Source organism: Ambystoma mexicanum, chromosome 14 (assembly GCF_040938575.1).
Source record: "Ambystoma mexicanum isolate Mex_15411 chromosome 14, UKY_AmexF1_1, whole genome shotgun sequence".
Taxonomy (NCBI): Eukaryota; Metazoa; Chordata; class Amphibia; order Caudata; family Ambystomatidae; genus Ambystoma; species Ambystoma mexicanum.
In genome coordinates, this window is record NC_090940.1 from 412786907 (window position 1) to 413940339 (window position 1153433).

The 1153433-nt window shown below is 47.5% G+C and overlaps 3 protein-coding genes and 1 long non-coding RNA gene across 9 annotated transcripts; 3 read left to right on the forward strand and 1 right to left on the reverse strand.

Annotated features, from left to right (window-relative positions):
• Window positions 1–25845: 25845 nt before the first annotated feature.
• RMDN3 (regulator of microtubule dynamics 3) lies at window positions 25846–574677 on the reverse strand. 6 transcript variants are annotated; one of them, XM_069637572.1, is made up of 6 exons: window positions 574546–574677; window positions 306184–306412; window positions 273779–273974; window positions 213304–213447; window positions 73423–73674; window positions 25846–26228 (listed from the first exon to the last, which is right to left on the reverse strand). In XM_069637572.1, the coding sequence occupies exons 2-6, from the start codon at window positions 306392–306394 to the stop codon at window positions 26159–26161; spliced, it is 873 nt and encodes a 290-aa protein (XP_069493673.1). In that variant the 5' UTR covers window positions 306395–306412; window positions 574546–574677; the 3' UTR covers window positions 25846–26158. The 6 variants fall into 6 exon arrangements, with proteins under 6 accessions (XP_069493673.1, XP_069493674.1, XP_069493672.1 ...); XM_069637573.1 differs by lacking the exon at window positions 574546–574677 and adding an exon at window positions 386934–386952; XM_069637571.1 differs by lacking the exon at window positions 574546–574677 and adding an exon at window positions 386751–386927.
• Window positions 386993–511747, forward strand: GCHFR (GTP cyclohydrolase I feedback regulator). Its single transcript, XM_069637575.1, has 3 exons — window positions 386993–387172; window positions 459457–459551; window positions 507180–511747. The coding sequence occupies exons 1-3, from the start codon at window positions 387137–387139 to the stop codon at window positions 507304–507306; spliced, it is 258 nt and encodes an 85-aa protein (XP_069493676.1). The 5' UTR covers window positions 386993–387136; the 3' UTR covers window positions 507307–511747.
• Window positions 574678–575223: 546 nt separating the features above from the next.
• On the forward strand, window positions 575224–705787 carry LOC138526839 (GTP cyclohydrolase 1 feedback regulatory protein-like). Its single transcript, XM_069637576.1, has 3 exons — window positions 575224–575394; window positions 669351–669445; window positions 701223–705787. Exons 1-3 carry the CDS (start codon window positions 575359–575361, stop codon window positions 701347–701349), a joined length of 258 nt encoding a protein of 85 aa, XP_069493677.1. The 5' UTR covers window positions 575224–575358; the 3' UTR covers window positions 701350–705787.
• Window positions 705788–877955: 172168 nt separating this feature from the next.
• LOC138526840 (uncharacterized) lies at window positions 877956–1084694 on the forward strand. Its single transcript, XR_011283748.1, has 2 exons — window positions 877956–878089; window positions 1084068–1084694. It is a non-coding gene; the product is annotated as an uncharacterized lncRNA (long non-coding RNA).
• The last annotated feature ends 68739 nt before the right edge of the window (window positions 1084695–1153433 follow it).

Genomic DNA, 1153433 nt, shown 5'->3' on the forward strand with positions numbered 1-1153433 from the left:
CCCGTCGTCTCACTCGGTCTCTGATTCAGGCCCAGAGCCATTGAAGAGTGGTCCATGGCCAAGATTTATCCTGCACAGATAACGCAATGTTCTTGGGATCTGCCATTTTGGACCTCGAATATTGGTCCTGGCTCTCTGCCATTTTACAGCTGAGCATGTGGCCTGTCTTGTTAGGACCAGTAGGGCTACTGTCTGCCAATGTGCACCCTGAAGCAAACATCTCAGATGACTCTCGGGCTCAAGCCCGGTGATAGAAGCTCCTGGAGTCTGACCAGTGTCCGGAAGGCACTGCAGTCCCCTCAATACCCCTCTCTCTGTCAGGCGATTGCCTGGTACCAGACCCTGAAGAGTCCTCAACCTAGAGGTCTGTAGCTTTTCCAATAGGCCCTGAAGAACCCTCAGCCCGCCAGTAAAAGCCTCGGAGAGCTCGCAACATGTGGGTCGGTAGTAGCCTTTCTGGCCTCAGGAGTAACCCCGGTAATTTTAGCAGGGTCCAACAGTACCCTCCTATCCAAAACGCTATCCATGCCTGGGCAGGGTACCTGAAAACAAATTTAAGTTACCTGAGCGATGTGGGAAGATAGGACCTTTCAAGCGGCCATGAAGTCCTTGATCCGGTGTGGAGGAGAGTCTCTGAAGAGGTCCTGCTACCAACTCAAACCGAGTTGCAATGCCCAAGATCTGAACGCTGCGCAGGCCGAACAAAAATAGCATTGGTGGAAAGGACCCAAACCCCTCATGTGGAAGCTGTGGGTGTCCGAAGAAAGTTGATTCCTGCCGCAACAGGAATGAAAACCAAGTATCACTGGCATATGTGGGTATTACCATGAGATAGGCTAGCATGTAGCAAAAGAAAAATTATTATGTAAAGTAGTGATAAAATAAAACGTCACAGCAGGTGCAAGGTCCAGTCCAGTAGAGCAGTAAAAAGTACTGGCTAGCGAGGCATATGGGTGGAGTCAGTGTGGGGGGGGAACATCCTGCGTGCATTCATTTCAAGGGAAAGTTTTATTGCGGAGCACAAAAGGCTCTGGCGCTTTCCCCGTGGGATAAGGTATCCCATCAGTATGAAGGAAAGAGGACAAGCTGCATGAGTAAAATGAATACCAACAATGCTGGACACAGCTAAGTTTTCTTAAAGGGGAAGTAGTCTCAAGGGTACTCACAAGAGGACTTCCGCATTTGTTTTGCTTTTTTTGTAGCTCCAGTGTGTAAAAGCAGGAAAAAAGAATGCAGTGTTAAGTTCTTTCCTTTTTATTCTATTGAGGTTCAATATGGGATACATTACTCACCGTAATCGTATTTCTGATGCTTGTATCTGCTTAAATTCACATGCTGTGCATAGGCCGACATCTAGTGGAAGCTATGGAGTATTACAGTTGTTGTTTTCAAAAAAGGGACGTCGACAGGGTGTGCCAGTAATACTATCCCTAGTGTGATGTCCACTGTACCCATGGTCCTTCACGCGTTGAGGTCCTTCAGATTGTTATTTTTCTGACATGAGGTAGCATGAAGTGTAGCGCAAGTGCAGTTGTATCCAAGCAGATACGTATCAGACAAGCTCAATCATCCATGCACCTTCCCTCCGAGGGAGGGAGGGTGGGCGTATGTGCATCTAAGCAGATACAAGCACCAGAAATACGATTACAGTGGGTAATGTCCCCTTCTGAGGCTTGCAGAATCTGCTTCGATCACATGCTGTGCATAGATTAGCGAGCAGTGTTAGAAGATGGTGGTGGGATGTGAGAAGGTTCATGGACGAACAGATGTCTTAGAACCGCTTGTCCCACCAGTCTATCTGTCTTGGAATGAGTGACAATGCAGTAATGGGGAGTGAAAGTATGTACTGAGCTCCATGTAGCTGCTTTGCAAATGCTGTCTAGATGGACATTTGCAATTAAAGTCAGAGTGGCTCCTTGTGGAGTGAGCTCTGGGCGTAAAAGGAAGTGTCTTGTTTGATAGGGAATAGCACAATTGTATACATCTGACTATCCACCTGGAGATGGCATTCTTTGAAATGCGGTCTCCTTCTCTGCCTGGTGCTATGGAGACAGTTGATCTGTTTTTCTTAGCGTTCTGGACTCGTCTACATAGTAAAGGACAGCTCTCCTCACATCTAGTGTGCGGAACTTTACCTCAGCTGAGCTGGTGTGTTCCTGAAAGAAAGCCGGTAGCTCAATAGACTGGTTTATGTGAAATTTAGAGATGAACTTCGGGGAGAACCTAGGGTGAGTATGTAAAACCAACTTGTCCTTGTGTATAACAAAGAAAGGATCCTGCACTGACAATGCTTGAATTTCACCAACGCTTCTTATGGAAGTGATAGACACTAAGAAGGCAGTCTTGTAAGTTAGGTGTTTAAGACTAGACTTATGCATCGGCTCGAAAGGAGGTCCCAGGAGCTTAGCGAGTACAACACTGAGATCCCATCCTGGCGGCGGATTAGAAATTGGAGGGTGAAGTCTTTTTACCCCCTCCATGAATGATTTGATGACCGGCACCTTCCACCAGGAGACTATTGTGGGAGGTGGTGTAGGTCCGACAAGGCTTCCAAGTTGACCTTTAAAGAGTTCAATACTAACCCTGATTCTAGCAAGTGGAGTGTAAAGGTTAGGATGGAGTACATTATATGGGGTTAATTTGTTTGGACTGGCACCAAATTACAGTATCAGGTAATATCCCCACCAAAAATATCGCCGTACATATAGTCGTCGGGAAGAGCCATAGGCGATATTTTTGGTGGGGATAACTTATGGGGTAAATGGGCGGGGGGGTTGTGGGGGTGTCCCCCGCTCCCTTTAAAAATATATGGGAGTTGCGGGGGTGTCCCCCGCAGGTTCCATGGGGTAATATCGCCGCAAAAATATGGCAACATTTTTGTATGCCGATATTTTTCCAGGGATATTATAACATGGAACCCAAATTACAAATCTCCTCCACCTGACGAAATAACAGTGCCTAGTGTTAGGCTTTCTTGCTTCCTTCAAGATATCCATACACCTCTGTGGTAGATTAAGATGTCCAGAGACTATGACTTAAGGAGCCATGCTGCCAAGTTCATAGAGTGAGGTTGAGGGTGCACCGTTAGCCCTCAGTGATGAGTGAGCAGATTGGTCGGGCATGGGAGCTTGATGGGAATCACACATCGCCAGTTTGCGCAGATATGGATACCAGGGCTGTGCTGCCCACATAGGAGCAACTAGGATGAGCGTCACCTGTTCCTTGTGTATCTTGTTCACCTGGACGCGAAGTCTGGGCATTGACTGTTTTCGCTTGTAGCGAACAAGTCTATTGTGGGGGAAACCCCATTGAGAGACTACAACCCCTGCATGTAGTTGCCACTCATGCTCGTCTGGTAGGGGATCTCTGCTCAATGAGTCTGCCAGAGAGTGGACTTCCCCTGGAACGTGCTGTGACGATAGGAATATCTTCTGTTTGAGTGCCCATTTCCAAATTTGTTGTGCAAGTCTGGACAGATTTGGAGAACATGTGCCCCCCTGTTTGTTGATGTAGAACATTGCTGTAGTGCTGTCTGTCAGGACTTGCACAGATTGGTTTGCTAGGTGAAACTGGAATGCCTGAAGGGCTTTGAATACTGCTAGTAGTTCCAGCAGATTGATATGGTTCTGAGCAGCTGCCCAAGACCACAGACCCTGAGCTGTGTGGTGAAGGTAGTGAGCCTCCCACCCAGCGAGTGATGCATCTGTCGTGACAATCGCTTGTACTTCCGGATCGTGGAAGGGTTTCCCCTTAAGCAGATTTTCTCTTGTCCACCAGTGAAGATTCTGTACTAGTGTTGGTAAAATGACCACTAGATCGTCCCACTAACCACTTGCCTGAGACCACTGTTTCGCCAACCACTCCTACATGGGACGCAGGCGCACGTGTGGTACCAGCTAAATGCAAGATGCCATCATGCCTAGATAACGCCAAGCTTTGCACACCCTTATCTGGCAGCCGGCCTGATAATGAGGTATTTGCAGTAACATGCTTTGCACTCTTTCCTCTGATGGAAAGACCAACCCCTCCTCTGTGTTTAAGAACGCTCCTAGGAACTGTTTGTTTGTGCTTGGCACTAGGCTTGATTTTTTCTCGTTGATGGAGAAGCCCAATTGAAGGAGAAGGTTGATAGTTCTTTGAATGTTTTGCCTGCAAATAAGGGGAGTAAGGGTACACTGGGTTTTCCTCCCTGCGTAAGTGTGCTGCCACCACCGCCAGTACCTCCGTGAATACCCTTGGAGCAGATGCTATTCCGAAGGGCAACACTTTGAATTGGTAGTGCTGGTTCGCCATCTTGAAACGCAAGAATATTTTTCTGTGCGCTGGGAACATTGAAATATGAAAATAGGCATCTTTCATGTACAGTGTTGCCATGTAATCCACCTTTTTTAGTAGAGGGATTACCTCTTGTAGCGTAGTCATGCCGAACTTTTGTGGCTTGACATACTTGTTTGCAGGGTGCAAATCTAATATTGGGCGCATTGTTAAATCTTTCTTTGGCACAAGGAAGTAAGTTGAATTAAATAACCCCGTTTACCTGGTTGGCCGGGACGATTTCAGTGGCGCCCTTTAGGAGAAGCGTGGCAATTTCCTCAAGGAGGATTCACTGATGATCTTTGGAGTGGGGGGGGGGGGTGGTTCTGGGATCCCTCGAGCTCTATACAATATCCGCTACGGTGGACAGCACCCATCTGTCTGTCTGAGGCGATTCCCTCACATGCTTGGGTGAAGTTGGAAATGCGCTCTTCTACTGGAGAAGCATTGGAGGGCAATTGAAGCGGGATGTCACTGTTTGAGGTGGGGTACCACCTCTGTAGGAGGGACCCCTTCCCCGACCGCGTGATCTGCGCGGTGCTCTCTGGTAATTTTGAGAGGCTTGGCCTTGATTGTTCCTCGACCTTGGTTATAGCTGGAATCCCTCTGGGAAAAGTATCAGCGTGAGTGACAAAAATGTCTGTTTTCTCTTTGTCCAGGAGTTTTATTGGTCAATTGTCCCAATAACTTCAGTGCGTCATATTCTTCCTTTGCTGTCTTCAAGGCGTCCTCCACGGCCTTGCCAAACAACATTAGGCTCGACGGGCATGTTAATGAGAGTAGCCTGCGTCTCTGGTTTAAACCCGGATTGGCGTAACCACACGACGCTTGATAATGGTACCCTCAGCTATGATTCTGCCGGCGTTGTCTGCAGTGTCAAGACTGCTCTTAAGCAAGCAGCTGGAAACTACCCTTCCTTCTGAAGCCACCAGTGCTAATTGAGACTTGAGCGGTTACGGGCTGAGGAGAGTAATGCAGAGACGAGTAATGCTGAGACCTTGTCCCATTTGTGGCAGTTGAAACTGGCTAATAGAGTAGAGTTATTAGCTATTCTGGTGCAACCTTTCTGCTCATAGTGTATAGCCTCTTTCTTTCCTTGTCTGGAGGAGCCTCAGAGGAGGCTAGGGGAGTACCTGCCCTCTTCCTCGTCGCAGTAATGACAAGCAAGTCAGGTTTTAGTTGAACCCTGGTGTACAGCGGGTCAGACCTGAAAAGTTTTCTATGCAGGGGTTTGCCGCCCGTGTCTGATTTGGTGTTTCTAGTGAGGGCTGTACCTTTTTGCTGGACCGATTTTAGTAGGGGAATAAATTGTACATGACGGTATCTGGGTCACTCTCATCGTCCTCATTATCTACATAATAAGGGTCTGTGGCCTCCCGACTATACAGAAACTCATGATCAGTGTCCGGGTAATATAGTTCCATGATACTGGGATCTTGCACTGGCTCACTAGGGTGAGACCTTTTAGCAGGGGATAGAACAGGGATTAGAGACTCAGAGGCCGCTGTTGTGGGAGGGGTCGAGTGAAAAACCTGCAAAGTTGTTAGTCTTTTTCATACAAATTTGCCATGAAAGACATTCTACTCATGACCCCATCTATATCCTCAGATGACCATTGGGCAGAACTAGGATAAACCCTTTGTTGAGGTGGGAGACCCAAATCTTCTGGAGTGGGTGGAAGTATAGTACAAGGCGTAGCCTTTTTCTTTAGGGCTGAAGATAGGGAATCCTGTACCTGAGGTTCTTTACTCTTGTGAGGGGCCTTATGTGATTTATTTCCATGAGGGGTCTTGAAGAACTCTTCCTAGACCCCTTTGGGACGTGCGTTTATATTAGATGGGCTAGTCCCGCCTGTATGGGATTTTGTTTTTTTACTGATTTCGACGTTTAATCTCGGCTACTGCCTTTCCAAAGTCTCGTCATCTGATTTGCAATCTTTGGGAATATCTTTATTCGTGACATCTGATCTATCTCTCGACAGTCAGGATTTGTCATGAGGAGATCTCGATCTTGAGTGCCCAGAGGACAAAGAATCAACTGACTTTTCCCTCGATGTCGTGTGTTGCCGTTTGCTCGACACTTGTGTCGAGTCTCGGCGGTGGGTTGTGTTTTTGGTGTGGGAGGTATTGTCAGCGCTTCCACAGCCGGGTGTTGTCACCCCGTCACCTTCAGATACCGCGGCATTGCTGCCGTCGCTGAAGGCCCCCTCCACTTCCATGGCCTTGTGCTGCCAGGCTTAGTGGGCCGAGTGTTTAGTTGATCGGTCCTTCAAAGTCTTGGGCTTGAAGAATCTTCACGCTCGACAAGAATCCTTGACATGGTCTTGCGGGAGACACAGGTTACAGACTAGGTGTTCATCGACCCACAGAAGAACAAGTTACCAACTGTAACGTTCTTTCGATTGGATGTTCCTCCCACGTATTCCTCATCTTAGATATATCCTTACCTTTAGGTTTCGCCTCGGAAATTTTTTCTCTGCAGCAGAGGGACTCCACTCGAGGCCGTGGTGTCGATGTCCCTCGGCGGCACCCGTCGAGCACCGACGACATACACTGTATAAGAGCCTCGAGCGCGCTTGTTAGCTTCAGTTCTGTTTTTTCATATAATATAGTCCATGGATCTTAATTTGTTAATGGTGTGCCTTTTTTGACCCCAGCCTTAAAAGAGAGTGTAATTCATGTAAACTGTATTGTGGGGTTGGTTGGGAGCGTCGATGAGGAATACGTGGGAGGAGCATCCAATCGAAAGAACGTTACAGTTGGTAACTTGTTCTTCGAATGGATTGTGTCCTCCCACATATTCCTCATTTTAGATAGGCTCCCAAAGCAGTTTTGTATTGGAGGTGGGCGTACAGTATCTTTTTTTAATAGTGGACAGAATGGAGTACCAATTTGGCAAATAGACCTCCTTGAGAAGAGGTCGAGTCCAAAGCATAACGTTTTATAAAAGTGTGCATGGATGACCTTGTGGCTGCTGCACAAATATCTTTTATAGGGACACCCCTTTTTAAAGCTGTTGGAAGTTGCCATGCCCCTGGTTGAATGAGCTCTCAGACCATCAGGTGGTTCTTTTCCAGCCAATCTGTAACCTTCTGTTATGGCTAAAATTATCCATCTGGATAAAGTTTGTTTGGTTACCAGAAGACCCAGTTTGCATCCAGTGTACCCCACAAAAAGTTGGTCACACTGACAAATCTTTGTCAATCTTGAGATGTAAAAACTAAGAGCTCTTCTGGGATCTAGTCTATGCAACCGCTCCTCTTCCTTGCTTGCATGAGGAGGAGGGTACAAAGTAGGTAAAGTTATTTTCTGTGACAGATGAAAATTCGAGATAATTTTAGGTAGAAAAGAAGGTTTGATCCTTTATAAAAGATGGTGTGAGGAGGGTTGCTCGAAAGCGCCTGCAACTCACTTATCTTGCGGGCTGATGTCAATGCTACAAGGAGTATTGTTTTCAAAGTTAGGAACCTTAGCGGACAAGAATGTAAAGGCTCACACGGAATGCATGTAAGAAATTTTAGAACCAAGTTCAGATCCCACACTGGAACCTGGAAAGGTATTGGTGGAAACACATTATTCAAACCTTTTAAGAATTGAATTATTAAGGGTATCTTGAAGTAAGATTCTTCTTCTGAAGAGCGCTTAAAGATGGATAGCGCTGCTAAGTATCCTTTTATCTTTACAACCTGGAGCCCCAGATTAGCTAAATGTAATAGAAGAGATAATCTTGTGGGGATATTACATTGAAATGGGTCCACATTCTTTTCTCTGCACCAGTTACTGAACTTGTTCCAACAGCACCGATACAGAGATTTGGTTGCTGGCCTTCTGGCCGAAAGCAAAATCTCCATCATGTCACCCGGAAGATCCCAATCCTTGTATCTCAGCCTTTCAGAAGCCATGCGTGAAGGTTGAGTGTGTTGACCTCTGGATGGAGAACATGACCTTCCTGTCGCGAGAGAAGATCCTCTCTTTTTGGAAGACGTATTGGAGGGCAGATGGACATGTCCAGAAGGTCCGGGTACCACGTTCTCCTGGCCCAATCCGGAGGCAATTAGGATCATGGTTTTCCTGAACTTTCTCAACCTCCTTATTACTTGAGGGATCACAGGAACTGGAGGGAATGCGTACAGAAGTGAAAACTCCCAATCCACCACGAACGCATCCCCTAGTGCTCCTCTCGGGGGAAATTCCCTTGAGCAGTATAGTTCGCACTTCCGGTTGGCCCTGGTCGCGAACAAATCTACTTGAATGACTTCCTGGGCTATCTCCCACTCGTGAGAGACCGTGCTCTGCCTACTCAAAGCGCCCGCTGTTGTGTTTTGCTCTCCGGCTAGATGAATTGCCGATAGAGAGATCCCTTCATGTATTGCCCAGAACCAGAGTTGCATCGCCTCTCTGCACAGCGGCAGTGACCCAACTCCTCCACTTTTGTTGAGGTAATACATGGCCACTGTATTGTCCGTCATTATTAGAACATTCTTTCCCCGTACAGAGGGCAGGAAGGCCTTCAGCGCTAGTCTGATTGCCCTCAACTCCAAAAGATTGATCTGTAGTTTGGACTCCGATGGAGACCAACGTCCGCTGATTGTCAGATCGTTGATATGGGCTCCCCACCCCGTAAGTGAGGCGTCAGTCACTACTGTTATCTCCGGCTATGGCTGCCAAAAAGATTCTCCTCTGAGGATATGAGGTCTGGAAGCCCACCATTGTAGATCCTGTGCTACTTGGGCTGGGACTTGCAGCAGATCTGACATTTCCCCTGAGAATTTGGACCATTGAGTTCTGAGAGCCCATTGAAGAGATCTCATTCTCAATCTGGCTTCTGGCACCAGAAAAATGCAGGATGCCATCAGACCGAGCAACCTGAGAAAATCGAAGGCCGGAAGATACTGGGCATTCTGGAATTTTGTTACCATCTGCAGAATGTGGCGAGCTCTCTCTTCGGGAGGCGAGGCTTTGCCCGAGCAGGTATCCAGGACTGCTCCTATAAACTGGAGTTTCTGTGAAGGTATCATGTTTGACTTTTTTTAAATTCAGAGAAAAACCTAGTTTGTGAAGGAAGTGACAAGTCTTGGACAGATGATCCAGGGCTTGTTCTGGAGAACGTGCTCTGATCATCCAATAATCCAGAAAGGGGTAGACATGAATCCCCCCTCTCCTGAGACTCGCTGTCACCACCGCCATCAACTTGGTGAAAACTCTTGGGGCGGAGGTCAACCCGAATGGCAGAACTCGAAACTGATAGTGAGAATTGCCAATCGTAAACCTCAGGTACTTTCTGTGCTCGAGATGGATTGGCACATGAAAGCAAGCATCCTGAAGGTCCAATGATAACAACCAATCCTGGAGTTGGAGAGCCTGAAAGATCTGAGAAAGTGTGACCACCTTGAATTTGTCCTTCTTTAGGAACGTGTTCAAGTTTATCAAGTCCAAGATGGGTCTCAGTCCTCCGTCTTTCTTTGGAATAAGGAAGTATGGGGAATACCAACCGTTGTTCCTCTCTGCTACAGGTACATGTTCTACTGCACCTTTCTGTAGCAGGGTTAAACCTTCCTGCAACAGGAGCGGATCTGGATGTTTGGCAGAGTTGTATTTCGGGGGTTGATTCTAAGGTTTCTTTAGAAAAGGAAGGCAGTAACCCTCGCATACTGTTTCCAGTGCCCAAGCATCTGAAGTAATGCCCCGCCATTCTTCTAGATGCTGTGAGATCCTGCATCCCAACGGGGTCTTGTGGGTCAAAACCTCAGAGTGGTTTTTGCGGCAGCTAAAGCAGCGGGCTGATGGTACAGATGCCGTTGCTGGGGCTGATCTAGCACCTTTTCCTCGCCCCGAGGAGATTGTCTTTGACCTCTCCGATTGGCCTGCCCTGTTCCTCTTCCAATTGAGGAATAATAGCGCAAAGGAATATCCCTCCAGGAAGATGAGCCTGTGTAGGAGCGTTGCTGAGGTCGTCTTATAGTGGCACTGAGAGATTTTGCCACCGCTTTGGAGGTCTGCAGCTTCTCCAAACTTTCATCTGCCTGCTACCGAACAACCTCGAGCCATCAAAGGGCATATTAAGAAGCCTGGATTGCACATCAGGAGCAAACCCAGACTTTTTTAGCCACGCAAATCTACATAGCACTGTGCTAGTCACCCTTATAATAGCTAGAAAGCCATCACGTTCTTCACCTTCCAGGATGTGTTCAGCTGCCACTGAAATGCAGTCCCACAGGGAATGTGTGAACCTTGCCAAGGTACAAGTTACATAAGTATACTTCAAAGCCATACTGCCAGATGTAAAGATTTTCCTAGAACATGCATCCACCTTTTTATCGTCCATATCTGGAGGGATTGTAGGGTATGCCGCATTCTTTGTGGAAGTGGCTGCCTGTACTACCAAACTTTCTGGAGTTGGGTGTTTGCTGAGGTATTCCTGGTCAGATGAGCAAGGTCTATATTTTGCCACAAACTTTCTATTTACTGCCCCTATGGCTTCAGGAAGTTCCCATGCAGAACTAACCCTTCTCTTTAAGGCAATATGAAAGGGTAGAATGGGGGTCCTGTTGAGATGTTCCAGATAATATATCCGTCATGTCATCATCTTGACAGACTGGTGAACTCCTACCCCACCCCATAAATTCTGTAACTCTGCTCATGGGTTTTCTATAACCCATTGTTACGCTCACCTGGCTCCCACAGAGGCGTTGATCTGAACTGGACAGCTGCGGTCTCCACCAATGTGACACATAGGGCCAAGATGACGGACTGGACTGGCCCACCTAGCTTAGTTTGCTTGGCCTTTAGGAATATTCTTCTGCAAATGGAGAAAGGGAATTAACCACCCGTAGAGTTGAGCGTAAATGAATTGGAGAGTTCCAGAACAATATTAACTCCGAAAAGTATGTAGTTCATAAGAGTTCACATGCCTGACTTTCACTCTTGACCGATTCCTTGCAGTTTGCAGCTTGACCCCAGCGAAGAGTTCCTCGTGGTAGCTGATGAAGTTCAGGTAAGGATTTGGCTTAGACTTTCAAATGTTTACATTTCCACTTGCGACATTCCAATTTCAGTTATAATTTTTTGAGTGCCATTCCAGGTTGTCTTTGAAAGAAAAGACCTTCACATTCTCATTTAGATAATCTCCATTTTATTAATGCATTTGTATACTGTTCATTTTCATCACTTTCTACACGTGTTTCACGCCTGTTTAGGTCACAGGTGATCATCAGGAGAGTTTTCTCATTCAAGTTCTGTTGATTGAAGTTCAGTTAGAAAAGGAATTTAATGTTTCACTCCATATCATTAATTCATTGATAAAGTTTCTTTTCTGTCTCCTAGTTATTTTTAGCGATACGGGCAGTTTTCCCTGGCTCCTTGTTTCGGCTTATCCTACACAGTTCAATAAAATAAGGCCAGTTGCTTGCTCCCTTATTCAGATGTGGAGAGAAAATATGAAGTTCGGGGAACAATGCCTCCGGCGGTAAAATTAGGTAAGTCTATTGCGGTGAGAAAAGTTCCCCTTGTTTGTCCCTTTGTCTCACCTTGTTGTCCTTTTGTTCCCCTTAGGGGCCGGGGTATGGCGAGGATGCAATGGAGACTGCGTCGACGCGTGAAGAGGAATAGTACCCCCGGCGGTAATCAGGCAAGTCTATGGGGGTAGTTACTATTGCCTCTGTTTATTCCCTTGGCTCACCTTTGCTGTTCTTGTGTTCTCCTTAGGGGCCAGAGTGAGGCGGGAACGTGCAGAAGGATGCGGTGGATCGTGAGGATGCTGCTAAGGCCGGTGAGTTCAGCGCGGCACTGCAGCAGGCCAGGAGGCGTGCGTAAAATGCTTCTTTCTTCCAGCTTGAAGGCGCGTTGGAGCTGGAATTCAGGTAAGGATCGAAGGTTTTGCTCTTATTCTAACCTTTTCTCCTTCTGTTCCTCCCCTTTTCTAGGAGCTGCAGACTCGAGGCGGGCGTGGCAGAAGACTGGATGCAGGCTTGCAGACACGGTGAGTGTTACGCTGCTGGATGCAGAATAATGCGAAGCGTGTGCTGCTCTTCGGGCGTGGTTTAAATAGCTTCCAAAGTAGTCCCAGGTAAGTATTCCTCCCCAGCCCCACCCGAGTAAAAAATAGTCCCTAGGTAAAATAGTCCCTTCCAAACCTCATTTGGCTAGGAGCTCTGCAGCATGGTCTGCATCAGGTAAGCTTGCAGCATGGTCTGCATCAGGTAAGTTCCACTCTATGAGCCTGGCGCCATAGGTACCTAGACCACACCCAAACAGCCCATAGCAGGGATTTTTGGGCTTGCTCAAAATAACGTGATGCCTGCTTCTGGGGTTGCTGGACCTGGTCTGGTTCCCCGGGGGTAGGCATCATGACACCCATATCAACCTGTTCTGATGGGTCTGGTTTAAATAACTTCCAAAGTAGTCCCAGGTAAGTATTCCTCCCCAGCCCCACCCGAGTAAAAAAATAGTCCCTAGGTAAAATAGTCCCTTCCAAACCTCATTTGGCTTGGAGCTCTGCAGCATGGTCTGCATCAGGTAAGCTTGCAGCATGGTCTGCATCAGGTAAGTTCCACTCTATGAGCCTGGCGGAGCCTGGCGCCATAGGTACCTGGACCGCACCCAAACAGCCCCTAGCAGGGGTTTTTGGGCTTGCTCAAAATAACGTGATGCCTGCTTCCGGGGTTGCTGGACCTGGTGTGGTTCCCCGGGGGTAGGCATCATGACACCCATATCAACCTGTTCTGATGGGTCTGGTTTGTCAAACTCGTACTCTGGAGAAGTATCCAGGCCACTTGCTGTTTGCAAACATTCTTGCAGATCTTGAATTCTTGATTGAGGGTTAATTAACTCCTCTGGGACAGATCTAGTGCCCAATTTAACACCAGCAGAGGTGACTTCCTCCTCTTCCGATGAATCTCCCTCATAGAAGGATAACATGGTCCTAATAAAATCATGTCGACTCAGGTTGAAAAACCTTTTCAGGCATTAAAGGTTTATCCTTTATTAAAGGCTTGAGCGTCAACAAAAGTGTCAATGGCGCCAAAGTTCTAATCACCTTCTTCGACACCGTCGAAGGAACTTTCAACAACCTTGATGTGGGCGCCGTGGAGACCGTCGAAGGAGCCTTCGAGGTTTTAGAGCGTGAACTCGACATAGCTTCCTTCGAGGGAGTTGTCGACTCGAGGACCTTCGATGTCTACTTCAATGGCGTGTGATCTCTCGACGCCATTTTGTTTCCCTCTACCTTCGATTTATGCACCGAAGGATCTGTCTTACAAGGTGATTGAGAAGAGTCTCTCGATGACGCTCTCGACGTCTTTTTATCAGCTTTTCTTGTTTTGGACCTTCCTCCGTCACTTTTCTTGTGAACAAGAGCATGGTCTTCATTAGCTTTTTTTGAGGGGGTCTGGGCCGCGTTCTCAAAAATGTTTAGCATGGAAACTCGAAAAGCTTCCCATTTATTCGGAGAGTCATGCTTTGATGGACATGCTATGACCTCTTCCGAAGATGTAGAAGAGGATGGGGGAGATCGATGTCGTCTCTTCTTAGCCTTTTTTGAAGACTAAGAAGACTTTCTCGATCTACTCATCGAATGATGTTTTTTATGGTATTTTTTTCAAAGACTCGTCCGGGTCTCTCTTTTTTAAATTGGACTTGGATAAACCCTCCCCATCGCCAGTTTACCTCTACGCTCTTTTATTGCTTTGTGGGTCATCGACTGGCACGAACCACAGTCTTCCGTACGGTGGTCGGGACCAAGGCACCAAAGACATTTTATGTGGATCCGTCAGGGACATCCTATTTCCACATTTTAGGCATTTTTTAAAACCTGTCTTCGGTGTGGAAGGGTTCGAAGACGACGAAAAATGGAACTGAAGCCAACGGGTGCGCTCGAGGGTCTTATACAGTGGATGACGTCGGTGCTCGACGGGTGGTGCCAAGGGACATCGACGCCATGGCCTCGAGTGAAGCACCCTCTGCTGGAGAGAGAAAAACATTCCGAGGTGAACCCTAAAAGGTAAGGATATATCTAAGATGAGGAATATGTGGGAGGACACAATCCATTCGAAATTTCTTGTTGCACTTAGGGCAAACTTTTAAGGGGGTCCTGTCCATAACGGAATGACACGGCAGCTAGGCGAATCTAGTGTACGAAAAGGAACAAGTTACTTACCTGTAACTGTTGTTCTCCAGCATGGGTCTGGCATGGATTCACATGCTCATGAATATTCCCCGTCGTCAGGCTGGGAATCCACGGTAAAGAAAAATCAGTATCAGTTTCGTTTCTCTGTCTTTCCTAGAAGTAACCAATCACTGATCTCTGCGTCATACTGACCACAGCCAATGACTGCCCTCTACCTAAGCCCCGCCTCTGGCAGCCATCTTCAGATTTGGTAGCACGTGAAGTGGCAGTATGACCAAGTGAAGAGCCGCAGAGGGGTAGGCGGGAGGGTTCGCATGTGAATCCATGCAAGACCAATGCTGGAGAACAACAGTTACAGGTAAGTAACTTGTTCCTTCTCCAGCATGGGGTCTGGCATGGATTCACATGCTCATGAATATAAGAATAAATAGCAGTACACACATGCACAACCACGGGGGGGGGTGGCAAAAGGCTCAACATTAAGCAATACAAAAAACTCAACATTAAGCATCTCTTACCTCCTCACCAGGCTCACCTTAAGGGAGCAGGTTGCGCAGTACTGCTTGGCCGACCCTGGACTCCTCCCTGGAATCCCGATCGACGCAGTAGAATCTCGTGAAGGTGTGCGTCGACCTCCACGTAGCAGCCCTGTAGATGTCCAGCAGGGGCACACCAGATAAGAACGCCGTAGTAACAGCGATCGCTCTGGTCGAATGGGCTCTCGGACGGCCTGGCAGCGGTCGGTTAGCCAACCGGTGGCAGTGCATGATGCAGCCGGAGAGCCATCTGGAAATAGAAGACTTCGAGAGAGCCTTCCCTTGATTCACAGGTCCAAAGTTCACGAATAGCTGTGATGTCCTCCGAAAACTCTTCGTGCGGTCCACGTAGAACTTCAGCGCTCTAGCCACATCCAGTGAGTGCAAAGTCCTCTCGGCCAGCGACGAAAGAGACGGGAAGAAAACAGGTAACACCAGGGGCTCGTTAAGATGGAAGTCTGACGGAACTTTGGGCATAAAGGAGGGGGTGCGTCCTAAGCACCACCCTCCAGGCATGGAAAGTCAAGAACGGTGCTTTGCAGGATAGGGCCTGGATCTCTCCCACTCGTCGTGCAGAGGTAATAGCCACCACGAATGCAGTCTTCCATGACACAAACTTCATCAGTGCAGAGTGCATCGGCTCGAATGGGGGCCCCATGAGCCTGGTCAGCACCACGTTAGGTTCCCACGCCGGAGCCTTCACCGGCGGGAACGACCGGAACAGTCCTTTCATAAACTCTTACCAGTCGATGGGACCACAGGGACGTCCGTCCTGTGGTTCTGGTATATCTGGAAATCGCCGCCAGATGAATCTTAATGGAGGCATCGGCTAGCCCAGCCTTTGCCAGCGATAGCAGGTACGGCAGCACTTGAGGGGCCGTAATCCGTAGGGGGTTGATCTTCTGTGCTCGGCACCAGATAGAAAACCTCTTCCACTTATGACCGTAGCATTTGAGAGTCGAGGACGCCCTGGCCTTTGCAAGAACCTCTCTGCAATCGGCCGGTATAACGTAGCCTCCAAACTCTAGCGCTGCAGGAGCCAAGCCCGCAGGTTCAGCGACGCCGGGTCGTGGTGGAAGATGGCGTCTCCTTCTCTGGAGAGAAGGTCCGCGTCCGCCGACAGCTTGATGGGAGGGGACGTTGACAAGTCCAGAAGGTCCGGGAACCAGATCTGCCTTGGCCACGCCGGTGCAACGAGGATCATCCTGCACCGGGACCTCTTGAGCTGGTTGATGAGTCGAAGCAGCAACGGCAACAGAGGGAACGCATACAGGTATAGGCCGTCCCAGGGGGAACAAGAACGCATCGCCCATGCTTATCGGCTGGTGAAACCTGCTGGCGAACCTCTTGCACTTCGAGTTCGTCGCTGTTGCGAACAGGTCGATTTGGGGTTTGCCCCATCGTCGGAAGAGTTGATCTACCTGATCCTGGTGCAGTTCCCACTCGTGACACGCGCGCAGCTCCCTGCTGAGCGAGTCGGCGATGGTGTTTCTTTCTCCTGCCAGGTGGAAGGGAACCAGGAACATCCCCTGGGCGACCGCCCAGTGCCACAGATCCTGTGCCTCCATGGATAGGGCTGGGGATCTGGTGCCTCCCTGCTTCCGTATGTAAAACATTGTTGTGGTGTTGTCCGTGAAGATCCGCACCACCTTGCCCTTGAGCGACGGGAGGAACGATTCGAGAGCCCAGAACACGGCTCGGAGTTCCAGGACGTTGATGTGCAGGAGCCTCTCCTCCGGGAGCCAGAGGCCTCTTGGTGGAGATCTCCGGTGTGGGCGCCCCAACCTTCCAGGGAGGCGTCCGTCGTCACCGTCTCCTGGTACGCCGGCATCTGAAAGTCCTTGCCCGCCGTGAGGTGCGCTCGAACGCCCCACCACTGAATCGCCCGCCGGAACACCTCGTTGAGGGGGACCCTGTCTTCGAAGGTGCCCGTCGCCTGCATCCAACGGGCGTCGAGAAATTCTTGAAGAGGGCGCATCCGTAGTCTGCAGAGGCGCACCAGGTAGATGCAAGAGGACATCATCCCCAGGAGGGACTTGATGGACCTCACCCTGGCCACGTCCGTGGCTAGCAGGCGCTGCACTTTGCCTAGAATGGTCTTCATCCGTCCTTCCGACGGTGCCACCAGGCGCCTCACTGTATCGAGCTTCGCTCTCAGAAACAGGGCCACCTGCGACGGCACCAGGTGGGACTTTGGGTAGTTTATGGCGAATCCCAGGTCTGAGTAGCTGGACGGTCCTCGCAGTGTGTTCGACGGTGAGTTCCCTCGTCCTTGAGCGGATGAGCCAGTCGTCCAGGTAGGGGTAGACGTGAATCCCCTAAAGGCGCAGCCGCGCCGCGCCGCCACAGGTGCTAGGCACTTGGTAAAGACCCTGGGGGCCGACTTCAATCCGAACGGCAGTGCTCTGAATTGGTAGTGGCGTCCCTGGACGACGAACCTGAGGAACTTTCGGTGACTTTTGAGGATGGGAACGTGGAAGTATACATCCGGCAGGTCCAACGACGATAGAAAGTCGCCTGCCGCCGTCTGTCCCAGTACGTGCTGGAGGGTGACCATCCTGAACTTTGGTGACCTGATGTATTTGATCAAACGACGAAGGTCCAGGATGGGGCGCCAGCCGCCCGTCTTCTTCCTGACGAGGAAGTACCTTGAGTACACCCCAGAGCCCTGGAGCCTCTTCGGGACAAGCTCGATGGCGCCTTTCCTGAGCATCGCCGTACTTCCAACAGCAGTTGCGGGACGTGACTTTCCTTCCTGGCCACAGGTGGAACGTGAGGGCACTTCTTCAGGAATTCAATAGAGTGTCCTCTTGCCAGGGTATCCAGCACCCAACGGTCGGTGGAGATGGACTTCCACACGCCAACGAACTTCGTCAGCCGGCCTCCCACCGGGGTGCTTCGGTGGGGGCCCGAGACCACGGCTGGTTCAGTCTTGCTTGGAGGTGGTGGCCTTGCCGCCCTGGCCACCTTGCCGACGGCGGCGAGGCGCTCCCTGCTTGCCGCGACCCCTGTAGGCCTCCTGAGACGAGGAGCGTGCCGCCTGGCGGTAGGACGAGCCACCGCTGGATCCCTTGTAGGCACCCTCTCTGCCTCTGGAGCTCCGAAAGGGCCGTCGTTGCTGAAGGGCTCCTAGGGCGCGGGCCGTCTCGTATCCGTCTTCATGGCTTGGAGGGATTTGTCCACTGCCTTCCCGAACAAGTTTCTGCCGTCGAACGGCATGTCCAACACCCTGGTCTGGACGTCCTGACGGAAGTTGGTCGCCCGGAGCCAACCCCGTCGTCGTAGACAAACACCGTTGCCCAGCTGGCGGAACCCGGTATCGGCAATATCGGTTGCCACCGTTATGGCGTGGTCCGACGCCACCTCGCCTTCTTGAAGTATTTCCAGGGCCTCGGACCTCTTGTCGTCCGGTAAGAAGTCCAATATGGGGGCCAGCTTAAACCAGAGCTCCCTGTCGTAACGGGCCACGATCGCCAGGGCGTTGGCCGCTTTGATCGTCGTCGCCGCCGACGAAATGACCCAGCCGCCCCATGGCGTCCAACTTCTTTCCGTCCGGCGGGGAATTCGACGTCGAGGCTCCTGACCCCGCCGCTTTCTTCTTCGCCGCCACCGAGACGACCGAGTCTGGCGTTGGCTGGGCCCTGAGGCACAGGGGAGCGGTTTCAGGGACCCGGTACTTCTTCTCGTACTGGTCCCGTTTGGCTGGTGCCGTGGAGGGGTTCTTGAGAACCGACAGGCCCTCCTTCCAGATGTCATCGATTAGAGGCACCGCGATGACAGTCTTCCTCTTGGCCTCCCGGCGCTGATAGAGGAAACCTTCCTTTTTCTGCTCCTCCGGGCAGAGCTGGAACAATTCGGACGCCCTGGCGATCATGGCGTGGAATGAGCCAATCTCGTCGGGTGCCGAGGCCCGTGCGACGGGAGACGGGAGACCCGTTCCGTCGTCGTCGCCCTCAGAACCCGTCGTCGAGCCCATCGCACCGTCATCTCCCGACTAGTGGGAGGATGAGGAGGGAACTGTAGGCCTTACGGGGGGCGAGTGGAGGAGAGGGTTGGGTCCTCCGTCGTTTGTTCTGAGGACTTCCTGACGGGCCAGGTTGCGGGTCCTCCGGCCTGGGCCGTGGTAATCTCGTCCTTACCTCAGAGCATAAGGACTGTATTGCAGACAAAATGGCCGCCGAGCTATCCTGAGGCCTAGGTTCCGGCTGCGCCGGAAGGGAAGGCTGCTCTTCCTCGCCATCGTCTTCCTCGCTTATCTCCCGAGGATCTTCCTTACGGGATCGAACCTTCTCGAATTGGACTTCGAGATTCCTCACGGCCTCGGTCAGTTCCTCCTCCGATGCTGACTCCGAGCTCGAGGAGGCTACCGTGCCCCCCCTCGCTTCTTCCATCATGGTGGCCATGACGATGGGCTGAAAAGAGGATTCCCTCTTTGGCGGCAGGGAAACTCTAGTCCCGGAGGCAGTCTCCGCTGGCCAGAGTCGCCGCGATCGCCTCGATAGAGGCCTTTGCCTGCTGGATAGGGGCCTTCACCACCTTAGGTGCGTCCCGGGCCTTCTCCTTAGGGGGAGGGGCGACGCCTCGCTCCCCCTCTTCCGAGATCGGACGGGGCTTCTCCCGAAGCTTACCCGGGGTCTCGGGACTTCCTCTTCCCCGAACCGGAGCGCTGGCTCATGGTTGACGGTGCCGGGGAAGGCGCGCCCTGCCTGGCGACCGAAGAGCCCGACCTTTCGGCGCTCCCGGAGCCAGCGGACTCGCGGCGCTTGGCCTGGTGTTGGGCCTCCATCGCCGGGGCGCCCGCACAGGACTTAGAAGCCCGCTCGGACCCTTTCTTCTTCTTCTCACCCGTTGAGGCCTGCTCCAACCAGCTGGCGAGACGGGATCGATGGTCCCTCATGGTCCGCTCCGACAAGTTCTTGCAGAACTGGCAGTCCTTCTCTACATGAGTCTTGTCCCCATGAAGACAGTAGAGGCATCGCGAATGTTCGTCTTCCTTAAACACATTCTGCAGCCCGCATCCAGGGCAGCTGTGAAACAGCTTGGGTCCGGGTGACAAACTCGCGTCCTGGGCCACCTCGAAGTAGGCCGCGAATCTTCTGGAATCCTTCAAGAAGTTGATTCGACTAAATCTTCTCTTGAGGGGCGTAGGAAAATCCTGTAACGGGAGTAGAAACGGTGGAGCTTGAGGCTCGATTAACCGAAAAAATGTGAAAATTCACCTGAAAAAGTGTGAAACACGCAGTAAAAGCTCGAGAGCTAAGCACGAGGACTCCCAACACTTGAACGTGCAGTAAAAATATGAAGATGGCTGCCCGAGGCGGGGCTTAGGTAGAGGGCAGTCATTGGCTGTGGTCAGTATGACGCAGAGATCAGTGATTGGTTACTACTACGAAAGACAGATCAGAAACGAAACCGATACTGATTTTTCTTTACCGAGGATTCCCACCCTGACGACGGGGAATATTCATGAGCATGTGAAACCATGCCAGACCCCATGCTGGAGAAAGGGTATATACATTCTAAAATGACCTCCCCCCTCTTTCCCTACTGCGTGGGCCGAAGCCCATAGCAGCCTTCCAAGGACGAACAGATCTGTCGACAGTCTTGATAGTCCTTTCTTGTTCTTCACGGGCGTCAGGTGTCTCGATAGTCAGTGATTATAAACAATAGTAAGAAGAACTATTGTTCATTTAATAATAAATGGCGATAAGCTGAAAGAGGAACTCTGCTATAAGCATCAGAAAAAAACAATCCGAGGGACCTCGATGCGTGAAGGACCATGGGTACAGCGGACGTCATACTAGGGATAGTATTACTGGCACGCCCTGTCAACGTCCCTTTTTCGAGTTTCAAACAACAACTGTAATACTCAGCAGCTTCCACTAGATGTCGGCCTATGCACAGCATGTGATCTAAGCAGATTCCACAAGCCTCCGAAATATATAGAGAGATATATATGGTCAAAATGGGCATCCCTTATTCGGTCTTTTAGGATTCAGTCTTTTTGACCTCAATCTAGATATACATACATACACACACGTTTATGTTTATTATTTGTAAAGCGCACCTAACCCGTGGGTAGCAGGGCGCAAAAGCTACAAGAGGATTGTATATCTTAGGTTGCAGAGCACGCAGTAGATGAATCCAACTAGGTTACAGTGTTGGAAGCATCAAAACATTAAAACCAATGCATCAAAATATAATTACAGGTAAATATAAGTAGTTTACAGGTTGTAAATATATCTCAGCATAGAAGATGAGAGGATATACAATTTATACACAATTTACAGTAAGCGTGGCAGTGGAAATGCATTAGATGTCATGTTCTTTGATCCAACGGATGGTATTGGTACTGAATTGCGGGTAGGGAAGGTCTTCCCTGAGGGATGGTGTTAGGGAGTTCCAAAATTGTGCTGCTTTGACAGGAAAGTTATTCCCTCCAGACATAGTATGTTTAAATCTTGGTACTAGGAGGTTTGAGTTGGCCTTTCTAGAGGGACGGCAGGAAGTCAGTCTGGTGAATCTCATTATCAGGTATTGAGGGGCAGCTTGGTGTAGGCATTGTCTCGGCAGGATAGCCCAGGGGCAACGTGCTTGCCTTGGAAGCAAGACGACACGTACCCCCACAGGTTCGATCCCTGGGTCCGCGCTTAGAAACCTCTGGGTATTAAGCGCGTTATAAATAACCTATCATATCATATCATTTATGTGTCAGAGAGACAGATTTAAGGAAAATGTTGTCTTTAGTAGAGAGCCAGTTCACCGATCTTCTAGTCTCTGAGATATGGGCTTTCTTCGGGAGGCTTAGGGCTGCTCTTAAGGCGTTGTTTTGTAAACTTTGAATTTTATTTGTGATGTAGTTGTTACTGCCTACATAGAGAGCATTGCAATAATCCAACTTGGATAGGATCAATGCTCTAGCTAAAGTGATGCAGTTATTCGGTGAGAGGAACGGTTTGGCTGCTCTAATTAGTTTACATGTATAAGATGTGGCCATGGCATTAACTTGTTTTTTGAAGGTGAGCCTTGAGTCTAAATAGAAGCCAAGAGTTTTAACCTCCTTGGCTACAGTGATGATATTATTCTCGATAACAAAAGAAGAGTACTTTTTGCCTGGTTTATTGAGGTTGGGTGCGGTGCCTAGGATAAGGAGTTCTGTTTTGTCATCATTCAGGCATAGACCATGAGAGGCCATCCATGCCTGGATGATGAGGTACACTCTATTTACAAAGGCCAAATCTTTGTCATAATCCCCCGTCAACGGATGAGGATCTGGGTATCATCAGCAAAGTTAGTGTAGGTGATACCCAGGCCATCTAGATCGTCGAAAAGGGGCTTTGTAAAAATGTTGTACAGGGTAGGGGAGACACAAGAGCCTTGTGTCTCCCACAGGTAATGGGCATAGGGTCAGCAGCTGCTGATGGGGGAAAAAACTTGCATAGTGCGGTTGTTGAGGAAGGAAGGACTGAATCCATTCCGTTGCCTCTTGGGAGAAGTGAGCTGCCGACAGTAGGTGTGTGCAAAGGATCTCATGATTGACCAGATCAAATGCAGCTGAGAGATCGAGAACTAACAGTAGTGCTTTCTTGCCCTCATCTCTCAGCTCATCTATCTGTGCCTTAAGATCTATAAGCGCAGTCTCAGTCCCGTGCTGGGGTCTGAAGCCTGACTGTCGGACTCCAAGAAGGTGGTTAAGTTCAAGGTAATGTTGGATTTGTTGGTACGCTATTTTATCAAGGATGAGTAAGAATGGCACTGTAGTGATGGGACAGTAGTTGGTGGGAACATAAGGATCTAGATTAGGTTTAAGGATTGGGAGGACCCACGATTGTTAGGTATAGTGCCTGCTGTAAAGGATGCGTTTATTAATTTAGTAATAAATGGTGAAAGTTCACGAGCTGCATCTTTCATCAGTTGTGCCGGGCATAGGTCCCCATGGCAATTCGAAGTTTTGAGTGTGAGAATTTATTTTTTCAACCTCTTTAATGGATACTTTACTGAAGTTGAAGAGGGGAGTAGGCACAGGAAGAGGCATCGGGGTGGATTGTGCCAAAGAGGAACTGGTGTTGCTCGATTTAGAGATGGAGAGAAGGGATTCTTTTTATTTACTAATCTTTGTTTGCAGAGAAGTAATTTTATTGGCTAAAGCATTTTGTATATCTGTGCACCAGTTTTTGTCCTTGATACAGGAATCGGGCAGCTGGACAGGGGTTTCTACTTCTTTCAGAATTGCGAAGAGCTCTTTAGTGTTGGATTTTGCTTGAGAGATTCGAAGGAAGCTAAATTGCTTAAGTTTTTCTTGTTATTTTCTGATGGATCTGATCTCCAGATTTTTTCATAATGTCGATTCTCCCATCTGATCGCCTTAAGGTGGGGAGAGAACCAGGTATTCACATGTTTGCGCTTTCTTAATTTGAGAGGTGCTATGGCATCAAGGGAGGATAGCATTACTTTATTATGCAAATCTACCATGGTTGAGGGATCTCTGTGGTCGGGAATGGCGTTAAGAGTAGGTAAAATCAGAGGGATAAGGTTTTCAGGAGTGATGTTTCTCTTATTTCTAGTTGGGACAGCAGGAGCTATGCTGTCGAGTTGCAAAGGTAGTGCGGGCTCTAGGGAGAACGTGATCAGGTGATGATCAGACCAAGGCTGTGGCATTGTAGATGTGACTAAGTGGGCAGTTATGCACAGCTAGCCAGTCAAGGGTTCTACCTTTGGTATGGGTGGGAGCTGTGATATTCTGGGTGAAGCCTAGTTCCTCTAAGGTGTTGATTATTGTGGCATTAGCATCTAAGGGGTCGCTAAGACCAAGGTTGAAGTCTCCTAATATGATACTTTGGGAGGAGTTCTTGAGATTATACGATAAAATGTTAGTTAGGTCCTCTTCAAAAGATCCTAGAGGGCCTGGAGGTCAGTATATGAGGTGAATGGATATAGATTGCGTATTAGATAGAGTTAACTTGGCCGTTAGGGATTCACATGAGCTTATGTTGTGGGGTGATGAGAGTTTCAGTGTTAGGTTAGTTTTAGCTATAATGGCAAGGCCTCCACCTCGTGAGGTGGTACGATCGAGTCTTAGAAGGGTGTAATCGTCTGGTACGGCTAGCATAATTGTTGGGCCAGCTGCTGGGTGGAGTCAGGATTCGGTAACAGCTAGGAAGTCTAAATTTTCATTGTGTAGTAAGTCGGCTATGTCTGTAGCATGGGCAACCATAGAGCGGGCATTTATAAGTGCAGCCTTTGTCCCAGACTGCACTGGTTTCAGGAGTAATGGTTGTGTTGTAGGATCGCATTTCGGGGGAAGGATAGGTTCTCAGAAGAGTCTGCTGTTAAGTTGGAGTGGGTGCTGGTGATGGCTTGAGTTACGCAGGCTGATCATAGCATTACTATGCGCTGATTCAGTTAAGGGGTCATAAAGCCTAGGGAGTCTGGCACGTAATTTAAGGTTCCTCTGTGATACAGTACAGGGTGTAGTAATCATGGCAGCCTGTTTGGGGACATTCTGTGCTGGCACAGGTGGGGGTGAGTTTAACAACATAGTGTGGTCCTGTAGGCTAGGGATGTATAGCAGAGTTCTTAGTAGGACAGTGTAAAGTATTGGGAAATACATTGTGTTCAGAAAGCTAGTTAGGGATTATGCAATGTGGGGCTACTGTCTATTTGCATACGTAATAACATGGGTCTGACACAATAGCATAAAAAACAGGTCTGATAATAGCATGCATAGAAACCAAATGCTATTCAGTGGAAGGCTGGGCAGGTATTACACATGTTAAAAATGCAGTCTAGGGCTAATGGCATACACGGCAGTGCATAATTAGCAATTCTGACACATTGACTCCTGGTGCACTGCAGCAGGAGCTGAACAAGTACCACACCAGGAAGATTATATGAAAGACACGCTAGCATGCAGGTGAGGTAAGATGATCGGGTATAATCCAAGGTGTATGACAGAAGCCTGATGCAATTCAAGTAATCAGTGCACATATATGGACGGCAGTTTTGTCTAGGCTGGACTACTATGGCACATAGAGGATGGTCATGCACAGATGGAATTTTCAAATTTGTAGCTAAGAGCTCTGGCATACGCACAAGTCGTAGTGTAGACATGTATACATACATACACACGTTTTCCAGGTAAATGATTGATGTGTTTAAAATGTCCTTTACTTCAGGGAAAAGTTTCTCTTTAAATATGTTCCAAGATCATGCTCGCGCATTGTGATAGTCTTGTTTATCCAAACAAATAAAGATTTCCATGATCCAGAAACCCTTTAACAAATACAAGCAGTTTAGAAAAACAGGAACATATCTTTTTTGGGTAGTTTCTACATATTTTTCAGTTCGGTTCACAGACCTTCCTGATCGTTTTTCCTTTGTTTTGCCTATACACTAATCTTTGCATGTACTGATCTGTGGTTTGTAGACCAAAGCCACCCAAAAGGTGATATGCAAGGTCATACAAAATCAATAACCATAGAAAAGATGATAAAGCCAGTTAGGAGCCAGCAGAAAAGCTTCAGAAGTACCAGATATGATGTATCAAGTAACAGCACCTCACCAGTCCGAAAGGTTGGATATTTTGTACACTACTGTAGGTCTTTAAATATATCACACAGACTTCCCACTACCATACCTATTCCCTTTTCTTGGCACACTACAAAGGCAATGCTTTCCTTCACTAGTGGCATTGCTTATGTGTAGGGCTAGTATTTCTTAATGATAAAACAAAAAAGGCTAAATTGTTAAATGTAGATCAGTACATTTATTCAAGGAAATGAGTGGACGAATAAGCACAATGTGATATTTCAAATATTATGGTAGAAGACAAGCAAGCTACTATTACAGCAAATATGAAGCAGGAAATCAAATGTATTATAAAAGACGTTTAATAAACATTAGTTTGCTTTATAATACTGTTATCACTGCAAGTTAAAGAGGGCTCACAGTGGGTTGTCAAGCACAAACAAGCAAGCAACCACAGTAAACCTTTTCACATTTATTTCACTACTAAACATATTAGCAGTAGATGCATGTTATAAACATAATACATTTACACTGTAAATACTGTAGTGATCCATTGTTATTGAAGAGTATTTCAGTTTTTAACAATTTGAATGATGATTCCCACTCTATTCTTGCTCAGCCTTTCACTCATTTGGCTTCTCACGACAGCTGGGTTTCTTCTAGTGCTTAAGTCCTACTGAATCATGTTCATGCCGTCCATTAATGAGGTCATCCATTCTGGAATGAGTTCTGAAAGTTACAGGAAAGAACATTACACATATTTATTAGCCAAATATGGAAACTAGTTCTTGGGCTAGCAAGCCTAACATGAATGTTGGAGAGCTGAGAAAACCGTGTCTTAAAGGGTCCACTCACTTTGGACTAAGCCTTCCTTTACAGGGAACAATTTGGAAATTAAAGGCATGGTCTAGTAAAAAATTTTATTTAAAAAATAGTTAGGCAACATAAAAAAAAATAAAATACTAGCATCCTCTTTTTTAAAACTTCCTCTGTAAAATTTTGAGCTATTCAAGCTCAAAATTCGCAAAAAGCAAGCACATGGGCGCATCCATTTTGTGAAATGGATGCCCTTCTGTGCTGGCTTTTGCTTTTGCGGCACTAATGAAGGAAAAGCCAACCAGCTGTAGTAAACAAAAGCTACCGCTGGGTGGCTTTCCCTTCATTAGTGCTGTACGCGGAGGACGGGGACCTGCGACCAGAGCAGGAAAGCTGCAGCTGAATCTCGGTAAGTGCTATTTATTTAAAAAAAAAAAAATAAGCACTAGCTGCGTTTTTTTTCCTAAGTTTTCCGGGCTGGAGGAGCCCGGAAAACCTAGAAATAAAACCGCAGCTTTAAAAACGTATTTATGTTTGCGGTCGCTTTTGAAGCGACCGCAAACATAAATACAACGTTATTGTGTTGGAAAACACTGCGGTTTTTCTTTCCAAGTTTCTCCGGCTCCTCCGGCTCGGAGGAGCCTGAGAAACTCGGAAAGAAAAACCGCAGTGTTTTCCAACACAACCACATTGTGTTTCTGCCTGATATGGCTATCACTTTGGGTCCCCGGTGCTCCCAGCGGAGCAGCGGAGACCCAAAGTGAAAGCTACAGCAGGCAGAAACACAACGCGGTTGTGTTTACATGCCGCGTAGTGTTTGTGCCTACAGCTGATTTCCCATTTGGGGCTCTCACAGAGCCCCAAATGGGAAATGCTAAATGCTGCGTTGTTTCTGCCTGAAAAATTTTACATAGGAAGTTTCAAAAAAGAATGCTAGTATTTTTTTTTATGTTGCCTATTTTTTTAAATAAAATGTTTTACTAGACCATGCCTTTAAGTGGTTCCATGTTAGTAGAACAACTATGTCCATTAGAACACTTGTAAACTGCAGGCTGAGCATGTTTTGTGGACTCCGCATTCAATAGCAGACAATATATTGTTGTAAGTAAGTGAATTAATTCTGCATAAGTAAATCAGTTTCTGTAGGAATATTGCTTCTGGGTTAGGGTGGATCACAGTTCTGGACATTCTGTTTTGTGCTATGCATTGGGAATGTAGTGTGTGTAGTGTAGATCCTACAACATAAGGAATATGTTACTTACCTATAACTCCTGTTCTCCAGCATTGGTATCTTTCATAGATTCACATGCTGGATGAATATTCCCAGTCATCAGGCTGGGACCTCTCGGTAACAGTAGTTTATTTTTAAAACAGTGCTCTACTATAGTCATTTTTGGGTCATACTGCCCACAGCCAGTAAAAAGGGCTTGATTGTTTTGTTATTTATTATGCGTCTCTACACAAGTCAAGGCATACATTATTTTTCAAAAATGGATTAGCAGCGTTTGCCAATGAATCTTTTTTGATTAGCAAACAGCCCCATTTGAGTAGCAATTTTGTACTAATATTTTTAATGTCACCTGAAGTTATTTGTACCCAAGACATGAAATGAGCAAAAATACATCAGTTTTGCGCACCTCTGAAATAAGACAGAGGAGTCGGGCCTTGCAAATTCTTCAGCCTGACCTGCAGGTCGGGTACCTTAGTTTACCTATTCAACTTAAGAGAAATGCACTCTACCCAAAGCAACGGAGGACAACAAATTCAAAATTTGCTTTCTGTAAAACCGTGCATGCGAGTACAAACCCACTATTTTCGGAACACTGCTGCCACCCAGAGGCCGCCATGCACAGTGAAACCTTTCACATTGTATTTGACATTTACTGCAAAGAAAGTAAATGTTAAATAAAAGTTTCAAACATCTCTTGCAAATGCTACTTGCCCTTCATGAAATCCACTTGACTATGCAAGTGGGCAAAAAAACTTTGCGAGCCTTAGAAGAGTGTCTGTAAAATGTAGAAGGTTAGCTGCATGAATTGACACAAATACATAAGATAAAAAGGCTCTGAAAACAGTTTGGCCAGCTGTTTCCTGCAGGTTGCAATATATAATACAATCATAATCATAAAGCAAACCGAGCTCAGGAGGCCAACTACAGTGTTTGGTATTGCAGTAGATCTGTAGATGTACAGAATGGATGGAACTATTGATCACTACTTTGCATAAGCATCAAGTTCGCATAGTGTACTCGTTATATAAGAGGCAAGAAAGACGTAGCAGAGTGGATTGCATAGCAGGCAGAGAACTGAGCAAACTAGGTGGAATAATGTATTTTGTGGTCATGTCACTTTCATGGCACCTGGTATAAAGCAACAGGGCGATTAGATAGAATGTCAAGGCGTATGGGCTCACTCATGGGAGCAACAGTTGCAAGATGTAATCAACCTGCAGTTTACAGAACTAGGTTTGCCATCATAAGCATGTGATCATGTACATTTTCAAAAGTTTTCACTTGTCAATATGATGCATCTTATCCAACAAAATGAATTGTAGTTGACACTATGAAATTTAGAACACCAACCTAAACTATACTGGAGATAATGCAGTGGTTTACAGAATCAATACTGTAATTGGTCATTATGTAACAACTTACATTTTAGGAATGGAATTGCAAGATTGGCTTTTTTTTAAATATAATGTTGACAGATAGTGGTCTTTGCCAGACACGATATTGAAAGCTGAGTAAAAGTAAAAACCCGATTATTTCTGGTTTGCAATTATTTGAAAAAGAAAGATTCTTGCCTAGCACTCCTACACATGCCTTTGGAACTTAAAAGTGGAGGAAATGATTACTGCTGCACTTTCTCTCCATTAGCACTTGTGAACAGAGAAAAAGAGACTGAAGGGAGCACCCAGGGCGAGAGACGAATGCAGGGCGAGCTGTGATTTAATAGAAGAGGGCAACTTAAATAGCTAACTTTGCTACACAAGTGCCCATTTGATTAGCAAACCTACAGAATTGCATAGCAAATTGCTATGCAACACTGCTCATTTTATGCTTTGCAAGTGTTTCAAGGCGCAATATGGCAAGGGATGGGGAACAAAGGGAGGCCAAGACAACGATCTTACCAGGGCTTGTGCCATTGAGATTGTGCAAGTGCGCAACAAGAAGTGCAGGGGGGGTACAGGGAGAAGTACATACACAGCAGCAGGGCCCTGAGTTTAGTGCAAGGAGGGCTGGGACTATGGGGGGCAATCCCAGCCCGGTAGTGCAAGGTTAGCCAGGCAGCAAATGAAGGGGGACTGGTCAGGGGGGCGGGCCTGGTGTCCTGTAAAACTCAGAAGGGACAGAGCAGCCAGTCAACCAATGGAGCAGGAGCAAGGGATGGTTAGCAGGGGAGTGGGAACGAGAAAGAAGAGACGCAGGGAGGCCATTCCAGAGGGAGGCACCTGCAGAGGAGAGAGACCTACCCCCATTCTCTGCTTGGAGAAGCGACTCACCAGCAGAGAGTTATGGAAGTAGACTAGCAAAGGGCTCTAGGATGAAGGTACAGGAAGAGAGTTGAAGTTAGTGAGGGCCAAAGCCCCAGAAAGCCTTATGGGTGATGCAAAGGGTCTTAAACTTGATCCTTGCAGCCATCAGGAGTCAGTGGAGGGATTTTAGGGCAGGAGAGATGCAGTCCCTGGGCTTGAGGCCAAGGATAAGTCTTGCGTGCCTGTTCAGGATTAGTTGAAGAGGACAAAGTGTAGAGTTAGGCAGATTGAGAAAGAGGCTGTTGCAGTAGTCCAGCATAGAGCGAACCAGGGCTCTGGAAACGGTGAGCATCTGGGGGAAGGTGAGAAAAGGGAGAATACCTCTGAGGAGGAACAGCTGGAAATGGGCCTTCTTGGCAAGGTATGTGGTGTGTGGAGAGAAGGGGGAGTGGAGTCGAAGATGACCTCAAGATTTTTTTGCCTCACAAGAGGGTGAGGACAGAGGGCCCAAGGATGGCGGCCAGAGAGAGGAAGAGCGGGAGCAGGGGTCCCAATGAGAAGGATCTCAGTCTTACTAGGGTTAAAGCAAGAGATAGTTAGAGGTGCACCATGTCTGGAGAGCAGATAGACAGTCAGGGATGAGCGAGAAGGAGGAAGCGGCTGAGGGTAGCCTGATAGAGAGCTCTGTGTTACTGATTAACACTGAAAGTTAGAGGAAAAGGTAGAGATGAAGAGGGTCAAAGGGGCCAGATAGACATTGAAGAGCCAGGGGGAGAGGATAGAAACCTGGGGAACACCACATGTGGAGAGATAGGTGGTGGAGAGAACAACAAGTTACTTACCCCGGCTAACGTTTTTTCCCTGGATGTTCCTTCCACGTATTCTTCATCTTTGATATTCGATATCCAGCTTCAGCTGCTTCGGAGAAAAAGCTTTCGGCAGAGGGCGCTGTGCGTCAATGGCATCAACTATGTCCCTCGAGGGCCACTGTCTCGAGGATGATGTCATCAAAGGCATATATAGCCTGATGGCTTCAGTTCTGTTTTTTCTTACAGTAGAAATACCTGCATAATCACAGGAATTAATGTACTCAGCCTTTAAGGAGCAAAAGCTATAATCGCATTGGGAAATTCTACTGTGGGGTAGGTTGGGATGGCGTTGAATACGTGGGAGGAACATCCAGTCAAAAGAAAGTTACCAGTGGTAAGTAACTTGTTCTTCAAATGGATTGTGTCCTCCCACAAATTCCTCATCGTTGATAGACACCCAAAGCAGTATTAGATTTGGTGGAGGGAGTAAGAATTTCTGTTTCTTAGAGGTTTTCATGAACAGAATGCAGGACTGCTTCTCCAAAGCTTCCAGCCTGACCGAAGGAAGACTCTAGGCATAATGTTTTGTGAACATGTGAATCATAGACCACATTGCTGCCTCATAAATACTTTTTAGCAGTACACCCCTTTGCAGGGCTGTAGGAGGTAGCCATGCCCCTGGTGGAATAGGCACTCAACCTTTCAGGAGGATTCTTGCCTGCCAGTCTTCAACACTCCGAAACGGCCAGAATGATCCACCTGGATAAGGTCTGTTTTGCAACAGCCTGACCCGGTTTGTGGCCTGTATAGCCAATGAAAAGCTGATCAATGCGATGTTTTGACAGCCTAGATATATATAAGCTCAAAGCTCTACGAGGGTCCAACCTGTGTAATCTATCCTCCTCCTTGCCAGGAGGAGCCAGGGGATAAAAAGAAGGTAAAACAATGTTCTGTTCTACGTGAAAATCAGAAATGATTTTGGGTAAAAATGAGGGTTAACCCTCAGAACAACCCTATCCTTATGGAAGATAGTAAAAGGTGGCTTGGATAAAAGTGCCTGCAACTCGCTCACTCTACGGGCTGAAGTTAGGGCTACCAAGAGAATGGTTTTAAAGGTTAACCTTAAGGGACACAAGTGTAAAAAGGTGCACACAAGACATTTTAATACCAGATTTAGGTCCCAAGTTGGGACCTGGAAAGGAGATGAGGGGACTCGATTGGTGAGCCCCTTTATAAATTATGTCACCAGTGGAATTTTGAAATATGCACATTCATCCGACGAGCGATTAAAGATGGACAGCGCCGCCAAATAGCCTTTAACAGTACCAATCTGGAGCCCCAGATTGGCTAAAGGTAGTAGAAAGGATAAAGCATCCTGTGTTTTGTACAGAAATGAATCTACATTCTGGTCTTTCCACCAGTTGCAGAAATGGTTCCAATGGCAACAGTACAAAGACTTTGTTGCTGGCCTTCTGGCCGAAAGCAAAATCTCCATTAAGTCATCCAGGAGGTTCCAATCCTTGTATCTCAGTCTCTCAGAAACCAAGCGTGAAGGCTGAGTGTCTTGAGCTCTGGATGGAGAACCTGACCCGCCTCTCACAAGAAAAGGTCCTCTCTTTGTGGAAGACGCATTGGAAGACAGATGGGCATTTCCAGAAGGTCCAGGTACCAAGTCCTCCTGGCCTAATCCGGAGCAATTCGGATCATGTGTTTCCCAAACTTTTTTATTTTAACTTTACCTCCTTTTATTTGTTTTTGGTACACAGTACCTTTACAAATTTCACACTACAAAAATCACAACATATGACATCGAATGAGAATCATAACAATTGAAAAAGCAACAAGGAAAAAAGAAAAAGGAAAAACTTCAAATAAAATAAGAGCAAAAAACATTTTAAAATAAAGAAGTAAATTTGTAGCCAACCTATCTGTGTGAATAAAAAGGCGACTGTAAATAAAACATGTCTCCCAGAACAGAGCACTATAAACCACAATAAAATGTGTTTGGAGATTACCCAAAAATTAAAATGAGAAAAAAAAGCGACACCTGAACTGAGAAAGAACACATGTGTGGAAAGATCTACCACTGGCGTACACTACTCAATTCTAAATATGTTAATGAAAAACATTTATATAGTTGCTCTTTACAGAAGGACATCAAATTCACATATTACTCAATGGATTACAAACATTCTTGCTATACATTAGTTTGGAAACATCAATATTCTGGCTATGTCCAACGAGTAAAATACATAGCCACTGTCTTGTAGGGTTCACAGGTCAAAATGATTCAAGCATAACCTCGTAATCATATTACATAATGAGAGCATACTCATTACTAACCTTCAGATTAGCACATGCAGGTTAAATTCTGTGAGCACCTACCAAAAACACAATTTGCTTTAGAATTTCATTCTTTATCATTAAGTAGGTCTTCAATATAAACTACCATTCGGACTGTGGCAAAAATAATGGTAGACTGTGTCCCCACATGCAACTAATCCACGTGAGATTACGAGAATCTGTTGATCTATCCTTGATGTAGAGACCTAAGAAAAGCATTCTCTGCTGTTCAAGATATGGACAAAACAAAAATAAAGAAAAAAAAAACATGATGTTTCAGGTGTGTCCTTGCTAGCACAGAAGCGACAAACACCTCCAGGTTGGACAACAAGGTTCGTATTCCAGTTTTTAGTTCGATGACCCGTATGTAGCAAGTCTAGTCTAAACCTCATGTAGACATTTCTAACTTTATTACAAGGAAAACCTATAATATAGGGTCTGCGTGGGGCATGTGCATGTCTAAACTTTGCATATTCTTCAAAAGAGGACTAGTCAGCTATTGCATCTGATGTAGCTGCCCATGCATTTGAAAATTTGAAAAAAATCTCTTTTTAACTAAGGCCGGTCCCATGAGAAGATCGTGGGTCTCCATATTCAAGGATTCCAAGATATTCTTCATACATTTGTGAACCTGTAAAATTGAAACAGGACAAGATTTGACAAGCATTTTGTGAAAGTCTTCGTACAGGGAGTTGACAGGCGGAAATTACATCTTGGTAAAGTTGTTTAACAATCTCCAGGCAAATTTGGCAGCCAAGGAGTACAAGCCCAGTTTGTGTATAAGAATGGAATTCGGGAGACATGGGCAGGCCGAGGACCGATTTCCAAATTTTCCCCTGTATTTTATTCAGAATTATACCTATTTCCAGTAGGCAGATGTCTCAGCCATATATGGCTTCCACCTTCAATAGATAAACTCAATAAACGGCTGTAGCGAAAATTTACAGCAAAGATGGAAAATTAATTTTATCTAGGCAATAAAGTGCAAGACTTTAGTGTTAAAAAATGCTTGCCACTTAGCTAGGGCGTTGGAGTTAGAAAGTAGCCCCGGTAGATCATCCCAGTAGAAACAGGAATGAGGTTTGATTTAACGTGCCATTTAAAGCTACAAATTATTTTTTTGGTTGGTTGATAAAATCATCCTTTCAAATATATATAACAAAACATCATACTTCCAACATTAAGTCAGATTAATACATCTTGTCAACTACAATTATACATATGCAAAAAAATGTAAATTCATATAGCAAGTAATAATCCTTTACATATACTTTCAATTTCAACTTTGTTGTTCATCTTTGGTACTTTTGGGAAAGTATGCATCAAGAAATTGTACTATCGCCACACGAATCACCAATTTTGAACTACTAAAAATGTATCATCATACTTCACTCATTTCCATAGTACAATATTTATCAATTAAATGTTTCTTTAAAAAGATTTTCCGTTCTCTATTCAACATGGGACACACTTCTGCAATGTTCCAAAGTCGCAATTTGAGTTTTGTCTTGACAGAAACAACAATATTTTAGTTCTTTCGGGATAATCCTTCTAGCCAATACCTCTCTCGTCGGCCATAAGTTCAGTCTAAAACTTAAGTACTGATCACAAATTTACGACGACGGACATTTGACCAAGTAATCAGGCATTACATAAAATAGCTTGTGCCCAAACAAATTCACATTAAAATCTTTATAGCACAAGCAACTATTTCGATTTTCAATCCAGTTATGTTGATACATTTTTGTTTTAGACAGTGTTGGATTTTGTAGCAAAAGTTCCAAAGTGATTGATGCATCAGCCAAGGCATTCAGAGTATATTTGCACCACAAGTTAGTGAACTCATGCGCACGAGCAAGCAGATGCTGTGCTAAAATGCCCAGTATATTACCTGTAGACAAACCTAAAATAGATTTTTTAAGTAATGCACACATTTTCCACTTAATTTGCGATTGCAGTGATAATAGACCTAATTCATATCGAATAAGTGGTAGTGGAGTGGACTTTGGTAAATGAAGCAGTTGCTTCCAAAAATCGAGCTTCAAGTTGATCCCACCACTTACGTTCCTTAGGCATAAATGCTTCAATGCCGTACGTCATGCTACGAATCACTTTTTGTTGATAAAATTGCATAATGTGTTGTAAAGAGAATTTGCCATATTTACCTCCAAGTATTTTTGCTTGCGAGATGAGTTTGTAATTTGCGAGTCATCTCAAGTTCAAGCACTTCATTGGACATAAAGTCAAATGTTGTGATGCCTAAATACTTATATTGATGGACTTTTAAAAGATCTACATTTTGTAGCTTCCACATATAAGATTTTATTTTTGTACTGGCATTCGCTTTACACACCATGATTTGCGTTTTTGCGCGTTAATCATCAGATCATTGTTGGTCACATATAATGCTAAATCATTCAGCAATTTCTGCAGACCTGTCAGCATTTGTGACATGAGTATAAGATCATCTGCATAAAGCAGATAGCAGATTTCTTGGGTACCTAATTTAGGAGGATCACATTGGACCTTTCGCAGAGAAATACCTCAATCAAACAGGAACATATTAAAGGTTGAAGATGCCAAGCTACATCCCTGCTTGAGTCCACGATGTGTGTTAAAGAAAGTGGATAGATTTCCTGCTATAGCCAATCTGACCTGCATTTTTGTATTCATGTGTAATAGCATAATCAATGCGAGTATCGAAGCAGGGCAATTGTACCACAATCATTTGTGATACAATAGAGTGCGATCAATGGAATCGAATGCAGTTCGAAAGTCAATAAATACTAAATATAGCAATTGATTTTGAGTCGCATATTTAGATCTGATCATGTTTAGTGTGATAAAATTAGGAATGGTTCCAAGGCCAGCCACGAATCCTGATAGGAATGGATCTCTAAGATGTTCTTTAAAAGTCCACTCAAATTCTTTTAGCATCATTCTGGATTTTTTTCTCTCCAGGAGTGTCCAGTAATGCTATAAGTCTAACACTACTTGCCAGCCTCTGGTCCCCTTTTTTGTAGATCGGAACAAGAATATAATGCTTACACGTTACAGGCAAAGATTGTGATTTATTTATTAAAGAGAATAGATTGTATTAAATATTTGCCCACAATTCTGGGTGATTTTTTAAGGTCCGATTGGAGAGGCCGTCTGGGCCGCACGCTCCTGACTGGCTGGCCTTATTTATAAAACATTGAATGTCATCCAAATCAAAGTTTAAGAAAAAACATTTGGGAGCATTAATGGATTCCAGGCTCGATGAGATTTGAGGAAGGGCATATAAATGATTAATCCACATTTGCTCTGTGACATTGTTAGCTTGGACAGTGGCCTAAGAACCATGATGCACTTGATTCAATAATGCCCAGCTTCTCGCAATGTTTTCGATTTGTAGGGCACACAGCATAGCCGCTCACTCATTTTGATATATTTTGGCACGCTTGGCCTTTAACCGCTTTTTGTATTTGGTTCTAGTGTTGGCCAATAAGGATGCAATGTCGGCTACAGGTTGTTTTAAGGCTTCAAGCTTCTGCCATTGAAATAGTGCTTTTCTTGCTTTTACCTCCTGATCAAAGACAAGCAATTTGGGCTGGGATGGTATAAAGTGAAAAGTCTTGGCGGAGGCACTTTGAAAGTGTTGCAACATGTCGGAATATACGATATCATGGGGTAGATCTCCTGTTTGCATTTTCTAGATCTGAGTAATCCGATATTTGTTGAAATTGGTTAAGGATTTCTCCAACCATCATAGCCCATTTCCACCAGCATTAAGAGTTCATTCCGCTTGTTGATACCTATAACTAACAGCTGCATTTGATTTAATAATCGGCCATTGTGCAATCAATTGATCATGATCACTAGTGGTGGATTCAATTATGCAAAAGTTTGAAATGCAATGAAATAACTACATTAATAGATATAATCAATGGTTGAGACACATAAGCCTAGTCTCTATGTTGGACGGGGGGTGGGAGTGGGGGGGGGAGAAATATCCGATTGAAATGCTCCATTGAGATTATGTAAGTCATAATGTGACACAAAGCAATGCCATTTTGCCAATCTAGTGTTTTTGTTTGTCAACTTCCCAGAAATGCAGTCAAGATTAAAGTCTCCAGTAATAAGTACCTGTGAGACTGTTGGAATCCATTATAGTCAAATTTATAAGGTCATCCAAATCTTTCAGGAAGCAACCATCGGATATTCCCACCGGATTCCAGTATAAATTTAACAATGCATCGGTGATGTCAGATTTTCACTTTTACTAACTGTATGTATCTATTTGGGGCCGCCCACTCCTCTGCAGTAATATTCTGATCCATTTTGATTGCTATAAGGCGGCCTGATTTGGGTCTCCCACACTATTCTTTAGACGCTGGATTCAAAAAGATATCAGAATTATCCCACAGAGGAACAGACGTTAACCAAGTCTCCTGGAGCATAAGGATATTATATTTAGTTAAAGAATTATGTTTGTTAAATAAATGTTTGAAACCTCTTGCATCCCAGCTAATAAGCGATGCATTCAAGACATCTATGGGTTGCACTAGTTAATTTGATTTTGATGTAAATCTACACGCACATTCCATTTGATTACATACTAATGACTTTTGTTGGGCTAAAGGGGTATAGACATTGTTTAGGCTACTTTGAACTTGAGGAGTGATCCCAAAGGCATTCATTATTGCAGGGACAGTCGTAAGTTCAAAGCTCAATGCAGCCAATGCAGCCCAATGCTACACATTTTTTCTGGGTGGTGCAGGCTCATGCAGGACCACTCAGAGGTCACGATTGACCCAGAAGACCAATTTCCTACATACCGCAGCATCCCAGTGAACAGAGAGTGCATATCTATCGGTCTGTACCAAGGACATTGGAGGTGCCATGGAAAAACTCTTGAAATATAAGTAATGCAAGTACAGAGAGGCATTCAGGATACAATGGTCACCTAAATGAGGATTTAGGGTAGTGGCAGGTTCAAAAATGACCTGACCAAAAACTTGAGGCGGCGATGTAGTCAATGTGGGAACAAGCGTTGCCTCTCTGCCAAGTTAGCTTTATACAATGTGGGGCAAAAATTGCACCCAAATTTTACCACGTGAAATTGATTTCATGGTTTAAGCAGACCAGACTTTACTGGATTGTGGAAGAAAATCCTTGGCAAGGTGTGAGTTGAAGTCCCCACCTATTATAATTTCATGATTCGAGTTGTGTAGAATAGAATTAACAAGTGCTGTATTTAGAGTGGAGAGGATTCTATCTAACGGACAAGCCTGTGGATTCCAATAGCGAGAAATGAGCAAAAGCTTTGTGCATACAAGTCCCTCTAGTTTCACCTCAATGATCAGAAAGGAATCACCAGCCTGAAGACATTTGGGATTGAATCAAGGTTATTACGAATCAGAAAGCCCCCAGAAGGACTACCCAAGTCACCACGCTTGGCGGGACAGCAGAAGGAAGAGAAACCATCTAACTGGAAATCTGCCATGCTCATGGTTTCTTGAAGAATGATTGCGGGTAGTTCCGGCTGAGCTAGAGAATTAAACCAAGAACCGTTTTTTTTATCCGCAACAATTCCACGAGCAGATAGAAAGAGATCTCAATTATGAGGTATTAGCTGCCTCACTACCATTTGATGCTGCTGTGATAAGGGGTTCAAGCCACGTTAAGCCTTTAAGCGCAGCGGCAAACGAGGCTAATTGTACAAGAATGTCTTTATTTGTAGCAGATGCGATCGGCATCAGCAGGACAGAAAGGCCATGCTCTTGTAGCACTGTGGGAACAAATTCAAGAAAGACCCATGCCTCAACCATTGAAGAAAAGACCCGAAGATGCAATATCAGCTCTATGGTCCCAAATTAGTTTTGTTATTTGCGTTTGTAACCTGCATAACATACGATTGTTATTGTGATTGGACAATTTGACCCAGTCGACATCGTTGGTGACCAGGTTGCGTAGTGGTGGAATTTGGTAAAAGGCATTCATTAAAGAGGTTTGATTGATCCAAGCAGTCCCATTAATTAAGGGGTTGCTCGACCAACCGAGAATGAACTTCATGTCTCCAGAAACATCAAAGAATGTGGGGGACGTTGTTTCCACACCACAATCTTGTGCAACCGAATCAATGTTTAAAGAGTTTACATTGTTCAACATGATTTCTTCGGCGGAGTTCAAGCTAGAATCCCCCCCGGCTTTAGTTCTCACCACCTTTTCAGGAGACTTCGTGTCAATGGGTTCATTAACTTTTCCTGTAAGTTTCACGTCATTAGCCATTTCTACATTGGTCCAGGAGTTCAAGGAGGTGGCAGATGTCAGGAGTGTTTGACAGCAGAGCGAGAGTTGCGAGTAGCCATGTGAACAGGTGGAAAGACTTTTGGGGTGGGGATTGGGAGGGGCAGGGACAGGGGAAAGGCATACCCAGTGGAAGTAGCAGAGGAGCCAGAGAGGTGGAAGGAGAAGGTGGCAGAGGAGCTAGCGATGGGAAGGCCTGGATTGGAGACAAGGGTGTCCCCTTCTTGAGCTTTTTCCTACCAGTCTTAGTGAGAAGAGTAGGTTAGAAGATAGTAAAGCAGTCAGAGAATATGTGGAAATTGAGAAAACCATAGTGGGTGTGACCGAGAAGAGAAAGGGCTGGCGAGAGGAGAAGGAAACACTGCACAGAGATAAGCCCCACAGGGTGCACAAGGAGGGGAATTGTGAAAAATGGGTGTGGGGGTAAACAGAGGGAGCAACGGGCAACACCAAAGTGCAGGCAGCGACAAGTAAGCAAAGACAGCAGCAGGCAGTGAGTGGAGAAAGCGGTGGGAGCGGTGGGAGCCAACCAGGCTCAGCTCAACCTAAAGAGGAAAAAAAGCCTGGAGGTCAACAGTAGTGATCACAGCATAAGAGGGGACCTAGAGAACAGGAGAAAGGACTAGTGGACACAGCAAACCGTGTGCAAGCACGCCCAGGAACATTCTCCTAGAGGGTAGATGCAGAGAATTCAGGATAAATGCAAAGAACGGTGATAGAGGACAATACATTCACGTAAACGGGGAAAATAAATGCAGAGCAAGCAGGGGAAAGCAGAGGAACAGCGATGGAGACCAAAACAATCACCTAGATGGGAAAAAATGCAGAAGATGCAAATGAAATGCAGAGAAACAAAACACAGAAAAAACAAAGTACGGCTACCCGGGAGAAGGACAGCCTAATGGATACATAGATACAGTGCAGGGTGAGATTCGCATTGAAATGGAACCAAGTGCGAGGTAGGGCAGTTTAGTAGGAAGCAGTATTGGCTGCGTCCCCCGCCCGCCCCGTTTTACCTTGCAACCGCTGCACTGAATGCTCACACTCTGTGTTCCGACCCCTTAGTCGCCAAACGCCATGGTCGCACAACACTGCGGTCTTGTCCTGCGAGGGCTCCCTCAGCTCTACCCCTGGTGGCCATCTTCAGATTGGGGATAGCACACAAAGTGGGAATATGAGCCAAGAAGAGCCAAGCAAGATAGGCGAGAGTGTTGCATGTGAATCTATGTAAGAGAACAATGCAGGAGAAAAGGAGTTACAGGTAAATAACATATTCCTTCTCCAGCATTCGATATTTCATAGATACACGTGCTGTATGAATAGATTAAAAAGCAGTACTACATAACCAAGACAGGTGGAGGCAAGCTTCTTGTAAAAACACTTTTCTCAGGAGACACTCCCCTTACGCAAGCAGGTTACACAGAACCGCCTGGCCGACCCTGGTCTCTGCCATGCAATCCCTGTCGACACCGAAAAAAACCTTTTAAAGGCAAGCACAAACCACCAGGTTGCAAATGTCCAGCAGGGAGAAACCAGAGAGGAAAGCAGTCGTGGAGGCAGCAGCCCTTGTAGAGTGAGCTCTGGGCTTGCCCGGGAGAAGCCTGCTGGCCAGCGGACGATGCATTAATATGCAGGAGGAAAGACATCTGGCAACAGAGGACTTGGAAAGTGCAATCCCCCTTTCCAGAGGGATCAAATGTCACAAATAGTGGAGAGGTCTTCTGGAATGATAGTGCGGGAGACTTAATATTTCAAAGCTTGCGCCACATCCAGAGAATGCAGAGCGCGTTCTGCAGGTGAAGGCGTATCTAAGAAAACGAGTAACGCCACTGGCTCATTCATGTAGAACATTGAACGAACCTTAGGCACAAATGAAGGGTTAACTGGGCAGCACCACCTTGGACTTGTGGAAAATCAAATAGGGGGTTTGCAAGAAAAATCAGGAACTTGAGAGAGATTTTATGCAGAGGCTCAAAGGGAGGTCTCATTCAATTTCCAGGCAAGGGCCAGCCACCGGAAAGGAACAGTCCCCTGAGGAACTCCTTGATCAAGCGGTGGGACCAAAGAGAAGGCATGCAAGAGGAGCGAGTATAGCGTGAGATAGCCACAAGGTGCACTTTGATGGAGGAATGCACCAGGCCCGATTTAGCCGAGGATAGCATATATGGTAGTACGTCCTTCGGTTGTATGTTGAAAGGGCCACGGCCTCACGCTGTACACTAGCAGGAAAAACATTTCCATTTACTCTTGTGGAAGGAGCACAGGCTCTAGCTAGAATGTCCTTACAGTCTTGTGGCAGTGGAATATCACTGAATTCTAGGAGCCAGGCTCAGGTTGTGGTTCAAAACTGCGCCACAGCTCCTGGAAAGAAGACTGCGCAGAGGAGGCGGCTTCATTGGTGGGGCTGAAAGAGGTTGGAGTAGCGGAACTGTCTCGGCCAGGCCGGGGCCACTAAGATCAGTTTGCACTAATGTCTGAAGACACAACACCCAAGTCACCAGGGCGATTGGAGAAAAAGAATACAAGAATTTCCACTCCCAGTGGAATGTGAATGCATCTCCTAGGGTCTCACAGCTCCCGTTGGCGTGGGTGGCAAATAGGTTTATTTTCAGGGTGCCCCATTGACAGAAGATTTGTCAGAGTTGAAACTTCTGGAACTTCCATTTGTGTCAGGAGCCAAGTCCCCTGCTGAGGGTACCCACCTGAAGGTGTCCGCTATGTCCACTGACCGGGAAATCGTATGGCCGAAGCCGCTTCACGAAGAAGGGCAAACACTGCCGCCTCCTTGTTGTCTGGAAGGAATTCAAGAATCTAACCCCACCTTGAACCAAAGTTCTCAGTCCAACCTGGACAGAATGGCCATTTTATTAGCTGCCTTAATGGTAGTAGCAGCTGTCGAAATGACGCACAGATGTCCCTAGGTGGCTCCATCGGAAGAAACATATGCCTTGGAGGTAGGACGGCCAGAAGGGAAGGGAGTAACTCCACTGGCACAGGAACTGCCCTGCAGGGGGCATGGTCAACGGAGGGATTGATTGCACAACCTCCATGTCATCGCAGAAAACCACCACCGGGTCCTCGAGGTCCAAGTTGAGGGTGGGCTGTAGAATGCATTCAAGGGGGGGGAGGGGTCGCCAACGAACTTGCCATAGACGGAGTAACCCGCAGGGTCAGTGGAAAAGGACTTGGAGGCTTGGGTAAGGCAGCCAGAGCCGATTGTTGCAGGGTGCCAGTTAACGGAAATGAGGTAGCAACGGTCGGTGAGGCCTGCGAAAGCAGGTACAGAGGCTTATTAGCCGTTGACACGGTTGCAGGCTTCGCCTTGTGGCTCACTGACTAGGTGTGGTCGATTTATTCAAGCTCGTTGACAGATTTTCCCTCCATCATTAACGAGGAATTAGCTTGATAGGTCGACAGAGCCGTACATAAAGACTTGGCTCCCTGGCTGGTATCTGCCCTGGCCCATCGATGGAGTCATTGACGAGGAAGCCGACTTAACTTGCTTAGTCTCGGCGTGGAGTGCTTCTTCGAAGACGATGCAACGGTGGGTGCCCCACCCAGTTGAGGCTGCCGCCAGAGCCAAGGTCGAAGCCTCCATGGAAGAGGATGACTGGGCCTCCCAAGACTTTCTTCCACAAAAGTATCCCCATGCTATCTCGACCTCTTGGAAGAGGGAGCCTGTTGGACAGGTTTGTTCTCGAGTGAGGTGTAGTAAAGGTGCTGATAGAGCACTGTTTGGGACAGGGGGGGGGCGTACCCACCGGCTGCAGGAATAAGGGAAACAGGAAGGGGCACTCCATAAATGGGACAGGGTATAATTGACAGCTGTAATAAAAAGGTGCGTATGGCACACATGCAGCTTAAGTAGCGAGTGGACAACATTGAGCAAAGGGTGTGTGAGTCAGAGGCGCAGGATAAATATTGTGGCATAACACGTGGGGTATCACCGAGCCATCTGTGTCAGGTAAAACCCACAGATAAGTAGATCACATGAGAGTGACAGACAGGCACTGCTTGGTAGGCCACGTATAGAAAGTTGTGGACGATGCAAGGCAGAGGGGTCTGGAAGAATGATATCAAGATGGCCGTTGCCAGGAGACAGCAGTCCCTGGGAACAGAACCAACTGATACATACAAGGTCGGCGAGCCAGGCTTACGGTGCTGAGACCAGGGGAATTTAAAATTCACAAGAAAATGTTCAGGGAGGAACACACTTGCAGCGCGATCAGTGGTTTGAATTTGCCCTTTGGCAGGTGGGCCTCGGAGAAAGGATGTGGAATGAAGGGGCAATTCGGAAAGAGCCAATCAGAAGGTGAGTTTTGATGTCCCTGAAAGGCAACAAGTATATTGTGTCCTCGATGATGTCCACGAGGCCCCTCATTGGTTGGATGCCTTGTGAATGTCTCCCTTCCCATCAGCTCAGGATGTCTTGTGTTTTTTGTGTGTGTACTGGCAATGGCAGACAAATACATTTCTGGAGGTCAGCAAAATTACTTATCACTTATTAAAATGAATACATGGGGTGGAGTAGGAAGGAATGTGGCGCCACAGGGGAGGTTGTGCATGGGGCAAGGAAGGGCTGTTTGCTCCAATCAGCTTCAACTAACCTATGTCTAGCTATAGGGGACTGGCGTGGTCCCACCAATCAGCTTAGTAGGATGTTCAATAACTTGAAACACGAATTACAACTGGTTCTCAATATACAAATAATGTACTGACTGTATAATTTTTTTTTTAAACTTTATTTTTGGTCTTTTCAATTGGTCAATAAAAAGAACAATAAAACAAGACAATGGTAACAAAGAAACCAGGAAGTAACATGTGCTTCGTTTCCCCGGCCCCCTTCAGTCTCTCGATTCTCCTGATTGTGACTAAGCGTTTATTTAATAGTCAAAGACGTTGCTTTCGTTGTTATAACCGGGCCTGGTGCCTGGGTTATGTATTATAGGATTCTTGAGAGGATTCCGGTGAGGAAATCCTGTCTTTGGAGGACATCAAATAGGTGATGTATGGACCCCAGATGTCGGGGGGTCGTTCATGTAGGGGTAAAAGTTTGAGAAAGTTCGACTCCGTGTCCCGACAATAGGTTATGTCTTTCAGCCATCGATGTACAGTCAGTGCGGGGCCCCTGCACCATGTCATTGCTAGCTTTCTGCACGCCAATAGCAGCAGCAATCCTCCGAGTATCCGTGTGTGAGGGGTGAAATGTTTGGTAAGACCAAGGAGTGTGGTTTTGGGATTGTGTTCTATGGACGTACCAATGATTGCGGCCGTTTTCTCAAGTATTGAATCCCAAAAGCGATTGACTGCTGGACCATACCATGCTAGATGGACAAAGTCTGCCGATTGGGCGCCGCAGCGACCGCGGGACGGGGGAAATGAGGGGTGGTATTGGTGGGTTCTGGCGGGGGTGTGATACACTTGATGGATGAATTTTAGGTGCATTAGTTTATGCCTTGTGTTCAGGGAGACCTTTTGGGTTTGTGCTAGGATGTAGTCCCATTCCTCATCAAGGAACGCCGTCTGGAGGGCCTTCTCCCATCTCAACTTGGGTGCCAACGGGTTTGGGGAGGTTTCTGTTAGCGTGATTTTTATATTACCAACACTAACTTGCCATCCCCTTGCGACTAGATAACTCAGTGTAGCAGTTGCCAGGTAGCAGGCTGTTGTGGAAACGATGGCAACATAGCACTGAGGGCTTGTCTAAGGCGGAAATAGATAAAGGTGTTGAGGGCCATGATAGCACCGCAGGTTTTGGCTTGTTGGGGAGTGAGGAAGGTCTCTTTAATGAATAGGTCACCCAGGGTTTTCAGGTTTAGTTTGTCCACCCAGTTTAAGTACGTCCTCTCTGTGGATAGGGGGATTCCAGGTATGAATTTTATCGGCAAGAGCGGGGAGTACCTAGTCTGAATATCATATTTATGCGCAATTCTTTTCCATATTGCTATGGTAGAAAGGACTGTGTTTAATGTGTTGTGTGGGGTGTGTGATTGGCCGAAGATCATTGCTCCGAGTAGGGAGGGAGTTGCCAGGGCTCGCTCCAGCTGGACATGGGGCCGAATGAAGTGTGTGGCATACCAATGTCCCAGGAATTGGACTTGGGCTGCCCAGTAGTAGCGTTCGAAGTCGGGGAGTGCCATACCACCCTTCTTCACTGCCTGGATTAGTGATTTGTATGCTATTCTGGCTGGTTTACCGGCCCATAGGAGTTCCAGGATCAGGCTGCATAGGCGTTGGAGATGTACTTGAGTTACTAGTAGGGGGAGATTAACGAAAAGATAGAGAAGTTTGGGGAGTATCACCATCTTCACCAATGACACTCGTCCCCATAGGGTGAGTGGTAGGGATTTCCATCTGTCAATCTTTCCCTGAAGTGTTTGGAGTATTCTCCCGTAGTTATCTTGGAAAACGGTTTGGTAGTCTCTCGCCATTTGGATGCCCAGGTACCGGACGTTGGCATGTTCCCATTTGAATCCATAGTCGTCTGGGAATTCTTGGGTTTCGGGAGTAAGCTGGAAAACAATCGACTTGCTATGGTTGATTTTTAGGCCAGAATAGTTGCCGAATTTAATTATGTCGCGGATGACTCGGTTCAGGTTTGTGGCCGGGTCATGAATATAGAGGGCGATGTTGTCGGCGTACAGGGAAATTATTAATTTGTGGGGCCCAAAGGTGAGGCCTCTGTATGTGCTTGGCTCGAAGGTCGGAGGCGAGTGGCTCCATTACCCGTGCAAAGAGCACCGCGGATAGGCGACACCCTTGCCTGGTCCCTCGCTGAATGTCTATTGCTGTTGATCTGACTTTCCCTAGGGTTATGTGAAATTTAGGCTGGTTGTATAAGAGGGACGTTAACTGGATGAATCTTTTGCCGAGCCCCATTCTTTGTAGGATCTCGAAGAGAAAGGACCACTTGACAGAGCAGAAAGCCTTCTCGGCGTCAAGGAGGATCGCTGCTGCTTGCTGTGAGGAGTTTAGTGCTTCCATGACCCCAAACATGCGTCTGATGCCAAACGTTGTGTTTCGGCCTGGTACAAAACCGGCCTAGTCTGCTAGTACCATTGCTGGCATCAGGGGGATCAGCCTGGAGGACAGGATCTTCGCTAGTATTTTGTTATCTAGGTTAATCAATGAGATCGGTCTGTAGGATCCGCATTCTTCGGGAGGTTTATTGGCTTTGTGAAGTAGAATTACATTTGCTTCGCGTAGAGTGGGGGGCAATGAACCTGTTTCTGTGGCCTCTTCGTAAACACGCAGCAGCAGTGGTGAAAGAATTGAAACAAATGATTTATAAAATTCTCCCGTTAGCCCGTCGGGGCCTGGTGCTTTGGTGCGTCTTTGTTGGCCAGCAGAACTTCCTCTTGCGTGATTGGTAGGTTTAAGGGTTCTCTCAGTGTGGTGTCTACCCAGTACAATTCAATGTCTGCTAGGTATTGCTTTAGTTCCTCTTGAGTGGCGGTGTAGCTGGTTTTGTATAGGTTTTGATAAAAGTCGCTGAAAGTTTCGGCGATTTCCTTGTCTGTGCGTACCATAGTGCCATGAAGGTTTCAAATCTGTTCGATCTGTGTTGGTTTGCGGTCTGCTGCTATCAATCTTGCGAGGAGGGCACCTGATTTTTGTCCTTCTCCGTACTGGCGAATGTGGTGGTTGTGTGATCGAAATTTTATTTCACGTTCAGCAGTTGCTCTGAAGTTGTCGAGCTCTTTTTTCAAAGCTGCCAACACATGTGGTTCTGGTGTCGTGGTCTGTAAGTGTTCGAGTTCTTTTAATCGGGCCTCACTCAAAGCCAGTTCGCGTTTTATTAATTTGAGGATGCCCCGTTCTTTGGTCAAACATATTCCTCTTATGTAGCATTTTAGAGATTCCCGTAGTGTCCGGGCTGATGTCACCGACTCTTGGTTGAGTTCGAGGAAGGAGATGATTTCCGCATGGAGTTCGTCAGCGAATACTTGGTCTTGTAGGGAGCCGGGTTTGAACCTCCAATGCCTTCTCCCTTCTGACAGGTCTGGTGGATTGCAATCTACTGTGACAGCTGAATGGTTGGATATCGTTCTGGCATGTATTTGGCTGTCTGTCCATTGGACTCGGCTGTGTGCGGAAACCAATATGTAGTCGAGATGGGAGCTTGTCTTGTGGACCCAGGAGTGGAAGAAATAATCGCAGGTTTCGCATGTTGGCATCTCCATATGTCCACCAGATTGTAAGCCTTACAGATCTCGATCACTTGGAGGGCAGCTTTAGGAATGGTTGTGGATAATGGGTGCGACCTGTCCCAGCGAGGATCTGATGTAGTGTTCATGTCGCCGGCCCAAATGATTGTTGCAGATCTAGCCTCTCCCTAGTGTGTCATTACCCAATCGAAGTTGTTGCAGCCGTCTGTGTTTGGTCCGTAGGAGTCGATGATAAATTCTGTGTTTTCCAGGATCGCATGAACTAGGAGTGATCTTCCTTCATCGTCGTTTTTGGTAGAGATTACTTTGCATTTTAATGATTTATGTATGAGGATTGCCACTCCTCTGGCATATGAAGAGTAGGATGCAAAATACCTGTGGCAGCCCCCAGTCTCGGGCCCCGCAGTTTTCTGAGCCTGGGAGAAGGTGGGTTTCTTGAATCAATGCGACGTCTACTTCATGTCTTTGGAGGTATTGTGACATCTTTCTGGATTTTGCCGGGTTATTGCCCCCTTTAATATTCCAGGTAGCTAACTTGAATGTGGTTGCTGGTAGCCTATTTGGTGGTTTTTGGAAATAGGAAGGCGGTTGATCGCAGCAGGCCAGGTTGCTGCAATACCATTCTCAGGTGTCTTGTACGGAGGTCAATTTCGTCAGGTAGGCCAGGTGATTTAGGGTATGTACGGGGAGCGTGGGCCCCGGGTAAGTACACTTCCATAACTTTGAACAGAAACCCTCCCAATCATGGGCAAGCCCCAACTTGCTCATCAGATTTCCCCAACCCATTTCCCAAAACTTAATTGAACTGCGCTTGGGGCGCTAGGGAACTTCCAAGGTTGGGCGTACCTTAACATTCGTTGTGATTGGAAAAAAGTCCAGGGGCTTTTTGAACGGCGGGAGGCCGCCTGGGTGTGGACGAGAGTGGGTATCATGGCGGGTCCCGTACGTCATGGTCTCTTCTTGGGGGTCTTGAATTGTTACTGGTCTGTTTGCACCCCAGATTGTCGAGGAATGTGTTTGCCCCTTCGGGTGAGTCAAAGAAATTGCACTTTGCCATTGTGTTGAATACGTAATTTGGCTGGGTATAGCATGGAGTAGAATAGTTTGTTGTCTTGCAGCCTACGTTTCACTGCGGTAAATGTTCTACGTTGCGCTTGGACTGCTGGGGAGAAGTCAGGGAAGAATTGAATGTCGTCACCGTCGTATTGTAGCTTCCCTTTCTCACTGGCAAGGCGGAGGATCGTGTCCTGGTCTTTGAAATTGAGTAATTTGGCTATTATTGGGCAAGGTGCAGTCCCTGGGATGGGCTTGCTGGTCGGGACCCTGTGGGCTCTTTCCACTACAAATATGTTGGAAAGCGTGGGGCTGCCAAATGTTTCTTTGCAGAGGGTCTCCACAAAGTCTTCCATTTTCCTCGTGTTTTGGTGCTCTTTTACCCCAAGAATCCTAATATTATTCCGGCGGGAGCTTCCTTCGAGGTCTTCGTTTTTAGCTAGGACGGCTTTCATTTGGGATTCTAGTGTAGTTACTTTGGTGGTTATGGAGGCCACGCTGTCCTCGACATCGGAAATTCGTTGTTCTGCGGTATCTAGCCTGTCTCCATGCTTATCGAGGCGATGTTGCAATTGATCGACTTCAGCAGAGAGGGAGTCCAGTTTATTGTCGATGTTTCCAATGCTGGCCTTTAAATCAAGAAGGATCTCCCTGATGTCTGTGGCCTGTGCGGGGTCTTTGTCTTGAGGCATGGCTTCCACTGGGCACTCCGGGCACTCCTGTCAATCGTGCGATTTTGGGGTTTTGACTATGGTTCCTGTTTCATAAGTCGACTTTCTTTGTGACTTGTCGGCTTTCCCCATCCTGGTGTTGTTTCCACACCTGAGTGGAGCCTTGACCTTGGGTTTACTTCTGTGCAGTATCTGGTGGGTTCCCTGGGTATTTTAGGGGAGCGAGCTGACTCCGTGGTGGCTGGCCGTAGCGGGAAAAGGGGGGGCTCCCCGCCGGTCTCTGAGCGATAATCTTCTGTTTACGGTGGGGGGCCAACAGTTGGTCTCCACCTGGTAGTGGTTGCCTTGTGCGAGAGTTGGGCCCAGTCCCTCTTTGCTCCCCTGTCACAGTGTATGCATATATTCATAGCCTCTCTCTGTGTGGGGTTTGGTCGCTGGGTACGGGTGGCTCCCTGGCCGGGCCACGACACAGGGCTTGGCTCGGAGCACCCAGTGTTCGCTGGGCCCCTCAGAAATATGGGGAGGGGGAAAGAGACCGCTCACCTGAGCTTTCCTTCGGTGCGGTCTTGTTGTGCTTTCCGGTCCCAATCCGCCGGATTTGTAGCTGGGTTCCAGCAAAACTCTGGGCCCACCCGGCCAGCGTGCCGCACCGGAGCGCCACTCACCCGCCTGGCACGTTGGGAGGGCGCGGGCCGCCTAGGCAGGCCGGCGGTCGCCTGAACGTCTCTTCGTGGGGGGTCCTGTGCGGGGGGGGGGCGAGGGCCTGCAATGTCACCAGACTCTGCGGCACAGGGGTTTGGGAGCTAGTGCAGTGGAGCGGGCAGCGACCTCGATCCGCTCCTCGCCGCTGTGGTCCTCCAGATGTTGCCGCGGGAAGCCGTGCCTGCGTGTCCCGCCCCCGGTAGGCCCCGGAGCCCTCTCAGCGGCTGTGGGGGATCTCGCCACCCCTGGCGGCCTCCAATCGGGTATATTTCTCCCAGGGATGACACCCCGGACACTGGGGGGGGGGGTGGATGGCCCCTGGATCCGTTGTTTTAAATGGAATTTATGTGGTGCGCTCACGGAGCTCACAGCAGAGCCGCCATCTCGGTCGTGCTCTAGCGCCCTCTCTACTGACTGTATAAATGATTTGACCGCAATGGGCGGGTTTGTCAGCTCTCATCAACCAGTTCTGTTTCACTGTGCTATTTGCTTGCCCATCTGTAATGAGCAGCGTCACTTCTTGCCTGGTGTATGCTCCTTTGGGATTAGGTATCTTGCCGATTACGTGCTTGTGAAGGACACCGAACACCTTTCTGGAGACAACAGCAAGATCCTCAGTTCTGTAGGCCAACTGGGGGTATTCCGGCCGCCCTCCTGGGGGGCGTGGGTCCAGAGACCGCAAACCAGTTCTACACACACCACCAAGGAGGCCCTGCAGATGCAGAGTTCGCAGAGATCTGCCTGGTCCCAAGCTCTGCCCGCACTCAGGAGGAGGAGCGAGCCAATGAGGAAGGCTCAGTGCCAAGAGGGCTCGAGGATCTCTAGGATACGTGAGTGTACCCGTGCATAAACGCGCTGCGTCGTGGTTGCATGCCTACAGGGAGAGGGGGAATTTTCTTTTTATAGTATTTAGGATGCATCCTCAAGGTGGGAGGACAATCAGACACCAATACAACTCTTCCATAGAGCAAAGCATCTGGCCAAACGGTGGCTGCAGACCTTGTCCAAAGCGAATACGCCGGAATAAATAATTTTGGGACAGTGCTAACGCCTTACCACTGCCTATACAGCGCTGGGTTAACCAACATCACCAGCCCAGCCTAATGGAAGCCATGAGCATTGCTTCTGCTTATCAGAAAGCAGGTATGGGGAGAAAGGCATTAATGACTGACAAGGAGCAGTGCTCAAGCAGCACAAGTAACTCCAGACCCATGCAGGGTTGCAGTTGGACCACAGGATCATACACCCGTAGACTGAAAAGGGAACTGTGGAAATCAAATTCCAGCGAGGCCACGGTGGTGCCTCTGTAGATGTTCCTGGTGCTGATTCCACAGTCTCCCAAGTGCTATGAATGTGGAGAGTGGGGCCACATTGTCAGAATTGTGAGAAGGTGAAACCAGAACAAATGGACTGCGAAGAAGGGCATTAAAACAGACAATGGGACAGATCAACACAGGGCCCTGCCTCCACCGTACGGAGCATACCCAGGATTCTGACCTGCAGCTGGGTATACAAACGAGGAGGGGGGAGGGAAAAATGAAGGCAGGGAAATGCAAAGGGGGGAGGGGGTAGACACATGAAAGGGCAGAGTAGTAGTATCTGGAGGACATAGAAAAAAAGCACATGACAGCAGGTGGACGTGTTGTTCAATGAAACAGAATTATCAAGAAGGTGTGGAGAAAGGGGAGACACAGGGGATGGACAAAGATGGACATCAGGCAGGATAACATTTAAAATGGATGATGAGGAATCTGACAGAAGGGAGGAGGAGACAGAAATAATGGATGCGGGCAGCATTGTAGCAGACGAAGAGGAGGAGATGAGTGAAGGGGAGGATGAACAGTGGACACCGGACAAGGAGAGCAGAAGGGGATGAAACAGAGGAGGGGAGGAGACCGGGGGTCGGAGGGTCAAGTAGGAACTGTCAACTATCCTCTGCAAACCGGAGGGAGAAAGTAAAGATAGGACTGGCACAAGTGACAAGGGGAGGACGGGAGACGGGGCCCTGGGCAACGCAGATGCCATTGCTACAGAAGGGGAAAGGAGATACACACTATGTACCTATGGCAGATAATAGACAGAGATAACCTCATTTTTAGTTTGCCCTCCCTTATAGCAGGGGCTAGCAAGTGATATATGCACTCGAAAAAGAAACAGGAGTGTTGCTAACAATAAGGGATTTGCAGCAATCATAGGCGAGTGAGGGGATAAGATATGGGAACAAGCAGGAAACAAAGGAGTGAAATTAAGTACCAACGCACACAATGTTAACCCGTTCAACAACTGCCAAGCCAACGTGGAAAGTGTTAAGGAGCATGTAGCCAGACAGCTCAAATTTAGGGTCTATCATGGCCGGAAGATGAAGCCGGACAAGTATCCGGAAGAATATATGCAGAAGGTCCAAGAGCTCTGGAAGTTGGAAACGTGGAAACCCTGGGGCAAGTACATACCTCTATTTTACCATACATTGGTCAAAGGACTCCCATCAGATGTCTAGACGTCCCTAGATAAAATAGTAGGAATAGAGGCACAGGGATGGCCAGAGATACAGCCTACAATTGTACACTATTATAAGAAGAGGCCGGAGAGTGAGAGACTGATAACAGAAAACACCACAAAGTCAGAACAAGCTGGTACAGAAAAATCTTGCGAAACACACAATGGAAGGGGCCATGCTCATACCAGACACTGCCGCAGTGGCTCCCGCTCAACAGGGCGGGTTCCCTGTAGGGAATGTGCCCCTGCACGGGGATATCTGCCATTGCAGTACACTCCACAATGGGGGATCCAACCACAGAGGATTTATCTACTAGTGGGGGTAAGGGTGTGTGTACCCACCCGGGGGATATTTTCCACAAGGGAGACGGTGAAGTATAGGGTACTGGTTCCTTGGACCATGTTTCATATGCGGGTACCAGGGGCATTTCATGTGCATCTGTCCCATTGGGTAGCAAGCCCAGGCATATCAAATAGCGTAACAGCAGGATTTATCCATACAGCCAGTACAGCAGCAGCAGACAGTCCCCATGAACACAAATGCAACAGGAACCATCACAGACCCCACAGGTGCAGCCACAAACACCAGCAGGGCAGGCTGGTAACCAGGGAGCACCCCACGCCGTGCAATCAGCATGAGTGCCGGCACAAGGAGACGCAATGATGCTGGGACAGAATGTGGTAGCCCACTACACCGGGGGCCACTGTTTTGGGAGGGGAATCCCTTCCCATTCACAGATTATACCACCCCAATAGAAAGGGGTGTGTGTGTCCAGTCCTAGCAGTAACTGAAGAACCCGAAGAGGAACCCGAAGAGGAACTATCTTCACTAGCAGTGAAGATAGTACAGAGTTGTCTTTCCCGATAGATGCGGTGGCCATTAAGTCATGCATAAAGGAGGGTGAATTCCCACTGTCAAATAAAGTATTGGACATGCAAGGCTTCCTGGGGCAATTGTCACGGTTCCAGTAACACGATTTACCATTAAAGATAGGGACACAACATGTTGCGGCACCCCTATTGTACAAAAGACACCACTATACACATAATGGGGATGGACTTATTGAGTGAACTGAATGCAACAATATCTTTCATGTAAAAGGGCATGGTGTGCACAAAACCGGGCGTGTATTATGCCAGAGTGGCAGCACTCCTTCAGGCAGTGTAAGCCCACAGCACACTGCGAGGACAACCCACGTACCCAGAGTTATTCCTCCACGGGGTCCAGGTACTGCCAGCCTGGCTGCCAGGGATACAATGAAAGACATTTCTATTAGCATCAGATTATCTGTTTCGGCCTCAGTGCCTCAAGGAAGATGCCTGAGGAACCATAATGTTGTTACAGCTTGGTGAAATGGTAATTCACAAAGACATGTTGATACTATGTGGGACAGATGACGACCTAAATGGCATAGAGTGCTGTGCATTGACCAAAAACTGACGATAACAGGTGTGACTGTTTAGCAGATTTTCTCAGATGGGGGAGAAATGGTGTATCAGCTACAGATATCCTGCCCTATAGGAGTTGTAGAGAAGCTAGTACCGCAGCTAACAACTAGTGAAAAAGGAGAGCAGGCACGCACAGCAGGATCTAAAGAAGTTCCCTGAGAAACTGTGGACAATCGTACCCCATGATGTAGGGGTACTGAAAGGAGCAGGGGCTGTAAGAATAAAATTGAAAGAGGGAGAATTGTACCAAAAGTAAAACAGTACACACTGTCCCACGAAGCAGACAAAGCAATATACGCAACCCTTCTTGCATTATGCAGCAGGGCAAAATACAGACAACATCTCCATGTAACACAACCGTATACCGTATGAAGAAATCAAAGGGGGGCTACATGGAGATTCATACAGGATTTATGCCCCCAGAACAATGTTGTAGAGGCAGAGTTCCAACTCGTGCCAAATCCTGCCACAATATTATGCAACATCTTGGCAAAACCAAAATACTTTACGGTCATCAACCATAAAAACGCCTTCTTCGCCACTGCATTAAACCCAGACTCCAGGTACCTGACAGAGTTCATGTATCGGGGGGTCAAATTTGAACATACCAGGCTACCACAAGGGTACTGAGAGTACCCAAGTATTTTAATAGAGCGATCCAGATGGACTTGAGCAACTTGCAAATGCCAAGCACAGTGAAACAATACTTAGAAGACCTACTGCTGTGTAGTGAGACTGAAAGAGTGCAGAGCAGTCTCAGTGCACCTCTTAACGTTGCTGGCAGACAAGGGGTATAAAGTGGACAATGATAAATTTACAATACTGCGTGTCCTAGAGACAGGTATCGATAGAGGGGTGCAAGATAACAAGAAAGAGTAGAGGAGATACACAAGACCTCACGTCCCGCACGGTGAAAGAGATGCAGCATTTTCTGGGATTATGCAACTACTGCAGGGCATGAGTGTTTGATTACTCCACATTCACTAAACCTCCCTCTCCAGGCACTCAAGCAGGCGCAGAAGGAGAAAAGGGCCATAAAATGAACTTAAGAAATTAACAAGAATGTTGCCAAACTAAAGAGACACTGGCCCATGCACCAGTGTTCGCTAACTCCAATTACAAAGACACATTCTCTCGGTTTGCCCATTCAGACGGCTCCCTGATGACTGTGGCACTCACACAGAAGCGAAAGGATAACAAGCCTCCGGCCTACTACAGTGGTCTCCTAGTCCCAGTGATGCATGGACACCCCCCCTCTAAGTTCCCCTATGAGAAAGTGCATGCAGCTGCAGCGTTTGTAACAGAAAAGGCAGTGACAACAACAATGGGTTGTCCTGCGGTTTTGTACGTGAAGCACTCCCTTTTTACCGTTATGGAGAAACCCAAATGTACACTCACCGCGCAGCGGGCTTCAGGGTAAAAGATTATACTGACAAACCCAGCGGTTGAGGTAATAAGATATTGTGTGGGTAGCCCAGCAACATACATAGCAGATCCAGTAGAGGAAGGGGATTTATATGCATGACTGCGCAGCATATATGGACCGAATGGAAGGGAACAACCAGGTAGAGGAAGAAGAGATAGAGGCAGGGGATATAGTCTTCATAGATGGTCCTCGAGCATTGAACCAAATACAGGAAGGAGACACACTGGTGCCGCAGTACTGTACCACAGATATGGGAGATTTCAGATTACCTCCCAAATGAGGCTACCATCGCACTATTCAGCACAGGCAGCGGAATTGGCGGCCATGATAAGTGTGCTACGCATGACAGAGGGACATGCAAGGAACATATTTTCAGACTCTGCTCATGTCACGTCCACCATACATTCAGGATTGGCCCGCTGGGAGAGAAGGGGGGGTTCAAGAGGAGTGAGGGGTCCCCGGTACAACATGCTGAGTTGAGTGAACTAATTGAAGTGTTAAAAATGCCGGTAGAGGTGGCAATAATAAAAAGTGCTGCCCACACAGTACTTGATCTCTCAAGGGAACGACATGGCAGACAGAGCAGCAAAGGAAGCAGCCGACCTACCTGATGGGACCACTAGATTATACCCAGGTGGGGCAAGGGTGGGTGCCAATGATGCTCACAGGGGGGGGAAAAGGAATAAATGTTCAGAGAATGCCGAACCCCTTAGCTCAATACCTATTGTACAGATAATAGACTTGCAGAGGGAAGCAACTCAGGAAGAAAAACACTTGTAAATACAAAGGGGGTGATCTCTCTCCCCGACTGATTTGGTGTGGAGACAAAAAAGTACAAGGAAACCATTGATGCCTAGAAAAATGTTGGATATAGCATTGGAGCAATTGCATTTTCCTGCCCACGTGTCCAAAGAGCACGTAGCAGCAGATATAAATGCAGGGTGGTTCGTTCCCAAACTGGATGACCTTGTTGCAGAATTTACTAGTAATTGCGTTGTTTGTCAACAGTTTGACAGGTCATGCATTAAAAACAATACGCAGAACGCTACTGCGACTGGAAGAGCCCTTCTGGTACTTCCATATTGTCTATGTCGATATACAAGAGATGTACCTCTTGGGTACATGCTTGTTGTAGTATGTCCTTTTTCACGTTGGCTCGAGGCGGAACCCAGTGCACATGACGCAAAGTCAGCTGCAAAATGTTTGGTGCGGGTGGTCTTCTCAAGTTGGGAGGATGTGATGAACTAAGGTCTGACAAAAGGCAACATTTTGCAAACGACCTATTGAAGGAGATTACAAACCTCCTTGGGATAAAGTACAAGCCGTTGCACAGTGTACCGGTAGCAGGCAAACAGAGAGGTGGAGCGATTAAACAGCTTACTTAAAGTATGCTTTGCAAAGGTAACAACAACTGTGTGCAAAAACTGGCTTTATTGCCCCTCCCCTTAGCGCTTTTCGCACTTCGCAACTCACCTGTTGAGGATCATCACTTGATTCTGCATGAAATTGTTACAGGCCGGAGGAAGCATGCACCTTTCCTTCCTGAACGTACAATTTTGAATGCTAACACAACAGTACAGGCTTTGGGGGAAGAAATGCACGTATATCTGACAGAACTCACTGAAGAAATAAAATGTGTGTCCCGCCAGGTTCAAAGACCAACAAGCCAGCCGGCCAACGATACAACATCCACAAGTGCACAGGACTAAAAACTTCCACAAGCTACATCCCTCTATCCTTCGTGCGGAAGTGGCAAGAACCCAGGTATACAGGGCCTCATGAGGTGATATTTGCGACATCCACAGCAATAAAGATCAAAGAAAGAAGAGCTTGGATTCACATTTTGGACCTTTGCAGAGACAACAGCGCTGCTGCCTCTGGAGAGGAAGTCAAGTTGATGGGAAGTATACACCAACTGTCAACAACACTTTTCTGCTATCAGACTTTACAGGCGGCCCAAAGACTATGAAAAAATAGGACATACAGACATTGCCGGAATGGGAGAAAATGTCACACAGATGTGCCACTAATAGGGATAAGATTGTTCTGCGTTTTTCTGCTCCGTCTCTTTTCGTTTCCATCTCATAAAGAGTATGGCGGCGTGCCTATTAAGAATGAGAAAAGTATGCACAATAAAAGAAGTATATTTAGCGTAGAAAAGTATTATGAAACAATTGGTGGGGCGGGGGCAGGACGCAGCATCCGGGAATGTTTGGTATGATGAGATGAAGCATGTGGAACGAGAGCGGGCTAACAGCAGTTGCTATGTGTGCTTGCTGATCCCACATGTTAAAGGGACACCAAAACTATTCTTACCCCAAAAGGTAACAGAAGAACAGGGGGGGATGTCTAATGCACCTGTCTTTATCCAAGACTTGTGGGCTGTTCTAAGGCAAACGGTAGAGGTCCGTTGGATAGATAAGGGGGAAGAAGTATATACTGAATTATTTACAGCTAGAGAGCATGTCCACTAAAGAAGCCACGAAGCACATAATACTAGAATTTTTCACAGAGGGCACGAAGGGGAGAGCAGTTGTTCACGACCCATAGTAGGGTGTACTGCAAAAATCACACAGGGCATGACATCCCAGGGTGCCACACCAGAACCCTGATGAGAATAAGGGGTTCTGTGTTTCACAATGGAAAATGGGAATGAGGAATGTTAGTAGTTCGCAGAGGGGTTAGTGGGATTTGAAGAGGGGGTGGTAAGAACACAAAAAGACAGCATGGAATGTGCATACACATGCTTTGACTAGGATGGATTAGAGACATTAACCAGTTCATATAAACCCCATTACACAATTTACTTTGCATTTCAGAGTAATGGGGTGAACACTGGTTGTGAAAAGACTATGAGCATCGTCGCACTGTAGAAGGGGACGGAGGTGGTGATGGTTAAGTGGTGGGTCTGCAGATCAAAAGCATCTGTCCAGTTGCATCCAGATTGTGGAGGGGTGTGTGTGTCTGTCTGCCCGTCACGCTCCACAACCCTGTTTTGGTTGAGCCTCAAGGAGATTTGTACCTTTCAACGATCTCTCTGCAATTCGGCAAGGAACGTGGTGAGGGGGCAAGGGGCACAGGGAAGATAGCAGAGAACGATGAGTAGAAGGAAGAGAAGCAGTAATTATATATTGGAAGAATCCTCACAAAGCTTGCATGCCATTCCACATCATTTCAGGCTATTCAGCAAAGCACCTGTCTTTTTTGCCTCGTTGCTACTTCCCGGGGTGCAAGCAGCCAAGAATGCCAAGTGGTTGCAGATGACCAGGTACGAGGTGCTACAGCTGACAAAAGCAACCGATAAAAGATTGAATGCAGTAAGGGAGGAACTGCGCACACTAAGCCTAGTAGCACTTCAAAACCGCTTTGTTTTGGACATGACAGTCATGGAGGGCGGAGTCTGTCAGAAAATAGGCAGCAGTTGCTGCATAGCAATACCCGGTAATGCCACCACCAATGGGACACTCGGAGGCTGTCGAGGAGATACACACCTTACACGAAAAAATGACCAAAAAGACCCATGATACTGAAGACAGTTGGCTGAACTCATTCTTTGAGTGCCCGAGTGGTTGGCCGTAATATTCAAGATAACTGTACCCATGCTCGTTTCTCATCCCCTTCTGTGCAGGATAGTTTATTCTAAAAAAAAAAAAAAACCTTGTTGCAGCAGGAAAAAAGTTAGATATATAATGTCTGCTATTGACGTGGGGAAGGAGGGTGGCAAGAAAGATGGCCAGCACCTGGGAATGAATGATGGTGAGGATGAAGTGCAGGTGGTTTTTTCAGTGCCGCCGCCGAATGTGGAAGATTATGATGCCTTTTGGGGGCCATGTGCCTTAGATGGGCAGGACTGCATGGTAATAGCTTCCACCTTGGATGGGTATGAAAAGGGAGAGGACATGGGCAGGGTAACAAGGCTTTGGATGCCCAAAACAGTGAGCAAAAAAATAGTGGACAAAAGAAGGTCGATTGATTGAAGGGGGGAATGTAGTAAAGGTGCTGATACAGCGCTGTCCAGGGAGGCATACTACCACTTGAGGAAATCAGGGGAACAGGAGGGGGCAACCATACATGGGACAGGGTATCATTGACGTAGGGCACACATGCAGAACGAGAAGCCAAGGGAATGGCATTAGGGCAGGGGTGTCCAAGGGGAGACAGGTGGGGCCCCGAGTGTGTTCGGTATAGGCATGGTATAAATATGGTGCATAACAAGTGGGGTATCACCACATCGTCAGTGTCAAGTAAAACCACAAGTAAGCATATAACATCGGAGTGGCGCAGACAGGCCCTGCTTTGTAGTCCATGTAGAGAAATTCACGAGGACACTAAGGCAAAGATTCAAGCTGGCCGTTCCCAGGAGACAGCAGTCCCTGGGAACGGAACCAGCTGATACTTACAAGGTCAGCAAGCCAGGCTTACGGGTGCTCGCTGAGACCAGGGGGGAATTATAATTCACAAGAATATGTTCGGGAAGGCACACACCCACAGCACAATCGAGGGTTTCAACTCGCCCTTTGGCAGGTGGGTCTGGGAAGAAGGATGTGGAATGAAGGGGGCGATCCAGGAACAGTCAATCAGAAGAACAAGTTACTTCTTGTCTGGTAACGTTCTTTCGACGGGATGTTCCTCCGACGTATTCCTTATCTTTGATAATACGTTTCCAGCTTGCTGGCCTCGGAAATGTTTTCTGTAGAGGGCGCTGCGCGTCGACGTCCGCCGAGTCGATGTCCCTCGACGGCCACTGTATCGGCGCCGACGTCATCATGCCCATAAATAGCCACGCGCTGCGTCCGTTGCTCAGTTCCGTTTTGTAGCATAAGAAAAGTCATGCCCGAATTGGTTATTGACCTTGAAGGAGCGTAAGCTGCAACCACAAGGGAAGTATCACTGCGGGGATGGTTGGGATGGGCGATAAGGAATACGTCGGAGGAACATCCCGTCGAAAGAACGTTACCAGACAAGAAGTAACTTGTTCTTCGAAGGGATTGTGTCCTCCGACGTATTCCTCATCTTTGATAGACTCCCATAGCAGTGGCATGTAACTGGAGGTGGGAGTGAGAATGTTGTTATGTATCCCTTTAGGGATGGACCGAATGTAATACCGCCTTGCCAAATTTGGTTTCTTGAGCAGTGGAGGAATCCAGATTGTAACATTTTGTAAAATTTTGTGAATGTATGTGCGGACGACCATGTGGCAGCCGCACATATGTCCTGGACCGGTACCCCTCTTTGGGGAGCCGAGGAGGCTGCGATACCCCTGGTTGAATGAGCCCTGAGATTTTGGGGTGGCTCTTTCCCTGCCAGTCTAACATTCCAGGATGGCCAAAATAATCCACCTGGAGATGGTTTGTTTTGTTATGGGTAGTCCCAACTTGTGACCCGAGAGCTCGCCTTGGGGTCCAGCCTATGTAGCCTTTCCTCCTCTTTCCCCGGATGGGGAGGAGGGTAGAACGAAGGTAAGGTAATTTTCCGAGTAATATGAAATTCAGAAACCACCTTTGGGAGGAAATTAGGCTTCACCTGTAGGACAACTTTGTCCTTGTGGAAGAATGTATGTGGGGGTTTACAGGAGAGAGCTTGTAGCTCGCTCACCCTCCTAGCAGATGTTAGTGCTACCAATAGGACAGTTTTAAGCGTGAGAAATCTCAGTGGTTCGAATGGAGTGCCCATTAGGAAGTTTAAGACTAAATTTAAGTCCCATAAGGGAACCTGGAATGGTTTTGGAGGGTAAACATTAGTTAGTCCCTTGAGAAATTGTACCACTAGAGGAAGTTTGAAATACAATGGTTCCTCCGCAGTGCTCTTGAAGATAGAAAGCGCTGCGAGATAGCCTTTTACAGTGCCCACTTGAAGGCCTGAGTTTGCCAAGTAGAGTAGAAACGATAACACTGTTGGTGTACCACATGAAAAAGGGTTGATATTCTCTTCCCTACACCAGCTGCAAAATTTGTTCCAACGGCAGCGGTATAAAGACTTTGTTGCCAGTCTTCTGGCCGAAAGCAACACCTCCATGACGTCATCAGGGAGATCCCAATCCTTGTACCTCACCCTTTCAGAAGCCAAGCGTGAAGGTTGAGGGTTCTGGTGTCTGGATGGAGAACCTGACCTCCCTTCTGCGAGAGAAGATTCTCTTTGAGTGGAAGGCGGATTGGAGGCCAGATGGACATATCTAGAAGATCCGGGTACCACGTTCTCCTGGCCCAATCCGGGGCAATTAGGATCATGGTCTTCCAGAATCTTCTCAACCTCCTGATCATTTGAGGAATAACAGGGACTGGTTGGAACGCGTAAAGGAGTGGAAACTCCCAGTCCACTACGAACGCATCTCCTAGAGCTCCTCTCGGGGGAAATTCCCTTGAACAGAACAGATCGCACTTCCTGTTGGTGCTTGTGGCGAACAGATCCACCTGAGGGGTTCCCCAAAGGGCGAAGATCTCTTCATGGACTTCTTGAGCTAGCTCCCACTCGTGGGAGACTGCTCTGCCTGCTCAGAGCGTCTGCTGTCAAGTTCTTCTCTCCGGCTAGGTGGACTGCCGATAGAGAGATTCCTTCTTGTATTGCCCAAAACCATAGCTGCATCGCCTCTCTGCACAGTGGCAGTGATCCTACGCCTCCTCTTTTGTTGAGGTAGTGCACGGCCATCGTGTTGTCCGTCATTATCAGGACATTTCTCCCCTATACTGATGGAAGGAAAGCTTTCAGCGCTAGTCTGATCGCTCTCAGCTCTAGGTTGATGTGTAGTCTAGACTCCGATGGAGACCAACGACCGCTGATGGTCAAGTCATTGGCATGGGCTCCCCACCCCGTGAGTGAGGCGTCTGTGACTACTGTTATCTCCGGCCATGGTTGCCAAAACAGTTCTCCTTTCAAGATGTTCTCTGGATAGGCCCACCATTGAAGGTCGTGGGCTACCTTGTCTGGAATCAGGAGGAGATCTGTCATTCTCCCTGAGAATTGCGACCGCTGACTTCTCAGTGCCCACTGAAGAGATCTCATTCTCAGGCGAGCCTCTGGCACAAGGAAGATGCAGGATGCCATGAGGCCTAGCAACCTCAAAAAGTCAAAGGCTGGGAGACATTGGGTATTTTGAAAATTGGCGACCATCTGTAGAATATCTTGAGCCCTCACCTCTGGTGGCAAGGCTTTTCCCAGGGCAGTGTCCAGGACCGCTCCAATGAACTGGAGTCTCTGTGATGGTGTCATCTGTGACTTCTTTAAATTGAGGGAGAAGCCCAGTCTGTGAAGGAAGTGGCAGACATAATCTAGCTGGACCTGGTCCTGTTCCGAAAGTACAGCCCTGATCAGCCAATCATCCAGGTAGGGGTAGACGTGGATCCCTTCCCTCCTTAGACTCGCCGCCACTACCGACATCAGCTTGGTGAAGACCCTCGGGCGGAGGTCGGCCCAAATGGCAGAACTCGAAATTGATAACGAGAGTCGCCAATTGCAAACCTCAGGTATTTCCTGTGTTAGAGATGGATTGGCACATGGAAATAAGCATCCTGAAGGTCCAGAGATACCAGCCAGTACTGGAGCTGGAGGGCCTGAAAGATCTGAGAGAGAGTTACCATCTTAAACTTGTCCTTCCTGAGGAACCTTTTCAATTCTCGTAAGTCCAGGATGGGTCTCAGTCCTCCGTCCTTCTTTGGTATGAGAAAGTAGGGGGAGTACCAGCCCTTGTTCCTGTCCGCTACAGGTACCGGCTCTATGGCACCTTTCTCTAGCAGGTCTATAATTTCCTGCAAGAGGAGCGGATCTGGAACTTTTAGAGAGCTGTTCCCCAGTGGATGACTGAGGAATGTGTAGAAAGGGTAGGCAGTAACCTTGGGCAACTGTCTCCAATGCCCAAGCATCTGACGTTATAGCCTGCCATTACGTCAGATGGTGAGTTAACCTGCCCCCTACCGATGTATTGTGTGGTAAGGCCTCAGAGTGGTTTGGGGGCGGCTGATGCAGATGCCGAGGGTAAAGAGGCACCTGCTGCTGCTGCGGTCTTAGTACTTTTGTCCAGTCCACCTCGGGTGGATCTTCTTTGGCCTCTTTGAGCCGGCTGTCCTCTACCTTTCCCGAATGCGGAATAATAGCGAAAGGACTTAACTATCCCAGAGGTTCCTGAGGGGCGAAAAGGAGTTTGGCGGATAGCAGCTCCTAAAGATTTTGCTGCTGCTTTAGATGTCTGCAACTTTTCCAGACTGTCATCAGCCTTTTTACCGAATAAAGAAGAGCCGTCAAAGGGCATATTCAAAAGTCTGGCCTGTACATCTGGAGCAAAGCCCGACTTTCGCAACCACGCATGCCTGCGGATTGTTGTACTTGCCGCCATGGCCCTGCTGATACTGTCAGCGGAATCGATGCCAGTTTGAAGTGATTCGCACATGGCATCTTTGCCATCTTTAATAATGTTAAGGAAGGCTTCCTTTTCCTCTCCTTCGGGTATGCAGTCAGCCGCTGATGAAGCACACTCCCATAGTGTGTGACTGAACCTGGCGAGCGTACAGGTGGCGTTGATGGACTTCAACGCCATACCACAGGCAGAGAAGACTTTCTTCGCCATAGAGTCGTACCTCTTGTCATCTCTATCCTGTGGGACAGTAGGGTAAGCGGTCCTACTGCTAGATGAAGTTGCCGCTTGAACCACCAGGCTCTCTGGGGTCGGGTGTTTTTATAAGTATTCAGGGTCAGCAGCCGCTACCCTATACTTGGCTGACAATCTTTTATTGACTGCAGGGATAACTTCAGGAGTTTCCCAATTAGATGCAACTTTCCTTTGTAAGGCTGCATGGAAGGGGACCACCGGGTCCTCCTGTGGGCCTTTGTCTAATATATCTGTTAGGTCATCCTGTTGAAAAACAGGTGAAGGGGCAGACCAACCCATAAATTCAATAATTCTTGCCATCAGGGTTCTATAGGGTGTTTCGGCATGTTCCCCTGGGTCTGGCTTAACAAATTCCACTTCTGGGGAAGTGTCCAGCCCACTTGCCTCATGTAGTGACTCCTGTAGGTCCTTCAGCCTTCTTTCCTCAGAGGTGAAATCCTCTGAAATAGGCAGTGTAGTCCTCTGTAACCCGAATGTTTCCTGGTCAGAATCTTCCCACTCTTCATAAATTGAAGATAGTCCAGGGTACTCTGACCTCTGAAATGGTGTAAAACCCATCTCTAAGGCAGAAGGAGCCAAACTCGTCGTTATTGGACGAGAAAACGTCAATGTCGTCGATGTAACAGGCTTTAAAGGCACCGAGAACGGCGTCGAAAAAACTGGAAGGGGTCTCGAAGAACTCAAGAGGATCGGGATCCTACTTGAGGGCATCGACGACGGTCCCGGCGTCGTGCCGGAGGCCCTTGGAATCACCGTTGGCTGTGGAGTGGCATTGGTCCTCTCTTTCATTGGCGTCGACATCGGCGTCGAGTCGATCGACCGATGCGTCGAGGAACCCTTCGACAACGGTGTCGAAGATGGTGCCTTCTTACCGATGGCTCATGGCGCTCTCGGGTGGAATGTTTCGCCGGGTGCAGCGACTTGCAGCGTTTTGATTTTTTGGGTTTTTCACCCGGGGCATCACCCTCAGCTGTCTTCGAGGGGGTCGAGGCCGCGTTCTCGAAGACGCTTAACATTTTCTTTCTGAATTCCTCCCACTCAGCTTGAGAACTGTGTTTAGTGGGACAGGAGACCCGTTCTGGGGACACAGAAGACGAGGAAGAGGACCTTCGACGTCTTTTTTGAGTGTCTTGATCTCGACGAATGGTGGGAGCTACTTTGAGATCTAGAATGGGAATGTTTGACGGCGAGGAGACAAATGCCTCGACTCAGCCGACGAAACATTTGAGGAGGTTTTGACTGACTTACCTCTCTCGAGCTTCCCCTTGCGCTCCTTCAAGGCTTTGGCCGTCATGGACATGCAGTCCTCACACTCCGAACAATGGTGCTCGGATCCCAAGCACCACAAGCAGATCCTGTGTGGATCCGTTATCGCCATTTTTTTACCGCAGTCTCGACATTTCTTGAAGCCGGATCGCGGCGTCGTCGGTTCCGATGAAGAAGCCATCGAGAACGATAAGGTATATTCGAGTAGATATAGTTAGTTATCCTGACAGAACTGAGCAACGACGTTCCGAGGCCCCATGAAGCACGGAAAAACGGAACTGAGCAACGGACGCAGCGTGTGGCTATTTATGGGCATGACGACGTCGGCGCCGATACAGTGGCTGTCGAGGGACATCGACTCAGCGGACGTCGACGCGCAGCACCCTCTACAGAAAAAGCTGGAAACTTATTATCAAAGATAAGGAATACGTCGGAGGACACAATCCCTTCGAAGGTGAGTTTTGGTGTCCCTGAAAGATAACTATATTGTGCTCTCGATGTCCACGAGGCCCCTCTTTGGTTGGATGCTGTGTGCATGTCTCCCTTTCCATCAGCTCAGGGTTGTTTCCTATGTGTGCTGGCCAATGGCAGACAAAGTTCTGGAGTTCAGTGCAATTACAGATCACTCATTAAAATGAATACATGGGGTGTAGCGGGAAGGAAAGTGGCGACGCAGGTGAGGTTGTGAACAAGGGGAAAGGAAGGGCCGTTTGCTCCAATCAGCTTGAAGTAACTTATGTCTAGCTATAGGGACTGACGTGGTCCCACCAATCAGCTTAATAGGATGTTCAATAACTTGAAACACTAATGGCAACTGTTTCTCATTATGCAAATCATGTACTAACGGTATAAAAGATTTGACCGCAGTGGGCAGTTTTGTCAGCGCTCATCAACCAGTTCTGTTCCACTGTGCGGGTTGCTTTCCCAGCTGTAATAAACAGTGTTACTTCTTGCCTGGTGTACGCTCCTTTTGGATTACTTCTGGTATCTATCTTGCCGATTACGAGGTTGTGGAGGATCCCAGACACAGACGCAGAGGATCCAAGCCACTAACCTGTGGTGGCGGTTCCAGAGCGTTTTGTTAAAAAAAACAGCTGACAGATGGAATAGTCTTGGATGTTGTGTGCTGGGTAAAGGCAGTACAGGCAATCATTGTGGAGGAACGTAGACATTTGTAAGGTTGCATCTGGCACAGGCCGTGAAGAGGCTCTTCCTCTTAGTGTACCTCAAGGCTGGATGAAGGCCTGACAGTAGAAGTCGAGAATCTGCTCCAACAGTGCACTGGCCATCGGAACAGGAGCAACCCCAGACGTCGCCAGAGTCAAGGATTCAACAAACGTTATGAAAATGAACAAAATCTTAGCACTAGCAGTGGAAAACATTGACTATTCTGAGAGTCATTTCTGAGGACTCCAAACACATAACGTGCAGTAAAAAACCCAAACATGACCTACAGGGGTGGACCCAAGGGAGCCCTTTCTATTGGCTGTGGGAAATATGACCCAAAATAAATATACTAGAGCACTAAACTGATTGTAGTTTCAGTTTTAAAAATAAACTTCTCTTTGTTACCAAGGATACCCAGCCTGACAACTAGGAATATGGTATGGTACACCACTTGTTAAGCGCAAACAAACATTCCCCTCACAAAGAGGTATCAAGGTGCCCTAGACCATGAAAGTCTAGGACAGGAAAAAAAAAACACCCCTCGTCGAGGCTCTTCAAGAGGTCATGCTTTATATTCATACAGCAAGTGACTATGAAGGATCAAAAGCTGTCGAAACATTTAAGGAGCTCTATGAGGGTAGGGGGTACGGTTGGAGAGTGGGGTGAAAATGTTCCAAAATTGCAGACAAACTATTATAGGTAATGGTTACAGCATACACAGACACAAATGGATGACTCGCACATCCTGTTACACAAAGGGCGATGGCCGAGGATGGACATACTGGTGTTAAATTAATGAGCTGGAACATCCGGGGCCTGGGACACCCAGTGAAGGCACGGAAGGTGGCAGCATATGCAAGGTGAGCGGATTCTCTATCTGCAGCAAACGCACTTTCAGGAGCACCAATCGCGCAAGTTCGCACCCGGCTGGGGTGAACATCATTATTATACCTCTTATTCCGCCATAGGGGTCATGACCTTAATACATAAAACACTACCTTTCACACACTATACATCTGAAATCGATAAACATGGTTGATATCTCCTGGTGCATGGGAGACTGGGCTCTGCAGAAGAACAAGTTACTCTCTTACCTGGTAACGTTCTTTCAATGGGATGGTCCGACGACGTATTCCATATCTATAACAGTAATCACCACAGCACAGGCCCAATCCCCTCGAAGTGTTATTATTAAATGTCTATGGCTCCAATATAGATGACACCTACTTTTATGATCAGCTATTTCAGAAATGTGCTTCATATCCCACAGCACAGATACTTAGCAGGGAGGGGGGGAGGGGGTGGGAGATTTCAATACAATCCTCGGCACTGATCTAGATTGCACCTCGTCCACTTCCAGGCCCTTGTCGGGTGCGGCCCACATGCTGCACATACACATGACTGATCTGGCCTTGAGGGATGCTTGGCGTACAATGCATGGGGCACGTAAGTCCTTTACGTTCTACTCCTCCGTGCAGGATATGCACTCCCGTATAGACCTGTGGTTACTGTCTGATGTTATGGCATGGGTGACCAGGGCCCAGATCCTTCCCAGGACTCCATCGGACCACTCCACTGTGACACTCACTATAAATATGCCTGAGGTGTGCCTAAAAGGACGCAATGGCGCTTCAAACCAGCCTTTCTACAAGATCCGGTGTTCAAATTAAATATGGCACAACTCATCTCGGATTTGACAAACGACGGCTCATTTGCCGCGCAAAGTACCCTATGGCAAGCATTTAAAGTCTATATACGAGGCAGCGCGATGTCTACTGAATTTGGAGTGCTACGGGATATTAGGCAGGAACTCGAGAGGAGACTATAGCCCACCTGCAGGCAGAGTACCTGGCCACCCCATCCCCCCAGATCACTGAACTCCGAACACAGAATGTTTCCACAATGCTGCGGACCGGGAGCTCTGTTACTTTGACAGACCTATGGCTGCTCGCAGGTACGGCAAACGGGAAAGGCCAGCTAAGCTCCTGGCATGACTGGTGCGCACCAAAGGGGCAATGTAACCATCTCATCTATTGCCAGACGAGACGGCGTGGTGGTCAATAGGGCAGATGAGGTCAGCGGTGTGTTCTATGAATTCTACAGCAGCCTATACTCGCCCCAGAGTGAAGCTGAGTACTTGGCCACAATACCTACGACATTACGGTCAGAGGAAACGCGCAATATTCTAGACATTCCGATAATGCTTGGTGAAATAAAAGCTGCAATTAAGGACCCTCACGGTGGGAAAGCACCGGGATCCGACGGACTCAGAGCTGAATTCTACAAGGAGTTCGGGGAAGCGCTGGCACCTCGCCTCCTGTAGTTAGGGACTGAAGTCCTGAACACTGGCATTCTCCCTGAAACTATGTGCAAAGCTGTCATAAACCTGCTTTTTAAGCCCGGGAAGCCCCCAGCGGACTGCGGATCTTATCGACCGTTGTCCCTCATCAATACCGATACGAAACTCTTCGCCAAAGTTCTAGCTTCCCGACTCAACCCAGTGATACCATACAAGGTCCACGAGGGCCAAGCGGGGTTTGTTCTAGGTAGATTGATAGATTGATGGCTTCCAACATACGCCAGTTCTTTGGTGTATTGGCTGGGGTCCGGGGTAATTCTAAGGGACTCCCTATATCCCTGGACATGAGGAAGGCCTTCGACAGTGTACTGACCGTTCCTGTTCAGGGTGCTCCACAATTATGGGTTTGGTCCTAACTTTATTAAGTGGGTATGGCTCTTAGATACACATCCACACGCGAGCCTAATGGTGAATGGCACTTTGAGGTGTTGAGGCTTGCAGGGGGAACTAGACACGGATGCCCACTCTCCCCAATATTATTCGCTCTCGTACCAGTACCATTAGCTGATGAGGAGTCGACATGCCAGGGTGGGAATCCCCATAGCCAGGCGTGTGGAACTTATTACTCTATACGCCGACAACATCCTGTTTGCAGAGACCCTGAGAAATACCTTCACAGAGTGCTGGAGGCTGTCCAAGAGTTTGGTTGACATTCTGGCTTGAGATTGAATGCATCTAAATCCGAGATGTTCCCATTGAGGAACGGCACGTCCCGCCCAAGGGACATATGTGGACTACGTTGGTCTCTACAACAGATTAAATACCTGGGGGTGGAAATGGCACGCTCTGATAGCTTAGTCCGCGCCATCAATTACGAAGCATTGCTTGCAGCGTTATGCGATAAATTGAGCCGATGGGATCATCTCCCTATCTCACTCATGGGCCAGGTGGCGCTGATCAAGATGGCAATGCTACCTAAGGTGTTCTATATCTTCAGTACAATACCGCTATGGCCAGGCAGACCTTTCTTCAAAAAGATATCTGCAGCCTGCTACACCTTCGTGTGGAGGAGTAGTGTGCGGGCCAGCTGGCTTTGTCTTATACAGACATCTGTGAGAGGGGGGCTCGCCGCTCCAGACGAGGTGTACTACCTTTCAGCCCAAGCGCAATATGCCATGCATTGGACCTCTGAGGGCCTGTGTACCCATTCTTCTGAGCTGGAGACACGGGGGAGTCCCAAAGTCACATTACTACAAGAGATCCTGGCCGGACGTGGGGGAATAGCGACCACCTGAATCCCAGACTGGCTACGCAACAGGCCTGGACGAAACTGACACAGCACCCTTGTGGTGTGGTGATGTACAGCCCCCACATGCCAATCTGGGATGCGCCCTACCGGGCTCCTTCAATTGACATTGCACTCTCAACATATTGGCGGGAGGGTATTATTCGACTTGGGGATTTGTACCATAATGTCACATTCAGGTCATGGGAAGAGATTAAACAGCAGGTTGCAGACTCCTCACTCCGGAAGCTCCAATATCTTAGACTTAGGTCGGCTGTGACAGCCACGTGGGAAGGATTGCTTCAGGAGCCAGAGTCAGACCCCTGTCTCAACTATATAGCCTCCACGGGAACACTCAAGAAATCTGCGTCTGGGCTCTATAAAATAGCGATGGAAACAAGGAAGGTTCTGCTGCCTGACATTAAGGGGGAGTGAGAAGGAGACCTGGAGGTCGAACTTTCGGACTCTCACTGATCTAGTCTATGCACATTCACCAAATAGGCGTCACTCAATTCCAGATTCAGGTTGATTCAATTTAAAATACTGAATAGGTTATATCGCACCCTAGCACGTTTACAGAGAATGTACCCAACGCATACTGGAAGGTACCCTAGATGTCGAAGCACGGGGGCGTACCTGGTACATATGTTGTGGGCATTTGGGATGCTCTCTGAATATTGGAATGGGATTTGTAGGGCACTAGAAGAAATGGTGGGACAACCTGTGGACTGGAACCAATCTGTGTGTATATTGGGATGTGTACTCAAGATGAATGCAGTCGACGCAAGCTTATAAACATTGGACTACTACTGGCCAAGCTCACCATCTTGATGAGCTGGAAAACAGAGGCACCCCCCACAATAGAGGAATGGATGCAGGATATGGTGTAGACAAACGACCAAGAGGAAGTGTACCGTGGCCTGCTCATCAGCTCTAATAAACCAAGAGATTTATGGGGGGGTGGGAGGGGTCCATCGATACCCGAGTGCCAGAGCTGACACTGGCAGCAGTGATGACGAAATGTTGTGAGTACTTCGTGTACGAGATCTGTAACTTTCATGTATTATACTACTTACGTTGCTGTGGAACTATTAAGTAATGTGTAACATGGTCTACTGTGCAACTTAAATAAAAGTTAAAAAATATATATCACATTGTGGCAGTGTGATTCATATTATATTCACATATGCATCATAGTTACAAATCCTTGTTTGTTTTTGGTTTATCCAGGCATCTTGCTAGGAGTTGGTGACAATTTACACTGAGAGCACACAGAGTTGCATCTCCTATCTTTAAAGTACACGTTTCAGGCCTTCCTAGACCTTCTTCAGGTTTAGATATCATGCTTTTTAATGTTTGTTCTAAAAATAAAAAAGATTTTTTAAATTTTTTTTATATTAATACTCATGCTTAAATGATAATTTTCTGGTAAATGTTACCAGTCATAATTTTCAAACCAAAGGCTCCAAGGCACTAACCTGTGAATTAGTATAGGGCCTGGTGTTGTGGCTTTTATTAATAGTCAGAAGAATTCCATAGCTGTTGGTAAAATGACATTACATTACTGTGATGTCGATGTTAAAGATGTGGGTCTCCAGAGGGACAAAGTGCTGGTTAGACCTTTGTAAGTAGGGGACATGCCGGCTATCCAGCACAATGACACTATGTGACACTCCCAGATACAAAAAACATTGTCAAGGATATGGTTAGTTAGCAGAGCAGTACAAAGTTTCACTATGCCCAGTTAGCAGTGCTGTCATTGGGCCGGATCATCCCGGACCTGGGATCCGGCAAAGAAAGGTCCCGGATCTCAGATCGGCTCCCCAAGCCTGGGGAATCCATGTGCATCCCAGTGCGCACATTACATTAATGTTCGAATGCTGCTGTGCGTTCTTGTAGAGGCTGGGATTTGAACCGTGGTTGCTAGGTTTAGAGGCGAGACACTTCTCCACAAGACCACTTAAGGGTCTGAGTAGGAGTGCTCTGAAATCCCATGTCCATGTTGCACTGCACAGGAAATATTGATTGACATTTTTTGGGCGGGTTTAAAATGTGTGCACATTTTGTACTTTGCTGACATAAGAAATTTTCCAGGTGTTCAAGATTTATCTTTTTAGGGGCTGAGAGGCAAATGTGTATGGGGTGACTAAAATAACCCCCCGTGCTGAACCCCCCCCCCCTTTTGCCTCCATGCTACTTGGGATCCCACAGTAAAAAAAACAATTGCCACCACTGCCAATTAGCATAGTTCAAACAGATTCCATAAAGCTCAATTGGACATCAATGCAATGTTTGTCCAGTAAGGCAAGATATTAATATGATAATTTAAAGCAACAGTGCCAGACTCCATCATGCCCAGTTAGCACAAAAAGGCCTGTGATGAGGTCCCCTGTCTGACTCTGGGGGAGAATGGTGATGGAGCCTATAGGGGCCGGTTGCCGAACCTAAGCAGTGCTGGTTTCAAGGGTGGTGCATGAGGAAGGATCCCCTGGCTCTCTCCATATCATCTCGTCACATGGAGTAGACATTGGTGTCAAAAAAAATTACAGGTGCACACTGTCACCCCAATGAGCCTTAAACCCTAGCTCAGACATGGTCCCATATTGATATAAGCCCTTTTGTCTCTGGTAAATTGGGAAGTAACATTAGTAAACACGTAAAGTCAGTGTATAGATTGCCCCCAATCTGTGTTTATGTTCTAGACACATAGCCTCCAGACCTGTGCACAGCAGTCTAAAAGAAGCCTTTTCTAACTATGTGTACAGTTGTCACACAATCTCACGTTTTTGTGATGTTCAAACTTCTCCAACTTGATTCTATTAATTCTGCAGCTCATCTTGCAGTTTATGTGATCTTTACACAACTTGTAAAAATATTTTTTTCCACCCGATTTTGATTGGCCTTCAATTGAGGAAGTATGACATCTCTGATGGGGTGGTGGGTAGGTGGGTTCACTCCCACCTCTCCAAACCCATGGGAAGCCAATCTCCTGCCCTCCCCACCCTCTCCCAAGCCCCCTTTCCTTCCTTGCTGCCTCCTTTCCTCGCCCCAAGCTTTCCCGCAACCCCCACCACAGACACACAAACACAAACATGCTCCCATTTACCCACTTCCCCACCACAAACATGCCTCCTACCTCCCCGACAGACACACAAACATATATAGATCCACACACACCACTTAGCTCGGGACCCACAACTTCCACTCTCCCCAAACCCCCCCCACCTGCACACACTTGTGCATGTGACCAGGGGCTTGACAATTCAATTTACAAAGACCGCTCAGAGGCGTCTTTCTAAATCTTTCTTTTATATTTACGTGTTTTGAACTGGATTTGTATTCCAAACCATCTTGCAGCTTCCAGCTTCAGCCCTCAGGTAAGAACCATAAGACAGAGGGCAAGATATGCAGAATAGAAAACAAAAGAGTTGCCAAATATTATGGGGGTGATGTTACACATAAAAAGGTCACATCTAATTTACCTCTGAAAAAAATACAGAATATTAACCCCAACCCACCCAAAATTCCCAATAAATGGGGATATGAAGGAGCCTGCTACGGTACTTCGACAATGTGTACAATTAAAGAAAATGCTACTGAATGCATTACTTGTTGAGCAGTAGTAGTTGGTATTCGTCAGTCTTGCTCTGTTCAGCATCCTCATCATGCTTTTGTTCAGCCCTTTGTTGTAAGAGTTCATCATCCTCCAGCGAGTCAAATGTCAGGGTTGTTTCTTCTTCGTTGACAAGGTCCATGGAATCCCTCCTTACTGTTTTCACGGTTTCACAGCTTGCCTCATCCTCTTCACTTTCTCTGCCACTTTCGCGGTCATAATCTGATTCAGGATTTGCGGTCGTGTACCTTAAAGGAAAAACTGTTTATAATTGGAGTAAATGATCACCACAAAGTAGAAATAACAAGATGCAGACATAAGTCCCTTCAAAGAACTTAAAGCATGCAGCTAGAAATGGGAGAAAGTCAAGGACATTGCATTAGAATGGAAAGAAATTACTTACCTGCAAAACTTGTTTTGGATGCTTTGCATCTTTTAGTGACTGGATTGCAGTATGAACAAGTTTACTAATAGTGTGTATTCGGCATCAGAGGCAGTCCAATAAGTGTGACAAAGGCACTGCGGCTAATGTAAGGGTATCTAAGAAGGAAGCTGACACAAAAGGTGGCATGATAGTAGTTGAGACTTAGTTGTAGAACCAAAAACCCATTTATCAGTATCTCTATGAGGGGTTTCCCTGCCTCAAAACGAATACTAAAGGGTTTGTCAGAATGTCTGGCAAAGTAAACTCGAACATCCTGTGTCACAACCTACTTCTATCCCTCACACTATAACTAAAGGATGAACTAACAGAAAGTTCCTTCTTCAGGAGAATAGCTCCCGTCTCTCCTGTGGCCTGGATAGTGTCCAAAAGAATGTTCTCTGAAAATGAAAAATGCTAGGAGGAATGTGCCTCGTGTCCCCTGTTTTACGGGTTTCACACTCTGGTTTGTTGTTAGTAAAGTCCTAAATCTATGGTTGTCGGTGGTTTTCTCTTTCTCACTGTGACGAGGAAGATTTCCTGCTTATGCTCTTGGGTGCCAGACCCTTCTTTGGTTATACCAAGTAGCGGGCTTCCCTCTATTGAGGTGAGAGAAGCTTTGTGAACCAGCCGCCCTTTCACCCTTGCGTCCGCTCTGGGTCTCCCGTACTTCCTGTTGCCTTGTGGGTGATAGTGGTACGTCACTGGGACTTCCTTGGGCCATAGGTCTTCTCTCCGGCTCTGCTGGCTCAGTGCTGTGGCTCCATCGCCTGCACAGTACTTCTTTCGTCTGTTCCGTGGCCTTGGCCTGTTGTCCGGGTTCGCTCCTGCAGAACCAGTGGAGGACTCTCACAGCACTTCACCAGCGTCCTTTTCGCTGCGGTAATTCGGAAGCGCCTGGATCTATCGCGCTGGTTCGCCTCAACACCTGCTGCCAGACCAGGAAGGGCTTGACATGGCTGTGCTTGACACAGCTGGATTTGACACAGTTGGTAGTCCTTTGATCCTTTTATTACACTATCGAGTTCCTCCCATGCAGGTTGTAAATGTCCTTTGTGTTAACAACTGACTACTTATACCTTCGAGGCCACGGTTTACCAGTACTAGCACAGTCAATTATCTTCAAGTCTCCTGTGTTGTTCTTCATCCTTGTACTTTGGGCTTATCTCTGGTTAGGCAACAGTACATGGGTTGACTTTCAATAAAGTGGTTCTGAACAATGTGAAGGGCTAGGAAATGTTGGGGAGTGACAACATCCAATGGGCTGTACCCCAGGTGAGTGTTCTTGTCCCCAGAGGGTGAGTCTCTCCCCATGAGGTCCTCCCGCATTAAACAACCCATAGGGGGACTATTGGATAGCGGTTGCACCTCCCTAGCCTCATGAAAAAAGGCTCCACCTTAGGGAGAAGCGTCGACACATTGTGAATCCTCACACTTACCAGCCAAGGCAAACTGGGGAATTTAGAAGGGCAGAGGAAGCCACTCGCTTTGTGATGCAGCTCAGGGAGGCTGTATACAGGGTATCTCCCAGAGCGCTATCAATGGCAGCAAAGGAGACCTGGAGCTTAGGTGTCCCCCACAGATAGGAGGTAAAGAATCCTAGCCACAAAGCTCAGAGCGGTCTTTCTAAATCTGTCACACCCCTGTCGCACACAAGTGCACACAGGGGCTGACAGGCACAGCCAAAATGAGTACGGAAGTTGGAGGTGATGTGTTTGTCTGTTTGCGTGTCTGTGTGTATGTTGTGGGGTATTGTTTGGAGCGGCGAGGGGGCTGGGGAGAAGATGTGTGCTTTTTTGTGTGTGTTGGTCTATATTGATAGGTGGGGGTAGAGAAGGGGCTGTTCTGTGGGAGAGGCTGCATGATTAAAGGGGGTATGTGGGGTGAAACCCCCCCGATTTCAGAGGTGAGGGTGAAAAGAGTTATTTGGCAAATATTAAAGACTGCACCAAATCGGCCTCACTTTTTTTGAGGGTGGCCTTAAATAATTCAACAATATAACATAGAACCACTTGGACACTCAAGGTCAGTTTCAAGTCTTCATCAGGTATCCCACACACCTTTGTATATCGAATACAACTAAATCTTAATATTCTAACAGCAATTATCAGTAGCAACTTCATCAGTGTGCACAAGCATATTTTGACAGTGAAAAGCAGGCCTGTAAATAATTTTGCTGATGCTGCAGATGAATAAATACATTAATTCCCAAACTACATTTCTCCATTCTGCCTGCAGAGAGTCTCAAAGTAGATCCTTCATTCACCACCATTGAGGCCTAGACATTCTCGAATCAACTTACTAATATTGAGGCCTAGACATTCTCGAATCAACTTACTCTTTACAGGTGTATTCAATTCACACAATTAGATTTCTCAACATTCTTAATGCATACATTTGAATTTTTCCTTGACAAGAGTAATGGGTTCTGTGGCAAATCCTGTGGATCGCCCCACTAAAACCCTGCCTAAACTCTCCTCCGAGGTGGCCAGGAGAGGGCAGACGCTTCCTGATCCCATTCCTGGGGGTGGTCTACTGCGGGAGGATCACCTGGGTGGAGACAAGTCCCAGGGCGGTGGGGTGATATGACAGGCTTAGACACAGTATTTTTCCTTGGAAAGGGGTACTATTACTGATGGGTTAAAGGATGAATCAGCATATTGTCAATTTGAAATATCCCAACCTTATGCTAAAAAGGGAGAGAAACTCCCAGAGTATAACCTAACAAAACAAGGTACCACGTTTCAATAGCAAATCTTTCATCTCCCTAAAAATATGCATCCTCGCAGAGACCAAAGAAATACCACGAGGAATGATGGAAATGTGGCCTTTCCTACTCCATCCATCTCTAAAAGGGTTAAGCCCCGAATACCTCTTCTAAAAATATTAAGGCAAGTGAGATTGCTGTTAAAATTCTCTGTAAGGGACTACATGTCCCAGAATCCTCAGGGACTGTGACAATGAAGAGGGCTAAAGAGGCATGCAGAGGTAGAGACCAGTTGACAAACCGAATAGCCTACGGCAAGGTCTGGCACTTAAAACTGAGGGTCTGCACCTAAAGCCAACTAGCCCAACTGAAGGGTATAACAGGCTGCTGCAGGAGGATGCCAGAAAGAGGCTGGAGCTGGAAGGTCAGCAGTACCAGGAGAAGAAGAACAGGAGGCTAGCAGTTCACCAGGAAGCGCGACCATGGAAGGGACGCCGCAGCAAAGGAAGAGTGCTTTCACCTGTAGGTTCCGAGTTGGACCTGTGCTCACAAACCCCGTCTGGCTGTGGCTGCATTGGAGGAGACTGGAAGAAGCTGGCAGTCTCTACAGGTGCGCCCAATTGTTGTGACTGCAGAGATGGAGTCCTGTGTTTTAGCCGAGGCCTGTGTACAGGAGAGGAAGACTCCACTAACGAGGCCAGATCTGAGACACCGGTGCTGAGGAGGGGTGTGAATACGGAGAGTGCCTGTGGTAGTAGTTGCAGAGGAAACAAAGTCAGGAAGCGGAAGCAGCCCGCAGCCGCTGGAGCCGGTAAAGGAAGGGCCGTACTCCAAAACAGCAGAAACTCCTTGCCGGTAACCGTAACCAGCTGGAATTCACTTGCATAAAAGGTAAAGAGTAAACTCATTCGTAGTTGCAGGAAGTCTTGTTGAACAAAGGGAAATGCATCATGCCCTTATCCTGCAAACGCTTAAGTGCTTTTGTGTGAAGAAAGTCTTTCTTTTCCCATTGTTACACTGAAATCATCACCTTAAGAAGTCACACGTCTCCTATTAACAGGGAGGACAGTAGCAGTCATTTAATAAGCTGTAGCAGACTTTCCAAACAGTTACAAAAATATCTTCAGAGAGGCCGCGTATGAAGTATTGCGTTTCCCGATCACTGTCAAAGTTGAATGCTGTCTATATTAAAGGGAACAGAAGTAGCAAGTTGGAGTTTACCATCAAGAAGCAATCGCGTATGCTTAAATCTGATTGTGAAGTAACACTACATTTAAATTGTCGCAGAAGTTGATTAACTTTTAAGTAGAAAAAGCTTTGCCCAAGTCAGTAGACGGAACTTTCCAAACAGGAAACCAGCCCAAAGAGAACAGAAGTTCGCTGTCCTGAAGTTGTTGAAGCTGATACTACCCCAAAGTCATCTGATGCAAGAGCGACAAAGTTGTATAAACGTGGGAGAGTGGCATTGCAGCTTTGGGGAAACCCTGGAGATACAGAGCTACACAGAAAGCTGGGGAAAGGAAATGGGTGATTGTAACCAGAAATAAATACTCATCTGCAAAGCTGAAACTGTGGCAGTTAGAAGTTAAAGTAGATTTTGTGGTAGCTACAAGACCTGGAGGAAAGGCAGAGAGACTGCCCTGTCTTTCATTGTGGTATAGTCGAAAATACGACTTTTCACACATACATTACATAAAACATAAAATAACATGAAATTAAACATAATACAAGATTCATTTTTTCCTTATAAAACCTAAAATTTGAAGTACTTTCAATAATAATGGTCAGGCATACCTCGGGATCTGCCATCAGTCTTTCCCAGAAAAGGTCAGTGGACAATCAATCTGATCTGTTGACAAACCAACCTAGAAAGTGACCTCTCAACTCTACAGTACCCCTGCAATCAATTATGCGCTTTAGGGAGGGACTGTGTTACCAACTCTGCACACAGAGGACAAAAATTGGCCCCACTCGAGAATTGCTCACAAATTGACTATTTCACCTATACAAATAAAATTCAAATGAAACCTTAACAATCCCAGCCTCAATTTCAAGTTTGGAAAACATTTCAAATAGTTTGACAGGAAACCTCTCGGTTTACCGTATATTGACAAGGATCTTGAGATTGCCAATCTACGCATGTTTGTTATTGTTTCAATCCAATCCATTTGTGCCAGAGCCATCTTCACACCCACAGGGTTAACTACCAAGTCCTTCATCGGTTGATCACTCTGATGCTAGATCTTGGTTACATATTCTGTTTTTGGAGGGAGGAAAGGTCTTCATACAAAGAATCTACCTGGGGTACCACTATACATCTGTACAGCGAGATCTTCCAATCCATATATATCTGTAAGAATTGTAAGCCTAATTCATACCTCAGACCTACCATTGGTTGGTTCTGCGGAAGACTCAGAACCGTCCTCCAGAGCCTCCCTTCTATTCTAGCCCAGTTCAATTCCTGGGAATGAGATTTTATATCCAATCCAGAGTAATGATGGAATAACCTTAGATTTGTAAAATCTAAGCAGTGGAGATACGGAGAACTTACAGCAAAAGTGTTGCTCAGCTTTTTCGTTTGGCATACCAAGTGGATCAGTTTGCCCTCTAGATTTAATTTATTGTGCATTTGTAAGGCGCTTATACATCAAGAAATTGTGTTTTAAAGCGCCCATAGGGCAAAATGGGAGGGAAAATGGGAACAAAGGTAAATGGAAACTACTGAACAGGAAGGGGCGGTCCAACTAGGCCTTGTGAGCATTTCAAACTGAGATAATGTTTGAAAAGAACTCCGCTTGAAGCCCAAATAAATCACCTCTTTCACCAGTGCAAAAGGTTCTTTCAAAAGAATCCACTTAAAGTTTGGATAAGACTTCAGGGGCCTTTTGAAACTGATGTTTGATTTAGCAGGATTTACTAGGAGATTGTTTATCGAGGCATAGTTACCAAAGCATTCAAAAGGCGCTGTAGGCCTATTGGAGTATAGTCCAGAAGGACTAGGTCATCTGCGTAGGACATTCAATTTATGGATTCAGAACCAATCTTTGGACTAGCCAGTGACTGGTGGTCTAAGGCTCCTGATAAATTGGCTGGGTAGAGGTTAAAGAGGCAGGGGGCTATTATGCACCCCTGCCTCACCCCTCTTGCAGTCTGAACATAGACAGACAAGTCACCCTGCGCATTTAGTCTGTCGAAGGTTGGAGTCCTCGTGCATACCGACTAATATTGCCAGCAAGAAATTTGGCAGGCCCCAGGAGTCCAACTTCGACCCGAACCGTTCCCTGGTAATCGTGTCGAAGGCCTTGGAGAGATCTATCCACGGCCCATATAATATGGGGCCACCCTTCATCCAAGACTTATTTGGCACTATGGACATAACTAGACCATTGAGTGAGGTAAAAAGACCCCTCCTGAAGCCTATATGCCACTTTGACAGGATTTCTTTTATTGCCCAGGCTTCCAAATACATCAATATGGCCCCAGCAAAAATCTTACTGTCATCGTCCAGAAGGGCGATCGGATGATAATTGGCAGGATCTGCCCGATCACCATTCTTATAGATGGGGATTAATTTTACATTGGATTTAAGTATTAAGTTAGTCAATCCATTTGGGCCAGTAGCCCTGGAAAATGAGGATCTTTTCATTAGATCTGATATAATATCTGCCTTTTCTTATAAGAGTGGAAAGAAGAGGGTCTTGCCAACCTGTAGAGGTTGAAGAGTAAGTTGCCTAAAACATTTCCACATTATCAAGTCGCAACAGCAGAAAGTAGAACTGTGGTTGTCTAGAATTTCGTCCGAACAGTTACATGTTGATGAAGTTGAAGTAGAAGCAGTCTGAGACAGAGAAGCCTAGTCTTGCAGTAATATTGGCAGAAGGAAGTTGCCACAGAGATCAACTCCCGTAAGAGAAGCATCCTGACAAATTGCATTCAAGACGCTCCAGAAAAGCAAAGTTATCATCAAAGTGGAAGTGGTACTTTCGTTTGAACATTATGCAGGATTACCATTGGTGCTGTTATCTTCAAAAGAACTTTGTTGGATGACAAGCTCCCTTCTCAAAGAAGAAACTTTCTTTGACTTTGTTTCTTTGGAACATTTCAAGAACTGATTTAAGAATTGTGTCTTCCTTAGGAGAAATGGACTTTGGACATTTCTGGGGGAGCAGAATCTGACCAGAGCAAGTAGAAGCCATCCAAGACCTTGACTATTTGGTAATCTGTTGTTTATGCTTTACTTTGAATGTTTGGGTTGTTTAGTGAGGGTTAGTTTTGTGTATGCCAGGAGGTTTCCCTTTAGATCTTAGAATAGGCAGAGAATCCCCTGGTAGAATAGGTTTAGTTAGGGGTTATTCATTGTTTTTTGTTCATAATAAAATGTCAAACCTTGAGCAAACTAAACTCAGTTGGCCTCACATTACTGACCCATCACAGTTCCCCATTTCAAATCAACTATTTTCCCTATATCTTTCCACAAGACCATAACATATGCTGCATGTTTGCATGCATGTTCCCGCTGTAACAATCAATTTTTCTATAATCGTTTTGAAAATGGAACTTCTGGAGATGAACTTCGGTGGCATTAGACTCATTTTTAGGTTACAAAAGAACCTTTGTGCATTTGAAAAAATGCTCTTAAATTCTTAGAGATCCCAAGACCCACGTCTGAGTCCCATTTCTGCTTAACCTGAAACTGTGTCTTACGTTGCAGAGCCATTTGACTATATATGTATGACCACTTCAGATAGGCCACTACGGTTGATTCCATCATCTGTCCAGAGGTACTTTGGGTTGCCAGTCGCTCAATTTTCTTTCCTTCGATCCAAACATCAGGATTCCAGAACACCAAACTTCATAATCTGCCATATTGGATTTTATTTCAGCTATTTAGAAGATGTTCATCCCAGTGCTACCATCAAATCTTTCTTCTGCGATTCTCAGCAAAGGACATCTTTAAGGAGTAGCCTCTTGCCTTTACTTCTGGGGTTTCAAGAATTGCTGCAACATCATGCCTAAAGGTTTCCTCAAAGTGCTGCTGTGTTGGTGCGAGAGTCCTGAATTTTCTGTCTCTTTGCCTTGTGTACAAAGTCTGAGTTTGATCATGGCTACCAACTCGAGTTCAGAGTCTAGAATTGCAGGATTCTTACAGGTGAAGCTAGAGATTAAAGAATGGAAGGTGAAGGAAATCCAATACAAAACAGTACCAGGAAGTAACAGTTAGGGGTTGTGCTACCATAAAGACAGTGCCTAATCCAATAGAGGAGAACAATCCCTAGTTGGGGACCTATGTGGCCCATAGAATGCTTTAATGGCACTTTCAAGAAGACATTAGTGAACACCTCAAAAACATAGGGAAAGAACATGAAACCATATCAGAGACCTAAAAAAATATGTACAGATAAGCAGAAATAAAATTCTCTGAACTGTTGGCACCCACAGTAATCAAAATGTGTGCAGAAACAAATGGCCACCTGAGCTATGATCCTTGAACAAATACATGTGAGTATTTAGGTACGCCCAACCAAATATCTGAAAAATGCTGGCTGCGGGAGTAGCCAAGATAGCAATGCTATAGTAATTTCCTGTGCTCTGTATGCACCAGCTGTGGAATTCTACATCCCACCAACATTATTTCCTCAGAGAGCTGCCTGTGATTTGGTAAATGCTGCAGGAGGTGGTCAGCTCCTCTGGCTGAGAAAATGGGCCAGAGAAAGTGAAATAGCACACAATATTCTCAAGAAGAAAGAGTGTCATGTTGCCTGAACAATGCCTAAAAATAAGTGAGCACTGTGGAGGGACAGGGCAGGACGCTGGACGGCTGAGGGATTACCCGCATCTCTGCTGACCTCCCCTCTGCAAAGCCTGTCCCTCCGAGGACGCAAGGCAGCTGCAGTGAATTGTGAGTGCACATTCGACCCATCCAGAAAAAGGAGATGTCACTGTCTGATATTTTGGGTGTGGGCAGGATAATGCATTCAGTGATCCTACAATAAGACTGGGAACAAGGTGGCCATCTTTTTTTTTGTGCAGGTTTATTTAACCCTAGGCAGAACTCATAATAACAAAGTTGATATTTTTTAGGACTGTGTTCATAACAATCTTTTGGATAGGCGTTATTAGGTACCAGAGACTTCAACAATACTTTTTGTAAAGTATTTTCACCCTCATCCATCCACCCCCCCTATTTTTGTACTGGATAGGCTTTCAATGTTTGGCAATATAAATGGTAAAGAGGGAGAAATGGCAACCAGAAAGACAAAACAAAATAATACACGCAGAGTTAGTCTTCTATTCACCAGGTAGAAGAAAGCCTAGCCAAGAGGGATACCATGCTTCTCCACCGCCAAGGGACGCTGTGATGAAGGCGCTAGGAAGATTTTCCGTTTGTGCAACCGTTCCTCTATATTTTATGGACCCCCACACTTTTTGCTTTTGTTTTTACACTTTGTCCTGACGAAGTGATGTGAAGCCTTCAGCTTTAGTCCCCTGGACTTTTGCTTATTTGTTATGCAGAAACAGACAAGTCCTTCAGACCATCAGTACTGGGAAACTATGTTTACCCTGTTCTTTTTACACGTTATCTGTTTTGAGTAACCTTTTCATCTTGCACAATGAAGTGAAATGGGGATACTATCAACCTAGACTCACATTCAAATGATCTTTGGTTACTTTTAAAATGTGCCAAGCTGGTGGCAGCAGTTACATTTTTCAGATTCTGGCTCAACTTTTAGTTAGCCTTCTCGTATTTGGCCAACATCCCAACATAGCCGTGCCACAAGGTTTTTCACTTGTTCCTTGTTCATTGGTCTTCTTCCACATTGCCAGGTCAAGAAAAATTCCTTTTATGGTCATGCATTTGCTTGTAAAAGCAGTGTTTTTTGCAGACTAGTATTGGGAAGGAACTAGGGTACTCCCGCACCCCCAAGCATTAGAATTAGGAAATACCTCTTTCAGGCACTATAGGCACTCGGAAAGCTCTCTCATTCAAATATAATCATACACACAAACATGGGCAGGCACTAAAGAAGGCAGTTATTGTTTAAAATATAAAGCACAATTAAATATTAGCTGGATAGATTTGTATGGTCAAATCCTATGCATTTTTAATGCAAGCTCTCTCCTGGAAAGAATGCAGCCTGTGCTAAAAATAGACTACAGGCTTCTGCGGTGTTCGTGCAGCACAAAGTGACTCCCCAGCTGTTTACGGTCCGTCAAGGGTCTATGAATAGGGGATTTACATGCTTGGTGCACAAAATGCAGAAATATAAAAAATAAGGTTTAAAGGAGATTATAGAACCTGATAAAAACATTAGTAGAATGAGTTTAAAATTGATAGAATGAATGAAAAGTGTGCATACATTTTTTTTTTCTTTTTTCCTGGGGCTAGGCCTCAAGGTTTGTAGAAGTCTGCAGAACTGCAGTGTGTTTCTATGTAAGGTAGCAAAATGTAGAGCAACATGGTCTGAGAGAACGCTTACAATGAAGAAAGGAAGGCTTTGGAGCATCCCTTGTATGGAAGAAGGACGGTTTGGGATGAGCCATGGCCCCTATCCAGTGACACAACTGCAGCAAGCCAGGAGTATATAAACCCGTGCCTGGCATTACATTGGCAGGAGAAAGGAACGGATGAGGGACAGAACAAGACCATTCAGGCAGCAGAGTTCTTCGCTACCGTCCTCATTTTTATATGATTTAACTGGTTATCCTTGCAAGAGAGACTCTTGGCCTTACTTCCCTGGAGGGGTGTATTTATTCCGATGTAAGCGTAATTAGGGACACCCTTATAATTATGGCCACCCTTACAGTGGTGACATTCCTGACGTGATCTGAGTTTCCCCGCCCTCATACTTTGCAAAGGCCAGGCCAATCACCAGGAAGGAGTCACGCCCATCTACAGAGACCAGTCCCCAAAATAAAAAAATATCTGTTTCCTGAATGGTTTTAGTAGGAGCCATTTTGAAAGAAATCATCTCTGCTCACTGAAGCAGGGCGTGGCTCAGGAGAGAAAGAGAGGCCAGTAATGGGACTTCGTAACTGAGAAAAACACATGCGAGTATGCTCTTGTAAGTGATAACAACAAGGGGACATGCATGTATGACAGTATGTTGGATGAAGTACAAGGTCAATAGATTGAATAGGACTTTTTGGTGTTGTGTTATGGTATAGACTGAATAGGATTTCAGGCAATGTGTTAAGGAGTAGATTGGATAGGAGGTGGGTTATGTATTGAAATTGTTACGTATTTCTGTTTTTCTACTTTATAATCGAAAAAAGGATCCTCAGCATAAAAAGACTGCTGAGAGGAAAGGGATCCTCAGCGTATAAAGACTGAGAAGGGATCCTCAGCCATAAATCGGTTGAGAAGATGGTGCCACGCATTATTATGTTTTATGACGATAAAAGCAATGGGATCCTCAGCATATTAAAAAAACTGTGATGGTGGTATTACAAGGATATAAAAGGTTAACAAAAGTAGTGGCTCAGTATAAGTTATGGATCTGGATTTTAGTCAATTATTTTTGTATATTTTCTCTTGCTGTCTTTTGTGGTAACAAAGGAAGGAATGTGGATGAGTCACGGTGTGGGTGTGTGAAATCAAAGAGGAAAAGAATAAAGGGGGGTAGGAGAAAAAGTAGATTGATCTGTATTTGTGTAACAAGCAGCAGCGTGTGCAGCATAAGTAAGGTCTAAGTGAAGCATTAGGGACAACCCATCCACAAGCGCTGACATGCCCGTAATATCAGTGTACTCGGGAGGTTCACCAGCAGATATAAAGATCGAGTTAAGAGTATTGCGGGAAAGGTTAGTCAGCTTACAAGAACCTGAAGTAGTATCGCCAGAAATAAGGGTACCAGTGCAGAAAATAGGGGATTGAAGTCAGGAGATTTTTTTGGTTAGATTCAACCCTGGTGCAATAAGAAATGTTTGTGATGAAAAAGATGATGGGAAGAGGGCATAGACGGTCCTGGGACAAGAAGTCGAACCAGCCAGGAAAATTAAGGGGAAGATCAAGGTGGTAGAAATAATGAAGCGGCAGGGCAAGAAAGAGATCAAGGAGATGAGGCAGCGAGAAACCCGTCCCCGCGACAGGAGGCAGTGAGGAGGGATAGACCAAGAAATAGACCAGTTTTAATGGTGGTAGTACAACATCGGAAGAATACTAAAAAAGGGGTAGAAAACAAAATAGACATGCAGATGCCTCTTATAATAAAGGAGTAGGGATAATGCATTATGTGCCATGGCCACAAATGGACAAAAATAATTTCATTAAAGCTCTGCCCCAGCTTAGAGCCGGAGCCAGTAAATCGATCTATAAATTTGAAAAACAAACCGCAGGGGTACCTTTAGCAATTAAGGAGACCTTAAGAGTTTACTGGTCGCCATAGTTGGGGCCCAGGCTGGGGACATATGGGCAAGGGCTAAGTACCCTGGAATAAGTCTTGCAGATAATGTACATTATGGAGCAGCCTTTAATGAAGTAAGGGTGAGGGTATGGGATGCCCTACGAAAGATGTACCCAGATACCCCTGACTTACATTCTTTAAAACGGTGCACAATGGGTGATGATGAGGACCCAGTTAGGTTTATTGTTAAGTTACATGAAATGTGGAGAGTTGAGACAGGAGGGCAATGGTACCACTCAGTACCATTTCCATTTTTTTATCGTAAAGCAGGGATTACGAAAAGAGGTCCAGAAGGCACTAGATAAAATTGTGGGAGTTGAAGCCAAAGGGTGGGTGGAGATACAAAGTATAATAGTCCACCATTGCAAGAGAATCAAGGAGCGGGACAAGAAGACAGCCCAAAAGCAGCAAATTGACGAGGCAAAACTAGTGGAAAAGAAACTAAATAAGGTTGTCATCCAAGCACCAGTGATGGCACCGGCTCAGGGAGAAAACAGGAAACACTCAACAAATTGTGAATGCCAAATTGCGGCACCATAGGCGAAGGAGGACAGGAACAACGGGGTGGGGGGTCAGTACCTCAACTCATAATGGCAGTATGAAGAAGTACCATGGGGAAGAGGATGATTTCAAGGAGCAAGAGCAGGAGGCTTTGAGGGGGAATAGGGACCCGTGATGGAGGATTGGTAGCATCACAGTGCTGGTATTTCGGGAGAGGGTGCATTTCGCAAGGGAATGCAGGAACAGGCCTGGGATGGGATTTAATTATGGGCCATCGCCACCAGGACAGGGATTCCAAGGGCCTCAAGGAATGGGACAACAGCAATTTGGACGAGGGGGTCAAAATCAGTTCCCTTATAGGGCTGACAGGCAAGGGCAACATGGGCAACAGCCAAAACAGGTATAGAGAACACAGTTTGACAGGATGGCGGGGGGGGGGGAACAGGCTGTGAAGACACCGGTGGGGGGTATCTGTACTTCTGCTCTCTATATGGTAGAGGAGAGGCACAGAGGACCCCTGCCAAGATTCTCTATAAGGTAGCAATGGACGAGCAATCAAGGCTTAGCTTCTCAGGAGGTGATGCAGGCTGGTTCTTAAGTACAGTGTAGTCCCCAAACCCCCACAAAGGAATGTCCACACACTGTATTACTGAAAAAACAGTCTTTATATAATTAATATTCAAAGGTATGTAGACAATCACAATAACGCACTTTGTAATCGGAAATCAACACTGGTAAATATATACAATTCTAAAGTGGTACCACCAATATTATCAGATCTCATTAAAGTGCATCAACTGTACTGTTAGAATGTCACACAGATTAATAACAAGGAAACCAGCAATAGAGATAGGAGGGAAAGCAAGATGGTTGAAACAATAGGTAGAATACTGGCCTCTACCGCTAAGCACAGTACTGTGTGGAGATCCCCCCCCACCAGGGCAACCTGTACATAAAGATATATAGCACAAGCCCAGTCCATATATTGCTCAATAGTCTTGTTCTCTCCTATAATATTTTTACCCCCCCAATGCACCTGGTGGAGTAGAGTTCTTCGAAGAAGCTTCAACGGATCTTCTTGAGTGACTCCCTTTCAAGCAGGAGCAACGGATCGTCGAGAGGTGTCAAAGAGGGTGAACTTGGCATCGACGGCGTCGATGAGAAGTTCGAGGTGCCGAGACCACGGCGTCGATCCAGGCGGTGCTCGTCGGCAACGTCCTGCGAGGATGAGGTGTGCGGGGCACCTTGGCAATTGATTGTTCAGGACCGCAAAGAGTTTCAGAAGAACTGTGGCACAGCAAGGGCGTCGAGTCGTCAAAGTCTTTGAAGATCCCAATGGCAGGGCCTGGGTATCCCAAAATGGAGGATACTCACAGCACCTGTCAAATTCAGCATGGAGCTGCCACCAGCCCATACCCTGCTCTACGGGCACCCACGAGTGCCCAAAAACATACACTAGGGGCAGAGGGTTGTACCCCCCACCCAGTGGTGCCGTAAGGGTATCCCATGGGTCTGTACACCAAACCAAAAGAGAGCTGCACCGCCAGGAGTCCCACATTAACTCCTGTGCGGAAAACACGACAGAACACAAGATAGGCAGTAAAGGACAAGGATACAGTGGCCCTGTCCCTCCGATGCATTTCCAGCATCACACAGGCACCCCGGGTTCCAAAGAGTTACAATGTTAGGGTGCAGCCCTTTTTCATTCCCCGGGACAAATACATGTTCTGATTAGGACAGCCCGCAGAGAGCACTTGCATGTTCAATCCGATTGACAACCGCACACCCTGAAGAGGAGCCCTTGTTGGAGGCGGAAATAAGAAACAAGCAATTTATATTTATGGTAGATTCAGGTGCAACTAAATCATGCATTATGGAGTGGAACTTTCCATTATCAAGTAAAACTCTTAACACAGAGGGATTCTCTGGGGCCATTTCTACGGTTCCGTACACTAAGGAGTTGGATATAAAAGTGGGAGGGAAGGTAGTACGAGCCCCCTTGTCATATTCAGAGTGTTCCCCTGTTAACTTGTTGGGTAGGGATCTGCTCAGTAAACTAAATGTAATTATATCATTCACAGATCAAGGGGGAGTGTGTTCCACTCCAGAGATGTGTGTAGCTTGAGCAATGGTAATAATCAATGCAATGGCAAGGGAGCCAGTAGTCTGTGGTCCCTGACATATTTGTCTATGGTATCAAAGGACTAGCAAAAGCAGTTCCTCAAAATGCAACAAAATGTTGGCGAGTGCCCACAGATTTCATCTTCCGACCTATGGTGCCATCTGAGATGGTGGCAGGGACAAAATTGTCATTAGATTTCCAAGGACTATTAGTAGCAGACAAGATTGTAGTCCTGATTGGAACAGACCAGGATGGGTGCGAGTGGCACACAGTACTATGTGTAGACCTGACAGTACAATTGAAGGAAAGGACTGATGAGTAGTTATTTGAGGATAGTGAGCAAAATGGGAGGATTATTTTGGAAATCTGCATCCCCTGTGATATCATGGTACAGTCCTCCCTGATGGCAGTGCTGACCCAGTCTTTATTTGTTGAGTAGGACATGCAATATGTGCAAGCACGATTATGGACTGTTAATCCACATTATGTTGGGTTACTGAGAGATGTGACTCCAGTTCAGATTACATTGAAGTCAGGAGCAGTACTCCAGAGGGTGCAACATTACCCGTTGTCAAGGGAAGCAGAGGAAGGGATAAAAGGCACTATTCAGGCTCTATTAGGGCAAGGGATCATTGTGCCATCCACGTCCCTGTGTAATACAGCCATATACCCAGTCAAGAAAGCAAAAGGGGGTAGTTGGAGGATGATCCAGGATCTATGTCCTCTTAATGACGTGGTGCAGGAGGAGTTTCCGGTAGTCCCAAATCCGGCGACAATCCTATGCAGTATTCCCAAGACTGAGTGGTGGTGGATCTGAAGAATGTGTTCTTCTCAAACCCACTTTACCCTGATTCATGGTATTACACTGCGTTTACGCATGGTCAACAGCGCTTTGAGCACACGACATTGTCTCAAGGGTACTGTGAAAGTCCAAGTATTTTCAATGTAGTACTGCATGTCGACTTGGGAAATATTCAGGTGCCTAGCACAATCATCCAGTATGTGGATGATCTGCTGGTATGTTGTGAAAATGAACAACAGTGCAGGAGGGATTCTGTTGCATTATTGCATTTACTGACTCACACAGGGTACAAGCCGATAAAAAGAAGCTACAATACTGCCAACAGGAGGTACTATACTTGGGGCAACTTATTTCTGCAAACAGGAAAAAATATTACCAGATACAGCAGCTGCAGTATGCGCCACCCCTAGGCCCAGTACTGTCAAGGAAATGCAGCAGTTTTTGGGCTGATGTAATTATTGTAGGGCATGGATCCTAGATTACACATCCTACACAAGGCTGCCGTTACCAAGTCTCAGAGAAGGACAGAAGACAAACGAAATGGTAAATTGGAATGGACTGAATTGCACGGCCTCTGTTTTAGCAGCTCCGGATTATACACAGGAGTTTTATTCATTTTCCCACTCTTATGGACGGCTCATGACAGCAGTATTGACCGAAAAGAGCATAATGGGCCACAAGCTATTGGCTTATTATAGTGGGACACTCGACTCAGTCATGCAGGGACAGTTTGCGTGCGAACAAGCACTCCGCGATAGAAAAAACGTTCCACGATTGTCATGGGGTGCTCCGTTACCTTGTTTGTGGAACATTCACTATTTGCCATTTTGGAAAGTTCTAAAATCGACCTTGACAACTCGGAGATCCTCTGCATATGAGATTATAATATCCAAACCTCATTCATATAGTAAAGTGTAGGACGGTGAATACCGCCACCTTTTTGACAAAGACATCCACTGATGATAACCTAAAAACACATCACTGTGCTACATACGAGGGGGAAGGGGAGGGTAAATCTAGAGCTACAGACAGTGCATTTACAGAAGGAGATACTATATGTTGATGGGTCATCAACAATGACGGGGCGGAGGTACACAGGGCGGCAGTGGAGCGCGGTAATGGGGGGCATGAAGTCCTGATCATGAAAAGATTACCTATGCACTATTCAGCTCAGGCACCAGAACTTGTCCTTCTCATTGAGGCATTGAGAGCATCTCAAGGGCAGTGTGTCACCATCTACTCAAACTCCTCATATGTCACGACAACAGGTCTGTCTCGGTGGAAGAGGATAGGGTTTCAGAGGGCAGATGGCTCTCCAGTGCAGCATATAAGGCTGTTGGAAGAACCGATTGAAGACTTATCATGGTCCTCCGCTGTGGCCAAATGCGCTGCCCATACTAATGCCACTGATGAAATCTCTAAGGGCAGCGCGGCTGCAGACCAGGCGGCCAAGTTGGCAGCCTATCTCCCAGATACAAAGTTAGCAGAGTGTATAGTGACCACCCCTGTAGAAAGCGAGATCACAGTTCCATACACAGCATTGCCTACATCACAGATTATAGCGTTGCAAGGGAAAGTGTCCAAGGAGGAAAAGGAGCTATGGTTGCGTAGGGGATGCAAACAGTCCCCTACTGATTTATTATGGAGGCATGAGTGTGTTCTGAGAAGGTGGTGATGCCCCAAGAATTACTCTGTGGCATTTGAGAAACTCCATTTCCCATGCCACAGCTCCAAACATATTGTGGCAGATATTCAGGAGGACTGGTTTGTACCAAACCTCCAGGAGAGCATTTTGGGAAAAGCAATACACTGTCTGACATGCCAAAGTTTCAGCACAGGGATGACATACCAGACATTAAGAGGTACATTACCTCGCCATATGGGGCTGTTCCGTGAACTGCATTTAGATTATGCACATATGGGGGAAAGGTGCAATGGATATAGGTACCTTATTGTGGTGGTTTGCCCCTTTTCAAGGTGGGTGGAGGCAGGGCCATGTGCACACCCAGATGCAAAGTGTGCAGCACGGTTCCTGGTCAGAGAGGTGTTTCCACGATGGGGCGTGTGCGAAGTATTTAGAACAGATAATGGCACACATTTCCTTAATGCGCTATTTCAGCATGTGCACCGCTATTGAGCATAAAACATAGAATGTGCTCAATTTACCATCCTCAGGCTAATGGCGTTTTGGAGAGGATCAATGGGCTTTTGAAGAGTAAACTGACAAAATGGTGTTCCACGTTGAAGAAAAACTGGGTGCACTGTTTGCCCTTGGTCCTCTTCAGTTTACACACACAGCCTAGTAAGGACCACCATTTAACACCAAATTAAATAGTCACAGGAAGGCGCATGAAGACCCCATATCCCCTGTGGGGAAAGCGTTGATGTACATCAAGCAGCGACAGTACTAGGAGAGGAATTTAGGGAATATTTAACAGCACGAACACATGCTATCAAATATGTCTCTCGACAGATTGCGGCACCGAGGAGTGAAGGAGAGGACACACCAGAAGGGATAGCAACTGCAAACATATTTGCGACAACCGTACCATTATTACCTGGGGAGCTGATCTACGTAAAAATGTTTGTGCGTCGATGGAACAATCCCAGTTTTCAAGGTCCTTATGAGGTGGTGTTCTGTACACCTCTCGCCATCCGCGTGAAAGAGTTAAGATATTGGGTGGCACATCCCTCAGATGTCCGAAGAGCATCCGAGACAACAGAGCAAGGGCATAATCAAAGATGAACAAGCTTAAATAAAGGACCCATGCCAGGGTGGTGTGCAGTGGCACACGCCTGATATTTGTCTTTTTCCATTGTTCTTTTGTGTTTAACTTTTTTCAATATTTCAATTTTTCAAATTTTGAAGGTCCAGAACCCAGTCGGCCCTGGTGGGGAAAGGGTCTCTCCCTTTTCCCCTCTCATTTCCTCTCTTTTTTCCCATCTCCCTTTCCCGATAACCTTTTTTTCGCCTCCAGGGATAAGCAAGGATGCCTAACCGACGTGTTATGTAGGGATAAGGTTAAAAAGAAAGTAATTTGTTTTAGGAATTATGCGTTATGTTTTCTTAGTATTCTATTGTTTTGTATGACATTGGTGTATGAATGTATGTCTGATATATGGGGTGGCCGCTGGAATATACTAGTATGAATATGTCTATGATGAATCAAACAATGTCCCACTTTTTGCTGGCCACCCCTACAGGATTTCTTAGATGAATAAAACAGGAAGTACGAATGACGTATGCTTTATATAAGGGGTTGGGCTTGGATGCCATTTCTGACATCGAGTACTCAGAATCATACAACAGCTGGTACTCTGATCTGTGTACTGCAGAACGAAATGTGCTGAAGGAAAGCTGTTACGTGTGTGCACTTATGCATGCATCAGGGGCTCCTAAGGTTTTAGTTTCACATCCAGTCCCAATTACAGAGGCACAATGCCTGGTACATCTTGCACTATGTAGGCTAAAGGACACATTCCAGGCACACAGCATGCCGTTGAGTAGCATTGATCTAGACCAAGCATTATGCAATGACAATATGAAATAAAGCCAGTCTGTACAAGTATTATTTTTCCTTGGGAGGTTACTCACATGTCAACAACAAATGGCAGGGCACCACAGTGACGTGCCCGGCAGATGGACTGATCGAACGCAGCAAAGAAACAATAGCCCAAGTACTATGTGTGCGCAAATATGGTCCCAATACATCACAAGGCAGCCATGGATTGCAACAATGGAGAAGCCAGTGCGAAACAGTTCCGATTGGCGCAAACACAGTGCAACCACACTCTTGTGATCCCGGATACGAAAGGTACGGCAGCGGTGATGGATTACTACTGGGTTTGTGGCCGGCAAGCCTGCTTGCACCTGCCACCATCCTGGAGGGGTAAGTGTTCACTGGTCACCCTGCACTCAGTGCTACTAGTAATCTCGGAACACCTGAAGGGAAAAGAAATGCTTGTTGAGGTGCCATCAGCCACTCCAGCACCTAAAGAAGCATAAAGAAACTTGCATATCACACAAGAATTTTGTATGCTGCCAGAAAAAGAACAATTTCAACAGCTGAGAAGAAAGAAGAGATTGAACTATGTCTCGACAGAATCATTGGCACTGCTCAGAGGAATACCTGACGAGTATTGACTTTTTAGCTCAGCAGAGACTTTCTTTTCATCTTTTTTGGCTCCTGCGTTACAAGCAGCTGCTAACACCAAGCGGGTGCAGATAGTCCGACGGGAGCTAGTGCAGCTGGCTAATGACACAGAGAATGGGTTCAACGCCATCAAAATATAGCTCCGTGCATGGAGACTCATGACAATGCAGAACCACTACATGCTGGATATGCTAACAGCCATAGAAAGAGTGTGTAAAAAGTTGGGAAGCAGCTGCTGCACTTTTGTACCCCTGAAGAATGCCGAGAATGGGTCACTATCCCAAGTCATCGAGGCGGTGCACAATCTAGGTGTTCAAATGAAGAAAGAAGGTGGAGTTCAGAACATGGGTTGGCTATCGCTTGCCTTTGATTGGGTCCCATCATGGCTGGGGGCAGCAGTAAAAATACGGGTGCTGGTAATCATATTCTTCTTGGTCCTCTTCTGCATGTGCCAACTGGGTCTCCACTGTTGTGTCAATATAGCTCCTAATAGTGCAAGGATGATGGTATCAATTAAGGGATCTAAAACACCTCGCCATACAATAACACACAAACTGATATTTCAGGGGTTGTAGATTTGTTGGGTGGGGATGAGTTTGTTATCGTAGAAGTAACGAAAGGGGGGAATGTTGGGAAGGAATTAGGGACCTACCGAACCCCCAAGCACTTTAGAAATAGGAAATACCTCTTTCAGGCACTATAGGCACTGGGAAAGCTCTCTCATGCAAATATAATCATATACACAGACATGGGCAGGCACTAAAGGCGGCAGTTATTTTTTTAAAATATAAAGCACAATTAAATATTAGCTGGATAGATTTGTATGGTCAAATCCTACGCATTTCTAATGCAAGCTCTCTCCCGGAAAGAATGCAGCCTGTGCTAAAAATAGACTACAGGCTTCTGCGGTGTTCGTGCAGCATAAAGTGACTCACCAGCTGTTTACGGTCCTTCAAGGGTCTATGAATAGGGGATTTACATGCTTGGTTCACAAAATGCAGAAATATAAAAATAAGGTTTAAAGGAGATTATAGCACCAGATAAAAACATGAGTAGAATGAGTTTAATATGGATAGAATGAAGGAAAAGTGTGCATACATTTTTTTTTCTTTTTTCTTTTTTCCTGGGGCTAGGCCTCAAGGTTTGTAAAAGTCTGCAGAGCTGCAGTGTGTTTCTATGTAAGGTAGCAAAATGTAGAGCAGCATGGTCTGACAGAAAATGCGGACAATGAAGAAAGGAAGGATTTGGAGCATCCCTTGTATGGAAGAAGGACAGTTTGGGATGGAGCCATGGCCCATATCCAGTGACACAACTGCAGCAAGCCAGAAGTATATAAACCCCTGCCTGGCATCACTGTGGCAGGAAGGAGTATATAAACCCCTGCCTGGCATCACTGTGGCAGGAAGGAGTATATAAATCCCTGCCTGGCATCACTGTGGCAGGAGAAAGGAACATATGAGGGCCTTACTTCCCTAGAGGGGTGCATTTATTCTTGTGTGAGCGTAATTAGGGCCACCCTTACACTAGTGCTGAAAACTAGGAAGTGGGTTGGGACTGGCTGGTTCCAATCCACAAACTGGTTTCAGAATGTCTGGAGTGTATGCATGAGTTTCACCCACAGTGGAGAAGAGTCCTGCAGCCATTCCCCTGTTCACCAGAACTAGGGTGGCCTCCAAAATGGTCCACCAAGCCAGAGTTTAGAAATCCATCTCGACAGGAGGCATTAGGACGGGGTCTCATTTAGAGAATCTATATAAACAATGAACTGAAAAAGGTGTCGGAACTCAAAACCAAGAACCTCTACCCTGGAACACAGAAATACTGAAATTGAGCAACAGTCTATTCAAATGTTCCCGGTAGAGAAACACATGTGGAAAGAACTGGAAACAACGGTCAAGAGAAACAGGGGAATAGAGAATAGGCTTAAATATCTTTAAGAATGTGTTGGGAACAAAAACAATAGGGCCATTTGCCTCTTCTCTGATGATGAAGGGGATGATCCAATCACCTTTGATTCCAGTTGGCTCCCTGAGGTGCTCGATCTATCGGCTGAAGATTATCCGATACATGTTGACAAATGTTACAGAATTAAAGGGAACACTTGAGCACCAGCAACCTAAGATTATAATTTTTCAGACTTGGCCCCCGCGAAAGAAGAAAAAGAAGAAGTTGTAAGCACTAAAGAAATCTTTCTCATTCGAGGGGTAAAGGCAGGGTTGCTTCGGCCAGTCAAGTTCAGTGTCACTTGGTAGGAGAAGGAATGCATATTCTAGTATGCAAGAGAGTTGAAGAGCCATTGAAATTAATCCTGTATAAAGGATTATAGATAGGAGAAAGCCTGAACCCTTAAATTTTCGCAGTTTGTTTTAGTTGCTTTTAAGGTGTAAGCTCCCAACACCCTATTATGCTGATGGGGAGCTGCCAAGAAGGTAGAGCACTGTCTAATTCGTTATCCTGATGGTGGGGCCAGGCTCAAGGAGGATGCTTTGTATTAAATATACGTACCAGAGTAGCTAGTGGCTGAGTTCACTCACCCATTGGATATTCTGTGAGCTATATGGCCGGGTGTAAAGGCATATACTTTGAGTGGCTCAGGAGTTTGTAAACACCTACACTGACATAACATCTGAAGGATATCAGAACGTTTGTAGATATTAGTTTGGCTACTCTTGGGTGGGCAGAGATGACTATGATGTATAATAATGCTGTTTGTCTTCAGAAAATGGGATGCCTTCCTATGTGTTACCTTGTTGAGTTTACAAGGTAGATTCTCTCTTTAATGGGATGCTGCGTCTTTTGTTGCATGGGCACAGGGAAGCCTCCCTCGCTTGGGATCCATATTAGTAGTTAGTTACCTGTATAATGGGGGAAGCCTATCAAAAACTCCCTAGGATATAATGTAGTGTTGTGGATTCTGTTTAATGTGAGCATTGTTGGGACATGTTCAGAGTTGTACTCTTATCTATCTTCATGATTAAAATATTAAAAACATTTTGCAAATTGGTCATACAAAGGCTTTCAGCTATGGGGTGTGGAATGGTCTTACTCCAAAAAATGTATCTTGCTCCCCCTCACCTGACCAGACTATGTAGCAGGCTTTACCCCCTACAATTTCTAGCATCTGGTGGTTCAAATGAAGGAGGTACGGCTATTTTGATAGCAAGGGGAGTCCCCTTTGTGGAAGTGGCAGCCAACAGATCTGGGGGGCAGGTATATAGCGGTTCAATATCCGTGCAACTCTTCACTTTGCCTTTGGGACAAATTCCGTGCTGACCTGCTTACAGAACTAACCCCCATTTGTCGAGGGCCAAGTACTTATTGCATAGGACTTAAATGTGGTTCCAGACCCAAACATCGACAAAACGCATACCCCTTCCCCAGTAGTTCTAAAAAAATGCCACTGTCTTTCTTACCCTCTTTAGGACACTGGGGTGGTGGAGAAACAGAGACTACTACACCCAGGGCAACAGGATTATAAACATTTTCCACATGTTCACCGTACCGTCAAGAATTGATCCCTTACTGAACTCTCCTCATGTAGTGCCAAGCACGGACAAGGTACTTCTAGATACGTGGGTTCTCTCAGACCATGCACTGGTTATAGTGCACATGAGAATCCATGCTGTATCTCCTTCTGAGAGGTACCTATGGAAATTGTGGTTCTATATCATTTCATCGACACTAGTTATTTCAATTGTTTTTTAACAAATATTTTGTAATAAAAAAAAAAATCAAAATTGATTTTTCATTTTTAGGAGGGGGTCCCCCCAAACACCCCCCCCCCCCATCGGCGATTGTTTTTCACTAATCCCGACCACCACCCCACCCCTTACATAACTTTCCCACGCCACCTACATTTTTCAATTAGTTTTTTCATAAAAATAAATCAATAAACCATTGAAAAAAGACAAGGAAGAGGACGTTGTACCCGTAATTGTATGACTCCATCCTTCGTGACTTTACCCTCTGTGATAATATTGCAAACGCAATCTTTTTTTTGCGAAAATTCCATACTCAATCTTAGATACAATAATATGGGTCGCCATGAAGGCAGTTCTCAGGGGTGAGCCGATCGCCCAGTCCTTTGCATATATAAAAACACAGGAAAAGCCTTAAAGCGAAATTAGAGGGAATAGTTAGTAAATGTGAATTCGCCCACAATAAACAATGCTTCCCCAAAACTCAACAACATCTTAGGTTAGCTCGGAATAAACTGGAAGCGCACTAGGTCGAGCAAACTGCTCAATTAGCCGCCAAAACTAAACAATCATATTATGTCAGAAGCAATAAAGCAAAGGAAATACTGACTGGCATTAAAAACAGAAATGTAGTTGTGGGGCTGAAAGACCAGATGGGGAAGGTACACTATGCAGAGGTTTCCAAGGTGCAGATTATGGAAAAATACAGAGACTATGGCGACCACAGACCTCTCGCTTTCGGAACAGCAGTATAGTGAAGCTAGGCTCCCTCTGCTTTCGCAAGCAGATAAACTATGGCTAGATCTACCTATTACTATTGAAAAAGACAAGGTGATTATACCCCTTAAAACGAGCTCCACGCCCAGACGGATATACCCCTGCTATTTTAGAAGACGTTTAGGGTCCAACTATTTAAACACTTCACTAAACTGTATAATTAGTTTCTCCAAACGGAACATGTGTCCAACTGTAATGCCGCCTAGAGACCTCTCTCACTACGCAATATAGATGCCAACATCTACTCAAACATTCTGGCAAATACATCAGCAGAGGTGATGCCATCATAAGTGGATCCCGACCAAACGTGTTTCATTAAGGGTAGAACAACCTTTGACAACATATGCCGGGTTCTGGACCTTCTCGGGAAATCTAAACGTAGGAAACTTAAAATGGCCTTTCTCTCTCTAGATGCCACCAAAGTATTTGATATGGTGGAGTGAACATTTATGCGCACCACAATCCAAGCTTTCAATTATGGCAAAACATTTCAGCATATTATACTAGTCAACTTTAATACTCCCATTACAACAGTATGGGTGATTCGTAAGCGCATCAACCCCACAGCAATTTGGTGTGGCACAAGGCAGGGATGTCCCATGTCCCCATTAGTCTTTACGTTGGCAACAGAACCCTTTGCTAAGCGGCTTAGGGTCAACCACGACATTGTAAAGGTCAACGCAGGAAGGGGCAAAATAAAATCTCCCTGTATGCTGATGAAGTCATACTGACACTAACAAACCAGTATGCTTCAATCACAGAGACCATGTCGGAATTTGGCCTGTTCCAAAGAACAGCAGGGTTTGCATTCAACCATGAGAAAGAAGCGACCTTGGGGATAGCATTGACAGAATCTGACATCCAACATCTACGCCTACTGTGTCCATTGATCTAGTTGACCTGGGGTTCTGATGTGGTGAAGTGTCTCGGGTGCTGTGAAAAACCAAAGGATTGTTCCCACTGTATTCCCCAGGGTCCTACTACATTTAGGCCCAAAGAAATACCGTCTCTCTCAAGTCCTGATTCTGGAGGCAGAATAAAAAGGAACAACTAACTTAGTGGAGAATTCGGGGGAACATGTTCAAAGAGGGGATGCAATATTCAGCCCTTTTGTAATTCCCATCAGCCCCCACCTTTTCTACCATCAGGGAATTATTTCAATCTCCCCCTCCGCAATCCTGAGAAACACTGGGACGAAGAGGCAGGTGGGAGTCTTAAGGATTACCCATGGGAATCCATGGGCAATGGATTCCTACAGGCAATCTCCAAGTGGTCCCGATAATGAGGTTAGGCAGAGTGAGGCAGGGAGGGACAACTACTCACACCTGACGCCAATCAACTCTTTTAAAGAGTATAAAAGGGCAGACACCCAGGCAAACTCTGAGCAAGCTGAAACTGTAGAGCGGAACCAGAGGCAGGAGAGACCAGAAGGAACTGTCAAAAGAGTCCAGAGAAGAACAGAGGGGCGAAGCACTGACCCTGTGCCCGTGAGAGGCTGCATTTTAACAGGGGAGCCGAATCTCCCCAGGACCAGAGAAGACAGACTGCAGCCTGTGGGCTGTGTCCCCTGGTGGGCTTGTTTCCCCTGGGTTCGAGAAGGAAAGGCCAGGTGTCAGAGGGGCAGGTGGGAAGACCCTGACCTCGACCCAGAGAGCTTCTACGCAAGCGCCACGCCAACCAAATGAGTCTCATGGAAAGAGGAAATCCCTGTAAGCTTGCATGTGGCTGGAGTGAGAACCTAAATATTGAATTTGAGGAAGAAGGCAAGAAATAGAAAAAAGGCCCATGAAAGGCATTACATTGAAGAGAGCACTGGAACAAACATTGTTAAGAAGCGTATGATAAAAGGACGCAAGTGAAGTTGAACAGCTGATGAGTGATCGAACTTTCCAACCAAGAACAATACTCTTGGACAGAGTGGTCCAGCACCGCGTGGGTGCTCAGTCGAAAGTCTTTGAAAGGTATCCAGCTGGCAATTGACTAAGTGAGAAAGAGAGCATATCAAGAAGAGAGCAAGCAATTGTGAATCGAAGTGGTCCTGCGACAGGTTGAGCAAAATCCCACACAGTCGAAAGTATTCGATTTCTGGAGTAAAGAAAGCTTGGAAAAGTAGAGCAAGTTGGTCTGAGCCCAGCAGAAGGCAGTGAATCGAAAATCAGCCAAGAAGTTGTATATGTGAAATCCTGAGAAGAAAATAACTTTAATGTATGTCGTGTTGCATCAGGCCCTTTCAAATAAGAGACTTTGGCACAGAAGGCCCTGATGTTGAGGTTTTGAACTGCATCCTTGTGCTAGAGAAGCCAATAAGTGTGCCAAGCTCCAGTGTGGCGCCTTGTATCGTGCTGAAAACATGGGGAAGGGAAGCCAATGGCTTGAACATCCCAACATATAATTTCTTGAACACTTTTCTTTTGCATTACATCGTTTCCCACACTATTTGTATTTAGAAGTAAGGATTGGCAATAAGTTTATTAGTCAAGGCCCTTTTATTTGGGCAGACTAGACTAGGGCTGCGTTATTATTTGATGGTCGTAGCTTGCTCCCATCTTTAGATTTAGGATTAAATAGTCGTTTTTCAAACCCAATTGAAGAAGTTCAATAAACACCCTTGAACTGTGATCACTTGTGTCCGTCTTACTGCATCTACCTGGAAAATGTCCCCATACTCAATAAGACGCTGGAGGGAGACCTTAAAAAAAATGGGGAACACTGAGGATTTCACTTATGGGCCGAATCATGGCAGTGAAAATGAATTTGCTGGCTAGGTTATCTATTGCTGCTCAGCACTTCCAGTCAAGATCCCGCTACTGGCCTAACGACGATTACAGAACTCGAGATTCATATGGAGGAGTAAAAAGATCCAGAGAGCTAGGGTGGTTATGTTGGGAGATGCTCCCTTGGGAGGAATGGGGGAGTACCAGATCTGAACAAATCTGGTATTTCAGCCCAAATCTCGAGCATAACTGAAATGGAATAGCGCTGCACCCCCCTCAAAATGGGTAAATATAAAACAAACTACGACGTTGCTCCTACATACAGGACATCCACAACCTGAACACATTAGGCCCCACTGTTATCAGCTACCACAATCACATTTCATTACTGGGGACGGGGATTGAGATTCAAAGGAATCTCTGCAGGCCTAGTCCCTCTGACCCCCATATTTAACAATCTGGACTTTATCTGGTGCTCAGATCAAGAGACTTCAATAGCTGGGTGCAAGGGGGAGGGAGGGCTCCAACATATTTCACAACTCTTCAGTGATACATCGCCTCTACCCTTCCTCGATTGCACAGATACATTTTGGATCTCAGAAAGGTAAAGGTTCAGATACTCTCAGATTAGGCACTGTATTGTGCATTCTCAGGTTAAGCAGGCAACACTGTGGACTCCCAGTGCCCTACTCCCAGTGCCCTAGAGCTTTCAACTGGGGACAGACCCACGACGGGATGTATTTCCAGACTATACAAGATTCTGAGAACGAAAATGCAGGTGATTAGACCAAGATTCAGGACTTGGGAAACTTGCATGAACCGGCCAATCGAGGACCACACTTGACTAGAAATACAGGCCCAAAATTATTCCTCCTCCAGATGTGCCACTAATTGAGTGTGCATTTTTAAACTGACTTATAGATGGCATTACCCCCAGCTACATTGCACAGAATCAAAACGACGATTAACTCCTGGTGCTGGCGTAAATGTGGTCTTCAAGGCTCCCAATTTCACATGTGGTGGGACTGTGCAATTATTAGAACTTATTGAGAAAACATCAGGGTAGCCATCACAGATATAACAGGGATACAACTCTCCAATAGTCATTTTACTGGGGGCTCAGTTCAAGGAGACATATCCGTAATCAGAGGAGGCCACCAAATTGCTTACCATCTATTGGTGGCAGCAAGGATCACAATTGCTAGCCTTTGGAAAGCGGAAGGGGGCCCATTGATTGCATAATGGTAGACTAAAGTGGGGGACAAACTGGTGGCAGAAAAAGTGACAGCTTCCATAGACAACCAACTTCATAGGTTCTCGGAGGTCTGGTCACCCATCATTGAGTTTGATTTAATTTATCCAGCACTGACACAAACCAGTGTCCATAAAAATGTGTCTTACGGTTCTGAGCGACACAGGGAGTGGGAGGAAGTGCGAGAAGTGGCAGTGGAGGAGAGGGGAGGGGTGAGACAATGGGAGGGACCGGATGGATTTTAGCTACATTTATTAATTTCTACTGTCTAATGTGGTGATTATTATTGCTGGAACAGAACTTGTTTGAATAAAATTGGTGTTAAAAAAAAAAAAAGAAATGCTGTACAAATTGGGATGAAGACATGCTCCCCAGATTGTATCCCATATGACCACTAAGCCTTACATGTCAGTTATCACACCTGTGATTTGACCACCAGTCCATTGCTTTTGATGGTAGGCTGGGGAATTCTGGGGTACAGACGGAGCCACTTGCTCCATGATAGAGCGATAGAGCTCCTTGAGGTGGCAAAAACCAGGGGTGGAGGTCACATCTAGAATGGGAAAAGGTTCCATGATGGACAGAGGTATTATCTACTTTGTGAAAGGTGAAACTGAGGTTTTGTCCATAAACCCAAAACCATGTAAAACCCCCACAATAGTTTCCCCAGAATGACGGTTTCCCATTTGCGCCATTACCAAGTGGATTTGCACACTGCGAGCCACAACTGTTGAGTCATTCACGGAGCATGGAGTCAGTGCCTCCTGGGTGCACAACATCCGGCCTGGAGTCCACATTGGTACTCAGCAGAAATCCTTTGGCAGCCAATAAAAACCCATGCAGAAAACACTTATTCTCTGGGCAGAATTGCCAGTGAAGTACAAAGACAATCACAGTGAGGATGAGGCTGCTGGGCCCTCTGCCTTGGAGCAGATTGGTTGACCAAACACTCTACGCGACAGAGCATCACAAGAGATTTAACTTAGCCTTCAGCAAACATACTGGCAATCCCAGCGCTCTGCACAATACCCTCAAAAGAACTAGTTACTTATCCCTGGTAACGTTATTTTGATTGGATGTTCCTCCCACATATTATTCTTCTTTGATAATGGTCTTCCAGCTTCAGCCACTTCGGAACATTTTTTTCTTGACAGAGGCCGCTGTGCGGTAGCATCGATGACTCGTTTCCCTCAAAGGCCTCCATCCGATGGTCGACATCATCCGCAGTATACGTAGCACACGCAGCGCCAGTAGGCTTCAGTTCTCGTTTTTCCATGTTAGAGGAATTACTAGTGCCCCCTTAGACTTTAGAAGACTCAGAGCGCAGAGTGTAAAACACGTAAATTCTGTAGCAGGATAGATTGGAAGGGGCGATGAAGAATAAGGAGCGATGAGGAATACGTGGGAGGAACATCCAATCAAAAGAACTTGTTCTTCTAATGGATTGTGTCCTCCCACCTATTCCTCATATTCGATAGCCTCTCAAAGCAGGAATGGTCTTGGAGGTGGTAAAATAATTTAGATGCCTTTAGCAGTTATCATGGGCCGAGTGCAAGACAGCCTTTCCGAAAGCTCCCTCTTGATTAGAAGAAGTGTCCAGGGAGTAATGTTTCACAAAGGTGTATATGGTAGACCATGTCGCTGCCGAACAAATGTCTTTAATAGGTACTCCTCTTTGGAGAGCGGAAGAAGTAGCCATGCCCCTGGTTGAGTGAGCTCTTAGACCATCTGAGGGATCTTTGCCAGCCAGTCTATAGCATTCTTGGATAGCCAGCACCTGGATAAAGTCTGTTTTGTTATTGCTAACCTAAATTTATGACCAGTATATCCGCTGAATAATTTGACGTCCTTGCAAATTTTTGAAATTCGTGAGATAAAAACTGAAAGCCGTCCTAGGGCCCAGTCTATGTAGTAAATTCTCCTCCTCCTTTCCAGGATGAGGAGGGGGATAGAAAGTTGATAAAACTATCTTTTCAGACAAATGTCAGAGACTATTTTTGGCAGAAACAAGGTCTTACTTAACTGCCATAGCCCCCCCTCCCCCCTGTGCCAAGGCCTTTTTTGGCGATTTCAGTATTTTGCCATTCAATGCCTTCTAACATGTTCTCCTTCATTAACCCCTTAAGTGCCAAGGACGAGATACCTCGTCCTTGGCACTTAAGAGGTTAAGAATAACCTTATCCTTATGGAAGACTGTATAAGGAGGTTTACAAGACAGTGGTTGCAATTCGCTCACCATGCGGGCAGATGTGATTGAGATTGGCAAAACAGTTTTTAGTGGTACAATTCAGGTGACACAGAGTCTTTCAGCAAGTCTTTCCACGCTTTCAATTCCTGGAGGAGGCGGCTTCCAGGTTATAATCCTTCCGTCTGGCGGAGTGCAGCGGTGTGCTGCAGTGTGCGTTTAAGAGTTGGGGAGATGGTGAAAGAGGTCACCCGGACTTGGACAACATCCTCTGCAATTGGGACATGCAGACTCCACGGTACATCGGTGCTGTGGCCCTCCATTCCCGCAAGTGACTCCCCCTTTGTATACATTATCTCCTCGAACGCTGAACCGTCACAAGGGGCTGGAGTTTGCTTTACATATTTTCGGAACACCAAGCCACAATCTGCAGTACTAAGCGTGATCTTTGGCGCCTCCACCCCCAAAACAACAGTCATCAAGGACTACTCTGGGTCCTTCGCCCGTAACAAGCATGAAGCCTCCAAAGAGAGAGGCTCCCCTTACTTCATACCAGCTCTGCAAAGCGCGCTTTGCAGTCTAAATCGACATTGAAGCGCACTGACTTGCGAAGGCAAATGTCCTTCCGTCCCCCAGGCGTGGTGACTGTGGGATGATTGCCTTTGAGTGGCGCCCGGTATGGAGCAGTAGTGAAACATTTCCTCCGCCAACTTGTCAGAAGTGATGGACATCTTACTCAGTGAGTTTAGCTTCATCAAGATGAGCAAAAGTTTTCTTTAGATGCTTCAAACTTTGGCCCTGTACTAACGGAGTGCTCTCGCCTTTTGCAAATAACTTGTGTGGTCTCCCGTGCAGCGTCTCTCTATTTCCTGCTCCTGACTTTTCCTAGTGTGGCGACTGCAGGCCTTGTGTGCCTTTGAGCCGTCCCAGAGCGCAGAATAAAGAGTGTTGGCACAGAGAAGAAACAAAATAAAAGTGAAGCCCAAAAAGAAAACTAATTCCATTTACATCGCAATCACGCCCTTTACGTAGCAGCTTGGTACAGGCTGATCTAAGGGCTCCTGAACTGTATCATTCTCTGGAGAAAAGTAGGGACCAAACCCCAATAAAGTCCAATAAACTAGAGTCCTCAAGCAAACCATTAATGGGAAAAAGTTGGCGAACATATTGGCAAACTCAGAGTGCAGGAACACTCTTCGCAAATATCAGAGGGTAACCTACCAGCAGACAATACCATAATAGAAGCAGGGTCCAAATCATTCAACCACTTGGAATCTACTTTTACAGAGGCTACCCTGAAAGCCAAAATCGACTACTTCTCAAGGAGTCTAAGTCTGGGAGATATAAGTAGCACAGGACCCAAAAAAGAATCGTTGGCAAATTTGGTGATGGACACAAACACATCCACAACCTTAGAGGACAGCAGAAGGAGAAGAATGGACGTTTGTGTACCTCCCTCCATTCTATTCAATTCATGCATCACAACAGAGCACACAGAAAACCGAATGGATTCTACACATACAGTGAAGACAAATGAGAATGCAGCTATGGACAAAAGGAAGCCTAGAAACATGTCCAAGCCAAACTCAAGACTCAAAAAGTGGATCATTCAGAGGCAGAAAAAGTCCACAGCAATATACTAAAGGCCCAGAGTTTCATTCTAAATTCATTGGTTAATGTGTTTGAGTTGGTGAAAGAAAGCCCAGATCCATTCCAGTGCCTTAACAGACATGACCATAGAAATGACAAAATGTAATTCAGCTGTGGTTAACATCGAGACAACCCTAAATCAGAAAATAGAAGAAGCCCTCAAAGAAAGATCTAAAAACATAGGCAATCAAAGAAAACAGAAGCATCGAGACAATGTATGAAACCATAAAAACATTGTACCAGTTATATATATATATATATATATATATATATATATATATATATATAGTGACCTAGACGACTACTTGATGAGTTCAAACGGCTTGCCCAAATAGGAGATTATCTTGGCCATGTGATGTACAAACAGATCACTTATAATTCACCAACAGCTCACAACTTGGTGCCCTCCACAAACATCCTCCACAGTGGAGCAAGAGCAGAAAGTATTCCAAAAGAAAGACATAAGAAGGGAACCCATGATGATCTTATAATTCACGTGCAGGTACTTCCTATAACAGCCGCCCTATAATCTACCGCTCTAGGTAATATGGACGATGCAAAACATCCCAGGAAAAAGTAAAATACAAGAGCAAAGAATAGGCGCTTCCTCAGTAAAATAGTTACCCCGAGGGACTGGCAGGCGGGACCCTCTCCATCTTTGAATACCTCTGTCTCAAGGGCATCCTCAACGACCCCGCGTGGGGCCCTAACCTGCGGAGACAACTCCCTTCGAGAAACTCCTTGACTTAGCAACCTCTAGAAAGGGAGCCGTCTCCCGCATGTACACTGTCCTAAACACCCATGACCTCCAGGCTAGGCGAGGTTTCCGCGGTTTTTGGAGTGATCTGGCGGGGGAGGAGATATCAGAGGACACCTGGGCTCGCATTTTCAAGATATCGTTTCATGGCAATCTTTTCACCTCAGATATGGAACACAACTTTAAAATCCTGTGGGGGTGGCACAGGGACCCAGTAAAACTCTCGAAAATGTTCACAGGGGTATCACCTGAATGCCCGAGGGGCTGCGGCCAGTTAGAGACTAGAAGTCATATGTGGTGGCTATGTCCGAAGGTACAAACCTATTGGGAAGCGGTGAGGGATTGGATAGCGGAGGTAACGGAGGACCCTCTACCCCTCAACCCACTGACCATGCTGCTTGGCCTCCCCCCGGAGGAAGCAGAAATACACCGGTACCCGAGGATGTGGGAAACCATGTTGAGAGCAGGCAGAGTGGCCCTGGCCCAGAGGTGGAAGAGCCCGGAAACACCTTCCAAAGACGACTGGACCAAAAAACTTAAGAACATGTTCTTGATGGACAAACTGACTGCATTGGTGAACAATGACTCATGCTCATTCCTCGCCGAATGGTATGGGGTCCAGCAGACATGGGGATGGGATGTCCACTAATCCCGAAATCGTGCCCCCGGTTGGCTGGGGCGCGACTGCCGCTGTGAAGGACAATACCCTAGTGGGGGGTCCCCACGACCTGGAGCGACGTCGGCTTCTAGCCAGGAACTGAATGGGTCACATGTTGTGGCGCTCCAAAGACCTAGAAAAAAATGTGAAAGTTTGGTCTCTTTTCTGCTGTTATGTTTGGTTCGGACATGGTGAGGGGGAGGATTGTGAAGGGGGGGGGAGAGGGGCATCAGTTAGGCCCCGTTTTCAGTCCTTATGTTTTACAAAATGCTAATAAAAACCAAAGTTTAAAAAAATAAAAAAATAGTTACCCCAAAAACAAGCCTCAAATAGTGGCACACAGAAATCTGTCTCAAGTAAAGCCCAGACGCAAATGGGCACCACAGGACACAAACTGTGGAAGACAATTAACCAAGCTGTGCAAGCAGACTCATGAAATCCAGCTAAGAACTGATAACCAGTTAAAAACTAACCATCAAGGGCAGAGCGATAACACAGGCAAAAATGATAAAGTGGAAGAACTTCCCAAGCTGACGCTGGCACCCATCTTTCTGAAAAAAGAGAAAGTTGCACAGCGTGTAAGCCCTCATGACATTAACAAAACTCCAACTAACCAAGAGAACGAAACAGTCAAGTCAATGGGCAGAAGACGGCTGAATACTGGACTGGCAGTAAAGGGAAAGGATCTGGTCCCTTGGAGCCAGTGAATGAACTTCAGTAAGAAAACAGAGTGTGCCGGCAACCACACTACCACAACAAGCAAGAACAATCCCTTTGCTATCCTGAGGATCTGGATGTCAAGCCACCCGAATGGAAGGGTCTGTCAAGCCCTAATTAGGAGCACCCTTATAGCCATCTTTAAAAAAAAAAATACAGAAATTGTGCTTTTTTCCCTTGCAAGATCTAGAATATGTACCATTTCCGTACATGAAAAATGCACACATTGTTGAATTTGTGATAAATTCATGGGTTGGGCGCAAGAGCACTGATGGAAGCTAGCCGTGACCAAAGTAAAATCAGAATAACGGTGACGGAGTCGCTCCCTAAATTAAAGGGCAGTGAAGAATGTGAGGCAGAATGCAGAGAGGCAAAGGACTTAGAAGCCAAATACTTTACAAGCAGTGGGGCCAGTGAGGATGGAAAGGACACGAAAGGAGAGGGACACTCCACTTCACAATCAAAGATGTGTCCCCTTATGCCAGAAATCATCACCCAGGTCCTAGTGAAAGTGGGTCTAGTGAATGCCTCTCTAGCTAAATACAAGATAAATGTGGTATGCTGGAATACACATGGTTTCAATTAGTTCAAAGATGCTTACAAATGGAATCACATTTTTGGTAATTTTGACTTGGTCTTGTTCCAGGAAACGTGGCTGCTGAGTCACTTAGGAGTAGACTATCTCTCAACTATCAGTCAACTGGCACTGAATGAGAAAGGCGGCCGTCCATCTGGTGGCCTTTTAATTGCTGTTCGGAACTCAACCATACCAAAAACAGCACTCTCCCAATTAAGATGGCGATTATCTGTGTTTATTGGAACCCGGCACCGACAACATTTCGACAATGCCTCATGTTTGTCATTCTGACTGTTGAAAACATGCACAAAGGCTATCTATACATTGTTGATGGCTGGCGATCTGAACTCCCAGTGTATAAAGATTGACTAAAGAGTGACTTAACCAATCTCAGAAGGAAAGCAAACCAAATTAACAACAAAAGACATGGCTTTATGAATGGTCTTGCTTTATGAATGACTGGGCACTCGGAATGGCAAATGGGAACAGAGGGTGACATCCCCCTGAAAATCACCAGGGCACAGGGAGCCAAGAGGTCCATAATTGATTACATGTTTCCATCTAATGTTTTTTTCCAAATGTACCAGCTTTCATATTCAACATCAGACTATTGACCACAATATTCTAGTAGCTAAATTTGCCTTCACACAAAACACAAAAACACTCATGTACACATCAGAAATAGCAGTCAATCAAGGTAGAAATCAGATTAGAAAGTTCAGGGAACATGGCCTCGTCCTGAATCAAAAACTTAAATATCACTTGAAAACCACGTTTCATTCAGAAATATCGGAATTTGTGTTCTGCAAAATCCTTTACAGATTTTTTTGCATGATTTAGACTCACCAAGAGCAGGAAAAATGAGAGTTCATTGTAAGCATAACTACTTATGATGGCAAAACTGCACAAAAGAAAAGTACTTATAAGAAAATCCATTTGCTGTCTTAAATGGGAAAATTACAGCCCGATGGACTATGCAGTCAAGTTAAAATCCTTGAAAAGCAAGTATAGAAATTGTTCGAGAAGCCAAAGGCATTTGCACCTCCAATATGATGGTGAACTTATGCTGAAGTCTTTACAATGAAAAGACTCAAGAAACCTCTGGACCATAGTACACAACCTATATACTCCTCAAGGTATGTAACAGGGTAACACTGTCCCAAAGCCAACATGGTGTAACTTTTTTGGTAACTTGTACAAAAAAAATCCACCGATGAGATATTTAAAATTCATACAGAGTGTTTCCTGTGTTCTGAGTTCTGGCGAGTCTGTTTGCCATTACCATTGAAGGAAGAGGAGGAGTTTACCATAAGAACCACCATCACTCCAAGCGGAGCGTAGCGGAGTGTACAGAGTGTTTCCTGTGTTCTGAGTTCTGACGAGTCCGTTTGCCATTACCATTGAAGGAAGAGGAGGAGTTTAACATAGGAACCACCATCACTCCAAGCGGAGAGTTTCCGGTGTTCCCTGGTGATCGTGGAAGGCTGCGAACCGTGATACGAAAACCCCGGCAAAAAGAACAGCGAGTGTCTTTCTACTTTCAACGGTCTACTGACCCTCCTCATAGGTGGAACATCGGGTAAGAGCGCGCGCGAGCTAATCGTAAAAGTGAGCGAGAATGCGGACTGGAGCCACGGCGAATACCCGTGCTCAAGCTCAGGCGAAGCGCGATATAGAAACTGCAAATTATTTCAAACATTTCAAGTCTGCAGGCGGTATTAGGAAGGAACGTGCATGGGGAAGTGAGACGCGCTGCTTCGTCCGCTCTGCTAGACTCACCGTTCCCCCGCCCAGCGAGGATGACTCACGCGGGAGTACGATCCGGCGGTGGGGTGAAAGCGACTGCAGCAGTCACAAATGGAATGCGGAATGCTGACCGCGATTTGAGTGGCGACAGCGGCAACAGCGATAGTACAGAGATGAGTGAGAACAAGAGTGCGAGCGAGGTGGCGGATTGTGAGGACAACAGATTGAGCACGGCTATGAGTGAGAGGAGGGGAGAGAATGGGGAGAAAGGGTCGGCTCCCAGTGAACAACTAACAAGAAGGTGCGTACAGTCATTACAAATGGACGAAGAAAAAACAGGAGGAGCCCTTGCGGGCTGTGGTAGCTGCTGGTGCAGAAAAGGACAAATGTTCTGTATTGATACACCACTTACAGGAGGAGAGTCCCTGTCCCATCTCATGCAACCCCTCCCATCTCGATCAGAGGCAAAGTTCGTCCTCTGTTACATCTAAAGAGAGTGAGGTGCTTAAGCCTTGCTCAGCCATCATTAAGATCCCGTCATCCCTCAAAAATCAAAGCAATACTAGCCCAAGCCCAAAGCATATAAACCATCAGGCACTAGAAGAGTTGAATCATCAAGGAAATCCTATTGAAGATCTAACATTGCCGGAGATGACTCAGTCAACTAATGAGACAGTGTGGGAAGGAGCTTTGCAATAAGGTCTCGTCACCTTCTCAGAGTGTATTAAGTACGGAAAAGACAACAAAAGCTGGATCCTCTTTAAAACTCTTGGCGTGGCAAAGAGTGGCAGCAATGCATAAACCTGAAAACAAAACGCCTGAACGAATGATCACAAACTCACCATCACCAAATTTGAAGCAGTCTGAGGATTCAAGCCATCTAGTAATGTTGGAGAACACAGTCTCTGTTAGGTCATCGAAAGTTCTAAGTGAGGACTGGATGTGCCCTGAGGTTTGGAATGAAAGGAGCGTTGTACAAAATGTACAAAATGTGTCCAAACTATCAACTCGAAGAGACTCCCTGGAGATTGCTGACCAACTATTGAAAAATCTTGCAGAGATGAACCGTAAAATAACACAACCACGAAAATCCTCCCAAACTTATGAGAAAGAGAACTCGGCCACAAGCAGAGCGAAGAATGATTAATGATACAAATATCGGTGAAGTACTGAGACTTGAGGCCGATACCCCACCCTTTGAAAGAAGAAATGACGAAATCATAGTCTCACAAAAGAGGAATAGAAGAAATATAAGCTCAGACATTGAAACAGAAGGCCCAAATAAGCGCTTCAAAGGAAGGCCCGCTGCGAAAGCCTCCACTCCGCCCAAAAGAGTGAATAAAGTTAAAAACAGTCCTCTATCCTCGGAGTCAGAGAGTGATGAGAAGACAGCGCAGAGACAAAATGAGAGTCAGTTGATAATGGTTAACGATCGAAAAAACTCCAAAATTAGCACTGCCTTGTTGGAATCAGTTGTTGCAAAACTAAGCCCGATCCTGATGTCATCAACAAGAATATCGGTGGCCCCCCTGATGAAATTATACGAAAATCTAAATGAAAATTGTCGCGATCAAACTACGCTAATTGCACTACTCAACTCAAAAATGATAAAGCTAGAGGCTGAGTTAACAGACATGACAGCTCAGGTTGTGACGTCCAGAAGAGGTAACGAAATCTCTTTAACAGCCCTGAAAGAGTCGCTAAAAAATTCGGCTGAAGATGAAAGACTTTTAGCAGATGTCACGAGACAAGCACGGACGCTGCTACAAAATTAACGTGAACACAAGAATACCATAGCTCCTATAAATCAGCCTTCCAGCATTCGTCTAAGAGCAGAGATAACCAATGATCTGGTTCTTGTTGACAACAGCATGAGTTTATCAGGTGTTAGACAGCAACAAGAGAAATTATCAAAAAACAACAAGGCTATTCCGATTCAAAATTGTACTTCTGGAAAAGAAATTACAATTAGCACTGTAGAAAGCAAAAGCTCTGAGAAAAGTTTCATTGAAAATGGTATCCCTACAGATCCGGTTACGCACTTAGTTGGCACTTGTATGACGAATCCAACAAACACAGACCTACAAGATATAGTCCGGACGGATATGGAGAAATAAAAAGGGGATAATCCGCTGACAATTGATCTGACCCAAGCTGAAAAAGGCAATGAGGACATTTCAGTGAGTGTGGAGACCGATCCCAAAGCATCATCAACAAAAAAGAATGAAGCGGAGTGGTTTGACATTTTTGAAAATGGGAAAAGTAAGAAATTTAACCAAAAAAAAAGACAGTTGATCAGAAGATGAGTAAAGGTACAAAAAAGTCGAAAAACCAACAAACCCAAAAGAATCAAAAGCCACGAAGCTCAACGAATTGCTTTAGAAACATTAAAGCTTTGAACATCACAGTGAACAACTCAGAGCAAAAATCATCAAAGAGCAAACATAAAAGTGACAATGCCGTGGTCGAATCAGAAATTGAGACTTCTGAGCCTCTAACCGAAGCTAATGTTTCCATTTCAGGATCAAACATAAACCCAAGGAGTCAGAATATTCTTCCGATGACAGAAGAGGATGAGGCCGAGGAACTATTGAACCTGTCAACGTATAGCTCACATGATGAAGACGAAATGAAGAGTGAAAATATGGAGGAGGTGGATCAAAAAAGCGAGGAGAGAGTTGACAATGCCGAGACCTCAAAGGACTCAACTGGTTCACGGATACCACTAAAGGACCTTGAGAAAAAGAGCAGGTCTCAACCAAAAAGTAAGAGAGTCTTTTTGTGGCCAAGGACTCCAAAAAAAATCAACGATCTAAAAGATAAGGAAAGTGCAAAGCCTCAAGAAACACAAAGATACTATACATTGGAGGAGAAACGGATGATAGCATGCAGAAAGCGAACACCGTGAAGAAAATTAGACCAGTTCCGCAGAAGAAAATAAATGACTCAACGCAGGAACAGAGCGCAAAGTCTGAAACGCTAAAAGCCTCTCAGCGCTCCAAAAAAAATTCATAGAGGGCATGGAGTGATAATCAATCGAAGTCGATCCAACAGCAACGTTCTGCCACAAACAATTCCCCCTCGTCAGCGGGACACCAGGCGTTCAGACTATTGATAGAAAAAATAGAAATCAAAAAAAGTGACACGCCATTAAATAGGTATACCATCTTGCAGCTATTCCAAAAAATCCCCGGTCTAAGATCAATAAAAAGTGCTCGAATCGACAGAGTTGAGATAATAACAGATGCAAAGCAGAAATTTGTACTACTACACATTATAGTCAGAAAGGATGCGGAATTGGTCACGAGGTACGAGAGACAGCTGTGGGATGCCGGGTACCTTGTCTATGAGGTGGACAATGCGCTGGTGGGCGAAGTAACCGAAAAACCTATAGGTTCCAACCCACCTGCAGAAAAAGGAACCCTCCATCCGGGGATCACCCATGTGATAACTAACGAAAGAGCAGAGGCATGATGATGTGAATGAGAAGGAGGGTGACGAGACCAATCACTGCTCGTCGAGTGTGACAAGACTAAAAGAAATCAAAATAACAGTGGAAAACTGTGAGATGATAGAGTCAATGGATCCTAAGGTTGAGAAGAAGAATACCCTTAAGGATGGGGGTGATAAATGGGCTTGCGAAAACTCTAAATAGTTCAAGGATGAGTTAATGCCATAAGCAGGCGACAAAAGGTGATGATAGCCTCCTGGAACACAAGAGGCTTTTCCCATCTTTTGAACTCAACACCCGAAATTTTGGCAAAGGCTGATGTGATATCTCTCCAAGAAACGTGGCTCGCGAATACACCATGCGTAGAAGGTTTCAAAGAGGCAATAAATCCAGCGATTAGACAAAAAAAAGGCCGCCCAATGTCGGGCCAACTAGTTGGCATTAAAAGGTCATCCGTTATGATAATCACATCAGCATTAAACATCTCGCCGTTTCTACAGATAATTAGTGTAAGTTCAGTAAACCATAGAGAAAAAGGAGCAAGTTATCTATCTCTTAAATATTTACTGGAAAAACACCAAAAACGCACCAAAAATTTGAAGACGACCTTTTAGAAGCAATAGATAATATTCTAAGCGATAACCCGGGAGTCCCGCTGATAGTGTGCAGAGATTTCAACATGAAACTGCTAGAAATTGACTTAGTAAAGACTCCTAGGACATTCAAGGAAAGATACAAATGCGAATGCTGGCTTGACGAAATGGCGCATAGGAATTTGATAATGCAAAACAGAACAACTCGAGGAGATATCCCAGCAATGCCAACATGGGAGCGAGGAGGACAAAAATCAATATTAGATTACATCTTTGTCTCGAATAGTCTAGTCCAAGACAGTGTTACACTGAATGTGTTTAAGTCATATAAAAGTGACCATAACATTGTGTCTATGGAATGGAAAATGGACATCCCAGTACTGCGGAAGCAATGGAGACAACCAGTCTCAGTGGTTCCGGGACAAAACAGACTGCGTATAAAGAATACCGACATAGTGGCAGTGACAAAATCTTTGCACCAACATCAGGAGTTGGGGAGGTGTAATCCGATTGAATACCAATAATTCCTACAGATCTTAAAAACTAAAAAGATGACCGCCCCGAATAGAGCCAGATACCAAAGGCACCAATATGATCCCGAGGTTGCAACAAGAAAGAGAAAGTTAAGGAAGACCCTGAGAAGAATTAGCGCTGCAAATCTGGTTGATGCAAGGAGCCTGATAAAAAAAGCAAAGAATCGACACACTAATTGGCATAAACAGCATAGAGCCTTAATGGAGCAACGGGACACCAAAAAAATGCTGAAGGCCCTAAATAAAAGTAACTCCAAGGGCTTTTGGGCCATAATAAATGAAGCAATGAACCCCGAAAAAGCGATAATATCAAATATGGTAACCGAAAAGGAGTGGGAGAGACATTATGCAAAGTTATTTGAAAAAAAGTTAAACTCAAGTAACACAAATTGCGAGTGGAGCTAGCCGTGGGAAATTGCAATAGATAAATAAGACATCCATACAACCATTATGAAAAGCAGCGCCTCACGTGCTGCAGGGCCTGATGGTTTATCAAACGCGGATCTGAAAGAGAACATCGAAGAGTGGGTGGATTTTTGCAACACCTTGTTTCAATTAATAATAAAAGAAGGTTGGGTTCCATCCACATGGAAATCCGGAATAATCGTCCCCATCTTCAAGAAAGGAATCCGCATTGACCCTGTAAATTCTTGGCCAATAGCCCTACTCGACGTAGTAGGTAAAGTGTTTGCATCGCAATTACTAGCACAACTCACCACATGGATTCGGAAACAGAAGATCTACGACGACCGTCAGACTGGGTTCGTTAAAGGTATAGGCTGTGGTGCGAATCTGTTAATCCTGAACCTGCTAAAAATCGAGGTAATTAGAACTGGCCCAAAAACATATCTTGCATTCATTGATATGGCAAATGTGTTCGATGGGGTGGACAGAGAAACCCTATGGAACAATCTTATGAAAAGGGGATGTAGCAAGAGCCTGATCCAAGCCATTAAAGAGCTATACTCAGACACTTACATCCAAGTCCGTTTGGACAGTGAAGGAAATCTAACGAACCCCATAGCAACAAAGCGAGGAGTAAAACAAGGGTGCCCATTAGGAGCAACCCTTTTCAACTTCTACATATCAGAAGTTGGTTCCGCCCTATCAAATGTAGTGTCTTTACCACCGAGGATCGATGGAATCGAGATAAATCATATCATGTACGCAGATGACATGGTGATTTTAGATCGTACACCAATTGGCCTTCAACGAAAATTGTCAGGTTAAGAACTTTCCTAGAAGACCTGGGACTGGAGATCAACGCGGCCAAATCTGAAATCCTGATACTTGAAAACAAAAAAGGAAGAAAATCCAACAATTTCAGACAAGGCTGGTCGATCGGAGAGAAAAAGCTGAATAAAGTACCTCATACCAGGTACCTAGGAACAATCATCAGCTCCAGTATTAATGATGAGCCGGTGACCAAAAAGCTCTTAAACAGCTGTAAACAACTGATTTCACAAGCCATCATAATTCAAAAAAGGTATGGGAAATTCTCTATTGATCCAGTAAGGAAATTTTACCAGAGTAAAGTATCTCCGATCTTAACCTACGTTGCAGAGAACATGTTCAGGTGCGACCATAAATTATGGTCGCGATGTGAAGGATTATTCTGGAAGAAAGTTCTTCAGATTCCACAAAGTACGCCCACGGCCAATGTACTATACGAAGTAGGGATCACAACACTTAATGTGAGAAACACATGGAATAAGTTGGCATTGTTTAGGAAATTATACAAAGATGCAAACCTCCCTCCTCTCAAAATCTTGGTTGGAGTGAAGACGCAAAGAAAATCAGCGTTAAACGAATGGAAATTACAATGTAAAGGGATCCTAAACCAAATAGGAATGGATGAGAGATTGCTATGGTACAATCCAAATTTAGTAAAAAGGAAATTGTTGGATCACGATTGGATTGGATTGGAAAAGATCAGTACATAAATCCATGCAAAATGCACCACCTGAAGCGAAAAAACGCAACACACTCCCAAAATATCTAACGTTATCACCCTGTACCCGTTTGAGAAGGCTGTTCCTAAAGTTCTGTTTAAACATCTTTGAAACTAAAGATGTTTTAAGACACCGACGGATGATCCCTGAAAGTAATGTAAAGTGCAGACTCTGTGCAAATGCAGATGAAGACTTAAAACATCTCGTATTGTCTTGTACGGAACTGAGTGTACAACGCGAGAACTGTTTGGGGAAGGTGAAGAGTTCATTCCAGTCGTATAACTCCGAAGAATGGTGGAAACATCTTCACATTGGCGAAAGCAAAGCGCTGATGATTGGCACGATGAGACTCTTGGAGCATATTCAATTCCAATTAGAGAAAAGCCCTTATATTTGAATAGTGATGCTTGAGATTAAGAGGGAAAGAGGCTTTGAAGACCAAATGCATTAGTTTTTTTTTATTAGTATTTTCTTTTTTTCTTTTCTTTTTACATTTTCAAAAAAGTTTGTATAAACTAAATGAAATAAAAAAAATTCATTCAGTTGTTCTGTGGCAAGTTGATATCACAAAAGAGGGGATAATAGAGTTAATCAAGAAGGTGTCCTCTTCTCGGGCAGCTCGTCCAAATGGGCGGTCCAACCAAGTCATGAAACTCCACATAGGTCTATGGGCCCCATTCCTAGAAAAACTGTTTAAGGAAATTATTAGATGCAAAAAAATGCCAGAATCCTGGAAATGCGCAGTCGCCATTCCCATCTACGAAAATGGCAATTGGGCAGATCCGAACAACTATCGCCCAATCACCCTGATGGACGGTGACAGTCTAATCTTATCAAGCCTCATAATCAAGAACTTGGAAGCCTGGGTTGAAAGCATGGGAATTCTGTCCGATGATCAATTGGGCTTTCAAAAGGGTATAGGTACATCCCTAAATAGGCTTCTTATGATGATGGCTTGTGAAAAATCCTGGACAAAGGGAGGGCCGACCCTTTATGGAGCCTGGGTGGACCTATCACAGGCGTTCGACACCATAAATTGAAAACACCTGTGGCACAAACAAAGCCTGGGGAAATCCCATGTCTCTTCTAGCGGTTATAGTGTCACTTAATGACACCTCCAAGCTCCAGGTCATATTGAATCTGGAAGGGCACTTAACCAATGATATACCCACAGAAAGAGGGGTATGCCAGGGGTGTATAATAGTGTCCCTCATTTTCAATTCATACTTGGAGGATTTGGGAAAGGCTCTGGGTGAGTGTGCTAAATAGCCAAGAATTGGAGGAGAAAGACGTAATTGGATTGCTTATGCAGACGACCTAGTGCTGCTAGATTATGCACAGATTGGTCTTCAAAGAATGCTAAATGCCCTAGAGATCTATGCCAATATCAATCCTGCAAAATCACAAATTAAATTTAAAAGGCCCTGCAAACACTCCCTGCATTTCACACTGAAACTGAATAAACAAACAATATCAATTGTCAACGGGACCACATACCTAGGTTTTAAAATGAGAGTGTTTCCCACACTGGCTACATTTGAGCTTGTCTTGGATGCAAAGGCAGACCAGCTCACATGTCAAATGAAGAAAATTCTGTCCTCTGTCGTTTCTCTCTTCTCCCGCTGGTAAAGTTTTACAAAACAAGGTAATTCCTTCCCTCTTGTATGGCGTGGAAATCAACCTCATGACCAAGAATGTAAACTGGGCGCAGCTGGAAGGCTGTATCAGGAAAAAAGCCCTTGGTCTACCTTTGAGCCTTCCAGTCTACTGTCTCAGATAGGAGCTCGGTCTGGCCTCCATGCAGACCCAAGTAGACTGAAAGACCCCAACTTTGTTTAGGACTCTGCGGCTTGCCCAGCCAGGTGCTTTTACTGAAAATATCAATAGAGTACTAAACAACAACTAATCGTTTTCTAAATGATTTAGTGGGCGATGCTAAGGAAAGGTTCAAACGCATTAATTGCACAGAGGATGACCTAATGCTTCAAACACAAAAAAAATATGTATATATATAATTAAAATAAAACATTTAAAAAAAGAAAAAACAGAATATCCATGCTGGAATGCAATTGGATAACTGTAATAACACCAGTGCAAAACTCCAGTTACAAAACCATTGTCTGACTTAGACTCCCAACCCCGCAGATAAACTTAATTTCCTGAGGTTCCGCTTGAATCTTCTGCCTACCCGAGAAATAAAGTTGATTCAGAAACAGACACCTCCTGATAACATCTCTTGTGTCTTCTGCGAAAAGCCTGTTCTACAGACTCAAAAACATATCATGGTGGAGTGCACTGGCACGGAATAGTTAAGAGTTACATTATTGAAATGTTTCATTCATAGGGAAGAAAGCCTGCACACTAATGACTTCTGGGAGAGACTAATTGTGGGGCACAAAACTCTAACCAATGGAATTTTGGATCTATTGAATTTCTAGCATTACACGTATGTCTTATTTTAGTAGACTATTATTATACTTGGATTTTAGCATATTTGCTCTTCATTATATGCTGTTCTGAATGCAGTTTGTTTATGAACAGTTGATTTGTCTCGGCTCTAACAAAGAAAAAGAAAGAAATGTGTCAGTCTTAATGGACATGAGAAAGAAAATGGGGCAGGAGCCCTCTTTTTTGTTTACGGGGGGGCCTAACTAAGACGGAAAGTATAAATTGAACAAGGAAAGCAGAGTACAGGCTACCCCCCCCCCTTCAACGAACAGGTGGTGCTAGAAAACCCACAGAGGCAAAGAGCTATTTTGGCTAGCCATAAAAGATCATACTTGCAAAGTAGTGAAATACAGATAAAACAAAATGTATTAAAAAATGAATAACATAGTAACAAACACAAAAGGGCAAATGTACACTTGTCATTACAATATCTAGCTATGTGGACTCAATACACGGTAAGTAACAAATGCAGTGTTAAATGTACTGTAACATATTCGCAGCACATTTCTACTGTCGACACATTTTGTGTTTCTGGTTCGGATACGGATTTTCAACAAAAAGTCTTGGGGTGACAATGATTTTATGGTGCTGCGAACTTTCCTCAGAACAACATAGATGTGTTGTGGTCAAGGGACGTGTAGAAATGGTCTATCGATTATTGGAGGTGTCTTCGGAAAGAATTCATTAGCGTCAGCTGTCGCATGCACAGTTGGATAATCTCCAGAACACTGGAAAAGCTGATCTCAGGTTTTTTGGGAAAAAAACGAGATTCAGTATTTCAACTTCATGTAGTCTTCAGTATTGAGTTGCAGACTTGCATACTTGCATAGAGGCAGTGCTTCTATGTGCGGTCCTTGCGGGGTCGTAGAACTGTAGGTTGTTCGGCAGTGTCCCGGTCTTCGCGCATGCGTTGAAGGGAGGGGTAGCCTGTACTCTGCTTTCCTTGTTCAATTAATGGACATGAGTGCATGGGTCCAAAAGGAATGCATGTTAAGAATTTTAATACAAGAGTTAAATCCCAAATAGGGACCTGAAAGGGAGTAGGAGGAAACACATTAGCAAGTCCTTTAAGAGACAGAATGATTAAAGGGATTTTAAAGTATGAGGTTCCCTCTGATGAGTGCTTGAAAATTGAAAGGGCTGCCAGATAACCTGTCATTGTTGTGATCTGGAGCCCCAGATTTCCAAAGTGAAGTAGAAAAGATAACACTGTGGGTGTATCACACTGAAATGAATCCACATTCTTATCCCTACACCAGCTGCTGAACTTGTTGCTGGCCTTCTGGACGAAAGCAACATTTCCATAACTTTTTCAGGGAGGTCCCAATCCTTGAACATCAGCTTCTTAGAAACCATGCGTGAAGGCTGAGTGTTTTGACCTCTGGATGGAGAACCTGACCCTCCTCTCCCGAGAGTAGGTCCTCTCATTGTGGAAGACGTATCGGAGGGCAGATGGACATGTCCAGAAGGTCCGGGTACTACATCCTGCTGGCCCAATCCGGGGCAATTAGGATCATGGTTTTCCCAAACTTTCTCAACCTCCCGATCACGTGAGGAATGTCTCCTGAGCTCCTCTTAGGGGAAGCAGAATAGCTTGTACTTCTGTCTGACACTGGTTGTGAACAGATCCACTTGAGGAGTTCCCCAAAGGGTGAAGATCTCTTGAAGGACTTCCTGAGCTAGGTGCCACTTGTGAGAGACTGTGCTCTGCCTGCTTAGAGCATTCGCCACTGTGTTCTTCTCTCCGGCTAGGTGAACTGCAGATAGGGAGATTCCTTCCGGAATTGCCCAGTACCAGAGATGCATTGCCTCTCTGCACAGTGGTAGTGACCCTACACCACCTCTCCTGTTGCAGCAGTACATGGCCACTGTGTTGTCTATCATTATCAGGACATTCTTTCCCTGTACAGAGGGTAGAAAGGCCTTCAGCGCTAGTCTGATTGCCCTCAGCTCCAAAGGATTGATATGTAGTTTGGACTCGGATGGAGACCAACGACCGCTGATTGTCAGATCGTTGGTATGGGCTCCCCACCCTGTGAGTGAGGCGGCCGTCACTACAGATATCTCTGACGATGGTTGCCAAAAGGTTTCTCCCTTCAGAATGTTGTCCTCGCAGACTCACCACAGAAGGTGTTGTGCAACTCTGCTCAGAACCTGAAGGTCTGACATGCTGCCTGAGAATTGGGACCATTGAGTCTTGAGAGCCAATTGGAGGGAGCTCATTTTCAGGCGAACCTCTGGCACCAGGTAAATGCAAGATGCCATGAGGCAGAGCAACCTAAAATAAATAAATAAATAAAAATCGAAGGCCGGAAGACTCTGGGCACTCTGGTGACCATCTGTAGAATGTGTTGAACCCTCACTTCGGGTGGTGAGGCTTTTCCCCTGAGGGGGTATCCATGACTGCTCCGATAAATTGGAGTCTTTGAGATGGTATCATATTTGACTTCTTGTATTTGAGGGGGAAGCCCAGTTTGTGGTGAAAGTGGCAAGTTGTGCTGAGATGTTCCAGGGCCTGTTCGGGAGAACGAGCCCTGATCAGCCAATCGTCCAGGTAGCGGTAGACGTGAATCTCCCCTCTCTTGAGACTCGCTGCCACCACCGCCATCAACTTGGTGAACACCCATGGGGCGGAGGTCAGCCCAAATGGCAGAACTCCAACCTGAAAATGAAAAAACCGCCAACTGCGAACCTCAGGTACTCTGTTTGTGTGATGGATAGGCACATGAAAGTAAGCATCCTGAAGGTCCAATGGTACCATCCAGTCTTGGAGTTAGAGGCCCTGAAGGATCTGAGAAAGGGTAACCATTTTCAACTTGTTGTTCCTGAACTTGTTCAAGTTTTAGTACAAGATGGGTCTCAATCCTCCGTCCTTTTTGGGGAGCCGTCAAAAGGCATATTGAGCACTCTAGATTGCACGTCCGGTGCAAACCCAGACTTCCTCAGCCACGCAAATCTGCGTAGCACTGTGCTAGTCGCCATGGCTCTGCTTATACTATCTGCAGTATCCAGACCTAACTGAGGCGCTCACATATTGCCTCCTTACATCCTTGATGATAGCCAGGAAGACGTCTATCTTCCCCTTCAGGGATGTGGTCAGCCGCCATTGCAGCACAATCCCACAGTATGAACAAAAACTTAGATAAGGCACCAGTGAAATGTGCCAATTTCCAGGCCATGCTACCAGCAGTAAATACTTTCTGCGCCCAAGCGTCCACCCATTTATCATCACAGTCTGTAGGGATGGTGGGATAAGCAGATTGTTTTGTGGACATAGCTGCTTGGATTACCAAACCTTCTGGAGTCGGGTGCTTGGTCAAGTAATCTGGGTCACTACTTGACCGTCTATATTTTTTGGGAACGTTGTTATTAACCGCAGAAATAGAATCTGGGGTTTCCCAATTTGTAGTAACCCTATTTCGAAGGGATTGTGTCCTCGGACGTATTCCTTATCTTTGATAATTCGTCTCCAGCTTGCTGGCCTCGGAAATTTTTTCTCTGTAGAGGGCGCTGCGCGTCAATGTCCGCAGAGTCGATGTCCCGCGACAGCCACCGTATCGGCACCGACGTCATCATGCCCATAAATAGCCACGCGCGGTGTCCCTTGCTCAGTTCCGTTTTTTCCGCGCTTTGTGGGGCCTCGGAATATCATTGCTCAGTTCAGTCAGCTAAAACCCCTTATATTTATTCTAAAAAAAACAACTCATTCTCGATGGCTTCTTCATCGGAACCGACGACGCCGCAGTCCGGCTTAAAAAAATGTCGAGACTGCGGTAAGAAAATGTCAATAACAGATCCACACAGGATCTGCTTGTGGTGCTTTGGAGTCGAGCACCATTGGTCGGAGTGCGAGGACTGCATGTCCATGACGGCGAAAGCCTTGAAGGAGCACAAGGGGAAGCTCGAGAGAGGTAAGTCAGTCAAAACCTCCTCGAAAGTTTCTTCGGCCGAGTCGAGGCATTTGTCTCCTCGCCGTCGAAAGCATTCCCATTCTAGATCTCGAAGTAGCTCCCACCATTCGTCGAGATCGAGACACTCAAAGACGAGACGTCGAAGATCCCCTTCCTCGTCATCTTCTGTTTCCCCAGAAAGGGTCTCCTGCCCCACAAAACACAGCTCTCAGGCTGAGTGGGAGGAATTCGGGAAGAAAATGCTAAGCGTCTTCGAGAAAGCGGCCTCGACCCCCTCGAAGACAGCTGAGGGTGATACCCCGGGTGAAAAACCCAAAAAATCGAAACGCTGCGAGTCCGCCCGAGAGCGCCACGGCCCATCGGGTAAGAAGGCACCATCTTCGACGGAGTCGAAGATCCCTTCGACGCATGGATCAGCACCATCGACGTTGTTGTCGAAGGGTTCTTCGACACATCGGTCGATCGAATCAGCGCCATCGTCGACGCCGACATAGACGCTGATGAAAGAGAAAACCACGGCTACTTCACAGCCAACGGTGATACCAAGAGCCTCCGGCACGACGCCAAGACCGGCGTCGACATCCTCGAGTAGGATCCCGATCCTCTCGAGTTCTTTGAGGCCTCTTCCAGTTTTCTCGACGCCTTCGAAGCCTGTCACATCGGCGTCAACGACATCGACGTTTTCTCGCCCAATAATGACGAGTTTGGCTCCTTCTACCTTAGAAATGGGTTTTACACGATTTCCGAGGTCAGAGTACCCCGGATTATCTTCAATCTATGAAGAAGGGGATGATTCTGACCAGGAAACCTTCCGGTTGCAGAGGACCACGCTATCTGTTGCAGAGGATTTTACCTCTGAGGAAAGAAGGTTGAAAGACCTACAGGAATCATTACATGAGGCAAGTGGGCTGGACACTTCCCCAGAAGTGGAATTTGTCAAGCCAGACCCAGGGGAACATGCAGAAACACCCTATAGAACCCTGATGGCAAGGATTATTGAATTTATGGGTTGGTCTGCGCCTTCACCTATTTTTCAACAGGATGACCTGACAGACATACTAGACAAAGGTCCACAGGAGGATCCTGTGGTCCCCTTCCATGCAGCCTTGCAAAGGAAGATTTCATCTAATTGGGAAACTCCTGAGGTTATCTCTGCAGTCAATAAAAGATTGTCAGCCAAGTACAGGGTAGCTGCGGCTGACCCTGAATACTTATCAAAACACCCGACTCCAGAGAGCCTGGTGGTTCAAGCAGCAACTTCGTCAAGCAGCGGATCCGCTTACCCTACTGTCCCACAGGATAGAGATGACAAAAGGTACGATTCTATGGCAAAAAAAGTCTTTTCCGCTTGTAGTATGACGTTGAAGTCCATCAATGCCACCTGTACGCTCGCCAGGTTCAGTCACACGCTGTGGGAGTGTGCTTCATCAGCGGCTGAATGCATACCGGAAGGAGAGGAAAGGGAAGCCTTCCTTAACATAATTAAAGATGGCAAAGATGCCATGTGCTAGTCACTTCAAACTGGCATCGATTTCGCTGACAGTATCAGCAGCGCCATGGCGGCAAGTACAACAATCCACAGGCATACGTGGTTGCGAAAGTCTGGCTTTGCTCCAGATGTACAGGCCAGACTTTTGAATATGCCCTTTGACGGCTCTTCTTTATTCGGTAAAAAGGCTGATGACAGTCTGGAAAAGTTGCAGACATCTAAAGCAGCAGCAAAATCTTTAGGAGCTGCAATCCGCCAAACTCCTTTTCGCCCCTCAGGAACCTCTGGGAGACGAAAGTCCTTTCGCTATTATTCCGCATTCGGGAAAGGCAGAGTACAGCCGGCTCAAAGAGGCCAAAGGAGATCCAGCCAAGGTGGACGGGTCAAAAGTACTAAAGCCGCAGCAGCAGCAGGTGCCTCTTTACCCTCGGCATCTGCATCAGCCGCTCCCAAACCACTCTGAGGTCTTTCCACACAAAACACCTGTAGGGGGCAGGTTAACTCACCATCTGACGGAATGGCAGGCTATTACGTCAGATGCTTGGGCATTGGAGACAGTTGCCTAGGGTTACTGCCTACCCTTTCTACACATCCCTCAGAGTCATCCACCGGGGAACAGCTCTCTAAAAGTTCCAGATCCGCTCCTCTTGCAGGAAATTATAGACCTGCTAGAGAAAGGTACCATAGAACCGGTACCTGTAGCGGACAGGAACAAGGGCTGGTCCTCCCCCTACTTTCTCATACCAAAGAAGGACGGAGGACTGAGAACCATCCTGGACTTACGAGAATTGAACAAGTTCCTCAGGAAGGACAAGTTCAAGATGGCAACTCTCTCTCAGATCCTTCAGGCCTGACAGTTCCAGGACTGTCTGGTATCTCTGGACCTTCAGGATGCTAATTTCCATGTGCCAATCCCTCTTAAACACAGGAAATACCCGAGGTTCGCAATTGGCGACTCTTATCAATTTCGAGTTCTGCCATTTGGGCTGACCTCCGCCCGAGGGTCTTCACCAAGCTAATGTCAGTAGTGGCTGCGAGTCTAAGGAGGGAAGGGATCCACGTCTACCCCTACCTGGACGATTGGCTGATCAGGGCTGTATCTTCGGAACAAACTCCGATCCAGCTAGATTATGTCTGCCACTTCCTTCACAAACTGGGCTTCTCCCTCAATTTAAAGAAGTCACAGATGATACCATCACAGAGACTCCAGTTCATTGGAGCAGTCCTGGACACTGCCCTGGGAAAAGCATCGACACCAGAGGTGAGTGCTCAAGATATTCTGCAGATGGTCAACAAGTTCCAAAATACCCAACGTCTCCCAGCCTTCGACTTTTTGAGGTTGCTAGGCCTCATGGCATCCTGCATCTTCCTTGTGCCAGAGTGTCACCTGAGAATGAGATCTCTTCAGTGGGCGCTGAGAACTCAGTGGTCGCAATTCTCAGGGAGAATGACAGATCTCCTCCGGATTCCAGACAAGGTAGCCCACGACCTTCAATGGTGGGCCTATCCAGAGAACATCTTGAAAGGAGAACTGTTTTGGCAACCATGGCCGGAGATAACAGTAGTCACAGACGCCTCACTCACGTGGTGGGGAGCCCATGCCAACGACTTGACCATCAGCGGTCGTTGGTCTCCATCGGAGTCCAGACTACACATCAACCTATTAGAGCTGAGAGCGATCAGACTAGCGCTGAAGGCTTTCCTGCCATCAGTACAGGGGAGAAATGTCCCGATAATGACGGACAACACAGTGGCCATGCACTACCTCAACAAAAGAGGAGGCGTAGGGTCACTGCCACTGTGCAGAGAGGCAATGCAGCTCTGGTTTTGGGCAATTCAGGAAGGAATCTCTCTATCAGCAGTCCACCTAGCCGGAGAGAAGAACTTGACAGCGGACGCTCCGAGCAGGCAGAGCACAGTCTCCCACGAGTGGGAGCTAGCTCAGGAAGTCCTTCAAGAGATCTTCACCCTTTGGGGAACCCCTCAGGTGGATCTGTTCGCCACCAGCACCAACAGGAAGTGAGATCTGTTCTGTTCAAGGGAATTTCCCCCGAGAGGAGCTCCAGTGGACGCGTTCGTAGTGGACTGGGAGTTCCCACTCCTTTACACGTTTCCACCAGTCCCTGTTATTCCTCAAATGATCAGGAGGTTGAGAAGATTCCTGAAAACCATGATCCTAATTGCCCCGGACTGGGCCAGGAGAACGTGGTACCCGGACCTTCTAGATATGTCCATCTGTCCTCCAATAGGTCTTCCACTCAAAGAGAATCTTCTCTCACAGAAGGGAGGTCAGGTTCTCCATCCAGACATCAGAACCCTCAACCTTCACGCTTGGCTTCTGAAAGGGTGAGGTACAAGGATTGGGTCCTCCCTGATGACGTCATGGAGGTGTTGCTTTCGGCCAGAAGGCCAGCAAGAAAGTCTTTATACCGCTGCCGTTGGAACAAATTTTGCAGCTGGTGTAGAGAAGGGAATATCGACCCTTTTTCATGTGGTACACCAACAGTGTTATTGTTTCTACTCTACTTGGCAAACTCAGGCCTTCAAGTTGGCACTGTAAAAGGCTATCTTGCAGTGCTTTCAATCTTCAAGCGCACTATGGAGGAACCATCGTATTTCAAACTACCCCTAGTAATATAATTTCCCAAGGGATTAACTAATGTTTATCCTCCAAGACCATTCCAAGTTCCCTTATGGGACTTAAATTTAGTCTTAAATTTCCTAATGGGTACTCCATTCGGACCACTCCACTCTTGTTCGCTGAGATTTCTCACTCTTAAAACTGTCCTATTGGTAGCACTAACATCTGCTAGGAGGGTGAGCGAATTACAAGCTCTCTCTTGTAAACCCCCCCCCCCATACAATTTTCCATAAGGACAAAGTTGTCCTACAGGTGAAGCCTAATTTCCTCCCAAAGGTGGTTTCTGAATTTCATCACTCAGAAAATTACCTTACCTTCGTTCTACCCTCCTCCCCATCCGGGAAAAGAGGAAGTAAGGCTACATAGGCTGGACCCAAGGCGAGCTCTGAGCTTTTACATCAGCAGACTGGCTAGGATTAGGCAAGCAGACCAACTGTTTGTAGGATACTCAGGTCACAAGTTGGGACTACCCATAACAAAACAGACCATTTCCAGGTGGATTATTTTGGCCATTCTGGAATGTTACAAACTGGCAGGGAAAGAGCTACCCTAAAATCTTTGGGCTCATTCAACCAGGGGTATCGCAGCCTCTTCGGCCCTCCAAAGAGGGGTACCGGTCCGAGACATATGTGCGGCTGCCACATGGTCGTCCGCACATACATTCACAAAATTTTACAACCTGGATTCCTCCACTAGTCAAGAGACCAGATTTGGCAAAGCCGTATTACATTCGGTTCATTCCTAAAAGGGATACATGACATTATTACTCCCACCTCCAGTTACATGCCACTGCTATGGGAGTCTATCAAAGATAAGGAATACGTCGGAGGACACAATCCCTTCGAAGAACAAGTTACTTCTTACCTTGTAACGTTCTTTCAATGGGATGTTCCTCCAACGTATTCCTTAATCGCCCCTCCCATCCATCCCCGCAGTAATACTTCCCTTGTGGTTGCAGCTTACGCTCCTTTAAGGTCAATAACAAATTCAGGCATGACTTATCTTATGCTACAAAACGGAACTGAGCAACGGACGCCGTGCGTGGCTATTTATGGGCATGATGATGTCAGCGCCGATAAGGTGGCTGTCGAGGGACATCGACTCGGCAGACGTCGACACGCAGCGCCCTCTACAGAGAAAACGTTTCCGAGGCCAGCAAGCTGGAGACGAATTATCAAAGACAAGGAATACGTCAGAGGAACATCCCATCGAAAGAACGTTACAAGGTAAGAAGTAACTTGTTCTTTGCAAAGCAATATGGAAGGGCAAAGTGGGATCCCTCTGTGGACCTTGGTCTAATATGTCCGTCAAGTCATCCTGTTGAAAAGGAGAGCAGGTCTGCTCCATCCAAAATATTCTACTACTTTGCTCATCAGTTGTCTATAGGAGCTGTCAGCATATTCCGCAGGATCTGGCTTTCCAAATTTCAGTTCAGGAGATGTATCTACTCCACTGGCTATTAGTAGTTTGTCAGAGATATTTTAACAGTATAGATTCCTTTGAACTAAAGTCATTTGGTAAATTTGGAGTGCCATATTGAAGACCAAACGGTGTTGGATCATCAGATGGTTCATGTTCTTCATAAATTCTAGAAAGAGATTTAAAGAAATCTTTTTGTGGTAGAGGTTTGTAACATTTCTCTTGTGTTGCCTTCAATAGCTCTGAAAAAAAGTCTTCAAAATAGGCATTGAAGGCTTCAATGTGGGTGTCGAAGGTTCCGAAGTCAAGGACGTCTATGGAACTGATTGTTTTCTTCGAAGATGTCTTCAACAAAACCATCAAAGGGCTGGACTCTCGACTCGTTGAGGTCCGCGACACCCTTTCACTCTTTCAAGGCTTCGAAGGCTCTCGATGTCATCAGGCTTGCGTCTCGGACTCTAGGGTGCACAGGGTTTAGCCTTCGACTTTCCCTTGTCGTCTTTATGCAGAGCGACCAGGACATGGTCTTTCTTCCGATCTTTCGAGGGAACAGGGGCTTCTCTTGAAGATTTTCATCATCTTTTTTGCTGGGGAGTCGGATTTAGTTAGACATGCTATTCTCTCGGGTGAGGAGTCACTCGAGGAAGAAGGAGACTTATGACGTCTTTTCTTCGACTTCCTGCAAGACGAAGAATGATGCGAACGACTCATCCGATGTACGTTTTTTCATGGCAGAAGGGAATTTTGGGATTCTACCCACTGCCAATTTACCTTTGCACTCTCTCAGAGCCATGTCAGTCATCGCCTAACAGGATCTGCACTCATTTGTACGATGCTTTGTGCCGAGGAACCACAGGCAAATGCGGTGAAGGTCAGTAATGGACATCTTCAACCCGCAATCCGGACATTTTTAAAACCAGTCTTGGACATGATGTTTTTATTAACAAACCAAAGTGTGCCGTAATTTCTATCGAATCAAAAGCTGCGTTGAAAAAAATAGAACTGAAGCAGCTGAAGCTCGAAGACAATTTTCAAAGATGAGGAATACGTCGGAGGACACAATCCATTCGAAATGTTTCTTACCTGCAACAGGGTCACAATGTAATCCTCATGTCAAATCGGCATATCAAATGTTACGGCAAGTCCCAACACGAACGTGGAAATTGACGGTTTACTTTTATCACCTCCCCTGGGGAAAAGAAAGTCAATGGATGGCCTGGGTAACCAGGTGAGGAAGAGAGCCAACAGAGAGGAAACAGGGAGCATATAAAGTGGTACAGGAGAGTTGTTTGGGTGAGGTCATGGGAGGAGAATGAGGACCAATAGACCGAGCAGAGGAAGGACGGTGCAGAGGAGCATGGGGGAGGCTCACTGAAGAAGTGTGTAAGGTGGGGTATTGGTTGCTGAAAGTGGTACTTGGATGTGAGTGTGCATGAAAGAAGTAAGAGCAAGACTAGTACAGTAGGGAGTGAATGAAAGTGACTAGGAGAGTGAAATGAAAGTGACTGTGGGAGGTGTGGGTGGAGTGTAGAGTAATAGTTGGAGAGGGAGAGTAGTTGTGGTGTGGAGACGAGTAGTAATGTGGAGTGGAGAGAGTAGGAGTAGTAGGCTGGATAGGGGTGAGTAGGAGTGGTGTGGAGAGGAGAGAGTAAGAGTACTGGTGTGGAGAGCAGAGACTAGTAGTGGTGTGGAGAGGGTAGAAAATGGTAGAGAGTGGTGGGGAGTAGAAAGAACATCAGAGGGAGTGGGAGGAAGAAGGGAAGGCGTGTAGATGGAAAGGAACAATAAAACATCAGGGCAATGATTACAAGAGCTTGCAAGGGAAGGACCAAGTGGGGCCTCAGCATCTGGTAGCAAGCTTTCACTAGCTCTACAGGACTAGTAATTTACTTCAACTACTCGCCCTACAAAATGCATGAAAGGCGGTAAAGAGTTGGGGGGTGAGGGTGGCCCCGATACTGCGCCATCGCAGCCGTAATATATTGATTAGCACAGGGCGCCCACCCGCTCCCCGTGTAACTCCAGTAAGGAGCTCTGAGAATGCTACACATGGGGTGCGTAAAATAGTGATAGCGCCCCCCTGAGCGCAGACTTCTACCCCTTTGTAAACGCCAGAGCACAGCACATTACCGGCTGCAGAAGCCTGTGTTTGAGGGGTTTATAGTGATTGCATCGAATGCCAAAGCATCAAATGCCTCATCTAAAAAAAAAGCAATGAAACAAAAGCATTGAATGTATATTTGTTTCCATTTTTTTTTAATGGAGGGGGCGACCCCTAACCACTTTTTTACCCCTTAAAATCCATTACAATTAAAATAAAACCTTTACCTTTGAAAAAAATGCATTCAATGCTTTTTCGATGCATTTTCTTTTATGCTTTTGGCATTCAATGCTTTGTATTTGATGCAATGACTGGTTACTGTTTGAGGGCCATGGCTCCCTGGAGCCATACACAAAGAGGAGGTCACAAAAGAAGGTGGACACAGCCCCCGAGAAAGTGTACAGAGCCTTCCAGAAAATAGTGCGCAAAAGGCATAAGGCTGCACCAGGCACAGCTGAACTCAATAGTGTAGCCACAGATTGACAGTACGCTCAGAGACCCCAGCTTCCCATAAAACGCATATGAGAGGCGAGGGGACACAGCCACACACAGCAAAATACCGGCAGATGTGTGTGCTGCCATAATCACATCGGCAATACAAGGGGTTTGGGGCTGCCAGCCAATCGGGCACAGTAAAGTGCTAGAAAAAGTAAAGTAGTGTATGTCAGAGCAGCAGTGCTGAATACCCGATTAGGACCTGGGCCCCCTCCTCTTCCGGTTTCAACACGTGCAGTGAACAAGACATACTGGGAAAGCGCTGAACCAGAGTGCGTACTACTCCGCAGCAATTAAGTTCTGCCCCACGCAGAATAGGGGAAGCGGGTGCTAGGACCACGAAGGAAGTAGAGAAGTTGGTGAGAAGGCGAGAAGGGCCAAGCACCGGATTCCAGAGACAAGAGGTGGCATCTTACACTGGCTAGTGCCTCCTGCAGAAGGTATTGCATTGGGTGCAGTGAGCTCAATAACTGGGGGGTGAGGGGCCCAACCTGAGCAGCAATAAGGGGGTCCTGGAGTAAGAAGAGAGTCCGATGACGGGGATCACTCAAGCAGAGAGTCCCCACTGAAGCACCTGCAAACAGTAGTTCTCACACGTCCAGCTGCGTACAATGACAACCAAAGGAAATAAAGCAAAAAACAAGCAGACCACAATGGAAACCTTCACCAAGAGCCAGGAGCACCGGCTAGAGGGGGACAGCAGAGACGAGGCGAAAGACCAAGCACCTCTCTTGTCAGAGAAGACAGACCCCAGGGAACCAAAAGATCCTGGAGGCCATTGCAGCGTCGCTAGCTACACTGGAGGGCAAGATAGATGCGGTGGCCATCGACATGGGGCTACTAAGGCAAGATATGCGAGCCAAAGCAGAACGAACTGGGAAGATGGAAGAGCAGGTCAAGGAAAACAGAGATCCGGGTGCAGACTATGAAGGACAGACATCCTCCTACAGAAAGCCAAGCTACTTGAGGACAGAGCTGAAGAAGCAGAGGGCCTGGCACGTTGAAATAATATAGGAATTGTTGGGCTGCCGGAGGGAACAGAAGGGTCAGACCCCACTACATACGTTGAGGACCTGCTAATACAGGAAATAGGTGCAGGGGAACTCACACAAGGGTTCACAATAGAAAGAGCACACCACTCCCTCATTAGAAAGCCACCACCAGGCGCTCTGCTGTTGCCCATAATAGCCAAGGCCCTGAACAACCAAGATCGGGAGAAGATTCTTGATTTTTCCAGGGATGGCGGGAAAATACAGAGAGCCTCCGCGAATATATCGGTATACCCAGACTACACATTCCAGGTCCAAAAAAGAAGGGCCCAATTGATCACAACGAAAGCAAGGCTCATGAGGGGAGCTTCAAATTTATTCCCGGTGAAGTTTAAAGTGATCCACAAGGGCCAAGTACTTTTCTTTGAGACACTATTGGAAGCACAGGACGGGATGGACAGAGAGCAGGTCCCAGAGACTATAGAGCAAAGTCAACATACCCGACAAGTGTGGTGAGAACTGGAGCAGAGGGCCGGACAACATTGCTGACGCAAAAAGAGATGTGCAGGAGGATGGTGACGATTGGACTACATCTAAGGGGTCGCTAAAAAGAAATATGGAAGCAAACAAGATGTACAGTTATAGCAGGAGCAGAGAGGTGGGCCACAGAAGCCCGGTAGGGGTAACGCTAAGCGCAGACCCTCTACTCCCATCAAAGTTAGTTTAGGGCTACTGAATAGTGCCCGCCCATAGGGTGCCAGGAGACTTGTCTATCGACCAGGTCGAATGGGGCAAGTCCTAGCGTGACCGGCACAGCTGGACAGGTTAAGTTTGTGTGGTTTGGGGGTTGTTGTGGGGGGGGCGGCGAGGGGGGAGGGAGGCCTGGCATACTTAGGGGTACATTGCATACAATGTCTCCCAAGGACTACATTAGACTCATGGTCCCCATGATATGCTGGGTTTCAAGGCATAATGGCTGAAATAGTTAAAATTATGACATGGAATGTCAGAGGACTATTAGTCTTACTAAAGGCTAAATACCCACTTGGATATTACCTTACTCACATTGTCAGAGGCAGACCATGAATATTCATATACACAAAGGAGAAGGTACCAAAAATTTAAATTCCACAAGTTAACTCATACCGATAAGATGATGTATGTCGTCCTGTACCTTGAAGTCTTGAAAAAATAGACCAGGTACGCAAATCATATACACAATTCTAGCAATTTTAATTGGTTTCCAATAGATAAACTCATAAAAATGTTCTAAATGAACATGACCCAAAATAAAACCCACATGGTGGATATAAAATTAATCTATTCACTAACGTCACAAACACATTAAACAATTGGATACACAAAAATGACTGACACCCAGCACACTCTACAGGTGTTATAGTTCAAAACATATAAATCCCTACATGTTTCAGTTTTTCTGGCTACAACTGTCCGAAATTTCTTCAGGGGAAACATGATTATCTTTGTCACCACCATGCAATCCAGGGTCACACGTGAGGTTCCAAATTCAGTGAAGGTATTACCTAAAATGAACGATAAACATACACCACCATAAGCTATCCAATATAGTAAGTAATGCTCCAAAAATAGCTGTACCATCCTATCCATATGGCCACAAATGTAATATAGAGGATTAGGTCCAGAGGTCGACATGAACTCTGCCTACATATTTTCAAAAAAACTACATTCCTCCAAGTATGATATTAGTAGTGCTAGTCTCCCAGGCAACCATAAATAGCTCCAAACTTCCTATATCAAGTCTGATTTTCCATTATATCAACTGCTCATTAGTAACCAAAGGTCCAAAGAACTGCAACAAACAAAAGACAACAAAAAAGGGTTGTCTATCAATGGGGTATCACATCCACAGAAGGAATATATCCCGTCACCAATACTACAACATCTGCTATTAAGGTGCAACATCCAAAGAGGGAAATGCCTCCTGTCACCATTATTACGTTACCACTCCTACTCGTGGCATACCTTTTGGCCACCGTAAGATGCCAGAAACGCAAGATGAAATGAAATCTGCGAAGGTGCGATTTCACACTGCTGCAAGACTCCCCACACAGAGGATCACTGAAAATCAAGCAAAGACCACATTTAACCGTGTTATAACACACTGGTTATAGCTTTTAACTCCCAAACCATAAAATGCCACCGAGACCCAACCCATCGTTGCTGAATACCTCGGTGTAGGGCCGTAGCACAGCTGCACCGTGAGATACTAGTTGTTGAGAGGCAGCCTTGACGAACGCCATCTTCTGATTCACACGATCTCCTCACATCCACAAACACATGTTAATCAAACGTGAAAAGCGGACTAGTGCGCTAGACATAAAGAACGGGCTAATGTCATCCAAAACACTGACCCGAACATCGTAGCGCATTATGTTAAGGAAGTTGTGAAAACAGCCTGATATTGCCAGGGTTGAATTCTGACAATTACCTGCGAATTTCGCAAAAGAGCATCCACAAACTCGAAAAGTTCTACCAGTCATCCCAGAGTGCAGCATAAAAATAGAAAAAAGGACAACCACCACACCGGAGCTCCGCCATCTTGGAGAGGGTGAAACTTATGTCAAGAAGGCAGAAGGAGCTGGTGACGAGAAAGATCAGATATAAATGGACATTCCCTTTTGGTCTCCTCTTCTCCTGGGAGGGGAGGCAGAGATGGGTGACTTCTTGTGAGGAAGGACTCTTGGCATTGGGCACCCAGGAAGTGGACAGAGAAGAAGGGCACCAACGGACAGGGGAAGAGAGTCGAAGGAAGCCATGGGCATGGAAAAGGGTGCAGCAGACGAGAAAACAGCCATGGGAAGGAAAGCGTTGAGTGCAACATACAATCGCGCCCCAGGTAAGAACCTTTGACATATGGCGGGGCAAATGCAAAACAGGTCTGGAGAGGCCGGGGGACAAAGCGAACCAATGGACAAATATGAGTCATGGCCTGGCGGAATCCGGTAAAACAGAAGGTAATGCAGGGTTTAGGAGTCCCTGTGGAGTTATTCCTGAGTAAGCAGAGGGTCAGGAGCGATGGGCCGAGCGCCCTAGCACCCTTAGGTCCCTGGGCCCTCCACGGGACAGTTAGTTTGTTGGGGGAGTTGCTAGTTTGGGGGAGGTTGGGTAGGGGGGGGAACAGAGGGGGTTGGAGACCGGAAGAAGATCGGCAGCAAGATGTAGGGGGATACGCATCATTCATTGGGCGTCTCGGCCATGGGGAAGCTGTAAATTCTTATGTATAATGTAATGGGTGTAATCTCCCCGGTAAAAAGGAAGAAAGTTGGGAACCTACTAAGAAGGTAAGGGGGGGTGGCGTCATAATGTTACAAGAAATTAATATCAGAGTCCAGGATAAAGCAAAGCTTCGCCTAAGGGGTTATAAATGAATAGTCCAATCCAACGCTCCAGACAAAAAGGCAGGAGTTTTGATAGCTGTTAAAGAGGGTAAGAATATACAGCTGCAAAATTCGATGATGACAAGATGGGATGCTTGGTATTTGCAAATGGCTCAATAGATGGGTTACGTCTCACATTAGCTACGATATATGCACTGAATATGGGGCAAGACAGTTTCTTGAGGGAGACTTTGGGGAAACTGGAGGAATTTGCCAATGGGGAGATCATACTGGGCCGTGGGGGGGGGGGGGTATTTGAACCTGGCATGGCACCCAGCAACAGTTAGGAGCACAGGAGGACACCCATGTATATAACACAATGTCGAGGATCACTATTTCTGGGGGTCTCAGTGGAGTTGACAGGGAAGAACAAGGGGTAGAAATAGGTCAGATCTCGCTATTAGATCACACCCCCTTGGGGTTAGAAGTAAAGACTCCTGGGAGAAATAGTGGGCTCTGTAGATGGATGCTCCTGAGGAAGATGATCCAAGTTCCTGTCCTAAGAGACGCACTCAGGGAGAAGATGGAAGACTATTTTGCCCATGACGACACAGGGGAGATCAAGCTGGGAACAGTATGGGAGGCTTTCAAAGCCATTATGCAGGGACATATGATCGCCCTGAAGGCGTCAAAGGATAAGCAGAGGTTTCTTTGGGAAAAGGAGTTGGAAAAGAACTTGTCAGATATACAAAGGGAACTATTGCAGAAACCCACCCAGTCTTTAAAGAAGGTGTTGAGACATGTGCAGGACCAGCTAGATGTACTCCGTACAAAAAAAAGCTGAGAAGAGCCTCCTACACCTCAGACACTGGTATTACACGAAGGCCAACAAGGCCCACAAATTCCTAGCAAGACAGCTGCGAGCCAAACAGCAAGACCTAGCAATAAAAAACATCAGTAATGCACAGGGAGAGACACTAACAAGCACTAGTGACATGGGGGAGGTCTTCAGGGACTACTACCAAAAGCTGAACACATTGAGTAACCCAGATTGCTCTGCCCAAGAAGCCTACTTAAAAGCAATAACAATACCAGAAATAACGAAGGACGAGAGGGCGTCATTGGAGGGGGAGATCAGAGAAGAGGAAGTGCAGAAGCCTATAGCAGGACTCCCGATAAACAAGGCACCGGGCCGAGATGGGTTTAAGGCCGCGTTTTACAAACAATATGCGGACGTGTTAACCACATTTTTGACAAAGCTATTTAACACATTTAAGGAAGGGGGGGGGAAGGTGACAGTCTATGAACGAGGCCACGGTCCTGGTATTCCACAAGGCAGGAAAAGATCCGTCCCAGCCTGGGTCATACCACCTAATCAACTTGGATTCAAAGCTTTATACGAAAATGTTAGCAACCAGATTGTCTCCGCTCCTTCCTAAATTGATAAATATGGATCAATCAGGCTTTATCCCCGGTCGGCAAACCCACAATAACTTGAGGCGTATTTTACATTTAGTAGCGAAGATAGGAGTCAAACAAACCACGGCAATATTGTTGTCAGTAGACACCGAAAAGGCATTGATTGGGTGGAATGGTCGATGTTGTTCAAAACACTAAAATACATGGGGGTTGAGGGAACAATTTATGAAAGTGATTAGGGCCAACTATAACACTCCCCCCCCCACTAGAATAGCCATAAATGGGGCACTTACAGGTAGGGTAGAGCTAACTAGGGGCACGAAACAAGGGTGCCCGCTGTCATCCCTCCTATATGCAGTTTTTTTCAAACCTCTATTCATCAGAATTAGGGGGGCGACTTCCATCGCAGGGATAGAAATGGCGGGAATGCAGCACAAAGTAATCGTGTATGCGGATGACATGCTAGAAGCCTTATTGGACCCGACTCACTCCCTCCCAGAAGTAATCCAAGAATTAGAAAAATTTGGGACAATCTCAGGGTTGAAAATCAACAGAACTAAATCGAAAGTTTTAATCCTAGCGTGGGAGAGAGGGGAGATTAAGCGGAGGGCAGAAGCCTTACATCTGAAGATATCGGATAAAGGGATAAAATATTTGGGAGTAACCCTAACCGACAGGGTGGTGCTCCTACACCAGGTAAACTTTCCAGAACTGATGGGGAATATTAAGAGGGACTTGGAGCGGTGGAACCCCATGGTGGGGATGCATTACTTCGGTTAAGATGTCCGTTCTGCCCAAGTTGGCATACTACATCCAGGCGATCGCGATAAGAGTCCCCAAATCGTTTTTTTGGGCGCTAAATAAAGTAATTTCGTCATTTATATGGAAAAAGGAACGACCAAGGGTAGCTAGATCAGTCCTAACAGCCCCAATAAAAGGGGGGGGTCATGTCCGTCCCACATTTCTACAGGTATTATCAAGCGGCACAACTGTGGGTATTAAAGGAATGGATGGGGGAGAAACGGCAAAAAGTCTGGGCAGTGCAAGACAGGGCGGTAGCTAGATCCCCACTGGTGGAAACACTCTGGAAGGAGAGGCAGTATAAGCACCAGAATCTGCGCATCAGTGAGGTGAGGAGGGACCATTGGAAGTTTGGGACAATCAAACGCGGAGGGGCACCTTGACGACAGCGCTGGCCCAGTTCAAACCTATGCTCGGAAACCCAGAATTCCCGCCAGGAAGGGAAAAAGGGGCGTTCAGTAAATGGGTAGAGGCTAGGTGCACAAAAATAGGAAAAATGATACAGGGTGGAGAAGTCAGAACTTTCGAGGGATGCAAAATAGACCTGGGGCTCATGGACTCAGATAGGTATAAATATGAACAGCCAAGACACTGGTTGGGGAAACCCTCTATAAAACAGGCGGCCTCAAGGGAACTCACATCTTTAGAGAACTATACTGTGACCAACTCGGGGACCAGGAAGTTGGTGTCGGCACTATATAAGTTTATTAATGAGCAGAAGGCGGAAGTAAGGTGGAGCTACATGCTGAAGTGGGATGTAACTCTGGGGGAAACAATTAGTAAGTCACAATGGGAGGAGCTGTGGGGAAACATCCCCAAAAGTACCTGCTCAGTCCAAATGAGGTAAATGTGGGTAAAAGTCATGACCCAGTGGCATTATACTCCATACAGGTTAAATAAGATGTTTCCGAGCACGCCCAAACTCTGCTGGAGAGAGTTTTGGGGGGAAAGTTATTGGAGGCACGTGTGATGGGACTGTAAAGCAATCCAGGGATTTTGGGTCGAGGTGAAATCTCAGATGCAGGGGATGTTCCCAACCGTGGCCGTTCTAGGCGAGAAGGTCTGGCTCTGTGGGATTAAGGACCCAGTGGCTAGGAAATACACCAAATCACAATAGAGGAGCTTCAGGGGCCTGGTGATAGTGGCATGGGCTACTATAGCTCATAATTGGAAACAACGGGACCCACCAATGATGTACAGCTGGCTACAGAAGGTGTGGACATTGGTGACAATGGAGAAATTAACTCATACCTTGCAGGGATCAAAAGGAGAATTCATGAAAGAATGGGGGGCGGTGTTGGAATATCTCCAATCAGACTACATGGAACAGTGGTGTCCACACAAAATAAGAATCCTGGACTTGTTTGCGGCGTGAGAGATATCTGTACAGGAGTAGAGAATGCATCTTCCGAAGGGAAGGTTGGCGGGTGGGGGAGTTGGGGGATTGAGTTAATGTTATATGATTGTAACTGAAATAATAAAAAAAAAAATAAAACAAAAAATCGATAAGGATGGAACCATTCAAGTACAGACTCACGAAAACCAAGTTGGTGCAGAGATGAAAGAAGAATCAAGTGGTCAACCATGTCAAAAACATTCAACAGTTTAGAATAGCGAGAGGACAGATTTAGAAACAGCAAGGAGGGCAGTTTTCCATTGAATGACATGAACGAAAGCCAGATTAGAAAGGTGAAAGAAGTGACCTATCACAAAACCAGAAACTTGGAAGCAGACTACTACACACTCACAAGTTAGTGAGAAAAGGGAGAAGTGAAATAGGGTGAAAGTTAGAAGAGAGGGATGGATCCAGTGTGGGCTTTTTTAGAATATGGAGGACTGAGGCATGTTTAAAAGAAACAGGAAAATTAGAAGTACCTAAGGTCAACCAATGAGAAACTGGCCTGCTCTCCATAACTGACCAATCCTTGTGAGGCCGGCCTCAAACCAAGTCTGGAACCTCTCTGGGTTTCGGATGTGGTCCCTTACCCCCGGGTACTACAGAAGACTCAGAGGGGAGGGCCAAGTTGTGACCCTTTTCATCTCCAGTCCCCTCCGCCAATAATACCAGATGACCCCTAGTATGGGGTGTTCCCTAATCCTGCTCAGAAGTGTCTCTCTCGGCACCCAGATCCATTCTCCTACAGTCGCCGGTCTGAGATGGGAGTTCTCCAACTCCACCCACTGACAGTCCCTCCATTCCCGTAAATGCGGGACCAGACACTCAGCTGCGTCGCCTTGTAGTAGCAGAAGATGTCCGGGAATCCCACCCTCCCTTTTCCTTTGGAAGCACCAGGACCTCGTAGGCAACTCTCGCTTTCTTACCCTGCCACAGGAATGACAAGAGACGGCCCTTAATTTCTCAGAACCTAACCGGGGGAATTTGGATCGGAAGAATTTGAAATAAGTAGAGGATTCTTGGGAGGAAGTAGCTTTGTTATGGTGTTTAACCAGCCCATCCAGGAAACAGTCAATTTCCCCCCCATTTCTCAAGGACCTCGAACAGTTTTGATGGGAAGTTTGCTTCATATAAATCCTGTATTTTCCTTGTAACATCAACACCTAAATATTGCAACCGATCCCCCAATGCATCTAGGTCCCGCCTGAGGCTCGGTTCCGTCTGGGCCAACGGGAAGAGGATGGATTTCACCATGTTGATTAGGAAGCTGGAAAGTGCCCTGTATTCCTCAACTATCTCGACCACTGGAGGGACCGAGGACCCCGGATTTCTAAGGCGCAGCAAAATGTCATCTGCATATTAACCCAGTTTATGCTACCCCTCCCCCCCATCACACAAATCCCTTCTACTCGAGGATCATCCTGTAGTTTCTAGGCCAAGGGTTCCAGTGAGAGGGCAAACAGTAATGGAGAGAGGGGGCAGCCTTGTCCCGTACCCCGACCCAGTCCAAACCATCATGAGAAATTCCAATTGGCAGCAACACACGCCTTCGGGTCAGAGTACAAAGACATGAAACCCCTTAAGAAGCCCAATCCCAATCCAAACTGGACAAGGGTTGCCTTAAAGAAATCTCAGTTCACGCTGTCCAATGCCTTTTCTACAAGCACAGATAACAGAGTGGGGTTACCCCATCCACCGCGGGCTTCCGCAAGGATTTGTGCGTTGTGTCGGCCCCGTGTCTTCCCTTATGAAACCCACTTGGTTGGAGTGGACCAATCACGGCATATGTACATCAAGTCTCATCGCTAGGACTCTGGTGAATACTTTCGAATCCCCATTAAGGAGCGAGATCGGGCGATATGATCCAAACACCCTGGCGTCCCTACCTTCTTCATGTATCACCGTTATGAAAGCCCTCACAAATGTCTCTGGGGCCCTTCCAATTTTCAGGCTATGGTTGAATACTTTGACCAAGTCTGGAACAAGGATACCTGCAAACCTTTTGTAGAAGCCAGCGGTATACCCATCTTCCCCGGCGCCTTTCCAAGTTGCAACCCACGGATTGCTGTTGCAATCTCCTCTCCTGTAATTGGGGCATCCAATTCCCTTGCCTCTTCTGGGGTCAATTTCGGTAGGGACACCTCCCCCAGGTAGACTCCCACAGCATCCCCCTCCAAGTGGTCTTTGTTAAGACCGATTTCTGAACTCTGACCTGGTAGGCAGAGGTTCAGAAGGCCAGCCTAGTTTCTTGGAACAGGGTAACCTTATGGACAAGCCAGACCAATCAAGGTAGCTTGGTGGCGTTCAAGACTAGGTCTCAGGAGGGGTGATGAGCACATAGAGTAAAGGACACTTACAAATCTCTCCCAGTCAGGTGAATATATATTAAAAATACAAATACATTTATTTCAAACCCTTTGAGGTTCAACACAAATCAAATCACAGAAATACTATTAAGCCAACACAATCCAATCTAAATACATATATACAAGACCAATGGGGTCTAAAGGGTTAATGCACACAACGGGTCTGTACCTAAAAGGGGAAGGAAACAGGCAGTGCAAATAGTCTTTAGTCCCTTCTGCATCCAACACAATCCTAACTGAGAGGCAGTCCAATCCCTAAGAAGAGTGGAGCCTAATGCTCAAACGTACTTGCAATGCTGCCGCACACGGTAATGCAAATGGGCAAAACGGGGTCTCTTCAAGGGTCTGTAGCAGCTCAGGAATGTGGGTGAGGCGAAGATAAGGTTCCCACTATTCGAGGAGTGCCTCCACTTGAGTGCAGAGTCGATTCCAAGAGTTGGGAATAGTTCGCCAGTTCACACTAGCAGTGGAAAGGAGAGGGGCCCTCTGGGGCCACTCGTGCATAAAAATTGATGGAGGTGCTAGGGGCCACCGGTTAGGATTGCAATTACTCACCAACCCCCGGCACACTACAGACCAAACTATGGCTGTCGAGGCCACTTCGTTTGCAGGTTCAAGTACGGCAATTTGGCGGCTCTGTGGCTTTCAACAACGAAGATATAGTGATGACTCCCAAACGGGACACTGGCGATTTCTCTGCTTCTGGTGGATCGATCAGGCCAGTTTCACTGCAGCAGGCTTCCGGGGCAAGAGGGGCACAAAAGCAGCACACCTGCAAAGTTTGTCACCACGGCTGGGCAACACAGTAACCGCGTATACTCTGGGTTGGGCGCACTCACTTTACTCCAGACCTGGGAACGCCAGGTGTACGAAATTCGGTGTGAGTGCCGTGAACACGGAGCTAGCGGCGTACCAAGTTTCAAGGGCCTCCTTGAAACGAAGGCGGTATCAGGGCAAAACTCCTGCTCAAGCTGGTCAGCGCACTGGTTGGCCCAGGGACACTTCTGAAGAGGCTTACTTGCAGGGTTTGAAGAAGGTGCCGACAATAGTTGGTCCCACTATTCCAGTGGGTCGAAGCACCTTCGCAGACCTTCTAGGACGACCAGATGCAGAGGGGTCCCACAGGATGACAGCGTGCTCAGGGTGCCAAACCTTCCAGCGGGTCACCAGCAGTTCCTCCACTCGGCTTCTTAGTTTCAGGATACTTGGATCCTATCCTTCGTTCAGGGAGGACTCCAGAGATCGACATGGTATGGGTGTTTGGGGCCTTCTCTTATCCAAAATCTCCTTCGCGCCAAAACGAAGAGGACCCAATGGGAGATCTGCTCACATACAGGCATACCATACGTGGACCAATCACGGACCACAGTGGTCCCAGGCATTCACAGCACCTCAAACTCTCTAGCACCCAGGATGTGTATTGGAACCAGACTTTCCAGCCCACATCCTGGAGGCACACACACAAGAGATGCAGAGGCCTGCGAAAACTTGGCGTTTCGCGGGAGAATGCATGCCCAAATAAGGACTGACCCGGGTCAGCTCGACCTGGGGAAGGTAAAGGGGCAAGATGGCCAAAGGACAGGACAAAGAACCTTGTGGTTTTGGAGCCAGGCCACCAATTTGTGCCAAATGCAGCTAGTGCGGTTTACTTGGCAGGAAAGGGTAAAAAATATATAAAATGATAAGCTGCCACCAGCCCTGTCCGTGACACATATGCACATCTCCTGAAAAATCCTTCGAGCGTATCTAGGGCCTTTGGAAGTGACTAATCGAACCAAGCGCACTGCACTGCAAGGTACATTGTACACTGGTTATATGTTGCAGAAAAGTTGCAACATTGAAAGGACTAAGGGAAACAAAGTCTCCCAGTACTGACTGTCTTTAAGGGCATGTCAGTTTCCCCATAATAAAGTGAGCAGAAAGCCCAGAGGAGAGCAGCAGAAGGCTGGGCTCCTCTGGTAAAGTCAGACTATGGTGTTTAAACGTCAGCAAAAAGTTGGGGGTGGAGGGGGGTCACAACTGGAGGGAAAATTGCACATAAATGGAAATCTTTCCCAACAGTCTTCCCCCTGTATAAGCCCTCATAAAAATCAGGAAAAGTCTCAACCACTCCTCCTGCGGACACCTCCAGCGTGCCCCCTGCACTCTCAACCTCCCCTATCCATCTGCCTGCACACTGACCATGTAGCCTTGCCGCTAGGAGAGCATCTGCTACGTCCCCTTTTTCATAGTATGTCTGCTTCAGAAACTGAAGCTTCACCTGCTCACCTCCAGCAATCGCAGTTCCTCTATTTTCCCACTCACCTCCTCCATCAGTTCCCCCGTTCCTTCCTCTGCTGCCTGTACCAGTCTTTTCAGGCCCTAATCGCCTCTCAATACCCGTTCTCCAGTAAGGTCCTCTCTCGCATCCTGCATGCCCCCTCTCTAATCAGCATGCCCCTCCAAGTTGCCTTCCCTGCATACCATACCCTCCCCTGATCCACCTCGCCTGTTATTCAGCAGGAAATAGTCCCTTTTCGCCCCCTCAAAACCCCTGAACCTTCCACATAGATTCATTAAATCTTCATTTGGCGTTGTTGGGGCCCAAGTCCCTCCAAGAGAGATCTAGGGATACCATGTCATGGTCGGACCAGGCAATTGGTTGGATCTGAGCCCAACGCCCCCACCTGGATGTCTCTTGAGATACAAAGGTAATTTATACAGGTGTAGTCCCAGGAGACGGGGAGTAAAAAGTAAATCGCCTTTCTTGTGGGTGGAAGAACACATCCCGCAGGCCATGTGTATCCAAACAATCCTGTAAGCCTCCCACTGCCCATGAAGGGGGCACCGCCCCAGTCTTTCCCATTGATCTTGTATCCCACTGCAGGTCCGCCCACATGTTGGTCTCCACATACCACCAAGCGTCCCACTCCATCATTCAGGGCGTTCGCAAACATGGGTTTAAGGAAGTGCAACTGCCCTTTGTTGGGGGCATACAGTACCATAAAGGTAAATCAGACTCCCCTCAATGAGCCCGCCAGCAATATCGCTCTCCCCATCAGACCACACCCTCTCTTCCATTTTTAGCCGTTTATGTTATCAGAATGCCCCCCATCCTAGCGTTCCACGAGCCCCAGAATGTCTGACCGATCAATCTGCATGGAATCTTCCTTTCCTCACCCCTGGTGAATCTCGTTTCCTGGAGGAATAGCACATCCATCCCCATTCTACTAAACTCCCTATCCACTAAGGACCTTTTAGTTGGTGAATTCAGCCCTTAAACATTCAGTGTGCAAATTCAGAGACAATCATCCCCTTCTCCCCTAGTCAGGTCCGCCATTCCCTTAACACAAGTCTCAACCTCTGGACAGATTGCACCCAGATAATCAGCATTTACATCCTGGCCAAAAAAAAAAAAAAAAAATTGCTAACTCGTTGCTCCCCTCTCCCAACCATCTCCTCCTCCTCCTCCCCCCGGACCCCCTGTGGCACCCAGTCTGCTTCAGTTAACATCACTGGACGAACACCAGACCACCAATAGGACCCGGTCCTCCCAGCCACCTCACTATGCTCAACGTCAAGAGCCCCCACTGTCTTTATTCCCCTGAACACCCTTGGTCCCTATTCCCAACTGACACCTGTCTCCTTCCGAAAAGACCACTCCGTGTAATCCTCCAACCCCCTCCCGAGCACCTCCGCTCATCAGAATCTTCCATCCCCTGAAACTAACCCCGACCCCTCTTACATTATCAACAGACCAGAAACTATGTGAATCTGAGATACGCACATGCCCAAGGAGGTGTTGAAATGTCAAGTTCCGGAAGCCCCAGCTGGAGGGGTGTTGAACTTTCTAAATTTCCTTGAGCCAGGAACCCTGCTCCTGTTGCAGCCTTTTATGCGCCATGGTCTACCTTGGAGGCCTTTTGGTCTTACGTTGGGCCAACCTCCTCGCCCATTAGTTCTCCTGTGACCCGGCGTAGCTCCTCCTCTGTGACCAGTTTGCATCCATATCCGTCCACTTCGAATGAGATGGAGAAGGGAAAACTCCCCCTGTAACCCACTCCCTTCACGTTCAGCCACTTTGTAAGGGGCATGCATTGTCGTCGCTTCTCCAATGTAAGTGATTAAAGGTCCTGGAAAATCGTGATTTTTGCATTTCCCAGCGCCACCGCAGATGCCCCCCTCGCTCTCTCCAGGAACGTCTGCTTGTGAGGGTAGTTGTGAAAGCGGGCCAGGACGGTTTGTGGGCCTCTACCTGCCCCTCCCGCTCTGTGCAATATCGATTTTCAGCTCGTCGATGATATCATCCCCGAATAGTGCTTTCGCTACCGCATGCAAGCTCCTTCTCAGGTCTCTTTCTGTTTTGCCCTCTTTCTTCGGTTGTTCTTCCTTTCAGGATTCTCAAACTCGTCCATTTTGAGGGCGACTACCCCTTCCCTCCTTTCCAGTTCTGCCATTCTCATGTCCATCTGTAGTGTTAGGGAGAGTTCTCTGTAAAGGCTAATTTCCCAAACCTAGTGAGTCCCCCAGCAGCTTTGCTGGATTCTTGGGGTTTATTTTTTTCTCCTGCTAAGAGTGAGACTCTTTCCTCCCACTCTTAGACATGATTTGAGGTGTTCCTTTGACTTTGTATGTGTTTTTGGGCTATGGGGTCCTTTACCCCATAGGGCTTCATGTGTTTTGGTACATGGGTTACACAGCACCCTCCGTGCAGTAACCCAGGGGTGTCGTAGCAACCCCCAACCATAGACTCCATAGACTCCATACCCTGGGACTGACTACCATCTCCCAGGGCATGTAAAGTCACCATTGGCTTTACTAGTCTCAAATTGTGAACAGAACCAGTACAAACCATCATATTGTGGACGTACTGGTTGGGGCAATTAGATTGCCCGGGGTCTGTTGTTCGAGGGGGCACTGTCCAGTTCCCCCGACCGAGTTTTGGCTGGTGGCAGTGGATACTATTTTTTATATTCGACCGCGAATATATCCCTATGGGATTTTCCCATTGTTCGATGCTACCACTTTTTAAATAGCCTCGAACATACCGCCGGTTTATTAAATTAATATAAATTCACTGGTTGGTATTTTTCGCCGAAACTTGGTTCCAAAATGGCGTTTGTGTTCGCTTCAGTGACTCCAACCCAAGTCGAGCCCTTTGTTCCACTTTTTGGCGGGCTTCTCCACAGAAGCCTCCAAAAGTGGTGCCACTCTGTCTGGGTACCACAGGTGGTGTGGGAGGGGGTTTAGGCACCCTGGACTGAGTTGCCTCGGCAACTCAAGTCGCACTCTTGTGTGATTGGCCCAAGTGGTGAGCCGCCCGTCTCACCACTTAGCATGTTTGAGTGACAGCTAGGCTGAATGAATGGGGGTTTTCTGCATAAAAGCAGGGCTTTGGGGACTGGAACTTCAGACGTCGCCACAGGACCTAAAGACTCTGAGGCGGGAGAAGCCGAGCCGACCTGCAATGACGACACCACCGGTGGAGCCCTGCTGAACTGTCTCACCACTTTTCCCGACGACAGAGGAGATCTCCATCTCGGAGAGTCTTCTTCCTTTGACTGGTGGGGATAACCAGTTTGCCCGTCTTTTCGCCTTCCTGGACCATCTCGTGGCCGCCTTGCCTGTGCCAAGCACCCCAGCAACCGGAATACCACGGTTTACCACTACCGCAAAGAAAAGGGTGGTACCTTGTAACCGGGAAACTCTGCGGCTGGTTTCTTCCCTGGCAGCGCAATGACCTCCTCTTCCTCTGGACGAAACACCGACTTGCACCCGCTGCCAGGAACAACTGCCCCCGCTGGAGCGTTCCCCTTTTCAGGTACTGTGTCCCGCCTGGCTTCCCTTGCTACGTTCGGGTGACAGTAAATCCTTGACTTTCTAACCTGGGTTAGCTTGGGACCTGTTAACTAACTTTTCCTGACTTGATCTCAATCTTTTGTGAACTATTTACCAAGACTCTTTGGGCATAACCCCACTGTGTGATCCTGGACACATTTCGCTTGGTCTCTCTAAGAGTGGGCCTGGCATTTGAACTTCCTTGCTCTCCAGTAGACTTTGCCTAACCTGCCTCACTGTGGTTCTTTGAAAAGTATTGAGATTTGTGTGCTTGCATAACTCTGCCTTTTTCCCCCCCTTTTTAAATAACTTATTAGAGTGCCATCTTATGTTAAGCGCTCACCTCTGTTTGAAAATAAGTGGTGTTTCTCGCCAAGACTTGTCTAATAAGTAATTAGGGTTGTATATATAATAGTCACTGTGTGTTGAATTTAATTACCCCTTTTTGTGCTAGTGTAATTTAGAAGTGTCTTTAAATAAATAATTATATACTTTTACACCAAAGCTCTGGTCAGGGTTTGCTTGTACTACTGCGTCTCTGTACCTATTGTGTATACTCTATATACTGCCTAACTCATCTTGAGAGAAGTCTGACTGCTCAGCCACAGCTGCCAGGTAAATCTGGGTGGTACAGACTGCTATCAATTGGGTTTACTGCCAACCACCTGTAGTACTAAATCTTTTGCAGTGGTCCCCAAGGGAACTGCACATGTTTCTGCCTAACATGTAGCTCCAGGGAATTCTGGTGGTTTTCGACCACCTGGAGCCTCTCGTCCACCTAGTCTATCCGCACAAGGATTTTTTTCCCACTTTCCCTCCGATATCGGCCCTCATTCCCCTAATCTCTTCCAGCAAAGAGGCACTGTCCTTCGTGCACACAGGGTCGCTCCTCCCTCTGCCATCATGCTAGGCAAAGTAGCCCCTCCCAATTCCGTGTTCCTTGTGTATTCGAAGTGGCCCAACTTCGATTTCCAGTCCATGGAAAAATCCAGTCCCTCTGTCCAGGGCCGGCACGGTTAGGGGTCGGGAGGGACCACAGAGCGTGCTTTTACTAGGAATCCCCACCAGTCTCCATTCTTCCGCAGGGGTGCCTCCTTACAGGGGGGCAGAGAGGGCAGGGGTCGCTGGCTGCCTGCCTTCCCCAAACACTCTGATGCACCCTCCAGACCAAACGTCCTTTCCGGGGCCCCTTCTGTAGGTGTTTGCTCAGTGCAAGTGTCCGAACTGTCAGCACACTTCTTCCTAAGCTTCTCCACAGGCCAGCTCCTCCTCACATGGAGCTCCTCTCACCAGGTCCACTGCTCCTCTATGGCAGTTCCCCCCCAATCCTCCAGTAGGTCGTCACCTGGTGTTTGCCTAGCACACACCTGGCCGCAGCCTGGGGGCCCACACCTTTCCAGGCAGGGGCAGAGCCCTGTTCCCGACACCAACACAGACTCTGAGGGGGCAGTCGGCTCCATTCTGGTGCAGCCGGTACCGCACCCACACTGCATTCTCACCTCACAGGGGGCTGGTCCTTACTGCCCCTGCTGGTCCTCCGTGTCTACAAGCAAGCCTCATCTCCCAGCTGCCCGGAGGGGTCGGCTCCATTCTGGTGCAGCCGGTACCGCACCTACACTGCAGTCTCACCTTACACGGGGCCGGTCCTTACTGCCCCTGCTGGGCCTCCATGTCTCCAAGCAAGCTTCATCTCAGCTGCCACACTGTACCTCTCTAGGTACACCGCCGTTGCAGTTCCCTCTCCTCTGGGGCTAGTTGGGTGTGCGCTGGCAGCTCCTCCAAGCCCTGGTTCTCCACTGCGCTGCTAAATTCGGTCCTCTCCGTGGCCTGGGCCTCCACATACAGGTCTCGCGCTGCTCCTGCAGCCCAGATGCTCTCTCGGGCTGGGCCGCAGAGTCGGGGCAAGTTACTTTGTCAGCCACAACTCTGTCAGAAAGTGCTCAAACTCCTTCAAACTTTGGGGGAAACGCACATTGATACTTCAAACCCAAGTGGTTCCACCGGTGTCTGCCTGGTGGGATCTAGGCGGGGGCTCTTCGCACCTAACGGCCCAGCAATGCGGGAGCTACGAGCTCAGCCTGCTGACATGAGCACTGCCTGTGGTGGCCATCTGCATTATACACTAACTTTTAAAAACAAAGTGAAAATGGCAATTCGTTTACCGTAATAGCAATTCTGATGATTGTATCTGCTTAGATTCACATGCTGTGCATATGGTCCAACATCCAGTGGTAACCGCGGAGTATTGCATCTTGTCTTTAAGGGACCGAAAGGGGACATCGGCATAGGCGTGTCCGTAACACTATCCCTATCGTGACGTGTGTAGTACCCAAAATCCCTCACGCGCCGAAGTCCCTCCCATTGTATTTTTTCTGCCATAAGGGAGCCCAAGGCTATAGTGAGCGAGTACATAAAGAGAGAAAGTAGTAAGACATCTATGTTCCTTCCACCCCGAGCGGGGAGGTAGGGAGGGCGCATGTGAATCGAAGCAGATACAATCATCAGAAATGCTATTACGGTAAGTAATGCATGTCTTCTGATGCTTGATAATCTGCTTACAATCACATGCGGTGCATAGACTAGCGAGCAGAACCCGGAGTTGGAGGTGGGTTGTGAGAAGGTACAGTAGAGAAATGATGTGTTAGTACTGCTTGTTCCACCTGAGAATCAGACCTAGAATGAGTGTCTAGGCAGTAGTATTTTGTAAAGGTGTGTACAGAACTCCAGGTTGCCGCTTTGCAAATGGACTCTAGGGGAACATTTGCAATGAATGCTATGGATGCCCCAGTGCCTCGAGTAGAGTGTGCTCTAGGCTTGAAGGGCAGTTCTCTCTTCGCAAGAGTGTAACAGTGTGATGCATTTGACAATCCACCTTGAGATTGCTGATTTAGAGACAGGATCCCCTTCTCTACCAGCTGCCACTGAAACAGATAATTGTTTAGTTTTCCTCAGTGGTTTAGTTCTTTCCATGTAAAACATGACTGCCCTGCGCATGTCTAGTGTGTGAAGGCTTCTTTCTGCAATGTTAGTAGGTTTCTGGAAGAACGTGGGTAGTTCGATTGATTGGTTCACATGGAACTTTGAAATAAATTTCGGCGGCGCAAACCTCGGATGTGTGCGCAGAACTAACTTATCTTTGTGGACTGTAACAAAGGGGTCTAAAATTGAAAGCCTGTAGTTCGCTAACCCTTCTGATAGAAGTAATGGCCACTAGGAAGGCTGTCTTATAAGTCAGATCTTTCAGACTTGCTTAATGCATAGGCTCAAAGGGAGCTCCCATGAGCCAGGTCAGAACCACATTCAGATCCCCACCCAGGGGCTGGATGAGAGATGGGAGGATAAATCCTCTTAACCCCTTCCATAAAGGGTTTAATTACTGGTATCTTTCATCACAATACTTTTTGCTGTGATGTGGTGTAGGCTGACAGAGCAGCCAGATGAACCTTTAGGGAATTGAAGACTAACCCAGAGTCCAACAGGTGGGTTAGATACAACACAATGTGTGAGGGTGAGCAATCGATGGGATGGACGCCCTTGGAATTGCACCAGATGACAAACTGTTTCCATTTGCTGGCATAGCAATAACGTGTATTAGGCTTTCTCGCTTCCCTGAGTATGTCAATGCATCTCTGAGGGAGTTGCAGGCGTCCAGACTCTATGATCTCAGGAGCCAGGCTGCTAAGTTCAGAGTTTGTGGGCATGGGTGGAGGGTCTCCCCTCCGTCCTGAGACAACATGTTGTACGGGCAGGGCAGTTTGACTGGTGGGGAGAGGGACATCTGAACCAGGGTTGGCGGGCCCACACCAGTATCATGGCAACTGGTTCCTGGTGCATCTTGTGCACCATCTTGTTGAGAAGGGGAGTCGGGGGCGGGGGGGGAGCGTAGACAAATTTCCCCGACCAAGTTATCCAGAGACCATTCCCCTTGGATCGGTTCTGGGGGTACCTTGAGCCGTAGTCTTGGCATTGAGCATTATGAGCATTCTCCCGAGTAGCGAACAGGTCGATCTCTGGAAAACCCCATTCTGCGAAGGCGTTGGACACAATATCTTCGTGCAGCCGCCATTCGTATTCTTCTGGCAGCGGAAAATCTCTGCTGAGTACGTCTGCCAGAAGATCGAGTTCTCCTAGAACGTGTTGGGACAACAAAAACATCTTGTGTTTGAGAGCCCATATCCAAATGTTTTGGGACAGCTTGGATAGCCCTGGAGAGTGAGTGCCCCCTGTTTGTTCAGGTAATACATTGCTGTAGTGCTGTTGGTTAGGATCAGCACTGTCTTCCCTTGCAGTTGCCCCTCAAAGGCTTTCAATGCTTTGAACACCGCTACTAGCTCCAGTAAGTTTATATGATTGGACTCTACTTGTGGGGACCACACTGTGTGCGGTCTGCTGAAGCAGGTGAGCCCCCCATCCCGTGAGAGATGCGCCTGTCGTAAGAGTGGCTTCCACTGCAGGGGTGGTGAAGGTCTTCCCCTTCAAGAGGTTTTCTCTTGACCACCACTGCAGAGAGAACGAGGGCTGGCGAGACAACCAACAGATCTTCCCATTGTCCGCTGGCCTGACACCACTGGCTGTTGAGCCACTCTTGCATGGGACACATGCGCAGCCGCGCGTGGGGAACCAAGCATATGCATGACGCCATCATCCCTAGCAAACGCATGGCTTTGCGTACCGTCACCTCCCAACTGGCTACATATTGAGGAATCTGAGAGAGCATGTTCTGAACCCTCTCGCCGGAGGGGAAGACAAGACCGTCTTCCGTCCGAATAAGCGCTCCCAGAAATTGTTTTACTTGACTGGGGACTAAGCTGGATTTCTTTTCATTGATTGAAAAACCCAGGCTGAAGAGGAGATCTACTGTTTTTTGGGTGTTCGAAAAACAAGCGTCGAACGAGTCCCCCATAATGAGCCAGTCGTCGAGGTAAGGGTAAACTGGGACTGATAGTCTGCGCAGGTGTGCTGCTGCCACTGCCAGGACTTTGGTTAACACCCTTGGCACCGAGGCGATGCTGAAGGGGAGTACTTTGAACTGATAGTGTTTGTCCTGGATCATGAACCTTGGGTATTTTCTGTGCGCTGGCAACATTGTAATATATAAGTATGCATCTTTCATATCCAATGTTGCCATGAAGTCCCCCCGTTTCAGCAATGGGATCACCTCCTGCAGTGTAACCATGCAAAACTTCTGGGGTTTTATAAACTTGTTCGCTGGGCGCAGATCCAGAACAGGACGCATGGTGAGATCCTTTTTGGGTACAAGGAAGTACGCTAAATAAATACCCTTGTTTACCTGAAGAATAGGGACAGCTTCTATGGCGTCCTTTCCCAGCCGTGCTTCCACCTCTTGGATCAGTATCTCCAGATGGTCCGGTGAAAATCGCAGTGATCGCGGCGGTCTGAACTGTGGAGGTCAAGCGAATTCCACACAATAACCGTGGGCGAACGTCTTTAAGACCCACTGGTCGGAAGTTATCCTCTCCCATGCCTTGAGGAAAGATGTTAATCGCCCCCCGACCGGGGAGACATGGGAGGGGACCTGGACTTGGTGGTCATTTCTGTCCAGAGGCTGTGGCTCCTCTGGGATTGGGGTCTCTGCCTCTACCTTTGCTGCGTTTCTGACCCCTTGGGGGGCAGTAAGTAGGGCTTCCGGATGCTAGATTTGTGTTGAAGTTACCCGTGCCCTAGTTGTTCTGACCGGCACGGGCTTGTCCTCAAAAGGACCGCCGAGAATTATTACCCCTCTGGGAGGAGGGTTTCTGTGTAATTTGGTGCAAAGACCTCAGTCTCGTGCTCCTCCTTGGCCGTCTCCAACGCATCATCCACTGCTTTCCCGAAGAGGTTAGTCTCCTCAATGGGTTTATTAATGAGGGAGGCCTGAATCTCAGGTCTGAAGCCCGAAGGTACGCAGCCATGCGTGGCTTTTCAGAAGAGTACCTTGTGCAAGAGACCTGCATGGGGTTTCTGCAGTGTCCAGGGTGTTCTTCACCACATTCTGGTTAACCAGTTTTCCCTCCGAAACAATGGCGAGAAGCTTTGTTTTGGCGGGTTCAGGAACCTCCTGGAGGCCTTCTTGGAGTAAGTTCCATTGGGCATCAGCATTGCTAGCTAATAACGTAGTATTATTAGCAACCCGAATGGTGTATGCTGCTGCTGATGTGACGTTTGCCCAGGGCATACAACCTTTTAGACTCCTTGTCTGGTGGTGATTCTCTCGTGGCAAGGGGTACCCGTGCCCTCTTTCAAGTGGTAGTCACTACCAGTGAGTCTGGGATGGCGTGCCCTTTGATATATAGAGGGTCGGTAGGAGAAGGCCGAAATAATTTTTCGACTCTCTGGTTCACCGCCCGTGTCTGGGCAGGTGTAACCAAAGATGCAGCTATACGTCTCTTGACAGAGTTAAGGAGGGGGATGGATTGACTCGCCGTAGCTCCGGTACTGCCTCTTGAATGGCAATTTTGAAGCATTCTGCTGCTTTTTTTAACATGGAGTTGAAAGCCATTTGGTCATCCACAGGGGAGGCCTGGCGAGCCGGGGTGGACGGAGGAGAATCTAGGCACAAAATATCAGCGTCCTGATCTTCTTGTGTCCAGGGGTTTCACCTTCCTGCTGGATTTCTTCCCAGTTGTCCGTTGTGTCCTGTTGATCTTCCTTATAGTTTGAGAAAGGAAGCTTCTTCATTATAGATATATCTAAGTATCTATATGGATCACGTCTTCTTGTTGGAAAACCTGAGACTGATCTACTTGAACTTGGGGGTTAGGGTCTACCCGTGCTCTTTTCGGGGGCGGGTGATCAGAAGAGGCGGTAATCCACTCCAGCCAATCCATACAACCTTCAAACTTTTCTATAGTCCATTTTGAGGACCCAAATGGGCCGGCGCGAGGAGAAGTGACATTCTCTGCACCTTGGCGTCGACGGGAACCTCTAAGGGTGTCGGAGAGAGTATGACTATCTACACAAGTCCCATCGGAATCGGGAATCCAATCTGCCGAAAACTTTTCCACAGATTGACTCATAACCTTCGGCGGAACCGGGATAAGACCCAACGCCGCTGCGATTCTTCCGATGCTACTTTGGATAGTCGCTGAATCTTCGTGAGACAAAGGCTCCGATGATTTGCCGGCAGCAGAAATACTGTCCGTGCCACCAGGAGGTTTGGTTTAGCGGACAGGTTTCCGGGTAGAGGCCTAGTTGTAGTTTTTGGGCCTACTGAGGCCTTGGAACTCGTCAAAGCATCGGGCTCCCGACTTTCGATGTGTGTAGAATTAGGAGTAGCGCCCTTGGTTTTTCTTGGTTGCCCAGTCGCCATGCACTGCTGCGAATGCGGGGAAGGCCTTGGATCAGAGCGATCCGAGGGAACCAGCGAAGACTTTGGCGGCCCCGTTGGCGCTTTCGCCTTTTTCGACGAAGCCGTCGAAATTGGCGTAGGGGTTGTGTGCTTAGTGCAATGCGATTTTACGCCCGTTGCCGGGTGTGGTCCCTGTAGCAAGACCAGAGTTGAGCCTGGAAGGGTCGGGGACGGGCGTGGTGGATCTAGAAGTGTCCGCCTCAAGGTCTATAACATCTGCGTTGGGCGTTTGGTCATCCGAAGTACCCCCGTCACTTTCGGCTGGTGTGGCGGTGGGGGAGGAGAGGGCTCCACGCATGACATGCCGTACGCGGCCCACCGCTTTACACGCGCTCTTTAAAGGTCTTGGGCCGAAGGAGTTTGCACGCCGAAAACAGCTTCTCGTCGTGCTCTAGGGGGAGACAGGCGTTACACGTCCTGTGCTCGTCCTTCCAAGGATATCTGATCCTACACTTAGAGCAGAATCTAAAAGGAGTCCTTTCCATAGGAAAAGGGAAGGATGACCAGACCGCGAGGGGAAAGGAGGAAAGACATACTAAAACAATATGGCCACCCCGACCCCACTCTCCCTACTTTATAGGTCGGCCAGAGGGCCCGACCACGTGGACAATCCGGCTGCCGGATCTTAGGTGCCGAAATCCACAGCCGTAGACGATTCCTCCGTAGTCTTCGTCGAAGTTGTTATTGGCGAAGTGACTTTATTGGGAATAAATCAACATTTCGGTAAAGATAAACAATGTCTCTATTAAGAGCTCCGCTATAGGGCGACAAGTTAACTGGGTGGAAAAAAACAATCTCAGGGACCTCGGCGCGTGCAGGATTTTGGGTACTACACACATCACAATAGGGATAGTGTTACAGGCACGCCTATGCTGACGTCCCCTTTCGGTCCCCGAAAGGCAACATGCAATACTCTGCGGTTACCACTGGATGTCGGACCATATGCACAGCATGTGATTCCAAGCATCAGAAGTTTTTATACAAGCCCTGCAATCTCGCCATGCAGCCCCAGATATGTTTCTGCTTTCCCTAATAGTGTTACAGTCAGAGAATTTCTCCTCTTAAGTTTAATGTCTCAGGAGTATTGACAATTATAGGAACGAGATATGGCATTCCCCATAAGGAGCACCCATGTACACTATTTGGGGAGGAAACGATTGAATCTGCTGAACACATTATGAGCTATTGCAATAGCCTTAAAGGGGAAGTTTGCTCAAAACCTTTATTGTTCCAATTGTTCGGGCATGTATTTTTAAGCATACTGTAATGTATCTTAAAAGAAATTCCTATGCATCTTACCTTAGTTTTTCTCACTTCTACACACGTGAAAATAACGGGTTGCGTGCAGCCATCTTGTGCTAATCTTATCCTAAGTTCAAGTGCGCTCACAGCAAGAATACAGATTGCCCGCCTCTGAAGCGGACATCACTAGATGCACACGGCCCTTTTCAGAACGATAATGCACGTCTTGTGTCAACGTTCTCTGTGCGCAAGCTATTGACGTGTCTCCATGGAAATGCCAGGACGCCTCTTTCATCAACAAGTATAAACAGACCCTTTCTTATCAGACAACATTGGAGTTGCTTTTTCAATGGTTCCACTGTATTTTGTTTAAATCGCCCGTGACTCATTTCTGTTCTGTTCGGCTACCTTCCTAGTACGAAGCCAATCGTTACTTGCTTTTTATTTAAATATGTGTCATATAATGGCAACAATACAGCCCTACCAGTACGAGTCTGAGTATTCTGAGGAGGAACTAAAGGAAAGAGAAAGATGCAGAAACGATGGGGAAATCGGACAATAGCTGGGAAGATGAAGCACCAGAGCATGAGCATAGTCGCATGGAAGACGTTTACACCTGCAATCGTTGCAAGGTCATGTCAACCGGGGTGGAAAATTGCTGATGCCAAGAAAACTCTGGATACTCTGCCTACATAGCCCAAGAGGACACACCACTGCTATGCATTACCAAGCTGCATGACTTCAGGACAGCCTGCCTCACAAGGTCCGTGTTGAGGATTATGATGGGGCTTATGCACGAACTTCGTGCAACAGTTCGTCCTCGCAATCCAAGTAACAAGTAAGTATACTCTAGATGTTATGTCATTTTGACCAATGAGACTACTACCATTTCAGGTTTTTCACTGACAAATTAATTTAGTCTATAAATTGAATACATTTCACTCGCTTTTTGGAATCAAGAGTGTTCATCGCTTACGTGTCTTTCACTTTCAACTAAAACGCTACATTTCTCTGAGGCCCAAACCGTTTTGGTTCAATGGGTGTTCACTTTTGAAATGTGTCGAAACTTTAAAGCCCAGGTTAATTTTTCCATAAAGTTACTTTTTTAAGGGCAACTATGCCATCAAATTTAGGATGCATTTTCAAGTAAGGTGGTACACTTATCAGGTTCATTCAATTAAAATGTGTGTTTCTGTTTCACAGGTGGTACAGGCTGGTGGCCTACCGTTCATTTACATTGTGGCTTTATGGGAGGCTTGGATTCCAAGTTTTACGAGTAATGCCTGCCTGTGTCATAGCAGATAGTACAGCAGATTCACACCCTGTGCCGCAACCTCAAGTATACAATTTGTAGTTTGTTTGTGCCATCAACATCACCAAATTACATAAAATACAAATGAGCATATACGAATAGTGGTTTGAATTTTTCAGTGAGCCAAGAAAACGCTCAATCATCTAGGAAGGTCATGAAAGAATGATTGGTGGCCTTTTGCGCTCACCTCGTCCCTATCCATAATCCCCCCCTCCGGTACTGGGTGGGTGGGAACGGCCAAGGTGCCAAATGCCATGTACAACGCAAAGGGATCCTCCAGACTCCCCTCTTCAAAACCCTGCCCCAGCAATCTAACATATGTTGTGTCCCTTCAGCGGCGTTCGTGGCCTTTTGCGCTTGCCTCATGCCCATCCATCCCCCCCTTATGGCAGGTCACACCTATGGCCGTGCACTCCAAAGGGGGCTGGGTGGTTGGGAACACTAGTTGCCAAACACCATGTGACCTCAAAGGATTATTTTGCACAGGAACCATTGTTCACATGGCCTCCACAAACCCAGTGTCTCCAGACTCCCCCTGTTCAAGTGCACCACCCCCCGCCTCCCCATTATCGATGGCAGTTCGCACCCAAGACCATGTGCTCGAAAGTCAGCTGGGTGGGTTTGGACGCACAAGGTGCAACAAGCTGTTTAATAGCTAGCCTCTGCGTAGCATTGAAATATACATTAGGCATCATACGAAATTATGCAGACTCTTTGTTTTTGTTTTGGCAATAAAAGTCTGCGGCTTTAATTAAACATAATAAACCAAACAAGATTACTGTGTTTGTCACAAATCAAAATGTGTGCATCGTTATAATAGTTCTGTACTTTTTGGGCACTTGGACTGTGAAACAGGAACTGGGCTTCCTTAGCTCACCGACTGCCCCCATTGTGGGTTCTCAGGTCCGTGTGCGGGGGACCTACATCTTGTCTGGTGAGCTCTCTTGCGCTTGCTGGGCACTTCCTTCCAGGCCCATGATATCCGTTGTCCACATGGTCAGGCCAGACCCAGTGCCTCCTACCACCTCTCTTCAAGACCCCATCCCTGCAGTCGTCATATGTTTATGTCCGTTTAACAGTGTTCCGGGCCTTTTGCGCTCAGCTCGTCCTCATCCATTCTCCTCCATAGTATCTATGGCAGTTGGCAACTATGAACAGGGTCGTACTGGGCCATAAGACTGTCTCGGGGACCGATGAAATGTGACACAGTTCGAAGTCTCTATTCAATCGTTTTCGTGCACCGTTTCAATATTACCCAAATGTGAGTATTGCGAGGAAAAGGTGATGCAAATTGTGCATTTAAAATATATATTCAGCAACAGTGTTCACTACTACTAGCCGCTTATTGAAGTAACTCAGAGTGGCACACATGGCCCAAAAAAGTAGGCCACTTTCATTAACAAAACAAAAAGATCTACACAAGCATTTTGCATTCTTGTTTCAACCCTGGCCCTATAGACTGTACAAGCAGGCCTATGCGATCGGAAGGGGGCTGAGTGGGTGGATATGGCAGATGTGAAACATTGGCATTGAGGGCGAGGGGGTGACAACAAACACGTCATACATTCACATACGCACCCACTTTTCTAAGCCTTTATAAACACCTTGACATTTACCAGGAGAACATCTCCGAGATCTACAAGGTATATCCTCGGCTACTTGCTACCCTGCTTGTTGAATTGGCTCATCTGGTTTTCAGGTAAGGGTATGTCACCGATTTCCTTCTCTATGTTCATCGATTGCTGCTCTGAAAGTTTCTATCGATTTGCACATAATGTACCAAGTATTGTAATGTTCATTTATCTCAAAGACTTCACCATTATCGAATGATGTATTTTAATCTAGGTAAATAGCACATTGCATCACTGTGCTTTGTAATAGAAATGTTTTGTGGTCCATGTTTGCAAGCATATTTTCTTTTGATGCATGAAAGTTAGTTTAACGGACAAGTAACGCATTACAATTTGCAGTAGATCAATCAATTCTGTAAGAAGGTTATTGCTGTGTTCATTCGACTAGGTTACACTGTTTTTTTTCCTTTATTTAAAACAAACTTTGCACACAAAGCTGTGTTATAATTCCTTTATTTACATTCATACAGTATTGTTATAATTATTCATATTTTTTAAACAGATCTTACAGACTTTTGAAGTATGCCTTCATGTATCGTTATCGGTTGCCGTTCTGTGAGCCATGCCAAACCTCAGAGCACAGTCCTGCGTACATTCCCGAAGGATATTGATGTAAGGATATTGATGTAATAAGAAGATGGATTACAAATTGTGGTATACCAGTGGACGAGATAGAAAGTAGAGCTCAGGCTGGCTTGGACGACGTGAGGGCCAGCCTGCACTTTATCGACGATATGTACGAACAAAGTACACAAAAAGGCGTTGACCCAGAATTCTTCGTAAATTGCTTCTTAATGCAATTCTGACTCAATTTCGGCACACGCTGGCTCAGGTCAGACTGCACTGTGAATTTGTTATGTTTGTTGGTATGTAGGGCAATGATCTGCATCAGTAAGTATTCTCTATGATCTCTTGATTTATTTAAAGTAGTGTTTTAAAAAAGGTTAATAAATGAACGGGTTAGAGCTTTTGGTGCTTATTTACATCAAAGTTGTATTACTCAAGTTTCCATTGTTACCAGATTCAACAGAATTTTAAAATGTTTCACTTTAGTATACTAAATCTATCCCCACTTTTGGTTGCCTCTAATAAATCAGTGAATTGTGACACTTAGTAAAAAAAGACCATAGTGCCTGTAAAAGTCGCATAAGGTTTTCGAAATGTGTTGGTTGACATATCCTTCTTTACGTAGAGCACACTGATGGAAGCACAGACCCTCGCCAGTGACGTAACCACGAACATGTCGAATATCCCAATGCCGAGCCCTACCGACTTGCACAAAGTTATATTTTAGAGCTTGGATGTTGCCACATTTCTAATACTAATGTACCTTTTCCATTTTACTATTTTCTGAAAATGTACTGAAAATGAAGGAGCAAGATTCTGCATCAATTACTTTTCCGGAGTCCACATCAACCTCACTTGCCTATCAAGTAATTATATTGTACCAGTCCTTTTTATGCAAATGACTACGTGCATGTGTTATGCTTGGAATTTCAACATATTGAAAATGATCATGTATAGTATTGGTTATTTACACCAAGTGGCATGTATGGGTGTCTCTCTGTATGCACCATTGTCTGCATCTCATTATTTCAGTTTCATTTAGCATTTTCATCTGTATTAAAACAAGTACTGTGTTCTACGGGGATGCTGGAACTTTGACTACAATCACTTCCTCCTTTGCAACAGGTCCAGAATATGAGGTATGCATTCTTACAGTTCCCTTGCTAGAATGTAAGTAAATCCTACAAGGATATACTTTGAGACTGAAATGCATGTAACCTTGCAGTTTCCAAGTTTTCTGATTTTGGTTCTAACGTTACAATTCCTCCCTAATGCAGACTAGATTACAAAGCAAACATTGCAAGCTAACTACTTTTGAAGGCAACATTACAATCACTATGTTTTGCAGGCTGATCTCAGATCAAGTCCATGTGTCATCTCGGAAGGTTATTAGGTGAAATCTGAAATGTATATTATGACCAAATCACGTACACCGTTTTAGAGGGTATGTTGTACGAATGTTCCATTTGTGTTGCAACAACAAACCATATAGTATATGGTTTGTAATCCTTTTAAACTACTTTGTGTGGAAGTGCTCTGTGCCAAGAAAGATTAGAATTTTCAGTACGATTGACTTTTTTTAATGCTTATTCTATTCAAGGAATGTACTCAAGATGAGGAATTAGAAGAGGCACATGGACCAGAGGTATACATAACCTAATATGAAATACAATTGGGCATCACTTTGCATTAGGAATACATTTTTATAATGTTGTAATGTTTTCAAGTTCATCAAGTTGATTGTTTGTAGATATGTATGTATGTTTGTTTGCGTGCAAATTAAATTTGCTCGATTTAAACCATATAGAAACGCTGTTTTTTTCAGCTTGATTTTTCTGTCGGCAAAGAGGCGGCCACGGTTTCGAAACTAAATAAGAGAACGGCAAAGAACGTACCAGTTTGTTTTGGAGAGGTTTTTAAGCAGATGTTTTATTCATATTAGGCTTTTAGTTGGAATAGTCTGTCTGCTGTATCTGTGTTATACATGAAGCATGTTTTTCTACACATCTGTTATAGGCCCAGAAGGAAGGAGTATAAAGACTCAGACAATAACTAAAACCAATGTTTTCGCTTGCCAAACGGATTTCACAATGGGGCAACTACTATTGGAGGCGCAGAGTGGTCCAGTCAATATTCAGACTCGTGATGCATATGTCCAGTGGCCGGAAAATTAATGGAATCACACCTGCGAACCGTACAAAGTGACCATGCACCATTGCTGCTTTGTGCAAACTCCACTAGATGAAAGTGAAGACAATGAAGATGCATTGCAATTGCTCGCAGACCCTTAGACACAATCTACACCCTCTAAATATGTTCCACCCAAGAAACATTCAATGTTACCAGTTTCTCCAATTCATGTTAATGTTAAAGAATATTTGTAGCGTGCACTATCACCACCAGAGTGATCCCCTGGCGAATCTGAAACAAAGGGGGATTGGGGGGGGGGGGTGGGATTCGGTGTGTAGGACAAGTTTGGAGAAGAGCAAGGGAGTTGTGAAGTACTCTTGGCAGCTTCAGTACGGTTAACACCATTGGCGGAGCATATTGATGTGGTATTTGGTTCTGAGTCCGTTGTGTGCTGTTGTGTGGGGGTCTGTGTGGTGTGTTGTTGCAGTGTGGTGAAATGCGTGCAGGTTGCTGCGGCTTTGAGAGGTGTGTGAAGAGTGGTGAGGTTTTTAGTAGTTTTTTTGGGGGTTGCTTAGTAGCCTTGTTTTTAGGAGAAATGCACACTCCTATTGTGTCTCCTTCATGATCTAGAGAAGGTTGTCTTCCTTTCAGTGATAAAGTTTCAGCCTGATAAGGCAGTCTCATCTCTGTGTCATTATGTTAGGTCCTTCATGTGGAAATATGAATAACTTCGGAGGACCTGCAAACACGCATCCGCGAGGTGGATGCATTCTAAGATGGCCACCGGCCACCTTGTTAGCGTTGCCTAGCAAAGTCTCCCTTTAACTACCAGAAGGCAGCCTGAAGCTGGCCCTCGCAAGGAAGGCCCGCGATAGAAAGGCCCCTTCCTGTTTGCCCATGTTAGCCATGGCATGCTGACTTACTGGAATCTACAGTGAGTTGATCACCTAACGATCCCAGACTTGGGACGTTAACAATTTAACACCCTCCGTGGTTATGCCTCCCGAAACTACAAATCAGCTGAGCGGCATTTCTGTAAGAGCATACTTCGTTACATTGTTACTGTAACTAGCATAGATCACTGTTCCACCTCTTCAGCAAATGTTGGATTATCCATACGGCTGTCTATAATATTATATCAGTCATGTTATCTGGTTGTAATCTGCATGGACTACCACACACCCTGTGATTTTTGCCTTTGGGACAAGCCCACTACACCTCATTGTCTGTGCCTCACGGTACCAGACTTTTTAAATTACTATGTCCTACGCTTTATTGACCTAACCTACTGCAGCCTCTGAATGTGCATATGCGACTAGCCTACCAATCACTGTTATTTGCCCTATGGGACTAGCCTCCTGCAGCCTCTGAATGTGCAATTTGGGACTAGCCCACTAATCATTGTGTTTTACCATATTGAACGTGCCTGTTGGGACTAGCCTACCAATGATTGCGTCTTATGCCGTATGGGACTAGCATATTACTATACACCTGCCCCACCACCCGCTCACTATGCGGATGTTAATGCACCTCATTGCCCACTGCATCCTTATTTTACTGGTGAATCCACCCGCTCTGAGCTACATATTTGCATCGCACTACAGCTCCTGCCTCTGTCCTACCACTACTGAGGCTATTAAGTGTACTATACTACCTCACCCATGTCACATGGTGCACAATATGCCTGGACATCCCTGGCCACCTTCACCCCTCACGCCTAAACCTTCCGTCAACATTCCACACACTTCCTCCGATATACCATCCAATCCGTACCTCAATGCTCCAGCCCTCTGGCTACAGCAATTTGCCTCTAAACCTACACCCAACCAACCTTGCACTCTCCTCATCAGAAACTCTAGACTCAGGTCCAGATTTCAACATATACCCCGCCAAAAGCACAACTCTCCCCAAACGACAAAAGCTTCCTCACCATCTACTCCTACTATACCACCAGACTTAATACTTCAAAAGTAATGAAGATTAAGGGCGCACTCATTAACGCCAGGTCCCTCCCAGCTCATGCACTGGATATTGCTGATCTTATGCTGCATCTGGCCCACTTCTTTCCCTTGCTATACCCAATGGCTATTCCATTATCAGATGCAAACGTAACTCAGGCCAGTCTAAAGGCGGCGGCGTCACCTTTATACACAAAGACAGTGATAATATCAGAATTAGCTGCAACATACAAATCCCTTCAGCTGAGTTACTATCCGTCAAACTTGCCATATCGCCTAACCAAACTGCTACGCTGCACCTCGTCTACAGACCTCCTGGCCCCTCAATACTTTAATTCATGATCTTACACCCCTTCTATTGGAGAATACCAAGACAAACTCGAAAATCATTCTGCTAGGTGACCTCAACCTTGGACTCCTTGACCCCCAACAACCATCATGCATTGGAAACTGCCAGCACCCTCTCTAAGTTAGGCTTCACACACCACGTATGTGAACCCACTCATCAAAGGCTGTACTCTTGATTGGGTAGCCGACCTTATGTGCAATATTAGTATAGAACTGAACACTCCATGTGCGTGGTCTGCCCACCACATTATTACCTTTAACATCCCAGCCAATAACTCTCATACCCAACAGGACATGGAGCCTGCCATAAGTACAAGAAACAAAAAGGACATCACACATAATGAACTCCTCACTATCATCATGCCTACGCTTCGCAAAATCGCGCTATCACGCACTGACCCCACGACTCTTGTGGATGCCTATAAACACACTATGCTTAAAGCTATTAACACTATAGCTCCCACCAAACTCAGGAAACCCAAACAGCGAGCACACCTCAATTCATGGTTCACCTCCCAACAGAGCGCTACGCAAAGAAAAACGAACCACTGAAACCCGTTGGAAAAGCCTCCCATCCAACAAAGACTACCTCATTATCGCTACCATTAACTACAAGGAAGCTATATTCCAAGCTAAAAAAAAAAAAAAATAAAACCGACCTACAACACATGCATACTACAAGCTGAATATAACACTAAGGAGCTCATCAAAATACTGAAGGAGCTAGAATCACCCTCCTCCACCCCCGACACCTGCAGCAAAGACAGAGCCTGGTGTTCCAACATTCAAAAAGCATTCTGACAAGATAGCCCTTCTCCAGTCAAAAATGTATAATAAAAGAAAACTGCCTTCAAATAGATACGCAACCTAATCCTGCAACCATCCCTCCAGTTCATACTCTTGCACCATTTAACTTTTCTCCACTCACCATCATGGAAGTTGAAAGTATCATCAGAAAACTTAAACCTTCTAATTGTCAGGGTGATGCCTGTCCTCCTCCCATCATCAAGGAAGCTGCTCACGAACTAGCCCCTTTCATTACAGCCCTCATTAATTCCTCTTTCAATACTGGTACCGTCCCTGACAACCTCAAGGACGCCTGGGTCATTCCCCTCCTAAAGAAAACGACACTGGATACAACCATACCTACTAACTATAGACCCATCACCATCGTCCCCTTCCTACTCAAAATCTTAGATTGCACGGTTTATCTGCAGATACAGGACTACCTGGAATCGAACAATCTCCTTGGCCTTAGACAATCCGGCTTCCACCCCAGGCACGGAACTGAGACTGTGCTTATCGATCTCAAGACACAAATTGAGGTCATTAAAGACAATGGTAAATTAGCCCGGTTACTACTTCTTGATTTATCAGCGGCATTTGATCTGGTCAATCACCATATCCTCTGCCGGCACCTCAAAACTGATGCTAACTTCTCGGACAAAGCCACCACATGGATCAAATCATTCTTGTACAATAGGTCCATGAGGGTCTTTTCCACTTCCTCCTCGGCCGAACTCTCACCAGTCCTATGCGGGGTCCCCCAAGGATCTTGTGTCTCTCCCACACTCTATAATGTATTCACCAAACCCCTTTTTGACATACTGGACTATCTGGGTGTCACATACACCAATTATGCTGATGACACCCAGATACTCATTCCTATCACGGGTGACCACACTATAGACACTAAAGCTCTGAATGAGGTCTATCAAATCATACAAGCTTAGATGGCCCAACATGAGCTCTGCCTCAATGATAAGAAGACAGAGCTCCTCATCCTCGGCTCACAAAACTGGCTTAAACTGGATCCGGAGTTTAAAGCCTTTAACATTGATGGTAACACCATCCAAGTATCCAACAATACCAAAACCCTAGGAATCTACCTTGACTCCACACACTCGCTCAATAGACAAACTAACGCTGTCATCTCAGCTTCGCCCTTTCCTCACCACTTCCAACCGCACCATACTTGCCATGACATTGGTTATGTCCAAACTGGATTACTGTAATGCACTATATCTAGGGACTAGCCAACGCAACCTAAATAAACTCCAGGTTACTCAAAACAACGCCATCAGGGCTGCCCTTAACTTCCCTAGATCTTCACGCATCTCAGACACTAGGCGTAGCCTTCATTGGCCATCGGTAACACCAAAAGAAGATCACTGAAAACGCTTGCTCTCACATATAAATGTGTAAACTATCAGGCCCCCACTTATCTGGCTAACCGCTTTGTCAAACATTCTTCTACACGTCCACAAAGATCTGCCCAAACTTATAGTCTCATTGTACCCAGATACAAACTTCAAAAAGCTGGCAGGGTGAGTTTCCCTGTCCTCGCAGCTTAATTATGGAACTCCCTGCCCATCCATATCAGGAACAAACCATCTTTCCACGCTTTTAAGCACAAAGCCAAGATATGGCTGGCAACCCAAGATGTCTAAGCCGGCACACTCTACATTAACTCTGCTTGTACATTACTGATCATACTGTGGCCATCATGGTCTGTACTCATTTTTTATGCGTTTGCCTCCTCTATGTACAGTTTTCTATATTTTGCTTACTGCTTACACGTCGCTCATGTTTCCTGTAAATATGTATTTTTTCTACACTGATGTCCTATGTAACTGTAACAGAAGATATGCCCCCAGATGTCCTTGGGCCAGGCGCGCAAATACAAATACCACAGCCTGAACTAACAGAGGCTGAAGCTTCAACGCAATTGACTGAGGAATTTGCTCAAGATCTCGACTTCAGTTTGCCTAGTTTGGAGGAATGGTCCACCAACGTCTAGTCACAAAACACAGTACTGCAGGATGATTGGCTATTAAAGGAGCAAAAATACACTGTATACGACAGCTGCTTGCTAGAGATTGTACAAATGCTGAAATGTGTCCATACATTAAGAGGGAACATATGCTGGGAGCCATTGGTGAATGTGTCTCGTGTATTACAAGGCACCAACCTGAAAATCAGGGCCAGCAGTGTCCACCTCCATAATACATTTTCATGTTCTGCTCAACCCATGCCCGGCAAAGTGCCTGCCGGAAATCTACTTTTTTAAATGTATTGTTTTATTTAAAATGATACAGTTTAAAAATAAACTTTTCATTTGTGTTCATAAGAATATACATCACATTTGGGTTAACACTTACCGTCTGTTTTCTTATACAAAAAAGGTGCAGCAATATTAAGGGGTACAATTATTCAATTAGTGGGATAAAGCAGGCAAAAAATAAATAAAATGGTTTCCCCCTCAGGTTATGTTCATGAGGTTTAGTTCTTTTGAAGAAGCAAAGATCTCCGTAAGGAATTGGACAACTGTATAAATCAGTTTCCTGTCTTGTCCCTTTAGTAGTTTAGTGTCATGATCTCTGCTTCCAAAAGGTCAGGGTTTTCCCAACTCCCTTGGAAGCAGATCCATAACCCAGGTTCCGAGTGCCAACCAGTCCCAATTGGGACCTTTTGGACCCAGTCCTGGCGCCAGTGGCACCAGCCTCATAAATATGCCCAGTCCCAGCGCTGGAAGCGCCGGGCTCATAATGCTTGGGTGGACTTACCTGCAGCAGACCATGCTGCTTACTTGCCTGCCAGTTGAGCCTCTGATCCTCTTCTGTTTGGAACTACTTTTCCTGTTGGGTGGGGCAGGAGCCACTCCCTAGATTCAGAACACTGGAACCCTTCTGGAAAGCAGGAACTCTTTTCTTACCTAGGCGTGGCTGTGGAAGGAGACACCTAAGCACTACAGGAGGCTATTTAAACCACACCCGATGGATGAATCTTGCTTTGCGTTATTCTGCATCCTCTGCAGCAGAACGCTCATCGTGTCTTCTGCATCTGATCCTGGGCCTAAGGAAAAAGGCTTACCATCCTGAATCCAGTCTTCAGCAACACCTATAAAGACAAGAAAGAACAGGTTAGCATTACGGTCTTCAGTGACAGCTCTTCACTTAACTGGTCCATCGGCTGTCACCAACGACTCGCGCTGCATTCCGGCATCTGAAAGACAAAGGCTTACCTACTCTTTGTGCGCTCCGGAGGTCTTCACACTGCATTCCGGCATCTGAAAGACAAAAGCTTACCAACTCTTCGCACGCTCCGGAGGCCTTCGGCGCTGCATCCCGCATCTGAAAGACAACACAAGGTGCGTTTAAAGACATTGGGGAACTTTAATACTCACGTGCCATTACTCCTTTTCACATCTAACCCAGTGGGTATTCCGGCACCCTGCAGCCGCTCCGAACTTGTACCTGCAAAATAAAAAGACAGTTAGAGCGCATCGTGAAGCAGGCAACAAGCGCTTACTTACGTGCTTCCAGGCGCTTCTATTCATCACACGGGCTCCATCTTCAACTCACTTCAGCCCGTCATCCGCCATCGCCGGAACCCTGCAAAACAAGAAACATCATTACTAAAGACTTTAAAGACATTCGAATTACTCGAAACTTACCGTTTGTGCAGTAAACGACGGACAGCAGTCCTCTGAAGTCAAGAGGCCTGCTCCCCTTATCCAGTGAAGAAACTGGTTACAGCACCCTGCCCCGAGGCAGATGGAGAGCACGGCGTTCACTTACCTAAGGTGAGAGCGTTAACCTTTGGGGTTCTACAGGAGAAGAGAAAGGGAAGAAGAGAGAGACATTCAATAACCCAGTTCCTTAATCCCATATTTTCTATCTGCAGACATCTTACCCTTCGAGTCAGACATACAGTGCACAGAGGTCCAGCCCAAAGAGCCAGCCGTGTGTTACACATCACCTTTGAAGATACGGTATACGCCCAGTCAAGACCAGCGCCTCTACAGGAATCAGGTGAGCGTTACATTTAGTCCATCTGGAGTCGCCTTCTGGTTGGGCCGATATCTTGAATAATTTGCTGAAGATTACTCTCTTCACGGTAAGTGCTGGGCATCTCATGATTATGTGTTTCAATGTTTCTGGTGTGTCTTTACCGAGGCAGAATTGGCAAAATTGATCTGATTTCGGTATTTGTCTGGTATTGGCAAGACTGTCTGGTCGGGTAAGCGTTTAGACGAATTTTCATGAATGCTATGCGAATGTTCGGGCCAGGAAATATACTTTGTTCAGCAGCTTTACTGTTCAGCGGATCGACTTTCAGTAAGATTTCCAGTTTGCCAATTTGTGGGACTTGAGTTCCTTGCTAAAAGCCAGTACTACAAATATCAAAAGGGAATTCTTATTCCCCGCTATTAGTCATGTCTAGAAAATCGAACACATTTGCCAGTATATTCTCTGGCAAACGTTCAGGCTAGCTGGCGACGGACAGTGTGACAGTCCAGGATTTTAACCACTTTCAAGACATGGAAAGTAAAAAAAAAAAAACTGAGTTTGGTGATTGTGCAGGTGTCTGAATGTACATAGTCTGTGGCCATGGAGAAACATGGTTTCATTAAATACAGACATCTGGAATCCAGGGGAATGCAAATAGACCCGATAGCCACCGACAGGCACGTTTCAATAGCCAATGCCATGCGAGAGCAGTTTCCACACATTCGGCATCAATCTGACGTATGGCACATTGCCAAATCAGTCAAACAAATTACAGCTGCTGGTAAACAAAACAAAAAAAAAAAAAAAGGTTCGAAAAATATTTTAGTAGTGTCAGTCTATCAGCAACCATCTTTGGTGGAGCTCCAAAACTTGTGATGGATCTTTTGAAACGTGGACCTTTATCGAAGGCGCAGGAACGCAAGAAGTGGTTGGTGCCATGTTTCCCCTCCACACAAAGCACTTGAGAAGATTGTGCACAGTTAAAATGCTTTCAAGAGACCTGAAGGGACTCACAGAATTCTGTCATGCTGGAGATTTGGAGGTGTTGCATAATTAGTGTGTAAAGTACAGGCCCAAATTTCGGCATAGACGGTATGGAAGCCAGAACAAAACTTGCTGTACTTGCGCACAACGAGAACATTGGGAGAGAACAAGCAAAAACTGCAGGAACATTCCGGATGCTTTGTTACCTCATGGCCTTTACAAAACGAGGCACACAATGGGTGGCCAAGCCAATATACAAGGAAATGGAATTTGAATTTGTGAATGGATCATGATTTTGTTCCTATGACACATACAATGCCAAAAAACATTGCAAATGAACCTTGTCCATCCAAAAACCGTAACTTGTTAAAAGGTTGACTTCCAGATTTAAATGATTTGTAGCGGTCTTCAAAATCTGCTCCCAATAATATTTTAGATATGTTTGTCAATGGTTGGATATTGTACAGTAACAATCTAATGCTATTAAACTTTCAATTTCAATGCTAGATAATGTATTACAAAGTATTTATTTATGCCGATATAAAAATCGGGTTTATGATGCATTAATGTATATCTTAACTTTCTTTCATTTATATTACTTATCCTCTGTCGAGAAGACACACATTTGTGGTTGCTGTTGGTACTATTTTTCAGAAGACAATTGCCCTATCACATCAGTGCTGCACTGCCCATTTGGGTGGGAGAAAGACGGATATGCAAATGGTTATTTAACATCTGTGAAAGGTATACCGAGGCTTGGTGTCTGTCAAACCCTCTGCTAGACCCAAACACCATGAACACATGCAATCCATGGCACTTGCGCTGATGGCCTAGGTTAGATAAGATTTACATAGTAATTATAAATCTTCCTGACCTGTCTCAACCCCAGAACTTCCAGAACATTTAGCTTTACTGGCGGATTATTTTTTCTTGTACCTCCGAGTGGGAACCTTTTTACACACCAACAGAATATTTTAGTCTTTTTATGGGTGTGATTTTCTGGGCTCCCCATAGTGTCCATATTGTCTTTTCAAATGTATCCTCTTTGACAACATTTGTGCAGTAAGTGCCTGTTGCTAGGTTGCCCTAGGTGCTCCACTTTTAACTTTCTCCTTTTACATTGTATTAAGCGAGACCAGCACCCCCCAACCTTAGGTGGAGTGATGGGCTGATACAGAGTATCCCCTTTCTCATTTTAAATAAATGTAACATTTATATTACACAGACAAACTTACCATTAATGTCAGATGGGAGTAATTTGTTGAACACTTCAACTGATGGGAAAAGCCCACCTAGACTTCACTAGAGGATTCAAACTGTCCTCCCATCACAGGAAATCATGCTCTCACCGTTCTGCAAAGTATATAAAAGGTTAGTTTACTCACCTTAGACATGTGCTGCTTTTCTGGAAAGTATATGGAAGGTTATATTGCTCACCTGTGAATTGGTTGTGCCTCTTCCACAAAAGTAATATTGTTGGTATCACTTTATTATTCCTGTAAGGATAATTGTTCAAGTGTCCCCCAAATGGGTTTTGCTTCCCTTGACTTGCTGTAAGCCTGTCCAGAAAAAGTCTGCCTTAGGTTTTACCTACATGGAATAACTTCGGGTCATTCCTACAGTGTAACACTGGGATTTGCTTTGCTTGGTCCGTTTTAGACGGACACAAAAACGCACCTATACACAAATGTTTCAAGGCGCAACAAGGCAATGGAGTGAGACAGAGGTAGAACAGAGAAAAACAATCTTACTAGGCCAAGTGACATTGAGATCGCGCAAGTGCAGGGGAAAGGGGAGAAGTGCCAGGGGAGGGGCAGGAAGGACAGGTGCTGTACACAGGATCATATTTAAATAACACAGGTAGTGTGGCCAGCAGCTGGCAGTACAAGGGTTAAGTGCAGACACCAGGTGTCCAATAAGTGCAGGTAATGGGACTGTAGGGTTGCAGATACGCCCCAAGTGTAAGGGTTGCCAGGAGGCAGTGAAGGTGCGCAACTGGGCAGGCATGGAACCTGGGCCCGAATTCAGAGGGGAGCTAGGCGACCAGTGCAGTATCAGACAGGAGAACAGCAGGGGAGAGGAAGAGAGAAGGAAGAAGCAAAGAGGAAGGTCTTGAGGTGCTTCTGGAACCAGAAATGGTTCTGTTCAAGTTTCAGAGAGGCAGGGAGGCTGTTCCAGAGGGAGGCCCCAGCCGAAGAAAGATCTACAACTAACTCATAGCTTGGAGAAGCGAGTGACCCTGAGGGAAATGGAGGTGGAGGAGCTAAGAGCTTGAGTAGGAAGATATTTCTTAAGAGAAAGTTGGAGGTAGAGAGGACCCTGGCCCCAGGAGGCCTTGTGGACAATGCAGAGGGTCTTGAACTTGATCCTTGCAGCCACTGGGAGCGAAGAGATTTCAAGGCTGGAGGGATACGATCCCTGGGCTCAAGGCCAGGGACAAGTCTCACAGTCCTGTTCTGGATGAGTTGCAGAGGACAGAGTAGAAGCAGGCAGATTTAGAAAGAGGCTGTTGCAGTTGTCCAGCCTAGAGAGAACTAGAGCTCTAGAGACAGTGAGCTTCTGGGGGAAGGTGAGGGTAGGAAGAATACCTCAGAGGAGGTGCAGTTGGTAGTTTGACTTCTTAGAGACATCAGAGATGTGAGGATAAAAGTCGAAGATGACCCAGAGGTTCTTAGTCTCACAGGTGGGAGCAGGAAGAGGGCCAATGGAGGCTGGCCAGAGTGATGGGAAAGGAAGGTGCAGGTGTGCCGTTGAGGAGGATCTGCGTACTACTGGCATTAAGGCAGAGATCGTTGGCAGCGCACCACTCCCGGATTGCAGACAGACAGTGGGAGATGAGAGAGGGAGAAGAGGTGGCTGAGGGGAGGCTGAAAACGAGTTGCGTGTCATCCGCATAGCACTGAAAGTTGGAGCAGAGTGGCAATGCGGTGTGCAAGAGGTGCCAGGTATTGGTTGAACAGCCAGGCACAAAGGTTAGACCCCTGGGGAACACCACAGGTAGAGAGTCAAATGGAGGAAAGGAAGGACCCAAGATGGACCTGGGAGGGTCGGTCAGACAGGAAAGAGGACAGCCAAGGCCTGATCGGCGATACCCAGGTTATCACGGAGATGGTTGAGCAGGATGGAATGGTTGACCGTATCAAAGGCAGAAGAGAGATAGAGTAAGACGAGGACAGAGGGGAAATTTGAATCAAGGTTAGAGAGCAGGTCTTCACAGATGTTCAAGAGAGCAGTTTCTGTGCTTCTGGCTACTCTGAAGCCAAACGGATGGTCATGGAGACAACCAACAGATTCAGTGTGAACATTAAGCTGGGAGATGGGAAGCTTTTCCAGGAGTTTGGCCAGGAAAGGGGTGATGAATATCAGGCGGCAGTTAGCGTAGCAGGAAGGGTCAGCTGAGGGTTTCTTGAGAAGAGGGTGCACAAGAGAGTGCTTCAAGGGCAGGGGAAGGCTCCAGTGGTGAAGGAGTGATTGCAGAAGTTGGCCAAGGCAGGAGCAAGGGTGTCAATGTAGTCCTTGAAGGTTTTGGAAGAGGTGGGAAGAAACTGTTTTGTCAGTCAGTCAACAAGTTTATTCGGATTAAAAATAAATCCATCAAACATAGCAAAAACAACACACAAAAGCAAATACAATCAATAGACCATATCAAGGAGTGGTGCATCAAAGAGTCACTTAAGGGGAAAAAAGGGTGAAACAGAAGACCCCATCACCCTCTATATAACTCCCCTAGCCTGGGGCTGACCCCCAAGGAGCCGTCCGATCGCGGCCCAGGGGAGTGAGGTTAGCCCCAGACAGGGGGCAGGTCCTCCGGATTGGCCTTGTGGGGTATTCAGAGCCTAAATGCAGAAGTGGGCTGATTATTTCCGCTCCTAGGTGTCCCTCCCACCCCCCCATTGTCCTAAAACCCTGTGCGCCAGTCTCAAGTCCCAGAAGGCCAGTTCCACTATGTCCCCCAAACTCTTGCCCAAACTGGCCAGTCTGCGACAACTCGCCAAAGTTTCCCTGGCCACAAAAGATAATTCTCTCACAGACCTTAGCCAGTGTAAGCTTAGGTTTACAAGAGCTTCCCTGGACTCCTGCATGTTCCTTTGCATTTTTGGTACCCCATGAAGATAAAAAGTATCTCGTCCAGTCCGACATTGAGCGGGTGGCCTGGAATGGACCGCCTCTGTACCCTGAACCAGCGGGACTCAATCTCTCCCCCCCCCCCCCCCCCCAAGTTTAGGGCTGTTTGAACCTACTTGACTAGGCACATGGTCCACCACCCCATTGTGCTTGCCGAGCTTAATGCCCCCTGCACTGGGATTTTTTCCAAGGGCCGGTTGTACATTCCCAGACATCAGGCTAGGGCAGGAAGATATTGGGGCTATAATGTCGGGACTCAGAAGGGCTTGGTTCTTAGGATGTACCAGAGGTATGTCAATTTGACCCTTACAAGCAGCTGGAATATGAAGGGACTCCTCCCTCCCTCTGCTCCCTCGCCTGAATGGCTATAAGGGCTGCAAGCAAATTTCTAATAGCAACCAGCTCAGCCAGGACTTGGTTACACTTACACCCCCCCCCCCCCCCCGAGTGACAGATGAACCTCGAATGGGGGGTTAATAACCAACCCTACATCCGAGAAGGTTTCGCATTTTTGGTGCTTAGACACCCTGGGTGGAAATAGGTGAAGAGATGGGCTGGCCAATGGGCTCGCTGCAGACACAGGCTCACTCCCGGTGCTTCCGTTACACAAGGAGAGATTGCGCACAAGGATATCAATAGATGGGCTGCCCTCGGCAATCGTGCAGACCAAGGCCGAGCAAGATAGACCCTTTCCCGGGCAAGCACCATTTTTAGAGTCAGATGGCAGGGTGAAAACCGCAACGTTTCTTTCAGGGGTAGAGCTCACTGAGGGGGAGCTGTTGACTAGTTCTCTCATTCCTGCAATGCCCCCCTTATGGAGCACCGGCATCTCCCTCCGTCCCAGGCCAGAGATTTCTATGGACGGGGAACACCTTAGGGGGACTGAAACTCATGGTAGGGACAGGGAGACAAAGTTCTTCTGCAAAGGGTGGGCGGGACCTTCCTCCGTTGGAGCCTGTGATGGCCTGGGCCTCCTGAGACTTTGCAATGCGGCCCTCTCTATTGCACAGATCATAGAAACTGCCCCGGTTGGTGGGTATTGATCCTTCCCTGATCCCTTGTTCGGCGTCCATGCTGCTCCCCCGTTGCAGCTGTGCCCTACAGCCCCCATCTAGCCCTTCTATCCTCACTTGGGGGAGCACATGTAGAGGGCTCACCCCCAGGTACTAAATCAGTGTTTTGGGCGTCCAAGATGAGGGCTTCAGCAGGCGCACCCGTTTGATCCTGTGGACATATCTTCTTTACAGTCAGTACCTTTCGCTTGGGTTTAAGCCCACTCTCTTGGGGGGCAGGCTCGAAACACACCTTGGAACAAAGTGAAGGCAGGAGGAAAGGTGAAAGTGCTGGTGACATGGGGGGGGGGTTCCTTGGTGGACCGTGGGCTTTCAGAGTTCTCAGGTTCTTCAGTAATGACATTGCAGTCTCGACAGACTCAACAGGGCCGAGAGCGGCAACCCACACCAGCGCTAGGCTTCTCTTAGCCAGGACAAACAGTCCCTTAAACAATCCCTCGCCTGCACTTCTCTTCACTTGTTTCTTTTTCCTCTCTCGGCGGGTCCAGGACAAGCCTCCCACTATGGCACCGAACACCTGCGGCACCAAACACTGAGCCCTTACCCCGCTGCGGGCTTCACCGCTGCGGGGCTCCGGTGCGGTTTATAAGTCCAGGGGGCATGGCCAAAAGCAGGAAGTTGCAGGATGGGTCCTTGCGGCACCAAACACCGCGCCCTTGCCTGTTTTGACAAGACTTTCATAGATTGGACTTGTCTAGAAATCTCGTCAGGGGAGAAAAGAGGAAAGGAAGAGAAAGAGGGAGGAGAGGTGTCTGCAGGAAGGCCAGAGGTAGAGGAGAAGATGAGAGGGAAGTATGTCCTGGGTTTTAGAGATAAAATGAGAAGCCAGAGCCGTGCATAGGTGTAACGCTCACCTGATATCCACAGGGACGCCACGCCACTCAGTCTGGTTGGACCACTTCCGACCTCAAACCCTCTCCCTTGGACTCTTGTTCGGCGGAGGACCGGGTCTGAAAACACAGGAATTTGGGTTTATTTTATTGTCTCTTCCTGCCTGGAGCCCACCTCCCTTGTGGACCCAACTCCCCCCCCCTAGTGCTCTCCTCACTTTGCTTTATTGTATGGTGCGCTCTCCGTCCTGCTTCTCTTTGCAGCGGTCTGTTGTTGGATAGGCGCATCGCAACCTAGTTGCCTAACTGGTGCGGGCCCCCTCTGAGTCCAGACCTGCTGCGACTTTAAGACTGCTCGTTTGGCAGTTTTGTCCTTTACTTACAATTTCCCTTACTAATGTCTCTCCTTCTTCCTTAGGTGCAAGAACAGTTCTAGTGGTGCCGTGCTGCTTGGGGCTACGCACGAGATGGTGAGTGAAAGCGCAATGCGCGGTGCTATGTGCCTTTACTATGCTGAGCTGTTTGTTCCCTCTTCCTTGCAGGCCACTGCGATGTCCTCGAAAGGATGCTGCTGGGAAGATGGAGCGCGGTGAGTAAAGCGTAGCCTACGCCGCCTTCTTGATCTTGTGTGCTAATCAGTGTTCCTTCTCTCTTACAGGTCGTAAGCGTGCAATATTTTGGCTATTTCCAGTATTGGAGAATAAACGCTTACTAATGCTGTTTTTCGTTCTCTTTCTTCCCAGGTTGCGGCTTGAAGATCGTGGAACGTCGCCGAGATGGAAGATTCTCTGGACCCAGGAGCCGAGGACAGGAGCAGGATTCACTCACAGGTAAGTGTAGACTAACAGTGTTCTTGTTTTTACAGGTAAGCAGCTCCGGAATGCTGGTGAAGATCCAAGCTGAACGTGGTGGGCGTCACGCTGCAAAGTGCAGAGTAACGCGAAGCGTGCTTCTCAGGCTGGGCGTGGCTTATATAGCCCCCAGGTATCCCAGTTACCCCAAGGTCTGACCACACCTAAAAGACTAGACTGCACAGCTTGGTTCTAGGACTGAGCTATGCAGGGGCATCCATGTTGTGTCAAAGGCTATTGCCAAGCCCAGTTCTCAAGTTTTATTGCTTCACACATGGGCCTGGCTCCAAAGGCGCCAGGACTGGCTCCAAGAGAGCCTTGAGCGAGATGGTGAGGCCTTTAAGGCCATGATGGAAGTTCATGGCGCAGCCCAAAAGGCTTGCCTATTTGGGTCAGGGGCAGGGGTCATGACAATAGGGCCTGGGAGGGGACAGGAGAGGTAAAGACTGCAGCAGGATTGGCCAGCTTCTTGTAGATTTTAAAGAATTCAGCCGAGTTGTTGGTAATCTAAAAGTAACTATTGGTTTGGACCCCCCAAGAACTCCTGTTAGGTGTTCCGAATAAGGTTATATGCTTTGATCTGTGTACCTTCAAGCATTGTGTTGTGTTTTTATAAATGTGGTCATTTATAATGTGATAGTACTTATTTCCCCCAAAATGTATCCAGGCATACTCTTATTTAAATAGACCATTTATTTTTACAATACATAGTGTTTGTGTTTCTTTGGACCGTTTGAATTACAATTTAATTTGTACTGATTCTACAGCCCACTCTCCCTCCTAAGACAAGCCTAGCTGCTCTGTCTACACTAACCTGAACTCAGGTGGTACAGCATTATACTAAGATTGGAGTACTGGAATGCCTCAGTTGAATGTTTTTACTAACCCCTTATTTGGGCTTCAGAAAAACTGTCATAAAAGTCTCCCTGTAGCAGACGCAATAAGTCGTTCCAATAAGGTATATGTTTCATACATAAACGAGGTGGAGGTGCATCCTGTCAACAATACGTGTGATGAAAGGTTAATTGAAAGGGGTAAAAAAAAAAAAAAAAAGCATGACCTTGCAGATATAAAATGTATCCCATGGCTGCAGTTGGCTACATGGGTCAAGCCCTTGCATCACTTGACTGTTTCGGACCGGCACAACCGATACCTTTATGGCATATGTGTGTGTAAAAGGTATTTGATGTTGGCTGGGTTAGCCTGCGCTACCCAGCTATTCTCACCTGATCTGCCGCCAGGGGCACATCCTACTCGAATAATGGGAACCAATTCTTTATCGCCTCAGGCCCCTTCTTGACTTGCTACAGCCTTCCCAAGAAGAACCGCTTTTTGCTTCACCAGCGCGATCTTGCGCTTTCACGCACTACTGCAATGTTGAGCACAAGGCTACTCATTTCTCAGGGCTGGACTAGAAAGATAGGGAATGACTCGGAGAAATAGTCTAATGCTCCTAGCTCGTTAAGCAACCCTTCCCTTTGCAGGTTGTGGCTGTGTTTTCCTAATTTTTCGCATTATGAAGCATATTGTAAACATGCAATATAGTAGAATATCGTGTGTGGTAACTGTTTTCGCATTAAACTAAAGTTCACTTGTATCTATTGGTCCTGTCGACAATAAATGTATGGATATCTTTCATATACACTTGCCTAAGAGTAATTTGTGGTTCATTGCTGCGTGTGCTCATTGTGGGCTTCCGATCACTATCACCACTCCTGAGACTTAGTCTTGACCACATGCCAAGCTACCTAGATTTGTCTTGCTTGTCCAGAAAGTTCCCCCCACTTCACTAAACCGAGGGTGGCCTCCTAAACTTCGGCACATCAGGTAAGAGTTTAGAAAAGCATCTTAACACCCTCCTCCAGCTCTTGTACACCCATATGGTCCTCCTTGCTTACCCTATGCACTAGCACAACCGATTGGCCCATGAATGTAACTTTTTTAGTCTGGGCACGCAATGTCACCCGTCTCCCATGAAGGTAGAGAGGGCTGCCTCAGGTGCGCAAGGGAGTATGAACGGACATGCATGAATTATAGTAAGCACTGTGCAATTAAGGGTGTCCCCTGTTACCCTCACAACATAATGACTACATCCCTCTAGGGAAAGAAGCCAAGAGATGGCTTGGAAAGATAACAAGGTTTAATTGTAGCAGAATACAAAGAATACAAAAGACTATCAGCAAAGGTCTCTGCTGCTCGAGAGCGTTCGGATTCCAGAATGAATGTTGTTGACTTGAGAGGCATATAGGGTCTGAACACGCACGGTTGATTGGTAATACAGTATAGATGATCCTGCTCCATAGGGGATGCCAGGCTACAATTGGTTTGTTTCTCAGCCATCTGTCGATTCCCACGTGGGTCAGCTGGGCTCATCGCTCCATGAAGTGAAGGTCAGGTCTCTCATAAGCAACATTGTGAAAAGTACGATAATATCCTAAGCCTACTACTAAATCCCAACATAATGCAGGAGGAAAGCTCTTGGGCTGGTGCTTGAGGGAAGGGAGGAATAAATACAGTCACACCGACCCACACATTCTGCGCTTTTGTGCCATGAAACATTGTTGGACGAGGGAGAGGTGGGGTTTCTATTGAATTTTGTTCCAGAGAGGATATGTCCACAGAGGTAGCAGCAACACATACCTTTCTGGATTGTTCCTAGGTTCCTGTCGCGAAACATTTAACATAGCTGTTTATAAGTGTCCTTGGTTTTCCACGCAGCAGCGCCTTGTCCATTTTTTTTGGCATTCTTTCACAAAATCAAAACCTACCTGTCTCTGGCGTCAGTCACTGAAAACAGCCTGCTATTGTTATTTGGCCTTCAGCGAAAGTCAGCAACTGCTCGAAGGACACAAGGTGTCAAATACCCTCAAAGAATTAAAACATTTACTATATTGAAAGTGGACATACAAAAATGTTTTCATTTCTGCAATCTGTTGTGTGGAGCGGTTACTCAGCGTGACACAGTGAGAATGGAAGTTCCTGACATTAGGCAAGTTAAACTATACATAACATTTTTGCGATTAAAAGCGGCATGTGTGCTGTTGTCATAATGACTAATTCAGCGATATGCGATTTGACCAAAATAATGGACAGTACATTATGTTGAATTATATTTATACCGCGGACTATAAAAAACCGAGTGCGTAACTTGTGGTTTATCTGTCTAGTAATGATTGTTATTTGTGTATAGTTTGAAGAGGAGCGAATAGAGGTTTGATTTTGTTTTGGCACTATTGTTTGCTAGCCTTGTGATGGGTTGTTAGCTGGAGCATATTGTGAATTATTAATCGACCGCCCACAACCACATCCTGTATGCAGGCTAGTGATGTCTAAACTGCTTTGTCCCGTGCAATATGCTGGTGTGCTCTCACCGTTGCATCCTTGTGCACCATAAAGTAGGGGGTTAGAGGGAGGGGCGGGAGCTGAACATTTTTTCCGTGGGCACTTGATTTGCTTTCCGATCACTAATCTTCCCAGTTGCGTTATAATGCCATCTGTCTGTGGTCCAAAATGACATGCATCACTTACCGTAATAGCATTTCTGATTATTGTATCTGCTTAGATTCACATGCTGTGCATATAGTCCGACATCCAGTTGTAACTGCGAAGTATTGCATCTAGTCTTTCGGGGACCGAAAGGGGACGTCGGCATAGGCGTGTCTAACACTATCATGACGTGTAGTGTACCCAAAATCCCTCACGCGCCGAGGTCCCTTCGATTGTATTTTTTCTGCCATGAAGGAGCCCAAGGCTATAGTGAGTGAGTACATATAGAAACTAGTAAGAGTCTATGTTCCTTCCATCCCGAGCGGGGAGGTAGGGAAGGCGCATGTGAATCTAAGCAGATACAATCATCAGAAATGCTATTACGGTAAGTAATGCATGTCTTCTGATGCTTGTTAATCTGCTTAGAATCACATGCTGTGCATAGATTAGCAAGCAGTACCCGGAGTTGGAGGTGGGTTGTGAGAAGGAACAGTAGAGAAAAGATGTCTTAGTACCGCTTGTCCCACCCGAGACTCAGACCTAGAGTGCGTGTCTAGGCAATAGTGTTTTGTAAAGGTGTGTACAGAACTCCAGGTTGCCGCTTTGCAAATGGACTCTAGGGGAACACATTTGCAATGAATGCTATGGAAGCCCCAGTGCCCAGAGTAGAATGTGCTCTAGGCTTGAAGGGCAGTTCTCTCTTAGCAAGAGTGTAACATAGTGTGATGCATTTGACAATCCACCTTGAGATAGCTGATTTGGAGACAGGATCCCCTTCCCTACCAGCTGCCACTGAAATGAAAAATTGGTTCGTTTTCCTCAGTGGTTTAGTTCTTTCCAGGAAGAACATGACTGCCCGGCGCACATCTAGTGTGTGTAGGCTTCTTTCGGCCATGCTAGTGGGATTCTGGAAAAAGTTAGGTAGTTCAATCGACGGGCTTACATGGAACTTCCATATGAATTTAGGCGCAAATCTGGGGTGAGTGCGCAGAACTACCTTATCCCTGTGGACTGTAACAAAGGGCTCTAGAACAGAAAGTGCCTGTAGTTTGCTAACCCTTCTGATAGAAGTGATAGCCACTAGGAAGGCCGTTTTATAAGTCAGGTCTTTTAGACTTGCTTTATGCATAGGTTCAAAAGGAGCTCCCATGAGCCTGGTCAAAACCACATTTAGGTCCCACCCAGGAGGTGGGTGAGAAATGGGAGGATAAATCCTCTTAACCCCTTCCATAAAGGCCTCAATCACCGGTATCTTCCACCACAACACTTTTTGTTGTGATGTGGTTTAGGCTGACAGTGCAGCCAGATGAACCTTTAGGGAATTGAAGACTCCAACAGATGTGTTGGGTACAGCACTATGTGTGTAGGTGAGCAATCAATCGGATTGACACCCTTGGAATTACACCAAATGACAAAATGTTTCCATTTTCTGGCATAGCAATAACGTGCATTCAGTTTCCTAGATTCCCAGAGTATGTCCATGCACCTCTGAGGGAGCTGTAGGTGTCCAAACTCTATGACCTCAGGAGCCAAGCTGCCAAGTTCAGAGCTTGTGGGCATGGGTGTAGGGTTTTCCCCCCCTTGTCCTGAGACAGCATGTTGTACGGGCAGGGTAGTTTCACTGGTGGGGAGAGGGACATTTCCATCAGGTGAGCGAACCAGGGTTGGCGGGCCCACATGGGGGCCACCAATAATATGGTAACTGGTTCCTGGTGCATCTTGTGCACTATCTTGTTAAGGGGAGTCGGGGGGAGGGGTGGGGGGAGCGTACACAAATTTCCCTGACCATGTTATCCAGAGACCGTTCCCCTTGAAGCGGTTCTGGGGGTACCTGGAGGCGTAGTCTTGGCATTGGGCGTTCTCCTGAGTTGCGAACATGTCGATCTCTGGGAAGCCCCAATCTGCAAAGATGTTGGACACAATGTCTTTGTGCAGACGTCATTCGTATTCTTCGGGAAGAGGAAAATCTCTGCTGAGCACGTCTGCCAGAAGATGGAGTTCCCCTGGAACATGTTGGGACAACAAACATCTCATGTCTGAGAGTCCATATCCAAATGTTTTGGGACAGCTTGGATAGCCCTGGAGAGTGAGTGCCCCCGTTTGTTCAGGTAATAATTGGCTTTAGTGCTGTCCGTTAGAATCAGCACGGTTTTCCCTTGCAGCTGCATCTGAAAGGCATTTAGGGCTTTGAACACCGCTAATGGCTCCAGTAAATTTGTTATGGTTGGATGCTACTTGAGGGGACCACACTCCATGTGCTGTCTGCTGAAGCAGGTGAGCTCCCCACCCGTGAGAGATGCGTCTGTCATGAGAGTGGCTTCCACTGCAGGGGTGGTGAAGGTTTTCCCCTTCAAGAGGTTTTCTCTTGACCACCACTGCAGACAGAGAAGGAGTGCTGGCGAGACAACTACCAGATCTTTCCATTGTACGCTGGCCTGACACCACTGGCTTTGAGCCACTCTTGCATGGGACGCATGCGCAGCCGCGCCTGGGGAATCAAGTATATACACAACGCCATCATTCCTAGCAAGCGCTTGGCCTTGTGCACCGTTACCTCCCGACTGGCTACATATTGAGGAATCTGAAAAAGCCTGTTTTGAACCTTCTCGGAGGGGAAGACGAGACCATCTTCTGTCCGCATTAGAGCTCCCAGAAATTGTTTTGTTTGACTGGGGACTAGACTGGATTTCTTCTCGTTGATTGAGAAACCCAGACTGAAGAGAAGATCTACTGTTTTTTGGGTGTTCGAAAAACATGTGTTGTACGAGTCCCCTGTGATGAGCTAGTCGTCGAGGAAAGGGTAAACTGGGGCGGATAGTCTGCGCAGGTGTGCTGGAGCCACTGCCAGGACCTTGGTAAACACCCTTGTGCCGATGAGATGCCGAAGTGGAATACCTTGAATTGGTAATGCCTGTCCTCTATCATGAACCTTAGGTATTTCCTGTGCGCTGGCAACATTGAAATATGAAAGTATGTATCTTTAATGTCCAATGTTGCCATGTAGTCCCCCCTTTTCAGCAGTGGGATCACCTCCTGTAGTGTTACCATGCAGAACATCTGGGATTTTATGAACTTGTTTGCTGGGCGCAGGTCTAGAACAGGGCGCATGGTGAGGTCCTTTTGGGTACAAGGAAGTAAACTGAATAAATACCCTTGTTAACCTGAAGAATAGGGACGGCTTTTATGGCGTCCTTTCCCAGCAGCGCTTCCACCTCTTGATTCAGGATCTCCAGATGTTCCGGTGAAAGGCGCCATGAGCGCGGCGGTCTGAATTGTGGAGGTCAGCAGAATTCCATGTAGTACCCGTGGGCGACTGTCTTTATGACCCACTCGTCTGAAATTATCCCCTCCCATGACGTGAGGAAAGATTAATCGCCCCCCGACCGGGGTGACATGGGAGGGGACCTGGATCTGGTGGTCATTTCTGACCAGAGGCTGCGGCTCCTCTAGGATTGGGGCCTCTACCTCTGCCGAGTCGCTGACCCCTTGAAGGGTAGTATGTGGGGCTTCCTGAAGTTTGTCCTGGGTTGAAATTCCCTGTATCATAGTTGTTTTGACCTGCACGGGACTGCCCTCGAAAGGACCGCCAACAGTTATTACCTCTCTCGGGGGGGGGGGGGGAGGTTTTTGTGTGATCTGCTGCAGGGACTTAAGAGTCTCATGCTCTTTCTTGGCTGTTTCCAAGGCCTCATCAACCGCTTTCCCGAAGAGGTTAGCTTCCTCAATAGGCTTCTTGACGAGAGAGGCCTGTGTTTCGGGTTTAAACCCTGCAGTACGCAGCCAAGCGTGTCTTCTGAGTAGGATCCCTTGGGCCAGAGACCTGCTTGCTGTTTCAGCCATGTCCAGGGTGTTTTTAATCACATTCTGGTTCACTTGTCTTCCCTCGACTACAATAGAGAGAAGCTTGGATTGGACGGGTTCTGGAACCTCTTGGAGGCCTTCCTGGAGCAGGTTCCACTGAGCGTCAGCATAACTTGCCAATAGTGTGGTATTATTTGCTATTTGCGTAGTGTATGCGGCAGTCGAGGGGACTCGTTTGCCTAGAGCATACACCCTCTTGGATTCCTTGTCCGGAGGTGCCTCTACAGTGGCAAGGGGTAACCCTGCCATTTTTCAGGTGGTAGTGACTACCAGAGAGTCGGCAATGGTGTGCCCTCTAATGTATAGAGGGTCGGAAGGAGACAGCCGAAACAATTTTTCCACTCTTGGGTTCACTGCCTGTGTTTGAGCTGGTGATACCAAGGAGGAAGCCAACCTTCTCTTGATGGAATTAAGGAGGGGAATCGCTTTGCTAGATGGAGGCTTCTCCTTAAGGATATCCTCTACAAAATCCTGCTCAGGCACAGCCTCTTAAGTAGAGATCTGAAAGTGTTCAGCTGCCTTTTTCAACAGAGTTGAAAGCCATCTAGTCATCTACAGGTGAGGCCTGGCGAGCCGGGGCAGACGGAGGGGAATCCTGACACAAAACATCAGTGTCCTGATCTTGATGTGGCAGTGTCCATGGGTCCGTTCCCTCCTGCTGGGTTTCTTCCCAATTGCCTGTGGCGCCCTGCTGTTTCTCTTCATAATTCTGTAGAAATGAAGCTTCTTTCTCTTCATTGTAAATGTCGCTATAGGTGTCCATGTGGACAATGTCTTGCTGCTGGACGGGGACAGAAGGCTGCTGGACGGGGACAGAAGGCTGCTGATCTTGAAAATGAGAAGAAAATTGAGGGTTAGGCTCTACACGAGACCTTTTCGGGGATGGATGATCAGAAAAACTGATAATTCTCTCCAGCCGTTCTAAACACCCTTCGAATTTCTCTCTAGTCCATTTGGAGGACCCAGGCGGGCCTACGGGTGGAAAAACTTTGTCTTCCGCCCTACGGCACCGAAAAGTCTCTCTTAGGGTGTCGGAAAGAGGCTCTATGCTATCTTCATAAGTATCGTGAGAATCGGGGCCCCAAACTGCATCCGAAGATTTTTCCGCGGCTTGCCCCATAATTTTAGGCAGAACCGGGATAAGTCCCACTGCCGCCATAATCCTCTCGATGCTGTCTTCGATAATCGCTGAATCGGCGTGAGATAATTGCTCCGATGGTCTATCGGTAGGTGTATTACCTTCCGCGGCGTAAGAGGGCCTAGCAGTTGGTTTTTCGACTAGATGCCTAGTTGTAGCTTTCGGGCCTACCACGGCCTTCGGGACCGTCGCAGCGCCAGATTTCCACGCTTCGACGTGTGAAGTTTTTAGAGTAGCGCCCTTACTTGTTTTTGATTGTCCAGTCGCAAGACGCTGCTGCAGATGCGGGGAAGGCTTTGGATCTGCGCGATCCGAGGAAACCGTCGAAATTTTTGACTGCCCTGTTGGCGCCGTCACCTTTTTCAACGAGGACGTCGAAACCAGTGTAGGGGATTGTATGCTTAGTGATATGCGTTTGTACGCCCCTTGTCGCCGGGTGTTGTCCCTGAAGCGAGACCAGAGTCAGGCCTTAAAGGGTCAGGGACAGGCGTGGCAGACCTAGAAGTGTCCGCCTCAAGGTCTATCACATTTGCAACGGATGCCCCCGCGGGTGTGGCGGTGGGGGTTCCACCCACGACATAACGTACGCGGCCCACTGCTTTACACAGTGCTCCTTAAGGGTCTTAGGCCAAAGGAGTTTGCAGGCCGCACACCGCTTTTCGTCGTGATTTAAGGGGAGACAGGCGTAGCATGTCCTGTGTTCGTCCTTCCAAGGATATCTGACCCTAAACTTAAGGCAGAATCTAAAAGAAGTCCTTTCCATAGCCAAAGGGGAAGATGACCAGACCAAAAGGGAAAGGATAAGGGAGAAAATACATATCAAAAATGTGGCCACCCTGACCCCACTCCCTACTGTAAAGGTCGGCCAGAGGGGCCAACCACATGGAAAGTCCAGCCGCCGGATCTTAGGTGCCGAAATCTACCGCCGTAGACGAATCCGAATCCCCTGCACTCTTCGTCGAAGATGGTCTTGCGACCGAAGTGACTTAAAAGGGAATAACCGACAAGTCGGTAGAAGATAAACAATGTGTCCTCTGCAAGAGCTCCGCTATAGGGCGACCAGTTATCTGGGCGGATAAAAACAATCAGAGGGACCTCTGCGCCTTAGGGATTTTGGGTACACTACACGTCACAATAGGGATAGTGTTACAGACACGCCTATGCCGACGTCCCTTTCGGTCCCCTAAAGACAAGATGCAATACTCTGCGGTTACCACTGGATGTCGGACTATATGCACAGCATGTGATTATAAGCAGATTAACAAGCATCAGAAACAAGGTTACTATCTTTATCCTTGTTTTCTGCATCTGGTTCTCCATCCCATTGGGAGCTATACCTACTTCACAGCGCTAACCTTTCATGCACGCCGTGGTCTCAAATACTCCCCCATGTTGACATGTGTGTGTTCATTATGTGTGGTTTGTGTTTATGATTAGGTTTCATCCGGTTCTGAATTATACGGTAACTTGTTATATTCGATTGCTGAACGGCTACTAAAATATCTTTTTATTCTGTTATCTACACAGATATATTTTACCGTTCTGCTTATGCCATAGTTTCCAGCTACCATCGGATGTATTTGTGTATTATTCAATCAACATTGGCATATAAGCATAAACTGTACTTATTGTATAACCGTTATGTGGGACGAATGGCAGAGACCAAGCTGCCCTTTGGTGGTACCAGTAATAAGGAGCAACCTGTCGTTTCCGATGTGAAAACGTGCTGACATGAAAGCGTTGCGCTTGAAAGTGCAAGGAATCCATATCTTCTCACGAAAGGAACACCATGTGCGTCATTAGAAAGTTTTGAGGGTGTAACATAAAGAACACACAAGAATTGGAGTACTGGGATTAATCGATCATTGGTTGCAATCAGCGTATCATGAGGAAGTTCTACAGAACATTCGAAGCATCCTTCATTTCGAGGACTTAATATTCTCTTGGAGCGTTCGATAAATAAAAGCACTTGCAGACTATGGATGTTTTCTTAAAAAATTATGTTCTCCTATGCTATTTGGGACAAGAAAGAAAGGTTACGTGCTGTGAGAGGATGTGTGTGTTTATCTTCCACGTTCTGCGTTAAGTGATGTTATGGCCTGGGTGATGACTGAGCACGTTTGGCTATGCTTGTCACGAAAGTCATGAAAATAGGTGGAGTATATAGTTTGGACTAGTGATGTCAGCTTCAGGGGCGGGCGATCTGTATTCTTGCCGCGGGCGCACATGTCAACGGATAAGATTAGCGCAAGTGGCCACACCGAACCCGTTGTTTTCGCATGTGTAAAAGTGAGGAAAACAAAGCTAAAATGCATAGAAAAGATTTTAAGATCGATTACAGTATGCTTAAAAATACATGCCCGGATTCCGAGATGGCCGCCAGCACTGAGTAGACGTGCTGACGGCTGCTCCCGGGCTCCAAGGCCTATCTGTTGGGGACCCCCACCCCTCCCCCAGGTGCAGCAGTCCAGAGTCGGGCAGAGGTGCCTCCAGGCACATAGCAGAGATACGGGGGTGTCTCTCACAGCAAAGACGTGCTGTTTGCTGAACCCCGCGTCGCAGGAGGCGCAGCCACCAAGCCGCAGCAAATCTACTGAAGGAGCACGGGGGGCGCACCGGACCGCGCGGGAGTGTGCCCGGGTTGCGCCACCCCTAGAGTGAAGGGAGCGGGACACCCCGGCTCTGAGGTTTATGCCACTGCGACACCGATGCAACATCTGCGGGCCGGCAGGAGGAGGAGCGCTGTGGAGCAGACGCGGCTGCGCTCCATAGAGGCATCAGTGCCCCGGCGTCGGGCCAACCCGCCCTGGTGGGCTGAGTCGGTGGTACGGCTGGGCGGCCCCGGAGAGAGGCGGCCAGGAACTTGAAGGCGGGCCCCGGAGGGGGTGTGTGTTCGTGAGGGGGCCGGGAGCGGTGCACCCCGGGCAGCTGCAGTGGCAGAGCAATGCCACCGGGGAGTGGAGGTAGGAGGCGCCGGCTCCCTGAGGGCCGGAGAGAGCATCGGGTGAGGCGGGGGGAGGAGGGGGCCTGGTAGGAGAGCAGCGGGGCACCCCGGGTCCACCCCCTCCTGCCCTTTTACACTGTTCAAGAGCGGGCCCAGGCAGAGTGGAGACCCGGGGCCAGGACATTGGGCAGTGCCTGGGGCGAGCTGGCCCTGGCGAGAACCCCACTTGGGTGGGCAATGGCACCTGCATTAAGTGCCCCTCCTGGAGCAGGCTAAGTGTGCGGAGCGGTGGGCAGGGCCCCCCCTCAGCCTGATTGCGAGAAGAGTGCCCCAGGGCCCTGGAACTGGGGGCTAACGAGGCAGACTTGGAGGGCAGCAACGCGGAAAGGAGGTGGCTCCAGGAGTGCGAGGAGCAGCATCCACCATTGCCACCAACATACGGGAGGAGGGCAGCAGTGGCAGTCACCCTCATCTCTGGAGGCAGCTGGGACGAGACGTGGGTCTGCCCAGGAATAACCCGAAAAAGGCACACCCGCACCAGCCAAGGGGAGGACCCGCTTTAACGGCACAAAGCCACGTATTGGCACCCACAGGGTCACCCCTCCCGGGTGATAGGAGAGAGAGAGAAGGTGGGCTGTTGGAGGCCCACTCATTTGCTGGTGGACAGGCACGCAGGAACCAGGCTGCCCTTGATGGAGGTCTGTGGCACGCGCACAATTTGGCAAGTCTCTGTAACTGAGTTAGATGTCCTCCAGGGCTAAGGGGAGAACGGCGAAGTCCGGCCAGCGTTCCAGCGACCCCCAAGGCACCCTCCCAACGCTATGGCCAGCAATGGAGGCCAGGGAGTTGAACAGAGGGGGTATTGGTCAGGCGAAAGAGCGGCCGGAGCGGGAGCGAGCAGCGGACTCAGCACAAATGACGAGGCAGGACCTTAGAGGGGAAATGCTCGCTTTGAGGGAGACTCTAGGTAAAACCTTCCAGGACCAATTCCATCTGATGAGAGCCGATTTGAATGTGGCGCTCGGGGAGCTGAAACAAGAAATGGCCCAGCTGGGGGAGAGAACGGACTTATTGGAAAGAGGGCAGAGAACGGACTTATTGGAAAGAGGGCCCCAGGAAACTGAAAAGGATGCATCGCCTAACAGCGAAGCGATTGAGCGACTGGACATAGCAACAAGAAACCTGGAGGCTCAAGTGGAGGATCTGGAAAACAGATCCAGAAGGGTCAACATAAGGATAAAATGTCTTCCGGAATCACTGTCAGACCGGGACCTGAAGGGGGAGGCCCGGAATCGATAGAATTGGACAGAGTACACAGAGTGGGCCGTCCTCCCCGGGGCGCCAATGCCAGGCCTCGCAACGTCTTGGCCGCATTTGCCAGATATGGGCAGAAGGAAGTGGTGCTGCGGGCGTCCAGGCAGCGAGAACCAGTTCATTATTTTTTTTTTTTTTTTTTTATTTATTTCATTTAGTTTATACAAAACTTTTTGAAAAGAGATTTCCCATGGCCCACCCACAGTGTGGGGAGAGGTTCCGTGGAGTCCCCAGCTGGTCTTGGGGGATAATTAGCCTCACAACTTCTTCTAAACACCATCATCTCGAGGCCCACTGTTTATCGCCTTTCTTATCCAACTTTTAGTAGTGTTTCTAGTTTTTGTAGAAAGTTTGTTAACCCAAAGATTTCTTTTTCTCTTGGATTGTGGAGTTTGCGCCATAAGTCCTCTCCACATAATGTGTCATACTGTATTACCAGTTTTCCTAAGTGAACAGATCTAAGATCTTTTAGACTTTCACAATACAGTGTGAGGTGTTTGAGAGTCTCATTTTGTTTATCGCAAAAGCGACATTTAAGCATTGCTGTTGCTTTTCGTGCTCTTGTCGCTTGACTCACTCTTGTGTTGAATAAGTTTAAACGGAATTTCATGTAGGTCATTCTGTGTCGAGCGTTGGGTGTCTTTATCAAGTATTGCAGCAACTGTTTACGGTCTTTGGCTTCATTGGGTGCATCATCAAAAAGTTTATGACGATTTCGCGCGTCTACTGTTAGACACCAGTCCTGTTCCCATAGTTTTTTCTTAACATGGGTTGGGTTGTTTTGCAGTGTGAGTTGGTCCGTACCAAGTTGCGTTAGCTGATTTTTACAGCCAGCTGCCCATCTGCACAGCACGGTTTCGGAATTGCCTTTGAGCGCTTCCTGTAAGATCTTAAACTGCGGAGTACAGTCTTCTATGATTATTTTCCGATAGATGGATAGCATGTTCCATAACACTCGTGCCTGCAGCGAGGTAAGGTTTAATTCATATCTGACGCACGCGCTCGAGATTCCTTTCTGTATTTGCAGGACTCGTCTCCAGTATTGGTTTTCCAGCTGTGGCCACAGGGTTGCGGGGGCTCCTAGGGCGCTTTCCGCGCCATAAATAAGCGTTGGAGTGGCTTTTTGGTTATAGTGAGCTAACACTGGGAGTAGGGAAAATTTTCCGAACTTTTTGTTTATGATGACCCCTTGGCATGCTAGTTGTTTGCATTTTTGTATGATGTTCTCCGTCCAGGGGGCATCATTTATGTTGCTGTTAAACCAGACTCCTAAGTATTTGGCCTTTTTCACACATCTCAGGTTGTCGTTACACAGCCTCCATTTTGGTGTAGTTTTGGGGTTCTGTTTGTTGTTTCTTGTAAGATCTTGGAGGATTATTATTTCCGACTTTGCAGGGTTGATTTTCAATTTGTTTTCTTTTACGTAGCCTTCTAGTGCAGCAAGCTTCCTAGATAGCCCAATTGGGGTTTGGTCCAGTATAGCAATATCATCTGCATATAACAACCAGCTTACAGGCATACCATTAATTTTTGGGGGAAATGATGTGACAGCTTCCAAGCTTTCTCCAATGTCAGACAGGAATAGGCCAAACAGTGTGGCTGCCAACGGGCAGCCTTGTTTCACACCTTGATTTGTTTTTATGGGCTGACTCAGTGTTCCACGAGAGTCCAGCCTTACTTTGAATTCTGTATTGGAGTGCAGTTCTTTTATAGGTTGTAGTAGGTTTTCCGGGCAGAGCCATTTTTTCAACTTTGTCCATAACAGCTCTCGATCAATCGTGTCGAACGCGCTAGAAAGATCAATGAATGCAACATATATCTTCTTGTTTTGGCGAATAGCTTCCATCTTCAGGAAGTTCAGGATGGTCAAGTTCAGCCCGCAACCGACTCCTTTTACGAATCCTGTATGACGGGGGTCGTATCTTTTGGAGTCTTTAATCCATTTAAGTAGTTGGATTTGAAGCTGTGTTGCGAAAATTTTCCCAATAACGTCAAGCAGGGCTATCGGCCTATAGTTCTTGGGGTCTTTTCGGTCGCCCTTTTTGAAGATCGGTACCACTATGGCACTCCTCCAGGACGCAGGTATAGTTCGCGACTGTAATATTGATCTGAACAGGGAGTGACAAAATTCTGCCCATAAGTCTGGATGTTGTTTCAAGTGTAGATTGGTTAGGCTGTCTGGGCCAGGTGCTCCTGAGGTACTCAGTCGGACAATGTTGTTGTATATGTCATCTTTCTTTATTACAACTGACCATTCCTGCTCTTGACATGGGGCTGTTATGGTCTTTGTTGAGTTGTTATTGAAGGCCCCTGCATAGTGGCTTATCCATGTATCTTCTGAGATCATGGATTTTGTGATTCCACCCTGAGGGACTGTGATATTATTCAAGTAGCTCCAGAAGTCGCTTGTGTTCCTGTTTGCAAGTGCTTTCATCATGTGTTCGGCATCTCTTTGCACCATTATGTGTTTATGACTGATTAGCCAATTCTTGTAAGTCTGTTTCAGTTGTTTTGCCTTGTCTAGGTTGCTGCTGACTGTTATTTTTACGCAGTCTTAGGGCTTTTCGGAGATTTTTTTTCTTTAGATTAAGCTCTGCATCCCATGCATGTACCTGTTTGAAGTCAGCTTTAGCATTGCCGGGGCACTTTTCTCTATAGGTCTCTAGTAGAGTTTTGTATTCAATTTGTTATTTCTCTGTTTTTTCTCCCAGTGTTTTACACAATGATCTCACTTTGTTCGCATTGAGTCTCAGACGATTACGACCCGGTCCAACTTCAAGAGGATATTCTGACAAGGCGGTTTCACGTCCGCTTTTGTATGAGTTCAAATATAGCTTTAGTATGCAGTGATCACTGGGCTCCATTTCGGTGATGGTTAGATGGGATACTTCACGTCTCAGTATCATCAGCAAACATAGTCAATTATCGAGCTAGAGTGGATTCTTCGCCAAGTTGGTTGAGCTGGAATGTCTCCTTTTGTTTGCCCGTTCAGCATGTGTAGGTTCCACGCCTTCATTTCCAACAGCCAGCGCGTAGCGGCTAGTTGGACATTTGTTTCTTTCTTGTCATGCGCAGTATCGATTTTGTCAATCATACAGTTTATGTTAAGATCTCCACATATAATGATGTGTGTATCTTTATCATTTCTTTTGCTGTTACAAATGAGTTCTGAGACTGTTTCTAGAAATTAGTCAAGGTCTACAGCTAAGTGTTGCCAATATATGTTTATCAACATAAGTATATTTGCTTTCTTCGTTGGTCTCACAGGCAATTGTATTTTGCATACCTGTAGGTACGCAGACACATTGGTTGCGGACAGTATGCGAACTCCACTTTCAATTTTAGCAAAAATTGCCATTCCCGACATGGGGCGTCCTTTGGTTCCTTTGATGGCTGGGTTGAAGGCGATCTCAAAGCCATCTGCAATGGGAGGTTCCGTTAGCCAAGTCTCCTGGAGACACAGTAAGTCTATGTCTTTCAGGGCATTTGGGATTTCTTCGAACAAATGCGTATGCCCACGTGTATTCCATGACGCAATACATAGTTTGCCATACGCATCTGACTTTTGGCGTTAACTGTGTTTGGGATTATTTATGGTTTTGGCGACCCAAGACCAGTCAAGATCTTCATATCCTGAAGTGGGTTTCCTCCCGCTTGTAGAGTTGAAAGGCCCCATTGTTGTTGCAATTGATCCGTCCAGTGTCTTTAGGGTAGAGTCATCAGGTAGTCCCCTTAGGATGTCATGTTTGATCTCTATACATGAGTCTTCTGCTAGTGATGCGGAATTACTGCTTGATGTAGTTTTGCCTCTTGATGGCAGTTGTTTATCCAGCAGATGTTCCGCCTCTTTGTGAGTCTGAATCTCATTTATGTCGAACCCCATCAGGTTCATTGTGGCACCGGTATTCAGAAATAAGTCGCAAATGATTTTGGACGCTATGTGTAGAATCACACAGTCGTTATTTTTTTCATCTTCAAATTCCACAATTTGAATGTCGTCGGACGTGATGGTTGGCAGTTGCGGAATATGATTTAATAATCTCATCACATTTTTCCTGTTTAGGAGGAGACCATCTTGTTCTCTCACAATTCTTTCCAATCCCAGCATGTATGTCCCCATTTTCTTATTGCTTCGCAATTGGTTACCATGATCTGTCCCACCAGCGACATTGGGTCTTGCAATGGACCGTATGTTTTCAGTCGCGAGTGAGCGCTTATCATGGAGGCTCTTTTTGGGTGGTGATGGGTCTTTCAACATTCGTTGGACTAAGAGATTGTTGTTTTTACGGATTTCAGTGCCGGGTTTACTCCGGGTAGATAGGGAGATTTCAGAGATATCAGTATCCATTACGGCCATTTTAGCCTCAAGGGCTATGCGGTTAGGCTCGTGTTTTAGGAGATCCATATTGCGAGAGGTGCGAGGCCTGTCAAGCGATTCACGTTTCTTTAGGGCTATAATTGAGGCTCTTCTTGCTTCTAACGTGATGCACTCTGGGACACTGTTTTCTGGACAAGTTGGCCTGCTTTCAGCTTGACTCAGCATGTCCATTGTAACGCATCTATGTTGGTTTGTTGATTTCTTCACAATTATGTGGCAGGATTTTGGGGCTGATTTGCTTATAAGGTGATCAGGCTGTTGGTGTTTCGAGGATAGCGATTTCTCTTTATTCGGTATTGCACTGAGGTCTATGTTTATAGCAACACTTGGTGGTGCGTAGTCTTTATTTCGAGCCCCCTCGGATACAACGTTCTCGGCTTCTGGATTATCCTCGCTGTCTTCGTACGTTGAGAGGTCAAGGAGATCCTCTAAGGAGCTCTAAATTTCAATGGACGGGGATCCGGCTGGGTCCTTTGAGGTTCCCAACTCTTCAATTTGTTGAGCTTTGGTTACTTCCTGGCTGTTTGTTGACGGGGTCTTCACGTTGCCAGAGATGGACTTTGTTGGGACGCCGTTGTTTTGTTTGTCAGGTATTGTTGTGCAAAAGCCTTTTATGTTCCTTAGAAAGGAGCGCACACTTGATCTTGTTTGGGTTTTTCTTTTCTTCGTGTTTTTCGATTTTTTACTCATTGTGGGCTCCCTCGCTTTAGTGACTGCGTTGGAGTCTAATGATTTTGAAAAGATGGAAAACATTTCTTTGGCGATGACAGCCACATTGTTCATTTGTTCACTTCCAGAGCCGTTCTCATCCTTCTCATTTGGTGGATTCACTAAATTTTGATTCTGGGCGGCCATACTAAGATCCTCTTGGGGGGCAGGTGTGTCAGGATTTTCGCTAGAGAATATGGAGGGCTCAGGTGTGAGTTGGTTGGCAGGGCCATAATGCTCAACATGCAGTTGAGATGGATTCGTTTCCGTGTCACCTTCTGGGTTTCGAGAAGCACAGTCTAATGAGGCGTTTCTCTCATTCAGCGGCTCTTCACCGCTTTTCCTTGTAGCTTTGTCTTTCAGGGAGGTGACATCGTTAGGTCGATTTAGTTTTTGTTTACATTTCATGTGTACATTTTCTTCGCCACTCTCTTCACTCCTTGACTCTTTCATATTACTCGGTCCGATATTCTCTGAGTTTAGAGATGTGTAGCAAGTGTCTGGATTGGGTGCGTTAACGACCTGTGTCACCTCCTCAGTCGCTACACAGGGGTCTTTATTCTCTTTTGGAGCTAGCCACTTAAAGGAAGTGTGTGACTTCTGAAGTTTTAGTAGTCCAATGGCTTCACGAGCTACTTCTGCGAATAGTCGTTTGTCGGACGCACTGTTCTTAGTGTGCTCCGTTATTAACCTTACATTTGCTTCAGTTCTTAGGTGTTCATCTAACTTCGCTTGTTTCATTAAGTTTAGTTCTTGTTCCACATTTATCATTTTCGAGTTTAGCATAGCCAGGAGCGTGGATTGGTCCTTGATGTTCTTGTTCAGTTGTTCATATAGTTTCATATATGGCAGCATCGATGTAGTGTGTGCGGCCATTATCAGAGTATTTAACTCTCTTGTGATTTCTCTCGAAAGACACTCCGCCAAATACTGTGTAGAAGCACTAGCTTTTTCTCGAGTGCTTACTTTTAGTATATCCGCTTTGAGTTTCCTTCTGTGTATTTTGCATTTCTTTGAGCGTGAAACAGGGGGGGAAACCAGCTAGGACTAAAGAAGAGGTACCATCATGTGTGGCTATGATTTGGAGAGCTGAGTCGCTTACATCCGCGTGTCTTTTTTGCGAGACTGGCAGCTGATCGCTGTCATAGTCGTTCATAGAGTCGGTTCTTTTCCTTTTCGTCAGTGTATTCGCCCACAGGTTGCTCTTTTGATTTTTTTCCTCGTGTGGTGGTGGGGAGGGAGACAACGTTCACCTTCACGGGATTAGGGGCACAGCTCGCCTGTTCGTTTGGTTTTGAGGGTTCATTAATTTCAGACAATGGAGGTTTAGCTGTGTTCTCCGAGCTCAGTTGGCTTCCCAATCTGGTGTTAATTTCAATAAGGTCTTTAAGAACTTTGTCTGCCACGGCGATCGAACGCCGCCGGTTAGAGCATGTCCCAGGGCTAGAGACTTGATCCAAAAAGTTGGTCGAGCTGGACCAGTCTGTTCTATTTACGGTGCTAGATTCTACTTGCAAGGACCTTAATGGGTTCGCTCCGTCGAGCCCGGTTCCACATTGTAGATTCAACAGAGCTTTGATTTCAATGTGGTCGTGCGCGATTGTATCATTTTCGTTGGTGTCCGCGGGGCTCGCCGTGGAACTGAGCCGGGCGGGGGACCATACTTGCGCTCCCGCGGAGTAGATCACACGCCCCTCCACTGTGTTGTGGCCCCCCGCTGGACTGCTCTTCTTATTTGCCACTGCTAGACCAGCCAGGACTTGTAAGGGTTTAACACATGGGGGCTCGCCTACGCCCTCGCACTCTCGACTGTGAGTTGTGTATGTTTGTAGCACGTTATTGTGCAATCGTCTGCCAACTTCAACATCAATCTCGCCTTCTAAAAAGCCATCTGGCACTATGTGCCTATAGTGATCACCCGCCGGGATCGGACCATAGGCTGCGTGCCTTAGCGTGAGTGAGGGTGCATTCATTACAGTTTTTGGGGAGTTTATTGGGCAACAGTCAGGGAGGGATTCAGTACTTATTGGGGATAAGGGAGGAGTGGAGGCGCTTACCCTTTTGCGATGTTTGCCGTTGCTTGCCATAGGGGGCGCCCGTAGCTCAGTGGTCCCTCCTCCACCGGCTGCCAGGATGCGCCTCTGTTGTCTCGTGAGCGGGTGTGCTACGTCACCTCCTCCTTGAAGGATCGAAACTTCTCCCATAATCAGGCCAGAAGGGCCGGGCACCAGCGTGGTCATAAAGGTTTCCAGTTTCCAACTCCACTGAGGGGGTGCCCGTGCGCCCCGTGCACCCCTGGCAACACTGCCAAAACTCTGCTTCACTCCGCGTCGCTCCGCGACCGAAGCAGAGGCTTTGAGGCAAAAAAGGAACTTCCCTGCAAAACGAGGTAGATAGGGTCCAAAAGCAGCGTTTCCAACACTGCCAACACTCTGCTTCACTCCGCCAGTTCATTATAAGGGGGCAAGAGAGCTCCCTGTTCCAGGACTTGGCAAATAGCACGCTGGTGAAGAGGAGGAATATGGGCCCAGTCCTAAGGGAGCTATCGGTGAGAGGAATAAAGTACAAATGGACATTCCCCTTTGGTTTATTGTTCGAATGGGAGGGGGCCTAGAAACGAGTGACCACGGCTCAGGAAGCGGCTAGTATACTGCACTTGGAATTGGAGGGGGAAGGGGAGCACCCTGGAGGCGGTCCCTCGGCCGCAGCAGGGCATAGAGGGAGGCCCAGACCATGTGCATGGTCAACGGTGGGGCAAAGGAATAGAAGAGACTCTTGGAGGGGTCCCCTGAAGAAGGGGAATGAGCAGGGGGGGGGAATTAAAGGACCTGGGTAAAGGATCTGGTTGAGTCTGCGGGCATGAGCCTTGGAATTTGATTAGTGGGGGATGGTGGGAAATGGGCATATAATGGAGCCAAAGAGGGTGGATTAGAAAACATGTTGGATCAAGAAAGGACCGTTAAGTCTGGGGGAGGGGTGGGTGGGGTGCATTCCAAGTTGGGGGGGGGAGGGGAGGTACCAGAGTGTCAACAACTAGAGCCTACTGGGGGTAGAGCACTGCAAGAGAGTGGCTGGAGGAGGGGGGACAGTGGGAGGGTGGAGGGTGGTTTCCACCTGGGGAAAAGTCCTCGAGATGGGTGCAGAGGGGCAAAAAACAGGGCTGCGTTAGTTTCTTCCCGCTGAGTTCCGATGGATGACTCAATGTTAGGGGGCTCAATACCCCCTCTTAAACGGGCTAAGTTGGAAAGATTCGTCAAATTGCACACTCCGGACATACTTGACCTCCAAGAGACCCATCTCCTGAGTAAGGACCAGGGGCGTTTGCGGTTGAGGGGCTTCTCTCAGATACTTTTCGCCTCCGGACCCACGAAGCAGGGGGGTAGAGGGGGTTGCGTTGGCCTTCGGGTGGGATTCGACTTTAGAATGCAAGACGTCATCAGGGATAAGAACGGGGGGTATGTCTTGGTTAAAGGGGAATATGCGGATATGCCCTTCACTATAGCTTCGGTGTATGCTCCGAATATGGGTCAGGATTGCTTTCCGCGCGAAACTTTGGGAGTCCTGGAGAATTTTGCAAGGGGACAAATTATTCTAATGGAGGGGGATCTAAATCTGGCCTGGGACAGACGCCTGGACAGGACGGTACACGAAGGGGCGGGGGGGCAGTGCGGCAGCCTCGCCCCAACTCCGTGATCAGGTGCAGGAGTAAGGGCTGCGGGATGTATGGAGGGCCCTGCGAGGTGGGGAGGAGGGTCACACGTTTGTTTCCGGGGTTTATGGGTCACAATCCAGAATTGATTATATTTGGGTTTCAGCAAGTCTGGTCGGGAGGGTGGAGATGGTAGAGGCGGGCCCCCTGGGTATAGCAGACCATAAAATAGTGCAGATTAAGTTGGGCCTGGGGAGGCGTACCCGGGGCGTGTGGAAGTGGCGAGTCCCCAAAGTACTCCTGAGAGATCCAGTGGTTCGGGAAGAGATTGGGGGGAAAATAAGGACTCTCTTTGAGCTGAACAATAGTACCGACAAAAGCCTGAGCACAAGGTGGGATGCCTTCAAGGTAATGCTAAGGGGAGAGTTTATCGCCCTGAAGGCGGACAGGAATAGGCAATTGAGGCACCTGCAGGCACAGTTGGAGAGGGAGGTGGAGTTGGCAAGGCTCAGGTTGGGGGAGGCGCCATCTAGGAAAGCATTCAGGGCATACAGGCTAGCCAAAGGCCAATTGGGGTTGCTAAGGGCTAAAAAAGCGTAAAGAGCCATGCTTATTTTCAGGCAAAAGTATTATGCGAAGGCTAATAAGACTGACTCGTTGCTGGCACGCCTCCTTAGTGGAGCCCAGGAGCAGGAGGAGATTTCGGCCTAGAGGGATGGGGGGGGGGGGGGGACAGACTCGCTCAAACACAGGACATAGTGGTCCGATTAGTTGGTTTTTATAGTAATCTATACTCCTCACAGGTTCCCCCGCCCCAACCACAGAGGGACTTCTTGGCGCCCTGCCCCTACCTAGCCTGCCCCGCACGGCAGAGGAAGAGATGGGTCGCGATATAGCAGAGGACGAGGTGAGACTCAAATAGCATCGCTGCCGCGCAATAAGGCCCCAGCGCCGGATGGCTTCCCCGCGTCTTTTTACAAGACTTTCTCCCAAATTCTCACTCCTCACCTCACACAACTGTTTAACTCTTTCAAGGTAACCGGCAGAATCACTCCGTCCATGGAAGAAGCTAAAATAACCCTTATTCATAAGCCCCGGGAAAGAGCCCGAAGAATGCACGGCTCATAGGCCTATTGAACTTAATACGGACGCGAAACTGTACACTAAAATATTGGCGAAGCGACCCCAGGGACATCTCCCGGCGCTGATCCACCCAGATCAGACAGGGTTCGTAATGGGGAGGCAGACCTCTGACAATATCAGGCTTGTAGCCCACTTGGTGGAAAAAACCCAAAAGATGGCCACTCCGGTGGTGCTCATGGCTTTAGTCGCAGAAAAGGCGTTTGATCGGGTGGAGTGGTCGTTCTTGTTCCAAGTTATGGAGAGGATGGGATTGGGGAAGACTATATTAAGATGGTCCGGGCTAAGTACCAAAGCCCATCCACTCGTATGTCGGCTAACGGGGCAACATCAAGCCCATTTAGCCTAGGGAGGGGACGCAAACAGGGGTACCCGCACTCCCCCTTGCTCTACGCAATCTACCTTGAGCCCCTACTGCAGGCGATTCCGGAAGCGGAGCTTATACAGGGCATACCGTTGGAGGAGTTCAGCATAAAGTGGCGGTGTTCGCGGATGACATGCTCCTCTCCCTCACAAGTCCGAAGGAATCTATTGAGGCGAGCATGGACCTCTTGACCAGGTTTGCGGAAGTATCGGGTTTGCGGGTCAACTGGCAGAAGTCTGAGCTCATGAACCTGTCTTTACAACCTAGGGAGGCCGAAGAGCTTAAGGAGGGATCCCATTTCAAGTGGTGCCATGGGGGATTAAGGTACCTGGGGGTGAAAATTACCCCGGCGCTGGAGGGGTGGTATGCAGCGAATTACGCCCCATGCTGAAGGCAGTCAAAAAGGGATCTACGGAAGTGGAACTCCCTCAAAATATTGTGGTTGGGGGGGGGGGGGAGCCCTAAAAATGGTGATTCTTCCCCGGCTGCTCTATCTTTTTCAGTCTGTTCCACTTCGAGTCCCCTCAAGCTTTTTTTGAGAACTGGACAGGGCAGCAAAGGAATTTATATGGGAGGGTAAGAGGCCGCAGCTGGCCTGACACCGAATGACCACGTCGAGGAGGGATGGGGGTCTGGGGCTCCCTGATTTTCGGCGGTACTATGAGCCTGCACAACCAAGGGTGGTCAGGGAGTGGTTCTCGGGTGCGTATAGGAAACAGTGGGTTCAAATGGACAGGGCAGTCACCCGGCACAATCTGGGCTAGGTCCTCTGGTTGTTTGAAGTTTGCTCTGTATGTTATATAAAATAATAAAAAGAAAAATACATGCCCGAACGATCGGGACCATAACATTTTTGAGCAAACTTCCCCTTTAACATTCTGCGAAATCAGTATATGAAAGCTTATAACAAAAAAATGGGAGGAGGATGTCAAAATAATGGAATCGATTGCTGGAGGGAAACTATATTAATTTGATTTTTTACATGATGACATTTTTTCGCCATATGTTTTGGAATCTTAACCAAACTATCTGATGGGATATATTAATGTTTTATTTTCTGGAATATTTTATACCTTTTCTGTGAAATGTTTTTTTGTATAAAATATGTTTTATGCTGCACTGTATTTATATGCAAAGCTACTCCAAGCTATAAGCATTAAAAAAAAATTGTATAAGTGACCATGCACACATTTTGGAAAACCTGCAATTTCCAGATATTTTTTGTGATATTATGCATGGGGTACAGCAAATACAAAACGATGTGTCCATTATTTCCTGATAATTTGTTTACTAAATTAAATACAGCAAAATAATTTCATATTATGAATGTTCTAAATTTCAGCGTACTTAATGTTTTGTAAAACAAGGGAACAACATGTAGTGAAGAAAATAATATGGAAAGATTATTATACAATTGATAAGTAACAAGAAACTATATTTCCCAATGTAATAAGGCGATCAGATGACAAGAGCATGCATCATCCCTTCTGGTTTTTGGCTTCACCTTCTGTTTGGAACTTCACTTCCAGTGGCCATCTTGGATCAGTATCACCACTTCCTGTGGCCATCTTCGAACAGACCAATCTCCACCCGGAGGCCACAAGATGCTCCTCTGGGAACACCAACCAGGAAGAAACCTCCTCCTCCCAGTAACACTAGGGACAATATCAGAGAGACCAACCACTGATGGACTAGGCGATCAAGTGACCATAGCATACGTTATCCCTTCTGAACTCCTGAGGGCCGTCCAGTCAGAGACGTCCCAGTTAAGGGCAGATTTGGGAAGGGTAAAGACCAGCCGCTTTGTCTAAGAGCCTTTGTTTGCTTTGCTGTGCCCTGCTACTTGTCTGCAAGTACCCTTTTTATTGCTTCTGCTCAGCTTCACCCTAGCCATGCACTTCTCATGTCATCTCTTCCTTTCCATCGTACTGCTCTTTATTCTCAACTCTCTTCCCATCCCCATCATCTCCTCTCCTTGATGCCACCTCTTCTCACTCTACTACTCTTTCTATTCACAAAACTGATTCCAACGCTAATTCCATTACACTTCCTCTTCTCGCATCTACCTCCAGCTCGCCTCTACTTCTCAAACCCAACTTTTCTATGCTACTAATTCTCACTCTATTGTTCTTTAGAATGCAGTCTATATGCAAAGAAAATAATAAATAAATAAAACAACTCCATTATCTACAACTTCCTTTTTCATTCTACTTCTCATTACCTCATTACCCTTGCCGAAACCTGGATCTCTACTTCTGACTCTGCAATCCTTCAGGACCCTGCCTTCACCTTCACTCACCCGCCCTACTGGTAGGGGTAGGACTGTTTTTCATCCTTCAAACTTCCCATCTTTCCTACTCCCCCATCTCCCACTGATTCACCCGCATTCGAATACACTATCTTCACAATCATTGACTCCATTGCATACATATGCTCTCTCTACCGGCCGCCTGATCTGGTAGATCAATTCTTCGACCACATCTCCCAACTAATTCACTCTCTGCCTCCCGATCATCACCTCATTGTCACTGGTTACTTCAACCCTCCCCTCTCTCTCTGCTGCTCTATCCACAGACTCTCTTCTAATTAACCACTCACTCTCTTCTGTCCACCTATTCAAATAGAAACTCCCTTGATCTTATTCTCATCTCAACTCTCTGCCTCTAATATTCTCCACCGCGCCTTCTCCCACCGATCACCATCTTCTTTGCTTCAATCTCCACTCCTGCTTCTCTCCATCTGCTACAAGTGCAGGTTTCCCTCCTCAAAACTCCCCGACTACACACCTCTGACCTACACCACTCACTCTCCTCCTACACTGAACTCACCTTTCCATCCACTGAAGAACCTTCTCAAACTTTAACACTGCTCTTTATGTTTCCTTTTCATCTCACTACCCTCTTGCTTGAGTCACTCCTAAATCCTACTCTCCACACCCTGGTTTACAGCGCTCATCCTCACCCTAAAAACAACAATGCAGAACATGTTTTGCATTTGGCAAAGGTCAGGTTCCTCCTCTAATCTCCAACTATCTCACTACTCTTCAAAACTATTGCTCTACTCTCGACTCTACCAAACAGGACTTCTGTCTTTCTCATTTCATCTCAATCCTCCAAACTAGGCGCCTCCAAAGATTTCGCAACTCCATTCTCTCTCCTAAACCCACCTCAATCTCCTCTGTTTCTGCAAATTATCTTGCTCTCTACTTTGCTTCTAAAAGGTCTACCATTCACAATACATTGCTGATTACCTTCTATCCCATCCTCCTGCTCACTTTTCTCTGCCACTCCTACCATCCTCTCGGGCTACTAGGTCTTCCTTTACCCCACCAACTTTGATGAGATTCTTGTCCTACTCCTCAATGCCAACCCTTCCTGTGCCCCCACTGACCCACTTTCCCCACACATTGTGAAGCACAAAGCTCACAGGGTTGCTCCACATCTTACTTCCCTCTTCAACTTCTCTCTTGACAATGCAACTTTTCACTCATCCAATAAAACCGCTACTGACATTCCTCTTCTTAAGAAACCTGGTCTAGATCCGAACTGTTGTGCTAATGTATGCTCTGTCTCTCTTCTAACACACTATTCTAAAATCCTAGGGCGAGTAGTATTCAATCAACTAACGGAGTTCCTTTATACTCACAACCTCTGGTACCCACTTGAATCTGGTTTTGACCTCTGTATTCTACAGAGAAATCTCTCTTCAATGTCAGCAACTTCATCTCTTCTGCTCAGCATGCAAATCTTTCATCTATTCTTATTCTTCTCAACTGCTCTACTGCCATCAATATTGTCGATCATTCTGACCTCCTCTCTACATCAACTAACCCTGGCATCAGAAAGAAGGACCTCACTTGGTTCGCTTCATCCCTTGCCCCCAGACACTTTAAGGTGTCCAAGAACAGCCTTAGCCACCCACTCAACCCCATACTGTTGGAGTTCCCGCAAGGGTCTGTACTTGGTCCACTTCTCTTCACTTTCTATACTTCAGCTCTTCGCGCCCTGATCTCTTTTTATGGCTTCTATCAACACTTATCTGATGACACTCAGATGATCTTCTCTTTTCACTCCTCATCTGACAAGCTGTTGTCAGAAATGTCAAATTGTGTCTCTGCCATCAAATATTGGATGGGGTCTCACTTGCTCATGCTCAACTCCACTAAGACTAACATTCTCTACTTCCTAGCCAAACAGGCTCTCTCTACTTCTCCCCCTCTTCTCACCCGACAACCTTCCTTACTCTGCTTCCGCTCGTAACCTTGGTGCCATCTTATACCCATCACACAACGTGTCACTCTTCATCTCCATATCTGTCACTGCAGCCACACTCAACCTCCTCAATATAAGAAAAATCTGTCATCTTCTTCCTTCCAATACTGCTAAACAGCTAATCTCCTCCATAGTCCTTTCTAGATTCTGCACACTTTTCAACCTTTCTCACTTTACCTGTACCGCCTCTGCCGGTCGCCAGATTGGCTGGCTATCTATAAAACAAAGGGTTAAGTATAAACTTATCTTCAGAACTATCCATGGGCTCGCCCACCATACTCATTTGCTAATCTCACTCCCTACTCTCCACGTCGTTCGTTAAGACCATCTTCAGCTCACCTTCTTGCTACCAGTGGAGTCCCCTGTGCTCCCCCTCATTTCCGCTCTCTCTCACTCTCTCCCCTACTGTGGAATGCCCTTACTACAACAACTCTGCCACTATTCAAATCCAAGAATCTCCATGAGAAGGTAACAGAGTGGACCAGCGGCAATAAGGTACAGGCATGAACTCACAGGAGGTACTGTCCTTCAGTATAATCAATATTCCACATGGTTCAACTGTACAAATCAACAGACACTTGTGATGAATCCAGGAAGTTCAGCCTTTCTCGAAAAGGGGGAGACACCCCCTTTGGGATTAGGGAGGTGAACCCACCAAGCTGAACCCTCCCTAGGGGACAGGGCAAGCGATATCCCGCTGGGGGGTGACCCCCACTGTCATGATCTCTGCTTCCAAAAGATCAGGACTTGCCCGACTCCCTTGGAAGCAGACCCATAACCCCGGTTCCGAGTGCCAGCCAGTCCCAATTGGGACCTTTTGGACCCGGTCCTGGCGCCAGTGGCACCAGGCTCATAAAGATGCCCAGTCCCAGCGCTGGAAGCGCCGGGCTCATAATGCTTGGGTGGACTTACCTGCAGCAGACCATGCTGCTTACTTACCTGCCAGTTGAACCCCTGATCCTCTTCTGTTTGGGACTACTTTTCCTGTTGGGTGGGGCAGGAGCCACTCCCTAGGTTCGGAAAGCAGGAACTCTTTTCTTAGGCGTGGCTGTGGAAGGAGACATCTAAGCACTACAGGAGGCTATTTAAACCACACCCGATGGATGAATCTTGCTTTGCGTTATTCTGCATTCTTTGCAGCAGAACGCTCATTGTGTCTTCTGCTTCTGATCCTGGGCCTAAGGGAACAAAGGCTTACCATCCTGGAATCCAGTCTTCAGCAGCACCTATAAAGACAAAGAAAGAACAGGTTAGCACTACGGTCTTCAGTGGCAGCGCATCTCTTACCTGGTCCAACGGCTGTCACCAACGCCTCGCGCTGCATTCCGGCATCTGAAAGACAAAAGCTTACCAGCTCTTCGCACGCTCCGGAGGCCTTCGGCGCTGCATCCCGCATCTGAAAGACAAAAGAAGGTGCGTTTAAAGACATTGGGCAACTTTATTACTCACGTGCCATTACCCCTTCCCACGCCGAATCCAGCGGGTATTCCAGCACCCTTCAGCTTCTCTAAAGCTCCGAACTTGTACCTGCAAGATAAAAGGGACAGTTAGTGCGCATCGTGACGCAGGCTACAAGCGCTTACTTACGTGCTTCCAGGCGCTTCTATTCCTCACGCGGGTTCGATCCTCAACTCTCATCAGCCCGCCATCCGCCATCGCCGGAACCCTGCAAAACAAGAGATCATTACAAAAGACTTTTAAGACATTTGAAGTGCCCAGAACTTACCGTTCGTGCAGTTAACGACGGACAGCAGTCCTCTGAGGTCAAGAGGCCTGCACCCTTATCCAGTGAAGAAACTGGTTACGGCACCCTGCCCCGAGGCAGATGGAGAGCTCGGCGTTCACTTACCTAAGGTGAGGGTGTTAACCTTTGGGGTTCTACAGGAGAAGAGAAAGGGAAGAGGAGAGAGGCACCCAATAACCCCAGTTCATTAATCCCATATTTTCTATCTGCAGACATCTTACTCTTCGAGTCAGACATACAGTGCGCAGAGGTCCAGCCCAAAGAGCCAACCGTGTGTTACACATCACCTTTGAAGATACGGCATTCACCCAGTCAAGACCGGCGCCTCTGCGGGAATCAGGTGAGCGTTACACCCACCCCTTAGAGGAAAAGCACTCCCTAAACCTGGATATGCCTGATCCTCCCTGGTCTCCAGATCACCATAGGTGTTTTGGTTACATGGAGATTGACAAATGTAATGAGTTACTAATGCATATGCTCAAGGTTGGTGTGGTTTCTGACCAGATCCAGACATAGTGAGATTGAGCAGGAGAATGGGACATAAAACCTCACTCGCTATATGGCAGGATGAGAGCCTATCCGGAATGGTGAAATGGCCAGGAGAGGCCTGCAGAGCCACATGGAAGAACCATCTTCCTGAGAGGTGTGGATTGCAGAGACGAGAAAGCACCTGACATCGTGCTTAGATCTGCAGTGGAGCCTATGAAACCCCCGACAGACGAGCCGGAGCAGAGAAGGGAGTAGCCAGATGCCTACATTTCAGCGAAAGGAGCTAGACCCAGCAAACCACAAGACCCTGCTACGAGTCGGCGGGAAGGGAGCATCCACTCCAACAGAGAAACAGGAGAGAGCGCGAGAAGCGCAAGAGAGAGAGAGAGCGAGAAGCGCGAGAGAGAGAGAGAGCGAGAAGCGCGAGAGAGCGAGAAGCACGCGAGAGAGAGAGCGAGAAGCGCGCGAGAGAGAGAGAGCGAGAAGCGCGCGAGAGAGAGAGCGAGAAGCGCGCGAGAGAGAGCGAGAAGCGCGCGAGAGAGAGCGAGAAGCGCAAGACAGAGAGCGAGAAGCGCAAGAGAGAGCGAGAAGCGCAAGAGAGAGCGAGAAGCGCAAGAGAGAGCGAGAAGCGCAAGAGAGAGCGAGAAGCGCAAGAGAGAGCGAGAAGCGCAAGAGAGCGAGAAGCGCAAGAGAGCGAGAAGCGCAAGAGAGAGCGAGAAGCGCAAGAGAGAGCGAGAAGCGCATGAGAGAGCGAGCGAGAAGCGCAAGAGAAAGCGAGAAGCGCGAGAGCGAGAAGCGCGAGAGCGAGAAGCGCGAGAGAGAGAGAGCAACCACGCCACCTCCCCGACTGACCAGACAAGAGGAGCACCACATGAGCGCGGTCGTTCAGGGAAGTCAGAAGGTGGGCAGCAAATATAAAACAGGCCCCAAGGTGGGGTGAGAAGCTAGCAATCCCAAGGTTTGGTGAGTACTCCAATAACACCCTAGGCAGCATGAGAACTGAACGACGCAAAGCTCGGGAGAAAAGAAACCTGCCCCAAGGCAGGGTAAAAGTAACTCAGCCATGAGGAGGGCCAAAGAGAGGAAACACCCAACGTGAGGTGTGAAACCCAAGACCCCCACTCTTTGGGTGTTACTGACTGGGTCAGTGCACCATGGTTGTCATCAAACCGGACTAACCTTGCACTTGGCCTGCACAAGCTGCACTACCACTGTTTCTGATCACCGTATTTATTTATTTTACTTATTATTTATCTTTTATTTTTTTTAATTATTTTAAACAAACAAAACCAACAAACAATACAGCTTTTCAGGACGTACATAATCAATGTCAAACCGTCACATTATACAGTGATCTTCTCCGTCCTCCCCCCACCCACCCCATAAACTTGAGCCGGCTCATCCGTGTCATCTACAGGAGCGTTTTCGGGAATCGCAGTGCTTGTAGACTCGTCCGAGTCTTCTGTTTCATAGCTAACCTGGTGGGGGTTTACCATAGAGGTCACTAATTGTCGCCAAGCTATCAGGGGGCCCACTTCCTCCTCACTCCCCCTGGTAACGGCTTCAAACCATACTGCTGATTCTGCTTCCGCCCATCTCAGGAGGTCCGCCCACCATGTCTCCACCATGGGACTGTGGGCCACCTTCCAACCCATTGCAATCCTACGCTTGGCCATGATGTAAGCCAGGTCCTTCATCTTGCTTATGTGCTTTAGATTGCGTGGCCTGGGAAAAATCCCGAGCATGCATGCCCAAGCCGACCCCACATCCAGCACCACTCCCCCACCGGCCATCTTAGTCTTTATTTCATCCCAGAATCTGTGCACCTCTGCCTGCACAGGCCCAGAACATGTGTAGCAACCCCGCTTCCACCTCCCCGCACCTAGAGCATTTCTGTGTGGCTGAGCCTCCAAACCTGGCTATTTTCCTGGGGGTCAGATAAGCCCTATGGGTGACATACAACTGGATCTGTTGGAGTCTCGCATTTCGGGACACCTTTTCAATGGTACCTTTGAGCTCTCTCCCATTGCTCCTCTGTCATGAGTCCTCCTACCTCCTCCTCCCAGTCCTGCCTCAGTTGAAACAGCTCCTTCCCAGCCTTTGCTCTCAGGAACTCGTATACCCTGGATATTTCGTGCCCGCCCTCTGAGACATCATACATTGTTTCCAGGGTGGCATCAGGTTCTTCCGCCAGCACCGTCTCAGGCCACCTCTCCCTCACCCGTTTCGTGAGTCTGGTGTAAGTTATATATTGGCCTCTATGCACCCCTGTCTCCTCCTGCAACCTCTGGAATTCCAATGCCTCCCCTTCCTGCCATATATCCCCCAGGGTGGCCAAGCCCATCGGTTCCCAGTATCTACGGACTACCTCAAGCAATTGAGAGTCGTTTCCACACAGCGCCACCACCGGAACCTGCTGGGAGAGCGGATCCGTATCACCCACCGTTCTCCACGTCCTGTGCCAGACCTCCCAACCCAGCTCCAATAGTCTCCCTCTTCCCACCATTTTACTCTTTTGTAGCCACACCGTCTCTCTCGGAAAGTATGGAGCCAAGTCGCCCTGCAAAAGTCTAGCTTCTGCCGAGGCCTCTGATGACAACCACCTGGCCACAAACAACAGCTGCCCCGCCAGATAATAAAGCTCAAAGTTTGGCAAGTTTATGCCCCCCCCTGTCACAGGAATTCTGTAGTTTCCACAGGGCTACTCTGTTCCTGGAGTTGCCCCATATGAAGCTCCTGCACATACCATGAAGTCTCTTGAAAAAGCTTCTGGGAATCAAATGCGGGACATTCACAAAAAAGTGCAAGAGTCTGGGCAAAACCACCATTTTGAGCAGAGCTGCTCTCCCCATCATATGTGTAATCTAGACCAGAACACCATACTATTCTTAACTCCCTCGATCACTTTCTCTGTGTTATGTTCGTGCTCTTGTCTCTATCCTATGATAAATGTTTACTCCCAGATACCTAAATGTCTCAGGCTGCCAGGGTATTTGCAGGATAGGCAGCCTCTCCAACGGGACACTCTTATACCTTCCCAAGGGGAACAAACTAGGCTTCCCGGGGTTTACCGATATGCCCGAAAGTGTGGCTTAACGATCCATCACCTCCAATACATATTGCAGGTTTTCCTCCGGGCAGCGCAAATAGAGTAGCATGTCATCTGCATAGAGCGATATCAGGGCCATGCCACTTATCGTACGAATCCCCACCTCCCCGCATTGTCGTCGCAGGCATATTGCCAGCGGCTCTAATGCCAGTATATATAACATGGGTGACCAGAGGCATCCCCGTCTGGTCCCCCTGCCGAGTTGCCATTTGTCTGAAATAGTGGCTCCCGTGTTAACCCTCGCTACCGGGGTGCTATATGACATCTGAACCCAACTGATGTATCCAGGTCCCATTCCGTATCCTTTCAGGGTTGCTTTCAACCATGGCCACCGCACCGAATCAAAGGCTTTAACCGCGTCTAGCGACACGATAGCCAACTCGCCCGGGTCTTCCCCGGTGTAATCAATGATATGGTGCAGCCTCCTATGGTTGTCTGTGATATTCCTACCAGGGACATAGCCCGTCTGATCTTGGTGTATCAATTTACCAATCACCCTCTTTAACCTATTGGCTAGCACTGCCGTGAGTCTTTTACTGTCCTGATTGAGCATGGACAAGGGTCTATAGGACCCGCACACCATGGCTGGCTTGCCTGGTTTCAGAAGTGGGATGATCACTGCGTCTGGTCCTATCTAGCGTCCGAGGACTAGGACCCCGCGGGGCGTCACCGATCTAACAGTGACCTAACTAGGTGTACTACTAGTGGGTTCAAGAGATGCCTCCTAGGTGCTCCCACTTATCTATTTAGGGTTGTTGCGCCCAGCAGATCCCATCAGCCTATATTGCAGCGCACTCCCCACAAGCTTAATTTAACTCTATATTCAAGTCCCAATGTCTTAGCCATGTCCCCATGGAGGACATAGCTGTGTGCTACTTATTTTCTGCAGCGCCCATCTGGATATCCGGTTCCTAAGGGCGGCCCTGCATATCCAGCCATTCCATCACATCCTTTGGCGTCTCAAAGAACAGGGATTTGTTCTTGTAGAACACTTTCAACTTGGCTGGGTAAAGCAACATAACGATGGCCTGCTTCTTTTAATCTTCTTTTCACCGACCCAAAGTTCATTCTGCTACGCCGTACATGCAGCGTATAGTCCGGATATGCCGTGATTTTTGCCTACCCCCATTCGATCGTTCCTCCCTTCTGGAAAAATTCGAGTATCTTCTCCCGATCTCAATAATTCAGAATTTTTGCGATCAGCGGTCGCGGGGTTCCTGGGGGTGGTCTCCTTGTCAAGGCCCTGTGCGGCCTTTCAACCGCGAACCCCTGGGTCAGCGCCCCGCCAGTTATCTCCTGCAGGAGCATGGTTTCCACATATTCTGTTGGGTTGGGCCCCTCCATTCCTTCCGGCAAGCCAACAATTCATATGTTATTTCATCTGGCACGCCCTTCCGCCTCCACTGCTCTGTCCTTCAGGTTGCCCATCCGCTGCACAAGGGCATGTAGCTCCAATCCCTGTGCGGCGCACGCTGCAGTATTCGGGGACCATCTCCTTCTCCAAGTTCCCGGTGCGCTCCGCAATCGTCCGCACATCCTGTCTCAGCAGATTCACTTCCTCTTGGACCGCTCCAATCAGGAGGTCCAGGCCCACTTTCAGTTCATTCATTGCCAGGCCCAGTTTAGTCTCCCAGGCCACTTTCAGGTCTGCAATTGCTGCCAGCACCTCCTGGATCGTGCCCGGTGCCTCCACCTCTGTCGTGGGGGGTCTCCTTGCTTTTGCCTCCCTCCGCACCTGGGGGCGTCTTGGTGTAGGCCTCCATCGTGGGCTGTTTGGTCCTGGGTCTAACAACTTTAGTAGACATCCTGCCGTGTTGTCCGGGCGCAAGCCAGCTGCACCTCCCTGCGCACAAAGGTCTGCGTGGCACCAGGCCACTCTTGGCAGTATAGGGCCGTAGCGACTATGCCCATGTGTGTCTTGGTCACTCGCCTCACCCTTAGAGTGGGCTGTGTCCTCCCACGTACTTGCGCACTCTCGGTGTCGTGACACCGGTCTCTGCCTCAATTCTTCAGTGGCCAGTGTTCACATGCGCACACTGACCCATTGCACTCCTCTTTCAGCGCTTTGTCGATCCCGAGGACATCTAGCCCTCAGTGCAGACCAAAATGCTTTGCCCCTGTTCTCGGTTGCAGGGGGGCCGCCTTATGTTATGTCTGGGAACCTGCGAATGTCCCGAAGTAGCCTCTTTTACTGGCCTGTTTCAATAGTAGTGGTGAAGTCCCACCAGCTTCAGGCCTGGGTCACTCTCCTCGGCGTGTTCTGTCTCTATTGGGCCCCTCCGTATCGTGTTCTACCTCAACCTCCAGTGCGTCTAGGAGGTGGCCTCCTGTGGTGTGCCTTGTCCCCTGTGTACCAGCACACCTCGCAACTCCAGCGGCCTCTCTTGTACAGGCCGCCCAGCGTGCAGTCTTTTAATGCGTGGAATATTTGCTTTGATCAGCCGGCTGTCCCTTGTGGATCTCTCCTATCTCTTCGCGTGTCCAGAGTCCGATCTGCGACGTCCTGGAGTACTGCCGCTGCCTCTCACTCCTTCGCGTTAGCTCCAGGGTCCTCCGTTACACTGTTGCCTGCCCGTTAGCAAGCACTGTGCACCGGGCGCAGCATTGGCTCGTTCTTCTTCCGGGTGTGCCGCTATAACGTATCCTCCATGGGCACCTCCCAAGTTCGGTCTGACTTCACTGCGGGCCCAGCGTCAGCCACGAGTTCGCTCGGCGGGTCTCGTCAGTTACCATCTACACGTATTCGAGCTCCGGGCGCACGCCTCTTCGGACGTCTTGCTGCCTCGATCTTGTCCCTCGGCTCGCAAAGCATAAGCACGGGCCAGGCAGTCCGCCTTCTTTCTTCCGCTTCTCCACACCACGGCCCCTTCGGGTCTGTTGCTAAAGCAGGATCCTGAAATCCATTGCAGGTAGCGTCTGATCCTTCCGTCAGTTATCGCTGCGGCGCGCCCATGACCCTCGATGATCCCTTTGTTCCTGCGGCCATTTTGTTTCCATTTTTCGAGTCGGGGCCCGCAGTTATACAAATGGATATAACTGTGTCCGTGCATCCCACATGCACCAAAAGTTCAGCGTGTGCAGCCCCCACCTTCATAGTCACGGATGTTAATTCACAGTGCTGGCAGGCATCCGTGCGCGCACTTTTTCCCCAGGATCAATACAGGATCGAAGGAGCTCCTCCGGAGCACGTCTCTTTACATGGCTGTCCTGGCCACGCCCATGGCGTCATTATTTATCTTGTCCTCGCTTATGCTCTGCACTTTCCAATTTCTCCCCCCTCCCAGCACTTTCCCCCTTTTCCCTTCCCCATGCACTTGTGCATTCTCAATGTCACTGGGCCTAGTAAGATCGTTGTGTTTGTTCTCTCCACTGTTCCCCTCCCTTTGCCTGGTCATGCTCTGAAGCACCTGTGTATGAGCGCAATATAAATAAAATATCATATCATATCCAAAAAAGTCAGCTAACCCAAGTTGATAGGCGAGCTAGGAAATGGCCTTCAATGAGAGCTTAAAGCCATTACTGCCGGGTCACACCACAGCAGCAGCTATTAACGTGATAAGCAAACCAGAATAAATGTCTGACTGCTTTTCAAAATGGGACTTTGAATTGTAAACATGAATGTACTTTATATAAATATTACAAAATAATAAAAAGTGCTAAAAAAAAAAAAAAAGATTGGGGTAATTTTTTTTTTTTAAAAGGTAGGCTTCGACAGGACGTCAAGATGATGTGTCATGCTGTTTAGACCAAGGGTCTCACTAGAACAATAGCATCCGATTGGCAGGAGAGAGCCATGCAATGTATAACGGCTAAAAAACAAAATAAAACAGGAGGTACATGGCTGATTGGTGGTATAAGTGGGCCTGTGTACGTAGCCTTGCATCTCTTATCCATATGCTAAGAAATGCAGACAAACCATTAACAAAAATAAACACTTGAATTCCTGGGCTAAACATCCAAACCTGTTCATAGTTTGGAAATATGGGAAACAATTATTCAAAAAATACAGAATTGTGTAAGCAAACAGTCCGGCATTTCCCAATGTTCTTTCGATCAAACTTGACTTACCCTCCTTCACTTTCTCCATCTGTACACACTGTTCCTGAGGTTGCTGTGAAGTAGACAGAGCTTGATCCTGTGGAATCGCTTCTCTCTCTATGAAACAAGTATCTTCGCCGGCGGGTGGCCTTTTGGCTTTCTGTAATGTGGGACCTGAAAACAAGCAAGATGTACAAGTCTTAGTTTTTCTTAAGACATGTGATTTTCCCCCTGTGCATTACCAACTAGATGGCTCCACCTAAACATTTATATTGGATCTTTTATTAAGGTGAAGTGCACTTGCTGCTCGAAAAATCCCTTTATTGTGCTAATGTAACAGGGGAAAATTAGAGAATGGTCAGATAGGGGAGCCTACTGTCTATATTCAGCGAGGAACAGGTGCGTCTTTAGCGCTCTTCTAATTTTCATATGATGTTTTTTTTATTATTGTGCATTTGGTTAAGCATTAAAAACCTTCAGCACATAATTTACATACAATTTCAAAAAGAAAATGAAAAACACTGCATACCCAAATACAAATACAGAAATTAATTCAGCAGAGTTGAATTAGTTAAAAACTGTCTGAAACATATATGCAGTAGCAGACTAAGTAAAAATACTATAAAATCATACAGATCATAAATTCCATGCAAAATCACAAAAAGGCTCCTTCCAAATATAGAAAGGCGAAGCAGTCATTAAAATTCAGTTGGCACAATAAATACTATTCCAAAATGGATTAGATTCAATATATGCGATGTAAGATGAAAAGTGCGAATATCCCTTAAAGTATGCGCTCATTAGCTTTGGGCAACACGTAACAGTGAGAGGTTTCCATGGCGGTGTTACATAACCGGAATGTTCTATCCTTATACAAGGTCGCCGCCCAGCTGCCAACGTGTTCCCTAGTGGGTAGTATATTCAATCTTAAATAAGCAATACATCTTTTCAATTGCAAGCTACATGATTTCACCAGATATCTGCAAGGTGCACTAGGGCAAAAGCCTTGTGCAGAATACATTTAATTTATTTAAGTGTAGAGTGCACAGACTTGTGTCAACATCCCAAACACTGGTTCTGTTTTTTAATAAGCTGTCCTCACACTAACTGCTTTGGGGGGGGGACATGGACTCAGTCTCTGACTTTGAATTCTAGATCTCGAATTCTGAATTTGAACTAGATTCGAAAAAGAATTGATCTGACAGAGCCTTTCGGGGAACTTTGAGATGCATGGGGCTCTGGACAAAGATTGTCTTCGTTTTTACAGGGAATCCGGATCAGTTAAGGGGGGGACCTCTCCATCTCTCCTTTCCTCTTTCCCCTCTTCAATTTTGTAAAAATTGTTTTATACAATTAAACAAATAAATAAAAAAAATAAAAAAATAAGCTGATAACATTAGTGGAGTCAGCCAAGTCTCCTATGTTTGCTAAATGCTTCAAAAGAGTGTCTTGCGATCAGACAAATGGCTATTTGTACGAGAATGCTTATGTTTAGCAATTAATCCCAAAAGACAAAATCGGTATTTGACAGTACAATACGCCGAGATAGCACAAATTTACAGTGCTGGAGAAGCCAAATTGACCTCAGAGATGGTAGTCCAAACTCCAGCCTCAAGGCTTCTAGTAGCACTTAGGAGGACACACCAATTATAGATCTCAAAAACTTTCCCTCCAAGACCGCTATCCGCTTCATTCTAGACTCAGGTACAAGAGTGATACCAAGTATTATACTAGTTCTATAAATAGATATTAAGCCTTCAGTATGATTGCCCACTGTTATTACTGACAAATATTTTCAAAACAAGCCATTTTTAAGAAACCTGGGCATAAGAAAATCGCCATAATATTGACATACAGGGCATGAGGTGATCGGCACCCCAAGATAAGTATAGCTCTCGGACTTCTAGTGGTGTGCTGTCAATTTTACAAACAAAGGGGGGTTTTACACTCCGATTTAGATCCGATCCCAACTATTTTGATTTTACTGTGCATTTAGCAGCCAAAATTTGGAACACCTTACCGCCAATACTTGATCTGAATCGTCCTCCATAAATTCAGAAACAACATAAAAACTTGGCTCATTCAGAATGCAGACTATCAAGTGGGACCTAGCCTCAGCTCTGCCTGGGAAACTGCTCCTCGCTGTAATCAACACCCCATTCTCTGCAATGCTGTAATGTTAACTACAATCTGCACCAAGACTATTCAATGCTTATTTGAAAATATTGTTATATGTAATTGTAAATATTGCTTAAATGTAATCATCTTTGCTATGTAATTGTAAAATATGTGCCCAGATGGCTCAGGGTTTGACACGCTAAATAAATGAACACAATTCAATACAATACTGATGTTACTGCTTAGATTATTTTGCTTTGCATATAGTACCAAGGCATCAATCGAGCGCTAAAGGCTAATCAGGGTGTGGTCCAATAGTACAGTGTAATCTGCATAACAAACAAGGGACTGGTTCACCCCCAATCATGCGGGCAAAGTGATGTGCAGAACCGATCGTTAGGGCCATATCTGAGATGTACAGATTAAATAGGAGGGGGGGGGGACAAGGACATAACCCTGCTTCACACCACAATTAGTAGGGATAGCTTGAGTTAATTGGCTATCTTGGTTAACACGTACCATAACAGAGGTGTAGGTGTATAGGGCCATGATGAAATCTAACAATTGGAAATCTATGCTCCAAAAATGTAGTTTTCCCCACAAGCAAGTTCAAGGGCACTGAATCGAATGCCTTGGCAAAGTCGACAAAGCACAGGAACACATTTTTATTTTCGTCATTTGCGACCGCAGCGCCCCCCCCACCCATCCCCATACCAACCTCACCTAAACACATACCACGAAAAGTTTGAACTTTTGATAGTTCAAATTTTTCACGGTGTGTTTTTTAGGTCTTTTTGTGGGGTCAGTAATTTTTATTCGGACATTTCGCCCGAAACCAAAAGAACAGGGTGCAAACCCAATAAGTAGTGTCTCTGTGTCGGGCACAAGAAATACTGGACAAGAACAGGACCAAGACTCACTCGCCTTCGGTGTGTGCTGCACACCCTAAAATCGTTAGTGTTCATCATCATTCTCTTAATACATTTTCGGAATCACAAGTATCGACAAAGATTTTGTGCATTATGTTTTCCAAACGAAGGCTTAGAATGTATTAATTAGATGTATATGCAGATGCACACATCACTGATGCATTTCGGACATAACGGTCCTTCCTCAGGGCATATACATGGCATCTTGATTTTACAAATCAACCAATAGGTATAGTTTCACATCAAGTTGTGTTATAATTATCATACCCCCCATTTTCAAACCAATCAAAGTTTACCATCATCAATACATATTTATACATGGCACATCCAAATCAGCCAGCATTATACAAGTCACCATCATTCATGTTAACTTTGTCCATCATGCAAATATAATGTGGGAGTTAATTGTGTCAATGATATTGGGCCACAAGACGTACACAACAATAAACATACAGAGGACAACATAAGAAAACAGAAATGAAACAACAGGTCAGTCAAAAAAACTTCTTACGGTTGTGGTAATCCAAACCCAGCTCATGATCATGTATGGTGCTTTAGGTCAATCGAGGTGAAAATAGGGTCGGTGCGCGTTCTTATTTAGGCCATAGATTAATCCCAAATGTCATGCCTTCGAGTGCTGTTGTTACTGCCCATAAAGTCGGGATGCCCTCTATCCATGCGTTCCCCAAGTTAATGGGAATTTCTGATGTGAACATATAGTAGTCAAGGTTTTGTTTAACTGTTTGCAGTCCTTTTCGGCTTTTACTTCCTCTTTGGGCAATTTCTAAGTGCAAATAATAAACTGCGTGGATGCTGCACCCTTAAGTGAGTATTGCGGCTGCTGCAATATATATTCAAATTTTCTTTTTGGAAAACACTTAGGTGGAATGCGCTTCAGGCAAAATAATATATCCGTCACACCAGCAAGTTCAATTTTTAAGTAATATTTATTTTTTGCATTAGTAGCATGCAATATCCTTTTTTCCAAAAATGGATTCACAAAATGATAGTTTTTTTGCCTCTCAACACGCGTTTCCCCACGTCTTATGCTCGTGGTTCATCAGGAGAGATGCTAAATAAAGAAAGAATATGAAGGAAAGTAGGAAAAGAATGAATGAGTTATGTTTACATTCATTTTAATAATTAAGTAGTGGTGGTGGTGTGTTGGGTGAGCAACTCTGATTACATTAGCCTATTAGATGTACTCACCTAAGTTCCTTATTGAGTAAACATATCTCTGATTAATAATTCCTCTTTCGTTTTGTCTCTCATTTTTATGAGTTCTTTCATTGTTTACAGAAATTTACTAATAAGAGAGGGTAACATCAGTTTAACCTGACTCTTTGTATCATTTTTCAAACTTAATTCAAATGCCCTCTTTAGAGCAGTCACATTTATTGTAAAGGTAGAGCTACTGTGAAGCTCTCCCCCAAAGTTCTAGAATACTAAAGTTTAAAATGCTGTTCACACCCAAAATTATCTAAAAGAAATTAGATTAAATTGAATTACCTTTTATTTTTACTCGGTACGATTGCCTTCAGTCCACCATAGTCTGCGCTACCTTTCTGTGCTATTTTCTATCCTTTATAAAGGTCGCGACCGCCTAACGTATGACATCACCGCGTCATGTTACGCATTGACGTCACACATCACGCCTTTACGTTCGGCGGCCATTTTGATTCTCTATTTCTGCCATGAAACCATAGTGATTCCTTTTTATAACATTTGCCTAGTTCGAATGTATCCTTCCTATGGATCCTTTCAGACGGGTCCATTATTTTCAAATCAAAGTAAAAAACAAAGGAAAGCCAAGAAAGAAAAGAATTAATAGAGCAAATTTGAGAAGAGACTTATTTCAAATTATAACCATAAGGTAAAAGACTGCAATTCAACAAATTTTCATAAAACATGATAAAAAGAAGATATATCAAGACAGGATAGTGCTTATAACTTTTTGGATACAATTTAGACAGCCTTGCATTCTATTTTCATAGTTCAGCTTTCTATAGCCAATAGGCAATCTCATGTTCCGAATTCAGGCCAGAGTGACACGTGTCCAGAATACAAATCCATTTGGCTTCTCTTCTTCTTAGCTGGAGCTCTCTATTTCCACCTCCTTCCAATCTGAGGATTGAGTAGTTATTGATTGAGAAAGCATTAGAAGAAATAAAAGTTTTAAAAGAAACAATTGAAAAACTAAATCTTCCTGAAATAACATTAAAAAATGATCAGTTACTGGATGATTATCTGAATAAATTTACAGAAGAACTGAAATCTAAAAAACAAAAAGCATTCTTAAGGGATGAAATTGACTATAAGATAATATATTCAAAACTAGTAAAAATACCAACACACAATCAATAACTACTGAATCCTCAGATACAGAAACGAACAGTGAAATAAAAAGAGAAACAGAAGAAGTACCAAGTGCATAAAATAAAACACAAGAATTCAATTTTTTTGAGGAATTTCGCAGACACAAGTCCATTACAAAAACAAATTTTCAACAAGGGATGTTGAATATAAGAGGATGAGATCATCAACCAATTTACCAAAAACAAGAGAGGAAAAAGAGGAACGCAAAAACAAAGAAGGTGGACTAAAGGAATGCTAACCAGATCACAAGACAAAAGGACCAAGTGAATTTAGTAATGAATTTAACTGGACAAGAAGTGGATAAAACTACTAACATAGTATTAAATAAAGGACTACATTACAGCCCATGAAACAAAGCGGACTACTTTCATACACAAGTGGATCTGTTCAAATTTTGCAGAAAATTTAAACTGAAAAAATATTTTGCTGAAGTAATGAACAAAAAAGAAAAAAAAGGCAGAACAAGAAATTTCTTCACTTACGGTTGATATTGTAGAAGGAACATTGAACATCATGAATCTTACTGAGGAAAATTATACTACAGAAATGTTTCTAGAAGAACAAAATATTAATCCTTTTCAAACAAAAGAATCTAATTTGAAGTTGAAATCAAAATGTATTCCTAAAATGACAGAAAACAACGTGATAGATGTTTTTCAAAAAATGGTCAGTGAAGACCTGAGACAAAATTATCTAAAAAATAAACCAACGAAGTTTAAACATAATCTATCAATTAAAGAATCAAAAGCTATTGATACCCTTGCCAAAAACAAACAATGGGTTATCAAATCGGCCGATAAAGGAGGAAATATTGTGCTCATGCAAAGAAAAGATTATATAATTGAAGGAAACAGACATTTGAGTGACAGGAATTGCTACTCCATACTCCGAAAAAATCCAATGAAAGAACTTCAGACCCAATGGCATCCGATGATTAAAAACTGGGAAGAAATGGGCTTACTTTCAGAAGATGAATAGAACTATCTAGACAACACCCACCCAATAATGCCCATAATATACTTCTTACTGAAAATTCATAAAACATTCGACCAATTTCCAGCATGCAGACCGATAATAAATGGCATAGGCTCACTAACTGAGAGAGCCTCACAATATATCGATCTTCATTTGGTTGGTGGGTGCACAACACCGGCACTCTTTTGCACCGGAACTAATCATGGGGGCGGGGGAGGGGTCATCGCACTTGCAATTGCTTTGTTATTCCACTTCACTTTGCTTCATTATAAATCATTGGGTTTGTTTGTCATTGTGATCTCTCGTGCTTGCAGGTGCAGGCCTTGGCTGGCTGCCCCTGTGAGGGGCCTGCAATAGCAATGAACAACAAGTTACAAACAGCCAATGAAAACTGCCATTCTGTTGTTAGTATGCAGTATTTGATACATTCTGTATAGTAACACAGAATGTGCAGTTTTCTTTGGCTGTTCTTCTGGGCCAGTGAAATTACATGTTGATGTTACAGGAGGCAGTGCGGCGCCACCTTCCTTTCACAAGTTACTGTGAAGTGAAGGTGTCTAGGCGTGGCATGTGAGAGAATGCCTGCCCTGCTGCACTGCGTGGTGCAGCCTAGTTGCTTCCTAGGGCCCCCCCTCTGACTGCTTTTTCATTTGTGCCAGTGTGCGCCCCCCCACCCTGAGGCCCCAACAGGAGAGAAGACCAAGTCCCAGTCGGCAAAGCAGGTAAGTCTGGACCGTAAAGCAGCAGCAGCCTGCCCTGAGCCTGTCACAGTGATCAGGCAAGGAAGGCCCAGTCCTGGGCGGGTCAGGACCCCACCAAGGGCCCGTCCGCATCCGGGCTTCAGTCTGTGTGACCTGTATACTGCTGACTGCAGTGCCAGGCCCAGGCCAATTTCTGTGACCACCAGGCAGGGCTGCCGCGGCACAGACTAAGTCAGATGAATCGCCCGCGGCGCGGGCCCGTGGATTGTGCCCACATTAGTACGTTTTTTACTTTTTTCTTTTAAAACCTGATCTTCCGTGGGGCCGGTGGCCGGGACCCCGCCCCACGGAAGGTAGGTTTTAAAAGAAAAAAGTATTTTTGAGTGGCGGCTGGGGCCCATCACTTCGAAAGTGATGGACACCAGCCGCCCAAATATACATTTTTTCATTTAAAATCTTACCTTCCGTGGGGCCTCTGCTGCTGCTGCGCACCTATTTTTGTCATCAGCATGGCCACGGTGGCGGGCGGGGCACGGGCGGCTGCGTGGTCCTCGTCCCTGGTTGAGTCCTGCTGGGTCTGTGACCCCTTTGTATTAGAGTCCTACTGGGGTGGCCGTGGCCAGGTGGCCCTCGTGTCTCGGGGAAGTTGCAAGTATTGAACATGGGATGGGTCACCCCAGGACACGGCGTTCAAAGCCCTCCAGGACACTACGTGCACAGCCCCCAGGTCACCATGAGCGCAGCCCCGGGACACTGAGCACAGCCCTCCCACCCCCTCTGGACTCTTATGAGCACAGCCACAGACCCCTGAAACAATGTGAGCACAGCCCACCAGAACACTACATGCACAGGCAGCCAAGGGGATCACTAATGCACAGCCCCCAGGACACCGCATGCACAGCCCCCCAGATCAACACATGCACAGCCCCCCCCCACCGGACACAGCGTGCACAGCCCCTCAGGACATTGGGTGCTCTCAGCCTCCAGGACAACGCGTGCACAGCCCCTCACGACAGCGTGTGCACAGACAGCCCTCGAGGACACTGTGCACAGCACAGTCCCTCAGGCCTGCACAGCACGTGCAGCTTTGTTTGTGTCAGTTAGCAATCCAGCCCCATGCTGGGGTTCCCAGGGATCTAATCTCTCTCCCTGGCTGTTCAACCAGTATCTGGCACTCCTTGCCCACCGCATCGCCGCCCTCTGCCCCAACTTTCAGTGCTATGCGGACGATACCCAGCTCATTTTCAGGCTACCCTCGGCCTCCTCCTCTCCCTCCCTCATCTCTGACTGTCTGTCTGCTATCCAGGAATGGTGTGCTGCCAATGACCTCTGCCTTAATGCTAGTAAGACTGAGATCCTACTCATCGGCACACCCACTCCCTCCTTCCCTGCAGCTCTCTGGCCAGCCTCTCTTGGCCCTCTTCCTGCTCCTACATGCAAGGCAAAAAACCTCGGGGTCATCTTCGACTCCACACTCTCCTTCTCTCCTCATATATCTGACGTCTCTAAGAAGTCACATTACCAGCTGCACCTCATCAGAGGTATTCTTCCCTTCCTCTCCTTCCCCCAGAAGCTCACTGTCTCCAGAGCCTGGTTCTCTCGAAGCTGGACTACTGTAACAGCCTCTATCTTAATCTGCCTGCCTCCACTCTCCGCCCTCTGCAACTCATCCAGAACAGAACTGCGAGACTTGTCCTTGGCCTTAAGCCCAGGGACCGTATCTCTCCAGGACACAAATCTCTACACTGGCTCCCAGTGGCTGCGAGGATTAAGTTCAAAACCCTCTGCATGGTCCACAAGGCCTTCTGGGGCCTGGGGCCTAAATACCTTCAACTCTCTCTTCCTAAATATCTTCCTTCCCGAGCCCTACGCTCATCCGTCTCCAACTCCCTCAGGGTCAGCCGCTTCTCGAAGCAACGAGCTGGGGGTAGATCTCTCTCCGCGGCAGGGGCCTCCCTCTGGAACAGCCTTCCTGCCTCCCTGAAACTTGAGGAGAACCATCTCCGGTTCCGGAAGCACCTCAAAACCTTCCTCTTCACTTCTGCTTTCTCTGTCCCTCTCCCCTGCTAAATTCTTCACCTAAAACTGCACTGATTTTGCAACTGGGCCACTCTCACCGACCTCGGTCCTGGGCCCAGTCACTCTTCACTTGCACTGCCTCCCTGGCAACCCCTGCACTGCGGGACTGTCTCTGTATCCCTACAGCCCGCCCCCCCAGCACTTGTCTGCACTTACCTTGCACTTGCCACCAGCTGGCCTATTTATTTATTATTTTATTTCTATTCTACTTATTTGTACTGCACTCCCCCCCTCCCCCTTCCACTTGCACTTTTTCCCTTCCCCCTACCCCTGCACTTGCGCGGTCTGAATGACACCTGGCCTAGTAGGATCGTTGTCTGTCTTCCCCTTGTTCCCCCGTCCCTGCCTCGTCGCGCCTTGAAACACTTGTGTATAGGCGCGTTACAAATGCCATATCATATCATGCCCTACATCACCTGAGTGGAGCCGCAATATCCTGCAGGGGGGCAGCGGGTGGGGGTCCCAAAATCCTTTGCCCAATTGATGTCCGTTTAGCCCCCCTTCACAACGTGGTACACCACAAGGCCATGTGCAGGTTTTCACACTTGCATATTTCCTTTTCCATAATTTCTATCCTTCGGGCCCCCGTCCGCCCGTTTGACACCATTTTGATTGCAGGCAGGAGCAGCCATGGTCTTGTCACCTATGCCTCTCTCCACTGCACTAACATACTGCACTGCTTCCTTCACCCCAAAACGCACACCCGGCAGAGTACCGGAAAGGATTTGGGTGATGCAGGGGCTGGTTGTTTCGTTTTCATTGAAAAGATAGCACCGGCTCGGACTGGCCTATAGGGCAATGCACGAACCAGAAACACATAATGCTACTGTGGACCAGCTTTTCTGGTCCATGTGGGCCACTTTTTTGTCCCATGTGGGCCAGTTTGACAAGTTACTTCACCATTCGGCTAGTAGTTTGGGCCAGTATCACTGAAAAAATACTCTTTAAAATGCACAATTTGCCTCACATTTTATCAAAAGGCCTCCCCCGTGGGTACTACTCAGTCTGTCACAAAAGGAATGAATTGTTGTTTGCAACTTTGGCCACTTTTCCATTGGTGCCCGACTCGAGACAATGGTATGCCCCAACACCACCATGCTCATGCTTGAAGGAAGTGTGAGTGGGTGGGGGAGGGGGGCATTTATGAGATGTGATGACCGATAAGGGCTTGAGAGGTTAAATTGATTACACAAAACACCTGGATGAGGTGACTGAAAAACAGGCTGAGTGGAGGTTGCTCTTCCTGGAGGCAACCGATTAACAATACTTGGTGTACTTTAACAGACTCTCAGATGTGGCAGAAGGGGTAGAGACAAATACAGTGCAACAGTGACTGAAACAGAATGCTTTTTTAATTTATTTGCATTATTAAAGCGCTCACACAGCCCAGGGGCATCGAGGCGCAGTTACAGGAGGAGCATGTCTTAGTTACGTATTTATAACGCACTTAATACCCAGAGGTTTCTAAGTGAGGAGTCGGGGATCGAACCTGTGTTGCTTCGTGTCTTCTTGCTTCCAAGTGGAGCACATTGCCGCTGAGCTATCTTGAGTCTCACGACAATGATTGCAACGCAGCAGTGAAAATGGAGCTTTACTTGATGGGAGTACACAATGGATGCCTACCTCTTACCCTGGAAAAGATGGCAAGAACAAGATCTGAAAAAAGAAAGCTCTTGTATGCGCCAGTGAGGACTTGGTCTTCTTTGGCGCACACACAGCCAGAGAGCTAGAACAATCAGTATAGACCAAACCTAAGTGAGTTTATGACACAACTTATTTCATTGTGCGTCTTAAAGCGATGCAAATTAAGTGGGTAAATAAATATTTTGCCTTTTGCAGCTTATAGTTTTCCATCCAGGATGTGGAAAATAAAAAAGGTACACTGATATTATTTTGGCCCAACATGCTGCTATAAGGATTTACATGTTGTCATGAAGCTTTTATGCAATTTGTGTATTTTGCAAGTAAACTATAGGACATTATTGTAGGTCTTGTTGACAACCAAAACTGAAATATTTCTTCCATGTAAAGCATGGAAGAAGGTGGCTGTTCTGTTCCCAAATTGGTTAAAATCCCTGCTTCGGGAGGCCACCAGGGGGCGCACAGGCAATGGCTGCCTGAGTGCGTAGCTCCCGCCGAGGCACGGGTATTCCACGGGATTGAGCCCCCCCCCGATACCCCCCTGCGAGCACAACTGGGGCGACCGACTTGGCGCCCCCCCTGGCCCCCCATCGAGAGAAAGAACGGAGCGCGAGCTCCCCAGGGAGCCGGAGCGCGGAGCCCGTGGAGCCGGGAAGGGAGACGCAGCAGGAAAGGAGCGGCCTCGGGACCGCGAGCAAGGCGGTCTCGCCCCGGGCGCACACGGCACCCCAGCCCGACGGACCTTCGCTCCCCCCATCAGTACCCCCCCCCGGGTGCGGAAGACGACCCGGCCGTGGACCGAGCCCCCGGGACTTCGGGGACGTGGCAGTGGGGCGGCCCGCTCCGCCCCCCCCCCCAGCGGCCCAAATCAGAGCGAAGAGCGCTGGGGCGGCCCGCGCGGTGAAGAGACGGCATCAGGGGGAGCGGAGCGGGGCTCCCGGGAAACGGCATCACCCCCCCCCCCCCGAAAGTGAAGAGAAGGAGCGGGGCGGCACCCCCCCCCCCCCCCGACAGCGAAGACCAGGTCGGCGGAGGAGGCGGCACCCGGGGGCCTGGAGCGGTGCCCCCGGGGACTCGGAGCCCTCCCCCATCCGGGAGTGAAGGATAGGAGAGGGGCAGCTCCCCCCCTCCCCACCAGCGCCGGAGCCCAGCACAGCACAGCAGAGCAAGGGGGGCCCCGGCGGGCCGGGACTCACCCCCCCACAGGTGAGCGCCCCGAGCGGGGCAGAACCCCCAAAAGCAAAAGGACCAAAGGCGGGGTCCGGGGACCAGGGCCCCCCCCCGGAGACAACAAGGCCCGAAGCGGGGGCGACCAGGGTGAGAGGCCCCCGCCAGCAGTTGGTGGGGCGTGTGCCCGCCCGGGGGTGCCCCCCCCAGGACTCACGGAGCGAGCCACAACGTTCCCCCCCCTTTTATTTGGATTGGAAGGTTGGGCCCCCATGACCCACCCCACCCCAGGAGACCGGAGGAGGCCCCAGAAGACCACGAGGCACTCGAAAAGGGTGTGAGGCCCCCGCCTGAGAACAGGTGGGGCGTGTGCCCGCCCCCCCGGACCTTGCCACCCCATTTGGGTCACAACCCAAGCAAGGAAGGACGGATCAGTAGGGGACCCCCCGCCCCCCGTCGGGGCTGCGGGGACCTAGACGACAGGACACAGGGAAGACCCACATGAGCTGGAGGGAAGCCTTGCAGAGATACCGCTTCCGGGGAGTTGAAAGAGGTGACAAAGGTTCAACCCGCGAAGGAACCATGGCCCAATCGGGGGAAGCTTCCCCCTCCTCGGCGGCAATGGAAAGGGGATTTGCCTCGATCCTACAGGAAATAAGGGACATGCGCTCCGACATTGCCCAAAAATTTGAAAAAATGGACCAGAGGGTGGACAAAATTGAGGACAGGCTCCTACAGGTCGAGTCCAACCAATCCTCCATAGCAGTCCAAGACATACAATATAGCATGAGGTTGGAAGCCCTGGAGAGGAGGGACGAGGAGAGGGCCCGGCAGATGGACGATTTCGAAAACAGGGAGAGGAGGAACAACCTCAGAATCTTTGGGGTGCCCGAAATAGAGGGGGAAACGGAGAGGGACGTCACCCGAGCAGTACGAGACATTATTACTCTCCTGTTCACGGAGGAAATGACAACTGAGCCAACTTTTGACAGGGTGCACAGGGCGGGGGGAAGGGCCGGGGCCCCCCGGTCGATCCTGGTCCGGTTTCACTACTACTCAGAGAAGACGAAGGTGTTGGAGGAGGCAAGAAAGGCCAGGGAAATCACTTATAACAACGCACAAGTCTCGATATACCAAGACCTCTCCGCCTACACGCTGGCCAGGCGTAGGATGTGCCGCCCTCTCACACAGGTGCTTAAGGAAAAGGGAGTGCGCTACAGATGGGGCTACCCCTTCTCCCTGACCTTCGAATACATGGGCCAAAGATCAACCCTGATCACGGAAGAGGACATAAGGGGAGCCATACAAGAATACGCAGTGGACACGAACCCCCGGAGGGACCCATCGGGGCCAGAGCACGGGCGACCCGGAGGCCCTGGCCCGCCTGGCGAGAGGAGAAAACGCACCGGCGCGAGGAAATTCAGGAAAATGAACACCCCCTCCCCTTCAAAGGACGGAGAACGTAACGACTCTGGGGACTGAGCACGGGGGCGCCTCGGTGTGCCCTGGTCGGAGGGACGCAGACTCAGAGGATTCACTACTATCAACGTCCCTACGACCTGCAAGTAGGTGGGGTCTGCAGAGGGGTCATAGCCGCGGGATATCTTAGGGGGCTCAAGGAGATGAGCTTCTAATGCAGATTGCCTGGCCGAGGTGGGCAGGCTGGTGGTTCGGCCAAAAGCCAGCGATGGCAGAACTACTTGGCTGGACGCCGGGGCGGGGGGTGGGGGGGACCACGGGAGTTGGGGAAGTTCAGTTACGGTTTGGGGAAGGGGGGCAGTTGGGGTTTCGTTTTAAGCCCACCCGGGGGGAGGGCGCGGGAGGAAAAGGGGAACACAGAGTCGAAATAACGGAGCACACGGGGAAGAGCGTAGGGGAGGAGTTGACCGAGAGAGTGAAAAAAAGTGACTATGGCTGACGGGCTGCCCGCCCTGGGAGTGGGCTCACTTAATGTCCGTGGGTTAAACACCCCCACCAAGAGGTCCTTGCTCTGCAGGGAATTTAGAAGGGCACACCTGGATTTTCTCTTCGTTCAAGAGACTCACTGGCCACAGGGGAAGGAGCCCAAAATGCGGGGAGGGGGAATTGGCGAGGTCCACTCTGCATCCCACAAGTGCAAAAAAAGAGGGGTCGCCATCCTGGTAGCGAAACACGTGGGCTTCGAGAAAGAAGCCACGCTGAAAGACCCGGGGGGCCGATACCTGCTGGTGCGGGGGTCCCTGCAGGGGGCCCCACTGACCCTAGCGGCCATCTATGCCCCAAACGAAGGCCAAGCCCAGTTCTGGGAGGAGGTGGGGGACAAACTCAAATATTTCATCCACGGCACGGTGGTGGTGGGGGGGGACTTCAACATGGTTCTAGACCCCACCCTGGACAGGAAACGAGCAGGCCCGCATTCCTCTAGGGCTGCGGACGAGACCATGGCGCGCACCTTCCAAAAAGTCAACCTAGAATTGGGCCTGTTGGACACGATCCCCCTCCCTAGAACAGACTCCCCCTCCTTTACATATTACTCAGCCATCCACACGTCGTTCTCCAGGATAGACTACATCCTGGTAGACGAGACCCTACGTCCATTTGTCTCGGGCCACAGGGTAGACCCCGTCCCCTGGTCTGATCACGACTTGGTCCGAGCTACAATAGCAAGGGGAGGTTTACACGAACGCAGAGGGAGATGGAAGTGCAACGACTCCCTGTTAAAGGACGAAGTCCTATCCCAGGAGGTCCTCGAGGCCATCACGGAATTTTTTGAGCTTAATGACAACGGGGAGGTGGGTCCACATACCCTCTGGGACGCCTTTAAGGCAGCCATACGGGGAACCCTGATTAAAATAGGAGCCCAGAGAAAAAGGCAAAGGGAGGGCCAGGAAAGGTACCTCAGGGAGAAAATCGCCCAACTTCAACCTGGGGGTCTCCCCACAGTTCCCCTAGACAACGAGCAGGTGACCGCATTGGAAGACTACAGACTCCAATTGAAGGATCTCCTCCTCCACAAGACGGAGAGGAGTCTCCAACTGGTTAAACAAAAGTACTATGAAAAAGGGGACAGGGCGGACAGGATCCTGGCTTGGAAACTGAGGGAGGTGCAGAAAAGCCGATTAGTGAAAGAGGTTAAGGACGAGGGGGGAAAGATAGGCCACGACATACCCCACATTGGCGAAGCCTTCCGCCGATATTATGAGAAATTATATTCGTCCGAGTACAATGGGGAGGAGGCAGAGATGGTGGGGTTCCTGAATTCAATCCAGATCCCGGCCCTGTCCAGGGAGATAGCGGAGGGGTTGGAGGGCCCGGTGACCGAGGACGAGGTAGAGCGTGCGATTGGAGGAATGAAGGTGGGCACTTCCCCGGGCGAGGACGGGTACTCTGTCTACTTTTACAAAAGGTTCCGCTCGGCCCTCTCCCCCCATTTGGTAAAAGTGTTCAACGCGGTGCTGGAGGGGGGGTCTCTTCCGGACTCCATGATGGAGGCAATTATTGTGGTGCTCCCCAAGGACGGCAGGGACCCTAGGGAATGCTCCTCCTACCGACCCATCTCCCTGTTGAATGTTGACGTGAAGATTCTGGCCAAGGTGCTTGGGGGACGGTTGGAGGGGGTCTTGCCGAAATTGGTCCATGGCGACCAGGTAGGATTTATTAGGGGGAGACAGGGCTCAGACAACATCCGGAAGACCATAGACCTGATCCACTATGCCCAGAGGTCAGACCTGGATGCGAGCGTCCTGTCTCTAGACTCGGAGAAGGCGTTCGACAGGGTGGAGTGGAGATTCATGGAACTTACCCTCCAAAAAATGGGCTTTGGCCCACACATCAGGGATTGGGTGGCGGCTTTATATAGGGCCCCGAGGGCCAGGGTCCAAGTCAATGGTGGGTTGTCGGAGCCCTTCCCCCTGTCGCGGGGGACAAGACAGGGATGCCCGCTCTCCCCCCTAATCTATATCCTCTCCATGGAACCTCTAGCCATAGCAGTCAGAGCCCACACAGAGATTAAGGGGATTAAGAGGGGGGAGGTGGAATTTAAGCTCTCCCTGTTTGCGGACGACATCCTGGCTTACTTAGTAGACCCGAAATCCTCGCTCCCCCCGCTCCTCTCCTTGATGGCCACCTACGGGCGTTTCTCTGGTCTCAAGATCAACGCGTCCAAATCTGTCCTGCTCCCTATGAGAACCCGGGACCCGGGCTTGGACGCCCTCGCACGCCTGGAGGGAATATCGGTGGGAAAGACATCTATTCGATACCTGGGAGTCCTCCTTACTCGGGACTTAACCAACCTAGCCCCTGCTAACTATGATCCCGTTGTGGCAGGAATCACGGCTGATTTGAGGAGGTGGAGGTCTATGATTCTGTCTTGGTACGGCCGCATGACGGCTGTGAAAATGAACATTCTCCCGCGACTTCTTTATCTTTTCACCGCCCTCCCATCGGTAGTCCCTGACCGGTCCTTCAGAGCCCTCCAGAATGCGGTGCGGGAATTCATATGGCAGGGTAAGACCCCGAGAACTGCTAATAGGGTCCTGACCTTACCGAGGGAGGAGGGAGGGTTTGGGTTACCAGACTTTCAACTCTATTTCCGGGCAGCCCAACTACGCGTCCTCCTAGAACATATGAGAGAGGGGATGGGCACTTACTGGTCATACCTGGAGGACATGGACGCCCACCCACTGAAGATTCGAGACCTCCTTTGGGCCCCTAGCAAGTTTATTCCAAACAGACTCAAATCCCACCCAACCCTGGGAGTCCTCTGGACGATCTGGAGGGAGGGTCCCCAGACGGCACACCTAACATCATGGCCATCACCGATGTCCTCTCTTTGGGGTCACCCCCTCAATCTGGGAAGTAGGGGGTTCCGCAACGCCCAGTTGTGGTCAGACATGGGAATGGAATGGGCGGGGCAGATGTTCAGAGAAGGAGAATTCCGGCCATATGAGGAACTGAGGGACGCCCTCGGCCAGGGGTCCCTCTCCATATTTGAATACATTCGCCTGAAAGGAATTCTATGTGACCAGGCCTGGGGCCAGAACCTGAAAAGACAACTGACCCCCTTTGAGAAGCTCCTGGACTCGGCATCCTCCAGGAAGGGTGCGGTGTCAGGGATGTACAAGCTACTGAACACGGTTAACCTAGGGGAGAGGAGGGGGTTCCGCTCGTTCTGGAACGACTTAGCGGGGGATGAGATCTCGGAGGACGCCTGGGCGAGAATATTTAAAATAGCCTTCCATGGGAACTTATTTACGGCAGACATGGAACACAACTTCAAGATTTTACAGGGGTGGCACAGAGAACCAATGAAGTTGGCTAAAATGTACACGGGAGTGTCCCCCACGTGCCCAAGGGGATGTGGCCAGGTCGGTACGAGAGGGCACATGTGGTGGCACTGCCCGAAAGCCCAGGCATACTGGGAGAAGGTGAGGGGCTGGATCGCCGAAGTTTCTGATGAGCTTCTCCCCCAGAACCCCCTGACAATGCTGCTGGGCCTCCCTCCGGAGGACTCGGACATTCCCCGATACCCTAGGATGTGGGAGACAATGCTAAGGGCGGGAAGGGTAGCACTGGCCCAGAAATGGAAGAGCCCGGAGACCCCATCGAAGGAGAACTGGCTAAAAAAGGTAAAAAACATGTACCTGATGGATAAACTGACGGCAATGAACAACAATAATTTGGGCTCTTTCCACGCAAACTGGTACGAGGCACAGCAGACATGGGGTTGGGATGTGCACTGATCTTCAAGAGGGACAAGGAGCGGACAGGGCCCTCGGCCCGGGGGAGGATGGTAGTTCTTCAGCCAATTCTAATAGTTAATGCTCTCGCTCTTCCTGGGGCTCCAGACTCTCGGAGCTCACATAGTGGTTCCCCAGCAGAACGGCTCTATGAGGACTAAGTTTTTTGGTTTGTTCCTTTTTCGGGGGGGTGGGGATGTTTGGGGTGGGGGAGGGGGGGGGGTTTGGGCCTGTTACTTGCACAATCTGTAAAAATGTTCTGCGCCCTTTCGTTATATTATGAAAATGCCAATAAAACAAAGTTGAAAAAAAAAAAAAAATCCCTGCTTCGCTGTTCAGTATAAGTGTGTGATTCCGGGCAAATAATGTAATCTCACCACCCTCAGTTCAACCGCAAAGGGTGTCGCTCTATCCCCTTCTTCCCATCTGCATTTTTTAACGCAAGTGCAAGTCAAACATATGTCTGCGGGAGCTGTGATGGAGGTCAGTAAAATATGGTGCCGTTGTAACGTCCTGTCATGTTAAGTCCAGCTTGCCATAGAAACTTTGCACTGTTAGTAAAATGTCTCACTTGCAATACCTACAGATTTGGCCCACTGTGTCCTAGGCTTTCTTTTTTCTACCCTCAAGTTTGAGTTTATACAAATGAAAGTGGAAAAGTAACGGCGTCACTTCCGATTAGTGGATGCTGCTTGCTACAGAGTGGGGAGTGTAAGGGTGTGCAGCTCAGAGCAGAATAACCTGATGCTGTATTACCAAGTAACAACTAAGGGAGCACCTGTAAGGTACCTCCTGCTAATAAAGCAACTGCGGCCTGTACATCCACAATAGGAGTCAGTGTATTATTTCTGGGGGAGTGTTAGGGGAGGTAATGGGTAATGGGAAAAGGGAAATGTGTGGAGGGCCGCAGGTTTAACCAAATTGAATTTATAAACCTGGAAAATCAAATGCAGGGCCCGTGGAAGGTCGGTGTGCAGTGCTGCGGCTAAGCAGGGGGATGCGTCGAGTGCAAGGAGGAATGTAGCAGACACCATCATAGCCACTACACGCAGCCGGACACACTCGGGCCCATGTACCCCATCCCCCTCCATCAACAGGATGGGGGGGGGGGGGACCAGGGGTGGGGGGACATCCTCAGACTGGATGGCACAAGGAGACAGGAGAAGGGAGGGAGCAAGGAGGTGCAAAAAGGGTGTTGGGGGAGTGGCCTAGACCATCCCCTATCTCAGGCTTAAAGGCTCAGGGAGGTGAGGGAAACCGCCTCATTCGCCGACAAGAAGTGTTTTCCAACTTTAAAGCATACTTTCTCAACCCATGTGTGCCCTTCCCCATCCATCCCACTACTAGCCTGTGCCAACAGTTGCTGCAGCACCAAACATGTAACAGAAGCAGCAGTGTGATGGGCCGATCTAGGTCTACCACTGACCTGTCGTGGGCCGCGTGCCCGCACTGCGAGCAGCACCCCGCGCGGCATTATGGGGCCAATATTTTTTTTAGCACTGGCACTTATTTTTTTTACAAATTAAGCACTGAGGAAGTGTCGCAACATAGTGAGCCCGCTAACATGCCATCAGGTGAATATGCCTATATAAAATCAACTGAGAGTCGCGAGCAAAATATGCATAGAGTGACTTAGGCCCCACATAAAAAAATCTATAATTGCTGAAGAAGAATGTGGCACAAACCCTCCCCAGATAGCTGAGAAGCATGGAGACGGCAACAGAAATGTCCGAGAACTTTACCAATGAAGTTGCTGGAGTGACGAGTACAAACATCGTGATGCAAATGGCATGCGTTTCCAACAACGTGATAAACGAGTCACCCTTTAAGGGTGCCCAAAATGCAACTAAGTCAAGAAAGGCAAGTTCTGTCTTTTTAGACTCGTATGATGTTTAACGGTTCAAAATACCTTGCTACAATACGTGGGCGGACACAATCCAGTCGAAAAGTCCACTTTACAGCCTGAATTTGCAAGGCCAGAGAAACAAAAAAAACATCATCCAAAGATGCTGCCAAATGATTCTTTTGCCCATTAAAGACACCAGTGGCAAAATCTAATCCACTTACGTTTGTGCTGCAACCTGGAAGAATCCTCATGTTCTCTTCACAGGGGCCCAGACCTTAGGAACCACACTGCCAAGGTCAAAGGTTGTGGGGAAGGGTGGAAGTTCCTCCCCTCCTTCAGAGACAGCATGTCCAGACAAACCAGTAGGGAGATAGAGGTCCCCTTGGCCAGGGTCACCAGATCAGAGCACCAAAATCTGGCTGGCCACCACAGAGCAATGATCAGAGAGCAGAATGTTGCTTCCTCAAACTTGCGGAGAGCCAGGTGAGGTAAAGGAACAGGGGGAAAAGCATATGCACTGGGGTAATACACACCCTATCCCCTCTGGAAGCATACATGGGACCCTGTTGAGACTGGTGGCAAAGAGGTCCACCTGGGGAGACTCAATGCGTTTGTCAACCACCATGCAAGACAACAGGTTCTTGACCACCTGTAGGTGTAGTTGCCACTCATGGCTGGGCCTCTATCAGACAGCTCTGCTGATCCACTTCCACATTAGCTGCTTCTGGCAGGTGAAGGGCTTGAAGCCACATCCCATGACAGACTGCCCATTCCCATATCTGCATGGCCAAAAGTACCAGAGATGGGCATTTGGTCTCCCAGTTTGTTGATTTAAAATAGAGAGATGGAATTGTCATTTCTGAATGAGTCGTGCCCTGTATATTGGGGAGAAAGGCTCTCAAAACTAAAAGATGGCTTTCAGCTCCAGATAGTTGATTTGCTGAACTCTGTCTCCCCCCCCCCACCAGTGAAATATTTGAAGATTATTCATCGTCACCCCCTGCACCCTAGCCCAAAAGGGAAGAATCTGCAGTGATAATCTCCTGTGGATAAAAGTCTCAGAAGGGAACCCTATGCAACAGATTCTAAAGGATGAGACCACCATACCAAATCCTGAACTCATTCTTTTTTCTTTTTTTTTTTTTAAATCCATTTTCTATTGGTTTACAAGGACGGGCATTTATCACTCCATCACATTGTGTAACAAAGCGGAGCGGTGCTAAGCAGACAAAGCAAAAACAAGAAAACAAAACCAAACAAAAGAAGACCAGGTTGCAATGCAGTACATGTGGCCGATTCCAGGTCATGGTAGGAAGAAGCGGGAAGCACTGACGGAAAGAGTTAGAGTCTGCTGCAGTAACACGTGTCTCCCTAAGTCAGGGACCAATGATTGACTCACAGTTATGTGGTTCCGGTCCATTTACCCCACACCTCAAAGAACTTCCCCGGGCAGCCCCTGGCAGTGTACATGCGCTTCTCCAGGGATGCACATCTGTCCATTTCATTAGTCCATCTACTTAGTGCTGGACCATCTGGTGCCCACACATGGCAGCAATGAGTCTTTTAACTTGACCCATAGCAACAGTAAGGAACGTTTTCTCACATTGTGTATAGTCCCCTTTCCCCCAGCAGTGCTACCTTGGCTTTCAGTTGAACAGGAGTGTCTAGGACCCCATTGATTTCATTGATACACTTACTCCAGAATTCTTGTATGACCTCACATTCCCACAACATATGGAAGAAGGTGCCCACCACCATGAAGCATCTCAAACATTCAGTATCCTCCACCACCCCCCATTTCACCATTGAGGCCCGGAAGTGGTAGGCCTGGTGCAGCATTTTATTATATTGTATAAGCCTGAGTTTGGCGTCTATGCCGATTTTGCACTGAAACATCAGTTCCTCTACCCATTCTTTAGATTCCAAAGGGCCCACAACCCTTTCACACCTCTCCCGCAAGCAGGCTACGTCCTGGGCCCTGAATGCAGTGATTACTTGGTACAGTGTTGATGTGGGTTTCACCAGAACCATAGTTTGAAGGCTTTACCACCTCGGGGTGAGAGCATTTATAATGTCTGCGAGCTTTGGGAATTGGGCACGGAGGGCGTGTGTCAGTTGTATGGATCTGTATATATCTCGGGGGAGGGTGGGGGGGCAAAACCCCTCCCTTATCGCCTCAAACTTTTTCAGATGTCCATCCTGTATGACATCCGTTAAGGTCCGTATCCCCTGATCCTCCCAACTGTGAAAACGGCCCATTGTCAGGACTCTGGGATGCACCAGTTATCCCATAGAGGTTGGCCCAGTGTCGGTCGCCCACCCCACCCAATGTGTTGGAGCGCCTCCACCCACACTGTATTTGGCGTCATCCCTGGCAAATCGGCAGCTACAGTGCCCGATCCGTACAGGACCTGGAGGGGCGTTCTCTCGCCTATGCATCGGATTTCATTCCCAATATGTGGCAGTACCGGATCTCCATGAAGCCAGTCGTTCAAGACCCCCAGCTGTGATTCCCAGTATTAAGCCCTGAGACAAGGTATGATATTACAAGCAATAGGGGTGCCCTTGTGTGCAAGCGTGTGGTTGGGCAAAATATAGTTTTAAACAAACAAGAAAAAACCCACGCTTATGACAATCATAACTCTTGTCATTTTATAGAGAAAGTGTTCTCCAAGAGTCACAAGGAAACCAAAGAAATCCTTCAAGTGCAAAAATAATTTAATACAAAACAGATTTTTTTGGTTAGATTTTAAACTAAAACATACATTTTGAAAAAAGAAAAACATTCAAATTGTACACAAAACCAAATAACCATTATCATAAAACATCAAATTAAGACAGTTCTAACCAGGTTGGCGAGGTATTATGCAGTAGACCAAATGCTACTGCAGGGAGACTATCAGGATGTATTAAAAATTACCCTGGAATGTTTTTTTTGGGCATGGATAATCAAGCATGACTTTTTGTTATCTGCCTAGACAAGGTATGCTCACGCCTCCCCGTCGCAGACTTACCGCTGTAGCGTAGTCAGGGCAATGCAGAGCGGTTTCCCGCCCCATAGGAGTTTCCGAAGGGTAGAATCTTTCGGTAAAAACGTTGTGCGGGTGGCGTGGGTTGGAGCGTTCTGCAGGACATACAGGAATCTCAGGAGAGAGAGCATTTTGAAGAGGGCAGACCTCCCCATCAAGCTTATCGGGAGGGATTGTCAGTGGGGGACGTCTGCTTCGAATCTACTCACCACTGGTTGGAGGTTAAGCCTGAGAAATTTGTCAGGATTGGGGCTCGCCTAGGTAGACAAAACTCTGGATGGAGACGGAGTAAGAACAGTGTTGCAGGATAGCGTCAGCCCCTCCTTGGAGGGGGAAAAAGATAGTCTTCTGTTTGTTAACTTTAAGCCCACAAAACTCCTGATAGTCGGTGAAGATTCTCGTCACTTCAGGGCATGAGACTTTAGGGTTGCTCAAGTAGATGAGCAGGTCGTCGGCATAGAGCGAGACCCGGTCTCCCAACCCCCTTCCCCTCTGAAGGCCACACAAACCCACACCACCCGTGGGACGTCCTGAGCCTAATTGCAAGAGGCTCAATGGCCAGTATATATAATGGCCAGCGAGAAAGGTCTGGAGGAAATACTGTTCACCCGCACCACCACTTCAGGGGCATTATATAGTATTTTTACCCACCATGCGGTCCATGAAATCCCATAGGGCTGTCCACCCCACTGAGTCGAAGGCTTTTTCAAAGCCACCTAGAGTAGCTCAAGTGGATCCTTGATCACAGCAGCTTGACTGATTGCAAAGTAAACCCTGCGCAGATTCATCCTGGTGGATTTAGCCGGCATAAACCTGCATTAGTCCAGGTGCACTAAAGATTGAATGACCACCAGCATTCTGTTGGCCAGGACCCGGGCTACAATCTTGGCCTCCCTGTTGATGAGCGAAATAGGTCTGTATGAGGCACATAGGTCTGGGGGCTTCCAGAGTTTGAGAATTACTACTATAGTGGCCTGCCTAAAGTCATATGGGAGTATCCCTTCCGCCAGAGAGCGCAGCAACATGCAGTGCGTGCGTCCCACCACCGAGTCCCCCATTCAGCTCCAGGTTTCCACCGGGAAGCCATTCGGTCCAGGGGATTTCCCGGATTTGAGCTGGGACAGGGCCACCGCCACCTCCTCCATGACCTCAGCCTCCAACTTTCCCGTCTGGGCCCTGAGAGCCTGGGGAGCTCAATGGAGTCCAAGTAACGTAGGTCGCCCCTCCGGGTGTGACCTCTCTGGAGGCGTACAGACACTCGTAGAAGACGGCTAAGGCATCCGCTATATATGTATACTCTTGAAGCAAGTCCCCCTCAATCCCTTGAACGGCCCGGACATGTCCCCGGTTCCTGTCCCTCCAGGCTAGGGTCTTGCCGGCTTTGTCCCCAGAAGCATAGATCAGACTGCGCATGGTCTAGCGCCAGGTTCTTAAATGTTTCCTGGAACGTAATCATCACCTCTTTAGATTCTGGTGTCCCCAGAGGCGAGAAACTCCTCCCCAGCCCTCGCTGCAGTCACTTGTTGCCGACGGTGTACCATGAACAGAGAAAGGGCCTCCCCCCGGAGCACTGCCTTGTACCCCTTCCACAGTGTTCTGGGACTGGCCACTGAACCCTCATTCAGGGAAAAGTATTCTGTTGTTTTCTGCACAAGGTCCTCATTCACCTCGGGGTTCCCAGGTAGTATGCATTAAGCCTCCAGGTGGGCCGGGGTTTGGTTTGTGTCTGTTTTATAGTCAGTAGTAGGTGGGAAATGGTCCAAAATGTCCCAGGCTAGGTAAGTGGTGGATTTCAGCATCTGTGACATGTCTTGTGGAACGAAGAAATAATCTATACGGCACAGGGATTTGTGGGCATTAGAGAAGAAGGAATATCTGAAATCGGTGGGGTGCAGAGTGCGCCATGCATCCACTCACCCAAGTGCTGATGTGAAGGATTGGAGCTTGGTTTGGGCGTCAGGGTTCCCGTTACCTACGTGAGTTCTATCCTTAAGCACATCTATCACTTCATTGAAAACTCCCCCGAGTACCCAGTTATCGGCCTGTTTCCCCATCATTGCCTCCTGGAGGTCGTTAACAAGTTTGAGGGCGAGTAAAGGGGGGGCGTACGCTGGCACAATCCCCCCAGAAGACTCTCCTAATATCGCTGGTTACCACCACAAAGTGCCCCCTGTGGTCCGTATGGAGCCCTCTCAGCTGGAATGGGACCTGTTTATGTATAAGGATCATGTTGCCCCGAGACCCACTGGAGAACCCTGCATGAAAGGTAGTTGCATAACTGGATCTCCTAAAGACCTTACATTCCATGCCCATAAGGTGTGTCTCGGTCAGGAGAGCTATGTCGGGTGAGTGCCTGTTCAGGTGTTGGAGTACTAGCCGCCTTTTCACCCCTGAGCCTTTCCATGTGAGTAGGGTTAACTGACTGTCTTCGGCCATTGGTATATGTGGGGTAGCTGAACTTGCCGTGGGAGGATGATTTCCCCCAATAGTTCCAGTCTGCAGCTCCAGTGTCCAGGTTTCTCCCATTTCAACCCAATTCCATTCTGTTTACTGCGACCCAACATAAACTCGCATTAGACAAACCCATCCCCCTTCCTGAATGGCGAGAATTTTCACCTCAAAGAACTTTGTGAAGAACATCTTCCCCTCCCCCCCCCCATCCTGTACTCCCCTCCCACCTCCCCCAACTAGAAGCACCTGTAACCTAAACCAAGCGCCAACTGGGCACATACCTCGAACACAAACCCTTATGGGGTGTTTACCCCCGACTGCAATAGCAGAGTTCTCCTCTTTAGGCAGCGGCCGCCTATGCCAAGCCCCATTAGTAAGTCTGTCACTGCGCATGGGTAGTAATATGGGTATATTCGCCCATTCTCCGTGCTCTTCTCCCAAGGGTGCTGTGTTCTTGGTCTGAGGGAATTGTAGGTGGTGGAGTTCGATCCGTCCTTGGCTTCTGACCCTGCTGGTCCATTCGGTGATCATTGCGGCCCGGTTCCATTAAGGATTTGAGTCTCCAGACATTCCCATGCCTCTTTGGGTGTATAAAACAGGTCTGTGGCCCCTTCATGGTAGACTTTCAGCAGCGCCGGAAAGAACAGCGCATATTTGATTGACAACGACTGCAGTTACAGCGCGGGCCATCTGGAGAATGGCGTCCCTATCCTGGAAATGTAGGAGCCGTGCAATGATTGTCAGTGGTGGGAACACCAGGGACAGGAGGCGTCCTGTAGGGACACTGTGCGCACGCTCTATTGAAAAGGACTTCTTGCGGGCAAAGAGGTGAACAAGCCAGTCCTCGAAAAAAGTTATACACTGGGGCCCCTCTTCTTTTTCCAGGGATCCCAAGAATCTGTAGGTTGTACCGCTGAGTCCGTCCCTCGCTATCCTCCACACAGTATTAGAGTTGGTCAACCTTTTTAGAGATTGCAGCCAGTTGCTTCTCCAATTGTCGAACTGTGTCCTCCGTGTTCAAGGTTCTTTGCTCCGACTCCCCCACCCTTGATGCCAGGCTGTGGAGGTAGGACCCTTCTGCGGATAGGCCACCCATCTTCACTTCTAGGGATGTCCTCTAGTCCCCAATTGCCTTCATGACGTCTGTGATGGAGATGGCTGGGATCTTGGGTTTCTTCACTCGATCGTTCGCCGCCTAGGATTTGTGTTGTGTGTCTAGGAGGAACTCCGGCCGTGAAGAGGTCCATTTTACTTTGTAGGGCTTGCCTTTTGGCCTTGTCTTTGACCATTGTGCTTATCTGCGCGATCTGGCAGGGAGGGGTTCCTTTTTGCCGGTGCCTCCATCAGCCTCCAGGTAGATTCCAATATGCCGGTGGCAGTACTATGCGTGACACTGGTGGCTCCGGTCCTCAGGAACCACCAGAATGGCTGAGGGTGAGACCTAAGGAATTAGTACTGCCGCTGTGTCGTTTTCTGGAGCATAGTTGGATGTGTCAGGCCAGTGTCTCATGTGAAACCAGCAACATAGCGTTCCGTTGTGGAGGTCACACCTGTCGCACTTGCAGGGGCCGGCTACTCCGGGGTCAGTGCTGTTAGTCTCCCCCTGTTGGTGTCCCCCTCACAGGGGTGCGGGGCCTCCGACGGCACGTGCCAAAATCCAATCCCTTGGCCAGATATCCGCTGCTCGAGTTTTGCTCCCGTGCAAGCGTCCCCATGCGTCCCCAGAGATCGACCTCCTTACAGGGTCTCCCTCTACTGTGCAGGTACTGCCCACAGTCTGCTGCTTGGCCTGCAGGGGCAGTGATGCACCAATCAGGGCCTTGGCGGGGTCTCACCTCTGCCATTGTTCTGTCAGGCCGTGGCCGATTTCTATTACCTTGATGCACCAGGGTGTGAAGCAGGCCCGGTCAACAGCCACTGTGCGAGCAGCCTGCGGCACCGCAATGTCAAGAGGGCTGTGTAATTGTCCCTTCGGGGTTGGTGTACGCAGCCGCCCGAGGCGGAGTGCAGTAGCGCCCCGCTTGTCCTGGGCCAGCTGTAGCAGTAAGTGTTGGTGGGTTCCCTACCCACAGGATGTCGCGCCGCCACTACGGCACATAGGGCAGTAGGCGGTTCGCTCTGGGCGCTCTCTCCAGCAGGCCACTCGCCAATGGGCAACCACCTGGTCCAGCTCCATGCCATATGCGGCTTCTGTCCTCTATCTGCTTTTTGGTTTTTGGGGTGGGGGGCAGTGCTGGGTTTGTCGGAGCCCTAGCGGGGGCGGGGTGAGTGGTGGTGTGGGGCAGAAGAACAAGTTACTTTCTTACCTGGTAACATTCTTTCAATGGGATGTTCCTCTGACTTATTCCACATCTACGACAGGTAATCACCACAGCTGTGCTGCTTCGGAAAAAAATTTGGCGTCCGAGTCGTACGTCGATGACGCCGATACGCTGTCCGAGGGCCTCCGTCGAGCCGACGTCACCGGATGTTATAAAGTAGGACAAACGTAGCCTCAGTTGTAGTTTTTTCCCAGAACGTGTGGCACCAATCTTCTGCCAGTATGACTACAGAAAGCCCTGCGGAAACGTAAGCTGCAATCGCATAAGAAATTCTGTAGAGGGGCAGGCTAGGAGGGTGCGATGTAGAATTGGAGGAACATCCCATCGAAAGAACGTTACCAGGTAAGAAATGAACTTGTTCTTCGAAGGGATTGTGTCCTCCGACGTATTCCACATCTATGACAGACTCCCAAAGCAGTATCCACGTAGGGAGGCGGGAAAAGAATTTAGAATTTTAGAATGCCCAATTAAATTGCAGAATAGAGGACCGCCTTGCCAAAGGCCAAATCTTGCCCACAGATAGAATCCAGGGAGTAGTGTTTTACATAGGTATGGACAGAGGCCCATGTGGCTGCTTCACAAATGTTACGAATGGGAACACTCCTCTGCAGAGCAGTAGAGGCAGCCACACCCCTAGTAGAATGGTCCCGTAAACCCACCGGAGGGTCTTTAACCACCAAACGGTAACATTCAGATTGTCAAGATAATCCATCTGGACAAGGTCTGCTTAGTAACAGCTTGACCCAAATGCCTTCCAACGTATCCTACAAAGAGCTGATCGTCCACTCTGACCCAGGACATGCGTGAGATGTAGAAACTTAAAGCTCTCCTAGGATCCAACCTATGGAGCCTCTCCTCTTCCTTACCAGGATGCGGAGGAGGATAGAACGCCAGAAGAATTGCCTTCTGGCTCAAATGAAATTCCGACAACCTTCGGAAGAAAAGAAGGACAACCCTGTCCTTACGGAACACTGTGAAAGGTGGCTTGGCGGATAGTACCTGCAACTCACTCTGCGAGCGGAAGTAACCGCAACCAAAAATACAGTTTTAAAGGTCAACAGTCTCAAAGGACAAGAATGTAAGGGCTCAAACAGAGCTCCCATTAGGAATTAAAGAACTAAGTTCAAATCCCAACCAAGCACCTGGAAAGGTGACAGTGGGAACACATTAGTTAGCCCTTTCAGAAACTGAGAAATCAAAGGAATCTTAAAATAAGAACACTCCTCAGACAAAACGCTTAAATATGGATAGCGCCGCCAGGTAACCCTTAAATGGTACCCACTTGAAGGCCCTTGTGGGCTAACGAAAGCAAAAAAAGACAGAACCACAGGAATGGCACATGAAAAAGGATCCACATTCTTTACCCTGCACCAGTCGCAGAACTTTCTCTAACAGCAACAGTACAGGGACTTTGTTGCGGTTGCAGGCCTTCTGGCCGGAAGCAACACCTCCATCACGTCTTCAGGGAGGTCCCAATCCTTGTACCTCAACCTTTCAGAAACCAAGCATGAAGGTTGAGAGACATGACCTCTGGATGGAGAACCCGACACCCCCTCCCGTGAAAGCAGATCGTCTCGGTAGGGAAGACGGCGTGGAGGGCAGATGGACCGGGTACCACGCTCTCGTGGCCCATGCCAGAGCAATGAGGATCATTCAGGAACTGAACCTCCATAACCTCTGCAACACTTGCGGAATGACGGGGACTGGAGGAAACTCGTACAGCAGTGGGAAGGACCACTCCACTACGAACGCTTCCCCCAAGGCTCCTCTTGGAGGAAATTCCCACAAGCAGGATCTTTCGCACTTCCGGTTGACACTGGTGGCGAAGAGATCCACTTGTGGGGTCCCCCAAAGGGCAAAAGACCTCCAAGAGAACCTCCTGAGCCAGCTCTCACTCGTGAGGGACCGTGCTCTGCCTGCTCAGAACGTCCGCCGCCTCGTTTTCGTCTCCGGCCAGATTAACTGCTGAGATCGAAATTTCCTGCTGGGTGGCCCAGACCAGAGCTGCATCGCCTCTCTGCACAGTGGGAGAGACCCTGCCCCCCCCCCTTTGGGTTGAGGTAGTGCATGGCCACTGCATTGTCCGTCAGAATCAGGACATTCTTCCCCCGCACAGACGGAAGAAAAGCCTTCAGAGCTAGCCTGATGGCCCTCAGCTCCAACAGATTGATATGGAGTCTGGACTCCGACGGAGACCAACAACCGCTGACTGTCAACTCGTTGGCATGAGCTCCCCTTCCCGTGAGGGATGCATCCATCACGATCGTTACCTCCAGCCAGGGTAGCCAAAATGGAGCCCCCTTCATCACGGCCCACCACAGAAGATCCTGGGCGACAGAGGGCGGCACCTGAACGGGATCCGGCATCCTGCCGGATGACTGCGACCACTGCATCTTGAGAGCCCATTGCAGAGATCTCATCCACAACCTGGCCTCTGGAACCAGTACAATGCAGGATGCCATGAGGCCGAGCAACCTCAAGAACTCGAACGCCGGGAGACTCTGGGCACGTTGAAACTTGTCAACCATCTGCAGAATGTGATGAGCCCTCACCTGGGGAGGCGAACACTGCCCCAGGGATGTGTCGAGCACTGCTCCGCTGTACTGGAGCCGTTGGATAGGTGTCAAGTGGGACTTCTTGAAGTTGAGGGAGAAGCCCAGCTTGTGAAGGGAGTGGCAGGTGACTGACAGATGATCCAGGAATTGCTTGGTAGAGAGCGCCCTGATCAACCAATCGTCCAGGTAGAGGTAGTCGTGAATCCCCCCCCCATTTCCTGAGATACGATGCCACCACCACCATGAGCTTGGTGAGGACCCTCAGGGCAGAGGTCAATCCGAACGGCAGGACCCGAAACTGAAAATGCGAGTCGCCAACCGCGAACCTCGGGGTACTTCCTGTGCTTGGAATGAATCGGCACCTGAAAGTAAGGATCCTTGAGGTCGAGAGACACCAACCAGTCCTGAAGTTGAAGGGCCTAGAGGACTTGAGAGGGAGAGTAACCATCTTGAACTTGTCCTTCTGAGGAGCTTGTTCAAACCAAGCAAGTCCATGATGGGTCTCAATCCCCCATTTTTTTTGGGATCAAAAAATATGGGGAATACCATCCCTTCTTCCTCTCCGCTACAGGCACCAGTTCTAGGACGCCTTTCTCCAGCAGGGATTTAATTTCCTGCGCAAGGAGCGGATCCAGACTCTTCAAAGAGAGCTTCCCTGGTCAACTGTCGTGAGGCCTCCGCCAGAAAGGAAGACAGTCGTGGGCTATGATCTCCACAACCCACACATCTGAAGGAATGGCACGCCATTCTACAAGATGCTGCGCCAGCCTTCCCCCAACCGGCAAACCATGGGACATGGCCTCATGACTGAGCTGAAGCGGCTGCGGCAGTACCTGAGGGCAAAGAGACAACTGCCCAAGCGGCTTTGGCACCTCGAGTAACCCGTTTTCCACCTCTGGTACTCCTATGTTGGCCCCTTTGACTGGCAGCTCCCCTCGATCTACCAAAGGTAGAGTAGTATCGAAAGGAACCTCCCCTCCATTGCGGTCCCCTAGGACGAAAAGGCTGAGGTTGGCGAACTGCAGCACCCAACGACTTCACTGCAGATTTGGAAGTCTGCAACCTCTCAAGGCTTTCGTCAGCCTTGCTGCCAAAAAGATGGTCACCATCAAAGGGCATGTTGAGAAGCCGGGACTGTACATCAGGAGCAAACCCTGACTTACGCAACCATGCAAACCTGCGCATCACGGTGCTCGCCGGCATGGACCGGCTGACACAGTCTGCCACGTCCAGACCCGACTGAACAGATTCACACATGGTATCCTTGCCATCCTGAACGAGGGCAAGAAAACCATCCCGTTCCTCCCCTTTGGGAATATGTTCAGCCACCAAGATACACACCTCCACAACGTGTGAGTGAATCTTGCCAAGGCACAAACACGAGTTCGCTGCCTTTAAAGCCATAGCCCCCAGATGAAAATACTTTCTTCGCCCAATCGTCGAAGAGCTTGTCGTCCCTATCAGGAGGGATGGTAGGGTACGCCGCCTGCTTCGCTGCGGTCATAGCCGCCTACACCACCAAACTCTCCGGAGTGGGGTGCAAAGACAAGTAGCCGGGGTCGCCACTGGCTGGACAGCATTTTATCGGCAACGACTTACACACTGCTGGGAGACTCTCCGGAGCAGCCCAAGCCGCCGCCACCCTTCTTTGTAAGGCCACATGAAATGGTAGCACCGTGTCAGTGGGTGGACCTTGGTCCAAAATATCCGTCAGGTCATCCTGCAGAAAATCCACAGGTGGAGCAGACCACCCCAAGTACTCCGTCACCCTCGACATGAGACGCCTGTACGAAGACTCGGCGTGTGTACCAGGCTCAGGCCTGCCAAATTCAACCTCCAGGGAGGTGTCCAGACCACTGGCGTTATGCAAGGATTGACGCAGGTCTTCCATCTGGCTACGACCAGACAACAGTTTGTCAGGAATCTCAGGGTGGACAAACCCTTCCACATCTGACCCTTCATCTACCTCTGAGATATAATCCAAAGGCTGGAATAAATCCCTGGATGAGGGCACAGAAAAAAGGTTCAAACACAGGCCTCACCGGTTTACTCAGGGCCTTCCTCAGAGCTTCCACCGTCCTCTGGGGTACCTCCGTTAAAGCCTCCACAAAAGGCGCCGACGGAATCGGCGTCGAGCGAGGCGCCAACGTCTTCGACAATGGCTTTGAGGCCAGAGCCCCGAGCGTGTCCTTAGACTGCCTCGGTGCCGATGACTTCCTCGGAGCCCGAGCCTCGAGAGAGTCCCTCGATTGACATGGCACCGATGGCGTTGATGTCTTCTTAGAAGACCTCACAGGCTCCAACGGTCTCAAGGGCATCGAGGACCGGGACCTGGAGCACGCATGGCTAGAGCGATCCAACTTGTCCGATTGGGACCTCTATGGCTCCCGATGATCGCGCCGACCGCCCGAGCCTGAAGGCGTGCGAGCGGTGGCCCTAGCGCGTTCCTTGCAAGCTTCTCTCGAAGGCGCGGATGGAACAGAGCCCTGCGATTCAAAAATCGCCATCATCTCCTTGCGAAATGCGTCCCATTCCACCTGAGATGAATGCTTGTTGGGACAAACTACCCGCCGTCTGACAGAATCCTCGGATGAGGAAGGCGACCGGTGACGGTGCTTCTGAGAGTGCCTAGAAGAGGCAGAGAAATGGTGGGAACCACTACGGACCGAGAACCCCTGGATTTATGCCGACGCAGAGAGTGCCCCTCGAATAGTCGGTTGAAAGCCCAGCGGATTTCGACTTTCAGGGTTTGGAAACCCTACCTACAGTCAGCTTCTTCTTATGCTCCCGGAAGGCCTTCGGCATCAAAGACTGGCATTCATCGCAGTGATCGATGGCGTGGTCCTCGCCGAGGCACCAGAGGCAGACGTTGTGCGGGTCCGTAAGCAACATCTTGGAACTGCAGTCCCGACACTTCTTGAAGCCCGACCGCGGGGTAGAAGAAGACAAAGACATGATACTTCACAAACAACCAAGTTCAAAGAACCGATTCAATCAGGAGAAGAACAGCGGCGCTCCGAGATTCCGAAGCGAACACGTTTGCGGAAAAAAAACGGAACTGAGGCTACGGGCGTCGTGCGTCCTACTTATAACATCCGGTGACATCGGCTCGACGGAGGCCCTCGAGGGACAGCGTATCGACATAGGACTCTGAACATGTTTCCGAAGCAGACCAGCTGTGGTGATTACCTGTCATAGATGTGGAATACGTTGAAGGACACAATCCCTTCAAAATCCCGTTTTACCTTGTGCCTGTGTGTCCAGTGGTTGGGGTTGTTGGAGGAGATCTCACGTCTGCCGGCACAGCGTCCCTCTGCCTTAGCCCACAGGTGTCCAAAGAGCGTATGATTGCACAGTTCAGCTTTTCGGCCGTCTCAGCATTTCATTTTGCATCTGGCGGTGCGTTCAACTGGGGTCTCAGCAGGACGAAGCACCTCCTCCAGTCCACCACACAAGCATGTCTAGGGACAGTTCACTTTGTGTGCCCCCCCCTTCCACGGTTGGGTGCTTCTACAAGCAGCAGCGGAGCGGGGCGCGGGCCCCAGGATGCTCGTTTCCCCGCAGGCAGGGACCGCAAGGGTTCGGCTGCTCTCTTTGTGAGAGATGGTGGGTTCCAATCGAGGACGCTGGCAGCAGGCGGAACGTTTGTTGCTCGCATCGCAGTCTCCACCTTTCTATCATAGCGGGCACACCAGGCTTGGCGGAGCTCCTCAGCCAGCTTCTTCTGGTCAGCCCGGGTCTCCCGCCGAGTTTGATGGTGCCACCAAAAGGGTTCCCAGCTCTGATTCTCTCTGGGAACAGGGCTGTTCGTAACTAGGCAGTTCTGTTGCTGCTAGACCAATCTTTCAGGACTTTTGAGTTACAGGGGGATCAGGATTTTAATCCAGGATGTCGGAGGTCGCTCACGTCCGCATGAGCGCATGCGCAGTTCCCCTGAACTCATTCTTGAGGGATCGGTAGAAGACACGACGCTTGGCCCCGCGCCTGAGACCATGAACTTTGGAGCATTAGCCAAGCTCGCCACATCTTCAATCTGGCTAGAGGAACCGCCTGAACACATGATACCATCAGAACCACCAGTCCCTGGAACCACAAAGCACTAATGCTGTTTCTGGAAAGGAAGGTGTTCTGGATATCAGTCACTCTTTCCGATGTCAGAAAAACCTTGGCTTGTTGGGTGTCCCACAGGAAGCCAATGAAGATCAGGCACTGGGATGCCATAAAGCGAGACTTATTCCAGTTCACCAGGTTGAAAAGCAAGTCCAGTAGAAGAGTTGCACCTCTACAGTCTCTGGGGAGCAAGCCATTACCAGCCAGTCATCCCAAGTACTGATAAACATGGGATGCCTTGAAAGCAGAGGAAGGAGGCAACAGATGCCATCATTTTCGTAAAGACTCTAGGTGCACTGTTTAAGTTGAAGGAGAGGACCCAGAACTGGTAGTGGGACTGACCCACCAAAACCCTGAGAAATGCTAGATGAGGGAGCCAGATAGGGATGTCTAAGTACTCCTCCTTCAGATCCACTGCACAGATCCATCTCCCTGCTGTAGAGAACACCGTATCTGAGCCGGCATGAACATCTTCAATTTCTGAAGCGGAAGAGAATGATTGAAATCCTCCAAGTCCAGAATGGTGCGCAAACCTGCCTGGTTCGGCTATGGCAAAACAGGCGAGAGTAAAAACCCTGGTGACTTCTCAACTTGGCATCTCCTCGATAGCTTTCATTTGTAAGATTTTTAGGATTTCTAGCCTTAGAGCGGAAGACCCCACCTTATAGGAGGGTGTGAGGGAGGTAAAGGACCTCCAGGCCTCCAAGTAAAGAAGGATTCAGCCCCTTACCGGAGTCCCATCACTTTGACGACTTGTCAGCAGGTAGAGATGAAGGGAGGGCAAAAAAAACCCCTACCAATGGTTGTCTGTTTCTTCCGTTCAGTGCTGGGCAACCTATTCTGCTGCCTCGCTTTGAGCTCTAGGAAGCCTCGGAAACCAGAGAACAATCTGGAGCGAGATTCCACTCTAGAGGCAGTGTTAGGGAGAATTCTCATTTCATGGCTAATTTCCCTTACCCAGTGAGTCCCTCAGCAGCTTTGCTGGATCTCTGGAGTGGTTTCTTTCCACTTGGTAAGAGTGTGAGCTTTTCCCCCACTCTTACTGGTATTTTGCGATGTGTTGTGACCTGTTTTTGTGATGGTGGGCTCTGGTGTACACCACTTTAGTAGCCCTCTCTTTGTGTGCGTCACACAGCACCTTCTGTGCAGTAGCACAGGGTTGTCATTCAGGCTCCCCCCCCCCCCCCCGACTCCATTTCTGAGGTGACTACCGTCCCCCAGAAAAGGGGGACGTTACCATTAACTTTACTTAGTCACATTTAACCACAGATCCAGTACACACCATCTTACAGGAGTGGTAGGAGGGTTACTCTTTATCTGTACCTCCTAGAGCATTGTTTTGCTCTTTTAACATTTAGACATGGCTGGTAGCAGTGGCATCTACCCTGAATTTCTACCGCAGTTATCTTATATAACCGTGGTAATATTGTAGGCTATTGTGTTCGCCTCAGACTTAAACCCGCTTGACCGAATCCTTTTTCGTTTGGCTCCGGTGCGGTTTATTCGCCATTTCTTTTTGTTAAAGTCCTTCTTGTGTTTTACTTTGCGTGGCAAAGCAGGTTTGCCTCCTTTGTTCATTGTCTTTTGGCAGACTTCTACCTAGAAGCCCTCCTCAAGGCGCCTGGGTGTCTAGGTGGGCTGAATGTGAGGGAGGGGTGTAGTCACCCCCTGCACAGGGTATCCTAGAAAACCCAAGTCGCACTTTGACCTGATTGGACAAGGTGTAGTCCGGGCTGGACAACTTCCCTGCTGGGTTATTGACAGCCAGGCTGTGTGAATGGGGGTTTTGCGCATAAAAAGGCAGGACTCTTGGGCTGGAAGTCAGAGTCGCCACTGGAACTACAAGGAACCGACGAGAAGTGGAGGAGAGGTCGACTGCTCCAACTACCCTGTAACGGTGAAGCCCTGCTGCAGTCCTGAGCCATCTACCCTTCAACGACTAAGGCGATCCAGTCCGTAGTCTTCTTCCCTTGAGCTTGGTGGGGATAACCAGCTCATCTTCAGCCAGAGGTCGCCTTCGTGGTCGAAATCGCTGCGCACTGCTGTAGTGGTCCGGATAGCCACCTGAAGAACTTCTCCTGTTTTTAAGGAGCGCACCTTTTATTCATTGTCGCTGAGGTGTTTTTCGATTCTGTCTGCCTAACCAACATATTGCCTGTGATTTTTGCCCCCAACTCTCTCTGGGTATTTCGGGTGCTAAGTGTATTTTTAACCCGGTAGCATTTCTTGCCGCGGATACGAGTTTATCTAGTAGACCGAACTGTCAAAAAGTGATTGCAATTGTATTCATGGTAACGTGTTCTGTTTCATAACACCGGTCCATTCAAACACAGGGTACTTACCTCGAATAATACTGTACAAAGTGAATTGGTTAGTTGTAGTATATTTTATGTGTGGTTTTTGAATTAATAGGTGTCTTGTTAATAACAAATGGTTTAAAAATAAATGTACTTCTAATTTTTTACCTGAAACCTTGAGTCAGTGTTTGCTTGAGTCACAGTAATTGTGGTCCCTTTGTGTAATCCCTGCAAATGCTCATATACTCATGAGATAAGCCTGGCTGCTCCGCTACTGCTACCACTATAACCTAGTAGTACAAGCTTGTACTAAAGGTAAAACTTGTATTGCCACCTGTAGTCTTAATTGTGTGTAGTGGTCCCTAAGGGCACTGCACGGAATTCTGCCTAACAGGCAGCAGATGACTTGGCTGTTGCCGGCTTGGTTAAAAACAGACAAGGATTTGTAAGTGTGCTTGCCTTCTTCTTGGCAAGCTTCTCATCTGTGGAGCTATGGAAAAGATGACCAAATGGGAGGGCCAATACCTTATCCAGGACCCGTGTTGTAAACTTACTGGCATGCATCCACCCCGATAGCAACTCCTCTTGAAGTGTCAACATGATGGGCAGCTGCCTCCAGAAGGTCTCAAGCAATCATTTGGGCTTCAGCCTGGCCCCCTCAAACCTTTCCAAATGTTCTGGGGTATGAACCTTTTTTCCAAATTCCACCAGATCCTTCCATAGCTTCTGGTTCACTGCGGCTAAAACCAATGTCTCATTTCGCCTGTATCAACTGCAGTGTTGAATTTTTGAAGTCCTTTTTTCCCCCCAGGGCTTCAGAGAGCCCAATCTCCCTTGTTTAAAATCTGTGCGGAGGAAGACGCAGAAGGCATCCTGAAAACATAGTGGACCCCGCCACTACAGAGTAAGACGGTTCAGGGCAAGAGGACTGGATAGGAGAAGCCTGTACCTCACATCGATTTTCCGGTTTGTGTGGGTCACCATGTGAGGCTTCATCCACACTTTTCTTTCCTCTACCAGAACATCTCTCTGCTGACCCACACCCGTTCTTTCCAATGTTTTTGATAGATTGAGGCCCAGCCAAACCCCCAGTCTCAGGTGGAGAAGGCTCTGGGATAGGCATATCAAGGAAAGCCATTAAAATCTGTGACAGAGTCATGGAAGGCTCTGGCTGATGGGGGTATTTTGTCCTCTTACTCTGGTGGGTTATAGTGGTCCTTGGGGTAATCCACTAGTGAAGGAACAGAATCCTGTGTCTGTGGCATCAAAGGCAACCCAGACGTTTGAGGGGGAGGTGGTGGCATTTCCAGCGTCTTGGGTAGGAGTGGCACCGGCTCACCCAGCCTGGATGGTTCCTGATGTTTAGGATTAAGCTCCCAAAATAGGTGCCTAAAACAGCCCTTCATAGGATCAAAATGCATTAATACCTGAAACCTTTTGAGGAAAGCATCCTCCGATCTATGATGTGGAAGAGACAATGGTCTCTTAGGGGGCGCAGGCCTCGCCCCATAAATCGGTCGAGATTGGCTGCAAAGTTGGTCTTGACATCCATATAATGAAGTGAAGACGTCATAGGCAGGGACAGAGTAGGAGGCAGCAACATACGAGTAGATACAAAGAAATAGACGATTGTGGATCTCGCACCTCGGCGCTTGAATTGCACCTGGATGGGCCTCTGGGGTTTGTCCATTAATTGGATGCAACCCACATTTTATAAGTCAGTTATGAAATATTAGACCCTTGTTACATACCCTTGGGTCCAACAATTCAACTTCTAGAATACCCAGGGCTAGGTCTTCTGCAGATCAACCAATTCTGTGGGTAGGCCATTGTCTAGTTTTATGATTGGGTAGCCTCAACATATCAATCAAAAAATGTTGAGTAGACTCAGTCAAAATAATGGCATTAATTACTGATTTAATGGTGGGGAGATGTTTTAGTTGGCTCGACCTTTATGGACTATTGTAGGTCCAAAACAAAAGCATAAATTGGTCATTTTTATAAAAATAACGAAGTTACTTACCCCTGGTAACGTTCTTTCAACTGGATGTTCCTCCCACGTATTCCTCATCTTGGATATTTCAAATATCCCAGCTTTGCTGCTCACAAATTTTTTTCTCCAGCAGGTGGAACTGTGTGGCTATGCCTGTTGAGTAGATGGCCCTCGGAGGCCTCCGTCTCAACGTCGACATCACTGCAGGTATATGTAGCACGCGCAGCGCCCGTTGGCCTCAATTCCGTTTTTACAAATGGAGCATTAGCTTGTGTTTGAAGGTTACTCCCCTGGAGAGAGCGTAGGCTGCAACCGCAAGGGAAATTCTACTGCTGGGTAGGTTGGGAGGGGCGATAAGGAATACATGGGAGGAACATCCAGTCGAAAGAACGTTACCATGGGCAAGTAACTTGTTCTTTGAATGGATTGTGTCCTCCCATGTATTCCTCATCTTTGAGACATTCCCAAAGCAGTTTACATAATTTGGAGGTGGCACTAGAAATGTGTGGCATCAATATTTTATGGTGGTTTATGCACTGAATGCAATACTGCTTTACCAAAAGCAGGATATTGGCCCGAGGAGGAGACTAAACTGTAATGTTGAGTAAAGGTGTGCACATCACCATGTGGCGGCTGCACATATCTCTTATCGGAACTCCCCTCTGCAAGGCAGACGAAGTTGCAATGCCCCTAGTCGAATGGGCTTTTCGATGTTCTGGAGGGTCTTTACCTGCCAGTTTGTAACATTCCGATATTGTTAGTATAATCCATCTGGACATAGTTTGCTTGGTAATGGCCAGTCACAATTTGTGACCTGAATAGCCCACAAATAACTGGTCATCCTGCTGCAATTTTGCCAATCTGGGGATGTAAAAGCTCCGTGCACGTTAAGGGTCAAGCCTGTGAAGTCTTTCTTCTTCCTTCCACAGATGTGGAGGAGGATAAAAAGATGGTAACGTTATCTTCTAAGTAATATGAAACTTGGAAACTATTTTGGGGAGAAAAGTAGGCTTCACTTTTAGTACCACTCTGTCTTTATGAAAGACAGTACGAGGAGGCTTGCAGGATAAAGCCTGTAGCTCACTCACCCTTCGGGCTGATGTAATTGGCACTAAAGAGACCATTTTCAGAGTTAGAAGTCTGAACAAACAATAAAGTAGAGGCTTGAAAGGAGCTCCCATGAAGTAGTTTAACACCAAGTTGAGATCCCACAGTGGGACTTGAAACGGGATTGGAGGGAAAACAGTCGGTCCCTTTAAAAATTGTACTATTAAAAGGAATCTTAAAATAGAAGACTTCCTCTGAAGTGCGCTTAAAAATAGAAAGCGCTGTCAGATATCCCTTGATGGTACCAATCTGCAGCCCCAGATTTGCCAGATGTAATAGAAAGGACAACACAATTGGTGTATACATGAGAAAGGGTCAACATTCTTATCTCTACACCAGCTAAAGAACTTATTCTAGCGGCATAGAGATTTGGTTGCTGGCTTTCTGGCCGTAAGCAAAATCTCCATTATGTCGTCCGGGAGGTCCCAATCCTTGCATCTCAGTCTCTCAGAAACCATGCGTGAAGGCTGAGAGTCCTGATATCCGAATGGAGAACCCGACCCTCCTCTCACGAGAGAAGGTCCTCTCTTTGTGCAAGACGTATCGGAGGGCATGTCTAGAAGGTCTGAATACCATGTCCTCCTGGCTCAGTTCGGGGCAATTAGGATCATGGATTTCCTGAACTTTCTCAACCTCCCGATTACATGAGGATTGACGGGGACTGGAGGAAACGCGAATAGGAGTGGAAACTCCCAGTCCACCACGAACGTGTCTCCTAGAGCTCCTCTTGGGGGAAATTAAATTGAGCAGTACAGTTCGCACTTCCGGTTGGCACTGGTCGTTAACAGATCCACTTGAGGGGTTCCCCAAAAGGGTGAAGATCTCTTGAAGGACTTCTTGAGCTAGCTCCCACTCGTGGGAAGCTGTACTCTGCCTGCTCAGAGCATCTGCCGTCGTGTTCTTCTCTCCGGCTAGGTGAACTGCCAATAGAGATATTCCTTCTTAGATTGCCGAAACCAGAGCTGCATTGCCTCTCTGCACAGTGGTAGTGACCATACACCTCCTTTTGTTGATAATTATCAGGACATTCTTTCCCCATACAGATGGCAGGAAGGCCTTCAGCGCTAGTCCGATTGCCCTCAGCTCTAAAAGGTTAATATGTAGTTTGGACTTCGATGGAGACCAACGACCTCTGATGGTCAAATCTTTGGTATGTGATCCCCCACCGTGTGAGTGAGGCGTCCGTCACTACTTTTATTTCCGGCCATGGTTGCTAAAACCGTTCTCCTTTCAAGATGTTCTCCCGACAGGCCCACCACTGAAGATCCAGTGAGTGTTTGGGATTTGTAGGAGATCCGACATTCGTCCTGAGAATTGTGACCACTGGGTCCTGAGAGCCCACTGGAGAGATCCAATTCTCAGGCAAGCCTCTGGCACCAGAAAAATGCAGGATGCCATGAGGCTGAGCAACCTCAGAAAATCAAGGGCCGGTAGATGTTGGGCATTCTGGAATTTTGTCACCATCTGCAGAATGTCTTGAGCCCTCACCTCTGGAGGGGACGCTTTTCCCCAGGAATGCATCCAGGACTGCTCCAATGAATTGGAGTCTTTGTGATGGTATCATGTGGGACTTCTTGAAGTTGAGGGAGAAGCCCAGTCTGTGAAGAGTGTGACCGGTGTAGCTGGAATGTTCCAGGGCTTGTTCTGGGGAACAGACCCTGATCAGCCAATCGTCTAGGTAGGGGTAGACGTGAATCCCCCCCCCTCTCCTGAGACTTGCTGCCACAACCGCCATTAGCTGGTGAAAACCCTTGGGTGGAGGTCAGCCCAAATGGCAGAACCCGAAACTGATAATGGGAGCTGGAAACAGCGAACCTCAGGTACAGTCTGTGCTTGTGATGGATCAGCAGATGAAAGTAAGCATCCTGGAGGTCCAATGATATCATTGAATCCTGAAGCTTGAGGGCCAGAAGGACCTGACAAGGGTCACCATCTTGAACGTGTCCTTCTTGAGGAACGTGTTCAAGTCTCTAAGTCCAAGATGGGTCTCAATCCTCGGTTCTTCTTGAGAAGGAGAAAATATGGGCAGTACCAACCCTTGTTCCTCTCCACTACAGGTACTGGTTCTATATGGAATCGACATGTGGTGTTGATGAGATCAACAGGCGTTGATGGCTTCTCGACATGTATTGGCACTGATAGCATCGATGACGCACTTTTCGGTTCTGTCATAGCCAAATCAGTCGGCGTTGATGACGTCAGTATTTTAGTCTTTGAGCATACTTTCGACTCGAGGGATGGAATCGGTCTCAAGGAGACTTGGCCGCCGGGCCAGAGGATGCACAGCTTTTGAGGTCTTTTGACCGGAGCATCACCTTTAGGTATTTTCGAAGGGGGCAAGGCTGCGTTCTCGAAAACCTTTAACATTCGGAGTCTAAACTTCTCCCACTAGGCCGGTGAACTAGATTTGGTGGGGCAAACGACCTGTTATGGTGAACTAGAAGACGTGGAAGATGGCGACCTATAGCGCTGTTTCTTTCCCTGTCTCGAAGTCGACAAATGGTGTGAACCACTTGGTGAACGGGAACGTTTAGACCTTTTTCGACGAGGATAAACTGTCCTCAATTCGTCTGAGGTTTTCTGTTTAGCGTAGAAGGTGATTTTTGGGGTTTACCTGCCGCAAGCTTCCCTCTACGCTCTCACAAGGCTTTGGCCGTCATAGACAAGCAGTCCTCGGACTCCGAACCCGGATTATTCAATCCCAGGCAGATCCTGTGAGGGTATGTCAGGAACATCTTTGCACTGCAGTCACAGCACTTCTTGAAGCCGGATCGAGGAGTGGACGACGCAGAATACGAAGCCATTTCGTGTTGAAACTCTAGATGGTGATGAGATTTCGAAGAAGATTCAGAATATATTCCTGTCGGGAACGAGGCGTACCGCATCCAAAGCTTTAAGTGCGGAAAAACTGAACCGAGGCCAACAGACGCTGTACGTGCTACATATAACTGCAGTGACGATGTCGAGACAGAGGACTCTGAGGGACATCGGCTCGACAGCCATCGACGCACAGCGCCCCCTGCTGAAATAAAATTCTGAGCAGCAAAGCTGGGATATTGGAAATATCAAAGATAAGGAATACGTGGATGGACACAATCCATTCGAAAGTATAAATACTTGCATACAAGTTGTGTTTTGGGCGCACAATCTCACTATACAACTTGAATTTTTTTTAAAAGACACCAGTCCACCATAACGTCTCCCCACTTACTTTGTCGTTGGCTTTAATTTGACATGTAGAATGTGCATCAAGTATCAAATCGTCCCTAGCCCAGGTTTCGTGCAACAATGTTATGTCATACTTACCACGTAGGATCTCATTATTAGCAAATGTCCCTACAGCACCTGCTATAGTTCAAGAAAGAATAGAGACGTTGAGAAATGTAAGGAGTTAACAGGGCAAAAAATAGTGTGATTTAATAAGACTTGCTTGTTCAAAGAGCTTTCAGATAATGAAATTGGTAGGGGCTCCAAAATCATGAAAACTAGGTCCCAATGGATGGACAATTTGTAGTCAACAAATTCCCTCTAGTCAAGACAGAGCATTAAATCGGTTTTGTGTCAGGATCCGCCACACTCCCATTGGAGATTTGGGCCCAATTGTGACTTCCTGGTCTCAGTGCTCTCCATTCCTTGGCAAACGGCAAGGAACCCTTCTCGAACCAGGGGAACTGTTTTGAAACCCTGTTTGTTCTGCACATTGGGATATATTGCAGGAAACTCCATACCACTTACTCTATTAAGAGGAGTGAACGTTTGGTTTGAAAGGATAAAAATAAGAAGAGAGCAGTATCGGCTTCTTTGTCCTGTTCATTTGCGCACAAAACCCTAAAAATTTGGCTGTAGCACATAGCTGCCACTTTAGTGGAGGCAAAGGTGACCACTATACAGTCTCCGCTATTTGTGGATGTCCTGGGGGTTAATACTTGGACCAATCAATTTCATATTAATCCAATGTGCAGCGTTGTTCCTCAGGGATGTGGTTAATTCCCAGGCCTCTCTGGTTCCACCCCCACAATTACCCCACCCAAAGACAGGAGAGCTGGGGGTACTTTTTCCGGATGCGCTGTTGCATGTCGGACGACATGGCTGCTCTGCAGCCTGCGGCATGTTTCCGACGCTCGATGACCTAAAGCAAGGGAACTATACCCTGAAATCTGCACCTTCATTGCCAGACGTGGCGGTGAAACGGGCCGCCAAGCACATTTATCTCTGTGCAGTGGCAGACTGCAGCTGGAGAGGAGGAGTCGGCCGGCGCATCGGGTCTTGCCATTGCGGCATGGCCTGGGAAGCTCTCACTGACCCAGAGTGCTGCGTCCCTTCCCGGCGCTTCCCCCACCCAGCCATTGTCTGTGCCAGTGAGACTGGCACCTGGCACAGACCAAATTCTACTGATGTGGCGAGTGGCTGGACGTCATAGGTGGCTGGGGGCGTGCAGCAGAGTGCACCAGTAAGGACCTGTAGATTGACGGCTAGCAGTGCCCGCTCTAGGCCCGTGGACCCCCGGCTAGAGGGCTTGCGATGGGGCGCTTGCTTGGCATCTCACAGTTGTTGAGACCCATGTGCTGCGTCCTCCCAGCTTAGAACTGCACATCATGCGCAGCTTGCCCAGCCCACAAGGCCGACGCATCAACAGGGAGGGGATGACAATGGGCCTAGACTGACTACACCCCTGTCCAGTGGTAGCTTTGGTGTGGCCTCACTATCACAGTTGTGGTATTGTGGGCGCTGGGGTTGGATGGTGGTGCTCAGGGTCAGACTTCATAAGGATTGGCCACCATCACCAGGCGGCCGCAGTTTGGAAGCTAGCTGGCACGGCTCTTGTGCGCCCCCCAGGTGTGATAACTATACGGCCGTAGGAGGTGTTGATGTGACATCTCCAACTGCTGGAGGCACCTCCTAAGTGATATCCAATGTGCAGCCTTCAACCTGCTTCCTATCAGGCGCTGTGTGTGCCCTACCTCAGCTAGATGGATGTTTAGAGGGAGCATGCAGGGGGTAAGGCTGCACTGATCTGTCAGGCACACAGTGCAAAATTCCGAACAGAGCTGGGAAAAGCAAGGTAGCATGGACACCTATGCTAAAACCGTGTCGAGAAGGCAAAATAAGGCCACAACCAATATGGAACCTGGACCGTCCGCAGTCTCAGATGAACAGACGGAGGTCCAGAAGATGATGGCATATATGCGGGAGGGCTTCTAAGCAGTAAACAGGAAACTGGATGACATTACCGGCTGTATCAACTCCATCAAATCCAGACTATTGAAAACTGATAAAAGAATCTCAAAGGCAGAAACGAGAGTGAGATTGGTGGAGTACGAAGTGTTGCTGCTGAAAGTGTAGGTGTCTACGCTCTCCAAGTAAGAACATTCCGCTACCAAGAAATGCAACCAGTTGGAGTGCAGGTCACTCTGCAATAACATCAGGATCATTAGCCTCCCTGAGGAGGCCATCAGGGGAGATATGAAGTATTTGTTGGGGAAACCCTCCTCTCTCTGCTAGATAATCCTAAGAATTTGCCTCCGTTCGCAGTGGAGCAGGCGTACAGCTCACTAGCGCCAAGACCCAACCTGGGAGCACCACCATGCCCAATAAAAACATGCATTCTCAATTAAAAGAACAGAGAAACCATTCTGCGGGCTGCTAGGGAAAAGGAAGACCTTGTGCTAGGATCCAGCAGAATACAGATCTATCCAGATTTTTCTGTGGCTGTGCAGCAGAAGCGGAGAACATTTCTGTGGGCAAAGAAGATGCTATGCATGAGGGGAATAAGATATGCAATGTGGTATGCAGCAAAGCTCAGACTTGAACTGCACAACAGATTTTACTTCTTTATGCTACCCGAAGAAGTTTTTGACGCGAACACCGCTGGCGGAGATGTCCAATCAGTCTCCCACATGACTTGTGCACTAACCTGCAGATGAAGATGACAAAGATGTTGCATTTCCCTACCCTATTTTGGTATCAGATGTGATGGCTTGACACTATTTCAGGAGAAAACCTAAATTGAACTCCCTATTTGATTAGGGCCCATAAGATTGTTACAGTAGGTCACTTCCAATAATCAGTTGACAAGGACTAGCCAATGTCCTCAGCAGCAGCTGCCCTCATGCAGAGTTGCAAGTTTAATTGGGTAATGTGGGTGTACCCTGCCACAGTTTGAGGGGTGGTGAGGTGGGGGGCTGCGGTGGTTTGGTAATAAAGTGATGTTTGGCTATTATTACATGCATTTGCACGAAGTAGAGTGCTCTGTATGTGTTAAATCAAGAGGCAATCCTTGGGTGGGGCTGCTATTGTCTAAACCGTGCTTCAGGCACCTAGCGTTTGGCTGAGATAACCTGTATTGGCTCGAATGACAGGGGGTAAGTTAATTCCCCATGCCGAGGGGCATGGGGTGAGTATCCTGCTCCTTCAAGTGCTGCATGCAATGGCGACACAGTGAGAGGTTTGCAAAGAGCTGGGGGAGCAATAGGTACTACCGCTAACCATTGGATACAGCCCCAGGAGGGATTTCTGGGGCAACCAGAGATAACTTTGTGAAGACCCAAGAGTGCAGGGCACTCAACTTATTTTCTTTTACCTTTTGCTAAGTGGTAGGGCCAATTCAGTGGATGGGTTTGGACGGATGACTATTTTGATTTTGACTATAGATGAGCACTTTAGTTTATTAGGTTAGGAAGGGACCTCCCTTTAAGCAGTAGGGTCAGGGAGGCTTTTCCTTTTAATTTAAATAAAACCATGTTCAAAGCACGTCCTCTGGTCAGAGTCCTCCTTCTGGCTTGCGCCATAGGGCAGTGCTATTTTATACATAGCTTAAACCAACCCAAGACAGACATTTCTCCAGGCTGTGGACAAATGCATACATGGCTTCACCTTCAATAGTGATCAAGTGATCATCAATGCAGTATAGTCGTGACACCTTTCTGGTTGGAGTGTATATGGCATGCATTACTCACCGTATTAGCATTTCAGATTATATATCTGCTTAGGATCAAATGCTGTGCATATGTGTTAGGCATAATCCTGTGCAGTTCCCTTGGGGAACACTGTAAAAAGATTAAGACTACAGGAGCAGCAGTAAACCCAATTGAATTGGTAGCAGTCTGCACCACCCAGATTTACCTGGTAGCTGTGGCTGAGCAGTCAGACTTCTCTCAAGAAGAGTAGGGCAGTATGCAGAGTACACACAATAGGGTCAAAACACAGTAGAGCAAACAAACACTGACCAGAGCTTTGTATAAAAAGTATATGGTTATTTATTTAAAACACACTTTAGGTAATACTCTAGCACTCTCAATGAAAAATACTCTAAAACACAGTCAGATAAGTATATACACCTCCCTTGATAACTATCGGACAAGTCAGGGTTAAAGCACAACTATTTGTTAAGACAGAGGTGAGCGCTTAACCTAGATGGCGCTCCAATAGTTTAGGTTAAAAAGGGAGAGAAAAGGCAGAGCATAAAATAAAACAATTCCCAACACTTGAGTTCAGAGCAAGGGGAAAAAGGCAAGTTATACTGTAGAGCCAAAGTTCACAGGCCAGGCCCACTTTAAATGAAGCAAAGAGAAATGTGCCCAGGATCACACGGTTTAAAGTGCACTGAAAGTCTTTGCAGAGTGTTCAAAAGAGGTTGGGTTGATTCAAAAGATATAGTTAGAAGGCCTGGAGCCAACCCAGTTTAGAAGCCAAGGATTTAAGTGTCACCTTTAGCAATCTGTAGAAAGGGAGGCCAGGCAGGACACAGTACCTTAAAGAGAAAGGAAGCTCCAGCGGGGGGAGTTGTTCCTGGCAGTCGTTGTAGTTCGTTGTTCTGACCAGAGGAAGAGAGGATCTCCTCAAGGAGGAAACTTGGAGTCGTTGCACTGCACAGGGATGAAACCAGCCGCAGAGTTCCCGATTAAAAGGTGCAGTCCTTTTATTCGCGGTCAAAAGTGGTGAGCTTAGCTATCCGGCCGCCGAGGTGCTTGGCACAGGCGATTCGACCAAGGGCCGTCTTTGGAAGGCGAAAAGGGTGAACTGGTTGGTCCCACCAGCTCAGAGGAAGAAGACTCGTCGTCGGGAAAGTGGTGAGGTAGCTGCAGCAGGGCTTCACCGGTGGCGTCGTCGTTGCAGATGGCTCAGCTTCGTCCCTCTTCGGATTCTTAGGTCCTGTGGCGATTTCTGAAGTTCCAGTCCCAACGGCCATGCTTTTATGCAGATAAACCCCCATTCATCAGCCTGTCAATTACACATGCTAAGTGGTGAGCTGGGCCAATCAGAGTAGAGTGCGACTTGGGTTGCTAAGGCAACGCAGTCCAGGGTGCCAATTCCCCTCTCCACCTTTCCTGTGGAACCCAGACAGAGTGGCACCACTTGGAGGGCTTCTGTGGAGAAGCCTGCCAAAATAGTGGAACAAAGGGCTCGACCTTGGTCAGAGTTAGAAACGGACACAAACGCCATTTTAGAATCGAGTTCTGACAAAAAGACCCAACTGGTGATTTAATATTAAATAAACCGGCGGTATCTTCAACATTGCACCAAAAAGTGGTGTGTTTAAAATTAATGGGAAAATCCCATAGAGAACATACAGTTGGAATATTTCGCGTGGTAACCACTGCCACCAGCCAGAAACTCGATGAGGGGGGACGGGACAGTGCCCCCTCGAAAACAGAACCTGGGGCAATCAAATTACCCCTTACCAGTACTTCCACAATATGATGGTTTGTACTGGTTCTGTTCACAATTTTGGGCTAGTAAAGCCAATGGTGATTTTACATGCACTCGGAGACAGTAGTCAGTCCCAGGGTGTGGAGTCTATGTTTGGGCGTCACTGTGACACCCATGTGGTACTGCACCGAGGGTGCTGTGTACCACAAATACAGAAAAACAGATGATACCCTTTGGAGTAAAAAGAAACCCCAAGCACATAAGTCAAAGACATATCTCAATTCAAAAGAGTCTCACTCTTAGCAGGAGAAAAAAACAAACCCCAAAAATCCAGCAAAGCTGCTGGGGGACTCACTAGGTTTGGGAAATTAGCCTTATAAGAGAATTCTCCCCAACAATATGGTCCGACATCCAGTGGTAACCGCAGAGTATTGCATCTTGTCTTTCGAGGCTCGAAAGGGGACGTCGTCCTACGCGTGTCTGTAACACTATCCCTACTGTGACGTGTAGTGTACCAAAAATCGTTCACGCGCCGAGGTCCCTCCGATTGTATTTTTTCTGCCATGAGAGAACCCAAAGCTTATTGTGAGCGAGTACATAAAAGAGAGAGAAAGTAGTAAGACGTCTATGTTCCTTCCACCCGAGCGGGGACGAAGGGTGGGCACATGTGAATCTAAGCAGATACAATCATCTGTAACGCTCACTTGGTATCCACGGGGACGTCACTCGGCCTGTTCTGACCTCTTACGGCCTCGAACCCTTCCCTGGAGTCTATTAGACTGGAGACTGGGCCTGAAGCACAGGATTGGTAGAGTTTAACTCCCTATTGTCTCTGTGTGCTTGAACCCCCCCCCCCTTCTTCCCCGGGGTCCAACCCTTCCCTTTGATCCACAGCTCACCTTGTTTTCTTGGATAGTGTGCTCTCCGTCCTGCTTTCAGCACAGGGGCGCGTTGATTGATGCGGGCTCGTTGCTGCCTAGTTACTTCACTGGCAAGAGTCTGACAGGTAACTATACTGAGTCTTTTGAACAGTTCTCCAACTTCGTTCCTTTGCTTCCTTAGATGATGGCCGGCGTCCGGGTATGGCGACGTGCTGCTGAGATGAGTAGCGCTGAAGAGGAGTGAGAGCGCGATGCGCAATGCGACCCTTTCGTATTTGTATTGAACTGAGTTATTTTTCTGTGTCTTTTAGGTACCGTGACGTTTTCAGCGTGGATGCCGGTTATGAGGAAGAAATGCGGTGAGTAAGCGCGGTATGCAGCGCCTCTAGATGTTTCCACGCTAACCTGGAGTGTCTTTTCCCTCTTGCAGATGGATGAGAAGTTCCGGAGAGAGACTTCACCCAGAGCGGCTGGGATTCAGGTAAGCGTTTGAAGCTCTTACAGTCTTTAAAAATAAGCGAAGATTTGCTGAATGCTTACTAATGCCTTTTTTCTGTTCTGTTCCCTTTTCCTTAGGAAGCGGCGTGCCGGGATGGGAATGACACTGCCGAAGATGCCCGCAGAACAGAAGGAGCGATGAATGATGGGCAGAAGCGCCGCAAGGTAAGGCTGTTCCTAACGGTGTTCTTGTTCTTGCAGGAGCTGAGTGCAGAAGAAAGATGCAGGCCTACTGGAGACCGATCCGAACACAGTGAGTGTCACGCTGCAGGTGCAGAAAACACAAAGCATGTTTCTCAGCCTGGGCGTGGCTTAAATAGTCTCTGGGTATCCCAGGTGTCTCTGGGCTGAACCACACCCAAAAGACTAGACTGCACATGCAGTTCTGGGAACCGAAATATGTGGGGGCATCCATCTTGTCCCCATCAATGACTACAAGTCCAATCCCCAATGTTATCCTATGGGAGTGAGTGAGTCTGGTGCCACAAGCGCCAAGTCTGACTCCAAGTGGGTCTTTGGAGGGATGGAGAGGCCCTTGAGTGCAATGTAGGTGATCGTGGCCTGGCTCCAGCCTGACATCTTGGAGGGCTGGGGACATGAGGGGCGGAATCATGACATCAGAAATGCCATTACGGTGAGTAATGCATGTCTTCTGATGTTTCTTATTCTGCTTAGAATCACATGCTGTGCATAGACTAGCGTGCAGTACCTGGAGTTGGAGGTGGGTTGTGAGAGTGAGCAGGAACTGTAGTGAAAAGATGTCTTAGTACTGCTCGTCCCACCTGAGAATCAGACCTAGAATGAGTGTCTAGGCAATAGTGTTTTGTAAAGGTGTGTACAGAACTCCAGGTTGCTGCTTTGCAAATGGACTCTAGGGGAACATTTGCAATGAATGCTATGGAATCCAGTGCCTCAAGTAGAATGTGCTCTAGGCTTGAAGGGCAGTTCTCTCTTAGCAAGAGAGAAACAAAGTGCGATTCATTTGACTATCCACCTTGAGATAGCGGACTTGGAGACAGGATCCCCTTCTCTGCCAGCTGCCACCGAAACTAGGTAAAACATGATTGCCCTATGCACATCTAACGTGTGTAGGCTTCTTTCAGCCATGTTAGGAAGGTCCTGGAAGAAAGTGGGCAGTTCTATTGACTGGTTCACGTGAAACTTGGAAATAAATGTAGGTGCAAATAGAGGGGGAAGTGTGCAGAACCACCTTATCTCTGAACAGTAACAAAAGGGTCTAGTACTGAAAGGGCCTGTAGTTCACTAACCCTTCTAATAGAGGTGATAGCCACTAGGAAGGCTGTCTTGTAGGTAAGGTCTTTTAGACTTGTCTTGTGCATGGGCTCAAAGGGGGACCCCATGAGTCTAGTTAGAACTACATTTAAGTCCCATCCCGGAGCTGGGTTAGAAAGGGGGGGGATGAATCCTTTAAACCCCTTCCATGAAAGCCTTGATAACTGGTATCTTCCACCACACCACCTTTTCCTGTGACATAGTGTAGGCTGAGAGAGCAGCTAAGTGAACCTTTAGGGAATAAAAAACCAGGCCTGAGTCCAGTAAGTGGGTCCGGTACAATACAATGCGAGTAGGAGAACAGTCAATGGGATGCCAGGCCGCCAAGTTCAGAGTTTGCGGGCATGGGTGCAGTGTTTCTCCCCTGTCCTAAGATAACTTGTTGTACGGACAAGGCAGTTGCATAGGAGGGGAAGAGGGACATCTCCATCAGATGAGAACCAGGGTTGGCTGGCCCAAAAGGGGGGGGGGGGGATCACCAATATCATGGTGACTGGTTCCTGGTGCATCTTCTGCACAATCTTGAGTAAGGGAGTCGGGGGGGGGGGGGTAGGGAGGGGCAGCGTAAACAAATTTCACAGACCATGCTATCCAGAGCCCGTTCCCCTTGGAGCGGTTCAGTGGGTACCTGGAGGCGTAATCTTGGCATTGAGCATTCTCCAGAGTTGCGAACAAGTCCATCTCTGGGACACCTCATTCTGCTAAAATGTTGGAGACGATGTCTTCGTGTAGTCGCCATTCGTACTCTACGGGCAGTGGGAAATCTCTGCTGAGCATGTCTGCCAGAAGATTGAGTTCCCCTGGAACGTGTTGGGACAACAGGAACATCCTGTGTTTGAGAACCCATATCCAAATGTTTTGGGACAGCTTAGATAGCCATGGAGTGTGCGCGCCCCCTTGTTTGTTCAGGTAGTACATGGCTGTGGTGCTTTCTGTCAAGATCAGGACTGTCTTCCCCTGTAACTGTGTTTGAAAGGCTTTCAGTTGAATACCGCTAATAGCGCCAATAGATTTATATGGTTGGACGCTACTTGAGGGGACCACACGCTGTGCGCCGTCTGCTGAAGCAGGTGAGCCCCCTACCCCGTGAGAGATGCGTCAGGTCACGAGAGTGGCTTCTACTGCGGGGATGGTGAAGGTTTACCCCTTCAGGAGGTTTTCCCTCGACCACCACTGCAGATAGAGAACGAGGGCTGGCCAGACAACTACCAGATCTTCCCATTGTCCGCTGGCCTGACACCACTGGCTGTTGAGCCACTCTTGCATGGGACGCATGCGCAGACGCGCGTGAAGAACTAAGTAATTGCAGGATGCCATTATTCCTAATGGTCACATGGCCTTGCGTACTGTCACTCCCAGACTGGCGACATACTGAGGGATCTGAAACCGCATGTTTTGAACCCTCTCGTTGGGTGGGAAGACGAGGCCGTCTTGTCTAAATTAGAGCCCCTAGAAACTGTTTGACTTGACTGGGGTCTAAGCTGGATTTCTTCTCGATGGAGAATCCCAGACTGAATAAGAGGTCTATTGTCTTCTGAGTATTCAATAGGCATGTTTGGTAGGACTCCCCTGTTATGAACCAGTCATCAAAGTAAGGGTAAACTTGGACGGATAGTCTGCGCAGGTGTGCTGCCACTACTGCCAGTACCTTTGTAAACACCCTTGGTGCAGAGGCAATGCCGAACGGGAGTACTTTGAACTGATAGTGCTTGTCCTCTATCATGAACCTTAGGAATTTCTGTGCGCTGGCAACATTGAAATGAAACATGTATGCATCTTTCATGTCCAGTGTTGCCATGTAATCCCCCGGTTTCAACAGCAAGATTACTTCCTGTGAAGTGACCATACGAAACTTTGAGGTTTGACAAACTTGTTCACTGGGCGCAGATCTAGCACAGGGCGCATGGTGAGATCCTTTTTGGGTACAAGGAAGTACACTGAATAAATACCCTTGTTTACTTGTAGAATAGGGATGACTTCTATGGCATCCTTTCCTAGAAGGGTCTGCACCTCTTGCAGTAAGATTTGCAGGTGGTCCAGCATCAGGCGTCTTAATCGTGGCAGTCTGAATTGGGGGGGTAGGGCGACTTCTATATATTCTAGCCAAACTAATGTTACTAATTAGTGTATTTTCTCCCCTTCTTCCCCTCATCACACCGATGTGAATTCCCATCACCTAACGGTCTCAAGACTTTTCAACATTCAATAGAGTTAATCGAGCTCGCAACAGCGATAATATAGGTATGTGCAACCTAATATATCTTTTCGCAAATCTTTGGCTAAAATGAATAGTTAGTAGCAATTACATCGCATTGCCTTATCAGTAATAGAAAGATCATTCACTTACAGTGGAGCCCATTGTTTTGAATACTCAGAACGGCATAATCTACATTAACTATTGTTAAGTGGCATACAGCCTCCCAATGCTCTCGGCACATTGCCCCATGCATTTTATTCATATGTCCCTCATTAATAATCATATCCACCATGTTTCTTCTTAGCGTTACATAGGACCTCCAAGGACTTCTAAGGTACAATACTAATTTTGCAATGCACTTCCGTGCGCTCAGTATAAGTGTACATGCTTAACCAGGTTAGATTATATGCTAATATGGTAATTTTTCCCGTCCTTTTGCTTTGTCGCCCATGGCATCCACTTCAAAGTAGAAATCCGTCAATGTTGTACTGATAACCAATATCCTTTTCTATATGGATTTTGATGCAATGGTCATCTAATTAGCTTTATGGGCAACTACCTTATATTTGGACTGTCTGACTAATGTTTTGTGCAAATCCCCGACTGTGCATCCATTGTGTTCTGGTCATATTGCACTAACCACCACTTATGGTGCTTCTTTGTATTGTTAATGTATATTTAATTTGCAGCCTCAGAGGAAGAGCCTTACAGCTCAAAACACATGTCAGGCTGCCTTGTACTTAATTAAATTCTGCATAACTTGCAATGACTTTGTTGTTTAAGTGTGCAGTGTGAAAGCAAACAATCCCTTTTATGCATAGCAAATTCTATACAGTACCCGTGGGCGACAGTCTTGAGTACCCACTGTGTTATCCCCTCCCATGCAGAAGGGTAAGATGTGAAATGCCCCCCCCGACCGGGGTTGCATGGGAGGGGATCTGGATCCGCAGGTCATTTCTGACCAGAGGCCGGAGCGCCTCTGGTGTTGGAACCTCGTCCTCTACCTTTCCCACGCCGCTGTCCTCTCGGTGGATGAGTGACAGAGGTATTAGACCCTTGTCCCGAATTCCAGTTGGTTCCTACATTATACTGGTTCTGGGAAAAACGAGATTGCCCATGAAAGGACTGGCGGGAGCCATTCCCTCTCTGAGGAGACGGTTTCTGGGTAATCTGTTGAAGGGACGCGAGTGTCTCATGCTCTTTCTTGGCTGTTTCAAGAGCATCGTCCACTACCTTGCCAAACAGGTTGGTCTCCTAAACGTGGTTGTTAATCAGTGTTGCTTGGGTCTCTGGCTTGAAACCGGAGTTCCTCAGCCATGCACGTCTCTTGACCAAGGTACTTTGTGCCAGGGTTCTCCCCACTGTCTCAGCAGCATCCAGAGTGTTTTTGAGCAGATTCTGGTTCACCTGCTTGCCTTCGGAAACTATGGCGAGCAACTTGGTCCTTGTAGGTTCTGGCACTTCTTGAAGGCCTTCTTGCAGAAGGTTCCACTGGATGTCTGCATAGCTGGCCAATAGCGTGGTGCTATTGGCAATACGGGTGGTAAACGCAGCAGCAGTTACCCTTTTCCCCAGTGCATAAAGTCTCTTGGACTCGGGTGGTGCCTCTCCTGTAGGCAGGGGTACACCTGCCTGTTTTCTAGTAGTGGTAACCACTAACGTATCTGGAGTGGCATGACCATTGATGTAGGCAGGGTCGGTCGAAGGCGGCCTAAATAGCTTCTTCACCCTAGGGTTCACCGCCCTGGTCTGGCGTCAACAAAGAAGGTGCCAATCTCCGCTTGATTGAGTTCAACAAAGGAATGGCCTGGCTGGCCGGCGGTTTTTCTTTGAGTATATCCTCCACGAAATCAGAATATCTGGTAAGGCCCCTTGAGTGGCGACCTGAAAATGGTTGTCCACTGGGGAGGCTTGCCGAGTTGGAGTGGAGGGGGGGAATCTATGCACAGGACATCGGGGTCCTGGGTGGGAGTAGGGGACATTCAGGGTTGAGCATCAACCTGACTGCTTTCCTCCCATTTGTCCATAAAACCTGTCTGATCATCCACATTGTAGTTTTCCAGTAAGGTGCCATCTTCATCCTGATCCTAAGTGTCCATATCATCATCTGCGAGGACAATAGTAAACTCCTCATGTGGCTCTTCCAATGTCCTTTGAAACTTGGATACAGGAGTAGAAGGAAAGTGTTTGAGGCCTCTTGGGAACAAGGGTCTCAGAATAAGACATTTTTCTAATCGGTCCATACATCCCTCAAATTTCTCCCTGGTCCAGGAGGATGAACCAGAGAGGTCCAGGGGAGGAAAGGGTTCATTCTTCTTCCCTGTGACGTCGGGATTTTTCTCCTAATGTGCCTGACAAAGGCACAGGACTCTCCAAGTAGTCCTGACGGGGTTCGGGGCACTGTGGCATGTCCCTCGACACATCTGTCAGCCGTTCTTTTTGCTTCCCGCCTCCTTCGACCGCTCCTTCAGTCTGACTGCCGAAGTAATCCTTGCGATGCTCTCTGTAATGGTCAGAGAATCCTGGCGGTCTACTGGTTGAACCGGAGGCTGAGCCGATGATTTCGACGCCACCAGGACAACCAGAGGCTGAGCAGTGGATTTCACCGACACCCCGGGTCCTAAGCGGCATCTGAGTGTCCTCCTGGAGCGCCTCGAAGTCCGCGTGTCTTTTAGTGTTAGCGCCCTTTACTTTGGATTGTCCAGTCGCAGACCGCAACTGGTTGCGGGGAAGTGTATAGATCATGCCGATCAGAGGATCCCGTCGAAGATTCTGACGGTTCCGTTGGCGCTTTGGTACGCTTAGACAGTGCCGCCAATGCAGAACCTTGTGTTGTGCGTTTGGAGTTATGATCGTGTGCGCCCCTGTCACCGGGTGTTTCCCCATAGCGTGACTTGCGTCAGGCCAGGTGGGGTCGGGCGTCGCAGACAGAGCAGTCCGTCGTTAGGCCAGGTGGGGTCGGGCGTCGCAGACAGAGCAGTCCATCGTTAGGCCAGGTGGGGTCGGGCGTCGCAGACTGAGAGCAGTCCATCGTTAGGTCAATGGCTAGTTCCTCCATCACTTTTCGGCAGTTGCAACAGAGGGGGAACATTCGGCCTGCGACATGCCATTGGCCACTCACCGCTTCAAGTGGCACTACTAAAGCGTCTTAGGGCGCAAGAGTCTACAGGCCGCGCAACTCGCTTTGGTGTGGTCGAGGGGCAGACAATTGTTGCACCGAGCGTGCTAGTCTTTCCAAGGATACGTGGGACAAAATCTATATGGGGTCTTTTCCATCGCAAAAGAAAATTACAGCGATGACAAAACCCAGGGAGCAGAGAGGGTGAAAGAGGAAAGGCATACTTGTAAGGGGTTCCATGTGTTAATATCCCCGCAAAATATTGTGATACAAAAATATCGCCATATTTTTGCCCCGATATTGACGCATGGACCCTGCGGGGGGATACCCCTGCAACATTTTAAAATGTGCAGGGGACATCCCCGCAACCTTGCTCCCACAAAATATCCTCCCCAAAAATATCACCTATGGCAAGAGAAACTGCCATATGTACAGCAATATTTTGGTGGGGATATTTTGTAGGGATACCATGTAAAGGATATGTCCACCCCAACCCTACTCTCCCTATTGTGTATGCCGGCCAGAAGGCCCAGCCACGTGGACGGCAGCGCCGCCGGGATCAACAGGCGTCAAAAGTCTGCAGCAGTCTTCGGCATTGTTTCACAGGATTGAACAGTCGAAGTAACTTAACAGGAATAACGACAAAGTCGATAATAATGACAATAACGATATGTCTATGTAAGAGCTTCGCACTAGGGTGACCAGTAATCTGGGTTGAAAAAATTATCGGAGGGACCTCGGCATGTAAGGGATTTTGGGTACACTGGACGTCACAGTAGGGATAGTGTTACAGACACACCTATGCCGATGTCCCCTTTCGATCCTTGAAAGATAAGAGGCAATACTCTGCGGTTACCACTGGATGTCAGACCATATGCACAGCATGTGATTCTAAGCAGATTAACAAGCATCAGAAATATATATTTTGAAAACCGCATACCAAAGTACGTTTGGTGGACTGCACTCCAAGGAGCAGACGACTCGTGAGAATCACTAATCGGCTTCAAAGAAGAAGAAATAACGTTGTCCGCCACAGAATTCTTTTATTGATAATGCGGTGGTGAGAAAATGCCATCAAAACGTGATTTGCGGTAACACACCTCTTGGTCACGTTTATAAGTGACAACATAGACACATGACGAATAAATAATGTCTCAACACAATGGTTCAGAACAGGTGATTATCACCCATATGGTACTTGCAAAGCCAAATGGCGAAGCCATCAGGCATCTTGTGATGTCAAAATAATTCATAGACTGAGTATGTCTCGTAATCATCACATTCTACAAATGGCATCATAATGTAATACACTGCAAAGCATCAGAGCTATAGTGTGCGTCCGAGTTAATATGTATGCTGTCTCCTAATAGAAACAAAGTAGCATAGAACCCGTTGCACTAATATTAAATCTCTACCATGCAATTTCTGTGCTGTTTGTTCACAAGTCGAACAGTAAACCATGAAAATACAGTCTGCAAATGTTACAGCAATCTGGAGTACATTTTAAGTTGCGGTGGATAAACATAACCAAGAGACTAATGACTATGAAAATTCAAAGTCTCTGCCACTATACATGTATTAGCAAAGTCCATTTGAGCAAAGTCACACGTTCCACAACGCCACCTAGTAGTCATCTCCAGTTCCAAGCCACAACAGCAAGACATTGCGGGTATCAAATTAGCTCAAATGCAAACCTTTTTATCCAGGAAAATGTCCCCACAAGCTTGTAATCTTGCCACCAGCTATTCCCCTTGCAGCTGTAATAAACTCAACCTACAATGCTCCATCCAGGGGCCTGAACATCAAGCGCATTGCAGATTTTGGTAAAAGCAACCATTTACATAAATTGAATTACTTGCTGTGATCAGATTAGAACATTAAATCAACTTAGGTTACCGGTTTTGCAAATACCATGGGTGGTTGGCTCTTTCCGTTATCTTGGAATAGATGTTTGCCACACGGTAGAAGAGGAACATAAGCTTAATACTGAAATAGCCATTGAGAAAATCCGTAAATGTATGAAGTTTTGGGAAAAGTTGCCACTAGCAATGATGGGACGAGGGGCAATGCTTAAGATGGTGGTTCTGCCTAGACTTTTACATTATTTTATTAATATTCCATACATGATACCTAAGAAATTTTTTATAAGTCTGAACAGCTTGTGTAGAGCCTTCCTGTGGCATGGAACCCGGAACAGAGTGGCGCTATGGAAGTTACAGAACCCCTACGAAAACGGGGGCATCAAGCTGCCTAATTGAGGTCTATTATGTAGCAGGTCAATTACAATATGTGGCCAAATGACTTTCCGATGAGACGACCCCCGAACACAGGTTGCTTGGACAGGACTGTGCCCCGTTTTATTTAAGGGAAATCATTTGGTTGCCTGAGTTGGAAATGAAGGAGCGCCCTGGGATGATGACTCTTGGGTGGAAAATGTGGCGTTGAGCATGCCGGATGATGGAAGACCCATCCCTGTGCACCCCACAGGTGCCGCTGGTTGCCTTGGCAGGAGGAGATGGGCAGTTGAGAGGGATCATTAGAACCTATTGGGAATCAGTTGGGCTGGTAACATTAGGAGATATTTGGCAGGAGGGGACCATCAAGGAATTTGGCAGACTCTGGGAGGAGGTTGGATTGCATATGGGCAAATACGTTAAGTATCATAGATTGGTGCAGAAAATTCGGAAAACATGGCCTGAAACAGTGTTGATAGATGAACCAGACGCAGTGATGGGGACAGTATATGACATATCGGAAGGGGGGCATGAGATTTCTAGATTGTATGAGATGGTGAGGACTAAGGTTGGGAAGGAATTAACGCATCCGAGATTGAACTGGGAATCAGAGGTGGGAGCCCATATGGAAGATGAGGTATGGGAACTGGCCCTGGGCTACCACAAAAAAGTGTCAAGGAATGCCAGGTTAAAACAAATACAGCTGTATATAACGCATAGAGTATATATGACCCCTCTGAAGATATCTAAGTTCGCAAATGTTGGGCGACAGGCGTGCCCTAAGTGCTACAAAGAAAACGCTGACATGACATGTTTTGGTCAAGCCCAGTAATTGAAGATTTTTTGGGGAAAAGTAGCACAAAAATTGGCAGAGAAGGGGGGTCACACTGGTGACGGACACTGCATGGGCCTGCTTGCTGGGAGGGTTCCCCAGATCACGGAAACTTAAACATGTTGAGAAATTGAAAGATCTGGCATATGTGCTTGCAAAACGGAGGATAGCCATGGGATGGAAAAAGTGTCATATGCCGCGCATGGAGGTGTGGTGGAGGGAGATGCAGAAAAAGGCGGAAGCTGAAACGGTTGTATGGCAAGAGGCGAGTAGTATGAGTGGGGATGAGGAAATGAGTACCCTGATGGCATGGAAATCATTGATAGCCGAACTGTTCGGAACAATATTGGCTCCAGTAGATTCCGACGAGAGCGATACCCTGCCCCATGTAGCAGGTACTGGATGTGAGGGATAGTTAGGCTCGTAAAGGGGGGTGGGATTGAGGGAGCAGTGGTTAGTTATTAAAAGATGTTTGTAGTAAGGATTATAACTTACACTGCGTGTTTGGTTTGTATTGTTGGAATTTAAAAAAATAATCTTTTAAAAAAAAAGAACATTAAATCAACTTTTAAAAAATGGAAAAGATTTGACTTTCAAGTGACAGACAGCTTGTACGCACCGTTTTGGACAATGATAGCAGCTCAATAAAAAAAAAAAAAAAAAAAAATCAACGCCATAAACAAACTACTTTTTCTCATTAAATGAGTTTGACTTGCGAGTGTTATTTACGGTTCCATGCCTTTACACCTGTTTCAATACGGGGGGCCGAAGGGGTAGCTCGGGTGCAATACGCTTGTCTTGGAAGCAAGACGACGCAAAGCAACACAGGTTGAACTCCGGCCCCGCCCTTAGAGACTGGTCTCTGGTATGGAGCGTGTTATACAAGATTAATGTAATCTCGGGACGTCTTTGAATTTGTAATGGTACATTAAATGCAGCATAAAAACGCGCACTAAATATTTTAAAAAAAAGGGAACGTGGTGTTGGAAAACAAAGTTGGTTACAATATAAATATAAATAAAAAATGGTTACATTTGCACGGTTAGAAAAAAAACAAGAACAGCTTGCCTACCGATACTAGGAAATTGTTTTCATTCCTTGTAAATGATTTAAAGTATCATTCCTGCTTGAAGCAGGTTCTCTGGAATTTGGACTAATCTAGCTTAAAATATTTTTCATAACCATAAGCTCAAAATTGGTGCATTTGTGAAACAGACAGGGGCAAGTTATAAGCATTTCTATGTTGTCTGCATAAGCATTATTCTGTGTTTGCATGGTCAAATGTAGGATTTGACTAAAAAGAAAAAAAACAGACCGGGCATAGAAAATGGAGCATTTGAAATTACAAATTAAAGTAAAAAGGGGCTGCCGTAGCAAAATTCCATACGTACTTGAGTTGTCCAACAATCTCGACAGCTAACCCCTGCAGGCAGCAACGCAGCTCAGCAACCTCTTGTCTCAGTTCAGCAATGCTCCTAAGAACAAAGTCCAGCCGATCCAGAACCTCCACGTCGTCTCCAGGCCCAGGCACTGATGAAATCAAAACTGCGTCACCGGCTTCCATTTGCACATGCCTCTCATGTGAAACTAACAAGGACATGAAACAAAAAGTAGCCAGTGAATGGATGTTAAATATGCGACTTCGCATATTACTAAAGAGCTAAGCGGCAAAAGGTGCTTTAGGCCCACTGTATGAAAGCTTTTCAACACTGGTATGTATATATTGCAGCAGGCACTTGATCTAGAAAACATTTTAAAATACTGGAGTAGTAAGAGCAAAGGCTGAGTCCAAAAAAAGAAATCAATATCATATTTCCTTTGTTTGCCACACAATAGAAAACATACAAATAATTGAAAACAGATGGCCGCACAAAGCTGTGTTGAAGCCCAGGCTGTAACACGCACATGGCGGCGTGACGTTGCACGCCGCAGTGTGCTGCATAAATAAACGGGGCGCTCCCGGCCGCAGAGCGACCGGCAAGCCCAAACTGCAAAGACGTGTGTGTGTGTGTGCGCGTCTGTGCAGTGCGGGGGCTTACGGGACCGCATGGAGGCCCCGACCGACCCCCAACAGTGGCGACGGGTGGATGCGGATGCCCGGGCCCGGTGGTGACGGATCGCACACGCGGCTGGCGGCCATTTTGTCAGCAGGGCCGTGGAACTTCTCCAAGCTCCGTTTTGGATGGGGAAGGTGATCCAGGTCTAATAATTGGACACACGGCTTGCAGGCAGTCTAATCTGCATATACATGCCCAATTTTAGATTTTTACTCCACATTTGGGCCTCCTATGTCGAGTGAGAGCAAGGAGAAGGGCTAAAATGGCAGGGCCTGCCTAGCCCAGATCTTTTTCTTCTTCAGTCAATTTTTTGGAACTTTTACACCTCCTGGTGTTGCTGCAGTGGAGGGGCACTGTGCTTCTTCATCCTCTTCATCATCAGGCTGCTGTGGCTTCTTCTTCGTCCTCTTCATCATCCGGGCCGGAGTACTGCAGTGGTGAATCCTCAAGTTGGCGGTCGTCTTCTTTCTACTTCTTCAAAGCTGAAGGCAAGATTCCACCATCCCCTCCCCAGGTTGGAATGTTGCTGTGCTTGTGGAGGGGGTATCCAGGTGTGTGGTGGTGGTGGTGGTGGGTGACTGAGGTGTGCTCAGGCCCATGAGTGGCGCTGGTGGGCAGGACGGGGGGCGCCCTGCAGCTGCACCACTTCCCCAGGACGGCGGCCAAGCGGCAGGTCAACAGCAGGCTCCTCAGGCTCCGGTGCTTCCAGTCCTACAGCCAGTGGCCGCTCCACAGCTACCCCCTCAACCCCAAGCAGGCGGTCAAGCTCCTGTGCCTCAGGGGCCCCCGGTGGTGCAGCCAGTTGCCCAGCTAGGACCTCCCATCATGGCCCAAGCGCGAGCCTATGCAGCCCTGCAGCCCATCCCAGAATTTGATGCATTGGGCCCGCCGTCCAGCATGGGGCCTAGGTGGAGGAGGTGGGTTGGTCGCCTCGACATGTACTTCCGGTCTGCTGAGGTGACGGATGACGACAGCAGGGTGGCTACGATGCTGTACTCTGCTGGGCAGTCGGTCCAGGACATTTTTGAGTCGCTTCCTGCGGGGGATGGCAGTTATGATGCAGCCAAGGCGGCACTCCTGGCCCACTTCCTGCCCCTTGCCAACGTGGACTATGAGAGGTTTGTCATGCTGTCGGCCAAGCAAAAGGACGATGAAACATTGGCCACTTTTTATGGACACCTACGTCGCCTCTCCCAGGGCTGTGCATGGGGAGACGCGGAGGACATGATGCGCACAATGCTAATTCAGGCGTGCGCCTCAGGCAAACTCAGGAGGCAGGTCCTGAGAGAGCCGGGTATCACTCTGCCCCGCATCCTGGAACTGGGCCGCTGCCATGAGGTGGCGGAAGCTCGAGCAACCAAGATGGAGGTGGGGTCCCGCTCAGTAAAGTCTGAGAAGGTGTGTGCTATATGGCGTGGTGGTAGAGGAGTGAGAAGACCTGGGGTGGGACCCCGGGACAGAGCAGGGAGAACAGGGAAATCGTGCCAGAAGTGTGGATACGACCTCCCTCACCCGACGGAGTGTCCGGCAGCTGGAAAGACATGTGGCAGGTGTGGCCTGCCTGACCATTTTTCAAGAGTATGCAGGGCTGCCCTGCCCGTGTTGGTGCCGAGAGGACAGGCTCGAATGTGGGTCCCGCGCTAGAACCACTCACCTAATTTGGCCCAGGTGGACCAGGGCGGGGAAGATGCCCAGGAGGACGAGGCCGAGGAGGATGAAGAGAACATTTTCTTTGTCTCCAGTGTGGAGGTCCTAAAAGGAAAAAAACAGAAGGCAGCCGAGGTGTGTGGTTGAGATCAATCATTCGCCGGCCCCGGTGCTGGTGGATACGGGAGCCTCCGTCAATGCGATGGCCAGGGGGCACTATGATGCCCTTGATTCCCCCCCGAAGCTGCTCACACCGAGGGCCCGCATATTTGCGTTTAGAGGACTGGAACCAATACCACTGGACGGTGCCTTCGTAGCGAAGGTGGAGCATGAGGGCTCACAGATAAAAGCCCAATTCTACGTGACGCCCGTGAGCAACAACACTCTACTAAGCTGTGCTGCTGCTGAGGCCCTCGGAATTGTCAGCTTTGCGTACTCTGTGTATCTCGAAGACATCAATGACTTGCTCGATACGTATGCCAATGGAATTGGAAGGATGACTGGTGACCCGGTGAGGTTGCACATGGACGATTCTGTGCAGCCTGTTGCCCTGAAACACAGGAGGGTACCGTTCCATCTCAGGGAGCAGGTGGATAAGGAGCTGGACAACCTGGTGAATTTGGACATTATTGAAAAGGTGGAGGGCCCCTCTTCCTGGGTGTCCTATTGTTGTGGCTAAGAAGCCCAGGCAACCTGACTCTGTCCGCATCTGTGTAGATATGAGGCTCCCCAACAAGGCCATTAAGAGGGAGCGACATCTCACCCCCACCATCGATGACATTATTGCGGAAGTGCAAGGGGCTCGGTTCTTTTCCAAATTAGATCTCCGAGCAGCATACCATCAGGTCGTTCTCCATCCGGAGTCTCGGTATATCACCACTCACCGGGGGCTCTACCGATACTAGAGACTCAGCTTCGGAGTGTCATCGGCTGCAGAGGTTTTTCAGAACATTATTCGGGGTGCCCTCGCAGATCTGGAGGATGTCTTAAACATCAGCGATGATGTTCTGGTGTTCGCGAAGACCGAGGTGGACCATTAGAGAAAGTTGGGAAAGACTTTTGAGAGACTGCAATCGCTAGTTCTCACCCTCCACAGGGACAAGTGTGAGTTTCAGCGCCCTTCCATCGAATTCTTCAGATTTGTTTTTAAAGAAGGGGGTGTCACCAGACCCGAAGAAAGTCCAGGACATTAAGAAGGCACAACCTCCAGAGTCGGCATCTGACATAAGGAGTTTCCTTGGCATGGTGACATACTGTGGGTGTTTCATCCAGAACCTTGCCTCAAGGTCGGAACCGCTCAGGGCTCTGACGAAGGAGTCAGTCCGGCACTGGGGCCCGCTCGAGCAGGCGGCTTTTGAAGACATCAAAAGCTCCCTCACAGCTGAGGACACCATGGCGTTCTTCGATCCGGCGCTAACATCAGAGATCGTTGTGGATGCCAGTCCGTTTGGTGTTAACACAGGTGGACCGGGACGGGAGCATCCGGCCAGTGGCCTAAGCCAGCAAAGCGCTCTCTGAAACTGAACAAAGATACTCGCAGATTGAGCGTGAGGCACTGGCGGTCCTCTGGGACTGCAGACATTTTCGGCTCTACGTCTTGGGGCGTCCAGTGACGGACCACAAGCCCCTGCTGCCCATTCTGGCAGGGTCATCCTCCAAGCCACCGGCCAGAATCGAGAGGTGGATGCTCGCCCTTCTAGAATACGGAGTGACGCTGGTGTATTGGCCAGGGGCCAACAACGCAGCAGACTATCTCTCCCGACATCCGGGAGTGCTTGGGGGAGAGGAGTATGACACCTGTGAGGAGGAGGCCGACGATCACGTCCGAATGGTGGTGGAGGCGGCCACGCCGAACGCCATGCCTCTTTCAGAGCTGGAGGCGGCAGCTGCCGAGGATGAGTGCTTCAAGATCCTCCAGCACTCAATGCGGCCGGGCTCCTGGAAGTCTGTCCTAGAATCCTTGGCGGGGCGGACCCAGGAGGCCAAGACCGGACTCGAGCAGCTGTGGAAGGTCAAGGAAGAACTCTCCTCAGCGTCTGGCCTGCTGCTGCGAGGTGACCGGATCGTGGTCCCTCAGTCCAAGGTAAAGGACCTGATCGCCCTGGCTCACCATGGACACCAGGGCGCCACGAGGACTAAGGCCAGGCTGCGTCTGAAGGTTTGGTTTCCTGAACTCGAGCGGAGGGTCGATGACTTTGTGGCAGCCTGCATATGGTGCCAGGCAGCGTCTCCATTACAGCGAGAGCCCGCCATTGAAGCAATGCCAAGGGGCACGTGGCCGTGGGAGGTTGTCCATGCTGACTTTGGGTCGACATCTGTGGGCACCCATTTTCTGGTAATCGTCGACGAATATTCACGATATCCGGAGGTGGAGTTTGTCGAATTGGTGGCCTTCGAGCATGTGGTCATGGCTGTGGAGAAGGTGTTCGCAGCTCATGGTTTTCCCCACACCTTGTGCTCAGACAACGGATCGCCGTTCCAGAGTGAGCGGTTTGCGGAACTCATGGAGAGCTGTGGGGTCCAGCACCGAAAGGTATCCCCACTGTGGCCGAGGGCATACGGAGATGCTGAGAGACTGATGCGGACACTTAACAAGACCTTCAGGATCGCACAGGGACAAGGACAGCCACTCCAGCGAGCCCTGTATCAGTTTCTAAGTGTATACCCCAACACCCCACATGCATCCACGGGGTTAGCTCCGGCAGAGGCCCTGTTCAAGCGATGCCCCCGGGGTCTACTACCCGAGGTTGAGGAGAAGGAGCCCGGGGTGATTGACAGTGAACAGGTCGAGGTAGACCGGCGGATAAGGATTGAACATAAAAACCTGCGAAGAGGGCTCCGGCCCCAGCGGCTGGAACCGGGGGGGATGAAGTCCTCATCCGTAATCGACACCCTCACGGAAAGCTCTCGCTCCCCTACGAGCCGGAGCCGTTGGATGTGGTGGCCGTAAAGGGATCCATGGTAACGGCATCCGACGGAAGGTCCGCTGTCACCCGGAATGTCAGCTTCAAGGAACTGGGTGATTCAAGAACTGAACCGCCGCTGGAACCAGATTTGATGGAGATACCGGAGGAGGTCCCTCCAGCACACCTGCCTCCCCTTCCTGGGAGACGTCTGCTGAAAGACTTCACGTGCCGGAGGTGAGCGGGAGGTACCCCCAGAGGGCTGGGCGAGGGAAACCCGCTTACCTCAGCGATTATGTTTTGGGACAGTTGGTGGATCAACCTGAGCAAGGTGATCCGGGCGGTTGACAATAAAGGGGTTTGGGCAAGTTGTGTTGTGAAGTGGAACAGTTTATGTGTTTGTGTAGTTTGCAGTGTGTGTTAAAAGTGTATGTGTTCTCCCGAAAAAGGAGGAGTGTGGCGCTGCCCCGTGATGTAATACGCACGCGGCGGCGTGACGTTGCACGGCGCCGCGTGCTGTATAAATAAACAGGGCGTTCCCGGCCGCATCAGAGCGACCGGTAAGCCCGAACTGCAAAGACACGTGTGTGTGTCTGTGCAGTGCGGGGGCTTACGGGACCGCATGGGGACCCCGACGACCCCCAACAGGCCCCTGAACTCAACGGATGGCCAATACAGGCAGTGAAAATCCCCATAGGTAAGACTGCTCGAGCAACAGGCTCAAGGCAGTATTCTCTGCAGAGAACTAGCATATGGAACGGCACGTAACATGCAAGTGTCTTCAGGGTCAGCCACTTCTCGCCACACTATAGAACGGGCAGTTTTGGGGTAAAGGGTCTTACCGTCTTCCAGTGCATACCTTTGGGTGCACACTAGTGCTCACATTTTTGCTGTGCAGTATCAAAGATAACCTACCAGTTTCCCATCCTCCATGAAGTGAGGTGATATGATCTTTTATTCATATCGCGCTCATACACAAGTGTTTCAGAGCGCGACCAAGCAAAGGGAGGGGAACAAGGGATAATAAAAACAAACAACCTTATTAGGCCCAGTGACATTAAGAACGCACAAGTGCATGGAAAAGGGAAAAAAGGGGGTGGGGGAGTGCGACGAAGGGAGAGAAGTGGAAAGTGCGGCACAAAGACAAAGGAGAGAACAGAATAAATAAGTGCAATAAAAATAGATAATGCAATAAATAATAAATGCAGGCCAAGGCAAGTGCATGATTTGTCAGATATACCCTATCTGATAGGTGCAAGAGAAGAAAGGGGGACTGTATGGGTACAGATACAGATCCCAGTGCAAGGGGTGGCTCAGAGGCAGTGCAGGAGGGTGAGCAGGTACCTGGGCCCAAAGGACAAAAAGTGGCCAGGAGCATGATACTGTGAGCTAGACAGATCAGCAGGGGAGACGAGGGGCAAAGGCAGAAGCAAAGAGGAAGGTCTCGAGGTGCTTCCGGAAACAGAGATGGTTCTCCTCAAGTTTCAAGGAGGTCGGGAGGCTGTTCCAAAGGGAGGCCCATGCCGAAGACAAAGATCTGAACATGAAGTCCCTTGTACACGAACCCTGAGCTGTGCAGCGAATGCACTCTCAGATCATATACCTATATTTATAAAAGTGAAAATGTGTGGGTTTATGGCTTAGCAAAGCGTAGTTCCCTATACAATTCCACAACATTTCACCAATCTGCACCAAATTTTGCATAGTTACCTGTTACGACGGACGTTACTGGCTACATGACGTGGACACCCCACCCCTTTCCCTGGATTACAGCACCTACAATCTTTGGCAAAATATCAATGTGGTCGTAGAAGGGCCGGTCCTCAATCCTAGAATGCACGGTTTCCAGGACATTTGCTCCACAATGCACTGCAACAAACTGCACCACGCCAGGACGAGGCAACAGCTGGGTGGAAGAGCACAGTAGGTCACAGTATGCAGCAGCACACCAACTCTTGCCCCCCACAACATCTGCTCCGGGGTATGTCAGCCAGCCATACAAGCCCATTCTAAGTGCAGTTTACTTCAGAGTGCAAAGCACATCAAGCAATAAGTGAATCGGAACAGCGGCCTACAGATATTGATTTACAACAATTGAGAGTGTTGTCATGTCTGCCCACAGAACAGGTACTTTTTGCTAGTTATATTTTCAGAATATTACAGTCGCCTCCCACTGCATCCATCCCTTCAATGCACAAGTCAGGCAAATATGGCACTTCGACCACTCACACATCGGATTGCATTTCCCTGTGTGCCTACCTCATTTGCCACAAAGTTATCTCTAGGCTTTCTCACTTCTGTCAGACAGCTGGGCAGGGACTGTCGGGGAGGGAGTAACATCCAGCGGACGCCCAAGTCTCCATGCTTCAACAGTACACTTTAGCATACAAAGCATGTCACACAGAAAGCTGTGTCTGACTAATTTCTTATATCCATTTATAAAGTGCCCACATGGGTATACATTCATTAGCAGGCGCATTATGCATCTGCCCTTTTGTGATCAGCGCTATGCTTGGATCATTCTTCCCAGGCTATACAGGTATGTAGATTTTCACAAACTCCATCCTTACTCTACATTCCTTTTCTTTCCTGTGCAAACCAGAGTATACTGTAGTCCCTAGTTTCCGGCCCTGGTCCAGGCAAGGGTATACACCCCTCTCCCCCTAGACTAGGGGTAACCATGGGAACCACCACCCCCACCTCCCCAGGCCAGCTGGAGAGGGAAGGGTGCTGCACCTGCAAAATTGAATTGATGTTAAACAGGAGGTGGGATATGCTCCAAGTCTTTACCTTAAGCATTCATGAGACACAGACACCCAGGAGGATTTTTTATGTATTCAATGGAGACCCCTCTAGATAAAAAAAAGACATACAAATTCTATTAACCATCTCTAAGGTTTTAATAATTGTTTCTACTGTTCCCCAGGCTCGAGTTCTAACCAAAAGGGATCTGCTCTGTCATCCCACCATTCCAGGCCTTCACCAAGATTATGCGCCCAGTGGCAGCGGCAATTTGTGAGAGAGGGATAAGGATAATTTATCTAGACGATATCCTAGTATGCGTCGGCACCATTTTTCAAATGATTTGGCCAGTCAGATCCTGCGCCAACTGTTGCATCCTTCTCAAGATGGACATCATCTCGGCCGTCCGGTATATAAACAAGCTGGGAGGGACATCCTCCAAAATTTTAGCGGAATTAGTAAAGGATTTTTGGCATCATTGTCTGCAGCAGCAGATATCAGTGTCAGCAGAGTATTTACCAGGCACTCAAAACTTAGTGGCGGACTGGGATTCGCAATATCTGGTAGACTCCAGCGACTGGAAACTACTCCCGAGCATCTTCGCTCAGATCCAACAAGTTTGGGGAGCCATGCATATCAACCCATTTCCCTCCCGGATCAACATTCAGACCTCCAAGTTCTTCAGTTGGAGGATAGACCCCGGAAGCAGCAGGGACGGATGCGTTCCTGCAACAGTGGACGGCAGAAGTCCATTACACGTTCCCGCCGTTCGTTATGTTGACGAGAGTGTTAGCAAAGGTGCGGAGAGAACAGGCAGAGCTAGTGCTCATAGTTCCGATGTCCAAGTCCCAGTTGTGGTTTCCAGTAGTAATGGAAAGTTCTATGGATTTTCTGAGAGTGCTTCCTCACAGAGAAGACATTCTTCAGGACCCGGACGGCCAGTTTCAACGGCTGGCACGGGGGTTGGCACCCTACGTCTAATGGCTGGCTGGGTTTCAGGCAACAATGGTAACTGCCGGGCATTTCGCAAAATCGCTGCCTACTGTATTAGGGACTCCTGGGCACCTTCCACCATCAGGAGCTGTAGTGCCGCTTGGGGGCGTGGCGTTGGACTGCCTACTGCACAGACTTCCGTGTTAATCCCGTTTTGGCCATTTTAGTGTGTATATATATTTATTAAAAAAAAAGGGGAAAACCAATTTCCCAGAACCAAGATGGAACCGGGAAAAGCTTAACCAGTGGAGTGCACTCCCAAGAACAGCAGAGAAAATCGTTGGTGACTCTCTGCACAGAGGCAAAACACAATCCAAAGTTTTACCAGACTAACAGTGCTTTATTAAATGTCAGCATGGCAAGGAAAGAATCCAGAAACGACGCCGTTTCACGGTGCACAGACCGCTTGATCACATTTAAAAAGTATATATATATATATATATATATATATATATATATATATATATATACTGAATTTTTAGCCCAGAGATTTAGTGAGGGCTGCGCCTACAGGACAGTAGGCGTATACAGATCTGTGATATCAGGGGTCACGACAAGGTCGAAGGGGAACATCCAGGAATGCTACATCTTCTGAAAGGGGTGATGATGCGGAAGCCCCCCCCCCCCCCCGATCCTAAGTATTCGGTACTATGGGACATGCAAGTTGTGTTTCAACTATTCTTAGCATGACCTGACAACAGAGACCCGATCCCAATTGTCAAGAAAGCTGGCCATGCTTTTATGTCTGATAGCATGCAGGAGAGTTTCAGATGTGAAAGCACTAGAAATAGAATTTTTATTTTTTATTTTTAAATGGTTTTATTGATTTTACAACAAACACAATTTATACTCCCGACATCTACAATTACATGTGTATCACAGTTTACATTACATGTTTCTCTCCGCAATGTCTTCCCCCCCTCCCTCCCCTTTAAACTCGAGCACTTCCTCATACCTCCGGCTTTTATTACCCAGGATCAGTCTTCCTCCTGGTTCTCAGGTAGGTCCTCATCACTGGGGACACCTTGGGTGCACCCGTGTAATGAGGCTATCATTTGTCCCCATTTCATCAGTGGTCCCACTAATTCCCCTTCCCCCTTACTGGCCGCCTCATACCATGCCATTGTCTCCGCGTCCGCCCACTTAAGGAGGTCCTCCCACCACCTCTCCACTCTAGGTCTGTGAGCGGCTTTCCAGCTCATTGCGATTCTCCTCTTGCCCAGGATGTATGCTAGGTCTTTAAGTTTACATACATGTTTTAAGTTGCGTGGCCTGGTGAATCCCCTCAGCATGCATACCCACATGGATTCTATGTCTAATGTAATCCCCTTCCCGGACAGCTCGAGTCTGATTTCTCCCCAAAACTTCCCGACCTCCCGGCATGCCCAGAACATGTGGATCGCCCCAGCTTTCTCCTCTCCACACTTAAGGCGTTTTTGTGCCTCTGCGTTTCCAAATGTTGCTATCATTTGGGGAGTCATGTTCGCTCTGTGGGTGACATACAGTTGAATTTGTTGTAATCTGGCATTTTACACCTTCTTGTGGTACCGTTGAGCCCTCTCCCATTGCCCGTCTTGCATGGCTTCTCCTGGCTCCTCCTCCCAATCCCGCCTTAATTCGGGCAGCTCTTTTCCCACTCTCGACATAGCTAGTTCGTATATCCTAGATATCTCGAGCCCCCCCTCCGAAATGTCATACATCGGTTCGATAGCCGTATCCGGCTGCTCCGCTAGCGATATTTCGGACCACGTTCCTTCACTCTGGACTATTCTACGATACTCTTGGCTGCGGGGACCGCTGGCGCTGCCCTGCGCCCCTCCTCCTCCTCCTCCTCCTCCCAGCCTCCAGTGTCCACGTCCTTGCTGGACAAGGCAGAAGGTCTCCAAAGTGCCCTGCTATCGTGTTCGGGGGCCCGTACCATGAGCTGGTGGGTCCCAGCAATCTCCTCTGTCTGCACGTCCCCCGCCTGGTTGCAAGGTACAGGCTGCCTCAATCGCTCCAACCAGAGGCACCGTCTGTCACCATCCCCCTTCTTGCCTTGGGGACGTTCTGGGCATGGAAGTGTCCCGTGCGCCGGATCTCGACACGCGTCTCTGCTTTTGTGCGGTGCGGTAGTTTCTCGCAGTCGGGTCTGTGCTATGCTGCCGCAGGGCACCTTTGCTCCTCACCGCCGAGCCCCACTTCTGAATCCTTTGTTCAGGGGCACAGCGGCCATTTTGGGCAGCGCTCCTCGGGTTCGTAAAAAGTTGAGACCTCGATTAAATGCTTGTGCAATGTGCGGTTCTCATTTTTGTTGCGCGCCGCGCGCCTTTCCTCGCACGATCCTGTATTTTGCGGCAGGGAAGGCAGAGATCAGCCAGATATGTGTCGGATCGTCAGGCGCTCCGGAGTCTCCCAGCCTCCTACATGGCCGGTTAGCCACGCCCCCTAAAGCACTAGAAATAGATAGGAAGATCTTCTATCAAGAAGGAGTAGCCTTTAATGTGGCAAAGAGAACTAAATCAGATTCGACAATTATTTCTTATCCATACTTCCCGAATAGTCCTAAACTGTGCGTAGCGCAATGCATTAAAGACCATGAGAGTGTCACAGCAGAAGTGAGACCGAGAGGGGTCACCCAACTGTTAATTGCGCGCAGGAGGCCTTTTCATGCAGTTTCAACACCCACCATTGCAAGATGGGTTAGAGAAGTAATGCAGTGGGCTCCTATCGATTTGTCTCAGTTTGGCGCACACTCAGCGAGAGGCACGATGGCATCTAGAGCATTTGCAGCAGGCGTACCTTTACAAGATGTTATGAAATCAGCCGACTGGTCTAATGAATCTACATTTAAGACTTTCTATTGTAAGCCTGTTTCACAGATAGCTAATAGAGTGATTAATAGCTTTGAACAAGCATAATGCTCGCCTCCTGTTTCGACATAGAATGAAGATGCCCAGGCTTACAGCGCAGGCCAGTCTTGATTCTATTAAAGACAAGGAGGCGAGCATTATATCCCAACCAGATGGGATATGAACATACAATGTACAGTTTGAAGGGTATGTTAATATAAAACCTGCCCTCATAAGGTCGTCTCACTTTCTTCCAAGAGAGGAACAGAAAGAGACCTGAATAGACATGAGAAGGAATGGAGGGTTCAGTTCAAGATCTTCTCATCAGCGCAAGGGCAAGGTTTCGGCACAATGGTTGATTTAAGTTCTTCAGTTGGTTCAAGTTCACTCATTTACATTGGTTTCAGCTGCCAAAAAAAGAGGAATTGTTCTCACAAGGAGGCTCTCTTATAGGTATGGGCAGAGTCTGATTGGCTGAAGTGGACAGACCAGGACTACCCAAGCCCAGAGGCTTGTGGGGACTTTAGTTTATGGAGTCATTTTCTTACAATTTTAAAACTATACTAACCAGTTTACCTGGGAGGAAACAAAAGTTGTGTTACCAAGTTTTTATAGGAAGATGCCTAAGCCCAGAGAGGCCTTGATGTTTTGTACCTTGAACTAGGTCCTGAATAAACTATTACATCAGGAACTAATTCATTGGGTGCTCCATGGCGATTCCTTGCTGAAGAACGTCTGCTGTGTTAAGGGTGATGCCTTTTTCTGTGTACCGTTTGTTGCTGCTGCCGTTGGAGAGACACTCATCAGCTGCAATTTATTCCACGTGTGAACTCGACGTTCACTTGCCGTGACTGGGTCCTGCACCTTTAAGGGCGTTGGAGCGGATGGTCATGCCTCTTAAACAGGGAAAAAAAAAAACGTGCATGCAACCCTTGTGGCGTGAAGCCTGGCCGTGGAGTTAAGGGCAGTGCTTTTTTTGTGTACCGTTTGGCACTGGACACAGAAGACAAAAGAAGACACGGAGGGCCAGAGTCTCAGAAGTCTGAATGCAACTGATGGACTGAGCATTCTATATTTCTAAACTCCACATTGAGATATTGCGAGTTACCTTATTGTCTGTTCTAACGGGGGAAAAGACTGTGGTAGTACCCGTCTATCGGAGGCTCGCTAAGTACTTTTTTGTCTGTGTCCCAATGCCCTATTTATACTGAAGATCTTGCATATACTATCAGCATTGACTTAACCGGGTGAGCGGTCATTCAGCAGAGGGAGTGTGGCTGTAGCTTTATGGTCATAGCCCTTGGCTGCCTGGTTCTATTGCATCGATTAGCCTCGCGGTAATACTCAATAAGGAACTCATTGGGGAAATCCTCAATTGTAGTGCACATGGTGTAATACGCGTTATCATTACGCTGTTCACTTTGAGTATGAAATAAATAAGTGAATCTGAACTGTGACACACGCACCAGACTTTCAACTTTTCTTGAAAGTGGTCCCTCCTCAACCCTCTTTTCTTTGGGGACCCTTGGGATGAAAATGCGCAGCACAGCTATGCAAGATGACAGGAGGGCACCGCAGTGTGAAGGTTCATTTTTGGTTTCAATGGGGAAACCCACCCCCCAGGATCTGGAGGCCAAGGCTGAGGAAACACCTAGCCCGGCAAGTAAGTCCTCACAAATCCAAGCACAAATTCACTGAGAGCCCGCACTGCATACACCTATGAGAAAGCCAGAAACTGCTCAGTTACAACTGCCAATAATGCAAGCTTGGCAACTTAGGTTAGAATACATAGTAACTACTAAAAAAAAAAAATCCAAATATCCATCCGTCTGGTGTTATACCAGGGAAAGTACAATGAATTATACGTTATTTTCCTACATCGCACAGGTTGATAATATATAATGGCACCGATTAAATGTAATCATTTAAGAAATTTCCAAACGAGAACTGGAGAGAGTGCTTCTTATGATTAAGGATTCATCTGCTACCTACCAACAAATCTCTAGGGGCCCGCCAAAATGTTGAGGCGTAAGCAATGCTGCAGTTTCTGTAAGAACACGAAAATCGTTGAAACCTTAAAACACGTGGTTGTTGAATGTGTAAATTTGGACCACTCAAGTCTTATTTTACCAAATTCTTTTGTGATATGAACTTTGTTACTTCAATTGATCTTTGGAATATAATATTGGTAGACTCGTGTGTCTTTGATATAAGCTACTATGGCATCACCTCTTGCTACTCCTGTCTGAGAACATGTTGCACCCCTAACATGGCTCGCCCCCTCTTTTGGGAACCAGGTGTGCCATAAAAAAAAAAACAAAAAAAATTAAAAAAAAAAAAACACAGACACCGATCTGGAGGATGATTTTCTCATATTTCTTCTCTCTATTTAATCAAACACCTGTAGTTTAAATGGTCCGGCCACTTTTCAATGGGGCACTATTATTCTAGAGCTAGCTCGACATCCTGACAATGCCCGATACCAGGCACTGTTCTCCTTCACAGCTGCTGCACTAATCTAATAGTCTACGACCAACATTCCGTTCCCAGCTCCTGTGCGCTGCTCAACCTGACACAATTAACTTGCTAGCTGCTCTTCGCGTCGCTCTTCTTTCCTCAACCATGGCTATCTGATGGCTCGCTGGGGGAAGTAAGCAAACATTTTAATTAATAAAACAAAGCAAAAAGCTCCAAGGGGGGGGGGGGGGGGGCGAATTCTCTAGCTACCGAAAAGAACTTCTAGTGAGGCCTAATCCAAAATGGCGGAACCCTTGCTACCGCAGCACAGAGCCCTTATGTTGCTAAAGCACTATATTTGATCCTATATTGCTTTCTGACACTTCATGTTCTTAATACAAACCCAAATAGACTATCATGTGAACTACCTAGGTAAAGATAGCAAGCCCAACTCATAGCGTATGATGACAGTTGGTATTCATTTTATAAGATTAAGCACACGTCTACAAAATAGTCCCTCGATTTGAATCCAAATGTCATCTATCATTGGGCCTACAACCTCTCCCTATAAATTAAAGTCAGCCCCACCTTAGCTTTTAAAAAAGGATAATGTAATAACCGATTGTAGCGAGAATCATCCCTAACAATTATTGATCCTTTTATCCTTACTTAGTAGGGTGAAGCATTCACTCATATCCTTAGGTGATGCGCCGCTTTCTTTTATCCATGAAACGAAAAACCCAAATAGACTATGTGAACTACTTCCAATTTTAACTCGTTTTGTCTCCATAAAAAGATGGTTTTGCTTCTATTGTATGGCGACAAGATTAATATCTTGGTTTTTAATTAATACATTTAAAAATTATTGTTAACATAATTATCCAAGGCCTTAAGTTGGTGTTGAAGGCCAAGCTGAGTCTGTATCACTAAGTGCTTGTATTTGGATGGTTCGTTTAGCTGCATTATAACTTTCCATGATTTCAGTCAAACGGTTACACCCGAAACAGATCATAAAAATGTATCTTTTCCAGTACTAAAATTGCTTATCTGTACTATAAATATGGACATTTGGGGGGCGTGGCTCGTCGGTCAGGCGTTAGGAGGCTGATTCCAAGAGCTCCGTAGTGATCCTGTAGAAAAATCGACGAAAATGGCTTTATATGCAGAGTAATGCTGCAGAAACGAGGAAGGAAGGTGTCGGAAGGTCTGCAGGCTACACAGAGAATTTAATGAGAGGAACCGCGGCGCCGAACGGACATTATAGCAGCTGTAAGGAATTGCGTGGCACATCCTAAAATGGCAGGCGCACCAGGCCTGGCTTGCTGAGAGGGGCCTAGCCGGAGAGCGTGACGCCAGCCCACCCAGAGAGAGGACCCATCCGGAACACAAGTGGAGCTGGGGATCCTCACGGATGCAGACCGGCGAGAGGGAGCATAGGCGGTGGGCGATCTGAGCCCCAGAACAAAGAGGGTGGCCCCAGGACCCCGGGTGAGAGGATTCTCAGAGAAATAATGACACGAGAGAGGAGGACCGGTGTAATAGCCCCAGGGCACAATGCGGCCGGGAGCCGGAGGCCAGTGCAACACCAAGCGAGCCACCCGGTGGAAAATGGCAGCACTGAGCCCCCACTGGAGCAGGCGGCCTGACTGCCCGCGGCTGCCGGGAGGAATACGGTGACATCCCCCTCGGCTGTATAACAAGTGTACGGCCTTCCTCGGGCCACGTGAGGACCCGGGCCGTGCCCATCCTCCAGGAGGCAGGTTGAGGGCGAATGAATCGAGGGCAAGAGAAGAAAGTCACCGGCCCAGAAGACCCAAAGGGAGCTGCAGCGGTCGCACTAGAGATACTGGGAAGCCGGCCGACACCAAACAGGCAGGCGCAACAACAGGATTCGGGAGGACCCGGCATCCTGGCCCCAAGTGATCCAACATCGCAGAGGCTGTAACTATTGGGACAAGAGGTGCGGTCCCGAAAAAAAGTGGGGTTTCCTAGAAGGCGGTGGCGAAGCCTCGGAACGTGCATTACAGGCACAAAACAGATGCAGGAGACCGCAATCCGGACTGGAGGTTCACCAGGGCGCCCTCCTACCCCCCTGCCCAGCAGCCACCGCGATTTTCAGGGTCGGGACACAATTGATATACCACCCTCTGAGATTGAAAGGGCCAGTAGGCCCGGAGTGGCGGCACACAGCCCAAGTGTTCCCTGCAAGTGCCTGTGGAGGCCATCTGCCTTAACAATACCGCAGGGACCAAAAGCTAAACAGCGCACCCATCAGGAGAGACACAGATCATAGCCCAAGCTGGGCGAGTGAGGGTGGCTGGAAACATGGCTCAACACCACAAATAAACAGCTCAACAAGGAACAACAGTTCAAGAACACCGGCAAGACCTAGATATACTGCGACAACCATTACAGAACCCCTGACCCACCCAATAGCAGCTGTGACGTGGACATACACTGGGGAAGGTGGATGACCCCTTTCACTGAGCGTAATCACTGGGATGCATGGTGCAGGGCACCAGGAATAGCTGGCACACAAGTAGACCTCACATTGGTTTGTACACCTTGCACGTGGGTGGACAGTCTATTCGCCCACGGGAAACAATGGACGGTCTCAGGGAGGCTCTACAGACTGTAAGATGGCAAGGATGAGCACGGAGAACAACTTGTGATTAGCACAGCCAGAGGGCTGGCGGAACTTCCACCAGCATTAGCACCAGTAGATGAATGACATGAGAGATGACTCTTTAGAAGCCCGAACATTGCTCACAGCTCCTCCGAGTGAGAGACCATGGAGGTGGCAAGGGGGATCACATAACCTACAACACAGCGAAGCTACGCAAGCAGGAGACACTGCACTCGGAGCTACAGAATTACGGCAATCACCCAAAGGAGGGCGCAGAGGAGAAAGCCCAGCACACATAAACGGAGAACCACGACACTCAGTGCAAGTGGGAAGGGGAATCGGTGAGACGCACAGATCAGAAAAGGGGGGATATCTAGCAGATTAGACACCTGGGCGGACCTGGCCCTCTGGGTGCCGGGGCGGACACTGGGGCAATAGCACAGTCGGTCTTAAAACCACACACCATAACAAGAAACAGGCATCTAACCTACACAGCTCAAGACGGTTGGGTCTATAGGAGGATCAGAAGAAGAAACCGATGCCCAGTGACCGCAAGGGGATAATGTCCAATAGAAAAAAGAAGGGAGAGGTAAACAGTTCAGCATAGACTTTTACCCGCACATCAAAAGAGACACAAACTGCCCAGTCCATCGCAGAGATGGCCACAACGAGTGCCGCACAACAAATGGGAAGTATAAGTGAATAAGTGAAGGACCTATACTGGGAGCAATTGCCGCCCTGATGGAGTCCCTGAGAAATAAAAATGGATGTGATAGATGCCCTGAAGGTGTCCTTAGAAAACAAGATACAGTCATGGTGGATGTGGGCCTCCTCCGGCAAGATGCGCAAAATCTAACGGATCATGTGACGACAGCAGAACAACAAGTGCAACAGAATGCCACTGATGTCGCCACTACACAGACGCTAATGTGCCCCCCACCACCCGAGATCAATGATCGCCAGGACCATGAATTTTAAAGATAGAGAAAAGATATTGAAATTTTCAAGAGAAGGGGGGAGTGATCACCAGGAACTCCACCAGAATCAGTATATATCCAGACTACACAGTCATGGTTCAGAACCAGAGAGCGCGTTTTGGCCCGACCAAAGAACGCCTAAGGGCGGCAGGTGTACGTTACATGCTGCTATATCCGGCCAAACTCAAGGTGATACACCAGGGCAGGTCATACTTCTTTGAGGCGACAGAGGAGGCCCATGCATGGATGGACCAACAAGGCATTCCCCAGCAAAGACCTAGGAATGTCAATGATGATGGGGACCCACCCCAGTGATGGAGAGCCGAGGTCAAGTATGAGCAGACACTTAGCGCAAAGGAAACAAACAAGCCAGAAGAAACTTCTAACGGAGCGACGGACTCCGGAATCACCGCAAGAGCCGACAAGACACAAAACCCCAGAGTATTTTACAAGTTAGATGTCAGTTTTGAGGCATCAGGCTGCGGCAGGCTCACCCCACCACGGAGGGCAGAGCAAGAGAAGCAGCAGAGCCCAACCAGGGGGAGGGTGGCTGGGCGTTAGTTTGATAGTTATAGTTAGTTCATTGTTTGGTCGCTTGGCAGAAGGCAATGACAGTGGCGGAAGCAGAGGAACTGGAGCGAAAGGCAGCATAAATGATGAAGAGCAAGGGGGCCAGTATCAGAGAAACACCTACAGTCGGAGACCCATGGGGAGGAGATGCAAAGAAACAGAAGAGAGTAGAAGAGAGAGTCGGTCTAAGAAAAGATAGAGTACACTAAGCTGGGGCCAAGAGAGGGACACTCAGGCAGTGAGCATACAGAAAGCTATGGGACAACGGAGCCGGAAGAGTCACAGCAAATATGGGTCTAGATGAGATAACAATTGCAACCTGGAATGTTAGAGGGCTCAACGCCTACGTCAAAAGACTGAGTATACGCCTGGCTAAACAGGATGAAGGTCAAGATAGCATTGTTGCAAGAGACACACCTGACACGGGAGAAACAATCGAAAGTAGACAAGAAATTGGGAGGACAGGTGTACAGCTCCACATACTCTAACTATGCTAGAGGAGTACTGATATGGGTTGCCACAGGGGTGCCATTTCAGTTAATAAAGCAAGAAGGTGATTTAGAAGGAAGACTAGTGCTAGTGCACGGAATGCTGGAGAATAGGGAGATCTGCTTGGTAAATGCATACGCTCCCAATCACGATGCAACCACATTTTTTTTTTAAATTAAATTGTTTTTTTTTTTTTTTTTTTTTTGGGAAGCATGCGCCCAAACTAGCCCAATACATCTGGGCGGGAGACTTCAATTGCACTCTGGACCCACTCCTCCACGGGTCGTATGACAAACATAAGAAGCCGGCACCCCCAGCCAAGGCGTTACAAATGCTCCCGACCAGATTGCAGCTGGCGGACGTCTGGAGGAAGGTACATGGTGATGAGAGGGTAAACACATTATAGTGCACCGCATGGAATATTTACACATATAGATTATTTATTCACGGGCACTGAATCTTTGAAAGACTTTACAGGGATAAATATTGAATCATCCGACCATGCACCATTACTAGCAACATGGGCACACACCCATAGAAGGGCTCCGATACCGACATAGCGGCTGAGGACGGAGGCATTGAAGGAGGGCGGGTTTGAGGAATATCTGCATGATGTGATCGAGGACTATTTTAAACACAATGTGGGAAGTGTAGAGTAATGGTACGCTCTGGGATGCATTTAAAGTGGTGATAAGGGGAGCAGCAATAGGGAAGACGAGGGGACTAAGGTGAAAGAGCTTGGCAACTTGGAAAGGAAGATAGAATTGGAGGTTCGCCGGGCCGGGATAATGGGGAACGAACCAAGAGAACTAATAGCGCTGAGACTGAGATGTGTAGAACTCTGGGAGAAACTGGGAAGACTGGACTATGGGAAATACATACAGCAGCTGCATGCGGAGGGGGGATAAACCTGGCAGGCCTCTGGCCTGGCTCACCAAGCAGGAATACAAGAGAGACCCAATTAATGATATAAACGATGGAGCGGCAATAGAGGTCAGAAGTCAGGAGGACATTAAAGGATAGTTCCGGGACTTTTTTTTATTGTTCCTATGGTTCGGCCATGTGTTTTTAAGCATAAATCGGTAGATCGTAGAAAACTTTCCTATGGACCTTACCCGACTTTTCGTCCATTAACGCACTCGAAAACATCCGCCATTTTATGATAATCCTATCATTTCCCCCCATCGCCCTGGCTCACCTGCTTTTGCGGCACTAAATCAAATCCCCCGCCCCGGAGCCTGACATCAGCAGACGCGTACCGCCCATTTCCCATTTCGTGTCAACAATCGCTGCGCCTCAGCTAATGAAGTGTCGCCATGGAAATGGCAGGACGCCTCTTTCCTCAATAAGTATAAACAGACCGTTTCACAACACACAGCAGCAGATTTTCGAATCCATTCCTCTCTCTGTGTTACTTTGAGTATTCTGTGACTCGTTTCTGTGCTCTGGTCAGCTACCTTCGTTGATTGTAGCCTGTGTGAACAGATACCAGTACCACCGCTATAAATTATTTTACTTTCTTTACCACACAATGGCTACAATAATGCCGTATATGTACGAGCCCGAGTACACCGAGGAAGAACTACTGGAAAGGCAAGCACGCGAAAACGATGGGGATTCGGACGGCAGTTGGGAGGACCAGTCAACGGATGAAGAGCCTGGACCATGTCGCATGGACGGCGTCTCCACCTGGTGCACGTGCAATCGGTGCGATCTAATGCCAACTGAGGAGAACTGCTGCTGCCGAGAAAACTCGGGATGCCTGGCCTACATTTCGGAAGGCGAGCCAAGTCCGCAATGCATCACTGAGCTGCCAGAGTTCAGGGAAGCCTGCCTCTCACGGACCGTGTTGAGGATGATGATGGTGCTTATGCACGAACTTCGCGGCACTGTTCGTCCGCGTAATCCGAGTAACGAGTAAGTATACTCTGGTTGTGATGTCAGTGATGCCACTACTATGTCATGGTCGTCTCCCACATATAAAATTACATCTACATATCATTCGAATGCATGTAAATTGGTTCCATATTGTGCATTTTCTAGATAGAATTTTTTTCAAAGCAGAATGACATTTTTTACCTGAATCGACAGTGATAAGAAAGTTTTGTCATTTTAATACAGTTTGCATCTTTCATTTTCACAGGTGGTACAGGCTGGTGGCCTATCGTTGCTTCACTTGGTGGCTTCACGGGAGGCTCGGACACCGCGTTCGGAGAGTAATACCTGCCTGTGCGGTACTTGCCATTAGACAACATTTCCCCAGCGACAGTGGACAATACCGCGGATTTTCCCTGGATGTGCTGCAACCGCAAATTTACAATGTGTAATGTTTATTATTTATGTTCAATTGAAATTAAGATCCAAAATAAAACCCAATATATATTTTAACAATGGTTGTTTTGATTTGTTCAAGCGTTGGCAATAAAAGGAAGGCCGTTGTATTTTATTGATACAAAACATGGTTATAGGTAAATATGGTTGATCATAATAAATCATCCTTTTGGGCACCGGGTACAGAGATGACCACCTCTGGCCCGTGCCGCCTTGCCACCACAGGCCAGCCTGCTGCTGACTAACTGCCTAGGCATCCAGGGTCTCCAGGGTGAACTGCACCCATATATTCTCCTGGGAGGGTGAGGTATTTATAAACTCACCCCCCTGCCTTCCATGTACTAGATCCTGCAGCCAGCCTCTTACATGCAGTTAGATGGCCTCTCCTTGGTGAGGCCCTGCGGCAAACGAGTCTTGTCTGCACGACCACCGCCCCAATCCACCCCCCGCCCTATCAAAGGCAGTTCGCACCGGGGTACTTGTGCTGGCAACTGGAGCAGTCAGGGAGCGATAAAGGCCAAGAGGTGCCAAAGACCATGTACACTTCAAAGTGGTCTATAGAGCATGGGTTGTTGTTCCCATGTCTACCTCCAGACCCTGTGTCTCCTGCCAAGCATCCCCCCTCACGCTGGACGGCCCCCTGCAATCCACATAAGTGTGTCTCCATTCACGAGTCTTCCTGCGTCTTGTCTGCACGACCACCGCCCCAATCCACCCCCGCCCTATCAAAGGCAGTTCGCACCGGGGTACTTGTGCTGGCAACTGGAGCAGTCAGGGAGCGATAAAGGCCAAGAGGTGCCAAAGACCATGTACACTTCAAAGTGGTCTATAGAGCATGGGTTGTTGTTCCCATGTCTACCTCCAGACCCCGTGTCTCCTGCCAAGCATCCCCCCTCACGCTGGACGGCCCCCTGCAATCCACATAAGTGTGTCTCCATTCACGAGTCTTCCTGTGTCTTGTCTGCACGACCACCGCCCCAATCCACCCCCCGCCCTATCAAAGGCAGTTCGCACCGGGGTACTTGTGCTGGCAACTGGAGCAGTCAGGGAGCGATAAAGGCCAAGAGGTGCCAAAGACCATGTACACTTCAAAGTGGTCTATAGAGCATGGGTTGTTGTTCCCATGTCTACCTCCAGACCCCGTGTCTCCTGCCAAGCATCCCCCCTCACGCTGGACGGCCCCCTGCAATCCACATAATGCCACGACATATACACGTCATTCATTCACAAACACACCCCTGTTTCGAATTCTTTATAACCCACTTCATATTTCTAATGAGCACTTCTTTGCGCTTTGCTAGTCAACCCGTGAAGGTGCTGGTTATCTGCTCTTCGTCTCTGTGAACTTCCGTGACCACTTCGAGGAAACTCGTCAGTTTGCAACCTGTGAACTGCTCCTTGTTCTACGACAAGAAACTACTCTGATCCCTGCATCTAACTGTTTGTTCGTCAAGGTAAGGCCATGTACCATAATCATTTTGCGTCCAATTTCTTTTCGTTCAAGACAGTACATGCAAGGAACTAGTCACATGTTCTGAGTTTACATTGGTATTCATAGAGAATTGTTGATCTTTACTTTTCAGAACTTTCCACAATGCCTGCCTGTTCCATTGGCGGTTGCCCTTCGAAGACCCATAATAAATCTGAAGGTACTATAATGCATGTTTTTCCTAAGACAATAGATCAGATAAGAGAATGGGTCCGATATTGCGGATATCCACCGTCTGAGCTTGAAAGTAGAGTCCTAGAGGTCTTTGCGGACAAGAGGGGTGATCGATACCGCATCTGCAGCAGGCACTTTACCTCTGACATGTACTCCACATCATTGCTAATAAAGAAGAACACACCGCGAGCGAGGCGAAAATTGCTCTCAACCGCTATTCCCACTCTATTCGTCCACATCCCTCCACTGGTGAGTCAAGTTTACGTATTTATCTCTTGGCCTTGCGGTAGTGTGTAGCATTAGCTAACAATAATTTCCCCATTTATGTATCCACTCAATATGAAGGCGGAAGATTCTCCATCCGTGTCGTTATTGCAGTCATCAGCCACTTAAAGCGCCTATCGGTTAATCTTACTTGGCTATTCTGCCACTGACTTGTTTTAGGCATGTAAATCAATAGTTTTAATTTATCGTGTAATTATGTTACCTAATGGTACACCCTTGTACTCGTCCTCTAGTCTTTGTTTTCAGTTATAATTATTGTTATACAAAATAATGAAAGTACTGTCTTTCAGGGAGATGCTGAGGAGTCCAACGTATTGACGACTACCGTTGATGTCCCTCAGATGCTCGAGCTACGTTTCAGGACAGTTCCGTCGCCCTCCTATGTGTCTTCTTTTTTCAATTTTGTGTTCATTACTAATGAAAGTCCTATGTTTCAGGGAGTCGATGGAGCATTAGTCCAAGAAGAAGGGGGAGCATGCAGTTACGGGTCGGCGCAACAGCTTGCAGAAGTGTGCACCGCAGTTACATCGTCCCTTGATGTTCTTATGCATTTCGAGGTATGGATACTGACAGTTCGATCAAGCGAAATCATAGGACGTGATTACATCCGCTATACTTCCTTCTTTATTAACGCAAGTACTATGTTTCAGGGAGATGACAGAGCTTCTTCTACAAGAACATCACCCCTAGTAGTTGATGAAGATCTCTGGGTGGTGACACTTCCAACGATCAAGCAAATCGAATCATATTTACATAGCCATTATTTATTTTAGACAACTGATCATTTGTGCAGGTCTATATAGATGAGCCGTTCACGCCTGCACAAAGTTTGTTCTTTTTATCAAAATAGAAAACCATACTAATGCAATTACTGTGTTTCAGGGAGTCACTGAAGCATCATCTTCAATAATATCATCAATGGAAGTCTACGAGGAGCCCGAGGTATGGATCTTGACAGTTCCATCTAACTAGATCAACAATGCGTGAATAATTGTCGTTTGAATGTTCTACACAAAGCGTTCATTCGTGTTTTGCTATTGAGATGTACGTGGGTATTGGTCCCCAAGTACATTTTGTGTTTTCAATATTATTATACATACTAATGAAAGTTCTATGTTTCAGGGAGTCGATGGAGCGTCAGTGCGTGATGGATGTGCTTATCATGAAAATGTAGTCGTTGCAGCGCAAGAGGAAGTGGAGACATGCACACACGAGTCGGAGCAACAGCGTCCTGATGTTGAAGTTCGAGGCAAGAAAGTTCCAAAGAAAAGAAAGCAAAAGAAGGTTAGTGTCCTGGTCACTATATTATGTTGTTTTTCACTGTTAATAGTTCAATACTGTAAGTTGTGTTTAAACTGAACATCCCTTTTCCAATCTGTCCTCTAGTTGCGAGTGGGTGTACGAACTAGATCTACACAGACAGTGAAGCGAACGAGAGATGTTGCTTGTCAAACCTTTTGGCAGGGACTTGAGACTGGAGATGCATCGTGCCAATGGGAAGAATATGAAGTGATTGACAACGGAGCTATACCACATGCAGCCATTGATAGTGAATGTCCTCCTGGTAGTTCGGATGCAGTTGGAGATAAATTCACAGAATCCACACCCGCAAAAACTATGACCGCGAGAAAGTTGAAGAAATTGTCCTATTCACCCATTGCCGGAGAAGGAACAGATGTTGCAATGGAAGAGAATGAAGTGGACTACAATGAAACACCTTCAATATCACTGAACATAGCGGAAGACGATATCAGAGATTCTACCTTTCATGTGAGTGACATGTCCTCAACGTTACAGGCCGAACCAGCTGGGATGCAGAGTGACAGTATAAGGAAAGAGGCCAAATTCATTGTGTTCGATAGTTGTTTGTTTGATATTATTATTCGGTTGAAATGTGGGCATTCGGTAGGTGGGGAAGTATGTGGGGAGCCATTGATTAATGTGACTCGTGCAATTCGAGGCACTAACCTTAAAATACATGCCACCTGTACAAAATATCATCCTTTCTCATGGTCTGCACAACCCATGCTGGGACAACTGCCAGCAGGCAATCTACTTTGTGCAGCGGCTGCACTTTTTAGTGGTTCAAGTTTTAAAAAATTAGAGTCTTTCTTTCAGTTTGTGGGAATCCATTTCATTGCAAAAACTCAGTTCTACAAATACCAAACCGATTATCTATTTCCAGCCATTAGCGAAGCTTGGAGAATGGAAAAAATGTCTATTGATAGTACATTCGCGGGCAAACGGTTCAGGCTAGCCGGTGATGGACAGTGCGACAGCCCAGGATTTTCAGCCAAGTACTGCACCTACCACTTTCAGGACATGGAAAGTAAGAAAATTGTGAGTTCGGTGGTCGTGCAGGTGTCACAAAGTACATCCTCAGTGGCCATGGAGAAAGTTGGTTTTGTAGCATCATTGCAAGAACTACAATCGCGGGGAATGGTGATTGACCTGATAGCCACGGACAGACACGTTTCAATAGCCAAGACAATGAGAGAAGAGTACAAAAATATAAATCACCAATTTGACGTTTGGCATCTTGCAAAAACAATCAATAAAAAATTGTCGGCTGCAGGTAAAAAAAAAGATATGCAAGGTATTTCACAGTGGTCCAAGTCAATCAGCAACCATCTTTGGTGGAGCTCAAAAACATGTGGAGGGTCGTTGGAAATTCTACTGGAAAAATGGCGGTCAGTAATGCTACACTGTACAAACGTGCACAGCTGGAACACGAACCAACATTTCCACAATTGTGAACATGGCCATTTGTCCACAGAGGAGGCACGGAAGAAGAAGTGGTTGATTCCTTCATCACCGACTCACAAAGCCATTGAAAAGATTGTATTTGATAAAACTATAACAAAAGCTTTGAGGGGACTCACAGAATTCTGCCGCACAGGAGATTTGGAGGTGTTCCACAATATGTGCCTCAAGTACAGGCCAAAACGATTGCATTTTGGCATGGAGGGCATGATAAATCGGACTCTTTTAGCGGTCTTGGCACATAACCATAATGTCGGCCGTCAACAAAGTAGGACGACCGGAACTTTAGGGACGCTTCGCTACAATAAGGCCTGAAGTAAACAATGGGTGATCAAACCAGTGTTTGAGGATATGTAATATGAGTTTATTGAGAGACTTATTGTTGACGTCCTAGATAGGCACATAAATGGAGTTGTGAACGAACCTGTGCAGGTGACAACTGCATTGCCACCCAACATTGCCTCTGTTCCATGTCCACCTAAAGAAGAGCTCATTGAGAAATACACATCACGGTTTAAATGATTGTAATTTGATTGTCTGTTCTCTCGAGTCTCCTCATGTCGCAGGCCCATTGAATATGTTTATCTATCCAACCTTGTTCATTTGCGCATTAAATTAAACCAAACAGTAATATAAATGATTTTTCAAAAAATATAGAATGTCTCCGTATTTATGGTTCTGTGGGGCTGCAAAGCACGCAGACAAAATGCAAAGATGGAGTGTAAATTTCAAGTCCTGTAAGACGGCCTTACACTGAATGTAGCTAACTAGGAATGTGTGTTCGTTCAAAGTGAAGGTCAGCTGCTTTGATTTTTTCTCGGGTGCCAGAATGGCCCACGACTCAGTATAAGGTTCTATTGTTATTTGACCTTGACAGGCCGGGACCACGTAAGAAACGATAATGAATATAATTTCAGAAACGAAAGCCATTTCATGTTCGTTCATTAGAAGAAATAAAACGTCGGCATAGAAGGAGTGGTATTTCGGGGCTGCCCTACGCACAGACACAATGGAAAATGCAAATATAATGTAAGTAACTCTTTAGATGAGTTTATACCGCAATTTAATTACTATACAGTAGCTTTAAAGACGGGTTAAGTTGTACGTGTTCATTCTATGTGGCATATTGTTTTGTACCGCGCACTATCTTGGGGAGAACCGTCTCCTCTCCCCTGCTACAACTGGTCCACTGTCTGCGACCTCGGTCCTGGGCCCTTCCACTCTCCACCTGCACTCCCTGTCAACCCCTGCACTGGGGGGACTGTCTCAGTATCCTACAGCCCCCCTTGACGTATAAAACCCAGTTGCACTGTCCTAGCTATGAAATAATTTCCAGACCTAATATATAAAATGAATAATTTTAATAAAGATCTGATGGTGAGACTAATTTCCTTTTTTTATGTTTTTCAAATAGATACATCGTCCATTATTGTCTGTGTCACGAGTACCAGACACCGGCGGATGGCTTCTATAATCGCCAATTGCTTCTCCGCGTGAACAACGTTAGCACCCTGACCATTTTGTGGGACGATCGCCAAGTACAAGTATGCCCTTACGCGGTACTAACGGCTAGATGCAACATACAGACCGTTGTGGTGGCCTAGTGCCTCGTTGTTGGAACAGCCATGCGATTATCAGTGCGACCGAAGAGCTTATTTTATCGTAAACCAACACCCTGTCTACTGCACACGAACATCGCTTGCCTCAAGACGAAATATTTTGGATCGAGAGCAAATAAAAATTCATTGATCTAAGACCCTGTGTACAGCAAAGGAACATCGTGTGCCTCGAAACAAACTTTTCGGAACGTGAGCAAATAAAAATGCAAATCGCTGAATATTCTCAAAACATTTGATGTCAAATAAATGTACTTTGCCAAATGTACAATCTTGCCGTTTGCTTTTAAAACACAGTTTCATATTCCGAATTGTGGCGCTGTATTGTGAGATGATCTAAGACCCTGTGTACAGCAAAGGAACATCGTGTGCCTCGAAACGAACTTTTTGGAACGTGAGCAAATAAAAATGCAAATCGCTGAATATTCTCAAAACATTTGATGTCAAATAAATGTACTTTACCAAATTTACAATCTTGCGGTTTAATTTAAAAGTACAGTTTCATATTCCCAATTGTGGCGCGCTGTGTTGTGTGAGCTCATCTGTGTTGATTTCCTGGTTCTGTGTGGAGTCACGTAGAAGACGCCTGGGCGCTTTTGCCTACGCAGCTCAGTCACGTCACGGATAGAGGCTGGGAATATGAATGTTTTGATCAAGTCTGTTTCAGGGGCGGGGGATTTGATTTAGTGCCGCAAAAGCAGGTGAGCCAGGGCGATGGGGGGAAATGATAGGATTATCATAAAATGGCGGATGTTTTCGAGTGCATTAATGGACGAAAAGTCGGGTAAGGTCCATAGGAAAGTTTTCTACGATCTACCGATTTATGCTTAAAAACACATGGCCGAACCATAGGAACAATAAAAAAAAAGTCCCGGAACTATCCTTTAACACGCCATTTTCTGGCTTTTACAAGGGACTGTACTCCCCTAACCCATTGGTGGAACCAGGGCATATAGCAGATGTCCTAGCAGAGATAAGATTCCCAAAACTGACGGAAGAACAGGCCCAATCATTGGATGAGCCCCTTGCAGTGGAAGAAATAGAGACCGTAATCACCAAACTACCATCAGCTAAATCCCTGGGACCCGATGGACTCCCGGGGGAATTCTATAAAACATATAAAACCACTATAGCACCGAGATTGCTTGCAACGTACCAAGAGGCATATGAGAAGGGACAGTTATCAGGCAGCATGTCGGAATCAGTAATTATACCGATCCTTAAACCCGGGAAAACACTGCTGGAGTGTGCCTCATATAGACCAATTTCCCTCAATCAAGATGCCAAAATCCTTACGGCAGTACTGGCTAAGCATCTAAAACGGGCGATAACCACGCTGATCCATCCAGATCAGACGGGTTACGTCCCGGGGAGAAAGACATTGTGGAATCTCCATAGGCTTCAACATGTGGTAGACCAGACAAATCTTAGACAGGGAGAATGTGCCATAGCGTGGTTAGACGCCATCAAGGCCTTTGATTCTGTGAACTGGGAGTGGCTGCTGAGTGTCCTCGCCCACTTCGGGGTAGGGAGCGGTTCCTCCGGTGGATCAGGCTGTTATATAGGGATCCCAGAGCCAGAGCGAAAACTGGACGATACATCTCAGAAGTCGGGAGGATATACGGGGGCACCAAGCAGGGTTGCCTGCCTATATATTGGCCTTCGAACTGCTGGCGGTTTTCTTTAGAGCCGAGTATGGGAATACAGGGATAGAAATAGACAGTGATACACCAAATCTCGCTATACGCAGATTATATGCTTCTTTTTGTTGGAAACCAGCGAGAAAAACTGCCTTGCTTGCTGGAAGCGATTGAGGCTTACAATAGACTCTCTGGGATAGCCATTAATAAAGAAAAAAAGTCCTCTATTCCCCATAGCAGACCAACGACAGATCCTCACGAACCGTCTTCCAGATCTGGGCCTTATGTGCCCCGTGCTCCTTACGATATTTGGGGGGTAGAAATACACCATGACACCTCAGATACACACAAAATCAACACGCAGGCAGCCCTTGATAGAACACAAAAAGCAATGGACTTCTGGAGGACACTTCCACTGGGAATGATGGGGAGGGCGGCCCGCCTAAAGATGGTGGTACTCCCACCTAGGTTATATTACTTTACAAATATCCCATATGACATACCCAAGACCTTCTTCACAAAATTGAACACTAAAGCACGAACGTGTCTGTGGGGGAAGGTGCAGGATTGCCATGATGACTCTGCAGAGAGACTATGAAGAAGCTGGCATTCGACTGCCAGACTTTGAAAAGTACTACCTGGCAGGGCAATTGCAATTTGTGATTAAATGGCTGGGGGAAGATACAATAGACCCAATATTTTTGCAGCCGGCGCTGAGAAAATACTATTTGAGGGAACTGCCATGGATCGATAAATCCCTAATCAAGACTCTAACACACCTGGTTAGACTCGCAATAACCCTGTGGAGCAGGGCGTGGAAACTCCAGGGGATGAAAGATCCATGTTCTACACAGATCCCCCTAGCAGGATTTGCAGGCCCGGATTCAGGAACTATAACACCATATAGATCCCAGTAGGAGGCCAAGGGCATAGTACAGATAGGTGATTTCAGAAAGGAGGGTCAATGGGCAGAATTCCAGAACATTGTAGAAGATCAATATATACATGGGGGCCAGTTTATTTTACACACCAGCACGTTAACGACAATCAAAAAGAGATGGGCAAAATGGCCAGAGGATTGGGTGTGTGGTAGGACATATCAGAAAGGGGGCACTAAGCCTCTAGATTATATGAACAGTTGTTGGAATTCAGCAATGCGCAAGTACTGCAAATGAGGTACCGCTGGTAAGGGGAGCTCCAGAGGCTCTTTAGCGAACAGGAATGGGCTACAGTGCGGAGATATCCCAAAAAAGTGCCTAGAAATGCAAGATTCAGACAAGCGCAGTTATACCTTACGCACAGAACATACTTTATGGCCAAAAGGATGACCATGATGAGATTGGGAGAACCTTGTAAATGCCCCAGATGCTCCGATGAAGATGCAGACATGTTGCATATGTTTTGGACTTGCCCAGTGATACGGAGGTTCTGGGAAAGTATCAAGGAGAAAGTGGCGGGGGTGGAATCCAAATGCAAGCGTGGAATACCGAGTTGTATTTATTGGGTCTTTTCCCCCGGAGGAGGTAGGCAAAGGACGCACCTGGCCAAAATTAAGGATTTGGTGTGCATATTGGCTAAACGCCGGATAGCAATGGCATGGACTTTCAGAGCGGGCCCAACTATAAACTCATGGTGGTCTTATCTCCAGAGGTGGGCACTGGTGGAAACAGTGGTGTGGACAAGAGCGGTGCAGAGAGGGGGGGTGGGGGGGAGTGGGCAAAAGATATTGGCAAGGAACTCCCTGATGCAAGATCTATTTGGACAAGGGGCAGAGAGCGGCACAGTTGACCCTGGCAAAGTGGAGGAAGAACAACCAGAAAATGGACAGAATACATGCATTACCCACACCCCGACCCCCCCATTGCCCCCCAAAATGTGCGGATGCACAAGAGACATGGATCTGAGACTGACCAAACAGACGGAGACAAGCCAGAGTAGCATGGCCGCAAAATCGCTCCAGGATGTAAACGTAGTACAGAATCCACTAAGCAGTGCTAGAGTGAATGTTATATTTGTGTATTGTTTGTTATTGTTGTTGGTCGTTGTTGGAAAATAAATACTTTTTTTTTTAAATGGACAGTTTGGAAAAACCATTGACCTCAGATTAAATGCTGTTCGGACCATTTTCTGACCCCTGAAAAGGTCTTCCAAACACTTAAGAAATTAGAATCCATCCATAAATAATGGAGATATTGAAGAAGCATGTATTTTGTTGGCAGCCATATCCATGGCGTTATCAATACTGCACATCACCCACCATAATGACACCATGGAAATGATTAAGGTACCGCTTGTTTGTGATGGCACACACACACACACACACACACACACACACACACACACAACAGTCCCCTCTTTTCCTCACTAAAACTACCATTGAGCATGTTTTTTCTACAGGGCTCAAAATATACAATTGCCACTAGATATCGGCGTGTCCAAATTGGCTTGCAGAGAGTAAGAAATGATGTATTGTGTGTGTATATATACAATTCAATGGTGGCAGTGACTTTATGCCTAGCTAGTAGCTTGCAACTTAAAATGGTGCCCCTCACCCTTTTCTACATATGTTCCTGTAATATTATCAGAGATTACTTGAAGAGTTGGAGAGGCTACATTTCACATCAAGCTGCTTCAAATAGTTGATGGCATTCCTCCCATGCCCTGGCTACCTTTTCCGAAATAATTCCAGCCAATTCTTTACAGTGTCCTAAATGTGAAAACTGTGCAGGAGGGGTATTTGGACCTTCAGCTAGAGCATAAACCTGGACCACCTACAGCCTAGCGTTTTTTAAAAGAACCAAAGCTCAAATTTGTCTCGTGGAAAATATCCGAGTATAAAGTGGTACCGCCTCTCTATAAACCCAGTAGATGATGTATGGCTTTCATGCCCTGCCAGAAGGGCAGACGTGGCCTTTCACGTCTTACACTTACTTTTTTCTATTGTATTGATAAATAGACCTTATGTGCGTTTCTTTCCCAAAAGAGGTGGGAGACTGCAGAGAATCAATATGTTAAATTGGGGGTGCCAGGTTCATAAAAAGAACTTTATTCAATAAATAAAACTGCACGCCTGATGCGGAGTGGGTAGAAAATCCCTCCAAACTAGTCGTCACCCGATTAACACATTTTACAGAACTTGATTTTCGGTACCTTTAAAATGTGCAAAGTTGTTTATTTATAAGTAATACAAATATATATGGTTTTACCTTGAGTCTGCTGCAGAGGTATATCCTTACAAGAAAGTCGCACAGGAGTACTGTGCAGGTTACACAAATGCTCATCATCGTCGTCATAATTCTTTCTCCGAATCCTTTTCCTCCATTGTTGCTTATATAGACCATAAACCACAATGCCTGTTGCTGTTCCCAAAACTAGCCCGATGCCTGCCCGGTAGCTGAAGGTGCCAAGCTTAGACATGGCAAATCTCCTTTATTCCTAAAAGAAAGCAAAAGAAAATCACTGAACAAATGAGGTATGAATTGTATTCTGTTTCAAACTTCACAGGTAGCAAGCCAGCACTTTACAGGAAGCAGGCATTTCTAAACCTTTTGCTTACCAACCAGTCTATCTGGGTCCTTCGGTTTATTGCAGGCCCAACTGAATCATTAATTTCCACTGGGATGGTGCCACTCCATTCATTGAAACAGTGAATCTCAGTTCCACCCAGATACTTGGTTCAGTTTCAAGGGTCATTTTAAACTGGTTTAAATCCTCTCTCCTTTACACTTCACCAGCTGCTTTGATATGGTCTACTTAACTAATTTCCTGCACATCATTCCTGTCCATTTATACCCCAAATGTGCATGTGTCCTTCATTATTCGAAGTGACAACACTCACTAGTCGCTTTCAGCTTGCTCAGTGATATCAGACCACTTGATTGCATATGAAATAATGTTCCAGGACAGACAATGCAGCAGGTACCACAGGAGTGGCTCGTAGTTGGATCCAAGTAGAATTCCAGGAGGCAGACACAGAACAAACAGTTCCAGCGGAAAACAAGGACCTGAGCGGTCTGACCAGGGCTAGGGCCTCGGGGGAAGAACAAGGACAACTGAGCAGCAGGGGAACTAGCAATGGCCATGCCAACTGTTTGGGGTTTTGTGTAGGCATTGGAAAAGCACTTGCCAGGCACTGCATTAGTGGTATTAACTTGCTATTGATGGTAGCAGGTGCAAAATGTTGCGAGTAAATGGGTACCTAATAGCAGTGCCTGGCAAATTCCCAATATGTATACACAGGCCACTGTTGGCTTTGCCAATACTTTTTTTTTTAACAGGACATCAGTGAAGGGCACGCATTATGCTTATAAATAGCATGGCTGAAGCCAGAACTGATTAAGATATTGAAAGAGCGTCCAGAGGATTGAATTTTATTTTTAAAAGTATCAAAAATTATTTAAGATGATACAGAATTATTCATGAAATAAATCATGAATGAATCAAAAAAGGAGCAACAATTCAATGCAGGTAAAATCACAATCATAAAATACAATTGCGGTAACAAGAACTCATTCACACCCATCAAGAAGGTAATCCATCCTAATTCAATCATACATTAGCAACTCACCATTCACATTTTTACAAAACACTGAACAACATTTCATATCAATGCCAATTAATAAACATTATTCAAAAAAGTGCATTTTTTTGTGTCTTCTTAGATTGCATCTTAATAGCCCTTTAATGAAACACGATCACATTTCCAAGGCCGTTACAGGACTGACCCGCACAAAGAGGAAGTTCACAACTCGCTTAAGGAGCAGGCCAGTCACATTGTTGGCTCCCAAGTGCGTGCTGCGCTGACTCCAAGCACTGCAGCAGGCACCCTAAATAAGACCTGCAACCTTGTTTTTAATAAATGAAAAGCTGGCGTTCCATCCGACTCTGATGAAGTGACTGCTTAAAAGACTTGAATGTCATGTGTCCCCTGATGAGGTGGTGAAACTACACCTACACGTCGAAACTGGTCGGTCCTATTACAGCCTTGGAAATGTGATCGTGTTTCAATAAACAGCTATTAAGATCCACTCCATGAAGAGACAAAAAAAAAGCACGTTTTTGAATACTAGTTCAAGGGCTGACGTACCACTCAGGGTATTCAGATATCAGGTAGTTCAATAGGGCTTCACCGAGCCAGAAGCAGGAAGCGATGCCATGCCTCTTCAGGAGTCTTCTTCGGATCTTCAGTCAGCCGTTTGTCTACGAGGGATACTTGGCTAAAATTCTAAATCGGAAGAAATGGCTGCAGGAGTCTCATCTTATCCAAACTCCAGCCTGGAAGCAAGTCTAAGCCCACCAATAGTAATGATCTGCACCATTCAAACAACCAGTAGTTGTCCAATCTGGGACAACTATTGGTTTCACGCATGCCCCAGATGTGGAGTGGCAGACAGTCCCACCCACTTCCTGGGCCACACACAGACAAAGGCAGCACTAGCCTGCAAAAGCAGCAGCTTTTTTGGGCAAATGTACAACCTTGTATGGGATTTCCTAACCTGGCAAGGCAGGAAGAAGACCCAACTACAATATGGCCAAAGAACAAGTGAAAATCTAGTGGTGTGGACATTTTACGGCACTAGCCACGTTTAGGAACCATACGCGGTAAACATGAATGTGCACACTAGATATAACACGAAAACGGTAAAAAATAATGCTGCCACCAGCTTTTCTTTGGGTACATAAAAGTAACCAAAAATACTAAGTGTAAAAACAAGGGTGATACAAAAAGTATCCCCATTGCACTGCATTGTAAGATGCTGTGTTCAAATAATATATATATTTTTTTTAAATGTAAAAACTTAAGCGGTTTCCCAGTACCGATTGTTCGAAGGACTGATCAGGTTCCCCATAACAAATGGCAAGGAAAGTGAAGCTGAGGGGTTTACTTCCCCTCAAAAAGTCAGAACAGTTCAAAAAATAAAAAGCAAAGATTGGGGATCCATAGAACTATGGAGCGAAAGTTGCTAAAAGGGAAAGCTTTCCCAACGCTCATCCTTGACGCACAACATTGCCATTGCCAGCGGGAGGAGTCCACAACAGTGTGTTACTGACCACATGGTCCAGCAAGGGTCATAAAGCTTCAAAACAAACTACAATTGTGTAGAGAAACCCCAGGGACTTTGCCTCTCCAGCCCTAAAATCTATCCACTGGCTCCCGGTGGACGCAAGGATCAAATTCAAGACCCTCTGCATCACACACACACACAGGACCGCGGTATCTCCAACGCTCCCTCCCAAAATACTTCCCTGCTAGAGCCCTCCGCTCCTCCAACTCTCTGCTTGTCAAACGCGTCTCCAAGCAGAGTGTGGGGGGCAGGTCTCTCTCCCCGGCTGGTGCTTCTCTTTGCACAGCCTCCCTGCTCCTCTCAGACTTGAGCCGGTCCTCCTAAAGTTCCTAACACTTCCAAAAACCCTGCTTTTTTCCACCTCTTTCCCTTCCCTGCTAATCACCCCACTACCGCCGAGACTGGGGGTCTGGTCCCTCATGAATCTCTATGGTGACTAGGCCCTCTACCCAGTCGACACTAGCATCCCCCACCCCCTTCAGCACAGCCCTTGTGGGCCTCCTGCCTCACGGCTGTGCATTTGTATTTGTATTTATTTTATTTGTATAGCGCAGACCAGGCCCGGAGGCTACCGGGCACATTCCTTAAGGCAATTGTTACATAAGTTGCATACAGTGATGATATATCAAACAATAAATATGGCATAGAAATAGACATAGGAAGGTAGTACAACGATACATGGACTGTCAAGTAATACTTCCTTACATAGGTTATTGCAACACGTTTTAGAATGAAGCTTAGGCATTGGAGGAGGCGAGCCAACATTTGGCTCCATGTTTGAAAAGGTTGAAGGAGGGGAGGTTTCTGATAGTCAAGGGGACAGTATTCCACAGTTTGGCTGCCAGGACTGGGAAGCTAGAACCACCAGCTGTTTGGAGCTTGTATCTAGGTATCAGTAGGCTCTGGTTCACGGTAGATCTAAGTGAGCGAGCTGGAGTGTACAGCGTGAATCGTGAGGATAGATAAGTGGGGGCCAGATTGTTCATGCATTTGTAAGTAAGGGCAAGCGATTTTAGTGAGATCCTTTGGGTGACTGACAACCAATGAAGGTTCTTCCTGGTATCCAAAATGTGTGCAGATCTGGGGATATTGAGGGCTGCCCTGATGGCATTATTTTGTATGATTTGGAGCTTGTCTAGGTTACACTGATTAGTGCCCTGATACAATGCATTGCAATAGTCAAGTTTAGACATGACCAGGGTCCTAGCAAGGGTAGTGCAGTTGTGCGAGGAGAGGAAAGGGCGACATGCTGTGATCAACTTGCAGGTATAGGCGGCGGCGGCCGCATCTGCATTGGTTTGTCTGAAGGGAGAGGGTAGAGTCGAGGTAGATTCCAAGTGTTTTTGTGTCTTTGGAGACTTTTGTTATATTTCCATCGATGTTAAAGGAACTGAACATAGGGTTCAGCTTGTTTAGTCTTTGCTGAGTACCTAGGATGAGGAGCTCTGTCTTGTCATCATTGAGACAGAGCTCATGTTGGGCCATCCAAGTTTGAATGACATGGTAAACATCATTCAAGGCTTTTGAGTCTAATGTGTAGTCACCCGTGATGGGGATGAGTATCTGGGTGTCATCAGCATAATTTGTGTAGGTGACACCCAGATAGTCAAGCACATCAAATAAGGGTTTAGTGAATACATTGTAAAGGGTAGGGGATACACACGATCCTTGGGGGACTCCGCACGGGACTGGTGCAGGGTCAGCCGCGGAGGTGGGCGAGAATACCCTCATCTGTCTGTTATCCAGGAAGGATTGAATCCAGTTTGTGGCCTTGTCAGAGAAGTGAGCTGCAGTTTTCAGGGGGTGACAGAGGATTTGGTGATTAACCAGATCAAAGGCAGCAGATAAGTCTAATAGTAGTAGCAGGGCTAGTTTACCTTTGTCTTTGATATCCTCAATTTGGGTCTTGAGATCGAGGAGGGCTGTCTCCGTATCGTGCTTCGGTCTGAAGCCGGATTGTCTCGTGCCTAGTAGGTTGTTTGATTCCGGATAGTTCTGTATCTGAAGATAGGCTGCTCTATCTAAGATCTTTAGCAGAAAAGGGACCGTTGTGATGGGTCTGTAATTGGTTGGAACCTCTGGGTCTAAGGTGGGTTTTTTTAGGAGAGGGATAACCCAAGCATCCTTTAGGTTATTGGGGACCACTCCCGATTGAAAGGAGGCGTTGATGAAAGAGGTTATAAAAGGAGCGAGGTCATGAGCCGACTCCTTAATGATCGGGGCTGGACAGGTGTCCCCTTGGCAATTTGAAGGTTTTAAATTGCAGATGATTTTTTCAACCTCCAGAACGGTGAGTGGTGTGAAGCTGAACAGCACCGGGGAGTCAAGGGTTGTTATTTTAGGTGGCCTGGTATTGCTAAATATAGGGGTGTGGAGGGTATTTTGTTTGGCGTTGATTTTGGATTGTAAGGTGGATATTTTGTTATTTTGTTAAGAAGGGCATTTTGTATATTGTTGCACCAGGTGCTGTCCTTGGTGCACGTGTCCGGGGCAAGTGAGGGAGATTATAGCTCTTTAAAGATTTTGAATAATTCTCTAGTGTTCGATTCTGCCTGGGATATTCGTGTGTTGTATGTCTCCTTTTTGGCTTGTAATATGGCCTCCTTGTAATTAAGAGAGGTGATTAGAAGGGAGGCTTTATTAGCAGCACTGGGATGGCTTTTCCAAAGGGCTTCAGCTTTGCGCTTTTCTTTGCGCAGCGCGTTGAGCTGCGGGGTGAACCAGGTGTTCAGGTGGGACCGTTTGGCTTTACGGATTTTTAGTGGAGCTAGGCTCTCAATGGCATTGGTCATTAGGCTGTTATAAGTGTCTACTAGGACAGTGGGGTCCTTATCCTCCTGCTGTGCAGCAAGAGTGTTCAAGCAAGGGAGGATAAGAGGAAGCAGTTTCTCCCTGGTGATATCTTTTTTATAGCGGGGGCTATGGTAGGTATGGGCTGGGGTTGGTGACTGGCAGGAGGAAGGTAATAAAATGATGGTCCGACCAGGCGCATGCATCATTAGAGGTGACATTGGTGTTACAGTTAAGGTCGGCTAGCCAGTCGAGCGTTCTTCCTTTGATGTGTGTGGGATCACAAATACGCAGTGGTCGAAGTGCACGAAAAGAAGTAGTGGAGCTATGTTCCCTACTGGTCTGCACCACTCCCCGCAAACCCCATCGCCATACCCCCTCCCATGCACAATATAAACCCCCAAATGCATGCGCCTGCAGTTTAAGGGAATGTTCAGTGCACTGCACTGAAAGTGCAAGTTTCAACTGCTTCCTACACTTTTATTTTAAAACAAAACCGTTCCGGAACGGTTTCTTTTTGAAATAAAAGTATAGGAACGGTAAAACTTCATTAAAAGAAGTAGAGGAGCACCGCTCCCGTCCGCTCCCGCCCACTTCGACCACTGCAAATACGCTGCTGGAAGCCTAGGTTGGAGAGGGTGATGTCTACTTCAGTAGCCATGTGGTCCTTGGGATCTGAGAGACCTAGGTTAAGGTCTCCTAGTAACAGTGTCTGAGAGTTGGGCTTGGTGTTAGTCGACAAGGTGGATGCAATCTCATCTGTGAATGAACCCAATGGGCCTGGAGGTCTGTATATAAGGTGGAGTGTTGCTGTAGTAGGAGAGAGCGATAGTTTCACTGAGAGAGATTCTGCAGAACTAAGTTGTATGCGGGGAGCAGCTCTCATAACGATTTTGTTGCTATGAATAAAAGCGACTCCACCTCCTTTCGACAAGTTGGAATGGCGGTCATTTCTGATGATGGTATAACCCTTGGGTAGGGATAGAGCAAGGAGTGGACCAGAGGCGTCATGTAACCAGGTTTCGGTAATAGCTAGGAAGTCAAGGTTCTGGACCGTGATGAGGTCAGCGATGTCAAGGGCGTGCGCAGTGATGGATCTAGCATTGATAAGGGCTCCCTTGAGTGCTGCGATGGGTAAGGTGGATGGTGGAGGGCTAGGCGTTGCGGTAGGGTTGGGTAGTGGCAGGGCGGAGCGATTGTGCAAAATACAAGGTGGTCTAGGCAGTCTAGTTCTAAGTCTGCTATTCCTTTGTTGTAAAGTACATGGGATGTTTGGAGTGGGTTTGGTAGCAAAGTGCTTGAGCCAGAGGGCTGGGTCATTGAGGTAAGGGTTCGATAGAGGCTCGGGATGGTAGAGCATGGTTGATGGGCGAATAAGTAAGGTCTTAGTTTTACTTGTGCGGTGGCTGGCAGCAGTGCAGGCTGATAGTCCTAGGAAGACTATGAATACAAGGTCAATGCTGGCACAGGTTCTTAGCTGCATGTCGCAGCTTGTGTTTCTCAGGGGACAGAGGATATAACTATATGGGTTCAGTACAAAGGGTATAGAGGAGCAGTGTGGCGCGACTAGGCAGCCAGCAGCAGTGTAACTCAGGTCAATAGGCACAGTACAGGGACATCTAGATGCGAAATGGCACAATTAGGCAGCTAGCAGCAGTGCAAAACAGGTCAATAGGCATAGTACAAGGACATCTAGATGCGAAATAGCACAATTAGGCAGCTAACAGCAGTGCAAATCAGGTAAGTAGGCACAGTACAGGGACATCTAGATTCAAAAATGGTGCAATTAGGCAGCTGGCTGCAGTGCAAAACAGGTCAATAGGCACAGTACAAGGACATCTAGATGCGAAATGGCACAATTAGGCAGCTAACAGCAGTGCAAATCAGGTAAGTAGGCACAGTACAGGGTCATCTAGATTCAAAGTGGCGCAATTAAGCAGCCAGCAACAGTGCAAATCAGGTCAGTAGGCACAGTACGGGGACATCTAGGTTCAAAATGGCGCAATTAGGCAGCCAGCAGCAGTGCAAATCAGGTCAATAGGCGCAGTACAGGGACATCTAGATTCAAAATGGCGCAATTAGGCAGCCAGCAGCAGTGCAAATCAGGTCAATAGGCGCAGTACAGGGATATCTAGATTCAACATGGCGCAATTAGGCAGCTATAAGCAGTGCACCACAGTTTACTAGGCACAGTATAAAGGCATCTAGATACAAAATGGCATTAGACAGGCATTACAGAATATACTTGTAAATAAGGGGGATGTAAAGAAAGGTCTAAAGGAGAGGTGCACGTAAGGGATGCACAGGGTTCAGCCGAGGGTGTAAAGGAAGTGGTCCATAATAGTTGTAGCTGTGGGTAAGTGACAAGGGTGTCCAGCGAGGTGATTTGGGAGGTGAAATGCTATGTATCTGAATGGCACGCTATAGGCATGGGCAGCACACACATGTGCAGCCGTGCGGGGTGGCAACGTTGGCTTACCTGGAGCAGAAAGGGCAGAGTTCCTGGCCCCTGTGGCTCCAAACAGGCACCCAACAGGCCTTAGTATGGCCTTTGTGTTGGCCGCCGGCATATCCGCCTGCCGGCGGATGCTAGGATGTAGAAAGAGGCGGCCTCAGCCTCGTTTCGGCGCCGCGATGCGCCCGGCATTGGGAGGTCAGGCAGGCCTCAAGACAGGGTCAGGCAGGCCTCTGAGGATGTCTGCGGCGGCGAGGGATGCTTGGAGGCGACTTCAGGGAGGGGGGAGAGGGCTCCTGCCCTCTTCCCTAGGCAGATGGAACAGAGTGGGGGCACAGGCACCCAACAGGCCTTAGTATGGCCTTTGTGTAGGCCGCCGGCGTATCCGCCTGCCGGCGGATGCTAGGATGTAGAAAGAGGCGGCCTCAGCCTCGTTTCGGCGCCGCAATGCGCCCGGCATTGGGAGGTCAGGCAGGCCTCGAGACAGGGTCAGGCAGGCCTCTGAGGATGTCTGCGGCGGCGAGGGATGCTTGGAGGCAACTTCAGGGAGGGGGGAGAGGGCTCCTGCCCTCTTCCCTAGGCAGATGGAACATCCCACCAATGGGATTCCTCTGCTCTAGCACTTAGCCAGTGGCCTCTTCCCCCGGTTCCCCTTGGCACTTCCCAGCCGGGCTCCAACCAGCACTTGTCCTTGCCCTGCTCGATCCGAACGACCCTCGCCAACGGCCCTCACTGCCCTCTCTCCCGCATTTCTCTTCTCTGCACTTGCACATCCAAATGCCACAAGGCCAAGTAGGACCATGCATATTTGGCGTTTTTTGCCACCATTATTTACTGTAAAGACTGGAGGGGGGTGTCTGTACTTCTGCTCTCTATATGGTAGAGGAGAGACACAGAGGACCCCAGCCAAGATTCTCTATGCGGTAGCTATGGTCGAGCAATCAAGGCCTAGCTTCTCAGGAGGTGATGCAGGCTGGTTCTTAAGAACAGTGTAGTCCCCGAACCCTCACAAAGGAATGTCCACACACTGTATTACTGAAAACATAGTCTTTATATAATTAATATTCAAAGGTATGTACACTATCACAATAACGCACTTTGTACTCAGAAATCAACAATGGCAAATATATACAATTCTAAAGTGGTACCACCAATATTATCAGATCTCATTAAATTGCATCAACTATACGGTTAGAATGTCACACAGCTCAATAGCAAGGAAACCAGCAATAGAGATAGGAAGGGAAGCAAGATGGTTGACACAATTGGCATAATACTGGCCCTGTTACCTAGGCACAGTTCTGTGTGGAGATCCCCCCCCCCCCTCCATACTGGCAACCAGTAAAATAAAGATCTATAGCACAAGCACAGTCCATCTATTGCTCAATAGTCTTTTTCTCTCCTATAATGTTTTTACCCCCCCCCAATGTACATGGTGGAGTAGAGTTCTTCGAAGAAACATCGACGGATCCTTCTTGAGTGACTCCCTTTCAAGCAGTAGCCACGGATCGTCGAGAGGCGTCGAAGAAGGTGAACTTGGCGTCGATGAGAAGTTCGAGGGTGCCGAGACAACGTCGTCGATCCAGGCGGCGCTTGTCGGCGACGTCCAGCGAAGATGAGGTGTGTGGGGCACCTCGGCGATTGAGTGTTCAGGACTGCAAAGAGTTTCAGAAGAATTGCAGCCCATCAAGGGCGTCGAGTCGTCAAAGGCTTTGTGGCCTTCAAGTGGCGGGAAACCCACCGGCGGATTCTCCTCGGCGCATCAGCGGCCTTGACTTTCTCTGGCAGGACAAAACGGAGTCCTTTGATTCAAATGTTCTTAGGCAAAGGAAAAGGAGCCGGCTGCTCCGGTCGTCGGCGGGACAGCGTCAATCGGTCCCCGCTTCTGGGGCAACCCGACTTCGACGGGCCTCCAGCGGTTACACAAACCTGTGAACCCTAGTCGACGGAAATGGACTTCGACAGCGGCGAAGTCCTGGTGCTTCACTTCGTTCTCCTCAGCATCCCGCCTCTGGTCGGCAGCCTTTCGAGGGTCTGACTTCCAGGGAGCTTCGGCGAAGGTTAGCGATGGTCCCTCGGAGCACGGGAAGAGGGTGCCTTACCAGGTCCTCTCTCGGATCAGTCTTCGACGAATTTGGCAGCTTTCAGATCAGGTCGAAGCTAATGCAACAGGATGTCTTCTTCCAGCTGGGCGTCGAGGATCAGCAGTTCCAGTTACTCTTCAAGTGTAGACACAGCTTCTGAACAATTTCCAGTGGTGAGAGGTCCCCAGATATACTATCCTGTCTCATCCACACTGCTGGGTCACTCTCAGCAGCCAATCATACAGAAGGGCATTCATGCAGTCAGTCATCCAATCAGGCACGCAGTGCATTCAGGCCATCCTCCTACCTCTCAGACACTCACAACAAGGAATGTGGATTGGGACAAGTACCCAGCCATTCAACACTACACACTGCATTCAGGCCAGTTTCGGGCAGGGCTGTCTCAGTCTTTGTCTCTCATACCAGAAACCAGACAGCCACAACAAGAAGTGCATATTGGTCACACACTCCATTCACCCAGATCCCACCCACAGGGTGTACCCACCACATACAGTCACTGGGAAGGCTCCAGCCAGTCTGGACTGGACTTCACAACACCACCATATATGTAACTTCCACCCAACAACCAGTCAGGGGGAAGGGACAGAGTCAGGGCTTCCCAGGACTTTAGGAAAACAAGGTAACAGGCAATAGAAAGCAAGAGGCTACAGGGGCCATCTTCTTTTCCATCAGGAATCAACTGATTCCAATGGCAGGGCCTGGGTATCCCAAAATGGAGGATACTCAGCGCACCTGTGAAATTCAGCATGGAGCTGCCACCAGCCCATACGCTGCTCTGTGGGCCACCCACAGGTGCCCAAAAACATACACTAGGGGCACAGGGTTGTACCCCCACCCGTGGGTGCCATAAGGGTATCCCATGGGTCTGTACACCAAACCAAAAACAGGAAGAGCTGCACTGCCAGGAGTCCCACATGGACTTCTGGGCAGAAAACAATACAGAACACAATGAAAAATGACAAGGTAGAGGGGCACCCGATTGGAGAACATCCCGCTGTGATTAGGCTCCTGAAAGGAGCAAAGCTAAAGAAACCACCAGAACCTAAGTACTCAGTCCTGTGGGATGTACGGTCTGTGTTTTGTTTATTTATGTCCTGGCCAGATAATAAAGATCTTTCTCGTTCCCAATTGTCAGGGAAACTAGCCGTGCTCTTATGTCTCATAGCGTGTAGACGAAACTCAAATGTGAAAGCTTTAGAGATAGACAGGAAGATTTTCTATCCAGATGGGGTAGTGTTCGACGTAGCGAAAAGAACGAAGTCAGATTCTGCCGTTATTTCATATCCCTAGTTCCCGGATAATGCTAAGCTTTGCGTAGCGCAGTTCATCAAGGACAGAGAGCTACAGCAGCTTTGAGGCCTAGGGGAGTGACACAGTTACTGATTGCGCATAGGAAACCTTTTCACGCAGTAGCAACAGCCACAATAGCGAGATGGGTTAGAGAAGTTATGCAGTGGGCTGGAATAGATTTGGCACATTTTGGCGAAAATTCAGCGAGGGGCGCGATGGCATGCAGCGCATTTACTGCAGGCGTGTCCTTGCAGGACATTATGAAGTCAGCCGATTGGTCTAATGAGCGTACCTTTAAAACCTATTTTAAGCCTATATCACAAATTGCTAACAGAGTGATTAATGACTGAACAAGCATAATGCTCGCCTCAGTCTTGTCATAGAATGAAGATTGCCCAGGCTTAACAGCTCAGGAAGTCTTGATTCTATTAAAGATAAGGAAGGGAGCATCATATCCCACCCGAGGGAGTCATGACGGAGTATGAATTGTATTATAATCTTGTGTTGAGTAAAGACCCACCCTTATGATCTCGTCTCCCAATTGATTTCAGGGGAAGACCAGAAGCAAGCATGATTGCGGTTTGTGATCTCGAATAATGAAGTTCGGTATTGAGAGTGGTGCAGCATCCTAGCTACGCCCGAGTTCAGCGAAAGGAGGAATTGCAGCCTTGTTGTTGGTTCACGTTGAGTGTTGAATTTATAGTTTGGTCGTCAGTCAAAGAAAGAAGAGTTAGGGGCAGTCAAGGTCCCTCTTAGGACAAGGGGTCTGCCCTGATTGGGCAAAGGGAGTGTTAACAGGACTACAAGGACGCAAAAAATTGTGGGCGTTTGTAGTTCCAGATGATTTTTTATTTCTTTTTCAAACTATGATACCCCCCAAGTATAGGGAATCTTCCAGAAAGTCTGGAAGTGTAAAATAGTGTTACCTAGTTTAAAAAAAAAAAAAAGAAATTATTATTTTGTTGAATTGCTGTGGGAGCAGTAATTAAAGTAGCAAAGCGTAATGCTCGCCTCCGTCTTGTCATAGAATCCCAGAAACCAGATTGTTACACAAATGAGAACATTTCAAGGCACAATAGGTAAAACCACTAGATACGAAGGCCAACACTGTATAACCTTAACATTGGTCACCAGAAGCTCGACAACAGAGAAAACCAGCTGAAGCGCATGATTTAGGTTTACCAGAATGGTAAAACGAAATGTACACTGTATGGCCACAAAGTAAATGGGTTTGCTCTTGCAATATTGGCACAAAATCATGGACACCAGAGACCTATAGCATGGTAAAGTAAAAAATTAGATCCAATGGCAGCAAGCATGCCACCATACTTGCTGTCAGTGGCTGCCGCTAAAATAAGCTTCTTGGTTTTGGATACCTTCAGATATTAATTGTTTTTATTTCCTGCCTTTACAACCTCAACCCCAGCCTGACTGAAGTTCCTTTTTGCACGCTCCACCTGTGCTCCCTTTGCCTCCGTCTTATCGGCTATACAAGGTTGGCAAGGTGGGGGCAGCAAGGATCATCCTTACCTCTTCACCACTGCCTCCATTAATGCAGCACTGAACAAGGCATCGCAGGACCTTATTTCCCAGGTCAGCCCACGGGACAAGGGTGGTATACGTGGAAATTATGCTCCATAAACTAATCGCAATAAACAATAATAATCAATAAGCAGCACACCAGCCGATAGACGGTGATGGACTTGTGAAGGCATCATTAAGTAGACAGACAACAGAAATTAAATTTGAGATACAAACCTTTATTCAACTTAAAAAGGGTTGGAAAAGGCCCATCTTGCCCTAGGCTAAGGTGGGATTTCCCTACCTAAATGAAACCAAGGATAGTCTATGTCAGTCCAAAGTAAATATTCGTCTGTGTTCAAAACCTACTTGCCCTCACATTTACTTATACAGAGTGTGCAGGAATGTCAGCAAACTAGTAAGTGTTCACATAACTGTTCAGAGCTCTATGCGTGCTAAGGGGTTCCCTTGCCCAAGCTTCAAGTATTTCACCTTCTTCTAAACACAATTCCCAGAGATTCATCTATGCTCCTTTGATTTGGTTACTTTTCACCAGTTTCAAGTTTCTCGATGTCAGTTAACACAATCCTCAAAAGGTAATTTGTGTGGCTTTCAACATGTAGGTGTCCTCTGTCTAGGCGCAGTTGTCTGACCACACAGTCCACCCATTACAGTTCACGCAACAGACGCACCTTTCTTATCCCTTGTCATCCGTTCCTTGTATGCACAATGCCACTGTTTTACTGCTACAGTGGTGCCTGGTTTACTCCTGCCAGATGAAGGGCGTTTCTCATTTCACATTCTTCTACTGCTTTACCAGGTTTGTCTTGCCACTATTCACAGGTTGCAGTTTCAAATGGCTCTTGCCAGCACTAGTTTTGCTCTCACAGATTTCTCTGTGTTGCATTTTTATAGCATAATCCTGTTCAGGACTTTGCCAATGTTCATATGCCTCTCTGTGGACCCCAATGTTTAGGATATTCGGTTCACAGAATCTCAGAAGCTGATTTATGCAGTGGCTGTAGGGGGTAGCGGTTCTCCAGCCTGGCATTTCCAGAGCCTACGGTTCTCCTGCTGCCTGGATCTCTCGCTCTAGGAGCCTCAGTTGCTCCTCCCTTCGATGATGGCTTCTCTGGTCTTGTTCCTCCCACGCTGGCTCCGCTTCCATGCCTCTCCTTATCGCTGGACAGCCATGTCATTCCCAAGCTGCTGCATGGGACTGCTCTGCCTTTCACCTGCAGCATCTTTAAACTGCTGCTGCTGAGAATGGACATGCTGGGAACCAATCACAAAAGTTCCACAACTAGACTGCTGACTGAAGTTAACAATCCTCTTCCTCCTAATCCTCCTCTTCGTCCCAGTACTAGACTGGTGTATGTGAGTCAATGGGAATACAAGAACAGGATTAGTAACACCCTGCCAAAGCCTGGGGGATATTCACCTCTATGAAAGGGAAATGGGGGATATTGCCTCTCCCGCGTCTCGTCCAAGGGTGCCTTATCCCAACTCACCAAGTCTTCTCCACCCAGGTGATTCTCCCTTACATATCCACCCCCAGGGTCAGGATCTAAAAGCGATGGCCTTCCCCTGACCCCCTGGGAGAAGGATATTTTGGGGAAACAAGTAAGGATGCACTCAGATGCCTCACAGACTCCATTGCAAAGATGGCAGCAGTTGCAGACTATCAGGATGAATTTAGTCTTCCAGTTAGGAAGACGTCAGACGCCCTCATTTTAAGTGCCTTGAGGATCTAGCACAAATACAAGAAAATGCTCCCTCAATTGAGAAAGGCTATTGGATAAGCAAAGGGTGTAGACTACACAAGGATTCCCCGTGGGTATATGAACAGGGTTGTGTGGCAGCCCCAAACACATTACTTGCACTCAATGACAAACCCATGTGAGCAAAGATGGGATGATTTTAATTTGGGAAACTATTGGTACACCCTCAAATGTACTGCATTGGCACAGGAGCACTGCAGAATGGGTGTTAAATGCCTTCAGAATAATGTGCGAAAGGCAGTCCATGCTACACAAGGGGCACATGCGCCACCCAATGAGCTCTTCACGAATCTGTAGGTGGATTCTCTCAAATTACCATGTTGCAAGAATCTAAAATACATCTTAGACATTTTCTCCATTTGGGTGGAAGCATACCCAGGCAGGAGATGAGACACAATAACGCTAGCCAAAGTTTTCAAAGGATTTTGTGGCAATATTTACGATACCCATCAGCATGAACAGTTATCAGGGCACACTGTCCGTCAGCAAGGTCACAAAGTAGCTCTTGACTGCTCTGAATGTGCAACGCAACCTCCACTGCCCACACCATCTTCAGTTAGCAGGTGCAATAGAGCAACAGAATGGAGTCATTAAGAATGAATTTGAAAAAATGTGTGAAGAGACTGGATTGAAGTGGCCAGACACCCTTCCTCTGGTTTTGTTACATATGCGCAGTTATACAGTTTTGTTGAGTATGCGCAGTACTCCAAGTAAAGACAAGGCGAGGTTCAACATGGGTGCCTGATGAGACTGCCTTCATCCCTTCCTGTACAGAACATTAATGCAAGTCTTCATCTCTTGGAAGAAGACCTACTCACCTATGTGAGATGACTCACTGAATCTATCAGTTCTGTCTACGTACAGGTGAAGGAAAACATACTGAAAATCAGACATAAGCCTGCCACCCACTGCAGTCCGGCGATTACCTCCTTGGGAAGAGTTATCAACAGAAGTCTGCACGGGCAGTGTGGTGGAGTAGACAATAGCACGTAGACCAGCCCAACAAATCTGGCCATAAAGGTTATGGAAATTCCCAGTGAAGGCACGCTGTGGCACCAGAACAATGAGTGGGGGAACTATTGCATGACCATTAACTTTTTCCCAGTTGGATTCCCAGTTGCTGGTCAGCTGTTTATAACTTGTTCTTCCCCACGCTGCATGGACCTGGGAGGAAGATTAATCCATCTCATGTGGTAACCACGGCCTTGGTATCGTCAGCGGTGTGTTGCATCTTGGCAAAGGGGAACATGTCACTAAATGGGAGCTCGGAATGTGGAGTCTATCGACTTTAGGGATTTTTAACAAAAGCAGCTCTGTACCAACTCATACCAGTCCTTTACCACTCAGAGGCCCTTCCAGAGAGGTTCTCTGATGAAAGCTACGCCCAAGTGTTGGCTATGGAGCACCAGACTAACTCTAGCAGATTACTCAGACATTGTGCACCTAGCTTGATTAACCCCCACTGACGCTACTGCAAACCTGCCAGAGACAACACCTTTCCAAAGTAATGCCCTATTTTTCTGTTTTAGATTTTAGGAAAGGGAATCAGGAATTGCAGACAGTTGTCTGGTTCCTAACGGCTCAGTACTCACAGAGGTGACAAACTCCAGAATGTGAACATCCATGGATTAAGAAATTTGGAACACTACAGAGGCATGGATGGTTTGTTCTAATGTTTCTCATTTAATCTGCCAGTATGGTATGCATAAAGAGAATCAAACGTGCTCATTGATACAGTATATGGTTTCTCATGCATTTACAATCTCATAGTTAAAATTTGTTAACAATCCATGTGGTATGGTACGGTTAGTGAGACAGGTATGTTTGGGTTCTGTGATGAATCAGAGGTGATCATCCCAAAAACTCTGGCTTGGAACCCGTTTTACGTGGCCTGGGAAAGGCAGCCGCTACGCGATACTGATCTTTGGGGTGGTAGTCATGCGATAGGATTACATGGGAGGGGACCTGGGTCAGGCAGAATGGCAAAACCCTCTGAATAATTCCCCTAATGACCATACAGTGTTAATGTTCTATTGTAAAGTTGAGGATTCGGATGTTAAACCAATGCTCCTAGTACTGGACGAGGAAGAGGAGTTCAGAGTTTCCAAAGTGTAATGTGCGGTCTAGTTGTTATAATAACTCACACCGGAGCGGGACATTTAAAAGGCCTTTCAGGAGTGTGCCACGGAAAGACAGCTGAAGCAGCATAAGTGGCAGAACCAGAAGGTTGAACCAAGGAGGAAGGTTACTGCTGTGCTGACAGCGGGACGCTGTGTGAAGTTTGTGGAGAAGGACAATATCCCTGCTGTATGCAGAGAGCAGGAAGCAATATCAATGCCAGTGACCCCAAAGGAGAGGGAGAAAATCCTTGCATCCGGTAACCCGTTCCGGTGTCGGTCTTTCACCGACAAGCATACAGGATTGTGCAAGCACCGTTGACAGCCCGCGCAAACAGTGGCAGGAGCTGTCAAACACTGCAGGAGTACCGACGAACGAAGAAGAGGAGGAGGAGGAGGAGGAGCCAATGTTTCAGAAGGATACACCAGTAAAGACTGGCGAGTTGGTCTCATACAGGAGACCCCCGGGGCGCTCCGAGGGAGACCGCTGAGTATTTTTTAATACCTAACATTTAGATGTAAGAAAACTGGGCGCAGCTCTCCTGTTATGAGAAGTTGAGCAGGGGAATATTGTAACATGCATTACCAAAAGGCAAGTTCAAGAAAGAGCAAGAAAAAGAGAGAAAAAGAGAAAAAAGAAAAAAAAGAAAGAAAAAGGAGAGGGAGAGAGACAGAGAAAATAAATTGATATACAGCAGGAGAAAAGCCCAACTTGTAACAAGGAATAAGGGTGATAGAAGTGTAACCTGCATTGCTTGTGGCAAACAGCCCATTGTGAGAACTATTGTCCTTGTGTAGTATGTTGGAGAAAGAACTGTATGCCAATTATGTCGACATGCCTTACCACAGAGTACACGTTGTAGTAATAGGAGTTTTTATCCTGCAGGGGAAGCACAAATAGTTGTTAGTCCTGACAGGCGAGTGGGCCAGGAAGAAGATAACTTGAAGTACAGTGGATGTGGTAAAAGGTTGTGGCAGAAAAGAAGTAGTACTTCCATAACTGTGTTCGATGAACTCTGGTGTTGGAAAACAAGTAGCAAATTCATTACAATATTTGATGACCTCTTGTATAACCACTGTGACTAAGATGTTGTTTCTAAAGTAGAAAAAGGACGCAATGATAGATTGATCTTCAGAGAATATTTGCCTTGCCTTCTGACTAAAGGTGTGAAGAGGAAGTCTTTTTGATAAACCAAACAGAAGGTTGTGGAACCTTTAACCATTGTTTGCGAGTGTGGAAAACCTCTAGAACTGAGACAATCACTTTGCCAAGTGAAGGATATAATGAATTAAATTAACTTTACTTCCTACCTGGAGTGGGACTTGGCTTGTGAAAGGACACTGAAACTGAACTTTATTTGGAAAAATCCTGAATTGATACAGGGGAAGGGGATCCAACCCTGGTCGGAAGGATTCTTGGTTATAATTTTTGTGTTTTAACATATGTTAGTTTGTGAAGTTAAATCACCAAATTCATACTGTATGATTTTGTTGTGTGCATTAGTGTGAGGGACATATTTCTGGACATTAGATTGATTTCCTTTAGCCTTAGTTCGTCAGGTAGGGAAACCTTTGTTAGGCTAGGGAAAGCCAGATGTTTGCCTCACCCCTTATTAAAATAGCTACTTGTGACAAATATATACCCAAGTGTTTGTCTCACATGTCTGAGCCCTCACAGGTCTGAAGTAGGATTATAAACGCATTTTAGGCACTTAGCGGCTAGGGGGTTACAGCAAATATGTGCAATATTGTTCCCTAGGAAGGGTTAGAGAAGTGGTTGACCAGCTTTGGGATGGTGCCGCCCTTGCGGCGGCTACAAAGGGCAATGTTGAATAATCAGGGGACAGAAAATGAAGTTGTAAGCTACTAGCCAGCCATAATAAAAGTCACTTACGACCTCAATTTTATACATTGTGATGAATCCGGACTATTCGTCCCTTCTTCCCAGAGGGGAGCCACCCCTTTGAGGCTAGGGAGGTGTGTCCGCTAAGCAAAACCTTCCCAAGGGGTCTGGGCAAGTGGGACCTCACTGGGAGCAACTCCCCTCTTGGGGACAAGGACTCCCATTCTGACAAGCATCTCCCGGTCCAGAGAACATTAACGAATGTTACTTCAGTTTTGAATACTTCTGTTTTGAATCCACCAAGTAGTGACATTTCCTCAATCTCTTTGGTTTCAGGTAATGCTGGCTCTTGCCTGAACTCCACAGTTAAAGAGGAAAGACACACCCATTTTGTTTCAGATAACGTACATAAAATCAAGAGGAACTTTGAATCAGACATAATAGATCCTATGCAGAGGTGAGCCTCTGACGAGAAAACTTCCTGGCGGTGCAGAGACACACAGACTGCTGAGCCAGTGTTGGTGTGGAGGGCGAGAGCAGCGCTAGCTGGACACTGAAAAGCTGGCATCCAGATTGTCCGGGAAGCAGAGAAGCAACCATCTCATCTGATGGCGCATCCACAAGGAATGCGTGGTAGGCCCGGGGCCTGGTAACCGACAGACACCAAGACCAGACTGCAGAAGGGAGTGCGGATCCCCGAGCTCTGCACAAGAAATGCATTTGCCGATGAGACGCACAACAACAGGGAAGTGAACGCTCCAGAGTCAAGAACACAATTGAGAGGTATGAACAATGATAATCATGGCTGGGAAAGCAGACTAGGATGCAGGGGCCTGACAAACCCGAGCACAGAGAAAGTAAGTCCATCATAGAGCCATACCATAAGGGAAGCAGACGCTCCAAAAAAAGAAATGCCATTATTACCCATTGAGGGACAATCAGATAGTTACAAACAATCTGACTGCCCCTCGCTGTGTGGTTACCTGGCTAGGTAAGACTTACCAGCTGCCGTTCCAAATTATGCGTCCCACAGTGCTCCTTTGCTTTGTTACCTCCTCAGGCCACCATGGAAAGGGAGAACGGACTACCTGTAGTCCCTTCTAAGGTTCTACGGCTGCCTTTTTGTTGGTTTACCTTTTTCCCTACACTTTTCAATGGCCACTATGGAAAGGGAGAAGTGACCACGTGCAGTCCCTCCCCGATCCCTGGCAGCCATTTTTTTCCCTTTTTTTCTCTCTCGAGTGGAGAAACTGTTGCAACGCTGTGTCTCAACTTGAGAAAAATTACTATTAGTACCCCATTGCAACATGCCGGGGTACTAATCGCAATAAAAACCTTGAAGGGGGGACAGTACCTGTCAGGTAGTGCCCTCAGGGCTCCTTTAAAGCCTGAGCATCGGTAATGCCCCCTCTCCTACGGTTGTATTGCTTCACTGAGAGATCCAGACAGGCACAAGAGTTGGGGCAGTCCGAAAAACCTGAAAAGGCAGCGGCCGTACTAAGGCCCTGATAAGAGGCCTGACAGAGAGCCCCGCAGGACTTTGAGAAGTCCAAGAAACCTGAAATACAACGTACAGAATTGGAGGAGAGCGAATCTGGAGGGTTCGAATATTTACAAGCAAGCCAAGAATGCTGTCAAGTATCAAGGGAGAAAGGGTATAATTGTGGTAAAGAACTTGTTTTTCCTGAGAAAAAGGAAACCATATGGAGGTGATGAAATGTTGGCACACAGAACCTGCAGAGAGGTTGTGAACTGTGTTTTGGATAAAACAAAAATTTTGTACAGAACCAAGTCTAAATTGGTGGAATTGTATAAGGACAACCTTTTGTCCTGGAGAGAGAGGATTGTACTGCGATTTGACATACAGATCCTGCAGAGAGATTGTGATCTGTGTTTGGCAACATTGATGAACTTAAGAATCCTATGGACAAGAAATCCAACTGACTGGGACAAGCAGAAGCCACAGACAGAGGCTATTGCTACAGCCTCCTTTCTGTTACGTTTTCTTAAGTGGTAGGGCCAGATAGACGTTAGGATTTGGACTAAGGACTGTTCTTTTGAGCAGCATTAGTTTTAGTTAATTAGGCATGGAACGTCCCTCGTGGCGCTAGGGCTAGATAAGCGTTTTCCTTTTATTTTAATAAAAACACTGTTGAACATGGCATAGTAGTCCGAGTCCTCAACCAGCTTTGCCACAGCATACACACAGCACACCATTTCGTACCAAGTCAAATGGAACTAGTCAATGGCTAATGGAGGGAGCAGATCTTGTGCCCCAATGATCGATTGGGTAGATCAAAGCAAGCTAGAGGGCTCTCGCAGAGGGCTCTCGCGGGGGCACATCTCAACAATACAGATACGCATACTGTTGAATTACACATTAGGGAACTCTTAGTACCGTCACCAGAGATGTGATGATCTAAGGAGTGTTATCAGGGAACATGTTAAAATAGGATATCGCCTGTGAAGAAGCTACTAGGCATCAGAAAATGTGTGCTGCAAAACAGCTGGCCAAGAATCATTGGCAACAACTATAGAATCCCAGAAGATCCAATGCCTTTGAGACATGTGGAAGTACAGTGGATGGAAATGCAAAACTTCAGCATGGACCTTTAAAGCGAAGAATCTAGCCAGCAGAGTATGGGCACTGCCAAGTAAAATTGTTCCAGGCGCCTGGACGGCCAGCCACTGGGAATGGGTTACCCATCAAGATGTGTTGGAGATGCGCCCTCATGGAAGTCCTGGTCACCAACTCACTTCTGCCCCTCGGACAACCTTGGATTTATGGCTAGGTATAGGTCCCAATTCGAATGACTGGCCCTTGTAATCTCCACATCTGCAATATCTATCAAGTTATCCAGAGTACAGGTTGTTTAGGTGGGAAATAGACTATGCTGGGGTGCGTTATGTAAGAAACCTGAAGGTGTCTCCCTAACTAGTCCCCACAGATCTGTCATCCAGGTGGCCAGGCAGGACACAGCCATTGCTATTGGATCCAGTTCCTGGGGGTGGACAAGTGAGGGAGGATCACCTGGATGGTTGGGTGGGGGTCCTCAGGAGTGGGAGGCCTATGGGTGAGATGTGGTACCCCCCTTCTTTCAACACATTATCCCCTTACTACCACGTAGGACATTCAAAACCACTGCCCCACCCCCTTTCCGATACGAACACTTTCGCGCAACACATGAGAACGGACTAACACCAGAGCGGTTTACTGGACATGTCCCAATAAAAGGGTCAGGCAATTGATCAGAATCTCACACCCACACACCCGACAGCCCTTTTCCCTTCCCCAGAGGGATAAAAGGTGGAGTAAGAGAGCACAGTACAAGCAAGGCAGACTGCATGATGAGACTATCAAGGTCCAGCCATTCAAAAGGAATACAAAGATGGAAACTATCGAGAGGCTGACGAGGAGAGATATGACCTTGCCCTTTTCAACAATGTAAAGGTGAAGTTGGCAGGAGTGAACCCGACCGGGGGATGTCCACTGGAACTGTTTAAAAAGACATTAAAGGAATAATGTGCTCAAACATTGTATCGTCCCGAGCGTTCGGGCATGTGGTTTTAAGCAAATTGTGATCGATCGTAAAAACATTTCCCATGCACCTTACCTTAGTTTTCTGCACTTTTACACATGCGAAATCAGCGAGCGGGCGCGGCCATCTTGTGCTAATCTTATCCGTGGACCGATAGCCCTAAATTCAAGTACCTCCGATCCTGAAGCGGACATCACTATTCGTAGCAATATTCTCCACCTATTTTCATGAGGTTGGTGGGCAGCATAGCCAAACGCGCCCAGTTATCACTTACGTCTTAACGTCAGTTGACGCAGAACCCGTAATATCAACACACACATCCTTTCACATCAGAGCGCGTCCCAAATCAGAATAGAAAACCCTATTTTTAAAGGAAACATCAACACTCTGCAATTTACAATGTGCTTTTATTTCACAAAAACCACTCTAGAACGTCTGGCGATTTCAATTTACCAACTATTGAAAGTCTTTGGGTTATAGTATCAAAACTATATCATGAAGCACAACAGTGTTCCTTTTCGGGAGAAGCTGAGCATTAGACACCTTGAATCGCAAGGCTTCGGCATCAGCTTCTTGCTAGACCAGTGTAAACCATGACAGGATGCTCCTTGTCGCTGGTACTGCCAAAATGGCGGTCCCGGGCTATCGTCCTACATCAGCGTAATGGAAATCCATCCGTTTAGGCATATCTTCCACTGCAGGCTGAAGAAACCATCTGTCGGTATCTGGATGGGATGGCATTCGCAGAACAGCAAATATAGCTGTGTAGAAAACATAATAAAAATATATTTTAGTAGCTTTTCTTCATTCAAATGTATCCATTCACCCTGCAATTCTGCAGCGGGTGAAACCTAATAACGAACACAACCCACAAACAATGTAAACACAGCTGCGGACACTCAAAGTGTGAAAAAAACAACAGATTATCATGATATATGATATTTATATCGTGCTCATGCACAGGTGTTTCAGAGAGCGACAAGGAAAGGGAGGGGAACAGGGGAGAACAAAACGGCGATCTTACTAAGCCCAGTGACATTGAGAACGTGCAAGTGCATGGGAGAGGGGGAGGGGGGAAAAGTGCATGGAAGGGAGGGAGAAAGTGGAAAGTGCAGAGCAAAGGAGAAACAGGATAAATAATAAAATAAATAAATAATAAAATCAGCACAAAGTGGTAGTGCAGCCAAGTGGAAAGTGCTAGGTTTGAGGCAGCAGATCAGGTGGGACTGATAAGTGCAGGATGGGGAAAAAAAGGGGGGGCTGTATGGGTACAGATACAAACCCCAGTGCAAGGGGTGGCCCGGAGACAGTGCGGTAGGGTGGCAGGGTGAGCAAGAACCTGGGACCAGAGGACAGAGGGTGTCCCGATGCAAGGTGCCAATATAGAGCAGATCAGCAGGGGATTGGGGGGATAAAGGCAGAAGCAAAGAGGAAGGTCTTGATTTGCTTCCGGAAACGGAGATGGTTTTCCTCAAGTTTTAGAATGGCAGGGAGGCTGTTCCAGAGGGAGGCCCCAGCCAAAGAGAGATCTACCCCCAGTTCGTTTCTTGCAAAACAACTGACCCTGAGGGAGTTAGAGGAGGAGCGAAGAGCTTGAGAGGGGAAGTATTTACGGAGGGATAGCTGAAGATATTTTGGACCCAGGCCCCAGAAAGCCTTGTGGACAATGCAGAGGGTTTTAAATGTAATCCTTGCATCCACTGGGAGCCAGCGGAGAGATTTCAAAGCTGGAGAGATACAATCCCAGGGCTTGAGGCCAAGGACAAGGACAAGTCTTGCGGTCCTGTTCTGGATTAGTTGCATAGGGCGGAGAGAAGAGACAGGTAGATTTAGAAAGAGGCTGTTACAATAATCCAACCTAGAGAGAACCAGAGCTTGGGAGACTGAGCTTCTGGGGGAAAGAGAGGAAAGGTAGAGTACCTCTGAGGAGATGCAGTAGGACGTTTGATTTTTTAGAGACCTCAGAGATGTGGGCAGAGAAGGGATGTGTAGAATCAAAGATGACCCTGAGGTTCTTACCCTCGCAGGTGGGGGTAGGAGGGCCAAGGGAGGCCAGCCAGAGAGTGGGGGGAAAGGATGGAGAAGCCATGTTCATTTCTAGCAAGGGGCGCCCGCTACCTTTTTTAAAATGTAACAGAACTGGCAACATCAATTTCGACAAGCGAACCATGTTGCCTTGGAAAATGTTCTGCACCTGGCTCATCCAAAAATACAACGTTTATAGCACACACTGATATGCCATGGGACAAAGTGGTTTAGATATCACTAGTCTGCATACAGGTTGTGTTTGCAGGTCGATGAATAATCATCACAATATGCTCCAACTAACAACCTATAACAACGTAAGCAAGCAATACCGGTCAGAAAATGAAACCTTTACTCGTTCGTCTATAAATTCGTCTTTAAACTGAAATAGTTCAACTTACATAATATTTGACATTTCGTTTCTCTTGGCATAAAGCAGCGTGTCCGCTCAGAACAACGGTTTCCACAGAATGAAAATAAATGTTCCAAAGTCCAGTTTTTAAAATAGTGAATCTTATCATTTTTGCGGGTATTTGACACCTTACGCCCTTCAAGCCATAGCGAATCCTCCCTTTCGTCCAAGGTAGAACAACAATTGAAGCTTCTTTCGAGCGTGTATGCCTGGTAGGTTTCGTTTTTGTGAAGGAAAGCTATAAATCTAAAACATACTGTACAAGAAGCGTCAGTGTGAACTCGCCACAAGCAACATCAAACGAAGTGACCAATACTGCATGGGAGCGATAAGCCCGGCCGACCAACGTGGCATTCGAAATATGTTAAAAAAATAAACAAATTGTTTGCTGGCATATACTAGTTACACTGAAGGTCAGTAAAACATAGAATACAAGCCACTGAAAGTTTGGTGTAACCCAAGATTTCATTTGTGTGTCTGAAACCGAGCGTGATAGCATATGATATTATATTGCATTAATAATGCGCCAATGCACAAGTGCTTCAAGATGCGAAGACGCAATGCAGGGGGAACAGAGGGAAGACAGAGACAATGATCTTACTAGTGTTGGGAAGTTGACAATCCTTGCCCTCCCTCCCACTCGTTCGTCACTCTTGAAACATAACATATGTAATAACCAAGTGGGGGAGGTGTAGACAACCCCTGCAACATTCCGAACACATTGCAAATAACACATACACTATAGTTTCAAGCCCAGAATTAGGAAACCATTTTGAAATAACTCAAATGGCATCTTTCTACTAGGCCTGAAAATCCTTCCCTCTGTACAAATGCAGCTCTCCCAGCCCCAGCGCCTCGCTCAGCCAGCCCACACCATCTCTTCCCCATTGCCATGACTGTGCATGCCCTGTTCTCGCAGAGGAATGCGCTCTGCAGATAACATGAGACACTGACAAGTCATAAATCCAAGTGCCCATTCATCTCTGTGCACTAACAACCTTCACCCCACCAGGCCTGAGCCCACCAGCTCAGACCCCGCACTTCATTTCATGCCGATATCCATCCGACTCTCCCGTGCCCTGATCAGTCAAGGACCCACTTCACAGCCCTTATCCCACATAGAAATATATTCTCCCAAAAAGCAAAACACGTCTACCTATATGCTGAGAACGCAAGCAGGGCAGATGATTGCGCAAGTCCAGTTCAGGGGGAAAGGGAGAAAGAGCGGGGCAAAAAGTTAAAGAGGATACATTTGAAAAGAATATTTAGGCCATCAATGCCAGAGCCATGCACTGCATGTGTGTATGTGGTTTGGGTCTAGCAGAGGGATTTACAGGCACCTAGCAACCACAGGCATATATGTTATCGTTCGAGGACCAGTAATTAAAATGAAGGGAAGGCAAAAGATATAAATTAATGAATCATAAACCAGATTAAATCTGCATTATTAAACACTTCTTAATACCTTTTATAGCATTGAAATGAGTTTAATAGCATTCCTTTGTTGGTGTACAATGTACAAACATTGGGGAACATATCCCAAAAGTTAGTGAGAACATTAAGAACACTGCTGCAAATCATTTATACCAGGAGGTCAACTGTTCAACAAGTTCAGCTTTAGGTGGACAGGGCTCGTTTGCAATGTTTTGTGGCATTTTATGTGTCCTAGGAACAAAATCAGGATCAATTCCATGAGTATGCATGGCCAAACACAGTCGAAGTGAGATCTTCACAAAATCGAGTTCCATTTCCTGGTAGATTGGCTTTTCCACCCATATTCTGCTTCCTTTTGCAAAGGCCAAGGTGTAACGAAGCATCCCAAAGTTTCTGGCAGTTCTCCATTGTTCTCTACCTAGGTTCTAGTTATGCGCTAATACAGCAAGTAATGTTCAGACTTGCATACCGTCTATGCCGAAATGCAACCTTTTGGGCCTGCACTTTAGGCACATATTGTGGAACACCTCCAAATCTCCGGTGTGACAGAATTCTGCGAGTCTCTTTAGGTCTCTCCGAGAAGGGTCTGTGTGCACATTCGTGAAAATGTTGTTGTTTTTCTGTCCATGAGTGAATGTTGGAAAAGTGGTGTATCAATGAGCGCCATTTTTCAAGTAGAATTTCCACAGACCCATCACAGGTTTTGGAGCTCCACCAAAGATGGTTGCTGAAAGACAGACCACTGTAAAATATTTTCCAAACTCTTTTTACCAGAAGCTGCGATTTCTTTATTCACTGATTTGAGAACGTGCCATACATCAATTTGATGACAAAAGTTTGGAAACTGCTCTCTCAGGGCCTTCGCCATTGAAACATGTCCGTCAGTGACTATGAGGTCTATTTGCATTCCCCTCAATTGAAGATGTTCGAGGGATTTTATGAAACCATGTTTCTCCATGGCCACTGAGGATTTCCATTGGGATACATGCACGATCTCCGAACTCGCAGTTTTTTTAGTTTCCATGTCCTGAAAGTGGTATGTGCAGTACTTTGCTGAAAATCCGGGGCTGTCCGTCGCAGCTAGTCTGAACCAATTGCCAGAGAATGTGCTTTCAAATTGAATTCTGTTCAATTTTCCAGGCTTGACTAATAGCGGGGAATAAGAATTCCCTTTGGTATGTGTAGTACTGCGTTTTATCAAGGAACTGAACTCCCACAAATTGACAGAAACTGGACATCTTACTGAAAGTCGACCCACTGAAAAGTGAAGCTGCTGAACATAGTGGATTTCCAGCTGGCACTTTGCCCAGCATCGGTTGAGCGGACCATGAAAATGTATGATGGAGGTGGACACAGCTGGCTTGGATTTTCAGGTTTGTGCACTGTAATACACAAGACACATGCACCAATGGCTGCCCACATTTTCCCCACCTCAATACATGGACACATTTCAGCATCAGTATGTCTACCAGGCAGCTGTCGAATACAATATATTTTTGCTCCTTTATTAGCGAATCGTTCCGCATGAATGTGGTTTGTGACTTAACTGTGGTGGACAAATCGCCCAAACTAGCCAAACTGAAGTCGAGATGTTTGGCAAGTTCATTGGTCAATTGCGTTGAAGCTCCAGTCTGTTAGTTGTACACAAATTGGAGAAACCGTCAAACTCAAATGTTTATTGGGTGGACCTTTTTTTCCGGGTGTAGATTGTGTCAAGTTGTCTGCGAAGAATTCCAATGCATCTTCATTATATTCAGTTTCATCTTGTCGAGTTCTCACATTGTAGCAATGGTCCAAGAACACTTTGCTAGCTTCGCCGGTCATATTCAATTCAGTTTCAGGCAATTGGGCATAAGCATCACGAATCTGCTTATTGACTGGACCATGCTGCGCCTCAAATACTAGTTGCTCCTGGGGAAATCTGTTTGGCAAGCAACATCTTTGGTTTCATTTGTTGCCTGTGTCTTTATACTTCTTTTCCTTCTGGGCCTCTAGGAGATGTGTTGTAAAAACAAGTTAAATGTATAGCACACATACAGCAGATAGCACTATAAATACAAAAACATGTCATGAAGAAAACACCAGCCCAAAACACTTCTAGAAAACAAAATTCTTACCCTTTTTTTCTTGATTTTCTGTGAAACCGTGGTCTTCTCTGTAACAACCGCACCAGCAAGCTGATCCACCACCTCTGATCCATGTGCCTGCACTTCTAATTCCACACCATGTGTACATTCCTTGAATAGAATATTCAGAAAAAAAAAAGAAAAAAAACAATTGTATTGGAAATTAAAATCTTTCATCGCACACAGCGCTTACACACGTACCCTCGCAACAGTGTACGTCATTTAGTCAAAATATACATTTACATTTCAAATTTCACCTGATTGATGGCAAGTGTACTTGATCAGAGATCACCGTGCAAAACATACTGATTGCATTGTTGCCCTCAAACATTTTGCAATGTATTCTGCATTAGGGCGGAAGTAGAACGTTAGAATTGAAATCGGAGAAGTTTCGAACACTGCACCTTTATATGAATGTCACTGTCCAATAGTATGTATGTAGGATTTACTTTCTTTCATTCAAGGTAACCAAGTACGCATACCTCATACTCAGGACCAGCTGCAAAGGACGATGTAATTGTAGTTGAAGTACCAGCATCCCACTGTAACACAGTACTTGTTTTAGTACGGATGAAAACAGCGAAATGGAACAGACAATGGGATGCATACAATGGGGCCGTCATGATCCCAATAAGTGAGCACAGTTCCCATTCAGGCATGCAGGAGAAGCAAGGGACATTACGTCAGTCAGCAGGTCAAAAGCGGGTACAAGTCTGGCAAACATAGCATTTGAACCATTCATAGCAAATGCTCCCATAGTGTCTCAGAGCTTACAGTGGTCTCATACACTAAACATGGCCGCCGCTAGATCCACTGATAACTTACAGCACGCTCTATACTTATTGCAGAGGGAGCTACTTAAGCCCTGCCTCTGCTGGAGCGCTCGCTTTGCGTTTTCTCCGCTGACAGCGGATAACGCTACCGGCGCATCTCCTCACAGAGCCTGTCAAAGGAAAAATCAGAGATATTAGTTTGTACAGAAAAAAACAATTTCATAGTTATAGAAAAGACTTCAAGAATCAAAGTTATCTCCAAAGTAGTTTTTCAGTCAGCTGTATTCGTTCGTAGCCGCAGCATCTTCTGTCAGAAGTTCTCACAGCCGCAGCATCTTCAAGCAGCATTCTTCGTTCGCAGTACCTTCATTCAGAAGTTTCCTCAGCAGCCACTGTATCTTCCGAAGGTATTTTACTTCAGCTTTCCGAAAACTAAATACCTTATTTGTCTGCAGGTTAAGTAACAAACTTAATATAAAATAAGAAAGAATAAGTTTAAATAAGTTTTCACCGCTCAGTTATTACTGCGCTCTTCCCTAAAGGCTGCAGTTACTCGGCATAGACGAACGTACACTTGTTAAACATTTCTCCATCCCGAGTAACGTCGCAGCCATTCCGCAGACATTAGCCTCTCTGAATTCCGAGAACCTGCAAGAAAAAAGGAAAATATTAGAAAGGGAGATCTCTCCAACGTAGGGACTATTCCAAATCTAAAATACTATAGTATTTTCTCCAGATACTTGCCCAAGACAAATTCTGGAAAAGCGAAGAAATTATAAAGGCAAGGGTCTGTTGAACACCTCAGCCTTACAAGTTTAAAGTTTCTTCATTCCAACGCGCTGCTGTAGAATAATAGGATGGAGAGCTCCACAAAACAAAACACAGGTGAGAAGGGAGGTATTACCAAAAGCACACAGTTATACAGTATCGTCTCAGAAAATCAGGTAGTATAGCAGTTCTATTGTTGTTTACACAGAAAAGGAATCCTAAAAGTGCCCAAGTGACAGGTACACAGCATGAGAAGGCATTACGCTCCCAAGGAGTCCAGGTAAGCGTTACAGGTACATATAAAGAGAAACCCATAAATGACACTTAGTATACACCTCGTGTAAACAACTGACAGGATAAACGATTTCATATTTGAAATTCCATGCATAATACTTTATCGTAATTGAAAAAAGTTAAATTTTAAGTTGTTGACTACTCAATATAAATGAATGTAGAATCTTGCTCCATCATTTTCAGTGCACTGTCATGAAGTGGTAAAAGGGAAAATTATATTTGCATTACATATTTGGGAAGATCCAACCGTCGAGAATATGAACTTCTGCAAGTCTATGGGGCTCACCATTGGTATACTAGATGTGTCTGTGGATTCGTCAGTATGCTTTCCTAAATAAAATGGACATGTCAAGCAACCAATTACAAAAACATGCTTCTTGTGAAGGGCACTATGGCATTGTTTTCCATGGTCATAATTACTTCATTTGAGGCTCCATAAACCAGGGATAGATGTATAGTAAAATGGGGTATGGTTAAAATGTAATACAATCTGGTAAATGAGCAAACTTTAGTAAGACACATTTACGCGGAAAGCACCAATCTTTTCACAAAGTTATCTTTTCAGTACCACACCGCCTACAGCCAATTCATCATCCGGGACTCACCTTAGGCAGCGTGTGCATCAATACAGTTGGAATTGCATTTGGAAGCAATTTACAAAACATTCTGGGTCGACACTTTGTGTACTTCGATTGGTCATACATATCCTGGGTAAAGTGCAGGCTGCAGAATCGATTGGCCCTCAAGTCTCCCAAGACAGCCTGGGCTCTACTTTCATTCTCGTCCACCGTAAAACCACAATATTGAACCCATCTTCTTATCAAATCAATATCCTTCGGGAATGTATGCAGGATTGTGCCCTGACTTTTGACATGACTCCTAGAACGGCAACCCAAAACCATACAAGCAGGCATTCTTGAAAAATCTGTAAGATCTGTATAAAAAAAAAAAGTATAAATAATTACAACAACAAAAAATTGTACTGTATGCATGATATTGATGGAATCATATCACAGCTTTCTATGCAATGTTTGTCTTGGTCAAAGAAGCAAAACCTGTGTAGCGTAGTCGAATATACACTGGGATAACTTTCATACAGAATTGATTGATATGATGCAAATCGTAACGCGTTACTCGTCCATTGAATGTACTTTGATGCATCAAAAGGAAACATGCTTATAGACATGGTCCGAGAAAGATGCGATTCTATTACAATGGACACTGATGAAATGTGCTATATATCGAGATCAGAACACTTGAAACATTAGACAATGGTAAAGTCATTGAGAGGAATGAACATTAAACTACTTGGTACATTTGGTCGAAATAGAGAGAAAATGTGAGATCAAAAAGAGATGAATATAGTGAAGTTAATAGGTGACCTGCCCTTACCTTGACTAACAATTAGATTCAGCAAGCAGGGGAGTTAATAGCAGATGAACAGGAAGCACGATCAAGAGTTGACTTCCAGTGCTCAGAGATGTTCTCCGTATAAATAAAGGGGTTCATAAAGGATTAGAAAAGTGGGTGTGTATGTGAATGTGGGACATGTTTCTGGCGGGGTCTGCTAGAGAGGATCCTGGAGACACTGCAACTGGGGAGGCCATTTGTACAATGGCCCCTGTGCGGAAGATACCTTTGAAGTGTACATGGTGTTTGGCACCTTGGCCGTTCCCACCCTGCCAGCCCCCTTGGGAGCGCACGGCCACAGGTGCGAACTGCCATGTATACTGGAAGGGGGATGGATGGAAAAGAGGCGTGCAGAAAAGGGTCGGAACACTGCTGAAGGGAGACACACTTATGTGGATTGCAGGGCAGCGGTCTGCTGCAGCGGAGCCTGGAGACACTGGGTCTAGGGAGGCCATGTGTACAATGGCCCCTGTGTGGAAGATACTTTTGAAGTGTACATGGTGTTTGGCACCTTGGCCGTTTATAATGGAGGGGGGATGAATTGTTGCAGAGGAGGTGAGCGTAAAAGGGCACCAACCATTCTTTCATGTCCCTCAGACAAGTGGGCGTGTCCTTGATTCAATGAAAACTTGAAAGAACTATTCATAAAAGCCCTTTTGTATTTTCTTTTTGTTGCTGATGTTGATGGCACAAACGTACTACACATTGTATACTTCGGGTTGCAGCACAGGGTGGGAAAATCCCCTTTACTGTCCGATGTCACTGGGGAATTCGCTGCGAATGGCTCCAACGACACAGGCGGGTATTACTCAAACGCGGAATCCAAGCCTCCCATAAAGCCACCATGTAAATGAACGGTAGGCCACCAGCCTGTACCACCTCTGGAAGAGAAACGCACATATTGTATTTAAAACAAACCTGATAAGTGTACAAACCTTACTTGAAAATGCACCCTGTATCCTATGGCATAGTTGTCCGTACAAATGTTGCTTCATGGATAAATCAACGTGGGCTTTGATGTGTAGACACATTACAAAAGTGAACACCCATGCAATCCATAACATTTGGAGCACAGAGAAATATTGTTTCTTAGTTGAAATTGAAAGACACATAAAATGAACACTCCGATTTCCCCAAAGCACGAGAAATGTATTCAATTGGAAGACTACATTCATTTGGCAGTGATGGATCAAAGTTAGGAAAATATAGGAGACAAACATGAAAGGTTAGGGGCCTCAGTGGTCAAAATGACATCACATCTAGAGTACACTTACTCGTTACTTGGATTGCGAGGGCGAATTGTTGCAAACTTCATGCCTAAGCACCATCATAATCCTCAACACGGACCTTGTGAGGGAGACTGCCCTGAAGTTATGCAGCTCGGTAACGCATAGTGGTGGTATTTCTTCTTCCGATATGTAGGCCAAGCATCCAGAGTTTTCTCGGCAGCTGTAGTTCTCCTCCTCGGTTGGCATGACCTTGCACCGATTGCAGATACACCAGGTGGAAACATGTTCCATGCGACTAGGCTCTAGCTCAGGATCCATCAATTCCTTTTCCCCCCCCCCAACTGTCATCCGATGCCCCATCGTTTCTGCATCTTTCTCCATCAAGTAATTCTGCCTCTAAATACTCCGGCTTGTACTGGTAGGGCGGTATTGTTGCCATTATAGAACAAAATTGAAATCAATAGTAATGCTAGTATAATATCTGTTCGCAGGGGGTCTGTGCAAAGCTGAACAGAGCAGAAACGAGTCACAGGCTATACAAAAAATAAACAGTGAAATGATTGAAAAAGCAACTCTGATGTTGTCTGATGAGAAACGGTCGGTTTATACTTATTGAGGAAAGAGGTGTCCTGCTATTTCCATGGAGACACGTCACTAGCTGGTGCACAGAGAAAGTTGACACGAGACGTGCATTTGCGTTGTGAAATGGGCCGTATGAGTCTAGTGATGTCAGCTTCAGGGGCGGGCGATATGATTTAGTGCCTCAGGGGCACTTGAACTTAGAGTTATCGATCCACGGATAAGATTAGAACAAGATGGCCATACCCCGCTTGTTGATTTGGCATGTGTAAAAGTGCAGAAAACTAAGGTAAGGTGCATAGGAAATGTTTTTAGGGTTAATCAGTTTGCTTAAAACCACATGCCCGAACGCTTGTGACAATAAAACTTTTGAGCGCACTATTCCTTTAAGAATAGTGAGCGAAGGAAAAGCCGTAGTGAACCCAGAGAACGGAGGCTGAAAGTAAAGAAGGTTCAGCGCATGGAAGAGGGGGGCCCGGAAGAGTGGGACCCGGGGTGAAAAATCCTCCCTCAAAGTGAAACCAAGAAACAAACTTTAATTTATGTTGAAGGAACTTTTGTTATTTGCATGAGGCCCTCGAGGACAAGGGACTTTCAAGAGAAACGAGACTTGACCAATGAGGCGCCGGATAAGCTGGAACGGAGCCGTCGACTCATGCTTGGGGAAGCTAGTGTGTGTGCTGTGCTCAAAGATCCCCTCTTACCCCTTGCTCAAAACATGGGGAAGGAAGAACCAAGATACTGCATCCAGACATATTATTTAAGAACACTTTCTTTCCTTGAAAATCATCCCACACCCTTATTAGTTGTATGGTTAAGCAATAGGTTTCTTAGTATAGGCCCTTTTTATTTTGACAACGCCACAAGGAATGCCTTATTTTAATTTGATGGTCGGCGATTACTCCCATCTTAGATTTAGGCTCAGCAAAGGCGTTTTCCCAACCTACATACAGTTTTTGAACAAATACCTATTCAAAGTTGTATTGTAAAGTAGAGGCGCAGTAAAGGCCTTTATGTGTTAGCCCAGTTCCAACAAAACATTTTTGCTAGTGCAAACAAGACAAGGAGCTGAAATCTGAAATAATGTTGTTGGGGATTTTGGTCCATTCAAAGTGCTCAGATATATAAAATCTGAGTTACGGAGGAAAGCAGCAAATTGCTCTTTGCAGGTGAACATTTTTAAAATTAATATAATAAACCCACAACTCCTCGCCTCTGCTAGGGATGTCACTCTACCATGATCCTTAGTATTCGTTTCTTTTTGCAGCCCCTTAGGCCACACCAACCTACCTATTCCATTGGCAACAGAATTCAAAATTGAGATTCAATGAGCAGGAGCTAAAGCCAGCTCCTGAGCGTCGGGCATCACCCAGTAGGCAGGAGCTACCACAGGGGAACAGGAGCTACCAGAGATGCTCCTTTAAGTTTTTGCTCATTTAGTATGAATCATTGTGTTTTAAATGTCAGCAATACGTGTTCAGACTCCAGACTCATTTACACATCACATGAGGATAGAACGCAACAGATCTCCGCCCAGCACATTACTGAGACAAGGTCAACGGGCTGTGTACAGCAGTAACAATTACGTTGGACTAAATGGGACAATAAGGTATTCATAACTACCGTCACGGGGAGAATACCCAACGCCCCTTGACCGAGGTGAAAGCAGAAGTGGGAGGGTGGATTTACACTCTTCGTTTTCTAATCTTCTTGACCCGAAAAGGTGCTGTTGTGCATCATAATCGATAATGGACATTCTAAAAGGATTACATTAACTATGAATAAGGACAATGTTTTGATAGGGGGGTGGGGATAAGTGTGCCAAAACGACTGGTCATAGTGTTTGCAACCTTCCCTAGTCAGGTGACCAATGACCATACAGGTAAGGGGTCTGGAAGGCAGGTAGGGTCTAGTTAGAATCAGGATGCAATTTTCCTTGACTTACAAGGCAATTAATAAAATGCCACCATTTACCACCCCCCAAAATTGATGTGCAAATTTTGTTTCTCTGCAATGACATAAGTCAGGTATCTAGCATGGAGTTCCCCAGGAAAAACCAATTAAACTGACTATAGTTTAATTTTCTAATATGTGAATGCCTGCCACTTCTAGCATCTTTGATATCTCAGAAAACACTTTATTTGTCCCTTGACTAAAAACATTATCCGGAGGCCTAACATAAGCAGACTACTAGGCCTATTGTCCAAATAATTTGACCTGGCCATTATTCCCTTTACAACTGCAATTACTGGGCCCTCTTGGAACGACTCGGAGCTCAAGAAATAGCAGTGCAAAGAAAGATCTGAACCCCCCCCACGCCTCCAATGGTGGGGCACCCTGGAGCCACACTTCCTGCAGGTATAGAATATGGTATTCATGCAACTTATTTTTCTCAGAGCCCTCGCCCAAAAAGCTTCCATATTCCAGCATATTTCAGATGCTGAGTTCAGTAAGTTTGGCTCCCTGGGGATGAGTCATCAGTTGAGGTCAAGGGGTATCTGCCAATGGAGACCAGCTTTTAGCATTTATCATCTTGTTTTTGTTTTCCCTTTGATCTACTGTAGCCACAACTCTTCTCTCCCACATGGCCCACTGCTAGATTAGTAAAAAGTGTATTCTGAGCTCAACCGGGACCCTGCATCATCTTTCCCTGAATGAATATAAAGAAATTACCCTTTTCATTTCTTTTTTTTTTTTTTTTAAACACATGCCATTTCCCCCACCCCTTCTCTGCCAATCGTTAGTGTGGTAGATAAAAATATCAAAACCAAGCACATGAAAAGCTTGCAATTGAGCAACAAATCATGGACAAAACTAATGAAGAAATATGTGTAACAAATGTGAGGGGTCAGAAATGAGAGGCTGGCATAAGGTTGTAGTATTTTCATTGTCTGACATTTTTATTTAAAGAAAATGGGTTGGTAAAACACCTCTCTGGCCCTATCCTAATGCAGGGTTCCTACCTAAGAAACTAAACTAAGAATCGGTCTTTGTCAATTAATTAATAATATAAAAGCCATCCTTGTGTCCAAAACATTCTATATACTGACCCTCACACTAGAAACAAACAACTAAGAGTGCAATGAAATATTTCCGACATGTGTCGAGTGGAAAACGTGTTCATAATCAAAACATGAAAATTAATTCTAAGTGTAAATTTCCAAGGCAAAATCCTTGAAAACCAGAGGACAGTTCCCTTTCCCTGGATCTGTAGTAGGATGGCCAAAGTGTCCATTTTAAACAGTTCTAGGAGGTCACCAAAGTGTCACTTTTAAACAATTCCTTAATACTTTTATCCTGGATTCAGAAAGTTCTTGTTCAAACAATATCTTTCAAAACATCCATCAATGCCTTCGTAGCATACGGGTCTTTCTTGTCCAACGTCTTTGTATTGACGTCACAAGGTTCTTGTACAAAAAAATCTAGATGGTGTACTTGCCAGACTCCCTGGTAGATTTCATTGCCTGGTATTTTGTATCATTAAGTCCTTTCACAACTTTGCTGGATTGTCTGGTACACTTCCCTGCCAGGTATCCTGCAACAACGTTCAGTCTTTTCGCAACTTCAGTGGATTGCCTGGTATACTCTCCTGCCAGGAATCCCTTCTCTGGTGGTATTACAGATCTGCCGGTATACTCCACTGCCAGGTATCTTTCCACCGCCAAATGTCAATTGCCTGGTTCTCCACTTCACCAGTATTTCAAAAATCTTTTCTACATCTTATCACAATTATCAACTGCCTGATACCTTCTCTTTACCAGGATTTCTCTATTGGTTTATCTGTTATTGTCAATACATCACATTAGCATCTACATTTGTTCTATCCAATATATTGGCTTAGCGTAACACATGCTTCTAGTCTCCACCTCATTGACAGCTCATACATTTTTAATTCTTCAGTTTTTGCACTGTCGGTATTCAAATCTTATCGCTCTTAAACCTTGATCCAACATTAGATTTTGCCTGGGTTTTTTTAAATAGTTTTTGAATATTGTCAAAATTGTCAATCTCACATACTTCATTCACTTGTTTTATGGTTTGTTGGTATGCCCCAGGATCCCCAATTGCTCTGGCCCACTCACCGGTGGTTTGTAGCATCCCCAACTCACAGCCTGCCTCTGCAGTGAAGCTTCCTACCTGGATTGACTTCCCAGCCGATGTGGGCGTCTCTAAAGCGTTCCCCGTGTTTTGGTGTCTACTCGCTGGCTTCCTTCTGCATCCAGGACCGGAGAATGCCACTTCCTGACTCCACTTTACCTTCAAGAGCTCTGCTGGACTTCTTGGTGCGCCTGCAGTCCTTCAGGTAAACTGGCAGCACTTCCTCTCTCCTGCCAAGCCGGTGTCTGTGGCTCGCAGTTGCGAGCTGCTGCATACAAGTGCCAGTCTTCTCTTCTGCGGTTCGGTCCTGTACTGTCCTTGTAAATGCCGCGGTTTGCATTATTAAATGTCCCAGGCAATCTAGTGTGAACAGAACAACTTGCACGTTGGTCTTTGCTTAATCTGCACTAACTCTTCCCTCATCTTCTTCGTCTCATTACTTGAGGCTTTACGGGAGTTGAAGTCCATAGGTGTAATTGGATTTCCAACATGATGAAGAAGTTCAAAAACTTTAACATACAGAAATGTCAGGAAAAGAAGAGGTTTTCTTTGAGTTGTGAATGTTGGAAGCATACATGGAGTTTTGGTTAGAATGACTTAAGGGAAGAGGTTTCTGATTTTCACGATAAGGGGAAATTGTTGGGTGACAATAAGCAAGCAAGAACTTGGGTATTATAGTTATTTGCTCTTATTGATTCATGTTGCACTAGCGTGCGTTTCTATTAATGTTATATAGCGTTTTAGTTCATGAATTGATTTTAGCTGAACTAGACTAACTTTTTCTAATTGTTATTTGCATTTAGCCACTTCTTGTCGATGCCTAATTGACTGCCTCCAACCGTTCGAACACTGGCAACAGATGTTTCCCTTTTGAACTTCCTGCGTGCTCCAATAGACTGCAGAACTACAGTTCCCAGCTTTCTGTAGTTCTACTAGCCTGGTCTGTTGCGACAGTAAGGAACCGTTTGGGGACGTGTTGGGGCACCGGGCACTGCTTTCTTGGGTAAGTGCTCCTGGATCTACCTTGCCCATAAGACTTTTTACACTGCCTTAATAGAATCTTTCCAAATAGCGTGGAAGAACTGACATCATGGCCAGCACCCTTTCCTTTAAACGTAGCCCAGGCCACAAGCAAAGTAGCATAGGAAGCTATTGCAGCAAGCCATCTACCAGAACCACACCCACATGATGTAGTATTGGGCGCAGCATTGCAACATCTATGAAATTGGTGCAGAAAGCGATAATACTACAGTATTAAGGGTGGACTCCTCGCATTTGGAGATTGGAGATGGAGTAACTGCGCAACCAAGTCCAATAAATGAAAAACCAGTGTTTATTTAAAGCTGCACTACTGAATACAAGATCTTTAAATGTGCATGCCGTAGACATACATGATTCTATTCTTGAATGTGAACTGAACCTGTTCTGTCTCAAAGAAACTTTGTTACAAGACCCGTCTGGTCCCATTATGGAGATTGCAATACCAGAGTACTATATAGCCTTTCCAATAATCACACTAATTCTAAAGGCAGAGGTGTAGACATTATTGTAAGGAAAGAGTTACTTTTCTACCAGGTCCTTAGTACTTACAATGGATGCGAGATGTTGCATCTAAAAATAAAACTAGATCCAGCAAACTGTCTGAATCTTTTGTTGCAATATAGACCCCCTAATAATATGCCAAATTGTAATGAGTTAACTCACATTCTGCAGCCTTTAAACAAAAGGGGATGTGCCACAATACTCCTGGGTGACTAACAGGTGGTATCAGGACCCAACAGACCAAGAGGCGCATCAACTCGAGCACTTCCTGAAGAGTGCCGAATTTAATATTTTAAACACAGAGCGCACTCATTCGAAAGGCAGAATTCTAGATTGGATCACCTCTAGAAATATCTGAGTAGTGATCACAGAGACCAATCCCTGTATATGGTCAGATCACTGTGCCATTTTGTTTCAAACCTTTGGTAAACAAAAACTGGATATAGTCCATGCCCGACTTAAAATGTATGACAGAAATTATAAAAGGGTTTCTGAAATGAACCCAACAAAAGTTTTAGCCTCCGTGATGGAATGCACATTGGATGAAGCTAAACCAGCGCTCCTAATTAAAGTCTGAGCAACCTATGACCAAAATGTTAGACCAGATTGTCGCTTATGAAGAACTCTATTGTGAGAAATAAAAAATTGCCTTAAGTACTAGTTTACTGAAGATTTAAAACGAAATCAAGAGAACAAAAAAAGCAGGCTGGGATTCCAAGATGGCCGCCGAGACCACTTAACCGCAAGGAGCGCGCCCCTCCCCAGCGACCTCAAAAATAAACAGCGATACATTTATGATCCCAAGGCAGGGAAGGCGATGGGATTAGCCTGAGAACGGAGCTGCCCCCCCCTCCAAGAAGATCTAAAACGGAGCGTGTGTAAACAGCAAGGGGCAGAGAGAGAGCGGAGCGGACCAGAGACGGTCTGCGGCCGATACAGAGCAGGAGGTGATCGGAGAAGACAGCGGACCCCCGCAATTGCCACAGGAAGACGCGGGGGAGCCCATCCAGCTGCGGTCACACCAGGGGAGACATGGCTCCAGTACCAGTGCGTCCACCGGGACCGGCAGGCTCAAACCCTGCACTGCTGCACGCCAGCTGAGCAGGAGTAGCCAGGCCACCTGGCCAGTCAAGTAAGGAGGGAAGCGGGCAGGTCACCCCAGGCAACCAGCGCCCCGGCCCCCAGAAACTCAGCCTAGCATCACGCAGCGCCGAGCCCCTCGGGACAACCAAGCACCCCATAAGGCCGAGGGCAGGCAGGCCCAACCTAAGGAGCCAGAGCTGCTAAACAGGCGTGCGTGTACTGCTCTCACCCAACGGACTCTGAGGGTCCACCGTGCAATAACCCTGGTACACCAGAGCCTGTACTGCGAAGGGGTCTCTCCACAGCGGGTGATGAAATGAAGCAGGCCATGGCCTAGGCTAAGGGAAAAAACCTCGGCCCACAGCAACCACAGAGGCAGCTACCAGCAACTGCATTCCATCAACATTAAGTCTCTCCCAGTGCCCCCTAGACCAGAGGCCTAGGAGGGTCCTGGAGTCGGTGACAGAGAGGCAGGCACCAGAGGACCCCCCCCCCCCCCAGCGTTGCCACAGGGACACGAGGTTACGCGCGAGATGCTCCAGCAATGCTTTAAGGCATTTAGCGACCAAATGATGGTCACCCTGCAGACACAGTTAAGCCTTATACGTTCAGAGCTTGCACAATCCCTGCAAGAAATCAAAAGGCGACATTGTGGAATTGTGTGACAGAGTTGACACAAACGAAAATGCCATTCAAGAACTCACAGAAGACACCCAAAAGATTGATGCATTAGTCGAGCAGCTGGCGGCAGCAACACACAACCTGGAGCTCCAAGCAGAGGAGAACCGCTTGAGGAGTCCGAACATTAGGGTGAAGGGATTGCCCGAATGTGTGGCAACAATGCAGCACGTGTTCAAAGACCTGCTGGCCATCGAGACCAGCGGAGAAATCCACATATATAGTATACATCGAGTGGGCCTGCTGCGAGAAGAGCCTGGTGCCAGGCAAAGAGAAGCAGTGATGGACCTACAGCGGTACGACCAAAAAGAACTGATTCTCCAAGCGGCGAGGACAGCAACCCTGATAAAGGTGAACGGCACAATCATAGAGCTCTTCCAGGATCTGGCCAAGTCCACATTAGCAAAGAGGAGGCAAATGGGTCAGGTGACTAAAGCCCTTAGCAAAGCCCAGTAAAGGTACAGCTGGACATTCCCTTTTGGACTGGTCTTTAAGTGGGAAGGGCGCCAACACCGCATCACTACGTTGGAGGAGGGGCTCAAGATCCTGAACATCAAAGAGGAGGGGGACGCAGGTGGAGGGCAAAGTAGAAGGCCAGATCACAAAGGTTACCAAGAGAAGCCCTGGGAGTGGAGAAGAGTGAGGGAGTCGCAGACAAGACACGGTCACATACAGTTCCCGGCGGGAAGGGATAGGGAGGGGGGGGGGGGGTGGGTTTCAGCGACCTAAGTCTCCAGTCTAAACAAAAACATTTCACTTAGCAGCTACTACAGGGATCACAGGATACTGGGTTAAGGCCCAGTGGGGTTTCAGGGGGAAGCCAGCCCAAAAGGTCTGTCCGGGGAGGGTGGGAGGATGAAGATGGATCTTGGAAACGGGGAAGGGCAGATGGATGGCCCTCCCCGCACAGTTTTTCTCCGGGTGTGGAACAAGACCCGGCAACCTAGGACGACGTTACGCCGTGGGGAAGTTGAGCCGATCAATCAAGTGGGAGGGGGATAGTAACACTCAGGGCAAAACGGGGTATAGATAGTAAAAAAGGGATAAAAATTCTGACACAATGTTAGAGGGCTAAATACACCGGCTAAGAGACAGAAGCTAGAGAACTTCCTCAAGCATGCAAATTGTGACACTCCAGGAGAACCATATGCAGCCGCAAGACAAACACAGACTGAAGTTGAGGGTATCCCCAAGTCCTACAGGCTAACGATAAGAACAAGGTCTGAGGAGTCCTCATAGCGTTCAGCCACCTGCCTGATCTCCAAATAATTGGCACAAAGGCTGACAAGGAGGATAGGTTCCTCTTCGTCCAAAGCCAATGGGAAGGAAAACCTCTCATAAATCGCCACGGTGTACTCCCCCCAACTCAGGGCCAAATGGATACTTGCAGGGGGTCTTGGAGAATTTAGACCAGTTCAAAATGGGCCAGCTCATACTGGCAGGGGATTTTAACCTAGCATAGCACCCAATCACGGACAGAACACCTGCATCTAAAGGCCCATCCAGTAAATTGCAGGCTAGCATTGCTAGATTGGCCCTAGCAGACATGGCATGAACTGAAAGGGGACTCCAAGAGGTATATTCTATTCCCATGCCCACCGATCATTCTCAAGAATCGATTTTTTACACGTTTCAGTGACATTGCTGGGTCAGGTGCAGAACATAGAAATGGGGACCATACCTTTGTCAGACCATGCTCCTCTGCAGATAGAAATCCAATGGGAAAGGGGAGAGGGGGCCAGGGCTCTGCAAGTGGATGTTCCCCACCATCTGCTCAGAGATACAGTAAAACGCAACGAGATACGCAAGCCCATACGCAACTTCTTTGGGGAAAATAAGACCCCAGAGGTGGAGGAGCAAGTGGTGTGGGACGCCTTTAAGGCGACCACGCAGGGATGTGCTTATAGCTAAGCAGGCAACAGGAGCTTAACAGCAGAGGGCCTTCCAGGTAGATCTAGAACGGAAATTTAAAAGGGGTAATGCAGAGCATGGAAACAGACAAGGGGGCAAAGATTGGGAAGGAGTATAGGCATCTCAAAGGGCAAATCAACATCCTCCTAGCTAAAAGGGCAAAAAAAGCGCTCCTATTCTTGAGGCAGAAGTACTACCTCCAGGCACACAAAGCTGGTCGGCTCCTAGCCAGGCAGGTTAAGAAAAAGGAGTTAGTAGGCATGATACGCCGCATCCAGAAGGGGGGTGGGGGGACAGGAAAACACGCCGCATCCAGAAGGTGGGGGGACAGGAAACCACAATAACAGAAGAGATCCTGCAGGCGTTAACCGAGTTCTATACGACCCTCTATTCCACAGAGATGCCCGATAGCGACCTCCGAAAGGCCTATTTAGGATCTTGCCAGCTAAAAAGATTAGATCATAGTCAGCGTGACGCCCTGGAGGGGCCGATCACAGAAGACGAGGTCCGGGCTGCGATCCGTTCTCTACCACCAAATAAAGCCTCAGGCCCGGGCGGCTACTCCGCCATGTTCTACAAGGCATTCCAGACCTCATTAACCCTGTTAATGACATCCCTGCTCAACTCTTTCTCAGGTACGGGCCGCATCTCCCACTCCATGGAAGAGGCCAAAGTGGTCCTCTTCCCTAAACCAAATAAGAAAGAAACCCTCTGTAGCTCATACCACCCTATTGCCCTAATAAACCTAGACGCCAAAATCTTCACGAAAGTATTAACATCTAGAATGGATAAAATCATTCCTGACCTGGTCCACCCGGACCAGGCGGGCTTTGTCAAGAAGAGAAACCTTTGATAACATCAGGCCAAAATCCCAACTAATAGAGAAATCAAACCGGACGGGCTGGAGGACGGGGGGTGTTGGCACTAGATGCCACAAAGGCCTTCGACTGGGTTGAATGGTCATTCTTGTTTACCACCGTGGAGGCTACGGGGCTTGGCTCGGTCTTTCTCCGCCTGGTCAAAGCCAACTACAGAGCGCCGCTTATTAGGTTAGCTATCAACGGGCATCTCTCCCAGCCGATAAGGGTAACCAGGGGTACTAAGCAGGGCTGCCCCATGTCGCCAGTTCTGTACAAGATTTTTCAAGAACCCTTCTTAGCTAGAATCAGACAAGAGAGGAATGAAAGGGATTACTTTTGGAGGGGGAAGACCATAAGGCAATGGCTTTTGCGGACGACCTCCTGGTTGTGCGGACAGACATGAGCGCTTCCCTCCCGAAGCTAACAGTACTCCTAGAAGAATTCGGTAGAGTGGCGGGTCTGATGATCAACAGCCAAAAGTCAGAACCAACAATACTACAAGGAGGCATGCCCACTGAAACCCTGGACACAGAGTAGTTTGCGTGAGCAGAGGGATCCCTCAGATACTTGGAGTGACTATAACCAGTAGCATAAAGGATATGCATCAAGCGAACTACCCCCACCTGTTGGAAACAAAGACTTGGTTGGGAGAGAGGAATCTCCTTAATATCTAATGGATGGGCTGCATCAATGTCATTAAAATGATATTTCTCCCAGAGCCCTGTACTATTTCCAGGCTCTCCCGACGGCGATCCCCAAATAATTCATCAAAACTCTGAATAAACTGCTGTGGGACTACATCTGGCAGGGGAAAAACTTATGGAGGTAATGACTACCCCCACAGGGCCAGGGGGGGATTTGAGAGTTCCAAACTTTCAGATGTACTACCGGGCAGCCCAACTGAGCGTAATACGAGACTGGTTCAAAGGGAATCCTGATAGCATACGGCAAAGGATGGAAAGGGCAGTGGTGGGCAGACCCCTAGACAACGTCTTGTGGTGCCCCAGAGCCGACAGGCCCCCGAAAATATATATAAGACGAATTATGGCCTTGGTGGGGGGATACATGGGATGCTGTGGTCAATAAAGCAAAGGTCACGTCCTACCCATTACCGTTCCCCCCCCCACTCCGGTACCCACAATTTACCCTGGGGCTGGAAAAAGGGGCATATGCTAGGTGGGAAGAGGCAGGCTGCATCCGCACAAGGGTCATGATGGAGGGGCAGGAGGTTACGTCATTCCAGACCTGCAAAGGCAGAGGGAGGAAGATCGGAATCGCTATGCCCAACTTCAGCACTGGCTCTCATCACGAGACATGAAGCAATCTACCATCAGAGAACTTACCCCACTAGAAAGATACTTGCCGATTAGTAAATTGTACAACTTATTCACTGCCCCAGTGATTCAGGCCCAGTGGCCCTATATGAAACAATGGGCAAACATGATGGCCCTCTCGATCTCCGAAGAACAGTGTGGGAAGTGTGGCAGCGAATCCCCAAACTAATGAGAGGGATGCAAATCAGGGAAATATGGACCAGGGTAGCGGTGCAGTGGCACTTAACTCCAGAGAAACTACATCAAATATACCCCTCAGCTTCCCAGATGTGTTGGCGGGGGTGCAAAGAGGTAGGCATGCGGCTTCACATCTGGTGGTCCTGTCCTATCCGTAAACCATTCTGGGAGGCAGTTAACAGAGAAATGAAATCATCTTCGGTCCTCAAATACAGAGACAATACAGAGAGGCTATGCTGGGCCTGAGCGATGTGCTGGACGCACTCCATCTAGACTTCCTCACCATCACCGAAACCTGGCTGCGCCAAGCAGCAAGTCCAGCCCTTTCCCTAGCCCTCCCTGAAGGTTACACCATAATCAGGTCAGATAGAGACACAAGAAAAGGTGGGGGGTGTAGCTTTCATAGCCAAAACCCACCTTGGGCTTAGAGCTGTCTCCCAGGCCTGCCTCCCATCCGCGGAAATCCCATCAGCTAAACTCCCGTTCTCAGCAACCCGAACGATCCTACTGCACCTCCATTTCCTCCTTCGATGAAGGCCTCACAGATCTGCTAATCTAAAACGCCAAACCTGCTTCTCAAATGATCCTGCTAGGTGACCTCAATCTTGGCCTCCATGATCCTAACGACTCTAATGCTACCTCTGCGGAAAATTCCATATCACAACTCAGCTACAAACACCGCATCCATGGCCCTACAAACAAAAAGGGCAGAACGCTGGATTGGCTGGTAGATTTCAGCTACACAACCACCATCCTCCAGAATGACCCCATAGCATGGTCAGACTAATCATTGTATATCCATTCAAGAGAGCACACCCCCAAATACTAGCTCCACTATTGCCCCACAAATCCTAACACCGGAACACAACGCTACAGAATTTACAACCCCTGCTTAGCGCTATCATGGACCCACTCAACTACAACGACCAAGACTTAGATAAACTGGTGGAATACAATGGCACCCTAGAACTTGCCATCAACACAGCACCACTTCAAACTAAGAAAAAAAGCTAAGCCTGTTGCCCACCTCAATAAATGGTACACTCCTGAACTAAAAGCCCTTTGCAATGCCAAGAGTGGCTGAAGCCACCTGGAGAAAGTCACCCACCACCCCTAACAAGGCAGTGTTCTCCTCCGCTGCTTCATCTTACAAAGCGGCCATCATCAATACAAAAAAAGAGACACAATAGCAGAATACTAAATGCAAAATCTGGTACCAAGGAGCTCTTCAGCATACTGAGGGAACTAGAGATCCCAGCTCCACCAACAGAAACATGCCTCACGGATGCGGATTAGTGCATAAAAATTCAGAAGGCTCTTTCGGATAAATGTAAAAAATTTACAAACTAAAATAGAGACTAAAGACCAGCTGAGCCAACAGCTCCAATACAAACCCCCGCTGAACCCTCACCCTCCATCATGCCCTCCTTTCTTCTTCTCCACGGTCACACCGAAAGAAGTGGAAAATATTATCATTGGCCTAAAACCAACTAAATGCCAGGGAGACATCTGTCTTGCCCCAATCATTAAGGAAGGCGCCAAAGACTTGGCCCCATTCATCATACCTGTCATTAACTCCTCTTTCAATTCAAGCTCAGTACCCAACAACTTCAAAGAGGCTTGGGGGATGCCCCTCCAAAAAACACCCTGGACCCCAACATACTAACCAATTATTGGCTCATTACAACGGTCCCCTTCCTCCTAAAAATTCTGGACAGAGTGGCCTATATTCAAATTCCAAAACACTTGGAGGATAATGACCTATTAGGTCTCTGCCAATCTGGCTTCAGACCGAGACAAGGTACAGAAACAGCCCTTCAGGACTTAAAAATCCAAATGGACGAAGCCAAAGATAAAAGGCGACCTGGCCATCCTCCTGCTATTAGACCTCTCTGCAGCATTTGATCTGGTCGATCACCAGATCCTCACAGATCATGACTACTGCTGCTACCTTCTCCATAAACTCATCCAACTGGATCCAATCATTTCACTCAAACCGAACAACCAAGGTCTTCGCACCTTCAGCTTCAGCGGCCCCAGTACCCATCCACTGCCGGCTACCTCAGGGCTTGTGCATCTCTCCGACCCTCTAACATCTTCACAAAGCTCCTCTTTGATCGTCTTGATAACATGGGTGTCACCTACACTCAGCTTCTCATCATGCTGACCGGTGTTAAGACGGATTTCTGAACTCTGTCCTGGTGGCGCAGAAGTTCAGAAGGCCAACCTAATTACTTGGAACAGGGTAACCTCTGGACGAGCCAGACCAATCAAGGTAGCGATCGCGGCGGTCAAGACCAGGTCTCAAGAGGGGTGAGGGTGACTGAAATCCCGCAATGAGCACACAAAGCAAGATCACTTACAAACTACTCCAAACAGTTGTTATATTAAAAATATATACACATTTATTTCAAGGCCTTTAAAACAATGACCGTAGCGAGAAAATCGCAATATAACGATAGTAAACCAACACATACCATATCAACACAATATATATACAAATACGACAGTCTCAAGCGTTATATGCACGAAATGTGTAGTCCACCTAAAAGGGAAGGAAAACAGGCAGTGCAAAATAATGCTTAGACCCAGTTCGCCTTCAGAGGCACCTAACTAGATGGAAGTCCGAGCCCTGCGAAGAGTGGAGCCTTGTGCTCAAAAGTACCTGCACGCACTGGTGCCAACGGGCAAAAGGGGAGTCTCTTCGAAGGAAGTCAGGCAGTTCAGTTTAGTGCACAAAAGAAGAAGAACAAGTTCCGCGACTCAAGCGCAGCGTCCACAGTGGGCAGAAGCAGAGCGAGAGTACGGACAAGGGTGCCGTTTGACACAGCGGGGAAAAGCAATGGGCTCCTGCAGGAGGGCGACCAGATCCTAGCTATGCTACTCACCGGTCCCCGATGCAAGCAGACCCAGGCTTCTCCGCGTCAGTTTCAGCAGCTGGCAGGTTCAGAAGAGCAGAGAACGCCTCGTCGTCGTGTTGAGTAAAAAGACTTCCCAATCGAAGAAACCCGCACAGTTTGTTACCACAGCAGGGCAACGGAGCGGCCGTGTGTATCTGAGCCAAATGTACACTACTCACTTCCGACCTGGGAACGCCAAGTGTACGAAGCGTGTGAGAGTGACAAGGACTCGAAATACTACACAACCTGGCGGCGGTTACAGAGCAAGACTCCCGTGTAAACTGGTCAGTCAGCTGGATGGCCCAGAGACGCTTCCGAAGGCTTACTGGCAGGAGATGGTGAAGATGCCGAGAATAGCTGTTCCCGCTATTCCAAGGGTCGAAGTACCAGTACAGGCCTTCTGGTTCGATCAAAGGTGAAAAGGGTTTCACAAGGCGACAGCAGTGCAGAGGCGAAGTCCTTCAGCGGGTCACCAGAGATTCCTCGGTCCAGCCTCTTGGTTGCAGGATACTTGGCTCCTGTATTCCTTCGTTCGTGAGAACTCAAGAGATCGACATGGTAGTGGTGTTTCCAGCCCCCTCTTATCCACGGTTCCCTTCGCGCCAAAACGGAGGGGACCCAATGGGAGATCCGCTCATCAACACTCACACCATTCGTGGACCAATCACGGACCACGGTGGTCCCAGGCATTCACACCACCCTAGACTCTCTGGCACCCAGGATGTGTATTGGGACCAGACATCCCAGCCCACATCCTGGAGGCACACACAAGACATGTAGAAGCCCACGAAAGCATCCGTGTTTCGCGGGAAAGTACATGCCCAAATAAGGAAGGCCTCGGGTCGGCTCGACCTGGGGAAGGTGAAGGGAGCAAGACGGTCAGCGGACAGGACAAAGGAGCCTCGTGGTCTGGCCATTTTGGGAGTCAGGCCACCATTTTGGGTTAAGCGCGAGAAACGCGGTTAGAACGCCAAAAGGAGCTCAAAACACAAGAAACGATCGCTGCCACCATTCCCGTCCCTGAATCACTTGCACCGATCAGATACAATCCTAAACGAGTATCTAGGGCCTGTAGAAGGCTAGAGACCCAAGAGAGCTGTAACTTATTTTACAGTGCCCTCTTGTGTCATGTTGCACGAAAGCCGCAACATGATAAAAGAAACTACGGGAAACAGCGTTCCCCGGTACTGACTGTTTTAAGGGCATGTCAGTTTCCCCGTAAGAAAGGAGCGAAAGCCCAGAGCAGTGCGGCAGAAGGCTGCACTTCTCTGGCAAAGTCAAGAACAAGGTGAAAAACAACAGCAAAAAGTTTAGGGGTTGCCACATGGAAAGAAAATTACCTACAATTACGAAATCTTTCCTAACAACCGGTTGCTATGAAGATGACTCCAAACTGATTAATTAAATCTTCCTCGAAATCCAGGCATGGATGGCATCCCACAGCCTGCGTCTTAATGATAAAATGGAGCTGCTAATCGTTGGATCACAAGCACGTCTAAACAAACTTGATACCCAGTACATATCCTTCAACATTTACGGGAACACCATCAAAGTTACCAAGGAGGTTAAAACATTAGGAGTCTATCTGGACTCTACTCTGTCTGTGAAGAAGCAAGTGAATGCCTCTGCGTCAACAACGGCTGACACCAATAAACTGATTAACGCTTGCAAACCATACTTGTTCACCAATAGCTGCATTACACTAGCCAGAGCTCTAGTCTTATCGAAGATTGACTACTGTAATACTCTATTCTTAGGTTCCGCTGAACGTGATCTCACCCGCCTTCAGGTCTTACAGAATAATGCTTTGAGATCAACATTAAACATCCCCATGTTTAACCACATCTCAACCATTAGACGGGGTGCCCACTGGCTCCCGGTGCGTGACAGAATCTCATTCCACACCCTAGTCATCACCCACAAATATCCGTCAAATTCCACCCCAAAATACCTGGCAGACAAATTCTCTAGAAACCAACCAACTAGACCATTCTACTCACACTGCCTCAATATCCCGAGGTACAAACTAAAAACGGCCAGAGGATCCAGCTTCCCAGTACTGGCCGCCAAAAGTTGGAACTCCCTCCCTCCGACTATCAGAGCTAAACCCTCTTTCTGGTCCTTCAGAGCCAAAGTAAAACATTGGCTCGGTGATGAGAAACATTAATGGCCACTGAAATCTAGACAACCCAATGCTCTCACACTGTATGACCATTTCTTGTACTGCCGACCAAAATGTAACCGCCGTCGACAGCTCTATGCTTTTATATGTTATACTGTAAACATTAGCTCTGCTTTCCCATGTAAATGTGTGGTAATTTATATGTATACTTATGTAATACTGTCATGGATTCACTTGTAACTCTGTCACAAGTTCCAGCGCCCAGTTGCCTAAGGGTTAGGTGGTGTTACAAATAAACTAAACTGAACTCCTGACCAAACGAAAGAGGAAGGCATACATGATCCCAAGCGTGGCGGCCCTCTCCTTAATCACGCAAAAGTGGAAGAAAACCACAATTCCCAACAAATAGGAACGGATAGCAAAAATCTGGCATTACACTTCACTCGAAATGGGTAATGTACACTTTCCAGGGGGATAACGCCAAATACGAGTTAGTGCGAACAATGGTGCCCCCAGAGACTATAAATATTGGATATACTATAGACTATGATTTATTATACCCAGAACATTTACCTCAGAAGATATGCTCGCAGTGATCCAGGAAGGGAGGTCAACGGGAGAGGAGATTGTTAATGTAAAAAATAAAATTAAAAAAAATAAAAAAAAAAAAACCTCTAAAATGCCAATAAAAACAAGTTAAAAAAAATAATTAAAAGACTGGCTGAATGTCTTTGAATGAAGACAAAATCTGACCTTCAGAAGAAAGTTTGGAATGAATTTAAGAAAAACTACAAAAACGCCATATACAATGCAAATAAAGCATATTACGAGAACCAAATTATTAAGGCCAATAACAAAAAGAAAGAACCATTTAGAATGTTCCTGTAGCGGCCATACCTAAAAATTATTATAAAATTATCTTTAACTTCTGATTACATGTGATACGGTTAGTGACCCCTCTGGAATTACAGAGGTGGGAACACAGGAATTTATCTTCCCAGATATAAATATAGCAGGACTTCTAGAAATTATGAAAAGCATGCATCCCACATGCTGCTCGGGCGACATCATCCCATCCAAAATCATTCTAGCAAATGCAAACATCTTTATCCCTTTTCTCACTCAATTTATTAATTCTTCCTTTAGATATGAATAGGTACCCAGATGCATAAAGTGAGTTACGGTCACACCTTTGGTCAAAAAAGTGGGGAAAGACCCTAATGACATAACCAATATTAGTCGGATCACTAATACTTTGTTCTTTCTGAAAATTCTTGATAGAGTTGCCATGAAACAATTCCAAGAATTTCTGGAATCCCACAGTGTTCTTCATCGAGAATAGTCAGGTTTTAGGCCCCACTTTAGTACTGAAAGTGCTCTTGTGGACCTTCAGTCAGACATGTTTAACATTGTGGATTCCGGAGGATGTGGCTTGCTGGTTCTTTTGGACCGATCAGCAGCCTTTGATCTAATGGACTATGCTACACTAATGGCAGTTTTGGAGAAGACAGGAAAGTGCTCCTCAGGGGCCATCAATTGGATCCACTCATTTCTGTCTGAAAGAGTGTCAGCTGTCCACTGGGGGGAGGCTATGTCAGATTAGGCTCCAATTTCTTTTGCAGTACCAAAAGGGGGCATGTTTGTCCCCAGCCCTTTTCAATCTTTATGTTAAGCATCTGTGTGATCTATTAGAGGAGTTGAATATCCATTGTACCAACTATGCTGATGATACTCAGCTTTTGTATGGACAGAAACTATGAACAGAATTCTACAAAATTGAATGATGTTTTAAAATTGTAAAACAGTGGATGGTTGAACACTGGATGTGTCTGAATGATGCTAAATTAAGAGTTGTTGCTTTTTGGCTCACCCCCACAGAGAACCAAATTAGACCAAAGATATACTGAATTTATGCTCGATGGATGTGCTATCAAAACCGATTCTAGGATTAACACATTGGGCACAGATCTTGATTGTAATGCTGGCACAGATGCACAAGTAAACCACCCATTGTACACAATACCATTTGAAACTTCTTAGAAAAATCAGACCTTTAATCTCAGAGAAAAACTGAAAATTCTGGCTAGGGCCACCATTCTTGAGGATGGATTATTGTAATGCGCTTTTAGGAGGGGCTTCGAAAAAGTCGTCACACCCCTACAAGTGGTTCAAAATAATGCTGTGCGCAATTATAAAAACTAGTATCTTGCAGAGAACATATTATCTTACATCGAAGGAATCTTCATTGGCTCCCTGTTAAAGCCATAATTCTACTGAAAATAGTGGTCCTCGCCCATAAAGCTGTATACGGCACTGCCCCAGAATACATAAATATAATTACTACCTACCAACCAACAACCTTATGATCAAGCAACACTATGCTGCTAAACGGTCCACAACCCAAACGGATGAAAGCAAAATGGGAAATCATTCCTGTAAATTGTACCTTCCCTTTGGAACACCCTTCCAATGAATCTACGCTTGGACGGTAACCTGGCTTCAGTTCGAAAGGGATTGAAACCCCATTTGTTTGAATAGTTATTAACATATGCTCACATTGCTATACCACGCTAGGCTCAGCTTAACTTTTTTTGCTCTGTTTGTTTTAGGTTTCCACGCCCTGATGCCTTTTGGGTTTTCGACGTGTAATGAAACTATATAACATAAGATCCTCTTCAGTAGGAAGGGTAAAATATTGCATCTCAGCTGCTGGAGTCACCACCTTCCCCAGACAGTCGTCTCCTCCCAGGTTATCTGCCCTCATAATACCACACCGAGGGTCAGGAAGCAGCTGCCATCCCCTGGCCACACGAGAGGAGGGACAAGTTGGGGAATTAGTGATGACTTTATAGGAATCCTCACACAAATCAGTCGTCATTAATGCACGAAGCCCAAGATGTCGTTTAAGATGTCCAGAATCTGCAAGCTAATCAGTGGCTTTGCAAATTCCTGTTTCTTGCCCACTATAGGGAACAGTTCAATTTAATAGATTTTTTGTTCATTACTTTCCATTCTACCACCTGATCACATGGGAAAGGGGGCAACAATCATTTCTCCGATCCAGATATTGTCATTGTGGGTATGATCGCAAACATCACTTGGGGAATTGAATGATGTTGGGTCTTCCATTGTTTATGTTGTTTTAAAAGTGGGCATCAACTTTGCATGCATTGCTTTTTCCGGAATGAATACTGAATAGGGTCAGTGTCTAGTGAGTCCTCTGCCAGCATTTGTGCGTTTTCAGAAATCCCAGTAACACTCATATCCACTTCGCCCACCTTACCAATTTCGTCAGCAGTTAAAACCATGCACCGATTAGGTTGCAATCATTCTTAATGTCCTACTTGGCTAGTGCTTGTGTTTTTTCTGCCTTCTCTAAGCTTTGGGCATTTTGCTGGCACATATAGCCCTTATTCATTTTCTCTCAAAGTGTTGATAATGCCATCCCCAATGATTAATCTTCCAGTTGCTACATTTGTCCTCAACCGATTACGCCTTCTTCTAAGGATTTTTTTCATAGGCAATTTATTCTCGCTGTCAGCAAGTTTTTACTCAAACATTTGCATGTTTTTTTGCTTTTAATGTATTTGTGAATTTTTTTCTGTGCTCTCTTCAAACAGCAAAGAGGTCTCAGTATCTTTTTCGGTCCCAGCTACTAAGATTACCCCCTGCCCCCCACCCCACTCCAACGGGAATTCTCTGGGTAGCTCGCTATGCAAATAATTCTGGGACGTCCCACCCAGGGCACTTGTTTTTGCTTCAGGGTTTGTTTGCACTGAGGACAGTGCATTTTTCAACATGGTTTTTGGTTCAGTTTGTTAGCACCAAGAACGCAGCTTTTTCCAACAATGCCTCCCTATGCCAAGTGGCATTCAATTCATCTATACGTTTGTGATTTTAATTCAGCGCAAATATTCCCATAAAAATTTAACAGGGACTTAAAGGAATGGTGCGGTCAGAAACATTATTGTCCCTATGGTTCGGCCATGTGTTTTTAACCATAAGTTGATTGATCGTACAACATTTCCTATGCACCTTACCCGAGTTTTCGTCTCTTGAACCCAAGCAAAATCAGGCAGCAGGGCGCGGCCATCTTGTGATAATCTTATCACTTGCCCGATCGCCCTGGGTGACCTGCGTTTGCGGCACTAAATTATATCCCCCACCCCTGAGCCTGACATCACTAGACGCATACCGCCCATTTCACAATGCCAAAGCACGTCCCGTGTCAACAATCTCTGCGCTTCAGCTAATGACGTGTCGCAATGGAAACGTCAGGAAGCCTCTTTCCTCGATAAGTATAAACAGACCGTTTCACAACACACAAAAGCAGATTTTCTTTTCCATTCCTCTCAATGCATTTCTTTGAGTATTCTGTGACTCGTTTCTGTGCTCTGGTCAGCTACCTTTGTTGCTTGTAGCCGTGTGAACAGATACCAGTACCACCGCTATAAATTATTTTAGTTTGTTTACCACACAATGGCAACAATAATACCCTACCTGTACGAGCCTGAGTATTCCGAGGAGGAATTACTGGAAAGAGAAAGATGCGGAAACGATGGGGCTCTGGACGACAGTTGGGCGGACGTTTCAACAGATGAAGAGCTTGGGCCTAGTCGCATGGACAGTGTTTCCACCTGGTGTACCTGCAATTGGTGCGCGCTAATGCCAACCGAGGAGGAGAACTTCTGCTGCCGAGAAAACTCAGGATGCTTGTCCTACATATCGCAAGGCGATCCAAAGCCGCAATGCGTTACCGAGCTGCCAGACTTCAGGGCAGCCTGCCTCACACGGCCCGCGTTGAGGATTTTGATGGTGCTTATGCACGAACTTCGCGCAACAGTTCGCCCTCGTAATCCAAGTAACAAGTAAGTATAGTCTGGTTGAGATGTCAGTTAGTCCACTACTATTTCATGGTTGTCTTCTATATTCTCGTAACTTCAATATATCATTGTCATATCAGTTTAGTCTTGCAATTCTCTAGTAATAGTCTCATTAAAGTCGTTCAATATTGTGCAGTGTCTAGTTAGCATTTGTCCTGGCAAAAATGCCATTGGATACAAGAATTGTCATTCACAACTAAGGTTTAATACATTTATCTTGGTCAATTAAAAACAGTTTGTATCTTTCTCTTTCACAGGTGGTACCGGCTGGTGGCCTATCGTTCGTTTACAGGGTGGCTTCATGGGAGGCTTGGACACCGCGTTCAACGAGTAATACCTGCCTGTGTCGTTGGTGCCATTAGAGAAACTTTCCCCATTGACAGCGGTCAGTGCTGGCAAGGGGGTGCTGGCAGGGGTGGTAACGGCCAAGATGCCAAACACCATGTACACTTCAAAAGGTATCTTTCGTGCAGGGGCCATTGTTCACATGGCCTCCTCAGGCCGAGTGTCTCCAGGCAGGCTCCCCTTCAAGCAGGCCGCTCCCCTGCAATACACATAAATTGTCTCGATTGCGCAGTGTTCCGGTGCCTTGTCTGCACGCCCCCGGCCAATCTATCCCCCTCCACCGAACCATTCCTTTAACAAGATGGAGGGCTCTTAGAAATGTTGGTGTTAGGGTAGGGTGGAGGTCGGTGGAAACGTACGTACATTGAATTCAGAGTATATTTAATTAAACAAGCATCTGATGAAAGCAATTCCATGAGCCAGGATTCTTCAACTTCCCTTTGTTCCTTTAATTAAATAATCTGGTCCAAGTTAACATACAACTAATTGTGTACTTCGAGCGGATACAGGTGGTTCAATATCCACTTGAGGCAACTCAGCAACCTGTATCAGTAGACTCAGACACTCACAAAACAGGGTTTACCGTGAATACACCGAATATGAAATGTCAGAGGGAGAACATTTTGCAGAGAATAACTTGTTTTTTTTCTCCCCGGACATTTCTTGCAACCCGCTCCCACCAACTCCCTTACTTACCTTCCGGTGGCACACAGGGAAGTGTGCCGCCACCTCCACCATCTCCATGCTACACCGGTTCCATTCAAGAACTTAGATGGGAACAAGCGCTGCAGGGTCCCTTATTTTTTTTTCTCCAACTTTGCTTGTCCCCCGCTTTCCTTTTTATGGAAGTGGGGGGTCACCCTCACAACCCCTGCCCCCATTGATCGACATTTTGCGGATACCCAAAAATTACCATAATTCTAGATTATTTCCGTGCTCAACCTTCCTTATTCCCCAACTGTCAATATTTTGATAGTTAAGGTAACTCAAAATAAGCATCTATCTTGTGACAGTCATCAAGCCTGTAGCATCTATGTGACTTGAATCCCTGAACATTCAGTTTGGCTAAGGGAGTGCAAAGTGGAGTTCAAAGTGGATAAAGGCATTGTTTGATCCATCACATTTTTGCTTGCCAGGTTATAATTCATGCCAGGTAAAATCATAATCTAACATATGAAAATTTGAAAGTCTCAAGGGACATGCCTCCGTTTTAAGACTAAGCCCAAACACTCAGTATTACAATTAGTCAACAAGATAACATTGTGAGGAGGTTAATCAATTACCATGGACTAGCGCTATTAATGCTCCTCCCTCAAATGTGCCCCAAATGCAAAGCTTTCTTCTGGGTGTTAGGGCCACAAAAGCTTTTCCCGAAGATACCCCAGATTAATATGTTTGACTGAATAATGTCCTCCAAATGTTCTTGTTGTGCTTGAAGCCTTTGCTAATGTCCTATTTTACCCATGTATTACACGCTACACAGCACCAATTGGTTCCCTTAATCTTGCAGACTAGCTAAGACTGGACTATTGAACGGTTATGGGCACCTGGCTCCCACAGGCGCATCAGTCGGACCCGGACAGCTGCGGTCTTCACCCACGTGATGCATAGTGCAGCAATGACTGACAGGATCTGCCCTCCTAATCTTGGCTGCTTAATCCGTAGAAATATTCTCCTGCAAGTGGAGAGATGGATTTAGCCACTTGTGGATTCAAGTGATGGCACCCCCACAGTCCTCCCCAACTAATCACCTCCGAAATGCCCTCACAGCAATCTCACCTTATATTCTAGAAAGATGAGCTCTCCATCCTGCGTGAATTTGCAGGTGCGCGTCGATTCCAGTTACTTCACTGGTTTCAAGGCTCGGGAGAGTTCCGGAGCGTATGGACTCTGAGGTTCCTGGTGAGGACCAGTAAGTATTAAGTTAATAGAGTTCAATATGTCCGATGTTCACTCTTGTTCCCCCCCTTCCTTTCTTGTCTTGCAGCTGGCTCGTGAAAAGATGCTCTTGTGGCAGCTGGTGGCGCTCAGGTAAGCGTCTGTATTACCCGGCGCTGTCCGGTAAATGTTGCACGAGGAAAACGTGTTGTTTTGTCTCTCTTTACAGATGCGGCACGTGAAAATATGGAGAGTCACAAAAGGATGCCTCCGGTGGTAAATCAGGTAAGTCCATGGTGGTAAGAATTATATTTGTTGGTTCCCTCGGCTCACCTTGTGGTTTTCTTTCATCTCCTAGGTGCCGAAGTTCGGCGAAGAAATGATGGAGGCAGCACCGACCCGAAGGATGCTGTGAAGACTGGCAAGTATGGCGCGGCGCTGCAGCTGGAGGTGCGGCGCGTGCAGAAATTATTTTCTTTACAGGTCCGGAGACAAGATGGATCCAGAATCAGGTGTGGACTAGAAATAAGTTCGTTTTCTAACCTTGTCCCTTTCTTTCCTCTTTGTTTTAGGAGCTCCAGATTCGAGGCGGGCGTGGCAGAAGACTGGATGCAGGCTTCAGGCACTGCGAGTGTTACGCTGCTGGATGCAGAATAACGCGAAGCGTGTTGCTGGTTGGGTGTGGTTTAAATAGCCTCAAAAGTAGTCCCAGGTAAGAAGTCCCTAGAACCACACCAGAGTAAAAAAATAGTCCCTGTAGAAAAATAGTCCCTTTCAGGCTTCATGTTGGATTGGAGTCATTTGCAGCATGGTCTGCCCGAGGTAAGTAATGACTATGAGCCTGGTGCCTTAGGCGCCAGGACTGAACCCAGATAGCCCCTAGCCGGGGCTGCTGAGGTTTTACTAAATGTCTAGATGCCTGCTCCCGGGGCTGATGGGCTTGGTCCGGATGCCTGGGGGTAGGCATCATGACATGAACCCTCTCAGACTCGGCCCATAAAAATCAGTCCTTGCCGTCCGCTGAACGTGCTGCTTATAAGGCAGTGCAAAACTTAGAAAGCCCTATTTTCCCTAACTCCAGGAGGGGTTTCCCTGCCTCAACTAAAACTAAGGAAACGTCAAAATCTCCTTAACTAACAAATCCACCGTCCTGTGTCAAACTCCTATTTCTATCCCTTACACGTATAACCAAACTAAACTGGATTTATCTCTTTAAGGTCCAGAGGAATGACTCACTTCTTCTGGATGGGTGTGGTTAACAAAGGTGGAGGAATGTCTCCCTTCCCCAGGCCTTCCTCAGGCTTACTTATGCAGTTCAATAGACAGCTCTGGTATACTCTCCTGCCAGGGACTGCCTTTCTCAAATGCAGGTCCCAGACCCCTTCATATTGGTTTCTTTTGTTTGGGTCCGAGGCCCTTTCACACCTATTTCTTATACGCAGGTAGCAGACCCCTTTCACTATGGCTTCTTATACGTGGGTGCCAAACCCCTTCACAATGGCTTCTTACATGCAGGTCCCAGACCTCTTCCCAATGGCTTCTCCCAGAGGTCCCCAGGCAGCCCCCGTACCTTTTCTCAGGGCTCACTGTAGTTTGACCCTCTTCTCGGGACTCTGTGGGCCTTCCCAGCGACTCTCCAGCGTTGCTTCCTGTTTTTGTGCTTGGTTACAACGGCCATGAAGCGCTCTCCTGCGCCTTCTGCCTTGCCAGTTTCTGGCATTTAAGTGGCGCAGGTAAGGAATCCAGAACTCTCCCAGTTAAGTCCCAGTATGCAGCTACAGGCTCAGCTCTTCTTGGTACAGGAAAGGACCTCCGCTTGCGTGCCTCTGAGGAGGGACAGACTCCAAGGTTAGTCCCTCTTCCATCTTTAGGCTGCTTGAGGTTTGACCACCAGAATGTTTATTCCGGTTCTGAGATGTCGCTCAAGGCTCCAGGCAACTTCCTTGTCACAGTGAGTACATTGAGGGGATAGTGTAATGCGTGTGCAAAAATGGAGCGCGCAAAAAAGAAAAAAGAAAGAAAAAGAAAAAAAAGAAAGCTGGTGATGCACGCCCATTTAGGACATTCATTTCCATTACCGCAAAGGAAGTCTACCTTTCTGTAAGCTCAATTACCAGACATGAGTTCTGCCACAGATGCAATGTGTATATTTGGAAGCAGATGAGCTCATTATGGAGGATAGTTTGGGCATTGTTCAATCAAGGACGCGCCAAGGAGGGGGTCAGCGTTGGGCAGGGGCAGTGATAAGGGGTGCTGGGAATGAGCGTGCAGGAGGCGGGCTGGGTTTTTCCACTATTAACTGTAATTTTCCACTCTGTGCCCCCATGCTTGCTGTCTGTCCTTCGGCTGGGGACAGTTGGCAATTCACGGTGGCCAGGGATCTGTTCCCCATAAGAGAGGGGGTATCCAAGTAGTAGGATCAGAATTGGAACCCTGGGTGATGAAGTCTCGCTGAGGGGGGAGGACGCTCCGCTCCAGACCCTGTTAGTACATGTGATCTCTCTGCCTACCTGCCTCGGGACTGTGTGGTGGCTGAGATGAGGTTTTCTTCTTCAACTACAGTAACAGTGATGTAACATATCTTTCCTTAGTGTATGTTTATGCATAATCCATCCTATTCATTTACAGATTGGTGAATGTATTTATATCTTTGTGACTAAAGGGCCAGTAAAGAACACATTATATTAACTATTGGTCTGAGTGTGGGTTATTGCCTCCCTGAGTCCAAGAACTTTTGGTCTGTGTGATCTGGTAATTGGTTTTCTAGGGCAACTGCACAGGACACAAAAGCAAAACATTTTTGCGCTGCAAGCAGAGTCTTTGTGCCGTTATTAAGAACCCAACGAATTTGGAGCTTGGACTCAAAGCAATTCTCTTTTTGTGATCAGAAGGAAAGTGTGTCCGAGGCATTGGTGATAGGGACGTGAAACATTAATTGACGGTATGAGTTCCCCATTTAGGAAAAAAGGAAGCTCTGCAGGCAGAGACTGTCCCGAGGTGACGATCCCAGAGTGGACAAAGAGTCCATATGATAAATTGGCACATACTTGGGCATTGGCGCAGGTTTGAGTGAGACCTGGGATACGAGTTTAGAATAGGCAAGTCCGGCCAAAGTGGCGGGGGTGCCTGCAACAGGTGCCCGTGGAAAAAGGGAATGTATTCAGTGTATTCTGTTGCATGCGTTTAGAAGGATACACCAACAGAATATAGAGTTGCAGGTGCATGTCTTAATATTGGAAAAGGGGCTGACTGCTGAGAAGCAGATTGCGTGAATACAGCAGCTTCAAATGAAGTTGTATCATGAAAAGGCTGATAAATATCAATCAATAGCCGAGCAAGTTGCTGTTGAGAGTTGCTCGATATAAATATTGTAAGTGGGAGGGTGAAAACCCAAAAGGTGCCGACACCAACTGCCTCCGCAGGGGTTGATTGGGACCCTGAGCAATGGGACAGAGATGTTTTCCATAGTACCAGCTCGGAGAGTGAGTCGGAAAGGGAAGGCGAGTAGGGCCAAATCCGAATAATCCAGGAGGTTGGTTAGTGGATATGACAACATTTGAGGATTACTCAGCAGGAGGTTGGGGAGACAATCAACCGATTGAAACAGAGGGCTGGTGAGCCTCTGTTGACATGGATGGTTTAATTATTTGATGGCGGTGCAGCTGGTTTGCTTGTGGACGCAACAGACTGCAAGGTTTCTACCATTGTCACCGGAAACACATTCAGGAGACTTTGCATGCAGGACCTCATGCTCAAGATGGGAGAGAACCGCAAGTGTCACTATTGGGTGTAATTGCAAGTATCCAGGAAACGGTGTGGGCATATTTTGCCCCCCCTCTGCAGTTTCCATGTCTTTTGTTCACCATGGCTATGCCGCAATTGTGGATCAACCCGAGAATATACAGGTCTTCCGGGCCCGTCATGTATTGAACATCTCACATTTCTGTTTGGCTGACGTTCGCGATGCTAGGAATTCGATTTCAACGTGCCTCGTGGCTGTGCCTACGCCGGCCCCTATGTTGCAGCACATTTTCGGAGTACTGCACAATGACTCCCTCCTGGAGGATTCTGTTTACGAGTACTACCGATTTTGCGCTGACACGGATTGCAAATGGAGGATTATGACTCGCATTATTACCTACAATATTGCTCCTGCTGATGTGTGCCATCTAATGACTTGTGATCCTCAACGCATCGGCAAGTGTCAGCAACTAGATCTGACTGGTGATCAGAGTGGCACTGACTTTGAAAAGCGTTTATGTGCCCGATCTAAATCTATCTGTACTGATGTGTCTAATATGTTCTGTAATTTTACTGTTTTGGCAGCAAGTCACATTCGACAAGGTCCCTACTGGTTGGTGATTTTCCTGTAGTAAACATACATTCCTGCTAACGTTTCTGGGGGGCCTTGCACCTTAACAAGCCTTAGCTTGACAAGGCATAAAATAAGCAGTGTTGCATAGCAATTTGCTATGCATTTCTGTAGGTTTTCTACTCAAATGGACACTTGTGTAGCAAAGTTAGCTATTTAAGTTGCTCTCTTCCATGAAAGTACAGCTCACCCTGCATTCCTCGCTTTACCTCAGTGCTCTCTTCACCCTCTTTTCTCTGTTCACTTTAAGTGCTAATGGAAAGTACAGCAGTAATCATTTCCTCCCCTCGTCCTAAAGGCATGTGTGGCGCGCTAGGCAAGAATTTTCTTCTTTTTCAAATAATTGCAAACCAGAAGTAATCGGGATTATACTTTCATTAAGCTTTCTATATGCTGTCTGGCAAAGACCAGTATGTGCCAACTTTATCTTTTTTTTTCTTTTTTTTTTTATTTAAAGGCAGTCATGCAATACCATTCCTAAATGTAAGTTGTTACATAATGCATAATTACAGTATTGATACTGTAAAACAGTGCATTATCTCTGTGCTTTACATAGGTTTAGGTTATTGTATCTAAATTGCATAGTGGGAACTATAATTCTTTTTATGGGGAAGATGCATCATTGATGAGTGAACACTTAAATGTACATGATCAAATGCTTTTGATGGCACACCTAGTTCTGTAGCCTGCAGATTGCCTACATCTTGTAGTGCTCAACCCATGAGCAAACCCATACTCCATGAAATTCTATATTACTTTCACCCTGTTCCTTTACACCAGGTACCCTGAAAGTGAGATGACCACAAACTATAAACATGCCAAATAGTTTGCCCAGTTCCATGTCTGCTACGCAATCCACTCTGCTTAGTCTCTTTATTTCCTCTTGCATAACGAATACACAAAGCGTACTAGATGCTTATGCAAAGTAGTGATCAATAGTTCCATCCAGTCTGTATATCTAGAGATCTAATGAAATACCAAAAACTGTAGTTAGCCTGCAGAGCTCACTTTGCTTTATGATTATGATATATATTACCACCTGCAGGTGACAGCTGGCCAAACGACTTTCAGAGCCTTTTTATGATATCTATTCATTTGTGTCCATTCATGGAACTAACCTTTTACATTTTACAGAAACTCATTTTATGTCTCGCAACGTCTTTTCGCCCACTAGCATAGCGATTAGATTTTATAAAGGGCGAGTAGCATTTGCGAGAGTCATTTGAAACTTATTTAAGCATCTACACTTTGCAGTAAATGTCAAATACAATTTTCATTGTACATGGCTTGCCTCTGGGTGGCGGCAGTGTGCCAAACATAAAGTGGGTTTGTAGTGACATGCACCATTTTACAGAAATCGCATTTTAAATTTGTTGTCCTCTGTTGCTATGGGTCGAGTGCATTTCTCTTAGGTTGAAAAGGTAAACTAAGTTACTCGACCTGCAGTGCTAGCTGAAGTTTAAAGAATTTGCAAGGCCTGACGCCTCTCACTAATGTCTTATTTCAGCGGTATGCAAAACTGCTCTATTGTTGCTGGTTTCAGGTCTTGGGTATAAATAACGCCCGGTGACAACAATTTTGGTACCTGCTAATGGGTCAGTTTGCTAATCAAAAACATTTTAATTTAACAAACTCTGCTAATCAATTTTTTAAAACAAAATTCATGCCTTGCTTGATGATGTTCCCTTTGCAGCCTGCTATTCGCCGCTCTACCCATGCTGTTCACCATATTGGTTTATCTCCCGATTGGGATTCTAATGTGCGATTGCTGTTCCAAGCTGAAGTGTTGGCACTGGCTATTTCTTTGATGGGGTGTTCAGGTTAGCTGCTGGGAGTTATAAATCCCTAATTAAACTGGCTTCTGTTGTAGTAAAAGGGCGTATGAAACCTCTCAAGCATTAACTGAGCTGCTGTTAGACAACAAAAACTTTAGAAAAGCTATTTTGCAGAACAGGGCTGCTATTGATTATTTGTTTTTGAAACACAACTTGGGTTGCAATGCCATTGAAGGTATGTGTTATAATTTAGAGGATTGTTCCTATTCCATCAAAAAGCATATTGGTGGTTTAAAAGACCCGATTTCACAAGTCACTCAAGATCAGGACGGGCGCTGGTGGGATCAGATATTTTCATGGATTCCAGGGGCATTGTGTAATATTTTTGGATTTCCTGTATCCCACATTTATTAGGTATGTTTTTCATCCATTTGGATATGGAAATTGAATGTCCAGAGGGTGGAGAGTAATGCGTGTGCGAAAATGAGCAAAATAAACATGGCGCCAATGCGCGGCCGTTTTGGACATTCACTTCCATTACTGCAATAGAAGTCTACATTTCTGTAAACTCAATTAGCAGACACGAGTTCGCCACGGTTGCAATGTGTATATTTGGAAGCAAATGAGCTCATTATGGAGGATAGTTGGCACATTGTTCAATCAAGGACACGCCAAGATGGGAGTCGTAGTTGTGCAGGTGCAGTGATAAGGGGCGCTGGGAACGAACGTGCAGGAGGCGAGCTGGGTTTTTACAGTATTAACTGGAATTTTCCACTCTGTGCCCCCATGCTTGCTGTCTGTCCTTCGGCCGGGCCAGTTGGTAACTCAAGGTGGGCGGGGATCTGTTCCCCATAAGATAGGGATATCCAGGTAGCAGGATCAGCATTAGAACCCCGGGTGACCAAGTCTTGCTGAAAGGGAGGACGCTCCGCTCCAGACCCAGTTACTACATGTGATCTCTCTGCATACCTGCCTCTGGACTGGGTAGTGACGTGGTGGCTGAGATGAGGTTTATTCTTCAACTACACTAACAGTGATGTAACATAACCATCCTTATTTCTCTTATGTGTAAGTTTATGTATAATCAACCCTATTAATTTACAGATTGGTGTATGCGTTTAGATCTTATGTGAATAAAGGGCCTGTAAAGAGACGATTATATTCTAACTATTGGTCTAAGTGTGGGTTATTGCCTCCTTCAGTCCAAGAACCTTTGCTCTGTGTGGTCTGCTAAGTTGTTTTCTAGGATAACTGCACACGACGGACAAAAGCAAAACAGATAGTTCAGTGGAGTGGGCCCTAGTCTTCCTCGTCCTAGTATTAGTGGTACTATTGTTGTAACAAATACACAGGCGAACTTATGAAATCAGAGGAAGATAAAGAAGGTGAGGGAAGAAAGGTGGGTTAGGGTGTATTGTACCGCATTATCCCATGATGTCCTCTCTGTATTCCAGAGGGTGTATCCCTGTACACTTTAGGCTTCCCCGGGGGCCTCCTTGCAGAATACGACTTCTTTGCAGGCTCTTTCCCCTCTCACCCTCCTTGAAACCCTTCTGTGATTTCTCGTAGCGTGTCACCGTAAGGTCTGGAAGGACCAGCTCTCCATCCTGCTTCTGATGCAGGGGCGCGTTGGCATCCAGTTACTTCACTGGATTTTCGGATTGGTGAGAACCAAACTTGCTTGGCTTCCAGGTACGTTTTTTTTGATAAGAGGTTCCCCTTGTGTCCATGCATTAATGTACTAATGCTAGTGTCTTTTTCCCTATAGGGGCCGGGGTACGGAATGCCGGGGAACAGGCACCGACCCGAGATGAGAGGTGAAATCCTTGTAGAAATCAGGTAAGTCTTTAATGAGCGTTTTTTTGGTAATGTCTTTTCATTCGCTCCTTAACGCTGATGTCTCTTTTTCCCCATAGGGGCCGTGGTCCGGAAATGCTAGGATGCGGCGCGGACCCGAAATGAAGAGGGAATGAATCAACATGTAAGTCTTAACATGGAGATTTAGCTTTCCTTATTCCCTTCTCTCTCTCACCTTTTGTTCTAGTCTTTTTCTCCCTAGGCGCTGGGGCGTGACTGCGAATCCGGATGATCGCTGCTGAACATAGAGGCGCCCTGTAAAGGTGAATGGAATGGGGCCCTGCAGCGATCGACGCGATGAGCTTTTAAATTAAAGTCTTCCTTTTCAGGATTGTCGGCGAGATGTCTCCGGGATGCGGATTTAGCAGTTAAGGACTTTTCCTTCTTCTGTTCTCTTCTTCTCTTCCTTTGCAGGTGATCCAGGATGCTGGCAAGCGTGGCAGAAGTCAGGATGCAGGAGCAGACACGGTGAGCGTCCATTTGCTAGATGCAGAAAACGCGAAGCACGTGTGGCTGTTCGGGTGGGGTTTAAATAGCCTTGGAAGAAGTTCCAGGCATGTATCCTTCCTCCAATCAGGTATGTATCCTTCCCCGACCACACCCGGATGGTAAATTAGTCCCACAGGTAAAGTAGTTCCTTTCAGGCCTCCAGGAGGCCGGGATCCTGCAGCATGGTCTGCATCAAGGTAAGTGCACCCAAGCATTCCCATAATGAGCCTGGCGCCTATGGGGCCAGGACTGATGTCTTTTATAAGCTACCATGGCGTCTGTACAAACGTCGACGCACTCCGGGTCACCTGACACGTCTTGTATGTGGAAGACGTACAGCAAGCCACGCCCCTCTTACGACTATAAAACCACCGTCTTCCAAGGGGCTCGTTGCTGCTAATTAGTGTTACCAGCTACACGCGGTTTCGTCCGTTTCCTCTTCGTGTCTCCCTACACGATTCCTCATCTGAACTCCTGGTTTTGACCTTTGCCTGACTTTTGGATTGACTCGTCTCCTCCTTTGTTCCTGTCGTGCTCGTCTGGTTGTTGTACTCTGAACGCTACTGGATCTGGCGCTCTTCTGTGCCTTGCGGTTCTTATTCCTGGTTGCTGCTCTGCACACCAAATTGCTGTCTACTATCCGGATCATCTCAACGGCTACTCAACTATACTCATGTACTCAGGTACATACTTGATAGACATTCCTCATCTTTGCTAATTGTTACCTCCACGACTAGTTTGGATATTTGTCCTCTGTTGGGTTCTGGGACATTGAGTGACTTTCCTGTGAGATTGCTCTTACGTGCATATAAACGCTTTCCTGAACTGCACCAACCCGGCACTAGTGCGTCCCTCGTGCCATTCGGGGTTACTTCCCTATACTAACTTCCCTGTGTTATTTTCTCCTGTCGTCGTCTTCAGAATCCTGGACTCTTCTTCCTCCATTTATCTTTACTCAGGTCAGTTGTTATCAATCCTATAGCTATAGTTGGAACCGATACTGATTTAGATCATTTCCACTCATTTGTGTTATTCTTTGTAGATCATCCCGGGGAAACTCCACTCCAATATTTATCTAGGTAGTTGCCCAATTATTTCAACTGTTCTAATCACTTGCATAATCTCAACACTGTCTAATATCTTTGTATTCCTTTGCAGCATTGGTATTGGCGGTGTGTGTTCTCCCCGCTCTTATTCAATTGACACCTCTGTCTGTCCCAACTCAAACAGCAGAGAGGTACATTGTGGAAAAGAGCCCTTCTTTGAGGAAGCCCGAGTCTTGTACTCAGGGGAGCTGGGATGGAAGGCTGAATTTTGAATGTTATACCACCAACATCTCTAAGGTCATTTCCTCTGCATCTTCGGCCTATTTCGGAGTGGTGAGTAACAATCCCTCCCCATGAGGCCCACACGCTAAGTACCACCCCAAGGGGCACTATAAGGTAGTGGCCCCACCTCCCTGGCCTCATGGAAAGGGTCTCCCCCTCGGGGAGAGGGGAACGGCCTCATAAGATTTGTCACAAAGTGCATAATATGTCATCTAAATGGACAGACTCTCGAGTATCTACAATCCAGATCATAGTCAAGGGAGCAAGGCCTGGCTTGACTTGACGAAGTTGACACTATCCAGAAACAAGAGAGAAGTAACAAATGGCAGAGATTTCAATTGTAATTGGCACTCAGGAGTGCTGGCCCTAATGCCATACCGAAGGCTTTGTATAGGAGCAACAGATACTAGACTGTTACTCAAGTCTCTCATTGTTGCATCGGCAGGTGTAGGCCTCTCTCCCACTATACAGGGCTCTTGAATCTATGGTACTTATCTCTCACATCACTAGCGTGGACACAGGTCGCAGGCACGGCCAAGCATCCATGCATGATAGAATACGCCTACGGCTAAGCACATCCGGCCTAGTGCACACATAGCCGTCCAGACTGAAACACCGGACGTACCTCAACACCTCTACCACTAGCATGCAGCGACAGCCACCTGAAAGAACTTGGTATAGCTGACCCACATAAACTCTCTCAACAATAGTAATCTATTTCTAACCCTCAACAGCACCCACTCATGTGTCTGACCTCTCTCGGGCTACTTAGTCCAGCCTTGCCAGCCACCCAAGTCCTAGAACGGCAACATGCACACACGTATCTCCTAAACCATGGGTGCACAACATACGGCCCGCGGGCCAGTTGCGGCCCGCCATGCCCTTTTGACCGGCCCGCGAGGCACAAAGACTTTCCTAATGGAGGGCGGCCCGCGGCCGCCCTCCATTAGGAAATTCTTTGTTGTCTTCCGGGCCGGTGAAAACACTGGCCCTCATTGGCTCAGCACACACACGCATCACGTCGCTCCTACGAGCCACGTAATGCGTGTGTGCTGCACCAATGGAGGGCCAGCACTACGGCTGGCGTGGTCCATAAGGCTTGATGCCGGAAGGCATTTCAGCCTTGGACCACGCCAGTCGTAGTGCGATTCCAGCTTACCTGCCGCTTACCTGCCTGCCTTCCAGCACGTCTCCGGTAAGTGGTCTGTTTGTGTGTCGGGTTTGTTTTGCTTTGCTTTAGGTTTGTGTGTGTATGTTGCGGGGAGGGGGTGTCGGATGTGTATGAATATTTGTGTTTGAATGTATTTTGTGTGTATGTTGAGATGCGGGGGTGGGGCGGTGTGTCGGATGTGTATGAATGTTTCGTGTTTGAATGTATTTTGTGTGTATGTTGAGATGCGGGGGGTGTGTGTCGGATGTGTATGAATGCATTTGAATGTATTTTGAGTGTATGTTGAGATGTGGGGGGTGTGTGAATGTTTGTATTTGAATGTATTTTGTGTGTATGTCGAGATGTGGGGGTGGGGGGTGTCGGATGTGTGTCGGTTGTGTATGAATGTTTTGATTTGAATGTTTTTTGTGTGCCGAGTTGGGGGGTGGGGGTTCGGGTCTGTATGGGTGCTTGTTTGTGTGTGTGCTGAGTTGGGGGGTGGGGGAGGTTCGGGTCTGTATGGGTGCATGTTTGTGTGTGTGCTGAGTTGGGGGTGGGGGGGGTTCGGGTCTGTATGGGTGCATGTTTGTGTGTGTGCCGAGTTGGGGGGTGGGGGGTTCGGGTCTGTATGGGTGCATGTTGGTGTGTGTGCCGAGTTGGGGGGTGGGGGGTTCGGGTCTGTATGGGTGCATGTTGGTGTGTGCGCTGAGTTGGGGGTGGGGGGGTTCGGGTCTGTATGGGTGCATGTTTGTGTGTGTGCCGAGTTGGGGGGTGGGGGGTTCGGATCTGTATGGGTGCATGTTTGTGTGTGTGCTGAGTTGGGGGGTGGGGGTTCGGGTCTGTATTGGTGCATGTTTGTGTGTGTGCTGAGTTGGGGGGGTTTGGTTGGGGGTGGGGGGCCATGGGGCATAGTGTTTGGTTGGGGGTGAGGAGGCCATGGGGCATAGTGTTTGGTTGGGGGGTGAGGAGGCCATGGGGCATAGTGTTTGGTTGGGTTGAGGGGGGCCATGGGGCATAGTGTTTGGTTGGGGGTGAGGGGGCCATGGGGCATAGTGTTTGGTTGGGGGTGAGGGGGCCATGGGGAATGGTGTTTGGTTGGGGGTGAGGGACATGGGGCATAGTGTTTGGTTGGGGGTGAGGGGGCCATGGGGCATAGTGTTTGGTTGGGGGTGAGGGGGCCATGGGGCATAGTGTTTGGTTGGGGGTGAGGGGGCCATGGGGAATGGTGTTTGGTTGGGGGTGAGGGACATGGGGCATAATGTTTGGTTGGGGCTTAGGGGGCCATGGGGCATACTGTATCTAGGGTCAATAAAATATATAAAAGTTAAACAGGCGAGATACAATAACTAAATAGAAATGCATTTTAACAATGGAAAATGTGTAGTACAAAATGTAAGTTTGAAATGCAAATAAAAATCGTTATCCCTCAAAAACATTCTTTTTCCATGTGTTTAGTACAAATTGGGGGTTTAAAAAGCCTCCTGCCACGCCTCGCCTACCGCCCCGCCCACATTTACTTTTCGGCCCACTATAGCCCTCATGTAAGGTACTTTCGGCCCTCTGTCAAAATCAGTTGTGCACCCCTGTCCTAAACTAACCCCTCTAGAACTCTCCAACTACCACAACTACGATCACCAAGGGCGTTCAACCAAGGAAAAAGTGCATTGAGGCCACACAAGTGGGGAGAGCGCTATATAAATAACAAATACAAAACAATACAATATCATTGGCTATACAGGGTGGATTCTGCCTAACTGACATCTGGCTTTAATTGTTCAGATTTAAAAGAAGGGAGATACGAATGTATGACAAATGTACCAGGCCATATCTCTTCTTGATGCTCCATCTAAGTGTTTGGAAGGCTGGTGCACGCAAGACTCACCTCCTGGTAAAGACCATACTATCCTGGCCGACCCCTACAGAGGGTATTGGCACAATGTAACAGAACCAATCGATACTTATTGACTGCCAAATATTTCCACCTTTACCAAACCCCTTTCTTCATGAAACTCAGGTTGGCATCCAATAGTCAGCTGTTCAAGTCTGAGTTACCATTCAGGCCACGTCAGCCGGGTCTTCATTAGACAGCCTTCAACTAATGCACTGGGAGTTAAAATGCGTGTGAGATTTAGCATATGCTGTAAACGCATAGACAAACTTCACATTGCTAATGGCGTCCAGCAGGTCTGCCTTTTAGCACGCCTCCTTTTGTATACCAATTATTTAGAACAGGGGTAAATATGTAAAGTTGCAGACTACTATTCACGCATAAAAAGCCACTCGCCTCATTCTCCACATGCACGCAGCACGTAATTTCGTACTCACCAAGAATCAAATCATTCACCATTGACGTAACACTCCATCATTGCACCATAGTCCGGTATATTCTCATTCAGGTGTTTGGTAGTACTACTGATAATTCTGGGTAGTCACCTGTTATAAACACATTGGGCTAGACAGGATGGCTTCACATGTTCTTTCCAGACTACTTTGCATGAAATATGTCTTTCACATCAGGTTTGTTCACATTTAGTAGTCAAATCACTACTCTCCAAAACAGCGACCAAATGACTGTTCATTTATTCTAATCTGTGTCTTCCTTAAAATTGCTTTCCTATCTCTCACAATTTCTTTCCTATCTCTCTCTCAATCAACCGATCTCCATCTGACTCCATTCCTGTCTCTGACCTGACCTGTGACACTATATGGCATGTATTTCAAACATGTAATAATTGGAATAACCCCATTTCTTTTGATTCACTCTTTATGGCCATTGCCATGTGACCAATGTACAATATTAATTTTATTTTGATTATGTGATACATTTTTATTTTGTATGGGGTGCCAATTTACAACAGCCTTGAAAACGACCAGGGGTCGAAACACGTGTCAGCTGTCTACAATTTGAGGAATAAACACCAATTACTTTATTATCGGAGTCGTTTCAGTAATATAAACTTTATACTAGTGGACTCTTTCCAACTTTAGGGGTTTTTGAGCGCGAGACACTTTCCTGAACCCAAATTTCATCATCATTCACCATTGCGAGTGCATATATCAGACATGCATGCAATATCACACAATTAAAACTATACCAACGACACTGTATGACCTCACCATGCTTCATAACAGATAAATACCACTGCCTCTTTCATAACTCAATACCTCCAATCAATGCCGCCAAGTCCACAATAAGAAAAAAATGTATCATAATTTTGTCCTGCACGCCTCCAATAGGAATGCGTTAAGTCTTTCACATATTTGGTTCTTGGTATTTTTGGAGACCCCAAAGGGCTTAGCCCACATACACAAGCCACAAAATAAATTCTCATGTTAATGGGGTTATTTTAGACTTAATGGATTAGACAAAGCAGTCTTGAAGGTGTACTACGTCAAGACCCACACAATTGGCTTAATGGTGCAGATTTGCGGAGGCTTGAATATTATGCCCAAATCCAGAAAGCTGAGAACGTTTTTTTTTTAAACAAATATTAGGACTTTCAAAGTCTGCCACAATATTTGCAGTTCACAATGAGTTTAGTCAGGGCTGTACAAGTGATGATACTACACTTCAACTATTATATTCATGGTTGTCATTTTGGAGTAATCTACATATACTCTAAAGCACTTTGACCTGTTCCATGTAATAATGTCCCCGCCAAAATGTCTCCCGACAAAAAAAGTCAGTTTTTTTTGCAGAGACACACATTGAACATGCGGGGGACACCCCCGCAACCCACACTTTTTTTTTTAAAACACAAGATGAGCAGGGGACATCCCTGCAATCCATTCACATACATAATGTCACAAAAGGATTTTTATGTATGTATGGGATGTATAAAGCACCAACCCTACTAGGACCAACCTGACTGGAAAGCAAAAGCAAGCTATACATAGATAACGCAGCAAGGGTTAACATGTATGGTATGGAGTAGCAGGAGTTGCTGGGATGGATAGGGTTAACAGGGAGAGGGGTGCTCCGGAGAGGAGAAGTAGCTTCGAGAGGACATTTTTGGGAATTGTATCCTGATTTTTATATTATATATGTGGAATTAATAAACTAATAGTTTCACCCTTGACTGAGGTTATGTTTCTTACTGTCATGCAGTTTCTATCCTAAATGTACCAGACAAATGAAAAAATTGCAGCATGGAATTGGAGGTTAATGTCTTTAGCGTTCATTTGTCAGGTTGGCCCGGATACTGCTAAAAAGGTATGGGGTACTGTGATGAATCCAACGGGAGTCATCATGGATCCCCCGGCAATGCCCTCCCATGTGGCAAGGGAGCAGCAGCCATTACCTGATCCAGACCCAGGGGGGGTAGTGGGCGGCTATATGAGAGAGGATCATATAGGAGACATCGGGGAGATGTCATGGCTTCATTGGATGAGACTTGGTATTCCCCCCCCCCCCCATTTGCTGATGAAAAAGACCAGATAGCAAATACCTTACCCTAATGGGCCTATTGCCATGCATCTGTTCCCCCCTTTAGGGGATACAGAGACCTTTTAGGCCAAACTCCGAGCCACGGTCTGAAAAGAAAAAGCTCAGAGAAATTCCTTTTCAGTTCCAATTCCTCTTCATACAGGACTCATCTTTCATATAGAATCATTGAAAGAGATTCTCCAAGTACTATGCATCAGTTAATATCACTGGACTCCAATTCCTACAACCACCCAAGTACTGAGACAAGGAGGATGAACAAAATGTGGCAGAGCAACAGGAGCTTAAAGCTCAATGAGCGTGCTAGTTGTTTTATGAAAGAACATGTGTGTGGGACATTTAAAAACGGAAACCAAAGTATGAGAGGCTACTCAGGAGAAGACGTTGCATTTCCCTTGGAGGCATGTGGAAACTGGAGTCACGAGCTGGTGTGGTGGAACCAAGGTGCATGCCAACAAAGAATTGTTGCGTGAGCAAGCAGGGCCAGAGAAACGGCATGAACCACAAGACGATTCCTGGGCATTCGGCAGCATTACCCTCACCGGGACTTGGAGGCAAGCAGGCGTGCAGAAGCCCCGGGAGAAACCAGAGATGTCAAAGTGGTCTGGAGTGGAAGACAAGCGACAGAGTGTCGCTGTGTAAGCGTGAATGGGACCGAAGACGCCAGACAGAGCCGGTGAGTCAGCTCAAGCAAAGTGGGGACGCCGGGGCGTTTCGGCAACCGCGCAAAGCACAGTTTGAACTTTTTTTATTTTTATTTACTTATATGACCCACCCAACCCAGCGGTTTCTGGGCACCTTTAGCACAGTGAGGTTTACAGGTATATTTTAAGCTTAGTTACAGTTGAGTACATTAGATACAAACGTTACAGTAGAACAATATGAACTTTAAGTAAAAGAAAAGTTCCAAATTTAGTTGAGTATATACAAGGCAAATACAGATCCAATGGTTACAGTGGAACTGTTAGGACAAAAGGATCTACATAGAAACAGGCTAAAGGTTGATATATCCCAGAGGGCCTAAGAGGAAAGAGCTTGCGTAGTGATCGGGAAGAATTACATCAAGGTCATGGCAGTGAGTGGTTCCAGGGGGCATCGTATGTCCAGTATTAGGGATGGCTGTAGGGGTCATTCGTAACAAGCCATTTTATGGTGTTGCGCCTAAACAGGCAAAATGGTTGGTTAGCTCTAAGTGAGGGGGGGTAAGGCGTACCAAGCTTGAGCTGCCATAACAGGGAGGCTGGTTCACCTTGCCTTTTTTAACTGAAATATGGGCACAACCAGGCAGTCTGAGTTGATAGTTCGCGTGGACCGTGTCAGAGTTTTTTAGATATTCTTTCGAAAAGGTAAATGGGGGCTGCGTAGGTAAGGCATTTATGAGTTAGTGATAATGTTTTGAGCATAATTTTGTCCTTGATAGACAGGCATTTAGTCTGTCTCCTGAGGTGTAAAGCCGCAGAGACAAACAAGAAGATTGCTTTTGAGTAAAAACGGCCCCTAACAATGTATGAGTGCATGGAATGCCAATATAGGGAAAACAAAGTGAACATTGAAAGAACTAGACAAACCGAACCAAGAAGACTTATGTAAAGAGAAACTGTAACAAACATATGAACATAAGAAGTACTGCCAGGCGAGTAAACCTGGCAGCTATAAATATATGAGAAGCCCTGCCAGGAGAGTATACCAGGCAACTGCAATCTACAGAGAAGTTCCAAGAAAGGACAGTGTTTGAGTGAACAAACAATGAACTTTTTAAAAGAAAGAAACTACAAGGTTAAACCACTTTATACCCAACAGGATTGTTGTGGACCCAGAAAAGACATACAAAACTATTAGATAAAGAAACATTACCTCCACGTCCACTCTTCCTCGTCCCAGTACTTACTTCATGAGGCCCCTGCCTCCGACACAGGACCTTCTTCCATTTCTTTAAATTCCTATAACTCCTCCCCCACATCCATGTCACTCAGTTTAATTTTTCCTGCCTCCAGCAGGCGCGGCACTAGGGAGCACCGATTGCTGGCCCCCTGGGGGGGCTGTGCGGCGGAGCCCTCGGCTCCCTCAGGTGCGGTGCTGCTCCTGGGCCACCTGCGGGGCTTTGGGTCACAGTTGAGCGGGATTGCATCGCTCGGTTCTTTGCTGGGCTGCGGACCGCAGCGTGAGCATTGTGTCCCGGGTCCTGCACAGCCCAGGGGAAGGTAAGGAGAGGGGAGGACTGGGCTCGATGTTTTTCCCCTCTCCCTCCGTTTTTGGCCATTTTGATTCAACAGGCCTTTTCCTCGTGCTCTGTGTACACATCTGGAATGATGGCAAGCACTTGGCAGTATGGGCTAGCCTTCCCCTTTGTTGTGTGGCCCCTCTGCTTCTTGTCGTGGGGTGACAGTGACAGAGTCTTTGAAAGTGCGGGGGCTCTGTTCTGTCACTGTCACTGTCACAGGCATGTCACATTCCACCCGCTCCTCAGACACACACAGCCCAGGATGCATCGGATGTTGGCTGTATTCTTTGCATGCAGCCTGTGAAAACAGCGTGGATTTGGACATGTCTGCAAGCGGCCGGGAAGTGTACCGGCCTGGCATAGTCTACACTTCGGGTTCGAGTCTCTACGGTGATGACTCGGCCCTTCATCCTTCCTAGACCGACGCATTGGAACGATTTAGAGATTGAGGCTACCAGCTACTGTATACAGGTCTCAAGCCACCTCTCAGTCATGTGGCAAGTTAGTGGTGCGTTTGGGTCTGTGCTAGCTATGGACGCAGACTCCTTGTCCGGTTCTCTTCCTCTGAGCTGCATGAGGGAAGATCAAAGGAGACTATTTTCATTTCCGTTATCCGGCATGGAATTATAGAAAATGCATCATGAAGTAATGGCCATTCAGAGGGTTCCCAGTGTCTCTTCTTTTAGGGCCTAGGTCCTCCGGTGCCGATGTGTTGCTTTCACACCTCCTCTCAGATTTGTGGGAAGTGATATGGTCTGTGCTTAGAGGGGTTCTCAGAGCCCCTGGTGCCGGTGGAGGGGGATGTCACTTCAGTGGGTTTTTCCAGTGTAGGCATACCCCAGGTGGGGGGGTTACCTTTGATGTCTGCTATCTGGGATGGATTGCTTTGCCCCGCTTTGTGATAGTACTCTGCCCTTTTGAAGCCTGCCTGGTGGCTCCTCTGTCGGCTGGGTGGGCCATGGTCTGCTGGACTTCTGGGCTGTCCTGTATATTCCTTTTAATAAGTCAGATCTTTTTGTGGGCCGACAAGCATGCTGTTATATTGTGGCACAGGCATGCTTCAACGTCCTGCGATTTTCCTCTGGTGCAAGTGCAGTGACTGGCGGTTTTCCCTGACTCCTCCTCTCTATCTTCTCGGAGGTGTATGGGACAGGTGGGGTTCGGCTTCCTGGGTAATGGGCTCCTTCCAGAGGGGAGGTATCAGTTGCAATTCCCATCTCCTCCTGTCCAGGTTTGCATGGTTAGGACTTGGTACCCAGCTCATGGTCCAAGTAGTTGGCCATGGGACCAGTTCTCTCCAAACGGTTGTTGTGGGTTACCATCTTGCCCGTTCCTCTCCCTGTTCAGGGTCAAGTTTGCTACTTGCGGGTGTTCCTGATCCCTATGCCTTCTAGGATGTGTCACCTGCTTATGGGTCTCAAGACCCTGCACTGCTTGTCCGGACGTCTCGTTTCGGGGAGAGCGTACTCTGGATGTTGTGCAGGGGGGGCGCTTGCTGGCTGGTCTGGGTTCTCAGAAGGCAGCATGTCTCGGCTCGTCTGTTGCTGAAGTTACGGGGCATGTGGCGTCTTGCGTGTTTTCCGGTTCCTTGAGACCGTCTTCGGTTATGTCCCCCGGTGTCTTATACTCTCTCCCACTGGCTCCCGACGTCTCGGCTTTCGTAGTTTTGTTTTCAGTGTCCCCAGCGCTGCGAGTCTCCCTGCTATGGTGGCGGGGGGTTTCAGGTCTACAGGCTGAGGTGTGCATGGTCCTTCCTCCTGTGGCCTCTCTTATTACAGACACCAGCAGAAAGGGTCTACATTGGGGGTCCTCTCAGCTCAAGGGTTGTGAGATCTGGGGAGAGGCTGCGATCATCCAATTGGCAAGAGTTGTACCATTGTCCAAGCTCTGGTGTACTACGAGGAGTTGCTGGAAGGTCGGCGGTTTTGTTCCGATCGGACAATACGATGGCCTTGGCATATGTCAACTGCAAAAGGGGTTCCGACCGCTCCTTGAATGCTCTGGCAGCGCTGATAGGCACCTGGGAGGAATCACATCTGGTGTCTCTGGTGGCCTCACGTATCAGAAGGGTGGACAATGTTCAAGCGGATCTTCTCAGACGCCGGTTTTCACTCCTCTGCGGAACTGGTCCTGTTGGCCCAGGTCTTTGCAGTGACCTGTGTCAGATTGGGGTCCCCGGTTCTAGACCCGTTTGCATCCCCGGCCTCAGCAGAAGTTCCCCTCTTCTGCTCTCGGTTTCAGGCCGGGGGTCTGGGGGATGGACGCCCTCTCTGTACAGTGGCATTGGGGTTTTTCTTTATGCCTTTCCGCCTATTCCCCTTCTGCCCCGGGTGGTTTGGCGCATCAGAGTGTCCAGGGTGACTGTTGTTGTTAGCTCAGTTCTGGTCCCGCCGGAGTCGGCTCCCCTCTCTGTTGGAGCTTCGGTCCTAGGAACCTTGGCTGGTTCGGAGGTGGCCCTGTCCCCTTCAAGAGGATCTGCGGTTGGAATTCCACCAGATGCAATGGCAGTGTGACTATTGCTCAGTCTAGGTTGATATCTCAGGGGTTCTCAGATCCTGTACTCGAGTACAAAATGGATGCTCTTAGACCCTCCACACTGAAGGTGTTAAGCAGGCATTGGAGCCATTTCCGAGACTGGTATGGCCGGTCTGGGATCCCTCCTCTGCGTTCTGGCCTCTCTGCTATCCTTAGATTCCTCCAGAAGGGCTTTTGACAGGGGCCTGGCCGTTTTTTTCCAGGCTTCGCTCTCAGTGGGCCTCCATGAAATTCCTTCTGGGGGGCTCTGATGGTCACTTGGATGGGGAGGTGTTGGTGGGGAAGTTGCTCCAGGGTTTTTCTTCTTCCTGTCCTTGTGCTGATATAGGGCTTCCCCCCTTGGGAATCGCTCTCTTATATTACGGTTCCTTCAAGGGGCTCGTTTAAGCCCTTTCTCCGAGATTGATATCAAACATCTTACACTGAAATCTGCTTTTCTCATTGCCCTCAGTTCTGCCTGTAGGCTTGGGGAGATTGGGGCTCTCTTATTTCACCCTCCTTTCCTAGGGTGCTCCCAGACTCTGTGGTGCTGAGGTGTGGTCTGAAGTTCCTCCCTTAAGTTGTATCTCGGTTTTCACACCTCTCAGGATCTGGTTCTCCCTGACTTTTCATGATCCGAGAATGCATGAGGAGGTGGCTTGGCTGAACATTATGTCTGGCGGGACGTGTTGGAGTATTTGGCTAGGTTTGCTTTTCTCCACCAATCTGATAGTCTTCTGATTGCTTCTGGTCCGGCTGGGGCTGGGCATAACGCATCTGTGGTTTCCGTTTTCAGGTGGTTTCCGGATTGTGAAGTCCAGGGCCTATGTGGCTTCTGGCCTGCCTGTGCCTGCACACGATCAGGGGCGGTCCGCCAGTGGTTCGGCAGCTTCCTGGGACAATGCAAGGGGGAGGTCAGGGGGGGGGGGTTTCTCTGCAAGAGATTTGTATGGCTGCCGCCTTGGCTGGTCTAGGCATTTTCATCAACCAATATGGGTTGAGTTTCTCCCACTCGGGGGGTTGGTTCCTTCGTGGTTGGAGATTTGTCTGTGGGGATGTGAATTAAGAGTTATTGTGGGTGTGTTTGCTGGACTGTTCTTAGCTCTGTGTCTCATTGGGATCGTTTCCCCATTGCTGCTTTGGTATACCTCATGAAGTAAGTACTGGGACGAGGAAGAGTGGACGTGGAGGTAATGCTCTGATTACTTACTGGTAATCTTCATTACTCCTAGTCCTACTCTTCCTTGTCACAGTACTGACGACCCTCCTCACCCTCCCTGCGGGGAAGGTCCTATGCTCTGGCTTGGTAATATGAAACTGAGTGACGTGCATGTGGGGGAGGAGTTATAGGAATTTAAAGAAATAGAAGAAGGTCCTGTGTCGGAGGCAGGGACCTCATGAAATAAGTACTGTGACAAGGACATGTAGGACTAGGAGTAATGAAGATTACCTGTAAGTAATCAGAGCATTGCCATCCCATTGAGGAATCCAGGGGAAGGAAGCCACCATCTGGAACTAAAGTTATGTTACCTTGGAGAAGCTTTATGTTGGAGCAGTTATATTTTCATTTAAAAACACTTTCTGAAAATACCAGGTTAAACACTTCCCATCGCAGCCTTTTATTTAGTTTGTAGTGTGAGGGCCCGGATAGAACGTTTTGCACATAAGGACGGTTTTGATTTCTCACATCCTGACAAAGACAGGTCCATAGTTTTGGTTTAAGGCAGGGAAATTCCAATTGGAGCAGAGAGGCATTTTCCCAAACGGTTTATGTTAATAAAGGTTTTGAACCAAAAACATGGCAACTTTGTCTGTGCTTTCATTTCTGCAAATAAAAGGGGTTCCTGGGCCATTAGTCCCAGTTACGAGAGCCTTACCCAGATTTTTTAGCTCACTTGGTTTCACAGTGGAGAAATATCCCAAACAGATCAGTCTTTGTCCTGCGGGTAGTCCAGCACAGAAATGCTAGGCAATTCTTCTCTGAACAAGAGTATCAACAGCAACCCCAGACACGTGCTTGTCTAGTTGGACATCATCAGTAGGGTGGAGCTGTGCCACTCCAAGAATAGTGAGCAAGGGCAGTTCAGTTGTGCAAGGAGATAGGTTTAATGATTTACTGTCTTTATTAGTTGAATGAATTAGCACCAGCAGACGTTGCACAGCTGCGTGACCAGGTTCATCTTTCCACGCTAGGGTACTTCTCTATGGCCGTACTCTCTCGTCAGGCCATGCTGCAAGGAAAGGGGTCGTTGATGGAATGGCCGGGTCGAATGCCACTGACCAAGCATTCCACCGGTGACAGTTGCTTCTAGGGTTGTGTCTTATAAATGCCCGCGTAGCTCATGCAATCTGCGCAAGATTTAACATTTTGCCCATTCCATGTCAATTTACAAGGGCGATTCGCTGGCTAGCCGTGCACTTTTTTGAACTAGGAGACGGTCACTATGCATATAAAAAATAAATATCTGATGTCCCCAAGAAATAAAAAGAAACATTAAGTCACGCTTAAAGGTCACCGTGTGAGGAGATAGAGAAACCGATATGACATCAAATGTGATAGGCAACGTGGCCAAAAAGGTAGTAACTTCTCATACTTGGGAGTAAGCGCCATTTGATAAAGACCCCCCAAAAGTACGTTTAACCCAAATCACAAATACGTGCACATAGGTGTAAAGGTTAGGATCACAGACATGTCCAGAAAAATGGACACCCATAAGCTCCGCCCCTCACACCGAAGAAACAAACTGAGAACGACCAGCGAGTTCTGGGACGAAAAAGTGTGCGATGCGAAAAAACCATGTGCCTTTTTCCCCCACAGTGTTCACCTGTCAAATTCTCCGATGCCTAAACTCTCACGCTGTAGGCAGTCAGTCCCGGATTCCTCTTGACAACGGATCGATCACATTCACTCAACAAGTTCCCTCAATCCGCCTCACGGGGAACGCTCTTAACAGTTCCCTTCAAAGAACAGGAACGCGGCGATTTATTAATGTACCTTCTGTCCAGCAGTTGTTCAGCGTCCAACTTCCGGGCCGGTGCTCTCGTTGCCAAGCCGAAGGCGGGCGCAAGCGCACATCCTAGGGGGCATCGCTACACGGGAGTCAGAAAAAAACGACTCTTTTAGATGCGTTTCCCCAAAATCTTTCGAGTTTGGGAACAGCAAAAATCGTTCCCCACTTTTCGAGACGACTGCACTTAAAACAGTAAAGTATCAGCGCCTAAAATATGAATGCAGAAAGGACTTGCATACACCTACCGCTCGATTTAAATGCACTACTCTATAAATTCAGCCCGTGGCCATTTTAAATTTCGGGCACCATGTACCCCAGGTTTCCTCGGGTAGTGCTGGACTTCTGTTTCTTGAACTCTACCTCCCTACGTAAATCAGTATCCACGGTCAAACGACCCATCGAGTTCCAATAACAAACTAGGTTCCCACCAGCATCCAGTCACAGATCCCCACTTGGAGGCGGAAGCCACGCACGCGCAATAACATCCTGTTCTGAGGTACAAGGTCCGCCTCTTCACGCTCTGATATAATGAAACCAAGTAGCTGCGTAGGCATTTCGGATACATTTAGCTGAACGGGACAAGGCAGGTTAGTCACGTGCCCGACGACAGAAGGAGACCGTAGCAGCCACCATGCCCTATGTCCTCGTAAGCACTCAAATCCGCATGGTGAGTACGGTGCTCGTTATAGTTACAGTTACAGACCATGTTTACCATGCATGCTCAGAAAGGACTGGGACTCGTCATGGATATGTCTCATCAGCAGTGTTTGTACCATTAGTAATCTTCCAAGCTAAAGTACAACTTATTTGGCATTTTGCGGACACAGAGATATAGCGCAAGCCTTCGCGTCCTTAAACTACATTTCCCACTCAAGAGTTACGTTGTACACAGTGCTTTAAGTGGGGTAAGAAATTGAGGGGGAGCCCTCGTTTGGGGGCGTGGCTTCCGTTGTGGGCGTGGCCTAAAAGTGCACAAATCATAGTAAGGTGCGCAAACAAATATATAAATGTATTTCAGCATTCATATATTTGTTTGTGTACTACTATGGTTTATGATTTTTCAAACCTTTTATATACATAGCAATGTTACATATTTCTATGTTTATAAAAGGTGGCTTGTAAGTGCACAAACCATAGTAAGTTACGCACACTTGTGTGCTTACCTTACTATGGTTTGTGTACTTTTCAAGCTGACTTTTATAAACATAGACATTTGTAACATATGTCTATGTTTATAAAAGACAGCTTGAAACGTAGGCATCTTTTGTCCGTCTGCTTTGTTGGTCAACAAAGCTTTATAAAAGATGCCTTGAATTGTGTACGATTCAAGCAGTCTGTTATAAACATAGAAATATTTCTACGTTTATAAAAGATGGCTTAAACGTACACAGTTGAAGGCATCTTTTATAAAGCCTTGCCAAAGGAGAAAGGCGCATCAGGCTCAGTGATCTCTGCTCAGAGCAGATAGATCACAGAGCCCGAGGCGTCTTTCACCCTCTGCGAACCCGCGGGCTCCGTGATCTAATCTGCATATTAGATCATGGAGCCCGCGGGTTTGCTGAGGGTCAGTGACCTGGCGAGGGGAAAACTAAGGGACTCTAGCTTCCTCTGATGGCCCCTCAGATGAGGGGTCATCAGAGAAAGTTACAGTGACTGACGGAAGTGCCAACCAGTCACATCAACGCTGTGCCTGGCTGGCACTTCTGTCAGCTTGCCTGATGTTAAAGTGGCAGGCGCATCGCCCGTCGCGGCTGCTGCCGTGGCGGGTTAATCCGTCCTGCCATGGTGTGGTGGGGTTGGGGGGCCCCGGCTCAGCCCCACTTTTTGGAGACGGCCAGGGCCTGGCCCCGGCAGGCCCCGGCCCACTTAAAGCACTGGTTGTACACTTCTTTCCCTTTTTAAATCCCCCGTCCGCACCACATCCCTTTACCCCCTCACAAATCTTTTAAAGGAGGTAACTAGCTTCACTTAACTACCCTCAACTCTCGCTCTGCCATTAAACTCTCCTCTGACATCTGTTGGCTCCTTGATATCCTCCCCACACTGAGACCTGGCTCAAGGTCAGCTCTTTCACTGCTTTTGACACTCTTCTTCCTGATGGCTACAAGATCATATCCAACCCTAGACCCTCCCAATCTGGTGGTGGAGTGGTTCTGATCTTCCCTGAGTGGGTCCTGCCTCCATCATCCCTACTCACTATACTCTTCCTTTGAAAGCCTAGTCTGCATGCTGTCTGTCTCCCTTATTTTCTCTTTGACTCTAGCTAGACCCCCCCTGCTCTCCCCTGGTCCCTCCTCCCTTTTCCTCTCTGAATGGGCCTCCCCCCTCAAACTTATCTTCCTTGGGGACCTGATGTGGCCACTGTTCTCCACGACCTCTGCAACACTCTCCCCTCTGGCCCAACCCACTCTGCAGGGCACACCGTGGATGCCCTAATCTTGACAGACATCCCTCTTTCCAACCCCTCACTACCCCTCTCTCCTGTCCGTCCACTCTCTCCTCTCTTCCTTCCTGGACTTCCCCTGTCCCCAGCCTCCTTCTCTGCCATTCCACAGATGAAACGTGTGTCAGGCGCTGCCTTGGCATCCTCCTGCCTCCTTCACCCCTCCCCGTCCCCTTCTTTGGGCTCTCCCCCTGGCTCTGTCCGAACTAACCTCCATCCCTCTATCACTAACACCCTTATGGCACATACCGCCGAAATTGCAGACATATTATCCTCTGATGACTTAGACTTCCTTGCAGTAAACCGAATCCTGGCTCCATGACGCAGCAGGCCCTGCCCTTATGCTAGCTATTCCAGAGAACTACCAAATACTTAGAGCAGACAGACCCAATGCCAAAGGAGGCGGCCTAGCCATTATAGCTAAAACCCCAACTTCACCACCCCCACTTAAATCCTGCGAAATACTGTCAGCCAAATTACCTATATCTAATAACCGCACGCTAATCATCTACTTGTTATATAGACCCCCAAACCCATTGGGCATCTTTGAGGAGGACTTATCTAGTCTCCTCTCCAACAACACCAAAGACTCCTCACAGCTCCTACTCTTGGGAGACTTTTTAATTTAGGTTTCAATGACCCTCAGGACAAACGCGCCCAAATCACAGCAACTATCCTGGCCGAGCATGGTCTCACCCAAAAACTTCTTGCTCCCATCCACATCAAAGGGAGAACTCTTGACTGGGTCGCCAACCTAAAATACATGATTACTATCACTAAAATAACCCTGCAACCATGGACTGACCACTACTTAATTGGCTTCTCCTCCTCAATAGAACTGCAAAAGCCAAAAATCTTAGATATGGCACCACCTCTTCCTACCAGAAGTAAAAAAGCCATAACAGCTGACAGATTACTTCCTCACATGCTCGCTTACCTTAACTCTCTCACCAGCAACTCAGACCCAAATTTACTGGTAGAGACTTTCAACAATACCATGACCAAGGCCCTTGACATCATTGCGCCGGCCAAACTACACAAAAGTAAACAGAAGGCCCACCTTAATGCCTGGTTCACCCCCCAACTTAAAGAATTAAGACTCCAAAAAAAGAAAACTACAAGCCTTATGGCGACACTCCCCTATGGACGAGAACAAAGCACAGTTAACTAACTTTGTCAACATGTACAAAAAAGAAATAATCCATACTAAAAGGAACACATTCAATGACAGAATATCCAAGGCCAACACCAAGGAGCTATTTACCATCCTCTGGGAAATGGAGACCCCCATCCCACCTACTGAGAACTACCCCAAGGACAAGAACTGGTGCATGAGTATCCAGAATGCCCTCAACAAAATAGCAACCCTCCAGACTAAAATAGCCAACAAAAAAGCATCACTGCACTCCACCGATGTGCAGCCCACCTCACCCACTGAAATCACTAGCACTGCCACTCCCTTCAGATTCTCTAAAATCTCCATTCTTGAAACTGAGAAAGTCCTACTATCGCTTAAGCCTTCGAACTGCAAGGGCGACAGTTGCCCGGCACAAATAATCAAGGACGCAGCTAGGGACCTAGCGCCGTTCATCTCAAAACTAATTAATGCCCCCTTCAAGACCAACACTGTCCCAAATAACCTTAAAGAATCTTAGGTTCTACTGTTGCTGAAGAAACAGACCTTAGATCCTTCTATCCCGACAAATTACAGACCCATTACCATGGTTCCCTTCCTTCTGAAAATAATTGACAGAGTAGCTTATCTTCAAATTCAGAATCACCTTGAAGCTAACCACTTATTAGGCTCCCGCCAGTCTGGAATCAGACCACAACATGGTACAGACATGGCACTTATTGATCTGAAGACCCAAATTGACGAGCTCAAGGATAAAGGTAAAACAGCTACGCTATTCCTCCTTGACTTATCAGTGGCCTTTGACCTGGTGGATCATGCAGTCTTATGGAAACACCTGGCCTCAGCCGCCCATTTCTCAGGTGATGCTATAGCCTGGGTCCAATCCTTCCTAGCTAATCGTACGACAAGTCTTTTTCCCCTCAGGAGCTGCATACCCGATCCAAACCACCTGTGGGGTTCCACAGGGATCATGCCTCTCACTGACAATGTATAACATCTTTACCAAGCCCTTATTCGACAAATTGGACAGGCTGGGTGTCCCCTACACTAATTATACAGATGATACCCAGATCCTCATACCCCTTTCAGGCAAGGCAATTTTGACAAAGACACAGCCTTGGTAAACAAGATATACCTCCTCATTCAGGCATGGATGGCATCACATGGCCTCTGCCTGAATGACGACAAAACGGAGATCTTGATTTTGGATTCTGATGCTAACCTAAAATAACGTATCCCCAGCTATGCTGCATTTAATATTGACGGCAACATAATTAAAGCAGTAACTGAGGTAAAAACATTAGGTTTCTACCTCGACTCCACCCTAACACTAAAAAAACAAGTTAATGCCATGGCATCTTCGACTGCCTACACCTGCAAAACTTATCAGAGCTTGCAGACCCTTCCTATCTAAACCCAACTGCATTATGCTAGCCAATGCACTAATAATGTCTAAACTAGACTACTGCAATGCCCTATACATAGGAGCCAACAAATATATCTTAGACAAAATGCAAACACTACAAAATAACACCTTAAGAGCAGCCCTGAATATACCGAGTAATGAAGACATCTCCAACATTAGAAGAGATCATCACTGGCTAAAAATTAGCGACAGGATCCTTCTCAAAACTGTATCTCTCACCTTCAAATGCCTGAACAATGCTGCACTCCCTTATCTTTCTGAGAGAAAGATTAGAAAAACCTTGGCCCGACTAACTAGATCAAGGTTGTCCAACCTACGGCCCGCGAGCCACAATGCGGCCCTCCGAGCCATTTCATGTGGCCCGCGAGGCTGAACAAACAAACAAAGGAAATACAAACAAACAAGCCGGCATGGGTTGTGATTTCCATTGGCTGAGAAACAGCCAATGGAAATACTGTTGCCATGCAAGGTACGTCATATTAAAAAAAAAAAAGAAAACCTTGCATGGTCACAGTATTTCCATTGGCTGTTTCTCAGCCAATGGAAATCACATACATCATGTTTATGGGCGGAGTGAAGGTAAGGTATACCGTGCCGGCACCACCTTCACACTTCTTTTCCTGCCCAGCCCAGCCAAGCCCAGCCCAGCATTACAGTGACCAAGCGAGGCCTGGTAAGTTTTCTTTCAGTTTCTTTTTTTTTTTTTTTTGGGCACGCCACGGCCCAGTTTATTTATTTATTTGTTAAACATTTGTCGGGTCCGTGGACCCGATTAATTTATTTATTTCCGCAATGTTGGTTGGGCCAACATTGCGGAAATAAATAAATTAATCTGGTCCACGGACCCGACAAACGTTGAATAAATTAATAAATAATGTGGGCCGTGGCAACGGAGCACTGTAACTGCCTCTGGTGCCCTCTTACAGGGGGCACCAGAGGCAGTTACAGGCCCAGTGCATTTTAGGCAGCACAATGTTTGTCGGGTCCTTGGACCCGAATTATGTGCCGTGGTGGGGGACTGTTACTGCCTCTGGTGCCCTCTGTAAGAGGGCACCAGAGGCAGTCACAGTGCTCCGTTGCCACGGCCCACATTATTTATTAATTTATTCAACGTTTGTCGGGTCCGTGGACCCGATTAATTTATTTATTTCCGCAATGTTGGCACAACCAACATTGCGGAAATAAACAAATTAATCGGGTCCACGGACCCGACAAACATTGAATAAATTAATAAATAAACGGGGCCGTGGCCCGTTACTGCCTCTGGTGCCCCCTTACAGGGGGCACCAGAGGCAGTTACAGGCCCAGTGCATTTTAGGCAGCACAATGTTTGTCGGGGCCTTGGACCCGAATTATGTGCCGTGGTGGGGGAATGTTACTGCCTCTGGTGCCCCCTGTAAGGCGGCACCAGAGGCAGTAACAGGCCACAGGCCAGTTTATTTATTAATTTATTCAATGTTTGTCAGGTCCGTGGACCCGATTAATTTATTTATTTCCGCGATGTTGGTTGGGCCCAACATTGCGGAAATAAATAAATCAATCGGGTCCATGGACCCGACAAACGTTGAATAAATTAATAAATAATGTGGGCCGTGGCAACGGAGCACTGTGACTGCCTCTGGTGCCCTCTTACAGGGGGCACAAGAGGCAGTTACAGGCCCAGTGCATTTTAGGCAGCACAATGTTTGTCTGGTCCTTGGACCTGAATTATGTGCCGTGGTGGGGGATCATCACTGGCTAAAAATTAGCGACAGGATCCTTCTCAAAACTGTATCTCTCACCTTCAAATGCCTGAACAATGCTGCACTCCCTTATCTTTCTGAGAGAAAGATTAGAAAAACCTTGGCCCGACTAACTAGATCAAGGTTGTCCAACCTACGGCCCGCGAGCCACAATGCGGCCCTCCGAGCCATTTCATGTGTCCCGCGAGGCTGAACAAACAAACAAAGGAAATACAAACAAACAAGCCGGCATGGGTTGTGATTTCCATTGGCTGAGAAACAGCCAATGGAAATACTGTTGCCATGCAAGGTACGTCATATTAAAAAAAAAAAAGAAAACCTTGCATGGTCACAGTATTTCCATTGGCTGTTTCTCAGCCAATGGAAATCACATACATCATGTTTATGGGCGGAGTGAAGGTAAGGTATACCGTGCCGGCACCACCTTCACACTTCTTTTCCTGCCCAGCCAAGCCCAGCCCAGCATTACAGTGACCAAGCGAGGCCTGGTAAGTTTTCTTTCAGTTTTCTTTTTTTTTTTTTTTTTGGGCACGCCACGGCCCAGTTTATTTTACAGGGGGGACAAGAGGCAGTTACAGGCCCAGTGCATTTTAGGCTGCACAATGTTTGTCTGGTCCTTGAACCTGAATTATGTGCCGTGGTGGGGGACTGTTACTGCCTCTGGTGCCCCCCAGAGGCAGTAACGGGCCACGGCCCAGTTTATTTATTAATTTATTCAATGTTTGTCGGGTCCATGGACTCGATTAATTTATTTATTTCCGCAATGTTGGTTGGGCCATGTCCATGTCTGGACTAGCCAGGGTACCTTAGGGTGAAGCCTTAAGTCCCCAAACATATATGAATTGGGATAAATATTCACTCTTGTAGTTGCAGTGTTCCACTAAGTGTCACATGTGTTTTGTGAGTTGGGACAATCTTGAGCCAACATGTCCAATTCAACCTGACATATTTCCATATGGTAGCATTTTATTTAATTGTTTTTTTATAAGCTAAATGTAATACCTGAGTTCGGTTTCTAAGTGCGGATCCGGGATTTAGATCGCTACGCTTGGTCGCCCCCACCGTTTCAGTAGAATACCACAAACTGGTGGAAGAAATCACAACAAACTAACCTTTGATCACTGTCCCTGACACATCTTTGGGACTGCATGGCTATCACTGCCTGTGATGCAATTGTTTCAAAGGTCACACACCATCGATTTTGAATATACTGCTTTGGGTGAGGGTGTTGACTTTTGGCTCGCTTGCCCTCCGGCCCTCCGGGTGACAAAAAGTCCATGCTTCGGCCCCACATTCAAAAAGGTTGGACAAGCCTGAACTAGATCATCTAACTCACAGTGCTTAGAAATTCCTAGATTTAAACTAACCAAATCCGGTGGAGCCAGTTTCCCAGTTAAAGGGGCTCTATCCTGGAATGCCCTTCCACAAGCCTTCAGATCTGAACAGCCAGACCCTAGATTCAGACACAACATGTTAAACTGGCTACGATCAAACAATATTTAACTACCCACTACCCTGCCGCACCCTCAGTGGACCCGACCATGTATGCTATTCTTTACCTAACGGACTTGCCTGTCCGATGACGTATGTTATGTATGTACTGTACCCCCCTAACTCATCTACTGCACCGTTATGTATGCCCTGAATTCCCCAATGCATCTACTGTACCTTTTTACATGTTGTAACTAAGCTTCAAGTATCTGCTGCCCCCAGCTACTTAAGGGTTTGGTGCGCATTACCAAATAAATAAACAAACAAACCCTGGACATCCTTGCCCGTGTCATGAGGATCCGCATGAAGCCTGCCTCCAAATGCAACTCTTGGTATGACTCTGACTTGGCCGCTTTGAAATGAAGGTGTCAAAACAAAAGAAGCCAATTAATAATCCCCTGACAAACTGGCCTGCCACCTACTCCAAAGGCAATACCGTCTTTCCACCTGCTCCAAGAAAAGAGCTCATGTCCAAGCTTGCATCTCTGGAGTCACAGAGAACACGGCTGAACTCTAAAATCTGCAAGGTACTCGCCAATCCTACTGCAGTTTCCTCTTCCCCTCCTCCCTCCCAGGCCTTATGCTCTGCACTGGCCTCCCACTTTTCCTCCAACACTCTTGAGATCCTGACCTCTCTGTCATCTGCTCCTCTCCCCATCTCCCTCCTTCTTTCACCTCTTAGGATCCCCATCTCCCCCCCATACTTTCCTCCCTCTCTCCCATTACACCAGATGAGATCTCAAGAGTTGTCCACTCTATGAAAGTCTCCTCTAAAGTGGTGCTACCCTGCTCCTCCAGAACCATCAAGGACAACATCCTTGGCTGACCTCTGCAACCAATCTTTTGCCACAGACTCTTTCGTGCAATTCCTCAAGCACTCCCTTGTGGACCCTCTCCTAAAAATAGCCATCTGTTGACCCCTCTTGCACAGCGAACTATTGACCTATCTCTAGCACCCCTTTCTTGGCAAACTTGTGGAGAAGCTGATCAACCCCCAACTAACCCTCCACACCGTAATGGCTGGCTGCCTCCACAACCACCAGTCCGGTTTCAGGGCAGCCAGAGGTGGCCCCCTCCAACTATTCCAGAATAGGGCTGCAAGACTTATACTTGGCCTCAAGCCCAGGGACCGCATCTCTCCAGGCCTAAAATCTCTCGACTGGCTCTTGGTGACTGCAAGGATCAAATTGAAAACCCTTTACATCATCCACAAGACTGTCTCGGGCCAGGGGCCTCTCTACATCAAGATTTCCCCTCCCGAAATACTGCACAGCCAGAATCCTTCGGTCTTCTGGCTCCAACTCTCTACAGGTCAAAACATTCTCCAAGCAGAGAGTGGGAGGTAGATCCCTCTCCTCAGCTGGGGACTCCCTCTGGAACACCCGCCCAGACTTGAGCAGGATCTTCTAAGTTCCGAAAACATCTCAAGACCTTCCTTTTCTCCTCTTCCTTTCCTCTCCTCCTCCCATGCTAAACTCTCTACCTGCCGCCCCGACTGGGGCTTGGTCCCTTCAGAGTCAGACAGGGGCCAGACCACCCCCCTACCAGTCCCTCCGAGCATTCTTTGCCAGCACTTGCCCTCAGGCTCCCTTTCACAGACTATCCCAACCCATTTCCCCTGTCCACTGCACTTTTCCTCCCCTCCTCCCTCTTTCCCATGGCACTGGCCACCTTGGCCTGAGAAGCACTTGCCCCCCCCCCCAGCCGTGGGGTTCCCCCACTCTTGCACTTCTCCTTCTACCCGCCAATCCCCTTGCACTTATCACCTTGTCAATGCAGTGGGCAAGCGGTGCCAGGTATTGGTTAAAAAGCCAGGGAGAGAGGTTAGACCCCTGGGGAATAACACAGGTAGAAAGTGGGAAAGAAGAAAGGAAGGACCCAAGTTGGACCTGGGAGGGTCGATCAGAGAGGAAAGAGGCCAGCCAGGCCAGGGCCTGATCAGTGATACCCAGGTTATCATGGAGGTGATTGAGCAGGATGACATGGTTGACCATGTCAAAGGCAGAAGAAAGATCAAGAAGGATGAGGCCAGATGGGATATTAGAATCAAGATTTGAGAGCAAGTCTTCATGGATGTTCAGGAGAGCAGTTTCCATGCTTCTTGCAGCTCTAAAGCCAGACGTATGGTCATGGAGACAGCCAACAGAATCAGTGTGAAGATTAAGCTGGGAGATGGCCAACTTTTCCAGGAGTTTGCCTAGGAAAGGGGTGATAGAGATCGGGCGATAGTTAGCCGGGCAAGAGGGGTCGGCTGTGGGTTTCTTTAGAAGAGGGTGCACAAGAGTGCTTCAGAGGGGAGGGGAAGGAGGCGAAGGACTGTTTGCAGAAGTCGGCCAGAGCAGGAGCAAGGGTGTTGATGTGGTCCTTGATGGTTTTGGACGAACAGGGAAGAACCTGTTTTGATGAGACTTTCATAGATCGGACTTGTCTGGAAATCCCGTCAGGGGAGAACAGAGGAAAAGATGAGAAAGAGGGAGGAGAGGTGGCTGCAGGGAAGCCAGAAGTAGCCGAGAGAGAAGGGGCAGGAGGAGGAGAGGACGAGAGGGTGGACAGGATGTCCTGGTTTTTGGAGATGAAATGAGAGGCAAGGTCCGTGCAGAGGGCCTGGGAGGCGACAGGAGTGATGGATACTGCAGCAGGGTTGGCCAGCTCCTTGCAGATTTTAAAGAGTTTGGCTGAGTTTTTAGATGCCGCAGAGACGCGGGCTTGGATATGGACTCTCTCTTCTTAGTGCGGACATGGTGCCGGTATTGCCTTTGGAGCAGGCGGCAGGCCAGTTTGTCAGAGGATGCACAAGAAGCCTGCCATTTCATCTCAGCCACCTTATACTTGCGTTTAAGGGTAACTAGGTCAGAGTCATTCCAAGAGTTGCACTTGGCTTTGGGCTTCAAGCGGATCCTCATGACAGGGGCAAGAACATCAAGAGTATCAGAGATAGAAGAGTAGAGCATGGAAAGGGCTGTGTCTGGATGTGAGTCAGTCAGCGCAGGAGGCGGGGGAGAGAAGATGGTAGCGAAAGCCTCAACTGATACACGCTTCATCGGCCAGATGACAGAGAAGGTAGGTAGCAGTGTTGGAGTTGGGTTGGCCTGAGGTGTAGAGAGGGAGAGAGGGGAGGAAAGGAGAGAGTGATCACTCCAGGATAGAGGAGTGGTCAGAGGGATAGGAAGGGGAGGTCTGAAGAAGCCAGAACATCCAGAGTGTGCCCAGCAGAGTGGGTCAGGCCAGAGGGTAGAATAGAAAGAGAGTTGCAGAGGTCGCGAAAGAGTCGAGAGGGACAGGAAGCATCCAGATGGATGTTAAAATCTCCAAGAAGGAGGAATTGAGTGGTCGAGGACAGGATGGAGGAGGAGAGGTCCGCCCACACAGAGAGGAAGGAGGTGATCTGACCAGATGGCCGATAGATGGTAGCCACGGTAAGAGAGTGGCCAGGCGAGAGAGAAAGCCTCCAGACAAGGCATTTGAAAGGGGAGTAGGCCTGCATAGGAATGATAGAGGCAGGTATCCACTCCAGACGAGCAAGGCTACACCCCCTCCAGAACAGTTGGATCTGGACGCAGCGAGGATCTTGTACCCATCAGGTAGCAGAGTGTCAAAGCTTGTGACAGAGCTGGCTATGAACCATGTCTCGGTGAGACCGAGGATATCCAGGTCAAGTTCTTCTAGGAGGCAGCAGATGTCAGAGGAGTGTTTGAGAGCTGAGCCAGAGTTGAGTGGCCATATGCCATCCTTGAAGGACTTTCACGGAGGGATACAAATCAGATGTGCGCCCCACAGAGGTGTAGAAGGAGCCCGAGGGGGGGCAGAACAGGAAGGAGGGGAGGGCAAGGTAGCTGAAGAAGGGAGAGACGGGAAAGCAGGAGAAGGAAGGAAGTTGATGAGGCGCGGGAAGCATCTATCAAAGGGGCAAAGGTTGGCCTAATGGCCTTGGACCATGACGGTGCCCTTAAAGTAGACATTATAATGACCTTGGAGGAGTGGAACAGGTCCAGGAGTGCCTCCCACCGGGTGCCACCATTAATGGGAGAGAGCTCAGAGACCATATGAGGAGGCCAAAGGTCTGGCTAAGGAATGACGGAGGATGTGGGTGAGGGTCTGTTTGGAGGAAGCGCTGGAGTAGGTGTCTGTGATAGGGAGACCAGGGTTAGAGGTCAAGATATCCTTTTTGTACTTCTTCCTACCAGACTTGGTGAGAAGGGTAAGATAGTCAATGGAGAAACAGAAAAAATAGGAGAGACAGAGAGTGCCATAGGTGTCGTGTAGGAGGAGGAAGAAAAGAGAGGGTAGTGGAGGAGGCTGGGGGGAAAGGCAGGATGGGGTACCACAGGGTAGTCACTGGGCACAACCAAGGTCAAAAAAGCAGCAAATGGTACAAACAGTGGTAATCGGCTACTTACAAAAAAGCAGCAAAATGCTACAACCAGCTACATTTGAAGTGGCAACAGCTGGTCCTAATAGCTACATTTAAAATGGAAGCAAATGTTGCAAACAGCTAAATCTGAGGTGGCAACAGATGGTACTAACAACTAACTTTTAAAATAGAAGCAAATGGTGCAAACAGCTACATTTGAAGTGGCAACAGATGCTACTAACAAACTATCGAAAACATCTCCGTCCCATTGGTTGGGGTCCCAATCAACCCCTGCAGAGGCAATTACTGTGGCCACCTTTCGGGTGTTCAACCTCCCCCTTCTCTTTCGATATTTATATCGAGCAGCTCTCACAGCAGCTCACTCGGCTACTGCTTGATATTTATCAGCCCTGTCATGATATAACTTAATTTGAAGCTGCTGCATTAACGCAATCTTTCTCAGCAGCCAGCTGCTTTTCCAATCTTAACCCATGCGCCTGCAACTCCACATTCTGTTGGTGTATCCTTCTAAACCCATGCAGCACAATCCACCCTTGTCTACCTAAGGCGGAACACTCCTTCCCCACGGGCACCTGTTGCAGGAATCCCCCCACACCTCGGCCGGACTCGCCTCTCCCAAACTCAGGTCTCACTCAAACCTGCACCACACGCCCACGTCTGTGCCAGTTTATCATATGGACTCTTTGTCCACCATGGGATTGTCACTTCAGGACAGTCTCTGCCTGCGTAGCTTCCTTTTTTCCTAAACAGGGAGCTCATGGTATCAATGAATGTTGCATGTCCCTATCAAAAATACCTCAAAAGGCACTCCCTTTCCTTCTTACCATAATTGCCTGTCTGAGTCCAAGCTCCAAGTTTGTCGGGTTCTTTGCATCAACAACAGCACAAAGACCCTGCTCACTGCGCCAAAATGTTTTGCTTTTGTGTCATGTTTAGTTACCTTAGAGACCACTTACCAGATTACACAGACTAAACGTTCTTGTACTCAGAGAGGCAATAACATGCACTTAGACTAATAGCTGGAATAGAATTGGCTCTTTACAGGCCCTTTATTCACATAGGATATAAACATGCACACAATTCTGTAAATGAATAGAGTTGGTTATACATAGACATATACATAATTGGAGATAGACAAGTTACATCACCGTTAGTGTAGTCGAAGGAGAACTTCATCTCGGCCACCACGACACTACCCAGTCCCAAGGCAGGTAGGCAGGTAGGCAGAGAGATCACACGTGCGAACGGGGTCTGGAGCGGCACGTCCTCCCTCTCAGCAAGACTTCATCACGCAGGGTTTCCAATTCTATTCGACTACCCAGATACCTCTTCTCTTATGGGGAACAAAAATCAGATTGCAATGGGTTTTCGGTATTACTGAGTTTTACTTAAACCTTCTCTGGAGGTTTCCTTTCTATATAGTAATCCCTGTTTCAGGAAGAAAAAGGGGCTCTCCTTTTCATGTCCTTCTCCCTCAGGAATCGCTTGTGAGAAAGCTGCTGCGAGTGCTGGATCATTTAGCTGGTTGAAGGCTGGATCTGGAAGAATGGTAGGTTCTTCCCTCTTTGTCTCAGTGATAGGTGTTTCATCAGCCTCTTCAAAGCCTAAGCTACCTATCGGTTTCCTCTGGTTCACCATCTTCCTTAAAATAGGGAAAGAGAGCATTCTCAAGAATTCCCTGTGCAATTTTGTCCCAACAGTGTATTTCAAATGGAGTTTTGCCATGGTTCTGTAGGAGAACCTTTATGTGGCGCCTGCTAGGACATCTAGACCAAACTTCCAGGCCAGATTTTGGGGCCAATCTCCTACAACAACCCACAAGGGGTATTAGGAAGTCCATGGGAATCATCCCTCTATTCCCTGGAGGGATAGTGGCTCCTCTGCTGCTACAAATATCAAATCCTACAGATGTTGTGGCTGTAGAGGGGGCTGAGGCTGTGTGACTACATTTCTGGAATTTTAGGGTCCCTCGATTTGTCTCAATTGAGTCTTACCCCACTCTGACACCATATGTAGGTGAGGCATGCTATCGCAAGTATGACACTGACTCAATGGGTACAATTTCTAAAACCTTTATTGAAATTGTTTGGGTTGGAGAAACTCCTACTTTGCCTTATAACTAAGATGGCAGTAGTCTTGACCATCAAATAATAAACAACGCAGTCCTAGTGGAGTCTGTCAAATCAAAATGGCCTATGCTTACAAAACCTAATGCCTGTCCTATCTCTTGCACAAAAAGAGTAAAAAGGAGAAATGTATGCAAAAGTGAGATCAGTGTTCCAATGAATAAATGTGGTTGAACCTGCTCTCCTCCCCACATTAGAACCTACGTAGTAAGGCTGTCCCTGTAGGCAGGATGACACATGCTAGCTCGGTTTCCAACACAATAAACAGTTCCAAAACGGATCTATGCCCGTCTGGCCTTCCACGTTAAAGTCTCTTTTCTTGACTTCCAAAATAATGTTTCAACCAAAAAGTTCACAAAAGTCCCCCTCTGTCGGGTTCAGACCTTTCACCACACAGTTCACGTAGGTCCCCCTTTGTCGGGCTCAAACCTATCACGATAAAGTTCAACACAACTTGCAAGAGGGCTCCCTTCCCCAAGCTTATTTTACTTCTGGTCTCCCTCTTTCGGGCTCGGACCACTTTTGGATGTCAAAGACTTTCGAATGTGCGTGGCTTTCTTTACAGACCACTGCATTGTGATGCTGGAAATGCATCGGAGGGACAGGGCCTCCGCATCCTTGTCCTTTACTGCCTTTTCATTGTGTGTTTTGTCGTGTTTTCTGCGCAGGAGTTCATGTGGGACTCCTGGCGGTGCAGCTCTCTCTCTTTTGGTTTGGTGAACAGACCCATGGGATACCCTTACGGCACCCATGGGTGGGGGTACAACCCTGTGCCCCTAGTGTATGTTTTTGGGCACCTGTGGGTGGCCCGCAGAGCAGGGTATGGGCTGGTGGCAGCTCCATTCTGAATTTGACAGGTGCTCTGAGTATCCTCGATTTTGGGATACATAGGCCCTGCCATTGGAATCAGTTGATTCCTGATGGAAAACAAGATGGCCCCTGGGGCCTCTTGCTTTCTATCGCCTGTTACCTTGTTTTCCCAAAGTCCTGGGAAGCCCCGACTCTGTCCCTTCCCCCTGACTAGCTGTTGGGTGGAAGTTTCATATATGGTGTTGTTGTGAAGTCCAGTCCAGACTGGCTGGAGCCTTCCCAGTGACTGTATGTTGTGGGTACACCCTGTGGGTGGGACCTGGGTGAATGGAGTGTGTGACCAATATGCACTTCTTGTTGTGGTTGTCTGGTTTCTGGTATGAGAGACAAAGACTGAGACAGCCCTGGCCAAAACTGGCCTGAATGCAGTGTGTCGTGTTGAATGGCTGGGTACTTGTCCCAATCCACATTCCTTGTTGTGAGTGTCTGAGAGGGAGGAGGATGGCCTGAATGCAATGTGTGCCTGATTGGCTTACTGACTGCTTGAATGCCCTTCTGTATGATTGGCTATTGCGTGTGACCCAGCAGTGTGGATGAGAGACAGGATAGTATATCTGGGGACCTCTCACCACTGGAAATTGTTCAGAAGCTGTGTCTACACTTGAAGAGTAACTGGAACTGCTGATCCTCGACGCCCAGCTGGAAGAAGAAGACTTGCTGTTGCATTTGCTTCGACCTGATCTGAAAGCTGCCGAATTCGTTGAAGACTGATCCGAGAGAGGACCTGGTAAGGCGCCCTCTTCCCGTGCTCCAAGGGACCCTCGAGCACTGCTAACCTTCGCCGAAGCTCCCTGGAAGTCAGACCCTCGAAAGGCTTCGGACCCGAGACGGGAACGCTGAGGAGAACGAAGTGAAGCACCAGGACTTTGCCGCCGTCGAAGTCCCTTGCCGTCGACCAGGGTTCGCAGGGTTGTGTAACCACTGGAGGCCCGTCGAAGTTGTGTTGCCCAGACGAGGGGACAGCTTGACGCCGTGCCGCCGGCGACCGGAGCCGCCCGCTCCTTTGCCTAAGAACATTTGAATCGAAGGACTCCCTTGTCCGCAACATCGACCACTTTGTCCCGCCGGAGAAAGTCTAGGCCGCCGACGCACCGAGGAGAATCCACCGGTGGGTTTCCCGCCACCCTGAGACCACAAAGACTTCGACGACTAGACACCCTTGCTGGGCCACAGTTCTTCAGAAACTCTTTGCGGTCCTGAACAATCAATCGCAGAGGTGCCCCACACACCTCATCCTCGCAGGACGTCGCCGACGAGCACCGCCTGGATCGACGTCGTGGTCTCGGCACCATCGAACTTCTCATCGACGACAGGTGCACCTTCTTCGACGCCTCTCGATGATCCGTGGCTCCTGCTTGAAAGGAGGTCACTCAAGAAGGATCTGTTGACGCTTCTTCGAAGAACTCGACGCCACCCGGTATATTGGGCGGGGGTGGGGTAAAAACATTATAGGAGAGACAAGACTATTGAACAATATATGGACTGGGTTTGTGCTATATATCTTTATTTTACAGGTTGCCCAGGTGGGGGGATCTCCACAAGGAACTGTGTCTATTGATAGGGGCCAGTATTCTGCCTATTGTTTCAACCATCTTGCGTTCCTTCCTATCTCTATTGCTGGTTCCCTTGTTATTGATCTGTGTGACATTTTAACCGTACAGTTGATGCACTTTAATGAGATTTGATAACATTGGTGGTACCACTTTAGAATTGTATATATTTATCAATGTTGATTTCCGAGTACAAAGTGCGTTATTGTGATCGTGTACATACCTTTTGAATATTAATTATATAAAGACTGTGTTTTCAGTAATACAGTGTGTGGACATTCCTTTGTGGGGGTTCGGGGACTACACTGTACTTAAGAACCAGCCTGCATCACCTCCTGAGAAGCTAGGCCTTGATTGCTCGTCCATTGCTACCTTATACAGAATCTTGGCTGGGGTCCTCTGTGCCTCTCCTCTACCATATAGAGAGCAGAAGTGCAGGCACCCCCCACCAGTATCTTTACATGCAGGACCACTTTGACTCAAAGTTTACAGTTCAACTTTCACTCTCCCCTTCTCTAGGAGTTATACTTCTTTATTTCACATTTGCTGGCTTTTCTTTATCACTTCAAACAACGTACCTTTCACAGAGACTTTCTAGTGGGCTACTTCCTTTCCCCAGACCACTCCGTTAATTAGTATTGCTGATTTTGCAGCTGTCTTTTACTTCAGACAGACCCTCCAGTTTATAGCGATTTTGCGATCCCGCAAAATGCCACGAAAACGGCCATTTTGCGCAAAATGCCACAAAAACGGCCGTTTTGTGCAAAAACAGCATTTTTAAAAAAACATTTTTTTTTTTACTTTTTTTTTGTAAAGTAATTTGCAAAAATTACTGTTTAAAAAAAAATAATACTCAGGGTGCCAGGTTCTCAACTTTTTTTCTTACACATGAAATGGAATGCGCTAACACATCTCATCGCTTGCGCCCCAAAAAAGTGCAGCCCAATCCACAAGGAACACATGAATGGGCACATTTTATATGCGCGCCCATTCAGATGGCCTTTTTCACCTCCTTGATCTGATAAAGTGGCGTTTCTGTCAGTTTAAAAGCGCATCCCTCATTTCCAAGCAAGATGCACTTTTAAATGTGCAGAAATTGTAGGCAACCCTACGCGCACGGGATGTGGGGCTGCCACTGCATGACTGGGTCTTTCCTGACCCTGTCATGCATTTCTTTTAAGGTATGAACCGCTGCTGTGTTGCTTGCATTTCTGTTCCTCAAACAGGATAAAAATGCATTTTTTGAGTCGCATTTTACAGCGGCAGGCACCTGGAGGGCCTGTCCATGTGAAAGGCGCTGGGAGCTTGCAGAACACTGTCGGGAGAGTGATTCTATTCAAAGTACTGGCCATTTTGATGACAAAAATCTATCGAATGTTACAATTTGACCTATTTCGTCCAGTACTATTCGATCAATTTTTATAAATACTGAACATGTGTTGCAAGGGTGTCACCCGCTCCCCATGTTCAGTATTTTTTGTCTAGGGTGGCTGCAGAAGTGTCTTGCCCTTTTTCCTCAAAATTGGAGGCGGGGACAGAAAAAAAAGAAAATAACGAAAAAGGGAACCTGCGAAGTCGGATCCGACCCGCGTTAGAGGGACGGATCTGGCACCGCAGGGTTGCAGGGGAAGCGGCAGCGACCAAGCAGTTAAATTCTTAAGGTCAATTCCACCGCAAATAATTACACTTCAGTCAAACAACCCAGAACACCATTCAAGGCAGCTGGCCAGCGCACAATTTACGCTACAGCTCAAGCCTGTGGAAATGCGCCGGTCACCTTTGAGAATAAGGTGACCTGCTCATTTCCAAAAATGGGTTGTCTAAAAATAGCATATTCTCTGTTCTTTTTTTAAATGCCCCATTATTTGAGGAACTAGGTCAAAATCTACATATAAAAAAAATGGTTACACTATGAGAGAGAGAGGGAGAGTGATGGGTGAGATGTGAAGTGATAGGCAAGAAAGCAGAGGGAGAGCAGTGGGTCAGAGGAGGAAGCGCTGCACAAGAGAGCAGAGAAAGCAGTGAGGCGGTGGGCCAGAAATCTGAGAGCGAGCAGAGGTACAGAAAGTAGAGGGAGCGTGTGGTCAGTGAGCCAGAAAGCAGAGAGGAAGTGGTTGGCCAGAAAGAGGCAGTGAGCTGCAGATTGGGAAAAAGGATGAGGGAAGAGTGTGATAGAATGGGAGAAAGGATGCAAGATGCAGAAGAAGCACAAAAGAATGAAGGACTGTATATTGCGGGAGGAATTGTAGAGTGTAAAGGTGTGAGTTGGGAGTATGATTTGGAGTGTGGCAGGGGCTGGGCAGTGCAAATTGTGACTTGACAGTGTGACATAGCACGTGAGTATATGTATGACAGAGTGAGAGGTTAAGGAATGTAAGTTGTGATGGAGAGTTGGTGAGATGTGTGTTGGTGTGTGGGTGTTTGGGGGATTGGAGAACATAGAAGGGGAATATTTTCAGCATTACAATTGATAATGATCAATTTAGTTAATACTATTAAATAGGCATGAACATTAAACCAGAAATATAGCCAAATCAAACACTGTTCTGCCAAGCCAGAGACATCTGGGACTCTCTTCCTATTAAATTAATACAAAAGATACATAATAATGATACCCTGGCTCTCTTGTAGCCTTGCACTCTGCCTATTTCCTGCAATGTGGCAATCTTACACCCTCCAGTTAATACAAAATGTCCCGCAAAAATGCCGCAATAAAGAAAGGTTTGTGCCGCAAAATTTGCCATTTCATGCTGCAAAATTTGCAATTTTATGCTGCAAAATCCTGGAAGGTCTGTTCAGAGTTCATTCACAAGTCTGTCGTTCCTCGCGTCTTTCACATGCGTGCAGCCTTCACTTGCTATATAATGTTGCTACTTCAAACTTTAACATGCTGGTCTTTCAGGTCGCTTGCCAACTCACTGGCTGTGTGCATCTTTTTATTGTTTTTTTTTTTGTGATTTTCTGGCTTGGCCTCACCTCCCCAACTCTGCCGTTCACCCGGGAGGGTCACTGGCATCCTTGAAATGCAATTCAGTCTTCAATTGTGGGATCTGGCCTTCTCCACGTGTTTTTCATGGCCTGTCGGAGGCAAATACCTCCAGTAGCAAACTCTTGGGGTTTTCGACCCGTTGCTCTCGTCCCTTGGTCAGTCGCTCTGCTCCAGTAGGTTTGCCTTCGTCCAGGAAGCCCTGCTCGTACTCATGTTCTGCCTTGTTCTGAGTGTGTCCTTGGGTTCTGCCTTTTATTTGTGTGATGAAAGCTAATTGGTATGAGGTGTACGCACTTAGAGTCAAGTGCCTGAATTTGCCTGACCCGATTAGCGGGACATGTCCAGTACGATGTGTGAAAGTTACTGTTGTTACTCTGTCACCCTCTTCCTCGGCCCAGTGTTTGTTTAAAAAGGGGCGGGGCGTTGGGACCTCAGAGCATCCTAAAACATAGGATGGGTTGGATAAACAAAATAGGGGGGAATACTGCGTATCACCGTCGGCTGCCTCACCCCCTGCATGACCGCTCACCCAGGTGATCCTCGCGCATTGGTCCACTCCCAGGCTCTGCATCCAAGGGCGATAGCTGTGCCCTAGATCCCTGTGGACTATTAGGTGACCCTCTGGTTTTTCACAACTCGTATGCTGCACACATCCATTGTTTACTTTCTGTTGTAATGTTTGTGGGGTTAAGCCAAAGGTTCTCCATGTTGAGGCGCTTATGCCATTCCCTAAAATGTCGGAACCTAGGCAGAACGATCCTGCATGGACAGCTCATAACATCTAGCATAGCTTCTTTGAAATATCCTCAGCCTATCATTTGACCAAATTCACAGCTAATGCTGCAGTGGTTTTAAGGCAGCTAGATCTCTGATAGTAGACAGACCAACTGAAGATATAACAATGCATTTGGAGAACTAGATGGGAGTCAGAGGATTTTTTTCTTTTTTACCACTTATTCTCAGTCTTAGTTAATCTTTTCAGGATACAATAGCCCCAGATCTCTGCACCATACAATGACCCAGCTACCGCTTGTGCTCTATACTCTTCTAATGCGGGTGATACTTTGTCATATATATGTTTGAGAATCGTAGGATCCCAGTACTTCTTTTATCTAGGATCAAGTTAGTTCTATCAAGCTGGTGTTCCCAGCAGTGGTTATGGCTGATCCTAATCACCAAATAATCAAATATTTTAGCTTATTCGACACTTTATGTTCTATAGTTGTTTTAAGGCACATGAGGTGATTAATCCTTTTCCCACGACGCATGACCTTTGTTTTTGCACATTTGTTTTCAAGCCCATTCCTTATACTACATTGTTCCACCCCAATGCCCCCACTTTAGCGTGGTTTGTGAATCAGAATATAGGTCAATCATGGCTTTTATTCTGCAAGGCATCGTTTGACCCATCGGTATACTGCCAAAAGCAGCTTTTAAATCAATAAACGGCAAATGTGGGGCCCGACCCCAAGTGTGATATATTTATCCATAATGAATGTTAATCTAAAGATCTGATCGACAGTATAAACCCCCTTCATAAAACCAGCTTGGAGATGGCTGAGACACTCTGATTGTTCTATGCAATATGACACTCTAGCAGGAATCACTTTTTTCCAAATATTTTACCTAAAGAATCTAGCAGAAAAATTGGATGATAATTCCGAGGTTCATTACGCCCTACACTTTTAAAAAAATAAATGGGGATGATTCTGCTCTTTTCCAGGAATCTGGTATTTTTCCTAATTTCACTGTCTCATTGAACAATCAGAGGAAGTATGGAGCCCAAATCCCTGACTGTCTTAAAAATGTCAGCAGGGATTCTATCGGGTCTAGGGGCTTTACCAATTTATTGGCTAGTGATTGCCTATTGGATTTATTTAAGATTTAAAGTTAGAGGATCATAGCCTTCACAATTCATTAAGGAATCTATGATAATGTTGCTTTTGTCACTTGTAAACACGCTTTCTTCTTTATAGAGATTAGCATAGTGGGTTAACGTCAAATAAAGGTTTGTGTGATGTGGGACTTGTACCTCACGTTCTCCCTGTTGGAGGTATGACAAATAATTTGGAAAATTGATCCCCTACCTGAAAGAGGTACAGTAGGTCTAGCAGTAATGACGATTGCTGTTAGGTAGCAACAGCATTCTAGATTACAGAGTAGAGAACTCCTCATGTGGTCTGCAATAAATCAAACCCAGACCCTGAGTTTTCTAGTTTGTCAGCGCTGTAGCAATGTTAGTCAACTGGTCAAGTCATGTAAATTATAAAAGCTTTGATTTTCTTTTTTCTTTTTATTAGCCATGGATTTTAATCTTAAACCTTAGCTACATACAAAATGTAAAAAATTCTTTCATAAATCCTTTGAATAACAAAAGAAATCAAGTGAAGCAAAATAACAAGAGAGGAATAAAAATAAAAAGTAAAACAAGATACAGAAGAAATACAAGGTTTAAAAAAAATAGAAAAGGGTCGGCCACCAGGGGGCGCACGGATGAACCAGCTCTCCGTGTGAGCTCCGCACCTGAGGTCCGGAAAGTGGCTGTGAGCCCCCACTTTGCGACCCCCCCCCCCAGAGCTGATTACGGAGCAAGAGACGTTGGAAGGTGTCCCCCCCCCCCCCAATCTGGGGAAAATCCCGTGGAAAATCGGAGGAGATTTCGTTGAAAAATCCATAAAGACGTTGTGAGGCCCTGGCTGCGACGTGCGCACCAACAAACTGAAAACAAACCCCATGGAAGTATAGGCGATCGAAGGGAAGGCTGATCCACACGGTGGTCCCTGCGCAGACCTTGGCTTTGGAAGAGGGGCCCGCCCCGAACTTTTGCCCTGCGCGGCTGGAGGCGCTTTCCTGGACCTCGCTCGTCCCCCTGCCCATCTGTGAAGGTCAGACCTGGCGAGCCAAGACCTGCGTCTGTGTTGGTGGCCGCGCGGGCGGGACCCGGACGGGTCTCCTCCAGCGGGATAAGGTAGGCGGCCACCTCTCATCTCTCCTCCACAAGACCCCGCCAGGCACGGGACTGCATCGCGCTGTGCCGCAAATCTCAGCGGCCTACAATCGCCCCCCCGGCGCAACGGAGCTCCCTCCTCTCCCCCCCTACTCCTGCTGAAGGCCGCACAGCACGCGTGGTGTGCAAGCTGCCCCTCTTGACACGGAGCCGGGGCCCAGCGCACACAAGAACGGGACACCAGGAGTGCTCACGCATCCGAACGAGCGGCCGCCCCCCTCTGAAGTGCTAGCACGTTATAAGCGTGTACTCAAGAGGTGGGAAGAGAGGAAGAGGAAGGGAGGGGAAACCCATCTAAAGTAAAGAAAAGCATACGGTCAGAAGGGGGAGAAACCTCAACAGGCCCTACGTTGTGCGCTCCCCAGTGAACACGCCTACATTGGGACTACATTTACTGGATACCCTGCACGTGGATCAGCACAGCTGAGGCCCCCTTGGCCCCGCTGACAGCCGCCCCCTGAGCGAACCCCACAGTATCCACTAGATACCACCACCTAGAAAGAACCTTAACTCTGCCAGACTAAGAGACCCTGCGCCAAACACATTTGCATACCGGAAGGCTACCTGGACTGAGGGTTGGGCCCCCATAACCGGGGCGTGTGCCTCCTCAAGTAGCCCTGCACATAAATTAGCTGATATTGATGGGACACTTTGCATTCTCCCCCCTCTGAAAACAAAGAATCTGCATCGCGCACAGGAGACTCACAATTGGAACAGCACGATAAGTTAACTTTTTGAGGACGGAAATTGCAGCCTGCACATTGCCACAAATAAGCTACATGTGAGCGCTCTGGGGAATGCTATAATGCCACGGTCACTATGCAATAAGGGGCACTAGCGTATCTCCCTTAGGCGACGAAGGACTGAGGGTTGGGCCCCTGTTCGACAGGGCGTGTGCCCTCCTCAGACCCCACACATACCTCCAAGCTCACTGGACCCAAGAACATAATCCCAGCTTTTCGCCTGGAGTGGTCCTTTCACATGAGGAATATCTGAGGTGGCCGTATCCTGATCGTGATCTACTGTCCCTCTCCCTGGAAAACTACCCCTGGACTCTTCTGCTGTGCCACGTCACATGCAAGTCCCCACCAGAATAAAACGAAACGAGGCATAAAGGGAATCAAGTGGTCCTTGATCACACGAGGAACGCTACCGGTCGAGAGAGCTTTTCAAAGCACCTTACCCTGAGTCACGCTCGGTCACCGTAGGACAAAACCTTGCAAGCACAAGCGCATTATTATCAAAAGACCTCCCCGGTGCTATAACCCTCCTGAATCCATCTCAGACCCACCTTCCATGGACCCTAAGGGTAAACTGGCGAGATACAAGTTCACACCAACCACTGGACCTCCGAAATCCTTCACCGAGTCCAGGATGCCGATGGCAGGGTCTGATGCAGCTGCAACCAAGGCGGACGTCGCTGACCTACTTACGGAAATGAGAGGCATGAGAGCGGATATTTGTAGCAAAATAGATAAGATTACGCAAAGGATGGAAAAAATGGACGACAGGCTGGAGCAGGTCGAGCACAATCAAACCTCCCTGAACACATTAGAGGCACAAATGGATCACTGCATTGCGGAGATAGAACATAGACAGGAGGAATTACGCCTCAAGGTCGATGATCTTGAAAACAGGGAGCGTCGTAACAACATACGGGTCTTTGGTGTTCCCGAGAGAGAAGGCAAAACCGAATTTGATCTAAAGCAAACCCTACACGCTATTCTGAAGCTCCTCTTCAAGGATGATTCGGTGGATGAACCCAGAATTGACCGTATTCACAGAGCTGGAGGCAGACCAGGAGGCCCAAGATCGGTGCTAGCTCGATTTCACAATTACGCTGACAGAGCACGAATCCTAGAAAAGGCCAGAAAATTCCCACAACTTTCATTGGAAAACTCCAATATTTCACTCTACCAAGACTTATCATCACTCTCGTTGGCAATGAGGAAGAAGTGTTCCCCGATCACGAAGATACTAAAGGACAAAGGCGTCAGATACCGATGGGGCTATCCGTTCTCCCTCACCTTTGAGTGGAAAGGCTCGACAATGAGACTTGTCTCGGAAAAGGACATCGTTGACTGTATAGCGGACCTGATAGGTCCCCAGGGGGAGGGCCCCTCCCTTGCTGATTCGAAAAGAGTGGAGGGTGAGTGATATGATATGGTATTTGTAACGCGCCTATACACGAGTGTTTCAAGGCGCGAATGGCGAACCAAGGGTCCACGGCAGAGGAGGATTCAAGGATCCAGGAAATTCCAGAGGATGAACAATTCCCAGGACATGGAGCACTAATCTAGAGCCCAGAGTGTCATGTCACGCCGCATAACGCAAAAAATGATGGGGCAATGGTCTGGTGGAAGCTGGGAGCTCGGACATCACCCGATGTTGGTTGGAGTAACTCAATTCATTTGATCGGGACCTAATCCTCGGCATACGTCACCAATACACTCGACTCAGGGGTCGGAACACTTGTCTTATTGTTCAACTTCAGTCACACAAGTAGCGAACCTGGACTAATATGCCTGGGTTGCCCGATAGTCTTACGAGGTGAAGCAGACATTAGATAGATGCCTAAAATGGAGGTCAGAAGTCGTATATACAAGTTGGTTTTGTTGAGTTATGAGAACATGGTTGGGGCTCACTGTTATATTGGTTTATATTAAGATAGGACAGCTTGTTTTGCGGTTTCCATTGGTGGTCCGAGGCCGACTGGGTGATGCTAACCTAGACGGACCGGACGCCGAATGTATGGGGGGAAGGGGCGGTATGGGACAACGTCACATAGTACACCAAAAGGCAGACCTGGGGGGGCGGAAGAACACGAAGCGACTCTATGAAGGGACTGGAAGCGAACTGGGCGGGTCAGTCTTTGACCTTTTCAGGGCCTACTGAGTCCCAACTCAGTAAAGATCAACCACGCCCCGTCCTATCAAACATGTCAACGTCCATGAAGAAGACGATTAGGTCATCTATATATTCACACAAAGCTCGATGTCTCCTACACTCTCTAACAACACGCTACGCATATGCACACTTAATGTAAAGGGTTTGAATTCCCCCACGATTCGCAAAAGCCTCAGGATGGCAACTCTCGATTTGTGGGCGGACAACGAGGGAAGGGCTCTCGTGGTGGTGAGAAACATTCTCGGGACAATTGTCACCGTGGCTACACTTTACGCACCGAATCAAGGACAGAATAGGTTCCTCCATAAGATTACTAAAAAGGTCTTTACCATGGCACAGGGACACATAGCTCTTGGAGGAGATTTTAACACCTGGATGGACAGTTCAGTGGACAAACTAGGGCAGATGCACATAACCCACCCACCTCTCAACATGAAGCTGACATTAAGTTAACCCTTGACCTATACGGCCTTACTGACAGTTGGCGCCACCTGCACCCAGCGGATGGAGGCTTCACTTTCCACTCCCTCCCTCACGACACGCTTAGGCGCATCGACTACATCTTCTTTTCCGATGGCCTTCTGCGGATACTTCGTGCGGCGAATATTCACCCCACCGCCTGGTCAGATCATGACATGGTTGCGGTCGATGTGGGCTGGAACGACCTGGCCCCTCGGAATTCCAAATGGAGATGCAATGATTCCCTATGGGCCGACTTGGTTTTCAAGGAAACCCTTGAAACTGAGATCAAGCAATTCTTCATCACCAATGACACAGGAGAGGCGGGAAGGCATCCGTATGGGAAGCAGCTAAGGCCACCTGGAGGGGGGTACTCATTAGGGAAGGGACCCAAAAAAAAAGAGAACGTGCTCTGATAGAAAAGAACATTAGGGAAAAGCTCCACACAGCCCAGAAACTAGCACAGTCTTCCCCATGTGACAGACCCAAGCACATGGCCGAAGCCAGACAGCTCAGGGAGGAGCTCAAACTACTCATTGTGGGTAAGACAGCACAAACCCTACAATATCTAAAACAAAAATATTATGAAAAGGGCGACAAAGCAGATGCCCTCCTAGCAACTCGTCTTCTGGCACAGAAAGCAGAGAGATGGGTCGATCTTATTGATAGGACCGATGGCACCCTCATAGATAAGATGGTAACGTCTCCTGAAGGGATACAAGAAGCATTTGTCTTCTTCTATAAGGATTTATACACATGCGACCCCCCCTCCCCTAGGAAGCATCGACACCTATCTTAAAGATGCCCAGATCCCCACACTCACACCCATAGAGGCCGAATCCTTAGACACATCAGTCACAGAAGAAGTCACGGAAGCCATAAAACGCCTACGGGAAAGGCCCCAGGAGACAATGGTTTTACGCCCGGATTCTATAAGGCGTTCTCTACATTCATCGCCCCCTTCCTTGCATCCTTATTCAATCACATTTTTGAAATGGGCCAGGCCCCTTCGTCCTTCCCCCAAGCCCTTCTCGCTGTTATTCCAAAGGATGGGAGAGATCCCACGCATTGTAGTTCTTACCGCCCCATCTCTCTTCTTAACATTGATGCTAAAATATATGCAAGAGTCATTGCAGCTCGACTTGAAACCTACTTACCACGATTAGTACACTCCGATCAGGTTGGCTTTGTCATTGGGAGACAGGGTGCAGACGCAATGAGGAAAAAACTACATTTAATTCACGAGGCACATGGAAAGGGAGGGGACCCGTCCCTTCTGTCATTAGACGCAGAGAAGGCCTTCGACAGGGTGGCATGGGACTTCCTGGAAAGGATACTAGTTTGGAACGGGCTGGGGCCGAAGTTACGCCACGCCATTACAGCCCTGTACACATCTCCCACAACGTCATTGACAGTAAACGGGGGCTATTCACGATGGTTCCCTTTTGGAAAGGGGAACAAGGCAGGGTTGCCCACTCTCAGCGATACTATTCGTGCTGTCTCTCGAACCGTTGGCACAGAAATTAAGGCATGATGGTAGAGTAAAGGGTATTACAGTAGGAGAATGCTAATACAAACTAGGTCTCTATGCGGATGATATACTGCTGCACCTAACTGATCCCCTAAGCTCTGTCCCGGCCGCGATCAGCATAATCGAAGAGTATGGGAAACTGGCTGGCCTTAAAATCAACAACGGGAAGTCGATCCTCCTCCCAATTGACAAAAATAGAGATTCTGAGGTGGACCGCTTTGCTCCCTTAGGAGTAAAGGTCAGCCTCACCACGCTTCGATACCTGGGCATTAATCTAACTCGAGACCTTGAATCCCTTTATGAAGCTAATTTTCCCCCACTATCACTCTCCCTTCAAAACGACATCCAAAGGTGGTCCAGACTCACCATCTCCGGGCTGGGCCGTTTAAATACAATAAAAATGGTTATTCTTCCTAAAATACTTTATCTGTTCCAAATGTTCCCTATTAAAATGCCCCAAGAATACTTTACGAACATGAGAAAAGCCCTTTCCACCTTCCTGTGGCAAGGCCAAAAGCCGAGAGTCCCCAGACCCTTACTACAGCTCCGAAAGGACAATGCAGGGTAGGCCTCCCGGATATAGAAACATACTACAAGGCAGCCCAACTACGTGTTCTTGTCCCGCACGTCAGGGAGAAGTCTGAACCACAGTGGATAGCCCTAGACAACTATGATCTCCGCCCATTCATCCTAGGCGAATGGCTATGGGTTCCGGGCCCCAATTGCGAAACAGTGTTAAAAACCACCCCATTATTGGAACAATATGGGCAATATGGACACCAGGCAAGAAAATGATAGGAGTTACGACCTGGCCCTCTCCCCTTGGACATCTATGGTCGCCAGGGATTCAAGACGCTATCCCGGACCCAGGGGGCTTCGAGACATGGTACGATGTGGGTCTAGAAAGGGCTGGTCAACTCTGGAGAGATGGTGCCTTTATTGCCATTCAGGATTTACAGGAGGCGCTTGGCATAGGCCCGCTCTCTGTCTTCTTATATCTTAGACTCAAGGGGTTGATGACAAGGGCGATATGGAAGGACAAGTTACAAAGGGATCTCACCCCTTTTTGAAAGCATTCTTAACACATGTACGAGTTCTAGGGGGTTAATAAGTGCAATGTACTCGGCGCTGATTGAGGTTGATATTACACCATCACACACACTGAGGAGCAGGTGGGAATCGGACATGGGCAAGCAGATCTCGCAGAAACTATGGCTCCAAATATGCAGAAGAACGGCGAAATCTTCCATATCTTGCCAATAAAAATTACATGCCGTGAAGCTGATGTACAGGTGGCAATATGATCCGGTCCGGCTTGCTAAAATGTACCAAGGGGTAAGCCCATATTGCTGGAGTGGCTGTGGAAAACGGGCCGACTACTGGCATATGTGGTGGGGATGTGAGGTGGTCCAAGCTTACTGGACGGAAGTTTTCAGCTGGATCAGGGAGTTGGACGATGACGATATAGAGAAACAACCACTGTTGATTTTGTTTGGCTTGGTTGAAACGGATGATACGATCATGAAAGTGCCCAAAATGATACAAGGTTTACTGTTGGCCGCCAGAGCGTGTCTCACCATGGTATGGAAGAGAGTAAGGCTCCCTACTAAAACTGAATGGCTGGGGGTCGCCCTGAATATATATAGAATGGACAACCTCACTGCAGTTCTGTATGGGGATCGCATCTCAGTTGAGAACGCATGGTCAGAATTCCGAGCTAAATATGTGATATAAAAAAGAAGGTGTGCAAGGCGTTTCTATGTTCAAAAGACAATCTAGCTAAAGGGATGGTCTAGTAAAAAATGTTACTTAAAAAATACTAGCATTCTCTTTTTAAAAAATAGATAGGCAACATCAAAAAAAAATACTAGCATTCTCTTTTTTAAAACTTCCTATGTAAAATTTTGAGCTATTCAGGCTCAAAATTCGCAAAAGCAAGCACATGGGCGCATCCATTTTGTGAAATGGAGGCCCTCCCTTGCTGGCTTTTGCTTTTGCGGCACTAATGAAGGAAAAGCCAGCCAGCTGTAGTAAACAAAAACTACCGCTGGGTGGCTTTCCCTTCATTAGTGCTGTAGGTGGAGGACGGGGACCGGAGACCAGAGCAGGAAAGCTGCAGCTGAATCTCGGTAAGTGCTATTTTTTTTTTTTATTTTAAATGAGCACTAGCTGCGTTTTTTTTTTCTAAGTTTTCCGGGCTCCTCCAGCCCGGAAAACTTAGAAATAAACCCGCAGCTTTAAAAACATTGTATTTATGTTTGCGGTCGCTTTTGAAGCGACCGCAAACATAAATACAACGTTATTGTGTTGGAAAACGCTGCGGTTTTTCTTTCCAAGCTTCTCGGGCTCCTCCAGCTCGGAGGAGCCTAAGAAACTCGGAAAGAAAAAACGCAGCTTTTTCCAACACAACCGCGTTGTTTCTGCCTGAATCTGCTTTCCCATTTGGGGCCAAATGGGAAATCAGCTGTAGGTAGAAACACTACGCGGCATGTAAACCTAACCACGTTGTGTTTCTGCCTGCTATGGCTTTCACTTTGGGTCTCCGGTGCTCCCCTGGCAGCACCGGAGACCCAAAGTGATAGCCACAGCAGGCAGAAACACACGCGGTTATGTTGGAAAACGCTGCGGTTTTTCTTTCCGAGTTTCTCAGGCTCCTCCGAGCCGGAGGAGCCTGAGAAACTTGGAAAGAAAAACCGCAGCGTTTTCCAACACAATAACGTTGTATTTATGTTTGCGGTCGCTTCAAAAGCTCCTCCAGCCCGGAAACCTTAGAAAACAAAACGCAGCTAGTGCTTATTTAAAAAAAAAAAAATAGCACTTACCGAGATTCAGCTGCAGCTTTCCTGCTCTGGTCCCCGTCCTCCGCCTACAGCACTAATGAAGGGAAAGCCACCCAGCGGTAGCTTTTGTTTACTACAGCTGGCTTGCTTTTCCTTCATTAGTGCCGCAAAAGCAAAAGCCAGCACAGGAGGGCCTCCATTTCACAAAATGGAAGCGCCCATGTGCTTGCTTTTGCGAATTTTGAGCTTGAATAGCTCAAAATTTTACATAGGAAGTTTTAAAAAAGAGAATGCTAGTATTTTTTTTATGTTGCCTATCTATTTTTTTAAATAAAATTTTTTACTAGACCATGCCTTTAATGGTTGACTATGTCTGCTATGTCAAACCCCCAGGTTCTAATGGATTCATGTGCCCGACATCATAGAACTAGTGCTGGTTCGGACGCATACACTGGTCTCTTCTAGCCCATCAGATGGCACTATGTGAAAAGGGGGGAAGGGGGAGGGAAAGGGCACTTAGGTTTGTTGACGCTACTCAAAAATCAAGAGACGTGCACTAGACGCTAAACGCTTTATACACTGTTTTTCTTTATGTGCTATCTCTTGTACTTGACCGAATGGTCGCAAATGCCTGTATGTGATTGTCAAACTTCTATTTTGAAAACTAATAAAATTCAAATAAAAAAAAAAAAATAGAGAAGGTCCTGCCTTCTCCAGATCCCGGAATGAAACAATACACAAAGAGAAGTCGACCTGGACATAACTGCTGTAATTTCTAGCTCTTCAGCTTTTAGAGGTAAGCCCCTCTTTGGGCTACTTCGTCAACAGTAGTTCAAAAAGTTCTTTCACGAAGGCCAGCAAAGCTAAAGTTAGTTTGAGTGCTCGAAATCAGTCTTCCCCACCATTCCTCATCGGAAAGGGTTGTATATCTACTAAAATGCTTACCCAGCCATTTTGAGCGGAGATCTCTAGAGTCTGCACAGATTAGATTAAGATGAGATGGTGTAACGTTTCTCGATCACAGTCACACAGCCTACAATGGAAGTCCCTTAAAGCAGATGGCTTCCTAACTTCAATGACTTCCTTGGTGGGGTATATGTTCATGCTCACCCTTAAAAAGTTTTGGCGTTTGAATTTACAAGGACATTTAGAAATATATTGTGGTAAAGAGCCCCTTGCTCTAGTGTCATTGAAGTTGTTACCAAATATCCTTGAGTTTTCTCGAGCTTCAAGCGCTTGGATCCAATCGATATCATACAGTTTTCGTTTGATACAGGCTTGGTGTAGCCACAATGATTCCAGTGTTTCATCCAGGTCAGTCAAAATATGTTATGTTATGTTATGTTACTTGGCATTTATATAGCACCTTATAGATCATTGGTATGACCTCAAAGCCCTGGTCGGTTGAACGCCTTCGGGAACCGCAGTTCGACTCAGTAGAGAGAGAGAGATAGTGTTGAATGGTGCGTGGGCGCACCGGATATGTGTGCAGCTTCTGTAGGTGTTGCACGATAGCTGCTTCTTAGCGGTAGGTGTGGTGCTGAGGAAATAAGTTGGATGTGTTCTGTCTGGAGGGTGGACACCCAGACTGAGTTCTGGCTGCGTTAAGCCTGAAGAACGCCTATGCTAGCCAGAATGTGCTCAGCTTGCTGTGTTTTATTAGGGTGATGAGGTGTTTGTGGGGTCATGTTAGTATGTGAACAGCTATGCTAAATTTATCATGGTATAGCTGTGTTCTACTTGAATGATGGTGTATAGGGGAGAGTAAGCGTAGTAGTGCGATATGGTGGTTATCAGTAAAGCGCCTGTGATCAGGCACAAGAGCAGGACTGTGGGGGCGTACATAGCGGCATATGTATATAAAGCGACAGGATGGATAGGGGTAAACATGGGATAGGGGTGAACATGGGATACAGATAAACATGGGGATACAGGTACATAGCATATGTAGGAGATAGAAATATGTTCCATCTGCTGTGCCGTCCGCGGTGCCCACGCCATCCGCGGCACCCTTCCAATCCACGGCGTCCGCACCATCCACGGTAAGATCATTACGTAATGTACTCTAGGTGGATAATACAGTCTCAGAAGGCCTCAGTAATGCGGAACTAATAGCAGCAAGGCCACCTTCCGTTCCTTTGTCCGAACATTTTCTGTAGAGTGAAAGTGTTTTCCAGACTGTTATGGAATAGTGGGATGTCAGGTCCAATTCTACCCTGAGGATCTGGATGGGCACACAGTTTGGCAAGTGAAGCACCTTCCGCCAAAATAGACCTTCCAATTTCCCTCATACGAGGGCTGATAGTGAGAAGGAAGTTTCCGACCCATAAGTTAATATCGGGGTCACTTTGAAGCAGAAAAAGTCGATCACAGGGATCAAGGAAAACGTGCAATATCTGTTCATGATAAAACTCACTTGTGCAGCGAGGTTTCTTGTCTTACTTCGAAGGGAATGTTCCCTCTGGGCATCCACACCGCTGTCGTTGAAGCATAGCCCCAAGTAGGTCAACTCTGATACTTCAAGTATTTTTACACTTTTAATAAACCATGCTTTAGTGGCACTGCCTTTCTTTTTATTTTTTTGTGACCAAAGGTTAAGATCCTTGATTTAGTTTAGCATTGATTCTCAATCCATTCAACACCACATACTTGTCTAGGGCGTCCAGCTGCCTTTGGAGGCCCACTTTGGTTTGGTCCAAAAAGATTAGGTCATCGGCAAAAAGCAGTCTTCCAATCGGAGCCCCCGCCCATGAAGGAGTAAAACATCTGATTGCATCAAAGGCCGACTCTATGTCCGAAATAAACAGATTAAAAACAGCTGGTGCCAGCGGGCAACCCTGTTTTAGGCCATTAGAGATTTTGATTGTCTCGGTCATATGGCCCCTTACTATCTAGTCTTACTCGTAGCAAAGTCTGGGTATGCAAAAGTTTCAAGGCTTCAATTATGTCTGAGGGGCAGCCCCACTTTTCCAGTTTTTTCCACAAGGTTAGGCGATCTATAGAGTCAAAGGCTTGCACCAAATCAATTGACGCCATGTGCAGTTGCTGGCTAATTTTTGCCTTCGCCTTTGTCTTGAGGACGTTTAAGATGTAGAGATTTACCGAAGTCCATGCTCCTCTTACAAAACCGGTTTGCTAGAGATCATAGTGGTGGGTAGATGCAGCCCAGCTGGTGAGGGCTTTAAGAAGTAATGTCCCAAAGATTTTACCACTGGCATTGAGAAAGGCGATGGGCCTGTAATTGTAAAAAGCTTTGATCACCTCAGGGAATGGAAGAAACTAGTTCTCATTAGCGCTGGTAATCGATATAGCAACAGACCTGTACTTGCAGACTGCTATGGCTGCCATTTCCGATGTGCAGTGCAAATGGCTTCTGGCGAAAAGAGCTGCAAGCGAAGGAAAACGCCAGGCTATTTTTAATGGACACGGCAGCGTGAGTATTTTGCAAAAGGATTGCAATTAGTTCTGTTTTTAAAAATAGACATGTTACTTGCAAGATAGGATTTGAGAGTGTGAGGAACTTATTGTTCAAGCCGCCATCTTGTTGCTGCACCCTCTGGCACCTTTGCAACTATCCTCCTGAAATTTTAGGGGCTCACTGGACCAAGGATGACCACCCATTATGTGAAAGGATCCCTGGAGGAAGTATACAGGGGACTCCCCAAATCCCCTCCATGTATCCTGGAATCACTAGACCATGTAGAATCAGAGTTGGGTTTGTGCAACCTCTACTTTGCAGCCGGGTCTAGGGAAGAGTAAGGAAGACCCCACTCCGTTTGAGACGTACACCTCAGTCTTTCACCTATTCCCCCTCATTAAATACGTAGCCTCCACCTTACAGGCCAGCGGCTGAGGAATAGCGGTAGTGACCAAAAGGGAATTAGATAGGCACAGAGAGAGAGTAGCGGTTTGCTTGCCCATCGTCCACACTTAGTAATTCTGTGAACTGGAGCATGAGGAGTTTAGGTGTAATGACTTGGGAGATTGCCACACAGATCTTATCCTGAATATGTCCGTCCTCTGCACACAACCCCCTAACCCCCAAAAGAACAATGAAGCAAGTGTAATGGATTGGTTTCCATAGCTTAGCCGAGATCTTGCTCATTCGCTCCTACTGCACTTCCAAAGGAATCAGAACTCAATGCTAAACCCCAGTAGCAATCCCTGGCTCAACTGCAAAACAGGAAGGAACATGGTTCCCTCTGGAGCTGCATCCAGATGTCATGGTTCAGACTGCCTTCTAGAAAGAGTTGTTACCCTTTTCAGCCTTAGCCACTGCAGAGCCCACAAGAGTATGACAGACTGGGCTGGCATCCTGGAGGAAGAGGGAGAGACAAAGAGGAAGGAAGACAAGCCCAGGAGAGACCCAGTCCCTGGAGCAAATAAAGGTAGAGCATTTAGATATATTTTAGTGCTTGCTGAGGGCTGTAGTGCAGACCCTGGCATAAGCCAGAGCTAGAGAAGCAAAAAGCACAAGTCTGCCGAGGACTAGGTCTCTGTGACACTGCTAGGAGCCAGACAGACAAAAACTGGTAGGGGCCAGACTGACACCAGAGAGCCTTTGGCCAGGGCACAAAGGAGAGGGTCTAACACACTTCCATAGGCTAACAACTGAGGAAGAGAAAAAGCCAAGATTTGGCGGCAGGGAATATCCCAGACACTCAGGAAGACCAGCAGCAAAGACAGAGAGAACTCATTAAGCCTGTTGTAGACTACACCCAGAAGCTGGGAGGAGAACCGAGTCTGCTAGAGAATGAAAGCCTTTGGGCCAGGAGCACCACCTATGTCTGGTTAGTTATAAAAACGCAGTCTGCCACAAACCCTAAGCAAGGGGAAGAAATACTGGCTTGTGGGTGTTTAAAACCAATATCAGTCCAGTAGTGTAACATGTGGCCTTATTATAGGGTGATATTGCCATAGTACAAAGAGGCTGGGGGAGGAGTACTTGTGTGAGGAAATGCTAACCGTGTGAGTGTTATTTTTACTAGGTAAACCTTTGCTGGTTTATCCTGCTCCAGAAAGTCAGAAATGATAAACGGAACTCAATTCTAAATGTACTATGCTTAAAAATTATAGCATATGTGTTTTCTTCCCTGAACCCGTCTACTGACACCAGCTGCTGCCATGTGGTGCAGCAACATTGCAGCCTCAGAGTAACATGTGCATTCCTGACAGCCTCCTGGAATCCACATTAATTCCAACAACCATGGACTGCCTTTAACAGCGGGCACACGTGATTTAAATTAAATGTAACTTTGTATCCCAAAGGTCCTGGTGGCAGTTTGATTAAAAATAAACATGAGCGGAGAGACCACCAGGGGGCGCGGGCATAATGGCAGCCTAAGCCCTCGCCGTCCAGCAGGCCTGTAGGAGAAAGGCAGCGTTACGCAGTCAGCCCAGCCCGCAACGAGTAAGCAGCAGCTGTGAGGGCAGGGAAAGCAGTGGTTGAGTTGCCGCTCCAGCACCAAGAGAAATCGGAACAATATTCGTGAAGAAATCCGTGATATAAGGAGTGCCACCTCGCAGCCCCGCTCAGACTGCACCACTGACAGGAGAGAAGCAACAGAAGGACCACGTCGGTGCCATTCAGCTCCGGCCCAGAGAGATATGAGTTGTGGAAATCAGTGGGGTATAGTGAAGACAAGACCCCCACCCCTCTGTCTTCAGCAGGGAGGTGAGCCCCAAGAACACGCCGCAGACCCACAGCACGTTCCGCTCGCCCCGGGTGGGGTGCAGGAACGGAGAAGCAGACTCAGAGGAAGCAATGAAGCAGCAGCCCCAAACTCCTACACTTCCTCAAACTCCTACACGGCCCAGGCATCCCTCAGAATGCAGCTGCCTACCACAGCAAAGCAGGCAGCCGCTTAAAAAACACAGCCGGCCATAGCGCCCCCCCCCCCTCATAGGAAGGCCCCGGTGTGGACACTGTTCAGGATAACCCACCAGGAGGAGCAGAGTGGGGCAAGGACATAAAGTTTAAATGAAAACAACAGCAGGAAGAGCAAGAAGGGGCACTGAATTGAAATAGCAGAGAGGAGGGGGTGGGAAAGCAGGAATGAGCGCTTCCACCAACAACACTGCCTACCCTCCCCAAGAGGGCAGGAGCAACCCCCCAGGGGCCCAGGGCGCCAACCAGACTGGGGGCAAACAATGCAGTAAACCAACAAGCGCAGGATTCGCCACAACTAGCGCATGTAAGAGAGTCCCGGCTTGCCACAAAGTTGCTCAGAGCAGAGGCAGAGAGCTCCCACCCCGCCCCCCACAGCCAGGCATCACCAGCAAGGAAGCCCCCAACCAACGGGGATTAAGGAAAAGGAAGTCCCAAAAGCAACGCAAAAGCTTGGGGCAAGAGGTAGGAATGTGAAGCGAGAGGCATAGACACACCGCTCTGCACAGCAATGCTCCAGGGTCGAGGCAAGCCAGACATAAACAGACACCACACAAGGATAGAAAGTACTAAAGAAACCCTGCAACCTGCACCTCGGTGTGTGATTAGGCGGCCCACCAACAAAGAAAATGAGCCACAAGAGTGCCACAAGCCGCACTGAGCCCACAGGCTCCACCTCAGACCATACCAAGAGCCAGACGGAAGGAGGGGTGCAAAGAGCCTTTGCCTTTGCCGCACACAGGGAGCGAGGGGAGGCCCCCCTGGGGCTACCCACGCCACATATGCGAAAGGAGATGTTACAGGGTACTGTCAAGCGACACCAGCTATGGCAATGCAGCCCCCCGCCCTCCAGAAGCACCTCTCATACATGGCAAGGACCACGAAACCCCAACGAAAGCAGACATTCATCTCCTGCTCGATGAAATTCAGCATGACCATGACGGTAAGCGCCCTTCATGAAAGAGTCCTTAAAATAGAAGATAAGGTGGAGGCACTGGAGAACTACTAACAGTCCGTAGATCTCATGGAAATTAAGTCAGAGAGTCGCTTTCAGGACCTAGAGCAGAAAAACATGGACTTGGCAGCCAAAGTCGACGATCTAGAAAACCAGGAAAGGAGGGCCGACATCAGGATACAAGGCGTCAAGGAAGCGCCCAACGAAACCCCAGTAAGCCTGGAGAGGCGGTCAAGGCCTTGGTGAACTCACTCTTCGCAACCCCCTTGACCCCAGAGTTGGAGTTCAAGAGAGGGTCCACAGAGTTGGGGGGGGCCCCCTGAACGGCTCAGGATCAGTACTGGCCAAATGTCACCACTATACACATAAGCTGGAGATAATGCAACAGGCCAGAGAACGGGAGAACATAGACTTTGAGGACACGAGAGTCAGGATTAACCAAGATTTGGTGGCCACCACCCTCGCCCAAAGAAGAGACTGCCGCCCGTTAACCACCTGGCTGTGCCAGCACAGTATTCGCTATAGATGAGGATACCCCCTTGCAACACAAACACGACGACGAAGAGTACAGAATCACCCCAAGCGACGATGCAAGCAGTGTTTTACGGTGGGCGCAGAGCCAAGTGAACTTCCGTCCTCCTCGGAGCCCATCCAGAAACCCATCGGTCCCTTGCCAAAGAGAGGGCGCTCAAAGGGCATGAGAAATACAAGAGACTCAACACCCCCTGAGAGAGAGAGAAGCATACACCAACGGATGTCACAACGCTGAAAGTGGAGGGAATGGTGAGCAGGGAGAACAGGAATAAGGAACAGATGTTACAAGATCAGCAAGCAAAGAGCTATCCGCCCCAAAATACGGCAGTCGGCGGCGACTCATTCAAACACTCTTGGTGAGCGAGGCTGGGCATCGAAGACCGCCGTCATTGCACAAAGCGCCTTACAGCTGACATGTAGCGGTACAAAGTTACGGGCCTGCGGGGGGTACCCCAATGGGTGGACCTATGGTTTTTTCTAGGGCGTCCCCAGTTTCAAGGGTTACCCCTTGTTGATTGATAGTTCTTGTTCATTATAAGGGATGGGCGAGGGGGTTGGGGGTCAGCAAGGGAAAGCAGGGGTAAACGGGGGGGGGGGGTCAGGGCACAAAGCCAACCTGCAAACAACCTTGTATAGCAAAAAATCACACAGCATAGCAACACAACATCATAGTCGGCTCAGTCACCTTAGCCAAACGAATCAACCTGGCTCATGCAATCGATTCCTGGCACAGGGACAAACAAACAGTTTAGCAAGTTGGAGAGCACAAAGCCTCCCAGACACATGACCATCAGACACTGTCAGGATGGGGATTCTAAACGTGAAGGGTCTTAACTCGCCCCAGAAGCGTTCAATGCTGATGAGAGCATTCCAACAGGCTAACCTCGACATACTCTTTCTACAAGAAACTAAATTCAAGAAAGGAGAAGAAATCACTTCCAAGGGCGGGAGGCTAGGAGGCGCCCTATGGGCGTCAGGGCCGGAGAAAAAGGGAGGGGCGGGGATCATGGATAAGGCAGCCCATGGGTTGCAAATTGCAAAGGTACACAGGGACATGGGGGGAAATACCTTATCGTCAATGGAACAATTAGGGCAAAAGAAATCGCCTTATGCTCAGTGTACGCACCGAACGCCCAGCAGCTGGCATTTGGCGTGCGTAAAGACGCACCTGAGGGGGTGTCTGTACTCCTGCTCTCCATATGGCAGAGGAGAGGCACAGAGGACCCCACCCAGGATTCTCTATTATTGGTATTGTTGCGAGCAATCAAGGCTTAGCTCCCAGGAGGTGATGCAGGCTGGTTCTTAAGTACAGTGTAGTCCCCAAGCAACCACAAAGGAATGTCCACAAATTGTATTAGTTAAACCACAGTCTTTATATAACGAAGGTTCAAGGTTATATACACAATCACAATAACTCACTTTGTGCTCGGTTAATCTACAATGGCAAATATATACACAGTTCTACGTGGTACCACAATTACTATCAGATTTCATTAAAGTGCATCAACTGGACTTAGTTTAAATGTCACACAAATCAAGTAATAAAGAGAACCAACAATAGGCATAGGAGGAAAGCAGTAGTTAGAACAATTAGCAGAATACTGAGCCCCTACCACCAGGCACAGTTCTGTATGAGAATCCCCCCTCCTGGGCAACCTGTAAATACAGATATATCGTACAAGCCCAGTCCATATATTGTTCACAAGAGTGTTATTTCCTTCTAAATAGTTCTACAACCACAATGTACCTGGAATAGCAGAGTTCGACATCAGGTCGTCGACGGATCCTTCTTGAGCAGCTCCCTTTAAGGCAGGAGCCACGGATCGTTGAGATCCCACGAGGAAAAACGGTGAACACTGTCGTTGCGGCAGCAGCTTCGGTTCTTGCGGTGCTCGTCGACGATCGGTCGAAAATATCCTGCAAGCTGAGGCGTGCAGTGCACATTGACGACGAGTGTTCATTGCCGCAAAGAGTCAATGAAGAACTTTGGCCCAGCAAGGGCATTGGGTCGTCAGCATCTAGTGTCGGTGAACGGGACGGGACCACGGCTGGCTCCAGTAGATTCGTCAGTGTCTCTGAGGTCTTCGGGTGGCCGGAAACCCACTCGTGGAATCTCCTCGGTCGTCGGCGGCCTTGAATTTCTCCGGCAGGACAAAAGCGGTTGACTAGGATGAGCAAGGGAGTCCTTGGATCAAATGCAAGGGAGCACTCCGGTTCCGGTCGGCGACAGTGGACGGCTGTCCGGTGCTTCTCTTCGTTCTCCTCAGAGGTCCCCTTCTGCGGTCGGCAGCCTTTCGTAGGTATGTCTACCAGAGAGCTTTGGCAAAGATCAGCTGGTGCACGGTGGCCCCTCGTAGCTCGGGAAGAGGTCGCCTAGCCAGGTCCTCTCTTGGATCAGTTCTTGAAGGCACAACAGCTTTCAGATTGCAATGAAGGGAACAGCGGTTCACCTTTTTCTTCTGGCTCAGCTTCGAGAGCAAGCACAAGTATCAACTTCCACTTCTGAACGATTTCTAGCAGTGAGAGGCCCCCAGATATACTGTTGATCTCCCATTCACTCTGCTGGGTCACACCGAGGCAACCAATCATCCAGAAGGACATTCAGGCAGTCGGGCAGCCAATCAGGCGCACAGTGCATTCAGGCCCTTCTACATCCAGATACTCGCAACACAGAATTTGGATTCGGACACTACTCTGCCATTCAGCACTACACACTGCATTCATACCAGTTTCTGGCAGGGCTGTGTCAAACCCCAGATACTAGACACCCATAACCCAGAATGCGTATTCGTCACACACTCCATTCACCCAGATCCCACCCATCGGGCGTACCCACAACATAGTCATTGGGAAGGCTCCAGCCAGTCTGGCCTGGACTTCCACACAACACCATATATGGAACTTGCACCCAACGGCCACTCAGGGGGAAGGGACAGAGTCGGGGCTTCCTGGGACTTTGGGAAAAATAAGATAATGGGCGATAGGAAACAAGATGGCCCCTGTGGCCTCATGCTTTCTATCAGGAATCCACTAATTCCAATGACATGGCCTGGGCATCCCAAAATGGAGGATGCACAGGGCACCTGTCAATTCAGCACAGAGCTGCCACCAGCCCGTACTCTTCTCTGTGGGCCACACACAGGTGTCAAAAAAGCATACACTAGGAGTACAGGGCCGTACTCCCACCCATGGGTGCTATATGGGTATCCCAAAGGTCTGTTCACCAAACCAAATGCAGGAAGAGTGCCACCGCCAGGAGTCCCACATGAACTCCTGCGCGGAAAACAAGCCAGAGCATACATGATGAGCAATAAAGGACAAGGATTCGGAGGCCCTGTCCCTCCAATGCATATCCAGCATCACAGTGCAAACCTCCTTGCGGTAATGGAGAGGGAGGGGACCGGGGCGTTGATCTGCGGCGGAGACTTCAACACAGTGATGGATCCGGCTGTGGACTGGTTATAGTATAGGGAGGGAGCCACCCTGCCAAGAGAAAAGGGGGCATTCCTCAACTTAATACAGAAACATTTCCTCGTGGATGCATGGAGGGCTCAACACCCGCAAGAGAAAGCATATACGTTGTATTCTCCTCCCCACAAAACATTTGTGCGCATAGACTAAATCTTTATAGATGCAGCACTGGTAGATGACCTTGACAGTGCGACAACAGAACCAGTTGGTTGGTCAGACCATGATATGGTCACACCCGAGCTGAATCTAGGCCCAAGCACAGCCATAGATAAGAGGTGAATATGCAACAACACCCTCCTGAAAGACAAAGTCTTTAGGGAGTCTCTCAAATCCGAGACGTGAGAGTTTTTTTTTAACAAAGCGATCAGGGGGATCTCCTTCGTGCGACAGTCTGGGAGGCGGCAAAAAAAATTACCCACTTCTGCCCCCTTATTTTAGGCAGAGGAGGAGAAGGAGGCCCAGGATGGGGTCAACCATGGTTTCAACCGTATTCCCCTCCAAGCCGGCAGTCATGGGGCAGGAGACGCCCCAACAGATAATGAACCCTGAACACAGGATACCCATTTTTAATTTGGCGAACTTAGAAATGAATGAATCTCAAATTTCGGTCCTTTCCAAAGGTCTGTCATTTTTACCGACAAAACAAATAGATTGGTTTGAGACAGCGATGGAAATCGGTAGATTTCTTAGGACAGTCCGACTAAGAGCATTTTATTTTCAACTCTCCAGGCAGAGAACCAGAATCAGACACTAGCTTGCGAATTCCTTCCACCTTCACACTGCAAGATAACCAGATTCCAAAAGACATTGTGACATTTGAAAAATGCATTCTGAGAGACCTCGGAAAACTACGAACTAAGAATAACTCTTTAAAACACAATCTGTCCCATACTGAACACAAAGCCCTAATGGAACTATCAAAAAACTCGGCCATAGTAATTAAGCCAGCCGACAAAGGTGGTGGAATAGTCATTATGACAAACACTCAGTATCTAGACATGATGAATGAACTACTCCAGGATGAAGAGAACTACAAAAAATTGAAAACGACCCGGTTAACGAAATCAAAACTAAGATTGAGAGAGTGGTACAATATAGCCTTGACCGAAATTAGATCTCAGAAAAAGAATCTGAGTACCTTACTAAAAACCAAGGACGTACCCCAACAATGTATGCACTCCCAAAAATTCATAAGAACGTGGAGAAACCTCCAGGGAGACCCATAGTCTCAGGTTGCAGATCCCTGCTTGAGCCATTATGCAAATGTATATATATTGTTCTTAAACCCATCAGTGTCCAAACTGAAACATATCTAAGGGACACAACCCACACAATTCAGATTTTTGAAAATAAATCATATCTTCAACAAAACTACACAAGCACTAGTGACTATGGACATCAGGTCCTTTATATACTAGCATACCCCAAGACCAGGCAATAGAATGCACGTGAGATCAACTCACCCGATCAGACTCTCAAGAACGTGTTCCTCACAATTTTATTTTAGAATTGTTGAATTTGGCACTCTGCAAAAACTACTTCGAATTTAATGGCCAATTCTATTTGCAAGTTAAAGGGACCGCAATGGGGGCAGCTTTTGCTCCCAGTCTAGCGATTTTATATATGTCCAATTTTGAACAACACAATATTCTATCCAACAGGAATCCTTACAGAAACCATATTGTAAATTGGAAATGTGATATTAACGATATTATTTTCATTTGGGTTGGACCAGTGGAAGAACTAGAACTCTTCCACATCTAGCTAAACAACATAGACAGTAACATACAATTTACTATGAAATTCAGCGATGAAGAAATTCCGTTCCTAGACCTTAAAATTAGACATGAGGCAGGCAAACTTAAATGCTGCTTATAGAGGAAAACCAGTGCCAGAAACGCCCTTTTGCACTTTTCAAGTGATCATCCGCGACATCTTTGGGAGAATTTACCTTACGGTCAATTCCTCCGTATTCAGAGACATTGCACTTATCTGAGTGACTTTTATGAACAATCGGCAGACCTGGAAGCACGGCTAAGGGAAAGAGGATACACCAGAAAACTCAAACAAGCTCGGTTTACAAATCAAGACCCATTACTATTACCTAAGACTACTCAAAATCAAATACTAGAAAAAGACAGAATGACATGTATCATCACCCATGGGCCTCAAACCTTGAAGGAACTCCTCTCTAAATACTGGCCCATTGCCAATTTAAGTCCCCCAGATGAACCTATGCCTAGGTTTGCCTTTAAAAGAGCAAGAAATGTATGCGACAGACTCGTTCACTCTAATTTCAAACAACCACCACCAAGAATGGGCCTGTGTCATGATGCCTACCCCCAGGCATCCGGACCAAGCCCATCAGTCCCGGGAGCAGGCATCTAGACATTTAGTAAAACCTCAGCAGCCCCGGCTAGGGGCTATCTGGGTTCAGTCCTGGCGCCTTAGGCGCCAGGCTCATAGTAGGAATCGGTCCTGGCGCCTAAAGCGCCAGGCTTATAGTCATTACTTACCTCAGGCAGACCATGCTGCAAATTACTCCAATCCAACATGAAGCCTGAAAGGGACTATTTTTCTACAGGAACTATTTTTTACTCGGGTGTGGTTCTAGGGACTTCTTACCTGGGACTACTTTTGAGGCTATTTAAACCACCCCCGACCAGCAACACACGCTTCGCGTTATTCTGCATCCAGCAGCGTAACACTGACCGTACCTGCAGCCTGCATCTAGTCTTCTGCCACGCCCGCCTCGAATCCGGAGCTCCTAAAACAAAGAGGAAAGAAAGGGACAAGGTTAGAAAACGAACTTATTTCTATTCCACACCGGATTCTAGATCCATCTTGTCTCCGGACCTGTAAAGAACATCATTTCTGCACGCGCCGCTCCTCCAGCTGAAGCGCCGCGCCATACTCACCAGTCTTCACAGCATCCTTCGGGTCGGCGCTGCCTCCATCATTTCTTCGCCGAACTTCGGCACCTAGGAGACAAAAGAAAACCACAAGGTGAGCCGAGGGAACCAACAAATATAATTCTTACCACCATAGACTTACCTGATTTACCACCGGAGGCATCATTTTGTGACTCTCCATATTTTCATGTGCCGCTTCTGTAAAGAGAGACAAAACAACACGTTTTCCTCGTGAAACATTTACCGGACAGCCCCGGGTAATACAGACTCTTACCTGAGCGCCACCAGCTGCCACAAGAGCATCTTTTCACGAGCCAGCTGCAAGACAAGAAAGGAAGGGGGGAACAAGAGTGAACATCGGACATATTGAACTCTATGAACTTAATACTTACTGGTCCTCACCAGGAACCTCAGATTCAATACTCTCTGGAACTCTCCCGAGCCTTCAAACCAGTGAAGTAACTGGAATCGACGCGCCCCTGCAAATCCACGCAGGATGGAGAGCTCATCTTTCAAGAATATAAGTTGAGATTGCTGTGAGGGCATTTCGGAGGGGATTAGTTGGGGAGGACTGTGGGGGTGCCATCACCTGAATCCACAAGTGGCTAAATCCATCTCTCCACTTGCAGGAGAATATTTCTACGGGTTAAGCAGACAAGATTAGGAGGGCAGATCCAGTCAGTCATCGCTGCACTACGCATCACGTGGGTGGAGACCGCAGCTGCCCGGGTCCGACCGACGCCCCTGTGGGAGCCAGGTGAGCATAACAGCCTGTGGGATCTAAGAACAACATTTGGTCAATTTCCTTGTGGAGCATGCACAGCATGTAAATTCACCAAATGAAAGATTTTAAAATTGGTGAAAAAACATGGACTTTTCAAACCTTGACTAATTGCAAAACAAAGCAGGTCATCTATTGCATTGAATGTCCTTGTGGTCTGCATTATGTTGGCCAGACCAGCCGCGCCTCCAAATTAGGATTTCTGAACATTGATCTAAAATTAGGTGCAAACCTTTGCGTCCACCTCTTGTAAACCATTATGTAGAATTTCAACACACTGCAAATGATATTTCCTGGTGGATCCTGGATGTTGTAAAAAACTTGATGAATGTCTCCCACAGCCTGTTACTGAAGGAGGACAGATGGATCCACAGACTGGCAACACATACTAGTGGACTGAACGAGGAATACTTCCCCTTGCCTTAGCAATCCAATAATAGACAGGAACTAGGCATTAGCACCACAACACCAACTAAGAAAGGCCTTGTTGGATCGGCCAGTAGCCCAGACTCCATGAAAGAGAAAACACAATTTTTGAAAGCTTTCTCCCTTTTCTGGTGAGAATTAGGACTATCATCCCGCTTGGTTACTTCGTATAGGAGGCACTATAAGAGGAATGGCCAACATCTAATATGTCCCTCAGAATATCAATTAAAACCAATTATTGTTGAGGACAAATTCCTATGAACATAATGAGACTCGCACCCCTTACCTCTTTCTTTTTCCAAACGTTTTAGAGTAATGGTCACCAAAAAACATGTTCTTCTTAACATCAATCTTAATCAATAATTGATGAAGTATCTCTTTGAATGTAATGGGACTTGTGTATCTTACCTCTTTGTTCAACCAAACACTTTAAACATATTCAACACGTCTTACCCAAAAAGGGTTTAACAAGTTCATATGAAGGTGTGATTCGATTTGGAAAGTGAATGTCGGGTTTAGAAAAGCAGCCCACAGTTTAAACGTGATGACATCATGTACATATTTCATCAATGGGCTCGTCTCCACCGGCCCAATCCGTTCCACAACACGTCTTCTGGAGTTCAGTTGCCCATGACGACATTCAACAATGAACGGGAGATGGAAACCAACGCCGTCCACGCAAAGGTGAAGAGGGCTATATCCCTTTGCACCTCCCCCTTTCAAATCGCTTTGTCTAATCCGTTTTGCTAAGAACGTCCCAAACTACATATTACATTTTTATGCAGCTGCAAAACGAGGAAATAACCCACAAATTGCTCTAGATGACACTACTTCCGTCATTCGTGCTGCTTAACCTTGACTCAGGTAAGCAGACGCCATTAAATCTGTCCTTTTGACTAAAGATGCAAAGCTCTGTGGGTTTTCATACAAGATTGTGTATTTTCATGCCATAGTCTTTTTGAAGACTCTCCAATCCAGGAACATGTTCAGATTTAGTTTGTTCCCAATTCATTGAAAAATATTTTACATCTTAACTTCGCCAACTATGCGAAGGTTAAGAGGGCTGAACCTCATTGTAGTTTCTCCCTTTAAGTTCGCTTTGTAAAATCAGCTTCGCTAAGAACGTTAGAAATTCCTTACCGCATATTTACTTGTTTATGCAGCAGAACAACGTGGAAATAATCTACACGATTCGACTACTCTACACTAGATGATTGATAGGATCGAACCACTTTGCACTAGTTGACTCTACTTCTGTCAATCGGGCTGCAAACCTTGATTCAGGTAGGCAGACACCATTAAGCTGTTTGTAACCAAAGATGCTAAGCACTGTGCTTTTTTATGCAAGCACATGTTTTTTATGCCATAACCTTGAATAGTCCTCAAATGTAGGAACATGCTCAAATTTCGTCTGTTTTCAACACATTCCAAAATGCTTTACAACTTAACTTTTAGTAAATTAGGCCGCTTCTTCAACCGATTTTTATTTTTATTTATTTATTTATTTATTTTGACAATATAGGCACTTTTAGTTACATGCTGTTTTTTTAATATGGTCCAGCTACACAGCCAATTCAAGAGAATTAAAAAATTCTTGACTCCATCACCCATGCTTTTTGCTATTTGTTTGTGTCACTACTGCTTACATCATTTTGATAAATGGGCCTCAAAAAGCCCTTTCCATTAACAAGAATATTTTGATTACTGCATGTGATTTCGAATCACCACTTCTTTGACATTAGGTATGAACACCTTCTGCCCACATATTTACAAGGCTAGCTGAGCTGTTCCTTTGGTCTCTCTGCTCCACGCCGTCACTGCGCCAAGAAGGTTATCTTTGGCTTGTCCCAATCTGTCCTGGCCACCAAATATGGGTAAGACTATCACAAGGGACTTTAAATAATTAGACAGTCAAATAATGATTAAATGCTAAAAAAGCTCAACGCTCTGAACGCAATCATTGCATATTTCCTTACGTCTGCTTCCCCCTAGGGTCCTGTTGTAATTCGCCCGGAGGAAGGCTTCTTTTGACATTTTTGCCCAGCAGGTGGCTTTGTTGCCGAAACGTATATAGATGTCTGATTAAGCAAGACCTCTATTGTGATTTACACACACACGTAGGCAGACCTTCAGTTAAACGAAAAGCCAATTTACAAACTAGCAACAATTGGCACATTGGATGTATTATAGTAACTTCTCCATATTTCAAATTGATTTAATTTTATTATTTTCTTTTTCAAAATGTATTTGCTCTATTTGACCTCATGTTTACCCTGTTTATTCACTTAACTCTTTTTTCACAAATTCCTTTATATATCTTATTTGCAAAGTTTTTATTGTTTCTTAATTTTGGATTTTTGTATATTTTTTTACGAAAAAAGTGTTCCCTCTTCTTAAGTGCTATACTTAAATAACATTTTGAAATTATCTTAAATCTTTTCCATAGTGTGATCACATGATTGCATCCAGAGTGTTACTGGCTAAGAATGTTCTTTTAAAGTGACATCTGATAAGATAAAATGCACTTGTTTAAATAATTGAAGTAATTCTGAATTAATTTCACCTACAGCAGCGTGGACCCTCATGTTATGTTCTGTTGATAGCAAGGGGCACACATTTAAAAAGAGTCAGGCTGATGCACGAAAAACAATTAAAAGAAGAAATTAGCTGGAAAGAAGCGGCCCTAGAAGGGAGGGGGAGGGGACGTAGAAAGCACCCTAGCAGAAATTAAAGAGCTCCGACACGAATTGAAGGATTTGTGGCAGAGCAAAGCGTTAATCCACCTACGTTTCGTAAAACAGAAATATTACGAGAAAGGAGACAATGCCCACACCCTACTCGCAGCCAGGTTGAGGGCAAAGAGCGCAAATGGCAGTTTATAAGCAAGGGGGAGAAACAATATGTGACCCAATAACCGGATTATTTGCCCAGTTCTATGGTGAGCTATACACCTCAGACAGCAGTTCGTCTCACGAGGAAATCGGGAGGTTCCTGGAACCCCCTAGCACTGCCCTCTCTGCTCCCAGAAGACTCAGACACACTGAGTGCTCCCATCACTGCAGAGGAGGTAGAGACCACAATCTCCATACTTAAAGCGGGTTTGGCCCCGGGTTAGGATGGCTTCACTCCTGCATACTATAACACTATAAAGGGAGTACTGCCACCCTTCCTGGTCCTCCTATTCAGCGACATCATGGATAAGGGAGCGGCCCCACCTTCCTTCACGGAGGCTAGGATCATAGTGCTACCCTAGGAAGGAAGCTTGAATGCGAGTCCTACAGGCCAATTTCAATGCTGAATGTAGATGCCAAAATATACGCAAGCATACTTGCCAGCACGCTTAGCGAGGCCCTCCCAGGATTAATTAACAATGATCAGGTGGGATAAGTAAAAGGCCGGCAGGGCTCGGACAATGTCCGCAAGACTCTAGATCTCATTGCAGCCATCGATGCAGAAGACTTCTGTCCCACTCTATCTCTGTCGATGCAGAGAAGGCTTTTGACATAGTGGAGTGGCAGTTCATGCATCAGCTTCTGAGCCATGCGAACTTTGGACCCCGCTGGTTGTCGGCGGCGCAAGCCCTATATCGAAACACCAAGGCCAAAGTGATGGTAAACGGCGTGGCGTCCTCCTCCTTCGCTTTGACCAGGTGAACAAAGCAAGGTTGCCCTCTATCGCGCATGTAATGGAGCCGTTGGCACAAAGCATTTGGCAGGACCACTCCATCAGGGGCCTCAACAAATTTGGCAGGGAATACAAATTAGCGCTGTTTGCAGACGATGGCCTGGTCCATCTAACGAATCCCCATCAAACTGTCCCCAGACTCCTATTCAGACTAGAAGAATACGGAACCCACTCAGGCTTCTGGGTAAACAAAGGGAAAACAGTAGCGCTAGTCCTGGGGGAGAACAAAAGCGGCCCAAGCCCAGATCCCACAATGTGGGGCATAAAGAAAGCGGACAAAAGCATCCGATACTTGGGGGTCACCATTACCAAGAACTTGGCAGACCTGTTTCAGGCAAACTATACACTGTTTTGGAGGGCGATCGGGGAGGCCACCAGGAAGTGGGCTAAACTAGGTCTTTCTTGGGGGGGATTTACACGCCTTTCAGACTGAGATCAAGCACTCCCTATTAGCTTTCCTGTGGGAAGAAAGGAAGCCCTCCATCGCTTATAATACAATGATTCTCCCCAAAAGCAAGGGGGCATGGCATACACTGATTTTCAAGAATACTATAGAGCAGTGCAACTGAGGGTACTCCTAGACCACCTCAGAGAATCAAAAAACAAACAATGGGTTCACTTTGCAAATGGTTACTTCTCTCTGGTCACCCTAGGGGAGTGGCTTTTGGCCCCCCCTGAACACATTTCCCCGCAGAGTATGTAGCCACCCAATCTTGGGGGTGTTGTGGGCAATATGGAAAAACAAGCCAGACATGCGGGGGGGGGTCACCACGTGGCCCTCTCCCTTAAGTTACTTATAGGCCTCCCCAATTAGAAACGTCATGATATACCCAATCCACTTTCAGCCACAGTACGAGCAGGGGCTAATAAGAACTTGGCAGATGTGGTGGGAAGGCACGCTCCTGAGAAGGGGGGAATTAGAAGGGAGTAGTTTCTTACCTGTAACTCCGTTTCTCCAGCGTTGGTATCTTTCATGTATTCACATGCTTAGAATATTCCCCGTCATCAGTCTGGGAACCCTTGGTATCTTTATTAAAACTTTTTCCATTGGAAAAAACTCGACGCTTTTGTGTCCTATTGATGTCCTTTTGGGACGCTTACGCATGGCCCAATAGGACGTACGGTATAAATAGCCCCGCCCCCGTTGCTCCCTTCAGATTTTAACCCCCAAAGTAGAGGCAATATCACGTTTGCATTCAGGGGAGGCTGGCGGGCGCATGTGAATCCATAAAAGATACCAACGCTGTAGAAATCGAGTTACAGGTAAGAAACTACTCCCTTCTCCAGCATTGGATCTTTCATGGATTCACATGCTTAGAATAGATTACATAGCAGTATCCTTATATTTGGAGGCGTGTAATGCAAAACAATACCATAGGAACGCAAACACAGAAAAACACAAGAAAAAAGCATTAACAAGCATGGTACATTAAAACTTTGTGGCAGCTTACCTTACTGAAACAGGTGTTGCAGGACTGCCCGTCCCATCTGCACATCTGCTCCATGCTGTTGCTCTAGGCAGTAATGCCGAGTAAATGTATGCAGCACCGACCAGGAGGCCGCTTGACAGATGTCCACCAGCGGAATTCCCGACCACAATGCCGCTGATAACGCGGTGGACCTTGTCGAATGAGCTTTTGGACGCCTCTCCAGAGGCTTCCCTGCTTTAGAGTTTCAGAAGGCAATAGCGGACGAAACCAAGCGGGATAGTACTTGTTTGGAGATTGGTCTTCCCTTTACTGAGGGTCCATAAACCACAAACAGTTGTCTTGTACGCCTGAAATCTTGAGTACGACACAGATAAAGCTTCAATGCTCTTTTGACGTCCAGCGTATGGAGAGCCTTCTCTGCCAAAGAGGAAGCCGCAGCAAAGAATACTGGTAGCACAATAGAAGAGTGCTTATGGAATGTAGTTGGTACCTTCGGAATAAAATGAGGGTTAGTGGCTAACACCACCTTGTCCTTGAAGAAACATAAGTGTGGGGGGATCAATCACCAGCGCTTGCAGCTACGACATTATTCTTGCTGAAATAATGGCCACCAAGAAGGCAATTTTCCACGACAAATATTTCAGGGTTGACGACGACTTAGGCTCGAATGGAGCCTTCATTAGCCCTGATAGCACCAGATTGAGACTCCAACCAGGAGGGAACTTCTTGGCCGGAGGAAAAGTCCGAAATAAACCTCTCAGAAAATGTTTGACTAGTCAATCACTGAACAACAGAGGTGAGTGCCTCTTCCGAGTAAACCTAGAAATGGCCGCCAGGTGAACATTTATGGAGGAGAAAGACAAACCTCTTCTCGCCAAGTGTAGTAAATAAGGCAGAACTTGCTCTGATGACATGTTTAGAGGGTCCATGTTACGCTCACCTGGTTTCCACAGGGGCGTAGATCGAACCCAGACAGCTGCGGCCTCCACCAGCGTAAAGCGTAGGGCAAAGATGACCGTTTGGACGGACCCCCTTAGTGTTGTGAGCTTGACTCGTAGAAATATTCTCCTGTAGATGGAAAGGTATTTAGCCCAGTGGGTGTGAATGCAGACCCCCTCCCTGCTCCTGTTCTCCCCACTTGCCACCTCCGATATTCCCAGTCAGTGTCCTCGCCTTATGTTTTTGATGGATGAGCTCTCCATCCTGCATGGCATGCAAGGGCGCGTAGATACAGTTACTTCACTGGTTTTAGGTGCTGGAGTTCTGGACGATTATTGAGTCCGGAGTTTGCCAAGTTTAAAGAGTTCAAAATGTCCAATGTTCACTCTTGCACTTCCCTGTTGATTTGCGGGGGCAAATTCTGTTTGGAGGTTGCTAGCGGCATTCAGGTAAGAGTCTGTATCACCCAAACTATCCTGTAAAGGTGCGTGAGATTAGCTCACTGTCGTTTCCTTTATTCCCAGATGCGGCGTATTGAAGGATAAAGCCTCCGGTGATAATCATGTAAGTCTTGAAATATAAGTGATTGTCTTTTTAGTCTCTTTAGGCTCACCTTGCTATTTCTTGTCTTTCCCCCAGATGTTTGAAAATCACCAAAAAAGGTGACGCAGGCAGTGCCGAGTCGGAGATGCTGTGGGCTGCGAAAATGGAGCGGCGCTGCAGCTGGGATGCGACGCGTGCCGGAAGAATGTCCCTTCAGGCTCGGAGTGATGCAAGATCCGAAATCAGGTGAGGAATCAGATTAAAGTCTGTAATCTAACCTCTTCTCCTATTTTCCTTTCTCTCCTAGGGGCTCCGTGTTTGAGACGGGCGTGGCTGGATGCAGGTTTGCAGACATGGTGAGCTAAATGCAGAATACCGCGAAGCGTGTGTTGTAGATCGGGCGTGGCTTAAATAGCTTTCAAAAAGTAGTCCCAGGTAAGAAGTCCCTAGAACCACACCCGAGTGAAAAGTAGTCCTTGTGGAAAAATAGTCCCTTCCAGGTCTCACTTTGGCCTGGATGCATGTGCAGCATGGTCTGCCTGAGGTAAGTGATGACTATGAGCCTGGCGCCTTAGGCGCCAGGACTGATTTCTACTATGAGCCTGGTGCCTAAGGCGCCAGGACTGAACCCAGATAGCCCCTAGCCATGGCTTCTGAGGTTTAAACAAATGTCTGGATGCCTGCTTCTGGGGCAGATGGGCTTGGTCCAGCTGCCCGGGGGTAGGCATCATGACAGTCCACCCCTGGCTGATCCTTACACCACATACAGAATCTTTTCCACTTGCATGCATATGAGACATTCGTGGACGGAGCTCTCGCCACGTCTAAAATGCGGCGACAATCTCTAGAAATGTTCAGCGAACCAAACTCTGAGAAGTCAAGAGCCAAGCCGTCAGGCTGAGGGAGCCCGGGTCGTGATGCCAAATTGCTCCCTTGTCTTGGAAGAGAAGGTCCGGCGTCACTTGAAATATCATCGGTTCAGCCGCTGATAGATGGAGCAGATCCAAAAACCACGGCTGCCTGGCCCAGTGAGGGGCAATCTGAATCACACGGCATGGATATTTCTGAATCCACTGGAGGGTCTGTCGAATGAGCGGAAAACGAGGGAACGCATATGCGAACTTCTCCGTCCACGGGAAGGAGAACACATCCCCCAGCGAATTGGGCTGCGGCCATCTGCTGGCGAACTGCTTGCACTTTTTGTTCTCCCGGGTTGCGAAGAGATCCAGCGAAGGACGACCCCATTTTCTGAAGATTCTCAACACTTACTGATCGTTCAGCTGCCACTCGTGGAGTTGGCTCTTCTCTCTGCTGAGAGAGTCTGTCTGTACATTCTTCACCCCTGGCAGGTGAAACGCCACGATGCTGGTGTCTTGTTCGAGGGCCCAATGCCATAGCTCGTGAACCTCGCTCGAAAGCACTCTGGAAGGAGTGCCCCCTTGTTTCCTGAAGTAGAACATCGTGGTCGTGTTGTCCGTTAACACTCTCACAACCGATCCCCGTATGCGCGGCAAAAACGAACTCGGATCCCAATGAACGGCTCTTAGTTCCAGTACATTGATGTGAAGGTTCGCTTCTCCTGGGGTCCATCGACCTTGAACTTGTAAAGACCCCAGATGAACTCCCCATTCTGTTTGGGAGGCATCTGTTACAATTGTGGATTTAAATTCCGGCTCTAGCAGAGGCAACCCCTTTGTCAGATATACTGAGAGTTGCCACCACTAAAGATCTTCCAGTAGGTCGCTGTTGATCATCACTTTGTCGGACCACAATCCGCGACTTTGAGACCACCGGTCCGCCAGAAATTCTTTTATTGGCCTCATGAAGAGACAACAGTTCTTCACTAACGGGATACATGACGCCATGGCTCCTAGAAGCGACATGTAGCCTCTAACTGACACTCTGGTTCCAGCTCTCCACTCCTCTGCTTTCTGCTTGAGTTTCTGAACTCTCTCTACCGAAGGCTTTACCAGTCCTGACTGGGTTTGGAATTCTGCACCCAAAAAAACCAAGCTCCTGGATGGAGAGAGAAAGGATTTCTCGAAGTTGACTGCGAAGCCCAACCGTTGTAGCATCTGCATGGTAACGTCGAAGCTTGTCTGTGCTGCTGCCGGCGATGAGCCCCTTATTAGCCAGTCGGCCAGGTAAGGGTAGACATGATGACCTTCTCGTCGTAGCCATGCCGCCACCGGGGCCAAACATTTCGTAAACGTCCTAGGAGACGATTTTAGACCGAATGGGAGCACTTTGAATTGGTAATGACTCTGACCTACCACAAACCTCAGGAATCTTCTGTGCCGCTGGCGCATGGGTATGTGGAAATATTCATCTTGTAAGTCGGACGACGCCAGAAAATCCCCCGATTGTATCAACCAGATGACCTCCTGAAGTGTAAGCATCTTGAACTTCAGGCGTTGTAGAGTCTTGTTGAGAGCTTGAAGGTCCAGAATGGGTTGCCACTTGCCGTTGAGTTTTTTTACCACGAAGTAACGCGAGTAGACCCCCAGGCCTCTCTCTGCCACTGGAACCAATTCTATAGCCCCTTTTTGCAGCATAAGCACCACCTCCTGCTTTAAGATGTGAAGATGGGGTTGCGCCGAATACACGGGAGGAATGGGCGATGGCGTGATCTTGAATTGCAAAGAGTGGCCTAGTTTCACTGTGTCCAACACCCAACGGTCTGATGTAATCCTCTCCCATTCCTTGACGCAATGGGACACTCTGCCTCCCAGGACGTCTTGAAGATTGTCATTGCTGAGATTTTGATTGCTTACTCTTCGTAGACGAAGACTGTCCTCCTCTCCTTCTAGAAGTCTTGAAATCCTGGCTTCTCCGTGTCGCCTGGACAGCTCGCCTGTATCCCTTGGAGGAGTATGCCGATCTATTGAAATTCCGGTCTCTGGATGTGGCAAATCGAGAATTCCCTGAAGCTCTGCCGAAGGGGCGAAAAGGCCGAAATGCTCGTCCACTTTGTAATGCCCCCAGTGATCTTGCCGTATCTGAATCCTCCTTCATGCCCTTGAGGGCTTTGTCTATCTTCTCCCCAGATAACTGCTCACCTTCACCAGGCATGTCCAGCACTTTATAATGGACTTCCGGCCTAAAGTCTGTACATTTTAACTAGGCCTGCCTTCTTAGTACCACTCCATTATTTATTTGCTTGAATCCCGACTCCGCCAAATCCACCGCAATGTTGATGCTGTGATTTGATTACTCCTCACCTTCACGTACCAGTAGCATAGCTGTCTTTCGGTGTTCTTCAGGCAAGTGCTCCAAGATGGGGGGCCAGGCGATGCCACATTTCATGGTTGTATCATGCCATAATAGCTAACGTGTTAGCCGCCTTGATCGTCGTCGCTTCTACTGTTAAGACTTTCTTACTAAAGGCATCCTGTCTTCTAGCTTCACTGTCTGGAGGTGTTGTGCACTTGTGTTGTGATCTAGCCTTTCTGCTCACCGCCGCTGACACCACTGATTCAGGAGAGGGCTGTGCGGTCAAACACTTAGGTGTAGATTCTGGAGCCTTAAACTTTTTTTCTAACCTGCCCTTGATTGCAGGCTCAGAAAATGGATGGCGCATGGAACGCAAGCCTTCCTGCCAAATGTGGTCCAGAATCGGGACCGAGAAGATCTACTTCCTTCTCTTCCTCATATGGTCAAATAAGAAGCATTCCTTCTTTTCTTCCTCTGGGGTCAGACCAAATTCAACACAGGCTTTCGCCATCATCGCATGAAAGGCTCCGAGGTCATCTGGAGGTGACGGTTATGCCGGGCTTCTAGGAGCTTCCACTTCTCCGTCCGATTCCCATGTAGGGTCTCTTGACGGCGATGATGAAATGTCCGAGGTGGAGTCCCTGGGGCCTTGATCTGACTCAAAGTCCTGTATTTCACCCTCTTCTGGATGTGAACGGGGAGGTTCTTCACTGTCCGGATGGGAGAGTGGCAACTCAGCCGTTGACATTGAATGTGGAGCGGGGCCTGCCGCGTCGACGAGGGGTGTCACCGGGGGCGCACCCATAGGAGGCAGCCTTGCATCCAACTGGCTTAAGAGGGACTGCAGCGTAGATAAAACTTGCAAAGACAACATTGACTGCGGATTTAGTAGAGAAGACGTAGGAGGAACATCTTGGATCCCCGACGTCATCGACAGGCCAAAGCCCTGTAAACTGAGATCTGATGGATGAACCACCGGTTCCCGCTCCTCCTCTATCGACGACACCGATAGCGTTCATTCTGCACGTGGCACACAGGCAGAACAACGCTTTTCCCGACATTGGGAAAGAAAGTACAACCTAACAAAGTGTAGAAACACGAGGTGATCCTGACTACTTTGGAGACAGTTGAAATCTGAAGGGCGCTGCAGGGGCGGGGCTATTTATACCGTACGTCCTATTGGGCCATGCGTAAGTGTCCCAAAAGGACGTCAATAAGACACAAAAGTGTCGAGTTTTTTCCAATGGAAAACGTTTTAATAAAGATACTGAGGGTTCCCAGCCTGACGACGGGGAATATACTAAGCATGTGAATCCATGAAAGATCCAATGCTGGAGAAGAAGCACATCCAGGCCTAAAAATTCAGCCACTCCCTTACCTACAATTTAAAGGGGCCCTCACATTCCTAAAATGGGAAGACCGGCTCTGGAGGGCACTCGCTCCCTTTGAGGCCATACTGAACACGCATTCTGGCACCAAGGGGCTGATAGCAAAACTCAACCATGGGCTTTTAGAAAGAGGACACCTCCCAATGCCTCATGCCCAAAAGAAGTGGGAGAGAGACCTGGGGTTGGAAAAAGGTCACGAGGGATGGGCTGCCATATTCAGGGCGGTCTGGAGCTCTACCGTATCCATGCAATACAAGATGCATAATTGCAGACTCCTTCTGCAGTGGCACCTAACCCGAAAGCGTTTAGTGAAGATGTACATCGGCATTAGCCCCTATTGCTGGCAAGGCTGTGGCCAAATTAGCACCTACTGGCACCAATGGTGGGAGTGTCCCAGCGCTCAGGTATACTGGAAGGAGAACTTGGGGTGGGTACACGATGTTGAAGGTATACAAAGGACATTAATGCCCCTCTTGGTTCTGTTCGGAGTGGAAGTGATTGAAGACCAACACCAGCTACTCCCCCAGGAACCTGCTTCTAGCATCGCGAGTATGCCTGACCATAAAATGAAATGGCAGTTTGCTCCCAACAACATTAGAATGGCTGCGCAAGGCCAAAGAAATAGAAGATGGAAAGCATCACGGCAGCACTATTGAAATCTCATGCACACATTGACATGCAATGGATCCCCTTACAATAGTATTGGGAGCAGCACAATCCCATCCTCCATGGTCCGAGACAAGGAGAGGTTCAACAGAGAGAGGTGGCCAACTCACAAAGGTCATGCTCGGGGGAACACTGTATAATGCTGAGCTACCCGACAATGTCGTAACGCAAAGTGCCCAGGAAGGGAGTGAAAATAAAAGAGCCGGGAACCCTGGCAGACAATGAGGTAAAAGTTTAGCGTGACTACAATGGACAACGATTGTCACTATCGCTGGGGTTGCTTTTCAGTACAATGCGGCCTCATGCCCCCACTTCCATTAGTTAACTCAGGGGGAGGTGAGAGGGGGAAGGGAATGGGTGGGCGCAGGGGTTTGTTATACAAGAAAGAAAAATCGTTCACTTATTTGGATTATGGAAGGTTTGATATGCAATGTAACCATGATACAAATTTTGAACTTAATAAAACATATTTACTAAAAAATAAGCAAGAGCTATATCTGGTTTGACTTTAGGTGCCTTTGAGGAAATGCACTTCTACGTTGCCAAAACCATCTGATATAATTTCATTATCATGTGGTTTCTGTGACTCATATAGTGGTCTGGGCCTTTGTGTAGTAACGCCTAGGGCTGGAGGTCACTCACCCAAGAGGGGATGAGCTCTGCCTCAGTTTCTCTTTGGTTGTCTGCCAGGGAAAGGTTGACACCTCATATGGGGGATAGGACCTGCCCCAGTGGACATTGTGAGTGCTGATGCTTCAAAGGAGGTTCTGCCAGCAGAAATGTGATGCCACAGCAGGGGGGGTAAAACTGGTGTCTCTGATCTTAGGGAAACAGAGGCAGGGAAAAGTACATTGTAGCACAGGGGAGGACTTGCCCCCAAGAGAGGTTTGACAGGGCTTGTCTTCAGGTCCTGTTTAGGGATGGCCGGTAACCTGACCCCAAACACCTCGACTGGTGCTGGTGTGCATGTGGGCAGACCCTATCCACTCCTTACCTTCACAGAAGACAGTGGCTTCAAAGCTGCAACCAAGCACAGAAGAGAGGTGTGGGGCACTGGTGCTGCAGCAAGATTCGGTGAGGCCAGACCACGCAGCAACGGACAGTGGGACCTCGCGGAATGCAGCAGCTACAACTGCACCTGGTGCAAGGAGGTGGAAGGAGGGTGCGACGCCAGAGGGGATTACACCATCTGAGAGCCTCAAAAAGACCCAGCAACCTGAAGAAAGGTATGGAACAGTGTCTACTGGCACCAAAGTGCCAAGTTAACCCCACTAGCCAACCAGGGATTTTAAAAAAAAGGGCCTCCGCGAAGGCTGTATCAATCAAGGCACTACTAAACCACCTGGATGCCTTTTATTGAAAATGGGCCTGCAGACAGGTCTTAACAGTAGGGAACTGAAGTTACCCATGGGTCATGACTTGACCTACATTACAAACTGTGGAGAAGTATGTGGAGCTTACAAGCCATTATAAGCCTTCCCAAGCCCTTCCCCTGTCACACACACTGGAAGCCAGGTAAATGATTAGTTAGGGAGTGCTGGGCAAACCAGGGATGGGGTGGGCTATTTCTCCAAGGATACACTCGAGGACGGAGGTAGGAAGGCGGAGTGCAAGAGCGAGAGGGATTGCAGCGTGGTGATGAGGATGACATCTTGGAACCCAGTGTAGTAGAGGGTAAAGTGAGACTGTTCGTTAGTGACAAGTTTATGGAACTGGGTGGAAGGAGACACCATCTTAAACTTCCCTGTGGGGCTTGGCGAGGGACAGTTTGAAGGCCCCTTTGGAGTTGGGTAGCTTTTGACTCCGGGAGAACACCATTAGTCTTAGGAAGAACTGTGAGAAACTCACAGTGGCAACAAGTAAGACAGACACAAGTGATCACAGTTCAAGGGTGTTTATTGAACAATTAATTCTGTATACAGGTTGGAGAAACGCCTAATCTAAACCTAAGAGATGAACCAACTACTAGGATCACAGCAATCTAGATTCAGACCACAACACAGTACTGAAACGGCCTTAATTGACCTCAAGACACAAATCGACGAGTTGAAGGATAAAGGTAAACCAGCTATGCTCCTCCTCCTCGACTTGTCGGCGGCCTTCGACCTGGTGGACCATGCACTGTTATGCAAGCATCTAGCATCTGCCGCCCATTTCTCAAGTGAAATTATAGCATGGGTACAATCCTTCCTAGCCCAACCATACGATGAGAGTGTTCTCCCCCTTAGCTTCAGCGGACCCAATACAAATCACCTGTGGCGTCCCACAAGGTTCATATATGTCCCCAACAATGTATAATATCTTCACTAAGCCACTCTTCGACACACTTGACAGATTGGGGGTAACCTATACTAATTATGCGGACGACACGCAGATCCTCATACCACTATCTGGCAACTTTGTCGAAGACGCAGCTCTAGTAAATAAGATTTACCTCTTCATTCAGGCATGGATGGCCTCTCACGGCCTTTGCCTGAATGAGGACAAAACTGAGATACTGATCCTGGGTTCCGACTCCAACCTTAAAAAACATAGCCCCAGTTACACTGCCTTTAATATAGATGATAATTTAATCAAGGTTGTAACCGAGGTAAAAACACTTGGTTTCTACCTCGATTCCACATGATCTCTCAAAAAACAAGTCAGCTCTTTGGCTTCCCCTATAGCCTACACCTGTAAATTGATTAGGGCCTGTAGACCCTGCCTCTCTAAAACCAACTGTATCACACTAGCCAATGCTTTAATAATGTCTAAACTGGACTATTGCAACGCCCTATATGCAGGTGCCAACAAAACTATCATAAACAAAATGCAAATATTGCAGAATAATGCTCTTAGAGCAGCCTTGGACATACCCCATAGAGAGCATATATCTGATATAAGGAAAGACCACCACTGGTTAAAAAATTAGTGACAGAATTCTCCTCAAGAAGGTATCTCTCACTTATAAAGGACTGAACAATACTGCGCCCCCATATATTTCTGCTAGATTGACTAGAAAATCCTCTAGTCACCACACCAGAGCTTCTTACCATCTCTCACTAGAAACTCCCAAATTTAGACTAACTAAAGCGGGTGGAGTTAGCTTCCCTGTCAGAGCTGCACGTGCCTGGAATGCACTTCCCACTGCATTGAGAGTTGATCAGCCCTACTCTAGATTCAGATGTAACGTGAAAACCTGGCTCTGGACCAGTGATGCCCATTAAACTGTTCCCCATCATTTAATCCTGGATGCCTGCATGTAACTATCTTGATTTTCCTGAAACATGTACTATAGATTATCTCTCTTTCTTTCTTTGTGATGCTATGTACCCATATCTTGTATATATGTACTGTAAATACCATAATAATCATGTACTGTAACTAATGTATATAACCAAGCTTAAATATTCTTGTTACCGCTGCGCCCGGCTACCCCAGGGTTTGGAGCGCATTATCAAATAATAAACTAAACTTAACTAAATCTAAGATGGGAGCAAGTGTCGACCATAAAATGAAAATGAGGCAGTCCTAGTGGCATTGTGTCAAAAATAAAAGGGCCTATATTATAAAAAATAACTATTTTCAAACCTTAGAACTAATACAAAAAAGGGTGTGGGATAGTTTTTAAGAAAAGAACGAAGCGTTCTCAAATAATATGTCAGGTTGCGGTATCCTGGGTCTTGCTTCCCCACGTTGTATGCACGGGTTAAGATGGGAGAGCTTGGAGCACAGTACAGTCTCGGGCTTCTTTAGCACGAGACAACAGTTCTAATGGCAGTTCTCAGGACCGTCAATGGCAAAGCCTCCTTTCCTCTGAAAAGTCTCTTGCCTTCGGGGCCTGATGTCCTCAAAATTAACAAAAACAAAATTTCCTTTAACCAAATGAAAGTTTGTTAAGATGATAATGATTCACCCCGTGGGTCCCCCTCTTTTGGGCACAGACCCTTCTTGTATCATATTCCTCAATTTATATATCAGTTATTTTCTCACTTAAAGTTTGAATGATAGCTTCGCCCCTGGATTTCCCTCCGTCGGGTTCGGACCTCTCTTGACTGTCAGTACTCGGGTGATGGCTTCACCCCTGGATCACCCTCTGCCGGACTCGGACCCTTCTTCTCTGGCATCCCTCCTTAGGGTTCACGCTTACCGTCTCTTAAATTTTGCTTCCTCTTTTCTCAATCTTTGGCGTGGCAACTTCTCACCCTTGGATCCCCCTCTGCCGGGCTCTGGCCCCTCTCAATTCTTAGCCTTCCTTCACCGGGTTTACTGTGACTCTCAATCAGGGTGATAGTGGCTCACCCAGAGGGTCCCCACTCTCCCAGGCACCAATCCCTCTTTACTTTCAGTGTTCTCTTTTTACACAATTCAATGTTTGCGGGATTGACCTCCCTCTCTTTCTCACTGCTCGTAGATCAAAGTCTTTCAATTGTATGGGGATTTTGCTTGACCCCCTGTATGACCACTTTGAACTATTTCGCTGGCCCTCTTACGGCCTTCTGGTAATTGTAGTTTCTCTCAGATGGGGATCGACCAGAGTCTCTTGAGTTAGCACCCACGTGGTGCCGGTTTCCCTCTGCCGCTGGTCTCCCCTTAACAATTTTACAGTTCATTTAAAGTTCACCAGCTTTGGCTCAAAACTTGACACTTTGCGATTCTTACTCAACACAGCCCTGTCCGTATCGGTTTTCCCCTCGACTCGCCGGCTGTGATGAATGGCTTGGTTTGTTGCCTTTCTGGAAACAAGGCCGGCACGACGGGCGCAGGAGCTTCCCTCGCTCCTGCTTATCGGCATAGGTTTGCCCCAAGTACTGTTGACATCTGCTGCAGGACACTTGTGCTATTGTTTTCGCGGTCTAGGGCTTTCTTCCACGAAGGTTCTGCGGGTCTGGGACGAAAAGGGCAGTCGTGCTGTCTGCCGTGTTCGCCTTGCTCGTGCTGCACTCTCTTGCTGCGCTCTCCTGCTGCATCTTTTATCCCTGTGGGGGGAAAGGAAGGGCTGTCAGGTGTGTGTGATTTGAGTCAGTTGCCTGACTTTGCCTGACCCTCAGGCTAGGACATGTCAGGTACACAGGTTTAACATTAGTCCGTTGTCTGTTGTGTGGTGCGAAGGTGTCCTGTCCGAAAAGGGGGGCAGGCAGTGTCTTTGAATATCCTATGTGAGAGGATGGGGAACAGGTGTCAAAGGAAGGGGGATACCGCGTCTCACCCGTCGGTGTCCCACTCTCTCTCCCCAAGGACCCCCCCATCCAGGTGATCCTCCCTCACTGGTCCGATCCAATAACGATGGCCGTGTCCTAGCCACCTGGATAATGGATCCTCAAGGTTTAGACAGGGAGGCGCCTTCAGGTTTCTCACAGAACAGACCGTAGTGGGTCACCTGGCGGTATTGCTAACACCCATTAGGGACACCTGGGCTAGGGGGGAAAAGAAAGGCCAGGAAAGTCAAGCGAGGGAGGTGGCCCTAGCCCCAAATATACCCTAAAACCACAGTTAAGCCCTAAATATCTCCCACAAGGACCCTCAGACAATCTGTCTGTATTGGAGAAATAAGCATCTTTGAAACATCAATAAGCCTCCAGAGTGTTTATTTGTGGCAGACCCAATGTCAGAGGTGGGATAGGCCAGAGTCTGATACAGAGATCCCCACAGTCTTCCAGATGAGAGCCAGAGTTGGCGGGCCTAGCTTCCATCCCCTGTTGGAGCAGCATGCATACCAAAAATGTCCCCTTGGGTAATATCGCATGGCATTTGAAGTCTCTATACCTACTGACTCCGAGGGAATGAGAAGATGGTTGTGGAGATGGACCTCAGGCTGCAGTTACTCCAAGACTGTCCAGGCTATTCTCTTCCAGCACATGAGCTCCAACCACAATATGAGCTGTACACAGTGGTCAGCCAAAACCAACATCAAAGCACCATCAGGATCATTTTGGCCAATTTGTCGCCAAAAGCATTACAACTGTCTCAACAGTTTGGGAAACCAAGTCCAGCCCAAAATGGCAGGATTTGACAAAGGGTCGAGAATTGTCCCCTAGGGTTGACAGTTAGGACCCAGGCGGTGTTCCCCAGCCGGAGTCCAGAAAGCAAGTGCGAGTCCAGGACACTTCTCCCAGGGTTATATTGTCGGAGAAGCACAGCCGAGAAGACTCCCTGGTGCCCACAAATCTGACTGAACACCCCCGAAGGATGGACCAGATGGGAGCAAGAAAAACCCCAGCCTCAACCCAGGGAGGCAACCATGAGACCAGACCAGAGTGCATCTCCAGAGGGTACCTTTGCTGAAGTATTACCACTCGATGATGGCGGTAAGGGCACCCAAAACTCCAGGCTTTAAGGAAGTAATCTCCCCTGAGAGGAACCAGCAACAACAGGTAAGAAAATGTCCTGCTGGCCTGACACGTTCTCAGTTGAGGATGAGTAAGTTCCCTCCCAAAAGAGTATAGGCAAGTTATGAGCCATCCTATTATGGCAGTGGCCAGAGGATAAGGACCTAGAGGAGAGCGAAGCCCAGCTTGAGGACAACCTCTATTTGTCCGAAGGAAGCAGAGCTGAGGTCACATTGAGGAAGGAGAGTCAGACTCCAGTTAGGTGATCTCATACAAAGGAAAATATCATTTACCCAGAAGAGAAAAGGCAGAACCTGCTAAAGACACTCCAGGGCCCACTTGTTGTATGCCCAGGGCGATTTCTTAGAGGATGGATAACTTGTTCAGGCGAAGGCCATCTGGGCCATATTAGACTCTGGTAGCGCTTACAACGGTATGCACCCAGACTTTACCCACAAACAGCCAACTTGATGGGAATCCTAAGGCCTCATCTTGCGTCACAGAGACTGGGTGTCCTATGTATCAACCCAGGTCCCCATCCAATTTTGGGAATCCTATTGGGAACCCAAGGATTTTGTGAAGTCCAGTCTTCCAGAGGACGTGATCATTGGGAGAAAGTTCCCTGGTTTTGACGCTTGGATGAAGGTCCTATGCCATGAAGAGTCACCCAACAAAACCATGATACCCTGAATGCCTCGTGTGAACAGAGTAACTAAATCTTATGTTGTTGAACACAGAGCCATATATCTCCTCACTGCCCGAGGAAAAAACATAATTCCAGCAACACTGAGTCAACCTGTAATCCGAGGAGAGATGGAGATTGTCAACAAGCAAGGGCCCCTCCCCGAGTTCAGAGAACATTTGTGGAAGAATTATTAGAATCCCTGGTAGGGGACCAAGTGGCCATGTCACTTCAATCAATATCGGGAGACTGAATGGGATCATTATGTGGTAAGCCAGAAGAACTTTGACCACAGGACGTGTTGTCAAATGGTTTTTATTTAAGTAGAAAAACAACTTTTTAGCCCTATTGCGGAAAGGGGAGTTCCCTTTCTAACAAACTATACGAAGGTGCTGGTCAATTGTCAAAATAAAAAAATAGTCCTCTGTCCAAACCTATTCTCTAAACTGCCACTACCACTTAGAAAAAATACAAAAGAAAAACTAGGGAGAGTGTCCTTCCTTCAGTTGTTCACCGCACTCGCTCTCTCGGGCTTCAGGAATCCCTCCTTGTTCCGGATCCAATGGTATCCGCAGAAAACAATTCTCCCTGGTTTAACAGTTCTTTACAGTTTGTCAAAGTTTTTCAAGTTTACAAAATAAAGTCTCAAGTTCCTGAAAAGACCAAGGGTCCAGGTTGCCTTAAGTGGAGGTATATTTTCCTGATCCCTCTCCACCAGTTGGGTTGGATTCTCCCCCCTTGATTCACATATTGGGTGTCTCTATGCTCCTCTCAAATCAGTCTTTCACTCCTTTTTAGGGACCCTTTGGTTCCCTTGGGTTTTTCAGTCCCAATGTCTCACTTATCTCCCCGGACAAATCTTAACTCCTCTTTCCATATGCCTCTCTTGGTTCTCTGGAGTTTCTGTGAGCCGTTTGGCTGTTTGCACTATTCAGGTTTCTTGGGCTCCCGTGACCCTTAATGTGACTTGGTTCTTTCTCTCGCCGTGCCTTATGCCCCTGGTGTGGGCCTGGGATAATCCCTCCTTCTTCCACTTTTGCTCTCTGGTCTTTTGTCTCCCCTCCTCTATGAACCCAAGTACCTTCTATGTCGCAGGGTTTGCTCCAGTGAAGTGGTGTTTGCTCCGTAGTGGTGGTGTTCGCCACAACTTTCTGGCCTTCCCGTCTGGACACGAGTGAGTTTTGTGTTGCGCTTGTTTAAGCATTTCCCTGCTCCTCGGCGTTCGCGTTGGGAGTGGTGGATTCGTTCCTCCCTCGGGTTCTAGATTCTGCATCATTTCTTGGGCATTGGGCCCACCAGGTCCTCTGCATGGTTGCCCCTCCAGGTAAGACTGTCTTTACTCTGCCTGGGCCTCACCGACTGCGCATCTGTGTGTTTTTTCAGCGGGGACTCTACTGCTACTGTCCGTGCCACAGCCGGCCCCGCTGTGTATTATGGCTCTGCCCCTCAATGATGTGCTCACATTGGATGCTTGCCTCTGCGTATTGCATCTTATCCTCCATTCAAGGGTGATTGCGCCTTTATTCCCACTCAATGACCAAAAAGGGGCATATTGCTTATGCTCCGCTGTCAAGCCCACTGAGAGACCAGCATTGTCTTGAGCTAAACATCCAAGGGCAGTATCAATATTGTTTTGAGTCCGGCAGCTCACAATAACATCAGTTTCTCTGATTCCCACATATGTAATAACTCCTTAGGTATAGGGACTTCCCCATGGGAAGGAGAGTCTGTGTCCCCTCCAGGGGAGTCACTCCCAGAGAGGTCCTTCTTTCTCAAACCCTGGGGAGGGTTTTGCTGAGCGTCCTCATCTCCCTTACCTCAAAGGGGGTGGCTCCCCCCAGGGACAAAGCAACAAAACCTCCAGATTCGTCACCATACCCAAAGACCCAGAACACAGAAAGTTAGATGAAAGGCAGACACAGCAGACCAAGGGGAAGAATAGCAAGGAAAGAGTGGAGGTATGTGACTGGGCCTGTCAAGGGAGGGAGGGAGGCAGAGTTCGAACACCCTGACTGGTGCCAGCGTGTGTGTGAGCAGGCCCACTCCCTGCATCTCCTTACCTTCACAGAAGACAGCAGCTTCAAAACTGCAATGAAAGACTGAAGAGAGGTTTACGGCACTGGCGCCTAAGCAAGATGCCAGAGGCTGGACTGCGCCGCTATGGACAGCAGGATGCTGTGGGTGGCGACTGCCATAACTATACTGGCTGCTGGGAGGAGGAAGGAGGGCACGCTGCCATAGGGAATAACGCTGTCGGAGAGACGAGAGCCAGCACAGCAACCTGAAGGAAGGCGCAGCTCCATTAGACAGTTTCTCTTGAAGCCTGCACACTGAAAGTTAAACCCACTAACGCACCAGGAATTTCTATTAATAAAAAAGGACCTCCATGAAGTCTGTATCAATCTCGACATCACTAAACCACTATTTTATTGAAAGGGGCCTGCAGACAGACCATAACAGTAGCCCCATGGGCCATAACTTGACCCATGTTAGAAACGTGTCAGGGCTGTTTGAACGAGGCAGGGCGTACAGCCATGATGAGTCTTCCCAAGCCCATCCCCTGTCGCACCCCCCTGGAAGCTAGGTAATTGATTGGTTAGGGAGAGCTGGCCAATCCTGGGAGGAGGAGGAGGAGGGCTATTTAGAGGTAAGTTGGGGATGGGTTAGTTGTGGGATGTAGTTGGGTGAGGGGAGAGAGAGAGAGATTGCGAGAGAGAGCGAGCGAGAGAAAATAAATACCCTTGAAAGTTCAGGAAGCCTCCTGAGTGGTTATTTGTGGTAGAAAGGAGCAAGACCCCCCCCACCCACATTCAGAGAGTGACCAGTTGCAAACCTGTCTGCTCCTGAAACACTTGCACCAAGGACCTTGTTGGACCCACCTGAACCAAATCACTGTGTTGAGACACCTTCGAGTTGTCAGTGAGGAAAACATCTTTCCATTCTTCCATCTAGTCTAAAATCGAATTGCCTCTTGTGGAAAGGAGTGTTTGCCTCCTGTCAAACCATCTTCACACCAACCCAATCACTGAAATAGCCCTTAGAAGCCTGGTTTAACACTGTCAGGCCCCATGAACAAGATTTAAAGGTATACAAAAAGGGTCCTTACCCTTGGCATGGTTTTAAGGGCCCTGTGACGGTTTAGACCCCACTCCATATCTTTTTAAGAAACATACATTTGAACTTTGCTACAAAGAAAATTGGCCACAGCCCCATTGTTCAGCCTAGAGAACCCTGTTCACTCAAAAGTCTCCACATCCTGTGTACTTCTTAACGTTGGTGGGTTGTTAGTGGTTTACTAATGGGTTGATATTATTTCGTTTAATTAAAGGGTCCTATTTTGTATAGAAACTCAATTGGACGTTTCTTGGTACCACAGTACTATTGGTTTGGAGGCTTCCTTGCTGGCTCACAACCTTCTTGAAGATTGTAGCCTGCCCTTTGACTTAGATACCCTAAGATGTGAATGAGGTATACCATTCATGTTGTGCCTGTTTCACTTTTGAGATCACTGCTGGTTTATTAGAAGGTGCAGGGCTGAGTATGACTTTAGAAACCACTGCCTGTCTCTGTACTCCTGGAGACCAGTAGTAGTTTTGTCACAATTTGCTACTGGAAGCATTTCCCGTGAGACTATATACTGGTTAGGTAATATTGGGAAGACCCACGTTCCCATCTGTAAATCCATGTATCAGAATGAGCTTGAACCCATCCTCACCCCTTTTAGTGTCAATAACATTTCTAGTTTCCAGGGGGGATTCCCTTAGACCCATTGATCACCCACCCTGTTTATTGATTAAACTGATTTAAAGTACACCAACCGACTCCTGTTTGCTATGTTGAATCGTCGTCACAGTATTACATTGGGTACTAATGTAACAGGAGGGTATAGAATAGCTACTATTCAGACATGAAAACCTCTTGCTTGTGAATGCCACCATTCCTTTTACTCCAATTTATATTCAGACATGCCGCCTTTACCGACTGGTGGCCTGTCAGGGAAATACTGCATGCACGATTTGCCGCAGGATAGTATTGGCTTTGGAGGTGCGTGAGGTAAAGTGGGATGATGATGCTCGACAACAGGTGGGCGGGTCGTCCTCTGCTCTGTGAGGGTGGTTGGGGACTGGGAGTTGCGGGTGGTATTTTCCACTGGAGGCTGGATCATGGGGGCGGCGTATCAGTGCAGTGGTCCAAGATGTATTTCTGCAGCATTCTCTCAAGAATTAAAACAATTTATAAAATCCTGGCCCAGGGAATCTGGTTCCGGCAAATGTCAATATGTGGGAATTGACCATGAACCCAAATTATCACTCACTTGTGGGGACTGCCAACTATTACCAAGGTCTATTAAAGCAAATTGGAGCAGGGGGAACCTGACATTTAGTGCTTTTAAAAAAAACGGTTTATTATTATTATTATTATGACTGCCTATCGCAGATGTCTTCTAGGAGTCTGGAATGACTCCTGTCTTTAGTGTGTATAGAATTATCGGCAGCACAGTTTTGGATTAAGTTTAGGCACTATTTGGGCCCTCCAATGGGAGTGCAGCTGACATATTAAGTGTTATGATTCATTGGCTGCTAAGTCAGGCAGCCTTCAAGGGACCTTGATTTTGTTGAAGTCCCACCATTAATTTCTGTAACCGTATACAAAAGCCAGAGATCTATCTCGTATATCTGTGCAAGGCGCAGCACCCTGCTCCTTTTAATGCAACCCCATATCTATTAAATTCAGTTTTGTTGAATTTGATGTGTGCACCCTTAAAGTGGAGCATGCCCTGCCCTGTTATAGTTCTGGGACGATCACTGCACTGCATTAGTTGAAACTGCGTATGATGGCGGTTAATAAGGAATCTGAAACATAACCAATGAAGATGTTATAATTTACTTGGTCTAATAATGCAAAAACATCACCTTTCAAATGGATTGTGTCCTCCAACGTATTCCACATCTTTGACATGTAATGTCCACAGCTGTGCACTTTGGAAACTTTTTCAGCAGAGGGCGTACTGCGTCGACGATGTCGGGTCGATATCCCTCGAAGGCCTCCGTCGAGGGTGACGTCACCGGATGTTATAAATAGGACGCACAGCGCCCGTAGCCTCAGTTCAGTTTTTTCTGCCAACGTGTTGCTTCGAGAAATACGGCGCGCCTCGTGTGTTTCATCGTTGAGATGTCTTTTTCTTCAACCCCTGCGACTCCGCGGTCTGGCTTCAATACTTGCCGGGACTGCAAGTCGAAAATGTCGATCGCTGACCCGCATCGCATTTGTTTGTGGTGCTTGGGCGAGTCTCACGACACCGACGACTGTTCAAAATGTCAGTCGCTGACTGCCAAGTCCTTGCGGGAGTGCAAGGGGAAGCTCCAGGTAGGTAGGGGCTCTAAGCCTAGTAACTCCCGAAAATCTAAATCATCCAAGGGGGTTTCCACCAATGACTCGAGGGGCGACTCTCCGCGTCGGGAGGAGGCCCGGGGCTCTCGGTCCTGGAGTGGTTTCCACCATTCTTCCTCGTCCCGGCACTCTAGGAAGCACTGTCCCCGGTCACCTTCCCGTCCTCTTTGGAGTATGGTGCCTCGAGAATAGTGGCATGCCTGACGAAGTCCATGATTCCGGAGGAATGGGCTGCTTTTAAGGAGCAGATGTTGACGATATTTCAATCGCAGGGCACGGTTCCGATCGCGCCTTATAATGAAGCCGGCAAGGAACGGTCACGTACTCCGGCTCGCACGCCTTCGGGTCCGCGACGCGACTCGCACCGGGAACCTTCGAGGTCCCACTTGGACAAGGCTCAGGAAAGTCGCAAGAGACATGCCTCCAGGTCTCGGTCCTTGTCTCCAGCGAGACCGCTGCAACCTACTAAGGGCTCGAAGCAGGCATCGACTCGGTCGGCGCTGTGTCCGTCCTACTCGGACGTCGATGCTTTGCCATCTTATCAGCACACAGCGCTGTCGGTACCAGTGTCGACTTCAATGCCGAAGCCTTCGGTGCTCACGACAGCAAGGTTGTCGACGCTCTCGCCATCTAAGCCTTCAGCGCCCTCAACGCCTTCAGGTATTTTTGCACGCAATTTGCAATTGGAGTACCCGGATCTCGTGGATCCTCCTAGGAAGGCTACTGTGAAGTCTGTGAGGCCAGTATTGGACTCCAGGCCCTCTTCTGTCCCCAGGCCAGGGTTTCAACTCCCTCTAGACGACATTTATGAAGAGGAGGAAAGGTCTGATTTTGAGGACCCTGGCGAACTTGATGTGGCTCCAGTTTTTTCTGGAGACAGTCAATTGGAGGAGATGAGGCAAACCCTTCATGATGCTTGTGGGTTGGACACTTCTCCGGAAGTGGAATTTGGTAGGCCTAAGCCTGGGGCTCATGCTGAGTCTTCATACAGGCGGCCCATGGCTAAGGTCTCGGAGTATCTGGACTGGTCCAGTCCTCCTGAAGACTTTGTACAGAATGATCCATTTGACATTTTAGATCAAGGTCCATCCTCTGACTTGTTACCGTTTCATCTCGCCTTACAGAAAAGGGTGGCAGCTGCTTGGCAGTCCCCGGAATCTCTTCCGGCTTTTAATAAATCTTTGACAAAAAAGTACTGCCCTTCCGTTAGCGACCCCATCTATTTATCCACTCACCACACTCCCAAGAGTTTGGTGGTTCCGGCGGCTACGGCCACCTCGAGGCAGGCAGCGTACCCTACCATCCCTCCTGATAGGGACGACAAGCGCTTCGACATTTGGGCTCGGAAGGTATTTTCTGCAGGGAGCATGGTATTGAAATCAGCCAACTCCACTTGTGCATTGGCAAGGTTCTCACACACTGTGTGGAACTTTTCCCTCCTCCCTTTACTGGTACTGCTTTGGGAGTCTGTCAAAGATGTGGAATACTTGGGGGACACAATCCATTCGAAGAACAAGTTACTTACCAACTGGTAACGTTCTTTGGACTGGATGTTCCTCCAACGTATTCCACATTGCCCTCCCAGCCTGCCCCTCTGGAGAATTTCCTATGCGTTAGCCTTGCGGAAACTTTAGCTGCAATGTGCAGTCAAGCAGGCATGAGACTGGTGCCACACGTTCTTAGGGAAAAAACTTAAACTGAGGCTGCGGGCGCCGTGCGTCCTATTTATAACATCCGGTGACGTCGCCCTTGACGGAGGCCTTCGCGGGACATTGACCCAACGTCATCGACGCAGGACGCCCTCTGCCGAATAAGTTTTCGAAGTGCACAGCTGTGGACATTACATGTCAAGGATGTGGAATACGTTGGAGGAACATCCAGTCAAAAGAATGTTACAAGTTGGTAAGTAACTTGTTCTTCTATTCAGTGGGGCGGGTGGGTTTGTGTGTGTGTCTGTCTGTCTGTCTGTCTGTCTGGGTCTGTGTTATGCATGGTTTAAAATACTGTAGGGTTCCAAATTATGGTTTGATAAGCAGGAGCTCAAAGCAGCTCCTGTGTATCCAGCATTAAGCAGTAATGAGGAACTAGTACATAGCGTTTCGAAAATCAAACTTCCACATAAGATAGAGACCTATCTTTCTGTCCATTATTTATAACTCCTTATGCTTTAAATGTCGTAGGGCTTCATTACGGGTCCGACAGTAACCCTGCCGGTGCTACTAGCGAGTTGCTGCCAGACCTGTAATATTTTACTGGCGCCTGACTTCCCAGTGACACTGGCTCACGAGTCCGGCGACAAGGGAAGACAGGCTCCGGCAAATTGTAAGTCCCCATTCCCATACTGTCCTATGGGACTCTGTGAGTGGGGACATGGAAGCACCAGCACCGTTGGCAAACGTGCTTGTGCTTCCGTGAACAGCCAGCCTACCGTGGCTGGAGCACCTGGCAGGGTCAGACCTGTCTGGCACAGCAGCCAAGGCAGGCAGACTCCGAGTTTGCTGATCCGGAAACAAGGGTGCCGGTGAGCTTACTGGCACCCTTGTTTCCGGACCAGCACACTTGTAATGAAGCCCATAGAGATGTGTCCTAATGTTTATTTATAGATTGGCCTAAACACACAGTGTTACATTCACATAGGTGTGTTTGTTTGGCATCAGTTGGCCTGGGGAGCCAAAAGTATCTGCTGGTAGCTGTTGGTGTCAAGCTAACCATGCTCTTCTAGGCTACAAGCAGGAGCTAAATAGCTCCAACTCCCCTCAATTTCGAACCCTGTAATAGATATATGGGGTTAAATCGAATCCGTGACAGGTATTGGCAATGCTTGCAAAACTACAAAAATTCTTTACATAACAAATATTGGTAATTCACTACTGTTACTCTTTTGCATATTTTAATTTGTATTTCCTAATTCAGGAGATTGGACCGACTATGGTAGGAGATGAGTATTCTGATCCGTCACTTATGGCCCAACTGGGAGCTGCGAAGAGGACTGTGATGGGTAACAATTTGTAAGTGTTCTCCAACAATTATTTTTGTTGTTCTCCTTTAACAAGTGCCTCTTGTAAAGTCCTACAATTTGCAAAGCCGTGTATATAGCGAGTTAAGGGAATCAGATGCTCCTGAAAACTCCCTCCTCTCTTTCAGTCTTGAAAGTAGAGACCCCTCCGCACATGTTTGACGCTTTTTGCACTCTTCATATGGTTTATCTCTGTACCTCTTGCACTTGTCGGTCTGTAGCCTGCCAACTTCTAGTAATTACCCTGTTATCCCTCTTATGCACTTCATAAGGGTCTACAAGTCCCAAGATGTTTAATACCCCTTGTTTATGTAAAACCCCACCACCCTCCTACCCTTGGGGCACCTTGAAACAACTTTTGCAATTTGTTTTTAAAAGTGTGTACTCCGGAACGCTTTTAATAATCTGAGCCAAAGCGCCTTGCCCCATTTGCTCTGTGCTCTTGTGCAGATTGCTCACAGGTGAATTTCGTTTTTGTGTGCTTTCCTCTGTCCGTTTTTGGCTTCCTATTTCCCTCCCTCCCTGCATCCCATTTATCCTCTCCACCCCACGTGTTCGAGTTAAGCCATTTCCTGGCCTCTGACAGGGTAGCCAGCAAAGGGCCACAGCTGCGAGCAGCTCATGTACTCTGTTCGCCTGGGATGCCTGACGCAGACAATCGACAGCAACAGAAATGTTAAGTGTGGTGTGGGTGCGGAGCACAGCCATTACTGTACTACAGTAAAACCCCACCACTCTTATTACCTAATATCATATACCAACCTGCATTTAGCCCAATTGCGCAAGATAGCCATATTTTTGCATCTGGCCTGATTGTATAGATTAGTGGTATTGTATCGTAATTAGATGGATTGTGGGAGGAAGGAAATGTATCCCTCTTAGATGGATTTTTGGGGGTAGGAAATGTGTTGCTCCTAACTAACCGTACTAAAAACTCACTGTTCTACAGACTTGCCCTCAAACACTGAGCTAAACACAACCATACCTCTACCGCACCATAAACTGCACACACTTCACAACACCCAACATGAAACTAAACCATGCACAATCATACCTCAACACCACATGATGGCTACCAACTGAAAACGCACCAACGCTCAGTGACCTCTTTCTCCGAACTGAAGCTGACAACAGCAAATCAAAGTTCTCTTGCTCTTCGCCCTCTCAATCCCACTAACTAACCACCCACAACTCTTCTTCCATTGAAGACCCAGCAGACCGCCAAGAGACCATGCGAGTGGCGACAGTGCACGGTGCAAGGCCCTATAACGTTGACATTATAAATAAGCCCTAAATAGATTCTACACTCCTAGTTTTCCCTCCACCCATGTCTCTCCACCGACTGAACTGGCAAGACCAGGCAAATAGCAGCAGAGCGCAGTATGAAGCCACATAACAAATAAAGACATTTATTTTCTCTCTGGTTCTCCCTTTTAAGTTTTAACTCGGCACCACCTACAAGCAGAAACTATTGCATTGGAATACGACTAGGAGGGTGATTGCGTTTGAGGAGACACACAGCTTGTGGGCGTTTGGTTATTTTCCCACCCATTGACTGCCCACAGCTATACTAATTATCATGGTCGTTTCCACATAGTAGCTTTCCTTCCCCACCCAAACCACATTCACTTGGGATCTCTTTGAGTTATGTACAACAAGCAGTAAGATCAGACTTTGGCATGCCAGTGTTATTTTTAAGCTGTTAGCTTATAAACATGTCTTAACCGAGCGTGCTTTCAGCCACTTGATTTATATCTGTTCCTTTCACTGAGACCTATTAAAAGAAGCATTGATGAAGCCCACAGTTTTATCTGGTACACCATCAAGAGTTCAGCCACCTTCTTCATAAATTCTTCTCCTGTAATGAAAGATTTCAGAACACATTATTAAAGTAAAATATACACTATTATGAAGAAAGTCTCAACTTAAATGGGTCAAATTATCTGAAAAGATAGTGAATCGCCACAGTTCATTAATCACCATTGGCTCTGCAGAAGTGACATTGAACATTTCGAATGGATTGTGTCCTCCAACGCATTCCACATCTTTGACATGTAATGTCCACAGCTATGCACTTCGGAAACTTTTTCGGCTGAGGGCATCCTGCGTCGATGGCGTTGGGTCCATGTCCCTTCGAAGGACTCCGTTGAGGATGATGTCACAGGCTGTTATAAATAGGACGGACGGCGCCCGTAGCCCCAGTTCCATTTTTCTGCGAATGTGTTAATTTCGTGAGACTCGGCGTGCCTTGTGTGTTTTCTTAATTGAAGATGTCTTTCTCTTCGACCTCTCAGACTCCGCGGTCCAGTTTTAAGACGTTCAAGAAATCTATGATGGTGATTTTTTAAACGCAAGTCACGGTTCCGGTCGAGCCTTCTGACGAAGCCGACCTGGATCGGTGTCAGTCAGTGGCTCGCCCGCCTTTGGGTTCACGACGCATCACACATTGGGAGCAATCGAGGTCCTATACGGACAAGGTTTCGAAAGGTCGCAAGAGACGTGTCTCTAGGTCTCGGTCCTCGCCCCAGCGAGACCGCAGTAACCTATTGAGGGCTCGGGGTCGACTCGTTCAGCGATGTGTCTGTCCGATTCGGACATCGACGCCTTGCCGTCGTACCAGCCCACGGCGCCGTCGGCACCTGTGTCAACGCCGAAGCCTTTGACGATTTCAACGTCGAGGTTGTCGAAGCTCTCAACGTCAAAGCCTTCAGCGCTATCAGCGCCTTCAGGTATTTTTTCTCAGAATTTGCTGGTGGAGTACCCAGACATTGTGATCCTCCGAGGAAGGCTAGATAGAAGTCGGTGAGGCCGGTTTTGGCCTCCAGGCCCTCTTCTGTCCCCAGACCTGGGTTTCAACCCCCTCTGGATGATATTTTTGAAGAGGAGGAAAGGTCTGAGGTTGAGGAACCTGGTGACCTTGATGATGATCCAATTTGTTTCGGGGGACAGTCAGTTGGAGGAGTTGAGACAGACCCTCCATGATGCAAGTGGACTGGACACTTCCCCGGAAGTGGAGTTTGGTAGACCTGAGCCTGGGGCTCCTGCAGAGTCGTCTTATAAGAGACTCCTGGCACGTGTCTCGGAATATCTGGGCTGGTCTAGTCCTCCAGAAGACTTTGTGCAAGATGATCTGACGGACATCTTGGATCAAGGTCCGTCCTCTGACCCTGTTTTGCCATTTCATTCTACCTTGCAGAAAAGGGTGGCAGCTGCTTGGCAGTCCCCATCATCTCTTCTGGCGGTGAATACAAATCTTACTAAGAAATAACACCCTTCTGTTAACGACCCCAGCTATTTGTCTACTCACTCCACTCCTGAGAGTTTGGTGGTTCGGGCGGCTACGGCCACCTCGAGGCAGGAGCGTACCCTACCATCCCTCTGGATAGGGACGACAAGCGCTTCGACGGTTGGGCACGGGAGGTGTTTTCTGCTGGGAGCATGGCCTTGAAATCGGCCAACTCTACTTGTTCCTTGGCAAGGTTTACACACACTCTGTGGTCTTGTGTTGCTTTTGCGGCTGAGCGTCTACCCGCGGGGAAGAAAGAGATGATTTCCTTGCTATCGTGCAGGATGGCAAGGATGCCATGTGTGAGGTCCTTCAGCCTGGTTTGGATACGCTGACCGTGTGAGTCGGTCCCTGGCTGCAAGCACCGTTATATGCAGATTTGCGTGGCTGGGGAAGTCTGGGTTTGCTCCGGATGTGCAAGCCCGTCTTCTGAACATGCCCTTTGATGGCACACATTTATTTGGCAGCAAGGCTGACGAGAGCCTTGAGAGGTTGCAGACCTCAAGAGCTGCGGCAAATTCTTTAAGCAACGCGGTGCGTCAACCTCTGCCTTTTCGTCCTAGGGGACAGCAGTGGAGGGAGGTTCCTTTTGTTTCTACTCCTCCTTTTGTAGAACGAGAGGGGCCGCCGGTCAAAGGGGCCAGTGCAAAAGTACCTATGGTGTTTGGGGAAATTGTGGTACCAAAGCCACCTTCTGTGGTGGGAAGGGAACCTGATGGAACCATTTTGGCAACCGTGGCCGGAGGTGACTGTAGTGAAGGACGCTTCCCTCACAGGATGGGGCGCTCATTCTAACAGCTTGACTGCCAGCGGTCGTTGGTCTCTGTCGGAATCCAGACTCCACATCAATCGGTTAGAGCTGCGAGCCATCAGGCTGGCCCTGAAGGCTTTTCTGCCCTTGGTACGGGGGAAGAGTGTCTTGGTCATGACGGACAACACAGTGGCCATGCATTACCTCAACAAAAAGGGGGGGCAGGGTCACTCTTGTTGTGCAGAGAGGCAATGCAGCTCTGGTTCTGGGCCATCAAGCAGGAAATTTCGATCTCAGCAGTACATCTAGCCGGCGACGAAAATGCGGCGGCAGACGCTCTGAGCAGCCAGAGCACAGTCTCTCATGAGTGGGAGTTGACTCAGGAAGTCCTTCGGGAGATCTTCGCCCTTTGGGGAACCCCGCAAGTGGATCTCTTCGCCACCAGTGTGAACCGGAAGGGTGAGAGATTCTGCTCAAGGGAATTTCCTCCAAGAGGAGCCTTAGGAGACGCGTTCGTGGTGGATTGGTCATTCCCACTGTTGTACGCGTTTCCTCCAGTCCCCGTCATTCCTAAAGTGTTACGGAGGTTCGGTTCCCGCATGGTCCTCATTGCTCCTGATTGGGCCAGGATAGCGTGGTACCCGGACCTTCTGGTAATGTCCATCTGCCCTCCACACCGTGTTCCCCGCCGAGAGAATCTGCTCTCTCTCTCTCTCTCTCTCTCTCTCTCGCGAGGGGGGCCTAGGGGGGGGGGGTCAGGTTCTCTATCCAGAGGTCAAGACTCTGAACATTCAAGCTTGGTATCTGAAAGGTTGAGGTATAAGGATTGGGACCTCCCGGATGACGTGATGGAGGTGTTGCTTTCAGCCAGGCGGCCTGCAACAAAATCCCTGTATCGTTGCGACTGGTGCAGGGATCACAATGTTGATCCTTTCCAGTGCTCCATTCCGATAGTTTTGTCTTTCTTGCTTTCTTTGGCCCACAGGGGCCTTCAAGTGGGTACCATTAAAGGTTACCTGGCGGCGCTGTCTATCTTTAAGCGCTCGTCTGAAGAATGTTCGTACTTAAGATTCCTTTCATTTCTCAGTTTCTTAAAGGACTGACTAATGTATTCCCGCCGTCTCCTTTCCAGGTGCCAGTTTGGGATTTGAATTTGGTTTTAAGATTTCTCATGGGTGCTCCGTTTGAACCTTTGCACTCTTGTCCTTTGAGATTACTGTCCTTCAAGACTGTGTTCTTGGTTGCGGTTACTTCCGCTCGCAGAGTGAGTGAATTGCAGGCACTTTCAGCTAAGCCACCCTTTACTGTGTTTCACAAGGTCAGGGTTGTACTGCGAGTACGTCCTTCGTTTCTACATAAGGTGGTCTCTGAATATCATTTGAGTCAAAAGGTGGTTCTTCAATCTTTCTACCCTCCTCCTCATCCTGGTAAGGAAGAGGAGCGTTTCCATCGGTTAGATCCTAGGAGAGCTCTTAGCTTTTAAATTTCTAGGATCTACAGGGTCAGAGTGGACGATCAACTCTTTGAAGGATATGCTGGACACCGATTGGGCCAGGGTGTTACCAAACAGACCTTGTCCAGGTGGATTATCCTTGCCATTACGCAGTGTTACCGGTTGGCGGGTAAAGACCCTCCTGAAGAGTTGAGAGCTCATTCCACTAGGTGCATGGCTACTTCAACCGCCCTCCAGCGGGGTGTTCCTATTAGGAATATTTGTGATGCCACTACTTGGGCTTCAGTCCATACATTTGTAAAACTTTATTCCCTGGATGCAATCCATGATCAGGATATGGCCTTTGAGAAGGCGGTTCTTTATTCCGCAATCTAATTGGGTATTCTAAATTCTTTTCCCTCCTCCATTTACTGGTACTGCTTTGGTAGTCTGTCAAAGATGTGGAATGCGTTAGACACAATCCACTCGAAGAACAAGTTACTTACCAACTGGTAATGTTCTTTCGACTGGAGGTTCCTCCGACGCATTCCACATCGTCCTCCCAGCGTGCCCCTCAGGAGAATTTCCTATGAATTTCCTATTCCTTGCAGAATTTTCTTCTGCAAGTCCCAGCCAGAGTGGCTCAAGATCTTCTATGGTGGGCTTGCAAGGAAAATATCATCAAGGGAGAATCATTTTGGCTAAATTGGCGGCCGATAACAGTAGTGACGGATGCCTCTCTCATGGTGAGTGGAGCCCGCACCAACGATCTGACAATCAGCGGTCATTGGTCTCCATCGGAGTCCAAACTACACATCAACCTTTTGGAGCTGAGGGCGATCCGACTAGCCCTGAAGGCCTTTCTGCCATCTGTACGGGGAAAGAATGTCCTGATAATGACAAACAACACAGTGGCCATGTACTGCCTCAACACGAGAGGAGGCGTAGGGTCACTACCACTGTGCAGAGAGGCAATGCAGCTCTGGTTCTGGGCAATACAAGAAGGAATCTCTCTGTTGGCAGTTCACCTAGCCGGAGAGCAGAACACAGCGGCGGACACTCTGAGCAGGCAGAGCACAGTTTCTCACGAATGGGAACTAGCCCAGGAAGTCCTTCAAGAGATTTTCGCCCTTTGGGGAACCCATCAGATGGAGCTGTTCGCGATCAGTGTCAACAGGAAGTGTGAACTGTACTGCTCAAGGGAATTTCCTCCGAGAGGAGCTCTAGGAGACGCGTTTCCTCCAGTCCCCGTGATTCCTCATGTAATCAGGAGGTTGAGAAAGTTCAGGAAAACCATGATCCTAATTGCCCCGGATTGGGCCAGGAGGATCTGGTACCTGGACCTTCTGGACATGTCCATCTGCCCTCCAATACGTCTTCCACAAAGAGAGGATCTTCTCTCGCAAGAGGAAGGTCGGGTTCTCCAACCAGAGGTCAAGACACTCAGCCTTCACGCATGGTTTCTGAGAGACTGAGATCTAAGGATTAGGACCTCCCGGATGACGTAATGGAGATTTTGTTTTCGGCCAGCAACAAAATCCCTGTATCTGTGTCGTTGGAACAAGTTCAGTTACTGGTGCAGGGATAAGAATGTGGATCCATTTCTGTGTAATACTCCAACAGTACTTTCTTTTCTCTTACATTTAGCCAATTTGGGGCTCCAAGTTGGTACTATAAAAGGATATTTGGCAGCGCTATCTACTTTTAAACGCTCCTCGGAAGAGGCGTCCTATTTTAGAATGCCCTTAGTCCTTTAATTCTTGAAAGGGCTGACAAATGTATACCCTCCAACATCTTTTCAGGTGCCCATCTGGGATTTAAATCTAGTATTAAAATTTCTCATGTGTGCCCCTTTCGAACCTTTACATTCTTGCCCATTAAGACTTCTCACTCTTAAAACAATTCTGTTAGTGGCTATAACATCAGCCCGCAGGGTAAGTGAGTTTCAGGCACTATCTTGCAAGCCTCCTCACACCATTTCCCATAGGGACAAGGTTATTTTAAAAGTCAAACCATCTTACTTGCCTAAAATAGTTTCTGATTTTCATATGTCACAATAAATTGTCTTACCTTCCTTTTATCCTCAGCCTCACGCTAGTAAGGAAGAGGAAAGATTGCATAGACTGGACCCAAAAAGAGCTCTCAAATTCTACATTTCCAGAATGGCAAATCTTCGACAATGTGACCAACTATTTCTTGGGTATACTAGGCACAAATTGGGCCTTGCAGTATCCAAACAAACTCTATCCAGATGGATAATTCTAGCAATCTCTGAATGCTACAAATTAGCTGAAAAAGAGCCTCCAAATGGATTAAGGGCTCATTCATCCAGAGGCATGGCAACTTCCACGGATCTTCAAGGGGTGTCCCGGTGCGGGATATTTGTGCTGCGGCCACCTGGTCATCAATGCACACCTTTGTAAAGCATTACTGCTCGGACTCTACTTCATATCAAGGAGAACTATTTGCAAAAGCTGTCCTTCATTCAGACCATAATTAAAATGTCTAGTACTCCCACCTCCAAAATTACCACTGCTATGGGAGTCTATCATAAGATGAGGAATACGTGGGAGGACACAATCCATTTGAAGAACAAGTTACTTGCCAACTGTAATGTTCTTTCGATTGGATGTTCCTCCCACGTATTCCTCATCGACCCTCCCAACCTACCCCTCCGTATAGTTTACGCCAGTTGCACTGAAACTTCCTTAAGAGCCTGAGAACTTACAACCTGATCAGCTGATGCGACCATAAACACAGTAAAACCAGAACTGAGGTAATGGGTGCTGCTCGAGCCCTTTATACAGCGGATGACGTTGACGCCTGACGGCGGCTCTCGAGGGACTTCAACTCCGCGGCCTCGAACACAGCGCCATCTGGTGGGAAAAAAAATTCCCAAGCAGCATAGCTGGGATACGAATATCATAAAATGAGGAATACGTGGGAGGAACATCCAATCGAAATAATGTTACAGTTGATAAGTAACTTGTTCTTTGCTTTCGGCCAGAAGGCCAGCAACAAAATCCTTGTACCAGTGTTGTTGAAACAAGTTCAGTAACTGGTACAGGGATAAGAATGTGGATCCATTCATATGTAATACTCCTACAGTACTTTCTTTCCTTTTACACTTGGCCAATTTGGGGCTCCAAGTTGGCACTATAAAAGGATACTTGGCAGCGCTGTCTATTTTCAAGCGCTCCTCGGATGACGTTTCTTATTTTAAAGTCCCTTTAATTACCCAGTTTCTAAAAGGACTGACAAATGTGTACCCTCCAACGCCTTTTCAGGTTCCGATCTGGGTTTTAAATGTAGTTTTAAAATTTCTAATGTGTGCCCCTTTTGACCCTTTACATTCTTGCTAGTTAAGGCTCCTCACTTTGAAAACAATTTTGTTAGTGGCTATAACATCAGCATGCAGGGTGAGTGAGTTGCAGGCGCTCTCTTGTAAGCCACCTCACACCATTTTCCATAGGGACAAGGTAATTCTAAAGGTCAAACCATCCTTCTGACCTAAAATAGTCTGATTTCCACCCGTCACAGAAAATTATCTTACCTTCTTTTTACCCTCCTCCATACGTAAGTAAAGAGGAGAGATTGCACAGACTGGAACCAAAAAGGGCTCTCAGTTTCTATATCTCTAGACTGGCAAAATTCCGACAAAGTGACCAACTGTTTGTTGGATATACTAGACACAAACTGGGCCATGGAGTGTCTAAGCGAACTCTATCCAGATGGATAATTCTAGCAATTTTGGAGTGTTACAAATTGGCTGGGAAGGAGCCTCCAGATGGGGTAAGGGCTCATTCAACCAGGGGCATGGCAACTTCTACGGCTCTTCAGAGGAGTGTTCCGGTGCAGGATATTTGTGCAGCGACCACCTGGTCGTCAATGCATACTTTTGTAAAACATTACTGCTTGGACTCTACATCGTATCAAGGAGGCCTCTTTGCAAAAGCTGTCTTTCATTCAGTCCATGATTGAAATTTCTGGTCCTCCCTCCTCCAGATTCTTACTGCTTTGGGAGCCTATCTAAGGTGAGGAATATGTGGGAGGACACAATCCATTCAAAGAACAAGTTACTTACCAACTGTAACGTTCTTTCGATTAGATGTTCCTCTCACGTATTCCTCACCGACCCTCCCAACCTCTGTAAATTTTACAGCAGTTGCACTCGAACTTCCTTAAGAGCCGAAGGACTTTGAAAGCCTGATCAACTGATGCGACCATTAACACCGTAAAAACAGAACTGAGCTAACGGGCATGGCTCAAGCCCTTTATACTGCGAATAACGTTGATGCTCCACGGCGGCCCTCGAGGGACTACGACTCCACGGGCTTCGAGCACAGAGTCCTCTGGTGAAAAATTGTTTACGAAGCTGGGAGACAAGATATCTAAAATGAGCAATACGTGGGAGGAACATCCAATCGAAATAACGTTACTGCCAAGTGGCCGTGTGTCGCGCTCTAGTGGTGCAATATTCAGACACTTCGGACGTTAGCGTGATTATGGCATGCAAAATGGGGGAAGACTAAGACCACCTTCAATATATTTAGGCTACTCAAGAGAAATGGAGACTTGAGGCGTGGGAACCGTGAGATAAAACAGTGGGATTATTCTATCATATATTATGTCATGTGTTACTTGAGCAAGTGCAAAGACAGCTCAAGAGGTTAGTGGGGATGGAGGCTAAACCATGGCCCGAAATTCAATTCACTATAGTACACTATTCTAGATTAATGCATGAGAACGCGAGAAAGAAGCGTGAGGAAAGAAAGCAGAAAGAGGCGAAGTTAGTGCAGAAGAAATTGCCAAAATACACTATGGAAGGGGCGATGTTAACAAGCACAGAAGGAACAGGTACCCTGCATGCGCAATACAGACCGCAACCCGTGGTAGGAGGTTTCATGGGGCAGGTGACATGCACCACAGGTTTAGAGGGAGAGGAGGAGCACCTATGGGAAGGGGAGTAAAGATAACAGATGCAGCAAGGCCACGAGGGGTTTTCAGGGGGCTATCCGAGACCAATGGGAGGACCACCTCATTGTTCGGTGTGTGGAAAGATAGGGCATATTTCTCAAGTGTGTAGAAGCAGAGGGACGATGCAGCAGAATGGGGGAATGCAATACCAGCCCACATCTCAGTGAGAGCAGATGACTATTATGCCCAAGACAAAAACACAGCGACAGATACCGATTCCAGACACGCACACACACAGGCATACCAGCCTATGGTGCAGACAACCCAGTTGTAGGGGTCCACACAACCATATTCACTGGCACCACCTGCACTGCAGATACAGAGCAACATGTAGTCACCGCAAGCGGCACAGCAGAATGACCGGACACTGAAACACGCAAATTCAATGGGTGTAGCTCCCATTCAGAATTTGGGAGGGGTGACTGTACTGGGGGACAATCCATTCACGGGGAATGGGATGTCATTATATCCACATTAGGACAGCCACAGACGGACCTGATGTGTTCTATCCTATACTTTTACCTTTCTCATAGACACAGGGGCGACTAGATCCTGTACCAGGGTGGGAAGGTATCCAATGTCAGGCAATTCCATGAATGCTCAGGGATTATCTGGGGTGACGCATCTAGTTCCTTTTAAGGACAAACATACACTTTCTATAGGTGAGCATGATTTGGCGCTACCACTATGGTATCCCCGACAGACACCCGTGAACATAATGGGAAGAGACATCATGAGCAATATGACCATTTCACTTACAGACTAAGGGATAGTGTGTTCCACACCTGGGGTGAACTTAAGGGAAATTATTCAGGCCTATTGCGGGCACACAATACACAGAGGGGTGCCAGCAGATTTGGAGCTATTTCAATTTAGAGTGGAAGTAATGATAGCATTGCTACTGGGGACTCAGGGAAAACTATGGCCTCGATTATATATTCAGACCAGAACTACCATTAGATGAGCCAGAAGGGAAATTGATCCCCCTAGAACTTGAGTCATTAATAGTGGTAGACGACAGAATAACATTACATGGGACAGATGACCCAAGATGAGTTTGGTGGACAGAGTAATTGCAGTAGGGGAGGGTTACAGGTTGACTGACATGACCGACGAGGAACTGTTCCAGGATAATTGTTCAGATCACAAAATGGTGTTTGAAATTAGTATCACATATTGGGTGAATATACACTACAGGGAAGTACCACAGAAAATGACGATGATGCTGAAGGCACCGCCATCATTTTTCGAGGAAGATTTGGCAATGGTACCCAGTGTTTTAAGGACCACAAGTCCCTATGACGTGGGGTTCTTGAAAGGGATAGGGGCAGTGAGAATAAATCTCAAACCAGGAGCAATTTTACAGAGGGCTAGACAGTGTCCCCTGTCGAGAGAAGCAGATGAGGGCATTTATGAGGAGACTATTGCGAAATTAGTTAATCAAGGAATTCTGGTACCATCAGAATCACAGTGCAATACTGCAGTCTCCCTTGTGAAAAGGCAACAGGGGTATTGTGGCATTTTATACAAGATTTGCACTTATGCAGTGTACAATTGAAAAGTGTCATTATACAGTATATGGATGACATTTTGATCTGCAGTATATCTGAAATACTGTGTAGAAATGACTCCATGCACATGTTGACCATACTCGCAGAGAAGGGGTACAAAGTAGACTAGGCCAAATTACAGTATTTCTAGAAAGAAATGTTATACATTGCACAGTTGATATCACAAGAAGGGCAAAAGGTGACACCAGAAAGGGCAGAGGCAATACACAATACACCAAAACCTATTACAGTGAGACAAATGCAGCAGTTTTTAGGTCTCTGCAATTATTGCAGATCATGGGTATTCGATTACAGCACATATACAAGGCCTTTTATTAAGCGCACTAAAAGAAGCACAAAGAGGGGAGGCGTACTACAATGGGCAGAAGAAATGACCGCGATATGCACAGCTCCAGTGTTGGGGATGCCATCAAGACGAATTGTATTTGTTCTCGCAGTCAAATGGAATAGTGATGACTGCAGTACTGACACAGAAGACAACTATGGGTCACAAACCACTAGCTTATTACAGTGGGAAATTAGACCCAGTAATGAGAGGACACTACTCTTGCGAACAGACACTGGCTGCTGTCGCATTGCCTGTAAAGAAGTCAGCAAGTATTAACATGAGATGCAGCACCACTGTCTTTTTTGAGCAAGCGCTCTTTGCAATACTCGAACGACCCAAGAGCACACTGACTACACAAAGGGCTTCAGGGTACAAGATAATATTATCTAATCCAGCTATAAAGATAGTGAGATGCCGAACTGTGAACTCGGCTACATTTGTCGCAGAGACCATAGAAGAGGGAGACTATGTACACGATTGTACCACAAGCATAGAAAGTGTGACGATATTCCGAGAGTGAGAAAGAAGCCACTTGAGGGGGGAGAAGTGCTTTATACTGACGGTTCATCAGAAATAGACCAGACTTTGGGAGAAAGACGTACCAGGACAGCGGTAATAAGGCTAAAAGCAGACGGCACAAGCAAGGTAGCAATAAGCACAAGGTTACCATCACGTTTCTCGGCACAGGCTGCAGAACTAGCCACTCATATTGGCATTGGAGCAGAGCAAAAACTCGGAATTTACAGTATATTCGTATTCAGCCTACCTGACTTCTATGGTCCACTCTGGGCTGTCACTCTGGCTGAGGAGGGGCTTCCGGTGTGCTGGTGGCACACCAGTGCAGCACGCTCTCTTATTGGGTAGACTAATAGAAGCGCTCAGATTCCCAATAGGCATAGCGGTTGGGCAGTGCCAGGCCCCCCTCGAGGGGGGAAGATCCAGTCTCCAGGGGCAACGAAGCATCAGATGTGCGAAGCATGCAGCATATTTCGAGGATATCCTTGACATGGATACCCCATCACGAGTGTGTAATTATGGCCGGACCATGGTACTGAAGGAAGGGTACAACGCATTAGAAGTGACAAAAATAATGAGTTGCAAGGGAATGCATCAAGGGAAGAAAAGGAGTTATAGGTAAAAATGGGGTGTTCTATAGCCCCCCTCTCTGATGCCCTATGGTGACAGGAAAGCACGGGTAAGCTAGTCATGCCATTATCATTATTACACACAGCACCAGTGACCTAGAAGGATGGATAAATCTGTTAGTTCCTGTAATGGGCAGGGATTGTGGCATCAGTAGAACAAGTTACTTCTTACATTGTAACGTTCTTTCGATGGGATGTTCCTCCGACATATTCCTTATCTTTGATAGATCATCTCCCAGCTTGCTGGCCTCGGAAATTATCTTTCAGTAGAGGGCGCTGTGCGTCGACGTCCCTCGAGCCGATGTCCCTCGACGGCCTCTGTATCGACGCCGACGTCATCACGCGTATAAATAGACTCGCGCAGCGTCCGTTGCTCAGTTCCGTTTTGACGTTAACAGTTGTTTCACATGAATTGGTTATTGACCTTGAAGGAGCGTAAACTGCAACCACAAGGGAAGTATTACTGCAGGGATGGATGGGAGGGGCGATAAGGAATACGTCGGAGGAACATCCCATCGAAAGAACGTTACAAGGTAAGAAGTAACTTGTTCTTCGAAGGGATTGTGTCCTCCGACGTATTCCTTATCTTTGATAGACTCCTATAGCAGTGGTGTGCAATTGGAGGTGGAAGTAAAACGACATGTTTCCTTTTAGGAATGAACCGAATGTAATACGGCTTTGCCAAACCTAGTTTCTTGACTAGAGGAGGAATCCAGGTTGTAAAATCTTGTGAAGGTATGTGCGGACGACCATGTGGCAGCCGCACATATGTCTCGAACCGGCACCCCTCTTTGGAGGGCCGAGGATGCTGCGATACCCCTGGTTGAATGAGCCCTAAGATTTTGAGGAGGCTCTTTCCCTGCTAGTTTGTAACATTCCAAGATGGCCAAAATAATCCATCTGGAAATGGTTTGTTTTGTTATCGGTAGTCCTGATTTGTGCCATGCGTAACCTACGAACAGTTGGTCTGCTTGCCTAATCCTAGCAAGTCTGCTGATGTAAAAGCTTAAAACCTGCTTTGGGTCCAGCCTATGTAGCCTTTCTTCCTCTTTCCCCGGATGGGGAGGCGGATAGAATGAAGGTAAGGTAATTTTTTGAGTGATGTGGAATTCGGAAATTAGGCTTCACCTGTAGGACAACTTTGTCTTTATGAAAAATTGTATGAGGGGGTTTACAAGATAGAGCTTGTAATTTGCTCACCCTTCTAGCAGATGTTAAAGCCACTAATAAGACAGTTTTAAGGGTGAGAAATCTTAGCGAACAAGAGTGGAGTGGTTCGAAAGGAGCTCCCATCAGGACATTTTAAGACTAAATTCAAGTCCCATAAAGGAACCTGGAAAGGTCTTAGAGGGTAGACATTAGTTAATCCCTTTAGAAATTGTATTACTAAAGGTAATTTGAAATACAAAGGCTCCTCTGCAGTGCGCTTGAAGATCGATAGCACTGCGAGATAGCCCTTGATAGTGCCAATTTGAAGGCCTGAATTTGCCAAGTAGAGTAGAAAGGATAACACTGTTGGTGTACCACATGAAAAGGGGTCGATATTCTCTTCTCTACACCATCTGCAGAATTTGTTCCAACGGCAGCGGTATTAAAACTTTGTTGCTGGCCTTCTGGCCGAAAGCAACACTTGCATGACATCATCAGGGAGGTCCCAGAAGCCAGGCTTGAAGGTTGAGGGTTCTGATGTCTGAATGTAGAACCTGACCTCCCTTCTGTGAGAAGATTCTCCTTGAGTGGAAGACAAATTGGAGGGCAGATGTACATGTCCAGCAGGTCCGGGTGCCACGTTCTCCTGGCCCAGTCTGGAGCAATTAGGATCATGGTTCTCCGGAATCTTCTCAACCTCCTGATCATTTGAGGAATGACAGGGACTGGTGGAAACGCGTACAGGAGTGGAAACTCCCAGTCCACTACGAACGCGTCCCCCAGAGCTCCTCTTGGGGGAAATTCCCTTGAACAAAACAGATCGCACTTTCTGTTGGTACTGGTGGCAAACAGATCCACTTGAGGGGTTCCCCAAAGGGCAAAGATCTCCTGAAGGACTTCCTGAGCTAGTTCCCACTCGTGGGAGACTGTGCCCTACCTGCTCAGAGGGTCTGCCGTCAAGTTCTTCTCTCCGGCTAGGTGAACTGCCGATAGAGAGATTCCTTCTTGAATTGCCCAAAACCAGAGCTGCATTGCCTCTCTGCACAGTGGCAGTGATCCTACGCCTCCTCTTTTGTTGAGGTAGTGCATGGGCACTGTGTTGTCCGTCATTATCAGGACATTTTTCCCCTGTACAGATGGCAGAAAAGCTTTCAGCGCTAGTCTGATTGCTCTCAGGTCTAACAGGTTGATATGTAGTCTGGACTCCGATGGAGACCAACGACCACTGATGGTCAAGTCGTTGGTATGGGCTCCCCACCCCGTGAGTGAGGCATCCGTGACTACTGTTCTCTCCGGCCATGGTTGCCAAAACAGTTCCCCCTTCAAGATTTTTTTCTGGCAGGCCCACCACTCAAGGTCTCGAGCTACCTTGTCCAGAATCTGAAGGAGGTCTGTCATTCTCCCTGAGAATTGCGACCACTGAGTTCTCAGTGCCCACTGAAGAGATCTCATTCTCAGGCGAGCCTCTGGCACAAGGAAGATGCAGTATGCCATGAGTCCTAGCAACCTCAAAAAGTGGAAGGCTGGGAGATGTTGGGCTTTTTTTTAAAAAAAATAATTTTATTGGCATTTCTTCAAAACTTAAACATCAGGACACAACATAGTCCCACAATCCCCTCCACCCCACCCCCGTCCCTCCCCTCCGGTTAAACGTCTATGCTGTGTCTCTGCAACCCTTGGATGTGTTCATTTTCATTTTAAGCTGTAAACGTATCAAGAATGCAGATGTTGTGTGGGCACCATTGCAGTATATAATCACTTTGCAGGAAGTCTATGGCATCTCCCCAATCTGTGGTGAACTTTTTTCTGTCTCCTTGAAGGTTATAGGTGATCCTCGCCATGGCTACATAGTTCCAGATCCTCCGGAGCCATTCTTGTGTAGTTGGAGGGGTCTTCTGCTTCCATTTTTGCGCAATGGCTAGCCATGCTGCTATAAGGAATCCCATAAAGTTCAGTTTTTGAGTTTTTGTAAAAGACTTATCTCGGGGGGGCCCACATACCGCACATCCATATTTCTTCTTCTAGGTTGGCCGCGCCCTCGAAGATTTTCTGCATCTGTGCTTTCACTTCCGTCCAAAATTGTTGCAGTGCTATACAGTCCCACCAGATGTGTCTCCAGGTTCCCAAGGAATCGCATCCCCTCCAGCATTTCCCTTGCGTTGTTGGGAACATTTTATGAATTCTCTCCGGCGTATAGTGCATTGAATCCTCACTTTCGTCCAAGCTTCCCTCGTTTGTACTGCACGTGTCCATTTCGTGATTATTAGCCAGAGGTATGTCCATTGGTCCCGAGCAATCTGTTTCCCTAGGGTTACTTCCCACTTTTTCATGTACTGCCAAGTGATGTTTTCTTCTTGGGCGTTTATGAACTTGTAGAGTGTGGAGACAATTTTTTTTTCCCCCGTTTGGGTCAACATATATGTCTCGAATGGGGTGAGGTCCCTTGTCCATGCTATTGTTATTCTTGGTGTTGAGAGCCAGTGGTGAAGCTGCTCGTACTGATATCTATCCCTTTCTGTGAGGCCCAGCAGCTCTTGGCAATCTGAAAAGGTTCTGATCTGATGGCCTTCTATCATATCTCCCACCTTTGTGCAGTCCGCCTCGCGCCATTTCCTGAAGGATCCTTTCACCAGTCCGGGGGGGGGGGGGCAGTCTGGATTGTCGAAAAGTGGCAAAAAGGGGGCGGGATCCTTCGTTAGGGTTTCCTTCTTGTTGCTCTGTTCCATATTTCCATGGTGGTGCTCATGACTTCGCTAAGTTTGATGTTATGATGTCTGTGCTCGGGTCTCCTCCATAGGAGGTGGCGCAGATTTGATCTTGCAACGGCTCTGTCCTGTGCCTCCCACCATTTTTCTGAGTTGTCTGTGATCCATTCATGTAGGACCCACAGTTGTGCCGCCTCGTAGTATTTTTTGAAGTGGGGGAGCGCCATTCCTCCATCTGATTTAAGTGCAGTGAGGGCCTGTTGCGACATTCTCTGTGTTTTGTTTTGCCATATGTATTTTGGAGACGGTCTTGAACAATGTTACCGGGATTCGGATGGGGAGAGCTTGGAAGTAATACAGGAGCCTGGGCAATATCGTCATCTTGATGACCGTTATTCTGCCCCACCATGATATTGACAGAGAGTTCCATCTTGTTAGGTTGCTTCTTACGTCTTCTATAAGTTTGGGGTTGTTTCGGTTATAGAGGACTTTTATCTGTGGGGTCAGGATTACTCCCAAGTATTTCACTCCTTCTTCAGCCTTTAGTAGGTTTAGGTCTTTAGTTGTCTTGTATATTCCCTCTGTGTCTCCCGCCAGGGCCATTACCGACGATTTATGCTTATTTATTTTCAGCCCCGATATCACTCCAAAGTCGTCTATCTGCTGACTAAGGAGGGGGAAGTGTGTTGCTTGGGTCTGATCTGGTCAGCAACATGTCTGCGTATGTTGCCGTTTTGTGCGTGTGCCCTCCCATTTCTATGCCCTTGATGTCTGGGGCCGCTCTGATCTTCGCTAGAAGGGGTTCCAGAAAGATTGCGTAGAGTAGGGGCGATAGGGGGCATCCCTGCTTTGTTCCCCTGCCTATTGTGACTGGGTCCGAGAGTTTGCCGTTGACTGCGATCCTGGCCCTCGGTGAGTTGTAATTTGCACGAATCATGTCGATAAAGTCCTTCCCCATGCCCATTTTCCGTAGTATAGCGAATAGCATTGACCACTCTACCTGGTCAAATGCTTTTTCAGCATATATTGCCGAGGGGATTTCCATGATTCCGGTCTTTTCTATGAGGTGGATTATTCGTCTTATGTTGTCGTGGGTCTTTCTGTTGGGGATGAAGCCTAATTGTTCTTGGTGGATTAATTTGGGAAGCAGGGGGTGCAAGCCTGTTGGCAAGGACTTATGTATAGAGTTTGGCATCGACATTGATTAAGGCGATTGGTCGATATGAGCCCGGGTTTTCGGGATCTTTCCCTTTCTTATGGAAGACTAGTATCTTGGCGTCATTTATAGATGTGGCTATATTGCGCGTTGACTTGAAGGTGTTGAATAGCGTAGTTAGATAGGGCGATAATGTTTCCGCATATGTTTTGTAGAATGCTGCGATAAAGCCGTCCGGCCCTGGAGCTTTATTCTTGGGAAGGTCTCTTATAGCCTTCAACACCTCCTCTGGTGTGATTGGTTGGTCGAGAGCTTCCTTTTCTGCCGGAGCCACTGTTGGCAATGTTATCCCCTACAAAAATGCCACCTGTGCCTCTTCGCTCGGACTCTGTGACATGTACAGATCCTGGTAGAATTCTCGGGATACCTCTTTTATGTCCTTCGTTTGCGTTCTCTTAACTCCTTGTCCGTCCGTCAGGGGTTTCACTGATTGTTCTTGCCGTTTGCCTTTTAGTTGTCGTGCTAGTAGCTTGTTTGCTTTATTTGATTTCATCGCGTACCAGTGATTGGTGTAAAGTAGTTGCGTTTTGGCTCTCTTTGTCCTTATCAGGTCTATCTGACTCTGGATGTGTCGGTATGTTCTCTTCATTTTCCTGGAGGTGTTCTTGGGCATTTCTTCCCTTAATTCTTCCAGTTTGACCCCCAACTCGTCTTCCCATTTGTGTAAGAGTTTATCTTTTTGAGCTTTTAAAGCTATTAGATGCCCCCTTATCACTGCTTTGAAGGCTTCCCACGTAGTGCTCGGGGAGACGTCAGGGGTGACCTTATTCTCAAAGTATTCCTCCATTTTCTCTGATTATTTCTTTTGTCGCTATATCTTGAATCATTTCTCTAGGGAATGTCCAGCGCCATAGGACTGATTGTTTCCGCAATTTAGGAAGGGTAATCCATAGTGGGGCATGATCTGATAATGAAATTGTGCCTTTTTCGATGTCCTGTATTTCTCCGACTAGGCCTCCTGTGGCCCACATGTAGTTGATCCTAGAGCTTGTATCATGTACGTGTGAGTGAGAAGTATATCCTTTAGTTGATCCTCTGAGTCTTCTCCACACGTCCTCTAATGCCAGGTTCTGCATTGTCTGTCTGAGTGCGTTCGACGGGGCCTCTTGTTGGGAGGTTTTGGGGTTCGATCGATCTTCTGTTAGATTCCACGCTAGGATGAAGTCTCCTGTCAGGATCACCTCTCCCTCCGCAAAATTTTCTAGTGTATTGATTGTTGCTTTTATGAATCCTTCCTGGCCCGTGTTCGGGGCATATAGGGTTGCAATGGTTAGTTTACGGTTATCTATCTGGACCTTCACAAATACATATCAGCCGTTTTTGTCCGCTAATGTCTCCTTGATTTGGACCTACAGATGGTTGGCGAAGGTTATGAGTACACCTTTTTTTTTCTCGTCATCGTTGGATTGGATAATTTGTTTGTAGCCTTTTATCCGGAGTAGACTTTTCCTCTTTTTCTGAATGTGGGTTTCTTGGAGCGATATTATATCAAACTTTTCCCTTTGTAAGAAGTGTTCTGTTTTTTTCCTCTTCACAGGTGTATTCAGCCCTCAAATGTTAAACGTTAGGATTTTCAGCCCCATTCTTTCAAGTGTACTTGGGTTTTCTTGCTGGGCCATCCTGTGGGTTGCCATTGAATGCATTTGAACCGGAGTATGACTCTTCCCCCCCCAATCGAACTTTCCCCTGAACTCCCTCCCCTCCCTTCCTCCCCCCCCCCAACATTGTCCCTGAGGAGGGCTCTGGGCCCTATGGTTGCTCCGGCGTGGTGCCTTTGCTCCATGCCCTCTAAAGTCTCAGGGTAATTGTTTGCAGGGGATCCTAAACCCTGCTTGTGGTGCGGATTCCACTCGTGTCCCGTGGCTCTGCCGCACCTGCTATTCGGCACTGGCCCTTGCTAGGGTGTTTGTGCCAATGTTTATTCTCCCTCCTAGTCTGCGTAGGAGCTACTTTTCCTGGTGCGTTAATTTTGTTCTGGATTGCGTGATTGGAGTCTTGTCCTTCTTTTCTCTGTTTGCCATCCCCTTGGCTGTCTCCGTTGTTTTGGGGGTTCTCCTGTTTTTGTAGGATCTGACTCGTGTTCCTGACATCCCATAATCTTGAGGCCCTCTTCGCATGTTGTGATCCGATGTTGTCTTTCTTCCCATGAGAATAGAAGGCTAAAGGGGAATGTCCATTTATACCGGATTTGTTTTTCAGATAGGATTTTGGTCAGTTGACTAATTTCTCTTCTCTTTCTGAGCGTGGATTGTGCTAGGTCCTGGAACAGTAGTATTTATCTGCCATTCATTCTTATTTGATCCAGTGTCCTGGCTTTTCTCAATCTGTTCCTTTTGTGTGTAGCTAGTCATGGCCACTAGGACGTCTCTGGGACGGGATCCTGGGTCCCCTGTTCTCCGGGGGCCTACCCTGTGTATTCTATCGATGTGTATGTCATCCCCGGGATCATCCACCAAAATATCATGAAATACTTGTTGCACTGCTGTGCGAAGACCTTTATCCTCTACTGTTTACGGTATATTTTTGATGCGAATGTTTGATCTCCTCGATCTATTTTCCAAGTCCTCGCATTGTGATTCGAGTTCCAACGCCAGGCGTGCAAGGCGGTCTTGTGCCTCTGCTTGTAGGGTCGCCTCCTCCTCCATGTTCTTGACCGTCTTTTCCAGGTTGTCCGTCCTCACTTCTAGGGATTCGATGTCTTTTTTTTTAGTTCCTGTACTGCCTGCTTCAGTTCCCCTTTCATATTATCGAATTGTGACTGAGTTGAGGCAATGAACTGGTCCTGGAATTCTTTAAACCATGTTTTCATGTCTTCCCGTGTGGCCATGTCTAGCTCTTCGCTTCGCTCTATTGGGTCTCCTTCTTTACTATTCTGTTTATTTTGTTGTCTTTGTCCTGTGTTTCCTATTCCCCAAATGTGTGTCAGATCTTGTACCTGCTTGGCTCCTCTTTTATTTGTCGTTGCAGCCTGTGACCCCAGCCTCGCCTTGGCTTTGAACATGTGTGTGAATTCTTTGTCTGGTGCGCTATCCGTGCGTCTTTCTCTCCTTGGGCCTCCCGGGTTCGGATATCTTTGTATAGGGACGTTTTCGCCCCCGCTTGGGCTTGTGCCCCGCCGTTTCTCAAGTGTGAGATATTTTTCTCGGGGGCTGATGGGGTTCCGCCCCTGTTATTGCTCTCAGTGTTGTGAGTCTCTTATGAGTGCCTGGGGGTCTGTTCCTCTGAGCGCCAGTGTGCTCCCCACTGGTCCGTTGTGTGGTAGTGTCCCCGGTCTTTTCCCAGTGTGGCCTGCTTTAGTGGGACCACCGCATGGGGGGAATCTGTGTTTGTATCAATTCTGCAGGGGGGATGCAGTTTCCTGATCAGTTTCCTGATGTTGGCCCCTTATCTGCATATTAGGGCCGCGTTGCTGAGTTCGCCGAGGGTGCCCTCCCACGTTCGTCCCTGGAGCTCTGCCCCGCCTCGTACCTGCTTATCGTGCCACCGGTTGGATCACTGGGTTCCGTTTGCATCCGCCGTGGTGTGCTGGGCCTTGCCGTCCGCTCCCCGCTGGTGTGCTCTGGGGTGCGATTCCTTCCGCCTCCCACTCCCGGGCGGTCGCTCGCCCGTCCGCTCCCCTCCTTTTCAGCGCTGCTGCGACCTCCGAGTCCGCCTGCTCCTCTCTCACTGCTTCCCTGCGGGGCGGGGACCACGGCCTTGATTCTCGGTTACCCTCGGGGTGCACTCTGGCAGAGGTCCGGGTGTCCCCTCCAGGACTCGCTCCTCTGTTTCCGGCATATTCGCTGGCCCCGCGCCGGAGGCACCTCCCTCGGCTGGGTAGCGCGGCGTCTCGGGTCTGCACCGCGGGAAGACAGTCCTGGGTCTGGACCGGGGGGCACTTTTCGATCACCTGCAATCTGTTTGTCCCGGCTCCTCTTCACCCCTTTTTCTCTACCCAATGAAGGAGGGTTCGTCTTGAAAGGCACAGCGCCTGCTTATTTCATTTCTTTATTGTCGCGGCCCGAGCTGGGGGACGGAGCTACGCTCACACACGTCCATCCGGCTCGGCCGCCATCTTGGAATCCGACGTTGGGCATTTTGAAACTTGGTGACCATCTGCAGAATATCTTGAGCCCTCACCTCTGGTAGTGAGGCTTTTCCCAGGGAAGTGTCCAGGACCGCTCCAATGAACTGGAGTCTCTGTGATGGTATCATCTGTGACTTCTTTAAATTGAGGGAGAAGCCCAGTTTGTGAAGGAAGTGGCAGACATAATCTAGCTGGATCTGAGCTTGTTCCGAAGATACAGCTCTGATCAGCCAATCGTCCAGGTAGGGGTAGACGTGGATCCCTTCCCTCCTTAGACTTGCAGCCACTACCGACATTAGGTTGGTGAAGACCCTTGGGGGGGAGGTCAGCCCAAATGGCAGAACTCGAAATTGATGAGAGCCGCCAATTGCGAACTTTGGGTATTTCCTGTGTTTGAGATAGATTGGCACATGGAAATAAGCATCCTGGAGGTCCAGATATACCAGCCAGTCCTGGAGCTGGAGGGCCTGAAGGATCTGAGAGCGAGTTACCATCTTGAACTTGTCCTTCCTGAGGAACTTGTTCAATTCTCGTAAGTCCAAGATAGGTCTCAGTCCTCCGTCTTTCTTCGGTATGAGAAAGTAGGGGGGAGTACCAGCCCTTGTTCCTCTCTGCTACAGGTACCGGTTCTATGGCACCTTTCTCTAGCAGGTCTACAATCTCCTGCAAGAGGAGCGGATCTGGAACTTTCAGAGAGCTGTTCCCCGGTGGGTGACTCTGACCCCTTTTGAACCGGCTGTCCTCTGCCCTTTCCGAACGCGGAATAGAAGCGAAAGGACTTACCTCTCCAAGAGGTTCCTGAGGGGCGATATGGTGTCTGACGGATTGCAGCTCCTAGGGATTTTGCTGCTGCCTTAGATGTTGGTAGTTTTTCTAAACTGTCATCTGCCTTCTTACCAAACAAAGAAGAGCCGTCAAAGGGCATATTCAAGAGTCTGCTTTGCACATCTGGAGCAAAATCAGACTTTTGCAACCAAGCAAATCTCCGGGTTGATGTACTTCCCGCCATGGCTCTGCTGATGCTGTCAGCAGAATCGATGCCAGTTTGAAGGGATTCTCACATAGCGTCTTTACCATCCTTGATGATGTTTAGGAACGCTTCCCTTTCTTCTCCCTCCGGGAGGCAGTCAGCCGCTGATGAAGCACACTCCCAAAGTGTGTGGCTGAACCTAGCGAGCGTACAAGTAGCATTGATGGATTTCAACGCCATGCTACATGCGGAAAAGACTTTTTTGGCCATAGAGTCATATCTCTTATCATCCCTATCCTGTGGAACAGTAGGGTAAGCCGATTTACTACCTGCTGACGTAGTTGCCTGAACAACCAGACTCTCCGGAGTTGGGTGTTTGGATAAATATTCAGGGTCAGCAGAAGACACCCTATATTTAACTGACAATTTTCTGTTAACCGCTGGGATTACCTCAGGTGTTTCCCAGTTTGCCAATATTCTCCTTTGTAATGCTACATGAAATGGCAGCACAGGATCCTCCTGTGGACCTTTGACCAAGATGTCTGTGAGGTCGTCTTGCTGAAAAGCAGGTGAGGGTGTGGACCACCCCATAAACTCTATTATACTTGCCATCAAGGTTCTATAAGGGGTTTCAGCATCTTCCCCTGGGTCTGGTATGGCAAATTGCACTTCTGGGGAAGTGTCCAACCCACTTGCTTCCTCTAGGGATTCATGGAGGTCTTTAAACCTACCTTCCTCAGAGGTAAATTCCTCTGGTGCAGGAGTCGCAGGTCCCTGCAACTCAAAAGGTCTTTCCTGATCCGAATCCTCCCCTTCTTCATAAATAGAAGATAAGACTCTGGAGTGATCAAGTCTTGAAAATGGTATAAATCCCAGCCCGGGACGAGCTATTTGATTTAGGATTTGCACTCTCACGTAATAACAAAGATGAAGGTCCTATCAAATCTTGCTTGAAATCTACTCATAGATTCCAATCGTACATCCCTAAACACAGAAATGAAACAAATACACCCATGTATAAGAGTCAAAATGTCATTACTAGAGTATAACTAGATCGAAATAGGGAGCAGGTGGGTTTGTCGGTGCTAAGTTGGAACACTCGAGGTTTCTCTCATTTTATTAATAACTCTGAAAGCATACTGGGCGATTATGATTTGGTTTTTCTACAAGAGACTTGGCTGTCCATTGCACCAACTTGGAATAATTACGATATATTACTTGAACCAGCATTGCATGCTTTGAGAGGTAGACCTATGTCAGGTCTGCTTATTGCATCAAATTCTCTAGCAAATATCCATCCCTCTCCCTTGCCTTTTAGCAATCCGTTCATCCAATGCTCCTATATTTCGGTCAGTTCTCTTAAAATTGCTTGCATTAATGTATATTGGAATCCAATGGGCATTACAACTGCCAAATTTTTGAAAGATATAACAGCTGTCCTGGAAAATGTTATGCTTGTGCGAGAAATTGTACATTTTGTTATTGCGGGTGACTTGAATTTGCATCTTCTCAACAAAGAAACCTCAAAAGATCTTGAGCGTATAAGATTATGGAACAAATTCATGAAGTCATGGAATTTAATTATGCTGAATGGCACAAGTGCAACGGATTCTCCTCCATTACCGACATGGCATAGCCAAAAACAGTCAGCAACTATTGATTTTATTTTTGTTTCCAGAAATCTCTTTGCACACACTACCGATTTTGCCATCAAGTCATCGCAATATAGTGACCACTGTCCATTAACATTTAAGATCATGCTGTCTCCAGTACCGAATGTAGAAAGTCAATCTCTTATGGGCCAATATGAAACTAATAATTCTCTAAACCGATTAAAATGGTCTCACGAGTCCTTAACATGCTATCATGACCATATAAGATCTTATGCAGAAATTTCTCAAATGTCAGTAGAATCATACAGAATGGTCCCTTTTGATTTTATGCAATTATATGCCACAAAACAAAACATTAAACTAAAGTCCGCTCAACCATATGATACTGCAATTCGCACTAGGAAAGCTCTGTTTCAAACACAAAAGCGACAAGCTCTCAAATTATCTCCACTTTTAAAGATTCACACATTAAGAGCCATCAAAACTGCATATAGAAATTGGATAAAAGAATACAAAATAACAAAACAACAAAAAGAAGGAGAAGCTATGTTAGACCAAATTAAGAACAAAAATACAGCACAAATTTGGCAATTCCTAAACTCAGTTACTAACGGATCGCAAGTATCATCTCATATAAATGGAGTGTCGGAAAACGATTGGTGTAACCATTTTTCATCCATATATGTTGCTCCAACCTTGAGTGAGCCCTCGGCATGATAGTGTCACCCTTTACCTTAAAATTTGATCAAGATGACATTTTTTATTACATTAACAAAACAAGCATGTCGCGGGCTCCGGGTCCTGATGGACTCTCGAACGCGGTCTTAAAGAAACATATCGATATGTGGGCACCAATTTTGTACTCACTTTTTCAATTAATCATTTACCTTCAAAAAATTCCAAGCTCCTGGACACACTCTATCATTGTCCCTATCTGGAGATAGGCAAAATCCTTTGAGCTATCGACCTATCGCCTTATTAGTTGTACCGGGAAAAATCTTCTGCAGGCTAGTATTACGTGATCTAAACAATTGGTCTCTCCAGTATAAGCGAAGAGACCCGTTTCAATCCGGTTTTGTAGCAGGACTCGGAACAGCTATTAATCTGACCATTCTTAATGCAATTAAACAATCTTATGCCATGCGAAAGCAACCCTTATATGTCGCATTTGTGGACTTTCGCATGGCATTTGATTCCGTTGACCCAGTGCGTCTTTTGAGGAAACTGGCGTATTATGGTTGCCCAGGGAGACTGTTAAAAATTGTGAGCTTGCTACACTCTAACACTTCTGTCCAGGTGAAACTTAATCTAGAGGGCCTTTTATCTAAATCTATCCCAACTGAGAGGGGACTCAAGCAAGGATGCATACTCGTCTCTACTCTTTTCAATCTATTTTTGCTTGATTTGGCGGATGACCTTGCGGTGGCACAATCTGATCCCCCAAAGTTGGGAAATCAAGCTGTTGCTTGGCTTCTTTATGCTGACGATCTAGTCCTCATTTCTCAAACTCCCAGTGGGTTCCAACATTTATCATCAGGCCGATTCATGGAATAAATGTGCGCCGGAAATCCCGGCGCAGAGGGGCCAATACGTGCGCTGCGCCGAAAATCAGCGCAAAGCGCAGGGAAACCAGCGCACGTCGATTCATGGAAGTCCCTGCGCAAGAAAAGAAGAGGACGTGCGCGGAAAAAACGCGCGGCGCAGGCCGGCGCACAGGTCAACCAACGTCGCGCGCCACGGCCACTGCGCCATCACTCCGAGCGCAGCGCACAGCTCTAAAGTAGGCGGGACACAGGGCGGGACACTCGGAATGGGGAATAAAATGGGGCACAACACTCGGAATGGGGAAGAATGTGGGCGGCACGGGGAAAGTTCAGGAGGCAAGTGCGCGGAACGCCCACACGCTCGCATACAACACGTATTCATGGAATAGAATAGGGCAAAAAAGCGCACGCTCAAAGCAGCGCACAGGCACAAACAGGCACAAACACGACCGCCACAAGAAAGCAGGCGGTAGCGTCTCTGCGCCTGCAAGAAATGTGCACTAAAAGGTGCGCCAACAAATAGCACCTATATACAGACATGATCAATGTCCAATACTGTGGCCCTCCAGGACAAATGACGTACAAAGGGGTACCCACAAACACAGACACGCGCAGAGAGAAAAAATAAACGTGTGCGTGCATACCGGGGTGCGCGGTAAGTTGCACACGCGATATGGCCGGGTACGTGGATTTCAGGGGTGCGCGGGAAGTTCCACACGCGAAATGGCCGGCTACGAGGATTTCAGGGGTGCGCGGGAAGTTCCACACGCGATATGGCCGGCTACGTGGATTCCAGGGGTGCGCGGGAAGTTCCACACGCGAAATGGCCGGCTACGTGGATTTCAGGGGTGCGCGGGAAGTTCCACACGCGATATGGCAGGGAACGTGGATTGCAGGGGTGCGCGGGAAGTTGCACACGCGAAATGGCCGGGTACGTGGATTTCAGGGGTGCGCGGGAAGTTGCACACGCGATATGGCCGGCTACGTGGATTCCAGGGGTGCGCGGGAATTTGCACACGCGATATGGCCGGCTACGTGGATTCCAGGGGTGCGCGGGAAGTTCCACACGCGAAATGGCCGGGTACGTGGATTTCAGGGGTGCGCGGGAAGTTCCACACGCGATATGGCAGGGAACGTGGATTTCAGGGGTGCGCGGGAAGATCCACACGCGATATGGGCGGCTACGTGCATTGCAGGGGTGCGCGGGAAGTTCCACACGCGATATGGCCGGGTACGTGGATTCCAGGGGTGCGTGGGAAGTTCCACACGCGAAATGGCCGGCTACGTGGATTCCAGGGGTGCGCGGGAAGTTCCACACGCGATATGGCAGGGAACGTGGATTTCAGGGGTGCGCGGGAAGTTCCACACGCGATATGGCAGGGAACGTGGATTTCAGGGGTGCGCGGGAAGATCCACACGCGATATGGGCGGCTACGTGCATTGCAGGGGTGCGCGGGAAGTTCCACACGCGATATGGCCGGGTACGTGGATTCCAGGGGTGCGCGGGAAGTTCCACACGCGATATGGCCGGGTACGTGGATTCCAGGGGTGCGCGGGAAGTTCCACACGCGATATGGCCGGGTACGTGGATTGCAGGAGTGCGCGGGAAGTTCCACACGCGAATTGGCTGTGTGCTCCCAGGCATTACCTGTACACCCTCCACGGCCCCTGCAGGCAGCACACACCACAGGGAACTACCCTGCACACCTGCTCATGTCTCCCACCACCCCCACCCCCCATCCACCAGGGACACCCTCCACCAGGCCACCACCCATGTCTCCCACCACCCCCACCCCCAGCACTGTGGGGAACCTGCCAGCAGGCCCCCACCCATGTCCAACCCATGTCTCCCACCACCCCCAACCCCCCATCCACCAGGGGCACCCTCCACCAGGCCCCCACCCATGTCTCCCACCACCCCCACCCCCAGCACTGTGGGGAACCTGCCAGCAGGCCCCCACCCATGTCCAACCCATGTCTCCCACCACCCCCACCCCCAGCACTGTGGGGAACCTGCCAGCAGGCCCCCACCCATGTCCAACCCATGTCTCCCACCACCCCCACCCCCAGCACTGTGGGGAACCTGCCAGCAGGCCCCCACCCATGTCCAACCCATGTCTCCCACCACCCCCACCCCCAGCACTGTGGGGAACCTGCCAGCAGGCCCCCACCCATGTCCAACCCATGTCTCCCACCACCCCCACCCCCAGCACTGTGGGGAACCTGCCAGCAGGCCCCCACCCATGTCCAACCCATGTCTCCCACCACCCCCAACCCCAGCACTGTGGGGAACCTGCCAGCAGGCCCCCACCCATGTCCAACCCATGTCTCCCACCACCCCCACCCCCAGCACTGTGGGGAACCTGCCAGCAGGCCCCCACCCATGTCCAACCCATGTCTCCCACCACCCCCACCCCCAGCACTGTGGGGAACCTGCCAGCAGGCCCCCACCCATGTCCAACCCATGTCTCCCACCACCCCCACCCCCAGCACTGTGGGGAACCTGCCAGCAGGCCCCCACCCATGTCCAACCCATGTCTCCCACCACCCCCACCCCCAGCACTGTGGGGAACCTGCCAGCAGGCCCCCACCCATGTCCAACCCATGTCTCCCACCACCCCCAACCCCCCATCCACCAGGGGCACCCTCCACCAGGCCCCCACCCATGTCCCCCTGGCCCCTGGTCCTGACGATACACAATAATGGCAGTAATGGCCAGCATACCCAGCACAAACACCCAGGCAAGGATTGCATGCACCCACATAGTGAATGCAATCACATGACACAACCCCAAAGGCAAGTATGCAAAAGAACACATGTCCGCCACACACACATACACAATGGGTGCAAGTGAATGTCAAAACCCATATCATGACATGTAAGAAACCAAAGAAAAAATGACACAAGTGTAAGATAATATAAAAATGTATTAAAAAAAAAATCAAGTAAACTAATACAACTATCTGGCAAAGCAAATAAAAGGTCCATGTCTGGGAACAAAAATGAGAAACCAAAAAACAAAGGATAGAAAAATCAATAGATTTTGTCCAAAGTAAACACATGTAGTATGAAATGAAAGAAAAACCATTACGACATGGTGTAAACAATATGAAAGTAAAAAAATGTACCTCACAAAAAATAACAATATATACAGGATTGTTCAAGGGTCCATGAGCCCAACACCACTAATGAAACCTAATACTAACTAATTAAAAAAATATGTACAAAGAAGTGGCCATTGTCCAAGCGGTCCAAAATAATAAAAATAAATAAAGGAAACCTAGCACTAACTAACTAAAAAACTATATACAAAGGCAGCGGGCTAGTCCTGCGGCTCACTTGGTGATGCTGGCCAGGGCATCCTCGAACTCCATGTCAATGTCCTGGAGGCGGGACTCAGTCCTGGCCCCGAGGTCTCGCAGGGACAACCCCATGTGCTCACCAAATTCCCTGCGAGCCTCCTCGAGGCACTCAGCCCGCCTCAATGCCTGATGCATGGAGATCTCCGCCCTGGCCATGGCGAGCCGCTCCTCTTCCGCCCGCTGCCGCTCCGCACCTATCCGCTGGCCAAACTCCTCCCACACGGAACACACCGCCATGCCAGGGTTGCCCTGCCCTCCGGCCGATGCCTGCCCCTCCGATCTTGATGGCCCTGAGCCATGATGCCTCCCACGTCGAGCCCGCTGCTGCCTGCGACGCCACTGCCTCTGCCAGCACGACGGCATCCAGGCTGATGGTAACCACCGACGCCGTCGTGCACGTGCCCTGCCCGATGATGCCGGCACATCTTCCATCTGCTGGGGTCCACTTGCTGTGTCGTCCACCCCTGCTGGACCTCCGACTCCCAACTGCGGCAGGGATGGGATCCCCACCGAGCTCGCTGCATTGGTCGGGGCAGGTCCACAGGGGGCCATGGTGGCATCTGGGCCGGAAGACGGCAAGGAGAACGACCGGTGGATAGCCTGCACAGAGGAGGAGAGGGCCGTCAGATTGGCCAACACATGCAGGAACCCCCCGAACATGGCCGATCCCAATTGGGCCACGTCGGCACGGTGCACTTCGTGATGACGTGCGTGCTCCTCCCGGGAAGCACGCACGGCATCACGAATCACAGCCGTGCGCATCGTGACCCCAATCAGGACCTGCTCCACGCGGCCAGGGGTTCCCACGGCCGCAGGTGGAGGGGAGTCAGTTGACATGGACATCCCCTCTACCTGCGGACGGGCCTGGGACGGGGCATCCCTGCTGGTGCATGGTGGTGCACTCACAGGGTCAGGGACAGCGACATGCACAGGCCCCTCCACGGTGACCTGTGCTGCCTCCTGCCCCTGGCCCTGGACTGCACCACTTGCACCAGCAGGGATGCTCCCACCAGGCCCCATGTGTGCACCAGTGTCGGCCTCCTCCTCCTCTGTGCAAACCACCAACCTGGATGGCTCCTCACCGTCTCCCGCCGTAGCAGGCCCCTGTGGGGGCTCACCCACCCCTTCCGCTGCAGCCGTGGGGGCATCCCCGCCGCCTTGCTCCACAGCGCCGTCTCCGCCCTCTTCTTCACTAGCCGCTGCGTAGAGGGAGACAAAGGACACAAGCATCAGGCTACTGTACAATGGTCCCCTAGACAGGAAGCAATAGCAGATGAGCACCCCTGTCAAAGTACACTTCCATCATGTCCCTCCACAACACATGGGTCAGTCCAGGCAAAACACACACAGTAACAGGCATGGTGCATGCCATGCACATTTCCATGCATGTCCAATTGACTCTTGAAACATTCAATGAAATGTAACTCACATGCATCATGGCTCATGCATATGACATGCACACACTTCACCTCAGTCACATCCATCTGGCCCCAATCACACCGAACACAGGCAAAACAAGGGTAAGTTGGGTGCGTCACTGAATCTGTGCATTGTCACACACATGAGTCATGCATCCATGGCATGCACAAGTCACAGACATGCAGGTCAGGCACACAGACATGGCTACCATATATGTACCTGGCATCAGCACCCATCCTTCACCCCCATCCATGTCCAGGTACAGAGACTGGCATGCTCTCATGTCCCAAATCTGCATAGTGCTCCCCATGCCGCATTTCAACACATGCAACAACCATGTGGGTCACACATCACTGGTCGCACATGCATTACCATGATGTCCCAGCACACATACATACATGCATACATGGCCCATGGCACACATACAGGCAAGTATCATAGAACCAGCACACCGCAACATGCCCTGTCTCACACAGTGATGCTTGGACACTTACCGCTCAACTCCAGACGGGTCTCCCTCTCAAGGATCTGGGCGTGGAGCGCTGGGCGTACGCGTTCCAGGACCCTCTTCTGGATGGAACTCATGTGGCCCCGGCCCCCCTCCACGAGGCGCCGGGCCTTCACAAGGGTCCTGGACCTCAAGTCCTCCCAGCGCTTCTTGATCTTCAAGACGTTGCGGGTTGCCACCCCCTCCGCGTTGATGGCAACCACACAGTCGGCCCAGATCCTCTCCCGTCCTTCCTTGCTGGCGCGGGACGATCCAAAGAGGGCATCATACTGCCCCAGGACATGCTCCACCAGGACACCAACTTCGGTGGCAGTGAAGCTGGTGCCCCTCTGCCCCTCTGGCCTGGGGTTGCCACTGGTGCCAGATGTAGAAGTGCCCGACATGGCAACCCCAGAGGCAGGTGTGGGTGGGCAACTGGGTCCTGGGGCTGGGCTGTGGAGCGATGTAATCCCAGTTGGGAGTCTTCAGTTCCAGCAGGGGTGGACACAGCAAGTGGACCCCTGCAGATGGCTGATGTGCAGGCACCAAATGGCAGGGCACGGTGGCAGCAGGCAGGCAGGCAGGCAGCAGCAGATAGCACGTGGGAGGCTGCTCAGGGCACTGGGGGGGCAGTAACTCGGCCTTCGGGGCAGGAGCGTGGTGTTCCGTGTGTTTTCGGGTGGCCAGCTTGATACGGAGTGATTTGGCACGTGAAATTCCTGCACGTCAGCGTGAAATCCGAGGAAAGGCCCTTAGCGCGTAAGTGCGTCAGCACGCATACGCGATTCTATTGGACCAGAGTCCCTCATCGCGTAAGCGCGTCTGACGTGATCCGCACGGGCGTTCCCCACTCAGCACATGAAGACGGAGCACACGTGGAAATACTGCACGTCAGAGTGTCATCGCGTGTAATTGGGCAAAAGTGCGCGTACACGCCATTGGCCTATGTACGTGTATTTCATCGCGTGTAATTGGCCAAAAGTGCGCGTACACGCCATTGGCCTAAGTACGTGTATTTCAGGGGCGCGCGGCCACTTACACAGGCAAGTACGTCAGCGCACCTGTATGCCTGCAGCGTGGGAATTTCCACACGCGATTGGAGTGGGAACTCGATTCCAGGGGTGCGAGGCTCACACGCTCGCCTACAACACGCGCAAGGCATTAATTTGCGCACTTTTCAATAAACAAGCCAGATGCCAGGATGAACATACCGTTCCTAGCAGCAGTGGCAGTGGGCTACCAAAGGAGGAGGAGGAGAGTCAGGGCCAGAATATTCACACCCAGAACCAGCCTATTCGGGATGCCTGATGACCAGGTGTATGGGAGGTACAGGTTTCCAGCACACATCATACTGGACCTGGTCAGTGAGTGGGAGGATGACCTCACATCACCCACCCTGTGCTCCCAAGCACTCAGCCCCCTGCAGAAGGTCCTGAATGTACTGCACTTCTTGGCCACTGGATCCTTTCAGCGGACAAGTGCCATAGTGGGTGGTGTGTCACAGGCCACGCAGTCACGCTGCCTACACCAGGTCTTGAACATCATCACTGCACGGCCATCAGTCCGCAGGCACATATATCTCCCCAGGACTCATGCAGAAAGGCGGACGTGCATCCAGGAATTCTATGGTGTGGCTCAATTCCCCAAAGTGCTTGGTGCAATTGACTGCACACATGTGGCTCTACGTCCACCCAGGGCAACAGAGCACATCTATAGAAACCGCAAGCACTGGCATTCCATCAACGTCCAAGTTGTATGCAATGCCAAGGGAATAATCACATCAGTATATGCCAACTATCCAGGGTCCACCCACGACAGCTTCATCTACAGAATGTCTACCCTATGCCGGGACCTAGAGGCTGGCCAGCATGGAGATACATGGCTGCTTGGTGAGCATGAATGCCACTGCACATGCATGCATGTCAGATACTGGGTCATGACACAACACCACTAATGATACCCATCAGCACCTCCGCAGGGGACAGTGCCTACCCTATCAGCCCCCACATGATGACCCCAATCCGGAACCCCACCACGCCACCCCAGGTAAGGTACAACACAGCCCACATTGCAACACGGGGCATAGTGGAGCGCACATTCGGAGTGCTCAAGTCACGCTTTCGCTCCCTTGACCGTTCTGGCGGGCAGCTGTTATATGCTCCCCGAATAGTGTGCAGGATCATAGTGGCAGCATGTGTCCTGCACAACGTTGCAACACGCCGGGGCCTGCCCGTGGACATGGTGGTGCCCCCACATCCACAACCACATGCACGCCCGCTGCGCATGGGAGGGGAAAGGGCACGGGGGGAGGCAGCCCGTACGCAACTGGTGGCCAACTTCTTCACCTAGGAATCACAGTGCTGGCTAGTGCACACTGCTCTGGCACATACCATCTGACAATCAATGATGACACTACGTGACAATGTCTGAAAATTACTTGACAATAAACTGTCAGATACACATCAGCCTGAGATTGTTAACATGGAAGTGTCAATATGTGTGCACCCCTAGCTACACATACACCAGCAATGCATCACAACGCAAAGACACAACTCCATCAATCTAATATGCATTGCCACAGGCGATTCACTACATGACAACATTGCCATGTCACCCATTCCCTTCACAGTCCCGCCACTGAGGACACCATGTCATGGTATGTGACAGCAAACAAACTGGCCATCACAACATGACACCAGTGTCACAAATAGCAGTGCCCCAAATGGAACATAGCCGCACTTGAGCAGCTAACCGCCCTGGAGCCACTACTACACACCTGTGTAAGAGTAATTTCAATCAAATTACACACCAACCCACCCTGAAGCCCACCCAAACAAGACACATTGCATGTAATCAATGGTAGTCTCATTACCTGATTCTGCTGGTATGTCCTCACCGTCCAGATGTACAGTGATGGCGCCATGCAAAAGTGTCAGTGCACATCTACCGACATGTAGTCTGACTCCAGAGAGTATGCCCTTGTGAAGATCTGTGTGAAATACCTGCAAAACATGAGCAACATATGTAAGTAGAGGCACATATCAAACCATCATGCATAGTTAGGTGCAACAACAATGAACACTATGAATGTCTACACAGTATTGACTATGGACTGGCCAACAGCTCATGGGAGTCCAATGTCACCGTGTAATTTGCTGTCACTTGGGCACACCCTTTGCAAGCCCATGGAAACGGAAGCAGGAGGGGTGTGGATGTCTGCTACCCAAGCATCGAAAACAAACTCAGGACAAGCCTGCATGTGCCCAGCCACAATACAGTGTATGCCCAGGTACCCACACAAGGCAACACTCTTGCAAAATAAAAATAAAAAAGAGAAAAAATGGCCATGAAAGGGCCGGCGGGGGGGGGGGGGGCCACCTATGAGGTCCGAGGACAGGATGCACGCCACAATCCACCTGTGTGGATCATGGGAAAGGAAAACACCCCATAGGCTCGTGGCCCACACGGCTACTCTGTTGTGGGAGATGAGTCGCTATGGCTCTGGCCAGACCCTGCAGCTGACTCTGGAGGTGGGGGAGCTGCCTCAGAAGATGGTGTGACAATGGGAGGCAGCCCACGCAAAGCACGAGTTTGCTCCTCCATGGCTGCAAGCAGGCGGGTCTGGTAGTTCTGGTTCTGGGTTATAATCATGCGGAGGTCCCCATGCAGTAACTCCCGGGATGACCTGACCTCCGCACGAGTTGCCTGCATCTCGGCCGAGAGCGTCCGTGTCAGACGCTCCAGCTGCTCCTCTGTCCTTCTATGGGATGAAGCCTCAAGCTCTAACAGGGTCGACCTGAGGTGACGGAGTTCTTCCCTCAGGCCTTCCCTGTGGCGCTGGGACTCCATGGAAAGTGATTCCCGCAGAGTCGCCAGTGCCGCCCGCCTGTCCATGTTGGACGCCAACATATCCTCCCTGTGTGCCTGGCAGATGGACTCTGTAGCCTGCTCCAGTCGCTCCATCAGCCTTTCTGGGGGGACAATGGAAGTGGCCACCCTATCCATGGCCTGTGCAATCATCTCGGATGATGCTGCCTGTTGGGTGGCCATACCGTAGATGGATTGCTCCCAAACGGTATTGCCAGGTGGCATACGGCCACCACGTTGACGGGCACCACACCTGCCTGGGGCAAGGCGGACTGCGCCTTGCTGTGCCGACAAGGCCTCAGGCTGCAGGACTGCATTCCCTCTCTGATCTGCAGCCCCAGGAACAGGATCAGAGATTGGGTGGTGTGGCCCTGCATCCGTAACCACCGGAGGCTGATCTGCCGACACTGACATCCCCATTGAGGGCAATGGCCCGGCTGCAGGTGGGTCGGACAGAGGAGATTCTCTCCCAAGAACACTCACCTGCGACTGCACATAGGTGTCATCCTCCGAGTCTACACCTGAATACTGCTCGGGGGAGGAACCCCCAGAGACACCCCTCGACAGCACGGCCTGCAGCACTTGTGGGTTTTCACCCACAAACACACCACGTCCCTCACTTGTGGTAGGTCGGCCCGGGTTGCCCTCCTGGGACGGCTCCACCACCACATCCCCAGCATCAACAAGTGCTTCGTCCCCTGCAAAGACATGAAAGAGAAAAATGGAAACAGGCATTAGCACCATGGCATGCAACAAGGGCTGATGAACAACATAGGCAGTAGTTCTACGACACATGTCCAACATGACTGGGAGACCTCCTATGCATTCACCATCACTGGGTCTGTAGGGGAGGCTCAGGGCATACAATGTACAGATTGGAGAGCAACGCCTGCTCACCTTGCTGCCTAGCACTGCCATCACACATTGGCCGGTGATTGCCATGTCAAAGGCACATGCCATCACACACATGGCATGTGACATAGCCACCAAGTGAAGAGGGAGAGGAGGGCTACTTTTTTGGATTTCAACCACTCTGGTCCTGGCATTGCATCGTCACATCAATAAGTATACATGTTGTACATGGATCTGCTAGTCCAAATTGGCAACGATGCACAGTGCCTTGTCTACATCAACAAAATGCAGTAAACAATGTGATTCCACATCCCCATCACCTGTAAAGGATTCATATTGCATTCGTGAAGCACCGGTCAAGTAATGTATGAAGGTACAGCGGAGCACTGAGGGGTGGTGGGGCAGAAGGGGATGCCAGTCAACAATCCTACTGGTGCTGGTGTCATTCATGTCACGCAAGTGCAGGGGTGGGTGGCACAATGAAGTGCAAGGGGGAGTGGCGGCTGGAAGTGCTGTACAAGGTAAGTAGGACTTGACGTCAAGGGCAGATGGTGTTAGGCGCAGACAAGTGCTGGGGGGGGTGGCCTATAGGGGTACAAAGACAATCATGCTGTGCTGTGGGCTCGGAGGGGACAGGGGAGGTACACACTGCTTCTGGCTCGGCAAGGTCCTTTCAGATTTCTATGTGTCCTGCAGAGTTGTCACATGCCGCAGATATGTGCCCTTGGATTGGGGATCTCATCTTGGTGAAAAGGGTGAGGCGCTATTGCCTTTGGAGCATGTGGCAGGCCAGTTTGCCAGAGGATGGCCATGATGCAGGACATTCCCTCTCTGCCACCCGGCACCTGTGGTTTGGGTTCACAAGATCCGAGTCATGCCAGGACTCTGCATTGGCATGGGGCTTCAGACAGGTGGTCATGACCGTGGCTAAGACATCCAGTGTACCTGACATGGAGTGGAGCATGGAGTGGGCCCTGTCAGGATGGGAGTGAGCCTAAGGGGGAGCTGGATGGGGGGGAGATTTTGGCAGCATGAGCCTCGACTGACACACACTTCATGGGTCGGAATACCAAGAAGGTGTGTGACAGTGGTGAGGGTGGCTTTGCCTGTGGGGTGGTGAGGGTGAGCTGGGAGGAGAGGAGAATGTGATCACTCCAGGAGAGAGGAGTGCAGAGATGGACGGAGAGGGGAAAGTCAGATGAGATCAGAGCATCAAGAGTGTGCCCTGCAGAATGAGTAGGGACAGACGGGAGTCTAGAGGGTGAGAGGGAGTTGCTGAGGTCACAGAAAGGTCACGTGGGGGCGTCAACAAGCATGCAGGTGGATGCGTACAGCACCAAGGATGAGGATTTCTGTGTCTGGGGACATGAGTGAGGAGGAGAGGTGAGGACACTCAGAAAGGAAGTAGTACATTTGACCAGTTTTCCCAGACACAGTACGCACTGTTTGAGAATGTCAAGGTGTGGTGGAGAGAGACCTCACACAAGCCATCCCAGAGTGGAGTAGGTCTAAGTAGGAGTGACAGTGGCAGGAATACCCTCAGGGAAGCCAAGGGCACACCCCCCCTGCACAGTAGTGGCGGGCCAAGGAGAGGGTCAAGGATGCAGACCGAGCTGGCCGTCAGACATGTTTCCATGAGACCAAGGAAGTCAAGGTGCATAACCTCATGTAAGTGACAGATATCGGAGGAATGCCTGATGCAGCCGCAGTGAAAGGAGTGTAATTGTGGAGGAGGTTGACAGCCTTGTAGGACTTACGGGGAGTGCTAGAGATCAGAGGTGCAGCATGTGTAGGAGTTGGAGTGGGAGGCGGAGAAGGTTCATGGGAGGGTGCAGGGAGGCAGTGCAGGATTGATGAGGAGAGAGGAGGGGGGACAGCAGGAGAGGTAAGGAAGTTGATGAGATGTGGGTAGCATTTCTCAAGGAGATTGAGGTTGGCCTAAGGGCCTTGGACTGAGACGCTCCCATTACCATGCACACCAATAGTGGTCTCTGAGGATTGGAAGGAGGCCAGGAGTACACCCCAACGGGTCCCACCTATGATGGTGGAAGAGGAGCAAGGAGAGAGGACAGGGACCATGTGAAGGGTCTATGGGACAGGCAAAGGCATGTATGAGCAGATGTCAGTGAGAGTTAGCTTAGAGTAGGCTCAGATGCACTGGTCAGCAATAGGGTGGGTCGCATTGGAGGGCAGGGTGCCCTCATTTGACTTTTGGCAAGCAGGTGTCGTGAGTAGGGCACGATGGTCTGAACTGTAGAAGTCATGGAAGATAGACCATGAAGAGCAGCATGGAGTGTGAGGGAATGGGGCTCGAAACCAGACGGTACCAAAGCCCACAGGTAGGAGGTGGATGTCAAGGCAACATCCACAGTATGACAGCATGTTGGTTGGCATTTATATACAGAGGACGCATTAGCATGTGGTATCATTGCATGTCAGGCATGTGAAGATGAAACTTGAATGGCTGGGGGAAAGGATAGGAATGGTATGTAAGACATCAGATGAATAGACAGGGGAGTATGAGCAACAATGTAGTGACAAAATGACAAATCAAGGGCAACTTCCATGGTGTTGGCCCATATGTGCACTGTTGCCAGTAGGGATAGTGCTGTGGCCAGATGGTGTTGCACTGAACATACTGGATGAGGCACATGGGTGCCACTATCAACTCTGCCACACACCCCCTTGACAGGCACCCAACATGAATGCTTCACACACACACCATGCACATGGATAATACACACATGCATGTGCACTCACCGGATGATGCCTCGTAATCAGGGAGGTCTCCCACACCTTGGAGTTGTCCCTCGGTGACGTAGGATCCAGCTACGGACTCGTGTGGTGTGAGTTCTATTTCCTGTGCTGGGGACCCACCTCCAGTCACCAAGGTTGCGGCATGACTTGAGGCCAGCTTATCCTTTGCCCTGCGCTTAAGGTCATTCCAGCGCTTCTGGCAATCACTAGCTGTGCGCCTCACTACTCCAAGGGCACTTATTCTGTCAGCAATGGTCTGCCAGTGTGCCTGGCGTCTGGCATGTGTGGTCTTGGACCCTGCAACGATGACCATTTCCCTATCATGATCTGACACATACTGAACAAGTGCATTCAGTTCGGCGTCTGTGAAGCTTGGCTTCCTTGATGGGCCGGACTGTGCAGCCGTGCCTGGGGCATCAGCCTGTGCCGGACGTGCACTCTTCCTCTTGCGCTTGGAAGGGGGTGGGGATCCAGAGTGTCCTACGCCGCTGTGGACACTAGGGGCAGGAGTCGTGGTGGACTCAGTATTGCCCACTCAGCATGGGAGTAGGTGCAGGCATTGGGGGTAGTGGGATGGGGTCAGGCCTGATCTGAGGTGCATGAACTAGGACCGACACAGTCTTGGCAGGGTGTATGAGAGGTGGGGTGGATGGAGCCACACCCTGGCTACGGGGGCCAGCAGATGACCTATCTGGCATAGATGCGCGTGCCCTGATGACACCAATGTGCACCGGTGCACGTGCAGTGGACCTGCTGACCTGGATGTCAGCGATGGAATCACCCTCGGACAGGTCTGGTGCCACAATGGCCTGGTCCGACAAGGGCTGATCAGGGTTGGTATCAGCCACATGACTCTCAACTGGGGGGGGGGGGGGGCATGGGTGTCCCTGACTGTTCCTCCAGACTGGGGGGGACAGGGGCACCCTGCAAGTCACAACCACGTCCCCTAGTGGATCCTCCACGGCCACCACGTGTGGCTCGGCCACCTTTGCCACCCTTACGGCTTGCACGCCTCCCAACCATGGCACTGATGGTATTGTGCGTATGGGAGTGGGTGTGCACAATTGTCCTGGGCAATTGGGTGTCAAAGGGGTTGGGTACCAGATGGTATTCGTACCCTAGTGCAGTGGCAAGGCTATATGACACCCCTGGGGAAAGATGACGGGTCACGCAACGCACAGGCACCCCAAAAAAGTTAAGGAACGTGCACAATACCCCTCCTAGACCACGTGTGCTGATGGAAAACCCTGCACTACGCTGTGGCATCCAGTAACACAATGAACGTATGCGTGTCACACGCAGCCTAGATTGACCTCTGAAGGGGTAGGCTACACACGGGGCAAGCACAGATGTTAGATACGTGCGTGACTCACCGTCTGCCAGGTAAAAGAGCGTGAAAAATGAGCGCTTTTGGTTGGCAACACCCCCGCCAAAAGAAGAGGTGTACGCTGTCTGAGGAGACAGGACAACAGTAGAAGGGGACACTGTTTGAGGGAACAGGCCCAGGTAAACCAGTACAAGAGGAAAAAGAGAAAAGAGCTGTCAGAGGTAACAGGGAGTACGAACTGGAAACGCCGTGAAGTAAATCGCGTGTGAAACGACAAGAAGTACAGAATTCACCCACTCGCTCTCCACGAAAAGCACGTACAAGGAAATGGTGTTCAACACTACCTTTTATACAGGCCCACACGTACAGCGTCACTTACGGCGTGTACGTGCTTGGCCCATGTTCACCAATCACACGCTTTGACACTCCTGCGTGTAGCTCACTTTTCACCAATCACACGCTTTGTCACTCCTGCGTGTGGATCCTTTTTCACCAATCACACGCTTTGACACTCCTGCGTGTAGCTCACTTTTCACCAATCACTCGCTTTGTCACTCCTGCGTGTAGATCCATTTTCACCAATCACACGCTTTGACACTGCACGTAACTATTGACGCACATATGCTGGTGACGGGTTTTCGCGCGATTCGCTGAGTGTGGGGTTTTCACGTGCAAAATCACTCCCTATCAGGCTGTCCACGCGTTCAAACACGAAAGACCACGCTCCTGGCCAGGAGGCCAAATTTAAGTCCCCCAGAGCCCTGAGCACGCTCCCACCTGCCATCGGCTGCTGCCTGACTGCCTGCTGGCCACGTGCCCCACAGTGCTGGTGGGTGGGGGTGGTGGGAGACATGGGTGGGGGCCTGGTGGAGGGTGCCCCTGGTGGATGGGGGTGGTGGGAGACATGGGTGGGGGCCTGATGGCAGGTGCCCCTGCACTGCTGGGGGGTGGGGGTGGTGGGAGACATGGGTGGGGGCCTGGTGGAGGGTGCCCCTGGTGGATGGGGGTGCAGGGGGACATGATCAGGTGTGCAGGGTAGTCCACTGTTTTGTGGGCTGCCTGCAGGGGCCGTGGAGGGTGTACAGGGTACACCTGTGAGGGCCCACCCAGCCTATTCGCATGTGATAATTCCCACGCACCCCTGTGATACACGTACCCTGGCCAATCGCGTGTTGAACTTCCCGCTACCCCTGTAATACACGCACCCTGGCTGTTCGCGTGTGATAATTCCCGCGTACCCCTGTGATACACGTTCCCTGGCCTATCGCGTGTTCTACTTCACGCGTCCCCCTGTAATACACGTTCCCTGGCCAATCGCGTGTTGAACTTCCCGCTACCCCTGTAATACACGCACCCTGGCTGTTCGCGTGTGATGATTCCCGCGTACCCCTGTAATACACGTTCCCTGGCCTATCGCGTGTTCTACTTCACGCGTCCCCCTGTAATACACGTTCCCTGGCCAATCGCGTGTTGAACTTCCCGCTACCCCTGTAATACACGCACCCTGGCTGTTCGCGTGTGATGATTCCCGCGTACCCCTGTAATTCACGTTCCCTGCCTAGTCGCGTGTAGTACTTCCCGCGTACTCCTGATTTGAAGATTGCCCGCTTTGCTTTCCTTGTTTGCCTGCCCTGTGAAGTGGTCCAGGGTTAGCGCAGCCCTTAGCGATGATTTAGCGATTTTGATGGCTTTTCCTTGCGCGAGGGCGTTCTTGGGGGCGTTACTGGCGCTGCTGCAGGCTCGCTGCGATTCTCTGCGCCACGGCTGGTTTGGGAGCTTGAAATCCATGAATACGCTGTGCGCGGAAATCTGTTTTAGCGCACGTGCCTGGCGCAGACTATCGCAGGCGCACGCTGTGCGCCAGCCGCGTGCGCTACTTGTGCGCTGGATTCTATGAATTGGCCTGTAAATGTCCTCGATCTTTATGTAGCAAAAAATAATCTCACAGTGAATGAACACAAGACGCAAATTTATTATTCTTGGGAAACCAAAGTTGTCTCTACGGACTAAATATACATGGTCGATATGTAATAAAAAACTACAGATCGTGAATGAATACAAATATCTAGGAGTATATTTTAACAACTTTGCCTCAGAAAATGCATTTGAGACAACAATTCAAATCAAATTAACAGGATTAATTTCCCAGGCCAGAATAATTCATGCAAGATTTGGTAAGTTTACTTGCATTCCGATCATGAAATTTTACCAGCAAAAGGTAATACCTGTTCTCATATATGGTTTGGAATCTCTGCTCCCAAGAACCTATAAGTTCTGGAATGGTATTGAAGCAAAATTTTGGAAACGTGTACTTGGACTGCCCAAGTGCACACCTAACATGTTACTGAGATTTGAACTTGGCCTGTTGTCCATTCATGCTCAAGTTACATGGAAAATGTGCTGCAGCCTTCTAAGAAAATGTCTTATTGGGATAAGTAAGCGAGATAGCCTTGCCATCTTGGCAAATTACCTTTTGTTCTCCACTCACTCATTTCCACAAAAATGGAGAACACATGTTATGAATGCCCTTGTTGACGCACACATATCAATTGATCTTTTGATTACAAATCCGAATCGAGCTAAGACTAAAATGTATCAGACCGATTGGTTAACCACTCAAAAAAAGTGCCTAAGACTAAAAGATTTTAATAGACCTCTTATTGGTCACAAGGAATTTGGTAGTATGGCTGACTATCTCATTAAATGTCCATCTGTAAATTTAAGATCGAACATTTTGCGTTTGCGTTTTAATCTATGGCCAGTCAATGAAATCTTGGTAAGACGTGGTGTGGTCACAAAGAAGCAGAGCCACTGTCGGTTTTGTAATGATAAATCTCAAACAGAAACGCTTGCTCATATCATTATCCAATGTAATGCTTTTGCTCCACATCGATTCAAACTGATAAAAGAAATGACATGGCAACATGTTAGTCGATCCTATGATGAAATATGGTGTGAAATTTTCAGGCCAAGAAAAATATCGATCAGCATTGCTGCTATACAATTGCTTGACATAGCATTTCCTTGTGCAAAAAGAATTTCCTAAAAGTTGCACCTTGTGTACCAGAAAATAGGGGAAAAAAAAAAACTTATTTGTAATTTTATATAGTTATTTTTATATGTTGAAAGTAAATGTTGATTTTATTTGTTTATCTGTAAAAATGAAAATTTGTAAAGTTGTACTAACAACTAAATCAAATAAAAAAATTAAAAAAAAATAAATCCCATTTCCAGAGCAGAAGGAGCCAAATTTGTCATGATTGGCTGAGAAAATGTCGACGTCGAGAAAGGAGTCGAAAAAGGTGGTAGAGGCCTCGATGAACTCGAGAGTGTCGGGATTCTACTCGAGGTTGTCGACGACATTCTCGTGCTCAAGGCTCTGGGTATGGGTATGGCCACTGGCTGTGAGGTCACCGTGGGTTTATCCTTTCTCTGCGTCGAAGACTGCGTCGACTCGACTGACCTGTGCGTCGAAGAACCCTTCGATAACGGCGTTGAGGACGCCGATCTATGTATCGAAGGGATCTTCGACGACGGCGAAGACACAACTTTGCCTTGACTCGAGGGTTTGTGACGCTCTCGAGTGGTTTTTTTCGCCGGGTGCTGCGACTCGCGGCTTTTTGATTTTTCGGGTCTTTCACCCAGGGTATCACCCTCAGCAGTCTTCGAGGGGGTCGAGGCTGCTTTCTCGAAGACGCTTAGCATCTTTTTCCAGAATTCCTCCCACTCAGCCTGAGAGCTATGTTTTGTGGGGCAGGAGACCCTTTTTGGGGAAACGGAAGAAGAAGACGAGGAAGGGGATCTTCGACGTCTCTTTTTTGAATGCTTAGATCTCGAAGAGTGATGGGAACTGCTTCGAGACCTAGAACGAAAATGTCTTTTGTGATGGCCAGGAGACAAATGTCTCGACTCCCCTGAGGAAACTTTCGAAGAAGTTTTAACTGCTTTACTTCTCTCGAGCTTCCCCTTACGCTCCTTCAAGGCTTTCGCCATCATGGACATGCAGTCCTCGCATTCCGAACAATGGTGCTCGATTCCCAGGCACCATAAACAGATCCTGTGAGGATCCGTCAACGACATTTTCTTTCCACAGTCTCGACATTTTCTGAAGCTGGACCGTGGAATTGTCTGTTCGGGTGAGGAAGCCATCGAATACGAGTCGGTATTCACGAGGAATATTGATATATTTGACTGAAGAACTGAGCAACGATATTCCGAGGCCCCAAGAAGCGCGGAAAAACAGAACTGAGCAACGGACGCTGCGCATGTCTATTTATACGCGTGATGACGTTGGCGTCGATACAGAGGCCGTCGAGGGACATCGGCTCGAGGGACGTCGACGCGCAGCGCCCTCTACTGAAAAAACTTTCTGAGGCCAGCAAGCTGGTAGATAATCTATCAAAGATAAGGAATACGTCGGAGGACACAATCCCTTCGAAAGATTAGTTATGGCACCGATCGAGGAAACCGCTTCAAGAAAGAGTAATAAGGAAAAACAGTATCGGAACTGAAACAAGAATCTTGACACTGTGCTGATAAAAAGGTGACCCCTCGAGTAATTCAGTCTATGTGTGGGTTTATGCTGTTGTAGCCACGGGATCTCCAAAATAACTTTGTATTGAGGGGCCGCCATTAGATAAAAAGATAGCTGTTTTTGGTGTCCAGAGGTGGTAGTCATCATGATGACGGGGGTTTGTTTGGTCACCAACCCTGAAATTAAAGCGGTACCATCAACAGCACTGACCATTTCAGGCTGCGCTTTGCGTACAGCTGGTATTACAATCCGTTGGGCAAAGGTAATATCTTTATCATTCCCAGTGCCCCCAGAATCTAAGACCACTCGAATCTGGATGTTTAAATCGTCAGACGATGTCAAAGAGACAGACAGATAAACAGGTAATAAGGTTGACAGGGACAAGGAGTCCAACAGAACAAAACTCTGTCCTGTTTTGGAGTTTCCTGGTTTCTGCAATGGCTTCTTTGGCCAGTTACGCAAGAGATGGTCTGCTGAGCCACAATACATACACAGTCCTAGTGGTGTCTTGTCAAAACAAAAGGGCCTATACTAAGAAACATATTGCCAATCCTTACCTCTAAATACAAATAGTATAGGGAACAATGTTATGAAATGAAAGAAGTGTTCAAAATAATATGTCAGATTGTTCAGGCCATTGGCCTCCCTTCCCCTTGTTTTCAGCACGGGACAAGGCTGTTCATTCGAGCGTAGCACGGTCTCTGGCAGTTTTAGCATGAGGGTACAGTTCAAAACAATAAGTTCTTCTCCTACTTCGCTTTTCACAAGTATTCACTTCGGGTGACTCACTATTCACCCCAAATCCTGCTCGGCTGGGCTCAGATCCATTTTCACAATGTTCGTCACCTTAGATCCCCCTCATCCGGGCTCAGATCTCTTTGGCAAAATGTTCGTAGTATATTCTCTTTCTCGGGTGACTGACCGTTCTCCCTGCCTTGTCTGTCGATGCGGGAGAACCCCGGGTACCTCTGACGCACAATACAGGATTCTTCAGCTTTGATTCCAGATCTTATGTTTCTTATTCTCGAAGGCTCAGAAAAGATACAGGCTTTCGGGGAAAAGGTCAAGGGCGCCCCCCGCCCCTTTTGTGCTCCACCTTTTATCCGTGTGGGGAAGTGTGATCGAAGTCAGGTGTGTGTGTGTGTGTCAGTAATTTCCTGACCATTGTAGTGGGACACATCAGGTATACGGCTCAGGTGTTAGTCTGTTTTCGTTCACAGTGAGATGTCCGTGGGAAAGTGTTAATGTTGGGAACGGGGTGGGGGTTGAGTTCCTAAGTATCCTATCGGGTAGGAAGGCGTAACTGTGTTACAGGGAAGGGGATACCGAGTCTCGCCATCCGGGTGTCCCACTCCCCAAAGACCCCTCATCCAGGTGATCCTCCTGCACTGGTCCACCCCCAGGAACTGGATCCAAAAGCGATGGCCGTGTCCTGGCCACCTGGATGACAGATCCCCTGGAGCTAGCGGGTGAGAAACCTTCATGTTTCTCAAGGTTCCTTCTTAGCGTTTCCATCTCCTGTTTTGGGTGAATTTCAAACTTGCAGGCTTGTCAGCTTGTGCTGACTCTACCTCTCTTCTTTGTACATCAAGTGTCCGTTATTTAATCTACCTGTCCTAGTGGATTGGATATTGGAATTTAAAGGGACATGTTCTTCGCTGGTAAGATTTTGGCATCTATTAAGAGTTTCTTCATCTCAGTCATGATGCTTAAAAGCTTCTGATGTTGTGGAGCATGCCATGTAAGCCATAATGTGGACGTCTCTAGAGAGTTCCTCACGGGTACGGTAGTCCTTGTCCCCAAAGGTGGAATCTCTCCCCTGTTGAGATCCCACTTGCCTCGACCCCTACGGATGGTGTTGCAGATCGTGCTCACCGCCCTAGCCTTACAGGGGAGCAGGGGCTAATTCCCTCGATTCATCACAGTCTCCATAAATTAGCCACTTAGTAATCTCTGAGAACTAGAAAAACGATGAGGCAAATATTGTGGTGATAGACTCAAATAGGTGAAGCGGTTGTTATATCTTTGGTCACATTGAAAAGGTTACAGTCCTTCAACAGTCTGCCAACAAAGGAGGGAGGGGCTTGCTTGTGGCTACCAGCTATCTATTTTTAAATGATAAAGCAGGATTCTAGATCCCCAAAATTGCATTGAGCTTCTCAACAAGTTGAGATGTTGCTGTTTTTTCAAATGTGTGGAAATCAAATATAATTGTATCATTAGTCTTACGCTCTGTCTTTTTCTCATTTTACTTCTCTTTAGCTCGGAGTGGTGTGTTAATGATCCTCCCCGTGTTGTCCTGAACAATCTGGAGATGCTTGGTTATCGAGTGGTTAGTATGACCGGAGTTGGACAGACGTTGGTTTGGTGTCTCCATAAGGAAGAATAGGCCAAGTGAATCCTCCTCCTCGTCTGCATCCAGTGTTGTGTATTGTTGCCAGTGGACTGGTACTTGACACAAATTGCTGAATTGAATTTTTTCATGGCCAACCTTCCAACCAGTGCTGCAAATCTTTCCTGAAGTGGAAACTGAAGTAAAAAAAAATATTATTTTTGTATTGATTATATTAACACAGCGAATTTACAATATTAGGCATTCATACCAAATAAATAAAAGCTGATCTTTAGGTGGGGAGCGTGTTTGGACCAAAACTAAAACATTCTGTTGATGTAAGTACAGAAAGCATGTCAAGACTTATGAAGTGATGGGTTAGTTACTACTTACTGATTTCATGTTTTTAGAGCTGAACATATGCTATGCAGTATTGTCTTGTTGGGAAACTAAGAGGTAGGACTACCAACATGTTCCTAATGAAATCAAATAACACAAGCATGTTAGCAATCTACCTTAACAAATGAAGCCACGAATGAAACCAATTTTATCACCCAATTTGACAGTTCAATGAGGTAAGCACTCACCGTGACTTAAGTTCAGCTAGCATGGCTCTGGTCGGTCCAAATCACTGTATAGCTGAGTCGACGTTTCGTTTTTTTCAAGATCAATAAATTGATGAACATTAGATCTGATAATGAGCGCTCCAGATAGGATTTTGGAGTCAGAGTATTTTACTCGCAATTTTTTAGAATTGGCGAGTAAATCCAATTTCAAGAGAGTAAAAATGAGTCTGACAACTATCCAATTTGTGTGTAAAATGTAAACTTTGTTCGAAAATATTAGTGACAAAACAGCTGTATTTCAAAGTGTTTCTAAATAATGTATTGCACCTGAGGAAATAATTTTCCCCACACAAGAACCTTGTAGATGCATACTACCTAGCTTCATCTTCATGATATTTGGGCACAAACTTTGTTAGGAGCTAATACAATGCCAGCTAGTTACATCGGGTGATTCATAAATCAAGACCCTCACACTATCAGCATCATTTCTCTGCCTCCCGGGCCCACTGTTGCTACCTGGCACTACCTGCTTGATGGCCACTCCCTGTTTTTGCTCCATCTGTCCTTCCCTTTGGTGCTGTTTTTTCTGACGCTCTGCCTCTCACCCTTAAATGTTGCGATGCCATGTTTTGTGGTGTTTCTCTGTCATTATGCCTCTCCCATCTCTGCATTCTATTGTTGCTGTTTCCCTTCTATATCTTGCTATATCGGTTGATATAACTCCTCTTCCTCTCTCATGTCATTACTCTGGCTATATCTGTTTTTTCATTTTCTTGGTTGTGGTTGCTACTCCTTTTCTGTCTTGCACTGTCTCTTATGTTATTGTGCTGCCCTTCTCTAATTTTGCTTTTCTATTTCCTTCTCTTCCCACCTGCTGTTGCTCTGTTTTTTATTTTAGTGTCTCTAAACGTCTCTTTTGCTCTGCTTCCCCTCCTATTGTGCGTTTGTCCTATTATTAACTGTTTCCCTTCTCACTTCCTTTGTTGCCCTATCATGTAGCTCATTGCTCTCGCTTTCTGTTGCTTGAATTCCTGTTTTGGATTGTCTAGTAAGTTCTCTCCCCCTCCCCCACACCTTTGTTCTCCTGTATTGCTTAGGTTCAGAGAGTTGCTCTTCCTCTCCTGTTTTCCTGTTTTCTGTTTGTCTTTTAACATAGCACCAATAAAATATCCAAAAGGCTGAAAATGCCTTTTCCATTTAAAAATCTAGTGCAGCTTTACCTTTGTGTGCTCCTTTTTAGATGTGTCCATTCTGTGCCATCACAGGCATAGCAGCCCTAATGAGCCCAGATGAGTTGTTTGTTCTGAGCCATTACAAGTAGAGCATCCCGGATGAAATGTGTGTGTGTGTTCTGAATCACTGAATATTTAGTAGTCCTTTTGATAAGTCGAAAGTAAGTTGAATGTTACCTGAATCTTAAATGCATATCTCGGATGCAAACTCATTAACTCGCATATCAACATGATTTGAACTAACAGTTTTCACAATCTCTGCAGCAGTGTTATTGACCCACTGAGCTGCCTTTCCAAACAGGCTGTTGACACTGAAAGGCACATAGGGTTAGGGCACTGGCATTTCCATCTGAGGCTTGCCTGACATAAATGGCTTGTCAATAGTTCTAAGCATGTTTGGGCTGTCCTACATTAGTCAGGAGATTTATAATTAGGCTTTGAAATGTGCCAGATTTTTGGCAGTAGGACTCAGTAATCGGATATGGCAGAGCAGGCGTTTTGAAAAGCACAAGACCAAGTAGAAGGATTGAATTTATGACAGCAATGCTATCTTCTCACAGTGTCAGAGGTTGGTGGGAAAAGCTCAGACACTGTTCTTGCTCAGTACTTTAGCTTGCTGCAGAAAACGCCAACACATGTTTGTGCTTTCTTAACAGCAGCTATGTTAAGAAATTCAGGTACTGTCCCAAAACATAGCAGTTCTGCTAAGAAATGTGGGCATTATGCAATCAGCTCTGCTGTAAATATTTGGCATTGTGGCATGACATGGGAATAGCAGCTCTGTTGATAAATTAGGCTACTTTGCCTGAATATATAGCAGTCCTGTTGAGAGGTACCGGTACATTGTGAGTCGTTGAACATATATACAGCAGCACTACTTCTACCTGTATCCATTACACCTGCTTGCGGTGGGTGGTCAGAAAGGGATTTAAAGTTCAGACCACATGCCTAGCCATTTGTTGCTTTCTAAGAAAATAAACTATGTATAGGCACTTTCATGCACACAAACACATGCAATCGTAAGACTAATATAGAACACACAAAATGTTTTTACTTCTCACAAAAGCCAAACAACTGCTTGCTGGGAGGCTCTGATCAAGAACCCCAAGCCATTGAATGCAATTGATGTGCTTCTGTGATGAAAAGAAAAACAAAGTATGAAATGGCCATGCTGCTGCAACTGAGCTGCCTCCATTAAAGTGTATTAAGACAGAGGAAAATTAAGCAGAAATGCAGCCCTTGTTGAAGACAATCTTTATTTTACACAATACTACCTGTATCCTAAAGCAAAGTGAAAAGCATGTTCATGATTCAAAAAGCTTTAATAACACTGTAACCTACAAATTGCACAAAACGCGCATTTCCTTTTATATTAATCAGAAAAATATTATCTTGATAGAATCATTAACAGAGGAGAGTGTTTAAAAATGAAACAGACCAGGACTCATCCCAGTTGCTTCTTTCAAGGAACTACGTGGATTGCCAAAATAAAGAGTAGATTTGCAAGCTGATGCTGGCCAAGCTGTCACCAGTAAGCTCCATGGCTTATGGGTGTGCTGCCATAAATAGCATATGTAAGTGGTACGCAAGGAAGAATTAAAAGGGCCATATTGACAACATTTCTGTGCGTATAAAGGCCTGATACACACCTTATCTGGATGGCTGTATAGCAGCACATGTTAATTATAGAGCTACAAAACAGCAAAAAACTGAAAAAGCAAACCCCATCATAAATAGGTTATTATATTAATAGACGCACTCTAATGATATTTCAGTTCCATTAAGAGGGATTTCATGACAATCAGAACACACTTGCACTACTTTTCAAATGCAGTCCACCTGTATCTTTAAGGCTCATCAAAAATGCACCTCACATAAGTTTTCCTCGTATAATGTAGGGAAATATAATGTATATCGTAAAAATGGGGCACTTTGGCCCACTAGCGTAAACTATTAATACTGACTCCTTCCGCATTTGCTTGTTTTGTGCAGGTTTATTCAAACAAAATACTTAAGTGCAGTCTGAGTCTGGCTATGAAAAGCAGGAGGTACATGATGGGGTACTTTGTGGGAATGACTAGTCTCTACAGTAGGGGGCATTATTATTGCTGACTAGTAATGACAGCCCCTTATGCATGCCCAGCGGTGACCAGCAGAGGTGTCTGCCCACATGGATATCCCCGTCTGAACAGGGCTGTAATTATGTGGGGTGCGGGTCCAGAGGAGTGCAATGAGATCTGGGCAGTAAAGGACATTTGAGTGCATATGGATGTTGCTGATCATGAAATTAAGAGTGTATACTGTAAATGTATTACTTAAATGTGTATGTTAATGATCTAAAAGAAATCAACTTAAGGTAAGTTTGAAATCTGTCTTCAAGTACACAATGGCTTTGACGAAGAGGTGAGCTTATGTGTCACATATGACTAATACCATGCACTTATTTTCTGTAATTAAAATAGATCAACCTGCCCATCCCAGGCTATGCATAATAAACCTAAATTAGCACTTTGCATTCACTACTAAATACATCAACACAGTGTTGGAAAATATCTAAAATGTATTTCCACAATCTGATGCTGCAAAGCAAGGGGTGAAGAAGGCAGAAGATTGAAAAGTATGCTATGATAAATAATATGACTATAATTGCTTATGATACTGTGATTGTTTTTATATTCTATTAAATTTTATACTTCATGATTATGATCTCTTGCTGTTTCCTTTTTCGATATGGTAAATGGCGTTGAGAAGAGGGTGGTGCTGTTTGGGAGAAGTCATCCTTATGTGGATCACCTATACATTGCATAGAATGTAATTCACACAATCATTTTTGAATGCACATGTACAAAATGCAACCCCTGCCCAAGAGAATTAGAGTAGATCGAAAGCTGCAGCTGGGCTTGAACCAGTAAAAAACTGTATGTTTCACATGGACCTGGCAAGCCTCTTCTTAGGAGCCTAACTGCAGGTCTTTAACAACACTCGCCGCATTTCCAAATTAACTCGACCACAATAAACAATTTGCACATTATGGTGCGATTATCTTTACAGGGTTGCAAAACTTTGTACAAAGGAATTGTAAGATCATAACCGGCATATGGATATAGAAACACTTGGTGATCATTTCTGTGTGTGTATTAAGATCTGCTATGGCTCAAACTATTAAACTTGAAATGTAGCAGACTTGCTACATTCGAGACATGGCTACCTGGAATGTATATGGTCTTCCTTACTTGCCACCTGGCCTAACATACACTGGAACAAGTTGCAGCAAGGGGCTGTGTACCTCATTATCATTACTGTCACCAGGAGCACTTTCATTTAAAATAAATTAAAGAGCTCATGGTGACAATAATGATAATGAGGTACACAGGCCCTTGGTGCAACTTGACTCTGAGACTTAGTGGGATTGCCAAATAAGACCTGGTAGGGCACAAAGTGTGCCAGCCACACTTGAAGCATTTTGAAATCTTATATTGTCGTATCGGATGCCATGATGCTAAGTTTCATGAATCTGTATTTGTAGGGAGAAGTTCATCTCCAACTATACATCTTCAATATGGATATCTTCAGATTCTCCGCGAAAAAAAATACTCTATTTTTAAAGCCTTTACACGCATCTGGTTTAAAAAGTTCTGAAGGCAGAAGAATACTCTTGCACGAAACACGTAATTGGTGTAATGCTTAAAGGGTATATTGGCTAATATTCTCTAATCTGGTTGATTAGAACAATGCTCTGTGAAAGACAAGATGGGTATGGAAGGGTTCATCTAACCCTTAAAAAGTGACTAGCTTGAAAACGAAGGTTGTGCACCATCTATCCAGAACTGTGGAAAGAATGTGGAACAGAGGGCTTTCTGTAAATAATATAGGACTCCAGTAGCCTCTGCCTACCAAACCAAATGAATGCTTTCCTAATAATGACTTCAAAAGAAAAATCATCCTGGTTGTGGGATGCAATTCATGAAGGCGGCTGTCTCTATATTGAGCTAAGTAAAATAATGCATAGCATACTGCTACATCAATATGGTGCCCAATATTTAAGGCCACTTAAAAGTGAAAACAAACTGGTTTCAGCTGCATGTCAATATTTGGCAACCTTCCTCAGGATTATCACAATAGTCTAGAGCATGTCCATTTACTGGGGAGGGGTTGTTATTTTGTAATCTGGAGTAATTTTAGACACTGCTTGCGGCCTTACCGTGCAGGGACAGTACTGTGGGAGGGTCTTCTCGTACCCTGAATTAGTACATGCGAGGTTATTTTTGCTTGCTTTTCAGAGAGCTTTTGCAAACTGGTCCAATTCGGATTTGTGACATATGCCTACTCCCCTTGGCCCAAACAATATTTTGGAAAGGTTAAAAAGGGTTTGCTGGAGGGTGGGGGGGTGGGGGATGTGGGGGGGTGCCCAACTACGAGGCGATGCAGATGGTAGGCTCTTCAGCTCTCGCTGCCACTTCACACATCCTGAAACTATAGCCTGATTTGTGAATGCTAATTGCACCAAAAGAGACCTGCAGAGGGCTAACCTGATCGGGCACAACTCTGCGAAGTTAGAGTGCCGTGGGCGCCCGCTGTACGGAACCCCGACGGTCTGAAGTTCGGCGACGCGAGCCGTGCCTCTGAAACAAGATGGCCGCTGAGTAACTTTCGCGCCCGCCACTGTGGCTGTGAGATCGGGTTGCTGGGGCGCCGGAGACAGTCGCGGCAGAGCAGAGAGGTGCGGCTGGGCGGGGGACCGCCCCTGGTGTTCGGCATCTGGCCTGGGACTCGAGTGACCCGAATGTACTGAGAGTGACCTGACGAGGCCAAAGGGGCTCTGAGGAAGCTCCCCCACACGCGGCAAGGAAGTGGGACGGTGTTGACCGTGGCGGACAAGGAACAGAGCGAATCCAGGCAAGCATTGTCTCCGGCGAGATGGCACAGCGGAGGAGGCCATCACCCTCTCGTGACCAGCAGCGGAGGTGATCTGCGGGCCCTGGCGACCTTGCAGGTCGGTCCAGAGTGCTGCGGCAGGCGAGGAGGCCGGTAAGGTGCTTCGGGGGATAGGGGTGCGGTGTCTGTCCCCGCTCTGAGAGGCTGAGCCCGTGAGGGACCGGGCGGCCTGAGCGCTCCGCGGCTCTTCCGGCGCCGGGAGTGGATCGCTCCAGTGGATGCTGCCTGGAGACGTCGGAGGAAGGGACCACGGCGCCGTGGAGGAGCAGAGGTCTCGGGGAGGACTGCCTGCAACGCCCAGGCCCTGCCCAGGGAGCTGGAGAGCTGCTCAACACCCACAAGCAACACACAGCAGGGCCTCCCCGGGGCGGACTGACAGGGGCCCCGCTGAGCAGATCGGTTGGTGCCCAGAAGAGAAGCGGCCCATCAGACATAAGGTACGGTGTGGTCCGGCCTGATCCCCTGGGGCCTCGGGCGCGGCGGAAAGCGGAGGTCTGCGGGAAAGAACTGAATCCTGGGAGGGCAGCGGGAAACACACACCAGGCTGCTCTGGAGCTGTCGCGGAGGGGGTAGGAAGCGGCCCCATAGGCATTAAGGGCAACCAGTCTTCAGATACCATCTGCGACACTGCGGAATGGAGTGGGGTGCGAGGACAGGGGAAGCACTGAGCAATTCCGAGGCTATACCTACCGGTACCCCACTTGTATCACGAAGGGGACTAAGGGTCCTGACCCAACACAATGAGCATCCCCTCAAGATGCCCTGGTCAATAAAGTCGTAGAAGGGGACCCCCACGAGCAATACCGGAGGACAAACAACCGGGAAACACCGAAACCCTGGTGGCGGGCAAGTACGCGATAAAGGAAGCATCTGCCTGCAGGGCACTGGTTGCGGCTTGACCCGAAACCCGCAAGTAACCCAGGATCGACCACGAGTGACAAGTATGGAGAAGCAGAGCAACGCATTTCAAATACAGAGGACGGGCTGCAAAATGTGCACCAACAATTCCAAGGGGTCTCTGCCAAGCTTAAAACGCTGGAAGCAAGGGTTGAGGAAGGTGAGGGACGGTCCAGGTGTAATAACGTTCGTATCCTCCGCATTCCCGAGAAAGAGGAGGGGCCCTGCATGGAACAACTACTAACTGACCTCTTTGACCTGCACTCTTTTTCAAAAATGTTCTCTATAGAAAGAGCACACAGAGTACCCACGGGTAGGCCGCTGCCTGGCGCCCCTCCGCGAACTGTAATAGCAAAGTTTTTGAATTACCGGGACGCACTCTTGCATCTGGCTTGATCCAAGGGCACGACAACCTTCAGGCGGTCCAGGTTGGCCTTTTTTCCAGACTATACAAGGGAGGTACATAAATCGAGGCAATCCTTTGGAAAGCTGAAAAGACAACTGCAATCATTAGGAGTCAAGTACGGCCTGCTCTTTCCTGCGCGGTTGAAAATATACCACAAGAGCACAACGGTCCATTTTGACGACCCCGGCGAGGCATGGCGTTGGGCAGAGCAGCACATTGAAGGGGACTGGTTGAATCCCCGAAGTAACAGGAACAAAAACTCTGGACCGCCACCGGGGCGGCGTCGGGAACCTGATCAGCAGCCACTACCGGACTCGCCGAGGGACGGTGAAGACAGGGCCCGCCTTGATTCCTGACGAAGGCTCGACCTCCTGCCTGCAGGCAACCAATTTATGGACAACACCACAATGTGGCCGACAGAAGGCGTTCACATTCCCATATGGCGGTAATCGGAGGACTGCTACCCTCGCACCTGGGGATTTAACAACCCCCAACCCTTTTTCTTAGTAGAACCACAGTAGGGACTATTAAAGCTGGCACCCTACCCTTTTTAGTTGCCAGCAATGTTTGGGGACAGGTACTTCGTGTTGGGGTGGAGTATGGGGAGGGTGGGATTAGTTGGGAGTAGTTTTTATTTACCCCAGGGCCAGTTGACTCCTGTAGGTTTCAGGGGATGACGTTGTTCCTGGTCAGTTGGGACCATAGCACGCTCGGACAGCATCTCAGTCACCAATCATTGATGATTCTACACCACACCGGCACACACTGGGATTATACCCCTGTGGTTCATTTGCCTGCCCCTCTCACACTCGTGCTAGATGGCACCTGACCAATCTTAACTGCCTCCGACTACACATCCCAGATCCCTTAGGGTCCTCACCTGGAATGTGAATGGGATGGGGTCCGCGATTAAGCAACGGTTAGTTAAGCAACTACTTAGTAGATACTCGCCCGATGTGGTCCTGCTTCCCGAAACACACCTAGTGGGTTTACACTGTAATTTTTTCCAGCGGACCAACTACAGGGCAGCCTTTCATGCGGGGTATAGCATGGGATCCAGGGCACCTTTACTCTTATATATAAGCACGTCCCATTTGGCTTGCAGGAAGTGGTGAGGGACCCTGGGGGCCGTTACGTGCTGGTCCTGGGGACACTCTGTGTTGAGAGCTTTGGGTGTGTATCAGTCTACTCCCCACCGGGTCTGGGGCAGGAACTCCTGGAGGAACTGACCACCCTGATGGGCAAGTATCAACCCTATGAGTGGTTTCTGGGTGGAGACTTTAATGATGTGATGTGTAACACCATGGACCGATCCCACCTTCGACACCGTAACCCGAATGCCCCTACGAGGCTGTCCAACTTTGTATCTGCCTTGGGTCTCTGATGTGTGGCGGGAACTGCACCGGGGGACCGGAGGGTACTCATTCCACTCGGGAGCCCATGGCTCCCTTTCTAGGCTTGATTATTTGTCCCGCATTCAGAGCTCTTTAGAATAATCTCGGCAGACTTACTTCCCAGGGGAATTTCGGACCACTCGCCTCTGGTGGTGGAGACGCGGCTGAAGGGTACAACCCCCCCCTCTAGGACGTGGCGGCTAAATAACTATTATCTGGGCTATCCGGAATTGGTGGATCGCCTTATGGAAATCTCGACTGAATACTTTGAGATTAACAACATTGCCGAAAACGACCCAATAGTGATATGGGAGGCTTATATGACCGTGCTGCGAGGAGAAATAATCTCCTGGACGGCGAATAGGAGGAGGGAGAGGCTTCAGAAGATGGGTGAGGCGGAGACGGAGGTAACCCAATGGGTAACAACCACATCCTGGATCCAACCCCTCAGACCCAAACATCCCTCACACAGGCCACTGAACGCCTCCGGAACCTTATGTTGGACAATGCCAAACAGGCCCACTGGGAATCCAGAGCAAGGAAATATGAGGTTGGGGGACAAAGCCGGGAAACTGTTGGCCTGGCTAGAGAGGCGAGACGAGGGACAGCGATGTGTCCGGGAGATCCTTACTCCAAGGGGAGAGAGATGCCAGTCAGACACTGACATAGCAGAAGCCTTTACCCAATTCTATGCTGCATTATATCAGGCCCCGACTGGGTCGCTTGACCCAGCCCTCCTGGATGACATAGAAATCCCTACCCTGTCGGAGCAACAGAAGGAGGTATTGGATTTTGAGCTAACGGAAGCCGAAATAGTAGAAGCCCTAGCACAACTGCAACCGGGGAAAACCCCGGGTCCTAATGGGTTCCCGATTGAAATCTAGCAGAAACTAGGAAGTAATAACATAGCGTCTCCCCTGCATTAGATGCGTTTGAGCGCCCGAGACCAGGGTTCCCTCCCACAGGACCTATGTAAGGCTACTATTGTAGTTATCCCCAAACCGGACAAACCCCCGGAGAAATGTGCCTCTTACAGGCCGATCTCGTTAATTAATGGCGAAACCAAAGTCCTGGCCAAACTCCTAGCCAACCGGCTCCAGCCGGTTGCGGACACCTTGATACACCCAAACCAATGTGGCTTCATGCCTCATAAATCAACCCGAATGAATCTGCGCCGGCTCCATCTGGCGTTAGAAAGGGCTCCTATCCTTGACACTTCACTGGCCCTGTTGGCAATTGATTTTGAAAAGGCATTCGATTCAATACGGTGGGACAGCCTTTGGGTAATTATGGCACATATGAGGTTTGGAGAAGGTTTTCTGAGATGGGTAAAACTGTTCTATACAAATATACAGGCGGAAGTCAGGGTGAACGGGTGGACTTCCCGATCCTTCCCCCTGGGTAGGTGTATGCGACACGGGTGTCCTCTGTCCCCCCTCCTTTTTGCCCTCGCGATTGAACCGTTGGCCCTGTGGCTTCGTCAGAACGGGGCATGGACCGGGTTTAGATGGCCTAAGGGACACGAAGACCGAATATCGCTGTATGCCGACGACCTTCTGTTATACCTGGCTGAACCGACTCGGAACTGCCCTCTGGTAACCCAGATGCTTGTGGATTACGGGGAGTTTAGCGGATTGAAAATTAACTGGAAGAAATCCGTACTCTACCCAGTGAAGGGGGGAGAGCAGGCCAACCCACCGGACTGCCCGTACCAGGTGGAGAGGCAGGGCTTTAAGTACTTTGGAATCTGGATAATGAGTGATCTTACTATATACGCAAAGCACAATCTTCAATCGATTATAGACCGGTTTGTTACCGACGTCCGTCATTGGAAACTTCTCCCCCTGACTCTCATGGGCAGAGCGGCACCCTTTAAAATGATGGCACTTCCACAATTCCTCTATGTTCTGCAGAACGCCCCGCTCACGATACCCACCTCCGAATTCAACCGTATAGAAACCCTTCTCGGGGGAACTCATCTGGGGGGGTGGCCAGTCACGTATAGCTTTGAGCACTTTGGAGAGGTCTATCTGGGAGGGTGGGGTAGGAGTACCCCGCCTCCAAACCTATTACTGGGCATCACAACTCGTAGTGGTCAACGACCTGCTTCACGGAGACTGGGCACTGCCTCACATCAAGGCCGAGGTGGATGCCATGCAAGGTACAGACCCCATACACCTACTATACCAATCTCCACAGCGGCCCTCTCTCCCGACAATTGGGTCCCATACCACCACCTTCTGGAGACAGGCACACGTGTTTGTTGGATGGGGGAACAAGATTACCTCAGCGCAACCCCTATGGCAAGATAGCAATTTAAAAGAGAATTTTGAACCGTGGCCGCGCTGGGTGAGGGCAGGAACTCTGAGGGTAGAAGATATCCTGAGAGACGGGAAGTTAATCTCGTTCGAAGATTTGCAGGACAAATTTCAACTCCCAAATACCGAGCGGTACCACTTCATACAATTGACCCATGCCCTGAGAACCCACATACCTCTGGAGGCGATCCCCGACTATACACCTATTGAACGTAATATACTGCCAGCATACATCCCGCAAAATGCACGTCCATCCTGTATAATGCCATCTCATCCTTTGCTACTCCCGAGCTATCATGACTAAAGTCCAAATGGGAAAGGGATGTGGGGGAAATAGATCCAGAGGACTGGGTACAGGTCTTAATGCACCCACGGGAAGTGGCCATCTCTTCCAGGTTGAGGCTGGTGCAGCTTAAGATCCTGCATAGGGTGTACTATCCCAGGACCACTCTATATGTCTGGAAGAGGGCAACAAACTCGAACTGTCTCCGATGTGGAGGGGAAAAAGGAACTTTCTTTCATATCCTTTGGTCATGCCCCCAGATCCGCACCTTCTGGAACGATTGCTGTACAGAACTTTCCAGGGTGCTCACTCGCTTTATCGAACTGGACCCGAGGGTTCTACTCTTAAGGGTGCCTGACGACCCTGATTCCAATAAATGGGAAAAACTGCTTTTGAATACCGCTGCGGCCTTAATGAAACGTAACATTGCACAAAAGTGGGAAGTGCCTGACCTCCCCCCGACACTGGAGCAGTGGGTACTGGATATGGACTCATGTGCCATGATGGAACAACGGATCTACAGTACGAGAGGATGCCCAGCCAAAGCATCTAAAATATGGGGGAAATGGGAAGAGTGTGGGCCGTGAAGGCCGGACGCTGGTAATCATGGTATGGTCGGATGGAGGGCAGGCATGGGGGAAGAGTCCGTGGGGAGCCGGTGACACTAATGCTTCACTGAGTTTTTTTTGGACTGGGGATGCTGTTCTGAAATGCCTTTGCTGTCCTTTTCTTCTGGTTTTTGTTGTCTTGTTCTGTGGTTGTTTCGACCATGTTATGAAAAACAATAAAATGTTTTATTTTTTAAAAAAAGGCTTTGTCGCATGTGTTTTTGTTTTTTTGGGCATGGTTTCAACATGCCCATGCTCATCATGCAATAAGTAATTTCCAGACATACCCCCCCCCCCACAGACCCCTGATCGCAGAGACCACCTCTTCTCCAGCAATCTCTCCTCTTGGCGCTACTCCCCATGGAGTACCACTATAAATTGGTCCTTAATGTACACATAGCTCCTCTACCTTTTCCTTCTCATGCCTTCCTGTGCATCTCATCTATCCCTCGCCCTCATCCCAACTACCTGCCTGACTTTGCATCTTCCTAGCACTAGTGAATGTTCTATCGCACTCCTCCTTTGCCCCACTGACAGGCAAAGCACTTTGAAGCCATAAACTATGGCAGGAGACACTGTACAAATGCAAGAAAAGTTAACATTACATGTTATCTATCTATATTACAATGCTTCTATCTGGTGTGGCTCTCATTTTGCGACCATTAATAAAGCATCCTTCCTGGCCTGGCCGATGCCTCCTAGCGGATGAATGCCAAACATCACCTCAAATACGTTTTTGTAGAATCCTTAATGAGCACCAATTTGGAAAACTGGAAGTGGTATGAGGGGTGCTTGTGGAGTACGTTTTTGGAAGTGTATGTAAGGATGCTTCCAAACATGGTTTTGCAGTTGCACAGCAAATCCATTCCTGCAATATTAACCTGCATTAAAAGACTGGAGAGGGAAGTCTTAGTTACTTACCTCTAACTGTATTTCTCCAGCATTGGTATCTTTCATAGATTCACATGCTTGAATATTCCCCGTTGTCAGACTGGCAATCCTCGGTGATTTAAAAATAATTATATATATACATTATTTGCATAGAAAAAAAGGCAATGAGAGTGGCCCATTATGTCCAATGGGACATTCACTTGTGTAGTCCCTCCACCTCACTTTGGTCCTCTTTGACCCTAACTAATGAGGTGGCATGGCAGCCATCTTCAGATTATGAGCCATAAGGTGACGGCATATAAGATGACTGCCGGGCCTTTGGAGCAGCCTCTCGGGGGAGGCAGGTGGGTGCGTATGAATCTATGAAAGACACCAGTGCTGGAGAAATACAGTTACAGGTAAGTAACTAAGACTTCTCCAGCATTAGATCTTTCATAGATTCACATGCTTGAATAGAATACCAAGCAGTTAAGCATGCCCAAAAGTACTTACACCCTGAAGGTTAGTCTTCAGTATACCTAGTGTATTGCAACCCAGTTTAGGTAACCTAAACTAGGGAAGGCGGGAGAAGGCTGCTCCTACCTTACACAAATAGGTGGCGGAGGACCGTCTGTCCAACCGCAGATTCCTTGTTGATGTCTTCAGTCAAGCAATAATGCTTCGTGAATGTGTGTAGCGTGCTCCAGGTAGCCGATCTGCAAATGTCTTTTATCGGTACTCCTGAATGGAATGCGACTGAGGCTGCTCTTCCCCTGGCGCTTAGAATGCCAAAAGGAGCTCAAAACACAAGAAACGATCGCTGCCACCATTCCTGTCCCTGAATCACTTGCACCGATCAGATACAATCCTAAACGAGTATCTAGGGCCTGTAGAAGGCTAGAGACCCAAGAGAGCTGTAATTTAGCTTACAGGGCCCTCTTGTGTCATGTTGCACGAAAGCCGCAACATGATAAAAGAAACTACGGGAAACAGCGTTCCCCGGTACTGACAGTCTTAAGGGCATGTCAGTATCCCCGTAAGAAAAGGAGCGAAAGCCCAGAGGAGTGCAGCAGAAGGCTGCACTTCTCTGGCAAAGTCAAGAACAAGGTGAAAAACAACAGCAAAAAGTTTAGGGGTTGCCACATGGAAGGAAAATTACCTACAATTACGAAATCTTTCCTAACACAAGGGAAGACATTTTGTAATGATGTCATCTTGAATTTGATGCGCTTGATGAATTTGTTGAGTGCCCTTAGGTCCAACATTGGTCTCGACTGGCCGTTCTTTTTCCTGATTAGGAAAAATCGGGAATAGAAGCCTCTTCACTTTTGTTCTACTGGGACTAGTTCTATGGCTGCTTTTTGGAGCAGCTTGCCAATTTCTACTGTCATGTTTCACGAGATGTGCTTTGTGTGGTCGGGGCAGAAGGGAGGGAGGTTGAGCTAAAAATTCGATTGTATCTCCCTTGCAGATTACTTGCAACACCCTCTTGTCCAATGTAATGTTTTGCCAGTGGTAGTGTTGCTGGCTTATTCTTCCTCCCACCAGGGTGTGTTGTGGGTGGAAACGCTAAGAATTGTCAGTTGTTTATATTCTGTTTTGGCGTGATTTGAGCCACGTCTGTCTCTTTGCATATTGAATCTGGCCGTCAACTGGTGGTATCTATTATCTTGAATGGTACTGCCTTGCGTTACCTGACCGTAGGACGACCGGTTGAATCCTCTGAATTTGGAGGATGAGCCTCGAAAGGTGCAGCAATTTTTGTCCTTATCTTTGAGCGAGCCGATAGCTCGGGCTGTGTCTGTTTTAATGCCCTTGAGATGATCATTGATCTTCTTGCCGAAGAGGTCATGCTGGTCGAAGGGCACATCTAGGATTTGTGCTTGGACTTCTGGTCTGAGGTTTGTTGCTTTCATCCAAGCTTGCCCCCCCGGTGTCTGTTTTAATGCCCTTGAGATGATCATTGATCTTCTTGCCGAAGAGGTCATGCTGGTCGAAGGGCACATCTAGGATTTGTGCTTGGACTTCTGGTCTGAAGTTTGTTGCTTTCATCCAAGCTTTCCTTCTTAGGACCGTGCTGTGGGCCATTTGACGGAAGCCTGATTCTGCAACGCCTACCACTGCATCAATCACGTGATCGGATGTGGCTTCACCATACATTATTATTGCCCTTGCTTCTTCTTGAAGTTCAGCCAGTAGGTGTTTGGTCAGCTTGGATATGCGAAGCCATAGTTTCCGGTCCAGGCGCGCTGTTATAGCCAGAGCATTACATGCTCTGATGGTTAGGGAAGCTGATGACACTTTCCTGGCCATAGCTTCAAGTTTTTCGACCTTCTTTGTCAGGGGGTGCTCACAATGGAGATGAGGGGTTCGCTAGTTTTTCGAGCTGCCACTGTGATGACAGGGTCTGGTTTTGTTTGTCCTCTTAGGCACAGCAGAGTGTAGAAAGGGGTGTAGACAGTATTTTTTTCTCCTGCATTCCAGGCTGTGTCTAAGAGAGGGATAGTAGTTACAGTCCTACTTTTATCCCTGTGTTCGTATAAGACTGATTTCTTTTCTTCTGATGCTATTTGCAATTTGAACAGTTCTGCTGCCTTGCCAATGGTGGTGTGGAATGATACCAAGTCATCCGGCGGTGAAGTTTCCCCTGGGGAATCATTTTTCCTTGGTTTCTCTATTACATAGTCGTCCCATTCACTGTGTGTGTCTGGCCCTTGAGTGATCTCCCCTTCTTCTGGTTCCTCTGTGTCTGAAAAGTCTCTAAACAGATCCTCTTCATAATCTGAAACTGAAACAGTTGAAGGTATTATGGTTGGGTCCCTTATAGACGAGTGTGTTCTCGGTGTAGGCGAGGATCTAGGTGGTGGGACTCTTGTCGGTGAAGCACTGCGTGATAGCGTTCTGCTTCGAGGTCTGTGAGGAGGTTCCGGTCAGCATGGCCTCTTATGGGTTCCATTACTGTTGGGGGAGCCTCTAGGCGTGCTATAATGCAGTGATTTGTCTCTCTGAGGGGATCTTGTGTTCCTCGAGCTTGTCGACACATTTCTATGTCTGGGGCCGGATGGTACCACTGGTTGGGATCTCTGGCGCCTATTGAACTCATCAATAATTCTCTGCATTGCTCCATCAGCATAGGGTCATATGCGTCTGTGACATCTTCAGTGGTAGGGTGCCATGGTGGGCTATTCTCTTTAGGGGTGAGAATAGGTTGTTCTTGTATGATTTCAGTGTCAGAAAATTCTTCTTGCAGAATGATATCTGGCAACTCTACCATCTCTTTTATTGGTGACAATTGCAATATCACTGGTTCATCCTGTAACCCTGGAGTGTTTGGGGTCGTGTCTTTTGCTTTATTTGTGTTATCCTCCATGGAGGCCATTCCCGCCGTTAATGGGGTGTTCGTGGGCAGTGTTTCTGGCTTGTTTTTTCCTGCCGACGTTCAAGTCGATTGTTGGTGCTTCGTCGACGATTGGATGGAGTGTTTAGAGTTAGGTTCCGTCGACGAGATCTTCGTGGACGAATGGTGTGTTTCCTTCGTCTACGAATGTTTCATCGATGACTATTTCGTTGGCGAGGATTTACTTATCGACGAGGACGTTTGGAGCATGGTTGCAGGCGTCTTTTTCTTCGTTGACATCCTGGTCGTTGACGATCCCTTTTTACTATTACTGCTTGTAGATGGCCGTTCTGTGGATGATCACCCCCCGATGAAGACTTAGAAAACACCTCCTTACCTTTAGAGGTAGTGTTTTCCTCAGAATTATATCAAGGAAGCTGTGAGGGAAGTCTTTCTACCTTTTTCTTATGAGTGGGTGAGGTACTACTTTCCACTGAAGAGGCCCTTCTTTTAGATGTTTGTCTCTCAAATGGTTTTTGAAATATAACAGGGGCCGTCTTGGCAGATTCCTCATCTGAGGAGTGGCACTTGGACTCCAAATATAATAATAGCCTCCTGTGTCTGTCTTGTTGGTGAAGGTCTTGCAAATGTCACACTTGTGCATATCATGAGGGTATAAGCAGTAGATATAATGCTCATGCGGGTCCCTCATGTATACTAGTTTCTTCCTGCATCTGGTGCAGTCCCTGAATAGGGAAGGCTTCTTGGCAGTTTTTGTTTCCTCAGCTATGGTGTGAAGTATTCTTTCACTCAATAAAAACTGGTTGAAATCTTGTGTTTTCTGGTCCTAGAAAATCACAAATAGTAGTCCTTGACTAGGAGAATAAAATAGGATACATTTTGGAAAATAGCTTGAATAGTTAAAGATACTAAATTTGAAAAGCTCAGAGAACTGGATGATTCCCTCTCTCTGTTAGACTGTAGTGAAAAATCTGAAGATGGCTGCCTGGGTGGAGCTTAAGCCCTGCCACCTCATTGGTTAGGGTCAAAGAGGACCAAAGTGAGGTGGAGGAACTACACAAGTGAATGTCTTATTGGACATCATTTTCTGTTGTTGTTTTTTTTTTGTTGGTGATTTAGTTTATTTGTTAACTTTTTCTTCATTTCCATCGTTATCTGTAGATGGTCAGAACTAATGATTTAGATTGTTTCTCATGGTGTAATGGTGTTCTTTTGTTGAGTTACAATATAGTACTTAAAAAAAGGGTGATTGTATATGTGTATTTGTTGTTGTGTCCACTTAGTAGGGCGGCCCATCTTTCTTGAGTGTTCATTTGTTGTGCTGAGAGTTGGAAGAACACTCCGAATTGTTTGCGCTGAGAAGAAAGTGATTGGCATTCGATGACTAGATGAAATATGGTTTCTGGGATTGCTTGGTCTTTACAGAATCGGCAGTAGTTGTTTGTGACGTCAATCTTCCTCGTTATTGATAGATATGAGTTTGTAGGCAGAATGTTCAAACGTAGTCTTAAGAAAGTTGTTCTAATACTCTGGTCTGGAAAAATTTGAAGGTATGGCGGTAGCATATGGATTTTCCTACTATCTTTGGTACATTGAAGATTTTGTTTGTAGGCGTTCTTTTTTTGGATAGTTTTTATCCAATCGTTCTGAAGAAGTTTTATTTTTGCATGTTGTGGGCGAAGAATTAGCATTTCTTCTGTGATGTCTTCGTTTTCCATTTCCTTCCTCATTGACTGTTTCCATTTTTGTAATACCGTGTTGTTGAAGGTGTTAGCTTGGGCTCGGAGGATTTGAATAGCTGGGGTATTTTGGTCGGTGAGAATTTTTCTGAAGAGGTCTAGTCTTTTCCATAGAACAACAGATTCACTTGACTGTGTTGCCATTTCATATTGAATTCTTGGCATTGGATATCCTTGTGGTAGGTGGAGAATTTTCCGCCAGAAAATTGCTTCAAATTTCATCCAGTTTGTTGTACGGGCGTTCAGCATTGCTTCTGTTCCATATGTTAGTATCGGGATGTACTTCTGTCTGTAATAGGCAATGATGGGTTTGAATGAGAACTGGCCAAATTTCATGTGAAGTATACATCCTTGTCTTGCTAGAGTTTGTGCTGTTTGTTCGATTTTGTCAATCCATTGCTCCTCCGAGTTTGGTTTATTAGGATGCCAAGATATTTGAAAGTTGTCACATTTTCTATTTGGTTCCCATTGATATTGAAGCTCGGTTGGTATGGTTTTTTTGTGAATGGTTTGGTTAGAGTCATTGTCTTCGTTTTTCCGATGTTGATTGTTAATTTGTTTTTTTCCATGCCGCTACTCATAGCTGTCAACGATGCTTGTAGTCCAGTAGGTGTTTTGTCCAGTAGAACGATATCGTCTGCATATGCCATGGCTGGAACTGGGGTGGAATTTATTTTCGGTGGATTATTTTTGTTGGATTTTAGGTGTTCTTCAATGTCCGACGTGAATAGGTTGTATAGAGTTGCTGTCCATAGTTTATGTCGTGAGATCGCATCAAAGGCCATCTTTAAGTCGATAAATGCTGCGTATATTGTAGTGTGGGAGTTGAGGGCGTCATGCTTTATTAGATGGAGTAATATCAGATTGGGATTGGTTCCGACATTGGCAGTGAAGCCTGTTTGCCTGATCGAGAATTTGTCATTTTCTAGTGCCCATGTAGTTAGTTGTTTGAGCAGTACTGAAGCGAATAGTTTCCCAAGCGGATCTAGTAGGGCGATTGGACGGAAGTTTAGTGGTTCATCTCTGAGTCCTTGCTTATGGATTGTAACAATTATTGCCGACCTCCAGGAGTTTGATATTCGGTTCAGTGTGTTGACCAGAGTTGTAATATGGCACATGAAGTTCGCCCAGGCGGACGGGTCTTGTTTGATGACGGCATTAAATAGTCCATCAGGACCAGGCACTCTAGATGTGTTCAAGTTTTTGATGAGCTTCATGAAGTCTTCAAATTCTGCATTTATGTACCATTTCGGTTCGTTTGTGGGCATTTGATTTTCAGGTTGCGTTTTTCTTGGTCCGTACATGGTCGAGAAGTGCGTGATCCAAGTTTCCTGCGCAACGTTGGCTGTTAATTTGTGCTGTTTTTGCAGGTTGTGGTTTAGAAATTTCCAGAGCTCCCTCGTGTTATGAGTCTTGTGGAGTTTCATTATGTTTTCTGCGTCTGCTTGCTGCAGGATTTTTTGGTGAGATTTCCTCCATATGGCGTAATTCTGCCTCAGATGTTTGATCTGTTTCATGTTTTCCGTGGATTTTGTTTTTTTTAATTGTCGTATTGATCGGTTTTTGCATTTTTTCTATTCGGCTCTTCCGTGGTTGTATGTATGAGGATGCTCTATATGTGGGCGGTTCTTGAGCGTTTGTCGCAATGGTAGTAGAATCCATTCGTAGTTGAGTTTCTCGGAATCTGTCAGGGTGGCGTCATGGAGTTTCTTCGGTAGGTTTGCCATGGCTGATTGTGGAATCCTTAGTCTTGATGTTGTGCCGTCAAGTTCTACGGAGGCTATTGGTGCTGGTTCACTTTGTTGAGTTGATAGCCAGAAGTGAACAGTAAATTGGTTATGATCGCTTTTGGCGGTTATTATCGTTTGCACTTTTGTGACTGATTCATGTAGGTTGTATGATAGAAATATGTAATCAATGATTGCATTTGATGATCCTCTGGTCCAGGTTGGCATATATGCTGTGGAGTTGTTCTTTGCATGGTTCAGGAGGATGAGATTGCGAGTTATAATTTCAGTCATCCATCTGCTTGCTTTCGGGGAGAAATGTGAATGAGTTTGGAGGGATCCAGTCTGGTTGTATAGCTTGATGTTCAGATCTCCGCAGATTATTATTTCTGGTAGGCGATGGGTTGTCACGACCATGTCAATTGTCAGGAACACACCGTTGATAAATGCCTCCGTTGATATTGCTGCAGGGTTCCAATAGAGGTTTAGGATTGCAACTGTTGTGTCATTTTTTTGTTTTCTGTTTGAGTGGATATTGGTGCACACTAGTATTGTTAGTTGGGTCCAGGGGTTGATATTTTCAGTGCTCAGTACTGTGCGGTCCGGGTTTATCTTGATTAGGGTGAGGAGCCCTGATGCTGGTCTTCCTTGTTTTTTGACGATAGCAGGATTGAGAAAAGTGAGGAAGCCATCACAAGCCGGCGGTTCGCTGAGCCAGGTTTCCAGAAAGCATATGATTTGAAATTCTTCTAGTTCTTTGGAGGGGTTTGTGAAAAGACGCAAGTTTCCTCTGGTATTCCACGAGCAGAGTGACCACGTGTATATCAGGTTCGTTGATTGTTATGAGCGGGTGATCGTTGGGTCTTCTAAGAATGTCGTTTCTGTAAAATAAGTTTCTGAATCATAGGTTCTGCTGATCGGTCGTTCGTCTCTGTGTGATTGTTGTCTTTGTGGTGATTGACTCCGCTTTCTGTCAGCTCCAGTATGGTCGGCTGTGTAGTTGTTTGTTGATGGTCTCAGTTGGTGTTGCCAATTGTCATCTCTTTCTGAAGCTCTTTCCCTGTATTTCGGTTTGTTGGGCATTATTGTGGTTGTGGCAGCCCAGCACTTAAATCCAAGTTTTTGTAGCTGGGCACTTCTTGATAAGATCAGTTCTTGGTTGTTAAAGTCCGCTAGCTCTATGACAATCTTATCTAGATTTGGATCATCTTTGAATGTTCTGAGGTCAATGTCTTGTGTTGCTATTTTGTCCAGATACGGTATTGCTCCAAAGAGGCGTAAAACATTGTTTCTGTTTAGAATTAGAGGTTCCGGTCTGTTAGTTTCGTTTTCAATATGGATTTCGTAGATTTTGTTTTGTCGTAATGGATTGACAAATGTTGGGAAATTGAAGCTGTGTTCAGTGGGATCTTGTGATCTTGTCGTAAGTGAATCCGATGAAATTTGATCGTAGTTTTCATTTGTTGTTTCATCCGTTATGTCACTATCTAGGGACACATCTGAGATTTCATCTTGGTTGACATTTGTTGATCGTGTTCCAGAGGATATTCATCAATTATTATGAAGCTCGCGTAGCCTGTTGGTTGGTTGGATGGGTGGTATTATATTATCTGCTGTTTGATCTTCGTGGATAGATACATTAAGTAGTTCTTCATCTATGGATGGTTCACATTGTGGTCATTGTAGTGTGTCTGGGTTTTAAGGCTTTGTTTTCGCTGGGTTTCGGTGGCTAATAGTGTCAGTGGAATGTGGGTTTTGTTTTTGATAATTGTGGAAGGTTGGCCGTTTGGTTTCACAGTTCTTAGAAATGCTCTCGAGCCCGTTTGTTGTTTTTTGTTGGCTTTTGGTTGTGTAGGTTTCGAGTCCTTTGGGTTTTTTTCTTTTCCAAAAATCTGGTATGCCTCTGTGGGGTTCTTGTTTGCTTCTTTAGGTTTGATGGTATTCAATCGTGGGATAGTAATATTTCCAGCTGTTTCTTTGAGGGCATGTTGTTCGTCAGTCATGGTTGCGACAGTTGGTTGTTTCAGCAAATTCGGAGGAAGGATGGTTGGTGTTCATTGTTCAGTTGGTAGATTGGATTGGGGAACTTGTTGCTGTTGGTGGTGTACTTTAAGCAACTGTAGTAGTTCTGTTAGGTTTGTTTCTTCTTGGCGATCGCCTCTCGCTATTTCGGCTAGTCTTTGTTGCCAGCGATGTGATTCTTCTGCTTCAGCAGTCAGGCGTGATTCGATTGACGAGACAAAGTTCTCCACATAGATTTGTTTCAAGTGTATCAGAGCTAAGAGAGTTGCTGTGTCCTTAATGCGGGCTTTCATATTTTCATGTAGTTTTAGGAATGGAATCATTGCTTGGGAGAGTATTGCAATAAGCATGTTTTGTAGGTCTATCATCGTGGTCGGGATTCTCGGGTTGCTGTTTTCTTCGGAGTGATCATCTTTTGGTGTGGTGTTGGTGTTTTTATCTTGTAAGGTGATCGGTTTTGTATTCTTGGTTGTGGGATCTGGAGTATAGTAGATGTCGTCTGAGTCGTAATTGAAACGTGTTGGAAAAGTTTGTTTCTCAGTATAGTCTGATTGAGGTTCGGTTTTTGAAGGTAATTTTTGACTATCATGTGTGATACACGGGGTCGAGGTTAGTTGAAGTTGATGCGTTTCCGGTTGGATACCAAATATTTCCTTTCTTTTTTCAATGCTTGTCATTATTGACTCAATTTCAGTAATGTCCATTGACAGTCTTGCTGCTCTGATTTTTGGTTTGCTGCCGGTTGTATTTAATGGTTGTATGAGTTTGATGGTGTTATGAGCGTGTAGCCATGCAAGTTTTGCTAATCTTGCTTTTTCTTTTTTCATTTGTTGGGATGACATCCATGTTGGTTTTTGGGGATTTATGTCATCTCTAGGTTCGGTTGGTTGGTATGTTGGGGTGTCTTTTCCTGGAATATGGTTAATTTTGTCTTTTGTTGTCGATTTATTGATGGTTTCTTGTGTTCCGGGGGTAGGTTTGTAAGGTGGTGTATTTCTTTCTTCACTTGCCGTTTGAACTTCTGTTTTTGCTATCTTGGTGTTGTCGCTAGAGTGGTTCAAGTTGTTTGGAGGTTCAGTGTGATCCGATATCGTTGTTCTGAGTTCTTGGTTGCTGGTTATCAGTGTTGGTGTCACATCTTGTGTCGTGTTACACTGAGGACTGGGATTTTCAGTTCGCTCCTTTTCGCTAGGTTGGGCGAAGTGGGGATGGTTGGAAGTGATGGATCTTCTTGTTGGTTCGTAGTATAACGGTTGTGGACTTGTGCTTTGGTTTGAATAGATATTGTTTCTTCGGGGTTGGGTTGGTGAATCACCTCGATAGTTTGTTTCTCAAAGTCAGGTTGGGTTTTTTTTTTTGGAGAGTGGCGCCAGTGTTGAGAGGGTCCTCTGTGATGAGGGAGTCTTCTCGGTTGGCTTCTGAGTTCTTTGATAGGACTTTTGGAATTCCTCTGGAGTTTGGTGCTCTTTGAAAGGATTGTTCCATAGTTAATTGTGACAAGTCTTGATCAGAGGAGCCAGCAGTGACAAGTTTAGTTCTTTGTCTTGTTTTTGGTCGTTGAATGCTTTGTTGTTTAATAATTCGATTTGTTGACATTCTTCTTCTGTTGATGTGTTTCTTGTTAGGATCCAAGGGACAGGCCCTTTCGGTCTCCTAGCAGTACTTGAAATTAGGTTTTGTTTGATATGGTATTCAGGATCCAAGGGATATACCTTTTCGGTCTCCTGAACAGTGGTAAAACCTAGTCTCTGGTATGACGGTAACATGGATTGGTGAGTCTTCCTTCTTGGGATCCAAGGGACAAGCCCTTTCGGTCTCCTACTGGTATTCGGTTTCGTGTTAGGGCGGAAATGCGACACAGGATCCAAGGGAAATGCCCTTTCGGTCTCCTGTAGATCGCTGGGACAGATCTCCTGTATAAAGCTGATGCAGATCTCCGTCAAGGTGTCGGATATGTTGTTGAGATTTCTTTGTTGGGATCCAAGGATCAAGTCCTTTCGGTCTCCCACGTCAGCGGTATTTTTTTATATTTTGTTTTGTTTTTTTTTATTTTTTTTTAACGCCCATTTGCAGGGTTGCGTAGCTGGAGCAGATCTCCTGTATGAGGCTGGCACAGATCGTTGTCCAAGGTGTCGGGTATACTGTTGTGACTTCTTTATTGGGGTCCTAGATCGAATCCTTCCAGCTCCCAAGGTGGCGGTTTTTTGGTCTTTTTGCCTGTTTACAGCAATGTGTATAGTAAGCTGCTAATGAGGGGGCGTAAAGTGTGTGTTTCTTGGTTCCGTTGTGAAGCAGTGTCCTTTGGGTTTATATCTAACTCTGTTTCGTGCGATGGAGCAATCTATGGCTTGAAGAATCGCTCTATCTTTTCGCAGGTTTCTTCGTCAATTATTTGGGTTCCTGCCGATAGAACGTCAAGGAGGGGCGAAGTTGGAAAGGGAGTTCCTTTGCTCTCGTAGTGGAAATCCAGTGATGGTGTAACAATGACGAGCACTGCAGTGCCGTTCTTGTATCACTTCTTTGGTGTCGCTGTGGTGTCTGTAGTCACTGCTCGCTTGTATCGCAGGTCTGGTTTATGTCTGCTCAGTGCCTTTTGAGCTATTCATGACTTTGTCAGGAAGTCGGGATCCGCTCGTGGAAATGGCTTGTGTGCCGCAGTTAGCTGATAGGGGGGGGGGGCACTGTGTAAGTGTGTGGGTCCCAGGTCTCACTGGTGTCCTGGTACTGATGGTATCGGGTGAGCTTCCGGCGAGCTGCTTTGCAGAGTTTGTGTCTCTCTACTGGTGCTTTGGGGTCCAACGCAGAGGCGCCGACGTGTGGAGGGGAGGAGACGTTGCCGTGAGTTTGTGGCTCTCTGCTGATGCTTCAGGCTCCGATGCGCAGGCGCTGACGTGTGGAGCTGCGGGCCCCCCCGAGGGGAGGAGACGTTGCCGTGAGGTCTGAAAGGAGCCGGTGGCGCGCAGCTCACGCTCACGCCGGTGGCCTGGCGGCGGTGTCGTTGCAAGCCGCGGGCTCCTCCGGCGAGCAAGCGAACGGCTGGTCACACAATTGATTGGATTTTATACGATGTTGCTCACGTATTCTTGGGGAGATGGGCGGGGGAGCGGGTCGGAGCTCGCAGAGCCCGAAGAGCCCAAAGACTCTGCGACCGACTCCCCTAAGTTCTTAGGTAATTGCAGTAGAAAGAGCACTGTAGGCAGTCCAATGAATGTAGTCAGCAGCAGCAGCCAAAGAAAGAGTGAACCTTCTCTAGTGCAGACCCAAAGACTCTGCGACCGACTCCGCCATAATGGGCAACTCTCATTGCCTTTTTTTCTAGGAATAATTTAATTTATATATATATAATTATTTTTGAATCAGAGGATTCCCAGTCTGACGACGTGGAATATTCAAGCATGTGAATCTATGAAAGATCCAATGCTGTAGAATGGTGGTTTTCATTCTAGCACAAGTCAACAGATCTGGATTTTGTAAGTGTATGTGCCGAGTATTGTATTGATGGGTATATTGGTGTAGAGCATCCGATTGCCTAGTTTAGGAATTTATATTTGTTTGCCTATGCTTAATGGGAGAATGAATTGTGTGAGCGCATCTCTGTATGGTTGGAGTGAAATATAGATGGCTGTATCAGTGTTGCATTGTGTAAACGTCAACATATACAGATTGCAGATATTGGCATATTACAACCATGCATGGCAGGTTCTCATGCAATATTCAGTGTATTGCCCTTCTACGCCCCAGGCACTTACGCCGCACAACAATAATCTCTGCTATTCTTTTCGGGGATTGAATACTGTTAGGATAAATTATGCATATTCTAGGTAATGTTGCCATAATATGCTCATTTACTTTGTTTTGAGTTTCATTCATTTGGGCAATAATAACACCTGTTATACAGCCCCTAGGAGCGGAAAGAACCCAGTGTGAAGTACTCTATAGGAACACAAATTATTCATAAGTGAACCATCCATAGAAACACATGCACTTGCACCCAGAGACATTTAGTCTTGCATGTGCAGACATAACGGCTGCATGTGCACTCAAAGACCTAGTTACTCATGCTGAAGAACTGTGCACTTTAGCATATATAGTCATCCACACACATGGGTGTACACACCTATGCACACTGTAAATTGTCATTGTATGGCAATTTAGTCCCATGATCTATTTGATGGCTGGCACTGTCGCACATACCAGGTACTGTCATGGTACATCCGGGTACTAAGGCCATATGGTAAGTCTCAAACGGGATGCATCTGGTCTATTTTTGCTTTCACTCAAAGGATAATAAGCTGCGTAGGGGTGAAGAGCTGACAGGATGATGGGCTGGGGAAGTATAAGGGTGGTCCCGCTATGAGGCACTAAGATGTTAATGGTAAGGGCAGTGGATCTTTGAGGGAGAGTAGAAGGAGAATGGACATGGTAGGGCTGCGGGTCACTGGAAGAGTGGGAGTTGTACTTGGAGATATGAGAACTGTTAGAACATACCCTGAGACTTGCTGCTTTCGAAGTATGGATTGATGTCCCTATGACCCAGTACATTCTGCCCTCCTTATGTCTGCAGGCATCCCCTTCATTCTAGATCTGGGAAACGTCCTACTTTCTCTTGCTGTGGCTGTTCTAGAATATCTACTCCCAAAAAGCCCTCGCAGGACAAAGTCGCAGTGTTGAGCGTGGCAGGTGTGCAGAAGACGCTGCCCAACGACAAATAGCACGCTATGTACATGCTTCCGAGCCTTTAAGAACTGAGGTTTGGACCCTCTGCGGCACAGCCCTCACAAGACAAGGCCGTGGTGTTGAGAGACGCAGGTGCAAAGGAGACGCTGCCTGACGACACGTAGCACGCTACGTTACGTACACGCTTCCAAGCCTTTAAGAACCGAGGTTCGGATGCTCTGTGACAAAGCCCTCACAGGACAAGGCCACGGTGTTGAGCGACGCATGGGTGCAGGAGATGCTGCCCGATGACATGTAGCACGTTACGTACACGCTTCTGAACCTTTAAGAACTGAGGTTCGGACCCTCTGCAGCAAAACCTGGCAGACGCTCTCCTGCACTCGCGTTGTTCCCCTTGCAATCTGCCCCATGTTTACCCCGCCCGCCCTACTCACCTCGTTCGCTCCCCTTGCAACCTACCCCCGCTCCACTGACCTAGCACATCCCTCGCTGTGTTGCTCTCCACGCATCCCTTGCTGCGTTGCTCCCCACGCATCCCTGTGTCGCTCCCCACGCATCCCTCACTGTGTCGCTCCCCATGCATCTTTCCTCATGCTGCTTCCCATGCATCCCTCTCTGTGTTCTCCCCACGTGACTATCCCTTATGTTCTGTGACCTTTGTGTCGTCATTCCACTATATTATATCCACTACTGCATTGCCATTCCGTTGCATTGCCTGCATTTCCTCTTACTTCCAGGTTTCCTTCTACCACCAGTGTGTTTGATTTTGTCTGTTGGGTTACTATTGTATTGTTGTATTATGTGCTGCATCCCTTGCCTTTCTTTTCCTCCCCTCTAGGGCCCCTTTGACTTCCTGCTTTGTATTCTTGTACTGGACTTGCATTCTCACGACCTCAAGTTCCATTGTAGTGTACTTTTTGTTGCCTGCACTGTTCTTCTCCACCCATGTTGAGACCTTGCAAGGTCCAGTGCTCTTGTTCTTTGTCGTCTGTACCTGTTGCCCCTCTTGTGTTGGGTGACCCCCTTGTGTGCCCCCTCCTGTTTGACCCTAGTATTTGACCTCCCCTTCCTGCTTGGGGTGCCCCACCTTACCCCATCTCTCTCCGCCCTGCACCCTCTATGGTGCTCTCTGTCTTCCCTATCTTCTCTAACTGCTATTCTATCGGCTATCGTATCCGTCTCACTAATTCTGGTAGGAAGAAGCTCAAAAGAAGGGACATCCGGGTCTCCAACCCTGGCCTCCCTATCGCTGATACCTACACCAGTACTTCCTCCAAACAGACCCTCACCGACATCCTCGTTGTCGTTCCCTTTTCCAAGCCTATGGACCCCCCCATATGGTCTCTGTTCTCTCTGCCCCCCCCCCCATTCATGGTGGCACCCAGCGGGAGGCCCTCCTGGCTCCCTTCCACTCCTCCAAGACCATCATTAATGTCTACGTAAATGGTACTGTCTTGGTACAGGGCCCTCAGGCCAAACTCCTTCTTTTCGATAGATGCTTCCCATATCTCATCTACTTCCTTTCTTCTCCTGCCACTCCCGTCTACCCCTCTGTGGCTCCTCTGCCACCTCCTTCCTCTGCCACCTCTCTGGCAACCCCTGCTGCTTCTTTGGCCTCTCTGCCACCTCCATCCTCTGGCACCCTACGCTGCTTCTCTGGCCGCTCTACCTTCTCCCTGTGCCACCTGTCTGGCATGCTGTTCCTCCTCTGACTACCCTGCCTTCTCTTCCCTCCTCCTCTGCCCATTCTCAGGCACCTCTAACACTTCAGAGCGTATCTCATGCGTGTACCCCTCCACGGAAGTCTTACAAAAGTGGCAATCTGTTCCACATCGCTACTCTTAACTCACACTCTGCTGTCAAACACTCCTCAGACATCTGCAGTCTCCTGGAAGAGCTCGATTTGGATGTGCTCGGTCTCACAGAGACTTGTTTCATGGCCAGCGCTGTCACAAGTTTCAACACTCTCCTCCCTGATGGCTACAAGATCCTCTCCGAACCTAGAACCAACAATCCTGGCCGGGGAGTAGCCCTGATCTTCCCGGAGTGGATCTCTGCTTCTGTCCTTCCTACGCAGACATACTCCTCCTTTGAATGCTTGGTCTGCAGGCTCTCTCCTGGCCTCTCTCACTGTGGCCACCATCTACAGGCCGCCTGGTCAGGTCGCCCTCTTCCTCTCTAAATGGGCTGACCTCTCCTCCTCCCGCCTTGCTGCTACTTCTCAATTTCTCCTCCTCGGGGACCTGAACATCCATTTGGATGCTACTAGCCCCTCCTCTGGACTCTTTTGCAACCTCTGCGACTCTCTCTATTCTACTCTCTGGCCCGACTCACTCTGCAGGACATACCCTGGATGTTCTGATCTCGTCAGACCTCCCCCCTCTCCAACCCTCTCACCACTCCTCTCTCTTGGACTGACCACTTTATCCTCTCTCGCCTTTTGCTCTCTGTCCCACAGGTTAAGCTGGCCCCAGCACTGCCACCCACCTTCTCGGTCATTTGGCCCATGAAGCGTGTTTCAGTGGCGGCTTTTGTCGCTACTTTCTCTCCTCCTCCTAGACTTTTGGCTTCCTAACACTCTGACACAGCCCTCTCCAACCTTCATCTTTCTATCTCTAACACTCTGGATGTCCTTTCCCCTGTCATGAGGATCCGTTTGAAGCCTGCATCCAAGTGCAACTCTTGGCACGATTCTGACTGTCACACTTAAGCGCAAGTGTAGGGTGGCTGGGTATCTAGACTTTACATCGAAATCAAATTCATCTAAGACCTTTCCATCGCATTTTATTCAACAAAAATACTTTCCATTGAAATGCATTTTCATTGCATAAAACTCAATGGATATTCGATAGATTTTTTTAATTTAAAATTAGTGTTAGGGTAAAGGGTAGGGCAAGGGTAAGGGGTAGGGCAAGGGTTAAATTCAGGGTAAGGGGTAGGAGAAGGGTTAGAATTAGAATTACGGTTAGTGTAAGGGCTAAGGTTTATAATTACGGTAAGGGGTAGGGCAAGGGTTAGATTTAGGGTAACAGGTAGGTCAAGGGTTAGGGTTAGAGTTGGGTTAGGGTTAGTGGGGGTCTCGGGAGTTGGGGGGGTTTGTGGGGGAACCCCCCCAAAAAATAAAAAACAATGAAACGTTACATGAAGCTGGCCAGTGCCAAAATCCTTTGAAGATTTCAGCACTGGACAGCTCCATGTAACGTTTTAACGTTACAAAAAAATGCATCCAAATGCTATTTTTTACATTTAAAAGTCCATATCCATCGAAACCTGTCCATTTCTATATTCGATGGACAGGTTTCGATGTATAAGCACTTTTACATGTAAAGGATAGCATTTCGATGGATTGGCATTCAATGCATTTCCATTGATGGATTTGCATTTCGATGCATTTCCATCGATGGAAAGACCATAAAACAGGTGGCACCCTTTGACAAACTGGCCTGCCGCCTGCTCCAAAGGCAATCCAGACTCGCTGTCCGCTCTAAGAAGAGAGCCTGCATCCAAGCCGTGCTGCTGCGGCATCTAACAACTCGGATGAACTTTTCAAAATCTGCAAGGAGCTGGCCGATCCTGCTGCAGTCTTTACCTCTCCTGTGCCCTCCCAGGCCCTCTGCACAGCTTTGGCATCTCATTTCACCACTAAAACTCTCGACATCCTGTCCACTCTCTCTGTCTCTACCTCCTATCCCTCTACCATTCCAGGCCCCTCTCCATTTGTTTCTCCTCTGCCTTTCCCCTCTTTCCCCCTGTTCACTCCCGACAATGTTTCTAGACAAGTCTGATCTATGAAAGTCTCGTCAAAGCAGCTTGCTCCCCCTGTTTCCCCAAAACCATTAAGGACCACATCGACACCCTTGCTCCAGCCCTGGCCGATTTCTACAATCACTCTTTTGCCACTGGAACCCTCCCCTGCCCCCTCAAGCACTCTCTTGTGCACCCCCTTCTTAAGAAGCCCTCTGCCTATCCTTCCACTCTGGCAAACTATCACCCAATCTCCATCACTCCGTTCCTGGGCAAACTCCTGGAAAAGCTGGCCATCTCCCAGCTAAATCTACATACTGAATCTGTTGGTTGTCGCCATGACCATCAGTCTGGCTTTAGAGCAGCCAGAAGCATGGAAACTGCTCTCCTGAATACCTGTGATGACTTGCTCTCCAATCTTGACTCTAACCTTCCTTCTGTCCTCATTCTCCTTGATCTATTCTCCGCCTTTGACCTAGCCATCCTGCTCAGTCATCTCTGCGGGAACCTGGGCATCTCTGGTCAGGCCCTTGGTTGGTTGACCTCTTTTCTCCCTGATCGACCCTTCCAGGTCCAACTTGTGTCTTTCCTCTCTTCTATCTCTCTCTCTACTTGTGGTGTTCCTCGGGGGTCTAACCTCTCTCACTGGCTCTTTAACCACTACCTGGCACCTCTGGCCCCCCACATTTCTACTCTAACTTTCAGTGTTATGCGGATGACACCCAGCTCTCCTTCAGGCTCCCTACAGCCTCTTCTGCTCCTTTTCTCATACCAGACTGTCCGTAGTTCAGGAATGGTGTGCCTCCAACGATCTCTGCCTTAATGCCAGTAATACGGAGATCCTACTCATTGGGACACCTGCTCCTGCCTACCCTCTCTCACTCTGGCCGGCCACCTTGGACCCTCTACCTGCTCCTTCCTGCCTGTGAGGTTAGGAACCTTGGGGTCATCTTCGATTCTACCCTCTCCTTCTCTCCTCATATCTCTGACGTCTCTAAGAAGTCACATTATCAGCTGTACCTCCTCAGAGGTATTCTTCCTTTTCTCACTTTCCCCCAGAAGCTCACTGTCTCCAGAGCCCTGGTCCTCTCTAGGCTGGATTACTGCAGCCTCTTTCTAAATCTGCCTGCCTCTACTCTTTGCCCTTTACAACTTATCCAGAGCAGGACTGCAAGACTTGTCCTTGGCCTCAAGCCCAGGGATCGTATCTCTCCAACCCTGAAATCTCTCCACTGGCTCCCTGTGGCTGAAATGATCAAGTTCAAGACCCTCTGCATTGTCCACAAGGCTTTCTGGGGCCGGGGACCACACTACATCCAGCTTTCTCTTCCTAAACATCTTCCTTCTCAAGCTCTCCGCTCATCCACTTCCAACTCTGAGGGTCAGACGCTTCTCCAGGCAGAGTGGGAGTAGATCTCTCTCTTCGGCTGGGGCCTCTATCTGGATCAGCCTTCCTGCCTCTCTCAAACTTGAGCAGCACCATCTAAGGTTCTGGAAGCAACTCAAGACCTTCCTTTTCGCTTCTGCTTTCTCTCTGCTGCTTCCTTGTTGATGTCCCGGTCTGCTGCGTATTCTGGTTACCTGGCCATCCACTGAAGTTACAGGACCAGTTTCCCTTGCACTGCCTCTGGGCCTCCCAACAATTAAGGGACTGTATCTGCAACCCTACAGTCCTCTGACTCTCTGCACTTATGAGCCACCAACCTAAGCATTTACGAGCTACTTGCACTCTCCTCCCCTGTCTCACCCTCCCCCCCCTGGGACTTTACCCCCTCCCTTCCCCCTGCACTTGCACGAACTGAATGACACAAGGCCTAGTAAGATTGTTGTTTTTTCCTCCCCTGTTCCCTCTTCCTTGTCTTGTCGCATCTAGAAACACTTGTGTACAGGTGCATTATAAATGACCTATCATGGATGTTCTGTGTTATGAGGGTGTCTGCTTCTTATGGACCATAGAAAATGGTATTCATCTGTCGAAAGTACAAATAATATGAACATATTCAGTATACTATTCAAGGAAAAATCATATCCCTTTTTTGCAGATTGTTTATTTTTAGCATGCATTCTTTCCCCTTATATTTGTACTTTTTATACAAATGTCACTAGATTAACTTTCATGATTTTCACAATGTAACTTTTTATGTGTTTCATGTACTGTTTAGTTGCAAATTAATCTTGAAACACTTGCCCACTCATTTAGATGACACATGACAATGCATTACTTACCGTAAAAGCATTTCTGATGGTTGTATCTGCTTAGATTCACATGCTGTGCATAGGTCCGACATCCAGTGGTCACTGCAGAGTATTGCATTTTGTTTTTCGTAGTCGAAAAGGGGACGTCAACAAGGCGTGTCTGTAACACTATCCCTATAGTGACGTGCGTTGTACCCACAATCCCTCACGCGTCGAGGTCCCTCTGTTTGTATTTTTTCTGCCCTGAGGGAGCCTTCTATACGTGCGTGAGTACAGAAAAGAGAGAGATGTAGAAAGATGTCTATGTTCCTTCCATCCGAGCGGGGAGGAGGGGTGGGCGCATGTGAATCTAAGCAGATACAACCATCAGAAATGCTTTTATGGTAAGTAATGCATTGTCTTCTGATGTTTGTTAATCTGCTTAGAATCACATGCTGTGCATAGACTAGCGAGCAGTACCCGGAGTTGGCGGTGGGTTATGAGAATGAACAGTAGAGAAAAGATGTCTTAATACTGCCTGTCCCACCTGGGAGTCAGATCTAGAGTGTGCATCTAGACAGTAGTGTTTTGTAAAGGTGTGCACAGAACTCCAGGTAGCCGCTTTGCAGATGGACTCAAGGGGAACATTTGCAATGAACGCTATGGAAGCCCCAGTGCCTCGAGTGGAATGTGCTCTTGGCTTGAAGGGTAGTTCTCTCTTAGCAAGAGTGTAACAGAGAGTGATGCATTGAACTATCCATCTAGATATAGTGGACTTTGAGACTGCATCTCCTTCTCTTCCTGCTGCCACCGAGACAAAGAACTGATTAGTCTTTCTCAGTGGTCTGGTTCTTTCCATGTAGAACATGACAGCTCTGCGTACATCTAGTGTATGCAGACTTTTTTCTCCCAAGCTGGAAGGGTTTTGAAAGAACGTTGGTAGTTCTATTGACTGGTTTACATGGAATTTCGAGATGAATTTTGGTGCAAACCTTGGGTGTGTGCGTAGAACCACCTTATCCTTGTGAACTGTTACGAAGGGGTCTAGAACAGAAAGAGCCTGTAGTTCACTTACTCTCCTAATGGAGGTGATAGCTATTAGGAAAGCAATCTTAAGAGTGAGGTCTTTAAGAGTTGCCTTGTGCATGGGTTCAAAAGGAGGGCCCATGAGTCTAGAAAGTACCACATTTAAGTCCCATCCGGGAGCTGGGTTAGCTATCGGAGGGTGTATTCTCTTTACCCCCTCCATGAAGGCCTTGATAACTGGTATCTTCCACCACAACACTTTAAGTTGGGAAGTGGTGTATGCAGAAAGTGCCGCCAGGTGGACTTTAATGGAATTGAACACTAGACCTGAATCCAGTAAATGGGTCAAGTAGAGAACAATGTTTGTGGGAGAGCAGTCAACCGGGTTGATGCTCTTACCTCTACACTAGATGACAAATCTTTTCCACTTGCTAGAATAGCAGTGGCGAGTATTAGGTTTTCTGGCTTCCCTGAGGATGTCCATACATCTCTGCGGGAGTTGTAGATGTCCAAATTCTATGATCTCAGGAGCCAGGCTGCTAAATTCATGGTCTGAGGGCATGGATGCAGTGTCCTGCCCTTGTCCTGTGACAGCATGTTGTACGGGCAGGGAGGTTTCACTGGGGGAGATAGAGACATCTCCATCAAGTGAGCGAACCATGGCTGCCGGGCCTCCATTGGGGCCACTAGTATCATGGTAACCTGCTCCTGGTGCATCTTGTGCACCACCTTGTTGAGAAGGTGAGTCGGGGGGGGAAAGGCGTAAACAAATTTCCCTGACCATTGAATCGACAGACCGTTCCCCTTGGACTGGTTCTGGGGGTATCTGGAGGCGTAACTTTGGCATTGTGAGTTCTCCTGAGTTGCGAACAGGTCTATTTCCGGGAATCCCCATTGCGTGAAGACGTCTAAGACGATGTCTTCGTGCAATTGCCATTCGTACTCTTCGGGCAGGGGGAAGTCTCTGCTGAGTTCGTCTGCTAGCAGATTGAGTTCCCCTGGTATGTGTTGTGACAGTAGGAACATGTTGTGTTTGAGAGCCCACTTCCATATATTCTGGGACAGCTTGGACAGTCCTGAAGAGTGGGTTCCCCCCTGCTTGTTGATGTAGTACATGGCTGTGGTGCTGTCTGTAAGGACCATCACTGTCTTCCCTTGTAGGTGTTCCTGGAAGGCTGTTAGTGCTTTGAACACCACCAGTAGCTCCAGTAGGTTTATGTGCTTGGATGCTACGTTCAGAGTCCACACTCCGTGAGCAGTTTGATGGGATAGGTGAGCCCCCCCCATCCTGTGAGGGATGCGTCCGTGGTTAGAGTGGCCTCCACCGCGGGTGTGGCAAAGGGTTTCCCTATTATCAGGTTTTCCTTTGTCCACCACCGTAGCGAGAGAACCAAGGCTTGCGAGACCACCACTAGATCGTCCCATTGTCCGCTGGCCTGACACCACTGGCTGTTGAGCCACTCTTGCATTGGGCGCATGCGCAGGCACGCGTGAGGTACCAAATAAATACAAGATGCCATCATACCTAGCAATCGCATCGCTTTGCGCACCGTCACCTCTCGACCTGCCACATGTTGGGGGATCTGAAACAGCATGTTTTGGACCCTCTCGTTGGAGGGGAAGACGAGGCCGTCCTTTGTTCGAATTAGAGCCCCTAGGAATTGTTTCACTTGGCTGGGGTCTAAGCTGGACTTCTTCTCGTTGATGGAGAAGCCCAGTTGGAACAAAAGGTCTACAGTCTTTTGGGTGTTTGAGAAGCATGTCTCGTAAGAATCCCCTGTTATGAGCCAGTCATCGAGGTAAGGGTATACTGGGATGGATAACCTGCGCAGGTGGGCCACTGCCAGTACTTTCGTGAATACCCTTGGTACAGATGCTATGCCGAAGGGTAGCACTCTGAACTGGTAGTGTTTGCCCTCTATCATGAACCCGAGGTATTTTCTGTGCGCTGGCAACATTAAAATATGAAAGTAGAAGAACGAGGGGGCGCCGAGATGCACTGACGCATCCGCACTGGTCTCCTCCAAAGGGCGCCGTAAGAGGGACCTGAGCCCCCCCCAGACCCCTAGGAGTGCAGTGTTGACCCCCCCCGCGGATCACTGACTCAGCGGAGCCCCCGCGGACCCCAACTCCGATCTCCCGGCGTGGAGATTTCGCCAAGATCGGACCCTCAGAAGGAGGAGGGAGGAGGAGCTCCGCCTTCCCCTGCACCGCGGCTCCGCGGGAACCAACGGAGAGCCGCGGCTCGAGTAGGCCCCGCGGGTGCGGCCCCCCCCACACCGAATTTCGCTGGGGCGGAACCCGCCTCCCCGGGGCCCCGAGCGGAACCACATAAGGCCTCGAGCGCTGCGCGGCTCAGACCGGGAGAGGGAGTGAGCCCAGCCTCCCCCAACATCGCGACCCCTTGCGCGGGGCGCCGGCAAGCCGCAGCCTAGGTGAGGCCTACAACACAGCCGGTCGGCGCGGAGAGCGCCCCCCCGCTCCCCCCTGGACCTCGTAGCGGGGGCTTACAAATCCTCCTGAACCCGGACGAGATCGCGCAGTGCTCCGGGCTGCGCCCCGCTTCACTGGAGAGCTGCGGACGAGGCCCGGCGGATCGTGCCTCCCCTGAGCCCGCCGCTGGATTGTGGAGCTGGTGCAGGAGTGCACTCAGTAGGCACGGCCTGCCCCCCAAGATCTTCGACCCCATCGACGAACGGGGGGCCAGTCTTCGTCGGGGTCCCTCAGAGGCGGAGGCCCCCGCAAAGGTGCCCACGACAACCCCTCCACCCCTCCCCAGGCGGGCCTTCCCGCACAGCTTGGGAGCCGCACGACGGAAGCCCAGGGGCGAGGGCGCCCCAAATCAACAACCGGCAATTAGCATCACGGAGAAAGGGGTACCCCCCCGGGCCAACCACAGCGTTTATTGAAGGACTCCAAAACAGTGACCACAATAGCTTGAATCAAACCCGGGACGAGGAGTGATAGGCCCGTATCGGCTGTGCCTTGGAGACTTGGCCGGAGCAACCCGCCGCCCCAACAGTGAGTACAACGCTGAGGCCGTACACAGGGAAGTCCCCCTGCTGCCCTCCCCCTGGTGTAACCTGGTGACCCAACGGTACTGCCCATAGGACCTAGGGCATTAGGCAGAGGATCCCGTGGAGATGGTCAGGGGAGGCCTATGAACTGGAAGGAATCCCTGCAGAGATTTCGACGCAAACCCTCAGGCTCGCCAACCCGCCCGGAGATGGCGGCCCCGGCACCCCTGGACATGTCTGACACTAGCACGGTCACCAAAGGCATGGCGGCCCTCCTGGAGGAAATAAGAGGCTTCAGAGCAGACAGAAAGCTGCGGCTGGATACCCTTGACAAAAAAGTGGACAACATAGACGACAGGGTCCAGGCGCTTGAAAATAACACAGCCTCCAATGACATCTTCGAGACGCAATTCGACATGCGCCTATCGGAACTCGAGAGGAGAGAAGAGAAATGCTCCCTGAAACTGGATGACCTGGAAAATAGGGAACGACGCTGCAATCTTCGCTTTTTGGGGTTCCCGGAGCGGGAAGGTGAAAAGCAAATGGACATAATCAAAGCTGTGAACGCAGTAGTGGGATCTCTCTTCGATGGGTCGAACACGAATGAACCCACAATTGACAGAGCTCACAGGGCGGGAGCGATCAACAGAGGCCCCAGGTCCATTCTCGTGCGTTTCCACTACTTCACGGAGAAGAATAAAATTCTGGAACTGGCACGTAAGAGGGGTCCGGTGGACTGGGAGGGAGCCCGGATTTCGGTGTACCAGGATCTGTCCGCCTTCACCCTGGCAAGACGTCGTCTCTGTTCCCCGCTGACGAAAATGCTCCAAACCAAGGGGGTCCGATACAGGTGGGGCTACCCTTTTTCGCTTTCCTTTGAACTGGAAGGGTACAAATATGCCCTGGTCATGGAGGATGACATTCGCAGGGTGTCGGGCGAACTTCTCGGAGAACCAAACGGGGAAGGGGAAGACCGAGAACATGGAAGACAGCCCGTCGGACCCGGGAGAGTTAAGGCTTCTCAGGAGAGACGTAAAGTCCGAGGCCATAGGAAGTTCAGAAGAGTGGCTCCGGCATCCCCTGGGCAACCTGACACTTGAGAAACCCCAGGAAACATCACGGTCTAGTCTGTTTTCCATGCCTTTGGGGGAAGCACTGTGATTACTTGCATTCTGAACATGATAGGGGGGGGGCTCAAGTTGTGGTTGTTGAAGAGTTTATGAGCCCGGAGGAGGGAGACAATGGTGGCCTGGCTCAGCGACAGGATGAAGCCGCTGGTCTACCAGGCGTTCAGGGGGGAGGGGGGAGGGAAAGGTTGGGGTTAGTTCGAGGGGATTCTAATGGGACCAAGCCAAGTTTTCTGGTCCGTTTTGTAACTGTGGTTTTGTTATTGGACTATAGCGGGGGGTGGAAGCACTGCGGGAGCGCTGGAACTATTCGTCCCGAGCAGGGAAATATGAGCTCTTACTATTCCTATGATGGATGATTCCTTGCAATATTTGACAGTGGGTTCGCTAAATGTGCGGGGACTCAATTCTCCCACCAAAAGGTCGATGCTGGTGAGGGAATTCACAAGGCTCCGACTCCATTTCTTATTCGTACAAGAGACACATTGGGTTCGGGACAGGGAGCCAAAGCTGAGAGCTAAAGCTATTGATCAAGTCTATGCAGCGTCCTTCCGGGCCAAGAAACGGGGAGTGGCCCTATTGGTCTCCCCTGGGGCTCACTTTGTTCTCAAAGCCCAGAGGTCAGACCCGGAAGGACGATATATCATGGTTAAAGGGGAGGTGAGGGGTCGGCTGTTCACCCTGGTTGGTATTTATGCTCCGAACGAGGCGCAGGATGGCTTCTGGATGGGGATGAGAGAGAAAATCGTGGCTTTTTCCGAGGGGACTTTACTGGTTGGGGGGGATTTTAATATGGTTCTTTGCCCTGATAGAGACAGGAGCTCGCCCAATCCATGCCCCAGCCAACGCCTCCAAAAAAAACTGGCTGAAGCATTTCAATCAGTTAACAATGATCTGGGGTTGAGCGACACACACCACACAGAAAAAGATCGAGACCCAGACTTCACTTTTTTCTCGAAACCCCATGCCACTTTCTCCCATATTGATTATATCCTGGTTGACGCCACGATCCGGGGCGAGGTCACGGAATCAGGGGTGGAGGTGGTTCCCTGGACAGACCACGACATGGTTAGAATAAAATTGGGGTATGCCCCCAGCCCCGCCACCTGGGTCCCTATGGAGGTGTAACGACCTTCTTCTACATGATAAAGAGGTGCGACAATCCCTCCTTACAGCCATCACCGAATACTTCTCTATCAAAGTCAACGGGGAGGTCGGAGTTCTGGGTGTTTGGGAGGCATTCAAGGCGACCATTAGAGGCATTCTCATCGAGACAGGTTCGAGAAGGAAGAGGGAGAGGGGTCTGGAGGAGACACGGTTGAGGAAAAAGATAGAGGCTATCCAACCTGGTGGGAAACTAAAATCACAAATGTTCCCCGGGAAGTGGGAGGAACTCCAAAGGCTGCGCTCAAGCCTGGCAGACCTCCAGGTGGGACAAACAGAAAAAAAGCTGTCCTTCCTGAAGCAGAAGTACATGGAAAAGGGGGAAAAGGCTGATAAAATACTTGGAGGCTCCGGGAGCTCAGAAATAGTAGGAGGGTTAACTCCACCCGGCCACCGGGAGGAGAGCCAACTGTAAGGGATAGCAAAATAGCTGAACACTTTCGCCACTATTATGAACGCTTATACAGCTCGGAATACGTAGGGGACGGAACCGAGATAGACAGCTTCTTGGACTCTCTCCCGATCCCAGGCCTCTCACCTGAAAAAGCAGACATACTGGATCTCCCCGTGTCTCCAGAGGAGATAATAGATACCATATCCTCCCTGAAGAGTGGAACAGCCCCAGGCGACGATGGGTTGACAGTCAAATTCTATAAGACTTACCGGTCTACGCTAGCCCCGTTTATGGCCAAAATGTTCAACTCGGCACTGGACCGGGGCACCCTCCCGCCTTCGATGATGTCAGCTCTGATAGTAGTAATCCCCAAAGAGGGGAAGGACCCTTCCCAGTGTCAATCGTATCGCCCCATTTCCCTTCTTAACGTAGATGTCAAGATTCTGGCCAAACTTCTGGCGAACAGACTGGCAAAACTCCTCCCCTCACTTACACATGGAGATCAGGTAGGGTTCATCCCGGGACGCCAGGGGTCCGATAACATACGTAAGACCCTGGACCTCATGTACGAGGCCTCGAGGCAGGGGGAAGAGGGCTACCTCCTAGCTTTGGACTCGGAAAAGGCCTTCGACCGTGTCGAGTGGCCTTATATGGGCAAAGTTCTCCAAAAAATGGGCCTCGGGGAGAATTTTTGTAGATGGGTCTCGACACTATATAATGCTCCCATGGCAAGAGTTTTGGTTAACGGCGGCACGTCGGAACCCTTGGCTCTATCTAGAGGAACCCGGCAAGGTTGTCCCCCTTTCCCCCCTTCTATACGCTCTGGCAATGGAGCCTCTGGCCATAGCGATCAGGGAAGACCGTGAAATTACGGGGATACGCTGTGGCGACTGCGAGTTTAAACTCTCACTATTTGCCGACGATATCTTGGGGTACCTAACCAACCTCCAGGTCTCACTACCTAGATTATTTGATCTTATGAACTTCTACGGGGCCTTCTCGGGGCTTAAGATAAACGCCTCCAAGTCTAGTATTATGCCAATGGGTCCCGGGGACAAAGACATCGGGGCTCGCTCGGAATTCTTGGGAGTGAGGATAGAACGTGTGTCCACCAGGTATCTGGGCACCAGCATTCCTAGGAACTTATCGCTACTATATCAGTTCAACTTCCCGGAGATCTTGGCTAAAATCAGCAGCGATCTCAAACGCTGGGCTCCCCTTACTCTCTCCTGGTTTGGCCGTATGGTGACGGTTAAAATGAATATATTACCTCGCCTCCTCTATCTCTTCGCAGCCCTCCCTGTGGTTATTCCTGAATCCTTCTTCGAGGTTCTACAGGCCCGAGTTCTCCAGTTTATATGGGACGGGAGGAGACCAAGAGTCAAATTCTCCACCTTGACCCTGCCGAAGTCTCACGGTGGATTCGCCCTCCCCGACTTCAGACTATACTATAAAGCTGCTCAGCTCCGGGTGATGATGGAACACATGCGAGAGGATATGAGGACGTACTGGACATATATAGAAGATATCCACACCCACCCTAAAAAAGTCAGAGATCTACTATGGGCCTCCCCTAAAACCATCCCCTCCTATCTTAAAGAACACCCCACACTGGCAGTCCTATGGGCACTCTGGAAGCCAGATAAAAACAACAAAACGCTGTCGTCCTGGCCGGCCCCTTTAACATCGCTATGGGGTCCCCCTATCAACCTAGACACCAGAGGCTTCCGCGACACGCAGGCTTGGTCAGACATGGGGTTGGAGAGAGTTTCCCAGCTCTCCCGTGAGGAGGGCTTCATAGACTATGTGCAATTGACCGAAGCACTGGGTGATAAACCACCATCGATCTTTGAGTACTTGCGTTTGAAGGGAATACTGACTCACCCCCGATGGGCTGACAACCTAGCCCGCCCCCTCACCCCCTTTGAAGAAGTAATAGCTAAAAGTGTCTCCCGAAAGGGCTCCCTGTCCAAGTTCTACAGCACCTTGATAACAGCTAATCTGGAGGATAGGCAACCCTTCAAGCGTTTATGGGAAGAAAGGCTGGGCATGGAGTTGGACGACCATACGTGGAGGGCAGTCTTCAAAACCATATTTACCGGTACTCTGTACACCGCAGCCATGGAGCATAGTTTCAAGATTCTCCACTCCTGGCATCGCCCCCCAGCCACCCTCTCCAAAATGTTCGCAGAAGTATCCCCTTACTATCCTAGGCTATGTCACCAAAGAGGCACTTGGTTCCATATGTGGTGGGGATGCCCGGTTATTCAGGTGTACTGGTCGGAGCTTCTCAGCTGGATCAAGGACATAGAGGGATTCTGTCCATCGCTTCTCCCCTTAGAAATCCTTCTGGGTACTCCCATGCCGGAAACGGAACAAAGTGCATTCCCAAGGGTCATCGGGGCCATGCTGAGGGCGGGGAGGCTAGCATTGGCCCAAAAGTGGAAAAGCCCCTTAGCACCAACTAAAGAGGAATGGCTCTGTAAATTAAGGGCTATATTTACTTATGAAAATCTCACGGCAGTGAAAAACGACAAAGCCTCAGAGTTCTCACAGGAATGGACAGCAGTTCTCCTCCACGATGGCTGTGTCTCTATGCGACTGTAACGTTGGCTCCCAATATGTGTCCCCCAGGCTTACCCCAGCGCCGGCCATAGAACTGGAGCCTGTCCATCAATTTGCTCTGAGCCGCGCTGCTCCCACGGTGTCAAATGGTATAACGAGTGCATATAACGATGTTCGAAAGTTCTCACTGCTGCTTCTGTAACCCGCGAAAAAAACCTCAAAACTTGGTATGTTGCAAAGTTGGGGGGGTGGGGGAAGGGGATTATGTTGAAAAAGTTGGGGGGGACGGGGCGGGAGGGGGGAGGTGGGATGGGACTAAAATGTTAAAAAATACAGGCAGTTATGTTTGCTCAATGTGTTACTGGCAGGGATTGCTTGCGCACCCTACCTTATATGTATTATGTCAATAAAAACAAAGTTAAAAAAAAAAAAATATGAAAGTATGCATCTTTCATGTCCAGTGTTGTCATGTAATCTCCCTGTGATAGCAGTGGGATCACTTCCTGTAAGGTCACCATACGAAACTTCTGGGGTTTGACAAACTTGTTCGCTGGGCGCAGATCTAATACAGGGCGCATGGTTAGATTCTTTTTGGGTACAAGGAAGTACACTGAATAAATACCTTCCATTACCTGAGATAGAGGCACGACCTCTATGGCTCCTTTTTCCAGCAGTTGGTCCACTTCTTGGAGAAGGATGGCGAGGTGTTCTGGTGTCATGCGGCGTCCCCTCGGGGGTCTGTATGTTGGGGAACTGTTGAACTCTATACAGTAGCCGCGGGCTACGGTGGAAAGTACCCAGCGGTCTTTTGTTATTCCCTCCCATGCTGGAAGAAAGGATGTTAACCGGCCCCCGACCGGCGTCGCATGGGAGGGGACGCAAATCTTCGCGTCACTTGGTGGTGTTGTTGGCTTGGGAGCCTCTGGGGGTGGAACCCCGGCCTCTTCCCTTGCCACGACGTTGACCCCTCTGATTGTACTGGCCGCTATTACTCTGGTAGTTGCTGGCGGAGTACTGTTGTTGGTTTTGTTGCTGGCGTTGTCCACGAAAAAAGTGCTTACTACCAAATCCCCGCCTATTAGGGGGTTTAGAAATTTGGTCTAAGGTCTTTATTGTATCAAATTCTTTTTTCGCGTTCTCCAGCGCGTCATCCACTGCTCTCCCAAAGAGGTTGGACTCCTCTATGGGTTTATTAATAAGGGGCGCTTGTGTTGCCGCCTTAAATCCGGAATTGCGAAGCCAGACGTGACGCTTCAGTAAAATTCTTTGTACCAAAGTGCGGCCAGCCGTCTCTGCTGCATCGAGGGTATTCTTGACGATGCTTTGATTGACCAGAGAGCCCTCGTTAACTGTAGCCAGTAAACAAGTCCTTAGGGGTTCGGGAGCTTCTTCGATGCCCTGTCTGAGCTTAGTCCATTGAGCATCGGCGTAGCTTGCCAATAGGGTATTATTATTGGCGATTCTGGTAGAGAATGCTGCAGAGGTGGTGATTCTCTTGGCTAGGGCATACAGCTTCTTCCCCTCTTTATCTGGGGGTGCCTCGCTAGTAGATAGTGGGACTCCTGCCCTTTTCCTGGTGTTGGTCACGACCAGGGAGTCCGGGATTGAGTGACCCCTAATATATAATGGGTCTGATTGAGAGGGAGAGAGCAGTTTCTCAATCCTCGGATTGACCCCTCTCACCAATGCAGGAGTGGAAAGAGAAGGTGTAATACGTCTCTTAACTGAGGCGAGGATAGGTATAACCTGGCTAGTGGGGGGATTTTCTTTGATAATCCTCTCCACAAAATCGGTGTCTGGGGTGACGTCCCCAGTTTCGATTTCGAAATGTGCTGCTGCCTTCTTCAGCAGTGCATTGAAGGTGGGTTGATCATTGACTGGCGAAGGGTTCCCGACTGGTGTAGTTTCAGTAGACCTGATGACTATACTGCTTCAGCCTGTGTCAGTCCACCTAGCCGGTGACTGCCAGGGATTTTGGTCGCCCTCGCCTGTGTCTTCCTGGAATCCTTCCTCACATAGGTTAGTTTCCTCGTGAAAACCTTCCTCTTCTTGTTGGTTCTCAACATAGGTGAACTCATCTTCCTCTTGGAAGAAGGTGTCTTCCTCAGTGGGATTGTAAGAGTTTATGTCCTCCTGTATGGGGTTATAAAACTTCTGGTATTTAGCCCTTGGACTCTCAAGGGGTGCCTCCCTTGCTCTCTTAGGTTCATGTCCATCCCAGAAGACAGGGCACCCATCTAGTTTGTCCATACAGGTCTGGAACCTTTCAAAGGTCCACTGAGGTCGGCCAGGACGGTCTGGGAAAGAAAAGGGGGTTTCTTCCTCCTGTAATTGTCTGGTTCTGTCCCATAACGTCGAAGAAAGAGCCTTCGCCTTCTGAGTAGCCTTCTTGCTGGCTAGGGCCTTCTGTCGGCGTCGGGAACTGGCCTGATCTGTTTTCCGGCACCTTCGGCGTATCTTTGGCCTTGTGCGCGGTTTTCGGCGTTTCACTCGCTGTACGTCTTTGGCCGTCCTTAGATGCTATGCGCGTGAGGCTATCGCCGATCATTCTCTCTTCCGAGGGATCGGTCGCCGTCGCGCTATGGAGCGTCGAGCCTTTGCTCGTCGAGTCCTTGTTGGCAATGTGAGCGCTCTTGCGATGCGCGTCGCCGGAAATTTTGGTGTTAGCGCCCTTATTTTTAGAGTGCCCAGTAGCGTGTCGCGGAAGCGGTGGCGGGGAGGGCTGACGACCCTTACGGTCGGTGGAAGACGTTGGTGGGCGTCCCCGTTGGCGCTATGGCTGTCTTCGTCTTCGACGAATGTGTGCCTGGGGGTATGTGCTTTGGTGTTTTTCTGTGTGCGTCCTTGTTGCCCGGGTGTTCATCCCCATAAACTGGGCGTGAGCCGGGCTTGTCGGGGCCGGGGACGGACGAGGAGGAGCGTGAACGCTGCTTTGAGAGGTCTACAGCCTCCGTTACGGGGGCCGTGTAGTCACTGTCCTCGTTACACTCGGCGGCGGCAGCGGGCGAGGAGTCAGGCCTAGACATGGCGTAGGCCGCCCACCTTTTGACCCTGCGGTCCTTTAGAGTTTTGGGTTTTAGTAATTTACAGGCCGCACAGCCGTCCTCCTGGTGATCGAGGGGTAAGCAACGGTTGCACCGTTTGTGCTTATCCTTCCAGGTATATTTACCCTTGCAAAGCGGGCAAAACCTAAATGGCGTCCTCTCCATAGCTGAGGGTAATAGGTGTGACTACAACCTCGAAAGAGAGGGAGGGGAAAGAGAAAGGCATTCTTAAAGAAAGGAAAGAAAGACCACAAAACTCCACTCTCCCTACTGTGTATGGCCGGCGAGGCCAGGCCACGTGTTCGGCAGCGCCGAAGGATCTCCTCCGCTCGTCCTTCCGTCGAAGATCGTGCTCGGCGGAGAAACAGCTCTGCGTCGAGGGAGGGATCTACGTTATTGATATTAATAACAAACGACCAAAGGTCGAAGAAACTATTTGGCAATGTCTCTCGAGGAGCTCCGCATAAAGGCGACCAGTAGCTGGGCGGAAAAAAACAATCTGAGGGACCTGGACGCGTGAGGTATTGTGGGTACAACGCACGTCACTATAGGGATAGTGTTACAGACACGCCTTGTCGACGTTCCCTTTTCGACTACGAAAAACAAAATGCAATACTCCGCAGTGACCACTGGATGTCGGACCTATGCACAGCATGTGATTCTAAGCAGATTAACAAACATCAGAAACATATTTATGAAATTCACTTGAATAGTACACTAAATATTTACATATTTGTACTTTTGACAGATTGAGAATTTGCTCCTGATGAAGAGAAGCTGTTTATTAGGACTTAATATAATAAATGAGAAGATAGCGCTCGCTCTATCGAGGAGGACTGACCTTCTGCTTCTGACTGCTACTCTGCTGGTTTTCCACATGGATTTGCTTCGCTCACAATTACTGTGCAAAGCTCCTTTAATTGTGATAAGGGTACGTGATTTCTATTTGGACTTGGATACTGACGAAAGCGGTATAAATATTTTCTTCATTTTAGAATCTGCAAGCTCCTCCCATTTGCAGCATGCTCATAACCAAGCACCTGCGTGCAATCGAGCGAGCGCTATCGAAGAGGGCTGTTTGATGGCTTGGTGGCGCGGCCCAGTGCTCAGCCAACAGCACCTCCTCGTGTAACTTAATCAAACTGCTTGTTTCACAGTTTGCAGGCATGCTTCTTTGTCACGAGGTAAGCCCATTGTTTACTATTCAACAGCTTTCATTTCCAACTGGCGATGTACAGATTAACATCTGCCATGCCACTCCATGCTGGAGCACTAACAACAGGGGCTGAAACCGTGCCTATTAATCTCCATGCAACTGTAGAGTCGTGCAGAGGTCTATCCCGCCCGCCAGCCCCAACGGTCATTTAGGTACACAATAAGGGGCGGACGCAGGAGACTCGTCTAAACACGTCTTTATTCAACTGCACACTTCACAGGAACTGGACTGCCCCTTTACTTCCCATCCCTCCCCTTCCCGTTGCCCCCTGTTCCTCTCCACGTGACGGGGGAGTACAACGACACCACAGCAACTTCTACAGATGTTCCTTTGGCCGAGCTACACCATAAAATGTAACGTTCAAAGACGCTTCCAATGGATGTAAGACAATTGTTACAGAAGAACGTAGTCACGAATGTAACAAAGCGATTTCCAATGACCTCTCGTGCAATGATGTAACTCTGAAGACAAGGAACTGGATTGTAGTAAAAAAGTAGGACTATCTGCTGCTGATAGAATAGATCGCCCAATTTTATATTCTCAGGTTGTGTCACAGAATCTGCCTGATATGCAGCCTGCGCGACATGAGCATGGCGACTTCTCTATACCAGAAACCCATGTTGAAAGTGAAACCCCAAACGTGAAGCTTCAGACTTCTAATCAAAGTTTTGATCCTAGTATAATTTTTGATACATAAATTGAAATTCAGCTGATAAGGCATGACTTAAATCTTTCTCATTCCCCTATCTTCTACCCTAATCAGAGGAAGTCATCGGCTGATACATCGTCATCAACACCTGATTCCTTTGCAAAACCGGCACCAAGACCATCTTTTGGCTTGAGACCAATACCTATAATATCTCAAGAGATTACTTTGATCGCAATAAACAATGGTGTATTTCGTTTGTCAAAATTGTACGAAATCATAGCTGCTAAAATCTCAGCATAAGACGAGACCTCCAAACGTATCTGTAATAAGATTGATTGGATAGCCAACAATTTGCCTAGTGAGCATTGTAAAGCCCATACTAACTCAAACCCTTTATTAGAAAGTGCTCAAAAACAAGAACATTCTTTATGAGTTGTGAAGGATGCTGGTCTGCAAACGGATGATAATCTGATGATGACAGAGGTGTCACCTCATGCACCTATAGATGGTATTCAACCAGATACTCAATGCTCTACTACTCAACAATTACTAGCAGAGTCTGAAGAGTTACCTATGTATATAGGCAACATAAACAAAACATCGAGAGCATTAGAAGGCTCAGTTTATGAGGTTTTCAAACCTCGTAAAGGACAAAAAAAGAAATCAAAGCTAATTGAAATGCGAATAAGCCAGAAAAAAATAAAAAAAAACTACAAATACCGAAACTAAGCAGATCAAATAATATCAAAAAATGTATAGATCAACTGTCAACACTGGCTCATCAGCCAATTATAAAATTAAAATCTCAATCCACGAAAAGTCAAATTGAGATTACAAAAGCGAAAACACAGAATCATTTGAATGTTGATATAGAAAATATAATTGTTGATAGCCCATCAATAAGCGAGGAGACTCTAATGAACTTGTCTACCTACTCACTCCTCTTGACATAGGTCCCTTAGAACAGGTGGTGGCTACTAATGAAATAAATGAATCAGAAATAAATACATACACGCTTGATGACCTAAATCCAAATATTGAACCCGATTATGATGAAAATCAGTTCCAGACAATGGATGAAAGATGGAAATTGTTTAAAAATAATGAAAATGGGCCAGTTAAGCAAACAGAAGAAAAATCCCCTTATTCTGATGGCCTTATTGAAAGAACTCCAAGAAAGAGTTACTTAAGACCTTCAGATCTTTTGTCTGTGACATTGAATAACCGGCATTGAGGTGACAACTTTCCAAATCGCACAACTCTTACGACGGTATTCAAATCTTTCTCAACTCCATTTTATAAGGTCCTGTGAAATTGAAGCTTTATGCTTCAAAAATAATCGTGCTATGGACACTGTTGTCTTGACGATACCATCCATGATCGTTAAGGACCTTATTTCGAAAGAGAGACACAGCTTAGTTGAAGCAGGATTCCATTTAAAATTGATATCGACTATGCCAAAAAAGGAAAATCATAATTATTATAAAGATTTAGCTCACCATTCAAGAGAAGAGATCACCATAAACTGTAAAAATAATGCAGGCAGATTAGAGAGAACTGTACATTTTGAATCAGACAATTTACCAACTAATTCTGATTGGCTATGACTATCAAAAGCCATTCATGAAATACATACTCCTAGTAAAGCTTACTGCCAAAATTCAGACTCTCTTTCTAGTATAAAAATGGCGAGCTGGAATACAAGAGGCCATAGGCATCTCTTAAAGTCATCTACCGGTAGCCCTTTTGATAATGCCGAAATTATAGCTTTACAGGCAACGTGGTTATTGTCAGAACCAATTCTTCCGGGCTATCAATTAACCTGTGATCCAGCAGTTTACAATGGAAAAGGAAGACCTTCAGCGAGCTTATTGATAGCAGTGAAACTAGACATAAATAGTGAACTAATATCTTGGACTTCTCCCCATACCTGTTTGCAGTTGGCACGAGTTATATTAAGAGACCAAGACAACTCTATTACTTCGCCAAAAGCAATCCTTAATGCAGATTGGAATCCTGCAATGCTACCTGACACTCTTTTTTAGAGTTAGTTGTCCATACGCTCAATCTGATAGCACAAGACGATAGCATAAACATGACCTTGATAGTAGGCGATTTAAATGTTAAGTGCATTGGGATTGCAATTTGTAAGTTGTCATTTAAGGCTAGAGCCTGGCTAGATCTAATGAAAACTCAAGGCTTTATAATGCTCAACAGAGAAGGATACTCCACCAGATTTTTAGATATTTCCAGCTCCAGCTCGTGTTCACAATATGCTTGTGTTCTCCTGGCTAATTCCTTGCAATAAAAAAGATATGGCTTATATCTTTCCCTTAGAAATATATGGGAGAAACAAAATCAGATGGTCAGCATTCTATTTAAAGAAATTAAAGGAAATATTGATACATCATACCCAAACTGAGGAGTTTGAACAAAACTCCACATACATTGATGCCCTGCAAATGTTAAGTGAAGTAAAAAGAACATTAGGGCGTAGTGAGATTGTGCATAAAACTAAATTTGACCCCTTTATTGTGAAATAAAAAAACGAAAAGAGAAAGGTGATGAGACTAATGAAACAGTTAAAACCTCATAATTGGCGACTAACACTATCCTACCTATGAACCAAATATAAGAATGATTTACGCTACCATAGAGAACAAAAAATACAGTTAGCGGCAGAAGCAATGCTGAATGCTCTAACCACTAAATCCAGTGCAGAAATTTGGGGAATGTTGAAAACATCTCCTCACAATGCCACTGCTTCTAGACTGTGGAGTACAGTTAGTGAAACAACTTGGATAGCTCACTTTTCGACATTGTTTGCAGATAATGTTGATGCAATCTGCCTAGTAACCAAAGAAGATGTAAACTTGAATACTTTCACCTTTACTCCTGCAGATATAATTATCTTAATTAAACGGTTGAGCTCATCTAGAGCCCCGGGCCTTGATGGGCTAACACATTTTGTATTGAAAACTAAACCTGAGGAATGGGCAGAAATCCTATACCTCATTTTTCTGAAAATAATTGAACTGCAGTTGTCCCTTTGTCCTGACAAAGTTCTGTTATCATCCCTTTATTCAAGAGGGGCAATAGGAATGATCCATCCAACTATCGTCCTATTGCCCTTCTGGACATTGCGGGAAAACCTTTTGCATGCCTAATTTTGATGGAATTGATGAGATGGTTGAAAGACAGTGGGATGATTGATCCCTGTCAATCGGGATTTATATCAGGTCTGGGAACATCAGTAAATTTGATGATGCTGACAGCTTTTAAATATAAAGCATTGCACTCCAAACAAAATATTTATCTGGCATTTGTCAACTTCTATCAGGCCTTCGATATGATCTCTATAAATGTGCTGGGGCGGAAGCTGAAAAACACAACATGCCCTCTGGCTCTCTTGTATCTGATACAACTACTATATACCCAAACCTCGATTAGAGTAAAACTCAATCAAGAAGGGAAATTATCAGAAAAGATTTCAACCTGTAGAGGGTTAAAGCAGGGTTGTGGTCTTGCTGCAATCCTTTTTAATTTTTATATGTGGGATAGGTAAATCATTGGATGCTTCTCGTTCCTTTCCTGCACTAAAATTTCTCGTCTACTCTTCGCTGACGACCTTGTGATCTTTGATCAAACTCCAGTAGGTCTGCAGAGGCAGCTTGAAGCATTGGGAAAATATGCTATAGAAAATCAATTAGCAATCAATTCTACTAAATCAAATATTCTAATATTCTCAAAGGCAAAAACACCACCAATAGTGAAGAAATGTGGTGGGCTGGGCTTGACAAACTAGAAGTTGTCAAAGAATATAAATATCTTGGAATTAATACTAATATAGCGCGTAGAGGGGGGCTTGCCTAAGAAGCCATGTAGGAGGACGTACAATATTTATTTTGTTTTGATTATGTGATACATTTTTATTTTGTATGGTGTGCCAATGTACAACAGCCTTGAAAACGACCAGGGGTCGAAACACGTGTCAGCTGTCTACAATTTGAGGAATAAACACCAATTTCTTTATTATCTGAGTCATTTCAGTAATATAAACTTTATACCAGTGGACTCTTTCCAACTTTAGGGGTTTTTGAGCGCAAGACACCTTCCCGAACCGAAATTTCATCATCATTCACCATTGCGAGTGCATATATTCAGACATGCATGCGATATCACACAATTAAAACTATACCGATGTCACAATACACAATAATAGGAGGAGAGGTCGACACTCTCCCCCGAACCACAGAAGCCGAATGAAGTCGACCCTCCCACCGTGGTTGGCACAGGTACCTGATATATATATATATATAGACAGGACACCACGTGGCAGCCAGTGGGGGGAAGGGGGTTAGGGAGAGGTTGTGGACAGGGTGAGGGGTTTTAGGAACACCGGATAGAGGGTAGAGGAAAACCTAGTACAGGGAAAAATCCTACACTCAGTAATACCTATAACATCATACTCTGCAATACTCTGATTACTTGATTTCATATGTGGTATTACTGCCTGTTACCTGATAACCCATACCTTGAGAACATCTTAATACATGTATCTCACACACTGTATGTCATTGACATGAAACAAACAAAGCATGATTTAGCAGATGAAACATACGATGGGAATACTCCCAAGATGAAAACATGACACATGGCCCCCTGGGCTGGTATATGCAACACTTATAGCAACTAACAAGTACAACAAGCACAACAAGTGCACAGTCTCTCAGTAGGTCGTTGTCACCATAAAGACCCCGTAGCAACCCCTACTGGGTTGGAAAAAGGTGGTACAATGCAAATTCTACCGACACCACTGCGGACTGCCCACCATCTTGTGTTTTCGCAAAGCATAAGCTGGGTACTTCTATGAGCATGCTCGTAACCACATGTGCATTTCATCAATGACCAATAAACCCTTTCCGCACTTATCTTGTGTCCGGGAAGCTCCTGAGCCTTCCCGGACGTTGAATGCTGTTGCCCGTAGCAGCCGCGAAGATCACTCCTCTCCCCGCTGCAAAGTGCTCACGCCCGCCGCCTCTGTGTTCCTGCCAATTTCATAGCGGGCGGCTCCTGACTTCTCCGAATGCTGCTCCGACCGACGCAGCTTCGACCTCCAAACAAAATAAGCCACACCTGCCGCGCGGCGTGGGCCGCTCATAAACCGTTAGCAATCAAGATCAGCTGGCCCCACGCGCGCACGGCAGTAAACTACCCAGCCTCCCAAGTACTGCTGGGAATTGTAGTTTTGTTGGACTTTTTCAGTGTTTTAGCCCTCTGAGCCCAGTGTACACATGCTTGCCCTTATTCCTGACATTACCTCCTCCTCTCCGAGGGCCCTTCCCAGGACCTGGTTTACCCGGATGTTGTCGATGAAATTGTTTAACCAACCTTGGAGCATGTACTGATTCCGCCAGCTCCCAGGAACAGTCCTCCGGCCCATAACCTGTCCAGTTAATCAGGTACCATAACCGTTGATTCCTTATTTTTGCATCCAGAATACTTTTCACTTCATACTCCATCTGACCTTCTTTCATGATGGCTGGTGGTCTCTTAGCAGTCATCCCCGGAGCTGCGGGTTTAAGCAAAGAGACATGGAATACCGGATGGATAGGTACATTTTTTGGCAAACGTAATTTCATTGCAGTGGCTGACACACATTTAATTATCACGTAGGGCCCAATGAAACGAGGCAGAAATTTTCGCGAGCCTATCAAGGCTAAATTTCATGTGGATAACCACACCTTATCTCCCACTGCATATTTAGGACCTGCTTGTCTATGTCTGTCAGCTTGACTTTTGTATTGTCTTTTGGCTTGTTCTAAATTTGCCCGTGCCTTTTGCCTGATCTCCAGAAGCAACTGCTTTCGCTCTTGTAACGCGGGGATTTGTCCCACTTCTGGCAAATGTTCGGGTAGCATATTCTGCACTTGTCCATATAAACATTCATTTGGTGCCATTCCCAGGGAAGTGTGATAGGTATTATTGTATGTGAATTCTGCCAACCATAACGCTTGTACCCAAGAATCTCTGCCATCTCCCAAGTACCCTCTTAAATATTGCTCTAGGTACTGATTAACGCGCTCTGTTTGCCCATCAGTTTGAGGATGATAGCTGGTAGAGAGCGCACAGTTGATTCCCAGCATCTGACAAAAGGCACGCCAAAACCTGGAGGTGAATTGTGAACCTCTATCCGATATTATACACTTTGGTAACCCATGCAATCTGACCACATGTTGCAAGAATAACTCTGCCAACTTTTCTGCTCCTGGTATTCCTGCACATGGAACAAAGTGAGCCTGCTTAGACATGAAGTCCACTACTACCCAAATGGTATCATAACCATTATCAGGAGGTAAATCCGTAATGAAATCCATCGAAATGGAAGTCCATAGCTGACTTGGGGTTGGTAAGGGCTGTAACAACCCTCTCTTCTTCCCATGCTCTGCCTTGTTACGTGCACAATTCTCACACATCTTTAAGTACTTCTCCGAGTCTTGTTTTACTGTGGGCCACCAGAAATATTTCCCTAGCATCTCTTGCATTTTTCTCAAACCTGCATGCCCTGCCAATGGAGAATTATGGCACCAGTATAATGCTTGCTTCTGTAATTCCTTGGTGGGCAAGTACAGTCTACCCTGATGATAGGGTAAGCCTTCTTGTAGGGTACGTGCGGGATGTGTTTTACACCATTCCTGCAGTTGTCTAACTGGTAAAGCCTTCTTGACCTGCTCAATGATTTTCTGTGTAATAGCCCCGACAATTCTTTCAGGTGAAATAACAGTTTTAATTTCCCCTACTGAATTATCCACATTTTGTTGTCTAGACAAAGCATCCGCTTTTCCATTCTTACTACCTGGTCTGAATGTAACCACAAAGTCAAATTCATTAAAATATTGAGACCAACGTAGTTGCCTAGGGCTTAGCGATTGTGCCGTTGTGAAGTATTGCAAGTTTTTGTGGTCTGTTACCACCACCACCACCTGATGTCTTGCACCCATCAAATAATGTCTCCATTCCACAAATGCTAATCGAATGGCCAATAATTCTTTATCCGTAATAGAATAGTTTTGTTCACACCCTGACAATTTCTTAGAAAAAAAAGCCACAGGATGCAAAATTCCCTCTTCATCCTTCTGTGATAGAATAGCTCCTACTGCCACATTACTAGCATCAGTTTCCACCTGAAAGGCTCTCTCTAGTTTAGGATGCCTTAACACAGGAGCGGTAGTAAATGCTGTTTTTAGTTGTTGAAATGCTTGCTCTGCCTCCACACTCCATGTAAATCTCACTGCCTTTTTTAGTAGTTGTGTAATTGGACTAACGATCTTGGAGAAATTGCCAATAAAACGTCTGTAGAAATTAGCAAACCCCAAGAAGGATTGTATATCTTTTATATATTGTGGAGAAGGCCAATTCACTACTGCTTGCACCTTCCTTGGGTCCATCACAATCCCGGTGTTTGTCAATATAAAACCCAGAAATTCCACCTGACTTACATGAAATGCGCATTTCTCTGATTTCACACATAATTGATATTCTTGTAACCTTTTCACCACTGCTGTTACATGTTTTACATGTTGTTCTGGGGAATCTGAATAAATCAATATATCATCAATGTACACAATTACAAAGAGATCAATAAACTCATGCAATACTTCTTGCATAAAAAACTGAAAAGCAGCAGGGGCATTACACAAACCAAACGGCATGACAAGATACTCAAATAATCCAAACTTTGTTCTGAATGCCGTCTTCCACTCATCTCCCTCCTTTACCCGTATCAAATGATAGGCTCCCCTTAAATCCAATTTGGTATAAATCTTTGCATTCTTTACTTGGTCCAATAGAACCGAAATCAAAGGTAAAGGGAATCGATTCTTGATGGTCACCTTGTTTAATGCCCGATAGTCTATGCATGTGCGTAGCGTCCCTTCCTTTTTAGGGACAAAAAATAATGGAGAAGAAACTGGAGAAGTAGAGTGCCTAATAAATCCTTTAGACAACATTTCATCAAGATACTCTCGTAAGTGTTCATTTTCCTTCTCTGTAAGGGCATATATTCTACTACAAGGTAATTTCGCCCCTTCTTCTAGTTCAATAACACAATCATAGGTCCTATGAGGAGGCAACTGCTCCGCCACTCTTTTGTCAAACACTTTTGCAAATTCCATGTACTGTGAGGGAATTCCTTTTTCCACTGCTCCCACCACTTGGGGCCCTACTACCTTCTCAATTAACAATGCTGTGGGACCTGTTTCAAGTAGCATGTGTTCTTGACACCGTTGTTCATCAAACCTTACTGTCCATAGTACCCAATCAATTTGCGGGTTATGTAATCTTAACCATGGCATTCCCAGAATCAACCCAAATTGCGGGACTGCTATAAGGTCAAAGGTAATTAGTTCTTGATGACCTCCTTCACAAATCATTTCCAATTCCTCAGTCTGTTGTCGTATGGGACCTGATATTAATGTTGAACCATCTACCGACTGGACTCCTTCTACCTGCTGCTTGTCAACTGCAGGTAACCCTAACTGAGTAGCCAGTGAGATGTCTACAAAGTTACCTGTGGCCCCTGAGTCCACCATCGCCCTAACCTCCTGTTTCGTCAAAGCAAAACATAATGTAACAAGAATGTAAAAATGGGAAGTTTTCCCACCCACCGTGTTTGCAATCCACCTGGGGAATCTTACTTCTAATGGGCCTGACACCTGTGTTCCCCTCAAGGCCGGCCCGATTCTTTTCCCGCCTCCTTTGAACTCTTTTCACCACTCTTCTGAGGAGTATTGGGACATGTTCGTATAAAATGCCCTGCTTGCCCACAATACAAACACAACTTATTGGACCTACGTTGTTCCTTTTCTGCCGCCGATAATGGCCCTCTAACACTTCCAATCTGCATTGGTTCTGCTTCACTTGCCCTTCCTCCTCTACTTCTGTCTAGTCGTACAAAAGGTGCTACTTCCGGTCTCTTTTTATCACCTTTCCTTTCATTCATGCGATGATCCAACCTCAGCGCTAAATCTATCATAGCAGTACATGTGCTCGGTTGAGGCTCCACTTGTGCAATGGCATCTTTTAATTCCTCCCGTAATCCTTGGTAAAATAATACTGTTTGTTTGGCTGTTGGCCAGTCTGTCTCTATGACTAGCCTGTTAAACTGAGTTACATATGTTACTAGGTCCCGCACTCCTTGTTTTAATCCCAACAATTCCTTATCCTGAGCTAGAGATACCTCTCGGCGATCAAATAGCCGGCCAAATTCCGTCAAAAACCCATCCCAGTTATATAATAGGGGATCATCCTTTTGTACCAAGGGCATTGCCCATGCTGCAGCATCCCCGGTTAAATAGGAAATGACAAAAGCCGTTCTAGCTTGAATAGTCTCGAAGGCCGTAGGTTTACACAGGAAATATAATCTACACTGTGTAAGGAACATCGTGTACTTTCTGGGATCCCCCGAAAAATGCTCGGGGGCTGCCAAGGGGACACTACTGGGAGGGTGGACAATCACCGTGGAATTCTGACTAGAAGAGTCAACTCCCATTGCACCTACCCCCTCCAAAGGAGTTCCCTGAGCAACCAAGCTTTGAACTTGAGTCTTCAAATTATCAGCTTCTTGTCTTGTCTGAGCTAATTCTAACTGCATATCTTGTAGGGCCTTTAGCACATCGGCCAAAGGCGGAGGAGTCGCTTCCATTTGGCTTGGGTGGTTTGAGTATCCCAATATGGGGGTGGCTTATTATGTCACAATACACAATAATAGGAGGAGAGGTCGACACTCTCCCCCGAACCACAGAAGCCGAATGAAGTCGACCCTCCCACCGTGGTTGGCACAGGTACCTGATATATATATAGACAGGACACCACGTGGCAGCCAGTGGGGGGAATGGGGTTAGGGAGAGGTTGTGGACAGGGTGAGGGGTTTTAGGAACACCGGATAGAGGGTAGAGGAAAACCTAGTTTGGATAGGACTGGGGGAAGTACAGGGAAAAATCCTACACTCAGTAATACTTATAACATCATACTCTGCAATACTCTGATTACTTGATTTCATATGTGGTATTACTGCCTGTTACCTGATAACCCATACCTTGAGAACATCTTAATACATGTATCTCACACACTGTATGTCATTGACATGAAACAAACAAAGCATGATTTAGCAGATGAAACATACGATGGGAATACTCCCAAGATGAAAACATGACACATGGCCCCCTGGGCTGGTATATGCAACACTTATAGCAACTAACAAGTACAACAAGCACAACAAGTGCACAGTCTCTCAGTAGGTCGTTGTCACCATAAAGACCCCGTAGCAACCCCTACTGGGTTGGAAAAAGGTGGTACAATGCAAATTCTACTGACACCACTGCGGACTGCCCACCATCTTGTGTTTTCGCAAAGCATACGCTGGGTACTTCTATGAGCATGCTCGTAACCACATGTGCATTTCATCAATGACCAATAAACCCTTTCCGCACTTATCTTGTGTCCGGGAAGCTCCTGAGCCTTCCCGGACGTTGAATGCTGTTGCCCATAGCAGCCGTGAAGATCACTCCTCTCCCCGCTGCAAAGTGCTCACGCCCGCCGCCTCCGTGTTCCTGCCAATTTCATAGCGGGCGGCTCCTGACTTCTCCGAATGCTGCTCCGACCGACGCAGCTTCGACCTCCAAACAAAATAAGCCACACCTGCCGCGCGGCGTGGGCCGCTCATAAACCGTTAGCAATCATGATCAGCTGGCCCCACGCGCGCACGGCAGTAAACTACCCAGCCTCCCATGTACTGCTGGGAATTGTAGTTTTGTTGGACTTTTTCAGTGTTTTAGCCCTCTGAGCCCAGTGTACACATGCTTGCCCTTATTCCTGACAACCGACGACACTGTATGACCTCACCATGCTTCATAACAGATAAATACCACTGCCTCTTTCATAACTGATACTTCCAATCAATGCCGCAAAGTCCACAATAAGAAAAAAATGTAATCATAATTTTGTCCTCCACGCCTCCAAAATGGAATGCGTTAAGTCTTTTACATATTTGGTTGTTGGTATTTTTGGAGACCCCAAAAGGCTTAGCTCACATACACAAGCCACAAAATAAATTCTCATGTTAATGGGGTTATTTTAGACTTAATGGATTAGACAAAGCAGTCTTGAAGGTGTACTACGTCAAGACCCACACAATTGGCTTAATGGTGCAGATTTGCAGAGGCTTGAATATTATGCCCAAATCCAGAAAGCCGAGAACGTTTTTTTTTTTTAAACAAAATTAGGACTTTCAAAGTCTGCCACAATATTTGCAGTTCACAATGAGTTTAGTCAGGGCTGTACAAGTGATGATACTACACTTCAACTAATATATTTATGGTTGTCATTTTGGAGTAATCTACATATACTCTAAAGCACTTTGACTAGTTCCATGTAATAATGTCCCTGCAAAAATGTCTCCCGACAAAAAAAGTCAACGTTTTTTTGCAGAGACACACATTGAACATGCGAGGGGACACCCCCGCAACCCACACTTTTTTTTTTAAACACAAGATGAGCAGGGGACATCCCTGCAATCCATTCACATACATAATGTCACCAATGGCTTTTTATGTATGTATGGGATGTATAAAGCACCAACCCTACTAGGACCAACCTGACTGGAAAGCAAAAGCAAGCTATACATAGATAAAGCAGCAAGGGTTAACACGTATGGTATGGCGTAGCAGGGGTTGCTGGGATGGATAGGGTTAACAGGGACAGGGGTGCTCCGGAGAGGAGAAGTAGTTTTGAGAGGAACATTTTTGGGAATTGTATCCTGATTTTTATATTATATATGTGGAATTAATAAACTAATAGTTTCACCCTTGACTGAGGTTATGTTTCTTACTGTCATGCAGTTTCTATCCTAAATGTACCAGACAAATGAAAAAATTGCAGCATGGAATTGGAGGTTAATGTCTTTAGCGTTCATTTGTCAGGTTGGCCCGGATGCTGCTAAAAGGTATGGGGTACTGTGATGAATCCAACGGGAGTCATCATGGATCCCCCGGCAATGCCCTCCCATGTGGCAAGGGAACAGCAGCCATTACCTGATCCAGACCCAGGGTGGGTAGTGGGCGGCTATATGAGGGAGGATCATATAGGAGGAGACATCGGGGAGATGTCATGGCTTCATTGGATGAGACTTGGTATTCCCCCCCCAATTTGCAGATGAAAAAGACCCCTGATAGCAAATACCCTACCCTAATGGGCCTATTGCCATGCATCAGTTCTCCCCTTTAGGGGATACAGAGACCCTTTAGGCCAAACTCCGAGCCACGGTCTGAAAAGAAAAAGCTCAGAGAAAATCCTTTTCAGTTCCAATTCCTCTTCATACAGGACTCATCTTTCATATAGAATCATTGAAAGAGATTCTCCAAGTACTATGCATCAGTTAATATCATTGGACTCCAATTCCCACAACCACCCAAGTACTGAGACAAGGAGGATGAACAAAATGTGGCAGAGCAGCAGGAGCTTAAAGCTCAATGAGCGTGCTAGTTGTTTTATGAAAGAACATGTGTGTGGGACATTTAAAAATGGAAACCAAAGTATGAGAGGCTACTCAGGAGAAGACGTTGCATTTCCCTTGGAGGCATGTGGAAACTGGAGTCACAAGCTGGTGTGGTGGAGCCAAGGTGCATGCCAACAAAGAATTGTTGCGTGAGCAAGCAGGGCCACAGAAACGGCAGGAACCACAAGACGATTCCTGGGCGTTCGGCAGCATTACCCTCACCCGGACTTGGAGGCAAGCAGGCGTGCAGAAGCCCCGGGAGAAACCAGAGAGATGTCAAAGTGGTCCGGAGTGGAAGACAAGCGACAGAGCGTCGCTGTGTAAGCGCGAATGGGACCGAAGACGCCAGACAGAGCCGGTGAGTCAGCCCAAGCAAAGTGGGGACACCGGGGCGTTTCGGCAACCGCGCAAAACACAGTTTGAACTTTTTTTTATTTACTTATATGACCCACCCAACCCAGCGGTTTCTGGGCACCTTTAGGCACAGTGAGGTTTGCAGGTATATTTTAAGCTTAGTTACAGTTGAGTACATTAGATACAAACGTTACAGTAGAACAATATGAACTTTAGGTAAAAGAAAAGTTCCAAATTTAGTTGAGTATATACAAGGCAAATACAGATCCAATGGTTACAGTGGAACTGTTAGGACAAAAGGATCTACATAGAAACAGGCTAAAGGTTGATATATCCCAGAGGGCCTAAGAGGAAAGAGCTTGCGTAGTGATCGGGAAGAATTACGTCAAGGTCATGGCAGTGTGTGGTTCCAGGGGGCATCGTATGTCCAGTATTAGGGATGCCTGTTCGGGTCATTCATAACAAGCCATTTTATGGTGTTGCGCCTAAACAGGCAAAAGGGTTGGTTAGTTCTAAGTGAGGGGGGGTAAGGCGTACCAAGCTTGAGCTGCCATAACAGGGAGGCTGGTTCGCCTTGCCTTTTTTAACTAAAATATGAGCACAACCAGGCAGTCTGAGTTGATAGTTTGCGTGGACCGTGTCATAGAGTTTTTAGATATTCTTTCGAAAAGGTAAATGGGGGCTGCGTAGGTAAGGCATTTATGAGTTAGTGATAATGTTTTGAGCATAATTTTGTCCTTGATAGACGGGCATTTAGTCTGTCTCCTGAGGTGTAAAGCCGCAGAGACAAACAAGAAGATTGCTTTTGAGTAAAAACGGCCCCTAACAATGTATGAGTGCATGGAATGCCAATATAGGGAAAACAAAGTGAACATTGAAACTAGACAAACCGAACCAAGAAGACTTATGTAAAGAGAAACTGTAACAAACATATGGACATAAGAAGTACTGCCAGGCGAGTAAACCTGGCAGCTATAAATATATGAGAAGCCCTGCCAGGAGAGTATAACAGGCAACTGCAATCTACAGAGAAGTTCCAAGAAAGGACAGTGTTTGAGTGAACAAACAAGGAACTTTTTAAAAGAAAGAAACTACAAGGTTAAACCACTTTATACCCAACAGGATTGTTGTGGACCCAGAAAAGACATACAAAACTATTAGACAAAGAAACATTACCTCCACGTCCACTCTTCCTCGTCCCAGTACTTACTTCATGAGGCCCCTGCCTCCGACACAGGACCTTCTTCTATTTCTTTAAATTCCTATAACTTCTCCCCCACATCCATGTCACTCAGTTTAATTGTTCCTGCCTCCAGCAGGTTGGTCTTTTTCTTCCCGGTGCACGGCACTAGGGAGCACCGATTGCTGGCCCCCTGGTGGGGGCTGTGTGGCGGGGCCCTCGGCTCCCTCAGGTGCGGCGCCACTCCTGGGCCACCTGCGGGGCTTTGGGTCACAGTTGAGCGGGATTGCCTCACTCGGTTCTTTGCTGGGCTCCGGACCGCAGCGTGAGCATTGTGTCCCGGGTCCTGCACAGCCCAGAGGAAGGTAAGGAGAGGGGAGGACTGGGCTTGATGTTTTTCCCCTCTCCCTCTGTTTTTGGCCATCTTGATTCAACAGGCCTTTTCCTCTTGCTCTGTGTACACATCTTTATTGGAAATGATGGCAAGCACTTGGCATTATGGGCTAGCCTTCCCCTTTGTTGTGTGGCCTCTCTGCTTCTTGTCGTGGGGTGACAGTGGCAGAGAGTCTTTGAAAGTGCGGGGGCTCTGTTCTGCCACAGGCATGTCACATTCCACCCGCTCCTCAGACACACACAGCTCAGGATGCACCGGATGTTAGCTGCATTCACTGGGGGAAGGTAAGGAGAGGGGAGGACTGTGCTTGATATTTTTCCCCTCTCCTACTGGTATGTCCATCTTGACTCCTTCAACATGCCGTTTCCTCGTGCTCTGTGTACACATCTTTATTGGAAATGATGGCAAGCACTTGGCATTATGGGCTAGCCTTCCCCTTTGTTGTGTGGCCTCTCTGCTTCTTGTCGTGGGGTGACAGTGGCAGAGAGTCTTTGAAAGTGCGGGGGCACTGTTCTGTCACAGGCATGTCACATACCACCCGCTCCTCAGACACACACAGCCCAGGATGCATCGGATGTTGGCTGTATTCTTTGCATGCAGCCTGTGAAAACAGCATGGATTTGGACATGTCTGCAAGCGGCCGGGAAGTGTACCGGCCTGGCATAGTCTACACTTCGGGTTCGAGTCTCTACGGTGCTGACTCGGCCCTTCATCCTTCCTAGACCGACGCATTGGAACGATTTAGAGATTGAGGCTACCAGCTACTGTATACAGGGCTCAAGCCACCTCACAGTCATGTGGCGAGTTAGTGGTGCGTTTGGGTCTGTGCTAGCTATGGACGCAGACTCCTTGTCCGGTTCTCTTCCTCTGAACTGCACGAGGGAAGGTCAAAGGAGACGATTTTCTTTTCCGTTATCCGGCATGGAATTATAGAAAATGCATCATGGAAGTAATGGCCATTCAGAGGGTTCCCAGTGTCTCTTCTTTTAGGGCCTAGGTCCTACGGTGCCGATGTGTTGCTTTCACACCTCCTCTCAGACTTGTGGGAAGTGATATGGTCTGTGCTTAGAGGGGTTCTCAGAGCCCCTGGTGCCGGTGGAGGGGGATGTCACTTCAGTGGGTATTTCCAGTGTAGGCATACCCCAGGTGGGGGGTTGCCTTTGATGTCTGCTATCTGGGATGGATTGCTTTGCCCCGCTTTGTGATAGTACTCTGCCCTTTTGACACCTGCCTGGTGGCTCCTCTGTCGGCTGGGTGGGCCATGGTCTGCCGGACTTCTGGGCTGTCCTGTATCTTCCTTTTGATAAGTCAGATCTTTTTGTGGGCTGACAAGCATGCTGTTGTATTGTGGCACATGCATGTTTCAACGTCCTGTGATTTTCCTCTGGTGCAAGTGCAGTGACTGCGGTTTTCCCTGGCTCCTCCTCTCTATCTTCTCGGAGGTGTATGGGACCGGTGAGGTTCGGCTTCCTGGGTAATGGGCTCCTTCCAGAGGGGGGGTATAAGTTGCCGTTCCCATCTCCTCCTGTCCAGGTTTGCATGGTTAGGACTTGGTACCCAGCTCATGGTCCAAGTAGTTGGCCATGGGACACGTTCTCTCCGAACGGTTGTTGTGGGTTACCATCTTGCCCGTTCCTCTCCCTGTTCAGGGTCAAGTTTGCTACTTGCGGGTGTTCCTCATCCCTATGCCTTCTAGGATGCGTCACCTGCTTATGGGTCTCAAGACCCTGCACTGCTTGTCCGGACGTCTCGGGGAGAGCGTACTCTGGATATTGTGCAGGGGGGGGCGCTTTCTGGCTGTTCTGGGTTCTCAGAAGGCAGCATGTCTCGGCTCGCCTGTTGCTGAAGTTACGGGGGCATGTGGCGTCTTGCGTGTTTTCCGGTTCCTTGAGACCGTCTTCAGTTATGTCCCCCGGTGTCTTATACTCTCTCCCACTGGCTCCCAACGTCTCGGCTTTCGTAGTTTTGTTTTCAGTGTCCCCAGCGCTGCGAGTCTCCCTGCTATGGTGGCGGGGGGTTTCAGGTCTACAGGCTGAGGTGTTCATGGTCCTTCCTCCTGTGGCCTCTCTTATTACAGACACCAGCAGAAAGGGTCTACATTGGGGGTCCTCTCAGCTCAAGGGTTGTGAGATCTGGGGAGAGGCGGCGATCAGCCAATTGGCAAGAGTTGTGCCATTGTCCAAGCTCTGGTGTACTACGAGGAGTTGCTGGACGGTCGGCGGTTTTGTTCCGATTGGACAATACGATGAATGCTCTGGCAGCGCTGATAGGCACCTGGGAGGAATCACATCTGGTGTCTCTGGTGGCCTCACGTATCAGAAGGGTGGACAATGTTCAAGCGGATCTTCTCAGACGCCGGTTTTCACTCCTCTGCTGAACTGGTCCTGATAGCCCAGGTCTTTGCAGTGACCTGTGTCAGATTGGGGTCCCCGGTTCTAGACCCGTTTGCATCCCCGGCCTCAGCAGAAGTTCCCCTCTTCTGCTCTCGGTTTCAGGCCGGGGGCTTGGGGGATGGACGCCCTCTCTGTACAGTGGCATTGGGGTTTTTCTTTATGCCTTTCCGCCTATTCCCCTTCTGCCCCGGGTGGTTTGGCGCATCAGAGTGTCCAGGGTGACTGTGGTGTTGTTAGCTCAGTTCTGGTCCTGCCGGAGTCGGCTCCCCTCTCTGTTGGAGCTTCGGTCCTAGGAACCTTGGCTGGTTCCGAGGTGGCCGTGTCCCCTTCAAAAGGATCTGCGGTTGGAATTCCACCAGATGCAATGGGCAGTGTGGCTATTGCTCAGTCTAGGTTGATATCTCAGGGGTTCTCAGATCCTGTAGTGGAGTACAAAATGGATGCTCTTAGACCCTCCACTCTGAAGGTGTTAAGCAGGCATTGGAGCCATTTCCGAGACTGGTATGGCCGGTCTGGGGTCCCTCCTCTGCGTTCTGGCCTCTCTGCTATCCTTAGATTCCTCCAGAAGGGATTTTGACAGGAGCCTGGCCGTTTTTTTCCAGGCTTCGCTCTCAGTGAGCCTCCATAAATTCCTTCTGGGGGGCTCGGATGGTCACTTGGATGGGGAGGTGTTGGTGGGGAAGTTGCTCCAGGGTTTTTCTTCTTCCCGTCCTTGTGCTGATATAGGGCTTCCCCTTGGGATCGCCCTCTTATATTCCGGTTCCTTCAAGGGGCTCTTTTAAGCCCTTTCTCCGAGATTGATATCAAACATCTTACACTGAAATCTGCTTTTCTCATTCTGCCTGTAGGCTTGGGGAGATTGGGGCTCTCTTATGTCACCCTCCTTTCCTAGGGTGCTGCCAGACTCTGTGGTGCTGAGGTGTGGTCCGAAGTTCCTCCCTTAAGTTGTATCTCGGTTTTCACACCTCTCAGGATCTGGTTTTCTCTGACTTTTCATGATCCGAAAATGCATGAGGAGGTGGCTTGGCTTAACATTATGTCTGGCGGGACGTGTTGAAGTATTTGGCTAGGTTTGCTTTTTTCCACCTGATAGTCTGATAGTCTTCTGATTGCTTCTGGTCCGGCTGGGGCTGGGCATAACGCATCTGTGGTTTCCATTTTCAGGTGGTTCCGGGTTGTGATCTCCAGGGTCTATGTGGCTTCTGGCCTGCTTCTGGTCCGGCTGGGGCTGGGAATAACGCATCTGTGGTTTCCATTTTCAGGTGGTTCCGGGTTGTGATCTCCAGGGTCTATGTGGCTTCTGGCCTGCTTGTCAGGGGCGGTCCGCCAGGGGTTTGGCGGCTTCCTGGGCCAATGCAAAAGGGGGGGGGGGTTTCTCTGCAAGAGATGTATATGGCTGCCGCCTTGGCTGGTCTAGGCATTTTCATCAACCAATATGGGTTGAGTTTCTCCCACTCGGGGGGTTGGTTCCTTCGTGGTTGGAGTTTTGTCTGTGGGGATGTGAATTAAGAGTTATTGTGGGTGTGTTTGCTGGACTGTTTTTAGCTCTGTGTCTCATTGGGATCTTTTCCCCACTGCTGCTTTGGTATACCTCATGAAGTAAGTACTGGGACGAGGAAGAGTGGACGTGGAGGTAATGCTCTGATTACTTACTGGTAATATTCATTACTCCTAGTCCTACTCTTCCTCGTCACAGTACTGATGACCCTCCTCACCCTCCCTGCGGGAAAGGTCCCATGCTCTGGCTTGGTAATATGAAACTGAGTGACGTGGATGTGGGGGATGAGTTATAGGAATTTAAAGAAATAGAAGAAGGTCCTGTGTCGGAGGCAGGGACCTCATGAAATAAGTACTGTGACGAGGAAATGTAGGACTAAGAGTAATGAAGATTACCGGTAAGTAATCAGAACATTGCCATCCCATTGAGGAATCCAGGGGAAGGAAGCCACCATCTGGAACTAAAGTTATGTTACCTTTGAGAAGCTTTATGTTGGAGCAGTTATATTTTCATTAAAAAACACTTTTTGAAAATACCAGGTTAAACACTTCCCATCGCACCCTTTTATTTAGTTTGTAGTGTGAGGGCCCGGATAGAACGTTTTGCACATAAGGACGGTTTTGATTTCTCACATCCTGACAAAGACAGGTCCATAGTTTTGTTTTAAGGCAGGGAAATTCCAATTAGAGCAGAGAGGCATTTTCCCAAACGGTTTATGTTAATAAAAGGTTTTTAACCAAAAACATGGTAACTTTGTCTGCGCTTTCATTTCTGCAAATAAAAGGGGTTCCTCGGCCATTAGTCCCAGTTACGAGAGCCTTACCCAGATTTTTTAGCTCACTTCGTTTCACAGTGGAGAAATATCCCAAACAGATCAGTCTTTGTCCTGCGGGTAGTCCAGCACAGAAATGCTAGGCAATTCTTCTCTGAACAAGAGTACCAACAGCAACCCCAGACACGTGCTTGTCTAGTTGGACATCATCAGTAGGGTGGAGCTGTGCCACTCCAAGAATAGTGAGCAAGGGCAGTTCAGTTGTGTAAGGAGATAGGTTTAATGATTTACTGTCTTTATTAGTTGAATGAATTAGCACCAGCAGACGTTGCACAGCTGCGTGACCAGGTTCATCTTTCCACGCTAGGGTACTTCTCTATGGCCGTACTCTCTCGTCAGGCAATGCTGCAAGGAAAGGGGTCGTTGATGGAATGGCCGGGTCGAATGCTACTGACCAAGCATTCCACCGGTGACAGTTGCTTCTAGGGTTGTGTCTTATAAATGCCCGCGTAGCTCATGCAATCTGCGCAAGATTTAACATTTTGCTCATTCCATGTCAATTTACAAGGGCGATTCGCTGGCTAGCCGTGCACTTTTTTGAACTAGGAGACGGTCACTATGCATACAAAAAATAAATATCTGATGTCCCCAAGAAATAAAAAGAAACATTAAGTCACGCTTAAAGGTCACCGTGTGAGGAGATAGAGAAACCGATATGACATCAAATGTGATAGGCAACGTGGCCAAAAAGGTAGTAACTTCTCATACTTGGGAGTAAGCGCCATTTGATAAAGACCCCCCAAAAGTACGTTTAACCCAAATCACAAATACGTGCACATAGGTGTAAAGGTTAGGATCACAGACATGTCCAGAAAAATGGACACCCATAAGCTCCGCCCCTCACACCGAAGAAACAAACTGAGAACGACCAGCGAGTTCTGGGACGAAAAAGTGTGCGATGCGAAAAAACCATGTGCCTTTTTCCCCCACAGTGTTCACCTGTCAAATTCTCCGATGCCTAAACTCTCACGCTGCGGGCAGTCAGTCCCGGATTCCTCTTGACAACGGATCGATCACATTCACTCAACACGTTCCCTCAATCCGCCTCACGGGGAACGCTCTTAACAGTTCCCTTCAAAGAACAGGAACGCGGCGATTTATTAATGTACCTTCTGTCCAGCAGTTGTTCAGCGTCCAACTTCCGGGCCGGTGCTCTCGTTGCCAAGCCGAAGGCGGGCGCAAACGCATATCCTGGGGGGCATCGCTACACGGGAGTCAGAAAAAATGACTCTTTTAGATGCGTTTCCCCAAAATCTTTCGAGTTTGGGAACAGCAAAAATCGTTCCCCACTTTTCGAGACGACTGGACTTAAAACAGTAAAGTATCAGCGCCTAAAATATGAATGCAGAAAGGACTTGCATATACCTACCGCTCGATTTAAATGCACTACTCTATAAATTCAGCCCGTGGCCATTTTAAATTTCGGGCACCATGTACCCCAGGTTTCCTCGGGTAGTGCTGGACTTCTGTTTCTTGAACTCTACCTCCCTACGTAAATCAGGATCCACGGTCAAACGACCCATCGAGTTCCAATAACAAACTAGGTTCCCACCAGCATCCAGTCACAGATCCCCACTTGGAGGCGGAAGCCACGCACGCGCAATAACATCCTGTTCTGAGGTACAAGGTCCGCCTCTTCACGCTCTGATATAATGAAACCAAGTAGCTGCGTAGGCATTTCGGATACATTTAGCTGAACGGGACAAGGCAGGTTAGTCACGTGCCTGACAGAAGGAGACCGTAGCAGCCACCATGCCCTATGTCCTCGTAAGCACTCAAATCCGCATGGTGAGTACGGTGCTTGTTATAGTTACAGTTACAGACCATGTTTACCATGCATGCTCAGAAAGGACTGGGACTCGTCATGGATATGTCTCATCAGCAGTGTGTGTACCATTAGTAATCTTCCAAGCTAAAGTACAACTTATTTGGCATTTTGCGGACACAGAGATATAGCGCAAGCCTTCGCGTCCTTAAACTACATTTCCCACTCAAGAGTTACGTTGTACACAGTGCTTTAAGTGGGGTAAGAAATTGAGGGGAGCCCTCGTTTCGGGGCGTGGCTTCCGTTGTGGGCGTGGCCTAAAAGTGCACAAATCATAGTAAGGTGCGCAAACAAATATATAAATGTATTTGAGCATTCATATATTTGTTTGTGTACTACTATGGTTTATGATTTTTCAAACCTTTTATATACATAGCAATGTTACATATTTCTATGTTTATAAAAGGTGGCTTGTAAGTGCACAAACCATAGTAAGTTACGCACACTTGTGTGCTTACCTTACTATGGTTTGTGTACTTTTCAAGCTGCCTTTTATAAACATAGACATTTGTAACATATGTCTATGTTTATAAAAGACAGCTTGAAACGTAGGCATCTTTTGTCCGTCTGCTTTGTCCGTCGACAAAGCTTTATAAAAGATGCCTTGAATTGTGTACGATTCAAGCAGTCTGTTATAAACATAGAAATATTTCTAGGTTTACAAAAGATGGCTTAAACGTACACAGTTGAAGGCATCTTTTATAAAGCCTTGCCAAAGGAGAAAGGCGCATCAGGCTCAGTGATCTCTGCTCAGAGCAGATAGATCACAGAGCCCGAGGCGTCTTTCACCCTCTGCGAACCCGCGGGCTCCGTGATCTAATCTGCATATTAGATCATGGAGCCCGCGGGTTTGCTGAGGGTCAGTGACCTGGCGAGGGGAAAACTAAGGGACTCTAGCTTCCTCTGATGGCCCCTCAGATGAGGGGTCATCAGAGAAAGTTACAGTGACTGACGGAAGTGCCAACCAGTCACATCAACGCTGTGCCTGGCTGGCACTTCTGTCAGCTTGCCTGATGTTAAAGTGGCGGGCGCATCGCCCGTCGCGGCTGCTGCCGTGGCGGGTTAATCCGTCCTGCCATGATGTGGTGGGGTTGGGGGGCCCCGGCTCAGCCCCACTTTTTGGAGACGGCCAGGGCCTGGCCCCGGCAGGCCCCGGCCCACTTAAAGCACTGGTTGTACACTTCTTTCCCTTTTTAAATCCCCCGTCCGCACCACATCCCTTTACCCCCTCACAAATCTTTTAAAGGAGGTAACTAGCTTCACTTAACTACCCTCAACTCTCGCTCTGCCATTAAACTCTCCTCTGACATCTGTTGGCTCCTTGATATCCTCCCCACACTGAGACCTGGCTCAAGGTCAGCTCTTTCACTGCTTTTGACACTCTTCTTCCTGATGGCTACAAGATCATATCCAACCCTAGACCCTCCCAATCTGGTGGTGGAGTGATTCTGATCTTCCCTGAGTGGGTCCTGCCTCCATCATCCCTACTCACTATACTCTTCCTTTGAAAGCCTAGTCTGCATGCTGTCTGTCTCCCTTATTTTCTCTTTGACTCTCGCTAGACCCCCCCTGCTCTCCCCTGGTCCCTCCTCCCTTTTCCTCTCTGAATGGGCCTCCCCCCTCAAACTTATCTTCCTTGGGGACCTGATGTGGCCACTGTTCTCCACAACCTCTGCAACACTCTCCCCTCTGGCCCAACCTACTCTGCAGGGCACACCGTGGATGCCCTAATTTTGACAGACATCCCTCTTTCCAACCCCTCACTACCCCTCTCTCCTGTCCGTCCACTCTCTCCTCTCTTCCTTCCTGGACTTCCCCTGTCCCCAGTCTCCTTCTCTGCCATTCCACAGATGAAACGTGTGTCAGGCGCTGCCTTGGCATCCTCCTGCCTCCTTCACCCCTCCCCGTCCCCTTCTTTGGACTCTCCCTCTGGCTCTGTCCTAACTAACCTCCATCCCTCTATCACTAACACCCTTATGGCACATACCACCGAAATTGCAGACATATTATCCTCTGATGACTTAGACTTCCTTGCAGTAAACCGAATCCTGGCTCCATGACGCAGCAGGCCCCGCCCTTATGCTAGCTATTCCAGAGAACTACCAAATACTTAGAGCAGACAGACCCAATGCCAAAGGAGGCGGCCTAGCCATTATAGCTAAAACCCCAACTTCACCACCCCCACTTAAATCCTGCGAAATACTGTCAGCCTAATTACCTATATCTAATAACCGCACGCTAATCATCTACTTGTTATATAGACCCCCAAACCCACTGGGCATCTTTGAGGAGGACTTATCTAGTCTCCTCTCCAACAACACCAAAGACTCCTCACAGCTCCTACTCTTGGGAGACTTTTTAATTTAGGTTTCAATGACCCTCAGGACAAACGCGCCCAAATCACAGCAACTATCCTGGCCGAGCATGGTCTCACCCAAAAACTTCTTGCTTCCATCCACATCAAAGGGAGAACACGTTTCCTTTCGTCTGAATTGGAAACGCCTCTTTTTTGTGCCTATTTCCACACGGACCCTCAGCGCACACGCGCTGCGCACGCGCGAAGGACTGCAAAGGGCTGTTTGCTGGTTCCCCGTTCTGCCGCCCGCTCTGCCGCTCATTTGACTTTGCTGGACATTGACCACTTTCTCACCTACTGCTGTGTGTTTGCACGCCGACTTCACTCTGGAGGAAGTCTTTCCGCGCAACACCGCTTTTGCCTGTCTTCCGCGGCTTCAGGTGCTTTAATTGTTACCTCGGAAATTGTGCCTGGAGAATTGTGTATTTAGGGGCTGGTGTTCTTTAGGACACTTACCAGTTATTAATATACTTTATATTTTATATTATAGGTGACTGGTGACACGTTTCCTTTCGTCTGAATTGGAAACGCCTCTTTTTTGTGCCTATTTCCACACGGACCCTCAGCGCACACGCGCTGCGCACTCGCGAAGGACTGCAAAGGGCTGTTTGCTGTTCGCGGTGCGTGGAGCGGGGTGCGGTGGGGGTCGTGTTTTGGTGTGTGTATGGCATACTTCTTGGATACAGGATTTTCAGTGTAGTACTGCAAGTGTGTTGAAGCAGTTTATCTATTTGTTTTGCTGTATTAGTTCGAGTTAGGCAATGAGTGACGTGAAGCGCACATTGTCGACTTTAAGAAGTGGTAAATGTTTGAGAAGCACTACAAAGTCTCTTGTAAACATGGAGCATCCACTGACTTTAAAAGAAAATCACTTGCCTACATGTGTTGATATAACCTGCACTGATGATGTTTCAAACGTGTTATTGCAAGGCTCAGGGCCTCCTAGTAATGGCACTTTATTGTATGAGTCCGCAGCGCCTTCTAATGCATTTCCCCTCTTTACATTGAAATCTGCCAACGAGGACAATGTATCGGTGGTAGCTTTTGCAGATGAGACGGGGAAATCTTATCCACCGATTTCTGACATATCAATGTTAGCACCTGGGATAATCGATGCTTTAGAAAGACGCATTAGTTTATCTTTGGGACCATCAACCCCAGTGGCAGTGTCGTGTGGCCTGCATGATCAAGTACATTTTCATCCGTTACCCTCATATAATATGGATGTGTCTCTTAGTAGCAGGGAAGTGCCCAAGGTTTTCGCTAATATGTGTGGTAATCTTCCGGGTGGTTTGCGTTCACCTGGGGTATCCAATTCTGAAGAAGCCTTTAGGGTGACACCTCCCGCTACACAGCTCCCTCAGGCTTCTCCTTTGGAGCATGCCTTTCCCCACACCTCAAGCTCTCCTATTCTCAATATGGGAAATTCGGTGTCTCAATCAGAACAGGAATTACAATCTTTTCCTGTTCTGACACGAATTCTCAATCTGCTTGATAAAGGCCACGAACTTACTCATGTACTTCTAAAAGATTTGAAAGATTCTGTTGTGGCAAATTCATTGCATTTGGCCAAGATTGAGGGTTTTATGTTGGCTCAAGAATCCTGTCATAATTTCCATGTAAGATGTCCAGAGCGTATGATGGAACTTGTAAGGAGGAATGTGTTCTCTTCTCCTGCTCCGCAGGTTCTTACCTCTCAAAGCACTCAAACAATTAATGCCTCGCTCCTATTACATGGTATGCCTACCTCATTTGCATCTGCGGTAGCCCAAGCGGCGGTTGAGGGTCAGCCTAGTGTGACTTCTCCGCCTATAGAACTTGCAGATCTCGCTAAATTACATCATGAAAGAATATTGCAAATTGAAAATATTATGTATAATTCTAAGCTTTTTAAGTTAGATATGTGTGAGCCTTGCATCAGTTCACCTACATGTATGGCAGACCAGATTACGCCTGACAGTCCGTCGGCTCTTACGAATATCATCGAATCTACCGAGTTGCAGGTAGTAGCCGAAGAAAATGAATTGAATAATCACACATATCATGCGTCCCGTAAAATGAAGAAGGCATTCCAGAGAGCAGTAAAACACAAAAACAAAGCAAATAAAAACAAGAAAGGTGCCTCTAACATCTCCACCACAGAACATGTTACACAGAATGATGCTTCTAAGGAGGTAGTGACTCTCGGCTCTCCGACTATTTTACATATTGGAGAAGCAGATCTTCAAATTAATGCAAGTCAATTAACTGACGAGAGTCAATTTGCATTACAAATTAAAGATCCTAAAAAAATTCCTAAGAGTAAATTTGAGTGTACTAACAGTGCAAATAAGGTCTCGTCTCTGCTGCAGAAGGTAGACGACAGACATATTCCTGTATGCAACCTCAGTACTGTTGTAGAACCTACATCTGTTGCTATCAGCCAAACAAACTTGAATAAGTTTTTTCCTATGATTGAGAATAAAAAATCTGTTTGTCACACAGTGTTAACTGAGAAGATGCCTGCATCAAGTGTTGATGATGCATCTACCATATCTTTGGGGCAGGCAATGTTTTCTAAGCCTGCTCCTTGTAGTCTTCAGCCTCCTTCCCAGCCTTCGTTCGAGACTTGTTACGAAGCTGGTGTTGTGAGGCCAGATGCTCTTGAACACTTGCCGATAGTACCGAAATTGGAGCATGTAGCAGTACCTGTTGATAACATGGCTAAGATGGTATTGCCGACATTGGGCTTGGCACCTATATCTGCTGCCCTGGCTGAACAGCAAGGAGGGCCTCCTATATCCATATATTCTGCTATAACTGGGCAGTCTGCAATTCTAAGCTCTATACCTGACAAGAGCCTACACAAATTTAATGATATCTCTGAAGAAAATCAGATACTTATTGGATGGATTAGTAACCCTAAGATTAATGGCACGACCCCTATCAATCGTGGTTTTTTGATGAATGCCCTATACAAAATTCCCTCCTTACGTAATCTGGTCTCACATGATGTAGATTGGATTAAATTACCCTTGGAGAATAACAATCGGATGTTGTGCAAAGTAGTCTCTCCGATTATTGCGAGACTGATTTGGGAACATAAATCCGATTTATTATTTTTGGGACTTGAACTGCAAGCCTTCCACTCTGTGGAAATAGCTATGAAATTCTTGGAATATAGATTGCCTGTGGTGAAGAAACAGGAGCCCAGTGTGGAAGGTTTACCAGCTGTCTGTAGTGAGAATGCACAAATCTTAACCCATTTAGCTTCACTGACTGCTGTATTGAATGGAATATTGGTGAATCTGCCTATTGCAGCCCCTCCGACGAATCTATCTTCCTCAGGTGGAAGGTCCATAGTTCCGTCATAATGTGAAAGCCTCTCCATTTGCTCATGGAACTGCTGCGGTTTTCATAATATTTCAAAATGGTTTCTAGATAGGCATACGAGTGCTTTACCTTCGATCTTGTTGTTACAAGAAACCATGTGTGTTCACGATTTACATGTGGACGGTTTTACGGTTGTACAACAAGGTGCTGCTCGTTCGGTGTCTGGTCGGCCTGTAGGTGGAATTGCCATTCTACTCAATAATGATCTTAGATTTGTAATAAATCATACATTTGTGACCCAACTTTTTCTTTTGGTGGATGTTACCTTTAATGTGGGTGTGCCAAGAAGGATGTTGCTGATATCATTGTATTGGAATCCTCAATCTCTCCCTCTTGTGAATGCTATTAATATGTTGAATGATTCGCTTTTAGAATTTTTCCAGATACAACCAACGATAGAGTTATTGATCGGTGGCGACTTTAATTCCTATTTAGATGCATCGTCTAAGAGCTCCATTCCTTTGGAATCTTCGCAACATTTTAAAACATCGTATCAGAATGGCTTAAGTTGGAGTAACTTTTTGTCTAGTTGGCAATTGTGTATTATCAACTTTATTCGATCTAAATCATCTTGCACTTGGCACAGGGGCAATGCCTCTTCGACCATTGACTACATAGTGAGCTCCAAGAAGCTTTCGGGTTTACTTTCTCTGGTAAATCCATCTATTCTGCCCTATGGAGACCATGCCATCTTAGAATGCACGTTGTCAGGGACAACTGAGTTATTTGATAGGGCCCATTTGTTAGCTTTTGTCCAGGGCGATAGATCGCTGATTTCTATTCGTTGGAACAAGTCCATTTGTCGTCGTTTGACTTTTTTAGTCAATCGTGACTGGTGGCCCGACATGTGTGTTTGTGACACGTCGCTTGGCACAATCCTCGAATGGAATATGCAGATGATTCAGTTTCATCTTAAGCATCTTGCTGATGAAGCTGTGAACCATATCCAGAAGTTACATCCTTTTAATATATTGTCAAACAAATTGTCGAAATTGAAATCTGAAAAGAACATTGCATTACGTGCTCTAAAAAAAGAATTTGAGACCAAGCAAAGGAGTTTGGCTTTGTGCGCAAAAAAGAAGGTGCTCAGGTTATATAAATGTAAGATAAAGGCTACTCGGTGTGCTTTTCATCTATCTAACAATCAAAACATGGTTCAGCTTTTATGTAATCACAATATTCGTGATATTTGGAAAATGCTTAGAACACCAGACAATTCAAACATAGCCCATATGGAACCTGCAATTGATGGTAATACATGGTTTTCATTCTTTGAACAGAAATATAGTCTCCCGACGAGTTTCTGTGACGAAGATATGTCATATCTATTGAAATATATACCTGAGCACTGTCCGTGGGTGCTCAACGATGTCATAGTAGCAATTGAGAAGCTGAAACCGTCGAAGTGTGCTGGCCCTGATGGCTTACCGCCATGTGTCATAAAAGATGACCCTATTTTTTGGGCCAATGTCTTTTTGAGGATATTTAGATCTATTTTTTCATCCAAAGCTCTTCCAAATTCCTGGGTTAAGTCGATAATTATTCCCATACACAAAAAAGGACCCTGCACCGATCCCAATTCCTTTAGGCCAATTGCCCTTATTGATGTCGCTGCCAAGCTTTTTGCCCTTCTTCTACTTAATGAAGTTGAGAAACATATCAAAACAGATAAAGTACTAAATAAAGTACAGACGGGTTTTAGAAAAAATATGGGGACTCAGCTGAATGCTTCTGTCCTTGCTCATTTACTTGCGGAGGCTCATAATTCTGCACATGGTCCGATTTTTATTGCATCACTCGACTTATCATCAGCATTTGATTCTGTAATTCGTAATAGGTTGTGGAAAAAAATGATAAATCTCAATTTTCCACAAAGTTTGGTAGCGCTCATTGCTCTTTTGCACCAACACACTTCCATTAGAGTGCGCATTTCAAGTAAAGGTACTCTAACAGATTCTATTCCAACGGCAATTGGCGTTAAACAGGGTTGTAATCTTGCAGCAGTGCTTTTTAACTTATACCTCCATGACATTGAAGGTATTTGGGATTCCTCTAAATCTTATTCTGTAAAGTTCGGAAAGATTCATCTCTCGTGGTTGGCTTATGCCGATGACATATTACTATTTGACAGCACGCAATCTGGGCTGCAAAATAAATTAGAGACATTTGTGTTGTATTGTAGGAAAAATAATCTCACTATAAACCCCTCAAAATCAAATATCCTGATACTTTCTTCGAAAAAAAAGATTCGGAAGTTTCAGTGGCACTTAGAGTCCTCTATTATTCAAATTGCAGGCCAGATAATCTATTTGGGATATAATCTGTCAAATAATTCATCTGCACTCTTTTGGCAACGTGCGATTGCAGAAAAAGTGATACCTTTACAGAATCAAATGCGAATTATCTGTCGTAAACTTTGTAAATTTTCTTTGAGTCCACTATTTGAATTTTATTCAAAAAAAGTTGAATCTATCATTCTTTATGGTTTAGATATGAATTTAAATGATTTAGCGAGGTTTTTGAATAGACTGCAAGCCAAGCTATGGAAAACAACACTATGTCTTCCTTCTTCTCTTCCGAATGCAATACTTCGTCATGAGCTAGGTCTAAACTCACTGGCAGCACGATATAAATGGCGTCTTCTGAAAACTTATTTGAAAATGAGTTTCCCAGAGGAAAACTCACTGTATGAGGACTTTTGTCATATGCTAAGAGCATCGCAGCCGCGATCTATTGCTGACTTTAAGCAGCGTACATTGTCTGTCCTTGAAAGTATTAATATCTCTGCTGAAGATCTTCAAAGCAGATTTCACATTGCACATAAGCGTGTTTTTTTGAATGACTGGGCAGAGACTTGCACTCAAATATCGAGTTACTCTTCTTTCTCTGAATATGCACGTTTTAGGCACGCTCAGGTGCCTCGGCAGCAATATCTTGTGCTTATTCCGAGTGCGGAAACTCGTTCAGATTACATGCGCTTTCGACTCGACTTACTGCACACGAAAGTAAGAACCAAGTATTGGGGCACTAGAGATAGAGAAGAGGTTGATATTAGTTGCAGATTTTGTAAAAAACCTGAATGCACAGAGACTCTGAAACACCTTTTTTTGTTCTGTACAATTTTTGAAATGGCGAGAGTTAAAAACATTTCAGCATTTAGTACTACTAATACCCATATGGGAAGAGAATTAATTTGGACCCGTTGTATGTGGGGCTCTAGTAATTCCATAATTTTGGCAACGGTGCGATTAGTGAAAATAATTGAGTCCGCACTTTTTTCTCTGTGTTGATGGTAATTGTGTGGTTGGGACATTTTGAGGCCGTTGTTGAGTCCCTGTGCTTCTGCGTTTTATGTTTTTATGTCCGATGTGTTTTTATGATGCGACGGGTTTTGTGGCATTTGTGTAAGTAAAGAATATGTTTGTGATTAAGCAACAGTAAGGGAATATAAATGCCTGCTTTATATAAATGCTAGTTCTTAAACATTATGTATTAATGTGAAATGTAATTGGTTGTAAGTGTTGTAAATTAATTTTGTAAAGATGCGTTAGCATCAAAAACAAAAATAAAAATATAAAAAAAAAAGGGAGAACTCTTGACTGGGTCGCCAACCTAAAATACATGATTACTATCACTAAAATAACCCTGCAACCATGGACTGACCACTACTTAATTGGCTTCTCCTCCTCAATAGAACTGCAAAAGCCAAAAATCTTAGATATGGCACCACCTCTTCCTACCAGAAGTAAAAAAGACATAACAGCTGACAGATTACTTCCTCACATGCTTGCTTACCTTAACTCTCTCACCAGCAACTCAGACCCGAATTTACTGGTAGAGACTTTCAACAATACCATGACCAAGGCCCTTGACATCATTGCGCCGGCCAAACTACACAAAAGTAAACAGAAGGCCCACCTTAATGCCTGGTTCACCCCCCAACTTAAAGAATTAAGACTCCAAAAAAAGAAAACTACAAGCCTTATGGCGACACTCCCCTATGGACGAGAACAAAGCACAGTTAACTAACTTTGTCAACATGTACAAAAAAGAAATAATCCATACTAAAAGGAACACATTCAATGACAGAATATCCAAGGCCAACACCAAGGAGCTATTTACCATCCTCTGGGAAATGGAGACCCCCATCCCACCTACTGAGAACTACCCCAAGGACAAGAACTGGTGCATGAGTATCCAGAATGCGCTCTCCAACAAAATAGCAACCCTCCAGACTAAAATAGCCAACAAAAAAGCATCACTGCACTCCACCGATGTGCAGCCCACCTCACCCACTGAAATCACTAGCACTGCCACTCCCTTCAGATTCTCTAAAATCTCCATTCTTGAAACTGAGAAAGTCCTACTATCGCTTAAGCCTTCGAACTGCAAGGGCGACAGTTGCCCGGCACAAATAATCAAGGACGCAGCTAGGGACCTAGCGCCGTTCATCTCAAAACTAATTAATGCCCCCTTCAAGACCAACACTGTCCCAAATAACCTTAAAGAATCTTAGGTTCTACTGTTGCTGAAGAAACAGACCTTAGATCCTTCTATCCCGACAAATTACAGACCCATTACCATGGTTCCCTTCCTTCTGAAAATAATTGACAGAGTAGCTTATCTTCAAATTCAGAATCACCTTGAAGCTAACCACTTATTAGGCTCCCGCCAGTCTGGAATCAGACCACAACATGGTACAGACATGGCACTTATTGATCTGAAGACCCAAATTGACGAGCTCAAGGATAAAGGTAAAACAGCTACGCTATTCCTCCTTGACTTATCAGTGGCCTTTGACCTGGTGGATCATGCAGTCTTATGGAAACACCTGGCCTCAGCCGCCCATTTCTCAGGTGATGCTATAGCCTGGGTCCAATCCTTCCTAGCTAATCGTACGACGAGTCTTTTTCCCCTCAGGAGCTGCATACCCGATCCAAACCACCTGTGGGGTTCCACAGGGATCATGCCTCTCACTGACAATGTATAACATCTTTACCAAGCCCTTATTCGACAAATTGGACAGGCTGGGTGTCCCCTACACTAATTATACAGATGATACCCAGATCCTCATACCCCTTTCAGGCAAGGCAATTTTGACAAAGACACAGCCTTGGTAAACAAGATATACCTCCTCATTCAGGCATGGATGGCATCACATGGCCTCTGCCTGAATGACGACAAAACGGAGATCTTGATTTTGGGTTCTGATGCTAACCTAAAATAACGTAGCCCCAGCTATGCTGCATTTAATATTGACGGCAACATAATTAAAGCAGTAACTGAGGTAAAAACATTAGGTTTCTACCTCGACTCCACCCTAACACTAAAAAAACAAGTTAATGCCATGGCATCTTCGACTGCCTACACCTGCAAAACTTATCAGAGCTTGCAGACCCTTCCTATCTAAACCCAACTGCATTATGCTAGCCAATGCACTAATAATGTCTAAACTAGACCACTGCAATGCCCTATACATAGGAGCCAACAAATATATCTTAGACAAAATGCAAACACTACAAAATAACACCTTAAGAGCAGCCCTGAATATACCAAGTAATGAAGACATCTCCAACATTAGAAGAGATCATCACTGGCTAAAAATTAGCGACAGGATCCTTCTCAAAACTGTATCTCTCACCTTCAAATGCCTGAACAATGCTGCACTCCCTTATCTTTCTGAGAGAAAGATTAGAAAAACCTTGGCCCGACTAACTAGATCAAGGTTGTCCAACCTACGGCCCGCGGGCCACAATGCGGCCCTCCGAGCCATTTCATGTGGCCCGCGAGGCTGAACAAACAAACAAAGGAAATACAAACAAACAAGCCGGCATGGGTTGTGATTTCCATTGGCTGAGAAACAGCCAATGGAAATACTGTTGCCATGCAAGGTACGTCATATTAAAAAAAAAAAAAGAAAAACCTTGCATGGTCACAGTATTTCCATTGGCTGTTTCTCAGCCAATGGAAATCACATACGTCATGTTTATGGGCGGAGTGAAGGTAAGGTATACCGTGCCGGCACCACCTTCACACTTCTTTTCCTGCCCAGCCCAGCCAAGCCCAGCCCAGCATTACAGTGACCAAGCGAGGCCTGGTAAGTTTTCTCTGGTGCCCTCTGTAAGATGGCACCAGAGGCAGTCACAGTGCTCCGTTGCCACGGCCCACATTATTTATTAATTTATTCAACGTTTGTTGGGTCCATGGACCCGATTAATTTATTTATTTCCGCAATGTTGGCACAACCAACATTGCGGAAATAAATAAATTAATCGGGTCCACGGACCCGACAAACATTGAATAAATTAATAAATAAACTGGGCCGTGGCCAGTTACTGCCTCTGGTGCCCCCTTACAGGGGGCACCAGAGGCAGTTACAGGCCCAGTGCATTTTAGGCAGCACAATGTTTGTTGGGTCCTTGGACCTGAAGTATGTGCCGTGGTGGGGGACTGTTACTGCCTCTGGTGCCCCCTGTAAGGGGGCACCAGAGGCAGTAACAGGCCATGGGCCAGTTTATTTATTAATGTATTCAATGTTTGTCGGGTCTGTGGACCCAATTAATTTATTTATTTCCGCAATGTTGGTTGGGCCAACATTGCGGAAATAAATAAATTAATTGGGTCCACGGACCCGACAAACATTGAATAAATTAATAAATAATGCGGGCCAAGGCAGCCAGAGGCAGTTACAGGCCCAGTGCATTTTAGGCAGCACAATGTTTGTCGGGGCCTTGGACCCGAATTATGTGCCGTGGTGGGGGAATGTTACTGCCTCTGGTGCCCCCTGTAAGGCGGCACCAGAGGCAGTAACAGGCCACAGGCCAGTTTATTTATTAATTTATTCAATGTTTGTCAGGTCCGTGGACCCGATTAATTTATTTATTTCCGCAATGTTGGTTGGGCCCAACATTGCGGAAATAAATAAATCAATCGGGTCCATGGACCCGACAAACGTTGAATAAATTAATAAATAATGTGGGCCGTGGCAACGGAGCACTGTGACTGCCTCTGGTGCTCTCTTACAGGGGGCACAAGAGGCAGTTACAGGCCCAGTGCATTTTAGGCAGCACAATGTTTGTCGGGTCCTTGGACCCGAATTATGTGCCGTGGTGGGGGACTGTTACTGCCTCTGGTGCCCCCTGTAAGGGGGCACCAGAGGCAGTAACGGGCCACGGCCCAGTTTATTTATTAATTTATTCAATGTTTGTCGGGTCCGTGGACTCGATTAATTTATTTATTTCCGCAATGTTGGTTGGGCCATGTCCATGTCTGGACTAGCCAGGGTACCTTAGGGTGAAGCCTTAAGTCCCCAAACATATATGAATTGGGATAAATATTCACTCTTGTAGTTGCAGTGTTCCACTTAGTGTCACATGTGTTTTGTGAGTTGGGACAATCTTGAGCCAACATGTCCAATTCAACCTGACATATTTCCATATGGTAGCATTTTATTTAATTGTTTTTTTATAAGCTAAATGTAATACCTGAGTTTGGTTTCTAAGTGCGGATCTGGGATTTAGATCGCTACGCTTGGTCGCCCCCACCGTTTCAGTAGAATATCACAAACTGGTGGAAGAAATCACAACAAACTAACCTTTGATCACTGTCCCTGACACATCTTTGGGACTGCATGGCTATCACTGCCTGTGATGCAATTGTTTCAAAGGTCACACACCATCGATTTTGAATATACTGCTTTGGGTGAGGGTGTTGACTTTTGGCTCGCTTGCCCTCCGGCCCTCCGGGTGACAAAAAGTTCATGCTTCAGCCCCACATTCAAAAAGGTTGGACAAGCCTGAACTAGATCATCTAACTCACAGTGCTTAGAAATTCCTAGATTTAAACTAACCAAATCCGGTGGAGCCAGTTTCCCAGTTAAAGGGGCTCTATCCTGGAATGCCCTTCCACAAGCCTTCAGATCTGAACAGCCAGACCCTAGATTCAGACACAACATGTTAAACTGGCTACGATCAAACAATATTTAACTACCCACTACCCTGCCGCACCCTCAGTGGACCCGACCATGTATGCTATTCTTTACCTAACGGACTTGCCTGTCCGATGACTTATGTTATGTATGTACTGTACCCCCCTAACTCATCTACTGCACCGTTATGTATGCCCTGAATTCCCCAATGCATCTACTGTACCTTTTTACATGTTGTAACTAAGCTTCAAGTATCCTTTGTATCTGCTGCGCCCAGCTACTTAAGGGTTTGGTGCGCATTACCAAATAAATAAACAAACAAACCCTGGATATCCTTGCCCGTGTCATGAGGATCCGCATGAAGCCTGCCTCCAAATGCAACTCTTGGTATGACTCTGACTTGGCCGCTTTGAAATGAAGGTGTCAAAACAAAAGAAGCCAATTAATAATCCCCTGACAAACTGGCCTGCCACCTACTCCAAAGGCAATACCGTCTTTCCACCTGCTCCAAGAAAAGAGCTCATGTCCAAGCTTGCATCTCTGGAGTCACAGAGAACACGGCTGAACTCTAAAATCTGCAAGGTACTCGCCAATCCTACTGCAGTTTCCTCTTCCCCTCCTCCCTCCCAGGCCTTATGCTCTGCACTGGCCTCCCACTTTTCCTCCAACACTCTTGAGATCCTGACCTCTCTGTCATCTGCTCCTCCCCCCATCTCCCTCCTTCTTTCACCTCTTAGGATCCCCATCTCCCCCCCATACTTTCCTCCCTCTCTCCCATTACACCAGATGAGATCTCAAGAGTTGTCCACTCTATGAAAGTCTCCTCTAAAGTGGTGCTACCCTACTCCTCCAGAACCATCAAGGACAACATCCTTGGCTGACCTCTGCAACCAATCTTTTGCCACAGACTCTTTCGTGCAATTCCTCAAGCACTCCCTTGTGGACCCTCTCCTAAAAATAGCCATCTGTTGACCCCTCTTGCACAGCGAACTATTGACCTATCTCTAGCACCCCTTTCTTGGCAAACTTGTGGAGAAGCTGATCACCCCCCAACTAACCCTCCACACCGTAATGGCTGGCTGCCTCCACAACCACCAGTCCGGTTTCAGGGCAGCCAGAGGTGGCCCCCTCCAACTATTCCAGAATAGGGCTGCAAGACTTATACTTGGCCTCAAGCCCAGGGACCGCATCTCTCCAGGCCTAAAATCTCTCGACTGGCTCCTGGTGACTGCAAGGATCAAATTGAAAACCCTTTACATCATCCACAAGACTGTCTCGGGCCGGGGGCCTCTCTACATCAAGATTTCCCCTCCCGAAATACTGCACAGCCAGAATCCTTCGGTCTTCTGGCTCCAACTCTCTACAGGTCAAAGAGAGTGGGAGGTAGATCCCTCTCCTCAGCTGGGGACTCCCTCTGGAACACCCGCCCAGACTTGAGCAGGATCTTCTAAGTTCCGAAAACATCTCAAGACCTTCCTTTTCTCCTCTTCCTTTCCTCTCCTCCTCCCATGCTAAACTCTCTACCTGCCGCCCCGACTGGGGCTTGGTCCCTTCAGAGTCAGACAGGGGCCAGACCACCCTCCTACCAGTCCCTCCCAGCATTCTTTGCCAGCACTTGCCCTCAGGCTCCCTTTCACAGACTATCCCAACCCATTTCCCCTGTCCACTGCACTTGTCCTCCCCTCCACCCTCTATCCCATGGCACTGGCCACCTTGGCCTGAGAAGCACTTGCCCCCCCCAGCCGTGGGGTTCCCCCACTCTTGCACTTCTCCTTCTACCCGCCAATCCCCTTGCACTTATCACCTTGTCAATGCAGTGGGCAAGCGGTGCCAGGTATTGGTTAAAAAGCCAGGGAGAGAGGTTAGACCCCTGGGGAACAACACAGGTAGAAAGTGGGAAAGAGGAAAGGAAGGACCCAAGTTGGACCTGGGAGGGTCGATCAGAGAGGAAAGAGGCCAGCCAGGCCAGGGCCTGATCAGTGATACCCAGGTTATCATGGAGGTGATTGAGCAGGATGACATGGTTGACCGTGTCAAAGGCAGAAGAAAGATCAAGAAGGATGAGGCCAGATGGGATATTAGAATCAAGATTTGAGAGCAAGTCTTCATGGATGTTCAGGAGAGCAGTTTCCATGCTTCTTGCAGCTCTAAAGCCAGACGTATGGTCATGGAGACAACCAACAGAATCAGTGTGAAGATTAAGCTGGGAGATGGCCAGCTTTTCCAGGAGTTTGCCTAGGAAAGGGGTGATAGAGATCGGGCGATAGTTAGCCGGGCAAGAGGGGTCGGCTGTGGGTTTCTTTAGAAGAGGGTGCACAAGAGTGCTTCAGAGGGGAGGGGAAGGAGGCGAAGGACTGTTTGCAGAAGTCGGCCAGAGCAGGAGCAAGGGTGTTGATGTGGTCCTTGATGGTTTTGGACGAACAGGGAAGAACCTGTTTTGATGAGACTTTCATAGATCGGACTTGTCTGGAAATCCCGTCAGGGGAGAACAGAGGAAAAGATGAGAAAGAGGGAGGAGAGGTGGCTGCAGGGGAGCCAGAAGTAGCCGAGAGAGAAGGGGCAGGAGGAGGAGAGGACGAGAGGGTGGACAGGATGTCCTGGTTTTTGGAGATGAAATGAGAGGCAAGGTCCGTGCAGAGGGCCTGGGAGGCGACAGGAGTGATGGATACTGCAGCAGGGTTGGCCAGCTCCTTGCAGATTTTAAAGAGTTTGGCTGAGTTTTTAGATGCCGCAGAGACGCGGGCTTGGATATGGACTCTCTCTTCTTAGTGCGGACATGGTGCCGTCATTGCCTTTGGAGCAGGTGGCAGGCCAGTTTGTCAGAGGATGCATAAGAAGCCTGCCATTTCATCTCAGCCACCTTATACTTGCGTTTAAGGGTAACTAGGTCAGAGTCATACCAAGAGTTGCACTTGGCTTTGGGCTTCAAGCGGATCCTCATGACAGGGGCAAGAACATCAAGAGTATCAGAGATAGAAGAGTAGAGCATGGAAAGGGCTGTGTCAGGATGTGAGTCAGTCAGCGCAGGAGGAGGGGGAGAGAAGATGGTAGCGAAAGCCTCAACTGATACACGCTTCATCGGCCAGATGACAGAGAAGGTAGGTAGCAGTGTTGGAGTTGGGTTGGCCTGAGGTGTAGAGAGGGAGAGAGGGGAGGAAAGGAGAGAGTGATCACTCCAGGATAGAGGAGTGGTCAGAGGGATTGGAAGGGGAGGTCTGAAGAAGCCAGAACATCCAGAGTGTGCCCAGCAGAGTGGGTCAGGCCAGAGGGTAGAATAGAAAGAGAGTTGCAGAGGTCGCGAAAGAGTCGAGCGGGACAGGAAGCATCCAGATGGATGTTAAAATCTCCAAGAAGGAGGAATTGAGTGGTCGAGGACAGGATGGAGGAGGAGAGGTCCGCCCACACAGAGAGGAAGGAGGTGATCTGATCAGATGGCCGATAGATGGTAGCCACGGTAAGAGAGTGGCCAGGCGAGAGAGAAAGCCTCCAGACAAGGCATTTGAAAGGGGAGTAGGCCTGCATAGGAATGATAGAGGCAGGAATCCACTCCAGACGAGCAAGGCTACACCCCCTCCAGAACAGTTGGATCTGGACGCAGCGAGGATCTTGTACCCATCAGGTAGTAGAGTGTCAAAGCTTGTGACAGAGCTGGCTATGAAGCATGTCTCGGTGAGACCGAGGATATCCAGGTCAAGTTCTTCTAGGAGGCAGCAGATGTCAGAGGAGTGTTTGAGAGCTGAGCCAGAGTTGAGTGGCCATATGCCATCCTTGAAGGACTTTCACGGAGGGATACAAATCAGATGTGCGCCCCACAGAGGTGTAGAAGGAGCCCGAGGGGGGGCAGAACAGGAAGGAGGGGAGGGCAAGATAGCTGAAGAAGGGAGAGACGGGAAAGCAGGAGAAGGAAGGAAGTTGATGAGGCGCGGGAAGCATCTATCAAAGGGGCAAAGGTTGGCCTAATGGCCTTGGACCATGACGGTGCCCTTAAAGTAGACATTAATAATGACCTTGGAGGAGTGGAACAGGTCCAGGAGTGCCTCCCACCGGGTGCCACCATTAATGGGAGAGAGCTCAGAGACCATATGAGGAGGCCAAAGGTCTGGCTAAGGAATGACGGAGGATGTGGGTGAGGGTCTGTTTGGAGGAAGCGCTGGAGTAGGTGTCTGTGATAGGGAGACCAGGGTTAGAGGTCAAGATATCCTTTTTGTACTTCTTCCTACCAGACTTGGTGAGAAGGGTAGGATAGTCAATGGAGAAACAGAAAAAATAGGAGAGACAGAGAGTGCCATAGGTGTCGTGTAGGAGGAGGAAGAAAAGAGAGGGTAGTGGAGGAGGCTGGGGGGAAAGGCAGGATGGGGTACCACAGGGTAGTCACTGGGCACAACCAAGGTCAAAAAAGCAGCAAATGGTACAAACAGTGGTAATCGGCTAACTACAAAAAAGCAGCAAAATGCTACAACCAGCTACATTTGAAGTGGCAACAGCTGGTCCTATTAGCTACATTTAAAATAGAAGCAAATGTTGCAAACAGCTAAATCTGAGGTGGCAACAGATGCTACTAACAAACTATCGAAAACATCTCCGTCCCATTGGTTGGGGTCCCAATCAACCCCTGCAGAGGCAATTACTGTGGCCACCTTTCGGGTGTTCAACCTCCCCCTTCTCTTTCGATATTTATATCGAGCAGCTCTCACAGCAGCTCACTCGGCTACTGCTTGATATTTATCAGCCCTGTCATGATATAACTTAATTTGAAGCTGCTGCATTAAGGCAATCTTTCTCAGCAGCCAGCTGCTTTTCCAATCTTAACCCATGCACCTGCAACTCCACATTCTGTTGGTGTATCCTTCTAAACCCATGCAGCACAATCCACCCTTGTCTACCTAAGGCGGAACACTCCTTCCCCACGGGCACCTGTTGCAGGAATCCCCCCACACCTCGGCCGGACTCGCCTCTCCCAAACTCCTATCCCAGGTCTCACTCAAACCTGCACCACACGCCCACGTATGTGCCAGTTTATCATATGGACTCTTTGTCCACCATGGGATTGTCACTTCAGGACAGTCTCTGCCTGTGTAGCTTCCTTTTTTCCTAAACAGGGAGCTCATGGTATCAATGAATGTTGCATGTCCCTATCAAAAATACCTCAAAAGGCACTCCCTTTCCTTCTTACCATAATTGCCTGTCTGAGTCCAAGCTCCAAGTTTGTCGGGTTCTTTGCATCAACAACAGCACAAAGACCCTGCTCACTGCGCCAAAATGTTTTGCTTTTGTGTCATGTTTAGTTACCTTAGAGACCACTTACCAGATTACACAGACTAAACGTTCTTGTACTCAGAGAGGCAATAACATGCACTTAGACTAATAGCTGGAATAGAATTGGCTCTTTACAGGCCCTTTATTCACATAGGATATAAACATGCACACAATTCTGTAAATGAATAGAGTTGGTTATACATAGACATATACATAATTGGCGATAGACAAGTTACATCACCGTTAGTGTAGTCGAAGGAGAACTTCATCTCGGCCACCACGACACTACCCAGTCCCAAGGCAGGTAGGCAGAGAGATCACACGTGCGAACGGGGTCTGGAGCGGCACGTCCTCCCTCTCAGCAAGACTTCATCACGCAGGGTTTCCAATTCTATTTGACTACCCAGATACCTCTTCTCTTATGGGGAACAAAAATCAGATTGCGATGGGTTTTCGGTATTACTGAGTTTTACTTAAACCTTCTCTGGAGGTTTCCTTTCTATATAGTAATCCCTGTTTCAGGAAGAAAAAGGGGCTCTCCTTTTCATGTCCTTCTCCCTCAGGAATCGCTTGTGAGAAAGCTGCTGCGAGTGCTGGATCATTTAGCTGGTTGAAGGCTGGATCTGGAAGAATGGTAGGTTCTTCCCTCTTTGTCTCAGTGATAGGTGTTTCATCAGCCTCTTCAAAGCCTAAGCTACCTATCGGTTTCCTCTGGTTCACCATCTTCCTTAAAATAGGGAAAGAGAGCATTCTCAAGAATTCCCTGTGCAATTTTGTCCCAACAGTGTATTTCAAATGGAGTTTTGCCATGGTTCTGTAGGAGAACCTTTATGTGGCGCCTGCTAGGACATCTAGACCAAACTTCCAGGCCAGATTTTGGGGCCAATCTCATACAACAACCCGCAAGGGGTATTAGGAAGTCCATGGGAATCATCCCTCTATTCCCTGGAGGGATAGTGGCTCCTCTGCTGCTACAAATATCAAATCCTACAGATTATTTTGTGGCTGTAGAGGGGGCTGAGGCTGTGTGACTACATTTCTGGAATTTTAGGGTCCCTCGATTTGTCTCAATTGAGTCTTACCCCACTCTGACACCATATGTAGGTGAGGCATGCTATCGCAAGTATGACACTGACTCAATGGGTACAATTTCTAAAACCTTTATTGAAATTGTTTGGGTTGGAGAAACTCCTACTTTGCCTTATAACTAAGATGGCAGTAGTCTTGACCATCAAATAATAAACAACGCAGTCCTAGTGGAGTCTGTCAAATCAAAATGGCCTATGCTTACAAAACCTAATGCCTGTCCTATCTCTTGCACAAAAAGTGTAAAAAGGAGAAATGTATGCAAAAGTGAGATCAGTGTTCAAATGAATAAATGTGGTTGAACCTGCTCTCCTCCCCACATTAGAACCTACGTAGTAAGGCTGTCCCTGTAGGCAGGATGACACATGCTAGCTCGGTTTCCAACACAATAAACAGTTCCAAAACGGATCGATGCCCATCTGGCCTTCCACGTTAAAGTCTCTTTTCTTGACTTCCAAAATAATGTTTCAACCAAAAAGTTCACAAAAGTCCCCCTCTGTCGGGTTCAGACCTTTCACCACACAGTTCACGTAGGTCCCCCTTTGTCGGGCTCAAACCTATCACGATAAAGTTCAACACAACTTGCAAGAGGGCTCCCTTCCCGAAGCTTATTTTACTTCTGGTCTCCCTCTTTCGGGCTCGGACCACTTTTGGATGTCAAAGACTTTCGAATGTGCGTGGCTTTCTTTACAGACCACTGCATTGTGATGCTGGAAATGCATCGGAGGGACAGGGCCTCCGCATCCTTGTCCTTTACTGCCTTTTCATTGTGTGTTTTTGTCGTGTTTTCTGCGCAGGAGTTCATGTGGGACTCCTGGCGGTGCAGCTCTCTCTCTTTTGGTTTGGTGAACAGACCCATGGGATACCCTTACGGCACCCATGGGTGGGGGTACAACCCTGTGCCCCTAGTGTATGTTTTTGGGCACCTGCGGGTGGCCCGCAGAGCAGGGTATGGGCTGGTGGCAGCTCCATTCTGAATTTGACAGGTGCTCTGAGTATCCTCGATTTTGGGATACGTAGGCCCTGCCATTGGAATCAGTTGATTCCTGATGGAAAACAAGATGGCACCTGGGGCCTCTTGCTTTCTATTGCCTGTTACCTTGTTTTCCCAAAGTCCTGGGAAGCCCTGACTCTGTCCCTTCCCCCTGACTAGCTGTTGGGTGGAAGTTTCATATATGGTGTTGTTGTGAAGTCCAGTCCAGACTGGCTGGAGCCTTCCCAGTGACTGTATGTTGTGGGTACACCCTGTGGGTGGGACCTGGGTGAATAGAGTGTGTGACCAATATGCGCTTCTTGTTGTGGTTGTCTGGTTTCTGGTATGAGAGACAAAGACTGAGACAGCCCTGGCCAAAACTGGCCTGAATGCAGTGTGTAGTGTTGAATGGCTGGGTACTTGTCCCAATCCACATTCCTTGTTGTGAGTGTCTGAGAGAGAGGAGGATGGCCTGAATGCAATGTGTGCCTGATTGGCTTACTGACTGCATGAATGCCCTTCTGTATGATTGGCTAATGGGTGTGACCCAGCACTGTGGATGAGAGACAGGATAGTATATCTGGGGACCTCTCACTACTGGAAATTGTTCAGAAGCTGTGTCTACACTTGAAGAGTAACTGGAACTGCTGATCCTCGATGCCCAGCTGGAAGAAGAAGACTTGCTGTTGCATTTGCTTCGACCTGATCTGAAAGCTGCCGAATTCGTTGAAGACTGATCCGAGAGAGGACCTGGTAAGGCGCCCTCTTCCCGTGCTCCGAGGGACCCTCGAGCACTGCTAACCTTCACCGAAGCTCCCTGGAAGTCAGACCCTCGAAAGGCTTCGGACCCGAGACGGGAACGCTGAGGAGAACGAAGTGAAGCACCAGGACTTTGCCGCCGTCGAAGTCCCTTGCCGTCGACCAGGGTTCGCAGGGTTGTGTAACCACTGGAGGCCCGTCGAAGTTGTGTTGCCCAGACGAGGGGACAGCTTGACGCCGTGCCGCCGGCGACCGGAGCCGCCCGCTCTTTTGCCTAAGAACATTTGAATCAAAGGACTCCCTTGTCCGCAACATCGACCACTTTGTCCCGCCGGAGAAAGTCAAGGCCGCCGACGCACCGAGGAGAATCCACCGGTGGGTTTCCCGCCACCCAGAGACCACAAAGACTTCGACGACTAGACACCCTTGCTGGGCCACAGTTCTTCAGAAACTCTTTGCGGTCCTGAACAATCAATCGCAGAGGTGCCCCACACACCTCATCCTCGCAGGACGTCGCCGACGAGCACCGCCTGGATCGACGTCGTGGTCTCGGCACCATCGAACTTCTCATCGACGACAGGTGCACCTTCTTCGACGCCTCTCGATGATCCGTGGCTCCTGCTTGAAAGGAGGTCACTCAAGAAGGATCTGTCGACGCTTCTTCGAAGAACTCAACGCCACCCGGTATATTGGGGGGGGTGGGGTAAAAACATTATAGGAGAGACAAGACTATTGAACAATATATGGACTGGGTTTGTGCTAAATATCTTTATTTTACAGGTTGCCCAGTTGGGGGGATCTCCACACAGAACTGTGTCTATTGATAGGGGCCAGTATTCTGCCTATTGTTTCAACCATCTTGCGTTCCTTCCTATCTCTATTGCTGGTTCCCTTGTTGTTGATCTGTGTGACATTTTAACCATACCGTTGATGCACTTTAATGAGATTTGATAACATTGGTGGTACCACTTTAGAATTGTATATATTTATCAATGTTGATTTCCGAGTACAAAGTGCGTTATTGTGATCGTGTACATACCTTTGAATATTAATTATATAAAGACTGTGTTTTCAGTAATACAGTGTGTGGACATTCCTTTGTGGGGGTTCGGGGACTACACTGTACTTAAGAACCAGCCTGCATCACCTCCTGAGAAGCTAGGCCTTGATTGCTCGTCCATTGCTACCTTATAGAGAATCTTGGCTGGGGTCCTCTGTGCCTCTCCTCTACCATATAGAGAGCAGAAGTGCAGGCACCCCCTGTTAGGAAAGATTTCATAATTGTAGGTAATTTTCCTTCCATGTGGCAACCCCTAAACTTTTTGCTGTTGTTTTCACCTTGTTCTTGACTTTGCCAGAGAAGTGCAGCCTTCTGCCGCACTCCTCTGGGCTTTCGCTCCTTTCTTACGGGGAAACTGACATGCCCTTAAGACAGTCAGTACCGGGGAACGCTGTTTCCCATAGTTTCTTTTATCATGTTGCGGCTTTAGTGCAACATGACACAAGAGGGCACTGTAAGCTAAGTTACAGCTCTCTTGGGTCTCTAGCCTTCTACAGGCCCTAGATACTCTTTTAGGATGGTATTTGATCGGTGCAAGTCATTCAGGGACTGGAATGGTGGCAGCGATCGTTTTGTTTATTTTGAGCTCCTTTTGGCATTCTGAGCACGTTTTTCGCACTGAACCCAAAATGGTGGCCTGGCTCCCAAAATGGCCAGACCACGAGGCTCCTTTGTCCTGTCCACTGACCGTCTTGCTCCCTTCACCTTCCCCAGGTCGAGCGACCCGGGGCCTTCCTTATTTGGGCATGTACTTTCCCGCGAAACGTGGTTGCTTTCGCGGGCTTCTACATGTCGTTTGTGTGCCTCCAGGGTGTGGGCTGGGATGTCTGGTCCCAATACACATCCTGGGTGCCAGAGAGTCTAGGGTGGTGTGAATGCCTGGGACCACCGTGGTCCATGATTGGTCCACGTATGGTATGTGTGTTGATGAGCGGATCTCCCATTGGCTCCCCTCCGTTTTGGCGCGAAGGGAACCATGGATAAGAGGGGGCTGGAAACACCACTACCATGTCGATCTCCTGAGTTCTCACGAACGAAGGAATACAGGAGCCAAGTATCCTGCAACCAAGAGGCTGGACCGAGGAATCGCTGGTGACCCGCTGAAGGAATCCTCCTTTGCACTGCTGTCGTCCTGTGAAACCCTTTCCTCCTTGGATCGAACCAGAAGGCCTGTACTGGTGCTTCGACCTTTGGAATAGCAGGAACAGCTATTCCCGGCGACTTCATCATCTCCTGCCAAGTAAGCCTTCGGAAGTGTCTCTGGGCCATCCAGTTGACTGACCAGCTTACAAGGGAGTCCTGCTCTGTAACCGCCGCCAGGTTGTGTTGTATTTCGAGTCCTTGTCACTCTCCCACGCTTCGTACACTTGGCGTTCCCAAGTCTGAAGGGAGGAGTGTACATTTGGCTCGGATACACACGGCCGCTCCGTCGCCCTGCCGTGGTGACAAAACTGTGCAGGTTTCTTCGATTCGGACGTCTTTTTGCTCTACACGACGACGAGGCATTCCCGGCTCTTCTGAACCTGCCAGCTGCTGAAACTAACGTGGAGAAGCCTGGGTCTGCTTGCTTCGGGGACCGGCGAGTAGTTTAGCTAGGATCTGGTCGCCCTCCTGCAGTATCCCATTGCTTTTCCCTGCTGTGTAAAAACAGCACCCTTTTGGCCGTACTCGCGCTCTGCTTCTGCCCGCTGTGGAGGCTGCGCTTGAGTTGCGGAACCTGTTCTCCTTCTGCTGTGCACTAACCCGAACTGCCTGACTTCCTCCGAAGAGCTTCCCCTTTTGCCCGTTGGCACCGGCGTGGCAGGTACTTTGAGCACAAGGCTCCACTCTTCGCAGGGCTCGGACTTCCATCTAGTTAGGTGCCTCTGAAGGCGAACTGAGTCTAAAGCATTGTATCGCACTGCCTGTTTTCCTTCCCTTTCAGGTGGACTACACATTTCGTGCTTATAACGCTAGCGACTGTTGTGTTTGTATATATATTGTGTTGATATGGTATGTGTTGGTTTAATATTGTGATATTGTGATTTTCTCGCTACGGTCATTATTTTAAAGGCCTTTAAAATAAATGTGTATCTATTTTTGATATAACAACTGTTTGGAGTAGTTTGTAAGCGCTCTTGCTTTGTGTGCTCATTGCGGGCTTTCAGTCACCCTCACCCCTCTTGAGACCTAGTCTTGACCGCCGCGATCGCTACCTTGATTGGTCTGGCTTGTCCAGAGGTTACCCTGTTCCAAGTAATTAGGTTGGCCTTCTGAACTTCTGCGCCACCAGGACAGAGTTCAGAAATCCGTCTTAACACCCCCCACCAGTATCTTTACATGCAGGACCACTTTGACTCAAAGTTTACAGTTCAACTTTCACTCTCCCCTTCTCTAGGAGTTATACTTCTTTATTTCACATTTGCTGGCTTTTCTTTATCACTTCAAACAACGTACCTTTCACAGAGACTTTCTAGTGGGCTACTTCCTTTCCCCAGACCACTCCGTTAATTAGTATTGCTGATTTTGCAGCTGTCTTTTACTTCAGACAGACCATCCAGTTTATAGCGATTTTGCGATCCCGCAAAATGCCACGAAAACGGCCATTTTGCGCAAAATGCCACAAAAACAGCCGTTTTGTGCAAAAACAGCATTTTTAAAAAAACATTTTTTTTTACTTTTTTTTTTTTAAAGTAATCTGCAAAAATTACTGTTTAAAAAAAAATAATACTCAGGGTGCCAGGTTCTCAACTTTTTTTTTTACACATGAAATGGAATGCGCTAACACATCTCATCGCTTGCGCCCCAAAAAAGTGCAGCCCAATCCACAAGGAACACATGAATGGGCACATTTTATATGCGCGCCCATTCAGATGGCCTTTTTCACCTCCTTGATCTGATAAAGTGGCGTTTCTGTCAGTTTAAAAGCGCATCCCTCATTTCCAAGCAAGATGCACTTTTAAATGTGCAGAAATTGTAGGCAACCCTACGCGCACGGGATGTGGGGCTGCCACTGCATGACAGGGTCTTTCCTGACCCTGTCATGCATTTCTTTTAAGGTATGAACCGCTGCTGTGTTGCTTGCATTTCTGTTCCTCAAACAGGATAAAAATGCATTTTTTGAGTCGCATTTTACAGCGGCAGGCACCTGGAGGGCCTGTCCATGTGAAAGGCGCTGGGTGCTTGCAGAACACTGTCGGGAGAGTGATTCTATTCAAAGTACTGGCCATTTTGATGACAAAAATCTATCGAATGTTACAATTTGACCTATTTCGTCCAGTACTATTCGATCAATTTTTATAAATACTGAATATGTGTTGCAAGGGTGTCACCCGCTCCCCATGTTCAGTATTTTTGGTCTAGGGTGGCTGCAGAAGTGTTTTGCCCTTTTTCCTCAAAATTGGAGGCGGGGACAGAAAAAAAAGAAAATAACGAAAAAGGGAACCTGCGAAGTCGGATCCGACCCGCGTTAGAGGGACGGATCTGGCACCGCAGGGTTGCAGGGGAAGCGGCAGCGACCAAGCAGTTAAATTCTTAAGGTCAATTCCACCGCAAATAATTACACTTCAGTCAAACAACCCAGAACACCATTCAAAGCAGCTGGCCAGCGCACAATTTACGCTACAGCTCAAGCCTGTGGAAATGCGCCGGTCACCTTTGAGAATAAGGTGACCTGCTAATTTCCAAAAATGGGTTGTCTAAAAATAGCATATTCTCTGTTCTTTTTTTAAATGCCCCATTATTTGAGGAACTAGGTCAAAATCTACATATAAAAAAATGGTTACACTATGAGAGAGAGAGAGGGAGAGTGATGGGTGAGATGTGAAGTGATAGGCAAGAAAGCAGAGGGAGAGCAGTGGGTCAGAGGAGTGTAGGGTATTTTGTGGAGATTTGGGGCCTGACGGTATTTTATTACCGCCGAAAAATAACTTAGCAATAATCACTCTTTGTATTCAGATTTGGCCATGTGCAACAATAATACAATGGACATGCATTATTTCAGCACCCAGACCTGCATATTTGGTATACGTGGTTGGTGGTATTTTGGTGAGCATAATTCCCTTGTTTTATTTGTGGCCCCAATGTCCAGAATCCCTTATCTTCGCTTAGATTTTTCGTGTGATCACTAGAGAGACCTCAGACCTGCATTCTAGAGATACCACAATTTCCAGTGATAGTGTTGGTGCGCCACCATGGGCAAACTCACTGACTTATTTACGACAGAGAGCTATATGTGGTAGTCTTGTGGTAATTTCCACTACCTTATATACGGTAGGGAGCTATGTTCAGAGAGTCTCTCTTCCCGTTGGCTCATGTACCTCCAACAAGTTATACTACAGTCACTCACAATTATTCATACTGATTCTGACATACACACATCTGTCTTAAAATGACCATTGCACTGTTTAAAAATCTCCCCACATCATTGGCATTGTAATGGTAAATAGAAAATAAACCACCCGTCTGTTTTCAAATATTTTCTGTATTATAAAAGTTGCATTTAGACATGATCTCATTCTTTACAGCAATAAAATGGAACAATCAAAGCATTTTCTATGACACACTGCAATTATAGTGGCGGAGAACAGAACTTAAATTGCAACATTATCACTTGATTAAGACACGCACGGGACTTTCATTTTTCTACACTGACTGCATACTTTCGTGCACACACACAGCTCCCCCAGTTAGGTAATTACCTTATCTGTTCAGAGGCTTCTCTCTGTGAATGTGGCTCTCTTGGCTTAACTCCAACAAAAAGGAACGCTTGCCTTCTCAAGCCGGGGTCATTGCCTGGAATTCTCAGCTTTTTCAGATAGGACTGCCTCTGCCAGTGGAAAGGTAATTCTTTCAGCTTTCCCCAGTCTCGACTGCAGCAGGACACCCCCACAGCCAGGTCTTCTCCCCAGTAGTGCAGAAAGATGTCTCCCTGTCTTTTTCCCTGCTACTGCCCACTAAAACTTTCCTCTCAGCCCTCTTTATGACGTGTCCCAATGAAATCCATCATCTCTCATCCTCCTACTCTTCAACAATAGCTTCGCTTATACATTTGCAATTGTTGCAAATCTGACTTCCTCCTTCCTGCCGTTACTGTGCACAACAACACGGATAATCAGGCAGAGAAGAGAAAAATCTGCACACTCATTTAAATGGTTTTTAAAGTATGCCTAATTCTGCAGTAGAGAACACATTTTATTAGTGGGTTATATTAAAATAAGGTTTTATTAGTCAGGTTAATTGTTAATAGGTTAGCTGTTAATTTTCAAATGTGTCTCTAGCAATATAGGCATTTCAGGTGAAAAATAGTGTGCATTTTTAAATGAACACGTGTGCTTTTAACTGTAAAAATAGCTTTGCATCTTATATGTTAAAATCGTTTTTGACTGAATAGCCTGTCTTTCCTTGTTAATCTGCTAACCCATATAGCAATGCACCGCACCCTTGTGGTGGTGGTGCTGCAAAGTGGTGGTGCTGCAAAAAAAAAAATTGTGCTACTTGTGCAGTATTGCTGTACTGTGTACTGTAACACGCCAAATATCCTTACATATACCCTCCTTTTTTTTTAGAACTTGGCTATAATCCAAGCCAATTCCTAAAAACAACTTGTTCTATTTTTTTTACAATATAGCAATCCAACAAAATGAATATTCATGTGCACCAATGAAAATTTGCAATTAACATTTCATCTGAGTCCATCAGTTCATAAAATGTTCCACATTTGCCTTCTCGGTGGAAGTGGCATTACTTTAAGTTTAAATTTTCCAAGTCAATTAAAAACAATGAAATAAAACAACTAACTAAAACAAATAAGTAATATAACAAGTTAAAATAAATAATTAAAATAATAAATACGTGGAACTTCATATGCCGGAACTTTTGTTTTGTCTCTTTTGGTATGTCCCGACCAGCGATGTTATTCGGTTCATTCGAGTACTCTTTCATCTTGGCAATCTTGAATCCACAGTAGTCATCTCTTTTGGCATTCCGGTTATTTTGTCTTCACCTCCACCTGGAGGCAGGCATCTTTTGGTCTTCATCCAGGGGACTCCAGGACTCCATCGTCTCCCGTGGCCTCTGATCCCGGAACCTCCGATCAAATAATGTTAATTGTCTAAATCAAAATAGAAAATAAACAGATTAAGTACATAGCACAATACTAACTTCATCCTTTTGCCAAAAATAAAACATGCTTGGTAAAAATACTTCGTTTTTTTTTTTTTCTTTTTTCTGAAATTAAACACAAGTTAAAAGAAAACAAACACATATAAAACAGCATTCAATATTTAATACACTTTCTCTCTGCACACCAACCACGAGCTTCCGTTATATGTGCATTTATTTATTTATTTATTTATTTATTTATTTATTTATATTATATATTTTCACATAAATTACAGTGTTTATGTGCCATCATAACAATCAACTTTTTTTTAACTTCTTTGTCACTGCCTCCTGATCACACCCATTTATTTTCTCAAGGGACTCTATCCGTTTCCACATGCTCAAGCTGCCTGATCTCATGTCTGGGATGGCATGGTTTGATTTGATTTACATGGACAAACTGCTCTATTGCTGTTTCACCTTCATTTTTCAAAATTTTATACACTACAGGAGAGACTTTATCTATAATTCGAAATGGCCCCTGCCAGGCTGCCAGAAATTTAGAATTTTTCTGTTTACTTTTTCCAAAATGAAACTTGTACACCTGATCCCCTACATTGTATTCCTTTACTGATGTCTTTTTGTCATAATATGACTTAGCACTGTCAGCAGCTCTTTCCAGATTTCTCTGCACAAAAGCAAATGCATGTTGCAAATGCCTCCTCAGTTCATCAATATATTCATGAACTGTGGATGCACTCACTAGAGTTTGCTCATGTGTTCTGTATAGTAGGTGTTGTGGTAACACCATTTTCCTACCTGTTAATACCTCATGGGGGCTAACACCTGTTGCTTTGGCAGGAGTCGACCTGATTGCCATCAGAACCAACGGTAAACGTAAATCCCAGCTGGAACCTGCTTCTGCCACAAATTTCTTTAAAATGTCCACAACAGACCTATTGCTTCTTTCAACTGTACCTGAAGACGCCGCCCGATATGCGATATGTAGTTTCCTTTTCACACCTAGTATTTGCCATACCTTACTCATTAGAGTACTTGTGAAATGACTTCCTCTGTCTGACTCAATTCTTTGTGGCAACCCAAACCTTGAGAACACATGGTTCACCAGCAATGTGGCTGCTGTTTGCGCACTACAATCTGGTGCGGGAATGCACTCAATCCACTTTGACATCAAACATACCACACTCAAAATATAGCGGTGTCCCCTGCTCGACCTTTTTAAAGGACCTACATAGTCTATTTGCAAATCTGACCATGGGAGAGTTAGGCCTCTTTTCATCAATGGTGCTCTATGCATTGGTGAAGCAGGTTTAAATTGGGCGCATACTAGACATCCTCTAGTATATAATTCCACATCTTGGGACATATGTGGCCAGTAAGCATAATCTTTTAGTATTTCTAATGTCTTTTGTGAACCTCTATGGCCTGCAGTTATGGCATCGTGTGCATGGTGTAGCATTAGTCCTCTGAATGAAAGGGGTACTACCCACTGTATTTGCCCTGTTATGGACTCTCTAATCATGAGTCCATCCTGTAATCTAATTCGTGTTTTGTTCTTTAATAACACCCTCAACTCTTCTTTTCCCATACAATCATTTTCTGTTAAAGGATTTTGTTCAGGATCTATCAAATGATTATAATAGATTCCTAAAATTTGATCATTCTTTTGTGCCTCAATCAAATCTTGGTCTGGCGTGTCATGACTCCACTGCACCACCGGTTGATCTACCTCCTTTGGTGCTTTAGAACGTGTGACTGCATCAATTTGTATTTCACCCATTAAATAATCAATAGGTAGCAATTCTCCCATCACAGCCCCAATCTTAGCCATATGGTCTGCCTTATCATTTCCCTCCTTATCCTCTCCTGGTGTTTTTAAATGCCCACGAATTTTTCTCCAGTATATTGTTAAATTATTTTCTGACACCAATTTGTCTATGGCTTGTATCATTTTTCCATGTTTAAGTGGCTTTTTGTTGTATGTAACCATGCCTCTTGCTTTCCAACCAGGCAAATACTCCACAAAGCTATTCCGTGCATAGTCAGAATCAGTCACCAGGACAATTTCACTGAACTTTTTATCAACTGCAGTAGCAATTGCTTTATAGATGGCTGCCAATTCCGCCACCTGACTGCTCCTATCTCCAATCCTCATCCCTATACTAGGAACGCCTTCACATTTCAACCAGACATTTCCTATTCCTGCCACTAATTGTTTATTACTGTCATTTTCAATGTGAAAAGCACAACCATCCACATATACAGTTGGCAAATCCTTGCATGTTTTTTCATCAAAAGCTTTGTGTGGTGATTGTTCAAATTCCTGTAAACTAGCTTCCACATCCATTTCATTTGTTATTTGTTCAGCTGCACAGTCATGTAAGTCAGCTAACCCTTGAGCAATTGGGCTCTTTTTATTTTGTCCATATCTTACTTCTACGGGAAAACCTTGTAATGCCAGTGTCCATGAAGTGATTCTGGATTGCGCTAGATTGCCTGATCTAATTCTTTTACTCTCTAAAAATTGCAAAGGTTGATGATTTGTTTCAATAATCACCTTTTCTCCCTGAACAATGGGGCGGAAATGTTGTAGCGCCCACACAGTGGTTAATAGGGCCTTTTCGCATTCATTAAATTTCATTTCAACTTGGGAAAATGCCTTACTTGCATATGCAATGGTTTTGTGATTCAAATCGTGTTTTTGTGATAACACTGCTGACATACAATGTTCAGAAAAGCCTATTTCTATAAAGAAATCCCTGTCCTTTATGGGGTATGCTAAACATGGTGCCTTTACAAGACATTCCTTCAATCTAGCCACTGCATCAGATTGCTCTCTTTCCCATCTCCAGGGAGTATTTAGTTTAAGCAGTTTAGTCAATGGTTGAGTGATTTCTGCATAATTCTCAATGAACTTTCTGTTATAGCCTGTCATCCCTAATAAACTTTTTACTCCTTTCACATTTTTAGGATCTTTTAATCTTTGTATGGCCTCTATTTTCTTCCTTTGTGGATTTAGCCCATGTTCAGTCACTTCATGCCCTAGAAAGTTCACTTTTTTCTTGCACCATTGTGCTTTTTGCAAAGATACTTTGGCGCCTGCTTTCTGCAATTGGCCAAGCACATGTCTTATTTCATCAAAATGGCTTTTAAGGTTTTCATTTTTTATCAAGACATCATCCACATAAACTATTGTCCCTCTTTCCGCTGCATCCGGCATGGCCTTTCTCAAAAATATGCCAAATTCACTCCCACTATTGATGTACCCGAACGGAGCTCTAAGCCAGGCATATTGAGTCCTGTCAAAGGTAAAGGAAAATAGGTGTTGTATCTCCTCTGCCAATGGCACACACCAATATCCAGATGTGAGATCTAACGTGGTAAATACATTTGAACCATGTATCTGAGCTAGGCCCTGATCAATGAATGGTAGTGGCCATCTAGATACTGGTACTCTTTTATTTAACTCTCTTAAGTCTGCACACAGCCGCCATTGACCATTTGGCTTTAACACACCTAAAATAGGCGTATTGGATGTGCTATGAATGGGCCTAATTATTCCCCGTGATTCCAAATTTTTAATAATCTCTGCCAATGATTCTAAACATGCCAGCGGTAGTCTATACTGGCGTACAAACACTGGATTTCTGCTACAACCTTCTGGTAGTGTGGCCACATGTAAATCAGTTAAACCACAATCATAAGCATCTTTTGCAAATACATCCTTAAACTCCATAAATATTTCCCTCAGATTGCGTCGATCCTCATCGCTGTTACATGCATCCGCTAAGGAGATCTGCTCTTCTACCATTCTGGAAAATTCTGGAAACTCTTCTGGTAAAGGAATCTCAGCGCTTTCCTCTAACTGTGTGGCTGTGTCTTTTTGTAGAGCTGCCACTTTCAAATATTTTGGCATATCAGCTTCCACTTCAATGGGCTGATTTCCTGTTTCATTTTCATTTAAATTAAATATTATGCAATCCTCTTGATGGCAGCACACTGTCTCATTTGAATCATAAGGATACACAGAGTGAATTTTAAATATTCCTTTGGGCTGAGAGTCCAGGTGTTCTGGCAACTCGCCCTTGGCATCTACATATTTTTCAGGAATATTCCCAATCACCATGTTATTTAAATCTGCCGTATAATGTGATTTTTGTATGGCCATTCCTAATGGGGAGTTTTCCTCTAAATGAACGTCCTGACAACCTTTATTATTTACCATGATTTTTACAGATCCCTCACCAATGTCTACCAATGGAATGTATTCATAATCCAGGCCTTGCTGTTTTATGGATTCATTCAGGCATACAAATGCATCAGAGCCTTTCATCTGCTGTCCATTTTTGCATTGCAGTGTTATTGCAAACTGTTTTGTAAATGCAGGAACAATAGTATTTTTCCTCATTTGTAATTCGACTGCATAAGGAACTAGTTGTGCACAATGATAAGCCCTTCTTTTGTCTTCAAATTCAGGCGCCGGCCCACCTAGGCGTGACCATATTTTTTGATTAAGGAAATCTAACACCATACACATTCTGTGCATGATGTCATTGCCCATGTAAAATTCATTTTGTGCTCCATTCACTATCCATACATTATGGTAAATTGTTTTCTGCCCAATGCTAATTTTAAGCATGCATCTGCCTGTAATTCGGTTTTCAAAGTCTGGACTGTCCAACCCAGAAACATATTGGTTTTTAATCCTAAATTTCGGGATTTCTTCCCTCTCCATAATTTTTTGCAACAATTTCTCATTAATGAAACTCCTTTCATGTTCAAGCGCTAAAGTGGCTTTTATTGTTTTAAGATAATCATTTATACCAGCGTGAACCCATGGTTGCTCATCTTCCATGTGTATCTCTGCCAGAGTGGTAATGTGTTTTTCTGAATCTGTTTTAGGAACAATATTCTGTTTGCATGTATTCTCTTTTAAGTAAAAACGTAATGTGTGTTCATCTATAGCAGTCTGCCAATCTTTCCTTGGGTCCAAGTATATTTGTACAGGTAGTTTTTCATTGTCGCTCTGATCTTTGTCTTGACACATTAATATAACAGTGACACTAGGTATGCAGCTATTCTGGAGATATACCTCCACAGCATCATTTGTTTTGGCAATGGTGTGACATTCTTTTATATTGCTGTTTTGTGATTTTAGTTTCTTAGGCCTCAATGGTTTTTTGGTTAAGGACCACAGCACTCCATTCACCCCATCTATGAGAGGAGACAATCTTTTCAGGCAATCTGTCCCCATCAGAAATGGAATTTCACAAATAGATGTGATCAATACCTCTTGTTTCATTCTGTGCTTTCCTATTTTTATGTCAACCTCAGTTACACCTATGATGGGCACCTCCTCCCCATTAAAGTTATGCACTGGGCCTTGATTTGCCTTCACTGTGATCTGACTCTGTGGAGGCCTCCCTTCATTGATACTCTTTACCAGCTCCTTGGACATAATTGTGGCCTGTGCGCCAGTGTCAATCATAGCAAAGGTGTGGCATTTTTCTTCTACAGTGATGGGTGCATAATATCTGTCCTCAACTTCCTCTAATATACATAAGAAATGTGAATTCTTACTGATTTCAGGGCTCACCTTTCTCAGGTCTTTTTCACTTTTGGCTAAGCACATTGGTAAATGAAAAGACATTTTTCCCTCCTTTTTACCCATTTCTGTGCGAGGTATTTTATTCATTTCTCCATGTTCAGAGGTTTTTTGGAGCGTGGCCACCGTTCGCCCATCCATCTGGGTAACATCAGATACCACATTACAACCTTCCAACTGAACATGTGTCACAACATCATTCAGCAATTTGTCATTTTTTAATTCTGTGCATTTGTGATCATTTAGTGTAATACCAGCCCTTTCAGCCTCTTCAAAAATATGTGGCTCAAAGAATTTTTCAGGTGATTGACTTGTACCCTCCTTGTGAGTATTTCCTTTTTCTGTCTGTGTTTGGTCATTGTTTTGCTTGCCCAGGGAATGAGCTATGGCATCCCCACTTACTCCCTGTTCACTGGTATTCCCCATGCATGAGTCATTTTTCTTAAATCTGTCCCTTTGTTCTTTTGGAATTCCTAATGTTTCTTTTTCATTTGTGCAAATCTTTACTGTTTTATTTAGCTCTAAGTTAAACCGTACCTCTTTTTTAGAAGTATTTACACTTTCCATCACAATTTCATTTACTGGTACTTTCATTTTTAATCCATTAGTCATCTCAGAGTCGTTATGCAAAGTTATATCAGAGCAATCTGTCATTTTGGCACTGCAGTTATCATGAGTACTTAGTCACTTTTCGGAAGCCCCCCGGTCATTGCTATGGCCATCAGCCCCCTCTTTGGAAGGTTGTTTTTGCGCTGTATAGAGCTTTCCTATTTGCTCAGCTAACATTTTCACTTGGGCCTCAAGGCATTGGAACCTTTCCACCTCTCTAGGATCCTCTTTCTGTGGTCTAGGTCGATATTGGTTGTTTTCCCCCTGATTGGATCTATTCTGATACCTCTCAGGTGATTGATACCGGTTGGGATGGTTTCTGAACTCTTGATTCATTTGTGGAGGGGAGCGGGTTGCACCCATCCTTTGATTATAGTCCCCTGGTGGGGAATCATTGTACTGGCGTGGACTGTAGTTCACGTTTTGCTTCATGTCCTGTCTCTCAGATTGTGGGTACTGGCCCCTATATTGATTTCCATTATCAGTAAATCGATCCACATATCGGGGCCTATCCTGATTACCATATATCATGGTGCTGGGATCAAATCTGCTCTGTGTCCCCAATGACTGGTAGGGACCATCATTTCTTTGATCTTGATTTTGTCTCTGGTTATTGTTCATACCTGCCATATCAGACCGGTACCTTACCCGGGGTCTATCTCCTAAATATCTAGGGCTGATGTAGCTCTCTCTATTACTAGGATCATGTGATTGGAACATTGGTACAGGAAATGGCGATCTTTGTTGATTACCCCTTTGTTCAGGTGTCACATTATTTTTACCTTGGCTTTGAGCAGACTCAAGGGACATTTTGGCTGACCTGATTTCCATTACTGTGGCTGAGGGTTCTTTAGATTTAGGCCTAGTATCTTTCATTTTATCACTTTCTCTACCCTGACAATAGAGTACCTCATATAGCTTGGTGCTTTGATGTACAATCCATTCAAGGGACTTGTCACGGTCAAATTCACGGACCAATTGGGATATGATGTCTTTCTGTAGCCCATAGAAGTATGCGGTTTTAAACTCATTGGAATTTGAGTCAAAAGATACATCAAAGCGAGAGAATGCTCTTTTTAAGTCTTGTAAAAATTGGCGAGGTGATGTATTAGGTCCAGCAGTAATAGTGTACGCGACTTTCTTTGCCTCCTGCAATGACTGAAAAGGAGAAAAATGACGCCTAATTTCTTTTTCAAACTCCAGCCATGTCATATTCTGCTGTTCATTTAATCCCCTTATGATGCTGGCCGTCGGGGCATCTAAAGTTAAATGAAAATATTGTCTGTACTGTTCCTTAGGTATCTGGAGCGCTTTAAAAATGTCATGCACCGCTTCTAAGTGATCCTCAATGCAGCATTCACCTCCCTTTTTAAATGGTTTGATCAGGGCTTTAATGGATTTCATTATTTTTATGGGGCTACTTGTTGCAATGCATGGAATTGCACTATTTTGTGATTCAATCCTGTTTTCAGGTGTATGAGATTGGTGGCTGCCCCCAATGGGAGTATCAAATCCCCCAAGGGTGCTGCAACCAAGTTCAGTCACCGGTCCTGTCACTGGGGCACTAGCTCTTTGGGCAGAGCTAGAATTCACCTCCACTCCATTGAATGTGGTACCCTGCCGCCTCTCCTGGGACCTGGGAATGCACATTTGCTGTTCTAAGTCCTTACACTTTTTAAGGAGTCTGTTGGCTTCATCATGCAAATAATTATTTTCATCACTCATTTTATTAATTGCCTCCTGCATATCGCACATTTGCATTTGGCATTCATTGAACTCTTTATTTCTCTTGTCTCTTTCTTGGATCATTTTAATCATTTCTTGTTCTGCACTCTGGAGATCACCTTCTTTTTCGCAATGTTCTTTTTGTAAAATCTGCATTTCTGAAACAACCTCATCTTTATCCTGCCTAATGTGATCCACTAAGGCTTTTAAGTGTGTCAATTCTTGCTCACTATCTTCAAATTGTTTCTTGCTTTTGGATAACTGAGTATCAAAGTCTCTGCATTTTAATTGCATGTCTTTTTGGCATACATCCAATTCTGCTCTCAACATTTCCTGATTTTTACTTGCCCCATCTAATTCAGTCTTTAACCTGTTAATTAGCTGAGTATCATTCTCTTGCATTCGCAGGGACTTGTTTAAAATAAACCATATTTTGCCGCATAGCCGTATTAAACAGTCTTTCTCTGCACTTTTATCGGCTGCATTCAATAATCTTGTAAGGCAGACCTGAATTATGCTGCCTTCTGCAAAAATATTGTCTAGTTTTTCTTTCTGCACCTCACCCTGAATGCGGTTACTCCATTCTAAGGTACTGTTCGAAGACCAATTCCCATGTGCAAATAACTTTGCCTCTAAATATTGCACTAGATCTGAGAATGTGGTTTCCCTTTGTGACATTCTGAAATTCGTTTTTAGTGGCACACTGCTATTATAAAATGGGTTCCCTTTAATGTGCAAATGGCAGTGTGAGACACGCTTGCCACGCCCAGTAGGTACTCTATGATCACTTTCCCGGCCTGCAACGCACCATAAATATGTAGGGTATTTTGTGGAGATTTGGGGCCTGACGGTATTTTATTACCGCCGAAAAATAACTTAGCAATAATCACTCTTTGTATTCAGATTTGGCCATGTGCAACAATAATACAATGGACATGCATTATTTCAGCACCCAGACCTGCATATTTGGTATACGTGGTTGGTGGTATTTTGGTGAGCATAATTCCCTTGTTTTATTTGTGGCCCCAATGTCCAGAATCCCTTATCTTCGCTTAGATTTTTCGTGTGATCACTAGAGAGACCTCAGACCTGCATTCTAGAGATACCACAATTTCCAGTGATAGTGTTGGTGCGCCACCATGGGCAAACTCACTGACTTATTTACGACAGAGAGCTATATGTGGTAGTCTTGTGGTAATTTCCACTACCTTATATACGGTAGGGAGCTATGTTCAGAGAGTCTCTCTTCCCGTTGGCTCATGTACCTCCAACAAGTTATACTACAGTCACTCACAATTATTCATACTGATTCTGACATACACACATCTGTCTTAAAATGACCATTGCACTGTTTAAAAATCTCCCCACATCATTGGCATTGTAATGGTAAATAGAAAATAAACCACCCGTCTGTTTTCAAATATTTTCTGTATTATAAAAGTTGCATTTAGACATGATCTCATTCTTTACAGCAATAAAATGGAACAATCAAAGCATTTTCTATGACACACTGCAATTATAGTGGCGGAGAACAGAACTTAAATTGCAACATTATCACTTGATTAAGACACGCACGGGACTTTCATTTTTCTACACTGACTGCATACTTTCGTGCACACACACAGCTCCCCCAGTTAGGTAATTACCTTATCTGTTCAGAGGCTTCTCTCTGTGAATGTGGCTCTCTTGGCTTAACTCCAACAAAAAGGAACGCTTGCCTTCTCAAGCCGGGGTCATTGCCTGGAATTCTCAGCTTTTTCAGATAGGACTGCCTCTGCCAGTGGAAAGGTAATTCTTTCAGCTTTCCCCAGTCTCGACTGCAGCAGGACACCCCCACAGCCAGGTCTTCTCCCCAGTAGTGCAGAAAGATGTCTCCCTGTCTTTTTCCCTGCTACTGCCCACTAAAACTTTCCTCTCAGCCCTCTTTATGACGTGTCCCAATGAAATCCATCATCTCTCATCCTCCTACTCTTCAACAATAGCTTCGCTTATACATTTGCAATTGTTGCAAATCTGACTTCCTCCTTCCTGCCGTTACTGTGCACAACAACACGGATAATCAGGCAGAGAAGAGAAAAATCTGCACACTCATTTAAATGGTTTTTAAAGTATGCCTAATTCTGCAGTAGAGAACACATTTTATTAGTGGGTTATATTAAAATAAGGTTTTATTAGTCAGGTTAATTGTTAATAGGTTAGCTGTTAATTTTCAAATGTGTCTCTAGCAATATAGGCATTTCAGGTGAAAAATAGTGTGCATTTTTAAATGAACACGTGTGCTTTTAACTGTAAAAATAGCTTTGCATCTTATATGTTAAAATCGTTTTTGACTGAATAGCCTGTCTTTCCTTGTTAATCTGCTAAACCATATAGCAATGCACCGCACCCTTGTGGTGGTGGTGCTGCAAAGTGGTGGTGCTGCAAAAAAAAAAATTGTGCTACTTGTGCAGTATTGCTGTACTGTGTACTGTAACACGCCAAATATCCTTACATATACCCTACCCAGACCTGCATATTTGGTATACGTGGTTGGTGGTATTTTGGTGAGCATAATTCCCTTGTTTTATTTGTGGCCCCAATGTCCAGAATCCCTTATCTTCGCTTAGATTTTTCGTGTGATCACTAGAGAGACCTCAGACCTGCATTCTAGAGATACCACAATTTCCAGTGATAGTGTTGGTGCGCCACCATGGGCAAACTCACTGACTTATTTACGACAGAGAGCTATATGTGGTAGTCTTGTGGTAATTTCCACTACCTTATATACGGTAGGGAGCTATGTTCAGAGAGTCTCTCTTCCCGTTGGCTCATGTACCTCCAACAAGTTATACTACAGTCACTCACAATTATTCATACTGATTCTGACATACACACATCTGTCTTAAAATGACCATTGCACTGTTTAAAAATCTCCCCACATCATTGGCATTGTAATGGTAAATAGAAAATAAACCACCCGTCTGTTTTCAAATATTTTCTGTATTATAAAAGTTGCATTTAGACATGATCTCATTCTTTACAGCAATAAAATGGAACAATCAAAGCATTTTCTATGACACACTGCAATTATAGTGGCGGAGAACAGAACTTAAATTGCAACATTATCACTTGATTAAGACACGCACGGGACTTTCATTTTTCTACACTGACTGCATACTTTCGTGCACACACACAGCTCCCCCAGTTAGGTAATTACCTTATCTGTTCAGAGGCTTCTCTCTGTGAATGTGGCTCTCTTGGCTTAACTCCAACAAAAAGGAACGCTTGCCTTCTCAAGCCGGGGTCATTGCCTGGAATTCTCAGCTTTTTCAGATAGGACTGCCTCTGCCAGTGGAAAGGTAATTCTTTCAGCTTTCCCCAGTCTCGACTGCAGCAGGACACCCCCACAGCCAGGTCTTCTCCCCAGTAGTGCAGAAAGATGTCTCCCTGTCTTTTTCCCTGCTACTGCCCACTAAAACTTTCCTCTCAGCCCTCTTTATGACGTGTCCCAATGAAATCCATCATCTCTCATCCTCCTACTCTTCAACAATAGCTTCGCTTATACATTTGCAATTGTTGCAAATCTGACTTCCTCCTTCCTGCCGTTACTGTGCACAACAACACGGATAATCAGGCAGAGAAGAGAAAAATCTGCACACTCATTTAAATGGTTTTTAAAGTATGCCTAATTCTGCAGTAGAGAACACATTTTATTAGTGGGTTATATTAAAATAAGGTTTTATTAGTCAGGTTAATTGTTAATAGGTTAGCTGTTAATTTTCAAATGTGTCTCTAGCAATATAGGCATTTCAGGTGAAAAATAGTGTGCATTTTTAAATGAACACGTGTGCTTTTAACTGTAAAAATAGCTTTGCATCTTATATGTTAAAATCGTTTTTGACTGAATAGCCTGTCTTTCCTTGTTAATCTGCTAACCCATATAGCAATGCACCGCACCCTTGTGGTGGTGGTGCTGCAAAGTGGTGGTGCTGCAAAAAAAAAAATTGTGCTACTTGTGCAGTATTGCTGTACTGTGTACTGTAACACGCCAAATATCCTTACAGGAGGAAGCGCTGCACAAGAGAGCAGAGAAAGCAGTGAGGCGGTGGGCCAGAAATCTGAGAGCGAGCAGAGGTACAGAAAGTAGAGGGAGCATGTGGTCAGTGAGCCAGAAAGCAGAGAGGAAGTGGTTGGCCAGAAAGAGGCAGTGAGCTGCAGATTGGGAAAAAGGATGAGGGAAGAGTGCGATAGAATGGGAGAAAGGATGCAAGATGCAGAAGCAGCACAAAAGAATGAAGGACTGTATATTGCGGGAGGAATTGTAGAGTGTAAAGGTGTGAGTTGGGAGTATGATTTGGAGTGTGGCAGGGGCTGGGCAGTGCAAATTGTGACTTGACAGTGTGACATAGCACGTGAGTATATGTATGACAGAGTGAGAGGTTAAGGAATGTAAGTTGTGATGGAGAGTTGGTGAGATGTGTGTTGGTGTGTGGGTGTTTGGGGGATTGGAGAACATAGAAGGGGAATATTTTCAGCATTACAATTGATAATGATCAATTTAGTTAATACTATTAAATAGGCATGAACATTAAACCAGAAATATAGCCAAATCAAACACTGTTCTGCCAAGCCAGAGACATCTGGGACTCTTCCTATTAAATTAATACAAAAGATACATAATAATGATACCCTGGCTCTCTTGTAGCCTTGCACTCTGCCTATTTCCTGCAATGTGGCAATCTTACACCCTCCAGTTAATACAAAATGTCCCGCAAAAATGCCGCAATAAAGAAAGGTTTGTGCCGCAAAATTTGCCATTTCATGCTGCAAAATTTGCCATTTTATGCTGCAAAATCCTGGAAGGTCTGTTCAGAGTTCATTCACAAGTCCGTCGTTCCTCGCGTCTTTCACATGCGTGCAGCCTTCACTTGCTATATAATGTTGCTACTTCAAACTTTAACATGCTGGTCTTTCAGGTCGCTTGCCAACTCACTGGCTGTGTGCATCTCTTTATTGTTTTTTTTTTGTGATTTCCTGGCTTGGCCTCACCTCCCCAACTCTGCCGTTCACCCGGGAGGGTCACTGGCATCCTTGAAATGCAATTCAGTCTTCAATTGTGGGATCAGGCCTTCTCCACGTGTTTTTCATGGCCTGTCGGAAGCAAATACCTCCAGTAGCAAACTCTTGGGGTTTTCGACCCGTTGCTCTCGTCCCTTGGTCAGTCGCTCTGCTCCAGTAGGTTTGCCTTCGTCCAGGAAGCCCTGCTCGTACTCATGTTCTGCCTTGTTCTGAGTGTGTCCTTGGGTTCTGCCTTTTATTTGTGTGATGAAAGCTAATTGGTATGAGGTGTACGCACTTAGAGTCAAGTGCCTGAATTTGCCTGACCCGATTAGCGGGACATGTCCAGTACGATGTGTGAAAGTTAATGTTGTTACTGTCACCCTCTTCCTCGGCCCAGTGTTTGTTTAAAAAGGGGCGGGGGGTTGGGACCTCAGAGCATCCTAAAACATAGGATGGGTTGGATAAACAAAATCGGGGGGAATACTGCGTATCACCGTCGGCTGCCTCACCCCCTGCATGACCGCTCACTCAGGTGATCCTCCCGCATTGGTCCACCCCCAGGCTCTGCATCCAAGGGCGATAGCTGTGCCCTAGATCCCTGTGGACTATTAGGTGACCCTCTGGTTTTTCACAACTCGTATGCTGCACACATCCATTGTTTACTTTCTGTTGTAATGTTTGTGGGGTTAAGCCAAAGGTTCTCCATGTTGAGGCGCTTATGCCATTCCCTAAAATGTCGGAACCTAGGCAGACCGATCCTGCATGGACAGCTCATAACATCTAGCATAGCTTCTTTGAAATATCCTCAGCCTATCATTTGACCAAATTCACAGCTAATGCTGCAGTGGTTTTAAGGCAGCTAGATCTCTGATAGTAGACAGACCAACTGAAGATATAACAATGCATTTGGAGAACTAGATGGGAGTCAGAGGATTTTTTTCTTTTTTACCACTTATTCTCAGTCTTAGTTAATCTTTTCAGGATACAATAGCCCCAGATCTCTGCACCATACAATGACCCAGCTACCGCTTGTGCTCTATACTCTTCTAATGCGGGTGATACTTTGTCATATATATGTTTGAGAATCGTAGGATCCCAGTACTTCTTTTATCTAGGATCAAGTTAGTTCTATCAAGCTGGTGTTCCCAGCAGTGGTTATGGCTGATCCTAATCACCAAATAATCAAATATTTTAGCTTATTCGACACTTTATGTTCTATAGTTGTTTTAAGGCACATGAGGTGATTAATCCTTTTCCCACGACGCATGGCCTTTGTTTTTGCACATTTGTTTTCAAGCCCATTCCCTATACTACATTGTTCCACCCCAATGCCCCCACTTTAGCGTGGTTTGTGAATCAGAATATAGGTCAATCATGGCTTTTATTCTGCAAGGCATCGTTTGACCCATCGGTATACTGCCAAAAGCAGCTTTTAGATCAATAAACGGCAAATGTGGGGCCCGAAACCAAGTGTGATATATTTATCCATAATGAATGTTAATCTAAAGATCTGATCGACAGTATAAACCCCCTTCATAAAACCAGCTTGGAGATGGCTGAGACACTCTGATTGTTCTATGCAATATGACACTCTAGAAGGAATCACTTTTTTCCAAATATTTTACCTAAAGAATCTATCAGAAAAATTGGATGATAATTCTGAGGTTCATTACGCCCTACACTTTTAAAAAAATAAATGGGGATGATTCTGCTCTTTTCCAGGAATCTGGTATTTTTCCTAATTTCACTGTCTCATTGAACAATCAGAGGAAGTATGGAGCCCAAATCCCTGACTGTCTTAAAAATGTCAGCAGGGATTCTATCGGGTCTAGGGGCTTTACCAATTTATTGGCTAGTGATTGCCTATTGGATTTATTTAAGATTTAAAGTTAGAGGATCATAGCCTTCACAATTCATTAAGGAATCTATGATAATGTTGCTTTTGTCACTTGTAAACACGCTTTCTTCTTTATAGAGATTAGCATAGTGGGTTAACGTCAAATAAAGGTTTGTGTGATGTGGGACTTGTACCTCACGTTCTCCCTGTTGGAGGTATGACAAATAATTTGGAAAATGTATCCCCTACCTGAAAGAGGTGCAGTAGGTCTAGCAGTAATGACGATTGCTGTTAGGTAGCAACAGCATTCTAGATTACAGAGTAGAGAACTCCTCATGTGGTCTGCAATAAATCAAACCCAGACCCTGAGTTTTCTAGTTTGTCAGCGCTGTAGCAATGTTAGTCAACTGGTCAAGTCATGTAAATTATAAAAGCTTTGATTTTCTTTTTTCTTTTTATTAGCCATGGATTTTAATCTTAAACCTTAGCTACATACAAAATGTAAAAAATTCTTTCATAAAACCTTTGAATAACAAAAGAAATCAAGTGAAGCAAAATAACAAGAGAGGAATAAAAATAAAAAGTAAAACAAGATACAGAAGAAGTACAAGGTTTAAAAAAAATAGAGAAGGGTCGGCCACCAGGGGGCGCACGGATGAACCAGCTCTCCGTGTGAGCTCCGCACCTGAGGTCCGGAAAGTGGCTGTGAGCCCCCACTTTGCGACCCCCCCCCAGAGCTGATTACGGAGCAAGAGACGTTGGAAGGTGTCCCCCCCCCCCCATCTGGGGAAAATCCTGTGGAAAATCGGAGGAGATTTCGTTGAAAAATCCATAAAGACGTTGTGAGGCCCTGGCTGCGACGTGCGCACCAACAAACTGAAAACAAACCCCGTGGAAGTATAGGCGATCGAAGGGAAGGCTGATCCACACGGTGGTCCCTGCGCAGACCTTGGCTTTGGAAGAGGGGCCCGCCCCGAACCTTTGCCCTGCGCGGCTGGAGGCGCTTTCCTGGACCTCGCTCGTCCCCCTGCCCATCTGTGAAGGTCAGACCTGGCGAGCCAAGACCTGCGTCTGTGTTGGTGGCCACGCGGGCGGGACCCGGACGGGTCTCCTCCAGCGGGATAAGGTAGGCGGCCACCTCTCATCTCTCCTCCACAAGACCCCGCCAGGCACGGGACTGCATCGCGCTGCGCCGCAAATCTCAGTGGCCTACAATCGCCCCCCCGGCGCAACGGAGCTCCCTCCTCTCCCTCCCCCTACTCCTGCTGAAGGCCGCACAGCACGTGTGGTGTGCAAGCTGCCCCTCTTGACACGGAGCCGGGGCCCAGCGCACACAAGAACGGGACACCAGGAGTGCTCACGCATCTGAACGAGCGGCCGCCCCCCTCCGAAGTGCTAGCACGTTATAAGCGTGTACTCAAGAGGTGGGAAGAGAGGAAGAGGAAGGGAGGGGAAACCCATCCAAAGTAAAGAAAAGCATACGGTCAGAAGGGGGAGAAACCTCAACAGGCCCTACGTTGTGCGCTCCCCAGTGAACACGCGTACATTGGGACTACATTTACTGGATACCCTGCACGTGGATCAGCACAGCTGAGGCCCCCTTGGCCCCGCTGACAGCCGCCCCCTGAGCGAACCCCACAGTATCCACTAGATACCACCACCTAGAAAGAACCTTAACTCTGCCAGACTAAGAGACCCTGCGCCAAACACATTTGCATACCGGAAGGCTACCTGGACTGAGGGTTGGGCCCCCATAACCGGGGCGTGTGCCACCTCAAGTAGCCCTGCACATAAATTAGCTGATATTGATGGGACACTTTGCATTCTCCCCCCTCTGAAAACAAAGAATCTGCATCGCGCACAGGAGACTCACAATTGGAACAGCACGATAAGTTAACTTTTTGAGGACGGAAATTGCAGCCTGCACATTGCCACAAATAAGCTACATGTGAGCGCTCTGGGGAATGCTATAATGCCACGGTCACTATGCAATAAGGGGCACTAGCGTATCTCCCTTAGGCGACGAAGGACTGAGGGTTGGGCCCCTGTTCGACAGGGCGTGTGCCCTCCTCAGACCCCACACATACCTCCAAGCTCACTGGACCCAAGAACATAATCCCAGCTTTTCGCCTGGAGTGGTCCTTTCACATGAGGAATATCTGAGGTGGCCGCATCCTGATCGTGATCTACTGTCCCTCTCCCTGGAAAACTACCCCTGGACTCTTCTGCTGTGCCACATCACATGCAAGTCCCCACCAGAATAAAACGAAACGAGGCATAAAGGGAATCAAGTGGTCCTTGATCACACGAGGAACGCTACCGGTCGAGGGAGCTTTTCAAAGCACCTTACCCTGAGTCACGCTCGGTCACCGTAGGACAAAACCTTGCAAGCACAAGCGCATTATTATCAAAAGACCTCCCCGGTGCTATAACCCTCCTGAATCCATCTCAGACCCACCTTCCATGGACCCTAAGGGTAAACTGGCGAGATACAAGTTCACACCAACCACTGGACCTCCGAAATCCTTCACCGAGTCCAGGATGCCGATGGCAGGGTCTGATGCAGCTGTAACCAAGGCGGACATCGCTGACCTACTTACGGAAATGAGAGGCATGAGGGCGGATATTTGTAGCAAAATAGATAAGATTACGCAAAGGATGGAAAAAATGGACGACAGGCTGGAGCAGGTCGAGCACAATCAAACCTCCCTGAACACATTAGAGGCACAAATGGATCACTGCATTGCGGAGATAGAACATAGAGAGGAGGAATTACGCCTCAAGGTCGATGATCTTGAAAACAGGGAGCGTCGTAACAACATACGGGTCTTTGGTGTTCCCGAGAGAGAAGGCAAAACCGAATTTGATCTAAAGCAAACCCTACACGCTATTCTGAAGCTCCTCTTCAAGGATGATTCGGTGGATGAACCCAAAATTGACCGTGTTCACAGAGCTGGAGGCAGACCAGGAGGCCCAAGATCGGTGGTAGCTCGATTTCACAATTACGCTGACAGAGCACGAATCCTAGAAAAGGCCAGAAAATTCCCACAACTTTCATTGGAAAACTCCAATATTTCACTCTACCAAGACATATCATCACTCACGTTGGCAATGAGGAAGAAGTGTTCCCCGATCACGAAGATACTAAAGGACAAAGGCGTCAGATACCGATGGGGCTATCCGTTCTCCCTCACCTTTGAGTGGAAAGGCTCGACAATGAGACTTGTCTCGGAAAAGGACATCGTTGACTGTATAGCGGACCTGATAGGTCCCCAGGGGGAGGGCCCCTCCCTTGCTGATTCGAAAAGAGTGGAGGGTGAGTGGCGAACCAAGGGTCCACGGCAGAGGAGGATTCAAGGATCCAGGAAATTCCAGAGGATGAACAATTCCCAGGACATGGAGCACTAATCTAGAGCCCAGAGTGTCATGTCACGCCGCATAACACAAAAAATGATGGGGCAATGGTGTGGTGGAAGCTGGGAGCTCGAACATCACCCGATGTTGGCTGGAGTAACTCAGTTCATTTGATCGGGACCTAATCCTCGGCATACGTCACCAATACACTCGACTCAGGGGTCGGAACACTTGTCTTATTGTTCAACTTCAGTCACACAAGTAGCGAACCTGGACTAATATGCCTGGGTTGCCCGATAGTCTTACGAGGTGAAGCAGACATTGGATAGATGCCTAAAATGGAGGTCAGAAGTCGTATATACAAGTTGGTTTTGTTGAATTATGAGAACATGGTTGGGGCTCACTGTTATATTGGTTTATATTAAGATAGGACAGCTTGTTTTGCGGTTTCCATTGGTGGTCCGAGGCCGACTGGGTGATGCTAACCTAGACGGACCGGACGCCGAATGTATGGGGGGAAGGGGCGGGATGGGACAACGTCACATAGTACACCAAAAGGCAGACCTGGGGGGCGGAAGAACACGAAGCGACTCTATGAAGGGACTGGAAGCGAACTGGGCGGGTCAGTCTTTGACCTTTTCAGGGCCTACTGAGTCCCAACTCAGTAAAGATCAACCACGCCCCGTCCTATCAAACATGTCAACGGCCATGAAGTAGACGATTAGGTCATCTATATATTCACACAAAGCTCGATGTCTCCTACACTCTCTAACACGCTACGCATATGCACACTTAATGTAAAGGGTTTGAATTCCCCCACGATTCGCAAAAGCCTCAGGATGGCAACTCTCGATTTGTGGGCGGACAACGAGGGAAGGGCTCTCGTGGTGGTGAGAAACATTCGCGGGACAATTGTCACCGTGGCTACACTTTACGCACCGAATCAAGGACAGAATAGGTTCCTCCATAAGATTACTAAAAAGGTCTTTACCATGGCACAGGGACACATAGCTCTTGGAGGAGATTTTAACACCTGGATGGACAGTTCAGCGGACAAACTAGGGCAGATGCACATAACCCACCAACCTCTCAACACGAAGCTGACATTAAGTTAACCCTTGACCTATACGGCCTTACTGACAGTTGGCGCCACCTGCACCCAGCGGATGGAGGCTTCACTTTCCACTCCCTCCCTCACGACACGCTTACGCGCATCGACTACATCTTCTTTTCCGATGGCCTTCTGCGGATACTTCGTGCGGCGAATATTCACCCCACCGCCTGGTCAGATCATGACATGGTTGCGGTCGATGTGGGCTGGAACGACCTGGCCCCTCGGAATTCTAAATGGAGATGCAATGATTCCCTATGGGCCGACTCGGTTTTCAAGGAAACCCTTGAAACTGAGATCAAGCAATTCTTTATCACCAATGACACAGGAGAGGCGGGAAGGCATGCGTATGGGAAGCAGCTAAGGCCACCTGGAGGGGGGTTCTCATTAGGGAAGGGACCCAAAAAAAAAGAGAACGTGCTCTGATAGAAAAGAACATTAGGGAAAAGCTCCACACAGCCCAGAAACTAGCACAGTCTTCCCCATGTGACAGACCCAAGCACATGGCCGAAGCCAGACGGCTCAGGGAGGAGCTCAAACTACTCATTGTGGGTAAGACAGCACAAACCCTACAATATCTAAAACAAAAATATTATGAAAAGGGCGACAAAGCAGATGCCCTCCTAGCAACTAGTCTTCTGGCACAGAAAGCAGAGAGATGGGTCGATCTTATTGATAGGACCGATGGCACCCTCATAGATAAGATGGTAACGTCTCCTGAAGGGATACAAGAAGCATTTGTCTTCTTCTATAAGGATTTATACACATGCGACCCCCCCCTCCCCTAGGAAGCATCGACACCTATCTTAAAGATGCCCAGATCCCCACACTCACACCCATAGAGGCCGAATCCTTAGACACATCAGTCACAGAAGAAGTCACGGAAGCCATAAAACGCCTACGGGAAAGGCCCCAGGAGACAATGGTTTTACGCCCGGATTCTATAAGGCGTTCTCTACATTCATCGCCCCCTTCCTTGCATCCTTATTCAATCACATTTTTGAAATGGGCCAGGCCCCTTCGTCCTTCCCCCAAGCCCTTCTCGCTGTTATTCCAAAGGATGGGAGAGATCCCACGCATTGTAGTTCTTACCGCCCCATCTCTCTTCTTAACATTGATGCTAAAATATATGCAAGAGTCATTGCAGCTCGACTTGAAACCTACTTACCACGATTAGTACACTCCGATCAGGTTGGCTTTGTCATTGGGAGACAGGGTGCAGACGCAATGAGGAAAAAACTACATTTAATTCACGAGGCACATGGAAAGGGAGGGGACCCGTCCCTTCTGTCATTAGACGCAGAGAAGGCCTTCGACAGGGTGGCATGGGACTTCCTGGAAAGGATACTAGTTTGGAACGGGCTGGGGCCGAAGTTACGCCACGCCATTACAGCCCTGTACACATCTCCCACAACGTCATTGACAGTAAACGGGGGCTATTCACGATGGTTCCCTTTTGGAAAGGGGAACAAGGCAGGGTTGCCCACTCTCAGCGATACTATTCGTGCTGTCTCTCGAACCGTTGGCACAGAAATTAAGGCATGATGGTAGAGTAAAGGGTATTACAGTAGGAGAATGCGAATACAAACTAGGTCTCTACGCGGATGATATACTGCTGCACCTAACTGATCCCCTAAGCTCTGTCCCGGCCGCAATCAGCATAATCGAAGAGTATGGGGAACTGGCTGGCCTTAAAATCAACAACGGGAAGTCGACCCTCCTCCCAATTGACAAAAATAGAGATTCTGAGGTGGACCGCTTTGCTCCCTTAGGAGTAAAGGTCAGCCTCACCACGCTTCGATACCTGGGCATTAATCTAACTCGAGACCTTGAATCCCTTTATGAAGCTAATTTTCCCCCACTATCACTCTCCCTTCAAAACGACATCCAAAGGTGGTTCAGACTCACCATCTCCTGGCTGGGCCGTTTAAATACAATAAAAATGGTGATTCTTCCTAAAATACTTTATCTGTTCCAAATGTTCCCTATTAAAATGCCCCAAGAATACTTTACGAACATGAGAAAAGCCCTTTCGACCTTCCTGTGGCAAGGCCAAAAGCCGAGAGTCCCCAGACCCTTACTACAGCTCCGAAAGGACAATGCAGGGTAGGCCTCCCGGATATAGAAACATACTACAAGGCAGCCCAACTACGTGTTCCTGTCCCGCACGTCAGGGAGAAGTCTGAACCACAGTGGATAGCCCTAGACAACTATGATCTCCGCCCATTCATCCTAGGTGAATGGCTAAGGGTTCCGGGCCCCAATTGCGAAACAGTGTTAAAAACCACCCCATTATTGGAACAATATGGGCAATATGGACACCAGGCAAGAAAATGATAGGAGTTACGACCTGGCCCTCTCCCCTTGGACATCTATGGTCGCCAGGGATTCAAGACGCTATCCCGGACCCAGGGGGCTTCGAGACATGGTACGATGCGGGTCTAGAAAGGGCTGGTCAACTCTGGAGAGATGGTGCCTTTATTGCCATTCAGGATTTACAGGAGGCGCTTGGCATAGGCCCGCTCTCGGTCTTCTTATATCTTAGACTCAAGGGGGTGATGACAAGGGCGATATGGAAGGACAAGTTACAAAGGGATCTCGCCCCTTTTTGAAAGCATTCTTAACACATGTACGAGTTCTAGGGGGTTAATAAGTGCAATGTACTCGGCGCTGATTGAGGTTGATATTACACCATCACACACACACACTCCGAGCCGGAGGAGCCTGAGAAGCTTGGAAAGAAAAACCGCAGCGTTTTCCAACACAATAACGTTGTATTTATGTTTGCGGTCGCTTCAAAAGCGACCGCAAACATAAATACAATGTTTTTAAAGCTGCGGTTTTATTTCTAAGTTTTCCGGGCTCCTCCAGCCCGGAAACCTTAGAAAAAAAAACGCAGCTAGTGCTTATTTAAAAAAAAAAAATAGCACTTACTGAGATTCAGCTGCAGCTTTCCTGCTCTGGTCTCCGGTCCCCGTCCTCCGCCTACAGCACAAATGAAGGGAAAGCCACCCAGCGGTAGCTTTTGTTTACTACAGCTGGCTGGCTTTTCCTTCATTAGTGCCGCAAAAGCAAAAGCCAGCACAGGAGGGCCTCCATTTCACAAAATGGAAGCGCCCATGTGCTTGCTTTTACGAATTTTGAGCTTGAATAGCTCAAAATTTTACATAGGAAGTTTAAAAAAAGAGAATGCTAGTATTTTTTTTATGTTGCCTATCTATTTTTTTAAATAAAATTTTTTACTAGACCATGCCTTTAATGGTTGACTATGTCTGCTATGTCAAACCCCCAGGTTCTAATGGATTCATGTGCCCGACATCATAGAACTAGTGCTGGTTCGGACGCATACACTGGTCTCTTCTAGCCCTTCAGATGGCACTATGTGAAAAGGGGGGCAGGGGGAGGGAAAGGGCACTTAGGTTTGTTGACGCTACTCAAAAATCAAGAGACGTGCACTAGACGCTAAACGCTTTATACACTGTTTTTCTTTATGTACTATCTCTTGTACTTGACCGAATGGTCGCAAATGCCTGTATATGATTGTCAAACTTCTATTTTGAAAACTAATAAAATTCAAATAAAAAAAAAAAAATAGAGAAGGTCCTGCCTTCTCCAGATCCCGGAATGAAACAATACACAAAGAGAAGTCGACCTGGACATAACTGCTGTAATTTCTAGCTCTTCAGCTTTTAGAGGTAAGCCCCTCTTTGGGCTACTTCGTCAACAGTAGTTCAAAAAGTTCTTTCACGAAGGCCAGCAACGCTAAAGTTAGTTTGAGTGCTCGAAATCAGTCTTCCTCACCATTCCTCATCGGAAAGGGTTGTATATCTACTAAAATGCTTACCCAGCCATTTTGAGCGGAGATCTCTAGAGTCTGCACAGATTAAGATGAGATGGTGTAACGTTTCTCGATCACAGTCACACAGCCTACAATGGAAGTCCCTTAAAGCAGATGGCTTCCTAACTTCAATGACTTCCTTGGTGGGGTATATGTTCATTCTCACCCTTAAAAAGTTTTGGCGTTTGAATTTACAAGGACATTTAGAAATATATTGTGGTAAAGAGCCCCTTGCTCTACTGTCATTGAAGTTGTTACCATATATCCTTGAGTTTTCTCGAGCTTCAAGCGCTTGGATCCAATCGATATCATACAGTTTTCGTTTGATACAGGCTTGGTGTAGCCACAATGATTCCAGTGTTTCATCCAGGTCAGTCAAAATATGTTATGTTATGTTACTTGGCATTTATATAGCACCTTATAGATCATTGGTATGACCTCAAAGCCCTGGTCGGTTGAACGCCTTCGGGAACCGCAGTTCGACTCAGTAGAGAGAGAGAGAGATAGTGTTGAATGGTGCGTGGGCGCACCGGATATGTGTGCAGCTTCTGTAGGTGTTGCATGATAGCTGCTTCTTAGCGGTAGGTGTGGTGCTGAGGAAATAAGTTGGATGTGTTCTGTCTGGAGGGTGGACACCCAGACTGAGTTCTGGCTGCGTTAAGCCTGAAGAACGCCTATGCTAGCCAGAATGTGCTCAGCTAGCTGTGTTTTATTAGGGTGATGAGGTGTTTGTGGGGTCATGTTAGTATGTGAACAGCTATGCTAAATTTATCATGGTATAGCTGTGTTCTACTTGAATGATGGTGTATAGGGGAGAGTAAGCGTAGTAGTGCGATATGGTGGTTATCAGTAAAGCGCCTGTGATCAGGCACAAGAGCAGGACTGTGGGGGCGTACATAGCGGCATATGTATATAAAGCAATAATCTAAATGGGTCCTCCCAAATTTTTTGTTCTCGGGGGGTCAGATAGGTAAACAGGGAGGTTTATTGAAAAGAACAAGGAACAAACCAGACTGACTACCCCTCTCTCTACGGCCTGTCGATGACACAGGTGAAAGTGCAATAGAACTGTTTTATATTTCTACAGTCCCACAGACCTTTAGTGAGCCAGTTATATGACTGAGTCCGATGAATACAAAATTGTAAATCACTTTAATAGTTACATAAAACCTTGACATAAAAACATTCATAGGATTGTTCATTCATCAATCACACCTTTCATTCCAATTCATATATTATATGGACTAGGGGTTTGACAGATTACAATTTTTTAAGCATATTGGCTGTTTACAGTATGCATGACAACGGAAAACACATTGGAATTTCCTGACCTAGAGGAAATTCCAATGTGTTTTCCGTTGTCATGCATACTGTAAACAGCCAATATGCTTAAAAAATTGTAATCTGTCAAACCCCTAGTCCATATAATATATGAATTGGAATGAAAGGTGTGATTGATGAATGAACAATCCTATGAATGTTTTTATGTCAAGGTTTTATGTAACTATTAAAGTGATTTACAATTTTGTATTCATCGGACTCAGTCATATAACTGGCTCACTAAAGGTCTGTGGGACTGTAGAAATATAAAACAGTTCTATTGCACTTTCACCTGTGTCATCGACAGGCCGTAGAGAGAGGGGTAGTCAGTCTGGTTTGTTCCTTGTTCATATGTATATAAAGCGACAGGATGGATAGGGGTAAACATGGGATAGGGGTGAACATGGGATACAGATAAACATGGGGATACAGGTACATAGCATATGTAGGAGATAGAAATATGTTCCATCTGCTGTGCCGTCCGCGGTGCCCACGCCATCCGCGGCACCCGTCCAATCCACGGCGTCCGCACCATCCACGGTAAGATCATTACATAATGTACTCTAGGCGGATAATACAGTCTCAGAAGGCCTCAGTAATGCGGAACTAATAGCAGCAAGGCCACCTTCCGTTCCTTTGTCCGAACATTTTCTGTAGAGTGAAAGTGTTTTCCAGACTGTTATGGAATAGTGGGATGTCAGGTCCAATTCTACCCTGAGGACCTGGATGGGCACACAGTTTGGCAAGTGAAGCACCTTCCGCCAAAATAGACCTTCCAATTTCCCCCATACGAGGGCTGATAGTGAGAAGGAAGTTTCCGACCCATAAGTTAATATCGGGGTCACTTTGAAGCAGAAAAAGTCGATCACAGGGATCAAGGAAAACATGCAATATCTGTTCATGATAAAACTCACTTGTGCAGCGAGGTTTCTTGTCTTACTTCGAAGGGAATGTTCCCTCTGGGCATCCACACCGCTGTCGTTGAAGCATAGCCCCAAGTAGGTCAACTCTGATACTTCAAGTATTTTTACACTTTTAATAAACCATGCTTTAGTGGCACTGCCTTTCTTTTTATTTTTTTGTGACCAAAGGTTAAGATCCTTGATTTAGTTTAGCATTGATTCTCAATCCATTCAACACCACATACTTGTCTAGGGCGTCCAGCTGCCTTTGGAGGCCCACTTTGGTTTGGTCCAAAAAGATTAGGTCATCGGCAAAAAGCAGTCTTCCAATCGGAGCCCCGCCAATGAAGGAGTAAAACATCTGATTGCATCAAAGGCCGACTCTATGTCCGAAATAAACAGATTAAAAACAGCTGGTGCCTTCGGGCAACCCTGTTTTAGGCCATTAGAGATTTTGATTGTCTCGGTCATATGGCCCCTTACTATCTAGTCTTACTCGTAGCAAAGTCTGGGTATGCAAAAGTTTCAAGGCTTCAATTATGTCTGAGGGGCAGCCCCACTTTTCCAGTTTTTTCCACAAGGTTAGGCGATCTATAGAGTCAAAGGCTTGCACCGAATCAATTGACGCCATGTACAGTTGCTGGCTAATTTTTGCCTTCGCCTTTGTCTTGAGGACGTTTAAGATGTAGAGATTTACCGAAGTCCATGCTCCTCTTACAAAACCGGTTTGCTAGAGATCATAGTGGTGGGTAGATGCAGCCCAGCTGGCGAGGGCTTTAAGAAGTAATGTCCCAAAGATTTTACCACTGGCATTGAGAAAGGCGATGGGCCTGTAATTGTAAAAAACTTTGATGACATCAGGGAATGGAAGAAACTAGTTCTCATTAGCGCTGGTAATCGATATAGCAACAGACCTGTACTTGCAGACTGCTATGGCTGCCATTTCCGATGTGCAGTGCAAATGGCTTCTGGCGAAAAGAGCTGCAAGCGAAGGAAAACGCCAGGCTATTTTTAATGGACACGGCAGCGTGAGTATTTTGCAAAAGGATTGCAATTAGTTCTGTTTTTAAAAATAGACATGTTACTTGCAAGATAGGATTTGAGAGTGTGAGGAACTTATTGTTCAAGCCGCCATCTTGTTGCTGCACCCTCTGGCACCTTTGCAACTATCCTCCTGAAATTTTAGGGGCTCACTGGACCAGGGATGACCACCCATTATGTGAAAGGATCCCTGGAGGAAGAATACAGGGGACTCCCCAAATCCCCTCCATGTATCCTGGAATCACTAGACCATGTAGAATCAGAGTTGGGTTTGTGCAACCTCTACTTTGCAGCCGGGTCTAGGGAAGAGTAAGGAAGACCCCACTCCGTTTGAGACGTACACCTCAGTCTTTCACCTATTCCCCCTCATTAAATACATAGCCTCCACCTTACAGGCCAGCGGCTGAGGAATAGCGGTAGTGACCAAAAGGGAATTAGATAGGCACAGAGAGAGAGTAGCGGTTTGCTTGCCCATCGTCCACACTTAGTAATTCTGTGAACTGGAGCATGAGGAGTTTAGGTGTAATGACTTGGGAGATTGCCACACAGATCTTATCCTGAATATGCCCGTCCTCTGCACACAACCCCCTAACCCCCAAAAGAACAATGAAGCAAGTGTAATGGATTTGTTTCCATAGCTTAGCCGAGATCTTGCTCATTCGCTCCTACTGCACTTCCAAAGGAATCAGAACTCAATGCTAAACCCCAGTAGCAATCCCTGGCTCAACTGCAAAACAGGAAGGAACATGGTTCCCTCTGGAGCTGCATCCAGATGTCATGGTTCAGACTGCCTTCTAGAAAGAGTGGTTACCCTTTTCAGCCTTAGCCACTGCAGAGCCCACAAGAGTATGACAGACTGGGCTGGCATCCTGGAGGAAGAGGGAGAGACAAAGAGGAAGGAAGACAAGCCCAGGAGAGACCCAGTCCCTGGAGCAAATAAAGGTAGAGCATTTAGATACATTTTAGTGCTTGCTGAGGGCTGTAGTGCAGACCCTGGCATAAGCCAGAGCTAGAGAAGCAAAAAGCACAAGTCTGCCGAGGACTAGGTCTCTGTGACACTGCTAGGAGCCAGACAAAAACTGGTAGGGGCCAGACTGACACCAGAGAGCCTTTGGCCAGGGCACAAAGGAGAGGGTCTAACACACTTCCATAGGCTAACAACTGAGGAAGAGAAAAAGCCAAGATTTGGCGGCAGGGAATATCCCAGACACTCAGGAAGACCAGCAGCAAAGACAGAGAGAACTCATTATGTGAATGTGAAGCCTGTTGTAGACTACACCCAGAAGCTGGGAGGAGAACCGAGTCTGCTAGAGAATGAAAGCCTTTGGGCCAGGAGCACCACCTATGTCTGGTTAGTTATAAAAACGCAGTCTGCCACAAACCCTAAGCAAGGGGAAGAAATACTGGCTTGTGGGTGTTTAAAACCAATATCAGTCCAGTAGTGTAACATGTGGCCTTATTATAGGGTGATATTGCCATAGTACAAAGAGGATGGGGGAGGAGTACTTGTGTGAGGAAATGCTAACCGTGTGAGTGTTATTTTTACTAGGTAAACCTTTGCTGGTTTATCCTGCTCCAGAAAGTCAGAAATGACAAACGGAACTCAATTCTAAATGTACTATGCTTAAAAATTATAGCATATGTGTTTTCTTCCCTGAACCCGTCTACTGACACCAGCTGCTGCCATGTGGTGCAGCAACATTGCAGCCTCAGAGTAACATGTGCATTCCTGACAGCCTCCTGGAATCCACATTAATTCCAACAACCATGGACTGCCTTTAACAGCGGGCACACGTGATTTAAATTAAATGTAACGTTGTATCCCAAAGGTCCTGGTGGCAGTTTGATTAAAAATAAACATGAGCGGAGAGACCACCAGGGGGCGCGGGCATAATGGCAGCCTAAGCCCTCACCGTCCAGCAGGCCTGTAGGAGAAAGGCAGCTTTACGCAGTCAGCCCAGCCCGCAACGAGTAAGCAGCAGCTGTGAGGGCAGGGAAAGCAGTGGCTGAGTTGCCGCTCCAGCACCGAGAGAAATCGGAACAATATTCTTGAAGAAATCCGTGATATAAGGAGTGCCACTCCGCAGCCCCGCTCAGACTGCACCACTGACAGGAGAGAAGCAACAGAAGGACCACGTCGGTGCCATTCAGCTCCGGCCCAGAGAGATATGAGTTGTGGAAATCAGTGGGGTATAGTGAAGACAAGACCCCCACCCCTCTGTCTTTAGCAGGGAGGTGAGCCCCAAGAACACGCCGCAGACCCACAGCATGTTCCGCTCGCCCCGGGTGGGGTGCAGGAACGGAGAAGCAGACTCAGAGGAAGCAATGAGGCAGCAGCCCCAAACTCCTACACTTCCTCAAACTCCTACACGGCCCAGGCATCCCTCAGAATGCAGCTGCCTACCACAGCAAAGCAGGCAGCCGCTTAAAAAACACAGCCGGCCATAGCGCCCCCCCCTCATAGGAAGGCCCCGGTGTGGACACTGTTCAGGATAACCCACCAGGAGGAGCAGAGTGGGGCAAGGACATAAAGTTTAAATGAAAACAACAGCAGGAAGAGCAAGAAGGGGCACTGAATTGAAATAGCAGAGAGGAGGGGGTGCGAAAGCAGGAATAAGCGCTTCCACCAACAACACTGCCTACCCTCCCCAAGAGGGCAGGAGCAACCCCCCAGGGGCCCAGGGCGCCAACCAGACTGGGGGCAAACAATGCAGTAAATCACCAAGCGCAGGATTCGCCACAACTAGCGCATGTAAGAGAGTCCCGGCTTGCCACAAAGTTGCTCAGAGCAGACGCAGAGAGCTCCCACCCCGCCCCCCACAGCCAGGCATCACCAGCAAGGAAGCCCCCAACCAACAGGGATTAAGGAAAAGGAAGTCCCAAAAGCAACGCAAAAGCTTGGGGCAAGAGGTAGGAATGTGAAGCGAGAGGCACAGACACACCGCTCTGCACAGCAACGCTCCAGGGTCGAGGCAAGCCAGACAAACAGACACCACACAAGGATAGAAAGTACTAAAGAAACCCTGCAACCTGCACCTCGGTGTGTGATTAGGCGGCCCACCAACAAAGAAAATGAGCCACAAGAGTGCCACAAGCCGCACTGAGCCCACAGGCTCCACCTCAGACCATACCAAGAGCCAGACGGAAGGAGGGGTGCAAAGAGCCTTTGCCGCACACAGGGAGCGAGGGGAGGCCCCCCTGGGGCTACCCATGCCACATATGCGAAAGGAGATGTTACAGGGTACTGTCAAGCGACACCAGCTATGGCAATGCAGCCCCCCGCCCTCCAGAAGCACCTCTCATACATGGCAAGGATCACGAAACCCCAACGAAAGCAGACATTCATCTCCTGCTCGATGAAATTCAGCATGACCATGATGGTAAGCGCCCTTCATGAAAGAGTCCTTAAAATAGAAGATAAGGTGGAGGCACTGGAGAACTACTAACAGTCCGTAGATCTCATGGAAATTAAGTCAGAGAGTCGCTTTCAGGACCTAGAGCAGAAAAACATGGACTTGGCAGCCAAAGTCGACGATCTAGAAAACCAGGAAAGGAGGGCCGACATCAGGATACAAGGCGTCAAGGAAGCGCCCAACGAAACCCCAGTAAGCCTGGAGAGGCGGTCAAGGCCTTGGTGAACTCACTCTTCGCAACCCCCTTGACCCCAGAGTTGGAGTTCGAGAGAGGGTCCACAGAGCTGGGGGGCCCCCTGAACGGCTCAGGATCAGTACTGGCCAAATGTCACCACTATACACATAAGGTGGAGATAATGCAACAGGCCAGAGAACGGGAGAACATAGACTTTGAGGACACGAGAGTCAGGATTTACCAAGATTTGGTGGCCACCACCCTCGCCCAAAGAAGAGACTGCCGCCCGTTAACCACCTGGCTGTGCCAGCACAGTATTCGCTATAGATGGGGATACCCCCTTGCACTTTCGTTCGAACACGACGACGAAGAGTACAGAATCACCCCAAGCGACGATGCAAGCAGTGTTTTACGGTGGGCGCAGAGCCAAGTGAACTTCCGTCCTCCTCGGAGCCCATCCAGAAACCCATCGGTCCCTTGCCAAAGAGAGGGTGCTCAAAGGGCACGAGAAATACAAGAGACTCAACACCCCCTGAGAGAGAGAAGCATACACCAACGGATGTCACGACGCTGAAAGTGGAGGGAATGGTGAGCAGGGAGAACAGGAATAAGGAACAGATGTTACAAGATCAGCAAGCAAAGAGCTATCCGCCCCAAAAATACGGCAGTCGGCGGCGACTCATTCAAACACTCTTGGTGAGCGAGGCTGGGCATCGAAGACCGCCGTCATTGCACAAAGTGCCTTACAGCTGACATGTAGCAGTACAAAGTTACGGGCCTGCGGGGGGTACCCCAATGGGTGGACCTATGGTTTTTTCTAGGGCGTCCCCAGTTTCAAGGGTTACCCCTTGTTGATAGATAGTTCTTGTTCATTATAAGGGATGGGTGAGGGGGAGGGGGGTCAGCAAGGGAAAGCAGGGGTAAACGGGGGGTCAGGGCACAAAGCCAACCTGCAAACAACCTTGTATAGCAAAAAGGCACACAGCATAGCAACACAACATCATAGTCGGCTCAGTCACCTTAGCCAAACGAATCAACCTGGCTCATGCAATCGATTCCTGGCACAGGGACAAACAAACAGGGTAGCAAGTTGGAGAGCACAAAGCCTCCCAGACACATGACCATCAGACACTGTCAGGATGGGGATTCTAAACGTGAAGGGTCTTAACTCGCCCCAGAAGCGTTCAATGCTGATGAGAGCATTCCAACAGGCTAACCTCGACATACTCTTTCTACAAGAAACTAAATTCAAGAAAGGAGAAGAAATCACTTCCAAGGGCGGGAGGCTAGGAGGCGCCCTATGGGCGTCGGGGCCGGAGAAAAAGGGAGGGGCGGGGATCATGGATAAGGCAGCCCTAGGGTTGCAAATTGCAAAGGTACACAGGGACATGGGGGGAGATACCTTATCGTCAATGGAACAATTAGGGCAAAAGAAATCACCTTATGCTCAGTGTACGCACCGAACGCCCAGCAGCTGGCATTTGGCGTGCGTAAAGACGCACCTGAGGGGGTGTCTCTACTCCTGCTCTCCATATGGCAGAGGAGAGGCACAGAGGACCCCACCCAGGATTCTCTATTATTGGTATTGTTGCGAGCAATCAAGGCTTAGCTCCCAGGAGGTGATGCAGGCTGGTTCTTAAGTACAGTGTAGTCCCCAAGCAACCACAAAAGAATGTCCACAAATTGTATTAGTTAAACCACAGTCTTTATATAACGAAGGTTCAAGGTAATATACACAATAACAATAACTCACTTTGTGCTCGGTTAATCTACAATGGCAAATATATACACAGTTCTACGTGGTACCACAATTACTATCAGATTTCATTAAAGTGCATCAACTGGACTTAGTTTAAATGTCACACAAATCAAGTAATAAAGAGAACCAACAATAGGCATAGGAGGAAAGCAGTAGTTAGAACAATTAGCAGAATACTGAGCCCCTACCACCAGGCACAGTTCTGTATGAGAATCCCCCCTCCTGGGCAACCTGTAAATACAGATATATCGTCCAAGCCCAGTCCATATATTGTTCACAAGAGTGTTATTTCCTTCTAAATAGTTCTACAACCACAATGTACCTGGAATAGCAGAGTTCGACATCAGGTCGTCAACGGATCCTTCTTGAGCAGCTCCCTTTAAGGCAGGAGCCACGGATCGTTGAGATCCCACGAGGAAAAACGGTGAACACTGTCGTTGCGGCAGCAGCTTCGGTTCTTGCGGTGCTCGTCGACGATCGGTCGAAAATATCCTGCAAGCTGAGGCGTGCAGTGCACCTTGACGACGAGTGTTCATTGCCGCAAAGAGTCAATGAAGAACTTTGGCCCAGCAAGGGCATTGGGTCGTCAGCATCTAGTGTCGGTGAACGGGACGGGACCACGGCTGGCTCCAGTAGATTCGTCAGTGTCTCTGAGGTCTTCGGGTGGCCGGAAACCCACTCGTGGAATCTCCTCGGTCGCCGGCGGCCTTGAATTTCTCCGGCAGGACAAAAGCGGTTGACTAGGATGAGCAAGGGAGTCCTTGGATCAAATGCAAGGGAGCACTCCGGTTCCGGTCGGCGACAGTGGACGGCTGTCCGGTGCTTCTCTTCGTTCTCCTCAGAGGTCCCCTTCTGCGGTCGGCAGCCTTTCGTAGGTATGTCTACCAGAGAGCTTTGGCAAAGATCAGCTGGTGCACGGTGGCCCCTCGTAGCTCGGGAAGAGGTCACCTAGCCAGGTCCTCTCTTGGATCAGTTCTTGAAGGCACAACAGCTTTCAGATTGCAATGAAGGGAACAGCGGTTCACCTTTTTCTTCTGGCTCAGCTTCGAGAGCAAGCACAAGTATCAACTTCCACTTCTGAACGATTTCTAGCAGTGAGAGGCCCCCAGATATACTGTTGATCTCCCATTCACTCTGCTGGGTCACACCGAGGCAACCAATCATCCAGAAGGGCATTCAGGCAGTCGGGCAGCCAATCAGGCGCACAGTGCATTCAGGCCCTTCTACATCCAGATACTCGCAACACAGAATTTGGATTCGGACACTACTCTGCCTTTCAGCACTACACACTGCATTCATACCAGTTTCTGGCAGGGCTGTGTCAAACCCCAGATACTAGACACCCATAACCCAGAATGCGTATTCGTCACACACTCCATTCACCCAGATCCCACCCATCGGGCGTACCCACAACATAGTCATTGGGAAGGCTCCAGCCAGTCTGGCCTGGACTTCCACACAACACCATATATGGAACTTCCACCCAACAGCCACTCAGGGGGAAGGGACAGAGTCGGGGCTTCCTGGGATTTTGGGAAAAATAAGGTAATGGGCGATAGGAAACAAGATGGCCCCTGTGGCCTTATGCTATCTATCAGGAATCCACTAATTCCAATGACATGGCCTGGGCATCCCAAAATGGAGGATGCACAGGGCACCTGTCAATTCAGCACAGAGCTGCCACCAGCCCGTACTCTTCTCTGTGGGCCACACACAGGTGTCAAAAAAGCATACACTAGGAGTACAGGGCCGTACTCCCACCCATGGGTGCTATATGGGTATCCCAAGGGTCTGTTCACCAAACCAAATACAGGAAGAGCGCCACCGCCAGGAGTCCCACATGAACTCCTGCGCGGAAAACAAGCCAGAGCATACATGATGAGCAATAAAGGACAAGGATTCGGAGGCCCTGTCCCTCCAATGCATATCCAGCATCACAGTGCAAACCTCCTTGCGGTAATGGAGAGGGAGGGGACCGGGGCGTTGATCTGCGGCGGAGACTTCAACACAGTGATGGATCCGGCTGTGGACTGGTTATAGTATAGGGAGGGAGCCACCCTGCCAAGAGAAAAGGGGGCATTCCTCAACTTAATACAGAAACATTTCCTCGTGGATGCATGGAGGGCTAAACACCCGCAAGAGAAAGCATATACGTTGTATTCTCCTCCCCACAAAACATTTGTGCGCATAGACTACATCTTTATAGATGCAGCACTGGTAGATGACCTTGATAGTGCGACAACAGAACCAGTTGGTTGGTCAGACCACGATATGGTCACATCCGAGCTGAATCTAGGCCCAAGCACAGCCATAGATAAGAGGTGAATATGCAACAACACCCTCCTGAAAGACAAAGTCTTTAGGGAGCCTCTCAAATCCGAGACGTGAGAGTTTTTTTTTAACAAAGCGATCAGGGGGATCTCCTTCGTGCGACAGTCTGGGAGGCGGCAAAAAAAATTACCCACTTCTGCCCCCTTATTTTAGGCAGAGGAGGAGAAGGAGGCCCAGGATGGGGTCAACCATGGTTTCAACCGTATTCCCCTCCAAGCCGGCAGTCATGGGGCAGGAGACGCCCCAACAGATAATGAACCCTGAACACAGGATACCCATTTTTAATTTGGCGAACTTAGAAATGAATGAATCTCAAATTTCGGTCCTTTCCAAAGGTCTGTCATTTTTACCGACAAAACAAATAGATTGGTTTGAGACAGCGATGGAAATCGGTAGATTTCTTAGGACAGTCCGACTAAGAGCATTTTATTTTCAACTCTCCAGGCAGAGAACCAGAATCAGACACTGGCTTGCGAATTCCTTCCACCTTCACACTGCAAGATAACCAGATTCCAAAAGACATTGTGACATTTGAAAAATGCATTCTGAGAGACCTCGGAAAACTACGAACTAAGAATAACTCTTTAAAACACAATCTGTCCCATACTGAACACAAAGCCCTAATGGAACTATCAAAAAACTCGGCCATAGTAATTAAGCCAGCCGACAAAGGTGGTGGAATAGTCATTATGACAAACACTCAGTATCTAGACATGATGAATGAACTACTCCAGGATGAAGAGAAGTACAAAAAATTGAAAACGACCCGGTTAACGAAATCAAAACTAAGATTGAGAGAGTGGTACAATATAGCCTTGACCGAAATTAGATCTCAGAAAAAGAATCTGAGTACCTTACTAAAAACCAAGGACGTACCCCAACAATGTATGCACTCCCAAAAATTCATAAGAACTTGGAGAAACCTCCAGGGAGACCCATAGTCTCAGGTTGCAGATCCCTGCTTGAGCCGTTATGCAAATGTATATATATTGTTCTTAAACCCATCAGTGTACAAACTGAAACATATCTAAGGGACACAACCCACACAATTCAGATTTTTGAAAATAAATCATATCTTCAACAAAACTACACAAGCACTAGTGACTATGGACATCAGGTCCTTTATATACTAGCATACCCCAAGACCAGGCAATAGAATGCACGTGAGATCAACTCACCCGATCAGACTCTCAAGAACGTGTTCCTCACAATTTTATTTTAGAATTGTTGAATTTGGCACTCTGCAAAAACTACTTCGAATTTGATGGCCAATTCTATTTGCAAGTTAAAGGGACCGCAATGGGGGCAGCTTTTGCTCCCAGTCTAGCTATTTTATATATGTCCAATTCTGAACAACACAATATTCTATCCAACAGGAATCCTTACAGAAACCATATTGTAAATTGGAAATGTGATATTAACGATATTATTTTCATTTGGGATGGGCCAGTGGAAGAACTAGAACTCTTCCACATCTAGCTAAACAACATAGACAGTAACATACAATTTACTATGAAATTCAGCGATGAAGAAATTCCGTTCCTAGACCTTAAAATTAGACATGAGGCAGGCAAACTTAAATGCTGCTTATAGAGGAAAACCAGTGCCAGAAACACCCTTTTGCACTTTTCAAGTGATCATCCGCGACATCTTTGGGAGAATTTACCTTACGGTCAATTCCTCCGTATTCAGAGACATTGCACTTATCTGAGTGACTTTTATGAACAATCGGCAGACCTGGAAGCACGGCTAAGGGAAAGAGGATACACCAGAAAACTCAAACAAGCTCGGTTTACAAATCAAGACCCATTACTATTACCTAAGACTACTCAAAATCAAATACTAGAAAAAGACAGAATGACATGTATCATCACCCATGGGCCTCAAACCTTGAAGGAACTCATCTCTAAATACTGGCCCATTGCCAATTTAAGTCCCCCAGATGAACCTATGCCTAGGTTTGCCTTTAAAAGAGCAAGAAATGTATGCGACAGACTCGTTCACTCTAATTTCAAACAACCACCACCAAGAATGGGCCTGTGTCATGATGCCTACCCCCAGGCATCCGGACCAAGCCCATCAGTCCCGGGAGAAGGCATCTAGACATTTAGTAAAACCTCAGCAGCCCCGGCTAGGGGCTATCTGGGTTCAGTCCTGGCGCCTTAGGCGCCAGGCTCATAGTAGGAATCGGTCCTGGCGCCTAAAGCGCCAGGCTTATAGTCATTACTTACCTCAGGCAGACCATGCTGCAAATGACTCCAATCCAACATGAAGCCTGAAAGGGACTATTTTTCTACAGGAACTATTTTTTACTCGGGTGTGGTTCTAGGGACTTCTTACCTGGGACTACTTTTGAGGCTATTTAAACCACGCCCGACCAGCGACACACGCTTTGCGTTATTCTGCATCCAGCAGCGTAACACTGACCGTACCTGCAGCCTGCATCTAGTCTTCTGCCACGCCCGCCTCGAATCCGGAGCTCCTAAAACAAAGAGGAAAGAAAGGGACAAGGTTAGAAAACGAACTTTCTATTCCACACCGGATTCTAGATCCATCTTGTCTCCGGACCTGTAAAGAACATCATTTCTGCACGCGCCGCTCCTCCAGCTGAAGCGCCGCGCCATACTCGCCAGTCTTCACAGCATCCTTCGGGTCGGCGCTGCCTCCATCATTTCTTCGCCGAACTTCGGCACCTAGGAGACAAAAGAAAACCACAAGGTGACCCGAGGGAACCAACAAATATAATTCTTACCACCATAGACTTACCTGATTTACCACCAGAGGCATCATTTTGTGACTCTCCATATTTTCATGTGCCGCTTCTGTAAAGAGAGACAAAACAACACGTTTTCCTCGTGCAACATTTACCGGACAGCCCCGGGTAATACAGACTCTTACCTGAGCGCCACCAGCTGCCACAAGAGCATCTTTTCACGAGCCAGCTGCAAGACAAGAAAGGAAGGGGGGAACAAGAGTGAACATCGGACATATTGAACTCTATGAACTTAATACTTACTGGTCCTCACCAGGAACCTCAGATTCAATACTCTCTGGAACTCTCCCGAGCCTTCAAACCAGTGAAGTAACTGGAATCGACGCGCCCCTGCAAATCCACGCAGGATGGAGAGCTCATCTTTCAAGAATATAAGTTGAGATTGCTGTGAGGGCATTTCGGAGGGGATTAGTTGGGCAGGACTGTGGGGGTGCCATCACCTGAATCCACAAGTGGCTAAATCCATCTCTCCACTTGCAGGAGAATATTTCTACGGGTTAAGCAGACAAGATTAGGAGGGCAGAGCCAGTCAGTCATCGCTGCACTACGCATCAGGTGGGTGGAGACCGCAGCTGCCCGGGTCCGACCGACGCCCCTGTGGGAGCCAGGTGAGCATAACAGCCTGTGGGATCTAAGAACAACATTTGGTCAATTTCCTTGTGGAGCATGCACAGCATGTAAATTCACCAAATGAAAGGTTTTAAAATTGGTGAAAAAACATGGACTTTTCAAACCTTGACTAATTGCAAAACAAAGCAGGTCATCTATTGCATTGAATGTCCTTGTGGTCTGCATTACGTTGGCCAGACCAGCCGCGCCTCCAAATTAGGATTTCTGAACATTGATCTAAAATTAGGTGCAAACCTTTGCGTCCACCTCTTGTAAACCATTATGTAGAATTTCAACACACTGCAAATGATATTTCCTGGTAGATCCTGGATGTTGTAAAAAACTTGATGAATGTCTCCCACAGCCTGTTACTGAAGGAGGACAGATGGATCCACAGACTGGCAACACATACTAGTGGACTGAACGAGGAATACTTCCCCTTGCCTTAGCAATCCAATAATAGACAGGAACTAGGCATTAGCACCACAACACCAACTAAGAAAGGCCTTGTTAGATCGGCCAGTAGCCCAGACTCAATGAAAGAGAAAACACAATTTTTGAAAGCTTTCTCCCTTTTCTGGTGAGAATTAGGACTATCATCCCGCTTGGTTACTTCGTATAGGAGGCACTATAAGAGGAATGGCCAACATCTAATATGTCCCTCAGAATATCAATTAAAACCAATTATTGTTGAGGACAAATTCCTATGAACATAATGAGACTCGCACCCCTTACCTCTTTCCTTTTCCAAACGTTTTAGAGTAATGGTCACCAAAAAACATGTTCTTCTTAACATCAATCTTAATCAATAATTGATGAAGTATCTATTTGAATGTAATGGGACTTGTGTATCTTACCTCTTTGTTCAACCAAACACTTTAAACATATTCAACACGTCTTACCCAAAAAGGGTTTAACAAGTTCATATGAAGGTGTGATTCGATTTGGAAAGTGAATGTCGGGTTTAGAAAAGCAGCCCACAGTTTAAACGTGATGACATCATGTACATATTTCATCAATGGGCTCGTCTCCACCGGCCCAATACGTTCCACAACACGTCTTCTGGAGTTCAGTTGCCCATGACGACATTCAACAATGAACGGGAGATGGAAACCAACGCCGTCCACGCAAAGGTGAAGAGGGCTATATCCCTTTGCAGCTCCCCCTTTCAAATCGCTTTGTCTAATCCGTTTTGCTAAGAACGTCCCAAACTACATATTACATTTTTATGCAGCTGCAAAACGAGGAAATAACCCACAAATTGCTCTAGATGACACTACTTCCGTCATTCGTGCTGCTTAACCTTGACTCAGGTAAGCAGACGCCATTAAATCTGTCCTTTTGACTAAAGATGCAAAGCTCTGTGGGTTTTCATACAAGATTGTGTATTTTCATGCCATAGTCTTTTTGAAGACTCTCCAATCCAGGAACATGTTCAGATTTAGTTTGTTCCCAATTCATTGAAAAATATTTTACATCTTAACTTCGCCAACTATGCGAAGGTTAAGAGGGCTGAACCTCATTGTAGTTTCTCCCTTTAAGTTCGCTTTGTAAAATCAGCTTCGCTAAGAACGTTAGAAATTCCTTACCGCATATTTACTTGTTTATGCAGCAGAACAACGTGGAAATAATCTACACGATTCGACTACTCTACACTAGATGATTGATAGGATCGAACCACTTTGCACTAGTTGACTCTACTTCTGTCAATCGGGCTGCAAACCTTGATTCAGGTAGGCAGACACCATTAAGCTGTTTGTAACCAAAGATGCTAAGCACTGTGCTTTTTTATGCAAGCACATGTTTTTTATGCCATAACCTTGAATAGTCCTCAAATGTAGGAACATGCTTAAATTTCGTCTGTTTTCAACACATTCCAAAATGCTTTACAACTTAACTTTTAGTAAATTAGGCCGCTTCTTCAACCGATTTTTATTTTTATTTATTTATTTATTTTGACAATATAGGCACTTTTAGTTACATGCTGTTTTTTTAATATGGTCCAGCTACACAGCCAATTCAAGAGAATTAAACAATTCTTGACTCCATCACCCATGCTTTTTGCTATTTGTTTGTGTCACTACTGCTTACATCATTTTGATAAATGGGCCTCAAAAAGCCCTTTCCATTAACAAGAATATTTTGATTACTGCATGTGATTTCGAATCACCACTTCTTTGACATTAGGTATGAAAACCTTCTGCCCACATATTTACAAGGCTAGCTGAGCTGTTCCTTTGGTCTCTCTGCTCCACGCCGTCACTGCGCAAAGAAGGTTATCTTTGGCTTGTCCCAATCTGTCCTGGCCACCAAATATGGGTAAGACTATCACAAGGGACTTTAAATAATTAGACAGTCAAATAATGATTAAATGCTAAAAAAGCTCAACGCTCTGAACACAATCATTGCATATTTCCTTACGTCTGCTTCCCCCTAGGGTCCTGTTGTAATTCGCCCGGAGGAAGGCTTCTTTTGACATTTTTGCCCAGCAGGTGGCTTTGTTGCAGAAACGTATATAGATGTCTGATTAAGCAAGACCTCTATTGTGATTTACACACACACGTAGGCAGACCTTCAGTTAAACGAAAAGCCAATTTACAAACTACCAACAATTGGCACATTGGATGTATTATAGTAACTTCTCCATATTTCAAATTGATTTAATTTTATTATTTTCTTTTTCAAAATGTATTTGCTCTATTTGACCTCATGTTTACCCTGTTTATTCACTTAACTCTTTTTTCACAAATTCCTTTATATATCTTGTTTGCAAAGTTTTTGTTGTTTCGTAATTTTGGATTTTTGTATATTTTTTTACGAAAAAAGTGTTCCCTCTTCTTAAGTGATATACTTAAATAACATTTTGAAATTATCTTAAATCTTTTCCATAGTGTGATCACATGATTGCATCCAGAGTGTTACTGGCTAAGAATGTTCTTTTAAAGTGACATCTGATAAGATAAAATGCACTTGATTAAATAATTGAAGTAATTCTGAATTAATTCCACCTACAGCAGCGTGGACCCTCATGTTATGTTCTGTTGATAGCAAGGGGCACACATTTAAAGAGAGTCAGGCTGATGCACGAAAAACAATTAAAAGAAGAAATTAGCTGGAAAGAAGCGGCCCTAGAAGGGAGGGGGAGGGGACGTAGAAAGCACCCTAGCAGAAATTAAAGAGCTCCGACACGAATTGAAGGATTTGCGGCAGAGCAAAGCGTTAATCCACCTACGTTTCGTAAAACAGAAATATTATGAGAAAGGAGACAATGCCCACACCCTACTCGCAGCCAGGTTGAGGGCAAAGAGCGCAAATGGCAGTTTATAAGCAAGGGGGAGAAACAATATGTGACCCAAAGGACATAACCGGATTATTTGTCCAGTTCTATGGTGAGCTATACACCTCAGACAGCAGTTCGTCTCACGAGGAAATCGGGAGGTTCCTGGAACCCTCTAGCACTGCCCTCTCTGCTCCCAGAAGACTCGGACACACTGAGTGCTCCCATCACTGCAGAGGAGGTAGAGACCACAATCTCCATACTTAAAGCGGGTTTGGCCCCGGGTTAGGATGGCTTCACTCCTGCATACTATAACACTATAAAGGGAGTACTGCCACCCTTCCTGGTCCTCCTATTCAGCGACATCATGGATAAGGGAGAGGCCCCACCTTCCTTCACGGAGGCTAGGATAATAGTGCTACCCTAGGAAGGAAGCTTGAATGTGAGTCCTACAGGCCAATTTCAATGCTGAATGTAGATGCCAAAATATACGCAAGCATACTTGCCAGCACGCTTAGCGAGGCCCTCCCAGGATTAATTAACAATGATCAGGTGGGATAAGTAAAAGGCCGGCAGGGCTCGGACAATGTCCGCAAGACTCTAGATCTCATTGCAGCCATCGATGCAGAAGACTTCTGTCCCACTCTATCTCTGTCGATGCAGAGAAGGCTTTTGACATAGTGGAATGGCAGTTCATGCATTAGCTTCTGAGCCATGCGAACTTTGGACCCCGCTGGTTGTCGGCGGCGCAAGCCCTATATCGAAACACCAAGGCCAAAGTGATGTTAAACGGCGTGGCGTCCTCCTCCTTCGCTTTGACCAGGTGAGCAAAGCAAGGTTGCCCTCTATCGCGCATGTAATGGAGCCGTTGGCACAAAGCATTTGGCAGGACCACTCCATCAGGGGCCTCAACAAATTTGGCAGGGAATACAAATTAGCGCTGTTTGCAGACGATGGCCTGGTCCATCTAACGAATCCCCATCAAACTGTCCCCAGACTCCTATCCAGACTAGAAGAATACGGAACCCACTCAGGCTTCCGGGTAAACAAAGGGAAAACAGTAGCGCTAGTCCTGGGGGAGAACAAAAGCGGCCCAAGCCCAGATCCCACAATGTGGGGCATAAAGAAAGCGGACAAAAGCATCCGATACTTGGGGGTCACCATTACCAAGAACTTGGCAGACCTGCTTCAGGCAAACTATACACTGTTTTGGAGGGCGATCGGGGAGGCCACCAGGAAGTGGGCTAAACTAGGTCTTTCTTGGGGGGGATTTACATGCCTTTCAGACTGAGATCAAGCACTCCCTATTAGCTTTCCTGTGGGAAGAAAGGAAGCCCTCCATCGCTTATAATACAATGATTCTCCCCAAAAGCAAGGGGGCATGGCATACACTGATTTTCAAGAATACTATAGAGCAGTGCAACTGAGGGTACTCCTAGACCACCTCAGAGAATCAAAAAACAAACAATGGGTTCACTTTGCAAATGGTTACTTCTCTCTGGTCACCCTAGGGGAGTGGCTTTTGGCCCCCCCTGAACACATTTCCACGCAGAGTATGTAGCCACCCAATCTTGGGGGTGTTGTGGGCAATATGGAAAAACAAGCCAGACATGCGGGGGGTCACCACGTGGCCCTCTCCCTTAAGTTACATATAGGCCTCCCCAATTAGAAACGTCATAATAGACCCAATCCACTTTCAGCCACAGTACGAGCAGGGGCTAATAAGAACTTGGCAGATGTGGTGGGAAGGCACGCTCCTGAGAAGGGGGGAATTAGAAGGGAGTAGTTTCTTACCTGTAACTCCGTTTCTCCAGCGTTGGTATCTTTCATGGATTCACATGCTTAGAATATTCCCCGTCATCAGTCTGGGAACCCTTGGTATCTTTATTAAAACGTTTTCCATTGGAAAAAACTCGACGCTTTTGTGTCCTATTGATGTCCTTTTGGGACGCTTACGCATGGCCCAATAGGACGTACGGTATAAATAGCCCCGCCCCCGTTGCTCCCTTCAGATTTTAACCCCCAAAGTAGAGGCAATATCACGTTTGCATTCAGGGGAGGCTGGCGGGCACATGTGAATCCATAAAAGATACCAACGCTGTAGAAATCGAGTTACAGGTAAGAAACTACTCCCTTCTCCAGCATTGGATCTTTCATGGATTCACATGCTTAGAATAGATTACATAGCAGTATCCTTATATTTGGAGGCGTGTAATGCAAAACAATACCATAGGAACGCAAACACAGAAAAACACAAGAAAAAGCATTAACAAGCATGGTACATTAAAACTTTGTGGCAGCTTACCTTACTGAAACAGGTGTTGCAGGACTGCCCGTCCCATCTGCACATCTGCTCCATGCTGTTGCTCTAGGCAGTAATGCCGAGTAAATGTATGCAGCACCGACCAGGAGGCCGCTTGACAGATGTCCACCAGCGGAATTCCCGACCACAATGCCGCTGATAACGCGGTGGACCTTGTCGAATGAGCTTTTGGACGCCTCTACGGAGGCTTCCCTGCTTTAGAGTGACAGAAGGCAATAGCGGACGAAACCCAGCGGGATAGTCCTTGTTTGGAGATTGGTCTTCCCTTTACTGAGGGTCCATAAACCACAAACAGTTGTCTTGTACGCCTGAAATCTTGAGTACGACTCAGATAAAGCTTCAATGCTCTTTTGACGTCCAGCGTATGGAGAGCCTTCTCTGCCAAAGAGGAAGCCGCAGCGAAGAATGCTGGTAGCACAATAGAAGAGTGCTTATGGAATGTAGTTGGTACCTTCGGAATAAAATGAGGGTTAGTGGCTAACACCACCTTGTCCTTGAAGAAACATAAGTATGGGGGGATCAATCACCAGCGCTTGCAGCTACGACATTATTCTTGCTGAAATAATGGCCACCAAGAAGACAATTTTCCACGACAAATATTTCAGGGGTGACGACGACTTAGGGTCGAATGGAGCCTTCATTAGCCCTGATAGCACCAGATTGAGACTCCAACCAGGAGGGAACTTCTTGGCCGGAGGAAAAGTCCGAAATAAACCTCTCAGAAAATGTTTGACTAGTCAATCACTGAACAACAGAGTTGAGTGCCTCTTCCGAGTAAACCTAGAAATGGCCGCCAGGTGAACATTTATGGAGGAGAAAGACAAACCTCTTCTCGCCAAGTGTAGTAAATAAGGCAGAACTTGCTCTGATGACATGTTTAGAGGGTCCATGTTACGCTCACCTGGTTCCCACAGGGGCGTAGATCGAACCCAGACAGCTGCGGCCTCCACCAGCGTAAAGCGTAGGGCAAAGATGACCGTTTGGACAGACCCCCTTAGTCTTGCGAGCTTGACTCGTAGAAATATTCTCCTGTAGATGGAAAGGTATTTAGCCCAGTGGGTGTGAATGCAGACCCCCTCCCTGCTCCTGTTCTCCCCACTTGCCACCTCCGATATTCCCAGTCAGTGTCCTCACCTTATGTTTTTGATTGGTGAGCTCTCCATCCTGCATGGCATGCAGGGGCGCGTAGATACCAGTTACTTCACTGGTTTTAGGTGCTGTAGTTCTGGACGATTATTGAGTCCGGAGTTTGCCAAGTTTAAAGAGTTCAAAATGTCCAATGTTCACTCTTGCACTTCCCTGTTGATTTGCGGGGGCAAATTCTGTTTGGAGGTTGCTAGCGGCATTCAGGTAAGAGTCTGTATCACCCAAACTATCCTGTAAAGGTGCGTGAGATTAGCTCACTGTCGTTTCCTTTATTCCCAGATGCGGCGTATTGAAGGATAAAGCCTCCGGTGATAATCATGTAAGTCTTGAAATATAAGTGATTGTCCTTTCAGTCTCTTTAGGCTCACCTTGCTATTTCTTGTCTTTCCCCCAGATGTTTGAAAATCACCAAAAAAGGTGACGCAGGCAGCGTCGAGTCGGAGATGCTGTGGGCTGTGAAAATGGAGCGGCGCTGCAGCTGGGATGCGACGCGTGCCGGAAGAATGTCCCTTCAGGCTCGGAGTGATGCAAGATCCGAAATCAGGTGAGGAATCAGATTAAAGTCTGTAATCTAACCTCTTCTTCTATTTTCCTTTCTCTCCTAGGGGCTCCGTGTTTGAGACGGGCGTGGCTGGATGCAGGTTTGCAGACATGGTGAGCGTTAGGCTGCTAAATGCAGAATAACGCGAAGCGTGTGTTGTAGATCGGGCGTGGCTTAAATAGCTTTCAAAAAGTAGTCCCAGGTAAGAAGTCCCTAGAACCACACCCGAGTGAAAAGTAGTCCTTGTGGAGAAATAGTCCCTTCCAGGTCTCACTTTGGCCTGGATGCATGTGCAGCATGGTCTGCCTGAGGTAAGTGATGACTATGAGCCTGGCGCCTTAGGCGCCAGGACTGATTTCTACTATGAGCCTGGCGCCTAAGGCGCCAGGACTGAACCCAGATAGCCCCTAGCCATGGCTTCTGAGGTTTAAACAAATGTCTGGATGCCTGCTTCTGGGGCGGATGGGCTTGGTCCAGCTGCCTGGGGGTAGGCATCATGACAGTCCACCCCTGGCTGATCCTTACACCACATACAGAATCTTTTCCACTTGCATGCATATGAGACATTCGTGGACGGAGCTCTCGCCACGTCTAAAATGCGGCGACAATCTCTAGAAATGTTCAGCGAACCAAACTCTGAGAAGTCAAGAGCCAAGCCGTCAGGCTGAGGGAGCCCGGGTCGTGATGCCAAATTGCTCCCTTGTCTTGGAAGAGAAGGTCCGGCGTCACTTGAAATATCATCGGTTCAGCCGCTGATAGATGGAGCAGATCCAAAAACCACGGCTGCCTGGCCCAGTGAGGGGCAATCTGAATCACACGGCATGGATATTTCTGAATCCACTGGAGGGTCTGTCGAATGAGCGGAAAACGAGGGAACGCATATGCGAACTTCTCCGTCCACGGGAAGGAGAACACATCCCCCAGCGAATTGGGCTGCGGCCATCTGCTGGCGAACTGCTTGCACTTTTTGTTCTCCCGGGTTGCGAAGAGATCCAGCGAAGGACGACCCCATTTTCTGAAGATTCTCAACACTTACTGATCGTTCAGCTGCCACTCGTGGAGTTGGCTCTTCTCTCTGCTGAGAGAGTCTGTCTGTACATTCTTCACCCCTGGCAGCTGAAACGCCACGATGCTGGTGTCTTGTTCGAGGGCCCAATGCCATAGCTCGTGAACCTCGCTCGAAAGCACTCTGGAAGGAGTGCCCCCTTGTTTCCTGAAGTAGAACATCGTGGTCGTGTTGTCCGTTAACACTCTCACAACCGATCCCCGTATGCGCAGCAAAAACGAACTCGGAGCCCAATGAACGGCTCTTAGTTCCAGTACATTGATGTGAAGGTTCGCTTCTCCTGGGGTCCATCGACCTTGAACTTGTAAAGACCCCAGATGAGCTCCCCATTCTGTTTGGGAGGCATCTGTTACAATTGTGGATTTAAATTCCGGCTCTAGCAGAGGCAACCCCTTTGTCAGATATACTGAGAGTTGCCACCACTAAAGATCTTCCAGTAGGTCGCTGTTGATCATCACTTTGTCGGACCACAATCCGCGACTTTGAGACCACCGGTCCGCCAGAAATTCTTTTATTGGCCTCATGAAGAGACAACAGTTCTTCACTAACGGGATACATGACGCCATGGCTCCTAGAAGCGACATGTAGCCTCTGACTGACACTCTGGTTCCAGCTCTCCACTCCTCTGCTTTCTGCTTGAGTTTCTGAACTCTCTCTACAGAAGGCTTTACCAGTCCTGACTGGGTTTGGAATTCTGCACCCAAAAAAACCAAGTTCCTGGATTGAGAGAGAAAGGATTTCTCGAAGTTGACTGCGAAGCCCAACCGTTGTAGCATCTGCATGGAAACGTCGAAGCTTGTCTGTGCTGCTGCCGGCGATGAGCCCCTTATTAGCCAGTCGGCCAGGTAAGGGTAGACATGATGACCTTCTCGTCGTAGCCATGCCGCCACCGGGGCCAAACATTTCGTAAACGTCCTAGGAGACGATTTTAGACCGAATTGGAACACTTTGAATTGGTAATGACTCTGACCTACCACAAACCTCAGGAATTTTCTGTGCCGCTGGCGCATGGGTATGTGGAAATATGCATCTTGTAAGTCGGACGACGCCAGAAAATCCCCCGATTGTATCGACCAGATGACCTCCTGAAGTGTAAGCATCTTGAACTTCAGGCGTTGTAGAGTCTTGTTGAGAGCTTGAAGGTCCAGAATGGGTTGCCACTTGCCGTTGAGTTTTTTTACCACGAAGTAACGCGAGTAGACCCCCAGGCCTCTCTCTGCCACTGGAACCAATTCTATAGCCCCTTTTTGCAGCATAAGCACCACCTCCTGCTTTAAGATGTGAAGATGGGGTTGCGCCGAATACACGGGAGGAATGGGCGATGGCGTGATCTTGAATTGCAAAGAGTGGCCTAGTTTCACTGTGTCCAACACCCAACGGTCTGATGTAATCCTTTCCCATTCGTTGACGCAATGGGACACTCTGCCTCCCAGGACGTCTTGAAGATTGTCATTGCTGAGATTTTGATTGCTTACTCTTCGTAGACGAAGACTGTCCTCCTCTCCTTCTAGAAGTCTTGAAATCCTGGCTTCTCCGTGTCGCCTGGACAGCTCGTCTGTATCCCTTGGAGGAGTATGCCGATCTATTGAAATTCCGGTCTCTGGATGTGGCAAATCGAGAATTCCCTGAAGCTCTGCGGAAGGGGCGAAAAGGCCGAAATGCTCGTCCACTTTGTAATGCCCCCAGTGATCTTGCCGTATCTGAATCCTCCTTCATGCCCTTGAGGGCTTTGTCTATCTTCTCCCCAGATAACTGCTCACCTTCACCAGGCATGTCCAGCACTTTATAATGGACTTCCGGCCTAAAGTCTGTACATTTTAACTAGGCCTGCCTTCTTAGTAGCACTCCATTATTTATTTGCTTGAATCCCGACTCCGCCAAATCCACCGCAATGTTGATGCTGTGATTTGATTACTCCTCACCTTCACGTACCAGTAGCATAGCTGTCTTTCGGTGTTATTCAGGCAAGTGCTCCAAGATGGGGGGCCAGGCGATGCCACATTTCATGGTTGTATCATGCCATAATAGCTAACGTGTTAGCCGCCTTGATCGTCGTCGCTCCTACTGTTAAGACTTTCTTACTAAAGGCATCCTGTCTTCTAGCTTCACTGTCTGGAGGTGTTGTGCACTTGTGTTGTGATCTAGCCTTTCTGCTCACCGCCGCTGACACCACTGATTCAGGAGAGGGCTGTGCGGTCAAACACTTAGGTGTAGATTCTGGAGCCTTAAACTTTTTTCTAACCTGCCCTTGATTGCAGGCTCCGAAAATGGATGGCGCATGGAACGCAAGCCTTCCTGCCAAATGTGGTCCAGAATCGGGACCGAGAAGATCTACTTCCTTCTCTTCCTCATATGGTCAAATAAGAAGCATTCCTTCTTTTCTTCCTCTGGGGTCAGACCAAATTCAACACAGGCTTTCGCCATCATCGCATGAAAGGCTCCGAGGTCATCTGGAGGTGACGGTTATGCCGGGCTTCTAGGAGCTTCCACTTCTCCGTCCGATTCCCATGTAGGGTCTCTTGACGGCGATGATGAAATGTCCGAGGTGGAGTCCCTGGGGCCTTGATCTGACTCAGAGTCCTGTATTTCACCCTCTTCTGGATGTGAATGGGGAGGTTCTTCACTGACCGGATGGGAGAGTGGCAACTCAGCCGTTGACATTGAATGTGGAGCGGGGCCTGCCGCGTCGACGAGGGGTGTCACCGGGGGCGCACCCATAGGAGGCAGCCTTGCATCCAACTGGCTTAAGAGGGACTGCAGCGTAGATAAAACTTGCAAAGACAACATTGACTGCAGATTTAGTAGAGAAGACGTAGGAGGAACATCTTGGATCCCCGACGTCATCGACAGGCCAAAGCCCTGTAAACTGAGATCTGATGGATGAACCACCGGTTCCCGCTCCTCCTCTATCGACGACACCGATAGCGTTCATTCCGCACGTGGCACACAGGCAGAACAACGCTTTTCCCGACATTGGGAAAGAAAGTACAACCTAACAAAGTGTAGAAACACGAGGTGATCCTGACTACTTTGGAGACAGTTGAAATCTGAAGGGCGCTGCAGGGGCGGGGCTATTTATACCGTACGTCGTATTGGGCCATGCGTAAGTGTCCCAAAAGGACGTCAATAAGACACAAAAGTGTCGAGTTTTTTCCAATGGAAAACGTTTTAATAAAGATACTGAGGGTTCCCAGCCTGACGACGGGGAATATACTAAGCATGTGAATCCATGAAAGATCCAATGCTGGAGAAGAAGCACATCCAGGCCTAAAAATTCAGCCACTCCCTTACCTACAATTTAAAGGGGCCCTCACATTCCTAAAATGGGAAGACCGGCTCTGGAGGGCACTCGCTCCCTTTGAGGCCATACTGAACACGCATTCTGGCACCAAGGGGCTGATAGCAAAACTCAACCGTGGGCTTTTAGAAAGAGGACACCTCCCAATGCCTCATGCCCAAAAGAAGTGGGAGAGAGACCTGGGGTTGGAAAAAGGTCACGAGGGATGGGCTGCCATATTCAGGGCGGTCTGGAGCTCTACCGTATCCATGCAATACAAGATGCATAATTGCAGACTCCTTCTGCAGTGGCACCTAACCCGAAAACGTTTAGTGAAGATGTACATCGGCATTAGCCCCTATTGCTGGCAAGGCTGTGGCCAAATTAGCACCTACTGGCACCAATGGTGGGAGTGTCCCAGCGCTCAGGTATACTGGAAGGAGAACATGGGGTGGGTACACGATGTTGAAGGTATACAAAGGACATTAATGCCCCTCTTGGTTCTGTTCGGAGTGGAAGTGATTGAAGACCAACACCAGCTACTCCCCCAGGAACCTGCTTCTAGCATCGCGAGTATGCCTGACCATAAAATGAAATGGGAGTGTGCTCCCAACAACATTAGAATGGCTGCGCAAGGCCAAAGAAATAGAAGATGGAAAGCATCACGGCAGCACTATTGAAATCTCATGCACACATTGACATGCAATGGATCCCCTTCCAATAGTATTGGGAGCAGCACAATCCCATCCTCCATGGTCCGAGACAAGGAGAGGTTCAACAGAGAGAGGTGGCCAACTCACAAAGGTCATGCTCGGGGGAACACTGTATAATGCTGAGCTACCCGACAATGTCGTAACGCAAAGTGCCCAGGAAGGGAGTGAAAATAAAAGAGCCGGGAACCCTGGCAGACAATGAGGTAAAAGTTTAGCGTGACTACAATGGACAACGATTGTCACTATCGCTGGGGTTGCTTTTCAGTACAATGCGGCCTCATGCCCCCACTTCCATTAGTTAACTCAGGGGGAGGTGAGAGGGGGAAGGGAATGGGTGGGCGCAGGGGTTTGTTATACAAGAAAGAAAAATCGTTCACTTATTTGGATTATGGAAGGTTTGATATGCAATATAACCATGATACAAATTTTGAACTTAATAAAACATATTTACTAAAAAATAAGCAAGAGCTATATCTGGTTTGATATTAGGTGCTTTTGAGGAAATGCACTTCTACGTTGCCAAAACCATCTGATATAATTTCATTATGTGGTTTCTGTGACTCATATAGTGGTCTGGGCCTTTGTGTAGTAACGCCTAGGGCTGGAGGTCACTCGCCCAAGAGGGGATGAGCTCAGCCTCAGTTTCTCCTTGGTTGTCTGCCTGGGAAAGGTTGACACCTCATATGGGGGATAGGACATGCCCCAGTGGACATTGTGAGTGCTGATGCTTCAAAGGAGGCTCTGCCAGCAGAAATGTGATGCCACAACAGGGGGGGTAAAACTGGTGTCTCTGATCTTAGGGAAACAGAGGCAGGGAAAAGTACATTGTAGCACAGGGGAGGACTTGCCCCCAAGAGAGGTTTGACAGGGCTTGTCTTCAGGTCCTGTTTAGGGATGGCCGGTAACCTGACCCCAAACACCTCGACTGGTGCTGGCGTGCATGTGGGCAGACCCTATCCACTCCTTACCTTCACAGAAGACAGTGGCTTCAAAGCTGCAACCAAGCACAGAAGAGAGGTGTGGGGCACTGGTGCTGCAGCAAGATTCGGTGAGGCCAGACCACGCAGCAACGGACAGTGGGACCTCGCGGAATGCAGCAGCTACAACTGCACCTGCTGCAAGGAGGTGGAAGGAGGGTGCGACGCCAGAGGGGATTACACCATCTGAGAGCCTCAAAAAGACCCAGCAACCTGAAGAAAGGTATGGAACAGTGTCTACTGGCACCAAAGTGCCAAGTTAACCCCACTAGCCAACCAGGGATTTAAAAAAAAAGGGCCTCCGCGAAGGCTGTATCAATCAAGGCACTACTAAACCACCTGGATGCCTTTTATTGAAAATGGGCCTGCAGACAGGTCTTAACAGTAGGGAACTGAAGTTACCCATGGGTCATGACTTGACCTACATTACAAACTGTGAAGAAGTATGTGGAGCTTACAAGCCATTATAAGCCTTCCCAAGCCCTTCCCCTGTCACACACACTGGAAGCCAGGTAAATGATTAGTTAGGGAGTGCTGGGCAAACCAGGGATGGGGTGGGCTATTTCTCCAAGGATACACTCAAGGACGGAGGTAGGAAGGCGGAGTGCAAGAGCGAGAGGGATTGCAGCGTGGTGATGAGGATGACATCTTGGAACCCAGTGTAGTAGAGGGTAAAGTGAGACTGTTCGTTAGTGACAAGTTTATGGAACTGGGTGGAAGGAGACACCATCTTAAACTTCCCTGTGGGGCTTGGCGAGGGACAGTTTGAAGGCCCCTTTGGAGTTAGGTAGCTTTTGACTCCGGGAGAACACCATTAGTCTTAGGAAGAACTGTGAGAAACTCACAGTGGCAACAAGTAAGACAGACACAAGTGATCACAGTTCAAGGGTGTTTATTGAACAATTAATTCTGTATACAGGTTGGAGAAACGCCTAATCTAAACCTAAGAGATGAACCAACTACTAGGATCACAGCAATCTAGATTCAGACCACAACACGGTACTGAAACGGCCTTAATTGACCTCAAGACACAAATCGACGAGTTGAAGGATAAAGGTAAACCAGCTATGCTCCTCCTCCTCGACTTGTCGGCGGCCTTCGACCTGGTGGACCATGCACTGTTATGCAAGCATCTAGCATCTGCCGCCCATTTCTCAAGTGAAATTATAGCCTGGATACAATCCTTCCTAGCCCAACCATACGATGAGAGTGTTCTCCCCCTTAGCTTCAGCGGACCCAATACAAATCACCTGTGGCGTCCCACAAGGTTCATATATCTCCCCAACAATGTATAATATCTTCACTAAGCCACTCTTCGACACACTTGACAGATTGGGGGTAACCTATACTAATTATGCGGACGAAACGCAGATCCTCATACCACTATCTGGCAACTTTGTCGAAGACACAGCTCTAGTAAATAAGATTTACCTCCTCATTCAGGCATGGATGGCCTCTCACGGCCTTTGCCTGAATGAGGACAAAACTGAGATACTGATCCTGGGTTCCGACTCCAACCTTAAAAAACATAGCCCCAGTTACACTGCCTTTAATATAGATGATAATGTAATCAAGGTGGTAACCGAGGTAAAAACACTTGGTTTCTACCTCGATTCCACACTATCTCTCAAAAAACAAGTCAGCTCTTTGGCTTCCCCTATAGCCTACACCTGTAAATTGATTAGGGCCTGTAGACCCTGCCTCTCTAAAACCAACTGTATCACACTAGCCAATGCTTTAATAATGTCTAAACTGGACTATTGCAACGCCCTATATGCAGGTGCCAACAAAACTATCATAAACAAAATGCAAATATTGCAGAATAATGCTCTTAGAGCAGCCTTGGACATACCCCGTAGAGAGCATATATCTGATATAAGGAAAGACCACCACTGGTTAAAAAATTAGTGACAGAATTCTCCTCAAGACGGTATCTCTCACTTATAAAGGACTGAGCAATACTGCGCCCCCATATATTTCTGCTAGATTGACTAGAAAATCCTCTAGTCACCACACCAGAGCTTCTTACCATCTCTCACTAGAAACTCCAAAATTTAGACTAACTAAAGCGGGTGGAGTTAGCTTCCCTGTCAGAGCTGCACGTGCCTGGAATGCACTTCCCACTGCATTGAGAGTTGATCAGCCCTACTCTAGATTCAGATGTAACGTGAAAACCTGGCTCTGGACCAATGATGCCCATTAAACTGTTCCCCATCATTTAATCCTGGATTCCTGCATGTAACTATCTTGATTTTCCTGAAGCATGTACTATAGATTATCTCTCTTTCTTTCTTTGTGATGCTATGTACCCATATCTTGTATAGATGTACTGTAAATACCATAATAATCATGTACTGTAACTAATGTATATAACCAAGCTTAAATATTCTTGTTACCGCTGCGCCCGGCTACCCCAGGGTTTGGAGCGCATTATCAAATAATAAACTAAACTTAACTAAATCTAAGATGGGAGCAAGTGTCGACCATAAAATGAAAATGAGGCAGTCCTAGTGGCGTTGTGTCAAAAATAAAAGGGCCTATACTATAAAAAATAACTATTTTCAAACCTTAGAACTAATACAAAAAAGGGTGTGGGATAGTTTTTAAGAAAAGAACAAAGCGTTCTCAAATAATATGTCAGGTTGCGGTATCCTGGGTCTTGCTTCCCCACGTTGTATGCACGGGTTAAGATGGGAGAGCTTGGAGCACAGTACAGTCTCGGGCTTCTTTAGCACGAGACAACAGTTCTAATGGCAGTTCTCAGGACCGTCAATGGCCAAGCCTCCTTTCCTCTGAAAAGTCTCTTGCCTTCGGGGCCTGATGTCCTCAAAATTAACAAAAACAAAATTTCCTTTAACCAAATGAAAGTTTGTTAAGATGATAATGATTCACCCCGTGGGTCCCCCTCTTTTGGGCACAGACCCTTCTTGTATCATATTCCTCAATTTATATATCAGTTATTTTCTCACTTAAAGTTTGAATGATAGCTTCGCCCCTGGATTTCCCTCCGTCGGGTTCGGACCTCTCTTGACTGTCAGTACTCGGGTGATGGCTTCACCCCTGGATCACCCTCTGCCGGACTCGGACCCTTCTTCTCTGGCATCCCTCCTTAGGGTTCACGCTTACCGTCTCTTAAATTTTGCTTCCTCTTTTCTCAATCTTTGGCGTGGCAACTTCTCATCCTTGGATCCCCCTCTGCCGGGCTCTGGCCCCTCTCAATTCTTAGCCTTCCTTCACCGGGTTTACTGTGACTCTCAATCAGGGTGATAGTGGCTCACACAGAGGGTCCCCACTCTCCCAGGCACCAATCCCTCTTTACTTGCAGTGTTCTCTTTTTACACAATTCAATGTTTGCGGGATTGACCTCCCTCTCTTTCTCACTGCTCGTAGATCAGTCTTTCAATTGTATGGGGATTTTGCTTGACCCCCTGTATGACCACTTTGAACTATTTCGCTGGCCCTCTTACGGCCTTCTGGTAATTGTAGTTTCTCTCAGATGGGGATCGACCAGAGTCTCTTGAGTTAGCACCCACGTGGTGCCGGTTTCCCTCTGCCGCTGGTCTCCCCTTAACAATTTTACAGTTCATTTAAAGTTCACCAGCTTTGGCTCAAAACTTGACACTTTGCGATTCTTACTCAACACAGCCCTGTCCTTATCGGTTCTCCCCTCGACTCGCCGGCTGTGATGAATGGCTTGGTTTGTTGCCTTTCTGGAAACAAGGCCGGCACGACGGGCGCAGGAGCTTCCCTCGCTCCTGCTTATCGGCATAGGTTTGCCCCAAGTACTGTTGACATCTGCTGCAGGACACTTGTGCTATTGTTTTCGCGGTCTCGGGCTTTCTTCCACGAGGGTTCTGCGGGTCTGGGACGAAAAGGGCAGTCGTGCTGTCTGCCGTGTTCGCCTTGCTCGTGCTGCACTCTCTTGCTGCGCTCTCCTGCTGCATCTTTTATCCCTGTGGGGGGAAAGGAAGGGCTGTCAGGTGTGTGTGATTTGAGTCAGTTGCCTGACTTTGCCTGACCCTCAGGCTAGGACATGTCAGGTACACAGGTTTAACATTAGTCCGTTGTCTGTTGTGTGGTGCGAAGGTGTCCTGTCCGAAAAGGGGGGCAGGCAGTGTCTTTGAATATCCTATGTGAGAGGATGGGGAACAGGTGTCAAAGGAAGGGGGATACCGCGTCTCACCCGTCGGTGTCCCACTCTCTCTCCCCAAGGACCCCCCCATCCAGGTGATCCTCCCTCACTGGTCCGATCCAATAACAATGGCCGTGTCCTGGCCACCTGGATAATGGATCCTCAAGGTTTAGACAGGGAGGCGCCTTCAGGTTTCTCACAGAACAGACCGTAGTGGGTCACCTGGCGGTATTGCTAACACCCATTAGGGACACCTGGGCTAGGGGGGAAAAGAAAGGCCGGGAAAGTCAAGCGAGGGAGGTGGCCCTAGCCCCAAATATACCCTAAAACCATAGTTAAGCCCTAAATATCTCCCACAAGGACCCTCAGACAATCTGTCTGTATTGGAGAAATAAGCATCTTTGAAACATCAATAAGCCTCCAGAGTGTTTATTTGTGGCAGACCCAATGTCAGAGGTGGGATAGGCCAGAGTCTGATACAGAGATCCCCACAGTCTTCCAGATGAGAGCCAGAGTTGGCGGGCTTAGCTTCCATCCCCTGTTGGAGCAGCATGCATACCAAAAATGTCCCCTGGGGTAATATTGCATGGCATTTGAAGTCTCTATACCTACTGACTTCGAGGGAATGAGAAGATGGTTGTGGAGATGGACCTCAGGCTGCAGTTACTCCAAGACTGTCCAGGCTATTTTCTTCCAGCACATGAGCTCCAACCACAATATGAGCTGTACACAGTGGTCAGCCAAAACCAACATCAAAGCACCATCAGGATCATTTTGGCCAATTTGTCGCCAAAAGCATTACAACTGTCTCAACAGTTTGGGAAACCAAGTCCAGCCCAAAATGGCAGGATTTGACAAAGGGTCGAGAATTGTCCCCTAGGGTTGACAGTTAGGACCCAGGCGGTGTTCCCCAGCCGGAGTCCAGAAAGCAAGTGCGAGTCCAGGACACTTCTCCCAGGGTTATATTGTCGGAGAAGCACAGCCGAGAAGACTCCCTGGTGCCCACAAATCTGACTGAACACCCCCGAAGGATGGACCAGATGGGAGCAAGAAAAACCCCAGCCTCAACCCAGGGAGGCAACCATGAGACCAGACCAGAGTGCATCTCCAGAGGGTACCTTTGCTGAAGTATTACCACTCGATGATGGCGGTAAGGGCACCCAAGACTCCAGGCTTTAAGGAAGTAATCTCCCCTGAGAGGAACCAGCAACAACGGGTAAGAAAATGTCCTGCTGGCCTGACACTTTCTCAGTTGAGGATGAGTAAGTTCCCTCCCAAAAGAGTATAGGCAAGTTATGAGCCATCCTATTATGGCAGTGACCAGAGGATAAGGACCTAGAGGAGAGCGAAGCCCAGCTTGAGGACAACCTCTATTTGTCCGAAGGAAGCAGAGCTGAGGTCACATTGAGGAAGGAGAGTCAAACTCCAGTTAGGTGATCTCATACAAAGGAAAATATCATTTACCCAGAAGAGAAAAGGCAGAACCTGCTAAAGACACTCCAGGGCCCACTTGTTGTATGCCCAGGGCGATTTCTTAGAGGATGGATAACTTGTTCAGGCGAAGGCCATCTGGGCCATATTAGACTCTGGTAGCGCTTACAACGGTATGCACCCAGACTTTACCCACAAACAGCCAACTTGATGGGAATCCTAAGGCCTCATCTTGCGTCACAGAGACTGGGTGTCCTATGTATCAACCCAGGTCCCCATCCAATTTTGGGAATCCTATTGGGAACCCAAGGATTTTGTGAAGTCCAGTCTTCCAGAGGACGTGATCATTGGGAGAAAGTTCCCTGGTTTTGACGCTTGGATGAAGGTCCTATGCCATCAAGAGTCACCCAACAAAACCATGATACCCTGAATGCCTCGTGTGAACAGAGTAACTAAATCTTATGTTGTGGAACACAGAGCCATATATCTCCTCACTGCCCGAGGAAAAACCATAATTCCAGCAACACTGAGTCAACCTGTAATCCGAGGAGAGATGGAGATTGTCAACAAGCAAGGGCCCCTCCCCGAGTTCAGAGAACATTTGTGGAAGAATTATTAGAAACCCTGGTAGGGGACCAAGTGGCCATGTCGCTTCAATCAATATCGGGAGACTGAATGGGATCATTATGTGGTAAGCCAGAAGAACTTTGACCACAGGACGTGTTGTCAAATGGTTTTTATTTAAGTAGAAAAACAACTTTTTAGCCCTATTGCGGAAAGGGGAGTTTCCTTTCTAACAAACTATACGAAGGTGCTGGTCAATTGTCAAAATAAAAAAATAGTCCTCTGTCCAAACCTATTCTCTAAACTGCCACTACCACTTAGAAAAAATACAAAAGAAAAACTAGGGAGGGTGTCCTTCCTTCAGAGTTGTTCACCGCACTCGCTCTCTCGGGCTTCAGGAATCCCTCCTTGTTCCGGATCCAATGGTATCCGCAGAAAACAATTCTCCCTGGTTTAACAGTTCTTTACAGTTTGTCAAAGTTTTTCAAGTTTACAAAATAAAGTCTCAAGTTCCTGAAAAGACCAAGTGTCCAGGTTGCCTTAAGTGGAGGTATATTTTCCTGATCCCTCTCCACCAGTTGGGTTGGATTCTCCCCCCTTGATTCACATATTGGGTGTCTCTATGCTCCTCTCAAATCAGTCTTTCACTCCTTTTTAGGGACCCTTTGGTTCCCTTGGGTTTTTCAGTCCCAATGTCTCACTTATCTCCCCGGACAAATCTTAACTCCTCTTTCCATATGCCTCTCTTGGTTCTCTGGAGTTTCTGTGAGCCGTTTGGCTGTTTGCACTATTCAGGTTTCTTGGGCTCCCGTGACCCTTAATGTGACTTGGTTCTTTCTCTCTCGCCGTGCCTTATGCCCCTGGTGTGTGCTTGGGATAATCCCTCCTTCTTCCACTTTTGCTCTCTGGTCTTTTGTCTCCCCTCCTCTATGAACCCAGGTACCTTCTATGTCGCAGGGTTTGCTCCAGTGAAATGGTTGTTGCTCCGTAGTGGTGGTGTTCGCCACAACTTTCTGGCCTTCCCGTCTGGACACGAGTGAGTTTTGTGTTGCGCTTGTTTAAGCATTTCCCTGCTCCTCAGCGTTCGCGTTGGGAGTGGTGGATTCGTTCCTCCCTCGGGTTCTAGATTCTGCATCATTTCTTGGGCATTGGGCCCACCAGGTCCTCTGCATGGTTGCCCCTCCAGGTAAGACTGTCTTTACTCTGCCTGGGCCTCACCGACTGCGCATCTGTGTGTTTTTTCAACGGGGACTCTACTGCTACTGTCCGTGCCACAGCCGGCCCCGCTGTGTATTATGGCTCTGCCCCTCAATGATGTGCTCACATTGGATGCTTGCCTCTGCGTATTGCATCTTATCCTCCATTCAAGGGTGATTGCGCCTTTATTCCCACTCAATGACCAAAAAGGGGCATATTGCTTATGCTCCACTGTCAAGCCCACTGAGAGACCAGCATTGTCTTGAGCTAAACATCCAAGGGCAGTATCAATATTGTTTTGAGTCCGGCAGCTCACAATAACATCAGTTTCTCTGATTCCCACATATGTAATAACTCCTTAGGTATAGGGACTTCCCCATGGGAAGGAGAGTCTGTGTCCCCTCCAGGGGAGTCACTCCCAGAGAGGTCCTTCTTTCTCAAACCCTGGGGAGGGTTTTGCTGAGCGTCCTCATCTCCCTTACCTCAAAGGGGGTGGCTCCCCCCAGGGACAAAGCAACAAAACCTCCAGATTCGTCACCATACCCAAAGACCCAGAACACAGAAAGTTAGATGAAAGGCAGACACAGCAGACCAAGGGGAAGAATAGCAAGGAAAGGGTGGAGGTATGTGACTGGGCCTGTCAAGGGAGGGAGGGAGGGAGGCAGACTTCGAACACCCTGACTGGTGCCAGCGTGTGTGTGAGCAGGCCCACTCCCTGCATCTCCTTACCTTCACAGAAGACAGCAGCTTCAAAACTGCAATGAAAGACTGCAGAGAGGTTTACGGCACTGGCGCCTAAGCAAGATGCCAGAGGCTGGACTGCGCCGCTATGGACAGCAGGATGCTGTGGGTGGCGACTGCCATAACTATACTGGCTGCTGGGAGGAGGAAGGAGGGCACGCTGCCATAGGGAATAACGCTGTCAGAGAGACGAGAGCCAGCACAGCAACCTGAAGGAAGGCGCAGCTCCATTAGACAGTTTCTCTTGAAGCCTGCACACTGAAAGTTAAACCCACTAACGCACCAGGAATTTCTATTAATAAAAAAGGACCTCCATGAAGTCTGTATCAATCTCGACATCACTAAACCACAATTTTATTGAAAGGGGCCTGCAGACAGACCATAACAGTAGCCCCATGGGCCATAACTTGACCCATGTTAGAAACGTGTCAGGGCTGTTTGAACGAGGCAGGGCGTACAGCCATGATGAGTCTTCCCAAGCCCATCCCCTGTCGCACCCCCTGGAAGCTAGGTAATTGATTGGTTAGGGAGAGCTGGCCAATCCTGGGAGGAGGAGGAGGAGGAGGAGGAGGAGGAGGAGGGCTATTTAGAGGTAAGTTGGGGATGGGTTAGTTGTGGGATGTAGTTGGGTGAGGGGAGAGAGAGGGAGAGCGAGCGAGAGAAAATAAATACCCTTGAAAGTTCAGGAAGCCTCCTGAGTGGTTATTTGTGGTAGAAAGGAGCAAGACCCCCCCCACCCACATTCAGAGAGTGACCAGTTGCAAACCTGTCTGCTCCTGAAACACTTGCACCAAGGACCCTGTTGGACCCACCTGAACCAAATCACTGTGTTGAGACACCTTCGAGTTGTCAGTGAGGAAAACATCTTTCCATTCTTCCATCTAGTCTAAAATCGAATTGCCTCTTGTTGAAAGGAGTGTTTGCCTCCTGTCGAACCATCTTCACACCAACCCAATCACTGAAATAGCCCTTAGAAGCCTGGTTTAACACTGTCGGGCCCCATGAACAAGATTTAAAGGTATACAAAAAGGGTCCTTACCCTTGGCATGGTTTTAAGGGCCCTGTGACGGTTTAGACCCCACTCCATATCTTTTTAAGAAACATACATTTGAACTTTGCTACAAAGAAAATTGGCTACAGCCCCATTGTTCAGCCTAGAGAACCCTGTTCACTCAAAAGTCTCCACATCCTGTGTACTTCTTAATGTTGGTGGGTTGTTAGTGGTTTACTAATAGGTTGATATTATTTCGTTTAATTAAAGGGTCCTATTTTGTATAGAAACTCAATTGGACGTTTCTTGGTACCACAGTACTATTGGTTTGGAGGCTTCCTTGCTGGCTCACAACCTTCTTGAAGATTGTAGCCTGCCCTTTGACTTAGATACCCTAAGATGTGAATGAGGTATACCATTCATGTTGTGCCTGTTTCACTTTTGAGATCACTGCTGGTTTATTAGAAGGTGCAGGGCTGAGTATGACTTTAGAAACCACTGCCTGTCTCTGTACCCCTGGAGACCAGTAGTAGTTTTGTCACAATTTGCTACTGGAAGCATTTCCCGTGAGACTATATACTGGTTAGGTAATATTGGGAAGACCCACGTTCCCATCTGTAAATCCATGTATCAGAATGAGCTTGAACCCATCCTCACCCCTTTTAGTGTCAATAACATTTCTAGTTTCCAGGGGGATTCCCTTAGACCCATTGATCACCCACCCTGTTTATTGATTAAACTGATTTAAAGTACACCAACCGACTCCTGTTTGCTATGTTGAATCGTCGTCACAGTATTACATTGGGTACTAATGTAACAGGAGGGTATAGAATAGCTACTATTCAGACATGAAAACCTCTTGCTTGTGAATGCCACCATTCCTTTTACTCCAATTTATATTCAGACCTGCTGCCTTTGCCGACTGGTGGCCTGTCAGGGAAATACTGCATGCACGATTTGCCGCAGGATAGTATTGGCTTTGGAGGTGCGTGAGGTAAAGTGGGATGATGATGCTCGACAACAGGTGGGCGGGGCGTCCTCTGCTCTGTGAGGGTGGTTGGGGACCGGGAGTTGCGGGTGGTATTTTCCACTGGAGGCTGGATCATGGGGGCAAGATGTATTTCTGCAGCATTCTCTCAAGAATTAAAAAAATATATAAAATCCTGGCCCAGGAAATCTGGTTCCGGCAAATGTCAATATGTGGGAATTGACCATGAACCCAAATTATCACTCACTTGTGGGGACTGCCAACTATTACCAAGGTCTATTAAAGCAAATTGGAGCAGGGGGAACCTGACATTTAGTGCTTCAAAAAAAAAACGGTTTATTATTATTATTATTATGACTGCCTATCGCAGATGTCTTCTAGGAGTCTGGAATGACTCCTGTCTTTAGTGTGTATAGCATTATCGGCAGCGCAGTTTTGGATTAAGTTTAAGGCACTATTTGGGCCCTCCAATGGGAGTGCAGCTGACATATTAAGTGTTATGATTCATTGGCCGCTAAGTCAGGCAGCCTTCAAGGGACCTTGATTTTGTTGAAGTCCCACCATTAATTTCTGTAACCGTATACAAAAGCCAGAGATCTATCTCGTATATCTGTGCAAGGCGCAGCACCCTGCTCCTTTTAATGCAACCCCATATCTATTAAATTCAGTTTTGTTGAATTTGAATTGTGCACCCTTAAAGTGGAGCATGCCCTGCCCTGTTATAGTTCTGGGACGATCACTGCACTGCATTAGTTGAAACTGCGTATGATGGCGGTTAATAAGGAATCTGAAACATAACCAATGAAGATGTTATAATTTACTTGGTCTAATAATGCAAAAACATCACCTTTCAAATGGATTGTGTCCTCCAACGTATTCCACATCTTTGACATGTAATGTCCACAGCTGTGCACTTTGGAAACTTTTTCAGCAGAGGGCGTACTGCGTCGACGATGTCGGGTCAATATCCCTTGAAGACCTCCGTCGAGGGTGACGTCACCGGATGTTATAAATAGGACGCACAGCGCCCGTAGCCTCAGTTCAGTTTTTTCTGCGAACGTGTTGCTTCGTGAAATTCGGCGCGCCTCGTGTGTTTCATCGTTGAGATGTCTTTTTCTTCAACCCCTGCGACTCCGCGGTCTGGCTTCAAGACTTGCCGGGACTGCAAGTCGAAAATGTCGATCGCTGACCCGCATCGCATTTGTTTGTGGTGCTTGGGCGAGTCTCACGACACCGACGACTGTTCAAAATGTCAGTCGCTGACTGCCAAGTCCTTGCGGGAGTGCAAGGGGAAGCTCCAGGTAGGTAGGGGCTCTAAGCCTAGTAACTCCCGAAAATCTAAATCATCCAAGGGGGTTTCCACCAATGACTCGAGGGGCGACACTCCGCGTCGGGAGGAGGCCCGGGGCTCTCGGTCCTGGAGTGGTTTCCACCATTCTTCCTCGTCCCAGCACTCTAGGAAGCACTGTCCCCGGTCACCTTCCCGTCCTCTTTGGAGTATGGTGCCTCGAGGATAGTGGCATGCCTGACGAAGTCCATGATTCCGGAGGAATGGGCTGCTTTTAAGGAGCAGATGTTGACGATATTTCAATCGCAGGGCACGGTTCCGATCGCGCCTTATAATGAAGCCGGCAAGGAACGGTCACGTACTCCGGCTCGCACGCCTTCGGGTCCGCGACGAGACTCGCACCGGGAACCTTCGAGGTCCCACTTGGACAAGGCTCAGGAAAGTCGCAAGAGACATGCCTCCAGGTCTCGGTCCTTGTCTCCAGCGAGACCGCTGCAACCTACTAAGGGCTCGAAGCAGGCATCAACTCGGTCGGCGCTGTGTCCGTCCTACTCGGACGTCGATGCTTTGCCATCTTATCAGCACACGGCGCTGTCGGTACCAGTGTCGACTTCAATGCCGAAGCCTTCGGTGCTCACGACACCAAGGTTGTCGACGCTCTCGGCATCTAAGCCTTCAGCGCCCTCAACGCCTTCAGGTATTTTTGCACGCAATTTGCAATTGGAGTACCCGGATCTCGTGGATCCTCCTAGGAAGGCTACTGTGAAGTCTGTGAGGCCAGTATTGGACTCCAGGCCCTCTTCTGTCCCCAGGCCAGGGTTTCAACTCCCTCTAGAGGACATTTATGAAGAGGAGGAAAGGTCTGATTTTGAGGACCCTGGCGAACTTGATGTGGCTCCAGTTTTTTCTGGAGACAGTCAATTGGAGGAGATGAGGCAAACCCTTCATGATGCTTGTGGGTTGGACACTTCTCCGGAAGTGGAATTTGGTAGGCCTAAGCCTGGGGCTCATGCTGATTCTTCATACAGGCGGCCCATGGCTAAGGTCTCGGAGTATCTGGACTGGTCCAGTTCTCCTGAAGACTTTGTACAGAATGATCCATTTGACATTTTAGATCAAGGTCCATCCTCTGACTTGTTACCGTTTCATCTCGCCTTACAGAAAAGGGTGGCAGCTGCTTGGCAGTCCCCGGAATCTCTTCCGGCTTTTAATAAATCTTTGACAAAAAAGTACTGCCCTTCCGTTAGCGACCCCATCTATTTATCCACTCACCACACTCCCAAGAGTTTGGTGGTTCCGGCGGCTACGTCCACCTCGAGGCAGGCAGCGTACCCTACCATCCCTCCTGATAGGGACGACAAGCGCTTCGACATTTGGGCTCGGAAGGTATTTTCTGCAGGGAGCATGGTATTGAAATCAGCCAACTCCACTTGTGCATTGGCAAGGTTCTCACACACTGTGTGGAACTTTTCCCTCCTCCCTTAACTGGTACTGCTTTGGGAGTCTGTCAAAGATGTGGAATACTTGGGGGACACAATCCATTCGAAGAACAAGTTACTTACCAACTGGTAACGTTCTTTGGACTGGATGTTCCTCCAACTTATTCCACATTGCCCTCCCAGCCTGCCCCTCTGGAGAATCTCCTATGCGTTTGCAGCTTACGTTTCCGCAAGGCTATGTGCAGTCAAGCAGGCATGAGACTGGTGCCACACGTTCTTAGGGAAAAAACTTAAACTGAGGCTGCGGGCGCCGTGCGTCCTATTTATAACATCCGGTGACGTCGCCCTTGACGGAGGCCTTCGCGGGACATTGACCCAACGTCATCGACGCAGGACGCCCTCTGCCGAATAAGTTTTCGAAGTGCACAGCTGTGGACATTACATGTCAAGGATGTGGAATACGTTGGAGGAACATCCAGTCAAAAGAATGTTACAAGTTGGTAAGTAACTTGTTCTTCTATTCAGTGGGGCGGGTGGGTTTGTGTGTGTGTCTGTCTGGGTCTGTGTTATGCATGATTTAAAATACTGTAGGGTTCCAAATTATGGTTTGATAAGCAGGAGCTCAAAGCAGCTCCTGTGTATCCAGCATTAAGCAGTAACGAGGAACTAGTACATAGCGTTTCGAAAATCAAACTTCCACATAAAATAGAGACCTATCTTTCTGTCCATTATTTATAACTCCTTATGCTTTAAATGTCGTAGGGCTTCATTACGGGTCCGACAGTAACCCTGCCGGTGCTACTAGCGAGTTGCTGCCAGACCTGTAATATTTTACTGGCGCCTGACTTCCCAGTGACACTGGCTCACGAGTCCCGCGACAAGGGAAGACAGGCGCCGGCAAATTGTAAGTCCCCATTCCCATACTGTCCTATGGGACTCTGTGAGTGGGGACATGGAAGCACCAGCACCGTTGGCAAACGTGCTTGTGCTTCCGTGAACAGCCAGCCTACCGTGGCTGGAGCACCTGGCAGGGTCAGACCTGTCTGGCACAGCAGCCAAGGCAGGCAGACCCCGAGTTTGCTGATCCGGAAACAAGGGTGCCGGTGAGCTTACTGGCACCCTTGTTTCCGGACCAGCACACTTGTAATGAAGCCCATAGAGATGTGTCCTAATGTTTATTTATAGATTGGCCTAAACACACAGTGTTACATTCACATAGGTGTGTTTGTTTGGCATCAGTTGGCCTGGGGAGCCAAAAGTATCTGCTGGTAGCTGTTGGTGTCAAGCTAACCATGCTCTTCTAGGCTACAAGCAGGAGCTAAATAGCTCCAACTCCCCTCAATTTCGAACCCTGTAATAGATATATGGGGTTAAATCGAATCCGTGACAGGTATTAGCAATGCTTGCAAAACTACAAAAATTCTTTACATAACAAATATTGGTAATTCACTACTGTTACTCTTTTGCATATTTTAATTTGTATTTCCTAATTCAGGAGATTGGACCGACTATGGTAGGAGATGAGTATTCTGATCCGTCACTTATGGCCCAACTGGGAGCTGCGAAGAGGACTGTGATGGGTAACAATTTGTAAGTGTTCTCCAACAATTATTTTTGTTGTTCTCCTTTAACAAGTGCCTCTTGTAAAGTCTTACAATTTGCAAAGCCGTGTATATAGCGAGTTAAGGGAATCAGATGCTCCTGAAAACTCCCTCCTCTCTTTCAGTCTTGAAAGTAGAGACCCCTCCGCACATGTTTGACGCTTTTTGCACTCTTCATATGGTTTATCTCTGTACCTCTTGCACTTGTCGGTCTGTAGCCTGCCAACTTCTAGTAATTACCTTGTTATCCCTCTTATGCACTTCATAAGGGTCTACAAGTCCCAAGATGTTTAATGCCCCTTGTTTATGTAAAACCCCACCACCCTCCTCCCCTTGGGGCACCTTGAAACAACTTTTGCAATTTGTTTTTAAAAGTGTGTACTCCGGAACGCTTTTAATAATCTGAGCCAGAGCGCCTTGCCCCATTTGCTCTGTGCTCCTGTGCAGATTGCTCACAGGTGAATTTCGTTTTTGTGTGCTTTCCTCTGTCCGTTTTTGGCTTCCTATTTCCCTCCCTCCCTGCATCCCATTTATCCTCTCCACCCCACGTGTTCGAGTTAAGCCATTTCCTGGCCTCTGACAGGGTAGCCAGCAAAGGGCCACAGCTGCGAGCAGCTCATGTACCCTGTTCGCCTGGGATGCCTGACGCAGACAATCGACAGCAACAGAAATGTTAAGTGTGGTGTGGGCGCGGAGCACAGCCATTACTGTACTACAGTAAAACCCCACCACTCTTATTACCTAATATCATATACCAACCTGCATTTAGCCCAATTGCGCAAGATAGCCATATTTTTGCATCTGGCCTGATTGTATAGATTAGTGGTATTGTATCGTAATTAGATGGATTGTGGGAGGAAGGAAATGTATCCCACTTGGATGGATTTTTGGGGGTAGGAAATGTGTTGCTCCTAACTAACCGTACTAAAAACTCACTGTTCTACAGAGTTGCCCTCAAACACTGAGCTAAACACAACCATACCTCTACCGCACCATAAACTGCACACACTTCACAACACCCAACATGAAACTAAACCATGCACAATCATACCTCAACACCACATGATGGCTACCAACTGAAAACGCACCAACGCTCAGTGACCTCTTTCTCCGAACTGAAGCTGACAACAGCAAATCAAAGTTCTCTTGCTCTTCGCCCTCTCAATCCCACTAACTAACCACCCACAACTCTTCTTCCATTGAAGACCAAGCAGACCGCCAAGAGACCATGCGAGTGGCGACAGTGCACGGTGCAAGGCCCTATAACGTTGACATTATAAATAAGCCCTAAATAGATTATACACTCCTAGTTTTCCCTCCACCCATGTCTCTCCACCGACTGAACTGGCAAGACCAGGCAAATAGCAGCAGAGCGCAGTATGAAGCCACATAACAAATAAAGACATTTATTTTCTCTCTAGTTCTCCCTTTTAAGTTTTAACTCGGCACCACCTACAAGCAGAAACTATTGCATTGGAATACGACTAGGAGGGTGATTGCGTTTGAGGAGACACACAGCTTGTGGGCGTTTGGTTATTTTCCCACCCATTGACTGCCCACAGCTATACTAATTATCATGGTCGTTTCCACATAGTAGCTTTCCTTCCCCACCCAAACCACATTCACTTGGGATCTCTTTGAGTTATGTACAACAAGCAGTAAGATCAGACTTTGGCATGCCAGTGTTATTTTTAAGCTGTTAGCTTATAAACATGTCTTAACCGAGCGTGCTTTCAGCCCCTTGATTTATATCTGTTCCTTTCACTGAGACCTATTAAAAGAAGCATTGATGAAGCCCACAGTTTTATCTGGTACACCATCAAGAGTTCAGCCACCTTCTTCATAAATTCTTCTCCTGTAATGAAAGATTTCAGAACACATTATTAAAGTAAAATATACACTATTATGAAGAAAGTCTCAACTTAAATGGGTCAAATTATCTGAAAAGATAGTGAATCGCCACAGTTCATTAATCACCATTGGCTCTGCAGAAGTGACATTGAACATTTCGAATGGATTGTGTCCTCCAACGCATTCCACATCTTTGACATGTAATGTCCACAGCTGTGCACTTCGGAAACTTTTTCGGCTGAGGGCATCCTGCGTCGATGGCGTTGGGTCCATGTCCCTTCGAAGGACTCCGTTGAGGATGATGTCACAGGCTGTTATAAATAGGACGGACGGCGCCCGTAGCCCCAGTTCCATTTTTCTGCGAATGTGTTAATTTCGTGAGACTCGGCGTGCCTTGTGTGTTTTCTTAATTGAAGATGTCTTTCTCTTCGACCTCTCAGACTCCGCGGTCCAGTTTTAAGACGTTCAAGAAATCTATGATGGTGATTTTTTAAACGCAAGTCACGGTTCCGGTCGAGCCTTCTGACGAAGCCGACCTGGATCGGTGTCGGTCAGTGGCTCGCCCGCCTTTGGGTTCACGACGCATCACACATTGGGAGCAATCGAGGTCCTATACGGACAAGGTTTCGAAAGGTCGCAAGAGACGTGTCTCTAGGTCTCGGTCCTCGCCCCAGCGAGACCGCAGTAACCTATTGAGGGCTCGGGTCGACTCGTTCAGCGATGTGTCTGTCCGATTCGGACATCGACGCCTTGCCGTCGTACCAGCCCACGGCGCCGTCGGCACCTGTGTCAACGCCGAAGCCTTTGACGATTTCAACGTCGAGGTTGTCGAAGCTCTCAACGTCAAAGCCTTCAGCGCTATCAGCGCCTTCAGGTATTTTTTCTCAGAATTTGCTGGTGGAGTACCCAGACATTGTGATCCTCCGAGGAAGGCTAGATAGAAGTCGGTGAGGCCGGTTTTGGCCTCCAGGCCCTCTTCTGTCCCCAGACCTGGGTTTCAACCCCCTCTGGATGATATTTTTGAAGAGGAGGAAAGGTCTGAGGTTGAGGAACCTGGTGACCTTGATGATGATCCAATTTGTTTCGGGGGACAGTCAGTTGGAGGAGTTGAGACAGACCCTCCATGATGCAAGTGGACTGGACACTTCCCCGGAAGTGGAGTTTGGTAGACCTGAGCCTGGGGCTCCTGCAGAGTCGTCTTATAAGAGACTCCTGGCACGTGTCTCGGAATATCTGGGCTGGTCTAGTCCTCCAGAAGACTTTGTGCAAGATGATCTGACGGACATCTTGGATCAAGGTCCGTCCTCTGACCCTGTTTTGCCATTTCATTCTACCTTGCAGAAAAGGGTGGCAGCTGCTTGGCAGTCCCCGTCATCTCTTCTGGCGGTGAATACAAATCTTACTAAGAAATAACACCCTTCCCTTAACGACCCCAGCTATTTGTCTACTCACTCCACTCCTGAGAGTTTGGTGGTTCGGGCGGCTACGGCCACCTCGAGGCAGGAGCGTACCCTACCATCCCTCTGGATAGGGACGACAAGCGCTTTCGACGGTTGGGCACGGGAGGTGTTTTCTGCTGGGAGCATGGCCTTGAAATCGGCCAACTCTACTTGTTCCTTGGCAAGGTTTACACACACTCTGTGGTCTTGTGTTGCTTTTGCGGCTGAGCGTCTACCCGCGGGGAAGAAAGGGATGGTTTCCTTGCTATCGTGCAGGATGGCAAGGATGCCATGTGTGAGGTCCTTCAGCCTGGTTTGGATACGGCTGACCGTGTGAGTCGGTCCCTGGCTGCAAGCACCGTTATATGCAGATTTGCGTGGCTGGGGAAGTCTGGGTTTGCTCCGGATGTGCAAGCCCGTCTTCTGAACATGCCCTTTGATGGCACACATTTATTTGGCAGCAAGGCTGACGAGAGCCTTGAGAGGTTGCAGACCTCAAGAGCTGCGGCAAAGTCTTTAAGCAACGCGGTGCGTCAACCTCTGCCTTTTCGTCCTAGGGGACAGCAGTGGAGGGAGGTTCCTTTTGTTTCTACTCCTCCTTTTGTAGAACGAGAGGGGCCGCCGGTCAAAGGGGCCAGTGCAAAAGTACCTATGGTGTTTGGGGAAATTGTGGTACCAAAGCCACCTTCTGTGGTGGGAAGGGAACCTGATGGAACCGTTTTGGCAACCGTGGCCGGAGGTGACTGTAGTGAAGGACGCTTCCCTCACAGGATGGGGCGCTCATTCTAACAGCTTGACTGCCAGCGGTCGTTGGTCTCCGTCGGAATCCAGACTCCACATCAATCGGTTAGAGCTGCGAGCCATCAGGCTGGCCCTGAAGGCTTTTCTGCCCTTGGTACGGGGGACGAGTGTCTTGGTCATGACGGACAACACAGTGGCCATGCATTACCTCAACAAAAAGGGGGGGCAGGGTCACTCTTGTTGTGCAGAGAGGCAATGCAGCTCTGCTTCTGGGCCATCAAGCAGGAAATTTCGATCTCAGCAGTACATCTAGCCGGCGACGAAAATGCGGCGGCAGACGCTCTGAGCAGCCAGAGCACAGTCTCTCATGAGTGGGAGTTGACTCAGGAAGTCCTTCGGGAGATCTTCGCCCTTTGGGGAACCCCGCAAGTGGATCTCTTCGCCACCAGTGTGAACCGGAAGGGTGAGAGATTCTGCTCAAGGGAATTTCCTCCAAGAGGAGCCTTAGGAGACGCGTTCGTGGTGGATTGGTCATTCCCACTGTTGTACGCGTTTCCTCCAGTCCCCGTCATTCCTAAAGTGTTACGGAGGTTCGGTTCCCGCATGGTCCTCATTGCTCCTGATTGGGCCAGGATAGCGTGGTACCCGGACCTTCTGGTAATGTCCATCTGCCCTCCACACCGTCTTCCCCGCCGAGAGAATCTGCGCTCTCTCTCTCTCTCGCGAGGGGGGCCTGGGGGGGGGGGTCAGGTTCTCTATCCAGAGGTCAAGACTCTCAACATTCAAGCTTGGTATCTGAAAGGTTGAGGTATAAGGATTGGGACCTCCCGGATGACGTGATGGAGGTGTTGCTTTCAGCCAGGCGGCCTGCAACAAAATCCCTGTATCGTTGCCGTTGGCGTAAGTTCTGCGACTGGTGCAGGGATCACAATGTTGATCCTTTCCAGTGCTCCATTCCGATAGTTTTGTCTTTCTTGCTTTCTTTGGCCCGCAGGGGCCTTTAAGTGGGTACCATTAAAGGTTACCTGGAGGCGCTGTCTATCTTTAAGCGCTCGTCTGAAGAATGTTCGTACTTTAAGATTCCTTTCATTTCTCAGTTTCTTAAAGGACTGACTAATGTATTCCCGCCGTCTCCTTTCCAGGTGCCAGTTTGGGATTTGAATTTGGTTTTAAGATTTAGATTTCTCATGGGTGCTCCGTTTGAACCTTTGCCCTCTTGTCCTTTGAGATTACTGTCCTTCAAGACTGTGTACTTGGTTGCGGTTACTTCCGCTCGCAGAGTGAGTGAATTGCAGGCACTTTCAGCTAAGCCACCCTTTACTGTGTTTCACAAGGTCAGGGTTGTACTGCGAGTACGTCCTTCGTTTCTACATAAGGTGGTCTCTGAATATCATTTGAGTCAAAAGGTGGTTCTTCAATCTTTCTACCCTCCTCCTCATCCTGGTAAGGAAGAGGAGCGTTTCCATCGGTTAGATCCTAGGAGAGCTCTTAGCTTTTAAATTTCTAGGATCTCCAGGGTCAGAGTGGACGATCAACTCCTTGAAGGATATGCTGGACACCGATTGGGCCAGGGTGTTACCAAACAGACCTTGTCCAGGTGGATTATCCTTGCCATTACGCAGTGTTACCGGTTGGCGGGTAAAGACCCTCCTGAAGAGTTGAGAGCTCATTCCACTAGGTGCATGGCTACTTCAACCGCCCTCCAGCGGGGTGTTCCTATTAGGAATATTTGTGATGCCACTACTTGGGCTTCAGTCCATACATTTGTAAAACTTTATTCCCTGGATGCAATCCATGATCAGGATATGGCCTTTGAGAAGGCGGTTCTTTATTCCGCAATCTAATTGGGTATTCTAAATTCTTTTCCCTCCTCCATTTACTGGTACTGCTTTGGTTTGGTAGTCTGTCAACGATGTGGAATGCGTTAGACACAATCCACTCGAAGAACAAGTTACTTACCAACTGGTAATGTTCTTTCGACTGGAGGTTCCTACGCATTTCACATCATCCTCCCAGCGTGTCCCTCAGGAGAATTTCCTATGAATTTCCTATTCCTTGCAGAATTTTCTTCTGCAAGTCCCAGCCAGAGTGGCTCAAGATCTTCTATGGTGGGCTTGCAAGGAAAATATCATCAAGGGAGAATCATTTTGGCTAAATTGGCGGCCGATAACAGTAGTGACGGATGCCTCTCTCACGGTGAGTGGAGCCCACACCAACGATCTGACAATCAGCGGTCATTGGTCTCCATCGGAGTCCAAACTACACATCAACCTTTTGGAGCTGAGGGCGATCCGACTAGCCCTGAAGGCCTTTCTGCCATCTGTACGGGGAAAGAATGTCCTGATAATGACAAACAACACAGTGGCCATGTACTGCCTCAACACGAGAGGAGGCGTAGGGTCACTACCACTGTGCAGAGAGGCAATGCAGCTCTGGTTCTGGGCAATACAAGAAGGAATCTCTCTGTTGGCAGTTCACCTAGCCGGAGAGCAGAACACAGCGGCGGACACTCTGAGCAGGCAGAGCACAGTTTCTCACGAATGGGAACTAGCCCAGGAAGTCCTTCAAGAGATTTTCGCCCTTTGGGGAACCCATCAGATGGAGCTGTTCGCGATCAGTGTCAACAGGAAGTGTGAACTGTACTGCTCAAGGGAATTTCCTCCGAGAGGAGCTCTAGGAGACGCGTTTCCTCCAGTCCCCATGATTCCTCATGTAATCAGGAGGTTGAGAAAGTTCAGGAAAACCATGATCCTAATTGCCCCGGATTGGGCCAGGAGGATCTGGTACCTGGACCTTCTGGACATGTCCATCTGCCCTCCAATACGTCTTCCACAAAGAGAGGATCTTCTCTCGCAAGAGGAAGGTCGGGATCTCCAACCAGAGGCCAAGACACTCAGCCTTCACCCATGGTTTCTGAGAGACTGAGATCTAAGGATTAGGACCTCCCGGATGACGTAATGGAGATTTTGTTTTCGGCCAGCAACAAAATCCCTGTATCTGTGTCGTTGGAACAAGTTCAGTTACTGGTGCAGGGATAAGAATGTGGATCCATTTCTGTGTAATACTCCAACAGTACTTTCTTTTCTCTTACATTTAGCCAATTTGGGGCTCCAAGTTGGTACTATAAAAGGATATTTGGCAGCGCTATCTACTTTTAAACGCTCCTCGGAAGAGGCGTCCTATTTTAGAATGCCCTTAGTCCTTTAATTCTTGAAAGGGCTGACAAATGTATCCCCTCCAACATCTTTTCAGGTGCCCATCTGGGATTTAAATCTAGTATTAAAATTTCTCATGTGAGCCCCTTTCGAACCTTTACATTCTTGCCCATTAAGACTTCTCACTCTTAAGACAATTCTGTTAGTGGCTATAACATCAGCCCGCAGGGTAAGTGAGTTTCAGGCACTATCTTGCAAGCCTCCTCACACCATTTCCCATAGGGACAAGGTTATTTTAAAAGTCAAACCATCTTACTTGCCTAAAATAGTTTCTGATTTTCATATGTCACAATAAATTGTCTTACCTTCCTTTTATCCTCAGCCTCACGCTAGTAAGGAAGAGGAAAGATTGCATAAACTGGACCCAAAAAGAGCTCTCAAATTCTACATTTCCAGAATGGCAAATCTTCGACAATGTGACCAACTATTTCTTGGGTATACTAGGCACAAATTGGGCCTTGCAGTATCCAAACAAACTCTATCCAGATGGATAATTCTAGCAATCTCTGAATGCTACAAATTAGCTGAAAAAGAGCCTCCAGATGGATTAAGGGCTCATTCATCCAGAGGCATGGCAACTTCCACGGATCTTCAAGGGGTGTCCCGGTGCGGGATATTTGTGCTGCGGTCATCAATGCACACCTTTGTAAAGCATTACTGCTCGGACTCTACTTCATATCAAGGAGAACTATTTGCAAAAGCTGTCCTTCATTCAGACCATAATTAAAATGTCTAGTACTCCCACCTCCAAAATTACCACTGCTATGGGAGTCTATCATAAGATGAGGAATACGTGGGAGGACACAATCCATTCGAAGAACAAGTTACTTGCCAACTGTAATGTTTTTTCGATTGGATGTTCCTCCCACGTATTCCTCATCGACCCTCCCAACCTACCCCTCCGTATAGTTTACGCCAGTTGCACTGAAACTTCCTTAAGAGCCTGAGAACTTAAAACCTGATCAGCTGATGCGACCATAAACACAGTAAAACCAGAACTGAGGTAATGGGTGCTGCTCGAGCCCTTTATACAGCGGATGACGTTGACGCCTGATGGCGGCTCTCGAGGGACTTCAACTCCGCGGCCTCGAACACAGCGCCATCTGGTGGAAAAAAAAATTCCCAAGCAGCATAGCTGGGATACGAATATCATAAAATGAGGAATACGTGGGAGGAACATCCAATCGAAATAATGTTACAGTTGGTAAGTAACTTGTTCTTTGCTTTCGGCCAGAAGGCCAGCAACAAAATCCTTGTACCAGTGTCATTGAAACAAGTTCAGTAACTGGTACAGGGATAAGAATGTGGATCCATTCATATGTAATACTCCTACAGTACTTTCTTTCCTTTTACACTTGGCCAATTTGGGGCTCCAAGTTGGCACTATAAAAGGATACTTTGCAGCGCTGTCTATTTTCAAGCGCTCCTCGGATGATGTTTCTTATTTTAAAGTCGCTTTAATTACCCAGTTTCTAAAAGGACTGACAAATGTGTACCCTCCAACGCCTTTTCAGGTTCCCATCTGGGTTTTAAATGTAGTTTTAAAATTTCTAATGTGTGCCCCTTTTGACCCTTTACATTCTTGCTAGTTAAGGCTCCTCACTTTGAAAACAATTTTGTTAGTGGCTATAACATCAACATGCAGGGTGAGTGAGTTGCAGGCGCTCTCTTGTAAGCCACCTCACACCATTTTCCATAGGGACAAGGTAATTCTAAAGGTCAAACCATCCTTCTGACCTAAAATAGTCTGATTTCCACCCGTCACAGAAAATTATCTTACCTTCTTTTTACCCTCCTCCATACGTAAGTAAAGAGGAGAGATTGCACAGACTGGAACCAAAAAGGGCTCTCAGTTTCTATATCTCTAGACTGGCAAAATTCCGACAAGGTGACCAACTGTTTGTTGGATATACTAGACACAAATTGGGCCATGGAGTGTCTAAGCGAACTCTATCCAGATGGATAATTCTAGCAATTTCGGAGTGTTACAAATTGGCTGGGAAGGAGCCTCCAGATGGGGTAAGGGCTCATTCAACCAGGGGCATGGCAACTTCTACGGCTCTTCAGAGGAGTGTTCCGGTGCAGGATATTTGGGCAGCGACCACCTGGTCATCAATGCATACTTTTGTAAAACATTACTGCTTGGACTCTACATCGTATCAAGGAGGCCTCTTTGCAAAAGCTGTCTTTCATTCAGTCCATGATTGAAATTTCTGGTCCTCCCTCCTGCAGATTCTTACTGCTTTGGGAGCCTGTCTAAGGTGAGGAATATGTGGGAGGACACAATCCATTCAAAGAACAAGTTACTTACCAACTGTAACGTTCTTTCGATTAGATGTTCCTCTCACGTATTCCTCACCGACCCTCCCAACCTCTGTAAATTTTACAGCAGTTGCACTCGAACTTCCTTAAGAGCCGAAGGACTTTGAAAGCCTGATCAACTGATGCGACCATTAACACTGTAAAAACAGAACTGAGCTAACGGGCATGGCTCAAGCCCTTTATACTGCGAATAACGTTGATGCTCGACGGCGGCCCTCGAGGGACTACGACTCCACGGGCTTCGAGCACAGAGTCCTCTGGTGAAAAATTGTTTACGAAGCTGGGAGACAAGATATCTAAAATGAGCAATACGTGGGAGGAACATCCAATCGAAATAACGTTACTGCCAAGTGGCCGTGTGTCGCGCTCTAGTGGTGCAATATTCAGACATTTCGGACGTTAGCGTGATTATGGCATGCAAAATAGGGGAAGACTAAGACCACCTTCAATATATTTAGGCTACTCAAGAGAAATGGAGACTTGAGGCGTGGGAACCGTGAGATAAAACAGTGGGATTATTCTATCATATATTATGTCATGTGTTACCTGAGCAAGTGCAAAGACAGCTCAAGAGGTTAGTGGGGATGGAGGCTAAACCATGGCCCGAAATTCAATTCACTATAGTACACTATTCTAGATTAATGCATGAGAACGCGAGAAAGAAGCGTGAGGAAAGAAAGCAGAAAGAGGCGAAGTTAGTGCAGAAGAAATTGCCAAAATACACTATGGAAGGGGCGATGTTAACAAGCACAGAAGGAACAGGTACCCTGCATGCGCAATACAGACCGCAACCCGTGGTAGGAGGTTTCATGGGGCAGGTGACATGCACCACAGGTTTAGAGGGAGAGGAGGAGCACCTATGGGAAGGGGAGTAAAGATAACAGATGCAGCAAGGCCACGAGGGTTTTTCAGGGGGCTATCAGAGACCAATGGGAGGACCACCTCAGTGTTCGGTGTGTGGAAAGATAGGGCATATTTCTCAAGTGTGTAGAAGCAGAGGGACGATGCAACAGAATGGGGGAATGCAATACCAGCCCACATCTCAGTGAGAGCAGATGACTATTATGCCCAAGACAAAAACACAGCGACAGATACCGATTCCAGACACGCACACACACAGGCATACCAGCCTATGGTGCAGACAACCCAGTTGTAGGGGTCCACACAACCATATTCACTGGCACCACCTGCACTGCAGATGCAGAGCAACATGTAGTCACCGCAAGCGGCACAGCAGAATGACCGGACACTGAAACACGCAAATTCAATGGGTGTAGCTCCCATTCAGAATTTGGGAGGGGTGACTGTACTGGGGGACAATCCATTCACGGGGAATGGGATGTCATTATACCCACATTAGGACAGCCACAGACGGACCTGATGTGTTCTATCCTATACTTTTTCCTTTCTCATAGACACAGGGGCGACTAGATCCTGTACCAGGGTGGGAAGGTATCCAATGTCAGGCAATTCCATGAATGCTCAGGGATTATCTGGGGTGACGCATCTAGTTCCTTTTAAGGACAAACATACACTTTCTATAGGTGAGCATGATTTGGCGCTACCACTATTGTATCCCCGACAGACACCCGTGAACATAATGGGAAGAGACATCATGAGCAATATGACCATTTCACTTACAGACCAAGGGATAGTGTGTTCCACACCTGGGGTGAACTTAAGGGAAATTATTCAGGCCTATTGCGGGCACACAATACACAGAGGGGTGCCAGCAGATTTGGAGCTATTTCAATTTAGAGTGGAAGTAATGATAGCATTGCTCCTGGGGACTCAGGGAAAACTATGGCCTCGATTATATATTCAGACCAGAACTACCATTAGATGAGCCAGAATTGATCCCCCTAGAACTTGAGTCATTAATAGTGGTAGACGACAGAATAACATTACATGGGACAGATGACCCAAGATGAGTTTGGTGGACAGAGTAATTGCAGTAGGGGAGGGTTACAGGTTGACTGACATGACAGACGAGGAACTGTTCCAGGATAATTGTTCAGATCACAAAGTGGTGTTTGAAATTAGTATCACATATTGGGTGAATATACACTACAGGGAAGTACCACAGAAAATGACGACGATGCTGAAGGCACCGCCATCATTTTTCGAGGAAGATTTGGCAATGGTACCCAGTGTCTTAAGAACCACAAGTACCTATGACGTGGGGTTCTTGAAAGGGATAGGGGCAGTGAGAATAAATCTCAAACCAGGAGCAATTTTACAGAGGGCTAGACAGTGTCCCCTGTCGAGAGAAGCAGATGAGGGTATTTATGAGGAGACTATTGCGAAATTAGTTAATCAAGGAATTCTGGTACCATCAGAATCACAGTGCAATACTGCAGTCTCCCCTGTGAAAAGGCAACAGGGGTATTGTGGCATTTTATACAAGATTTGCACTCATGCAGTGTACAATTGAAAAGTGTCATTATACAGTATATGGATGACATTTTGATCTGCAGCATATCTGAAATACCTTGTAGAAATGACTCCATGCACATGTTGACCATACTCGCAGAGAAGGGGTACAAAGTAGACTAGGCCAAATTACAGTATTGCTAGAAAGAAATGTTATACATTGCACAGTTGATATCACAAGAAGGGCAAAAGGTGATACCAGAAAGGGCAGAGGCAATACACAATACACCAAAACCTATTACAGTGAGACAAATGCAGCAGTTTTTAGGTCTCTGCAATTATTGCAGATCATGGGTATTCGATTACAGCACATATACAAGGCCTTTTATAAAGCGCACTAAAAGAAGCACAAAGAGGGGAGGCGTACTACAATGGGCAGAAGAAATGACCGCGATATGCAAAGCTCCAGTGTTGGGGATCCCATCAAGACGAATTGTATTTGTTCTCGCAGTCAAATGGAATAGTGATGACTGCAGTACTGACACAGAAGACAACTATGGGTCACAAACCACTAGCTTATTACAGTGGGAAATTAGACCCAGTAATGAGAGGACACTACTCTTGCGAACAGACACTGGCTGCTGTCGCATTGCCTGTAAAGAAGTCAGCAAGTATTAACATGAGATGCAGCACCACTGTCTTTTTTGAGCAAGCTCTCTTTGCAATACTCGAACGACCCAAGAGCACACTGACTACACAAAGGGCTTCAGGGTACAAGATAATATTATCTAATCCAGCTATAAAGATAGTGAGATGCCGAACTGTGAACTCGGCTACATTTGTCGCAGAGACCATAGAAGAGGGAGACTATGTACACGATTGTACCACAAGCATAGAAAGTGTGACGATATTCCGAGAGTGAGAGAGAAGCAACCTGAGGGGGGAGAAGTGCTTTATACTGACGGTTCATCAGAAATAGACCAGACTATGGGAGAAAGACGTACCAGGACAGCGGTAATAAGGCTAAAAGCAGACGGCACAAGCAAGGTAGCAATAAGCACAAGGTTACCATCACGTTTCTCGGCACAGGCTGCAGAACTAGCCACTCATATTGGCATTGGAGCAGAGCAAAAACTCGGAATTTACAGTGTATTCGTATTCAGCCTATCTGACTTCTATGGTCCACTCTGGGCTGTCACTCTGGCTGAGGAGGGGCTTCCGGTGTGCTGGTGGCACACCAGTGCAGCACGCTCTCTTATTGGGTAGACTAATAGAAGCGCTCAGATTCCCAATAGGCATAGCGGTTGGGCAGTGCCAGGCCCCCCTCGAGGGGGGAAGATCCAGTCTCCAGGGGCAACGAAGCATCAGATGTGCGAAGCATGTAGCATATTTCGAGGATATCCTTGACATGGATACCCCATCACGAGTGTGTAATTATGGCCGGACCATGGTACTGAAGGAAGGGTACAACGCATTAGAAGTGACAAAAATAATGAGTTGCAAGGGAATGCATCAAGGGAAGAAAAGGAGTTATAGGTAAAAAGGGGGTGTTCTATAGCCCCCCTCTCTGATGCCCTATGGTGACAGGAAAGCACGGGTAAACTAGTCATGCCATTATCATTATTACACACAGCACCAGTGACCTAGAAGGATGGATAAATCTGTTAGCCAGGGCCGAGTCCAGATATTCTTTGAGAACCTTGCCTTCCTTTACAGTGAGTATACACAACCAGAAGGGATTTCTGAACCATGAAGCAGATCAATTTGACAATCATAAGGTCAGTGAAGAGCTAGTTGTCAGGCCCTCCCTTTATCATACACATCAATATAGTTCCTGTAATGGGCAGGGATTGTGGCATCAGTAGAACAAGTTACTTCTTACATTGTAACGTTCTTTCGATGGGATGTTCCTCCGACATATTCCTTATCTTTGATAGATCATCTCCCAGCTTGCTGGCCTCGGAAATTATTTTTCAGTAGAGGGCGCTGCGCGTCGACGTCCCTCGAGCCGATGTCCCTCGACGGCCTCTGTATCGACGCCGACGTCATCACGCGTATAAATAGACTCGCGCAGCGTCCGTTGCTCAGTTCCGTTTTGACGTTAACAGTTGTTTCACATGAATTGGTTATTGACCTTGAAGGAGCGTAAACTGCAACCACAAGGGAAGCATTACTGCAGGGATGGATGGGAGGGGCGATAAGGAATACGTCGGAGGAACATCCCATCGAAAGAACGTTACAAGGTAAGAAGTAACTTGTTCTTCGAAGGGATTGTGTCCTCCGACGTATTCCTTATCTTTGATAGACTCCTATAGCAGTGGTGTGCAATTGGAGGTGGAAGTAAAACGACATGTTTCCTTTTAGGAATGAACCGAATGTAATACGGCTTTGCCAAACCTAATTTCTTGACTAGAGGAGGAACCCAGGTTGTAAAATCTTGTGAAGGTATGTGCGGACGACCATGTGGCAGCCGCACATATGTCTCGAACCGGCACCCCTCTTTGGAGGGCCGAGGATGCTGCGATACCCCTGGTTGAATGAGCCCTAAGATTTTGAGGAGGCTCTTTCCCTGCTAGTTTGTAACATTCCAAGATGGCCAAAATAATCCATCTGGAAATGGTTTTGTTATCGGTAGTCCTGATTTGTGCCATGCGTAACCTACGAACAGTTGGTCTGCTTGCCTAATCCTAGCAAGTCTGCTGATGTAAAAGCTTAAAGCCTGCTTTGGGTCCAGCCTATGTAGCCTTTCTTCCTCTTTCCCCGGATGGGGAGGCGGATAGAATGAAGGTAAGGTAATTTTCTGAGTGATGTGGAATTCAGAAACCACCTTTGGGGGGAAATTAGGCTTCACCTGTAGGACAACTTTGTCTTTATGAAAAATTGTATGAGGGGGTTTACAAGATAGAGCTTGTAATTTGCTCACCCTTCTAGCAGATGTTAAAGCCACTAATAAGACAGTTTTAAGGGTGAGAAATCTTAGCGAACAAGAGTGGAGTGGTTCGAAAGGAGCTCCCATCAGGAAATTTAAGACTAAATTCAAGTCCCATAAAGGAACCTGGAAAGGTCTTAGAGGGTAGACATTAGTTAATCCCTTTAGAAATTGTATTACTAAAGGTAATTTGAAATGCAAAGGCTCCTCTGCAGTGCGCTTGAAGATCGATAGCACTGCGAGATAGCCCTTGATAGTGCCAATTTGAAGGCCTGAATTTGCCAAGTAGAGTAGAAAGGATAACACTGTTGGTGTACCACATGAAAAGGGGTCGATATTCTCTTCTCTACACCATCTGCAGAATTTGTTCCAACGGCAGCGGTATTAAGACTTTGTTGCTGGCCTTCTGGCCGAAAGCAACACTTGCATGACGTCATCGGGGAGGTCCCAGAAGCCAGGCTTGAAGGTTGAGGGTTCTGATGTCTGGATGTAGAACCTGACCTCCCTTCTGTGAGAAGATTCTCCTTGAGTGGAAGACAAATTGGAGGGCAGATGTACATGTCCAGCAGGTCCGGGTGCCACGTTCTCCTGGCCCAGTCTGGAGCAATTAGGATCATGGTTCTCCGGAATCTTCTCAACCTCCTGATCATTTGAGGAATGACAGGGACTGGTGGAAACGCGTACAGGAGTGGAAACTCCCAGTCCACTACGAACGCGTCCCCCAGAGCTCCTCTTGGGGGAAATTCCCTTGAACAAAACAGATCGCACTTTCTGTTGGTACTGGTGGCAAACAGATCCACTTGAGGGGTTCATCAAAGGGCAAAGATCTCCTGAAGGACTTCCTGAGCTAGTTCCCACTCGTGGGAGACTGTGCCCTACCTGCTCAGAGGGTCTGCCGTCAAGTTCTTCTCTCCGGCTAGGTGAACTGCCGATAGAGAGATTCCTTCTTGAATTGCCCAAAACCAGAGCTGCATTGCCTCTCTGCACAGTGGCAGTGATCCTACGCCTCCTCTTTTGTTGAGGTAGTGCATGGGCACTGTGTTGTCCGTCATTATCAGGACATTTTTCCCCTGTACAGATGGCAGAAAAGCTTTCAGCGCTAGTCTGATTGCTCTCAGGTCTAACAGGTTGATATGTAGTCTGGACTCCGATGGAGACCAACGACCACTGATGGTCAAGTCATTGGTATGGGCTCCCCACCCCGTGAGTGAGGCACCCGTGACTACTGTTCTCTCCGGCCATGGTTGCCTAAACAGTTCCCCCTTCAAGATGTTTTTCTGGCAGGCCCACCACTCAAGGTCTCGAGCTACCTTGTCCAGAATCTGAAGGAGGTCTGTCATTCTCCCTGAGAATTGCGACCACTGAGTTCTCAGTGCCCACTGAAGAGATCTCATTCTCAGGCGAGCCTCTGGCACAAGGAAGATGCAGTATGCCATGAGTCCTAGCAACCTCAAAAAGTGGAAGGCTGGGAGATGTTGGGCTTTTTTTTAAAAAAAATAATTTTATTGGCATTTCTTCAAAACTTAAACATCAGGACACAACATAGTCCCACAATCCCCTCCACCCCACCCCCGTCCCTCCCCTCCGGTTAAACGTCTATGCTGTGTCTCTGCAACCCTTGGATGTGTTCATTTTAAGCTGTAAACATATCAAGAATGCAGATGTTGTGTGGGCACCATTGCAGTATATAATCACTTTGCAGGAAGTCTATGGCATCACCCCAATCTGTGGTGAACTTTTGTCTGTCTCCTTGAAGGTTATAGGTGATCCTCGCCATGGCTACAAAGTTCCAGATCCTCCGGAGCCATTCTTGTGTAGTTGGAGGGGTCTTCTGCTTCCATTTTTGCGCAATGGCTAGCCATGCTGCTATAAGGAATCCCATAAAGTTCCGTTTTTGAGTTTTTGTAAAAGACTTATCTCGGGGGGGCCCACATACCGCACATCCATATTTCTTCTTCTAGGTTGGCCGCGCCCTCGAAGATTTTCTGCATCTGTGCTTTCACTTACGTCCAAAATTGTTGCAGTGCTATACAGTCCCACCAGATGTGTCTCCAGGTTCCCAAGGAATCTCATCCCCTCCAGCATTTCCCTTGCGTTGTTGGGAACATTTTATGAATTCTCTCCGGCGTATAGTGCATTGAATCATCACTTTCGTCCAAGCTTCCCTCGTTTGTACTGCACGTGTCCATTTCGTGATTATTAGCCAGAGGTATGTCCATTGGTCCCGAGCAATCTGTTTCCCTAGGGTTACTTCCCACTTTTTCATGTACTGTCAAGTGATGTTTTCTTCTTGGGCGTTTATGAACTTGTAGAGTGTGGAGACAATTTTTTTTTCCCCCGTTTGGGTCAACATATATGTCTCGAATGGGGTGAGGTCCCTTGTCCATGCTATTGTTATTCTTGGTGTTGAGAGCCAGTGGTGAAGCTGCTCGTACTGATATCTATCCCTTTCTGTGAGGCCCAGCAGCTCCTGGCAATCTGAAAAGGCTCTGATCTGATGGCCTTCTATCATATCTCCCACCTTTGTGCAGTCCGCCTCGCGCCATTTCCTGAAGGATCCTTTCACCAGTCCGGGGGGGGGGGGAGTCTGGATTGTCGAAAAGTGGCAAAAAGGGGGCGGGATCCTTCGTTAGGATTTCCTTCTTGGTTGCTCTGTTCCATATTTCCATGGTGGTGCTCATGACTTCGCTAAGTTTGATGTTATGATGTCTGTGCTCGGGTCTCCTCCATAGGAGGTGGCGCAGATTTGATCTTGCAACGGCTCTGTCCTGTGCCTCCCACCATTTTTCTGAGTTGTCTGTGATCCATTCATGTAGGACCCACAGTTGTGCCGCCTCGTAGTATTTTTTGAAGTGGGGGAGCGCCATTCCTCCATCTGATTTAAGTGCAGTGAGGGCCTGTTGCGACATTCTCTGTGTTTTGTTTTGCCATATGTATTTTGGAGACGGTCTTGAACAATGTTACCGGGATTCGGATGGGGAGAGCTTGGAAGTAATACAGGAGCCTGGGCAATATCGTCATCTTGATGACCGTTATTCTGCCCCACCATGATATTGACAGAGGGTTCCATCTGGTTAGGTTGCTTCTTACGTCTTCTATAAGTTTGGGGTTGTTTCGGTTATAGAGGACGTTTATCTGTGGGGTCAGGATTACTCCCAAGTATTTCACTCCTTCTTCAGCCTTTAGTAGGTTTAGGTCTTTAGTTGTCTTGTATATTCCCTCTGTGTCTCCCGCCAGGGCCATTACCGACGATTTATGCTTATTTATTTTCAGCCCCGATATCACTCCATAGTCGTCTATCTGCTGACTAAGGAGGGGGAAGTGTGTTGCTTGGGTCTGATCTGGTCAGCAACATGTCTGCGTATGTTGCCGTTTTGTGCGTGTGCCCTCCCATTTCTATGCCCTTGATGTCTGGGGCCGCTCTGATCTTCGCTAGAAGGGGTGCCAGAAAGATTGCGTAGAGTAGGGGCGATAGGGGGCATCCCTGCTTTGTTCCCCTGCCTATTGTGACTGGGTCCGAGAGTTTGCCGTTGACTGCGATCCTGGCCCTCGGTGAGTTGTAATTTGCACGAATCATGTCGATAAAGTCCTTCCCCATGCCCATTTTCTGTAGTATAGCGAATAGCATTGACCACTCTACCCGGTCAAATGCTTTTTCAGCATCTAGTGCTATTATTGCCGAGGGGATTTCCATGATTCCGGTCTTTTCTATGAGGTGGATTATTCGTCTTATGTTGTCGTGGGTCTTTCTGTTGGGGATGAAGCCTAATTGTTCTTGGTGGATTAATTTGGGAAGCAGGGGTGCAAGCCTGTTGGCAAGGACTTATGTATAGAGTTTGGCATCGACATTGATTAAGGCGATTGGTCGATATGAGCCCGGGTTTTCGGGGTCTTTCCCTTTCTTATGGAAGACTAGTATCTTGGCGTCATTTATAGATGTGGCTATATTGCACGTTGACTTGAAGGTGTTGAATAGCGTAGTTAGATAGGGCGATAATGTTTCCGCATATGTTTTGTAGAATGCTGCGATAAAGCCGTCCGGCCCTGGAGCTTTATTCTTGGGAAGGTCTCTTATAGCCTTCAACACCTCCTCTGGTGTGATTGGTTGGTCGAGAGCTTCCTTTTCTGCCGGAGCCACTGTTGGTAATGTTATCCCCTACAAAAATGCCACCTGTGCCTCTTCGCTCGGACGCTGTGACGTGTACAGATCCTGGTAGAATTCTCGGAATACCTCTTTTATGTCCTTCGTTTGCGTTCTCTTAACTCCTTGTCCGTCCGTCAGGGGTTTCACTGATTGTTCTTGCCGTTTGCCTTTTAGTTGTCATGCTAGTAGCTTGTTTGCTTTATTTGATTTCATCGCGTACCAGTGTTTGGTGTAAAGTATTTGCGTTTTGGCTCTCTTTGTCCTTATCAGGTCTATCTGACTCTGGATGTGTCGGTATGTTCTCTTCATTTTCCTGGAGGTGTTCTTGGGCATTTCTTCCCTTAATTCTTCCAGTTTGACCCCCAACTTGTCTTCCCATTTGTGTAAGAGTTTATCTTTTTGAGCTTTTAAAGCTATTAGATGCCCCCTTATCACCGCTTTGAAGGCTTCCCACGTAGTGCTCGGGGAGACGTCAGGGGTGACCTTATTCTCAAAGTATTCCTCCATTTTCTCTGATTATTTCTTTTGTCGCTATATCTTGAATCATTTCTCTAGGGAATGTCCAGCGCCATAGGCCTGATTGTTTCCGCAATTTAGGAAGGGTAATCCATAGTGGGGCATGATCTGATAATGAAATTGTGCCTTTTTCGATGTCCTGTATTTCTCCGACTAGGCCTCCTGTGGCCCACATGTAGTTGATCCTAGAGCTTGTATCATGTACGTGTGAGTGAGAAGTATATCCTTTAGTTGATCCTCTGAGTCTTCTCCACACGTCCTCTAATGCCAGGTTCTGAGTGCGTTCGACGGGGCCCCTTGTTGGGAGGTTTTGGGGTTCGATCGATCTTCTGTTAGATTCCACGCTAGGATGAAGTCTCCTGTCAGGATCACCTCTCCCTCCGCAAAATTTTCTAGTGTATTGATTGTTGCTTTTATGAATCCTTCCTGGCCCGTGTTCGGGGCGTATAGGGTTGCAATGGTTAGTTTACGGTTATCTATCTGGACCTTCACAAATACATATCAGCTGTTTTTGTCCGCTAATGTCTCCTTGATTTGGACCTACAGATGGTTGGCGAAGGTTATGAGTACACCTTTTTTTTTCTCGTCATCGTTGGATTGGATAATTTGTTTGTAGCCTTTTATCCGGAGTAGACTTTTCCTCTTTTTCTGAATGTGGGTTTCTTGGAGCGATATTATATCAAACTTTTCCCTTTGTAAGAAGTGTTCTGTTTTTTTCCTCTTCACAGGTGTATTCAGCCCTCGAATGTTAAACGTTAGGATTTTCAGCCCCATTCTTTCAAGTGTACTTGGGTTTTCTTGCTGGGCCATCCTGTGGGTTGCCATTGAATGCATTTGAACCGGAGTATGACTCTTCCCCCCCAATCGAACTTTCCCCTGAACTCCCTCCCCTCCCTTCCTCCCCCCACCCCAACATTGTCCCTGAGGAGGGCTCTGGGCCCTATGGTTGCTCCGGCGTGGTGCCTTTGCTCCATGCCCTCTAAAGTCTCAGGGTAATTGTTTGCAGGGGATCCTAAACCCTGCTTGTGGTGCGGATTCCACTCGTGTCCCGTGGCTCTGCCGCACCTGCTATTCGGCACTGGCCCTTGCTAGGGTGTTTGTGCCAATGTTTATTCTCCCTCCTAGTCTGCATAGGAGCTACTTTTCCTGGTGCGTTAATTTTGTTCTGGATTGCGTGATTGGAGTCTTGTGCTTCTTTTCTCTGTTTGCCATCCCCTTGGCTGTCTCCGTTGTTTTGGGGGTTCTCCTGTTTTTGTAGGATCTGACTCGTGTTCCTGACATCCCATAATCTTGAGGCCCTCTTCGCATGTTGTGATCCGATGTTGTCTTTCTTCCCATGAGAATAGAAGGCTAAAGGGGAATGTCCATTTATACCGGATTTGTTTTTCAGATAGGATTTTGGTCAGTTGACTCATTTCTCTTCTCTTTCTGAGCGTGGATTGTGCTAGGTCCTGGAACAGTAGTATTTCTCTGCCATTCATTCTTATTTGATCCAGTGTCCTGGCTTTTCTCAATCTGTTCCTTTTGTGTGCAGCTAGTCATGGCCACTAGGACGTCTCTGGGACGGGATCCTGGGTCCCCTGTTCTCCGGGGGCCTACCCTGTGTATTCTATCGATGTGTATGTCGTCCCCGGGATCATCCACCAAAATATCATGAAATACTTGTTGCACTGCTGTGCGAAGACCTTTATCCTCTACTGTTTACGGTATATTTTTGATGCGAATGTTTGATCTCCTCGATCTATTTTCCAAGTCCTCGCATTGTGATTCGAGTTCCAACGCCAGGCGTGCAAGGCGGTCTTGTGCCTCTGCTTGTAGGGTCGCCTCCTCCTCCATGTTCTTGACCGTCTTTTCCAGGTTGTCCGTCCTCACTTCTAGGGATTCGATGTCTTTTTTTTAGTTCCTGTACTGCCTGCTTCAGTTCCCCTTTCATATTATCGAATTGTGACTGAGTTGAGGCAATGAACTGGTCCTGGAATTCTTTAAACCATGTTTTCATGTCTTCCCGTGTGGCCATGTCTAGCTCTTCGCTTCGCTCTATTGGGTCTCCTTCTTTACTATTCTGTTTATTTTGTTGTCTTTGTCCTGTGTTTCCTATTCCCCAAATGTGTGTCAGATCTTGTACCTGCTTGGCTCCTCTTTTATTTGTCGTTGCAGCCTGTGACCCCAGCCTCGCCTTGGCTTTGAACATGTGTGTGAATTCTTTGTCCGGTGCGCTATCCGTGCGTCTTTCTCTCCTTGGGCCTCCCGGGTTTGGATATCTTTGTATAGGGACGTTTTCGCCCCCGCTGGGCTTGTGCCCCGCCGTTTCTCAAGTGTGAGATATTTTTCTCGGGGGCTGATGGGGTTCCGCCCCTGTTATTGCTCTCAGTGTTGTGAGTCTCTTATGAGTGCCTGGGGGTCTGTTCCTCTGAGCGCCAGTGTGCTCCCCACTGGTCCGTTGTGTGGTAGTGTCCCCGGTCTTTTCCCAGTGTGGCCTGCTTTAGTGGGACCACCGCATGGGGGGAATTTGTGTTTGTATCAATTCTGCAGGGGGGATGCAGTTTCCTGATCAGTTTCCTGATGTTGGCCCCTTATCTGCATATTAGGGCCGCGTTGCTGAGTTCGCAGAGGGTGCCCTCCCCGTTCGTCCCTGGAGCTCTGCCCCGCCTCGTACCTGCTTATCGCGCCACCGGTTGGATCACTGGGTTCCGTTTGCATCCGCCGTGGTGTGCTGGGCCTTGCCGTCCGCTCCCCGCTGGTGTGCTCTGGGGTGCGATTCCTTCCGGCCCCCTCTCCCGGGCGGTCGCTCGCCCGTCCGCTCCCCTCCTTTTCAGCGCTGCTGCGACCTCCGAGTCCGCCTGCTCCTCTCTCACTGCTTCCCTGCGGGGCGGGGACCACGGCCTTGATTCTCGGTTACCCTCGGGGTGCACTCTGGCAGAGGTCCGGGTGTCCCCTCCAGGACTCGCTCCTCTGTTTCCGGCATATTCGCTGGCCCCGCGCCGGAGGCACCTCCCTCGGCTGGGTAGCGCGGCGTCTCGGGTCTGCACCGCGGGAAGACAGTCCTGGGTCTGGACCGGGGGGCACTTTTCGATCGCCTGCAATCTGTTTGTCCCGGCTCCTCTTCACCCCTTTTTCTCTACCCGATGAAGGAGGGTTCGTCTTGAAAGGCACAGCGCCTGCTTATTTCATTTCTTTATTGTCGCGGCCCGAGCTGGGGGACGGAGCTACGCTCACACACGTCCATCCGGCTCGGCCGCCATCTTGGAATCCGACGTTGGGCATTTTGAAACTTGGTGACCATCTGCAGAATATCTTGAGCCCTCACCTCTGGTGGCGAGGCTTTTCCCAGGGAAGTGTCCAGGACCGCTCCAATGAACTGGAGTCTCTGTGATGGTATCATCTGTGACTTCTTTAAATTGAGGGAGAAGCCCAGTTTGTGAAGGAAGTGGCAGACATAATCTAGCTGGATCTGAGCTTGTTCCGAAGATACAGCTCTGATCAGCCAATCGTCCAGTTAGGGGTAGACGTGGATCCCTTCCCTCCTTAGACTTGCAGCCACTACCGACATTAGGTTGGTGAAGACCCTCGGGCGGAGGTCAGCCCAAATGGCAGAACTCGAAATTGATGAGAGCCGCCAATTGCGAACTTTGGGTATTTCCTGTGTTTGAGATGGATTGGCACATGGAAATCAGCATCCTGGAGGTCCAGATATACCAGCCAGTCCTGGAGGGCCTGAAGGATCTGAGAGCGAGTTACCATCTTGAACTTGTCCTTCCTGAGGAACTTGTTCAATTCTCGTAAGTCCAAGATAGGTCTCAGTCCTCCGTCTTTCTTCGGTATGAGAAAGTAGGGGGGAGTACCAGCCCATGTTCCTCTCTGCTACAGGTACAGGTTCTATGGCACCTTTCTCTAGCAGGTCTACAATCTCCTGCAAGAGGAGCGGATCTGGAACTTTCAGAGAGCTGTTCCCCGGTGGATGACTCTGACCCCTTTTGAACCGGCTGTCCTCTGCCCTTTCCGAACGCGGAATAGAAGCGAAAGGACTTACCTCTCCAAGAGGTTCCTGAGGGGCGATATGGTGTCTGACGGATTGCAGCTCCTAGGGATTTTGCTGCTGCCTTAGATATTGGTAGTTTTTCTAAACTGTCATCTGCCTTCTTACCAAACAAAGAAGAGCCGTCAAAGGGCCTATTCAAGAGTCTGCTTTGCACATCTGGAGCAAAATCAGACTTTCGCAACCAAGCAAATCTCCGGGTTGATGTACTTCCCGCCATGGCTCTGCTGATGCTGTCAGCAGAATCGATGCCAGTTTGAAGGGATTCTCACATAGCGTCTTTACCATCCTTGATGATGTTTAGGAACGCTTCCCTTTCTTCTCCCTCCGGGAGGCAGTCAGCCGCTGATGAAGCACACTCCCAAAGTGTGTGGCTGAACCTAGCGAGCGTACAAGTAGCATTGATGGATTTCAACGCCATGCTACATGCGGAAAAGACTTTTTTGGCCATAGAGTCATATCTCTTATCATCCCTATCCTGTGGAACAGTAGGGTAAGCCGATTTACTACCTGCTGAAGTAGTTGCCTGAACAACCAGACTCTCCGGAGTTGGGTGTTTGGATAAATATTCAGGGTCAGCAGAAGACACCCTATATTTAGCTTACAATTTTCTGTTAACCGCTGGGATTACCTCAGGTGTTTCCCAGTTTGCCAATATTCTCCTTTGTAATGCTACATGAAATGGCACCACAGGATCCTCCTGTGGACCTTTGACCAAGATGTCTGTGAAGTTGTCTTTCTGAAAAGCAGGTGAGGGTGTGGACCACCCCATAAACTCTATTATCCTTGCCATCAAGGTTCTATAAGGGGTTTCAGCATCTTCCCCTGGGTCTGGTATGGCAAATTGCACTTCTGGGGAAGTGTCCAACCCACTTGCTTCCTGTAGGGATTCATGGAGGTCTTTAAACCTACCTTCCTCAGAGGTAAATTCCTCTGGTGCAGGAGTCGCAGGTCCCTGCAACTCAAAAGGTCTTTCCTGATCCGAATCCTCCCCTTCTTCATAAATAGAAGATAAGACTCTGGAGTGATCAGGTCTTGAAAATGGTATAAATCCCAGCCCGGGACGAGCTGTTTGATTTAGGATTTGCACTCTCACGTAATAACAAAGATGAAGGTCCTATCAAATCTTGCTTGAAATCTACTCATAGATTCCAATCGTACATCCCTAAACACAGAAATGAAACAAATACACCCATGTATAAGAGTCAAAATGTCATTACTAGAGTATAACTAGATCGAAATAGGGAGCAGGTGGGTTTGTCGGTGCTAAGTTGGAACACTCGAGGTTTCTCTCATTTTATTAATAACTCTGAAAGCATACTGGGCGATTATGATTTGGTTTTTCTACAAGAGACTTGGCTGTCCATTGCACCAACTTGGAATAATTACGATATATTACTTGAACCTGCATTGCATGCTTTGAGAGGTAGACCTATGTCAGGTCTGCTTATTGCATCAAATTCTCTAGCAAATATCCATCTCTCTCCCTTGCCTTTTAGCAATCCGTTCATCCAATGCTCCTATATTTCGGTCAGTTCTCTTAAAATTGCTTGCATTAATGTATATTGGAATCCAATGGGCATTACAACTGCCAAATTTTTGAAAGATATAACAGCTGTCCTGGAAAATGTTATGCTTGTGCGAGAAATTGTACATTTTGTTATTGCGGGTGACTTGAATTTGCATCTTCTCAACAAAGAAACCTCAAAAGATCTTGAGCGTATAAGATTATGGAACAAATTCATGAAGTCATGGAATTTAATTATGCTGAATGGCACAAGTGCAGCGGATTCTCCTCCATTACCGACATGGCATAGCCAAAAACAGTCAGCAACTATTGATTTTATTTTTGTTTCCAGAAATCTCTTTGCACACACTACCGATTTTGCCATCAAGTCATCGCAATATAGTGACCACTGTCCATTAACATTTAAGATCATGCTGTCTCCAGTACCGAATGTAGAAAGTCAATCTCTTATGGGCCAATATGAAACTAATAATTCTCTAAACCGATTAAAATGGTCTCACGAGTCCTTAACATGCTATCATGACCATATAAGATCTTATGCAGAAATTTCTCAAATGTCAGTAGAATCATACAGAATGGTCCCTTTTGATCGTATGCAATTATATGCCACAAAACAAAACATTAAACTAAAGTCCGCTCAACCATATGATACTGCAATTCGCACTAGGAAAGCTCTGTTTCAAACACAAAAGCGACAAGCTCTCAAATTATCTCCACTTTTAAAGATTCACACATTAAGAACCATCAAAACTGCATATAGAAATTGGATAAAAGAATACAAAATAACAAAACAACAAAAAGAAGGAGAAGCTATGTTAGACCAAATTAAGAACAAAAATACAGCACAAATTTGGCAATTCCTAAACTCAGTTACTAACGGATCGCAAGTATCATCTCATATAAATGGAGTGTCGGAAAACGATTGGTGTAACCATTTTTCATCCATATATGTTGCTCCAACCTTGAGTGAGCCCTCGGACATGATAGTGTCACCCTTTACCTTAAAATTTGATCAAGATGACATTTTTTATTACATTAACAAAACAAGCATGTCGCGGGCTCTGGGTCCTGATGGACTCTCGAACGCGGTCTTAAAGAAACATATCGATATGTGGGCACCAATTTTGTACTCACTTTTTCAATTGATCATTTACCTTCAAAACATTCCAAGCTCCTGGACACACTCTATCATTGTCCCTATCTGGAGATAGGCAAAATCCTTTGAGCTATCGACCTATCGCCTTATTAGATGTACCGGGAAAAATCTTCTGCAGGCTAGTATTACGTGATCTAAACAATTGGTCTCTCCAGTATAAGCGAAGAGACCCGTTTCAATCCGGTTTTGTAGCAGGACTCGGAACAGCTATTAATCTGACCATTCTTAATGCAATTAAACAATCTTATGCCATGCGAAAGCAACCCTTATATGTCGCATTTGTGGACTTTCGCATGGCATTTGATTCCGTTGACCGAGTGCGCCTTTTGAGGAAACTGGCGTATTATGGTTGCCCAGGGAGACTGTTAAAAATTGTGAGCTTGCTACACTCTAACACTTCTGTCCAGGTGAAACTTAATCTAGAGGGCCTTTTATCTAAATCTATCCCAACTGAGAGGGGACTCAAGCAAGGATGCATACTCGTCTCTACTCTTTTCAATCTATTTTTGCTTGATTTGGCGGATGACCTTGCGGTGGCACAATCTGATCCCCCAAAGTTGGGAAATCAAGCTGTTGCTTGGCTTCTTTATGCTGACGATCTAGTCCTCATTTCTCAAACTCCCAGTGGGTTCCAACATTTATTAAATGTCCTCGATCTTTATGTAGCAAAAAATAATCTCACAGTGAATGAACACAAGACGCAAATTTATTATTCTTGGGAAACCAAAGTCGTCTCTACGGACTAAATATACATGGTCGAAATGTAATAAAAAACTACAGATCGTGAATGAATACAAATATCTAGGAGTATATTTTAACAACTTTGCCTCAGAAAATGCATTTGAGACAACAATTCAAATCAAATTAACAGGATTAATTTCCCAGGCCAGAATAATTCATGCAAGATTTGGTAAGTTTACTTGCATTCCGATCATGAAATTTTACCAGCAAAAGGTAATACCTGTTCTCGTATATGGTTTGGAATCTCTGCTCCCAAGAACCTATAAGTTCTGGAATGGTATTGAAGCAAAATTTTGGACTGCCCAAGTGCACACCTAACATGTTACTGAGATTTGAACTTGGCCTGTTGTCCATTCATGCTCAAGTTACATGGAAAATGTGCTGCAGCCTTCTAAGAAAATGTCTTATGGGGATAAGTAAGCGAGATAGCCTTGCCATCTTGGCAAATTACCTTTTGTTCTCCACTCACTCATTTCCACAAAAATGGAGAACACATGTTATGAATGCCCTTGTTGACACACACATATCAATTTATCTTTTGATTACAAATCCGAATCGAGCTAAGACTAAAATGTATCAGACCGATTGGTTAACCACTCAAGAAAAGTGCCTAAGACTAAAAGATTTTAATAGACCTCTTTTTGGTCACAAGGAATTTGGTAGTATGGCTGACTATCTCATTAAATGTCCATCTGTAAATTTAAGATCGAACATTTTGCGTTTGCGTTTTAATCTATGGCCAGTCAATGAAATCTTGGTAAGACGTGGTGTGGTCACAAAGAAGCAGAGCCACTGTCGGTTTTGTAATGATAAATCTCAAACAGAAACGCTTGCTCATATCATTATCCAATGTAATGCTTTTGCTCCACATCGATTCAAACTGATAAAAGAAATGACATGGCAACATGTTAGTCGATCCTATGATGAAATATGGTGTGAAATTTTCAGGCCAAGAAAAATATCGATCAGCATTGCTGCTATACAATTGCTTGACATAGCATTTCCTTGTGCGAAAAGAATTTCCTAAAAGTTGCACCTTGTGTACCAGAAAATAGGGGGAAAAAAAAACTTATTTGTAATTTTATATAGTTATTTTTATATGTTGAAAGTAAATGTTGATTTTATTTGTTTATCTGTAAAAATGAAAATTTGTAAAGTTGTACTAACAACTAAATCAAATAAAAAAATAAAAAAAAAATAAATCCCATTTCCAGAGCAGAAGGAGCCAAATTTGTCATGATTGGCTGAGAAAATGTCGACGTCGAGAAAGGAGTCGAAAAAGGTGGTAGAGGCCTCGATGAACTCGAGAGTGTCGGGATTCTACTCGAGGTTGTCGACGACATTCTCGTGCTCGAGGCTCTGGGTATGGGTATGGCCACTGGCTGTGTGGTCGCCGTGGGTTTATCCTTTCTCTGCGTCGAAGACTGCGTCGACTCGACTGACCTGTGCGTCGAAGAACGCTTCGATAACGGCGTTGAGGACGCCGATCTATGTATCGAAGGGATCTTCGACGACGGCGAAGACACAACTTTGCCTTGACTCGAGGCTTTGTGACGCTCTCGAGTGGTTTTTTTCGCCGGGTGCTGCGACTCGCGGCTTTTTGATTTTTCGGGTCTTTCTCCCAGGGTATCACCCTCAGCAGTCTTCGAGGGGGTCGAGGCTGCTTTCTCGAAGACGCTTAGCATCTTTTTCCAGAATTCCTCCCACTCAGCCTGAGAGCTATGTTTTGTGGGGCAGGAGACCCTTTTTGGGGAAACGGAAGAAGACGAGGAAGGGGATCTTCGACGTCTCTTTTTTGAATGCTTAGATCTCGAAGAGTGATGGGAACTGCTTCGAGACCTAGAACGAAAATGTCTTTTGTGATGGCGAGGAGACAAATGTCTCGACTCCCCTGAGGAAACTTTAGAAGAAGTTTTAACTGCCTTACCTCTCTCGAGCTTCCCCTTACGCTCCTTCAAGGCTTTCGCCACCATGGACATGCAGTCCTCGCATTCCGAACAATGGTGCTCGATTCCCAGGCACCATAAACAGATCCTGTGAGGATCCGTCAACGACATTTTCTTTCCACAGTCTTGACATTTTCTGAAGCTGGACCGTGGAGTTGTCTGTTCGGGTGAGGAAGCCATCGAATACGAGTCGGTATTCACGAGGAATATTGATATATTTGACTGAAGAACTGAGCAACGATATTCCGAGGCCCCACGAAGCGCGGAAAAACAGAACTGAGCAACGGACGCTGCGCATGTCTATTTATACGCGTGATGACGTTGGCGTCGATACAGAGGCCGTCGAGGGACATCGGCTCGAGGGACGTCGACGCGCAGCGCCCTCTACTGAAAAAACTTTCCGAGGCCAGCAAGCTGGTAGATAATCTATCAAAGATAAGGAATACGTCGGAGGACACAATCCCTTCGAAAGATTAGTTATGGCACCGATCGAGGAAACCGCTTCAAGAAAGAGTAATAAGGAAAAACAGTATCGGAACTGAAACAAGAATCTTGACAGTGTGCTGATAAAAAGGTGACCCCTCAAGTAATTCAGTCTATGTGTGGGTTTATGCTGTTGTAGCCACGGGATCTCCAAAATAACTTTGTATTGAGGGGCCGCCATTAGATAAAAAGATAGCTGTTTTTGGTGTCCAGAGGTGGTAGTCATCATGATGACGGGGGTTTGTTTGGTCACCAAACCTGAAATTAAAGCGGTACCATCAACAGCACTGACCATTTCAGGCTGCGCTTTGCGTACAGCTGGTATTACAATCCGTTGGGCAAAGGTAATATCTTTATCATTCCCAGTGCCCCCAGAATCTAAGACCACTCGAATCTGGATGTTTAAATCGTCAGACGATGTCAAAGAGACAGACAGATAAACAGGTAATAAGGTTGACAGGGACAAGGAGTCCAACAGAACAAAACTCTGTCCTGTTTTGGAGTTTCCTGGTTTCTGCAATGGCTTCTTTGGCCAGTTACACAAGAGATGGTCTGCTGAGCCACAATACATACACAGTCCTAGTGGTGTCTTGTCAAAACAAAAGGGCCTATACTAAGAAACATATTGCCAATCCTTACCTCTAAATACAAATAGTATAGGGAACAATGTTATGAAATGAAAGAAGTGTTCAAAATAATATGTCAGATTGTTCAGGTCATTGGCCTCCCTTCCCCTTGTTTTCAGCACGGGACAAGGCTGTTCATTCGAGCGTAGCACGGTCTCTGGCAGCTTTAGCATGAGGGTACAGTTCAAAACAATAAGTTCTTCTCCTACTTCGCTTTGCACAAGTATTCACTTCGGGTGACTCACTATTCACCCCAAATCCTGCTCGGCTGGGCTCAGATCCATTTTCACAATGTTCGTCACCTTAGATCCCCCTCATCCGGGCTCAGATCTCTTTGGCAAAATGTTCGTAGTATATTCTCTTTCTCGGGTGACTGACCGTTCTCCCTGCCTTGTCTGTCGATGCGGGAGAACCCCGGGTACCTCTGACGCACAATACAGGATTCTTCAGCTTTGATTCCAGATCTTATGTTTCTTATTCTCGAAGGCTCAGAAAAGATACAGGCTTTCGGGGAAAAGGTCAAGGGCGCCCCCCGCCCCTTTTGTGCTACACCTTTTATCCGTGTGGGGAAGTGTGATCGAAGTCAGGTGTGTGTGTGTGTGTGTCAGTAATTGCCTGACCATTGTAGTGGGACACATCAGGTATACGGCTCAGGTGTTAGTCTGTTTTCGTTCACAGTGAGATGTCCGTGGGAAAGTGTTAATGTTGGGAACGGGGTGGGGGTTGAGTTCCTAAGTATCCTATCGGGTAGGAAGGCATAACTGTGTTACAGGGAAGGGGATACCGAGTCTCGCCATCCGGGTGTCCCACTCCCCAAAGACCCCTCATCCAGGTGATCCTCCTGCACTGGTCCACCCCCAGGAACTGGATCCAAAAGCGATGGCCGTGTCCTGGCCACCTGGATGACAGATCCCCTGGAGCTAGCGGGTGAGAAACCTTCATGTTTCTCAAGGTTCCTTCTTAGCGTTTCTATCTCCTGTTTTGGGTGAATTTCAAACTTGCAGGCTTGTCAGCTTGTGCTGACTCTACCTCTCTTCTTTGTACATCAAGTGTCCGTTATTTAATCTACCTGTCCTAGTGAATTGGATATTGGAATTTAAAGGGACATGTTCTTCGCTGGTAAGATTTTGGCATCTATTAAGAGTTTCTTCATCTCAGTCATGATGCTTAAAAGCTTCTGATGTTGTGGAGCATGCCATGTAAGCCATAATGTGGACGTCTCTAGAGAGTTCCTCACGGGTACGGTAGTCCTTGTCCCCAAAGGTGGAATCTCTCCCCTGTTGAGATCCCACTTGCCTCGACCCCTACGGATGGTGTTGCAGATCGTGCTCACCGCCCTAGCCTCACAGGGGAGCAGGGGCTAATTCCCTCGATTCATCACAGTCTCCATAAATTAGCCACTTATTAATCTCTGAGAACTAGAAAAACGATGAGGCAAATATTGTGGTGATAGACTCAAATAGGTGAAGCGGTTGTTATATCTTTGGTCACATTGAAAAGGTTACAGTCCTTCAACAGTCTGCCAACAAAGGAGGGAGGGGCTTGCTTGTGGCTACCAGCTATCTATTTTTAAATGATAAAGCAGGATTCTAGATCCCCAAAATTGCATTGAGCTTCTCAACAAGTTGAGATGTTGCTGTTTTTTCAAATGTGTGGAAATCAAATATAATTGTATCATTAGTCTTACGCTCTGTCTTTTTCTCATTTTACTTCTCTTTAGCTCGGAGTGGTGTGTTAATGATCCTCCCCGTGTTGTCCTGAACAATCTGGAGATGCTTGGTTATCGAGTGGTTAGTATGACCGGAGTTGGACAGACGTTGGTTTGGTGTCTCCATAAGGAAGAATAGGCCAAGTGAATCCTCCTCCTCGTCTGCATCCAGTGTTGTGTATTGTTGCCAGTGGACTGGTACTTGACACAAATTGCTGAATTGAATTTTTTCATGGCCAACCTTCCAACCAGTGCTGCAAATCTTTCCTGAAGTGGAAACTGAAGTAAAAAAAATATTATTTTTGTATTGATTATATTAACACAGCGAATTTACAATATTAGGCATTCATACCAAATAAATAAAAGCTGATCTTTAGTTGGGGAGCGTGTTTGGACCAAAACTAAAACATTCTGTTGATGTAAGTACAGAAAGCATGTCAAGACATATGAAGTGATGGGTTAGTTACTACTTACTGATTTCATGTTTTTAGAGCTGAACATATGCTATGCAGTATTGTCTTGTTGGGAAACTAAGAGGTAGGACTACCAACATGTTCCTAATGAAATCAAATAACACAAGCATGTTAGCAATCTACCTTAACAAATGAAGCCACGAATGAAACCAATTTTATCACCCAATTTGACAGTTCAATGAGGTAAGCACTCACCGTGACTTAAGTTCAGCTAGCATGGCTCTGGTCGGTCCAAATCACTGTATAGCTGAGTCGACGTTTCGTTTTTTTCAAGATCAATAAATTGATGAACATTAGATCTGATAATGAGCGCTCCAGATAGGATTTTGGAGTCCGAGTATTTTACTCGCAATTTTTTAGAATTGGCGAGTAAATCCAATTTCAAGAGAGTAAAAATTAGTCTGACAACTATCCAATTTGTGTTTAAAATGTAAACTTTGTTCGAAAATATTAGTGACAAAACAGCTGTATTTCAAAGTGTTTCTAAATAATGTATTGCACCTGAGGAAATAATTTTCCCCACACAAGAACCTTGTAGATGCATACTGCCTAGCTTCATCTTCATGATATTTGGGCACAAACTTTGTTAGGAGCTAATACAATGCCAGCTAGTTACATCGGGTGATTCATAAATCAAGACCCTCACACTATCAGCATCACTTCTCTGCCTCCCGGGCCCACTGTTGCTACCTGGCACTACCTACTTGATGGCCACTCCCTGTTTTTGCTCCATCTGTCCTTCCCTTTGGTGCTGTTTTTTCTGACGCTCTGCCTCTCACCCTTAAATGTTGCGATGCCATGTTTTGTGGTGTTTCTCTGTCATTATGCCTCTCCCATCTCTGCATTCTATTGTTGCTGTTTCCCTTCTATATCTTGCTATATCGGTTGATATAACTCCTTTTCCTCTCTCATGTCATTACTCTGGCTAGATCTGTTTTTTCATTTTCTTGGTTGTGGTTGCTACTCCTTTTCTGTCTTGCACTGTCTCTTATGTTATTGTGCTGCCCTTCTCTAATTTTGCTTTTCTATTTCCTTCTCTCCCCACCTGCTGTTGCTCTGTTTTTTATTTTAGTGTCTCTAAACGTCTCTTTTGCTCTGCTTCCCCTCCTATTGTGCGTTTGTCCTATTATTAACTGTTTCCCTTCTCACTTCCTTTGTTGCCCTATCATGTAGCTCATTGCTCTCGCTTTCTGTTGCTTGAATTCCTGTTTTGGATTGTCTAGTAAGTTCTCTCCCCCTCCCCCACACCTTTGTTCTCCTGTATTGCTTAGGTTCAGAGAGTTGCTCTTCCTCTCCTGTTTTCCTGTTTTCTGTTTGTCTTTTAACATAGCACCAATAAAATATCCAAAAGGCTGAAAATGCCTTTTCCATTTAAAAATCTAGTGCAGCTTTACCATTGTGTGCTCCTTTTTAGATGTGTCCATTCTGTGCCATCACAGGCATAGCAGCCCTAATGAGCCCAGATGAGTTGTTTGTTCTGAGCCATTACAAGTAGAGCATCCCGGATGAAATGTGTGTGTGTTCTGAATCACTGAATATTTAGTAGTCCTTTTGATAAGTCGAAAGTAAGTTGAATGTTACCTGAATCTTAAATGCATATCTCGGATGCAAACTCATTAACTCGCATATCAACAGGATTTGAACTAACAGTTTTCACAATCTCTGCAGCAGTGTTATTGACCCACTGAGCTGCCTTTCCAAACAGGCTGTTGACACTGAAAGGCACATAGGGTTAGGGCACTGGCATTTCCATCTGAGGCTTGCCTGACATAAATGGCTTGTCAACAGTTCTAAGCATGTTTGGGCTGTCCTACATTAGTCAGGAGATTTATAATTAGGCTTTGAAATGTGCCAGATTTTTGGCAGTAGGACTCAGTAATCGGATATGGCAGAGCAGACGTTTTGAAAAGCACAAGACCAAGTAGAAGGATTGAATTTATGACAGCAATGCTATCTTCTCACAGTGTCAGAGGTTGGTGGGAAAAGCTCAGACACTGTTCTTGCTCAGTACTTTAGCTTGCTGCAGAAAACGCCAACACATGTTTGTGCTTTCTTAACAGCAGCTATGTTAAGAAATTCAGGTACTGTCCCAAAACATAGCAGTTCTGCTAAGAAATGTGGGCATTATGCAATCAGCTCTGCTGTAAATATTTGGCATTGTGGCATGACATGGGAATAGCAGCTCTGTTGATAAATTAGGCTACTTTGCCTGAATATATAGCAGTCCTGTTGAGAGGTACCGGTACATTGTGAGTCGTTGAACATATATACAGCAGCACTACTTCTACCTGTATCCATTACACCTGCTTGCGGTGGGTGGTCAGAAAGGGATTTAAAGTTCAGACCACATGCCTAGCCATTTGTTGCTTTCTAAGAAAATAAACTATGTATAGGCACTTTCATGCACACAAACACATGCAATCGTAAGACTTATATAGAACACACAAAATGTTTTTACTTCTCACAAAAGCCAAACAACTGCTTGCTGGGACGCTCTGATCAAGAACCCCAAGCCATTGAATGCAATTGATGTGCTTCTGTGATGAAAAGAAAAACAAAGTATGAAATGGCCATGCTGCTGCAACTGAGCTGCCTCCATTAAAGTGTATTAAGACAGAGGAAAATTAAGCAGAAATGCAGCCCTTGTTGAAGACAATCTTTATTTTACACAATACTACCTGTGTCCTAAAGCAAAGTGAAAAGCATGTTCATGATTCAAAAAGCTTTAATAACACTGTAACCTACAAATTGCACAAAACACGCATTTCCTTTTATATTACTCAGAAAAATATTATCTTGATAGAATCATTAACAGAGGAGAGTGTTTAAAAATGAAACAGACCAGGACTCATCCCAGTTGCTTCTTTCAAGGAACTATGTGGATTGCCAAAATAAAGAGTAGATTTGCAAGCTGATGCTGGCCAAGCTGTCACCAGTAAGCTCCATGGCTTATGGGTATGCTGCTATAAATAGCATATGTAAGTGATACGCAAGGAAGAATTAAAAGGGCCATATTGACAACATTTCTGTGCGTATAAAGGCCTGATACTCACCTTATCTGGATGGCTGTATAGCAGCACATGTTAATTATAGAGCTACAAAACAGCAAAAAACTGAAAAAGCAAACCCCATCATAAATAGGTTATTATATTAATAGACGCACTCTGATGATATTTCAGTTCCCTTAAGAGGGATTTCATGACAATCAGAACACACTTGCACTACTTTTCAAATGCAGTCCACCTGTATCTTTAAGGCTCATCAAAAATGCACCTCACATACGTTTTCCTCGTATAATGTAGGGAAATATAATGTATATCGTAAAAATGGGGCACTTTGGCCCACTAGCGTAAACTATTAATACTGACTCCTTCCGCATTTGCTTGTTTTGTGCAGGTTTATTCAAACAAAATACTTAAGTGCAGTCTGAGTCTGGCTATGAAAAGCAGGAGGTACATGATGGGGTACTTTGTGGGAATGACTAGTCTCTACAGTAGGGGGCATTATTATTGCTGACTAGTAATGACAGCCCCTTATGCATGCCCAGCGGTGACCAGCAGAGGTGTCTGCCCACATGGATATCCCCGTCTGAACAGGGCTGTAATTATGTGGGGTGCGGGTCCAGAGGAGGGCAATGAGATCTGGGCAGTAAAGGACATTTGAGTGCATATGGATGTTGCTGATCATGAAATTAAGAGTGTATACTGTAAATGTATTACTTAAATGTGTATGTTAATGATCTAAAAGAAATCAACTTAAAGTAAGTTTGAAATCTGTCTTCAAGTACACAATGGCTTTGACGAAGAGGTGAGCTTATGTGTCACATATGACTAATACCATGCACTTATTTTCTGTAATTAAAATAGATCAACCTGCCCATCCCAGGCTATGCATAATAAACCTAAATTAGCACTTTGCATTCACTACTAAATACATCAACACAGTGTTGGGAAATATCTAAAATGTATTTCCACAATCTGATGCTGCAAAGCAAGGGGTGAAGAAGGCAGAAGATTGAAAAGTATGCTATGATAAATAATATGACTATAATTGCTTATGATACTGTGATTGTTTTTATATTCTATTAAATTTTATACTTCATGATTATGATCTCTTGCTGTTTCCTTTTTCGATATGGTAAATGGCGTTGAGAAGAGGGTGGTGCTGTTTGGGAGAAGTCATCCTTATGTGGATCACCTATACATTGCATAGAATCTAATTCACACAATCATTTTTGAATGCACATGTACAAAATGCAACCCCTGCCCAAGAGAATTAGAGTAGATCGAAAGCTGCAGCTGGGCTTGAACCAGTAAAAAAACTGTATGTTTCACATGGACCTGGCAAGCCTCTTCTTAGGAGCCTAACTGCAGGTCTTTAACAACACTCGCCGCATTTCCAAATTAACTCGACCACAATAAACAATTTGCACATTATGGTGCGATTATCTTTACAGGGTTGCAAAACTTTGTACAAAGGAATTGTAAGATCATAACCGGCATATGGATATAGAAACACTTGGTGATCATTTCTGTGTGTGTATTAAGATCTGCTATGGCTCAAACTATTAAACTTGAAATGTAGCAGACTTGCTACATTCGAGACATGGCTACCTGGAATGTATATGGTCTTCCTTACTTGCCACCTGGCCTAACATACACTGGAACAAGTTGCAGCAAGGGGCTGTGTACCTCATTATCATTACTGTCACCAGGAGCACTTTCATTTAAAATAAATTAAAGAGCTCATGGTGACAATAATGATAATGAGGTACACAGGCCCTTGGTGCAACTTGACTCTGAGACTTAGTGGGATTGCCAAATAAGACCTGGTAGGGCACAAAGTGTGCCAGCCACACTTGAAGCATTTCGAAATCTTATATTGTCGTATCGGATGCCATGATGCTAAGTTTCATGAATCTGTATTTGTAGGGAGAAGTTCATCTCCAACTATACATCTTCAATATGGATATCTTCAGATTCTCCGCGAAAAAAAATACTCTATTTTTAAAGCCTTTACACGCATCTGGTTTAAAAAGTTCTGAAGGCAGAAGAATACTCTTGCACGAAACACGTAATTGGTGTAATGCTTAAAGGGTATATTGGCTAATATTCTCTAATCTGGTTGATTAGAACAATGCTCTGTGAAAGACAAGATGGGTATGGAAGGGTTCATCTAACCCTTAAAAAGTGACTAGCTTGAAAACGAAGGTTGTGCACCATCTATCCAGAACTGTGGAAAGAATGTGGAACAGAGGGCTTTCTGTAAATAATATACGACTCCAGTAGCCTCTGCCTACCAAACCAAATGAATGCTTTCCTAATAATGACTTCAAAAGTAAAATCATCCTGGTTGTGGGATGCAATTCATGAAGGCGGCTGTCTCTATATTGAGCTAAGTAAAATAATGCATAGCATACTGCTACATCAATATGGTGCCCAATATTTAAGGCCACTTAAAAGTGAAAACAAACTGGTTTCAGCTGCATGTCAATATTTGGCAACCTTCCTCAGGATTATCACAATAGTCTAGAGCATGTCCATTTAATGGGGAGGGGTTGTTATTTTGTAATCTGGAGTAATTTTAGACACTGCTTGCGGCCTTACCGTGCATGGACAGTACTGTGGGAGGGTCTTCTCGTACCCTGAATTAGTACATGTGAGGTTATTTTTGCTTGCTTTTCAGAGAGCTTTTGCAAACTGGTCCAATTCGGATTTGTGACATATGCCTACTCCCCTTGGCCCAAACAATATTTTGGAAAGGTTAAAAAGGGTTTGCTGGAGGGGGGGGGGATGTGGGGGGGTGCCCAACTACGAGGCGATGCAGATGGTAGGCTCTTCAGCTCTCGCTGCCACTTCACACATCCTGAAACTATAGCCTGATTTGTGAATGCTAATTGCACCAAAAGAGACCTGCAGAGAGCTAACCTGATAGGGCACAACTCTGCGAAGTTAGAGTGCCGTGGGCGCCCGCTGTACGGAACCCCGACGGTCTAAAGTTCGGCGACGCGAGCCGTGCCTCTGAAACAAGATGGCCGCTGAGTAACTTTCGCGCCCGCCACTGTGGCTGTGAGATCGGGTTGCTGGGGCGCCGGAGACAGTCGCGGCAGAGCAGAGAGGTGCGGCTGGGCGGGGGACCGCCCCTGGTGTTCGGCATCTGGCCTGGGACTCGAGTGACCCGAATGTACCGAGAGTGACCTGACGAGGCCAGAGGGGATCTGAGGAAGCTCCCCCACACGCGGCAAGGAAGTGGGACGGTGTTGACCGTGGCGGACAAGGAACAGAGCGAATCCAGGCAAGAATTGTCTCCGGCGAGATGGCACAGCGGAGGAGGCCATCACCCTCTCGTGACCAGCAGCGGAGGTGATCTGCGGGCCCTGGCGACCTTGCAGGTCGGTCCAGAGTGCTGCGGCCGGCGAGGAGGCCGGTAAGGTGCTTCGGGGGATAGGGGTGCGGTGTCTGTCCCTGCTCTGAGAGGCTGAGCCCATGAGGGACCGGGCGGCCTGAGCGCTCCGCGGCTCTTCCGGCGCCGGGAGTGGATCGCTCCAGTGGATGCTGCCTGGAGACGTCGGAGGAAGGGACCACGGCGCCGTGGAGGAGCAGAGGTCTCGGGGAGGACTGCCTGCAACGCCCAGGCCCTGCCCAGGGAGCTGGAGAGCTGCTCAACACCCACAAGCAACACACAGCAGGGCCTCCCTGGGGCGGACTGACAGGGGCCCCGCTGAGCAGATCGGTTGGTGCCCAGAAGAGAAGCGGCCCATCAGACATAAGGTACGGTGTGGTCCGGCCTGATCCCCTGGGGCCTCGGGCGCGGCGGAAAGCGGAGGTCTGCGGGAAAGAACTGAATCCTGGGAGGGCAGCGGGAAACACACACCAGGCTGCTCTGGAGCTGTCACGGAGGGGGTAGGAAGCGGCCCCATAGGCATTAAGGGCAACCAGTCTTCAGATACCATCTGCGACACTGCGGAATGGAGTGGGGTGCGAGGACAGGAGAAGCGCTGAGCAATTCCGAGGCTATACCTACCGGTACCCCACTTGTATCACGAAGGGGACTAAGGGTCCTGACCCAACACAATGAGCATCCCCTCAAGATGCCCTGGTCAATAAAGTCGTAGAAGGGGACCCCCACGAGCAATACCGGAGGACAAACAACCGGGAAACACCGAAACCCTGGTGGCGGGCAAGTACGCGATAAAGGAAGCATCTGCCTGCAGGGCACTGGTTGCGGCTTGACCCGAAACCCGCAAGTAACCCAGGATCGACCACGAGTGACAAGTATGGAGAAGCAGAGCAACGCATTTCAAATACAGAGGACGGGCTGCAAAATGTGCACCAACATCTCCAAGGGGTCTCTGCCAAGCTTAAAACGCTGGAAGCAAGGGTTGAGGAAGGTGAGGGACGGTCCAGGTGTAATAACGTTCGTATCCTCCGCATTCCCGAGAAAGAGGAGGGGCCCTGCATGGAACAACTACTAACTGACCTCTTTGACCTGCACTCTTTTTCAAAAATGTTCTCTATAGAAAGAGCACACAGAGTACCCACGGGTAGGCCGCTGCCTGGCGCCCCTCCGCGAACTGTAATAGCAAAGTTTTTGAATTACCGGGACGCACTCTTGCATCTGGCTTGATCCAAGGGCACGACAACCTTCAGGCGGTCCAGGTTGGCCTTTTTTCCAGACTATACAAGGGAGGTACATAAATCGAGGCAATCCTTTGGAAAGCTGAAAAGACAACTGCAATCATTAGGAGTCAAGTACGGCCTGCTCTTTCCTGCGCAGTTGAAAATATACCACAAGAGCACAACGGTCCATTTTGACGACCCCGGCGAGGCATGGCGTTGGGCAGAGCAGCACATTGAAGGGGACTGGTTGAATCCCCGAAGTAACAGGAACAAAAAGTCTGGACCGCCACCGGGGCGGCGTCGGGAACCTGATCAGCAGCCACTACCGGACTCGCCGAGTGACGGTGGAGACAGGGCCCCGCCTTGATTCCTGACGAAGGCTCGACCTCCTGCCTGCAGGCAACCAATTTATGGACAACACCACAATGTGGCCGACAGAAGGCGTTCACATTCCCATATGGCGGTAATCGGAGGACTGCTACCCTCGCACCTGGGGATTTAACACCCCCCCAACCCTTTTTCTTAGTAGAACCACAGTAGGGACTATTAAAGCTGGCACCCTACCCTTTTTAGTTGCCAGCAATGTTTGGGGACAGGTACTTCGTGTTGGGGTGGAGTATGGGGAGGGTGGGATTAGTTGGGAGTAGTTTTTATTTACCCCAGGGCCAGTTGACTCCTGTAGGTTTCAGGGGATGACGTGGTTCCTGGTCAGTTGGGACCATAGCACGCTCGGACAGCATCTCAGTCACCAATCATTGATGATTCTACACCACACCGGCACACACTGGGATTATACCCCTGTGGTTCATTTGCCTGCCCCTCTCACACTCGTGCTAGCTGGCACCTGACCAATCTCAACTGCCTCCGACTATACATCCCAGATCCCTTAGGGTCCTCACCTGGAATGTGAATGGGATGGGGTCCGCGATTAAGCGACGGTTAGTTAAGCAACTACTTAGTAGATACTCGCCCGATGTGGCCCTGCTTCCCGAAACACACCTAGTGGGTTTACACTGTAATTTTTTCCAGCGGACCAACTACAGGGCAGCCTTTCATGCGGGGTATGCCATGGGATCCAGGGCACCTTTACTCTTATATATAAGCACGTCCCATTTGCCTTGCAGGAAGTGGTGAGGGACCCTGGGGGCCGTTACGTGCTGGTCCTGGGGACACTCTGTGTTGAGAGCTTTGGGTTTGTATCAGTCTACTCCCCACCGGGTCTGGGGCAGGAACTCCTGGAGGAACTGACCACCCTGATGGGCAAGTATCAACCCGATGAGTGGTTTCTGGGTGGAGACTTTAATGATGTGATGTGTAACACCATGGACCGATCCCACCTTCGACACCGTAACCCGAATGCCCCTACGAGGCTGTCCAACTTTGTATCTTCCTTGGGTCTCTGTGATGTGTGGCGGGAACTGCACCGGGGGACCGGAGGGTACTCATTCCACTCGGTAGCCCATGGCTCCCTTTCTAGGCCTGATTATTTGTCCCGCATACGGAGCTCTTTAGAATAATCTCGGCAGACTTACTTCCCAGGGGAATTTCGGACCACTCGCCTCTGGTGGTGGAGACGCGGCTGAAGGGTACAACCCCCCCTCTAGGACGTGGCGGCTAAATAACTATTATCTGGGCTGTCCGGAATTGGTGGATCGCCTTATGGAAATCTCGACTGAATACTTTGAGATTAACGACATTGCCGAAAACGACCCAATAGTGATATGGGAGGCTTATAAGACCGTGCTGCGAGGAGAAATAATCTCCTGGACGGCGAATAGGAGGAGGGAGAGGCTTCAGAAGATGGGTGAGGCGGAGACAGAGGTAACCCAATGGGTAACAACCACATCCTGGATCCAACCCCTCAGACCCAAACATCCCTCACACAGGCCACTGAACGCCTCCGGAACCTTATGTTGGACAATGCCAAACAGGCCCACTGGGAATCCAGAGCAAGGATATATGAGGTTGGGGGACAAAGCCGGGAAACTGTTGGCCTGGCTAGAGAGGCGAGACGAGGGACAGCGATGTGTCCGGGAGATCCTTACTCCAAGGGGAGAGAGATGCCAGTCAGACACTGACATAGCAGAAGCCTTTGCCCAATTCTATGCTGCATTATATCAGGCCCCGACTGGGTCGCTTGACCCAGCCCTCCTGGATGACATAGAAATCCCTACCCTGTCGGAGCAACAGAAGGAGGTATTGGATTTTGAGCTAACAGAAGCCGAAATAGTAGAAGCCCTAGCACAACTGCAACCGGGGAAAACCCCGGGTCCTAATGGGTTCCCGATTGAAATCTGGCAGAAACTAGGAAGTAATAACATAGCGCCTCCCCTGCATCAGATGCGTTTGAGCGCCCGAGACCAGGGTTCCCTCCCACAGGACCTATGTAAGGCTACTATTGTAGTTATCCCCAAACCGGACAAACCCCCGGAGAAATGTGCCTCTTACAGGCCGATCTCGTTAATTAATGGCGAAACCAAAGTCCTGGCCAAACTCCTAGCCAACCGGCTCCAGCCGGTTGCGGACACCTTGATACACCCAAACCAATGTGGCTTCATGCCTCATAAATCAACCCAAATGAATCTGCGCCGGCTCCATCTGGCGTTAGAAAGGGCTCCTATCCTTGACACTTCACTGGCCCTGTTGGCAATTGATTTTGAAAAGGCATTCAATTCAATACGGTGGGACAGCCTTTGGGAAATTATGGCACATATGAGGTTTGGAGAAGGTTTTCTGAGATGGGTAAAACTGTTCTATACAAATATACAGGCGGAAGTCAGGGTGAACGGGTGGACTTCCCGATCCTTCCCCCTGGGTAGGTGTATGCGACACGGGTGTCCTCTGTCCCCCCTCCTTTTTGCCCTCGTGATTGAACCGTTGGCCCTGTGGCTTCGTCAGAACGGGGCATGGACCGGGTTTAGATGGCCTAAGGGACACGAAGACCGAATATCGCTGTATGCCGACAACCTTCTGTTATACCTGGCTGAACCGACTCGGAACTGCCCTCTGGTAACCCAGATGCTTGTGGATTATGGGGAGTTTAGCGGATTGAAAATTAACTGGAAGAAATCCGTACTCTACCCAGTGAAGGGGGGAGAGCAGGCCAACCCACCGGACTGCCCGTACCAGGTGGAGAGGCAGGGCTTTAAGTACTTTGGAATCTGGATAACGAGTGATCTTACTACATACGCAAAGCACAATCTTCAATCGATTATAGACCGGTTTGTTACCGACGTCCGTCATTGGAAACTTCTCCCCCTGACTCTCATGGGCAGAGCGGTACCCTTTAAAATGATGGCACTTCCACAATTCCTCTATGTTCTGCAGAACGCCCCGCTCACGATACCCACCTCCGAATTCAACCGTATAGCAACCCTTCTCGGGGGAACTCATCTGGGGGGGTGGCCAGTCACGTATAGCTTTGAGCACTTTGGAGAGGTCTATCTGGGAGGGTGGGATAGGAGTACCCCGCCTCCAAACCTATTACTGGGCATCACAACTCGTAGTGGTCAACGACCTGCTTCACGGAGACTGGGCACTGCCTCACATCAAGGCCGAGGTGGATGCCATGCAAGGTACAGACCCCATACACCTACTATACCAATCTCCACAGCGGCCCTCTCTCCCGACAATTGGGTCCCATACCACCACCTTCTGGAGACAGGCACACGTGTTTGTTGGATGGGGGAACAAGATTACCTCAGCGCAACCCCTATGGCAAGATAGCAATTTAAAAGAGAATTTTGAACCGTGGCCGCGCTGCGTGAGGGCAGGAACTCTGAGGGTAGAAGATATCCTGAGAGACGGGAAGTTAATCTCGTTCGAAGATTTGCAGGACAAATTCCAACTCCCAAATACCGAGCGGTACCACTTCATACAATTGACCCATGCCCTGAGAACCCACATACCTCTGGAGGAGGCGATCCCCGACTATACACCTATTGAACGTAATATACTGCCAGCATACATCCCCGCCAAATGCACGTCCATCCTCTATAATGCCATCACATCCTTTGCTACTCCCGAGCTATCATGACTAAAGTCCAAATGGGAAAGGGATGTGGGGGAAATAGATCCAGAGGACTGGGTACAGGTCTTAATGCACCCACGGGAAGTGGCCATCTCTTCCAGGTTGAGGCTGGTGCAGCCTAAGATCCTGCATAGGGTGTACTATCCCAGGACCACTCTATATGGCTGGAAGAGGGCAACAAACTCGAACTGTCTCCGATGTGGAGGGGAAAAAGGAACTTTCTTTCATATCCTTTGGTCATGCCCCCAGATCCGCACCTTCTGGAACGATTGCTGTACAGAACTTTCCAGGGTGCTCACTCGCTCTATCGAACTGCACCCGAGGGTTCTACTCTTAGGGGTGCCTGACGACCCTGATTCCAATTAAATGGGAAAAACTGCTTTTGAATACCGCTGCGGCCTTAATGAAACGTAACATTGCACAAAAGTGGGAAGTGCCTGACCCCCCCCCCCCCCGACACTGGAGCAGTGGGTACTGGATATGGACTCATGTGCCATGATGGAACGACGGATCTACAGTACGAGAGGATGCCCAGCCAAAGCATCTAAAATATGGGGGAAATGGGAAGAGTGTGGGCCGTGAAGGCCGGACGCTGGTAATCATGGTATGGTCGGATGGAGGGCAGGCATGGGGGAAGAGTCCGTGGGGAGCCGGTGACACTAATGCTTCACTGAGTTTCTTTTGGACTGGGGATGCTGTTCTGAAATGCCTATTCTGTCCTTTTCTTCTGGTTTTTGTTGTCTTGTTCTGTGGTTGTTTCGACCATGTTATGAAAAACAATAAAATGTTTTATTTTTTAAAAAAAGGCTTTGTCGCATGTGTTTTTTGTTTTTTTGGGCATGGTTTCAACATGCCCATGCTCATCATGCAATAAGTAATTTCCAGACATACCCCCCCACAGACCCCTGATCGCAGAGACCACCTCTTCTCCAGCAATCTCTCCTCTTGGCGCTACTCCCCATGGAGTACCACTATAAATTGGTCCTTAATGTACACATAGCTCCTCTACCTTTTCCTTCTCATGCCTTCCTGTGCATCTCATCTATCCCTCGCCCTCATCCCAACTACCTGCCTGACTTTGCATCTTCCTAGCACTAGTGAATGTTCTATCACACTCCTCCTTTGCCCCACTGACAGGCAAAGCACTTTGAAGCCATAAACTATGGCAGGAGACACTGTACAAATGCAAGAAAAGTTAACATTACATGTTATCTATCTATATTACAATGCTTCTATCTGGTGTGGCTCTCATTTTGCGACCATTAAAAAAGCATCCTTCCTGGCCTGGCCGATGCCTCCTAGCGGATGAATGCCAAACATCACCTCAAATACGTTTTTGTAGAATCCTTAATGAGCACCAATTTGGAAAACGAAGTGGTATGAGGGGTTCTTGTGGAGTACGTTTTTGGAAGTGTATGTAAGGATGCTTCCAAACATGGTTTTGCAGTTGCACAGCAAATCCATTCCTGCAATATTAACCTGCATTAAAAGACTGGAGAGGGAAGTCTTAGTTACTTACCTCTAACTGTATTTCTCCAGCATTGGTATCTTTCATAGATTCACATGCTTGAATATTCCCCGTTGTCAGACTGGCAATCCTCGGTGATTTAAAAATAATTATATATATACATTATTTGCATAGAAAAAAAGGCAATGAGAGTGGCCCATTATGTCCAATGGGACATTCACTTGTGTAGTCCCTCCACCTCACTTTGGTCCTCTTTGACCCTAACTAATGAGGTGGCATGGCAGCCATCTTCAGATTATGAGCCATAAGGTGACGGCATATAAGATGACTGCCGGGCTTTGGAGCAGCCTCTCGGGGGAGGCGGGTGGGTGCGTATGAATCTATGAAAGACACCAGTGCTGGAGAAATACAGTTACAGGTAAGTAACTAAGACTTCTCCAGCATTAGATCTTTCATAGATTCACATGCTTGAATAGAATACCAAGCAGTTAAGCATGCCCAAAAGTACTTACACCCTGAAGGTTAGTCTTCAGTATACCTAGTGTATTGCAACCCAGTTTAGGTAACCTAAACTAGGGAAGGCGGGAGAAGGCTGCTCCTACCTTACACAAATAGGTGGCGGAGGACCGCCTGTCCAACCGCAGATTCCTTGTTGATGTCTTCAGTCAAGCAATAATGCTTCGTGAATGTGTGTAGCGTGCTCCAGGTAGCCGCTCTGCAAATGTCTTTTATCGGTACTCCTGAATGGAATGCGACTGAGGCTGCTCTTCCCCTGGCGGAGTGGGCTGTGGGCGGTCTAGTGAGTGTGTCACCTTTTAGACTGTTGACCGTGACTGATGAAGTTAGTCCCCCAGCGTGAGATGACTTGCTTAGATATGTTGTCCTTTCGTGCAACATGAGAATGCTATGAACAGCCTTGGAGAAGCACAAAACTCCTTGGTGCTTTGAATGTAAAATTTGAGGACTCTGGCAACATCTAGCGAGTGCAGTGTTCTCTCTGCGTTTGAAGTGTGGTTGCTGAAAAATGTAGACAGCACAATACGCTTTGAGTGTCATTTCTGATACAATCTTGGGTAGAAATTGAGGGTGTGTCTTGAGGATGGTGCGGCCCCTCTGGAACAGGGTGAACAGTGGTTCCGATGAGAGGGCTTGTAGTTCGCTGATCCTTCTAGCCGATGTGATGGCTACCAGAAAAGCAACTTTCCAGGATAGAAACTTCATGTCACATCTATGTATGGGTTCATATGGTGATTCCATGACTGCCGACAGGACCGTGTTCAGGCTCCAAGAGGGCACCGGTTCTGGTGTTGGTGGAAAAGTATATAGTAATCCTTTAAGAAATATTTTAATTGCTGGATTGGTGAGTAATGATGATTGATTAGGTTTTGTTGTATAAGCCGATATGGCAGATAGATGTACCTTAATGGAGGCCAGGCAGAGCCATGCTTTGAGTGATAGGCTCGCTGCATGGTGGAGGAGAACCTTGTTGTTCTGTTGCGTCAATTTCTGGTGCGCTCTGAGGCGAATCCGGGACCCTTTGTTCGAAAGTATTAGTGACAAAACAGCTGTATTTCAAAGTGTTTCTAAATAATGTATTGCACCTGAGGAAATAATTTTCCCCACACAAGAACCTTGTAGATGCATACTACCTAGCTTCATCTTCATGATATTTGGGCACAAACTTTGTTAGGAGCTAATACAATGCCAGCTAGTTACATCGGGTGATTCATAAATCAAGACCCTCACACTATCAGCATCACTTCTCTGCCTCCCGGGCCCACTGTTGCTACCTGGCACTACCTACTTGATGGCCACTCCCTGTTTTTGCTCCATCTGTCCTTCCCTTTGGTGCTGTTTTTTCTGACGCTCTGCCTCTCACCCTTAAATGTTGCGATGCCATGTTTTGTGGTGTTTCTCTGTCATTATGCCTCTCCCATCTCTGCATTCTATTGTTGCTGTTTCCCTTCTATATCTTGCTATATCGGTTGATATAACTCCTTTTCCTCTCTCATGTCATTACTCTGGCTAGATCTGTTTTTTCATTTTCTTGGTTGTGGTTGCTACTCCTTTTCTGTCTTGCACTGTCTCTTATGTTATTGTGCTGCCCTTCTCTAATTTTGCTTTTCTATTTCCTTCTCTCCCCACCTGCTGTTGCTCTGTTTTTTATTTTAGTGTCTCTAAACGTCTCTTTTGCTCTGCTTCCCCTCCTATTGTGCGTTTGTCCTATTATTAACTGTTTCCCTTCTCACTTCCTTTGTTGCCCTATCATGTAGCTCATTGCTCTCGCTTTCTGTTGCTTGAATTCCTGTTTTGGATTGTCTAGTAAGTTCTCTCCCCCTCCCCCACACCTTTGTTCTCCTGTATTGCTTAGGTTCAGAGAGTTGCTCTTCCTCTCCTGTTTTCCTGTTTTCTGTTTGTCTTTTAACATAGCACCAATAAAATATCCAAAAGGCTGAAAATGCCTTTTCCATTTAAAAATCTAGTGCAGCTTTACCATTGTGTGCTCCTTTTTAGATGTGTCCATTCTGTGCCATCACAGGCATAGCAGCCCTAATGAGCCCAGATGAGTTGTTTGTTCTGAGCCATTACAAGTAGAGCATCCCGGATGAAATGTGTGTGTGTTCTGAATCACTGAATATTTAGTAGTCCTTTTGATAAGTCGAAAGTAAGTTGAATGTTACCTGAATCTTAAATGCATATCTCGGATGCAAACTCATTAACTCGCATATCAACAGGATTTGAACTAACAGTTTTCACAATCTCTGCAGCAGTGTTATTGACCCACTGAGCTGCCTTTCCAAACAGGCTGTTGACACTGAAAGGCACATAGGGTTAGGGCACTGGCATTTCCATCTGAGGCTTGCCTGACATAAATGGCTTGTCAACAGTTCTAAGCATGTTTGGGCTGTCCTACATTAGTCAGGAGATTTATAATTAGGCTTTGAAATGTGCCAGATTTTTGGCAGTAGGACTCAGTAATCGGATATGGCAGAGCAGACGTTTTGAAAAGCACAAGACCAAGTAGAAGGATTGAATTTATGACAGCAATGCTATCTTCTCACAGTGTCAGAGGTTGGTGGGAAAAGCTCAGACACTGTTCTTGCTCAGTACTTTAGCTTGCTGCAGAAAACGCCAACACATGTTTGTGCTTTCTTAACAGCAGCTATGTTAAGAAATTCAGGTACTGTCCCAAAACATAGCAGTTCTGCTAAGAAATGTGGGCATTATGCAATCAGCTCTGCTGTAAATATTTGGCATTGTGGCATGACATGGGAATAGCAGCTCTGTTGATAAATTAGGCTACTTTGCCTGAATATATAGCAGTCCTGTTGAGAGGTACCGGTACATTGTGAGTCGTTGAACATATATACAGCAGCACTACTTCTACCTGTATCCATTACACCTGCTTGCGGTGGGTGGTCAGAAAGGGATTTAAAGTTCAGGCCACATGCCTAGCCATTTGTTGCTTTCTAAGAAAATAAACTATGTATAGGCACTTTCATGCACACAAACACATGCAATCGTAAGACTAATATAGAACACACAAAATGTTTTTACTTCTCACAAAAGCCAAACAACTGCTTGCTGGGACGCTCTGATCAAGAACCCCAAGCCATTGAATGCAATTGATGTGCTTCTGTGATGAAAAGAAAAACAAAGTATGAAATGGCCATGCTGCTGCAACTGAGCTGCCTCCATTAAAGTGTATTAAGACAGAGGAAAATTAAGCAGAAATGCAGCCCTTGTTGAAGACAATCTTTATTTTACACAATACTACCTGTGTCCTAAAGCAAAGTGAAAAGCATGTTCATCATTCAAAAAGCTTTAATAACACTGTAACCTACAAATTGCACAAAACACGCATTTCCTTTTATATTACTCAGAAAAATATTATCTTGATAGAATCATTAACAGAGGAGAGTGTTTAAAAATGAAACAGACCAGGACTCATCCCAGTTGCTTCTTTCAAGGAACTATGTGGATTGCCAAAATAAAGAGTAGATTTGCAAGCTGATGCTGGCCAAGCTGTCACCAGTAAGCTCCATGGCTTATGGGTATGCTGCTATAAATAGCATATGTAAGTGATACGCAAGGAAGAATTAAAAGGGCCATATTGACAACATTTCTGTGCGTATAAAGGCCTGATACTCACCTTATCTGGATGGCTGTATAGCAGCACATGTTAATTATAGAGCTACAAAACAGCAAAAAACTGAAAAAGCAAACCCCATCATAAATAGGTTATTATATTAATAGACGCACTCTGATGATATTTCAGTTCCCTTAAGAGGGATTTCATGACAATCAGAACACACTTGCACTACTTTTCAAATGCAGTCCACCTGTATCTTTAAGGCTCATCAAAAATGCACCTCACATACGTTTTCCTCGTATAATGTAGGGAAATATAATGTATATCGTAAAAATGGGGCACTTTGGCCCACTAGCGTAAACTATTAATACTGACTCCTTCCGCATTTGCTTGTTTTGTGCAGGTTTATTCAAACAAAATACTTAAGTGCAGTCTGAGTCTGGCTATGAAAAGCAGGAGGTACATGATGGGGTACTTTGTGGGAATGACTAGTCTCTACAGTAGGGGGCATTATTATTGCTGACTAGTAATGACAGCCCCTTATGCATGCCCAGCGGTGACCAGCAGAGGTGTCTGCCCACATGGATATCCCCGTCTGAACAGGGCTGTAATTATGTGGGGTGCGGGTCCAGAGGAGGGCAATGAGATCTGGGCAGTAAAGGACATTTGAGTGCATATGGATGTTGCTGATCATGAAATTAAGAGTGTATACTGTAAATGTATTACTTAAATGTGTATGTTAACGATCTAAAAGAAATCAACTTAAAGTAAGTTTGAAATCTGTCTTCAAGTACACAATGGCTTTGACGAAGAGGTGAGCTTATGTGTCACATATGACTAATACCATGCACTTATTTTCTGTAATTAAAATAGATCAACCTGCCCATCCCAGGCTATGCATAATAAACCTAAATTAGCACTTTGCATTCACTACTAAATACATCAACACAGTGTTGGGAAATATCTAAAATGTATTTCCACAATCTGATGCTGCAAAGCAAGGGGTGAAGAAGGCAGAAGATTGAAAAGTATGCTATGATAAATAATATGACTATAATTGCTTATGATACTGTGATTGTTTTTATATTCTATTAAATTTTATACTTCATGATTATGATCTCTTGCTGTTTCCTTTTTCGATACGGTAAATGGCGTTGAGAAGAGGGTGGTGCTGTTTGGGAGAAGTCATCCTTATGTGGATCACCTATACATTGCATAGAATCTAATTCACAAAATCATTTTTGAATGCACATGTACAAAATGCAACCCCTGCCCAAGAGAATTAGAGTAGATCGAAAGCTGCAGCTGGGCTTGAACCAGTAAAAAAACTGTATGTTTCACATGGACCTGGCAAGCCTCTTCTTAGGAGCCTAACTGCAGGTCTTTAACAACACTCGCCGCATTTCCAAATTAACTCGACCACAATAAACAATTTGCACATTATGGTGCGATTATCTTTACAGGGTTGCAAAACTTTGTACAAAGGAATTGTAAGATCATAACCGGCATATGGATATAGAAACACTTGGTGATCATTTCTGTGTGTGTATTAAGATCTGCTATGGCTCAAACTATTAAACTTGAAATGTAGCAGACTTGCTACATTCGAGACATGGCTACCTGGAATGTATATGGTCTTCCTTACTTGCCACCTGGCCTAACATACACTGGAACAAGTTGCAGCAAGGGGCTGTGTACCTCATTATCATTACTGTCACCAGGAGCACTTTCATTTAAAATAAATTAAAGAGCTCATGGTGACAATAATGATAATGAGGTACACAGGCCCTTGGTGCAACTTGACTCTGAGACTTAGTGGGATTGCCAAATAAGACCTGGTAGGGCACAAAGTGTGCCAGCCACACTTGAAGCATTTCGAAATCTTATATTGTCGTATCGGATGCCATGATGCTAAGTTTCATGAATCTGTATTTGTAGGGAGAAGTTCATCTCCAACTATACATCTTCAATATGGATATCTTCAGATTCTCCGCGAAAAAAAATACTCTATTTTTAAAGCCTTTACACGCATCTGGTTTAAAAAGTTCTGAAGGCAGAAGAATACTCTTGCACGAAACACGTAATTGGTGTAATGCTTAAAGGGTATATTGGCTAATATTCTCTAATCTGGTTGATTAGAACAATGCTCTGTGAAAGACAAGATGGGTATGGAAGGGTTCATCTAACCCTTAAAAAGTGACTAGCTTGAAAACGAAGGTTGTGCACCATCTATCCAGAACTGTGGAAAGAATGTGGAACAGAGGGCTTTCTGTAAATAATATACGACTCCAGTAGCCTCTGCCTACCAAACCAAATGAATGCTTTCCTAATAATGACTTCAAAAGTAAAATCATCCTGGTTGTGGGATGCAATTCATGAAGGCGGCTGTCTCTATATTGAGCTAAGTAAAATAATGCATAGCATACTGCTACATCAATATGGTGCCCAATATTTAAGGCCACTTAAAAGTGAAAACAAACTGGTTTCAGCTGCATGTCAATATTTGGCAACCTTCCTCAGGATTATCACAATAGTCTAGAGCATGTCCATTTAATGGGGAGGGGTTGTTATTTTGTAATCTGGAGTAATTTTAGACACTGCTTGCGGCCTTACCGTGCATGGACAGTACTGTGGGAGGGTCTTCTCGTACCCTGAATTAGTACATGTGAGGTTATTTTTGCTTGCTTTTCAGAGAGCTTTTGCAAACTGGTCCAATTCGGATTTGTGACATATGCCTACTCCCCTTAGCCCAAACAATATTTTGGAAAGGTTAAAAAGGGTTTGCTGGAGGGGGGGGGGGGGGGATGTGGGGGGGTGCCCAACTACGAGGCGATGCAGATGGTAGGCTCTTCAGCTCTCGCTGCCACTTCACACATCCTGAAACTATAGCCTGATTTGTGAATGCTAATTGCACCAAAAGAGACCTGCAGAGAGCTAACCTGATAGGGCACAACTCTGCGAAGTTAGAGTGCCGTGGGCGCCCGCTGTACGGAACCCCGACGGTCTAAAGTTCGGCGACGCGAGCCGTGCCTCTGAAACAAGATGGCCGCTGAGTAACTTTCGCGCCCGCCACTGTGGCTGTGAGATCGGGTTGCTGGGGCGCCGGAGACAGTCGCGGCAGAGCAGAGAGGTGCGGCTGGGCGGGGGACCGCCCCTGGTGTTCGGCATCTGGCCTGGGACTCGAGTGACCCGAATGTACCGAGAGTGACCTGACGAGGCCAGAGGGGCTCTGAGGAAGCTCCTCCACACGCGGCAAGGAAGTGGGACGGTGTTGACCGTGGCGGACAAGGAACAGAGCGAATCCAGGCAAGAATTGTCTCCGGCGAGATGGCACAGCGGAGGAGGCCATCACCCTCTCGTGACCAGCAGCGGAGGTGATCTGCGGGCCCTGGCGACCTTGCAGGTCGGTCCAGAGTGCTGCGGCCGGCGAGGAGGCCGGTAAGGTGCTTCGGGGGATAGGGGTGCGGTGTCTGTCCCTGCTCTGAGAGGCTGAGCCCATGAGGGACCGGGCGGCCTGAGCGCTCCGCGGCTCTTCCGGCGCCGGGAGTGGATCGCTCCAGTGGATGCTGCCTGGAGACGTCGGAGGAAGGGACCACGGCGCCGTGGAGGAGCAGAGGTCTCGGGGAGGACTGCCTGCAACGCCCAGGCCCTGCCCAGGGAGCTGGAGAGCTGCTCAACACCCACAAGCAACACACAGCAGGGCCTCCCCGGGGCGGACTGACAGGGGCCCCGCTGAGCAGATCGGTTGGTGCCCAGAAGAGAAGCGGCCCATCAGACATAAGGTACGGTGTGGTCCGGCCTGATCCCCTGGGGCCTCGGGCGCGGCGGAAAGCGGAAGTCTGCGGGAAAGAACTGAATCCTGGGAGGGCAGCGGGAAACACACACCAGGCTGCTCTGGAGCTGTCACGGAGGGGGTAGGAAGCGGCCCCATAGGCATTAAGGGCAACCAGTCTTCAGATACCATCTGCGACACTGCGGAATGGAGTGGGGTGCGAGGACAGGGGAAGCGCTGAGCAATTCCGAGGCTATACCTACCGGTACCCCACTTGTATCACGAAGGGGACTAAGGGTCCTGACCCAACACAATGAGCATCCCCTCAAGATGCCCTGGTCAATAAAGTCGTAGAAGGGGATCCCCACGAGCAATACCGGAGGACAAACAACCGGGAAACACCGAAACCCTGGTGGCGGGCAAGTACGCGATAAAGGAAGCATCTGCCTGCAGGGCACTGGTTGCGGCTTGACCCGAAACCCGCAAGTAACCCAGGATCGACCACGAGTGACAAGTATGGAGAAGCAGAGCAACGCATTTCAAATACAGAGGACGGGCTGCAAAATGTGCACCAACATCTCCAAGGGGTCTCTGCCAAGCTTAAAACGCTGGAAGCAAGGGTTGAGGAAGGTGAGGGACGGTCCAGGTGTAATAACGTTCGTATCCTCCGCATTCCCGAGAAAGAGGAGGGGCCCTGCATGGAACAACTACTAACTGACCTCTTTGACCTGCACTCTTTTTCAAAAATGTTCTCTATAGAAAGAGCACACAGAGTACCCACGGGTAGGCCGCTGCCTGGCGCCCCTCCGCGAACTGTAATAGCAAAGTTTTTGAATTACCGGGACGCACTCTTGCATCTGGCTTGATCCAAGGGCACGACAACCTTCAGGCGGTCCAGGTTGGCCTTTTTTCCAGACTATACAAGGGAGGTACATAAATCGAGGCAATCCTTTGGAAAGCTGAAAAGACAACTGCAATCATTAGGAGTCAAGTACGGCCTGCTCTTTCCTGCGCAGTTGAAAATATACCACAAGAGCACAACGGTCCATTTTGACGACCCCGGCGAGGCATGGCGTTGGGCAGAGCAGCACATTGAAGGGGACTGGTTGAATCCCCGAAGTAACAGGAACAAAAACTCTGGACCGCCACCGGGGCGGCGTCGGGAACCTGATCAGCAGCCACTACCGGACTCGCCGAGTGACGGTGGAGACAGGGCCCCGCCTTGATTCCTGACGAAGGCTCGACCTCCTGCCTGCAGGCAACCAATTTATGGACAACACCACAATGTGGCCGACAGAAGGCGTTCACATTCCCATATGGCGGTAATCGGAGGACTGCTACCCTCGCACCTGGGGATTTAACACCCCCCCAACCCTTTTTCTTAGTAGAACCACAGTAGGGACTATTAAAGCTGGCACCCTACCCTTTTTAGTTGCCAGCAATGTTTGGGGACAGGTACTTCGTGTTGGGGTGGAGTATGGGGAGGGTGGGATTAGTTGGGAGTAGTTTTTATTTACCCCAGGGCCAGTTGACTCCTGTAGGTTTCAGGGGATGACGTGGTTCCTGGTCAGTTGGGACCATAGCACGCTCGGACAGCATCTCAGTCACCAATCATTGATGATTCTACACCACACCGGCACACACTGGGATTATACCCCTGTGGTTCATTTGCCTGCCCCTCTCACACTCGTGCTAGATGGCACCTGACCAATCTCAACTGCCTCCGACTATACATCCCAGATCCCTTAGGGTCCTCACCTGGAATGTGAATGGGATGGGGTCCGCGATTAAGCGACGGTTAGTTAAGCAACTACTTAGTAGATACTCGCCCGATGTGGCCCTGCTTCCCGAAACACACCTAGTGGGTTTACACTGTAATTTTTTCCAGCGGACCAACTACAGGGCAGCCTTTCATGCGGGGTATGCCATGGGATCCAGGGCACCTTTACTCTTATATATAAGCACGTCCCATTTGCCTTGCAGGAAGTGGTGAGGGACCCTGGGGGCCGTTACGTGCTGGTCCTGGGGACACTCTGTGTTGAGAGCTTTGGGTTTGTATCAGTCTACTCCCCACCGGGTCTGGGGCAGGAACTCCTGGAGGAACTGACCACCCTGATGGGCAAGTATCAACCCGATGAGTGGTTTCTGGGTGGAGACTTTAATGATGTGATGTGTAACACCATGGACCGATCCCACCTTCGACACCGTAACCCGAATGCCCCTACGAGGCTGTCCAACTTTGTATCTGCCTTGGGTCTCTGTGATGTGTGGCGGGAACTGCACCGGGGGACCGGAGGGTACTCATTCCACTCGGTAGCCCATGGCTCCCTTTCTAGGCCTGATTATTTGTCCCGCATACGGAGCTCTTTAGAATAATCTCGGCAGACTTACTTCCCAGGGGTATTTCGGACCACTCGCCTCTGGTGGTGGAGACGCGGCTGAAGGGTACAACCCCCCCTCTAGGACGTGGCGGCTAAATAACTATTATCTGGGCTGTCCGGAATTGGTGGATCGCCTTATGGAAATCTCGACTGAATACTTTGAGATTAACGACATTGCCGAAAACGACCCAATAGTGATATGGGAGGCTTATAAGACCGTGCTGCGAGGAGAAATAATCTCCTGGACGGCGAATAGGAGGAGGGAGAGGCTTCAGAAGATGGGTGAGGCGGAGACGGAGGTAACCCAATGGGTAACAACCACATCCTGGATCCAACCCCTCAGACCCAAACATCCCTCACACAGGCCACTGAACGCCTCCGGAACCTTATGTTGGACAATGCCAAACAGGCCCACTGGGAATCCAGAGCAAGGATATATGAGGTTGGGGGACAAAGCCGGGAAACTGTTGGCCTGGCTAGAGAGGCGAGACGAGGGACAGCGATGTGTCCGGGAGATCCTTACTCCAAGGGGAGAGAGATGCCAGTCAGACACTGACATAGCAGAAGCCTTTGCCCAATTCTATGCTGCATTATATCAGGCCCCGACTGGGTCGCTTGACCCAGCCCTCCTGGATGACATAGAAATCCCTACCCTGTCGGAGCAACAGAAGGAGGTATTGGATTTTGAGCTAACGGAAGCCGAAATAGTAGAAGCCCTAGCACAACTGCAACCGGGGAAAACCCCGGGTCCTAATGGGTTCCCGATTGAAATCTGGCAGAAACTAGGAAGTAATAACATAGTGCCTCCCCTGCATCAGATGCGTTTGAGCGCCCGAGACCAGGGTTCCCTCCCACAGGACCTATGTAAGGCTACTATTGTAGTTATCCCCAAACCGGACAAACCCCCGGAGAAATGTGCCTCTTACAGGCCGATCTCGTTAATTAATGGCGAAACCAAAGTCCTGGCCAAACTCCTAGCCAACCGGCTCCAGCCGGTTGCGGACACCTTGATACACCCAAACCAATGTGGCTTCATGCCTCATAAATCAACCCGAATGAATCTGCGCCGGCTCCATCTGGCGTTAGAAAGGGCTCCTATCCTTGACACTTCACTGGCCCTGTTGGCAATTGATTTTGAAAAGGCATTCGATTCAATACGGTGGGACAGCCTTTGGGAAATTATGGCACATATGAGGTTTGGAGAAGGTTTTCTGAGATGGGTAAAACTGTTCTATACAAATATACAGGCGGAAGTCAGGGTGAACGGGTGGACTTCCCGATCCTTCCCCCCTGGGTAGGTGTATGCGACACGGGTGTCCTCTGTCCCCCCTCCTTTTTGCCCTCGCGATTGAACCGTTGGCCCTGTGGCTTCGTCAGAACGGGGCATGGACCGGGTTTAGATGGCCTAAGGGACACGAAGACCGAATATCCCTGTATGCCGACGACCTTCTGTTATACCTGGCTGAACCGACTCGGAACTGCCCTCTGGTAACCCAGATGCTTGTGGATTACGGGGAGTTTAGCGGATTGAAAATTAACTGGAAGAAATCCGTACTCTACCCAGTGAAGGGGGGAGAGCAGGCCAACCCACCGGACTGCCCGTACCAGGTGGAGAGGCAGGGCTTTAAGTACTTTGGAATCTGGATAACGAGTGATCTTACTACATACGCAAAGCACAATCTTCAATCGCTTATAGACCGGTTTGTTACCGACGTCCGTCATTGGAAACTTCTCCCCCTGACTCTCATGGGCAGAGCGGCACCCTTTAAAATGATGGCACTTCCACAATTCCTCTATGTTCTGCAGAACGCCCCGCTCACGATACCCACCTCCGAATTCAACCGTATAGAAACCCTTCTCGGGGGAACTCATCTGGGGGGGGTGGCCAGTCACGTATAGCTTTGAGCACTTTGGAGAGGTCTATCTGGGAGGGTGGGATAGGAGTACCCCGCCTCCAAACCTATTACTGGGCATCACAACTCGTAGTGGTCAACGACCTGCTTCACGGAGACGGGGCACTGCCTCACATCAAGGCCGAGGTGGATGCCATGCAAGGTACAGACCCCATACACCTACTATACCAATCTCCACAGCGGCCCTCTCTCCCGACAATTGGGTCCCATACCACCACCTTCTGGAGACAGGCACACGTGTTTGTTGGATGGGGGAACAAGATTACCTCAGCGCAACCCCTATGGCAAGATAGCAATTTAAAAGAGAATTTTGAACCGTGGCCGCGCTGCGTGAGGGCAGGAACTCTGAGGGTAGAAGATATCCTGAGAGACGGGAAGTTAATCTCGTTCGAAGATTTGCAGGACAAATTCCAACTCCCAAATACCGAGCGGTACCACTTCATACAATTGACCCATGCCCTGAGAACCCACATACCTCTGGAGGAGGCGATCCCCAACTATACACCTATTGAACGTAATATACTGCCAGCATACATCCCCGCCAAATGCACGTCCATCCTCTATAATGCCATCACATCCTTTGCTACTCCCGAGCTATCATGACTAAAGTCCAAATGGGAAAGGGATGTGGGGGAAATAGATCCAGAGGACTGGGTACAGGTCTTAATGCACCCACGGGAAGTGGCCATCTCTTCCAGGTTGAGGCTGGTGTAGCTTAAGATCCTGCATAGGGTGTACTATCCCAGGACCACTCTATATGGCTGGAAGAGGGCAACAAACTCGAACTGTCTCCGATGTGGAGGGGAAAATGGAACTTTCTTTCATATCCTTTGGTCATGCCCCCAGATCCGCACCTTCTGGAACGATTGGTGTACAGAACTTTCCAGGGTGCTCACTCGCTCTATCGAACTGCACCCGAGGGTTCTACTCTTAGGGGTGCCTGACGACCCTGATTCCAATTAAATGGGAAAAACTGCTTTTGAATACCGCTGCGGCCTTAATGAAACGTAACATTGCACAAAAGTGGGAAGTGCCTGACCCCCCCCCCCGACACTGGAGCAGTGGGTACTGGATATGGACTCATGTGCCATGATGGAACGACGGATCTACAGTACGAGAGGATGCCCAGCCAAAGCATCTAAAATATGGGGGAAGAGTGTGGGCCGTGAAGGCCGGACGCTGGTAATCATGGTATGGTCGGATGGAGGGCAGGCATGGGGGAAGAGTCCGTGGGGAGCCGGTGACACTAATGCTTCACTGAGTTTTTTTTGGACTGGGGATGCTGTTCTGAAATGCCTATTCTGTCCTTTTCTTCTGGTTTTTGTTGTCTTGTTCTGTGGTTGTTTCGACCATGTTATGAAAAACAATAAAATGTTTTATTTTTAAAAAAAAGGCTTTGTCGCATGTGTTTTTTGTTTTTTTGGGCATGGTTTCAACATGCCCATGCCCATGCTCATCATGCAATAAGTAATTTCCAGACATACCCCCCCACAGACCCCTGATCGCAGAGACCACCTCTTCTCCAGCAATCTCTCCTCTTGGCGCTACTCCCCATGGAGTACCACTATAAATTGGTCCTTAATGTACACATAGCTCCTCTACCTTTTCCTTCTCATGCCTTCCTGTGCATCTCATCTATCCCTCGCCCTCATCCCAACTACCTGCCTGACTTTGCATCTTCCTAGCACTAGTGAATGTTCTATCGCACTCCTCCTTTGCCCCACTGACAGGCAAAGCACTTTGAAGCCATAAACTATGGCAGGAGACACTGTACAAATGCAAGAAAAGTTAACATTACATTTTATCTATCTATATTACAATGCTTCTATCTGGTGTGGCTCTCATTTTGCGACCATTAAAAAAGCATCCTTCCTGGCCTGGCCGATGCCTCCTAGCGGATGAATGCCAAACATCACCTCAAATACGTTTTTGTAGAATCCTCAATGAGCACCAATTTGGAAAACTGGAAGTGGTATGAGGGGTTCTTGTGGAGTACGTTTTTGGAAGTGTATGTAAGGATGCTTCCAAACATGGTTTTGCAGTTGCACAGCAAATCCATTCCTGCAATATTAACCTGCATTAAAAGACTGGAGAGGGAAGTCTTAGTTACTTACCTCTAACTGTATTTCTCCAGCATTGGTATCTTTCATAGATTCACATGCTTGAATATTCCCGTTGTCAGACTGGCAATCCTCGGTGATTTAAAAATAATTATATATATACATTATTTCCATAGAAAAAAAGGCAATGAGAGTGGCCCATTATGTCCAATGGGACATTCACTTGTGTAGTCCCTCCACCTCACTTTGGTCCTCTTTGACCCTAACTAATGAGGTGGCATGGCAGCCATCTTCAGATTATGAGCCATAAGGTGACGGCATATAAGATGACTGCCGGGCTTTGGAGCAGCCTCTCGGGGGAGGCGGGTGGGTGCGTATGAATCTATGAAAGACACCAGTGCTGGAGAAATACAGTTACAGGTAAGTAACTAAGACTTCTCCAGCATTAGATCTTTCATAGATTCACATGCTTGAATAGAATACCAAGCAGTTAAGCATGCCCAAAAGTACTTACACCCTGAAGGTTAGTCTTCAGTATACCTAGTGTATTGCAACCCAGTTTAGGTAACCTAAACTAGGGAAGGCGGGAGAAGGCTGCTCCTACCTTACACAAATAGGTGGCGGAGGACCGCCTGTCCAACCGCAGGTTCCTTGTTGATGTCTTCAGTCAAGCAATAATGCTTTGTGAATGTGTGTAGCGTGCTCCAGGTAGCCGCTCTGCAAATGTCTTTTATCGGTACTCCTGAATGGAATGCGACTGAGGCTGCTCTTCCCCTGGCGGAGTGGGCTGTGGGCGGTCTAGTGAGTGTGTCACCTTTTAGACTGTTGACCGTGACTGATGAAGTTAGTCCCCCAGCGTGAGATGACTTGCTTAGATATGTTGTCCTTTCGTGCAACATGTGAATGCTATGAACAGCCTTGGAGAAGCACAAAACTCCTTGGTGCTTTGAATGTAAAATTTGAGGACTCTGGCAACATCTAGCGAGTGCAGTGTTCTCTCTGCGTTTGAAGTGTGGTTGCTGAAAAATGTAGACAGCACAATACGCTTTGAGTGTCATTTCTGATACAATCTTGGGTAGAAATTGAGGGTGTGTCTTGAGGATGGTGCGGCCCCTCTGGAACAGGGTGAACAGTGGTTCCGATGAGAGGGCTTGTAGTTCGCTGATCCTTCTAGCCGATGTGATGGCTACCAGAAAAGCAACTTTCCAGGATAGAAACTTCATGTCACATCTATGTATGGGTTCATATGGTGATTCCATGACTGCCGACAGGACCGTGTTCAGGCTCCAAGAGGGCACCGGTTCTGGTGTTGGTGGAAAAGTATATAGTAATCCTTTAAGAAATATTTTAATTGCTGGATTGGTGAGTAATGATGATTGATTAGGTTTTGTTGTATAAGCCGATATGGCAGATAGATGTACCTTAATGGAGGCCAGGCAGAGCCATGCTTTGAGTGATAGGCTCGCTGCATGGTGGAGGAGAACCTTGTAGTTCTGTTGCGTCAATTTCTGGTGCGCTCTGAGGCGAATCCGGGACCCTTGGGAATTGTGCCAGAGGGTTGGGTACCCCACATCTCGAGCTCATTCGGGCGTTATGAGTATCATTCTGTACGGTTGCTTTTTCAATTAGTGGGAAGGCATACAGAAACTTTCCTGTCCAGGTTAATGAGAATGCATCCCTAGTGATAGGTCCTCTAGGTATCTTGAGGCGAACAGGTGACCTTTCCCGTTCTCCTTGGTGGTAAATAGGTCGATCTCCGGATGTCCCCACACGTGTAATATCTGTTGAGTCTCTCCCTTGTTTAATTCCCATTCATGGGAGGTTGTGTAGTCTGTGCTCAGTTTGTCCGTTAGGACATTGTCTATTCCTGGCAGGTGTTCCGCTTTTAGCTGTACTTTGTGCTGCAGCGCCCATGACCATACATTCTGTCCTTCCTTAGATAGTATCTCTGATCTCATGCCTCCCTGCTTGTTGGTGTGCCTTGATTGAGCAATCGTCTAGATAGGGAAAAACCTCCATTCCTGATCGTCTTGAGGTTTGTTGCCACCGGTGCCAGGCACTTGGTGAAGACTCTTGGTGCTGACCTTAGGCCGAATGGTAGAACACGGAATTGGAAGTGTGTATCTCCCACTGCAAACCTGAGAAATCTTCTGTGTGCTGGGTGGATGGGGATATGGAAGTAGGCTTCTTCCAAATCTAGGGTTGCTAGGAAGTTGTTTTTGATTAGCCAAGGTGTTAAGACGGATTTCTGAACTCTGTCCTGGTGGCGCAGAAGTTCAGAAGGCCAACCTAATTACTTGGAACAGGGTAACCTCTGGACGAGCCAGACCAATCAAGGTAGCGATCGGGGCGGTCAAGACTAGGTCTCAAGAGGGGTGAGGGTGACTGAAAGCCCGCAATGAGCACACAAAGCAAGATCACTTATAAACTACTCCAAACAGTTGTTATATTAAAAATATATACACATTTATTTCAAGGCCTTTAAAACAATGACCGTAGCGAGAAAATCACAATATAACAATATTAAACCAACACATACCATATCAACACAATATATATACAAATACGACAGTCGCAAGCGTTATATGCATGAAATGTGTAGTCCACCTAAAAGGGAGGGAAAACGGGCAGTGCCAAATAATGCTTAGACCCAGTTCACCTTCAGAGGCACCTAACTAGATGGAAGTCCGAGCCCTGCGAAGAGTGGAGCCTTGTGCTCAAAAGTACCTCCACGCGCTGGTTCCAACGGGCAAAAGGAGAAGCTCTTCGAGGGAAATCAGGCAGTTCAGTTTAGTGCACAAAAGAAGAAGAACAAGTTCCGCGACTCAAGCGCAGCCTCCACAGTGGGCAGAAGCAAAGCGCGAGTACGGAAAAGGGTGCTGTTTTACACAGCGGGGAAAAGCAATGGGCTCCTGCAGGAGGGCGACCAGATCCTAGCTATGCTACTCACCGGTCCCCGATGCAAGCAGACCCAGGCTCCTCCGCGTCAGTTTCAGCAGCTGGCAGGTTCAGAAGAGCAGAGAACGCCTCGTCGTCGTGTTGAGTAAAAAGACGTCCCAATCGAAGAAACCCGCACAGTTTGTTACCACAGCAGGGCAACGGAGCGGCCGTGTGTATCTGAGCCAAATGTACACTACTCACTTCAGACCTGGGAACGCCAAGTGTACGAAGCGTGTGAGAGTGACAAGGACTCGAAATACTACACAACCTGGCGGCGGTTACAGAGCAAGACTCCCATGTAAGCTGGTTAGTCAGCTGGATGGCCCAGAGACGCTTCCGAAGGCTTACTGGCAGGAGATGGTGAAGATGCCGAGAATAGCTGTTCCCGCTATTCCAAGGGACGAAGTACCAGTACAGGCCTTCTGGTTCGATCAAAGGTGAAAAGGGTTTCACAAGGCGACAGCAGTGCAGAGGAGAAGTCCTTCAGCGGGTCATCAGCGATTCCTCGGTCCAGCCTCTTGGTTGCAGGATACTTGGCTCCTGTATTCCTTCGTTCGTGAGAACTCAGGAGATCGACATGGTAGTGGTGTTTCCAGCCCCCTCTTATCCACGGTTCCCTTCGCGCCAAAACGGAGGGGACCCAATGGGAGATCCGCTCATCAACACTCACACCATTCGTGGACCAATCACGGACCACGGTGGTCCCAGGCATTCACACCACCCTAGACTCTCTGGCACCCAGGATGTGTATTGGGACCAGACATCCCAGCCCACATCCTGGAGACACACACAAGACATGTAGAAGCCCGCGAAAGCATCTGTGTTTCGCGGGAAAGTACATGCCCAAATAAGGAAGGCCCCGGGTCGGCTCGACCTGGGGAAGGTGAAGGGAGCAAGACGGTCAGCGGACAGGACAAAGGAGCCTCGTGGTCTGGCCATTTTGGGAGCCAGGCCACCATTTTGGGTTAAGCGCGAGAAACGCGCTTAGAATGCCAAAAGGAGCTCAAAACACACGAAACGATCGCTGCCACCATTCCTGTCCCTGAATCACTTGCACCGATCAGATACAATCCTAAACGAGTATCTAGGGCCTGTAGAAGGCTAGAGACCCAAGAGAGCTGTAATTTAGCTTACAGGGCCCTCTTGTGTCATGTTGCACGAAAGCCGCAACATGATAAAAGAAACTACGGGAAACGGCGTTCCCCGGTACTGACAGTCTTAAGGGCATGTCAGTATCCCCGTAAGAAACGGAGCGAAAGCCCAGAGGAGTGCAGCAGAAGGCTGCACTTCTCTGGCAAAGTCAAGAACAAGGTGAAAAACAACAGCAAAAAGTTTAGGGGTTGCCACATGGAAGGAAAATTACCTACAATTACGAAATCTTTCCTAACACAAGGGAAGACATTTTGTAATGATGTCATCTTGAATTTGATGCGCTTGATGAATTTGTTGAGTGCCCTTAGGTCCAACATTGGTCTCGACTGGCCGTTCTTTTTCCTGATTAGGAAAAATCGGGAATAGAAGCCTCTTCACTTTTGTTCTACTGGGACTAGTTCTATGGCTGCTTTTTGGAGCAGCTTGCCAATTTCTACTGTCATGTTTCACGAGATGTGCTTTGTGTGGTCGGGGCAGAAGGGAGGGAGGTTGAGCTAAAAATTCGATTGTATCTCCCTTGCAAATTACTTGCAACACCCTCTTGTCCAATGTAATGTTTTGCCAGTGGTAGTGTTGCTGGCTTATTCTTCCTCCCACCAGGGTGTGTTGTGGGTGGAAACGCTAAGAATTGTCAGTTGTTTATATTCTGTTTTGGCGTGATTTGAGCCACGTCTGTCTCTTTGCATATTGAATCTGGCCGTCAACTGGTGGTATCTATTATCTTGAATGGTACTGCCTTGCGTTACCTGACCGTAGGACAACCGGTTGAATCCTCTGAATTTGGAGGATGAGCCTCGAAAGGTGCAGCAATTTTTGTCCTTATCTTTGAGCGAGCCGATAGCTCGGGCTGTGTCTGTTTTAATGCCCTTGAGATGATCATTGATCTTCTTGCCGAAGAGGTCATGCTGGTCGAAGGGCACATCTAGGATTTGTGCTTGGACTTCTGGTCTGAAGTTTGTTGCTTTCATCCAAGCTTTCCTTCTTAGGACCGTGCTGTGGGCCATTTGACGGAAGCCTGATTCTGCAACGCCTACCACTGCATCAATCACGTGATCGGATGTGGCTTCACCATACATTATTATTGCCCTTGCTTCTTCTTGAAGTTCAGCCAGTAGGTGTTTGGTCAGCTTGGATATGCGAAGCCATAGTTTCCTGTCCAGGCGCGCTGTTATAGCCAGAGCATTACATGCTCTGATGGTTAGGGAAGCTGATGACACTTTCCTGGCCATAGCTTCAAGTTTTCGACCTTCTTTGTCAGGGGGTGCTCACAATGGAGATGAGGGGTTCGCTAGTTTTTCGAGCTGTCACTGTGATGACAGGGTCTGGTTTTGTTTGTCCTCTTAGGCACAGCAGAGTGTAGAAAGGGGTGTAGACAGTATTTTTTTCTCCTGCATTCCAGGCTGTGTCTAAGAGAGGGATAGTAGTTACAGTCCTACGTTTATCCCTGTGTTCGTATAAGACTGATTTCTTTTCTTCTGATGCTATTTGCAATTTGAACAGTTCTGCTGCCTTGCCAATGGTGGTGTGGAATGATACCAAGTCATCCGGCGGTGAAGTTTCCCCTGGGGAATCATTTTTCCTTGGTTTCTCTATTACATAGTCGTCCCATTCACTATGTGTGTCTGGCCCTTGAGTGATCTCCCCTTCTTCTGGTTCCTCTGTGTCTGAAAAGTCTCTAAACAGATCCTCTTCATAATCTGAAACTGAAACAGTTGAAGGTATTATGGTTGGGTCCCTTATAGACGAGTGTGTTCTCGGTGTAGGCGAGGATCTAGGTGGTGGGACTCTTGTCGGTGAAGCACTGCGTGATAGCGTTCTGCTTCGAGGTCTGTGAGGAGGTTCCGGTCAGCATGGCCTCTTATGGGTTCCATTACTGGTGGGGGAGCCTCTAGGCGTGCTATAATCAGTGATTTGTCTCTCTGAGGGGATCTTGTGTTCCTCGAGCTTGTCGACACATTTCTATGTCTGGGGCCGGATGGTACCACTGGTTGGGATCTCTGGCGCCTATTGAACTCATCAATAATTCTCTGCATTGCTCCATCAGCATAGGGTCATATGCGTCTGTGACATCTTCAGTGGTAGGGTGCCATGGTGGGCTATTCTCTTTAGGGGTGAGAATAGGTTGTTCTTGTATGATTTCAGTGTCAGAAAATTCTTCTTGCAGAATGATATCTGGCAACTCTACCATCTCTTTTATTGGTGACAATTGCAATATCACTGGTTCATCCTGTAACCCTGGAGTGTTTGGGGTCGTGTCTTTTGCTTGATTTGTGTTATCCTCCATGGAGGCCATTCCCGCCGTTAATGGGGTGTTCGTGGGCAGTGTTTCTGGCTTGTTTTTTCCTGCCGACGTTCAAGTCGATGGTTGGTGCTTCGTCGACGATTGGATGGAGTGTTTAGAGTTAGGTTCCGTCGACGAGATCTTCGTGGACGAATGGTGTGTTTCCTTCGTCTACGAATGTTTCATCGATGACTATTTCGTTGGCGAGGATTTACTTATCGACGAGGACGTTTGGAGCATGGTTGTAGGCGTCTTTTTCTTCGTTGACATCCTGGTCGTTGGCAATCCCTTTTTACTATTACTGCTTGTAGATGGCCGTTCTGTGGATGATCACCCCCCGATGAAGACTTAGAAAACACCTCCTTACCTTTAGAGGTAGTGTTTTCCTCAGAATTATATCAAGGAAGCTGTGAGGGAAGTCTTTCTACCTTTTTCTTATGAGTGGGTGAGGTACTACTTTCCACTGAAGAGGCCCTTCTTTTAGAAGTTTGTCTCTCAGATGGTTTTTGAAATATAACAGGGGCCGTCTTGGCAGATTCCTCATCTGAGGAGTGGCACTTGGACTCCAAATATAATAATAGCCTCCTGTGTCTGTCTTGTTGGTGAAGGTCTTGCAAATGTCACACTTGTGCATATCATGAGGGTATAAGCAGTAGATATAATGCTCATGCGGGTCCCTCATGTATACTAGTTTCTTCCTGCATCTGGTGCAGTCCCTGAATAGGGAAGGCTTCTTGGCAGTTTTTGTTTCCTCAGCTATGGTGTGAAGTATTCTTTCACTCAATAAAAACGGGTTGAAATCTTGTGTTTTCTGGTCCTAGAAAATCACAAATAGTAGTCCTTGACTAGGAGAATAAAATAGGATACATTTTGGAAAATAGCTTGAACAGTTAAAGATACTAAATTTGAAAAGCTCAGAGAACTGGATGATTCCCTCTTTCTGTTAGACTGTAGTGAAAAATCTGAAGATGGCTGCCTGGGTGGAGTTTAAGCCCTGCCACCTCATTGGTTAGGGTCAAAGAGGACCAAAGTGAGGTGGAGGAACTACACAAGTGAATGTCTTATTGGACATCATTTTTTGTTGTTGTTTTTTTTTGTTGGTGATTTAGTTTATTTGTTAACTTTTTCATCATTTCCATCGTTATCTGTAGATGGTCAGAACTAATGATTTAGATTGTTTCTCATGGTGTAATGGTGTTCTTTTGTTGAGTTACAATATAGTACTTAAAAAAAGGGTGATTGTATATGTGTATTTGTTGTTGTGTCCACTTAGTAGGGCGGCCCATCTTTCTTGAGTGTTCATTTGTTGTGCTGAGAGTTGGAAGAACACTCCGAATTGTTTGCGCTGAGAAGAAAGTGATTGGCATTCGATGACTAGATGAAATATGGTTTCTGGGATTGCTTGGTCTTTACAGAATCGGCAGTAGTTGTTTGTGACGTCAATCTTCCTCGTTATTGATAGATATGAGTTTGTAGGCAGAATGTTCAAACGTAGTCTTAAGAAAGTTGTTCTAATACTCTGGTCTGGAAAAATTTGAAGGTATGGCGGTAGCATATGGATTTTCCTACTATCTTTGGTACATTGAAAGATTTTGTTTGTAGGCGTTCTTTTTTTGGATAGTTTTTATCCAATCGTTCTGAAGAAGTTTTATTTTTGCATGTTGTGGGCGAAGAATTAGCATTTCTTCTGTGATGTCTTCGTTTTCCATTTCCTTCCTCATTGACTGTTTCCATTTTTGTAATACCGTGTTGTTGAAGGTGTTAGCTTGGGCTCGGAGGATTTGAATAGCTGGGGTATTTTGGTCGGTGAGAATTTTTCTGAAGAGGTCTAGTCTTTTCCATAGAACAACAGATTCACTTGACTGGGTTGCCATTTCATATCGAATTCTTGGCATTGGATATCCTTGTGGTAGGTGGAGAATTTTCCGCCAGAAAATTGCTTCAAATTTCATCCAGTTTGTTGTACGGGCGTTCAGCATTGCTTCTGTTCCATATGTTAGTATCGGGATGTACTTCTGTCTGTAATAGGCAATGATGGGTTTGAATGAGAACTGGCCAAATTTCATGTGAAGTATACATCCTTGTCTTGCTAGAGTTTGTGCTGTTTGTTCGATTTTGTCAATCCATTGCTCCTCCGAGTTTGGTTTATTAGGACGCCAAGATATTTGAAAGTTGTCACATTTTCTATTTGGTTCCCATTGATATTGAAGCTCGGTTGGTATGGTTTTTTTGTGAATGGTTTGGTTAGAGTCATTGTCTTTGTTTTTCCGATGCTGATTGTTAATTTGTTTTTTTCCATGTAGCTACTCAGAGCTGTCAACGATGCTTGTAGTCCAGTAGGTGTTTTGTCCAGTAGAACGATATCGTCTGCATATGCCATGGCTGGAACTGGGGTGGAATTTATTTTCGGTGGATTAGTTTTGTTGGATTTTAGGTGTTCTTCAATGTCCGACGTGAATAGGTTGTATAGAGTTGCTGTCCATAGTTTATGTCGTGAGATCGCATCAAAGGCCATCTTTAAGTCGATAAATGCTGCGTATATTGTAGTGTGAGAGTTGAGGGCGTCATGCTTTATTAGATGGAGTAATATCAGATTGGGATTGGTTCCGACATTGGCAGTGAAGCCTGTTTGCCTGATCGAGAATTTGTCATTTTCTAGTGCCCATGTAGTTAGTTGTTTGAGCAGTACTGAAGCGAATAGTTTCCCAAGCGGATCTAGTAGGGCGATTGGACGGAAGTTTAGTGGTTCATCTCTGAGTCCTTGCTTATGGATTGTAACAATTATTGCCGACCTCCAGGAGTTTGATATTCGGTTCAGTGTGTTGACCAGAGTTGTAATATGGCACATGAAGTTCGCCCAGGCGGACGGGTCTTGTTTGATGACGGCATTAGATAGTCCATCAGGACCAGGCACTCTAGACGTGTTCAAGTTTTTGATGAGCTTCATGAAGTCTTCAAATTCTGCATTTATGTACCATTTCGGTTCGTTTGTGGGCATTTGATTTTCGGGTTGCGTTTTTCTTGGTCCGTACATGGTCGAGAAGTGCGTGATCCAAGTTTCCTGCGCAACGTTGGCTGTTAATTTGTGCTGTTTTTGCAGGTTGTGGTTTAGAAAGTTCCAGAGCTCCCTCGTGTTATGAGTCTTGTGGAGTTTCATTATGTTTTCTGCGTCTGCTTGCTGCAGGATTTTTGGTGAGATTTCCTCCAATTGGCGTAATTCTGCCTCAGATGTTTGATCTGTTTCATGTTTTCCGTGGATTTTGTTTTTTTTAATTGTCGTATTGATCGGTTTATGCATTTTTTCTATTCTGCTCTTCCTTGGTTGTATGTATGATGATGCTCTATATGTGGGCGGTTCTTGAGCGTTTGTCACAATGGTAGTAGAATCCATTCGTAGTTGAGTTTCTCGGAATCTGTCAGGGTGGCGTCATGGAGTTTCTTCGGTAGGTTTGCCATGGCTGATTGTGGAATCCTTAGTCTTGATGTTGTGCCGTCAAGTTCTACGGAGGCTATTGGTGCTGGTTCACTTTGTTGAGTTGATAGCCAGAAGTGAACAGTAAATTGGTTATGATCGCTTTTGGCGGTTATTATCGTTTGCACTTTTGTGACTGATTCATGTAGGTTGTATGATAGAAATATGTAATCAATGATTGCATTTGATGATCCTCTGGTCCAGGCTGGCATATATGCTGTGGAGTTGTTCTTTGCATGGTTCAGGAGGATGAGATTGCGAGTTATAATTTCAGTCATCCATCTGCTTGCTTTCGGGGAGAAATGTGAATGAGTTTGGAGGGATCCATTCTGGTTGTATAGCTTGATGTTCAGATCTCCGCAGATTATTATTTCTGGTAGGCGATGGGTTGTCACGACCATGTCAATTGTCAGGAACACACCGTTGATAAATGCCTCCGTTGATATTGCTGCAGGGTTCCAATAGAGGTTTAGGATTGCAACTGTTGTGTCATTTTTTTGTTTTCTGTTTGAGTGGATATTGGTGCACACTAGTATTGTTAGTTGGGTCCAGGGGTTGATATTTTCAGTGCTCAGTACTGTGCGGTCCGGGTTTATCTTGATTAGGGTGAGGAGCCCTGATGCTGGTCTTCCTTGTTTTTTGACGATAGCAGGATTGAGAAAAGTGAGGAAGCCATCACAAGCCGGCGGTTCGCTGAGCCAGGTTTCCAGAAAGCATATGATTTGAAATTCTTCTAGTTATTTGGAGGGGTTTGTGAAAAGATGCAAGTTTCCTCTGGTATTCCACGAGCAGAGTGACCACGTGTATCCCAGGTTCGTTGATTGTTATGAGCGGGTGATCGTTGAGTCTTCTAAGAATGTCGTTTCTGTAAAATAAGTTTCTGAATCATAGGTTCTGCTGATCGGTCGTTCGTCTCTGTGTGATTGTTGTCTTTGTGGTGATTGACTCCGCTTTCTGTCAGCTCCAGTGTGGTCGGCTGTGTAGTTGTTTGTTGATGGTCTCAGTTGGTGTTGCCAATTGTCATCTATTTCTGAAGCTCTTTCCCTGTATTTCGGTTTGTTGGGCATTCTTGTGGTTGTGGCAGCCCAGCACTTAAATCCAAGTTTTTGTAGCTGGGCACTTCTTGATAAGATCAGTTCTTGGTTGTTAAAGTCCGCTAGCTCTATGACAATCTTATCTAGATTTGGATCATCTTTGAATGTTCTGAGGTCAATGTCTTTTGTTGCTATTTTGTCCAGATACGGTATTGCTCCAAAGAGGCGTAAAACATTGTTTCTGTTTAGAATTAGAGGTTCCGGTCTGTTAGTTTCGTTTTCAATATGGATTTCGTAGATTTTGTTTTGTCGTAATGGATTGACAAATGTTGGGAAATTGAAGCTGTGTTCAGTGGGATCTTGTGATCTTGTCGTAAGTGAATCCGATGAAATTTGATAGTAGTTTTCATTTGTTGTTTCATCCGTTGTGTCACTATCTAGGGACACATCTGAGATTTCATCTTGGTTGACATTTGTTGATCGTGTTCCAGAGGATATTCATCAATTATTATGAAGCTCGCGTAGCCTGTTGGTTGGTTGGATGGGTGGTATTATATTATCTGCTGTTTGATCTTCGTGGATAGATACATTAAGTAGTTCTTCATCTATGGATGGTTCACATTGTGGTCATTGTAGTGTGTCTGGGTTTTAAGGCTTTGTTTTCGCTGGGTTTCGGTGGCTAATAGTGTCAGTGGAATTTAGGTTTTGTTTTTGATAGTTGTGGAAGGTTGGTCGTTTGGTTTCACAGTTCTTAGAAATGCTCTCGAGCCCGTTTGTTGTTTTTTGTTGGCTTTTGGTTGTGTAGGTTTCGAGTACTTTGGGTTTTTTTCTTTTCCAAAAATCTGGTATGCCTCTGTGGGGTTCTTGTTTGCTTCTTTAGGTTTGATGGTATTCAATCGTGGGATAGTAATATTTCCAGCTGTTTCTTTGAGGGCATGTTGTTCGTCAGTCATGGTTGCGACAGTTGGTTGTTTCAGCAAATTCGCAGGAAGGATGGTTGGTGTTCGTTGGTCAGTTGGTAGATTGGATTGGGGAACTTTTTGCTGTTGGTGGTGTACTTTAAGCAACTGTAGTAGTTCTGTTAGGTTTGTTTCTTCTTGGCGATCGCCTCTCGCTATTTCGGCTAGTCTTTGTTGCCAGCGATGTGATTCTTCTGCTTCAGCAGTCAGGCGTGATTCGATTGACGAGACAAAGTTCTCCACATAGATTTGTTTCAAGTGTATCAGAGCTAAGAGAGTTGCTTGGTCCTTAATGCGGGCTTTCATATTTTCATGTAGTTTTAGGAATGGAATCATTGCTTGGGAGAGTATTGCAATAAGCATGTTTTGTAGGTCTATCATCGTGGTCGGGATTCTCGGGTTGCTGTTTTCTTCGGAGTGATCATCTTTTGGTGTGGTGTTGGTGTTTTTATCTTGTAAGGTGATCGGTTTTGTATTCTTGGTTGTGGGATCTGGAGTATAGTAGATGTCATCTGAGTCGTAATTGAAATGTGTTGGAAAAGTTTGTTTCTCAGTATAGTCTGATTGAGGTTCGATTTTTGACTATCATGTGTGATACACGGGGTCGAGGTTAGTTGAAGTTGATGCGTTTCCGGTTGGATACCAAATATTTCCTTTCTTTTTTCAATGCTTGTCATTATTGACTCAATTTCAGTAATGTCCATTGACAGTCTTGCTGCTCTGATTTTTGGTTTGCTGCCGGTTGTATTTAATGGTTGTATGAGTTTGATGGTGTTATGAGCGTGTAGCCATGCAAGTTTCGCTAATCTTGCTTTTTCTTTTTTCATTTGTTGGGATGACATCCATGTTGGTTTTTGGGGATTTATGTCATCTCTAGGTTCGGTTGGTTGGTATGTTGGGGTGTCTTTTCCAGGAATATGGTTAATTTTGTCTTTTGTTGTCGATTTATTGATGGTTTCTTGTGTTCCGGGTGTAGGTTTGTAAGGTGGTGTATTTCTTTCTTCACTTGCCGTTTGAACTTCTGTTTTTGCTATCTTGGTGTTGTCGCTAGAGTGGTTCAAGTTGTTTGGAGGTTCAGTGTGATCCGATATCGTTGTTCTGAGTTCTTGGTTGCTGGTTATCAGTGTTGGTGTCACATCTTGTGTCGTGTTACACTGAGGACTGGGATTTTCAGTTCGCTCCTTTTCGCTAGGTTGGGCGAAGTGGGGATGGTTGGAAGTGATGGATCTTCTTGTTGGTTCGTAGTACAACGGTTGTGGACTTGTGCTTTGGTTTGAATAGATATTGTTTCTTCGGGGTTGGGTTGGTGAATCACCTCGATAGTTTGTTTCTCAAAGTCAGGTTGGGTTTTTTTTTTTGGAGAGTGGCGCCAGTGTTGAGAGGGTCCTCTGTGATGAGGGAGTCTTCTCGGTTGGCTTCTGAGTTCTTTGATAGGACTTTTGGAATTCCTCTGGAGTTTGGTGCTCTTTGAAAGGATTGTTCCATAGTTAATTGTGACAAGTCTTGATCAGAGGAGCCAGCAGTGACAAGTTTAGTTCTTTGTCTTGTTTTTGGTCGTTGAATGCTTTGTTGTTTAATAATTTGATTTGTTTCTTGTTAGGATCCAAGGGACAGGCCCTTTCGGTCTCCTAGCAGTACTTGAAATTAGGTTTTGTTTGATATGGTATTCAGGATCCAAGGGATATACCTTTTCGGTCTCCTGAACAGTGGTAGAACCTAGTCTCTGGTATGACGGTAACATGGATTGGTGAGTCTTCCTTCTTGGGATCCAAGGGACAAGCCCTTTCGGTCTCCTACTGGTATTCGGTTTCGTGTTAGGGCGGAAATGCGACACAGGATCCAAGGGAAATGCCCTTTCGGTCTCCTGTAGATCGCTGGGACAGATCTCCTGTATAAAGCTGATGCAGATCTCCGTCAAGGTGTCGGATATGTTGTTGAGATTTCTTTGTTGGGATCCAAGGATCAAGTCCTTTCGGTCTCCCACGTCAGCGGTATTTTTTTATATTTTTTTTTGTTTTTTTTTATTTTTTTTTAACGCCCATTTGCAGGGTTGCGTAGCTGGAGCAGATCTCCTGTATGAGGCTGGCACAGATCGTTGTCCAAGGTGTCGGGTATACTGTTGTGACTTCTTTATTGGGGTCCTAGATCGAATCCTTCCAGCTCCCAAGGTGGCGGTTTTTTGGTCTTTTTGCCTGTTTACAGCAATGTGTATAGTAAGCTGCTAATGAGGCCGCGTAAAGGGTGTGTTTCTTGGTTCCGTTGTGAAGCAGTGTCCTTTGGGTTTATATCTAACTCTGTTTCGTGCGATGGAGCAATCTTTGGCTTGAAGAATCGCTCTATCTATTCGCAGGTTTCTTCGTCAATTATTTGGGTTCCTGCCGATAGAACGTCAAGGAGGGGCGAAGTTGGAAAGGGAGTTCCTTTGCTCTCGTAGTGGAAATCCAGTGATGGTGTAACAATGACGAGCACTGCAGTGCCGTTCTTGTATCACTTCTTTGGTGTCGCTGTGGTGTCTGTAGTCACTGCTCGCTTGTATCGCAGGTCTGGTTTATGTCTGCTCAGTGCCTTTTGAGTTATTCATGACTTTGTCAGGAAGTCGGGATCCGCTCGTGGAAATGGCTTGTGTGCCGCAGTTAGCTGATAGGGGGGGGGCACTGTGTAAGTGTGTGGGTCCCAGGTCTCACTGGTGTCCTGGTACTGATGGTATCGGGTGAGCTTCCGGCGAGCTGCTTTGCAGAGTTTGTGTCTCTCTACTGGTGCTTTGGGGTCCAACGCAGAGGCGCCGACGTGTGGAGGGGAGGAGACGTTGCCGTGAGTTTGTGGCTCTCTGCTGATGCTTCAGGCTCCGATGCGCAGGCGCTGACGTGTGGAGCTGCGGGCCCCCCCCGAGGGGAGGAGACGTTGCCGTGAGGTCTGAAAGGAGCCGGTGGCGCGCAGCTCACGCTCACGCCCAAAGACTCTGCGACCGACTCCGCTAAGTTCTTAGGTAATTGCAGTAGAAAGAGCACTGTAGGCAGTCCAATGAATGTAGTCAGCAGCAGCAGCCAAAGAAAGAGTGAACCTTCTCTAGTGCAGACCCAAAGACTCTGCGACCGACTCCGCCATAATGGGCAACTCTCATTGCCTTTTTTTCTAGGAAAATAATTTATATATATATAATTATTTTTGAATCAGAGGATTCCCAGTCTGACGACGTGGAATATTCAAGCATGTGAATCTATGAAAGATCCAATGCTGTAGAATGGTGGTTTTCATTCTAGCACAAGTCAACAGATCTGGATTTTGTAAGTGTATGTGCTGAGTATTGTATTGATGGGTATATTGGTGTAGAGCATCCGATTGCCTAGTTTAGGAATTTATATTTGTTTGCCTATGCTTAATGGGAGAATGAATTGTGTGAGCGCATCTCTGTATGGTTGGAGTGAAATATAGATGGCTGTATCAGTGTTGCATTGTGCAAACGTCAACATATACAGATTGCAGATATTGGCATATTACAACCATGCATGGCAGGTTCTCATGCAATATTCAGTGTATTGCCCTTCTACGCCCCAGGCACTTACGCCGCACAACAATAATCTCTGCTATTCTTTTCGGGGATTGAATACTGTTAGGATAAATTATGCATATTCTAGGTAATGTTGCCATAATATGCTCATTTACTTTATGTTTTGAGTTTCATTCATTTGGGCAATAATAACACCTGTTATACAGCCCCTAGGAGCGGAAAGAACCCAGTGTGAAGTACTCTATAGGAACACAAATTATTCATAAGTGAACCATCCATAGAAACACATGCACTTGCACCCAGAGACATTTAGTCTTGCATGTGCAGACATAACGGCTGCATGTGCACTCAAAGACCTAGTTACTCATGCTGAAGAACTGTGCACTTTAGCATATATAGTCATCCACACACATGGGTGTACACACCTATGCACTAACACACTGTAAATTGTCATTGTATGGCAATTTAGTCCCATGATCTATTTGATGGCTGGCACTGTCGCACATACCAGGTACTGTCATGGTACATCCGGGTACTAAGGCCATATGGTAAGTCTCAAACGGGATGCATTTGGTCTATTTTTGCTTTCACTCAAAGGATAATAAGCTGCGTAGGGGTGAAGAGCTGACAGGATGATGGGCTGGGGAAGTATAAGGGTGGTCCCGCTATGAGGCACTAAGATGTTAATGGTAAGGGCAGTGGATCTTTGAGGGAGAGTAGAAGGAGACTGGACATGGTAGGGTTGCGGGTCACTGGAAGAGTGGGAGTTGTACTTGGAGATATGAGAACTGTTAGAACATACCCTGAGACTTGCTGCTTTCGAAGTATGGATTGATGTCCCTATGACCCAGTACATTCTGCCCTCCTTATGTCTGCAGGCATCCCCTTCATTCTAGATCTGGGAAACGTCCTACTTTCTCTTGCTGTGGCTGTTCTAGAATATCTACTCCCAAAAAGCCCTCGCAGAACAAAGTCGCAGTGTTGAGCGTGGCAGGTGTGCAGAAGATGCTGCCCAACGACAAATAGCACGCTATGTACATGCTTCCGAGCCTTTAAGAACTGAGGTTTGGACCCTCTGCGGCACAGCCCTCACAAGACAAGGCCGTGGTGTTGAGAGACGCAGGTGCAAAGGAGACGCTGCCTGACGACACGTAGCACGCTACGTTACGTACACGCTTCCAAGCCTTTAAGAACCGAGGTTCGGATGCTCTGTGACAAAGCCCTCACAGGACAAGGCCACCGTGTTGAGCGACGCATGGGTGCAGGAGATGCTGCCCGATGACATGTAGCACGTTACGTACACGCTTCTGAACCTTTAAGAACTGAGGTTCGGACCCTCTGCAGCAAAACCTGGCAGACGCTCTCCTGCACTCGCGTTGTTCCCCTTGCAATCTGCCCCATGTTTACCCCGCCCGCCCTACTCACCTTGTTCGCTTCCCTTGCAACCTACCCACGCTCCACTGACCTAGCACATCCCTCGCTGTGTTGCTCTCCACGCATCCCTTGCTGCGTTGCTCCCCACGCATCCCTGTGTCGCTCCCCACGCATCCCTCACTGTGTCGCTCCCCATGCATCCCTCTCTGTGTCGCTCCCCATGCATCTTTCCTCATGCTGCTTCCCATGCATCCCTCTCTGTGTTCTCCCCACGTGACTATCCCTTATGTTCTGTGACCTTTGTGTCGTCATTCCACTATATTATATCCACTACTGCATTGCCATTCCGTTGCATTGCCTGCATTTGTCAGGTGTACTCTTACCTTCTTCTATCTTCACTCCTGTCCCCCGTGTTTCTTTACCTCCTTCCTGCTCACTTTGAGATGTCCCTTCCGATTCTGCTCCGAATCTCCTTTTCCAGACAGCTTGCTCTCTGGACTGATGACAAGGTCTACCCCGAGAGGAAGCCACCCTGCCCCTCGAACTCGGGGCAAAGGGGGCCCCCGAACCGGGGTAAACCGTTGTAGGGGAAAAAGCCCGGAAGGCACAAAAAACCCCTCTTTTGCAGGTCTCTGTAGAAGGATGTGGCAGGACTGCCAGGCAGGACAGAGGTAAGCCGGTAGCGAAGCTTGGAAGGTCCGCTAAACAGAACAAGGCAGGGGAGCCTGCATCGGAAGGTCAGAGCGACCAAACACATACGGAAGCCAGCAGGCACAATGGAAGAAGACAAAAGTAGCTATAAGCGAGGAAGAGGAAAACAAAACAAAGAGAAGGACTAGGAGGACAGAAAACAGGAGTGGATGGAAAGAACCAGGGAAGCGAGGCGATGCACAAGGGGGAAATGTGGCGGCAGAAGCCACGGAAAGGAAACACTTCAGCGTACCAACCCGGAGCCTGACGCGAGGGTTGCAACGCGCGGGCTTCCGGGTTGGACGACGCTAAATAGGCTCCACAGAGGCGGGGCGAAAGAAACTAGACCGCTGCAAGCGGACGTCGGCAGCGTGACGGCCAAATCAATGGCCGCCCCATCGCCAGCGTCTCCACAGCCGCCATCGGCGGCCGAGCGTGACAGTATGCCCCCCTCCAAGGCCGAACCCCCCGGGCTTACCCGGATGAGCCCGGTGAAATCTCCTGACCAGCCTGGGAGCACGAATATAGGAGTTAGGCTCCCAAGAGTCCTCCGAACTGGAGTAGTTCTTCCAGGAAACCAGGTATTCCAACCTGCCCTTGCGATATCGGGAATCCCGGATAGCGGATACCTCATATTCTTCGGGCAGGGCCTTGGCTTTACTCGACAATCCAGAAGCCTTCTTAACTGAAACATGGGGATCAACAGGTCGAAGGAGGGAGGAGTGGAAGACCGGGTGTACCCGGTGCAGGGACTTAGGAAGCTGTAATTTATAAGCAACCGGATTGATCTTCTTGATGATCTTATAGGGCCCTACAAATCGGGGGGTCAATTTAGTCGAATGCACCCATCTGGGCAAGAATCGGGTTGATAACCAAACTCGATCACCCTCCTTCCAATCAGGGCAGGGCAAGCGGGACCGATCAGAAGAAACCTTATACTTATGCCTAGCGGAAGCCAAACTCCGTTGAGCAGTAGAATGTGCGGCAGTTATGTGATCCAAGGTAGATTCAATAGTTGGTATGTTGGAGGGTGAGGAAACTACAGGAAGTATACCACGAGGGTGAAACCCGTAGGAACAAAAAAAAGGGCTAAGACTCGTTGCCGACTGTACTGCGTTGTTGTATGCGAATTCTGCTGTGGGCAGAAGGCCAACCCAATTGTCCTGATTCTTGTTGATGTAACACCTAAGGTATTGTTCGAGGGAGGCGTTAAGTCGCTCCGTCTGACCATTGGTCTGGGGGTGAAAGCCAGACGATAAGGCCCTTTCTATCCCTAGTCGATGGCACAGGGCTCCCCAAAATCGAGATGTATATTGAGTACCTCTGTCAGAGATGATTTTATCGGGAAGACCATGGAGTCTGAATATGTCCTTAAGAAAAACTTCCGACATCTGGGTGGTCGACGGTATTCCCGGCAATGCAGAAAAATGCGCCAATTTAGTGAATGTGTCTATGGTAACCATGAGACAAGTCGACCCCTGGGATACGGGCAAGTCTACAATGAAGTCTGTAGAGATTTGCGACCACGGTCTGTCGGTTAATTCCGGTTGTGTCAGTAACCCATATGGTTTGCAGGTTGTAGACTTATTTTGTGCGCACACCATACATGTCCTGCAGTGATGCCTCACATCCTGAGAGAGCGATGGCCAAAAGAATGAGCGAGAGATCAATTCCGTGGTTCCTTTAACGCCTCTATGTCCAGCGGTCACGTGGTTATGGACCCAGACCAGGACCTTCCGCTGTAGGGTCTTGGAGGGAACATATAATCGTTGTCCCACTAGCAAAAGTCCTTTCGACCAACTGATCTGTGGACGCAGACTCCCGGGTACTGAGGTGACTAAGTCCGGTCTGGTTACCATCTTGATTTCTTGCAGAAAGGAAGAAACTATTCCCACAATCCTGTTTCGGGGAAACAGAGGGTTACCGACAGGATGTATGAGGTACTCGGAAGACTGACTTCTGGATAAGGCATCAGCCAGGCGATTCTGAGTGCCTGGTATATATGTTTTTCTGAAATCATACTGGCTAAAGAAATGTGCCCACCGGGCCTGCCTGGAGTTGACACAATCCATACTTCCGAGTACCTTCAGGTTTTTATGGTCAGTGCGTAACACAAAAGGATGGGTACCGCCTTGAAGTAGGTGTCTCCATTCTTCACAAGCGACCTTGAGAGCTAAAAGTTCCTTTTCTATTACCGAGTAATTTCTTTGACTAGTTGAAAGGGTTTTAGAGAGATAGGCGATAGGATGTTCCTTGCCCTTCTTAAGTTGAAGGAGAACCGCTCCCAAAGCGTTGGCCGAAGCGTCGGCCTCAACAATGAAAGGCTGATCCTGATCCGGTTGAGACAGTATCGGCGCTGAACAAAATCTTCCTTTCAGATCCATAAAGGCGTGATTGGCCGATTCCGACCAAAAGAAAGGCTTGGCATCCTTCTTCAGGAGGGCGGTGATGGGAAGCACAATCTGAGAGAAGTGATTGATAAATTTTCTATAGAAATTGGCTAACCCCAGAAACCGTTGGACGTCCTTGAGGGATGCTGGAACTGGCCAATCCAAGATGGCAGATACCTTCCTTGGATCCATAGTGACCCCTTCCTGAGAGAGGATGTATCCTAAGTATGGAATAGAAGGCTGGTAGAAGAGGCATTTCTCAAGCTTGACTAATAACTGTTGCGACCGTAACCGCTGGAATACTGTCCGAAGATGCCACACATGTTCAGTGTGGGTCTTTGAAAACACCAAGATGTCATCCAAATATATTATGACACTACAATACAACAGATCGGAAAATATGCGATCCATAAAGCGTTGGAAAACAGCGGGTGCGTTTACCAGGCCGAATGGCATCACCCGATACTCAAAAAGACCAAACGGGGTCCGAAAGGCAGTCTTCCATTCATCCCCATTCCTAATTCGTAGGAGATGATAGGCACTACGGAGGTCCAGCTTGGAAAATATTGTGGAACCCTGGACTGCTTCCAATATGTCTGCTATCAAGGGCATCGGGTATCGGTCTCGAACCGTGACCTTGTTCAGGCCACGGTAATCTATACAGGGTCTTAGCTCCGAGGAGTCCTTCTTAGGTATGAAGAAGAGAGAGGCACCGGCCGGGGATTTGGAATGTCGAATAAGGCCGTTAACTAAGTGGGAATCCAAATATTTGCGAAGGGTCCTCTTTTCCATAAGAGACAAGGAGAACATGCGACTGAATGGCACCAGGGCATCAGGCAGCAACTCAATGGCACAGTCTTCCGGCCGATGTGGGGGTAGTTCCAAAACTGAGTTGTCCTTGAAGAGGTTTGAGAATTCGGCCAAATCCTGAGGAACCTTGCAAATCTCGTTTACCCCTTCCTGTAGAGGAGTAAGGACCTGTACCGGCTCTTCTGTGGAATGGTTACCACAATTTTGTTTACAATACGAGGAAGTGAAGGCTAAAGTGTTCTGTGTCCAATCTATAAGCGGATTATGCATCCTCAGCCAGGAAATTCCAAGAATTATTGGAAAATGCGCTGCTCGGATTAAGTCGAACTGTAGCTGTTCCGAATGGTGAAAGATGCGAACCGTCATGATTTCTGTGGAGTGGGTGATAGGACCTGATGAAAGCGGGGATCCATCGACTCCTTCCACCTTCTGGACTTCTTCCCTTTGTATAAGCGTTAGCCCTTGTTTGTGTGCCCACATAGTATCCATAAACACTCCTGCAGCGCCGCAATCCAACAGGGCCATGGTGGTAAGGACCTCCTTCGAGGTAGTCAATTGGATGGGAACTGCCATCAGACGCGAGTCCAGCGTGGTTGGGTGAGAAGCCACCGTCACTGTAAGATAGGGACTAATAGTTCGACCTCGTTCACTCGTCCCCTTTAGTTCCGAGGTCGTTCGTTTCCCGACCGTCTTGGCGGTACTTCTGGACAATTTCGAAGCAGGTGGGAATCCGAGCCACAATACATACAAAGCCCCAATTCCCTACGGCGTCTTCTCTCTTCGGATGACAAAGGGGTTCTGGTAGACCCTACTTGCATAGGTTCTTCTTTGTTGCTGGAGTGAGCTAGAGAAGGTAAAGAATGGGTGCCTTGAGGCAGGGAGACAGGGAACTTAGACTTCTTTCTTTCTGCCTTGCGTTCGCTCAAGCGGTAGTCAATCTGGGTGACAATGGAGAATAAATCCGACAGTGTTGTGGGACGAGCTATTCTTGCCAGTTCGTCCTTTATCTCCTCCTTGAGTCCACGACGGAATACAGTATACTGTGCCTGTTCGGGCCATCCTGCGGTGGAAGCCAAACGCTTAAAGGTGGATATGTATGTCAAAAGGTCGCTGGAACCCTGGTGAACGTCCAATAGCTCTTCTGCTGCCACATGAGTGATCTCAGCTTGTTCAAAGGTCTGGCGCAATAAGGTCACAAATCCACCGTAATTATTTATCACAGGATCATTGTTTGACACCAAGGGAGTGACCCATGCTAAGGCGTTCCCTGTCATGTTGGAAACCATAAACCCCACCTTGGTGTGATCAGTTGAAAACAAACTAGGTCTGAACGTGAAATACATCGAACATGCTTCCAGAAATTCTTTGAGGCGTTTTGGGGTCCCATCGAACTTGCCAGTAGACAATGCCATGTGAGGCAAATCATGATCCCTGGGTTCACGAGTAGTGATCAATTGTCTCAATGTTAGATTATCAGCCTTAACGTTCTGTAGTTCGACGTTCAAGGTCTGGACTGCGGCCACTAACTCTTGTACTTGTTCAGGGGTGGCCATAGTTACTTTCTGGCGTTGCAATCTGTCAGGTGTACTCTTACCTTCTTCTATCTTCACTCCTGTCCCCCGTGTTTCTTTACCTCCTTCCTGCTCACTTTGAGATGTCCCTTCCGATTCTGCTCCGAATCTCCTTTTCCAGACAGCTTGCTCTCTGGACTGATGACAAGGTCTACCCCGAGAGGAAGCCACCCTGCCCCTCGAACTCGGGGCAAAGGGGGCCCCCGAACCGGGGTAAACCGGTGTAGGGGAAAAAGCCCGGAAGGCACAAAAAACCCCTCTTTTGCAGGTCCCTGTAGAAGGATGTGGCAGGACTGCCAGGCAGGACAGAGGTAAGCTGGTAGCGAAGCTTGGAAGGTCCGCTAAACAGAACAAGGCAGGGGAGCCTGCATCGGAAGGTCGGAGCGACCAAACACATACGGAAGCCAGCAGGCACAATGGAAGAAGACAAAAGTAGCTATAAGCGAGGAAGAGGAAAACAAAACAAAGAGAAGGACTAGGAGGACAGAAAACAGGAGTGGAAGGAAAGAACCAGGGAAGCGAGGTGATGCACAAGGGGGAAATGTGGCGGCAGAAGCCACGGAAAGGAAACACTTCAGCGTACCAACCCGGAGCCTGACGCGAGGGTTGCAACGCGCGGGCTTCCGGGTTGGACGACGCTAAATAGGCTCCACAGAGGCGGGGCGAAAGAAACTAGACTGCTGCAAGCGGACGTCGGCAGCGTGACGGCCAAATCAATGGCCGCCCCATCGCCAGCGTCTCCACAGCCGCCATCGGCGGCCGAGCGTGACAGCATTTCCTCTTACTTCCAGGTTTCCTTCTACCACCAGTGTGTTTGATTTTGTCTGTTGGGTTACTATTGTATTGTTGTATTATGTGCTGCATCCCTTGCCTTTCTTTTCCTCCCCTCTAGGGCCCCTTTGACTTCCTGCTTTGTATTCTTGTACTGGACTTGCATTCTCACGACCTCAAGTTCCATTGTAGTGTACTTTTTGTTGCCTGCACTGTTCTTCTCCACCCATGTTGAGACCTTGCAAGGTCCAGTGCTCTTGTTCTTTGTCGTCTGTACCTGTTGCCCCTCTTGTGTTGCGTGACCCCCTTGTGTGCCCCCTCCTGTTTGACCCTAGTATTTGACCTCCCCTTCCTGCTTGGGGTGCCCCACCTTACCCCATCTCTCTCCGCCCTGCACCCTCTATGGTGCTCTCTGTCTTCCCTATCTTCTCTAACTGCTATTCTATCGGCTATCGTATCCGTCTCACTAATTCTGGTAGGAAGAAGCTCAAAAGAAGGGACATCCGGGTCTCCAACCCTGGCCTCCCTATCGCTGATACCTACACCAGTACTTCCTCCAAACAGACCCTCACCGACATCCTCGTTGTCGTTCCCTTTTCCAGGTCTATGGACCCCCCATATGGTCTCTGTTCTCTCTGCCCCCCCCCATTCATGGTGGCACCCAGCGGGAGGCCCTCCTGGCTCCCTTCCACTCCTCCAAGACCATCATTAATGTCTACTTAAATGGTACTGTCTTGGTCCAGGGCCCTCAGGCCAAACTCCTTCTTTTCGATAGATGCTTCCCATGTCTCATCTACTTCCTTTCTTCTCCTGCCACTCCCATCTACCCCTCTGTGGCTCCTCTGCCACCTCCTTCCTCTGCCACCTCTCTGGCAACCCCTGCTGCTTCTTTGGCCTCTCTGCCACCTCCATCCTCTGGCACCCTACGCTGCTTCTCTGGCCGCTCTACCTTCTCCCTGTGCCACCTGTCTGGCATGCTGTTCCTCCTCTCAGACTACCCTGCCTTCTCTTCCCTCCTCCTCTGCCCATTCTCAGGCACCTCTAACACTTCAGAGCGTATCTCATGCGTGTACCCCTCCACGGAAGTCTTACAAAAGTGGCAATCTGTTCCACATCGCTACTCTTAACTCACACTCTGCTGTCAAACACTCCTCAGACATCTGCAGTCTCCTGGAAGAGCTCGATTTGGATGTGCTCGGTCTCACAGAGACTTGTTTCATGGCCAGCGCTGTCACAAGTTTCAACACTCTCCTCCCTGATGGCTACAAGATCCTCTCCGAACCTAGAACCAACAATCCTGGCCGGGGAGTAGCCCTGATCTTCCCGGAGTGGATCTCTGCTTCTGTCCTTCCTACGCAGACATACTCCTCCTTTGAATGCTTGGTCTGCAGGCTCTCTCCTGGCCTCTCTCACTGTGGCCACCATCTACAGGCCGCCTGGTCAGGTCGCCCTCTTCCTCTCTAAATGGGCTGACCTCTCCTCCTCCCGCCTTGCTGCTACTTCTCAATTTCTCCTCCTCGGGGACCTGAACATCCATTTGGATGCTACTAGCCCCTCCTCTGGACTCTTTTGCAACCTCTGCGACTCTCTCTATTCTACTCTCTGGCCCGACTCACTCTGCAGGACATACCCTGGATGTTCTGATCTCGTCAGACCTCCCCCCCTCTCCAACCTTCTCACCACTCCTCTCTCTTGGACTGACCACTTTATCCTCTCTCGCCTTTTGCTCTCTGTCCCACAGGTTAAGCTGACCCCAGCACTGCCACCCATCTTCTCGGTCATTTGGCCCATGAAGCGTGTTTCAGTGGAGGCTTTTGTCGCTACTTTCTCTCCTCCTCCTAGACTTTTGGCTTCCTAACACTCTGACACAGCCCTCTCCAACCTTCATCTTTCTATCTCTAACACTCTGGATGTCCTTGCCCCTGTCATGAGGATCCGTTTGAAGCCTGCATCCAAGTGCAACTCTTGGCACGATTCTGACTGTCACACTTAAGCGCAAGTGTAGGGTGGCTGGGTATCTAGACTTTACATCGAAATCAAATTCATCTAAGACCTTTCCATCGCATTTTATTCAACAAAAATACTTTCCATTGAAATGCATTTTCATTGCATAAAACTCAATGGATATTCGATAGATTTTTTTAATTTAAAATTAGTGTTAGGGTAAAGGGTAGGGCAAGGGTAAGGGGTAGGGCAAGGGTTAAATTTAGGGTAAGGGGTAGGAGAAGGGTTAGAATTAGAGTTACGGTTAGTGTAAGGGCTAAGGTTTATAATTACGGTAAGGGGTAGGGCAAGGGTTAGATTTAGGGTAACAGGTAGGTCAAGGGTTAGGGTTAGAGTTGGGTTAGGGTTAGTGGGGGTCTCGGGAGTTGGGGGGGTTTGTGGGGGAACCCCCCCAAAAAATAAAAAACAATGAAACGTTACATGAAGCTGGCCAGTGCCAAAATCCTTTGAAGATTTCAGCACTGGACAGCTCCATGTAACGTTTTAACGTTACAAAAAAATGCATCCAAATGCTATTTTTTACATTCAAAAGTCCATATCCATCGAAACCTGTCCATTTCTATATTCGATGGACAGGTTTCGATGTATATGCACTTTTACATGTAAAGGATAGCATTTCGATGGATTGGCATTCAATGCATTTCCATTGATGGATTTGCATTTCGATGCATTTCCATCGATGGAAAGACCATAAAACAGGTGGCACCCTTTGACAAACTGGCCTGCCGCCTGCTCCAAAGGCAATCCAGACTCGCTGTCCGCTCTAAGAAGAGAGCCTGCATCCAAGCCGTGTTGCTGCGGCATCTAACAACTCGGATGAACTTTTCAAAATCTGCAAGGAGCTGGCCGATCCTGCTGCAGTCTTTACCTCTCCTGTGCCCTCCCAGGCCCTCTGCACAGCTTTGGCATCTCATTTCACCACTAAAACTCTCGACATCCTGTCCACTCTCTCTGTCTCTACCTCCTGTCCCTCTACCATTCCAGGCCCCTCTCCATTTGTTTCTCCTCTGCCTTTCCCCTCTTTCCCCCTGTTCACTCCCGACAATGTTTCTAGACAAGTCTGATCTATGAAAGTCTCGTCAAAGCAGCTTGCTCCCCCTGTTTCCCCAAAACCATTAAGGACCACATCGACACCCTTGCTCCAGCCCTGGCCGATTTCTACAATCACTCTTTTGCCACTGGAACCCTCCCCTGCCCCCTCAAGCACTCTCTTGTGCACCCCCTTCTTAAGAAGCCCTCTGCCTATCCTTCCGCTCTGGCAAACTATCACCCAATCTCCATCACTCCGTTCCTGGGCAAACTCCTGGAAAAGCTGGCCATCTCCCAGCTAAATCTACATACTGAATCTGTTGGTTGTCGCCATGACCATCAGTCTGGCTTTAGAGCAGCCAGAAGCATGGAAACTGCTCTCCTGAATACCTGTGATGACTTGCTCTCCAATCTTGACTCTAACCTTCCTTCTGTCCTCATTCTCCTTGATCTATTCTCCGCCTTTGACCTAGCCATCCTGCTCAGTCATCTCTGCGGGAACCTGGGCATCTCTGGTCAGGCCCTTGGTTGGTTGACCTCTTTTCTCCCTGATCGACCCTTCCAGGTCCAACTTGTGTCTTTCCTCTCTTCTATCTCTCTCTCTACTTGTGGTGTTCCTCGGGGGTCTAACCTCTCTCACTGGCTCTTTAACCACTACCTGGCACCTCTGGCCCCCCACATTTCTACTCTAACTTTCAGTGTTATGCGGATGACACCCAGCTCTCCTTCAGCCTCCCTACAGCCTCTTCTGCTCCTTTTCTCATACCAGACTGTCCATAGTTCAGGAATGGTGTGCCTCCAACGATCTCTGCCTTAATGCCAGTAATACGGAGATCCTACTCATTGGGACACCTGCTCCTGCCTACCCTCTCTCACTCTGGCCGGCCACCTTGGACCCTCTACCTGCTCCTTCCTGCCTGTGAGGTTAGGAACCTTGGGGTCATCTTCCATTCTACCCTCTCCTTCTCTCCTCATATCTCTGACGTCTCTAAGAAGTCACATTATCAGCTGCACCTCCTCAGAGGTATTCTTCCTTTTCTCACTTTCCCCCAGAAGCTCACTGTCTCCAGAGCCCTGGTCCTCTCTAGGCTGGATTACTGCAGCCTCTTTCTAAATCTGCCTGCCTCTAATCTTTGCCCTTTACAACTTATCCAGAGCAGGACTGCAAGACTTGTCCTTGGCCTCAAGCCCAGGGATCGTATCTCTCCAACCCTGAAATCTCTCCACTGGCTCCCTGTGGCTGAAATGATCAAGTTCAAGACCCTCTGCATTGTCCACAAGGCTTTCTGGGGCCGGGGACCACACTACATCCAGCTTTCTCTTCCTAAACATCTTCCTTCTCAAGCTCTCCGCTCATCCACTTCCAACTCTGAGGGTCAGACGCTTCTCCAGGCAGAGTGGGAGTAGATCTCTCTCTTCGGCTGGGGCCTCTATCTGGATCAGCCTTCCTGCCTCTCTCAAACTTGAGCAGCACCATCTAAGATTCTGGAAGCAACTCAAGACCTTCCTTTTCGCTTCTGCTTTCTCTCTGCTGCTTCCTTGTTGATGTCCCGGTCTGCTGCGTACTCTGGTTACCTGGCCATCCACTGAAGTTACAGGACCAGTTTCCCTTGCACTGCCTCTGGGCCTCCCAACCAATTAAGGGACTGTATCTGCAACCCTACAGTCCTCTGACTCTCTGCACTTATGAGCCACCAACCTAAGCATTTACGAGCTACTTGCACTCTCCTCCCCTGTCTCTAACCTTCCCCCCCCCCTGGGACTTTACCCCCTCCCTTCCCCCTGCACTTGCACGAACTGAATGACACAAGGCCTAGTAAGATTGTTGTTTTTTCCTCCCCTGTTCCCTCTTCCTTGTCTTGTCGCATCTAGAAACACTTGTGTACAGGTGCATTATAAATGACCTATCATGGATGTTCTGTGTTATGAGGGTGTCTGCTTCTTATGGACCATAGAAAATGGTATTCATCTGTCGAAAGTACAAATAATATGAACATATTCAGTATACTATTCAAGGAAAAATCATATCCCTTTTTTGCAGATTGTTTATTTTTAGCGTGCATTCTTTCCCCTTATATTTGTACTTTTTATACAAATGTCACTAGATTAACTTTCATGATTTTCACAATGTAACTTTTTATGTGTTTCATGTACTGTTTAGTTGCAAATTAATCTTGAAACACTTGCCCACTCATTTAGATGACATATGACAATGCATTACTTACCGTAAAAGCATTTCTGATGGTTGTATCTGCTTAGATTCACATGCTGTGCATAGGTCCGACATCCAGTGGTCACTGCAGAGTATTGCATTTTGTTTTTCGTAGTCGAAAAGGGGACGTCAACAAGGCGTGTCTGTAACACTATCCCTATAGTGACATGCGTTGTACCCACAATCCCTCACGCGTCGAGGTCCCTCCGTTTGTATTTTTTCTGCCCTGAGGGAGCCTTCTATACGTGAGTACAGAAAAGAGAGAGATGTAGAAAGATGTCTATGTTCCTTCCATCCGAGGGGGGAGGAGGGGTGGGCGCATGTGAATCTAAGCAGATACAACCATCAGAAATGCTTTTATGGTAAGTAATGCATTGTCTTCTGATGTTTGTTAATCTGCTTAGAATCACATGCTGTGCATAGACTAGCGAGCAGTACCCGGAGTTGGCGGTGGGTTATGAGAATGAACAGTAGAGAAAAGATGTCTTAATACTGCCTGTCCCACCTGGGAGTCAGATCTAGAGTGTGCATCTAGACAGTAGTGTTTTGTAAAGGTGTGCACAGAACTCCAGGTAGCCGCTTTGCAGATGGACTCAAGGGGAACATTTGCAATGAACGCTATGGAAGCCCCAGTGCCTCGAGTGGAATGTGCTCTTGGCTTGAAGGGTAGTTCTCTCTTAGCAAGAGTGTAACAGAGAGTGATGCATTGAACAATCCATCTAGATATAGTGGACTTTGAGACTGCATCTCCTTCTCTTCCTGCTGCCACCGAGACAAAGAACTGATTAGTCTTTCTCAGTGGTCTGGTTCTTTCCATGTAGAACATGACAGCTCTGCGTACATCTAGTGTATGCAGACTTTTTTCTCCCAAGCTGGAAGGGTTTTGAAAGAACGTTGGTAGTTCTATTGACTGGTTTACATGGAATTTCGAGATGAATTTTGGTGCAAACCTTGGGTGTGTGCGTAGAACCACCTTATCCTTGTGAACTGTTAAGAAGGGGTCTAGAACAGAAAGAGCCTGTAGTTCACTTACTCTCCTAATGGAGGTGATAGCTATTAGGAAAGCAATCTTAAGAGTGAGGTCTTTAAGAGTTGCCTTGTGCATGGGTTCAAAAGGAGGGCCCATGAGTCTAGAAAGTACCACATTTAAGTCCCATCCGGGAGCTGGGTTAGCTATCGGAGGGTGTATTCTCTTTACCACCTCCATGAAGGCCTTGATAACTGGTATCTTCCAGCACGACACTTTAAGTTGGGAAGTGGTGTGTGCAGAAAGTGCTGCCAGGTGGACTTTAATGGAATTGAACACTAGACCTGAATCCAGTAAATGGGTCAAGTAGAGAACAATGTTTGTGGGAGAGCAGTCAACCGGGTTGATGCTCTTACCTCTACACCAGATGACAAATCTTTTCCACTTGCTAGAATAGCAGTGGCGAGAATTAGGTTTTCTGGCTTCCCTGAGGATGTCCATACATCTCTGCGGGAGTTGTAGATGTCCAAATTCTATGATCTCAGGAGCCAGGCTGCTAAATTCATGGTCTGAGGGCATGGATGCAGTGTCCTGCCCTTGTCCTGTGACAGCATGTTGTACGGGCAGGGAGGTTTCACTGGGGGAGATAGAGACATCTCCATCAAGTGAGCGAACCATGGCTGCCGGGCCTCCATTGGGGCCACTAGTATCATGGTAACCTGCTCCTGGTGCATCTTGTGCACCACCTTGTTGAGAAGGTGAGTCGGGGGGAAAGGCGTAAACAGATTTCCCTGACCATTGAATCGACAGACCGTTCCCCTTGGACTGGTTCTGGGGGTACCTGGAGGCGTAACTTTGGCATTGTGAGTTCTCCTGAGTTGCGAACAGGTCTATTTCCGGGAATCCCCATTGCGTGAAGACGTCTAAGACGATGTCTTCGTGCAATTGCCATTCGTACTCTTCGGGCAGGGGGAAGTCTCTGCTGAGTTCGTCTGCTAGCAGATTGAGTTCCCCTGGTATGTGTTGTGACAGTAGGAACATGTTGTGTTTGAGAGCCCACTTCCATATATTCTGGGACAGCTTCGACAGTCCTGAAGAGTGGGTTCCCCCCTGCTTGTTGATGTAGTACATGGCTGTGGTGCTGTCTGTAAGGACCATCACTGTCTTCCCTTGTAGGTGTTCCTGGAAGGCTTTTAGTGCTTTGAACACCACCAGTAGCTCCAGTAGGTTTATGTGCTTGGATGCTACGTTCAGAGTCCACACTCCGTGAGCAGTTTGATGGGATAGGTGAGCCCCCCATCCTGTGAGGGATGCGTCCGTGGTTAGAGTGGCCTCCACCGCGGGTGTGGCAAAGGGTTTCCCTATTATCAGGTTTTCCTTTGTCCACCACCGTAGCGAGAGAACCAAGGCATGCGAGACCACCACTAGATCGTCCCATTGTCCGCTGGCCTGACACCACTGGCTGTTGAGCCACTCTTGCATTGGGCGCATGCGCAGGCACGCGTGAGGTACCAAATAAATACAAGATGCCATCATACCTAGCAATCGCATCGCTTTGCGCACCGTCACCTCTCGACCTGCCACATATTGGGGGATCTGAAACAGCATGTTTTGGACCCTCTCGTTGGAGGGGAAGACGAGGCCGTCCTTTGTTCGAATTAGAGCCCCTAGGAATTGTTTCACTTGGCTGGGGTCTAAGCTGGACTTCTTCCCGTTGATGGAGAAGCCCAGTTGGAACAAAAGGTCTACAGTCTTTTGGGTGTTTGAGAAGCATGTCTCGTAAGAATCCCCTGTTATGAGCCAGTCATCGAGGTAAGGGTATACTGGGATGGATAACCTGCGCAGGTGGGCCACTGCCAGTACTTTCGTGAATACCCTTGGTACAGATGCTATGCCGAAGGGTAGCACTCTGAACTGGTAGTGTTTGCCCTCTATCATGAACCCGAGGTATTTTCTGTGCGCTGGCAACATTAAAATATGAAAGTAGAAGAACGAGGGGGCGCCGAGATGCACTGACGCATCCGCACTGGTCTCCTCCAAAGGGCGCCGTAAGAGGGACCTGAGCCCCCCCCAGACCCCTAGGAGTGCAGTGTTGACCCCCCCCCCGCGGATCACTGACTCAGCGGAGCCCCCGCGGACCCCAACTCCGATCTCCCGGCGTGGAGATTTCGCCAAGATCGGACCCTCGGAAGGAGGAGGGAGGAGGAGCTCCGCCTTCCCCTGCACCGCGGCTCCGCGGGAACCAACGGAGAGCCGCGGCTCGAGTAGGCCCCGCGGGTGCGGACCCCCCACACCGAATTTCGCTGGGGCGGAACCCGCCTCCCCGTGGCCCCGAGCGGAACCACATAAGGCCTCGAGCGCTGCGCGGCTCAGACCGGGAGAGGGAGTGAGCCCAGCCTCCCCCCAACATTGCGACCCCTTGCGCGGGGCGCCGGCAAGCCGCGGCCTAGGTGAGGCCTACAACACAGCCGGTCGGCGCGGAAGAGCGCCCCCCCGCTCCCCCCTGGACCGCGTAGCGGGGGCTTACAAATCCTCCTGAACCCGGACGAGATCGCGCAGTGCTCCGGGCTGCGCCCCGCTTCACTGGAGAGCTGCGGACGAGGCCCGGCGGATCATGCCTCCCCTGAGCCCGCCGCTGGATTGTGGAGCTGGTGCAGGAGTGCACTCAGTAGGCACGGCCTGCCCCCCAAGATCTTCGACCCCATCGACGAACGGGGGGCCAGTCTTCGTCGGGGTCCCTCAAAGGTGGAGGCCCCCGCAAAGGCGCCCACGACAACCCCTCCACCTCTCCCCAGGCGGGCCTTCCCGCACAGCTTGGGAGCCGCACGACGGAAGCCCAGGGGCGAGGGCGCCCCAAATCAACAACCGGCAATTAGCATCACGGAGAAAGGGGTACCCCCCCGGGCCAACCACAGCGTTTATTGAAGGACTCCAAAACAGTGACCACAATAGCTTGAATCAAACCCGGGACGAGGAGTGATGGGCCCGTATCGGCTGTGCCTTGGAGACTTGGCCGGAGCAACCCGCCGCCCCAACAGTGAGTACAACGCTGAGGCCGTACACAGGGAAGTCCCCCCGCTGCCCTCCCCCTGGTGTAACCTGGTGACCCGACGGTACTGCCCATAGGACCTAGGGCATTAGGCAGAGGATCCCGTGGAGATGGTCAGGGGAGGCCTATGAACTGGAAGGAATCCCTGCAGAGATTTCGACGCAAACCCTCAGGCTCGCCAACCCGCCCGGAGATGGCGGCCCCGGCACCCCTGGACATGTCTGACACTAGCACGGTCACCAAAGGCATGGCGGCCCTCCTGGAGGAAATAAGAGGCTTCAGAGCAGACAGAACGCTGCGGCTGGATACCCTTGACAAAAAAGTGGACAACATAGACGACAGGGTCCAGGCGCTTGAAAATAACACAGCCTCCAATGACATCTTCGAGACGCAATTCGACATGCGCCTATCGGAATTCGAGAGGAGAGAAGAGAAATGCTCCCTGAAACTGGATGACCTGGAAAATAGGGAACGATGCTGCAATCTTCGCTTTTTGGGGTTCCCGGAGCGGGAAGGTGAAACGCAAATGGACATAATCAAAGCCGTGAACGCAGTAGTGGGATCTCTCTTCGATGGGGCGAACACGAATGAACCCACAATTGACAGAGCTCACAGGGCGGGAGCGATCAACAGAGGCCCCAGGTCCATTCTCGTGCGTTTCCACTACTTCTCGGAGAAGAATACAATTCTGGAACTGGCACGTAAGAGGGGTCCGGTGGACTGGGAGGGAGCCCGGATTTCGGTGTACCAGGATCTGTCCGCCTTCACCCTGGCAAGACGTCGTCTCTGTTCCCCGCTGGCGAAAATGCTCCAAACCAAGGGGGTCCGATACAGGTGGGGATACCCTTTTTCGCTTTCCTTTGAACTGGAAGGGTACAAATATGCCCTGGTCATGGAGGATGACATTCGCAGGGTGTCGGGCGAACTTCTCGGAGAACCAAACGGGGAAGGGGAAGACCGAGAACATGGAAGACAGCCCGTCGGACCCGGGAGAGTTAAGGCTTCTCAGGAGAGACGTAAAGTCCGAGGCCATAGGAAGTTCAGAAGAGTGGCTCCGGCATCCCCTGGGCAACCTGACACTTGAGAAACCCCAGGAAACATCACGGTCTAGTCTGTTTTCCATGCCTTTGGGGGAAGCACTGTGATTACTTGCATTCTGAACATGATAGGGGGGGGGGGCTCAAGTTGTGGTTGTTGAAGAGTTTATGAGCCCGGAGGAGGGAGACAATGGTGGCCTGGCTCAGCGACAGGATGAAGCCGCTGGTCTACCAGGCGTTCAGGGGGGAGGGAAAGGTTGGGGTTAGTTCGAGGGGATTCTAATGGGACCAAGCCAAGTTTTCTGGTCCGTTTTGTAACTGTGGTTTTGTTATTGGACTATAGCGGGGGGTGGAAGCACTGCGGGAGCGCTGGAACTATTCGTCCCGAGCAGGGAAATATGAGCTCTTACTATTCCTATGATGGATGATTCCTTGCAATATTTGACAGTGGGTTCGCTAAATGTGCGGGGACTCAATTCTCCCACCAAAAGGTCGCTGCTGGTGAGGGAATTCACAAGGCTCCGACTCCATTTCTTATTCGTACAAGAGACACATTGGGTTCGGGACAGGGAGCCAAAGCTGAGAGCTAAAGCTATTGATCAAGTCTATGCAGCGTCCTTCCGGGCCAAGAAACGGGGAGTGGCCCTATTGGTCTCCCCTGGGGCTCACTTTGTTCTCAAAGCCCAGAGGTCAGACCCGGAAGGACGATATATCATGGTTAAAGGGGAGGTGAGGGGTCGGCTGTTCACCCTGGTTGGTATTTATGCTCCGAACGAGGCGCAGGATGGCTTCTGGATGGGGATGAGAGAGAAAATCGTGGCTTTTTCCGAGGGGACTTTACTGGTTGGGGGGGATTTTAATATGGTTCTTTGCCCTGATAGAGACAGGAGCTCGCCCAATCCATGCCCCAGCCAACGCCTCCAAAAAAAACTGGCTGAAGCATTTCAATCAGTTAACAATGATCTGGGCTTGAGCGACACACACCACACAGAAAAAGATCGAGACCCAGACTTCACTTTTTTCTCGAAACCCCATGCCACTTTCGCCCGTATTGATTATATCCTGGTGGACGCCACGATCCGGGGCGAGGTCACGGAATCGGGGGTGGAGGTGGTTCCCTGGACAGACCACGACATGGTTAGAATAAAATTGGGTATGCCCCCAGCCCCGCCACCTGGGTCCCTATGGAGGTGTAGCAACCTTCTTCTACATGATAAAGAGGTGCGACAATCCCTCCTTACAGCCATCACCAAATACTTCTCTATCAACGACAACGGGGAGGTCGGAGTTCTGGGTGTTTGGGAGGCATTCAAGGCGACCATTAGAGGCATTCTCAACGAGACAGGTTCAAGAAGGAATTGGGAGAGGGGTCTGGAGGAGACACGGTTGAGGAAAAAGATAGAGGCTATCCAACCTGGTGGGAAACTAAAATCACAAATGTTCCCCGGGAAGTGGGAGGAACTCCAAAGGCTGCGCTCAAGCCTGGCAGACCTCCAGGTGGGACAAACAGAAAAAAAACTGTCCTTCCTGAAGCAGAAGTACATGGAAAAGGGGGAAAAGGCTGATAAAATACTTGCTTGGAGGCTCCGGGAGCTTAGAAATAGTAGGAGGGTTAACTCCATCCGGCCACCGGGAGGAGAGCCAACTGTAAGGGATAGCAAAATAGCTGAACACTTTCGCCACTATTATGAACGCTTATACAGCTCGGAATACGTAGGGGACGGAACCGAGATAGACAGCTTCTTGGACTCTCTCCCGATCCCAGGCCTCTCACCTGAAAAAGCAGACATACTGGATCTCCCCATGTCTCCAGAGGAGATAATAGATACCATATCCTCCCTGAAGAGTGGAACAGCCCCAGGCGACGATGGGTTCACAGTCAAATTCTATAAGACTTACCGGTCTACGCTAGCCCCGTTTATGGCCAAAATGTTCAACTCGGCACTGGACCGGGGCACCCTCCCGCCTTCGATGATGTCAGCTCTGATAGTAGTAATCCCCAAAGAGGGGAAGGACCCTTCCCAGTGTCAATCGTATCGCCCCATTTCCCTTCTTAACGTAGATGTCAAGATTCTGGCCAAACTTCTGGCGAACAGACTGGCGAAACTCTTCCCCTCACTTATACATGGAGATCAGGTAGGGTTCATCCCGGGACGCCAGGGGTCCGATAACATACGTAAGACCCTGGACCTCATGTACGAGGCCTCGAGGCAGGGGGAAGAGGGCTACCTCCTAGCTTTGGACTCGGAAAAGGCCTTCGACCGTGTCGAGTGGCCTTATATGGGCAATGTTCTCCAAAAAATGGGCCTCGGGGAGAATTTTTGTAGATGGGTCTCGACACTATATAATGCTCCCATGGCAAGAGTTTTGGTTAACGGCGGCACGTCGGAACCCTTGGCTCTATCTAGAGGAACCCGGCAAGGTTGTCCCCTTTCCACCCTTCTATACACTCTGGCAATGGAGCCTCTGGCCATAGCGATCAGGGAAGACCGTGAAATTACGGGGATACGCTGTGGCGACTGCGAGTTTAAACTCTCACTATTTGCCGACGATATCTTGGGGTACCTAACCAACCTCCAGGTCTCACTACCTAGATTATTTGATCTTATGAACTTCTACGGGGCCTTCTCGGGGCTTAAGATAAACGCCTCCAAGTCTAGTATTATGCCAATGGGTCCCGGGGACAAAGACATCGGGGCTCGCTCGGAATTCTTGGGAGTGAGGATAGAACGTGTGTCCACCAGGTATCTGGGCACCAGCATTCCTAGGAACTTATCGCTGCTATATCAGTTCAACTTCCCGGAGATCTTGGCTAAAATCAGCAGCGATCTCAAACGCTGGGCTCCCCTTACTCTCTCCTGGTTTGGCCGTATGGTGACGGTTAAAATGAATATATTACCTCGCCTCCTGTATCTCTTCGCAGCCCTCCCTGTGGTTATTCCTGAATCCTTCTTCGAGGTTCTACAGGCCCGAGTTCTCCAGTTTATATGGGACGGGAGGAGACCAAGAGTCAAATTCTCCACCTTGACCCTGCCGAAGTCTCACGGTGGATTCGCCCTCCCCGACTTCAGACTATACTATAAAGCTGCTCAGCTCCGGGTGATGATGGAGCACATGCGAGAGGATATGAGGACGTACTGGACATATATAGAAGATATCCACACCCACCCTAAAAAAGTCAGAGATCTACTATGGGCCTCCCCTAAAACCATCCCCTCCTATCTTAAAGAACACCCCACACTGGCAGTCCTATGGGCACTCTGGAAGCCAGATAAAAACAACAAAACGCTGTCGTCCTGGCCGGCCCCTTTAACATCGCTATGGGGTCCCCCTATCAACCTAGACACCAGAGGCTTCCGCGACACGCAGGCTTGGTCAGACATGGGGTTGGAGAGAGTTTCCCAGCTCTCCCGTGAGGAGGGCTTCATAGACTATGTACAATTGACCGAAGCACTGGGTGATAAACCACCATCGATCTTTGAGTACTTGCGTTTGAAGAGAATACTGACTCACCCCCGATGGGCTGACAACCTAGCCCGCCCCCTCACCCCCTTTGAAGAAGTAATAGATAAAAGTGTCTCCCGAAAGGGCTCCCTGTCCAAGTTCTACAGCACCTTGATAACAGCTAATCTGGAGGATAGGCAACCCTTCAAGCGTTTATGGGAAGAAAGGCTGGGCATGGAGTTGGACGACCATACGTGGAGGGCAGTCTTCAAAACCATATTTACCGGTACTCTGTACACCGCAGCCATGGAGCATAGTTTCAAGATTCTCCACTCCTGGCATCGCCCCCCAGCCACCCTCTCCAAAATGTTCACAGAAGTATCCCCTTACTGTCCTAGGCTATGTCACCAAAGAGGCACTTGGTTCCATATGTGGTGGGGATGCCCGGTTATTCAGGTGTACTGGTCGGAGCTTCTCAGCTGGATCAAGGACATAGAGGGATTCTGTCCATCGCTTCTCCCCTTAGAAATCCTTCTGGGTACTCCCATGCCGGAAACGGAACAAAGTGCATTCCCGAGGGTCATCGGGGCCATGCTGAGGGCGGGGAGGCTAGCATTGGCCCAAAAGTGGAAAAGCCCCTTAGCACCAACTAAAGAGGAATGGCTCTGTAAATTAAGGGCTATATTTACTTATGAAAATCTCACGGCAGTGAAAAACGACAAAGCCTCAGAGTTCTCACAGGAATGGACAGCAGTTCTCCTCCACGATGACTGTGTCTCTATGCGACTGTAAGGTTGGCTCCCAATATGTGTCCCCCGGGCTTACCCCAGCGCCGGCCCTAGAACTGGAGCCTGTCCATCAATTTGCTCTGAGCCGCGCTGCTCCCACGGTGTCAAATGGTATAACGAGTGCATATAACGATGTTCGAAAGTTCTCACTGCTGCTTCTGTAACCCGCGAAAAAAACCTCAAAACTTGGTATGTTGCAAAGTTGGGGGGGTGGGGGAAGGGGATTATGTTGAAAAAGTTGGGGGGGACGGGGCGGGAGGGGGGAGGTGGGATGGGACTAAAATGTTAAAAAATACAGGCAGTTATGTTTGCTCAATCTGTTACTGGCAGGGATTGCTTGCGCACCCTACCTTATATGTATTATGTCAATAAAAACAAAGTTAAAAAAAAAATATATGAAAGTATGCATCTTTCATGTCCAGTGTTGTCATGTAATCTCCCTGTGATAGCAGTGGGATCACTTCCTGTAAGGTCACCATACGAAACTTCTGGGGTTTGACAAACTTGTTCGCTGGGCGCAGATCTAATACAGGGCGCATGGTTAGATTCTTTTTGGGTACAAGGAAGTAGACTGAATAAATACCTTCCATTACCTGAGATAGAGGCACGACCTCTATGGCTCCTTTTTCCAGCAGTTGGTCCACTTCTTGGAGAAGGATGGCGAGGTGTTCTGGTGTCATGCGGCGTCCCCTCGGGGGTCTGTATGTTGGGGAACTGTTGAACTCTATACAGTAGCCGCGGGCTACGGTGGAAAGTACCCAGCGGTCTTTTGTTATTCCCTCCCATGCTGGAAGAAAGGATGTTAACCGCCCCCGACCGGCGTTGCATGGGAGGGGACGCAAATCTTCGCTTCACTTGGTGGTGTTGTTGGCTTGGGAGCCTCTGGGGGTGGAACCCCAGCCTCTTCCCTTGCCACGACGTTGACCCCTCTGATTGTACTGGCCGCTATTACTCTGGTAGTTGCTGGCGGAGTACTGTTGTTGGTTTTGTTGCTGGCGTTGTCCACGAAAAAAGTGCTTATTACCAAATCCCCGCCTATTAGGGGGTTTAGAAATTTGGTCTAAGGTCTTTATTGTATCAAATTCTTTCTTCGCGTTCTCCAGTGCGTCATCCACTGCTCTCCCAAAGAGGATGGACTCCTCTATGGGTTTATTAATAAGGGGCGCTTGTGTTTCCGCCTTAAATCCGGAATTGCGAAGCCAGACGTGACGCTTCAGTAAAATTCTTTGTACCAAAGTGCGGCCAGCCGTCTCTGCTGCATCGAGGGTATTCTTGACGATGCTTTGATTGACCAGAGAGCCCTCGTTAACTGTAGCCAGTAAACGAGTCCTTAGGGGTTCGGGAGCTTCTTCGATGCCCTGTCTGAGCTTAGCCCATTGAGCATCGGCGTAGCTTGCCAATAGGGTATTATTATTGGCGATTCTGGTAGAGAATGCTGCAGAGGTGGTGATTCTCTTGGCTAGGGCATACAGCTTCTTCCCCTCTTTATCTGGGGGTGCCTCGCTAGTAGATAGTGGGACTCCTGCCCTTTTCCTGGTGTTGGTCACGACCAGGGAGTCCGGGATTCAGTGACCCCTAATATATAATGGGTCTGATTGAGAGGGAGAGAGCAGTTTCTCAATCCTCGGATTGACCCCTCTCACCAATGCAGGAGTGGAGGAGAAGGTGTAATACGTCTCTTAACTGAGGCGAGGATAGGTATAACCTGGCTAGTGGGGGGTTTTTCTTTGATAATCCGCTCCACAAAATCGGTGTCTGGGGTGACGTCCCCAGTTTCGATTTCGAAATGTGCTGCTGCCTTCTTCAGCAGTGCATTGAAGGTGGGTTGATCATTGACAGGCGAAGGGTTCCTGACTGGTGTAGTTTCAGTAGACCTGATGACTATACTGCTTCAGCCTGTGTCAGTCCACCTAGCCGGTGACTGCCAGGGATTTTGGTCGCCCTCGCCTGTGTCTTCCTGGAATCCTTCCTCACATAGGTTAGTTTCCTCGTGAAAACCTTCCTCTTCTTGTTGGTCCTCAACATAGGTGAACTCATCTTCCTCTCGGAAGAAGGTGTCTTCCTCAGTGGGATTGTAAGAGTTTATGTCCTCCTGTATGGGGTTATAAAACTTCTGGTATTTAGCCCTTGGACTCTCAAGGGGTGCCTCCCTTGCTCTCTTAGGTTCATGTCCATCCCAGAAGACAGGGCACCCATCTAGTTTGTCCATACAGGTCTGGAACCTTTCAAAGGTCCACTGAGGTCGGCCAGGACGGTCTGGGAAAGAAAAGGGGGTTTCTTCCTCCTGTAATTGTCTGGTTCTGTCCCATAACGTCGAAGAAAGAGCCTTCGCCTTCTGAGTAGCCTTCTTGCTGGCTAGGGCCTTCTGTCGGCGTCGGGAACTGGCCTGATCTGTTTTCCGGCACCTTCGGCGTATCTTTGGCCTTGTGCGCGGTTTTCGGCCTTTCACTCGCCGTACGTCTTTGGCCGTCCTTAGATGCTATGCGCGCGAGGCTATCGCCGATCATTCTCTCTTCCGAGGGATCGGTCGCCGTCGCGCTATGGAGCGTCGAGCCTTTGCTCGTCGAGTCCTTGGTCGTCGAGTCCTTGTTGGCAATGTGAGCGCTCTTGCGATGCGCGTCGCCGGAAATTTTGGTGTTAGCGCCCTTATTTTTAGAGTGCCCAGTAGCGTGTACAACGCACGTCACTATAGGGATAGTGTTACAGACACGCCTTGTCGACGTTCCCTTTTCGACTACGAAAAACAAAATGCAATACTCCGCAGTGACCACTGGATGTCGGACCTATGCACAGCATGTGATTCTAAGCAGATTAACAAACATCAGAAACATATTTATGAAATTCACTTGAATAGTACACTAAATATTTACATATTTGTACTTTTGACAGATTGAGAATTTGCTCCTGATGAAGAGAAGCTGTTTATTAGGACTTAATATAATAAATGAGAAGATAGCGCTCGCTCTATCGAGGAGGACTGACCTTCTGCTTCTGACTGCTACTCTGCTGGTTTTCCACATGGATTTGCTTCGCTCACAATTACTGTGCAAAGCTCCTTTAATTGTGATAAGGGTACGTGATTTCTATTTGGACTTGGATACTGACGAAAGCGGTATAAATATTTTCTTCATTTTAGAATCTGCAAGCTCCTCCCATTTGCAGCATGCTCATAACCAAGCACCTGCGTGCAATCGAGCGAGCGCTATCGAAGAGGGCTGTTTGATGGCTTGGTGGCGCGGCCCAGTGCTCAGCCAACAGCACCTCCTCGTGTAACTTAATCAAACTGCTTGTTTCACAGTTTGCAGGCATGCTTCTTTGTCACGAGGTAAGCCCATTGTTTACTATTCGACAGCTTTCATTTCCAACTGGCGATGTACAGATTAACATCTGCCATGCCACTCCATGCTGGAGCACTAACAACAGGGACTGAAACCGTGCCTATTAATCTCCATGCAACTGTAGAGTCGTGCAGAGGTCTATCCTGCCCGCCAGCCCCAACGGTCATTTAGGTACACAATAAGGGGCGGACGCAGGAGACTCGTCTAAACACGTCTTTATTGAACTGCACACTTCACAGGAACTGGACTGCCCCTTTACTTCCCATCCCTCCCCTTCCCGTTGCCCCCTGTTCCTCTCCACGTGACAGGGGAGTACAACGACACCACAGCAACTTCTACAGATGTTCCTTTGGCCGAGCTACACCATAAAATGTAACGTTCAAAGACGCTTCCAATGGATGTAAGACAATTGTTACAGAAGAACGTAGTCACAAATGTAACAAAGCGATTTCCAATGACCTCTCGTGCAATGATGTAACTCTGAAGACAAGGAACTGGATTGTAGTAAAAAAGTAGTACTATCTGCTGCTGATAGAATAGATCGCCCAATTTTATATTCTCAGGTTGTGTCACAGAATCTGCCTGATATGCAGCCTGCGCGACATGAGCATGGCGACTTCTCTATACCAGAAACCCATGTTGAAAGTGAAACCCCAAACGTGAAGCTTCAGACTTCTAATCAAAGTTTTGATCCTAGTATAATTTTTGATACATAAATTGAAATTCAGCTGATAAGGCATGACTTAAATCTTTCTCATTCCCCTGTCTTCTACCCTAATCAGAGGAAGTCATCGGCTGATACATCGTCATCAACACCTGATTCCTTTGCAAAACCGGCACCAAGACCATCTTTTGGCTTGAGACCAATACCTATAATATCTCAAGAGAATACTTTGATCGCAATAAACAATGGTGTATTTCGTTTGTCAAAATTGTACGAAATCATAGCTGCTAAAATCTCAGCATAAAACGAGACCTCCAAACGTATCTGTAATAAGATTGATTGGATAGCCAACAATTTGCCTAGTGAGCATTGTAAAGCCCATACTAACTTAAACCCTTTATTAGAAAGTGCTCAAAAACAAGAACATTCTTTATGAGTTGTGAAGGATGCTGGTCTGCAAACGGATGATAATCTGATGATGACAGAGGTGACACCTCATGCACCTATAGATGGTATTCAACCAGCTACTCAATGCTCTACTACTCAACAATTACTAGCGGAGTCTGAAGAGTTACCTATGTATATAGGCAACATAAACAAAACACCGAGAGCATTAGAAGGCTCAGTTTATGAGGTTTTCAAACCTCGTAAAGGACAAAAGAAGAAATCAAAGCTAATTGAAATGCGAATAAGCCAGAAATTTTTTTTAAAAAACTAAAAATTCCTGAAACTAAGCAGATCAAATAATATCAAAAAATGTATAGATCAACTGTCAACACTGGCTCATCAGCCAATTATAAAATTAAAATCTCAATCCACGAAAAGTCAAATTGAGATTACACAAGCGAAAACACAGAATCATTTGAATGTTGATATAGAAAATATAATTGTTGATAGCCCATCAATAAGCGAGGAGACTCTAATGAACTTGTCTACCTACTCACTCCTCTTGACATAGGTCCCTTAGAACAGGAGGTGGCTACTAATGAAATAAATGAATCAGAAATAAATACATACACGCTTGATGACCTAAATCCAAATATTGAACCCGATTATGATGAAAATCAGTTCCAGACAATGGATGAAAGATGGAAATTGTTTAAAAATAATGAAAATGGGCCAGTTAAGCAAACAGAAGAAAAATCCCCTTATTCTGATGGCCTTATTGAAAGAACTCCAAGAAAGAGTTACTTAAGACCTTCAGATCTTTTGTCTGTGACATTGAATAACCGGCATTGAGGTGACAACTTTCCAAATCGCACAACTCTTACGACGGTATTCAAATCTTTCTCAACTCCATTTTATAAGGTCCTGTGAAATTGAAGTGTTCTGCTTCAAAAATAATCGTGCTATGGACACTGTTGTCTTGACGATACCATCCATGATCGTTAAGGACCTTATTTCGAAAGAGAGACACAGCTTAGTTGAAGCAGGATTCCATTTAAAATTGATATCGACTAGGCCAAAAAAGGAAAATCATAATTATTATAAAGATTTAGCTCACCATTCAAGAGAAGAGATCACCATAAACTGTAAAAATAATGCAGGCAGATTAGAGAGAACTGTACATTTTGAATCAGACAATTTACCAACTAATTCTGATTGGCTATGACTATCAAAAGCCATTCATGAAATACATACTCCTAGTAAAGCTTACTGCCAAAATTCAGACTCTCTGTCTAGTATAAAAATGGCGAACTGGAATACAAGAGGCCATAGGCATCTCTTAAAGTCATCTACCGGTAGCCCTTTTGATAATGCCGAAATTATAGCTTTACAGGCAACGTGGTTATTGTCAGAACCAATTCTTCCGGGCTATCAATTAACCTGTGATCCAGCAGTTTACAATGGAAAAGGAAAACCTTCAGCGAGCTTATTGATAGCAGTCAAACTAGACATAAATAGTGAACTAATAGCTTGGACTTCTCCCCATACCTGTTTGCAGTTGGCACGAGTTATATTAAGAGACCAAGACAACTCTATTACTTCGCCAAAAGCAATCCTTAATGCAGATTGGAATCCTGCAATGCTGACACTCTTTTTTAGAGTTGGTTGTCCATACGCTCAATCTGATAGCACAAGACGATAGCATAAACATGACCTTGATAGTAGGCGATTTAAATCTTAAGTGCATTGGGATTGCAATTTGTAAGTTGTCATTTAAGGCTAGAGCCTGGCTAGATTTAATGAAAACTCAAGGCTTTATAATGCTCAACAGAGAAGGATACTCCACCAGATTTTTAGATATTTCCAGCTCCAGCTCGTGTTCACAATATGCTTGTGTTCTCCTGGCTAATTCCTTGCAATAAAAAAGATATGGCTTATATCTTTGCCTTAGAAATATATGGGAGAAACAAAATCAGATGGTCAGCATTCTATTTAAAGAAATTAAAGGAAATATTGATACATCATACCCAAACTGAGGAGTTTGAACAAAACTCCACATACATTGATGCCCTGCAAATGTTAAGTGAAGTAAAAAGAACATTAGGGCGTAGTGAGATTGTGCATAAAACTAAATTTGACCCCTTTATTGTGAAATAAAAAAACGAAAAGAGAAAGGTGATGAGACTAATGAAACCGTTAAAACCTCATAATTGGCGACTAACACTATCCTACCTATGAACCAAATATAAGAATGATTTACGCTACCATAGAGAACAAAAAATACAGTTAGCGGCAGAAGCAATGCTGAATGCTCTAACCACTAAATCCAGTGCAGAAATTTGGAGAATGTTGAAAACATCTCCTCACAATGCCACTGCTTCTAGACTGTGGAGTACAGTTAGTGAAACAACTTGGATAGCTCACTTTTCAACATTGTTTGCAGATAATGTTGAAGCAATCTGCCTAGTAACCAAAGAAGATGTAAACTTGAATACTTTCACCTTTACTCCTGCAGATATAATTATCTTAATTAAACGGTTGAGCTCATCTAGAGCCCCGGGCCTTGATGGGCTAACACATTTTGTATTGAAAAGTAAACCTGAGGAATGGGCAGAAATCCTATACCTCATTTTTGTGAAAATAATTGAACTGCAGTTGTCCCTTTGTCCTGACAAAGTTCTGTTATCATCCCTTTATTCAAGAGGGGCAATAGGAATGATCCATCCAACTATCGTCCTATTGCCCTTCTGGACATTGCGGGAAAACCTTTTGCATGCCTAATTTTGATGGAATTGATGAGATGGTTGAAAGACAGTGGGATGATTGATCCCTGTCAATCGGGATTTATATCAGGTCTGGGAACATCAGTAAATTTGATGATGCTGACAGCTCTTAAATATAAAGCATTGCACTCCAAACAAAATATTTATCTGGCATTTGTCGACTTCTATCAGGCCTTCGATATGATCTCTATAAATGTGCTGGGGCGGAAGCTGAAAAACACAACATGCCCTCTGGCTCTCTTGTATCTGATACAACTACTATATACCCAAACCTCGATTAGAGTAAAACTCAATCAAGAAGGGAAATTATCAGAAAAGATTTCAACCTAGCAGGGTTGTGGTCTTGCTGCAATCCTTTTTAATTTTTATATGTGGGATAGGTAAATCATTGGATGCTTCTCGTTCCTTTCCTGCACTAAAATTTCTCGTCTACTCTTCGCTGACGACCTTGTGATCTTTGATCAAACTCCAGTAGGTCTGCAGATGCAGCTTGAAGCATTGGGAAAATATGCTATAGAAAATCAATTAGCAATCAATTCTACTAAATCAAATATTCTAATATTCTCAAAGGCAAAAACACCACAAATAGTGAAGAAATGTGGTGGGCTGGGCTTGACAAACTAGAAGTTGTCAAAGAATATAAATATCTTGGAATTAATACTAATATAGCGCGTAGAGGGGGGCTTGCCTAAGAAGCCATGTAGGAGGACGTACAATATTAATTTTGTTTTGATTATGTGATACATTTTTATTTTGTATGGTGTGCCAATGTACAACAGCCTTTGAAAACGACCAGGGGTCGAAACACGTGTCAGCTGTCTACAATTTGAGGAACACCAATTTCTTTATTATCTGAGTCATTTCAGTAATATAAACTTTATACCAGTGGACTCTTTCCAACTTTAGGGGTTTTTGAGCGCAAGACACCTTCCCGAACCGAAATTTCATCATCATTCACCATTGCGAGTGCATATATTCAGACATGCATGCGATATCACACAATTAAAACTATACCGACGACACTGTATGACCTCACCATGCTTCATAACAGATAAATACCACTGCCTCTTTCATAACTGATACTTCCAATCAATGCCGCAAAGTCCACAATAAGAAAAAAATGTAATCATAATTTTGTCCTCCACGCCTCCAAAATGGAATGCGTTAAGTCTTTTACATATTTGGTTGTTGGTATTTTTGGAGACCCCAAAAGGCTTAACTCACATACACAAGCCACAAAATAAATTCTCATGTTAATGGGGTTATTTTAGATTTAATGGATTAGACAAAGCAGTCTTGAAGGTGTACTACGTCAAGACCCACACAATTGGCTTAATGGTGCAGATTTGCAGAGGCTTTAATATTATGCCCAAATCCAGAAAGCCGAGAACGTTTTTTTTTTTTAAACAAATATTAGGACTTTCAAAGTCTGCCACAATATTTGCAGTTCACAATGAGTTTAGTCAGGGCTGTACAAGTGATGATACTACACTTCAACTAATATATTTATGGTTGTCATTTTGGAGTAATCTACATATACTCTAAAGCACTTTGACTAGTTCCATGTAATAATGTCCCTGCAAAAATGTCTCCCGACAAAAAAAGTCAACGTTTTTTTGCAGAGACACACATTGAACATGCGAGGGGACACCCCCGCAACCCACACTTTTTTTTTTTAAACACAAGATGAGCAGGGGACATCCCTGCAATCCATTCACATACATAATGTCACCAATGGCTTTTTATGTATGTATGGGATGTATAAAGCACCAACCCTACTAGGACCAACCTGACTGGAAAGCAAAAGCAAGCTATACATAGATAACGCAGCAAGGGTTAACACGTATGGTATGGTGTAGCAGGGGTTGCTGGGATGGATAGGGTTAACAGGGACAGGGGTGCTCCGGAGAGGAGAAGTAGTTTTGAGAGGAACATTTTTGGGAATTGTATCCTGATTTTTATATTATATATGTGGAATTAATAAACTAATAGTTTCACCCTTGACTGAGGTTATGTTTCTTACTGTCATGCAGTTTCTATCCTAAATGTACCAGACAAATGAAAAAATTGCAGCATGGAATTGGAGGTTAATGTCTTTAGCATTCATTTGTCAGGTTGGCCCGGATACTGCTAAAAGGTATGGGGTACTGTGATGAATCCAACGGGAGTCATCATGGATCCCCCGGCAATGCCCTCCCATGTGGCAAGGGAACAGCAGCCATTACCTGATCCAGACCCAGGGGGGGTAGTGGGCGGCTATATGAGGGAGGATCATATAGGAGGAGACATCGGGGAGATGTCATGGCTTCATTGGATGAGACTTGGTATTCCCCCCCCCCCAATTTGCAGATGAAAAAGACCCCTGATAGCAAATACCCTACCCTAATGGGCCTATTGCCTTGCATCTGTTCTCCCCTTTAGGGGATACAGAGACCCTTTAGGCCAAACTCCGAGCCACGGTCTGAAAAGAAAAAGCTCAGAGAAAATCCTTTTCAGTTCCAATTCCTCTTCATACAGGACTCATCTTTCATATAGAATCATTGAAAGAGATTCTCCAAGTACTATGCATCAGTTAATATCATTGGACTCCAATTCCCACAACCACCCAAGTACTGAGACAAGGAGGATGAACAAAATGTGGCAGAGCAGCAGGAGCTTAAAGCTCAATGAGCGTGCTAGTTGTTTTATGAAAGAACATGTGTGTGGGACATTTAAAAATGGAAACCAAAGTATGAGAGGCTACTCAGGAGAAGACGTTGCATTTCCCTTGGAGGCATGTGGAAACTGGAGTCACAAGCTGGTGTGGTGGAGCCAAGGTGCATGCCAACAATGAATTGTTGCGTGAGCAAGCAGGGCCACAGAAACGGCAGGAACCACAAGACGATTCCTGGGCGTTCGGCAGCATTACCCTCACCGGGACTTGGAGGCAAGCAGGCGTGCAGAAGCCCCGGGAGAAACCAGAGAGATGTCAAAGTGGTCCGGAGTGGAAGACAAGCGACAGAGCGTCGCTGTGTAAGCGCGAATGGGACCGAAGACGCCAGACAGAGCCGGTGAGTCAGCCCAAGCAAAGTGGGGACACCGGGGCGTTTCGGCAACCGCGCAAAACACAGTTTGAACTTTTTTTTTATTTACTTATATGACCCACCCAACCCAGCGGTTTCTGGGCACCTTTAGGCACAGTGAGGTTTACAGGTATATTTTAAGCTTAGTTACAGTTGAGTACATTAGATACAAACGTTACAGTAGAACAATATGAACTTTAGGTAAAAGAAAAGTTCCAATTTTAGTTGAGTATATACAAGGCAAATACAGATCCAATGGTTACAGTGGAACTGTTAGGACAAAAGGATCTACATAGAAACAGGCTAAAGGTTGATATATCCCAGAGGGCCTAAGAGGAAAGAGCTTGCGTAGTGATCGGGAAGAATTACGTCAAGGTCATGGCAGTGTGTGGTTCCAGGGGGCATCGTATGTCCAGTATTAGGGATGCCTGTTCGGGTCATTCATAACAAGCCATTTTATGGTGTTGCGCCTAAACAGGCAAAAGGGTTGGTTAGCTCTAAGTGAGGGGGGTAAGGCGTACCAAGCTTGAGCTGCCATAACAGGGAGGCTGGTTCGCCTTGCCTTTTTTAACTAAAATATGAGCACAACCAGGCAGTCTGAGTTGATAGTTTGCGTGGACCGTGTCATAGAGTTTTTAGATATTCTTTCGAAAAGGTAAATGGGGGCTGCATAGGTAAGGCATTTATGAGTTAGTGATAATGTTTTGAGCATAATTTTGTCCTTGATAGACGGGCATTTAGTCTGTCTCCTGAGGTGTAAAGCCGCAGAGACAAACAAGAAGATTGCTTTTGAGTAAAAACGGCCCCTAACAATGTATGAGTGCATGGAATGCCAATATAGGGAAAACAAAGTGAACATTGAAACTAGACAAACCGAACCAAGAAGACTTATGTAAAGAGAAACTGTAACAAACATATGGACATAAGAAGTACTGCCAGGCGAGTAAACCTGGCAGCTATAAATATATGAGAAGCCCTGCCAGGAGAGTATAACAGGCAACTGCAATCTACAGAGAAGTTCCAAGAAAGGACAGTGTTTGAGTGAACAAACAAGGAACTTTTTAAAAGAAAGAAACTACAAGGTTAAACCACTTTATACCCAACAGGATTGTTGTGGACCCAGAAAAGACATACAAAACTATTAGACAAAGAAACATTACCTCCACGTCCACTCTTCCTCGTCCCAGTACTTACTTCATGAGGCCCCTGCCTCCGACACAGGACCTTCTTCTATTTCTTTAAATTCCTATAACTTCTCCCCCACATCCATGTCACTCAGTTTAATTGTTCCTGCCTCCAGCAGGTTGGTCTTTTTCTTCCCGGTGCGCAGCACTAGGGAGCACTGATTGCTGGCCCCCTGGTGGGGGCTGTGTGGCGGGGCCCTCGGCTCCCTCAGGTGCGGCGCCGCTCCTGGGCCACCTGCGGGGCTTTGGGTCACAGTTGAGCGGGATTGCCTCACTCGGTTCTTTGCTGGGCTCCGGACCGCAGCGTGAGCATTGTGTCCCGGGTCCTGCACAGCCCAGGGGAAGGTAAGGAGAGGGGAGGACTGGGCTCGATGTTTTTCCCCTCTCCCTCTGTTTTTGGCCATCTTGATTCAACAGGCCTTTTCCTCGTGCTCTGTGTACACATCTTTATTGGAAATGATGGCAAGCACTTGGCATTATGGGCTAGCCTTCCCCTTTGTTGTGTGGCCTCTCTGCTTCTTGTCGTGGGGTGACAGTGGCAGAGAGTCTTTGAAAGTGCGGGGGCTCTGTTCTGCCACAGGCATGTCACATTCCACCCGCTCCTCAGACACACACAGCTCAGGATTCACCGGATGTTAGCTGCATTCACTGGGGGAAGGTAAGGAGAGGGGAGGACTGTGCTTGATATTTTTCCCCTCTTCTACTGGTATGACCATCTTGACTCCTTCAACATGCCGTTTCCTCGTGCTCTGTGTACACATCTTTATTGAAAATAATGGCAAGCACTTGGCAGTATGGGCTAGCTATCCCTTTTTGTTGTGAGGCCTCTCTGCTTCTTGTCGTGAGGTGACAGTGGCAGAGAGTCTTTGAAAGTGCGGGGGCACTGTTCTGTCACAGGCATGTCACATACCACCCGCTCCTCAGACACACACAGCCCAGGATGCATCGGATGTTGGCTGTATTCTTTGCATGCAGCCTGTGAAAACAGCGCGGATTTGGACATGTCTGCAAGCGGCCGGGAAGTGTACCGGCCTGGCATAGTCTACACTTCGGGTTCGAGTCTCTACGGTGCTGACTCGGCCCTTCATCCTTCCTAGACCGACGCATTGGAACGATTTAGAGATTGAGGCTACCAGCTACTGGATACAGGGCTCAAGCCACCTCTCAGTCATGTGGCGAGTTAGTGGTGCGTTTGGGTCTGTGCTAGCTATGGACGCAGACTCCTTGTCCGGTTCACTTCCTCTGAACTGCACGAGGGAAGGTCAAAGGAGACGATTTTCTTTTCCGTTATCCGGCATGGAATTATAGAAAATGCATCATGGAAGTAATGGCCATTCAGAGGGTTCCCAGTGTCTCTTCTTTTAGGGCCTAGGTACTACGGTGCCGATGTGTTGCTTTCACACCTCCTCTCAGACTTGTGGGAAGTGATATGGTCTGTGCTTAGAGGGGTTCTCAGAGCCCCTGGTGCCGGTGGAGGGGGATGTCACTTCAGTGGGTATTTCCAGTGTAGGCATACCCCAGTTGGGGGGTTGCCTTTGATGTCTGCTATCTGGGATGGATTGCTTTGCCCCGCTTTGTGATAGTACTCTGCCCTTTTGACACCTGCCTGGTGGCTCCTCTGTCGGCTGGGTGGGCCATGGTCTGCCGGACTTCTGGGCTGTCCTGTATCTTCCTTTTGATAAGTCAGATCTTTTTGTGGGCTGACAAGCATGCTGTTATATTGTGGCACAGGCATGTTTCAACGTCCTGTGATTTTCCTCTGGTGCAAGTGCAGTGACTGCGGTTTTCCCTGGCTCCTCCTCTCTATCTTCTCGGAGGTGTATGGCACCGGTGAGGTTCGGCTTCCTGGGTAATGGGCTCCTTCCAGAGGGGGGGTATAAGTTGCCGTTCCCATCTCCTCCTGTCCAGGTTTGCATGGTTAGGACTTGGTACCCAGCTCATGGTCCAAGTAGTTGGCCATGGGACACGTTCTCTCCGAACGGTTGTTGTGGGTTACCATCTTGCCCGTTCCTCTCCCTGTTCAGGGTCAAGTTTGCTACTTGCGGGTGTTCCTGATCCCTATGCCTTCTAGGATGCGTCACCTGCTTATGGGTCTCAAGACCCTTCACTGCTTGTCCGGACGTCTCGGGGAGAGCGTTCTCTGGATATTGTGCAGGGGGGGCGCTTTCTGGCTGTTCTGGGTTCTCAGAAGGCAGCATTTCTCGGCTCGCCTGTTGCTGAAGTTACGGGGGCATGTGGCGTCTTGCGTGTTTTCCGGTTCCTTGAGACCGTCTTCGGTTATGTCCCCCGGTGTCTTATACTCTCTCCCACTGGCTCCCGACGTCTCGGCTTTCGTAGTTTTGTTTTCAGTGTCCCCAGCGCTGCGAGTCTCCCTGCTATGGTGGCGGGGGGTTTCAGGTCTACAGGCTGAGGTGTTCATGGTCCTTCCTCCTGTGGCCTCTCTTATTACAGACACCAGCAGAAAGGGTCTACATTGGGGGTCCTCTCAGCTCAAGGGTTGTGAGATCTGGGGAGAGGCGGCGATCAGCCAATTGGCAAGAGTTGTGCCATTGTCCAAGCTCTGTTGTACTACGAGGAGTTGCTGGACGGTCGGCGGTTTTGTTCCGATCGGACAATACGATGGCCTTGGCATAGGTCAACTGCAAAAGGGGTTCCGACCGCTCCTTGAATGCTCTGGCAGCGCTGATAGGCACCTAGGAGGAATCACATCTGGTGTCTCTGGTGGCCTCACGTATCAGAAGGGTGGACAATGTTCAAGCGGATCTTCTCAGACGCCGGTTTTCACTCCTCTGCTGAACTGGTCCTGATAGCCCAGGTCTTTGCAGTGACCTGTGTCAGATTGGGGTCCCCGGTTCTAGACCCGTTTGCATCCCTGGCCTCAGCAGAAGTTCCCCTCTTCTGCTCTCGGTTTCAGTCCGGGGGCTTGGGGGATGGACGCCCTTCTCTGTACAGTGGCATTGGGGTTTTTCTTTATGCCTTTCCGCCTATTCCCCTTCTGCCCCGGGTGGTTTGGCGCATCAGAGTGTCCAGGGTGACTGTGGTGGTGTTAGCTCAGTTCTGGTCCTGCCGGAGTCGGCTCCCCTCTCTGTTGGAGCTTCGGTCCTAGGAACCTTGGCTGGTTCTGAGGTGGCCGTGTCCCCTTCAAGAGGATCTGCGGTTGGAATTCCACCAGATGCAATGGGCAGTGTGGCTATTGCTCAGTCTAGGTTGATATCTCAGGGGTTCTCAGATCCTGTAGTGGAGTACAAAATGGATGCTCTTAGACCCTCCACTCTGAAGGTGTTAAGCAGGCATTGGAGCCATTTCCGAGACTGGTATGGCCGGTCTGGGATCCCTCCTCTGCGTTCTGGCCTCTCTGCTATCCTTAGATTCCTCCAGAAGGGCTTTTGACAGGGGCCTGGCCGTTTTTTTCCAGGCTTCGCTCTCAGTGGGCCTCCATGAAATTCCTTCTGCGGGGCTCGGATGGTCACTTGGATGGGGAGGTGTTGGTGGGGAAGTTGCTCCAGGGTTTTTCTTCTTCCCGTCCTTGTGCTGATATAGGGCTTCCCCCTTGGGATCGCCCTCTTATATTACGGTTCCTTCAAGGGGCTCTTTTAAGCCCTTTCTCCGAGATTGATATCAAACATCTTACACTGAAATCTGCTTTTCTCATTGCCCTCGGTTCTGCCTGTAGGCTTGGGGAGATTGGGGCTCTCTTATGTCACCCTCCTTTCCTAGGGTGCTGCCAGACTCTGTGGTGCTGAGGTGTGGTCCGAAGTTCCTCCCTTAAGTTGTATCTCGGTTTTCACACCTCTCAAGATCTGGTTTTCCCTGACTTTTCATGATCCGAAAATGCATGAGGAGGTGGCTTGGCTTAACATTATGTCTGGCGGGACGTGTTGAAGTATTTGGCTAGGTTTGCTTTTTTCCACCAATCTGATAGTCTTCTGATTGCTTCTGGTCCGGCTGGGGCTGGGCATAACGCATCTGTGGTTTTCATTTTCAGGTGGTTCCGGGTTGTGATCTCCAGGGTCTATGTGGCTTCTGGCCTGCTTCTGGTCCGGCTGGGGCTGGGCATAACGCATCTGTGGTTTCCATTTTCAGGTGGTTCCGGGTTGTGATCTCCAGGGTCTATGTGGCTTCTGGCCTGCTTGTCAGGGGCGGTCCGCCAGGGGTTTGGCGGCTTCCTGGGCCAATGCAAAAGGGGGGGGTTTCTCTGCAAGAGATTTATATGGCTGCCGCCTTGGCTGGTCTAGGCATTTTCATCAACCAATATGGGTTGAGTTTCTCCCACTCGGGGGGTTGGTTCCTTCGTGGTTGGAGTTTTGTCTGTGGGGATGTGAATTAAGAGTTATTGTGGGTGTGTTTGCTGGACTGTTTTTAGCTCTGTGTCTCATTGGGATCTTTTCCCCATTGCTGCTTTGGTATACCTCATGAAGTAAGTACTGGGACGAGGAAGAGTGGACGTGGAGGTAATGCTCTGATTACTTACTGGTAATATTCATTACTCCTAGTCCTACTCTTCCTCGTCACAGTACTGATGACCCTCCTCACCCTCCCTGCGGGGAAGGTCCCATGCTCTGGCTTGGTAATATGAAACTGAGTGACGTGGATGTGGGGGATGAGTTATAGGAATTTAAAGAAATAGAAGAAGGTCCTGTGTCGGAGGCAGGGACCTCATGAAATAAGTACTGTGACGAGGAAATGTAGGACTAAGAGTAATGAAGATTACCGGTAAGTAATCAGAACATTGCCATCCCATTGAGGAATCCAGGGGAAGGAAGCCACCATCTGGAACTAAAATTATGTTACCTTTGAGAAGCTTTATGTTGGAGCAGTTATATTTTCATTTAAAAACACTTTTTGAAAATACCAGGTTAAACACTTCCCATCGCACCCTTTTATTTAGTTTGTAGTGTGAGGGCCCGGATAGAACGTTTTGCACATAAGGACGGTTTTGATTTCTCACATCCTGACAAAGACAGGTCCATAGTTTTGTTTTAAGGCAGGGAAATTCCAATTAGAGCAGAGAGGCATTTTCCCAAACGGTTTATGTTAATAAAAGGTTTTTAACCAAAAACATGGTAACTTTGTCTGCGTTTTCATTTCTGCAAATAAAAGGGGTTCCTCGGCCATTAGTCCCAGTTACGAGAGCCTTACCCAGATTTTTTAGCTCACTTCGTTTCACAGTGGAGAAATATCCCAAACAGATCAGTCTTTGTCCTGCGGGTAGTCCAGCACAGAAATGCTTGGCAATTCTTCTCTGAACAAGAGTACCAACAGCAACCCCAGACACGTGCTTGTCTAGTCGGACATCATCAGTAGGGTGGAGCTGTGCCACTCCAAGAATAGTGAGCAAGGGCAGTTCAGTTGTGTAAGGAGATAGGTTTAATGATTTACTGTCTTTATTAGTTGAATGAATTACCACCAGCAGACGTTGCACAGCTGCGTGACCAGGTTCATCTTTCCACGCTAGGGTACTTCTCTATGGCCGTACTCTCTCGTCAGGCCATGCTGCAAGGAAAGGGGTCGTTGATGGAATGGCCGGGTCGAATGCTACTGACCAAGCATTCCACCGGTGACAGTTGCTTCTAGGGTTGTGTCTTATAAATGCCCGCTTAGCTCATGCAATCTGCGCAAGATTTAACATTTTGCCCATTCCATGTCAATTTACAAGGGCGATTCGCTGGCTAGCCGTGCACTTTTTTGAACTAGGAGACGGTCACTATGCATATAAAAAATAAATATCTGATGTCCCCAAGAAATAAAAAGAAACATTGAGTCACGCTTAAAGGTCACCGTGTGAGGAGATAGAGAAACCGATATGACATCAAATGTGATAGGCAATGTGGCCAAAAAGGTAGTAACTTCTCATACTTGGGAGTAAGCGCCATTTGATAAAGACCCCCCAAAAGTACGTTTAACCCAAATCACAAATACGTGCACATAGGTGTAAAGGTTAGGATCACAGACATGTCCAGAAAAATGGACACCCATAAGCTCCGCCCCTCACACCGAAGAAACAAACTGAGAACGACCAGCTAGTTCTGGGACAAAAAAGTGTGCGATGCGAAAAAACCATGTGCCTTTTTCCCCCCACAGTGTTCACCTGTCAAATTCTCCGACACCTAAACTCTCACGCTGCGGGCAGTCAGTCCCGGATTTCTCTTGACAACGGATCGATCACATTCACTCAACAAGTTCCCTCAATCCGCCTCACGGGGAACGCTCTTAACAGTTCCCTTCAAAGAACAGGAACGCGCCGATTTATTAAAGGATAGTTCCGGGACTTTTTTTTTATTGTTCCTATGGTTCGGCCATGTGTTTTTAAGCATAAATCGGTATATCGTAGAAAACTTTCCTATGGACCTTACCCGACTTTTCGTCCATTAACGCACTCGAAAACATCCGCCATTTTATGATAATCCTATCATTTCCCCCCATCGCCCTGGCTCACCTGCTTTTGCGGCACTAAATCAAATCCCCCGCCCCTGAAACAGACTTGATCAAAACATTCATATTCCCCGCCTCTATCCGTGACGTGACTGAGCTGCGTAGGCAAACGCGCCCAGGCGTCTTCTACGCGACTCCACACAGAACCAGGAAATCAACACAGATGAGCTCACACAACACAGCGCGCCACAATTGGGAATATGAAACTGTACTTTTAAATTAAACCGCAAGATTGTAAATTTGGTAAAGTACATTTATTTGACATCAAATGTTTTGAGAATATTCAGCGATTTGCATTTTTATTTGCTCACGTTCCAAAAAGTTCGTTTCGAGGCACACGATGTTCCTTTGCTGTACACAGGGTCTTAGATCATCTCACAATACAGCGCCACAATTCGGAATATGAAACTGTGGTTTAAAAGCAAACGGCAAGATTGTACATTTGGCAAAGTACATTTATTTGACATCAAATGTTTTGAGAATATTCAGCGATTTGCATTTTTATTTGCTCACGTTCCGAAAAGTTCGTTTCGAGGCACACGATGTTCCTTTGCTGTACACAGGGTCTTAGATCAATGAATTTTTATTTGCTCTCGATCCAAAATATTTCGTCTTGAGGCAAGCGATGTTCGTGTGCAGTAGACAGGGTGTTGGTTTACGATAAAATAAGCTCTTCGGTCGCACTGATAATCGCATGGCTGTTCCAACAACGAGGCACTAGGCCACCACAACGGTCTGTATGTTGCATCTAGCCATTAGTACCGCGTAAGGGCATACTTGTACTTGGCGATCGTCCCACAAAATGGTCAGGGTGCTAACGTTGTTCACGCGGAGAAGCAATTGGCGATTATAGAAGCCATCCGCCGGTGTCTGGTACTCGTGACACAGACAATAATGGACGATGTATCTATTTGAAAAACATAAAAAAAGGAAATAAGTCTCACCATCAGATCTTTATTAAAATTATTCATTTTATATATTAGGTCTGGAAATTATTTCATAGCTAGGACAGTGCAACTGGGTTTTATACGTCAAGGGGGGGCTGTAGGATACTGAGACAGTCCCCCAGTGCAGGGGTTGACAGGGAGTGCAGGTGGAGAGTGGAAGGGCCCAGGACCGAGGTCGCAGACAGTGGACCAGTTGTAGCAGGGGAGAGGAGACGGTTCTCCCCAAGATAGTGCGCGGTACAAAACAATATGCCACATAGAATGAACAAGTACAACTTAACCCGTCTTTAAAGCTACTGTATAGTAATTAAATTGCGGTATAAACTCATCTAAAGAGTTACTTACATTATATTTGCATTTTCCATTGTGTCTGTGCGTAGGGCAGCCCCGAAATACCACTCCTTCTATGCCAACGTTTTATTTCTTCTAATGAACGAACATGAAATGGCTTTCGTTTCTGAAATTATATTCATTATCGTTTTTTACGTGGTCCCGGCCTGTCAAGGTCAAATAACAATAGAACCTTATACTGAGTCATGGGCCATTCTGGCACCCGAGAAAAAATCAAAGCAGCTGACCTTCACTTTGAATGAACACACATTCCTAGTTAGCTACATTCAGTGTAAGGCCGTCTTACAGGACTTGAAATTTACACTCCATCTTTGCATTTTGTCTGCGTGCTTTGCAGCCCCACAGAACCATAAATACGGAGACATTCTATATTTTTTGAAAAATCATTTATATTACTGTTTGGTTTAATTTAATGCGCAAATGAACAAGGTTGGATAGATAAACATATTCAATGGGCCTGCGACATGAGGAGACTCGAGAGAACAGACAATCAAATTACAATCATTTAAACCGTGATGTGTATTTCTCAATGAGCTCTTCTTTAGGTGGACATGGAACAGAGGCAATGTTGGGTGGCAATGCAGTTGTCACCTGCACAGGTTCGTTCACAACTCCATTTATGTGCCTATCTAGGACGTCAACAATAAGTCTCTCAATAAACCCATATTGCATATCCTCAAACACTGGTTTGATCACCCATTGTTTACTTCTTTTAGTGAAGGCCTTATTGTAGCGAAGCGTCCCTAAAGTTCCGGTCGTCCTACTTTGTTGACGGCCGACATTACGGTTATGTGCCAAGACCGCTAAAAGAGTCCGATTTATCATGCCCTCCATGCCAAAATGCAATCGTTTTGGCCTGTACTTTAGGCACATATTGTGGAACACCTCCAAATCTCCTGTGTGGCAGAATTCCGTGAGTCCCCTCAAAGCTTTTGTTATAGTTTTATCAAATACAATCTTTTCAATGGCTTTGTGAGTGGGTGATGAAGGAATCAACCACTTCTTCTTCCGTGCCTCCTCTGTGGACAAATGGCCATGTTCACAATTGTGGAAATGTTGGTTCGTGTTCCAGCTGTGCACGTTTGTACAGTGTAGCATTACTGACCGCCATTTTTCCAGTAGAATTTCCAACGACCCTCCGCATGTTTTTGAGCTCCACCAAAGATGGTTGCTGATTGACTTGGACCACTGTGAAATACCTTGCATATCTTTTTTTTTACCTGCAGCCGACAATTTTTTATTGATTGTTTTTGCAAGATGCCAAACGTCAAATTGGTGATTTATATTTTTGTACTCTTCTCTCATTGTCTTGGCAATTGAAACGTGTCTGTCTGTGGCTATCAGGTCGATCACCATTCCCCGCGATTGTAGTTCTTGCAATGATGCTACAAAGCCAACTTTCTCCATGGCCACTGAGGATGTACTTTGTGACACCTGCACGACCACCGAACTCACAATTTTCTTACTTTCCATGTCCTGAAAGTGGTAGGTGCAGTACTTGGCTGAAAATCCTGGGCTGTCGCACTGTCCATCACCGGCTAGCCTGAACCGTTTGCTCGCGAATGTACTATCAATAGACATTTTTTCCATTCTCCAAGCTTCGCTAATGGCTGGAAATAGATAATCGGTTTGGTATTTGTAGAACTGAGTTTTCGCAATGAAATGGATTCCCACAAACTGAAAGAAAGACTCTAATTTTTTAAAACTTGAACCACTAAAAAGTGCAGCCGCTGCACAAAGTAGATTGCCTGCTGGCAGTTGTCCCAGCATGGGTTGTGCAGACCATGAGAAAGGATGATATTTTGTACAGGTGGCATGTATTTTAAGGTTAGTGCCTCGAATTGCACGAGTCACATTAATCAATGGCTCCCCACATACTTCCCCACCTACCGAATTCCCAAACAACTATCGAATACAATGAATTTGGCCTCTTTCCTTATACTGTCACTCTGCATCCCAGCTGGTTCGGCCTGTAACGTTGAGGACATGTCACTCACATGAAAGGTAGAATCTCTGATATCGTCTTCCTCTATGTTCAGTGATATTGAAGGTGTTTCATTGTAGTCCACTTCATTCTCTTCCATTGCAACATCTGTTCCTTCTCCGGCAATGGGTGAATAGGACAATTTCTTCAACTTTCTCGCGGTCATAGTTTTTGCAAGTGTGGATTCTGTGAATTTATCTCCAACTGCATCCGAACTACCAGGAGGACATTCACTATCAATGGCTGCATGTGGTATAGCTCCGTTGTCAATCACTTCATATTCTTCCCATTGGCACGATGCATCTCCAGTCTCAAGTCCCTGCCAAAAGGTTTGACAAGCAACATCTCTCGTTCGCTTCACTGTCTGTGTAGATCTAGTTCGTACACCCACTCGCAACTAGAGGACAGATTGGAAAAAGGATGTTCAGTTTAAACACAACTTACAGTATTGAACTATTAACAGTGAAAAACAACATAATATAGTGACCAGGACACTAACCTTCTTTTGCTTTCTTTTTTTTGAAACTTTCTTGCCTCGAACTTCAACATCAGGACGCTGTTGCTCCGACTCGTGTGTGCATGTCTCCACTTCCTCTTGCGCTGCAACGACTACATTTTCATGATAAGCACATCCATCACGCACTGACGCTCCATCGACTCCCTGAAACATAGAACTTTCATTAGTATGTATAATAATATCGAAAACACAAAATGTACTTGGGGACCAATACCCACGTACATCTCAATAGCAAAACACGAATGAACGCTTTGTGTAGAACATTCAAACGACAATTATTCACGCATTGTTGATCTAGTTAGATGGAACTGTCAAGATCCATACCTCGGGCTCCTCATAGACTTCCATTGATGATATTATTGAAGATGATGCTTCAGTGACTCCCTGAAACACAGTAATTGCATTAGTATGGTTTTCTATTTTGATAAAAAGAACAGAAACTTTGTGCAGGCGTGAACGGCTCATCTAAATAGACCTGCACAAATGATCAGTTGTCTAAAATAAATAATGGATATGTAAATATGATTCGATTTGCTTGATCGTTGGAAGTGTCACCACCCAGAGATCTGCATCAACTACTAGGGGTGATGTTCTTGTAGAAGAAGCTCCGTCATCTCCCTGAAACATAGTACTTGCGTTAATAAAGAAGGAAGTATAGCGGATGTAATCACGTCATATGATTTCGCTTGATCGAACTGTCAGTATCCATACCTCGAAATGCATAAGAACATCAAGGGACGATGTAACTGCAGTGCACACTTCTGCAAGCTGTTGCGCCGACCCGTAACTGCATGCTCCCCCTTCTTCTTGGACTAATGCTCCATCGACTCCCTGAAACATAGGACTTTCATTAGTAATGAACACAAAATTGAAAAAAGAAGACACATAGGAGGGCGACGGAACTGTCCTGAAACGTACCTCGAGCATCTGAGTGACATCAACGGTAGTCGTCAATACGTTGGACTCCTCAGCATCTCCCTGAAAGACAGTACTTGCATTATTTTGGATAACAATAATTATAACTGAAAACAAAGACTAGAGGACGAGTACAGGGTGTACCATTAGGTAACATAATTACACGATAAATTAAAACTATTGATTTACATGCCTAAAACAAGTCAGTGGCAGAATAGCCAAGTAAGATTACCCGATAGGCGCTTGAAGTGGCTGATGACTGCAATAACGACACGGATGGAGAATCTTGCACCTTCATATTGAGTGGATACATAAATGGGGAAATTATTGTTAGCTAATGCTACACACTACCGCAAGGCCAAGAGATAAATACGTAAACTTGACTCACCAGTGGAGGGATGTGGACGAATAGAGTGGGAATAGCGGTTGAGAGCAATTTTCGCCTCGCTCGCGGTGTGTTCTTCTTTATTAGCAATGATGTGGAGTACATGTCAGAGGTAAAGTGCCTGCTGCAGATGCGGTATCGATCACCCCTCTTGTCCGCAAAGACCTCTAGGACTCTACTTTCAAGCTCAGACGGTGGATATCCGCAATATCGGACCCATTCTCTTATCTGATCTATTGTCTTAGGGAAAACATGCATTATAGTACCTTCAGATTTATTATGGGTCTTCGAAGGGCAACCGCCAATGGAACAGGCAGGCATTGTGGAAAGTTCTGAAAAGTAAAGATCAACAATTCTCTATGAATACCAATGTAAACTCAGAACATGTGACTAGTTCCTTGCATGTACTGTCTTGAACGAAAAGAAATTGGACGCAAAATGATTATGGTACATGGCCTTACCTTGACGAACAAACAGTTAGATGCAGGGATCAGAGTAGTTTCTTGTCGTAGAACAGGGAGCAGTTCACAGGTTGCAAACTGACGAGTTTCCTCGAAGTGGTCACGGAAGTTCACAGAGACGAAGAGCAGATAACCAGCACCTTCACGGGTTGACTAGCAAAGCGCAAAGAAGTGCTCATTAGAAATATGAAGTGGGTTATAAAGAATTCGAAACAGGGGTGTGTTTGTGAATGAATGACGTGTATATGTCGTGGCATTATGTGGATTGCAGGGGGCCGTCCAGCGTGAGGGGGGATGCTTGGCAGGAGACACAGGGTCTGGAGGTAGACATGGGAACAACAACCCATGCTCTATAGACCACTTTGAAGTGTACATGGTCTTTGGCACCTCTTGGCCTTTATCGCTCCCTGACTGCTCCAGTTGCCAGCACAAGTACCCCGGTGCGAACTGCCTTTGATAGGGCGGGGGGTGGATTGGGGCGGTGGTCGTGCAGACAAGACACAGGAAGACTCGTGAATGGAGACACACTTATGTGGATTGCAGGGGGCCGTCCAGCGTGAGGGGGGATGCTTGGCAGGAGACACGGGGTCTGGAGGTAGACATGGGAACAACAACCCATGCTCTATAGACCACTTTGAAGTGTACATGGTCTTTGGCACCTCTTGGCCTTTATCGCTCCCTGACTGCTCCAGTTGCCAGCACAAGTACCCCGGTGCGAACTGCCTTTGATAGGGCGGGGGGTGGATTGGGGCGGTGGTCGTGCAGACAAGACTCGTTTGCCGCAGGGCCTCACCAAGGAGAGGCCATCTAACTGCATGTAAGAGGCTGTCTGCAGGATCTAGTACATGGAAGGCAGGGGGGTGAGTTTATAAATACCTCACCCTCCCAGGAGAATATATGGGTGCAGTTCACCCTGGAGACCCTGGATGCCTAGGCAGTTAGTCAGCAGCAGGCTGGCCTGTGGTGGCAAGGCGGCACGGGCCAGAGGTGGTCATCTCTGTACCCGGTGCCCAAAAGGATGATTTATTATGATCAACCATATTTACCTATAACCATGTTTTGTATCAATAAAATACAACGGCCTTCCTTTTATTGCCAACGCTTGAACAAATCAAAACAACCATTGTTAAAATATATATTGGGTTTTATTTTGGATCTTAATTTCAATTGAACATAAATAATAAACATTACACATTGTAAATTTGTGGTTGCAGCACATCCAGGGAAAATCCGCGGTATTGTCCACTGTCGCTGGGGAAATGTTGTCTAATGGCAAGTACAGCACAGGCAGGTATTACTCTCCGAACGCGGTGTCCGAGCCTCCCGTGAAGCCACCAAGTGAAGCAACGATAGGCCACCAGCCTGTACCACCTGTGAAAATGAAAGATGCAAACTGTATTAAAATGACAAAACTTTCTTATCACTGTCGATTCAGGTAAAAAATGTCATTCTGCTTTGAAAAAAATTCTATCTAGAAAATGCACAATATGGAACCAATTTACATGCATTCGAATGATATGTAGATGTAATTTTATATGTGGGAGACGACCATGACATAGTAGTGGCATCACTGACATCACAACCAGAGTATACTTACTCGTTACTCGGATTACGCGGACGAACAGTGCCGCGAAGTTCGTGCATAAGCACCATCATCATCCTCAACACGGTCCGTGAGAGGCAGGCTTCCCTGAACTCTGGCAGCTCAGTGATGCATTGCGGACTTGGCTCACCTTCCGAAATGTAGGCCAGGCATCCCGAGTTTTCTCGGCAGCAGCAGTTCTCCTCCTCAGTTGGCATTAGCTCGCACCGATTGCACGTGCACCAGGTGGAGACGCCGTCCATGCGACATGGTCCAGGCTCTTCATCCGTTGACTGGTCCTCCCAACTGCCGTCCGAATCCCCATCGTTTTCGCGTGCTTGCCTTTCCAGTAGTTCTTCCTCGGTGTACTCGGGCTCGTACATATATGGCATTATTGTAGCCATTATGTGGTAAAGAAAGTAAAATAATTTATAGCGGTGGTCTACGATCTACCGATTTATGCTTAAAAACACATGGCCGAACCATAGGAACAATAAAAAAAAAAGTCCCGGAACTATCCTTTAATGTACCTTCTGTCCAGCAGTTGTTCAGCGTCCAACTTCCGGGCCGGTGCTCTCGTTGCCAAGCCGAAGGCGGGCGCAAGCGCACATCCTAGGGGGCATCGCTACACGGGAGTCAGAAAAAAACGACTCTTTTAGATGCGTTTCCCCAAAATCTTTCGAGTTTGGGAACAGCAAAAATCGTTCCCCACTTTTCGAGACGACTGCACTTAAAACAGTAAAGTATCAGCGCCTAAAATATGAATGCAGAAAGGACTTGCATATACCTACCGCTCGATTTAAATGCACTACTCTATAACTTCAGCCCCGTGGCCGTTTTTTTTTTTTTTTTAAACTTCAATTTTTATTATTCAGGTTTACAGAAAAAAAAACAGTCTCCCCTTGTCCCCCCCACCCCGCACCCCCACCACCCCAACATGTACCCACCCCCCCTGTCCAATGCCAAGCCCAGTCTGTTGTGTCGGGAGACTCCCGGTGGGAACTCCCTCCGCGTGTGATGTAGCTGATGCCCTTAATACCGTCCGGACTGAAGCCATTTCGCCCCGGGTACTGGGCTTCCCCGACTGCTGAAGTGCCCACCTCCTCCTGGGTGCCCCTTTGGGGCCAAGATCTCTCGTCGGAAGGATTAGTGGAGCTCCCATCCCCAGGTTTGTTGTATTCCATACCAATTTGTAAGGAACGTGCTAGTATCGTTGTTCACCATGGCAGTCAGTTTGTCCATTATAAACATGTTTTTAACCTTTTTCATCCACTCTTCCTTGGAGGGTGGTTCCGGGCTTTTCCATTTTTGTGCGAGGGCTACCCTGCCCGCCCGCAACATCGTCTCCCACATCCTCGGATACCTGTGAACTTCCGTTTCCTCTGGGGGGAGGCCCAACAGCATCGTCAGAGGGTTGAGAGGTGGGAGTTCCTCTATTACCTCCGCCATCCAGCCCCTCACCTTCCCCCAGTACACCTGAGCCTTCGGACAGTGCCACCACATATGGCTCCTGGAGCCCGTCTGCCCACAACCCCTCGGACACAGTGGGGACACCCCCGAGAACATCTTCGACAGTTTCACTGGGTCCCTATGCCACCCTTGTAGAACTTTGAAATTGTGTTCCATATCGGCCGTGAAAAGGTTCCCATGGAAGGCGATTTTGAAAATTCTCGACCAGGAGTCCTCTGAGATCTCCTCTCCTGCCAGCTCCTCCCAGAATTTGCGGAAGGATCTCCTTCCTTGGAGGTCATACGTATTGAGGATTTTGTATATGCTAGAAACCGCCCCCTTCCTTGAGGTCGCTGTGTCTATCAGCTTTTCGAAGGGGGTTAGGTGCCTACTCAGACTGGTGCCCCACGACTGATCACACAATATACCTTTCAAACGGAGGTACTCAAAGACGGATAGGGATCCCTGGCCGAGTGTGTCTCTCAGTTCTTCATAGGGCAAGAATTTGCCTTCCCTGAACAGCTGGCCCGCCCATTCCAGACCTTTATCCGACCAGGTTTGTGAGAATCTGAACCCTTTGCTACCCAGGTTAAGGGGGTGCCCCCAGAGGGAAGACATCGGGGATGGCCATGTAGTGAGATGCGCCGTCTGAGGGCCCTCCTTCCAGATGTCCCACAGGACTCCCAAGGTCGGGTGAGCCCTCAGGTGTCCCGGGATCGCTCTCCGCGGGGCCCACAGGAGGTCTCGCACCTTCAGGGGATGGGTGTCCATGTCCTCCAGATACGACCAGTATGTCCCCATTCCCTCCTTCATGTGCTCCAGGAGCACTCTCAGCTGGGCCGCCCGAAAGTACAGGCCGAAGTCCGGCAGACCGAACCCTCCCTCCTCCCTGGGCAGCGTCAGCGTAGTCCTCCGGGTCCTCTGGGTTTTCCCCTGCCAAATAAAGTCCCTGGTGGAGTTCTGTAACACCCTGAAAGTCTGCTGCGGGACGCCAGTTGGGAGTGCCGTGAAGAGGTACAGGAGCCGTGGCAGTACATTCATTTTAACCGCCGTCATCCTGCCATACCAGGAGAGGATCATCCTTCCCCACCTCCTTAAATCTGATGTGATCCCTTCTATTATGGGGTCATAGTTCGCGGTGGCCAGTCTAGTTAAATCCCGTGTAAGGAGAACCCCCAGGTATCGAATTTCAGCCTTCCCCACTGCAATCCCATGGAGTCTATTCAGGGGGTCTAGCCCCGGGTCTCGGGGTCTCATGGGGAGCAGGACCGATTTCGAGGCGTTAATCTTCAGGCCCGAAAAGCGACCAAATTCCGTTATCAGGTCCAGCAGGGGGGGAGTGAGGAGCAGGGGTCCACCAGGTAGACCAAAATATCATCTGCAAACAAGGAAAGTTTAAATTCCACCTCCCCCCTGCTGATCCCCCTAATTCCTGGGTGGGCTCTGATGGCTATGGCCAGGGCTTCTATCGTGAGGACGTATATCAGAGGGGAGAGAGGGCACCCCTGTCTTGTCCCTCGAGAGAGGGGGAAGGTGTCGGTCAACTCCCCATTTACTTGGACTCTTGCCGTGGGAGCTCGGTAAAGGGCCGTTACCCAGCTCATAATGTGGGCCCCAAAACCCATCCTCCTCAGGAGGAGGTCCATGTACCGCCACTCGACTCTGTCGAACGCCTTCTCTGAATCCAGAGAGAGGACACTTGCGTTAAGGTCCGACTGTTGTGCAAAGTGAAGCAGGTCTATGGTCTTGCGTATGTTATCCGAACCCTGTCTCCCCCTGATGAAGCCCACCTGGTCCCCATGGATTAGTTTCGGCAGCACCCCCTCTATCCGCTTCCCCACCACCTTGGCCAGTATCTTAACATCAGTGTTGAGCAGTGATATGGGGCGGTAGGAGGCGCATTCCTTGGGGTCCCTCCCCTCCTTAGGTAATACCGCAATGATAGCCCCCATCATGGAGTCTGGTAGGGCTCCCCCCTCTAGCACCGAGTTGAAAACCCTCACCAAGTACGGGATTAAGGAGGACCGGAATTTTTTGTAAAAAAAGACAGAGAACCCGTCTTCCCCGGGGGAGGTGCCCGCTTTCATCCCACCTATGGCCTTATCCACTTCATCTTCGGTCACTGGCCCTTCCAGCCCTTCGGATGCTTCCCTGGATAGAGCCGGGAGCCGGATGGAGCTCAAAAAATTCTCTATCGGGGAGTTACCCTCGTTGTATTCGGATGAGTACAGGGTCTTATAATATTGGCGGAAGGCTCCTCCGATATGGGAGGATTCGCAGCCCAAGGTTCCCTGGGCGTCCCTCACTTCCTTCACCATCCTGCTCCTCTGGACCTCCCTCAGTTTCCATGCCAGGATCCTGTCAGCTTTGTCCCCCTTCTCATAATACTTCTGCTTTACCATCTGAAGACTTCTCTCCGTTTTGTGGATAAGTAAGTCCCTCAACTGGAGTCTACAATCCTCCAGGGCGGCCACTCGATCGCGGTCAGGGGACCGATCTAGGGACCCCCTTAGTTGGAGTTGGGCAATTTTATCCCGCAGGGACCTTTCCTGGGCCTCTCTTTCTCTTTTTACCCTGGCACCTTTTTGGATGAGGATACCACGAAGAGTCGCCTTGAAGGCGTCCCAGAGCGTGTGCGTGGCCACTTCCCCATTGTCATTTAACTCAAAAAATTCTGTAATGGCATCTGCAATCTCCTGGGCACGAGCCACGTCCTTCAGTAGGGCATCGTTGCATCTCCAACGGCCCCTACGCTCCTCACACCAACCCCCCGATATTGTCACTCTTACCATGTCATGATCGGACCAGGGAACAGGATCGACCCTATAGCCCGTAACATATGAGCGAAGGGTTTCATCCACCAATATATAGTCTATCCTCGAGAACGAGGCGTGGATGGCCGAGTAATACGTGTAAGAGGGGACACCTGTTCTAGGGATCGGGATCGAGTCTACAAGGCCCAGCTCCTCATTTACTCTCCGAAAGGATCGCGCCGTGGGTTCCTCCGATGGTCTGGGGTTCTGGGGACCCACCCTCTTCCTGTCCATGGACGGGACCAACACCATGTTAAAGTCTCCTCCCACCACTAGTGTGCCCCTCACGAACAATTTAAGCTTCTCCTTGACCTCTTCCCAAAACTGGGCCTGGCCATCGTTCGGACCATACACCACGGCCAGTGTCAGGGGGGCTCCCTGTAGGGTACCCCTCACCAGTAGGAAGCGGCCCTCGGGGTCCTGCATGGTAGCCTCATTTGTGAAGCGGAGACCCCTGGCGACCAGGATAGCCACCCCTCTTTTCTTCCCCTTATGGGATGCGTGAAAGACTTCCCCTATGCCTCCCCCTCTCATTTTGGGTTCCTTCCCTTTCGCCCAATGTGTCTCTTGTAAGAACAGCAGGTCCAGCTGCGCCCTCCTGAATTCGCGACAGACCAGGGACCTCTTGGTGGGTGTGTTCAAGCCCCGTACGTTCAGAGAGCCCACTCCCAGGGCCGGTCGGCCGTCAGCCATAGTCTAAGTCATCAAAGCTGTTGGGCATCGGCTTAACATCACTGATCGTTGTCTGTTCCCGTAATCGCACTGGTCGGGCATTATTCGGACCTTCCCTCAACTTATCCCCTAACCCCATCCCCCAACAACAACCCCCTAATAACTTCTTTCCCCCCTCCCCCCTACCCGGCGTCCAGCCAATTAGTCCCGCCATTCCTGGCTTTAGGCCGGACCACCAGTCTGCTCTGCCCGGCCAGGCACGCTGAGCTAAGCTCTTTGTCGTGAGCCCCCGCCCCCCCCTTTTTTTTTTTTTTTTTTTCCCCCCCTTCTTCGATCCCACCTTACTTGCTGTCCTGGGGGAGTGTGTGATCAACCGGACCATCATCGCATCGACTCTCCAGAGGGCCAATCGCCCCTGTTCTCAGTCATCTATGTCGTTGCGTTCTCCCTCCCTCGCAGCCGGGGGGGTATTTAACTTCCTGTATTTTCTCGATCCGGTTTTCCTCCTCCTGGGCCCAGGGTGGTCTTGGGACCCCTCCCCCAGACCCGCCGGGCCTGTCGGGCCTCTCCCGGTGGTGGGCCCAGTCACATAGTCCTGAATGGCCCCTCTTATGTCCTCTTCCGAGGTTAACGACGTTTTCTGGCCCATGTATTCAAAAACCAGGGAGAATGGGTACCCCCACCTGTAGCGTACTCCTTTATCTTTCAGCAATTGCGTTAAGGGGCGGCACATTCTCCGCTTCGCCAGGGTGTAGGCTGAAAGGTCTTGGAATATCGAGATCTCCGCGCCGTTGTAGGAGATCTTCCCTGCTTTCCTTGCCTCCTCCAGGACTTTTGCCTTATCCGTATAGTAATGGAATCGTGCAAGGATCGATCGGGGGCTTCCCGCCCTGCCGCCAGCCCTGTGCACGCGGTCGAATGTCAATTCCGTTGTCATTTCTTTGGCAAAGAGAAGGGTGATTATATCACGGACCACCCGAATTAAGTCCCTCTCCGTTTCCCCCTCCACCTCCGGGACCCCGAAAAATCTAAGGTTATTCCTCCTTTCCCTGTTTTCGTAATCATCCATTTGTCTGGCCCTTTCCTCGTCCCTCTTTTCCAAGGCAGCCAACCGCATTTCCATTTGCACTTCCTGGATGGCTGAGGACGACTGATCGGCCTCCACGCGCAGGAGCCTGTCTTCCATCTTATCCACCCTGTTGTCCATTTTTTCCAGCTTTTGCGCGATGTCTGATCGCATATCCCGAATCTCTTGAAGTATGGATGCAAACCCCTTCTCCATGGCTGTGGTGGTGAGCGTTGGGGATTCCGGGTGGGCCATGGCCCCGTGGATTGTGGGGTTCTCGCTATTTTTCCCGACCCCTTCGTATCGAAAAGTTTGCAAGGCCTCCTGCCAGTTCATGCGGGCCTTCCCCGCTCCTTTTTCGTTGTTCGCCACTTGCTCAGGGCCACGGGAGTTTTTTCTTCGGGCCCCGTTAATGGGGGCCCAGGAGGTTGATGAGAGCCTGCAGGCGGGCACACGCCCCACGAGAGATAAGTGGGGGCCTCGCGCCTGGTTCCGTTTCCTGGTTCTGGCCGCTCCTGGGGGGCTGTTGGCCGGCACACGCCCTGCAAGTTAGCGCAGGGGTCTCCACCTATCGGGGCCGAGTGACAGATGGTTCCGTCGGCGTAGTTGTGCTGTACCTCTGGGTCCGGAGGGGGGGGGGTTGGGCCTCGTGTTTCTTCGGGCCCCGTCAATGGGAGCCCGGGAGGTTGATGTGAGCCTGCAGGCGGGCACACGCCCCACGAGAGATAAGTGGGGGCCTCGCGCCTGGGTCCGTTTCCTGGTTCTGGCTGCTCCTGGGGGGCTGTTAGCGGGCACACGCCCTGCAAGTTAGCGCAGGGGCCTCCACCTACCGGGGCAGAGTGACAGATGGTTCCGTCGGCGTAGTTGTGCTATACCTCTGGGTCCGGAGGGGGGGGGGGTCGGGCCTCGTGCCCCGACAACGTCGTCCGTCTCTCCCTCAGTTACAGGCCTCGGGAGGGCCAGGGGGGGTCTCGCTGGGGAAGGGGACTACCTCGAGACCTCACCACGCTCGCCCCGAGCTCCCACCGAGCAGCGGGGACCGCCTTCCACGCTCCGCACCGCGGGGGACGGCGGAGCGCTTGCCAGAATTGCTATGGGGAGGTCGTCTGCGGCTGCCCCCTCCGCGCCTGAGCCCGCCCGGGGGCGTAGGCACTGGTATCCTTGTCCCGCTCGGGACTTACGTCTCTGGTTCTCGCGACCTCCCGCGGGACAGGCCGATGGTTCCCCGGGAGGGCCTCGCCTTCCGGGCCCTGTCGCCTGCGATGTTTCCGCCGAGGGAGTCCGCGGGCTCCTTTGGCGCGCCCTCGTCCCGGGCCGCAAAGTCCGTTCTCTGGCCCCTCGTGGACCCCGGAGTCCGCTCTTTCGCGCCGGGGGCGCAGGGGGGGGTCCGGTTGCCGATCCTGCTCTGCGTTGCCGCCGGGGGGGTCTGAGGGGGGGCTCAATCCCCGTTAATCGGCCTCGGACGGCGGGAGAGCGACGCTCAGGCAGCCATCACCTGCGCGCCCCCTGGTGGCCTCCCCCGTGGCCGTTTTAAATTTCGGGCACCATGTACCCCAGGTTTCCTCGGGTAGTGCCGGACTTCGGTTTCTTGAACTCTACCTCCCTACGTAAATCAGTATCCACGGTCAAACGACCCATCGAGTTCCAATAACAAACCAGGTCCCCACCAGCATCCAGTCACAGATCCCCACTTGGAGGCGGAAGCCGCGCACGCACAATAACATCCTGTTCTGAGGTACAAGGTCTGCCTCTTCACGCTCTGATATAATGAAACCAAGTAGATGCGTAGGCATTTGGGATACATTTAGCTGAACGGGACAAGGCAGGCTAGTCACGTGCCTGACGACAGAAGGAGACCGTAGCAGCCACCATGCCCTATGCCCTCGTAAGCACTCAAATCCGCATGGTGAGTACGGTGCTTGTTATAGTTACAGACCATGTTTACCATGCATGCTCAGAAAGGACTGGGACTCGTCATGGATATGTCTCATCAGCAGTGTTTGTACCATAACCCCTGCAGCCGTCCATTTGCCTTTACTACCAATTATTTTTTGCGCATGCACCCCAATGCATTATTCCTTATCCCCACAAATTGGCTTGACGCAGAATTTCAAATGGCAAACTTGGCCGCAGTTTTATTTCCATGACAACAGAATTATTTGTACACATTGTGAACTTCATTCTGTACGGGTGGCGCTTTGCTTGCCGGATTTCCTTTGCTTCTCCCTATACTTGGTATAGTAGGCCCCCAACTCCCCCGCCCCATTGTACCTGTTCCAATCCTGCCTGTGCAGGTGTCCGTGGGTGGGGAGAGCGCCCTTTGTTTTGGGGGAAGCTGAGCCTTATTTGTCCCTACCAGACGCCCCCGCCCTTTAGGCCCCCAAGAGGCGCTGGTCCGGAAGAGCGAAGACCCATTCCGTTTCCTTCTGGCTCGTCCGGAGTCTATCATTTGTGCTTGGTTGCCCAAACACCGCCACGCCAACTGGTGGGTTCCCGCCCACCGTGGCTCCCCCTTTCCACAATTCCTCTCACAACTCCAGCAATTTGGTACAAATGTTCCAGAAAAAGAGCTCCATTCCTTTTTCGGATAGGTGTACCCCATCCGCCAAGAAGTACTCGGGTGTCTTCCCGTCAATCAGGCCGTGTCTGATCTGATGGAAACCTCTGCCCCTGCAGAACTTGGCAACGGCCCCGTTCAGCTTCCTCCTTGATTTCTCTACTGCTGAATGGCTCTCTGCCCCTCTCCATTGTGCCCGGGGAATCACCTCAGACCAGATGATCTCCGTTTCCCCCACTTGTGCCGATATCTCCTGCAGTGAGATTGTAATGTCCCTCAGCAAGACCCCCCTCCCCAGGCTGGTCAGGTCATTTCCTCCTAAATGTATTACCAACACGTCAGGCCTCCGCCGCCTACTCAGCCGCCTACTCAGCAGCTTTTGCAATTGCCCCTTCAGCTGCGCCCATTTCATCCCTGGCACCCCATGCCACTCGATCCTGAACTCTCCAGCCGTCAAGACCTCTTGCTGTTGCGTCCAGCTCGCCTTTGCCCTTGAGATGAATGAATGCCCCACTACCCACACTGTGCGTAGTTTCCTTTGGCGCACTGCTGGGAAATGAAATGGAGGGAACGCCATGGTTATCTTTACATTTTTTCTGGTCTGACATAACGTTTATAACATCCTGAAGACCATCTCCCCAGCTTCTTGATGTCCTCCGCCCCTAACCCCCGACTGCCGCGGAGGTGGCAGCCCCTATCCGAAATGAATGCGTCCCAAACCGGCCCCCTGCCAGGCCCATGTTATCCAGACCTAGCGCCATTACTTTCCTGAACTGAAAGCGGCTTAGTGCGGACCCATCCCATGAGCCACGGCGCTTCAGCCCCTGATGGCCGCCGCTGCTGCATAAAGTTTGCCGCCGCCGCCACCGGGCAAACCCTGCTCGCCTGAATTGCCTGTAAGGTCAACGCCGCCCCTTTTCCTTTCTGATCCGTTTTTGATCTCCTTACATAAATGACGACTTGAGCGCTCCCCACTTGGACGTCCCTGACGTGCAAGAACCCATTCCCTTTGCCGGCCTTGTTCTCCGGCACCAATTCACTGATCCTGAGAGCCCCAAAAAACGCCACCGTGAAGGCGGGCATGAAAAGCAATCTCTCTGCCTCCTCACTACACACTGCACCTAGACATTTCACCAACCCGTGCAATTTCCCAATATCGATTGGCCGCCTCTCGTCTGGCTTCGCTATGGTTTGTCTAGCCCAGCCTCTCATGGCGTAGTGTTCCTTAGTGGGGTCCTTCTCCCCTTTTACTTTCGCGTAATGTGCTATGGCCGCCAAGGTCTTCCCTGTCTTCCAGCACCAGCCTATGAATGCCCTCACCGGGTTCTCTCCCCAGCCACCTGCCAGCACCTCCTCCTGGAACTGCATGAAACGATCCCAACAAGCCCTGTACCTTTTGGCTGTACCTGGGGCCAGGGCAGTCTCTACCAGCGAGGTCAGATTGCCCCAATCATCCCCCACCATTGTTCCTCGAATGGGGTCATCTCCTCCCTTGCTTCGGGGCAGCTGTCTCGGAACCGGTCCCACTGTAAACGAGAGAGAGAATCAGCGGCCGTGTTTTTTACTCCTGGAATGTGCCGTGCCCTAACCTCGATGTTCAGCCTTAACAGACTTCTGGTGAGTTTCCTGAGGAGCCTCAAAACCCTCAGATTGCTGGATGACCCTGTGTTAATAATCTGTACCACCGCCAAATTATCTGACCATAGAGCGACCCTTGAATTCCTCAGTTGCCCCCCCACACAACTTAAATGCAACCACTATGGGGAAAAGTTCCAGCAGCGTAATGTCTTTAGTGACCCCTTTCTCATGCCATTCCCTTGGCCATGCCATACCGCACCAACTGTCCCCCAGGATCGCCCCAAAACCCAGGGACCCAGATGAATCTGTAAACAGTTTGAGCTTCTGGCTGCTTGCCCAGTCAGCCCTCCAGATCGCCACCCCGTTGGAGTCTGTCAAGAAGCTTTCCCACATCCGGAGATCCTCCTTTACCTCTGAACCCAATCGGACGTGCTGTGAGGCGTGTTGTAAGCCCACAGTTCTTAGCTCCACACTCCTGGCAAATGCCCTCCCAGCCGGTATCACTCTGCCTGCGAAATTGAGGTTCCCTGCCAGTGACTGCAACTCCCGTAAAGTCGCTTTGTTTCTCTCCAATAGCTCCTGAATCAGGCCCCTCAATGTTTGTACCTTGTCTTGTGGGAGCCTACATTCCCCCTTAACTGAATCGATCTCAATCCCCAAAAATGTCAATGTTGTCGCTGGACCCATGGTCTTCCCTGGTGCTAGGGGGACCCCTAGCTGCTCCATTCGTTTTTGGAATGCCTCCATCAGGGCCCCGCATTCCTCCGTCCCTTCTCTCCCAATGAAGAGAAAATCATCTAAGTAGTGCAATATTCCCCCTCCCTTCTTCCCTAGTTTAACTGTAAACTCCAGAAAGGAGCTGAATGCTTCAAAGTATGAACAGGAAATCGCGCAACCCACGGGTAGGCATCTGTCGTAGTAGTACTTGTCCCCCACCTTAAAACCCAGCAAGTGGAAACTATCCTTGTGGATTGGTAGCAATCGGAAGGCCGATTCTATGTCTGCCTTTCCCAATAATGCCCCTTCCCCTGCTGCTTTCACCATTTGTATTGCGTCCTCCAGGGAGGCGTAATGCACCCTGCACTGCTCCTCCGGGATGCCATCATTCACCGACTGACCCTCGGGGAAGGACAGGTGGTGTATCAGGCGGAATTGGCCCTCTTCCTTTTTGGGCACCAGTCCCAGTGGAGAAACCACCAGATTGCTCATGGGAGGCCCCGTTAATGGGCCGGCCACTCTCCCCAGCCCTACTTCTTTGTTGACCTTCCTTTCCACCACCTCAGGATTCTCCAGTGCAGACCGAAAGTTGGCCGCCTCCCTCCCCCCGTGGGCACCTGTCCCAGGGATCCGAAAGCCCCACCTGAACCCTTGCCATAACAACTTTCCGTCGGCCTTGTTGTGATAAATATTTAGAAAGGGAGTCATGGCGAGAAGGCTAACTGGTGTGGGCAGTGTCCCTTTAATCATACATTTGTCATTCACCACTTCCTTAACAATGCCTTGTTTTGCCGGCGCATCAATCACCATTTGTTTTCTCCTTTGGTTTACCACTTTCCTTGGGCTTAGCCACTCCTGGAGTGGCTTTGCGGGGGCCCGCGCCACCACCCTTCTGGTGTTTGTATCTGCATGCCTTCCCGTATGAGCAGTACCCCTCTGCAAACCTCCAGCAGATTTCTTGCTCCCCCTGGTGAGCTGCTGCCCGGTACACCCAGGAGGAGGGCCAGCGAAAGGACCCTCTCCCCTGTTGCGAGAACCCACCCCTGCCTCTCCCCCCCCGGGACCTCTCCCCATGGGGCTTGTCCTGGGGTTCCCTGCAGGGGACCACTTGGTCTATATACCCCCCGACATCCATTTCGTCCCATGACATTGCTGGCCATATTTGCATCTTTAACCTAAAGCCCTGGTCATAATCCAGCCAACCCTCGCCGCCATATTTCTGGTACAAATCATGCACATATTGCTCGTACGCTATCATTGCCAGTGCATCCTGCGGGTACCTCTCCAACATGACTGACATATACATCCTATAAGCTTTTAGCCAGTTGTTAATGGAGCGCTCCACCTTGGTGCACTCTCTTTCCCTCTTCTCCTTCTCTTTCTCAGACAACTCCTTCAGCCCTCCCCCCGTGGGTACAATCCCCAATAAGTCAAAGATGTCAATAAATTCCTTCCTCCACAACCTCTCCTTGACCCCCCACGGAATGTGCCACACCAAGGAGTTTACCGTAGCCCGTATCGGTGCGAACCCCGGCATTGGTCTCCCATACTGGGTTGCCTGGCCCAACACTCCCCCTGATTCCCCGCTGCTCGGGCCCACCGCCGGCAGCTGTGCTGCGCTCTGCCCACCCGGCAAGACCGCCCCTGGCCCAGGCCCCACTCCCTTCTGAGTCACCTGTGCCGCTGTTGGTACCCCTGTAGCAAACTGCTGGGCCATCTCCCCGTTCATTGGTGCCTTTGGCCCTTGGCCCGCCCATTCCTGTCCCCAAGGAAGCCCCGCCATCTGTGCCAGTTGACCGCCCCCCATAGGTGGGCCCACACTAGGCAGACCGACCGCTAAGAAACCCCCGGGCGGGATCCCACTCCTCTGTGGCAGCTGACTTAGTCCCCCTGACTGTGACCAGCCCTGACTCCTACCTCCGCACCATTCCTTACACTTGCGAGGCGGCGACCGGGTCCCAGTGCAGGAGCGAGATGCCTGGCACCCCGGTCCTGCCTGCTTATATCCTGGTGGCCCCGCCCCTTTTTCTTTGTTCGACCCTTCGCGGGCTTTTGGGCCATTAGGCTTTTGGCGCCATTCCGCCCTTCGCCTTTTGACCCCAAGGAGAGGGTCCCCGGTCCTGGCGGCATGACCCCGCAGGGGTTACCCTGCTGCCTCCTCCATTTTGGGCTGATTTTTCCGTCGTCAGCTCCATTAGTAATCTTCCAAGCTAAAGTACAACTTATTTGGCATTTTGCGGACACAGAGATATAGCGCAAGCCTTCGCGTCCTTAAACTACATTTCCCACTCAAGAGTTACGTTGTACACAGTGCTTTAAGTGGGGTAAGAAATTGAGGGGGGGCCTCGTTTGGGGCGTGGCTTCCGTTGTGGGCGTGGCCTAAAAGTGCACAAATCATAGTAAGGTGCGCAAACAAATATATAAATGTATTTGAGCATTCATATATTTGTTTGTGTACTACTATGGTTTATGATTTTTCAAGCCTTTTATATACATAGCAATGTTACATATTTCTATGTTTATAAAAGGTGGCTTGTAAGTGCACAAACCATAGTAAGTTACGCACACTTGTGTGCTTACCTTACTATGGTTTGTGTACTTTTCAAGCTGCCTTTTATAAACATAGACATTTGTAACATATGTCTATGTTTATAAAAGACAGCTTGAAACGTAGGCATCTTTTATAAAGCGTTGAGGACGGACAAAACCCAAGGTGGCTTTGTCCGTCGACAAAGCTTTATAAAATATGCCTTGAATTGTGTACGATTCAAGCAGTCTGTTATAAACATAGAAATATTTCTACGTTTATAAAAGATGGCTTAAACGTACACAGTTGAAGGCATCTTTTATAAAGCCTTGCCAAAGCAGAAAGGCGCATCAGGCTCAGTGATCTCTGCTCAGAGCAGATAGATCACAGAGCCCGAGGCGTCTTTCACCCTCTGCGAACCCGCGGGCTCTGTGATCTAATCTGCATATTAGATCATGGAGCCCGCTGGTTTGCTGAGGGTCAGTGACCTGGCGAAGGAAAACTAAGGGACTCTAGCTTCCTCTGATGGCCCCTCAGATGAGGGGTCATCAGAGAAAGTTACAGTGACTGACGGAAGTGCCAGCCAGTCACATCAACGCTGTGCCTGGCTGGCACTTCTGTCAGCTTGCCTGATGTTAAAGTGGCAGGCGCATCGCCCGTCGCGGCGAGTTAATGCGTCCTGCCATGGTGTGGTGGGGCTGGGGGGCCCCGGCTCAGCCCCACTTTTTGGAGACGGCCAGGGCCTGGCCCTGGCAGGCCCCGGCCCACTTAAAGCACTGGTTGTACACTTCTTTCCCTTTTTAAATCCCCCGTCCGCACCACATCCCTTTACCCCCTCACAAATCTTTTAAAGGAGGTAACTAGCTTCACTTAACTACCCTCAACTCTCGCTCTGCCATTAAACTCTCCTCTGACATCTGTTGGCTCCTTGATATCCTCCCCACACTGAGACCTGGCTCAAGGTCAGCTCTTTCACTGCTTTTGACACCCTTCTTCCTGATGGCTACAAGATCATATCCAACCCTAGACCCTCCCAATCTGGTGGTGGAGTGGTTCTGATCTTCCCTGAGTGGGTTCCTGCCTCCATCATCCCTACTCAATATACTCTTCCTTTGAAAGCCTAGTCTGCATGCTGTCTGTCTCCCCTATTTTCTCTTTGACTCTTGCTAGACCCCCCTGCTCTCCCCTGGTCCCTCCTCCCTTTTCCTCTCTGAATGGGCCTCCCCCCCAAACTTATATTCCTTGGGGACCTGATGTGGCCACTGTTCTCCACGACCTCTGCAACACCCTCCCCTCTGGCCCAACCCACTCTGCAGGGCACACCGTGGATGCCCTAATCTTGACAGACATCCCTCTTTCCAACCCCTCACTACCCCTCTCTCCTGTCCGTCCACTCTCTCCTCTCTTCCTTCCTGGACTTCCCCTGTCCCCAGTCTCCTTCTCTGCCATTCCACAGATGAAACGTGTGTCAGGCGCTGCCTTGGCTTCCTCCTGCCTCCTTCATCCCTCCCCGTCCCCTTCTTTGGACTCTCCCCCTGACTCTGTCCTAACTAACGTCCATCTCTCTATCACTAACACCCTTATGGCACATACCACCGAAATTGCAGACATATTATCCTCTGATGACTTAGACTTCCTTGCATTAAACCAAATCCTGGCTCCATGACGCAGCAGGCCCTGCCCTTATGCTAGCTATTCCAGAGAACTACCAAATACTTAGAGCAGACAGACCCAATGCCAAAGGAGGCGGCCTAGCCATTATAGCTAAAACCCCAACTTCACAACCCCCACTTAAATCCTGCGAAATACTGTCAGCCAAATTACCTATATCTAATAACCGCATGCTAATCATCTACTTGTTATATAGACCCCCAAACCCTTTGGGCATCTTTGAGGAGGACTTATCTAGTCTCCTCTCCAACAACACCAAAGACTCCTCACAGCTCCTACTCTTGGGAGACTTTTTAATTTAGGTTTCAATGAGCCTCAGGACAAACACGCCCAAATCACAGCAACTATCCTGGCCGAACATGGTCTCACCCAAAAACTTCTTGCTCCCATCCACATCAAAGGGAGAACTCTTGACTGGGTCGCAGACCTAAAATACATGATTACTATCATAAAATAACCCTGCAACCATGGACTGACCACTACTTAATTGGCTTCTCCTCCTCAATAGAACCTCAAAAGCCAAAAATCTTAGATATGGCACCACCTCTTCCTAACAGAAGTAAAAAAGACATAACAGCTGACAGATTACTTCCTCACATGCTCGCTTACCTTAACTCTCTCACCAGCAACTCAACCCGAATTTACTGGTAGAGACTTTCAACAATACCATGACCAAGGCCCTTGACATCATTGCGCCGGCCAAACTACACAAAAGTAAACAGAAGGCCCACCTTAATGCCTGGTTCACCCCCCAACTTAAAGAATTAAGACTCCAAAAAAAGAAAACTACAAGCCTTATGGCGACACTCCCCTATGGACGAGAACAAAGCACAGTTAACTAACTTTGTCAACATGTACAAAAAATAAATAATCCATACTAAAAGGAACACTTTCAATGACAGAATATCCAAGGCCAACACCAAGGAGCTATTTACCATCCTCTGGGAAATGGAGACCCCCATCCCACCTACTGAGAACTACCCCAAGGACAAGAACTGGTGCATGAGTATCCAGAATGCCCTCTTCAACAAAATAGCAACCCTCCAGACTAAAATAGCCATCAAAAAAGCATCACTGCACTCCACCGATGTGCAGCCCACCTCACCCACTGAAATCACTAGCACTGCCACTCCCTTCAGATTCTCTAAAATCTCCATTCTTGAAACTGAGAAAGTCATACTATTGCTTAAGCCTTCGAACTGCAAGGGCGACAGTTGCCCAGCACAAATAATCAAGGACGCAGCTAGGGACCTAGCGCCGTTCATCTCAAAACTAATTAATGCCCCCTTCAAGACCAACACTGTCCCAAATAACCTTAAAGAATCTTAGGTTCTACTGTTGCTGAAGAAACAGACCTTAGATCCTTCTATCCCGACGAATTACAGACCCATTACCATGGTTCCCTTCCTTCTGAAAATAATTGACAGAGTAGCTTATCTTCAAATTCAGAATCACCTTGAAGCTAACCACTTATTAGGCTCCAGCCAGTCTGGATTCAGACCACAACATGGTACAGACATGGCACTTATTGATCTGAAGACCCAAATTGACGAGCTCAAGGATAAAGGTAAAACAGCTACGCTATTCCTCCTTGACTTATCAGTGGCCTTTGACCTGGTGGATCATGCAGTCTTATGCAAACACCTGGCCTCAGCCGCCCATTTCTCAGGTGATGCTATAGCCTGGGTCCAATCCTTCCTAGCTAATCGTACGACAAGTCTTTTTACCCTCAGCAGCTGCATACCCGATCCAAACCACCTGTGGGGTTCCACAGGGATCATGCCTCTCACTGACAATGTATAACATCTTTACCAAGCCCTTATTCGACAAATTGGACAGGCTGGGTGTCCCCTACACTAATTATACAGATGATATCCAGATCCTCATACCCCTTTCAGGCAAGGCAATTTTGACAAAGACACAGCCTTGGTAAACAAGATATGCCTCCTCATTCAGGCATGGATGGCATCACATGGCCTCTGCCTGAATGACGACAAAACGGAGATCTTGATTTTGGGTTCTGATGCTAACCTAAAATAACGTAGCCCCAGCTATGCTGCATTTAATATTAACAGCAACATAATTAAAGCAGTAACTGAGGTAAAAACATTAGGTTTCTACCTCAACTCACCCTAACACTAAAAAAACAAGTTAATGCCATGGCATCTTCGACTGCCTACACCTGCAAAACTTATCAGAGCTTGCAGACCCTTCCTATCTAAACCCAACTGCATTATGCTAGCCAATGCACTAATAATATCTAAACTAGACTACTGCAATGCCCTATACATAGGAGCCAACAAATATATCTTAGACAAAATGCAAACACTACAAAATAACACCTTAAGAGCAGCCCTGAATATACCGAGTAATGAAGACATCTCCAACATTAGAAGAGATCATCACTGGCTAAAAATTAGCGACAGGATCCTTCTCAAAACTGTATCTCTCACCTTCAAATGCCTGAACAATGCTGCACTCCCTTATCTTTCTGAGAGAAAGATTAGAAAAACCTTGGCCCGACTAACTAGATCATCTAACTCACAGTGCTTAGAAATTCCTAGATTTAAACTAACCAAATCCGGTGGAGCCAGTTTCCCAGTTAAAGGGGCTCTATCCTGGAATGCCCTTCCACAAGCCTTCAGATCTGAACAGCCAGACCCTAGATTCAGACACAACATGTTAAACTGGCTACGATCAAACAATATTTAACTACCCACTACCCTGCCGCACCCTCAGTGGACCTGACCATGTATGCTATTCTTTACCTAACGGACTTGCCTGTCCGATGACATATGTTATGTATGTACTGTACTCCCTAACTCATCTACTGCACCGTTATGTATGCCCTGAATTCCCCAATGCATCTACTGTACCTTTTTACGTGTCATGAGGATCCGCATGAAGCCTGCCTCCAAATGCAACTCTTGGTATGACTCTGACTTGGCCGCTTTGAAATGAAGGTGTCAAAACAAAAGAAGCCAATTAATAATCCCCTGACAAACTGGCCTGCCACCTACTCCAAAGGCAATACCGTCTTTCCACCTGCTCCAAGAAAAGAGCTCATGTCCAAGCTTGCATCTCTGGAGTCACAGAGAACACGGCTGAACTCTAAAATCTGCAAGGTACTCGCACATCCTACTGCAGTTTCCTCTTCCCCTCCTCCCTCCCAGGCCTTATGCTGTGCACTGGCCTCCCACTTTTCCTCCAACACTCTTGACTTCCTGTCCTCTCTGTCATCTGCTCCTTCCCCCCACCTCCCTCCTTCTTTCACGTCTTAGGATCCCCATCTCCCCCATACTTTCCTCCCTCTCTCCCATTACACCAGATGAGATCTCAAGAGTTGTCCACTCTATGAAAGTCTCCTCTAAAGTGGTGCTACCCTGCTCCTCCAGAACCATCAAGGACAACATCCTTGGCTGACCTCTGCAACCAATCTTTTGCCACAGACTCTTTCGTGCAATTCCTCAAGCACTCCCTAGTGGACCCGCTCCTAAAAATAGCCATCTGTTGACCCCTCTTGCACAGCGAACTATCGACCTATCTCTAGCACCCCTTTCTTGGCAAACTTGTGGAGAAGCTGATAACCCTCCACACCGTAATGGCTGGCTGCCTCCACAACCACCAGTCCGGTTTCAGGGCAGCCAGAGGTGGCCCCCTCCAACTATTCCAGAATAGGGCTGCAAGACTTACACTTGGCCTCAAGCCCAGGGACCGCATCTCTCCAGGCCTAAAATCTCTCGACTGGCTCCTGGTGACTGCAAGGATCAAATTGAAAACCCTTTACATCATCCACAAGGCTGTCTCGGGCCGGGGGCCTCTCTACATCAAGATTTCCCCTCCCGAAATACTGCACAGCCACAATCCTTCAGTCTTCTGGCTCCAACACTCTGCAGGTCAAACATTTCTCCAAGCAGAGAGTGGGCGGTAGATCCCTCTCCTCAGCTGGGGACTCCCTCTGGAACACCCGCCCAGACTTGAGCAGGATCCTCTAAGTTCCGAAAACATCTCAAGACCTTACTTTTCTCCTCTTCCTTTCCTCTCTACCTGCCGCTCCGACTGGGGCTTGGTCCCTTCAGAGTCAGACAGGGGCCAGACCACCCTCCTACCAGTCCCTCCCAGCATTCTTTGCCAGCACTTGCCCTCAGGCTCCCTTTCACAGACTATCCCAACCCATTTCCCCTGTCCACTGCACTTGTCCTCCCCTCTACCCTCTATCCCATGGCACTGGCCACCTTGGCCTGAGAAGCACTTGCCCGCCCCCAGCCGTGGGGTTCCCCCACTCTTGCACTTCTCCCTCTACCCGCCAATCCCCTTGCACGTATCACCTTGTCAATGCAGTGGGCAAGCGATGCCAGGTATTGGTTGAAAAGCCAGGGAGAGAGGTTAGACCCCTGGGGAACAACACAGGTAGAAAGTGGGAAAGAGGAAAGGAAGGACCCAAGTTGGACCTGGGAAGGTCGATCAGAGAGGAAAGAGGCTAGCCAGGTCAGGGCCTGATCAGTGATACCCAGGTTATCATGGAGGCGATTGAGCAGGATGACATGGTTGACCGTGTCAAAGGCAGAAGAAAGATCAAGAAGGATGAGGCCAGATGGGATATTAGAATCAAGATTTGAGAGCAAGTCTTCATGGATGTTCAGGAGAGCAGTTTCCGTGCTTCCTGCAGCTCTAAAGCCAGATGTATGGTCATGGAGACAACCAACAGAATCAGTGTGAAGATTAAGCTGGGTGATGGCCAGCTTTTCCAGGAGTTTGCCTAGGAAAGGGGTGATAGAGATCGGGCGATAGTTAGCCGGGCAAGAGGGGTCGGCTGTGGGTTTCTTTAGAAGAGGGTGCACAAGAGAGTGCTTCAGAGGGGAGGGGAAGGAGGCGAAGGACTGTTTGCAGAAGTCAGCCAGAGCAGGAGCAAGGGTGTTGATGTGGTCCTTGATGGTTTTGGACGAACAGGGAAGAACCTGTTTTGATGAGACTTTCATAGATCGGACTTGTCTGGAAATCCCGTCAGGGGAGAACAGAGGAAAAGATGAGAAAGAGGGAGGAGAAGTGGCTGCAGGGGGGCCAGAAGTAGCCGAGAGAGAAGGGGCAGGAGGAGGAGAGGATGAGAGGGTGGACAGGATGTCCTGGGTTTTGGAGATGAAATGAGAGGCGAGGTGGAGAGGGCCTGGGAGGCGACAGGAGTGATGGATACTGCAGCAGGGTTGGCCAGCTCCTTGCAGATTTTAAAGAGTTTGGCTGAGTTTTTAGATGCCGCAGAGACGCGGGTTTGGATATGGACTCTCTTCTTAGTGCGGACATGGTGCCGGTATTGCCTTTGGAGCAGGCGGCAGGCCATTTTGTCAGAGGATGCACAAGAAGCCTGCCATTTCATCTCAGCCACCTTACACTTGCGTTTAAGTGTAACTAGGTCAGAGTCATACCAAGAGTTGCACTTGGCTTTGGGCTTCAAGCGGATCCTCATGACAGGGGCAAGAACATCAAGAGTATCAGAGATAGAAGAGTAGAGCATGGAAAGGGCTGTGTCAGAATGTGAGTCAGTCAGCGCAGGAGGAGGGGGAGAGAAGATGGTAGCGAAAGCCTCAACTGATACACGCTTCATGGGCCGGATGACAGAGAAGGTAGGTAGCAGTGTTGGAGTTGGGTTGGCCTGAGGTGTAGAGAGAGAGAGAGGGGAGGAAAGGAGAGAGTGATCACTCCAGGATAGAGGAGTGGTCAGAGGGATAGGAAGGGGAGGTCTGAAGAAGCCAGAACATCCAGAGTGTGCCCAGCAGAGTGGGTCAGGCCAGAGGGTAGAATAGAAAGAGAGAGAGTTGCAGAGGTCGCGAAAGAGTCGAGAGGGACAGGAAGCATCCAGATGGATGTTAAAATCTCCAAGAAGGAGGAATTGAGTGGTCGAGGACAGGATGGAGGAGGAGAGGTCCGCCCACACCGAGAGGAAGGAGGTGATCTGACCAGATGGCCGATAGATGGTATCCACGGTAAGAGAGTGGCCAGGCGAGAGAGAAAGCCTGCAGACAAGGCATTTGAAAGGGGACTATGCCTGCATAGGAATGATAGAGGCAGGAATCCACTCCAGACGAGCAAGACTACACCCCCTCCAGAACAGTTGGATCTGGACGCAGCGAGGATCTTGTACCCATCAGGTAGCAGAGTGTCAAAGCTTGTGACAGAGCTGGCTATGAAGCATGTCTCGGTGAGACCGAGGATATCCAGGTCAAGTTCTTCCAGGAGGCAGCAGATGTCAGAGGAGTGTTTGAGAGCTGAGCGAGAGTTGAGAGTGGCCATATGCCATCCTTGAAGGACTTCCACGGAGGGGTACAAATCAGATGTGCGCCCCACAGAGGTGTAGAAGGAGCCCGAGGGGGGGGCAGAACAGGAAGGAGGGGAGGGCAAGGTAGCTGAAGAAGGGAGAGACAGGAAAGCAGGAGAAGGAAGGAAGTTGATGAGGCGCGGGAAGAATCTATCAAAGGGGCAAAGGTTGGCCTAATGGCCTTGGACCATGACGGTGCCATTAAAGTAGACATTAATAATGACCTTGGAGGAGTGGAACGGGTCCAGGAGTGCCTCCCACCGGGTGCCACCATTAATGGGAGAGAGCTCAGAGACCATATGAGGAGGCCAAAGGTCTGGCTAAGGAATGACGGAGGATGTGGTTGAGGGTCTGTTTGGAGGAAGCGCTGGAGTAGGTGTCTGCGATAGGGAGACCAGGGTTAGAGGTCAAGATATCCTTTTTGTACTTCTTCCTACCAGACTTGGTGAGAAGGGTAGGATAGTCAATGGAGAAACAGAAAAAATAGGAGCGACAGAGAGTGCCATAGGTGTCGTGTAGGAGGAGGAAGAAAAGAGAGGGTAGTGGAGGAGGCTGGGGGGAAAGGCAGGATCGGGTCCCACAGGGTAGTCACTGGGCACAACCAAGGTAAAAAAAGCAGCAAATGGTACAAACAGTGGTAATCGGCTAACTACAAAAAAGCAGCAAAATGCTACAACCAGCTACATTTGAAGTGGCAACAGATGGTCCTAATAGCTACATTTAAAATAGAAGCAAATGTTGCAAACAGCTAAATCTGGAGTGGCAACAGATGGTACTAACAAACTATCGAAAACATCTCCGTCCCATTGGTTGGGGTCCCAATGAACCCCTGCAGAGGCAATTACTGTGGCCACCTTTCGGGTGTTCAACCCCCCCTTCTCTTTCGATATTTATATCGAGGGGCTCTCACAGCAGCTCACTCGGCTACTGCTTGATATTTATCAGCCCTGTCATGATATAACTTAATTTGAAGCTGCTGCATTAACGCAATCTTTCTCAGCAGCGAGCTGCTTTTCCAATCTTAACCCATGTGCCTGCAACTCCACATTCTGTTGGTGTATCCTTCTAAACCCATGCAGCACAATCCACCCTTGTCTACCTAAGGCGGAACACTCCTTCCCCACGGGCACCTGTTGCAGGAATCCCCCCACACCTCGGCCGGACTTGCCTCTCCCAAACTCCTATCCCAGGTCTCACTCAAACCTGCACCACACGCCCACGTCTGTGCCAGTTTATCATATGGACTCTTAGTCCACCATGGGATTGTCACTTCAGGACAGTCTCTGCCTGCGTAGCTTCCTTTTTTCCTAAACATTGAGCTCATGGTATCAATGAATGTTGCATGTCCCTATCAACAATACCTCAAAAGGCACTCCCTTTCCTTCTTACCATATACAAAAAAGAATTGCCTGTCTGAGTCCAAGCTCCAAGTTTGTCGGGTTCTTTGGCATCAACAACAGCACAAAGACCCTGCTCACAGCGCCAAAATGTTTTGCTTTTGTGTCATGTTTAGTTACCCTAGAGACCACTTACCAGATTACACAGACTAAAAGTTCTTGTACTCAGAGAGGCAATAACATGCACTTAGACTAATAGCTGGAATAGAATTGGCTCTTTACAGGCCCTTTATTCACATAGGATATAAACATGCACACAATTCTGTAAATGAATAGAGTTGGTTATACATAGACATATACATAATTGGCGATAGACAAGTTACATCACCGTTAGTGTAGTCGAAGGAGAACTTCATCTCGGCCACCACGACACTACCCAGTCCCAAGGCAGGTAGGCAGAGAGATCACACGTGCCAACGGGGTCTGGAGCGGCACGTCCTCCCTCTCAGCAAGACTTCATCACGCAGGGTTTCCAATTCTATTCGACTACCCAGATACCTCTTCTCTTATGGGGAACAAAAATCAGATTGCGATGGGTTTTTGGTATTACTAACTGAGTTTTACTTAAACCTTCTCTGGAGGTTTCCTTTCTATATAGTAATCCCTGTTTCAGGAAGAAAAAGGGGCTCTCCTTTTCATGTCCTTCTCCCTCAGGAATCGTTGGTGAGAAACCTGCTGCGAGTGCTGGATCATTTAGCTGGGTGAAGGCTGGATCTGGAAGGATGGTAGGTTCTTCCCTCTTTGTCTCAGTGATAGGTGTTTCATCAGCCTCTTCAAAGCCTAAGCTACCTATCGGTTTCCTCTGGTTCACCATCTTCCTTAAAATAGGGAAAGAGAGCATTCTCAAGAATTCCCTGTGCAATTTTGTCCCAACAGTGTATTTCAAATGGAGTTTTGCCATGGTTCTGTAGGAGAACCTTTATGTGGCGCCTGCCAGGACATCTAGACCAAACTTCCAGGCCAGATTTTGGGGCCAATCTCCTACAACAACCCGCAAGGGGTATTAGGAAGTCCATGGGAATCATCCCTCTATTCCCTGGAGGGATAGTGGCTCCTCTGCCGCTACAAATATCAAATCCTACAGATTATTTTGTGGCTGTAGAGGGGTCTGAGGCTGTGTGACTACATTTCTGGAATTTTAGGGTCCCTCAATTTGTCTCAATTGAGTCTTACCCCACTCTGACACCATATGTAGGTGAGGCATGCTATCGCAAGTATGACACTGACTCAATGGGTACAATTTCTAAAACCTTTATTGAAATTGTTTGTGTTGGAGAAACTCCTACTTTGCCTTATAACTAAGATGGAAATAGTTTTGACCATCAAATAATAAACAACGCAGTCCTAGTGGAGTCTGTCAAATCAAAATGGCCTATGCTTACAAAACCTAATGCCTGTCCTATCTCTTGCACAAAAAGTGTAAAAAGGAGAAATGTATGCAAAAATGAGATCAGTGTTCAAATGAATAAATGTGGTTGAACCTGCTCTCCTCCCCACGTTAGAACCTACGTAGTAAGGCTGTCCCTGTAGGCAGGATGACACATGCTAGCTCGGTTTCCAACACAATAAACGGTTCCAAAACGGATCGATGCCCATCTGGCCTTCCACATTAAAGTCTCTTTTCTTGACTTCCAAAATAATGTTTCAACCAAAAAGTTCACAAAAGTCCCCCTCTGTCGGGTTCAGACCTTTCACCACACAGTTCACGTAGGTCCCCCTTTGTCGGGCTCAAACCTCTCACGATAAAGTTCAACACAACTTGCAAGAGGGCTCCCTTCCCCAAGCTTATTTTACTTCTGGTCTCCCTCTTTCGGGCTCGGACCACTTTTGGATGTCAAAGACTTTCGAATGTGCGTGGCTTTCTTTACAGACCACTGCATTGTGATGCTGGAAATGCATCGGAGGGACAGGGCCTCCGCATCCTTGTCCTTTACTGCCTTTTTATTGTGTGTTCTGTCGTGTTTTCTGCGCAGGAGTTCATGTGGGACTCCTGGCGGTGCAGCTCTCTCTCTTTTGGTTTGGTGAACAGACCCATTGGATACCCTTACGGCACCCATGGGTGGGGGTACAACCCTGTGCCCCTAGTGTATGTTTCTGGGCACCTGTGGGTGGCCCGCAGAGAAGGGTATGGGCTGGTGGCAGCTCCATGCTGAATTTGACAGGTGCTCTGAGTATCCTCGATTTTGGGATACCCAGGCCCTGCCATTGGAATCAGTTGATTCCTCATGGAAAACAAGAAGGCCCCTGGGGCCTCTTGCTTTCTATTGCCTGTTACCTTGTTTTCCCAAAGTCCTGGGAAGCCCTGACTCTGTCCCTTCCCCCTGACTGGCTGTTGGGTAGACGTTTCATATATGGTGTTGTTGTGAAGTCCAGTCCAGACTGGCTGGAGCCTTCCCAGTGACTGTATGTTGTGGGTACACCCTGTCGGTGGGACCTGGGTGAATGGAGTGTGTGACCAATATGCGCTTCTTGTTGTGGTTGTCTGGTTTCTGGTATGAGAGACAGACTGAGACAGCCCTGGCCAAAACTGGCCTGAATGCAGTGTGTAGTGTTGAATGGCTGGGTACTTGTCCCAATCCACATTCCTTGTTGTGAGTGTCTGAGAGGGAGGAGGATGGCCTGAATGCAATGTTTGCCTGATTGGCTGACTGACTGTACGAATGCCCTTCTGTATGATTGGCTGCTGCGTGTGACCCAGCAGTGTGGATGAGAGACAGGATAGTATATCTGGGGACCTTTCACCACTGGAAATTGTTCAGAAGCTGTGTCTACACTTGAAGAGTAACTGGAACTGCTGATCCTCGACGCCCAGCTGGAAGAAGAAGACTTGCTGTTGCATTTGCTTCGACGTGATCTGAAAGCTGCCGAATTCGTTGAAGACTGATCCGAGAGAGGACCTGGTAAGGCGCCCTCTTCCCGTGCTCCGAGGGACCCTCGAGCACTGCTAACCTTCGCCAAAGCTCCCTGGAAGTCAGACCCTCGAAAGGCTTCGGACCCGAGACGGGAACGCTGAGGAGAACAAAGTGAAGCACCAGGACTTTGCCGCCGTCGAAGTCCCTTGCCGTCGACCAGGGTTCGCAGGGTTGTGTAACCGCTGGAGTTGTGTTGCCCAGACGAGGGGACAGCTTGACGCCGTGCTGCCGGCGACCGGAGCCGCCCACTCCTTTGCCTAAGAACATTTGAATCAAAGGACTCCCTTGTCCGCAACATCGACCACTTTGTCCCGCCGGAGAAAGTCAAGGCCGCCGACGCACCGAGGAGAATCCACCGGTGGGTTTCCCGCCACCCAGAGACCACAAAGACTTCGACAACTGGACGCCCTTGCTGGGCCACAGTTCTTCAGAAACTCTTTGTGGTCCTGAACAATCAATCGCCGAGGTGCCCCACACACATCATCCACGCAGGACGTCGCCGACGAGCACCGCCTGGATCGACGTCGTGGTCTCGCCACCATCGAACTTCTCATCGACGACAGGTGCACCTTCTTCGACGCCTCTCGATGATCCGAGGCTCCTGCTTGAAAGGAGCTCACTCAAGAAGGATCTGTCGACGCTTCTTCGAAGAACTCGACGCCACCCGGTATATTGGGCGGGTAAAAACATTATAGGAGAGAACAAGACTATTGAACAATATATGGACTGGGCTTGTGCTATATATCTTTATTTTACAGGTTGCCCAGGTGGGGGAGATCTCCACAAAGAACTGTGTCTATTGGTAGGGGCCAGTATTCTGCCTATTGTTTCAACCATCTTGCGTTCCTTCCTATCTCTATTGCTGGTTCCCTTGTTATTGATCTGTGTGACATTTTAACCATACAGTTGATGCACTTTAATGAGATTTGATAACGTTGGTGGTACCACTTTAGAATTGTATATATTTATCATTGTTGATTTCCGAGTACAAAGTGCGTTATTGTAATCGTGTACATACCTTTGAATATTAATTATATAAAGAATGTGTTTTCAGTAATACAGCGTGTGGACATTCCTTTGTGGGGGTTCGGGGACTACACTGTACTTAAGAACCAGCCTGCATCACCTCCTGAGAAGCTAGGCCTTGATTGCTTGTCCATTGCTACCTTATAGAGAATCTTGGCTGGGGTCCTCTGTGCCGCTCCTCTACCATATAGAGAGTAGAAGTGCAGGCACCCCCCACCAGTATCTTTACATGCAGGACCACTTTGACTCAAAGTTTACAGTTCAACTTTCACTCTCCCCTTCTCTAGGAGTTAAACTTCTTTATTTTTTTAAAGTAATCTGCAAAAATTACTGTTTAAAAAAAAAATAATACTCAGGGTGCCAGGTTCTCAACTTTTTTTTTTACACATGAAATGGAATGCGCTAACACATCTCATCGCTTGCGCCCCAAAAAAGTGCAGCCCAATCCACAAGGAACACATGAATGGGCACATTTTATATGCGCGCCCATTCAGATGGCCTTTTTCACCTCCTTGATCTGATAAAGTGGCGTTTCTGTCAGTTTAAAAGCGCATCCCTCATTTCCAAGCAAGATGCACTTTTAAATGTGCACGACAGGGTCTTTCCTGACCCTGTCATGCATTTCTTTTAAGGTATGAACCGCTGCTGTGTCGCTTGCATTTCTGTTCCTCAAACAGGATAAAAATGCATTTTTTGAGTCGCATTTTACAGCGGCAGGCACCTGGAGGGCCTGTCTATGTGAAAGGCGCTGGGAGCTTGCAGAACACTGTCGGGAGAGCGATTCTATTCAAAGTACTGCCCATTTTGATGACAAAAATCTATCGAATGTTACAATTTGACCTATTTCATCCAGTACTATTCAATCAATTTTTATAAATACTGAACATGTGTTGCAAGGGTGTCACTAGCTCCCCATGTTCAGTATTTTTGGTTTAGGGTGGTTGCAGAAGTGTTTTGCCCTTTTTCCTCAAAATTGGAGGCGGGGACAGAAAAAAAAAGACAATAACGAAAAAGGGAACCTGCGGAGTCGGATCCGACCCGCGTTAGAGGGACGGATCTGGCACCGCAGGGTTGCAGGGGAAGCAGCAGGTCAATTCCACCGCAAATAATTACACTTCAGTCAAACAACCCAGAACACCATTCAAGGCAGCTGGCCAGCGCACAATTTGTGCTACAGCTCAAGCCTGTGGAAATGCGCCGGTCACCTTTGAGAATAAGGTGACCTGCTCATTTCCAAAAATGGGTTGTCTAAAAATAGCATATTCTCCGTTCTTTTTTTAAATGCCCCATTATTTGAGGAACTGGGTCTAAATCTACATATAAAAAAAATTGTTACACTATGAGAGAGAGGGAGAGTGATGGGTGAGATGTGAAGTGATAGGCAAAAAAGCAGAGGGAGAGCAGTGGGTCAGAGGAGGAAGCGCCCCACAAGAGAGCAGAGGAAGCAGTGAGGCGGTGGGCCAGAAATCTGAGAGCGAGCAGAGGTACAGAAAGTAGAGGGAGCGTGTGGTCAGTGAGCCAGAAAGCAGAGAGGAAGTGGTTGGCCAGAAAGAGGCAGTGAGCTGCAGATTGGGAAAAAGGATGAGGGAAGAGTGCGATAGAATGGGACAAAGGATACAAGATGCAGAAGCAGCACAAAAGAATGAAGGACTGTATATTGCAGGAGGAATTGTAGAGTGTAAAGGTGTGAGTTGGGAGTATGATTTGGAGTGTGGCAGGGGCTGGGCAGTGCAAATTGTGACTTGACAGTGTGACATAGCACGTGAGTATATGTATGACAGAGTGAGAGGTTAAGGAATGTAAGTTGTGATGGAGAGTTGGTGAGATGTGTGTTGGTGAGAGAGGTGTGTGGGTGTTTGGGGGATTGGAGAACATAGAAGGGGAATATTTTCAGCATTACAATTGATAATGATCAATTTAGTTAATACTATTAAATAGGCATGAACATTAAACCAGAAATATAGCCAAATCAAACACTGTTCTGCCAAGCCAGAGACATCTGGGACTCTTCCTATTAAATTAATACAAAAGATACATAACAATAATACCCTGGCTCTCTTGTAGCCTTGCACTCTGCCTATTTCCTGCAATGTGGCAATCTTACACCCTCCAGTTAATACAAAATGTCCCGCAAAAATGCTGCAATAAATAAAGGTTTGTGCCGCAAAATTTGCCATTTCATGCTGCAAAATTTGCCATTTCATGCCGCAAAATCCTGGAAGGTCTGTTCAGAGTTCATTCACAAGTCTGTCGTTCCTCGCGTCTTTCACATGCGTGCAGCCTTCACTTGCTATGTAATGTTGCTACTTCAAACTTTACCATGCTGGTCTTTCAGGTCGCTTGCCAACTCACTGGCTGTGTGCATCTCTTTATTGTTTCTTTTTGTGATTTCCTGGCTTGGCCTCACCTCCCAAACTCTGCTGTTCACCCGGGAGGGTCACTGGCATCCTTGAAATGCAATGCAGTCTTCACTTGTGGGATCGGGCCTTCTCCACGTGTTTTTATGGCCTGTCGGAGGCAAATACCTCCAGTAGCAAACTCTTGGGGTTTTCGACCCGTTGCTCTCGTCCCTTGGTCAGTCGCTCTGCTCCAGTAGATTTGCCTTCGTCCCGGAAGCCCTGCTCGTACTCATGTTCTGCCTTGTTCTGAGTGTGTCCTTGGGTTCTGCCTTTTATTTGTGTGATGAAAGCTAATTGGTATGAGGTGTACGCACTTAGAGTCAAGTGCCTGAATTTGCCTGACCCGATTAGCGGGACATGTCCAGTACGATGTGTGAAAGTTAATGTTCTTACTCTGTCACCCTCTTCCTCGGCCCAGTGTTTGTTTAAAAAGGGGTGGGGGGTTGGGACCTCAGAGCATCCTAAAACATAGGATTGGTTGGATAAACAAAATAGGGGGGAATACTGCGTATCACCGTCGGCTGCCTCACCCCCTGAATGACCGCTCACCCAGGTGATCCTCCTGCACGGGTCCACCCCCACGCTCTGCATCCAAGGGCGATAGCTGTGCCCTAGATCCCCGGGGACTATTAGGTGACCCTCTGGTTTTTCACAACTCGTATGCTGCACACATCCATTGTTTACTTTCTGTTGTAATGTTTGTGGGGTTAAGCCAAAGGTTCTCCATGTTGAGGCGCTTATGCCATCCCCTAAAATGTCAGAACCTAGGCAGAACAATCCTGCATGGACAGCTCATAACATCTAGCATAGCTTCTTTGAAATATCCTCAGCCTATCATTTGACCAAATTCACAGCTAATGCTGCAGTGGTTTTAAGGCAGCTATATCTCTGATAGTAGACAGACCAACTGAAGATATAACAATGCATTTGGAGAACTAGATGGGAGTCAGAGGATTTTTTTCTTTTTTACCACTTATTCTCAGTCTTAGTTAATCTTTTCAGGATGCAATAGCCCCAGATCTCTGCACCATACAATGACCCAGCTAGCGCTTGTGCTCTATACTCTTCTAATGCGGGTGATACTTTGTCATATATATGTTTGAGAATCGTAGGATCCCAGTACTTCTTTTATCTAGGATCAAGTTAGCTCTATCAAGCTGGTGTTCCCAGCAGTGGTTATGGCTGATCCTAATCACCAAATAATCAAATATTTTAACTTATTCGACACTTTATGTTCTATAGTTGTTTTAAGGCACATGAGGTGATTAATCCTTTTCCCACGACGCATGACCTTTGTTTTTGCACATTTGTTTTCAAGCCCATTCCCTATACTACATTGTTCCACCCCCATGCCCCATCTTAGCGTGGTTTGTGAATCAGAATATAGGTCAATCATGGCTTTTATTCTGCAAGGCATCGTTTGACCCATCGGTATACTGCCAAAAGCAGCTTTTAGATCAATAAACTGCAAATGTGGGGCCCGACCCTAAGTGTGATATATTTATCCATAATGAATGTTAATCTAAAAATCTGATCGACAGTATAAACCCCCTTCATAAAACCAGCTTGGAGATGGCTGAGACACTCTGATTGTTCTATGCAATATGACACTCTAGCAGGAATCACTTTTTTCCAAATATTTTACCTAAAGAATCTAGCAGAAAAATTGGATGATAATTCCGAGGTTCATTACGCCCTACACTTTAAAAAAAATAAATGGGGATGATTCTGCTCTTTTCCAGGAATCTGGTATTTTTCCTAATTTCACTGTCTCATTGAACAATCATAGGAAGTATGGAGCCCAAATCCCTGACTCTCTTAAAAATGTCAGCAGGGATTCTATCGGGTCTAGGGGCTTTACCAATTTATTGGCTAGTGATTGCCTGTTGGATTTATTTAAGATTTAAAGTTAGAGGATCATAGCCTTCACAATTCATTAAGGAATCTATGATAATGTTGCTTTTGTCACTTGTAAACACGCTTTCTTCTTTATAGAGATTAGCATAGTGGGTTAACATCAAATAAAGGTTTGTGTGATGTGGGACTTGTACCTCACGTTCTCCCTGTTGGAGGTATGACAAATAATTTGGAAAATTGATCCCCTACCTGAAAGAGGTACAGTAGGTCTAGCAGTAATGACGATTGCTGTTAGGTAGCAACAGCATTCTAGATTACAGAGTAGAGAACACCTCATGTGGTCTGCAATAAATCAAACCCAGACCCTGAGTTTTCTAGTTTGTCAGCGCTGTAGCAATGTTAGTCAACTGGTCAAGTCATGTAAATTATAAAAGCTTTGATTTTCTTTTTTCTTTTTATTAGCCATGGATTTTAATCTTAAACCTTAGCTACATACAAAATGTAAACAATTCTTTCATAAAACCTTTGAATAACAAAAGAAATCAAGTGAAGCAAAATAACAAGAGAGGAATAAAAATAAAAAGTAAAACAAGATACAGAAGTACAAGGTTTAAAAAAAATCACTGGAGATCATTCTTCTCGGATATGTTCGCCCCACCAAAGGGCAACACCCAAGAAACAATAAGGCCCAAAAAAAATCGATGGGACATTGAAAAGGATGAAAAGGAAATCTGCGAAAAAATAAGGAAACTGAACAACTCAAGGGCACCTGGACCCGACGGAATCTCTAACACGGATCTCAAAACGAACATCGAAGTATGGGGCGGACTCATAGCCCGAATATTCCAACAATGCGCGGACACCCAATCCATCCCGAAATCTTGGAAATCAGCAAACATAGTCCCAATTTTCAAGAAAGGCGATAAAGGCAACCCAGCAAATTACCGCCCAATAGCCTTACTGGACACCATTGGGAAATTGTTTGGAGCCTTTCTTCTGGATAAATTCAAGAACTGGGCAGTCACTTCCGAACTACATGATGAATTTCAGACAGGATTTGTAAAAAACATCGGAACACTGGCTAACATAATGCTACTCAGTGTACTGAAAGCCAAGGTGCTAGAGGGACGACCAAAGATACACCTGGCGTTCATAGACCTCTCACACGCATTCGACACGGTGAATAGAGAGTGCCTCTGGACTAAATTGAGGACTGGGCACTGCCCGACATCAATCCTGAACCCAATCATGGAGCTGTACTCTGGAACATCCATGAGAGTCAGACTTAATGGAAAAGGACAACTTTCAGAGGAGATCAACACTTACAGAGGCGTGAAACAAGGCTGCCCACTGGCCCCCGCACTGTACAACGCGTTCATTGGAGACTACCAACACTGGGACCCCACCATTAGAACATTTCCGCCTAGAATTGGAGGCGAAACGGTTGGCAGACTACTCTACGCCGACGATATCTTATTACTGGACCAAACTGCCATAGGGCTACAACGCAAACTCACTTCACTCGGAGAATATCTTGAGACCAATGATCTGATTCTAAACTCATCAAAAACAAAAATAATGATTCTGGAAAAATCCACCACACAAAAAGAAAAATCTAAATGGTTCTTGGCTGGAGAGAATTTGGAGAAAGTAAAATCATTCCGATACCTGGGAGTCACGATAAGCGCAAATCGCTTTGAAACCCCTATGCAGGAATCCTTGATAGCCAAGACCAAAATCATGATAACACAAGCCCGACTCATGGACAAAAAATACGGAAGATTCTCACTGAAACCAGTGTTGAACTTCTACACAGCGAAAGCGGTACCTGCTATCACCTACGGTGCAGAAGCGATGCCTATGATTCCAGAACGGACCTGGCAGAAGCTAGAAGGCTTATTTTGGAGGAAAATTCTAATGCTCCCAAATTCTACTCCGATGGCATCTATTCGCAGAGAAATCAACGTCATCTCTTTAAAAGGAAGAGTCAAGCTAAACATCTTAATGCTGAACCGGAAAATCAGACTATCCTCTGTGAAGATCTTCAAGTTTATAAAGGAAGAACTCAAAACAGGAGAGAATAACATCTTAGCCTCCTGGGAGCAAAGAAACACAGAAACCCTTGAGGAAATTGGAAGCTCATGGGAAGAATTAGAAAGCAACCCCGCTAAAACAGTAAAAAAATTCAAACAAATGGACTGGATCAAAACGCTGGAAGAGGCCGCCAATTACAAACTGGCCGCGGACCTACCAGCCAAAAACAAAATGAACCCATGAGCTATTTACTACAAGGTCCAAGTAAGCAAATTAGAAACACCTTTCTAAGGGCCAGGCTGAATCTTTTACACACGAAAGAAATCCTATTCATCAGAGGCTCTGCGGCTAATAACCTCTGCAGATTTTGCAACAAACCCGAAACAAAAGAAACCTTGAGGCATCTGCTGCTTTCATGCCCGGGACTAGCGGCCAAAAGAATGATACACATGGGCCACTTATCCAAAAACAGCAGTTGCGGGGAGGAGGAATATTGGTGGAATATCCTGATGTCAGGTCGAAATGTAAAATCAGTAATCGCAGTCGGCCAGTTCTTCCAGAATATAAACTTGAAGAAAGAAGATCCAATCTGACAAGCACATTTTCACCTGTCTAGACACAGAAGCGCAACAGATCAGAATTCCTCTGGGATCACAAACTCTTTGAACGACAAACTTTGTTAAAACTGTGAAAACAGTTGAATCAAATAAAAAAATAAAAAAATAAAAAAAAAAAAAAATAGAGAAGGGTCGGCCACCAGGGGGCGCACGGATGAACCAGCTCTGCACCTGAGGTCCGGAAAGTGGCTGTGAGCCCCCACTTTGTGACCCCCCCCAGAGCTGATTACGGAGCAAGAGACGTTGGAAGGTGCCCCCCCCCATCTGGGGAAAATCCCGTGGAAAATCGGAGGAGATTTCGTTGAAAAATCCATAAAGACGCTGTGAGGCCCTGGCCGCGACGTGCGCACCAACAAACTGAAAACAAACCCCTGTGGAAGTATAGGCGATCGAAGTGAAGGCTGATCTACACGGTGGTCCCTGCGCAGACCTTGGCTTTGGAAGAGGGGCCCGCCCCGAACTTTTGCCCTGCGCGGCTGGAGGCACTTTCCTGGACCTCGCTCGTCCCCCTGCCCATCTGTGAAGGTCGGACCTGGCGAGCCAAGACCTGCGTCTGTGTTGGTGGCCGCGCGGGCGGGACCCGGACGGGTCTCCTCCAGCGGGAGAAGGTAGGCGGCCACCCCTCATCTCTCCTCCACGAGACCCCACCAGGCACGGGACTGCATCGCGCTGCGCCGCAAATCTCGGCGGCCTACAATCGCCCCCCTGGCGCAACGGAGCTCCCTCCTCTGCCTCCCCCTACTCCTGCTGAAGGCCGCACAGAACGCGTGGTGTGCAAGCTGCCCCTCTTGACACGGAACCGGGGCCCAGTGCACACAAGAACGGGACAGCAGGAGTGCTCACGCATCCGAACGAGCGGCCGCCCCCCTCCGAAGTGCTAGCACGTTATAAGCATGTACTCAAGAGGTGGGAAGAGAGGAAGGGAGGGGAAACCCATCCAAAGTAAAGAAAAGCATACGGTCAGAAGGGGGAGAAACCTCAACAGGCCCTACGTTGTGCGCTCCCCAGTGAACACACGTACATTGGGACTACATTTACTAGATACCCTGCACGTGGATCAGCACAGCTGAGGCCCGCTTGGCCCCGCTGACAGCCGCCCCCTGAGCGAACCCCACAGTATCCACTAGATACCACCACCTAGAAAGAACCTTAACTCTGCCAGACCAAGAGACCCTGCGCCAAACACATTTGCAACCCGGAAGGCTACCAGGACTGAGGGTTGGGCCCCCATAACCGGGGCGTGTGCCTCCTCAAGTAGCCCTGCACATGAATTAGCTGATATTGATGGGACACTTTGCATTCTCCCCCCTCTGAAAACAAATAATCTGCATCGCGCACAGGCCACTCACAATTGGAACAGCACGATAAGTTAACTTTTTGAGGACAGAAATTGCAGCCTGCACATTGCCACAAATAAGCTACATGTGAGCGCTCAGGGGAATGCTATAATGCCACGGTCACTATGCAATAAGGGGCACTAGCGGATCTCCCTTAGGCGACGAAGGACTGAGGGTTGGGCCCCTGTTCGACAGGGCGTGTGCCCTCCTCAGACCCCACACATACCTCCAAGCTCACTGGACCCAAGAACACGATCCCAGCTTTCCTCCTGGAGTGGTCCTTTCACATGAGGAATATCTGAGGTGGCCGTATCCTGATCGTGATCTGCTGTCCCTCTCCCTGGAAAACTACCCCTGGACTCTTCTGCTGTGCCACGTCACATGCAAGTCCCCACCAGAATAAAACGAAACGAGGCATAAAGGGAATCAAGTGGTCCTCGATCACACGAGGAACGCTACCGGTCGAGGGAGCTTTTCAAAGCACCTTACCCTGAGTCACGCTCGGCCACCGTAGGACAAAACCTCGCAAGCACAAGCGCATTATTGTCAAAAGACCTCCCTGGTGCTATAACCCTCCTGAATCCATCTCACACCCACCTTCCATGGACCCTAAGGGTAAACTGGTGAGATACAAGTTCACACCAACCACTGGACCTCCGAAATCCTTTACCGAGTCCAGGATGTCGATGGCAGGGTCTGATGCAGCTGCAACCAAGGCGGACGTCGCTGACCTACTTACGGAAATGAGAGGCATGAGAGCGGATATTGGTAGCAAAATAGATAAGATTACGCAAAGGATGGAAAAAATGGATGACAGGCTGGAGCAGGTCGAGCACAATCAAACCTCCCTGAACACATTAGAGGCACAAATGGATCACTGTATTGCGAAGATAGAACATAGAAAGGAGGAATTACGCTTCAAGGTCGATGATCTTGAAAACAGGGAGCGTCGTAACAACATATGGGTCTTTGGTGTTCCCGAGAGAGAAGGCGAAACCGAATTTGATCTAAAGCAAACCCTAAACGCTATTCTGAAGCTCCTCTTCAAGGATGATTCGGTGGATGAACCCAGAATTGACCGTATTCACAGAGCTGGAGGCAGACCAGGAGGCCCAAGATCGGTGCTAGCTCGTTTTCACAATTATGCTGACAGAGCACGAATCCTAGAAAAGGCCAGAAACATCCAACAACTTTCATTGGAAAACTCCAATATTTCACGCTACCAAGACATATCATCACTCACGTTGGCAATGAGGAAGAAGTGCTCCCCGATCACGAAGATACTAAAGGACAAAGGCGTCAGATGCCAATGGGGCTATCCGTTCTCCCTCACCTTTGAGTGGGAAGGCTCAACAATGAGACTTGTTTCGGAAAAGGACATTGTTGACTGTATAGCGGACCTGATAGGTCCCCAGGGGGAGGGCCCCTCCCTTGCTGATTCGAAAAGAGTGGAGGGTGAGTGGCGAACCAAGGGTCCACGGCAGAGGAGGATTCAAGTATCCAGGAAATTCCAGAGGATGAACAATTCCCAGGACATGGAGCACTAATCTAGAGCCCAGAGTGTCACGTCATGCCGCATAACGCAAAAAATGATGGGGCAATGGTGTGGTGGAAGCTGGGTGCTCGAACATCACCCGATGTTGGTTGGAGTAACTCAGTTCATTTGATCGGGACCTAATCCTCGGCATACGTCACCGATACACTCGACTCAGGGGTCGGAACACTTGTCTTATTGTTCAACTTCAGTCACACAAGTAGCGAACCTGGACTAATATGCCTGGGTTGCCTTATAGTCTTACGAGGTGAAGCAGACATTGGATAGATGCCTAAAATGGAGGTCAGAAGTCATATATACAAGTTGGTTTTGTTGAGCTATGAGAACATGGTTGGGGCTCACTGTTATATTGGTTTATATTAAGATAGGACCGCTTGTTTTTCGGTTTCCATTGGTGGTCCGAGGCCGACTGGGTGATGCTAACCTGGACGGACCGGACGCCGAATGTATGGGGGGAAGGGGCGGTATGGGACAACGTCACATAGTACACCAAAAGGCAGACCGGGGGGGGCGGAAGTACACGAAGCGATACTGTGAAGGGACTTGAAGCGAACTGGGCGGATCAGTCTTTGACCTTTTCAGGACCTACTGAGTCCCAACTCAGTCAAGATCAACCACGCCCCATCCTATCAAACGTGTCAAGGGCCATGAAGCAGACGATTAGGTCATCTATATATTCACACAAAGCTCGATGTCTCCTACACTCTCTAACAACACTATGCACACTTTAATGTAAAGGGTTTGAATTCCCCCACGATTCGCAAAAGCCTCAGGATGGCAACTCTCGATTCGTGGGCAGACAACGAGGGAAGGGCTCTCGTGGTGGTGGGAAACATTTGCGGGACAATTGTCACCGTGGCTACACTTTACGCACCTAATCAGGGACAGAATAGGTTCCTCCATAAGATTACTAAAAAGGTCTTTACCATGGCACAGGGACACATAGCTCTTGGAGGAGATTTTAACACCTGGATAGACAGTTCAGTGGACAGACAAATTAGGGCAGCTGCACATAACCCACCCACCTCCCAACATGAAGCTGACATTAAGTTAACCCTTGACCTATACAGCCTTACTGACAGTTGGCGCCACCTGCACCCAGCGGATGGAGGCTTCACTTTCCACTCCCTCCCTCACAACACGCTTACACGCATCGACTATATCTTCCTTTCCGATGGCCTTCTGCGGATACTTCGTGCGGCGAATATTCACCCCACCGCCTGGTCAGATCATGACATGGTTGCGGTCGATGTGTGCTGGAACGACCTGGCCCCTCGGAATTCTAAATGGAGATGCAATGATTCCCTATGGGCCGACTCGGTTTTCAAGGAAACCCTTGAAACTGAGATCAAGAAATTCTTTATCACCAATGACACAGGAGAGGTCGGGAAGGCATGCGTATGGGAAGCAGCTAAGGCCACCTGGAGGGGGGTACTCATTAGGGAAGGGACCCAAAAAAAAAGAGAACGTGCTCTGATAGAAAAGAACATTAGGGAAAAGCTCCACACAGCCCAGAAACTAGCACAGTCTTCCCCATGTGACAGACCCAAGCACATGGCCGAAGCCAGACGGCTCAGGGAGGAGCTCAAACTACTCATTGTGGGTAAGACAGCACAAACCCTACAATATCTAAAACAAAAATATTATGAAAAGGGCGACAAAGCAGATGCCCTCCTAGCAACTCGTCTTCGGGCACAGAAAGCAGAGAGATGGGTCGATCTTATTGATAGGACCGATGGCACCCTCATAGATAAGATGGTAACGTCTCCTGAAGGGATACAAGAAGCATTCGTCTTCTTCTATGAGGATTTATACACATGCGACCCCCCCCTCCCTTAGGAAGCATCGACACCTATCTTAAAGATGCCCAGATCCCCACACTCACACCCATAGAGGCCGAATCCTTAGACACATCAGCCACCGAAGAAGAAGTCACGGAAGCCATAAAACGCCTACGGGAAAGGCCCTGGGAGACGATGGTTTTACGCCCGGATTCTATAAGGCGTTCTCTACATTCATCGCCCCCTTCCTTGCATCCTTATTCAATCACATTTTTGAAAGGGGCCAGGCGCCTTCGTCCTTCCCCCAAACCCTTCTCGCTGTTATTCCAAAGGATGGGAGCGATCCCACGCATTGTAGTTCTTACCGCCCCATCTCTCTTCTTAACATTGATGCTAAAATATATGCAAGAGTCATTGCAGCTCGACTTGAAACCTACTTACCACGATTAGTACACTCCAATCAGGTTGACTTTGTCATTGGGAGACAGGGTGCAGACACAATGAGGAAAAAACTACATTTACTTCACGAGGCACATGGAAAGGGAGGGGACCCGTCCCTTCTGTCATTAGACGCAGAGAAGGCCTTCGACAGGGTGGCATGGGACTTCTGGAAAGGGTACTAGTTTGGAACGAGCTGGGGCCGAAGTTACGCCACGCCATTACAGCCCTGTACACATCTCCCACAACGTCAGTGACAGTAAACGGGGGCTATTCACGATGGTTCCCTTTTGGAAAGGGGAACAAGGCAGGGTTGCCCACTCTCAGCGATACTATTCGTGCTGTCTCTCGAACCGTTGGCACAGAAATTAAGGCATGATGGTAGAGTAAAGGGTATTACAGTAGGAGAATGCGAATACAAACTAGGTCTCTACGCGGATGATATACTGCTGCACCTAACTGATCCCCTAAGCTCTGTCCCGGCCGCGATCAGCATAATCGAAGAGTATGGGGAACTGGCTGGCCTTAAAATCAACACCGGGAAGTCGATCCTCCTCCCAATTGACAAAAATAGAGATTCTGAGGTGGAACACTTTGCTCCCTTAGGAGTAAAGGTCAGCCTCACCACGCTTCGATACCTGGGCATTAATCTAACTCGAGACCTTGAATCCCTTTATGAAGCTAATTTTCCCCCACTATCACTCTCCCTTCAAACTCACCATCTCCTGGCTGGGCCGTTTAAATATAATAAAAATGGTGATTCTTCCTAAAATACTTTATCTGTTCCAAATGCTCCCTATTAAAATGCCCCAAGAATACTTTACGAACATGAGAAAAGCCCTTTCGACCTTCCTGTGGCAAGGCCAAAAGCCGAGAGTCCCCAGACCCTTACTACAGCTCCGAAAGGACAATGCAGGGGTAGGCCTCCCAGATATAGAAACATACTACAAGGCAGCCCAACTACGTGTTCTTGTCTCGCACGTCAGGGAGAAGTCTGAACCACAGTGGATAGCCCTAGACAACTATCATCTCCGCCGATTCATCCTAGGCAAATGGCTATGGGTTCCGGGCCCCAATTGCGAAACAGTGTTAAAAACCACCCCATTATTGGAACAATATGGGCAATATGGACACCAGGCAAGAAAATGATAGGAGTTACAACCTGGCCCTCTCCCCTTGGACATCTATGGTCGCCAGGGATTCGAGACGATTATCCCGGACCCAGGGGGCTTCGAGACATGGTACAATGCGGGTCTAGAAAGGGCTGGTCAACTCTGGAGAGATGGTGCCTTTATTGCCATTCAGAATTTACAGGAGGCGCTTGGCATAGGCCTGCTCTCGGTCTTCTTATATCTTAGACTCAAGGGGGTGATGACAAGGGCGATATGGAAGGACAAGTTACAAAGGGATCTCACCCCTTTTTGAAAGCATTCTTAATACATGTACGAGTTCTAGGGGGTTAATAAGTGCAATGTACTCGGCGCTGATTGAGGTTGATATTACACCATCACACACACTGAGGAGCAGGTGGGAATCGGACATGGGCAAGCAGATCTCGCAGAAACTATGGCTCCAAATATGCAGAAGAACGGCGAAATCTTCCATATCTTGCCAATACAAATTACATGCCGTGAAGCTGATGTACAGGTGGCAATATGACCCGGTCCGGCTTGCTAAAATGTACCAAGGGGTAAGCCCATATTGCTGGAGGAGCTCTGGAAAACGGTCCGACTACTGGCATATGTGGTGGGGATGTGAGGTGGTCCAAGCTTACTGGACGGAAGTTCTCAGCTGGATCAGGGAGTTGGACGATGACGATAGAGAGAAACAACCACTGTTGATTTTGTTTAGCTTGGTTGAAACGGATGATACGATCATGAAAGTGCCCAAAATGATACAAGGTTTACTGTTGGCCGCCAGAGCGTGTCTCACCATGGTATGGAAGAGAGTAAGGCTCCCTACTAAAACTGAATGGCTGGGGGTCGCCCTGAATATATATAGAATGGACAACCTCATGGCAGTTCTGCATGGGGATCGCACCTCAGTTGAGAACGCATGGTCAGAATTCCGAGCTAAATATGTGATATAAAAAAGAAGGTGTGCAAGGCGTTTCTATGTTCAAAAGACAATCTAGTTAATGGTTGACTATGCCTTCTATGTCAAACCCCCAGGTTCTAATGGATTCATGTGCCTGACATCATAGAACTAGTGCTGGTTCGGACGCATACACTGGTCTCTTCTAGCCCTTCAGATGGCACTATGTGAAAAGGGGGGAAGGGGGAGGGAAAGGGCACTTAGGTTTGTTGACGCTACTCAAAAATCAAGAGACGTGCACTAGACGCTAAACGCTTTATACACTGTTTTTCTTTATGTGCTATCTCTTGTACTTGACCGAATGGTCGCAAATGTCTGTATATGATTGTCAAACTTCTATTTTGAAAACTAATAAAATTCAAATTAAAAAAAAAAAATAGAGAAGGTCCTGCCTTCTCCAGATCCCGGAATGAAACAATTTCATACACAAAGAGAAGTCGACCTGGACATAACTGCTGTAATTTCTAGCTCTTCAGCTTTTAGAGGTAAGCCCCTCTTTGGGCTACTTCGTCAACAGTAGTTCAAAACGTTCTTTCACGAAGGCCAGCAAAGCTAAAGTTAGTTTGAGTGCTCGACATCAGTCTTCCCCACCATTCCTCATCGGAAAGGGTTGTATATCTACTAAAATGCTTACCCAGCCATTTTGAGCGAAGATCTCTAGAGTCTACACAGATTAAGATGAGATGGTGTAACGTTTCTCGATCACAGTCACACAGCCTACAATGGAAGTCCCTTAAAGCAGATGGCTTCCTAACTTCAATGACTTCCTTGGTGGGGTATATGTTCATTCTCGCCCTTAAAAAGTTCTGGCGTTTGAATTTACAAGGAAATTAAGAAATATATTGTGGTAAAGAGCCCCTTGCTCTAGTGTCATTGAAGTTGTTACCATATATCCTTGATTTTTCTTGAGCTTCAAGCGCTTGGATCCAATCGAGATCATACAGTTTTCGTTTGATACAGGCTTGGTGTAGCCACAATGATTCCAGTGTTTCATGTCAGTCAAAATATGTTATGTTATGTTATGTTATGTTAATTGGCATTCATATAGCACCTTATATATCATTGGTATGACCTCAAAGCCCTGGTCGGTTGACCGCCTTCGGACACCGCAGTTCGACTCAGTAGAGAGAGAGAGATAGTGTTGAATGGGGCGTGGGCGCACCGGATATGTGTGCAGCTTCTGTAGGTGTTGCATGATAGCTGCTTCTTAGCGGTAGGTGTGGTGCTGAGGAAATAAGTTGGATGTGTTCTGTCTGGAGGGTGGACACCCAGACTGCGTTCTGGCTGCGTTAAGCCTGAAGAACGCCTATGCTAGCCGGAATGTGCTCAGCTAGCTGTGTTTTATTAGGGTGATGAGGTGTTTGTGGGGTCAGATTAGTATGTGAACAGCTATGCTAAATTTATCATGGTATAGCTGTGTTCTACTTGAATGATGGTGTATAGGGGAGAGTAAGCGTAGTAGTGCGATATGGTGGTTATCAGTAACGCGACAGGATGGATAGGGGTAAACATGGGATAGGGGTGAACATGGGATACAGATAAACATAGGGATACAGGTACATAGCATATGTAGGAGATAGAAATATGTTCCATCTGCTGTGCCGTCCGCGGTGCCCACGCCATCCGCGGCACCCGTCCCATCCACGGCGTCCGCACCATCCACGGTAAGATCATTACATAATGTACTCTAGGCGGATAATACAGTCTCAGAAGGCCTCAGTAATGCGGAACCAATAGCAGCAAGGCCACCTTCCGTTCCTTTGTCGGAACATTTTCTGTAGAGTGAAAGTGTTTTCCAGACTGTTATGGAATAGAGGGATGTCAGGTCCAATTCTACCGTGAGGACCTGGATGGGCACACAGTTTGGCAAGTGAAGCACCTTCCGCCAAAATAGACCTTCCAATTTCCCCCATACGAGGGCTGATAGCGAGAAGGAAGTTTCCGACCTATAAGTTAATATCGGGGTCACTTTGAAGCAGAAAAAGTCCATCACAGGGATCAAGGAAAACGTGCAATATCTGTTCATGATAAAACTCACTTGTGCAGCGAGGTTTCTTGTCTTACTTCAAAGGGAATGTTTCCTCTGGGCATCCACAGCGATGTCGTTCAAGCATAGCCCCAAGTAGGTCAACTCTGATACTTCAAGTATTTTTACACCTTTAATAAGCCATGCTTTACTGGCACTGCCATTCTTTTTATTTTTTTGTGACCAAAGGTTAAGATCCTTGATTTAGTTTAGCATTGATTCTCAATCCATTCAACACCACATACTTGTCTAGGGCGTCCAGCTGCCTTCGGAGGCCCACCTTGGTTTGGCCCAACAAGATTAGGTCATCGGCAAAAAGCAGTCTTCCAATCGGAGCCCCCGCCAATGAAGGAGTAAAACATCTGATTGCATCAAAGGCCGACTCTATGTCCGAAATAAACAGATTAAAAACAGCTGGTGCCAGCGGGCAACCCTGTTTTAGGCCATTAGAGATTTTGATTGTCTCGGTCATATGGCCCCTTACTATCTAGTCTTACTCGTAGCAAAGTCTGGGTATGCAAAAGTTTCAAGGCTTCAATTATGTCTGAGGGGCAGCCCCACTTTTCCAGTTTTTTCCACAAGGTTAGGCGATCTATAGAGTCAAAGGCTTGCGCCAAATCAATTGACGCCATGTGCAGTTGCTGGCTAATTTTTGCCTTCGCCTTTGTCTTGAGGACGTTTAAGATGTAGAGATTTACCGAAGTCCATGCTCCTCTTACAAAACCGGTTTGCTAGAGATCATACTGGTGGGTAGATGCAGCCCAGCTGGTGAGGGCTTTAAGAAGTAATGTCCCAAAGATTTTACCACTGGCATTGAGAAAGGCGATGGGCCTGTAATTATAAAAAGCTTTGATCACCTCAGGGAATGGAAGAAACTAGTTCTCATTAGCGCTGGTAATCGATATAGCAACAGACCTGTACTTGCAGACTGCTATGGCTGCCATTTCCGATGTGCAGTGCAAATGGCTTCTGGCCAAAAGACCTGCAAGCGAAGGAAAACGCCAGGCTATTTTTAATGGACACGGCAGCGTGAGTATTTTGCAAAAGGATTGCAATTAGTTCCGTTTTTAAAAATAGACATGTTACTTGCAAGATAGGATTTGAGAGTGTGAGGAACTTATTGTTCAAGCCGCCATCTTGTTGCTGCACCCTCTGGCACCTTTGCAACTATCCTCCTGAAATTTTAGGGGCTCACTGGACCAGGGATGACCACCCATTATGTGAAAGGATCGCTGGAGGAAGTATACAGGGGACTCCCCAAATCCCCTCCATGTATCCTGGAATCATTAGACCATGTAGAATCAGAGTTGGGTTTGTGCAACCTCTACTTTGCAGCCGGGTCTAGGGAAGAGTAAGGAAGACCCCACTCTGTTTGAGACGTACACCTCAGTCTTTCACCTATTCCCCCTCATTAAATACGTAGCCTCCACCTTACAGGCCAGCGGCTGAGGAATAGCGGTAGTGACCAAAAGGGAATTCGATATGCACAGAGAGACAGTAGCGGTTTGCTTGCCCATCGTCCACACTTAGTAATTCTGTGAACTGGAGCATGAGGAGTGCAGGTGTTATGACTTGGGAGATTGCCACACAGATCTTATCCTGAATATGTCCATCCTCTGCACACAACCCCCTGACCCCCAAAAGAACAATGAAGCAAGTGTAATGGATTTGTTTCTATAGCTTAGCCGAGATCTTGCTCATTCGCTCCTACTGCACTTCCAAAGGAAGCAGAACTCCATGCTAAACCCCAGTGGCAATCCCTGGCTCAACTGCAAAACAGGAAGCAACATGGTTCCCTCTGGAGCTGCATCCAGATGCCATGGTTCAGACTGCCTTCTAGAAAGAGTTGTTACCCTTTTCAGCCTTAGCCACTGCAGAGCCCACAAGAGTATGACAGACTGGGCTGGCATCCTGGAGGAAGAGGGAGAGACAAAGAGGAAGGAAGACAAGCCCAGGAGAGACCCAGTCCCTGGAGCAAATAAAGGTAGAGCATTTAGATACATTTTAGTGCTTGCTGAGGGCTGTAGTGCAGACCCTGGCATAAGCCAGAGCTACAGAAGCAAAAAGCACAAGTCTGCCGAGGACTAAGTCTCTGTGACACTGCTAGGAGCCAGACAGACAAAAACTGGTAGGGGCCAGACTGACACCAGAGAGCCTTTGGCCAGGGCACACAGGAGAGGGTCTAACACACTTCCATAGACTAACAACTGAGGAAGAGAAAAAGCCAAGATTTGGCGGCAGGGAATATTCAGGACACTCAGGAAGACCAGCAGCAAAGACAGAGAGAACTCATTAAGCCTGTTGTAGACTACACCCAGAATCTGGGAGGAGAACCGAGTCTGCTAGAGAATGAAAGCCTTTGGGCCAGGAGCACCCCCTATGTCTGGTTAGTTATAAAAACACAGTCTGCCACAAACCCTAAGGAAGGGGAAGAAATACTGACTTGTGGGTGTTTAAAACCAATATAATTCCAGTAGTGTAACATGTGGCCTTATTATAGGGTGATGTTGCCATAGTACAAAGAGGATGGGGGAGGAGTACTTGTGTGAGGAAATGCTAACCGTGTGAGTGTTATTTTTACTAGGTAAACCTTTGCTGGTTTATCCTGCTCCAGAAAGTCAGAAATGATAAACGGAACTCAATTCTAAATGTACTATGCTTACAAATTATAGCATATGTTTATTTATTTATTTATTTATTTGTTTTGGTAGCAAAAATTAATTTACACCTTTACAAATAATACATAACACATAGAAATCATGTAAAAACAAAACAGTTTGATCAAAGTTGATCAATACTTGAGCAACTAAAAACAGTAAAAAGATAGTAAAGACACTTAGACATATTTCCAATACATCACCAGTAATCGCAAATGGGAATCTTAAAACATCAGATAGCAAACCAAACATAGCATGACAATGATGATAAATTGGCATCGCAGCCCTCGACCAACTTAACTACTCCCACAGCTAGTTGGCTAATGCCATCAATCATAAGGAAGACAAAATCTCAAGCACCCTAAATTTACCCTCTCCAAAAGGTCCTATTGAGTGACAGCAGTTGCTCCTCAATTATTGCAACCAGTCTGGCAGTTGCTAGTATAATGGAATTTGAATTACCCTGCATGCATCTTAGACATACTAGGTGACATTCAAACAGAGAATAAGAGGTAACATATGCGTCCAAGCAACATTGCCTATCCTTTGCAAAAAAATCGCAGTACATAAAAAGGAGTTCCAGAGATTCAGGCTCAGATGTATCTAGGCAAAATCTACATCCCTCCCATTTTGCCAAAACCCTGTAACAGTCCCAATTCCTAATACGAGCACCCGTCTGGATAAGATCCAGGCGGAAGCGCATATAGGACCTTCTTGCTACTTTGTCCGGAAAACATAAAATATATGGCAGCCGAGGTGTAACTGCATGCCTAAAGGTGGCATAGTTGGTAAAGGAAGAATAGCCTCCAATCTGATCGGAATTGCGAGCCCAGGAATTTTTAAAGAAACGCCTTTTAACTTTAGCGGGGGTATTAATCAAATCATCCAGCGTCATATTTAATGAAGTTAAGATCGCTTGTATCTTCTCTTTCACTGTGTAGATCGAAGTTGGACACTTTCCAGCAAGCATTTCTTGAAAGTCCTCATAAAGTGAATTTGGGGGTGGGGAGATCATTTTAGAAAATGCAGTTACAATCCTCCAAAGATATTTATCTTCTAATGGATATAAGCCCAATTCATGTATAATGATGGCGTTGGGTAGATATCCGGGAAGCCCCAAAGTCTTCTTCCAAAGTTTACCTTGTAGGAGATTTAGAAGGGGCCCCAAATTCAGTAGACACATGTCAACTGCATATAGAAGAATGGGCTCTATTTTCATGGTATAGTATTGTATGAGAGGCAGGAGGGAAAAACGACAATATTTGATAAAAATAATTCTCATTTGGGCCAATAGTGGGTTAAACTTCGCGTTCAACACTGTGCGCCATTTGCTAGTAGACGTCCCATTCGATAGGTGATAGCCCAAATACTTGATCTCTTCTTTTCTCAAGATCGGCTGGGCATTTATTGTAAGGTTGAATCTCGGAAGCTTTTTTTTGGCGGTAAAAACCAATATGTGTGATTTGGCTGAGTTGATAGTCATGTTATTCAGTTTACAGTATTCGCCAAACAGGTTTAATTTATTTTGGAGTCCAAACGGCACTCTATCGAATATTATGACGTCGTCGGTAAATGCTAGCCAATGGAGCCGCAAGGAACCCAGTATTGCCGGAAAAGAATTGGAACCCTGCCAAATCTTGTCAATATCATCAAGGTAAAGATTGAAAAGGACCGCAGCCAAATTGCAGCCCTGTTTGACACCTATGTACGTAGGTATGTTGTCAGTCAATAACCCTTCCGCATTGATACGGACCCTGTAAGATGTATTCCGGTGTAGTGCTGCAATTAACGCTACTAGTGTAGATGGTATACCATAAGCCAGCATCTTTTGCCAGAGCTGAGTGCGAAGCACATTATCAAATGCAGCTGAAAGATCCAGTGCTGCCATGTATATGGTTCCATTTGACTTGGAGTGAGCATTTCGAAGGAGATGGGCTAAAATTGAAGCATTTAGTTGAGTGCCCATTGCTCTCCGAAAACCGACCTGGGCTTTTGAGAGAATGTTTAGGTCATGTATATGGACTTCTAGTTCTGACAAGATCAGTCGTGCGAAGATTTTCCCAGCTGTATCTATAAGAGCAATAGGCCTAAAGTTTAGAGGATTGCTTAAAGCACCCTTTTTGTGTATTGGAATGATTATGGCGGTCAGCCATGATTTTGGAATATTGCCAGTTTTGTAGATCAACTGGTAGCAAGGAAGGAGATATCTGGCCCAGAAATAGGGATCGTCTTTTAGGACGCAGGGGGGCAGCCCATCTGGCCCAGCTGCTTTAGAAGAATTTAATTGGGAGATTGCCCATATAATATCCTTTACATCCCAGGGACAAACCCGCGGAAAGGACAATTGCATACAGCTACTTTCTGTTTTGGAATGCATAGTTGGCAGAGCATATTTTTGGGAAAAAAACTTCTCCCATTCCAGTCCCGAGATGGTCGCCACAGAGCGGGTATCTGCCTTACCTGACGGATTTCTTAAAATGGCCCATATGTCTCGAGTTTTTTTTTTGCAGAGCAGACTAATCATACGTTGGTTGGCGAAGGTAAAGGCAGCTTGATGTAGGGGCTTTATTAGGTGCTTAAAGCGCTGAATGATATAGTTTTTTTCACGGTGATAGATAGGAGGACTGAGTGACTTTTTCCTTATGTTGGCCAATTCGCGATTTTTTTGCTTTTTTAAAATTGCAATCTGATTCAAGTTTGGATGGGCATCCAAAGGGATACCTTTACACAAAGCATCCTTCGCTAAAGATACGAGGTGTGTCTGGATCATATTGATATTTCTTTCGTTAATTTTTTTGATATTCCCCAACGATATGGAGTCGTCATGGCAAACTATAAGGTCTCTATTCACCAGAAACACCAGTTTCCTGCACACGACAGGATTCCAGTTGACAGAGATGGTACTTCTGTTGGGAGCCGCCAAACAGGCAGGAGGTGACGACATATAGGCATCACACCTCATATGGAATTTCGAGCACAGCATGTGGTGGTCGCTCAGGCCCAGGTCTAAAATTAAGATTGGATCAAGCAACCCAGAACACACTTTGGATGCCAGGACATAGTCGATGAGGGAAGAAGCATTGCCCCGAGACCATGAAGCCTGTAGAGAATGAGGTGCCAAGTGAATTGGATAAATGCCCCATTTTTCAAAGAAACTTGTCAGTTGTTGCCCTCTAAGAGAAGCTTGTTGAGCGTAGGAGGAACAGGAAGTAGGAGAGCATGTTATATTAAAAAACTGTAGGTATGAGTTTAAATCGCCACCGATCACAATTTCGTGATTGGGGCACGAGACAGAGACATGGCCCAAAATCCTGTCCAGATCCTCCAAAAGACAAGTAAGAGAACCTGACTTAGGATTCCAATACAGCGACATTAGAAGCAAGGGCGAGACCTTGGTGGTTTCAAACGACAACTCCACCAAAATGCATGATATCGAGGTATCCAGTATAGAGGCCACAGCTTTGAGACCATTTTTAATAAGAACAGCGATACCCCCGGAAGGACGGCCTGCAAGTATGCGGCTGGCTGGAATAGAAAAACTGGAATAACCATTGAGAGTAATCTCATTTAGGCTCATCGTTTCCTGAAGAAATAATATGTCTGGTTTCTTCTCAGGGACAACCCGCTTATGCCATCCTGCCAGGTTGCCCAGGCCACAACAATTCCAAGATGAGATGGTCAGACTGGCCAATTATGAGCCCGGAGTGGGCCCTTTAATGGCTGCAGCTGTTTTTATCAAAGGTTCCAGCCAAGCCAGCCCACTCAGTGCTTGGGTTAGCGATGCTAGTTGGAGTGATAATTGAGTAACCTGGGAGTCGGACGAATCTATGCCTGGACCCACTGGACATACTGGCAAAGCGGGAGGCACCCAGTCAAGAAAGGCCCATGCACTATCCATATCCGAAAATAGGCATGGTATGAGACCAATGGAATGAAAGTCCTCAGCAAACTCCATCAGCATCTTAGTTATAATCTGCGATTGGACTCTGCAGAGGGCTCTCTGGTTGTTAAGAGTTGCCAATTTGACCCAATCAAGGTCCTTGGATGAAAGATTCCTAAGCGCTGGAATATGGAAAAACGAATTCATCAAAAAAGACCTATTTATACGGGCAGGGCCATTTATCTCTGGATTACTAGTCCAACCCAGGATTAGTTTCATGTCCTTTGGTGTATGTATGAAAGACAGGGTGTCAGGAATGGATTTCCCTGCCACTATATGTGGGGAGTGCACAACCTCCACGCTGGGAGGCCGTACCGGGGACGCCAGAATCACAGGTGCTTCTGAAAGGAGGGGGGGACAAGCGCGATCTTCAACTACCACAAGGAGAGGTGCAGAAGGAATGGCAGCTACTGCCTAACCATCCGACACTCTTTCCAACTGTAAGGGGGCGCTAGTTGGGCTCACAACAGGTGTCACGGTGCCCTCGGCTGGAATCGTAGTGCTCGCCTTTCTAGGTTGGATATTGGGAAAGAAGGAATGAAGCTGAGATTGCAACTTGACCGTGGGAGTTCCTTGTGGGCCATATGGGGCAATCTGAATATTGCCTTTTTTCAACGTTGCAATCTGTAGGTGTTTCCTGCTTTCCTCATTAAGATCACATAAGACTAGACCAAGATCATCGTGGCTAGTCCCCGTACCCAAGATTACTTTAGATTCAGAGGGCAACTGGGCACAACCGGGAGTTGGTGTTTTAGGGGTAGCTTTCTTCTGACTAGCCTTGGTAAGATTTAGGCGTTTTTGAGCTCTTAGGAAGGACTTCCTTGCTTTTCGCGAGACAAAATGTCTTCCTTCATGCACCACAGGTCCTTCCTCCAAATCCGGGAATACATCCGCCGCCATCGATACAGGACTTGGCAGGGCCTCAATAATGTCAATCAGGGGGGAGGGGCTGTCAGGAGGAGCAGCAAAACCTGGAGAAACTTTGGATGCCTCTCTTGGGGGATCTATGGGATCCAAATGATGCTCGGTTGCGGCCATCTTATAAAGAAGTTGCTCTATCTGTAATAGACGGTCGTGCTGGAGTTTAAGAACCTCCACTAAGTCTATGGCCTCCGAGTTTGCATGCTCCAACATCACTCGCTTATCCCCTTTCGCAACCTCAAAACAAGAAATCTGTGAGGAAACTATAGGGCAAGTTCCCGGGTCAGTTTGGGAACCTTGAGTGTAAGTCAAAATAGTAGAAGGGTGCTGAATTACTCTATCTGGGACATTCTCCAGCATTTTTTGAAATTGGGCTAGATAGAAGGATCTGGAATGTTCTTCTGCTATGATAAAACCTTCCAATCTGGCCATCTTGTCTTTCATAAACGATAATGAAGACTGCATCTCCCTTATGGAGCAATGTGTAAGCTCATGACCCTTATCCAGCAAGTTGAGAATACGTGAAATTACAGGAAAGTTGGAAGGTTCATTGAGCTGAGTATATGAGCAAAAGTCCTCTGGGGTAGATGCCGATCTCACTTCACCCCTTCGGGCTGCAAGGTCTGCCTCATCTTTCACCGAAGAGAAGGGGTCCACACCTCCTAAAGGAAAGGGCCCTACAGACAACTCTTCACCAGTCTGAATATTATCATAGCAAGAGGCGGCTCCCCCTTCCAAACCCCTATTCTGGGAGGTCGACGGGATAGTCCCGTTGTCGCCATCTTTTTCACTGTTGGTTTCTGAGGGAAGATGAAAGTGAACTTGTTCACGAAAGGGAAAAGCAGTCGATGCAGGAGACGAGGGTCCCAATGAGAGACGCACTCTTTTGCTTAGTTCACTAACAATGGTGGGGGCCAGCATAGAAGTGTCGGCAAAACAAGGAAGGCCTCGAAGGCCTTGAATAGGCGAACAATCTAATTTGTGACCATGATTAGTAACGTCATCCTCTTCCCCAACATACTCATTGGCTTCTCGGACTGAGAAGGTTGACACTGCCGAAGACGGGGGCAAACCATATAGGGATTGGGGGGAAGACCAATGATGGTACAACCGTTGAGACAGTCTCATTACACCCCTCATGGCCCAGCCCAGCCCCCCTCTCTATTAGTAAGGCAGCCATAGATGGTGAGAGATCAGATGCTGCCAGAAATTGAGGGGGAAGGGTGAGTTGGGTGTTAACAACAGACTCTTGGGCGGGTTCCTGCGGATGTGAGCCAGTTTTACAGCCACTTCTTAAAGTTGGGCTCATGCTCAACACCTATACACGCCCCAAAACCAAACAATGAAAACCACCCCTTTTTATCCAAGGACAAGGGTGGTGCCAAACAACTAAGGGCCAGGTAATGCAATAGCACAGGCCTACACTTCTTGAAATTTCCTCCGTAGATTCATTAAGAAGTTTACCAAGGTGTAAACATAGACTCTAAGCACATAAGAAAAACATTTTGAAATTATGCCAGAGCAGGTACACAGCAGGTACACATCTATCGTACCTTAGACACAAAGAAGAGAGCACCCCACTCAAGGAAACTCACCAGAAGCTGACCCCGCTGTATACGAACTGGTGAGCCGCAATACCGGAATTTACAACAAAGATGTCGAGTGGATTGCGCAATAACAGTGTCAAAGGGAAAACCTGAGCACTCGCCACACTATACCATGCGAAACGCTACTGGAGGTCTAGGAGCCGCCTCCGCGCTCCACGCGAACCGCGAACAGCCAACAGTACTTAGATGGTACTTGGCAGGTGCGCGGCGCGGGTGCGCGAGGAGGCTGGTTTTCAAAGAGGCTTCCTGGGCGTCACACGGCACAGGGGGGCGGGGCCTCCTCTGAAAGGGAAACCTAGGGGGGAGGAACACAAAGGAAAGAACGTTAACCACACCTCCAGGGCAGCGCTGGTAAGGTGGTAAAGCAGCAAAAAAAACTAGTATAACAAGAAATGTTCCCTTCCCGGGGAACAAGGCAAGTGAGGGATAACAAGGCAAGTGGGCAAGGACAAGTCAGTATGTTGAGAGCAGTCACCTCCTTTCCTCGTTCGAGGGCCAGGCAAACTGTGTGTCACACAGTGAGACGTCCTCCTGGCTTACAGAAAGTCCAAGCCGTGCACACGGCAACAGGAAAGGCAGGCGCAATGCAGCGCAGAGCAGAGGCGGCGCTGCAAGAGCAATCCAATAGACAGGGCAGTCCAGTCCAATCCACAGCCAACAGTACTTAGATGGTACTTGGCAGGTGCGCGGCGCGGGTGCGCGAGGAGGCTGGTTTTCAAAGAGGCTTCCTGGGCGTCACACGGCACAGGGGGGCGGGGCCTCCTCTGAAAGGGAAACCTAGGGGGGAGGAACACAAAGGAAAGAACGTTAACCACACCTCCAGGGCAGCGCTGGTAAGGTGGTAAAGCAGCAAAAAAAACTAGTATAACAAGAAATGTTCCCTTCCCGGGGAACAAGGCAAGTGAGGGATAACAAGGCAAGTGGGCAAGGACAAGTCAGTATGTTGAGAGCAGTCACCTCCTTTCCTCGTTCGAGGGCCAGGCAAACTGTGTGTCACACAGTGAGACGTCCTCCTGGCTTACAGAAAGTCCAAACCGTGCACACGGCAACAGGAAAGGCAGGCACAATGCAGCGCAGAGCAGAGGCGGCGCTGCAAGAGCAATCCAATAGACAGGGCAGTCCAGTCCAATCCACAGCCAACAGTACTTAGATGGTACTTGGCAGGTGCGCGGCGCGGGTGCGCGAGGAGGCTGGTTTTCAAAGAGGCTTCCTTGGCGTCACACGGCACAGGGGGGCGGGGCCTCCTCTGAAAGGGAAACCTCCTTTCCTCGTTCGAGGGCCAGGCAAACTGTGTGTCACACAGTGAGACGTCCTCCTGGCTTACAGAAAGTCCAAGCCGTGCACACGGCAACAGGAAAGGCAGGCGCAATGCAGCGCAGAGCAGAGGCGGCGCTGCAAGAGCAATCCAATAGACAGGGCAGTCCAGTCCAATCCACAGCCAACAGTACTTAGATGGTACTTGGCAGGTGCATATGGTGCATAAGGTGCAATTATAGCATATGTGTTTTCTTCCCTGAACCTGTCTACTGACACCAGCTGCTACCATGTGGTGCAGCAACATTGCAGCCTCAGAGTAACATGTGCATTCCTGACAGCCTCCTGGAATCCACATTAATTCCAACAACCATGGACTGCCTTTAACAGCAGGCACATGTGATTTGAATTAAATGTAACTTTGTATCCCAAAGGTCCTGGTGGCAGTTTGATTAAAAATAAACATGAGCGGAGAGACCACCAGGGGGCGCGGGCATAATGGCAGCCTAAGCCCTCGCCATCCAGCAGGCCTGTAGGAGAAAGGCATCGTTACGCAGTCAGCCCAGCCCGCAACGAGTAAGCAGCAGCTGTGAGGGCAGGGAAAGCAGTGGCTGAGTTGCCTCTCCAGCACCGAGAGAAATCGGAACAATATTCGTGAAGAAATCCGTGATGTAAGGAGTGCCACCCCGCAGCCCCGCTCAGACTGCGCCACTGACAGGCGAGAAGCAACAGAAGGACCACGTCGGTGCCATTCAGCTCCGGCCCAGAGAGATATGAGGCGTGGAAATCAATGGGGTATAGTGAAGACGAGACCCCCACCCCTCTGTCTTCAGCAGGGAGGTGAGCCCCAAGAACACGCCGCAGACCCACAGCATGTTCCGCTCGCCCCAGGTGGGGTGCAGGAACGGAGAAGCAGACTCAGAGGAAGCAATGAGGCAGCAGCCCCAAACTCCTACACTTCCTCAAACTCCTTCATGGCCCAGGCATCCCTCATCCCTCAGAATGCAACTGCCTACCACAGCAAAGCAGGCAGCCGCTTAAAAAACACAGCCGGCCATAGCGCCTCCCCCTCATAGGAAGGCCCCGGTGTGGACACTGTTCAGGATAACCCACCAGGAGGAGCAGAGTGGAGCAAGGACATAAAGTTTAAATGAAAACAACAGCAGGAAGAGCAAGAAGGGCACTGAATTGAAATAGCAGAGAGGAGGGGGTGCGAAAGCAGGAATGAGCGCTTCCACCAACAACACTGCCTACCCTCCCCAAGAGTGCAAGAGCAACCCCCCAGGGGCCCAGGGCGCCAACCAGACTGGGGGCAAACAATGCAGTAAACCACCAAGCGCAGGATTCGCCACAACTAGCGCATGTAAGAGAGTCCCGGCTTGCCACAAAGTTGCTCAGAGCAGATGCAGAGAGCTCCCACCCCGCCCCCCACAGCCAGGCATCACCAGCAAGGAAGCCCCCAACCAACAGGGATTAAGGAAAAGGAAGTCCCAAAAGCAACACAAAAGCTTGGGGCAAGAGGTAGGAATGTGAAGCGAGAGGCACAGACACACTCTCTGCACAGCAACGCTCCAGGGTCGAGGCAAGCCAGACATAAACAGACACCACACAAGGATAGAAAGTACTAAAGAAACCCTGCAACCTGCACCTCAGTGTGTGATTAGGCGGCCCACCAACAAAGAAAATGAGCCACAAGAGTGCCACAAGCCCCACTGAGCCCACAGGCTCCACCTCAGACCATACCAAGAGCCAGAAGGAAGGAGGGGTGCAAAGAGCCTTTGCCTTTGCCGCACATAGGGAGCGAGGGGAGGCCCCCCTGGGGCTACCCACGCCACATATGCGAAAGGAGATGTTACAGGGTACTGTCAAGCGACACCAGCTATGGCAATGCAGCCCCCCGCCCCCCAGAAGCACCTCTCATACATGGCAAGGACCACGAAACCCCAACGAAAGCAGACATTCATCTCCTGCTCGATGAAATTCAGCATGACCATGACGGTAAGCGCCCTTCATGAAAGAGTCCTTAAAATAGAAGATAAGGTGGAGGCACTGGAGAACTACTAACAGTCCGTAGATCTCATGGAAATTAAGTCAGAGAGTCGCTTTCAGGACCTAGAGCAGAAAAACATGGACTTGGCAGCCAAAGTCGACGATCTAGAAAACCAGGAAAGGAGGGCCGACATCAGGATACAAGGCGTCAAGGAAGCGCCCAACGAAACCCCAGTAAGCCTAGAGAGGCGGTCAAGGCCTTGGTGAACTCACTCTTCGTAACCCCCTTGACCCCAGAGTTGGAGTTCGAGAGAGGGTCCACAGAGCTGGGGGGCCCCCTGAACGGCTCAGGATTAGTACTGGCCAAATGTCACCACTATACACATAAGGTGGAGATAATGCAACAGGCCAGAGAACGGGAGAACATAGACTTTGAGGACACGAGAGTCAGGATTTACCAAGATTTGGTGGCCACCACCCTCGCCCAAAGAAGAGACTGCCGCCCGTTAACCACCTGGCTGTGCCAGCACAGTATTCGCTATAGATGGGGATACCCCCTTGCACTTTCGTTCGAACACGACGACGAAGAGTACAGAATCACCCCAAGCGACGATGCAAGCAGTGTTTTACGGGGGCTGACGGTGGGCGCAGAGCCAAGTGAACTTCCGTCCTCCTCGGAGCCCATCCAGAAACCCATCGGTCCCTTGCCAAAGAGAGGGTGCTCAAAGGGCACGAGAAATAAAAGAGACTCAACACCCCCTGAGAGAGAGAAGCATACTCCAACGGATGTCACAACGCTGAAAGTGGAGGGAATGGTGAGCAGGGAGAACAGGAATAAGGAACAGATGTTACAAGATCAGCAAGCAAAGAGCTATCCGCCCCAAAATACGTCAGTCGGCGGCGACTCATTCAAACACTCTTGGTGAGCAAGGCTGGGCATCGAAGACCGCCGTCATTGCACAAAGCGCCTTACAGCTGACATGTAGCAGTACAAAGTTACGGGCCTGCGGGGGGTACCCCAATGGGTGGACCTATGGTTTTTTCTAGGGCGTCCCCAGTTTCAAGGGTTACCCCTTGTTGATTGATAGTTCTTGTTCATTATAAGGGATGGGTGAGGGGGAGGGAGGTCAGCAAGGGAAAGCAGGGGTAAACGGGGGGTCAGGGCACAAAGCCAACCTGCAAACAACCTTGTATAGCAAAAAGGCACACAGCATAGCAACACAACATCATAGTCGGCTCAGTCACCTTAGCCAAACAAATCAACCTGGCTCATGCAATCGATTCCTGGCACAGGGACAAACAAACAGGGTAGCAAGTTGGAGAGCACAAAGCCTCCCAGACACATGACCATCAGACACTGTCAGGATGGGGACTCTAAATGTGAAGGGTCTTAACTCGCCCTAGAAGCGTTCAATGCTGATGAGAGCATTCCAACAGGCCAACCTCGACATACTCTTTCTACAAAAACTAAATTCAAGAAAGGAGACGAAATCCCTTCCAAGGGCTGGAGGCTAGGAGGCGCCCTATGGGCGTCAGTGCCGGAGAAAAAGGGAGGGGTGGGGATCATGGATAAGGCAGCCCTAGGGTTGCAAATTGCAAAGGTACACAGGGACACGGGGGGAGATACCTTATCGTCAATGGATCAATTATGGCAAATGAAATCACCTTATGCTCAGTGTACGCCTCGAACGCCCAGCAGCTGGCATTTGGCGTGCGTAAAGACGCACCTGAGGGGGTGTCTGTACTCCTGCTCTCCATATGGCAGAGGAGAGGCACAGAGGACACCACCCAGGATTCTCTATTATTGGTATTGTTGCGAGCAATCAAGGCGTAGCTCCCAGGAGGTGATGCAGGCTGGTTCTTAAGTACAGTGTAGTCCCCAAGCAACCACAAAGGAATGTCCACACACTGTATTAGTTAAACCACAGTCTTTATATAATGAAGGTTCATGGTTATATACACAATCACAATAACTCACTTTGTGCTCGGTTAATCTACAATGGCAAATATATACACAGTTCTACGCGGTACCACAATTACTATCAGATTTCATTAAAGTGCATCAACTGGACTTAGTTTAAATGTCACACAAATCAAGTAATAAAGAGAACCAACAATGGGCATAGGAAGAAAGCAGTAGTTAGAACAATTAGCAGAATACTGAGCCCCTACCACCAGGCACAGTTCTGTATGAGAATCCCCCCTCCTGGGCAACCTGTAAATACAGATATATCGTACAAGCCCAGTCCATATATTGTTCACAAGAGTGTTATTTCCTTCTAAATAGTTCTACAACCACAATGTACCTGGAATAGCAGAGTTCGACATCAGATCGTCGACGGATCCTTCTTGAGCAGCTCCCTTTAAGGCAGGAGCCACGGATCGTTGAGATCCCACGAGGAAAAACGGTGAACACTGTCGTTGTGGCAGCAGCTTCGGTTCTTGCGGTGCTCGTCGACGATCGGTCGAAAATATCCTGCAAGCGGAGGTGTGCAGTGCACCTTGACGACGAGTGTTCATTGCCGCAAAGAGTCAATGAAGAACTTTGGCCCAGCAAGGGCGTCGGGTCGTCAGCATCTAGTGTCGGTGAACGGGACGGGACCACGGCTGGCTCCAGTAGATTCGTCAGTGTCTCTGAGGTCTTCGGGTGGCGGGAAACCCACTCATGGAATCTCCTCGGTCGTCGGCGGCCTTGAATTTCTCCGGCAGGAGAAAAGCGGTTGACTAGGATGAGCAAGGGAGCCCTTGGATCAAATGCAAGGGAGCACTCTGGTTCCGGTCGGCGACAGTGGACGCTGTCCGGTGCTTCTCTTCGTTCTCCTCAGAGGTCCCCTTCTCCGGTCGGCAGCCTTTCGTAGGTATGTCTACCAGGGAGCTTTGGCAAAGATCAGCTGGTGCACGATGGCCCCTCGTAGCTCGGGAAGAGGTCGCCTAGCCAGGTCCTCTCTTGGATCAGTTCTTGAAGGCACAACAGCTTTCAGATTGCAATGAAGGGAACAGCGGTTCACCTTTTTCTTCTGGCTCAGCTTCGAGAGCAGGCACAAGTATCAACTTCCACTTCTGAACGATTTCTAGCAGTGAGAGGCCCCCAGATATACTGTTGATCTCCCATTCACTCTGCTGGGTCACACCCAGGCAACCAATCATCCAGAAGGGCATTCAGGCAGTCGGGCAGCCAATCAGGCACACAGTGCATTCAGGCCCTTCTTCTACATCCAGATACTCGCAACACAGAATTTGGATTCGGGCACTATTCTGCCATTCAGCACTACACACTGCATTCATACCAGTTTCGGGCAGGGCTGTGTCAAACCCCAGATACTAGACACCCATAACACAGAATGCGTATTTGTCACACGCTCCATTCACCCAGATCCCACCCATCGGGCGTACCCACAACATAGTCATTGGGAAGGCTCCAGCCAGTCTGGCCTGGACTTCCACACAACACCATATATGGAACTTGCACCCAACAGCCACTCGGGGGGAAGGGACAGAGTCGGGGCTTCCTGGGACTTTGGAAAAAATAAGGTAATGGGCGATAGGAAACAAGATGGCCCCTGTGGCCTCATGCTTTCTATCAGGAATCCACTAATTCCAATGACATAGCCTGTGGATCCCAAAATGGAGGATGCACAGGGCACCTGTCAATTCAGCACAGAGCTGCCACCAGCCCGTACTCTGCTCTGTGGGCCACACACAGGTGTCAAAAAAGCATACACTAGGAGTATAGGGTTGTACTCACACCTATGGGTGCCATATGGGTATCCCAAGGGTCTGTTCACCAAACCAAATACAGGAAGAGCGTCACCGCCAGGAGTCCCACATGAACTCCTGCGCGGAAAACAAGCCAGAGCATACATGATGAGCAATAAAGGACAAGGATTCGGAGGCCCTGTCCCTCCAATGCATATCCAGCATCACAGTGCAAACCTCCTTGCGGTAACGGAGAGGGAGGGGACCGGGGCGTTGATCTGCAGCGGAGACTTCAACACAGTGATGGATCTGGCTGTAGACTGGTTATAGTACAGGGAGGGAGCCACCCTGCCAAGAGAAAAGGGGGCATTCCTCAACTTAATACAGAAACATTTCCTCGTGGATGCATGGAGGGCTCAACACCCGCAAGAGAAAGCATATATGTTTTATTCTCCTCCCCACAAAACATTTGTGCGCATAGACTACATCTTTATAGATGCAGCACTGGTAGATGACCTTGACAGTGCGACAACAGAACCAGTTGGTTGGACAGACCATGATATGGTCACACCCGAGCTGAATCTAGGCCCAAGCACAGCCATAGATAAGAGGTGAATATGCAACAACACCCTCCTGAAAGACAAAGTCTTTAGGGAGTCTCTCAAATCCGAGATGTGAGAGTTTTTTTTTAACAAAACGATCAGGGGGATCTCCTTCGTGCGACAGTCTGGGAGGCGGCAAAAAAAAATTACCCACTTCTGCCCCCTTATTTTAGGCAGAGCAGGAGAAGGAGGCCCAGGATGGGGTCAACCATGGTTTCAACCGTATTCCCCTCCAAGCCGGCAGTCATGGGGCAGGAGACGCCCCAACAGATAATGAACCCTGAACACAGGATACCCATTTTTAATTTGGCGAACTTAGAAATGAATGAATCTCAAATTTCGGTCCTTTCCAAAGGTCTGTCATTTTTACCGACAAAACAAATAGATTGGTTTGAGACAGCGATGGAAATCGGTAGATTTCTTAGGACAGTCCGACTAAGAGCATTTTATTTTCAACTCTCCAGGCAGAGAACCAGAATCAGACACTGGCTTGCGAATTCCTTCCACTTTCACACTGCAAGATAACCAGATTCCAAAAGACATTGTGACATTTGAAAAATGCATTCTGAGAGACCTCGGAAAACTACGAACTAAGAATAACTCTTTCAAACATAATCTGTCCCATACTGAACACAAAGCCCTAATGGAACTATCAAAAAACTCGGCCGTAGTAATCAAACCAGCCGACAAAGGCGGTGCAATAGTCATTATGACAACACTCAGTATCTAGACATAATGAATGAACTACTCCAGGATGAAGAGAACTACAAAAAATTGAAAAAGACCCGGTTAACGAAATCAAAACTGAGATTGAGAGAGTGGTACAATATAGCCTTGACCGAAATTGGATCTCAGAAAAAGAATCTGAGTACCTTACTAAAAACCAAGGACGTACCCCAACAATGTATGCACTCCGAAAAATTCATAAGAACTTGGAGAAACCTCCAGGGAGACCCATAGTCTCAGGTTGCAGATCCCTGCTTGAGCCGTTATGCATATGTATTGATATTTTTCTTAAACCCATCAGTGTACAAACTGAAACATATCTAAGGGACATAACCCACACAATTCAGATTTTTGAAAATAAATCATATCTTCAACAAAACTACACAAGCACTAGTGACTATGGACATCAGGTCCTTTATATACTAGCATACCCCAAGACCAGGCAATAGAATGCACGTGAGATCAACTCACCCGATCAGACTCTCAAGAACGTGTTCCTCACAATTTTATTTTAGAATTGTTGAATTTGGCACTCTGCAAAAACTACTTCAAATTTAATGGCCAATTCTATTTGCAAGTTAAAGGGACCGCAATGGGGGGCAGCTTTTGCTCCCAGTCTAGCGATTTTATATATGTCCAATTTTGAACAACACACTATTCTATCCAACAGGAATCCTTACAGAAACCATATTGTAAATTGGAAATGTGATATTAACGATATTATTTTCATTTGGGATGGACCAGCGGAAGAACTAGAACTCTTCCACATCTAGCTAAACAACATAGACAGTAACATCCAATTTACTATGGAATTCAGCGATGAAGAAATTCCGTTCCTAGACCTTAAAATTAGACATGAGGCAGGCAAACTTAAATGCTACTTATTCAGGAAAACCAGTGCAGGAAAGAGTCTGTATCACCCAAACTATCCTGTAAAGGTGCGTGAGATTAGCTCACTCTCTTTTCCTTTTTTCCCAGATGCGGCGTATTGAAAGATAAAGCCTCCGGTGATAATCAGGTAAGTCTTGAAATATAAGTGATTGTCTTTTTAGTCTCTTTAGGCTCACCTTGCTATTTCTTGTCTTTTCCCCAGATGTTGAAAATCACCAAAAAAGGTGACGGAGGCAGCGCCGAGTCGGAGATGCTGTGGGTTGTGAAAATGGAGCGGCTCTGCAGCTGGGATGCGACGCGTGCCGGAAGAATGTCCCTTCAGGCTCGGAGTGATGCAAGATCCGAAATCAGGTGAGGAATCAGATTAAAGTCTGTAATCTAACCTCTTCTCCTATTTTCCTTTCTCTCCTAGGGGCTCCGTGTTCGAGGCGGGCGTGGCTGGATGCAGGTTTGCAGACATGGTGAGCGTTATGCTACTAAATGCAGAATAACGTGAAGCGTGTGTTGTAGATTGGGCGTGGCTTAAATAGCTTTAAAAAAGTAGTCCCAGGTAAGAAGTCCCTAGAACCACACCCGAGTGAAAAGTAGTCCTTGTGGAAAAATAGTCCCTTCCAGGTCTCACTTTGGCCTGGATGCATGTGCAGCATGGTCTGCCTGAGGTAAGTGATGACTATGAGCCTGGCGCCTTAGGCGCCTGGACTGATTTCTACTATGAGCCTGGCGCCTAAGGCGCCAGGACTGAACCCAGATAGCCCCTGGCCATGGCTTCTGAGGTTTAAACAAATGTCTGGATGCCTGCTTCCGGGGCGGATGGGCTTGGTCCAGCTTCCCGGGGGTAGGCATCAACAGTCCACCCCTGGCTGATCCTTACACCACATACAGAATCTTTTCCACTTGCATGCATATGAGACATTCGTGGACGGAGCTCTCGCCACGTCTAAAATGCGGCGACAATCTCTAGAAATGTTCAGCGAACCAAACTCTGAGAAGTCAAGAGCCAAGCCGTCAGGCTGAGGGAGCCCGGGTCGTGATGCCAAATTGCTCCCTTGTCTTGGAAGAGAAGGTCCGGCGTCACTTGAAATATCATGGGTTCAGTCGGTGATAGATGGAGCAGATCCAAAAACCACGGCTGCCTGGCCCAGTGAGGGGCAATCAGAATCACACGGCATGGATATTTCTGAATCCACTGGAGGGTCTGTCGAATGAGCGGAAACCGAGGGAACGCATATGCGAACTTGCCCGTCCACGGGAAGGAGAACACATCCCCCAGCGAATTGGGCTGCGGCCATTTGCTGGCGAACTGCTTGCACTTTTTGTTCTCCTGGGTTGCGAAGAGATCCAGCGAAGGACGACCCCATTTTCTGAAGATTCTCAACACTTGCTGATCGTTCAGTGGAGTTGTGGAGTTGGCTCTTCTCTCTGCTGAGAGAGTCTGTCTGTACATTCTTCACCCCTGGCAGGTGAAACGCCACGATGCTGGTGTCTTGTTCGAGGGCCCAATGCCATAGCTCCTGAGCCTCGCTCGAAAGCACTCTGGAAGGAGTGCCCCCTTGTTTCCTGAAGTAGAACATCGTAGTCGTGTTGTCCGTTAACACTCTCACAACCGATCCCCGTATGCGCAGCAAAAACGAACTCAGAGCCCAATGAACGGCTCTTAGTTCCAGTACATTGATGTGAAGGTTCGCTTCTCCTGGGGTCCATCGACCTTGAACTTGTAAAGACCCCAGATGAGCTCCCCATTCTGTTTGGGAGGCATCTGTTACAATTGTGGATTGAAATTCCGGCTCTAGCAGAGGAAACCCCTTTGTCAGATATACTGAGAGTTGCCACCACTAAAGATCTTCCAGTAGGTCGCTGTTGATCATCACTTTGTCGGACCACAATCCCCGACTTTGAGACCACCGGTCCGCCAGAAATTCTTTTATTGGCCACATGAAGAGACGACAGTTCTTCACTAACGGGATACATGACGCCATGGCTCCTAGAAGCGACATGTAGCCACTGACTGACACTCTGGTTCCAGCTCTCCACTCCTCTGCTTTCTACTTGAGTTTCTGAACTCTTGTCAACCTCCGAGCCCTCGGTAGGTTTATCAATGATGTTAACTACCTCCTTGGCTTCCTCCTCACCTGAGTCTTCTGGCGAAGTGTCGTGGCGGAATACCTTTTTTCCAGTCTCCTTCTTTTTTGAGAAGAGGTATGGTCGTCCGCGGTGGGAAGCCACCCTGATTCCCTGCCAAGCAGGGAAGCAAGAGGCTTCCTTCCCGCAGGGACCGGGTAAAGAGGGAAAAAAGCGGATGCTTAAAAAAACCCTCGGAGAACGAAGTCACGATCCTGTAGCTTTTAGTGAGCGAAGTGCAGCAATTCAATAGACCCGATGTAAGAAACAGAATGGCTGGATCGAGGGTCTTGAGCAGGCGATGGATAGCGAACAGGTACTTGGAAGAATCCAGTAGTGAATAATGAAGGAGAAGGACAAGGGGCACAGAGAAAACCAGAAAGTGGCGGAGCGCCAGGGAAGGGAAAGAAACAAAGAAGGCGAACGGCGAAGTGACGCCGACTGGAGATCAAAGGGTAGCAAAGTTGGAACGAGGAAAAACACAACGGAGCAAGCAACTCGGAAAGAAACAAAGTTGCAACGCACCGAACCCGGAAGTGGGCGGTGCTTAAATAGTGAAGCTGGGAAAATGAAAAGGAAAGACTAGAGCGGCAACCTAGGAAAGGAACAGGGAAAAGCAATGGATGACCTAATGGCGCCGCCAACGCCAGGCGTTCCATAGCCTCCACCGGCGACTAGACGCCGGCGGCATGACAGTATGCCCCCTTCCAATGGGATACCTCCCCGGCTTGCCTGGGAAGAGACGGTGAAACCTCTGAACTAAAGACGGGGCATGGACATGGGAGACAGGTTCCCAGGAATCCTCAGAATGGGGGTAACCTTTCCAATGGATGAGGTATTCCAGGCGCCCACCCCGAAAGCGGGAGTCCAATATGGAGGCCACCTCGTACTCTTCCGGGGGTAGAGTAACCGGAGACGGAACAGCCGGAATGGAGCGGTGATAGGGATCTGGCTTAAACTCCCTCAAGAGAGAGGAATGAAAAACAGGGTGAAGCGGTTCATGTGTTTGGGCAAAGAAAGCCGATAGGCAACAGGGTTGATCCTACGCAGAATGGGAAACGGGCCCAGGAATCTGGGAGACAACTTAGAGGGGTGAAGCCAACGTGGAAGGTATTTAGTGGATAACCATACTTTGGTTCCCTTCTGCCAAGTGGGGGAAGGCAAGCGCTTGGGGTTAGTCTGGTTACAATAGCGCTGACTACTTGCCCGAAGACTATTGATGGCAGTCATATGGGCTTCTTGCAAAGAGAGGAGAAGGGAGTCTACAGAAGGGACCGTAGAAGCGACAAGAGAAAAGGAAGGAGTGAAACTGGGATGATACCCATAAGAACAGTAGAAAGGGCTTAGACCAGTGGCACTGTGAACAGCGTTATTGTAGGCAAACTCTGCAGTCGAGAGTAAACTAACCCAATTGTCCTGCTGGTTGTTGGTGAAGCAACGTAGATATTGCTCAAGAGTAGCGTTTGTCCTTTCTGTTTGTCCATTGGTCTGGGGATGGAAACCAGACGATAGTGCACGCTCAATCCCCAGTCTCTTACAAAGTTCTCTCCAGAAGTGGGACGTATATTGGGATCCTCTGTCTGAGATGATCTTACTGGGGATTCCATGTAAACGGAAGATCTCTCTTGCAAACACGGTTGCCATCTCTGCTGCCGTGGGTAACCCAGCCAAGGGTGTAAAGTGGGCCATTTTAGAGAAACAATCGACCGTGACCATGATACAGGAACATCCCTCTGAAGCGGGCAGTTCTACGATGAAATCTGTGGAGATAATACTCCAGGGTCTCTTCGGTACCTCACCCTGCTGTAGGTAACCAATGGGTCGTTGGGTAGAATGCTTGGATCTACAGCATACGGGGCAAGAGCGGACATAGAAGTCCACCTCTTTCGACATCTCTGGCCACCAAAAACTCCGCCGAAGAAGTTCCAGAGTGTTCTTCGCCCCTCGGTGACCAGCCACAAGATCGTCGTGACACCATCCTAGTGCGGTGCGTCGAGTCTGGGAATCAGGTAGGTAGAGACGATGTTTCTTGAATCCCAGGCCATCCTGTATGGAGATGTCTCCTGAGTGAGGAATGGTATGAGAAATTCCCTCAGATCGTGTGCCTTTACGTACCTTCTCCAAAAAGGCATCTACGGTAAATATGAATCTTACGTCAGGTAGCAGTAAACTGGGAAGTTCCCTGTTCGCTACACCGGAACCTGGCCTCCGAGAGAGTGCATCTGCTAGAATATTCTTAGATCCCGGGAGATAGGTCAATAGAAAGTTGTACTGGGAGAAGAAATGGGCCCAACGGGCCTGACGTGAATTGACGCACTCCATACTTTGTAGGACTTTGAGGTTCTTGTGATCCGTCCTTATTTCAAAAGGGTGTGTTCCTCCCTGTAGTAGATGCCGCCATTCTTCGCAAGCCGTCTTCATGGCCAAAAGCTCCTTCTCAATAACAGAGTAATGTGATTGACTTTCATTCAAAGTTTTGGAAAGATAGGCTATTGGGTATTCAAGACCAGCATGTTCCTGTAAGAGGACTGCACCCAAGGCAGCTGACGAGGCATCGGTCTCAACAATGAATCTTAATCCTTGGTCGGGTTGCCGAAGGATGGGTGCAGAACAAAATTTCTCCTTTAACAATAAGAAGGCTTGATCAGCGTCTTGAGTCCAGGAAAAGGGTTTGGACGTCTTCTTGAGTAGACTAGTAATAGGGAGAACCGTCTCCGAGAATCCCTGTATGAATTTGCGATAGAAATTCGCAAGCCCAAGGAACCTTTGGATGTCCTTAACAGATTCCGGAGTAGGCCAATGCAAAACAGCTTCGGTCTTAGCTGGATCCATGCGGATGCCTTCCGCAGAAAGAATAAACCCAAGGTAGATTACCTGAGAAACTCCAAAGACACACTTCTCTATATTGGCCTTGAGATGGTGGTCCTGTAGCCTTTTGAGAACTTGAATGAGATGAGTGTTATGGATCTGTGCGGTTTTTGAGAATATCAAGATATCATCAAGGTAAATTATGACACTGTGAAAAAGAAGATCAGAGAATGTTCTGTCCATAAAACGTTGAAAGATAGATGGAGCATTAACCAACCCGAACGGCATTACTCGATACTCGTAATGACCGAACGGAGTCCGGAACGCAGTCTTCCATTCGTCCCCAGGATGGATGCGTAAAAGATGGTAGGCTCTTCGAAGGTCGATCTTAGTGAAGATCCGTGCTCCCTGCACCACCTCTAGGATATCCTTCATGAGAGGCATGGGATAACGGTCCCTTACTGTAACTTGATTTAGGCCCCGGTAATCAATACACGGTCTTAATTCATCTGTACCTTTTTTCGGAACAAAAAACAAAGATGCCCCCGCAGGCGAATGGGAATGTTGAATGAGACCGTGTTGTAAATTTGAGTCCAGGTAGTCCTTGAGAACTCTCTTTTCCTTGAGTGAAAGAGAAAACATGCGGCCAAACGGAACCACTGCATTGGGAACCAAGGTGATATGGCAATCTTCGGGTCGATGTGGGGGTAGTTCTTGAGGACCTTCTCCCTCAAAGACCTCCGGATAATGAAGACACTCCTTAGGAATATTGTTCACGGATCGAACATCAGTCAGGGCAAGAGGGTCTGGAAGAGTATGGATAGTTGCAGCCACGGATTGTATTGAGCAAGACTTCTTGCAAAAACTAGAAGAAAAAGACAGTTGGTTCTTGGTCCAATCAATCGTAGGGTTATGTTTCCGGAGCCAGGAAACCCCCAGGATGACAGGGAAGTGAGCAGCTCGAATCAAGTCGAATTGGATGGTCTCAGTATGATGGAGAATCTTCATGATCATGGGTGCGGTGGCATGAGTGATAGGACCGGAGCTTAGCGGTGTACCATCAACGCCCTCAACCTTTTGATCTTCCTCCTTCTCCAGACGACTGATACCGGTCTTGTCAGCCCAGACGACGTCCATAAAACATCCAGCTGCTCCGCAGTCTAATAGAGCTAGGACCTCGAATGTCTGATGTAGGTGGTTCAACTGGACTGCAATGACCATAAGCCGATTGTCTTCGGAGGAGTTGATGGTAGGTGTTATGGACAAAGAGACATAGGGACCAGGATAGCCCCCTCGGTAACTGGTCCCTACTAGTTCCGAGGTATGGCGTTTCCCGACCTGCGGGGAGGTACGTCCGAACAGTCCCTCAGAACATGGGTGTTGGAACCGCAGTACATGCATAGATTGAGGTCTCTACGCCGCTTCCGTTCTTCGGGGGCAAGCGGTCCCCTGGTAGCTCCGATCTGCATAGGCTCGTCTCTTACCGAACCCGAGGGAACGGAAAAGGACGTGGCCGGGTTAGAGGTAACGGGAAAAACACGTTGTCTCCGCCGCTCAGACCGTCTTTCCGATAACCGAAAGTCAAGTTGGAGTACCGTGGCCCAAAGCTCCGTGAGTGTAGAAGGGCGGCTAACCCTAGCAAGTTCATCCTTAAGGTCTTCTCTGAGGCCTCGACGAAAGATTGTGTATTGGGCATTCTCTTGCCAACCCGCATCAGCCGCCACCCTTTTAAATCGGGAAATATAAGACAAAAGGTCCATGCTTCCCTGACGGATATCCAGTAGCTGTTCACTGGCTAATAAGGTAGTCTCATGTTGTTCAAACGCAAGTTTGAACTGGGCGGTAAATCCAGCATAATCCTGAAGAAGAGGACTGGCACTGGTTACCAAAGGGGCTGCCCAAGCCAGGGCATTCCCGGTCAAATTGGAAATGAGGAACCCTATGCGGGCTTGGTCTGAGGCGTAAGACTGAGGTCTAAATGTGAAATAGATCACGCAAGCCTCCATGAATTCCTTAAATTTGTTAGGTGTTCCGTCGTATTTGCCACAGGATAGTGGCATAGGAGGGAGATCACTGCGTGACTGCTCAAAGCGGTCCAACCTCTGTCTAAGGGTAGTGTTCTCCGTCTTTACTGCCTGTAACTCTTGAGTGAGGTTATGTACAGCAGTTAGCAGTTCTTGCACCTGCTCAGGTGAGGCCATGGTTCTTAACTGTTGGCGTTGCAAACTGTCAACCTCCGAGCCCTCGGTAGGTTTATCAATGATGTTAACTACCTCCTTGGCTTCCTCCTCACCTGAGTCTTCTGGCGAAGTGTCGTGGCGGAATACCTTTTTTCCAGTCTTCTTTTTTGAGAAGAGGTATGGTCGTCCGCGGTGGGAAGCCACCCTGATTCCCTGCCAAGCAGGGAAGCAAGAGGCTTCCTTCCCGCAGGGACCGTGTAAAGAGGGAAAAAAGCGGATGCTTAAAAAAACCCTCGGAGAACGAAGTCACGATCCTGTAGCTTTTAGTGAGCGAAGTGCAGCAATTCAATAGACCCGATGTAAGAAACAGAATGGCTGGATCGAGGGTCTTGAGCAGGCGATGGAAAGCGAGCAGGTCCTTGGAAGAATCCAGTAGTGAATAATGAAGGAGAAGGACAAGGGGCACAGAGAAAACCAGAAAGTGGCGGAGCGCCAGGGAAGGGAAAGAAACAAAGAAGGCGAACGGCGAAGTGACGCCGACTGGAGATCAAAGGGTAGCAAAGTTGGAACGAGGAAAAACACAACGGAGCAAGCAACTCGGAAAGAAACAAAGTTGCAACGCACCGAACCCGGAAGTGGGCGGTGCTTAAATAGTGAAGCCGGGAAAATGAAAAGGAAAGACTAGAGCGGCAACCTAGGAAACCTAGGAAAGGAACAGGGAAAAGCAATGGATGACCTAATGGATGACCTAATGGCGCCGCCAGGCGTTCCATAGCCTCCACCGGACTCCTTCTAGAAGTCTGGAAATCCCGGCTTCTCCGTGTCGCCTGGACAGCTCGCCTGTATCCCTGGGAGGAGTATGCCGATCTATTGAAATTCCAGTCTCTGGATGTGGCAAATCGAGAATTCCCTGAAGCTCTGTGGAAGGGGCGAAAAAGCCGAAATGCTCGTCCACTTTGTAATGCCCCCAGTGATCTTGCCGTATCTGAATACTCCTTCATGCCCTTGAGGGCTTCGTCTATCTTCTCCCCAAATAACTGCTCACCTTCACCAGGCATGTCCAGCACTTTATAGTGGACTTCCGGCCTAAAGTCTGTACATTTTAACTAGGACTGCCTTCTTAGTACCACTCCATTATTTATTTGCTTGAATCCCGACTCCGCCAAATCCACCGCGATGTTGATGCTGTGATTTGATTACTCCTCACCTTCACGTACCAGTAGCATAGCTGTCTTTCGGTGTTCTTCAGGCAAGTGCTCCAAGAAGGGGGGCCAGGCGATGCCACATTTCATGGTTGTATCATGCCATAATAGCTAACGTATTAGCCGCCTTGATCGTCGTCGCTCCTACTGTTAAGACTTTCTTACTAAAGGCATCCTGTCTTCTAGCTTCACTGTCTGGAGGTGTTGTGCACTTGTGTTGTGATCTAGCCTTTCTGCTCACTGCCGCTGACACCACTGATTCAGGAGAGGGCTGTGCGGTCAAACACTTAGGTGTAGAGTCTGGAGCCTTAAACTTTTTTTCTAACCTGCCCTTGATTGCAGGCTCCGAAAATGGATGGCGCATGGTACGCAAGCCTTCCTGCCAAATGTCGTCCAGAATCGGGACCGAGAAGATCTACTTCCTTCTCTTTCTCATATGGTCAAATAAGAAGCATTCCTTCTTTTCTTCCTCTGGGGTCAGACCAAATTCAACACAGGCTTTCGCCATCATCGCATGAAAGGCTCCGAGGTCATCTGGAGGTGACGGTTATGCCGGGCTTCTACGAGCTTCCACTTATCCATCCGATTCCCATGTAGGGTCTCTTGACGGCGATGATGAAATGTCCGAGGTGGAGTCCCTGGGGCCTTGATCTGACTCAGAGTCCTGTATTTCACCCTCTTCTGGATGTGAACGGGGAGGTTCTTCACTGACCGGATGGGAGAGCGGCAACTCAGCCGTTGACATTGAATGTGGAGCGGGGCCTGCCGCGTCGACGAGGGGTGTCACCTGGGGCGCACCCATAGGAGGCAGCCTTGCATCCAACTGGCTTAAGAGGGACTGCAGTGTAGATAAAACTTGCAAAGACAACATCGACTGCGGATTTAGTAGAGAAGACGTAGGAGGAACATCTTGGATCCCCAACGTCATCGACAGGCCAAAGCCCTGTAAACTGAGATCTGATGGATGGTGGTTCCCGCTCCTCCTCTATCGACGACACCGATAGAGTTCATTCCGCACGTGGCACACAGGCAGAACAATGCTTTCCCCGACATTGGGAAAGAAAGTACAACCTAACAAAGTGTAGAAGCACGAGGTGATCCTGACTACTTTGGAGACAGTTGAAATCTGAAGGGAGCTGTGGGGGCGGGGCTATTTATACCGTACGTCCTATTGGGCCATGCCTAAGTGTTCCAAAAGGACGTCAATAAGACACAAAAGTGTCGAGTTTTTTCCAATGGAAAACGTTTTAATAAAGACACTGAGGGTTCCCAGCCTGACGACGGGGAATATACTAAGCATGTGAATCCATGAAAGATCCAATGCTGGAGAAGAAGCACATCCAGGCCTATAAGTTCAGCCACTCCCTTACCTACAATTTAAAGGGGCCCTCACATTCCTAAAATGGGAAGACCGGCTCTGGAGGACACTCGCTCCCTTTGAGGCGATACTGAACACGCATTCTGGCACCAAGGGGCTGATAGCAAAACTCTACCGTGGGCTTTTAGAAAGAGGACACCTCCCAATGCCTCATACCCAAAAGAAGTGGGAGAGAGACCTGGGGTTGGAAAAAGGTCACGAGGGATGGGCTGCCATATTCAGGGCAGTCTGGGGCTCTACCGTATCCATGCAATACAAGATGCATAATTGCAGACTCCTTCTGCAGTGGCACCTAATCCGACAGCGTTTAGTGAAGATGTACATCGGCATTAGCCCCTATTGCTGGCAAGGCTGTGGGCAAATTAGCACCTACTGGACACCAATTGTGGGAGTGTCCCAGCGCTCAGGTATACTGGAAGGAGAACTTGGGGTGGGTACACGATGTGGAAGGTATACAAAGGACGTTAATGCCCCTCTTAGTTCTGTTCGGAGTGGAAGTGATTGAAGACCAACACCAGCTACTCCCCCAGGAACCTGCTTCTAGCATCGCGAGTATGCCTGACCATAAAATGAAAGGGGAGTGTGCTCCCAACAACATTAGAATGGCTGCGCAAGGCCAAAGAAATATGAGATGGAAAGCATCACGACGGCACTATTGAAATCTCATGCACACATTGACATGCAATGGATCCCCTTCCAATAGTATTGGGAGTAGCACAATCCCATCCTCCATGGTCCGAGACAAGGAGAGGTTCAACAGAGAGAGGTGGCCAACCCACAAAGGTCATGCTCGGGGGAACACTGTATAATGCCGAGCTACCCGACAATGTCGTAACGCAAAGTGCCCAGGAAGGGAGTGAAAATAAAAGAGCCGGGAACCCTGGCAGACAATGAGGTAAAAGTTTAGCATGACTACAATGGACACCGATTGTCACTATCAATGGGGTTGCTTTTCAGTACAATGCGGCCTCATGCCCCCACTTCCATTAGTTAACTCAGGGGGAGGTGAGAGGGGGAAGGAAATGGGTGGGCGCAGGGGTTTGTTATACAAGAAAGAAAAATCGTTCACTTATTTGGTTTATGGAAGGTTTGATATGCAATGTAACCATGATACAAATTTTGAACTTAATAAAAACATATTTACTAAAAAATAAACAAGAGCTATATCTGGTTTGATATTAGGTGCCTTTGAGGAAATGCACTTCTACGTTGCTAAAACCATCTGATATAATTTCATTATCATGTGGTTTCTGTGACTCATATAGTGGTCTGGGCCTTTGTGTAGTAACGCCTAGGGCTGGAGGTCACTCGCCCAAGAGGGGATGAGCTCAGCCTCAGTTTCTCCTTGGTTGTCTGCCTGGGAAAGGTTGACACCTCATATGGGGGATAGGACATGCCCCAGTAGACATTGTGAGTACTGATGCTTCAAAGGAGGCTCTGCCAGCAGAAATGTGATGCCACAGGAGGGGGGGTAAAACTGGTGTCTCTGATCTTAGAGAAACAGAGGCAGGGGAAAGTACATTGTAGCACAGGGGAGGACTTGCCCCCAAGAGAGGTTTGACAGGGCTTGTCTTCAGGTCCTGTTTAGGGATGGCCGGTAACCTGACCCCAAACACCCCGACTGGTGCTGGCGTGCATGTGGGCAGAGCCTATCCACTCCTTACCTTCACAGAAGACAGTGGCTTCAAAGCTGCAACCAAGCACAGAAGAGAGGTGTGGGGCACTGGTGCTGCAGCAAGATTCGGTGAGGCCAGACCACACAGCAACGGACAGTGGGACCTCGCGGAATGCAGCAGCTACAACTGCACCTGCTGCAAGGAGGAGGAAGGAGGGTGCGACGCCAGAGGGGATTACACCATCTGAGAGCCTCAAAAAGACACAGCAACCTGAAGAAAGGCATGGAACAGTGTCTACTGGCACCAAAGTGCCAAGTTAACCCCACAAGCCAACCAGGGATTTAAAAAAAAGGGCCTCCGCGAAGGCTGTATCAATCGAGGCACTACTAAACCACCTGGATGCCTTTTATTGAAAATGGGCCTGCAGACAGGTCTTAATAGTAGGGAACTGAAGTGCCCATGGGTCATGACTTGACCTACATTACAAACTGTGGAGAAGTATGTGGAGCTTACAAGCCATTATAAGCCTTCCCAAGCCCTTCCCCTGTCACACACACTGGAAGCCAGGTAAATGATTAGTTAGGGAGTGCTGGGTAAACTAGGGATGGGGTGGGCTATTTCTCCAAGGATACAATCAAGGACGGAGGTAGGAAGGCGGAGTGCAAGAGCGAGAGGGATTGCAGCGTGGTGATGAGGATGACATCTTGGAACCCAGTGTAGTAGAGGGTAAAGTGAGACTGTTCGTTAGTGACAAGTTTATGGAACTGGGTGGAAGGAGACACCATCTTAAACTTCCCTGTGGGGCTTGGCGAGGGACAGTTTGAAGGCCCCTTTGGAGTTAGGTAGCTTTTGACTCAGGGAGAACACCATTAGCCTTAGGAAGAACTGTGAGAAACTCACAGTGGCAACAAGTAAGACAGACACAAGTGATCACAGTTCAAGGGTGTTTATTGAACAATTAATTCTGTATGCAGGTTGGAGAAACGCCTAATCTAAACCTAAGAGATGAACCAACTACTAGGATCACGGCAATCTGGATTCAGACCACAACACGGTACTGAAACGGCCTTAATTGACCTCAAGACACAAATCGACGAGTTGAAGGATAAAGGTAAACCAGCTATGCTCCTCCTCCTCGACTTGTCGGCGGCCTTCGACCTGGTGGACCATGCACTGTTATGCAAGCATCTAGCATCTGCCGCCCATTTCTCAAGTGAAATTATAGCCTGGGTACAATCCTTCCTAGCCAACCGTACGATGAGTGTTCTCCCCCTTAGCTTCAGCGGACCCAAACAAATCACCTGTGGCGTCCCACAAGGTTCATATATCTCCACAACAATGTATACTATCTTCACTAAGCCACTCTTCGACACACTTGACAGATTGGGGGTAACCTATACTAATTATGCGGACCACACGCAGATCCTCATACCACTATCTGGCAACTTTGTCGAAGACACAGCTCTAGTAAATAAGATTTACCTCCTCATTCAGGCATGGATGGCCTCTCACAGCCTTTGTCTGAATGATGACAAAACTGAGATACTGATCCTGGGTTCCGACTCCAACCTTAAAAAACATAGCCCCAGTTACACTGCCTTTAATATAGATGGTAATGTAATCAAGGTGGTAACCGAGGTAAAAACGCTTGCTTTCTACCTCGATTCCACACTATCTCTCAAAAAACAAGTCAGCTCTTTGGCTTCCTCTATAGCCTACACCTGTAAATTGATTAGGGCCTGTAGACCCTGCCTCTCTAAAACCAACTGTATCACACTAGCCAATGCTTTAATAATGTCTAAACTGGACTATTGCAACGCCCTATATGCAGGTGCCAACAAAACTATCATAAACAAAATGCAAATATTGCAGAATAATGCTCTTAGAGCAGCCTTGGACATACCCCATAGAGAGCATATATCTGATATAAGGAAAGACCACCACTGGTTAAAAAATTAGTGACAGAATTCTCCTCAAGAAGGTATCTCTCACTTATAAAGGACTGAACAATACTGCGCCCCCATATATTTCTGCTAGATTGACTAGAAAATCCTCTAGTCACCACACCAGAGCTTCTAACCATCTCTCACTAGAAACTCCCAAATTTAGACTAACTAAAGCGGGTGGAGTTAGCTTCCCTGTCAGAGCTGCACGTGCCTGGAATGCACTTCCCACTGCATTGAGAGTTGATCAGCCCTACTCTAGATTCAGATGTAACGTGAAAACCTGGCTCTGGACCAAAGATGCCCATTAAACTGTTCCCCATCATTTAATCCTGGATTTCTGCATGTAACTATCTTGATTTTCCTGAAGCATGCACTATAGATTATCTCTCTTTCTTTCTTTCTTTGTGATGCTATGTACCCATATCTTGTATATATCTACTGTAAATACCATAATAATCATGTACTGTAACTAATGTATATAACCAAGCTTAAATATTCTTGTTACCGCTGCGCCCGGCTACCCCAGGGTTTGGAGCGCATTATCAAATAATAAACTAAACTAAACTTAACTAAATCTAAGATGGGAGCAAGTGTCGACCATAAAATGAAAATGAGGCAGTCCTAGTGGCGTTGTGTCAAAAATAAAAGGGCCTATACTATAAAAAATAACTATTTTCAAACCTTAGAACTAATACAAAAAAGGGTGTGGGATCGTTTTTAAGAAAAGAACGAAGCGTTCTCAAATAATATGTCAGGTTGCGGTATCCTGGGTCTTCCTTCCCCACGTTGTATGCACGGGTTAAGATGGGTGCTTGGAGCACAGTACAGTCTCGGACTTCTTCAGCACGAGACAACAGTTCTAATGGCAGTTCTCAGGACCGTCAGTGGCCAAGCCTCCTTTCCTCTGAAAAGTCTCTTGCCTTCGGGGCCTGATGTCCTCAAAATTAACAAAAACAAAATTTCCTTTAACCAAATGAAAGTTTGTTTAGATGATAATGATTCACCCTGTGGGTCCCCCTCTTTTGGGCGCAGACCCTTCTTGTATCATATTCCTCAATTTATATATCAGTTATTTTCTCACTTAAAGTTTGAATGATAGCTTCGCCCCTGGATTTCCCTCCGTCGGGTTCGGACCTCTCTTGACTGTCAGTACTCGGGTGATGGCTTCACCCCTGGATCGCCCTCTGCCGGACTCGGACCCTTCTTCTCTGGCATCCCTCCTTAGGGTTCACGCTTACCGTCTCTTAAATTTTGCTTCCTCTTTTCTCAATCTTTGGCGTGGCAACTTCTCACCCTTGGATCCCCCTCTGCCGGGCTCTGGCCCCTCTCAATTCTTAGCCTTCCTTCACTGGGTTTACTGTGACTCTCAATCAGGGTGATAGTGGCTCACCCAGAGGGTCCCCACTCTCCTGGGCGCCAATCCCCTCTTTACTTTCAGTGTTCTCTTTTTACACAATTCAATGTTAGCGGGATTGACCTCCCTCTCTTTCTCACTGCTCGTAGATCAGTCTTTCAATTGTATGGGGATTTTGCTTGACCCTCTGTATGACCACTTTGAACTATTTCGCTGGCCCTCTTACGGCCTTCTGGTAATTGTAGTTTCTCTCAGATGGGGATTGACCAGAGTCTCTTGAGTTAGCACCCACCTGGTGCCGGTTTCCCTCTGCCGCTGGTCTCCCCTTAACACTTTTACAGTTCATTTAAAGTTCACCAGCTTTGGCTCAAAACTTGACACTTTGCGATTCTTACTCAACACAGCCCGGTCCTTATCGGTTCTCCCCTTGACTCGCCGGCTGCGATGAATGGCTTGGTTTGTTGCCTCTCTGGAAACAAGGCCGGCACGACGGGCGCAGGAGCTTCCCTCGCTCCTGCTTATCGGCATAGGTTTTCCCCAAGTACTGTTGACATCTACTGTAGGTCACTTGTGCTATTGGTTCTGCTAGAAGGTTCTGCGGGTCTGGGACGAAAAGGGCAGTCGTGCTGTCTGCCGTGTTCGCCTTGCTCGTGCTGCACTCTCTTGCTGCGCTCTCCTGCTGCATCTTTTATCCCTGTGGGGGAAAAGGAAGGGCTGTCAGGTGTGTGTGATTTGAGTCAGTTGCCTGACTTTGCCTGACCCTCAGGCTAGGACATGTCAGGTACACAGGTTTAACATTAGTCCGTTGTCTGTTGTGTGGTGCGAAGGTGTCCTGTCCGAAAAGGGGGGCAGGCAGTGTCTTTGAATATCCTATGTGAGAGGATGGGGAACAGGTGTCAAAGGAAGGGGGATACCGCGTCTCACCCGTCGGTGTCCCACTCTCTCTCCCCAAGGACCCCCCATCCAGGTGATCCTCCCTCACTGGTCCACCCCCAGTGACTGGATCCAATAACGATGGCCGTGTCCTGGCCACCTGGATAATGGATCCTCAAGGTTTAGACAGGGAGACGCCTTCAGGTTTCTCACAGAACAGACCGTAGTGGGTCACCTGGCGGTATTGCTAACACCCATTAGGGACACCTGGGCTAGGGGGGAAAAGAAAGGCCGGGAAAGTCAAGCGAGGGAGGTGGCCCTAGCCCCAAATATACCCTAAAACCATAGTTAAGCCCTAAATATCTCCCACAAGGACCCTCAGACAATCTGTCTGTATTGGAGAAATAAGCATCTTTGAAACATCAATAAGCCTCCAGAGTGTTTATTTGTGGCAGACCCAATGTCAGAGATGGGATAGGCCAGAGTCTGATACAGAGATCCCCACAGTCTTCCAGATGAGAGCCAGAGTTGGCGGGCCTAGCTTCCATCCCCTGTTGGAGCAGCATGCATACCAAAAATGTCCCCTTGGGTAATATCGTATGGCATTTGAAGTCTCTATACCTACTGTCTCCGAGGGAATGAGAAGATGGTTGTGGAGATGGACCTCAGGCTGCAGTTACTCCAAGACTGTCCAGGCTATTCTCTTCCAGCACATGAGCTCCAACCACAATATGAGCTGTACACAGTGGTCAGCCAAAACCAACATCAAAGCACCATCAGGATCATTTTGGTCAATTTGTCGCCAAAAGCATTACAACTGTCTCAACAGTTTGGGAAACCAAGTCCAGCCCAAAATGGCAGGATTTGACAAGGGGTCGAGAATTGTCCCCTAGGGTTGACAGTTAGGACCCAGGCGGTGTTCCCCAGCCGGAGTCCAGAAAGCAAGTGTAAGTCCAGGACACTTCTCCCAGGGTTGTATTGTCGGAGAAGCACAGCCGAGAAGACTCCCTGGTGTCCACAAATCTGACTGAACACCCCAGAAGGATGGACCAGATGGGAGCAAGAAAAACCCCAGCCTCAACCCAGGGAGGCAACCATGAGACCAGACCAGAGTGCATCTCCAGAGGGTACCTTTGCTGAAGTATTACCACTCGATGATGGCGGTAAGGGCACCCAAGACTCCAGGCTTTAAGGAAGGAATCTCCCCTGAGAGGAACCAGCAACAACAGGTAAGAAAACGTCCTGCTGGCCTGACACTTTCTCAGTGGAGGATGAGTAAGGTCCCTCCCAAAAGAGTATAGGCAAGTTATGAGCCATCCTATTATGGCAGTGGCCAGAGGATAAGGACCTAGAGGAGAGCGAAGCCCAGCTTGAGGACAACCTCTATTTGTCCGAAGGAAGCAGAGCTGAGGTCACATTGAGGAAGGAGAGTCAGACTCCAGTTAGGTGATCTCATACAAAGGAAAATATTTACCCAGAAGAGAAAAGGCAGAACCTGCTAAAGACACTCCAGGGCCCAGTTGTTGTATGCCCAGGGCGATTTCTTAGAGGATGGATAACTTGTTCAGGCGAAGGCCATCTGGGTCATATTAGACTCTGGTAGCGCTTACAACGGTATCCACCCAGACTTTACCCACAAACAGCCAACTTGATGGGAATCCTAAGGCCTCATCTTGCGTCACAGAGACTGGGTGTCCTATGTATCAACCCAGGTCCCCATCCAATTTGGGGAATCCTATTGAGAACCCAAGGATTTTGTGAAGTCCAGTCTTCCAGAGGACGTGATCATTGGGAGAAAGTTCCCTGGTTTTGACGCTTGGATGAAGGTCCTATGCCATCAAGATTCACCCAACAAAACCATGATACCCTGAATGCCTCGTGTGAACAGAGTAACTAACTGTTATGTTGTGGAACACAGAGCCATATATCTCCTCACTGCCCGAGGAAAAACCATAATTCCAGCAACGCTGAGTCAACCTGTAATCCGAGGAGAGATGGAGATTGTCAACAAGCAAGGGCCCCTCCCCGAGTTCAGAGAACATTTGTGGAAGAATTATTAGAAACCCTGGTAGGGGACCAAGTGGCCATGTCGCTTCAATCAATATCGGGAGACTGAATGGGATCATTATGTGGTAAGCCAGAAGAACTTTGACCACAGGACGTGTTGTCAAATGGTTTTTATTTAAGTAGAAAAACAACTTTTTAGCCCTATTGCGGAAAGGGGAGTTCCCTTTCTAACAAACTATACGAAGGTGCTGGTCAATTGTCAAAATAAAAAAATAGTCCTCTGTCCAAACCTATTCTCTAAACTGCCACTTCCACTTAGAAAAAATACAAAAGAAAAACTAGGGAGAGTGTCCTTCCTTCAGAGTTGTTCACCACACTCGCTCTCTCTGGCTTCAGGAATCCCTCCTTATTCCTGATCCAATGGTATCCGCAGAAAACAATTCTCCCTGGTTTAACAGTTCTTTACAGTTTGTCAAAGTTTTTCAAGTTTACAAAATAAAGTCTCAAGTTCCTGAAAAGACAAAGTGTCCAGGTTGCCTTAAGTGGAGGTATATTTTCCTGATCCCTCTCCACCAGTTGGGTTGGATTCTCCCCCCTTGGTTCACATATTGGGTGTCTCTATGCTCCTCTCAAATCAGTCTTTCACTCCTTTTTAGGGACCCTTTGGTTCCCTTGGGTTTTTCAGTACCAATGTCTCACTTATCTCCACTTTTGCTCTCTGGTCTTTTGTCTCCCCTCCTCTATGAACCCAGGTACCTTCTATGTCGCAGGGTTTGCTCCAGTGAAGTGGTGTTTGCTCCGTAGTGGTGGTGTTCGCCACAACTTTCTGGCCTTCCCGTCTGGACACGAGTGAGTTTTGTGTTGTGCTCGTTTAAGCATTTCCCTGCTCCTCGGCGTTCTCATTGGGAGTGGTGGATTCGTTCCTCCCTCGGGTTCTAGATTCTGCATCATTTCTTGGGCATTGGGCCCACCAGGTCCTCTGCGTGGTTGCCCCTCCAGGTAAGACTGTCTTTACTCTGCCTGGGCCTCACCGACTGCGCATCTGTGTGTTTTGTCAGCGGGGACTCTACTGCTACTGTCCGTGCCACAGCCGGCCCCGGTGTGTATTATGGCTCTGCCCCTCAATGATGTGCTCACATTGGATGCTTGCCTCTGCGTATTGCATCTTATCCTCCATTCAAGGGTGATTGCGCCTTTATTCCCACTCAATGACCAAAAAGGGGCATGTTGCTTATGCTCCGCTGTCGAGCCCACTGAGAGACCAGTATTGTCTTGAGCCAAACATCCAAGGGCAGCTCACAATAACATCAGTTTCTCTGATTCCCACATATGTAATAACTCCTTAGGTATAGGGACTTCCCCATGGGAAGGAGAGTCTGTGTCCCCTCCAGGGGAGTCACTCCCAGAGAGGTCCTTCTTTCTCAAACCCTGGGGAGGGTTTTGCTGAGCATCCTCATCTCCCTTACCTCAAAGGGGGTGGCTCCCCCCAGGGACAAAGCAACAAAACCTCCAGATTCGTCACCATACCCAAAGACCCAGAACACAGAAAGTTAGATGAAAGGCAGACACAGCAGACCAAGGGGAAGAATAGCAAGGAAAGGGTGGAGGTATGTGACTGGGCCTGTCAAGGGAGGGAGGGATGCAGACTTCGAACACCCTGACTGGTGCCAGCGTGTGTGTGAGCAGGCCCACTCCCTGCATCTCCTTACCTTCACAGAAGACAGCAGCTTCAAAACTGAAAGACTGAAGAGAGGTTTACGGCACTTGCGCCTAAGCAAGATGCCAGAGGCTGGACTCCGCCGCTATGGACAGCAGGATGCTGTGGGTGGCGGCTGCCATAACTATACTGGCTGCTGGGAGGAGGAAGGAGGGCACGCTGCCATAGGGAATAACACTGTCGGAGAGACGAGAGCCAGCACAGCTACCTGAAGGAAGGCGCAGCTCCATTAGACAGTTTCTCTTGAAGCCTGCACACTGAAAGTTAAACCCACTAACGCACCAGGAATTTCTATTAATAAAAAAGGACCTCCATGAAGTCTGTATCAATCTCGACATCACTAAACCACTATTTTATTGAAAGGGGCCTGCAGACAGACCATAACAGTAGCCCCATGGGCCATAACTTGACCCATGTTCGAAACGTGTCAGGGCTGTTTGAACGAGGCAGGGCGTACAGCCATGATGAGTCTTCCCAAACCCATCCCGTGTCGCACCCCCTGGAAGCTAGGTAATTGATTGGTTAGAGAGAGCTGGGCAATCCTGGGAGGAGGAGGAGGAGGGCTATTTAGAGGTAAGTTGGGGATGGGTTAGTTGTGGGATAGAGAGAGAGAGAGAGCGAGAGAGCGAGCGAGAGAGAGAGAGAAAATAAATACCCTTGAAAGTTCAGGAAGCCTCCTGAGTGGCTATTTGTGGTAGAAAGGAGCAAGACCCCCCCCACCCCCACATTCAGAGAGTGACCAGTTGCAAACCTGTCTGCTCCTGAAACACTTGCACCAAGGACCCTGTTGGACCCACCTGAACCAAATCACTGTGTTGAGACACCTTTGAGTTGTCAGTGAGGAAAACATCTTTCCATTCTTCCATCTAGTCTAAAATCGAATTGCCTCTTGTTGAAAGGAGTGTTTGCCTCCTGTCGAACCATCTTCACACCAACCCAATCACTGAAATAGCCCTTAGAAGCCTGGTTGAACACTGTCAGGCACCATGAACAAGATTTAAAGGTATACAAAAAGGTTACTTACCCTTGGCATGGTTTTAAGGGCCCTGTGACGGTTTAGACCCCACTCCATATCTTTTTAAGAAACATACATTTGAACTTTGCTACAAAGACAATTGGCTACAGCCCCATTGTTCAGCCTAGAGAACCCTGTTCACTCAAAAGTCTCCACATCCTGTGTACTTCTTAACATTGGTGGGTTGTTAGTGGTTTACTAATGGGTTGATATTTTTTCGTTTAATTAAAGGGTCCTATTTTGTATAGAAACTCAATTGGACGTTTCTTGGTACCACAGTACTATTGGTTTGGAGGCTTCCTTGCTGGCTCACAACCTTCTTGAAGATTGTAGCCTGCCCTTTGACTTAGATACACTAAGATGTGAATGAGGTATACCATTCATGTTGTGCCTGTTTCACTTTTGAGATCACTGCTGGTTTATTAGAAGGTGCAGGGCTGAGTATGACTTTAGAAACCACTGCCTGTCTCTGTACTCCTGGAAACCAGTAGTAGTTTTGTCACAATTTGCTACTGGAAGCATTTCCCCTGAGACTATATACTGGTTAGGTAATATTGGGAAGACCCACGTTCCCATCTGTAAGTCCATGTATCAGAATGAGCTTGAACCCATCCTCACCCCTTTTAGTATCAATAACATTTCTAGTTTCCAGGGGGATTCCCTTAGACCCATTGATCACCCACCCTGTTTTATTGATTAAACTGATTTAAAGTACACCAACCGACTCCTGTTTGCTATGTTGAATCGTCGTCGCAGTATTACATTGGGTACTAATGTAACAGGAGGGTATAGAATAGCTACTATTCAGACATGAAAACCTCTTGCTTGTGAATGCCACCATTCCTTGTACTCCAATTTATTTTCAGACCTGCCGCCTTTGCCGACTGGTGGTCTGTCAGGGAAATACTGCATGCATGATTTGCCGCAGGATAGTATTGGCTTTGGCGGTGCTTGAGGTAAGGTGGGATGATGATGCTCGACAACAGGTGGGCGGGGCGTCCTCTGCTCTGTGAGGGTGGTTGGGGACCGGGAGTTGCGGGTGGTATTTTCCACTGCAGGCTGGATCATGGGGGCGGAGTATCGGTGCAGTGGTCCAAGATGTATTTCTGCAGCATTCTCTCAAGAATTAAAAAAATATATAAAATCCTGGCCCAGGAAATCTGGTTCCGCCAAATGTCAATATGTGGGAATTGACCATGAACCCAAATGATCACTCACTTGTGGGGACTGCCAACTATTACCAAGGTCTATTAAAGCAAATTGGAGCAGGGGGAACCTGACATTTAGTGCTTTAAAAAAATGGTTTATTATTATTATGACTGCCTATCGCAGATGTCTTCTAGGAGTCTGGAATGACTCCTGTCTTTAGTGTGTATAGCATTATCGGCAGCGCAGTTTTGGATTAAGTTTAAAGCACTATTTGGGCCCTCCAATGGGAGTGCAGCTGACATATTAAGTGTTATGATTCATTGGCCGCTAAGTCAGGCAGCCTTCAAGGGACCTTGATTTTGTTGAAGTCCCACCATTAATTTCTGTAACCGTATACAAAAGCCAGAGATCTATCTCGTATATCTGTGCAAGGCGCAGCACCCTGCTCCTTTTAATGCAACCCCATATCTATTAAATTCAGTTTTGTTTAATTTGATGTGTGCACCCTTAAAGTGGAGCATGCCCTGCCCTGTTATAGTTCTGGGACGATCACTGCACTGCATTAGTTGAAACTGCGTATGATGGCGGTTAATAAGGAATCTGAAACATAACCAATGAAGATGTTATAATTTGCTTGGTCTAATAATGCAAAAGCATCACCTTTCAAATGGATTGTGTCCTCCAACGTATTCCACATCTTTGACATGTAATGTCCACACCTGTGCACTTTGGAAACTTTTTCAGCAGAGGGCGTACTGCGTCGACGATGTCGGGTCGATATCCCTCGAAGGCCTCCGTCGAGGGGGACGTCACCGGATGTTATAAATAGGACGCACAGCGCCCGTATCCTCAGTTCAGTTTTTTCTGCGAACTTGTTGCTTCGTGAAATTCGGCGCGCCTCGTGTGTTTCATCGTTAAGATGTCTTTTTCTTCGACCCCTGCGACACCGTGGTCTGGCTTCAAGACTTGCCGGAACTGCAAGTCGAAAATGTCGATCGCTGACCCGCATCGCATTTGTTTGTGGTGCTTGGGCGAGTCTCACGACACCGATGACTGTTCAAAATGTCAGTCGCTGACTGCCAAGTCCTTGCGGGAGTGCAAGGGGAAGCTCCAGGTAGGTAGGGGCTCTAAGCCTAGTAACTCCCGAAAATCTAAATCGTCTAAGGGGGTTTCCACCAATGACTCGAGGGGCGACTCTCCGCGTCGGGAGGAGGCCCGGGGCTCTCGGTCCCCGAGTGGTTTCCGCCATTCTTCCTCGTCCCGGCACTCTAGGAAGCACTGTCCCCGGTCACCTTCCCATCCTCTTTGGAGTATGGTGCCTCGAGGATAGTGGCATGCCTGACGAAGTCCATGATTCCGGAGGAATGGGCTGCTTTTAAGGAGCAGATGTTGACGATATTTCAATCGCAGGGCACGGTTCCGATCGTGCCTTATAATGAAGCCGGCAAGGAACGGTCACGTACCCCGGCTCGCACGCCTTCGGGTCCGCGACGCGACTCGCACCGGGAACCTTTGAGGTCCCACTTGGACAAGGCTCAGGAAAGTTGCAAGAGACATGCCTCCAGGTCTCGGTCCTTGTCTCCAGCGAGACCGCTGCAACCTACTAAGGGCTCGAAGCAGGCATCGACCCGGTCGGCGCTGTGTCCGTCCTACTCGGACGTCGATGCTTTGCCATCTTATCAGCACACGGCGCTGTCGGTACCAGTGTCGACTTCAATGCCGAAGCCTTCGGTGCTCACGACACCAAGGTTGTCGACGCTCTCGGCGTCTAAGCCTTCAGCGCCCTCAACGCCTTCAGGTATTTTTGCACGCAATTTGCAATTGGAGTACCCGGATCTCGTGGATCCTCCTAGGAAGGCTACTGTGAAGTCTGTGAGGCCAGTATTGGACTCCAGGCCCTCTTCTGTCCCCAGGCCAGGGTTTCAACTCCCTCTGGACGACATTTATGAAGTGGAGGAAAGGTCTGATTTTGAGGACCCTGGCGAACTTGATGTGGCTCCAGTCAATTGGAGGAGATGAGGCAAACCCTTCATGATGCTTGTGGATTGGACACTTCTCCGGAAGTGGAATTTGGTAGGCCTAAGCCTGGGGCTCATGCTGAGTCTTCATACAGGCGGCTTATGGCTAAGGTCTCGGAGTATCTGGACTGGTCCAGTCCTCCTGATGACTTTGTACAGGATGATCCAACTGACATTTTAGATCAAGGTCCATCCTCTGACTTGTTGTTACCGTTTCATCTCGCCTTACAGAAAAGGGTGGCGGAATCTCTTCCGGCTTTTAATAAATCTTTGACAAAAAAGTACTGCCCTTCCGTTAGCGACCCCATCTATTTATCCACTCACCACACTCCCAAGAGTTTGGTGGTTCCGGCGGCTACGGCCACCTCGAGGCAGGCAGCGTACGCTACCATCCCTCCTGATAGGGACGACAAGCGCTTCGACGTTTGGGCTTGGAAGGTATTTTCTGCAGGGAGCATGGTATTGAAATCGGCCAACTCCACTTGTGCCTTGGCAAGGTTCTCACACACTGTGTGGAACTTTTCCCTCCTCCCTTAACTGGTACTGCTTTGGGAGTCTGTCAAAGATGTGGAATACTTGGGGGACACAATCCATTCGAAGAACAAGTTACTTACCAACTGGTAACGTTCTTTGGACTGGATGTTCCTCCAACGTATTCCACATTGCCGTCCCAGCCTGCCCCTCTGTAGAATTTCCTATGCGTTTGCAGCTTACGTTTCCGCAAGGCTAAGTGCAGTCAAGCAAAAATGAGACTGGTGCCACACGTTCTGAGGGAAAAAACTTAAACTGAGGCTACGGGCGCCATGCGTCCTATTTATAACATCCGGTGACGTCGCCCTTGACGGAGGCCTTCGCGGGACATTGACCCAACGTCATCGACGCAGGACGCCCTTTGCCGAATAAGTTTTCGAAGTGCACAGCTGTGGACATTACATGTCAAGGATGTGGAATACGTTGGAGGAACATCCAGTCAAAAGAACGCTACAAGTTAGTAAGTAACTTGTTCTTCTATTCAGTGGGGCGGGTGTGTGTGTGTATGTGTGTGTGTGTCTGTCTGTCTGTCTGGGTCTGTGTTATGCCTGATTTAAAATACTGTAGGGTTCCAAATTATGGTTTGATAAGCAGGAGCTAAAAGCAGCTCCTGTGTATCCAGCATTAAGCAGTAACGAGGAACTAGTACATAGCGTTTCGAAAATCAAACTTCCACATAAGATAGAGACCTATCATTCTGTCCATTATTTATAACTCCTTATGCTTTAAATGTCGTAGGGCCTCATTATGGGTCCGACAGTAACCCTGCCGGTGCTACTAGCAGGTTGCTGCCAGACCCGTAATATTTTACTGGCGCCTGACTTCCCAGTGACACTGGCTCAAGAGTCCGGCGATAAGGGAAGACAGGCGCCGGCAAATTGTAAGTCCCCATTAACATACTGTCCTATGGGACTCTATGTGAGTGGGGACATGGAAGCACCAGCACCGTTGGCAAACGTGTTTGTGCTTCCGTGAACAGCCAGCCTACTGTGGCTGGAGCACCTGGCAGGGTCAGACCTGTCTGGCAAAGCAGCCAAGGCAGGCAGACTCTGAGTTTGCTGATCCGGATACAAGGGTGCTGGTGAGCTTACTGGCACCCTTGTTTCCGGACCGGCACACATGCAATGAAGCCCATAGAGATGTGTCCTAATGTTTATTTATAGATTGGCCTAAACACACAGTGTTACATTCACATAGGTGTGTTTGTTTGGCATCAGTTGGCCTGGGGAGCCAAAAGTATCTGCTGGTAGCTGTTGGTGTCAAGCTAACCATGCTCTTCTAGGCTACAAGCAGGAGCTAAATAGCTCCAACTCCCCTCAATTTCGAACCCTGTAATAGATATATGCGGTTAAATCGAATCCGCGACAGGTATTAGCAATGCTTGCAAAACTACAAAAATTCTTTACATAACAAATATTGGTAATTCACTACTGTTACTCTTTTGCATATTTTAATTTGTATTTCCTAATTCAGGAGATTGGACTGACTATGGTAGGAGATGAGTATTCTGATCCGTCACTTATGGCCCAACTGGGAGCTGCGAAGAGGACTGTGATGGGTAACAATTTGTAAGTGTTCTCCAACAATTATTTTTGCTGTTCTCCTTTAACAAGTGCCTCTTGTAAAGTCCTACTATTTGCAAAGCCATATAGCGAGTTAAGGGAATCAGATGCTCCTGAAAACTCCCTCCTCTCTTTCAGTCTTGAAAGTAGAGACCCTCCACACATGTTCGACGCTTCTTGCACTCTTCATATGGTTTATCTCTGTACCGCTTGCACTTGTCGGTCTCGAGCCTGCCAACTTCTAGTAATTACCCTGTTATCCCTCGTATGCACTTCATAAGGGTCTACAAGTCCCAAGATGTTTAATACCCCTTGTTTATGTAAAACCCCACCGCCCTCCTCCCCTTGGGGCACCTTGAAACAACTTTTGCAATTTGTTTTTAAAAGTGTGTACTCCGGAACGCTTTTAATAATCTGAGCCAGAGCGCCTTGCCCCATTTGCTCTGTGCTCCTGTGCAGATTGCTCACAGGTGAATTTCGTTTTTGTGTGCTTTCCTCTGTCCGTTTTTGGCTTCCTATTTCCCTCCCTCCCTGCATCCCATTTATCCTCTCCACCCCACGTGTTCGAGTTAAGCCATTTCCTGGCCTCTGACAGGGTAGCCAGCAAAGAGCCACAGCTGCGAGCAGCTCATGTACCCTGTTCGCCTGGGATGCCTGACGCAGACAATCGACAGCAACAGAAATGTTAAGTGTGATGTGGGCGCGGAGCACAGCCATTACTGTACTGCACTAAAACCCCACCACTCTTATTACCTAATATCATATACCAAAGTGCATTTAGCCCAATTGCGCAAGTTAGCCATATTTTTGCATCTGGCCTGATTGTATAGATTAGTGGTATTGTATCGTAATTAGATGGATTGTGGGAGGAAGGAAATGTATCCCACTTAGATGGATTTTTGGGGATAGGAAATGTGTTGCTCCTAACTAACCGTACTAAAAACTCACTGTTCTACAGACTTGCCCTCAAACACTGAGTTAAACACAACCATACCTCTACCGCACCATAAACTGCACACACTTCACAACACCCTACATGAAACTAAACCATGCACAATCATACCTCAACACCACATGATGGCTACCAACTGAAAACGCACCAACGCTCAGTGACCTCTTTCTCCGAACTGAAGCTGACAACAGCACATCAAAGCTCTCTTGCTCTTTGCCCTCTCAATCCCACTAACTAACCACCCACAACTCTTCTTCCATTGAAGACCCAGCAGACCGCCAAGAGACCATGCAAGTGGCAACAGTGCACGGTGCAAGGCCCTATAACGTCTACATTAAAAAATAATCCCTAAATAGATTCTACACTCCTAGCTTTCCCTCCACCCATGTCTCTCCACCGACTGAACTGGCAAGACCAGGCAAATAGCAGCAGAGCGCAGTATAAAGCCACATAAAATATAAAGACATTTATTTTCTCTCCTAGTTCTCCCTTTTAAGTTTTAACTCGGCACCACCTACAAGCAGAAACTATTGCATTGGAATACGACTAGGAGGGTGATTGCGTTTGAGGAGACACACAGCTTGTGGGCGTTTGGTTATTTTCCCACCCATTGACTGCCCACAGCTATACTAATTATCATGGTCGTTTCCACATAGTAGCTTTCCTTCCCCACCCAAACCACATTCACTTGGGATCTCTTTGAGTTATGTACAACAAGCAGTGAGATCAGACTTTGGCATGCCAGTGTTATTTTTAAGCTGTTAGCTTATAAACATGTCTTAACCGAGCGTGCTTTCAGCCCCTTGATTTATATCTGTTCCTTTCACTGAGACCTATTAAAAGAAGCATTGATGAAGCCCACAGTTTTATCAGGTACACCATCAAGAGTTCAGCCACCTTCTTCATAAATTCTTCTCCTGTAATGAAAGATTTCAGAACACATTATTAAAGTAAAATATACACTATTATGAAGAAAGTCTCAACTTGAATGGGTCAAATTATCTGAAACATACAGTGACTCGTCACATTTCATTAATCACCATTGGCTCTGCAGTAGTGACATTGAACATTTCGAATGGATTGTGTCCTCCAACGCATTCCACATCTTTGACATGTAATGTCCACAGCTGTGCACTTCGGAAACTTTTTCGGCTGAGGGCATCCTGCGTCGATGGCGTTGGGTCCATGTCCCTTCGAAGGCCTCCGTTGAGGATGATGTCACAGGCTGTTATAAATAGGACGGACGGCGCCCGTAGCACCAGTTCCATTTTTTCTGCGAATGTGTTAATTTCGTGAGACTCGGCGTGCCTTGTGTGTTTTCTTAATTGAAGATGTCTTTGTCTTCGACCTCTCAGACTCTGCGGTCCAGTTTCAAGACGTTCAAGAAATCTATGATGGTGATTTTTCAAACGCAAGGCACGGGTCCGGTCGAGCCTTCTGACGAAGCTGACCTGGATCCGTGTCGGTCAGTGGCTCGCACGCGTTTGGGTTCACGACGCAACACACATCGGGAGCAATCGAGGTCCTATACGGACAAGGTTTTGAAAGGTCGCAAGAGACGTGTCTTTAGGTCTCGGTCCTCGCCCCAGCGAGACCGCAGTAACCTATTGAGGGCTCGGGGTCGACTCGTTCAGCGATGTGTCGGTCCGATTCGGACATCGACGCCTTGCCGTCGTACCAGCCCACGGCGCCGTCGGCACCTGTGTCAACGCCAAAGCCTTCGACGATTTCAACGTCGAGGTTGTCGAAGCTCTCGACGTCAAAGCCTTCAGCGCTATCAGCGCCTTCGGGTATTTTTTCTCAGATTTTGCCGGTGGAGTACCCAGACATTGTGATCCTCCGAGGAAGGCTACATAGAAGTCGGTGAGGCCGGTTTTGCCCTCCAGGCCCTCTTCTGTCACCAGACCTGGGTTTCAACCCCCTCTGGGTGATATTTTTGAAGAGGAGGAAAGGTCTGAGGTTGAGGAACCTGGTGACCCTGATGATGCTCCAATTTTTTTCGGGGGACAGTCAGTTGGAGGAGTTGAGACAGACCCACCATGATGCAAGTGGACTGGACACTTCCCTGGGAGTGGAGTTTGGTAGACCTGAGCCTGGGGCTCCTGCAGAGTCGTCTTATAAGAGACTCATGGCACGTGTCTCGGAATATCTGGGCTGGTCTAGTCCTCCAGAAGACTTTGTGCAAGATGATCTGATGGACATCTTGGATCAAGGTCCGTCCTCTGACCCTGTTTTGCCATTTCATTCTACCTTGCAGAAAAGGGTGGCAGCTGCTTGGCAGTCCCGTCATCTCTTCCGGCGGTGAATACAAATCTTACTAAGAAATAACACCCTTCCGTTAGCAACCCCAGCTATTTGTCTACTCACTCCACTCCTGAGAGTTTGGTGGATCACGCAGCTACGGCCACCTCGAGGCAGGAGGCGTACCCTACCATCCCTCTGGATAGGGACGACAAGGGCTTCGACGGTTGGGCACGGAAGGTGTTTTCTGCTGGGAGCATGGTCTTGAAATCGGCCAACTCCATGTGTGCCTTGGCAAGGTTTACACACACTCTGTGGTCTTGTGTTGCTTTTGCAGCTGAGCGTCTACCCTCGGGGAAGAAAGGGATGGTTTCCTTGCTATCTTGCAGGATGGCAAGGATGCCATGTGTGAGGCCCTTCAGTCTGGTTTGGATACGGCTGACCGTGTGAGTCGGTCCCTGGCTGCGAGCACCGTTATATGCAGATTTGCGTGGCTGGGGAAGTCTGGGTTTGCTCCGGATGTGCAAGCCCGTCTTCTGAACATGCCCTTTGATGGCGCACATTTATTTGGCAGCAAGGCTGACGAGAGCCCTGAGAGGTTGCAGACCTCAAGAGCTGCGGCAAAGTCTTTAAGCAACGCGGTGCGTCAACCTCTGCCTTTTCGTCCTAGGGGACAGCAGTGGAGGGAGGTTCCTTTCATTTCTACTCCTCCTTTTGTAGAACGAGAGGGGCCGCCGGTCAAAGGGGCCAGTGCAAAAGTACCTGTGGTGGTTGGGGAAATTGTGGTACCAAAGCCACCTTCTGTGGTGGGCGAACGAAGGGAACCTGATGAAAGGGGAACCGTTTTGGCAACCGTGGCCGGATGTGACTGTAGTGACAGACGCTTCCCTCACAGGATGGGGCGCTCATTCCAACAGCTTGACTGCCAGCGGTCGTTGGTCTCCGTCGGAATCCAGACTCCACATCAATCTGTTAGAGCTGCGAGCCATCAGGCTGGCCCTGAAGGCTTTTCTGCCCTTGGTACGGGGGAAGAGTGTCTTGGTCATGACGGACAACACAGTGGCCATGCATTACCTCAACAAAAAGGGGGGGGCAGGGTCACTCTTGTTGTGCAGAGAGGCAATGCAGCTCTGGTTCTGGGCCATCAAGCAGGAAATTTCGATCTCAGCAGTACATCTGGCCAGCGACGAAAATGCGGCGGCAGACGCTCTGAGCAGCCAGAGCACAGTCTCTCATGAGTGGGAGTTGACTCAGGAAGTCCTTCAGGGGATCTTCGCCCTTTGGGGAACCCCGCAAGTGGATCTCTTCGCCACCAGTGTGAACCGGAAGGGCGAGAGATTCTGCTCAAGGGAATTTCCTCCAAGAGGAGCCTTAGGAGACGCGTTCGTGGTGGATTGGTCATTCCCACTGTTGTACACATTTCCTCCAGTCCCCGTCATTCCTCAAGTGTTACGGAGGTTCGGTTCCCGCATGGTCCTCATTGCTCCTGATTGGGCCAGGATAGCGTGGTACCCGGACCTTCTGGTAATGTCCATCTGCCCTCCACACCGTCTTTCCCGCCGAGAGAATCTGCTCTCTCTCTCTCGCGAGGGGGGGTCTGGGGGGGGTCAGGTTCTCTATCCAGAGGTCAAGACTCTCAACATTCAAGCTTGGTATCTGAAAGGTTGAGGTATAAGTATTGGGACCTCCCGGATGATGTGATGGAGGTGTTGCTTTCAGCCAGGCGGCCTGCAACAAAATCCCTGTATCGTTGCCGTTGGCGTAAGTTCTGCGACTGGTGCAGGGATCACAATGTTGATCCTTTTCAGTGCTCCATTCTGATAGTTTTGTCTTTCTTGCTTTCTTTGGCCCACAGGGGCCTTCAAGTGGGTACCATTAAAGGTTACCTGGCGGCGCTGTCTATCTTTAAGCGCTCCTCTGAAGAATGTTCGTACTTTAAGATTCCTTTCATTTCTCAGTTTCTTAAAGGACGGACTTATGTATTCCCGCCGTCTCCTTTCCAGGTGCCAGTTTGGGATTTGAATTTGGTTTTAAGATTTCTCATGGGTGCTCCGTTTGAACCTTTGCACTCTTGCCCTTTGAGATTACTGTCCTTCAAGACTGTGTTCTTGGTTGCGGTTACTTCTGCTCGCAGAGTGAGTGAATTGCAGGCACTTTCAGCTAAGCCACCCTTTACTGTGTTTCACAAGGACAGGGTTGTACTGCGAGTACGTCCTTCGTTTCTACATAAGGTGGTCTCTGAATATCATTTGAGTCAAAAGGTGGTTCTTCAATCTTTCTACTCTCCTCCTCATCCTGGTAAGGAAGAGGAGCGTCTCCATCGGTTAGATCCTAGGAGAGCTCTTAGCTTTTACATTTCTAGGATATCCAGGGTCAGAGTGGACGATCAACTCTTTGAAGGATATGCTGGACACCGATTGGGCCAGGGTGTTACCAAACAGACCTTGTCCAGGTGGATTATCCTTGCCATTACGCAGTGTTACCGGTTGGCGGGTAAATACCCTCCTGAAAAGTTGGGAGCTCATTCCACTAGGTGCATGGCTACTTCCACCGCCCTCCAGCGGGTTGTTCCTATTAGGAATATTTGTGATGCCACTACTTGGGCTTCAGTCCATACATTTGTAAAACATTATTCCCTGGATGCAATCCATGATCAAGATATGGCCTTTGAGAAGGCGGTTCTTTATTCCGCAATCTAATTGGGTATTCTAAATTCATTTCCCTCCTCCATTTACTGGTACTGCTTTGGTAGTCTGTCAAAGATGTGGAATGCGTTGGACACAATCCATTCGAAGAACAAGTTACTTACCAACTGGTAATGTTCTTTCGACTGGAGGTTCCTCCAACGCATTCCACACCGTCCTCCTAGCGTGCCCCTCAGGAGAATTTCCTATGCGATTGCAGCTTCCGTTTCCGCAGGGCTAAATGCAGTCCAGCAGGCATCTGAATGGTGTTGCACGTTCTGGAAGAAAAATGAGGCTACGGACGCCGTGCGTCCTATTTATAACATCCTGTGACGTCGTCCTCGATGGAGGCCCTCGAGGGACATGGACCCAATGCAATCGACGCAGGACGCCCTCTGCCGAAAAAGTTTCCTAAGTGCACAGCTGTGGAAATTACATGTCAAAGATGTGGAATGCATTGGAGGAACATCCAGTCGAAAGAAAGTTACCAGTTGATAAGGAACTTGTTCTTCTGCTGGTAAGAAATAGGTCTGAAATGCTGGCGCACTATTTCAATGGCAATTAAAACCAGCATTGGCAATGCCAACAGTTTGGACTTTTGGAGGGGTGTGGGGTGAGGGGCGCAATGTGAAAACTAGGCTTGGGCCCATCCAAGGCAGGCTGAAAAGTGAAAAAGGATTGTCTCAAGGGTTGCCCAGAGCAGTGCTAGAGGTTAGCATTATTCAATCAAAACCTTCCAGCCTGCCATCACCTTTCTGTTTTGTTAAGGATCCGATGGGAGTTTATTATTTTTGTTCCCGTGACGTAAGAAAGACATCCAATTAAAAAAAAAGGCAGTTCAAGCGTGCACATTAAACAACAAAGTGTGAGGTATACTGCTATAGGTGGACCTAAATATAGCTGAAATGTACTGGAAAGGCAATATGCAGAAAAAACTGCATACTGTACGGATGGCCACTTGCTGCAATGTGTTGGGATGCACCGTTCCCTGTACACTTCAGGGCTCGAAATCAGGATTGGATAACCAGGAGCTACAAGCAGTTCCTGTGTATCCAGCAGTCACCAGGAGCTATCAATAGGGAACAAGTAGCTAGTACATAGCGTTACACAAATCTAAATTCCTGTTAAGAAAGGAAGAAGGCAATGAATATGGCAAGGGAAATGTGCACAGAATCGCACAGTGAACAACTTGAATCTAACAACGTGCATACAATACCCAAGACTCGTGTATACTAAAACCCAGGAGTGCAAATAGAGTGAAACAATAATACCAATATATGAAAAGGGATGTGGGGTAAGCACTTAGAACCTCCTTATGACTGAAAGGAAAGTCGGCAAACTCCTTACCCACTATGCTATTATAGATACTGACAGCGCTAAGCCCACGTAGAGGGCAAGCAAGGGCAGGATCTGTGAGCTGACTCTCTGGATGATACTGAATAAGGAACACAGTACTCACGAGGACCGGAAAGACCACTTGAATGTCAGTAAACCCACAAACCCAGTTGATCAAACAGGGACCCAGAAGGCTATAACAGCAATGGGTGGAGGATAACTAAATACATAAGACCCAAGTCAAGGGGCAAGTAGGAATTGTGATTTATAGAATAGTGAGGAAAACAAAAGGCATTCACACAGGGACTAGTTACAACAGCACCCCACACCTAATAATCAATGGGAAATAAATGCAGAAGTGCAATGGAAAACATGGAATGGATCCCAATAGAAAGTAAGGATCAGGAGCAGGGAAAATTATATCACAAAAGGAAACCTTTCCCACCCATCCAAGGAGAAAAGGCAGGAAGCTAAATCTATAAAGGGAAAGACTAATGCATCAAGTTTTTCAGTAGCAAAGGACAGCATCAAAGAAACAGAACACAGGCAAATTGGGCAGCATCAAAGGGTAAAGCACAGAGAAAGGCTGCCTGCAGACAGAGGAAGACAGAAAGGGAAATCTAGAAAGCAGAAATCAATTAAGCACATACATCCGAAATCCAGGGCAGAGGAACAAGAAACAGGAACTAGGCACAAAAGCTAGGAACAAGGAACAAGGGACCAGTCACAACAGGAACACTGCAACAATGACCAGCGCTGGACTGAAGCAAACTGAGGCTTTTAAAGCTGCTTATCGAGCACACCCCTCAGGTGTGCCGCCTGCTGCACCTGCAGCCACAGGTGTTGCCTATCCTCCACCCAACCTTGTCCTGCAAGGGAGGAGGTGAAGCAGTGAGCCAGGCATTCTGAGAAGCATAGTCATTAGATTAAAGTAGCATGCTGGCTGCCAAACACCTGGAATGGATCCGGAAGGGAAGTAACTTGGAAAATAAGGTTTTAGCGCTCCCAATTCATCACAGCACTGTAGCATAAGGTTCGGAGGAAATGTCCAGTAGGGAATAAACCCCCAGAACATGCCCCCAAGTGACGGGAACGGGAGCAAAGGGAGCGAGCCATGACAATTCCACATAAAATGTAAACATATATTTGTACCCCTTATTTATGACCCCTTATGCTTTAGATGTCATATAGAAATGTCCTAATGTTAATAGATTGTCACAAAGGCACAAAGTTAAATTCACATAGATGTATTTGTTTGGCATTAGTTGGCCTTGGGTGCCAAAAGTAGCTCCTGATAGTTTTAAGCTAGCCAGGCTCTTCTAGGTAATAAGCAGGAGCTAAATGGCTCCCAGCTCCCCTCAATTTCGAGACCTGCCGATGGAATCTAAATTCCCTTTCTCTGAGTATTTTGTTAAAGAGAGGTGGAAATCAGATGCAGGATTTTCTCCAAAGGGGCTCCTGACGACCGTCTCAGTTCATGCGCGATGTTTACGGTCCTCATGGATCACTCTGTAGTGCTCAGGCTTGCGGCGGGAAAATACCGTTATTTCTGAGGGCATTGGCCACCCATCCTCTCTACAACATGTTAAAGAGGGGTGGAAATCCCTAGTTAAGCACCGAGGACATGCCATGGAAAATCCCACACCCAATAGCGGAAGAGTCCAAAGAATTTGACAAAAACCTGTTTTATTCAAAATCCATATAAAACGGGGACAGCTGTGGACATCAAGGCAATCTCCAAGCACTCGCTCATTCTTAGGCTTGACAATAGTTTAAAAGCAAATATTACATCAGAACTGACGTGTCATCATATTCATGATTACAAAAACCTAAGGTTGGAAGGGATTGGCTAGTGTAATCAACTATATATAGGGTACATATATGGTTAATGTTTTCATTGGTTGCATGCTATCGGATTGCTTTGCCTGAGACTACCTACTAAACTGAAACGCGTGAATACATGTCATCTACATACGATTTCATTGGCAGATGCAACATTTATAAGGGAGCTTTATTAGTGGGTAGGGATTGGTCAACATTGGCTTTCCCTGTCTTGGTTTTTTGGAAGGTTAGCAGCACATGAGCAACAAATGGGGCTGGTGAGAACGGCACCAAAGTGCTATTTTTACCTATCTCTTCCCACGCTCGAAACCTAGGAATTCACTTTTACTCCTCCCTCTCCTTTTCCCGCCACATTTCTCTTACCTCTCGCGCCTGTCGCTGCCACCTCTTCAACATTTGTAAAATCCGCTAATCTCTCACCTTCCATGCCACTAAACTTTTAATATCCTCCCTCATCTTCTCTCACCTCTTCTATTGCTCCTCTATCCTCTTTGGACTCCCTGCATCTCATCTTGTCCCCCCCCCTCAAATCCCTCTACCACTCGGCCATCCATACTCTGTCTCTTTGCTCCTCACAACTCCATTTCCTCCTCCCTTTCTTACCTTGGTTGGCTTCCCTTTCACTCCCAACTTAAATTTAATTTCCTCTCTCGTCTTTAAATGTCTTCATGACCTCGCCCCCCCTTTATCTCTCTTCTCTCCTTTCTTTCTACATCCCTTCCCGCTCCCATCGATCCGCTGATCTCTTCCTTCTCACCGCCCACCCCTTCCTCATGTGCCTCTTCCCGTGACCTCCTTTCAGCTCCTAGCCCCCCTGCACTGGAACTCCCTCCCTCTCTCTATCCGCTCCATCACCACCTTTTCCTCCTTCCGTACTTCCTTGAAATCTCTCCTTCTACATCCCCCGCCCTGATACCCTTACTCCCCTCTCACTTCTCTCTCTCCTCCCTCACATCTTCCTCTACTCACCTTCCCTACCTGCCCTTTTCCCTTACCCTTTCCTCTCCCTCCATACATCCTCACCCTAATGCCCTTTCTGTCTCTCTCCTCCTTCCCTTTCTCATCCCCCTCTTTTCCTTACTTACCCTCGCAGATTAATTGCTCTACCTACTGTTTTATTGGTTTGATTCATGTCCTGTAAATTGCTTCTACTGTTATATGTTTCTATGTAACTTGTTGTTCTAGTGTAAAGCGCTTTGGATTAAAGTGCTATATAAACACAATAAATACAAATACTTTGCCCAAGTTGGATACCATCTATGATTCTCTAGGCCACAAGCCAGGACTGGGCATAGTTTTGTATCTTTTGTCTTGAAAACTCGATGGGAGCGAAGGACTCAGCCAGTCTGTCCTGAAGCTAATGAATAGTCACTATTCTCCACCTGCAGGTCCCGTGTGTGGAGACCATAGTTTGGATTATTCTGCTCAGCATATACTAGGATTTTTGCCCTTATTAATGCAGTTGTCTTTACCCTTCCTGACCTCTAGAAACTTGTTCAAGCTACTTTCTTTCCCAATTTTAAGTCTAAGTTAATGGGAATCTGACCTTCCAGTATTATTTGTTTTTTTGCCCAATCTAAGAGAAATGTGTCTCACGCCTGGGAACTGTTTTCATCAGTTCTCTTGGGTGCCGATCCAAACCTTCCCTGTTCCCGGTAACCCCCGGCACAGGCTGTACAATTCTTGTCTGGGCTGTTCAGGTCTGCTTTCCTGCTGACTCAGCGATCCAGGTCCCCCTGCAGCTTCAAGGTTTCTTGAGGTCTCCCATTCACTCGAACGTGGCTGCACCGTCCATTTTGTTTAAAATGGGCTTCCTTCTCGCTGTATTTCTGCGTTAAGCCCGCTTTATATGTACTCTTATACATCATTGTGTTTAAGCGTATATAGTGTATATGATTTCTCGCTTATTGTATACAAGCATACTCTTCATGTCTAAGTGCAGTTTGACCTATTGTTTCTGTAGCTTCATGGTGAATGTGCATCTGCTTTGTGTCTAATGCGTCTGTGTGTCTGTTTCTGTGGTGACAACATTTGTATCTTTGTTACAACATATTCATATTCTCCATAGCTTGCAAGTTCAGCACCTCTTGAATTTCTTGGGGGTAGTGTTGGTAGGGTTGCCTTAGTGAGTAACTGTTGTGATCCAATGAAGGCAACCAAAGTACCCCGTGGATAATACAGTTCACTTTCAGACTCGTAGCCACTGAACAGTAGACCGTAGTTGGTGAAACCTTCCCCCCAAGAGCACAGTCTCCTGTACAGAAAAACACCTGACATACCAGGGGCTTGGGTGAAAAGTCAGGAGCAGCAACAGAGCTAAGGGAAAGAAGACGGAGATCACAATTCAATGAACATCTGTTATATCCACAAGTCCCCGTTGCACCTCCCTCAGCAACCCCACTCTTACCGGCTGTGATTAGTGTGAAGGCAAAGAACCTACATTACGTGAAGAAGTGATGAAGTAAACAGTTGATCCTGTTCAGCTTGATTCCAGTAAAAAAGAAGTCCAGCTTTACTAACCCGAACGGCACAAGGGCGCAATATCCAAGAAAACACAGTCCAAAAGGCAACAGCAGAGCGTCCCAATGATAGCCCTGCCTTATCAGCAAAGCGTCCCAAAGAATATCCCTTCCAAATCAGCAAAGTGTCCCAAAGTGAATATGCACAGTAAATCCCTTCAAAAGCAGCAGAGTGTTCCAAAGTAAATATCACCAAGCAGCAAAGAATTCCCAAGCAATTCCACCTAGACGAATGAAGTACCCATGACTCAGTAATGACCCAAAAACACATCCGGGGGTCATGTAGGACGGAGGGGGTCCTGTGCTAGTGTAAGCCAGAGTCAAGGGAATCGTGTTTGCAGTCTGCAGCCAATACAGCCACACTGGATTCCGTGAAGAGAGTCCAGTTCAACACACAGCGGTTGCACACGAAATCACACAGGGGTGTGTGCCAACACGCAGCGGTCGAGCTGGAAGCAGAACAGTGAGTCCGAAGAACGCGGTATCCAATGAGGGGCAAAACAGGCGCAGAGTCGAGTAGCAAGCCAGTGGTCTGGTAACAGGAAATGAAGCAGAAAAGTGGGGGGGGAGGAGACAAGCGTCGGGACACAGTAGTAGGACATACCGAAGTACATAGCCAGAAGACAATCCAGAAATCTGAAAACCAGGAGTTCAAGAAATATCAGGAAGCGCGACTCAACACGAGGGTAAGTATCCAATGGTTAAGGAGCACTAGGGCAGCGTTTCTCTACTGTTCATATAGTTGTACAACTGGGCACTCGAGGGGAACATTGCGTGTGAGTCACGTGACCGCCCTGCACTCGGGGAAGCCGGGAAATGCAGTTTTTCTTGCATTGGCGTTGCGATAGATGCCACGCAGTCTCCAAGTCCTCCGAGAAGCAAAGCGGAGTGCAGGTGAAACGACTCGGGTCACTACAGTAACGCCTTTCGCATCATTGATATGGCAGCGAAGAGGATTCGGGTGCCATAAGTGATGCACACCTCCCATTTCTATGGTATTGAGGCAAGGGAGGGGCTGACATAATGAATGACATTCATTTGCCTCTCAAAATTCCCCCTCCTGGTCGAGTCCTCAACCACATTCCTCATAACCTCCCCCACCCATAAATGTGTTATATGCTCATCAATGCTCCAGGTCAAAGAGCAGCACTCCCTGTCTGGTTTGCAGAACACCAAGAGCCCTTCGTAATTACAAACGTCTCGGGATAATAACATTTTGTGCCTTGAGGGGCAATAGGACTTTGTTTTAAGGTCAGCAGGAATAGGTTATCTGTTTGCGTTTGCTGGTCCATTTTGGCCTCCGTATCTATCACCATCTTCATCCCTATCGTCTTTTTGGCCGTCTTCTTGCATCGTGCTATGGTTACTCTCAGGACGCAGAAGCTAAATAACTCCAACACTAATGCAGCTAGAAGTACTTTAAATCTGTTGGCCAGCTAGGAGAGGATCCAGGAAAATGGATAAGAGAACAAATCATCATCCTGCTCTACTTCATTTACGTCTAAAATTTTCGTGTGGGGATCTGTTAGCAGCGTTATGGCCTCTGTGAGAGTCCCATTTTCTTCATCACGGACAGGATTGTAGGTACAGCAGGACAGGCCAATTCTTTGTGCACACGCCAGCCTCCATGGCTGTGATGTGAAGAGATCACGATGTTACCTATTCTGAAGAGTCATGAGACTCACTGCTCTGAGCTCTTCCTTTATGGGATTGAAGCCCTTCACTGTCGAGTTAATTGTAACAATTCCCAGTGGGTTATTTGCAACCGCTTGGCATTTGTGTTTTCCTGTATCCCAGGAATGATGGAAGTATAGAACATTTCTGTTCTGCTGAACAGCCTATGTTCCTCTCGTATTTTATTAAGTGCTGCTTCAATTTTCTCTGACAAGTAATTGCTGCTTCTTTTTACCCTTTCGAGGTTTAGGGATCTTTTCTTTCTCAAGTGTGCATCCATTTTGGGAAACCCACTAATTTGTATCTCCTTTTGGGGCACCACCAGGGCTGGTGTATTTAGTAAGATCAGAGAACATACCCCTCCCCAGTTTGGAGGCTATTGCCAGTAGTGGTCCATGAGTACTGCGGTGCCCACTTTAATATCAGGTACTTTCGATATGCGTTTGCATCCTACATTTATTCCAACCTTGACCGGGCCATCATTCTGAAAACATAGTGGGGCATTTTTTAGGGGTATTATGGGTACAGGCCCTACTTCATTCTCCACACATGTGAGCAACTTTGAGCATTTTTCCCAATCTTTGAGGCACTCATAATTTTCTATCTGCACCACGTCTACTGGTACTGTCAGAAGTGCTTGTGCTTCTCCCTCAACCCATCCTTCTGATGTAAATATGTGTCCATGTATCAGCAGTTAGGCCCTTTCCCAACCCCCCAGGCATTCCCCCTATCTCTCTCCTTCCATTAGGTGGGTATTGCCATTCCTTTTGATATACTATTCTAGCCGTCCAATACGTATTCTATCATTTTATTTTTGCTCCAATAGTCTATCATTGCTTTTGTCTTTATGTAGCTATTCTCGTAAGGGAACGTCTTTTTAGACATCCATCGCAAAGTAGCTAATTTCCCTTGAAATTGGCCCCTAGTTGTGCAGAGCGCCAAATGCATTAGACACTTTGCTCTGGTTGTGGTTATTTCCGTGGTTACAAATGTCCTGGAAGCGCTCATGGCATAGGGAATGAGAGAGCACACATATTAGCTCTCCCCTGATATCTCTCTCTCCACCCGGTTCATGTGCTGATACCACATATTATTGGTCACATGGGTCGAGTTGGCCATATAGGCATTTATATGTTAAAAATTATCAGCGTTTTGAGTCTTTTTGTGTGTTTAGTAGTAATAGAAAAGGACTGGGTCATCGCTTCGATCAACAGGGGAACAGGGGGTGTATTAGCATATGCTGGTTCGGGTACATGATAGAAAAGCACCTTTTGTAATACCAGGAGGGTAAAGAGGTAGAGACAGCAGAGGGTAAAAAAATTCCTACAATCATTGTTGCTGACGAGTCCATGTGCTGCAAAGGTGCACAGCCATTGCGTGGCCCGCATGCCAGAAGCCTATACAAAATGTTTGTATTTTCACGCCAATGTCCAAACAATGAATACCTACAAGAACATTTTTATCACTATGGCTATAAAATTCTCTCGAATATAAACCTATTTTTAGGATTCACTTACGAAGCAATAAGAGGTGCCCTGCTTATTTTCAGAGCACTGTAGCTGTTCACGAAGAGCGAAATAATTGCATATAATAATATCTTGAGAGGTAACATTGTGTGTTTTGTTAGCTCTGTGGGTTGTTGTCTGCTGCTTGTGATGGACCATGTGGGCCTTGTTACTACTTTTTCGTCAGATTCAACTTCAGCATCTGGGACTGCAGGCAGGGGGGTCACACCTTTGCAGGGTTTCACATCACTGAGGTGGAGCCGACTCTCCTGCCTTGCAATGTGACAGCAGTGGGTGTAACGTCTTACCCCACAAAGGGCCCTTCAAACCTGGGCTTGTGCCAGGACCGTGTGAAATTCTTTGAGCACAGTCTTCAGGGTACAGGGTGAGGGGTTGAAGCAGAGTTTGTATGTCTAACTGTTGATCAACTTAATTCTTCTTCTACCTCCCCTGCCGGGCTCAAAGCTATTGAGACACTAGCCGTTATCGGCGGCATGTACTCATGCATCTCAGATCCAAGAATGACAGCTGCACTATATGCATCAGTTAGCACTCTAGTGGGAGGAGCAAGAGGTATACGCATGCGGTGTTCCGTCACCAGCTCAGGTGATGGTCTGAGCTGGGCTGATTACTGTGAGAAACCTGAAGGTGTCTCCCAAGTTAATCCCTGGGGATCTGTCATCCAGGTGGCCAGGACACGGCCATCGCTATTGGATCTAGTTCCTGGGGGTGGACCAGTGAGGGAGGATCACTTGGATGGGGGTCCGTGGAGAGTGGAAGTGGGACACTGACGGGGTGAGACATGGTATCACCCTTCTTTCAACACCTTTTCCCCCTCCTATCATGTAGGATATTCTGAAACACTGCACCCCCGCTTTTCTGACACAGACACTTTCATACACCACAGACAACGGACTAACACCCGAGCCGTTTACCTAACATATCCCAACACAAAGGTCAGGCATGGTCAGGCAATTGACCAGAATCACACACACCAGATGGCCCTTTCACTTCCCCACAGGAATAAAAGGTGGAGCACGAAAGTACACTGAGCAAGGCAGACGGCAGTTCAAGGGGAGGAGAAAGCTGGCGAATATCAAGAGACTGAAGAGGAGAAACATGACCTTGCCCTTTCTGACCCAGACGCGCAAAACCCCAGCAGAAGGAATTGTAAGACCACGGACAAATGCTCGAAGTGTGTTGCAGCAGGTGCCAATGGTACATGGAGCGTGCCTACGCTGATAAGGAGGACCGAGGGAGGCACCTGCTACTGTGGTACCGGCCTTGGCTCCAGATATGCTGAAAAGCCAAGTGGTTCATCACAGCCGGTGAGTCGAGGAGAGAACCGATAAAAACCGAACTGTGTTGAACGAAAGCCACAAGGTAGCAACTTAAGGGAAGTTCAAAGAACTGTTAGAATAAAGGGGAGACCAGCTGCAGAGGATCCGACACCACTTGGGTGCCAACTAGAGAGAGACTGGTCAATCCCATGTTTGTTGAAACTGCTAATACCAGAAGGCCTCGGGAAGGCCACAAAGGGACAGTCAAGGTGGTCATATAGGGATCCAGAAAAATCCTCTGTACAGTGGAAAGTCTTTGACCGAAAGGAGATTAAGAAAAGCACGATTGATAAAGTTGGCAACAGTGAACCCGGCAGAGGGACGCTAATAGAAAGGGGTGAAGCCTGAAGTCCCTATGAACAGTTTGTTGACAGAAGCGAACCCAACCGAGAGGGATGTCCACAGTGAGCTGTTTAGCAAAAGTTGGCAAGAATGAACCCAGCAGAGGGATGTCAACAGAAAGAGGCAAAGCCTAAAGAATTGTTTAAAAAGACATTAAGATTAGTGAACCAAGGAAAAGCCATAGTGAACCCGAAAGCGGAAGACTGAAAATTGAGAAGAGTCTGCACCCGGAAGAGGGGGGAAACAGGGGCGAGCCATTATCACCCCAACTACTGTATAAAAGGAACTTTTTGGTTTGTTATTTTCTAACCCTCAAAGGCAAGAGACATTTTGCAGGAAAGGCGACTTGGCATCAAGATTCTTAAAGGTTGCGAGCGGAACTGTTGCCTCTTGCTGGGGAAGGCCGAGGGTTGTGCTGTGCTCAGAGGCTCCATTTCAGCCTGTGCTCAAAACATGGGGAAGGGAGACCCTAACTACTGCATCCTGATACATTATTTGTGAACACTTCTTTCTTTATTATGAATCCTATCCCACACTCTCTTTGTAATTAGAATAAGGACTGGCAATAGGTTTTTCTTAATATAGGCCTTTTATCTGACACAACGCCAATAGGACTACCTTATTTACATTTGATGGTCGAAGCTTTCTCCCATCTTAGATTTAGGTTTAGATTAGGCGTTTATCTCATCCACTTTTGCAGTTCAATAAACACCCTTGAACTGTGATCACTTGTGTCTGTCTTTACTGTTGCCACCATGAGTTCCTTACATTACATAAAGCAAATGGGGCTAAGTATAGGCAATGGAACCCTCCTTTCTTCAGTGCCATTTTTAATTTGGCTATTCTCTCTTTGAGCAGGCCATCTAGGCGTTCACAAATTCCATTTGTTTGCGGGTGATAAGCGGAGGGGAATTTATGTTTAATGCCCAGCATGGTTGTGATGTGTTGCAATAATTCATCCACAAAATGCATATCAGGAGCGTACGACAATCTCAGTATGCATCACCCGTGACATCTCGCCAGAGATCTCTGCTGTCCTGGTTCCTTCCCTCACATAAACAGTTTCCCATTTTTGCAATGCTAGAGGGTGCCCTGGCAATGTTGGGAACGCGCCCGCTGGAGAGGGCGCCAGTCTTCCCTGCATACTGTTGGCAAGGGTATCCGACGTGAGCGCGGTCATGTGACCAGCAATAACGTATCACATCCCGCCTCTGTATCTGCATAAAACTCAGCGGAACGCGGAAACAACTAATTCTGATTAAAGTTGTGTTCCAAAGCCGAATTTCTGTTTGTTTTGCTACAGTCCTGATTTCTGATTCCCACTGACGACCTCTGCCTTGATTAAAGACTTGCCTGCCTCACGTTTGGTAATGTTTTTGCCCAACAATGCTGACCTTCTGCTACACCTTCTGATTTCGCTATCCTGCTGTTTGGATCACTCTGCTGCCTGCACACCTCCAACCTACCTTGTTTCACGGACTGCCTTAACACCACCGGCTAAAAGCCAGACGGAGCTAGTACACAGGACGCTCTGCCGTACTAAGTGCACCATCCTGGTCACTCGAGCGCCTTCGTACTGTTCGGGAACCAGGTCATGCTAACCTATCTAACTTCCCTTCCTACTCTGCTTCTCGTTTTTCTTCTGCTGGAATTCCTGGATTTACCATCTCTCTCTACCACCTTGGTTTCCTTCCTGTTCCACCCTAAACCGGTAAGCCTATTCACCATATACTCCTTCCGTTGCTGGCCCACCATCGCTTACTTACCCCTTGTTACCTTTCCATAGGAATTCCGTGCCTAGAGGAATTGGCACCTCGACATTCGGTTCCTAGGATTGGGATCCCAAGACAAGAGGTTAGTTACTCACTCTTGTTCTCAGTTTAATTAGATTTTGATGATCTTTCCCCTTACTCCTGTTTTTTAATTTCAGCTAGTGTCAATTGCTGTTACCTGCTCTTTCAATTAATTAACCTCTCTCTTTGTGAATCAAAGTAACAGAGGGGTACATTAATCGGACCATTGGAGTGATGTCAGGAGTCGTTTGGTGCCTGGTTCTGGTGAGTCGCAACAATGCAGTCAATTTTCAGACCGAAGGACTTTGCAAACACCCCCATCGTGGGTAAACCTCTTGTATGAACGTGCATGATTCGGCTTTGATACATCGGGAGAACGGGACAAAGGTGTGACAGGGTGGGCGGGGCTTCGGGGGTCCCCTCCCAAAAAATCACACTGACTCTCAAAAGAAAATTTCAAGGGTGCTCATCACAAAAAATGGTCAGAATGGCTTGTGATCTCAAGTTCATTGGGCTTTCCTGGTCCTTTGGGTTTGGCGCAACGGCCGGCCCTTTCCTCTCTTGCCTTCCCCGGGCTTGGTTCCCCCCTCCCTAGGCCAGACATCCCTATCAGGATGGTTGGTAACTCTCAGATCGGTAACACTGAATGGATGTGTCCTCCCACGGTTCCTCATCATTAGATATCTTCCTTCCAGTGTTTTTTGCCGGCAGACGGCGCTGTGCCACAGTTCGGTCGACTCGATATCCCTCGAGGGCCTCCGTCTAAAGGTCGATGTCATCACGGTTATACATAACACACGCACCGCCCATTAACTTAATTTCTGTTTTTCCACGATAGCTTATGCTTCGAAGATTACGGTACGCTTTTGGTTTGCTCAGAAACTGCAATATAGAGAAAATGGCATTGTCATCGGCTTCATCGACCCTCGAAGACTGGTTTTAAAAAGTGTTATGACTGCGGTGCCAAAATGTCCATTACAGATTACCATTGGGTCTGTCTGGTGCCTTTGTGTCGAAGACAGGGCGGCAGACTGTGGGTGTTGCCAGTTCATGACAGGTAAGGCATTGAAGGATCGTAAAGGTAAGTTAGCAGCGGGTCGGCCCCCTACAAAATCCCCCTCGATGACACTGTTGAAAAGGCGCTCGTAGGATGAGTCGCAAGGCGATTCAACACAAAGGAAGAGGTCCAAGAAACGCTCTTGTTCCAGGAGCGGTTCACACACAAGAAAAGGGGCCATAGGTCTCCTTCCACATCCTCTGATTCCTCACCAGAAAGAAAAATTGCCTGCCCAAGTAAGTTAGCGCCTCCAGCCGTATGGGCGTATTCAGGCAGAAAATGCTCAATCTTCGAGAAGGCAGCCCCGTCGAAAGGGAAGACAAAAGGTCCTGCTCCTGTTGTGCCGTCAAAAGCCGACAAGGAGAAGGCTAATGCCAAATCCTGCGTGGCCTCGAGCCCAGGAGACAAATCCGTGACCCCTCAAGAACCGTTGAGGTCTGGACTCGACGACAGAACCAGTCCTTGTTCATCGATAGCATTGAGGCCTGTAATGCCGAAGTCATCTACGTCATCACTGTCTAAGTCATTGACGCCGTTCTTGACCTCTACCTAGGAAGGATTTCTTTCAGTCCTTGTCCTCCATATATGAGGAACATGAGCCATCCAAACAGGATACTCCTGGATTAGAGTTTGAAACATCTCATGTTCCAGAGGCCCTCATTTCAGAGAATCCAGAATGAAAGACCTTTATGAAAATGTAGACTAAGCAAGTGGCATAGATAAGTCGCCAGAACTGGAATTTGGCAAGCCAGACCCGGCAGAGCATGCAGATGCTTCTTATATACAGTTGATGTCTAGGGTGATTGAATTCTTGGGATGGGGCAGGCCTGCTCCTCCATTTGAACAGGACGACCTTACTGATAGTTTGGATAAGGGACAACAGAAGGACCCTGCAAAGTGGGAGGCACTGGATACAAGTTTGGCTGTCAACAAGAACCTCACTAAAAAATATAGACCGTCAAGCAGTGATCCGGATTACTTATTTAGACATCTGACACCGGAAAGCCTGGTAGTTCAGGCATCTACTCTGAGCATGCAGAGCACAATCTTCCACGAGTGAGAACTAGCTCAGGAAGTCCTTAAGAGCTCTTCACCCTTTGGGGAAGCCCTCAAGTGGATCTGTACGCGACCAGTGTCAAACGGAAGTGTGAACTGTTCGGCTCCAAGGAATTTCCCCCTAGAGGCGCTCTAGGGAACGTGTTCATAGTGGACTGGGAGTTTCCACTCCTGCCTGTAAGTGTTTCCTCCAGCCCCCCTTTCATTCCTCAAGTGATCAGGAGGTTGAGAACGTTCAGGAAGTCCATGATCCTAATTGCTTTGGATTGGACCAGGAGGATATGGTAACCGGACCTTCTGGAAATGTCCATTTGCCCTCCATAGCGTCTTCCGCAAAGAGAGACCCTTCTCTCGTGAGAGGAGGGTTAGATTTTCCATCCCGAGGTCAAGACACTAACAGGGTAATTCATAGAATTTCGCAGAAAAGTGTCGCAAGCGGCTGGCGCAGAGTGTCCGCGTGCGATTGTCTGCGCCAGGCACGTGCGCTAAAACCGATTTCCGCGCACAGCGTATTCATGGATTTTAGGCTCCCAAACCAGCCGTGGCGCAGAGTATCGCAGCGACCCTGCAGCAGCGCCAGTAACGCCCCCAAGAACGCCCTCGCGCAAGGAAAAGCCATCAAAATCGCTAAATCATCGCAAAGGGCTGCGCTAACCCTGGACCAGTTTACAGGGCTGCCAAACAAGGAACGCAAAGCGGGTAACGTGCATATCAGGGGTACGCGTGAAGTTATACACGCGATTAGCCAGGGTGCCAGGGTACGTGTATTTCAGGGGTGCGCGGGAAGTTCAACACGCGATAGTCCAGGGAACGTGTATTACAGGGGTACGCGGGAAGTTCAACACGCGATAGTCCAGGGAACGTGAATTACAGGGTTACGCGGGAAGTTCAACACGCGATTGTCCAGGGAACGTGTATTACAGGGGTACGCGGGAAGTTCAACACGCGATAGTCCAGGGAACGTGAATTACAGGGGTACGCGGGAAGTTCAACACGCGATTGTCCAGGGAACGTGTATTACAGGGGTACGCGGGAAGTTCAACACGCGATTGTCCAGGGAACGTGTATTAAGGGGTACGCGGGAAGTCTTACATGCGATTAGCCAGGGCACGTGTAATACAGGGGTACGCGGGAATTATCACACGCGATTTGGCAGGGTACGTGAATTACAGGGGTGCGTGGGAATTATCACACGCCAATTTGCTGGGTACGTGTATTACAGGGGTGCGTGGGAATTATCACACGCGATTAGGCTGGGTGGGTCCTCACAGGTGTTCCCTGTACACCCTCCACGGCCCCTGCAGGCAGCCCACAAAACAGGGGACTACCCTGCACACCTGCTCATGTCCCCCTGCACCCCCACCCCCCAGCCACCAGGGGCACCCACCACCAGGCCCCCACCCATGTCTCCTACCACCCCCACCCCCCAGCAGTGCAGGGGCAGCCTCCACCAGTCCCCCACTCATGCCCGACTCATGTCTCCCACCACCCCCACCCCCCAGCACTGTGGGGCACCTGCCAGCAGGCCCCAACCCATGTCACCCACCACCCCCACCCCCCAGCAGTGCAGGGGCATCCTCCACCAGGCCCACACTCATGTCTCCCAGCGTGCTACGTGTATTTCAGGGGTGCGCGGGAAGTCCCACTCGCGAATAGCCTGGGCGCGTGTATTTCAGGGGTGCGCGGGAAGTTCCACTCGCGAATAGCCTGGGCGCGTGTATTTCAGGGGTGCGCGGGAAGTTCCACACGCGAATAGCCTGGGCGCATGCATTTCAGGGGTGCGCGGGAAGTTTTACACGCAACTTCAGCAGGGTACGTGTATTTCAGGGGTGCGCGGGAATTCTCACACGCGATTTGGCTTGGTACGTGTATTACAGGGGTGCGTGGGAAGTTACACACGCGATTAGGCTGGGTGGGTCCTCACAGGTGTTCCCTGTACACCCTCCACGGCCCCTGCAGGCAGCCCACAAAACAGGGGACTACCCTGCACACCTGCTCATGTCACCCACCAGCCCCACCCCCCACCATCCAGGGGCACCCTCCACCAGGCCCCCACCCATGTCTCCCACCACCCCCACCCCCCCAGTCACCAGGGGCAGCCTCCACCAGGCCCCCACTCATGTCTCCCACCATCCCCAGTCACCAGGGGCAGCCTCCACCAGGCCCCCACTCATGTCTCCCACCACCCCCACCCCCCAGCAGTGCAGGGGCAGCCTCCACCAGGCACCCACTCATGTCCCCTATCACCCCCACCCCCCCAGTCACCAGGGGCACCCTCCACCAGGCCCCCACTCATGTCTCCCACCACCCTCACCCCCCAGCAGTGCAGGGGCAGCCTCCACCAGGCCCCCACCCATGTCTCCCACCACCCCCACCCCCCAGCAGTGCAGGGGCAGCCCCCACCAGGCCCCCACTCATGTCCCCTATCACCCCCACCCCCCCAGTCACCAGGGGCAGCCCCCACCAGGCCCCCACTCATGTCCCCTATCACCCCCACCCCCCCAGTCACCAGGGGCAGCCCCCAGCAGGCCCCCACTCATGTCCCCTATCACCCCCACCCCCCCCAGTCACCAGGGGCACCCTCCACCAGGCCCCCACTCATGTCTCCCACCACCCCCACCCCCCCAGTCACCAGGGGCAGCCTCCACCAGGCCCCCACTCATGTCCCCTATCACCCCCACCCCCCCAGTCACCAGGGGCAGCCTCCACAAGGCCCCCACCCATGTCTCCCACCACCCCCAACCCCCAGCAGTGCAGGGGCAGCCCCCACCAGGCCCCCACTCATGTCCCCTATCACCCCCACCCCCCCAGTCACCAGGGGCAGCCCCCACCAGGCCCCCACTCATGTCCCCTATCACCCCCACCCCCCCAGTCACCAGGGGCACCCTCCACCAGGCCCCCACTCATGTCTCCCACCACCCCCACCCCCCCAGTCACCAGGGGCAGCCTCCACCAGGCCCCCACTCATGTCCCCTATCACCCCCACCCCCCCAGTCACCAGGGGCAGCCTCCACCAGGCCCCCACCCATGACTCCCACCACCCCCACCCCCCAGCAGCGCAGGGTCAGCCCCCACCAGGCCCCCACTCATGTCCCCTATCACCCCCACCCCCCCAGTCACCAGGGGCACCCTCCACCAGGCCCCCACTCATGTCTCCCACCACCCCCACCCCCCCAGTCACCAGGGGCAGCCTCCACCAGGCCCCCACTCATGTCCCCTATCACCCCCACCCCCCCAGTCACCAGGGGCAGCCTCCACCAGGCCCCCACCCATGTCTCCCACCACCCCCACCCCCCAGCAGTGCAAGGGCAGCCCCCACCAGGCCCCCACTCATGTCCCCTATCACCCCCACCCCCCAGTCACCAGGGGCAGCCCCCACCAGGCCCCCACTCATGTCCCCTATCACCCCCACCCCCCCAGTCACCAGGGGCACCCTCCACCAGGCCCCCACTCATGTCTCCCCCCACCCCCACCCCCCCCAGTCACCAGGGGCAGCCTCCACCAGGCCCCCACTCATGTCCCCTATCACCCCCACCCCCCCAGTCACCAGGGGCACCCTCCACCAGGCCCCCACTCATGTCTCCCACCACCCCCACCCCCCCAGTCACCAGGGGCAGCCTCCACCAGGCCCCCACTCATGTCTCCCACCACCCCCACCCCCCCAGTCACCAGGGGCAGCCCCCACCAGGCCCCCACTCATGTCCCCTATCACCCCCACCCCCCCAGTCACCAGGGGCACACTCCACCAGGCCCCCACTCATGTCTCCCACCACCCCCACCCCCCAGCAGTGCAGGGGCAGCCTCCACCAGGCCCCCACCCATGTGTCCCACCACCCCCACCCCCCAGCAGTGCAGGGGCAGCCCCCACCAGGCCCCCACTCATGTCCCCTATCACCCCCACCCCCCCAGTCACCAGGGGCAGCCTCCACCAGGCCCCCACTCATGTCTCCCACCACCCCCACCCCCCAGCAGTGCAGGGGCACCCTCCACCAGGCCCCCACTCATGTCTCCCACCACCCCCACCCCCCCAGTCACCAGGGGCACCCTCCACCAGGCCCCCACTCATGTCTCCCACCACCCCCACCCCCCAGCAGTGCAGGGGCAGCCTCCACCAGGCCCCCACCCATGTCTCCCACCACCCCCACCCCCCAGCAGTGCAGGGGCAGCAGGCAGTCAGGCAGCAGCAGGTGGGAGCGTGCTCGGGCTCTGGGGGGCAGTAGTTCGGCCTTCCGGGCAGGAGCGTGGTATTCCGTGTGCGTACGCGTGGCCAGCTTGGTACGGAGTGATTTTGCACGTGAAAATCCTGCACGTCAGCGTGAAAACTGAGGAAAGGCCCAAAGCGCGTAAGCGCGTCTGTGACGTGACCCGCACAGGTGTTTCCCACACAGCACGTGATGACAGAGCACACGTGGAAAGACTGCACGTCAGAGTGTAATCGCGTGTGATTGGTGGAAATGGCCCTACACGCAGAAGTGACAAAGCGTGTGATTGGTGGAAATGGCCCTACACGCAGAAGTGACAAAGCGTGTAATTGGTGGAAATGGCCCTACACGCAGAAGTGACAAAGCATGTAATAGGTGGAAATGGCCCTAGCGCGTACACGCCGCGTAAGTGACGCTGGACGTGTGGGCCTGTATAAAAGGTACGTGTAGAACACGTTTTCCTTGTACGTGCATTTCGTGGAGAGCGAGTGGGTGAATTCTGTACTTCTTGTCGTTTCACACGCGATTTACTTCACGGCGTTTCAAGTTCGTATTCCCTGTTACCTCTGACAGCTTTTTCTCTTTTTTCTCTTTTACTGGTTTACCTTGGCCTGTTCCCTCAAACAGTGTTCCCTTCTACTGTTGTCCTGTCTCCTCAGACAGCGTACAAATCTTCTTTTGGCGGGGGTGTTGCCAACCAAACGTGCTCCTTTTACACGCTCGTTTACCAGGCAGACGGTGAGTCACGCACGTATCTAACATCTGTGCTTGCCCCGTGTGTAGCCTACCCCTTCAGAGGTCATTCTAGGCTGCGTGTGACACGCATACGTTCATTCTTGTGTTACTGGGTGCCACAGCGTAGTGCAGGTTTTTCTTTCTGCACACGTGGTCTAGGAGGGGTTGCGTGCACGTCATCTCCCTTTTTTGGGCCTCCTGTGCGTTGCGTGACCCGTCATCTTTCCCCAGGGGTTACATTCAGCCTTGCTAGAGCACTAGAGTACAATTACCATCTGCTACCCAACCCCTTTGACCCCCAATTGCCCAGGACAATAGTCTACATCCACTCCCATACGCACATTAACATCAGTGCCATGGCTGGGAGGCGAGGATTCCGTAAGGGTGGCAAAGGTAGAAGAACCACAAGTGGTGGCCGTGGTGGATCCGGTAGGGGACGTGGTCGTAACTTGCAGGGTGAGCCTGTCCCCCCATGTGTGGAGGACCAGTCACGGGCACCCATAATCCCCCCCCTGCCCCCCTCCCATTGAGGCTGATGTGGCTGACACCATCCATGCTCAGCCCTTGTTGGACCAGCCCATTGTGGCACCAGACCTGGCTGACTCCATGGCTGACTTCCAGGTCAGCAGGGCTACGACACGTGCGCTGGTGCACGTTGATGCCATCATGCCACGTGGATCTGGGGCAGCAAGGTCATCTGCTGCACCAAGGAGGCAGGGCGGAGAGGCTGCAGGGGCAGCTGCGGCTCCATCCACCCCAGCCCTCACACACCCAGCCAGGACAGTGTCGGTCCTAGTCCATGCTGCTGACATTCCCCCTGACACCATCACACTAGAGCCAATGCCTGCACCAACTCCCATGCTGAGTGTGCAATCCCACACTCCTGATACAGAGTCCACCAGGGCTCCTGCCCCTAGTGTCCAGAGCGGCGCAGGACACTCAGGATCACCACCACCTTCCAAGCGGAAGAGGAAGAGTGCTCGTCCGGCACAGGCTGATGCCCCAGACACGGCTACACAGTCCGGCCCGTCCAGGAAGCCCAGCTTCACGGATGACGAACTGAATGCACTTGTCGAGTATGTGTCCGGACATGACAACGAGATGGTCATTGTTGCAGGATCCAAGACCACACCTGCACAACGCCAGGCACACTGGCAGACCGTTGCGGACATCGTAAGTGCCCTTGGAATCGTGAGGCGCACAGCCAATGATTGCTATAAGCGCTGGAATGACCTAAAGCGCAGGGCAAAGAGTAAGCTGGCCTCAAGTCATGCCGCAACTCTAGTGACTGGAGGTGGGTCTCCAGTAGTAGACATGGAACTCACTCCACATGAGTCAGTCGCTGGGACCTACGTCACGGAGGAACAGATCCAAGGCGTGGGAGATCTGGCTGATTACGAGGCATTGTCCGGTGAGTGCACATGCATGTGTGTGTCATCCATGTGCATGGTGTGTGTGTGAGGGCTTCTGTTTGTGTGCCAGGTGAGAGTGTGTGCGCCTGAGTCGTATGGGTCAGCCATGTGCTTCATGCAATCCTTCCTGCGCAGCTGCATTTGGCCATAGCAGTATCCCTTCTGCCAACAGTAGACATCTAGCCCAACTGCACGCCAGTTGCCCTTGAAGTGTCACCTTGCCACAACATATTTGCTTATTTTTCACTGTTCATTCAGTCAGTTTGTTTGCATTACACCACTTTCACTAGGCATGTCGCTGTCCACTAGTCACATGTCTGACATGGGTATGGTAAAGTGGAGTGACTTTGTTACCTGGATATCATTTGTACACACATGTCCCTGTGCAATTGGACCATTTCAGACTGGCAGCTCCAGGTGAAAAATCTGACCTGTTAGAATTAGAAAAGCAATTACATGCGGGAACTGGACTGAATGAATAGGTGCTGCCCTCCTCTCCATCTTCACTCAATAGCAATGGTACATGCCATCTGTGTGATGGCATGTGTGTTTCACCTGGCAATCACAGGCCAATGTGTGATGCCACTGCCAGGCAGCATGCAGAAAATGTGTTCATCTTCCATCTTGGTGTCATCAGTGTGTGCCATTTGCCTGCACTTCATACGCAGTGAGGGTGCATGCATGGGAGGGTTTTAGTCATGTGGGACATGTGTCAATCAAGTACTGGTTCTCTTGCTTCTCAGCCCTCATTGTGTGCCATGGTGCGAATGCCTGTTTCCATTTCTTTGTTTTCATGTCTTTGCAGGGGAAGACGCACCTGATACTGCTGGGGTTGTGGAGATGGTGCAGACCCAGGAGGGGTCCGAGGGCCGACCAACCACCAGTGAGGGACGTGGTGTGGTGGTGGGGGAGAACCCACAAGTGCTGCAGGTCGTGCTCTCAAGGGGTGTCTCTGGCTGCACCTCCCCCGAGCTGTACTCAGGTGTTGATTCGGATGAGACCTACGTGCCGTCGCAGGTGAGTGTTCCAGGGAGGGATTCTGTTCTGTCTCACCCACCTGCACCAGGGTCAGAACCCTCCATGGGGATGTCAGTGTTGGCAGCTACGCCTTTGGTGGTTACGGATGCAGGGTCACACTCCGCGACATCTGATCCTGTTCCTGGGCCAGCAGATCAGAGGGGGAATGCAGTCCTGCAGCCTCAGGCAGTGCCGGCACAGCAAGGCGCAGTTCGCCTTGCCCCAGACAGGTGTGGTGCCCGCCGACGTGGTGGCCGTACGCCACCCGGCAATACCGCATGGGAGCAATCCATTTACGGTATGGCAACCCAACAGGCTGCATCATCCGAGATGATGGCTCAGGCCATGGATAGGGTGGCCACTTCCATTGTCCCCCCAGAAAGGCTGATGGAGCGACTAGAGCAGGCAACCGACTCCATCTGCCAGTCACACAGGGAGGACATGTTGGGGTCCAACAGGGACAGGCGGGCGGCACTGGCGACTCTGCAGGAGGCCATCTCCATTGAGTCCCAGGGCCACAGGGAAGCCCTGAGGCAGGAGCTCCTTCACCTCAGGACGACTCTTGTTGAGCTTGAGGCTTCAACACACCAAAGGACAGAACAGCAGCTGGAGCGTCTCACCCGTACGCTCTCAGCTGAGATGCAGGCAACGAGGGCGGAGGTCCGGGCATCCCGTGAGTTGTTGCATGGGGACCTCCGCACACTCATCCTCCAGAACCAGACCTACCACACCCGCATGCTTGCAGCCATGGAGGAGCAGACTAGGGCCTTGCGTGGGCTGCCTCCCATAGTGCAACCACCTCCGGATGCAGCTGCACAGGGTGATAATAGCGACAGCAGTGATACTCCCACAATAGGGTAGCCGTGTGGGCCATGAGCCCATGGAGGTGTTTTATCTTCCCAGGATCCACGCAGGTGGGTTCTGGTGTGCATCCTGTCCTCGGACCTCCTGGGTGGCCTCCCCAACCCCCCCGGGCCCATCAATGGCCATTTTTGATTGTTTCTTATTTTTATTTTTATTTTGATTTCTTTTATTCCCAATTTTTTTGGGACGATCTGTTGGCTTCCGTGGTTCCTGTGGGCATACGCTGCATTGTGGCTGGGCACATGCAGGCTTGTAATGTATTTGGTTCAGATGCTTGGGTTTAAGTCACACACACCCCTCCTGCTTCCCGTTTCCATGGGCTTGCAAAGGGTGTGCCCAAGTGACAGTGAATTACACAGTGACGTTGGACTCCCATGAGCTGTGTGGGCAGTCTGTAGTCAATACAGTGTATACATTCCTAGTGCATATTGCTGTTGTGTTGTACACTGCATGTTGCATTGATGTGTAACTCTTCTTCTGTGTCTACCTCCCGATTTGCAGGTCCCTTCCTCATGTCCACACAAGGACCTCTAGTCTGGAGATGGGGTCCATGTTGGCAGCAGTGCACCTACAACTCTACATGGCGCCAACACTTCACAGTTGGTAGTGGTGGGAGGGCAGGCATTTCCAGGTGGTGAGACTACTAATATGTAACATTTGTGATGTCATGTTAATGGTAGTACGTGCTCAAGTATGTTGTTGGTCCGGCATTGCTGTGAGCATTTCAGGTGTTGCAGGTTTCTAATAGGGACACTGTACATAGTGAGACTGATGTCATGTTGTGGGGATTACTTTGTTTACCTGCAATTAGCATGACATGGCACGGTGTGTCGTGTGGCGGTGCTGGGGTTGGGTTGGCTGACATGGCACTGTCCTCTTGTTGCATTTTGCAAGTGGGTATTCATTTTAGCTGCTTCAATGTGTAACTTCACAAAACTGCATTGGTGGTGTCTGTGTGGGTAGGGATGCACAAATTGTGACACTTCCAGGTGAACAATCTCAGGCTGATATGGTATTCACGGTTCATTCTCCAGACATTCAGGATCAGTGTCAGGTTGAGTCATCATTGATTGTCAGATGGAATGTGCCAGGGCAGTGTGCACTCCACAGGGGTGTGATTTCTATGTGAAGTAATTAGCCACTAGCTGTGTACGGGCTGCCTCCCCCCGTGCCCTTTCCCCTCCCATGCGCAGCGGCTGTGCATGTGGTTGGGGATGTGGGGCCACCACCATGTCCACGGCCAGGCCCCGGCGTGTTGCAACGTTGTGCAGGACACATGCTGCCACTATGATCCTGCACACTACTGGGGGAGCGTATAACAGCTGCCCGCCAGAACGGTCAAGGGAGCGAAAGCGTGACTTTAGCACTCCGAATGTGCGCTCCACTATGCCCCTGGTTGTAATGTGGGCTGTGTTATATCTTACCTGGGGTGGCGTGGTGGGGTTCCGAATTGGCGTCATCATGTGGGGGCTGAGAGGGTAGGTGCTGTCCCCTGTGGAGGTGGTGATTGGTATCATTGGTGGGGTTGTGACCTTGCTCAGTATCCAACATGCATGCATGTGCAGTGGCATACATACTCACCAAGCAGCCATGTATCGCCATGCCGCCCAGCTTCTAGGTCCCGGCTTAGGGTGGACATTCGGTAAATGAAGCTGTCGTGGGTGGAGCCGGGATAGTTGGCATATACTGAGGTGATGATTCCCTTGGCATTACATGCTACCTGCACGTTGATGGAATGCCAGTGCTTGCGGTTCCTATAGATGTGCTCAGATGCCCTGGGGGGACGTAGAGCCACATGGGTGCAGTCGATGGCACCTAGCACTTTGGGGAATCGTGCCACAGCGTAAAAATCCAGGGCGGCAGCATGCCTTTCTGCAGGTGTTCTGGGCAGGTATATGTGCCTGCGGACTGATGGGCGTGCAGTGATGATGTTCAAGACCTGGTGTAGGCAGCGTGACTGGGTGGCCTGTGACACCCCACCCACTATGGCACTTGTCCGCTGAAATGATCCAGTGGCTAAGAAGTGCAGTACATTGAGGACCTTCTCCAGGGGGCTGAGTGCTTGGGAGCACAGGGTGGGTGATGTGAGGTCATCCTCCCACTCACTCACCAGGTCCAGTATAATGTGTGGTGGAAACCTGTACCTCCCATACACCTGGTCATCAGGCATCCCGAAAAGGCTGGTTCTGGGTGTGAATATTCTGGCCCTGACTATCCTCCTCCTCCTCCTTTGGTAGCCCACTGCCACTACTGCTAGGAACGGTATGTTCATCCTGGCGTCTGAGCTTGTTATTGTTAAAGTCCGCAAATGTATGCTTTGCGCGTGTTCTAGGCGAGCGTGTGACCCGCGCACCCCTGGAATCCAGTTCCCAGTCCAATAGCGTGTGGAAATTCACACGCACCACGGGATACAGCGTGTGACCCGCGCACCCCTGGAATCCAGTTCCCAGTCCAATAGCGTGTGGAAATTCACAAGCACCACGGGATACAGGTTCGCTGACGTACTTGCGTGTGTAAGTGCCCGCGCACCCATTAAATACACGTACATAGGCCAATCGCGTGTATGCGCACTTTTGTCCAATTACACGCGATGACACTCTGACGTGCAGTATTTCCACGTGTGCCCCGTCATCACATGCTGAGTGGGGAACACCCGTGCGGGTCACGTCACAGACGCGCTTACGCGCTGAGGGACTCTGGTCCAATAGAATCGCGTATGCGTGCTGACGCGCTTACGCGCTAAGGGCCTTTCCTCGGATTTCACGCTGACGTGCAGGATTTTCACGTGCCAAATCACTCCGTATCAAGCTGGCCACGCGAAAACACACGGAAGACCACGCTCCTGCCCAGAAGGCCGAGTTACTGCCCCCCAGTGCCCCCAGCAGCCTCCCACGTGCCATCTGCTGCTGCCTGCCTGCCTGCCTGCTGCCACCGTGCCCTGCCATTTGGTGCCTGCACATCAGCCATCTGCAGGGGTCCAGTTGCTGTGTCCACCCCTGCTGGAACTGAAGACTCCCGACTGGGATTACATCGCTCCACAGCCCAGCCCCAGGACCCAGTTGCCCACCCACACCTGCCTCTGGGGTTGCCATGTCGGGCACTTCCACATCTGGCACCAGTGGCAACCCCAGGCCAGAGGGGCAGAGGGGCACCAGCTTCACTGCCACCGAAGTTGGTGTCCTGGTGGAGCATGTCCTGGGGCAGTATGATGCCCTCTTTGGATCGTCCCGCGCCAGCAAGGAAAGACGGCAGAGGATCTGGGCCGACTGTGTGGTTGCCATCAACGCGGAGGGGGTGGCAACCCGCGACGTCCTGAAGATCAAGAAGCGCTGGGAGGACTTGAGGTCCAGGACCCTTGTGAAGGCCCGGCGCCTCGTGGAGGGGGGCCGGGGTCGCATGAGTTCCATGCAGAGGAGGGTCCTGGAACGCGTACGCCCAGCGCTCCACGCCCAGATCCTTGAGAGGGAGGCCCGTCTGGAGTTGAGCGGTAAGTGTCCAAGCATTACTGTGTGAGACAGGGCATGTTGCGGTGTGCTGGTTCTATGATACTTGCCTGTATGTGTGCCATAGGCCATGTATGCATGTATGTGTGCAGGGACATCATGGTAATGCATGTGCGACCAGTGATGTGTGACCCACATGGTTGTTGCATGTGTTCAAATGCCGCATGGGGAGCCCTATGCAGATTTTGAACATGAGAGCATGCCAGTCTCTGTACCTGGACATGGGTGGGGGTGAGGGATGGGTGCTGATGCCAGGTACATATATGGTAGCCATGTCTGTGTGCCAGACCTGCGTGTCTGTGACTTGTGCATGCCATGGATGCATGACACATGTGTGTGACAATGCACAGGTTCAGTGAAGCAGCCAAATTACCCTTGTATCCGCTGTGTTTGGTGTGTTTGGGGCCAGATGGATGTGACTGAGGTGAAGTGTGTGCATGTGATAGGCATGAGCCATGATGCATGTGAGTTACATATCATTGAATGTTTCAAGAGTCCATTGGACATGCATGGAAATGTCCATGGCATGCACCATGCCTGTTACTGTGTGTGTTTTGCCTGGACTGACCCATGTGTTGTGGAGGGACATGATGGAAGTGTACTTTGACAGTGGTGCTCATCTGCTATTGCTTCCTGTCTGGGGGACCATTGTACAGTGCCCTGATGCTTGTGTTCTTTGTCTCCCTCTACGCAGCGGCTAGTGAAGAAGAGGGCGGAGACGGTGCTGTGGAGCAAGGCGGCGGGGATGCCCCCACGGCTGCAGCGGAAGGGGTGGGTGAGCCCCCACAGGGGCCTGCTACGGTGGGAGACGGTGAGGAGCCATCCAGGTTGGTGGTTTGCACAGAGGAGGAGGAGGCCACCACTGGGGCACACATGGGGCCTGGTGGGGGCATCCCTGCTGGTGCAAGTGGTGCAGTCCAGGGCCAGGGGCAGGAGGCAGCACAGGTCACCGTGGAGGGGCCTGTGCATGTCGCTGTCCCTGACCCTGTGAGTGCACCACCATGCACCAGCAGGGATGCCCTGTCCCAGGCCCGTCCGCAGGTAGAGGGGATGTCCATGTCACCTGACTCCCCTCCACCTGCGGACGTGGGAACCCCTGGCCGTGCGGAGAAGGTCCTGATTGGGGTCGCGATGCGCACGGCTGTGATTCGTGATGCCGTGCGTGCTTCCCGGGAGGAGCACGCACGTCATCACGAAGTGCACCGTGCCGACGTGGCCCAATTGGGATCGGCCATGTTCGGGGGTTTCCTGCATGTGTTGGCCAATGTGGCGGCCCTCTCCTCCTCTGTGCAGGCTATCCACCAGTCGTTCTCCTTGCCGTCTTCCAGCCCAGATGCCACCAGGGCCCCCTGTGGACCTGCCCCGACCAATGCAGCCAGCTCGGTGGGGATCCCATCCCTGCCACAGTTGGGAGTCGGAGGTCCAGCAGGGGTGGACAACACAGCAACTGGACCCCAGCAGGTGGAAGATGTGACAGCATCATCAGGCAGGGCACGTGCACGACGGCGTCGGTGGTTTCCATCAGCCTGGATGCCGTCGTGCTGGCAGAGGCAGTGGCGTCGGAGGCAGCAGCAGGCTCGACGTGGGAGGCATCATGGCTCGGGGCCTTCAAGATCAGAGGGGCAGGCATCGGCCGGAGGGCAGGGCAACCCTGGGATGGTGGTGTCTTCCGTGTGGGAGCAGTTGGTCCAGCGGATAGGTGCGGAGCGGCAGCGGGTGGAAGAGGAGCGGCTCACCATGGTCAGGGCGGAGTTCTCCATGCGTCGGGCGTTGAGGCGGGCTGAGTGCCTCGAGGAAGCTCGCAGGGAGTTTGAGCTGGACATGGGGTTATCCCTGCGAGACCTCGGGGCCAGGACAGAGTCCCGCCTCCAGGACATCGACATGGAGTTTGATGATGCCCTGGCCAGCAACATCACCGAGTGAGCCGCAGGACTTGCCCGCTGCCTTTGTATATAGTTATTTAGTTATTTAGTGTTAGGTTTCCTTTATTAATTTTTTTTTTTTTGGACCGCTCGGACAATGGCCACTTTTTTGTATATATTATTTTCATTAGGTAGTAGTAGGTTTCATTTATGGTGTTGGGCTCATGGACCCTGGAATTTTACTGTATATAGTTTGCTTTTTGAAGAAATTTTTTTTTTTATTAATTATTGTGTTCACCATGAGGAAATGGTTTTTCATTATTTTACTTCCACATGATTTTGCTTTGGACAACATTTGTTTTTGGATTACTTTGTTTATTTTATTTTTACATTTGTTCTCGGACATGGACCATTTATTTTGTTATCGCCATTGTTGTATGTTTGATTTTTTCCTTATTTTTCATCTTTAATACATGTTCTTTTTAACTTTCACTTGTGGTATTTTCTCATTGGTTTCATACATGTCATGATATGGGTTTTGACATTGACTTGCACCCATTGTGTATGTGTGTGTGACGGACATGTGTTCATTTACAGACTTGCCATTGGGGTTGTATCATGTAATTGCATTCACTATGTGGGTGGATACAATCCTTGCCTGGGTGTTTGTGCTGGGTATGCTGCCCATTACTGCCATGATTGAGTATCGTCAGGACCTGGGGGCAGGGGGACATGTGTGGGTGCCTGGTGGAGGCTGCCCCTGCACTGCTGGGGTGTGGAGGTGGTGGGAGACATGAGTGGGGCCTGGTGGAGGGTGCCCCTGCACTGCTGGGGTGTGGGGGTGGTGGGAGACATGAGTGGGGGCCTGGTGGAGGCTGCCCCTGCACTGCTGGGGTGTGGGGGTGGTGGGAGACATGAGTGGGGGCCTGGTGGAGGGTGCCCCTGGTCGCTGGGGGGTGGGGGTGGTGGGTGACATGAGTGGGGGCCTGGTGGAGGCTGCCCTGCACTGCTGGGGTGTGGGGGTGGTGGGAGACATGAGTGGGGGCCTGGTGGAGGGTGACCCTGGTGGCTGGGGGGTGGGGGTGGTGGGAGACATGAGTGGGGGCCTGGTGGAGGGTGCCCCTGCACTGCTGGGGTGTGGGGGTGGTGGGAGACATGAGTGGGGGCCTGGTGGAGGGTGACCCTGGTGGCTGGGGGGTGGGGGTGGTGGGTGACATGAGTGGGGGCCTGGTGGAGGGTGCCCCTGGTGGCTGGGGTGTGAGGGTGGTGGGTGACATGAGTCGGGGCCTGGTGGAGGCTGCCCCTGCACTGCTGGGGTGTGGGGGTGGTGGGAGACATGAGTGGGGGCCTGGTGGAGGGTGCCCTGCACTGCTGGGGTGTGGGGGTGGTGGGAGACATGAGTGGGGGCCCTGGTGGAGGGTGCCCCTGGTGGCTAGGGGTGGGGGTGGTGGGAGACATGAGTGGGGGCCTGGTGGAGGCTGCCCCTGCACTGCTGGGTGTGGGGGTGGTGGGAGACATGAGTGGGGGCCTGGTGGAGGCTGCCCCTGCACTGCTGGGGTGTGGGGGTGGTGGGAGACATGAGTGGGGGCCTGGTGGAGGGTGACCCTGCACTGCTGGGGTGTGGGGGTGGTGGGAGACATGAGTGGGGCCTGGTGGAGGCTGCCCCTGCACTGCTGGGGTGTGGGGGTGGTGGGAGACATGAGTGGGGGCCTGGTGGAGGCTGCCCCTGCACTGCTGGGGTGTGGGGGTGGTGGGAGACATGAGTGGGGGCCTGGTGGAGGGTGACCCTGCACTGCTGGGGTGTGGGGGTGGTGGGAGACATGAGTGGGGGCCTGGTGGAGGCTGCCCCTGCACTGCTGGGGTGTGGGGGTGGTGGGAGACATGAGTGGGGGCCTGGTGGAGGGTGCCCCTGGTCGCTGGGGGGTGCGGGTGGTGGGTGACATGAGTGGGGGCCTGGTGGAGGCTGCCCCTGCACTGCTGGGGTGTGGGGGCGGTGGGAGACATGAGTGGGGGCCTGGTGGAAGGCTGCCCCTGCACTGCTGGGGTGTGGGGGGTGGTGGGAGACATGAGTGGGGGCCTGGTGGAGGCTGCCCCTGCACTGCTGGGGTGTGGGGGTGGTGGGAGACATGAGTGGGGGCCTGGTGGAGGGTGACCCTGGTGGCTGGGGGGTGGGGGTGGTGGGTGATATGAGTGGGGGGCCTGGTGGAGGCTGCCCCTGCACTGCTGGGGTGTGGGGGTGGTGGGAGACATGAGTGGGGGCCTGGTGGAGGGTGCCCCTGGTCGCTGGGGTGTGGGGGTGGTGGGAGACATGAGTGGGGGCCTGGTGGAGGGTGCCCCTGGTCGCTGGGGGGTGGGGGTGGTGGGTGACATGAGTGGGGGCCTGGTGGAGGGTGCCCCTGCACTGCTGGGGTGTGGGGGTGGTGGGAGACATGAGTGGGGGCCTGGTGGAGGGTGACCCTGGTGGCTGGGGGGTGGGGGTGGTGGGTGACATGAGTGGGGGCCTGGTGGAGGGTGCCCCTGGTGGCTGGGGTGTGAGGGTGGTGGGTGACATGAGTGGGGCCTGGTGGAGGCTGCCCCTGCACTGCTGGGGTGTGGGGGTGGTGGGAGACATGAGTGGGGGCCTGGTGGAGGGTGCCCCTGCACTGCTGGGGTGTGGGGGTGGTGGGAGACATGAGTGGGGGCCTGGTGGAGGGTGACCCTGGTGGCTGGGGGGTGGGGGTGGTGGGTGACATGAGTGGGGGCCTGGTGGAGGCTGCCCCTGCACTGCTGGGGTGTGGGGGTGTGGGAGACATGAGTGGGGGCCTGGTGGAGGGTGCCCCTGGTCGCTGGGGGGTGGGGGTGGTGGGTGACATGAGTGGGGGCCTGGTGGAGGCTGCCCTGCACTGCTGGGGTGTGGGGGTGGTGGGAGACATGAGTGGGGCCTGGTGGAGGGTGACCCTGGTGGCTGGGGGGTGGGGGTGGTGGGTGACATGAGTGGGGGCCTGGTGGAGGGTGCCCCTGCACTGCTGGGGTGTGGGGGTGGTGGGAGACATGAGTGGGGGCCTGGTGGAGGGTGACCCTGGTGGCTGGGGGGTGGGGGTGGTGGGTGACATAAGTGGGGGCCTGGTGGAGGGTGCCCCTGGTGGCTGGGGTGTGAGGGTGGTGGGTGACATGAGTGGGGGCCTGGTGGAGGCTGCCCCTGCACTGCTGGGGTGTGGGGGTGGTGGGAGACATGAGTGGGGGCCTGGTGGAGGGTGCCCCTGCACTGCTGGGGTGTGGGGGTGGTGGGAGACATGAGTGGGGGCCTGGTGGAGGGTGCCCCTGGTGGCTGGGGGGTGGGGGTGGTGGGAGACATGAGTGGGGGCCTGGTGGAGGCTGCCCCTGCACTGCTGGGATGTGGGGGTGGTGGGAGACATGAGTGGGGGCCTGGTGGAGGCTGCCCCTGCACTGCTGGGGTGTGGGGGTGGTGGGAGACATGAGTGGGGGCCTGGTGGAGGGTGACCCTGCACTGCTGGGGTGTGGGGGTGGTGGGAGACATGAGTGGGGGCCTGGTGGAGGCTGCCCCTGCACTGCTGGGGTGTGGGGGTGGTGGGAGACATGAGTGGGGGCCTGGTGGAGGGTGCCCCTGGTCGCTGGGGGGTGGGGGTGGTGGGTGACATGAGTGGGGGCCTGGTGGAGGCTGCCCTGCACTGCTGGGGTGTGGGGGTGGTGGGAGACATGAGTGGGGGCCTGGTGGAGGGTGCCCCTGGTCGCTGGGGGTGGGGGTGGTGGGTGACATGAGTGGGGGCCTGGTGGAGGGTGCCCCTGCACTGCTGGGGTGTGGGGGTGGTGGGAGACATGAGTGGGGCCCTGGTGGAGGGTGACCCTGGTGGCTGGGGGGTGGGGGTGGTGGGTGACATGAGTGGGGGCCTGGTGGAGGGTGCCCCTGGTGGCTGGGGGTGTGGGGGTGGTGGTAGACATGAGTGGGGCCTGGTGGAGGGTGCCCCTGCACTGCTGGGGTGTGGGGGTGGTGGGAGACATGAGTGGGGGCCTGGTGGAGGCTGCCCCTGCACTGCTGGGTGTGGGGGTGGTGGGAGACATGAGTGGGGGCCTGGTGGAGGGTGCCCCTGGTCGCTGGGGGTGGGGGTGGTGGGTGACATGAGTGGGGGCCTGGTGGAGGCTGCCCCTGCACTGCTGGGGTGTGGGGGTGGTGGGAGACATGAGTGGGGGCCTGGTGGAGGGTGACCCTGGTGGCTGGGGGGTGGGGGTGGTGGGTGACATGAGTGGGGGCCTGGTGGAGGGTGCCCCTGCACTGCTGGGGTGTGGGGGTGGTGGGAGACATGAGTGGGGCCCTGGTGGAGGGTGACCCTGGTGGCTGGGGGGTGGGGGTGGTGGGTGACATGAGTGGGGGCCTGGTGGAGGGTGCCCCTGGTGGCTGGGGGTGTGGGGGTGGTGGTAGACATGAGTGGGGCCTGGTGGAGGGTGCCCCTGCACTGCTGGGGTGTGGGGGTGGTGGGAGACATGAGTGGGGCCCTGGTGGAGGGTGACCCTGGTGGCTGGGGGGTGGTGGGTGACATGAGTGGGGGCCTGGTGGAGGGTGCCCCTGGTGGCTGGGGGTGATAGGGGACATGGGTGGGGGCCTGGTGGAGGGTGACCCTGGTGGCTGGGGGGTGGGGGTGGTGGGAGACATGAGTTGGACATGGGTGGGGGCCTACTGGCAGGTGCCCCACAGTGCTGGGGGGTAGGGGTGGTGGGGGACATGAGTTGGACATGGGTGGGGGCCTGCTAGCAGGTGCCCCACAGTGTTGGGGGGTGGGGGTGCAAGGGGACATGTGTTGGTGTTCATTAGTTCAAGGAGACATGTGCCTTTGCTGGGGGGCATGCCCATGTTGGGTGGGCTGCCTGCGGGACATGACCAGGGATGCAGGGTAGTCCCCTGTAGTGTGGGCTGCCTGCAGGGGCCGTGGAGGGTGTACAGGGTACACCTGGGAGGACCCACACTGTCAAATCACATGTGGGACTCCCCGGCACCCCTGAAATACACGTACCGTGCAGAAATCGCGTGTAAAACTTCCCGCGCACCCCTGAAATACACGCGCCCAGGCTATTCGCGTGTAAAACTTCCCGCGCACCCCTGAAATACACGCGCCCAGGCTATTCGCGTGTGGAACTTCCCGCGCACCCCTGAAATACACGCGCCCAGGCTATTCGCGTGTGGAACTTCCCGCGCACCCCTGAAATACACGCGCCCAGGCTATTCGCGTGTGGAACTCCCCGCGCACCCCTGAAATACACGCGCCCAGGCTATCAGCGTGTGGAACTTCCCGCGCACCCCTGAAATACACGCGCCCAGGCTATTCGCGTGTGGAACTTCCCGCGCACCCCTCAAATTCACGCGCCCAGGCTATTCGCGTGTGGAACTTCCCGCGCACCCCTGAAATACACGCGCCCAGGCTATTCGCGTGTGGAACTTCCCGCGCACCCCTGAAATACACGCGCCCAGGCTATTCGCGTGTGGAACTTCCCGCGCACCCCTCAAATTCACGCGCCCAGGCTATTCGCGTGTGGAACTTCCCGCGAACCCCTGTAATACACGTAGCCCGCTCCCCAGGCCCGATCGCGTGTGAAACTTCACGCGAACCCCTGAAATACACGTAGCACGCTCCCCCAGGCCCGATCGCGTGAGGAACTTCACGCGAACCCCTGTAATACACGTAGCCCGCTCCCCCAGGCCCGATCGCGTGAGGAACTTCACGCGAACCCCTGAAATACACGTAGCCCGCTCCCCCAGGCCCGATCGCGTGAGGTACTTCACGCGAACCCCTGTAATACACGTAGCTCGCTCCCCCAGGCCCGATCGCGTGAGGAACTTCACGCGAACCCCTGTAATACACGTAGCCCGCTCCCCCAGGCCCGATCGCGTGAGGAACTTCACGCGAAACCCTGAAATACACGTAGCCCGCTCCCCCAGGCCCGATCGCGTGAGGAACTTCACGCGAACCCCTGAAATACACGTAGCCCGCTCCCCCAGGCCCGATCGCGTGAATAACTTCACGCGAACCCCTGTGATGCACGTACCCTGCAAATCGCGTGTGACACTTCCCGCGCACCCCGGTATACATGCACACGTATTTTTTGTCAGCGGGTGTCCGTGTTTGTGGGTACCCCTTTGCACGTCATTTTTCCTGGAGGGCCACAGTATGGGACATTCATCAAGGCAGTATATAGGTGCTATTTGTTGGCGCACCTTTTGGCGCACATTTCTTACAGCCGCAGAGACGCTACCGCCTCCTTTCTTGTGGCGGTCGTGTTTGTGCCTGTGCGCTGGTTTGAGCGTGCACTTTTTTCCCCTATTCTATTCCATGAATACGTGTTGTAGGCGAGCGTGTGGGCGTTCCGCGCACTTGTGCCCTGTACTTCCCCCGTGACGCCCACGTTTTGGCAAGTTGTTCCCCATTCCGAGTGTTACGCCCGTGTTCCGCCTACTTTTATTGCGTGCGCCGCGCTATGTGCGAATTTCGCTGTGGCCTGTGCGATTTTCGCTGTGACCTGGCGCACGCTGTTAGATGGCCTGTGCGCCAACGTGCGCCGCGCACTTTTTTATCGCACATCCGCTGGTTTTCTCGCGCACGGCCTTCCATGAATCGACGTGCGCTGCTTTTCGTGCGATTTTCGCACTTGCACTGCGATTTTCGCTATTCCACTGGGATTCGCACGTTTTTGTCCACTTGCGCCGCGCTAATTATTCCATGAATCGGCCTCTGAACCTTCACTCATGGTTTCAGAGAGGTTGAGCTATAAGGATTGGGACCTCCCGGATTTTGCTTTCGGCTAGGAAGCCAGCAACAAAATCCTTGTACTGCTGCCGTTGGAACAAATTCTGCAGCTGGTGCAGGGAAAAGAATGTGGACTCTTTTCAGTGCGCTACACCTTTGGTGTTGTCTTTCTTATTACATCTGGCATATCTGGGGCTCTGGATTGGAACCATATAAGGGTACTTGGCGGTGCTTTCGATCTTGAAGCCCACGTCAGAGGAAGTTTCATATTTCAAAATGCCACTGATTATACAATTTCTAGAGGGGCTTATAAATGTGTTCCCTACTACACCATTTCAGGTTCCAGTTTGGGATTTGAATCTTGTGCTAACATTTCTTATGTGCGCTCTATTTGAGCAGCTTCACTCATGTCCATTGAGACTGCTGACATTTAAGACCATCTTATTAGTTGCTGTAATAACACACTTGACAGGATATGGCTTTGAAACAAAGGTAGTCTTTATTGACTTTGAAACTAAAAAATAAATAAATATCAGGATATTGTTCTCCTTAAATGTAGTCCAAATACAGCTTTGGTCTGTGGCTCCTTTGAGGATAAGGGCAGAACCTGGTTTTAGTCCTCATAAGCCCAACGCAGTTCTGAAGTTCCTTCTTCGCCTCCGAGTCTGTTCTGAAACAGAAGGGAGAATAACTTGTTAGTCCTTTCTTGCTGTCTAGTTTATATAGGGGCTGGAGACTCCTGGACCAATCGGGATCTCCCATACTGTGGAGCTTTGATAAGCCCCCCAAACCCCACCCCCTTCTATCCAGAACGTGGGTTGACATAATGGATACTGCAATGCTGCCGCGCGAATACTGCTTTTGGAACTTCCCTGCACCAGAGTTTTAGGTAAGTGAAACCCAGTGTTACCTAACTCTGCTTTGTTTTCTAAACTCTGTGTCCTCTTTGATGTATGAGACCCCCAATTCATTGCTTCCGGGTTCCTTACATGGAGTATTTCCTTACTTCCCATCGTGTCGGTGTGTTTGGAGAGACACTTGCGTTAACCCCCAACGTTCTCTCCTCGTCCTGGTGTTATTATGCTTCCTCTTTTCGTGACCGTGGTCGCTGTAAGGATGTTCTTGTTTCTTAGCGTCTGCTCCTCAGCTTTTACCTTAATGACTGTGGTTTTTTTCTACCAGCAATGCATTGCTCTCTGTTCACCGCATCGTTTTTTGTTGGGGAGGCTGTCCTGGGTATGGTCTTTCCCCACCAGGCGTTATCTGCAGCGTCTTCGACCCCCCTCTCGGTTTTTGGGGTTGAGCCGTGATCCTTGGGCAGGACTTCGGGCGGGAGTCCTTCGGGCTGGCTAAGGGGCTTACACACACCCTGAGGACTAGAGCCGGTCGGGCCAATCCAGGCTTCTTGATAAATAATCTGGCACAACCTGAAATGATGCTGGTTTATGTACGGTCTTGAAACAAATTGCTTGTAAAGTGAGAAACCACCTCAATACTCTATGGTTGGAGTCTTTGTGTATCGCCAACCATTGTAGGGGAGCGTGGTCGGTAAAAACTGAAGCCCCTACCCAATAAATAGTACTTGAGGGTTTCAATGGCCCACTTTATGGCTAGACCCTCTTTTTTTCCAGGGTTGAATACGACATCTCGTGTGGTAAATTTGCAGCTTATGAACACCACTGGATATAGATCTTCGTCTGTACCTTGTGACAGGACCGCACCTAAACGTGTCCCAGATGTGTCTGTACAAAGAAAGGCTTCTCAAAATCAGGGCACTGTAGTACCGTGAGGGCTGCAATGTGGTTTTTGAGAGTCTGGAATGCCGCTTGGGCTGCTGTGTCCTGTAAGATGTCTCCTTTGTGAAAAGTTTTAAGGGCTTCGGTGAGTGGGCTGGCAATACTGGAAAACTTAGGTATAAACCGCCTGTAATATCCTACGAAGCCTAAATATGCCTGTATCTATTTTTTTTTTTTCTTTTTTTTTTTTACTGGGCATGGGCAACCGTATGATTGCCTCCACTTTGTCCAATTGTGGTTTAATGACCCCTCCGCCAACCATGTAACCCAGATATCTAGTCTCTCTTGCAGCTAAGATGGTTTTCTTCGGGTTGATGTATAGACCGGCTTTCCCAAGGGCGGAAACCACTTGCTGTAGATGGTTTAGGTTTTCCTTGCATGATCGGCTGAAGACAACAATGTCATCCAGATAGGCTGAACTATAGGGTTCGTGTGGGGCTAGGACTTTGTTCATTAAAGCCTGAAAAGTTGCTGGTGCGCCATGTAAACCAAAGGGTAGCACGGTAAATTGGTACAACCTGGATAGAGTTTAGAAAGCAGTCTTCAGCTTATCCTCTTTCCGTAGAAGAATCTGCCAATATCCTTTAGTTAGATCGATTGTGCTTATGTATTGAGCTGTACCCAGTCGTTCTAACAGTTCATCGATCCTTGGCATTGGGTATGCTTGATATGTAGAGATTTCATTTAACATTCTGTAGTCCATACAGAACCTGGTGGAGCCGTCTGGTTTCGCTACTAGTACGATGGGCGATGACCAGTGACTAGTCGATGGCTCTATAACTCCCAGACATAGCATCTCTTCCACCTCCGTTTGAATGGCATCTCTTTTTGATTCCGGTAGTCTGTATGGTCGTACCCGTACCGTTTGAGTCGGGTCAGTGTTAATTTCGTGTTCCACAAGAGTTCTCCAGTTCCTTTTTGTTCCTTGAGGCTGAGCTGTGCGCCCCACTGAACCGCACTGAAGTCTGAATCCGAGCAGTCCACCTGTAAGTGACTTATACCGAGGGTATCTGTCCTGGCTTCTTTTCATTCCTTCAATAGGTTGGCGTGGTAGTTCTAAGACTTTTCTTTTCTATCCTGTTGTTCCACCAGATAATTCACTGGGCCTAATATGGCTGTGATCTTGTAGGGCCCTCACCATTGTGCCAACATTTTGTTTTGGGACGTGGGCAACAAAACCAGTACCTTGTCACCCACATGAAATGTCCGAACTCTGGTGTTCTTGTTGTAATATTTCTCCCGAGAGGTTTGTGCTCTCCCCAGGTTTTCTCGCGCCATTTCCCTCCAGTTGGTAAGATGAGTTCTTAGATCTATCACATAGTCTGTGAGGTGGGTCTCTTCCTCTTGTTCTTCCCACTTGCTTTTGGCTGTGTCCAGAATGGTTTTTGGCCGATGCCCGAATAATAACTCAAAAGGCGAGAACCCTGTGGAGGACTGTGGTGTGCCCCTCAATACCATCAGTACCCAAGGTAACACTATGTCCCAGTCTTTTCCCGTGGGTGCGGTGACCCTCTTCAGCATCATTTTGATTGTTTTATTATGCCACTCTACTAGCCCATCAGTCTGAGGGTGATAAATGGACATACATATTTGTTTAATGCGTAGTTGTTGGCACACTTTTTTCATCACCCCTGAAACAAAGCGCCTTCCCTGGTCAGTCACCCTACTCGTGAAAAAAACGGAACCAGTTGAATACATACTTGCATGGAACTTGTACCGCAGATGGGGAAAGCCTCAGGGTATCTAGTGGCATAGTCGACTATGACCAGTATATACTGGTGCCCGTGGCTGCTAGGCTTTAGTGGTCCCACAAGGTCCATGCCAATCCTAGAAAAAGGCTCTTTTATAAGCAGCATAGGATGCAGCAGCGCTTTTTGGGGGTTTGTTAGGACTGGTTTTCTGACAAACAAGGCACTTCTCACAGTACTTGCCCACTTCCCTATATATACCTGGCCAGAAAAAACATTTTAACAGTTTGTCTTGAGTTTTTTCCTTGCCGAGTGTTATGCTCACCTGGTATCCACGGGGACGCCACTCAGCCCTGGTTTGATGATATCCGCCTCGAACCCTTTCCCCGATCCCTGGGTAGTGCCTCCGATGGAAGTTGAGCCTGAAATACAGGAGAGCTGGATTCAAGACTTAACTGTCTCTGGTAGGGTGTCTTCCCACCTCCCTTGGATTCAAAACCTTCCCTTGGCCCTCACCTAACCTTAATTTCTTAGAAGGCGTGCTCTCCGTCCTGCTCTTCATGGCAGGGGTGCATAGTCTCGTGTGGGCGTGAGTGACCAAGTTGCTTCACTGGTGCAAGCCCTTTTGAGTGTCTTTAAGGTAGGCCTTGCTGCTTTATAGTCTTTGTATTTTATTCTGTTCTTTCCTTCCTTCCTCTTATTGTTATTAATGTCTTATTTCGTCTCTTTAGGCATGCAAAGAGATTTTGGCGTTTTTCGTGCAGGTTGGAGCTAAGAACAAGCCGGTAAATGAAGGCGCGATGTGCTCGATGCTGCCCGGTAAGTAATGGGCGGCGCTGTTTTGCCTTGTATAACCTGTGTCTTTCCCCTTCCTTCGTAGGCCACAGTGCTCTTTGCCGGTTGCAGTGATGTTCCGGTATGATGCTGAACAAGAGGCGACTGATCCGGTAAGAATCTTGTGATTTTCGTTGTTCGAGTGGAACCGTGAGTATGCGCTCACTAATGCTGTTCTTCACTCTCCTCTTTTCATGTTGCTGCGTTCCGGGAAACATGCAGTGCCCAGATGATGCAGTTCGCTGGATCGAATATCTCCAGGTTAGCAGAATCAGGAGCTGACGATGGGCTGAAGACAGGATGCTACTCACAGGTAGAATTCCAATGACAATGTTCTTTTTCTCTCTACAGGCACGCGGTTCCAAGAATAGTTGGCATCAAAGAATACTGGAGATCCAGCTGGACACAGTGAGCATTACACTGCAAACAGCAGAATAACGCGAAGCGTGTTCTGCTGTTTGGGTGTGGTTTAAATAGTCTTCAGGTAAACTAGTCCAAGTAAAGTAGTCCCAGGCCAGCCACACCCTAAACACTATACCACATAGCTCAGTTCTTGGGAACTGAGCTATGTGAGTGCCTCCATGTTGACTGAAACCTCAAGAAAGTAGTTCCAAGTAAAATAGTCCCAACCTAAAGGTGATCTCCATAGTGATCATGAGCCTCGTGCCAAAGGTGCCAGGACTGACTCCAAGAGTCTCGGGTGAGATTTTAAGGCCATAATGGAACCCCGAAACCTGGCCCTACCTGGCAGGCTGACTTGCCAGTGAGGGTCAGGGGGTAGGGATCATGACACCAAGATGACCCCCTATTACATCGTTATGTGCCAATCTTAACACTGTGGGTCTGAAGCTTGCTGTGACCAGTAATTGCTCTGTTTCTCTCTTTTGGTGTCTACTGTGATGCAGTAAATAAGGCCCCTCCACGCCTTGAACCACGGGTATCCAGTTCCTATCCAGGGCTGGGTACCGCTTGCTCCCTTGCGGTTTTCAATGTTGGATCCGTCAATAGTTTGTTTTGGAAGGTTTTCTTCCGGTCTTCCGGTAACCAATCTACTAGCCCCACATACCGATTTGTTTCAGCCCAATTTCTCTTGGCTTCCCTCGCCTCTCTCCTGGTTTTTGCTTGGGGTTTTACCAACCCAGTGGTTCAATCTCAGAATTGTAATAAGGGGCGGTTCTGAGCCAATCAGTATCGTTCACACATTCCTGAAATGACGGTAGGTCATTTCCCACTAACACCGGTGCTGGCAAGTGTGGCATTATGGCGACCCTCATTCTGGAATGCACCCCATTGACTTCTAAGTCTACCTCCTTTGACAGGTATGATTTTGTGTCCCTGTGCACGCACTTTATCGGTATCATATGTTCCCCAACCATTCTATCCCCACTTACTTCTGGTCTTATGGCTGACAGTTCGCTTCTGGTGTCGAGAAGCCCTTCGCGTGGTGTTCCGTCCACTCTGACTTACACTAGATAAGGCTCCCTTCTTCTTCGGAACTCTCTTGGTTGAGCCCACCCGATCTCCATTGGCTCTGGTTTTGGTTTCTTTGGACAAAATCGGGCTATATGCCCCCACTCCCCACAATCAAAATAGTGTGGCTGTCGATTGATGGTTGGCCAACCTGCTCCCCTTGCCTCAGGCCGCATGGTTTTAGTTTACCTGGTGCCTGTTCCTCGGGGTACCGCCTTGGGTGAGTCCATAGGGGCTATACGTGAGGGCCCCGCTTTCTGAAAGGCAGATACTATGTCAATGGCTTCAGCCAACGTAGGTCGGTGGTGTTGGTGAACCCATTGTTTCATTTTTGCTGGTAAGGCTTCTACAAACTGTTCTCGTTTGATTTTGTCCATTATTTCTTGCACCGATCCTGAGGCAGGTTTTAGCCATTTGTCGCTGAGATCGTGGATTCTATAGTAGAGTTGTCTTGGCATCTCCCCATTACTTAGTCTGGTTTCTCTCAGCCTTGCTCCTGTAGGCCTCTTCGTCAACCCCATCCTTTGCAAGATGGTTTTCTTAATGTCTGCATAGGTTGAGTCACCGGCTGGATTGGCAGCCTGGTAAGCCCCTTGCAGGGGACCCATCAACATTGGAGCAATGAAGTGTCCCCATTTTTCCACCGACCATTGGGAATTCCTGGCCCTCTTTCGAAATTCGTGAAGAAATATCCTGGATCTTCTCCTTGTTGAAATTTCTGTAGTACATTGGTCCGGGCTATGCTTGTAGCCCTTGAAGCCGCCATGGCTTCGGTGACTTGTTTTAAGGTATCTTGGTTTGCCGCCTGCAGCTGTAGGGCCTGTTGTAATGCCTGCCTGCCTGTCTGTGCTTGATGGCTCTGGACCTGCATAAGTTGTTGCAGCTGTTGTTGACCGTCGGTAAGGGCCTTTATGATGGCCTCCATGGCGCGTTCCAGAATCCCACCATAAAATGTGTAAGAACACACTTGACAGGATATGGCTTTAAAACAAAGGTAGTCTTTATTGACAATGAAACTAAAAAGAAAAAACAAAAACCATCAGGATATCGTTCTCCTTAAATGTAGTCCAAATACAGCTTTGGTCTGGGGCTCCTTTGAGGATAAGGGCAGAACCTGGTTTTAGTCCTCATAAGCCCAACGCATTTCTGAAGTTCCTTCTTCGCCTCCGAGTCTGTTCTGAAACAGAAGGGAGGATAACTTGTTAGTTCTTTCTTGCTGCCTAGTTTGTATAGGGGCTGGCGACTCCTGAACCAATCAGGATCTCCCATACTGTGGAGCTTTGATAAGGCCCCCACAATCCCCACCCCCTTCTTTCCAGAACATGGGTTGCCATAATGGATAATGCACTGCTGCCATGCGTATGCTGCTTTTGGAACTTCCCTGCACTGGAGGTTTAGGTAAGTGAAACCCAGCGTTACCTAACTCTGCTTTGTTTTCTAAACTCTGTGTCCTCTTTGATGTATGAGACCCCCAATCCGTTGCTTCCGGGTTCCTTACATGGAGGATTTCCTTACGTCCCATCGTATCGGTGTGTTTGGGGAGACACTTGCGTTTACGCCCCACGTTCTCTCCTGGTCCTGGTGTTATTATGCTTCCTCTTTTCGCGACCGTGGTTGCTGTAAGGACGTTCATGTTTCTTAGCGTCTACCCATCAGCTTTTACCTTAATGACCGCGGTTCGTTTACTACCGACAATACAGTGCTCTCTGTTCACTGCGTTGTTTTTTGTTGGGGAGGCTGTCCTGGGTATGTCCTTTCCCCACCAGGCGTTTTCCACAGCGTCTTCTACCTCCCTCTCGGTTTTCGGGGTTGAGCCGTGATCCTTGGGCATGACTTCGGGCGGGAGTCCTTCGGGTTGGCCAAGGGGCTTACAGTCGCTTTGACATCAGCCCACAGGGTGAGCGAGTTACAGGCCTTATCCAGTAAACCACTGTTTAAAACCTTTAATACGGACAAGGGTGTTCTAAGGGTTATGCCTACATTTCTTCCAAAGGTTGTATTGGATTTTCACATCTGTCAAAAGATTGTTTTGCCAACATTCTATCCGCCACCGCATCCTGGCAAGGAGGAGGAAAGGCAATACAGGCTGGATCCAAAAAGGGCACTTAGTTTTTATATTTCACGTATGTCAAAAATAAGATAAGATTAACAACTTTTTGTGGGGTACACAGACACAAATCAGGTCTGTCGGTCACAAAACAAACATTATCCAGATGGATAATCCTGGGCATAACAGAATTCCATAGGCTTGCAGGAAAGGATCCCCTCGAAGGCCCGAGGGCTCACTCTGCAAGGGGCATGGCTACGTCTTCTGCCTTACAGAGAGGGGGGCCGAAAAATGACATTTGTGCGGCAGCCACCTGGTCTACTATTCATACATTTACAAAACACTGCTGCCTGGATTGGTCTTCAGGCCAGGAAGGAGCATTTGGAGAGGCGTTTTTACGCTCTGTTTATTACAAACGTGAAAATAAAATCATGATTTGAACATTAATACTCCCTCCTCCAAACCATAGACTGCTTTGGGTGTCTATCTAAACATGAGGAGTACGTGGGAGGATACAATCCATACGAAGAACAAGTTACATACCCCAGGTACCGTTCTTTCGATTGGATGTTCCTCCCATGTAGTCATCATTACCCCTCCCAGCCTACCCCGCAGTTGAAGTTCTGTGCATAACGCCTTGTGCGCCTTCATTGTCTGATACTGTCTTGGATACACTAATGCCGGTAATCCTGTGGGAGAAGGTGAAAAAACAGAACTGAAGCTAACGGGCGCTGCACGTGTTATATATACCCGTGATGACATCAGCCTCGAGTCAGAGGCCCTCGAGGGATATCGAGTCGATGCACAGGGCCCTCTGCCTGAAATTAAATTCCAAAGCAAGATAAGGAAGGAAGATATCTAAGGATGAGAGATATGTGGGAGGAACATCAAAACAACGTTACCAGGTGTAAGTAACTTGTTCTTCTCCATACTTTAGGTGTTTGCCCTGAAACAATGGCTACCTGACTCCCTAGGAAACTTCTAACTTTCCCTCTCCTATCCCCATTTAGTAGTCTCAGGAAATGGGGGATGGTGCCTTCTTTTGCCCAGCTTCACTCACTTCTTTGAGACCCTCTTGTTCCTGACCCTTGGCTATACTGGTCTCTTACGCTGTTCTCCTCCCAACACGTCACTGTTTCTCCAAACTCTCACTCTGTCTTTCCACCTCCACCCTTCGATCTTCTGTTCCCACTCCTATCCCTGCTACCGCTTGTGTCCGCAGCTGTTCTATACCTCTGTTCCTCCTTAACTCTCCTCCCACTCGCTCTACTCCATCGCCTCATGTGGTTCCTCCTGCTCCAACTCGCCTACTGTCCTTACTCTGCTACTACTGCCACTGCTCTACTAGCACTGTCTTCCTCCAGGGATATGGTGCCCTGCTCACCCCTCTACTACTGACTACCAATCTACCAATTCTATCCTTGCCTTTCTGCTCCCGCCATCTACTATCTTTACTCCCAACTACCACTTATACCTCTGCCACTACTCCTACTCTGGTCCACGACTCCTACTCTTACTCTTCTACTCCACTGCCTGTCCTCACCCGACTAACCCACACCACACAAGTCAAATGCACCTTCTTAAATACCCCACCCCCTCCCAGGATTGGATACTCACCCTGTCCAATCACTTAGCTCGCTCAAGGGGGGTGTGGCAGCGGGAGAGCTTAGGGAGGCTTCAAAAAGTGCTTGTAGGGCCGCCCCCTTTTCTGGAAGCATCTCTGGCACGGAAAAAAAAGTTTGAGGGACTGGAGTCCCTGTTCTATAAGGCCTTCTGGTGGGCCTTTCAATGTTGATGTCTCTGGTGGGAGCCTCATTAATAAGGCCTCATTTCCTGAATGGTGTGTAGATCCATGGAGGCTTTGCTGCACCCCTTTCTCATGTGGCTAGTGTTAGGCTGCTGGCTGTCTGCTGCAAAAAAGTGTGAACTGATGCTGCCTGGTTGCTTCCCTCTGCGGCTTGGGGTGGGGGTGTCTGTACACACTCACGTGAGCACCAGGGAATGTTTGAGGTGGACTCCCTCCCCTGACACGGCTTGTAAGCAGGCCTTGTCACATAGGGCATACGACTACTAACATATATCTGTAGCCGTTACAACTTTGGAGCCTGTCTACATAATCGATGTGCAAATGTTGAAATGGTCGCAGCATGTGCCCAGCCGTATACTTTTGGCATACAATACAATTAACAACAAAAGCAACAACATGGTCTTCAAGGTTGGGGCTAAACCAATCTTTCGCAATCTGGGTTGCAAGAATCAATTGCGTTGTGTGAGTAGGATAGTTAAGTTGTTCTAATGGTCTCTTGAGTAATGTGAGGGGCATGGCTGGTTTGCCAGTGCTGTCCTGCCACCACTTTGTATTTGTAGCAGATACTGAACACCCCCTCCTTTTCCATTCCATAGCTCCTGCTCTTTTTATGGATCACCACTCCTGCAGCTCGTTTATCTGGGTAATGTGCAATATATTAAAGCCTTCTTTCAGTACCATGCTGCACGCTCATGTGTACTTATTAGGCAGTGTGTCAAATTCAGATATTTCAGGAAGGTATGCTGCTTTTTTGGCCTCTGTATTGCGACTTAGTTGCTTTGGGAGATTACGTCTCCTCCTCGGGTGTGGGCTGTGCACTTCACCAGAGCAATGGTTGATGGGAGTTGTAGTGCATCCATGAGCCTATCCAACAATTGCGCATGCTGCACTGATGTGTCTTCAATTAATTATACAACTGCGGTCCCAGTGTGCCTCTCTCCCAAATTCTGGTCAATTGAAGACCAATCAATGAAGATTATTTCCCCCACTCCAAGGGCATTTTCTCTGACCTGGGGTATATCGTCATGATACTTTGTGTATTTGGTGCAGTCATGCATGTAATCTCCCTCCTCCACAGGCCATGCTATGAACGTTGGTGGATATCTAACAATTTTGACTGCTGGGTTTGAAATGATCACCTCGTACCCTGACGCTCTCTGCGTAGTCAGTGTAGGATGGCGAACGGGGCATGCTCCACAAATAGTTTTACTCTGCAGCCCATTGTGATATTAGCTGACTTTTCAATTGCAAAGGCTACTGCACCCAGCGATTGTTAGCAGGGATAATGGCCTCTAATCACTGGATCTAAGATCCCACTGTAATATGCCAATGGTTTGTGTCCCAGTGTCGTCTTCTCTGAGTACTGCTGTCATTACCACCGCATTCGTATGTGAGAACAGGTACAATTCTGCACTGTAATTAGGGATCCCTAGAATAGGCGCTGTGCATATTGCTCTCTTTAATTAATTGAATGCTTCTGTCATTTCGTCTATCCAGGCTATTCTGCTGTCAGCTTTCTGCACTTCTTTAAGTCACTTTAAAAGGGGCCTGACATATGTGGTGTAATCATAGATCCATGCTCTGCAGTAGCTGCAAAGACCCAAAACGGTTGCATTTTCCTCACTGTCTTTGGCTGCAGTGTTTTCATGATCGCTTCTGCTCTTTCAGGCGTCACTTTGGTACCCTGTTGGGATATCAACTGTCCAATGTACAACACCTCCTCCTGACCATATTGTAATTTTGCCTTGTCTACCAAGACTGTCATTAGCTGTATGAGTCTTTGCTGCACTGTTCTTCCGTCTCACTTGTAAGAAACACGAGGGTGTCTCACCAGCTTGTCCCCAGAGAGCTGTCATCCAGGTGGCCAGGACACAGCCATCACTGTTGGATTCAGTTCCTGGGAGTGGACCAGTACAGGAGGATCACCTGGATGGGGTTCTTCAGGGAGTGGAAGTGGTACACCCAAGGGTGAGACGCCCTATCCCCTTTCCTGTAACACCTTTTCCCCATCTTACCAGGTAGGATACTTGGAAGATCAACCTCCAGACCTCCAGCCCCCTTTTCTGACCCAAACACTTTCTCGCAGACATTTCATCATGAGCAACAACGGACTAACACCAGAGCCGTATACCTGACATGCCCAACACCTTAGTCAGGCAATTGCTAATCATCTCACACACCTTACTCCCATTACACTTCCCCACGCGGCTAAAAAGCAGAGCACCAAAGCACACCCTGAGCGAGAAAAAGCACATGAGGAAGCAGCAGTTCCAAGGTGGCGATTTAACATGAGGAGAAAGGCAGTGAGACCAGAGAGGATTGCACAGAGGGAAGTACCCTTGACCTCTAGAAAGTGCTATTTTTACGAGCCTTGGAAAGTGAGAAGCCTAAAACAAGGAATGGAACCCGAGCAGACCTACGCTGTGCATCAAAGCTATCTGGGGCACTCTCGTGTCGATAGCTATTGCTGCTGTGGTACTCTCCTTGGCTCCTGCAAGAAAGCTGCGCCAGTAAGAGCAGCACAGCCGGTGCTTTGGAGAAACCGATACGAAATCACCCTATCTTTGAACCAAGGTTGCAAGCGGCAACAGTGTATGAAGAATTCCACACAGGACTGTGTTTGAAACGCATGTGTTAAAGTGCGCGAACAAGTGGAAACTAAAGGAGTGAATGAACTGTTGAAAGCTAAAGCAGATGCCGTATACAGAGCCGTCCGGCACCAATGAGGTGCTCATTCGAAGGTCTCTGTTCAGTATCTCACTGAAGGAAAACTGCGTTGTGCACAATCAAAAGTCTTTAATACGTATAAAGTGAATTACAATTGGTCCGAACCTAACTGAGGGAGACTAGCTGAATGTGAATAGGGATCCGGGCCTGGTTGAGGTGGATCCGGGGTGAACCGTGAGTCACCCGAAAAAGAATAGTTTTGAAAATACACAATTGGTCCGAACCCAACTGAGGAAGAACGGTTGAATGTGAAGAGGGATCTGAACGAGGCTGAAGGGGATCCGGGGTGAACCGTGAGTAACCCGAGAAGGAACAGTTTTGGAAATAATACAAGGAAAAGGGATCTGAGCCCGGCTGAGTGGGATCCAGGAAGAAACATCCAATATCGTTTAGTTACAAGAAGAAAGGAACTTTCTACTTTTTTATTTTGAAAATCAGGACCTCTGAAAACAAGAGACTTGGATGAAGCAAGAGACTTGAGCACGGAAGGCCCTGATTCCGGAACTGCCATTGTATCCTCGTACCGCAGACTTCAGAGTGTGCGCTTTGTTCAGAGTGAACCGCCTTGCCCCATGCTGAAAACGTGGCGAAGTGAGGCCACTTTGTGAACACTTCTTTATTTTTATGAACTGCACCCCACACTATTTTGTAATTGGTAGTAAGGATTGGCAATAGGTTTTTTAATATAGGCCCCTTTTATTTGACATTACTCCACTAGGACTGCATTCTTTATTATTTGATGGTCATAACTTGCTCGCATTTAGATTTAGGTTTAGATAGGCTTTTATCACCCCTCTTGGAAAGTTCAATAAACACCATTGAACTGTGGTCACTTGTGTCTGTCTTACTTTGATACCATGCCTTTCTTACACACTGCACACCAGAATGTCGTCCACGTATTGAATTTCTGTACTGTCAAGGTGCAGATTCCATAAGTGCATCTAAGGAACCCTGTTAAATATCAAAGGAGATATGATATGATATGGCATTTATAACGCGCCTATACACAAGTGTTTCAAGGCGCAACGAGGCAAGGGAGGGGGAACAGAGGAAAGATAGAGACCACGATCTTACTAGGCCAGGTGACATTGAGATTGTGCAAGTGCAGGGGAGGGGGTAGAGGGGAGGGGGCAGTGCAGTACATGGGATCAACAGTAAAAATAAATAAAAACTGCGGCCAGCTTGAGGCAGTTACCCACCAGCAAGGCCCCAGGGGCGGATGGGTTCCCCAGCGAATTTTATAAAGTGTATGGAGAGGAGGTGCTCCCGCACATGCTGGAAATGCTTAACGAAGCGTTCGAGGTGGGACGGCTACCGGAGTCACTCAGGGAGGCGATTATGATACCGCTCCCCAAGCCCAATAAACCGGGACACGGTTGTGGCTCTTACAGGCCCCTATCGATGCTGAACCAGGACAGCAAGATCCTGACAGCTGTCCTGGCCACCAGAATGCGGAGAGTGATCGGCAAGTTGATCCACCCTGACCAGACGGGCTATGTCCCGAACAGGAACATCACTCACAACCACAGACGCCTCCACAGGGTGGTCGAATGGGGATGTAGTGACGACGGCGAAATGGCGATAGTGGCATTGGACGCGGTTAAAGCGTTCGACTCTGTTAGGTGGCCGTGGTTGCTGGCGGCTCTGGGACGGTATGGGATGGGACCAGGCTACATCAGGTGGGCCGAGATGTTATACAGTGCACCACTGGCCAGGGTCCGCACGGGTGCAGTGGTGTCAGAAAGATGGCAGTTGGGCAGAGGCACTAGGCAGGGGTGTCCCTGGTCCCCAATGTTGTACATACTGGCCCTCGAACCCTTAGCAATTTACCTCCGACAGCAATATGACCCGGTCGGCATTGAGGTAGGAGGGGAGTGTCACCTTATATCCCTGTATGCTGATGATATGCTGCTATATCTGAGACACCCAGAAGAAAATTTGCAGTATGTCTTGGAGGTGATGGGTAGATATGCCCGGCTGTCCGGTATAGCAGTAAACCCCCAGAAATCCACTCTATTTCCGCTGGGTGGCTATGTGGGGACTCCTGTGGAGAAGATGTTGCAAATCCCGTGGGCGACAAGCTCTTTCCGGTACCTGGGAATAGACGTGTATCACACGACAGAGGAAGAACATAAGCATAATACTGAACTAGCCGTAGGTAAGATCGAGCAATGCATGAGGTTCTGGGAAAGATTGCCATTAGCGATGATGGGCCGGGGAGCTATGCTTAAAATGGTGGTACTGCCCAGGCTTTTGCATTTTTTTAACAACCTCCCTTATATGATACCTAAGAAGTTTTTTGTGAGGCTACATAGTGTGTGCAGGGAATTCCTGTGGCACGGCACATGTAACAGAGTTGCATTATGGAAGCTGCAGAACTTCTACGAGAAAGGCGGTGTTAAACTGCCGAACTTTGAGGCCTATTATGTGGCAGCGCAACTGCAATATGTGTCCAGGTGGCTCTCTGATGACGAGACCCCCGAACACAGGCTGCTTGGGAGGGACTGTTCCCCTTTTTATCTGCGGGAGGTGATCTGGGTGACCAATGCATGCATGGGGGAACGCCCTAGAATGTTGGCCTTAGGACGGAACATGTGGCGACGAGCTTGCCGGATGATGGGTAACCCTTTGCCGTGTGTGCCGCAGCTACCACTGGTCGCGCTGGCGAAGGGAGACGGGCAGCTGAGAGCAATCATCCGGACATACTGGGAATCAGTGGGGTTGGTCACCATGGGAGACATTTGGCAGGACGGGACCATTATGGAATTCGAAGAACTAGAGGCGGTGTCGGGACTGCATAGGGGTCAATATGTAACATATCATAGGGTAGTGCAGGAGATCCGGAGTAGGTGGCCTGAAACTACCTTGGCCGAGGAACCGGATGCTACAGTAGAGATAATATACGACACATCGGAGGGCGGACATGAGGTCTCTAGGTTGTATGAGATGTTGATGACAAAGGTTGGAAATGATTTAGTGCACTTGAGACTGGAATGGGAAACAGAGATGGGGGCCCCAATGGCGGATGGGTTGTGGGAACGCGCCTTGGGGTATCACAAAAAAGTATCGAGGAATGCCAGGTTTAAGCAAATACAGCTTTATATAACGCACAGGGCATACATGACCCCCCTGAGAATATCCAAATTTCGAGACACTGGACGCCAGGCGTGCCCTAAATGTGACGAGGAGAATGCGGACATGATACACATGTTCTGGGCGTGCCCATTAATTGCAAGCTACTGGGGGGAAGTGGCGCAGAAGCTGGCAGGAAAGGGTATCACGCTCAAAGTGGACTCAGCCTGGGCCTGCCTGCTGGGGGGATACCCAAGAGCACGTAAACTCAGACATGTTGAGAAACTGAAAGATTTGGCTTATGTGCTTGCTAAACGTAGGATTGCCATGGGATGGAAGGAATGTCATAAGCCACGAGTGGAGGTCTGGTGGAGGGATCTCCAAAAATGGGCGGAGGCCGAGACAGCGGTGTGGCGGAATGCCAGTATTGCAGGGGAGGAAGAGGAAATGGGCTCCCTCACGGCATGGAAATCGATGATAGCCGAGCTATTTGGAACAGTGTCGGCTCCAGTTGAATCTGAGGGCGATGATGCCCCTCTGCACGAAGCGGATACCGATGGCGGAAACCACACAGGCTCATAGGGGGGAGGGATGGGGATTGCAGTGTTTCTGTTGTTAATGTGTTTATTTATGTTCTGTTGTATTGTTGTTTGGTTTATATAAAATAAAAATATATTAAAAAAAAAAAAAAACTGCGGCCAGCTGGTGGCAAATGCAAGGGTAAGTGCTGGTAGGGGACTGCAAGTATACAGAAACAGCCCCCGATTGCAAGGGCTGCCAGGAGGGCAGTGCAGGTGTGCAAATGGCGGGGAGGGGACCTGGGCCTGAAATCAGAGGGTAGCCAGGTGACCAGTGCAGTTTCATTTTCAGCCAGGAGTTAAGCAGGGGAGAGGAAGAGAGAAAGCAGAAGGAAAGAGGAAGGTCTTGAGGTGCTTCCGTAACCAGAGATTGTTCTCTTCAATTTTCAGAGGGGCAGGGAGGCTGTTCCAGAGGGAGGCCCCAGCTGAAGAAAGAGATCTACCACCAACCCGTTGCTTGGAGAAGCGACTGATCCTGAGGGAGTTGGAGGTGGATGAGCGAAGAGCTTGAGAAGGAAGATATTTGCGAAGAGAGAGTTGAAGCTATTGAGGCCCCAGATGGCCTTGTGGACAATGCAGAGGGTTTTGAACTTAATCCTCTCAGCCACTGGGAGCCAGTGAAGAGATTTCAGTCCTGGAGAGATACAATCCCTGGGCTTGCGGCCAAGGACAAGTCTTGCAGTCCTGATTTGGATGAGTTGCAGAGGGCGGAGAGTAGAGGCAGGCAGATTTAGAAAGAGGCTGTTGCAGTAGTCCAGCCTAGAGAGAACTAGAGCTCCGGCGGCAGTGAGCCTCTGGGGGAAGGAGAGGAAAGGAAGAATACCTTTTGAGGAGGTGCCGCTGGTAGTGTGACTTCTTAGAGACATCAGAGATGTGAGGAGAGAAGGAGAGTGTGGAGTCGAAGATGACGCCAAGGTTTTTAGCCTCACAGGTGGGAGCAGGAAGAGGGCCAAGAGAGGCCTGCCCGAGAGTGACAGGAAAGGAGGGAGCAGGTTTACAGATGAGGAGAATCTCAGTTTTACTGGCATTAAGGCAGAGATCATTGCCGGCACACCACTCCTGGATAGCAGACGATCAGAAATGAGAGGAGAGGAGGTGGCAGAAGAGAGCCTGAAAATGAGCGGAGTGTCATTCGCATAGTACTGAAAGTTGGGGCATAGAGCGGCAATTCAGTGGGCAAGAAGTGGCAGGTGTTGGTTGAACAACCAGGGAGAGAGGTTAGTCCCCTGGGGAACACCACAGGTAGAGGGAGAGATGGAGGAAAGGAAGGACCCAAGTTGGACTCACAGTACCCCTGAGATAACCTTGTATGTTTCCACATTTTTATTTCTATATGAAAACAAACTCTTCATGAAGGGCGATTGAAAAGAATGCATTCTTTAAATCAAACACTGTGAAATGTTTAGCTTGGGGTGGGATGTTGCACAGTATCATAGCTGGGTTTGGGAGTAATGGAAAGTCTGCCTCAACAATATTATTTAGGGGCGTAAATCATAAATAAAGCTCCACGACCCCCCTGTCGCTTTTTTCACGGGGTACACAGCTGTATTACAATGGGACTCCGAAGGCACTAAAATCCCTTGTTGCACTAACGTGAAAATTGTCTCAACACCCTCATCTGCTTCTTTGGACATGGGGATATTGCTTCACTCTTGGCAAGATTGCGCCTGTTTTCAGTTTGATCTTAACTGCCTCTACTCCATTCAACAGGCCAAAGTCATAGGGACTGCTGATCCACAGGGTACTGAGCACCTGCGCCAAATCTTCTTAGAGAAATGGCAGTGTCTTTTTTTTGTATCAATGCCATTCTCTGTGTTACTTCCCTGTTCTCAATTTTCACCCAATATGTCAGGCTTATGAAAAACACCATGTCATTTCGGAACAACTCTTCATCTGTCATGTCAGTCTGTGTCCCTTATCTAAGGTGACCACTGCCCGCCATGCTTTCCCCTCGTCATCAGTCCCATGAAGAATAACTCTCTCTTCCCTTACTATAACTGTTTCCAATTCTAGTGGGCACATGTCCATCCATGGGAACCTCAGGCCTGAATAAGAACTCTGCAGGATGCTGCAATACCTTTCCTTGTATCCCAGAGAGCCATGCTAGTAAAAGATTCGCCCCATAGTGAAACACTTGGGGTCCATGGGCATAACCCTTTGTGATGTCTGACCAGAAAATGCCAATACATATTCTGGTGCGTTTGTGTAGTGAACCCCTGGAGTAGAGCACAATATCGCCCGATCAGTAAATGAGATGGCCATGTTGAGTTTACTCATGTCCCTTCCCATTATGTTGACTGGTGTCTGGCAGGAATATAATAGTGGCATGGTGAGGTTGTGTTCTCCGATAGCAATGGGCAGATCGTCAGTAAATGGAACCAAAGTTGGAGCCCCAGAAATGCCTTGTGCATTCATGCCAATGCCTGACATTGGGTATCTCCCCTCCGTAACACAGGATCTGGTCGCCCCTGTATCTACATGGAAGGAAAATGTGTTGTTGCCTATGGTCGCGCCGACTCGTGGCTACTCTTGCGGGTCAGGTGTAACGGATAGGATTGAACACATCAAGTCGTTCTGTGGTGTGAGAACCCTGAGGGTATTCACGGATAGGCCCTGGTGATCCTTTGTTCAGGTGGCCAGGGAAGGGCCATCACGTTTGGATCCCAACCATGGGGGCAGACAAGCGAGGGAGTATCACTTGGGCAGGGGGTCCTTGGGGACTGCAGAATGAATGCCCTTGAGCAAGAGGCAGTATCCCCTTTCTTTTGGCACCCGTACCCGGCATTCCCTCTCTGTATGCAATATTGTCACCAAAGTCCCATTCTACCCCATCCTTTTCCTATACCGAAAAGAAGGCAAAACCATTGGGGAAAACAAAGACCACCCCTCCATTCCAACATGAGTTTCACACCTCTTTCCTCAAAACCCACTTTCAAACCCCTTTTCCTGACAAAAATCTACAACATCTTTATCCCTTTTTTGTAGAACACCAAAAGTCCCAAAACCCATTCCCCTATTGAACTACCCTAGGACTGCGACGAGGAAGAGAGGGACTGACCATTGGAGAGACAGAACATAGAATATCCCATCCTGACAGTAAGTTGTTCCACTAATAGAGTCAGGCAAGGTCAGGCAGACCCAACCTGACAAAACACCAGGAACCAATTAACACCACACAGGTGTACAAAAGTAGGCTGCACAGGTAGAGAAGGCAGTTGCTCTTGGGAAGCCAGAAGTGAGGCTGGTGGCAAGGCAGAACCAGGCTGAATGAGCTGCGGCACTTGGGAAGGTGGAACGTGGTAAGACAATGGTTCTTACAAGCTGCGGGAAAGTTACAAGAAGACTGAGGGAAAGAATCATGTTTCCATACAACTACTGATAAAGCTGAACAAAGAGTGCCCTTTTGGAATCCCTTGATGCGCGGCTTTCTTCCGTCCCAATAGCAGATGGAGTTTGGGGTGGTTCATTAAACTACAAAGCCACAAATTGAAAGAAACCTGAAAATAGAAGAAAGGCAACAACCAGTGAGTGATTCAACGAAGTAGAACAAAGGCCCGGTTGATTTGTCGTATAAGAAACAGTATCCAAACATACTGCGGCAACCGCGTGTTAAAAGAATGAAGAGTGTTTAACGTGCGAGGAAGATTGCTTAAAGTGAACGAAGGATAATTTCTAACAAAGTGGTCCTGCCATAATAAAGATGGCACAGTCGAAAGTCTCCCAGTGGGAAATAGTAGTCATAACAAGTGATACTGTATCGATATATAGAGCTTGCGCCCGTTAGAGGGGAACCCTAATTGACCGAACTACAACTACCAGAAAGCATTGCTAAACCAGAGGAAAAGAGTGAATGCCGCAGTGGTCAGGCATAGTGGTAAAGTCAAATCTATGCTGTCTTGAAAGTCTGCGACACGAAGAAAGCTTGGGGAAGGGAAACCTCAAGTAAGTTGGAAGAAACTGTGAATATTATTAGTTACTGTTGCTAAATAGAAGCCTTGCAACTTGGGAAAGGGAATGCCAAGTAAATTGAGAAAGAAAGAACGTTGTACATTTATTTGAAGCGAAGAAGCTTGTTTGAAAAGAGATTGTTGCAGCACTTTATTTTGAACCTTGAGAGAAACTTGTTTACAAAGAGACATTGGCAGTACTTTATTTTGAATATCTGGAAAAGCCTGAATTTGAACATTGAGAGAAGCCTAACCTTGATACAGCTAGAAGCTGAATAAGCTGCGGAACTGCCTCAGTAAACCAGAGTGTGCCTTACCGAAGGAAACTGTGCTGCCTATCCCTACCATATACTATCCCAAGGTGTGATCGTGGGGAAGGGAGTCACCCTTCTGTGAACACTTTGCCATCCTGATTCTTTTGATTCCCTATTATTTAAGTACATTAATTACCCTCACACCTTTTTGTATGAGATTAGGGCAGGTAATAGGTATACTTGTGTAATTATTGTTTTGGACTAGACTGAGTAGGACTGCGTTATTTATCATTTGATGGTCGAGACTACTCCCATATTGGTTATAGGGCAAGGTACGAAGTCTCCAACCATTTTGAAGCTGTTGAATAAACAACCCTGAACTTGCTCTTTTGTGTTGTGGTCTTGCTTTTAATACCATTTTGTAGTCCTTTTGAACTACATTGCCCAGCTCTCACTGGTCAGTATTCCACTATCTCCTAGCACTTCTGCACCAGCACTCTGGTCTTCGCTGGTCCGCGCCGGACTGTGTCGTTGTGGTAACCGTCTTCTCCTGTATTTGCCCAAATCTACAGAACTATGAGGCAACTGAGTAATGCAGTAGTGAGTTTTTTAATTACACTTTCACTATTCTGCTTACGTGTAGCACGCTTTCACTTTTCAGTGTACCTCTGCATCACTTCACCAAAAACTGAGCTGCTTCCGGTGCTTGTCTCATTATGGGTTTTCTCAGTGACCTAAACCACAAAAGGCCAGCACAGTGACTCAGCACAAAAGGCCAGACGTTTGGAGATGGTACAAAAATATGTAAACATGAAGCTCGACTCCCCTCCGTCCTTGGGGTCAGAAATCATTAGTCCTTGTCTATCCGTTTTCGATTCGTTGTGCTCCTTGACCACGCAATGCTGTACTGATGTCCTCCCAGGGGTGAGCTCACATCCCTCAGAAACCAGCTTTGAGACTCCGACCTTTAGTTCTCCATTCACCACTGGTGTTAATCCTTCCCCTCTTCTGGCCCTCAGGAACCTTTCACTAGAAGGTATATCCCTCCCTCCTTCATCTAGTTGCCAACTTCTAGGCGACAAGGCGACAAGGAAGAGTACCAGCTAACTGGTGATCACCATTACCTGCAAAATGATGACACTGTTGAACCTTCTAGTTTTGTGCAATCCCGGACTCTAAAATGCAGCCTTTTAAACACCAGATCCCTTAATAACCATGGTACTAACATTCATGACTACATCCTAGAACTAGATTTGGATATGCTCTTCTTAACTGAAACCTGGATCACAGATACAAGTGGCCCTATGATCTCCCTTGCAACCCCTGATGGATACACTATCACGTGTAAAAACCATACTTTGGGACATGGAGGGGGTTTGGCTATTATTGCCAAAAATACCCTGACATTTTTTTCAATCACCTATCTCTGGTCAAAAATATGAAATACTCCATCTAAAGATGACCACAAGTCCCTGTAGTTGTGTAAAATTGCTCTTAATTTATCACCCCCCAGTTGATATGCCAAGCTTCAATGAAGATCTCTTGGCAGTTTTAGGAGACTTGAATGGTCCTAATTGTTCCACCTTACCACTTGGCGATTTCAATCACTGGCAAAACCATAAAGCTGATAAAAAAGCCTCCACACTTGTTGGGACCCTAAATGACATTGACTTTACTGTGGCTAACAGTGAGCCCATCACTGCCAAAGGTTGCACTCTTGAATGGGTTGTCCCCAAAAATCTTGATGTGCATATTGATAGCTCCATCGCCTGCATATGGTCGGATCATTATGCCATTGTCTTTCAGATCCAGTTGCATGATCCCCTCCCAAAGGCCAAGAACCCATTAATGAAAGTTGTTACACAGAATGTTAATAAAATCTGCCTGACAGATCTGCAGATCCCCATTGATCAAGTTATGCTTTCCTCCAACAATCTTAATCCTCCCAGCCAACTACGTGTCAAACTTTAAGTCTATTACGATCCAAATGTTGGACAAAGTGGCCCCTCTTAAACCTAAATTAAGTAGAGAGAACCCGTGTCATCAAAAATGGTTCACCCAAGAGCTGCATGCAATGAAAAAAGATAAAAGAAAAGCATAGAGTAAATGGTTGAAAGATCCCACTTACTTGAATAAGATCAATTGGAAGACCATGGAAAAAAATCTATTGTGTTACTATTCTAGAAACAAAAAAGAATCTCTTTAATAATCAAATAGATGCTGCAGATAACAATCAGAAAAAACTTGGTTTTCAATCATCTAGTGACCCCAACAATTCAGGCCACAGCCGTTAGACCTACTGATTTGGATTGTAGCAAAGTTCAGCTTGCTTTTGATACCAAGATCTTGAAAGCCTGTGATAAAATCGAGACTTTTCCCTTAAAACACAAGCCTGATCCACCTACGGTTGTGGACGCTAGGGAGACAGGACAGCAGCGTTTCGAATTCCATCCTGTATCGATCGCTGACATGAATGAAACCTTATCTACAATCTGTCTGTCCTCCTGTCCAGAGAATGTGATTCCACCAAAACTGATACTTGACAAGGACGTTTTGGCCCCTTTTCTTGTTAGATTAGTTAACTCATCTTTTCATCACAAACTCATACCAGAGGACATCAAGGTGGTCACAGTTACCCCATTATTGAAAAAACCAGGACTGGACCCCATGGAAGCCCGTAATTTGAGGCCAATGATCAACTGCAATTTTCTACTGAAAATCTTAGATAAAATTGCTACATTACAACCTCAGTCATTCGTGGAATCCGTTGGGATTTTACACCTTAGGCAGTTGGGGTTTAGACCCTGTCACAGCACTGAGAAAGCTATGCTAGAGCTTCAGACCTATATGCTGGGGATCATTGTTTAGGGATATACAGGCCCTTCGGTCCTTTTAGATCTCTCAGCGGCTTTCGATTTGCTGGACCACGATCGCCTACTTCACACACTAACTAAAAGTTGTAGGTTTATGTGGTCAGGATTCTATTGACTGGATGCATTACTTCTTGACACATCGGATGTCCAGAATGTGCTGGGGAGAGGCAACATCCTCTCAAGCTCCGATCAACTGTGGTGTCCCACAGGGAGCCTGTATGTCTCCCATACTTTTCAATCTTTACATCAGGCCCTTGTGTAGTCTCCTGGAAGGCATGGGTGTCTACTTTATTAATTGTGCAGACAACACCAAATTGGTGATGGAACTATCGGGACTTGAACCATCTACGATACACCTATGCTTCAATTGAGTCTTGGATGAATTCCAATTGAATGTGCCTTAATGGCAACAAAACTGAGTTATTGATCTTTGGTTTACCCCAAACTAAAGCTAAATGGGAACCCAAATTTCAATCTTTTTGCCTTGACAATTGTGATATCTTGGTTGTAGAAAAGGTCAAAACGCTTGCCACGTATCTGGATTCATCTTTCTGCGGGCCTTCACGTAAACCAAATATCTAAAAGCTGCTCCTACTTTCTCCAACTTCTGAGGAAGACCTGGCCCTTCCGATCTGAGAAAAACTGCAGCTCTATTGCCCGGGGCATAATATTGTCTAGAATAGATTATTGTAACTCACTTTTGATTGGAGCTAATAAGAAATGCATGTCTAAACTTCAAATTTCCCAGAACGACACAGTAAGAATTGTAAAAATCAAATCAAAGCGGGACCACATCTCGAGTAGGCAAGAGCTCCACTGGCTTCCCATCACCGTTCATATATCCTTCAAAGCAGCGATATTGGTACACAACTGTCTTTATGGTACCACCCCTGCTTACCCAAAATCCATGATTCTTCCCTATGTCCCGACTAGATCTTTACGCTCCTCTGAGATGGGGTTAGTAAGATCTTTGTTTCAATCGGACCAATGGCCTAGGTAAATCCTTTCCAGTTGTGGCAGCTAAAATATGGAACCCCCTTCCTTCTAATCTGAGACTTGAGGAAAACGATCTCGGCTTTCGTTGTAAACTGAAAATGTTCCTCTTTGAATAAATCCCTTCCTGCTCTTAATCCTGCTGGAACTCTTGGTGTCTCGTCTGCTTGTTGTCGGTCTCACCTGTGTCTATGTTGGCCGCCCTGATGCCTGTGGGCTTTGGCGCCTCCTAAACAAATACATTGTGGGTATAGATTCATCCCTGTCCCAGTGAAAGGCTTCCCGCCCACTACAGTCTCATTCCCTATTCTGGGGGTGGGTGCCTGTGCTCCTGCACTCGGGGTTCCAGGTTTCCACAGTATTCTGCTGTACTGCTGCTTGTGGTTACATCTGCATTTGCTGTGTCTGTATGGGTACTTGTTGTGGCTGTATGAGTGGCTGTTGGGCTTGCATTGGTGCTTGTTGTACTTGCAACGCATATGCCTCATGCTGTGTGTGATCTGGGCCATGTGATCTGGGCTATAATATTCGGGTGGCTCTGTACTATATGGTGGAGGATAGGACCCCCCCAACCCCTTTGGGTCTTGCCAATTCTATTGCACCCACCCCCCTGCTTCTACATACCCGGGCGATGTGTCCCATTTTCCCACACGTCCACCCTTGCTGCGATGGTCCCATAGGTCTGGGCTGTCCCCCCATTGAACCCTCCTCCTTGCGCAGCTGGAATTCCAATCCCTCTTCCTCTAGGTACACCCCCTCTTCCTCATGGCCAGTAATTGTACTCTCCCCTTCCTGGTGTGCTACCCCCAGCCATTGTCTGAATGTGTTGTGTGTCTTGCATGACCACTCCTTTTCCACTTGTCAACATGGCCCCTTCCATCGAAAACATTAGTATTTTTTACTGAACTAACTTTGCTTCTTCTAGCTTTCTTTCCTCACGTTTATTTCTAGTATTCTCTTGTAGTAACTGACAGTGGTGAACTATAGTCAAATAACCATGTCTTTGCTTCCATTCCCACTAGTTTCTTCAACTGCCTCTGCACTGGCTCAGGTAATCTCTGGCAAAAAATGTCATTAAAAAAATAGCTATTGTTTTGTCCCATTGTTTGAGTCTCAAGGCGGCAGTGCTCTTGAATCTTCTGAATGTATTCAACGGGGTCTTCGTCCTCACGCATTTTGCGCATCATATTTGCACTCATGTCTGACATATCGGGATATTGTACTCTAAGTGCCCTCCATACGGCTGCCCTGCAATTATTAAATAGTGCTCCATTGTGAGCCGTGTTCCCTTGCAGTCACCCCAGGGTATCCCGCCCATTACCAAATGTCATCAACCCTCTCCCCAATAATGGCAGAAAGCAGCTCTTTATGTCACCTGCTGCTAATGTCATTCTCGCTGTCATTTTTTCTATCTCATAAATCCATTTTTTTCGGCCCGATGTTAACGACTTACATCCCAAATCATCTTTGTACATTTCTGGCCGTGGTATGCTTTGTGGTCACCCTCGCCCCTTTTCTAGCAATGGGAATTGCTCTAGTTCTGCACTGCGTTAGTTCTGAACTATGTCCTTGTGAGAGGTCAGAAAATGTGAGGCGGGCACATTTTAGAGGATTTTTCAAATAAGGCCATGTTATTAAACTAAAATTATAAATCCAACACCCATCTGGCCCTACACTACCGGGGATATCCTGCCTAAACAAGCTAAGGAAAAACACTCTAACATAAAATTTTTGGCCCTCACACTTATACAATAACATAAACAAGAAATTTGAAAATTAAACATTTGTACATTTAACACCTTTGAATTGGATGGTCTTAACCTGAGTGAATTCCCTTTCCCCAGGTCTTAAGTGAAAGTCAGGTTCAACACACAATAGTAAGTAAATCCAAAGCTGATACAAAGTTCCAACACAGTTCTGGTACAGTACAGTTGGATTGAATGCAACTTCCAACACTTCAAAGTTCAACCCAGAAAAGATCCTTCCCCTCCAGGAAATATAGCTCAATAAGTTATTTAAACAAATATTTTACTGCTTCTCTTGCAGTGCCAAATGAGAAAATAACTTCTTGACTCAGAAGGTCTCACAGTGTTTTCTCCTCAGCACCATCAAGCACACCAACTTCCTTAAAAAATGCTACAGTGCTCTCTCCTTGGTACCATGAAACACACTGTTTGCCTCACAGCGCATTCCTCTTGGCACCATGAAACAAAAGACTTTTCTCACTGTGCTTTTCTCCTGGCATAATGAGACACCACAGCTTAACTTCTCTCACAGTGCTTTTCTCTTCGGCACTATGAGACATAAAGCTCTGTTCACAATGCTTCTCTCCTGGCACCATGAAATACAGCAGCTTCAACTTCCAACGGGCTGATGCACTCCCAGTCTTTTACCTCTGCTTCTGTCTGGTCCACTTTCCTGCCAGACCTAACTACTTCAAGAGTATACCACGCACTCTTCTGTGTTTAAACTCAGAAGAGCGTGGCAGGTCAAGAAGACACCCGTGACAGAGCCAGAGGAGCCAGTGATTGTCTCGGGAGGATAGCTCAGGGGCAACACGTTCGCCTTGGAAGCAAGACGGCTCACCAACACAGGTTCGATCCCTGTGTCCGTTCTTAGGAACCTCTGGGTATTAAGCGCGTTATAAACAACCAATTAGATAACCAATTGGAACAACTTCTTCCACTTTAAACAGCTCTTAACATTTCTGTACAACGTTACACTGAAGGCAAGATTTTCACCAATGCCCTTTTTAGCTCTGCTTAACAAGCAATGTCATTGCCTCCTTTTCAACACCACCTTCCTTCTAGGGTTACTCTTTAAACATTCTTGTTTAAATTGTCTTCCAGTTCAACCTCTATTGCTTTTGACAATATAAGTCTCTGCCCAATAGCTGGATCTCCCACACAATAGTCATTCATATACAAGCTGTACCTCTAAAGATGTTATATCAGCCCCTTTTCCTCTGGTAGTAATGGTTATTCCCGAAGGAACTGATATTGCGGTCCCTTTTGGCTGAGGGCAATACTTGTTCACTTATTGACTTAGGGTAATGCTTATTCGTTCTTCCCATTTCAATTTTATAGAAGTTTAACACTTGAATAATAAGATACAATGTTGTCAAGTCTTTACCAAGGCTTGGTATTTGTTTAAGAGTCACTTTTATATACACGCAACCACTCTTAACATTGTTAAAGCTGTTCTGAAACGTATTCGGTTTAATCTTCCTTCCACAATATATTCACTTCTACGCGAGTGGTGCATTTATTGCACTTGATTGTCTGACACGCTCCAGTCAGCTTTGTTCAGTTTCACTCCTTCTTGAGTGAAAAGCAACTGGTTACATTTGCCCGCCAGCATTGCCTGAAGGTCAGAGAACACCATAGAACGCGCAGCAACACTCACTGGCTCCTGTGCCTCTGTCACAGGTTGCAGGGCTTCTACCACAGGTGTCTTCTTGACCGTGCACTCTTCTCTCTGCAAGCTGTTTTTTTGGTTCTACCACACAGGCATGCAGTTCGGCTCACCACAACGCCCTGGAGCACGGCAGCCTCCAGGCACGCTCTGCTGCATGCTTCTCGCTGCGAAAACTCTGCAATCCAGACTTTGGAGCAAAAGGACCACCCAGGATTAGAAACTGAAATTAGTGTATGGTAAATCCCGGCGTCCCTTCTTTCCTCCCACTTCTGTGGATTTTGCCAACAGCGTATTTTTCTATGCCACCTCCTTCTGCCCCAGACAGTACTTCTCCAACCACAACTGCTTCTACTGGTTTGCACGTGAGGGAGCTTTTTAAGTCTCCCAGCCTCTCTCAGGTGTGGGGTCTGTTAAGCCTAATTGCCTGACCTTTAGGCCTGCAGTGCTCTTCAGCCCTCTTCTTCGTCCCAGTACTCCTGGGATTATATTTAAATGTTTTTTGTCATGTTTAATCGCAGTAGGGAAAGGCAGTTCACTCAAGCCACCTTTTACAGATTTCCTTACGCCATACCTTTGGGAGTAAGGGGGATGTTCAATCACATTAGATGTAACGGATTCCTCCTTAAGTGGGATATTTAAAGATGGTACAATGCCCTCGTTTCATACAGGGATCATACATATTATACTCACAATAAGACATGGTATATTTTGGTATATATTAAAGGTTGTTCCCTTTCAAAGGAGGCTACTGTGTCTCATCCCACGGGAATCCTCCCGCACTACACCACCCCCATGGTCAGGATCGGATCGGGAAGTGTCTGCCTTTCCTTGGCCACCTGCAATGCAACTTTAGGCAGGGGTACAATGAGGGATCCATAGATTGCATAATGTAATGCTCCCTCTCTTTTGTCTAGGCTACGCGATCGTCCCTTTGTGTGTTTGAGTTGTGTCGCAGGTTCAGGCTTTTCCTCTTCTATGTCTTCCCCCCCGGACCACTCTGCCTCCCTTTCTGGGCTTCCACTTGTAGATGGGCCTTGTGTGTCTCTCTCCTCTTCCTCATTGTCACATCCCCCATTTCCTCATTCGAACACATCGTCCCACAACTATCATCCCTTTCTCCGTCTACATCGTCCTCAAAATCTAATCGTTTTAAAGGGTTTTTTCCACAGATTACCTTCATCGCTTTCTCCAATAGGCTCAGCTCCCCTCTCTGTGGAGATCCGACTACACTCCTTTTCACCTTGTGAATGGTACCACTGTCCTGACTGCTTCTGTAAAGGTTACAATTCCTCCTTCTTATCGCTAATCCCTCATATTCATCTGCAAGAGTATGATTTATCATTATTTCCTCCATTTCTCTGAAGCGCCTCTCCCAACTCCTGTCTCTTTCCCGCTCCTCTTCCCGATTTTTCTCCTTCCCCCTACATATGAGCCCTTTAACGAGCCTCTCAGCTTCCTTTTTCCGCCGCTCTCGGCTCAGCTGTATCTGTGTCTCCCTTTCTTCTTCAATTTCCTTCTTTCTCTTCTGCTTCCTTCTGCCTTTGCTTTTCCTCCTTTTGCTTTCTCAGCCTTTCCATGCCTTCTCTCTTTCTCCTTTTCTGCATCTTCTAACCCTTCTCATCTTTTCCTTCCGTTTCTTTTCCGTCCTTCTTTCTCTTTTACTTCCTCCATTATTTCTTCCGATTCTCTTTTTTCCTCCTCTAACTTCCTTCTCTGCCGTTCCTCCTTTTCCTGCTGCTTTTTAGCTTCCCCTTCCCCTTTAGCTTCTTAGGCTCACTTAAGCTTTTCCTGTCCAGTTTAAGTAATAGCTGTCCTACCACTCATTCTGTATTGTTACCGTCCCTTGCTTGTCACTTTGTCTCTCTTTGTGTCTCTTCCTCCATCTCTGTTGGCTTCGCCTGCAGTTCGCAGCACTCACTATACTCTTTGAACATCGACACTGACATTCTTTGATCTAACTTGCCTCTGTTTATTGCGTCTTTGCTACTATATGCCAAGGGCACATATACAGAGTTAGTGTAACCTGCCGCTGATTTTTATTCTTTCAATGGGTAGAATCCCTGTCCTTCATTTGGCAGGTCAGTGCTCTGGGGAGGAGGAGGAGGCGGATCTGAGGGTGCCACGCCCTCCCCTTCATGCTTATTAAGCATCCACTCCCTCTGGGGTGGATCTTTCATCTCGTCTCCAAACATCTTCCATAGCTCTAAAATGGCCAATCTATTTCATAATTTCCCTTATATGCAGCATTTAAGTATGTAGTGATGTGATTTCAAAGTCTACCCTCATGGGTCTAGGCTTTAACCATTTTGCCTGCTTTTTCGCACGCCCATTCTGCATTATACTTGCAAATTGTAGTCGTATACCGCAAAAGGGACATGCACAGGTGCATAATCAGGTTGTCTCCTGTGATGACACGCCATGCTCTTGACTGCCAATACTTACCGGACCTTAAAATGCTTTTAACTCGAGATGATTTTTTCACTCTACCTTCAAAATGTTCTTATCAACAATATATTCTCCAATTGCTGACACTTTCCAGACCTTTTCCCAAGCCTCTCCGGCTTCAACACCACCAGTTTGGGCGCAGACCACAAATGCCGCCCATGCCCAGGACTTCACCCTTTGAGTCCAAACCAAACTCTGTGTGCTCCTATGAGATGAACCAATATGACTGCAACCTCATTTTCACAGCTTTGAACCAACTTCTCACTCTTCTACTATTACCTCACACTGCTAATAAAACCTTTTCTGTCAATTCCCCACATTTTCCTTACAACCTACCAATGGGGGACAAAATGTCTTCCATCAGTTCTCCACAATTTCCATCCCCCTTCCCCTGGCGCCAGTAACTTCTGAACATATAAACACATGGGTGCACCCTCAAAATAGCACAATACACAAGAATCCCCACAGCCTTCTTGCTGTCCTACTCCTGACAAGGTATCCTTTCTCTTCTTAAATAACTGCCCCTCAGGGCATGGTGCCTTCTTCCATGCCCTTGACACAGGAGAACTCTTATACTGTTTTGATTTTGTATTCCTTTTCTTTTCTTTTGCAATACTGAACCCCTTTTCAGAGTTAAGGCCCCATCCTCTGTAACCCTGGCTACAGGTAAACTCTCATGAATAAACTCTATATCACTTTTCCCCAACTTATACAAACAAATCCCTGCAGTACAAAAATAGATCCCTTCCGCCTTTGTCAAATCGATTCTTCATACTTGCATCTGTGGATCGGCCGATGCCTTCGGAATCGCTCATCCCACTATCGGTCACTCCGCCTTCCGGGGCGTCTCAGAGGGAGAAGGCAGTATTTTCTCCAAAGGGGCTCCTGACGACCGTCTAGTTTAGTTTAGTTTATTCATTTGTATTGCGCACCGGACCCGAGGGTATGAGGGCGCAGGAGCAACAAGGTTATTCGCAGCTTGGTTACATGTTATAGTGCAGTACAGTAATTACAATGGTTTTATAGATACAATACAGTAAATACAATGGATAATAGATGGTTGAAGCAGTCATGCAAAAGGCAAAAGTTTACAGATTTACAAATATACATATTTACAAGGTGGATAGCGGTGAGGTGGGATGGATGGAGTTAGCGGTCATTGTTCTTTATCCAGTGTATGTAGTTGCGTCTAAAGTGTGTGTGTAGGTTTGGGGTGTCCTTAGAGAAGGTGGTAGGGAGTTCCAGTGTTGGGTTGCTTTCACCTGGAAGCTGTTTCCACCCATTTTGGTGCGTTTGAATCTGGGAACTGTGAGAAGATTAGCGTTGGAGGTTCTGGTAGGTCTGTTGGAGGTGTGTTTACTTATTCTATCGACTAGGTAGTGGGGGGCAGCGTTGTTGAGGCATTTGTGTGTTAGTGAGGGTATTTTGAGCAGGATTTTATCTGTTGTGTTGGGCCAGTTATGGGCTCTCCTAATGTTGGAGATATGTTCTCTCTTGGGGATGCTGAGCACTGCTCTAAGAGCGTTATTTATTAGCGTCTGTATTTTGTTAGTAACCTGTTTGCTAGCTCCTACGTAGAGGGCATTACAATAGTCCAGTTTTGATAATACGAGGGCTCTGGCTAGTGTAATGCAGCTCTGGGAGGATAAGAAGGGTTTGGCTGCTCTTATAAGCTTACATGTGTAGGCTGTGGAGGATCCCATAGAGCTAACCTGTTTGTGGAAGGAGAGGGAGAAGTCGATGTATATTCCTAGGGTTTTCACTTCCTTAGCTACTTTGATCGGGTTCCCATCTATAATGAAGCTGGTGTAGTTGTGGTCCAATTTGGTTATGTTTGCGGTGGAACCAAGTATAATGAGTTCAGTCTTGTCATCATTCAGACATAGACTGTGAGATGCCATACATACCTGGATAATGAGGTACACGCTGTTCACCAAGGCCCAATCATGGTTGTAATCTCCCGTCAACGGGATGAGGATCTGGGTATCATCGGCATAATTAGTGTAGGTGATACCCAGACCATATAGATCATCAAACAGGGGCTTCGTGAGCACGTTGTACAGTGTGGGGGAGACACATGAGCCCTGGGGGACTCCGCATTTGATGGGGATGGGGATGGCGCAGCTGTGGTGGAGAAGACATGCATGGATCTGTTGCTGAGGAATGACTCGATCGAACCGATGGCTTCGTGGGAGAAGTGGGCAGCTGAATCCAGGTGATTGCATAGGATGCCGCTGTCTTTAAGAGTGTCAATTTGAGCCTTCAGGTCGATGAGGGCTGTTTCTGTCCCGTGTTGGGGTCTAAAGCCTGATTGCCGGATACCAAGGAGATGGTTCAGTTCAAGGTATTTTTGAATTTGTTGCTAGGCTGTCTTGTCTAATATCTTGAGCAGGAAGGGGACGGTGGTAATAGGTCTGTAGTTGGTGGGAATGGAGGGGTCCAGAGAAGGCTTTTTGAGAAGGGGGAGGACCCAGGACTCTTTGAGGTTGCTGGGGACGGTACCTGAGGAGGAGGCAGCGCTGATGAGTCTTGTGATGAATGGCAAGGTCTCTTGCCGCATCTTTAATAATTTGTGGGGGGCAAAGGTCGCCCTGACAGTTAGATGGTTTTAGGCTGAGAATGATTTTTTCCACTTTGAAAGTGGAGACTTTGGAGAAGCTGAAGCGGGTGGGGTTGGGCAGAGGGTGTTGGGGTGTGGGGTGCGGGGTCATCTTAGTTGGGTTGGTTGGTTTGGCTAAGGAGTCTTTCTTTTTTATTTTAGTTTGAAGGCTTGTGACTTTGTTGTTAAGGGCATTTTGGACATTGGTGCACCATTGTTTGTCCTTCACAGAGGTGTCTGGGGTTAGCACAGGTGTTTCCAGTTCTTTAATGATCGTAAACAACTCTTTGGTGCTGGAGTTGGATTGTGCCATTCTCAGGTTGTACGACTCTTGTTTGGCAGCTATGATTTCTTTTTTGTAGTTGGACGTTATTTTATTGAGCAATTTTTGTTATGGACTGTGGGAGAGTGTCTCCAAGCTTGTTCTATTTTGCGTTTTTCTAATCTAAGTGTTTTAAGGTGATTGGAGAACCAGTGGTTGAGATGCTTTTTCGGTTTACATTTTCTTAGTTTTAAAGGTGCAATGGAGTCTAGGGCAGTGCACATAGTTTTGTTATAGCCTTCTACAAGGTCGTGAGGGTTGGAGGAAGCAGGGAGTTGCTTAAGAGTAGGGAGGATGAGAGGTATCAATGTTTCCACTGTGATATTTTTTTACTTCTCATGGAGATGGCTGAGGCTAGCACATTGTTGGTTATGGGGCTCGATGCTTCGATGGTGAAGGAGAGGAGATGGTGGTCTGACCATGATTGGGGGGAGTTATCGGTGATGGAGGCTGCACAGTTGTAGTCTGCTACCCAGCCAAGGGTTCTCCCTTTGTTGTGGGTGGGGCCAGATACTTTTTGGGTGAAGCCTAATTCAGAAAGAGTATTATTGATGAGGGTAGCCTGGTGATCTTTGGGGTCTTTAAAGCCTAGGTTGAAGTCCCCTAGGAGGAGGCTCTGGGAGGTGTTTTCAGGTTATTGGTGAGGATGGTGCTAAGGTCTTCCTCGAAGGATCCTAAGGGTCCGGGAGGTCTGTAGAGTAGGTGAATGGATATCATTTGGGAATTAGTAGTAGGCAGCTTAGCAGTGAGTGTTTCACAAGACGGGAGGTGGGTAGAGGAGTCAATTCTCATGTTGAGATTTGTTTTGGCAATTACGGCCAGGCCACCGCCTCTAGATTCTGTTCTATCCGCTCGGAGGATAATGTAGTCATTGGGGATGGCTAGTGAGAGGGCTGGTCCTGCGGCTGCATGGAGCCAGGAATCGGTTACGGCTAAGAAATCTAGATCTTCTGCTAGGATGAGGTCCGCTATATCTGTGGCATGGGCTATTATAGAGCGTGCGTTGATGAGGGCGCCTTTTATGAGTGCAGCAGTGGTTTTGGTGGGGGTGGGGAAGGTGGCTGTGTTGTGGGTTTTGTGTTTGGGTGTAGTATTAGGTGGGCTGGTCTTAGGTCTTTCCAACGGGAGGTTGACGCAGGTGCTAATGGTAATGGAACGGTTGTTCAGTTTGGACTGAATAGAGTCCCTGGCTCGGGGCTTGTACAGTTAAGGTAGTCTGGTCTGTAATCTGCTATTTCTTTCTGAGAGGTTGCATGGTAGGGAGAATTGGAACAGCATGGTTGTGGCGTGGGGCTCTACGGAGGGTGGTGGAGTGGTGCCTACGGTGGCCAAGCTCAGGGTGGAACTAGGCTGGCATGAGGAATTAATAAGGTGGAGAATAGTTCTCAACAGCATTGTGAAGATGCCTGGTAGGAACATTTTGTTGGTGGTGGGTGGCCTGGTAGGTGGTTGGCAATCAGCAGATGCTGCATATGTGGCTGGGATGTAGACGGAAGGCTTTTTAAAGTAAGCTGACACAATGCCTAGATTTGGGGTACAACGTAAGCTGACAAAATGCCTAGAATTGGAGTACAAAGTAAGCTGACACAGTGCCTAGATTCGATTTTTGGAGTAAGCTGACACAATGCCTAGATTTGGAATACCGAGTAAGCTGACACAGTGCCTAGATGCCTCAGTTCATGCGTGATTTTTCCAGTCCTCACCGATCACTCTGTAGTCCTCGAGCTTGCAGCGGGCAACGAGTCTATTTCCAAGAGCATTGGCCAACCATCCTCTGCAACCACATGTTAAAGAGGGATGGAGATCCCTAGGTAAGCAGAGAGGACAGGCCAGGCAAAATCCCACTCCGAATAAAGAGTCCAAAAAATTTGACAAAAAACCTGTTTTATTCCAAATCCATATAAAACGGGACAGCTGTGGACATCAAGACAATCTCTGAGCTCTCGATCATTCTTAGGCTGGACAATAGTTTAAAATCAAGGATTACATCACAACTGACGTCATCATTTTCATAATTACAAAAACCTAAGGTGGGAACGGATTGGTTAGGGGAATCAACTATGTATAGGGTACCGTATAGGGTACATGTTTCATTGGTTGCATGCAATCGATGGCTCCACCGCAGACCACCTACTAAACTGATACAGGTAAATACATGTCATCTACATACTATTTCATTGGCCGATGCAAAATGTATAGGAGAGGGTTATCCGTGGGTAGGGATTGGTCAACATTGGCTTTCCCAGTCTTGGCAGTTTGGAAGCTTTTCAGCAAATGAGCAACAATAGAGGCTGGTGAGAACGGCATCAATGTGCTCCTTTCTCCAAGTTGGATACCATCTCTGATTCTCTAGGCCACGAGCTAGGACTGGGCATAGTTTTGTATCTTTTGTCCTGCAAATTCAATGGGAACGAAGGCCTCAGCCAGTCTGTCCCTGAAACTAATGAAGTCACTTCTCCACCTGCAGGTCATATGTGTGGCGACCACAGTTTGGATTATTCTGCCCAGCATTTACTAGGATTTTAGCCCTTATTAATGCAGGTGTCTTTCCCCTTCCTGACGGCTAGAGACTTGTTTCAGCTACTTTCTTTCCCAATATTAAATCTTAGTTAATGTGAATCTGACCTTCCAATATTATTTGTTTCTTTGCTCAATCTAAGAGAAATGTGTCTCACGCTTGGGGACCGTTATCGTCTGTTCTCTTAGGTGCTGATCCAAACCATCCCTGTTCACGTAACCTTGGCAATGACTGTGCTGTTCAGGTCTGTGTTTTCTGATAACTCAGCGAGCCAGGTCCTCCCACAGCCTTGAGGCTGTGGCTGTATCATCCATCTGGTTTAAAAAGGCCACTCCTTTTTGCTTGTTTCTCTGTTAAGCAAGATTTATATGTATTCTAATGAGTCTTGCATTTTAGCGTATATATTGTGTTGTCTGGCCTATTGGATGCAAACATATTCTTTATGTCTAAGTGCAGTTTGACCTATTGTTTGTGTAGCTTCATGGTGAATGCGTATCTGCTTCATGTCTAATGCGTCTACGTGTGTCAGTTTCCATGGTGACGTCATTTGTATTTTTGTTACAACATATTCATATCCTCCATAGCTTGCAAGTTCAGCTCTTCTTCAATTCCTCCGTGGTAGGGTTGCCTTAGTAACGACTTTTGCATCTACGATATGGCGGCGGAAAGGAGTCAGGCGCCTTAAGTGATGCACACCTCCCATTTCTATGGTATCAAGACAAGGGAGGGTCTGATGTAATGAATGACACATTCATTAACTCTTTTAAGTGCCAAGGACGAGGTAGCTCATCCTTGGAAGTGCATGCACAGTGCCAAGGACGAGATAGCTCGTTCTTTTTGGCACCTTGTTTTGAGCCATCCCTGCAAAGCAAAAACTGTAATCCAACCCCCGGGCTATGTGAGGGGGAGGTCCCCCCTCACTGCCAGGGGGCTGGATTACCTTCAGTTTCACGTCGGTGTGCGTCACGCATGCCGACGTGAAACTGAAAGTAATTTTCACTGCAGCAGCCATTTCGGGCTGCTGCTGTGAAAATATAAGGTGAGTCTTCACCTTTCTCCCCCTCGATCTCCGGCTGTATTTCAAGCCGGAGATCGAGGTTGGTATCGTTGGAAAGGGGAGATACTCCCCTTTCCAACAATACCCTGTGTGACAGCATTGCTGCCCGCGGATTGGGCGCAGAGCACTCGATGTGCGGGCAGCAATACCCACTAGACACCAGGGCAATGTTTGTTACGTGGGGGGAGAGGGGGACTGCTTACAGTAAGCAGCCCCCCTGACCCCCCGGCCCCCAAAGCATGGGGGCACAGATATAAAGACCCCTGGGGGCAGACAGGAGACCATCTGCCCCCAGGGGAGGGGGCATAAAAAAAATGGAACGGGGATGGGTGGTGGGGTGCAAGGACACAGGATTTTTTTTGCCCACCCCTGAAAGGGTGGTGGCCCTCCCACACCAGAGATTTTTTCAGAAAGGGTGTCCTTGGAAAGGGGAGATTCTCCCCTTTCCAAGGACACCCTGTGTGACAGCATTGCTGCCCGTGGATCGGGCACAGGGCGTTCGATGCGCGGGCAGCAATGGCCACTAGACACCAGGGATGTCTTTGAATGCGGGGGGAGGTGGGGGCTGCTTACAGTAAGCCCCCCGGCCCCCAAAGCATGGGGGCACATATGTGTACAACCCTGGGGGCAGATGGCTGATCTGCCCTCAGGGAAGGGGGCAAAATAAAAAATAGTTATTTTTTTAAAAAAAGGAATTTTGGGTGGGAGTTGGGGGAGCACTAGCCACCAGGGATATATTTTACAGAAAAGAGGGGTGGCCCTCTCCCACTCACCCTAAGGGGAAATGGGAGCACCCCTTGTAGCCCTCCCTGGGGGCAGATATCTGCTCCTAGGAAGGGGCATCTGACCCCAGGGAGGGCTGCATGAGATGCCCCCCTCTTATCTGCCCCCAGGGAGGACGGAATGAGATGCCCCCCTGCTTTTGGTGTGGGGGGATGGAGGGTCACCCCCCATTACATTAGAAAATTACCTGGCGGTTTAGGGTGCCCCTCAGCCCGCCCTAAAGTGTAGTGTACCTTTTTCATTTTTTTCTTTGTTTACAAAACTTGGTGTGCCAATCTGGCGCCGGGGTGCCCAAACCTTACTGCCCCACCCACTGGGGGGTCTGTCCCACCTTTTCACCTCTCTGCACCAAGGGGAGTTGGGTTACCAAAGGAAAAAAGTGAAAATGGTGGAACGCATTTTAGGGGGGGCTGTGGGGCACCCCAAAGGGTCTGAGAATTTTCTAATGGGATGGGGCGTTGACCCCCTCCCCCCAGCCGCAATGGAGTGGGTGCCATGTCATGCAGCCCTCCCTGGGACCAGATATCTGCTCCTAGGAACGGACACCTGAGCCCAGGGAGGAATGCAAGACAGCCCCCCCTTATCTGCCCCTCGGGAGGGCTACATGAGATGGGCCACCCCTTCACTTTGACCATGTGTGGATTCCCACGGGTGTCCTCTTTTGGTAAATGCATGGGGTTCCCTGTTTTCTTTGCTGGGTTCGACACCCTATGCCCAAATCTGTAGGTTGCCCACATGAACAAAATGGTCAGTGGCGAAAGGCTTGGGGTTACCAGTGGGTTACCCTTTTCCTTTTGCGCCCCCGCTAGGTGCACCCACACATGTGAGGTACCGTTTTCATCGGGACACATGTGGGGACGCGGGAATGTAGGCCATGTGTTGTTGGCGGTGTGTTTCAGTGGGTGGCCAGAGCGAAATGTCTGAGAATTGTCTTCATTTCCAGCCAATTTTAGAGACTTTTACCTGTGTCCACTCACCGAAACACATCGCCACAAAAGATGTCATACCTTCTCGCATTCCCACAGGTGTCCCGACGAAAAAGGTACCTCACGTGTGGGTGCACCTACTGGGGGTGCAAAAGGAAAAGGGTAACCCGCTGGTAACCCCAAGTCTTTCGCCACAGCACAATTTGTTCATGTGGGCAACCTACAGTTTTTATTAGCCACAATCTCCGACAAAGTGTGATATTTGGTGGGAAGAAAAACACAATGTTCACTTTGTCTGGGATTGGGGGTAATAAATTCTGGGCCGATTTGCGCAAATCATACCTCTGCAGATTCCCACGGGTATCCTCTTTTCGGAAATGCATGGGGTTCCCTGTTTTCCTTGGTGGCTTGGACACCTGAGGCCCATATCTGTATGGTGTGCGGAGAAAGTGTGAAATTCAGGTGTCAAAACAGACTTGGGGTTATCTGTGTTTTAGGCTTTCCCCTTGGCGCCCAGCTAGGTGCACCTACACATGTGATTTACCGTTTTCATTGGGACACCTGTGGGAACGCGGGACGGTAGGCCATGTGGTGTTGGCGGTGTGTTTCGATGGGTGAGCCGAGTGAAATGTGCGGAAAATGGGTTTTTTTTCCCCACATTTGGGACTTTGCGGGGTGTCTGGGTAATAGATTCTGGGCCGATTTGCGCAAATCATACCTCTGCGGATTCCCACGTGTGTCCTCTTTTCGGAAATGCATGGGGTTCCCTGTTTTCCTTGGTTGCTTGGACACCCGAGGCCCATATCTGTATGTTGCACTTGACTGGAGAAAGTGTCAAATTCAGGTGTCGAAACAGACTTGGGGTTACCTGTGTTTTAGGCTTTCCCCTTGGCGCCTAGGTAGGTGCACCCACACATGTGAGGTACTGTTTTTATCGGGACACCTGTGGGAACGCAGGAAGGTATAACATTTGTTGTGTTTGTGTGGTTTTCATAACATTTTGACCCATTTGCTGGTGCCCTTTGTCACACAACCCTTTCATTTCCCAAATCTGACCTACATTTAGTCGCTGCTTTAGGCACCATACACTTTTGTAATCTGCACAAGTCACCCTTGAAAAGGTCTTCCTGTGCTCTTTCAAAAAATGGATTCTTGCCGTTCCTCACCACATTGTTTTTTTCCGATTTACACATGCTAAGTGCGTCTGTCCAGGCGGTGAGCATAAAACTCCTGTGTACCATGGCTCAGTGTTTGGCTTGTGGTATTGCGTGTTATGTAAAACTCTACAAAAAATGTGTGCTTTCCTAACTGCAAGAGTCTGGGGAATGTAGCGGAGCATTGCTTTTCTTAAAATTCATAGAAGCCATTGCCGTACCAAGCCAACCATGTCCAAAACATACCTTTTTTTCGGTTATTTTCCCGCTTTTCCCCCAATCTATGGCATTTTCCCCTACCTAGTTGTTGCCCGACCTATGCAAATCACCCCTTCCTAAACTTGGAATTTTATCTACTTTTCAGAAATAGATGCCTTTCTGTCCTCCAATTCGGCTTTGCTACCCTTTTCTTCCATTCAGTCCATGCATTCCAATTGGCAAAAATGGCCAACATCGCCTACCTCTCACAAAACGGTTGATAACCACATCAAAATAAATAAAATTCGTTTCCACTCAACCTGTAACGTTCCCCAATTTCCTGAAAGCCAGGAAATTGGGGAACTCAGCACAGCAAACCATTTGTTCCTAGCTCTTACAAGGAAGAAATCACAGGCTCCTTTGTACATCATTGTACTGTCATTTTTTGAAAAAAACCCAAATGTTCGCCCTTTTTGCTTATTTTCTCTCACCCCCTACAGGAACATAGGTTTCCTGGGTGGCGTTACGACCGCCTACATGTGGGAAAAAAAGGAGCCAAATTTGGCGGAGATATCTCATGTAACAAAAAAGTGAACCTTAAGTTACCGATAACTGTGAAGCCAGGGATACAGAGTAGCGGAGTGTTCCGGAGAAAGGAAAAGGCCCACTCGAAAGTCTGTGTGAAATGTTTGATGTCTTGTTATAAAGTGGAAAAGTGAATGAACTCTCAAATGCACAATGGTCAATATTAACCCAGACAAAAGGGGAAGTTAAAAGGTGATTGCCTTAAGAGGAAGATTTCTTTTAACTTTTCTGATTGTGGTATGGAACTACCAATACCAAGAGACAATGGGCCAAATAACGCAAGGCAGAGCTGAAGTGGCAGTTGAAGTGGTCAGAGACCGAATGAAGCTTAGGGAAGGGAACCCCTGCAAGTGCTGCGATTGCGAGGTCCGAGCCCGGCTGAGGGATATCTACGTGAACTGTTGATGCCTTGAGAGTTTGAGCCCGACAGAGGGAGACCTAAGTGAACTTCTGTTGAACTGTGACAGAACTTTTGGAAAACTGGAATAAGTGACGTTAACATGGAAAGCCAGGCAGGCTTCGACCTATGTGTTGAAGACCCTTTTTTGATAACCTGAGCCAGTGTGTCTTCCTGTTTACGGGGGATGCCTTACTCTGTGCTGTCCAATGTGGGAAGTACAGCTGACTCAGCCACCTTGATCCTTTATGTTATAACACAGACTTTCCTTTTGTTTTGCTTTTTCGGCTACGCATAGGGGCTTCAAACTCCTGCACCCTGTTAAACAGACCCAAGAAGTTCTTGGACTCAGGGAAGCAATAAATCACACTTGGCCCACTAGTTAGAAGAAAGTAAATGGCTTGTTAAAGGTGCTTTATTCACACCCAATACACATACACATAACTAAAACATAACATACAGTCGATTATACCTAAACATAGAAAATGAGCATCACTGTTAGTATGTTTGCAGAGGACGCCTTCATCTCGGCCCCCACAACACTGCTTAGTCCCAGAGCAGGTAGGCAGAGAGATCACTCGTGCTAACAGGGTCTGGAGCTGAGCGTTTTCCCTCTTAGTGAGACTGCGTCACCCAGGGTCCAACTCTCTCTGTTTTCCATTTTCCGTACCTCTTCTCTTTATGGGCAGATCCCCACCCCTTCATGGTTACCAGACTGCCCCCGGCAAAAGGGCAGACAACAAGCATTGGGAGCAAAGAGTGGAAAAATCCAGTTAGAAGTGGAAAGCCCCAGCTTCTCTCCCTCGCCTTCATTCCCAGCACCCCTTATCACTGTACCTGCAAAGCTCCAACTCCCTTTTTGGCTCGCCCTTCAGCAGACAATACAACAACTATCCTCCACAATAAGCTCATCTGACATCATTATGTGACCTCGCAACCGTTGCAAAATTCACGTTGCTTACTGAGCCCACATAAATGTAGGCTTTCATTATGATAATGGAAGTGAATGTCCAAAATGTCTGCACACCGGCGCCATGTTATTCAGCTAATCTTTCAAACATGCACTACACTCCGCTCCTTGGACAATCAACTACCATAACCCAATGGGCGAAAATAAGGTTCCTGGAATCTACGAAACATCTCCAACAAACAGGAAATACAACAACAACAATAAATCAAAATAATAAAAACAACAACCCAAATAAAAATAAAACACAATGCTTCGGGAATCCATGCAAAAATCTGATCCCACCAGCTCCCGTCCTGGTCTTGAGTAACTTGAGCAATCCGGTCTTTCAACTCGCCAATATGTTTCTCAATGGAACGGGAACGATCATCTAAGTTAAAACAACACATTGTTTCCACAACACTACAACCCAAATTATGTTTCAAAAACAAATAATCAATAGCAGCCCTATTCTGCAAAATAGCCTTTATAAAATATTTACTATCTAACAATAGCTCAGTTAAAGCTTGTGAAGTTTCATTAAGCCCTTTTACTAATAAGCAGGCTAATTTAATCATAGTTTTATATCCTCTGGCTGCTAACCCCCAAATCCCTATCAATGAAATTAACAATGCCGATACTTCTCCTTCAGACAACAAATGTACATTAGAATCACAGTCCGGTAACAGGGTGGTATAATGCATAGGTCACGTAGGTGGCCGAACAGCAGGCTGCAAAGGAAACATAATTAAGCTAAGGCGCGTTAAGGCACAGGGGCCCACCCAAAATGTTATTAGGAATATAAGAATATGGATAGTTGCCACAGGAAAATAACCAACCCACAGGAAGTTTCACACGATTCAGGTGGCTGGCAGTCAAAACGGTAAAATTACAAAACCTATTATTGGATACATCAAGACACACAATCGCTGGTCGAGCACATAATCGCTTTTCAAAATCGGTTCTTCCTTGATCCTTGTTCAGATCCAGTTGTTGACATTTACCAATATAGTTCGGATCACAAGTCATTTGATAACACACATCATCAGCAAGAGCAATATTGTAAGTGATAATAGATGTCATGTTACTCCACTTGCAGTCTGTGTCCGCGCAGAACTTGCAATACTCATAAACGGAAAAAGAACTCCATACATCGGATTCCTCTACCAAGGAATCTTCATGCAACACACCAAATAGGTGTTGTAACACAGGGGCGGGCGTTGGTATAGCCACGAGGCATGTGGAAATTAGATTTGCGGAGTTGTGTACATCCGCTAAGCAGAAATGTGAGATGTTCAACACCTGCCGAGCCAGGAAAACCCATATATTCTTGGGTTGCTCGACAATGGCTGAATAGCCATGCTGCACAAAAGACATAGATACTATAGAAGATGGTATGCCATCCCGCTTACGCCTGCATCTTTTTCTTAAAGCACTACGATATGCCGCAATTGATGCGTCATTCAGTGCAGCGGTTGTAGCAAACTCGTTGGTCATCATCCAGATCCCCAATTCCATCTGCAGGATGGAGACATTTGCCACCTCTTCTCGCATGTCCCTGGACCCTCCCGAAGACACTCCACACCTCTCCACATGGTCAACCAACACACTCAGGATCTTTAAAATCAGAATTCAAAAACAAGATATCAGTGGAGTACATAACTCATGCAAATAACATTTATCAGCGGGAACATGAGTCCATTTCCTTTTCCCAGGTTCCATCACAAGAACCACTTGATCCAACAATTTAATCATATTCATTTGGGTGGCTCTTTTGCATGGTAACACCATCAAGTAACCGGAATAAGTGTCCACAATAGTGCACGCATATTGACATCCTCGGCTAATAGGCAGTGGACCGATATAATCGATTTGCCAAATCTTTCAGGGCAACTTACCCTGTTTCAATGTGCATTGAATTACATGCAGAATAGGTCTCCGCTTCTGATGTTGACACCCAGGGCATTGTAAAATCACTGTTTTCACAATCTCTAATGAAAGGCTAATTCCCTTATCTTGTGCCCACCTGATAGTAGCCTTTTCTCTGAGATGCCCACTCTTCTGGTGGGCCCACTTAGCAATCCCCTCCAGATCACCTTCTTCAGACCTCGCATACATGACCGAAATCTTGGCATGTTCATCTGCAACAGAATCGAACCATTGTTCCAATGAATCTGTTGCGCAATAGGCATCTACATGATACACGGTTACTGCGGTGTGCATCAGCATTTCAGCAATATCCTGCCATAGTTCCTTTCACCATACTTTCATGTAAATTAACAAGGGGGGTCCTGGGAGACCCTCTGCCAGACATTAGTCCTGGTTACGAGAGACTTACCCAGAGTCTTTAGCTCACTATCTTTCACAGAGAAGAAATATCCCAAACATATCAGTCTTTGTCCTGCCCTGGGGCAGTCCAGCACTGAAATGCTAGGCAATTCTCCTCTGAACAAGAGTACCAACAGAAACCCCAGACACGTGTTTCGGTCTGGTTGGACCTCATCAGTAGGGTGGATCTGTGCCTCTCTAAGAATAGTGAGCAAGGGGTCCACGTCTGGATTCCCGTAGTAACTTAGGGTGAGACCCAAAGTTACTTGAATATGCAAATTAACAAGGGGGGTCCTGGGAGTCCCTCTGCCAGACATTAGTCCTGGTTACGAGAGACTTACCCAGTGTCTTTAGCTCACTATCTTTCACAGAGAAGAACTATCCCAAACATATCAGTCTTTGTCCTGCCTTGGGGCAGTCCAGCACTGAAATGCTAGGCAATTCTCCTCTGAACAAGAGTACCAACAGAAACCCCAGACACGTGTTTCGGTCTGGTTGGACCTCATCAGTAGGGTGGATCTGTGCCTCTCTAAGAATAGTGAGCAAGGGGTCCACGTCTGGATTCCCCTAGTAACTTAGGGTGAGACCCAAAGTTACTTGAATATGCAAATTAACAAGGGGGGTCCTAGGAGTCCCTCTGCCAGACATTAGTCCTGGTTACGAGAGACTTACCCAGAGTCTTTAGCTCACTATCTTTCACAGAGAAGAAATATCCCAAACATATCAGTCTTTGTCCTGCCCTGGACCCCCCTTGTCAATTTGCATATTTAGGTCAGTTTGGGTTCCCACCTGTCTAATGTCTAATGTCCACAGGTGTCCCGACGAAAAAGGTACCTCACGTGTGGGTGCACCTACTGGGGGTGCAAAAGGAAAAGGGTAACCCGCTGGTAACCCCAAGTCTTTCGCCACAGCACAATTTGTTCATGTGGGCAACCTACAGTTTTTATTAGCCACAATCTCCGACAAAGTGTGATATTTGGTGGGAAGAAAAACACAATGTTCACTTTGTCTGGGATTGGGGGTAATAAATTCTGGGCCGATTTGCGCAAATCATACCTCTGCAGATTTCCACGGGTATCCTCTTTTCGGAAATGCATGGGGTTCCCTGTTTTCCTTGGTGGCTTGGACACCTGAGGCCCATATCTGTATGGTGTGCGGAAAAAGTGTGAAATTCAGGTGTCAAAACAGACTTGGGGTTATCTGTGTTTTAGGCTTTCCCCTTGGCGCCCAGCTAGGTGCACCTACACATGTGATTTACCGTTTTCATTGGGACACCTGTGGGAACGGTAGGCCATGTGGTGTTGGCGGTGTGTTTCGATGGGTGAGCCGAGTGAAATGTGCGGAAAATGGGTTTTTTTCCCACATTTGGGACTTTGCAGGGTGTCTGGGTAATAGATTCTGGGCCGATTTGCGCAAATCATACCTCTGCGGATTCCCACGTGTGTCCTCTTTTCGGAAATGCATGGGGTTCCCTGTTTTCCTTGGTTGCTTGGACACCCGAGGCCCATATCTGTATGTTGCACTTGACTGGAGAAAGTGTCAAATTCAGGTGTCGAAACAGACTTGGGGTTACCTGTGTTTTAGGCTTTCCCCTTGGCGCCTAGGTAGGTGCACCCACACATGTGAGGTACTGTTTTTATCGGGACACCTGTGGGAACGCAGGAAGGTATAACATCTGTTGTGTTTGTGTGGTTTTCATAACATTTTGACCCATTTGCTGGTGCCCTTTGTCACACAACCCTTTCATTTCCCAAATCTGACCTACATTTAGTCGCTGCTTTAGGCACCATACACTTTTGTAATCTGCACAAGTCACCCTTGAAAAGGTCTTCCTGTGCTCTTTCAAAAAATGGATTCTTGCCGTTCCTCACCACATTGTTTTTTTCCGATTTACACATGCTAAGTGCGTCTGTCCAGGCGGTGAGCATAAAACTCCTGTGTACCATGGCTCAGTGTTTGGCTTGTGGTATTGCATGTTATGTAAAACTCTACAAAAAATGTGTGCTTTCCTAACTGCAAGAGTCTGGGGAATGTAGCGGAGCATTGCTTTTCTTAAAATTCATAGAAGCCATTGCCGTACCAAGCAAACCATGTCCAAAACATACCTTTTTTTCAGTTATTTTCCCGCTTTTCCCCCAATCTATGGCATTTTCCCCTACCTAGTTGTTGCCCGACCTATGCAAATCACCCCTTCCTAAACTTGGAATTTTATCTACTTTTCAGAAATAGATGCCTTTCTGTCCTCCAATTCGGCTTTGCTACCCTTTTCTTCCATTCAGTCCATGCATTCCAATTGGCAAAAATGGCCAACATCGCCTACCTCTCACAAAACGGTTGATAACCACATCAAAATAAATAAAATTCGTTTCCACTCAACCTGTAACGTTCCCCAATTTCCTGAAAGCCAGGAAATTGGGGAACTCAGCACAGCAAACCATTTGTTCCTAGCTCTTACAAGGAAGAAATCACAGGCTTCTTTGTACATCATTGTAATGTCATTTTTTGAAAAAAACCCAAATGTTCGCCCTTTTTGCTTATTTTCTCTCACCCCCTACAGGAACATAGGTTTCCTGGGTGGCGTTACGACCGCCTACATGTGGGAAAAAAAGGAGCCAAATTTGGCGGAGATATCTCATGTAACAAAAAAGTGAACCTTAAGTTACCGATAACTGTGAAGCCAGGGATACAGAGTAGCGGAGTGTTCCGGAGAAAGGAAAAGGCCCACTCGAAAGTCTGCGTGAAATGTTTGATGTCTTGTTATGAAGTGGAAAAGTGAATGAACTCTCAAATGCACAATGGTCAATATTAACCCAGACAAAAGGGGAAGTTAAAAGGTGATTGCCTTAAGAGGAAGATTTCTTTTAACTTTTCTGATTGTGGTATGGAACTACCAATACCAAGAGACAATGGGGCAAATAACGCAAGGCAGAGCTGAAGTGGCAGTTGAAGTGGTCAGAGACCGAATGAAGCTTAGGGAAGGGAACCCCTGCAAGTGCTGCGATTGCGAGGTCCGAGCCCGGCTGAGGGATATCTACGTGAACTGTTGATGCCTTGAGAGTTTGAGCCCGACAGAGGGAGACCTAAGTGAACTTCTGTTGAACTGTGACAGAACTTTTGGAAAACTGGAATAAGTGACGTTAACATGGAAAGCCAGGCAGGCTTCGACCTATGTGTTGAAGACCCTTTTTTGATAACCTGAGCCAGTGTGTCTTCCTGTTTACGGGGGATGCCTTACTCTGTGCTGTCCAATGTGGGAAGTACAGCTGACTCAGCCACCTTGATCCTTTATGTTATAACACAGACTTTCCTTTTGTTTTGCTTTTTCGGCTACGCATAGGGGCTTCAAACTCCAGCACCCTGTTAAACAGACCCAAGAAGTTCTTGGACTCAGGGAAGCAATAAATCACACTTGGCCCACTAGTTAGAAGAAAGTAAATGGCTTGTTAAAGGTGCTTTATTCACACCCAATACACATACACATAACTAAAACATAACATACAGTCGATTATACCTAAACATAGAAAATGAGCATCACTGTTAGTATGTTTGCAGAGGACACCTTCATCTCGGCCCCCACAACACTGCTTAGTCCCAGAGCAGGTAGGCAGAGAGATCACTCGTGCTAACAGGGTCTGGAGCGGAGCGTTTTCCCTCTTAGTGAGACTGCGTCACCCAGGGTCCAACTCTCTCTGTTTTCCATTTTCCGTACCTCTTCTCTTTATGGGCAGATCCCCACCCCTTCATGGTTACCAGACTGCCCCCGGCAGAAGGGCAGACAACAAGCATTGGGAGCAAAGAGTGGAAAAATCCAGTTAGAAGTGGAAAGCCCCAGCTTCTCTCCCTCGCCTTCGTTCCCAGCACCCCTTATCACTGTACCTGCAAAGCTCCAACTCCCTTTTTGGCTCGCCCTTCAGCAGACAATACAACAACTATCCTCCACAATAAGCTCATCTGACATCATTATGTGACCTCGCAACCGTTGCAAAATTCACGTTGCTTACTGAGCCCACATAAATGTAGGCTTTCATTATGATAATGGAAGTGAATGTCCAAAATGTCTGCACACCGGCGCCATGTTATTCAGCTAATCTTTCAAACATGCACTACACTCCGCTCCTTGGACAATCAACTACCATAACCCAATGGGCGAAAATAAGGTTCCTGGAATCTACGAAACATCTCCAACAAACAGGAAATACAACAACAACAATAAATCAAAATAATAAAAACAACAACCCAAATAAAAATAAAACACAATGCTTCGGGAATCCATGCAAAAATCTGATCCCACCAGCTCCCGTCCTGGTCTTGAGTAACTTGAGCAATCCGGTCTTTCAACTCGCCAATATGTTTCTCAATGGAACGGGAACGATCATCTAAGTTAAAACAACACATTGTTTCCACAACACTACAACCCAAATTATGTTTCAAAAACAAATAATCAATAGCAGCCCTATTCTGCAAAATAGCCTTTATAAAATATTTACTATCTAACAATAGCTCAGTTAAAGCTTGTGAAGTTTCATTAAGCCCTTTTACTAATAAGCAGGCTAATTTAATCATAGTTTTATATCCTCTGGCTGCTAACCCCCAAATCCCTATCAATGAAATTACCAATGCCGATACTTCTCCTTCAGACAACAAATGTACATTAGAATCACAGTCCGGTAACAGGGTGGTATAATGCATAGGTCACGTAGGTGGCCGAACAGCAGGCTGCAAAGGAAACATAATTAAGCTAAGGCGCGTTAAGGCACAGGGGCCCACCCAAAATGTTATTAGGAATATAAGAATATGGATAGTTGCCACAGGAAAATAACCAACCCACAGGAAGTTTCACACGATTCAGGTGGCTGGCAGTCAAAACGGTAAAATTACAAAACCTATTATTGGATACATCAAGACACACAATCGCTGGTCGAGCACATAATCGCTTTTCAAAATCGGTTCTTCCTTGATCCTTGTTCAGATCCAGTTGTTGACATTTACCGATATAGTTCGGATCACAAGTCATTTGATAACACACATCATCAGCAAGAGCAATATTGTAAGTGATAATAGATGTCATGTTACTCCACTTGCAGTCTGTGTCCGCGCAGAACTTGCAATACTCATAAACGGAAAAAGAACTCCATACATCGGATTCCTCTACCAAGGAATCTTCATGCAACACACCAAATAGGTGTTGTAACACAGGGGCGGGCGTTGGTATAGCCACGAGGCATGTGGAAATTAGATTTGCGGAGTTGTGTACATCCGCTAAGCAGAAATGTGAGATGTTCAACACCTGCCGAGCCAGGAAAACCCATATATTCTTGGGTTGCTCGACAATGGCTGAATAGCCATGCTGCACAAAAGACATAGATACTATAGAAGATGGTATGGCATCCCGCTTACGCCTGCATCTTTTTCTTAAAGCACTACGATATGCCGCAATTGATGCGTCATTCAGTGCAGCGGTTGTAGCAAACTCGTTGGTCATCATCCAGATCCCCAATTCCATCTGCAGGATGGAGACATTTGCCACCTCTTCTCGCATGTCCCTGGACCCTCCCGAAGACACTCCACACCTCTCCACATGGTCAACCAACACACTCAGGATCTTTAAAATCAGAATTCAAAAACAAGATATCAGTGGAGTACATAACTCATGCAAATAACATTTATCAGCGGGAACATGAGTCCATTTCCTTTTCCCAGGTTCCATCACAAGAACCACTTGATCCAACAATTTAATCATATTCATTTGCGTGGCTCTTTTGCATGGTAACACCATCAAGTAACCGGAATAAGTGTCCACAATAGTGCACGCATATTGACATCCTCGGCTAATAGGCAGTGGACCGATATAATCGATTTGCCAAATCTTTCAGGGCAACTTACCCTGTTTCAATGTGCATTGAATTACATGCAGAATAGGTCTCCGCTTCTGATGTTGACACCCAGGGCATTGTAAAATCACTGTTTTCACAATCTCTAATGAAAGGCTAATTCCCTTATCTTGTGCCCACCTGATAGTAGCCTTTTCTCTGAGATGCCCACTCTTCTGGTGGGCCCACTTAGCAATCCCCTCCAGATCACCTTCTTCAGACCTCGCATACATGACCGAAATCTTGGCATGTTCATCTGCAACAGAATCGAACCATTGTTCCAATGAATCTGTTGCGCAATAGGCATCTACATGATATACGGTTACTGCGGTGTGCATCAGCATTTCAGCAATATCCTGCCATAGTTCCTTTCACCATACTTTCATGTAAATTAACAAGGGGGGTCCTGGGAGACCCTCTGCCAGACATTAGTCCTGGTTACGAGAGACTTACCCAGAGTCTTTAGCTCACTATCTTTCACAGAGAAGAAATATCCCAAACATATCAGTCTTTGTCCTGCCCTGGGGCAGTCCAGCACTGAAATGCTAGGCAATTCTCCCCTGAACAAGAGTACCAACAGAAACCCCAGACACGTGTTTCGGTCTGGTTGGACCTCATCAGTAGGGTGGATCTGTGCCTCTCTAAGAATAGTGAGCAAGGGGTCCACGTCTGGATTCCCCTAGTAACTTAGGGTGAGACCCAAAGTTACTTGAATATGCAAATTAACAAGGGGGGTCCTGAGAGTCCCTCTGCCAGACATTAGTCCTGGTTACGAGAGACTTACCCAGTGTCTTTAGCTCACTATCTTTCACAGAGAAGAAATATCCCAAACATATCAGTCTTTGTCCTGCCTTGGGGCAGTCCAGCACTGAAATGCTAGGCAATTCTCCTCTGAACAAGAGTACCAACAGAAACCCCAGACACGTGTTTCGGTCTGGTTGGACCTCATCAGTAGGGTGGATCTGTGCCTCTCTAAGAATAGTAAGCAAGGGGTCCACGTCTGGATTCCCCTAGTAACTTAGGGTGAGACCCAAAGTTACTTGAATATGCAAATTAACAAGGGGGGTCCTAGGAGTCCCTCTGCCAGACATTAGTCCTGGTTACGAGAGACTTACCCAGAGTCTTTAGCTCACTATCTTTCACAGAGAAGAAATATCCCAAACATATCAGTCTTTGTCCTGCCCTGGACCCCCCTTGTCAATTTGCATATTTAAGTCAGTTTGGGTCTCACCCTAAGTTACTAGGGGAATCCAGACGTGGACCCCTTGCTCACTATTCTTAGAGAGGCACAGCTCCTCCCTACTGATGAGGTCCAACCAGACCGAAACACGTGTCTGGGGATGCTGTTGGTACTCTTGTTCAGAGGAGAATTGCCTAGCATTTCGGTGCTGGACTGCCCCAGGGCAGGACAAACACTGATATGTTTGGGATATTTCTTCTCTGTGAAAGATAGTGAGCTAAAGACTCTGGGTAAGTCCCTCGTAACCAGGACTAATGTCTGGCAGAGGGACTCCCAGGACCCCCCTTGTCAATTTGCATATTTAAGTAACTTTGGGTCTCACCCTAAGTTACTAGGGGAATCCAGACGTGGACCCCTTGCTCACTATTGTTAGAGAGGAACAGCTCCTCCCTACTGATGAGGTCCAACCAGACCGAAACACGTGTCTGGGGATGCTGTTGGTAATCTTGTTCAGAGGAGAATTGCCTAGCATTTCGGTGCTGGACTGCCCCAGGGCAGGACAAACACTGATATGTTTGGGATATTTCTTCTCTGTGAAAGATAGTGAGCTAAAGACTCTGGGTAAGTCCCTCGTAACCAGGACTAATGTCTGGCAGAGGGACTCCCAGGACCCCCCTTGTCAATTTGCATATTTAAGTAACTCTGGGTCTCACCCTAAGTTACTAGGGGAATCCAGACGTGGACCCCTTGCTCACTATTCTTAGAGAGGCACAGCTCCTCCCTACTGATGAGGTCCAACCAGACCGAAACACGTGTCTGGGGATGCTGTTGGTACTCTTGTTCAGAGGAGAATTGCCTAGCATTTCGGTGCTGGACTGCCCCAGGGCAGGACAAACACTGATATGTTTGGGATATTTCTTCTCTGTGAAAGATAGGGAGCTAAAGACTCTGGGTAAGTCCCTCGTAACCAGGACTAATGTCTGGCAGAGGGACTCCCAGGACCCCCCTTGTCAATTTACCATACTTTCATGTACAAGTAATATGGATCAAATACACTGCTAAGTGACCTATTACTGCCACCTCACTGTGCCACTAACAGGCTGTTCCTTACGGTACTGTACCCAAGCACACCTTGCTGCCCACTCCATGGTCTGTCTCCTTTCTACGGCCCCTGCCCAATCAATACAGTGATCTCAACACACTCCAATTACTGTGCCTGCCCTCACTCGCCTATCTCCTCGTAAATCTGTATTTCGGCACCCATAACCATATATATGTACTGAATAGGTGTTAACTGTTTTTTCCTGCCTGGCTCACACTGCGTGCTACCTAATGCTGTATCTAAATGCATACATCTCACTTATGCCTCACCATGTCTAGCCTATTTAGCCCCCTCATCCTATGATCATCTTGTGTCTGTCATATACTCTGCTCTGGCAAGGCTAACACTGGTTACATTGTGCTTCATCACACTGCACGCGGACCAGCCTGTCCCGCCCCTCTCACACTGTGCTATTTATCGTCTGTAGCTGCATGCACCCACCCCTGATCATGCCGCCTTGCTCGCATACCGTCTGCTTTGGCAATTATTGATTGTAAGGGGCCAGATTATGCCGCCTCGCCAGCACTATAATGTAATATAATTCTGACTGCATTGGCATATATGGGTTGTGACTGCCCAGAACGTGCCACCCAGCCAGCATGCACTGTTCTAAACACTGTTTGTATATGCAAATATTGATGGGAATTTACGCAGGTTGTGCCATCCTGTTAGCAATGTAACTAAGACTGAATATAATTCCAAATACTGACTGTAACTGCCAAGATAGTGCTGCCCCCGTTTGTACTGTAACTAACCTTTATTGTGACTGTACTTAGCACCCTTCCCTTCACTATCCATTCACGGTACACTCAATCTCTTATCTTTATATCTTTACCTCCATGCACTCACCGCTCTCACAAATGTGTCACGCCACAACCCGCAGACCAGCGCTATCGCTTTCTTGCCAATTCACACCCACCACTATCAGCCTACGTTCCCTCATCCTTGCCTTAACTCTCATTTTAGCTGCCCCCTGGCTCACCAGCATCATGCCTCACACACACTTCTCACCACTACCTTCCCAGCTGCACACCCCCACAACCACCACACATGCTACCTATCCTAGCATCACATTGCCAAACTAGAAGACAAAACCTTCCTCCACTCCAGGCTCCTAGGGCTAAGAGCACCCTCAGAGCTGCACGTACACCCATGCATCCCTCAACACACACTTTAGAAATCACAGACTAAGCTCTCGCACCCCCATCAGGTTATCGCGAATACAGCAGACGCCAATCCTCCATCTGCCCCTCAGGCCTCACCCCACCCATCCCCCCCTGCTCACCAATCCAGCTCTAAACCCACACTCATACCCACCACAATCATTCCCACCTGCTCTGCTGTAAATTCTCATCTCAATCCTACCCTCAAAAAGCTCACGCCTAACCCTGCCCTCAAATGTGCCCTCATCAACGCTCGCTCTCTCCCTGCGCACGCACTTGAGATTAACAACTTCATCACCTCCCATGACCTCGACCTACTAGCCATCATGGAAACCTGGCTCCATGAAGCTGCAGGCCCAGCCATCTCTCTTGCTCTCCCCCAAGGATACACTATCTTGAGACAGGACCGTGAGACATCCAAAGGAGGAAGGCGTAACTCTCTTCTCTAAGGAGACTCTCCCCATCAGACTCTGCAACCAACCATGGGATAACAACGCTGACCTCCTCACTGCCAAACTAACATTATCTCCCAACTGCATCATAAATATTCTTGTCACATACAGACCTCCCAGTACAGCCCCAGACTACCAAAAGCACCTTATTCAAATCCTAGGAAATAACCTAAAGAGTTCCACTAAAACTATCCTACTGGACCTCAACCTAGGCCTCATGACCCAAAGGACGAAGCAGCCTCCTCACTTGCAAAAGAGCTCACAGACCTAGGGTTCACCCACAGAGTTACAGAGCCAACCCACTGTAAAGGGTGCTCTATTGACTGGATTGCAGACCACAACTGCTCTTCCTCTATTACCAATCTCTCAGCCCACCCTTGGACTGACCACCATTGTATCCAATTCACTATCCCTACTAGACCTATCGCCAAAGTGCTCTCATATGCCCCCCCGCCCAGCAAAAGTCAGAAGCTCCAAAAAATGAACCAGGACCAACCTCTTCCCTTTTCTTGACACCCCTGAACTTAAACCACCATTTGACAACAACCCTGTGTTAGGCAGAATCCAGTGCGGTTCCCTTAGGGAGCACTACACCAGATTAGGACTACAGGTGAGAGCAATAAATCCTCTTTGGTATCAGTCTGTACCACAAAGATTTAGTTGGTAGCTGTGGCTGAGCAGTCAGACTTACCTCAAGAGGGAGATGAGCAGTATTCAGGGTTTACACAATAGGTATCACAGTACTATGGAACAAGGAAACACTGACCAAAGCTTTGTATCAAAAAGAGAATATATTTATTTTATACAAGTCTAGTTCAACACCTAAATCACAGTTGATAAAGTAAGTTAAGTTTAGTCAAGGACATGTTTATACAACTCCCTATACAATTGTAGACTAGTTTGCAGTGGAGTGAAAACTGAGCAAAACGGCACAGTGAAAACCAACTACAAATGGCACCCTAACAATTTAAGGAAAGGGGGGCAAAGCACAAGTTAAACCAAAATATCTTCAAACACCGCGTAGCAACACTTCCCTGAAGTTTTCTGAACAAGTAATGCACAGTGACACTTTAGCAGAAAGATAAGTAAATGGAAACTGAGCAAAATGGCACTCCACAAGTTAAAACAGTAGGAAGGAAGAGGGGTTTGGAAGATTCAGGTGCACCAACACATTTCCTATTTCAAATCAATCTAGTGAGAGCAGATCTAACAAATCAGCCAGAGTCACTGGGCCTGAGCCAGAGTCAGTGGTACAGGACCAAGAGTTTAGGAGCAAAAATGTTCTTGTAGCTGCAGTCAAGTCTTTGGTAAACGAATATTGAAAAGGTAGATGCGAGGCGAAAGATAATGTTAAGAGAGAGGGCGGCCAACCCAACAAGTAGATAAAGGATTTAAAACACCTTTAGGGCTATCACGGGGAAAGGGACGCCTGGCGGAACAATGTACCTTAAACGTGAAGAAGTGGCTCCTGCGGTGATGGTTGTTCCTGGTAATCCCTGCAGTTCAAGGTGTCCAGCAGAGGAAGAGAGGCTCTCGTCGTGGAGGAAGGTTCGAGTCACTGCACTATCCAGGGATGAAACCAGCCGCGGTGCTGCCAAACAAAGTTTAAAAGGTATGCTCCTTTTAATCGTGGTCCGGGTCGATAGCTGCCTGGCTATCCGGTCTCTAAGTGCTGGGCACTGTCGATTCGACCAAGGCCGGTCCGGAGAAGGGATGGGTGAACTGGTTGTTCCCACCAGCTCAAGGGAAGAAGGCTCTTTCGATGAAGATCTCCTGTTGTCGTGTGGAAGAAAAGTGGTGAGACGATCCGGCAGGGCTTCACCGGTGGTGTAGATGCTGAAGATGTCTGTGGCTTCTCTCCCCTTCGGTTCCGTAGTTCCAGTGGCGTCGTCTTGCTCTTCCAGTCCTCAGGACCCTGCTTTTATGCAGAAAGAGACCCATTCATACAGCCTAGCTGTCACTCACACAGTGGAGTGGTCTTCTTGGCGGCAGACCCTCCAGCCTATCAGGTTAGAATGCGACCTGAGTTGCTGCGGCAACTCTGTCCAGGGGTCCTCCTCCCCCTCCCACACAATGGACCCACCCCAGACTCTGTGGTGCCGGAAGGAGGGCTTCTGGGCAGAAGGCTGCCAAACGGATGAACAAAGGATCCCTGACCTGGGTTAGGATCATAGAGAAAGACACGAGAAAGAAGTTGGATTAAAGTTCTGGCAAATAAAACCTACCGGAGCAAAGTTAATATTAAAATGCACCGGCGGTATCTTAGAGGCTGTCAGAAAAAGTGTTAGCCTCGAACAATGAAAAAATCCCATAGTAAAATATTTGCGGTCGAATATTTATGGTAGTTACCACTGCCACCAGCCAGAAACTTTAGAGAGAGGGACTTTAAGGTACACCCTCGAAAATGAACATAGGGGAAAAACTATTAACCCCTTCCAGTACCTCCGTAGTAAGATGGGTTGTACTGGTTAAGTTCATAAAAATCGACTAGTAAAGTCAATGGGGACTTTACATGCGCTGGGAGACAGTAGTCAGTCTCCGGGTATGGAGTCTATTTTTGGGGGTCGCTACGACACCCCTGTGTCACTGCACGGAGTGTGCTGTGTAACACATGTGAATAAAGATGGTTCCTATGGGGGAGATTAAATCCCATAGGCATTAAACGCAAAAATAGCCTAGAACACACATAGCAGAAATGCCTAAGAGTGGGAAAAAGAGTCTCGCTCTTAGCAGGTAAAAAGAACCAAACCCTTCAAATCCAGCAAAGCTGCTGGGGGACTCTATAGGTAAGGGAAATTAGCCATAGAATGAGAATTCTCCCGAACACCCTGCTTCGCTTGCCAACATCTATGCCCTCACCCAAGCCATTGAGTCCATAGCCCCATTGGAAGAAAAGAAGGGAAAAAAATCTATGCACACCAACTCTTGGTTCACGGAAGAGCTATCAACCCTACGTGCCAACAAATGCCTGGCCCTAGTCAAGTGGTAATTCTTGCCTAGCCAATCCACTCTGACAGAATTTAAAAATATCTCTTCAACATACAAAAAAGATATATTTAAAGAAAATTCTAAATCTAAGGAAATATTCTCGATCTTCAAAGACCTCATCACCCCTTCCACCAGTCCAGACGAAGTCACCAAAGATGAAGCTTGGTGTTCCAGCATTCAAGCAGCTCTCATGAACAAAGTCAAGCTTCTCCAAGATAAAATCCAATCTCAGCGCAAAGCACTCCCCAAACAGGACAGCCTGCCTCTGCCCATTTCCCCTACCCCTCAGCCCGATACATCTCTTCTCTTTCAGAGACATCACAGAAACGGAAGTCACAGATCTCCTCCAACACATTAAACCCTCCACATGTAAAGGGGACATCTGCCCACCGCCCATCAAAAAAAGTGCTCTGACGCTGTGACCCCTATTCAAACACTATTCTAGTCAAAAGACAATCAGGCTTCTGCAAAAGCCACGGCACAGAAACCGCCCTCTTATACCTAAAAAAAATCACCAAAATAATGGACAAGGGCAAACCTGCCCTCCTGCTTTTCCTAGATCTATCTGCTGCAATTAATCTTGTTGATCACATTTTGCCCTCTCATCTCTCCAACGTAGCCCACTTCTCAAACAAAGCCGCTTCATGGAGAACCTCTTTCCTAGAGGGCAGAGCCATGAAGGTCTACTCCGATTAGGCCAACGCAGCTCCCACCACCATCCACTGCGAGTGCCCCAGGGATCATGTACTGCACCTACCCTCTACAACCTATTTACGAAGCCACTTTTTGAAATGCTGGACTCGCTCGGCATAGCCTACACAAACTATGCCGACGATACCCAAGTTCTCCTCCCTCTCTCTGGCTCATACGACCAAGATGTAGCAGCACTCCTTCAAATCTACGCTACCATCCAAACTTGGATGGCAGCCAATGGCCTCTGCTTAAATGGGGACAAAACCGAGATCATTCTCCTAGGTCCAAGGCAAATACTGCCCAAACTTAATCAAAAATATGACAACTTCTCCATCGACAACACCAACATACCTTTCTCCACCTCAGTAAAAACCCATGGAGTCTACCTTGACTCGATCTATCAATGTCGAGACTGGTTAGTGACTCAGCCTTGGCCCATACCACCAAACTTATAAATGCCATAAAACCTTTTCTAACCACCCAAAACTGCCTCTCTATCGCCCGTACCACAATAGGAGCAAAGCTAGACTACTGTAATGCTCTCCTTGCAGGCACCTCAGCAAAAGAATTTAATGGGCTCCAAACAGTACAAAACAACGCGCTCCGCGCAGCCCTCAGCATCCCCAAGAGAGACCGCATCTCACAGGCCAGATGAGCCGGCCATTGGCTCCCAGTCAAGGAAAGGGTCAACTTCAAAATCCTCACCGCAACGCACAAATGCATCAGTCACTCTGCCCCATCCTACCTATCAGAAACCATTTCCAGAGACACCTCGACACACCCCAAAAGAAGTCACACGCCAACCAACTCTGCGTTCCTCTCAAAGGAGCAAACGATGGAGGTATAGGTTTTCCTCACATAGCACCTAAGCTCTGGAATTTCCTACCCAACACACTCAGAGCTGAACCCTCCCTATCCATCTTTCGAAACACACTCAAAACCACTCTGTTCAACTAGCTCCTCCTCTCCCCCGTACATCATTTCACTTAACTAAGCTAACTGCTTTTGTTGTAACTTCTAAACTGTATTGTAACCATTGTGTGCTATGCTAAGTAATCACCAAGCTTCTCCTATGTAACCATCAAGATTCTCTGTAACAGCGGCACAATGCCTAAGGGCTGCTGCGCGCTTTAAAATGCTAATAAATAAATAAAATACTTCTTTGGTATGAATCTTGAATCCATTCAGCTGCCATGTAGGCAGCCAGACAGCCAGCCCATTCGCAACGGACCATGAGTCTATATAGATATAGTAACAACTAGGTGCCTCCTGCTTCAAAGAATGATACACAGCATATAATACCGCAAATTGGCTACTTTTCCCTTTTCCCAAGGGGATTAACACTTTCTTCAATCTAGTATTGTACGTCACTGCTTTCCAGTGTTGCTCGGTCCCCACATATTTGGCTAAACCATCATTGAACCAGGTATGTTCAACCTGTTCACTCGTTAATTCTCCATACGGGATTCCCCATTTTACCGGAGACTCACCAATCACAACAGGCTGCAGATCTACTAACAGAACCCCCGCTATTTGCTCATATAACTTCGCAACTCCACCCTTCCCTGTCTTGGCGTTATCTTGAATATACCACTTCCATTTAATGATACTGGCCTCTTGTGCATGCCCTATTCGATGTGTTTTAGGAAAACTCAGTACCCACTGCATGATCGGAATTTCCAGTCGGATCAATACATCATGGCCCACTGTCATTTGTTCGGTAACCACGAGTGCCCAATAGCAGGTTAACAGCTGCTTTTGAAAGGGAGTGTATCGCTCACCGGCCTCGGGCAAATTACAACTCCAAAATCCTAAAGGCACCCGCCTCCTGTCCTGTTTTTGCCACAAACTCCAGTTGGCATAATTATCTTGTACAGACACATTCAACTCCATTTCCCCTTCCCTTAAGGGCCATACATCAAGCACTCTCTTTATGGTATCTTTTGCTAACTGGAACACTTTCTCTTGCTGCTCACCCCAGTCAAAATGAAATTTCTTATGTCACTCTGTAAAGGGGTGCCAAAATCTGCCCCAAATGTGGTATATGTTGTCTCCAGAATCCGAACAACCCAATAAGCAGCTGGGCTTGTTTCTTGTTCATTGGGGTGGAAAATTCAAGAATTTTTTGCTTAGCTATTGGCACCATTTCGCAATGCCCATTATGCCACTGAATTCCCAGAACAATCTGTCTCTGGTGAACCCTGGGTTTTGGCCTCATTAATTTCCCATCCGTCATTTCGTAATCCTTCCATAATAAGATCTAGATCCATTTGCACGCTATGCTCATCCTTTCCCTGTATCAATATGTCATCAATGTAATGCACAATTTGCACATCTGGCTTGCACAGAATTTTATTCAAGACGTTGGAACGTGTATTGCCTCCCATTCCAGGAAAATGCAAACTGTTCTTGACATTCTTCGGCAATCGGTATGGTAAAGAAGGCATTGGCCAAATCTAATTCAGCATACCAAGTTCCCTCAAACTTCTGCACATTTTCAATCAGAGTGACAGCATCGGGGACTGCAGGTATTAACGGAGGAGTGTACTTGTTTAACTCACAATAATCTACAGTCATCCTGTAACTTCCATCCGGCTTCTTATCCAGCCAGGCCGGATTGTTCCAAGCCGTGGTTATGGGGCGCAGTACACCGACTTCCACATATCCTTTGATGGTATCTGAAATCTCTTTCTGCCCCCCCTGGAATCTGATATTATTTCATAGATACTCTTTTTGTGGCCAACTGAGCCTGCACCAGCGGCATCTTCAATTTCCTACAATAAAAGGGGTACAGGTCAACAAACTCACCCCAAACTGATAGAATTTACCTCCCAATCCGAGAGTCAAACCGTCAAATGTCAAATCCAATAAAATATTCAGGTATCGGAACAATTAACACTTGATAAGTATCCCTCTTCAAATTACCAATTTTCTTATCGATTTTGGTCTGAACTGCAGGGGTGTCATTTCCCCCCAACCCTGTGATCGTAAAATGCCGTCCATTAAAACTTGGATTTCAATTTATCAATGAGGCCTCAACCCTGGTATCAATTAAAGCGCAGACCTCTTATATGTTTCCTGATTGCCAAAATAACTTCACATTCACGTGCGGCCATCTGTCTACCTTAATTTGGGAAGTTGTCACCGGCGTTTGACCACAATCCTATTTGTACTTTGAATCCGTGTATTTGGGCTCCATTTCCACCATTGCACTCACCATTTTTCTCAAATCAGCATAAGTCGGCTGGAAATGTGGGGGCGTACCTGGGGACTCTTCGCCCACCTACTCTGCGGGTGGCATGGAATGTATCTGATCCCTACTGTGCTTCTGTACCACCTGCCATTTTACTTGCTTGTACCGCTCCTTACCTTCCAGCCCTCGCTTCTTATATAATTGATACATGTCCAGTGTCTCAATCCCATCAATGTCTTCCCGTGGCACCCCGTCTTTTAGTAGTGCCAAAAACATATCCTTTCTGGATACCATATAGACTCAGCTGCCGAACCTCTTCCCCAGGGGGCTGTTTTTCACTCGGCCCCTCTCTCTCGTTTTCAGGGTCTTTCCTCAGCCTTTTCCCATTCCCCTAGATCTGCCAATTGCCTGATCGCATCCACCACCTCATCTGTCATTCTACCGGTCATTCCCACCAACAGGGTCATAATGATATTCTTATATGCTGGTGGGCGGTTCGAATGATGACATTTCTAACTGAGACGATAACGCTACCACTGCCACATGTTGAGGGAGGGGAGGGTTTCTAAATGAATCGCTTCTTTCATGGCATGTTGCCTCACTCTTTGTATGACCTCTCTTAAGGGGTACAATTTCTCCTCGTTAGGCCAATCTGATATGATCGGCTACTTGCTGCTACACCCTTGAGCTGCTAGCTGTTATAAAGACATTTGAACCTCTCCCCTGTCATCCTCACAGGGAGGACCTACACGTAACATTTCCTGAATAGGTGTTTCCTGCGACAATGGCAGAAACCGGGTGGCGTCCATGGCGTCTACCCGTAGACCCGCCGCCCCTCCGTCAAATAATCTAACCATCCAAGTTAACAAAGACTCACCAGCCCTTTGCTTCAATCGGCTAATGATTTCCCCGACCTCTTGCTGGCAATAATCCTCTAGCATTGTCAAATCCACCAACCCCCCTCTGGGATTGTTTGGATTGGGACCAGCTCGCCTGCGCATCACTGGTTTAGCTGTTACCTCCTTCCGACCAGACTCTGGACAATACCTCCTGTTCGGAACCACTCTCTCTGCTGGTTTTGTCAAATACATCTCCATCCCAATGGTCGGGGTCCCAATCCACCCCTGCGTAAGCAATCGCAGCCGCTACCTTCTTGGACTTCACCCTCCCTCTTCTCTTTCGATGTTTGTACCGAGCAACCCTTACAGCAGCTCACTTCACTACCGCTTGATATGTATCTGCATATGTATCTGCCTTCTTCGTTTGGAGCTGCTGCATTAACGCAATCTGTTTCTCAGCCGCCATCTCCTTTTCCAATCTCAGCACACTCGCCTGCAGTTCCACATTCTGTTGATGCACCTTCCAGAAAGCATGAAACAGAATCCAACCTCTTCTACCTAAAGCAGAACAAGCTTTCCCTTTTTCCCACTGGCACCTGTTGTAGGCAGCCTGTCACTTCAGCCGGGCTCACCTCTCCTATACTCGTATCCCAAGTCTCACTCAGACCTGCCCCACAGGCCCAGGCTTGTGCCACTTTGTCATACAGACCTTTCGGCCACCCTGGGATGGATACTTCAGGACAGTCTCCGCCTGCAGAGCTTTCTTTTTTCCTAAATGGGGAACTCATGATATCAATGAATGTTTCACGCCCCTATCGTCAATACCTCACAGCACACCCACTTTCCTCTTCAAATATTCACAAAAAACTGCCTCTCTGAGTCCAACACTTCACAATTATTAAATCGGCAGGTTTCTTTGGCATCAACGTCAGCACAAAGACCCTGCTCAAAGCACCAAATGTTTTGCTTTTTCAGCCACGCACAGGAGCCTCAGACTCCCGCACCCTGTTACACGGACCCAAAAGGTTCTTTGACTCAGGGAGGCAATAAACCACACTTAGACCACTAGTTAGAAGAAAGTAAATGGCTCGTTATAGGCCCTTTATTCACACCCAGTACACATAACTAAAATATAACATATAGTCGATTATACCTAAACATAGAAAAAGAGCACAACCGTTCGTATGGTTGCAAAAGACACCTTCATCTCGGCCCCCACAACACTGCTCAGTGCCAGAGCAGGTAGGCAGAGAAGTGCTAACAGGGAGCGGAGCGTCCTCCCTCTCAGCGAGACTGCATTGCCCGGTTCCAACTCTCTCTGTTTTCCATGAGGAATACCTCTTCTCTTTATGGGGAGATCCCCACCCCATCATGGTTACCAGACTGCCCCCGGCCGGCAGACAGCAAGCATTGGGAGCAAAGAGTGGAAAAATCCAATTAGAAGTGGAAAACTCCAGCTTCTCTGCCTTGCCTTCGTTCCCAGCACCCCTTATCGCTGCACCTGCAAAGCTCCAACTCCCTTTTTGGATCATCCTTCAGCGGACAATACAACAACTATCCTCCACAATTAGCTCATCTGACATCATTATGTGTCCTTGCAACCGTTGCAAAATTCACGTTGCTTACTGAGCCCTCGAAAACGTAGGCTTTCATTGCAGTAATGGAAGTGAATGTCCAAAATGCCCATGCACAGGTGCCATGTTATTCAGCTCATTTTCGCACACGCACTACACCTTGGCATACACATTCCCATGTACACACTTTTTGTAAAAGAGATAGGGCAGGCATTATGTTTTGTGGGTATAGGCCATTTTGATTTGACATAGACTGACTAGCACTGTGTTGTCTTTTTTATTTGATAGTAGAGACTACACCCATCGTAGCTATAGAGCAACGTAGGAGTTTTTCCCAACCCCAAGAATTTTATAAAGGTTTTGAAACTTGCAACTTTTGTGTCAGTGTCATACTTGTGATACCATGCCTCCCTTACACAAGAAAGACTCAGACGATGCCACCCAACCTGCGCAAGCAGAAGGAACCTGTGCACCAATGTGGCTATTTGAATACAGTGCGTGCTGGATGAGTCCGTGTCCCTGCTGGTTTCATATCATCATCAACAACTTTATTTTGGTTAGTCAACCATAAAAGTACATGTAATTAAGATAAAGCATAGGACAATTAATTTCTTTAAAAGGAAAATAAATTTGCTTCAATACAACCATTTCATCACAGTTAAAGTGTCAATAAAATTAAATAGGTTAAATCTTAAAACATCAATAACAAAATGTGCAATTGAATACTAAAAGTTCATTATTCGGTTATCATGACAGTGGGTAAAACAAAGTCAACAGCTAGCAGCGTCATTTACACTGCCATAATAATACCTGACTGTTGGGCTTGAGACTTGGCTCTTAACATCCAAACTCTATGGATGTAATGTGCGGTTGGTCTAACAACGTGAATGTCCAGACACTGACCCAGAAATTTCACTGTACTTTCTGCTTGCCAAATTTTAACCGCTCTCCATAGGGGCGGGGGTCAGATACATTTTTCTAAGGGTGGCAGAGCTGCTACAAAATAGCAAGAAATGCCTCGTTACCCTCCTTACATAGTGGGAAGATGCTCGTATTGCCGGGCAGACGATTTTGAGTGCCTACAGCCAGCGGGAGTGTTCCCAAACAGAAGCGCAAATACAGTGCCTTTTCATAAACTGGGTTTGTAACCCACAGTGTGCCTCAGTTCAAGATAGTCGGGGTCCGATTTAAGGGCAGCAGCGTCCACCAACACATTATCATTACCCATCTCTTTGAACCTTTTTTTTATTATCGCACATGTGGCTGGGCTTGTGTTTGTGAGATTCTGCCATATCTCTAGTAAAGTAATCAATATAAATTGGACCAACGGAACCGGGAATAGCCGCTCAACACATTTATCTATTTATAAATACCAATAAATGCTCAATTAACAGTTTATAAAAACTTTTATTTTCATATCAAAATTCATATAAAATGCTCATAAAATACAAAGTATCTACAAATTTCACTCATACCGATTCACTCCTACCATTCATTCCACTTTTTGCTTCTTTATCAACCACATCAATGGCATATATATCTTCATGGCCTCATCTTAATCAGCCTCCAATTCTATTAACACAATGAAAAAAGTCCTCTCTCAAATTGTCTGATTCCGTCTATGTGCTCCTAATCACATAGACCTAAGTCTACACGTGTTTCGGTTGTCAGTGGTTCAGATTACCTCATCCGTATCTGATGGTATCAGATACAAAGTAATCGAAAGTGCTGATGGGCTTCTGAAAGAAAGCAAAATAAGATATGGTTTAAGGAAATCCATTACGGCTGAACAATACGGCTGCAGGCTGAAATTAAGATAACATTATATGTACGATACCATCAGATACGGATGAGGTAATCTGAACCACTGGTGCCTTGAAAGTGCATTTATTGAAGAAATTCTCTTGAAGAAATAGATTGAGCGTCCTACAAAAATTAATTTACTTATTTATTTATTCGAAATTGAGTGGTGTCACTCACCCTATTTGGTGGTTAGGGGAATAAGGAACTCCCTACATTTTGTGCTGAAGAAGGTTGCATAAACAAAAGGGCGATGAATGTTGACGTCCCGCAGAGACAACCGAAACAAGTGTAGACTTAGGTCTATGTGATTAGGAGCACATAGACGGAATCATCAGACACTTTGAGAGAGAACTTTTTTCATTGTGTTAATAGAATTGGAGGCTGATTAAGATGAGGCCATGAAGATATATATGCCATTGATGTGGTTGATAAAGAAGCAAAAAGTGGAATGAATGGTAGGAGGGAATCGGTATGAGTGAAATTTGTAGATACTTTGTATTTTATGAGCATTTTATATGAATTTTGATATGAAAATAAAAGTTTTTATAAAATGTTAATTGAGCATTTATTGGTATTTATAAATAGATAAATGTGTTGAGCGGCTATTCCCGGTTCCGTTGGTCCAATTTATATTGATTACTGTATAAACGCCCTGAAGGACCAGGGACCTTAATCAGGCACCCCTTTTGTTTATATTATCTCTAGTAAATCCATATCTTGGCGGGATGACTGTTAGGCGATCCTCTGCACACCGATCCACTGCACACCAGAACACTGCTCACATTTCCCCAACACCTTCCTCGGGTTCCCACACGACTCCTTCCAGGGTTCGAGGCTCATGTGATTCGGTTTACCCAAAGGATCGAAAGCTCCGTACCAGGTACGATTTACGGGCTCGATTGCAGCCCTTCCTGCACTGGCAGTTGCCATGGAGAACATACAGCAGAAGGGGCGGTGGAACACCTCCACGCCGATCGTTCATTTGCTCACGTGATTCAGAGCGGCGTTTCCAACGTGACCTTGGTGGACGTCACATGACCCCGAAACGCACAGTATATAAACCCTGATGCTCGGAACACTCATTGCTTCTCAGCTGTCTTCAGACCCTGTTTGGCGCAACGTTAGATAAATTCTATTTGGTTACCTTGATCTTGGAACTCTCACTTGGACTCCTTCGGATTACCCTTTTGTACCTTTGCTTGGAACTGTTTACCTATTGCTGGATTTTGGCACGACCCTCACTTCTCTCCGGATCATCCTTTGGTACTTTGTTGAACTTCTACGTTATTTCCCTTTTGGGATTCAAGTTACACCTTCAGCTATACAGGTGGCTTATCCTGCATCCACGCTTGCCTGCGTTCCTCTTGTTCCAGGGACCGCATCATCTGAGTCTCGAACCTCCCTCCTAGGTTTCCTGGGTTTTTTAAACACCGGATAGGTAAGACTATTCAGGTCCTTTGATTCTTGTGATATATTGTTATTGCCTGGTACTTAACCTCATTCTTTTTGCAGCAGCATCGGTGTTCCAGAGGTTCCGTGGATCCGGGAAGTAACATCTCCCACCTGTGGCCCCAAAGGTCGCACAGCGGGATTCTTTTGGTTTCCCTGTGCGTCACTTGGGGACGGAGGTCTCAACGGTCTACACGACACTCAAGTCAGAACAGACTGAGAAGCCATATAGTCGTGTCAGATAATGCAGGGGTCCACGGAAGAACCCATAGCTGCCTTAGTTCAGGCAATTACAGTGTTAAGGGCAGATATGGCCGCCGCTAATACAGTGATAGCCCAAAGACTAGATTCCATACAGAGTGTTCAGCATTCCCTTCTGGCAGACCCTGAATTCGGGGATGCTGCCACTTCAACCACAGCTCCTCCGTTGGCAAGTACCCCAGCTCCTACTTCGGTGGTCCTCCCAACCCCTTCCCCTTTGGCCGCTCCTGAACGTTATCAAGGTGACCCCAAGAAGTTCAGGACTTTCATCAATCAATGCAAATTACACTTCCTGTGTAGACCTCTGGCCTTTCCTAATTCCACTGCTAAAGCTGCCTTTGCCCTTTCTCACCTGGCCGGGACAGCTGCCGCTTGAGCTAACCCTTTACTGGAGAACAATAGCTCGGTTCTCTATGATTTTAATTTGTTAGTCCTAGAGATGTCTTGAGTCTTCGATACCCGACACAAGGCACAGTCTAGGGATTTGGAGTTGTTAGAGCTAACCCAGGGTAGAGGGACCTTGATAGATTACATCACCCGTTTCAACCAATTGGTCGCCGAGACTTCATGGCCAGAAAGCAAGCGGGCGGTCATATTCTATAGGGGGTTGAATAATGCAATGAAAGATGCCTTAGCAGTGATTCCTTCCGTGCCTACTCAGTATCAGGAACTAGTGGATCTTGCCCTGCAAGTCGATGCGCGTCGATCAGAGCGCAGAGCCGAGTTGGGTCTTTCTTCCCATCCTACAGGTGTTAGTACCCCTGCTTCTAGTCCTGAGGAACCTATGCAAGTGGGAGGTTTACGTAGTCCTATCACGTCATCTGAGAGAGAACGTAGGAGAGTGGATAATGCATGCTTTTATTGTGGCACCACGGGACATTATGTGAAAGAATGCCCTCGACGCCCCAAGAAGTCTCAGGTTTTTCGGACAGCTCGACCTTAGATCCGGAGACCAGGTCGAGTTCCCAATCTTCATCTCCGGGAACCACTCTTGCTTTTGCTCGTGTCCAGCCCATCTTTGTACAGGCCACTCTTTGTCCTTCTACGGGTATCTCTCATGCAGTCACGATCATCATTGACTCTGGTGCCACTGGGAACTACATAGATATTGCTTTAGCCCATTCTCTCAATCTACCTTTAGTGGTAAAGACCCGACCTGAACCGGTTCAAGCTGTAGATGGCACTGCACTAGTCTCTGGTCCCGTCAGACACCAAACTGCTCCTCTATTATTGACCATACAAGATATTCACACAGAGACGATAAGTTTTGACTTGATCACCACACCTCAATTTGGTATCATATTAGGAATACCATGGTTGCGTGAACACAATCCTCTGATCAATTGGCAAACAGGCACGGTGCTCTTTGAGTCTGATATCTGTCAGAACTATTGTCTCCCAACCCATCAAGTAACAGATACTCCATCACGGGCCTTGGGAGCTATTGCTCAACTCACCTTGAATGATGATGGATCAGAGGTTGTGAATTCACACACCGTTGGAGGGATAGTTACCGGGATTCCATCTGAATACAAAGCATTTGAATCAGTTTTCGATCGCGGTTCTTCCGAGGTGCTTCCTCCACACAGACCATATGACTGCCCGATTGAACTAATCCCGGACTCTACCATTCCTTCGGGTAGGATTTCTCTGTCCCCCTCGGAAGAACAAGCATTAAAACAGTATGTACAGAATGCCTTACGACTAGGACATATCCGCCCCTCTACTTCACCAGCTGCAAGTCCCATTTTCTTTGTACCTATGAAAGAGGGGGATTTACGTCCATGTGTGGATTACCGGCGTCTTAACGCCATCACGAAAAAAGATAGGTATCCAATTCCTTTGATTACAACTGTTTTGGACCACTTATCCCATGCCTCCGTTTTCACCAAGCTGGATCTTCGCGGCGCATATAATCTAGTGCGCGTTCGCGAGGGCGATGAGTGGAAAACTGCCTTTTGCACCCGTTACGGCTTGTATGAATATCTAGTCATGCCCTTCGGTCTATGCAACGCCCCGGCAACATTCCAGCGTTTTATGAATGACATATTCAGGGACATTCTGGACGTATTCATGGTTGTTTATTTGGAAGACATCTTGATCTTTTCATGGAATCTTGATGACCATGTAAAACATGTTCGGGAGGTCTTATCCCGTTTGAGAGAACATTCCCTATTTGCCAAACCCGAGAAATGTCAGTTTCATAAAACGTCTGCTGAGTTTCTGGGCTTCCACATTACCCCCGGGGCACTATCCATGAACGAATCCAATGTTAAGGCAGTCCTAGATTGGCCAGTTCCTCAGACACTCAAGTCCTTACAGGCCTTTTTGGGCTTCGCCAACTTTTACAGGCGCTTTATTTCGTCCTTTTCCACAATTGTAGCCCCACTTACGGCCCTGACCAGCCCTCAGGTACCCTATCGGTGGCAGAAGGAACATCAGGAATCTTTTGAAGCTTTGAAAACCGCTTTCACCACCGCACCGGTTCTCCAGCACCCCAATCCCGATCTTCCATTCATAGTCGAGGCGGATGCCTCTTCTTTTGCCCTCGGTGCGGTGTTGTCTCAGACAAGTCCTACAACAGGCAAGTTGCACCCGGTGGCATACCACTCCCGTAAGTTTTCCAATACTGAGATCCATTATACCGTAACGGAGAAGGAACTTCTGGCTGTCATGGACGCCTTTCGTGTCGGGCGCCATCACCTTCTGGGGGCTAAGCATCCAATCACTGTATACTCAGATCATCGAAATCTACAGGATCTGGCCTCCTTAAAGTGCATCAATAGCAGACAGGTCCGGTGGCATCTCTTCTTTTCCGCTTTTGATTTTCACATTACTCATCGTCCTGGAAGCTCTCATGGAAAAGCAGACGCATTGTCACGTTCTCCGGGTGGGGTCGAGTTGCCAACCTTCCCTGATACTGTTCTTGGTAAGAGTCATGTGATTTGTCTCTGCACTCCCTCTCTGTCATTGTTGGATTCTATACGAGACTGGACGAGCAATCATTCGACCAACTACGGGATTGGGATCCCGTCTATTGTGATGGTTTTCCTTTCGTGCATGAACGTCTGTTCCTTCCCACGCCTGACACTCGTAACCTGGCCCTTGAGTGGTCTCATGATGCTCCCTTTAATGCCCATCCCGGCCAAGAGCGCACTATGGATCTCCTAAAGCGCTGGTGCCCTCTATGAAGCGCGATGTGGAATGCTATGTCAATTCATGCGCTGTTTGCGCTCAGGCCAAACATCGAAGAGGACATCCGGTTGGGCTGCTGCTTCCGCTTCCGGTACCTCCAAGACCTTGGCATACACTGACGATGGATTTTGTGACCGATCTCCCCAAGGTACGAGGTTTTCACACCATCTGGATGGTGGTAGACACGTTCACAAAAATGGCTCGCTTTGTTCCTTGTAAGGGGATCCCTTCGGCCCCAGTCTTGGCGGAGTTGTTTTTTGAATATGTGTTCATGTTGTTTGGGCTTCCTTCGGTCATTATTTCCGATCGTGGGTCACAGTTCACCTCTCGTTTTTGGAGATCACTGACTAAATTACTTGGCATCGATACCAGGTATTCTTCGGCCTATCACCCTGAGACTGATGGGCAGACTGAAAGGACGAATCAATCTATGGAGCAGTATCTTCGGTGTCTTATCTTGCAGCATCAGGCCCCCTTGGTTGAGTGCTTTACGGCTTGCCGAGTTCGCATACAATAACGCGGCTCATTCTGCTACAGGTTTTTCTCCTTTCTACGCCCTCTATGGCCAACACCCCAAGGTCTTGCCTGTCCCTGACGCCTCTGTCTCTTTCAATCCTGCGGCCACGGCTTGTCTATGCTAGTACTTTGGTCCATTTTACTGAAGCAAAGCCCTCCATGAAGTCTCGTGTTGACGGCAAGCGCCTGGCTGCTCCTCCCCTTGTGGTGGGTTCTAGGGTGTGGTTGTCTTCCCGTCACCTTCGCCTGGTGGGTTGTCGGAAACCTCTGCCTCGTTTCGTTGGCCCGTATGTGATCTCTCAGGTTGTTAATCCAGTGGCTTTTCGTCTGGTTCTCCCGAGTTCTTGGCGAATCCATCCTGTTTTTCACGTCTCTCTCCTCAAGCCTTGTCCTGATTCTTCCCGCCTTCGGGCCCCGGCAGCCCCGGTGTCCCTGGCCTCCCCTGATGTTTTTGAAGTGTCAGCCATTTTGGGTTCCCGTTGGTTTAGGGGTAGGCTCCAGTATTTAGTGGATTGGAAGGGTTATGGACCGGAGGAGCGTTCTTGGGTTTCCGCTTTGGATCTTGACGCTCCTCGGTTGGTAGCCCAGTTCCATAAGGATCACCCGTCCTGCCCACGGGGTCGTGGGCCGTTGGGGGGGGGCTATGTTAGGCGATCCTCTGCACACCGATCCACTGCACACCAGAACACTGCTCACATTTCCCCAACACCTTCCTCGGGTTCCCACACGACTCCTTCCAGGGTTCGAGGCTCATGTGATTCGGTTTACCGAAAGGATCGAAAGCTCCGTACCAGGTACGATTTACGGGCTCATTTGCAGCCCTTCCTGCACTGGCAGTTGCCATGGAGAACATACAGCAGAAGGGGCGGTGGAACACCTCCACGCCGATCGTTCATTTGCTCACGTGATTCAGAGCGGCGTTTCCCACGTGACCTTGGTGGACGTCACATGACCCCGAAACGCACAGTATATAAACCCTGATGCTCGGAACACTCATTGCTTCTCAGCTGTCTTCAGACCCTGTTTGGCGCTACGTTAGATAAATTCTATTTGGTTACCTTGATCTTGGAACTCTCACTTGGACTCCTTCGGATTACCCTTTTGTACCTTTGCTTGGAACTGTTTACCTATTGCTGGATTTTGGCACGACCCTCACTTGTCTCCGGATCATCCTTTGGTACTTTGTTGAACTTCTATGCTATTTCCCTTTTGGGATTCAAGTTACGCCTTCAGCTATACGGGTGGTTTATCCTGCATCCACACTTGCCTGCGTTCCTCTTGTTCCAGGGACCGCATCATCTGAGTCTCGAACCTCCGTCCTAGGTTTCCTGGGTTTTCTAAACACCGGATAGGTAAGACTATTCAGGTCCTTTGATTCTTGTGATATATTGTGATTGCCTGGTACTTAACCTTGTTCTTTTTGCAGCAGCATCGGTGTTCCAGAGGTTCCGTGGATCCGGGAAGTAACATCTCCCACCTGTGGCCCCAAAGGTCGCACAGCGGGATTCTTTTGGTTTCCCTGTGCGTCACTTGGGGACGGAGGTCTCAACGGTCTACACAACACTCAAGTCAGGACAATGACTTTACATTGGAAGCCCACTGTAGATTTTTTCCTCCCGACATAGCCAAAAGGTTGAGTACTGCATTCCGGTAATTCTCGAGAGAGTGCTGCTTCCACAGTCTAGCCCAAAAGAGGGCAGGCCTGGCACGGATCTGAGAACCTACTGGGATACAGCCCAGCTCCAGAAATACCAATGCTGATGTTGCGTTTGCTGGTAACAGTAATAGTTTCTTCAAAGTCTTTTGTTCCATAATACATAACTTCGACACATTACTGTATCCCTACAGTTTGGAACCATACAGGGCTGAGGGAATAACCTGTTTGTGAAATCGGTCCAACGGTGGGGAGTTTGCACCACTGCCATGCTTGGCATGAAATTCCAGAATTGCTCCTCCAACCTTTTCTAGGGTGGTGGAAGATTTTAAGACCTGAGCTGCCCAGCCACCCTGTTCCTCAAATCTCAGCCCAAACTAATCATAGAATTCCATCTGTTCAAGCACAGAACTGTCAAATTTAACCTTTAGTGGTGTGAGCTTTACGCCTTTTGGGCGGAAAACCATCACTTTCGATTTTTCAGCATTCAGGCTGAGATCTAGTTCATTGCATATCTGCACAAAAATAGGCAAAGTTTTCTTCAACCCCGGGGGAGATGTTGCTACTAGAACTGCATCATCAGCATAAAACAATGCCGGCTATTTGTCTGTGTCGATTTTGGGGAAATCCAGGAATTCTCTCAGTAGCCTGTCAATCCCTTCCTGTATATACAGGTTAAAGAGAAAGGGGGCTAATGTGTAGCCTTTTCTAACCCCTCTGTCAACCGCGAAGAGACTAGTCATTTCACCACCTGCCCCAAAATGGACGCTATCTGTGTTTAAGGAATAAAGTTGGCGAATTATGTTAATCATGACATCCAGGGCATTGTGTTTATGCAATATCTGCCATAGAGTTGTTCTACAGACCGAGTCAAAAGCTGTTTTTAGATCGACTAAAGCTACATATAAACACATCTTCTTTAGAACGGTATATTCTTGTAATAAAAGGAAAAACATAAAGCACTGATCGATCGTTCCCCTGTTTTCTCTGAAGCCTCCCTATATGTTGCGAATTGTACCACCCCTATCCGCCCAATCTTGTAGAGGTTTCAGGATTGCCTTGCCAAATGGTTTGCCAATGCCACCCAATAGAGAAATTGGGCTGTAATTCCCTGTATTATCTTTACCACCCTTTTTATGAATTGGGATAATCGCAGCTTTTCTCCAGGATTCAGGGACCACCCCTCTGGCCAGGATTGCATTAAATAGTCTGGAGAGTAGAGGGGCCCAAAGTACTACCTCATCTTTTATTAGATCGATCAGAATAAGATCTGGTCCTGCAGCTTTACCACTGCTTAGGGAATTTAGGGCTATAGCCACCTCTTCGATAGTCCCTATCAGAACCTCACCCCGCCAAGAGCTATTGGGGGAGGGGGAGGAACTATATTCTGATATAGATTAGCAAAGTTAGACCGCCACCCCTCCTCTTCTATGTGGTAAGAGTAATGACTGTGCACTCTTCAGATCACTGTTTGTCACCAATTTCCAGAACAGTGAGTGGTCCTTAGTTTGCAAGGCTGAATAAAGGGCAGCCCATTTACCCAAAGTGTACTCCCTTTTACTTCTGAGCACCTGGCTTTTTATACTTCGCCCGTGAGTCACAGAGCTTTTGTCTATCCAGACGCGAGCTTGATTTTAGGAAGGAGAGTATTTCTGCCTTTGCTTTACGGCATTCACTGTTGTACCAGCCAGGTGTGTTTATGTGTGGGATTGGGTTGTTAGGTATATTCTCATATTCTGCCAAGATTTCCTGATCGTCAATTTTCCCAAGGCAAATAACTTCTAAATTCGCCAGTATAGAAGAATATAGCACTGGTTTAAGGTCAGGACTTTTTGACATTGACTCAGCCCATCTAATAGATTTCCTTGAATGGACGCAAACTGCAACTGGATGAGAGTGAGCATTTTCACTAGTGGGGCCCAAAATTGCATCTGTTACCCTTAGTTTCATCGTCAGTGGCAAGTGGTCACTTTTTGGATCTCTCGATTACTTCAAAATCAATTATCTTTTTTTTTGTTTTTTGAAAACTCTTTTTATTGAATATTTTGAACCAAAGAGAGATAAGGAGTACAGAAATCCTGTTTTCAAGTATGGTTGTGGGACTTGTGCATAGATTAGACAATTTCCATATTCATGGTGTACATCGCCTACTCCCCATAACCCCTATCCCCACAACCCCCCCACCCTTCTACCCACCCTGTTCCCGCCACCAACATGATGGCTTCCCACCCAACTTCTAATCCCCACCCCCCCAACTCCCCAACTTGCATATGTATGTCAAGGTGTCCAGTCATTTGGTCGACTGCAAACTGGTCGACTGCAATTTGGTCGACACCATTTGGTCGAAAACCAAATGGTCGAAATTTTTTTTTATTATTCATATATGTGTTTTGTGGGTTTTCGTGTGGGAAAAAAAAGGAAAAAAAGGGGGTTGGGGGGGACCCCCCCAAAAAAACCCAAAAAAGGGTTAAAAATAAAATTAAAAAAAAATTCGACCATTTGGTTTTCGACCAAATTGATTCGACCAGTTGTCCAGTCGACCAATTGTTTTCGACCAAATGACCTATAACCGTATGTCAATATAAATGTGGTTCTGTGCGTGTCTTTATGGATCAGTCAGTAGAAGCCAGGTCATATATGGTATGGTATCGAGTATAGCTTAGAGGTAGGTATCTGCCAGTCTCCTCAAGCGGTCGGCTCGTACGAGTTTGTTGCAGCGTTTTAGGACTGAGCATTCTAGTGAGCAAATGCTGGTTAATAGGAATAGCCAGACCTGCTTAAGTGGGGCAGTGTCTGTTTTCCAGTGGAGAATCAGGATTTTTTGGGCTGAGAAAAGCACTGTGTGCATTCGTTTCCTAGCCATACGGTCATTGTGCCAGTCTTTGTTCTCTGATCCCAAAAAGCATTGGGCCGGGGGCTAGTTTCAAGGTGACCACCCCCCCGTATTCCAGTGGTGTGTTTATGAACCAATGCCCAGAACGCCCTGCTGTTCGGGCAAGTCCATAGGATATGCACCAGTGTGCCCAGTCCCCTGCAGTGTCGCCAGCACAAGGGTGTATGCGTGAGCCCCATTCTATGTAGCTTGCTCTTGTGTAGTATAGTCTTTGGGTCAGTTTGAACTGAATCTCCCTGTTGTGAATATTGTATGAGGTTATGGGTATAGCGTCAAATAAATTGTAGAAATCCCCTAGGTCAATCAGGATTTCCAAGTCGCTGGACCCTTGTGTCGCTAGTTTCTGGTTTCGTTTAGTATTGTTTGGGGTGCAGATGGTGTAGAACACACGTAGGTGTGGGTAGAGAGTCACGTTTTGTTCCATCTCGAGCTCTCCAGATGAACATTTGGCTAAGAATGTTTGCTTGGTCGTGTTTGAGCGTATTACCGCTAGCAGAGAATGGTATCGCAGCCAATCTGTTTTCTGTGGATGTAAAACCTGGCTGGCTTCCTGAAATTCAATTGGAGATTGTTCATCATAGAGTTCCATTACCTTAATCCCTGGCCATATATAGTCTTGGTTAGGGTGTAGCGAGTGTTCTAGGCCAATCAATAAGATTGCCCATTACACTGATCCACGCGGGGGCAGCCCGCAAATCCGCACCCAGGAGTGCTTTCATTTTGTGGCATTGTGTCAGCATTGGGACCAGTAGAGGGTGCAAATTTATGTATTCGGGTAGCTTCATTCGTAGGATGGCTAGGATTTCCGGTGGAGAGTACGGTGCCATTAAGGACAGTTCTATGTGCTTCCAGCTTGGTGTGTCTGTCGTATCGAGCCCACTCTTGCCCCAGCATATTTGGACCGATTGGTAGTAGGTACACCAGGTTGGTACTGCCAGCCCGCCATTGCTATTGGTGGCGTGGCAGACTTCTAATCAGAGCTGTTCTTTCTTCCCCCTCCAGAGGAATCTGGATAGGCATGTGTCCAGGTCACTGTACATCTGGCGCGTTGGTGCACATGGTAGGATCCTAGCAATGTATATTAGTTTTGGGAGGGAGTTCATTTTGAACGCATTGATGCGGCCCACGAGGGACAGCAGCAGAGTGTTCCATCTGGAGAGATCGGATTTAATTTTAAGCAGTGTCCGGGGTAGTTTAGTTCCATGATTGCATCGAGCGAGGGGCTAACTAGTATTCACAAATATTTAATATTGTGAAGTTGAAGGTGGAATGGGGCAAATCCTCCTGGGTCCAAAAATCAATGATCTTTGACCAGTCTGTTCCTGTGATGAAAATGTAATCAATAAGTGAATTTCTGTTACGCCCCCTGAAGGTTAGTTTAGCCGGTTGGTCCTTGCTAAACTGCCTATTGCACGCCCCCAGGTTTAAATTGGCAAACAAACAGGAGGCCAAGGCTAGTTTATGACATATTTTCAGGCTGGCGCTACCAACTGCAGAATATCCAAAGTTTAGTCCTGATCGTCCCAATGGTTCGCCAACTCTTTTACTGGTTCAATTTGAAGATTCATGTCTCCAGCTACAAGAATGCTACTCCACGAAAGCACTGCTGGGGTCGGTTGTTAATGTGGGTCTCAAGGGAATTCAATGTTGACACACTGAGGGTTGATGATGGTCTGTTTATATATACTATAAAGGTATGGTGGGGCATTGAGATCTTTCCTAAGCAGCAACACCTGCAGGTCCGCAGACTCTGTAGGGCATGATTCGGTTCTCCATCTCTGGGTGATGTCAATCGGCACCAACAGGCCAGGCTGCCAGTAGGGCGTCCCTTGGGGCCCCTGATTGCTAGAATTGCAAATGTCTAGTATCCCTGGAAGTGTAGCGGCTCTACAGCCCAAGTTTCCTGTAACATAATTGGAATTCCTCACAAACTTGCACCAATCAGGGTTGTCCATTCGCCGCTTGAGTACTACTATATTCCAGGATAGCAGCCTGATTTCAACGTTGGCCCTCATCTAGTGTACCACTGCCGCCTCCCAGTCAATCTACTTCCTCCAAGTCGGCACATACAGGGCCACGATTATTTTTCATAATACTGGTATATGGGGCTAGTCCCTGCTGTAGTGTACCCTGTTGTCCCCTGAGGGTGAGGGACTGGTTTTGGTGCATGGTGGTGTTTACTTGTGCCTGTGGTACCCTGAAAAAGATCTCTGCGGAACTTAGCGGAATATTAGTATTTTCCGGCGGATAAGCCCTATGTTCGATACCACACAGTCCCTCGAAAAGATGCCATGAAACAAAGAAAACCTGAATGTAATCCAGGGCCGAGACAGGTATTGACCCTCTGACACAGTCCTGGATGTCGTTCTTATAACTGAAAGACAACCTTTGACATTGCGAAACTAGTAAATGCATTTGTTGATCAGGGATTCTTGGTTTTCAAACGAATATGGGGCAAGCTTGGGAACAATTATCATTACTAATAGATGGAGTGTTTATTCGCCCACCTACACTAGGTCGTTGCATCCGCCTGTCGGGGGCATGCGCACCACCAAATAGTGGAAGGGCATTTAAGCCGGACAGGGGGGAGCACGAACATAAGGGCAGAGTGATCTCTGGTTACCTTCCACTACCCTCGGCACTGCCATGCCTGGACCAGCGCTGGGATTGTAAAACTCACAGCTAAAGTGCCATCCTACATACGCTGGGCTTTCTGCCCATGGGCCAGGAAGGAAGCACCTTTACTCCCTATAGCAGCATCGGAACTCGGGCTGCCCGAAGGTGCCGTACTTGCTGGATCAGGGGAAACGGAGGCTACCTTATCCCCAACACATTTAATTGCCTCCACCATTTTTCCCATTTCCCCCTCCGATTTAGCCATTCTTAGTATAATTGTTCCTTAATATTAATTAGCAATTGCTCAACTTGCTCTGCTGGTATACATCCAGAAGGACATAATTTAGGGCTCAGGTCAGAATCACACAAGTTTGGGAACCAACTTCGCAATGCGCTCTTGGAGTACTTTGCTCCGCTCTGGCCCCAGCCCGATTGCCCTTTTTTTCTGTGAGGCCACCTTCCACTGGCGAGCCGTTGGGGAGATCACACTGAGAGATTGAAAACGATTGATTAATAGCAGCACAGATGGAACAGACAAAGCATAAGTAGGGCCACCAGCCACCATTGCCCCCAGGTCACTGTTAATAGAATCTAGAGGCAGGGCCCGCAAGGGGACTGAATGCAAAGGAGGGAGACAAATTAGGTGTTAATAGTAAAGAGTCTTTAGGTTGCAGAGACTTTGTTAAGTCAACAGGAGAAGTCTCAGAATTAATGAGCGGTCCAGTCTTCACTTGCTGATGGATTTCGATTATGTTGGGGCCCGTTGTGTTCTGCTCCAGCCCTATGTTGTTCGACTCAAGCTGATAATTGTGTCCGCCTGATTGGCCCGGTTTTAAAGCCACTTCAAAGGGACCCAGTATATCCTCTTTTGTTATATGAGGACCATGGCGTAGTTTAGCTAGGACAGGAGATGAACCTTTGGCAGCATCACAGAAAGAGAACAAATCTGAATCCTCATGAACCGCACAGTTAGATATTGGGGGGGGGACCCCTTTCCAGAGCCTCTGTGGCCGAAACAACTGGTAATACGGACTGTGGACTTTTTCCCCCCTCAACGCCAATTTCTGATAGGGGCTCTTGGCTTCTGTGATGAGTTGGTTAACATCTTTTTTATAGGTTTTAGCATTTAGGAGATTTTGCTTTGAAGCACCAGCAAGATTTGGGTCATTGTTTTTCTTTTGACCATTTTCTGGCCGTGGGTGTTAAATTAATATTAGATGTAATGAGTAACACAAAAAAAGATAAAACCACCTGTGCGAGCAAAGCACGCCTGACTGGCTTAGAGGGCTGCCAGAGTCTGAATCTCCCCCCCCTCCTAGCTCCACACAATAGTCTTTGCAGTGAGGCACTTCGCAATTGACTTCCATTGAGCGACGACACATAGTAAACGTGCAGCAGCCTCTCTGAGGATGGAACGCTGGAAAATAATAGAACGCTTTAAGACGCTTAAGAGTAAAGTATTCCTTGTGGGTTTTTGCAGTTTTAATAAAACAATAGCGATTGGGCTTCACATCTGCTTGAGGGCGCGTCGCAGAGCTTAAAGAGATAGATCTTTGGGCTACGGGATCTACCAAAGTCAAACGGGATCACACATCATGGGCTCCCCAATCTAATTACCTCTGTCTCTCTATAGTCTCTGGTGAATCTCACTGGCTCGTTTGGGTGGTTTAGCAGAATAGATGAAAGGGCACAGCACTGGAAGATTCGGGGGGTCTTGTACGCTGTCCACCTGCTTTTGTGGAACACCAGCGTTGTGAAACACTGCTCGTCCTTCTTGCTCGGGCAGGCTTAATAGGGGTCCTTGTCTTTTTGCACTGTGGCACCGGAAGAAAAATGCTGGTTTCCTATATTGCCGTCTGTTTACACACACACACACGCACACACGCAAGGTGCCAGTTTACAGCCCATCATACACTCCGTTATGTGGTGCACAGTGGGGTTGAAGGGGTCGTCTGTGCACCCTCTGAGTGAGCACCCCCTCCCCTTTCAGCTGAGGGCACGCAGCCATTATTTTCTTACATAGGTACACTGAGGCGACACGGAATGCATCACAAACCCTGGCAGGACGCATTACTGATCCAGTCTCTTATTCCTTGTTTGGTCAACATTCTGCAGCCAATGAACGTCGGAACCTCAAGGGATAAGAAACAGCCACTGACATAACAGAAATGAGCCAACACACACTTGCGGTGGTGGAGAAACAGACTTGGGCCGTCCTCAGCCGGGCCCAAACACTGCTGGAACAACGTCTGCCTCTAATTCCTCTGTCTCAGGGCACGCACATATCGCATGTGACTGCAGCGGAAGCCACAAGCAGATGCACATATACTTTCCAACTGCAGCAGACACCAATGACAGCAGGTCACCTTTGATTTTCCCGAGCCATCACACAGACCCAGTCTTAAAATAGTCACCTGCTAGGGCGCAGACACAATTCGGCGTGCTTCCTCAATAATCCGCCCACAAAGCTATTAAAAAAGTGGGCTGGGCTGTCGCTCACCCAGCCCTCTCTCAGGAGCTGCTGGGTAAGCGCTGATGTCTCGGGGAGGCCAACCCAAGCCTGTGCGAAGCCAGCCTCAAAACCTGCATGGCAGTCACACACAGACACAGACACAGACACACTAGCACTCACTGGGGCTACGAGGCTCCGGCAACACGGTGTGATTAAAATCAGATTTAAATGGCACACCTCCCTTTTAAAAAAAAAACATTTTTTAAACTCTTTTTATTGTTCAACAGTGGTCTCAACAGTTACAGCATCGTACCCCATCAAGAAAACACAAATTGATAGGCAAAGAAAACATTTACATACAACATTATATGGACATTTCGTCATCTGAGAGCGACTCGCACAGATAGGTTCGGAAGGGGCCCGATATGTCTTTTGGTCGGCTTGCCCCCGGCAGAGTCAAAACAAATCGTTCCTCACATTCATTAATGTAAGTTAGTTCGCTGAGGAAAGTGGTCACATTTGGTGGCACAGGCATTTTCCAGGCATGCAGGATGCATTTCTTAGCCACAGTACATGCAATATTAAATAGCCTCCTGGTTGTCTCTGAGCACTTGCCAATGTCTCCAAATAAATATTTCTGGGGCGTCAGCTGTGGGGGTATCTGTGTAAGTTCAGTCAATATTTCGGCCACCTCTCCCCAGAACTTCAGGAGAGCGGGGCACTTCCAGTACATGTGAAAGGAGTCCGCATGTAGGGCCCCACACTTGGGGCATTCCCCCCCATGTTCCGCAGCAAATTTTGCCATTTTAGCTGGGGTATAGTGTAACCTATTTAGAAGTTTAAATTGTATCAGACGTAAGCCTGCATTCAATGAAACCTTTTTTGTTAGTGAACAGTATCTGCTCCATTTGTTCTCTGGGATAGGCATTTGCAAGTCTATCTCCCACTTGTCCTTGACCCGGTTCACCGAGGGGGTGTGGGCCTGTAATGCCCCATATAGTTTAGAAATGCCCAGCCCAGCCTTCATTGTGATGAGTTGTGTACAGGGGTGTTGAGGGGGCTCATCTGGGAAAATTGGCCATCTTTTCTGAAATGCAGCCCTTACTCTGTAGTATTGTAGTATTTTGAGTGGCCCACCCCCCATCGCTCTAGTAAATTCCTCTCTGGTAGCAAATTTACCATCTATAAACATATCGCCTACCTTTATTTCCATCTGTGGGTCCCAGCTCTCCTGAATACTCAGGTCTGACATAGGGGGGATGCCCGGAAAATTCCACAAGGGGACTTCTGGGTTGTATGGTGTTTCCAACTTCAGTCGTTTACATAATGCCCCCCAGGCCCTGACCGTGCAGCTAACTGGATCGTAATCACAGGTGTCTTTATGGCGTGGATTGAATAGGACTGACTTAATGTCCGCAGGGGATATAGTTTGTGCTTCCACCCAGGTGTGCGGTGTAACCCCAGGTTCCTCGTACCAATATTTTGCAAACTGTGCCTGTGCGACCAGGTAATAGAGCTCAAAGTCTGGAGCCGCTATTCCTCCGGTGTCGTAGTGCTGTCATTTTCTCCCACCCTATTCTGGCTGCCTTCCCGTTCCATATGAAGGTTACTACCAGCGAACGTAGTCTTGAAAAAAAGTCTCTACCCGGCCATATGGGTATATTTACAAAAAAATATAGCAACTTGGGGAGAGCTATCATTTTAAAGGGATGGTCTAGTAAAAAATTTTATTTAAAAAATAGATAGGCAACATAAAAAAAAAAATACTAGCATTCTCCGTTTTAAAACTTCCTATGTAAAATTTTGAGCTATTCAAGCTCAAAATTCGCAAAAGCAAGCACATGGGCGCATCCATTTTGTGAAATGGAGGCCCTCCTGTGCTGGCTTTTGCTTTTGCGGCACTAATGAAGGAAAAGCCAGCCAGCCGTAGTAAACAAAGGCTACCGCTGGGTGGCTTTCCCTTCATTAGTGCTGTAGGCGGAGGACGGGGACTGAGACCAGAGCAGGAAAGCTGCAGCTGAATCTCGGTAAGTGCTATTTATTTTTTTTAAATAAGCACTAGCTGCAGTTTTTTTTCTAAGTTTTCCGGGCTGGAGGAGCCCGGAAAACTTAGAAATAAAACCGCAGCTTTAAAAACGTTGTATTTATGTTTGCGGTCGCTTTTGAAGCGACCGCAAACATAAATACAACGTTATTTTGTTGGAAAACGCTGCGGTTTTTCTTTCCAAGTTTCTCAGGCTCCTCCTCCCCACGGGGAGCCCGAGAGCCCCAACTGGTAAAGCAGATTCAGGCAGGAACAACGCGGCATTGCGGAAAACAACAGCGTTGTTTCTGCCTGAATCTGCTTTCCCATTTGGGGCTCTCGAGCTCCCCACGGGGAGCCCGAGAGCCCCAAATGGGAAAGCAGATTTAGGCAGACAACGCAGCATTTAGCATTTCCCATTTGGGTCTCTCGGGCTCCCCACGAGGAGCCCGAGAGCCCCAAATGGGAAATCAGCTGCAGGTAGAAACACTACGCAGCATGTAAACATAACCGCGTGTGTTTCTGCCTGCTGTGGCTTTCCACAGCAGGCAGAAACACACGCGGTTGTGTTGGAAAACGCTGCGGTTTTTCTTTCCAAGTTTCTCAGGCTCCTCCGAGCCGGAGGAGCCTGAGAAACTTGGAAAGAAAAACCCCAGCGTTTTCCAACACAATAACGTTGTATTTATGTTTGCGGTCGCTTTAAAAGCGACCGCAAACATAAATGCAACGTTTTTAAAGCTGTGGTTTTATTTCTAAGTTTTCCGGGCTCCTCCGGCCCGGAAAACTTAGAAAAAAAAACGCAGCTAGTGCTTATTTAAAAAAAATAAATAAATAGCACTTACCGAGATTCAGCTGCAGCTTTCCTGCTCTGGTCTCCGGTCCCCGTCCTCCGCGTACAGCACTAATGAAGGGAAAGCCACCCAGCGGTAGCCTTTGTTTACCACAGCTGGCTGGCTTTTCCTTCATTAGTGCCGCAAAAGCCAGCACAGGAGGGCCTCCATTTCACAAAATGGATGTGCCCATGTGCTTGCTTTTGCGAATTTTGAGCTTGAATAGCTCAAAATTTTACATAGGAAGTTTTAAAACGGAGAATGCTAGTATTTGTTTTTTATGTTGCCTATCTATTTTTTAAATAAAAAATGTTTACTAGACCATCCCTTTAAGTAGGGCTATCCTGCCGTACAGGGATATAGGGAGGTGTCCCCAAATCTGTAGCTTGGTGCCCAATGTTTGCAGCGCCTTCTCGTGGTTGTCCGCGTACAGGGTTTGCCTGGTTCTAGACACTAACACCCCGAGATATCTAATACATTGGTCCGACCATTTAAGGCCGCAGGTGTTCACAGGGCATTTAGTGTGGGGTGTGAGCGGGAATATTTCCGATTTGTTTACATTGATAGCGTATCCTGAATAATCCGCAAAATCATGTATGTCAGTCATAATGGCTGCTATGTTTACTTCTGGTTCGCGGACGTAGAGTAACGTATCGTCTGCATAAAGGGATATTAGCTGGATAGAGCCTTTCATGTTAATCCCCATATCCCTGTGTCTCAGCCAAACTGCAGCTGTCATAGGCTCAATAGTTAGGGCAAACAAGATGGCCGAGAAGGGACAACCCTGCTGCGTTCCCCTACCCAGTTGGAACATCTCAGAGATGGTTCTATTCGTGCAGACTTTGGCGCCCAGAGAACTATAGAGCAGTCTTACAAATCTGATAAACGTCGGCCCCACTCCAAATGCTTCCAAAACCGTGAAAAGGTAGACCCATGATACAGAATCGAACGCCTTTTCGGCGTCAAGGGCTACAGCTGCTGCGCTTCTGCTCAGGTCAATCTGTGCTATTATACTGAATAGTCTGCGGAGGTTCAGTGCGGTGGACCTCTGGGGGATGAAACCGTTCTGATCGGGATGGACTAGAGTGGAGACCATGGGCAACATTCGATTGGCCAGTACTTTATACTTTAGCAAAAATGTTGGCATCTACATTGATGAGGGAAAGGGGCCTGTATGATGACATATCGCTAGGAGGCCGTCGGGGCTTGGAGAGCACAGTGATGATGGCTTCCCTCATCGTCGGGGGTAATATGCCTCCCTCTAGAGCTTCCTCCCAGGTTTCCAACATTATGGGGACCAGTTCCGTGCGGAACTCCTTATAGAATTCAGCACCCAACCCGTCAGAGCGCGGAGCTTTGCCCGACGCTAGCCCCATGATTGCCTCACTCATTTCTTCTGCAGTGACCGGCTGATCTAGTGCCATTTTACTCTCAAGTGAAAGTTTAGGGAGCCCTAGCGACTCCAGGTATGTTCTAATCTCAGTAGTCATCTTCCTATCCTTATTTGAATACAGCGTCTGATAAAATTTGGCAAATTCTCCATTTATCCCCTCTTCACTCGTCAGCACCTCACCAGCAGCGTTTTGTATGCTAGTAATAGGGTATGGCTGCCTCTGATTTTTAATCAAGTAAGCCATTGTTCTGCCCGCCTTATTACTTTCACCGTATCTGCGTGCTCTGGCAGGGGCCGCTATATATTGTATTTCTCTAGCAGCCAGCTCATTAAAGGTTTGGATATGTTTATTAATCTCGACCAGAACGGCCTTGTCGTGTGTACGGCTATACCTCCCCTCAAGGCTGTAATGGCACACCTCCTTTAATTGATCCACAATGTGAAATCCCACGGAATGTTTCTGAAGAGAGGGCCCCTTGGATTGGCCCACATCTCCCCTACCCAAATGTCAACCTGCAGAATAAAGAATGAAAGGTGTAACTCGTTCGGTCTGCCGCCAGGTGCACCAGTATATCGTAGATATGATAAGAGATGTTCGAATGGATTGTATCCTCCCACGTATTCCTCATCTTGGATATCTTGTCTCCCAGCTTTGCTGCTTCGGAAATGTTTTTTCACCAGAGGGCGCTTTGCTCGAAGCCGCTGAGTCGTAGTCCCTCGAGGGCCAGCGTCTATGTCATCCGCAGTATAAAGGGCTTGAGGTGCGCCCATTGGCTCTGTTCCATTTTTCCAAGCTCTGCTTCGTGTCACAAAACCGCATCCATTTTTTCGACAAAATGTCCTCGTCATCGACTCCATCCACACCAAACAAGGGTTTTAAAAAATGTCAAAAGCGTGGAAGAAAGATGTCGATTACCGACCCCCATAGTAATTGCCTGTGGTGGCTGAGCCCTGACCATCGGATCGATGAATGTGGTTCCTGTCAGGCTATGTCCAGTAAGGCTCTTAAGGAACGGAAAGTTATACTGGCGGTGGGGGGAGGAATCTTATAAGTCTTCAAAACGACAAAGAGATTCGGGAGGGTCGAGCGGAAAGTCTCGACACGAGTCGAGGAGATCGAGGTGTAGGAGTCGCTTGAGGAAATACTCCTCTTCTTCGTCCAAAAAATTGAAGAAGCGACAACATAGAACTTCTTTGTCCTCTTCCTCCTCGTCTGACAGGAGGGTCATATCCTACCCTTCCAAGCATGATTCCCCTGAAAATTGGGAGGCCTTTAGGGCTTCGATGCTAAAAGTTTTGGAGAATGCAGCCCAGAAACCCTCGAAAAAGCTGCGTAAAGATCATGCCCCTGCCCACTCCAAAAGTGACAGAGGGAGATCAAAGACCAGGCACACGAGAACCGACAAAGAGTCGAGGGTGTTATCGGGGGAAAGTTCTCCGACACCTCATGAAAAAAGAGTGAAACCACTGGTGCATAAATCGGGGGTGACAGCTGACAAAATGGCATCCACGTCGAAGTCTAATATCGACTCGACGCAGCCTTCGACGACAACGTCGAAGCCGCCACCAAAGATGGCGTTGATACCTTCTGTGACAGCATCGAGGCCTCCCTGACAACGTCAAAGCCTCCTTCAAAAACGTCAAAGCCAGCATCTATACCATTGACGCCTTTGTCGAGGCAGTCTTTAATTCCGATGCCAAAATCGACACCTTTGTGTAAACCTAGATCAATGCCACCCCCTTCACCACAGAAAATCTTGCATCCACAACCCAGGCAAGAATTCTTTAGATCTATGGCCTCTATGTATGCGGAGCAATCCTCTGAAGAGGATGTTACTTCAGCTGGGGTTAGATTTGGAACCAAAGAGGTTCCTGGGAAGTTGATAGACCCAAACTCTGAGATGGCTGATCTTTGATTGCCTCCACACAGCCAGTGGCCTAGATACTTCCCCTAAAGTAGAGTTTGAGAGGCCAGACCCTGCAGATCATGCGGACCCTTGGGTATAGAAACCTAATGGGAAGAGTCATTGACTTCATGCGATGGAAAACTGCTTCCCCAAGATTTGACCAGGACGATATGACAGACATCCTTAATGAGGGACTTCAAAGGGAGCCTGTTCTCCCTTTCCATGAGGCACTGCAAAAAAGGGTGATGGCAACTTGGGATACCCCAGACTCTGGGCCTGTAGTAAATAAAACGTTTGTGGGGAAGTACAGGTCATCCTCATCAGATCCGGAGTACCTGTCAAAGCATCCCTTGCCAGAAAGCTTGATGGTACAAGCTGAAACCTCCACTAGACAATCTGCTTACCTTTCGATACCACTTGATAGGGATGACAAGAAAGTTGATGCTTGGGCCCGGAAAGTCTTCTCTTCGGGCAGCATGGCCCTTAAATCTACAAATATAACTTGCACTCTGGCAAGGTTTACATACACCCTGTGGGACTGTATGACATCAGTGGCTGAACACATCCCGGTGGGAGAGGAACGGGATGGTTTCCTGGCTATAGTAAGGGATAGAAAGGAGGCTATGGAGGAATGCCTCCAGTCAGGATTGGACACTGGTGATAGTGTAAGCAGGTCCATGACATCTAGCACGGTCCGACACGTGCAATCCAGATTACTCAATATGCCCTTTGACGGCTTGAGGCTGTTAGGCAGCAAGGCAGGCGAGAGCTTGGAGAAGCTGCAGACCTCTAAAGCGGCAGCTAGATCACTCAGTGCCGCTGTAAGGCAGCCTCAGCAACACTCCTACTCAGGGTCATCTTCCTGGAGGAGCCGTCCCTTTTTTTTCTACTCCTCTTTTGGAAGAGGGAAGGGACAGGCCAGTCAAATAGGTCAACAGAGAAAGCCCCCTTGCAGTGGAAGAGGGAAAGTGCTAGATCAGCCCAAGCAGCGGCTACTACCTCCTCAGTCACTGCTGCAGCCGCTGCAAAGCCACTCTGAGGTCTTGACCCACAAGACCCCGGTGGGAGGCAGGATCACTCGGTATCTGAACGAATGGCGGGGCATTACGTCAGATGCCTGGGCGCTAGAGTTGGTGACCCATGGTTACTGCCTTCCTTTTTGACAAAGACCTCAAGATCATCCACAGGGAGCCGATTCTGTCAAAATTCCAGACACGCTCCTTGTGCACGAGATTTCGGTCCTGCTAGAGAAAGGTGCAATAGAACATGTACCTGTAGCGCAGAGGAACAAGGGTTTGTACTCCCCTTATTTTCTCATTCCCAAGAAGGACGGAGGATTGAGACCCATCTTGGACTTAAGAAATTTGAACAAATTCCTCAGGAAGGACAAGTTCAAGATGGTGACCATTTTTCAGATCCTTCAGGCTCTTAAACTTCAGGACTGGCTGGTTTGATTGGACCTTCAGGATGCTTACTTTCATGTGACAATCATCTTAAGCACAGAAAGTACCCGAAGTTCGTGGTTGACGCTTCTCACTATCAGTTTCGAGTTCTGCCATTTGGGCTGACCTCCGCCCGAGGGTTTTCACTAAGCTGATGGCTGTAGTGGCAGCGAGTCTCAGGAGAGGGGGGATTCACGTCTACCCTTACCTGGACGATTGGCTAATCAGGGCAAGTTCACCCGAACGAGTCGAAGAACATCTGACCATGACCTGCCACTTCTTGCACAGACTGGGCTTTTCCCTCAATTACAAGAAGTCACAAATGATTCCACGCCAAAGGCTCCAATTCATCAAAGCAGTCCTGGATACTTCCTCAGAGAAAGCCTCGCCTCCCGTGGAGAGACCTCACCACATTCTGCAGATGGTAACAAAGTTCAGAATGCCCAACATCTGCCGGCCTTCGATTTTTTGAGTTTGCTGGACCTCATGGCATCCTGCATTTTTCTGGTGCCAGAGGCCAGATTGAGAATGAGATCCCTTCAATGGACCCTCAGGACTCAATGGTCCCAATTTTTGAGGGATATGTCGGTTCTTCTGCAAGTCCCAGCCAGAGTGGCTCAAGATCTTCTATGGTGGGCTTGCAAGGAAAATATCCTCAAGGGAGAATCATTTTGGCTAAATTGGCGGCCGATAACAGATGCCTCTCTCACGGACAGTGGAGCCCACACCAACGTTCTGACAATCAGCGGTCATTGGTCTCCATCGGAGTCCAAACTACACATCAACTTTTTGGAGCTGAAGGCGATCCGACTAGCCCTGAAGGCTTTTCTGCCATCTGTACAGGGAAAGAATGTCCTGATAATGACAAACAACACAGTGACTATGTACTGCCTCAACACGAGAGGAGGCGTAGGGTCACTGTGCAGAGAGGCAATGCAGCTCTGGTTCTGGGCAATACAAGAAGGAATCGCTCTGTTGGCAGTTCACCTAGCCGGAGAGCAGAACACAGCGGCGGACACTCTGAGCAGGCAGAGCACAGTTTCTCACGAATGGGAACTAGCCCAGGAAGTCCTTCAAGAGATTTTCGCCCTTTGGGGAACCCATCAGATGGATCTGTTCGCGATCAGTGTCAACAGGAAGTGTGAACTGTACTGCTCAAGGGAATTTCCTCCGAGAGGAGCTCTAGGAGACGTGTTCGTGGTGGACTGGGCTTTTCCACTCCTGTGCGCATTTCCTCCAGTCCCCGTGATTCCTCATGTAATCAGGAGGTTGAGAAAGTCCAGGAAAACCATGATCCTAATTGCCCCGGATTGGGCCAGGAGGATCTGGTACCTGTACCTTCTGGACATGTCCTTCTGCCCTCCAATACGTCTTCCACAAAGAGAGGATCTTCTCTCGCAAGAGGAAGGTTGGGTTCTCCAAACAGAGGTCAAGACACTCAGCCTTCACGCATGGTTTCTGAGAGGCTGAGATCTAAGGATTAGGACCTCCCGGATGACGTAATGGAGATTTTGTTTTCGGCCAGCAACAAAATCCCTTTATCTGTGTCGTTGGAACAAGTTCAGTTACTGGTGCAGGGATAAGAATGTGGATCCATTTCTGTGTAATACTCCAACAGTACTTTCTTTTCTCTTACATTTAGCCAATTTGGGGCTCCAAGTTGGTACTATAAAAGGATATTTGGCAGCACTATCTACTTTTAAACGCTCCTCGGAAGAGGCGTCCTATTTTAGAATGCCTTTAGTCCTTTCATTCTTGAAAGGGCTGACAAATGTATACCCTCCAACATCTTTTCAGGTGCCCATCTGGGATTTAAATCTAGTATTAAAATTTCTCATGTGTGCCCCTTTCGAACCTTTACATTCTTGCCCATTAAGACTTCTCACTCTTAAGACAATTCTGTTAGTGGATATAACATCAGCCCGCAGGGTAAGTGAGTTTCAGGCACTATCTTGCAAGCCTCCTCACACCATTTCCCATAGGGACAAGGTTATTGTAAAACTCAAGCCATCTTTCTTGCCTAAAATAGTTTCTGATTTTCATCTGTCACAATAAATTGTCTTACCTTCCTTTTATCCTCAGCCTCACGCTAGTAAGGACGAGGAAAGATTACATAGACTGGACCCAAAAAGAGCTCTCAATTTCTACATTTCCAGATTGGCAAATCTTCAACAATGTGACCAACTATTTCTTGGGTAAACTAGGCACAAATTGGGCCTTGCAGTATCCAAACAAACTCTATCCAGATGGATAATTCTAGCAATCTCTGAATGCTACAAATTAGCTGGAAAAGAGCCTCCAGATGGATTAAGGGCTCATTCAACCAGAGGCATGGCAACTTCCACGGATCTTCAAGGGGTGTCCCGGTGCGGGATATTTGTGCTGCGGCCACCTGGTCGTCAATGCACACCTTTGTAAAGCATTACTGCTCGGACTCTACGTCATATCAAGGAGAACTATTTGCAAAAGCTGTCCTTCATTCAGACCATAATTAAAATTTCTAGTACTCCCACCTCCAAAATTACCACTGCTATGGGAGTCTATCATAAGATGAGGAATACGTGTGAGGACACAATCCATTCGAAGAACATTCTTTTGGTTTCCCTGTGCGTGACTTGGGGACGGAGGTCTCAACGGTCTACACGACACTCAAGTCAGAACAATGACTTTACATTGGAAGCCCACTGTAGATTTTTGCCTCCCGACATAGCCAAAAGGTTGAGTACTGCATTCCGGTAATTCTCGAGAGAGTGCTGCTTCCACAGTCTAGCCCAAAACAGGGCAGGCCTGGCACGGATCTAAGAACCTACCGGGATGCAGCCCAGCTCCAGAAATACCAATGCTGATGTTGCGTTAGCTGGTAACAGTAATAGTTTCTTCAAAATCTTTTGTTCCATAATACATAACTTCGACACATTACTGTATCCCTACAGTTTGGAACCATACAGGGCTGAGGGAATAACCTGTTTGTGAAATCGGTCCAACGGTGGGGAGTTTTCACCACTGCCATGCTTGGCATGAAATTCCAGAATTGCTCCTCCAACCTTTTCTAGGGTGGTGGAAGATTTTAAGACCTGAGCTGCCCAGCCACCCTGTTCCTCAAATCTCAGCCCAAACTAATCATAGAATTCCATCTGTTCAAGCACAGAACTGTCAAATTTAACCTTTAGTGGTGTGAGCTTTACGCCTTTTGGGTGGAAAACCATCACTTTCGATTTTTCAGCATTCAGGCTGAGATCTAGTTCATTGCATATCTGCACAAAAATAGGCTAAGTTTTCTTCAACCCCGGGGGAGATGTTGCTACTAGAACTGCATCATCAGCATAAAACGATGCCGGCTATTTGTCTGTGTCGATTTTGGGGAAATCCAGGAATTCTCTCAGTAGCCTGTCAATCACTTCCTGTATATACAGGTTAAAGAGAAAGGGGGCTAATGTGTAGCCTTTTCTAACCCCTCTGTCAACCGCGAAGGGACTAGTCATTTCACCACCTGCCCCAAAACGGACGCTAGCTGTGTTTAAGGAATAAAGTTGGCGAATTATGTTAATCAGGACATCCAGGGAATTGTGTTTATGCAATATCTACCATAGAGTAGTTCTACAGACCGAGTCAAAAGCTGTTTTTAGATCGACTAAAGCTACATATAAACACATCTTCTTTAGAACGGTATATTCTTGTAATAAAAGGAAAAACATAAAGCACTGATCGATCGTTCCCCTGTTTTCTCTGAAGCCTCCCTATATGTTGCGAATTGTACCACCCCTATCCGCCCAATCTTGTAGAGGTTTCAGGACTGCTTTGCCAAATGGTTTGCCAATGCCATCCAATAGAGAAATTGGGCTGTAATTCCCTGTATTATCTTTACCACCCTTTGTATGAATTGGGATAATCGCAGCCTTTCTCCAGGATTCAGGGACCACCCCTCTGGCCAGGATTGCATTAAATAGTCTGGAGAGTAGAGGGGCCCAAAGTACTACCTCATCTTTTATTAGATCGATCAGAATAAGATCTGGTCCTGCAGCTTTACCACTGCTTAGGGAATTTAGGGCTATAGCCACCTCTTCGATAGTCCCTATCAGAACCTCACCCCGCCAAGAGCTATTGGGGGAGGGGGAGAAACTATATTCTGATATAGATTAGCAAAGTTAGACCGCCACCCCTCCTCTTCTATGTGGTAAGAGTAATGACTGTGCACTCTTCAGATCACTGTTTGTCACCAATTTCCAGAACAGTGAGTGGTCCTTAGTTTGCAAGGCTGAATAAAGGGCAGCCCATTTACCCAAAGTGTACTCCCTTTTACTTCTGAGCACCTGGCTTTTTATACTTCGCCCGTGAGTCACAGAGCTTTTGTCTATCCAGACCCGAGCTTGATTTTAGGAAGGAGAGTATTTCTGCCTTTGCTTTACGGCATTCACTGTTGTACCAGCCAGGTGTGTTTATTAATTGCCTTGACATTATTTTCCTTTGCACTGATATGTGTGGGATTGGGTTGTTAGGTATATTCTCATATTCTGCCAAGATTTCCTGATCGTCAATTTTCCCAAGGCAAATAACTTCTAAATTCGCCAGTATAGAAGAATATAGCACTGGTTTAAGGTCAGGACTCTTTGACATTGACTCAGCCCATCTAATAGATTTCCTTGAATAGACGCGAACTGCAACTGGATGAGAGTGAGCATTTTCACTAGTGGCCCAAAATTGCATCTGTTACCCTTAGTTTCATCGTCAGTGGCAAGTGGTCACTTTTTGGATCTCTCGATTACTTCAAAATCAATTATCTTTTTTTTTTGTTTTTTGAAAACTCTTTTTATTGAATATTTTGAACCAAAGAGAGATAAGGAGTACAGAAATCCTGTTTTCAAGTATGGTTGTGGGACTTGTGCATAGATTAGACAATTTCCATATTCATGGTGTACATCGCCTACTCCCTATAACCCCTATCCCCACAACCCCCCCACCCTTCTACCCACCCTGTTCCCGCCACCAACATGATGGCTTCCCACCCAACTTCTAATCCCCACCCCCCCAACTCCCCAACTTGCATATGTATGTCAATATAAATGTGGTTCTGTGCGTGTCTTTATGGATCAGTCAGTAGAAGCCAGGTCATATATGGTATGGTATCGAGTATAGCTTAGAGGTAGGTATCTGCCAGTCTCCTCAAGCGGTCGGCTCGTACGAGTTTGTTGCAGCGTTTTAGGACTGAGCATTCTAGTGAGCAAATGCTGGTTGATAGGAATAGCCAGACCTGCTTAGGTGGGGCAGTGTCTGTTTTCCAGTGGAGAATCAGGATTGTTTGGGCTGAGAAAAGCACTGTGTGCACTAGTTTCCTAGCCATACGGTCATTGTGCCAATCTTTGTTCTCTGATCCCAAAAAGCATTGGGCCAAGGGCTAGTTTCAAGGTGACCACCCCCCTGTATTCCAGTGGTGTGTTTATGAACCATTGCCCAGAACGCCCTGCTGTTCGGGCAGGTCCATAGGATATGCCCCAGTGTGCCCAGTCCCCTGCAGTGTCGCCAGCACAAGGGTGTATGCGTGAGCCCCATTCTATGTAGCTTGCTCTTGTGTAGTATAGTCTTTGGGTCAGTTGGAACTGAATCTCCCTGTTGTGAATATTGTATGAGGTTATGGGTATAGCGTCAAAGAAATTGTAGAAATCCCCTAGGTCAATCAGGATTTCCAAGTCGCTGGACCCTTGTGTCGCTAGTTTCTGGTTTTGTTTAGTATTGTTTGGGGTGCAGATGGTGTAGAACACACGTAGGTGTGGGTAGAGAGTCACGTTTTGTTCCATCTCGAGCTCTCCAGATGAACATTTGGCTAAGAATGTTTGCTTGGTCGTGTTTGAGCGTATTACCGCTGGCAGAGTATGGTATCGCAGCCAATCTGTTTTCTGTGGATGTAAAACCTGGCTGGCTTCCTGAAATTCAATTGGAGATTGTTCATCATAGAGTTCCATTACCTTAATCCCTGGCCATATACAGTCTTGGTTAGGGTGCAGCGAGTGTTCTAGGCCAATCAATAAGATTGCCCATTACACTGATCCACGCGGGGGCAGCCCGAAAATCCGCACCCAGGAGTGCTTTCATTTTGTGGCATTGTGTCAGTGTTGGGCCCAGTAGAGGGTGCAAACTTATGTATTCGGGTAGCTTCATTCGTGGGATGGCTAGGATTTCCGGTGGAGAGTACGGTGCCATTAAGGACAGTTCTATGTGCTTCCAGCTTGGTGTGTCTGTCGTATCGAGCCCACTCTTGCCCCAGCATATTTGGACCGATTGGTAGTAGGTACACCAGGTTGGTACTGCCAGCCCGCCATTGCTATTGGTGGCGTGGCGGACTTCTATCAGAGCCGTTCTTTCTTCCCCCTCCAGAGGAATCTGGATAGGCATGTGTCCAGGTCACTGTACATCTGGCGCGTTGGTGCACATGGTAGGATCCTAGCAATGTATATTAGTTTTGGGAGGGAGTTCATTTTGAACGCATTGATGCGGCCCACGAGGGACAGCAGCAGAGTGTTCCATCTGGAGAGATCGGATTTAATTTTAAGCAGTGTCCGGGGTAGTTTAGTTCCATGATTGCATCGAGCGAGGGGCTAACTAGTATTCACAAATATTTAATATTGTGAAGTTGAAGGTGGAATGGGGCAACTCCTCCTGGGTCCAAAAATCAATGATCTTTGACCAGTCTGTTCCTGTGATGAAAATGTAATCAATAAGTGAATTTCTGTTACGCCCCCTGAAGGTTAGTTTAGCCGGTTGGTCCTTGCTAAACTGCCTATTGCACGCCCCCAGGTTTAAATTGGCAAACAAACAGGAGGCCAAGGCTAGTTTATGACATATTTTCAGGCTGGCGCTACCAACTGCAGAATATCCCAAGTTTAGTCCTGATCATCCCAATGGTTCGCCAACTCTTTTACTGGTTCAATTTGAAGATTCATGTCTCCAGCTACAAGAATGCTACTCCACGAAAGCACTGCTGGGGTCTGTTGTTAATGTGGGTCTCAAGGGAATTCAATGTTGACACACTGAGGGTTGATGGTGGTCTGTTTATATATACTATAAAGGTATGGTGGGGCATTGAGATCTTTCCTAAGCAGCAACACCTGCAGGTCCGCAGACTCTGTAGGGCATGATTCGGTTCTCCATCTCTGGGTGATGTCAATCGGCACCAACAGGCCAGGCCGCCAGTAGGGCGTCCCTTGGGGCCCCTGATTGCTAGAATTGCAAAGGTCTAGTATCCCTGGAAGTGTAGCGGCTCTACAGCCCAAGTTTCCTGTAACATAATTGGAATTCCTCACGAACTTGCACCAATCAGGGTTGTCCATTCGCCGCTTGAGTCCTGCTATATTCCAGGATAGCAGCCTGATTTCAACGTTGGCCCTCATCTAGTGTACCACTGTCGCCTCCCAGTCAATCTACTTCCTCCAAGTCGGCACATACAGGGCCACGATTATTTTTCATAATACTGGTATATGGGGCTAGTCCCTGCTGTAGTGTACCCTGTTGTCCCCTGAGGGTGAGGGACTGGTTTTGGTGCATGGTGGTGTTTACTTGTGCCTGTGGTACCCTGAAAAAGATCTCTGCGGAACTTAGCGGAATATTAGTATTTTCCGGCGGATAAGCCCTATGTTCGATACCACACAGTCCCTCGAAAAGATGCCATGAAACAAAGAAAACCTGAATGTAATCCAGGGCCGAGACAGGTATTGACCCTCTGACACAGTCCTGGATGTCGTTCTTATAACTGAAAGACAACCTTTGACATTGCGAAACTAGTAAATGCATTTGTTGATCAGGGATTCTTGGTTTTCAAACGAATATGGGGCAAGCTTGGGAACAATTATCATTACTAATAGATGGAGTGTTTATTCGCCCACCTACATTAGGTCGTTGCATCCGCCTGTCGGGGCATGCGCACCACCAAATAGTGGAAGGGCATTTAAGCCGGACAGGGGGGAGCACGAACATAAGGGCAGAGTGATCTCTGGTTACCTTTCACTACCCTCGGCACTGCCATGCCTGGACCAGCGCTGGGATTTGTAAAACTCACAGCTAAAGTGCCATCCTACATACACTGGGCTTTCTGGGAGTTCTGCCCATGGGCCAGGAAGGAAGCACCTTTACTCCCTATAGCAGCATCGGAACTCGGGCTGCCCGAAGGTGCCGTACTTGCTGGATCAGGGGAAAGGGAGGCTACCTTATCCCCAACACATTTAATTGCCTCCACCATTTTTCCCATTTCCCCCTCCGATTTAGCCATTCTTAGTATAATTGTTCCTTAATATTAATTAGCAATTGCTCAACTTGCTCTGCTGGTATACATCCAGAAGGACATAATTTAGGGCTCAGGTCAGAATCACACAAGTTTGGGAACCAACTTCGCAATGCGCTCTTGGAGTACTTTGCTCCGCTCTGGCCCCAGCCCGATTGCCCTTTTTTCTGTGAGGCCACCTTCCACTGGCGAGCCGTTGGGGAGATCACACTGAGAGATTGAAAGCGATTGATTGATAGCAGCACAGATGGAACAGATAAAGCCTAAGTAGGGCCACCAGCCACCATTGCCCCCAGGTCACTGTTAATAGAATCTAGAGGTAGGGCCCGCAAGGGGACTGAATGCAAAGGAGGGAGACAAATTAGGTGTTAATAGTAAAGAGTTTTTAGGTTGCAGAGACTTTGTTAAGTCAACAGGAGAAGTCTCAGAATTAATGAGCGGTCCAGTCTTCACTTGCTGATGGATTTCGATTATGTTGGGGCCCGTTGTGTTCTGCTCCAGCCCTATGTTGTTCGACTCAAGCTGATAATTGTGTCCGCCTGATTGGCCCGGTTTTAAAGCCACTTCAAAGGGACCCAGTATATCCTCTTTTGTTATATGAGGACCACGGCGTGGTTTAGCTAGGACAGGAGATGAACCTTTGGCAGCATCACAGAAAGAGATCAAATCCGAATCCTCATGAACCGCACAGTTAGATATTGGGGGGGGCCCTTTCCAGAGCCACTGTGGCCGAAACAACTGGTAATACGGACTGTGGACTTTTTCCCCCCTCAACGCCAATTTCTGATAGGGGCTCTTGGCTTCTGTGATGAGTTGGTTAACATCTTTTTTTATAGGTTTTAGCATTTAGGAGATTTTGCTTTGAAGCACCAGCAAGATTTGGGTCATTGTTTTTCTTTTGACCATTTTCTGGCCCTGGGTGTTAAAATAATATTAGATGTAATGAGTAACACAAAAAAAGATAAAACCACCTGTGCGAGCAAAGCACGCCTGACTGGCTTAGAGGGCTGCCAGAGTCTGAATCTCCGCCCCACCTCCCCCCCGCCCCACCTCCTAGCTCCACACAATAGTCTTTGCAGTGAGGCACTTCGCAATTGACTTCCATTGAGAGACGACACATAGTAAACGTGCAGCAGCCTCTCTGAGGATCGAACGCTGGAAAATAATAGAACGCTTTAAGACGCTTAAGAGTAAAGTATTCCTTGTGGGGTTTTGCAGTTTTAATAAAACAATAGTGATTGGGCTTCACATCTGCTTGAGGGCGCGTCGCAGAGCTTAAAGAGATAGATCTTTGGGCTACGGGATCTACCAAAGTCAAACGGGATCACACATCATGGGCTCCCCAGTCCAATTACCTCTGTCTCTCTATAGTCTCTGGTGAATCTCACAGTAAATGTACGCATACAACATTCTGTAACCATGACGACATCTTCGTGTATGGTTCCAGAATGTTGATGGAATCATACACGAAGTTGTTGCTGAAAGAGGTTGGCTTTCCCGGGGCTTCTTCCATTAAACTTAAGAGTTTATCTCATATATAACTTGAGGTTGTGTACTTAATTGTTGCAACAATACACAACAATTGGCAACGAGGAGTTACTGCATGGAGAGAGCCCCGGGCACAACGTGAGCAGTGAATATAAACTCTCTGATGAATGCTGCCGCTGGTTACGAGGAGCGGCGATCGTAGTAATAGAAGGAAGGGAAATGCGTTTACATGAAACAGGTGAGCGGCGCGATTAAGGGAGAAGAAAAGTCCTTAATTAAGACTCACAGGGAGCGGCAGCATACGAAGGACGTGCTCGAGCGGCCAACCATCAAATGCACTAGAGGAAAGGACCTTAGTGCGTGCTGTACGTCCCGCCATTTTGGAAAAAAATAACGGTGAATGATACGAGAAGAGAAGCTGCATATGACATTGGTTCACTGTTAGTGTCATTGAAGTATAAATCGACGAGGAAGTTCAAACGAAGGGAGAGAGTGATATGGAGATGCTGATATAAAAAAAAAATATATTTTTTTTTGGTGATTGCACGTGCACAATTTATGAACAGTATTTATGAAAAAAAAACATTAATAGAGAGTGAAGCACATGAGGTGAAGTGTGATACAGGAGATCTAAAACAACATTTCATTGAATTCTAGAGCATCATGCAGACCATAGCTGCCCCAGTAAAGTTTTTGCCATTGCCTGGAAATCCAACATGCCCCTGGGAACAATGGCAAGATAATTTCCAAGTATATCTGAGGGCAATAGGAGGTTCAAGGTACAGTGATGATCAGAAAGAGGCCACTCTTCTAAGTTGTGTAGGTGCCAAGGCACTAAGGATTTTCAGGACATTACCTGAATTGGAACATGATGAAGTGAGCTGGGAGGAATCTTCGAGTGGAGCGAGAAAATATGACACAGCGATTGCCAAACTTAATAAACATTTTGGAAATAAAACTAACATAGAATTGGAAAGATATAGATTTTTCACGAGAAAACAAGGTAAAGAAGAAAATATAGACTCATATTTAGCCGCATTAAGGGGATTGATGGCCACTTGTGCTTTCACGGGATAGCAGATGAATACTTAAGGGATCAGATGGTGTTGCATGTGGCAGATCACCGGATTCAACAACGTTTGTGGCAGGCGAAGAACCCCACATTGGAAAAAACAATTGAGATAGACAGGTCAATCGAACTGGGTGAAAAATGTATGAAAGAAGTCCAAAATAAAATGGAGAATTTGGAAGTCAAATCAGTTCAAGATATGGAGGATGGGCAACATAACAGTCAAGAAAGATGATTTGATTGCTATGGTCAAGAGATTAATCAGGTCAGACATGAATGGTGGAATCAGACAAGGAAGAGCAGGCATGTTCAGACAAAGTAACAGATGTTTGAGTTGTGGATGGTATAAACATGTCAATGCAGAAAGAGATTGTCCAGCTGTGTCAGCAGAGTGTTACAGATGTGGTCAACTAGGACATTTTGGAAAAATGTGTCACAACAGTAGAGGAAGAGGGAGATTTAACAGCCGTTTTGGAAGAAATACTGGACGTTACAATAGAGGCAGAGGTGCAGCGATGACAAGTACAAAGGCATTGGAAGATATGAGTGGTCCAAGCAATCTCTTGGCAATCAAGGATCGGCTTGAAGACAAGGTTCAAATACTAGCTGTCACGCCAAGTGAAAAAGGTGTGGGACCGTGGGTTGCCATGGAGATAAATGATATAACGCTACAAGTGATGGTGGACACTGGCTCTCCTTATACGATGGTTGATGTGGAGACATACGTCAACGTATTAAAAAGAAAAATGGAAGAACTACAGATGACAAAAATCAAGGCAACTGGGTATGGAAAAACACCCATCAACATTATAGGGTTTGTTTGGGTACATCTGAAATTTGAAGGGAGAAAAACATACTGCAGATTGTTTGTGGCTGAGAATGGGTTTTCGATAGTAGGATGGTGGGAGCAAGCAGCTTTGAAAATCAGAATTCATCATGGTGAAAAGGTGCCCATTTTATGCATTACGGAGAACAGTTGTGATACCGCAGAGAATTTGGCAAAGGCTTTTCCCAAAGTATTTAATGAGGAAATAGGTTTACTCAAAGGATTTGAACATCGGATCATACTCAAAAGAGGTGCAAAGCCAGTGGTACATAGAGTGAGGAATATACCCATTGGTACCAGAGAAGCATTGAAGGTTGAATTAGAAAGGTTATGCATGCAGGACGTCATCGAACCTATTGAAAGCTCAGAGTGGTTATCCACAATTGTAATTGTAAAAAAACAGGATGGATCCATCAGAATGTGCGTGGACCTAAGAGATTTGAATGCTAACATTTGGGTAGATCGCCATCCTTTGCCGAACATTGGGGAAATGTTGACTACCATGAAGCCGGCAAAGTATTTCACGACGTTAGATCTAGCTTCAGCATATCACCAAGTAGTACTGGAGGAAGAGAGTAGACATTTAACATCTTTTGTAACACCATTAGGAGCTTTTCGGTACAAGAGAATGCCTTTTGGGTTGGCTTCAGCAGCCGCGGTGTTCCAGAGATTGATGCATCATTTATTTGAAGGTTTACAAGGAGTACATTATTTTCAGGATGACATATTGGTGTCAGGAATGTCTCAGGAAGAACATGATGCAAAGTTATTGTGAGTACTACAGGTACTACAGCAGAAAGGAATGACATTAAAAATTGAAAAATGCAAGGTCAAGAAAAATGAGGTAACATACTTGGGTCATCGGATAAATGCTGATGGAATAATGCCAAAAGAATCATTAGTGGATACCATTTTAAAAATTTCTGATCCCAAGAATAAGGACCAACTTAGGAGTTTCATGGGTTTAACAGAATACTACTCGAAATTCATTGACCACTATTCGGACAGAACTGAGAAAATGAGAAGTTTAATGTGCAAAGGTGTGAAATTCGAGTGGACTGAAGATTGTAAAAAAGAATTTGAGCAAATCAAAACATTGATCAATAGAGCACTGGTGTTGAAGTTGTTTGATTCAAGTGCCAAGACAAGAATATCTGTGGATGCAAGTAACATAGGACTGGGAGGAGTTCTAGAACAAGTTCAAGCTGGTGAAATTGTTCCCATTGCCTTTGCTTCAAGGACATTAAGAGGTGCTGAGAGACATTATTCGACGATAGAAAAAGAAGCTTTGGGTGTTAAATGGATATTAGAACATTTCAAAAGTCTCATTTGGGGCATTCCAGTGGACATTATAACAGATCACAAACCACTCGTACATGTTTTAAACTCAAAAAATCCTCACATGACATCTCCACGCATAAGAAGGTGGACACTGATCATCATGCAATTCAATGTGATTATAAAATACACTCCAGGAAAAAACAACGTGGTAGCAGATTGTTTCTCTCGCCTACCGTGTGAGGGTGTAGCGGGTGATGGTGAGGACAACGAAGCATTGATGGAAGAACAAAACATGGATTGTATCATAGCTCAAGTGCATCCAAGTTTCTCAAAGGAGGAATGGATAAGAGCTGGTGAATGTGACCCTGAACAGGAAATGTTGAGAAGGGCCATTGAGAGTGGTTGGAAAGACATTGATGACAATGTAAGATACTGGGAAAAATTTAAAGATGAGTTGTCTAGTGATAAGGTATGTGTATATCGAGGAGAACGTATCATACCTCCAACAAACTTGAGAAGGAGGATTATGGACATTGCCCATGAAGGACATGTGGGGAGAATGTTGACAAAGAGAAGAGTAAGAACTGCTTATTGGTGGCCTAACATGTGGGGTGAAATGGAATCTCTAGTCAGAGATTGTACCGCATGTGCAGTGAGTGACAAGAGTAAGTTAATAAACACAACCCCATTGCAGCCGGTGAATATTCCTAGTACAGTATGGACAAAATTAGCTATTGATATAGCTGGGCCCTATGAGACATTGGGATCACAAAAAGTGTTCCTCATAGTGTTGGTAGATTATATGTCCAAGTGGGTGGAGTGTGGTATTGTTGAGGACTCTGTATCGGCTATCAAAGTGGTGAAATTCTTTGAAGAAATCTTTAACAGAGAAGGAGAACCGCAAGAGCTGGTGTCGGTTAATGGAGCTCAATTCATGTCTGTGGAGATTCAAAGGTTTCTGAAGGATAGGGCCATTAAACATAGCACCACGGCCTTATAACATCCAATGGGGAACGGTTTGGTGGAGAGGATGAACCGTTTCATAAAAGGTATTATTCAATTAGCCATTATAAATGGTCTACCTTGGAAAGAGGCGCTCAAAGAAGCTCTCAACACATACAAAGTTACGCCACACTCAGTTACTGAGGAAATTCCATTCACGTTGATGAGAGGAAGGACACCTACAAATAGACTTAGGCCTGCTTGGATGACAAAAAAAGAAAACAAAGAGATAAATTTGGAAGACATTGTCAACAACGTAAAAAGAAAACAAGAAGAGTATAAAAGATACTATGACAAGCAAAAACATGTTCAAGAAAGTCAAATTAAAACAGGCGATTGGGTAAGAGTGAGAGAACCAAAACGTGTGATGAAAGGAGAATCAAGATTTCGTCCTCCTCAAAGAGTGAAAGAATGTTCAAAGAAATCTGTGATTTTAGAGGATGGCAGGAAATGGTCATGCGATGATGTAGTTTTGGCAAAGGAAGGGGAGATAATGAGAAATGAAAGGGAACAAGGCTGGTATTGAGAAACATTTCAAGACAAGACATCCAAGGATAATGTTGAGGAAACAAGTATAATGTGTAAAGGTAATACACAAGAAGAGAAAACACAAGGAAAACCACATGAAGGAAGGAATGACAATTCTCAGACAATACCAAGACACAGGATAAGATTGTGGAACCGTAAACAAGACTATGTGTATTATTGAGAATTTGAAAACCGAGCATTCGGATCCAGCTAACATGTTACACCTCTGGTAACATGAAGATACTGTATCCTTTATAAATCTGCAAAGTTTAAAGTTATGATTTATAGAAATATATATGCAACATAGCAGCAATGTTATGATAGTAGTTTTCTGAGTTTTCAAATTAGTTTTATTTATTTAGGAGGGGAGATGTAAGGATAGTTTCACAGAAAATGTACGCATACAACATTCTGTAACCATGACGGCATCTTCGTGTATGGTTCCAGAATGTTGATGGAATCATACACGAAGATGTTGCTGAAAGAGGTTGGCCTTCCCGGGGCTTCTTCCATTAAACTTAAGAGTTCATCTCATATATAACTTGAGGTTGTGTGCTTAATTGTTGCAACAATACACAACACTCTCTATAGTCTCTGGTGAATCTCGCTGGCTCGTTTGGGTGGTTTAGCAGAATAGATGAAAGGGCACAGCACTGGAAGATTCGGGGGGTCTTGTACGCTGTCCACCTGCTTTTGTGGAACACCAGCGTTGTGAAACACTGCTCGTCCTTCTTGCTCGGGCAGGCTTAATAGGGGTACTTGTCTTTTTGCACTGTGGCATCGTCTGTGCACCCTCTGAGTGAGCACCCCCTCCCCTTTAAGCTGAGGGCACGCAGCCATTATTTTCTTACATAGGTACACTGAGGCGACACGGAATGCATCACAAACCCTGGCAGGACGCATTACTGATCCAGTCTCTTATTCCTTGTTTGGTCAAAATTCTGCAGGCAATGAACGTCGGAACCTCAAGGGATGCTTAATGAAGAAACAGCCACTGACATAACAGAAATGAGCCAACACACACTTGCACTTATCGGTGGTGGAGAAACAGACTTGGGCCGTCCCCAGCCGGGCCTAGACACTGCTGGAACAACGTCTGCCTCTAATTCCTCTGTCTCAGGGCACGCACATATCGCATGTGACTGCAGTGGAAGCCACAAGCAGATGCACATATACTTTCCAACTGCAGCAGACACCAATGACAGCAGGTCACCTTTGATTTTCCCGAGCCATCACACAGACCCAGTCTTAAAATAGTCACTTGCTAGGGCGCAGATACAATTCGGCGTGCTTCCTCAATAATCCGCCCACAAAGCTATTAAAAAGTGGGCTGGGTTGTCGCTCACCCAAGCCCTCTCTCAGGAGCTGCTGGGGAAGCGCTGATGTCTCGGGGAGGCCAACCCAAGCCTGTGCGAAGCCAGCCTCAAAACCTGCATGGCAGTCACACACAGACACACTAGCACTCACTGGGGCTACGAGGCTCCGGCAACACGGTGTGATTAAAATCAGATTTAAATGGCACACCTCCCTTTAAAAAAAAAAACATTTTTTAAACTCTTTTTATTGTTCAACAGTGGTCTCAACAGTTACAGCATTGTACCCCATCAAGAAAACACAAATTGATAGGCAAAGAAAACATTTACATACAACATTATATGGACATTTCGTCATCTGAGAGCGACTCGCACAGATAGGTTCGGAAGGGGCCCGATATGTCTTTTGGTCGGCTTGCCCCCGGCAGAGTCAAAACAAATCGTTCCTCACATTCATTAATGTAAGTTAGTTCGCTGAGGAAAGTGGTCACATTTGGTGGCACAGGCATTTTCCAGGCATGCAGGATGCATTTCTTAGCCACAGTACATGCAATATTAAATAGCCTCCTGGTTGTCTCTGAGCACTTGCCAATGTCTCCAAATAAATATTTCTGGGGCGTCAGCTGTGGGGATATCTGTGTAAGTTCAGTCAATATTTCGGCCACCTCTCCCCAGAACTTCAGGAGAGCCGGGCACTTCCAGTACATGTGAAAGGAGTCCGCATGTAGGGCCCCACGCTTGGGGCATTCCCCCCCATGTTCCGCAGCAAATTTTGCCATTTTAGCTGGCGTATAGTGTAACCTATTTAGAAGTTTAAATTGTATCAGACGTAAGCCTGCATTCAATGAAACCTTTTTTGTTAGTGAACAGTATCTGCTCCATTTGTTCTCTGGGATAGGCATTTGCAAGTCTATCTCCCACTTGTCCTTGACCCGGTTCACTGAGGGGATGTGGGCCTGTAATGCCCCATATAGTTTAGAAATGCCCAGCCTTCATTGTGATGAGTTGTGTACAGGGGTGTTGAGGGGGCTCATCTGGGAACATTGGCCATCTTTTCTGAAATGCGGCCCTTACTCTGTAGTATTGTAGTATTTTGAGTGGCCCACCCCCCATCGCTCTAGTAAATTCCTCTCTGGTAGCAAATTTACCATCTATAAACATATCGCCTACCTTTATTTCCTTTTGTGGGTCCCAGCTCTCCTGAATACTCAGGTCTGACATAGGGGGGATGCCTGGAAAATTCCACAAGGGGACGTCTGTGTTGTATGGTGTTTCCAACTTCAGTCGTTTACATAATGCCCCCCAGGCCCTGACCGTGCAGCCAACTGGATCGTAATCACAGGTGTCTTTATGGCGTGGATTGAATAGGACCGACTTAATGTCCGCAGGGGCTATAGTTTGTGCTTCCACCCAGGTGTGCGGTGTAACCCCAGGTTCCTCGTACCAATATTTTGCAAACTGTGCCTGTGCGACCAGGTAATAGAGCTCAAAGTCTGGAGCCGCTATTCCTCCGATGTCGTAGTGCTGTCATTTTCTCCCACCCTATTCTGGCTGCCTTCCCGTTCCATATGAAGGTTACTACCAGCGACCGTAGTCTTGAAAAAAAGTCTCTACCCGGCCATATGGGTATATTTACAAAAAAATATAGCAACTTGGGGAGAGCTATCATTTTAAAGGGATTGTCTAGTAAAAATTTTTATTTAAAAAATAGATAGGCAACATAAAAAAAAATAATAGCATTCTCCGTTTTAAAACTTCCTATGTAAAATTTTGAGCTATTCAAGCTCAAAATTCGCAAAAGCAAGCACATGGGCGCATTCATTTTGTGAAATGGAGGCCCTCCTGTGCTGGCTTTTGCTTTTGCGGCACTAATGAAGGAAAAGCCAGCCAGCTGTGGTAAACAAAGGCTACCGCTGGGTGGCTTTCCCTTCATTAGTGCTGTAGGCGGAGGACGGGGACCGAGACCAGAGCAGGAAAGCTGCAGCTGAATCTCGGTAAGTGCTATTTTTTTTTTTTTAAATAAGCACTATCTGCGTTTTTTTTTCTAAGTTTTCCGGGCTGGAGGAGCCCGGAAAACTTAGAAATAAAACCGCAGCTTTAAAAACATTGTATTTATGTTTGCGGTCGCTTTTGAAGCGACTGCAAACATAAATACAACGTTATTGTGTTGGAAAACGCTGCGGTTTTTCTTTCCAAGTTTCTCAGGCTCCTCCGGCTCGGAGGAGCCTGAGAAACTCGGAAAGAAAAACCGCAGCGTTTTCCTACACAACCGCGTTGTTTCTGCCCGAATCTGCTTTCCCATTTGGGGCTCTCGGGCTCCCCACGGGGAGCCCGAGAGCCCCAAATGGTAAAGCAGATTCAGGCGGAAACAACGCGGCATTGCGGAAAACAACCGCGTTGTTTCTGCCTGAATCTGCTTTCCCGAGCCCGAGAGCCCCAAATGGGAAAGCAGATTTAGGCAGACAACGCAGCATTTAGCATTTCCCATTTGGGTCTCTCGGGCTCCCCACAGGTAGCCCGAGAGCCCCAAATGGTAAAGCAGATTCAGGCAGAAACAACGCGGCATTGCGGAAAACAACCGCGTTGTTTCTGCCTGAATCTGCTTTCCCATTTGGGGCTCTCGGGCTCCCACGGGGAGCCCGAGAGCCCCAAATGGGAAAGCAGATTTAGGCAGACAACGCAGCATTTAGCATTTCACATTTGGGTCTCTCGGGCTCCCCACAGGGAGCCCGAGAGCCCCAAATGGGAAATCAGCTGCAGGTAGAAACACTACGCGGCATGTAAACATAACCGCGTGTGTTTCTGCCTGCTGTGGCTTTCACTTTGGGTCTCCGGTGCTCCCCTGGGAGCACCGGAGACCCAAAGTGATAGCCACAGCAGGCAGAAACACACGCGGTTGTGTTGGAAAACGCTGCGGTTTTTCTTTCCAAGTTTCTCAGGCTCCTCCGAGCCGGAGGAGCCTGAGAAACTTGGAAAGAAAAACCGCAGCGTTTTCCAACACAATAACGTTGTATTTATGTTTGCGGTCGCTTCAAAAGCGACCGCAAACATAAATACAACATTTTTAAAGTTGTGGTTTTATTTCTAAGTTTTCCGAGCTTCTCCAGCCCGGAAAACTTAGAAAAAAACCGCAGCTAGTGCTTATTTAAAAAAAAAAAAAAATAGCACTTACCGAGATTCAGCTGCAGCTTTCCTGCTCTGGTCTCCGGTCCCCGTCCTCCGCGTACAGCACCAATGAAGGGAAAGCCACTCAGCGGTAGCCTTTGTTTACTACAGCTGCTGGCTTTTCCTTCATTAGTGCCGCAAAAGCCAGCACAGGAGGGCCTCCATTTCACAAAATGGATGTGCCCATGTGCTTGCTTTTGCGAATTTTGAGCTTGAATAGCTCAAAATTTTACATAGGAAGTTTTAAAACGGAGAATGCTAGTATTTTTTTTTTTATGTTGCCAACCTATTTTTTAAATAAAAATGTTTACTAGACCATCCCTTTAAGTAGGGCTATCCTGCCGTACAGGGATATAGGGAGGTGTCCCCAAATCTGTAGCTTGGTGCCCAATGTTTGCAGCGCCTTCTCGTGGTTGTCCGCGTACAGGGTTTGCCTGGTTCTAGACACTAACTCCTCGAGATATCTAATACATTGGTCCGACCATTTAAGGCCGCAGGTGTTCACAGGGCATTTAGTGTGGGGTGTGAGCGGGAATATTTCTGATTTGTTTATATTGATAGCGTATCCTGAATAATCCGCAAAATCATGTATGTCAGTCATAATGGCTGCTATGTTTACTTCTGGTTCGCAGACGTAGAGTAACGTATCGTCTGCATAAAGGGATATTAGCTGGATAGAGCCTTTCATGTTAATCCCCTTGTCCCTGTGTCTCAGCCAAACTGCAGCTGTCATAGGCTCAATAGTTAGGGCAAACAAGATGGGCAAGAAGGGACAACCCTGCCGCGTTCCCCTACCCAGTTGGAACATCTCAGAGATGGTTCTATTCGTGCAGACTTTGGCGCCCAGAGAACTATAGAGCAGTCTTACAAATCTGATAAACGCCGGCCCCACTCCAAATGCTTCCAAAACCGTGAAAAGGTAGACCCATGATACAGAATCGAACGCCTTTTCGGCGTCAAAGGCTACAGCTGCTGCGCTTCTGCTCAGGTCAATCTGTGCTATTATCCTGAATAGTCTGCGGAGGTTTAGTGCGGTGGACCTCTGGGGGATGAAACCGTTCTGATCGGGATGGACTAGAGTGGAGACCATGGGCAACATTCGATTGGCCAGTACTTTATACTTTAGCAAAAATGTTGGCATCTACATTGATGAGGGAAAGGGGCCTGTATGATGACATATCGCTAGGAGGCCGTCGGGGCTTGGAGAGCACAGTGATGATGGCTTCCCTCATCGTCGGGGGTAATATGTCTCCCTCTAGAGCTTCCTCCCAGGTTTCCAACATTATGGGGACCAGTTCCAACTCCTTATAGAATTCAGCCCCCAACCCGTCAGAGCGCGGAGCTTTGCCCGATGCTAGCCCCATGATTGCCTCACTCATTTCTTCTGCAGTGACCGGCTGATCTAGTGCCATTTTACTCTCAAGTGAAAGTTTAGGGAGCCCTAGCGACTCCAGGTATGTTCTAATCTCAGTAGTCGTCTTCCTATCCTTATTTGAATACAGTGTCTGATAAAATTTGGCAAATTCTCCATTTATCCCCTCTTCACTCGTCAGCACCTCGCCAGCAGCGTTTTGTATGCTAGTAATAGGGTATGGCTGCCTCTCATTTTTAATCAAGTAAGCCATTGTTCTGCCCGCCTTATTACTTTCACCGTATCTGCGTGCTCTGGCAGGGGCCGCTATATATTGTATTTCTCTAGCAGCCAGCTCATTAAAGGTTTGGATATGTTTATTAATCTCGACCAGAACGGCCTTGTCGTGTGTACGGCTATACCTCCCCTCAAGGCTGTAATGGCACACCTCCTTTAATTGATCCACAATGTGAAATCCCACGGAATGTTTCTGAAGAGAGGGCCCCTCGGATTGGCCCACATCTCCCCTACCCAAATGTCAACCTGCAGAATAAAGAATGAAAGGTGTAACTCGTTCGGTCTGCCGCCAGGTGCACCAGTATATCATAGATATGATAAGAGATATTCGAATGGATTGTATCCTCCCACGTATTCCTCATCTTGGATATCTTGTCTCCCAGCTTTGCTGCTTCGGAAATGTTCTTTCACCAGAGGGCGCTTTGCTCGAAGCCGCTGAGTCGTAGTCATCTGCAGTATAAAGGGCTTGAGGTGCGCCCATTAGCTCCGTTCCATTTTTCCAAGCTCTGCTTCGTGTCACAAAACTTTATCCGTTTTTTCGACAAAATGTCCTCATCATCGACTCCATCCACACCGAACACGGGTTTTAAAAAATGTCAAAAGCGTGGAAGAAAGATGTCGATTACCGACCCCCATCGTAATTGCCTTTGGTGTCTGAGCCCTGACCATCGGATCGATGAATGTGGTTCCTGTCAGGCTATGTCCAGTAAGGCTCTTAAGGAACAGAAAGTTAAGCTGGCGGTGGGGGGAGGAATCTTATAAGTCTTCAAAAAGACAAAGAGATTCGGGAGGGTCGAGCGGAAAGTCTCGACACGGGTCGAGGAGATCGAGGTGTAGGAGTCGGTTGAGGAAATACTCCTCTTCTTTGTCCAAAAAATTGAAGAAGCGACGACATAGAACTTCTTCGTCCTCTTCCTCCTCGTCTGACAGGAGGGTCATATCCTACCCTTCCAAGCATGATTCCCATGAAAAATGGGAGGCCTTTAGGGCTTCGATGCTAAAAGTTTTGGAGAATGCAGCCCAGAAACCCTCGAAAAAGCTGCGTAAAGATCATGCCCCTGCCCACTCCAAAAGTGACAGAGGGAGATCAAAGACCAGGCACACGAGAACCGACAAAGAGTCGAGGGTGTTATCGGGGGAAAGTTCTCCGACACCTCATGAAAAAAGAGTGAAACCACTGGTGCATAAATCAGGGGTGACAGCTGACAAAATGGCATCCACGTCGAAGTCTAATATCGACTCGACGCAGCCTTCGATGACAACGTCGAAGCCGCCACCAAAGATGGCGTTGATACCTTCTGTGACAGCATCGAGGCCTCCCTGACAACGTCGAAGCCTCCTTCAAAAACGTCAAAGCCAGCATCTATACCATTGACGCCTTTGTCGAGGCATTCTTTAATTCCGATGCCAAAATCGACACCTTTGTGTAAGCCTAGATCAATGCCACCCCCTTCACCACAGAAAATCTTGCATCCACAACCCAGGCAAGAATTCTTTAGATCTATGGCCTCTATGTATGCGGAGCAATCCTCTGAAGAGGATGTTACTTCAGCTGGGGTTAGATTTGGAACCAAAGAGGTTCCTGGGGAGTTGATAGACCCAAACTCTAATATGGCTGATCTTTGATTGCCTCCACACAGCCAGTGGCCTAGATACTTCCCCTAAAGTAGAGTTTGAGAGGCCAGACCCTGCAGATCATGCGGACCCTGGGTATAGAAACCTAATGGGAAGAGTCATTGACTTCATGGGATGGAAAACTGCTTCCCCAAGATTTGACCAGGACGATATGACAGACATCCTTAATGAGGGACTTCAAAGGGAGCCTGTTCTCCCTTTCCATAAGGCACTGCAAAAAAGGGTGATGGCAACTTGGGATACCCCAGACTCTGGGCCTGTAGTAAATAAAACGTTTGTGGGGAAGTACAGGTCATCCTCATCAGATCCGGAGTACCTGTCAAAGCATCCCTTGCCAGAAAGCTTGATGTTACAAGCTGCAACCTCCACTAGACAATCTGCTTACCTTTCGATACCACTTGATAGGGATGACAAGAAAGTTGATGCTTGGGCCCGGAAAGTCTTCTCTTCGGGCAGCATGGCCCTTAAATCTACAAATGTAACTTGCACTCTGGCAAGGTTTACATACACCCTGTGGGACTGTATGACATCAGTGGCTGAACACATCCCGGAGGGCGAGGAACAGGATGGTTTCCTGGCTATAGTAAGGGATAGAAAGGAGGCTATGGAGGAATGCCTCCAGTCAGGATTGGACACTGGTGATAGTGTAAGCAGGTCCATGACATCTAGCACGGTCCGACACGTGCAATCCAGATTACTCAATATGCCGTTTGACGGCTTTAGGCTGTTAGGCAGCAAGGCAGGCGAGAGCTTGGAGAAGCTGCAGACCTCTAAAGCGGCAGCTAGATCACTCAGTGCCGCTATAAGGCAGCCTCAGCAACACTCCTACGCAGGGTCATCTTCCTGGAGGAGCCGTCCCTTTTTTTTCTACTCCTCTTTTGGAAGAGGGAAGGGACAGGCCAGTCAAATAGGTCAACAGAGAAAGCCCCCTTGCGGTGGAAGAGGGAAAGTGCTAGATCAGCCCAAGCAGCGGCTACTACCTCCTCAGCCACTGCTGCAGCCGCTGCAAAGCCACTCTGAGGTCTTGACCCACAAGACCCCGGTGGGAGGCAGGATCACTCGGTATCTGAACGAATGGCGGGGCATTACGTCAGATGCCTGGGCGCTAGAGTTGGTGACCCATGGTTACTGCCTTCCTTTTCGACAAAGACCTCAAGATCATCCACAGGGAGCCGATTCTGTCAAAATTCCAGACACGCTCCTTGTGCACGAGATTTCGGTCCTGCTAGAGAAAGGTGCAATAGAACATGTACCTGTAGCGCAGAGGAACAAGGGTTTGTACTCCCCTTATTTTATCATTCCCAAGAAGGACGGAGGATTGAGGCCCATCTCGGACTTAAGAAATTTGAACAAATTCCTCAGGAAGGACAAGTTCAAGATGGTGACCATTTTTCAGATCCTTCAGGCTCTTCAACTTCAGGACTGGCTGGTTTGATTGGACCTTCAGGATGCTTAATTTCATGTGACAATCATCTTAAGCACAGAAAGTACCCGAAGTTCGTGGTTGGCGGTTCTCACTATCAGTTTCGAGTTCTGCTATTTGGGCTGACCTCCGCCCGAGGGTTTTCACTAAGCTGATGGCTGTAGTGGCAGCGAGTCTCAGAAGAGGGGGGATTCACGTCTACCCTTACCTGGACGATTGGCTAATCAGGGCAAGTTCACCCGAACGAGTCGAAGAACATCTGACCATGACCTGCCACTTCTTGCACAGACTGGGCTTTTCCCTCAATTACAAGAAGTCACAAATGATTCCACGCCAAAGGCTCCAATTCATCAAAGCAGTCCTGGATACTTCCTCAGAGAAAGCCTCGCCTCCCGTGGAGAGAGCTCACCACATTCTGCAGATGGTAACAAAGTTCAGAATGCCCAACATCTGCCGGCCTTCAATTTTTTGATTTTGCTGGACCTCATGGCATCCTGCATTTTTCTGGTGCCAGAGGCCAGATTGAGAATGAGATCCCTTCAATGGACCCTCAGGACTCAATGGTCCCAATTTTTGGGGGATATGTCGGATCTTCTGCAAGTCCCAGCCAGAGTGGCTCAAGATCTTCTATGGTGGGCTTGCAAGGAAAATATCCTCAAGGGAGAATCATTTTGGCTAAATTGGCGGCCGATAACAGTAGTGACAGATGCCTCTCTCACGGAGAGTGGAGCCCACACCAACGATCTGACAATCAGCGGTCATTGGTCTCCATCGGAGTCCAAACTACACATCAACCTTTTGGAGCTGAGGGCGATACGACTAGCCCTGAAGGCCTTTCTGCCATCTGTACGGGGAAAGAATGTCCTGATAATGACAAACAACACAGTGGCCATGTACTGCCTCACCACGAGAGGAGGCGTAGGGTCACTACCACTGTGCAGAGAGGCAATGCAGCTCTGGTTCTGGGCAATACAAGAAGGAATCGCTCTGTTGGCAGTTAACCTAGCCGGAGAGCAGAACACAGCGGCGGACACTCTGAGCAGGCAGAGCACAGTTTCTCACGAATGGGAACTAGCCCAGGAAGTCCTTCAAGAGATTTTCGCCCTTTGGGGAACCCATCAGATGGATCTGTTCGCAATCAGTGTCAACAGGAAGTGTGAACTGTACTGCTCAAGGGAATTTCCTCCGAGAGGAGCTCTAGGAGACGTGTTCGTGGTGGACTGGGCTTTTCCACTCCTGTGCGCATTTCCTCCAGTCCCCGTGATTCCTCATGTAATCAGGAGGTTGAGAAAGTTCAGGAAAACCATGATCCTAATTGCCCCGGATTGGGCCAGGAGGATCTGGTACCTGTACCTTCTGGACATGTCAATCTGCCCTCCAATACGTCTTCCACAAAGAGAGGATCTTCTCTCGCAAGAGGAAGGTCGGGTTCTCCAATCAGAGGTCAAGACACTCAGCCTTCACGCATGGTTTCTGAGAGACTGAGATCTAAGGATTAGGACCTCCCGGATGACGTAATGGAGATTTTGTTTTCGGCCAGCAACAAAATCCCTGTATCTATGTCGTTGGAACAAGTTCAGTTACTGGTGCAGGGATAAGAATGTGGATCCATTTCTGTGTAATACTCCAACAGTACTTTCTTTTCTCTTACATTTAGCCAATTTGGGGCTCCAAGTTGGTACTATAAAAGGATATTTGGCAGCGCTATCTACTTTTAAACGCTCCTCGGAAGAGGCGTCCTATTTTAGAATGCCTTTAGTCCTTTAATTCTTGAAAGGGCTGACAAATGTATCCCCTCCAACATCTTTTCAGGTGCCCATCTGGGATTTAAATCTAGTATTAAAATTTCTCATGTGTGCCCCTTTCGAACCTTTACATTCTTGCCCATTAAGACTTCTCACTCTTAAGACAATTCTGTTAGTGGCTATAACATCAGCCCGCAGGGTAAGTGAGTTTCAGGCACTATCTTGCAAGCCTCCTCACACCATTTCCCATAGGGACAATGTTATTGTAAAACTCAAACCATCTTTCTTGCCTAAAATAGTTTCTGATTTTCATCTGTCACAATAAATTGTCTTACCTTCCTTTTATCCTCAGCCTCACGCTAGTAAGGAAGAGGAAAGATTGCCTAGACTGGACCCAAAAAGAGCTCTCAATTTCTACATTTCCAGATTGGCAAATCTTCAACAATGTGACCAACTATTTCTTGGGTATACTAGGCACAAATTGGGCCTTGCAGTATCCAAACAAACTCTATCCAGATGGATAATTCTAGCAATCTCTGAATGCTACAAATTAGCTGGAAAAGAGCCTCCAGATGGATTAAGGGCTCATTCAACCAGAGGCATGGCAACTTCCACGGACCTTCAAGGGGTGTCCCGGTGCGGGATATTTGTGCTGCGGCCACCTGGTAGTCAATGCACACCTTTGTAAAGCATTACTGCTAGGACGGACTCTACTTCATATCAAGGAGAACTATTTGCAAAAGCTGTCCTTCATTCAGACCATAATTAAAATTTCTAGTATTCCCAACTCCAAAATTACCACTGCTATGGGAGTCTATCATAAGATGAGGAATACGTGGGAGGACACAATCCATTCGAAGAACAAGTTACTTGCCAACTGTAATGTTCTTTCGATTGGATGTTCCTCCCACGTACTCCTCATCGACCCTCCCAACCTACCCCTCCGTACAGTTTACGCCAGTTGCACTGAAACTTCCTTAAGAGCCTGAGAACTTAAAACCTGATCAGCTGATGCGACCATGAACACAGTAAAACCAGAACTGAGGTAATGGGTGCTGCTCGAGCCCTTTATACAGCGGATGACGTTGACGCCTGACGGCGGCTCTCGAGGGACTTCAACTCCGCAGCCTCGAACACAGCGCCATCTGGTGGGAAAAAAAAATCCCAAGCAGCATAGCTGGGATACGAATATCATAAAATCAGGAATACGTGGGAGGAACATCCAATCGAAATAATGTTACAGTTGGTAAGTAACTTGTTCTTTGCTTTCGGCCAGAAGGCCAGCAACAAAATCCTTGTACCAGTGTCGTTGAAACAAGTTCAGTAACTGGTACAGGGATAAGAATGTGGATCCATTCATATGTAATACTCCTACAGTACTTTCTTTCCTTTTAAACTTGGCCAATTTGGGGCTCCAAGTTGGCACTATAAAAGGATACTTGGCAGCGCTGTCTATTTTCAAGCGCTCCTCGGATGACGTTTCTTATTTTATAGTGCCTTTAATTACCCAGTTTCTAAAAGGACTGACAAATGTGTACCCTCCAACGCCTTTTCAGGTTCCATCTGGGTTTTAAATGTAGTTTTAAAATTTCTAATGTGTGCCCCTTTTGACCCTTTACATTCTTGCTAGTTAAGGCTCCTCACTTTGAAAACAATTTTGCTAGTGGCTATAACATCAGCCTGCAGGGTGAGTGAGTTGCAGGCGCTCTCTTGTAAGCCTCCTCACACCATTTTCCATAGGGACAAGGTAATTCTAAAGGTCAAACCATCCTTCTTACCTAAAATAGTCTCTGATTTCCACCCGTCACAGAAAATTATCTCACCTTCTTTTTACCCTCCTCCATACGTAAGTAAAGAGGAGAGATTGCACAGACTGGAACCAAAAAGGGCTTTCAGTTTCTATATCACTAGACTGGCAAAATTCCGACAAAGTGACCAACTGTTTGTTGGATATACTAGACACAAATTGGGCCATGGAGTGTCTAAGCGAACTCTATCCAGATGGATAATTCTAGCAATTTCGGAGTGTTACAAATTGGCTGGGAAGGAGCCTCCAGATGGAGTAAGGGCTCATTCAACCAGGGGCATGGCAACTTCTACGGCTCTTCAGAGGAGTGTTCCGGTGCAGGATATTTGTGCAGCGACCACCTGGTTGTCAATGCATACTTTTGTAAAACATTACTGCTTGGACTCTACATCATATCAAGGAGGCCTCTTGCAAAAGCTGTCTTTCATTCAGTCCATGATTGAAATTTCTGGTACTCCCTCCTCCAAATTCTTACTGCTTTGGGAGCCTATCTAAGGTGAGGAATATGTGGGAGGACACAATCCATTCAAAGAACAAGTTACTTACCAACTGTAACGTTCTTTCGATTAGATGTTCCTCTCAGGTATTCCTCACTGACCCTACCAACCTCTGTACATTTTACAGCAGTTGCACTTGAACTTCCTTAAGAGCTGAAGGACTTTGAAAGCCTGATCAACTGATGTGACCATTAACACCATAAAAACAGAACTGAGCTAACGGGCATGGCTCAAGCCCTTTATACTACGAATAACGTTAATGCTCGACAGCGGCCCTCGAGGGACTACGACTCCACGGCTTCGAGCATAGAGTCCTCTGGTGAAAAATTGTTTACGAAGCTGGAAGACAAGATATCTAAAGTGAGGAATACGTGGGAGGAACATCCAATCGAAATAACGTTACTGCCATGTAGCCGTGTGTAGCGCTCTAGTGGTGCAATATTCAGACACTTCGGACGTTAGCGTGATTATGGCATGCAAAATGGGGGAAGACGAAGACCACCTTCAATATATTTAGGCTACTCAAGAGAAATGGAGACTTGAGGTGTGGGAACCGTGAGATAAAACAGTGGGATTATTCTATCATATATTATGTCATGTGTTACCTGAGCAGGTGCAAACAGCTCAAGAGGTTAGTGGGGATGGAGGCTAAACCATGGCCCGAAATTCAATTCACTATAGTACACTATTCTAGATTAATGCATGAGAACGCGAGAAAGAAGCGTGAGGAAAGAAAGCAGAAAGAGGCGAAGTTAGTGCAGAAGAAATTGCCAAAATACACTTTGGAAGTGGCGATGTTAACAAGCACAGAAGGAACAGGTACCCTGCATGCGCAAACAGACCGCAACCCGTGGGAGGAGGTTTCATGGGGCAGGTGACATGCACCACAGGTTTAGAGGGAGAGGAGGAGCACCTATGGGAAGGGGAGTACAGATAACAGATGCAGCAAGGCCACGAGGGATTTTCAGGGGGCTATCAGAGACCAGTGGGAGGACCACCTCAGTGTTCGGTGTGTGGAAAGATAGGGCATATTTCTCAAGTGTGTAGAAGCAGAGGGACGATGCAACAGAACGGGGGAATGCAATACCAGCCCACATCTCAGTGAGAGCAGATGACTATTATGCCCAAGACAAAAACACAGCGACAGGTACCGATTCCAGATGCGCCCACACACAGGCATACCAGCCTATGGTGCAGACAACCCAGTTGTAGGGGTCCACACAACCATATTCACTAGCACTACCTGCACTGCAGATGCAGAGCAACATGCAGTCACCGCAAGCGGCACAGCAGAATGACCGGACACTGGAACACGCAAATTGAATGGGTGTAGCTCCCATTCAGAATTTGGGAGGGGTGACTGTACTGGGGGACAATCCATTCACGGGGAATGGGATGTCATTATACCCACAATAGGACAGCCACAGACGGACCTGATGTGTTCTATCCTATACTTTTTCCTTTCTCATAGACACAGGGGCGACTAGATCCTGTACCAGGGTGGGAAGGTATCCAATGTCAGGCAATTCCATGAATGCTCAGGGATTATCTGGGGCGACACATCTAGTTCCTTTTACAGACAAACATACACTTTCTATAGGTGAGCATGATTTGGCGCTACCACTATTGTATCCCCGACAGACACCCGTGAACATAATGGGAAGAGACATCATGAGCAATATGACCATTTCACTTACAGACCAAGGGATAGTGTGTTCCACACCTGGGGTGAACTTAAGGGAAATTATTCAGGCCTATTGCGGGCACACAATACACAGAGGGGTGCCAGCAGATTTGGAGCTATTTCAATTTAGAGTGGAAGTAATGATAGCATTGCTCCTGGGGACTCAGGGAAAACTATGGCCTTGATTATATATTCAGACCAGAACTACCATTAGATGAGCCAGAAGGGAAATTGATCCCACTAGAACTTGAGTCATTAATAGTGGTAGACGACAGAATAACATTACATGGGACAGATGACCCAAGACGAGTTTGGTGGACAGAGTAATTGCAGTAGGGGAGGGTTACAGGTTGACTGACGTGACCGACGAGGAACTGTTCCAGGATAATTGTTCAGATCACAAAGTGGTGTTTGAAATTAGTATCACATATTGGGTGAATATACACTACAGGGAAGTACCACAGAAAATGACGATGATGTTGAAGGCACCGCCATCATTTTTCGAGGAAGATTTGGCAATGGTACCCAGTATCTTAAGGACCACAAGTCCCTATGACGTGGGGTTCTTGAAAGGGATAGGGGCAGTGAGAATAAATCTCAAACCAGGAGCAATTTTACAGAGGGCTAGGCAGTGTCCCCTGTCGAGAGAAGCAGATGAGGGTATTTATGAGACCATTGCGAAATTAGTTAATCAAGGCATTCTGGTACCATCAGAATCACAGTGCTATACTGCAGTCTCCTCTGTGAAAAAGGCAACAGGGGTATTGTGGCATTTTATGCAAGATTTGCACTTATGCAATGTACAATTGGAAAGTGTCATTATTCAGGATGTGGACGACATTTTGATCTGCAGCATATCTGAAATACTGTGTAGAAATGACTCCATGCACATGTTGACCATACTCGCAGAGAAGGGGTACAAAGTAGACTAGGCCAAATTACAGTATTGCTAGAAAGAAATGTTATACATTGCACAGTTGATATCACAAGAAGGGCAAAAGGTGACACCAGAAAGGGCAGAGGCCATACACAATACACCAAAACCTATTACAGTGAGACAAATGCAGCAGTTTTTAGGTCTCTGCAATTATTGCAGATCATGGGTATTCGATAACAGCACATATACAAGGCCTTTTATTAAGCGCACTAAAAGAAGCACAAAGAGGGGAGGCTTACTACAATGGGCAGAGGAAATGACCGCGATATGCACAGCTCCAGTGTTGGGGATACTATCAAGACGAATTGTATTTGTTCTCGCAGTCAAATGGAATAGTGATGACTGCAGTACTGACACAGAAGACAACGATGGGTCACAAACCACTAGATTATTACAGTGGGAAATTAGACCCAGTAATGAGAGGACAATACTCTTGCGAACAGACACTGGCTGCTGCCGCATTGCCTGTAAAGAAGTCAGCAAGTATTAACATGAGATGCAGCACCACTGTCTTTTTTGAGCAAGCTCTCTTTGCAATACTCTAACGACCCAAGAGCACACTGACTACACAAAGGGCTTTAGGGTACAAGATAATATTATCTAATCCAGCTATAAAGATAGTGAGATGCCGAACTGTGAACTCGGCTACATTTGTCGCAGAGACCATAGAAGAGGGAGACTATGTACACGATTGTACCACAAGCATAGAAAGTGTGATGATATTCCGAGAGTGAGAGAGAAGCCACTTGAGGGGGGAGAAGTGCTTCATACTGACGGTTCATCAGAAATAGACCAGACTATGGGAGAAAGACGTACCAGGACAGCGGTAATAAGGCTAAAAGCAGACGGCACAAGCAAGGTAGTAATAAGCGCAAGGTTACCATCACGTTTCTCGGCACAGGCTGCAGAACTAGCCACTCATATTGGCATTGGAGCAGAGCAAAAACTCGGAATTTACAGTGTATTTGTATTCAGCCTACCTGACGTCTATGGTCCACTCTGGGCTGTCACTCTGGCTGATGAGGGGCTTCCGGTTTGCTGGTGGCACCCCAGTGCAGCACGCTCTCTTATTGGGTAGACTAATAGAAGCGCTCAGATTCCCAATAGGCATAGCGGTTGGGCAGTGCCAGGCTCCCCTCGAGGGGGGAAGATCCAGTCTCCAGGGGCAACGAAGCATCAGATGTGCGAAGCATGCAGCATATTTCGAGGATATCCTTGACATGGATACCCCATCACGAGTGTGTAATTATGGCCGGACCATGGTACTGAAGGAAGGGTACAACGCATTAGAAGTGACAAAAATAATGAGTTGCAAGGGAATGCACCAAGGGAAGAAAAGGAGTTATAGGTGAAAAGGGGGTGTTCTATAGCCCCCCCTCTGATGCCCTATGGGGACAGGAAAGCACGGGTAAACTAGTCATGCCATTATCATTATTACACACAGCACCAGTGACCTAGAAGGATGGATAAATCTGTTAGCCAGGGCCGAGTCCAGATATTCTTTGAGAACCTTGTCTTCCTTTACAGTGAGTATACACAACCACAAGGGATTTTTGAACCATGAAGCAGATCAATTTGACAATCATAAGGTCCGTGAAGAGCTAGTTGTCCGGCCCTCCCTTTATCATACACATCAATATAGTTCCTGTAATGGGCAGGGATTCTGGCATCAGTAGAACAAGTTACTTCTTACCTTGTAACGTTCTTTCGATGGGATGTTCCTCCGACTTATTCCTTATCTTTGATAGATCATCTCCCAGCTTGCTGGCCTCGGAAATTATTTTTCAGTAGAGGGCGCTGCGCGTCGACGTCCCTCGAGCCGATGTCCATCGACGGCCTCTGTATCGACGCTGACGTCATCACGCGTATAAATAAACTCGCGCAGCGTCCGTTGCTCAGTTCCGTTTTGACGTTAACAGTTGTTTGACATGAATTGGTTATTGACCTTGAAGGGGCGTAAACTGCAACCACAAGGGAAGTATTACTGCAGGGATGGATGGGAGGGGCGATAAGGAATACGTCGGAGGAACATCCCATCGAAAGAATGTTACAAGGTAAGAAGTAACTTGTTCTTCGAAGGGATTGTGTCCTCCGACGTATTCCTTATCTCTGATAGACTCCTATAGCAGTGGTGTGCAATTGGAGGTGGAAGTAAAACGACATGTTTCCTTTTAAGAATGAACCGAATGTAATACGGCTTTGCCAAACCTAGTCTCTTGACTAGAGGAGGAATCCAGGTTGTAAAATCTTGTGAAGGTATGTGCGGACGACCATGTGGCAGCCGCATATATGTCTCAAACCGGCACCCCTCTTTGGAGGGCCGAGGATGCTGCGATACCCCTGGTTGAATGAGCCCTAAGATTTTGAGCAGGCTCTTTCCCTGCTAGTTTGTAACATTCCAAGATGGCCAAAATAATCCATCTGGAAATGGTTTGTTTTGTTATCGGTAGTCCTAATTTGTGCCATGCGTAACCTACGAACAGTTGGTCTGCTTGCCTAATCCTAGCAAGTCTCATGATGTAAAAGCTTAAAGCCTGCTTTGGGTCCAGCCTATGTAGCCTTTCTTCCTCTTTCCCCGGATGGGGAGGCGGATAGAATGAAGGTAAGGTAATTTTCTGAGTGATGTGGAATTCAGAAACCACCTTTGGGGGGAAATTAGGCTTCACCTGTAGGACAACTTTGTCTTTATGAAAAATTGTATGAGGGGGTTTACAAGATAGAGCTTGTAATTCGCTCAACCTTCTAGCAGATGTTAAAGCCACTAATAAGACAGTTTTAAGGGTGAGAAATCTTAGCGAACAAGAGTGGAGTGGTTCGAAAGGAGCTCCCATCAGGAAATTTAAGACTAAATTTAAGTCCCATAAAGGAACCTGGAAAGGTCTTGGAGGGTAGACATTAGTTAATCCCTTTAGAAATTGTATTACTAAGGGTAATTTGAAATACAAAGGCTCCTCTGCAGTGCGCTTGAAGATCGATAGCACTGCGAGATAGCCCTTGATAGTGCCAACTTGAAGGCCTGAATTTGCCAAGTAGAGTAGAAAGGATAACACTGTTGGTGTACCACATGAAAAGGGGTCCATATTCTCTTCTCTACACCAGCTGCAGAATTTAGAACAAATACTTTGTTGCTGGCCTTCTGGCCGAAAGCAACACTTGCATGACGTCATCAGGGAGGTCCCAGAAGCCAGGCGTGAAGGTTGAGGGTTCTGATGTCTGGATGGAGAACCTGACCTCCCTTCTGTGAGAGAAGATTCTCCTTGAGTGGAAGACAAATTGGAGGGCAGATGTACATGTCCAGCAGGTCCGGGTGCCACGTTCTCCTGGCCCAGTCTGGAGCAATTAGGATCATGGTTCTCTGGAATCTTCTCAACCTCCTGATCATTTGAGGAATGACAGGGACTGGTGGAAACATATACAGGAGTGGAAACTCTCAGTCCACTACGAACGCGGCCCCCAGAGCTCCTCTTGGGGGAAATTCCCTTGAACAAAACAGATCACACTTTCTGTTGGTACTGCTGGCAAACAGATCCACTTGAGGGGTTCCCCAAAGGGCAAAGATCTCCTGAAGGACTTCCTGAGCTAGTTCCCACTGGTGGGAGACTGTGCCCTGCCTGCTCAGAGGGTCCGCCGTCAAGTTCTTCTCTCCGGCTAGGTGAACTGCCGATAGAGATATTCCTTCTTGAATTGCGCAAAACCAGAGCTGCATTGCCTCTCTGCACAGTGGCAGTGATCCTACGCCTCCTCTTTTGTTGAGGTAGTGCATGGGCACTGTGTTGTCCGTCATTATCAGGACATTTTTCCCCTGTACAGATGGCAGAAAAGCTTTCAGCGCTAGTCTGATTGCTCTCAGCTCTAACAGGTTGATATGTAGTATGGACTCCGATGGAGACCAATGACCGCTGATGGTCAAGTCGTTGGTATGGGCTCCACACCCCGTGAGTGAGGCATCCGTGACTACTGTTATCTCCGGCCATGGTTGCCAAAACAGTTCCCCCTTCAAGATGTTTTTCTGGCAGGCCCACCACTCAAGGTCTCGAGCTACCTTGTCTGGAATCTGATATAGTTCCTGCAATGGGCAGGGATTCTGGCATCAGTAGAACAAGTTACTTCTTACCTTGTAACGTTCTTTCGATGGGATGTTCCTCCGACATATTCCTTATCTTTGATAGATCATCTCCCAGCTTGCTGGCCTCGGAAATTATTTTTCAGTAGAGGTCGCTGCGCGTCGACGTCCCTCGAGCCGATGTCCATCGACGGCCTCTGTATCGACGCTGACGTCATCACGCGTATAAATAAACTCGCGCAGCGTCCGTTGCTCAGTTCCGTTTTGACGTTAACAGTTGTTTCACATGAATTGGTTATTGACCTTGAAGGGGCGTAAACTGCAACCACAAGGGAAGTATTACTGCAGGGATGGATGGGAGGGGCGATAAGGAATACGTCGGAGGAACATCCCATCGAAAGAACGTTACAAGGTAAGAAGTAACTTGTTCTTCGAAGGGATTGTGTCCTCCGACGTATTCCTTATCTTTGATAGACTCCTATAGCAGTGGTGTGCAATTGGAGGTGGAAGTAAAACGACATGTTTCCTTTTAGGAATGAACCGAATGTAATACGGCTTTGCCAAACCTAGTCTCTTGACTAGAGGAGGATTCCAGGTTGTAAAATCTTGTGAAGGTATGTGCGGACGACCATGTGGCAGCCGCACATATGTCTCAAACCGGCACCCCTCTTTGGAGGGCCGAGGATGCTGCGATACCCCTGGTTGAATGAGCCCTAAGATTTTGAGGAGGCTCTTTCCCTGCTAGTTTGTAACATTCCAAGATGGCCAAAATAATCCATCTGGAAATGGTTTGTTTTGTTATCGGTAGTCCTAATTTGTGCCATGCGTAACCTACGAACAGTTGGTCTGCTTGCCTAATCCTAGCAAGTCTCATGATGTAAAAGCTTAAAGCCTGCTTTGGGCCCAGCCTATGTAGCCTTTCTTCCTCTTTCCCCGGATGGGGAGGCGGATAGAATGAAGGTAAGGTAATTTTCTGAGTGATGTGGAATTCAGAAACCACCTTTGGGGGGAAATTAGGCTTCACCTGTAGGAAAACTTTGTCTTTATGAAAAATTGTATGAGGGGGTTTACAAGATAGAGCTTGTAATTCGCTCAACCTTCTAGCAGATGTTAAAGCCACTAATAAGACAGTTTTAAGGGTGAGAAATCTTAGCGAACAAGAGTGGAGTGGTTCGAAAGGAGCTCCCATCAGGAAATTTAAGACTAAATTTAAGTCCCATAAAGGAACCTGGAAAGGTCTTGGAGGGTAGACATTAGTTAATCCCTTTAGAAATTGTATTACTAAGGGTAATTTGAAATACAAAGGCTCCTCTGCAGTGCGCTTGAAGATCGATAGCACTGCGAGATAGCCCTTGATAGTGCCAACTTGAAGGCCTGAATTTGCCAAGTAGAGTAGAAAGGATAACACTGTTGGTGTACCACATGAAAAGGGGTCCATATTCTCTTCTCTACACCAGCTGCAGAATTTAGAACAAAGACTTTGTTGCTGGCCTTCTGGCCGAAAGCAACACTTGCATGACGTCATCAGGGAGGTCCCAGAAGCCAGGCGTGAAGGTTGAGGGTTCTGATGTCTGGATGGAGAACCTGACCTCCCTTCTGTGAGAGAAGATTCTCCTTGAGTGGAAGACAAATTGGAGGGCAGATGTACATGTCCAGCAGGTCCGGGTGCCACGTTCTCCTGGCCCAGTCTGGAGCAATTAGGATCATGGTTCTCTGGAATCTTCTCAACCTCCTGATCATTTGAGGAATGACAGGGACTGGTGGAAACATATACAGGAGTGGAAACTCTCAGTCCACTACGAACGCGGCCCCCAGAGCTCCTCTTGGGGGAAATTCCCTTGAACAAAACAGATCACACTTTCTGTTGGTACTGGTGGCAAACAGATCCACTTGAGGGGTTCCCCAAAGGGCAAAGATCTCCTGAAGGACTTCCTGAGCTAGTTCCCACTGGTGGGAGACTGTGCCCTGCCTGCTCAGAGGGTCCGCCGTCAAGTTCTTCTCTCCGGCTAGGTGAACTGCCGATAGAGATATTCCTTCTTGAATTGCGCAAAACCAGAGCTGCATTGCCTCTCTGCACAGTGGCAGTGATCCTTCGCCTCCTCTTTTTTTGTCGAGGTAGTGCATGGGCACTGTGTTGTCCGTCATTATCAGGACATTTTTCCCCTGTACAGATGGCAGAAAAGCTTTCAGCGCTAGTCTGATTGCTCTCAGCTCTAACAGGTTGATATGTAGTCTGGACTCCGATGGAGACCAATGACCGCTGATGGTCAAGTCGTTGGTATGGGCTCCACACCCCGTGAGTGAGGCATCCGTGACTACTGTTATCTCCGGCCATGGTTGCCAAAACAGTTCCCCCTTCAAGATGTTTTTCTGGCAGGCCCACCACTCAAGGTCTCGAGCTACCTTGTCCGGAATCTGAAGGAGGTCTGTCATTCTCCATGAGAATTGCGACCACTGAGTTCTCAGTGCCCACTGAAGAGATCTCATTCTTAGGCGAGCCTCTGGCACAAGGAAGATGCAGGATGCCATGAGGCCTAGCAACCTCAAAAAGTAGAAGGCTGGGAGATGTTGGGCATTTTTAAAAAAATAATAATTTTATTGGCATTTCTTCAAACTTAAACATCCGGACACAACATAGTCCCACAATCCCCTCCACCCCACCCCCGTCCCTCCCCTCCGGTTAAACGTCTATGCTGTGTCTCTGCAACCCTTGGATGTGTTCATTTTAAGCTGTAAACATATCAAGAATGCAGATGTTGTGTGGGCACCATTGCAGTATATAATCACTTTGCAGGAAGTCTATGGCATCTCCCCAATCTGTGGTGAACTTTTGTCTGTCTCCTTGAAGGTTATAGGTGATCCTCGCCATGGCTACATAGTTCCAGATCCTCCGGAGCCATTCTTGTATAGTTGGAGGGGTCTTCTGCTTTCATTTTTGCGCAATGGCTAGCCATGCTGCTATAAGGAATCCCATAAAGTTCAGTTTTTGAGTTTTTGTAAAAGACTTATCTCGGGGGCCCACATACCGCACATCCATATTTCTTCTCCTATGTTGGCCGCGCCCTCGAAGATTTTCTGCATCTGTGCTTTCACTTCCGTCCAAAATTGTTGCAGTGCTATACAGTCCCACCAGATGTGTCTCCAGGTTCCCAAGGAATCGCATCCCCTCCAGCATTTCCCTTGCGTTGTTGGGAACATTTTATGAATTCTCTCCAGCGTATAGTGCCATTGAATCATCACTTTCGTCCAAGCTTCCCTCGTTTGTACTGCACGTGTCCATTTCGGGATTATTAGCCAGAGGTATGTCCATTGGTCCCGAGCAATCTGTTTCCCTAGGGTTACTTCCCACTTTTTCATGTACTGCCAAGTGATGTTTTCTTCTTGGGCGTTTATGAACTTGTAGAGTGCAGAGACAAATTCCTCCCCCCCCCCGTTTGGGTCAACATATATGTCTCGAATGGGGTGAGGTCCCTTGTCCATGCTATTGTTATTCTTGGTGTTGAGAGCCAGTGGTGAAGCTGCTTGTACTGATATATATCCCTTTTTGTGAGGCCTGTAAGGATATTTGGCGTGTTACAGCACAGAGTACAGCACTACTGCACAGGTAGCAATTTATTTTTGATGCAGCACCAAATGCCTATGGTGCATTGCTATATGTGTTACCAGATTAACAAGGAAAGACAGGCTATTCAATCAAAAACGATTTTAACATAAGATGCAAATCTATTTTTACAGTTAAAAGCACACGTGCACATTCAAAAATGCACACTATTTTTCACCTTAAATGCCTATGGTGCAAGAGACACATTTGAAAATTAATAACTAACATAACTCATAACTAACCTGACTAATGAAACTGAAGTTAACATAATCCACTAATAAAAATGTGTCTCCACTGCAGAATTAGGCCTACTCTGAAAGTGAACTTTTAAACGCACATCCATTTTTTTTTCGTTTTCTCTGCTGCCCTGTCCACATAACTACAGGAAGCAAAAAGTGTTCGAAAGAACAGGAAATCAGTTGGCTACAAAGTATTACTATAAAAATGAGCCATTGTGTAGAGAAGGAGGAGATGGCATGATTGATTCTGATTGGAGCAGCGTCATAGAAAGTATCATGCTAGAGGGAGTGACCAGAGTTTTGCTGGGGGGAGTTTGAGGAGGAAGGAGGACAGTCAAGATTTGGCAGAGCTGGGAGAAGGACCTTTTTTTTCCTGGCTGGAGCATTCCTATCTGCAAAAGCTGAGAATTCCAGGCAATGACCCCGGTTTGAGAAGGAAAGGCGCTCCTTTTCACTGGGGTTAATCTTCAAGGGAGCCACATTCAGAAAGAGAACAGCTGAAGAAAACTCGGCTGAACAGATAAGGTAATTACATAAGTGTGGGAGCTGAGTGTGTACGAGAATATTCAGTCAGAGTAGGAAAGGAGATTCCGGTGCCTTAATCACATGTTAATGTTGCAAATTGGGTTCTGTTCTCCGCCATTTTTTTTCAGTGTATCACAGACAATGCTGTTACTGTGCTATTTTATTTATTTCTGTAAAGAGTGAGATTGTGTTTAAATGCAACTTTTATAATACAGAAAAATATTTGAAAGCAGACGGGTGGTGTGTCTTATATTTACCAATACAGTGCTGATGATGAGGGGAGATTTTTAAACAATGCAATTGTCATTTTAAGACAGATGTGTGCATGATCATATTCAGTATGGACAGTTGAGAGTGATTGTTTGTAGCATAGCTCGTTGGAGGTACATGAGCCTACGGGAAGAGGGACTCTCTGAACATAGTTCCCTACCGTATATAAGGTAGTGGAAATTACCACAAAATTACCACATATAGCTCTCTGTCGTAAATAAGTCAGTGAGATCGCCCATGGTGGCACACTAACACTGAAAATTTGGTATTCCTAAAATGTAGGTCTGAGGTCTCTCTAGTGATTACACGAAAAATATAAGCAAAGATAAGGGATTCTGGACATTGGGGCCACAAATAAAACAAGGGAATTATGCTCACCAAAATACCACCAACCACGCATACCAACCACGCATACCAAATATGCATGTCTGGGTGCTGAAATAATGCATGTCCACTGTATTATTGTTGCACATGGCCCAATCTGAATACAAGGAGTGATTATTGCTAAGTTATTTTTCGGCGGTAATAAAATACCGTCAGGCCCCAAATCTCCACAAAATACCCTACATATTTATGGTGCGTTGCAGGCCGGGAAAGTGATCATAGAGTACCTACTGGGCGTGGCAAGCGTGTCTCACACTGCCATTTGCACAGTAAAGGGAACCCATTTTATAATAGCAGTGTGCCACTAAAAACGAATTTCAGAATGTCACAAAGGGAAACCACATTCTCAGATCTAGTGCAATATTTAGAGGCAAAGTTGTTTGCACATGGGAATTGGTCGTCGAATAGCACGTTAGAATGGAGTAACCGCATTCAGGGTGAGGTGCAGAAAGAAAAACTAGACAATATTTTTGCAGAAGGCAGCATAATTCAGGTCTGCCTTACAAGATTATTGAATGCAGCCGATAAAAGTGCAGAGAAAGACTGTTTAATACGGCTATGCGGCAAAATATGGTTTATTTTAAACAAGTCTTGCGAATGCAAGAGAATGATACTCAGCTAATTAACAGGTTAAAGACTGAATTAGAGGGGGCAAGTAAAAATCAGGAAATGTTGAGAGCAGAATTGGATGTATGCCAAAAAGACATGCAATTAAAATGCAGAGACTTTGATACTCAGTTATCCAAAAGCAAGAAACAATTTGAAGATAGTGAGCAAGAATTGGCACACTTAAAAGCCTTAGTGGATCACATTAGGCAGGATAAAGATGAGGTTGTTTCAGAAATGCAGATTTTACAAAAAGAACATTGTGAAAAAGAAGGTGATCTCCAGAGTGCAGAACAAGAAATGATTAAAATGATTCAAGAAAGAGACAAGAGAAATAAAGAGTTCAATGAATGCCAAATGCAAATGTGCGACATGCAGGATGTGATTAATAAGATGAATGGTGAAAACAACTATTTGCAAGATGAAGCCAACAGACTCCTTAAAAAGTGTAAGGACTTAGAACAGCAAATGTGCATTCCCAGGTTCCAGGAGAGGCGGCAGGGTACCACATTCAATGGAGTGGAGGTGAATTCTAGCTCTGCCCAAAGAGCTAGTGCTCCAGTGACTGGGCCGGTGACTGAACTTGGTTGCAGCGCCCTTAGGGGATTTGATACTCCCATTGGGGGCAGCCACCAATCTCATACACCTGAAACAAAATTGAATTACAAAATAGTGCAATTCCATGCATTGCAACAAGTAGCCCCATAAAAATAATGAAATCCATTAAAGCCCTGATCAAACCATTTAAAAAGGGAGGTGAATGCTGCATTGAGGATCACTTAGAAGCGGTGCATGACATTTTTAAAGCACTCCAGATACCTAAGGAACAGTACAGACAATATTTTCATTTAACTTTAGATGCCCCGACGGCCAGCATCATAAGGGGATTGAATGAACAGCAGAATATGACATGGCTGGAGTTTGAAAAAGAAATTAGGCGGCATTTTTCTCCTTTTCAGTCATTGCAGGAGGCAAAGAAAGTCGCGTACACAATTACTGCTGGACCTAATACATCTCCTCGCCAATTTTTACAAGACTTAAAAAGAGCATTTTCTCGCTTTGATGTATCTTTTGACTCAAATTCCAATGAGTTTAAAACTGCATACTTCTATGGGCTACAGAAAGACATCATATCCCAATTGGTCCGTGAATTTGACCGTGACAAGTCCCTTGAATGGATTGTACATCAAAGTACAAAACTATATGAGGTACTCTATTGTCAGGGTAGAGAAAGTGATAAAATGAAAGATACTAGACCTAAATCTAAAGAACCCTCAGCCACAGTAATGGAAATCAGGTCAGCCAAAATGTCCCTTGAGTCTGCTCAAAGCCAAGGTAAAAATAATGTGACACCTGAACAAAAGGGTAATCAACAAAGATCGCCATTTCCTGTACCAATGTTCCAATCACATGATCCTAGTAATAGAGAGAGCTACATCAGCCCTAGGTATTTAGGGGACAGACCCCGGGTAGGATACCGGCCTGATATGGCAGGTATGAACAATAACCAGAGACAAATCAAGATCAAAGAAATGATGGTCCCTACCAGTCATTGGGGACACAGAGCAGATTTGATCCCAGCACCATGATATATGGTAATCAGGATAGGCCCCGATATGTGGATCGATTTACTGATAATGGAAATCAACCTAGGGGCCAGTACCCACAATCTGAGAGACAGGACATGAGGCAAAACGTGAACTACAATCCATGCCAGTACAATGATTCCCCACCAGGGGACTATAATCAAAGGATGGGTGCAACCCGCTCCCCTCCACAAATGAATCAAGAGTTCAGAAACCATCCCAACCGACATCAATCACCTGAGAGGTATCAGAATAGATCCAATCAGGGGGAAAACAACCAATATCGACCTAGGCCACAGAAAGAGGATCCTAGAGAGATGGAAAGGTTCCAGTGCCTTGAAGCCCAAGTGAAAATGTTAGCTGAGCAAATAGGAAAGCTCTATACAGCGCAAAAACAACCTTCCAAAGAGGGGGCTGATGGCCATAGCAATGACCGGGGGGCTTCCGAAAAGTGACTAAGTACTCATGATAACTGCAGTGCCAAAATGACAGATTGCTCTGATATAATTTTGCATAACGACTCTGAGATGCCTAATGGATTAAAAATGAAAGTGCCAGTAAATGAACTTGTGACAGAAAGTGCAAATACTTCTAGAAAAGAGGTACGATTTAACCTAGAGCTAAATAAAACAGTAAAGATTTGCACAAATGAAAAAGAAACATTAGGAATTCCAAAAGAACAAAGGGACAGATTTAAGAAAAATGACTCATGCATGGGGAATACCAGTGAACAGGGAGTAAGTGGGGATGCTATAGCTCCTTCCCTGGGCAAGCAAAACAATGACTCAACACAGACAGAAAAAGGAAATACTCACAAGGAGGGTACGAGTCAATCACCTGAAGAATTCTTTGAGCCACATATTTTTGAAGAGGCTGAAAGGGCTGGTATTACACTAAATGATCACAAATGCACAGAATTAAAAAATGACAAATTGCTGAATGACGTTGTTACACATGTTCAGTTGGAGGATTGTAATGTGGTCTCTGATGTTACCCAGATGGATGGGCGAACAGTGGCCACACTCCAAAAAACCTCTGATCATGGAGAAATGAATAAAATCTCTCGCGCAGAAATGGGTAAAAAGGAGGGAAAAATGTCTTTCCATTTACCAATGTGCTTAGCCAAAAGTGAAAAAGATCTGAGAAAGGTGAGCCCTGAACTCAGTAAGAATTCACACTTTTTCTGTGTATTAGAGGAAGTTGAGGACAGATATTATGCACCCATCACTGTGCCACACCTTTGCTATGATTGACACTGGCGCACAGGCCACAATTATGTCCAAGGAGCTGGTAAAGAGTATCAATGAAGGGAGACCTCCACAGAGTCAGATCACAGTGAAGGAAAATCAAGGCCCAGTGCATAACTTTAATGAGGAGGTGCCCATCATAGGTGTAACTGAGGTTGACCTAAAAATAGGAAAACACAGAATGAAACAAGAGGTATTGATCACATCTATTTGTGAAATTCCATTTCTGATGGGGACAGATTGCCTGAAAAGATTGTCTCCTCTCATAGATGGGGTGAATGGAGTGCTGTGGTCCTTAACCAAAAAACCATTGAGGCCTAAGAAACTAAAATCACAAAACAGCAATATAAATGAATGTCACACCGTTGCCAAAACAAATGATGCTGTGGAGGTATATCTCCAGAATAGCTGCATACCTAGTGTCACTGTTATATTAATGTGTCAAGACAAAATGCAGAACGACAATGAAAAACTACCTGTACAAATATACTTGGACCCAAGGAAAAATTGGCAGACTGCCATAGATGAGCACACATTACGTTTTTATTTAAAAGAGAAAACATACAAACAGAATATTGCTCCTAAAACAGATTCAGAAAAACACATTACCACTCTGGCAGAAATACACATGGAAGATAAGCAACCATGGGTTCATGTTGGTATAAATGACTATTTTAAAACAATAAAAGCCACTTTAGCGCTTGAACATGAAAGGAGTTTCATTAATGAAAAATTGTTGCAAAAAATAATGGAGAGGGAAGAAATCCCGAGATTTAGGATTAAAAACCAATATGTTTCTGGGTTGGACAGTCCAGACTTTGAAAACCGAATTGCAGGCAGATGCATGCTTAAAATTAGCATTGGGCAGAAAACAATTTACCATAATGTCTGGATAGTGAGTGGAGCACAAAATGAATTTTACATGGGCAATGACATCATGCACAGAATGTCTATGGTGTTAGATTTCCTTAATCAAAAAGTATGGTCACGCCTAGGTGGTCCGGCACCTGAATTTGAAGACAAAAGAAGGGCTTATCATTGTGCACAACTGGTTCCTTATGCAATCGAATTACAAATGAGGAAAGATACTATTATTCCTGCATTTACAAAACAGTTTGCAATAACACTGAAATGCAAAAATGGACAGCAGATGAAAGGCTCTGATGCATTTGTATGCCTGAATGAATCCATAAAACAGCAAGGCCTGTATTATGAATACATTCCATTGGTAGACATTGGTGAAGGATCTGTAAAAATCATGGTAAATAATAAAGGTTGTCAGGATATTCATTTAGAGGAAAACTCCCCATTAGGAAGGGCCATACAAAAATCACATTATACGGCAGATTTAAATAACATGGTGATTGGGAATATTCCTGAAAAATATGTAGATGCCAAGGGCGAGTTGCCAGAACACCTGGACTCTCAGTCCAAAGGAATATTTAAAATTCATTCTGTGTATCCTTATGATTCAAATGAGACAGTGTGCTGCCATCAAGAGGATTGCATAATATTTAATTTAAATGAAAATGAAACAGAAAATCAGTCCATTGAAGTGGAAGCTGATATGCCAAAATATTTAAAAGTGGCAGCTTTACAAAAAGACACAGCCACACAGTTAGAGGAAAGCGCCGAGATTCCCTTACCAGAAGATTTTCCAGAATTTTCCAGAATGGTAGAAGAGCAGATCTCCTTAGCGGATGCATGTGAAAGCAATAAGGATAGGGACAATCTGAGGGAGATATTTATGGAGTTTAAGGATGTATTTGCAAAAGATGCTTATGATTGTGGTTTAACTGATTTACATGTGGCCACACTACCAGAAGGTTGTAGCAGAAATCCAGTGTTCGTACGCCAGTATAGACTACCGCTGGCATGTTTAGAATCATTGGCAGAGATTATTAAAAATTTGGAATCGCGGGGAATCATCAGGCCCATTCATAGCACATCCAATACACCTATTTTAGGTGTGTTAAAGCCAAATGGTCAATGGCGGCTGTGTGTAGACTTGAGAGAGTTAAATAAAAGAGTACCAATATCTAGATGGCCACTGCCATTCGTTGATCAGGGCCTAGCTCAGGTACATGGTTCAAATGTATTTACCACATTAGATCTCACCTCTGGATATTGGTGCGTGCCATTGGCAGAGGAGATACAACATTTATTTTCCTTTACATTTGACAGGACTCAATATGCCTGGCTTAGAGCTCCGTTCGGGTACATCAATAGTGGGAGTGAATTTGGCATATTTTTGAGAAAGGCCATGCCGGATGCAGCGGAAAGAGGAACAATAGTTTATGTGGACGATGTCCTGATTAAAAAAAAGCCATTTTGATGAAATAAGACATGTACTTGGCCAATTGCAGAAAGCAGGCGCCAAAGTATCTTTGCAAAAAGCACAATGGTGCAAGAAAAAAGTGAACTTTCTAGGGCATGAAGTGACTGAACATGGGCTAAATCCACAAAAGGAGAAAATAGAGGCCATACAAAGATTAAAAGATCCTAAAAATGTGAAAGGAGTAAAAAGTTTATTAGGGATGACAGGCTATAAAAGAAAGTTCATTGAAAATTATGCAGAAATCACTCAACCATTGACTAAACTGCTTAAACTGAATACTCCCTGGAAATGGGAAAAAGGGCAGTCTGATGCAGTGGCTAAATTAAAGGAATGTCTTGTAAAGGCACCATGTTTAGCATACCCCATAAAGGACAGGGATTTCTTTATAGAAATAGGTTTTTCTGAACATTGTATGTCAGCAGTGTTATCACAAAAACACGATTTGAATCACAAAACCATTGCATATGCAAGTAAGGCATTTTCCCAAGTTGAAATGAAATTTAATGAATGTGAAAAGGCCCTGTTAACCACTGTGTGGGCGCTACAACATTTCCGCCCCATTGTTCAGGGAGAAAAGGTAATTATTGAAACAAATCATCAACCTTTGCAATTTTTAGAGAGTAAAAGAATTAGATCAGGTAATCTAGCGCAATCCAGAATCACTTCATGGACGCTAGCATTACAAGGTTTTCCCGTAGAAGTGAGATATGGACAAAATAAAAAGAACCCAATTGCTCAAGGGTTAGCTGACTTACATGACTGTGCAGCTGAACAAATACCAAATGAAATGGAAGTAGAAACTAGTTTGCAGGAATTTGTACAATCACCACACAAAGCTTTTGATGAAAAAAAATGCAAGGATTTGCCAACTGTATATGTGGATGGTTGTGCTTTTCACATTGAAAATGACAGTAATAAACAGTTAGTGGCAGGAATAGGAAATGTCTGGTTGAAATGTGAAGGTGTCCCCAGTATAGGGATGAGGATTGGAGATAGGAGCAGTCAGGTGGCGGAATCGGCAGCCATTTATAAAGCAATTGCTACTGCAGTTGATAAAAAGTTCAGTGAAATTGTCCTGGTGACTGATTCTGACTATGCACGGAATAGCTTTGTGGAGTATTTGCCTGGTTGGAAAGCAAGAGGCATGGTTACATACAACAAAAAGCCACTTAAGCATGGAAAAATGATACAAGCCATAGTCAAATTGGTGTCAGAGAATAAGTTGACAATATACTGGAGAAAAATTTGTGGGCATTTAAAAACACCGGGAGAGGATAAGGAGGGAAATGATAAGGCAGACCACCTGGCTAAGATAGGGGCTGTGATGGGAGAATTGCTACCTATTGATTATTTAATGGGTGAAATACAAATTGATGCAGTCACACGTTCTAAAGCACCAAAGGAGGTAGATCAACCGGTGGTGCAGTGGAGTCATGACACGCCAGACCAAGATTTGATTGAGGCACAAAAGAATGATCAAATTCTGGGAATCTATTATAATCATTTGATAGATCCTGAACAAAATCCTTTAACAGAAAATGATTGTATGGGAAAAGAAGAGTTGAGGGTGCTATTAAAGAACAAAACACGAATTGGATTACAGGATGGACTCATGATTAGAGAGTCCATAACAGGACAAATACAGTGGGTAGTACCCCTTTCATTCAGAGGACTAATGCTACACCATGCACATGATGCCATAACCGCAGGCCATAGAGGCTCACAAAAAACATTAGAAATACTAAAAGATTATGCTTACTGGCCACATATGTCCCAAGATGTGGAATTATATACTAGAGGATGTCTAGTATGCGCCCAATTTAAACCTGCTTCACCAATGCATAGAGCACCATTGATGAAAAGAGGCCTAACTCTCCCATGGTCAGATTTGCAAATAGACTATGTAGGTCCTTTAAAAAGGTCGAGCAGGGGACACCGTTATATTTTGAGTGTGGTATGTTTGATGTCGAAGTGGATTGAATGCATTCCTGCACCAGATTGTAGTGCGCAAACAGCAGCCATGTTGCTGGTGAACCATGTGTTCTCAAGGTTTGGGTTGCCACAAAGAATTGAGTCAGACAGAGGAAGTCATTTCACAAGTACTCTAATGAGTAAGGTATGGCAAATACTAGGTGTGAAAAGGAAACTACATATCGCATATCGGGCGGCGTCTTCAGGTACAGTTGAAAGAAGCAATAGGTCTGTTGTGGATATTTTAAAGAAATTTGTGGCAGAAGCAGGTTCCAGCTGGGATTTACGTTTACCGTTGGTTTTGATGGCAATCAGGTCGACTCTGCCAAAGCAACAGGTGTTAGCCCCCATGAGGTCTTAACAGGTAGGAAAATGGTGTTACCACAACACCTACTATACAGAACACATGAGCAAACCCTTGTGAGTGCATCCACAGTTCATGAATATATTGATGAACTGAGGAGGCATTTGCAACATGCATTTGCTTTTGTGCAGAGAAATCTGGAAAGAGCTGCTGACAGTGAAAAATCTTATTATGACAAAAAGACATCAGTAAAGGAATACAGTGTAGGGGATCAGGTGTACAAGTTTCATTTTGGAAAAAGTAAACAGAAAAATTCTAAATTTCTAGCAGCCTGGCAGGGGCCATTTCGAATTATAGATAAGGTCTCTCCTGTAGTTTATAAAATTTTGAAAAATGAAGGTGAAACAGCAATAGAGCAGTTTGTCCATGTAAATCAAATCAAACCATGCCATCCCAGACATGAGATCAGGCAGCTTGAGCATGTAGAAACAGATAAAGTCCCTTGAACACAAAAAGAGAAAATAAATGGGTACAATCAAGAGGCAGTGACAAAGAAGTTAAAAAGTTGATTGTTATAATGGCACATAAACACTGTAATATATGTAAAAATATATAATATAAAATAAATAAATAAATATATAATGGAAGCTCATGGTTGGTGTGCGGAGAGAAAATGTATTAAATATTGAATGCTGTTTATATGTGCTTGTTTTCTTTTAACTTGTGTTTAATTTCAGAAAAAAAAACGAAATATTTTTACCAAGCATGTTTTATTTTTGGCAAAAGGGTGAAGTTAGTATTGTGCTATGTACTTAATTTGTTTATTTTCTATTTGATTTAGAAAATTAACATTATTTGGTCGGAGGTTCCGGGATCAGAGGCCACGGGAGACGATGGAGTCCTGGAGTCCCCTGGATGAAGACCAAAAGATGCCTGCCTCCAGGTGGAGGTGAAGACAAGATAACCAGAATGCTAAAAAAGGATGACTCCTATGGATTTAAGATTGCCAAGATGAAAGTGTACTCGAATGAACCAAATAACATCGCTGGTCGGGACATATCAGAGGCAGACAAGAGTCCTGACATATGGAGTTCCACGTATTTATTATTTTAATTATTTATTTTAATTTGTTATATTAATTATTTGTTTTGGTTAGTTGTTTTATTTCATTGTTTTTAATTGACTTGTAAAATCTAAACTTAGAGTAATGCCACTTCCACTGAGAAGGCAAATGTAGAACATTTTGTAAACTAATGAACTCAGATGAATACTGTATTGATTGCAACTTTTTCATCGATGCACATGAATATTCATTTTGTTGGATTGCTATATTGTGAAAAGAAGAAAAAGAACAAATTGTTTTTAGGAATTGGCTTGGATCGTAGCCAAATTCTAAAAACAAAAGGAGGGTATGTAAGGCTATTTGGCGTGTTACAGCACAGAGTACAGCACTACTGCACAGGTAGCAATTTTTTTTGATGCAGCACCAAATGCCTATGGTGCATTGCTATATGTGTTACCAGATTAACAAGGAAAGACAGGCTATTCAGACAAAAACGATTTTAACATATAAGATGCAAATCTATTTTTACAGTTAAAAGCACACGTGCACATTCAAAAATGCACACTATTTTTCACCTGAAATGCCTATGGTGCAAGAGACACATTTGAAAATTAATAACTAACATAACTCATAACTAACCTGACTAATGAAACTGAAGTTAACATAATCCACTAATAAAAATGTGTCTCCACTGCAGAATTAGGCCTACTCTGAAAGGGAACTTTTAAACGCACATCCATTTTTTTTTTCGTTTTCTCTGCTGCCCTGTCCACATAACTACAGGAAGCAAAAAGGGTTCGAAAGAACAGGAAATCAGTTGGTTACAAAGTATTACTATAAAAATGAGCCATTGTGTAGAGAAGGAGGAGATGGCATGATTGATTCTGATTGGAGCAGCGTCATAGCAAGTATCGTGCTAGAGGGAGTGATCAGAGTTTTGCTGGGGGGAGTTTGAGGACAGTCAAGATTTGGCAGAGCTGGGAGAAGGACCTTTTTTTTCCTGGCTGGAGCATTCCTATCTGCAAAAGCTGAGAATTCCAGGCAATGACCCCGGTTTGAGAAGGAAAGGCGCTCCTTTTCACTGGGGTTAATCTTCAAGGGAGCCACATTCAGAAAGAGAACAGCTGAAGAAAACTCGGCTGAACAGATAAGGTAATTACATAAGTGTGGGAGCTGAGTGTGTACGAGAATATTCAGTCAGAGTAGGAAAGGAGATTCCGGTGCCTTAATCACATGTTAATGTTGCAAATTGGGTTCTGTTCTCCGCCATTTTTTTTTCAGTGTATCACAGACAATGCTGTTACTGTGCTATTTTATTTATTTCTGTAAAGAGTGAGATCGTGTTTAAATGCAACTTTTATAATACAGAAAAATATTTGAAAGCAGACGGGTGGTGTGTCTTATATTTACCAATACAGTGCTGATGATGAGGGGAGATTTTTAAACAATGCAATTGTCATTTTAAGACAGATGTGTGCATGATCATATTCAGTATGGACAGTTGAGAGTGATTGTTTGTAGCATAGCTCGTTGGAGGTACATGAGCCAACGGGAAGAGGGACTCTCTGAACATAGTTCCCTACCGTATATAAGGTAGTGGAAATTACCACAAAATTACCACATATAGCTCTCTGTCGTAAATAAGTCAGTGAGATCGCCCATGGTGGCACACTAACACTAACACTGAAAATGTGGTATTCCTAAAATGTAGGTCTGAGGTATCTCTAGTGATTACACGAAAAATATAAGCAAAGATAAGGGATTCTGGACATTGGGGCCACAAATAAAACAAGGGAATTATGCTCACCAAAATACCACCAACCACGCATACCAACCACGCATACCAAATATGCATGTCTGGGTGCTGAAATAATGCATGTCCACTGTATTATTGTTGCACATGGCCCAATCTGAATACAAGGAGTGATTATTGCTAAGTTATTTTTCGGCGGTAATAAAATACCGTCAGGCCCCAAATCTCCACAAAATACCCTACAGGCCCAGCAGCTCCTGGCAATCTGAAAAGGTTCTGATCTGATGGCCTTCTATCATATCTCCCACCTTTGTGCAGTCCGCCTCGCGCCATTTCCTGAAGGATCCTTTCACCAGTCCGGGGGGGAAGTCTGGATTGTCGAAAAGTGGCATAAAGGGGGCGGGATCCTTCGTTAGGGTTTCCTTCTTGGTTGCTCTGTTCCATATTTCCATGGTGGTGCTCATGACTTCGCTAAGTTTGATGTTATGATGTCTGTGCTCGGGTCTCCTCCATAGGAGGTGGCGCAGATTTGATCTTGCAACGGCTCTGTCCTGTGCCTCCCACCATTTTTCTGAGTTGTCTGTGATCCATTCATGTAGGACCCACAGTTGTGCCGCCTCGTAGTATTTTTTTAAGTGGGGGAGCGCCATTCCTCCATCTGATTTAAGTGCAGTGAGGGCCTGTTGCGACATTCTCTGTGTTTTGTTTTGTTTTGCCATATATATTTTGGAGAGGGTCTTGAAGAATGTTACCGGGATTCGGATGGGGAGAGCTTGGAAGTAATACAGGAGCCTGGGCAATATCGTCATCTTGATGACCGTTATTCTGCCCCACCATGATATTGACAGAGGGTTCCATCTGGTTAGGTCGCTTCTTACGTCTTCTATAAGTTTGGGGTAGTTTCGGTTATAGAGGTCTTTTATCTGTGGGGTCAGGATTACTCCTAAGTATTTCACTCCTTCTTCGGCCTTTAGTAGGTTTAGGTCTTTAGTTGTCTTGTATATTCGCTCTGTGTCTCCCGCCAGGGCCATTACCAACAATTTCTGCTTATTTATTTTCAGCCCCGATATCACTCCATAGTCGTCTATCTGCTGAATAAGGAGGGTAAGTGTGTTGCTTGGGTCTGATCTGGTCAGCAACATGTCGTCTGCGTATGCTGCCGTTTTGTGCGTGTGCCCTCCCATTTCTATGCCCTTGATGTTTGGGGCCGCTCTGATCTTCGCTAGAAGGGGTTCCAGAAAGATTGCGTAGAGTAGGGGCGATAGGGGGCATCCCTGCTTTGTTCCCCTGCCTATTGTGACTGGGTCCGAGAGTTTGCCGTTGACTGCGATCCTGGCCCTCGGTGAGTTGTAATTTGCACAAATCATGTCGATAAAGTCCTTCCCCATGCCCATTTTCCGTAGTATAGCGAATAGCATTGACCACTCTACCCGGTCAAATGCTTTTTTAGCATCTAGTGCAGGGATCCCCAACGTGTAGCTTGGGAGCAACATGTTGCTCGCGGCACCCTAAATTGTTGCTCGCCAGTTACACTGGGCCATGGTGTGGAAGCCTAGAAGAAGGTGCTGAAGGCATGAGACTTCAGTAGCACTGTAGTCAGGAGAGAGTCCTGGACTGTGCAAGAATGTTGGCCAACGAGCCACTGTGCTTCCAGCTGGCTTATTGTATGCATGCAAGATTTGTGTTTAGTGCCACCATGTAAATTATTTTTCAGTAAATGTCCTTACTTCTATACTAGTGTCATTGTTAAAACCCTGTCATCTTCAGTTACTTTGCCCAGCTGACAAATGTATTAATGAGTACAATATTTGAAGCATGTTTGTGTCATGGAGAAAATGGTCATATTCTGTCCCTTGGTACAGCTAGTAGGAGCATAATGGACAAGGAGGTGGTATGCATACCCAACTTTCCTTTATTAAATAATGTGCATGCACTGCTTTCTGTACAAGTGAGGTTTGTGTTTGATGCCACCATGCATATTTATCGACAATATTAATTTGGGTGTCACCTACATTTATTATTACATATTGTCCTAGTGGAAACATTTTCATTGTTTATACTCTGTCCATCCTATCTGACACATGGTTAATGTGCAGGTCAAGTAAATGCATGCCACATGTTTCATAATTAATTTGCTCTGTATTCCAATCCAATTAAGTTAATGTTAATAGATTTAAATTAACAAGCCAATTAATGAATTCAAATACCCCACACCCCTCTATTGACTGGTCATCAAATGCACAAAGATTTCACCAATGTTTGCCACTAAGTCTTGTATAAAATCCCTTTTGGGCAGAGAAAATAGGCTCCCAATAATTCAGAAAGGTATTATTTTTTATTCCTAACCACCTTTTCACCAATGTAACAGCCGTCTGGAGCTTTAAAACGCACCATTTTCCATAACATTCCCAAATAATTCTTAGGTGGTTACCTCGAAAGGTCCAATGAAGTAAGTGATCGTATTTCTCCATTAAGTTAGCAACATTTAAAAACATGTTCACACAGAACATGCCCAAAATAAAAAAGAAACTTTAACATATTCAAACTTGCTATATATAAAGGCTTGATCAGTACAATTAATTATTTAAAACATAGCTCCCATACATTGCACGCTTATGCAAAACAGAGAAATAACAGCAAATTAACAGAAAATGACCAAATATTTGACTCCCTTTGTGCTTCCTCCTGCACACCTTCTTAATTTATTGAGGAGTGGGTACATTTAAACGCACCATTACCACCAGTCTCCTGAATTCTGGGGATCGTATTTCACAGATTTCTCCTTGCCATCTTATATGTGTACATAAGTCTGTATATAAGGCTAAAGTGGGCAGCCTATGTATATTTTGGACATCTGACTCCCTTTCCATCAGACAAGCCCTTGCTTTTGGAGCTATTTTGAGGTGACTTAATACGCCAAATGTAGTTATAGAGCATCCCTATCCAAATGGACAGTGCCTTACAACCAATCTCTAGCCAATTTATCACAGTGCACTCCTCTTATTACTTAAAATTTGATCAAGTATAAATTTAGTAGTGGGGTGCCGGGGAGAAAACCAGCCCTGACACTAGGTTGTATAAACTATACTATAGACAACAGATAACCACACACTTGTGGATTCCTCCCGTCCCCTGCACACCCAAAAATATTGTGAACACAACCAATTAGTGAATGATTCCTGTATGTTCAATTCTGTAATTCAAAAATAACACTTTGCTAATAACTCTTGTCTTATAAAAATTCTTTACTCAAAGAAATGTATATATACACACTTATTCATTTATGTTAGTCCATACATAATACCAAACTGTTGAATTTCAAATTTTCCTTGTTGATCATTTCACAATTCGAAATAGACAATATACAGTATGACGTTTGATTATTCAATAATAACCCATCTGGGCAATATTTTCTAGAATAACAATCCGTTAACTTGTGTCTCTACGCGTTTCGGGGTTTGATGCTCCCCTTCTTCAGGAGTTGTCTATTTTCTTCAAAGGTCTTGTAGTTCCATCTATAATAAACAATTTAGATTTATAAGTTTTAAATTCCATTATTCTTTTGTTTTTCACTGTCACTGTCACTTTAATCATGATCTCATAATTAACTAGGTGATTTTGACTAATTCAGTACGGTTTCTCACTCATTATCAGAATTGCCTGTTCAACTTAATGCCAACAATACCAGATAAATAAGAATAGTTCAATCCTTTTACACTAATCCAGTTAAAAATATATACCCAGATGGGGTGTCCAGATTTTAGCATGTTAACCTCTTTAATTAGATCCATTAAAATATTTACCTGTGTGATACTTCCAATGGTGTCTCCCACTTCTGTTTGGAATCTAACCACTGCTTGTGCAGTAAGCTGGCCTTGGTGATGCAATTAGGTCCCTCCTAGTGCCAATGATGCCCTTTTGATTATCTCAATGTGTAGACCGTTCTGTGAATAAAGGTTCACAATTTGTGGTAAACTGTCTCCCCAGTTATTGTATTACAGAAATTGTAGAGACTTTATTGCTTACCTATCTACTTGGTTGTTGATGAATTAATGTTGGCTGAATATTGCCCTTCGTGATCACTATTCAGAAATTGGTTCATCTGAAAACTCTCCTTTAGTTCTAAGGGAAAAAAATCCTTTATCACTATATTGTCCTCTTAAAAATGGGGGGGGTTGAACTTAAGGTCAATGTCATCATACATGTAAAACTCTATTTTCTATCTCCAGCATTTACCTGGTCAGACAGAAGTCTCTGTATCTCTCACTCCCAAGCGCCAAATTCTGCAGCCTCGCGTGCGAACGGCCGCAAAATGGCCGCCGTTCTATTTATTTACGTTCTATGTGTGACGTCATCACGTGATAACGCAATGATGTCATACGCACCACCGTTCTGTCTTAGTTCGATGTGTTTGTTCGATGTGTTCGTTGTTTATGTTAATATCTCATGGTTTGTCGACCTGCATGGATGATATCATCACATGCCGCTGTTCTTAGTTGTGGCTTTGTCCTTTAAGGAACGTTTAAAAAAGGCCCTTGTGGTGTCAATGAGAACAAACACAACATTTCACAACTAAAGGTTATCATTTTGGAAGTAGTCGGATAGCCACCACCATGAGACGCGAGTCCATGGTATCAGGGGGCGAGGATATGGTTACCGTGACATAGGGACTAGGAGTTAGACCTCGGAGACTCGTCCCCATTAGTTCCGAGGTAGATCGTTTCCCGGTCTCCTAGGGGGTACATCCGGACAGCTACGAAGCAGGTGAGAATTTGACCCACAATACATACAGAGGCCCAACTCTCTCCGTCTTCTTCTCTCATCTGAAGTCAAGGGCGCTCGGGCCGCCCCTATCTGCATAGGTTCTTCCATCTTACTTCGGGATGGCAATGTAGGCAGGGAGGAGGCACCGGGAGTGTGGGGCACGGGGGGCTTATGCTTCCTTCGTTCTACCCTTCGTTCATTCAGCCGGTAATCAATCTGGAGTACAAGAGACATCAAATCCGATAGGGTGGTAGGTCGGGCTATACGGGCTAGTTCGTCCTTGATCTCCTCCTTGAGACCACAACGAAATATGGTGTATTGAGCCCGTTCTGGCCAGCCTGCTTCGGTGGCAAGTCTCTTGAAAGTTGAAATGTACGTGAGTAAATCACTAGAGCCTTGCTGAACGTCTAGGAGTTCTTCGGCTGCTAAATGCGTGATTTCGGTCTGCTCAAAGGTTTGCCTAAGTCGGTTCAAGAAAGCCCCATAATCGTGGGTGACGGGATCATTGTTTAGGACTTGCGGTGTTGCCCAGGCTAGGGCATTTCCCGTCATGTTGGATACCATAAATCCGACCTTGGTATGATCAGAAGAAAATGTCTGGGGGCGAAATGCGAAATAAATGGAGCATGCTTCCATAAATTCTTTCACCTTCTTGGGGCTCCCGTCAAATTTGCCTGAAGACAAAGTCATAGGGGATAAGTCGATCTCACGAGTCTCTCAGGTAGCGATCATCTGTTTTAGAGCGGTGTTGTCAGCTTTAACGTTCAGTAGTTCTACGTTCATAGCCTGAACTGCAGTAACGAGTTCTTGGATCTGTTCGGGGGTGGCCATTGCTACACTTGGGCGTTGCAATCTATCAGGCCCGGTTGGTGATGGCTCCAATACCTGGTCACCCCGCTCCTCCTCCTCACCTGATTCCGATTCAGGTCTTGCTCCGAACCTCTTTCGCCACAAAGTTTTTTCTTTGCTGTGCAGATAAGGACGGCCGCGAGAGGAAGCCACCCTGACCCTTTGAAAGGAGGTCCAGGAGGGGCACTCCTTCCGCAGCAGACCGGTCCGGGGAAAAAGCCTTACGGCATAAAAAACCCCTGTCTTGGTGGATTGTAGAGGAGATCCGGAGGATTTCGTGTGTTCCGATGTAGAAGACCCCTGGTCGTTCCAGCAAACGTGCACAAGGCGGTGGAAGTTAAGTTGAAGGAATACAAGTAAGCAAATACGGAGGAAAATGGGGTAGCAGGCAGAAGGAGAGAGGGGAGCACTAGGACAGAGCAGTAGCAGGGCGGGACAGAGCTGTAGCAGGGCGAAAACCGGGAGGAAAAACAAGCAAGAGCACGAGGAATAAACAGCGTGTTAACCCGAAAGCCTAAACGCGAAGGGTTGCAACGCGTCGGCTTCCGGGTTGAACGTAAGGAAAAAGGCTTGCGACGGCGTAACCCGAAAGGCTAGACCGTCACAATACGGTGCATGGGAACGTGGCGGCATATTCAATGGCGGCTCATACGCCAACGGGGCCACAACCGCCAGCTCCCACGGTTTGTGACAGTAAATGCTGGAGATAGAAAATAGGGTTTTACATGTATGATGACATTGACCTTAAGTTCAACCCCCCCCACCCCATTTTTAAGAGGAAAATATAGTGATAAAGGATTTTTTTCCCTTAGAACTAAAGGAGAGTTTTCAGATGAACCAATTTCCGAATAGTGATCACGAAGGGCAATATTCAGCCAACATTAATTCATCAACAACCAAGTAGATAGGTAAGCAATAAAGTCTCTACAATTTCTGTAATACAATAACTGGGGAGACAGTTTACCACAAATTGTGAACTTTTATTCACAGAACTGTCTACGTATTGAGATAATCAAAAGGGCATCATTGGCACTAGGAGGGACCTAATTGCATCACCAAGGGCAGCTTACTGCACAAGCAGTGGTGAGATTCCAAACAGAAGTGGGAGACACCATTGGAAGTATCACACAGGTAAATATTTTAATGGATCTAACTAAAGAAGTTAACATGCTAAAATCTGGACACCCCATCTGGGTATATATTTTTAACTGGATTAGTGTAAAAGGATTGAACTATTCTTATTTATCTAGTATTGTTGGCATTAAGTTGAACAGGCAATTCTGATAATGAGTGAGAAACCGCACTGAATTAGTCAAAATCACCTAGTTAATTATGAGATCATGATTAAAGTGACAGTGACAGTGAAAAACAAAAGAATAATGGAATTTAAAACTTATAAATCTAAATTGTTTATTATAGATGGAACTACAAGACCTTTGAAGAAAATAGACAACTCCTGAAGAAGGGGAGCATCAAACCCCGAAACGCGTAGAGACACAAGTTAACGGATTGTTATTCTAGAAAATATTGCCCAGATGGGTTATTATTGAATAATCAAACGTCATACTGTATATTGTCTAATTCGAATTGTGAAATGATAAACAAAGTAAAATTTGAAATTCAACAGTTTGGTAGTATGTATGGTCTAACTATCAACAATGTCTGACGCTGTGGGTGTATCAGCAGGGTTGTCCATGATGTGGTCCACCCCACTCAAACCCTGAGAGTCTTTTAATTCCCCTTCCTCCTCACCTGATGAAGACGAGAAGTCCAACTTCCTTCCACGAGGTCGACGAGTAAAAGTCCTCCTCTCCTTGTGTAGATAGGGTCTGCCTCGGGAGGAAGCCACCGCGACCCTTTGGGAATGAATTCGCGGGGACTCCCCCCCGCGACAGACAAGTGCGGCAAGGGGAAAAGCCTAACGGCACAAAAACCCCTTTGGAGTGTAGGTATCCGATGGTGCGGAACGAGAGGAATATCCAAAGCCAGCTGGAATGCGGGATACCGGGCAAACTGACGGTAGGGAGAGGCAATCAAGGTAGAGCAGGGGGGCGGGGGGAGGCCAGAGAGAGAAACTACAACAAGTAAGGTAAGAGGAAAGAAGGGAGGAGAGCAACCGTGCCCGAGTACAAGAAGGAGCACCGGTATGAGATAGAGGGGACAACAGGAGGAATATAGGATAGGAGCGGAACTCCGCTAAGCGAGTGTACTGTGGAGCGCAAGCAACGAAGAAGAATTCAGAAGTTGCAACGCGCCGAACCGCCGAGCGTGAACAGAGAAGTACACACAGCGGCGGCCATGTTGGAAAGGACTAGAACGTAAAACAGCGCTAGTGAGCACAACGTGGCGGCACGGTCTGACGACCGCCATGTTTCCACCTCTTCCATAACCGCCAGAACCCAGCAGTTGTGACAGTATGCCCCCCTCGAAGTCGGGTTCCCCTCGGCTTGCCGGGATGTAATCTGTGAAACTGACGTAGCAAGAGGGGAGCATGTATATGGATCCTAGGTTCCCAGGTATCTTCCGAGGAAGGATACCCCTTCCAATGAATAAGATATTCAAGGCGACCTCTGCGATAACGTGAATCCCGGATATGGGAGACCTCGTATTCTTCAGAGGTGGGAGCAGGTAAAGTAGGGAGACTGGGGGTATTCTGTTTCCTGTTCCCTGATTTGAAGGGACGTAATTGAGAGGCATGAAAGGTCGGATGTATGCGACTAAGATTGTTAGGCAGTTTGAGGCGATAAGCCACCGGATTGATCCTGGATAGAACATCGAAGGGACCAATAAATCGGGGGATAGTTTAGAAGGGCGTACCCAGTGGGGTAAAAACTTAGTGGATAGCATGACTTTAGATCCTCTTTTCCACTCCGGTACAGGTCTCCGGTGTTTATCCGCTTGTAGTTTGTTACGGGTATTGGCCTTTAGAAGACTTTGGTTGGCGGTGTTATGGGCTTCCTTTAATCTAGACAAAGAGTTTTCCAAGGATGGTATGGGAGTCTCAGTCCAGAAGGTAGGTACTATGGATTTAGGATGGTACCCATACGTACAAAAGAAAGGGCTGATTCCCAGTGCGCTGTGTACTGAATTGTTATAAGAAGACTCAGCTGTTGGTAAGAGGGAGACCCAGTTGTCCTGTTGTTGGTTGATGAAACACCTCAAATACTGCTCAAGAGTACCGTTTAGCCTTTCTGTCTGCCTGTTGGTCTGTGGGTGAAACCCAGAAGATAGAGCCCTTTCGATACCCAGCAGTCTGCACAAGGCTGTCCAGAACTTTGAGGTGTATTGGCTCCCACGGTCAGACACGATCTTATTGGGGAGACCATGTAATCTGAAGATATCTTTCATGAAGACTTCCGCCATAAGGGAGGCCGAAGGTATTCTGGGTAGGGGGGAAAAATTAGCCAACTTCGAGAAGGAGCCCACAGTTACCATAATACAGGTACAGCCCTGGGAATTAGGTAGGTCTACCATGAAATCTGTAGATATGTGCTTCCAGGGTCCTGGAGGAATCGGGTCTTGTTGAAGCAGGCCAAGGGGACTTTGTGTGGAATGCTTGTTTTGCATACAGATAAGACAGGTCTGGATGTATGCCTGAGTGTCGGCTCGCATACCGGGCCAGTAAAAAGATCTCTGCAGTAATTCCAGGGTCCCTCGTAATCCTCTATGCCCGGCTACCCTTGAGTCGTGGCACCACTGGAGAGCTTGTATTCTGAGGTCCTGTGAAGGAAGGATAAGCCTTCCTCGAGAGAAGTACAGACCGTCCCTCAGATCCACCGGAGTCCCCCCCACTTGCATGAGTGTTTCTTCAGGGGAAAGAGAACTTTCTCTCACTTTTTCCAGGAAAGACGATACGGCGGAAATGATCTTGATATGGGGAAACATGAGTTCTTTCTCGTATCCCAGAGAGGCCTCATCTCTGCGAGATAATGCGTCCGCAACCTGGTTTTGGGTTCCGGGTATGTATGTTATGAGAAAATGGAATTGTGCAAAGGAATGTGCCCATCGGGCTTGTCTGGTGTTATAGCACTCTTGTTGGCGTAGGATCTGTAGGTTCTTGTGATCAGTCCGTATCAGGAACGGGTGTAAGCTTCCTTGGAGAAGATGTCTCCATTCAAGACAAGCCAGTTTCATGGCTAAAAGTTCTTTTTCTATCACGGAGAAGTTCTGTTGGCTAGGGTTGGGGGTCTTAGAGTAATATGCGATGGGATGTTCTCGACCCTGATTTGTTTGTAGAAGAACGGCGCTTACCGCACCCACCGAGGCGTCAATCTCAAGAATAAAGGGGAGCAGTTGGTCCGGCTGTCTCAGTATAGGGGCTGAACAGAACCTTTTTTTTCAGGCAGATGAAACTCAATTCGGCTTCCTGGCCTGGAGGCTTTCTTCAGTAAGGAGGTGATGGGCAGGGTGAGTCGGGAGAATTCGGGAATAAACTTCCGGTAAAAGTTGGCCAGACCCAAAAATCTTTGGATCTCTTTAACTGATGAAGGGGAGGGCCAGTCTAGTATAGCTTCGACCTTCTTAGGATCCATGGCGATTCCCTCGCTGGACAAGATGAAGCCCAAATAGGAGACAGAGGACTTAGCGAAAGCACACTTTTCCGGCTTGACTAGTAGATGATGATGTTGCAGCCTGCGTAATACTTCCTTCACATGACGAGTATGTTCTTCGGGTTGACGGGAGTAAACCAGAATATCGTCTAAATAGACAACAGTGTTTTGACCCAAGAGATCTGAAAATATACGGTCCATAAACCTTTGAAAGATTGAGGGAGCGTTGACCAATCCGAACGGCATTACTTGATATTCGAACAGTCCATAGGGAGTGCGGAAAGCCGTCTTCCATTCGTCACCAGTTCTTATGCGGAGCAAATGATAGGCATTCCGTAGGACGAGTTTGGAAAACACTACCGAACCTTGGACGGCCTCCAGGATCTCAGCGATGATGGGCATAGGGTACCGGTCCTTGATGGTAAGTTTGTTGAGCCCTCGGTAATCGATACAAGGTCTTAGGTCTTTGGAGTCCCTCTTTGGAATGAAGAATAAAGATGCTCCTGCTGGTGATCTGGACGGTCGGATAAGCCCATTGGCTAAATTGTCATCTAAGTAACGTCTAAGGACTTCTTTTTCCGACATTGAAAGGGGATACATCCTACAAAACGGAACCAGAGCCTGAGGGACTAAGTCTATCCTACAGTCCTCTGGTCTGTGAGGAGGAAGTTCCATAGGTTGTTGGTCTTGGAACACCGTGGCGTACTCCTGGAAACTGTTTGGGATACAGTGGATCGTGCTCCTCTCTGGGGCACACCCCATCTTGACACTTTCGAACAAGGGTCCTGGAAGACACTTCTCCTGGCAGAAGGCCGAATGAAAACTTAGGAGATTAGCCGACCAATCGATGGTAGGGTTGTGTCGTCGGAGCCATCCAATCCCCAAAATGACTGGGAAATGAGCTGCTCGGATTATGTCGAAGTTCAGTACTTCAGTGTGTTGTTGAATGGATACTCGTACTTCCTCTGTGGTATGGGTAATGAGGCCGGAGCACAGAGGGGTACCATCTACACCCTCTACCTTCTGGTCTACCTTCTTGGCTATCCTACGAAGGCCTATCTTGTCGGCCCATAGGGTGTCCAGGAAGTTACCGGCTGCTCCACAATCCAGCAGGGCCAGGGTCTCTATTTCCTTTCCTCTGAACTGAAGCTGGACGGATAACACCATAAGACGTTGGTCCTCCGAGGGTTGAGCAGAAGTAACGGAAAGTGTTACATAGGAACTGAGAAAAGCCCCTCGGTAGTCCGTCCTACCAACTACCGAGGGCGTTCGTTTCCCGAACGTCTGGGAGGTACATCTGGGCAGTCTCTCAAGAGATGAGTGGAGGAGCCACAGTATAGACACAGGTTGCCTTCTCTTCTCCTTTTCTTTTCTTCAGCAGTCAAGGGCGATCTGGTTGTTCCTATCTGCATAGGTTCTTCCCGGGTGGATGGACGAGCGGCAGGTGAGGAGGTCGATGGGTGAGTCTCGGGGTAGGAACTGACGTTACGGTTCTTTCTCTTTTCATTTCTCTTTTCAGACAAGCGAAAGTCTATTCGTACCACTGCTTTTATGAGGTCTGAGAAAGAATCAGGGCGAGGGATTCTAGCGAGCTCGTCCTTTAGCTCTTCGCGCAAACCTCTCCTGAAGATGGTATATTGAGCCTCTTCTTGCCAGCCGGCTTCAGCAGCTAGTCTTTTGAAGGAGGATATGTAAGTGAGTAGGTCAGAGCCACCCTGACGTACATCCAACAGGTCTTCACTAGCCTGGTGAGCGCTTTCAATGCGAAGAAATGCCTGCTTGAGAAGATCTTTGAATGTTACATAGTCCTGTAATACTGGGTCGGACCGGGACACCAGAGGGGTAGCCCAAGCTAGGGCATTTCCAGTCATGTGAGTGATCATAAACCCCACTTTGGCATGATCAGAGGAAAAGGTGTTCTGTCTGAATGTAAAATGAATATTACAAGCCTCCAAGAATTCTTTGACTTTTTTCTCAGATCCGTCAAATTTTCCCGACACCAGAGGCAAAGGCGGTAAATCAGTGACTTGCTGTTCTCTGGCGGTGACTCTCTGTTGGAGAGCGGTATTTGCCGTTTGAAGTGCTTGAACTTCCAGGTTTAAGTTTTGTACCGCCGCGACCAATTCTTGAAGTTGCTGGGGAGTTGCCATGTCTGTATCCTGGCGTTGCAAGCTATCAACAATGTCTGACGCTGTGGGTGTATCAGCAGGGTTGTCCGTGATGTGGTCCACCCCACTCAAACCCTGAGAGTCTTTTAATTCCCCTTCCTCCTCACCTGATGAAGACGAGAAGTCCAACTTCCTTCCACGAGGTCGACGAGTAAAAGTCCTCCTCTCCTTGTGTAGATAGGGTCTGCCTCGGGAGGAAGCCACCGCGACCCTTTGGGAATGAATTTGCGGGGACTCCCCCCCGCAACAGACAAGTGCGGCAAGGGGAAAAGCCTAACGGCACAAAAACCCCTTTGGAGTGTAGGTATCCGATGGTGCGGAACGAGAGGAATATCCAAAGCCAGCTGGAATGCGGGATACCGGGCAAACTGACGGTAGGGAGAGGCAATCAAGGTAGAGCAGGGGGGGGAGGCCAGAGAGAGAAACTACAACAAGTAAGGTAAGAGGAAAGAAGGGAGCAGAGCAACCGTGCCCGAGTACAAGAAGGAGCACCGGTATGAGATAGAGGGGACAACAGGAGGAATATAGGATAGGAGCGGAACTCCGCTAAGCGAGTGTACTGTGGAGCGCAAGCAACGAAGAAGAATTCAGAAGTTGCAACGCACCGAACCGCCGAGCGTGAACAGAGAAGTACACACAGCGGCGGCCATGTTGGAAAGGACTAGAACGTAAAACAGCGCTAGTGAGCACAACGTGGCGGCACGGTCTGACGACTGCCATGTTTCCACCTCTTCCATAACCGCCAGAACCCAGCGGTTGTGACACTAACATAAATGAATAAGTGTGTATATATACATTTCTTTGAGTAAAGAATTTTTTATAAGACAAGAGTTACTAGCAAAGTGTTATTTTTGAATTACAGAATTGAACATACAGGAATCATTCACTAATTGGTTGTGTTCACAATATTTGTGGGTGTGCAGGGGACGGGAGAAATCCACAAGTGTGTGGTTATCTGTTGTCTATAGTGCCTTACAACCACCCATAACCACAAGTATTTTTCTTCACCAGGGGAGGCTACAGTCACACTTGCACTGACATTCACTTTATGATTGGCAGAAAATCCCAGCTGTGCTTTTAAAAAATAAGTAACATTCTTAACTGGCTTGACACTTTCAAATTGAACACCCCCGATTCAGCTCACAAGGCGCTACAAGGTGTATCTGCAGTAAGACCTGCTTTTGGCACATGAATTTATTTAGCAAAACCTCCAGGAATGACAGTTCTAACCTACCTAGATTTTGTGGCCTTAAAATCATGGAAAATACCTTTGCCTTATATACCTCCAGGCACATCTCCAAACAGAATGCCCCAAACTTACAATAACAATGTAAAAAGCCCTTTAATCCTTCAGGATGCCTTTTCAGCTATCGTCTTAAAATTATTGACGCAAGCACCGCCCTTTGAGAAGAGTAGGCTCAAATAAAAATGAGACTGTCCCCTCATCTCTACATTCATTTAAAAACTAGCTACAAGGTTGCACCCTTTGCCTGAACACCATAATCTTTGTTTTTATCATATCTAATTTCAAAATATAGTTCCCAAAATAGTAATTTGTGTTTAGCAGGCCCTGCTGGAGACCTGCCATGGGAAAGTACAAAATAGCTGTGCCTTCTGCATAAGGAAGATTGCTATAAAATGAACCCTTCAGGTGGAGGGTGGATTAACTTTCCTAAGAGAAGTACTAGAATCAACATCCAAAATGAATACATTATGACCAACTGACATCCCTGCTTGTCACCTTTATTGGTAGTGGAAAACAATGTATAATTTCACGATCTTGTATATTGGACATATGTTGAGATGTCTGCGTATCACCGTTGGATAAGACTTAATAAACCATTCGTTATCTCTAAGAGTGTAGAAGTAGGACTCAGACACAGTGGGCTCATGTTGATTGGCATATACTTTTATTTATTGAAAGTAAAAAGGTGGGGTATTGGGGAAACTCCTACCTTTCCCTAAAGCTAAGAGGGGTTTCCCTACCTCAACCAAAACTAAGGAAACTGTCAGGATGTCTTTATCCAAAGTAAATAGCCCACTGTCACAAGTCCAAAGCCTATTTCCATCCCTCACACTGTTGACTAAACTATAAAAAACAAAAGGTCTTCTTAATTCAGAAGAATAGGTTGTAGATCCAATCAAAGAGTTCCAAGTAACAAAGGTTCCAAAACTCCAAAGTACTTAAATGTAAAACAACGGTCCACAGAGTTCTTAGATATTTCTCTGTTGCACACACTTCGCAACAACCAGGGGCAACAACTCCCTTGTTCTGGTTGCTTCTCTTGGTAATTCTCTATTTCTTGGACCACAACCAGGGGCAATGAATCCTTTGCCTTGGTTCCTTCTCTTGTAGGTCTGAGATCTCTGCTTCTCCCTCTTTCCGCTTGGGACAACTTAGTTCACTTCCCTGCCAAGAATGGTCCTTAGTAAATTACTCTGTGGTTTCCCTTCTTCTCATGGGATTGGATCACAGACCCCTCTTTATGTTTGGGAACTGGGAGCCCTCTTCTCCCAAGTACCACCACGAGGAAGTAGACTTGTGTGTTTCTCGTGTAGTGGGTCCCAGACCCCTCTTTTTTTGCATGTGGATACTTGGAGCCCTCTTCTCCCATGTACCACCATGATGAAGATGAATTGTGTGGTTCTCATGTAGTGTGTCCCAGACACATCTTCTTTGTGTGTGGGTTCTTGCAGCCCTTTCCTCCCAAGTACCGCCACGAGGAAGAGGACTCATGTTGCTTTCATTTGGTTGTTCCCAGACCCTTAAGTTTCTCTTGTTGCGGGACAGACCTGGTTCACGTGCCTGCCAGGTACTGTGACAATTAAGGTGCTGACTGCACCTTCTTAGTTTCCCACCAGCCAGCCTGAGTGCTCCCCCTACCTCTAGGGAGCCTTGTAGTGGGATCTGATCTGCCTGGGAACGCTGCAGTGTCAATCGTTCCCTGGGCAGCGTGGTCATCCTTTCATGCACTTCCCAGTCTCAGGAACACCGGTAGCTTTTCTCTGCCAGCTCGCATTCTGGTCCTTTCACTTTGGACTGGCCCTTGTCCTTCCAGCTCCCCTCTTGGCATCCTGGTGTGCTTCCTTGCACCTTCCTGCACCGTGCTGGCTCTTGCAGCTCCTCCATGGAGGACTAGACAACTTCTTCCATGATTCTCGATTCCTTTTATTACTCTGCATTGACCAATGAGCAGTCAGCGAAGACTAGACTGCTCATTGTGGTTCTTAGTACTCTTCATGCCTCCACTCCTCCTCTTCATCCCAGTACTTATTCCAAGTGGTCTAGAATGCTCATGTTGGTTATGCGGGGCACTCTACCTTCCTCCATGCAGCTTCCTCATCTCAGTGGTTGTCAATAGCATATCTTTCAGCTCTTCCCCATTCTTCCTCATCTCAGTATTTCTACCCTTGATCTCCCTTGGGTTTGTTGTGCTCTTCATAGTCCCAGTATCTATCTAGGGAAATGACAGGGAGATTCTAACTCATGAGCCTATTAGGGAAGGGGTTGTTCTTTGGGTTATAAGAAGGGGGGTCTAGGGTCTGGTGATTACCTGGGATATTGCGTTCTCAGGGGTGGGTCGTTCCTAGTCCCATAAGGGGTTTCCTCTCCCATGTGATCCTCTCCCTGTGCACCACCCTCCGGGGTACTATTTTACCGAAGACGTACCGCCCTGCCCCAAGGGAATGGTCCCACCCCTAGGGGAGAAGGGGCAGCCTCCACAGATCTGTCACAGACTCCAATAAAATGTACATTACGCCATACTATGTTTCTATCAATCAAATAACACCGAAATCCACCCTGGAGTCCTATGGACTCCATCATTGGGGACTAACACCGCCAAACCGCTAAACCACCTCTTGGAATCTGGCAGTGATACCGCTGGACCAAGTGACAGTAACTGTACCATTGAGATGCCACCAAACTCGTGATGAGCCCCAATGTCCAGTAAGGTAATTGGCATATAACGGTGAGGGGCGGGTGGTCCAGGAACTACTTGTCTAAGGGGATGGCATAATGACTGTCTTGACAACAGCATTAAACATAAAACAATTTGGTGTCCTTCAATAAAGCTCCCATTGTTTCTCAAATTCTTTTTTTTGTTTTAAAGCAATTTTTTATGACATTTTGGATAGTTTCTCCTAAAGACTCAAACAAACTGACACTTTCCTTTGTGGCCTCTGAACTGTTTAACAGTTTTAAGAGAATATCTTAATTTGTTGTGAATTAGTCATTCTTTCCAATGCCTCCTTTTCGAGCATAGGTATCGCCAACCAGCCTCTCTGGCTGTCAGACATCTTCTTCGTGGTGCCTACCCTTGTCCTTGGAAAATTAACTCAGGAGGATTGTGTTTACTCTTTGTTGAATAAGAAATGCAACATTTCATAACATTCCTGAAGAAAAAAACAATCCACAATACAATCATCAATGACTGTGGAACAGTATTGCCTATCTTGCATGCTTCGGAATGCATCATTTGCCATTAAAGATCCCATATAATCCTTGGCAGAATCCCAAAGTAGAACTGAAAAATCAGTGCTCTATTGGTGGCCATTTTTATTGTCCAAACATTTGCACTAATATTTTGCTCAAAAACCTGAAACCCCTGGTAATGTCTATTTAGTCCTACTATATTTTTGAACAGCTTGACTTGTCCTATGTGTCTAAAAATGTACTATTGACCACTCAATTTCCTCAACATTTCTTGTAAACAACCACTTAACGTGAAATGATAACTATTACGTACTGCAAATGAAATGTTCTATACGCAGCTTTAACTTTGTTACATTTGTAATTTGTGTTGAAATCATTTGTCCGCCAACTGTGCGCCGATATGTTCTGTCGAAAAATTGATGTTGCTCACCAGTTATTTTGATATGCCAATTTTGCTTGTTGCGCACAAAAGGTTGGGGACCCCTTCTAGTGCTATGATTGCCAAGAGGATTTCCATGATTCCGGTCTTTTCTATGCGGTGGATTATTCGTCTTATGTTGTCGTGGGTCTTTCTGTTGGGGATGAAGCCTGATTGTTCTTGGTGGATTAATTTGGGAAGCAGGGGTGCAAGCCTGTTGGCAAGGACTTTTGTATAGAGTTTCGCATCGACATTGATTAAGGCGATTGGTCGATATGAGCCCGGGTTTTCGGGATAGTTCCCTTTCTTATGGAAGACTAGTATCTTGGCATCATTCATAGATGTGGCTATATTGCGCGTTGACTTGAAGGTGTTGAATAGCGTAGTTAGGTAGGGCGATAATGTTTCCGCATATGTTTTGTAGAATGCTGCGATAAAGCCGTCCGGCCCTGGAGCTTTATTCTTGGGAAGGTCTCTTATAGCCTTCAACACCTCCTCTGGTGTGATTGGTTGGTTGAGAGCTTCCTTTTCTGCCGGAGCCACTGTTGGTAATGTTATCCCTGACAAAAATGCCACCTGTGCCTCTTCGCTCGGACGCTGTGACTTGTACAGATCCTGGTAGAATTCTCGGAATACCTCTTTTATGTCCTTCCTTTGCGTTCTCTTAACTCCTTGTCCGTCCGTCAGGGGTTTCACTGATTGTTCTTGACGTTTGCCTTTTAGTTGTCATGCTAGTAGCTTGTTTGCTTTATTTGATTTCATCGCGTACCAGTGTTTGGTGTGAAGTAGTTGCGTTTTGGCTCTCTTTGTCCTTATCAGGTCTATCTGACTCTGGATGTGTCGGTATGCTCTCTTCATTTTCCTGGAGGCGTTCTTGGGCATTTCTTCCCTTAATTCTTCCAGTTTGACCCCCAACTCGTCTTCCCATTTGTGTAAGAGTTTATCTTTTTGAGATTTTAACGCTATTAGATGCCCCCTTATCACCGCTTTGAAGGCTTCCCACGTAGTGCTCGGGGAGACGTCTGAGGTGACTTTATTCTCAAAGTATTCCTCCATTTTCTCTGATTATTTCTTTTGTCGCTATATCTTGAATAATTTCTCTAGGGAATGTCCAGTGCCATAGGCCTGATTGTTTCCGCAATTTAGGAAGGGTAATCCATAGTGGGGCATGATCTGATAATGAAATTGTGCCTTTTTCGATGTCCTGTATTTCTGCGACTAGGCCTCCTGTGGCCCAAATGTAGTCGATCCTAGAGCTTGTATCATGTACGTGTGAGTGATCAGTATATCCTTTAGTTGATCCTCTGAGTCTTCTCCACACGTCCTCTAATGCCAGGTTCTGAGTGCGTTCGACGGGGCCCCTTGTTGGGAGGTTTTGGGGTTCGATCGATCTTCTGTTAGATTCCACGCTAGGATGAAGTCTCCTGTCAGGATCACCTCTCCCTCCGCAAAATTTTCTAGTGTATTGATTGTTGCTTTTATGAATCCTTCCTGGCCCGTGTTCGTGGCGTATAGGGTTGCAACGGTTAGTTTACGGTTATCTATCTGGACCTTCACAAATACGTATCAGCCGTTTTTGTCCGCTAATGTCTCCTTGATTTGGACCTACAGATGGTTGGCGAAGGCTATGAGTACACCTTTTTTTTTTCTCGTCATCGTTGGATTGGATAATTTGTTTGTAGCCTTTTATCCGGAGTAGACTTTTCCTCTTTTTCTGAATGTGGGTTTCTTGGAGCGATATTATATCAAACTTTTCCCTTTGTAAGAAGTGTTCAGTTTTTTTCCTCTTCACAGGCGTATTCAGCCCTCGAATGTTAAACGTTAGGTTTTTCAGCCCCATTCTTTCAAGCGTACTTGGGTTTTCTTGCTGGGACCATCCTGTGGGTTGCCATTGAATGCATTTGAACCGGAGTATGAGTCTTCCCCCCTACCCCCTGAACTTTCCCCTGAACTCCCTCCCCTCCCCCCTCCCTTCCTTCCCCCCCAACATTGTCCCTGAGGAGGGCTCTGGGCCCTATGGTAATTGTTTGCAGGGGATCCTAAACCCTGCTTGTGGTGCGGATTCCACTCGTGTCCCGTGGCTCTGCCGCGCCTGCTTTTCGGCACTGGCCCTTGCTAGGGTGTTTGTGCCAATGTTTATTCTCCCTCCTAGTCTGCACAGGAGCTACTTTTCCTGGTGCGTTAATTTTGTTCTGGATTGCGTGATTGGAGTCTTGTCCTTCTTTTCTCTGTTTGCCATCCCCTTGGCTGTCTCCGTTGTTTTGGGGGTTCACTTGTTTTTGTAGGATCTGACTCGTGTTCCTGACATCCCATAATCTTGAGGCCCTCTTCGCATGTTGTGATCCGATGTTGTCTTTCTTCCCATGAGAATAGAAGGCCAAAGGGGAATGTCCATTTATACCGGATTTGTTTTTCAGATAGGATTTTGGTCAGTTGACTCATTTCTCTTCTCTTTCTGAGCGTGGATTGTGCTAGGTCCTGGAACAGTAGTATTTCTCTGCCATTCATTCTTATTTGATCCAGTGTCCTGGCTTTTCTCAATATCTGTTCCTTTTGTGTGTCGCTAGTCATGGCCACTAGGACGTCTCTGGGACGGGATCCTGGGTCCCCTGTTCTCCGGGGGCCTACCCTGTGTATTCTATCGATGCGTTTGTCGTCCCCGGGATCATCCACCAAAATATCATGAAATACTTGTTGCACTGCTGTGCGAAGACCTTTATCCTCTACTGTTTCCGGCATATTTTTGATGCGAATGTTTGATCTCCTCGATCTATTTTCCAAGTCCTCGCATTGTGATTCGAGTTCCAACGCCAGGCGTGCGAGGCGGTCTTGTGCCTTTGCTTGTAGGGTCGCCTCCTCGTCCATGTTCTGGACCGTCTTTTCCAGGTTGTCCGTCCTCTCCTCTAGGGATTCAATGTCTTTTTTTTAGTTCCTGTACTGCCTGCTTCAGTTCCCCTTTCATATTATCGAATTGTGACTGAGTTGAGGCAATGAACTGGTCCTGGAATTCTTTAAACCATGGTTTCATGTCTTCCCATGTGGCCATGTCTAGCTCTTCGCTTCGCTCTATTGGGTCTCCTTCTTTACTATTCTGTTTATTTTGTTGTCTTTGTCCTGTGTTTCCTATTCCCCAAATGTGTGTCAGATCTTGTACCTGCTTGGCTCCTCTTTTATTTGTCGTTGCAGCCTGTGACCCCAGCCTCGCCTTGGCTTTGGACATGTGTGTGAATTCTTTGCTCGGTGCGCTATCCGTGCGTCTTTCTCTCCTTGGGCCTCCTGGGTTCGGATATCTTTGTATAGGGACGTTTTCGCTCCCGCTTGGGCTTGTGGCCTGCCGTTTCTCAAGTGTGAGATATTTTTCTCGGGGGCTGATGGGGTTCCGCCCCCGTTATTGCTCTCGGTGTTGTGTGTCTCTTATGAGTGCCTGGGGGTCTGTTCGTCTGAGCGCCAGTGTGCTCCCCACTGGTCCGTTGTGTGGTAGTGTCCCCGGTCTTTTCCCAGTGTGGCCTGCTTTTGTGGGACCTCCGCATGGGGGGGATCTGTGTTTGTATCAATTCTGCAGGGGGGATGCAGTTTCCTGATCAGTTTCCTGATGTTGGCCCCTTGTCTGCATATTAGGGCTGCGTTGCTGAGTTTGCCGGGGGTGCCCTCCCCGTTCGTCCCCGGAGCTCTGCCCCGCCTTGTACCTGCTGATCGCGCCGCCGGTTGGATCACTGGGTTCCGTCTGCATCCGCCGCGGTGTGCTGGGCCTTGCCGTCTGCTCCCCGCTGGTGTGCTCTGAGGTGCGATTCCTTCCGCCTGGCGCCTCCCTCTCCCGGGCGGTCGCTCGCCCATCCGCTCCCCTCCTTTTCAGCGCTGCCGCGACCTCCGAGTCCGCCTGCTCCTCTCTCACTGCTTCCCTGCGGGGCGGGGACCACGGCCTTGATTCTTGGTTCCCCTCGGGGTGCACTCTGGCAGAGGTCCGGGTGTCCCCTCCAGGACTCGCTCCTCTGTTTCCGGCATATTCGCTGGCCCCGCGCCGTAGCCACCTCCCTCGGCTGGGTAGCGCGTGTCTCGGGTCTGCACCGGCGGGAAGACAGTCCTGGGTCTGGACTTTCGATCGCCTCCAATCTGTTTGTCCCGGCTCCTCTTCGCCCCTTTTTCTCTACCCGATGAAGGAGGGTTCGTCTTGAAAGGCACAGCGCCTGCTTATTTCATTTCTTTATTGTCGCGGCCCGAGCTGGGGGATGGAGCTACGCTCACGCACGTCTATCCGGCTCGGCCGCCATCTTGGAATCCGACGTTGGGCATTTTGAAACTTGGTCACCATCTGCAGAATATCTTGAGCCCTCACCTCTGGTGGCGAGGCTTTTCCCAGGGAAGTGTCCAGGACCGCTCCAATGAACTGGAGTCTCTGTGATGGTATCATCTGTGACTTCTTTAAATTGAGGGAGAAGCCCAGTTTGTGAAGGAAGTGGCAGACATAATCTAGCTGGATCTGAGCTTGTTCCAAAGATACAGCTCTGATCAGCCAATCGTCCAGGTAGGGGTAGACATGGATCCCTTCCCTCCTTAGACTTGCAGCCACTACCGACATTAGCTTGGTGAAGACCCTCGGGGCGGATGTCAGCCCAAATGGCAGAACTCAAAATTGATAATGAGAGCCCCCAATTGCGAACTTCGGGTATTTCCTGTGTTTGAGATGGATTGGCACATGGAAATAAGCATCCTGGAGGTCCAGATATACCAGCCAGTCCTGGAGCTGGAGGGCCTGAAGGATCTGAGAGAGAGTTACCATCTTGAACTTGTCCTTCCTGAGGAACTTGTTCAATTCTCGTAAGTCCAAGGTAGGTCTCAGTCCTCCGTCTTTCTTCGGTATGAGAAAATAGGGGGAGTACCAGCCCTTGTCCCTCTCCGCTACAGTTACCGGTTCTATGGCACCTTTCTCTAGCAGGTCTACAATCTCCTGCAAGAGGAGCGGATCTGGAACTTCCAGAGAGCTGTTCCGCGGTGGATGACTCTGACCCCTTTTGAACCGGCTGTCCTCTGCCCTTTCCGAATGTGGAATAGAAGCGAAAGGACTTACCTCTCCAAGAGGTTCCTGAGGGGCGATATGGTGTCTGACGGATTGCAGCTCCTAGGGATTTTGCTGCTGCCTTAGATGTTGGTAGTTTTTCTAAAATGCCATCTGCCTTCTTACCAAACAAAGAAGAGCCGTCAAAGGGCATATTCAAGAGTCTGCTTTGCACATCTGGAGCAAAATCAGACTTTCGCAACCAAGCAAATCTCCGGGTTGTTGTACTTCCCGCCATGGCTCTGCTGATGCTGTCAGCAGAATCAATTCCAGTTTGAAGGGATTCTCACATAGCGTCTTTACCATCCTTGATGATGTTTAGGAACACTTCCCTTTCTTCTCCCTCCTGGAGGCAGTCAGCCGCTGATGAAGCACACTCCCAACGTGTGTGGCTGAACCTAGTGAGCGTACAAGTAGCATTGATGGATTTCAACGCCATGCTACATGCGGAAAAGGCTTTTTTGGCCATAGAGTCATATCTCTTATCATCCCTATCCTGTGGAACAGTAGGGTAAGCCGATTTACTACCTGCTGAAGTAGCTGCCTGAACAACCAGACTCTCCGGAGTTGGGTGTTTGGATAAATATTCAGGGTCAGCAGAAGACACCCTATATTTAGCTGACAATTTTCTGTTAACCGCTGGGATTACCTCAGGTGTTTCCCAGTTTGCCAATATTCTCCTTTGTAATGCTGCATTAAATGGCACCACAGGATCCTCCTGTGGACCTTTGACCAAGATGTCTGTGAGGTTGTCTTGCTGAAAAGCAGGTGAGGGTGTGGACCACCCCATAAACTCTATTATCCTTGCCATCAAGGTTCTATAAGGGGTTTCAGCATGTTCCCCTGGGTCTGGTGTGGAAAATTGCACTTCTGGGGAAGTGTCCAACCCACTTGCTTCCTGTAGGGATTTATGGAGGTCTTTAAACCTACCTTCCTCAGAGGTAAATTCCTCTGGTGCAGGAGTCGCAGGTCCCTGCAACTCAAAAGGTCTTTCCTGATCCGAATCCTCCCCTTCTTCATTAATAGAAGATAAGACTCTGGAGTGATCAGGTCTTGAAAATGGTATAAATCCCATTTCCAGAGCAGAAGGAGCCAAATTCGTCATGATTGGCTGAGAAAATGTCACCGTCGAAAAAGGTGGTAGAGGCCTCAATGAACTCGAGAGTGTCGGGATTCTACTCGAGGTTGTCGACGACATTCTCGTGCTCGAGGCTCTGTGTATGGCCACTGGCTGTGAGGTCGCCGTGGGTTTATCTTTTCTCTGCGTCGGCGTCAAAGACGGCGTCGACTCGACTGACCTGTGCGTCAAAGAACCCTTCGATAACGGCGTTGAGGACGCCGATCTATGTGTCGAAGGAATCTTCGATGACGGTGTCGAAGACGCAACTTTGCCTTTACTCGAGGGTTTGTGACGCTCTCGAGTGGTTTTTTTCGCCGGGTGCTGCGACTCGCGGCTTTTTGATTTTTTTGGGTCTTTCACCCAAGGTATCACCCTCAGCAGTCTTCGAGGGGGTCGAGGCCGCTTTTTCGAAGACGCTTAGCATCTTTTTCCAGAATTCCTCCCACTCAGCCTGAGAGCTATGTTTTGTGGGGCAGGAGACCCTTTTTGGGGAAACAGAAGAAGACGAGGAAGTTGATCTTCGACGTCTCTTTTTTGAATGCTTAGATCTCGAAGAGTGATGGGAACTGCTTCGAGACCTAGAACGAAAATGTCTTTTGTGATGGTGAGGAGACGAATGTCTCGACTCCCCTGAGGAAACTTTCGAAGAAGTTTTAACTGCCTTACCTCTCTCGAGCTTCCCCTTACGCTCCTTCAAGGCTTTCGCCATCATGGACATGCAGCCCTCGCACTCCGAACAATGGTGCCCGATTCCCAGGCACCATAAACAGATCCTGTGCGGATCCGTCAACGACATTTTCTTTCCACAGTCTCGACATTTTCTGAAGCTGGACCGTGGAGTTGTCGGTTCGGGTGAGGAAGCCATCGAATACGAGTCGGTATTCACGAGGAATATTGATATATTTGACTGAAGAACTGAGCAACGATATTCCGAGGCCCCACGAAGCGCGGAAAATCAGAACTGAGCAACGGACGCTGTGCATGTCTATTTATACGCGTGATGACGTCGGTGTTGATACAGAGGCCCTCGAGGGACATCGGCTCGAGGGACGTCGACGCGCAGCGCCCATCTTCTGAAAAAACTTTCCGAGGCCAGCAAGCTGGTAGATAATCTATCAAAGATGAGGAATACGTCGGAGGACACAATCCCTTCGAAAGATTAGTTATGGCACCAATCGACGAAACCGCTTCAAGAAAGAGTAATAAGGAAAAACAGTATCGGAACTGAAACAAGAATCTTGACAGTGTGCTGATAAAAAGGTGACCCCTCGAGTAATCCAGTCTATGTGTGGGTTTATGCTGTTGTAGCCACGGGATCTCCAAAATAACTTTGTATTGAGGGGCCGCTATTAGATAAAAAGATAGCTGTTTTTGGTGTCCAGAGGTGGTAGTCATCATGATGATGGGGGTTTGTTTGGTCACCAACCCTGAAATTAGAGCGGTACCATCGACAGCTCTGACCATTTCAGGCTGCGCTTTGCGTACAGCTGGTATTATAATCCGTTGGGCATAGGTAATATCTTTATCATTCCCAGTGCCCCCAGAATCTAAGACCACTCGAATCTGGATGTTTAAATCGTCAGACGATGTCGAAGAGACAGACAGATAACAGGTAATAAGGTTGACAGGGACAAGGAGTCCAACAGAACAAAACTCTGTCCTGTTTTGGAGTTTCCCGGTTTCTGCAATGGTGTTATTTTTGTTAGGGAACTCGTGTAAATATGAGTAAGCTGCAGAACTAAATAAAGTGAAAGCTTTACAACAGCTCACCTTGGCAATCGATGACTCCAACTGGAAAGATAAAGCAGCTGTGAAAATTTCCCAGAGACAGCCCTGGCCACTCAACCCAGGGTAAAGTAACCCAGGAGAGCGGGCAGGACTCCCAGGGAAACCCTCAATGGGAAGAAAACCCTGGACGAATCCCAGCTCGTGCAGATCAGGATACGATGAAAAATGGATGTCTACGGCAGGAACCCCCGGGAATCACACCAGACACTTTGTCTGCAGGAATGAGAGGTGAAGAGATAGGAATCAGGTTAAAGGAGGGTCTGTAGAATGGAAAAGAAAAGAGCTTCAAAGAGATCTCTCTCACCCGAATAGGACTAATGGAAAGTTCGGGTCTGGAATCTGACTGCAAAGGACAGCTTCGGGGAAGCCTGGAAGGATAATAGGAGATGAGAGCCTGGCCAATCTCAAAGGGAATCCTAGAGAAAGGGTACTTACTCAGATGTGGGTCTGGCCAGAATAGAAGACAAACAAGATGGGTTGGCGAAGCCGGTTGAAAAAGAAACCAGCGAATGCAGAGCAGAGGATCTGATGAGAGAAAGCAACAGGGTAAGTAGGAACCGCTAATGGTAGAGAGAAATGTGTGCATGAAGAGGAAGGATACAGCAACGAACTCACGGAGCGTCAAAGACAGAAGCGACGCGAAGCACTGGTCGCTTCGGTTCCGGATAAAGGATCACGTGACCGGTCGGCCGCACGTCAAGAGAGCGTGCAACTACTAGACCGCTGCCAGCGGGTCGGAAAGATACTCTAGCTTCCATCTTGGAGATGCTTGGAATCAGGGCGCCGCACAAGCGGGTCCGTGCCCATAACGACCACTTGCCGCGATGTGTAACAAATGGCTTCTTTGGCCAGTTACGCAAGAGATGGTCTGCTGAGCCACAATACATACACAGTCCTAGTGGTGTCTTGTCAAAACAAAAGGGCCTATACTAAGAAACATATTGCCAATCCTTACCTCTAAATACAAATAGTATAGGGAACAATGTTATGAAATGAAAGAAGTGTTCAAAATAATATGTCAGATTGTTCAGGCCATTGGCCTCCCTTCCCCTCGTTTTCAGCACGGGACAAGGCTGTTCATTCGAGCGTAGCACGGTCTCTGGCAGCTTTAGCATGAGGGTACAGTTCAAAACAATAAGTTCTTCTCCTACTTCGCTTTGCACAAGTATTCACTTCGGGTGACTCACTATTCACCCCAAATCCTGCTCGGCTGGGCTCAGATCCATTTTCACAATGTTCGTCACCTTAGATCCCCCTCATCCGGGCTCAGATCTCTTTGGCAAAATGTTCGTAGTATATTCTCTTTCTCGGGTGACTCACCATTCTCCCTGCCTTGTCTGTCGATGCGGGAGAACCCCGGGTACCTCTGACACACAATACAGGATTCTTCAGCTTTGATTCCAGGTCTTATGTTTCTTATTCTCGAAGGCTCAGAAAAGATACAGGCTTTCGGGGAAAAGGTCAAAGGCGCCCCCCGCCCCTTTTGGCTCCAACTTTTATCCGTGTGGGGAAGTGTGATCGAAGTCAGGTGTGTGTGTGTGTCAGTAATTGCCTGACCATTGTAGTGGGACACATCAGGTAGACGGCTCGGGTGTTAGTCTGTTTTCGTTCACAGTTAGATGTCCGTGGGAAAGTGTTAATGTTGGGAACGGGGTGGGGGTTGAGTTCCTAAGTATCCTATCGGGTAGGAAGGCGTAACTGTGTTACAGGGAAGGGGATACCGAGTCTCGCCATCCGGGTGTCCCACTCTCCAAAGACCCCTCATCCAGGTGATCCTCCTGCACTGGTCCACCCCCAGGAACTGGATCAAAAAGCGATGGCCGTGTCCTGGCCACCTGGATGACAGATCCCCTGGAGCTAGTGGGTGAGAAACCTTCAGGTTTCTCAAAGTTCTTTCTTAGCGTTCCCATCTCCTGTTTTGGGTGAATTTCAAACTTGCAGGCTTGTCAGCTTGTGCTGACTCTACCTCTCTTCTTTGTACATCAAGTGTCCGTTATTTAATCTACTTGTCCTAGTGGATTGGATATTGGGATTTAAAGGGACATGTTCTTCGCTGGTAAGATTTTGGCATCTATTAAGAGTTTCTTCATCTCAGTCATGATGCTTAAAAGCTTCTGATGTTGTGGAGCATGCCATGTAAGCCATAATGTGGACGTCTCTAGAGTTCTCACGGGTACGGTAGTCCTTGTCTCCAAAGGTGGAATCTCGCCCCTGTTGAGATCCCACTTGCCTCGACCCCTACGGATGGTGTTGCAGATCGTGCTCACCGCCCTAGCCTCACAGGGGAGCAGGGGCTAATTCCCTCGATTCATCACAGTCTCCATAAATTAGCCACTTATTAATCTCTGAGAACTAGAAAAACGATGAGGCATATATTGTGGTGATAGACTCAAATAGGTGAAGCGGTTGTTATATCTTTGGTCACATTGAAAAGGTTACAGTCCTTCAACAGTCTGCCAACAAAGGAGGGAGGGGCTTGCTTGTGGCTACCAGCTATCTATTTTTAAATGATAAAGCAGGATTCTAGATCCCCAAAATTGCATTGAGCTTCTCAACAAGTTGAGATGTTGCTGTTTTTTCAAATGTGTGGAAATCAAATATAATTGTATCATTAGTCTTATGCTCTGTCTTTTTCTCATTTTACTTCTCTTTAGCTCGGAGTGGTGTGTTAATGATCCTCCCCATGTTGTCCTGAACAATCTGGAGATGCTTGGTTATCGAGTGGTTAGTATGACCGGAGTTGGACAGACGTTGGTTTGGTGTCTCCATAAGGAAGAATAGGCCAAGTGAATCCTCCTCCTCGTCTGCATCCAGTGTTGTGTATTGTTGCCAGTGGACTGGTACTTGACACAAGTTGCTGAATTGAATTTTTTCATGGCCAACCTTCCAACCAGTGCTGCAAATCTTTCCTGAAGAGGAAACTGAAGTAAAAAAATAATTATTTTTGTATTGATTATATTAACACAGCGAATTTACAATATTAGGCATTTATACCAAATAAATAAAAGCTGATCTTTAGGTGGGGAGCGTGTTTGGACTAAAACTAAAACATTCTGTTGACGTAAGTACAGAAAGCATGTCAAGACTTATGAAGTGATGGGTTAGTTACTACTTACTGATTTCATGTTTTTTGAGCTGAACATATGCTATGCAGTATTGTCTTGTTGGGAAACTAAGAAGTAGGACTACCAACATGTTCCTAATGAAATCAAATAACACAAGCATGTTAGCAATCTACCTTAACAAATGAAGCCACGAATGAAACCAATGTTATCACCCAATTTGACAGTTCAATGAGGTAAGCACTCACTGTGACTTAAGTTCAGCTAGCATGGCTCTGGTCGGTCCAAATCACTGTATAGCTGAGTCGACGTTTCGTTTTTTCAAGATCAATAAATTGATGAACATTAGATCTGATAATGAGCGCTCCAGATAGGATTTTGGAGTCAGAGTATTTTACTCGCAATTTTTTAGAATTGGCGAGTAAATCCAATTTCAAGAGAGTAACAATGAGTCTGACAACTATCCAATTTGTGTGTAAAATGTAAAATTTGTTCAAAAATATTAGTGACAAAACAGCTGTATTTCAAAGTGTTTCTAAATAATGTATTGCACCTGAGGAAATAATTTTCCCCACACAAGAACCTTGTAGATGCATACTACCTAGCTTCCTCTTCATGATATTTGGGCACACACTTTGTTAGGAGCTAATACAAATGCCAGCTAGTTACATCGGGTGATTCATAAATCAAGACCCTCACACTATCAGCATCACTTCTCTGCCTCCCGGGCCCACTGTTGCTACCTGGCACTACCTGCTTGACGGCCACTCCCTGTTTTTGCTCCATCTGTCCTTCCCTTTGCTGCTGTTTTTTCTGACGCTCTGCCTCTCACCCTTAAATGTTGCGATGCCATGTTTTGTGGTGTTTCTCTGTCACTATGCCTCTCCCATCTCTGCATTCTATTGTTGCTGTTTCCCTTCTATATCTTGCTATATCGGTTGATATAACTCCTCTTCCTCTCTCATGTCATTACTCTGGCTATATCTGTTTTTTCATTTTCTTGGTTGTGGTTGCTACTCCTTTTCTGTCTTGCACTGTCTCTTATGTTATTGTGCTGCCCTTCTCTAATTTTGCTTTTCTATTTCCATCTCTCCCCACCTGCTGTTGCTCTGTTTTTTTATTTTAGTGTCTCTAAACGTCTCTTTTGCTCTGCTTCCCCTCCTATTGTGTGTTTGTCCTATTATTAACTGTTTCCCTTCTCACTTCCTTTGTTGCCCTATCATGTAGCTTATTGCTCTCTCTTTCTGTTGCTTGAATTCCTGTTTTGGATTGTCTAGTAAGTTCTCTCCCCCTCCCCCACACCTTTGTTCTCCTGTATTGCTTAGGGTCAGAGAGTTGCTCTTCCTCTCCTGTTTTTCTGTTTCTCTTTTAACATAGCACCAATAAAATATCCAAAAGGCTGAAAATGCCTTTTCCATTTAAAAATCTAGTGCAGCTTTACCATTGTGTGCTCCTTTTTAGATGTGCCCATTCTGTGCCATCACAGGCATAGCAGCCCTAACGAGCCCAGATGAGTTGTTTGTTCTGAGCCATTACAAGTAGAGCATCCCGGATGAAATGTGTGTGTGTTCTGAATCACTGAATATTTAGTAGTCCTTTTGATAAGTCGAAAGTAAGTCAAATCTGTTACAGTTGAATGTTACCTGAATCTTAAATGCATATCTCGGATGCAAACTCATTAACTCGCCTATCAACAGGATTTGAACTAACAGTTTACACAATCTCTGCAGCAGGGTTATTGACCCACTGAGCTGCCTTTCCAAACAGGCTGTTGACACTGAAAGGCACATAGGGTTAGGGCACTGGCATTTCCATCTGAGGCTTGCCTGCCATAAAGGGCTTGTTAACAGTTCTAAGCCTGTTTGGGCTGTCCTACATTAGTCAGTAGATTTATAATTAGGCTTTGAAATGTGCCAGATTGTTGGCAGTGGGACTCAGTAATCAGACATGGCAGAGCAGACGTTTTGAAAAGCACAAGACCAAGTAGAAGGATTGAATTTATGACAGCAATGCTATCGTCTCACAGTGTCAGAGGTTGGTGGGAAAAGCTCAGACATTGTCCTTGCTCAGTACTTTAGCTTGCTGCAGAAAATGCCAACACATGTTTGTGCTTTCTTAACAGCAGCTATGTTAAGAAATTCAGGTACTGTCCCAAAACATAGCAGTTCTGCTACGAAATGTGGGCATTATGCAATCAGATCTGCTATAAATATTTGGCATTGTGGCATGACATGGGAATAGCAGCTCTGTTGATAAATTAGGCTACTTTGCCTGAATATATAGCAGTCCTGTTGAGAGGTACTGGTACATTGTGAGTCGTTGAACATATATACAGCACTGCTTCTACCTGTATCCATTACAGCTGCTTGCGGTGGGTGGTCAGAAAGGGAGTTAAAGTTCAGACCACATGCCTAGCTATTTGTTGCTTTCTAAGAAAACAAACTATGTATAGGAACTTTCATGCACACAAACACATGCAATCGTAAGACTAATATAGAACACACAAAAGGTTTTTGCTTCTCACAAAAGCCAAACAACTGCTTGCTGGGAGGCTCTGATCTAGAACCCCAAACCATTGAATGCAATTGATGTGCTTCTGTGATGAAAAGAAAAACAAAGTATGAAATGGCCATGCTGCTGCAACTGATCTGCCTCCATTAAAGTGTATTAAGACAGAGGAAAATGAAGCAGAAATGCAGCCCTTGTTGAAGACAATCTATATTTTACACAATACTACCTGTGTCCTAAAGCAAAGTGAAAAGCATGTTCATGATTCAAAAAGCTTTAATAACACTGTAACCTACAAATTGCACAAAACACGCATTTCCTTTTATATTACTCAGAAAAATATTATCTTGATAGAATCATTTACAGAGGAGAGTGTTTAAAAATGAAACAGACCAGGACTCATCCCAGTTGCTTCTTTCAAGGAACTATGTGGATTGCCAAAATAAAGAGTAGATTTGCAAGCTGCTGCTGGCCAAGCTGTCACCAGTAAGCTCCATGGCTTATGGGTGTGCTGCCATAAATAGCATATGTAAGTGGTACGCAAGGAAGAATTAAAAGGGCCATATTTACAAAAATTCTGTGCATATAAAGGCCTGATACGCACCTTATCTGGATGGCTGTATAGCAGCACATGTTAATTATAGAGCTACAAAACAGCAAAAAACTGAAAAAGCAAACCCCATCATAAATATGTTATTATATTAATAGACGCACTCTGATGATATTTCAGTTCCCTTAAGAGGGATTTCATGACAATCAGAACACACTTGCACTACTTTTCAAATGCAGTCCACCTGTATCTTTAAGGCTCATCAAAAATGCACCACACGTACGTTTTCCTTGTATAATGTAGGGAAATATAATGTACATCGTAAAAATGGGGCACTTTGGCCCACTAGCGTAAACTATTAATACTGACTCCTTCCGCATTTGCTTGTTTTGTGCAGGTTTATTCAAACAAAATATTTAAGTGCAGTCTGAGTCTGGCTATGAAAAGCAGTAGGTACATGATGGGGTACTTTGTGGGAATGACTAGTCTCTACAGTAGGGGGCATTATTATTGCTGACTAGTAATGACAGCCCCTTATGCATGCCCAGCGGTGACCAGCAAAGGTGTCTGCCCACCTGGATATCCCCGTCTGAACAGGGCTGTAATTATGTGGGGTGCGGGTCCAGAGGAGGGCAATGAGATCTGGGCAGTAAAGGACATTTGAGTGTATATGGATGTTGCTGATCATGAAATTAAGAGTGTATACTGTAAATGTATTACTTAAATGTGTATGTTAATGATCTAAAAGAAATCAACTTAAAGTAAGTTTGAAATCTGTCTTCAAGTACACAATGGCTTTGACGAAGAGGTGAGCTTATGTGTCACATATGACTAATACCATGCGCTTATTTTCTGTAATTAAAATAGATCAAACTGCCCATCCCAGGCTATGCATAATAAACCTAAATTAGCACTTTGCATTCACTACTAAATACATCAACACAGTGTTGGAAAATATCTAAAATGTATTTCCACAATCTGATGCTGCAAAGCAAGGGCTGAAGAAGGCAGAAGATTGAAAAGTATGCTATGATAAATAATATGACTATAATTGCTTATGATACTATGATTGTTATAATATTCTATTAAATCTTATACTTAATGATTATGATCTCTTTCTGTTTTCTTTTTCGATATGGTAAATGGCGTTGAGAAGAGGGTGGTGCTGTTTGGGAGAAGTCATCCTTATGTGGGTCACCTATACATTGCATAGAATGTAATTCACACAATCATTTTTGAATGCACATGTACAAAATGCAACCCCTGCCCAAGAGAATTAGAGTAGATCGAAAGCTGCAGCTGGGCTTGAACCAGTAAAAAAACTGTATGTTTCACATGGACCTGGCAAGCCTCTTCTTAGGAGCCTAACTGCAGGTCTTTAACAACACTCGCCGCATTTCCAAATTAACTCGACCACAATAAACAATTTGCACATTATGGTGCGATTATCTTTACAGGGTTGCAAAATTTTGTACAAAGGAATTGTAAGATCATAACCGGCATATGGATATAGAAATACTTGGTGATCATTTCTGTGTGTGTATTAAGATCTGCCATGGCTCAAACTATTAAACTTGAAATGTAGCAGACTTGCTACATTCGAGACATGGCTACCTGGAATGTATATGGTCTTCCTTACTTGCCACCTGGCCTAACATACACTGGAACAAGTTGCAGCAAGGGGCTGTGTACCTCATTATCATTACTGTCACCATGAGCACTTTCATTTAAAATAAATTAAAGAGCTCATGGTGACAATAATGATAATGAGGTACACAGGCCCTTGGTGCAACTTGACTCTGAGACTTAGTGGGATTGCCAAATAAGACCTGGTAGGGCACAAAGTGTGCCAGCCACACTTGAAGCATTTCGAAATCTTATATTGTCGTATCGGATGCCATGATGCTAAGTTTCATGAATCTGTATTTGGAGGGAGAAGTTCATCTCCAACTATACATCTTCAATATGGATATCTTCAGATTCTCCGCGAAAAAAAATACTCTATTTTTAAAGCCTTTACACGCATCTGGTTTAAAAAGTTCTAAAGGCAGAAGAATACCCTTGCACGAAACACGTAATTGGTGTAATGCTTAAAGGGTATATTGGCTAATATTCTCTAATCTGGTTGATTAGAACAATGCTCTGTGAAAGACAAGATGGGTATGGAAGGGTTCATCTAACCCTTAAAAAGTGACTAGCTTGAAAACAAAGGTTGTGCACCATCTATCCAGAACTGTGGAAAGAATGTGGAACAGAGGGCTTTCTGTAAATAATATACGACTCCAGTAGCCTCTGCCTACCAAACCAAATGAATGCTTTCCTAATAATGACTTCAAAAGAAAAATCATCCTGGTTGTGGGATGCAATTCATAAGGCGGCTGTCTCTATATTGAGCTAAGTAAAATAATGCATAGCATACTGCTACATCAATATGGGGCCCAATATTTAAGGCCACTTAAAAGTGAAAATAAACTGGTTTCAGCTGCATGTCAATATTTGGCAACCTTCCTCAGGATTATCACAATAGTCTAGAGCATGTCCATTTACTGGGGAGGGGTTGTTATTTTGTAATCTGGAGTAATTTTAGACACTGCTTGCGGCCTTACCGTGCAGGGCCAGTACTGTGGGAGGGTCTTCTCGTACCCTGAATTAGTACATGTGAGTTTTTTTTGCTTGCTTTTCAGAGAGCTTTTGCAAACTGGTCCAATTCGGATTTGTGACATATGCCTACTCCCCTTGGCCCAAACAACATTTTGGAGAGGTTAAAAAGGCTTTGCCGGGGGGGGGGGGTGTGGCCAACTGCGAGGCGATGCAGATGGTAGGCTCTTCAGCTCTCGCTGCCACTTCACACATCCTGAAACTACAGCCTGATTTGTGAATGCTAATTGCACCAAAAGAGACCTGCAGAGAGCTAACTTGATCGGGCACAACTCTGCGAAGTTAGAGTGCCTTGGGCGCACGTTGTACGGAACCCCGACGGTCTGAAGTTCGGTGACGCGAGCCGTGCCTCTGAAACAAGATGGCCGCTGAGTAACTTACGCGCCCGCCACTGTGGCTGTGAGATCGGGTTGCTGGGGCGCCGGAGACGCAGTCGCGGCAGAGCGGAGAGGTGCGGCTGGGCGGGGGACCGCCCCTGGTGTTCGCCATCTGGCCTGGGACTCGAGTGCCCCGAATGTACCGAGAGTGACCTGACGAGGCCAGAGGGGCTCTGAGGAAGCTCCCCCACACGCGGCAAGGAAGTGGGATGGTGTTGACCGTGGCGGACAAGGAACAGACCGAATCCAGGCAAGCATTGTCTCCGGCGAGATGGCACAGCGGAGGAGGCCATCACCCTCTCGTGACCAGCAGCGGAGGTGATCTGCGGGCCCAGGCGACCTTGCAGGTCGGTCCAGAGTGCTGCGGCCGGTGAGGAGGCCGGTAAGGTGCTTCGGGGGATAGGGGTGCGGTGTCTGTCCCCGCTCTGAGAGGCTGAGCCCGTGAGGGACCGGGCGGCCTGAGGGCACCGCGGCTCTTCCGGCGCTGGGAGTCCATCGCTCCAGTGGGTGCTGCCTGGAGACGTCGGAGGAAGGGACCACGGCGCTGTGGAGGAGCGGAGGTCTCGGGGAGGACTGCCTGCAACGCCCAGGGAGCTGGAGAGCTGCTCAACACCCACAAGCAACACACAGCAGGGCCTCCCCGGGGCGGACTGACAGGGGCCCCGCTGAGCAGATCGGTTGGTGCCCAGAAGAGAAGCAGCCCATCAGACATAAGGTACGGTGTGGTCCGGCCTGATCCCCTGGGGCCTCGGGCGAGGCGGAAAGCGGAGGTCTGCGGGAAAGAACTGAATCCTGGGAGGGCAGCGGGAAACACACGCCAGGCTGCTCTGGAGCCGTTGCGGAGGGGGTAGGAAGCGGCCCCATAGGCATTAAGGGCAACCAGTCTTCAGATACCATCTGCGACACTGCGGAATGGAGTGGGGTGCGAGGACAGGGGAAGCGCTGAGCAATTCCGAGGCTATACCTACCGGTACCCCACTTGTATCACGAAGGGGACTAAGGGTCCTGAGCCAACACAATGAGCATCCCCTCAAGATGCCCTGGTCAATAAAGTCGTAGAAGGGGCCCCCACGAGCAATACCGGAGGACAAACAACTGGGAAACACCGAAACCCTGGTGGCGGGCAAGTACGCGATAAAGGAAGCATCTGCCAGAAGGGCGCTGGTTGCGGCTTGATCCGAAACCCGCAAGTATCCCAGGATCGACCACGAGTGACAAGTGATACTGCTGGCCCTCCACTCCGCTGGGACCACCCTTGTGGTTTGATACTGCACTGTGGAAAGAAGACTGACTCGGGAGGTATTCCGTGAGTCCGCAAGGCGGAGATCCGCCATAAAATCACATCTGCAGAGGCAAGGGGCAACCATGGGCAAGGACAAAACGAAAAAACCTACCATGCAGAACAGGATCTAACAATACACTGTTCCTTCATCGCAATCTGCAGAGCCCCAGCCGCAGTTCTCTGGAGACATGGAATCCATGCAGGCTCTTTCCCTAAAGGACGTCATGGCCGCCATAGTGGACTCTCGTACATCCATGGAGCAGAAGATAGACCAAATAAGCGTGGATGTATCCCTCCTCAGGCACGACCTACAGAAACTGTCTGCGTGTACGGAGAAGCAGAGCAACGCATTTCAAATACAGAGGACGGGCTGCACAATGTGCACCAACAACTCCAAGGGGTCTCGGCCAAGCTTAAAACGCTGGAAGCAACGGTTGAGGAAGGTGAGGGACGGTCCAAGTGTAATAACGTTCGTATCCTCCGCATTCCCGAGAAAGAGGAGGGGCCCTGCATGGAACTTTTCCTGGAACAACTACTAACGGACCTCTTTGACCTGCACTCTTTTTCAAAAATGTTCTATATAGAAAGAGCCCACAGAGTACCCACGGGTAGGCCGCTGCCTGGCGCCCCTCCGCGAACTGTAATAGCAAAGTTTTTGAATTACCGGGACGCACTCTTGCATCTGGCTTGATCCAAGGGCACGACAACCTTCAGGGGGTCCAGAGGTTGGCCTTTTTTCCAGACTATACAAGGGAGGGACAGAAATCGAGGCAATCCTTTGGAAAGCTGAAAAGACAACTGCAATCATTAGGAGTCAAGTACGGCCTGCTCTTTCCTGCGCAGTTGAAAATATACCACAAGGGCACAACGGTCCATTTTGACGACCCCTGCGAGGCATGGCGTTGGGCAGAGCAACACATTGAAGGGGACTGGTTGAATCCCCGAAGTAACAGGAACAAAAACTCTGGACCGCCACCGGGGCGGCGTCGGGAACCTGATCAGCAGCCACTACCAGACTCGCCGAGGGACGGTGGAGACAGGGCCCCACCTTGATTCCTGACGAAGGCTTGACCTCCTGCCTGCAGGCAACCAATTTATGGACAACACCACAATGTGGCCGACAGAAGGCGTTCACATTCCCATATGGCGGTAATCGGAGGGCTGCTACCCTCGCACCTGGGGATTTAACACCCCCCCAACCCTTTTTCTTAGTAGAACCACAGTAGGGACTATTAAAGCTGGCACCCTACCCTTTTTAATTGCCAGCAATGTTTGGGGACAGGTACTTCGTGTTGGGGTGGAGTATGGGGAGGGTGGGATTAGTTGGGAGTAGTTTTTATTTACCCCAGGGCCAGTTGACTCCTGTAGGTTTCAGGGGATGATGTGGTTCCTGGTCAGTTGGGACCATAGCACGCTCGGACAGCATCTCAGTCACCAATCATTGATGATTCTACACCACACCGGCACACACTGGGATTCTACCCCCGTGGTTCATTTGCCTGCCCCTCTCACACTCTTGCTAGATGGCACCTGACCAATCTCAACTGCCTCCGACTACACATCCCAGATCCCTTAGGGTCCTCACCTGGAATGTGAATGGGATGGGGTCTGCGATTAAGCGACGGTTAGTTAAGCAACTACTTAGTAGATACTCGCCCGATGTGGCCCTGCTTACCGAAACACACCTAGTGGGTTCACACTGTAATTATTTCCAGCGGACCAACTACAGGCAGCCTTTCATGCGGGGTATACCATGGGATCCAGGGCACCTTTACTCTTATATATAAGCGCGTCCCATTTGCCTTGCAGGATGTGGTGAGGGACCCTGGGGGCCGTTACGTGCTGGTCCTGGGGACACTGTGTGTTGAGAGCTTTGGGTTTGTATCAGTCTACTCCCCACCGGGTCTGGGGCAGGAACTCCCAGACCCGGAACTGACCACCCTGATGGGCAAGTATCAACCCGATAAGTGGTTTCTGGGTGGAGACTTTAATGATGTGGTGTGTAACACCATGGACCGATCCCACCTTCGACACCGTAACCCGAATGCCCCTACGAGGCTGTCCAACTTTGTTTCTGCCTTGGGTCTCTGTGATGTGTGGCGGGAACTGCACCGGGGGACCAGAGGGTACTCATTCCACTCGGGAGCCCATGGCTCCCTTTCTAGGCTCAATTATTTGTCCCACATACGGAGCTCTTTAGAATAATCTCGGCAGACTTACTTCCCAGGGGAATTTCGGACCACTCGCCTCTGGTGGTGGAGATGCGGCTGAAGGGTACAACCCCCCTCTAGGACGTGGCGGCTAAATAACTATTATCTGGGCTGTCCGGAATTGGTGGATCGCCTTATGGAAATCTCGACTGAATACTTCGAGATTAACGACATTGCTGAAAACGACCCAATAGTGATATGGGAGGCTTATAAGACCGTGCTGCGAGGAGAAATAATCTCCTGGACGGCGAATAGGAGGAGGGAGAGGCTTCAGAAGATGGGTGAAGCGGAGACGGAGGTAACCCAACGGGAGAACGACCACATCCTGGATCCAACCCCTCAGACCCAAACATCCCTCACACAGGCCACTGAATGCCTCCGGAACCTTATGTTGGACAATGCCAAACAGGCCCCCTGGGAATCCAGAGCAAGGATATATGAGGTTGGGGGACAAAGCCGGGAAACTGTTGGCCTGGCTAGAGAGGCGAGACGAGGGACAGCGATGTGTCCGGGAGATCCTTACTCCAAGGGGAGAGAGATGCCAGTCAGACACTGACATAGCAGAAGCCTTTGCCCAATTCTATGCTGCATTATATCAGGCCCCGACTGGGTCGCTTGACCCAGCCCTCCTGGATGACATAGAAATCCCTACCCTGTCGGAGCAACAGAAGGAGGTATTGGATTTCGAGCTAACGGAAGCCGAAATAGTAGAAGCCCTAGCACAACTGCAACCGGGGAAAACCCCGGGTCCTAATGGGTTCCCGATTGAAATCTGGCAGAAACTAGGAAGTAATAACATAGCGCCTCCCCTGCATCAGATGCATTTGAGCGCCCGAGACCAGGGTTCCCTCCCACAGGACCTATGTAAGGCTACTATTGTAGTTATTCCCAAACCGGACAAACCCCTGGTGAAATGTGCCTCTTACAGGCCGATCTCGTTAATTAATGGCAAAGCCAAAGTCCTGGCTAAACTCCTAGCCAACCGGCTCCAGCCGGTTGCGATCACCTTGATACACCCAAACCAATGTGGCTTCATGCCTCATAAATCAACCCGAATGAATCTGTGCCGGCTCCATCTGGCGTTAGAAAGGGCTCCTATCCTTGACACTTCACTGGCCCTGTTGGCAATTGATTTTGAAAAGGCATTCGATTCAATACGGTGGGACAGCCTTTGGGAAATTATGGCACGTATGGGGTTTGGAGAAGGTTTTCTGAGATGGGTAAAACTGTTCTATACAAATATACAGGCGGAGGTCAGGGTGAACGGGTGGACTTCCCGATCCTTCCCCCTGGGTAGATGTATGCGACACGGGTGTCCGCTGTCCCACCTCCTTTTTGCCCTCGCGATTGAACCGTTGGCCCTGTGGCTTCGTCAGAACGGGGCATGGACCGGGTTTAGATGGCCTAAGGGACACGAAGACCGAATATCGCTGTATGCCGATGACCTTCTGTTATACCTGGCTGAACCGACTCAGAACTTCCCTCTGGTAACCCAGATGCTTGTGGATTACGGGGAGTTTAGCGGATTGAAAATTAACTGGAAGAAATCCGTACTCTACCCAGTGAAGGGGGGAGAGCAGGCCAACCCACCGGGCTGCCCGTACCAGGTGGAGAGGCAGGGCTTTAAGTACTTGGGAATCTGGATAACGAGTGATCTTACTACATACGCAAAGCACAATCTTCAATCGATTATAGACCGGTTTGTTACTGACGTCTGTCATTGGAAACTTCTCCCCCTGACTCTCATGGGCAGAGCGGCACTCTTTAAAATGATGGCACTTCCACGATTCCTCTATGTTCTGCAGAACGCCCCGCTCACGATACCCACCTCTGAATTCAACCGTATAGAAACCCTTCTCGGGGGAACTCATCTGGGGGGTGGCCAGTCACATATAGCTTTGAGCACTTTGGAGAGGTCTATCTGGGAGGGTGGGATAGGAGTACCCCGCCTCCAAACCTATTACTGGGCATCACAACTCGTAGTGGTCAACGACCTGCTTCACGGAGACGGGGCACTGCCTCACATCAAGGCCTAGGTGGATGCCATGCAAGGTACAGACCCCATACACCTACTATACCAATCTCCACAGCGGCCCTCTCTCCCGACAATTGGGTCCCATACCACCACCTTCTGGAGACAGGCACACGTGTTTGTTGGGTGGGGGAACAAGATTACCTCAGCGCAACCCCTATGGCAAGATAGCAATTTAAAAGAGAATTTTGAACCGTGGCCGCGCTGGGTGAGGGCGGGAACTCTGAGGGTAGAAGATATCCTGAGAGACGGGAAGTTAATCTCGTTCGAAGATTTGCAGGACAATTTCCAACTCCCAAATACCGAGCGGTACCACTTCATACAATTCACCCATGCCCTGAGAACCCACATACCTATGGAGGAGGCGATCCCTGACTATACACCTATTGAACGTAATATACTGCCAGCATACATCCCCGCCAAATGCACTTCCATCCTCTATAATGCCATCACATCCTTTGCTACTCCCGAGCTATCACGACTAAAGTCCAAATGGGAAAGGGATGTGGGGGAAATAGATCTAGAGGACTGGGTACAGGTTTTAATGCACCCACGGAAGTGGCCATCTCTTCCAGGTTGAGGCTGGTGCAGCTTAAGATCCTGCATAGGGTGTACTATCCCAGGACCACTCTATATGGCTGGAAGAGGGCAACAAACTCGAACTGTCTCCGATGTGGAGGGGAAAAAGGAACTTTCTTTCATATCCTTTGGTCATGCCCCCAGATCTGCACCTTCTGGAACGATTGCTGTACAGAACTTTCCAGGGCGCTCACTCGCTCTATCGAACTGGACCAGAGGGTTCTACTCTTAGGGGTGCCTGACGACCCCGATTCCAATAAATGGGAAAAACTGCTTTTGAATACCGCTGCGGCCTTAATGAAACGTAACATTGCACAAAAGTGGGGAGTGCCTGACCCCCCCGACACTGGAGCAGTGGGTACTGGATATGGACTCATGTGCCATGATGGAACGACGGATCTACAGTACGAGAGGATGTCCAGCCAAAGCATCTAAAATATGGGGGAAATGGGAAGAGTGTGGGCCGTGAAGGCCGGATGCTGGTAACCATGCTATGGTCGGATGGAGGGCGGGCATGGGGGAGAGTCCGTGGGGAGCCGGTGACACTAATGCTTCACTGAGTTTTTTTTTGGACTGGGGATGCTGTTCTGAAATGCCTTTGCTGTCCTTTTCTTCTGGTTTTTGCTTTCTTGTTCTATGGTTGTTTTGACCATGTTATGAAAAACAATAAAATGTTTTATTTAAAAAAAAAGGCTTTGCCGCATGTGTTTTTTTTTTTTGGGCATGGTTTCAACATGCCCATGCTCATCATGCAATAAGTAATTTCCAGACACACACCCCCACAGACCCCTGATCGCAGAGACCACCTCTTCTCCAGCAATCTCTCCTCTTGGCGCTACTCCCCATGGAGTACCACTATAAATTGGTCCTTAATGTACAAATAGCTCCTCTACCTTTTCTTTCTCATGCCTTCCTGTGCATCTCATCTATCCCTTGCCCTCATCCCAACTACCTGCCTAACTTTGCATCTTCCTAGCACTAGTGAATGTTCTATCGCACTCCTCCTTTGCCCCACTGACAGGCAAAGCACTTCGAAGCCATAAACTATGGCAGGAGACGCTGTGCAAATGCAAGAAAAGTTAACATTACATGTTATCTATCTTTATTACAATGCTTCTATCTGGTGTGGCTCTCATTTTGCAACCATTAAAAAAGCGTCCTTCCTGGCCTGGCCGATGCCTCCTAGCGGATGAATGCCAAACATCACCTCAAATACGTTTTTGTAGAATCCTTAACGAGCACCAATTTGGAAAACTGGAAGTGGTATGAGGGGTGCTTGTGGAGTACGTTTTTGGAAGTGTATGTAAGGATGCTTCCAAACATGGTTTTGCAGTTGCACAGCAAATCCATTCCTGCAATATTAACCTGCATTAAAAGACTGGAGAGGGAAGTCTTAGTTACTTACCTCTAACTGTATTTCTCCAGCATTGGTATCTTTCATAGATTCACATGCTTGAATATTCCCCGTTGTCAGACTGGCAATCCTCGGTGATTTAAAAATAATTATATATATACATAATTTGCATAGAAAAAAAGGCAGTGAGAGTGGCCCATTATGTCCAATGGGACATTCACTTGTGTAGTCCCTCCACCTCACTTTGGTCCTCTTTGACCCTAACCAATGAGGTGGCATGGCATCCATCTTCAGATTATGACCCATAAGGTGACTGCATATAAGATGACTGCTGGGCTTTGAAGCAGCCTCTCGGGGGAGGCGGGGTGGGCGCGTATGAATCTATGAAAGATACCAATGCTGGAGAAATACAGTTACAGGTAAGTAACTAAGACTTCTCCAGCATTGGATCTTTCATAGATTCACATGCTTGAATAGAATGCCAAGAAGTTAAGCATGCCCAAAAGTACTTACAGCCTGAAGGTTAGTCTTCAGTATACCTAGTGTATTGCAACCCAGTTTAGGTAACCTAAACTAGGGAAGGCTCCTACCTTACACAAATAGGCGGCGGAGGACCGCCTGTCCAACCGCAGATTCCTTGTTGATGTCTTCAGTCAAGCAATAATGCTTCGTGAATGTGTGTAGCGTGCTCCAGGTAGCCGCTCTGCAAATGTCTTTTATCGGTACTCCTGAATGGAATGCGACCGAGGCTGCTCTTCCCCTGGTGGAGTGGGCTGTGGGCGGTCTAGTGAGTGTGTCACCTTTTAGACTGTTGACAGTGACTGATGAAGTTAGTCCCCCAGCGTGAGATGACTTGCTTAGATATGTTGTCCTTTCGTGCAACATGAGAATGCTATGAACAGCCTTGGAGAAGCACAAAACTCCTTGGTGCTTTGAATGTAAAATTTGAGGACTCTGGCAACATCTAGCGAGTGCAGTGTTCTCTCTACGTTTGAAGTGTGGTTGCTGAAAAATGTAGACAGCACAATACGCTTTGAGTGTCATTTCTGATACAATCTTGGGTAGAAATTGAGGGTGTGTCTTGAGGATGGTGCGGCCCCTCTGGAACAGGGTGAACAGTGGTTCCGATGAGAGGGCTTGTAGTTTGCTGATCCTTCTAGCCGATGTGATGGCTACCAGAAAAGCAACTTTCCAGGATAGAAACTTCATGTCACACCTATGTATAGGTTCATATGGTGATTCCATGACTGCCGACAAGACCGTGTTCAGGCTCCAAGAGGGCACCGGTTCTGGTGTTGGTGGAAAAGTATATAGTAATCCTTTAAGAAATATTTTAATTGCTGGATTGGTGAGTAATGATGATTGATTAGGTTTTGTTGTATAAGCCGATATGGCAGATAGATGTACCTTAATGGAGGCCAGGCAGAGCCATGCTTTGAGTGATAGGCTCGCTGCATTGTGGAGGAGAACCTTGTAGTTCTGTTGCGTCAATTTCTGGTGCGCTCTGAGGCGAATCGGCGACCCTTGGGAATTGTGCCAGAGGGTTGGGTACCCCACTTCTCGAGCTCATTCGGGCGTTATGAGTATCATTCTGTACGGTTGCTTTTTCAATCAGTGGGAAGGCATACAGAAACTTTCCTGCCCAGGTTACTGAGAATGCATCCCTAGTGATAGGTCCTCTGTGTATCTTGAGGCGAACAGGTGACCTTTGCCGTTGTCCTTGGTGGTAAATAGGTCGATCTCCGGATGTCCCAACATGTGTAATATCCGTTGAGTCTCTCCCTTGTTTAATTCCCATTCATGGGAGGTTGTGTAGTCTGTGCTCAGTTTGTCCTCTAGGACATAGGACATATTCCTGGCAGGTGTTCCGCTTTCAGCTGTACTTTGTGCTGCAGCGCCCATGACCATAAATTCTGTCCTTCCTTGGATAGTATCTCTGATCTCGTGCCTCCCTGCTTGTTGGTGTGCCTTGATTGAGCAATCGTCTAGATAGGGAAAAACCTCCATTCCTGATCGTCTGAGGTTTGTTGCCACCGGTGCCAGGCACTTGGTGAAGACTCTTGGTGCTGACCTTAGGCCGAATGGTAGAACACGGAATTGGAAGTGTGTATCTCCCACTGCAAACCTGAGAAATCTTCTGTGTGCTGGGTGGATGGGGATATGGAAGTAGGCGTCTTCCAAATCTAGGGTTGCTAGGAAGTTGTTTTTGATTAGCCAACGGAAGACATTTTGTAATGATGTCATCTTGAGTTTGATGCGCTTGATGAATTTGTTGAGTGCCCTAAGGTCCAACATTGGTCTCGACTGGCCGTTTTTTTTCCTGATTAGGAAAAATCGGGAATAGAAGCCTCTTCACCTTTGTTCTACTGGGACTGGTTCTATGGCTGCTTTTTGGAGCAGCTTGCCAATTTCTACTGTCATGTTTCACGAGATGTGCCTTGTGTGGTCGGGGCGGAAGGGAGGGAGGTTGATCTAAAAATTCGATTGTATCTCCCTTGCAAATTACTTGCAACACCCTCTTGTCAAATGTAATGTTTCGCCAGTGGTAGTGTTGCTGGCTTATTCTTCCTCCCACCAGGGTGTGTTGTGGGTGGAAACTGTAAGAAATGTCAGTTGTTTATATTCTGTTTTGGCGTGGTTTGAGCCACGTCTGTCTCTTTGCGTATTGAATCTGGCTGTCAACTTGTGGTATCTATTATCTTGAATGGTACTGCCTTGCGTTACCTGACCGTAGGACGACCGGTTGAATCCTCTGAATTTGGAGGACGAGCCTCGAAAGGTGCAGCAATCTTTGTCCTTATCTTTGAGCGAGCCGATAGCTCGGGCTGTGTCTGTTTTAATGCCCTTGAGATGATCATCGATATTCTTGCCGAAGAGGTCATGCTGGTCGAAGGGCACATCTAGGATTTGTGCTTGGACTTCTGGTCTGAAGTTTGTTGCTTTCATCCAAGCTTGCCTTCTTAGGACCGTGCTGTGGGCCATTTGACGGAAGCCTGATTCTGCAACGCCTACCACTGCATCAATCACATGATCGGATGTGGCTTCACTATACATTATTATTGCACTTGCTTCTTCTTGAAGTTCAGCCAGTAGGTGTTTGGTCAGCTTGGATATGCGAAGCCATGGTTTCCGGTCCAGGCGCGCTGTTATAGCCAGAGCATTACATGCTCTGATGGTTAGGGAAGCTGATGACACTTTCCTGGCCATAGCTTCAAGTTTTCGACCTTCTTTGTCAGGGGGTGCTCACAATGGAGATGAGGGGTTCGCTAGTTTTTCGACCTGCCACTGTGATGACAGGGTCTGGTTTTGTATGTCCTCTTAGGCACAGCAGAGTGTAGACAGGGGTGTAGACAGTATTTTTTTCTCCTGCATTCCAGGCTGTGTCTAAGAGAGGGATTGTAGTGACAGTCCTACGTTCATCCCTGTGTTCGTATAAGACTGATTTATTTTCTTCTGATGCTATTTGCAATTTGAACAGTTCTGCTGCCTTGCCAATGGTGGTGTGGAATGATACCAAGTCATCCGGCGGTGAAGTTTCCCCTGGGGAATCACGTTTCCTTGGTTTCTCTATTACGTAGTCGTCCCATTCACTATGTGTGTCTGGCCCTTGAGTGATCTCCCCTTCTTCTGGTTCCTCTGTGTCTGAAAAGTCTCTAAACAGATCCTCTTCATAATCTGAAACTGAAACAGTTGAAGATATTATGGTTGGGTCCCTTATAGACGAGTGTGTTCTCGGTGTAGGCGAGGATCTAGGTGGTGGGACTCTTGTCGGTGAAGCACTGCGTGATAGCGTTCTGCTTCGAGGTCTGTGAGGAGGTTCCGGTCAGCGTGGCCTCTTATGGGTTCCATTACTGGTGGGGGAGCCTCTAGGCATGCTATAATGCAGTGATTTGTCTCTCTGAGGGGATCTTGTGTTCCTCTAGCTTGTCGACACATTTCTATGTCTGGGGCCGGATGGTACCACTGGTTGGGATCTCTGGCGCCTATTGAACTCATCAATAATTCTCTGCATTGCTCCATCAGCATAGGGTCATATGCGTCTGTGACATCTTCAGTGGTAGGGTGCCATGGTGGGCTATTCTCTTTAGGGGTGAGAATAGGTTGTTCTTGTATGATTACCATCTCTTTTATTGGTGACAATTGCAATATCACTGGTTCATCCTGTACCCCTGGAGTGTTTGGGGTCATGTCTTTTGCTTTATTCGTGTTATCCTCCGTGGAGGCCATTCCCGCCGTTAATGGGGTGTTCGTGGGCAGTGTTTCTGGCTTGTTTTTTCCTGCCGACGTTCAAGTCGATGGTTGGTGCTTCGTCGACGATTGGATGGAGTGTTTAGAGTTAGGTTCCATCGACGAGATCTTCGTGGACGAATGGTGTGTTTCCTTCATCTATGAATGTTTCATCGATGACTATTTTGTTGGCGAGGATTTACTTATCGACGAGGACGTTTGGAGCATGGTTGTAGGCGTCTTTTTCTTCGTTGACATCCTGGTCATCGACGATCCCTTTTTACTATTACTGCTTGTAGATGGCCGTTCTGTGGATGATCACCCCCCGATGAAGACTTAGAAAACACCTCCTTACCTTCAGAGGTAGTGTTTTCCTCAGAATTATATCAAGGAAGCTGTGAGGGAAGTCTTATCTACCTTTTTCTTATGAGTGGGTGAGGTACTACTTTCCACTGAAGAGGCCCTTCTTTTAGAAGTTTGTCTCTCAGATGGTTTTTGAAATATAACAGGGGCCGTCTTGGCAGATTCCTCATCTGAGGAGTGGCACTTGGACTCCAAATGTAATAATAGCCTCCTGTGTCTGTCTTGTTGGTGAAGGTCTTGCAAATGTCACACTTGTGCATATCATGAGGGTATAAGCAGTAGATATAATGCTCATGCGGGTCCCTCATGTATACTAGTTTCTTCCTGCATCTGGTGCAGTCCCTGAATAGGGAAGGCTTCTTGGCAGTTGGTGTTTCCTCAGCCATGGTGTGAAGTATTCTTTCACTCAATAAAAACGGGTTGAAATCTTGTGTTTTCTGGTCCTAGAAAATCACAAATAGTAGTCCTTGACTAGGAGAATAAAATAGGATACATTTTGGAAAATAGCTTGAACAGTTAAAGATAGTAAATTTGAAAAGCTCAGAGAACAGTATGATTCCCTCTCTCTGTTAGACTGTAGTGAAAAATCTGAAGATGGCTGCCTGGGTTGGAGCTTAAGCCCTGCCACCTCATTGGTTAGGGTCAAAGAGGACCAAAGTGAGGTGGAGGGACTACACAAGTGAATGTCTTATTGGACATCATTTTTTTTTGTTGTTTTTTTGTTGTTGATGATTTAGTTTATTTTCATCATTTCCATCGTTATCTGTAGATGGTGAGAACTAATGATTTAGATTGTTTCTCATGGTGTTATGGTGTTCTTTTGTTGAGTTCCAATATAGTACTTAAAAAAAGGGTGATTGTATATGTGTATTTATTGTTGTGTCCACTAAGTAGGGCGGCCCATCTTTCTTGAGTGTTCATTTGTTGTGCTGAGAGTTGGAAGAACGCTCCGAATTGTTTGCGCTGAGAAGAAAGTGATTGGCATTCCATGCCTAGATGAAATATGGTTTCTGGGATCGCTTGGTCTTTACAGAATCGGCAGTAGTTGTTTGTGACGTCAATCTTCCTCGTTATTGATAGATATGAGTTTGTAGGCAGAATGTTCAAACGTAGTCTTAAGAAAGTTGTTCTAATACTCTGGTCTGGAAAAATTTGAAGGTATGGCGGTAGCATATGGATTTTCCTACTATCTTTGGTACATTGAAGATTTTGTTTGTAGGCGTTCTTTTTTTGGATAGTTTTTATCCAATCGTTCTGAAGAAGTTTTATTTTTGCATGTTGTGGGTGAAGAGTTAGCATTTCTTCTGTGATGTCTTCGTTTTCCATTTCCTTCCTCATTGATTGTTTCCATTTTTGTAATACCGTGTTGTTGAAGGTGTTAGCTTGGGCTCGGAGGATTTGAATAGCTGGGGTTTTTTGGTCGGTGAGAATTTTTCTGAAGATGTCTAGTCTTTTCCATAGAACAACAGATTCAATTGACTGGGTTGCCATTTCATATCGAATTCTTGGCATTGGATATGCTTGTGGTAGGTGGAGAATTTTCCGCCAGAAAATTGCTTCAAATTTCATCCAGTTTGTTGTACGGGCGTTCAGCATTGCTTCTGTTCCATATGTTAGTATCGGGATGTACTTCTGTCTGTAACAGGCAATGATGGGTTTGAATGAGAACTGGCCATATTTCATGTGAAGTATATATCCTTGTCTTGCTAGAGTTTGTGCTGTTTGTTCGATTTTGTCAATCCATTGCTCCTCTGAGTTTGATTGGTTTATTAGGACGCCAAGATATTTGAAAGTTGTCACATTTTCTATTTGGTTCCCATTGATATTGAAGCTCGGTTGGTATGGTTTTTTTGTGAATGGTTTGGTTAGAGTCATTGTCTTCGTTTTTCCGATGTTGATTGTTAATTCGTTTTTTTCCATGCCGCTACTCATAGCTGTCAACGATGCTTGTAGTCCAGTAGGTGTTTTGTCCAATAGAACGATATCGTCTGCATATGCCATGGCTGGAACTGGGGTGGAATTTATTTTCGGTGGATTCGTTTTGTTGGATTTTAGGTGTTCTTCAATGTCCGACGTGAATAGGTTGTATAGAGTTGCTGTCCATAGTTTATGTCGTGAGATCGCATCGAAGGCCATCTTTAAGTCGATAAATGCTGCGTACATTGTAGTGTGAGATTTGAGGGCTTCATGCTTTATTAGATGGAGTAATATCAGATTGGGATTGGTTCCGGCATTGGCAGTGAAGCCTGTTTGCCTGATCGAGAATTTGTCATGTTCTAGTGCCCATGTAGTTAGTTGTTTGAGCAGTACTGAAGCGAATAGTTTCCCAAGCGGATCTAGTAGGGCGATTGGACGGAAGTTTTGTGGTTCATCTCTGGGTCCTTGCTTATGGATTGGAGCAATTATTGCCGACCTCCAGGAGTTTGATATTCAGTTCAGTGTGTTGACCAGAGTTGTAATATGGCACATGAAGTTCGACCAGGCGGACGGGTCTTGTTTGATGACGGCATTAGATAGTCCATCAGGACCAGGCGCTCTAGACGTGTTCAAGTTTTTGATGAGCTTCATGAAGTCTTCAAATTCTGCATTTACGTACCATTTCGGTTCGTTTGTGGGCATTTGATTTTCAGGTTGCGTTTTTCTTGGTCTGTACATGGTCGAGAAGTGCGTGATCCAAGTTTCCTGCGCAACGTTGGCTGTTAATTTGTGCTGTTTTTGCAGGTTGTGGTTGAGAAAGTTCCAGAGCTCCCTCGTGTTATGAGTCTTGTGGAGTTTCATTATGTTTTCTGCGTCTGCTTGCTGCAGGATTTTTTGGTGAGATTTCCTCCAATTGGCGTAATTCTGCCTCAGATGTTTGATCTGTTTCATGTTTTCCGTGGATTTTGTTTTTTTTAATTGTCGTATTGATCGGTTTATGCATTTTTTCTTTTCTGCTCTTTCTTGGTTGTATGTATGATGATGCTCTATATGTGGGCGGTTCTTGAGCGTTTGTCGAAATGGTAGTAGAATCCATTCGTAGTTGAGTTTCTCGGAATCTGTCAGGGTGGCATCATGGAGTTTCTTCGGTAGGTTTGCCATGGCTGATTGTGGAATCCTTAGTCTTGATGTTGTGCCGTCAGGTTCTACGGATGCTATTGGTGCTGGTTCACTTTGTTGAGTTGATAGCCAGAAGTGAACAGTAAGTTGGTTATGATCGCTTTTGGCGGTTATTATCGTTTGCACTTTTGTGACTGATTCATGTAGGTTGTATGATAGAAATATGTAATCAATGATTGCATTTGATGATCCTCTGGTCGAGGTTGGCATATATGCTGTGGAGTTGTTCTTTGCATGGTTCAGGAGGATGAGATTGCGAGTTATAATTTCAATCATCCATCTGCTTGCTTTCGGGGAGAAATGTGAATGAGTTTGGAGAGATCCATTCTGGTTGTATAGCTTGTTGTTCAGATCCCCGCAGATTATTATTTCTGGTAGGCGATGGGTTGTCACGACCTTGTCAATTGTCAGGAACACACCGTTGATAAATGCCTCCGTTGATATTGCTGCAGGGTTCCAATAGAGGTTTAGGATTGCAACTGTTGTGTCGTTTTTTTGTTTTCTGTTTGAGTGGATATCGGTGCACACTAGTATGGGGTTGATATTTTCAGTGCTCAGTACTGTGCGGTCCGGGTTTATCTTGATTAGGGTGAGGAGCCCTGATGCTGGTCTTCCTTGTTTTTTGACGATAGCAGGATTGAGAAAAGTGAGGAAGCCATCACAAGCCGGCGGTTCGCTGAGCCAGGTTTCCAGAAAGCATATGATTTGAAATTGTTCTAGTTCTTTGGAGGGGTTTGTGAAAAGATGCCAAGTTTCCTCTGGTATTCCATGAGCAGAGTGACCACGTGTATCCCAGGTTCGTTGATTGTTATGAGCGGGAGATCGTTTAGTCTTCTAAGGATGTAGTTTCTGTAAAATAAGTTTCTGAATCATAGGTTCTGCTGATCGGTCATTCGTCTCTGTGTGATTGTTGTCTTTGTGGTGATTGACTCCGCTTTCTGTCAGCTCCAGTGTGGTCGGCTGTGTAGTTGTTTGTTGATGGTCTCGGTTGGTGTTGCTAATTGTCATCTCTTTCTGAAGCTCTTTCCCTGTATTTCGGTTTGTTGGGCATTCTTGTGGTTGTGGCAGCCCAGCACGTAAATCCAAGTTTTTGTAGCTGGGCACGTCTTGATAAGATCAGTTCTTGGTTGTTAAAGTCCGCTAGCTCTATGACAATGTTATCTAGATTTTGATCATCTTTGAATGTTATGAGGTCAATGTCTTTTGTTGCTATTTTGTCCAGATACGGTATTGCTCCAAAGAGGCGTAAAACATTGTTTCTGTTTAGAATTAGAGGTTCCGGTCTGTTAGTTTCATTTTCAATATGGATTTCGTAGATTTTGTTTTGTCGTAATGGATTGACAAATGATGGGAAATTGAAGCTGTGTTCAGTGGGATCTTGTGATCTTGTCGTAAGTGAATCCGATGAACTTTGATCGTAGTTTTCATTTGTTGTTTTCATCCGTTGTGTCACTATCTAGGGACACATCTGAGATTTCAGCTTGGTTGACATTTGTTGATCGTGTTCCAGAGGATATTCATCAATTATTATGAAGCTTGCGTAGCCTGTTGGTTGGATAGGTGGTATTATATTATCTGCTGTTTGATCTTCGTGATAGATAAATTAAGTAGTTCTTCATCTATGGATGGTTCACATTGTGGTCTTTGTAGTGTGTCTGGGTTTTAAGGCTTTGTTTTCGCTGGGTTTCGGTGGCTAATAGTGTCAGTGGAATTTGGGTTTTGTTTTTGATAGTTGTGGAAGGTTGGTCGTTTGGTTTCACAGTTCTTAGAAATGGTCTTGAGCCCGTTTGTCGTTTTTTGTTGGCTTTTGGTTGTGTAGGTTTCGGGTCCTTTGGGTTTTTTTCTTTTCCAAAAATCTGGTATGCCTCTGTGGGGTTCTCGTTTGCTTCTTTAGGTTTGATGGTATTCAATTGTGGGATAGTAATATTTCCAGCTGTTTCTTTCAGGGCATGTTGTTCGTCAGTCAGGGTTGCGACAGTTGGTTGTTTCAACAAATTCGCAGGAAAGATGGTTGGTGTTCGTTGGTCAGTTGGTAGATTGGATTGGGGAACTTGTTGCTGTTGGTGGTGTACTTTAAGCAACTCTAGTAGTTCTGTTGTTAGGTTTGTTTTTTCTTGGCGATCGCCTCTCGTTATTTTGGCTAGTCTTTGTTGCCAGCGATGTGTTTCTTCTGCTTCAGCAGTCAGGCGTGATTCGATTGACGAGACAAAGTTCTCCACATAGATTGGTTTCAAGTGTATCAGAGCTAAGAGAGTTGCTTGGTCCTTAATGCAGGCTTTCATATTTTCATGTAGTTTGAGGAATGGAATCATCGCTTGGGAGAGTATTGCAATAAGCATGTTTTGTAGGTCTATCATCGTGGTCGGGATTCTCGGGTTGCTGTTTTCTTCGGAGTGATCATCTTTTGGTGTGGTGTTGGTGTTTTTATCTTGTAAGGTGATCGGTTTTGTATTCTTGGTTGTGGGTTCTGGAGTATAGTAGATGTCATCTGAGTCGTAATTGAAACGTGTTGGAAAAGTTTGTTTCTCAGTATAGTCTGATTGAGGTTCGGTTTTTGCAGGTAATTTTTGACTATCATGTGTGATACACGGGGTCGAGGTTAGTTGAAGTTGATGTGTTTCCGGTTGGATACCAAATATTTCCTTTCTTTTTTCAATGCTTGTCATTATTGACTCAATTTCAGTAATGTCCATTGACAGTCTTGCTGCTCTGATTTTTGGTTTGCTGCCGGTTGTATTTAATGGTTGTATGAGTTTGATGGTGTTATGAGTGTGTAGCCATGCAAGTTTCGCTAATCTTGCTTTTTCTTTTTTCATTTGTTGGGATGACATCCATGTTGGTTTTTGGGGATTTATGTCATCTCTAGGTTCGGTTGGTTGGTATGTTGGGGTGTCTTTTCCAGGAATATGGTTAATTTTGTCTTTTGTTGTCGATTTATTGATGGTTTCTTGTGTTCCGGAGGTAGGTTTGTAAGGTGGTGTATTTCTTTCTTCACTTGCCGTTTGAACTTCTGTTTTTGCTATCTTGGTGCTGTCGCTAGAGTGGTTCAAGTTGTTTGGAGGTTCAGTGTGATCCGATATCGTTGTTCTGAGTTCTTGGTTGCTGGTTATCAGTGTTGGTGTCACATCTTGTGTCGTGTTACACCGAGGACTGTGTCAAAGGTTTCCCCCCCGCTCACCTGAGTTCTCTTCTTGAGGCGTTCCGCGGAGGACTCCTTCTCTCTGCCGGACTGGGACTTGTATAAGTGCGCGCGAGTCGAGTCTGACTCCAGCGCGAGCGTTCAAAGTTCCAGCAAGTCGCGTGTTCCAGGACGTCCAGGAAGAGGATCGAAGAAAGGTAAGAGATACTGGAAACAGGGGAAAAGGGAAGAAAGAATAAGGGAGTTGGCCAGGAACTTGGAAGGGTAACGCCGAGCACCACACACACGTCGAGACACTACCTAGAGATAGCGTTGAGACGCGCGGGGCGTGGCCCATTTATAGAACGTGCCGTGTACGACGTACAGGCTAGTACGGAACACGGCACTGGGCACGGCCATGTTGGAAGTATCAAGGAGCACACTCTCCGTCTGGACCAGGAAGACCAGAAGGGGCTATGTCCATGGTTCATGACAGCCTGGGATTTTCAGTCCGCTCCTTTTCGCTAGGTTGGGCGAAAGTGTCAGTTATCTGGCAACTGATGGATGACAGAGGAGTGGGGATGGTTGGAAGTGATGGATCTTCTTGTTGGTTCGTAGTACAACGGTTGTGGACTTGTGCTTTGGTTTGAATAGATATTGTTTCTTCGGGGTTGGGTTGGTGAATCACCTCGAAAGTTTGTTTCTCAAAGTCAGGTTGAGTTTTTTTTTGTTGGAGAGTGGTGCCAGTGTTGAGAGGGTCCTCTGTGATGAGGGAGTCTTCTCGGTTGGCTTCTGAGTTCTTTGATAGGACTTTTGGAATTCCTCTGGAGTTTGGTGCTCTTTGAAAGGATTGTTCCATTGTTAATTGTGACAAGTCTTGATCAGAGGAGCCAGCAGTGACAAGTATAGTTCTTTGTCTTGTTTTTGGTCGTTGAATGCTTTGTTGTTTAATAATTCGATTTGTTGACATTCTTCTTCTGTTGATGTGTTTCTTGTTAGGATCCAAGGGACAGGCCCTTTCGGTCTCCTAGCAGTACTTGAAATTAGGTTTTGTTTGATATGGTATTCAGGATCCAAGGGATATACCTTTTCGGTCTCCTGAACAGTGGTAGAACCTAGTCTCTGGTATGACGGTAACGTGGATTGGTGAGTCTTCCTTCTTGGGATCCAAGGAACAAGCCCTTTCGGTCTCCTACTGGTATTCGGTTTCGTGTTAGGGCGGATATGCGACACAGGATCCAAGGGAAATGCCCTTTCGGTCTCCTGTAGATCGCTGGGACAGATCTCCTGTATAAAGCTGATGCAGATCTCTGTCAAGGTGTCGGATATGTTGTTGAGATTTCTTTGTTGGGGTCCAAGGATCAAGTCCTTTCGGTCTCCTACGTCAGCAGTATTTCGATTTTTATTATTATTTTTTATTTTTTTTTTATTATTATTTTTTTTTTACGCCTGTTTGCAGGGTTGCTAGCTGGAGCAGATATCCTGTATAAGGCTGGCACAGATCGTTGTCCAAGGTGTCGGGTATACTGTTGTGACTTCTTTATTGGAGTCCTGGATCGAATCCTTCCGGCTCCCAAGGTGGCGGTTTTTTGGTCGTTTTGCCTGTTTACAGCAATGTGTGTAGTAAGCTGCTAGTGAGGGGGCATAAAGGGTGTGCTTCTTGGTTCCGTTGTGAAGCAGTGTCCTTTGGGCTTATATCTAACTCTGTTTCGTGCGATGGAGCAATCTATGGCTTGAAGAATCGCTCTATCTATTCGCAGGTTTCTTCGCCAATTATTTGGGTTCCTGCCGATAGAATGTCAAGGAGGGGCGAAGTTGGAAAGGGAGTTCCTTTGCTCTCGTAGGGGAAATCCAGTGATGGTGTAACAATGACGAGCACTGCAGTGCCGTTCTTGTATCACTTCTTTGGTGTCGCTGTGGTGGCTGTAGTCACTGCTCGCTTGTATCGCAGGTCTGGCTTATGTCTACTCAGTGCCTTTTGAGCTATTCGTGACTTTGTCAGGAAGTCGGGATCCGCTCGTGGAAATGGCTTGTGTGCCGCAGTTAGCTGATAGGGTGGGGGGGGGGGCACTGTGTAAGTATGTGGGTCCCAGGTCTCACTGGTGTCCTGGTACTGATGGTATCGGGCGAGCTTCCGGCGAGCTGCTTTGCAGAGTTCGTGTCTCTCTACTGGTGCTTTGGGGTCCAAAGCAGAGGCACCGACGTGTGGAGCTGCGGGTCTCCCCGAGGGGAGAAGACGTTGCCATGAGTTTGTGGCTCTCTGCTGATGCTTCAGGCTCCGATGCGCAGGTGCTGATGTGTGGAGCTGCGGGCCCCCCCCCGAGGGGAGGAGACGTTGCCGTGAGGTCTGAAAGGAGCCGGCGGCGCGCAGCTCACGCTCATGCCGGTGGCTTGGCGGCGGTGTCGTTGCAAGCCGCGGGCTCCTCCGGAGAGCAAGCGAACGACTGGTCAACACAATTGATTGGATTTTATACAATGTTGCTCACGTATTCTTGGGGAGATGGGCGGGGGAGCGGGTCGGAGCTCGCAGAGCCCGAAGAGCCCAAAGACCCAAAGACTCTGCGACCGACTCCGCTAAGTTCTTAGGTAATTGTAGTAGAAAGAGCACTGTAGGCAGTCCAATGAATGTAGTCAGCAGCAGCAGCCAAAGAAAGAGTGAACCTTCTCTAGTGCAGACCTAAAGACTCTGCGACCGACTCCGCCATAATGGGCAACTCTCATTGCCTTTTTTTCTATGAAAATAATATATATATATATAATTATTTTTGAATCACAGAGGATTCCCAGTCTGACGACGTGGAATATTCAAGCATGTGAATCTATGAAAGATTCAATGCTGTAGAATGGTGGTTTTCATTCTAGCGCAAGTCAACAGATTTGGATTTTGTAAGTGTATGTGCTGAGTATTGTATTGATGGGTATATTGGTATAGAGCATCCGATTGCCTAGTTTAGGAATTTATATTTGTTTGCCTATGCTTTATGGGAGAATGAATTGTGTGAGCGCATCTCTGTATGGTTGGAGTGAAATATAGATGGCTGTATCAGTGTTGCATTGTGTAAACGTCAACATATACAGATTGCAGATATTGGCATATTACAACCATGCATGGCAGGTTCTCATGCAATATTCAGTGTATTGCCCTTCTACGCCCCAGGCACTTACGCCGCACAACAATAATCTCTGCTATTCTTTTCGGGGATTGAATACTGTTAGGATAAGTTATGCATATTCTAGGTAATGTTGCCATAATATGCTCATTTACTTTATGTTTTGAGTTTCATTCATTTGGGCAATAATAACACCTGTTATACAGCCCCTAGGAGCGGAAAGAACCCAGTGTGAAGTACTGTATAGGAACACACATTATTCATAAGTGAACCATTCATAGAAACACATGCACTTGCACCCAGAGACATTTAGTCTTGCATGTGCAGACATAACGGCTGCATGTGCACTCAAAGACCTAGTTACTCATGCTGAAGAACTGTGCACTTTAGCATATATAGTCATCCACACACATGGGTGTACACGTCTATGCACTAACACACTGTAAACTGTCATTGTATGGCAATTTAGTCCCATAATCTATTTGATGGCTGGCACTGTCGCACATACCAGGTACTGTCATGGTACATCCGGGTACTAAGGCCATATGGTAAATCTCAAACGGGATGCATCTGGTCTATTTTTGCTTTCACTCAAAGGATAATAAGCTGCGTAGGGGTGAAGAGCTGACAGGATGATGGGCTGGGGAAGCATAAGGGTGGTCCCGCTATGAGGCACTAAGAGGTTAATGGTAAGGGCAGTGGATCTTTGAGGGAGAGTAGAAGGAGAATGGACATGGTAGGGCTGCGGGTCACTGGGAGAGTGGGAGTTGTACTTGGAGATATGAGAACTGTTAGAACATACCCTGAGACTTGCTGCTTTCGAAGTATGGAATGATGTCCCTATGACCCAGTACATTCTGCCCTCCTTATGTCTGCAGGCATCCCCTTCATTCTAGATATGGGAAACGTCCTACTTTCTCTTGCTGCAGCTGTTCTAGAATATCTACTCCTAAAAAGCCCTCGCAGGACAAAGTCGCAGTGTTGAGCGAGGCAGGTGTGCAGAAGACGCTGCCCAACGACAAATAGCACGCTATGTACATGCTTCCGAGCCTTTAAGAACTGAGGTTTGGACCCTCTGCGGCACAGCCCTCACAAGACAAGGCCGTGGTGTTGAGAGACGCAGGTGCAAAGGAGGCGCTGCCTGATGACACATAGCACGCTACGTTACGTACACGCTTCCAAGCCTTTAAGAACCGAGGTTCGGACGCTCTGTGACAAAGCCCTCACAGGACAAGGCCACGGTGTTGAGCGACGCATGGATGCAGGAGATGCTGCCCGATGACATGTAGCACGCTACATACACGCTTCTGAGCCTTTAAGAACTGAGGTTCGGACCCTCTGCAGCAAAACCTGGCAGACCCTGTCCTGCACTCGCGTTGTTCCCCTTGCAATCTGTCCCATGTTTACCCCGCCCGCCCTACTCACCTCGTTCGCTCCCCTTGCAACCTACCCCCGCTCCACTGACCTAGCACATCCCTCGCTGTGTTGCTCTCCACGCATCCCTCACTGTGTTGCTCTCCACGCATCCCTCTCTGTGTCGCTCCCTACGCATCCCTCTCTGTGTCGCTCCCCACGCATCCCTCGCTGCGTTGCTCCCCATGCATCCCTTGCTATGTTGCTCCCCATGCATCTTTCCTCATGCTGCTTCCCATGCATCCCTCTCTGTGTTCTCCCCACGTGACTATCCCTTATGTTCTGTGACCTTTGTGTCATCATTCCACTATATTATATCCACTACTGCATTGCCATTCCGTTGCATTGCCTGCATTTCCTCTTACTTCCAGGTTTCCTTCTACCACCAGTGTGTTTGACTTTGTCTGTTGGGTTACTATTGTATTGTTGTATTATGTGCTGCATCCCTTGCTTTTCCTCCCCTCTAGAGCCCCTTTGACTTCCTGCTTTGTATTCTTGTACTGGACTTGCATTCTCACGACCTCGAGTTCCATTGTAGTGTACTTTTTGTTGCCTGCACTGTTCTTCTCCACCCACGTTGAGACCTTGCAAGGTCCAGTGCTCTTGTTCTTTGTCGTCTGTACCTGTTGCCCCTCTTGTGTTGTGTGACCCCTTGTGTGCCCCCTCCTGTTTGACCCTAGCATTTGACCCCCCCTTCCTGCTTGGGGTGCCCCACCTTACCCCATCTCTCTCCGCCCTGCACCCTCTATGGTGCTCCCTGTCTTCCCTATCTTCTCTAACTGCTATTCTATTGGCTATCCTATCCGTCTCACTAATTCTGGTAGGAAGAAGCTCAAAAGAAGGGACATCCGGGTTTCCAACCCTGGCCTCCCTATCGCTGATACCTACACCAGTACTTCCTCCAAACAGACCCTCAATGACATCCTCGTTGTGGTTCCCTTTTCCAGGCCTATGGACCCCCCCATATGGTATCTGTTCTCTCTCCCCCCCATTCATGGTGGCACCCAGCGGGAGGCCCTCCTGGCTCCCTCCCACTCCTCCAAGACCATCATTAATGTCTACTTAAATGGTACTGTCTTGGTCCAGGGCCCTCAGGCCAAACTCCTTCTTTTCGATAGATGCTTCCCATGTCTCATCTCCTTTCTTCTCCTGCCACTCCTATCTACCCCTCTGTGGCTCCTCTGCCGCCACCTTCCTCTGCCACCTCTCTGGCAACCCCTGCTGCTTCTTTGGCCTCTCTGCCACCTCCATCCTCTGGCACCCTATGCTGCTTCTCTGGCCGCTCTACCTTCTCCCTGTGCCACCTGTCTGGCATGCTGTTCCTCCTCTCAGACTACCCTGCCTTCTCTTCCTTCCTCCTCTGCCCATTCTCAGGCACCTCTAACACTTCAGAGCTTATCTCATGCGTGTACCCCTCCACGAAAGTCTTACAAAAGTGGCAATCTGTTCCACATCGCTACTCTTAACTCACACTCTGCTGTCAAACACTCCTCAGACATCTGCAGTCTCCTGGAAGAGCTCGATTTGGATGTGCTCGGTCTCACAGAGACTTGTTTCATGGCTAGCGCTGTCACAAGTTTCAACACTCTCCTCCCTGATGGCTACAAGATCCTCTCCGAACCTAGAACCAACCATCCTGGCCGGGGAGTAGCCCTGATCTTCCCAGAGTGGATCTCTGCTTCTGTCCTTCCTACGCAGGCATACTCCTCCTTTGAATGCTTGGTCTGCAGGCTCTCTCCTGGCCTCTTTCTCACTGTGGCCACCATCTACAGGCCGCCTGGTCAGGTCGCCCTCTTCCTCTCTAAATGGGCTGACCTCTCCTCCTCCCGCCTTGCTGCTACTTCTCAATTTCCCCTCCTCGGGGACCTGAACATCCACTTGGATGCTACTAGCCCCTCCTCTGGACTCTTTTGCAACCTCTGCGACTCTCTCTATTCTACTCTCTGGCCCGACTCACTCTGCAGGACATACCCTGGATGTTCTGATCTCGTCAGACCTCCCCCCTCTCCAAACCTCTCACCACTCCTCTCTCTTGGACTGACCACTTTCTCCTCTCTCGCCTTTTGCTCTCTGTCCCACAGGTTAAGCTGACCCCAGCACTGCCACCCACCTTCTTGGTCATTTGGCCCATGAAGCGTGTTTCAGTGGAGGCTTTTGCCGCTACTTTCTCTCCTCCTCCTAGACTTTTGGCTTCCTAACACTCTGACACAGCCCTCTCCAACCTTCATCTTTCTATCTCTAACACTCTGGATGTCCTTGCCCCTGTCATGAGGATCCGTTTGAAGCCTGCATCCAAGTGCAACTCTTGGTACGATTCTGACTTTCACATTTAAGCGCAAGTGTAGGGTGGCTGGGTATCTAGACTTTACATCGAAATCAAATTCATCTAAGACCTTTCCATCGCATTTTATTCAACAAAAATACTTTCCATCGAAATGCATTTTCATTGCATAAAATTCAATGGATATTCGATAGATTTTTTTAATTTAAAATTAGTGTTAGGGTAAAGGGTAGGGCAAGGGTAAGGATTGTTGAAAGGGTTAGGGTTAGTGTAAGGGGTAGGGGAAGGGTTACATTTAGGGTAAGGGGTAGGAGAAGGGTTAGAATTAGAGTTACGGTTAGTGTAAGGGCTAAGGTTTATAATTACGGTAAGGGGTAGGGCAAGGGTTAGATTTAGGATAACAGGTAGGTCAAGGGTTAGGTTTAGGATTAGGGTTAGAGTTGGGTTAGGGTTAGTGGGGGTCTTGGGAGTTGGGGGGGTTTGTGGGGGAACCCCCCCAAAAAATAAAAAACAATGAAACGTTACATGAAGCTGGCCAGTGCCAAAATCCTTTGAAGATTTCAGCACTGGACAGCTCCATGTAACGTTTTAACGTTACAAAAAAATGCATCCAAATGCTATTTTTTACATTTAAAAGTCCATATCCATCGAAACCTGTCCATTTCTATATTCGATGGACAGGTTTCGATGTATAAGCACTTTTACATGTAAAGGATAGCATTTCGATGGATTGGCATTCAATGCATTTCTATTGATGGATTTGCATTTCGATGCATTTCCATCGATGGAAAGACCATAAAACAGGTGGCTGAGAGTAAATGGAGGGCCTCAAGTGCACCCTTTGACAAACTGGCCTGCCGCCTGCTCCAAAGGCAATCCAGACTCGCTGTCCGCTCTAAGAAGAGAGCTTGCATCCAAGCCGTGTTGCTGCGGCATCTAACAACTCGGATGAACTTTTCAAAATCTGCAAGGAGCTGGCCGATCCTGCTGCAGTCTTTACCTCTCCTGTGCCCTCCCAGGCCCTCTGCACAGCTTTGGCATCTCATTTCACCACTAAAACTCTCGACATCCTGGCCACTCTCTCTGCCTCTACCTCTTGTCCCTCTACCATTCCAGGCCCCTCTCCATTCATTTCTCCTCTGCCTTTCCCCTCTTTCCCCCTGTTCACTCCCGACGATGTTTCTAGACAAGTCTGATCTATGAAAATCTCGTCAAAGCAGCTTTCTCCCCCTGTTTCCCCAAAACCATTAAGGACCACATCGACACCGTTGCTCCAGCCCTGGCCGATTTCTACAATCACTCTTTTGCCACTGGAACCCTTCCCTGCCCCCTCAAGCACTCTCTTGTGCACCCCCTTCTTAAGAAGCCCTCTGCCTATCCTTCCGCTCTGGCAAACTATCACCCAATCTCCATCACTCCTTTCCTGGGCAAACACCTGGAAAAGCTGGCCATCTCCCAGCTAAATCTACATACTGAATCTGTTGGTTGTCGCCATGACCATCAGTCTGGCTTTAGAGCAGCCAGAAGCATGAAAACTGCTCTCCTGAATACCTGTGATGACTTGCTCTCCAATCTTGACTGTAACCTTCCTTCTGTCCTCATTCTCCTTGATCTATTCTCCGCCTTTGACATAGCCATCCTGCTCAGTCATCTCCGCGGGAACCTGGGCATCTCTGGTCAGGCCCTTGGTTGGTTGACCTCTTTTCTACCTGATCGACCCTTCCAGGTCCAACTTGTGTCTTTCCTCTCTTCTATCTCTCTCTCTACTTGTGGTGTTCCTCGGGGGTCTAACCTCTCTCACTGGCTCTTTAACCACTACCTGGCACCTCTGGCCCCCCACATTTCTACTCTAACTTTCAGTGTTATGCGGATGACACCCAGCTCTCCTTCAGGCTCCCTACAGCCTCTTCTGCTCCTTTTCTCATACCAGACTCTCCGTAGTTCAGGAATGGTGTGCCTCCAACGATCTCTGCCTTAATGCCAGTAATACGGAGATCCTACTCATTGGGACACCTGCTCCTGCTCTCTGACGTCTCTAAGAAGTCACATTATCAGCTGCACCTCCTCAGAGGTATTCTTCCTTTTCTCACTTTCCCCCAGAAGCTCACTGTCTCCAGAGCCATGGTCCTCTCTAGGCTGGACTACTGCAGCCTCTTTCTAAATCTGCCTGCCTCTACTCTTTGCCCTTTACAACTTATCCAGAGCAGGACTGCAAGACTTGTCCTTGGCCTCAAGCCCAGGGATCGTATCTCTCCAACCCTGAAATCTCTCCACTGGCTCCCTGTGGCTGAAATGATCAAGTTCAAGACCCTCTGCATTGTCCACAAGGCTTTCTGGGGCCGGGGACCACACTACATCCAGCTTTCTCTTCCTAAACATCTTCCTTCTCGAGCTCTCCGCTCATCCACTTCCAACTCTGAGGGTCAGACGCTTCTCCAGGCAGAGTGTGGGAGTAGATCTCTCTCTTCGGCTAGGGCCTCTATCTGGATCAGCCTTCCTGCCTCTCTCAAACTTGAGCAGCACCATCTAAGGTTCTGAAAGCAACTCAAGACCTTCATTTTCGCTTCTGCTTTCTCTCTGCTGCTTCCTTGTTGATGTCCCGGTCTGCTGCGTACTCTGGTTACCTGGCCACCCACTGAAGTTACAGGACCAGTTTCCCTTGCACTGCCTCTGGGCCTCCCAACCAATTAAAGGACTGTATCTGCAACCCTACAGTCCTCTGACTCTCTGCACTTATGAGCCACCAACCTAAGCATTTACGAGCTACTTGCACTCTCGTCCCCTGTCTCACCCACCCTGGGACTTTATCCCCTCCCTTCCCCCCTGCACTTGCACGATCTGAATGACACAAGGCCTAGTAAGATTGTTGTTTTTTCCTCCTCTGTTCCCTCTTCCTTGTCTTGTCGCATCTAGAAACACTTGTGTACAGGTGCATTATAAATGACCTATCATATCATATCATGGATGTTCTGTGTTATGAGGGTGTCTGCTTCTTATGGACCATAGAAAATGGTATTCATCTGTCGAAAGTACAAATAATATGAACATATTCAGTATACTATTCAAGGAAAAATCATACCCCTTTTTTGCAGATTGTTTATTTTTAGCATGCATTCTTTCCCCTCATATTTGTACTTTTTATACAAATGTCACTAGATTAACTTTCATGATTTTCACAATGTAACTTTTTATGTGTTTCATGTACTGTTTAGTTGCAAATTAATCTTGAAACACTTGCCCACTCATTTAGATGACGTATACATATTTATGAAATTCACTTGAATAGTACACTAAATATTTACATATTTGTACTATTGACAGATTGAGAATTTGCTCCTGATGAAGGGAAGCTGTTTATTAGGACTTAATATAATAAATGAGAAGATGGAGCGAGCGCTATCGAGGAGGACTGACCTTCTGCTTCTGACTGCTACTCTGCTGGTTTTCCACATGGATTTGCTTTGCTCACAATTACTGTGCAAAGCTCCTTTAATTGTGATAAGGGTACGTGATTTCTATTTGGACTTGGATACTGACGAAAGCAGTATAAATATTTTCTTCATTTTAGAATCTGCAAGCTCCTCCCATTTGCAGCATGCTCATAACCAAGCATCTGCGTGCAATCGAGCGAGCTCTATCGAAGAGGGCTATTGGCTGTTTGATGGCTTGGTGGCGCGGCCCAGGGCTCAGCCAACAGCACCTCCTCGTGTAACTTAATCAAACTGGTTGTTTCACAGTTTGCAGGCATGCTTCTTTGTCATGAGGTAAACCCATTGTTTACTATTTGACAGCTTTCATTTCCAACTGGCGATGTACAGATTAACATCTGCCATGCCGCTCCATGCTGGAGCACTAACAACAGGGGCTGAAACCGTGCCTATTAATCTCCATGCAACTGTAGAGTCTTGCAGAGATCTATCCCGCCCGCCAGCCCCAACGGTCATTTAGGTACACAATAAGGGGCGGACACAGGAGACTCGTCTAAACACGTCTTTATTCAACTGCACACTTCACAGGAACTGGACTGCCCCTTTACTTCCCATCCCTCCCCTTCCTGTTGCCCTGTGTTCCTCTCCACGTGACAGGGCAGCCCTAGACACCACAACCCCACACCACATACTAAACATAAAGTTCGGGACTATGTCATCTCTTCAATGAGACAATGTGGTTTTCTTCGAGTCCTTTAAGGCCTCCAGTTGTCTCCCGCTTGATTCCAATGACAGCCAACGTGGCTCCTCTGTGCTAGAATCTTCCTTATCTCCTTTATAGGGCGCGTCACGCTCCCAGGAAATTCCTGGTGTGTTTGGTTCAATCAACGGTATGGTTCCAGGCATTCACTTAAAGTGGGAGGCATTTCTTGTTGTAGTCCTGCTACTGCCTTCCGCCGTGATGAGATACCCTTTCCTTTGTATTATGGTGAGAGGTTCCTCGTTGAAGGCTGCCATGTTCTTGCGGTTTTGTGTCTGTCTTGCAATGACTATGTCCCCTGGCCCTAGATCGTGGTCTTCGGCCCTCCTTTTCTTGTCAGCTTGTTCCTTCATGTCCGCTTTCTGTGATGCATCCTGTTGTCTCTTTTCAGCATCACCTTTTGTACCTTTCCTCTTCCAGACCAATGTGGGATAGTCTGGTTCTCACATTTCTTCCAAACATTACTTCCAATGGTGATTTACCTGTGGTGCTGTGTGTGGTGTTTCGGTAATCACTTATTAGTTGACACAGTAATTTCTCCACCGGCTCTCCTGTGAGTCGAGCTATCTGTGTGACGCGCTTGATGTTACCCATGAACCTTTCGACTGTCCCATTTACTTGGGGCCACAAAGGTGTTATTTTTCGATACCGCAAACCCATGTATTCTGCGAAACCTTTGAAATCCTGCCCTGTGAAAGGAGGCCCATTGTCACATTTCAGTATTTTTGGAATGCCATAGGTGGCAAACATCTCATCCAGCGCAGGGATGGCATGATATCCTGCCGCAGATGGTACGCATGTCTGGGAATCGTGAGTATTCATTAATGGCTACCAGGATGTATTCGACTCCTTCTAGCGGGCCATAGTAGTCCACTGGAATTTCTTCCCATGCTCCTTCAGGTAGTTCTGTCATGTAGAGAGGTTCTGGTCTGGTTTGCAGGTTAAGGACAGCACAGGTGGGGCAGTTCTTGAGAAGTTCTTCCATTGGTGCATCCAGTTGAGGGAACCATAATCTTTGTCGCAGCATCCTTTTTTGTGGACACTATTCCTCTATGTCCTACGTGCGCTAGCTCTAGGACTTTTTTTCTCAGGTTCTGGGGAATCACTAGCTTGGTTCCCTTAAGTAGCAGCCCTTCCTCTGATTTGGCAAGTTCATCTTTCACAGCCATCAGGCATGTAATGTTCTGTTTTGTTTCTTCCCCCACATTCTCCTTGAGCTGCTTTGCATGTTTCCACCAACCCGTCTCGAGGCATCTCATGATGATTTGCAAACCTTGATCTGTGTTCGATTCATGGGCTATTTGTTCCATGTCCAAACCTTGCGGGGCATTTTCTTGGACCACATATCTGATGAATTGGTCTGCGATCGATGGGTCTGGCATGCATCTTTGGGTGGGGATGGCATGAGAGGAAGCCCGATGGATTTTGTTCCTTCCAGGGCCGATGAATGATGTGGAATTGGTAGTCTTGTGGTCTTCAAGCCCACCGGGCTATCCTTGGAGGCATTTTGGCCTGGGCGTTGCCGTAGATAAATAGTAGTGCCTGGTGGTCTGTGACTATTGGAAATGGCTTCCCATAGAGAAATAGGTGAAAGTGTTCGCAGGCCCAGACCATGGCAAGGCCCTCCTTTTCGGCCTGCGAGTAGGCTTGCTCTGTTTTAGAGAGGCTGCGGCTTGCATAGGATACGACATGAATGCCGTGACCGTCCTTTCGATCGAGTTGAGTCAAGATGGCTTGCATCCACAATTAGTTCTGTGTGTCTTTGTGGGTCAAAATATGCCATGTTTTGGCATTTGCGATGCGATTTTTGATGATTTGGAAATCTTGTTGACACTCATCTGACCATCTGAATTCCGTATTGAGCTTGGTGAGGGCCCTCAGGGGTGCACTGACTGATGCAAAGTCCTTTATATATCGCGTGCAGTAGCTCGCTAGACCGAGGAATGATCTCAGATCAGTGGTGGAGTTCGGTGGTGTGGTGTTTGTGAGGGCACTGACCTTCTCGGGATCGGGTGTCATTCCACTTTCGGAGAAGATGTGACTGAAAAACCACAGGGTTGACTTTCGAAATTCACATTTCTCTTTGTTCAGAGTGAGGTGAGCTTCTTCCAGAGCCATGCACACCCACATGAGTGTGTCACCGTGCTGTTCTTGAGTTTGCCCAAATACTAAAATGTCATCACTATAGTTCAGACGGTTCGGCACGTGCATGATCATATTATGAATTTATGACTGGAAGATTTCTGCTGCTGAAGATACTCCAAAACTGAGTCATTTGTATCTATATAGACCCAAGTGTGTAGCGAACGTGGTAATGTATCTGGATCTTTTATGGAGTTCTAACTGATGGTACCCTTTATTGAGGTCCAGTTTTGTGAAGACCGTGGCTCCATTAAGCAGATGTACCATGTTCATGATTCTGGGGGACTGATGACGTTCTCTCAAGATTGCTTCTTTGGGTCTTCGCATGTCTACACAAATGCGGATGTCTGGTGAATCCTTTTTTGGTACTGGTACTATGGGGGACACCCATGGAGTGGGGCCTTCCGCTGGTCCGATTATGTCTGCTTCTAAGAATTTGATTAGTTTGTTTTCTACCTGTTCCTGGATGTTGATAGGAATACCTCGGTAGTGCTGTGCTACGGGTGTGACGTTATTGTCGATGTGTAGTTCAATCTGTCCGTCTTTGAATTTTCCCAGGCCTTTGAACAGTGCTGGGAAAACTTGGTCAATGCTTGCAGTGGGATCCAGATGTTTGTGCACCATGAGCCTGTACAGGGAATGGATTAGCCCCATATCGACTGCAGCTTTGTAGCTGAGAATGCATCCGCTGTCTGTGGCAGCTTCTAGGACATGCATGGGTATGTCTTTTGATGATCTTTATATCTGCATGAAGCCGTGAAGAAACCTTTGCAGGCTAGGGGTGTTTTGGAGCCGTACGGAAAGATGAGTGCTCTGGCTGGTTGTAGGCGGGGTGCGTTTGGTATGTTGTATACTTCCTCGCTGATCACGCTAACCTTGGCCCCTGTGTCCACCAGAAATTCAGCAGCCGCCTTGTTGACTTGTATTACGAGTGTCGGGCTATTTTGTTTTGCCGTTGGGCTCCCTAATGAGCATAGGTAGCCCTTCATCCGTGGTTCTCCTTTGCGTGGTCTCCCTCCATGCTTGTGGTTGTCTTCTGGAGAGACACTAGAAGCGCTAACCGATTGGGATTGTTCCACTAGGCACCTGATGTATCTCCGAGGGTGCCTCCTCTGTATGGAGGATGAGGGCTTGTTGTCTCGCCATTCATGTGACGGCCTTCACTGTCTTCTGTCTGAGGGTTCTTCACGATTCCTGTGGCGTGCTGGGTCACTCTGGTGGTGTGAATCGCGATTAGGGCTTGGGTGCCTCTGATCCCTTTCTGGCGTGGATCGCCTGGTTCTTCCATTCCCACGCATCTTGCTGCGGTATATGAGACAGACAGCCTTATAGTGGTTTTCTCCTCCACAGGCGGAACAGATTTGGCCCATGGCGGGGCACAGACCTACGTGTGGGTACTCATGACCGCATCGGTAGCAGAATGGATCACTGCTTCCTTTTGGGGTGCTCTCGAGTTTGTGTAGGTTCTCATGTTTCCTGTGGGTGATGGTGATGCCATCGAGACCTTCCACTTGCGCTGCCAGGGCTGCGTCTGAGCGGGACAGACGTAGGATCTCCTCAAGGTTTCATGGCTTTTGTAGTAGGCGTCTTCTAAATTCACCACTTTCGCATCCTACTATAATTTGTGAGCGAGGCGCCTCCTCTTTTGAATATTTGTTAAATTGACAGTTTTTCATTTGAACCCTTAGTCTCATTACGAAGGTGTCCATTGTTTGGCCCTTTAATTGTTTAGTGGTGTGGAAGATATGTCTTTCATAGTCTACATTTGTGTGGAGTGTGAAGTAGTCAGTGAGGGTTGTTTTGAAGTTCTTGTAGGTGTCTATGTTGCCTTCAGGGAGTTCGTCTAGAATGTCTCTTACGTTTGACCCTATGGCATGGGTGAGTAAACTGTGTTTCCTTTCATCCTCCAATGGGCCTACTGCTTTGAGGCACACTTCAAAGTCTCTTAGCCATTTCTTCCACCTTGGCCCCAGTGTGCTGGTGTCACTAAGATCAAAGTTGGAAGGCAACTGAGATATTAGGCAGTCCATCATACTTGTGGGTGTTACCTGGGCAGGTGTTACTTGTACGGTTAATGAATCCTCCCCTGAATCATCCAGCATGTCAACGTTTTCCAAGGCGTGAACTTACTGTTTGTGGCTGGTGGTTGATGTGCAGCAGCAGCTGTGTTTCTGTTCGGCTCTTGGCCCCTCTACTGGCCCTTGTCTTTCCTTGACTGTGAAGTTTGGTGCTTCTTAAATTGAAAATTCGCTTTTTGCCTTTAAGTTGCAGTAGGAGGCGTGTCCTACACAAGCTCCTTGCAACGGTGTGAGCGGGAGTGTGGGGAGCTGCCTTGCTCCACCCACCTGTATTGCTGCCATCGGCGGGAAGATTTTCTTGAATGTCGGGAGCCGATGCGCTCCACCCACGTGCGTTACTGCCATTGATGGGAGGAAAACGCCTTGATTGTGGGGAGCTGTTGCGCTCCACCGACTGGTTTTCCTTGTGTGCGCAGGTGATTTGATCTGCCCTGAGCGTGGGGAGGAGGCTTGCTCCACCCACTGGTGTTGTTGCTGTTGGTGAGGTTAGCCCGCCCGGAGCGCAGGGAGCCGACGTGCTCCACCTGCAGATGTTCTTCTTGCCGTCAGCGGGTACGTACTGTGCCTCGCCCGGATTCCTGGATGGAGCTGGCCAGCTGGCGGGGAGCCTTCGCACTCCCACCTGCCTTTCACTGCTTTCGCGTCTCCACGGGGCTGCAGCCCTCTGCTCAAATGGCCCTAGGTGGGGGCCACGAGCGCGGATCGCCGGAGAAGTCAGCTGGCACAGCAGTGATCCTTTCCGCCTTGTCGCCAATGTAGAGTCTTGCAGAGGTCTACCCCGCCCTACAGCCCCAGCGGTCAGTCAGGCACACAATAAGGGGCGGACACAGGAGACTCGTCTAAACACATCTTTATTCAACTGCACATTTCACAGGAACTGGACTGTCCCTTTACTTCCGTCCCTCCCCTTCCTGTTGCCCTGTGTTCCTCTCCACGTGACAGGGGAGTACAACAACACCACAGCAACTTCTACAGATTTTCCTTTGGCCGAGCTACACCATAAAATGTAACGTTCAAAGACGCTTCCAATGGATGTAAGACAATTGTTACAGAAGAACATAGTCACAAATGTAACAAAGCGATTTCCACTGACCTCTCGTGCAATGATGTAACTCTGAAGACAAGGAACTGGATTGTAGTAAAAACGTAGTACTATCTGCTGCTGATAGAATAGATCGCCCAATTTTATATTCTCAGGTTGTGTCACAGAATCTGCCTGATATGCAGCCTGCGCGACATGAGCATGGCGACCTCTCTATACCAGAAACCCATGTTGAAAGTGAAACCCCAAACGTGAAGCTTCAGACTTCTAATCAAAGTATTGATCCTAGTATAATTTTTGATACATAAATTGAAATTCAGCCGATAAGGCATGACTTAAATCTTTCTCATTCCCCTATCTTCTACCCTAATCGGAGGAAGTCATCGGCTGATACGTCGTCATCAACACCTGATTCCTTTGCAAAACCGGCACCAAGACCATCTTTTGGCTTGAGACCAATACCTATAATATCTCAAGAGATAACTTTGATCGCAATAAACAATGGTGTATTTCGTTTGTCAAAATTGTACGAAATCATAGCTGCTAAAATCTCAGCATAAGATGAGACCTCCAAACGTATCTGTAATAAGATTGATTGGATAGCTAACAATTTGCCTAGTGAGCATTGTAAAGCCCATACTAACTCAAACCCTTTATTAGAAAGTGCTCAAAAACAAGAACATTCTTTAAGAGTTGTGAAGGATGCTGGTCTGCAAACGGATGATAATCTGATGATGACAGAGGTGACAACACCTCATGTACCTATAGATGGTATTCAACCAGCTACTCAATGCTCTACTACTCAACAATTACTAGCGGAGTCTGAAGAGTTACCTATGTATATAGGCAACATAAACAAAACATCGAGAGCATTAGAAGGCTCAGTTTATGAGGGTTTCAAACCTCGTAAAGGACAAAAGAAGAAATCAAAGCTAATTAAAATGCGAATAAGCCAGAAAAAAATCAAAAAAACTACAAATACCGAAACTAAGCAGATCAAATAATGCCAAAAAATGTATAGATCAACTGTCAACACTGGCTCATCAGCCAATTATAAAATTAAAATCTAAATCCACGAAAAGTCAAATTGAGATTACAAAAGCGAAAACACAGAATCATTTGAATGTTGATATAGAAAATATAATTGTTGATAGCCCATCAATAAGCGAGGAGACTCTAATGAACTTGTCTACCTTCTCACTCCTCTTGACATAGGACCCTTAGAACAGGAGGTGGCTACTAATGAAATAAATGAATCAGAAATAAATACATACACACTTGATGACCTAAATCCAAATATTGAACCCGATTATGATGAAAATCAGTTCCAGACAATGGATGAAAGACGGAAATTGTTTAAAAATAATGAAAATGGGCCAGTTAAGCAAACAGAAGAAAAATCCCCTTATTCTGATGGCCTTATTGAAAGAACTCCAAGAAAGAGTTACTTAAGACCTTCAGATCTTTTGTCTGTGACACTGAATAACCGGCATTGAGGTGACACCTTTCCAAATCGTACAACTCTTACGACGGTATTCAAATCTTTCTCAAGACTCCATTTTATAAGGTCCTGTGAAATTGAAGCTTTACGCTTCAAAAATAATCGTGCTATGGACACTGTTGTCTTGACAATACCATCCATGATCGTTAAGGACCTTATTTCGAAAGAGAGACACAGCTTAGTTGAAGCAGGATTCCATTTAAAATTGATATTGACTATGCCAAAAAAGGAAAATCATAATTATTATAAAGATTTAGCTCACCATTCAAGAGAAGAGATCACCATAAACTGTAAAAAATAATGCAGGCAGATTAGAGAGAACTGTACATTTTGAATCAGACAATTTACCAACTAATTCCGATTGGCTATGGCTATCAAAAGCCATTCATGAAATACATACTCCTAGCAAAGCTTAATGCCAAAATTCAGACTCTCTGTCTAGTATAAAAATGGCGAGCTGGAATACAAGAGGCCATAGGCATCTCTTAAAGTCATCTACCAGTAGCCCTTTTGATAATGCCGAAATTATAGCTTTACAGGCAACGTGGTTATTGTCAGAACCAATTCTTCCGGGCTATCAATTAACCTGTATTCCAGCAGTTTACAATGGAAAAGGAAGACCTTCAGCGAGCTTATTGATAGCAGTGAAACTAGACATAAATAGTGAACTAATAGCTTGGACTTCTCCCCATCCCTGTTTGCAGTTGGCACGAGTTATATTAAGAGACCAAGACAACTCTATTACTTCGCCAAAAGCAATCCTTAATGCATATTGGAATCCTGCAATGCTAGCTGACACTCTTTTTAGAGTTAGTTGTCGATACGCTCAATCTGATAGCACAAGACGATAGCATAAACATGACCTTGATAGTAGGTGATTTAAATCTTAAGTGCATTGGGATTGCAATTTGTAAGTGGTCATTTAAGGCTAGAGCCTGGCTAGATCTAATGAAAACTCAAGGCTTTATAATGCTTAATGGCACAACAGAGAAGGATACTCCACCAGATTTTTAGATATTTCCAGCTCCAGCTAGTGTTCACAATATGCTTGTGTTTTCCTGGCTAATTCCGTGCAATAAAAAAGATATGGCTTATATCTTTCCCTTAGAAATATATGGGAGAAACAAAATCAGATGGTCAGCATTATATTTAAAGAAATTAAAGGAAATATTGATACATCATACCCAAACTGAGGAGTTTGAACAAAACTCCACATACATTGATGCCCTGCAAATGTTAAGTGAAGTAAAAAGAACATTAGGGCGTAGTGAGATTGTGCATAAAACTAAATTTGACCCCTTTATTGTGAAATAAAAAAACAAAAAGAGAAAGGTGATGAGACTAATGAAACAGTTAAAACCTCATGGGGGTAATTCATAGAATTCAGCGCACAAGTGGCGCACGAGGCTGGCGCACATTGTGCGCGTGTGAATCCCTGCGCCAGCCCGTGCGCTAAAATCCATTTCCGCGCACAGCATATTCATGGATTCCAGCTACCAAAACCAGCCGTGGCGCACAGTGGCGCATCGACCCTGCAGCAGCGCCAGTTACGCCCCCAAGAACGCCTCTCGCGCAGGGAAAAGCCATCAAAATCCCCAATCCAGCGCAAAGGGCTGCGCCAACCCTGTACCAGCACAGCAAGCGGGCTACGTGTATCACTGGGGTGCGCGGGAAGTACCTTACGTCATTTCAGCTGGGTACGTGTATTTCAGGGGTGCGCTGGAAGTTCCACACGCGATTCCATCAGGGTACGTGTACATCAGGGGTGCGCGGGAAGTTTCACACGTGAATTCAGCAGGGTACGTGTATATCAGGGGTGCGCGGGAAGTTCCACACGCGAATGTCCTGGGTATGTGTATTTCGGGGTACGCGGGAATTTTCACACGCGATATCAGCAGGGTACGTGTATTCCAGGGGTGCGCTGAAAGTTCCACACGCGAATGTCCTGGCTATGTGTATCTTGAGGTGCGTGGGAAGTCTCACACGCGATATCAGCAGGGTACGTATATATCAGGGGTGCGCGGGAAGTTCCACACGCGAATGTCCTGGGTACGTGTATTTCGGGGTGCGTGGGAAGTTTCACACGCGATATCAGCAGGGTACGTGTATTCCAGGGGTGCGCTGGAAGTTCCACACGCGAATGTCCTGGCTACGTGTATCTTGGGGTGCGCGGGAAGTCTCACACGCGATATCAGCAGGGTACGTGTATATCAGGGGTGTGCGGGAAGTTCCACACGCGAATGTCCTGGGTACGTGTATTTCGGGGTGCGCGGGAAGTTTCACACGCGATATCAGCACGGTACGTGTATTCCAGGGGTGCGCTGGAAGTTCCACACGCGAATGTCCTGGCTACGTGTATCTTGGGGTGCGCGGGAAGTCTCACACGCGATATCAGCAGGGTACGTGTATATCAGGGGTGCGCGGGAAGTTCCACACGCGAATGTCCTCTGTACGTGTATTTCGGGGTACGCGGGAAGCCTCACACGCGATATCAGCAGGGTACGTGTATATCAGGGGTGCGCGGGAAGTTCCACACGCGAATGTCCTGGGTACGTGTATCTTGAGGTGCGCGGGAAATCTCACACGCGATATCAGCAGGGTACGTGTATATCAGGGGTGCGCGGGAAGTTCCACACGCGAATGTCCTGGGTACGTGTATTTCGGGCTGCGCGGGAAGTGTCACACGCGATATCAGCAGGGTACGTGTATTCCAGGGGTGCGCTGGAAGTTCCACACGCGAATGTCCTGGCTACGTGTATCTTGGGGTGCGCGGGAAGTCTCACACGCGATATCAGCAGGGTACGTGTATATCAGGGGTGCGCAGGAAGTTCCACACGCGAATGTCCTGGGTACGTGTATTTCGGGGTGCGCGGGAAGTTTCACACGCGATATCAGCAGGGTACGTGTATTCCAGGGGTGCGCTGGAAGTTCCACACGCGAATGTCCTGGCTACGTGTATCTTGGGGTGCGCGGGAAGTCTCACACGCGATATCAGCAGGGTACGTGTATATCAGGGGTGCGCGGGAAGTTCCACACGCGAATGTCCTCGGTACGTGTATTTCGGGGTACGCGGGAAGTCTCACACGCGATATCAGCAGGGTACGTGTATTTCAGGGGTGCGCGGGAAGTTCCACACGCGAATGTCCTGGGTACGTGTATTTTGAGGTGCGCGGGAAGTTTCACACGCGATATCAGCAGGGTACGTGTATTCCAGGGGTGCGCTGGAAGTTCCACACGCGAATGTCCTGGCTACGTGTATCTTGGGGTGCGCGGGAAGTCTCACACGCGATATCAGCAGGGTACGTGTATATCAGGGGTGCGCGGGAAGTTCCACATGCGAATGTCCTCGGTACGTGTATTTCGGGGTACGCGGGAAGTTTCACACGCGATATCAGCAGGGTACGTGTATTCCAGGGGTGTGCTGGAAGTTCCACACGCGAATGTCCTGGCTACGTGTATCTTGGGGTGCGCGGGAAGTCTAACACGCGATATCAGCAGGGTACGTGTATATCAGGGGTGCGCGGGAAGTTCCACACGCGAATGTCCTGGGTACGTGTATTTCGGGGTGCGCGGGAAGTTTCACACGCAATATCAGCAGGGTACTTGTATATCAGGGGTGCGCGGGAAGTTCCACACGTGAGTGTCCTGGGTACGTGTATCTTGGGGTGCGCGTGAAGTTTCACACGCAACATCAGCAGGGTACGTGTATTTCAGGGGTTCCGTGGAGTACTACACATGAATTGGCCGTGTGGGTACTCCCAGGTGTTCGCTCCACAACCTCCACGGCCCCTGCAGGCATCCCACACCACGGGTGACTAGCCTGCACCCCCACTCGTCCCCCTGCACCCCCACCCCCCAGCACTGTGGGGCACCTGCCAGCAGGCCCCCACTCATGTCCAACTCATGTTCCCCTGCACCCCCACCCCCCAGCACTGTGGGGCACCTGCCAGCAGGCCCCCACTCATGTCCAACTCATGTCTCCCATCACCCCCACCCTCCAGCACTGTGGTGCACCCTCCACCAGGCCCCAACTCATGTTCCCCTGCACCCCCACCCCCCAGCACTGTGGGGCACCCTGCACCAGGCCCCAACTCATGTTCCCCTGCACCCCCACCCCCAGCACTGTGGGGCACCCTCCACCAGGCCCCAACTCATGTTCCCCTGCACCCCTACCCCCCTGCACTGTGGGGCACCTGCCAGCAGGCCCCCACTCATGTCCAACTCATGTTCCCCTGCACCTCCACCCCCCAGCACTGTGGGGCACCTGCCAGGAGGCCCCCACTCATGTCCAACTCATGTTCCCCTGCACCCCCACCCCCCAGCACTGTGGGGCACCTGCCAGCAGGCCCCCACTCATGTCCAACTCATGTTCCCCTGCACCCCCACGCCCCAGCACTGTGGGGCACCTGCCAGCAGGCCCCCACTCATGTCCAACTCATGTTCCCCTGCACCCCCACCCCCCAGCACTGTGGGTCACCTGCCAGCAGGCCCCCACTCATGTCCAACTCAAGTTCCCCTGCACCCCCACCCCCCAGTACTGTGGGTCACCTGCCAGCAGGCCCCCACTCACGTCCAACTCATGTTCCCCTGCACCCCCACCCCCCAGCACTGTGGGGCATCCTCCACCAGGCCCCAACTCATGTTCCCCTGCACTCCCACCCCCCAGCACTGTGGGGCACCTGCCAGCAGGCCCCCACTCATGTTCCCTTGCACCCCCACCCCAGTCTGTGGGGCACCCTCCACCAGGCCCCAACTCATGTTCCCCTGCACCCCCACCCCCCAGCACTGTGGGGCACCCTCCACCAGGCCCCAACTCATGTTCCCCTGCAACCCCACCAACCAGCACTGTGGGGCACCCTCCACCAGGCCCCAACTCATGTTTCCCTGCACCCCCACCCCCCAGCACTGTGGGGCACCCTCCACCAGGCCCCAACTCATGTTCCCCAGCCAACATGTCATCACAATCTAGATCCCTGGTCCCTATGGTCAGCCTCCAAATGCAAAACACCCACCCGAGTATTGCATCCACCCACTTAGAAATGGCAATAACATGATAGAACACCAATTGCAAGTTTGGAAACAAACACATGTCCCTCACATACACCCAATGGGTGTCAGTGAATCTCAAAACCCATATCATGATATGCATGAAACCAATGAGATGATACTACACATTGAAGTTTGATCAAAAAATATGTATTAAAGGAAACATAAATCGAATCAAAAATAAACAAACAGAAATGGGAATGTAAAAAAATAAAAAGAAGCATGTCCGTGAAAAAATGCAAAACCAAAAATCATAATTCAAAGGAATGGTGTCCAAAGTCACAGCCCACAAAAGAAAAACCAAGGGAAAATTATAATTGAAAAACGTTGCTCCATGGGTAAATTGTAAAATAAAAAGAAAATCCAACAGTGAACTATGTACAGATGAACAAGCCAGGGTCCATGATCCCAACAAAAGAAATGAAACCTATCTAACAACACTACCTAATAAAAAAAAACTATATACAAAAATGTGGCCCATTGTCCAAAAGATCCAAAAAAAATGCAAAAACAAAGGAAACCTAACACTAACTACAGAACTATGTACAAGGGCAGCGGGCTAGTCCGACAGCTCACTTTTGGATGTTCCGGGCCAGGGCATCATCAAACTCCTGCTCAATGTCCCGGAGGCGGTCCTCCTCCATGGCCCCGAGGGTCCGCAGGGCCGTCGACGTTTCCACCTCCAACCCCCTGCCCTCAGGGCCCTCCGCATGGAGTTCTCCGCCCTGACCATCGTGAGCCGTGCCTCTTCCGCCCGCTGCCACTCAGCATCTATGGCGTGGCCCAACCGCTGCCACACGGAAGACACTTTCTGTCCTGGGGCCTCCTGCCCTCCGGCTGATGCCTGCCCCTCCGATGTCGAAGGCCCCGAGCCTTCATGGCTCCCACCACGTTGCTGCTGCTGCTGTGCCTCTGCCCGTGCACTGCCTCCTGCTGCCTGCACATCCTCCGCTGGCTGGGGTGCAGTCGTTGATGTGGCCACCCCTGCTGGACGTCCGACTCCCGACTGTGGCAGGGATGCCTCCTCCACCAGCCTGGCCGCACCGTCAGAGGCAGCTCCACAAGGCACCCAGGTGACTGATGGGTGGGACGATGGCACGGAGGACGACTGGCGCATAGGGGGTTCAGTTGAGGAGGGAGTCGCAGCAAGCCCCATCAAACGGAGGAATCCGGCCTGGATGACCTGTCCCAGTAGGCCGACGCGGTCAACGAGCCATTCGAGATTACGTGCAGTCTCCTCAAGAAAAGACTGCAGGTCACCTCGCATGGCCCGTTGACGCAACGCCACACCAGTCAGGACAGGCTCAACCCGGACCCGGATAGCCACGTCCGCAGGCAGAGGAAGGCCAGTTGTCGTGAGCTCATCCCCTGCCTGAAAACGGGTCTGTACGTAGGCATCCCTGCTGGTGCAAGATGATGCAGGGATAGGATCAGGGACAGGATTGCACACAGGCACCTCCGAGGCGGCCTGGGCTGCCTCCTGTCCCTGGTCCTGCACTGCACCACTAGCACCAGTGGAATCCCCAACTCCAGACCCCGTCTCTGTTGCTTGCACGGCCTCCTCCTCCACCAAACCCCCCACCAACCTGGATGACTCCGTGCCATCTTCCCCCGTTGGGCCCTGTGGGGTCCCAGCTGCCCCTCCTGCTGCCGAGGAGTCCAACTCCAACCTCCGCCTCTTGGACATCCCCCCGGCAGCTGCGGCCTGGGACGCGGCACCGGACTCCTCACTCCCTGACGAGATCACAACCTGGGAGGGGAGCCGGGCCTTGCGTCTCCGGCTGGCGGTGCGATCCCCGCCGCTGTGCTCCACAGCACCTTCTCCGCCCTCTTCATCAGTTGACGCTGCAGACAGGGAGAAATAAAACACAGGCATCAGGGCACTGTACAATGGACACATACACACATGACAGTTGTACATGAGTGGCATTGGCAAACCTCAGACATGCCATCACAATCCCCAACACACATGTCATTTCAACTCGCACACATGAGCCATACCACAGCCATATTGCAACTGCCAGCACCATCCATACACATACAACAGCATGAGCAGGCAAAGCTCAGCCAGACATCACATGCAACACAGGAAGTGCACTACACATGTACACACACCACCACACTTGCATGCATGTGTACACCTCTGCCAACTGTCGCAGTGTTCAGATGGGCATCCATGTCACATCTGCCAATCAGGCTTCCACTTCCCGCTGTCACATGCATCCATGTTGCATCACTGTTGCACCCTTGTCAAATACACACAAATGCACATGTACACAGTGCTGATACATGCAGCTGAAAACAACATACATGCGTGACATCACGAACATGTCTACTTACATACACATTCATCCAAACATGTGTGCACACACAATTGCATTTGGCATGCAAGCCTACACACACAAGCACCATCCATGTCTCACACATTACAGCCCTCGCATGTGTTAGCCTCACGGCCCTGTACACCCCCACCCATACTCAACCCCATACAAACAGATGTGCAACCTGCACACTACTGAAACATCACCACACGCACAGCTCACAATCAGGATGCATGTACACTTACCGCTCGACTCCAGACGGGTCTGCCTCTCAAGGACCTGGACGTGGAGCGCTGGGGATATGCGTTCCAGGACCCTCATCTGATCTACCGACAAGTGGCCCCGGCGCCCCTTAGCATCTGCTGCCTTCAAGAGGCGCCGGGCCTTGTTCAGGGTCCTGGACCTGAAGTCCTCCCAGCGCTTCTTGACATGTTGGAAGTCGCGGACTGCCACCCCCTCCGCGTTGATGGCAGTCACGATGTCCGTCCAGATCCGAGTCCGTCCTTCCTTGTCGGCACGGGAACTTCCGAAGAGGGCATCATACTGCCCCAGGACTTGCTCCACCAGGACACCAACGTCCCTGGCACTGAAGCTGGTGCCCCTCTGCCTCTCTGGCCGGGGGTTGTCAGTGGTGCCAGATGTTGCAGTGCCCGACATGACAACCCCAGAGGCAGGAGTGGGTGGGCAACTGGGTCCTGGGGCTGGGCTGTGGAGCGATGGAATCCCAGTCGGGAGTCTTCGGTTCCAGCAGGGGTGGTCACAGCAACAGCACCCCTGGCTGATGTGCAGGCAGCAAATGGCAGGGCACGTGGGCAGCAGGCAGTCAGGCAGCAGCAGATGGCAGGTGGGAGCGTGCTCGGGGCTCTGGGGGGCAGTAATTCGGCCTTCTGGGCAGGAGCGTGGTCTTCCGTGTGCTTATGCGTGGCCAGCTTGATACGGAGTGATTTGGCACGTGAAAATTCTGCACGTCAGCATGTAATTCGAGGAAAGGCCCTTAGCGCGTAAGCGCGTCTGCATGCATACGCAATTTCATTGGACAAAAGGCCCCTCAAGCGCAAGCGCCCCTGTGACGTGACGCGCGCAGGCATGCATGGGCATGTCAGCGCGCGTGAAAAACTGCACGTCCGCGTGTAATCCGAGGAAAGGGACCATGCGCGTAAGTGACATGATGCACGCGGGCGTTTCCCTCAGCACGGGTTAAAAGGGAGCGGGCCCAGCAGTTCGCTGTACGTGCCTTTCGTGGAGACCGACGTGTGTTGCTGCTTCGAGTTGTTTTGCGCGCCATCACAACTTCACAGCTATCAAGGACGTATCTCTTCTTTTGGCGGGGGTATTGGCTACGCGTGTTTTTCTGCATCGCGCTAGTCAGACGGTGAGTCGCACACGCTCTTTTTCCCACTGCGGGTGCCCCTGTGTATCGCAGCCATTTTCGATGTCATAGTAGTTTGCGTGTCCCACGCGTACGCGTTATTCGTGTTACTGGGTGCCACCACTGCGGGAGGTTGAATCCACGCACGTAGGCTGCAGGGTTGCATGCACGGTTTTACTGCAGTTTTGGGGTGCCTGAGCGTTGTGTGACCCATCACTACATCACCGGGGTCGCATACTGCCTTGCAGGTGCAGGGGGGCTGTTAACATCTTGCTTCCCACCCCCTTCACCCCAATTGCCCAGGTCAATTGTGCTGTACACCTCCCATTGGCACCACTCCATCTGTGCCGGCACTACTACATCTGTGCCATGGTTGGGAGGCCACCAAAGGTGAGGGGCGCCTCAGCTGGGCATCCTCCTCGTGGCGGGTGTGGTCGGGGACGTGGCCGTGGTGACCAGGGAGTAGGGGGACTCCAGGGTGTCCAGGGCGGCCACAGAGGGGGAAGAGGCAGGGGTGCGCCACTTGAGCACAATGTTGTGACATGTGTCAGTACAGTCATGCCACCACCCCCTGTGGTTCCGGGGGATGCAGCTTCTGCATCTGGCACTGGCGCCCGTGTGACCCGGCAGTCTGTTCCATCGACTGTCACGGGCCCAAGGGTAGTGGTAGCTGCAGGTGCAGCTGTGGACACCGCCACCCAGGCTCAGGGGCTGCCAGCGCAGGCTGCGTTGGCACTTGAGGAGCCCTTGGTAGATCTCCAACAGGCCAGGAGGGAAACCATAGGGGCAGGACTGGCTGCTCAGACCAAGACATGTGTCCCTGGGGCAGTCATGTCATCTGCTGCCCCGAACAGCCGGGTGTTGGCAAGTGCAGGGGCAGATGCATCCAACAACACCCCGGTTGTGAGTCTGCCAACCAGGACTGTTACGGTCAATGACCCTGCCACAGCTGATGTTGTTGCGCAGGGTCCATTAGAGGGCACCCAGCTGCCACTGACACAAGTCAGGCCTTTGGTCATCCCTCCACCTGCCACTCCCTTGGCTCAATCCACCGAACCCACTGGCCATGCTAGTCAGGGAGGCATTAGCCAGCCAGGGTCTGCGCCACAGTCCAAGAGGAGCAAGGTTGCACCTGCAGCACAGGCTGGGACCCCACACACAGCCACGACCTCCTGCACGTCGAGGAAGAAGCCTTTCTGCAAGCAGGAACTGGACTTCCTCGTGGACTACATGCGGGGCCACAGCCGTGACATGCTAGTGGGTGCCAATAGTCAGACTACGGCTGCCCAACGTGACACCCACTGGAAGCATGTTGCGGAACATGTCAGTTCATTCGGCCATGAGGTGGGCACGGCGCAAGAGTGCAAACAGCATTGGAATGACATCAAACGCAGCACTAAGGCTAAGCGTGCCTCTAATTACAACTTGACTCTGGTGACTGGCGGTGGGCCTGCACCAGAGGAGGAAGTGCTCACTCCGCATGAGGCACTCGTTGCAGAGTTCATACCACCTGAATTGGTCGAAGGAGTGGGAGAGATGCTGGACTTTGATGCCCAGTCCAGTGAGTGTTGATGCGTGTTTGTTGAGACGTGTGTGTTTCACTTGTGGGATGTGTTGTGCATGATTGCCACTACATGTGATGTGTACATGGTTCTGATGTGTAAGTAATGCAATGCTTCCGTGATGCATGTCTCCTCTGCCTGCATGCAGGGACTCCATGTAGGCATGCTCCCTTGCCCCTCCTCCGCCACTCTGCACCCCAGTTCCACCTTTGCACTGGTCTGCTTCAATCTTGCCAATGTGTACTTTCTTGTTCATGCGTCCTGTGTAGATGCTAACTTCCAGCGTAGAATCTGCCAGACATATACCGTGTGGTACAGCCTTAGTACTTGATGCAAGGTATCTCACTTGTACTGTGCATAGGTCAGATGTCCCGCAGGGACATGAGTGCCCATTCATGCTCCATGTGCATTGCACGCATGCCCCTATGTGTCCTTGACTGGATGATCTCTGTAATACAAGTCCTTGGTTACATACATTGCCTGCCATCTCATCAGCCTTCCCATGTCAACTGTGGCTCAGTCCTGCGTTGCACACATGTTTAGGGTCTGACAATCTGTGTGGCTCACAGGCCTCAGCCTGTTCAATGGCCAATGACTCTGTCCAACTGTTGTTGTGTCTTCTTCACACATGGGCGGCATCCAGAGTTTTCATCATGTGTCCTGCGTACTGTCCCAGCATCATTTGCAGTGTTGTCACTTGAATCACATTAAACTGTTGATGCAAGTCAACACTGCCTGTCAATACACAGGTGTATGGTCAGCCTTTTGATACCATGCTAGGCATCCCTGCTTTGGTACTGGGGTGGAGGGGTGCTTGGCTTCTAGATATGGTACACATTGAATGCACAATGCACGTGATGTCTGAATTTGACATTGCACTGCCTTCACATTTCCTGGCACACACCATGGAGTCCTTGTACATGTAGGTAGTGAGTGGCGTACACATTTTCTGCACTGCATAGACCCACTTCCATGGAAACTGCCACCTTTCAACAGGTCTGATCACATAAGCAATTCAAAGTTGACCCAGCATGCATGCCAGGTTATATGTTGTGTGTCACATGTCTGCCTGATGCGTTTGCTGTCAGTGTGTGTGTGTGTTGTGTGCTCCTGACATGTGTAGTGACCTTTTTTCTCTCTATTTTTCAGGTGATGACGCAATGGAGGCGGAGGATGGTGTTGTCATGCCAGACACAGGGTTGTTACCACTACATCAACCCGGCACTAGTGGGGGTCGTGGGGTGGTAGGCCACGAAAACCCCCAAGTGCTACAGTCCATCTTGTCTCTGGCTGCCTATGAGTCCAGCCTTGATGACGACTCTGACGTCCATGTTGTGTTGGATGAGCATCAAGTCCATGTGTCAGGGGTGAGTGATTCTGATGTGGACACTCCTCTGTCTGCGACACCTGCACTGAGGGATCAGACAGTCTTGGTTCCTCCGCCCGTGGTGGATCGGGACGCAGGGTCACCCTCCACACCAGTCACTGATGTGCCTGGGACATCACGTCGACGGGGGCATGTATTCGTGCAGCCGCGGGCGGTGCCAACACAGTGAGGACCCCCGGTCCTTGGGTCCCGGAGGGGTCAAGCCCGGCAACGCGGTCGCCGCGTGCAACCGCAGTATACTGAGTGGGAGCAAGACATGACTGCCAATTCAGAACGGCAGGGGGCAGCAATAGAGAACATCGCTGAGAGCATGGAGCTTGTGGCCCGATCTGTGCTCCCCCCTGCTAGGCAGGTGCTTCTCCAGCAGCAGGCGGCACGGTCCACGGCCCGCTCGCTCAGGCTGGGCATGGCGGCCTCAGACAGGGCACGCCGGGCTGAAATGTCATCTCTGGTCAAGCAATTGCTGCTCACGCAGAGGCGCACATGGATGCCCTGAGGGAGGAGTATGCTTCCCTCAAATCCACTCTGGGTGTCCTTATGATGTTGCAGAGGCAGCGGGAAGAGGAGAGGTTTGCACAGCTTGAGCGTACCATCTCGGCTGAGCTACAGGCTTGCCGGGAGGTGCAGTGGTTGTCCAGCCAGGCCTTGCAGGAGGAACTCCGTGTTACACGTGCTACCTTGCAAGAGGACGCACGTGTATCACGTGAAGTTCTGCATGAAGACCTATGTCACATCGCCACACAGAACCAGGCTCACCCGTCCGGCAGACTTGCTGCCGACGAGGGGCAAGCTGCGGCTAGGCGTGGCCAGGCTACTGTGCCACGTCCTCCTTTCCAGGATGAGCCAGACTCGGACGACCATCTATCTCCCACATAGGTCGGGCTGTGCAGGCGTTGAGCCCATGGAGGTTTTTGTTTTGGCTCAGCATCATCGCATGTGGATGTTGAGCAGCACCCTGTACCTCCCCCCTCCTGGGTGCCTCCCCTCCCCCCTGGGTCGTATGTGGCCATTTTTGATTTTTCTTTTAGTTTAGTTAGTTAAGTTTCTGTTTGATAGTTAGTTTAATTAGGTAATGTAGGTTTTCCATAGTTAGTGTAATTAGTTAATATAGTTTAAAATTGCTTGTCTATTGTGCTTTCATGTGACGGTGCAGTGCTTTGTGGCTTTTGAAGGCATCCACTGTCTGTTCCAGCTGGGCCCTTCAGGCTTGTCTTGTGTATGTGTTTGCTGCTTGGGGTCCTTGACTCACCTATGCCACTCCTGCCTCCCTTATCCATGGGCTCGCAAGGATGGTTCGGTGTCACAACCTTTTACACAAGGGCTTTGGACTGTCATATCTGTGGCATGTCTGGTGCTGTGTGACTTGTGTTTACACCCCTAGTGGGGATGGTTTTGGTGTTATTGTCCACTGTTCAGCTTTTGCTAGATGGGGTGTTTCATGATTAATGTGTACATTCATTGCTATGCATTGTGTAGTATGTTTCTTATCTTTACTGTACACGTGCTTGTTGCAATTCATGCTGTAGATAGTGTTCCACACTTTGGATGTGAAAGACGGACTGATGGTGTGATTTATGATGTGACTCTCTGACATGGTCAAGTAATGAGATGCCTGAAGAGACACACACAGATGACTTTGAAGCATTAATCATGTTTTTCATGCCCTTTCTGCAGGGGGATGAGCCTCCAGAGCACCTTTGCCAGCAGACATGGCCCATTGGACGACGGAATTCTGGACACGTTTGTTGGTGCCCACATGCACATGTGTGCACAAGCAGAGGCACAGGGATTGCAGACCTACATCCTAGAACTGCTGACGTGTTCCAAGGAACTCCAGGCAAGGTGAGCAGCACAGGGGGGCCACAACACAGCAAAGCTTGCACCAGGCGAGTTGCACATGCAGGCTTAGTCACAGCACTGAGGGTGAGCTTGGACGAATATTGGTGTTGAAGCACACAATGCAGCTCAGATGTGTTGGTGGACTGATGGCTGTTGATTGTAAGGTTGTCTGGGACACCTGCAGGGGCAGTGGCACATACCCTCCGGTACACCAAGGTCCATCGAGGCACTTGTATCAACCATGTAGCCTTCCGAGACATGGAAAGGGGCAGCTCACAGGGACATACAGCAAGGGACATACTCGGGTGCAGTGCATTTCATTTCCATGTACATTATGATAAATGCACTGCCAACTTTGTTTCGGTCATGGTGGTACACAACTTGCTCTGAAGTCATGGCTTGCTATATGGGTATGTCTGCTTACCCAGGGAACATTGCATGTTGTGTAAATTGTGACACATTGGTGTTCCATTTGTCACGCACCCACCGGCGGCTGACTTACTGCATTGACTGTGTATGACCCATCACAGGGGGAATGTTATATATGGGTACGAAGCATCTACACCAGATTGTCTGTTTGTAGAGTAGTTTGTTGCTATGGGGCATGTTTGGTGGTGTGTTTTTGTGTGATTGGCACGTACAGGTTGTTGACTGTGGCTCTCTTTGCAGCATTGCAGTGCTTCTGTAATCGGACCTGAGAGTGCGCAGGCAGGAGGCCAGCACTCAAAACCAGGGCTAAGTGTCTTGTTGTTTTTCTTTCAAACTGCTCTGCATAGGCTTGCTGGTGGGTGCACTAATGCATGGATGAATGTGTAATTCAATTTGGTATGTTTTTTTCCCCCTAATCACCCGGAATCCTATGCAATTTTGAACCCTGTATCCTCAACCCGGTGTTCCTGCTTCCCGTACCTATCCAAGCAACGTTCCCTAACCCTCTTTCCCCGCTGGGGTTACGGATGCCTGTGTAAGCCCCCAAACTTGCAGTCCCAAAACCCTAGAGGGGGTGGTTGGTCTGTGCCACTCCTAAGCCTGGACTACAGAAGGCCATGACAATGATGTCCAAGTTTGTTTGGATTGTGTATGTGTTCATGCAGGTAGTACATTTTCGTGCATTCCCTACTTTCATGTGTCATTCCTCCTCCCCTCTCCTGCCACTCATTCCAGTTATCCAGTGTGCCAACACCTGTCCCGACTGCATATCCCTGACCCTCCTTCCCCACCAGGGTCTCAGGGGCCTGTGTGAGTTTGACCTTGCAGGCACCCGGGACACGGTGGGGGTGGTTGTTTCGTGACACTCCCGCGCCTGTACACGGGACCTGTGACAGTACACATCTGTTCATGGTGCATCATTCTAGGTTATGTACCACACATGGTTCACATCCTGTTGTGACATTGTTTTACTGTGCTACCTTGGTTGTTGCATCATTGGGGTAGTACTTGGCCTTTGTGAGGTACTGCTACGTCAAGTCATCTACTGGAGGATGTTCTGGTTCGTTTTTATGCCTTGGATTTAGTGATTTTGGAAATGAGTGTGGATTCTGAGGGTGCAGGCACCTTTTTACACACAAGGAGGGAGATGGTGACGAAGGGGAAAGGTGATCCTGTGGCCCGGTGGAATTGAGGGTTGAAGGCTCCATGACCCAGGTGCAGTTGTTCAGTGGGTCATGGTCATTTGTGAGGGAGGGGGGATTGTTGTTGATAGTTGTCTTGCCCTGCAGTGTGATGGGAACCCTGACATTGTAATGGTGGTATCCTATGTACATGTTGTGTTCTGCTGATCAATGCCTGTTCATGTGTTGTGTTTACCTTTCAGGTGCAAGGGGATAGTTGTGGTTTGACATGCTGGGGTGTACACATGGTGAATGTTCACATGTGATGTGTAGAGAACACTGATGGTCACTTGATTGCACATGCATATGTTGAGTGCATGTCCTTGCTGACCCACACACTTGCACTCTGATGCACTACATGTACTACCACCCTTGCATATCCACGTGTACACTGTTTGCCTTCTGGTGCCCACTGTGTCCCTGCAGCACATGTTCTGTGACCAATTATGGATCCTGTACATGCCTAATTTGCTTTTTGATATGGTCTGTCGCTTAGATGTGATGCTCAGGGTGTGCATCACACACAATGGCTGTTCACTGTGCTGTGCGCTGAGCAGTGTGTTGCAGGAGTAGGACACAGCACACAGAAGCTGCAGTGTTGATTTGTCAATGCACAATGTGCATGTAGACAGGCATTCATTGTTATGTTACGTCTACAACTCTTGTAATGCATTTGGAAATGACCTATTTTGGGTGGGAGGTTGTTGGTCAGTCATTTCATCTGATTCCAGGTCAGGCATCATTGTCTGATGCCACTGTATATTTTGGACATGGCAATGTGTGCCTTATTGTTACTGTGTTGGTGTATGGGTATTGCTTGCCATGTCATGTTGTGGTTTGGGAGGGTTTGAGTGACATAACAGTGATGGCCATGGCCTGTTTTGCAGGTGTGTGTGATTCACACCTTGCATGTCAGGGTCATCCGCTTCTCAAAGCAACTAGCTGGGGGTAGATCTCTCACCGTGGCAGGGCCCTCCCTGTGTAACAGCCTTCCTGCCTCACTGGAACTTGAGGAGAACCATCTCCGGTTCGGGAAGCACCTCAAGACCTTCCTCTTTGCTTCTGCTTTCTCTCTGCCTCTCCATTGCAAAATTCTTCACTGGAACTGCACTGGATCTGCAACTGGGCCACTCTCACCGACCTCGGTCCCTGGCCCAGCCACTCTCCACTTGCTCTGCCTCCCTGGCAACCCCCGCACTGCGGTACTGTCTCTCTATCCCTACAGCCCCCCCTTCCCAGCACTTGTCTGCACTTACCTTTGCAGTTGCCACCAGCTGGCCTATGTATATGTTTTTGGTCTACTTACCCTGTACTGCACCCCCCCCTCCCCTTGCACTTTTCCCTTCCCCCTACCCCTGCACTTGCACAATCTAAATGACACCTGGCCTAGTAGTACCGTTGTCTGTCTTCCCTTGTTCCCCCCTCCCTGCCTCATCGCACCTTGAGATACTTGTGTATAGGCCATATCATGTCATGTCATATGTGTGCCTTTTGGTCATACAGGATAGCTTGTGTTTAAGTAGCTAGGGATGCAGACAATGTGGCACTTCCATGGCAACTATCTCAGGGTGGTAGTGTTGTGACAGTTGACTGTCTCTTTGTCATCATCGATTGTCACCTGGTATGTGCCAGGCCTTTGTGCACTCCGCAGGGGTGGGAGTTTAGGTGAAAAAAGTGGCCACAAGCTGGGTCCGGGCTTCCTCGCCACGTGCCCTGTCCCCTCCCATGGGCAGCGCCTGTGGTTGGGGATGTGGGGGCACCACCATGTCCACCGGGACGCCCTGCCGTGTTGCAACATTGTGCAGGACACATGCTGCCACAATGATCCTGCACACTACTGGTGGTGCATAGAGTAGCTGCCCGCCAGAGCGGTCAAGGGAGCAGAAACGTGACTTGAGCACTCCGAATGTGCGCTCCACTATAGCCCTGGTTGCAATATGGGCAACGTTGTATCTTACCTGGGGTGGTGTGGTGGGGTTCCGGATTGGCGTCATCATGTGGTTGCTCAGAGGGTAGGCACTGTCCCCTGGGGAGGTGTAAATGGTTGTGATTATTGGGGTTTGTTTATTTGTGTGTGTGACATGCATGCATGTGCAAGGGCATTTGTACTCACCTAGGAGCCATGTGTCGTCATGCTGCCCAGCTTCCAGGGCCCGGCTCAGGGCGGACATTCTGTATATGAAACTGTCATGGGTGGAGCCAGGGTAGTTTGCATAGACAAAGGTGATGATTCCCTTTGCATCGCATACCACCTGTACATTGATGGAATGCCAGTGCTTGCGGTTTCGGTAGATGTGCTCAGTGGCCCTAGGTGGACGTAGGGCCACATGGGTGCAATCTATGGCACCAAGCACTTTGGGGAAGTGTGCCACCCTGAAAAAATCCAGGACAACGGCCTGCCTTTCTGCGGGTGTTCTGGGCATGTGTATGTGCCTGCGGACTGAGGGGCGCGCTGTCATGATTGCCAGTACCTGGTGTAGGCAGCGTGACTGCGTGGCCTGTGAGACCCCCCCCACTATGGCAGTAGTCCGCTGAAATGACCCAGTGGCCAAAAAATGCAGGACATTGAGCAGCTTCTCCAAGGGGCTCAATGCTTGGGAGCAAAGGGTGGGGGATGTAAGGTCATCTTCCCACTCCCTGACCAGGTCTAGGATGATGTGGGGTGGAAACCTATACCTGCCATAGACCTGGTCGTCAGGCATCCCAAAAAGGCTTGTCCGTGGTGCGAAAATGCGTGCCCTGGCTATTCTCCTCCTCCTGCGGTGTCCCACGATCAGTGCGGCAACAAATGGGGCATTCATCGTAGCTGTATATACGTGTTTGTTGTTTGCACGCACTTTTATACTGTGCGCGGGGACGCTTCCGCCTGTCTTCGTGTGCCGGACTCGTTGACGCCTGTGTGCATCTTTTGCCGTGCGCGGGTTTCCCGTATTCGAATCCATGAATATGGGTTGTTCGCGTGCGTGTGGGCGTTCCGTGTAGTTCCCTGCAGTACTTCCCCAGTTACGCCTTCTTTTTCACGCGTTATTCCCCATTCCGCGTGTTACGCCCACTGTTCCGCCCACTTTGGTTGTGTGCGCCGCGCTATGTGCGCTTTTGCTGTGCGCGTAGCGCATGCCGTGTATGCCTGCGTGCGCCATGGCTGGATTGGGCGCACGGACAGCGGGAAACGCGCGCAGCGTCTTCCTTGAATCGCACACGTGCGCGTGCGCTGCGTTTCTCGCGCTTGCGCTACCTTGCGCCTGCTTACCTGGGATTTTCGGCGCACGTTTGCTCCATGAATCGACCCCCATAATTGGCGACTAACACTATCCTAACCATGTACCAAATATAAGAATGATTTACGCTACCATAGAGAACAAAAAATACAGTTAGCTGCAGAAGCAATGCTGAAATCTCTAACCACTAAATCCAGTGCAGAAATTTGGAGAATGTTGAAAACATCTCCTCACAATGCCACTGCTTCTAGACTGTTGAGTACAGTTAGTGAAACAACTTGGATAGCTCACTTTTCGACATTGTTTGCAGATAATTTTGAAGCAATCTGCCTAGTAACCAAAGAAGATGTAAACTTGAATACTTTCACCTTTACTCCTGCAGATATAATTATCTTAATTAAACGGTTGAGCTCATCTAGAGCCCCGGGCCTTGATGGGCTAACACATTTTGTATTGAAAACTAAACCTGAGGAATGGGCAGAAATCCTATACCTCATTTTTCTGAAAATAATTGAACTGCAGTTGTCCCTTTGTCCTGACAAAGTTCTGTTATCATCCCTTTATTCAAGAGGGGCAATAGGAATGATCCATCCAACTATCGTCCTATGCCCTTCTGGACATTGCGGGAAAACCTTTTGCATGCCTAATTTTGATGGAATTGATGAGATGGTTGAAAGACAGTGGGATGATTGATCCCTGTCAATCGGGATTTATATCAGGTCTGGGAAAATCAGTAAATTTGATGATGCTGACAGCTCTTAAATATAAAGCATCGCACTCCAAACAAAATATATATCTGGCATTTGTCGACTTCTATCAGGCCTTCGATATGATCTCTATAAATGTGCTGGGCGGAAGCTGAAAAACACAAAATGCCCTCTGGCTCTCTTGTATCTGATACAACTACTATATACCCAAACCTCGATTAGAGTAAAACTCAATCAAGAAGGGAAATTATCAGAAAAGATTTCAACCTATAGAGGGTTAAAACAGGGTTGTGGTCTTGCTGCAATCCTTTTTAATTTTTATATGTGGGATAGGTAAATTATTGGATGCTTCTCGTTCCTTTCCTGCACTAAAATTTCTCGTCTACTCTTCGCTGACGACCTTGTGATCTTTGATCAAACTCCAGTAGGTCTGCAGAGGCAGCTTGAAGCATTGGGAAAATATGCTATAGAAAATCAATTAGCAATCAATTCTACTAAATCAAATATTCTAATATTCTCAAAGGCAAAAACACCACAAATAGTGAAGAAATGTGGTGGGCTGGGCTTGACAAACTAGAAGTTGTCCAAGAATATAAAAATCTTGGAATTAACATTAATACTAATATAGCGCGTAGAGGGGGGCTTGCCTAAGAAGCCATGTAGGAGGACATGTCCGATCTGGGCTCCGGCTGATCTGAACAATATCCTTCAAAATGTGTGCTATACGGGTATTATTTAGCCCATAAAACATATGCCCGTGCAGGGGAAACAACGGAGCATACTCTGACAAGACGAAACGTGGACCGCCGGCTTTGAGAAGGCAACCGGAGCCTGCTTTGTAACGTGGCTGTCCGCGATACAGGAAGGGGAAAATGGCCACCACCGGACCCGCCGACGAACAAAGGAGGGACTGGCCTGTATGTGGACCACGCCGGGGGAGCACGGGTAGAGCCGGACACCCTGGAGCGGGGGCCCGTGGCTGGTCCTACAGTACGGCGTGTTAACCCCGCACCGGGGAAGACAGCGAGCGCCTGCGTGAGCCGTACCAGGTCTGCCCGCGGTGAGGGGTGCTCCGCGAGGACTGAAGAAGCGGGGCCTGCTCGGAGAGCAACATTGTCTCCATCATTACAGGCCCGGCGAGCGCACTGTAAGAGAAACGCACTGGGAGGAAAGGCCGCCAAGAAGAAAGAGGAGCGGCCGCTACAAATATATCCAGGCCACCCCATCGCAGCGTGAGCAACAGAGCATCGCAGCCTGGAACTTTGCTTGCAGGCAGCTGGGAGCGTGCAGGTCTATAAGCCTGGTTGAACAGTGGAACCGTTTCACACATACGAAGAGGAATCCAGCCCCATGGGCAAGCCGGAGCTGTGCTGGAGCACTCGGGTTCAAGGAAGGCACCCACGCTAAACAGTCAAACACTGCTGACAGCCCCTTGGGATCACACACAGTTGTTATATGGGCAGGGGGGAAGGAAACACCCCTTAGCCTAAACAGTAAACAAACAGGTGAGCAAAGAGAAGTACGCCGGGCGCTGAGCTCCTCAACCATTACCCAGGCACAGGAGGCAAAGGGGACCTGGCAGGAAGCAGGGTTGCACATGTTGGGCCAGTGCTAGCACGCAGATAGACCCATAGGCACTGGGGTGTGGGCCGTGGGCCTGATCCAGCGGAGGCCTGGACTGACAGCCAAGGCGGACTGACTTGCCCAAGATCAATACGTGGGAGGACACAGCCCACTCCAGGAGTAGATTGGGCTGTACAAGGGATTTCCAGGGCCCGAGCACCAGAAGCAGTCTATCCCAGCAGAAGACAGAAACCACAAGCTGCCGGGCCTGCGTGCACAGCCTTGATACACCGAGATGTCCACCAAACTGCCTAGAGCGAAGGGCAAGCAGCTCATGTTGGATGAATTTGCTAGCACCTCACCAGGTGCAGAAGGGGCCAGGAGCAAAGATAAAGCCCCCTCTGGGAGCACAGACACTATGGGCAGAGACCAGGAGATCCTTGCTGCGATCGCCGATCTAAAAGTGGCTTGGGAAACCTAACTGGGACTGGCCATGAATGAGCTGAAGGCCGCACCAGAGCTCAAAGTCGGGGCAGTAAAAGAGGAGGTGAACCTCCTCCGGCAAGATGTCCGAGGGCTGGCTGAACGCACAGGCGACCTAGAGAAAGAGTTGGGCCCGAACACAGCAGCATGCGCAGCCCACAAATCCGGACTTCATGCCTTAGTACAGCGGTATTCAAACTGTGGGGCGCGACGTCCCAGGAGTCCGCGGGTGCATCCCTGGGGAGCCCTGGGAGCACACCATGAAATATTTTTTTTAAAAAAAGAATTTTTTATTTATTTTTTATTCATTTTTTAGATTGGAAGAAATGGGCAGGGGTGGCTCACATGGTTGGGCTGAAGCATGAAACTGTCTCAGGCAACAATGAAAAAGTGGCCCGCAGTTGTAAATGGATGCCTCATTACAACTATGGCGGTACGGTAACAACAGTGCCAGTAAGCTACCGACACCGTTGCTACCGTACCGCCAAAGTAAGAGTTGTGCTCGCGGGTGCCTGACAGCCCACCAGGTCTGACCTGGCAGGTCATGCGGCACCCGCAAGCACAGCTCGTTGGATACACCGGCACTGTTATCAACGGTGCCGGTGCATCCGTGCTCCCCATTCCCATTGAGCCCTATGGGGCTCAAATGGGAATGGGGATCTACCGGTACCGGCACCCGCGAAAGGGCAATTATCAGGTCCGCCTAACTCGGCATGACCCGGTAATTGTCCATTCGCGGGTGCCGGCCCGGATGCAACTACGGCGGCGGCCATGCCGGTTTTACTGGCACAGCTACTGCCAGGGTTGTAATGAGGCCCCCTGTTTCAATAGTACCCAAGGGGGTGCTTTGTGTTAAAATGTAAGTAAATTGTGATATATTCAGCAACAATGGTCAAAATTACTAACTGCATAGTTAAGTAACTCATCAAACTGGTCCACATTGGCCAAGCATTATTTTTGGTACAGGCATTGCCCTATAGGCCAGTCCGAGCCTGGAGGCTCATCCATAATGGCGAGGGGGCGCCCACCCAGTGGTCCCTCACCCATTATGGAGGAGCTAAGGAGCCAGCCCAGTGAAACAGTGAGCACTCCCTCAGCTGCTTTTTCCAGCTCATGGAGTACTCCTGGGCAGGCTGACCTGTCAAAGGGAAACATTGTTTCCCTTTGACAGTTCAGTTTAGTTCTCCAGCTGCACATGCTCACTAAGCCATGCAAGTGCTGGGGCATTTTGCTTCGCCAGCATTGCATAGCTCATTGGAAATGCTGGCTGGGGCACTGCATGTCTGTATGTCTGAGGGGGAGCTCCTGCACCTCCTCGCACATACGGACAGAGCAGCCTGGAGCAGGGCGTTTCAGCACCCACACGCAGGCCAATGCAGAAGGTACGTTTATGTTCATTGTTTTTATTTAAGCATGTGTATGGATGCGTGTATGCTTATGTTATGAGTGCGTGTATGGTGATGGATGCTCGTGTGAATGATAGAGTGATTGCTGTATGAATGTGCAGCGCCTTGCATACACACATAATCATGTTGATTGTGTTAGGCCCAGTTGGGCCCAGGGGACAGGGATGGTATCTTTTTACTGGACATCTATCATAGATGTCCAGTAAAAAATGTCATGCCTGCCCCCTGGGCCCCCCAGCACCAATTGCAAACTGTTTGGCTATTTACCAATTTTTTTGTTAAAAGTATGTGTTACATATCGGCCCCGTCCTGCAGTACCTCCCGTTTCTTGTGGCCACATACGGAGGCAAGCGCGTTCCAGAACTTTGTTGTGGCTTCGGTATCGGTTGCCATGGCGTCTGGCCGTACAGCAGAGAACGTCGCATCAGTTGAGACGTCCCGTGCGCAGAGAACGCGTAAGGAGGCTCCGCCCCCCTGCACCATAAAAGCTGAAGGGATTCAGGTGCTTTTTGCTGCTAATTGTGGCGTTACGTTCCTTCGGTTTCATCCCGTTCTAGTGCTTATACCCATTTTCCTCTTGATATTTGACTTCCTGGTTCTTCGACCCACCTTTTGTCTACTTGGATTGTCCTTGCCTGTTCCTTCAACCTGATTTTGAACACTGTTACCGACTTCGGATTGTCCTTGGATTGCATTTGCTTGTTCCTCCATTACTATCAGTGAACCCTGTTGCCGATCTCGGACTGTCCCTGGATTCCCACTGTGCTTTCGCCTGTCTGGTGAGTTTACTTTTTCTTGGTGCTCTATGCAATTTGAACTATCTCCCTACGCGAGTACCACGCTGCACATTACAAGACTGCCTCACCAACTTGGCCTGTGTTTGTGCAATTAAGGTAAAACCCATCCATTTCTCCTGTATTGTTCATTACCTGAAATTCATCAGTCTTTCTCTTACGTGTGGATTCCTGGAACTATATCATTTATTCTTACCTTTTCTACATCAACCAAGTGCATAGTAATGACGCTTTCCAGTGAATGCACCATCCCGTCACTAGTGCGACCCTCGTGCCGCCCGGGTATATTCTTCCTTACTAACCTTCCCATTTGTTGTTTTGTACCCGCCGTTGTTTTCCTTTCAACTGGTACCCATTTTCCGTAGGAATCCCAATTATCAGGTCTGTTGGGGGTTGTATCAGTCATAGTGAGTTTGTGGTTATCACTTGTGCATACTCATAGTCTTGGGTTTTCTTGTAGGTTCATCTATAAAGGTCCAACACCACCTCAACCATTGTCTAGGTACTTAGAAGAATTATCTGATTGTCTAAATAACTCCCTATTGCCTGATTGCTTCTAATCATACTGTGTTTCCTTTGCAGCATTGGTTATTGGCGTTGTGTGTTCTCCCGCTCTTTTAGGCGATAGACATCTCTGCTGGTTTTTACTCAAACCCCAGAGAGGTACATCGTGGAAAAGAGCCCCTCTTAGAGGAAGCCTGAATCACAGAATTCAGGGGAGCTGGAATCCTGGAGGCTGAACCCGAAACTGTTAAATCCTACCTCCCTCCGCGAGGTCATCTTACCCAGGCTCCATTCAGCATACGGAGCAGTGAGTAACAGTATGCTCTACAATGCAACATTTTAACCCATTATTTAAAAAAAATTCACAGGGGGAAACCCCCCCCCTGAACACTATTTTATTGCTTTGGGCTCACTCACTATGCTCGGTCGCTATGGCATTTTTGGGGGAAAATAGCTCTGCCCCTCCACTTAAAAAAATCACCAGCCGCCACTGGCCCTCAGACTGTGTTGGGGATGGGGGGAACACAGGGACTATGGTGGGAGCACAATGGGCGGGAACCATGGGATAATGGTGGGAGCAGAGTGGGGACAGCCCAGGGTGTGTGATGGGGTGGGGAGAGACCAGGGACTGGGTAGGAGTGGGATGAGGGAGCCCAGCGACTGTGGTGGGAGCAGGTGACGGCGCGCAATATATACTTTCCATTTGGCATTTCTGGGGGGTCCCAACCTTGCCAAATCTTGCTCAGGGGCGCCCGGCCAAAAAAGTTTGAAGACTACTGCCTTAGTACAACGAGTGGGCAACCTGGAAAGTAGGGCGGAAAAGGCGGATGGACGGGCCCGAAGAAATAATATATGCATCGTTGGACTGCCTGAAGGAGCTGAGGGACCTAACCCTACAGAATATGTCGAATCAATGCTGCTGCAGGACATAACCGGGGGAGTGTTGTCCCAGGGGTTTGCAGTGGAAAGGGGCGCACAGTGCCCTGATGAGGAAGCCACCCCCGGGAACCCCCCCCCAGACCGGTGATAGCTAAGATCTTGAACTACCGTGACTGGAAGAGAATCTCAGAGCATTTCCAGAACGGCGGAACGATACAAAGGGCGTCGGCAGACATAACAGCATACCCGGACTACACTCTGCAGGTGCAATGGCAACGCATGAACTTTGGGGCCGTGAAAAGAAGGCTGCGCGAAGCGGGCCACAAATACATGCTGCTCTACCCGGCGAAGCTGAAAGTGATTCATAAGAGCAGAACATTGTTTTTTGAAACTCCTGGAGAGGCCATGGAATGGCTAGACATGCAAAGCTGCCCCCAAGAAGCGGGCATCCAGAAGGAAGATGGCGCAGATAAGTAACATGTGACTGCGGCACCTAGAGTGTCGCAGTATAACACATTGGGACTTGAATAAAGTAAGGGATATAGCCTGATGGAGGCACGTGATTAGGGCACCACATATACGTATGATCCTCGAGCACGAGGAACCTAGCTAATGATGTAGGAGCCTAACGGAACTAGTCCTCATACCCCCACATTGAATAGACTAGTAGGGTCACCGGTAGACCGGTGACACCCTGCCGGGTCCTGCTCTCTGCATTCCGAAGCTGGACCAAACGTGGGGGAGCCTGAGATCCAGGGATGGAGCTGGGCATTTGTTGGGGTTGGGTAGGGTGGAGGGAGGGAAGGGGTTGTGTGCAGTGTTGGTAGCATGGCAGGGGGGGTTAGTTGGGGAGTTTTTGTTGGGAGTGGGAAGGGAACGAGCCCAATCTTGTGTCAAATCAGGCAGGAAGAGGAAATTGGGAGGGGAGGCGGGACAACCCACAGATGGCGTCGGGTAGCCTTAGAGTGGTGACTTGGAATGTGAGGGGCCTTAATAGCTATTTGAAGCGGAATAAAGTAATGATGTACCTAAGACGGCTAAAGATCGATATAGCACTATTACAGGAAACCCACCTCACTAGAGAGCAGCTGGAGGTGGTCCAGAGGAAGTGGAGGGGGTGTACCACGTGAGCCACATACTCAGCATATGCGAGGGGGGTCATCACCTGGGTGGCAGTGCATGTACCATTTTAGCTGCTTCAGACCACGACAGACCCGGAAGGTAGAATGATGGTGGTGAGGTGGATGCTGGAAAACAGGGAAGTGAGCATTATAAATGTGTACGCCCCCAACCAAGACACATCGGCCTATTTTAGGACCCTGTATGGCAAAATTGGCCCACTGTTGGGCGATGCGATTTTATGGGGAGGGGACTTTAACTGTACATTAAACCCTAAAATGGACAGATCAGATGGTAAACCAGACAGACCCACTCAGGCTGCAAAAGCATTACAGGCCTTACTGAGAGACTTGGGACTCGAAGATGTCTGGAGACAGTTACACCCAGCAGATAGGCAGTACTCGCACTATGCGGCCCCACATAACCTGCATACGAGGCTGGATTACTTTTTTGCCGCTCCAGAGCTGGTAGGTGAGATGACGGGTTCAGAATACAGGGCCAGAGTGCTCTCGGACCACTCCCCCTTGGTTCTGGAGTGGCGACGCCAACCCCCTGGAGCGAGAATCCCGACATGGAAGCTCAGGGCTGAGGCCCTGCAGGACTTGGGATTCCGGGAGGACTTGAGGGAGGCGATCACTGAGTATTTTGATACCAACACAGGTAGTGTGCAATCGGTGGGTACCTTGAGGGAGGCATTCAAAGTAGTAATACGGTGTGTGGCCATATCGAAGTCTAGAGGGCTCCAAGGGGACATAGAGCGAGAGTTGCAAGGAACAGAGAGGGAGCTGGAAGACATAATGCGTAAGGGGGGCGCTGTCACGATGCCTGCCCCCATACATCCGGAACAGGCCCATCTGTCCAGGGAACAGGCACCCAAGAAGACACAGGAATTCCCAAAACCCTGCCTAGGGGCTATATGGGTTCAGTCCTAGCGCCGTAGGCGCCAGGCTCATATTGCCAACTTTAAACTATGCAGGTCATCCTGAAAAGAACTCATGTACAGGCCATCATGAGGCCATGAAGGGACTACTTTCCTTTAGGA

Coding starts and splice junctions, on each gene's coding strand:
- GCHFR (XM_069637575.1), top strand. CDS start 387,137: ATGCCCTATGTCCTCGTAAGCACTCAAATCCGCATG. Junction 387,173..459,456: donor TAAGCACTCAAATCCGCATG/GTGAGTACGGTG, acceptor TTCCTAATTCAG/GAGATTGGACCGACTATGGT. Junction 459,552..507,179: donor ACTGTGATGGGTAACAATTT/GTAAGTGTTCTC, acceptor ACTTCTCTTTAG/CTCGGAGTGGTGTGTTAATG.
- LOC138526839 (XM_069637576.1), top strand. CDS start 575,359: ATGCCCTATGTCCTCGTAAGCACTCAAATCCGCATG. Junction 575,395..669,350: donor TAAGCACTCAAATCCGCATG/GTGAGTACGGTG, acceptor TTCCTAATTCAG/GAGATTGGACCGACTATGGT. Junction 669,446..701,222: donor ACTGTGATGGGTAACAATTT/GTAAGTGTTCTC, acceptor ACTTCTCTTTAG/CTCGGAGTGGTGTGTTAATG.
- RMDN3 (XM_069637572.1), bottom strand. CDS start 306,394: ATGTCTAAGCTTGGCACCTTCAGCTACCGGGCAGGCATCGGGCTAGTT. Junction 273,975..306,183: donor ACCTCTGCAGCAGACTCAAG/GTAAAACCATAT, acceptor TGTCCTTGTTAG/TTTCACATGAGAGGCATGTG. Junction 213,448..273,778: donor GAGATTGTTGGACAACTCAA/GTACGTATGGAA, acceptor GCTTGTTTTCAG/GTCCCACATTACAGAAAGCC.